This window comes from Biomphalaria glabrata, chromosome 9 (assembly GCF_947242115.1).
Source record: "Biomphalaria glabrata chromosome 9, xgBioGlab47.1, whole genome shotgun sequence".
NCBI lineage: Eukaryota > Metazoa > Mollusca > Gastropoda > Planorbidae > Biomphalaria > Biomphalaria glabrata.
Window position 1 is genome coordinate 43,640,997 of NC_074719.1, and position 1,072,315 is coordinate 44,713,311.

Genomic DNA, 1,072,315 nt, shown 5'->3' on the forward strand with positions numbered 1-1,072,315 from the left:
CACCGTAATACCAGAACGTTTATAGTAACACCAGATCGTACACCATAACACCAGATCGTACACCGTAATACCAGAACGAACACCGTAACACCAGAACGAACACCGTAACACCTGATCGTACACCGTAACACCAGAACGAACACCGTAACACCAGATGGTACACCGTAACACCAGATCGTACACCGTAACACCAGATCGTAAACCGTAACACCAGAACGAACATCGTAACACCAGAACGAACACAGTAACACCAGAACGAACATCGTAACACCAGATCGTAAACCGTAACACCAGAACGAACACCGTAACACCAGATCGTACACCTTAACACCAGAACGAACACCGTAACACCAGATCATACACCGTAACACCAGATCGTACACCGTAACACCAGATCGTACACCGTAACACCAGATCGTACAATGTAACACCAGATCATACACCGTAACACCAGATCATACACCATAACACCAGAACGTTTACAGTATCACCAGATCGTACACCGTAACACCAGATCGTACACCGTAACACCAGATCATACACCGTAACACCAGATCGTACACCGTAACACCAGAACGAACATCGTAACACCAGAACGAACACCGTAACACCAGATCATACACCGTAACACCAGATCGTACACCGTAGCACCAGATCGTACACCGTAACACCAGATCGTGCACCGTAACACCAGAACGAACACCGTAACACCAGAACGAACACCGTAACACCAGAACGAACACCGTAACACCTGAACGAACACCATCACACCAGAAAGTACACCAGTACACAGAACGTACTATTTCATTCTTTCAATTTTTCTCACATTTCAGTATCCGGCCGTCCCACCCTTACCCATCCTATCTTATAGATGACAGACGATTGTTCAAACGATTACGTCATAGGCTTTGAGTGTGTGTCCATCTAGGCATGCATGTTAATTAGTGACTAAAATTCTGCCTAGTTGTTGGTTTTCCTGGCTGATTCATGCAGCTCCTTTCTATTCTCTAATGCAGTGGTTCCCAAACTTTTTTGTCTCGTAGACCCCCTGCCATGTTTTCTGGTTTTCGGTAGACCCCCTACTCAACTTGCACATTTTTGCAAATTCATCAACATTATTTTTAAACAAATTTCTAACTGTAGTGCGTTGAAGAGTGAAATAGTAATTTAAAACTACACAACTACGGATATAATGTTTTATACACAAATCTGTTTTTCTATTAATTAGTCTTTCTAACATTAAATAATTAATTAATTAATGAATATGCTTTAAGTATCATTGTAAAAGGTTTCGCAAAGAGCAGTTTCTCGTGTCTTTCTTGATCTTTCACGTGTGGCTCAAATATTAAATCTGCGGAGGGGCAAAGGCGAGTAACTGGAGCCTAAACCAGGTCTCGTCGGTCAACCTTAAGAAAATATAAGGAGACGGCAACATTACCGCCATGTATCCCTGGGCCGTCCCCTCTTCTTCTTTCCTTGTGGGTTCCAGGCTAGGGCTTGCCATGTTATGCTGGATGCAGGCTGGCAAAGGGTGTGACCTATCCATTTCCAGCGTCTCTGAAGGATATCTACTTCAATGGGCTGCTGCTTTGTTCTTTGCCACTGTTCCTCATTCGAGATCTTGTCTGGCCAGCGGATTATAAGAATCTTCCTCAGGCAGCTATTGATGAATACCTGGATTTTTTTCATGGTGGTGATGGTGGTTCTCCAGGTCTCTTCTCCATAAAGTAGTATCGGCTTAACAATGGTGTTACATAGCCTAATCTTGGTGGTGGTGCTTTTTCCCTAGATCCCCCAGGTGTTCTTCAGCTAATGGAAGGCTGCTTGAGCTTTACAATAGCACCGCGATTTGGAAGCAGATGCCAAGCAGATGGGCAAGACGTGGAGACAGTTGGAGAGTCTCGCCCAGAACCGAGATGCCTGGAGGAAGCTGGTTGATGGCCTATGCCCAGAAAGGACCACAGGCATAGATGAGATGAGATAAGATGGTGACCATTAGACAGTTTGTAGCACACAGCACTACACCTTGTCTGACCAAACTGTATTAATATCTTTTGCAAAGATTTACATAAGAAGGTTTTAATTTTATAACTCTGACCACCGAAGCGACCTTAAACTGTATTGTCGCTTAAAGAAATTCTTTTAATACTAACAGATGTAGGTTTGTGTAAAAAGGTAACAATTATCGACCTTTGTTTTTTTTTTTCGTATTTTGCTATAAGTAAAGAAATCTTGTAAGACGCTCACAAACCATCATCTTCTCTATATGATGTCGAACAGAGATTTTGTGGGTCAATTCTGAACTTTGAGTGTTTGAAAGTTGTTCAAATCTTAATTTTTGTCAGGGTGGCATTGTCTCAGATGATCCTCCAGCGTAACTGGTTTCATATCGTCATAAAAGTCACTTAGGCAACTGTTGTTTGACAAGGAAGGAAGGAATCCCAATTTTAAATAATTAACGCTGTACTGTCTACATTCTTTTTTTTTTTTTAAATATTAGTTACATGTAGACAAAATTAAGCTATTTAAATAAGTATTGAAATTGAATACAAGAATGTTTCGTTTCAATAGCAGGATAAATATTGAAAGGATTAACTCGGGTACAAATCATATATTAGTGTATGAAATAATTACACTAATGGAATGTGAAAATTAAGTTACGACCTGCTTGAATGAAATCTATTACCGTAGACCCCCGTGGACATCTCATAGACCCCCAATTTATTTTTTTACTTTCGTAGACCCCTTGGAGGTATTCGTAGACCCCAGGGGGTCTATATGGACCACTTTGGGAATCACTGCTCTAATGGCACTGGGGATGAAGTAGAACTTGTACGAATTTGTCCTAACATATGAAATAAGACATGTGACTATAATTCCATATCGTTCTTGTTACTTAATGGACGTATACAACAGGACGTTTATTGCCCCAGATACCAGGATGTCAGGGAGAAATTTTGTAGAGCACACAACTTAAAAACACTATTCGACAATGTCGACCCTGGGAAGGTACTGGGCTTTGTCCGGGAGATGGGTTTGTCTACACAGATCTGATTTATGAATTGTGAACATATAATATTTACATAAGATTTTTATCATATTATTAAATTTTTACTACCTTTACTATTTTAACTGTGAATAGACCTTGTTTTTAATGATTTAACTGTATAGAATTTAGCCCTTGTTATATAAAGGGAGAGTGATCCTTAAAGGATTACGGCCACGACATGGCCTAAATTGTGCCGATGTGCCTAAACTCAAAGCTCAAACTCAATATGCAGGAAAGCTGGAACAGCCTTGACTACAACTCGCTAAGGATGTAGCCTTTTTGGTTTAGGGAACGTATGTGGTTCTTCTTCTTCTTTCTTCTTCTTTCTTCTTCTTTCTTCTTCTTCTTTCTTCTTCTTTCTTCTTCTTTCTTCTTCTTCTTTCTTCTTCTTCTAGCCAGCTTTTTGCTGCTGAGCTGTGAGCTCATTTGCAGACTGTGCCAAGTAAAAATAGTGTGTTGTTCTCTTCAGTTGTTCAGCACTGCCGTACAGTGTTGTTTATATTTTTTGCTCTAGGGGCAGTACTTAATGCGCCCTTTCAGCTAGCACTAAAAAAATAGGCATATAAATGCACAAACTGTGGCAAAAGTTGGCGCTTCTGAATGGGCTTGAACAGTCACTCTAGATTCTCCCCCGTCTCAAGACGAAACCAAAGCCAGTGACACATCTGAGGGCACCCATAGCCTTCTGAGACAGATTGAGCCATTTTTAAGAAAAATAGTAGTATATGAATTAGGAAGGGCATTCAAAGTGAATGTGATTTAACAATGTTGTGTATCTATTTGACGTGTAATAGGTGTGTGTGGAATTTATTTTGTTAAAATGGTAACTTAACAGAGGTGTGCGTCCTGTTCTTAGTTGAAAGATTGTAGATTGCTCTTTGCGGGGGAGGAAGTTAACACTATCCAGTTTGTTCGACATGGTCGTTTGTTTGTACGTAGCTCTGCCTATGTTTCCTAATGCCAACTGGTTGAGAGACTCCTCTTTGTAATTGTTGACTTACATTGACCTTAGAGTAAACGTTTCATGAATACTTCAATTGAAGCCAAGTTCACTCAAAGAATTTAAAAGTTCAAAGAACAATGGTCTAATACAAATAATATAAATGCTTGGGGAAAAAATCAACGGGCGTAACCGGTGTGCTACTAGTATGATTATAATTTTATTAAAAAAAGAGATAATGGTCAAAGCAGAGTTTTCACAGTGTGGTCAATCAGTTGTTATATTTTTTTTCCCAAAGATATACATAAACTGTCGAATTTCTAAGAAAATTTTTTGAGCCGTTGTGTAAATTTACCAGTTGTCAACCGATTAGATTCATGTGAGGTAACCCACTCAGTACACAGTGTCACGATGCATCTTTTTTGCCTAATCAGAAAAATCGAAAAAATCTTGTACGACAAAAGCCACCCGCTCCATCAGAACTACGTCAAGTCGTCGCGAAGTGGGTGACTTCTGTCAATCAAGACAAGAACATAGCGGTACAAAAACTTGTTCGTACTCTACTAGGTCAGACTATATCAACGCCACTCGTTGATCAGGAAACATAAAAAGGACCAAAATACCTTTGTGTTGTTATTACATGATTAGGAATTAGTTATTTGTTTCGGGAATAAGGGGAAAGTTTTAATTAGCGACAAGTGACGTGACAGATCTTTAAAAAATAAGAACGCTCTAAGTGACGCTAAAAGGAAGACGCTTCTTGTAGAGTAGTAGACTTGAGTACGACATAATTGACATCGGACCATTCCCTTCTTGAGTATTAAACATATTTGTAGAACAACATATCAGCGTCGACTACATATTTGATTGTTTCGGCCTTTTGCCGGTGTTACTGAAGTAGTTGAGTTCAGCGTTACTTCCAGTCAGATCTACACTAGACAGATTGCCAAGAATCAACACCGCGCGGAGGTCTTTAACAGTGTAGTTGTTAAATGAACACTATGCTGTGTCTGTTCTATTCATGTGAATGTTTATGTTGTGTTTGTGTTGTCTTTATACGATATAGAGTCCTTGTAATCACAACAAATTTCCATAAGGATCAATAAAGCAGTCTTAGTCTTACTCTTAATGCATAATACTTAGGTGTATACAAATGGAGACACAATGCGTGGTACCATTCATCGCAAGTGCCACATTAAATGGCTTTCTGTTTCATGGTGCATACTTTTTTTTTTACAGATGTTGCATCTATCTTTAGATTTGGGTCCTGGGTTTGATTCTCGGTACGTGACGTTTTGGCGACGCCGTTTTGGCGACGCCGTTTTGGCCCGCCGTTTTGGCGACGGGACGTTTTGGCGCCAGCCGTTTTGGCGACGGGACGTTTTGGCGCGAGATATCATTTGACGATAATTTAATAAGCACGTAGCTTTTATAACAATGTTTATTTCACTCTACCATAATATTGTATGTATAGTATGAATTCTAACACCGTTCAGTGAATTGTTGTTGTTTTTTAATTATAAAGGTTTTGCTTATTTCATGAATATAGGTCTATAATAAGTCAGATTCCTGAATGGTAATGACATGCTAATCGCACTGGATGACATTTTTGGATTTCTTTCCAAAAGATTTTTTTTATTTGACATTAGTGTAATATACGAACTAGCTAAGTGTCACACTTTAATATAACAAAAACCATGTTAACATCTAAAGCTCTAGTACGCTGAATGACGACAATAACTCCACACATAGTCAAGATCAAGACACGGAATCTGGTCAGTACAAACTCTAACGTGAATAGATATATTTTGAGAAATTGGGTAGGGGTGATTTGGATGACACATCTCGCATTGACGCAGGTAAAGTTAAACAAATGAAGACAAGACCAGCACCGAGCACTGGTCGTTGGCGTCATGAGTCTGGCGATCACCTCCTTGGGAATGGTCATTACATGTGACACCTATCCCGCCCCCTCTCTTCTGCTCAGATTTCACTCCTTGTATATACTCTTTCCTCCACCCCTCCCCTCTCTCACGCGATTTTTGTTTTTAATTTTAAAGTAATTTCTGAAAAAACTTTTTTGAAAATAAAAGTGTGCCTCTTAATAAACACACATACACAAGCCAAAATGTTTATTAAAGAAAATGATGTGAAAAACAAACACACATTTACATTTAGTACGTGAAAAATATGTGTTAACAGAAATACTCATGCAAAACATAGATATGAATAATTCTTTTAAAAGAAATAATACAATAAACGTACATAATGTATTTCGCGCCAAAACGTCCCGTCGCCAAAACGGCTCGCGCCAAAACGACCTTCGCGCCAAAACGGCGGGGCCAAAACGGCGGCGCCAAAACGGCGGCGCCAAAACGTCCTGCTTCGTTTGATTCTACATCTCCTGTTATTAATATTAATAAGAGTGATACGTATTTATTTTCACTGTTTCTAATTGAGAACTTCCGTCTGTGATTGGTAATCTTCTTTAATGTTATGGATAAGTATGTAAAAAAGATTTTTTAATTTGTATATATCTATAGTGTGATGATTGGTGACGACTGTATCATTTTAAGTTTAGAGTTGACTGAGGTAGATCGGTGTTCAATAAATGTATATTTGATAAATATTAGAATAAATAGCATGAGCAATTTTTAGGGCTTTTGTTGGGTTTTTCATTTTTCATTTTGTGGTATCATGTCACCAGTCGGCCTAACAATATTGTTATGACTTTGCCATGCGCACCGCCATCCAAGATAGTGCAGAAAGAAGGTGCGCACTATCAGTGACCAGACAAGTCGGATGTTGACATAAGGGACTAATGATTTCCGCCCAAGTCTAGAGCCAATATGGAGATGCTGTGCTCAAGGCAGATGCCCTTTGTGTTTGTCATGTCTCAGTGTAAATAAACGTCTATGTCCTCGTTGAGTTGCCTCACTTAAGTTATTACAATATAATAATATCGACAACATTTTCGATACCTACACATGTCGTCTATTTGTATTGTCAGAGGTAAGATTGTGGTCGTCGTTAGTTTGTAGCTCATTGCGTCTGATATTCCTGCTGATAATATTTCAAGCTGAGGGGACCACTTCTGGGGCCGACTCAGAGTTTTTGCTACCACACTGATTACCTTTATAACCTTGTTATTTTTAGTGCAAAGCTTATAGAAACTAACTCTTGTCTGTCTGTGTGCATGGTAAAAGATTGTTCACATTATGTCTCCGACACCCTATATCAGATCAAGCTAAAATTTCGCACAATTATTTTTTTTTACCCGACAACTCAGGATTCAAATAAAAAATTAACCAATTTAGTTAATTAACTATTGGTAACTAATTGATTTGTCTGGCATCTTGAACAATGGAAACAAATCGTATTTGACAGATGTGGCTGTATAAGATGAATTAGCTCCCCTTGAGGACTCATGAAAATGTTTTATGCATTTAAAAAGCGATCATGTAAACATTCACCAAGATACCCCCTTCTTCCCCCCCCCCTTTCCCAACTGGTCCAGACAGCGCATTGAGAAAAGTAAAAAAAAAAGAAATTGCGCTAAACAATAAAAACGGTAAAAATGATTCTAATGCACAGATTTATAATTGTTAGTCTAGATTCTGTTACACATTTAATTACATGACTGATCCAAACTAATACAACTACATTTAATATTAAAAAAAATAGAATAAGTATTTTTTCGTATCTTGCTTATTTAACATTTTCATCAAGTTTTAAAAACGCTCAGAACTTGTTGAACTATTATGACAAATATAAAAACAAAAAATTGACTTTTTTTTCATAGAATTATCATTTTCAGTTGTTTCCCTAGACCATGAACTAGACACCATTACATGTATGGGGTATCTAGGAGGGGTAGCACCTCTAGTAGACAGCTTGGCTCGCACTTGGTCCCCACTCGGTACCCAACTCTCACATGTGGCTCCCAGAAGCTGTAGCATGAGCAGCAGCCACACCCCTGAAACGGCTTTGACTTGGCCGGCTAAACCAGGTAGAGGGTATCTGACGCGTCTGTACACTAATGTTCAGTCAAACCTAGCTTGTGAAGTCTGGACTTGGCGGCCTGTGAGAAGCGTCACAAAACTAGACGAATCGAAGAGAAAGGCAACTACCAGCACAGTAATGTGGAGCACTCAAGAGCAGGACAAGACACACAGAAAGTCTCTGGTCATCCACTGCATCCAAACTCGTCCCCGGACGTCTTGACCAAGTCTTGCACATTTATCTCTGAGGACGCCTTTGTATACATTTACGTTGGCGTTGTAATCTAGTTGGTTCATTAAAAAAATATATATATAAACCTATGCAACAGTCGTTGATAAGACAGATTTAAGAACACAATGACAAAATATCACGGAGATTTGAAATAAGTTTTTTTAATTCAGATTGCAATTATTTCAACCACAGCAAAGACAGTCAAAACTACTCAAGCCTAGTGTGGAGAAGGCTTCTCAAACTTCATATCTTGAGTTCACAAAAAATATACGACAAAAAAGTATATAAACATACATACATAAATGTAAAGAGAGAGAAATATATATTAGACATCTTTTTACAAGGCACCTTTACAACCCATGCATAAAAGCAGGGCCGGCCTTAGCCATAGGCAAACTAGGCAGCCGCCTAGGGTCTCCAATCGGTTAGAGCCTCGCACTGACTTGCGAAACACGGATCTAAACTCAAACATAGAAGAACTATATGGCTCTGTGTCTACTAGCCTCGCTCTTAGTCTTTGCTATTGAAAATCCGAATATAATTATTAAATTAGAAGACCTTTTTTCTTCCTTTTGGTGAAATGTTATTAATCCGATGATCTTGGTTTGAGCTTGAACATCTATACGAATATGTTTAACATGCTTACACAATGATATTTGAACGCTACGAAAACTGCGCTATTTGAATATAACTTACTAGTCGACCGGCGGCGTATCATACGCCGCTATTTTGCAGGACCGACCTTAGGCCACTGCAACATATGCGACCGCAGTGGGCCCCGCACTTTATTAGGACCCGCGCTAATTTTAGATGTATAAATTATTAAATTAAACCATTTTATAACTTATAACAGATTTCCCGCGGCCTCCTGTCGATTTAACAGTAGGTCCTGGAAATCTCCTGAAATTGCCATTTTGGGATACAGAAAGAATTTTCTGTTTCTTACACTTAGCCTAGGGCCTCCAATTACCTAAAGCCGGCCCTGAGAAAATAATTTTCATAGTAAAATAATATTATTTCAAATTTACCATTCACGCAAACACCTATGATAATTATTAAATTCTTACCAATGATTATATATAGATATATATCATTATGATAATAATTTTTCAAAATTCAATTTTTAAGGAAAATCAAAATCTCGATCTCGTGAATAAGATGTAAAAAAATTCTTTTTTCTGACATATGAAGAGGGTAAGAAACTGTGAGCTTAGAGTAGATCGCAATAAAAATATATCTAGGATAGACACACACTAATTGGAACTTATCGCTGACTGGCGTTGCTAATACTTTAAGAGTCAACCTGGTGAACAAATCGGAAGTAGAGCTCATTAAGAACTTTAACTTTACCTAACCCTTAGTCTGTTGGACCGTTGGGGCACCATGCAAGATTCGTCAACCGTCTTTCTCAATTCCTCTCTGTCTTTTGCCTTGGTTAGAACCTCTTTCAATGGCAGTCCCCTTCATTAAGAACTAGCTTCTACAATATTCATTTCTTTAGCTCATGCAAGTGATTTGTTGCGAAAATTATCGCATAGCATTCATTAGGCCACACTAGAAAGAGAAGGGAGGGACCATGGCACATCGGGCATCTGAGGCACAGAAAAATATGGAATATATATATATACCGGTATATGCCCAATCTGCAACCGCAGCTGTGTATCAAGAATTGGCCTCTTTAGCCACATAAGAAGTTGCAAAAGGAAAAGATTGTCTCTCGAGACTTAAAATGCCACAGATATATGGAAATACATGGAATGTATACTGCACCGGTTAAGATGAGCCATAAAAATAATAGATTATACTATTATTTATGTAACAAATGGAATGTATTTATAACGTTGGGTTTATGTAAGGTAGTATAAGTCAATACATGTTCATAAACTCATTTACGTTAATATAAATTAATTAAACTAAATATTGATTGAATTTTGGTCACGCTTCACCATCTGTCTAGAATAATCATTATTATAACATTGTAGAAGAAGAGTAGAAATTAAAGACTGAGTCTCATGTCTTCTCATCTTATAAAATACAGACGTTACTTCAAAAAACGATGATTACGTCCTACGCGTGTGCTTAGGTCGATGTAGTCATGCGTGCTAATCAATGTCTTAAACTCGTCCATGTCACTGGTTTTCCTGGCTGACTCAGGCAACCCATTCCATGCTAAAATAGCACTGTGGAAGAAGGAGTATTTGTATAAATCCGTCTTTCTTTGTATAATCTGGACCAGAATCAGAGGCGCTTACTTTTCCTCTTTCTCAACGATTTTTTTATGACTAGATGCATAGTCGGAGTCTACTTTGATCACATACTTTCTTTAGATTCAATGCCTTGTAATGTGAAACTTTCTGAAAAAAAAGAAAATTTTTTATCATATAATAATTATAATAAAAGTAAATTGCTCTTTTTCTTAAATTAAACAATGAAAGCATTAAAAATGCTTTGTTGTTTTTTTAAAGACAATAAATCCTTTATAAAACTATAAAATAAAAATGTTTCAGAACATTAGTCTATTAAAGTCCTGAATGAATAATGCATTCATGTATGTTCAAGATAAACCTTTTCTCGTTCTGTATTGAAAATATGGGGTATCTAGGAGGGGTAGCACCTCTAGTGGTCAGGCAGTCGTACCGTCTTTTTGAGGGTAGCTTGGCTCACTCTTGGTCCCCACTCGGTACCCAACTCTCCCCTGTGGCTCCCAGAAGCTGTAGCATGCGCAGGGGCCACACCCCGGCTTTGACTGGCCGGCTAAACCAGGTAGAGGGTATCTGACGTGTCCATGGCACTCAGCACACTGAGGTTCTGTCAAACCTAGCATGTGAAGTCTGGACTTGGCGGCCTGTGCGTAACGTCACAAAAACTGACTAATCGGACAGAAAGGCAAATACCAGCACAGTGCTGTGAAGCACTCAAGAGCAGGACAAGACACACAGAAAGTCTCTGGTCATCCACTGCACCCAAACGTGTCCCCGGACGTCTTGACCAAATCTTGCTTCAGGAAAAGGATGGGCTTTAGGGCGAGAGAGTGAGGTCGACGTGTTGAGCGAATCCGCCTCACTTTAATCCAAATTCCAGAGCGTCACTTGTCATCCCCTCCCCCCCCCCCCCCCCAAAGTAAATTTCTTTCTTTCTATCTTTTTTTTACTTTGAACAATTAAAACAGCCAAACTAGAGTTTTACCCATATGGCAATCGAGCTAGAAATTTTTTTCTCAGTGAAACCAATCAACTGTTGAGTTTCTCGATTAGCCATAAAATCTAAATATAATCTAAGGTTTTTGAGAGGTGCGGTGGCTGAATAGTGAAGCGTTTGGCTTCCAAGCTGGGGTCCCAGATATGAATCCTGGTGAAGGCTTGTTTTAATATCAGGATCTAAATGGTGCCACCTAGCTCTAGTGAGTACCTGACATAAGTTTAAAAAAAAAATTAAATACAGTTGGTCGTTATGCTGGTGTTAGGAGAGAGGGTGTGTAAGATGTGAGATTGTGTGTGTGTGTTTTTTTTATTTTATTAGTTGAGTCGTGAATTGTTTTTAGTACGGGGTTTTCAAGGGGGGACAATAAGGTTTCTATCTGTCAGTCTAGCAAGTTGGAGAGCTGACCTGGTCTGAGTAGGGTGTTGGTGATTGTTGTCAATTGTATTGAGAGATATTATTTCTGCATTGTGTGTACTGAATATTTGGGGTAATACAATGTTGTGACATTGATGGCATTTAAGTAATCTATTATTGAATCTAGTCTAAGCGCCCAGAATATTTTAATTGGTCACGTTTAGTACTGTTAGTACTGATGATTGTGTATTATATATTATATGTGTAACCAATGGTAATGCTGTAAATAAATACTAATTCTATACTCCTTTGTTGAGCGTACATTATGCTGCTTATACGCATTAAGGATCTACATTTGAGAATTATACTCTTAGACACATCGAGCCATTTGTCTATAGTAAGAACTAACCAAAAGTTACATGACACCCTCGTTAACCGTGGGGCCACATGAACTGATGACGTTTACATCATCTGCCCTATAGACCGCTTCGTGTTCATCCAATTTACACCCACACATTCAGAGGTTTCCACGAAGTTACGAGTTGAATAGAGGTATTGTGAAAAGTAATTACTGCGGTCTTAGGAACTTGACAGTTTTTGAAAGAATAGGTCCGTATGTTTTAATTCACAGATAAGGAAAATATTATTGTTATATATTTCAATTTCAATGATAACTTATAACTTTCAAACCCTGGGTACTATTCTGTAAACTGGTCAACTGCGAATCTAGAGCAAGTTCCAGATTTGAAACAAGTACACTTCATTAGTTTTTGTTTTTATTTAAAGTTCAGCCACACTCTCCCCTCGCAATGTGTTTTTTAGGTTGTTGTTTTTTTTACCCAATGATGAGTTTGCAAGCTAAAAAGAGGTATTGTCAATCAGTGGCATCACTAGGGTGGATGTCACGCGGTGCGGTCAGCTCAGGTTGTCACCCCCTCACCTTTTAAAAACATCCTGTTTTTTTTTTTCTTTCCGTAATACATATAGAAATCTAATTAATAATTACCTACGTTATTTGATTGTTGAACAACTATAAAATGAGTGTATATTAAATTTTAAAATTTACTTGTTTATTACGGTTTATCTCTAGTTCACTGGGTTTGTGTAGTCATGTCAAACTCTGCACGCATCCTTAATCTTCGCAATCGAAGACATTGCTATTAATTTAGAGTTCAATTTTGCAACAATGCAATCATAAGAAAATTACACTTTTTTTTCTGGATTTAAAACTTCAAAACTTAACATTAACCTGATTAAAGTCAATGTCTTTAACGATTTCATTTTTTAATAAAATTAACCGTTGTGAAACTGTCGTCTGTTCCTTTGTCTCAAAAAAGTTCTTAATTTTAAATATAAAAATCATTTTCCACATGACTCTCTACACATATGCCGATGAGAAGAAACGACTCATTGCTTTGTTCAACGATTCAGGGTGTATTCTTGAAGGTTTGAGTGGCAAAGGAATCATGCACTGGCATTTTTTTTCTTCAAGAATAACTTGCCCTTAGATCTCTGAATCACACTGCATTTTTTTTTAGAAGAGCCTTTTTTTTATAACACTTTACGCTAAAGTGTTATGATTTGTTAAAGAAAAGGTTTAATTAGTCATCACTTTGTCAATAGTTTGAAGATAGGCCTACTCGTATGTATCTGTGGCCTTCTAGCACATCTTCCCACCAAAAAAAAAAATTAAGTAAAGGTAGGTAAAATAAAAGATCTTAAGCTGAGTCTCTAGTGGCTAAAATTTCGTAACGAATAAAGTATTTCAAAGTAAGGTAAAGTTCCTCATTCAGACTTTGCGATCTATGGGGCAAATGATGTAATGGTAATTTGTTTCATTAGCCCACGGTTAACGAGGGTGTCATGTGGCCAGCACAACGACCAACCGCCTTTACTTTACCCCAACTAATGTCAGGTACCTGTTAGAGCTGGGTGGACTCAGAGGCGCCCAATGATCACGAAATTAAAAATTCCAGTCTTCACCAGGATTCGAACCCCGGTTTGGAAGCCAAGTGCTTTACCGCTCAGCCACCGCGCCTTCAAATATTTCAATTTTACACAAAAAATGCTATGCCAGTAGCATTTTTTTGAAAAAGAATGTTGACCACTTATATTAAGTGAATGTAATACACAAACCTCTTTTCTGTTGGTTCTTAATAATTTCCTATACTCCTCCATGGTTCCAGACACTGAAGCTGCATTTTCATATCATTGAGCTTGACATCATAAATTCAAGCATTTTTAGATATTAAGTTGATCTCATCTGCTATTTTTTTCTCCTTTAAATCTTCTGAATCTGATCAGTGTGTGCTATATCAGGTGTGCTGTGTCAGGTGTGCCATGTCACGTGTGCTATGTCAGGTGTGCTATGTCAGGTGTGCTATATTACGTGTGGTATGTCAGGTGTGTTATGTCAGGTGTGCTATGTCACGTGTGCTATGTCAGGTGTGCTATGTCACGTGTGCTATGTCAGGTGTGCTATGTCAGGTGTGATATGTCAGGTGTGCTATGTCATGTGTGCTATGTCAGGTGGGCTATGTTACGTGTGATATGTCAGGTGTGCTATGTCAGGTGTGCTATGTCACGTGTGATATGTCACGTGTGCTATGTCAGGTGTGCTATGTCAGATGTGCTATGTCAGGTGTGATATGTCAGGTGTGCTATGTCATGTGTGCTAAATCAGGTGTGCTATGTTACGTGTGATATGTCAGGTGTGCTATATCACGTGTGCTATGTCAGGTGTGCTATGTCACGTGTGATATGTCACGTGTGCTATGTCAGGTGTGCTATGTCAGATGTGCTATAACAGGTGTACTTTGTCAGGTGTGCTATGTCAGGTGTGCTATGTCATGTGTGCTATGTCACGTGTGGTATGACAGGTGTGCTATGTCAGGTGTGCTATGTCACGTGTGGTATGTCAGGTGTGCTATGTCACGTGTGCCATGTCAGGTGTGCTATGGCACGTGTGCTATGTCACGTGTGGTATGACAGGTGTGCTATGTCAGGTTTTCTATGTCACGTGTGGTATGTCAGGTGTGGTATGTCAGGTGTGCTATGCCATGTGTGCTATGTCAGGTGTGCTATGTCACATGTGCTATGTCAGGTGTGCTATGTCAGGTGTGATATTTCAGGTGTGCTATGTCATGTGTGCTATGTTACGTGTGGTATGACAGGTGTGCTATGTCAGGTGTGCTATGTCACGTGTGGTATGTCAGGTGTGCTATGTCACGTGTGCCATGTTAGGTGTGCTATGTCAGGTGTGCTATGTCACGTGTGGTATGACAGGTGTGCTATGTCAGGTGTGCTATGTCAGGTGTGGTATGTCAGGTGTGCTATGCCATGTGTGCTATGTCAGGTGTGCTATGTCACATGTGCTATGTCAGGTGTGATATGTCAGGTGTGATATGTCAGGTGTGCTATGTCATGTGTGCTATGTCACGTGTGATATGTCACGTGTGCTATGTCAGGTGTGCTATGTCAGGTGTATTTTGTCAGGTGTGCTATGTCAGGTGTGCTATGTCATGTGTGCTATGTCACGTGTGGTATGACAGGTGTGCTATGTCAGGTGTGCTATGTCACGTGTGGTATGTCAGGTGTGCTATTACACGTGTGCCATGTCAGGTGTGCTATGGCACGTGTGCTATGTCACGTGTGGTATGACAGGTGTGCTATGTCACGTGTGGTATGTCAGGTGTGGTATGTCAGGTGTGCTATGCCATGTGTGCTATGTCAGGTGTGCTATGTTACATGTGCTATGTCAGGTGTGCTATGTCAGGTGTGATATGTCAGGTGTGCTATGTCATGTGTGCTATGTCAGGTGTGCTATGTTACATGTGCTATGTCAGGTGTGCTATGTCAGGTGTGATATGTCAGGTGTGCTATGTCATGTGTGCTATGTCAGGTGTGCTATGTTACGTGTGATATGTTAGGTTTGTTTTGTCAGGTGTGCTATGTCACGTGTGCTATGTCAGGTGTGCTATGTCACGTGTGATATGTCACATGTGCTATGTCAGGTGTGCTATGTCAGATGTGCTATGTCAGGTGTACTTTGTCAGGTGTGCTATGTCAGTTGTGCTATTTCATGTGTGCTGTCAAACAAAATACACAGGTATTTACAGTCATTCTGACTCTAATATCTTTTTTGCGTTGTTTGCTAATCATTTATAAACTTTGTAATTTTACAGATTTACTTTCAGCAATGGGTCTTATCTACCTAACATTTCCATCATCTCATGGCAATTTTTTATTCAATAAAGACTCGTTGTTAATATAGGCACGTAATGTCAAATATTCTGCTTTTACAGAAACACTTCGTGCAACATCACCTTCCATTGTTTTTTCTTCTTTACATCAATCCTAGCAACGACTTCCTTGTCAATTGTATTTGTAGCCGGATGCTCTTGTTTTCCGAGTTTCCAATCCAAATGAGTTCTTCATACTTTCTATTAATATTCCAATTTCATACTTTATTTCAACCCACACAGTAAATTAAGTTATACATTTCTTTTTCATTTTTTATAAAATTAGTTGAAAATAGTCGATAACAAGAGAATACAGTTTTTCGGTATTTAGAGACTAGATTGTCCCCATTAGGAAACATAACCATTCTTTTATAACTGGCGGACTTTTACTTTTGCTCTGGATAATTTCATTCGTAAATCATATAAGATTGGCACAAGCCAAGAGGAAAAATAGTCAAGTATTTCATTCGACTGACACATTGCAACATTCCCTTCATCTGGATTAGAGATTCTTTTAAAGAAAAATGAAATCACATCATCATCTTCAGATATTTCAATTGCCACTTATATACTTTCCATTTCTACAAAATTTACATTAATTATATGTAATATTTAAATAATACTCTTTGCGTGAAGAATTTCGACATTTGTTAGACAGTGACTATTAATTGATATCGTGATATTACGGCGCTAGCCACATATTCGATAGATTAGATTACAACATTTTTTTAAAATCAAAGCAGGGTTCATATACATACATGAAGATGGTATACATCTGAAAGTGTGGATCTACGTTTTGTTTGGGATATTAATTATTAACTAAGATATACCATTTTAAACATTTTAATAGAATTATTCCCAAAGTGCAGCTCTTTTTACTTGGGTGTCACCGATATATAGTTCGTCCATCGTGGGTTCGATGATGACCACTTTGTCATCCAGGGGGCTGAGGGCTTTGCACTGGGGTTTGGTGCCTCCTCATGTGGCTGGTGAGACCTATGTGAGCCCGGAATGTTCGGCCGCACACTGGGCAGGTTATTCCAGCTGGAGCTAGTGTCGTTTGTCTTGCTTTTCTTTTCTGGCGTTTTTCTTCTGCCAGCGTTGTTCTTTTTTCCTCAGCAACCTGTGCGCCAGTTTTCACAGCGCGACGCCATGATGCTCTGTCATTTGCCTCTGTCTCCCAGGTGCCTGGGTCTATGCTGAACGCCTTCAGAGAAGCTTTGAGGGTGTCCCTGAAGCGCTTTCTTTGACCACCTTGCGAGCGCTTTCCTTCGCTTAGTTGGCCATACAAGAGTCGTTTAGGGATGCGGTGGTCTTCCATTCTGTAGACGTGATCTGCCCATCGCAGCTGGGACTGCATCAGAATTGTGTGGATGCTTTGCAGACACGCTCTTCGAAGGACTTCTGTATCTGGTATTTTGTCTTGCCATTTGACATTTAGTATTTTTCTCAGACATGTCATGTGGAAGTGGTTTAGTTTCTTTGCATGTTTACTGTACGCTGTCCATGTTTCTGAGGCATAGAGCAATGTAGGGAGGATGACGGGTGTCACCCATTGCGGACCGCCCCCCCCAGGATCCCCACAATGACGCCACTGTTGTAAATATATATCAATAACTCAAATTTGAAAAGTCATAGGAATTTTTTGTTTAACGCGAGTATAAAATGGTCAGAGACGCTTTGGGGAGACATACCTATTATTCGTACTAAAGAGAACTAGAAATACTACACAAAATAATTCGTTAATAAAGAAAAGAATATGATGATAATATTTCTAGTATAAATCAAAAGAGTTGTTATGTTATGTTAATAGTGTGCTTACCCTGGTCTCTCATCTGAGCTGTAACAAATATCGTGGGCAGCCATCGACCGAAAACAAGGAATAACAGTACCATGATGGTCAGCAACACTGCGACTACTGCAAACACACTAGAGGCGATAATTAGACCTGTAATAATACTTAAACAAGCAATAATAACAGCTATTATCAACCACATGTTACTGTTATTAATTTTATAAGAGAATTTCATAAGATCTTTTTCAAAGCTATGCATTTGGAAGCTTAAATCTTCAACCTCATTTAGAAGATCTTCCAAACCTTTCAGATGTCTGCTGTGTTTAGTTAATTCTAGGTTTACCTCGTCGAGACTATCAATAAGTCTTACAAAACTTGACACGGAAGTAATGTGTCGTTTGACACTTTCCCAATCTGTCCTTAACTTATTAATTTTGGCGCGAAATTCTTCACTAATTTTGTTTCTCTTGCTTTCTTTTAGTCTGGATTCGGCTTTATGTAATTTGAATCTCAAGCAGAAGTCCTTATCGCTGGCGAACTTTTCTTTAACAATTTTCAACTTCTCCTCATGGTGATTGATTTCATCTATGCCCCAATTGCTGCCAATTGTGTCTAAGTCTTCCGTTAACTGATCAATAAGATTTTCATGTTTTACAATAGCTTGCTCTGTTTTTACATTTCTTTCTAAAAGTTCTAGTCGTTTTCTAAATCCAGCAAAAAAACGAGACTCTTCCTCGTTGTAGAATATGCGCTCACCACCATCCATTCCGTCCATCTCTTCCAGGTGTTTACTAATTTTTCTAGAAAGTAGGTCGTAACTGTTTGAGTCTTTCGAAGTCAAACTGGTCAAATAAAATTTCTTTGACCATTTTAGTTCTTTTAGTCTATAGAAGGCTTGCTTTTTCGACAATTTGGCTTCTAGCCTAAGTCTGTGATGTTGTTTATGTAACTGAGAAAATTGTTCTCTGGAGTAGCCGTGTTCCAAGCTAGTGACTAAGTCAAATAAGCTCTTCCTTTGAGCTCTCTTCTTACCTGCATCTTTACATTTGTTATTGACTTTGACACATCTGTACTGAACTAGAGACAGCAAATCGCCTACATCGTTGGTTTGGCCTTTAATCCAACTATCAAACATTTGTCCATTTGGATATTTCAGGTCGTACACATCGCCATATGTTACGACCAAAACAAAAGACTGACCGAAATTTCCTTCACCAAACATTTGTTTTAGAATATGAAGCACAGTTCTGTTCTCCTCACTGAAACGGTCACCGTATTTAAGGACAATAATGACCACCGTTTGACCCTTGTCTGGACACTTGCTGACTGCTTCTTGTAAACCATTGCAAGCTTTTAACTTGGTTTCGTCAGAGTCCAGGCCTGTGTACATAAGACCAGGCGTATCAACAACAGTTAAGCTGAATCCATCTTCAATGACAGTTTTGACTTGTACTTGTGATGTTTCTGTGTTTGAATTATCGCTGGTTTCGAACGTATGCTGTCCCAGTATTGTGTTCGCTGTTGAACTTATGCCACTCCCAGTTTTCCCCACCAACAAGAGCGTTAAATAACGGGTGTTCATCGAAATGGCTGAAATAAAAATCAATAACAAATATAAAAAGAAAGTCGATACCGTATAATCGAGAACTAAATAATCATCATAATAATTAATAAGTCTCCGATGCACATATGCCGTTTATAAAGTTTGCCGTTATTATGTTGATTTTTTACAGTCCAAAAGAGGTCATCAATTAATTGTTTATTCTTTAAATGGCATAACTATTACGTCAAGATGCCATTATAAGTCAACAAGTCTACAACACATCTTAAACAACGTAGAACGAGGTGAAAAGATGTAGCTTAGATCCAGTTATACATATGGAAAACAATAATGTATCTACACATTTTGTTATTTAAATCTTTCTATTTGATATATAGTTATATAGGTATGAAATAGTTCTTTTACAATGCAACTATACAAATTCCTAAAAATTATAACAATCAAATAATAAAAGCGATATTTCATAATGCCAGGTCTTCCAAAGATGTATTTCTAAATTATGGCTCTATGTTGTGGATGACTTAAAATTATATGTAAGACTTGCTTTAAATACCTGCTACCGACTTGCTTCGCAAATTTACCTGCCTTTTTTTTCTGCTTTTAATGATAGACATACGAACTGCGATTTCACGTTCTCCCGCATTTTTCTAGTCTACAGAGTAGACTCTACCGGCACCTGCGCTATTTTAAGAAATGATCGAGCTTTTTACTTATTTTGTTTGTTACTACTAAAGACTTAACAAGATGATGCTGAGAAAGATATTTGAGTACAATCATACACTTACAAAAACAAATAAACAATGAGTGAAACTAAAAAAAAAAAAAAAAAAAAGTAAATTTCCCCTTTCAAACCTTGTGGTCTAAGAAGAAGAGGAAAGATGATGTAAAGGTCATCAGTTTCTGTGGCCTACGATTAACAAGGGTGTCATGTGGCTAGCACAACGACCAACCGTCTTTACTTTTCCCTAACTAATGTCAGGTAGTTAGTTGTCAGAGGCGCCCGAAGATCCCGAAATTAAAAATCCCGGTCTTCACTAGGATTCGAACCCCGGTCCCCGGTTCGGAAGCCAAGCGCTTAGCCGCTCAGCCACCGCGCCTTCTATGTAATTACTAAAAATGTTTCTTTTAAACATATCGTTGTGAATGTGATTCATTTGAAGCGTGTGTCTGAGTCCTCTCTTAAGTTATTCCCTTGTGTACACGGACAGTGGCTAGTAATGGGTCGTTGTGTCAGTGTGTTTGGATGACGTGGTATAGACTAAAGGCAGGGTGGGGGGGGGGGGTATGTCGAAAGGAGTTTTTGTTGTTAGGGGGAATTTTGAAGATTTTATCAATACGTTTCTGTTCAAAGATAATCAGCGTGGTCAGTTTCCCTATTGGCGGTGGCTGTAATTCTCTCTTCTTCTTATAGCCAGGTTTTTTTTTTGTTGCTGCTAAGCTGTCAGCTCTTTTGTGCCAAGGAAAAATAGTGTTCTCTTCAGTTGTTCAGCACTGCCGTACAGGGTGTTGGTTATGTTGGGCTGTGGTGGAAGTAGGGTCTGCTTAAGGTGGATTAAGACGGGGCATTTAAAGAGGATATGGTATACAGTTTCGTATGAGCGTACGATGTTGTCTACAAATGGATAGGTGTGTGGGATTTATTCTGATAAGATGGTAATTAAACAGAAGTGATTGTACGCTATTGAATAGAATCGGTCGGAACAAGATTAGTCTATGGAATTTCAATGAATAACAATTTCGTAGTGTAGAATGTTAAAAATTCGTAAACAATGGGGGCTCGTCAGCCTTGGATGGCTACTTGTCCCTATAAAATGAATCATAGTCGCTCAGGATCTACTGTAACGTTTTATTTTAATTAAATGACATCCGGCAGAAAACGGCTTTGTCATTATTATTTTTTTCAAAAGATATAGGTCGTTGTTTGGTCCATTGGATTAAAAGTATGGTACTTTTCCCACTATTCGAAACAACATTTCATCATCTCATCATCACCTGTCCCTTAACTTCCATCATAGGATTGCTGTTACAGCTCGCATAACAAAATCCCTCCACTTTTCTCTGTCAGCGGCTTGATAACAAGAGAGTGGCCTGTCCTCTTACGTTGTCCAGCAAAGTTGTTTTTTTGGACATCCTTATTTTCGTGCTCCCTCAACTGTACCTTGAAATATGGCTTTTGACGGTCAGTCATGTTTTACAATAAGACCGAACCAGCCCAGATAGTGTCTCTTCAATGTATTATAATTTTATAGCATTTTGCCGGCCAGCATGTTGACTTCTATTTTTAAGATATTTCTCAGGCATCTGTTGATGAAGGTCTGTACTTTTTTGTTCTCGCTTCCGTTGTTCTCCGTGTTTCAGAACCATACAGTAGGACGGCCTTGACATTAAGTTAAGCTGGTATGACAAAATAGAAAACACCAAACTGTGGGAGATGAGTAGACAGAAAAATATAGAAGTGCAGAACTTAGAGAGGAAGTAGAGATGGATTGGTCACACCCTTAGAAAAGATACCAGCAACAGAGTTAGGCAGGCCTTAGAGTGGAACCCCCAGGAACAAGACGCAGAGGAAGACCAAAAAGAACATGGAGTAACAGTGTACAAGAAGAAGCCGAGAGGACCGGGAAGAGCTGGGAAACCATAAAAAAACTAGAAAGAGACCTTGGAGAGTGGCGTGTTTTTGTCGAGGCCCTATGTTCCACGAGGAACCCAAAGAAATGATGATGATGATGATGTTGACTTCTAGAAGTATTAACTTATTCGTCTTCTTTTGCTGTTTTCTGATACCCAGCATTTTTCTGTAACATTTACTCTCAAGAGCTAGAATACTTCTTTAAGTTTCAGAGTGAATTTCACAATCATATAAGAGTATAGAAACTGCTATATAACATAATAACAGTTTTAAATTAATAGTCATTAAATACATAGAGAAAATGCATATACCTTGTACAGTATGTGTAAGAGTCATTATTACATTATGTAAAATGTATTTACGATTTACTTAAAATGCTAAGCGCATATATAAAAAATATGCATTATTTTTTTTCAAACCTGTTTAAAAAAGACAATAAATTATAATAGCTTAATTCAACCAATAGTTATCTTTTAAGGCAAAGAAACATACCCGATCTCCTGGATCTTTGATATTGAGCCACTTTTATGTGGATAAGTCTTCCAAACACTGGTATCAAATTCAAAGCCACTGTTATAGGCCAGCCAGCAAAGGGAATGAATGCAGTGCCAACACTTGCTCCTGTCAGGATCACACTAGTGGTCGTCCATCCTATCCAGATGTCATTGTCTATCTTTTTGCTCTCTAAGCGTTCTTTAAAGTCTTCAACGGCTTCCAGTAGATCGACCATACCCCCAAGCGCATTATTTTCAGCCTCTATAGTATCGCCTAACTTCTTTATTTTATCCAATAACTCGCTGAAGGTACTCACTAAAGCTGGAATTCCAATTGCCTTAAACTCAGTCTGTAGCCCTTCTAATTGAGATCCGAGCATATTGTGAGTTCTAATTTGCTTAGCTTCCAATAATTTTGTTTGGGCCATTTCTAGCTTATTATTAAAAGTGACAGTGATTTGTGTAATATTTTCTGAGAGATAGTTAAATTTTTTTTCTAAATTATCCAATTCATCAAATGTATTCAATAGAATGCATTTCTCTAACTTTTCTGTAAGGCTTTTCAAGTCTATTACGTACTCATCTAGCTTTTGTTGTTTTTCAACCATCGTTTCTAGTGTGTACAATTTTCCTCGCAACTCATCAAAGAATAGCGGTTCACCTTCGCGGTAAAAAATAGTTCTTGGGTCGTCTGCCTTGTTCAATTCTTCTAAATAATTCCTCAATGCGCTGTTTAGGTTATCATAGGTGTCCAGGCATTTTGATAGCGTACAAATAGAATGAAAGCACTCATAAAGTTTGTTTATTTTCTGGTAATAGTCCCTTTTCATTCTGCCAACTTTTGTTTCGAATACTAGTCTGTGATGTTGTCTCTTCAGGAGTGAAAATTGTGCCTTGGTGTATCCTTGATCTAAATCGTTCACCAAGTCAATGATTCTCTGTCTTTGTCGTTGAACATCTTGCGAATCTTTACATTTGTTATTGAATAGAACACATCTATAGTGAACTAATTTATCCAACAATTCACTCAGTGCTCCCTTTTGTTCTTCCATCCAAACTTTAAACTGTTTGTTCCCTTTATATTTCTTAACGTATTCATCGCCGTAGGTCATGACGATAACACAAGATCTGCACAAATTTTCCTCACCAAACATTTGTTTCAAAATATCAACGGTTGTTTTATTTTCTTCAGTGAAACGGTCGCCGTACTTTAAAACAATAACGACGGCCATTTTGCCTTCGTCTGGACATTTGCTGACCGCTTCTTTCATTTCGTTGCAAGTTTTTAATTTGATGGCTTCCAGGTCCAAACCAGTGTGCATGACCCCAGGCGTATCGACGACAGTTAGAGTGTAGCCATCTACTGTAGCACTTCGGACTTGAATTTGATTCGTTTCAGATTGGAATAAATCGCTGTCCTTGAAAACTTTGTCACCGAGGATAAAGTTTCCCGTACAGCTTTTCCCACTTCCGGTTTTTCCTACCAGTAAAAATGTCAGGCACAATTCCTGAGAAGTTGACATTTTCGTCTGTCAAAAAAAAAAAAGTCATAAGTGTAATATATATATATGTATATACATACAGAGAGAGAGAGAGAGAGATTACAATACCTAGGCTTCTATACGAGTCCAGGCGAAGTGGGAAACTACTTGAACTTCATATTATACCTAGACATTAAAATTTTAAAAATATTTTTTTTAATCACTCAATCATTACATTAGTTTCCACGTTTTGTATTTAAAAAGCTCTGTCTGTTTGTCTGTCTGGTAAAAAAAATTCCTTATTTCTTTAACACAAAAACTCGGATCAAGCTTAAATTTTGAACTGGTATTCAATTTACATGCCAACACAAGAATCAATTTTCAAAACAATTACTAAATTAGTTAACAAACTATTGGTAATTAACTGTTTTGTTTGTTATCTCAAACAAGGGAAAGAAATAGTACTTGACTAAAGTGGTGGTTCTAGCTGAATTTGTCCCCTTTACACATCACCGCTCTAAAATAAAATATAAAAATATAAGTTTTTTATCTTTTCTAGTCGTAAGTTTTTCACTAGCCCGAACAAGCGCGAACCACGATTTCGAATTCAGGTCATACCAATTTTTTTTTTCTTTTCAAATTCTTTTAAGAAACCAATTACTATAAAATCCACCCAGATATCCCCAGATATGACTTAACAGTATAAAATTTAGCTCTTGTGATATGAAGGGAGAATAACCCTTGAAGAATTACGGGCACGACGTTTCCTAAATTGCGCCAATGTGCCAAATAACCAAAATACAAATACTGTTTGGTAAAAAGTGTGTACACGTTATTTCCTCCACACCCAATCACGCATCAAGCAGAAATTGTGTACGATTATTTCTTGTACCTGAAAAAGCCCAAATTAACCAATTTGTTAAAAGTAACTATTGGTAAGTAATTATTTTGTTTGGCATCTCAAACAAGTGAAAGAAATTGTACTTGAATGAAGTGGTGGTATTAGATGAATTAGTCACATTTAGGTTTATATGTCGCCGCTATAAATTAAAACAAAAAAAAAATGAAACTATACAATCTTCTCTAATCATAAAATATCCCCCAAAAAGCCGCATTTCATACATAAATTATAAATAGTCGTAGCAAAAAATTTAAAAAAAATGACTTCCTGTATTTTATTTCTCTTCCCCCTGACTGATTTTTTAAAACCTGCCTTTCGTCATTTCCGCTTCCCTTTAGACGCTGACTAAATAGAATTTTTACAATTTTATCCTAATAGCTTAAAACAATATCTAGATATAGTGGTCATTTCGCTACATTTAAAACGGCTAAATAAACAATTATTTAAAATTGATATTTTTTTTTTATTTAGAGAAAACAATACCAAAATAAATGTCGAGAGAGGAACGGGAAAGTGGAAATTAATTGAAGCCTTCGGAAAATGGCTACACAGCTGAAACAGTTGGTCTAAATAAATGTTTGCGGTTGTGAAAGTTTTTGTTTGCTTAATTCTGGTGCCAATATATGTGACGATTTCTATTTATTTCATCATTGGTCTCCTTCAGTCGTAGAACGACTATGGTTCATCTCAGAGCACACTTCCTCATGTGGCTGTGGAGCCCTATTTTGGAGAGACACTCCCGTCCACAGATAGCGCAGGTTAAGGTGGCTTTTGCTTCGGTGGTAGAGGAGCTGGCCGTTTCTCGGATTGCACGTTTTTCTTCCTGAGCTGAGACCCATGTACTTTCTTTGTCCAAAGCTTTTTTTGGTCACTGTCTATTTATTTATTTGTTAATTCTTCTTTAAGTGATCGTTAAATAGAAACACCACACGCCGGAGATTGTATTAATAACTTCCACTACTGTAACTTCAATAAATGTAACTTTAACTAATAACACTTCAATTAATATCACTTCAACTAATATCGCTTCAACTGATGGACCCGCAAATATTTAAACTCATACTAACACAAGACTTATTACTTTACAAAACCATTACTATGCAAGGACCTATTACTCTATAAGAACCATTACTATGCGAGAACATATTACTCTACAAGAACCATTTATATGCGAGAACCTATTACTCTACAAGAAACCTTAATATGTGAGGACCCCGAATAACTCACTTTCCCCTAATTTATACTTTCTCAATCGTACGTTCCAGAATCATGGAAACTTCTCAAATAATTATTTTAGTAGCTTTAACCTTCTAGAAGCTGACGTCTGCTATTTTGTTTCCCTCAATCTCTTTCATTGATTGGATGACTAAATTAACTTGTTTACTCTGGTCAGAAGCACTGACTTGACCTCGCTTCCAGAAACTGGTCGAAATTAATCACAGTCTCGACCCGTGACAGCGGTGTCCAATACTGTACATTGCTTGCTTTAAGATTAAAGGACACCGAAAAGAAAAAGTAAAAACTAACCAAACGTGCCGTACACAGATTTCAGAAGCTGAAAAGTGTGTGATGATCAGAGTCGGATCCTTGTTATAAAAATGGGCCGAAAAGTATGAAAGTGGTTGTGTTTTGGGGGGTCATGACGCGTTATGAAGACACAGATACACTCATTCACGGGCTAAAAAGTATAAAAGGGGAATCGTTAAAATGTGGCCCGTTTTTTTAAATAAAAAAAAAAAAGAAGGTGGTGATCCGGCCATAATAAAAGAAAAAGTCAAGTTCCACTTTCAGACCTTGTTGTCTATAGGGCAGATGATGTAAAGTTCATCTGTTTATGTGGCCTACGGTTAACAAGGGTGTCATGTGGCAAGCACAACGACCAACCGCCTGTTCTTTTTCTCTAATTTGTGTCATGTACCCATTAAAGCTGGGTGGACACAGAGGAGCCCCAAAAAATCGCGAAAATTTCAAAATTCTCGGGCTTCACCTGGATTCGAACCCGGTATCTCCGGTTCAGAAGCCCAGCGTATTATCGCTCAGCCGCCGCGCCTAACAAACGAAAGCCTGGTAACAAATAAACGCGCGTAGCCGTATGTGTGAACTGCTAGTAAAAATATGCTAGAACAAGATAAGGATATATATAAACATGGCACAACTATGAAGCCTTCACTGTTAATACGTACCTTTTGGTGCTAAGATGGAAGATACAAATACTAATAAAATATATATCTACTAAAAAATCACAAAAAAAAAATTAGGTGGACATGACTATCAAAAGATATGCACAAATGTATATATTTTTGTCTGATAAACCGTTGCGAACTTCATCTCCTATTATATAGAGGCGACATGCCTCAGAACGAAGAGAGCTTAGCACAGCGCAGGTTCCGCCGACTGCTTTCCACAGAAAATGGGGGAAAAAATACCAATTACATAATTTTGTAAAAAAAAGGTTTTTCCTCTGAAAAGCAATAGGGAAAAAAATGTGTTTTATATTTACTAGAAGAATTTTAATCTCGTTTGTAATTATTTGTTGTTTTAGTATATTTAAACTACACCCATATGGTTTATATAGATTCAGTATATGTTTCATCTTACCATAGTCGTTATCTACACTATCTTTTGCATTTAATTCTTGTTGATCTGATTTTTTATGCATTCGATTCTTGTCAATCTGATTCTTGTGCATTTGATTCTTGTCCATCTGATTCTTGTGCATTTGATTCTTGTCTATCTGATTCTTGACCGTTTGATTCTTATCAATCTGATTCTTGTGCATTCGATTCTTGTCAAACTGATTCTTGTGCGTTTGACATTTGACAATCTGATACTGGTGTACTCGATACTACTGTATTTCATTATTCACTATTCGATACCGGTGTTTCCTAAGATGGTTGTGCAGGCCCGTTGTCTAGGGGTTGGTTCGCAAGCGAGCAATTCCACATCTTTTTCGAGTCTTTATTTTTTGCTGACACAAAGACAGGAAGAAGTAGATGAGTGGAGATACCTAACTCATCAAACATATAGCAGCATACATGGCAACATAAGAATGGCCTACACATCTCGATGGTTATTTCCCCTGGGAGAGTTGGACCACAAAATGATCCATCTTACACCTACTAAAAACCGGTTTTAAAAACAACAAGACCCGAATTACAGTCCATCCAGTCACGGTCTGACGACGCTGTATTAGAACTACAAAGTTGTCTGGAGCTGACAGATTTTGGGACATGTTTGTAAACAACTTCCCAGACAGATGAACTTACCACAACTGTTAATTCGCACATCCGGTTCTGTGAAAACATGATTGTACCCGTGGTCAGCTTCACTGTCTGCTGTCCTACTTTCCCCTGACTAAAAACATAAAGTTGTTTTTGTAGGCCTGGCCTTAAGATCTCTTGTGACTAAACCTAAATGTATATTTTATTCAATAAATTTGTAGTATTTTTCTTTTTCGCTTTTATAAATTCATCTTTACAGGGGGGCACATTCATCGGCAAAAATATCAAATGTAAAAAAAAAAAAAAAAAAAAAAAGGGAAACTTGTTGGGCACTGTTCTCGAAAACGGCTCTAACGATTTTTTTTTTTTTAAATTAATGTATATATTTGGGAAAAGTTATTTAGCCAAACTGGGAAAACTCTATAACTGTTATAATTTTTCAAAGTATTTTTTAAAAAAATTGGCCAGTAATTAGAAAAGTTTCATTCTGAACAGAATACGTCCTTGCGTATTTTCACAAGTAGGCCATATTTATCAAAGATTTTTTAAAAATTTATAGAGATTCGGAAATAGTTTAGGTATCGTCATTTAGTTCTAGACCTATAGGCTTATCATTAAAATATTATAAAGTCTAGCAACTTTATACTTTCTCGTAACCAAGATTTTTTACGCTGGGAAAGGGGAGAGTGGTGTAATCATAGACATAAATTAATATAGACTGGCCGATTAAAGAGTTTTATGAAATGAAAATTTGTGACTTGCAATTTTGTGTACTTTATTATACAGCATTTATGAGCAGTATAAAAGTTAAATGTTCATATCTATTTCAGCCATAACATATATAAGTATTAAAATGTTTTCACTAGTGTTTTGTTTAATCTCTAAGAATGAAGATCATACAATTTTTCATAATTCGGAAATCCGAATACAATAGATATACATGTTTTCAAGTTACATGAAGTTACTTCCTTCGGCCAGTCTATATTTATTGATGTCTATGGGTGTAATTTTTTCCTATTTTATAAAAGAAAATTAACATTCATTTGTAATTAAAAACAAAATAATCGCGGAGGATGAATTAAAAAAAAAACACATATTTTTATATTATATTTATCATATCAAGTGTTACTTTTGTGTGGCCTGTTCCTCTTGTCAGTAGGCGGTTGGTCGTTGTGCTGGACAGATGGCACCCTCGTTAATCGTCGGCTACAGAAACAGATCATCTGCACTATAGGCCGCATGGTCTGAAAGAGAGGGACTAATAAAGAAAAATAATAATAAATTTTCTTCGAAAATAGGAATGAGAAAGCACACTGTATAATATTAAAGTAGCAGGAGGGAACAGATGGTCGGTGAATGAAACGAGCTCACGCGCAGCGCAGGTAAGCGGTGTCAAGGTCACTGACGTCATCTTTTACAATTAGAAAATAGAGTTTCCGAGAAGTCTCCGAAACAGGGAAAGTTTTATATTCTGTTAATATAAGCTGCTGTTTCTCTATTATTCCTCCAAAGGGTAAAGTATTTTCTTATGTGATACCAGTGTTGTAAAAATGTAAGAATGTATATACATATCTAATACATGTTTGGAAAAGTAGTGTTTTTTTTGTTAGTTTAGAAAATACAAACTTTTCAAATTTAATACGGTACCAACAATTTATAAATGTGGCGAGCTTAATTCATAGAAATTATACATTTAAACAAGATAAAAAGCTTGAGATTGTTTTTTTTTTATTATTATTTTCTATTTCGAGCAGTAAAAAAATATATAAAAAGAGAATATTTGAATATTTTATGAACAAAAAAAAAAAAAAAAGAAAAAGAACTATTACTATAGAGAAAAAATACGACTGAAAATAGAATATCTTCTGTAAGATCAAGATTTCCTTCATTTTTACATTCGCATTTTCATGAAGAAGATAAAGATATTCATGTAAGTCTTTTCCATATATATACTACTAGACTGGAAACCGGAAATAAATTCTTATCCGCCACTGATCGATCGTGAACATTTTGTAGAAAGTTGGATCAAGGCGTTGTTTTGTCAAGTAGTTCAAAGAAGTCAAGTTGTTGTTTTTTGTTTTTTTCAACCCTAACCTATGTAACATATAATTTTATTTTTTTAGATCTAGATCTAGTAATTGATTATCAAAAATACACACAAAAAATAACAATTTAGTGTTGCATTCAGTCTTTTGATAAAGAAGAGTATGTATCTAAAAATTGCAAAATAATAATTATGAGACGAGATTACTCTTATTTTTTTATATTCATCATTATTATTATTAGTATTATTATTATTATTATTATTAATTTTATTTACCCTTCACGAAAAGGAACTAATGTAATTTTTTTTCCAGTTATCTGCATCATATAAAAACTAAACATCTGACCTATCATCATCATGAGCCAAAATAAATCCTTACAGTAGGTATCAAGAATCAATGCTTCTTCTTTTTTTTCCTTTTTTTTTTTGGAAACTGTTACTAGAATTGACACTAAATGTAAAGATATATATATATATATATATATATATATATATATATATATACTGCTTCGTGCCAGTGGCGTCACTAGGATGGGTGTCACCCGGTGCGGTAGGATCAGGGTGTCACCACCCCTCTAGCGTTCCACTTATTCTTCCCATTTAAAAATTATCTTTGTTTAGTTCTTTTTTTTTTGCACTTTGATTCAGTTCGTTGATTGCTGTTTTTGCCTCTGACATTTTATCGTTAGTTATTACATAGATTAACATCTAAGATTTTAAAATTAGAAACTGAATGAACATCAACTGTACGAGCTGTTGCTTAGTAAACATTAAACAGCTCTTAATGGAAACCTTTTAACATTATAGTGCTAGTTTCCTGTGGACGACTATTGAAAAAAATGCAATTTTACGAAGAGTAAATTGACCGGTACAAAAACTTGAACGTTTTTATCTTAGCATTTAAAAGTCTATAATAACTTTAGAAAATGCCAACTTAATGTTTCCTTTTCAGGTTTTAATTTTGAACACGTATCAATAACTTTAAACTCAATATATTTTGCGACTTTGTTTTCCCTATCGGGTGTCACCCGGTGCGGCCCGCACCCCACGCACTCCTCTAGTGACGCTACTGCTTCGTGCTTTATCTAATACTAGACATATGTTACCCGCGACCCGCGGGTCTTTATTTGCGCATTACTGTCGATATAGTCACTGAGAGTGTTTTGTAAACAATTAAACGAAATAATAATGTAATAAGTAAAGCGAATGTAAAAATAGTGTGAATGAAGCTATCAAATCAAATAGCTAATAGGCTTAAATCCTTTTTTTTTTTTCAAATTAAAACATTTGCTTGTAGGCCTACATATATTTGATTAAAATTTGAGATGAATAGACTAAATTTGTTATGTTCATGTGTATAAAATATAATGTAGATCTTGAGTTAGACATAGATCTAAATCTACACTAATCTAGAGTTAAAAATTGGCTTTTATAGAGTTCATTCTGTGCTGCGCATGCGTGAACTTTTTTTCATGAATGAATATAGGCCTATCTCAACACGGCTACGCAGCTTTAGCGAACAGCGAACTCAATGTATTAAAAATGCTTTAGAAAAACAAATTTGAATGTTAATTTGATTAAAATATGAAATGAATGGACAATAATTAGTATGTTTATGTGTTAAAGCATAAAACTATCTTTGCGAAAAGAAGTTTTATCATCTTAGAGTTCAATAAGAGTTTTAGACCTAGGCCTAGGAATAGACTCAGTAGAGAGATGCGTTAATGTGTAACCATTTGGTAATGTCTAATGAAAGAATGTTTGCCAGGAAATCTGTAGTCACATATATCAGGAACTAATTTATGTAAAAAATGCTTTTGAATAATCTAGTGGATTGGATTTAGATGTATGTTAAACGTAGCTAATGATCCTTTCACGTTATTTCTCTTTCGCTACGAAAATAAAATAAAATTAGTTTTGCGAAAATTGGTTTGTTTACCCGAAGTCGATACATTCGTATCTATTAAAAACGAAAAGAGCGATAGCTTTGTTAAATGAATGGAATTATAAAGTGAACAATTAAACGAAATAATTTTTAGTACGCGATTCATGAATGAATATAGATCTAGGCCTATCTCAACTCGGCTTCGCAGCTTTCGTAAACGAATGTAGCTTTAGAAAACCAAATTTGAATGTTTATTTGATCAAAATATGAAATGAATGGACTTTAATTAATATGTTTATGTGTTAAAGTATAAAACTATATGTGCGAAGAGAAGTTTTATCATCTTAGAGTTGAATTAGAGTTTTAGATCTAGGGATGGGATTATAAAGTAAACAATTAAACGAAATAATTTTTAGTACGCGATTCATGAATGAATATAGATCTAGGCCCATCTCAACTGGGCTTCGCAGCTTTCGTAAACGAATGTAGCTTTAGAAAACCAAATTTGAATGTTTATTTGATCAAAATATGAAATGAATGGACTTTAATTAATATGTTTATGTGTTAAAGTATAAAACTATCTGTGCGAAGAGAAGTTTTATTATCTTTGCTTTCTATCTTTTCTCATGTCAACATTGTAGACATGGCCTAGATCCATAAAATACTATAGCTGTAAAAGAGTCGGACAACTTTTTTTTTTTTTTTGAGGGTCTTAAGTTTGTTTTAGGACCTCAATACATACACTACGGTCTAAGTTAGTACCCAAGGAACATTCCTGCCTAGTTTTATCAAGATTGGTCAAGCGGTTTTGATTTCTATAAGTAACATACATACATACACCTCACATTCTACTTTATAATATAGATATTACGTTTCCTGAAAGTAATTGTTCATCCTTTTCAGAACGCCTCTTCAGGATGAGAAGTACACCTTCCTTTTCATTGGTAAAACCGGCACTGGAAAAAGCTCATTATGCAATTCAATAAGTGGCACAAATGAATTTGTCGAGTCTGATTCTAGTATATCCGTGACCTCTGAACCGCAATCAGCCACGTCTACACATTTCTGTAAGACAGTGACTGTAGTTGACACCCCCGGCATAATGGACACTTCAGTTAACAGTAACGAAGCTAAAATAAAAAGTTTGGAAGAGATGTATAAAGCGATAAGTCTTTGCCCGCCAAGTGGCAGAAGGGCGATCATCATTGTTTTAAAATATTCAGATCGATTTACGAAGGAAAACGAGACTTGCATATATATAGTTGAAAAAATTTTTGGTGAGGAATGTTTGGAAAAATGCTGCATTATTCTTTTTACGCACGGAGACCAGTTTGATGAAAATAATAAGGAGCAAGTTGTACCACTAACTTTTGAGGAGTGGTGCTTACAGCAAAAAGGGGCGTTGGGAAAACTGTTTGAAAAATGCAAGAAAAGGATTGTATTGTTTCGTAAAAATGACGAGGACAAAAAAATGAATCAAATACAAATAAAGAGTCTGCTTGAACTGGCTGACGCTCTGGATGAAAGTTATACCGACGAAAGATTTGAAGAGGCGAAGAAGAAACATGAAAGACTGAAGCTAGAGTCCATCTTACCAGAGAGGCTGACACACTATGATCAAAGATTGAATGACATACTTGTCAAGATCAATGAAAACCTAATTGAAGATCAAACGATTGAAAATTTTAAATCTTACAAGTCGGAAGTCATTGACGTTTGTGATGATCTAGCTCTAGAGGATAAGGACGTTTACTATGAACAGAATGAATCAAGTATTTTCGAGGAACCAAAATCACGAGCCGAAAAGATGCTGGAGCTGATTCATCTTCAGCTATTAAGAAAGTTAAAACATGTTTTAACATCAACCATCGATAAATGGAATTACATCATTCGAACCTGTAAAGATGAAAAAGAAGTGAACAGAGTAGATGAAGAAAGAAAAATCTTGTATGAAAGCTTTCTTGAGTACGGTTTAATTATAAACCAAGAGGGGATAACTATTAATGTCGACAGAAATGACCTGAATCTGAAAACTGAAGATGAAGAGTATTTCAAAGATGTAATCAACCAAGTCAAAGAGCTAGAGGAGTCAATGATTGAGAAACGGAACTCTTTTATCTCAATCAAAACAAAAGCTGAGTTGGAATTAGAACTCAAGTCACTCCAAAGTCAGCTCGATGACATCCTTGTCTCCGATTATTACCCTCGAGTACCAATTAATATTAAAAGAAAAGCAAGGCAAATTCTTGAAGAGATTCAAGGAAATGAGTCTTTCCTGGAATTAGCTGAACAATTTCAGGAACTTGAAAGAAGTGCCGACAAAAAAGTAATGCATTACAGACAGCGTGCATTTGGTAGTAAATTTTCTTTTGAAGATTTCGGCGATTTTGTTAGGTTAGCTAATGCTATGGTAATACGTCTCACCTGGAACATTGCGCGAAGACTATAAATTTAACAGAAGGAATTAAAGTAAACAGTAATTGACTACATTACAGGCATAGCTAAATAATCATTTATAGACTAATTCTTTGTATTGTCTTTAGTTTTATGCAAACAATATATTACCAACATCGATGATAACAACAGCATTCTTCTTCTGTACAAATCACATGCTTAGCCTCCTTTGAATGTGTCATCATCCGATGGTATTTCAGTTTTTCTAGGAGAACAAAATACAAGTGATGATTGTTGCAAAAATATGTAGGTCGTAGCAGGGGCTGAGTAGTCGCGGGAAATAGTGCATTCCTCATTAATCTTTGGACTCGAAGACTAACCTTATTATTATTTTCAGGAGATTTTTAAAATCGCTTAATATTTTTACTAAATGGATGAAACATTATGAATGAATATTAAACAATCTGGGATCTATGCATAATAAGCAACAGAGATACAACATTGTAAAAAGATATGATAGTAAAGTCAGTAAAGTTATGCGTCTCTAGTGCTGCAACGTATTCTAATAGATAGTTGTTCTATACTAAAATACACATAATTATCAGAAAATATAAGCTCCAGACTTTGTTGTTTTCAAAAAGATGCCGCCCAACACGCAGACTTTATATCGTCTATTGTTGTACAGTGATAACCTCTTGTGTCATCCTGGAGGGTTTTGGACTTCTCCCGTCACTAGTGGACAAGCAGACTATCGCAAGATTGGCTGACCTATTACTCTTTGTGGTTATCTGGCCATGCATTTAACTGTTCAAAACTAGCTTTATGGCCGAAAAAAAGGCCTAGCTTATATATATACCTACTAGCAAACAAAGTTAACAATCGTCTATGTGTACAGTACTCTTGTTAATACATGACAAACATATAAAAAACGCAATGGAAAAGTCCTTATAGATCATGTATTTGTATATTATTTTGTGATATAGATCTATTCACATATATTACGATCGATTTGTTATATTTTCTATTTCATATAGGCCAACACTCATTCTACTTTGTTCAGTATATAATATTAAGTCTCCTAAATATAATTGTTAATTATTTTCAGAAATACTCTTAACGAGAACCACTACACCTTCCTTTTCATTGGTAAAACCGGCACTGGAAAAAGCTCGTTATGCAATTCAATAAGTGGCACAAATGAATTTGTCGAGTCTGATTCTGGTATTTCCGTGACCTCTGAACCGCAATCAGCCACGTCTACACATTTCTGTAAGACAGTGACTGTAGTTGACACCCCTGGCATAATGGACACTTCAGTTAACAGTAACGAAGCTAAAATAAAAAGTTTGGAAGAGATGTATAAAGCGATAAGTCTTTGCCCGCCAAGTGGCAGAAGGGCGATCATCCTTGTTTTAAAATATTCAGATCGATTCACGAAGGAAAACGAGACTTGCATATATATAGTTGAAAAAATTTTTGGAGACGAATGTCTGGAAAAATGTTGCATTATTCTTTTTACTCACGGAGACCAGTTTGATGAAAATAATGAGGAACAAGATGTACCTTTCACTTTTGAGGAGTGGTGCCTACAGCAAAAAGGGGAGTTGGGAAAACTGTTTGAAAAATGCAAGAAAAGGATTGTATTGTTTCGTAAAAATGACGAGGACAAAGAAATGAATCAAATACAAATAGAGAGCCTGCTCAAAACGGCAGACAGTTTAGATGAAAGTTATACGGACCAAAAATTTGAAGATGCAAAAAGGAAGCATGAAAGAGTAAAGTTAGAGTCGATCTTACCGGAGAGGCTGACATATTACGAAAAAATATTAATCGAAATACAGAGCCAACTAAATGAAATTGTGGCCCAAGATCAATCTATGGAAAATCTCATGTCTTACGAATCGAAAACCAACGAAATGTTACAAGAGTTAGCAGTGGAGGACGCTAAAGTCTACTATGAAGAGGGGGAAGTAAGCCTATTGGAGGAACCGAAATCCGAAGCTGAACTGCTGCTGGAGAAAATCCATCTTCAGTTATTGAGAAAGTTAAAACATGATTTGAGAACAGCCATTAAAAACTTAAAATACAAACTTCGAAGCTGTAAAGAGAAAAAAGAGATGGACGATCTCGAGGAAGAGAGAAAACTCTTATTTGATGGTTTTTTAAATTACGGTTTAGTTGTTGAGGAAGAAAAAATAACTATAGACTTAGTTAGAAATATATTAAAACTACAAACAAAAGATTTAGAGTTTTTCAATGACGTAATCAACAAAATGGAAGCGCTAGAGAGGTCAATGGTGCAGCAAAGAAAATCTCTGACTTCAATCGAAACAAGAACAGAGTTGGAATTAGAGCTTAAGTCCCTTACAAAAAAACTTGATTGTATCTCTGATTTAGATACTGACCCTGGAAAACCAAGTCAGATTAAAGAAAAAGCAAAACTTATAATTAAGAAATATCAAAAAGATAATACATTAGAGGGTTTAACGAAACAATTTATGGAACTTGTAGACATCGCCGAGACAAAAAGAAAGCAATGCAAGAGAAATAGACTCAATATGTATTTGGAGACGGGTGCTGCAATAATTACAGCTGCTACTGGTCTCTTTGGTCCTTTAATGAATGTTGGCGGAAAAATTGCTGTTAGAACCATGCCTGTTATTTTGTATGTTCCGAGGCTATTTGTACGTTTGTTGTCAAAGTGATTTAACTGATAAATATTTGCCAATTGAAATGAAAACAAATGTTTCTGTGGACTTGAGTTGTTGTTTTAAGTTTTAAAAAGTTACCAACAACATTATTAATAAACCACCTCAAGTGGCAATCACCCTCTCATTATTGAGTAAAGTTACCCTTTCAGATTTTGCGATCTATAGGGCAGATGATGAAAACGTCATCTGTTTCTGCTGACCACGTGTAACGAATGTGTCATGTGGCCACCACAACAACCAACCGCCTTTAATTTACCTCATCTAATGTCAGGTACCCATTAGAGCTGGTTGGAAAGGCGCTTTAAGATCCCGAAACTAAAAACCCCAGTTTTCACCAGGGTTCGAACCTGGGACACTCGGTTTTCTTCCTAGTCATGGCACCTCCGATGCCTAAGGCGATTCATTAACTCTTTCTCTCCTAACTGACGATACCGGCGTTGATTCCACCAGAATGAGGTAAATAATTACGAAGAAAAAGAGTTAATATAAGGTGGCACAATAAAATAACCAATGAAGAATAGCTAGAAAGAGCTGGGTGCCAGGACATCCGCTGCGTTATGACATGACGCCTTGGCAAGCTTGGTCACGTTCATACAATGTCACAAGGTCGACTTTCATGAGTCATTCTGTATGGTGATCTAACAGTAGGCAGGGGAGCTGCTAATCTTCTACTTTTACTGTATACTGATGTATGCAAACGCGACATGAAGCAGGGAAAAAGTGATTTAATTACTGTACCTTATAACCTTATAAATTAAATTTTTAGGCTTAAAATGTCTAAATTGTGACGTTCATTTAATATATTTAGTGTTTAAATGATTGCAGACATGTTATTCCCACTTGATCTCTGTAGGTTTGCTACACTCGACCTATCCACGGTAGACTTTTAACATGTCTATTTTTAGCGTTTTCTTTACTTTTTTAAAATTACATTTTTCTGTAATACAGACTGTAACTGATTTGTGTAAGCAGACCTGTATTTAGCTTAATGGTCTTTACATATATGTATATGTTGTATTCATATGACTATGTTTTGTAGAATGTTTAAAATGTTTCGGATGTTCCTTCAGAGTTGATAACCTACTTTCTAGTCAAAATCTTCGCAGGGCGATGTGGCGCAGGCAGGGTATGAACCTTAGACCATCAAGACGACCGAACGATAATCTTGGGCGTATATCGCACCACTAAGCAGCCATCATTTAAACGTCGAAACTGTTAGAGTCTGATATTTAAAAATAAATATGAATGTTTTTATTAACAATTAAGATTTCATTCTTAAAATTTTGTTTATTCATGTTCATTTATTTGGTATTAATTATAGCAATTTGATGGAACAATATTGATGAAAATAAATTTTACTTGTTTAAAAATTCTTTAAGCTATTATTTACTAATTTATTTCTTCGTCTTGTCTCTAATTGAAATACATCAACCAACACAGACTCTCTTGGAGAGTAAAAAAAACCTTTCCCATTGTAACAGCTCTCGACTGACTCTCTCAATCTACAATCAAACACTCTCGAAAACTAGTCTCCGACTCTGACCAGAGCCCAGTCACCCACTAAACTTCAAATCTTCCACCCCTCTCCAAAACGCAGTCACACATTCAAGCGGAACTGTTGGCCAGGAACTCATAATCTTGTGCAAGCCATGGTAGAGTGAAACTATACATTAAGCCCTACTATTACAATAACAAACACTGTTTGTAACAGTCACTTGTGTTGTGTTCTCTACAAATCATCTGACATGTGGATTAGGTGGCGCCCTTAATAGAATGCAATCACAACTAAGATGTAATAAATTGACACAGTAGAGATAAATATATTCTTGAGTTTAATTCTGTTAAACTCAAACTGCAAATAATAAATATATAATTAAAAAATACGAATCAGATACACTGGATACTATAATTTTAGTAATAATCAAACAAACTAACCAGCTTTGAACTTTAACTAGCGATAGTTAAATCTTACTCTCTAACTCTCTGACTCTCACGAGAAGTAAAACGTCAACTAACACCTTTAAAATCTCGTTCCCGAAACCTCTAAGACCCTTCTTCCACGCCCACGCCATCATCTTTCTTTTCCCGCCTTTTGGTCACGTTACGTAGCTCGCGCACATGAGCGACGTCACATTCTTGCGGCTAACCTTGACCTTGTGTCCTGCCTACACGCCGAAGCGTGAAATCAACACTATAAATCTATATTCCAAGTGAGTCTACTAAACCTAACACAAAGCATTTGACTATTTTTTCACCAAATGTGTGTATGTATTGTAATACCAAAGTGGTTTTTAAAAAGCTTATATCAACTCACTCTGTCTTGTAAAAAGTTTGTACACGTTATTTCTGAGACACCCAATCTCGGATCAAGCTAAAACTTAGCATAATTACATGACAACACAAGAATCAATATAAAAATTTAAGCAATTAGTTAATTAGCTATTGGTAATTAATTATTTTGTTTTGGTATATCAAAAAAAAAAAAAAGAAATTTTACATGACAGAATCATTCCTCTTTATAGATTACAGCTTTAAAGTAAGTTTGAATCAAACAAAAAATAACAATACAATCTTCTGTTTTGATAAGCATCCCACTAACAAAGTGGTTAGGATGTTGGCTTGAGGAGGCTTGAGCCAAGAGTTCGAATTCATGTCGTTATCCTCACTTGTATAAATTCTTTTAAGCAGCGATTACGGTAAAATTAAATCAGATATCCCTTTCTTTGCTCCTCCCCCCCCCACCACCACCATCCTATTTTCCCCATTGGTCGAGATAAGTGATAGACTCATTCATAGCGTATAGAGAAAGCTAAAAGCACGGGATGGAGCTAGACAAAAAACAGATTGGTAAAACTATTTTTATTCGCAGGGAGTAACTGCTGTTGGTCTGGATCTATTACAAACTCAACTCCATGACTGATCCAAACTAGCTGATACAATTATACTTCGTATAAGCTTTATTTTTAAACTTTAACTTCAACGACCAGCTTAGGCGTCAACTTTCCTTGGCTGACATAGAAGAGAGCACCTGCAGCCACAGAACAAGACAGCTGGAGGTCACTCACGAAGGCTACACATTTGAGACCAAAAGAAAATCGAAATCGACCGCCTGCGGACAATGGTTATGCTTGCCCTGGATGTGGCAAAATATGCAGGTCACAGCTGGGACTGCGCAGCCACGGAAAATACTTCATTCCTCACTAATCTTCTGACTCCAAGACTAGCCTTTTTTTTATTTTTAAACAAAAGTTTGTTGGGTTTATTTTTTTTTCTGGTTCATTACTGAAGTAAATTAAAAACTATTTCAGATCGAAGATGGGACTGGTATAAAGTAAAGTTCCCCTTTCAGACCCTGCGATCTACAGGGCAGATGATGTAAAGGTCATCAGTTTCTGTGTCCCAGGGTTAACGAGGGTGTCATGTGGCCAGAGCAACGACCAACCGTCTTTACTTTTCCCCAACTAATTTCAGGTACCCTTTAGAGCTGGGTGGACTCAGAGCGCCGAAAGATCCCGAAATTACAAATCCCAGTCTTTGCCAGGGTTCGAACATGTGCAATCGTCACGCGCTTTACCGCTCAGCCACTGCGCCTCCGGAAGTGGTATAACTCACCAGCAATTCTATTGAGAATATTTAAAAATAAAATTAAATTTTAAAAATTTGACTTTGATAATGTTATATATGGTATTGCAGGTTTTAAGTAAAGAAAAATACATTTTTAATTGATTAAACCGCTTACTTAGTATTAGTACGCTTTTAATGTTCATGTTTATTATATATTTATTTTCATGTATACTATTATAGCTCTAGACCAGTAATGCCCAAAGTACGACCCGGGGGCCAGATCCGGCCCGCGACGTGAGTCCATCCGGCCCGCCGAAATGTCGGTACAAAGTGTTGAAAATCCCCCTTTTTCCAAAAAAAATGTAAAAATTTATCTTTACTTGCGTTAGGGGCTCAGGACCCTCAACATATTTGTTTTATAAAGAAAGTGTAGCTATATTGAAGGGTATATTTACCAAAAAATGACTCCGTTGTAGAGAAATGAAGCCATCTTCTGACTCGGGGAAAAAAGATAAATTTCAAATATCCCATGAATTAATGACGCACAGGATCTACGGGTTTCAGGTCAATATCGTTTTTGTAGGCCTACTCTTTGTTCATGTGGCCCGCGACACGAGTGTCGGAAATAAAAATGGCCCGCTGGTCGAATTAGGTTGAGCATCACTGCTCTAGACCGCACCAGATGGAGAAAGACAGTGACCAAGAAAGCTATGAATAGCGAAAGAACAAGGGCAGAAAAAGGGACAATGCGGAAAATGGCCAGCTCCTCTACCACCGATGCAAAAGCCACAATAACCTGCGATATTTGTGGACGTGAGTGTCTCTCCAACATCAGGGCTCCACAGCCACAAGAGGAAGTGTGCGAGATGAACCAAAGTCGTTGTACGACTGAAGGAGGCCAAAAAATGAATGAATGAATATTAACATTGCTTTTTTTCTTACCTGTGTTAAAAGGAAAGTGGTATTGTTTCATTGTTAACCTATCAATATGTAATCCGTTTATCTAAAGAGCTCTTTAAAATCTAGTAAAGCAAATCTAATAAAACAAAATTTTTAAGTTCATCTAAAGCCGGATTCTAATTTTAATAATCAACCATTTCAAAAGGAAACTCCGATGGTTATAACAATTTTGGATATATTATGTAATTTGATGTTTACCAATAATGAATATAATACTCATTTTATCTGATTTTCAAAAATAATAAATAATGTGTACTTCACGGACTACATTTTTCTGCGCATCAAAAACGTAGAGATTTTTCGCCGAAGTGACGTCACACTAACCTAATAATTTAATCTATTGAGTTACTGCATAACGAAAAAAAAACAAAAAACAACAATATCCAGTTAGGTTTACAATTTCTGACAAGAAATAGGACTAGGTCTATGCAGCTAGATCTAGATCTTGTAAGCTAAGAAATAAATACGCATGAAGAGTAGATCTACAAGCTTGACGTCAATTACCACTAGTACGCTCTTAATGTTCATGTTTATTAACATTGTTGTTATTTACCTTTAATGTGTTATACGGAAGGTAGTAATGTTTCATTGTTAACCTGATCAATGCTATTTAACCTTGGTTAGGCCAATAATAGAATATGTGTCTTCTATTTGGGACCCCTCAACTCAAGAAAACATTAAGAAACTCGAACAGACACAAAATAGTGCAGTGAGATTCATAACAAACGAGTATTCACATTTGACTAGAGCAGTGATGCCCAAAATACGGCCCACGGGCCAGGTCCGGCCCGCAACATGGTTTCAACCGGCCCGCTGAACCGTCGGCACAAGTGTAGAAAATCTCCCCCCCCCCTTTTCCAAACAAAAAGATTGAAAAACTGTATCTTTGCCTACGTTAGGCCCTCTCTTTTTCCCTGATGGATCGGTACCACGACCTTTAACATGTTTACGTTTATGAAAAGGGAAAGCCGAAGAAAGTACAAGTGAACTTCGAATGTACAACCTAACAGGAAAATTGAAAGTATCTTTACTTTTTTTTGTGTGTGTGAAACACAATAATAATCCAAAATATTTTATTTGTAAAGTAAGTTTCGCTGTTTAAAAAAAAAATTAAACATATAAACGGCATTATTAAACAAATATGACGCTATACTTGGTTTGAGCCGCGAATAAAACGATTGTTAAACTACGCCTAAAAATTGGAGGATCGATGAAAATATTTACCAAAAAGAAACAAGAAAATGAGTCAGTGGTAAAATAGCTACAATGATAATTGATGTGAAGCCATTTTCCAACGCGTAAAACAAAGATCAATTTCAAATATCCAATTTTCAAGTCAATTTCATATCGTTTTTTGTACATTTTCAGTCATGTGGCCCGCGACACGAGTGTCGGAAACGAAAATGGCCCGCCGCTCGAATTAGGTTGGGCATCACTGGACTAGAGTAACACCTTTAGTAAAATCACTAAATTTAGAAAGCCTTCAGGATAGAAGATTTAAAAGTGAAGTAGTAATCATTCCATAAAACAATGAACCAGATCTTCAAATACCAAAAGAAAACCTAATAAAATAATTAGAAAGACACAAAGATAAAGACACATTCCTTGTTTCATACTGTAAGACAAGTTTGTACAAATGTCTCAGCCAGCTAGGAAAACCAAGAATTTAGGTCATTGGTTAACATGCATGACTAGATGCATGACGAGTAGGACGTAATCATCTTTTTTTTTTTGAAGTAACGTCTGTGTTTTATAAGATAAGAAAAGTGTGTATTTTCTCGCCTGACCACTCAACACACAACAAACACTATCGATTGGTAGTCTGGTCATGGTTAGATCTAGATTCGCTTTCAGTATGCTGAGGGAAGTGACGTATGCCGAGGCCCCCACCCCCAAAAAATAAGAACCCCGGTATTTTTTTAGACTCTAGGGTTTTACAGTCTAATTTATTAAATCTAAATGTTTCTAAGCATTTAAATAAAAAAATGATAAAATGTTTATTATCACAACGTTTTTCATGCAGAATGTAAATATGTCCATAGGTCAAATTTGAAAAACCATCGGAGTTTCCCTTTAAAATGAAGAAAAGTAATAAAATGTCATTAAGAACAAATGTTTTACATTTTGTAGCTCTCTAATCTATGAATATTGATTATTTTGTCACAATTTCACTATGTTTATGTAATATGTTTTAAAGGGGGGGGGGTGAAGGTAATGGAAGAGGTGAGACCGTGAGCTAAAGTACTGGGTGACAATTCTGACTGAGAGTACTTCTTGTTTTCTGTAGCTCAACATAGTAAACTATAAGACATTATTACGATCAAAAGTGTGCACATACTACAAAGCTAAATCACAAGAAAAAAAGTTTTAATGACTAACACGAGAATATATATTAACATTAGATTTTGGAGGAAAAGGAAAGAAAAAAAACACACCGAATGTCCCATTGACATGTTTCAGCATCAAGCATGGGATATTTCTTTGTCATTTCTCTCCTCGATGCACAATATGCCACACCTCAATTGTGTTCATCAGGCACGCGTATTTCATTCATTAGTTGTCACAGCTTGCAAAGTAACCAGCTGCTCACAACATTGAACAAAGAAAGTCTGCCGCAAGGGGGGGGGGGGGCGCCTGCACAAACCCTGCTCCTGCTTAACACGTAATGCATTAAATAACAGCCTTTTCCTGGAAAACTTAAAATAAAAAGTATTTTACAAAAAAAAAATATTTAAAAAATATATTTGTGGAAAGAACTGCACATTTACAACCATATTTCTCAATACTGTAAGGTCTATTGCCTCATTTCTATATCAAACAAAATGACAAAATGTTTAGTAATTAATAAATCGATTAGCTTTTTTTAAATTGATTCATGCTTTGTTTGGTTTAATGAATAATTGTTTAAAGATTCGATCCGAGAATGAGAAGTGAAAGAACTAACGTGAACAAGATTGGTACCTGACGGACAGAGTGAGTGGACATATGCTTGGTACAAATCATGATGCTAACATACTTTAAGAGTTAAAAGTTCTTGTCTAGAAATTTCTTGAAAAGAAAAAAAAAGAGAAAAAATATTGTTCTAGATCTAATGAAAAACCCTAATTAACCCTTCTATAACTCCAGGCGGATCGAACCAAACTCTAGTTCTGTTTCTCCATTCTTTTAGGCGGGAAAATTAACTGTCTCTTCTTGTTCATCTAAACAGCCGGTCCATATCAAGTGCTAAACAGTGCGCTGGAGCGCATCATAAGCGTCGGCGCAGGCGCAGAGTTATCACAGTTGTTTTTGGAGACTTTGAGAATAAGTATTAAAATTAAATTGTGAAAAAAAAATGTATAAAAGAATAAAACAAAAAGGGACATCAAATGTTCTATGCTAGTTATATGCATATATTCTGGTGGGATTTTTATCTGTATTAAACAGTATGTTGTATTTTCAAGTTTAATTATCAGTCAAACACGTTTTATTACTGAGCGCCTAAAGGCAGCACGGAAAACCAACTCCTAGATACCCCCTCACCCCCACCGGTCCACAAATGAGATTGGACCAAAAGCGCTCTGAGCATGCTATAAGCATGAAAGTAGCGCTATATAAAAGCTATAATAATAATAATATTATTATTATTTCAATATGAGAGCTTTCATAGCCCACAGCTGTGCCATAAACCATTACTTTTGCACAAGAGATGACTGCCCGCATTCATTTTCTTATAAAATCTAAAAATGAAAATTGTGGTGGTTACAAATTATTTTCAAAGGAAATATCTAAAAAGTGCGAATTACTTCCAGGTCAGTTGGAAATAATCGTGAAAAACAAACCAAGGTCAAGGACGCTAAATTGAACTTCACTGTTGCCAACTAAATTAAAAACTACTAAAGGAGATGACTGCAGCATTCATTTTCTTATAAAATCTAAAAATGAAAATTGTGGTGATTACAAATTATTTTCATAGGAAATATATAAAAAGTGCGAATTACTTCCAGGTCAGTTGGAAATGTTCGTGATAAACAAACCAAGGTCAAGGACGCTAAATTGAAATTCATCGTTGCCAACTAAATTAAAAACTACTAACGGAAGAGCTCAGAAAACAATTGATTCTGCAGAGCTAAAAAATGCTCAGAAATAAATCCAAGAACTACGAAACAAACTTTTTATCAACACATCATTTATTCTGTGTGAGGCGCCGTGGCTGAGTGATAAAGCGCTTCGCTTCCGGGGGTCCCGGGTTCGAATACTGGTGAAGACTGGGATTTTTAATTTCGGGATCTTTGGACGCCTCTGAGTCCAGCTCTAATGGGTACCGGACATTAGTTGGGGATAAGTGAAAGCAGTTGGTCTCTCGTTAACCGTGACCACTGACACAGATAAACGTTACATCATCTGCCCTATACATCGCAAGGTCTGAGAAGGGAACACACATTTCTTTTATTCTGAGCGATAGATACATTCGCAGATGACTGTGCCCTAAATGCCTCAAACAAAGAAGACCTTCAAAAAAGCCTGTCCCTCTTCGCCAACGCCTGCAAAAATTTTGGCCTCACCATAAATGTAAAAAAGACAGAAGTGCTCAAAAAAAATCTGTCACCAGAACCAGACATTCTTATAAATGGCCAGAAACTAACTACCGTTAAAAAGTTTGTCTATCTAGGAAGTACCATATATCAGCCAACGCCAACCTAGCTGATGACGTAGACTTCCGTGTTGCTCGTGCCAGGGCTGCTTTTGGCAGAGTTCAAGGACAAGTGTAGCAACGGAGAGGGCTCAGCGTATCTACTACGCTGAAATTCTACAGTGCTGTAGTTCCCCCGTCACTTCTATATGCATCAGAGTCCTGGACCTTATACTCCCGCTACATAAAAAACCAAACTCCTTCCACTTACGCTGTCTAAGGAGTATTCATAAAGTACGACCAACAACCAGATAAAAAAATCTTAAAGCTGTCCAAAATGAATAGTATCAATGCGTCAGTAAAAAGGTCCAAACTTCGTTTGGTGGGACATGTAGTCCGCATGCCAGACAATCTCCTCACCAAACGACTTCTGTACGGGGAGTTGTGTACAGGAAAGCGCTCCGAGTGGCGTCAATACAAGCGCTAAAAAGACACTCTTCAAGGAGTGTGACATCAACATTCACGGCTGGGCAGCATTAGCTCTCGATCGCTCCTCATGGCGAGAAGCTGTGAGTCTCGGAGTCTCGAGATATGAAACAAGAAGAGTGGCCAGCGTGAAAAAGCGCCGAACCAACAAGAAAGCTGAGAGAAGAAGCAGGCCTATCTGCAACTGAACTAATATACCCATGCCACGTGTGCGGTCGGCATTTTAAAGCGAGGATTGGACTTTACTGTCATCTTCGAGAAATGTGCACATCTTCGATCACGAAGGAAGAGCTTTACACCGGATGCACCAAAAAGGTTTTTATTTTTACAGTTTTTTTCTTCCGCCATGTTTAATAATCTCCAATAGAAAATCAATGGTTTTAATTAGTTCTAGATCTAATTAAAAGCGACAATTAACTTCTTTTATTAGTTCTTTTTCTAGATATAGGTTTTTAAAAAAAACGTATAACTTAATTGTTCTAATAAGTCACAGCGGGTTTGTTCGTATTAATTCTTGCTATAATCAAAAGGAGTCTTTATTTAATTTAGTATTGACAAAGATTTCTCATCCATTTTTTTCCTTATTGTCAGTCTGTTATTCATGAAAATGTTTTTCTTCAATAGCTGGAAAGGGATTAGTGTATAAGTAGCTATCCAGCTCTAGACCGCAACAGATGGAGAGAGACAGTGACCAAAAAAGCTATGCACAGTGAAAGTACATGGGTCTCAGCTCAGGAAGAAAAACGTACAATCCGAAAAACGGCCAGCTCCTCTACCACCGAAGCAAAAGCCACCTTAACCTGCGCTATCTGTGGACGGGAGTGTCTCTCCAAAATAGGGCTCCACAGCCACATGAGGAAGTGTGCTCTGAGATGAACCATACTCGTTCTACTACTAAAGGAGGCCAATAAGCTATCCATCTTTAGAAAGAAAAAAAAATTAGCAATAAGAAAACGTCCTTTTTAGATTCCGAAATGAAGGTGCGCACTGCCAGAAACCAGACTTAGAAGGTTGTTGATATTAGAAGAGAGGGAACGATTACCGCCCAAGTCTAGGGCCGATATGAAGAGACAGTTCAAAAGGCAGTTGTTGTTAAAATGTATTTGTGATGTCCTGTAAATAAACATCGTTGCCTCGTTGAGTCGCCTCCCTTAAGCTATTACATTATATCGAAATATTAAAGTAACTTGCAATTAAAGAGTGTGTAATATTTTTTTTTACTAGAAAACATCAAAAATGACTTTGCCAGTGTTGTTTGTGGCAAAATATGTAGGTCACTGCATGGTCTGTGCACGTTAAGTATGACAGTCTTTCAGTTTCATTGAACCAGCAATTTCAATGCATGAATTACTTAAAAATGTAAAATATTATCTTTAACGTGCATGTACATACAACAAGATCTAGCAGTATATGTCATTTTACTATACCGTAAGTAGAGAATGACTCTACGGTTGTAGAATATTCGTATTACACAAATAACAAACTAGTGTTTAAGAGGGAAGACATATTAGGAACTCCATTTATTACGTAAACACAAGCGGTGTTGCACTGACGCGCTAGTGTGCAAATGTACATATAATACCAATGTTACAGGCAAAGCGACATACCCTATTCCTAGATCTTTGAGATCTAACTAGCCTTTTGTGTATATATCCTCTAGCTATTGAACAACCTATTATTGAAGATGAGTCTTCTAGACCTTTTGACAAGAAAACTAAATGCAGTTATAAGTCAGAAAATCGATTTCAGATAATTAACTAAAGGCGGTAGGTCGTTGTGCTGGCCTCATGACACCCTGCTAGTTAACTGTTGTCCAAAGAAAAAGATTGCCTTAACATCGTCCGCCCTGTGAATTGCAACGTCTTAAAGGGAAACTTTACTTTACTTTACGCCAGAAAGCTAAGCTCCTAACCGCTCAGCCACCGCGCCCCTAGATAAATAACTTCTATAATTATATGTTTTCAAATTTTCTTTTATTTCTACATAATAATCTTAAACTCTTTCTCTCCGTAATTATTTACCACATTCTGGTGGAATCGACGCTGGTATCGTCAGTTCGGAGAGAAAGAGTTAAACCGTCCCGGACACCACTGAGAGGACTACAACGCTCCCACAGATCCACAGCAGGGTGTCATGTGGCCAGTACAACGACCAACCGCCTCTATTTCACCAACTAAAGTCAAGTACCCATTAAAATTGGATCAACTCGGGGGTGGGGGGGGGGGGGGGAATTGTTCTAAAAATCCCGAAATTCTAAATTCTAGTCTTCCCCAAGATTCGAACCCAGGACCCTAGGTTATGAAGTCAAGCGCTTAACCACTCAGACACAAAGTATAGGGTCTAAAAAGACTAAAAAGATATTTGAATTGAAATAAATATACTTAATGTTAAGAGTTAAGAGAGATTTAATAATATTTAGTCTTACAAGTAATCCAATGTGTCAGTACCCTAATATTAATTAAGTGTATTGTCATTAAGAGGGACATGGTCGTCACTTTCTTAAATCCGGCCCTGTTGCCTACTCCTAAAGCTTACTAATATGTTTAACTAATAACAGCACTAGATGTGATAACAATTATTATATGTATTACGTCATGCATAGATAGTGTTTTTACGGGAAAAACAGAAATAAACTTTCTAGAAAGTCTATCAGTCTCTTTTTTTTTTTACTAATTGAGTTTATGGCATAATAGGAATATAATAATAATAATAAAACCCTCCAAATCATGAAATTACATTTATTATAAAATCGGCAATATTGTTTCTTTCTAAATTTATTACCCTTGTTATTACTATTATCAACCTATGCATAATTCTTATCTTTTCTTATATAATACAAGTCAGAAACTATAGAAAAATATTGAGTACTAGCAGTACGATACAAGACAGAACATGGAAATTGATAGATGAGAGGAAAGAGGCCAAACGTAGACGAGATCAGAAAAATGAAACACAGGATCGCAGCCTAGCGGAAGAAACCTATAGGGAAGCAGATCTGAAAGTAAAGAGAAGCTGTCGGCAAGATAAACGGGACTGGATTGAGCAGAAGGGACAAGAGGCACAAGCAGCTGCAAAGCAGAAATGACACAAAAACCCTCCATCGTATTGTCCGAGATCTCACTGGAGCAAAGAGTGGACATGGGGCACCAATAAAAGACAAGCAAGGCAAAACTTTGTTATCGAAAGAAGAACAGGATGCAAGATGGGTAGAGCACTTTAAAGAGACCCTTAACCAACTGTCGCCAGACCTAACTTACATATTCAAGGACCCCTCTCCAGACAATGATCTCAAGGTCAAGACAGACCCAATAACTGCTGAGGAGGTTACCATGGCCATTGCATTGCTAAAGAATAACAAAGCACCAGGACTAGACATGATATCAGCAGAAATGCTAAAATATGGGGGACAGTGCATTATTAACAGAATGACTGATCTCTTAAATCTCTGTTGGCGAACTTCAAAAGTCCCAGAGGACTGGCAAAAGGGAGTGATTGTAAAGCTTCCAAAAAAGGGCAACTTGGCAGACTGCAACAACTGGAGGGGCATTACTCTCCTCTCTGTCCCAGGCAAAGTTTTCAGCACCGTTTTGTTGAGACGGCTTCAACAGTCTGTAGATGAAAGGCTCAGAGAAGAACAAGCAGGTTTCCGAAGAGGCAGATCATGTACAGAGCAGATTTTCGTTTTACGAAATATCATAGAACAAAGTCTTGAGTACCAACAACGGCTAACGATCAGTTTCGAGGACTTCAAAAAAGCGTTTGATAGTGTCCACCGAGAATCACTATGGAAAATAGTTAGAGAATATGGTATACCAGAAAAATTCGTCCAGATCCTACGACACCTTTACAGTCAGTCTAGTTGCTGCATTAAAACAGAAGAGGGAACAACAGAGTTTTTTTACAATCGAGACAGGTGTGAGACAGGGGTGCATCTTATCTCCCTTCCTTTTCCTCCTAGCCATCGACTACATAATGAGGAGAGCAATGAACCAGACTGCCTTTGGTATTCCATGGCATGAACAACTCCGATTGACGGACTTGGACTTTGCTGATGATGTTGCACTACTCGAGGCTACAAATAAATGCATTCAAGAAATGACGGAGAGCCTAGACAGAGAGGCACCCAAAATTGGCCTCCGCATAAACTTAGATAAGACTAAAATTATGCGAGTGGGATATAAGGCAAAGGGTGTCCCCGTCAGACTTGGCGAGTCAAAGCTTGAAGAGCTGGACAAGTTCACGTACCTTGGCAGCATCATAACAAATGATGGAGATGCTTACCATGATGTAGCGTGCCGAATAGGAAAGGCAGGGAGCATTTTCCAAAGGCTGCAGCCTATTTGGACTAGCCAAGCCATTGGACTAGAGACAAAAATACACCTTCTCAACACAATAGTCATTCCAACTGCTACATATGCATGTGAGACGTGGAAGTCATCTGTCAAAATTGAGAAAAGACTAAATGTGGCTCAACAGAGATGGCTGAGACGGATTTTGGGAGTCAGTTACACAGACCGGATCTCAAACAAGGAAATCCTTTGCCGAATTGGGAGTCGAACACTTAGTGAGGTTGTGACTGAGCGTCGCATGAGGTTTGCGGGACATGTTCTACGTCAAAATGAATTACGCACACCAAGAGTTGCGATAACATGGAAGCCAAAACGAGGAAAGCGCAAACAGGGACGTCCTCGTATTACCTGGCGACACACCTTCATGGAGGACCTCAGAACAGTGGACACCAGATGGGAGGAGGCTTCAGACATTGCCAGTGACAGATCATTATGGAGACAGCTTGCCGCCCAATGCGCCGAACGGCGCGGGAGGACCTAAGTCTAAGTCTAAGTAAGACTAGCAGTACGAACCGGCTACGCCCGCTGATTTGTTCCTTGGATTTTTTTATTGTTTATTTTGGCCGTAACACCCCCTTCTTCTTTTTTTTTATTTGAATTTCAATAAACGGGCCACATTTTAACGATCAACCTAATAAACTATTTGAGTTCATGGATTAGTGTCTCTCTAACAATGACATTTCACGTTCCTCTCTTTTTCCTGAACACATCCTTTCTTTTCATTTTTTTTTATTTTAATAAACGGGCCTGATTTGAAAGATTATAATGCGCCCCCGACACACACATGCACTCATATTTTGGGACCTGTTAATTCTAGCAGCACTTTCACTTATCGCCCCCCCCCCCCCCCAAACCCGAAACAAAAATAAAAAGTTAGTCCTTCGTACATTCTAGGACTTTTCTTCGGCTTCTCAATTCAATATATATATATATATATATATATATATATATAAGGACCGTGACCGTCCCCCCCCCCCCGGGCCCATTTTTTTTTCGGTATTAGACACAGAATACATTTCTTCATAACATCAGTTTCATGCCTAGAGAGAAAAATATGCATCTTCCGAAGGCCTCAATGGAAAGCCACATTCCTTCTTCCCTGTCTACATTTAGTTATCTATTTTGTTCTCTAAATAAAAAGAAATATCAATTTGGTTTTATTTATTGTAATAGTTTATCTCACCCCTTTTCAATGTAATAATACTAAGGCTTGTCTTCGAGACCAAAGATAGAGGCACATTTCTTATTCCATACGCTAGAACAAATCCGTGCAAGTGCTTCTTCTTCCCTTGTGCCAATAGAGAATGGAATGGGTTGCTTGAATCAGCCAGGAAAACCAACGACTTAGCAGAGTTTAAGACATTGATTAACATGCATGATTGACATATGAAATGCGTATGACGTAATTGTCTTTTTAAAAAGTAACGTCTGTAATATATAAGATAAAGATTATTATTATTATATAGCGCTACTTTCATGCTTATAGCATGCTCAGAACGCTTTGGTCCAACCTCATTTGTTGACCAGGTGGGTGGGGGGTATCTAGGAGTTGGTTTTCCGTACTGCCTTTAGGCGCTCATTAAACACAACTCTGCCCGAGTCGGGTGTCGAACCTCGAGCCCCCTTCTAGGTAGCCAAGACACGACAAGTTAGCCTCTCGACCACGCTTTCCACAATAAGATAAGATAAGGAATGAAGTAGCTCCACTGACTAAATTATAAAGATAAATTTATACCTTGCACTCTCTCTCTCTCTCTCTCTCTCTCTCTCTCTCTCTCTCACTCTCTCTTTCTCTCTCTCTCTTTTCCTGTCTCTCGAAAAAAAAAAAAGACTCTAGATCTCTTTTATTAATGCTATCAGGATTGGTTTTGTTATTATTATTTAGTGGAAGTGGAAATGATGTAAAGCAAGTTTAAAAAGTTCATTTAAGAGAAAAGAAATAATATACAGGAAGTCCTATGTTCGTGTGTAGAGACGAAATTGAGATGACTGCTAGTGAACGCGCAATTATGACGACATTAATTGAAAGCGAGGCTGTAGATTAGATAAAGACAGACGGACAGTTGAGGCTGGGCTTTCATAGAGGTAACATCGTTTATTATAGTGACTGAGACTAGACGTCTGTATTAAACAGTTATATTTCTACATACACCTGCTGATTTATTTTATTATGGAGTGTTGTTTTGATCTGTGGCCACGAACTCACACGTAATACTTCGCGTACATCAAAACACAATCTATCTACTGATCAGTACAAATTGTACTATATTAAACCTTTCTACGGTGATATTTTTAAAAGACTTGATATGGAGACTGCGGTCTTTTGGGGAAATACCGAAAATATAATATAAAGGTTTGATAGAAAGCTTGCGGTTTTTCACGAATAACGGCCCAAGGTTGCGATTCTGTCAAAAACCGTTCTTAGTGAGCATCTAGGAGGTAAAAGGAATATAGCTTATAGTTGGTTGTTTTTTTTATATAGCGCTACTTTCATGCTTATAGCATGCTCAGAGCGCTTTTGGTCCAATCTCATTTGTGGACCAGTGGGGGGAAGGGGGTATCTAGGAGTTGGTTTTCCGTGCTGCCTTTATTCGCTCAGTAAACACAACTCTGCCCGAGTCTGGTGTCGAACCTAGAGCCTATTCTAGGTAGCCAAGCCAAGCCACGTTCAAGCGCACTTGGCCTCTCGACCACGCAAAATTTCATGCAGACACGTACGGCAGTTGATGAGATCTTGTGATCAATCAGTGGTATTTGATAAATATAGATTTTACGTATCTGTATAAAAGATAAAGGGAGAGAGAAGGCGTAAATAAATTACAGAAAATAAAAGATGCATGTACAAAATTGGTTATAACGTTACCGATATTAATAGCTATATTAATTGTTAGACGAACAATAGATCAAGGAGATCATGTGGGCCTACTGTATATAATCAGCTCGTGGTGTATATATATTCAATTCATGTATTTAATTTATATATATTCTTTTGAAACAATTCGGAAAAAAATGTAAAAGATAATAATAATATAAGAGATTGTTATGGTAACCAGAGGCTGGAGTTTAGAGACAAATCGTAGAAGTACTGTAGAAGGTAGTTTCATAGTTTGTTGTATATTAAATAGTTCATCATTTGATGGCGTTGTTGATTCTGTTTGCTTTCATTGATAAAGGAACTAAAATAAATGTTGTTTCTCTTCAACGGTACCTAAATATTACATTTCCTCAGTTTCAAGAATAATGTATGTCCTAGACAGTATTGCTTTCACTGCACAAGTAACAAGAGTCAGCCTTAATCCCAAACACGGGCTTAGAGGGGTAAGCATTCCAAATTTATCACATCCGATTTCTTAGAGTGAATTTTAAACGAAAATGTAATTTAAAAAATCTAATTTTATTTTGTTATGTCATGTCCATAGACATAAATAAATATAGACTGGCCGATTAAAGAGTTTTATGAAACGATAATTTGTGACTTGCAATTTTGTGTAGGCCTACTTTATTATACAGCATTTATGAGCAGTATAAAAGTTAAGTATTCATCTCATCTATTTCAGCCATAACCTATATAAGTATTACAATAGTTTTGTTTAATCTCTGAGAATGAAGATCAAGCAACTTTTCGTTATTCGGAAATCCGAATACAATAGATTTACATGTTTTCAAGTTACATGAAGCTACTTCCTTTTTCCAGTCTATATTTATTGATGTCTATGGTCATGTCTTAATGCTTATTTTTATTATTTTTTAAAACTGCTTTTGTATAGCGCAATGTTGATCCGCCGTGTACTACAGTTCAATCTCTTTTATTTTGTATAGCGCAATGTTCATCCGCCGTGTACTATAGTTCAATCTCTTTTATTTTGTATAGCGCAATGTTCATTCACCGTGTATTACAGTTCAATCTCTTTTATTTTGTATAGCGCAATGTTCATCCGCCGTGTACTATAGTTCAATCTCTTTTATTGACTAGTTCGGGAAGGGTGTATTTGGGAGAAGGCTTCCATGAAGCCTTTAGGCGCTCAGGAAACACAACTCATCTTGATTTGGTATTCGAACTCAAGCCCCCTTGATAGGTAGCCAAGCTGTCTTTGCCACTTAGCCACACATCCCGTTATAACCTAAAAATTCCAATATATAAAATTAATTATGGTCTACAGCTGTAGCTAGTATTGCTACTAGATGGCTGCTTCTAACTGAATCGATCGTTTTTGGCATACTCAACTCAATTAAAAGTCATTGATATGCAAACAAATTTTAATGCCCTCAGAAACAAAAGAGTTCTCTGCTCGTGTTTGAGATATATCATAAGAGACCAATAATATCATAAGAGACCAATAATATCGTAACTAATTAACATACTGACAGATGGGGAGAGTTGCAGAATTAGTTAACTCCATTCCCCTTTACTCGACCAACGGACACCACTCCCGGAAGTGTATGAAAATAGATTTTGGGAATAGTTCGTACAATTAATTAGTTGAATTATACATTGAATATTTTCTCACGAGCGTCTCTGGACATGCAGTGGAGATCCAAAAAAAGAGCCCTTGCCGAAGACAAGCGCAGACAAAGAAAACTTAAATAGACCCCCGGCGGACAACAACTTTGTTTGCATCGGGGGGGGGGGGGATAAGTTGATCTCAAACGGTTTTTTTGGCCATGTGAAATACTGCACTCAGGAATAAAAAAAAACCCTCATTACTATTATCCTGGACGCTAATTAAAGCAATTGTCCTCCATCCGGCGGAATAAAGCCAGCGCAAACGGCGTTGTCTGAGGAAGACCCGTTCGAGCAAGTATCTCAGTGTTACACACTTTTTTTTTTATCATTTGATTTTCAAGATACTCTGGAGGCAGCGCAAATGAAACAAATGTAGTTTTTTTTTTTTTTCAGGCTTAGCGTAAGTAGTACAATAGCGTGCTCAAAACACATAGGCCTACCTTGTAGACCTCCATTGTTATCATTGTATTGAACTTTCGGTTTTCCCAAAACTCTTGGTCTAAGTCTTGCGAAGGTTGGCCCAGCTTTCCCTTTGCGTTGTTATCTCCTCTTCTTAAGACATGTCATTTTGAAGTGAAACAAATGGAGTTCTCTCTCTTTACTCTTAGTTATGTTGCTTTTGCAAAAAGAAATAGTGCCTGAAACGAGGTACCAGAAGGACCATTATGATAACAGCAAGTCATTCAGTAAACTATGATTCCTTTACAGGATACATAAAGAATTCAAGGTAAACTAACCTAATGTGTATTATAGCTGAAGCGTTAGTATTTATAAATATGAGCATTTTAATTCAAAATGACCGTAAAACGTTCTAAAACGTACATTATAGTCTATGTTTAAAGCATATTGCCATTTTTTTCTGTGTTGAAAATGTAGTCATAGTATAGGAAAGAAACTATATAGACAACTTTTTGCAGTACAGTTATAAAATAGCTATAGTTCTGCATTATGTTATTAACTGTTTAAATTTACTTTAGTAACCAGACCATGAACAAAAGAGGTGAGTTTCTTCTGCGTTTTTTTCAAACAAATCCATAATGATATATAATCTCGCGTGACCTGAATATAAATAAATAAATGTCATTTTTTGGGGACATGTAATCAAAATTTCAGAAATACTTGTTTTTTTAATAATGGATTTAAATGTTTGAAATAAACTTTAAACAAAAGCAAAATAAGCTTATTGGCAAAAGATTTTTTTTTTACTTTTTAATAAATATTTTAACAAATCACTTTTTTTTCCAATTCGTAAATTAAATGTATGAAAAAAAAAAAGAAAAAAAAATAGATTTTTCATATTAATTAGAATTATATCTACCGTTAATTAATTATGATATTTCTAGTGGTGAGTATATTCGAAAATAATTGAACTATATCATCCCAATTTTTAATTCAATGCTTATTTTCATTATAATATTTCTGTGGTGTTTTTTTTTTCTAATAAAAATACAATATGTTTGGTTTTTATTTCATCAAATTTAAATTATGAAGCCTTAAGCGACCTTAAATAAATCGTGGGAATGATTTTTATCAATAAAATTCTGTATATCTTTCTAGGGCGACTCAAATACCTGACAACAAAATGTGAGATTGATTTACAAAAACATGAAAGGCAATGTCCTAAAAACCCTGGCCACACACAGTTTATACCTGCTTATACCTTTTGCTTAGAAAATCTACCAGAAGATTACAGAGATGTTGATTTGTATGAATACATCAAATCTGCAGCTTACCTGACTGTTAGAATAGGAGCCCCTGTGACAACGAATAAACCTATACATTGTCTAAACAGCGAGGTTTCTTATGAGCTCTTCACAGAAGAAAATCTGGATTATTTGACAGGAAGTGGAATGATCGTTGGGATTGAGAAGCAGACTTGTAGATCATGCCCTTGCAAAAAATGTAGTTCTTCAAAGCAACCAAGTCCAAATTGGTGGAGGCTATACGTGCTTACAGCAGCCCATGTTATCTGTGACGAGAACGCAGCAAGCTACACAACCTTAAGGTTGTTTTTCGATCAACCAATTAGTCCAAAAGAAATTCTAAATGATGTGCAAGTTTATAGAAAAGACTTGCATTACGACTTGTGTGAACTGTGCTGTTTGACATGTGACTCTCGGCTAGCCAATAATCTTGAAGGGATGATCACAAAATATAAAAAATATGCAAATGAGATTCTACGATAAAGACTTGAAACACTTTTGTTTCATAGTCTCTCACCCTCACGGATATTCAAAACAAATTAGCATTGGCTCGTGGGAGCAGACACACAGGCTGGGGAAATACGATCACCAGTATATCTACAATACGTGCACCTGCCCTGGAAGTAGTGGCGCCGTTGTCCATTGTGTGGGCCACAACTGGAGGTGGAATGTCCATTGCGGTGTACTCAATTCAGGACGAAACATTAGCAGCATTGGCCCTGTCCTAGAGCCATAAACATGCAGAGTGATGATCTATATTCTTTTTAATTAAAGTTGAATGCTTTTATCTTTCATTACGTGCACTATTATTACTGTCATTAAAATAATGTACACTTCACTACTTCTTTGTTCTTCCTCATAAAAAAGTAAAAAATTAAAAGTTCCCCTTTTCAGACCTTATGGTCTCTAGTTCTTCCTCATGAAAAAGTAAAAGTTCCCCTTTCAGAATTTGTGGTCTCTAGTTCTTCCTCATGAAAAAGTAAAAGTTCCCCTTTCAGACCTTGTGGTCTCTAGTTCTTCCTCATGAAAAAGTAAAAGTTCCCCTTTCAGACTTTGTGGTCTCTAGTTCTTCCTCATGAAAAAGTAAAAAAGTAAAAGTTCCCCTTTCAGACCTTATGGTCTCTAGTTCTTCCTCATGAAAAAGTAAAAAAAGTAAAAGTTCCCCTTTCAGACCTTGTGGTCTCTAGTTCTTCCTCATGAAAAAGTAAAAAGTAAAAGTTCCCCTTTCAGACCTTGTGGTCTCTAGTTCTTCCTCATGAAAAGTAAAAAAGTAAAAGTTCCCCTTTCAGACCTTGTGGTCTCTAGTTCTTCCTCATGAAAAAGTAAAAAAGTAAAAGTTCCCCTTTCAGACCTTATGGTCTCTAGTTCTTCCTCATGAAAAAGTAAAAGTTCCCCTTTCAGACCTTATGGTCTCTAGTTCTTCCTCATAAAAAAGTAAAAGTTCCCCTTTCAGACTTTGTGGTCTCTAGTTCTTCCTCATGAAAAAGTAAAAAGTAAAAGTTCCCCTTTCAGACCTTGTGGTCTCTAGTTCTTCCTCATGAAAAGTAAAAAGTAAAAGTTCCCCTTTCAGACCTTGTGGTCTCTAGTTCTTCCTCATAAAAAAAGTAAAAGTTCCCCTTTCAGACCTTGTGGTCTATAGTTCTTCCTCATAAAAAAAGTAAAAAGTAAAAGTTCCCCTTTCAGACCTTATTAGTTCTTCCTCATAAAAAAGTAAAAAGTAAAAGTTCCCCTTTCAGACCTTATGGTCTCTAGTTCTTCCTCATGCCTTTAAAATAATTTTTGAGGGTGGGGGGGTCAAAAGATCTAGTTTTGACCTGCTAACTGTCAGGTTTAGGAATTATTTGTGTTGTTAACTAGCTGTACACAATTAAGGTCCCGGGGTTCAACCTGACAAGAACATCATTCACACACAGTCGTACATAGAGTAATCAACTATGTGGATAGTTTAAATAACAAAAAAAAATGAATACTGATATATGTATATGTACAATTGGAATGAAAAAAAAAAGATGAATAGATAATAGATATATATAAAATATAGATAGATAGATATTAATCATTCACATAAGCGCCTTGCTACTGCTACCAACTGACGTCACAATACTGCCAACATCGGCTGATCCCAACTGATACCAATGATGCGTAACGGCCTGACACTCTCCGCCGTCGATGATCGCCAATCTGACAATGACACTCAAGACTGTAGTATATATATATTTCTAAGACAAGCAACGCCCACACTGGCATAGGATCAAGCTCAGTATCTACAACTCCAACACTGGCATCCCTAAAACAGGGAGTCCAAAAATCCTACTGAATAATATAAGTCCAAGAAATTAGTACAGACTAATAATCTTTTACGAATTAACACACCATCCGTTTCAACCAAATTCAGAGGGTGAACTGCCTCATGACAACAAATGACCAATAAAAGTCACCGGACTTAGTGACGTAGCAAAAACAATTCAAAACAAAACTACAAGGCACTCTCGCCCCGTACAAGTAATACGAGTAGAGGAAAAAACATACAGAGTTGGGACAAAGCAAAAGACACTTGTCTAAACTACACGACACTAACCATTGTCAAAAAAACAACAACGAAATCTCAGACTCTATGGCCACAACACTAGGGTCTCATGGCTCGCGATGACCTTCCTTCAGGGAACAGTACCAGGAAGAAGAAGACGAAGACAGCATCAAAGAATGGACAGGCCTGTCAGTGAATGAAATTCTATCCAATCAAAGGACAGAGAGGAATGGAGAAACACGGTTGACAGTTCTTTCGTGGTGCCCCAACGGTCCAACAGAATAAGGGATAGGTAAAGTTTTGAGTTGTCGGTGAAATAAATGGAGTTTCCAATAGTATGCGCGATTTATCACTTCGCAGTTATTGTCCTTGTACTGTAAGCATTTATCACATTTCACTTCTCACAAACCAATAAAATTACTATCATTTAATAGGCTAATATTTGGTACAAAGAAAGAAAGTTCTCTTTACAGACCTTGTAACAATCTATAGGGCAGATGATGTTAAGATGATCTGTTTCTTTAGCCATCGGTTAACGAGGGTGGCCAAAACAAAAACCAACCTTTACTTTACCCAACTAAACCTAAAGTCATGTTCCTATTAGACTTGTGTAGACTCAAAGGCACCCTAAAAAATTCAAAATTCCAGTCTTGACCGAGATTCGAGCTCAGGACCCCAGGTTCGGAAGCCAAGTAATTAACCACTAATATTAGCCTACTCCTTCCTCCCTAGTGCTATTAGAGCATGGAATGGGTTGCCTGAGTCAGCCAGGAAAACCAGTGACTTGGAATAATTTAGGTCATTGGTAAATGTGCATGACTGAATGCATGACGCGTAGGACGTAATCATCTTCTTTTTTGAAGTAACTTCTATATTATATAAGATAAGACCACTCAGCCACCGCGACCCTAATTTTCAATGTAAGACTATTATTAGCGGTACAGCAGGAATTAGCCGGTATTGAATTTGTGTGATCTCTCTGTCCGTAAGTCAGTCAGTCCCGTTTAGAACCAAAAAAAACTAGAACATATACAAAAATTCGATATAATCATGGATCTTGAAAAGTTCTGGAGCAACAGCTAGGCCTACTTTTTTTTTCTTTTTCGATGGCAAAACGTAAGATTTATTTTTAAACTATCTAGGCATGCGCAAGCATTTTAACTAGCAACTATTCTTTATTAATGGAAAAAGAGGAGACTATATTAATAAGAGTATAATTTTAAAATATGTGTCAGCCTTTTCTAAAATTATAGTGTTATTTTTTGTATTACTTAATTTATAATTTTCTGTTATACATGCTAATGTTTTAAATAATTGTATTTTTTTAAAGAGAAATAGTGCATTTAGTATGTATACAAGTTGAACATGTTTTAAAAACAATATTTAATAAGCAAATTTTTATATTATACAAGTGGAGTGTTGCCCTGCGCATAATACATTCCGTTAGACTTAAAGGGAAGAGTAAGTTCCTTGAATGAGAGATTAGTTCTTTACAGAACCATCAAGATAATCATAATATAACATCACATAGCAGACTGATCCATTAAGTAATTGATACAATTACACTTCATACAAGCTTTGTGTTGTTTTTTTTTATCCATTTACAACACAATTTTTTTTTCTTTAGACACTGGATAAAAATAACAATGACTGACAATATTAGGAAATTATTGAAAACAAAAAATATTGTATGCCATTAAGTCGATTAGTCACCAGAGATACTAATTGATTTTCTAGGAATTATGTAGCCCTATCTGATTTTTCTTTAAAAACTGTATCAATACATGACATGATATATGTATATTTAACTTTAATCAAATCTGGCGCAGTTATCAGTTAAACATATTAGTAAGCTTTACGAGTAAGCTATGTCTCACTTTTGAAACACTTTAATGAAAATACACAAAGGTTTTCACACTTGCAGATATAATGTGTTTTCATTTACCGATAATAAGTATCGGAAATTACACCCTTACGGTGGTGCAGGAATTTATATACCTGAGAATCTACTATAGCCAACTGCATTAATTTAGACTTTGAAGTGACAAAAAAATGGATAAGCTTCTGAGGCAATGTTTGTCTATCGTAACGTTTAAAGTATTGGTGATTAAAAAATGCGGGAAAAAAAAGTTAAAAAAAAAAAAAGTAAAAAAAAAAAAAGATAAACCGTCTAAATTTTGACGCCTCTTTTGAGGAGGCCCTTTTTTTGTGAAGGCCCTGAGCATCAGTAGGGCTATTCGAGGTGAAAAGCTGACAAGTGTCAGTAGTTTTAAATACCTCGGCGATATCGTTCCATAGGAAACTCAAAAATGTCTGGAAAGACAAAGGCCAACCCCTTGGCATAAACAGCAAGCTGATGCTTCCTAGGCCATATAGGCCTACACATTCTTATATGTTTAGATAGAAGACTCCAAGCAATGTAACTGGGATACTATAGAAGGATACTAGATATTACCTACAAAGACCGCATTGCAAATCAGGAAATTTGAGTGAAGGATCACAATTGCAATTAGGATTCACGATGACCTTCTGACCACCTTCAAAAACGTAAACTAGAACTTTGTGACCATATCACTAGGTCCTTGTAAAGACCTTCCTTCAAGGAACAGTAACAGGGGGGAAAAAACGAAGGAGAGGCAGACAGAGAAAGCGATGGAAAGACAACATTAAAGAATGGACTCGAGTGTCATCAAAAGAGTTTGTAGTCAAGGCTAAAGACAAAGAGGAATGGAGAAAGACGGTCGACAGAACAAGTGTGGTGCCCAATGGTTCAACAGACTTCTGGACAGGTGAAGGTGAAGGTCATTAGCAAAACAGGTGTGTAGATATGTGATTGGGTACATAGCTTTCATAGTAATTCAAACACTATACTAACACAACACTAGAGATAACTTAATATTTCATTGACGACTTTGAAACAGTATAAAGCGCCGAATAAAACTGCTCTATAGTTACAGAGAGTACAAAAATCAATTAAAGTCAGGGGCGGACTGGCTATATGGGCATTCGGGCAAATGCCCGGTGGGCCGGACCCTACTGGGCCGGTAGGGGCCACCGAAAGGGTCGCATGAATGCCAGTAAATTATTTTAAGAGATCTTTTACAATTTAAAGTCTAACAAATTATCTAAAGCAATCAGATGGCTAACTATTTGTGGGCCGGATTGTATAGAAATGCCGGGGAAGATTTTGACAACCAGTCCGCCCCTGATTAAAGTTGTTGGGTTTTATTTTTCCATACACGGAACAACAAGATAAAATTGAAAGACATGAAGATTAAAACACATAATATCTTGATCCGTATTCTTTAACTGTGTCATTTTCAGTGGGGTTTTTTTTTTTCGTATGAAAATACACATGCAGAAAATAGTAATTAAAGCTTAAATAAGACTTTCAGTGAAGTATTTTGTTAAGTTTCACAAAATTGGAAGAAATAAATAGACTATGTTATAGTTAACATATCTAATTAATGCATACCATTTGTCATTTTAACCAAAGCGTCTTTTTAACAATTTCTCTTCTTTAAACTTCCCTAGTGCCATTAAAGCATATGGGACGGGTTGCCCGAATATTAACTTATCTTTTATATTACAGACGTCTTATTTAATCTTTCAAAATACAGACGTTTCTTTATAATAAAAAAGATGATTACGTCCTGCACGTGTTCTTAGGTCAATCTAGTCATGCATATTAACCAATGACCTAAATTCTGCCAAGTCATTGGTTTTCATGGCTAGCTCAGGCAACCCATTCCATGCTCTAATAGCACTAGGGAAGAAAGAGCATTTGTACAAATTTGTCCTGGCATATGGGATGAGGAATGTGCCTTTATCTTTGTGTCTTTCTGAGTATTTTTATTAGGATTACTTTTTGTATTTGAAGATTATGGTTCAATGTTTTATGTATAATTGCTACTTTACTTATAAATCTTCTATCCTGAAGGATTTCTATATTTAGTGATTTTATTAAAGGTGTTTCATTAGTCAAATGTGTTATTCGTTTGTTATTAATCCCACTGCTCTATTTTGTATCTGTTCCAGTTTCTTAATGTTTTTTTTTTTTTTTTAGTTGAGGGGTCACAAACAGAGGATGCATATTCTAATATTGGCCTAACCAAGGTTAAATAACATTTAACATTTAAGTTTTATGTTCGTATTTGATTTACATAATTTTTTAAAAATAAATCATAATGATTTGTTTGATTTTTTAAATAGTTACTTCAAAAAAGAAGATAATAACGTTCATTGTTCAATAATTGTTCGAGGAACATCTGTAATTTATAAGATAAGATAACATTCATAAAATAGGCCTATGGGTTTCGTGTGTGTGTGTGTGTGAAAAAAAACTCCCTCCTCCATAAAATAAAATCCTGACTACTCCCATGTTAATTCCTAGCGCCTTTGTAGACATTTAACATCACAAATATTTATCTTTTTTGTATTAAAATTTCAACTATCGAAAAAAGGCGAAAATAATATTTTATCAACAAAAAAAGCGAAAATTATGATAAAGGAGCCGAAATGAAATCTAAATATAGTACATTAATAGGATTTATTTCTCTACTGGGTAGAACTGTTTATCTGTAAACTACATTTTATTAGAAGAATGAAATAATATGAATATTATTGATGATGTTCAATAGATTTAGTCTGTCAATTGGAAATTGATCGGTTTAAATTAAGACACTTGCTAAAATGTCTTTTGGAATGAAAACTCTATTATGCAAAGACTTGCATTCTTATTTGCGAAGTCTTCCTCCTACAGTTCTTGATCGGCTTTATTGTCACCCTGCAACATGCTTAGCAGTTTTTCGGTAAGCTCTGGACCGGTACTCTGGACCTGGTGCCCTGGGCTGGCTTAGGCTTAGAAATTAAGAAAAGTGTAGTCTGTAGATCTCTAGGGTGAAAGTCTATTTATAGATCTACGCTGTAGTCTAGAGTCTAAATCTAGATCTTAAGTTTTTAGTCTTGTTCCAGGTGGAGTTTAATCATTAATAACAATACAAAGTGTATTACTAAACTAAGTCAATGTAGTACGACAGTACAGTCTGACTGTAAATCTAGTCCTATAGTCCTAGTGTAGAATTCTAGAATCTAGATGTCAACTCTAATGTTGAACCCAATACCAGCAGGGTAACTGAGGGTAGACCCTGTAGGGTAGGTAGTGAAGCCGTGTGGGTTATTCATTGTCACAAATCAGTATCATTGTCACCGTTTCTAGATAGATTATAGATATACTGATATAGATCTATAATCTATAGATTTTGAGATTCAATTTTGTACTGACAGCAAGCATAAAGCCAAAGGAATCTAAATATTATAATAGTAAATTACTTTGATTTATTTCTCTACTGGGTAGTACTGTTTTAAAAAGATTTGTAGTGCCCCAAATTAAATATTATATATATATAAAAGATTATAATATAATTATTCATTCCAGGTTTCCAATTTTTACTAATAATAATATGCATCACCAAGATATTTTAACCAGGTCCATCTTTTAAGAGGTACAGTATAGTCTCCAGATTGACCCCTAAAACTTTCTTTCACCAAAGTTTTACCAACCTTAAAAATTTGATTATAAATTATATAAGAAACAGAAAATTCCTGTACACTAAGTTGACAGGTGGTTTTTTTTTGTATGTTTGTTCTTGGTACACTCCTTGTTACATATATATGGCTCCTTTTGTCTCAAAAGCAATGGATGTGCCCAAATGAGTCACTGGTTTTGGCTTAATCTTGAGATGGGGCAGAATCTGGTGTGGCCAATCAAGCCAATTCTAGAACGGCAGACTTTGCCACAATTCATACATGTGTATGCCTCTGATTTAGGGCTAAAAGACAGGGCAGCTTTCTTTTTTTCTCTCTTGATTAAGGCTGATTCAATTCTTTTGTTCTCAGCAAGGGTTGTCCCAGCGCGCACAGTCTGTCTCCATGCACTCCGGTCTTTGGCTAGATGTTTTCCCACATACTTTCGCTGATGCCTGTGGCTCTCATGTCTCGCTTGCAGACATCTTTATATGTTAGTCTTGGGCGGCCCTTGGGTCTGACTCCTTCCACAAGCTCAGCATATAAGATATCTTTCGGGATTCTACCATCTGGCATGCGGGTGACATGTCCCAGCCAGCGTAATCTTCTTTGTGTCAGGAGAGCATACATGCTGTTCATATTGGCCATTGTTACATATGACTTAAGTATTTAATTTCTATGACTATTTGGGTACACTCTGACTAGTCTCTGCTCTAACATAATGATATTGTGAAATTGCTTATTTCAGAGATATACCAGAACTTGCTCGTCACTATGTTATGAGACTTCTGTTTGTGGATCAGGCAGTAGCGCAGGCAGTGGTTCAGCAGTGGAGCACTGCTCCAGCAGAGTAAGATCAAAAGAAATATAATTTAATTTTTAATATCTATTTATGTAAATTATTAGTTGTAGAATTAAACAAATTGTTAATCTACTATGGATTCGTTATAATTAAAAGTTGTATTGTTGTTTTACACAGAGAACAATTTGAAGCTGCTGCTGCGTTAGTGGAGCTTCGTGTTTGGTATGAGAAGCCACTTCCTGGGGGCATGCCTGGATGGCTTCTGAACCATATCTTTAGAACAAACCTGATGACTGCATTACTTGGAGGGTACTAATTTTTTTAGTTTATTATACCAATTTATTATCAATACCGGTACCTGATAATATCCTTTTATAATGTAGCACCTTGGTCATCAACTCATAGGTTTCAGATGTTGTTATTGGCCCTTTGTATATGTTTTTTTTTTGGAGTTCATAGGTCAGTGAAATTTCATATAATGTAAAATCTTTTTTTTTCATATCCTTTTTCCTTCTCTCTTTCTCCCGATACTTTTAAAATGATTCTAATAAACTTTCATAGATTTTCTTATTAGTTAGAGAACTACTTCTGATTCTTTAACAATCTTTCATTATTTCATTATGATATTGCTTTGAGATACTAAGTAAAGTATAGGCCATTTTAATGCTTGACTCTTTGACTCTATTACTTATTGATCAGTCTGATGTTAAATACAAATTTAATATTTCTCAAATGTTTGTTTTTTGTTAAGTAAGGTTTTATTTGTACTTAAATTTATTTTTTATTTTTCCTAAATCAGTGGAACACCTTGGATTGGTAACAAAGATCTCACACCAGACAAATATACTAAAGACATTCCTTTCCTAGACAAATATGCTTTGGAGAGGTGGGAGGTAGGAAGTCTTATTCTTCAGAAAATATATTTTTGTTTACATTTTAAGCTAGCAATGTTCTCACATATGGCCTTAAAACATGTCATGTGTACATACTTAACAATGTGTGTCTTAAATTTTAAAATAAATGAAACTCTTTCAGTTATATACTAATTTGATTTGTATTATGTTAACAAATATATACATTTGAAGAATCTATGAATCAAGAATATTGTTTTCTTTAAACTTTAAAAATACTCATTTTTCCGTTGTGGTGGCTTATACACAAACTACTGCCCTGTTACTTTGACAAATTCTTTAAAAAACAATTTAAAAAATAGCACACTGTAGTTCCTATACTAAACAAGACATGATGAACTCTTTGCATAGGAAAACTTAAAAAACTGTTACTAGTGTACCAATGCATTATCCTGCTTTAGGACTGTCAGGTAAAAGACACACTCTACAGCAATAGGAGCTATTGGGTTAATAGCTTATTGGATATATTTTTGTAAACCTTGTGAAAAAGTTTGACAAAACTTTCTTATTTTTTCTCCAATCTCAATTTTTTTTTAATGGATAGCAATTTAATTTATATTTCTAAAGTTGATTTGTAACTTAAAAGGAAAATGTTTTTATTCATACAATTATTGTGCTGTCTATTTCAGTGTGTATTACACTTCATGGTAGGATCTAATGAAGGAACAGATGGAGTCAACAAAGATATTACAGATGTTTTGTTGTACAGTGGATTGATGAGAGTGTAAGTAAGCTAGAAAAATCTGTCATCATCAACAAACTTTATCTTTTCACACTTGTTTTTTCAATAAATTCTTTTAAACCAGATTCCAACCCATGTTTGGGTTCCAGAGTCAAATAAAAAATATCCATTTACTTCAATAATCAAGTCGAAAATGAGTTGAAATTAATATTCATGATATTCCAAGAAATGCAACGGCAATGACAGTTGGGGAAAATCACTTGAGCTACTATGTCTTTAAAAGTGAAAGTTAATTTTGAGATTGAAAAGTTTTTAGGTATTTCAAATTGTTAACATTAGATTATCACTGTTAACATTAGATTATAATGATTTCTTAATACTTTTTATCTAGAGATGATGGGGAACCCTCCATTACTGCAGAAGGATTTCAGTTTTTGTTGCTTGATACATCCGCACAGGTTTGGTTCTTCCTTTTGCAGTATTTGGACACAGTTCAGGTAATGGAAACATTTCACTATTAATTTAATCATGTGCATATTTATTTATTTTATATTCATAAATTGATTTATAGTGTGTTTTTTTTTTCATATTTGTTTGTGTGTTTTTATTGGGTTTTATGATTGAATATTAATATCTTTTGGATCATGGGTTTGAATTCTAAAGAATTCTAGGATTTAAAAAAAAGATCTTGGGATGTTCTTGTGTATTTATGAGTACCAGTCATTTTAACCTGTTCATTTATGTGTTTAGTGTAATTTTGTTATATAGTTAATATATTAAAGCTCATAAAACTATCTTATTCTTTAGTAAGTAAAGTTCCCTTTCAGACCTTGTGATCTATGGGGCAGATTATGTATAGGTCATCTGTTTCTATGACCCACAGTTAGACTGACCGCCTTTACTTTTCCCCAACTAATGTCAGGTACCCGTTTAAGCTGGGTGGACTTGAAGGTCTTCAACAGGATTAGAATCTGGGACTCTCAGTTCAGAAGCTAATGCTTTACCGCTCAGCCACTGCTACTCCATACTTGATATATAAAAGCTCATAAAGCTATCTGATTCTTTAGGCCTTGACCTTTTCTTGTAACATCTTCAATGTTTTTGTTTTCAGACACGTGGAATGGATCTGGTTGAATGTTTAACTTTTCTCTTCCAACTGAGTTTCTCCACACTTGGCAAGGTATTGGATTCTAAGATACTCAATCTCTGTATATGCTGTTCTTTAAAGTTTGAGATTTTAATGTAAACTAAACTATTGACCAATACCTTAATGCTGATATTGTCCTCAGGACTATTGCACTGAAGGAATGAGTGAGAATCAACTGAGGTTTCTTCAACATCTTCGAGAGTTTGGTCTTGTTTACCAGAGGAAAGTGAGTAACACATTGGATCATTCTTCTTCAATTAAACTAGATTTTAAAAAATGGCAATGACTTTGATTCTAAAGATTAAGAATGAGTACAGTAATTCACATGACTTGGCAAACCCACTTGTGACCTGTATATTATTCTGCATCTCGTGCAGACAAGGCCGTTGTTTGTAAACAGTCTACTTAAGTTGTTTTTTTTGTCTTCTGTACCTGTATTCAACAATGGCTTTTCTTGGGGTCCCAAATGTTTGTCCCACCACCTTTGTGAGAACTCTCCAACTGTCTCTTTCAGAGGCCTTCTGCTGCCAGCTATTTGATGTCAAAATGGTGTCTGAGCTGACCTTTATATCACTTACAGGGGTCATCTCTGTTACTCCTCCTTTAATCTTGCCAAAGAAGATCTCCTTTGGCATGCAGTCATCTCCCATGTGGAATAAGTGTCCCCACCCAGAGCAGATGTTGAATGATAATTAGTGCTTCTATACTGTCCTCCAGCAGAAATTCATGTTATTTGTAGTGTATGTGTGGCTCTGAAACCTGGTGCTCTGTCGAAAGCATTTAAGGCTCCTCCAATGCTTTCATCAAAGGAGCCCTCTCTCAATAATGGGCATATGCTGGCTACAAAGACTAGAGAGAAGACTGCATATATCAACAAACAAAACCTTGCTGTCATAAACTTTACTTTCTCATGCTATACTATAATGAACAAGCTTATTGAGTTATCCTCATTCATGCAGTTCATACATGCAGTTACATGTAAGCTTGGTGCATGTGTATCTGCTAGGCGATTCCATAAAGTTAAAGATTCACAGTTTATGACCAATCATTATTTCATATTATATTTTCTTCATCTTCCTCTTTCAATAACTTTTGTATTTTAGTGCTTCAGTTATGTTACATATGATGTTTATTCAATATAGAGTAAGAAAAACCTTTAAATTTTAGTTTTTTTGTAAGAGATTTTGCTAACCAACTTCTTGAATAATTTTTATGTTTCTGTTCAGCGCAAGTCACACCGCTACTACCCTACCAGGCTTGCTGTCAACATTGTGTCGGGCCTGTCAAAAACTAAAATCGACACACATAGGCCAGGTTTCATCGTGGTGGAGACCAATTACAGGGTCTATGCCTACACAGACTCTCCCTTACAGGTGGCGCTGTTAGCCTTGTTCTGTGAAATGTTGTACAGGTACGATCACGTTCGTTTGCATTTTGCAGTTTAAGTTTAGAAACATGAGATGCTAGTTTGTCATAGGCTTGGTTTTTAAACTCCAATAGTTGGGTTGAAATTTCACTTAAAATACAGTTTGTTTTGTTTTGTACAATTAGTTTAGTGAATGCTATAAAGAATTACTTTGTAAGTTTATTGTTTCAGTGGCCTCCTTCAGTCGTAGAACGACTATGGTTCATCTCGAACACTTTTTCACAAACAATATAAAGTTATGTTATTTAATTCAGACAATATAACATCATGTTATTTAATTAAGACAATATAAAGTTATGTTATTTAATTCAGACAGTGTCTATCAAATAAAATGAAGACTATTTTAAAAGAGTTTACAAATAACAATTAAGAAAATTCATGTTTAAAAACTGCTTTCTATCAAAAATCTAAATTTGCAAACGCTAATGCCAACAGATTTCCTAACATGGTGGCTGCCAACTTATCTAGAGGAAGTGTAAGGGAAGCCCTGGCTAGAGGAATCACAGCTGATCAGGTATTCAGGGAACTGTTCCCTTTGGCCAAATCTAGTTTACAGGACTGACAACTTTTGTCCAACCATTTCTTTTAACCCAATATTGCAGTGTGTTGTTTATGGTATGGCCCAAAGCTGTAGGATGCGTTACGATGTACAGTATTTTTTTTGTTAAACTTTCCTAGAAGTGGAACTCATCGTGTCAAGTTTACAATGATATCCAGTAAAAACCAGATATGTTTAGCTATTTTGTTAATTTTTCATAATATTTTTAATTAAAGCGAAAGTGCAGATACTGCAGTGTATAAGGCCTACCTGGGAAATTGTGTCATTTAAAGCTTGTTTTTATTTTAAAGGTTTTAATATATTAGACAAGCTCTTTACAATTGGCTCATTCAACTCTTCAGATTATACATAGTTTAAATTAACCTTTTTAAGAAGATTTTTGTAATAAGCTTTCATAAATGGATTTTTTAAAAATTTTATTGTAAACTTATCCATTGTTAACTGTAATATAATTGAAAGGATCATATTTTTTACATGACTATTAATGAAAAAGGTTTTACTGAAATGTGTTTGCCAAAAATGTTAAAAATAAATTCATTTATTCAAATATTGATCAGCTTTAAATGTTACATTTCTTTCAGATCATTCACTTCCTTCACAGCCATGCTCATCCAGAAATGTTGAAAAGGGTAATACACATTTTCAACTCTTTAAATGCTTATTTCTGAATGTGAAAAGTGTCATCTGTCCCTCTGTTTTAGTTTTGGTGTTCAACTGCTGGATTATATTTTCAATGTTTGTCTCTGACACCAGACGTTTTCTGGTAATATCTGTAGTTACTGGCGGGTCACCATTTTAGTAAAGATAGCACCACGAACCAGTTTGGCTTTTTTTTTTAGTTTGGTCTAAAAAAAACAACTGGCTAATGTGTTGTTAACTTACTTTGTCTAATAATGAAGAAAGATATCAATAAAATTTATCTCTATTATTTTTTAATTCTTAAAGTGTTAATTATTGCTAAAATTGATCTATCTTTTAAATTCAATTATTTAATTCATTTATTTATATTTTTTAAGGCATTGATAAATACGTCTATATAATAAATAAAACCACCACATTCTACTATTCCCTGGCCACTAACATCACAAGGTAGGACGCCTGCCTGTTAATGGTTACCCCACCTGTTAACACGGAAATTACAACATGGAAATAACACTTTTGTTTACCCTTCCCTACTCATTTGAACTTGAATCCTTTGCAGTGTTTCATTGCTTCATAAAAGCTGATAAGCATAGATCCCCTTCAAAACTTGTTACTGTCAACCAATGACGGCAAAGCATAATTATATCTTAAGCTGCCAGTGCTACTTTGAACTGATTTTTGTGTATAGTTGAAGCTGACTGTGTTTCTCTTGTATCCAGAACCCAGTGATCCCATCCACTGTGAAGGATCAGATCAAACTCTGGGAACTGGAGCGTCACAGGTTCAAATTCAATGATGGGGTCATGTACAACCAGTTCCTGTCACAGGCAGACTTTGAATTGCTTAGAAATTATGCTAAGGTAAGTCTTTAAGTCTTGTGATTGTTGTTATGTTTTTTAAATCATAAAACAAGATAAAGGTTATACTGGTATTGTATCAATAAATGTTGTGTGTTATGTTTACATAGGCTGGAAGGGAGGGAGTTAGTAAAAACAATTGGTCAATGTAAGTTTGATGTTATTTTCTTTCACATAGACCATCATTCTACAGAAGAGTGTTTCCCTCTCTTGTTCCCTTGACTCTTTTTTTTCTATTGTTATATGTCAGGTGTCTCAGTCAATAATAATAATAATAGCTCCCTGTTGATGGAAGATGAGCACAATCTCATTTTCTATGAACTCTTAACCTTTTGAACCCGCCAGCCCGATTTATCGGTGTGTGCCACGTAGGACTATTCGACTTATAGTAAATGACAATAATAGCGCACCCATGAGACTTGTATTTTTAAATGGTAAATTGATTTACAAAATGAAAAGACACTCTATTGTTTCAGGTACTCATAGTCTAATCCAAATAAATAAACTTTGCATGAAGCAGGGAACTATATCCTCATTGATTCTAAGAAACAAACTAGATCTAGAAAACTGTTACAATGATAGTGAAATGGAGATTGACTCAATGATAACCTAGATCTAGACAAAATTGGTACAGTTACAGTAAATGAAGACACTAGATCTACATCTATACCAGCACCAGGTTCATCGAAGGGATACTAATAAATTTCTCTCAAAATAAAATAGTTCATTTAAAAGTTTTAATACCAGTAGTTTGTTTTTGAGCATGCTTGTGTAAAGTGTCATTTTTCCCCAGGAGCCTTGGACAATAGGAAACTAAGGGCAGGGAACTGCGAGGGTCCAAAGGGTTAAGATTTATGAAGTCCAATCTTTGCCTTGAAAATGTGACCACATAAAAGGCATGTTTCTGTTGCAGTTGGCCTGCTTTTTATTTTCTTTTTCGCTAATGGCTGTCCTCTTTACCTTGCGCCTTGGCTCTGTGCCCGGATGCCTTGATTAAGGTTAGGCATTTCCCAGTCATGAATGTTGATTGGGAGTATCTCTATATCTCTTGTGATGACCCCCTTGACATTGCTTTCCAATGCACAACTTCCCATAATAATAACACTTGCGTGGTGGTAGTCCTACGGATTACATGACATCCTAGTTAGGACTATTTCCTGGTAATGTTGCATGTAGGATTTTGCAGTCTGGTATTGGGTCAGACCAATTCTGTCAGAATTCTATCAAAATAATGATGTGTAATTTAGAGGTATCAATGTTGTTTTTTTTTGGTTTTGGGAGTCTTATGAATTCTTTGGGGGGAGTTCATTTTCATCAAGAAACACCTGATGCATATAGACAAATTTTCATGTTGATATTTATTTTGTGTAACTTTACTTCTTCTTCTGTGATTTCATTATTATGATGGAGTGCTCAGATAACTAATCCAATATTTGACATAAACTGCAGTCAGTTCTCTGTATAGTTTTTCACTAGCCTCAATTTTCGGCTTCGGACTTTCACTTTTAAAAATCATCTGTTTGGCAAAACATGTAGGCTACAGCTGGTTCTCATGGTGACTTAAAATACTGCACCATTTTTTTCTATCTTCAGAATTAAAGTTAATGCCATAATTTTTTACAAGATTTTTTAAATGCAGAGCACATTTATGAAAATAAATAATAATAACCAGTTTATTGCATATTTGTTTTGAATGAAAACATTTTTCTTCAATTTTAAGAAGTTACATATATTTCATCCGCAGGACACTGGCGTGTTAGTCTGGGAGATGCCAGAGAAGAGAGTTTTAATAGTCACAAAGTCTGGACACGATGATGTCAAGAGGTTCTGGAAACGTTTGAAAGCGTCATCATCCTAACCTACAGAACAACTATGTACATAACTTTGTAAATACTTAGGCTCCATTCAATTACATTCTTGCATTCAACTTGTCTTTGTTGCGTTTCTTTTTTTCTACAATGTTATATTAGTTTATGAAAAAAAACAACTCTTTCTTGTCAGCACTGAGGCTGAGAATTAGAAACTGATAAGTTTATTAGTGTGGCTAACAGTTTTAAATCCAGGTAATTGAGATGGCTAGTAATATCAAATAAAAATACTAAATCAAACATACAATTTTCATTATAAAAATGCTCATTTCCTTGGGCAGCTCATCTGTCTCTTGTAGGAAATGATGTGCAATTATTTCCAGAAGCCAAGAGGCCTAACAATGAAGGATGATCTCACCTTACAAACATTGAAAACAATTATTGTGCAGGTCCTGGCCACATGACACCCTCGTTAACTGTTGGCCACAGAAACAGATGACCTTTGCATCATCTGCCCTTTAGACAAGATTTTAAGGGGGAACTGTTATAAAAGCAAAAGGAGGCGCGATGGCTGAGCCGTGTAAAGCACTTGGCTTCCGAACCGGTGTCCTGGTTCGAATCCTTTTGAAAACTGGGATTATTAATTTTGGGATCTTTGGGCGCCTCTGAGTCCACCCAGCTCTAATGGGTACCTGATGTTAGTTGGGGGAAAAGTAAAGGCAGTTGGTCATTGTGCTGGCCACATAACACCCTCGTAAAATGTAGGCCACAGAAACAGATGACTTTACATCATCTGCACTATAGACCACAAGGTCTGAAAGGAAAGGGAAGTTATTTGAAAAAAAAAAACATGCTAACATTAATAGCTATTTAATCCATCCCAGTGGCGCTACAGCCCATGGAGTGCCCAGGCTTGCTTTAGCACATCTCTCCATTCTGATCTATCCCAAGCTTTACGTCTCCATGGCCAGACTATTAGCTGTTATAGATCTGCCTCTATGTCATCAAGCCCCAGTACTCGTGATCTGCCTTTTGGGGCGCCTGCCTTTTGTTTTTTGCCAGTGAACAATCTTTGCTCCTCTGTTCACTGGCTTTCTTTCGAGGTGACCTGCCCGATGTAATCTGTTCCTTTTTATTTCTGCCATTTAATAGCTATTAGTAATTTAATTTGCACAGTAGGCAGAGCCTACTTCAACTTCTAGCTCTGTTGGCAAATAAATTGTTCGTTTGCTGACTTATATTCTCATTCATGTTTCATCAAGTAAATGTATGAACTGGTATTTCTTTTTTATTATAATCTTAGAAATTAAAAAAACAAACAATCAATGACAGAATGTTAACATTTAATTCTCAATAAATTATAAATTGAAAAACAAATTAATATTTGAGCATCCTTTGGCTCAGTTTGTATGATTCACATAACACAACAATGTAAAACATTATCAATAAATTATCATTATAAAAAATCAAAACAAAAAAAAAAAAGCATTTTTTTTTTTGTCAAAGCATCCCTTGGCCTTAGACAGAAATATAATTTAATAAAAAAAAAAGTAACTTCAGTAAAGCATGTAACTGAAATAGTTCAACATATTAACATCATTGGAAGGATTTATTCCGATCACATTCACACCAACTACCACGAGGTTTGCTAAAGAAACAGTCACAGCTATAATTATTTCATTTATAAATAGAAGTTAAATTTTGCTTGAAACTTTAAAAAAAAAAAACAAGCGTACAAAACTGATACTCGGGAAAACAATTAAGAAAACAATTACTATTTGTGTGTGGGGATGGTGACTTAGGGGGATAACTTGTACAATGGATTACCTAGCTCTCGGTTTTCTCAAGCACAGTGTTCCCCAAACTGTGTTCCACAGAACTCCAGTGTTCCGCGAGGCCTGAACAGGCGTTCAAACTACTTGAATAATAAACTAGTAGGCGTGAAAATAAACCTCTCTAAAAAAAAAATAAGCAAAGTGTTCCGCTAAATGCTCAGAATGTGTGAAGTGTTCCGTCAGACAAAAAGTTTGGGAAACACTGCACACCCAAGTGATATCACTGAACAATAATGGAGTCCTTTAAATCATAATAATAATTTCATTTCTATAGAGCTGATAGAAAACTTAATGTAGGCTCAAGGCACTATGAGGACATAAAAAAAAAGGAAATATTTGAAATGGAAAACTAAATAAAATACTGGGTTCGAGTCTCGCAGTTTATCCTAGGTACAAAACAGAAATGTACAAAATACCCTGTTAACAGTTTGACCTTGCATGGTAACATGACAATGTTTTGTTTAAGTAGCTTCATTTTAGTTTAGAAACATATTTATTTCAAGTTCATTCTGCTGACATTGTATGCAATAAAAACAGCAACTTACATTTCAATTAGCTTTCAGTAAGAAATCATCTTTGCCTACATTACATTAATTCTAGCAATGAAACTAAGATGCTATAGATAGATCCTAGGTGTCAATTATAAAGGCTGCATCACAAATGAAAAAATTAGAGACAGGATTAGTACAGCCATTGGACCCCGTGATGACCTGCTAACCACTCTAAAAAACAACGTAAGCTCTATGGTCACATCACAAGGTCATCAGGAATCGCAAAAGATGTCCTTCTGGGAACAGTACCAGGAAGAAGAGGAAGACAGACAAAGCCACAGGCCTGTCATTGAATGAAATTCAAAGCAAAGGAGAAGAATGGAGAAAGACAATTAACAGATCTTGTGTGGTACCCTAACGGTTCAACAGCCTAAGGGATAGGTGAATGTGAAGACAGGGATAGGTGAATGTGAAGACAGGGATAGGTCAATGTGAAGACAGTTAAGACACCTTCCTTACCCATATCACAAAAATTCTTTCCAAGTACAATTAAGACACCTTCCTTACCCATATCACAAAAATTCTTTCCAAGTACAAAATCTTTTGAATACTTTGTCATCCTATCACAACACGTTGACAACACTAACTTTAATTACGCACACACAAAAAAAGCTATCATGTTACTAGGGCCAATTCTGTTATAAAAAAAATAATATGTACAAACAGGAAAAGATTCTGTTATTTATACTTACAAGAAGATATGAAGGTCCTTTTTACAGCTAATGTAAAAAAAAAAAATCCTAACACAAGTTCTTGCATATTAACTGTTCTGTAGTTTCTTCATGCTTATACTATTAGGCAAAATATGTTGGTCGCAGCTGGGGATGTGTACCTACATGACAATCTTCAATTACTCATTAATCTTCGGACAAAGACAAGCCTTATAATTATACTCTTAAGCTACCAGTAATCAACATTTCAAACACAAAACACCCAAACAGGAAACATCATATAACACTAGAAACATTTTGGTGATCAACATTGTACATCCATTTTGCGACAGTATAAATAAAAAGCACAACCAGAATGGAAAGGCACTACTACTTGTTAAAAACCTGGCCAACAGTCTGGTTTTGAGATTCATATATTGAAGCAGCACTTTCAAGATTGTTGAACAATAAAAACGTTTGCTATTAAAGGAATCAATCACTACCAAGACAGACAACTAGTTTACTCCACGCAGAAATTTGGTGAACAGTTTAAACATAGCATTTTGATATGTCTGTATAAGACTTGAGAATCATTCACTTCACAAATGCCAGTGCCATAATTTATTAGGAAGAATAAAAATGCAAATAGATGACTACCATACAATCAAATGACATGGAAATAAAATAGCAATGAATCAGACATAAGGCATTTATAACTGAGGTAAGGAACACAGTTTCTAGCATTATCTTGGAGATGATAAGGGTTATTACGAGGGAGGATTTGGGTCTCAAAAGCTGCCTCTAAAAGAAGTTTCAGGATTTTTTCTAATGCCATGTCCTAAAATTTCTTGACTTTCTTACTATCCTAATCTTATTAGCTTGGTCACAAATTTTAATGTTAAATGACATTTCTAAGGGCCATTTATTCAAATAGTTTTAATCTCTTCAAAATATATTTGAATACCAATTAACCACATTTTTTCTTTGTTTTTTTAATATCCTTTACAAAGACATCAAAATCTTTATTAGTCCACATAAAATGACTACTACTTTCATCCTTTAGTGTGACTTATATTTCTATACTTACTATAACTGAAAGTATGTTGTACGTGACTGTCACAGAGCAATGGCCTGCCATTGTGCAATAGATTCTAATGTCTATGTGATGTCAGCCTCACATCTTCATGAATCTTAACATATACATTGTCACATGTTTGAAGATCTAGTATAAAAAACTGAGATGAAATCTTTTCTAATTATCAAAGCTTTATATTAAAATCTGTGACAAAGAAAACTAACAGAATAAAAATGAGTTTGAAGTGACAGAAAGTCAATAGCATTTATATTGGTAGAAACATTTTAAGGATGAAGCAATTTGGTCAAAACAAGCAAAACATTGCATTAGATTAGCTCATAGGAACAGTACTAGAGAAACGGCTGAATTTAAAAAACACAATTATGGTTCCTTCATAAAATGTACAATGAGAAGATATGCATTTAAAAAAATCTATCTCTTAAATAAAATTTCAAAAAGTAACTAGCACTTAGAATACATTTTTACTTCATTTAATTCTTAGTACAGAAACAGTTTTACCAACTTCAAGAACCATCACACATGTAAAGGTATTATGATAATATATATATATATATACAATGAGAAAAACTGACAAAACTAGTGCCATTTATTTTATCTGATCCAAAAATATTTCCAGAGCCTCAAAAAATTTGACAGATATTCAAATCTTTAGGGATTGGCAACTTTTAACAATTGAAGAGCAAAAAAAAAATAAATGGTAACAGCTAAAAGAAAGAGTCATCAATGCTGCCCCAATAATATTCCAGGAGAGATTACAGGATAGAAGAACAGTAAATAAATGTATCATCTTTAATCAACTATTCAAAACATTAACTCCCCCCCCCCCCCCATTTATGGATATGGACATTTCAATTTTCCTAAATATTTCTTAACTTTTATGAAACTGAGATGTAACATGAAGCCATGATGTGCACCTGAAGCTAGGATGTGCACCAGAAGCTATGATGTGCACATGAAACCAGGACATACCCATGAAGCTGGGATGTGCTACACATGAAGCCAGGTGTGCACCTGAAGCTAGGATGTGCACCTGGAGCTAGGATGTGCACATGAAGTTGGATGTGCACCTCAAGCTATAATGTGTACATGAAGCCAGGATGAGCACATCAATCTGGAATGTAACATGAAGCAAGGATGTGCACATCAATCTGGGATATGCTGTACATGAAACCAGAATGTGCTACACATGAAGCCAGGATGTGCTATACATGAAGCCAGGTTGTGCACATGAAACCAGGATGTACTTATGAAGCTGGGATGTGCTACACATGAAGCCAGGATGTGCGCCTGAAGCCAGGATGTGTGCCTGAAGCCAGGATGTACACATGAAACCAGGATGTACACATGAAGCTGGAATGTGCTGCCCATGAAAGTCAGGTGGGATGTGTATTTGCCCCAATAGTTTTTCTATTTTCTATCTGGTGCTAATTGCTGGGGCATCTATCCCACATAGGAAGTAATTGGAAGCCTAGCCAAAGGCTAGTTAAGGAACGGAAAGTACAACAAAGCCATTATCCAGAAGGGCTTCAGACTCAGCTTTCTACTCTTGACAAAGACAATACTTGACAGCAGCAGGCTTTGGAAAGGGACAGGCCGAGGACTCTATTTAAAAAGACTGTAGTACTACCATAGGGACCAAAAGAGGACTCTTTTTTAGAAGACTATAGTAGAGACCAAAAAAAAAGTAATTGTTGGGAAAAAAAAAAGAATAGCATTCCTTTCAAGTAGTCACACATTACATTTACATTACTGAATGTCTAGGTAAAAGCTGGGTATTTATAACAACATAAAACTGCACATTTTCCTTAATCACAAGATTCAAATACAATATTTTCTTATAATGAAAATTAACAATAACAGTAAATTATAATAATGTAATAATAATTATAAAATTATAACCAATCTACAGAACAATCAAGGCTAAAACTTGTGTTCAAAGGACTTATCACAAAACACTTTGAAGATAAGGATAAAAGCTTCTTGATTGAATTCAAGATATTTCAGGAAAAAAAACTCTTGAGTAAAAACATTCTTACAATTTATATCTTCTGCATTTTGTGTCTAAATCCTTCAAGTGTACAGGTAGTGGAAATTAAACTTTTGGTACTTAGATGAAAACAGCTCCAAGTAGGTCTATTTACCAGAAGAGCCTTTACTATTGGAAACCTCTCTTTAGAGTGGTTCATAACACCAGATTATTAATCAGCCATTTAGTACAGAAACCATTCTGACGTTGTGCCATTTATATAAGAGTGAAAGAGATAAATACAAGGGAAATAATGTGTGTGTGAAACCATGCCCCGATCTGCAAGTCATGCTTACATTTTGCAAAAACAAATATTACACATCAATATAAACACAGCAGTCAGACACAGATTATGTAAATAATGATTAAACACTTTTAAGCTCAGACATCCTTCAAAACCCGTTTCTTAAGGTAGTGTGAATGATGAAGATGATACAATGAAACATGTTACTTAGAGGTAATGATTTGTACTTATGTGTATAGTTATCAATAGACATAGATATATCTCTTTATATAATTATTTGAAGGATTCTTTTAGAGTGAGTGAAAAAATGCATTGTGTGCTGAAAAATCATCAGAAAATAATAATTATTATTTATAAAACAAACAGTTAACTAAACCCAATACAATCTCTGTACCTATGTCTGAACTCAATGTCAGGATATTAACTCTAACCCATGTCTAGAACTAGATCTTCAAATTACACACCTAGGTCTCCAATTACACACTTAGGTCTTCAATTATACACCTAGGTCTATTCAATTCAAAAGTAGAACCCTATTTTCTTAGTTGACTTTAAATACCAGTTTGAGCCTCTTTAAACATCTTAGGAGATGAAAACCCAACTGTTAGGCATTTCTTCCAGACATGGGAGGGGCGCCCTGGCATGGTGTCTCTTGGATAAGTTTGTCAGTGAAAGACCAAGTGTTCAATGAATGAAACCTTCTTTCTTTTCTTCTACATCAACTCCAGCAACTGAAACATAAACACTTCAGAATTATTTTTACTAACTAAATCCAAGAGGAAAATGCAATCATATCACAGACAATCAAACAATCTCTTTAATTAGAAGGTAGCGTTGGCTTTTATAAAAGAAAACATCCTCTCTCAGACCTTGCGATCTATGGGGCAGATGATATAAAGGTCATCTGTTTCTGTGGCCTACGGTTAACAAGGGTGTCATGTGGCTAGCACAATGACCAACCGCCTTTACTTTTCCCCAACTAAAGTCAGGTACCAATTAGAGCTGGGTGGACTCACAGAGGCGTCCAGAAGATCCCAAAATTAAAAATCCCAGTCTTCACCAGGATTCAAATCCCAGACTCCAGCACTGAAGCCAGGCGTTTTACTGCTCAGCCACCGCTTCTTTTGTCTTTTATAGCATGACAAAATTAAAAGGGTGCCTGTCTGTATTAGATCGTTGTAAACCAAGAGAGCAAGTTAAAGAGATGTATGAGCTTAACATTTCCTTTATTCTTCAAAGATTTGCTTGCGTAGAATAATTTTTATACATTTTAATGAAAGACTTGAAGTACAATACAAGTGACACTGGTATCTAAAATTTTGCAGCCTTGACATTGCAGCATTTAAACTTTTGTGTTAACAATCTACAGGGTGCCCATAAAGTCTGGACACATAGGATAATTGGATTTTTGCATCCACAGATCAATTATGGCTTTGACAAAAGAAGAAAAAGAGTTGAGCCGGTACTTCTCGGTGGCAATGATGAACGGTCATATGGAAGGATTTAATGTACTTCATCCAGGGAGAGCATGCAAATATCCTACGTGCCCAGACTTTATGGACACCCTGTATTAAAATAATTTGTACTTTTTGAGGATCCCAAAATAACTTATTACTTAAAAGAGAAAGATTGTGAGACTCCACTTTAATACATCTTAAATAAAGAAGCACAGTAGTATTGAAACTTGGTGAGCGTAACAAAGGTGCACCTTAAAAAAAGGTTTTGGAGATCATCTTAGGTGCCATCTTGTTTTAACTGACATAGAAGAGAGCACAAAGTGGCTTCCGAACGAAACAAGTGGAGATTTATAACAAAGACTGCGAGATACACATTTCAGCCCAAAAGGAAATCTACCACTGAGGACAGGCAAATCCAGAGTAAAGAAAACACTTAAACCAACCACAGGCAAACAATGGTCAGGTGTGCACAGAATGTAGCAAAATATGCAGATCACAGCTAGAAAGGTACAGCCACATAAAATACAGAACTCTTTTTGGACTTCAAGACGAGCCTTAGTATTATTAGTATAACTAAAAATCTATGACATTGTATGGTACAAACCTTGACAACACCTTGACTGTTGGCAGCCACTAGAATATTAGAATCCTAGAAAGTAAAAAAAAATGAAATATGTGAATAAAAAAACAAACTCTAAGCATATTTTTATTAACACTAAGCATATTTTTATTAACACTATGTACCAATTATAACTTAATAAAAAAATGTATTCTTTTTTTACAGTTCATTAGACTAAACTCACAGCTTTCCACGTGACTGCGCTAACAAATTCTGTGGAGTCATCATCCTTGCCTGGTTTCTCCTGTTTCAGATTTTAAAAAAGAAAAAAAAAGGTCAAGACAAAGTGAAAAGTGATATAGTTTTTAAAAGCCTTGAATAATTAAAATTATTTGTTAAAAACTCCAACATGAAAAGTAAATGATAGCTCACGATCAACTTTTTGCCAGGTTCAAACTTGTAGGTCAGAATGTGCTTGGACAATCCTTTATAGTAGAGGTAGAGAGAGTTGTTTTCACTTCCTGTGTTACAAAGTTACAAAATACACACCGTGTTTACATAAAACACAAAAAAAAAATTTAAAAGCAAATAGAAAAAAATAATAATTAATATTTCAAAAAAATACATTACAATTTGCACTTGTAATAAAAAGATGTTGAGTCATGGAAGACAACAAAATCTTTAAAGATACAAATTTTATGTGTTTTTTAATACATTTCAGCGATACAAGACTTTTATTTTTAAATTGTTTCCGTTGCCTTGATTTATAGAGGTAGATGTAAAAAGTAAAGTAAAGTTTCCCTTTTAAACCTTGCGATCTATGGGGCAGATGGTGTCGAGGTCATCTGTTTATGTGGCCAACGGTTAATGAGCAGGGTTTCATGTGGTCAGCACAATGACCAACCGCCTTTACTTTCCCCAACTAAAGTCAGGTACCCATTAGAGTTGGGTGGACTCAGGGGCGCCCTAAAAATCCTGAAAATCAAAATCCCTGTCTTCACTGAGATTCAAACCCAGGACCACAGGTTTGGAAGCCGAGCGCTTAACCACTTAGCTACCGCGCCCCATGGAGGTAGATGTAATGAAGTCAAAAGCCCTTTTGAGCTCAACTCTACGTTTTGGTAGGAGAAAAAAAAAATTTAAAAAAAAAAACATTTTCCATTCCACCAAGAACTATTATGAAGTATATGCAGTAGCCATTGAGATTAAAAGCTTGAGTTAAAAACAACAACCTGAAATGGTCCCACCCTTCATGGGTTTCATGCATTCCTTTGTCAGAATATAACTTTTTTTTTGTAAGGCCTCATTTCCTGCCAAAATGTCTTCTATGCAATGATAGTTATTGTTAAGTGACCAAGGAATCCCAACAAATGCAGAAGAGCTAAATTGAGAATGTGGTGTTAAGTACCAATAAAATGAGACGTCTAAACTTTTCTGAACACTCTCTGGAGTTCGCTAACACCATTTTTAGACCTGCAGTAAATGCTAAGGTGTTAGGAATAAGCATTTGAACATTTCTGCATGCACACCCAGTAAAGATTTCAGTTGGGTAAAATATTCAGCTGATTCACTGTCGCCAGCCAAAGTGCCATTAGTGACAGTTACTTCCAGAATTGATTAGACAAAGCAACTGATATTCTTTATTGCCAATTCTCTTTATGACAATATTGTAGTATAAATTCTAATTGACCTTTCTCTTTTTGCACTGCCTTTGTCAGTTAATGACAAATCCCTGATTGTGTTGGGTCAATGTAAGTCATCTTCATTTGAATTTTGAAGAACATTTAATGTTTTCCTAGTTGACAAGGATAATTTTGCCAGGCGCTTGGCTTCACATTTTGTTGTTTGATGCTTTCTTTTCAAAAAGGAAACTCTTCTGGATGAGAATCTTTTCTTCAGAAATAATGCCACTAATGAGCTGCTGCACTTGGCTTGTTGATTGTAGATAATGAGCTTTTTTTTTTGTGCATAAGACATTTTTATATGACCAAATGAAAAAACAGCAAAAAAATAGAGGCAATAGTTGATCAAATACAAGATTAATGAAATATAAAAAATAAAACAACAACCCAAAAAATAATAAGACAAGTATGAGTATGGCTTTCATCAGTTGTGAAGTGATGATGGACCACCTCAAAGAATGGGTATTAGATATGGTTGGAACAATGTAACCCACAAGCAGCAAATATGCTCAAAAGAATACCAAATGTTGGTACAGTTTGGGATCAGAGGAGTTACAAGCTCTGCCATGGTGTAGCACTATGTGCTGCAAGCTGCCTAAGGGTCGCCGGTCCTGATTTTTCCTCAGGGTAGACTCCAAAAGCTTTTTCCCATGTTTGGGTATTACAGCAAGGCAGCAGTGGTTTAAATTCAGTTTTCCTTCTAGATTGATAGCCAGCCTGAAGCTTACTGATTTAGGCACCTCCCCTTCTGTTAGAGATGAAAGTTCCACCAGACCCAATATCTGAGCGAAACGTGAAGGACAGGAGTTGGACTAGTTGCCATAGGTTATTTGAGATGCATGCCATTGGAAATTAACATGTAGTCAGTAAATCACACTGTAGTGCTTTGTTTTTTCAAGCTTTTGATTTGGTTTATTGAAGTTTATTTTTTTTTTAATATGTTTCTAGAAACAGTTCAATCAGTTCTTATAAAGGTGAAGTAGAACACAATGAAACAAGATCTGCTCTAGCACAATTGAAAGGCATGATCCATCAATTACCTCTGATGCCCTCTATCTTTTAGCTTCTAATTACTTGAATACAGAATTTTAGTTACAAGTAATCTATTCCCTGAGACTCACCGCATGCTATGTAATCCCCATCAGTGGCCAGCCCAACAAAATTTTTCTCATTGATGTGACCTTTGAATGTTGAGATGGCATTAGGCCGCCCAAGGCTCCACAATTTTAACTGACTGTCTGTAGATCTAAATCAACAAATATTAAGATATTATAAACACCACAAGCAAAAGATTTTCATAAAATATGTAGATTTTTTTTCAACTTTAAAAAATATTCCTACATAAATAATATTTCTTCAAATAGGGTCAAACTAGAATCATATATGTATGTGTTGCAGGCAGAAAAGGGCATTTGTATAAAGTCAATACTTACGCTGAGACCATGTCTGTCCCGTTGAGAAACTTGACATAGGAGACAGCCTTACCATGACCACGGAACACATTGACAGCTTTCTTTGGGTAGCGCAAGTCATAGTAATGAACACAATGGTCTGAGAAAACAGTTCAAGTGAAGAAGTCAATATCGTACATTGTTGCAATATAGATGTTATAGATAAGTATACTAGCCCAAAGAAAACTCAGATGCTAGCCCTAGAATAAAGTGACCTACCTCTTTCAAACCTCGTGATCAAGGAAGGCAGATGATGTTAGGACATTAAATCTCAAACAGATTGTCTTATAATATCATTTATAAATCAGGATTATAACCGTGGGTTGTAGTTGGATGTTATACAAGATTATTTTTGTATTCCACTATATTTTTAGCCATATGAAAAAGGTGGTGTTGTGTTTGAATAGAAACAATTTGAATAATTGAATAATTTTATTTTTGCTTCTACTCTCTATTCACATCTATAGCTAAAGACATAACTTGAAACAGCTGCCAGCATCCTAGACTTACAGGGTCATGTGACACAAACTGTCCAACTGCCATGCAATGCCAAAATAAAAGTGGCTTCATGAAACAAAGTGGTTTAGTAAAACAAACTCCAGTCTGGCAGTACAGTAAAGTTATGTTTCCTCATTGCGAAAAAAGAGCACAACCTCAACTGTTATAATTTTTTTGAATGTCTAGTCTTACAACTCTAAGTTGGCATAAACCCAAGTACAACACTAGTTAAATAAATAAAGAGAATTGGTGTACTCTACCAGCAGAGCCGAAGGCCAGGTTGTATCTTGTGGTTGGATTAAACTTGACACAGCAGACATTGGCACCTCCGTCAATAGTCAGAACCGAATGAGAATTGTCCCAGTCCCACAGTTTCACTGTAAAAGATTGAAGTTTTTATTCTTGCAGAATTTCACCAACTGGCCAGCAATATTTATTATAAGTAAATTATTCCATTAGAAATGTTGGTATCAAATCTGATTATGATTGTTTAAAACCAATTTCCTATTCCACCATTGCAAAGCCTTTGAATAAATAACAATATTGTTTACCTTTAGTATCATCAGAACCTGAGGCTAACAGTTTGGGATCCATTCTGTTGAAGTCAACACTCCAGCACCGCTTCTCATGTTCCTGTTAAAATGTATGTACACACAATTATCATAGACTAAATGTCAAACTACAACAGACCAAATTTAGGTAAATATTACAAATAGTCTAAATATAAGTAAATATTACTAACATTGTCTAAATATAGGTAAAAATTACAAATATAGGTAAAAATGACAAAACATTGTCTAAACATTGTTTAGCAATACTAAGAAAATAGTAAACTTGAAAGAATTTTCTTCTCTATAGAAATGTGTAGCTAAGTTATCTTTTTCTCACAGTAATATATCAAATATATATTATTCACAGTTTGATATTCCAATTCAAAACTTCTAAATTTAATTATTAGCATATTAGTTTTTATTTGACAAGGGAGGGAAGAAAGTTTGGAATATTTAGGAATAATGATGAAATTAAGAGAGAATGTGACAATATTAAACCAATAAATTATTATGCAAAATACTAGATCTAGAAAAAAACAAAAAAATTATATTAAAAAGTGTCTAGTTTAAAAAAACACATATACTTCTAATACCTTTAGAACACATCTGGTTTTTATCAAGGTAGAGTTTTGCTTAGTTAATAATTTCATTTTATATGAGACACAAAGAATGTAAAAAATTGCTGGTAACTTCTATTGCATTCTACTCTACAGTAATCACAGCTTTCTTTCACTACAGGAGTTAAATGTTTTAAAGTAAAAGGTACCCTCCATCTGGTATGAAGGGCTCTACTGGAAGAACATTGGTACCAACCTGGAACATCTGGACCTTTTGGTTAGTACTTGTGTCCCACATGTAGACAATACCATCATAGTCTGCACTACTTAACATGTGCTTGTTGTAAGGGTTCCAGGCTATACAGCTACAGATAAGGTAAAACAAAATTAACTACTGACAACATTCATGAAACAAAAGAACTAAATAATCTACATAAGACAGCTGTGAAAAAATTGCCATGTCTTCAATTATGAATCTCTAAACAAAGTCAATCTCAATAATTTGAGTGTTGCCTGGTATGCTAGCTGCGGATTGCTTTGCTTTCATGTAAGATTCAGACATTTATTCAAGTTCTAACCCTAACCTTGTGCAGGACAGCAGGGAGCGGCAGTAACTCAGGAGCTTCATGATGGTAGTTCTGAAGCATACCACCAGTCAGCTATGTGGGTTAACAATTCAAGATAACATTTTCAGGTTATGTATGTTTTCAAAAGATGAAAAAAAAATATATATATAGTTCCTGGTTATAAGTCAAATGTACTTTATTTTCATCCTAAATGATTTCAAAAGATGAACATATATATTTCATGTTTAGAAGTAAAGAGTACTTTATTTCCATTGTAAATTTGTAGTCAACTTTCAAACATTTTCCCATCTTATCAGAACTCGTAATAAAAAGTTATGACAACTTGTCTTATTTCTAAAAAAGGCTGTACTGTATCCTGTAGCATAGCTCTTCAATATTAGACATTACAAAAGAACTTGGTATCACCTTATCTTAGAGGTGCAACTCATCTCTGTCACCGGATAATGCAAGTCTACAACTGCGTCTCTCACAATGCCATATTCAAACACTTTAATTTTCTTGGTGACACCAGCTATTGCAAAGAAATCACAATCTCTGTCAAACTCAATGCTGAAAAAAAAAGGGAAACGCTCAATAAATTAGAGCACTGAAGAAATAAAAACAAAATTATTGCTATTGAAAAAAAAAAAAAAAAAAAGCAATCAGCAGTTTGAAAAGCCTTTCAAAATTAAATAGTTTAAACAAAATTAAGAATGACTTGTTGATCAATTTGTTTTCTTTTTTTTTTCAATTCTTTTAAACACACAAATAAAGAGAGACAATATCTGTATGTCACAAACTGGGAGTTGTCCTGGTTGGCAGTGATGGTTGTTATCTAGGGGGTTGGATCACTGGAAAGCAACTCTAAGCCCCAGTTCAATCTTTTGATGACAGGACATTTTGATCTTACCAATGGAGCACTATCATCTTCTTCAAAGACACTAGACACATAGGTATAGGAATAAATAACTTTATTCAAACTATAATTTATTTACACAAGTAGTACTAGGTGGATCATCAATTCAAAGGAAATACAAAGTCCAACATAGACTATCTAGTATATATCTACCATAGGAAAAAGACTTTTCTACTAAACAACTCTTGACTAACTATACGCTCCCAGTACAATTAGTCCAGTACACATATTACTCTCCCTGAGTCTAGTCCTCTACTAACTGAAAATTCCACATCTCATCTACCCTTACACACATTGACGTGGACCTGTTGACCACAATCTTACCATCTCATGCAAGCCATGGTAGAGTGAAACTATAAATTTAGCCCTACCAATACAAAACCAAACAGTTATAGCTATGGTACAACTAACTGTAACACCTGTTTGCATCGTTGGCTAACTAAGATAAGATAAGATAAGATAATTTTATTGATCCAATCAAACGGAAATTCAGTTTGACTACAATTGACAACCTCAGCGTAACTACTTTACAAAAACAATATGGATGAAAAATTCGAACAACATTCACTCACAAAACACATACACATTCACAACCAGCGCTTTGTGAATTGGACTTCTATGTACTTCTCGATGACGACAGCTGATCTTGTAACACTCTGACCGACAGTGGGATAAATGAGTTTTTAAATCTTTCTGTTTTAGTCCTAATGGAAAGGAGATGACCACTTGGTTCAGATCTTATGTAACAGTGGTTTAATGGGTGCAGGTTGTCTCACATTTAATTTGATAAAATAGTTTCGTGCTTAACTCATGATGCTTAAAACTTCATTTAAGGATGAACAATTCCCTACAGTAATTTGATTAAGAACAAAATATATCTGTATATATAAACTGTCTTAAGAAACAAAATAAACCAATGCAAGCACACACAAAATGTTAAGATTGACAGGTTTTTACCTTGAGACAATAGAAGAGCTGTTAGTGAAAACTTCATGTGTGTAGTTCAGACTGGCTACAGCTTTAATGGAAGTGTACTGTAGGAACTTGGACATGCACGTTGCAAATTGATCTAAACTGCCATCACTTTCCCCGCCTTCAGACAGAAATAAATACAAAATAACAACCCAGAAAACAAGCAAAGGAACAAACAAACAAAAAAGTCACTGTTAATTACAAATATACACAACCCTGACCAAATATTTAGCTGTAATTAACATTCATCAAAAATTATTGCGCAAAAAAAAAAAAAAAAAAAAAAAGCTATGACTAATAACATAATTTAGAAAGGGCAAGTAAATTATAATAGATGGTTGTCTGGGCGTACGGTACGCGAGCTCGATTGTCATTAGGTCATCTTGATGGTCCCAGCTTCATACCCTGCCTTCAACCATTCGTTGCTGGAGGTTTGGACTAGGAAGTAGATTATCTTCAACTCTAAAGAAACACAAATTTATCTCTAAATTAAAACTGAATGCAGTCTAGTTTAAGAATTGTTCCAGCTACGGATTATAAACTTCTTACCTAATCCCAGCCCACCCCTTTCTTCCAAGTAAACTTTTTCCAAATCCTCAAAGTGTTGACTAACTTTCCTTTTTTTTCTGGCCTCTGTCATGTCTATGGTTGGACGGGCCTGTAGGTACAAATAAAATGAAAATGTTCATAGATTTAAAAGAATTTTTTTTATTTCTTGGTAACCTACTCATGTAAAATCTAGTGAAAATAATAATGACTGTCGTAAAATTGAAACCAAAAATTATAATTATCACTTAAGAAGAATATAATGGTAATTTTCAAAATCCAATTGTATCCTTCAAATGTTCTAAAAAGAATTAATTAACAGTTGTTAGGTAACTAGATTGTGGGAGAGAACTAGACAAAAGCCCATAGCCCAGGATATTAAAAAGCGAAAATGGAGCTAGATAGGACACACCCTGTGAAAACCAGCTGCCAATGTTGCAATGCAGGCATTTGATTGGAATACGCAAGGAAAGTGGGTAGACTCAAGCAAACCTGGAAGAGGTCAGTCATCAGTGAAGCTGAGGGTACTGGTATGACATGGGAGTAGATGAAGAAAGCTGCCCAAAACCGAATTGGATGGCGACGTATTGTTGTGGCCCTATGATCCCTTGGGAGTGCCCAGGAGTATGTTAGGTAATTAGATTTAGCAGACACACAAAACAGATGGATATATTAACATGATAGGAAAATAGGATGAGATTACTCTCCTTACCAAGACCCTGACATCCCACCTACCCATCATTTTTACTTGAGATAATACTTTGGTTAACTTACATCTTCTAAATTCAACACCTAAATTTGAAACAAGATCACTAAGGCTGGATGGGCTAAATTTCTTTTATATTACAACATAGATTTACATGTACATTCATAATTTAACATATAATTAGAAAAAAGGACTTACTATTGATCCCCCAGCAAATGACTCAGGTAAACTAGAGTCTCTACTACTGCCGGCTTCCACAGAACTGGATGACCCAGCAATATTTAGATTCGAACTGCTGCATCCGGCTATTGACTGTATGGTGGAAGAGCTAGGCACTAAGTGGTCCTAGGAAATATTTCAGAAACACTTTAAAATCGTATAATCATTACTTTAATTAATTAACGCTTGTTATAATTTAAAAATGCAAAATTTTTATTTTTTTAAAAAGACAAAAGAGAAAAGACACAGAAAAAAACTAAAGGTTCGTCTGCTTACAGGGCATTCCAGCTGTTTCTGTTCAAACTCTCGTAATGTTTCCTGCAAATGATTTAGTAATAACCTAGTCTAAGCAGACATCAAAATATATTCCTAAAGTACTGAACTCAATAATATCTTTATTTCATGCTTTTACAAACTGTATCAATGCAAAAATGTTCCTACCCCAACAGCTTGACAATCTTGATTTAAATACTCTAACTGTCTTTTCAGTTTCTCCAGCTCCTAAAAAAAAAAAAATTCAAATGTTCATATTATTAAAATCAATAATTGTTTCCTGTTAGAAGTTACACAAACTTTTAATCCCAATTTCTCCCCTGCAACCCTCCCCCCTCTCAAAAGACAATACATGTTTTATCTATACGACATAGGCCATAAGTCATTTCTAAACAGAAAAATAAAATGAAACATAAAGATAACAACATATTTATCAATGATTTTAATAAAATCTGATAGTTAGGACTACTTTCAAACTATTTGTTAGCACATTAGTATAACAGTATGAACATAACTATTTCTTTCTTTTTCAAAACCCATCTTGAATTGGACTGGTGAACATTGTGGGCTTTATTGAACCGTATAGTGAAAACAGCCTATCTATAATAGCAACACTTTGCCTTTGATCGAAATGCATCTGTACCAAAACGGGAAACAGTTTTTAAGCCCATTAAAATGAAACTGACCATGTAATTTTCATGGATATATAAGCATTTTTTTTCTAGATAGTTGGGTTGTTTTGGTATATTAATTTAAAATGTAGGAGTTATACCCTGTATAAGCTAAATACTGTTACGAATCTCACTATCCAGGCTCTCTGCAAACTGTACCATACACCACCAACGTAAAGAACTTGACAACTCAGGGCTCCAGTAACACTTTAATAGTTGAATAAATAACAGCCAATACTGTACAATTGGCAGCACGTAGAACAGTACAAATAGCTCTGCGATAACAAATATCTCTCCGATAACACCATTCCGCCGTATCAAGTCTTTTGCACTGGCCTCTCCGTCTCGTTCCGGGCTTGCACTGGGTTCAACAGTTCAGGACTGACTTCACACACTAGGGCTCGTTGTGTCGGACTCGATCACAGACCAAGATCAAGACGCCGTTCGTCTCAACTGTACTTGATAGTACTCCGCACTGAACCGTCGTAATGCTCCGTACAGAACCACACCGCTGAACTGTGCTGTAGCCGACCGGACTGTAGTGAACCGGGCTCTCAACCGTCTTGACTGCGTCACCTCCGCTCTTATATAGGGTCCCTACTGGCCTTCTCGAACCGGACAGAACGCCGCTTGACGTTTCTAGGTGGTCAGATGACTACAACTCTCGTGACGCCCCTGAGCTCTGTTCACGTCGGCGATCCTTCCCGAACTCTCTTGTTGACACTCGTCTCGGCCGATCGTCGTAACTCGTCACGGTTGACCGCTCGTCTAGCGCTGGCCTGGGGCGATTTGCGTCGGCTGACTACACACACCCCACTACCCCCATCTGTGCCACCACCAGGTTTATAACAATACATTTAAATTATTTCATGAATGTGTCATGTGGCCAGTACAACAACCAACTGCTTTTACTTTTCCCCAACTAATGTCACGTACCCATCAAAGCTGGGTGGACTCAGATGAATCCTCAAGATCATGAAATAAAAAAATCCCAGTCTACACTAGGATTCGAATATGGGACCTCCGGTTCAGAAGCCAAGCGCTTTATCATTCAGCCACCACACCTTCTACTATATAGATATGATACCAACAAATATCACCATAAATGAACTTCCTACCCTTTCTTTCCGGTTCTTCACTTCCTCCAGAAAATTCTTCAAGATTTTCGTCTCTGATATCTTTAGGCCCTGTTCCAGCCGTTGCTTCCGTAAATAAAGGACAGACATGAAGTTGTTGATCTCACCGAGGTCCCAGTCCTGTGAGAGGCTCTGCCACTCCTGGAGACTCATCTGTTTTACTAAGACATTTTTCTGTTCATCTTGTTTGTGTTTTTTAATCAGTTCAGTTACTAAACAGGAAAAAATAAAAGGTTTAACTTTAGTATAATTAGAGGAAAGCAAAATACTGAAGCAATACTACAGCAAAGGATAAATTACTAACAAAGCAGCACAATTAAAAAGAAAAAAAAAAGCATTTTAATAAATTTAAGTCTATGAGAACCTTTTTTTTTTCACCAGCAATCATCATCAACAGTTGAACTTGTCGCGAATGTAAGTATCTTTTTAAAGTGTAGAACTCTTTGTTAATTTTTTTCTTTAAAAAAAAAATTCCCTCTATTGCATTCTTACATTCACTTTAAATTAAAATTATTGAATTCAAAACTTTATCTCACATAAGCTTTTTTCTTTTTTAAAACTATATATACCTTAAAAACAACTTCATTTCTGCTTCTTAATAGAAAACATTTTCTAACATAATAGTAATAATTACTAATTATTAACAGAACTATATGTGTGGTAAATAAATATACTAACAAGCAAAGTTAGGAAATATAAATCCACTGTTCTCAATTGGAATGCTGCATTTGGGACATCGGTTGTTTCTTTCCAGGCTTTTCTCAATACACTCACGGCTTTAATAAAAGAACGAGAAATCTAGTGTAAGCTAACATAAAATACATTTATATTTATAATGAAAAGGTTAAGTTGTTTTATTATCTCTGTTATTGTTAACAAAGCCTACCCTTACCAGAAGGAATGCCCACATTTTGTCATGTAAGCTTCGTCAATAACATCAAAACACAATGGGCTGAAGAAAAAAACAACAGATTTTTTACTCTGAAACTGTGACAGTTAAAAAATTAGAAAATGGGATAGAATGCATTAAAAGTAACTATACCACTATAGATAAGGTTAGAAATACATCTCCAGCCATTGGAGACAAGCTTATGTATGAGCCCCTTAGAAATACATCTCCAGCCCAGAATTATGCTAGAGAAATCATTGCAGCAAGATGGTCAAATGTGAAGTTTGGTCATACAACTCATAAGTACCATTTTAACTATTGATATAATATCACCCATGTATTCTTGCCATCTCTAAATAAAAATGAGTTCTGTAATTGGTAAACTTTCTATAAGGATATATTCAAACATCTAGATGCATAAACTACAAGTGTAATTGGTAAACTTTATCTAAGGATATATTCAAACATCTAGATGTATTAACTATAATGTGAACATACAAATGGATCTTTTTCTAAATTATTAGAATTGGTTATTGAAATGAAGCAAATCGAGAATGATAGTTTATACTGTTCATGATTTGAACAACTTTCCTCATCTTAGGAGTTGTGGATCAGGTACTAAGATTCCTGCAGGTAAGTTGTTTTCAAGAAAGGCAAAAATCATCGGTGCATTAACTATAATGAATTTATTTTTATCAAGTATATGCTTTCACTGAGTCTTGCATCTAAAATGAATTTATTTTTATGACTGCAAGGGACTTTCCGACCGTTGCTACAGTTTGATCAGCCATTTTTGAAAGATTACAAATGATAAAAATAATTTAACGTACCATATGAAGTCACTGTTTGCATTTTTATAAGAACCTTCTTGTCCCCCATAAACAGGTGTGGCTGGTCTCTTTCGAGATTTTTTTGGTGCTTGCTGATTTTGAGGTGTTCTGGACATGATTTCAGCAGCATGAGTTGCACCACACTTCAGAAAGTGTAAAAATGTCCATTTAATTACATTGATAGTTTATTTTTAATACAAATTAATAACACAAAAGACATGCTTATTTTTTTACAACTCTTTTCATTCTAATAAAATAGAAAACATCGACCATAATCTGTTAAACTGTTGGGACAGCTTAGTACTTCCATTTATCTTAAAATTATGGGGTTTATCCCCCTTTCTGCTTTGTTAAAATTAATTAATAAAGTACTAAATAATTAACTAATTGGTTCAATTTTGGATTGATTCATGTATTGTTATTGACTATGTCAATTAAAGATGACCTGTCTCTAGAAGAGGAGATAAGCTAACTACGGTGACCAAAATGAAAGTCTACAAGGCATGCGTTATGAGTACACTGCTGTATGACAGTGAATCATGGACCACCTATGCAAAGCAAGAGAGAAAACTGAACTCATTCCATTTGAGATGTCTCCGTAGGATCTTGAAAGTCACATGGAAAGAAAAAGTGTGCAATACTGAGATCCTTGCGCGATTAGGTATTCCCAGCATCTTTACAGCCCTCAGACAACGCCGTTTGCGCTGGCTTGGACATGTTCTCCGGATAGAGGACAAGCGCATCCTGAAAGTCATCCTCTATGGACAACTCATGACTGGCACAAGAAAAACTGGTCGCCCCCATCTTCGTTACATAGATGTAATAAAACAGGACCTCAAATCAGTGAACATCAATACTGACAAATGGGAAGACATAGCTCTAGGCCACACCAGATGAAGAGAGACAGTGACCAAGAAAGTTATGGACAGTGAAAGAACATGGGTCTCAGCTCAGGAAGAAAAGCGTACAATCCGAAAAATGGCCAGCTCCTCTATCACCAAAACAAAAGCCACCTTAACCTGCGCTATTTGTGGACGGGAGTGTCTCTCCAAAATAGGGCTCCACAGCCAATTATAATTGACTATGAACAATTATGCAAAATTCAACTTGATCCAAGAACAGGAAAAGGGGGGAAATATGTGTCAAATGGTAAATCCATATCTGTAAATTTTTCCAAATCTCTCATTAATTGCAATTACTCAATTGTAAGATACGCAGTAGTTGTGGTCAAAAGGCCTTAAAGAGGCTCAATCGCCATTGTGTTTCTGTTTCAAATATCCTCATTAGTGATCTGGTTTTTTGTAGGTGATACCTTGAATCCTCTTTGTAGTGAATATATATGTATTTTGGATGAATGTGTCATGACGTCATTTGAAGAGGTAGTCCTGTGTTGTATCTCCTTCTCACTTCACCAGACATGCGGATTCAGAGATGTCGTTAATATATATACATACAGTGCTTTTTTTTTGTAAAAAAATAGGTGCCGGTACTCAGTAGTTGATTGCCTAACTTTTAACTACTAAAAATTAATAATATACCTTAAAATACAAGAAAAGTAATATTTTTTTCAAAAAGGTGCTGGTATGCAGTATATATATAATATGGTACCAGGTGACCAAGCCTCGTTCGGATGAATAATTTGTTAAGGAAGTCATTTTGGGAATATTTTTGCAATTACGAAAATGAACATTCTGGTAAAGACTATCAATCTGAAGAGTTGCTTTTTCGTTCTGTTAGTTCTCAATGTGATTGTACATGACCATTAGAAAAGAAAGTCTCTTAAGTCCCCCCAACAGTATCTATAGAAAACCACAGCTCACGTCGTAACGTTTTACATTGCATCTTTTGCGAAAAACTATTAGGCTATTATTGGCTTAGAAGAAAGTCTTTGCAATAAAAGTATGATTATTCTATGGGTTTACAAATATATAAATTTATATCTCCTATATAGAGAGAAATTGAATTTACTACGCTACTAAATCTACAGCATCACTAGATTCTATCATTCTAACATAATAACTAATTCTAATTTAACAAAAAGTAACAAGCTTTGAACTAACATGAAAGTTAGACGCACACAATTTTATTATATAGATATATATTTTTTATAGAATATAGATCTAGATATAAGCATGAGTCTGATTATAATTAAAAAAAACAATATAAATAAATTTTAAAAAAAGTAAAGTTCCCCCTTCAGATCTTGTGATCTATGGGGCGAAGGATGTAATGGTCATCTGTTTCTGTGGCCCACGGTTTACTAGGGTGTCAGGTGGCCAGCACAATGACCATGGGTGCACTCAAGAGACCCCAAAAGATCCTGAAATTAAAAATTCTAGTGTTCACCAGGATTTGAACCCAGAACCCGTGGTTCTGAAGCCATGCGCTTTACCATTTGGCCACAGTGCCTCCCTAGTAAGTGACAGTTGATAGACTATATACTGTAGTAGTACTGTGTACAAGAAATTGAATACTACACCAACACTAGATTCTATCATTTTAACACAGTAACAAATTCTAAGATTTAACAAAAAGTAAAAAACTTGAAACTAACATGAAAGACATGCAACATTTTTACAATTTTTACTATCTAAATCATCTTTATAACTTTATACTAATACTAGATCTAGTAATACTAATACTATTATAGTTTAAATACTGATTATCATATAATATATAATTATACTATTATAGATCTACCTACTGAGGCTACTCCACTCGGTATTTAAATCTATTGATTAATTAATATCTTAGTCTTAGTAGATTTTGTCTAAGATCTAGATCTCTATAAAGTATTAGGTTTTTAGTATTCTAATGAGTCTACTGTTACTTTGTTAGTCACTTAAGGTTACTCCACTCACTCAGTCACTGATTAAAATTAAATGAAATAAATGTCACAGTTTTAAAAAAAATCAATTCAATCTCTGTCAGCCAAGTCCAAGTGACAAGTCAGCCTCAGTGTGAGTGACAGTGTGAGTTGAGTGTAAACCTAGAATCATGGCTAGAACTTATAGTACTATTTAACTATTAACTATACAGTTATAGTTATAGACCTGCTCTCGCCTCTAGTCCTAGATTCTAGATCTAGTTAGAGTCTATAATTATATTAATTTATTAAATATAAAAATCTAAATTAATTTTATTAATAGATATTGATAGATAGATCCTGAGCCTGAAGTTAGATTTTAGATCTAATTCAAACTAATAATCATTGTGCATTAACGTTTGACTTAGTTCTTGCTTTACCCTTCAATGCTCCCTCCAGTGATTATTTACAGTGTGAATACAAACAAAAACATCTAGAATCTAGGTCTAGTCAGTCTAGATTATCTTAAGTCAAGATTTAGTGACTATGGCCTATGCCTATGGTGATGGTGTGAAGACTGTTTAAACCATACCGGAAGTTAACTTTTTACTGTATCCAAGACACATTTCCTACTTCCGGTAAAAGAGAAAGTGAAAGTACAGCCTAAATTTTTCGGGATTAACCATATTAATTAGAGATCTATCTAGAGTAAATCTAGACATAGATCTACAACACCAAGTAGTACAAACAAGATCTAGTCCTATAAGTCTACATCTTCATGGATGGATCTAGATTTCGTGAGTCAAAAACCTGTTGAGCAAAATCATTGAAAATGCAACGTAAAGGCAGTAAAGCTGAATCAGGATCTCAAGTACGAGAATTTTTTTTTATTTCTTTTACTTTTATTTATACGGTATACCAGCTACCGTAACCATAATTACCATACTACTATATTATAAATATTTATATAGATCTAGTAAATCTAGATTAAAATTACATATTGTAACATATGTCTTAGAATCTGAGACAGATCTTGTCAAGCGACTTTTGCAGTTCCTCATCATTTGCTCAAACTCAAACATACCCTGCCTGGTCCTGCAGTTTGCACGCTGGACTGTCATTCAAACTTGTTGATGGTCCCGGGTTCAAACCCTGCTTGCTCCCTTCATTGTCCTGCGGGAGGTTTGGACTAGGAAGTAAATTATCTTCAACTCTGAAGGAATATCAAAAACATTATAATTTATACAAACATTTTTTACCCCAATGAGGCCAATGGAACTTTATTATGCAAGATTACAATATGATATTAGATCTATATATATTTATATTAAATATGTTCATACAGAAAGTCAATGCGTATGTGTTGACTTTTTCTTTCTTCTTCATCCACTTCATTGATCAGGGGAAAAAATATGACAAATTGGCAACATAATATGCAAAGAAAAAAAATTACAGCTCTTGAGTATCTCTGAGAAGCAGGGTTTGTTTTGAACTAATTGCGGTCCAGGGCTATGTCTTCCCTTTGGTCAGTATCAATGTTTACTGTTTTAAGGTTCCGTTTGATTACATCCACTTAACAGGGGTAGGGTTGACAAGTTTTACTTCAGCCAGATGCGAGTTGCCCATAAATAATTACTTTTGGGATACGATTGTCCTCCATCCAGCGAACTTGACCAGGCCAGCACAGGCAGTGTTTTATGAGAACTGTAAAGATGCTGGGAAGACCCGTTTGCCCAAAGAATCTCAGTATTGCACACTCTACAAAGAAATTTGCCGATTGTGATATAAAAAGTCATTGGTTAATATGCATGCATGACTGATGTGATATAAAAAGTCATTGATTAATATGCATGACGCGTAGGACATAATCATCTTCTTTTTTGAAGTAACGTCTGTATTATATAAGATAAGATTAAAAAAAAGCTTGGTCTATGTTTTACCATGGTCACTACAACATGACCAAATCATTTAAATAGAACTTTTAAATTAATTTTATTAATCTATGTCAATTAATTTTTATGAAACATTATGTACTGGTAAAGGTAAAAAAAAAAATCCTTAAAAATATATCTATATATGAATTTATTCTTTCTGTGATTGTAAAAAAAAAGCTTTTAACTTATACTCTTTTTTTTTTCACAGCTTCTTGCTAGGCTTATTTCAAGAACTGACTTAACATGTGTTGATCCATATGTTTTCTGCCATGCTGGTCCTCCTTCTGAAGTGCCCTCCAATCAAGGGAAGATCATTGAGCTCTACGGAACTGAAGGTGTTGGGAAAACTGAACTGGCCTTGCTTTACACCGCCAAGATCTGCTTACCTTCTGAGTGGAAGGGGCACCACCTTGACGGAAGAGGTGCAAAGGTTGTGTTTGTCGACACAGAATTTAAATTCTCAGTTCTTCACTTGGCTATAATAATGGAGCAGATCATACTAAAATACATCAATAGAGAATCATCACTAACAATTACTAAAGACAATGAAAAAGTTGGACAAACACGGGAGTCATACAATATTCCAAATCAAGATGACCTATCTTCTAAAGAGCTTTTTAAGCCAAGTCAAAGTTCCCCTTCTTGCATTAACAATGGTACTATGTCTGGTCATACGTCTGAATCAAAGAAAATGAATTCTGAATCAAATAGTAAAATATCAATTCAAAACAATCTTGTTAACCCCACAGATCAGAATTTGTTGGGAAAAAATGACAAACAAGAGATTGAATCATCTTCTAATGCTGACACAAAAAATCCCCTGACAGAAGAGGATGTTGAAACAATTGTTCTTGATTCTTTAGGTCAGTATTGTTTCATCTCTTTTTATGTAGTTCATTTTTTTTTTAATTTATTTCAGCTCACTCTTGTCTGTGTGCTACAAATCTTGTACATGTCAATACTGCCACTTCCCATTCTCAGCACTTTTATTCATTGTTGATTACAGCACATGAATCAATCAAAAAACATTAACTAGTTAGTTAAGTAATTAGTGGTAATTAATTAATTTTGTTTTATATAAAAAAAAAATAGATAAATCTTGCAGTGATTATGTGGTTGTTATTATCTAAGAGTAGGGGAAAAACTGTATGTTTATAGCCATAACTAGCAATTTGAAATATTTTTTCGCTTAATTAATTTCAAACTATATTAATTTAATTAATTACCACTAAAAATTAATTAATTACTTAATTTTTTTATTGATTCACATTTTGTTTGGAACAATGATTTATTGTGCATAATTTCAAGATATTAAAAAAAAATAATTTTTCTTTACTTTATATTTGATCACATCCTACGTGTGTCCCTAGAACAATCTTGTCATTCAAGCTAATTCTACCAAGTTATTGGTTTTCCTGGCTGACTCAGGCAGCCCATTCCATGCTCTAATAGCACTAGCACTAGTTACAAATAAATTGATATATATATATATATATATATATATATATATATATTATTTTTTTCTTCCCCCATTTATAATGCAATGATTCCATATTTATGCTTCTCAGGAAGGTTGCAAGTATTTAGAGTCTCAAGCACCAGGGAGCTAACTGCCACACTCATATCTCTGAATACCATGATGTCTGGTGACCCCTTGTTATCTCTCATTGTTGTAGACACCATCTCTGCCTATTACTGGATTGACAAAACCCTCTCTACTGACAGCAGTCATTGCACAGAAAGCTGCATGTCTCCCATTTCCAACATCATTGCCAAGCAGGTGGCAGAGTTTGGGGTAACATACCTGACCATCAAGTCAGCTCTCATCGGTCAGAAAAGAGCATGGGTAAATGAGGTAGAACATGCTAGAAAAAACTGTGACTCGTCTAAGACTGAATCTGCGATGACTGACCATGTCGAGTTTCTTGGCCGGTCATGGAGTAAACTTCCTCTGCGCAGAATTGTTCTTACTCAAAACATTGCCAATGGGAAAAAGAAAGTGATAGCTAGTTGTTCGGAGTGGCCAAATGAGAGAGTGTTTTCATTTTTGGATGATCTATTACAAATGGAATGAAAACTTCAAACTTTATATTTTACAGAAATCATGTGCTCCAGCTCCTTAAAACTTGTTCACCCACTGTGTAATAAAGCTGTAAAGGATTGCTTCGATTGCTTTTGAATTTTTTTAGACAGTGTTATACCCTGTGACATGTGTCAAAAATTCATAAGGCCCTCAGAGCAAAAGATAGTGAGGTGCATCTGTTTTATAATAATGAAATATTACATTACATTAGAAATATTATTGTTGTTGACTTACCTTTTTATTATTTGGAATGAAATTTTGAAAAGGAAAAGAAATAATATGAAGCTTTGCTATGATGTAACATTTGTTGTTGTTTTTTTTGAAGATTTTTTTGTACTCAGCATAGTTTTATGTATAAAAAAAAAATTGGAGACCTTTTTTAAATCAAACAAAGAAATGTTCATCAAAATCTCACTTTTATTTAGACCTTTCTCAAACAGTTCTTGTAATGTTTTGTTACGTTCTGATATCTCAAAATGTTCTTAAATTACTCTGGTCCTATCTCTTTGCATTGGGGCACAAATACATCATAGATAACTAAGTAAATAGATAAAAGTAAAATAAGTATGCGACAAACTGATTGAGGATATGATACAGCATGAACCTGCCCTAACGAATGTGACTAAATGATCATCTTATTGATTGTTGCCTTGCAAAAGAGCGTACAGCTCTGCAGAAAAAAGCTGGCTAGAGGAAGAAGAAGATTGTTGACATACAGACAAGGGGGTTGGTTAATGGCCAATCATTCATGGCTTATCTTATCTTATATATTACAGATGTTACTTCAAAAAAGTAGATAATTAGGTCCTATAAATGCATTTCATTTGTCAATCTAGTTATGCATATTAATGACTTAAACTCTGCTAATTTGTTGGTTTTCCTGGCTGATTCAGGCAACCCATCCCACTCTCTAATGGCACTACAGAAGAAGGAGCATCTGTACAAATTTGTTACAACGTGTGGGAAGAGTCCTTTGATTATTTTTTTTTTCAAGGGTGCATCTTTTTTTTTTTTTTTTTTTTGCTTTGACATCACTTGTCGAGTTTTTTACATCCTAGGAGTCCTTGAACTTTTGCCTCTTTTTTTTTGGGGGGGGGGGGGGGGGGGGGGGGGCTACTGGCCTCGTTATTGGGTCTTTTTTTCTCTCTTTTTTTATGTAAAAAATAATAACTATATTGTACAATGGAAACAAATGAAAAAAACATGAAGCATGAAAATTGTATACTGACGTGTATAGTTTCAATCATTTTTTTCTCTTACAGATGTCACCATGAGTTGATATTACATATTTTAAGAACATATCATTAAATAAATATACTAAAAACAATTTTGTAGTACACACTTCGAGAATTTAGAACAATATGATTAAGCAATCTTATCGACACTGCGTAACTTTGGATACATCAGCTGCGTGGAGGGGGGGGGGGGCGGAACTGATGTGTGGGCGACATCGTTCGACTAGTTTACTATAATTTCTTTGAAAATCATTAAAGCCATTTTCGAGATCCTTGTCAACTCAGGTTGGTTCGTAAATGAAGAGTCTGCAAGCTTATAGCCCTACCAGCAATTGTAAAAATATTAATAATTAATACTAGTTTGAGAATCGCCCCTTTTCTTACATTGATCCAGTTTCTATAATAAATATGAGTAGCCTATAGTATAAAACACATTTTTAATAGATAAAATAGGAGTAGACGATCTCTTCTTATGTGTTCTACAGATCTATATAGATGTGGATAAACTATTTCAATCTTGGTGAACGACTTCGCTTTCGACTGACTAAAGACTTGATGTCATTGCGAATAGATTTATTGCAGCAATAGATTAAAGGATTGAGAACAGAATTGAAATAAGTGATCCATGATATTGGTACATAAATATTCTCAAATAGTACGCTTTGACTTGTAGCGATAATTACGCTGGTTATCAACATGGGCAACCACCAAGCGAATGAAAGAAATATGATTCCCCCTACATAGCGAAAGGCTTTTAAATGGGCACGTTTGCTGATGATTGGTTCCGTATTGCGTCTATAATATAGTCTTGAACTATGTTGTGCAGTTTCATTTTTGGTTACTTTGACCATTTTTAAACCGAGAGAAGTTGGCATGGTGCTTTCATCTTCGGGTGTTTTATCTACTGTGTCTAGATCTTCTGTTTTATCTATTGTGTCTAGGTCTTCTGTTTTATCTACTGTGTCTAGGTCTTCTGTATTATCTACTATGTCTAGATCTTCTGTTTTATCTACGGTGTCTAGATCTTCTGTTTTATCTACTGTGTCTAGATCTTCTGTTTTATCTACTGTGTCTAGATCTTCTGTTTTATCTACTGTATCTAGATTTTCTGTTTTATCTACTGTGTCTAGATCTTCTGTTTTATCTACTGTGTCTAGATCTTCTGTTTTATCTACCGTATCTATATCTTCTGTTTTATCTACTGTATCTATATTTTCTGTTTTATCTACTGTGTCTATATCTTCTGTTTTATCTACTGTATCTATATCTTCTGTTTTATCTACTGTATCTATATCTTCTGTTTTATCTACGGTGTCTAGATCTTCTCGCATAGATCTCACTGACGATTTCTTTACCTTGTATGTATACAGACTTTTACGTCGGAGGAAACATCTAACTTCTCTTAAGATCAGTGCGTAAAGTATTATAGCCCCAAGTATTGGAGCAAGATAAACGACAAAGTAGAAAAACAAAGTAAAATAAAAGCTAATCTGTTTCAGGAATGTTTTGACGAGTGATACAGTTGCACAAAGGATGAAAAGAATGATCCAAGTTAAGGCTACAGCAATGAAGGCATGAAGCGTCGTGAAAAGTCTGTATACCAAAGGATGACACACTGCCAGATATCTGTCAAGAGCCAATATGGTCATATGAAATAACGTCAAAGCACAGATCCAAAAGCCTAGGAAGCTTTGCGCTATGCACATGTTATATCCTAGTCTGAAGCTGTCGGCCCCAAGTATCGACACAGGCATCAAATAAGCTCCCACAATGAGCTCAACAACCACGAATGACGCCATCTGCACCTTGGTAATGCTGCTGAAACTTCTGTTCTTGACTGCGTTTTGATAAATCGACTTGACCATCGCCACGAAAATGACGAGATTTGAAATGACGGCAAACATTATGATACTAGCGATCAAGACATAGATCACAGCGTACGTTGAAATGTCCAGTCCCGACAGCATCGAAGGGAGGCAATCAGTTTCATTCATTTTCTTAAAAAAATAATCTTCACTTGAACATATGTTAAATCTCTGAACTTAGACTTTGAAACACAAAGTAAGAAATAAACCTTTTATTTCACTGCTATAATAAAAAGTGTTATAACGTTGGTCCACTCAGCAAGTTTTTAGATATGCAAGTGAAGTAGTATTTATAAATATATGTTAGTTCAGACTAGTGTTGTCTGATTAATGTTTCTAGAGTATGTCTATGATGTATAGCCAAAGAGAAGTACTTAGACCCATGCCTTTGAACTCTACTTGCAAGTCTCTTCTACTCTATATAAGATGTAGGCCTACTATAGAATAATGTTAAATCAGCCTCAAAACATTGTTTGTAATTCACATTGGATTATTATTCTTTATAGGCTTACACATGCTTGTGTATGTAGAATATCTCCATTGCGTTTTATCACGGTCCTGTATAAATAGAATACATTATACTTGTCTTTGAATCCGAAGATGAGGAGTTACAGTAATTCACATGGCTACTCAGCCTAATCTGTGACCTACATATTTTGCTACATCCAGCGCAGACATAACCATTGTCTATTTAGATTTTCTTTTCGCTATCTACGTCTGTCCTCGGCTGCGGATTTTCTTTTGGTCTCAAATGTTTATACCGCGGCCTTTGTAAGTGATCCTCAAGCTGTGACAGAATATATTCTTTAAGCCTAGCACTCATGACAATGTTGTCTGTATGCGTGGGCTATGTTAAGTTCCAGAGTTCGATAAAATCATTCATTCGTTACCTGTATTTAGTTCTCCACAGAAGCTATAAGAATCCTGTGTCATGAAAAAACAATTTTTATTTTTATAAAATCCTCTTGTTCATATGATAAAATCTAAAAAACAGTTAATAGAGGTATTTTTCACAGTCTGAAGTTTCAGCCTTCACAGTGTAACATTGTTTCCCTTGACATTTCACACAAATACAGATTTGAAACAAATGTTTACATGGTAACCGGTTATTTGTTTTAGCAAGTGCTTCCCAAATCTTTTCGCCAACGGAACACTTCTCACATCTTGATAATGTAGCGCAATACTTTTCCAATTTTATTTTAGGTTGGATAATGTCCTTTTGTTTTTAAAACAATAATAATGATTATTGCTATTTTATTTTAGGTTGGATAATGTCCTTTTGTTTTTAAAATAATAATAATTAAGCCATATTCTAAATTTAGTATAAAACTATAATAGAATACAGACATAGGCCTAGATATTAAGAGATATTGCATGAAGTAACATCCATAAAGAGCTTAACCTTTTTATATTTGGCATGATATTGGTAAGCAGAATTCTAATATCTGGTATGGCGTTAAGTATATTTCTCTACTTTGACTTTGTCTCAACTGACCTAAAACAACGTGCAACTTGTTTTCAAATATGTGGCACTCTCCAGACAAGCTCGAACAGAAATGGTTTTGATAACAAAAATCGATATCTTCGTTTCAAATTAGAGTCACCGCCTAGAGGCGCTGTGGCTGAGTTATAAAGCGATTGGCTTCCGAATCGTGGGTCCCGGGTTCAAATCCTGGGATTTCTTTTTTATTTCGGAATCTTCAGGGCGCCTCTAAGTCCACCCAGCTCTAATGAATACCTGACATTACTTGGGGAAAAATAAAGGCGGTTGGTCGTTGTGCTGGCCACATGACACCCTCGTTAACCGTGGGCCACAGAAATAGATGGCCTTTACATCATCTGCCCTATAGGCCGCATGGTCCAAATTACTGAAATTACTTTACTTTTAGAGTCACCGCCTAGATCAGCTCAAAGTTAAATATGTTATTGTTGTAGAATTATTTTTTCCAGTCGTAAATAAAATATGATTTTATTCTCTTTGCTGTATTTCCTTTGATATTAATTCACTTTTAGGCCTAATAATTAATATCTAGTTAGAGGAACACCTATACAGGCCTCTTGAAACGCTGTTGTTCCTAGATACAAAGTTTGGGAATCTCTGGTTTAATTCTATCAAACAAAAACATCCGTTTAGAGGATATCTAGAACTAGATGTCCAAGTGTTAATGGATAACATGATTATCTGAAGTTCAATTTAAATATATGCCTGCGTACAACACTGTCACGATGGAACAAAAACAATGGAGTTCAAATTATTTCATGACAAATTTCAAACATTTGGTGAGCTCGAATTAGATATATTTATTTTGTGACCTTGGGTAATATCGGCATTTGCAGGATTCTGTCAGGAGCTTAAATTTCAATCTATGTGGAAAGTGTGTATTTTTAGTTGGAGCTCTTATGCTTGCTTTTTTGTTTTTTCACCTTTTTCCACATATCCCCACTTGTACATATTAACAAAAGAGATTTTATTAAATAACATAACACAGAACAAAATAACAGAGAGCAAACAGAAACATATAGAAACATATGGATGATAAAAATAAATGCTGATATTATTGACAAAACTCTCTACACAAGGTTCATCTCCTCTTAGCTTAACAAATTATCTATATAAAAACATAATGACTAATTTAGTAATTTACGGCAAAATATGTAGGTCACAGCTGGGACCGCGCAACCAAGGGAAATACTGCATTCCTCACTAATATTCGGACTCGAAGACAAGCCTTAGTATTATTATTATTAGTTTAGTTTTATTTTATTGATATTCATATTATGACGAGTATTTCTATCTAGACTTGAGACACTTCACCATAGGAAAAAATTTCTTCCAGGGCTCATGAAAAAAGGATATGTTCTTCTCTAACTGTAGGCCAAACATCAAGTAGGGGCTCATGCGAGCACACCCATTAGGCCGTAGTCACACAACGTATAACAATCTGTTCACTATGGCCTCCTTCAGGGGCGGACTGGCTATATGGGCATTTGGGCCGCTACCCAAATGGGCCGGTAGGGCCACCGAAATGGCCTGATCGAAGTCACTATGGCACATATCAAGTTGTTAAAGGTTTTATAATATCCTTATTATGTTATTATTATTATTTGTATAAAATTCCCTCTGAGCGTCGTGTTTAAACAAAAAGTCTTTCACAGACATTACAGTATAATACTCTTTTAATCAAACACATTTTCCGAAAATAAAATGTAGACAGTGCTACTAGTAGACTTCATCTTTTTAGGGCCTACATAATTACTGATTTAAAAAGACGCTATATTGCATACTAAGATATAGAGTTCACGGTACGCATGCATATCGATACATTATCAAACTTAACAATGATTTTTTTAGGACCGATACACCTAGACATGGATGCCCATCACATGATAGAGAATTTGTGGGCCGAATTTTATAGAAATGCCCGGGCCGATTTTGACACCCAGTCCGCCCCTGGCCTCCTTCAAAGCAAAGCGACATTTAGTCGTCTCATAGAAACGAACGATGTCTCCTATACAACTGTTTTGCATCAGTGCGCTATAGTCCAATCACTTTTGTGAGCCAGTTTGTTTTGCTTAGTTAGTAATAATAATTGATTAATAATTAATATTTTAATTTATAGAGCGCTGTTTACAAATATGATGTAGGCTCAAGGCGCTGTGATAACATTACAAACATAATCACTACAGCTAAAATGACTAACTAACCTAAACAAAAATTTGAACAGATAGGTCTTAATGCTCTTCTTGAATATAGTATAGCATTTTGTCTATCTGAGATCAATTGGTAGTGAGTTCCAAACCTTTGGTCCATGCACTGAAAAAGCCCACAAGACGTAACTTTTGATGGAGAAACATAGCATAGCAAGAAGCGTTGAGGTCATTGTGCGCTGTGTTCTCTGAGGGACATATGGGAGTGATCAGTTCTCTAAGGTACAAGGGCATTTCTTTACTATAGATACACTGATGACAAAGTGTGGCTACCTTGTAGATACTTTTTGCTTTCACAGAAAGCCAATGGAGTGTGCGCAAGAGAGCACTAGCAGAATCTTTTTTTTTTAAGTTTTTGGTAGGTGACGTATCTGTGATAATGTTTTCGATCTGCCATTTCAAAAGCTGCTGTTCTGCACGGATCCGAAGTACCCAAAGGAACGGCAAGAGCTCTGCCAAGGTGTAGCACTGCAAGACTGCAAGCTGCCAAAGAGTCGTCGACTCCTGATTTTTCATCGGGGTTGACTTCAGAAGCCTTTCTCATGTTGGTATAGAGTTTCAAGGCAAGCAGATGTTTCAAATTCAGAGTTTCCCTTCTCCTAAGTGAGAACCGATAGGGCCTACCCTCCTGCCCTAAGCTTACTGGTTTAGGCGCGAGTCATTCGCCGTTAATGCTAACAACTCCACCGCAACGAATATCTGAATGTTTTCTGGGTTAGATATTGAAGAGTTGAAGATAGACTAATCCTAGACGGGATGACAGTAGCCAGTGTAAGAACCCGGAACCACCCAACGGCTAGGCAGCCACGAGTTTGACTGGTTGTCAGAATCTATTTGTGAGTCCATTGGAAGCATTGTATGGGTAGTGGGCCCTGGGTCTCTTATTTCCATTATCAATAACACTAACAATACTAATGCATAACAACTACGTTAAAGTAAAGTTCCCCTTTCAGACCTTGCGATCTTCTGTTTCTGTGGCCCACGGTTAACGAGGGTGTCATGTGGCCAGCACAACGACCACCCGCTTTTCCCCAATTCCCAATTAGAGCTGACACAAAGATGCCAAAAATGAGATATCCTAGTCTTCACCAGGATTCGAGCCCGGGATCCCCGGTTCGGAAGTCGAGCGATTTACCAATCAGCCACTGCGCCTACCATACAACTGTCCACGTGATTACTAAAATTGTGTACTTTATAGCATCTGATATACGTAGTGAAAATATTGCTATACAGATGACATGCACAGGAACAAGCTACAGTAATGTTACGTGTTGTTAGGTGATAAGACTCTGTAGCAATACATCAGCGGTTCTCATACTCTTTAGCTCGGCGACACCCTAATACGATTCACCAGTAGGCTGCGACCCCTAACCGTAAAATATATTTCGTTCATAGGCCTAGTTAGGCTTTAAATGTGATTTTGCTAATGCATTAACACCAAACGTCAAAATCATAGTTATATAAATAATTTAATCTTAATTCAATAATTAACAAATTAACATTTTTTTGTTTATATTCCTTCCACAGACATATATATATATATATATATATATATATATATAGGTCTGTGATTCCTCCATTATGGTTTTCCCACCTCTTTTCAACACGCATTCGCACCATTCCGCACTCACACTACGATGCGCACAGGTAACTTTAATGAACCAACGCCTAGGCGTATTATTTAGTACATAACATCAGTGTTCATTTACAGTGAAATTTAAAAAAATTATTGCTTAAGGACAATAACATCAATAATAATTAATAATAGTTATTAAAAACAAAATTAGTTTGCTAGCCTTCAAGGCTTTTGTTGACGCATCATCCAAAGATTCTGTTTACCGAGGCAACAAATGAAGAGTCTACATCTAGTAAGTAACCCCAACATCAACAGATTCTCGTTCTTCAAAAGTTACTCGATGCTTTTCCACTCAAGTTCTGCACATTATATCTTATATTATCATCTATACTCTACAGGCCAACAAGTACATCCACTTTTCAACTTTTTCAACTATGATCGTCTCGTCAGAGAATTTACTACTATTACTACTACTACTACTAGTATTATTATTGCCAAATGATATGGACTGAACTATTCATCTCTTTGTGTTCTAATTGTACTTTGCACAAGAAGCGTCGTCTCATCCAGTATTGAGAAGCATCGGAAATCAAGTCTTAAGCTCGATATTTACAAACAATAAACAGTACATTGTAATCTGACGTCACAAGGGAAGGAACTGGACAAGTGGAACAGATGAAGATTAGTTTAGTTATATTAGTAGTTTAATTATTTCATATGCATTATTATTGATGAACTTGTTTTTTTGGTAATGGAAAGATAATTCATGTATTTTATTAATGTTGATGCATAGCACTACCGTCTTCATTATTTCATACTTAAACTCATGGATGTAGTTTGTTGAATTGAAACAAATTACTGGTGCAAACATAGTAAGATGTACTGTGTAATTTTAAGTAGTATCTTTTTACTATGTTGTACTTCAACAATCAATGTCATTAATTAATTTTTTTTAGTGTACATAATATAGACTTAGATTTTCAGGGAAAATCTAGGGGAAGTAAGGGGGAGATGTCAAGAGCGTGGGTGTGTAAGATGTGAGATTGTGTGTGTGTTTGTTTATTTTATTAGTTGGTGTGTGAATTGTTTTTATCACGGGATTTTCAAGGGGGGACAATTAGGTTTCTAGCGGTCAGTCAAGCAGTTGGAGAGCTGACCTGGTCTGAGTAGGGTGCTGGTGTTTTGTGTATTTCATAAGAGTGATATAATTGTGTGCTTTATTAAGTATTAAAGTATTATCGATATTCATGAATATAAGGAGTTAGAGTTGATGTATACTAAGTGTTCGTATTTGAGTTAAGCAAGTATTGACAAGTGTAATTGAGAATCATACCCTAGATTATCGAGCCATATGTAAGTGGTAAAGATCTCACCCGAGTTCCCTTGTTGGGCTGCCACTGATATGTAAATTTTTGACCATGGCATTAATGTGACCACTGATGTGCTGTTGGGCTGTCACTGTTAAGTAAATTTTTGACCATGACATTAATGTGACTACTGATGTGCTGTTGGGCTGTCACTGTTAAGTAAATGTTTGACCATGACATTAATGTGACTTCTGATGTGCTGTTGGGCTGTCACTGTTAAGTAAATGTTTGACCATGACATTAATGTGACTTCTGATGTGCTGTTGGGCTGTCACTGTTAAGTAAATTTTTGACCATGACATTAATGTGACTGCTGATGTGCTGTTGGGCTGTCACTGTTAAGTAAATTTTTGACCATGACATTAATGTGACTACTGATGTGCTGTTGGGCTGTCACTGTTAAGTAAATTTTTGACCATGACATTAATTTGACTACTGATGTGCTGTTGGGCTGTCACTGTTAAGTTGGACAGACTACAACATCAAGGAATCTGATTCAAGAAAAGATGAATAATAAAAAAAGACAAATTGCACATGTTTGCAATCGGCGCTTGCCCCTCGTGCGTTTCACTAACAGCTGTGATTTCAAGATCCGCCAAACAGTTAATGATCTTCTGAAAGTTGTGACTTCAAGCTCAAACGAGTTTGTAATTATCAGTCCATTGTGTCTCATACAAAAGAGGTCAAGTTTACAGCTACGCTCTTGCTTCCTTGATCTTCTTGATGACACCAACAGCATTGCGTATATCTGAAAGTCATTCAGGTCATTGATTACAAGGTTCAGTCTGTGAGACGCACAACGGACAAATGCTGTACATGTTCTAACATCAATTCCCAATAAGCCTAGGCTAGTCTACTACAGAATTAACTTATAATAATAATAATAATAATAATAATGATAATAATAATCTTTATTATCCGTAAGGAAATTTGACTTACAATTTATGTATTACAACTGTACTTTAGTGGATACACTAATTGGTTTTAATTGATTTAAAGGTGAAAAAAAATGGCTAGAAATTCGGTTACCCAGAATGCAGGGGGTGGTGTATGTGCACTACCTTGCACCACCCCCCACTCCCCTTGCGGGCGCCCATAGCTGCATAAGGAAGGAATTGCCTATTTTTTAAAATTATTTTTTGGTACTAGCTATGTTATGACATTATATTCTAGTAATGTGAAATCCAGATTTGCAGAGGCAATGGATGACAAAATATATATATATTGTAAGGGATGTACAAGTGAGAAATTCACGGATAGAAATAAATTTTAAAATTTTAAATATTTAAGTAAACATTTTAGAGAATTAGTCCCCCTTTTGTAAATGCATTGTTACAGTATTTATTTTATGTTGTGAATGTTACAACTTTCAATTTTTCAATTACAAATTTATGGTTATTCAAATATTCGTATTTCAGTAGATGTGTACGGCTAGTATTATGATATGTATCATGTTTTTTATGTTAATAATCCCCCTTTTAACACAAACAAATAGGAATTGGGATCTGTGTAATTTTCAATAAGTGACAGTGTCGCAAAAAACTCCGCAAAAACCAAATCTAAATGAAAACAAAAACAAAAACCTAGACTTGAAAGAAAAAAACAACCTAGATTTAAACTACTTCTCCAGGACTTGAAATTCGATAACTTTGTTGGTGCAGTGGATGTCGTAATTTCAGGCTTGAATGTTGTTTCATCATTTAAAGTAGCCAACAGTTCTCAGTGATTTAAAAAGCGCCACAGGTGCAGAATATAGTTCGTCCATCGTGGTTCGATGATGACCACTTTGTCATCCAGGGGGCTGAGGGCTTTGCACTGGGGTTTTATGCCTCCTCATGTGGCTGGTGAGACCTATGTGAGCCCGGAATGTTCGGCCGCACACTGGGCAGGTTATTCCAGCTGGAGCTAGTGTCGTTTGTCTTGCTTTTCTTTTCTGGCGTTTTTCTTCTGCCTGCGTTGTTCTTTTTTCCTCAGCAACCTGTGCGCCAGTTTTCACAGCGCGACGCCATGATGCTCTGTCATGTGCCTCTGTCTCCCAGGTGCCTGGGTCTATGCTGAACGCCTTCAGAGAAGCTTTGAGGGTGTCCCTGAAGCGCTTTCTTTGACCACCTTGCGAGCGCTTCCCTTCGCTTAGTTGGCCATACAAGAGTCGTTTTGGGATGCGGTGGTCTTCCATTCTGTAGACATGACCTGCCCATCGCAGCTGGGACTGCATCAGGATTGTGTGGATGCTTTGCAGACACGCTCTTCGAAGGACTTCTGTATCTGGTATTTTGTCTTGCCATTTGACATTCAGTATTTTTCTCAGACATGTCATGTGGAAGTGGTTTAGTTTCTTTGCATGTTTACTGTACACTGTCCATGTTTCTGAGGCATAGAGCAATGTAGGGAGGATGACGGCTCTATAGACCCCTATACCATTTGTAGACAGTCTGCCATAGGATGCACTGGCCTTGGCGATACGCAGGTCGATTTCACTATCGATTTTTCCATTTCTGGAGAGTGTGCTGCCAAGATATGTGAATTTGTCCACTGCGTTTATATCCTGTCCATTTATAGTAATGCTTGGATCCGAGTAGGCTTTCCCAGGAGCAGGTAGATGTAAGACATCAGTCTTGTTCGTATTGATGGTAAGGCCAAAGTCTGAGCATGCTCTTGAGAAGTCACTGACGATACTCTGCAGATCGTTTTCAGAGCAGGCATTTAGGGCACAGTCATCAGCAAATAGCAAGTCTCTGATTACTGCTGCATTTGTTTTTTATTTTGCTTTAAGCCGCCTCGGGTTGAATAGGCCACCATCAAATCTGTATGATATATTTATCCCTTTATAGTTGTAATGAAGAGTGTGTGTTTGTTTCTATGGTGACGGTGACAAGAAGTTACCGATTGGTTGGTGGCTATACATTGTGAACGATGCAAGATAAAGGGCACTGTCGTAAGCTGTCTTGGGATCGCCAGACCACTGCAGGATGCCAGAGTGAAAAGACGTGTTTTTATATCGATTTAGTTGTCTACCAGCAGTTTGGTGCTACAAATCAACGACCGCCAATAACAAGGATTCAATGAAGTGGAAGCCCTGGAGGATGCAGTGTTTTTAATATCGTGACTCCGCCACTGCCCAGATGGACTTGACATCGTCTTCATTGAATCAACTAATATTTCTTATTCCTTAATATAGAGCAAATTTGTACAATTACTCCATTTTCCCTAGTTTCATTAATGAATGGAATGGGTTGCCTGAATCAGCCAGTAAAACAAACGACTTGGCAGAGTTTAAGTCATTGATTAACATTTATGACTAGATTGATAAATGACATGCGTAGGACGTAATTATCTGCTTTTTAAAAGTAACGTCCGTAATTTATAAGATAGAATTGGGACTTATTACAATTTCTTTTATCAGCTTGCAAACTCTTCATCGGCAAAAACAAGGAACCTGCGAGGACACGGAGCTTGAAACCGGCTCTAATTACTTTCCTAGAACTTTGATATGTATATCTTTGGGAAAAGAATTAATAGCTAATTGGACACCCAGGGAAAACTATAATAAACTTTAGAATTGCAGTCTTTTCTGGAGGTCTATGTTCTTGACTGTCGTTGGCTGCTGATAGACAACTGATGTAAGTGTAACGAGGTGTTTGTTATATAATGTGTACAATGGTCTGGTCACCAAGATGTAACGTTATGTATATAATAAAATACTGGTCACAAAATGTAACATGTCAGTTACTGGTCATCAAGATGTGTCCTGCAGCTACAATTAATTCTTAACAAACATAAATAGTACACACTGACTTGAGTCCATTTCAGCAGACTAAATAACATTTATTAAATAACAAAAATATACTAAAATACTACAACTTCAAGTGTTCAGTTACAAATCACTGGTTAAATGAGAAATGACATGATATCCTTTGTAGTAGTTACATAAACATAATCCAATGTATTGAAATAAAATTACATCCGCATCACAATGAGTCATAATATGATAAGTCCTTTGGAATTGGTGTACATACAAGTTTACTATTAAATCACGTCCGCATCACAGCGGGTAACATTGCTATTCTTCAATATCTGTGAATTTTTTGAATTTTTTTATTTTGTTTACATAATTTTTTTTTTTTTTTTGAGGCTTTGAATAACAGATTGACTCTTTACAAAACAATTAGATCAATTAGATATTCATTATAAGACATCAGTTAGGGCAGGCTCACTTGTAACTTCACATTCACTTTCACCTATCCCTTGGTCTGCTGGACCGCTGGGGGCACCACACAAGATTTGTCAACCTTCTTTCTCCATTCTTCTCTGTCATTTGCCTTTGATAGAATTTCATTCTGACATTCTTTCTGAAAATATTGAATCCTGCCTTTTTACCTGCCTGGGTAGACCACTTTGGGGGCCGATTTTGAGTTCGTGTTTCCACACAAACTGTCTGTGTAACCTTGTTTAATCTATCGTTCACTACTTTTGAAGACCCATGTTACAACGCCAAAGCTCCTACAAAAAAATAATCCGCATCATAAAGAAAGAATATCTTTTTTTTTTTAAACATATTCTACATTGTATATTTTACAATTGATTAATGTAATAAATTGATAACTGTTAAAAAAGTTAAACTAATATAAGATTTGTCTGCTGGTCCTGGTATAAAGGAAAGCTTGCATAACAAAAAAATAAAATTCAACAGTTAAACTTCTCTAGTAGTCCAATTTCTAAAACAAGCAAAATATGTAAAAAAAATAAAAAAAATGAATCACTTTTGAAATAAAATAAGCTCATCTAAGGGGAAGAGCTCCACACTTTCAGCTATATATCTCAATAATGTAGAAGTTATTTCCCTTATTCGACATAAAAAAAAAACCTACTTCAATATCAATAAAACGATTGACTAACTGGTTAATTTTTTAAAAATCGATTCATGTTTTGATAGGTACTTTAAATAATTGATATAAGTTTCAACTTGATCCTTGATTTTTAATAATTAAAATATAATTGCCGCCCGTGGTTGACCCATTTTTGCTTCCCTTAGAGCTAAATAAAGGATTTCGTTTTCGGGCAAATAAAGACTTGATGTCAGTGCGAATAGATTTATTGCTGCAATAGATTAAAGGATTGAGGATAGAGTTCGTATAAGTGATCCATGTCATTGATAAATAAATAGGTTCCGAAAGTATGCTTTGATTTAAGTTCAATACTATTACTGCAGTTGTCATTGGCAACCACCATGCAAACGAAAGGAATATAATGGCCCCGACATAGCGAAAGGCTTTTAGATTTGCTAGCTTGGTTATTCTTGGCGCGACATTTCTTTGCAACCTTACTTGAGAAGCTTCACCTTGAGATAATTTTTTTGTTTTTAAACCAAGCGAAGTTGGTAAGTAGTTTCCTGTTTCTTCCATTTTATTTACGGTGTCCAGGTCTTCTGTTTTATCTACTGTGTCTAGATCTTCTCTTTTATCTACGGTGTCTAGATCTTCTGTTTTATCTACTGTGTCTAGATCTTCTCTTTTATCTACGGTGTCTAGATCTTCTGTTTTATCTACTGTGTCTAGGTCTTCTGTTTTATCTACGGTGTCTAGATCTTCTGTTTTATCTACGGTGTCTAGGTCTTCTGTTTTATCTACTGTGTCTAGATCTTCTGTTTTATCTACTGTGTCTAGATCTTTTGTTTTATCTACGGTGTCTAGATTTTCCGTTTTATCTACGGTTTCCGGATCTTCTGTTTTATCTATTGTGTCTAGATCTTCTGTTTTATCTACTGTGTCTAGATCTTCTGTTTTATCTACGGTGTCCAGATCTTCTGTTGTATCTACTGTGTCTAGATCTCCTATTTTATCTACGGTGTCCAGGTCTTCTGTTTTATCTATTGTGTCTAGATCTACAGACGATTTCTTTACATTGTATGTATGCAAGCGCTTACGTTTGAGAAAAAAACGCACTTCCTTTAAGACCAATGTGTAAAGTACTATGGCACTAAGTATTGGGACCAGATAAAGTACAACATAAAAAAACAAATTTAAGTAAAATCTAAACTGTTTTGAATCAATTTTGCCAAGAAGAGATAAAGTAATACAAAGAATGAAAAGAATGATCCAAGCTAGGGCTACAGCAATGAAGGCATGATACGTCGTGAAAAGTCTGTACACCAAAGGATGACACACTGCCAAATATCTGTCCACAGCCAAAATGGTCATATGAAAAAGCGTCAAGGCACAGATCCAAAAGTTTATAAAACTCTGAGCGTCACACATGCCAGATCCAAGTGTGAAGCTGTCAGCCCAAATTATCGACACAGGCATCAAATAAGCTCCCACTATGAGCTCAACAACCACGAAAGACGCCATCTGCACCTTGGTAATGCTGCTGAAACTTCTGTTCTTGACTGCGTTTTGATAAATCGACCTGACCATCGCCACGAAAATGATGAGATTTGAAATGACGGCAAACATTATGATACTAGATATCAAGACATATATTATAACGTACGTTGAAATGTCCAGTCCAGACGGCAACATAGGCAGACAATGCGTTATATTCATTGTCTGCACTAGCCTATATATTTATACATCCACAGGAAGATAATTGTAATCTCAGAAGTTTGATTTACGAACACAGTGTTTCAAATAAAGCTTTTGTCCCAGCGCATTGTCCAAAACTAATGAAATATCTCTCACAACTCAAGCCTTAGGAACATAAGTGAAATAGTGTCATTGTCCCACATTATGTTATTGATAGGACCTAGAATTTATACCTTGACAGGCCCATTAAATCACTCTTAAACGTTGTGTTTTCAAATCGAAACCAAGTTTTAAAATTACTTTTTAATAATGCTAAAATGTACATACAATTTTTTCTCCCCACAAATTACAGACGTTACTTCAATGAAACTAAAATTAATTGGGGATTACCATATTAAAAAGGTAATGTGCACTTTCATTTCTTGAGCCCCCATTTATGTCAAAATTCAAAATACAGTGATAGAGAGAGAGAAAAAAAAAAAAAAGAAAGCAATATAATAATTAAATATATAGATAAAGTCAATCTTGTCAAGTGTTACATTGAAAGGTCACAGTTTCTAACTATAAAATAAAAATTGCTTTGTGCTACAAGCAAATGATTTAGAAATTCGTCTACAGTGCTCATAAGTACACAGACATTAGTATAAGGTTTATCAAAATGCATCACTAATCAACGCTTCCGTATTCTGTACTTATGGATTGACCTCCATGCATGAAAATCTCCAGAAATTGTAAAACATTCGTAGAAAATTGTTTCAAACGATGATAGGCCTACTGATAGTGCGAAAATACGTTTATATTTAAAGTAAACCTAGAGTCTAAATCTAGATTTTCCTGACACACACAAATATTTTCTTTTGATGTTTACTTTTGTTTTTCGAACAGCCACCTTTAAGCTAGAATAATCAAACCATTTTATGTCTTTTTCACGAGATCAAGAATAGTGTATCTTCTTATCTTATAAAATGCAGACGTTACTTCAAAAAAAAAAAAAAAAAGATGATTACGTATTGGCTGATGCTCCGACGTTTTTCGAGAGTCACTGACAATTGTGGATTTTTACTATTCAATGTTTGTTGATTGACAACGCCAAGGACGATCTATTAAAAGATCTCAGTTGCCAACTAAAAATATAAAACAAAATAACTTGTGCTATAAACGAAAGAACTTTTTAAATGTCATTTTCCAGCACTGAAGAGTGCACGAGATTTATCGTATGCCTTTTTAAAAAACACACAGCTTAACAATAGTCCCTTTATTCTGTACGCCGGATACAGAAAACAGCTAGCTTATATAGAGTTGTCTGCCATAGACGAAAACTTCAAACACATAGTGGCGTTTCCTCTCCTTGCATCATGCCAATAAAGTTCAGAAACCGATTATGATATGGTTACTATCGAATCGATTATTTGTTTAAACGTGGCAAAATAAACTGCGTTTAGTGGCTATCTCAAAACCAACAAGATATCCAAAGTGTTATTGAAGAAACCATGATTTCAAGCCCAAAGTCAATAGATCTCACTCTGTCACTATGGTAGCGGTGATCATTCTTACAGTAAAATTTTTGCGCTTAAGATCGATTTCGATTAATTAAACTCGTGAAGAGCGATTGAGTGTTTTTAAGTGGTGGGTGTGTTTGGGTTTTTAGCTACAGATAACTGTTGATATATGATGTAACGTTGTATGAGAGTTGGTTCCCGTAGCGCAGTGATTCCCAAACTGTGTTCCGCGGGACCCCTGGTGTTTCGCGAGACATGACTTGGTGTTCCACGAACTGCTGGAATAATTAGCAAGTAAACTAATCTCTCTAAAGAACAAGCAATGTGTCATGTTAAATACACAGAATGTACAACGTGTCCTGTTAAATATACAGAATGTGCTACGTGTCATGTTAAATATACAGAATGTGCAACGTGTCCTGTTAAATATACAGAATGTACTACGTGTCCTGTTAAATATACAGAATGTGCAACGTGTCCTGTTAAATACACAGAATGTGCTACGTGTCCTGTTAAATACACAGAATGTGCGATGTGTCCTGTTAAATACACAGAATGTGCGATGTGTCCTGTTAAATACACAGAATGTGCGACATGTTCGTTAAGCCAAAGTTTGGGAAACACAGAAGACTCAAAAGTAAAGTAGCAATCATACATAAAGCACTGAACCATATAATTCAAATACACAAACTCAATTTAATAAAATACCCAGAAAGACACAAAGCTAACAGCACATTCTTCATTCCATATGCTAGGACAAATTTGTACAAATACTCCTTCTTCCCTAGTGCTATTAGAGCATGGAATGGGTTGCCTGAGCTAGCCAGGAAAGCCAGTGACTTGGCATAATTCAAGTCATTGGTTAATATGCATGACTGAATGCATGACGCGTAGGACGTAATCATCTTTTTTTTTTTGAAGTAACGTCTATATTATATAAGATAAGAATAGTGCATTAGAAATTGGGTGTTTCCTATTCTTTATCTAAGATGGTAGAATAAATCCTGTGTGTTTTGTAATTCAGCCTTGTAGTTTGCCTATTTCTTTTCATATTCTAGTGTTGATTAACAATAAATAATTTAATCTTTAGAATAGAAGACATGTCTTTATTCTATGTACAAAGCTATGCATGGCAATTTGTTATTTGTTTATTTTATGATTTTTATGCAAAGCTAGCTTATAAATGCTTGTGTATTCTGTACACCTGATAAAAGCTTGATACTATATGGATTTGACTCACATTGACAATATTTCATTAAAATCTAGTGAAAGAAAAAAATAAAAATACTTAAAAAGTTTAACTTCCTGTAAATATCTTCTTTCCGCTTCTCAATTTCAATGTTATGATTAGATAAAGACTAGATTTGATTAACAACTAACATTTCAATACTTTAAGATCTAGATTTATATTGATGTTGACACCGTTCTGTCTACATATATAAAAAGTAATTATAAAATTACTTGATATTATAAAATTGCTTCTTAAAACACACTTTCTATCTTCTAGAAGCATTTTTAATAAGTAAGACTATACTAGCCTAGGTTTTTTCTTACTTATCTTATCTTATATAATACAGACGTTACTTCAAAAAAGAAGATAATTACGTCCTACGCGTCAAGCATTTAGTCTTGCATATTAACCAATGACTTAAACTCTGCCAAGTCACTGGTTTTCCTGGCTAGCTCAGGCAACCCATTCCATGCTCTAATAGCACTAGGGAAGAAGGAGTATGTGTACATTATTTTCTTATCTTATATAATACAGACGTTACTTCAAAAAAGAAGATGATTACGTCCTACGCGTCATGCATTTAGTCATGCATATTAACCAATGACTTAAATTCTGCCAAGTCACTGGTTTTCCTGGCTAGCTCAGTCAACCCATTCCATGCACTAGGGAAGAAGGAGTATTTGTACAAATTTGTCCTAGCATATGGGACGAGGAATATGCCTTTATCTTTGTGTCTTTCAGAGTATTTTATTAAATTCTGTTTTTGTATTTAAAGATTATGGTTCAGTGTTTTATGTATAATTGCTATTTTACTTTTGGGTCTTCTGTCCTGAAGGCTTTCTAAATTTAGTGATTTTACTAAAGGTGTTACTCTAGTCAAATGTGAATATTCGTTTGTTATGAATCTCACTGCTCTATTTTGTGTCTGTTCCAGTTTCTTATTGTTTTCTTGAGTTGAGGGGTCCCAAACGGAGGATGCATATTTTATTATTGGCATTAATAGAAATGACTAATTAATTCAAGCTCTCTATTGCATTTTACGCCTCAAGAGACTATTTTTTCCCTTTGCAACTTCTCAAGCGATTAAAGAGACAAATCTTTAATACACATCCTCGTTAACTGGTAAGTAATTTGCCTAACGTTGCGGCCTTTTTAATGCTTCTGGTGTGTAATCCATCTCATCTGGACCCTGGATCCTCTCTTGTGCATGCCCTCTAGCCTGCGTGGTCAAAAATCTTTTGGAAGTTGGCCCTGTTTTGGTATTTGATCTCTATGTTCAACCCAGCCAAGGCGTCTACTGCTGGTAAAAGTCTGGATATCTTTGCACTCTGCTCTTCTAATTCAAGTTCTATAATACTGACATTCTTCAGACACTATAGCATTTGATTCTATAAAGATATTTAGACGTAATCAATAAATAGTATTACACTAATGACAGGGGGTGCGGTGGCTATGTGGTTAAGCGCTTGGATTTCCGAAACCTAAGGTCCTGGGTTCAAATCTCGGTGAAGAATGGGATTTTGAATATCGGGACTTTCAGGGCTGAGTCCACCCAACTCTTATGGAAACCTGACTTAAGTTGGGGAAAGTAAAGGCGGCTGGTCGTTGCTCTGGCTACATGGCACCTTGCTGGTTAAGAAACAGATGACCTTAACATCATCTGCCCTATAGATCACAAGGGAAACTTTACTTTACTTTTACCCTAATGTCAGTCTACGTACTACGTATCATGCGATCGGTTTTAAGAAAGTAATCAGTAAATGTTTCTGTGTTTTTTATTGTTTTTTTTTTGTTGTTGTTGACAATATTAAAACCCACAGAATATTATAATACTGATTACAATTACACAAAAATATAATTAACATATATAATGTGGATAAAAGTTTTCCCGCCTAAAACATCTCACGCCAAAACGGCCGCACCAAAACATCCATCGCGCCAAAACGGCCGCGCCAAAACATCCATCGCGCCAAAACGGCCGCGCCAAAACATTCATCGCGCCAAAACGGCCGCGCCAAAACATCCATCGCGCCAAAACGGCCCCACCAAAAACATCCATCGCACCAAAACGGCCGCACCAAAGCGTCCTACTTCGCCCAATCACTGTGGCCTTCATGTGTGGTCAACTAATCACTCACGCTGAAGCTATGTTTTCTTATGTACACGTCTTTTGAACATAGTTTTTTTTTTTTGACAGGTGTATTAACTCTTTCTCTCCTAATTGACGATACCAACGTCGATTTGACCCCATTAAATTAAATTAATTTTTGGTTTATGAACATTAATTTGCATTGTGAAAAAAAAGCATGAAGTCTTCTTTAATTCTATACCAAAATAAAATAAATAAACAACATTTTCTGATAACAAAACAAAAAAAAAGTTGCTGAAACTCAATCATAACAGGGCAGTCAGAAATGAGAAAAATGAATAATTCCATTGGAACATATAAAATAATTACGGAGAGAAAGAGTTAATAAATACATAACTTGATTGTATGTGAAAGTGTGCATTAAAGCATTATTTATTGTCACTTTAGATCACAGAGCACTTGATTGGTTATAAGGTAACGAAAACTACAGGACAGTGAACAAAATGAGAATAAGTTCTAAAAGGTTCCAACATCTCTGAAGAATGGGTCCCCCAAGATGATTCTACAAATTTGTTGTTGGAAATGGGATGCATTTCAGTAAGGCTCAACTTTTTTATGTTTTAACATTTCTAAATCTCCAATTACTGTATTCAAACTTGTTACCGTTATTAATTTAATCTAATCTAATTACTGTGTTTAAACTTTCTAGCGTTAAATTGTATCTGGATTAGTCAGAAAGGTAAATCCGTCATGTTACGATTCCCATCAAGCTAACATCAATAGCTACTTTTTCCGAAACATAATGATCAGATCAGCATGCAACGTATATTTGGATGTTTTTATAAAAAAAAGACCAATCGGATGAAGTGTTTAAAATATGTTTGTAAATATCAAGAACTTTGAATGAAGTTGAGATAAGCTTGCTGCATTGATGTATGGTGTGGCATTGTTTTAAAAATTGTAGACACTCCTTCGAAAGAGGAGATAATTACGTCCTCTTCGTATGCTGTGGCTGAGTGGCAAAGTGCTTGACTTCCGAACCGAGGGGTGCCGGGTTTAAATCCTGGTGAAGACTGGGATTTTTAATTTCACCTCTGAGTCCACCCAGCTCTAATGGGTACCTGACATTAGTTGGGGGAAAAGGTAAAGGCGATTGGTCGTTGTGCTGGCCACAGGACACCCTCGTTAACCGTGTGTCACAGTCCAGTTTTAGAACCTCTGTGACATGAAGTGACACTCAGTCACCTATTGTAACATTCCGTGCGGGCAAGCACGAGGTTATTTGAATAAGTTAAAGGACTCTGAAATAAGGGTCAAAAGTTAGTTAGTGAAGAACTCCAGCAGAGAGTGGATATACGATTTTCTCTGTCTGTAATATGTACCTTAATGAATTTGATTTAATGTTAACTTGAGAGTTTTCTTCGGACTTATATTTTGAACATTTCATTGATGTGATTGCTTATTCCACATGGCATGAACAGCCAGTATTTATTGGTGTATATTTTGTGACGGCTGAAGTCGCCAGTATTTTCTGTAATTTATCCTATATATAATAAACTTTACGTCTGCTACCAGTGTGTTCATCAGTAATTCCAAATGTTGTCATTGGAGACTTTAGTATATTAGTAATGTTGCGCACTCGCAACTCTAGTGCGTCTAATAAAGTACATCGTTAAGAGGAGTATCATAGCCGTACCAGAAGAGGTACCTACAACACACGGACGCACCCACGCCGCTACGCCTACAGCCAAAACCAGGTAGCGACATTTGGTAGCCAGTATGGACCTACAACATAGGTGACATTTGGCCTTTGGTGACCAGTAAAGGAGTCTTAAAAGGATCTCAATCGCCTTTATAGTAAACAGCGCAAGACTACACGTTAGACCGGTACTTTTTTTCTCAAGATGGCGGCTAACTAAACAAGTACGAAATCCAGCCTGCCCACAAGATCCATTCAAGTAACACCTGCATCCTGAGATCCATTCAACACCAACCCTGTTCCTAGATCTACCTCTGACACCTGTCCGGTGTGAAACCGAAAACAGAAGTCGACTCGATTCCTATCTAGAGCTACAGATGTCGTCTGAAAGAAAGAGCCATACCATTCAAGACATCGCTTGATGACACTAATGACAGATACACCGCTTCATCACTAGTGCTCGCCACTATTCATCATTGGCACACTCGCACCTTGATATGGTCGTACCTACTTGTGATCTTCCTAAGCATTGTGGATTATTATTTTGGATTACTTGACAGAGCATTTGAGCATTTGAGCCATCTTATGGCATTGAACTGGATTATTTTTCTTCTACCACTTTAATGCTCATAGTAACGTGTATTCTTAAATTGGATTACTTATAGTATACTATACATGGATTATTATTCTTAAATTGGATTACTTATAGTATACATGGATTATTATTCTTAAATTGGATTACTTATACATGGATTATTAGCGAACCACCCAAACTGTATTTGCATTTGACAAGCTACAAGAGAGAAGAGGATTAAACTACACTAGTCGACAAGAAAAGAGTCTGTAAGTCACTATTAACAAATTAAATAGATGCATATGATTATAAAGTACGTGGATTTTGCTTTGATATAGTAGTAATTAAACTTGATTGTTAGTAGAGTCAGTAATTGATAACTCTTGGCATTTTTGGAGCCATATTTTGATTTCATTTTTCTAATTGTTCTTTTAAGGGTGGCTGGAGAGGGACTATTGTATGAACTATCATAACAATAGGATCTATTAGGGTCTATCCTGTTTGTTCTCTAACCTCTATAAGGCCCAATGCGTTTGAGGCTCTCCTTGTTGGTACGGAGGTCATAGAATATAGTGGGAAATTATTTATTTAGCTGTTGAGTCTTGTTTGTATTTCTGTCAGTGTACTTAATCTGTATCTATATTGTTGTTTGTTTAAAAGTCCTGTATCCATATATCTGTATTCCTCCTGTCACATTTCTACTTTTTATTAATTTCTTTAAAAGCAGACTGTGTTGTTCCCTATATTGTTTCTGTGTTTGTCTTTTTACTTATACTGTACATATATTTTTCTTTCTCTTACTAATTTACATTTTTTATTATTTTACTCTGGCACAACAGCACACATGTATAACATATATTGATATTTGTGAATATTGAATTTGAATAGTTTATAATTGAGTAACTGAGTAAATTTTGACCTAGATCTATACATTGGACAATTATCACTACATTCTTTCATTACATTGTAACCATTGATTGAATTTTTTATATTATTATGTAATATACACATGTTAAATAATTGACACACACTGTATTGACAAGTATAACACAGTACATTTCTTTCTTTTCTCACTTAATTAACTACACAAAGCATTAAACATGTCGTCCTATGACAAAATATTAGAGCTAGTGAAAATCATGGAACTAGAAGGGGATGAGAAAAAGGAATTTATCAAAAAAGAATTAGAAAAGGCTGAAAGGAAAGAAAGGGAAGAAAGGGAAGAAAAGAAACAAATTAGTGATAGGGCTGAAAAGGATAAAGATAGGGAAGAAAGAGCTGCTGAAAGAGCTCATCAGAAAACATTAAAAGAACTAGAAACTAGACAAAAAGAACTAGAACTAGAAGCTGCCAAAACAAATCCCAACATCATAAACCAACAGTCTACAACTAAGCCATTCATATCTAAATTCCATAAATATAATTCTAAAGATGAAACACTTGAAAACTATTTAGTCCAATTTGAGCATATAGCCTCAACCTATAGTCTTAACAATGAGGACATGGCCAAACACCTACTAGCAAATTTGTCGGGAGAACCCCTCAACATCATTTCCACTTTAACTGTAGAACAAAAGAAAGACTATGCAGCAGTAAAGACTAGATTACTAGAACACTTTGGAAAAAATTCAGACTTCTATCGTAAGCTGTTCAGGGACACTAAATTGAAAAAAGATGGGGACTTCAACAGAATAATATTCGACATGAGGACTAACATGATAAAATGGTTAGAGCTAGCAAAATGTGACATCAAAGACCCGACACAAATCCTAGACATGCTACTTATAGACAATGTCCTCAACAACGTGACAGACTTAGTATTTACTTTCCTTAAAGAAAAGAAGATCAAGACAGAGACTGAACTGATAACGAATCTAAATCTATTTAAAGACAGTCACCCTGGACACACGATTGACAAAAGAGACCTACACCAACTAGTAGCCACAGCAACAACATTCAACAACAACAACAACGACAAATTCAAATGGTCCAACACCAAGACTTGTTTCAGTTGTGGGAGAAAAGGTCATGTAAAAAACCAATGCAAAGCTCCTATAAACTACAATAACAATTACAGATACAGAAGTTACACTAGTTTCTACAACCCAAACAGCTACAAACAAAACAACAATAATTACAATAATAGACCATATAGACTACACCAGAGTGCAAGTCCCAATGAAAGAAGAAATTTTGCAGACAGTTACCAACACAATAACTATAATAGAAACAACAGGCAATCTAGAAGGGACACATACAACAATCAGTCTAATAACCATCTACACAGAAATAATAATAGTCATGACAATAGAGAAGAATTAACAGCCTACATGCATTACAATAAGCCAAAATTGAACCTATACCCCGCATACGTAAATGGAATTAAAGTAGAAGCCCTCAGAGATACAGGAAGCAGTGCCATATTAATAAACTCCAAACTAGTAAAACCAGATCAAAAACTGCCAGAAAAGATCAAACTTACATATGCTAATCAAAAGAAATTTGATATTTGTGATACAGCCAGAATACACCTAGATACCCCATGGATAACTGGAGAAGTAGATGTTATTATTTTAGATACACCAGCACAAGATTTAATAATTGGTAATGTTAATGGTGTAAATGATTTAAGTAAAGAAGAAATTATGGAATGGGCAGCAGAAAAGGGTGAAATTTGTGAACTAGATACAAGTCCTACTACAAACCACTTAACCAATGATAACATTATTAGAGTAGAGAATTTATCAGGATACACTAGATGGCAAACTATTATGGGAGAATTCAGCAATGTAGCACATGTTAAATGGGTAGATATAAGAACTCAAGATAGATCACATAAAATTGCATTTGTACACTTAAACACAATAGAAGATTGTTATAGAATTATTAAAGTATTCAATAATAAGTTATTTAGAGGAAGATATATTAATGTGAAATATGAAAATGTTTAACTTCACAATGTAACTAGAAACAACCATTCTCAATTAGGTCAACCTGACATTTTTTCTTGCCATGATTCAAATAAGTCATGACACTTTATTGTTACACTTTTCTTTTGGGTCATGATGACATTTATGCTTATGATCAATAACAGATCATCTATTTTCTACTCATTGTATTTTATTGTCAACTTGTAATATGACAAATACCAGATGTGTTTATTTTGTGTGTATATATTGTATTTCATTACTGATTGTGCACAGCAATGTAAACAATGAGATGTAAACAACAGTGAACTACTTGAACTGTTGACCTATATTTTTTTCATAACAACTCACAGATGTAAATATTGTCTAAAATTTTTTACACACCTGAATACTACAATGAATGTTTATAAACATGGAAATTTGTTAACTATTGTACTTCAATACTACACTCAGACTATTTATAGTAGTCTTATGCAAGGTCAACCTTGAACTGGATTGACATGTATCTGAAAATTTTTTTTTCATTTTTCTTGATGATGGCAAAACTTAGAATAATATTTTGACACAGCACATCACAGTTGTAAATAAATATGAAATTTTTTTCTGTAATCATTTTGAGTAAATGTACTCAGTGTGTCAAATGATACACATTGATAATGTTGTGCATCTACAATTATAGTAAAATATTGGATGTGGAATAACTTGTATATTTTTTCCTTTTTTATATTGATTAGCATGTGATTGCTTGTACAAATCTTTTTCTTCAGTACAAATGTATGCATAAAGTTTGTTAACACTTGATGGAGGTACTTTTCATTACAATTAATGTTACATTTCAGTGATTTTGCTCTCAGTGAATTAAGTATATAAATGATTTTTTTTTGGACTCAGTAATTTATATGATGTTATACATAATTACTAAGATTATATAAGATGATATGAGCAATTGGAGTGAACTTACAGCACTTGATAGAATAATGGACTAAGCTCATATATATTTGTACAATGATATTAATGTAAAATATATTTGTCAAAGATTTTTGGTCAAAAATCTTTTTGGAGTGTGGGGCGTATGTCACAGTCCAGTTTTAGAACCTCTGTGACATGAAGTGACACTCAGTCACCTATTGTAACATTCCGTGCGGGCAAGCACGAGGTTATGTGAATAAGTTAAAGGACTCTGAAATAAGGGTCAAAAGTTAGTTAGTGAAGAACTCCAGCAGAGAGTGGATATACGATTTTCTCTGTCTGTAATATGTACCTTAATGAATTTGATTTAATGTTAACTTGAGAGTTTTCTTCGGACTTATATTTTGAACATTTCATTGATGTGATTGCTTATTCCACATGGCATGAACAGCCAGTATTTATTGGTGTATATTTTGTGACGGCTGAAGTCGCCAGTATTTTCTGTAATTTATCCTATATATAATAAACTTTACGTCTGCTACCAGTGTGTTCATCAGTAATTCCAAATGTTGTCATTGGAGACTTTAGTATATTAGTAATGTTGCGCACTCGCAAATCTAGTGCGTCTAATAAAGTACATCGTTAAGAGGAGTATCATAGCCGTACCAGAAGAGGTACCTACAACACACGGACGCACCCACGCCGCTACGCCTACAGCCAAAACCAGGTAGCGACACCGTGGGACACAGAAACAGATGACCTTTACATCATCCTGAAAAGTGTACTTCACTTTTATGCGTATCCAAATGTTAATCTAGTCCTGCAAGTTAATTGGAGACAAACTCTATTAAGTCTTTGTTTTTTCTGAACAGATTAGGGAAACTTATTCCATGCTCTAACGGCACTAGGGAAAAGGAAGCACTTGTAAAAATTTGTCTTATCAAAAGGAACATGAAATGTGTAAACGATTTATTACATGAGCCAAAATAGAGAAACTGTTAACTTTTACCTTTACCTATCCCTTAGTTTCTTGGACCGTTGGGGCACCATGCAAGATTTGTAGACCGTCTTTCTCCATTCCTCCCTTTCTTTTGCTTTAGTTAGAACCTCTTTCAATGGCAGGCCCGTCCATTAGTTATGTTGTCTTTCCATTGCTTTCTCCGTCTGCCTCTTTTTCTTTTCCCTGATACTGTTCCCTGAAGGAAGGTCTTTGCGAGCACCGAAGGCCTTGTAATATACCCATAGACCTTTAGCTTTCGTTTTTTTACGTCAGTTCATCAAGAGTCCAATCAAAATCGTGCCGCTTAATTAAAGCTATAAGCTCTGCTAAGTCATTGATTTTCAAGGCAGACTCACGCAACCAGTCCCATGCTCTAATGATAATATGGAAGAGGGGGCACCTATTTGAATTTGTCCTAGCATATGAAATAAGAAATGTGCTTTTTATTTGTGTGTCTTTCTGAGTATTTTATTATGTTGTCTTTTTTTTTTATTCGTAAATGCTATTTTAATTCTAAATCATCTGTCCTGAAATTTTTACACAAATTTATTGATTTTTTACTAATTGTGCAACGATTTTTGAACATGAGTATCTATTTGTTTAAACAGGACGCATATTCTAATGTCGATCTAATAAATGTTAATTAGAGTTTCAGCTTGATGTTCTTGTTGAAGTTGAACACTCTTAGGAATAGGTGAAGGAGGAGTTGAAGGTAGAGGTGAAGGTAGAGGTGAAGGTAGAGTTGAAGGTAGAGGTGAAGGTAGAGTTGAAGGTAGAGGTGAAGGTAGAGTTGAAGGTAGAGGTGAAGGTAGAGTTGAAGGTAGAGGTGAAGGTAGAGGTGAAGGTAGAGTTGAAGGTAGATGTGAAGATAGAGTTCAAGGTAGATGTGAAGGTAGAGGTGAAAGTAGAGGTGAAGGTAGAGGTGAAGGTAGAGGTGAAGGTAGATGTGAAGGTAGATGTGAAGGTAGAGTTGAAGGTAGAGGTGAAGGTAGAGGTGAAGGTAGAGGTGAAGGTAGAGGTGAAGGTAGAGGTGAAGGTAGAGGTGAAGGTAGAGGTGAAGGTAGATGTGAAGGTAGAGGTGAAGGTAGAGTTGAAGGTAGAGTTGAAGGTAGAGGTGAAGGTAGATGTGAAGGTAGAGGTGAAGGTAGAGTTGAAGGTAGAGGTGAAGGTAGAGGTGAAAGTAGAGGTGAAGGTAGAGGTGAAGGTAGAGGTGAAGGTAGATGTGAAGGTAGAGGTGAAGGTAGATGTGAAGGTAGATGTGAAGGTAGATGTGAAGGTAGATGTGAAGGTAGATGTGAAGGTAGAGGTGAAGGTAGAGGTGAAGGTAGAGTTGAAGGTAGAGGTGAAGGTAGAGATGAAGGTAGAGGTGAAAGTAGAGGTGAAGGTAGATGTGAAGGTAGAGGTGAAGGTAGAGGTGAAGGTAGAGGTGAAGGTAGAGGTGAAGGTAGATGTGAAGGTAGATGTGAAGGTAGAGGTGAAGGTAGAGTTGAAGGTAGATGTGAAGGTAGAGGTGAAGGTAGATGTGAAGGTAGAGGTGAAGGTAGAGGTGAAGGTAGAGGTGAAGGTAGAGTTGAAGGTAGAGGTGAAGGTAGAGGTGAAGGTAGAGGTGAAAGTAGAGGTGAAGGTAGAGGTGAAAGTAGAGGTGAAAGTAGAGGTGAAAGTAGAGGTGAAAGTAGAGTTGAAGGTAGAGGTGAAGGTAGAGGTGAAGGTAGATGTGAAGGTAGATGTGAAGGTAGATGTGAAGGTAGATGTGAAGGTAGAGTTGAAGGTAGATGTGAAGGTAGAGGTGAAGGTAGAGGTAAAGGTAGATGTGAAGGTAGAGGTAAAGGTAGAGGTAAAGGTAGATGTGAAGGTAGATGTGAAGGTAGATGTGAAGGTAGATGTGAAGGTAGAGGTGAAGGTAGATGTGAAGGTAGAGGTGAAGGTAGAGGTGAAGGTAGAGGTGAAGGTAGATGTGAAGGTAGATGTGAAGGTAGAGGTAAAGGTAGAGGTGAAGGTAGAGGTGAAGGTAGATGTGAAGGTAGAGGTGAAGGCAGAGGTGAAGGTAGAGGTGAAGGTAGAGGTGAAGGTAGAGTTGAAGGTAGAGGTGAAGGTAGAGGTGAAGGTAGAGGTGAAAGTAGAGGTGAAGGTAGAGGTGAAAGTAGAGGTGAAAGTAGAGGTGAAAGTAGAGGTGAAAGTAGAGTTGAAGGTAGAGGTGAAGGTAGAGGTGAAGGTAGATGTGAAGGTAGATGTGAAGGTAGATGTGAAGGTAGATGTGAAGGTAGAGTTGAAGGTAGATGTGAAGGTAGAGTTGAAGGTAGAGGTGAAAGTAGAGGTGAAGGTAGAGGTGAAGGTAGATGTGAAGGTAGATGTGAAGGTAGAGGTGAAGGTAGATGTGAAGGTAGATGTGAAGGTAGAGGTGAAGGTAGAGTTGAAGGTAGAGGTGAAGGTAGAGGTGAAGGTAGAGGTGAAGGTAGAGGTGAAGGTAGAGGTGAAGGTAGAGGTGAAGGTAGAGGTGAAGGTAGAGTTGAAGGTAGAGATGAAGGTAGAGGTGAAGGTAGAGGTGAAGGTAGATGTGAAGGTAGATGTGAAGGTAGATGTGAAGGTAGATGTGAAGGTAGAGTTGAAGGTAGATGTGAAGGTAGAGTTGAAGGTAGAGGTGAAAGTAGAGGTGAAGGTAGAGGTGAAGGTAGATGTGAAGGTAGATGTGAAGGTAGAGGTGAAGGTAGATGTGAAGGTAGATGTGAAGGTAGAGGTGAAGGTAGAGGTGAAGGTAGAGGTGAAGGTAGAGGTAAAGGTAGAGGTGAAGGTAGAGGTGAAGGTAGAGGTGAAGGTAGAGGTGAAGGTAGAGGTGAAGGTAGAGGTGAAGGTAGAGGTGAAGGTAGAGATGAAGGTAGAGGTGAAGGTAGAGGTGAAGGTAGAGGTGAAGGTAGAGGTGAAGGTAGAGGTGAAGGTAGAGGTGAAGGTAGAGGTGAAGGTAGAGGTGAAGGTAGAGGTGAAGGTAGAGGTGAAGGTAGAGGTGAAGGTAGAGGTGAAGGTAGAGGTGAAGGTAGAGATGAAGGTAGAGGTGAAGGTAGATGTGAAGGTAGAGGTGAAGGTAGAGGTGAAGGTAGAGGTGAAGGTAGAGGTGAAGGTAGAGGTGAAGGTAGAGGTGAAGGTAGAGGTGAAGGTAGAGGTGAAGGTAGAGGTGAAGGTAGAGGTGAAGGTAGAGGTGAAGGTAGATGTGAAGGTAGAGGTGAAGGTAGAGGTGAAGGTAGAGGTGAAGGTAGAGGTGAAGGTAGAGGTGAAGGTAGAGGTGAAGGTAGAGATGAAGGTAGAGGTGAAGGTAGATGTGAAGGTAGATGTGAAGGTAGATGTGAAGGTAGAGGTGAAGGTAGAGGTGAAGGTAGAGGTGAAGGTAGAGGTGAAGGTAGAGATGAAGGTAGAGGTGAAGGTAGATGTGAAGGTAGATGTGAAGGTAGAGGTGAAGGTAGAGGTGAAGGTAGATGTGAAGGTAGAGGTGAAGGTAGAGGTGAAGGTAGAGGTGAAGGTAGAGGTGAAGGTAGAGGTGAAGGTAGAGGTGAAGGTAGATGTGAAGGTAGATGTGAAGGTAGAGGTGAAGGTAGAGTTGAAGGTAGATGTGAAGGTAGAGTTGAAGGTAGATGTGAAGGTAGAGGTGAAGGTAGAGTTGAAGGTAGATGTGAAGGTAGATGTGAAGGTAGAGGTGAAGGTAGAGTTGAAGGTAGATGTGAAGGTAGAGGTGAAGGTAGAGGTGAAGGTAGAGTTGAAGGTAGAGGTGAAGGTAGAGGTGAAGGTAGAGGTGAAGGTAGATGTGAAGGTAGAGGTGAAGGTAGAGGTGAAGGTAGAGTTGAAGGTAGATGTGAAGGTAGATGTGAAGGTAGAGGTGAAGGTAGAGTTGAAGGTAGATGTGAAGGTAGAGGTGAAGGTAGATGTGAAGGTAGATGTGAAGGTAGAGGTGAAGGTAGAGGTGAAGGTAGAGTTGAAGGTAGATGTGAAGGTAGAGTTGAAGGTAGAGTTGAAAGTAGAGGTGAAGGTAGAGGTGAAGGTAGAGGTGAAGGTAGAGGTGAAGGTAGAGTTGAAGGTAGAGGTGAAGGTAGAGGTGAAGGTAGAGGTGAAGGTAGAGTTGAAGGTAGAGGTGAAGGTAGAGGTGAAGGTAGAGGTGAAGGTAGAGGTGAAGGTAGAGGTGAAGGTAGAGGTGAAGGTAGAGGTGAAGGTAGAGTTGAAGGTAGAGGTGAAGGTAGAGGTGAAGGTAGATGTGAAGGTAGAGGTGAAGGTAGAGGTGAAGGTAGAGGTGAAGGTAGAGGTGAAGGTAGATGTGAAGGTAGAGTTGAAGGTAGAGGTGAAGGTAGATGTGAAGGTAGAGGTGAAGGTAGAGGTGAAGGTAGATGTGAAGGTAGAGGTGAAGGTAGAGGTGAAGGTAGAGTTGAAGGTAGATGTGAAGGTAGAGGTGAAGGTAGAGGTGAAGGTAGAGGTGAAGGTAGAGGTGAAGGTAGAGGTGAAGGTAGAGTTGAAGGTAGATGTGAAGGTAGAGGTGAAGGTAGAGGTGAAGGTAGAGGTGAAGGTAGAGTTGAAGGTAGAGGTGAAGGTAGAGTTGAAGGTAGAGGTGAAGGTAGAGTTGAAGGTAGATGTGAAGGTAGATGTGAAGGTAGATGTGAAGGTAGATGTGAAGGTAGATGTGAAGGTAGAGGTGAAGGTAGAGGTGAAGGTAGAGTTGAAGGTAGAGGTGAAGGTAGAGGTGAAGGTAGAGGTGAAGGTAGAGGTGAAGGTAGAGGTGAAGGTAGAGGTGAAGGTAGAGGTGAAGGTAGATGTGAAGGTAGAGGTGAAGGTAGATGTGAAGGTAGAGTTGAAGGTAGATGTGAAGGTAGAGGTGAAGGTAGAGGTGAAGGTAGAGTTGAAGGTAGAGGTGAAGGTGTCAAGTGTAAAAAAATTCTCGTAGCTAACCTTAATGCTTAGCAGTGGGGTAGCTAGGGTGGGGAAGAGGAGGATCCAAATTTGAAAATACCACTGGCCCCCATTTGAGGGGGACCCCCAAATAAGTCTCCAAAATTTGTTTTTAAATTAAATATTACGCCATTATCTCATGTCATGATGTCGAATGTAAAAATACAGAGGCCCCTAAAAAGGTCAAGCCCCCGGGCCCCAAAATCCCTGGCTACACTACTGATTTTTTGCTTGGTTTCTTTTCTTAAATAGGGGGTTTCAATTTAACATTTCATTTGTTATACAACCTAGGTGATATTTTGTTTAGTCCGTGCAACCATCTGCCATGGAAAATATAAATATTTTTTATTTGTTTTAGTTGTTTTTTTTTTATCTTACTCTTTTTTCTAGGTGGAAAGACATGCTCCAATTTGATTCCCATCTCTGTTATTCATTGTATTCTCTGTGTTAACTGTCTTTATCTTATTTTCTTTTTGTTCTATAGTTATGCAGTTGATTTCTATATGACTTTAAAGCAGGTTCTCTTGTCGTAACGAAGTGGAAGATGGATGTATTGAATTAATTTGTTGGCTGTTAGTATATCTTTTATGATGAGAAAAAGTCATCTGTCAGGAATACTACTCATGACTTTAAGTGATATTCTATTGTAGGAGTTAGATCAATATCTATCTAAATATATAAAATCTTATAAAATTGAAAAATAATCTAATGTTCTCAATTTTACATTTTTAAATACATTAACACCTCCCTTATCATGAACCAAATTTATAATAATTGAATGTATTTCAGAGTAAAAAGCAGTCAGGAGAGCTATCACCAGTAAGTTACATCAAAATTCATAAATTATTAAGACTTGTTTAATTTATTGAACGAAACATCGATCCACCATTACAACACAACACTAAAAAAACACACACAAAAACCCAATCTATTTCAAGTTGAACAACGTGAAAATATTCACATCTCGCCAAATCATTTATACTCCTTTGTAATTGTCATAAAATTTAAATCGAAGAATCTTGGATCTCCAGGCCCATGAGAGCTCCCTTCCATTGGGCTGTCTGAACCACTGCTCTGTAATTTGTTTCATATTTGTTATTGATGGCTGGTATCACAAGACGCTAGGGTTTGAATCAAACTAAAAAAAAATCACTCCTCGACCCTCCCTCCCCCCCACTCCCAAAATCCCTTCTCCATAACACCTTAGTCATGCGGTTCCCTGCCATAAAACGACCGATTAAGAAACGGTGTGTGGATAGTGACATTGTTGTTAGGGCTCTCTTCCATTCCTGCACCTTCCAGTGTCATCGACTCAGTCCTTAGCTACAGTAACGGTAACTCTGTTTTTGTTCCCTTGTGGTCTTATCTTTTCCTCTAACTACTGTTAGACACTTAGTTTAGTTTAGTTTAGTTTAGGAATGCACTATAGTAGATCGACAGTGAACACACATTTTTTAGTGATGACATCGACTTTGGGAGTTAGAGATTAGTGTAGACTTTTAAGTTCAGTTACTGCTAGGCCCTCAAAGGGATAACATCGTATTAGTGACTGACTCGCCCATTCTACATTAAAAATTATTCTATTTCATCTCGAGTTACTGTGCATTGATCCTGTTCGTTGCTTTTCATTCTTTGTGACGTGATGTTCATGTTCGGACTCGCATCTGTAATACACCCTACAGGTTACTCACACATCTAGTATTACCAAGGTACTTTAGAGATATTTCAAGTGCAACCTCTACACATACACCCGTTACACCAGCTGTTCTGGTACACACGGGAGCTTGGCTCCACTGCTACGCTACCCTGTTCCAAAGCGGCACTCAGGTGGAAACGATAGCTAGAGGGAACGATTACTCTAAATGGGTAGTAGCTAGTGTGGGAGAATCTAAAGGAGTGCTAGAGTTTTTTCTCATTGCCCTGTGCGGAGTTGCAAAAGAGCTTCCAAGACAACAAGGCAAGCCCTAACCTGGAACCCCCAAGGAAAGAGGAAGAGGGGACGGCCCAGGAAAACATGGCGCCGCGACTTGGAAGCAGGTGCCAATCAGATGGCCAAGACGTGGTGACAGTTGGAGAGACTCGCCCAGAACCGAGATTCCTGGAGGAGGCTGGTTGGTGGCCTATGCTCCAGAAGGGACCCCAGGCAGAGATGAGTTGAAATGAGTGCAGAGTTGTAAAAGAGCTCCCAAGACATTATCTCCTTTAGATGCCCTTTAGCTTGGCAAACTATAGGAATATGCTGGGGGTTCCCGGTGTGCTCGACCTTCGGTGTTCGACTCATTGGAAATAGCAGTATTAAATATGGACATTAGCTTGACTTTTTCCAGACAGAGCGCTTTGTACAACCAGGCTTGCATGCCTAGAAATTCAGAGTTTCAGCTCAACTCCTTTTGAGTTTTAAAGGCTGAGAACCGTTGCCCGGGCTTTGCAGCATTGAAACAGAAAAGATATACTCATCAAGGGGTGTAACCTAGTGTTAAAGCATTACCATCTTAAGCATTCGCGTACCAAAGTCATATCTACACTAGCTGGTCAGTTTGTCTTGACTCGTAAGCAACGTTCTATAATTAGTAGTTTTAGGGCTCATTGTTTTCAAGTTAAAATTGTTTTTTTTAATTGATTGAGTATTTTTAGACTAAATATTTAAATCACAGTAATCTGCTCTTTGTTCACATTTTGTTTTTTAAGATCAGGTTTATGTTTTTTTTTAAGTAAAACGAGCCGACCCGCCGCGTAGCATACGCCCCCCCCCTTTTTTTCTGAGCCTTTGTATCCGCGAAAGTTACGTGGGGTAACTCTAGTCTGACTTGCAGAAATAAAAGAGTTATCTTTCCATAACTCTTCATCGTGGTGTCCCGCATGGTTGGGCCACGAAGAGAATTATAGAGAGAGAGATACTGCGAGAGAAAATGAGGACAAAGCGAGACGAAGAAATGCGGTGGCGACGTAATGAAAGCTACCGCGAATTATTAAACTCTTCAAAGAATGCGGGAATACCCGAAGACGTCTAGTCCGTTCAAGATAAACATTTTCTCGTTCTCTAGCCAAATTTAGATTTAATTTTTTTGGGTACTTTAAAAAATTATAACGTTCAAACTAGAGCTCACCCAATGTGGCCAACGAGCTAGTAATTCATTTCTCAACGATATACAGCAGCTGATAATTTCCAGAAAAGCTGTTGGAGCTGTTTTGAAGGATCTCCTCTAATGCTGCACTGTTTCCACTTTGGATTTTGTTTCCAATTGTTACGAATTGAAGAGCCGTCTCGTGGATCTGATTTCTTTGTATATTTTTTTTTTTAATCTATACTTTCCTTTATTATGATTATTTTTAGGGGAAATCAAAGTTGATTTTATTTGCGTACATTAATTATCCTGTTTATATAATCTTTATATAATCTTCATCTTATTTTTCTAGAATCCAACTAAACCGTCAAGAGTAGTTATACATGTAAGTACAAACATGTATGAATTGTTTACCTTGCTTCATACATGTAAGTACAAACATGTATGAATTGTTTACTTTCTTGGCCACATTATTTGGGCCGAACTGCTTTTTCGGTTGTTGATATATGTATGTATATGACCTAATAATTTATTAGAGTCATCTCCCTTGGCGAATTTAATTGATAAGTATGTGATTTTTAGTTTGTTTCCAAGAGAGTTGACAGAAGCCGGTGTGTGTTTGTTTCATTCACATCACATTTGGCTGCCCGGTCTTGCGGTTTGCGCGCTGGACCATCGTTCGGATGTATCGATGGTTCAAACCCTGCCCGCTCCCATCCCCCTTCGTCGTGCGGGAGGTTTGGACTAGGAAGTAAACTAACTTCAAATCTGAAGGAATATCCGAAACATGTAAAACATTTCTGAAACTAACATTAGGGACTATTTAGGGAAAATCCGATAGTTGCAACATAAATCATTGTATCTATTTTTTATTTTGATGCTTAGAAATATTTTGATTTCATAAATAAGACATTAAATTCTTTACTTCTTAAGAAATTTGGGATAACATTATCCCATTAGATCAATATGTGTCATTAATAACGAACATGTTTTTTTATATTTCATTCTAGGAAAAAGTCATTGTTTCTGTAAGTGATCACATACATTTGTTGTTTTTTTTCGATATTTTAGCGTTTTTCGTTCATTTCGGACTTTATTTTAATTCAAGTTTCGCTTCTTCTTATTGAATGGTATCAATTATTTGAAGTACGTTGTAACCAACATTTAAATAAAATCTCAGTAGCCATGACGCATGGAGATTTATTGCGTCTTCTATGATGCTGTGAACGTTAAACTACAACCATTCCTTGCTGGTAGTGATGGCGTCACCCTTCGCAAACTAACGGGGCTCCACTCAACGCATGTCAGGTGCCTATTGGAGGGGGCGAATGATGGATTCAGGGGCGCCCTTATGTTCAAATTACCTCACCGAGATTCAGACTCGAGACCCCTCAATTCGGAAGACAAGCGCTTTACCGCTGAGCATTCCAAATGTGTCTAACCGAGAGGTTCCGGGTTCAAATCCTGGTGAACACTGAGATTTTAAATTTTGGGTAATTTAGGGTGCCTCTGAGCCCACCCAGCTCTGGTGGGTACCTGGCATTAGTTGGGGAACATTAAAGGCCGTTGGTCGTTGTGCTGGCCACACGACACCCTCGTTAACAGATGACCATTACATCATCTGCCTATCATCTATAGATCGATAGATCTGAAAGAGGAACTTTACCTCACAGTAATCACGGAAATTTGCGCACTCGACTCAAATGTTTCTTTATATTCAGAAAAGAGTTGAATCAATACATGAACGTATAAAGACTTTTTTCCACACCATCTAAAAAGTTTACCATTTATTTAATTAATTATTGATAAATAAAAATTTTGTTTGGTATTTAAAGAAGGGAGATAAGTGCCACTTTTGGATCGATGTGGCTGTATATGTGGATTTATTTCCCTTTTCACGTTTATTACACGTTTTATTTTCCCACTTCCCATTCTCGGATCAAGTTGAAAATTTTGCTTAATTTTTCAATAACCCATGCCAACACAGGATCACTAAAAAGAATTAATTAGTTAATCAATTAGTTGTAATTAACACACAATTACATTTATATTGAAAAAAGGAACACATTCCTGCAGTATTGAGATGTGTTATTTTTGCGATTGTTTCATTTTGATAATATTTTTTTTTAGATTTTTTAAAATTGTTTTGTTTCCTTATTCTATTGCTCTTGTTTTTTTTTCTATCTCTACACAGAATGAAATAATAGTCACTCGTGAAGTCCCTGTATGTAATAATGAGATTGTGTTGTCCTTCTTTCTCTTGTGAATAAGTTTATTTTCCTTTTTAAAACTTCTTTGTTTATTTACCTTGGTATTCATCATCATCATCATCATCATCAAACTCCATTTGAGTGAGGGCTTGAGAGGCTCAAATCCTCTCTTGCAAAAGCCCTGGACAGAAACCCTGCTGTCTTGCGTAGTGCATAAATGTCGCCATACAGGTCGAGAATTTTTGGTTTCCCAGACCTGTCGAGACGGAGATCAGCAAGTCTGGGGCAGTCAAACAGAATACGAGCCACGGTTTCCTCTTCTTTCCCGCAGCGGGGGCACCGTGAATCAAAGTTTGGCCATAGCCGCGAGAAATATAAGCCAACAGGACAGTGGCCTGTCCTGCACTGTGCTATAATAGCTTGCTCAGACCTGGACAGCCTCCACCACGGGGAAGTGCGGTCAGGGCGCCTCATGCGCTCCCAGACTCCAAGGACTTGGTATTATTAACGTAAAGTGTTCGTTTACATTGTTATTTTTTAAAATGTGGTTTTGACTGGAAAGTGTTGAAGTAACAAGTATCCTATTACCTATAACGTGCTTCAAATGGCTTGTGTCTCACGTAGCCAACTCCTGGCTTTCACAATAGACTCAGATATTGAGCGTTGCTGAACTGTTAACACTGACAGGAGAAAAAACAAAGGCGAGTAACTGGCACCCAAACCCGTAAGCTTCGGACAGGAGGGGCTCGTTAACCTTGACTGGCTCCCCACCTAGGAGAAAGAATACTCCTAATCCAAACATCTAATGCCTTGCGACTATACCCAAACATGAGAAAAGCTTCGGGAGTTAACACATAGTCAGCTTGCAGCACACACAAAGACACATCCTGGCTGAGGCTGTTATGCTGCTGATCCAAAACTGTATAGGATATTTGCCGTTTCTTTAGATATATCGGTCGCGTGGAGGGAAGGAGGGGTGGAGGAATACTATGTGGGCCACATCCCACTGACCATAGCTACTGCCCAGGCTTTCATCTCACTAAGAGAAGAACTATAGTCGTTTTGCGACTAAACGAGACAGCAATAATTCACCAGGAGGTCATTTTGGTGCGAGGATACTTAATAGTGAAAAGATATAAAGTAAATTGAAACAGAATTGTAAAGATGAAAATCTTGTTTGATTTAATACTTACCATAGAAGTATTATGATACGATTAGAAATTTGGCGCGAAACGTTATGTTTCATAAAAAGGCAAAAGTTTTGCCTGGAGACAGTGACATGATTATTAAAACAAGTCTAGGATATAGGAAGTGCAGTGATAATTAAACAGACTCTACACAGCTCTAGAGTAATGTCAGGAGATCAGTGGCGTAGCTAGGGCGGGGGAAGTAGGGGGAAAATTTGAAAATCCCCCTGGCCCCCACTTGAGGGGGGGGACCCAAATTAATGTTTTTACATTAACTCTTTCTCTCCGTAATTGTTAACCACATTCTGGTGAAATCAACGTTGGTATCGTCAGTTAGGATAGAAAGAGTTAAATATTAAATATTACGCAAATTGTAGGGTCCCCAAAGAGATTAAGCCCCCCCCGGGCCCCAAAATGATGGAAAATTCCTAGCTATGCCCCAGCAGGCGATGTAGTTTCTGAAGTAGATGTCTAGATATTTCGACATTCGACGGTTCCCTTCATCAAGTATTCGACTTTTTGTCCGAAGCTCTTGAGTAAGGTCGGCTTCAGTTTTTGAAGTAGATATAAGGTTAATATTATAAAATAATACAAATTCTATGGTTCCCTTCATTACGTATTAAATTTCTTGCTAGACATCGTTCGTCAGCGTCGGCTACCTTTAAAGTGTCTGCCTTTCGCCTGAGCTATTTCGTTAGTTGAGTGTTACGTCCGTTTAGAAATACAGCGCGGAGGCGCCTAACAGAAGTCCAACTTAAAGGTCTTTAAGCTGAGCCTCATTCTCACAGCAGTCCCATAACAAACTGGTAAAAAGCGTGGTCGAGAGGCTAAGTGCGCTTGAACTTGGCTTGTCTTGGCTACCTAGAAGGGGGGGCTCGAGGTTCAACACCCGACTCGGGCAGAGTTGTGTTTACTGAGCGCCTAAAGGCAGCACGGAAAACCAACTCTTAGATACCCCCTCCCCAGCCACTGGTCCACAAATGAGATTGGACCAAAGCGCTCTGAGCATGCTATAAGCATGAAAGTAGCGCTATATAAAAGCTATAATAATAATAATCTAAAAAAATGGCCATTTGATCTCAGGCCACTGAAACTGGGGAAGTCACAGAGGATAACTCACCAGAGACCAAATCAGCAGATGAATTTCAGTCAAGCTCTAAGTCCAGCGATGGTTCTGTGGACACGGTCCGGCAAAAGTGGGAGAGCAAAATGGTAAACACTTTAAAACACTCTCAAGCTCTTCATCTTCACCCATCCCTTAGTCTGTTGGACCGTTGGGGCACCACGCAAGATCTGTCGACCGTCTTTCTCCATTCCTCTCTGTATTTTGCCTTGGATAGAGCCTCTTTTAATGGCAGGCCCGTCCATTCTTTTATTTTATCTTACCATTGATTTCTCTGTTTGCCTCTTCTTCTTTTCCCCTAACATAAACTAAAGTAGGAGTTGTTTAAACTGAAAATGTTGTCGGAAAGAAACCAAGAAAAACTGAACACAAAGAGGCTCATTTATTAGGACTTTATAAATATAATGTTATTTTTGTTTTAAAATAGCAATATTAATGTTTAGATGTCTCAGTGTTCCGCTTCGAAGTAGTAACTTCTATTATATTAAAAGGGAAAAGATTAAGGCTATACTTCTTATACAAGCACATATAATATTTATGAATGACTAGCTATAGTGCCTTTGTCTTAGAATGATCATATTTTTAAAAATTCAATGCCTTGGAGCTTAAATTACTTCCTTAAAAACAAACTAAAGTTAAAAGGTAATTTAATGAAGAATGTCAGGATAGGCACAATACAGCACTAAATGACTTTGACTATATTTTAGCACAAAAAAAGCGTATTTCCTTTCACTTTTCTCCCCTTCAAAGCAATTACCCCGGTTCCTGTAATACCCCATTTTCAGCAACTGAAAGTACGTTTCTGGACGTTAAAAGTATAATTCTAATAAGTACTTTTTCTTAGTTTTTCAACAATATGTAGATCCATGTATATAGTTTGACCGGGGGGGGGGGGGGTTATGACTAATGACTGAAAATTGTGATTTAAGTGTGGAGTATTCGCGCAGCCCTAAAGCCCATCCTTTTTCCAGAAGCAAGATTTGGTCAAGACGTCTGGGGACGAGTTTAGGTGCTGTGGATGACCAGAGACTCTTTGTGTGTCTTGTCCTGCTCTAGAGTGCTCCACAGCACTGTGCTGGTAGTTACCTCTCTGTCCGATTTATCTAGTTTTGTGACGTTTCGCACAGGCCGCCAAGATCCATATAAATATGTATGTGACAGATAGACAGACAGACAGACAGACAGACAGACAGACAGACAGACAGATAGATAGATAGATAGATAGATAGATAGATAGATAGATAGATAGATAGATAGAAATGGGCTACATCAGAGCCGGATTCGAGAAGTAATGGATGGTTGTTTAGTAAATTAACCAGAGAAATGATGTAAAATACTAACATAGGTTTAACAAAACGTTGGGCCAATCTCAAGTGAGGATCCTTAAATCACTCCTGTCACTTAACACTCAGAGTGTCGAGTGTGATTTGAATTAAAGAACCTGGCATTTAATTCTATTTCCTAATATTTACTAATATTGTCGACCTAGAAAGACGCCCCTGAGAAATCACCACCGCTCAAACCGATCGACAGGATACGCCAGGAAGCGCTAGAAGCACATAACAAATACAGACAGATGCACGGTTCTCCGCCTCTGGAGCTCAGGTTAGACTTTCTACTTTCCAGTATTTGGGCTGTGTTCGAATCCCAGGCTAACAATCCATGCACATCAGAATCATCATCATTCGTCGTAGGGGGGGCTGTGACAGTTCGCGTAGTCAAATCACTCCACTCTTTACGGTCAGCGGCTGTTTTTAGCAGGATATCAAGAAAGAGGCCCTCAAAGTCTCTTGCATTGTCCAGCCAGCTTTTCTTTGGTCAGCCCTATCTTTGCTCCCTCCACTGTACCTTGGGGGGGGGCGCAGTGGCTGAGTGGTAAAGCGCTTGGCTTGCGAGCCAGAGGTTCCAGGCTCGAATCCTGGTGAAGACAGGGATTTTTACTTTCAGGATCTTTAGGGTGCCTCCAAGTCCACCCAGCTCTAATGGGTACCTGACATTTGTTGGGGGAAAAGTAAAAACGGTTGGTCGTTGTGCTGGCCACATGACGCCCTCGTTATCCGTGGGGCCACAGTAACAGATGGCCTTTACATCATCTGCCCCATAGATCACAAGGTCTGAAAGGGGAACTTTACTTTTTTTTTTTTACTGTACCAAGAATGATGACTTTAGACAGTGAGTCATGTATTACAATATGACCGAGCCAGTCTTCGCAGTATTTAGGAGTCTGTCCTTTTATCCAGCCAGAGTGTTGACTTGTCAAAATACAAACTCTTTGTCTTCTTAGCCTGGTATCTAATACCCAGCTTTTTTTGTGTGGCTTACTCTCGAAGTCTTGAATTCTTCAGTGTACAAATTTCACAACCAGAAAAGTCTACAGATACCAATAATGAAAAATACAGTTCTTAGTTTACTTTAAAGCGGGTGTTACTCTTTCGGATGTTTTCACAGTTTGCTGCACATGACGGCACAAATATTATAAATGTTTAAAATGTTTTTTTACCTGGTATATGTCGTTTGTTATAATTGTTAACAGTAAAATTTTTAATAAAAAAAAAAAAAAAGTATGCTAATTTCATTTGAACAAAAAAAAAAGTTTTATTTTTTCTTTATAAGAACAAAAAAAAATAAACGCTGAGCTCGCTCCACCCATTCTACAAAAATATAGTGTAATCGGATTTTCAAATCCTTTTAAGTTCAGACATCTAAACTGGACAGACAACAAATTAATAGCGGCTTTTCTCAAGGCGAGAAAAGGGGAGAGGGCAATGAAATAAAAACATGTAGAATCTAGTGTGTTTTAATATTGAATAAAGTAAATGGAATAAATATTTTTTTAGCTCGGAGCTGAACAGGATGGCTCAACAGTGGGCGGAACACCTAGCAGTGACGACTTCATTTGAACACAGCCCCAAGGAGAAAAGGGAGGGAACTGGAGAGAACCTGGCAGCACATACAGATATTATTACTGGTCAGTTTGGAGTTTCACTTAGCTTACTGTGTTAACTTTTCGCTTTTTAACCTTACAGACGAATAGAGATTTGGCAGTCTATAAGACAGGTTGGAAATGGTGAGAGACAGTGACCAAGAAAGCTATGGACAGTGAAAGAACATGGGTCTCAGCTCAGGCCAAGAGAGTTGACAGTACTAATTGTGATAATCCCTCAGAGGATATCAAAATTAAATATCAATATCACACTACAGTGGATCCCTGGACACATTGGCACCATTGGAAATGAAAATGCAGATAAACAATCAAAGGCAGGATCATCTATGGAACAACCAGATCGACCTTTTAACTACTTTACCCTAAGGTCAATGTTAGTCAACAATCACAAAGAGGAGTGGTTCAACCAATGGACATCAGGAAACACAGGGAGAGCCATGTACAAAGAAATGACCATGCCTAACAAATTGGACAGTATTAACTTCCTCCCCCCGCAAAGAACAATCTACAATTTTCCAACTAAGAACAGAACACACACCTCTATTAAATTACCATCTGAACAAAATACATTCCACACAACTCCCCCTTTGTAGACACTGCACCCATCCTTATGAAACCGTAAACCATATCCTCTTTAATCCACCTTAAGCAGACCGTACTTCCACTACAGCCCAACATAACCAACACCATGTACGGCAGTGCTGAACAACCGAAGAAAACAGCACACTCTTTTTTTCCTTGGCACAATCTGCAAAAGAGCTCACAGCTCAGCAGCAAAAAAGCTGGAAGTGCCTACTGGGACAAATCTAGCCGAGATCAAAAGGATAAAGCGGCGTTTGACAAAAGAAAGAGAAAGAAAGCTGCGCTATCAGACAGCCCTAAAACAGATTCACATGCACGAACTGAGGCAACTTTGACGCTCAAGATTCGGCTTGTTTTGTCACACCAGATTCTGCCAGGACTTAGGAAGAAACCAGCACCATTGAATCAACTGGTCGCATTCATTGTCTCTCGTGACATAAGGAGTTCATAACACTGTCACCTAGTTCAAAGTGTTGTGTTTCACTTTATTGTATTGCACTTCACTCAATGTGCTCAGTTTTCTGTAATTATTTTTTTTTAAACATTATGACTGACAAAGTTAATAAAAAAAAAAAAAGATACTTAAAAAAAAGCTTATATTGAGCACAGTTGTATCGGTTATTTATGAGTCAAGTAACTTTTTAAAAAAGTATTATCATTGTTTCTCTTGTTACTTTACACCAGTTTGCCACAGTGGTGCAGTATGCTTACGTCACATTTGCCTAATTCCGTTGGTTTCTCTGCCATTTATGGAGAAAATTCGCTGCCGAGGACAGACGTAGACGGCGAAAAGAAAATCTTAATCGACCACCGACGGACAATGGTTAAGCTTGCCCTGGATGTGGCAAAATATGTAGATCACAGCTGAGGCTGCGTAGCCTCGGAAAATACTGCATTCCTCATTAATTTTCCGACTCGAAGACAAAGCCTTATTATTATTATCAAGCAACGAATTTAGTCATAACATCGACATCGGGAATTTTTTGCATGTTGGATCCTCTCTGTGATCGATGTTTGAGTTCTGAATTAATTTGAGATTTTAAATGCTGGGGTCCGCTAGCCTCACGTCTAACTCTCCTCTATTCTAATCCAGGCTTGAGCCAGGGACGGACATAGTTAATTGGAGGCTCTAGGCAAAAGGAATTAAGTGGAGTATAAAATGAAACATAAAATCGATGCAACCCGAAAAAAATAAAATTGAGACTGAAAAATACATTACGCAGTTTATTAAAAACCTACCTGTATGGTCTAGAGCACACATCGCACATTATGAGTATTTAGCGGAACATTTCGCACATTATGAGTATTTAGCGGAACACTTCGCACATTATGAGTATTTAGCGGAACACTTCGCACATTATGAGTATTTAGCGGAACACTTCGCACATTATGAGTATTTAGCGGAACACTTCGCACATTATGAGTATTTAGCGGAACACTTCGCACATTATGAGTATTTAGCGGAACACTTCGCACATTATGAGTATTTAGCGGAACACTTTACTTATTTTTAAGGGAGATTAATTCACGTAGAGGCCAATTAGTTAATTATTTCAGTAGTTCGTGGAACACTTGTTCAGGACTCACGGAACACTGTTTGGGAAAAAACTGATCTAGAGCTTTGAGCTAGACTTGTAGACATGGAGCCATAGAGCTCTGTTAAGATTTGATCCAAGTTTCGCAATTTTGTTTTCTCTATGTATTTTTATTTAAGTCCTGTGCCCCCATCGATCGAAGGCCCTAGGCCCTGTATAAATAATTTTTTAGTATTAAATGTAAAAAAAAAAACAAAGAAATAATAATCGATTTTCGTAGTGAAAAGAAGGAAAATGATATTGTTTCTGTAGCTGGAGAGACTATTGAAATTGTGCCAACCTTTAAATACCTTGGTACTATCCTAGACAATAAACTAAATTTTACTGCAAATACTGATTATATCAGCAAAAAAGGGCAGCAAAGATTACGATTACTGAGAAAATTGTCCTCGTTTAATGTTATCGAAAAGGCCTTGGCTATGTATTATCACGCTCACATCTGCAATATTTTAAGTTTCAATATCACTGCCTGGTATGGCAATCTGAGCATTAAAAATAAAAATAAACTTTATAGAATCCTAAATGCTGCTGGTAAAATCATTGGCAAAAAAACAAACCCCATTTGGGCAGCTGTTTGAGACAAACATCTATAAAAAAGCTAACAAGATCCTCGAAATAAAGAATCACCCTTTGTGTCAGGATTTTGTGACAAGACACCGATAGCAAAGACAAACAGACACAAACACTATTTTGTTCCCCTGGCAATCAAATCCTTAAATAGGAGTCTGGTGTGAATGTACACTTTGGTTTCTTATAGTTATAATGTTTTTTGTTTGGTGTAATGCACAAATTGTAAGATAAATTTCCATACGGACAATAAAGATTATTATTATTATTATTATAATTATGATTATGATTATGATTATTATTATGATTATTATTATGATTATTATTATGATTATTATTATTATTATGTTAGAAATGAACAAGTAGTCATTTTCTGGCACTGCCAGGGTCGAGTTTCGCTAAAGAGAAACAAAATTCATCGTAGTCCCTTTAACAGTTTCCACTGAGGAATTTTCTGGTGATGTGGCAGGTCTGCAGCAGTACCGCCCTCTGACAGGCAACGAAGATGTTCCTAGGAATGTTAAGGGCCTTGAAGGTGTCTGTGAGGTCAGTTGTTATTATCGCCTCGGTTGATATAACAATGGGGTATATTGTTATTTTGGACAATTTCCATAGACGCTTAATCTCCAAGCCTAGGTTCCCATATTTTCTTTGTTTTTCTATCTCAGTTTTTCTCAAATTATGAGACAGTGGTACGGCGATATCGATAATGGTAGCGGTTTTTTCTTTTTTATCAATGAACAGCAGATCCGGGCGATTGAAATCTACCGTTTTGTCGGTCAGAATAGGCCTGTCCCAGTACAGCAGATGTTCAGTAGACTCGAGAACCTCTTGCGGAGAGTATTTATAATAAGGGGGAGTGTCCTTACCGATCAATTTGTACGTCAAAGCCAGGTGTTGGTGTATTAACTTTGCAACTTGGTTATGGCGACCTAGGTAGGCTGATTCTGATAGGGCTGGACATCCTGCCATAATGTGTTCAATCGACTCGCCCACATTTCCACATTTTCGGCATTTGTCGACAACATTGAGTTTCAGGATATGCTTCTCGTAATTTTTTGTCCTGATTACTCTGTCCTGTATTGCTGTAACAAAGCCTTCTGTTTCAGGGTAGAGATGACCTGCTTTGAGCCATGTTAAGGAAGCAGCCTTGTCGATGTTGTCCCCATGTAATGAAGCCGGAAATTTTCCGTGGAGTGTTTTTTCTTCCCATTGGCGAATCTCATGCCCTGCGTCGTCCAAACCGATATTGACATCAGCATTGTGTAGGTTCAGAGGGGTTGCATCGGAGTCGTATTTCCGTATGAAGGAAACTAATTTGTTGCTGGAGGCGAGCAGTTTTGATCGTATTTTTATAACTTGCATCTTACACAATTTGAAGATGTTCTGCAATCCACGACCCCCATCCTTCCTGGGCAGGTATAACCTTATGGTGGAGGACTTGGGGTGTAGGCATCGAAACTTGGTTAGTAATTTTCTAGTGAGTCTGTCAATGTCATGTAGGTAGGTGTCAGTCCATTTGATCACACCGAACGTGTAAAGGAGCACAGGGACGGCCCAGCTGTTTATTGCAGTGATGAGATTACTGCCAGACAGTTTGGTGTTGAGGATTTTATTAACTCTTTGCCTATATTTGCCAAGAAAGTCCTCTTTTAATTTCTTATGGTTTATCTTGGCATTCTGGTTTATTCCAAGATATTTATAAATAGAGGCGGAGTTCAATTCCTCGATGCCTTCAAATTCAATGTTTGTGTTCGTTGCCTTGCCCTTTTTAATGCTTATGATGCCACACTTATCCAGGCCAAAAGACATACAGATATCGTCACTAAAGCATTTTACCGTTTTGATTAAGGTGTGTAATTTTTGCTCGGTTTCTGCATATAGTTTTAGATCATCCATGTATAATAAGTGGGACACACATTTTGTACATTTAGTGTCAACCCTAAAACCGTTTGTAGAGTCTTGGAGTAATGTAGATAGAGGATTAATCGCTAGGCAGAACCAGAGTGGAGATAGTGAGTCACCCTGGTATATACCTCTTCTTATGTGCACAGAACCTAGTTTATCACGATTAAGGTGCAGATTTATCTTCCAATTATTCATACAGACTTTCAATAGTTGTTTTATTCTTGGGTTGATTCTATGAATGTCCAGGGTTTTTAAAAGCCAATCATGCGGAACTGAGTCGAAAGCTTTTTTGTAGTCGATGTAACACATGTGTAAATTTCTCTTTCTTCTATTAGCTTGATGCAATATAATACCATCTATAGTTAGCTGTACTTTACAGCCCATCGACTCTTCAATGCAACCTTGTTGTTCATCTGCTAGTAGCTTATGGGCAGAACAAAATTTATACATTTTACTTTTTAAAAGTGAAGTTAATAGTTTATACACCACTGACAGACAAGTGATAGGGCGATAGTTTGATGGTTGGTTCGGATCCCCTTTTTTTTGGGGAGGAGAGATGTTCTCCCTTCAGTGAGTTCCAACAGCATTGAAGACGGTTCTGAAATTAGCTCGTTAAAACTTGATGTTAGTGGTGCATGTACGGCTGTAAGTTTTTTCAGCCAAAAGTTGTGTATATTGTCCGGTCCAGGAGCAGTCCAGTTGTGGGTTTTTGAAATAGCTGCGGAGACTTCCTCAGCTGTGAAATCCTCATCAGGCATTTCTGGTATTAGGTTGTTTTTAGTTTGGATTTCCTCGATCCAGTCAGCCTGCACATTGTAATGTGTAATGTGTAATGTGTAATGTAATTATTATTATTATGATTATGATTATTATGATTATGATTATGATATACATGTTCAGACTTTTCCATACCAGGTGATCAGGTGACGGACATGTGGTACAACGAAATAGAGGATTATGATTTTTCTCAGCCTGGATTCAAACTTGGAACAGGTAATATTGTTAGACACAGGTACTGTACTCTTTAATAGGTAACAGACTAGAAGAATAGAGATTTGGCTGTCTTTAAGACATAGGTTTCTTGAAAATAGCGTTTCTTACATTAAAAGATAATAAAAAAAGTTTTTGATTAATGTGGGAGTGGTGGCTAAGATTAAAGCTGTTGGGCTCCCGAACCGAGCAGTCTTGAGTTTGAATTCCGATAAAGACTGGGTCAGCCCAACTCGAATGAGTTCCTGGCTTACATTGAGGAAGTTAAGTCGATTGGTCGTTGTGCTGGCCAATTGACACCCTCGTTAATCGCTACCAAAGAAACATCATCTACCCCCACATATAATTTAAAAGATCTTATAGGGGTTTAATTTTTAAAAATATATATTTAACGTTTTGATAAATAGTTCCGTTGTCGAAGTCTTAGTTGCTTTCTGTATAGGACCCATTTCTCGGATCCTTTATAGAAGGTTGAAGAGAACCATTGCTTTGAAGACACTGAATTTCGTAGGTAGGCGTAGATATTTATTCCTTTTTACTCTCCAGTTGGGGGGTGGGGGAGCTAAGTGGTTAAACGCTTGGCTTCTAAACCTGAGGTTCCTGGGTTTGAATCTCTGTGAAGACTGGTATTTTGAATTTCTGATTTTTAGGGCGCCCCTGAGTCCACCCAACTCTAGAGGGTACCTGACTTTAGTTGGGGAAAATAAAAATAAAGGCGGATGGTCCTCGTGTTGGCCACATGAAGCCTGTTTGTTAACCGTTGGCCAAAGAAATAGATGACCCTTAACATCATCTGCCCTATAGACCGTAAGATCTGAAACGGGGGGGGGGGGTGTCAATGAACGTTGAATGGTGTAATACTGGGTTCTTGCTTCCTGAAGTACTCTAGACACGTGACAAGACAAACACTATACGACTGACTCAAGTCCGTTCAGCAGACAACATGAAGTTTATTTTACTATAATAATAACAATATACTGCACTCCTTGTTAGTGCTACAAGTCAAGAAATAATAACAATCCTATCCGCATAACAGCGGTATCAAAAGTATCCCCATGTATGTCAGTTACAAATCACGTCCGCATCTCAGCGGGTAACAATGTGTAGAAATATAAATCAACCAATACATGTCTTAAAAGACCACTGGCAACAACTGCCCACAAGTTACTTTCTAACTGAAATCACTACAGACTTTTCTAAGTCGCTACTGTCCATCCCGGACTAAAATATACTTGACCACTCGGTCCAAAGAATAACACTTGACTTCTAACTTGACTTCACTTGTCTGCTTTACTTGACTTGACTGACTGACCTCTAAGTCTAACTTTATTCATTCTACTTCCTGTTTTCTACATCAGGAATTCCACGTGTCTTTTAAACTCTTAACATGACGTGAACTTTAGATCATGCAATGTCAACTGAGACTGTGACAGGGGGATTGAATAGTCACATTGATATTAACATTCTACTTTCTATATTTGAACATCTTAGGTCACTTTACCCAGTTGATTTGGCGGAACACAACGCACATGGGCCTCGGCATGTCCTCCCAGACTGCCAGAGACGGCATGTACCGCTTCGTGGCTAACTATAGGCCCTCGGGTAACTGGAAGGGCGAGTTCCAAGAAAATGTGCTCCCCAGAATCACTAATCACTGATTGCGGTTTATAAACAAGACTACAGACGAAAACGCATTACCTCATTTTAATCAATGACATATTGTTTAAACTAGAGATTTAATTAGCACTTTACGTCTGCTCACACATTTAGTTATTAAAGTGTTGGAATTCACAATATATACTAGGTCTAAAAAGACGTAGGACATGTTCACATCATATAATGTTCATATCATGTTCATATCACGTTCATATCATGTTCATATCATGTTCATATCATGTTCATATGTTATTACCTTGTTCATACCTTGTTCATGTTCATATCATGTTCATATCATGTTCATATCATGTTCATATGTTCTTAACTTGTTCTTACCTTGTTCATACCTTGTTCATATCATGTTAATACCATGTTCATATCATGATCATATCATGCTCATATGTTCTTACCTTGTTCATACCATGTTCATATCAGGTTCATATCATGTTCATATCATGTTCATATTATGTTCATATGTTCTTACCTTGATTATACCATGCTCATATCCTATATTTCTATGCATGCTTTTATGGTGTATGTTACAATCATATTGAAAATGAATTATTAAAATTATGCCCAGTACTAAAATAATAAAATAAATTTCAAACAGTTTTCACACGTTGATTTCTTATTCCATATGCTAGAACAAATTCGCACAAGTGCTCGTTGTTCGATAGTGCTATTAGATAATGAAACGGGTTGCCTGAAACTACTAGAATGACACAAGGATACACTTATGTGTTAATACGTAATTATCTTCTCTTTTGGAGGAGTGTTTGTAATGTATAAGGTAAAATATTGTCAACAACAATAATAATAATAATAATAGGACTTGATGTCTTAAGAAGATGACCTAGCTGTGGTTTGAATATATTGTCAAACCTAACGCAGACAAATCAGATGTCTGCCTAAGCCTATTTTGATAAATTAAGTTCTCCTTACATCGTCTGCGCATGTCTTTTGTAGTAATTTTTAGCGGCCCCGGAAAGGGGAAAAGACGCTATTAGTTTTGTGCGAAATGTCTGTCCGTCTGTCCGTCCGTCCGTCCATCCACACGAACTGTCTTTTGTATCCTTGTTTTTTTTTATCTAATGTGTATTCCACGTCTTATGCTTTCTAGCAGTCTCTTGCAGAAGCCATTTGCTTGCAATTGTTCGCCTCTTTACCAAAGAGGTCATTTTTGTATTGACTAATGTTGCAAAAAAGAAGAACTCCTCAATACTGTGAAGAGACAAAAGCTGAGCTGGTCATATTGTGAGACATGACTCGCTATTAAAAGTCCTCCTTCAAGGCACAGTGGAGGGAGCATGAAGAGAGGCTCGCCCAAAGAAAAGCTGGATGGATATCATAAAAGAACGGACCGGCCTCTCTCTAGATATTCTGCTAAGAGCAGCTGCTGACCGGGAAAAGTGGAGGGATTTGGTTAAGCGAACTGTCACAGCACCCATACGACAAAAGTCAAGGAGAGATGAGAGATGAGAGAATATTGGATTAAGGTATTTTTTCAACGCTGTTTATTTTCCAAAATACTGTGTGTGTGTTTGAGTCTGTGTAAAGTTCTTCTTCCACGTTCTCATTTTTATGTTGGAGTGTTCAGACGACTAGACCAATATATGTTTCACTATTAGTTTCTTCATTTCTTCCGGAAAGAGTGCAATGTTTAATTGTGTGTTTGTTCTCTCACACTTGGCGAGTGTGTCAGCCTTCTCATTTCCTTCGTGCGAAGTAAGATCACTTTTTTTTTGTATGTCCTAATGTCGTTTTGAAGAGATGACGTTGTCGAGTAATCGGATTGAGTTCTGTAAATCATGAAGGGAAAATCCAACCATTATTTGGAGAGTACAAAAAATTTATATAAACAAAAAAACTTTATCCTATTTAGTGTAAAAAGTAGAGAAAAGGTTTCTTAAAAATACATATACGAATCAATGGATATTTTATTTCAAAAAAAATAAAGAAAAAAAAAATTATTGACGTCACAATTTTTTTTTCTATCTATGGTTTTACTTTGTACAATCACAAGAAACACCACATATTGCAAACATCACAAACACATGTCTTTCTTTTCCAGTACAAGCCTAACAAAAGATTCTTTAATACTAAGAAGACATTGATGAAAGTCTATATTTCTTTCTTTGTATAGGCCTTGACAGTATACAGATGTGTGCATTATAACAAGGATACATTATATTTTTGTCTTCCAGTCCGTTGTGGTTAAAGAATTTTGCGGCAGTTTAATTGGCTACCCAGAAACCAGCTGTGACCTACATAATTTGATTTGTACATCAACAGCAGAAATTTGTGTTACTCGTAAGGCCTCAGTACAGGGCCGGCCTTAGATAATAGGCGGCCTAAGGCGAAGTGAGTTTGGTGGCCAAAATGAAATAGAAAAATAAAAACAAAAAACACAGCGAAACAATAAAATGACACTAATTTTTTCAAAACCTAGTGAATCCAACAATAACATTGGGCACAAGCAAAGTTACACTATTTTTTTTGTCTAAAAAAAACATATTGTGAGTTTTCTGCGAGGCCTCCGAGAATCTGAGGCCCTTGATGGCTGCCTAGTTTGCCTAAGGCCGTACCTGTTCAGTAAAAACACGCCACTCTTCAGTCTCTAGCTGGTCTTTTAATGTCTTCCCAGAATTCCTCTCAGCATCATCTACTACACTGGCGCCGCCATGTTCTTTTTGGTCTTTTGCTGCGTCTTGTTCCAATGTAAGGCCTGTCTATCCGAGACCAATCGTTACAAAAGGCCTGAACACCGACCTGCAACGTCACAACCTATGGGCAGTTTAGACCAATAGCTCGTTGCCACGTCACAGGCGTGGCAACGAGCTATTGGTCTAAACTGTCCACAGGTCGTGACGTTGCAGGTCAGTGTTGAGGCCTACTAAAACCAATGGTCTCGGTCTATCTCTGTTGTGGGCAGTTTCGTAATGCAGTTTAAAATATGTATATATAACTAGATCTAGAACGTAAGGAACCTCTGTCTTTGTAGATTTCACGAGAGATGTTTATTTTAGTTGAAAAATTAATGCTTTAATAAATTTAACTTCTTAGCTTGATAAAAGCAGTTTAAATACTTATAGTGAATAAGTAGGCCTTCTTGTATACGACAAATATCAATATGGCTTTGTGAGTGATGATAAACTTTTACACGCAAGAGGTACTAAACCAGGGGTTCTCAACCTGTGGGTCGCGACCCCCTTGGGGGGGGGGTCGATTACCGATTTGCCAGGGGTCGCCTAAGACCATCGATAAATGGATTGTTTTTATCAATTCTTCTATTGCTGTGTAAGTGTGGGTGGGTGGGGGTCGCGTAAGAGTGGGAGGTTGTAAAAAGGGGTCGCCGAACTTAAAAGGTTGAGAACTGCTTTACTAAACTAACAGTAACAAAACGTAGTCAGGACTTATGAGCGTTTATATTTTGTTCACGTAATCGTCTTCAGAGTTTTTTTTAGTTTTTTTTTATTAGGATCTGGAGACTCAGACATTAGTCATAGGGACATTACACAGAAACCTAAACCTTTTGTTTACCCTAAGGGTCGAATCCAATCCTCGTGCCTTGTCGCTCTCCCGTGGTTTTATCTTGCTAATCAAAACCGCTGGCCAAAAGTAGGTCACGATTGAAATTTCCCCCACTTAGCTATTTATATACGGACCATTTCCTAGTTTAATTTGGGGAAATCCCTCGACTATTTAGGCCATTCAATAGGTCTGTTCGTATTTTATGCCCCTCAGTAGGTGCACGAATGTGTTGGTAGGTCTGAAGCAAAGATAACCGGAATCCAGTGTAATGCCCGTATGTCGGAAAAACCCTAACCTTTTTTTTTTTTTATTCACTAGTCCAATCTACTACTTTTGAGTCGTACTATTAGATCTAGATCTATGTCTTTGTGACTGTGTGCTGTGGGTATTGCGGTATAATCGATTTTCTTGTTAAATCAAGACGCAAATGTTCTAAAACGTCAGTGTGAAATAGGGCCAAAGCAATAAAATAAATAAACTTTTAAGAATTTTTTTGTTTGAACAAACTGGCAAGTGTGGCTGATAATGGGACAGTTTTCATGTCAAATATAAATATATTCGATGTGTGGACAAGCCGGCAAGCTCAGATGTCATGTGCGCGCTGAAAGACGAGCTGCGTGTCGGAAGTGAAGGGTGAGTACTAGTGAGTAGGCACCATGTTAATATACTCATGTGCATTCGTTAAGCCGCCTTTTTCTCAGATGATAGCAGCATTGAGGCGGCTTAGAAAAAGAACGCATTCAAGTTTGAACACAGAGACAAAGAGAGCTAGATATCCAGGTGTTACTTTTAATTAGTGTCCTACTCAACATTTCCACTTCTTCTGGGGAGGTGTCGCGGGGCTATGTAACAGACGACTTTTAGCTGGGTGTGAGGCCCGATATATATTCTTTCCCATCTTCTTGTATCTATAGTATATGATGATGGGTGTTCTTACAAGCGATCGTATTCTTTGACCACACTGATGTCATCTTTTCTTATGTTAACTCTTGGATATACGTGCACTTCGTTATAGGAGAGGCGCGGTGACTGATGGGTAAAGCGCTTAGCTTCTCAACCCGGAGTACCGGGTTCGAATCCTGTTGAAGACTGGGATTTTTAATTTCGGGATCTTTGGGCGCCTCTGAGTCCACTCAGCTCTAAGGGGTATATGATATTAGTTGGGGAAAAGTAAGGCGTTTGGTTATTGTGTTGGCCACATGACACCCTTGTTAACCGTGGGCCACAGAAACATCAGATTCACCTGCCCCATTGATCGCAGGGTCTGAAAGGGTGAACTTTAATTATTTCTTTTTAGGCGTATTTTTTTTATAAAAATCTTATTTCACAAAGTATTTGTTTTTAAATTTATTTATTATTTTATTTATTATATGATTTATTATTTTATTTATTATTTTATTTATTTTTATTTATTCCCGTTTTCTGCTTTTACTTTTTTATTGTGAGCTCTGAGCTGACACCGGTAATATTGTTTTGGGTTATGGTTTGAGTTATCAAGCCTGGCATTTGTTAGACTTGTTTCAGATGCATCAGGAGCTGGTCAGCTAACTGCGCGTGCATTCACATTCTGTTCTATCATTCTACCCCATTATTATGTCATGGGGTCTTAAGTAAGATAAAACAATATGTTATGTGTAAATGACTACACACAAGCACTCGGTTTGACGGATAAACAACCTTTCACATGTAGGCCAAGTTACGAAATTGAAAATCATGTAAGATAACTGTTATACGGTGACTTACTTACGAACACTATATCATCTGTCTATTTGGCTATTAGTTCAGACTTATCTTATCTTATATATTACAGACGTTACTTCAAAAAGAAGATAATTACTTCCTCGCATTTCATGTGTCAATTTAGTCATGCATGTGAATCAATGACTTAAATTCTGCTTAGTCCTTGATTTTCCTGGCTGATTCAGGCAACATATTCCATTCTATAATGGCACTAGGGAATAAGGAGCACGTGTACGAATGTGTGCTAGCGTAAGGAATAAGAAATGTGCCTCTATTTTTGTGTCTTTCTGAGTTTTTGTTTTTATATTTGTAAATTATGATTCAGTGTTTTATGCTTTATAGCTTCTATTCCTTGTATTTGGTTGTCTAGAAGTGCCTCAAAGTTTAGAGACTTTTTAAATATAATTTCTGTGTAGACGAATTCTGCTAGTAACCTTTTTAAACGTACATTATTGGTAGTAATAAATAATAATGATGGAATCTTTAATAATAATGTAAAAACGCATGTGACAGTTGCGCTTTCTACACAGCAATATAATACATGAGAAAACAAATAGTTGCAAATTAAATGTTAAATGTTTATAATGTAAATCTTGGAATCGTAATTTGTAATTTTATATTCAACAAATGTTTCAGCTAAAATATAACATTAATTTCTTTGTGGAGCTACGATTGAAGCTTCTAATTATACCGTGCAATTGTATATAGCAATTGTTTATAAATATGTTTTAACATTTGGATTGGAAATCATAGAAATATTTTATGCCCTTGCGTTTAACTACTAGAAATGTTCATCAGTAAAAGACTTTATTGTGATGTATGCTGGGAACCAGGTCAAGGACTCAAGGTGAAGGATAAATATAAATATAAACTCAAACTAACGCTTGCGGTTTATTGCCTTGCGTGATAATTTCCTTTCAACACCTGACCAGTTAGCACCAGCTAGCACCGGTTTGATCTCACCCAACTTGCAGATATATATTTACAATAGCAACTTGGATTTTTTTTTATCGATGTCGTATATAGTCTGTATTCTAAGGAGGCACTTGGCCAGTTATTGCCAGATGAACTTGGGTGCTGAAATTGCTATCTGGGCATATAAGTTTGCGCGAAATAATATTTCTTTTTTTTTTTACAAACTCCGTCTGTCTGTCTGTCTGTCTGTCACACATTTCGTACAGATTATTTCAACCACTTCCATTTCATTGACACATTTTGAAACTTGGCACAATTATTCATAGTCCCTAACAACACATGAGTCAAAAAATAATGAACCAATCGATTAATTAATTAGGGGTAATAATTAATTTAGGTTGAAATAGAAAAAGGGAACAGGATCTTACAGTTTTGATAAATATATATATCGCTGTAAATGTACAGTTCTTTCCTTTATATACGCTTTTTTTTTTTTTTTTTTTTAATTTTTTTTTTTATAGTTGCTTGTTTTTAAATGTTTTGGTTTGCAATTTGGTTTCTGTCAGAGACGGACTTTTTATAAATTCGCCTAGCAGTACTAAGAAATCCGGACCACTAATACTTACTAATAGCGTTTTAAATATATAGTATCATGTGTACCTTCATTGTTAACTATTACACAGTTAGGTCTGTAAAAGATAATCTATAAAAAGGTGAAACAAAGGTCAACCACGTTATCAATACATATAAAATCGTTTCTTACTTTCATTCATAGTGGCCCCATTTGGTTGCAGCCCTACAAGCTCATTGAGTGCCGGTCCACCGTACATTTGCCCAAATAACCATAAGTCCGCCGTTGGTTCGTAGCGTCTCAAAAAGGCCCACTTCACTTGCCATAAGTAATTCTAACAGCAATGAATTTGACATTATGAACTACTTACGTTGCGCAATCTTTTCTGATGTAGTTAGGTTTATGCGTGAGTTATGAGGCTGACTAGTAAAAAAGAATTTCACTCCCGAGTCTTTTCAGAGACATATCCTTCCACCTGAGCAGACCTTTTGAGCTACACAGCAAAAATAAGAAAAATATTTTTAGAATTTTTTTTTATTAAAATGTACTTGACATTCTTCTTCTTCATTCTCGTTTTACATGTCGTAGGGTTCAGATCAGTAATCCTTTATCTGAGATGACCCGCGCAGTGGTTTCCAGATCAGGCTATTCTTCGTATAGTTTTTATTCTAAAGGAGGGTTTTGGGGCCACAGTCTTGTTCGGGCCTCTTGATATAGTAAGCAGCTTTGAAGGACATGGTCAGCATTCTCTGGTGATGCTCCACAAGGGCAGGTTTTGCTCGTCCCGACTTTAAGCTTTCGGAACATATGTTGTCTCATTCTGTTGTTTTCGGTTCTGAGTCGGAAAATTATGCGTTGGTCGTGTCGAGATAGCTTTATAATAGGCGTCCTTTTTCTTGTCATTGGAATGTGAGCTGGTCCAATTCTTATTTATTCTACACTCTATTATTTTCATCATTTTTTTCTGGGTAGAGAGGAATTTTCATGTGTTTGCTCATTCTTCCATCTTGTCCAGTATGTCTTTTTCATAGCCTTCTAATTCAATGTGTACTTAAATCCATTGAAGAACAGTTTCTTTGCTGTGTTTTTGCATAAATTACAGTAGCTGTCCTGAGTTGCTGGAAGTATCACAGTTTTTCAGGCTTTGAAAGACTGTTTTGACAACGGTCAGTAAGACAATTTGGCTGTTTGGTGTAAAAAAGTTAAAGTTCCCCTTTCAGACCTTGCGATCTATAGGGGAGATGATGTAAAGTTCATCTTTTTTTTCAGTGGCCCAAGGTGATCGAGGGTGTCGCCTTTCCCCAGCTAAAGTCAGGTACCCATTAGAACTGGGTGGGCTCAGAGGCGCCCATGATCCCGGAATTAAAAATCCCAGCCTTCACCAGAATTCGAACATGGGACCTCGGTACAGAAGCCAAACGCTTTACCGCTCAGCCACCGTGCCTCCTGTTTGGTGTAGATGGGTAGTTTATTAGTGTGGTAGCTGCTAGTTCCAGCTGCTAGTTCCAGTGCACTTGACAGACGTGATGGTATTAGTTGAATAAGTCTCCTTTATACTTTGTGTAGAGCATTCGATCTTCGCTTAAAAGTTTGAAACTAACAATATATAACTATAAAACCTTCTATTTTTATAAGCACTTGACTGGCACAGTGGTTAGTGCATAGGTTTAGGCCCTTGAGCTCAAATTTAAGTCGTACAACATTTTCTTTTTTATAAAATGCAGTAAAATAAAAAGTCTCACGATTACATCCACCCATAAAGCCCCTTCTCTCTTCCACACCTCCATTTTTTTGCCCAACTGGTCCAGACAAGTGATAGGATCAAAGTGCTTGAGAAAGCTCAAATGGTTGAATTTGCGCTAAAACAAAACAATTGGTAAAACTATTTCTAATAGCGCAGATTCATGATTGTCAGTCCAGATCTATTACAAATTACAATTACATGACTGATCAAGACTAATAGATTCAATTAAACTTAATATAAGAAAAAAAAAAAGTATTTCATGTTTTATTTTTCTTGTTAATTTATTCTACTCACCAACTAGGACGCAACTGATACTTAGCCGAGACGTAAAAGAATAAATGGTGTTATTCCCCTTATGTGTTTCATTACATTACTTTGACTTAAATAATGTAGGCCTTAGTCTTAATGATTTTCATACAATAGTGCCTGCATTGTGACAAGCTAGGAGGGAATGAATGTATCAAGCAATAGGCTATAACAGTGTTTCTCAAACCTTTTCCTTAACGGAACACTTCGCACATTCTGTGTATGTAGCGGAACACTTTGCTTATTTTTTTAGAGAGATTAATTCACGTGTCCGCCTATTAGTTAATTATTCCAGTGGTTCGTGGGACACCTATTCAGGTTCCGGGGAATACGGTTATAGGAAAAACAGGAATAATACATTAGTTGAGAATAGTAGAAGAGTTCGCATCCATTTTTTTCCTTATAATAAATGTCTTAATTACATAATTCGGTCTATTGATTTAATAAGGGCCGGTTTTAAATATGTGGAGGTCCAGTGGCAGACTTTTTTTTGGAGGCCTCTACATTTTTTTCGAAAACTTTAATAAAAATCTAATTAATAAAATGCTAATATCTAAATGCACGCCCCATATTTAAAAAAAAATATTTAATATGCATAGTGTAATAACATGAAATGTAAGTTTTTAGGGTTTACTCAATGCAGAAAATGCGAAGGTACTGTTGTATTAAGGTGACCATCGGTCCCGACTTAGGCGTAACAGTCCCGCTTCGGACCGTCTGTCACGCTTTTCATAAAATGTCAGTGGGTCAGTGCTTCTCCAATATCGAAATGTTTGCTCGCAGCCGCTAAATGTACTTTAAGCCTATCATAAAGTTGTCCATAATAACTGTGATAGTATGTGTATTGAGTGGCTGGTAGCGCAGTGTGTGTGCATGTGTATGAAATGACCAGTGGACCTTGAGTGTACATGGTTGAGTGAACAGCAGTGTGTCAGGACTGTGTGTAAAGGGAGGTCAGTTTTAGAGAACAAGTGGCTGGAGTAGAGAACATAAATAGAGACGAATACAATCATTGTGTTTATTGAAGCTCATTTTGTTTTAGTGGGTCTATTACAATAACAGTTTTGGATCAATGGATCGCATACAAATGCATGACCCCAAATACACATCTGCATGCACTAAAAGTGAAGCAATTGTTACTAAAGGTTTGGCTCTTATAAAATGAACAAACTAAAGAAACAGGTTAGTAATGATGCTCAGTTTTTTTCACAGCGTTCTCTGATGCTTCGAGCTCAAAATAAATTCAAATTGTTTCCCCTGATGATACAATTCTGTGTTCCACCATTCTCTGGAAATCTGTAAAAATTTCGGGCTGTGGGAAGAGGGCATTCGATGGAGAGACTATTTAAATTATATCCTGCATTTAAATCATATTGTTTTTCACAAGAGAAGTGTCCAACCATAACCAAAAACTTCTTTGAAAACCCATGGGATGAATTATGGATGCATATTGTACACAGCATTGCGGCAATATCTTATCTCAGAGAGCTCAGACGTAAATGAGTATTTCAGAGAAATAGAACACATTGAAAAATACTGTAAAGATAATTTTTTATTATTAAATGTTAAAGAAACCAAAGAAATGTTAATCGATTTTCGTAGGGAAAAGAAGGAAAATGAAATTGTTTCTGTCGCTGGAGAGACTATTGAAATTGTGCAAACCTTTAAATACCTTGGTACTATCCTAGACAATAAACTAAATTTCACCGGAAATACTGATTATATCAGCAGAAAAGGGCGGCAGCAAAGATTACGATTACTAAGCAAAACTGTCCTCGTTTAATGTTAGCGAAAAGGCCTTGGCTATGTATTATCACGTACACATCTGCAATATTTTAAGTTTCAATATCACTGCCTGGTATAGCAATTTTAGCATTAAAAATAAAAATAAACTTCAAAGAATCCTAAATGCTGCTGGTAAGGTTCCGGGTTCAAACCCTGACTCTCTCATCCCCCGTCGTCCTGCGGCAGTTTGGACTAGGAAGTAATTATCTTCAACTCTGAAAGAACATAGATCACGCTTAACAGCAAGAATGCCAAATTGTTCGTGAATTGTTCACCTCAAGTAATTGAATGAAACCCCAATATGATTTTTCCCCTATTTTTTAATGCGTTTTCTGGAGAATTTAATAATTTCAGGAGATTTCCATTAGCTCCTGGAAAAATCAGGAGGCCGCGGGAACCCTGTTTTAAGTTATAATGGTTCAATTTAATAATTTACACCTAGAGTTAGCGCGGGGCCAACGAAAGTGCGGGTCCCACTGCGGCCGTATAGGTTGCAGTGGCCAAAGACCGGCGCGTTAGATCGTCTGAGAGCTGAGCCGATGGCTCTTCGAGCTCTAAGTTTGAAAAAAAACCTGTGTGAACTTCTGTCTGGAAGAGACGCAAATCAATGCGTATGTAAAGCATTGCTATTTCCGATGCATCTGGCCCCCGATGCATGGGCTAGACACGGCCGAAGGCCGAGTGCACCGGGAATCTTCGCCATTTTCCTATGTTGTACCAAGCTAACAGTGGAGGACTCGCAATTAGTGTAAACGGTCCCTTGAGGAACGGCGCATGGATTTTTGACAGGGTCGTGAGGGCTGTCTTTCAACTCCTCTCCGTGCGATGGGTAAGCTCTCGCCTACCCTAGGACACCCCCACGGTAGTTTTGTTTCGCCATTCATTTAGCCTAACCACTTCCTCTAATGGTCGTTTCCACCCGGGTGCCACGATGAGGCAGAACAGCGTACCCGGCCCTGCCTGTAGCGTAGTGATGTTTTAAAAGTAGCATTAAGATAGTTGCTTCAATGATCCATACGCCGTATTTGACATGAATTCGTGCACCTCATTGTCATAGCGTAGTGATCTTTTTAAAGCAGCATTCAGATTTCATTATACATGCTTCAAGGATCCATACGTGGTAATTCGCATGCATTCTTGTACATGCCTATAAAATACTTGTCCCTTGCGTGCCATTGTAAACAATTGACAAGTATGACTCAGTAGTGGAAGAAATCAATAGATTCAAGGACCAAATTATTTCCTTACAATAGCCATTAAAGAGCACAGGTAAGCGAGGTGTGGTTCTCTCAACAACCTTCGCACCCCTCCGTCCAAAACACTTTCTTCTTCTTAACCTTTTTCTTTCCATTCCCACATGTTGTACACACCCTGCCCTCCCCATTGCATACCTGCAGCAAATTTTAAAAAATCTCCTAGCAGACGTGGTGTACAAGGGACATAACTGTTGCATGGTGTCTCTATCGGCGTCTGCTGTGTTTGTCTGCTATGAGCGTACAGCACACGCCGTATGCCACATTGAGGAGAGAGAGAGAGAGAGAGAGGAAATGGCCTTCAGATCTCAATGTGATCCTTGATCGTCTGCTGATTTTGTTTGTTGTGTTTTTTTTTTTCAAGGGATTGTAAATGAATTGGTAATAAAATCGCATTTAATGTGTTTGTTTCTTGCGATTCATTGGAGTTACGTTTCTTGATTTGCTGGAGCGCATGAGGGGCCTACGAGGATGTAAGTACATATAACAATGTGGAAATAGATCTATAAGTTGGTACAGTTCTTTTTAACAAGTAACTTTGATGTATCAATTGAATTCATTATGCAAGAATACAATACTAATAAGAAAAACCATACATGACAGACAACCGCTCTCAATTTTAGCATGTTCCCTTATGTTGGTGTAAGTAGTGTCAGTCTAGCAATGAATGTTTGCTACAACTTTCTTCAAAAGTGATCAAAAACGTGTTTGAGAATGAAAACTATTTATAATAAAATTTACTATAAGAAAAAAAGGTTTAAAAAGCTCCTTAAATATTGGTATATATATTTTCGATAAAGCGAAGGGAGTTGCAAATTGTCTGCAATTTTTTTTTTTTTTCCAAAGTTAGGAAAATGGAAAAATGGCAGAAACAATGAGTAACTTTGTGGCATGTTTGTATTGTTACGTACCCGTTTTAAGTTTTGGTCCTGTTGTTGTCTCCCCTTTGTCGTGTCTCTCATGAAGGGGAAGGGCCCGGTTGCATATTTAAAAAGACGTCTTACTCATTACAGAGATATGCTCCTCCTAATTGTATTGCCCTAATCATTCTATCCGCTTCTAAAGCGGTTTTTCCCATAAGTGGGCGTCTCCGTGATATATCCTGGTTCTGGGGAGGTCGTCCTGATCTCATTTAATAGGTCTAATATTAATTTCTCTCTCTCTCTCTTTCTATTTCTCTCTCTCTCACACACACACTCTCTTCTCTCTCTATCACTACAGCTCTCTACATTTTTACCTCACTCTTTTGTCTCTCTCCCTCTCGCTCTTCTCCCCCTCTTTTCCTTCTCTTTCTCTCTTTTCTCTTCTCTCTCCCTCCTGCCTAGCTCATTTGCTCTTTCGCTTCTCTTTTTTTTCTTTCTTTCTCTCTCTCACTTTCTGTTTTCCTTGTTCCTTTTCCCATATTCTATTTTGGACTCTTTCGTTCTTTCTCTCTTTCTCTCTCTTTCTCTCTCTTTCTCTCTTTTTCTCTCTCTCTCTCTTTTTCTCTATTTCTCTCTCTTTCTCTCTACTTCTCTCGCTTTCTCTCGCTTTCTCTCTCTCTTTCTCTCTCTTTCTCTCTCTCTTTCTCTCCTTCTCTCTCTCTCTTTCTCTCTCTATTTCTCTCTCTCTATTTCTCTCTTTCTCTCTCTCTCTCTTTCGCTTTCTCTCTCTCTTTCTCTCTTTCTCTCTCTCTCTCTTTTTCTCTCTCTTTCTCTCTCTCTCTTTCTTTCTCCCTCTCTCTTTCTCTCTCTCATTCGCTCTGTTTTTCTATATCTTTTTTTAGTGTTTCTGTGAAATGTTTCAGTAAATTGTTTCTGCGATATGTTTCTGTGAAGTGTTTATGTAAAGTGTTTATGTGGCATGTTTCTTTGACATTTTTCTGTAAAATGTTTTGTGAAGAGTTTCAATGAAGTGTATCTGTGACATGTTTCAGTGAAGTGTTTCCGTGACATGTTTATATGCAGGGCCGGTCCTAGCAATTGCGGGCCCTATGCGAAACTGATTGCGCGGGGCCTAGTCTGAGTGGGAATAAGGATATTAAGTGAAAATTAAGATTTTGTATAAGAAAAAAAAATCGACTTTACTAAGTTAAAAATTGCGAACTGTACTTTACGAACTTTGTAACCAATGGCCTATAAATAAAGTATTGGAACTGACAATGCCTTTTTTCCTTTTATCACGCGTAGGATTTGCGTTTTCCGCAATTAATGACACCCACAAATGACAATTTTGTCTATTTTTCTGGAGATTTTAAAAAGTTTTCAGGAGATTTTAATAAATTCAGGAGATTTCCAGGAGTTTTTTTGTATATATTTTGCAATTTAATAATTACACCATGAATTGGCGCGGGGCCTATGAAAGCACGGGGCCCACTGCGACCGCATTGGTTGCAGTGGCCTAAGACCGGCCTGTTTATATGAAGTGTTTCTCTGACATGTTTCAGTGAAGTGTTTCTGTGACATGTTTCAGTGAAGTGTTTCTGTGACATGTTTCAGTGAAGCGTTTCCGTGACATAGTTTCATTATCTTTGTGGAACTGTATTCTCCAACAATTTAGTTTCTCGTGCAGGCAGAGGTGTCCCCAACTTGAGGATCAACTGTTCACCATAATGTATCTGTGTACAAAACTCCTATATGGCTACGCCTTAACTGTTATAGTGTTTTTGCGTGTCGCTGTCCCCGGTGATTTGTCTGGATTTAAACTAGACTCTTAGTATTCATATAGTTATAACACGCTACAACATGACCTTCCAGAATTTGCATTTCATTAAAGTAGCAATTAAAAAACTGGCATGCAGCCTACATTTCTGTGTGTGTGTGTGTTTTGCTGCAGACACAATAGCGCCACTAGCCTATATATAAGTATAAAGCATCTACAAAACATATAATTATACTTACTTGGACGAGTAGAGTCAGACTACATGACAGTTTTTACATGACAGTTAAACTACGTGTGTGGCAATCAGTACAAAAGAAACATTGAGGCTAATTACTTAGCTTCGCATGTGACTTACAGAGCAGAAAATAAAACATATGCACCTGGGGAGTGGTATGTTAGGTTCGTTTCAGGGGAGGACTGGCTATATGGGCATTCGGGCAAATGCCCGGTGGGCCGGTACCCAAATAGGCTCACAGTAATCATCTTCTTTTTGAAGTCACGTCTGTATTTTATAAGATAAGGGCGGCACGTGCTAAATTATTAAAGGTTTTATTGCGCCCCCTTATAAAAGATGCCTTCTGAGCGATGTATTTTAAACAAATATTATACAGACTCTACTAGCGCCTACTAGATCTAGTAGGCTTATCCTTTTAGGACCTACACACTTAGAGATTAAAATGCAACATAAGGTCTACCGGTTATATTCCTTATAAGGATCTAGTGTTCACTGTAGACATGTGTACAGCTATCGATACATTATCAAACTTAACATATTGATTGCGAGGGCAGGTATGCCTAGAATTTGATTTTCCTTATATAATATACAATGTATGGGCCGGATGGTATAGAAATGCCCGGGCCGATGATGACACCCAGTCCGACCCTGGTTCTTTTCTTGGCTCATTAGGGGTTACCCCCAACGACTACTGTAGATCTACTGTAAACACTTATTGGTAAGATATATCCTAAAAGAATCCAGAAAACTCCATCTTTCATGAAAATACAAGTTAATTACTTATATAGAAACACTCTGGTATAGCGAAAAAGAATCCGTTCTCTACTGTCTAACGTAAACACCGGTACAGGGAAAAAATAGACCGCTGACTCTCACAAACAAGCAGGAAAAAACATTTAGTTCACACTGTCACACCATGTGCAGACTTTTCACATTCATAAGCTCATTCATAACCTGGGAGTATATAAAGACAGGGGTATAACTCTACCATACCAAAATATCAACACAAAAGTAAAATGTTCACGTCTCACCACATCTGCCCCAGCCACCGGGCTGTCGTTGGGATGGTTTCGATAGTCCCAGGCTCAAAGCCTGCCCCCTGACATCCTCCGTCGTCCTGTGAGAGGTCTTAGAAAGGATTATACTTCATATCTGAAGAAACATACGAAACATTACAATATTGAAAACACAAAATCATTTGACACACACACACAACAAATGGTGACGAGATAACTCGTGTTTGTAATTTTTGGGGTTTTAGCTCAAGTCAGTTAGTTTTACTTCTAAGAACAACGGTTGTGTTTGCGTAATGTGTAGCAATATATGTAGGTCACAGCTCGGGCTACGTAACCACGTGCAACACTGTACTCCTCAATAATCTTCGGACTCGAGAAGAAACGCCTTATGTAGTATTTCTTATGTGTTCTTAGTTCTCTTTCTTAATCAAAGATCTTTTTACAAAGCTTATATCAACTCACTCTGTCAGTCTGTCTGTCTGGTAAAAAGTGTGTACGCATTATTTCTCCCACACCCATTCTCGGATAAACCTGAAACTTCGCACAATTATTCATTGAGATAGAGAATACGTGAATCAATAAAAAAAAGTGACCAATTAGACAATTAATTACTGGTAATTAATTATTTATTTATATAGCAACAAGCGAAACTAATACTTTTGGTAGCGTAAGTACATTTTTTATTCGAGTGTAGCGACGTTGCCAACTTTACTAGATCGTAGTTTGACAAAGAGACATAACTGTAGCCTCGGGTGTTTGATTAATTGATCATTTTTCAGTTCCTACCGGGAACTGTAACAGGAGACAAGAAGAAACAGACAAGCGAAACAATGGAAAGAGATTACACGTGCGTGTAATGAGATCAATCAAGGGAGAAAGAGAAAAGAAAATAGTGAACAGAACTATTGTTTTTATCAATTCTGTCTGTCCGAGTGAAATTTTGTACACATTATTTCCTCCATTTCCCATTCTCGGACCAAGTTGAAACTTTGCAGAATTATTCATTTTTTTATGACAGTGATGCCCAATATTTTTCGACCGGCGGGTCATTTTAATTTCTGACACTCTTGTCGCGGGCCACATCATCGAAAAGATTTATAAAAAATGAAATAGAGAATAAACCATTTTAAATAGTTTTATTAGAAACCCGTAGCACTACTAGACCTACGTACACACGTAGGGCGATTACGTAAGATCGGTCTCATCCGTTTTATTACTGAAAAAGTTTGTCTACTCAATGAAGTGCTTGTAAACATTGTGATCATCCTTAAAACTTGATTTCGAAAATTTGAAAAGTTTCATCTGGCTAAACGGCAAAAAAAAATCATTTGTCCGCATCGCTCTAAATTTGTCAAGCAGGGATGTCTGGTTTTGTAAGTCAATCTATTCCGTTTGCAGATCTGTCGGAGCAGTCCTCAGTGGCAATAGATAACATTCACAAAATATGCTTCTCTGTCATTTAGTTTTGAACATGGTCTAATGACAACACACGAATCATTCACACATTAATAAATAAGTCAATTAACTAGTCGTAAATAATTAATATTGTTTTATATGGAAAATGTACAACGCCTAAGCTAAGCCTTTGTGTAGAGAGGCCGTTTGTTTAAAATTTGAAAAGAAACAATAGATGGCTATATAAATAAAAACACTTTAGCCACATGAATTACTGAACCCCTTGCTAACATTACGACTGGAAGTCAAGACTTATGTATTATTCAATTATTTCCCAAATTGTGTTCCGCGGAACAATTGTGTTCTACGAGGTCTGGCTACATGTTCCACGAACTACTGGCATAATTCACTGGTAGGCCACTACGTGATTTAATCTCTCCAAGAAATACAAAGCAAAGTGCTCTGCTAAATACTCAGAATGTGTGATGTGTTCCTTTAAAGAGCAGGGGTTCTCAACCTGTGGGTCGCGACCCCCTTGGGGGGTCGATTGACGATTTGCCAGGGGTCGCCAAAGACCATCGAAAAAAAATGGATTGTTATTGTCTATTCTTCTATTGCTGTATATGTGAGCGGGGGGGGGGGGGGGTCGCAGAAGAGTGGGGGATGGTAAAAAGGGGTCGTCGAGCATAAAAGGCTGAGAACCGCTGCTTTAGAGAAAAAATCTCGACTTGTGGCGCATATATTATTACTAATAACGTAGCGGAGAACTGATTTTAATTTGTGATGATCACATTTAAATACTTTTTGTACTGAACGATACCCCCCCCCCCCCCCCCCAAGTATCTCAGTATGACATGTTTGATTGACAGGTCACTGACGCTTAGTGACCAAGAGATAAGTTTTCCAAAGTGTGCAACAAGATGGCGGTACTGACGTTTTAGGCCCTAGTGTTGAACTAACGTTTCGTTTATAGGCTAGAGTTCGAGTCAGGGCCGGGCTTTAGGCCTCTGCAACCTTTGCGAAAGAGGTAGGCCTCACACTTTCATAGGCTCCACGCTAGTTCTAGGTGTTCTAGGTGTTCTAGGTGTTCTAGGTGTAAATTATTAGAGGCAATGATAAATGGATGGATGGCTGGTCGTGCGGTTTGTGCGCTGGACTGTTGTTCGGATTTATCAACGGTCGAGGGTTCAAACCCTGCCCGCTCCCATCCCCCGTCGTCCTGCGGGAGGTTTGGACTAGGAAGTAAACTATCTTCAACTCTGAAGGAACATCCGAAACATGTAAAACATTTTACAACAAACATAAATAGACTAATGACTCCTTAAATTGCAAAATATATTTTAAAAGTCATGGACATCTCCTGCAAGTATTAAAATCTCCAGTCCAGTCTAGATAGTGATATGCAATGCATACTGTCAAAATTAAGATTTTGTATTAGAAAGTGAATTCGTCTTAGCAATAAATTAGTTTTAAATGAAAGCTGACAATGCCGGGTTTTTTTTTTTTTTTGGAACGCCTAAATAACAATTGTGTCTATTTTTCAGGAGATTTGAATAATTTCATACGATTTCCAGGACTTTTTCGTATATTATGCAATTCCAGAAGATTTCCAAAAGGCCCTGGAAAATCAGAAGGCTACGAAAACCCTGTTATTATAAATAAGTCATAATGATTTAATTTAATAATTTAGACCTGGAATTAGCGCGGCGCCTATTAAAAATTGCGGTGCCAACTGTGGCCGCATAGATTGCAGTTGCCCTAAGGTCGGCCCTGCATGCAGGTACAAATGTCAATTCAGTAACGACTTCTAACAATCTATGTTGGTTTTGTTTTACATGTCTGGAATGGTCCTTAAGAATTGGGGATTAGTACAGCCTAACCCAAACCTTCCGCTAGATGTTGGTGGATGTCGTTGGGCAGGGTTCGAACCCTGGACTATAGACATGACAGTCTATAGGGCATACCACTAGAGCGGGCAAGATACTGTTTAAAAATTCTTATAGCGAACGTTTGTTTTCCTTTTGGTTTTCTTTCAAAGGGTCATGTGGACCCCTGCCCGGGCACCATGGTAGCTACGCCACGGCTAGGGACTACAGCTCATTTGAATTGACTTTAATTTCGTCTGTGTTGTATAAAGAGTGAACCATTGACTTCCCTTGGCTTTATCTGTCACATTTCTCTAGCACTAAACTGGACTCCTTGTATTATGTAAAAGCTGTATTTATAAAATATTATCAGAAACATCAAAAGGTTTTAATTTCGTTTCACGTAAATAATGTTTATAATCTACTTCACAGCTTTTCGACTGAGTTATTTAATTCCAGCTAGTTGGCATAAAGCTGGTTTGTAAATTATTAACAAGCAAAATATAAAAATTCCTTTTAAAAAAAGCTTATCCAAAGGAAAATAAAACCCAACTCCGTGCTTAAAACTAGATCTCTGTATAATGTCAAACTTATTACCCTTACCAAACAAAATAATTAATTACCAATAATAGATCAGATAACAGGTTAATTTGTTTTTATTGATTCGCGTGATGTATAATATATATTTTTTTCTTAAAGCTTCAACTTGATCCGAGAATAGATGTGGGGAAAATAATGTGTTTAATTATCTAAGGGGACGAAGCCCTACATATTTAGCCGTATCTGTGAATATTAAAGGATTAATTTCATTTGCTGGTATTAAACAAAATAATTAACGAGCTGCAATTATTTTTAATAATTGTTTAAATTTTTTTCATTGATTCATGTCTTGTCTATGCCAGTGAATAATTAAAGTGGCAAGGTTTTGACGTGATCCGAGAATGGGTGAGAGGACAAATAACGTGTACACACTTTTTACCAGACGGACAGACAGACTGACAGACAGACGGACATAGCTGATATAAGCTTTGTAAAAAATATATTACTTGACGTTTCCAACTTTATTCCAATACAAATATACTTTACATGTTCGTGGAGAAGGCTTAAACTGAAACATTCCAGGCGTAAATAATCGCGCTAATGGTTGCGCCACTTCACGTTGCTATGTCACGCTCAAATCTATTTCTTCTTTTCTTCTTTGAATTAACTTCCCTTGTCTCTCTCCCCCCCCCCTTTTTTTTTTTCTCTTTGTCCTCTTTTAGACCGACCTGATCTTGACTCGTGGCGAATGTACAATTAGATGGTAATACTGTTTAATATAGTCTCTCGTCTTCTGTTTGACACTCACTATTGCATCGTTCGTCAGCTAAACGTTAACATTTTTACAAAGCTTATATCATCTCTTGTCTGTCTGTCTGTCTGGTAAAAAAAAGTTTGTACACTTGATTTCTCCCACACCCAATCTCAGATCAAGCTAAAAATTTCGCACACTTATTTCTTTTACCTGACTACACAAGAATCACTAAAAAAAAGTTTAACCAATCAGTTAATTAACTATTGGTAATTAATTATTTTCTTTGGTATCTCGAACAAGGGAAAGAAATTGTAATTGGCAGATGTGGTGGTATAAGTTAATTAAGTCTCTTGTGACTTGAGTTAAAATGTGTGTATGCATTAAAAAAACGATCATGTAAACATTCACAAGTTACACTTTTCTTCCCTCCCCTTTCAAATTTTATATAGTTCGTCCATCGTGGTTCAACGATGACCACTTTTGTCATCCAGGGGGCTGAGGGCTTTGCACTGGGGTTCTATGCCTCCTCATGTGGCTGGTGAGACCTATGTGAGCCCGGAATGTTCGTCTGCACACTGGGCAGGTTATTCCAGCAAGAGCTAGTGTCGTGGGCCTTGCTTTTCTTCTCTGGCGCTATTCTTCTGCCAGCGATGTTCTCTTTTCCTCAGCAATTTCTCAACTGGTCCAGAGAAGTGATAAAATCATAGCGCATCGAGAAAGCTAAAACCATAAACAAAAACAATTGATAAAAATATTATTAATCACACAGGTTTGTCTAGGTCGATCATAAATAAAATCACATGACTAATCCAAACTAATTGATACAATTACATTTAATATAATCTTTTATATATATATATATTTTTTTTCTCTATATGTTGTTCTTATCATAACGCTTTTACAAGGCTATCTGGTACAGATTTTGAGTACGTCATTTCTCCACCATAACACTGCTTCTTCTACCTCACCTCTTTTCGTTCTTGTTAGAGAGAAAGATAAAAAAAAGCCAGAGAAAAAGGGAGAGAAAGAGAGAGAATTTTGGAGGAGAAATCAGACGCCTAATTTTTCGACTCAGAACCGGACACAACAGAATGAGACAAGATTTGTTCCGGAAGCCGGGATTAGCGAAACCTGCGTTTTTGGAGTTTCACTAGAGAATGCTGACTATGTCCTACAAAGCTGCTTACTATATCAAGTGACCCGAACAAGACACTGGCCACAAAATCCTCCTATAGAAGAAAATCTGAAAGAACTGCCTGATCTGGAAACCACTGCGCAGTTCATCTCAGATATAGGATTACTGATCTGAACTGCCTTATCTGGAAACCACTGCTCGGTTCATCTCAGATATAGGATTACTGATCTGAACTGCCTGATCTGGAAACCACTGCGCGGTTCATCTCAGATATAGGATTACTGATCTGAACTGCCTTATCTGGAAACCACTGCGCGGTTCATCTCAGATATAGGATTACTGATCTGAACTGCCTTATCTGGAAACCACTGCGCGGTTCATCTCAGATATAGGATTACTGATCTGAACTACCTGATCTGGCAACCACTGTGCAGTTCATCTCAGATATAGGATTACTGATCTGAACCCACCGACGTGTAAAATGAGAACGAAGAAGAAGAATTGAGGAGAAATTAATCAGCGACTACAATGAACAATAAGAGATCGAGTGTTGTAGCAATAGACAGAATAATATTGGCTTACAGTTAGGTTAAATAACAGAGAGAGAGAGAGAGAGAGGCGAGAATAAAGCACGTGACAGAATCAAAACACTTAAGATGTAAACCAGGTCACAGCGGCCCATGTTGACCTACAACACAGGTAGACTGCAGCCCACAACAATGCTCCCAATTTATTTCACTCGCTCCTGTGCCAGGCCGGCACTGCATTCTGTATCGATAGATGTCATGTATCAATAAGGTCGTTCTCGAATCAAAATCACGGGTCGAACCTCTTGGTGTTTCATGGCTGGGTGGGTCGCAAGGAACAATTGACGTGCTTGAAATATCTTTGAAGACCGACAGTCAGTTTGTGAACTAACGTTTTCACTGACTTGGTTAAACGCAGAACGTGTCTAGAAAGGTCAAGGGCTAGACACTTGATAATAACTGCTGCCAACTTGTATGTTTGGTCTCTTTATTTCTTTGGATTGCCAAACTATCTCTTTAAATTTTTTTTTGTTACAAAGCTTATATCAACTCACTCTATCTGTCTGTCTGGTAAAAAAAGTTGAACACTTTATTTCTCCCACATCCATTTGTCGGATCAAGTTGAAACTTTGATAAATTATTAATTGCTATAGACAAGATATGAATTAGTAAAAAAAAAATCAATTAGTCTTATCTTATCTTATGTAATACAGACGTTACTTTAAAAAAGAATATGATTACATCATACGCGTCATGCATCTAGTCATGCATGTTAACCATTGACTTAAATTCTGCCAAGTTCGGGACCTCTAGTAGTAGTACGCTGCCGGGTTCGCCCCAACTCTAATGGATACCTGACATTAGCTGGGGACAACTAAAGCGGTAATGCTTTGTGCTGATCATACGATACCATCGTTTATTTTCGGTCGTGGAAACAGAAGAGATTTACATAAACTGCCCCCGTGGGTAGCAAGTCTAAAATTGGGGGAACTTTTTGCTTTTATTTCTTTTATATTTCGTTTGGGTCTTTAGTATTAGTGATTGTGTGTGTGTGTGTGTTTGTGTCTATGTGTATGCACCTCTTAGAATTCAGGAATGTGTGTTTCGTTTTAGAGTGATTATGTGTATATTTACATCTATGTGTATGTTTGTGTCTTTCAAGAAACTGTATTTTCCATCTGTTATCGCGTTGTGTTTTAACAGTGACCTGGCCTTGTATTACATTACATCGTCACAACTCCACCACGTGACTTGTTTTTTTTTTTTAATCTTTTACGTCTTCTCAGGTTTTCTAGCAAAGAATAAAGTACACTACTAATAATATAGATTATAGTTTGTTGTATTCAATTCATGTCTGCATAGTGTTGCTTCCGGTCGTTGGCTTGTAGCACCAAACTGCCGGTTGACAACTAAACCGCTGTAGGCGTAATATATATTAACTTTTAAAACTCGAAATAGCTTGTAAAACGTCTTTGTCAACAGAACTGAATAGAATTTTTATTACAATATAGACAAATTCAAACCAACTTGAGGTGAAATGCAATAAGTATAGTAAGCTTAAGTAATAATATAAAATGGTATACTGAAGAAACCCTAACCCACTGGGCCACTAGAATAACGCGTCCTTTCTGTCTGGGCTTCTGGGGTCGTCTGTGTTTTCTAAGACCGCTGACGACATCGCCACCTATGTTGCATCATTCACAACCAATCGTTAACATCTTCCCACCGTCACCATAGAAACACACACACACGCACCATAATATTTAGTCCAGGAAGAAAAATGCTGCTATTTCCTTTACAAACTCTTTTATTTCCTAGTATTAATTCTCAAACCACACATCATCAATTAATTAGTTGTCTTTAAGATTAATCTGTTTGATGTTATTTTTATTTGCCTTAATAAAAGCGTTCATTTTTCAAATACAATTCCTTTCAGTTAGAAATTATTATAAATAGTTAATACTTCATTTAAAACATAAAACTAAACCAATTAGCTGACTAACAAAATTTTTGACCGATGCCACAAATATTAAAATTGCATTCTTTAAAAAAATACATTGCATTAGCGTAGATTTAAATTACAAACTTTTTATAAAGATTTTATTTTAACTTAATGCATTTTTGTTTGACAAGAAAGAATATATGGTGAAAGGTACTTGTATTACATGTTAGCGCGGGTCTAAATTCTAAATGTAGACTGTAAACAGGGCCGGCCTTAGGTAATTGGAGGCCCTTGGTGAAGCGTCTAGGGAGGCTCTAGGTGAAGCGAATATGGAGTCCCTAGGTGAAGTGTCTATGGAGGCCCTAGGTGAAGTGTCTAGGGAGTTCCTAGGTGAAATGTCTATGGAGGCCCTAGGTGAAGTGTCTATGGAGGCCCTAGGTGAAGTGTCTATGGAGGCCCTAGGTGAAGTGTCTATGGAGGCCATAGGTGAAGTGTCTATGGAGGCCCTAGGTGAAGCGAATAAAAGGCCCTAGGTGACGCATATAGGGAGGCCCTAGGTGAAGTGACCAGGGTAGCCCTAGGTGAAGTGTCTATGGAGGCCCTAGGTGAAGTGACCAGGGTAGCCCTAGGTGAAGTGTCTATGGAGGTCCTAGGTGAAGCGGATAAAAGGCCCTAGGTGACGCATATAGGGAGGCCCTAGGTGAAGTGACCAGGGTAGCCCTAGGTGAAGTGACCAGGGTAGCCCTAGGTGAAGTGACCAGGGTAGCCCTAGGTGAAGTGACCAGGGTAGCCCCAAATGAAATAGAAAAACAGAAAATTAAGACCGAAAATGCGCAAAGAATTATAAACCGTCCTTCATCTATAACTTCCATCTATGTTAATTCTGGGATAACTTCCATCTATGTTAATTCTGGGATAACTTCCATCTATGTTAATTCTGGGATAACTTCCATCTATGTTAATTCTGGGATAACTTCCATCTATGTTAATTTGTGATAACTTCTATCTATGTTAATTCGGGATAACTTCCATCTATGTTAATTCCGGGATAACTTCCATCTATGTTAATTCCGGGATAACTTCCATCTATGTTAATTTGTGATAACTTCTATCTATGTTAATTCCGAGATAACTTCCATCTATGTTAATTCCGGGATAACTTCCATCAATGTTAATTCCGGGATAACTTCCATCTATGTTAATTCCGGGATAACTTCCATCTAAGTTTATTCCGGGATAACTTCCATCTATGTTAATTCCGGGATAACTTCCATCTATGTTAATTCCGGGATAACTTCCATCTATGTTAATTCCGGGATAACTTCCATCTATGTTAATTCCGGGATAACTTCCATCTATGTTAATTCCGTGATAACTTCCATCTATGTTAATTCCGTGATAACTTCCATCTATGTTAATTCTGGGATAACTTCCATCTATGCTTATTCCGTGATAACTTCCATCTATGTTAATTCTGGGATAACTTCCATCTATGCTTATTCCGTGATAACTTCCATCTATGTTAATTCTGGGATAACTTCCATCTATGTTAATTCAGGGATAACTTCCATCTATGCTTATTCCGTGATAACTTCCATCTATGTTAATTCTGGGATAACTTCCATCTATGTTAATTCTGGGATAACTTCCATCTATGTTAATTCAGGGATAACTTCCATCTATGTTAATTCAGGGATAACTTCCATCTATGCTTATTCCGTGATAACTTCCATCTATGTTAATTCTGGGATAACTTCCATCTATGTTAATTCTGGGATAACTTCCATCTATGTTAATTCGGGATAACTTCCATCTATGTTAATTCCGGGATAACTTCCATCTATGCTTATTCCGTGATAACTTCCATCTATGTTAATTCTGGGATAACTTCCATCTATGTTAATTCCGGGATAACTTCCATCTATGTTAATTCCGGGATAACTTCCATCTATGCTTATTCCGTGATAACTTCCATCTATGTTAATTCTGGGATAACTTCCATCTATGTTAATTTGTGATAACTTCTATCTATGTTAATTCCGGGATAACTTTCATCTATGTTAATTCCGGGATAACTTCCATCTATGTTAATTCCTTGATAACTTCCATCTATGTTAATTCCGGGATAACTTCCATCTATGTTAATTTGTGATAACTTCCATCTATGTTAATTCCGGGATAACTTCCATCTAAGTTAATTCCGGGATAACTTCCATCTAAGTTAATTCCGGGATAACTTCCATCTATGTTAATTCCTGGATAACTTCCATCTATGTTAATTCCGGGATAACTTCCATCTAAGTTAATTCCGGGATAACTTCCATCTATGTTAATTCCGGGATAACTTCCATCTATGTTAATTCCTGGATAACTTCCATCTTTGTTAATTCCGGGATAACTTCCATCTATGTTAATTCCGGGATAACTTCCATCTATGTTAATTCCGGGATAATTTTCATCTATGTTAATTCCTGGATAACTTCCATCTATGTTAATTTGTGATAACTTCTATCTATGCTAATGCATTGATAACTTCCATCTATGTTAATTCCGGGATAATTCGGGATAACTTCCATCTATGATAATTTGTGATAACTTCCATCTATGCTAATGCATTGATAACTTCCATCTATGTTAATTCCGGGATAATTCGGGATAACTTCCATCTATGTTAATTTGTGATAACTTCCATCTATGTTAATTCCGAGATAACTTCCATCTATGTTAATTCAGGGATAACTTCCATCTATGTTAATTTGTGATAACTTCCATCTATGTTAATTCCGGGATAACTTCCATCTATGTCAATACCGTGACAACTTCCATCTATGTTAATACCGTGATAACTACCATCTATGTTAATACCGTGATAACTACCATCTATGTTAATACCATGATAACTACCATCTATGTTAATACCATGATAACTACCATCTATGTTAATACCGTGATAACTTCCATCTATGTTAATACCGGGATAACTTCCATCTATGTTAATACCGGGATAACTTCCATCTATGTTAGCTGCGTGTTAACTTGTTCTGCATGTCTACATCTGTATCAAACAACCCCTCGCTGTGCACTCGCTGGCTGTCAGTAGCCTAGCATTGAACGAGGACACACTAATTAACCCTTCCGTTGAGTAGTTTCTCTGAAGTGCTATATTTAGGACATGCAATAGCAGGTGCCGATGCCTGTCACGTGATAACCAGACCTACATGGCAGTGTGTGGGAAACTGGATATGATTGTCAATTACATAATTTGCTGTTAGTATAAGACTATAACAGTTAGACTGAAGAAGATCTACTTGTACATGTGGCATCATAGTTTGAAAATGCATGTAATGTTTGTTTTGTTTTCATATATAATTTGGAAGAGATGTCTTTTGTTAAGTTAGCAGGGGCGAATCCTTTAAGGGACCGTAATGAGTAAGTCTTTAATGGCTTAGCCAAAGTGCATCGGTAGTTTTTTAATATTAATATTTGAATCAGATCTACTTTATCCATTTTTAATTATCATTTTTTTTCATTATCAAAGAACTATTATTTAAAGTTATCTTATAATGCGTGGGGGCTGAGCGGTAAATCGTTTAGCTTCCGAGCCAATAGAAGCGTAACTGGGGAAAAAGATGTCATAAGAAAAAAATATACGAAAAAGTGGTGGAAATCTCCTGAAACTATTAAAATCTCTTGAAAAATTATTTAAAAAATCTCATGAAAAATAGGCAAAATTGTTGTTTTGGGGTGCGCGATTAAAGAAAAAAACAACGGCATTGTCAGCTTTTATTTAATAAAAATTTATTGCATAGACGAATGTTTTTTCTAATACAAAATCGTAATTAATTTATTATGCTTTCCTTACCCAGACCGGGCCGCGAGAAATCCGTTTCGCATAGGGCCGCGTAATTGTTAGGGCCGGCCCTGAATTTAATAAACCTAAAATGAGACATTGACCATATTTGTATTAATCAATGATTTTCCTAGTAGCCTAGCGTTATCTACGCCTTTGTTTATTTTTTCCAGGGGTGACGAAGTAAATGAAATGACTGCAATGACGCCATCACCCACAGATGGCGAGGAGGTAACTCTCGAGAACAATAATCTCTTCACCAGCAGTACAGAGAGGGGGAAAGCTTATTTCAGACGAATGAAATCTCCGAAACTGTTATGTAAGCTTTAATACAGAATTTACTGCCCTTTTTTGTTTATTCCCAACAGTATTGGCAGGTTATTTATTAGTTGATTGATGAAGATGTAACGCAATTTACTCCGAGTGTATTAAATTTTAAAAATTTTTTATTATGAAATGGTATAAAGTTAAGGCTTGCAAGACTAAATAGATGTCTAGTATATTAAAGTCATTGGTTAACATGCATGACTGAAGGCATGACGCGTAGGACGTAATCATCTTCTTTTTTTAAGTAACGTCTGTATTATATAAGATAAGATAAGTAGCGTATGACTCCTAGTGTGTGAAAGACAATTCCATGCCTGGGTCGTCAAATAGTCTCAAAACTACAGCCCTTATAAAACCTTTTGGATTCAAAATGTTCTTTTTGCGGTGGTGCGCATAGACAAGACTTCCGCAGCATTTGGTATGCACATCAATGTCGAAATAAACACAAAGTATGACCAATAGCCAACAGAGCTTTAAAATGGACATCGATATTGGAGGGGAAAAGTTTGGCAATTGTCAGAAGTTTTAAATACTCTAAGCAATCGTTTCAAATGAAGGAAACAAATCTGAATTACTGGCCAGAAATGGACAGTCTGTCTAAGCAGCACTTGCAAAGAAAAATAATCTGGAAAGACAAAGACATAGCCCTCGACAATCATATTGATCTTGACCACATTCTTATCTTCTTGTGAATCTTGGACGCTAACTGCAGAACCAGGGAGGGGAATGCTTGCAATTGACTTGAAATGATATAGACTATAGAGTTTAGAAAGATACTAGGTATCAACTGCAAAGACTACATCACAAATAAGGAGATAAGAAATAGGATCACAATAGGGCCCCCATGTTGAACTGCCGCTGTCTTTAAACGTGAACTAAAATGTATGGCCATGTCTCCAATTCCTCAGGGATCGTAAAAACTTTCCTTTCATGCAACTGTACCATTAACTCTTTCTCTCCAAACTGACGATACCAACGTTGATTTGACCTATTAAATTAATTTTTAGTTTCATAAATTTTAATTTGTGTTTTATGAAAAGAGTAGTGCACTTTTCTTTAATTCTATACCTAATATAACATTTCCTGATTTCATACAAAAAAGTTATTGAAGTTTAATCATAACAGAGTTGTGAAACACAAATGAGCCAAAGGAATAATTCCGTCGGAACGTGGAAAATAATTACGGAGAGAAAGAGTTAAATACAAAAAGAGGCAGAAAAAGAGATGGGAAGACAGCATCAAAGAATGGACATTGGACACTGAAACAGATTCTATTTAAGGCAATAGACACAAATGAATGAAAAAAAAAAGACGGTTGACAGATCATACGTGTTGCCCCAACGCTTCAACAGTCTTAGGGACAGTTGAAAGTAATGTGGTCCGTGACACCGGCGACGGAAATTTAAATGTCCCCTAGGCTGAAAAAAGTTTGAGCACCACTGATCTAGTGTGAGTTTCATGCTTTATTCTATAGCAAATCTAGTATTATTAGGCCCTTCGTATTTTCGTATAGAGACAGAGCACAACAATTTAAACATTTTCCAATAGTCTTCAATGGTATTCAACTTAGCCGAATAAAGATATAATACAATTCTGAAGTTTCTTCCATTACTATTGTCAAGCTCTGGGCTACTAGTACCAAACTCACGGTTTAATGACAGGTCACAAAGTCTCTCGTAAATATTTTCAACAGTAGCTTATTGGTCGAATGTTCTCTAATCATATTGCGACATGTGAAGAGTTGGAGACTGTTTCAAGATACGACCTTGGAGTCACTTTTGAGTCACTTTGGAGTCACTTTGGACTCCTGTTGTCAACAAAATTGTTTTGTATATTTATCACCGGAATGGAGGCACGGTGGCTGTGTGGTTAAGCGCTTGGCTTCCGAAACTGGGGTCCTGTGTTCAAATCTCGGTGAAGACTGTGATTTTGAATTTCGCGATTTTTTAGGGAGCCCCCGAGTCCATCCAACTCTAATGGATAGTTAAGGAAAGATAATGCGGCTGGTCGTTGTGTTTGCCACATGACACCATGCCCGTTAACCGTTGGTCAAAGAAACATATGCCATTAACATCATCTGCCCGATAGATCGCAAGGTCTGAAAAGGGAACTTAAGTTTAATTTTTCTTTTTCCTCACCGAAATGAAAGTCATATTATCTCTAATTTCTGCAGTCCCCATTTTGTATTACCAAGTATTTAGAAACGGTGGGAAGCGTGGTCGAGAGGCTAAGTGCGCTTAAACTTGGCTTGACTTGGCTACCTAGAGGGGGCTCGAGGTTCGACACCCGACTCGGGCAGAGTTGTGTTTACTGAGCGCCTAAAGGCAGCACGGGAAACCTAGATACCCCCCCCCCCCCCACAATGGACCAAAAGCGCTCTGAGCATGCTATAAGCATGAAAGAAGCGCTATATAAAAGCTATAATAATAATAACTAATTAAACGTTTGAGTCTGTTTTATGAATGTTTTCACATTTGTAATAGACCTAAATGTCTAGACCTTCATGACCTTTCATGTTAACTTTTTATCTCCACTTTGTAGGTTTGTCTGGCGTTTTATCCTTATTCTTACTGGCCTACACACTGGCTAAAATAATTATGGGTAAGGATTTTAATATTCTTTTGTTATGTCATTTTGACCTAGGATTTTATTTTATAGTTTTTTTCTTAAACTATGAGTGATAGACAGAAAGAGAGAGAGAGAGAGAATAAGAGAGAATGAGAAAGAAATAGAGAAAAGAGAGAGAAATAGAGAGAATAATAAAGAAAGAGAGAAAAAGAGACAAAGAGAGAGAGAGAGAAAAGAGAGCGAGAGAGAGAGAGAATACGTAGAAACCTTTCTTCTAAAGTTACGGAAATATAAGAATATTATGATGTAAAGTTTACCATTGACATTATTATTACATTTTATTCCAATTAAAATTAATAGTAACAATTTTTGTGTATACAAAGTAATCGAAGCGTATTAACACTTTTTTTTCTTAAGTCAAACATCTTCCCTAATAGCCTTTTTCAGTAGCATCAACTGTTTTCTATATATTATCCCCCAAGCTTTACAGAAAATGAAAAGTTTAGTCCTATCTATTACATCGCAATTAACGAGACTATATATAATATAGAATATACAATATGAACTCGAAGAATGTAATTAGCATAGACATATATAAATATAGACTGGAAAAAGGAAATAACTTCATGTAACTTGAAAACATGTATATCTATTGTTGTCGGATTTACGAATTCTGAAAAGTTGCATGATCTTCAGTCTTAGAGATTAAACAAAACTACACTGCTGTATAATAAAGTACACAAAATTGCAAGTCACAAATTTTCGTTTCATAAAACTCTTTTATCGGCCAGTCTATATTTATTTTTGTCTATGGTAATTACACAAATAAGGAAATACAACGATTTAAAAAAAAAGGTATATTTAATTATACGAGGCGAGGTGGCTGAATGGTCAAGCGCTTAACTTCCAAACCAGGGGTCCCGGGTTCGAATCCTGAGGAAGACTGGTATTTTTAATTTTGCGATCATTAGGGCACCCAGCACATGACATTAGTTAGGGAAAAGTAAAGGCGGTTGGTCGTTGTGCTGGCCACCTGACACCCCTATTAACCGTGGGCCACAGAAGCAGAAGAGCTGTATAGGTCGCAAGGTCTGAATGGGGGAACATGTTTAATTATAATTAATGTTATAATGAATGTAATAATTATATTTATGATTTCAATATTTATTCAAAGGTCTCAACACCACATCTGTTGTTGTTGTTTTTTTTGTTTTTTTTATACTTGTTAAAGTATTATTCTCTTAATGTAGAGATACCATACGTTTTTGCTTAATTGTTTGTTTATCGTAGGCCATTAAAAAAAAAACAAAAAAAAAAAACAGAACTATTTATCACTGGTCACTGGTCATCAAAGACACTTAACTGAAGCTAAGCGTTACATTGGGTGATGTCGAACCACAGATTTATCAAATAATTAAACAATTAATTAACAAGTCTTGTTTAGTAAACCTCTATCGTAAGAGGAACTGCTACCAATGTCCTAATCATCACGGTCATAGAAATATATACTATATTTTCTTTAGGTTCCAGCTACTTAGACTACTGCCCGGCTGACCCATTCATACCTATCTACCTAATTATCAGTGGATGTCTGACATTAATCATCATCTTTATCATCTATGTTATCGTCTACGTCAGAACGAAGAAGAAAGACAACGATACCCTCACATCGACTGTCTACCTCGTAGCTTTTGTCTACCTCTTCATCCACATCGTCCTGCATTTAGCTGGTTAGTATTTGTTAACATTTTGTTTTAGTATTTCTATGAACTGGTTAGTATTTGTTAACATTTTGTTTTAGTATTTCTATGAACTGGTTAGTATTTGTTAACATTTTGTTTTAGTATTTCTATGAACTGGTTAGTATTTGTTAACATTTTGTTTTAGTATTTCTATGAACTGGTTAGTATTGTTAATAGTTTGTTTTAGTATTTCTATGAACTGGTAAGTTGTACTTTGAACTGGTTAGCAGAACCATGAACTGGTTAGTATTACTATATACTAGTTAGCAGTTCTGTGAACTGGTTAGTAGTCTTGCGAACTGGTTGACAGTACTATGAACTGGTTAGTAGTCTTGCCAACTGGTTGACAGTACTATGAACTGGTTAGTAGTCTTGCCAACTGGTTGACAGTACTATGAACTGGTTAGTAGTCTTGCGAACTGGTTGACAGTACTATGAACTGGTTAGTAGTCTTGCGAAATGGTTGACAGTACTATGAACTGGTTAGTAGTCTTGCGAACTGGTTGACAGTACTATGAACTGGTTAGTAGTCTTGCGAACTAGTTGACAGTACTATGAACTGGTTAGTAGTCTTGCGAACTAGTTGACAGTACTATGAACTGGTTAGTAGTCTTGCAAACTGGTTGACAGTACTATGAACTAGTTAGTAGTCTTGCGAACTGGTTGACAGTACTATGAACTGGTTTGTAGTCTTTCGAACTGGTTGAAAGCACTATGAACTGGTTAATAGTCTTACGAACTGGTTGACAGTACTATGAACTGGTTAGTAGTCTTGCGAACTGGTTGACAGTACTATGAACTGGTTAGTAGTCTTACGAAATGGTTGACAGTACTATGAACTGGTTTGTAGTCTTGCGAACTGGTTGACAGCACTATGAATTGGTTAGTAGTCTTACGAACTGGTTGACAGTTTTATGAACTGGTTAGTAGTCTTGCGAACTGGTTGACAGTACTATGAACAGGTTAGTAGTCTTATGAACTGTTTGACATTATTATAAACTGGTTAGTAGTCTTACGAACTGGTTGACAGTACTATGAACTGGTTAGTAGTCTTATGAACTGTTTGACATTATTATAAACTGGTTAGTAGTCTTACGAACTGGTTGACAGTACTATGAACTTGTTAGTAGTCATATGAACTGGTTAGTAGTCTTATGAACTGGTTGACATTATTATGAACAGGTTAGTAGTCTTACGAACTGGTTGACAGTACTATGAACTGGTTAGTAGTCTTACGAACTGGTTGACAGTACTATGAACTGGTTAGTAGTCTTACGAACTGGTTGGTAGTATTATGAACAGGTTAGTAGTCTTACGAACTGGTTGACCGTACTATGAACTGGTTAGTAGTCTTATGAACTGGTTGACAGTACTATGAACTGGTTAGTAGTCTTATGAACTGTTTGACATTATTATAAACTGTTTAGTAGTCTTACAAACTGGTTGACAGTACTATGAACTGGTTAGTAGTCTTATGAACTGGTTGACATTATTATGAACAGGTTAGTAGTCTTACGAACTGGTTGACAGTACTATGAACTGGTTAGTAGTCTTACGAACTGGTTGACAGTACTATGAACAGGTTAGTAGTCTTACGAACTGGTTGACAGTACTTTGAACTGGTTAGTAGTCTTGCGAACTGTTGACAGTACTATGAACAGGTTAGTAGTCTTGCGAACTGGTTGACAGTACTATGAACTGGTTATTAGTTTTACGAACTGGTTGACAGTACTATGAACTGGTTAGTAGTCTTATGAACTGGTTGACATTATTATGAACTGGTTAGTAGTCTTATAAACTGGTTGACAGTACTATAAACTGGTTAGTAGTCTTATGAACTGTTTGACATTATTATAAACTGGTTAGTAGTCTTACGAACTGGTTGACAGTACTATGAACTGGTTAGTAGTCTTATGAACTGGTTGACATTATTTTGAACTGGTTAGTAGTCTTATGAACTGGTTGACAGTACTATGAACTGGTTAGTAGTCTTATGAACTGTTTGACATTATTATAAACTGTTTAGTAGTCTTACAAACTGGTTGACAGTACTATGAACTGGTTAGTAGTCTTACGAACTGGTTGACAGTACTATGAACAGGTTAGTAGTCTTACGAACTGGTTGACAGTACTTTGAACTGGTTAGTAGTCTTGCGAACTGTTGACAGTACTATGAACAGGTTAGTAGTCTTGCGAACTGGTTGACAGTACTATGAACTGGTTAGTAGTCTTACGAACTGGTTGGTAGTACTATGAACAGGTTAGTAGTCTTACGAACTGGTTGACAGTACTATGAACTGGTTAGTAGTCTTACGAACTGGTTGGTAGTACTATGAACTGGTTAGTAGTCTTGCGAACTGGTTGACAGTACTATGAACTGGTTAGTAGTCTTACGAACTGGTTGACAGTACTATGAACTGGTTAGTATTACTATGAAATTTTTTTTTTATTTCCTTTCTTATAAATGTGTTTCTGAAAAGGTGTAATGTTGATAATCATAAACGATTAAACAGACATAGAACTAACCTTTTGGGACACAATTTAAACCAATCATAATCACATGCATTACTCAAGTCACCAGGCTCAAAATGAACAGACACAAGAATTCAATAAATTCAAATTTCTGATTTAAACTTCGCATGTAATGTTTGGATAAATGTAGCTTGATCGTAGGCTACTCTACATTTGCATCATTTTCATTGAAATGATTTATTGTTTGTTTTGTACAATGTTTTACATGTTTCGGATGTTCCTTCAGAGTTGAAGATAGTTTACTTCCTAGTCCAAACCTCCCGCAGGATTACGGGGGATGGGAGCGGGCAGGGTTTGAACCCGGGACCATCGATAAATCCAAACGACAGTCCAGCGCGCAAACCGCACTACCAGGCAGCCATCCTTATGTGCACAGCGTTACTGTAAGACTAATTTCCTCTAGGACGCATGTGGTGCGCACCTATGCACTGTTCAGCACTGGATATGGAAGGACTGTTTAGAAGTGACAGTTGATTTCCGCCTAAGTGAAAATGTGAACATTTTGGTCGATCGCTTGAGTCGCTCCAAATAATGGTTTACGAAAGGAATTATCGCCAGTGGACAGAAGCAGGGGAGAAGCAGTGTTGAGGTTCGGTGTGGGTTGCCTGGTCATGAGGGTGTCAGAAAAACAGAAGAGGGTTCGCTCATGTGAGTGGAAGACCTTCCTGGATGGTTTGAGACAACCAGAAGATAGAGAGCGACACGGGTTGTGAAACGGTGGTAGCGGCGATACAGGCGGCGACAGTGAACCTTATTAGAAAGTGATGACAGAGGTGGCGACAGTGAACTTTATTAGAAAGTGATGACAGGGGTGGTGACAGTGAACTTTATTAGAAAGTGATGACAAGGGGTGGTGACAGTGAACTTTATTAGAAAGTGATGACAGAGGTGGTGACAGTGAACTTTATTAGAAAGTGATGACAAGGGGTGGTGACAGTGAACTTTATTAGAAAGTGATGACAGAGGTGGTGATAGTGAACTTTATTAGAAAGTGAAGACAGGGGTGGTGACAGTGAACCTTATTGGACGGTGAAGACAGAGGCTGCGGCAGTGAATCTATTGGAAAGTGAACGCAGAGGCGGCGAAAGTGAGTTTATTAGAAAGTGAATGCATGCTGCGACAATGAACTTTATATGAAAGTGAATACAGAGGCGGCCACAGTGAACCTTATTGGCAAGTTAAGAAAAAGGCTGCGACAGTGAACCTTATTGAAAATTGAAGTCAGGGGCGGCGACGGTGAACTCCGTAGGCATGATCTGAGGTCCAAGACTGCTATCTATGTTTGTGATGCCCTCGTACAACATGTAAATAAACAGCCATCGTGTTTTGCTGTTAATCTTCGTTGACTAGACTTCCTTAGCTTTACATTATTATTATTATTATTATGTTAGAAAAGAACGAGCGTTCATTCTCTGGCGCTGCCAGGGTCGAGTTTCGCTAAAGAAAACAAAATTCATCGTAGTCCCTTAATCAGTTTCCACTGAGGAATTTTCTGGTGATGTGGCAGGTCTGCAGCAGTACCGCCCTCTAACAGGCAAGGAGAACGTTCCTAGGAATGTTAAGGGCCTTGAAGGTGTCTGTGAGGTCAGTTGTTATTATCCCCTCGGTTGATATAACAATGGGGTATATTGTTATTTTGGACAATTTTCATATACGCTTAATCTCCAAGCCTAGGTTCTCATATATTCTTTGTTTTTTCTATCTTAGTTTTTCTTAAATTATGAGACAGTGGTACGGCGATGTCGATAATGGTAGCGGTTTTTCCTTTTTTATCAACGAACAGCAGATCCGGGCGATTGAAATCTACCGTTTTGTTGGTCAGAATAGGCCTATCCCAGTACAGCAGATGTTCAGTAGACTCGAGTTTTATTATTATTATTATTATCATTATTATTATTATTATTATTTTTATTATTATTAAAACACTTCTAAGACCATATCGCTTTAAATCTCTGTACTTCTAGGTAGTGTTTGCGTCATAGTCAAAGAGAAGCACATCAAAGACTTGAGACTCTACAACGTCACGGGCGAGAGCGTCACGTGCAGCGAGACCCTCATCGACTTCTCCCTGGGCCTGGTCATCTTCGAGCTCGTCGTCATCGGCGTCATCTTCATCATCACGGGGCTCTTCATCGCCGAGGCCATCAGGGAGGTGTGCTGCCCCAAGTACAGCGCCGTCCCCAGCCCCCACTCGCCCACCACCGTCATAGTCAACGATAACTACATGCCGCCCACGTAGTGCCTGAGGAGGTGGGGGAGCGATGGTGCCAGCGTAAAAAGGACAAGGGCGTAGAAGCAAAAGGGCGTAATGGTCTAAGCCACAACACTTACAAAAGATTGTTCCATATACACAATGGCAATCAAGTGTGTTAAAATAGACTTGTATATTCGTTTTTCAGAATCTTGTTAAAAAAAAAGACAACAAGGAAAACGTTTATATTGGACTGGATTCTTTTAGAAAAAAAAAGATAACAAGACATTTCAGGCATGTAAGAATGTAGTTATCTAATCCATTCGCTGGCTGTAAAATCGATGTCTTGTTTTCTCGATAAAATGAAATTGGAACTCAAAAAAAATCAACATGTTAGATCGGTCTGGAAGGGCAATAATAAGTCACGAGTGAAGACTTTAGTCACGAAGCCAAAATATGATACCAGTTAATTCCCTTTAAAAAGTTTTTTTTTTCTTTTTAATGTCCCCGGGGGCTCTAATGAAGTACTTATTAAATGTTCCCTTTTTTTATTTCATCTCAATGATTAAAGTATAGGTAACACTATAAGTCAAATTTACTGGGAGCGGACTACGTACATTATGGTTATTACAACATAGATCGAATTTAAAGCTTATTATAATAGCATCATTAGTATCCCACTATGCCTTGCTAGAATGTCATACCGTTAACAGCGTAGCACATGATCTGTAAGAAGAAACTGAGCAAAGTTATAATTCTTGAGACACTAGCAACCAATGGACCTCATTCACCAATCGTAAATAAACACATTTAGCCACGTCATAACATTGATAAAACAATGAAAAAATACGTATCACGTGACAGCCACTATGGATTTCATAATTTGTATAGAATATATATAGAATCACGTGGCTAAATGTTGTTTGTTTAGGATTGGTGAATGAGGTCCATTGATCAGCCTTAGATTTAACGCTACAAAGTTAGGTCCTTATCAAATTAAAAAAAGCCTTATTTATAATTGATATTAGCCTCAAAGGCGATGAATAATGAGAAACTAAATAAAAATGTTTAGGGTATGAATTGATTATAAAACAAAATGAGAAACTAAACAAAAATGTTTAGGGTATGAATTGATTATAAAACAAAACACGCATTGACTGTGTTAATTTTAAAAACATGTTTATTTGTATGAGTCCAATGTCAAACTCTCACACATATGTTTTTTGTGTATGTCAAATGTATATTTGTTCTCATAAGGTGTCACGTGGGGATCTTGTCGGCATCCATATGTATAATGCAGTGTTTTTCTGTTGTTCTAGTATTGTATTAATGCAATGGTGTTATGATATACACATATCACTAATGAAATTACATTTTTATAAATATATATTTATATATGTATAATGCTTCATCTTGGTTATATGTTGTGCACTACTCCACTTGTGAATGTAAATATAAAAAAAAATTATTAAAACACAATAAAAATAAATAAATAAATAAAGTGTTCTCAGCACTTACAAACCAAATTGCTTCCCTTGTCATTAGCCAACATAACGTACTGTCACCAAGGTCTCAAGAGATGTGTAAACAGGAAGGTTACTTGGTTTTGCAACCATTCAAGTTTTTTAACAAAAGATTGAGAATGAAAGAGAGTTAATTTTAACATTGTTCACTGTTCGAGAAGGTTCTATTTAGAAGCCTACAGAAAAGGGAGAGGCAAGCTGATATTAGGGTACTTCAATGAATAAGCTTCCAGCTTCAAGTTAAGTTGTGAAACTATTATTTACTTATATGACAATTACCTGGCTAAAATTTAAAGTTGATTAGAAAGAGAATAACAAAATCATACTAAGTATAGTTGTTTGTTTTTTTTTTTAATACCCTGTGATCTCGCTAATTGGTGTGATAGCACCTCTGAAAACTTTGAATAAAAAGATACTATATAGCTAAATATGAGGATGTGGTAAGTCTCTATATATTTCTGCCAATGTTCGAAATAATGTGTCAAGGTATGTTTGCATGGAAATCTCGGATGACAGGCTACTTAGCAAGGGGGAGGCTCGAGTTCGAAACCCGACTGGAGTTGCTGCTGCTGAGTGCCTTACTCTGGGTATTACTGATCTAATAGATTGGATGTAGATCTAAGTCAAACATGGCGAATGTTTCCGTATCAGTTGTTCTTAATTATTTCGCCACGAAAATGAAATGAATTAAGAAAGGGGGGTGAGACATGCTGGTACTGAAAAGTGAAAAGCATAGAGGCACTAGATCAAGTTGACTATAGAATCTTAAATGTTCGAAAAGCAAATTTATAGATAAACTAATTCAATTACTTTTCAGTTTTACGTTATACCAACGAGAACAGCCTAGAATACTTTACAAACAAAAAATCGTCTACTTTTCATTCAATTATACCACTCCAACCCAATAAAAAAATAGTATAACAAACTATGAAATTAGTGTAGTCACAGATATGACTTCTATTAAGATTATGTGATCTTTAAATCTAAGTTATCTAATTGTAACTAACTTTGGTTAATTCTTGCTATAGACAAATAGCTCGATATACTAAAGGGAATGAGTCTCCAATGCTGGTCCTTAATACGTTCAAGTGTTATACAATACACTCGACGAAGGAGAATAGAATTAGTATTTATTTACAGCCAACACTAGGTTACACATATGATATTGAATACATCATCTTCAATAACTAAAAGTACCAAAGGTGCCCAAATTAAATACTACAAGACGCTTAGACTAGATTCAGTTAACATCGGCCATCAATGCCACAACATAGTATTACCCCAAATAGTCAGTTCACACAATGGCGGAATAATATCTCTCAATACAACAGACCACAATCACCAAAACCATACTCAGACCAGGTCAGCTCTCCAACTAACTAGACTGACCACAGGAAACCTTATTGTCCCCCCTTGAAAATCCCGTGCCAAGGCAGTTCACCCTCACAACTAATAAAATAAACAAACACTCACACAATCTCACATCTTACACACCCCCGCTTATGACACTAATACCTCCCATAGAAGCTTTTATTTCAATGCAAATTGAGAAAAAAGAACTAATCAGAACAATAACTGACTAGTATTTCAACATGTTTATTACGTTAACCATCTCCTGGTCTGAACATAGAGAGACAGCAGTGGCGCCATCTTCATCTCTCAGACTCACGTCTGCTTTGTACGAAAGCAAAATGTTCACAGCTTCACGTGATCCCATTTTGGCGGCAATCATCAAGGCGGTCGTTCCACGCTTGTGAAAAGGTTTGCTGTAGTTAACATGGGCCCCGTGTTGAAGTAAGACCTGCATTGTATCACAGCAGTTGGACTCTGTGGCGAGAATCAACGGACTCTTCCCGTCAAATTCACTGACCTTGTTGACGTCAGCGCCACCTTGTATCAAACACGACACGACCAAATGGTTTTTGAATTGTGCCGCCAACATAAGTGGCGAGTAGTCCCAGTTATCCGCGATGTCTAGTTTGGCGCCATATTTTAGTAACAGTTTTACAATGTGAACATTGCCGGCTATAGCGGCGTGCATTAACGGAGTCATTCCATACCTAGTGTCCACTCTGTTGACGTCAGCTCCTTTCTTGATCAGGTGACTGACCACTGAGTCTCTTTTAGCAGAGGCAGCAAGGGACAGGGGCAGATAACCATCTGTACAAGTTTGGTTGACTAATGCCCCATTGTCAATTAATAGCTTGATTATGTTGGTGTCAGTCATACATTTGACTTCCCATTTGTCTGCCCCGATGACCGGATCTGGGAGAAATCCTCTTTTCAGCGCCAAATGCAGAACACTGTCTTCTCGATGCCTTGTGTGGGTCTTAACAGAAGCGCCACATTTTAGCAATAGTTCAACAACGGGGTAAGAATTGGACAAAATGGCGGCTTTGAGTGGTGTGACGTCATCTTTGGACACCTCGTTGACGTCTGCTCCCTTACAAAGCAGAAGCGACACGATCTGCTCCTTGCCCGCGAGACAAGCTCGCACGAAAGCTTGGTTGACGATCTTCCTCCCGCTGTGTATTGTCACGTGGACCTGTGAACCAATGATGTTGGAGACAGTCACGTGGTCACCCCTATCTATAGTGGACATCAGATTCTTCTTGACATTCTTAACTTGTTCCCGCCAACCTTGATGACTGAAAATAAAAGTTACACCATGATTGAGATATATTTTAACAAATTTAGTATTTATTATATTTAAACATGGAGGCGCGGTGGTTGAGGAAAAATCAGGAGTGAAACCCCTTAGGTGTTGGGTGTATTAACTATGAAATTCCCTCCAGCTGTGTCTGCAACTGAAATGGTGCCAAATGTAACGCTAAGCGTTCCTTAGGATCTCATCAGCAAGGTCTAGAGCAGCGGTTCTCAACCTTTTATGCTCGGCGACCCATTTTTACAATCCACCACTCTGCCGCGATCCCCCTTCCCCCCACACACACACATCAATAGAAAAGTAGACAATTTTCGATGGTCTTAGGCGACCCCTGGCAAATCGTCATTCGACCCCCAAGGGGGTCGCGACCCACAGGTTGAGAACCCCTGGTCTAGAGAGAGACCATGACGCATGGGCCACCCATGTTGTCTTTAGCTAAGACCCAGGAATGCGTCCCTGGAGAGGAAAAACCAAAGCCATTGACTCACCTTTGAGGATCCTTTGTCTTCCAAGACAGAAGGAGCCATATATGTTATATATAGTATACCTAATTGATAGTTACTAACACTTGAGATTATATAAACCAAATATCAGTATTTGGCACTGACAGAAATATTCTATAATATGTTGTTGTTGTTTTTTAATCGAGTCTGACATTCGTTGCTCGTGTCTTACCCTTGTATGTCCCATTCACCAAACAAATACATAGAAATTATTAAAATGGTGTCAGATGTAAAACTCACTTATCCCTTGCTGCATATTCTCTTTTCCTACACCTTGATATAGGCGGTGTAGAGTAGACACTTATCTCTTTCTCCATATCTTGTTCTTTATCTGACAAAATAAGAAAAAAATAAAGAAATAAACAAAATTATACATGTAGACCAATTATTATGTGAGTAGTTGCTGAGTAGGTAAATCACTTTGCTTCCCTTCCGAAAAGTGGGAAGCGTGGTCGAGAGGCCAAGTGCGCTTGAACTACCTAGAAGGGGGCTCGAGGTTCGACACCCGACTCGGGCAGAGTTGTGTTGACTGAGCGCCTAAAAGCAGCACGGAAAACCAACTCCTAGATTGGACTAAAAGCGCTCTGAGCATGCTATAAGCATGAAAGTAGAGCTATATAAAAGCTATAATAGTCCCTTGTTCGAATCTTGGTGATGATTGGACTTTAGATTTTCGGGATTTTAAAGTCCGCTTAACTTTAAAGATACTTTTTTTTTGTTGTTTGATACACACAAGGGAAATTAATCCTTCAGTACTCACAGATACGGCTAAATATGTTGGGTTTTTCATCCGATTAGATAATTTCTCAAACACCCATTCTCTGATCTATTTGAAATTTAAACAAATATTTATTATACCTAACAAAACATGAATCAGTTAAAAAAAATTAACCAATTAATCCATTAATTATTGATAATTAGTCAATATTATTAATTTAGAATATGGAGTTTATTTTCTACATTATTGAGAGATATAGTTTGTAAGTGTGGAGTTCTTCTTCTTGGATAAGCTTGTCTTTTAACCCTTGAAGTGCTGGGCTGTTTTACAATGAGTGCATACAAAATGGAATTACAATTCTGATGTTTAGAGGCTAAACTTCCACACGCGTTTTAAGGGTTAAAAAGGATTCTTTATATTTTGCTAGTTTTAGATACATGTATTCAATGAGAGATGAAGACGTCTTAAAACTCAAATATTTCGGATTTTAAGAAACGGAAATCGAAGTTCTATATTAGAAGAGCAATTATAAATGGCTTGCCAATGACTTGGAGAATAAGACTGCCTAAGCAAGACCAATATATAAATAGTAATAATAAGGCTTGTCTTCGAGTCCGAAGATTAGTGAGGAATGCAGTATTTCCCGTGGCCCAGCTGTGAACTACATATTTTGCAACACACAGGGCAAGCATAACCATTGTCTAATTACTCTCAAATGAACCCAACAAAAATTAGGAACAATTGCTCTTAAAGCTATAAACAAAAATTAAGTCAGTTGAATTGAATTGGAAACAAGCTTTAAAATAAACAAGGTTACAAAAGACAGTTTGTGTGGAAACACAAACTCAAAATCGGCCCCCGAAGTGGTCCACCTAGGCAGGCTTCAATATTTTCAGAAAAAACATCCAAATGAAATTATATCAAAGACAAATGAGAGATAAGAATGGAGAAAGAAGGTTAACAGATCTTGTGTAGTGCCCCAACGGTCCCACAGATCAAAGGATAGGTGAAAGTGAATGTAAAGTTAGATGCGAACCTGCCTTACTAGTTCCTCTTTTAGACCTTGTGGTCTATAGGGCAGATGATGTAAAGTTCATCTGTTTTTGTGGCCTACGGTTAACGAGGGTGTCATGTAGCCAGCACAACGACCAACCGCCTTTACTTTTCCCCAACTAATGTCAGGTACCCATTAGAGCTGAGTGGACTCAGAGGCGCCCAAGGATTCCAAAGTTGAAAATCCCAGACTTCACAAGGATTCGAACCCGGGACCCCCGCGCCTCCCCTGGTCTAACTGATGTCTTATAATTGATCTAGCTGTTTTGAAAAGGCTCAATCTCTTAATCGAATCCTCAAAAAAAAAAGGATTAAAAATAACTTTCCCAATAAATAAAAAGTTCAGGAAAATACAGTTGACAACATTACTATTCGTTTTAAATTTCGTCTAACTTATAATGCATACTAATTAGCTTTTTTCTCTTTAAAAAACTGCTTGCATAACTGATTTTAAAAATTATATTTTTCGCTTTCAGAAAAAAAAAGTAGCCGTTGCATCAGAACTTTGAATGGTCTAAAATATTGTGATGTCGGATTTTCAACATCTTTTCTAGTTTACGAGATCTAAACGGGACGGACGGACAGACGGTCAGACGGACAGACGGACAGACATTTCGCACAAAACTAATAGCGTCTTTTCCCCTTTCGGGGGCCGCTAAAAATACATTTATTTTAAGCATAGATGTGCTAGCTGGTTTGGATCAGTCATGCAATAAGATTTATAATAGATCTAGAATAACATAAAGTGTGTTGGGGGATGAATGACCTGAATTCCAAATCAAACCTCCTCGGGCCAACATTGTAACCACTCAGCTAGTAAAGCTCTTAAGAACAAAGAAGATTTTTTTCTTTAGACTTGTTCTATTTTACATGTTGTGTTCACTAAGACTCACACGACGACCTATAACGGGACAAAATTCAGCTTTACGTCAGTCAAGTACAAATTATTTCCCTTATTTGAGATACCAAATATAAATACTCAATTACCAATAGTCAATTAACTAATTTCTTAATTTTTCTCAATGGATTCCTGTGTTGTCAGAAAAGAAATAATTGTGCAAAATTTCCACTTGATCCGAGATTGGGTGTTAAAGAAATAACGTGTACAAACTTTTTACCAGACAGACAGTGAGTTTTGTAAAGAAAAAAAGGAAATAATCTATACATACGCTTTTATATAATCCTATGAATGAGATTGAAACATTTGATTAGTTCCATATAAATCCTTTTAAAATCTAAACATTTCCTATCTGCTAGACCACGTACCCGACTGTCAGTTTATATTATATGTAAACATTTAGACTCCAGAGTCACATCCTGATCTTTATTATGAAATTTCATTATGTTGACGTGACCTAATTTCGCTGCTAAAGTACTTTATAAATAGTTCTTTGTTCGTTTTTTTGGTATTTATATCCTAGTCACTAGTCTGATATGCAACAGGTGCGTTCAACACAACTCATTATTTGTAGACACCGCGCGCTATCTGATTTGCACTTTAAGACATCGAGAAAGTGCGTTATTAGACCCAGCTCTTCAATGACAGGCGGATGTGTATTACAGCGCGCATGAATACAAATAACATAAACCTAAGTTATAAGCACAGAAAGTAGATCTCAATCAAAGACAATATAGCGGTCATAGCGTAATTGCGTTTTTAACTGGTTTATTTCACTTTCCTATCGCCATAATCTTATAATACTTGATTTCATTTTCTCATTAACTACTCTATGACAAATTAATGCAAGAGCCATTTCTTTCCATTAGAGCATGGAACGGGTTGCCCCAGTCAGCCAGGAAAACCATTGAAATAGTATATTCTGTGACACAAATTAACATGCAGGCCTAAGTTGACACAGGGATATGTGTAGGAAGTAATTATCTTGTTTTAAAGAACGTCTGTACTTTATAAGATAAGGAAGAAAAAAAACAAGGTTCCGTCCCACACAAAAAAAAAAGTATAGCGAATGTAATACTTAATGCTGATTATTGCTGATGGTGTCAATATTATGTTCATATAGTTCTATTGTTATCTAGCATACAATTACGTGGGAAATACAAAGTATTTATACGTAATGGCAGGCGCGTGGTTGAGTGGTAAAGCACTTGGCTTCCGGACAGGGGGTCCCGGGTTCGAATCCCGTTGAAGACTTTGATTTTTTTATTTCGGTATCTTTAAGGCGGCTCTGAGTCCACCTAACTCTAATGATAATGGGTACCTGACATTAGTAAAGGATAAGAAAGGGACGGTCGTTGAGGTGGCTACTTAACACTCACGTTAACCGTGGGGCAAAAAAACAACAACAGATAACCTTTACATCAGGGGTTCTCAACCTATGGGTCGCGACCCCTTTGGGGGTGTCTATTGACGATTGCCAGGGGACGCCTAAGACGGTCCAAAATATGGATTGTTATTGTCTACTCTTCTATTGCTGTATGTGAGTGTGCGGGGAGGGGGTATGCGGCAAAGTGGGGGATTGTAAAAAGGGGTCGCCGAGCATAAAAGTTGAGAACCGCTGCTCTACATCATATGTCTTATCGCAAGGTCTGAAAAGAACAACTGTCCATTTTTTTTTTTAAAACTACACAATTAATGATTGGAAATAAAACATTTTACTTACCAACTTGGATTTTAAAGAAAAAAATAATTTGGAATGTGGATTTTCCGTTCACTTTGTGTAGTCACTAAGAAAACTAATCACAACCTTATCTTATCTTATATGATACAGACGTTACTTCAAAAAAGAAGATGATTACGTCCTACGCGTCATGCAACCACCTCAATGTACCACTAAGCGACTACTGTTAAGAAATAAGTCTATCAGGCTAATATAGTCTCCTGGCTTTGGAGTTCGCCATAAGAGAGGCTGCCCGCAGGGGCGTAACTAGGGATTTGGGGGCCCGGGGGGATTGACCTCTTTGGGGGCCCCTTGCATTTTGTCATTCGACATATGACATGAGATAATGTACGCAAAAATAAATAAGCCCCAAATCAAATTGGTTCAGTATATCAGTAAACTTAACAAAAAGTAATCATCAAGACTCTTTTAATAAATAATACCGTTGTTTATTAGTTAAATAATGCACAAGTGACAACTCTCAATTGATATCGCTTCACGTCGTGCATTATGTGCAGCAAAGACATCTATAACATCAACTACATCGATACTTTCTAGTGTTTGTGACTTCACTGACATTAAAACCATGATAAGCCTTTCTTGCGTCATTGTGCTTCTGAAATAGTTTTTGATGAACTTGAGCTTTGAGAATGATCTCTCACATGACGTAATGGAAGTGGCCTGTGTTAGCGGTATTCGGAGGAGGTTGCAAAGTTTGAGCACACGCAATTCCCATATGAAGCCTGTTTCCTCAATATGTCTATTGGTGATTGTATTACTGGTTTGTTAATGAAAAGTGCTCGTGCATCAATGACATCTTTGAAAAAGCGATTTTCCATTTATTTCATCATACAAACAGGATAAGTAGCACAGTTTGTCACAAGCGTGTTTTCATCTAACAGGTGTCTTGGTTCAAGAAGAAACCCAAAGGTATCCATTTTCTTTCCAGCCTTTGGAATCTGCCCTTCATCTCCATATGAAATCTGTCCAGCACTTCTGTCGCAACACGTTTGAATTGCAGTTCTATTGACAGTCCTACATTAGAACTCAACTTCCCATCAAGTCTTTTCTTTCTTCTGGTTGTTTTGATTACAGGGAATCCATAGTATTCACTACCTTCTTTTGCTTTTTCGATGGATTGGGTTTTTGTCAGTTTCTCATCATTTTGCAGAAAGCATGAAAGGATACTAATTTCTTTAGCAGCTTCCCGTATATGCAGTCCAGACTTTTGTAGTTTCTTCCGAACTATATTAATTGGGCGCAGGAGCTTTGACCAGAATTCAAGATAGGCAAAAAATTCTTAATTTTCCACTGCATGAAGAAGATTCTGTGCTAATATTATAATGGTATTACGTCATTGTTGGTTGTTTATGTTTTGTGCGAAAGCAAAAGGATTCAGAGTATACAAAAGTGGGAAAGATCCATATCTCGTTATGCTCGAGTATAGAAAAACTCCGATAAGTGGACTGCCGTATTCACCATCACAACTGGTGACGAGTAGAAGACTCAGGGAATCATTCCAACTGATCACAAAATATTGAAACAATCGGTAGCTGAAAATGCAGAGATATTACTCAACGAACGACAGATGAAAAGCAAAGTGAAATACGATGCCAAAGCAAGACTACCTAAAGATTATTCTGTAGGAGAGTTCGTCTAGGTCAAACATGGCAAAAAGCAGATCTTACATCATAAAGACAAACGATGATAAAACATACAGAAGAAATCAACGCTTTTTGAATAAGGGTTTCGATGAAGACATCTCTGGGTACTATGATACCGATGAAGACAATGAACTGCAAACTGTTGGAACAAACGAAACAGACAGTTATAGACCAACGTCTAGAGAACTTGTTGTGCCAGTCAAGACAACCAGAAATGGACGAATTGTTAAAGTTCCTAGTAGACAGGGCCGGCCTTAGGCCACTGCAGCCTATGCGGTCGCAGTGGGCGCCGCGCTTTCATAGGCCCCGCGCTTTCATAGGCCCCGCGCTAATTCCAAGTGTACATTATTAAATTAAACCATTATAACGTATATAAAATAACAGGGTTTTCGCGACCTCCTGATTTTCCAGGGCCTCCAGGAAATCTCTTGAAAAGGCAAAATATACGATAAAGTCTTGAACTTTTAAAAAATTTATTCAATTCTCCTGAAGAATAGACGAAATTGACATTTTGGGGTGCCTATAAATAAAAAGTGGCATTGCGAGCTTTCATTTGATAAAAATTTATTGCAAAGACGAAAGTAGGCCTATTTTCTAATTCAAAAAAGATAATTTTGACATTATGCTTATCCCTACCCAGACTAGGCCCCGCGAGATCCGTTTCGCATAGGGGCCCCGCAAATGCTAGGGCCGGCCTTGCTAGTAGATATCACACTTAACTTTAAAAGGAAGGGTATGATAATAACTTCAAAAGGAAGGATGTGTTAATATTATATGATATTACGTCATTATTTTTTGTTTATGTTTTGTGCGAAAGCAAAAGGATTAGATGTAAATAAAAAGAGAGTTTCTATTGAATTGAGGAAAGATGAATAAAGGGGTAACAACTAGAGTGTGAAGTTTAATTCTGAAATTATAGACGCCAAACCCGAATAATGGACAATTTTAGCATTATTAAGAATAACTTTTAGATCTGTTATACTCGATTCTGTAAATTTTGCTTCAAGGTTAATTAGTGTAGCCATATAATACTCGCCATTTAGATCTATTATTAGTAAAAGTAACAAGATACCTGGAATTCGCTGTATATCATGCAGTTTTATTCGTGGCAACAAAGTTTAAAATGTAAGACTAATTTTAAAAAATAATTTGATCTCTCTGGGAAAAAATATTTTTTAAATGTCAACAAAGTCAACGTACCGATAGACCTTGATCTAGGTTTAGTCTTTGTGATAAATTTAATCCATAAATGTTGAAAAAAAAAAAAAGACACCCGTTGACACTATTTGTCAATCAAATATATTAATTTATGTATTTACAAATAAATTTCGGACACCCATTTGGGGGCCCCCCCTAGGTGGGGGCCCGGGGGGATTTTAAAATTCTCCCCCCCCATCCCCCCCCCTTAGTTACGCCACTGGCTGCCCGTCTGGAAAAACAATGAGAAAACAAGAACAAGAGCCACCTGGACAAGGCTGTTGTTGTCCGTCTGGCGGACATAGCCCATTGCACAAAAGGCTTAGTTGGTCACTATAATTTGGTTCAATACTAACCTTGAAGTTGGCCCTAAAGGGTGCGCCTGTCTCGAATCATCTTCTCCTATACACTGTGAAAAACGCAAAAAAAAAAATTCCAGGTGTCCGAGGATCATTGTTGAAAATATGGTGGACGTACTCAGTTTCTTTTCTCAAAATGCCAAGGTGGTCAGTGTTGGTCACTATGATTTAGTCCATTGTCGGTCGTTACAGCGTTTAGTCAGCCACCTGATTAAATGTATTTCTGTTTTCAGCGGTGTCTGTACCCAGATGCTTCTGGTTTCATAATAACAATGGGAGGGCAAGTCAATAGATAACACAAGATGACCGCGTTCGTAGAAGTGAATAAAGACATTATAAGTGAATAGAAGTTGATAGTTGAAAAGAGTCAGAATGTCAAAGCAGGTCCGGCCTTAGGCATAGGCAAACAAGGTAGAGGCTTATGGCTTCCCATTCGTGGGGGCCTCGTAAGGACTCAGAGAATTATTATTTTTTTTTTTAGAACAAACTTTATGTCTTTGAAACATTAATTAAAAAAATAAACAAATATAAAAACAGAGAAACTAGAGCGTTAAGATTGCTATTTTAATATTTAAAAAACATGTAGAATATTTTATACCTCGCTAGGAAGTATAATAATAAAAAAGGTGCCTATTGTGTTGAATAAACAGATGCCCTTTACATCATCTGCGCTATAGACCACTAGGTCTGAAAGGGGAACTTGACTCTTATTTTACATTATTATTGTGTTGTCACAAGAGACATTTTATTTACAATAGTGTAAAATTTTACATTAATGGAAACAAAGTGTTGGTCGATGTTTATAACACAGTTTCACTCAGATATGTTTACTATAAGCAGGGCCGGCCTTAGGCATAGTCAAACAAGGTAGATGCTTATGGCTTCCCATTCGTGGGGGCCTCGTAAGGACTCAAAGAATTTTTTTTTTATAAGAACAAAGTCCAAAACATGGATCATATCTTAAATATAACAGAATTCCATGTCTCTATATTATCTACTAGCCCAGCTCGAAGTCTCTACTAAGATTCAAGGTTTATTCGCGGATGCTTAGATCTACAGACTTGTTAGACTATTTATGTTAGAAGACCATTGTTTTTTCCTTTTGGTGAAATGTCGAAATGCTATTTCTAGTCTGGTGATCATGACTCGTTCATGGAACGTGTGAAACTATCGGCTCTGTATGAATTGAACTTATTTGTTGATTTAGATATAAATACAGGACGGGTTATCATTCATTGCATATTTTTACGGCTTCATTTTCTGTCTTTTATACTTCAATTGGGGACCACACCATTAACTTCGCCTCGGGCCTCCCCATTCGCTTCGCCTAGGGCCTCTAATTACCTAAGGCCGGGCCTGCTATAGACATATTTTGTGTTCATTGATTAACCTTATTTATATCTTTTTGTAGCAGATGTTCGCATACATTCGTATACTTTAAAAGTGGACGACCAGCGGCTCTCCTGCCTTCTATTAGATCGCAATACAGAATGTCTTGTGGAAGTCGACCTGGTCCCATTCTACGGCGTCTGCTGCTGATAACAGCGGATGTCCTGTCACCCTGCTCTTCGTAGCACTTCCTCAGTGGTTATTTTTGTCTTGCCATCTTAGGCATCGGAGGTGGAGGATATTTAGCTTTTTTTTTATTCCTGCCAAGACTAGGTTGACCATGTTTCATTTCCGTATAGCAAAGTGCTCATCCCACAGGTCCGGTAGACTAAGGCTTTAGTATTGTTAGTCAGCAAAGGTATTGTCCCACACTCTTTTTTGCAGCCGTGACATGGTGCCCTTTTCGTTGGCTATCATGTTGTCCAATAGAAAATCGTTGGACATGACGGAGCCAAGATAACAAAAAATGGTAAAAAAAAGAAAAAACTCCAGTAGTTGGTCATTAATGTTTATGTAAGGTGCAGTATTTGTGTTCTTAACTAGTATCTTAGTCTTGCTTTGACTAATATTTTAGTCAAACTTCTGGGAAGCAGCAGTACCTTGTCTTTTACCAATAAAGTCCTTTATATAAAGTAAATCATGTCTTCAAATTCTAACATTTCTTTAGAATCCAAGATTTTTTATGTCATTGAACCGACTTCTTGCAGGTCGGCATGGACAGACTCACTGCTGACCCGAGGGATTCCGGGTTTAAATATTGGTGAAGACTGGGATTTTTTATTTCGGTATTTTTATGGCGCCTCTAAGTCCATCCAGTTATAATGGGTAGCTGAGACTGGTTGGAGAAAAGTAAAGGCGTCTGGTTGTTGCACTGACCACAGGACACCCTCGTAAGCCGTGGGCTACAGAAACAGATGACCTTTACATAATCTGCCCCATAGCCCTCAAGGTCTGAAAGGGGGTAACTAACAACTAGGGGATGAAAGCGGGCAGTATTAGAAACCTACATCATAGAGACGGTAGTCCAGAGCGCGTGCCACACGAACAGGCAGCCATTACTTAAAATATTATCAATGGAGCTATGAGAATCTATTAGCCACCGAAATACCTACTGTACTGGGATAAACCAGTGATGCCCACACCACGGTACGTGGGTTATTTACGGCCAGCGAAGTATATCTTGAGAATTATGTAGCCAGAGCAAAATAGATTGAAAATCAATGGGTTTACAAAAAGTGTAAATCGAATAGAAAGTCCCTAGAACTCTCATCTTTATTTCAAGTGATGCGGAGGAAATAACAACTTATTAAACATTTAAAAACGCATTCAAAAAAAGTAATTAAAAGAGTTTCAGAAATATACATAAAAAGAAGTAATTTTTTCAGTAAATAATAAAGTATGTCTTGTAAAGAAAAAATATTTTGACAAAAACAAATAATAAATTCGAATATATGTGCGATCAAATAATACAAAAAGATATCCACCAAATTTATTTGAATAACGAGTAATTCTTATAAATTTTCTATTACATACTTCGTTTGTCCGATTGATATAAAATCATGAATATTAACAATTGTCGTCTTCTTAAATCGACATTGTGATTTCGTTGGCTAAAATATTTACCAGTAAAATAAAGGGAGCGGCCTTTTTTTTGTTTTCGCACTCAGGTGTACACACCCCTCGCGGCGGCCCTGCTATGACATGTCGGGTACTCATTGGAGTTGAGTGGACCTCAAAATTTGGAAGGTGAAACCACAGTTTTAACTGGGAATTGAGCTCGAGTACCATCGACCATCGGGCACCGCGGTATGGCACCAAGGCATATATAAATATGTACTCTGCATCGATCACCTTGTATCCTGAGAATTGAACAGCAAAGTTTATGGCTGGACTTGTTTATTGTTTACAGTTGTTTTAGTAAATAAAAAATACTCAGAAAGAGTACGTGTACGAGAGTATGTTGGTTGTCATGCTGCTGGTGTGTATTCATTACTACTATTAAAGTTTACTTACAAATTTAGCTCTTGCTTTTGAATTCAGTATTTATTTTTTTTTATCCTTAAAAGTATGTTTATGAAGGTATTTATTAGATACTAATAATTTTTATCAATAAATACACAAAAAGTTGAGTTAATTGGATTTGGAAATAACTTTAAGGACCAAACTAATTAATAAAAATTACGCTGAGGTAGTCTATTTATAGCAATCATTGAGATTGTCGCTAAGTTGAAAGAATGGACATTCTAAATTGGTATCTTGAAAATTTTAATATAATTTCTTTTTGTACTGCTATCAACTTAAAAAATGACAAAATTAAAAGAATTAAAAAAAAAAAAAAGCAATATACCCAAAACAATAACCGACTAGTATTTCAACATGTTTATTGAATTAGCAATCTTCTGATCTGAACATAAAGAGACAGCAGTGGCGCCATCTTCATCTCTCAGGCTCGCGTCTGCTTTGTACGAAAGCAAAATGTTCACAGCTTCACTTGATCCCAATTTGGCGGCAATCATCAAGGCGGTCGTGCCACGCTTGTGAAAAGGTTTGCTGTAGTTGACATGGGCCCCGTGTTGAAGTAAGGTCTGCATTGTATCACAGCAGTTGGACTCTGTGGCGAGAATCAACGGACTCTTCCCGTCAAACTCACTGACCTTGTTGACGTCAGCGCCATTTTGTATCAAACACGACACGACCAAATGACTTTTGAATTGTGCCGCCAACATAAGTGGCGAGTAGTCCCACTTGTCGGTGATGTCTAGTTTGGCGCCATATTTTAGTAACAGTTTCACAATGTGAACATTGCCGGCTATAGCTGCGTGCATTAATGGAGTCATTCCATATCTAGTGTCCACTCTGTTGACTTCAGCTCCTTTCTTGATCAGGTGACTGACCACTGAGTCTCTTTTAGCAGAGGCAGCAAGGGACAGGGGCAGATAACCATCTTTACAAGTTTGGTTGACTAATGCCCCATTGTCAATTAATAGCTTGATTATGTTGGTGTCAGTCATATATTTGACTTCCCATTTGTCTGCCCCGATGACCGGATCTGGGAGAAATCCTCTCTTCAGCGCCAAATGCAGAACACTGTCTTCTCGTTGCCTTGTGTGGGTCTTAACAGAAGCGCCACATTTTAGCAATAGTTCAACAACGGGGTAAGAATTGGACAAAATGGCGGCTTTGAGTGGTGTGACGTCATCTTTGGACACCTCGTTGACGTCTGCTCCCTTACAAAGCAGAAGCGACACGATCTGCTCCTTGCCCGCGAGACAAGCTCGCACGAAAGCTTGGTTGACGATCTTCCTTCCGCTGTGTGTTGTCACATGGATCTGTGAACCAATGATGTTGGAGACTGTCACGTGGTCACCCCTATCTATAGCGGACATCAGATTCTTCTTGACATTCTTAACTTGTTCCCGCCAACCTTGATGACTGCAAGAAAAAAAATCAATTATTTAACTGAATCATTGAATTAACTAGAGATGCATACATGTTTATAGAAAAAAAAATAGAAATAATGTAGAACTGATATCTATATCCATGTACCCATGTAAAATTTAATCAACTGAGTCATGGAAAATTTATAATACTTGTCGGTGCGTAGATTATGGCATTCTAGCACCAAGTGCACAATTTTTGAACGCACTTTCTTTTTGTTGCCTTGCTTGTAAGTTGATGGAGTGTTTTTGTTATGCTGGTGTAACGTTTGTTGAGATTCTTCTGTGTTCCCCTGTTTAGGGTGAGTATCTAAGGCATAACTGCGTTTCGCAGTTGTTTTGATGCCACAGTGATAGTCTACTAGACCTTTTTAGTTTGTCTTTACTTTGTCTTTACAGGGAGTTAGTTTGGGATTGGAAGTCTACGCTGGTGACTAGAGATAGCAGTGAGTTGTGTTGTGGTTTCAAACATTAATGTGTACGTTGTGGGACAGCAAGGTGTAGAATTATTATTTAATTAATAGATCCACAATATTATAATGTTCATCATAACTTAAAGTCCTATCATTAAACATTTACATTGTCAACAGTGAGTCACTTATTTATTGCAAGCACAAAGGTGCCTGGTTGAATGTCAGGGGCCCGGGCAAACGAGCTAAGGCCTTAACATAACCCTGACAATACTCATGTTTTCTTATTCCATATCTTAATGTTATTAAGGTTTTGTAAAAAATAAGAGTATGACTGTATTTTTGGTGTCCGGAAGAGGGCAAGGAAAAATGTTGTTGCCCATGTGTTGATTTATAATGTTGCGGATGAAGGTACATTAATTGAAAACTTAGCATATTGAAATATAACTTTAGTCAATTTAAAGGCTGAAGTTCTCTTAATCAATACAGTCTGTGATGACTTGCGAAGCGTTTATAAGGATCAGTGACACGTCTCTTCAGCTTGTAATACTCACTTTACGATGTTTTAACGAGTCTTCATTGTTTGAAGTGCTGAAACATGTACTTGACTTGGCATGTACGAAATGTAACGAACGACAGACCAGCGCGCAAACTGGGCAGCCAACCTTAGCCCTTCTTAGGTATACTTTTTACCGTATAATGCCCCTAAATGTAATGCACTAATGTCCATAGGGACATAAACATGTAGTGAACAGCCTGACTTACTTGTCTCTAGCACCGTACTCTCGTTTCATGCATCTAGGTTTAGGCGGTGTAGAGTGAATACCTTTGTCCATGATATTTTTATCTGTAAAAAAAAACAAATTTAGTTATGTCATATGGAAATAAAATAAAACTATGTATTCTTAAGCCCAACATCTTTTGACCATCATTAAAAATATTAAGCTTGTTATAGTTTGTGGCGCTCCGTTGATTAATTTTATCCAAAAGCTAAAAAGAATTGAATAACTAAGCAAAACATATAAGATAAAGAAGCTCTAAAATTACATTCATTAAATAGATAATAGCTAATATAGCTCAATAACATTTTAAAATGTTGACTCTTTTAAATTGCCAAACATTATTCGCATATAAAACTAACTTTACCATCTCAAAGTGATCCACCTACAGTGTTTAGTCCCTACCAGGCAGCTAATGTATTTATCACGATACTGACAAACTCTTAACAAAGAGATGCTAATTATGTCGATGTGACCTGGTTTTGCTATAAAAGTACTGCTTGAAAAGGAGGAGAGGGGAGGGGTGAGCCTTGTAGCTTTCGAATCATATTGTCATGTCCCAGGTGTGGGGCACCTGTGATTGCCGCGCCGCCAGTTTTGAAATCTGTGACAGTAGGCCTTACGTTTTGTCGATCCCCTTCCATTAAGTTGTACAACGCTAAACGATTTTTACTAACTTATGAATAATTTCAATTAATAATAGAAACTCATTCCTTGTGTAATGATACGTTGTTGTCAATACTCTCGTGGTTCTTCGCCCTCATGTTTTTTAGAAACTTGTTATCATTCCCCTGTCATTAGTACTATGCACACGTCTGGGTTCACTATACATCCTAAATTCGATAATTTGTGTCACGATATAGTGATCATTGTCTTATTATTTCCACAATTGTATATTACATTTATTATATTTTTAGTGCCCCCATGAATGGTTCAGAGTGGTACATCTATGGGGTAACTGGTTTGTGAACTCCTTAGATAGAGTTGCATGCGGCCCTCAGAACGAGACAACTGGAGGTCACTCAAGAAGGCCGCGGGATACATATGTGAGACCAAAAAGAAATCTGCTGCCGAGGACAAACGCAGACGGCGAAAAGAAAATCTAAATCGACCACCTGCGGACAATGGTTATGCTTGCCCTGGATGTGGCAAAATATGTAGGTCACAGCTTGGACTGCACAGCCATGGGAAATACTGCATTCCTCACTAAACTTCGGACTCGAAGACTAGCCTTATTATTATTATTAGATAGAAATATGTTTTGGAGATTTTTTTGACACTGTTAGTGAACCAGAGCGATATAATTACCATAGTGTCACAGCGGATCTTAACCCATAAAGTGATGAGCCGTTTTACTATGAGTGCATACAAAAGGGAATAAGCTACCTCACGCGTTTTAAGGGTTAAGCATGAACTCGATAGAAGCAGCTCACAACTAGATATACAACTTAGTCTATAATGCAAATTCAATTTGGATTATTTTATACTGGCATATTTGGCACGGAATACATTTTAGCATCCCATGCGATATGCAAGCGTGTTCTTCCCTATTATTATTATTATAGCTTTTACATAGCGCTACTTTCATGCTTATAGCATGCTCAGAGCGCTTTTGGTCCAATCTCATTTGTGGACCAGTTGGGGGGGGGGGGGGAGGGAGTATCTAGGAGTTTGTTTTCCGTGCTGCCTTTAGGCGCTCAGTAAACGCAACTCTGCCCGAGTCGGGTGTCGAACCTCGAGCCCCCTTCTAGGTAGCCAAGCCAAGACAAGTTCAAGCGCACTCTACCTTTCGACCACGCTTCCCAAATAATTTGAACTGATATCGACTAAATAAATCATCTAAAAGTGGTACAGTTTCAGTTAAACACAATTTATAGTCCCTCGGAATAAAACCACAAATATACCATGGAAAAGAACTAACATGGGATCCAAGCCACAGCATCAGTTTATATTACATCCACAATTTTTGTTTATTGTATTTCGTAATTGTATAATTGATAATTGAATAAAGGGTCCGTCCATCGAATAAAACGTATACAAAACTATATAAACCTTAGTTCCAAATGTAACAATAATTTGTCTAGCTAAAATTGTACTTAGCATTACTATCAACAGAGTAGTATTTGTATTTAAGTCTTACCTTATGCAGCCAGAAACTCCCAGAACTAGAATTATCCCTAAATCACTGAGAAATGCAGGAACAAATATCACAAGTCGAAATAACTACAAGAACAGTAAGCGATGTGTGTAAATGGATTTAGACTTATCCACGACCTTATATAATGTGTCGGCTGAACGCGCCAATCAGAATCATGTCAGCGTTCTGATAACCCGAAACAAAAGTAAAGTGATTAAGAGCTATTGTTGCCAGTCTGGACCCACCTCCTCTCAGTCCAAAAACAAGGTGGTCAGCAGTGGGGTCACTAGGCTGTTGTCCAGCGATGACCAACACGGAGTCTGGTCAATGACACGGTCTATTTCGTTTGTTTTGTCGGCGGTTTATTTACCCTGCTGTTATCAGTGTCACTGACGCACCATATTTCTCGACAAGGGCCAATGTGGTTCGACAAGCGGGGAACTTCACAAGACGCTTCAAAACATGGTATATATTGTTTTGTCGGAGGTTTATTTACCCTGATGTTATCAGCGTTACCTCAGGGGCGCACCTCTTTTTAGTCGTTCAAAGAAGGGTCAAGGAGTGGGGACAATGAAAAGGTACGTAGACACATTATATGTTTTGTTTGTTTCGCCCTAAGTTTATTTATCCAATTCATGAGAGTGTGGCCTCGTAGTCGCGTTGTATCATCTAAAAGGCAAGAGCCTAACAATTGACGATATAATTGTAAGTTTAGTCTTCAGCCTACTTCTCGGTGTCAACGCTACGCGCGAATTACTATCAATAGCTTTGTCTGGAAAACAACGAAGAAAGATAACCGCTGAGGTATCAGACACTAAGTCAAGGGCATTAATTCTTCAATAGTACTTTCATCGCTGTGTTGAGGATAACCAATAACATGAGAGAGAAAGAGAGAGGAGCAGACACTTAGACTGCTTTATTGATCCTTACAGAAATTTGTTGTGATTACAAGGACTCTTTTCTCATATTAAGACAACACAACAGAAAAATACACATAAATACAACAGACACAACATAAAGAGTTCATTCAGCGACTACACACAGGTATCTTGGTGCATTTCATGTTCACCCATGCATACATGATGGTGATAATGTTTAAATACTAAAGATACATACAAGTTTTTATACCGCTCCATTCGTGTTTCAATTGGCAGCAGTCGCTCACTTCGCGACGACCTGACGTAGTTCTGATGGAGCGGGTGGCCGTTGTCTTCCAAGATTTTTTCGATTTTCCTTAGACACTTTTGTTCAAAAAGGTCCTTTAAAAGTGGCAATGTTGTGAGTGTAATTTTTGATGCTTTTTTAATGATGTTTTCTAGACGTCGCAACAATTTAGATAATAGGTGAGGCGTTGCCTTGCCAACAAGTTATTCCGTATGTTACCAGATTTTATATAGTCGCGCCGTAAAAAGTCTCAAGGATCTTCTTGTTTAGTTTAAAGCTATTGAGTTTGTATAGAAAAAAAAGAGTCGCTGGGCTGTTTTCTTTGTCAGAGTTCCAAGGTGGTTTTCCCATGAAAGCTTGTTGTTGATGGTAACGCCTAGATATTTATATGCAAGCAAGCATAAAAGAGATTACAAGAAAAAGAAACGACTTCCGGTGTAAAAATTTTCGTTTGCTAAATAATAAAGAAAAATAAATATATAATTAATTAACATATTTCATGTAATTACTACCTCATTGTGTTATGTGACAGACTCTGCGTCCTGTTGCGAACCTCGCCGAGAGCTGACACACTTCACCCAATAGAGCCAAATGAAAGAAAGAAGGCTGCCCTATCAGATAGGTACATTCAGATACATAAACTATAATAAACTCTCCCGTTTCATAATCGGCTTGCTTAGTCACTCTACATTCAGCCTGGACTCAAGAAGAAACCAGAATCATTGATTTATGTGGGCGCATCCGTTGTCTTTCGAGACAGGAGGAGCCATGTAATGTATTATGAAATATTAAGCATTTTATATCGACGTTGAACATAGTATTTGATATATCTTCATGTCACATTACAACTTCTCTCTCTCTCCCACAAACGAACATGTATATGCACACAATATGTATATGTACATTTGCACATCTAATATATAATCATAATGTTAGGAGTATGTATGTATGTATGTCCCGAATAGAAATCAAAGCCGTTTGATCAATCTGGATACAATTTAGCATGAACGTACCTTAGATTACGGCGTAGACCGTAGCTATGTTAATGTCCCTCCCACAACAAGAGACCCCTAAAATAAAAATAAAAACTAAATTTATCTCTATTGATGAACGAAACCTTTTTTTTCAAAAATCGTGTAAACCCATTTTCCCAGCTACGTAAGGGAACATGTCTCTAGATCTGTGATACACAAGCTAAGACCAGCGGGTCATATCCGGCTAGTGTCCATATATTTTTTTAAATGTCACGGAAGATTCGTTGTTGAAATAATAGGTAAAGTAGAGGCGTGCGATATAAAAAAAAATTCTGGACACTCATGTTAGGCCTCCCCCTCCCCTCACGTGGAAGCCTGTGGGGTTTTTTAATTTGGACCCCTCTCCCTCCCGACCCTCTAGCTGCGCCACTGATTTGGTTTAATTGTACTTATTACAACTTACTTCTGTTGCCCGCATTATTTAAATAAACCATCATATGCACCGGTAACTCGCATGTGAATTATGTACATTGGTTATCCATATTAAAATCATATGCTAAATATAAAATATGAACAGATGTACATTTACTTTCTACTGTATTCAGTTTAATTACTTTCGTTATATTGACTTTAAATGCTATGCACTCTGATGCCTAACCCTAACCCTTACCGCTGACTCATTTTCTTGATAAATAATTTCGCCAATCCTTTAACCTGAAGGCCGATGTCGTCATATTTGTTTATGTTTTTGATTTTATAATGCTGTTTAACGTTACCTTCTATAGCAGGGGTTCTCAACTTGTGGTTCGCGACCCAATAGGGGGGTCGATTGACGATTTGCCAGGGTTCGCCTAAGACCATCGAAAATATGGATTGTTATTGTCTATTGCTGTATGTGTGGGTGGGGGGGGGGGGGGTCGCGGCAGAGTGGGGGATTGTAAAAAGGGGTCGCCGAGCATAAAAGGCTGAGAACCGCTGTTCTATGGAAACAGCCACAAATGGCGCTGTACAAATCAATAATGTTGGTTTATTTTCATGCTCCACAAAAAAAACAACAACATGTCAAGATAGTTTATTTTTCTGATAGTTTCTATATTCAAAGTTTACATTTCATTTCTTCGAATATTCAGTTTCATTATCGTATAGATTTTAAATGGTACGGCACCCTTCGTGTTGATACCAAAGGAAGATAACCCAAATCGACGCATTAGATTCATACACAAGATATCAAGGACACGCGACCAGCACTAGAAGACCGAAGAATGTTCCAAGCATATAACTGTCACATCATTTCGCTGAAAACTATTTTTTTCTTACTAAGTATATTTCAAAATCTTGATTCAAAAAAAAAGAATGAAGTTCCCCTTTCAGACCTTGTGGTCTATAGGGCAGATGATGTAAAAACATCTGTTTCTGTGGCCAACGGTTAACGAGGGTGTCATGTGGCAAGCACAACGATCTACCACCTTTACTTTTCCCCAACTAGTGTCAGGTGGTTGGACTCAGAGGCGCCCAAGATATCGAAATTAAATTTCACTAGGATTCGGACCCAGGAATCCTGTTAGGAAGCCAAGCGCATAACTGCTCAGCCATCATGCATTCCACAAAAATCATTACCCGGACCTCCACATAATTATGATAATAATGATTTCTATTCGGGACATACATACATACATACTCCACATAATTAACTCGAACAACAAAAAAGCTTTACACCCAACACAAGAAAACACAAAAAAAAACATGGTTTAAAGTTAATATTCATTGTTTTTTTTTATTCAGTTTTCAAATACACATACTCAATTTGTATACAAAACAAATCAAGACTGTAATACTCAAACTGGGAACCGCGATACCACATTCGGCCCGTAACAAAAGGCTTTTCGGCCTCTCGTAACTGGTGTCCACTGTTCATAATGACTATAACAATTTCGTGAGCATCGACTATATTTTAGATCTAGTTTAGCAGCGAGGCGGTCCTTTACACGAGGCTAGAAAATGTTCAGGCAGAAAACGGCTGGCACCCCAGATTTATCGAGAAGAAAAGTAAAATCTCAGTGCAGCTTGATTCTCATTACGAGTGTGAAAAAAAATTTGTTGTTTGACAAAGTCAAAGTCTCAGAAGTAATCTTGGTCTTTTCAAGTATTTTTCTTTTCCACTTCTTGTGTTTTCATTAGTTTCTTATTTCACCACGACTTCTTCCTGTTGAGGATAAAACATGCCATGTAATCATTCTCACGTGACGAAAAGGAAATTTAAATCTTTATATTAAAAAAAAAATAGTCGCAGTGGCGTTGCTAAGTATGGTGTTACCTGGTGCGGTTACATTATAGTGCCCCCCCCCCCCAACTTCTGTCACGATTTTTACCTGAATTTTTCTTTCCAATAAAGTTATTTTAATTACCTACGTGCAGATATTCTTTCAAGTATCTAGCTAATGTCAATGCTTTTATTTTTTTATATTAGCTCAGGGTATCTAGTGTCGTGCGCCTATGGAGTTGCTTCTTTGCTAGGTATGTTTCTTTTGTGCACCGTAATAGTTTGTGCGCTGTCACTAAGGACGCGCTCTGTTGGCGTCATTGATTCTGTTTGTTTTGTTTGGGTAGCAGATCTTTGGCTGGAGCTCTCTCTGTTTGTTGTGTTCTTCCCCCGGTATTGGCTAAGTTAGTTAACTGTAATTCCTTCTTTATGTCGTAGCTCTAAAATTGTTGGTATTATAATCTTGTGAATGGAGGTTTCAAGGAATGCATATTTTTCTTGTTTAGGGACGCAGGCTTGGGACTCTGCTGGAGTCAAGCCTGATCTGTAGGCTGTGTTATTGTATGGACCTTACTTAGCTATCATCCATGGTAGTGGGTTGTGGGCATCGCGAGCCCAGTTTGGACTGTTGCACAGTGATTAAGGTGTGATTACCTGTTAACTAGATTAATGATGAATAATTTGACCTAACTTAAGCGCTCTGATATGTAAAATGTTTGTTTGTAAAATGTTTTACATGTTTCGGATGTTCCTTCAGAGTTGAAGATAATTACTTCCTAGTCCAAACCTCCCGCAGGACGACGGGGGATGGGAGCGGGCAGGGTTTGAACCCGGGACCATCGATAAATCTGAACGACAGTCCAGCGTGCAAACCGCACGACCAGGCAGCCATATGGTACTTATATGGTACTTATATGGTACTTATATGGTACTTATATGGTACTTATTATTATGTACCTAATCAGCATTCATGTCATATTATTTCAGCGTGTCATTATAACCGTTGTTATTTACACTCTCGTTGTTAACTAATATACGTGAACATATTACCATTATTTGTTCAATGTAATTATCTACTATATTGACTTATAGACTGACAGGGGTTCCGGGGTAGACGAGCCACGGCAAAATTACAACCCTGGAAGAAATTGTATAACTGAGCTGTGAGGTGGGGAACCCGGTGGAATATGTCATCAGAACAGTCATCCCCTAGATCAGGTGTTCTCAACCTGTGGGTCGCGACCCCCTTGGGGGTCGATTGACGATTTGCCAGGGGTCGCCAAAGACCATCGAAAAAGGTCTATTCTTCTATTGCTGTGTGTGTGAGCGGGGGAGGGGGGGAGTCGCGCCAGAGTGGGGTATTGTAAAAAGGGGTCGCCGAGCTTAAAAGGCTGAGAACCGCTGCGGCCTAGAAAAACCCATAAAACCCACTTTGTCATCTAGCTTATGTTTCTATAATGTGGGCACCGCACCCACGGTATCTGCACCTCAATGACACAATTACGCCACTGCCTAATCGTCAGTGTTTGCCTATACAAGGGCCTATCGTCCTACATAGATCTCAGAAAAGTGATATTAATTAGTGGGCCAACTTACTAGGACTAATTAGTGGGCCAACTTACTATGACTAATTAGTGGGCCAACTTACTAGGACTAATTAGTGGGCCAACTTACTAGGACTAATTAGTGGGCCAACTTACTAGGACTAATTAGTGGGCCAACTTACTAGGACTAATTAGTGGGTCCAACTTACTAGGGCTAATTAGTGGGCCAACTTACTAGGACTAATTAGTGGGCCAACTTACTAGGACTAATTAGTGGGCCAACTTACTAGGACTAATTAGTGGGCCAACTTACTAGGACTAATTAGTGGGCCAACTTACTAGGACTGTCTCCATTGTCATGAGCCTCAGAAAGATCTGCTCCAACGAGGTCTGCTGCACGGTGTAGTGCTCAAACCTGTACCTCTCTTTGGCGTTCTGCAAGGTGTCGAAGATGTGAGAAAGCGGGTTCTCCACAGGCACGTGGATGTCGACATAGGCGTCGTGTTCGGAAAATATCTGATGGGGAAATAGCAATACTGTTATCATTAGCTTACTTCTCTTATCTCGTAAATTACAGACGTGACTTCATAAGAGAAGGTGAATACTTCCTAAGCGTGTCCATGAGTCAATGCATTCTAATCACTGATCATGTCTTTCAAAACTGCTCTCTTTACCAAGAGGCCTGTACAAGACACTGGCCCCAAAACACCCCAATAGAAAGAAAACTATATGGAGCGCTCCCTGATTTGGAAACCACTGCACAGTTCATCTCATGTATTGGTCTTGTCATAATATGAAAAATTAAAATGAGAAAGAAGAAGAATCAGTAATTTAAACTCGTTGGTTTTTATACCTGACTCAAGCAACCCATTCCATGCTTTAATAACACTAGGAAAGAAAGAGCAATAGTAAAAATATGTCCTAGAATTTGGGATAAGAAATGTGTCTTGACTTAAGTTTTGACTTGTTTTATATAAGAGCTCTTCTTCATAGTAGTCTCTGTTGACTTGTATAAGAGATGGAAACATCGTTACAAAAGCTAAAACTATATTCACTTCCGCCACAGATAAATGAGCCAATGCTTCAAAACATAAGGAACTTGAAATTAAAATAGATTCAAACAGCTTAAATAAACATAGGAGTGCTATTCTGTGCTATATCGCTTGACTTCCGAACCAGGAGTCCTGGGTTCGAATCCTGGTGAAGACTGGTACTTTTACTTCCGGGACATTTGGGTGCTTCTGAGTTTACACAGATCTAATGGGTACCTGACATTACTTGGTCAAAAAGTAAAGGCGGTTGGTTGTGGTGCTGGCCACTTGACACCCTCGTTAACCATGGGCCACAGAAACAGATAACATTTACGGCAAGGTCTAAAAGGGGAACTTTACTTTGGACTAACTAAACCTACCGTTGAGTTCACGAGTGTATTCAGCACATGATTCTTGGCCTCACGCAGGGACTCGACTCTGTCGCTGGTGTCTCGGGCAGCGTGAAGGATGACAGTGTAGCCCTGGCCGTACTTGCTCTTCAGGTGTTGCAGACTTCCAAGGCACAGTACCACGCCCTGGACCATGATAGCGATACGTGTACACAGAGCTTCACACTCTTCCATGCTGACAGAATACACATACAAAGGGAATGACTGAATGTTTGAGCGTTTCTGTTTATTAGAGAAAGGACAAGCAAAATATGCAAAAAAAAAACTTTCCAGAGAAAAGATCATCTAAGGGGAAAAACTCCGCGCTTAAGTCCATATCTCTAAAAAATGTAGAAGTAATTTTCCTTCTAGTACATCTAACTAAATATTTAAATACCAAAATGATAATTGACTAATTATTAGATTTTTTTTTCATTGAATCACGTTTCACATTGATCCGAGAAAAGGTGTGGAACAAAATTACTAGTACAAAAAATTATCTTAAGGGATCATACCCTACATATTTAGCCAAATCATTGCATTCTGAATTATTGATTTCCCTTCTTGGTATCTAGTGTTATGGTACATTGTTAGTAAAACAATTGAGTAAAAGGTTATTTTTTTTAATTGATTCATGTCTTGTGTGTATGCATATGAATAATTGTTCAAATTGTTACAACTTGATCTGAGAATGGATGTGGGAAATATAACATGTACAAGCCACTTATCAAACAGAGATTTTCTCATAACGCTTTTGTAAGATCAAGCCCTTGTTAAAACGTGCTATTGTAATCACAGTCTAGTAAGATCAGGCTCTTTTGAGATCACGCTCTGGTAACATCATGCACTTCTAAGATAAAAATCGTGTACGATCAAGCTCTTCTAATATCACGCTCTTGTTGCATCAAGCTTCTCTAATACCACGCTAGGGTAAGATCTTGCTCTTCTAATAGCATTCTCTGGTAAGATGAAGCTCTTCTAATCAAAATCCCGTTCTTTTTATGTAACGCTCTGGTAAGATCACGCTCTGGTAAGATAACATTCTGGTAAGGTCACTCTCTATCGAGCTCCTTCTTTTAGGCACTAAGTTAAAGAGTGAGGAGGGTGTACCTGTGGGACGTCAGCACCAGGGTCTTGCCTGATGCTCGAATCATATGCAGGACCTCCCACAGTTTGCGCCTGGCCATGGGGTCCATCCCAGCGGTTGGCTCGTCCAGCATGATCAGTCTGGGGTTGCCAATGATGCAGATCCCTACTGAGAGTTTTCGTTTGTTGCCGCCACTGTAGATAGTGATAAGATATAAAACCACAGAGAATATTACCAGGGGACGTAACTGGTTTCGTGGAGAAGGTGTGTGTGGGGGGGGGGGGGGGAGAAAGCAGGAGAGGTGGAGTTGTAGAAGAAATGAGACAAGGATGCCAAAAACTTGGAGAAGTGACCTTACCAGGGCTGTTTATTGCTGTTTGAAACCTCTCTTAATTATTCAAAGATATAACTTTATAGTATTTTTAACAATCTATCATAGTAAAGATGGCAGGATGTAAAAGACTCGAGGAAAATTACCCTGAACAGAGTCTATGGAAATGTACCGTTACTGCCATATGCTCCACTGGAAGTCTAAAGAACTAAGCGAGGTAAGTTATTGTAAGTTTAGTAAAAAGTCTATTATTTCCCTTAGATACCATACACACTTTGAAACAAAACTTGGTAGTGCTATTTATTTATGTGGTCAAAGACTCGCCAAGGTGTTGTTATCTTGAGGACCAAACGCCAAAACTCACCCCTTCACACAGAGAGGCACACACGCATACCCATAGACAAACATCAGATGGCATTGGTCACCAAAATTACGTAGCCCTATTAAGTTGGAAATTTCTAACAACTTTTTTTTTTATAAACATAAGGAACTGCAGTGAAAAGAAGCGTTATGTTAATAGCAACTTGCGTCACATACAGGAACAGAATTATGAGCCATTCCAATGTAGTTTAGGGTAGTATGTATGTAGGTGTGGTAAGAATTTAACTAACTGTGCACAGAAATCTAGAACAAGGCTTAAAACTAGAACGACACTTTAACTGACGAAAGAGACTTAGTAACAAATTTAAAGTAATGTTGTGATCACATTCTCACTACGTTTCCGTTAGACCGTCTAAGAGCTGAGCCGAAGGCTCTTGGAACTCTAAGTTTGAAAAAAAACAACTTGTTTGAGCGTCAAACAGTAAAAAACTGCGTGAACCGCGGTTCTGTCTGGAAGAGACCCAAGTCAATGCCTATATAAAGCATTGCTATTTCCAACAAAACTGGCCTCCGGACGCATGGGCTAGACATGGCCAAACGACCGAGTTTACCGGGAGCCTCTGCCATCTTCCTATGTTGTACCAAGCTAACCGTGGGGGGAACTCGCCATTGATGTAACGGACCCTTGAGGAACGGCGCATGGGTTATAGACAGGGTCGTGAGAGCTCTCTTTCAACTCCGTCCGTGCAATGGGTCCCCTCTCGCGTACCCATGGACACTCCTACGGGAGTTTTGTTTTGCCATTGATTTAGCCCCCTCAAGTAACCGTTTCCACACGGGCGCCACTTTGAGGCAGAATAGCGTGCCCCAAACATATACAAGTAACTACATATTCACAACAGAAGGCTAGAATTCTCTTGCTTTGTAACGGTACAGCGTTTATATAGACAGAAACTGTCTTTTTTCGATCATTATTTCAGGTCATCTCAATTTTTATACATGTCAGTGCTTATGTTATGTACCATAGGATATTGTTTATCTTACGATTTCTTTGTCTGTATGCAATCTATAGTAAACATAAAATGGAGGTTTCTCTAGTATACCTGTAAGTTTTGGTTTGCTTATTTTCATGAGGAGATAACGTGATAAAGTCAATGACCGCTTGGACTACAGACTTCAGGTCAGACGGCGGCACGCCCCTGATTCTGCCATACAAATGGAGAGTTTCCACGCCGGTGAGTAAATCGTGGAGGGCGTCGTGCTGAGGACAGTATCCCATCATAGACTGGACCTGTTGAAGAAACCTACATCCATTAAATAAGAAACAAGTGTTATGGCACGATGAGGAATTAGTTATTTCTTTCATAGAACGGGACTTAGAGACAACGACGTGACTTGTAAAAACAAGACTTTGATTTGAGGAGGAAAAGCGAAATGTTAACAGAATAAATGCTTTAGACCAGCGGTTCTCAACATTTTATGCTCGGCGACCCCTTTTTACAATCCCCCACTCTTCCGCGACCCCCGCACACACACACACACATACAGCAATAGAAGAATAGACAATAACAATCCTTATTTTCGATGGTCTTTGGCGACCCCTGGCACATCGTCAATCGACCCCCAAAGAGGGGGTCGCGACCCACAGGTTGAGAACCCCTGCTTTAGACAAAGGCAGTTTTATGCAGGTAATGATTTAGCTCGAAGACACCAATAGTTCCATTCGTTATTGTTGTCATTATAGTGTTCGACATTCACCATCAAGTGTCGACTAACTTTTATTGCTGGCCTTTCGACGGTGTTGTTTGATTTCGTTCTTTGAATGTTACCTCCATTGAGCGAAAGCGTCTAACGAAAAAAAAGCAACAAAGCTCAACATTTCTAACAGAATATATTGTTACGTATTTCTGAATCTTCTGGCTAGATGTATTAGTTGGCACACAAATAAAAACACTGCAAAGAACTTGACGACTAAACTTTCAGCTTTATATAACTTTATTGAATTATAGCTATAACAATTCGTCACTGTAACATGTAGCGTATACGTCTTACATCGACTGTATCGACTGTAACGGCTCAAGTCCACTCTCTTCTACTGTCTCGCACAGTAGACAACAGTAACGACGACTGTACTGACTCTTTTCACATCAACTCTCTGGTTTATATAGAGTCCCTAATCGCTTGTCTATTGTTGCAAAAACACTGCTAGTATCCTCTGGAACAACATGGGAGGAAACATCACATCCTGTCTTTGTTTACACACAGATTCCAGAGAACACTCGGTGCTGTGTCATCTCGCCAGGGTCACACATAGTGACCTCTACCTGTCACTGTTCATTCGTAACAATATATATAAAAACTTTCTTTGGTTCTTCAAGGTTGTCATTACTGGAATTGGTAATTGATATAAGAACTCTACTGCTTGTAAAAAAAAAAAAAAAAACTAATAGCATGCGTCTCAAATAGCTTCAGACAATCAGTCCAACTTCTAGCTTTCACGTGTGGCTCACATGTTGTGTCCGGCGGAAATGCTTTTACTAACAGGAGAAGGGGTAGAAGGCGAGCAACAGGCGCCTAAACCAGTAAGCTTCGGGCAGGAGAGGCTCATAAGCCATGGCTGGCTACCCACATAGGAGAAGGGAAACTCTAAATTCAAACCTCTGTTGCCTTGCAGTTAGACCCAATCGTTTGTAATCCTTCGGGAGTCTACCCTTGGGGAAAAATCCCCCTGGCAGAACCTGACTTGAAACTGTATTGGCTCTTGCTGTTCCTCTGGATCAGGGGTTCTCAACCTGTGGGTCGCGAACCCTTTGGGGGTCGATTGACCATTTGCCAGGGGTCGCCTAAGAACATCGAAAATATGGATTGTTATTGTCTACCCTACAATGGGGGGGGGGTGTCGCGGCAGAGTGGGGGATTGTAAAAAGGGGTCGCCGAGCTTAAAAGGTTAAGAACCGCTGCTCAGGATACATCAGCTGCTAGGAGCAGTTGATTTGTAGGCGACATCGTTCCGACCGCCACCCATGCCCAGTCAGTCACACCACTTCCATAAGATTTTATTTGATATATTCTTTGATTTTAAACTCGAAAAGTGTACGCTGTCCAAGATCATAACCCATTACTGTGAGGACCCCCCCCCCCCCAATGTTAGTCTAAGATGACCCGCATTTTATCAAGCACCTAGCGTCGTGGTTATTCAATGACCAACTAACGCGTGATGTTATTTGGAACATGTGTGATATCACGTTACATACCCAAATATTATGGTACATATTCTTGACATCCATGTTACATACCCAAATATTATGGTATTATGGTACATATTCTTGACATCCATGTTACACACTTGATACAACCCCCTGAATGTTTTACTCTATCAGCGAGAAGATTAACAATAACGCTTTCATGAACAACGATGACGTTTATACCGCATTCGAATTAGTGCAGGAAGTGGTGGTTGGGTGATAAATCGCTTAACTTCCTAACCGAGAGGTCCCGTGTTCGGATCTCGGCTAAGACTGGTAATTTTAATTTCGGGATTTTAAGGACGTCCTTGAGTCTACCCAACTCTAATGAGTACCTGACTTTAGTTGGGTACAGTAAAAGCAGTAGGTCGTTGTTTGGCCACATGACAGCCTGTTCGTTAACAGTTGGCCAAAGAAATAGATGACCTTTACATCAGCTGCCTCATAGATTGCAAGGTCTTAAAGGGCTATTTGACTTTACTTTAAAGTACAACACACAAAAGTATGTATTCGCAAGGCTGACCAGATAAAAGATGGACGGTAAAACGAAAGGTGACAAGTTTAATCAAGCAACAGTCTTTATTTCAATTTTTTTAAAACAGTGATTCCCATCCTAATTCGACCTGCAGGCCATTCTAATTTCCAACACTCGTGTCAAGGGCAACATGACCGAAAAAATACCAAAAAACGAAATGAAATCGACCAGAAACTATTTGATTAGAAACTTACATTAATTAATGAGACATTGGAAGTTTATCTTTTTTTTTTTACGCGTTAGAAAGTGGTTTCATTTCTCTACTTAATATGTGAGAAACAGTGTAGCTAGTTTGACCACCGACTCATTTTCTTGTCTCCTTTTTGGTAAATATTCCCATATATACTCTTATCTCTAGGCGTAGTTTTGGAAACTTTCATTAGCGGCTCAAATCAAGAATGTCGTCATATTTGTTTCATAATGTCGTGATGTATGTTGTTTTCTTAAACAGCCACACTTTCTTCACAAATTAAATTTGTTTTGCTTATTCTCAGGTTCCAAAAAAACAAGCAAAGATTTGTTCACTTTTCCATTCAGACACCCATTTCAGAAACGCAGAAATTTTAAAGGTTAATAGTGAGGTCCCTAACGTATGAAAAGGTGAATTTTTAAAATCTTTTTTTTTTATGAAGGTGGAGTTTTCTACACTATGTTCTGAGTTTTTTTTTTCGGGCGGATAGAGCCACGTCGAGGGCCGAATGCGGTCCGCGGGCCGTATTTTGGGCATCACTGCCTTGAAGAAAAATGACAAGTTTTCATTCACTAAAAAAGTCATTCATTCAACTAACAATACATATTAAAAGGTAACTTGCGACACACATACTATACTTAAAGCTAACTTGCAAGACACATTATTATATTACAAGCTAACTTGCGAGACACATTACTATATTACAAGCTAACTTGCGAGACACATTACTATATTACAAGCTAACTTGTGAGACACATTACTATTACATTGAGAGACACATTACTATTACATTGCGAGACACATTACTATATTACAAGCTAACTAGCGAGACACATTACTATATTACAAGCTAACTTGCGAGACACATTACTATATTACAAGCTAACTTGCGAGACACATTACTATATTACAAGCTAACTTGCGAGACACATTACTATATTACAAGCTAACTTGCGAGACACATTACTATTACATTGCGAGACACATTACTATTACATTGCGAGACACATTACTATATTACAAGCTAACTTGCGAGACACATTACTATATTACAAGCTAACTTGTGAGACATATTACTATATTACAAGCTAACTTGCGAGACACATTACTATATTACAAGCTAACTTGCGAGACACATTACTATTACATTGCGAGATACATTACAATATTACAAGCTAACTTGTGAGACACATTACTATTACATTGCGAGACACATTACTATATTACAAGCTAACTTGCGAGACACATTACTATTTCATTGCGAGACACACTATTACAAGAGAAATGAAAACAAACATTTCGAGAAGGCTAGCAAATCACATACGTCTTTTAAACGTGTCTTGACGCTCAGACCTTCCGCAAACACGCAGCCGGAAGTGATCATTTCATCTCCGGTGATCATTTTAAAAGTGGTGGACTTTCCGGCCCCGTTCTGACCCAGCAGGCCCAGGCAGTCCTTGTGCAGGACGCCTATGCTCGTGCTGTCAACTGCAATGAACCTCCTGGTGCAATGGGAGGTGAGGTAACACTTATGGAGGTCCTGGAGCACTAAAGCATCTGAAGACGTACGATTTTTTTGGAAAGAAATATTCATAGAAATAAACGAGAATTGTGTGTGCAAAATCAAATAAGGAGATGATTAAACTGTAGAAATGTTCTGAAAATACAGCCTGTTTTATTGATTTATAAAGACAAAATGAAAATTGTTAAGGGAAAATATTAAGAACTAGTAATTCGCTAAAGTGAAATAGAACTGATTAAAACTGGAAAACGACTGGAGCTTAGCGAGCTTTTTTTTCTTCATAGTGGGGCCTGCTCTTTTGTGGATACCCCCGGGTGTAGCCCCGCCTACTCTACTCATAGTACGCATCTGCGTATTTCCACTTTTGTTCTGTTTAAAAAGGATACTTTTTATTTAGTGTGACATAACGGGGAACTAACTATTTTTGATTACTTGTATAGTTAGGAGTGATTCCCCTTAGGAAGTTAATATAAGGCCTTGCAAACCGTGTTTAGTTGCCACTTGTATTTTACATTTTTGTTATAGATATTATTAAATCTTCTTCTTCGATTCTGACCACTTTTGTGTGGACAAGATGAAATCATAAAATAAAACATTTTTCGTAATGGACTTTCAAGTTTCAGCCCATGGACTCTGTATCATTAGTGGTGCCTTTAGTACTCACAACTTATGTCACCTGACTGTATGAAACATAGAGAAACTGTACAAAGTCTCGAATAGGTTTTCAAGATATAAACACCATTAACAAGAAGAGCTTTTATTTACATTTTCGAAAAATGTGTCCAAATGAAAACTTTGCAGTTTACGAAGCGAGACTTCGATCATTTTCTAGAAAAAAATGTGTCCGTTAGTTTCTTCATACTTATTAAAGAAAACAAAAAGCTTGTCTAAAAAGAACTCTAGATTTAGGGCAATGTATCTCAATAGTGTTGAAGTTATGTCCCTTTTTCGATACCAAACATTAAATAGGCAATCACCAATAATCAATTACCAATTATTAATTTACTGAGTCGTTCATGTTTTAATTGATACATGTTTTAATCAATGCACTTAATAATTGTCTTAACTCTAACTGTATCCGAGAACGGATTTGGGAGAAATAACGCGTATCTAAGAGGATAAAACCCCACATATTTAGTCATATATCTGATTACTGCAGGATTTATTTTATGGAGATGGTTTTATACCAAGAACGTGTTGATAAGCTTTCTTTTTTAACGGTAGAATCGAACTCTTTAGTTCTGCTGTAAAATCATCAATTGTTCTTTTATTTAGTTGTCAAAGGTTCAGTTTAGCGTCCCCCACATTATTTAGTTTCTATTGAGAATCCCCAGAATGGCCATGTCCTGCCGACCGTTAAAGATAGATAATTAATCCGTTACAAAAACATGACCACTGACTGTCCCTGAGAAGATTGGCCTTGGGTGTGGCTTTGATGACCATTCTCTCTTTGATGACATCCTCGTCCTCCTGACGCTTGTTAAACACTATTGTCTTACAGGAACACGGCACCACTGACATTATTGAATACCTGGAGAAGTAACAGCAAGACAATTAGTCACAATAGAATTATGTAGCTAGGTGCATGCTCAATGGCGGATCTTTAAAATAAGACGGCAAGAGAAACTAACCAATCAGGAAGAAAGTTCTTCTTCTTCGTTCTCATTGTTATGTTGGAGCGTTCAGATGACTAGACCAATACATGAGATGAACTGCGCAGTGGTTTCCAAATCAGGGAGCTCTCCATACAGTTTTATTTCTATAGGGGTGCTTTGGGGCCAGTGTCTTGTACGGGCCTCTTGGTAAAGAGAGCAGTTTTGGAGGACATCGTCGGCATTCTCTGGTGACACTCCACATGGGCGGATTTCACTGGTTCCAATTTTGAGGAAGGAAGTGCTACGAAGAGCAGGGTGCCAGGACACTCCTCTGTGTTATCAGAGCAGACGCCGTGGCTGGCTTGGCCACGTTTATAGAATGCCACCAGGTCGACTTAAACTAGACGTTCTGTATGGCGATCTAACAGAAGGCAGGAGAGCCGCTGGTCGTCCACTTTTACGGTATACGGATGTATGCAAACGCGACATGAATCTCTTCAAAATTGACACTAATAGCTGGGAAAAAGTTACAATGGATAGATCCACATGGAGAGAGAGCATAAAGGAAGGGTCCCGGATAGCAGATGTCATACACCACAATAGCAGAAAGAAGGGGAAAAGTGCAACGACTCCTGAAGATTACAGTGACCGCAGCTGTGTATCAAGGATTGGCCTCTAGTCACACAAGAAGTTAAAAAGGAAAAAAGATCCTCTCTCTCGAGCCGTAAAATGCCACAGAATTATGTAGTTACTATGTGTATATTTGTTGTCAGAAGTCTAATCTGATGACCACGTTTTCAGTCAATGTCAGTTTCCAGCCTAGAAATCGTGTTTACGTGAAGAAATCAGGGGGTCCCTCTCAACAAAATAAATTAATGTGATGAGCAGCATATTAAACTCTTATTGTAAACTGAAGTTCGCTGTATTTGGAAAGGAGGCTAGATTGCTCGTTTTTGTTAAGTTTTTTAATGCAATTTTGGAATACTTTTAGAGAAACATGAAGATTTATCGGCTGGCGATGATTTAAAGTAGGCTAAAAAAAAGATTAGCTTTACATGGAAGGCATCTAAGGCGAATGAATGAAACATTATGTATATGCTGGGGCCACTTCCATTGATTAAATCATTTTCTCTTTTATTGAGATATTAAATGTATTTTAAAGGGTTTTACAATCTTACATAAGTTGTTGGTTGACAAATGAATTACTGCCTTAATGCTCTATGGAGAGGAAACGATTCGCTTCTAGGCTGTAATAACTTTAAAAATTTAAATATAAATGATAACCTTTAAATCTCTGTTAGTGATATATAAATTAAATTATAGTAAAAAAAAATAGATTTAGAAAATTGTGTCTTCAGTACAAAGAATCTGAACACAGAAGGCTCCATAGAGATATGGCAACACTTAAATGTTCCTGCAAAAATTCCAAAAACTGTGGTCGAAAATGTAACTACTTTTAGCTTTTCCATCAACATACATGGTTAAACTAGATTCAGTGCGTAACAAACTTAATAAATAAGTAAAGAAATAGACTGGATGTAGCCACGAAAAGACATTCGCCTTACTTTGGCTAATTTAAAGTCAGACATTCCTAATTCTTTCAGACTGCAGGAGGTACAAGGTTCCCATTAACTTAAGTTCATTTTTAATGAATGCAGCAATAATAAAATGTACATAAAAAATAAAACTAAATTTACAACTAAACCTTAAAAAAAAAATAGTAAGCCTACTAGGCCCCAATATTCAATTATTTAAAAAGGGACTATTCAAAGGATTTGAAAGTCATTAGAATGAAATTAATTTATATGTGTAGTCTCTGCAATTTATTAGACATAATTTTCTTATGATAGTTATACAATTATGATCTGTTATTGACAGTGTAAAGGTTAAGTAAAGTTTTATTAAAATTGGTCTTTTCGGACTAGTTCTTTATTTGTATGTTTCTTAGAGGGAGGCGCTGGGGGATTTTTTTTCAAAGAAAAAATACGAAAATGCGGTATAGGTTGCCTGAATCTGACTTGGCAGACCTTAAGTCAATGATTAGATACACACATGAAATTCGAAGGACGTAATTATCTTCTTTTAAAAGTAACGTCTGTAATTTATAAGATAAGAAGGTAAGACAAAAGACATCGTACTTGTTTCCTCGATCACGTCTTCTATTCAAACCAAATCAGCTGAGTAAGTAAGAAACAGAGACACACATCTTATACACATGCGGAAACATACGCACCATACGCATACACACATAGAGCGTACGTATTCACACTAATACGCACACACACTCTGTAACACAACCCACTCACACAATAAGGTCTCTAGCTTACCATAAAAATCTGTCGAAGCGAAACTCAATGATAATCAAAGCCACTACAGAGACCAACGCGACAGCGGCCAGATCCAACAAATTACTGTAGAGCACAAGATTTCCAACTTGCAGTTTTAGATAATCAGTAAAAGTCTGGTTCGCTGAGGAGAAAAAAAAACAACACGTATTCATATTACCGCTACCAAAAAAGACATGTATCTAATAATTATTTTATGCTTAGTAGGTAGCGTGTTTACACTTTCCATACCGCAATCATTTTCATCTGAAAAATATTGCTATTGGTTAAGATAGAAACTTGAGCCAAAATGAAATAATTTTGCTTAGAAGACCTCCAACCCTAGACATTAAAGTATCCTAAATAAAACAAGATTGAACAACAAGAAAAGTATTTAAAGGAATCCTTATAAAAAAAAAACACAACTTATCTGCGTACTTAAAAAATAGTATCTATCAATAACGTAGAAGTTATTTCCCTTATTCGATTTCAGACAAAATTAATTAATTCATTACTAGTAATTAATTGACCAATGGGTTATATTTTTTTTTACAAATTGATTCATGTCTTGTCTACCCCAATGTATCTAATTATATATATACATATATTCATTCATCATTTATTGGCCTCCTTCAGTCGTAGAACGACTATGGTTCATCTCGCACACTTCCTCTTGTGGCTGTGGAGCGCTATTTTGGAGAGACACTACCGTCCACAAATATCGCAGGTTAGGGTGGTTTTCGCTTCGGTGGTAGAAGAGCTAGCCATTTTTCGCATTGTCCGTTTTTCTCCCAGAGCTGAGACCCATGTACTTTCGCTGTCCATGGCTGTCTTGGTCACTGTCTCTCTCCATCTGGTGCGGTCTAGAGCTATGTCTTTCCAATGGTCAGTATTGATGTTCACTGATTTCAGGTCTCATTTTATTACATCTATGTAACGAACATGGGGGCGACCAGTTTTTCTTGAGCCAGTCGCGGGTTGTCCGTAGAGGATGACTTTCGGGATGCGTTTGTCCTCCATCCGGCGAACATGTCCAGGCCGGCGCAAGCGGCGTTGTCTGAGGGCTGTAAAGATGCTGGGAATGCCTGTTCGTGCAAGGATCTCAGTATTGCATACGTTTTCTTTCCATGTTTGGTTGTTTTGTTTTTTTGTTTGCTTACGCCTCTTTTTGGGTTTCAAGCCTCGTTATGATTATTCCGGCCTCAAGGCGTCTTGTTAAGTGGACACCTATCGTTGATATTCATTTTTCGCATAACACCAGGGAGATCGAAGTCAGTGTTAATGAACATTCCATTAATGGATCATATTATTTCATATTCAGTGGCGTGGTTGGAATGGGGGAGGAGGGGGAGAATTTGAAAATCCCCAGGCCTCCAACTTGAGGGGTGGCCTAAATGAGTTGTTTATTCATTGAATATTACGCGAATTGCAGAGGCTCCCAACTGATGGAAAATTCCTACCTACGCCCCTGTTTGCATTATGGCACATTGTGTATCTCTGATATTTTGATTTATGTATCGGATTTCCATCCCTTAAACCAGCGGTTCTCAACATTTTAAGCTTGGAGACCCCTTTTTGCACCCCCCCCCCAGAATACACAGCATTGGAAGAATAGACAAAGTGCAATCCTTGTAATCGATGGTCTTAGGTCTTAAGTGACCCCTTGAAGGGGTTGCGATCCATAGTGTAATGTTTCCACCTTAACAACTGTAAACATCTTAATTAAAGTTATATGTTTAGATTGTGTAACTTACGTGTGGTGGTAAGACTTGCTATGCTTATTAAAATGTACATGAAGAATATTGAATTCAAGGAGTAGCTAGGAGACAGGGCAACGAAGACCAAGTGAATGAAATAAACGAAGTCGGACATAATCATGACTGTCCGTACTATCGACATTATCAGGCTGATAATGACACCTGAAAGAAAAAACAAAAACAAAAAATAAATAAAAAGAAAAGAAAAAAGAGTTTTCGTTACACTAAAACTCGTGGGTGGGCCCAGAGGTTGTATTCATAAATCACGTTGCTTACAAATGCTGCATACCTTGTTTTTAACCATTTTAATTATGATCTCTCGAATGGCCGATTCCGGAAGACTGTATATAGCTTATGCCATTACGTAAACATGTTTATAATTTTTTATTAATTTACTTAGTGTGAGATATATTTATTAAAAAGGACTTATTGTTTACTTAACCGCGGACGTAACTGTACTTCGTTATACATTGGATTGTGTTTATACATCTTGGACGTAATTATTTATCTAACCCAATGTTTCCCAAACTGTGTTCCGGGGAACACTAGGTCAGGCCACTTGGAATAGCTGTTTCACGAGCTACTGTAATAATTAACTAGTAGGTTCCTACGTGAATTAATCTCTAAAAGAAACTAAGTAAAGTGTTCCGATAAATATTTAGAATGTGTGAAGAGTTCCGTTAAAGAAGAAGTTTGGGAACCACTGATCTAACCTATGATTTGTGACTGAACGCACGAAGAAGTTGCAGTATTTTAATATGTATTATGCTCATTAAATAGACGTTATTTGTCTGCTGAAATCGGACTCATGTCTGTGTGTAATATTTATTTGCGAATAAATGTGATGTATTTATTTAGAAGCCTTTTTTTTTTTTTGTTCTGGTTCTCAATTGAAACGCGTATCCCCATCTAAAGGGTGGAATTTGAATGATCAGGTTACAGGTACAACTGTAGACAACATACATATTTATAAAAAAAAACTTCAATCACTGTTGCACCGCATAATCTACATTCTACTCAGTCAGGGGCGTAGCTAGGAAATTTTTCATCGTTTGGGGGCCCGGGGGGAGCTTGACCTTTTTGTGGGCCCCTGCTTTTTTTTTTTTTCGTAATTATTCATTTCTAATGTAAAAAAAACCCAACTCATTAAGACAGGGACATTTTCAAAATTTCGCCCCTCCTACCCCACCTTAGCTACGCCACTGCACCCAGTCCCATCGTCACACTTACCAACAAAAATGGCTAGCAACAAGAGCGTGGTGGAAGCCACGGTCGGGCTTTTGAAAATGAACTGGACCGCGTACAGGTAGGGGAAGATGGCTAACCCGTAGACCACCAGGACGAAGGTGGTCAACATCCAGCGGTTATCGTCGATGTAGACGTGTGGGTTGATCAAGAAGGCCAGTATCATTAAGGATATGGTCAGCAGGTACATGATCATGTCAAAGGCGAACGTCCCCATCCAGTAGGCGAGAGGGCTGATGCCACTCAGGGACTGGAGATGTTTCGCACCAATCTGTATTGTACGAAAATCAAAAAATAAAATGATAATGATGCGATGATGATGACGAACTTGACGATGATGATGACTGTTCGTCTGTCTGTCTGTCTGTCTGTCTATCTATCTATCTATCTATCTATCTATCTATTTAATTATCTATCTATCTATTTATCTATCTATCTATCTATCTACCTACCTACCTACCTACATATCTATCTATCTATCTATCTATCTATCTATCTATCTATCTATCTATCTATCTATCTATCTATCTATCTATCTATCTATCTATCTATCTACCTACCTACCTACCTACCTACCTACCTACCTACATATCTATCTATCTATCTATCTATCTATCTATCTATCTATCTATCTATCTATCTATCTATCTATCTATTTATTTATCTATCTATCTACCTACCTACCTACATACCTACCTACCTACATATCTATCTATCTATCTATCTATCTATCTATCTATCTATCTATCTATCTATCTATCTACCTACCTACCTACATTTCTATCTATCTATCTATCTATCTATCTATCTATCTATCTATCTATCTATCTATCTATCTATCTATCTATCTATCTATCTATCTATCTATCTATTTATTTATCTATCTATCTACCTACCTACCTACATACCTACCTACCTACATATCTATCTATCTATCTATCTATCTATCTATCTATCTATCTATCTATCTATCTATCTATCTATCTATCTATCTATCTATCTATCTATCTATCTATCTACCTACCTACCTACATTTCTATCTATCTATCTATCTATCTATCTATCTATCTATCTATCTATCTATCTATCTATCTATCTATCTATTTATCTATCTACCTACCTACCTACATATCTATCTATCTATCTATCTATCTATCTATCTATCTATCTATCTATCTATCTATCTATCTATCTATCTATCTATTTATCTATCTACCTACCTACCTACATACCTACCTACCTACCTACATACCTACCTACCTACATATCTATCTATCTATCTATCTATCTATCTATCTATCTATCTATCTATCCACCTACCTACCTACATATCTATCTATCTATCTATCTATCTATCTATCTATCTATCTACCTACCTACATACCTACCTACCTACCTACATATCTATCTATCTATCTATCTATCTATCTATCTATCTATCTATCTATCTATCTATCTATCTATCTATCTATCTATCTACCTACCTACCTACCTACCTACCTACCTACCTACATATCTATCTATCTATCTATCTATCTATCTATCTATCTATCTATCTATCTATCTATCTATCTATCTATTTATCTACCTACCTACCTACCTACATATCTATCTATCTATCTAAGTATCTATCTATCTATCTATCTATCTATCTATCTATCTATCTATCTATCTATCTATCTATCTATATGAATACATAAATAAACAAATAAATAAATTGATTGAATACACATACTACTGCCCATGGGATTTGACAAGAAATGGACCACCCACACATACATATGTTGAGGTCTTAGCAACTGTACCTTTTGCTTACGCCAATGCTTTAAATCAGTGGTTCCCAAACTTTTTTGTCTCGTAGACCCCTTGCCATGTTTTCTGGCTTTCGGTAGACCCCCTGCTTAACTTGCAAATTTTTGCAAACTCATCAACATTTTATTTAAACAAATTTCTATCTGTAGTGAGTTGAAAATGGAAAAAGTGATTGAAAGCTACATATTAAAATATAGAGTATATACGTACTTTAAAAATTAAAGTCACGACCTGCTTAGATGAAATCTACTATCGTAGACCCCCGTGGACATCTCATAGACCCCCAATTTGTTTTTTTTTTACTTTCGTAGACCCCTTGGAGGTCTTCATAGACCCCTGGGGGTCTATATAGACCACTTTGGGAATCACTGCTTTAAATGATGTTAGAGTTGGCAACACCGCCTTGGTTTAAAAGTGACCTAATTTACTAGGTTACAGTGAGCTCGTAATATACCACATTAAATCTGGAGTTCCTATTTTTTGCGTTGCCAGAACTAGAACATGCATATTTTATAATAATTATTTTAAACGAAGGAAAACAAAGCAAAACCAATGTAAGAACTCCTTTTCTTTTATAATATGGCCTAATTTTATATGTTAATAATTAATAAGTGGATTTTAAAAAAAAATTTGAAAAAGTGTAGAGGCCTCTAGACAGAAATTTTCTAGAGGCCTCTACACTTTTTCGAAAGCTTTAATAAAAATATACTTATTAATTATTAGGCCATTTTATGAAAGATTCTGCCTAGAGACCTACAAATACTTAAATCCGGCTTGTATCTAACTTTCTGTCAGTCCTATATCTATTTGTCACTCTATAAAAAACGCCACTAATCAAATATATAAGACATACAATGAACTACACATACAATAATGAACGCTAACAAACACACTCTCACCTATAAAGACTTACATCTACTAGAGCAAACATATACACAGTCAAATACACAACACTGTCAAATACACAAACAGTCAAATACACAACACTGTCAAATACACAAACAGTCAAATACACAACACAGTCAAATACAAAACACAATCAAATATACAGCAGAGTAACATATCCACAACACGATCAAATACTCAACACAGTCAAATACACAACACGGTAACACAGACACAACACAGCCAAATACACAACACAATCAATTCACAAAACAGCCAAATACACAACACAATCATGTCACAACACAGTCGTATACAAAAACACAGTCACATACATAACAAAGTCGAACACGGAACACAGTCAGATACACACATGATTGATGGGATACGAACCGCGCGCTCCACAGTTAAAGGGTAGATGAACATGACGGGGATGAGAGCCATTGAGAAACCGAGGCAAAATGTGGTGGCGATTTGAAGCTTTTTGATCAGGTTACTTGCCGTCCAGGAGGGGACGTAGTGGACTCCACTTTGGACACTGTACTCACTGCCCAGCGTCTGCTGGACCCATGCATTGAGAGCAAGTTGAACCTGTTAGAAAAAAACAAAAACATGCGCGATAAAACAATTTATACTATTCCTATATTCAGATTTCGGGATCTTTAAGCGCCTCTGAGCCCACCCAGCTCAAACGGATACCTGACATTAGTTGGTGAAAAGTAAAGGCGGTTGGTCGTTGTGCTGGCCACATGGCACCCTTGTTAATCGTAGGCCATAGAAACAGACGAAATTCACGTCAACTGACCTATAGACCATAAGGTCTGAAAGGGGAACTTTTTAAATATTCAGTTTGCAAAGTCATCGGCCATAACCTGGGTGGAAAAACTTGGACACAGATCTCGAAAAAGGCTCTAACGGTTAAGTTAGAAATTCGACAATTGATATAGATATTTATGAAAAAAAATAGTTTGGTCACTATTTTTTTTTTAAGTGTAAAATTATTATTTTTTTATTTGGCTAAAGGACTAAGCAAACTTTATCTTGAACAGACTACGTCTTCGGGTATTTCCGCATGTAGGTCCTCTTCTTTAAAGAGTTTATGAAATGAATTCACGTTAAGGAACAATTTGCGTGTACCACCCCGTCTGTATCTATAGGCCTATAATTAGAACATGTAGACATTGATACATCGTGATACCAGCAAGAGTAATTAACCCTTCAGTATTCACCTATATGGCTAATATGTGACGGACATTCAAGCGACATAAAACGAAAGTATGTCTGTAAGGGTTTAACCGTCATGAAATCATCTTTATCTTAAGAAGGAAGTTTAACGCTACAAAATGACAGCAACAGAATGGAAGCAACGTCATGGCATCAAATAACGACAGCAACGTCATGGCATCAAATAACGACAGCAACGTCATGGCATCAAATAACGACAGCAACGTCATGGCATCAAATAACGACAGCAACGTCATGGCATCAAATAACGACAGCAACGTCATGGCATCAAATAACGACAGCCACGTCATGGCATCAAATAACGACAGCAACGTCATGGCATCAAATAACGACAGCAACGTCATGGCATCAAATAACGACAGCAACAACATGGCATCAAATAACGACAGCAACGTCATGGCATCAAATAACGACAGCAACGTCATGGCATCAAATAACGACAGCAACAACATGGCATCAAATAACGACAGCAACGTCATGGCATCAAATAACGACAGCAACAACATGGCATCAAATAACGACAGCAACGTCATGGCATCAAATAACGACAGCAACGTCATGGCATCAAATAACGACAGCAACAACATGGCATCAAATAACGACAGCAACAACATGGCATCAAATAACGACAGCAACGTCATGGCATCAAATAACGACAGCAACAACATGACGTCAAAAAACGACAGCAACAAAATGACAGGATGTTTAACGCAACAAAATGACAGCAACAGAATGGAAGCAACATCATGGCATCAAATAACGACAGCAACATCATGGCATCAAATAACGACAGCAACAACATGACGTCAAAAAACGACAGCAACAAAATGACAGGAACTAAATGACAGCAACAAAATGACAGGAACTAAATGACAGCAACAAAATGACAGGAACTAAATGACAGCAACAAAATGGAAGCAACAAAATGTCAGAAACAGAATGGCAGCAAAAAAAAAAAAAGACAGCAATAAAATGGCAGTGAAAAAAAACAGCATTAAAATGACAGCAAAAAAATGACAGTAACAAAATGACAGCAACAAAACGACAGCAACAAAATATCAGCAACAAAATATCATCAACAAAATGACAAGAAAAAACGGCAAAATACTAACAGCAACAAAACGACAGTAACTAACCGACAGCAACAAAATGGCAGAAAATAAGTGGCAGCAACAAAAATGACAGCAAAAAATGACAGAAACAAAGTGACCCGAAAAAAAAAACGACAGCAACAAAATGGCAGCGAAAAATAACAGCAACAAAATGACAACAACAAAACGACAGCAATGAAATGGAAGCAAAAGAGTGGCACCAACAAAATGACAGCGAACAATTACAGCGACAAAATGACAGCAACAAAATGACAGCGAACAATTACAGTGACAAAATGACAGCAACAAAATGACAGCGAACAATTACAGTGACAAAATGACAGCAACAAAATGACAGCGAACAATTACAGCGACAAAAATGACAGCAACAAAATTACAGCGAACAATTACAGCGACAAAATGACAGCAACAAAATGACAGCAACAAAATGACAGCAACAAAATGACAGCCACAAAATGGCAGCAAAAAAAATGACAACATTAAAAAGACAAAATCGTCCTACCGCGATGCTCTTAGCGTGGACTGCTGTTTGTTGGTACAGCACGATTAAACCCGATGTATTCCTAGTCTCTGCAATACCAAACAAATACTTCTGTGTATATTCTTCCGCATCAACATTCGCTAGCGCTTCTCGTACTTGCTTGGAGAATTGAGTCACCTACAAGTAATGACAAAAAAAAAATATGGAAAAGCTTCAGACCTTTGTTAACACACACCTAAGCTGGATATTAGGAATTAGGTGGCCAGAAAAGATGACTACTGTCGATTTGTGGGAGAGAACTAGACAGAAGCCCATAGCCCAAGACATCACAAAACGAAAATGGAGCTGGATAGGACACACCCTGCGAAAACCAGCTACCAATGTTGCAAGGCAGGCACTTGACTGGCACCCACAAGGAAAGAAGAAAGTGGGCAGACCCAAGCAAACCTGGAAGAGGTCAGTCATCAGTGAAGCTGAAGGCACTGGAATGACATGGGAGCGAATGAAGAAAGCTGCTCAGAACCGAGTTCGGTGGAGAGGTGTGGTTGCGGCCTAATGCTCCCCTGGGAGTACACAGGATTAATTCAAGTAAGTCAGTCACAAGTAATGACCACACACACACAAAATCACATTCATTTTTTTTTATTTTAAGAATTACAAACTTTTATTTGCAAGATAATTAATTGCATCAAACGTTTATCAGAGTTATTGGAGTCATGCTTAAGAATTCTGAAATTAAACTCGACCAGGCTAGTAAATTCTGGCATTATTCAATCACTTTGCTGTGATCGCTCTTAATCAGGGGTTCTCAACCTATGATTCGCAACCTCTTTGGGGGGTCGCATGACAAATCGGCTGGGTTCGCCTAAGATCCCTGGAATTTTCAATTTTATCTATTCATCAATGGAAGTTTTTTTTTTTGTGTCCATTCTACCGTGCTGTAACAAGCAGATGTGAATCTTATTTAACTTGATCTTCTAAATACTTCCTATCCCGTTCTGTTTGGCATTATGTTACGCCTTCTTCTTCCATTTCCGAGAACAAATCTTTGCAAACCAAGGTTTTCAAGCTTTTAGTTATGAAGTCCTAATACAAAAGCAGAGATGATGCAGAAGATGGCATTCGTTGTGCTACTATTTGTCGGACTGTCACTTAAGTCTGCAACATGAATATTTGTGAGTACGCAATAGAAAAGTTAATAAATGCAAGTCTGAATAATAACCTTTTTTTTTTAAATTTAATTATGAGCACAAATTTATTTATCTGTAAATGAAAAATAAAGGTGTAAAGTTGGGGGTCGCCACCTATCGGGAAATTATACTAGCGGGTCGTGGAACTAGAAAGGTTGAGAACCACTTCTCTTAATTGAAGATACGTGTATGAATTTGTCCCCGACCCTGTAACAATAGAAATGTAATACTGTTTCTTATAATAGATGTTATCAGTTTTTTTTAAAGTTTAGTCTTTTTGTCTTTTTTAAAGTTTACTCTATTTTATTTTGTGCCAATATAGGTTATTTTTACCTCGTTTGTATAAACTCATTCCGTCTGTCCGTCTTGTCAAAATAGTTTAAATGTTTTTCTCTCCCCCCTTCCCATCCATTTTTCGGATCAAATTGAAACTTTATACAACAATCCATAGTCGACGACAACAGATGAATCGATTTAAAAAGTCGACCCATTACTAAATGAATTTGTCGTAATTAATTTTGTTTCACATGGAAAATGTACTAAGCTAAAGGGAGATAATGAGAGCGATGACAGCGGTTGAGCTCTGCTTACCCCTCAAAATCTCGAATGGGACTCTTGTTAATGTCTCGACTGGTAGTCGCGTAAAAGTCGCAAGACAGGGAGAGTATCTTACGCGTATCTGCACAGCTATTCAAAATAACTGATGCAGTGTCATTTAATATAAAAGAAATTTTTAAAAATATTTTTTAAATTTAATTTATATTAGTTTACTTTATTGAACCTTTTTTCAAAATTCATTTTGTGTCAAACGTATCTTTTTTTCTGTTTTGTATTGCTAATGGTAATTTTTATTTTGTTGATCTTGATTTTTATATATATATATATATATATATATATATATATATATATATATATATATATATATATATATATATTGGCCTATCTATAGTTCCAAAGTCTATATATGCTAACACAAAAATAGTAATAATGGCAATGTCTTCGCCTCTGGAGATTAAGAATAACTCCGATGTTTCACATAACTAACAAAACTCAGTTGTGGCCCTGTATTCACCTTCACATATCCCTTATTCTGTCAACCCGTTGGGGCACTGTACAAGAACTGTCAACCCGTTGGTGCACTGTACAAGAACTGTCAACCCGTTGGTGCACTGTACAAGAACTGTCAACCGTCTTTCACCATTCCTCTCTGTCCTTTGCCCTGGGTAGAATTTGATTCACTGACAGGCCTGTCCATTCTTTGATGTTGTCTTCCCATCACTTCTCTGTCTTCCTCTTCCTCTTCTTCTTCTTCCTGGTACTGTTACCTGAAGGAGGGTCATTTGCGAGCGCTGAGGACCTTGTGATGTGGACATAGAGTTTAAGTTTACATTTGTGATCGGCATCTGTATATACAATTCTCTACGTCAGCCAATCAAGCGCGGTTCAGAAAAAAAAAGAGGAGGGGGGGAGAAGAAGTAATCTTCTCTGTATATATAATTCTCTACGTCGCCCAACCATGCGGGATACCACGCACGCACGCTGACTCTCTAACCCTCCTCCCGCCCCCTCCCGCCCAAAACCGCGCATTCCTCGCTCTCCAGGCATGCGCACACAGTCTTTTGCCCAAACCCACCCCATTTTGACAACTTTGTCCTTTCAGGAAGTGTTCACCCGTCACTAAATAGCGGCGTATGCTAAGCCGCGGGTCGGCTCGTATTAAACTAAAACAGCAGCTACTTACCTTGTTGAGGGGAAACTGTAGAACAGTGCCATACTTCTTGTCATACAAAGCCTTGTACTGTCGCGAAATCGTATCGTCACTGCCATTTTCATAAAAATGTAAGAACTTCAAGTCAGTTGGAAAACGGTCCAGGGTAAAGTTTAAATCCTTAGGGATGATGGTCTTAGTGCTCAGGTCGTATTTGATCCCCAAGGAGGTCAAGGCCACGGGCAGGGTGATGAGGACCAAGGACATCAGCCATGCGTGACGGCAGAGGAGAAACTTCTTGATGAAAATGGCTCTTATCTGTTGCATGAACAAAGTGGACGGGCGAAGCTTCTGGAACGAGCTCATTTTGTCGAACAGCTGATCAGAAGCACCTAGGTCACGTGACCGGAAACAAATACAAAAAAAAAAGATGGAGGTATAGATTAGCTTAGGTGCTTATTAATTGTTATGGCTCGATTTGGAATTAATTATTTGTTTCGGACATAGGGGATGTTTTGACTTAGAGACAATGACGTGACTAGTAAAAACAAGGATAGGATTAGGATAGGGATACGGATCAATATAATACAACACACCAAGCGTTATGCTTTGATACGATACACTAGTAGATATAACCTTGGCCTTGTATTTTTCACACATTTTTTTTCAGTGGCGTACCAAACGGAAGGCGAGAAGGGCGACCACTCCGTGCGTCGCATCATAGGGGTCGCCTAGATGGGGTATCAAAACACTACACGAAATATCGAAATATTCAGTTAACCTATGTAGAGCTTCACTAGGACAGAGGGGCGTTGTCTGATTCGTGTCAAGAGCGGGGGGGGGGGGGTGTAAGATGTGAGATTGTGTGTGTGTGTTTATTTTATTAGTTGTGAGGGTGAACTGCTTTAGCACGGGATTTTCAAGGGGGGGACAATAATATTTCCTGTGGTCAGTCTAGCAGTTGGAGAGCTGGCCTGGTCTGAGTAGGGTGCTTGTGATTATTATCAGTTTTATGCCTAGCGTAAGGAGATGTTATATTATTATTCTTGCTATGTGTGTGAACGGACTATTTGGGGGGTAACACTATGTTGTGGCATTGATGGCCTATGTTAATTGAATCCAGTCTAAGCGCCCTGTAGTATTTAATTTGGGCATCTTTAGTACTTTTAGTTTAGATTATGTATTCAATATCATATGTGTAACCTATTGTTGGCTGTAAATAAATACAAATTCTATTCTCCTTCGTCGAGTGTATTGTATAACACTTGTAAGTTTTAAGGACCGGCATTGGAGAGTCATACCCTTTAGTATATCGAGCCATTTGTCTATAGCTTTTCAAAATTTACTCTTAAACAGAAACATACAGAAATACTGGAATGTTAAAAGTAACCAGAGAATTACCTAATAAAAAAGGCATTATGCCATTTAGTCTAACTATGCCATTTAGTCTAACTATGCCATTTAGTCTAACTATGCCATTTAGTCTAACTATGCCATTTAGTCTAACTATGCCATTTAGTCTAACTATGCCATTTAGTCTAACTATGCCATTTAGTCTAACTATGCCATTTAGTCTAACTATGCCATTTAGTCTAACTATGCCATTTAGTCTAACTATGCCATTTAGTCTAACTATGCCATTTAGTCTAACTATGCCATTTAGTCTAACTATGCCATTTAGTCTAACTATGCCATTTAGTCTAACTATGCCATTTAGTCTAATTATGCTATTTAGTCTAATTATGTCATATACTCTAATTATGCCATATAGTTTAATTATGCTATTTAGTCTAATTATGTTATTTAGTCTAATTATGTCATATAGTCTAATTATGCCATTTGGTCTAATTATGCCATTTGGTCTAATTATGTCATTTAATATAATTATGTCATTTAATATAATTATGCCATTTAATCTAAGTATGCCATTTAGTCTAATTATGCCATTTGGTCTAATTATGCCATTTAATGAAATTATGCCATTTAGTCTAATTATGCCATTTAGTCTAATTATGCCATTTAATCTAATTATGTCATTTAGTCTAATTATGCCATTTAGTCTAATTATGCCATTTAATGTAATTATGCCATTTAGTCTAATTATGCCATTTAATCTAATTATGTCATTTAGTCTAATTATGCCATTTAATCTAATTATGCCATTTAGTCTAATTATGCCATTTAGTCTAATTATGCCATTTAATCTAATTATGCCATTTGGTCTAATTATGCCATTTAGTCTAATTATGCCATTTAATGTAATTATGCCATTTAGTCTAATTATGCCATTTAGTCTAATTATGCCATTTAGTCTAATTATGCCATTTAATCTAATTATGCCATTTGGTCTAATTATGCCATTTAGTCTAATTATGCCATTTAGTCTAATTATGCCATTTAGTCTAATTATGCCATTTAATGTAATTATGCCATTTAGTCTAATTATGCCATTTAATCTAATTATGCCATTTGGTCTAATTATGCCATTTAGTCTAATTATGCCATTTAATGTAATTATGCCATTTAGTCTAATTATGCCATTTAATGTAATTATGCCATTTAGTCTAATTATGCCATTTAATGTAATTATGCCATTTAGTCTAATTATGCCATTTAGTCTAATTATGCCATTTAATCTAATTATGCCATTTAGTCTAATTATGCCATTTAGTCTAATTATGCCATGTAGTGTATTTTTATAGTTTACCTGCAGGGACGGAAGGCCTCCTTGGGAAGAAATAGAAAATAGTTGTTGTTTTAAATATTTAACATGTTTATTGCAATAGAAAAAAAAGGTATAATAAAAATTTGGACCTAGATCTAGTTGTTATAAAACTACTAGACGTATGATAGGACCAGAGCCGGCCTTAGATAATCGGAGGCCCTAAACGAAGTGAATTTGTTGGCCCTAAATGAAATTTAAAAAAAAAATTAAAAGAAACAGCGAGGAAAAAAATAATTTTTCGAAATTGATAACAACCAGCCTGTGTCTATATCTAAATTGACAAAAAACTGAAAATTATATATCGCAATTTCCTTAGTGGAGAGAGAGTAGTTAGAATAGTAAACAAGAGTCGTAGTGATACTACTATGAGACCTGATTCAAGTATCAACTTTTTAAAAGTTTTGTATAGTCCTGTGCTATGCCCCCTCCCCAACAATTGGAGGCACTGGACGGCTGCCTATTTCGCCTAATGTTATAGAGTGCCTGTGTGTGTTTGTGCGTTTCTATGGTGACGGTGGGAAGAGGTCAGCGATTGGTTGTGAAATATGCAGCATAGTTGTCCTTGTCGTCATTTGGCAGTCTGGTGCTGCAAGCCAACGACCCGTAACAACGCCTATGCATAAAGCTGGTTCTGGTGTGATTCACGTCACATTTAAGACCAAAAGATAATCCACTCTCCTAGGACGGATGGATGACGGCAAAAAGAGAATCTAAATCAACCACCAGAGGACGATGGTTATGTCTGCGTTTGGTCTGGCAAAATATGTAGGTAAAAGAAAAAGATCTGTGAAAAATAAGAGTTTTTAAAAAAAAAACAACCTCTAAATAATTGTTAATTTACGTAAAGTGAATAGGATATTTTTACCTTTACCTTTACCTATCCCTTAGTCTGTTGGACCGTTGGGGCACCATGCAAGATCTGTCGACCGTCTTTCTCCATTCCTCTCTGTCTTTTGCCTTAGATAGAACCTCTTTCAATGGCAGGCCCGTCCATTCTTTTACGTTGTCTTCCCATCGCTTTCTCTATCTGTCTCTTCTTTTTCCTGGTACTGTTACTTGAAGGAAGGTCTTTGCGAGTCCCGAAGACCTTGTAATATGGCCATAGATTTTTATTAGCGTTTTTTTGTTTTTTACGATAGCAGGTCCTCGTGGAGTCCAATCGCTGCAGTAACCCTGCCTCTGATCTCTTGATTGGTGATGCGCATTCTTAAATGTGATAACTAGGACCCTTCTGTAGCATCTCCATTCCATTGCTGAGATCCTCCTCTCTAGTTCGGCGGTAAGCAAGACTCGCAAGCATATAAGAATGTAAAGGACTAGCAACCACACAATGAACTAAGAAACGGCGAACCGGAGTGACGTAAGTGGCAGACGATGTAGGAGCAGACCTAAATGTTTTCATTGCTGTTTAATCTTAATTCTGATATTGCAACTGTTGATTTAATTAAACACATTAACAGGCTTAATCAATGGATGCATAAGTCTTACATTTATTTTATGTGGTAACGTCATGATCAAGAAACGGCCACGTGAGCTACTAAAAGTTCAAAGTCTTAAAAAAAAAAATCACAGATCTGGGGTAAAAAACATATCTGAAAAAGTACTGGTAATGTGTTGTAGCCACACTCGTGTTTCAAGACTTCTGCGACTATAGTCTCGTCGTTTTATACAAAATCTATTACTCACAATACTTTTCTTTCTTTTTCTCTCTCTCTCTTTCTCTTTTATTTTTGTCTCTCTCTCTCTTTTTTTTTCTCTCTTTCTCTTTCTTTCTGTCTCTCTTTTTTTTTCTCTCTTTTATTTCTGTCTATCTCTCTTTTTTCTCTTTTTTATTTTTGTCTCTCTCTCTTTTTTTATTTCTGTCTCTCTCTCTTTTTTCTCTTTTTTATTTCTCTCTCTTTTATTTCTGTCTCTCTCTCTTTTTTTCTCTTTTTTATTTCTCTCTCTTTCTCTTTTATTTCCGTCTCTCTCTCTCTCTTTTTTTCTCTCTTTCTGTCTCTCTTTCTTTAGGTCTTTCTCTTTCTTTGTCTCTCTTTTTTTCTCTTTCTCTCTGCCTCTTTCTCTATCTATTCCTCTCACTTTCTCCCTCACTTTCTCTCTTTTCACCCTGTCTCTCTCGTATTTGTTTCCATAGATACTTACGCGCGAGATTTCTCCTGTGCGTCGCCTGTATTTTTAGAATCACTTTCATGCTGACTAATGGATGACTTGGGAGTCTCTTCCACGGAACTTTTTTCGCGCTCAAAATCTTCGGCATTGTTTCTGCTCACATTATCCGGAGCCTTACGGCGATTCGACTTTAGTGAATGAGCCCTCTGTCTCGTTAAATCTTTGGATGAAGTGGGACTTATGCTTGATTCATCCGGTGTTAAGTTGGTGACCCTACACACGCAAACACATAAATTGGACTTAGATTTAATTAGTATTTAATTAAAAAAAAAATGACATTCGGGATCATGAGGGCGCCCCTGAGTTCCCCCCAGCTCTAATGGGTACCTGACATTAGTTGGGGGAAAAGTAAAGGCGGTTGGTCGTTGTGCTGGCCACATGACACCCTCGTTATAGAAACAGATGATCATCTGCCTCATAGATCACTAGGTCTGAAAGGGGAATTTTACTTCATGAATAGTACCATGTGGCCGAGCCTCGCTCGGAGGAATAATCTATTAATCTTTCTAATCTATTCTTACCAATCCGAAGTGGTTTTTTTTTTTTTTAGTTCTAAATGACATCGTACATGCCTTACATGGCGATTCGAATAGATAGTCTCCCTGTAGTCTCGAGAAACAAATCTCACATTGCGTTAAACTATTGGCCTACTACTGGCTTGGTAGAGAGTCTTTGCAGGGTAACTTCTCAAATGATTACGTTCAAAATTTAATTTTGCACTTTATATCAATTATGGGTTTAGTACGAAACATCAAGTGATACAAAATCTCTACGTTATTGGGTAAAACATACACTTGGTGACAAACTAAAATGGCGCATTTTTCCCTTAGAGACTTAAAAACATTTAGTTAGAATTGTAAAGAAGCGTTTTCCTTCGAGCATCTCTGTAATGCCGAACACCTTTAAGCTCACTAAAAGCCTTTGGCTGATGTTTAGAGCCCCATACGGGATACTTGCCATGCCCAGCGTGACTGTCTGGAAGCTCATACCGGCGTCTGCTAGAACATCGCTGTTTGTAGTGCGGTCTTGCCACCGTATGTCCATGATGGTGTGCAAATATCTTTGGTGAAAGCGTTCAAGAAGTCTTAGTTGCTTTCTATATAGGACCCATGTCTCAGATCCACATAGAGGCGTACCCATGTCTAAGATCCACATAGAGAGGTAAAGAGAACCACTGCTTGGTAGACACTAATTTTATAGGCAGACGGAACGATTTATATTGCCACACTCTTGCTTGAAGGCGTCCAAAAGTATTGCTGGCCCTGATCAGACGCTTATCAACCTCCCTTAAAGACTATCAATCTGAAGAGTTGCTTTTTCGTTCTGTTAGTTCTCAATGTAATTGTACATGGCAATAGAATAGAAAGTCTCTTATAACAAATTACCCAGCGTAACGGTCAGACTATAAGACGCTCATACCTTTTCGCAAGAACATCGCTGTTTGTAGTGCGGTCTTGCCAACGTATTTCCATGATGGTGTGCAAATATCTTTGGTAAAGGCGTTCAAGAAGTCTTAGTTGTTTTCTATAAAGTACCCATGTCTCAGATCCACAAAGAAGCGTTGAGAGAACCACTGGTTTGGTAGACATTGATTTTCGTAGGCAAGCGGAGCTATTTATTTCGCCACACTCTCGCTTGGAGGCGTCCAAAAGTAAATCAAACATAATTTTTTTACCCCGTTCAAAATATCCCCATTCAACAACAACAAACAAAAATCTAGTTACGCCTAAATATAAATGTTTTTAGAGCAATGTTTCCCAAAGTTTTACCGTAACGGAACACTTTGCAAATTCTGTGTAATTGTTGGAACACTTTGCTTATTTTGTAGAGAGATTAATTCACCTGGTGGCCTACTATTTAATTATTCCATTAGTTCGTGGAATACCTATTCAGGCCTCGCGAAACACTAGGGTTCCAGGGAACACAGTTTGAGAAACGCTGATTTAAAGTATAGAAAACTCTAGTTTGTTGAGTAAAGTAAAGGCTGTCTTATCTTCTTTATCTTATATAATACAGACGTTACTTCAAAAAATATGATTACGTCCTACGCGTCATGCATTTAGTCATGCATATTAACCAATGACTTAAATTCTGCCAAGTCACTGGTTTTCCTGGCTAGCCCAGGCAACCCATTCCATGCTCTAATAGCACTACGGAAGAAGGAGTATTTGTACAAATTTGTCCTAGCATATGGGACAAGGAATGTACCTTTATATTTGTGTCTTTCTCAGTATTTTATTAAATTTTGTTTTTGTATTTGAAGATTATGGTTCAGTGTTTTATGTATAATTGCTACTTTACTTTTGGGCCTTCTGTCCTGAAGGCTTTCTAAATTTTGTGATTTGACTAAAGGTGTTACTCTAACTAAGTGTGAATATTTGTTTGTTATGAATCTCACTGCTCTATTTTGTGTCTGTTCCAGTTTCTTAATGTTATCTTGAGTTGAGGGGTCTAGACTAGAACACTGGATCTAGTTAAAGATATAGAAATGAAACTCTTGTTTCTTCATAGTCTAAATATATCAATACATTTCTCGTAAATTAATTCTAGCAGTCCAGCTAATCATTTCTACACATGACGTTCTGCCAATTGTCTATTTATTTACTGACATCTTTATTGACATGCGAAATTACAAGATAACGTGGATTCAAAATAACAAGATGTGAGACAATTTTAGTTTTAAGATGATTATAATTAGATAGGCTAAGTTATAACGGTCAAACCAAAGTTTTCGGCTTCCAAACCAGGGTATTTATTATTTTTCATCTAGAGATATACATAAACTCACATTTTTAGTACCCTTTTCAGAATTTGCAATCTATAGGCAGATGATCTTAAAGGTCATCTATTTCTGTGGCCAATGGTTAACGAGCAGGGTGCCATGTGGCCAGCACAACAACCAACCACCTTTGCTTTCCCCAACTAAAGCAAGGTTGGGTGGACTCATTGACGCCTAAAAATACCAGTCTTCACCGAGATTCGAATCCAGGACCCCAGGTTTGGAAGCTGAGCGCTTAACCACTCAGCCACCGCGCCGCCCTCTCATATTTTTTTTTGGAAAAATCGTTATAGCATTTTTTTCGAAATACCCGTCCAGTGTCCTGGTTAAACACATGGAGAGTTGGCCAGCTGACAAGAGGTATCGTAAAACTAGAAATATTATTTAGTATCAACAATAAGACTTAGAACAAAAAATCTACATACGTCGCTCTGTTTGTAAAGCTTTTGGGTTCAAAACCTTGACCAACCCTAAAATACAAAAAAAAATAAAATTATTACAATAAAGTAAATGAGGTAAAACACTACACCTATGTAAACGTTGCTGTCTTCTGTGTATTGGAATGTTATATAACTGTAGATGTTTGTTAGATTTCAATCAATTACTCAGCAAGCGTTTGGGTTTCTTGTTCGGGTGTATTCAGTGTAGTTAAACGACAGCACATACATATAACACACATCTATCTTAACTAGTGAAAAGATGTGGTCAACACTGATGAACAATGAATAATAAGTTTAATCCAATAAAAGGCCACAGTCAGAGTCTCTGTCAAATAAAACACGTCTATACCCAAGAGAATCCTATTGCTAACTGATTTTCCAGTCTCTAACCCAAAATATCCCAAGCGTCACTAGTCCCGTTCAATATACGTCTTCTATGGTGCGTCGCTAACTAACTAATAATAGAAACTAGGTGCCTAACACTGGCAATATGTCGCAATGTGTTAGATACTAGAGAAAATATTCTTGTGTTTTATTACTGATCAGAACATCGAAACTAGCGCAGAGTTCAGACACAGGAGAGATCTAGAAGGATTTGTTGAAGTCACCTCTCCCCATGAACTGCAGTGGCACTAGGATGAATCGATTGATAGAAAGTATTTGGTGGTGAATATTCTTTGGGCTGCTAGTGTGACTGGAGTTCTTACTATAAATTATCTTTAGTCTCTGTGTGCTGTAGGTTAAAATAAGTATATTTTAAGTCATTTTGAGAAGGGGTGGGCAAGTGGTGGATGTCAGGCATGCAACTAGGTGATTTCTGGCAACTCGAAATTTCTACCCACGGCGAAGAAAAGAGCCGCAGAGTTTTCGTTCAGTATTCTTGGGGACCGTGATATGGCCCGTAAGGTGGTGTCAGAAATCGAAATGATCCCTGCCAAGGTAAAAAAAAAGAGTTCACTGTATGGATCAGAGTGATAGCAGAGTCGGATTTACCATTAGACAACACATACTCCTAGATTCTCGCCCCTTGTGTTTATTGTACATCTCATAACTGGATGCAGTCAATATTTGTTCTATTTTTTCTTCGATTGATTTTGATTTAAGACTTTATAAAACTTGATGTCCAGGTGATATCGTGATTAAAAAGTTTTGTATTTTTCTTTTTAATTTCTCCTTTATTCATTGTAGTCTCTTATTCAAATTAAAAAAAAAAGAAGATAATTACGTCCTACGTGTAAACATGTGTCAGTCTAGTCGTTCTTGATAACTATAGACTGTTGACGTTGGTTTATCTGGCTAATTTCTACTAACTAGCTAATTTCTACTAACTGGCTAATTTCTACTATCTGGCTAATTTCTACGATCTGGCTAATTTGTACTAAAACAAAGCGACTATGGATCATCTGATGGAAATGAGATGAATGCCTGGGCATTAGCTGTGGCCGGAACGATGTCGCCCACACATCAGTTTCCCCCTCTCCACGCAGCTAATGTATCCAAAGTGCCGATACAGTTTGGGGTTAGCCACCTCACAGGTTCTACCAGGGTCGCAAGCTTCTGATTTTTCCTCAGGGTTGACTCCCGAAGTCTTTCCCATGACTGGTTATAGCTGCAAGGCAGCAGAGGTTTGAATTCAGAGTTTTCCTTCTCCTAGGGTGGGTAGCCAGCCATGGCTTACGAGCCCTCCTGCCCAAAGCTTACTGGTTTAGGTGCCAGTTTATACCTTTGTTAATTGATTTATTATATGCTTGCAGGGAGAAATGGGGTTCACAAAAAGACATTGGACCAAAGCATGAAAGTTGCGTTATACAAAATACATTTAAAAATACATAAATAAATATAAAATATATATGTCAGTGTACCTTACAAAGACGTCCTCCATGGTGGTGGCGGTTAAACCAAAGTTGGCAATCTTCAAGTCACGTTGACTTCTCTCCAAATCCGACAACATCTGAGAAAATCGGGGAACTTTGTCTTCGGGGAGTATGTAGAAGATCTCTTGGTTGTTCTCTTTCTGTGGTGTAAATTAAGGTACATGCGAAAATCCAGTAAAATTGAAAAAAAAAATCTTTCTTCCTATAAAGTTCAGCATAGCTTCTACATTGCAATTTGTTTTTTTTTTTCAAATATGCTAATTAGGTTTCCAAAATGGCCGCCGTAAAGATAAAATATAGTAACTTTTTAAAAAGTATCTCACAGATTCTCAGTCTTCATTATTCTGAAAGTTACACATCGTAACTAAATCCATGCAGTGTATCAATTTCAGACCTTGCGATCTGTGTGGCAGATGATCTTAAAGGTCATCAGAATCGTAGCTGCGTTCCCTTGTTCTCGGTATTGAATTGCCTTTAAGTGTTCTTGCATGAAATGCCAAGTGTTAGTCACATTTGTCAGGATTTCTTTACATGCTCGTGTAAAAGAATCCACTTCGCGAAAATGCGGAGAAACCCATTGTCGTAGCTAGGGATCTGGAGCCGGGGGGGGGGGGGGGGGCTTGACCTCTTTAAGGGGCCCCTGCATTTCGACATTCCACATCATGACATGAGACAATGGCGTAATTTTTAATCTAAAAACAAATGTCGGACATTCATTTGGGGGACCCCTTCAATTCGGGGCGGGGGGATTTTCAAATTTGAACCCACCATAGCTACACCACTGGTGACAGGCTCTTGTTGGAAATATATAAAGATGGAAATAGATTTTAATATCTAAATGTCTCTAATGCTACGCGAACTGTACCTTCACTTAGGTCATCTTTTTTTATATTGGTTTCCAATCATTCCCATAAGTCCACACTTTTTTAGATGTTACACACTTGAAGCACACTGACATACAAATGTTTACTTGTCGACTTACTGTCAACTCAGCGTCGTCAATATGTACACGGATCTTGCTGGTCACGGCGCTGACGCTACAGCCCGAGCGTTTCTCAATACTTAATTGATACCCAGTGCCTGGAAGAATGAAAACATTTAAGTCAAAGAGGTGTGCTCTACTGCAGACTGTTCCAGAAATCTATCCCCCAACCACCAAACAAACATGGGCGAGTGGTGGCTGAGTGGTAGAGCGCTCGCCTCCCGATTCGAAAATTACCGCGTTCAAATATTATAAAGACTGAGATTTTCAGTTTCGGGATTTTGAGGACGCCACTGATTTCACCCAACTCTCATTGGGTACCTTCCTTTAGTTTTGGAAAGTAAAGGCGACTGGTCGTTGTGCTGGCCACATGACACCTTCGTTAGCGTCGGAAATGTCATTTACATCTTCTGCCCTCATAGATCGCAATGTCTAAATGGGATCACTTTATCCACCTTTTGAAAAGAACGCATAATTAATTCAGTCAGGCTACTTTTTCTAATTCTAATAATGCTATGTTTGTTACGATAAAAACTAATTATTTATGTTGTGCGTAAAAAATCAACAACAAGGTACCCCATTAGACCTAAGATTTATAGGCCAGATGATGAGAAGATCTGTAGCCGTCGTTATCGAGGGTGTCATGTGGCCAGGGCAATGACCAAAAGAGGTTAGGAGTGCAGACAATCAGCTGCGTCACTAGGGGGTGCGGGGGTGCGGTCCGCACCGGGTGACACAAGATTGAAAAAAAAAATGAATATTGGCAAAAAATAGAAAATAAAAGCCCGAATGGAAAAAAATGAATAGCAGCAAAAAACTAGCAGATTAAAAAAAAATAAATCTCAAGATATATACCCAAATATGTTTAGGCATATCTACTGTAATGATCTAGATCTATATATTGGATTATATTCTATTTAAGGCCTTATTGTAAATTTTTTTTTTCTTTTGTAAAAATGTCTGAAAAGTTACGTGACATGTTATGGCACGATTAGGAATGAGTTGTTGTGTTTCGGAAATAGGAAGAAGGTTTTTACTTAGTGACGATGACGTGAGAGATCTTTAAAAAGTAAGAACGAAATAGGAGTCGACATCAACAAGATGCTTCTCTTAACAACGTAGAAATAAGAAGAAATTATGAACGGCTAGAAGTAGGTCACATTCGACGGTTCCCTTCATGGTTAATAAACGTGTTTGGTGTTTAACACCACGACTATCTCTATTAATATTTTGACATAATTAACGTTTAAAAAGTTAAAATGTAAAATGAATACTTCATATCTTCTACTAATAAGGATCTTATAATAAAATCTTTAGCGTTTTTTTGTGTGAGGAGTCTGCAATACAAAACAGTCTAAAGTTATGTACATAGTAATATTTCTGAAAAAAAAAAATGTTTAGTGGGCGTTGGCGCCAACGGAGAAACATTTGAGAAACACTGCCTCGAATGTCTCTCACAATTCAGATACCTCTTCTTAATTGACTTTTATTTGACCTGCAAACTTCTTTCTACTCGAAATTGTACAAGATAGACTTCACTCTTTCTCTCCTAACTGACGATACCAGCGTTGATTCCACCAGAATGTGGTAAGTAATTACGGAGAGAAAGAGTTAAGGAAAATGAGTTTCTAAAGCTAAAAAACGTTGAAAAGTGGTTGTTGCCCGGGGCTTCACCCCAAACTTCAATAGATGAACTGTAAACGCTCCTCAAGATCAATAGATGTCTAAGGTAGCGACAAACTTACATTTTCCCCTTTTAAAAAAAGTAAATTCCCCTTTCAGACCTTGTGGTCATCTGTTTCTGTGACCTACGGTTAACAAGGGTGTCATGTAGCCAGCACAACGACCAACCGCCTTAGCTTTTCCCTAACTAATGTCAGGTACCCATTAGAGCTGGGTGGACTCAGAGGCGCCCGAAGATCCCGAAATTAAAAATCCCAGTCTTTACCAGGATTCGAACCCCGGTCCTCGGTTCGGAAGCCAAGCGCTTTACCGCTCAGCCACCGCGCCTCCCCTTTTTTCCCCTTTAGATTGTAGTAAAAGTTTAAATAACACAGCAAAATGTTATGTCGTTTCCATCTAAAACATCAACACAGGAAACATGTTTAGGTGAGTTTAATAAATATACATTGTAAAATATGAAAAACTATTGAAAAAATGTAAAAAAAAAACAATGGGATTTTCAAATTAAATTTACTAATTTACTAAAAATCAATCAAAATGGGTTACCATCTTACTGTATTGGCACAAGAAAAAGAATTTCTATTGGGGAAAGTGGATAAAGTTGATTACAAAATGTTTTTCTTTGAGTGTGCACTTATCTGTTAAAACAACGGAGTAATTTTAGTATTTACCTACTTCAACATAACTGAGGGAGAGAGAGAGAGAGAGACAGAGAAAGTGAGAGAGAGAAAGAGAAAGAGAGAAAGAGAGAGAGAGAAGAAAGAGAAAGTGAGAGAGAGAAAGAGAAAGAGAGAGGAAGAGAGAAAGAGAGAGAGAGGAGAAAGGGACAGGAAGAAAGAGAGAGAAAGAGAGAGAGAGAGGAGAAAGAGAAAGTGAGAAAGAGAAAGAGAAAGAGAGAGGAAGGGAGAAAGAGAGAGAGAGAAGAAAGAGAAAGTGAGAGAGAGAAAGAGAAAGAGAGAAAGAGAGAGAGGAGAAAGGGACAGGAAGAAAGAGAGAGAAAGAGAGAGAGAGGAGAAAGAGAAAATGAGAAAGAGAAAGAGAAAGAGAGAGGGAGGGAGAAAGAGAGAGAGGAGAGAAAGAGAAAGTGAGAGAGAGAAAGAAAAAGTGAGAGAGAGAGAGAGAGAAAGTGAGAGATAGAGAGAGAAAGAGAGAGGAAGAGAGAACGAGAGAGAAAGAGAAAGAGAGAGGGAAAGAGAAAGAGAGAGAAAGAAAGAGAGAGAAAGAGAAATAGAGAGGGAAAGAGAAAGAAAGAGAAATAAAGAGAGAGAAAGAGAGAGAGAGAAAAAGAGAAAGAGAGAGGGAAAGAGAAACAGAGAGAAAGAAAGAGAGAGAAAAAGAGAGAGAGAAAGAGAGAGAAAGAGAGAGAGAGAGAGAGAGGAGAAAGAGAACTCGTTAAACTGGTGGATTTTACCTCAGGAAGATAAGGAACCACGAAAAAAACTCTTTCCTAGACCCGGGGTCGGCAACCTGCGGCTCGCGAGCCACATGCGGCTCTTTAGACTGGAAGCTGCGGCTCTTTAGTTCCTTACGCAAATTTTATTTTTATGGAAAAAAAAATCGTTCTTTATCTATCAACAATGAATTGGCACCGATTACATTTCTCAGCCACTTGTACTCGCTTTCCACCCCTCCCCTCCCCCGTGACCCGCGTCGTCACTGTCGTCCTTCCGTTGGAAGCTCTCTGTATTACGTTTTATTTGGCTTTCGACACAAGACTATTTCATGTTAAGTAACTGGACTCAATCTACAAGTAATGTTAATCTGGCAAGCTTTTCGGTATCACTTGAAATTGCAAAAAAAGGCAAACCATTCACAGATGGTGAGTATGTCAAAGATTGCTTCATACAAGCATCTGAAGAACTGTTTCGTGATTTCAAAAACAAACCAGAAATATTGAAAAGAATCAAAGATTTGCCACTATCCGCTAAAACAGTACAAGAGAGAATAGCTAAAATGTCTTCAAATGTAACATATATGCAGGTGGAAGATATTCAACTTTCTTCTGCCTTATCACTTGCTATAGATGAGTCTTGCGACATAAAAGACACCGTACAAGTTGCCCTTTTTGTCAGGTATATGTCTTCCCAAGGTCCAAAAGAAGAACTTCTAGGATTATTACCGCTCTCGGGACAAACTAGAGGGGAAGATATAGCAAATGCCGTGCAAACATGCCTTAAAGACAATAATAAGATTGATTTAAATAAAATTGTTTCAATAGCTACTGATGGAGCCAGCAGTATGACAGGAAAAAATAAAGGAGCTACTACGATTCTTCGGAGCAAAATAAACCATGAAATTCTTACGTTTCACTGCATTATACACCAAGAAGCGCTTTGTGCCCAAACATTTCCAGCCGAAGTTGTTGAGGTCATGAATTTGGTAATCAAGATTGTTAACAGCATCTTGTCAAAAGAACTCTATCATCGTCAGTTTAAAGAATTCTTAAACGAAATGGAGACTCAGTATTCCGACCTTCTTCTTCACAATAAAGTGCGATGGCTTTCCAAAGGTAAAGTGTTGAAACATTTTGCTGTGTGCTTGAATGAAATAAATACTTTTCTAAATGATAAAGGCATTAATCACCCTGAATTAGAGAACGACAAATGGTTGCAAACATTTTACTTTATGGTTGATATTACAGAGAAATTAAATGAGCTGAATCTAAAACTGCAAGGAAAGAGAAACCCAGCCTATGTTTTGGTGGAAGAATTAGTTTGTTTTGAAGGAAAATTGACTGTTTTTGTAGAAGACATTCAGAGTAGTAAATTACTCCATTTTCCATTTCTAAAGCAATATCGCGATAAAACCAATGCAACTGTTGACACAAATTATTTCAGCACAGTTATTTAAAAAATTAAAGATGAATTTGCTGACAGATTTCAACAATTCAAAACAAACAAAACCACTCTAGCATTCATAGTTAATCCTCTCAACACAAATTGTAACGAAATCCACATTGAGCCATTTGAAATTGATTGCTGGATCTCTAGAAATGCAATTGATTGATTTGAAAGGTAAAGCTTTGTGGAGTGGAAAATTTACAGAAATGAAAAGCAAGTTGGAAGAGTTGGAGGTCCAGAAATGTATGTATGTAGCACAAAAAAAGTGGACAGCTTTAAAAGAAATGCCGAAAGTTGAGTTACTTATATTCGACACATGGAATAGTCTTCCAGATTGCTACAGTGAAGTGAAGAAGCTGGCATTTGGAGTGCTTACTATCTTTGGATCTACATATTCGTGCGAGCAAGCGTTCTCTTGCATGAATATAATTAAAAGCAAAGTAAGAAGCCAACTAACAAATGAAAATTTAGAGTCTTGTTTGAAACTAAAAACAACAAGTTATGAGCCAAATTTATCCAAACTCTCTAGAACCATGCAAAGCCAATTTTCTCATTGAATTTGTTCGCTAAAATGTATGTAATTGCTTTCCTATTTTAAATAGAAGTTATATTGTTTAGTAAAGTTTAAGTTTTCTTTTTGAATAACCATGCAAAGCCATCGCACCTATTGAATTTTTCTTTCAAATGTATGTAATTGTTTTTTTTTATATTGTATTTGAAGTACAAGTTACATTGTTTAGTAAAGTTTAAGTTTTCTATTTGAATAACCATGCAAAGCCATCGCACCCATTGATTTATTTTGTTCGCTAAATTGTTTGTTATTGATGTACATGTTGGTGTTGTAAGTAAATGTTTGATTGTTAATTTTATATTTAAATAGTAAGTTATTACCCGATAAAGCGATATACATATATATATATATATAATGTGACAAACACAATTTTTATGTGAATAAATAACTACTTTTCTTATGAATGAAAAAAAAAAAAAAAATTTTATTTAAAAAAACTTTATGCGAGTACCATTTATAGTTGGCAAGAAAAAAAATGTGCGGCTCTTTAAAAGCTTCGAAAATTTGTAAATTTTAATTTTTGGCTCTTCAGACTCAAAAGGTTGCCGACCCCTGTCCTAGACCTTGCTGCAAGAGATTATCTCAGTATCAGAGTATCACTAGGTGGGGGGGGGGGGAACTATCGAATTTGATCTTCCCTATCCCTTCCCTACGCCAATGCTCGGTATGAAGCCTTAGAGCTATTCAAGTAAAGTAGGGCAGATGATGTTAAGGTCATCTGTTTCTTTGGACTACGGGTAACAAGCAGGGTGTCATGTGGCAAGTACATCAACAAACCGCCCTTACTTTCCCCTACTAAAATCAGGTACCCATTAGAGTTGGGTGGACTCAGGGGCGCCCTGAAAATCCCAGAATTCGAAATCCCTGATTTCACCGAGATTCGAACTTAGCTGCCCTGGTTCGGAAGCCAAGCGCTTTACCGCTCAGCCACCGTGCCTCAATTTATCATAACAAAAAAGTTTTTGTTAAAAACGCGCACTTCTTATGTTACAACAACGGAGTGATTTTTATTATTAATAAATTACTTTAACTTAACTGAGAGAGAGAGAGAGAGAGAGAGAGGGAGGGTGAGAGAGAAAGAGAGAGAGAGAGAGAGAGGGAGAGAGAGAGAGAGAGAGGAGGGAGGGAGAGAGAGAGAGGGAGAGAGAGGAAGAGAGAGGGAGAGAGAGAGGGAGAGAGAGAGAGGGAGAGAGAGGGAGAGAGAGGGAGAGAGAGAGGGGAGAGAGGGAGAGAGGGGGAGAGAGGGAGAGAGAGGGGGAGAGAGGGAGAGAGAGGGAGAGAGAGGGGGAGAGAGGGAGAGAGAGAGAGGGAGAGAGAGAGGGAGAGAGAGAGTGAGAGAGAGAGAGAGAGAGAGAGAGAGATAGAGAGGGAGAGAGAGAGGGAGAGAGAGAGAGAGAGAGAGAGAGGGGAGAGAGAGAGAGAGAGAGAGAGGGGAGAGAGATAGGACAAGCTAACTGGTGAATTTCACCTCACGGTGATAAGGGAACCATGTAAACCACTGCCAATTTCCTGGACCTTGCTTGCAAAAGACTAATCTCATATGAAGCACTAGAGACTAAGAAACCATTGCATGTAGACAGTCTTACCGTAGATTCTTTTGAGAAAATTGGAACTTCCGCAGCATTTGACCACACCTTCTGCCATGATGACTATCCGATCACCAAGAACGTCTGCTTCGTCCATGTAGTGTGTGGTCAAAAGAATGATCCGCCCCTTTTTAAAGGCCTGCAAGAATTCCCAGAGTTCTCGCCGAGCGCTGGGGTCAAGGCCGGATGACGGTTCATCTAGAAATATTGTCTATGAAACAAATGAAAAGTAACATATAAAAAATACTGTTATAACCCTAGTGGTGGACTGAAAGGGTTAATTAGTATATGGCTTACTGACACACATGATTCAGGCCAATCACACAGGTCAAGGGCTGTAGAACAAGGGACATTACTGCTAATGCACGCAATATGACCAATGTTATGGTCATGTGACCAAAAAAGCCTTTACAGACGAGAGACAGTGTGTTAGAAAAGAGTCCAAGACAGCAATCAGTAAGGACTGTGTGCTACGAAGTGAGTCCTCGAAAATGTAGCTGTAAGAGTTAGAGAGACTTGTAGTGATTAGATAGGCAGTTAGTTCTGTAGTGTAGCAAAGCATTTGAAGTTAGTGTAGCCAATTGTGTTTTATTGGCTGTTTTTGATGCCATTGTAAATAAACCGCCACCTTGTTTATTGAAGCTCTTGTTGTCAAGTTTTTGTATTAGTTGTGTTGTGTTGTGTTTAGCAATGTTTTGCAGAAGGCCTGATAGAGAAGAACCATTCTTTAAAAAAAAAACAAAGCTTATATTAAGCGTAATTATAGCCATTGATCAGCCATGTAATTTGTTGTACATCTAAACTAACAATGGACCTCATTCACCAATCATTTGACTAGAGTAACACCCTTAGTAAAATCACTAAATTTAGAAAGCCTTCAGGACAGAAGACTCAAAAGTAAAGTAGCAATTATACATAAAACACTGAACCATAATCTTCAAATACAAAAACAAAATTTAATAAAATACGTAGAAAGACACAAAGATAAAGGCACATTCCTCATACCATATGCTAGGACAAATTTGTACAAATACTCCTTCTTCCCTAGTGCTATTAGAGCATGGAATGGGTTGCCTGAGCTAGCCAGGAAAACCAGTGACTTGGCTGAATTTAAGTCATTGGTTAATATGCATGACTAAATGCATGACGCGTAGGACGTAATCATATTCTTTTTGAAGTAACGTCTGTATTATATAAGATAAGAAGATAAGATCAACATTTAGCCACCTGGTGCTCTATCTCTTCAATATAATTAACGATCTAATGTTTAATTCATGATGGTTGTCACGTGACAGTTTTTGTCTCGTTCTTTTATCAATAAGATCACATTGACTAAATGTTGTTTGTGTACGATTGGTGAATGAGGTCCATTGTAAAATCTGTGCGATTGGATACTATTTCTATATCTATCAATAGTTTTTTTTTTTTGTTAAGTGAAAACTTACGCTTTTAATATTTCTCAATGCGCTATGATCCTATCACTTGTCTGGACCAGATGGGAAAGAAAAGGAAACAGGGGGGAGGGGTAGAGAAAGAGGAGTCTAACTGGGTAAATGTCACGTGAGAGCTTTTTAAATGCATTTTACTTTTACAAAAAAATGTAGAAATTCAATTCGAACTTACGAGCTCGTATGAAAATATTTTCAAAAAAAAATCTATTATTAGTTTCAAACGACCTGCTTTTCTATAAAAGGGACTAATTCAACCTACACCACCAAGTCAGTCAAGTAGAATTTCTTTCCCTTGTTCGATATTAAACAAAGTAATCAAGTACAATTTATTTCCATTGTTCGATGCCAAACAAAATAGTCAACTGTTATTTCTTGTTCAATACCAAAGAAAGTTGTCAGCTACAATTTCTTTCCCTTGTTTGATACCAAACAAAATAGTCAAATACAATTTCTTTCCCTTGTTCAATACCAAACATACGCTTTGTAAAAATGCAATGGTCGTTTATTAATATATTTTATACCAGACGTAGACGGCGAAAAGAAAATCTCAAGTCGACCAGCGGCGGACAATGGTTATGCCTGCGCTGGATGTGGAAAATATGTAGGTCACAGTTGGGCCTGCGTATCTACGGGTGATACTGCATTCCTCATTAATCATGGGACCCGAAGACTAGCCTTATTATTATATGCCTGTAAAGAAATCTGTGTTAGACTCCGTCAGTAGTAGAACGAATAAAGAATACAGGCACTTTACTATTTGTAGCTGTAAAGTCGTATAAAGCACAGTTCCCCTTTCAGACCTTGCGATCTATAGGGCAGATGATGTAAAGGTCATCTGTTTCTGTGTCTCACGGTTAACGAGAGTGTTATGTGGCCAACACAACAATAAATCGCCTTTACTTTTCCACAACTAATGTCAGTAACCCATAAGAGCTGGGTGTACTGAGAGGCGCCGAACCCGAAGTTCATCATCATCATCATCAAACTCCATTAGAGTGAGGGCTTGAGAGGCTCAAATCCTCACTTGCAAAAGCCATGGACAGAAACCCTGCTGTCTTGCGTAGTGCATACATGTCGCCATACAGGTCGAGAATTTTGGGTTTCCCAGACCTGTCGAGACGGAGATAAGCAAGTCTGGGGCAGGCAAACAGAATATGAGGCACGGTTTCCTCTTCTTCCCCGCAGCGGGGGCACCGCGAATCAAAATTTGGCCATAGCCGCGAGAAATATGAGCCAACAGGACAGTAGCCTGTCCTGCACTGTGCTATAATAGCTTGCTCAGGCCTGGACAGCCTTCACCACGGCGAAGTGCAGTCAGGGCGCCTCATGCGCTCCCAGACTCCACGGGCTTTTTGGGACTTGTCCCAGCACTCAAACCACTTTTCCAAGGCATAAGACAGACAGGAATGGAGAAGTACGGTCAACAGATTTTGTGTGGTGCCGAAGTTAAAAATCCCAGTCTTCACCAGTATTCGAATCCAGGACCTCGTCTCCATAGCCAAGAACTTTACAACTCAGCCACCGCGACTCCAATAGTCTTTTATGCCAGACGTAGACGGCGAAAAGAAAATCTAAATCGACCAGCGGCGGACAATGGTTTTGCCTGCGCTGGATGTGGAAAATATGTAGGTCACAGATGGGCCTGCGTATCTACGGGAGATACTGCATTCCTCATTAATATATAATATAAATATATATAAAACGAAAGGTTTAAATAAAGATAAGTAAATAATGAGAAAGGCAGAGCTAAACAGAGAGAAAAAAGAGCTAGACAGAGAGAAAAAAAAGAGCTAAACAGAGAGAAAAAAGAGCTAGACAGAGAGAAAAAAAAGAGCTAAACAGAGAAAAAAAAGAGCTAAACAGAGAAAAAAAAGAGCTAAACAGAGAGAAAAAAGAGCTAAACAGAGAAAACACCAAAAGCGTAGCTAGGAATTAGCTATCATTTGTGGGGCCGGGGTGCTTGACATCTTTGGGGGTTCCCAACGTTTTGCGAAATATTTTTAAAAAAAAAATTTGAACACTCATTTTGGGACCCCCCCCTTTTCCCCCACTTAGCTACGCCACTGACGCCAGAGCTAAACAGAGAGAAATGGCAGAGCTTAACAGACAGATATCTAAACGAAAGGCAGGACAAAATTCTCCAAGAACGATCCTCAGAGAGAGAGAGAGAGGCGGGCAGAGAAAGTACAAAGGGCAGAGGTGATGAAAGAGAAAACAGCTAAAGAGGGACCTCACCTTAGTGCTGCCTATAAAGGCGCAGGCACACGACAGCTTTCTCTTCTGCCCTCCACTCAAGAACCTAGAATGAGTGAACATCTTATCCTTGATACCCACAGCATTCAACAGATCCACGGCTTCATTTTCTTCACCGATGCCTCTGTATTGATTGCGAAGCTTGATCAAAAAGATAAAAGAACACTATTACACGATACCAGGGGAGACTAGAAAAAAAAAACACTAAATTACAAAATAGTCTGTCGAGTTGATGGGCAAGAAGCTTTTTAACGACCAAGAGGAAAAGCCGCTATTTATTTTGTGTAGTATGTCTGTCTTTCCGTCTGTCACACTCAGATTTCAAAGAAGAGAAATAAAAAAACATATTTCACCATGCGTTGACCAAAAAAAAACCCCACAGTTAACAAATATAATCAGCAAGTGTATCTCAGAATGAAAGGGATCCATCATATATAATTATTATAAGGAGGAATTTGAATTATTGGTCCTAGCCCATGTGTTTTTCTGGGTTTGTTCATTCAGAGTTAAAGATAATTTACTTCCTAGTCCAAACCTCCACAGGACGACGTTGGATGGCACCTGGGACCATCGAGGCGACCAAACCTCAGCTTGCATATGTCATAGGACTAGGCAGATATATTAAAATTCTTTTTTTTTTTCGGTTATAACAATATTCAGTGTACTTACTTTGCTGTAAAAGATTAAATGTTCTTTACAAGTCAAGCGCGGAAACAGTATGTCGTGCTGTGGACACAAGCCGACACTCTCTCTGGCCTGAATTAAGTTCTGCGATACGTCGTAACCGTTCAATATGACAGTCCCCTTCGAAGGCTTTAGAAAACCTGGAAACATATGGTTGAATTGTTGGAAGCAATGTGAGTCTCATAATTAAGCAGAACATAGAATTCGAAAGATGCTACGCGCGTTTATACCAAGTGTAATTGCATGAATTAGTCTGGATCATTCATGTAATTAAAATAGGTCTAGACCAACAATAATAAATCTGTGCAAAAAGAAATATTTTTACCAATTCATTTGGTTTAGCGCTGTTTCATGCTTTACCTTTCTCACTACGCGACGATCCTATCACTCGTTTGGACCGGTGGAAGAGAAAATATTATCTGGCTTATTTGTATCGTAATCGGTTTTAAAAAAGCATTAAAAACAAACAAACCCAGAATCGGCCCCCGAAGATAAGATAAGAGATAAGATAAGAGATAAGATAAGAGATAAGATAAGAGATAAGATAAGAGATAAGATAAGAGATAAGATAAGAGATAAGATAAGAGATAAGATAAGAGATAAGATAAGAGATAATATAAGAGATAAGATAAGAGATAAGATAAGAGATAAGATAAGAGATAAGATAAGAGATAGGATAAGAGATAAGATAAGAGATAAGATAAGAGGTAAGATAAGAGATAGATAAGAGATAAGATAAGAGATAAGATAAGAGATAAGATAAGAGATAAGATAAAAGATAAGATAAGAGATAAGATAAGAGATAAGATAAGAGATAAGATAAGAGATAAGATAAGAGATTAAAAAACAGCACGAAGCATTTATTAGTGCACACATAAAGAAGTCGCCGTGTGGACTTTTTCTGTGATATCTATAACGAGACCCTGAGCTTATAGATGTCCGGATATTTATGACTTATTTTCGTATACAGTAGTCTAAGAATTTTCTGTTTCCGAAATTGACACATGGCGTGTCCAGTCGGTCAATGTCGTCACAAGATCCCAGGATTACTCCGCTGAGAAGTCCTTCACTAATCACAATTATTAATAGTTAACCATGTGACCAAACATGGCCTGAAAAGCAAGTGCGCTAGCATTGTCATGACAAATAGACGCACATCACGTGGCAATCCATTTTGTGGGCCGGATCGTCAGGCGATATTGAATCCCAGTCAGCCCCTGGTTGACTCTATCTAGACTCTAGACTTGAATTAGTTGTCTTGATCTAGAACAGCGGTTCTCAACCTTTTGTTCTCGGCGACCCCTTTTTACAATCCCCCACTCTGCCGCGACTCCCCCCCCCCCCCCCCCATACACACACAGCAATAGAAGAGTAGACAAAAACAATCCATTTTTTCAATGGTCTTTGGCGACCCCTGGCAAATCGTCAATCGACCCCCAAGGGGGTTGCGACGCACAGGTTGAGAGCCCCTGCTCTAGGATCTAGAACATAATACAACCTCCGATTACCATCGCTGATATAAGATATCTACAAAAAAGACTTAGATGTCATTTAGAACCTTCAGATTTAGAAAACTCACTTTATTGACAGCGGAAAGGGAGAGCAGTACCTGTGATCATATTTATCGTGGTTGTCTTCCCTGCTCCGTTGTGACCCAACAGAACAGTCATCTGATCTTCGTAGATATCCAAGTTGACTCCTCCCACTGCCATCTTACCATTGAACACCTATGCCAGTCAGGGGCGGATGAAGGAAATTTCAATAAATTATTATTATACTTTTTAAAAAAGTAAACTGCGTTCTCTTCCATTTTATTTTTAAAAAACGAATATATATTATTTTAAAATGGATGTCTCCTTGGGAGTGGGGTATGCGATTGGGGCTGTCGTTAGTGAACGCTTGGATATAACATAATGACCAAGAAGGAAGTGTATAAAATGTATTACTATTTGTTACAAGAGAGAGAGAGAGAGAGAGAGAGAGAATGAGAGTGAGAGTGAGAGAGAGAGTGTGTATGTGGGTGGGTGTATGTGGGTGGGTATGTGGGTGTGTAGGGGTGTCTAAGGATTATCTACGTAACAGAACAAAAAAATATTCAAATGAAATAAAAGGTACAATAGTCCATTGACTTTTGCCTGTACAATTTTTGCGGAAGGGTTAAAAAAGGTTTAAAACATGAAAAACATTAAAAATACTTAAAAAAGAAAAAAGTTTATATAGACTGTACTTGTATCAATTAGTTTGGACCAGTCTTGTAATTAAATTTGTAACAGATATATGGCAGAGCTAAACAGAGTGAAATTTGTAACAGATATAGACTAACAATAAAAAAAAAACATTTATAAAAATAAATTTAAAAAAAAAGGAGCGACCTGAGTTTGAACTCAAAAACTAAAACCTTCTCAGGCTTCTCAAGCCAACGCGGTGACCACTCTGCTAGCGAAAAGTCTATGAGCATGGAATAAATTTAAAAAAAAAGAGCAACCTCAATTTGAACTTCAAAGCTAAAGCCTTCTCAAGCTTCTCAAGCCAACGCGGTGACCACTCTGCTGGCGAAAAGTCTATGAGCATGGAATACATTTTAAAAAAAGAGCAACCTCAATTTGAACTTCAAAGCTAAAGCCTTCTCAGGCTTCTCAAGCCAACGCGGTGACCACTCTGCTGGCGAAAAGTCTCTGAGCATGGAATAAATTAAAAAAAAAAAAAAAGAGCAACCTCAATTTGAACTTCAAAGCTAAAGCCTTCTCAGGCTTCTCAAGCCAACGCGGTGACCACTCTGCTGGCGAAAAGTCTATGAGCATGGAATACTGTATTTCATGTTTGTATTCACTAAGCCTGAGACGGCAGCCTAATATAAAGGGAAACTGATTCAGCTTATACCACCACTTCATCCAAGTACTATTTCTTTCCCTTTTTTGAAATACCAAACATATTAATTTATTACCAATAGTTAATTAACTAATTGTTTTTTTTTTAAATTAATTCTTGTGTTGTCAGGTAAAAGAAATAATTGTTTCAAAATGTCAGCTTGATCCAAGATTGGGTGTTGAAAAAAATAGCGTGTACAGACTCTTTTCCAGACAGACAGAGTGACATGAAATAAGCTTTGTAAATAAGGAAAAAACAACTATTTCAAACGACGCTGCACTGACAATAACTTAATAATGAGCTGCACGTGTACTTTTGAGTCTCAACTAGACCTCACCTTATAAGATAAGTATTGATTAAATCTAAGAAGAACTCACCTTGACAAGACCCCGGATTTTAATCCCTGCTTTAAGGTTTGGGTTGGTAGGCTCAAACAGCCGCTCATCCGTTTTTGGTAGTTCCGGAATGTTCTCACCCAGAGTAATAGAGGGACACCAGTAGGAATTCTAGTGTTAAGTTTAAAAACAATTGTAAAAACAAAGCTTATCCAAGAAGAGGAGCTCCTCATTTAAAGTCATATCTCTAAATACTGTAGGATTTATTTCTTCTTTTCCAATATAAAATTTAAAAAAATAATTTCTACTAATTAATTAATAAATTGGTTACTTTTTTATTAATTTATATTTCGATAGGTACAGTTATTGATTAAGTAACAATTCAACTTGATCTGAACATGAGAAGTGGGTGAAATAACGTGTACAAATATTGTACTAGACAGAGTGAGTTGATTTAAGCTACGACATTCTTCTACTTTGTAATTGTTCAAAGAATTAAGTCTAAGACTCTTGGAACTCTAGGCCTATGGAAGCTTGACTCCATCTGCGTGTCTGGACAAACTTCTGTCTGGAAAAGATCCAAGCAAATGTAAATGTAAATCTCTATTACCGATGGCTCATTACCCAAAGCGCTCAGATTAGAAGCGAGGCCTATGGCCGAGCACACCAGGGAAGCTTCCCTTTACTCCTTCTCTGTACCACATCAACCGTTCAGGTTTCCGCCATAATAATGGTCCCTTGTGGAGCGGTGTGTGGACAGAAACACGTTTAGTGGGGTATTCTTTCATCCCCGAAATTGCAATAGACTCGGCCCCAAAACACCCCAATAGAAAGAAAACTATATGGAGAGCTCCCTGATTTGGAAACCACTGTGCAGTTCATCTCAAGTATTGGTCTAGTCATCTGAACGCTCCAACATAACAATGAGAACGAAGAAGAAGAAGGTCCTTAAGTACCTCAACGGGACACAATACGAAAACAAGATCAAGCCGATAGCCGGCCTAATGCGAAAAGAAGCCAAAACACATTAAGACACATTAAGCTGTTTTAAAAAATGTCATGATGTAAAATATATAGGGAAGCTAAAATAAGAAATGGAATCACGGCTAATGAATTAGAAAACCAAATATAAATCCTACAAAGAGATGAAAGACTGTCATTTATCCTAAGATGTTATGAATTATCTCCCTTTCTGCTATATAATAAAACAAATAATTAATTACTACAAATTGATTAACTAATTATTTTTTTAATTGATTCGTGTGTTGTCATCGATTATGAATAATTGTGCGAAATTTCAACTTTATCCGATAATTGGACGTAGAAGAAAAAACGTGACAATGGTAATAATGGATATGAATCGATATATTCATTCACATCTCTCATTGAGTAGCATTATTTCCCCTTATGTCAATAGCAAACTAAATAATTAATTATCAACAATTTATGAAATAATTGTTTACTCATTCAAATTTCTACTTAATCTCAGAATGAGAAGCAGGAGAAAAGACATTTTCAAACGTGTTACCAGACAGACAGACAGAAAGACAGACAGCCACAGTGAGCTGATTTAAGTTTTGTAAAATCTTACTAAAACTTCAAACAAACTCCACTTGGACAAATATTCGACACAAACCTTCTTAAGTTAAACGGAATTTCATAGATTAACATAAATTTTAAATTACCGCCCCTCTCTCATGGAAGGGCGAGAACTCACCGTTAGGAAGAAATAATATGGCCGTGGAATGCCGTACTCTCCAGGGAATACATTCTCCATGTACCAGATTAAGAAGAAATGGAAGAGCATGTTCAGCGTCATCATGATCGAAGTGTCAAACAGGCTGACATGGGGGAAATCCTCGTAAGCAAACATCTTACTAAAACTCAAACCGACATCTACAGCAGGAAGAAATGAGAAAAGGGAAATGCGTCATTAGCAACAAATTTAGCTTATCAAATACATTTATTTAAACCTAACCCTAATGTCAAGGCTGTCCTACTGTATGGTTCTGAAACATGGAGAACAACTGAAGCCACAACAAAAAAAAATACAGACCTTCATCAACAGATGCCTGAGAAATATCCTAAAAATACACTGGTACGACAAAGTAGAAAACCCCAAACTGTGGGAGATGAGTGGACAGAAAAATATAGAAGTGCAGATCTTAGAGAGGAAGTGGAGATGGATTGGTCACACCCTTAGAAAAGATACCAGCAACAGAGCTAGGCAGGCCTTAGAGTGGAACCCCCAGGGAACAAGACGTGGGAGAAGACCGAAAAGAACATGTCGACGCAGTATACTAGAGGAAGCCGAGAGGAAAGGAAAGAGCTGGGAAGCCATAAAAAAAACTAGCAAGAGACCGTGGAGAGTGGCGTGTTTTTGTAGAGGCCCTATGTTCCATGAGAAACTCAGAGGAGTGATGATGATGAATACATTAAAAAAAAAGCAACACCTTATTTCCTTGAATACATTGTCTTTAGAAATCACAGTGCGCTTAGGTCTCTATGCTAAGACAGCATTCTCATTACAACCCAGTCAGACTAGACTATTGTACTACTACTAATACAAGCCCAGTGAGCTTTGGTCTCTATACCAGTCTAGATGACTGCCAGGTCGTGCGGTTTGCGCGCTGGACTGTCGTTCGGACTTATCGATGGTCCCGGGTTCAAACCCTGCCCGCTCCCTGCGGGAGGTTTGGACTAGAAAGTAAAGTATCTTCAACTCTGAAGGAACATCCGAAACATGGAAAGTATTTTACAAATATATACAATATTTTAGAAAGCCCAGACCGTTTTGGTCTCTATAATACTATACACTCAAGTCTCCTTGCTTCTTTAGAAAGACCAGTGCGCTTAGATCTCCATGTAAGTAGTAAAAGCTCCCCTTTCAGACCTTGTGATCTATGGGGCAGATGATGTAAAGGTCATCTGTTTCTGTGTCTCACGGTTACCAACCGCCTTTACTTTTCCCAAACTAACGTCAGGTAACCAATAGAGCTGGGTGGACTAAGAGGCACCCAAAGATCCCGAAATTAAAAATCCCAGTCTTCACCAGGGTTCGAACCCAAGACCCCAGTTCGGAAGCCAAGCGATCTACCGCTCAGCCAGCACGCCTCCTTGATATCTATATTACTCTCTACTACTCTACTCTACTCTCTACTACTCTACTCTACTCTCTACTACTCTACTCTACTCTATACTAGTCTATACTACTCTACTCTACTCTATTCTATACTACTCTACTCAACTCTATACTACTCTACTCTATACTACTCTACTCTACTCTATACTACTCTACTATACTCTATAGTACTCTACTCTACTCTATACTACTCTACTCTATTCTATACTATTCTACTCTACTCTATACTTCTCTACTCTACTCTATACTACTCTACTCTACTGTATACTACTCTATACTACTCTATACTACGCTACTCTACTCTATACTACTCTATACTACTCTACTCTATACTACTCTACTCTATACTACTCTACTCTGCTCTATACTACTCTATACTACTCTATACTACTCTATACTACTCTACTCTACTCTATACTACTCTATACTACTCTATACTACTCTATACTACTCTACTCTATACTACTCTACTCTACTCTATACTACTCTATACTACTCTATTCTATTCTACTCTACTCTATACTACTTTATACTACTCTATACTACTCTACTCTATACTATTCTACTCTATTCTATACTACTCTACTGTATTCTATACTACTTTACTCTATACTACTCTACTCTATTCTATACTATTCTACTCTACTCTATACTACTCTATACTACTCTACTCTATACTATTCTACTCTACTCTATACTACTCTACTCTATTCTATACTATTCTACTCTACTCTATACTTCTCTACTCTACTCTATACTTCTCTACTCTACTCTATTCTATACTATTCTACTCTACTCTATACTTCTCTACTCTACTCTATACTACTCTACTCTACTGTATACTACTCTATACTACTCTACTCTATACTACTCTACTCTATACTACTCTACTCTGCTCTATACTATTCTATACTACTCTATACTACTCTACTCTACTCTATACTACTCTATACTACTCTATACTACTCTACTCTATACTACTCTACTCTACTCTATACTACTCTATACTACTCTATACTACTCTACTCTATACTAATCTACTCTACTCTATACTACTCTATACTACTCTATTCTATACTACTCTACTCTATACTACTTTATACTACTCTATACTACTCTACTCTACACTATACTACTCTATACTACTCTACTCTATACTACTCTACTCTATACTATTCTACTCTATTCTATACTACTCTACTGTATTCTATACTACTCTACTCTATACTACTTTATACTACTCTATACTACTCTACTCTACACTATACTACTCTATACTACTCTACTCTATACTATTCTACTCTATTCTATACTACTCTACTGTATTCTATACTACTCTACTCTATACTACTCTATACTACTCTAGAAAGCCCAGTGCGTTGTGGTCTCCTTGCTACTTTAAAAAGCCCAGTGCGCTTTAGTTTATATCTATCTTACTATAACACACTCAGTGCCTTCAGGTTAGATCCCCATTACGTAAATGTAGGGGAGTTAATATATGTAACAAGATTTTGTACAACCTTTCGGTACACAGGGAATACATATCAGATAACCTTAGATCTCAAATTTAAACATTGTAGTCTCACTTGGGACTCGAGCTTGAACTTCTCAGTTACGAAACCAAAAGTAATATGCCATTCAGTCATACGACATATGCAGTATTTGTTTAGCCGATAAGGTTTAATTTGTTTTATTGTCTTTTTGTCCTTTGTATGTAAGTCTTGTCTGCCATTCTGCTTTTGTATGCAATTTTTTTTTTCGAATACTATTAGAAATAAGTAAATATATATAATTGATGACTATTCTACGTCCGAAAGTCCATACCCAGCCAGAGGCAAAGTCTTCTCGAACGCTCGAGACTCTGCATTAAAAAAATTGATTCGGTTCCATTGATTTCGACAATTTTCCATTTTCTTGCGGCCCCTGACTTTTTACTTCGTTCGTAACATTGGGCGCCAATCTGTCTCGCTAGAGATCTGTCCTTGGCTACGTCTGAAGCCTGTTCTCTCCTGGTGTCCGCTGCTCTGAGTCCCCCTCCCCCCCCAAAAAAAAAAACCTTTGACGCTAATGTCCTAAATATATTCCCTCCCCCCGTCTTAAGCCTGTTCTCTCCTGGTGTCCGCTGCTCTGAGTCCCCCCCCCTCAAAACCTTTGACGCTAATGTCCTAAATATATTCCCTCCCCCCGTCTTAAGCCTGTTCTCTCCTGGTGTCCGCAGCTCTGAGTCCCCCCCCCCCTCAAAACCTTTGACGCTAATGTCCTAAATATATTCCCTCCCACCCTTCCCCACCCCCCACAAAAATAGGCTAAACACCATTGGTCTATAATCTTACATCCCTATTATTTCTATTTGTTATGTGTTCACATTTATGTCTGTGTTACTCCTCTATCAAACCATCACGTAGAGAATACATTTTTTTGCTCATGATTCGATATTGTTTCTAGTATTTCTTCTGATTCACATGTTCCGAGAAAATAATGTCATTAGCTACCTAGTGGAGATTAAATATTGATTAAAGAAAAACTCTTATACAGTGGAAGTTAGTGTCCAGTTTCTAGACATCCTCTTTCTTAAAGATCAAACATCTCACCTCTCATTTCGAGCTTGAAAAAAATCTCCCGGAAATAGTTATTGCCGAATTGAAATAAAAGACTCCCAGCCACGAGACTTGAGAACCTGTCAGACAGAAACTGGGAGACTATCGGAGAACCGTAGTTCATTGCGATGAAGACTGTGGCTGAATACATAGTCGAGTCCCTGGCTTTAAAATAAAAAAAAACAGAAAAATAAACATAAAAATAACTTTTTCTTTTATTAATCAATGATATAGAATATTATTATATAATATATTTAATACATATTTATACCGTAGAGTTTCACGGGTTTCAGTATAAATGTATATACATACAGTGCATAAAAAAAAATAGGTGCCAGTACTCAGTGATGAATTGGTTAACTTTAAACTACTAATAAATTAATAATAAACGTTAAAATAAAAAAAAAAGTAATAATTTTTCCCCACACTGAAAAAAGTGCCGGTGCGTACCCTCACAAAAAAAGCACTATATATATAGAATGCTGACTAGTAGATTCACTCATCAATCAAGAGATCTCCGGAACCCTTAAATAATTGTACACATTATTTCTCCCACACCTATTCTCAGGTAATGTTAACTCTTTCTCTCCGTAATTATTTTTTCACGTTTAGAAGGGAATTCTTCATTTTGCTCTTTACTATTTCACTCCCTTGTTATGATTAAGCTTCAATAGCTTTGTTGTTTGTTATCAGAAAATGTTTTAGTTGGTGTAGAGTTAAAGAGGAATGCATGCACTTTTCATTTTCATATAACACAAAGTCAAGTTTATAAAATTAAACATTAATTTATTTTAATGAGGTCAAAATCAACGATGGTATCCTCGATTTTGGAGAGAAAGAGTTAAAACTTTAAAAACCAATTGGTCAATTAATTATTGGTAAATAAATTATTATGTTTCACGTGAAAAGTGAAAATATCTTCTACATTATTGAGAGTTGAAAGTATGGAGTTTTTTCCCCTTAGATAATTTTTTTTTATATTTTATTTTAAAGTATTGTGACCTTTTGTTTGCCCCCGTTACTCAACTGACCTCTGTTGACGAAGCAGGACAGCAGGAACGAGAAGCTGATGACGTTAGCCAGGTACAAGGTCATGAAGCCTGCAGTCATCACCGGGTTGCTGTACAGGATCTTGCCAGCACCGTAGAAGCCGACAGAGCAGAGGACAGTGAAGGCCAGAATTATCACCATGCCCACAAGGAGGTACGTCATGAACCAGCTGAGCCAAAACGTGAAGGTGCTCAGCCCCATCAGCTTCATGGACTCCTTTGTTTAGATAAACTAGAGAGTTACTAAACAGTTATTGGTAACTGGTAAACAGTTACTAGAGACATTAGGTACCTAGCCCCCATCAGCTTCATGGATTCCTTTGTTTAGATAAACTAGAGAGTTACTAAACAGTTACTAGAGACATTAGGTACCTAGCCCCCATCAGCTTCATGGATTCCTTTGTTTAGATAAACTAGAGAGTTACTAAACAGTTACTAGAGACATTAGGTACCTAGCCCCATCAGCTTCATGGATTCCTTTGTTTAGATAAACTAGAGAGTTACTAAACAGTTACTAGTAACATTGGGACTGGGTACCTAGCCCCATCAGCTTCATGGATTCCTTTGTTTAGATGAACTAGAGAGTTACTAAACAGTTACTAGTAACATTGGGTACCTAGCCCCATCAGCTTCATGGATTCCTTTGTTTAGATAAACTAGAGAGTTACTAAACAGTTACTAGTAACATTGGGTACCTAGCCCCATCAGCTTCATGGATTCCTTTGTTTAGATAAACTAGAGAGTTACTAAACAGTTACTAGTAACATTGGGACTGGGTACCTAGCCCCATCAGCTTCAATGATTCCATTGTTTAGCTCAATAAACTAAAGAGTTACTTGTGACATTGGTTACGTAGCCCCATAAACTTCATATATTCCTTTGTTTAGATCAATAAACTAGAGAGTTACTAAACAGTTACTAGAGACATTGGGTACCTAGCCCACTTTTTTTTTCACTTTTTTCTTTTTGCTCTCTTTTTTTCCTCTTAATTTCTATATTGTCAAACTTTTGAACGCGGACCACATGCTACGCTATAATTTACTCCCAAGTCCGGAGTCCCTCTATTTCTTTTTCTCTCACTGTATTTCCTTACCTTGATCTTGGTCTCCTTCTCCTCTACTATGTAGCCCAGGGAGCAGACAAAGATGCTGAAAAAGAGGATGGAGAAATACTTGTTCAGCTGATCCACAGAACCGAGACGCTTGGCAGATGCCGTTATTTTTGAATGCATGTTCATAGTGTGAAAATTCGTATATGAACTCGGCCCAGAGCTTGTTCTGATCTTCCAGTAGCGTATGAAGTTTTTGGTGACCACGTACTGCATGAGGGGCACACGATACAAGTCTGTGTTTCAAACAGGGAAGGTTTAGGTTATGATATATATATATATATATATATATATATATGATAGATAGATAGATAGATAGATAGATAGATAGATAGATAGATAGATAGATAGATAGATAGATAGATAGATAGATAAATAGATAGATAGATAGATAGATAGATAGATAGATAGATAGATAGATAGATAGATAGATAGATAGATAGATAGATAGATAGATAGATAGATAGATAGATAGATAGATAGATAGATAGATGGATGGATGGATGGATGGATGGATGAATGGGTGGATGGATGGATGGATGGATGGATGGATGGATAGACTGACAAACAGACAGACAGATAGATAGATAGATAGATAGATAGATAGATAGATAGATAGATAGATAGATAGATAGATAGATAGATAGATAGATAGATAGATAGATAGATAGATAGATAGATAGATAGATGGGTGGATGGATGGATATAGATAGATAGATAGATAGATAGATAGATAGATAGATAGATAGATAGATAGATAGATAGATAGATAGATAGATTTCTTGACTTTTTATTCAGATGTGCCACTTCAAAATTAAAAGCTTGGGTTCCTTATAGTAATGTATACATATCTGGTTAGTTATTTTTATTAGCGTGTCTTAGATGATTTTAAATGGGTATTCACGATTTAAGTACCAGTATTGATGTGCAATTCATAAATATTAGTCGCTTTTAATTTGTACTTTGGCAATATCTGAAAAAAAATTTTTTTATATTTCCAAAATACCCCCCCCCCCCCGGATACGCCTATGTTAATGAATTTGAAAACGTGTTTTGTTTTTTTTTTCGAAAAATTACTTTTAGCTAGAATGTTTTGTGAAAGAAAATTTTCTTAATGGCGTCACTTAAAAAAAAAACTTGACAACGCTAAATCACTAGGCTTACAGCAGTACACTAAAATATTGTAAATATGAACAAGATTTAATGAATCACTAGACCTAATTAAACCGTGATTAAACATTTGCGCCCCATCTTATTGAATGTTCTCAGCCTTGTCAACAAAGTAAAAAGCGTACTACACCGTACTCCTCAATGTAAGTGTAAACAAAACTCAATAACCAATCATACATCGGCTAATTTACTTTAATGTTTTTTTCCCTCCACAGTTCCATAAATAATCAAACTACAGAAGTGTTTGTAAGAGTCTGTGCATTATTATTGTACAAGGTATTAATGGTGGATATTTTATGAAATGCATTGTAATACTTGTAATACTTTAATAGTGAGTACTGCCTGGATGGCTGCCTGGTCGTGCGGTTTGCTCGCTGGACTGTCGTTCGGATTTATCGACGGTCGAGGGTTCAAACCCTGTCCGCTCCCATCCCCCGTCGTCCTGCGGGAGGTTTGGACTAGAAAGTAACTATCTTCAACTCTGAAGGAACATCCGAAACATGTAAAACATTTTACAATCTGTACTCTTTTTTATAGTGTAACAGTCTTCAACAGGATTCGAACCCCTGACCAGGTTTGGTATAGATGGGACACGGTTACTGTGTGTGGTCAACCGTGACACACGGTCAAGTGTTGGGTATCGGAGAGTTAGGGGACTTGGGGGAAGTGACGAGTGTGTTAGAGATATGCAGAAGGAGTCATCTAGTGGAGTTGGTTATCTGTAGATAATGTTCGCCTTGTTAATATGTTATGTTTGAATGCTTCACAATAAAAGGCAGTTGATACTTAAAAGGATTTGTTTCTTCACAGGTATCCAAGCGGTTTAACACTCAGCCACCGCGCCTCTCTTTGTGTCCCCAGTAAGGCCCAGAAGGTATTCATAGAGCTACATAGCTCTTCGAAGACTAATGTCAGGGATCATGGACTCAATGATAGAGATGAGATAGATAGATTGAAGATAGAGACATAGATAGATAGAAAGATAGATCTATAGAAAGATAGCTCTTCGAAGAATTATGTCAGGGATCATGGACTCAATGTCCCCAAACTGCCCACCCCCCTCCCCCCCCCCTTTTTCAACTCACCTTCGTGTGACCCGTATATTTCTTCCGTTGAGTATTCAGTGCTCGTGGCGACTTGAAAAACCAAGTTCTTGGGTATCTCTCGAGCGGTCTTGTCAATGTGGAATATGACCCTGTCCACAATACACTGGTCCCAGGAGTCTGTTTTGTTTAACGTATAATTGTTGGGTACAATCTCCAGATCTGGTGGTGTTTTTCCAAAAATATACAAAAAAAATCATATAAGCATATTAAAGTATAAATTTAACTCTTTCTCTCCGTAATTATTTTTCCACGTTTTGAAGGCATTCTTCATTTTACTCATTACTATTTAACTACCCTTGTTATGATTGGGCTTCAATAGCTTTGCGGTTTGTTTTCAGAAACTGATGTATTTGGTATAGAATTAAAGGGAAATGCGTGCTCTTTTTATATAATTCAAAGTCAAGTTTAAAAAATTAAACATTAATTTAGTTTAAATGAGGTCAAAATCAACGATGGTATCGTCGATTAGGAGAGAAAGAGTTAATGAATAATAACTTAGACTAAGACGTATGCTATCCCAAGTCGTTCCTCGGATAGGGCCGCAAGGTCTATAGAGAAATAGAAATTGATATTTAATTTTTTTAAAAAATATTTTTAAAGCAGTAATAAAGATTTGGGGGGTTAATGGGTTAAACAGACGTCATAGGCAGCTTGCGTAGTCTACGATGCTAACGTATGTTAGGTCTTCTAAGAAAGTGCGACGCCATGTTATTAGTAGTCTGCCTTGGTTTCACTTTTATCTCTACGGCTTTAATTGTATGGCTGGCTTTGGTAAACGAGTAGTAATAATAGTAATTTAGCTATAATTAATATTTAACTCTTTCTCTCCTAACTGACGATACCAGCGTTGATGCCACCAGATAGTGGTAAATAATTACGGATAGAAAGAGTTAAAGCTTTTTTTTTTAAAAATGTAATTTTTTTTTTATTCTTTACACACTTCACTTGAATTTTTAGAAAAGAAGGAGGAGTCTAGCTGTATCTGGAATGGTCAGAAAACACTGAATTCTGAATAGTTTGACTTGATTAGTTTGTTGTTGTTTTTAAATCTATGGCCTACCATTTAAAATGAGACCTAGCCAAGGTGTTTGACCCGGAGACGCCCGCGTTAAAGTTCTCACACCGCATCGGTCTTGGTATCTTCTCTACTAGGACACTGCATAGATCAGCGGTTTTCAACCTTTTAAGCTCGGCGACCCCTTTTTACAATCCCCCCACTCTGCCGCGACCCCCCCCCTCCCGACACACACATACAGCAAAAGAAGAGTAGACAATAGCAATCCATATTTTCGATGGTCTTAAGCGACCCCTGGCTCATTCGACACCCCCCCCCCAAGAGGGTCGCGACCCACAGGTTGAGAACCCCTGGCATAGATACGAACCTTTTTTTTTGTAGCCAATACCAAACAACTCGGCGAGCGCCGGAGACGAAAACGGCTCGTAGGTAAGTGGGCATGCAGAAATGTCGGTAACATCTACGGGCATGCGCAGTCGTTCCAATGCTGAGGTTAGGTTCTCTTCCTTCTCGTGAAATGCTGTGAAGGTCATGAATATTAGAATCAAGGGCAAACCTGCAGACGATCAGAAAACATTTAAAAAGTTGGCACTATGTATTCTCAGAGAACAATACATCACGTGAAGGTCATGAATATTAGCATCAAGGGCAAACCTGCAGACGATCAGAAAAATTAAAAAGTTGGCACTATGTATTCTCAGAGAACAATACATATGTAACAAGGTTACAAAAGACAGTTTTTGTGGAAACACAAATTCTTAAAATCGGCCCCCCGAAGTGGTCCACCCAGGCAGGCTTCAATATTTTCAGAAAGAACATCCGAATGAAATTATATCAAAGACAAATGAGAGATAAGAATGGAGAAAGAAGGAAACAGATCTTGTGTAGTGCCCCAACGGTCCCGCAGATCAAAGGATAGGTGAAAGTGAATGTAAAGTTAGATGTGAACCTGGCCTAACTAGTTCCCTTTGTGGTCTATAGGGCAGATGATGTAAAGGTCATCTGTTTCTGTGGCCTACGGTTAACGAGGGTGTCACCAACGCCTTTACTTTTCCCCAACTAATGACGGGTACCCCATTAGAGCTAGGTGAACTCAGAGGCGCCCGAAGATCCCGAAATTAAAAATCCCAGTCTTCACCAGGATTCGAACCCCGGTCCCCGGTTCAGCCACCGCGTCTCCAACAATACATATACAATTAATATATATAAATATATGTTTCTTTTTACCGCTTTGGGGTCCACAAAGAAACATTTTTAATTGATTCAAAATCTGAACGCCGAAATGCGCAACTTCCTTTTAAATTTCCGTAATTAATTTCGGTGCATTGCCAATCATAGATATAAAAAAATAAAATACCCTTTTCAGGCTTTGCGATCTATAAGTCACATGATGTAAAGGTCGACTGTTTATATAGTCGACCGTTAAAGTCTTGTGGCTAGGACAATGTTAAAATCGCGTTTACTTTTCCCCAACTTATGTAAGGTACCCATTAGAGAGGGGTGGACTCGGTCACTCAGTAAAGGCCTAAAAATAATGAAATTTAAAATCCCAGTCTTCACCGAAATTCTAGCCCAAGAGACCTCGCTTCGGAAGCTTTATCACTTAGCCACCATGCCCCCCCCCTAGAGCATAAATACACATGTTTAATAATACAAAATAAACTTCCTTCGCTTCATACGTTTTAAAGAATATTTGTTCCCTTTTTATCTCCCTGAAATAGGAAGTAGCCACATGAACGGATGCAAAGTTTATAAAAAAAAAAAGAAATAATTGAATAATTGTTCTTGCACCAGCCAACGTTCTATGAGCGTTGACGTAGTAATTCTAATATTACACATGAGACTGGTTACTGTGTCGCGAATGTCGTAGAATGCTGTGACACATGACAAACATAGATATTACAGAGTGACTTGAATTCACTTTGGCAGACAAAATATAAATTTTATTTGATGACAAATCACTTCTCGGCAGTTACATGATCCAATAAGAAACAAAGTCACATCCGCATAACAGCAGCATCAAATATATCGAACATGTCAAATCCTTCAAAATAGACTTCAAGTAACGTCCGCATAACAGCGGTATCAAATGTATCCAACATCTCGAATTCTCCAAAATAGACTTCAAGTAACGTCCGCATAACAGCGGTATCAAATATATCCAACATCTCGAATTCTCCAAAATAGACTTCAAGTAACGTCCGCATAACAGCGGTATCAAATATATCCAATATATAAAATTCTTCAAAATAGACTTCAAGTAACGTCCGCATAACAGCGGTATCAAATGTATCCAACATCTCGAATTCTCCAAAATAGACTTCAAGTAACGTCCGCATAACAGCGGTATCAAATATATCCAACATCTCGAATTCTCCAAAATAGACTTCAAGTAACGTCCGCATAACAGCGGTATCAAATATATCCAATATATAAAATTCTTCAAAATAGACTTCAAGTAACGTCCGCATAACAGCGGTATCAAATATATCCAATAAATCAAATTCTTCAAAATAGACTTCAAGTAACGTCCGCATAACAGCGGTATCAAATATATCCAATATATCAAATTCTTCAAAATAGACTTCAAGTAACGTCCGCATAACAGCGGTATCAAATATATCGAATATATCAAATTCTTCAAAATAGACTTCAAGTAACGTCCACATCACAGCGGGTAACAGATACTTCAGTAATAACAGTACAGAATAATAACTACTAGAAATACATGTCTCAAGTGACCACTGGCTTCGACTGTCCAAAAGATACTTCTTAACTCAAAATTACTACTTGACTCTCTAAGTCACTACCAAAACATACTACTGTCGAAACAAAACAAAAACTACATCTCTGAGAGCTTATAAAAAGTGTGTGTTTTAGGAAGAGTTTTTTTAAAGCACAATTTGTGAGATGGTGAATAGTTTGAGAAATATAATTGCATTCAAGATTCATATTTTTTTAAAGGGGTTGGGAGAAAATTTGTTGCTACAATTTACCAGACGGAGAGGGGGGTGCGTTATAAAAGAGACCGTCCTAACGCAGTCATAGCTTACCTATAATGCAGTCATAGCTTACCTATAATGCAGGTCATAGCTTACCTATAATGCAGATCATAGCTTACCTATAATGCAGTCATAGCTTACCTATAATGCAGTCATAGCTTACCTATAATGCAGTCATAGCTTACCTATAATGCAGTCATAGCTTACCTATAATGCAGTCATAGCTTACCTATAATGCAGTCATAGTTTACCTATAATGCAGTCATAGCTTACCTAAAATGCAGTCATAGCTTACCTATAATGCAGTCATAGCTTACCTATAATGCAGTCATAGCTTACCTAAAATGCAGTCATAGCATTACTTATAATGCAGTCATAGCTTACCTATAATGCAGTCATAGCTTACTTATAATGCAGTCCTAGCTTACCTATTATGCAGTCATAGCTTACCTATAATGCAGTCATAGCTTACCTATAATGAAGTTATAGCTTATCTATAATGCAGTCATAGCATTACCTATAATGCAGTCATAGCTTACCTATAATGCAGTCATAGCATTACCTATAATGAAGTTATAGCTTACCTATAATGCAGTCATAGCATTACCTATAATGCAGTCAGAGCTTACCTATAATGCAGTTATAGCTTATCTATAATGCAGTCATAGCATTACCTATAATGCAGGTCATAGCTTACCTACAATGCAGACATAGCTTACCTATAGCACAGTCATAGCTTACCTATAATGCAGTCATAGCTTACCTATAATGCAGTCATAGCTTACCTATAATGCAGTCCTAGCTTACCTATAATGCAGTCATAGCTTACCTATAATGCAGTCATAGCTTATCTATAATGCAGTCCTAGCTTACCTATAATGCAGTCCTAGCTTACCTATAATGCAGTCATAGCTTACCTATAATGCAGTCATAGCATTAGCTATAATGCAGCCATAGCATTACCTATAATGCAGCCATAGCTTAACTATAATGCAGTAATAGCTTACCTATAATGCAGTCATAGCATTACCTATAATGCAGTCATAGCTTACATATAATGCAGTCATAGCTTACCTATAATGCAGTCATAGCTTACCTATAATGCAGTCATAGCATTGCCTATAATGCAGTCATAGCTTACCTATAATGCAGTCATAGCTTACCTATAATGCAGTCATAGCTTACTTATAATGCAGTCATAGCTTACCTATAATGCAGTCATAGCATTAGCTATAATGCAGCCATAGCATTACCTATAATGCAGCCATAGCTTAACTATAATGCAGTCATAGCTTACCTATAATGCAGTCATAGCATTACCTATAATGCAGTCATAGCTTACATATAATGCAGTCATAGCTTACCTATAATGCAGTCATAGCTTACCTATAATGCAGTCATAGCATTGCCTATAATGCAGTCATAGCTTACCTATAATGCAGTCATAGTTTACCTATAATGCAGTCATAGCATTACCTATAATGCAGTCATAGCTTACCAATAATGCAGTCATAGCATTACCTATATTGAAGTTATAGCTTACCTATAATGCAGTCATAGCATTACCTATAATGCAGTCATAGCTTACCTATAATGCAGTCATAGTTTACCTATATTGCAGTCATAGCATTACCTATAATGCAGTCATAGCTTACCAATAATGCAGTCATAGCATTACCTATAATGAAGTTATAGCTTACCTATAATGCAGTCATAGCATTACCTATAATGCAGTCATAGCTTACCTATAATGCAGTCATAGCTTACCTATAATGCAGTCATAGCTTACCTATAATGCAGTCATAGCTTACCTATAATGCAGTCATAGCTTACTTATAATGCAGTCATAGCTTACCTATAATGCAGTCATAGCTTACCTATAATGCGGTCATAACTTACCTATAATGCAGTCATAGCTTACCTATAATGTAGTCATAGCTTACTTATAATGCAGTCATAGCTTACCTATAATGCAGTCATAGCTTACCAATAATGCAGTCATAGCATTACCTATATTGAAGTTATAGCTTACCTATAATGCAGTCATAGCATTACCTATAATGCAGTCATAGCTTACCTATAATGCAGTCATAGTTTACCTATATTGCAGTCATAGCATTACCTATAATGCAGTCATAGCTTACCAATAATGCAGTCATAGCATTACCTATAATGAAGTTATAGCTTACCTATAATGCAGTCATAGCATTACCTATAATGCAGTCATAGCTTACCTATAATGCAGTCATAGCTTACCTATAATGCAGTCATAGCTTACCTATAATGCAGTCATAGCTTACCTATAATGCAGTCATAGCTTACTTATAATGCAGTCATAGCTTACCTATAATGCAGTCATAGCTTACCTATAATGCGGTCATAACTTACCTATAATGCAGTCATAGCTTACCTATAATGTAGTCATAGCTTACTTATAATGCAGTCATAGCTTACCTATAATGCAGTCATAGCTTACCTATAATGCGGTCATAACTTACCTATAATGCAGTCATAGCTTACCTATAATGCAGTCATAGCTTACCTATAATGCAGTCATAGCTTACCTATAATGCAGTCATAGCTTACCTATAATGTGGTCATAACTTACCTATAATGCAGTCATAGCTTACCTATAATGCAGTCATAGCTTACCTATAATGCAGTCATAGCTTACCTATAATGCAGTCATAGCTTACCTATAATGCAGTCATAGCTTACCTATCTGCAGGAGAGTGCTTAGAACGTTGCGCCGTAACACTATGGAGTTCTTCCATAGAATGGCTTTTAAATGAACTATAAGCATTGTGGATAGAAAGACCTCTGTCTACTCGACATCAACACTAGTCTGATATAATACAGCTGAGAGAAAAAAAACATCATATAATGATATAAACATACAAGCACAAGGGGCAGAGTGGGTGTCAAAAAAAATCGGCCCTGACATTACCATATATTCCGGCACGCTAGTTGCGTGCCAAAATGATTGGTATGCATTCGTACCAGCCCTCATAAAATCTAAACTTTGACGACCGTATGACTGTTAATTTAACTGAAAAAAAGATTGTAGACTAAAGGTAATTTCAATGCCTTAATTAGTTTGAATTACTTTATTATGACTCTACCATATTGACACGAACGTTTATTGTAGAGGGCGTTTGAAAATTAAGAGTCCTTATTTTGTTAGTTAACGCTTTCTCTCCTAACTGACGATACCAGCATCGATTCCACCAGAATGTGGTAAATAATTACGGAGAGAAAGAGTTAATATATTCTTTGTTCAAGAGATGAAAGCTCACCATAAGTAGCCCCTTACAGTATATGGTTATAGGCTAGTTGATTATTCCGGGAAAGGTGTTAACTCTTTATCCCCGGGATTATTTTTTCACATTCTGCCAGATTTGTTCATTTTTTCATCTCTACATTCTACCCTGTCATGATTAAACTTCAATAACTGTTTAGCTTGTATTCAGAAAACGTTACTTTTAGTATAGAATTATAGGAGAATGCCTGCTCTTTTTTATATAACACAAGTTTATAAAAAAGTTTATAAAGTTTATAAAACCAAAGAATGAATTTAATTTAATGGAATCAAATCAACGATGGAAGAATGTTTCAGACATTGCCATCGACAGATCTTTTTGTCTTTTTTGAGCATTTCATTAGGTTGAGTTTTTTGTATTTTAAGTTATGCAGATCCTAGATCTTTGTCTATCTAGATCTATAGAATTCTATATTTTAAGATTGTATAGATTCCAGGTATGACGGTATGTTTAGCTTTAAACTTATAAATAATTATTTCTAGAATCTAGGCTCTACTAATATAAAATATCTAGATCTACCTGTCTTTGTTTTAATAAGATTAATCAAAATCAAATTATCAGATTGATTTTTAGTCGTATGTTAATGTTCAGTACAAGAAATCCAAAATCAACTTCCAAAAGACATCCATTTGTTTTCTAGTAAAACAACTAGAGTTAGATCTAATCTATTTCTAGAATCTAGAATAGGTCTAAATCTAGAGTTGTAAATAGTTTTAGACCTAGAGTTGTAAATAGTTATCTAAATTATGAACACAATGTTTAAATTGTGTTATCAAAGTTGATAATGTAACCTTCATTCTATCGCTGACCGGGAATTTCCCATTTTCAAAATTTAGAATAGAATATTTAAGTGTGCAAACATGTAGATTTATATTCTCTTGGAGATTTTCAAACTTGACGAAAAAACTATAAATAGCTAGTTTTTGGGTGTATCCGGAGTACAGACTAAAGTGTTGATAAGTGGTTTTTTTATTTCAGTTTTATACTAATTTAGTGCCCTCTTCCAACCTTCACCTATCACTTAGTCTGTTAGGGCACCACACAAGATCTGTTGACCGTACTTCTCCATTCCTGTCTGTCTTATGCCTTGGACATAATCTCCCTCAATGTCAGGCCTCTCCATTCCTGTATGGTGTCTTCCCATCGCTTTCTATGTCTGACTTTTGTTGGCGATTAAGAATCAACTTTTCTAAACTCTTCCCTTTTTTTTTATTTAGCTGTCAAACAGTTCAATTAAGCGGCCTTGACATCGATTGGTTTATCTCGAAAATCCCCAATAATATAGAGATTTTAATCTATGATGGGGAAAATAAATTATGATGAGTTAGCTTTTTGCAGAAGAAATGAATTGTTTGTGATATATGTTTGTAGTAAGACGCAAAGATAAAGTCACATTCCTCGTCCCATATGCTAGGACAAATTTGTACAAACACTCCTTCTTCCCTAGTGCTATTAGAGCATGGAATGGGTTGCCTGAGCTAGCCAGGAAAACCAGTGACTTGGCAGAATTTAAGCCATTGTTTAATATGCATGACTGAATGCATGACGCGTAGGACCTAATCTTCTTTTTTGAAGTAACGTCTGTATTATATAAGATAAGATAATGCTCTAATAGCAATTGTAAAGAAGGATCTCTTTAGAGAATTTGTCCTAACATATGGAATAAGAAACATGCCGTTATCTTTGTGTATTTCTGAGTATGATCCCCCCCCCCCATAAATTAAATAAATACTTGCTGATTTTTTTAATTAATTCATATGTTGTTTCTGACAATAGATCATCGTGCAAAGTTTCAACTTGATCCAAGAATCGGGAAATTTCAGAAAACAAAAAGTGTAAAAGAATCCTCTCAGACAGACAACGGACGGACTGACAGACTGACAGACATACGTAGTGAGCTAATTATAAGGCTTGTTTAACTGAACTTTGTGCTAGACGAATAGGAGCTTAGAAATGAAATCTACAAAGATTAAAAGTATTTTAGTTGTTTTTTGTTGTTTTTTTATAATTCGCTTATCAATATTTCCGTATTCTATACACCGGATATACCATAACGGTTGCTTTTATGGATTTGCGTCCAAAGTTAAAAATCTTCAATTAAAAGAAAAACAAATTCCTATGGCTTCATTTGCGTTCTCACTTACTGAAACTAAAGTCCTCCCGCGCCGTTCGGAGCATTGGGCGGCAAGCTGTCTCCACAAAGATCTGTCACTGGCAAGCCTCCTCCCACCTGGTGTCCACTGTTCTGAGGTCCTGCATGAAGGTGTGTCGCCAATTAATACGAGGACCCCCCTGTTTGCGCTTTCCTCGTATTGTCCTCAATGTCTTCACAACTCTTGGTATGCGTAGTTCATTTTATCGTAGAACATGTCCCGCAAATCTCATGCGACGCTCTGTCACAACCTCACTAAGTGTTCGACTCCCAGTTCGGCATAGGATTTCCCAAGCCCGGGTGAAAAAGGAGGAGGGTTTGGCGTGGGGCTAGCGACCCCACCCTGTAAAACCACTATTGCTACAGAAACGGCAAACTCGACTCATTTGCGTTCAATGTTTATAGATACATTAAACTTATGACTCATGGAGGGTTACTTCACAGCGATTCTTTATTTTCATAAATATTCAGGCAAGAAGTTGTTGCCGTAAGATGTTTACGAGTTGATTTGATACTGTGTTAATTGCTCTTTGGCGGAGGGGTGTTCGAGGGGTTAGGTGCTTGATTTCAGAGCGGAGGTGTCCCGAGGTCAAATCTCGATTTAAAAAAAAAGAGATTTTCACAGGACTTTTAGAGGATTTTTAGTTTATTTAACCAAATGTAACGGTTACATGACAATCACCGGAGAAGTAAAAGCAGCTAGTTGGTTCTTAATTCTGATTGAGTGAAAAAATTAAATGCCCAACCTGGCCAACCAACGCTTTAATATATATTGGAAAAGAGAGTGGAATATTTACAAAGAATGACACACCAAAAGGGAAATTGAAGATTTTAATTATTTTTATCTTAGTCCTACAACAAAAACAACTTTTGCCCAAAGTGCAAACGGAACTTGGGCTGACGAATAGATATTGTCAGTCTTAATGAAATTTAAAGAGTTGCTGTGTCTGATACGTAGGCGTAACATGACGACAATAAAAAAATAGTAAAGGTGATTCTAAAAATAGCACAGGGGAAAATACCCAAACAAACTTATGTTGTTTACTGAAATAATTTACTTCCCTTTTTTGTAGCCTAGAAGAGAAAAAAGAACTAACGAGCGAAAAAAGTGTGAGAAGAGAAGTAGAGAGAATATACAGAGAGAATAGAGAGAAAGAATAAAGATAGAGAAGAGATTCTAGAGATATAGAAGAGAGAGAAGATATATAGAGAGAGAGAAGAGAGAGGAGAGAGAGAGGAGAGAGAAGAGAAAGAGATAAAAAGAAGAAAGAGAAGTGAGAGAGAATGTAATAAGACACAAGAGAAACAAAAACAAAATACTTTTTAAAAAACAAAGCTTATATTAAGTGTAATTGAATCAATTAGTTTGGATCAGTCCTGTACTTTTATGTACAATTGATCTAGACACAATAAAGATGTGCAATTAGAAATTTTTGTACAAATTGTCTTGGCTAGCCGATGACGCCAGTAAGGGGTTCAGTGGTTAGAGTCCTTGTCTGAGTTCTTTTTGACACCATGTTTAGTAATCAATTGTTTCCTTACAATTTCCAGCCAAACATCGATACATTTATTCCTGTTCTGCCCAATCTGGTCAACGTGGCTTCTTTCTCGTTTTTCACGATTTTCCAAAAGTTATTGTAACTAAAATAAACAAGCACAAAAAAGAAAAGCTATCTAGGGGGAAGAATTCCGCACTATATCTCTCAAAAATGTCGAATTCGACATCATAAACTTAACCTGTCATCATAGAAAAAAACACACACACACACTCCATAAAAATACCTACAGCGCTAGTAGTACACAGACCTCAGTAGCAGGCGTAATGCTAGTAGCGCACAGACGTCAATAGCAGGCGTGATGCTAGTAGCGCACAGACGTCAGTAGCAGGCGAGATGCTAGTAGCGCACAGACGTCAGTAGCAGGCGAGATGCTAGTAGCGCCCAGACGTCAGTAGCAGGCGTGATGCTAGTAGCACACAGACGTCAGTGGCAGGCGTGAGACTAGTAGCGCACAGACGTCAGTAGCAGGCGAGATGCTAGTAGCGCCCAGACGTCAGTAGCAGGCGAGATGCTAGTAGCGCCCAGACGTCAGTAGCAGGCGTGATGCTAGTAGCGCACAGACGTCAGTAGCAGGCGTGACGCTAGTAGCGCACAGAGGTCAGTAGCAGGCGTGACGCTTGTAGCGCACAGACGTCAGTAGCAGGCGTGACGCTTGTAGCGCACAGACGTCAGTAGCAGGCGTGACGCTAGTAGCGCCCAGACGTCAGTAGCAGGCGTGATGCTAGTAGCGCACAGACGTCAGTGGCAGGCGTGAGACTAGTAGCGCACAGACGTCAGAAGCAGGCGTGATGCTAGTAGCGCACAGACGTCAGTAGCAGGCGAGATGCTAGTAGCGCCCAGACGTCAGTAGCAGGCGAGATGCTAGTAGCGCCCAAACGTCAGTAGCAGGCGTGATGCTAGTAGCGCACAGACGTCAGTGGCAGGCGTGAGACTAGTAGCGCACAGACGTCAGAAGCAGGCGTGATGCTAGTAGCGCACAGACGTCAGTAGCAGGCGAGATGCTAGTAGCGCCCAGACGTCAGTAGCAGGCGAGATGCTAGTAGCGCCCAAACGTCAGTAGCAGGCGTGATGCTAGTAGCGCACAGACGTCAGTAGCAGGCGTGACGCTAGTAGCGCACAGAGGTCAGTAGCAGGCGTGACGCTTGTAGCGCACAGACGTCAGTAGCAGGCGTGACGCTAGTAGCGCCCAGACGTCAGTAGCAGGCGTGATGCTAGTAGCACACAGACGTCAGTAGCAGGCGTGATGCTAGTAGCGCCCAGACGTCAGTAGCAGGCGTGACGCTAGTAGCGCACAGAGGTCAGTAGCAGGCGTGACGCTTGTAGCGCACAGACGTCAGTAGCAGGCGTGACGCTAGTAGAGCACAGAGGTCAGTAGCAGGCGTGACGCTTGTAGCGCACAGACGTCAGTGGCAGGCGTGACGCTAGTATCGCACAGACTTCAGAAGTAGGCGTGATGCTAGTATCGCACAGACGTCAGTAGCAGGCGAGATGCTAGTATCGCACAGACGTCAGTAGCAGGCGAGATGCTAGTTGCGCACAGACGTCGGTAGCAGGCGTGATGCTAGTAGCGCCCAGACGTCAGTAGCAGGCGTGATGCTAGTATCGCACAGACGTCAGTAGCAGGCGAGATGCTAGTATCGCACAGACGTCAGTAGCAGGCGAGATGCTAGTTGCGCACAGACGTCGGTAGCAGGCGTGATGCTAGTAGCGCCCAGACGTCAGTAGCAGGCGTGATGCTAGTAGCGCACAGACGTCAGAAGCAGGCGTGACGCTAGTATCGCACAGACGTCAGTAGCAGGCGTGACGCTAGTATCCCACAGACGTCAGTAGCAGGCGTGACGCTAGTATCGCACAGACGTCAGTAGCAGGCGTGATTATCGTACGATCGCCTTCTTGTTCGACATTTTTTCCTCCGGATCTTGTTATTTCTTGTTACACAAAAGTTGCCAAAAATAAAAATCACAGTCATCACCAAGATTCGAACCCAGAACTCCCATTACCGCTCAGCCACCGCGCCTCCACATAATAAAGTGGAGAAGAATTCCGTTAGCGGAGACGTTTTAAAAAAATCTTTTAAAAAACGTTTTCAGTCGATAGTGTTGCAGACGTCTCTCGCGAAAACTGTTTATGTTTTAAAAGTCCCTTTTAGATAAACACAAATATAAAATATTTTAATCTGTTAAATGTCGTTAACAGTCTATATATATAATTCTCTTCTTCCCTCAACAGTTTGGACGAGAAGAAGAAGTAAAGGAAAGATCACTCTCTTATTTCTGCAATGTTTTTTTTTTTTTTTTTTTTTTGAGTTTTCAAAAGATTTTAATGATTTCCATGACTTTGTCGTATATTTTGTTATAAGTTATAAAATGGTTTAATTTAATAATTTACACCTAGAATTAGCGCGAGTCCTTTGAAAGTGCGAGGCACACTGAGGTCACATAGGGGCCTAAGGCCGGCCCTGCAAAATAACGGCGTATGCTACGCCGCGGGTCGACTAGTGTTATTATAACAGGTTAATATTCAAAAGTGAAATGAGAATTACAATGATAAGACAACTCTTTTTATTTGTTGCCCCTTGAAAATGAAAAAGACCTGCTAAGACCCCTCCACAAAAATGTACACACCCCTTATTTTTGTTAGGACTTTGAGCACATTCCAACCCATCCCCACTTAATATAGGACCTCGCGCCTCTTCCGGAGAGCGCGGGCTACAGTTTGTGAACCTCTAATGTTTTGCATCAATCAATAACATTTTTTTTTCAAGTCACAATGTGCTTTATTAAAATATATATCAAGTTTGAGATATATTTAGAAACAAATTTCAGTTTTAAAATAGCTTCCTTGTTTCGATCTCTGTACTCTTGATATATATATATATATTGAAAATGTTTATAATGTGTATAACAGTATCATAAAAAAGATTCATATCACTCACTAGCTTCTCTAAAGTTCTGGACCTTTCATATTGTATAATTATAATGGACAACTATGGTAAGTAACTAAGTATGTTATTTTTCAAATTTACTTTTACCTTTACCTATCCCTTTGTCTGTCGGACATTTGGGGTACCACAAAGATTCTAATTTATTTATGCTTAATGAATATATCATAGTCCTAATCAGATATAAATTTTCTTTTTTTTTTTTTTTGTTTTATTTTATTCAGTTGACACTACTACCTTAATAATGGATGGAAGGTGGGTGGTAGTTGTATACAAAACAAGTTTAAAACTCAAGTAAATTCATTTATTTCAAGCTAAACTTTCGCACACAGCGGCGGTGGCTGGATAGTTAATTTTTGATTATAAAGCGAATGCAGTGGGTTCGATTTTAATACTGGATTCTTTTTTTTTCTCCTTATTTTTCAATGACAAACAAAATATGAAATTTTAATTAACTATTATTTCAATCTGAAGTAAAATTATTTTTTTTTATTGATAGTAAACTTTTTTATGGGTTCCCGGTGGCCGAGTAGTATAGGGCTGGTTTTCGAGCCTGGGCCCTGGGGTTTAAATCTCGGTGAAGACTGGGGATTGTGAGTTTCGGGAATTTTCGAGCGCCCTAACGTCCATTCAAAATTCCAATGGGTACCACATGACATCCTGCTCATTAACCGCTGGCCAAAGAAACAGATGACCTTAACATCATCTGTCGAATAGACAGCAAGGTCTGAAAGCGAAACTTCTTTTTAATTATCAAGACAACTTTGAATATTTTTTCAACATAAACTTAATTTATTTTGTTATGCGTGATTTAATGAAAAACAAACAAGAGTAGGCCTAACTAATGGCGTCTAGTCCCAGAATGAGACAAATACCGACCACCTTCTGATACATTGGACACGAGTGGAGACGTCCTAGGCTTTATTGCTCGTAAAATGTTTGACTTGTTTCGGGTGTTCCTTCAGAGTTGGAGATAATCTACTTCCTAGTGCGAACCTCCCGCAGGGTGACAGGGGATGGCAGCGGGCAAGGTTTGAGACCGAGACCATCGAGACGACCGAATGACAGTCCAGCGCGCATACCACACGACAAGGCAGCCATCTTTGAGGGGGAGGGACTATTCAAGTATTCTTTTTGTTGTCTGTTTATTTCTTTAACTCTTTCTCTCCTAACCGACGATATCAGCGTTGATTCCACTAGAATGTGGTAAATTATTACGGAGAGAAAGTGTTAACGAGAACTTTGTAGGTTGTAACAAAATCTAGAAGTAACAATTTTATGTTATCTTTGTCTACACTTCTTACATTACTTTTGAATATTTGTTTTAGGTGCTCATGAAGCCCAGGTCTCAGAAGGCGGAGAAGCAGATCTACATAGACATTTAGCTGATTGCACGAAAAATCCTGGTCACCGAAGCTTCATTCCTGTCGATACATTCACCCTAGACTATCTTCCTGAGAGTCAACGCGACTTGGACTTGTGCGAGCTTATCAAGTGTGTCGCTGATCTGACCGTGAGAGTAAGTGTCAGGATGACCAGCCCAGGTAGACCAAAGTTCTGGCCAGATTCCACCTTACCATACCCTTGCAGCAACAAAAATGGTGGGCACTTGAGAACAGGAAGTGGAAAAATCCGTCAAGTGCTGAAGTACGAACACACCGCCTGTAGATGTGATAAGTGCAAACAATCAGAGAAATTAAGTGATGTCTGGTGGGTCATCGGAATACAGACAGCCACTCATGTTGTCTATGACGATGTAGAGGCTGAAACTTCGAACATAAGATTGTTTTACGATAAAAAGAGTAGCCCCTTGTTTGTTCTGGACAATGTCCGAGTTTGGAGCATCAGCGTTGAAAGCTGTTTTGAAATGCGTCACCTGCAATGAAGCCATTGCCCGGAAACTGGAGACCATGATGACAAGATTCAAGGATCTTCAGAAGAAGGTCTTTGACAAATTTAGCGGAACTAGAGAAGGTCATAGGCTGACCTTTATCGTTTCCCCTCCTCATGGGTGCTCTAAGCAGATCAGTCTCGGTCGATGGATTGACAAACGCCATGTGGATGAGAAAGATTATTTGCACAAGTTGAGCTACACGACAGCTACTTGTCCTGGCAGCAGTGGAGCCGCTGTTTACTGTGTTGGGTATATCAGCTATTGGTGGGTTTACCATCATGTCCACAGTGGGGCCGTACCTTTGGGACCTAACTACAGCGCAGTAGGATTTGTATATTAAAGTCGGAAGCACCTAAATCGCAAAGAAAAATAAAAATTAAAGAACTATTATTGCATTTGGTTCAATATTATAAGCAGAAGCACATGATAGAGCATCATGGCGTCGCGCTTTGAAAACTGGCGCACAAATTCTTGAGGACAGGAGGACAGCGCTGGCAGAAGAAAAGCGCCAGAGGAAAAAGCAAGGCCAATGACACTAGCTCCGGCTGAAAAAGCCCTGCCCAGTTTGAAGTCAATAGTGCAAACGCAACTTTGGTTGACGAATAGATATAGTCAGTCTTAATTAAATTTAAAGAGTTGCTGTGTCTGATACATAGGCTATCATGGTGACAATAGAAAATAGTAAAGGTAATTCTAAAAATAGCACAGGGGAAAATACCCAAACAAACTTATGTTGTTTACTGAAATAATTTACTTCCCTTTTTTGTAGCCTAGAAGAGAAAAAAAGTGTGAGAGGAGAAGTAGAGAGAATAGAGAAAGAATAAAGATAGAGAGATAGTATAGAGAGAAAAAAGAGAGGAGAGAGAGAAGAGAAAGAGATAAAAAGAAGAGAGAGAAGTGAGAGAGAATGCAATAAGAAACAAGAGAAACAATAACAAAATACTTTTTAAAAAACAAAGCTTATATTAAGTGTAATTGTATCAATTAGTTTGGATCAGTCCTGTACTTTTATGTACAAATTGATCTAGACACAATAAAGATGTTCGATTAGAAATATTTTTACAAATTGTCTTGGCTAGCCGATGACGCCAGTAAGGAGTTCAGTGGATATAGTCCTTGTCTGAGTTCTTTTTGATGCCATGTTTAGTAATCAATTGTTTCCTTACAATTTCCAGCCAAACATCGATACATTTATTCCTGTATTTGGGAAAACAGGCTCACATAGGTCTCACCAGCCACATGAGGAGAAACAAAACGACATTGCAATGCCCTTCAACCTCCTGGATGACAACAGAGGTCATCATCGAAATACAATAGACGAACTATATAGGCTTGTTAATTTTGTAATTTATTAAATGATTAAAGGAAAAAGGATATTTTCAAAGTTATACTTACAAAAACTATTTTTCAGTGCTGGTCAAGTGTTAATTACAATGGAAAAAAAAATTTTTTTTTACATATGAATGCTTAATATAGACCTATCATTGCCTCCCACTAGATCTAAGTCAAAATAATAAAATTGTTCTAGATTAATGAGCTAGATTAATGAGCTATTCAGAGCTATAAAAAAATAAAATTTCAAATTCAGTCATTGGACATGTGTTATAGCAACATAAAAATGGCCTACACATCTCGATCGTCATTTCCCCTCGTAGATTCGGACCACACAATGATCCATCTTACATCCACGTACAAACTGGTTTTAAAAACAACAAAACCCGAAGTACAGTCCATCCAGTCACGGTCTGATGATGCTGTCTTACAGCCACAAAGTTGTCTGGAGCAGAATGGGACATGTTTGTAAACAACTTCACAGACAGATGAACTTACCACAACTGTTAATTCGTACACATCCAGTTCTGTGAAAACATGATTGTACCAAAGAAGAAAATTAAAAACATTCAGTAATAATAGACCTTGGATGACCAACATTAAAAAATTAACATTCTGTCATCATCAAGAAGTACATAGAAGTCTATTTATAAGACCTGGTTATGAGTGTATGTGTTTTTTTTTTCGTGTGTGAATGTTGTTCGTATGTGCATGTATATCGTGCATCTATATTGTTATTGTACAGTAGTTACTCTGAGGTTGTCAATTGTAGTCGAAATGAATTTCCATTTGTTTGGATCAATAAAGTTATCTTATCTTATCTTATCTTATTGCTAAGTGAAATTGATGATGTAATTGTGTTTGTTACAAAGCTTATATCAACTCATTTTGTCTGTCTGTTTAGTAAAAAGTTTGTACACGTTATTTCTCCGACTCTTCGACATATATTGTTTCTTTCCATTTATTGCGGCGACCTATAAGGGGGACTAATTCAGCTTATACCACCTCTTCAGTCAAGTACAGTTTCTTTCTCTTGTTCGAGACAGGAAACAAAATAATTACCAATAGTTAATTAACTAATTTTTGTTTTTTTGTTTTTTTTTTAGCCTTTATTAATTATTGTGTTGTCAGGTAAAAGAAATAATTGTAGTGGCGTCACTTGGAAGGTGGTCACCCCCCGCACCCCCTTTTAAAATCCTGTGTTGTTTTCGTTTCGCTTGTTTGTTGAACTGTTATACATATAGTTTATAATTACCTACGTTATTTGATGGTTGAACTGTTATACATATAGTTTATAATTACCTACGTTATTTGATGGTTGAACTGTTATACATATAGTTTATAATTACCTACGTTATTTGATGGTTGAACTGTTATACATATAGTTTATAATTACCTACGTTATTTGATGGTTGAACTGTTATACATATAGTTTATAATTACCTACGTTATTTGATGGTTGAACTGTTATACATATAGTTTATAATTACCTACGTTATTTGATGGTTGAACTGTTATACATATAGTTTATAATTACCTACGTTATTTGATGGTTGAACTGTTATACATATAGTTTATAATTACCTACGTTATTTGATGGTTGAACTGTTATACATATAGTTTATAATTACCTACGTTATTTGATAGTTTGAACTGTTATACATATAGTTTATAATTACCTACGTTATTTGATGGTTGAACAAACTTAAAAATGAGTGTCTATTACATTTTAAAATTCAATGAAAACTCAATTTATCTAAAGTTCATAAGGTTTGTGTAGTCATGTGAAACTCTGCACTCATCCTTAATCTTATCGTAATTATATATAATACAGAAACCAGTGAAAGCAGGATAACTCTAACCTCCACCTTTGGATCTTCTCATTCTTGATCTTGCCTTTATTTTGTCTACAATACATAAAGGACGCGGATCGCTGGTCTGTGACTAGGGTAAAGGGTCTTCCGATAAGAAAGTGTTTCCACGTTCTCAAAGATTGTACTATTGCATACGCTTCTCTTTCCAACGATGAGTGTGTCCTTTCGCTTTGCGATAGTGTCCGGGAAAAGAAGGCCACAGGCCGTCCGTCTTGGTTAAGTGTAGCTGATATAGCTATGTCAGAAGCATCTGTCTCCACTGTTAGCGGGCGATTGTAATCTATGGTGTAATCAGCGGATTTCTCGAGCTCGTCCTTCAGGTCCTGGAATGCTTGTTTGACCTCCTCAGGGACAGGAAATCGTTTATTTCTAGTTAACAAGCTGCTTTCGTCTGAGAAATTAGGAATCCATTGAGAATAATTGGCCAGCAGGCCAACTATTCAATTCTATTCTCACAGGTTCGACGGAGCATTTAATTCCCGCGAGCCTCTGAATCTTTCTGCGTCAGGCTTGAGCTGACCTTTAGATATTTCGTATCCCAGCAGTCTGACAATGTGTTCCGAACTCCCTTTTAGCTTCGTTGAAAGTAATACTACTGCAGGTTTCTATCATGAGACTCGGCATCATGTCCACAGATGGTCACATTGTCCACATAAGTGAATGTATTTTCTAGTTGCTCGTCTTCGATTATTTTATCTATAGTTCGTCGGAAACAAGCCACTCCATTTGTAACTCCAAATGGAATTCTTCGAAACTGGTAACTGAGGTCCAGAGTGCTGAAGACAGAAAATTTTGCTATCTTTTCTAATAATTCATCCATTCTTGGCATGGGATAGGCGTCTAACAGCGTAAGCCAGTTGATCGTCTGACTATAGTCAATAATCATTCGTCTTTTGTGCCTCGCCAGGGGGGTTTTGAAGGTTCTAATACTTCTTCTTTTAATATTCTCTGAATCTCAGCATTAATAAACTTAGTATCATGTAATGAGTGTCTGCGCGACTTAGTTTCCATTGGAGTGCAGTTTGAAGTTACCAAAAAGGCTAGGTGCCTCAACTTAAGCTGGTCTAGGAGTACCTACTGTTGATGTGTGTGTTATATAGGTAAGGCTGCATCACTCGGTGTTTGGGAGTAACATCCCTTGTAACTGTTTGTTGTCAACCAAGATGGCGTAAGATTAAACAGCTGATTTGGTGTCTATATAAACTATATAGTTTATACCTATAGTTTGTTATTATTTGTTCATGATAAACAACATGGTGGCAGGGGTAACAAGATTTATAGTTAGATTTATAGCAGTGGTATAAATCTAGTCAAATCAAGTAAAAAAAAAAGAATAGATCTAAAGTGTAGAATCTACTGTAGATCTAGACTAGAGTAACTTTGAGTAAGACTAGTAAGAGTGGCTCGGGGTTCTTATTTATTCAATAAAATTTATTGTCTTATATTATAAGTTATATATTCAGTTACGGTATTCTAGATTTAGTTAACTTAACTCTACTATAGTTTAGATTGTAGATATCTATTGCATTGAAGATAGCAGAAGGTCAACTTAAACCACCAACAGAGTTAAATGTAATAGATGGTAATCACCAGGTAATGTGAGTGAAAATTTTCGACAGTGGAGAAGACAAGTCGAACTGTTTCTATTGGCAATAGGAGCAGAAGAAAAATCGAAAATCAGACAAAAAGCAATAATACTACATTGTGAGGGACCTCAGGCCCAAGAGAGATGTGAGCAATTACAGTATGATGAGAATGAAGACGTGAATGTCCTGCAAATTTTACTAAAGAAATTACATGACTATTGCAACCCCAGAAAAAATGAAGTTCTGGAAACATTCAGATTTTGTAACGTAGAAAAGGTTGAAAAATGTCATTTTAAAGAAAAGGATAGAATGATTAGAGACAAGATTATATTCTCTGTGGAAAAATGATTGCAAGAGAGATTATTGAATCACGATGATCTTACCTTGAAGAAGTGCATAGAGATATGCCAAACATATGAGCAAACTGCAAAAGGATTGGCAGAGATAAATAAGGAAGCTGTTGTGAAGATAGATAAGATAGAACAAAAGAAAAATGACAACAGAAACAACCTAATAGATTGCTGGTTTTGTGGAGGCAGACATGCAGTGAACAGAACAGCATGCCCAGCTTGGGGAAAAATGTGCAACAAATGCAAAGGCAAAAATCATTTTGCAGTTAAGTGTAAGACTAAGAATAAAATACATATGCATAATACTATGGATGAATTTGACCAAGAGGAACAATTAAACTCAATAAATGTGTTAAACATAAATAGGGACAGAATGACAGCACTATTCATGATAAATGGTCAACAAATAAGATTTCAACTGGACACAGGAGCAGATGTTAACATTATATGTAAGAAATATGTTAAAAAGACACAAATTAAGAAGACTGTTCAAGCATTAACAATGTGGAATAATTCCAAATTAAAAACTGAGGGCACTGCTAACTTAATAATAACGAATCCTAAAAGCAAAACGAATTATTTGGTAACATTCACAGTGGTAGAGAACCACTATCAATGCTTATTAGGCTGTAAAACATGCCAAAGTTTAAATGAAGATAGATTCATATCACAAGTAAACACAATGGATTGTCATCTGGGAGATTTAGGTGAAACATCATTAATTGTCAACGAGAACATAGCTCCGGTGGTATCACCTTGTCGTAATATACCGTTTGCATTTCAACAAAAAGTGGAAGCAGAAATAGAGACATTAGTCAAAAGGAAAATATTAATTCCTGTAAATGAACCAACAGATTGGGTCCACCAGATGGCTGTGTTTCAAAAGCCAAATGGGGATTTAAGAATCTGCATTGACCCAAGACATCTAAACACTGCTTTAAAAAGAGAACATTTTAAGTTACCAACTTTGGAAGCTGTAATGCCACAGTTCCTAAATGCTAAAATATTTTCTAAATTAGACATAAAGGAGGCTTACTGGCATGTACATCTAGATGAAAAGTCTAGTCTACTAACAACCATGATCACACCATATGGGCAGTACAGATGGTCAAGACTTCCATTTGGACTAAGTGTAAGTGGAGAAATATTTCAGAAGAAGTTAATTTTATTGAGTATGATTACCTTTCAACAACAACATCACAAGATGTGATTAGAAAATTGAAAGGACAATTTGTTCGTTTTGGTGCTCCAAAAATGTTAGTAACAGATGGCGGTCCACAGTTTAGTTCAAATGAGTTTTTGAGATTCACAAGGCGATGGAACATCAATCACATCAGATCAGATCCTGGTTATCCGAGAACAAATGGGAAGGCTGAAGCTGCTGTAAAGATAATGAATTTAATGCTGAAAACTAAAGATAATGGTGATGATCCATATGAAGCTTTACTGGAACTCAGAAATACACCAATGTACTGGATTTAGCCCAGCTGAATTGTGCCTAAAAAGAAGTCCTCGGACATAGATTCCCAGCACTTCAAAGTGTTTAAGTGAACATGTTGTAGCTGAGAAGAAAGAGAATTACAAACGACAAGTAAAAAGACAATATAATAAGCAAGCTCGGGATTTACCAAAACTCCATCTAGGGCAAACTATTTATTACCAATACCCATGTCAAACAGGATGGTATCCTGGAATAATCAGGGAACAACCATCTCCAAGATCTTATAAGATCAAGGGAGATAATGGAGGATTCTACATACGCAACAGATTTCATATTAGGCCAAGGAAAACTATTTTGAAAGACACTGATGTCTATGATGGGAATGTCTTGGATGATGATGATGATAATGAAAGGGCAGATTATTCTGATAACTGTTCTCAACATGCAGCAAAGTCTGAAGTAGTTTCTCATGTACCAGACAATAATTGTGATAGAAATATGCCAGCAAGAAATAGCACTCGAGAAACAAATAGACCTGTGTGGCATAGGGATTATGATATGTACTAAGAATTTTTATAACAATATTAATTTGCATGTTGAAATATTTATTCTATATGTGTCACTCTCAATTGAAATTTATTTGTATTTTTAGTTGTTATAATATTTATAAAATAAGATGAGTTATTAATGTTTGTTATTTTAATTGCAAATATTTCTGATATGTGTTTTGTTAGCTATAGAAAGGGAAGGATGTTGATGTGTGTTTTATATAGGTTGCATCAATCGGTGTTTGGGAGTAACATCCCTTGTAACTTTTTGTTGTCAACCAAGATGGCGTAAGATTAAACAGCTGATTTGGGGTCTATATAGCTTATACCTATAGTTTGTTATTATTTGTTCATGATAATCAACACCTACAAACAGAGGTAGTCTCTTTCCACTAAAGGGAATCTGTAGATTCTCGTGTAGGCTTATGAAATCCAAGCCTAGAATTACATCTGAACATAATCCATCTAAAAGTGACAGTTTAATATTTTCATATGTTTCATCTTTGAGTTGAATGGTAACAAAGATATGGCCTTCAGTAACTCGAGACAAGTGAGTAGAAGCCATAAATATTCTGTCCACGGACGTTTTTATCGGCCACTTGTGACTCCTGACAACTCGAGTTGATACGTAACTCTCACAGCTTCCAGTGTCTTTCAGGGCTTTAAGTGGCACCCCATTGAGAAGAATCAAGGAGGTTGATTTGCCTAGTCCTAAAGAGTATAACGTAGCGAGGGCAAATGCTGTAGATTTTCTTGATTTGCAAGATCTCTGAAAATGTCCCTTCTTGCCACACAGACTTACATGTGGCTTCACGTGCGGGGCACTCATTATGAGGATGTCTTCCTCTGCCGCAGTAGTAACACTTGCTAGATATGGCGTTTACCTATTGTTTTGCTTGAGTCGAAGTAAATGGGGCTCGTAGATCATGCAACTGGGGAGACAGAATCAGCAGAGTATTCTCTTATAGTATTTGTAGTAGCCCCACAAGTCCGTTTCTGGCTGTGACTCGTACAACAACGAATGTTGAAAGGCATGTTCAAGTACTCTGGCTTCCTCAAATGCATCCTTCAACTTTAAATCTGTTTTCTCTAGAAGGCGTTTTCTAATACTGTTGGAGGTAATTCCTGTGATAAATGCATCATGTATGGATTCGTCACGATGCTGCTCAGCTGTCACGGCTTTGAAGTTGGAGTCCTTTAATAGACTGCGGAGTTTCTGAAGAAAGGCGTCAAAACTTAAACCCTGTTCCTGTCTACATGTGGCTAACTTGTGCCTTGCGAATACTTCATTCTTAGGCTGAATGTAGATGTTATTTAGTGACTGAATTGTATCTTCATGTGTTTCTTTGTCACTTATCATCTGGTACACCGATGGCGAAATGTAGTTTATTAATAGCTTCTTGTTATCAATGTTTTCTATGGTAACAACAGATAAAAGGTTTTTAAAGGTTTCATACCAGTGTAGCCACTTTTCTGATGCTTGTGGTGCGGTAGGTTCAACATCAAACCTTTCCGGTCGAAGCAATCTATCCATGTTTAGAGTCAATACCACACCTCATAGATTTAGTCTAATAAATTGTCGTACTTTAACATAACAAAAACCATGTTACATCTAAAGCTTTATTACACTGAAGGACGAAAATAACTACACACATAGTAAAGATCACAACACGGAATATCGTCAGTATACAATCTAACATGAATCCACAAATGTAAACAAATGCTAGGGGTGACAGTCGAAATAAACAACTTCACGACACTTACATAATACAGACGTTACTTCAAAAAAGGAGATGATTAGGTCCTACTCGTCATGCATCTAGTCATACATGTTAACCAATGTCTTAAATTCTGCCAAGATAGTGGTTTTCCTGGCTAGCTCAGACAACTCATTTCAGGCTTTCTAAATTTAGATATTTCCTAATGTTTTGTTGTTGTTGTTTTTTTTGAGTTGAGGAGTCCCAAACAGACAGTACCATTAATCTTTAAGTTCAATTTTGCAACAATGCAACCATAAATAAATCACATTGTTTTTTTTTTTCTGGTATTCAAATTTGAAAACTTAACATTAACTACATCAATTTTAATGACTTAACGATTTCATTTTTAATAAAATTGCTCATTGTATTAGTGTCATCTATTTCTTTGTCTCAAAAAGTTCTAAATTTTAATTTAAAACCATTTTCCACATGACGCCAAATGTATGCAGATAAATGCAGATGGTATGAAATGGTTGAAGGCTTAGTTAAATGATTTAGAGAAATTCTTTAAGGTCTTAGTATCATATGAATAATGCACTGTCAATTTTTATTTTCTTCTTTACAGCTTTAGATTTCTTACCAGTCATGGTATTTCTGTTTGAATGTTGCCATTTGAAAAATCATCATATACGCCAGGCATGTCAAACTCATTCAAATGTATGAGCCGCATAAAAAACTTACTATGACCTGAAGGGCCGCAGCCAAAAATCTGTTGGAAAACATAGCCTACTAGTTTTATGTAAATTAGAAACAATACAATAGAATGGATAACCTGTCACTCAGCTAAATTTTTATTGCCAATTTGTTAATTAAAAATTACTATGATTACTCATGTTTTTCGTTGTCCTGATGTTTGATATCTTTTCTAAGATACATGTTTGTTTGCCACTGACACTTTCATCACTGATGACAAATTTGGATCAGATAATCTCAAACTGTGAGGTGTTTTTGTAGCTTCATTATGGAAAAGAACTGCTCACAGAGATATAAATGCTTGCAAACATAGTAAGAATTCTGGCTGCACATTTCTGCAATTCAACCTACTGTTCAGGTAAATAACTTTAAAAATTTTGGTACAGCCACTTTTATATATTTTGCTTTCAACAATAAATCAAACTGTAATTCTATCATCTCTAGCTGCACATGTTCAGCAGCAAATGAAAATAAAACGAAGTCACGAAAACAGTTATTGAAAGCATCTAATAAAGATTCCAGGTGTAGGGCATGTTTACCTAATGTTGCAGCAGTATTCTAAAAAGAATGTTTCTATCTTTAACATTTCGAATGTTTTATCTTCTTTATCAGTATCCTAGTAATAAAACTATTTCAATGCACTAAATATTACTAGTAAAGTAAAGTTCCCCTTTCAGACCTTGCGATCTATAGTTCAGATGATGTAAAGGTCATCTGTTTCTATGGATAATGGTTAACAAGGGTGTCATGTGGCCAGCACAATGACCAACCACCTTTACTTTCCCTAACAAATTAGAGGTACCCATTAGGTGGGTGGACTCAGGAGCATTCTAAGAATCCTGAAATTGTAAAAAAAAATCCCAGTCTTCACCAAGATTAAATCTAAGACCCTCAGTTTGGAAGCCAAGTGTTGTACCTCTCAGCCACAGCACCGCCAAAATAAAACTAAATTATTCATTTTCTCTTACTACAGATTAAATATAATTGTAATAAATTTCTACCATTGTTCTACAGGTCATGGCAACATTTGTGAATATCGTAAACCATGCAGAAATAACGGCACTTGTTCACCACTACCTCCAATCATGTTCGAACATTCAAATGTGAGTGTGCTGCCACGGGTTACTATGATGACAGGTGTGAAAATAGAAAGTCTTAGGCTGTATACATTTATCTAATAAATAGTTTGTAATCAACCTCTAGGCTTATGGGACAAAGTTACCTTAGGTAGGGCTTATGTTTACATCAAGTATTCAAGTATAGTCCTGGGTGTTACTACATTGTTCATTTTATAGTCACTGGGCAGTGTTTTATACCATGTGAACCAATAGATCAGCATTTCGATTAGCTGGTTTAGACAGAATGAATATCTGTTGTAAGTAAGAGATTCAGGATATACATACAACGCTATCAATAATATCTTTTTTTTTTGTCTGTATTGAGAAACTACAGTTTTATGGAGTATTTAATTTTTGAGTATAACTGTATCAATGTCCAATGTTAATGGGAGTGCCCTGTACAGTCACAAAGATCTACGGTCTTCTAGCAGTAAGATTCATAACAAACAGATATTCACATTTGATTATAGTAACACCTTTAGTAAAATTGTTGAATTTAGAAACACTTAAGGATAAAAGAGTTTAAAAAAAACTAAAGGAGCAATAATACATACAACACTGAACCATTATCTTCAAATACAAAACCTAATAAAATACTCAGAAAGACACAAAGATAAACGCACATTCCTTGTTCTATATGGTAAGACAAATTTATACTCCTTCTTCCCTAGTGCTATTAGAGCATGGCATGGGTTGCCTGAGTCAGCCAGTAAAACCAGTGGCAGAATTTAAGTCATTAATTAACATGCATGACTTCATTGACCTAGGGACATGCGTAGGACATATTATCATCTGTATTTTATAAGATAAGAAGATGAGATAATGCAAAAAGATGGCACTAGAGGGGGGGGGGGCTGATGAATGCTCTTAGTTTATTTCATCTGCAGATGAACATGCAGAGAAAAATTAAAAGATTTAAAACAGTCTAAGAAAGAGTGCCCAAAAGAAGGAAGGAGGTTTTAAATAAGTGGCAAGTCAGAATTAAAAACATGGGTTTAGTTGTTTAGTTAGATTGGTTTATATTTGTATCAAACTGCTTGCTATTATTTTGCTTTTGTTCAAATTTCTGTTTTGATTGATGATTTCTCACCTTGATATGGTCTGTAACATTCACCTTCTCCTTTCCCTTAGTTTGTTGGGGCACCTCACAAGATCTGTTGAATGTCTTTCTCCATTCCTCTCTGTCTTTTGTCTTGGATAAAATTTCTTTCAATAAAAGGCCTGTCCATTCTTTTATGTTGTCTTCCCATCCCTTTCTCTGACTGCCTCTTTTTCCTGGAACTGTTCCTTGAAGGAAGGTCTTTGTGTGCCCTGAGGACAATGTGATATTGCCATAGAGTTTAATTTTGAGTTTTTTTTATTCAATTGCTGTATTAATTCTGTTTCTAATCACTTTGCTTGTGATGAGATCATTGTATGTAATTCCTAGGATCTTTCAGTAGCATCTCATTCCATTGCTAGGATCCTCCTCTCTAGTTCTGCAGTCATCATCTCAGATTTGCAATCATATAAAAATGTTGCCATGACCAGTCTGATTTCATGATAATTATGAATATAAATACTAAAGTTGACTATTATGTGTCTTTAATTTCAAAACATGCCAATTTTTCACTTGGGATTTGACTGTTATATAAATACTAATACTATTGTCAAATGCCATTCTGTATCCGTGTAAAATGATTTTCTTGTTCACTTTTGTCATTATCCTGATACACAAATTATGTGATTTGAAGTTAGTGTTCTAAATATCTGTATAATTCTGTCCAGATGGGTTTGTCTCTAGTCACCTGAAATTCTCCACTCATCCTTAAACGTCAGAAGAAAAGACATTTGTCATTATTACAATTTTTGTCTATTTAATAATTTCTTCTTGTGTGATCCAGAATTTTGACCTTGTAAACATTTGAAATACCTTGAAAATCATTATTGACATTAGTTACGCATGCTGAATGTTTTTCTTTATTTAAAAAAAAACTGTGTCAGGAATTGCTGCTTGTGCTATACACTCTGGGCTGTCATCTCAACAGTTCTGGTTTCTAAGCTTGCCTTCCGCCACTCCTTGACACCCTGCGGGGTTAGTCAAGAAAGAGTTTGACTTGCATCTGCTTGGGGGAGCTACCACCTTCTACTAAGCGCGTCCCCAGGTGGCGGATATGGAAAGGACCCTTAGATATAAGGGTTAGCTGTGAATACCAAATAAACAGCTGCGGACCAACTGGTTTGCAGTCATTGAGGATGAGGTGGAATATTCCAGTGGTTAGAATATTTACTAAAAACATCTCAGAAATCTAGGGAAATGATTGCGAAAAGGGAGAATAGGGCGCTTTAACTCTAATCCAGGTAGATGAAGCTTGTTTGATAGGTATAGTAGTTCATCTAGGAGAGAAAACTCCAAAAATAAACACCTGCAGATGAACTTTGACGATCAAAGGCTTTGGGTGCATGCCCAAAAAGAAAAGCAGGCTGAAGTCAGAGTCAATGGGCCTCCTGGCGCATAACACATTGACATGCAACCTCATCTATAAAATGAGAACGAAGAAGAAGAGAAGTTGCATCTGGTCACTGCTATGCGTTGGGGATGGTTCTGAGGTCCGAAGTTCGAGTCCTCCTTGTGGCTTATCTATGTACTACAGTTTCTTCACCTTCTCAAGAAGCTGCTTTTATGTTTGATGTCACGTTTCATTATTAACTTATCTTGCTTGAGATCTATATTGTTTGAGATCTATCTGATCTTTTTTTTTTCTTATTTAAAATCTATCTGATTTAACTTGTGATCTATCTTATATTTTTGAGATCTTTTTTATCTTGTGAAGATCTTTCTGATCTAATTTGTGATTTATTTTATCTTGTTTGAGATCTATCCTATCTTGTTTGAGATCTATCCTATCTTGTTTGAGATCTATCCTATCTTGTTTGAGATCTATCCTATCTTGTTTGAGATCTATTTTATCTTGTTTATGATCTATGTGATATAGTTTGTGATCTATATTATCTTTTTATGAGATCATCTTATCTTATTTGAGATGTATCTTTCTTAGCTTCTGCAAAAAGAATTTCAAGGGATGATGATATTTATATTAAACCCTGATTGCATTTATTTTCTTCTAGAATGTCCAAAAGATTTGTCAGCTAAGGAGCCTAAAATATTGGCCTGTTTACAAATATGAGATCTACCTTAACTACACAAGTACCTTACAGAAGAAGGCTACTCACTTGTGTTTGGATATGCCTGCTATACCAAGGCCCACATAGACTGGATATTTATATACCGTAGCCTAATATTATGTTACTGACAATTATCTAAGTATTGCATGTCCTGTACAAGCCTCTATGACTAAGATAATTAAAGATATTCATGATTATAAGATAAATAGAATGCAATGAAAATCAAAGATGCCAGAATTAAAACAAGAAAAGTAGGCAACTGTATAGTTTACTTTTCTACTGTCTAAAATGTTTGTAGATTCTAAAGTTAGAAAGTGTCTTTTTTTAATGACAAATTGCCTGTCTATACTGTTTAGTTTAATCTTTTTTTTTTTAATATAGTGCCTATCACCCTAAGTGATGGTCAAGCTCAACAGATATTATTATAAGCAGCTTTTTTTTTCTGTGTATTATTCAACCACAGATGCTGTGAGGGATATCTGAAATCCATTGCTGACTTGTCTAGCAGAAAGATTTCCATCCATTTAGTGATAAAAGATTAAGTGTACACAACTTTTAGTAGTCACCACATAACACTTACATTGTGATGCTCAAGACAATACTGTTCATGAATGGTTTAGTTTTCTTTATACTAAGAGTGTCCAAGAAAGATAAGGTCAAAGGTTAATTGGAGTTGTTGTTTTTTTATGCTGTGACAGTGTTACATTTCCCTTGTGTTTTTGTATGAGTTTAAAGACATTAACCATATTTTTTGTTTTACAAATGTAGGACGAACATGTTAATAAATTTTGTCTTTGATTCTGAAATTTTAAACACTTAGAGAAAAAACTTACAATGTTTTGTTTTTTAATTTAAATTTACTATTCATTTACTTTGACTGTTGACTTTAAGTTAGAAAATAAACAAAGATTTCTTTGAGGTATATTTGTTAATGACCATAGGCATTAAAGAGAGTTGACACAGCTAACTGAACTTTTCAACAAGATAATGTCTTAAAGAAATTAAGAGCTTTTGATGGAATTCTGTGGTTGAATAACATAAGTAAAGTTAATCAGTCACAGGAGTCCATCAAAAATATAAAATGCTAAAAAAATATAAAAGATTAAATTAAATTTTTGAGATTACATATTCTTTATGTAGAATCTTTTTTGAACAAAGTTTACCAGTATAGGTATTTAGACCTAGGAACAAATGATAACTGGATATATTTTTTATTTGAAACCACTGGCATGTATTTAACTTGTTACTAATACTTTTTAATATCTGCAGTATCAACTGTAGTTTTCTTTGAAGAGTTCTATATGAATATGTTACTTTTGAACACTGCTGAATTACTAGATTTTATTCAATTATGTTTTGTAAATGAAATATTGTACAATGGCATATTTGTTTGTATTATAGAATTAAGGTTTTTACAGCTACATATTAAAAACATCTTAAATTTAATGTAGTTTCTGCACTGAATAATTTTTAAAACTTTTGGATAATTTATACTAATTTTGTTATGTGTGTATATTTGTAGAATATGAATATCATATTAAGAGGCATTCATTTACTTACATAATAGTTTTTATAGTCATTTACAGACTTCAGTGGAGAAACTTTATACATTGAACCTTGTTAGTAGTGTCAATGTTATTAAGTTTACATCAAGTATTTAAGTATAGTCCTGGGTGTACACTACATTGTTTATTGAACAGTGACTTGGCAGAGTGTTATACCATGTGAACCCATAGATCAGCATGCTGATTAGCTTTTAAAATATGGTTTTGACAGAACAAATATCTGTTGTAAGAGGTTTAGGGTATACAACTCTAGCAAAACTATCTTTTACACTGAAATATTCTGTTCAAGTTTATATTTTTGGAACAGAATATGCAAATGTGTTAAATATACATTGAATATACATTTTTTTTAAATTTTAAGAATAACAACTGATATTTAGTTTTATCCCATTGTATCTTTCTCCAGTAGATTTATTGTCATTATATTTTTTTTTAATTCTATAGTAGTAGTATAACTTCTAATTGAATTGTCTTCCTTTTAAAATCAAATGTCTAAATGAAGTTTTTTTGATTCTACACAATCTTTTACTACTAAAAGTAATATCAGTACCACCAAAAAACATTTATTTAAGCAGCAGTTTCAGTTTCCAAAAAGTTGATTAACTTTAAAATAAGCTGTGCCTCTTATACATTGATTTTATTGACTCATTTTTATATTTATGTATACCTTGTAATAAAGTGGTCTTTATTTTACAATATTAGAATCATTTGGCTTTTTTTTTTAAATTGTAAGTAGTCTGTGCTAAATACTTTTTCGTTCAAATTACTTTTATATGGGGAAATGATATTTCTGACATTTCTTTGCTCAGCAAAAACAAATCAGGATTTGAACTCAAGCCCCCTTGACACTGGTTTATGCCAGATATCCTGCATTTCATGCAGTTTGTAGGCCAAATTTGAAACTTACAGTGTGCCCCAGTGCAGGTAGAAAGAGGAAACCATGTCACATTACTATTTGCTGTTCAACAGAGCTAGGAAGCACTTCAGCTGGGTTTCAGTCCAATTCTTTAGCTAGAGGATTGGAGTCTCTCTGGCTAACACTCAAATGAAGTCTGATATTTTTTTTTTAAAAAAGCTGTATGGATGTCTTTAAGCTATATAACTTACCCAAGTCCAATTGACATATTTACCAGGTACTGGTACTAAACAAAATGGCTGCTTTTACCCCAGCAACCCTTAGATTTAGTTATTCTAAAATTGTACAAATTTCATTCTTTTCCTTCTGTCACTAAAAACTTCTTACAAACAGTTTGTTTAGCTACTTGCTTTGTAACAATATTTGTCTTTGAGCAAGTCTCTGTCTAAACTATCAGCAATGTGACCTAAAAATAGGATAGGTCATAAGACCAGTGACCTGTACTGTACTAGCAAGTTAGTCCAGTGGTACTTTGTGGTCCCAATTATATTATCTAGGCTAATAACTATAGCCTCTAGATGTATAATACTACCGAGACAAACAAATAATAATTCTGAGATTTCAGTTACAACAACAAAAAAGGAGTTTATTTACAAACAAAAAGAAAAGATCATGAAAAATATAAATTGCAATAAAGGCTCACCAAAAGAAAATGACATAATGAAACTAAGCAAAGTAGCAAGACAGTTTCAGGTCAATATAATGAGAGGACCACCATCATAGAGGCACAATAATGTCTTATGCCGAAAAAACAAAAAGATGGTTTATAATAATACCATACATGCATTAACAATGAAATAACGTCATTCATGAGACATTTTATGTCAAAAACCAAAGCGAGGGTTTACATTAGTTTACAATAATATCATACATACATTAACTATGAAATGACGTCATTCTTGAGACACACTACTGTCTCGTATCTAAACAAAATATGTCTTTCAAAAAAAAACATACAGAAGAGGATAAGAGACTAAGTAGACCTATACCATTTACATAAATCAATTTAGTACTAACAAATTGATAAAATCTACTTAGCTCATTATCGAAATACTCTTCCCACAACAGCGGCACACTCCTCTTGAGTAACACAACAATAGTACAACACAAGGATGAGTTAAACAGTATATAGATTTAATTCAAAATACACTGGTCAGTTGAAAGGCTCAAGAGAGAGTGGCGATCGTAAACAATTGACAGGGACTTAAATCAAGTCATAAAGGGGGCTAACTCTAATAAAAAAATAAAGGTAGCCACCCTTATTGTCCCTCTTGTCACACCTCTCCCCTTAAAAATGCTCTTGTGGGGAAATTATATGATGCACAAGGCATTCAAATTGTTTACAAAGAATACAGTTTTTTCAAAACCCAAAAATTACATCAGCTCAATATTATCGTCCTTTGTCTATACAACACTTCTAATCCAAAGGAGAGGAAAAAGTCTGAGTAACATTATCTACAATACAAAAGTATCAGTAGACTGATTGTCTTCTACTGTATAATGTTATCTACACTCTTGACAGAGCGTCAGCAACTACATTCTCTTTCCCTTTTACATGTACAATATTTAGATCAAACGGTTGGAGAGTCAAACTCCATCTCAGGATCCGTTGATTCTTCCCCCTCATTTGGTTAATGAAAGTTAGGGGGTTATGATCTGTGTATACTGTTACAGGATACAGATTACTATTTACATAGTAGCTGAAATGAAGAACTGTTAAAACAAGACCCAGTGCTTCCTTTTCTACCACGCTATAGTGCATCTGATGCGACTTAAATTTTTGGGAAAAGAATGATATTGGGTGTTCATTGCCAGTTTCATCGGTTTGGGTCAAGACCGCACCCACCCCAGAGTCACATGCATCAACATGCAAAATGAGAGGTTTAGAATGGTCAATTGCTTTTAAAACTGGGGCTGTACTGAGAACACATTTCAGCTCTTCAAAAGCTCTTTGAGCAGAAGTGTTCCACTGAAATTTCCTTTTCCCTTTTAGGAGGTCAGTTAATGGGACAGCTATAACTGAATAATTACAACAAAGCTTACGATAGTATCCTGTCATACCTAAAAACCTTCTGACTTCCTTTAAAGATTTAGGTACAGGGTACTCTTGAATGGCTTCCACTTTAGCCTGAATAGGTTTAACTTTCCCGTTACCCACAATGTAGCCTAAATATTGTATTTCTGCTCTACAGAAATCACATTTGTTAAGGTTAATAGTAAGATTAGAGTTCTTCAGCTTTTGAAATAAAGTCCTTAGACAAGCCAGATGAGCTTCAAAGTCATTATGGTATATGACTAAATCATCAAGATAGGCTGAACAGTTTGGGATGTCGGCAATAACTTTGTTCATCAACCTCTGGAAAGTAGCTGGAGCGTTTTTCATACCAAAAGGCATAACTTTGTACTGATATAGGCCATCTGAAGTGCAAAAGGCAGAAACTTGTTTCGCCTCCTCCGATAAAGGAACTTGCCAATACCCAGACAAGAGATCGACTTTTGTTACATAGGTGGCCTGTCCAACTCGATCAATTAAGTCATCAATGCGGGGAATTGGAAATGCATCTGCTTTGGTCACTAGATTCACCTTTCTATAGTCAGTACAGAATCTATATGTACCATCAGGTTTAGGTACCAACACGCATGGTGAGCTCCATGGGCTTTCACTTCTTTCTATAATGTTATTTTCCAGCATATAGTTTATCTCAGAAGCTAGGAATTGAGATTGGGCGAGAGGAAGTCTGTAAGGGTGTTGCTTCACAGGAGTTGCATCCCCTACATTAACTTCATGTATCACTAAGTTTGTCTGCTTTGGCACATCAGAAAACAGCTGCGGGTACGCTTCGATTAAATCACTGATTGCTTCCCTTTCTCGTTGACTAAGATGTTCTAACTTTTCTGACAACTTACACAGGGCTTCAGAATTTTTTATCTTAACTGTAGGGATTTCTTTGTCGAGAACGGTATCCACGTATACCTGGTTCTCTTTTCCCATGGGGACTGAACTCTTTACAATAGCTAGTGCAGTTGCCTGATCTGAGGATCTTTCGTGAAATTTCTTTAACCTGTTTATGTGACAACGAATTTTTCCTTTTCTCTTTCCAGGGACATGTATGGTGTAGTTGACATCACTTTCCTTGCCCACTACCTCGTATGGCCCCTCATACCTTTTCTGAAGGGCATCACCTTCCGTTGCCGTTTCCACTAATACTTTGTCACCTATTTTAAACTGTCTTTGTTTGGACTTCTTGTCATAGATAGATTTGGATTTATTTTGGCTTTCTCTAAGATTGCTATAAGCAAAGTCATTAATTCTAAAAAGTTTGTCCCTTAGATTTCTAACATATACCCTCAAGTCTTTCGTTTCCTCTTGAGTTGGTATCCAGTTTTCTTTAATTATATTCAATGGACTTCGTACTGTGTGCCCAAACACAAGTTCAAATGGACTGAACCCTGTCGATTCTTGCTGGGCATCGCGTAGAGCAAACAGTAAGAAGTTAATGTTTTCATCCCAAGTGTTTGTCTCGGTCTCAGCGTACGTTCTCACCATGTTTTTCAGTGTTTGGTGAAAGCGTTCGATGGCACCCTGGCTTTCGGGATGATATGCCGTTGAAACCGAGTGTTCAATTCCCATCTGACGAAGTGCCTGTTGGAAGATGTCTGACATAAAATTGCTGCCTTGATCGGTCTGTATAACCTTTGGCAACCCGAACGTTGTGATAAATTTTGACAATGCTGTCACAATGGTTGTTGCCTTGATGTTTCTCAAAGGTACTGCCTCTGGATAGCGCGTAGTCTTGCACATTATGGTAAGAAGGTACTGGTTCCCTCGTTTTGACCTTGGCAATGGACCAACACAGTCCATAAGGATGTGTGAAAATGGTTCTTTTGGTGTTATATTCTCTTGAAGAGGCGCTTTTGGAGGCGATTGATTAGGCTTTCCCGTGATTTGGCAGGCATGACATGATCTGCAGTACTCAGCTATTTCTCTGTTAATGCCTGGCCAGTAGAAATGTTTGTATATGCGTCGCCGTGTTTTGTCAATCCCTAAGTGTCCGGACATAGGGATGTCATGACCAAGCCTTAATATTTCAGACCGGAACACATTAGGTATTACAATTTTAAGGGTCTGTTCGTCAGTGCTGCCATTAAGTGATGATTTTTCTGTCCACTTTCTAACAAGAATGTCATTATGCATGGCATATTGTTGGCCTATTTTTGTATCGCCACCTTGTAGCTTGTGGATGATGTTGGCTATTTCCATGTCATTCATCTGGCTATCACGAAGGTCAGCTATTGACGGTATGCCGTTTTGAAATGGATTACAGAAAAAGTCAACTGAAAGTTTAGGTTTCTCATCTATCTGGTCAGTATCTTTCTTATCATTTCTTTGTTCTCGGATTAGTTTTTGTTGCCTGGTTTCTACTTGTTGTATCGTTTCTTGTACTACATTTGTATTTTCATGACATCGGTTTAGTTGTTCCATATCCTCTACTTCTACTTGTCTCGGCCACCAGCTATAAGTTTCTTTCCATTTGTTAATTTGAGACTCTGTTGGAAAACCAATGTTAGGAACATTTCCTATCAGCAGTTCAAATGGTCCTTCATCCACCACTATTACTTCCACCATTTCGTTGAAGTATGGGGAGTTGATATGTACTTTGGCTGTCGGATACTCTTTAATGTGGCCACCAAAACCTTGAACTCTGCAACGTTTCCTACAATATTGATTAGGATTCACCAACTTTGCCAACACCACACATTTTGTGGCCCCTGTATCTCTTAGGGCTGCCTGGATGTAATGGCCATTCACGATTGCAGGGCTGACATATGGTGACAGGTTGTTATCTAGCCCGCCTACATAAGCCACTACTTCCTTTTTCTTATACATTCTTCTGCCTGTGTCTCTACATTGTTTCGCCACGTGTCCAAATCTACCACATGTATAGCATCTTGTACTCTGTCTTGAATCTGTTGTACTAGATTCTGTAAATTTGGATTCCGTTGTGGCAAACAATGCACTTGCTTGATCCACAGGAGCTTTTTGCAAACTTTCGCCAGGATGAGCAGCAACGTATCTTTGGCATAGGTACAGGACTTCGTCCACATGTCTGGGCTTTCTTTCTTGGAGGAATGCAAAGAGATTTTCCCCAGCCGACGAAATTATTTTATCTACTATGATGAACTGTTTCAAGTTCTCGAAAGATTCCTCAATGCCTGAGGACTGAAACCATTTCTCGAAAGTAGCTTTCACCTCGCCGACAAATTGTTTCATGTTGCCGTCGTTCGGTGGTTTCAGAGCGTGGAATTTACTTCTATAGTCGTCCTCACTGCATTGGTAAAACTCTAGTAGAGTCTTTTTCAGCAAGGTGTAATCTCCAACGTCCTTGTCATTCAGCACCTGCAGCGCATCTAGTGCTCTTCCACCCACTAGGCTGAGGAGTTCTCTGGCCCATTCTTTCTGGGATTCGCCTTCCAGCCTCATCAGCATTTCAAACCTATGGATGAATGAATCCATTCTGTCTGTCCCTTCAACAAACTTCTGCATTTTTGTGCGCCTTGTATTTCTGATGTTGGGTTCGTCGTTGGCTTCAGCTGTTTTGGACTCCTTTGCAATTCGTGCCTTAGATTCGTGTTCCTCCATCTTGATTTTTGCTGTCACCTGCAGTTCCTCCATTTTTCTTTTGAACTGTGTTTCTTCTTCCTGCATTCTGAACTTTTCTCTTCTCTCCTCTGCTCTTGCGTCCCTTTCTTCATTTTGCCGGATAGCTCTGGCAACCCATTCTTCAAGTTCTTCTTTCTGGTAACCTAATTTCTTTCCTGTCTCGTACAAGTCCAGAAGTTCACTTTGTTTTACAGACATTTTTAGGATTTAGAAACCTGAATATAATACTAGTACAGAAGAAAACAAAAAATAATGAAATCACAATTCAGAATTTTACAGTATACAATCAAAAATTACTACAATGAAAAAAAAACTATACTGTCCTTGTAATATCTCAGTAGGGTTCAAGGGTAGACGCACTGGTCTTTACGAAAACAAACAAACTATTTCACCCTGTTCACGAGCCCCCATGTGACCTAAAAATAGGATAGGTCATAAGACCAGTGACCTGTACTGTACTAGCAAGTTAGTCCAGTGGTACTTTGTGGTCCCAATTATATTATCTAGGCTAATAACTATAGCCTCTAGATGTATAATACTACCGAGACAAACAAATAATAATTCTGAGATTTCAGTTACAACAACAAAAAAGGAGTTTATTTACAAACAAAAAGAAAAGATCATGAAAAATATAAATTGCAATAAAGGCTCACCAAAAGAAAATGACATAATGAAACTAAGCAAAGTAGCAAGACAGTTTCAGGTCAATATAATGAGAGGACCACCATCATAGAGGCACAATAATGTCTTATGCCGAAAAAACAAAAAGATGGTTTATAATAATACCATACATGCATTAACAATGAAATAACGTCATTCATGAGACATTTTATGTCAAAAACCAAAGCGAGGGTTTACATTAGTTTACAATAATATCATACATACATTAACTATGAAATGACGTCATTCTTGAGACACACTACTGTCTCGTATCTAAACAAAATATGTCTTTCAAAAAAAAACATACAGAAGAGGATAAGAGACTAAGTAGACCTATACCATTTACATAAATCAATTTAGTACTAACAAATTGATAAAATCTACTTAGCTCATTATCGAAATACTCTTCCCACAACAGCGGCACACTCCTCTTGAGTAACACAACAATAGTACAACACAAGGATGAGTTAAACAGTATATAGATTTAATTCAAAATACACTGGTCAGTTGAAAGGCTCAAGAGAGAGTGGCGATCGTAAACAATTGACAGGGACTTAAATCAAGTCATAAAGGGGGCTAACTCTAATAAAAAAATAAAGGTAGCCACCCTTATTGTCCCTCTTGTCACAAGCAAATCTCAAACTTTGATCTGATTCTATGGCGAAGGATCATCTCATTTCCCAGACATCAGCTATGGTTGGAATGGTGCCCCCCACTCAGCAGTTCCCCCCTCTCTATGCAGCTATTTGAAGGAATGGCAAATGCCAATACAGTTGAGATCGCAGGCTCTGTAAGGGAGTAGCACTGTATGCTTCAAACTGTCTCAGAGTTGCTAGCTTCTGATTTCATGTATGTATATACTGGTAATAGAGTGCTTATATCCATATCACTACTAACAATTCCAACCTTATGGAACCAGGTCTAATTAGCTTAACACATGTTTAAATAATTTTTCAAAAGCTTGTTTTAGAATTGATATGATGAATCAACTATATTGTAAGGCTATGTGACTGCAGCTTCACAAAGAAAAACATAAATCTCAACTTTGTTCTAATACAATAATAAGCTGCTTATAAAATAAATATATCAATGAAAAACTGCAACATGAAGAATCTTGATCTTTGTATCCCTTTGGGTATCAGGTCTTTTAAATTTGTAGTAAAGAGAATTTGTAGCACAATATTTGGCTAAACAAATTGGTATCATAACTGTTTCAAAAGGACATAACTCATAACTTAAAAGTAAAACAACCTCATGGATAAATAATATGTATACAAGTCTTTTTATATTTATATATGTATCATCGAGGTTTGGTCTGCATAATTCATGTTACTGAATTCATATTTTCAGATAACTATTAATGTATTTGAAACTTAATAGTAAAGGGAAGTAACTGCAGCAGGTCATTGTGATGGCCTCAATACACCTTGAAATGCACAGCAATTACTTGATGAACATGAAGAATTTTAATCAGAGATGAAATGGAAAATTATTAAAAAGATATGATAGGCAGCGCTATTAAGATTTAGTCAGTGATTATCCTCTATAGTACAAACTCTGAGTCAACTAATCTAATTTGACCTCAATATTCAATCATTTCAAAGATGAAGTGAATGACAAACTAAAAATGGAAGCTTTCTGATGTAGAGCGAATTTTAAAAAAATATATAGAAGTTTAACTTCCCTTTCCAGACTTTGCAATCTGTAGGGCAGTTGATATAAAGCTCATCTGTTGTCTGTGTCCCATGGTCAATGGGTGTGTCAGGTGGCCAGCACAATGACCAACTCCCTTTACAAATGTTAGGAACCCATTAGAGCTGGGTGAACTTAAAGGTGCCTAATAGCCCTAAAATTCAAAATCCTAGTCTTCAAACCCTGGACCCATGTTTGGAATCCAAATTCAAGTACTATACCCCTCAGCCACCACACCTCCAAGTGAATTCTATAGAAGCTTTAAACTGTTTGCTCCACTTTACTTCTACAACTAAAGCAAAAGATAATTCTGTATTGTTAGGGACAGGGGTGGTCTCAATGCTGTCTTGTTAGGGACAGGGGTGGTCTCAATGCTGTCTTGTTAGGGACAGGGGTGGTCTCAATGCTGTCTTGTTAGGGACAGGGGTGGTCTCAATGCTGTCTTCAATGATTTAAGAAAATATTAGTATTATATTAACGTGGTGGGGGCCCAAGGTCATGTCTAGCCTGGGCTAACAAGAAGTTACAGTTGCCAGAAGGTAATGCTACTGGGTGGGTTGTATCTGTGCACCTCAGTCTGTGACCAAGTGGCTTGAGTCATCTAAGCAACCAGACAACTCAACTAAACTAATCTAGCGAATTAAAAGAAATCAAGAAACATAGAGAATAAATTTTAAAAAATGAGACTTTAATTTAAATGACTAAAGCAGCAGTTACAAAACACTGCAGCTAAAAAAAAACACAAGGACAAGATCTAGTACATAAACATTAGAAGTGGCCATTACGACAGCACTGAGCTGAGCGGGGCTTGGCCATATTTTTAAAAACATATTGTCAATTATTTTGACAGTTGTTCCAATTAGAAAAAATAATGTAACATATATTGCTAAAAAATTAAATAATAGATTTACACATAGTAAAATTTAAAAAAAGAAAAATAGTTCTGAAACTTATAGGCAGTCACAGGTACAGAATAATTGAAACTGACATACCGACCACTGGTCAACAGTACAGGAAACAGCATTGCACTAACCCATATAATAATAGGGGTAAGTACAAGTATACAGCTTAGCACTAGCCTACAAATGTAGTAAAATAAAAATACATAAAAATAGCTCTGGGAGAGCCAGATAAGAAAAAATGTTTGCATGACCTGTTAATAAAGTCTAGGTCTATTGTTGGTTTTACATGTGTTCCATCAGAAATAGAGATTACATCCTAGCCCTAACCTCCAACAGGACAGTGAGTGTTAACACCAGAGACTATGGAGATGACAAAGTGGATACCCCATGATCACCATTAGATAAGACAAAGTGAATTAGTATTTTAAAGTTTAAATAGACTAAGGGGATGAGCTCAATGCTTTAGTAAAGTCTGTCAATACCAAATAGTAAATATTAATAGACTCTTTATTTATGGAACATTTTATTTTTTACTGTTAAGGTGAGTGTAACTACATTTCTCATCTATGATGCCCTTAGAAGAAACCTCAAAACTGCATTTAAAGCAAAACAGCAAAGCTTTCATTTTAATAGCAGCATAGTAAATGTTAACAGTTTTATTTTAAATGTAATAATATAACAGTATTTTAGTAGAGCTAAATAATGTCAAGTCACTATTTACACTATAAAGAGCATAGAACAAATTGTGCAAAGGATGTGACACAAATGAACATTAATATGATAGCACACAAAAGCAGGGGAGATAGTAAATTGAATTAACCATAATGTAGCAAGGCTTTGGTGTTGTGACTCTATAGAATATCCAAGGTTAACTCAAGACATGTATAGTGTTTACAACATTTTTGGTAGATGACTCAGAAGTGATGTTCTTCATTAGTATTCATGAATAAACATACATATACAAGTTTGCTTAATACAATAATAATAATGATACTATACCCTAGAACTTCCCTCCTCCAAAAACAAAAAATATAAAAATATTGAACTGAAACAAGAAGATTGAGGGGGAAAAAAAAGGAATATTTTTAAAAAAAAATGAACAAATGACTGGACTGATTGTCAAGATATACCTAAATATAGAACAAGATACAAGTCAATTATGGTAATTCCAACTAATTAGTGCTTACAAAGTACATCACTTGACTAGTTGTACCTGGTATTAGAAATGATTGTTCTATTTATTGTATCTGTTAGTTTTCCTAACTTCAGGACAACTTCTAGTAATGTAACCATCTTGTGAGGTTGGGTTACAGGGTTCAGGATGTTAAAAATGTGTCGCCACTCTAGTAGGTGAGCATGGGTACTCAACTTGAGGTTGAGAGGATTCTTGTTTCCTACTGGGTCCTGTATTGCAGCTTGGTCACTAAGATTGTCTTGAGAAGGTCTGGTTTTGAAGTAGCATTAGGGAAATGTTCATTTCTTTCAGACGCAGTAGGAATGTAAAAACATCTTCAAATCAAAAGATAATGGCAGGTTCCCTTAGAGCACAAGGAAGGCTCTAAATGATGGTAGAAAAGGAAACAAATCTCTAATGTATCTACTGTGTCTGTGTTTTTGCCTCTAGGAATTGTTTTCCTTCTCAAGATGTTCACTGTAAAGAGAACAAAAATTGATCAAAACATTTTCATAGTCAGTGAAACACAAAACTTGGCAAAGCTTTTCTTGGGGGTTTAGTAGAAAGAAAATATAAAGAGATAAACACAGCATTGCTTACCATTTTATTCCCTATTCTTGATTTTGGTTTACATTTCCTCTTCATGTTGGTCTACATCTTCATCATGTTGGTCTACATCTTCATCATGTTGGTCTACATCTTCATGCTGGTCTACATCTTCATGTTGGTCTACCTTTTCATCATGTTGGTCTAAATAAGAATAAGAAAATAAATAAGAAAAACTTTTGCCTTGAAAAGGAAAAAAAAAATAAAAATTCTTATGTTGCTTTTATTTTCATGTTCAGTAAAACTATTATGATGATGCAGCTTTGACTTTATGTTTGAACTTAGTATTTTATGAATTAACTTTAAAGAAAAAAAACAACACCCAAGACATCTATTACAGCAGCAAAGAATAACTACCCAAATGAAGTGAAAAAATATGTAAGGTTTATTAAGCCATTAAAGTCTAAGGAATGTATTGGAGATTTTCAATTATGCCAAAAACCTAGAAATACCTAGCTATTTAGTGTATCTGGTGTACAGAATACAGAAAGCTTTAATATTTAGAGTGAAAATTCTGCTATAGAAGTTTGTGCATTTCTAGATAAATAAAATCACAACTTTCTAAGTTCTTTTGCTTGTAGTCCAAACTAACTTGTTTTGTTTAGTTGGCAATAGCAATCTTTCCAAAGAGCTGCAGAGACTTTTTAGATTGTTTCCAAATAGCCGCAGAGACTGTTTAGATTGTTTTAAAATTTCTAGGTTTGTTCTTTTTATTTTTACTTTTATTTGATCTCACTTTATATTGCCTCAGCCAATCTCTATATTGTTTGCTCTTCTTTTTCTATCCTTATGTATTGTATTTCTTTTAGAATGTACTTAAAAATAATAAAGTAAGCAAAGAACAGATTATCAAGTTTAAAATTCAAACAAATAAAAATTCAATCTGATTACAATTATCCTCAGGATTACCACTATAGCAATGACAATATAGATGCAAACAGGAACAACATTCACACACAAAACATACAAACACACAGTCTTACACAGCCAGTGCTTAATGAACTAAGTTTCTTAGCAATGTGACAAATGACCATAAAACACCTGACAGAAAGAGGAGTTAAAGAGTTATAAACTCTTTCTGTTATAGCCTTAATGAAGAGGAGGCGACCACTTTATCCAGACCTGATGTAACTGGTTTAGTGGCTGCAGATTGTCTTCAAGAATGCATAAATGAGATCAGATAATGTTTCAACATTACTTACATGTACACTGCACTTGCTTGATAACTTGTCAAATGTTTGACATGTTTTGAATGTTCCTTGAGACCAAATGTCCAGCAGAATAAATGGCATCAGGCAAGAAATAAGCATCAAGATGACCACACAAGTCCAGCGCACATATCACATGACCAGGCAGCCATCCATTCTTATGAGAAGACAAAGTCTTAGTGTAGTGACCTCTCTTGCTTGAATTTGTTCTTGTAACTTGTTGCACAAAATAATAGAGAACTGAAATGACTTCAACAAAAAATTACGAAAATCTAGGAGAAAAAAAATGCTAAGTAGAGGAAAAGTGACAATTATAATACACATTTTTTTAAATTTTTATTTCATGTCTGTTCTCAGCAATTCTATAGAATTTGAAGAGTTAGAGAATGAATAAGATGATAATTCCCCTCTCCCTTTTCAAGTTAGTTGTTAGTAACACCAGGTTAGTAGCAACAAAATCATGTAGAAATAGACATGGCTTTATTTAATTTAGTCTGACTGTTGTTGACTTGTAGCACCAAACTGCTGGTAGGCCACTAAACTGTTGAAGGCATAATATATCTTAGCTACTAAGAACTTGAACAACTGAACGAAACTAAATATAACATTTATAATACTTGTGATCACATGAAATAAATGTAGTAGACTTAAGTCATAAAATGTCTTACAATCTAACTCACTACAATAACACAACCTTTCAGTCTTACATTCTGGAGTCGTCTCCCCTAACTAAGACCCAGTGACGACAATGCCACTTTTGCATCATTCACATCCAATCGCTTACTTCTTTCCACAGTCACCATAAACACACACACACACACACTCCATAACACTCCTACTTGTCCAACATTCTTTCACTGAATCAAGCCCCAAGCATCTTACTTGTCCATATGTTAGACTTTGCAATGACCATGTTTTTAATCATACTAGTTACATTTAGCAGACACTCTGGCACATATTGGAAATAATAGTGCAAATATTATGACTAATCAAGCTTTAAAAAAACTCTAAATTAGATTCTTATTTCTGTACCTTGATATCTGGCAACAAAAACAACTGATACATTTGAACCTAAGGAAGAACAAAAAGAATCTGAGATATAAAGTTGTGTAACAACTTGAAAGAGTTCAAGGTAACAAAACTTAATACATAGATATAAATTGCAGGACTACACATTTGTAAAAACACTGCAGATTATATATAATATATAATAACCATAATCATATATATATATTTGTTTATTTATAACGGTTATCAAAACTAACATAATATAATATAATATAAAGAGAGAGAGAGAGTTGAATGACTACTTGATGTGCCCCAACAGTTAATAGGACACTTGAGGTGCCACATAAGTTAAAAGGACAAGCAGTTGTTAGGACACTTGTGGTGCCCCAACAACTGATAGGACACACATGAGGTGAACAACAGTTGGTATGATGGATGAGGTGCCCAACAATTGATAGGACACTTAGAGTGCCCCAACAATAAGACCATTGAGTTGTTAGGATGAATGAGATGCCCCATGATAGGATACTTTAGGTACACCAACAGTTAATAGGAGACTTGTGGTGACCTAACAGTTGGTAGGAAAGAAGAGGTGCCTTACAAACTGATAGGATACTTGAAGTGCCCTACCAAACAATAGGACAAGAGGTGCCCTACAAATTGATAGGACACTAGAGGTGCTCTACCAATTGATAGGATACTTGAGGTGCCCTACCAATTGATAGGATATTGAGGTTGCCCAACAGTTATAAGGACATTTGAGGTGCCTAAGAAGTGTTGAAACACTTGTGGTGCCCCAACAGCTCATTGGACAAACTTGAGGTGGACAACAGTTGGTATGATCGATGAGGTGCCTAACAATTGATAGGACACTTGGAGTGCCCAAACAATTGATAGAACACTTGGAGTGCCCAAAAATAAGATTATTTAAGTGCCCAACAGTTGTTAGGATAAATGAGATGCCCCAACAAATGATACGACATTTGATATGCTTCAACAATAGATACGATACCTAAGGATTGCAATTGTAAATTTTGACACAGGCAGACAGTACATTTGTGTATATTATATAACATTTGTGTATATTATATATCTCATTAGTAAATAGTATGTAAACACTCGTAGACAGTTGAAGGATGAAAAAGGTGCCCCAAAAATCGACCAGACACTTCAGGTGCATCAATAATTAATTAGTAAATAGTATATTGAAGTTGGACAGTGATTGTAAATTTTGACACAGGCAGGCAATATTTTTATGCCAATGTATATTATATACCTCATCAAGTAATAGTCACTAATTTTGTGCAGTACAAGTATATATATTGCATTGAAGTTGAACTGCAATTGTAAATTTTGACACAGGCAGACAGTACATTTGTGTATATTATATAACATTTGTGTATATTATATATCTCATTAGTAAATAGTATGTAAACACTCGTAGACAGTTGAAGGATGAAAAAGGTGCCCCAAAAATCAACCAGACACTTCAGGTGCATCAATAATTAATTAGTAAATAGTATATTGAAGTTGGACAGTGATTGTAAATTTTGACACAGGCAGGCAATATTTTTATGCCAATGTATATTATATACCTCATCAAGTAATAGTCACTAATTTTGTGCAGTACAAGTATATATATTGCATTGAAGTTGAACTGCAATTGTAAATTTTGACACAGGCAGACAGTACATTTGTGTATATTATATATCTCATTAGTAAATAGTATGTAAACACTCGTAGACAGTTGAAGGATGAAAAAGGTGCCCCAAAAATCGACCAGACACTTCAGGTGCATCAATAATTAATTAGTAAATAGTATATTGAAGTTGGACAGTGATTGTAAATTTTGACACAGGCAGGCAATATTTTTATGCCAATGTATATTATATACCTCATCAAGTAATAGTCACTAATTTTGTGCAGTACAAGTATATATATTGCATTGAAGTTGAACTGCAATTGTAAATTTTGACACAGGCAGACAGTACATTTGTGTATATTATATAACATTTGTGTATATTATATATCTCATTAGTAAATAGTATGTAAACACTCGTAGACAGTTGAAGGATGAAAAAGGTGCCCCAAAAATCAACCAGACACTTCAGGTGCATCAATAATTAATTAGTAAATAGTATATTGAAGTTGGACAGTGATTGTAAATTTTGACACAGGCAGGCAATATTTTTATGCCAATGTATATTATATACCTCATCAAGTAATAGTCACTAATTTTGTGCAGTACAAGTATATATATTGCATTGAAGTTGAACTGCAATTGTAAATTTTGACACAGGCAGACAGTACATTTGTGTATATTATATATCTCATTAGTAAATAGTATGTAAACACTCGTAGACAGTTGAAGGATGAAAAAGGTGCCCCAAAAATCGACCAGACACTTCAGGTGCATCAATAATTAATTAGTAAATAGTATATTGAAGTTGGACAGTGATTGTAAATTTTGACACAGGCAGGCAATATTTTTATGCCAATGTATATTATATACCTCATCAAGTAATAGTCACTAATTTTGTGCAGTACAAGTATATATATTGCATTGAAGTTGAACTGCAATTGTAAATTTTGACACAGGCAGACAGTACATTTGTGTATATTATATATCTCATTAGTAAATAGTATGTAAACACTCGTAGACAGTTGAAGGATGAAAAAGGTGCCCCAAAAAATCGACCAGACACTTCAGGTGCACCAACAATTAATTAGTAAATGGTATATTGAAGTTGGACAGTGATTGTAAATTTTGACACAGGCAGGCAATATTTTTATGCCAATGTATATTATATATCTCATCAAGTAATAGTCAGTAATTTTGTGCAGTACAAGTATATATATTGCATTGAATTTGTGTATATTATATATCTCATTAGTAAATAGTATGTAAACACTCGTAGACAGTTGAAGGATGAAAAAGGTGCCCCAAAAATAGTACATTGAAGTTGGACAAGGATTGTAAATTTTGACACAGGCAGACAATATTTTTATGCCAATGTATATTATATATCTCATCAAGTAAAGTAATAGTCACTAATTTTGTGCAGTACAAGTATATATATTGCATTGAAGCTGAACTTTAATTGTAAATTTTGACACAGGCAGACATTAAATTTGTGTATATCATATATCTCATTAGTAAATAGCATGTAAACACTAGTAGACAGTTGAAGGATGAAAAAGGTGCCCCAAAATATTCGACCAGACACTTCAGGTGCACCAATAATTAATTAGTAAATGGTATATTGAAGTTGGACAGTGATTGTAAATTTTGACACAGGCAGGCAATATTTTTATGCCAATGTATATTATATACCTCATCAAGTAATAGTCACTAATTTTGTGCAGTACAAGTATATATATTGCATTGAAGTTGAACTGCAATTGTAAATTTTGACACAGGCAGACAGTACATTTGTGTATATTATATATCTCATTAGTAAATAGTATGTAAACACTCGTAGACAGTTGAAGGATGAAAAAGGTGCCCCAAAAATCGACCAGACACTTCAGGTGCACCAATAATTAATTTTGTGCAGTACAAGTATATATATTGCATTGAAGTTGGACAGTAATTGTAAATTTGGACACAGGCAGTAATTTTGTGCTGTTGTATATTATATATCTCAAGTAACAGTCAGTAATTTTGTGCAATAAAAATATATATATTTATATATACATTCTATTGAAGTTGGACAGTGAAAAGATTAAGAAGCACTCTTCAAAGTGATGAGCTATATCAGTGCTAGTATTCAATGACATTACAGGAAGATCATCAGTATTGAAATATATTACTGATAATTTTGATTTTCATTTTTAATTTATATGTTCTATATTTAGAAATCTGTTGACAGTAGTGTTCTTGTCAAAATTTGGTATCACTGATATTGTGTCCTTGTTAAATTTTGTCTTTTTTCAATGTGTAAAAAAAATATATATATATATGATCAGAAATTAAGGTTTTAGAGGTCGCAGATTTAACACTAGTAGATTTTTGTGTTTAGACTATTGTTTATTTTAATGTTGACATTGTATTAATATTGTGCACAATTTCTTGGGGTCTTTAAGTCATTGTTATTGATATTTGTAAGTATATGTAGTATTTCTTGAAAAGTTTCTCTGTTTGTCTTTTTCCTGCTGTGCTTGTTTGTTTTTATATATAGACCAAATCTTGCTTTTGGAACAGGATGTGCTTTAGGGTAAGAGAGTGAGGTCAATCAATGTGTTGCTCGAATCCTCCTCAATTTAATCAAAGATTTCAGTGCAAGGACACTCATTCATCATCATATCATCATTTATATAATAGTAACATTTTGGTATAAATTTTGTTACATTTTTTTTACATTATAATATTTTATTAATTTTGTTTTCTCTTTGTTAGAACAATTATATGAAAAAATAATATATTGTAAAAACATAATAATTGATTATGACATTGATTATTAGATTGTTGACAATTTAGTGTGTTATGTTAATCACAACAGTATTGGCTTGATAATATTGTCAGTGATTGTAAACTATAAAAGATATTAGATATCATAATTATCTATAAAAGAGTACAGAATGCATTGGTACATTTGATAAGTATTAATTGATACATGGATGGATATATTGAACTAAAGAAAGTTGCTGACTTGTTTGGTCTTAAAGATGAAGAAAAGAAAAATGTTTTAACATAAATGGAAAGGAAAGAAAATGAAGTTGATATTGAAAGAGTTGGCGAGAGCACAAAGAGAAGAGAGAAGTGCAACTAGAAATGCTGAAAGAAATTAAAAGGAAGCAAAACCAGACAAAGAATCAGAAGTTCAAAAAAAAAAAAAAAACTGAAAAATAAAAGCTGCAACAAGGGAGAAACAAGGGAGACAAAACAGAAACTACCAAGCGTGAACATAAAGAGACTATCTATAGGCAAAAAATGAGGGACCTTAAAGAAACTGATGAAATAAATAGTTATTTTCAGACTATCTGTAAAACTTGCAATTACAATGAAGATACTTGTTCTAATATATTCATCTGTAAACTAAGTGGCAAGACTTTGAGTGTTATTAACACATTAATAGAAGAACAAAGAATGAAATGCATCCTGTTAAAAACAATATTATTGGAATCTAGATCACCAAAGAGAAATTTATCATCAACATCAAAGACAAGAATCTAATTCTCCAAAAATATAATGTACCAAGAAATAGATAAGGAATCGGAAATCAGAATAGGTAACAAAGTAATAATGTTAATATAAATAAAGTTCAAGCTACAGTATATAATATTGAAGCAGAGCTAGAATTTTTTCCAGCATATGTTCATGGTGTTTTAGTAAAATATACCAGTCTTTACAAATGATAAACATGTTACACAAGATACTATGACAGGTATAACTAAGAAAATATGACAGGCTTAACTAAGATAATATGACATGTAATACTAAGAAAATATGACAGGTAATACTATGAAAATATGACAGGTAAAACTAAGAAAAAATGACAGGAAAAACTAAGAAAATATGGAAGGCATAAAAAGAAAATATGACAGGTAAAACTAAGAAAAAATGACAGGTAAAAGTAAGAAAAAATGACAGGAAAAACTAAGAAAATAGGACAAGTATAACTAAGAAAATATCAAAGGCATAACAAAGAAAATATGAAAGGAATAACAAAGAAAATATGACATGTTAAACTAAGAAATTATGACAGGTAAAACTAAGAAAATATGACAGGTAAAACTAATTATGTCCCACCTTTTATTCAACTGAACCGAAATAACCGGTTATTTTACAAACTCATTCTTCTATGAGTTTTTTTTTAATGCCTTTTAACATTCCAAGTTATGATGATGCTTTATCCAAGGCATTGTAGCACGTGAAAAAAAGCAAAACAAGAAAAAGGATGTGCACTGCTGTGTTGTCTACAAATGCACACAGACATAACCAACTATTTCGTCTTGGATCAACAATTCAATTGATGACTATATTACTACATCTAGTCCTCAGCTAAAAATCCTCAATTTTTCAAAAATTAATACAATATCCTTTCCTATAATAACGAAGATGGTCATGGAGACCGATCTTCTTTGAAAAAAAAGTCCTCAACTACATCCTTTAAACATGAAGATGGCTGCAGAGCCCAGTCTTCACTTTTAAAATTCCTCCGTTAATCATTACTATGAACACGAAGATGGCTAAGGAGCCCAGTCTTCGCTTTTAAAATTCCTCCATTAATCATTCCTATAAACACGAAGATGGCTAAGGAGTCCAGTCTTCGCTTTTAAAATTCCTCCGTTAATCATTCCTATAAACACGAAGATGGCTAAGGAGTCCAGTCTTCGCTTTTAAAAGTCCTCCTTTAATCATTCCTATAAACACGAAGATGGCTAAAGAGTCCGGTCTTCGCTTTTGGAAAGTCCTAAGCTATACTTAGTAAAGTCATCAATTAAATGTGTTTTCTCCGCAACTATTTGGTTGGTCTGCAAGTGCAAATGTTGAGTAGTGTGAGTTGCATCACGAGCGGCGATATTTCCTTTGATGGACACGTTCATATGTTCATTGAGTGTGACTTAATTATTGTTACAAACGTTCAATCGGAATATAAATAAAGACGTCTAACACAGTTATACATCTGTACGAATTTCTTTTTTAAGCACTCAAAGAATGATTTCACTGGGAATTGCAAATACATTTTGATCACCACATTAAGTGCAGAGATCAAAGACCTGCTGATTATCACACATTTGTACACAAATGTTTGTAGATTACAATTCAATAAAGTTGTTACAAAACCTCACTAGTTACATCACTTCACAGTGTCTCAATGGATAAGAGATAAGCATGATACAAACGACAATCCCAACTGTTCCTGCACAATCATCATATATCTGATAGCTTATATTTTCATCCTTTTTTTTTAACTTTTGTTTTGCAAACGTGCATCAGTTGAATAGCTGGAGCCCAAAAAAAGTTTCATGCTCGCCTTTTTCACTGACAACCATCGCACTTGTTGACCGACCAATCATCAAGCTACACGGAGCATAACGGGACCACACGAAGGCATCAGGTTCAAACTAGTATTTGAAGGTGGTCTAACAAGTAGCCCGTTTGAGGGCTTTATCAGCCTCACAAACTTCGGCTCCAACTAATGTTGGAGGCTGAATCAGCTGCCGACTGACTCCTGTTTGGCCACTTGTTGACCGCTCGTTCATCAAGATTTGAACTGAGCGTAGCGTGCTTTCAACGAATACGTCGCGCTTTACTGTATTTGAAGGTGGTCTACAAGTAGACAGTTTGAGGGCTAACAGCCTCACAAACCTTCGGCCTCAACTAATGTTGAGAGGTTGACAGCATCAAAGCTTGCACTCAACTAATTATGTCCCAACTATTATTCAACTGAACCAAAAGAACCGGTTATTTTACAAACTCTTTCTTCTATGAGTTTTTTTTTTATGCCTTTTAACATTCCAAGTTATGATGATGCTTTGTCCAAGGCATTGTAGCACGTGAAAAAAAGCAAAACAAGAAAAAGGATGTGCACTGCTGGGTTGTCTACAAATGCACAGCCATAACCAACTATTTCGTCTTGGATCAACAATTCAATTGATGACTATATTACTACATCTAGTCCTCAGCTAAAAATCCTCAATTTTTCAAAAATTAATACAATATCCTTTCCTATAATAACGAAGATGGTCATGGAGACCGATCTTCTTTGAAAAAAAAGTCCTCAACTACATCCTTTAAACATGAAGATGGCTGCAGAGCCCAGTCTTCACTTTTAAAATTCCTCCGTTAATCATTCCTATGAACACGAAGATGGCTAAGGAGCCCAGTCTTCGCTTTTAAAATTCCTCCATTAATCATTCCTATAAACACGAAGATGGCTAAGGAGTCCAGTCTTCGCTTTTAAAATTCCTCCTTTAATCATTCCTATAAACACGAAGATGGCTAAGGAGTCCAGTCTTCGCTTTTAAAAGTCCTCCTTTAATCATTCCTATAAACACGAAGATGGCTAAAGAGTCCGGTCTTCGCTTTTGGAAAGTCCTAAGCTATACTTAGTAAAGTCATCAATTAAATGTGTTTTCTCCGCAACTATTTGGTTGGTCTGCAAGTGCAAATGTTGAGTAGTGTGAGTTGCATCACGAGCGGCGATATTTCCTTTGATGGACACGTTCATATGTTCATTGAGTGTGACTTAATTATTGTTACAAACGTTCAATCGGAATATAAATAAAGACGTCTAACACAGTTATACATCTGTACGAATTTCTTTTTTAAGCACTCAAAGAATAATTTCACTGGGAATTGCAAATACATTTTGATCACCACATTAAGTGCAGAGATCAAAGACCTGCTGATTATCACACATTTGTACACAAATGTTTGTAGATTACAATTCAATAAAGTTGTTACAAAACCTCACTAGTTACATCACTTCACAGTGTCTCAATGGATAAGAGATAAGCATGATACAAACGACAATCCCAACTGTTCCTGCACAATCATCATATATCTGATAGCTTATATTTTCATCCTTTTTTTTTAACTTTTGTTTTGCAAACGTGCATCAGTTGAATAGCTGGAGCCCAAAAAAAGTTTCATGCTCGCCTTTTTCACTGACAACCATCGCACTTGTTGACCGACCAATCATCAAGCTACACGGAGCATAACGGGACCACACGAAGGCATCAGGTTCAAACTAGTATTTGAAGGTGGTCTAACAAGTAGCCCGTTTGAGGGCTTTATCAGCCTCACAAACTTCGGCTCCAACTAATGTTGGAGGCTGAATCAGCTGCCGACTGACTCCTGTTTGGCCACTTGTTGACCGCTCGTTCATCAAGATTTGAACTGAGCGTAGCGTGCTTTCAACGAATACGTCGCGCTTTACTGTATTTGAAGGTGGTCTACAAGTAGACAGTTTGAGGGCTAACAGCCTCACAAACCTTCGGCCTCAACTAATGTTGAGAGGTTGACAGCATCAAAGCTTGCACTCAACTAATTATGTCCCAACTATTATTCAACTGAACCAAAAGAACCGGTTATTTTACAAACTCTTTCTTCTATGAGTTTTTTTTTTATGCCTTTTAACATTCCAAGTTATGATGATGCTTTGTCCAAGGCATTGTAGCACGTGAAAAAAAGCAAAACAAGAAAAAGGATGTGCACTGCTGGGTTGTCTACAAATGCACAGCCATAACCAACTATTTCGTCTTGGATCAACAATTCAATTGATGACTATATTACTACATCTAGTCCTCAGCTAAAAATCCTCAATTTTTCAAAAATTAATACAATATCCTTTCCTATAATAACGAAGATGGTCATGGAGACCGATCTTCTTTGAAAAAAAAGTCCTCAACTACATCCTTTAAACATGAAGATGGCTGCAGAGCCCAGTCTTCACTTTTAAAATTCCTCCGTTAATCATTCCTATGAACACGAAGATGGCTAAGGAGCCCAGTCTTCGCTTTTAAAATTCCTCCATTAATCATTCCTATAAACACGAAGATGGCTAAGGAGTCCAGTCTTCGCTTTTAAAAGTCCTCCTTTAATCATTCCTATAAACACGAAGATGGCTAAGGAGTCCAGTCTTCGCTTTTAAAAGTCCTCCTTTAATCATTCCTATAAACACGAAGATGGCTAAAGAGTCCGGTCTTCGCTTTTGGAAAGTCCTAAGCTATACTTAGTAAAGTCATCAATTAAATGTGTTTTCTCCGCAACTATTTGGTTGGTCTGCAAGTGCAAATGTTGAGTAGTGTGAGTTGCATCACGAGCGGCGATATTTCCTTTGATGGACACGTTCATATGTTCATTGAGTGTGACTTAATTATTGTTACAAACGTTCAATCGGAATATAAATAAAGACGTCTAACACAGTTATACATCTGTACGAATTTCTTTTTTAAGCACTCAAAGAATGATTTCACTGGGAATTGCAAATACATTTTGATCACCACATTAAGTGCAGAGATCAAAGACCTGCTGATTATCACACATTTGTACACAAATGTTTGTAGATTACAATTCAATAAAGTTGTTACAAAACCTCACTAGTTACATCACTTCACAGTGTCTCAATGGATAAGAGATAAGCATGATACAAACGACAATCCCAACTGTTCCTGCACAATCATCATATATCTGATAGCTTATATTTTCATCCTTTTTTTTTAACTTTTGTTTTGCAAACGTGCATCAGTTGAATAGCTGGAGCCCAAAAAAAGTTTCATGCTCGCCTTTTTCACTGACAACCATCGCACTTGTTGACCGACCAATCATCAAGCTACACGGAGCATAACGGGACCACACGAAGGCATCAGGTTCAAACTAGTATTTGAAGGTGGTCTAACAAGTAGCCCGTTTGAGGGCTTTATCAGCCTCACAAACTTCGGCTCCAACTAATGTTGGAGGCTGAATCAGCTGCCGACTGACTCCTGTTTGGCCACTTGTTGACCGCTCGTTCATCAAGATTTGAACTGAGCGTAGCGTGCTTTCAACGAATACGTCGCGCTTTACTGTATTTGAAGGTGGTCTACAAGTAGACAGTTTGAGGGCTAACAGCCTCACAAACCTTCGGCCTCAACTAATGTTGAGAGGTTGACAGCATCAAAGCTTGCACTCAACTAATTATGTCCCAACTATTATTCAACTGAACCAAAAGAACCGGTTATTTTACAAACTCTTTCTTCTATGAGTTTTTTTTTTATGCCTTTTAACATTCCAAGTTATGATGATGCTTTGTCCAAGGCATTGTAGCACGTGAAAAAAAGCAAAACAAGAAAAAGGATGTGCACTGCTGGGTTGTCTACAAATGCACAGCCATAACCAACTATTTCGTCTTGGATCAACAATTCAATTGATGACTATATTACTACATCTAGTCCTCAGCTAAAAATCCTCAATTTTTCAAAAATTAATACAATATCCTTTCCTATAATAATGAAGATGGTCATGGAGACCGATCTTCTTTGAAAAAAAAAGTCCTCAACTACATCCTTTAAACATGAAGATGGCTGAAGAGCCCAGTCTTCACTTTTAAAATTCCTCCGTTAATCATTCCTATGAACACGAAGATGGCTAAGGAGCCCAGTCTTCGCTTTTAAAATTCCTCCATTAATCATTCCTATAAACACGAAGATGGCTAAGGAGTCCAGTCTTCGCTTTTAAAAGTCCTCCTTTAATCATTCCTATAAACACGAAGATGGCTAAAGAGTCCGGTCTTCGCTTTTGGAAAGTCCTAAGCTATACTTAGTAAAGTCATCAATTAAATGTGTTTTCTCCGCAACTATTTGGTTGGTCTGCAAGTGCAAATGTTGAGTAGTGTGAGTTGCATCACGAGCGGCGATATTTCCTTTGATGGACACGTTCATATGTTCATTGAGTGTGACTTAATTATTGTTACAAACGTTCAATCGGAATATAAATAAAGACGTCTAACACAGTTATACATCTGTACGAATTTCTTTTTTAAGCACTCAAAGAATGATTTCACTGGGAATTGCAAATACATTTTGATCACCACATTAAGTGCAGAGATCAAAGACCTGCTGATTATCACACATTTGTACACAAATGTTTGTAGATTACAATTCAATAAAGTTGTTACAAAACCTCACTAGTTACATCACTTCACAGTGTCTCAATGGATAAGAGATAAGCGTGATACAAACGACAATCCCAACTGTTCCTGCACAATCATCATATATCTGATAGCTTATATTTTCATCCTTTTTTTTTAACTTTTGTTTTGCAAACGTGCATCAGTTGAATAGCTGGAGCCCAAAAAAAGTTTCATGCTCGCCTTTTTCACTGACAACCATCGCACTTGTTGACCGACCAATCATCAAGCTACACGGAGCATAACGGGACCACACGAAGGCATCAGGTTCAAACTAGTATTTGAAGGTGGTCTAACAAGTAGCCCGTTTGAGGGCTTTATCAGCCTCACAAACTTCGGCTCCAACTAATGTTGGAGGCTGAATCAGCTGCCGACTGACTCCTGTTTGGCCACTTGTTGACCGCTCGTTCATCAAGATTTGAACTGAGCGTAGCGTGCTTTCAACGAATACGTCGCGCTTTACTGTATTTGAAGGTGGTCTACAAGTAGACAGTTTGAGGGCTAACAGCCTCACAAACCTTCGGCCTCAACTAATGTTGAGAGGTTGACAGCATCAAAGCTTGCACTCAACTAATTATGTCCCAACTATTATTCAACTGAACCAAAAGAACCGGTTATTTTACAAACTCATTCTTCTATGAGTTTTTTTTTTATGCCTTTTAACATTCCAAGTTATGATGATGCTTTGTCCAAGGCATTGTAGCACGTGAAAAAAAGCAAAACAAGAAAAAGGATGTGCACTGCTGGGTTGTCTACAAATGCACAGCCATAACCAACTATTTCGTCTTGGATCAACAATTCAATTGATGACTATATTACTACATCTAGTCCCCAGCTAAAAATCCTCAATTTTTCAGAAAAAAAAGTCCTCAACTACATCCTTTAAACATGAAGATGGCTGAAGAGCCCAGTCTTCACTTTTAAAATTCCTCCGTTAATCATTCCTATGAACACGAAGATGGCTAAGGAGCCCAGTCTTCGCTTTTAAAATTCCTCCATTAATCATTCCTATAAACACGAAGATGGCTAAGGAGTCCAGTCTTCGCTTTTAAAATTCCTCCGTTAATCATTCCTATAAACACGAAGATGGCTAAGGAGTCCAGTCTTCGCTTTTAAAAGTCCTCCTTTAATCATTCCTATAAACACGAAGATGGCTAAAGAGTCCGGTCTTCGCTTTTGGAAAGTCCTAAGCTATACTTAGTAAAGTCATCAATTAAATGTGTTTTCTCCGCAACTATTTGGTTGGTCTGCAAGTGCAAATGTTGAGTAGTGTGAGTTGCATCACGAGCGGCGATATTTCCTTTGATGGACACGTTCATATGTTCATTGAGTGTGACTTAATTATTGTTACAAACGTTCAATCGGAATATAAATAAAGACGTCTAACACAGTTATACATCTGTACGAATTTCTTTTTTAAGCACTCAAAGAATGATTTCACTGGGAATTGCAAATACATTTTGATCACCACATTAAGTGCAGAGATCAAAGACCTGCTGATTATCACACATTTGTACACAAATGTTTGTAGATTACAATTCAATAAAGTTGTTACAAAACCTCACTAGTTACATCACTTCACAGTGTCTCAATGGATAAGAGATAAGCGTGATACAAACGACAATCCCAACTGTTCCTGCACAATCATCATATATCTGATAGCTTATATTTTCATCCTTTTTTTTTAACTTTTGTTTTGCAAACGTGCATCAGTTGAATAGCTGGAGCCCAAAAAAAGTTTCATGCTCGCCTTTTTCACTGACAACCATCGCACTTGTTGACCGACCAATCATCAAGCTACACGGAGCATAACGGGACCACACGAAGGCATCAGGTTCAAACTAGTATTTGAAGGTGGTCTAACAAGTAGCCCGTTTGAGGGCTTTATCAGCCTCACAAACTTCGGCTCCAACTAATGTTGGAGGCTGAATCAGCTGCCGACTGACTCCTGTTTGGCCACTTGTTGACCGCTCGTTCATCAAGATTTGAACTGAGCGTAGCGTGCTTTCAACGAATACGTCGCGCTTTACTGTATTTGAAGGTGGTCTACAAGTAGACAGTTTGAGGGCTAACAGCCTCACAAACCTTCGGCCTCAACTAATGTTGAGAGGTTGACAGCATCAAAGCTTGCACTCAACTAATTATGTCCCAACTATTATTCAACTGAACCAAAAGAACCGGTTATTTTACAAACTCATTCTTCTATGAGTTTTTTTTTATGCCTTTTAACATTCCAAGTTATGATGATGCTTTGTCCAAGGCATTGTAGCACGTGAAAAAAAGCAAAACAAGAAAAAGGATGTGCACTGCTGGGTTGTCTACAAATGCACAGCCATAACCAACTATTTCGTCTTGGATCAACAATTCAATTGATGACTATATTACTACATCTAGTCCTCAGCTAAAAATCCTCAATTTTTCAAAAATTAATACAATATCCTTTCCTATAATAATGAAGATGGTCATGGAGACCGATCTTCTTTGAAAAAAAAGTCCTCAACTACATCCTTTAAACATGAAGATGGCTGAAGAGCCCAGTCTTCACTTTTAAAATTCCTCCGTTAATCATTCCTATGAACACGAAGATGGCTAAGGAGCCCAGTCTTCGCTTTTAAAATTCCTCCATTAATCATTCCTATAAACACGAAGATAGCTAAGGAGTCCAGTCTTCGCTTTTAAAATTCCTCCGTTAATCATTCCTCTAAACACGAAGATGGCTAAGGAGTCCAGTCTTCGCTTTTAAAAGTCCTCCTTTAATCATTCCTATAAACACGAAGATGGCTAAAGAGTCCGGTCTTCGCTTTTGGAAAGTCCTAAGCTATACTTAGTAAAGTCATCAATTAAATGTGTTTTCTCCGCAACTATTTGGTTGGTCTGCAAGTGCAAATGTTGAGTAGTGTGAGTTGCATCACGAGCGGCGATATTTCCTTTGATGGACACGTTCATATGTTCATTGAGTGTGACTTAATTATTGTTACAAACGTTCAATCGGAATATAAATAAAGACGTCTAACACAGTTATACATCTGTACGAATTTCTTTTTTAAGCACTCAAAGAATGATTTCACTGGGAATTGCAAATACATTTTGATCACCACATTAAGTGCAGAGATCAAAGACCTGCTGATTATCACACATTTGTACACAAATGTTTGTAGATTACAATTCAATAAAGTTGTTACAAAACCTCACTAGTTACATCACTTCACAGTGTCTCAATGGATAAGAGATAAGCGTGATACAAACGACAATCCCAACTGTTCCTGCACAATCATCATATATCTGATAGCTTATATTTTCATCCTTTTTTTTTAACTTTTGTTTTGCAAACGTGCATCAGTTGAATAGCTGGAGCCCAAAAAAAGTTTCATGCTCGCCTTTTTCACTGACAACCATCGCACTTGTTGACCGACCAATCATCAAGCTACACGGAGCATAACGGGACCACACGAAGGCATCAGGTTCAAACTAGTATTTGAAGGTGGTCTAACAAGTAGCCCGTTTGAGGGCTTTATCAGCCTCACAAACTTCGGCTCCAACTAATGTTGGAGGCTGAATCAGCTGCCGACTGACTCCTGTTTGGCCACTTGTTGACCGCTCGTTCATCAAGATTTGAACTGAGCGTAGCGTGCTTTCAACGAATACGTCGCGCTTTACTGTATTTGAAGGTGGTCTACAAGTAGACAGTTTGAGGGCTAACAGCCTCACAAACCTTCGGCCTCAACTAATGTTGAGAGGTTGACAGCATCAAAGCTTGCACTCAACTAATTATGTCCCAACTATTATTCAACTGAACCAAAAGAACCGGTTATTTTACAAACTCATTCTTCTATGAGTTTTTTTTTATGCCTTTTAACATTCCAAGTTATGATGATGCTTTGTCCAAGGCATTGTAGCACGTGAAAAAAAGCAAAACAAGAAAAAGGATGTGCACTGCTGGGTTGTCTACAAATGCACAGCCATAACCAACTATTTCGTCTTGGATCAACAATTCAATTGATGACTATATTACTACATCTAGTCCTCAGCTAAAAATCCTCAATTTTTCAAAAATTAATACAATATCCTTTCCTATAATAATGAAGATGGTCATGGAGACCGATCTTCTTTGAAAAAAAAGTCCTCAACTACATCCTTTAAACATGAAGATGGCTGAAGAGCCCAGTCTTCACTTTTAAAATTCCTCCGTTAATCATTCCTATGAACACGAAGATGGCTAAGGAGCCCAGTCTTCGCTTTTAAAATTCCTCCATTAATCATTCCTATAAACACGAAGATAGCTAAGGAGTCCAGTCTTCGCTTTTAAAATTCCTCCGTTAATCATTCCTCTAAACACGAAGATGGCTAAGGAGTCCAGTCTTCGCTTTTAAAAGTCCTCCTTTAATCATTCCTATAAACACGAAGATGGCTAAAGAGTCCGGTCTTCGCTTTTGGAAAGTCCTAAGCTATACTTAGTAAAGTCATCAATTAAATGTGTTTTCTCCGCAACTATTTGGTTGGTCTGCAAGTGCAAATGTTGAGTAGTGTGAGTTGCATCACGAGCGGCGATATTTCCTTTGATGGACACGTTCATATGTTCATTGAGTGTGACTTAATTATTGTTACAAACGTTCAATCGGAATATAAATAAAGACGTCTAACACAGTTATACATCTGTACGAATTTCTTTTTTAAGCACTCAAAGAATGATTTCACTGGGAATTGCAAATACATTTTGATCACCACATTAAGTGCAGAGATCAAAGACCTGCTGATTATCACACATTTGTACACAAATGTTTGTAGATTACAATTCAATAAAGTTGTTACAAAACCTCACTAGTTACATCACTTCACAGTGTCTCAATGGATAAGAGATAAGCGTGATACAAACGACAATCCCAACTGTTCCTGCACAATCATCATATATCTGATAGCTTATATTTTCATCCTTTTTTTTTAACTTTTGTTTTGCAAACGTGCATCAGTTGAATAGCTGGAGCCCAAAAAAAGTTTCATGCTCGCCTTTTTCACTGACAACCATCGCACTTGTTGACCGACCAATCATCAAGCTACACGGAGCATAACGGGACCACACGAAGGCATCAGGTTCAAACTAGTATTTGAAGGTGGTCTAACAAGTAGCCCGTTTGAGGGCTTTATCAGCCTCACAAACTTCGGCTCCAACTAATGTTGGAGGCTGAATCAGCTGCCGACTGACTCCTGTTTGGCCACTTGTTGACCGCTCGTTCATCAAGATTTGAACTGAGCGTAGCGTGCTTTCAACGAATACGTCGCGCTTTACTGTATTTGAAGGTGGTCTACAAGTAGACAGTTTGAGGGCTAACAGCCTCACAAACCTTCGGCCTCAACTAATGTTGAGAGGTTGACAGCATCAAAGCTTGCACTCAACTAATTATGTCCCAACTATTATTCAACTGAACCAAAAGAACCGGTTATTTTACAAACTCATTCTTCTATGAGTTTTTTTTTTATGCCTTTTAACATTCCAAGTTATGATGATGCTTTGTCCAAGGCATTGTAGCACGTGAAAAAAAGCAAAACAAGAAAAAGGATGTGCACTGCTGGGTTGTCTACAAATGCACAGCCATAACCAACTATTTCGTCTTGGATCAACAATTCAATTGATGACTATATTACTACATCTAGTCCCCAGCTAAAAATCCTCAATTTTTCAAAAATTAATACAATATCCTTTCCTATAATAATGAAGATGGTCATGGAGACCGATCTTCTTTGAAAAAAAGTCCTCAACTACATCCTTTAAACATGAAGATGGCTGAAGAGCCCAGTCTTCACTTTTAAAATTCCTCCGTTAATCATTCCTATGAACACGAAGATGGCTAAGGAGCCCAGTCTTCGCTTTTAAAATTCCTCCATTAATCATTCCTATAAACACGAAGATGGCTAAGGAGTCCAGTCTTCGCTTTTAAAATTCCTCCGTTAATCATTCCTATAAACACGAAGATGGCTAAGGAGTCCAGTCTTCGCTTTTAAAAGTCCTCCTTTAATCATTCCTATAAACACGAAGATGGCTAAAGAGTCCGGTCTTCGCTTTTGGAAAGTCCTAAGCTATACTTAGTAAAGTCATCAATTAAATGTGTTTTCTCCGCAACTATTTGGTTGGTCTGCAAGTGCAAATGTTGAGTAGTGCGAGTTGCATCACGAGCGGCGATATTTCCTTTGATGGACACGTTCATATGTTCTTTGAGTGTGACTTAATTATTGTTACAAACGTTCAATCGGAATATGTTACAAACGTTCAATCGGAATATGAATAAAGACGTCTAACACAGTTATACATCTGTACGAATTTCTTTTTTAAGTACTAATGAATGATTTCACTGGGAATTGCAAATACATTTTGATCACCACATTAAGTGCAGAGTCTCAATGAATGAGATGAGTGTGATACAAATGACAATCCCAACTGTACCTGCACATGGATTAAATCTTTTTTATTTTTTGGGGGGCAAATGTGCATCAGTTGAATATCTGGAGCCCAATAAATAGAAGAAATAAGGAATGCACTCAAAAAAATGAAGACTGGAATTGACAACTTATCACCCAAAGTTTTTAAATAAGGAGGAAGTGAAATAGTTGACCAAATGCACAAACTATTCAACAAAATTTGGTAAACAGAAACACCTCCAGGTGAGTGGAAAAAGGGCTTGCTAATAAAAATACCAAAGAATGGAGATCTATCACAATGTGAGAAATGGTGAGGCATCACTTTGTTGTCAGTACCAAGCAAGATTTTCAGCAGAATCCTATTGAACAGAATAAAGGGAGCATGCAATGAACACCTTAGGGAAGAACAGGCCGGATTCAGAAAAGGGAGATCTTGTGCTGACCAAATAGCTACACTCAGAATAATTGTAGAACAATGTGTCGAATGGCAATCTCCTCTCTATGCAACTTTTGTTGACTTTGAAAAAGCTTTTGACAGTGTCGACAGAGAATATATCTGGACTGTAATGAGACATTATGGGATCCCCAATAAAATAATATCCATAATCAAGAACCTTTATGATGGTTTCACCTGCCAAGTAATTCACTGTGGCAAGCTGTCAGAGGAATTTCCAGTCACAACAGGAGTCAAACAGGGATGTCTTCTTTCACCACTCCTGTTCCTTTTAGCATTGGATTGGGTCACAAAAGAAGCCTTCTCTAACGCAGAAAAAGGAATCCAATAGACTCTCACACAAAAGCTGGAAGATCTGGAATTCGCTGATGACATAGCCCCATTATCACACAGACTACAGGATATGCAAGAAAAGGTCACAGCTTTAAGCAAAGTAGGAAAAAGAGTAGGCTTCAAAATAAACCACCAAAAAACTAAAGTACTTAAAGTAAACAAACAAATTGGAGACATAGTACTGGATTCTCAGACAATAGACCAAGTAGAAAATTGTATATACCTTGGGAGTGTAGTCAGAATATCAGGTGGAACAGATGAAGACGTATTAATCTGGCGCGTCAGACATTTACACAGCTAAAACCAACCTGGAAATCTCCTCACATCTCAAACAAGACTAAACTAAGAATCTGTAATGTCAAGGCTGTCCTACTGTATGGTTCTGAAACATGGAGAACAACTGAAGCCACAACAAAAAAAAATACAGACCTTCATCAACAGATGCCTGAGAAATATCCTAAAAATACACTGGTACGACAAAGTAGAAAACACCAAACTGTGGGAGATGAGTGGACAGAAAAATATAGAAGTGCAGATCTTAGAGAGGAAGTGGAGATGGATTGGTCACACCCTTAGAAAGATACCAGCAACAGAGCTAGGCAGGCCTTAGACTGGAACCCCCAGGGAACAAGACGCAGAGGAAGACCAAAAAGAACATGGCGACGCAGTGTACTTGCGCAGTGTACTTGAAGAAGCAGATAGACCGGGAAGAGCTGGGAAACCATAAAAAAACTAGCAAGAGACCGTGGAGAGTGGCGTGTTTTTGTAGAGGCCCTATGTTCCATGAGGAACTCAAAGGAGTGATGATGAATAAATAGATGCACCTTTGGTGGAATTGTTTATGATTGTTCATTGAGTGTGTTAGGGTTAGGACCTTTTTGCTTGAGATTGTATATCCAAACACTTGGAATAGTAGATTTTTTTGGCTCACATTAACTCCCAACATGAAAATATAATGCGCATTTTAACACACCTTAGAAATGAAACAGTTTATAGAGTATTCAAGTCAACTTAATATGCAATTATATTGCACATAATCACAAGAAATAATTACTTTTTTGTCACACTATCACACACTGAAGAATTGAAACAGTTTATGTAGTTGAAGATCTTAATATATGAATTCAAGTCAACTTGTTTATGTAATAGTACATCATATCACTGCCAATTGTAGATCCTTTTTTTTTTTGGTCCAATTAAGTACTGGGGTGACAAGACCATACATATTATCACATACTTGCATTTCTAAATAATGTTTAGCTACAATGGTAACTTGAATCATCCCAATCTCCAAGTGGCAAAGAGAAAGTTGATGGTGATGCATAACTTTTTCATTTTTGTGTTTAAATTCCATATTTATAAGACATTACTATTGAATTCCAAATGACAAAGAATTCAATTCTATTATTTGCTGAAATATATTTACAATTGTAAAGTTAGAATATTTCAGAGCTATTTAGTTTTTCTGCAAAAATTAATAGGAACATCCACATTTATTAACTGAAATGAAAATGGTATATCACATATGAAAATTCAGTTTACTTTCATAATTAGAAACTATTAAAACAAATACAATACAAATTTCTTTAACTAGACAGGTGAACTTACAAAGTTGTGTATGAAGTTGTTATGTGTTTGTGAAGTAATTACTGACATCATAATATACAAAACAAATACAGGAACCATGCATATACCACATACAACTAATGCAGGATCATTGCTTTACAAAATATAAATGCTGTGAAGAGTAAGAATATTTCTTACCTTATTCTAACTATGGCTCCATTTGAAGAACCGGCAGATGAACTTTAGATAAAACATGTTGACCAGTTGTAGATCGATAGAATCTTTTCACGGTGAGAGAGACGTTTAATGTTCCTCCTGTAGCCTTGAAATGTTCATCCTTTTTCCATGACCTCAATGTTTAATTGACCATCTAGTCTACAAGTGAAATGAGAAAAACGCACTGTTAAACAAATGTATCACATTTAAATGCATTACCATATAATGCAGTATTGATAAAATTAGTGCATTTTAATATGTGGCAGTTTCTAAACTTTTCATTCAAGAAGAGCTTTTTCTGTCTCAAGACATAATGTTTAATGAGAATGTGTTTTTTGTGGTGGTCATTTAGTTTTCAAATAATAAAGGGTTTCTGCACCAAAGTCAATATGAAATTCCAGGACTTTTCTAGGACTTTTCCAGGAGAAATTTTTTAATTCCAGGACATAAAATTTGCGCCAAAATATTAAGTTGATTAATGTAGGTTTCATAATTAAATTAAATTACCATACTCATGGTATACATCCCTGCCATCACTGACCAGAGTTTAGAAAATTCAGTGTTCACAATCTGGCTAAAGAAAGTATTCAGTCTATCAGAGGTGACACTGAAGGACTGGGAGGCAGCAGAACTTGTGTTTAAAATGGAAATGTGCAATTGCGTAAATTCAGATTTAATACTATCACGGTCATCTGCACTGATACGGCCAAGCAGAACCAAGATGCTCAAAGTGGCATATAAATCATTTAAGGAGCTATCAAAATCTTGCAATGGGTATTTGGGCAAATAGCATTCTTCAATGGAGATTTTTCAACAAGCTTGAGAGCTGTTGTCAGCAGAAACTTTCTGTTTTCCATCTAGAAATTTAAAACATCACGAGCGCTGGCTTTAGTTTTTGTTTTTTTTAATTTAGAAGATTGTTGGTGCATGTCAAATCTACAATAAACAGTGTTGCAAAAGAAGTACATTCTTTGAAAACAGCTGGTGTTTTTAAGTCTTTGCAAAAATGACTGAAGCATGCTCAAGAGGTCTTGGGCCATAAAGCCTTAAAGGGCAACCAACAATAGTGCATCTGATTGATATTTTTTTAGAAAAGGTTGCAAAACATTTGTAATTGAGATGGAGCTTTTAATTTTGGCAAACAGCCTTTGAAGTGCTCAAAAGACTTTGTGTTGATTGCCTTCTTAGCAGTAATATAAAACTATGAATGGATTAGCTGTCGGTGTAGGACAAGGGACAGTCACTGAGACTGACAGTCCTTATGACAAATAAGGCAGCCAACTGAGTTACCAGACTCGCTTGTGTTTATCTGATTTCAGATGCGATTTAAGTGCTGCTTAACCAATGATTGAAATGATAATTTTGTTTGTTTTTATAATGTCAACAAAAAGCTTTAGTGTCAATGACGGACGATTTCTGAAGCTAAGATTTGTAGATGTAGAAATCTAGATAGATCTAGATCTACATCTTTTTCAAGCCACAGTCTCGCACAGTGACCAACTGTGCATTAAACGATGTTTCGCATTTAAGCATTTTAATACAAACTAGGCTATAGAATAGTGATCAATAGTGAATAGATGGCATTTTAATACAAACTAGGCTATAGATAGAATAGTGATCAATAGTGAATAGATGGTATTTTAATACAAACTAGGCTATAGAATAGTGATCAATAGTGAATAGATTGGTAGATCTAATACGTTTTTTCTTCTGCATATTCTTAAAAATATAAGAAATTTGAACTAATACCCTAGATTAGATATACGATTCTTGTATAAGACTAGATACTAGATCTAGATCTAGCTTAAAATTATACTTAGATTGAACACAGTGCCACACACAATAAGAAACTACGATTATATCTAGACTACATTGACTAGATCTAGATCTAAATCTAGGACACAGGTCACACAGATCTAGGTCACTGGTCAAGACCTATTTATTAAATTGCCAGTGCACAGAAGTAATATGATCTAATAATGTAGCCCGATGAAAATATAAGCAGTGATGGGAACAGTCTTTGAAAAAATTTTAGGAAATTGTGTAATCCCGCTTTTTTTAACTGGCCTGTCGCGGCGACTTAAAAAAAGATGTTGCTGAATTTTTTTAATCGTGTAAAATCAATTAATATTTTCTTTAAATAATGTATTACATAATAATTACACTGCATAGGCTTTACTGCACACAAAAATGCATGCAAGGCACTATTGTTTGTTCATATTGATGAGAGGAGAAAGCTATTTGCAGATGCCTTATATCTTGGTCCAGGCAGTCTGAGCATTCTACTATAATAGATAAATGCTTTACTGGTATTGTAACAACTTCTCTCTCAAACAACTATAAAGAATTAACGTGTTTGAAAATCAAAACATGCTTGAGTTTTGGAAATACTAAAAAGTAGGAGCTACACTTCTGATGAATCTCTGCCGAGTTCTTAAGCAAGACAAGCAAGAACAACCAGATGAGGAGCAATACTTAGAGGAAGAGAATGTTTAAAACTTCATATTGAGACTTCCTAATGTGACTCTTTTTCATGCTGATACAAATTGTTTACATAAAGTATGCTTTTAAAGCATTAATAATGATTGGTTATTAGTTTAAAAGAAAAAACTTTAATATACATTTCTCACTATAGATCTAGAAATCTAGATCTATCTATAGTATTATAATCTAGATTTACTTAAATCTAATAACCTGGATCTAGATCTCTAGACACTCTAGATCCAATATATTACTATTATTATCTATTTTTTATCTACATGTATTATATTCTATCAGACTTAGACTCAGTAACTCACTATGTTAACTATGTATACAAAATACATCCATATCACCTTAAGGCAGGGGTTCTCAACCCCCAGGGGTCGCCTAAGACCATCGAAAATATGGATGGTTATTGTCTACTCTACTATTGCTGTATGTGTGTGTGTGTGTGGGGGGGGGGGGTCGCGGCAGAGTGGGGGATTGTAAAAAGGGGTCACTGAACTTAAAAGGTTGAGAACCGCTGCCTTGTGACTTATCATATAAGGCCTTATGACTTATGTCTATAACTATAATACTAGATCTAGATCTTATAATAGATCTAGATGTCTAAATCTAATCCCATTTGAACTCATGGAAGTCGGCAGGCAGGGTTCAAATTTTAAAAAATCTAGGGTCCATCGTAACGACAGCGCAAAAGGCGGCCGGGCATTATGATCAATAATGATGCTCTCAACTCTTGATACTTTCCAAAAGCTGGCAAGCAGCCATTGAGCCCATTGAAATCTAGACGCTCTAGATCTAGATTATCTAGATCAAAAGTATTCAAATTAAAGAAACTAATCTAGAATACATCTATCTAGACTGATTCAAACCACTCTAGACCTAAATAATTGATCTAGATCTAAGTCTAAGACAATACGATAACATGATATTTTTTTTAAATAGAACTTTAACTGTGTCAAAAGACCAGATGTGCGCATGCCCAAAACAAGTCAAATCTTATTTCACATTCTTCCAAAAATGGGAAAATGAAAAATTCAGATTTTTTCTTATTAAAAAAAAACGAGGAAAAAAAAATGTCGGGCAAATTTCAGAATTTTTTGTTAGAAAATCGAATCAGAAGAAATTTTGGGAATTCCCATCACTGTATAAGGACACAAAATGAAACAATAAAAATTAGGTCTAAAAAGATACGTAACGTAGTTCCTATTTGGATGGAAATCAACGTGTTCAGGGAAAAATCGATCCGATAACAATACTAATCTATAAATAGATTAGATCTATCTATTGTCAAGAAGCAGTTAACATATTCTGCGCTAATTTTGAATTTATTTCCGCCCCATGGCCCATCCGCTGGTGCCGAATTATTTTTTTTCGATCGTTGAAATTCCAGGACATATAAGGAGATATTTTAAAATTCCATGAGATTTCCAGGACTTTTTGAGTTTTTATAAAATTCCAGGACATCCTGGAATTTCAGGAGGCCGCCGACACCCTGATAATATCTCACTGTCTGATGGAAAAATAGAAAGATTTATGAGACTCCATGGTATTTTAAAGTCATTTTTTTTTCAATTATCTCTCTTTGCTAGAAGGTATAGTGGCTGAGTGGTAAAGCATTTCGCTTCCGAAGTGGAAGTCCCAGGTTCGAATCATGGTATTTTAAATTTTGGGACCTTTGGGCTCCTCTTAGTCTAACCAGCTCTAATGTGTACCTGACATTAGTTGGGAAAAGTAAAGGCAGTTGGTCATTGTGCTGGCCACAGGACACCCTCGTTAACTGTAGGCCACAAAAACAGATGACCTTTACATGATGGGCATTTTTTTTAATAAGAATCACTTTCAAGTTTTCATTTGGCTATATATAAAAATGTACCATGAAGAATGGAGCAAATTGCTTACATACTTTAATTTTCTAGGAAGTAATGCAGCCTAATGTGAGTTCATTTATTTGTTTTCAACCCAACAGCTCCAGCTTTTAGGTTTTGAAATGCTATCCTATTAAACAAAAGGAGATTACCTAATTTAAAAAAAAAATAATAACCAATTTTAAAAAAAGTAAATTTAACACAAACAAATAGATAAAAAAAAAAGTTAAATAGAAAAACATAGCTAGTTTAAAAATACTTCAAATATCTTTAGTATAAGTACAAGTTTTAAAGATACCTAATTTCCCAAATAGACTTTATAAGCTACCTATCTGGACTTATGTTTACAAATAGTTTTACAGTGAAAAAGAAGAGACTACAGATCTGACTTATGTTTTGTGTTTTCATTCTAAACTAGCTCTTATTGTCTGAAAGTTTAAGAAACTATTACTAGGGTCCTGAAGCATACAACAGAATTAGGCACCTAGTGTAAAAACAATGTATCCTAAAGCAGAAGCTTTTGGGTTATAGAGTAAAAAAAAATATTTATTACCTTGATCTGTAGATCAGTAGATAAACTTTATGGCAATCAAGGCATCAGTGGAGAGCCAAGTCATCAGTGGAGAATCAAGGCATCAGTGGAGTATCAAGCCATCAGTGGAGTATCAAGCCATCAGTGGAGTATCAAGCCATCAGTGGAGTATCAAGACAACAATGATTGAGCCGCTAACCCGCAGATCAGTAACACATAGAGTCTGTCTTTAAAAAAAAACAGAAATGTTGAAACAAATTTACAAATTGAAAGAAAAATGTCAATAATCTAAAAAAAAAAAAAAAAAAAAAAAAAAGGAAACAAAGTAATAACAATAAAATGTGAACCTTACAAGCCAGAGGGAAAGTTATGAAAATGTATGCACTATTCAAACCTTCTTACAGTAAATGTGAAGCAGCTGTTGTGATTAAGTACACCACCTTATAAAAAGTTAACATCTTAGTACTAATTGATTAACCTTAGAAGAAAACATATATCTTATAAACCTAAAACTAGAGCAGTATCTAAAAAAATTGCTGGCCAAACAACCCATGGTTAACCATTGGCCATAGAAACAATTGAGCTTCACACTATCTGACCCGGAAACAGGTACTCTAAAACTAACATTTTTGTTTTTAAAACAGATTTGTTTTGCTTTTAAATAAACAGATTTTTTTTTCACTTTGCTATAAGATATTTAACTGGTACACTAGAATTCAACTCACCTATTGTTCTTAGAGAATTACCAAAGTAACCTTGGACACAAACTTGATCTCCTTGGGCTGACATTTCCAGACTCTTGACATTGAAGAACAGTAAAGCGGGTCACTGTTTGGCAATGAAGACTTGTATATCACTGCTGATAGCTGATACCCTGAAAACAGTTTGGGATTGCATAATCTTTTTTGATTGACCTAAATTTTAAACTAATAAATGCCTTTTAACATTATATTAGTCATGAGGATGTCCAAGGCTTAGTAATGCATCAAATAAACTTGATATGTAGTACAGAATTATGCTAAGCAAATCTGAAGCTAGACCAAAACACAGAAAAATGGTAGAGAATAAAGTATAAAAAGTTATTTATTATTTTTAAAATGCAATGATAAATTGTTTTAAAATTAGCAGATAAAGAAAAAAAATTAAGTCTCACTTTGGCCTTGAAAGCTTTAACTCATAAAAATGCCAAAGAGAAAACTGTCATCATCTGATAGAAGATTCCCAGAGAATATTTGTTGCTTGGATAACAAATTGATACTGTTGGCAGCAGAGAATGTGCACTTGTTAAGCTGGTGCAACATGGAAACTTGAACTAGAATATCTCTTAAATACACAATCTCATGATATTTAAAATAACATTGTTTCTATGACAACAATAGTTAAGCCTATAAGTATTGCATGGTTTGACTATGTTAAATAAGATATGAATGAAAAATACTTGCATTACAATTAGACTTCCCATGATGTTTACCTCTAGTTTCAGTTCTTCATTCATATTTACCTGGCCTGTCTGTTTACCAGGCTTGTAGTTGATTAGCAATTAATACTCTACATCTTGAACTGATAAAAAAACAAAAAACTACAAGCTAAATAAATAATTTTATAATTACACATTAAGAGGCAATTATTATCATTTGAATTCAACCAGATATCAAGTAGATGAGCATTTAAAAAAATAAATTGCATCTAAAAAAAATTGCTTAAAAGTAACCACTATACTTGTAAGGCAATATCTGTTGTTTCATAGTTTTGAAATATTTGTGCTTTAATTAGGATGTTTTATTGAGAATAAACTTTGCCTTGACCTCAGAAAAAAAAAAGCCTTTAACATTTAGATGACCTACTTGCCTTATAAGCTCAATAGATAGATGAATGGAAAAGTAGGTTGAAACAGGTCCAGAATTCTTAATGGCTAGAGAACCACAGGAATGGAATAGGCTTGACTTAAAAACTTTTGGATAAGCTTGCTACACTGCTTTTTCCTGTTCCCCATAACTTGTCGTTCTTTTCATTACCTACATCTGAGGAGAACTAAGCTATACTCAGCATCTTAACCTGAAAGTTGTAACAAAATGTGTACAGGCTGATAAATCAAATACAAGTCTTAGTAAAGATTGTGGGTTTTGACTAACTTCATAATGGGATAATCCCCAATTGGATCTAGCTCTCTAAATTTTAAAGTGAAGAAAATAAGTTTTATTGTTATGTATACATTTGAAACTAATTACCATAAGGCTAAGAGATAACAGAAAACATGTATTCTTAAATTGTTAGGAAAATATTTAAAACATTTTCAATTAGCATGCAATAAAAAAAAAGCAATTAAAATATACAAATACATAGAAAAAAATATACTTGCTTCGATAGATCTGTAGTAAGAAACTGGTTCTTATTTAACATAAATGAAAAGAAACAAATTAAATTTAAAGAAGTTAAATGTAACATTGGAAAGGACCACTTGCCTTAAGAAAAATTTGGTACAAGCTTGCTACAGTTCTGATTATATGTGCTTTTTATTTCTCAGATGTCTCTTAGTCATAGTTCTCATAATCTGTATTCCTGCTCCATTTCTAGATCACTTGGCTGTAAACTGCATTTGGAACTGAAAAGGTTATAAAATATAAGAATATGGATAGAATATTATCGATGCAAAGAGAGTTTATTTTGAAAATATTGACTTTATTACCAAATAAATAAGGCTAAACCTGAGTTTACCTATCTCAATAAATAATATCATAATGAGGCTTTCTAATATGCATATATTTAAAACTAGTTTCCAAAAACTAAGACAACATAAAAGTATATACGAAGTGTTATGTTAATATTAAAAACAGGTTTAATTAGCATGTAGTTACAATACAAAGTAAAAAAAACAACTATACAATTGAAAGCTTACTTACTATGCTGCTCTATATCTATATATATACCAATTGCCTGCCTATTCTTTATTAAGCAAGCATCAAAAGAAACTTAAGTCTATATTATAAAAATCATAGTATTTGAAGAAATACCTGTCTTAGAAAAAAGAAATGATCATTTAATCTTGACTACTTTCCATCACAACACCCTCACCTGTTCCTTAGTCTGTTGGACTGTTGGGGCAACACACGTGATCTGTTGACTATCCTCCTTCACTTCACTCACAAGGCTGTACACAATCTTGTTCTGAACATTTTTGATGTGATATGAAGCTTGTGTTGAAGCTTTGGCTGCTAACAAAAAAAGAAAGTGTTATTTCATTATTTTGAGATGCTGTTAAACTTTAGACAATAATACTCCTAAATCTATCTAGCACATCAAGCATAATGAAGTCAACCATTGTTATGTATATATTTTTAATTACAAAATGTTCTATGAAATCAGAAAATTATTCTTTAATTGTTATATAAACACTGAAAACATATTTTCAAATTGCATGCAAAAACAAAAACCAAAAAAAATAAATAAATAAATAAAACATAAAAAAAAAAAAATACAAGCATTGCTAGATCAGTAGTTCCACAGCTTATTTCCTGTTATTAATTAGCATACATCAAAAGAAACAATGAAATTAAATTTAAAGTGTCTAAATTATATTGAATAGATTACTTGCCTTAAATAAAACTGTCGCATAGCACTTTACACATTTTAACTTCTAACCACTTCCTCACAAGTGATGGTTCTAATCATCTGATAACTAAACATTGATCTGAAAATGTTCCAAAATTTAATTATGATAATGAATGAATACATAAAAAAATGTGTCTATGAAATCAGAGTTGTTGAGTTTAAGTCTTTTTGAAGATACAATTTCAACTTAACTATTAAAACCTTTTTTTTTTTAAATAGATCTATAAAAACTATATGAAGCAAAAGGAGTAATTATCTACCATAATTATTCTTAAAATAATTTTAATTAAAAACATGCAATAACACAAAACGTAAAGCAACAAATAAATAAAAAGAATGAAACTTATAAAGATACTTGCTTGGCTGGATCAGTGGTTTCAATGCTTGCCCTTGCTTATTAAGAACATTTTATGACACAATGACATTAAATTCAAAATAGTTAAATTCTAGCTTTATGAATGACTACTTGCCTTAAAGAATGCTGGCATCCTTGATACACCAATTGTTATTTCTTGTCTGTTTCTCAAAGGTAATAATTTCTAGCAATCTGTATGATGTTCCCTTTTTATATTACACAGAAGAGATCTGTTTTGAACTGAAAAAAAAAAAAAATCTGCAAGGTTAAAAACTATTTATTACAACACTTCTGTTTAAAAGATAATTGGTTGTTATATTTTGTAAGCACTAGATCTAAGTTATATCTCTAGAATAACAAAGCACCATCTTTAATACAAAGGCGATGGATTAGTGACATCATCTTTAATATGAAGCTTATGGATGAGTGACACCATCTTTAATATGAAGGTTATGGATGAGTGACACCATCTTTAATATAAAGGTTATGGATGAGTGACACCATCTTTAATACAAATATTATGGATGAGTGACACCATCTTTAATACGAAGGTTATGGATGAGTGACACCATCTTTAATATGAAGGTTATGGATGAGTGACACCATCTTTAATACAAATATTATGGATGAGTGACACCATCTTTAATATGAAGGTTATGGATGAGTGACACCATCTTTAATATAAAGGTTATGGATGAGTGACACCATCTTTAATATGAAGGTTATGGATGAGTGACACCATCTTTAATATGAAGGTTATGGATGAGTGACACCATCTTTAATACAAATATTATGTATGAGTGACACCATCTTTAATACGAAGGTTATGGATGAGTGACACCATCTTTAATACGAAGGTTACGGATGAGTGACACCATCTTTAATATGAAGGTTATGGATGAGTGACACCATCTTTAATACAAATATTATGGATGAGTGACACCATCTTTAATATGAAGGTTATGGATGAGTGACACCATCTTTAATACGAAGGTTATGGATGAGTGACACCATCTTTAATACAAATATTATGGATGAGTGACATCATCTTTAATATGAATGAAGGTTATGGATGAGTGACACCATCTTTAATACATAGGTTATGGATGAGAGACATCATCTTTAATATGAAGGTTATGGATGTGTAGGCACCATCTTTAATACAAATGGTATGGAAGTGTAGGCCTGCAGTATATTACATGACTATGCAGACCAAGTTGTGCAATGCATATTTCCCCACAAATGAACAACTTAAGATTTAAAATCTAAACTTAGTAACTAATAAGGCTTGTCTTCGGGTCTGAAAATTAATGAGGAATGCAGTATTTCCCATGGCTAAACAGCCCCAGCAGTGACCTACATATTTAGCCACCTCCAGGGCAAGCATAGCCATTGTAAACTAGTAACTAGTTAAGACAGCATTTTATTTTCTTAATAGTAAGGATTTTCATTTTTTTTTTTACACATTTATCATTTAGATCTAGAATGTTGTAAGATCTAATCTAGATCTACAAGTCAATGAGCCTTACAAGGCTTACAAACAAACAAAATAATTTCCAAGTTTTCCATAATCTCTGAGCTGGTTTAAGCACGAAAGCTGATTATTTAAACTGTAAACAAAGCCTTCAAAGGATTACATTTTTGGTAAGTTTTTCATAATTTGTGCCAACAGCTAGATTTATTTCTAGAATCTATCTAGAATAATCTAGATCTAGAAGAGACCATTTATTGGCTTTACTACTAAGACTTAGACGTCTTAGAAACTTAGATCTAGTTCATAATAACAATTAGATGTAGAATGTTTATTATAAACTGAGAAAGTAGCCAGCACATCTGTAGTCAGTGTAGAGGTGAAGTGTAGATCTGGATCTACATAGACATAGATTGATAGAATCTTTATACTTTATTCGATAGAGATGTGATTCTACTTTCTAGATCTAGGACTAGACTGGTCTTATTTCTAGACTAGATCGATCTCGACTCTAATCTATCATGTTATAATTTAGGGATGTGAAATAAAAAAATTATCTTTGAAAAATCAATTTTTCGTTAGTACATCATTAAAATACTTTGAAAGAACTTTCCAATGGTGTATAAATTATGACTTTAAGTTGAACAGTTAGAAAGTTATGATTTTTTTTTCTGGCGTTTTGACCTAGCATTGGTTGACATGGAGCATGTAAGATGAGAGCGTCTAGCGAGAGACACACCCCCCGCTCAAAGAGTTAAAAAATTGGAATTGAATTTCGTAGAGGATAAATCTACTTATTAAATAAGAAATTTAATTGTAGACCTAGTATTCGTAGTAAATTTCTAGCTCACAAATGTGATTTCATTTATATTTATGAACTCCACTTGTTTAGAATGTAAATATTGATGAAATAAACAAATTATCGGGTCTAGAGCTAAAAGAAATGTCAGAGGGGTGTGGACAAAATGGCGGTTTTGTGACGGCAGAAAATAACAAAATATCTAAAAAGTGGGATCAAATCGTCTGAAACAATTATTTTTCAAATTGGCTTTAAAATTTAAAAAAAAAAAATAGAGTGAACCATTTAAACTCTTACAACTATTTAGACACATGCATAATTATTATATCTACTAGCCTATGCATGAGTTTATTCACTGGATAGTTTAGTTTTCAAGAAAAAAAGAAATCCCATAGGGAGCAGTGCAATTTATGTTTCAATTTTGTAATCGATCAAAACAATGTATCGTGATGAAACTTGGCAGAAATATGGCCAGATATATAATCTATTACGGGGAAAAAATCAACTTCTTAGCACTTACTTGAAATGAGTATTAGGAAAAATAAAAATACATATACCTTCAAGTTAAAAAAAAGTAAGAAAATACACTTTTTTTCATAAAGTCCTAATGAAAAAAAAATGTTCCTCAATATAAAATGTATGTATGTATTCACCCATTTTGGCAACGATTTCAATGGATTTAAAATCATAATCAATTTCAATCAAGGGCCTATGTACAAACAGCAAGAAAAACGAATCTCAAATTTTGACGCCATTTTTTTACTTCCGGTTTTACGGATTTTCACATATCTATATAATAATTAGTTCTATAAGATTTAATGAATCTTTGACACAAAAAATAAAGTTAGATTAGATCTAGATATGCCAAAGCAAATAAATATTGACTAGATAAGATATATGCAATATGGTCTAGATATATGCCGATCTTAGAAGACACTACAAACTTACCGAAGATAGCACGGGATGACACTGCAAGGGACAAAGCGAGATAGACAATAGGAGCGTCGCGTTTTGAATTCTGAGTTGTGTTCACATTGACGTCATTGGCCGCCGGTGACCCAATGCCCAATAGGCTGGTGTGTGCCAAAACGTGATCATCTTAAAGATTGGCCAGTTAATCCAAGGAGACATGTGACATGTGAAATTGCATATGCCTATCCTGTAACATTCAGAACTAGAGTAGACCTATACCTAGTAATAAATCAAATTTTAAAATCTTTATCTAAATGTTTATCTAAAGTGTTTAGATTTTTTTTTCACACATAAAATCTAAATTCTACACACAAAAAAAGGGGGGGGGGGTAGATCTAGACACTGACGTTTAGTTGGTATGAAACAATAGATTGTTTAAATTATGTTGACCCGTGACCCCTCAAGACACACACATACACACAATCTACAAAACCAGTGGTCTGCAAACTCGCCATCCAAAAGAGAGAAACATCAACAGTACAAAATTTAAGTTAAATCAAAGTTTTTAGTAGCCCTAGAGCAGGGACGGTCCTACAGATTGCAGGGCCCTATGCAAAACGGATTGCCCGGGGCCTATTTTGGGTTGTGATAAGGATAATAAGTGAAAATTAAGGGGTTTTTTTTAGAAAATACATTCGTCTTTGCATTTTATTCATACTTTACTAACTACAAAATCACTGGCAAATTAACTTTACGAGCCATCAACATGCAGCGACACAGAAGCCGATAAACATTCCGATCTGCCTTTAAGATTTAGATCTACTATCGACAAGCAAAATATAGCTTTTTTTTTAAGAGGTCGAGATAGATTTAGATCTATATTTGTATGCCAGTGACTATTAAAGTAAATTAAGAATTTGAACTTCTTGTTTTGGTTATGTCGCCTTATTATTACATTTTCTTTAAATGAAAGCTGCCAATATGCCTTTTTTAAACTACTAGTTGGATAGGTGTTTTCCATATTATATTGTAAGACACCCTGAAAATTGGCTGTTTTTAAGGAGATTTTCATCAGTTTTCAGATTTACAGTTTTTAATAATTTCAGGAGATTTTCATGACTTTTTCGTATAGCCGATTTTACAATTTCAGGAGAATTCCAGAAACCCTTTATTATTAAGTTAAAATGGTTTATTTTAAAAATGTACACCTAGATTTCGCGCGGGGCATATGAAAGTGCGGGACCCACTCCGGCCGCATAGGTTGCAGTGGCCTTAGACCGGCCCTGCCCTAGAGACATTTTTATTTGAAATAATTAGGATTTAAAAGTACAATCTCGCACCTACCGGTAGCTTTGCTTAGGTTGGGGGCCTACATCAAATTAAACTTAGTATCATATATACCAGGGCATGATCCACCTATTGGCAAAACAAAAAATAACTTAGAGCCCCAAAACATTTTTAGCACTGACATATATTAGGACTTGTAAATGGCCGATATCTGAAATATAGCTTGGCCGGCTAGGGTTTAATTTGTATTGTTTTATTCTCTGCGCACTACGCGGCACATCCGAGCAACAGAAAGTCTTAATGCCTGTGTGCTGTTGTCAAAGACTGTGTTTACGTCATCTCTTAGCGTCCTTGACTACCGATAGACGATTGTTCAGCAGGGCACAGAGACTGGGTGTGGTTTCTTGCTGTTTGTGGTAGTGTACCTTTGTTGCCCCTTTCAACTAAGAACGAGATCCACCTTTAAGGTGTGAGCTAGAGATTCGACCAGGGCTAGGTCCAATATTTTACTGAGTGATTCGCTAGGACAAAGCCGCTAGATCTTGCCAATGAGTGTTGAATCCCCACTTTCCCCCATACATTTATTTCTGCACAAGAAAGTCAACAGTAAGCAATAAGCAATAAAAAAAAAACTTATAATGATAATGTAAATGAAATTAACAATAGGTCCCTGGTCGCGTGGTATGTGTTTTGAACTGTAGTCTCGGTAGTCCCTGGTTCGAACCCTGCATGCTGCCATCCCGCGCTGCCATGGAAGGTTTGGTTTTGCATCTTGTAATGAAATGAAATGTTTCAATACCCAAAAGAAAAGATTTATAGCTCATTGCAAACAGTGGCGTGCTGGGGGGAGGGCTTATGGGGCAGACGACCGTTCGTAGAGGGCTATAAATCTTTTCTATTTACATAATAATTGCTTGTGTACTTGTTACTTGTTTGAGTAATGATTATTGGAATGAACGCATGTCGAAGGCGATCTTAATAGAGGCTGACGTAACAGAGATCGCCCCCCCCCCTCCCCGAGGCGCTATAAAGATCAAATGAAACAAATGAAGGAATAGCCTACATTTGATAAGAGTAGCGCTATGAGCACAATCACTAAATTTAGGGTCCCCCAGGACAGAAGGCTAAAAAAGTAAAGTAGCAATAATAGGCCTACATAACACTAGCTGTACCATAATTTACAAACACGAGAGGTCATCTGACGTCATCGAGAAGTCCATATAGATTATTTATAGAAGTTAAACTCGTAAAGCGCTGATTGTAAGTGTGTATGTGTTTTGTGTGTGAATGTTGTTCGTATTTGCATCTATATTATTATTGTTACAGTCGTTACGCTGAGATGGCTCACGCTAGTGAAACAATTTCCATTTTATTGGACCAATACAAATTATCTTATCTGAAAACAAAACAAAATTAAAGACCCAAGGTTAAAGCACATTCCTCGTTCTATCTAGGACCAACTTGTACAAAGGTGCCTTTTTCCCTAGTGCTATTAGAGCATGGAATGGATTGCCTGAATCAGCCAGGAAAACAAATGACTTGTCAGATACTGAATGACTGATTAACTAGCATAACTAGATTCTCACAGGCCGTAATTATATTTTCTTTTGAAGTAACATCTGTAGTTCTTTAGTGGCCTGCTTGGTCACGGTAAATGCGGCGTTCATCCTCAGTCACATAATCTTCGGAATCAAAGGCAAACGGATGGGTAAGTATGAAGCTACTATGAAGCAAGCAGCTCGTGATCTCGTATGATGTAACCTTTTCTCACTGCTCACTGCCACAACACATCTGACCAGAGATTGATGTGCTGTTAATGAACAGAAGCCCACTGTTGCAATAGGCCTACTTATCCATACTCGCCCCATCTCTTCATTTGTGTGTGGGGAAAAAAAAAAGAGGATGCGGGTCTGCACATACGAAATAGAAACGGAAGTCGGTCTACACGACTGGTTTAAAGTCCCCGAGATTGTGGGCGCCTAGCACAGAGTTCAAGGTCAGGTCAAAACTTCGTTTATCAATAACTATAACATGTTATAATGGGAAAATAATATAATGGAAGATTATGTCAAAGTATGGCTGTCCACGAAAATTCATAACCATGGTGAGACAATTTCATGATGGCATGACGGCTGTGTTCAGGAAAGTGGAGAACCATCAGAGCCCTTCGAAGTATCAAACGGGGTAAAACAAGGTTGTGTCCTAGCACCTACAGACCTACACTGTTCAGTATCATGTTCTCTGCTATGCTGACAGATGCTTTCACGGATAGATAAAACATTGGGATAAATACAACATACAGATTTGATGGTGCCCTATTCAACCCGAGGCGGCTCAAAGCAAAATCAAAAACTAATTCAGCCGTAATCAGGGACTTGCTATTTGCTGATGACTGTGCCCTCAATGCCTGCTCTGAAAATGATCAACCGACCACGTCCTCCAAAACTGCTCTCTTTACCAAGAGGCCCGTATAAGACACTGGCCCCAAAACACCCCAATAGAAAGAAAATTATATGGAGAGATCCCTGATTTGGAAACCACTGTGCAGTTCATCTCATGTATTGGTCTAGTCATCTGAACACTCCAACATAACAATGAGAACGAAGAAGAAGAAAAAACGACCAACCGCCTTTACCTGACCACATTAATGCCACGTACTCATTAGAGTTTGACAGACACAGTGCCCTCATAAAGATCACGAAATTAAAAATACCAGTCCTCAGAAATTCTAACCCGAGAACCCTTGGTAGGCATCGGATATTTAGGCACCGCGTATTTACGCATATTTAGGCACCCGGAAATTTAGGCAATTTTTGACAAGGCGGAAAATTAGGCACCGGAAAATTAGGCACCGGAAAAGTAGGCACTGTTTAATAAGCGATCTTTATTTTGAAAATAATAAAAAAAAATGTTAACATATATTTTATCCTTGGCTATGGGCTATCGGTGACGTTATAAAAAAAATACCAACTATAACGCTGCTAACTAAAGAAAAGCTGACAAAATGAGGGAAAATGACAATCATGAGAATGTGTAGAAAAGATGACTCCCGAGTCATAATATAATATAGACATCACAGTATTCAGGGAAGGGGAGGTAGAGATGATTCTTCGCTCATTGCTTCCGTCCATCACCAACCCCCTAAGGTTGACTGGTGAGTTTTTTAAATTGATGATTATGCAATTTGTGTTAATATTTAGTTTCTAATGTAAATACTCAGGATTAAAAAGTATTATAAAATATTTTTTATTATGTCGGGGAGTGTTGGTGATAAATATAATCGCAATCGCCCTCTGCTTGTGGGAAAGGAAGGGGTCGTACTTTTAAAATGGGATTTGCGAGTGGGGGGGGGGGGGGAGGCGCACACACACTCTCACTTAAATGAGAGGATTTCTCGCAGGTAGATGTAAACTTGGTCGTAAAAGTTACGTAGTGAATCTGAAGGCTACACACGGGGGTCAAGGGTATGGAAATTATATCAGCATAGTACAAAGGTGTTAAAATGGAAGTCTGGGGATTATATTTCAGAGGCCTTCCAAAAACCGATAGACACATTTCTGTTAAAACCATCATAATAATAATAACAGTAATAAAAATAATAATATATATTAGAGAAATGAAGATAGATACATTTCATTGGGCAGTGTTGAAAGTTAGGGAAACGAGTGTTTATGGGTTTTTTTTTAAATCATATGTGTGTGTGTGTGTGTGTGTTTAATAATGTGTGTATGAAACCTTTTTTTGTCGTTTGTTTTCATTCTGAAGAAAAAAAAATTGTATAAGGTACTCAACACAAAAGGAATGGGGGAATCATACCTTCTCCAAAATTGTAGTAAATAGGCCATATATTAAATTTGGTTTATGATAGAGAAGGCTGGGTTAAATTGGAACATCAACAATCTTCTATAAGCAGAATAAGTATCAATAAGAGACCATTATTCCAAAAAAATGATATAAGTATCTATAAGAGACCATTATTCCAAAAAATGATATAAGTATCTATAAGAGACCAATATTCCAAAAAAATGATATAAGTATCTATAAGAGACCAATATTCCAAAAAATGATATTAAATTTGTTAACTCATCTGTCTTTTCCATAAACTTTTTTTAAATTTTCAAAACATTATATTTTATCGTAATTTCTAGCCGTTTTGCGATTTCCAATTGCAATTTATATAAATATTATATTACATAAATATTCAATAAAAGTTAATTACCACATTTGAAGGACGTAACACACCTATACACTCACACAATAGATCTTCCTAAAGGGGTTACCCATCAACAATAGAAAAGAAGGAGTGTTGATAATAGATATTAATGCTATTATACAATATGAATACTACTTTAGTTTATAGACATATTTAATTCCTATAAGTTATATAGGCCTACAATGGTGTACCCTGCCCTGTACTCCAGTGTGTAGCCTTGAGACTCATTACGTCATTTTCACGACCTAGTTCAACATATACCCGCGACGAATCCTCTCCTTTTAGTGGGAGTGCGTAGAAGGGGGAGGGCAAAGGAGGTGAAGCAATGAGAGGAGAATCAACTCTACCTCCCCTTCCCTGAATCCTGTGAGGTCTATATTTTATAATGACTATTAATGCGGAGTCATTTTTTCCACACATTCTCACGATTGTCCTTTTTTTCCTCGTTTTGTCAGCTTTTCTTTTATATCATGAAAATTCGTTATAGTTGCTATTTTTTTATAACGTCACCGATAGCCCATAGCCTAAGGATAAAATATACTTTTAAAATTTTAAAACTACTTTCAAAATTAAGGTCGCTAATAAAAGCATGCCTAATTTTCCGCCTAATTATCCCGTGCCTAAATTTCCGGTGCCAAAATGTCCAGATACCCTTTACCACACAGGTACTAATCCCCTTTGGATTTTTTTAGAGCAAATAAAACAAAATGGAGCTGGGGGGGGGAGCTCATAGCGCACCCACCCACCTTCCCCTGCGTCGAGCAACCTTCAGTGAAGTCCAGTAGGGAATCGGCGCCTACGTGGGCGCCATTATCCCGTTGGTTGTTAGAAAGGCTTTTATCCAACAACCAGGCCTGGACAAAGGATTCCCCATCCCGAGTCCTGTCTGACGACTCCCAGCGGTAGACAGCCATGTTGGTTGAATGGGCTAAAACGTGACCTCCGTGACCTAAAACAGGGCCGTGCCGCGTACACAGCCGTGACCTCCGTGACCCCGTGACAGCGAACCGTCCCCGTGACGAACAACAGACATTGTTACTGTGACGTAGTGTCCAGTTCGGTTCGAACAGTTCCGTCTTTCACCCCGCGCCACAGACGTCTGCCGGTCTACCATTGCGACTGTCTATGACGTAATCTCCTCGTCTGCTTTAGATTTTTTTTTATTGGTAGCGCTGACATCGGGGGGTCACGGAGGTCACGGCATGGGCATGGAGGGGGTGAGGTGGGGGGGGGGGGAGGAAGCGTAAGTCACGGAGAGTTCCTAAAGCTTGTCTTTCCCGAGCGGGTCCTTCGCGATCAGAGCAGTAGTCGGCTCGGTGCAAAACTTCATCGTGATGTAATGAAGACCACGACGACTCGCAATCAGAGGGGTCTCTAAGACTGGTCTTCCATGCAATAAGTTAATGGTCTTAGCCTATCACCCCCTTTCCCAAAATAAACTATTCCAGATCAAATCTTGGCCTTTTTTTTAATCAAACAAAACTAATAGTTTATTGCCTACTATAACTGATTGACAACACTACCTACAATCATGGATCGGTACATTACCTAATGGTCTAATTACTTACAATCATTGATTGGTACACATACATAAATTGTGTGCCGATTATTATTATTATTTTTTAAACCATTTTAAGACATTTATTATAAACTTGGTATCTTCTCCCTGGGTTGGGATGTTCTACATCCTCCACCGTGACCTCCGCTCCCCAGCGACGTCACTAAAACATGATAATCAGACTTGACAAGTAACAAGAGTTGTCTCCTTGGATGTGCAGACGTCTGATGACCTTATTTTTTTTTCCTACTAGCACTAGCACAAGGTCAAGGTTATTAATGACTTGAGATCTCTTTGCATACGTAATGTTGCTTTGCAAGAGACATGAAATCTTTCCAACCCAATAATATTACGTTACCGGTACCAGAACATTGTAAAAATGTAGAAAAAAATTAAATAGATCTAGATCTATATTCCCCGGTGATAAAAAAAAAAAGAAAAGTAAATCTATTTCTCATGTAGCCTATTTTTATAATAATTAGATCTAGATCTGTAATCCCCCCCCCCCCCCCATACAAGTCAAGATTCTAGATCTAAATCTAGGTCCATAGCTTAGCACACTCTTCGCTAGCTATTTGTGTAAGATCTTGGACACCCATATCTTCCTATCTTATACATTACCGACGTTACTTAAAAAAAAAAAAAGGTAATATAAAAGCCCTACGCATTTCATGTGTCCATCTAGTACCGAGCGTCTGCAGTCAGCCCCGCAAACGTGTTATACAGCCCAAAAGTGCTTCTACACAGCCATCGCGTGTGTCCATTAGCGCACGAGTTTCTCGTCAAAATAATGTCAACGTTGGCAGACTACACTGGGTCGGAAATAACGAAAGTAATTCAAGGCTATTATTGTCCTTCTGACCACTGTAAAAAAAAAAAAAAAAAAAAAAAAAATTACAAAAATTAAAAAAAATATGACAATACCAAAATGTCCTCAGTGCTTGCAATGTCCATCCTACAAGGAACAGTACCAGGAAAAAGAGGCAGAGAAAGGGATTAGAAAACAACATTAAAAAAATGGACGGGCCTGTTTTTCATTCAAAACGAAGGACATAGAGGAATGGAGGAAGACGGTTGACCGATCATGAGTGGTGCCCCAACGGGCTAACAGACCAAGGGAGGTCAATAAAGGCGCCACGACAAATGGTGCACAGACAGCTGGTTCAATGACATCGAGTTAACTCCAGATCCCGCCTGGTGGCGCCTCGGTAGAAATGTCAGTGGAAGCAGATAGGCTAATGGCGGGTAGCGAACCTCACTTCTGTCCTTTTATCTTGTTTTCTTGTTTTTAAAATGTTTTTTTTTTTGTTTACTCTCCAGGTTGAGAAAGAGGTACACCTGCAACCCCCCCCCCCCCTCCTCCCTCCCAGTCCCAGTCCAAATAGTCCGACACACCGTTCCACAAAGGGGGCCGTCATCAGAGGGTATCTGGAAATTTAGGCACCGGATATTTAGGCACCCGGAAATTTAGGCACTCTTTAATTCTCACTTTTTTTATTGAGAAGAACAAACAATTGGTACTGAAAACAAAAGGAAAGGGGAATCATGATTGTCATTTTTCCCATTTTGTCAGCTTTTCTTTAGTTAGAATCGTTATAGTGGCTATTTATTATAACGTCACCGATAGCCAATAGCCTAATGATAAAATATACGTTAACATTTTAAAATGATTTTCAAAATTAAGGTCGCTAATTAAAGAGTGCCTAATTTTCCGGTGCCTAATTTTCCGCCTTGTCAAAAAGTGTCTAATTATCCGGTGCCTAATTATCCGTAAATATGCGGTGCCTAAATATCCGGTGCCTAATTATCCGTAAATAAGCGGTGCCTAAATATCCGGTGCCTAAATTTCCTAAATTCTCATCAGAGACCCTTGGCTGGAGTGGTGGTCCTTTATGACTGTGACAGAAATAGAAGAGGAAGATGTTCCCCGTGGTCTGCGCTGCCGCTTGTAGCTAGTGGGGGTCTGTGCAACGTATCTGGAGCTCCAGGGTCACACCTGCCCCGTCAACTAATTGACTGATGTTAACTTTGAAGAAGAGTCAATGACACAGCCATAATTAGTTCACCGGACAAGGAGTTTATCGACAAACGGCTCACGTGGCAAGAAGTCGCGAAAAGTATACCAGGTCATGACAACGACGAGAGAGAGAGAAAGAGAGAGATATGGAGAAAGAGAAACAGTGGGAACGAGAGAGGAAAAGAGAAAGAGAAAGTGGCTCAAATGACAAATGGACCTAAAAAGCTGACCAGGTGATAACAACGACGAGAGAGATAGCAGGGGCCACCGCCGGATTTACCTATATCATCATGGCTCTATGCAATATATAAGCTCTAGCTTAGGGCCTCCAAGAAATATTTAGTAGTTACATGCAATATCTGGACTTTTATGTGGCCCCATAGCTCAAATAGCTTAAGGTCTTTTCAACTCTAAATAGGGCACTGCATAATGCGTAGGGGTTTCATATCGCCTGGTCCCACGACTAATGACCAAGTGTGGCCTACCCTACACTGCAATTTTGTAAAAAAAAAAAAAAATGGTTAAAAAATTTTAAAGTTTTCTTAAAATATCCTAAACGTTAAAGTTGAGATTACCTTCCAAACATGAGCCCGTGGTTTTAGCTTGAGTCATTGTAAGGAACTACTTTCATCAGGTTTATTGTAATGTGGTGACCGTGCGTTGGTGGTGACGTTGGGGTCCCACACTCCCATTCGTTCTTTTGTTGTTGTTGTGTTTTTATGTCATGTAGGTTAACTAAACCGTTGATAGTATTTTTTTTTCTGCTTTTTTAAAATAAGTAATCATCTTTTTGTTTTCATTTTTTTCTATTACCAGAAATCTAGATTTAGACTTAACATTAGATATTAAACAAGCAGAACAAACATCGTGCTCTGTTACTTAGAGAAACGTTAAAGATGTTGACCTTTTTAGCTCGACATTGGTATGGGTTCCTCCAGGGGAGGAGATTGGGGTTGCCCCTTAGAGCGAGCAGTGAAAAACAGTCCAGACATGAACATTGAACTATGAATCGATCGAAAGATCAGTTAATTCAGCCACTCGCTCGCATGGGCAGGGTTTAATCCACGAAAGTGGAGTGAGGCAGGAGAACTGTCCTGTTGGCTCATATTTCTCGCGGCTGTGGCCAAATTTTAATTCACGGTGCCCCCGCTGCGGGGAAGAAGGCTGCCCCAGACTTGCTGATCTCCGTCTCGGCAGGTCTGGGAAACCAAAAATTCTCGACCTGTATGGCGACATTTATGCACTACGCAAGACAGCAGGGTTTCTGTCCAGGGCTTTTGCAAGAGAAGATTTGAGCCTCTCAAGCCCCCACTCATATGGAGTTTGATGATGATGACCTTTTTAGCTACCTGAATTAAGGAGGAGGTTTACAAAAAAAAAAAAAAATTAAGATAGAGTGATAATTACATTTATCATGGAATAGTGTCTTTCACTTGAATGGCTGCTTTATCGTCTGGTATGTGCACTGGAAAGTCTTTCGGATGGTTTCGGGTTTACACCCTGAGACAGTATCAATGTTGTTTGTTTTCTAACTGTATCGTCAAAACAAAAGGATAGGCCTACTAATTGCTTAAATTCACAAACAAGCTTGCCAAGCATACAGACACCATGAACGACTGAGAACAGTGGAGGATGTAAATAAGGAACACATTGAAGAAATTGACAATTACTGACTGAAAGTAATTCATAGCATAGTGAATGTTAGTTTTAACTTTAGCATGCAACAACCTTTCATTTAGTGGTCATCGAAAGATTATCGTTTAGGTGACACAAGTAACAACGACAATGTCTTAGCATTACCGGTACATACATTCTTAAGAGAATAAAAAACCATAAGCCTTTACCTCGACCCACAGATTCAAAACGAGATAACAATAATTTTGGGCAATGCAATTTTAGCAAAAATACTAAAAGAGATCAAATCTGCGACATTGTTCTTTATGATGGTTGACACGTGACCTCCGTGACCGTGCTATTTGTAGGCTATAAACTAGATCTATACTCTAATTATTGACTCACCGTTATTAAATTAATAGATTTACTACATCGTCCTAGCCTAACGAAAAAATCTAGATCTAGCATTTAATTCCTCTAGGTCTAGATCTAGATCTAGCATTTAATTCCTCTAGGTCTAGATCTAGCATTTAATTCCTCTAGGTCTAGATCTAGATCTAGCATTTAATTCCTCTAGGTCTAGATCTAGATCTAGCATTTAATTCCCCTAGGTCTAGATCTAGAATTTAATTCCTCTAGGTCTAGATCTAGAATTTAATTCCTCTAGGTCTAGATCTAGATCTAGCATTTAATTCCTCTAGGTCTAGATCTAGATCTAGCATTTATTAAATTCCTCTAGGTCTAGATCTAGCATTTAATTCCTCTAGGTCTAGATCTAGATCTAGCATTTAATTCCTCTAGGTCTAGATCTAGATCTAGCATTTAATTCCTCTAGGTCTAGATCTAGAATTTAATTCCTCTAGGTCTAGATCTAGAATTTAATTCCTCTAGGTCTAGATCTAGATCTAGCATTTAATTCCTCTAGGTCTAGATCTAGATCTAGCATTTAATTCCTCTAGGTCTAGATCTAGATCTAGCATTTAATTCCTCTAGGTCTAGATCTAGCATTTAATTCCTCTAGGTCTAGATCTAGCATTTAATTCCTCTAGGTCTAGATCTAGCATTTAATTCCTCTAGGTCTAGATCTAGATCTAGCATTTAATTCCTCTGAGTCTAGGTCTAGATCTAGATCTAGCATTTAATTCCTCTAGATCTAGATCTAGATCTAGCATTTAATTCCTCTGAGTCTAGGTCTAGATCTAGATCTAGCATTTAATTCCTCTAGATCTAGATCTAGCATTTAATTCCTCTGAGTCTAGGTCTAGATCTAGATCTAGCATTTAATTCCTCTAGGTCTAGATCTAGATCTACCCACTTTTCATAAAGATAATCATGTTAATCAGCAAAAGCATAAAAGTCTGTATTACTATTAGATCTAGAATCTAGATCTAATTATTTATAATATTAATATAATATAGAATCTAGATGCTAGATCTAGAATTAATTACTTACTTTAGTCGTTAGATTAGAGTGCTCCTTTAATGGTACGTAGATCTAATCATAATGCTTCTATTCAAAGGCTAAGGTAATACCACTGGCCATTTTTTTCTTGCTAAGCCTACTAAGACTAAGCCATCATGATCATCTTTTGCCACTTTTGGTAATCGGAAAGCATCCTGATATAGATCTAGAACCTTTACAAAACGAGACAACATTTGATTTGTTCAACATTGTAGATATAGAGTTTAAATCAGTGATTCCCAAAGTGGTCTATATAGACCCCCAGGGGTCTACGAAGACTTCCAAGGGGTCTACGAAAGTGAAAAAATAAATTGGGGGTCTATGAGATGCCCACGGGGGTCTACGATAATAGATTTTTTAATTATTTTAATTATATTAATTGTTATATTCCATGAATGTAACTCTTTCAAACACTAATATATGTGATATGCATCTCAGTTAATCCTTTAAATGTTTATCCTGCAATTCAAAAAGAAACTTGTATTTCATTTCATTACTTATTTAAAGAGCTTCATTTTGTCTACATGTAACTGATGTTTAACAAAAAGAAATGTAGACTGTACAGCGTAGATTATTTAAAATTGAGATTCGTTCCTTCCTTGTCAAGCAAGCGGTTACCTAACTGCCCTTTAATAATGATATGAAATCAATTACGCTGGAGGATCATTTGAGACAATGCCACCCTGACAAAATAGATACAGATTTGAAAAACTTTCCAACAGTCAAAGATAAAGTTCATAATAGACCAACAAAATCTCTCTTCGACATCATATAGAGAAGAAGGTGGTTTGTGGGCGTCTTACAAAATCTCTTTACTTACAGCAAAATACAGAAAACACTATAGATAAAACATTGAATTTACCACGTCTGATATTATTAAAAGACTTTCTTTAAGCAACAATACATTAGTTGCATGAGTTACAAAATTAAAAGCTTCGTATGTAATTCTTTGCAAACGATAGATGCCCAGTTTACAGTTTTGGATCAAGAGCGTCATAGGTTCTGTTCTGACAGGGTGTAGCGCTGTGTTCTGACAGGGTGTAGCGCTGTGTGCTGACAGGGTGTAGCGCTGTGTTCTGACAGGGTGTAAGCGCTGTGTTCTGACAGGGTGTAAGCGCTGTGTTCTGACAGGGTGTAAGCGCTGTGTGCTGACAGGGTGTAGCGCTGTGTTCTGACAGGGTGTAAGCGCTGTGTTCTGACAGGGTGTAGCGCTGTGTTCTGACAGGGTGTAGCGCTGTGTGCTGACAGGGTGTAGCGCTGTGTGCTGACAGGGTGTAGCGCTGTGTGCTGACAGGGTGTAAGCGCTGTGTTCTGACAGGGTGTAAGCGCTGTGTTCTGACAGGGTGTAAGCGCTGTGTGCTGACAGGGTGTAGCGCTGTGTGCTGACAGGGTGTAGCGCTGTGTTCTGACAGGGTGTAGCGCTGTGTTCTGACAGGGTGTAGCGCTGTGTGCTGACAGGGTGTAGCGCTGTTCTGACAGGGTGTAAGCGCTGTGTTCTGACAGGGTGTAGCGCTGTGTGCTGACAGGGTGTAGCGCTGTGTGATGACAGGGTGTGGCGCTGTGTGCTGACAGGGTGTAGCGCTGTGTGCTGCCTAACTGCCTAAGGGTTGCCGGCTCCTTATTTTTCTTCAGGGTGTAATCACAAAACCTTTCCCATGTTTGAGTTGCAAGGCAGCAAAGTTTTGAATTCAGTTTTCCTTCTGCTAGGTGGGTAGCAAGCCCCAAGGGCTAATGAGCCATTTCTGGTCGAAGCTTACTGGTTTAAGTTTAGCCGCCAGTTACTCGCCTTCGCCCCTTCTGTTAGTGAAAACAGTTCTGCGGACCCAATATTTGAGCCATACGTGAAAGATCAAGAAATACACGAGAAACTGCTCTTTGCGAAAACTTTTACAATGATATTTAAGACAAATTAAATAATTAATTAATATTTAATGTTTGATGGACTACTTCACAGAACAACAAATTCCTATTTTGGGGGGAGGGGGTCTACCGATAACCAGAAAACATGACAAGGGGTCTACGAGTCAAAAAAGTTTGGGAACCACTGGTTTAAATCCATGATGAATGTTTCGAAAATCCTAAAACATATTTAGATGAAGATTCTAGTTGTTTCAAAAGAAACATTTTTATGTACACTACACAGCAACACAGACAGTGGTTTCGCACACACGCATCATCAGTGACACACAACCTTGGCCTCTGACGAGTGATGACGTAGGCCGCGCTGTGGTCAGAGGGATGGCTTCCTATGTCGAAGGTGCCGGTTGACACGGGGTCACGGAGGTCACGGTTGACAACACTCAATGAGATTAGAGAGTTGATTAAATTTGCATTATTTTCTGAAAATGTTTTGCCAACTCCGATGACCAACTACCTAAAGAAATTGCAATCAGAGAGTTATTTGTAGGTATTCATATTTGTGAGAACCATAAGTCTGCACTGAACAAATACTCTTAAGTAATAAAATTAAGTACTTAAATTACACACTACACACAGGCAATGATGGTATTTCAATATGAGCGGAAAGTACAACAGATTACAAGGTATTGTTTCAACAAAAGTAGTCGCTTGAGCATTATGTTCACTGTGCTAAACAGTAGGCCCCCTACTTCAACAAGTTCTGAAATGATTTTGTCAACTGTGATCATGAACTTGCATTGGAATGTCTTTTAGTAAATGTAATTTTTTTTTCTTATTCATCGTTCTCATTGTTACGTTGGAGTGTTCATATGACTAGACCAATACATGAGATGAACTGCGCAGTGGTTTCCAAATCAGGGAGCTCTCCATATAGTTTTCTTTCTATTGGGGTGATTTGGGGCCAATGTCTTATACGGGCCTCTTGGTATAGAGAGAGCAGTTTTGGAGGACGTGGTCGGCATTTTCTGGTGATACTCCACATGGGCAGATTTCACTGGTTCCAATTTTGAGCTTCCGGAACATGTGTTGTCGCATTCTGTTGTGTCCAGTCCTGAGTCGAAAGATTAGACGTTGGTCTTGTCGGGATAGCTTATAGTAAGCGTCATCTTTCTTGTGATTTGGATGAGAGCTCGTCCATTTCTCATTTATTTTATCTACAATTAATTTCTTCATTTCTTCTGGATAGAGTGCAGAGTTTACTTGTGAGTTTGTTCTCCCACTCTTGGCGAGTGTGTCAGCCTTCTCATTTCCTGCTAGTTGTATGTGAGCTGGTATCCATTGAATAACAGTTTTTTTGCTGTTGTTGTTGAGCTTTGTAAGTGCTTTTAATATAAGGGGAACCAGAGTTTTGCAAGCTTTGGAGGGTTGTTTTCGCGTCTGTTAGTAAATGTAATGATACATACAAACTACTGGATTTCTTTATCACACAAAATATTTGTCATACGGGGGGGGGGGGAGGGGGATGGAAGGGCCCATCAACATATTCTTGAACCCGGGCCCACGGGTACCTTGCTACGTTACTGCCCAGGCCCAAACATGAGTGTGGCCCCCCAAATGAGTATTTTTTAAATTAAATATTACGCGAAATAATAATAATAATAATCTTTTTTGTCCGTATGGAAATTTGTCTTACAATTTTTGCACTACACCAAAAAAACAACAACATTGTAAGTAGAAAAAAACAAAATGTACATTCACACCAGACTCACTCATAATGAAGGGTCCCCCAAAAAGGTCATGCACCCCAGGCCACCAAACGATTGGAAATTCCTAGCTATTCCCCTGGTATTACAAATGATTAACTTAGCACTGAAAATTCTAAAAAGCATATAGGCAATATAGTTCATAATAAACGACTTTGTTTTTTTCTTCTCTTTAATGTAGTTATAATTAAGATCTTTCAGTAGTCCGCTATCCACGTCTCTCTTCACCACCCATCTCTGACTCTCTCTCTCTGGCTCTCTCTCTCTCTCTGTCTCTCTCTCTCTGGCTCTCTCTCTCTCTCTCTGGCTCTCTTTCTCTGGCTCTCTCTCTCTCTGGTTCTCTCTCTCTCTGGTTCTCTCTCTCTGGCTCTCTCTTTCTCTCTCTCTGGCTCTCTCTCTCTCTCTCTCTGCGCTCTTTCTCTGGCTCTCTCTTTCTCTTTCTCTCTCTCTGTCTCTCTCTCTCTCTCTCTGTATGAGATGATCCATAGTCGCGAAGCTAGTAAGTGTTTTCTCCCCCCCCCTTTCTCTCTCCTGGTTAGTTAGCCAAGCGTAGATCAACTTCGCCATGCACCAAGGATCATCTCATGGAAATTCAGAAGAATGCCTGGGCATTAGCTGTGGTCGGAACGATGTCGCCCACACATCAGTCCCCCCCCCCCACCTCTCCGCGCAGCTAAAGTATCTAAAGGAAAGGCAAGTGTTTGTACAGTTTGGGGTCAGCGGCGTGGCAGACTGTGCCAGGGTGTATTTAAAAATACCGTATTCTCTAATACAAAATCTTAATTTTGACATTAGGCCTATTCTTATCCCTACCCAGACTGGGCCCCGCGCAACCCGTTTCGCATAGGGCCCGCCATTGTAAGGGACGGCCCTGGGAGGATGCTAGAATCAAAGCAGACGACGAGAGAGATAGCGCGGAAAAAAAAGAGAGAATGTTGACATTTTGTTGCTGTGTATTTGTTTGGTATGTAGAGTTATTCCCCTTGGTTAACTACTATTGTTGTGTGTATAACCTGTGTTATGTGAGAGTGTGTTATTAAAGAGTCTGATGTACCCAGCGTCTAGTGTTAGCGTCGCTTATTGAGTTCAGTGTTCTTTAGTGTATCAAGAGAGAGAGAAGACAGAAGGAAAGAAAGAGCTCCACCACAAAAAGAATCTTTCGTCACCTTCCGCCCATCCTACAAATATTCGTGTCCCTAATGACACTCCCCGCCTCTGATGATGTTGGCAATGTTGCAATGCAATCTTTCAATTATGTTTTTAAATAAACATTTGTAGAAACAAAGGGAGGATACTAGAATCAGAGCCTACCAAACGACGAGAGAGAGATATATATAATGACATTGTATTTATGTGTATGTGTTGGCATTTAGAGTTATTCCCCTTGGTAAGAAAGTTCATACCATAGACATCCTCTGGTTCATACTGTGTTGTGTGTAACCTGTGTTACAGAGAGTGTGTTATGAAAGAGTCTGATGCATGGGTTCTCAACCTGTGGATCGCGACTCCCCTTGGGGGGGTCGATTGACGATTTGCCAGGGGTCGTCTAAGACCATCAAAAATATGGATTGTTATTGTCTATTTTTCTATTGCTGTATGTGTGTGTGAGGTGGGGTCGCGGCAGATTGGGAGATTGTAACAAGGGGTCGCCGTGCTTAAAAGGTTGAGAACCGCTGGATCACTCAGATGTATCCAGCGTATAGTGTTCTTTAGTGTTATATTAAGCTTATAAGTATATAATTATTTTAAGCTAACATGGAAGGGAAAGAGAAAAGTAGAGAAAGAAAAAGCAAGACGGAAAGAGATAGAGAGAGAGAGAGATCGGAGCCCCGCCATAGAGAGACTCTTTTGTCATCTTCAGCCCATCAAACAAATATTCGTGCCCCTAAAGACACTCGATCAGGGCCTCATCCATTGTTAAGGTCGTCTCTGAAGACCGCCCACCCTTTTTAAACAAACTACCATTTAATGATGCTTTATTTATTTAAAAAATTAGAAATAGTAGGCTAACATTCACTTTCCAGTAGCACAAGGCCTTCGTATAGAACGAATTAATGAAGACATGCTTTCATTGTCTGCTGATGTGTGAGAATTTTAAATTACACAGACTAAGATTAGTAAAAAAAATAAATTATTCCAGGCCCAATGTTGAAAAATTAGCAGAACTGTTGAATTCTAAATCTGTAAAAATACTTTTAAAAAAATAATTTATTCTCCGCCTTTTTTTTTTTTCAGAAGCTAAATCCTACTATTATATTGTTATTTTAATATATAACTTCATTAAGTTAAAAAGTAAAGTTCCCCTTTCAGACCTTGTGATCTATGGGGCAGATGATGTAAAGGTCATCTGTTTCTACGGCCCACGATTAACGAGGGTGTCATGTGGCCAGCACTAAGACCAACCGCCTTCACTTTTCCCCTAACTAGAGTTTGATGGACTCAGAGGCACCCTAAAGATCCAGAAAGTAAAATTCCAAGTCATCACCAGGCGCTTCATCACTCAGCCCCCACGTTTCCTTTATTAACTCTTTCCCTCCGAAATTATTTTCCACGTTTCGATGGGATTCTCTTTTTTCTCAGTAGTATTTCACTCCCCGGTTATGTTTAAGCTTCAATATCTTTTTTTGGTTTGTTATCAGAAAATGTTTTATTTTGGTCTAGAATTAAAGGGGATGCAACACTCATTTTATATAAGACAATGTCAAGTTTATAAAGTCAAACATTAATTTAACTTAATGAGTTCAAATCAACGATGGTATCGTCAAATAGGAGAAAAAGAGTTATCTTACTAAAGTCATTATTCTCCTATTGTGTGTTGCTATGTTGATGGCTTGGATTGGACTTTAGTTCTAGATAAACACTGCACTGGTGAATCGCGTGATCTGTTAGTTGTGATATTGTTGTTCATTATTATTGTTTATAATTTAATTTAAATTACCCGATTTCATTATTACTTATTTGTTACTCATTTATTTTAATCTTGATCCTGTGTATGTTGGAGTTTTATTTAAATGGACGGCCTATGTAGCACTTGTGCTTTGTGGCAAAAAAAAAGTACAATTATGAAACTGTTCAATTCAATTGATTTTTTGTTCTTTTAGTAATGCAATCTTTTTTTTTTGTTTTAAATAAAAATTTGTTTGTAGAAACAAAAGGAGGATACTAGCACCAAAGTATAAGAGACGAGGAGGGAGAGAGAGAGAGGGAAAGAGAGAGAAGGGGGGGGGGGGAAGAGAGAATGTTAGCTTAAATAATACACTTACAAGCTTAATATTACACTAAGAAACACTGAACTCAACACTAGACTTTACTTTTTGCTTTATAGTAGTATGGCTGGTTAACTTAGTTATTATAGTGTCATGCTATAGCGCGTGGGTTCGATCCTCGTACTGTTTAATTATTTTTTCTTTATTTTTTCATTCAACGAAAAAAAAAATTAAAAATGCGTGACATCATTTCTTAAAATTTCAGAGAAATTTTATTATTTTTAAAAATTCAAACAATAATTATTAACAGCTACTGTACAGTGTGTCATCTAGACATCAATATCAGCTTCATAAAGTAAGAAGGGATTTGAAACAAAGTCATTCTAAAATTGAGAATTTTTACATTTCCCTTGTCAGATAAAGGGAGTAGACTCCCTTAGCCATGTAGCTCTTCAAACAATGGAGATTAGTGAAACAGGGTAAATAGACAAGGTAAATAATCCACGAATTAACCATTTCTATGGATTGATCCTAGTATCCTCCCTTTGCTTCTACAACATTTGAAGGAAAAAAAAGAAAGATAGCAGTACTACAAGAACACAAAATCATATATATATATATATATATATATATTTCTCCTTTATCTCTCTTAATATTTTCTTTCTCTATTTTCCTCTATCTCTTTATCTCTCTTTTAATTTCTCTCGTTCTCTCTTTCCCTCTTTGTCTCTCTTTGTTGACATTGTGTTTCTGTGTTTGTGTTTGTCGTTAGAATATAGAGTTACTCCATTGGTATGAAAGCTCGTATACTGTTGTGTGTAGCCTGTATAATGTGAGTGTGTGCTAATAAAAACTCTGGCCAGCTCAACGACAACTGCTTTTACTTTCCCTTACTAATGTCAGGTATTAGAGATAGATAGATAGAAATATAGATAGGTAGATAGATAGATAGATAGATAGATAGATAGATAGATAGATAGATAGATAGATAGATAGATAGATAGATAGATAGATAGATAGATAGATAGATAGATAGATAGATAGATAGATAGGTAGGTAGGTAGGTAGGTAGGTAGGTAGGTTGGTAGGTAGGTAGATAGGTAGATAGATAGACAGATAAACAGAAAAAGTAAAGTCCCCTTTTTAGACCTTGCAATCTATAAGCCAGATAATGTAAAGATCATCTGTGTCTCTGGCCGACGGTTAACTAGAATGTCATGGGGTCAGCACAACCACCAACCACTTTTACTTTCGCGAGCTAATGTCAGGTAACCATTAGAGCTGGATGAAAGGAGCATCATAAAATCCCGGAATTCATAACCCACTCTTCACCGAGATTCGAACCCCGAGACCCATCGATTCGGAATCCAAACCACCAAGCTCCCTCTGGCAGCCATCAGGCATTTTATTTTTAAACATATAATTTTCCAGATAGGCCTAAATTGATTGTATGCAATATCTGTGGCATTTTACGTCTCGAGAGACGATCTTTTCCCTTTGCAACTTCTTGTGTGACTAAAGAGGCCAATCCTTGATACACAGCTGCGATCGCAGGTTGGGCATATGTAATCACCTGGCGCCGTTGCATTTTCACCCTTCTTTCTGCTTCTGTTGTGTATGACATCTGCAATCCGAGACCCTTCCTTTATGCTCTCTCTCCACGTGGATCTGTCCAGTGCCACCTCTTCCCAGTTGCCAGTGTCGATTTTGAAGAGCTTCATGTCTCGTTTGCATACATCTGTATAACGTAAAAGTGGGCCACCAGCGGCTCTCCTGCCTTCTATTAGATATACCATAACGAATAGTGTTCTATTACTTTGATATTGCCCTTATAAACTTAAAAGGTAAGAAAGCACAGACCTATATATGTCTGTGGTAAAAAATATAAAATTTAGTAATTGTTTCGTTCCCCTAAACTAAAAAACTCGGCCACATTTAAGTCTACAACATAAAAGCTACTTCGAATTCCTTTCTCTAAAATCATTTATAAAATTCACAAGCTCGGGATTCTTATAAAAATATTTATTCAGGAACTAATTATACATACATTATGTCTCCCTTTATTTAATAAACAAAAAGGACTATGTCAAGGGCGGACTGGGTATCAAAACCGGTCCGGGCATTACCAGATAAACCGGCCCACAAATGGCATGTCATATCATGGGCGTAGCAAGGATTTTGTCAGTGGAGTTTTTTTTACCACCCCCCCCCCAATATATATATTCCTACCGCCCCCCCCCCCCTATGGATCCGCCAGTGAAACAATGATTGGCTTGTTTAAATAGAGAAACACTTAACTGGCCCTTCTGAAGGAGGCCTTCCTGGCATAATTTTGTCGCTAGCAAAGTCATCTAATTTTCCTACAATGACCTGTTATGTGGTGCTCAATCTGGCCACATCACTAGGTTTTGTAAGGGATATGCTAGTTCAATACACAATCAATTGATAGGTACGAGTTCTTCAATTGAAATCGTCATGCAATAGAGTAGGATTAAATGGAAAATTTGCACAATTATTCATTGTCATGAACACCACATGAATCAGTACAATATATATATATATATATACCCAGCTCTAATGGGTACCTGACATTATTCCCAGAAAAGCAAAGGCGGTTGGTTGTTGTGCTGGCCACATGGCACCCTCGTTAACCGTAGGCCACAGAAACAGATGACCTTTACATCATCTGCCCTATAGACCACAAGGTCTGACATTGATAAATACAATGACGTGTGCGAAGATGCCAGTCCGATTTTTCAGTTGCCCTGAGATTGACAGGAAATAAAAACACCTCAGGCGCTCACCTGTGACCTTCACATTATTCTAACTGTCGGAAATAAAAAGGCAACTTTTACGACATTCAATCATTTGTTTTGTTTCCGATACTGACAAGGAATAACGGTTAGAGCAGCGGTTCTCAACCTTTTAGGCTCGGCGACCCCTTTTTACCATCCCCCACTCTGCCGCGACACCCCCCCCCCCCACAGCAATAGAAGAATAGACATAATCGATCCTTATTTTCGATGGTCTTAGGCGACCCCTGGCAAATCGTCAATCGACCCCCAAAGGTGTCGCGACCCACAGGCTGAGAACCCCTGGGTTAGAGGATGAGGCATGGGTCGATGACTTAAGAAGTGGAATTTTCCACCGGAGGCTTTGAAAGTAAATAATCAGTTGAGATCAAATGACAAGAGTTGAATAGTTTCGGTAACCAAAGGCTATTAATTGTTAAGAAACAGAAACTTACATGTGGACAAAAAAGGAGCTGTAGGCTACCACATAACCACACGAAAGTTAAATTAAAAAAAAAAAAAAAATCTTATATCAACTCACTGTCTGTAGGCTATGTCTAGTAAAAAGTTTGTACACGTTATTTCTCCGATACCCAATCTCAGATCAAGCTGAAATTTGAACAATTATTTCTTTTACCTGACAACAAAGAATTTTTAAAAAAATTTGGTAATTATTTTGGTTTAGTATCTCGAACAAGGGAAAGAAATTGTACTTGACTGAGGGGGTGGTATAGAGGCTGAATTAGTCCCCTTTATAGGTCGCCGCTTTTAAATAGGCCCTAAGTTAGAAACAAATAAGTGATCTTCTATTTTCATAAACAGCTCACGAGTGGATAGTATGTCGGCTTGAGAAGGCTCGAGCACCCACTTTTTAAAATATATATAAATGCTCTCAAAAAGCAATTACGTTAAAATTTACCCACATATCCCCCCCCCCCCAAAAAAAAAATAATTTCATAACTGGTCCCGATAAGTGATAGGATCATAGCGTATTGAGAAAGCTAAAAGCATGAAATAGCGCTAAATAAAAACAATGTGTAAAAATATTTCTCATCGTACAGATTTACTGTTATTGGTCTAGATCTATTTCAAATTTAATGACATGACATGAAAAGTTTTTTTTTTAATGTCTTTTTCTTGTTTTTATTTGTTTTTATGTTTGGAATGTCCCTTCAAACCACTCGCAGGACGGCGGGGAAAGGTGTCGAGAAAGATTCGAACCCGGGTATATCGAGAAGACAGTCTAGAGTGCACGTTTCAGGACCAGCTAGTCAATCGTATTAGCAACAGATAGTGTATGTCCATATTGGATAAATTTAAGAAATTTGGAAAGATAGATAGGTAGAGAGACAGATAGAAAGAGAGAGAGAGAGAGAAAGATAGAGACAAAGAGATTAAGATAGAGAGATGTACAGAGATAGAGAGAGAGACAGAGAGAGAGGCAGAGAGACAGAGAGAGAAAGAGAGAGAAAGATAGAGAGATGTACAGAGATAGAGAGAGACAGAGAGAGAGGGATAAAGATAGAGAGAGCCAAAGAGATTAAGAAAGAGACATGTACAGAGATAGAGAGACAGAGAGAGAGGCAGAGAGACAGAGACAGAGAGAGAGACAGAGAGAGCAAAGCTAAGTGGCTCAAATGTAGCGAATGGAAACTGGGTAATGCAGACGATGAGAAAAGCCTCTAACCCAAAATATCCCCTCATCTAATTCTATAAAGTGGCCATGTTAGCCTTGACCTTCCTAATTTTTAAAAACTAGAAGAAAAAAAAAAAGAAGTTTTGAAGTTTTTAGTGCTTGGTAGAACTTATAAGTGCATTTCAGGAAGTAACCCCTTCAACGCCACAGCTTTGAAACGCTTTCTTGTCCATGTTGTGTGCAAAACAACACAGCAAGCGTGCTTCCTCCTCTCTGATTGAATAAGGCATGTCCTTGAGACCGTGTGCAAAACAACACAGCAAGCGTGCTTCCTCCTCTCTGATTGAATAAGGCATGTCCTTGAGACCGTGTGCAAAACAAAACAGCAAGCGTGCTTCCTCCTCTCTTATTGAATAAGCCTTGTCTAATCAGGGGCGGACTGGCTGTATGGGCAAACGGGCAAATGCCAGGTGGGCCGGTACCAAATGGGCCGGTCTGGTCGCGAGCAAAGACCAAAAAAATTCCAAGCAGACAACTTAAAAAACAAGGTTACAAAAGACAGTTTGTGTGGAAACACAAACTCAAAATCGGCCCCCGAAGTGGTCCACCCAGGCAGGCTTCAATATTTTCAGAAAGAGCATCCGAATGAAATTATATCAAAGACAAATGAGAGATAAGAATGGAGAAAGATGGTTAACAGATCTTGTGTAGTGCCCCAACGGTCCAGCAGATCAAAGGATAGGTGAAAGTGAATGTAAAGTTAGATGTGAACCTGGCCTAACTAGTTCCCCTTAAAGACCTTGTGGTCTATAGGGCAGATGATGTAAAGTTCATGTTTTTTGTGACCTACGGTTAACGAGGGTGTCATGTAGCCACCACAACGACCAACCGCCTTTACTTTTTCCCAACTAATGCCATGTACCCATTAGAGCTGAGTGGACTCAGAGGCACCCAAAGATTCTAAAGATGAAAATCCCAGTCTTCACCAGGATTCGAACCCGGGACCCCTGGTTCGAAAGCCAAGTGCTTTACCGCTCAGCCACCGCACCTCCCCTGGCCTAACTGATGTCTTATAATTGATCTAATTGTTTTGAAAGGGCTCAATCTCTTATTCTTTTTTTTTTGTCAAGAAATTACAATTCATTTAATATCTACTAATTTGTAGTCATTTTCAAAAAAATAAAAATAAAACATGAGTGGTCAAGAAATTACAATTCATTTAATATCTACTAATTTGTAGTCATATTCAAAAAAATAAAAATAAAACATGAGTGGTCAAGAAATTACAATTCATTTAATATCTACTAATTTGTAGTCATTTTCAAAAAAATAAAAATAAAACATGAGTGGTCAAGAAATTACAATTCATTTAATATCTACTAATTTGTAGTCATATTCAAAAAAATAAAAATAAAACATGAGTGGTCAAGAAATTACAATTCATTTAATATCTACTAATTTGTAGTCATTTTCAAAAAAATAAAAATAAAACATGAGTGGTCAAGAAATTACAATTCATTTAATATCTACTAATTTGTAGTCATTTTAAAAAAAATAAAAATAAAACATGAGTGGTCAAGAAATTACAATTCATTTAATATCTACTAATTTGTAGTCATTTTAAAAAAAATAAAAATAAAACATGAGTGGTCAAGAAATTACAATTCATTTAAAATCTACTAATTTGTAGTCATTTTAAAAAAAAAACAAAAAACAAAAAACATGAGTGGTCAAGAAATTACAATTCATCTATTATCTACTATTTTGTAGTCATTTTCAAAAAAATAAAAATAAAACATGAGTGGTCAAGAAATTACAATTCATTTAATATCTACTAATTTGTAGTCATTTTCAAAAAAATAAAAATAAAACATGAGTGGTCAAGAAATTACAATTCATTTAATATCTACTAATTTGTAGTCATATTCAAAAAAATAAAAATAAAACATGAGTGGTCAAGAAATTACAATTCATTTAATATCTACTAATTTGTAGTCATTTTCAAAAAAATAAAAATAAAACATAAGTGGTCAAGAAATTACAATTCATTTAAAATCTACTAATTTGTAGTCATTTTCAAAAAAATAAAAATAAAACATGAGTGGTCAAGAAATTACAATTCATTTAATATCTACTAATTTGTAGTCATTTTAAAAAAAATAAAAATAAAACATGAGTGGTCAAGAAATTACAATTCATTTAAAATCTACTAATTTGTAGTCATTTTAAAAAAAAAACAAAAAACAAAAAACATGAGTGGTCAAGAAATTACAATTCATCTATTATCTACTATTTTGTAGTCATTTTCAAAAAAATAAAAATAAAACATGAGTGGTCAAGAAATTACAATTCATTTAATATCTACTAATTTGTAGTCATTTTCAAAAAAATAAAAATAAAACATAAGTGGTCAAGAAATTACAATTCATTTAAAATCTACTAATTTGTAGTCATTTTCAAAAAAATAAAAATAAAACATGAGTGGTCAAGAAATTACAATTCATTTAATATCTACTAATTTGTAGTCATTTTAAAAAAAATAAAAATAAAACATGAGTGGTCAAGAAATTACAATTCATTTAAAATCTACTAATTTGTAGTCATTTTAAAAAAATAAAAATAAAACATGAGTGGTCAAGAAGTTACAATTCATTTAATATCTACTAATTTGTAGTCATTTTCAAAAAAAATAAAAATAAAACATGAGTGGTCAAGAAATTACAATTCATTTAATATCTACTAATTTGTAGTCATTTTCAAAAAAATAAAAATAAAACATGAGTGGTCAAGAAATTACAATTCATTTAATATCTACTAATTTGTAGTCATATTCAAAAAAATAAAAATAAAACATGAGTGGTCAAGAAGTTACAATTCATTTAATATCTACTAACTTTTAGTCATTTTCAAAAAAATAAATAAAAATAAAACATGAGTGGTCAACAAATTATAATTCATTTAATATCTACTAATTTGTAGTCATTTTCAAAAAAATAAAAATAAAACATGAGTGGTCAAGAACTTACAATTCATCTATTATCTACTAATTTGTAGTCATTTTCAAAAAAATAAAAATAAAACATGAGTGGTCAAGAAATTACAATTCATTTAATATCTACTAATTTGTAGTCATTTTCAAAAAAAAAACAAAAAAAAAACCATGAGTGGTCAAGAAATTACAATTCATCTAATATCTTCTAATTTGTAGTCATTTTCAAAAAATTAAAAATAAAACATGAGTGGTCAAGAAATTACAATTCATTTAATATCTACTAATTTGTAGTCATTTTCAAAAAAATAAAAATAAAACATGAGTGGTCAAGAAATTACAATTCATTTAATACCTACTAATTTGTAGTCATTTTCAAAAAATAAAAATAAAACATGAGTAGTCAAGAAATTACACTTCATTTAATATCTACTAATTTGTAGTCATTTTCAAAAAAATAAAAATAAAACATGAGTGGTCAAGAAATTACAATTCATCTATTATCTACTATTTTGTAGTCATTTTCAAAAAAATAAAAATAAAACATGAGTGGTCAAGAAATTACAATTCATTTTATATCTACTAATTTGTAGTCATTTTCAAAAAAATAAAAATAAAACATGAGTGGTCAAGAAATTACAATTCATTTAATATCTACTAACTTTTAGTCATTTTCAAAAAAATAAATAAAAATAAAACATGAGTGGTCAACAAATTATAATTCATTTAATATCTACTAATTTGTAGTCATTTTCAAAAAAATAAAAATAAAACATGAGTGGTCAAGACATTACAATTCATTTAATATCTACTAATTTGTAGTCATTTTCAAAAAAATAAATAAAAATAAAACATGAGTGGTCAAGAAATTACAATTCATTTAATATCTACTAATTTGTAGTCATTTTCAAAAAATTAAAAATAAAACATGAGTGGTAAAGAAATTACAATTCATTTAATATCTACTAATTTGTAGTCATTTTCAAAAAATTAAAAATAAAACATGAGTGGTCAACAAATTATAATTCATTTAATTTCTACTAATTTGTAGTCATTTTCAAAAAAATAAAAATAAAACATGAGTAGTCAAGAAATTACAATTCTTTTAATACCTACTAATTTGTAGTCATTTTCAAAAAATTAAAAATAAAACATGAGTGGTCAACAAATTATAATTCATTTAATTTCTACTAATTTGTAGTCATTTTCAAAAAAATAAAAATAAAACATGAGTGGTCAAGAAATTACAATTCATTTAATATCCACAAGTTTGACATTGCTAAGGTTGTCAATTGTAGTCAAACTGAATGTAAGTTATCTTATCTTGTAGACATTTTAAAAAAAAAATTAAACGAAGCAAAAAGAACTCTGTAGTGTAATTGTATCAAATTAGTTTATGTTTCCTTTTAAGCACTTGGCATTTGTTATTGTCACTTTATGGTTAAAGGGGACATAATGTATTGAACTTGGTGGTAGTGCGAAGAGGAAAAAGTGACTGATTTCATTCTAAGCCTCCATTCTGTCTCGTCAAATAGTATTTTAGACATATAATAATATTTAATTCTACACAACAGAACCTCATCTTTTCTATTAAGTAATACAGAGAAAAAGGACTTCCTTGATAAGTAGACTCAGTATTATTGTTTTAACAGTAACAATCTTCTACATAAATGAGTTCATTAAACAAAGTTGCGCAGCAACTTTAACAATCTTTCAGGAAACTGACTTTGAAGCAATGCTATGTTCCCAGGTAGTAGCTAGTAATTAGGCAAGGCAAGCCAATATAGGGTTTTATACAGCTGCCCTGTATGCCTTATGTATTTAAAAAAGACTGATCAGGGAACAGGTTAATCCCTCTCACGACAATTTTTTAAAGGTCTCCTTGAGATGTAAGAGGACTACTCTAGCATCATCAAAGTGGCCCTCAGGTCTGTTAGAGTCATTCCGGGATAGTTAACCAAGCAAAGGTACTACTGTATCACAATTGTTCAGGGTTCTGTTAGGGTCATGTGTAAATTATTTCAGGATAGGGGTTTCGATTAAAGATTCTTTTTTTCTCTCATTACGAGGGGTTTTAACAAACAAACAAAAAATATAAAATAAATAAATAGATAAATAAATAAAAATAGTTAATTTGTCTTAAATTATTACATTATTCATAAAAGATTCTTGATTTTAAATTGTCTGCCCTTGTCTATATTCTTTAGGATTATTGGTTTTGGTTATTTTTGTTTCTAGTCTCTTCGCAGGCTCCATTCAGTTGCGTCTTGTTTTCTTGTTCCTTTGTTTCCCAGTATGACTAGGATGAGGCTGCCGCTAAGATATAGACATTGTCATAGTGTTCTTGTTACGTTTCCACGGGCTTGCCGTGTTCTGTGAGTGTTGTACAGACACACTTGATGTTGACTTGTGACATGCTCTTCGATCATGTGATCAAAGAGGACGTAACCACGAGGGAGAAGTAGTTCTTCAAAAGTGTTGACTTCCCTTTAAAAGACAGTTCTTGAGTAGTTTGCCATAGATAAATAAAGTTCAATTTGATTCCTATCCCGCATCTCTCAGCCCAAACTCTCTTTAACCCAGGTACATACACACTCTCACACACTCGCATAACCACTTAAACTAATTGACATAATACCAATAGAGTAACTTTACAGATTGATTACAGCATTTAGATTTTTATCTCTGAGGTCTGACAATTTAGTCAAGGACAATAAATTATACAATAATTACAATTTCTATCTAACCAGTATAGTTATCAATTCTATATTCAATTATTTTTCTAAATATCAACTCTAGATTATAAGGATTTAAAGATACATTGTTATTAACAACTTTAATTCTACTGTGCCACACAAGACTTCTGTATTCACTCACTATTATTAGATTAAATTTATGAATCATCTTACTTTTGATTGTAGGCAATTTATTTAAAACAATAGCTAGGTTAAGATTAACATTGGTGTTACAGTTTGCCTCTAGTAGGTCTTTCATAGTGCATCTAACATTATCAAATATTTTACATTTTAAAAACATATGGCTTTCATTGTTACCATTATCTATCTGACATAAAACACATGTGTGTACATTTCTTTTCTCACTTCCTACAGGGGTCATCCCGAAGATTAGTCTGTATGTTATTTCTCTGGCTTTGGGTGTAATGTGTTTGCTGTGTAGATTTATAAAAGTGTCTCTGAAATCTATCACACCTAACTCTCTACTCCATTTGATCCTATTGAATAATCTTTCTTGTAACTGTTTCTTAAGTGTTGTATATGTGTCTTTTAATTTACTGTGTATTAGATGTTCATTGCCGGGGAGTATTCTTGATATGGATCTGTAAAATGGATGTGTGTTTGTACCAAAGTGGTGTGGGGTGTCATTTTTTATTGGAATTATTTTATTTAACCTTAAGCCGTGGTAGTATATTGTTAATGGAAAATTGTTTGGGTTCTTGGCTACTTGTCCTATGTTTTTTAATCTAAGTGCTTGTATTTTGGTTCTGATGTCCTGTAAGTTTATCCCCCATCCTCTTTGTTTTGTATAAGTGTTGTGTGTTTAATGTTTCTGATAGTGCTTTTAAATATAAAATTCCTAATGATTGTGTTTATGCTTGGTATAAAAGTTGGTGGAGGTTCTGTGATGTTTGCTAAATAAACTATCTTCGGGATGACCAGGTTGTTTACTAGTATTGCTCTACCAAATATAGTAGTTGCTGTATAATGAAATCTTTTCAGTGTGTTTTTGGTTTTCTTTAAAATATTTTCCCACTGCTGTGTGTGGTAATATGTTGGGTTGCTTGTCCACGTGATGCCGCATATTTTAATTTCCTTCTCTATTTTAAGGTTAAAGGGGATGTTTGAGGGGATTTCCCACCTGCCCAATCCCGTAATACAAGATTTATTTATGTTGATTTTTTACCCGTTTGCCCTCCCAAATTGAATAAACTTATCTATGATTGCGGTTACGTCTTTTTCTGAGGAGGGAAAAAAGGGTGGTGTCATCAGCGTATGCTTTAACTTTAACTACGGGCGTGGGGCCTGGGATTTCTATCCCCGTGATTCCACTATCTAGCCTGATGGTTTCTAAAAGGGGTTCTAGGCAAAGAGTGTATAAAAATGGAGAAAGGAGACACCCTTTTTTTAACAGATCTTCTAATAGGGATACTGCCACTAAGAGTTTGGTTTATTATGAGTTTGCTTGTGGCATCAGTGTAAACTAGCTTTATGTATTTCTTCATTCTTCCATCTGTCTTCGTCTTGTCTAGTATTTTGAAAAGGTAGTCATGGTCTATTCTGTCAAATGCCTTTTCCTGGTCAATAGAAAGGAGGGCTGCTTTCAAGTCTTTGTCTTTACAGTAATATATAATGTCTCTTAAAAAATGGTTAAGTTCGTCGATGTTTTTGTCTGGGTTGCTACAGTATTGGTCCTGTCCTATTAAGTGTGGTATGAGGGGTTTTAGTCTTAGAAAAATCATTTTCGTCAGGAGTTTGTAGTCGGTGTTTAGAAGTAAGATCGGTCGAAAGTCGCTAGGTGATGTGTTGTTTTCTTGTTTTTTTGGTAGAAGTGTGATGTATGCTAAGTTGAAATCTCTAGGTAACTGTTCTGTCACTAACATGTCGCTGTATAGATTTAATAGTAGGGGTCCTATTTGGGGAAAAAAGGCTTTGTAAAATTCAAACGTCAGACCGTCTGGGCCAGGGGTTTTGTTGTTTTGTGTTATATCTAAAGCAGCCCTCAGTTCGTAAAGGGAGCGTCTGTCTCTATCTGTTCTGTCATTGGTATTTCTTTGCAGTTCTGTAAAAATACTTTTTGTGCGTTGTCGTCCGTCTGTTCCTTGTCGTACAAATTAGTAAAATGTTTCGTAAATATGTCTGTTATTTTGTCTAGGTCGTGTATAGTTTCTCCTTTACTATCAATACTTGTCAATAGTTCTGTCAATTTGAATGTTTTGTTCTGCTGATAAAAAAAGTTTGTTAGGCCCTTCGGTTATTTTTTTACTTTTGCACCTCAATTCCGCTCCTTTGTATTGATAGTTAAATAGTTCTTCTAGTTGTGCTAGTATATGTGTTTGGGCTGCTTCGTCTTCTTCGTGTGTTAGTAAATTTTTAAGTCTTTCCTCTTCTTTTTTCCTTTTTGAGTTGACTAGTGTGGCAAGTGTTTGGCTTTGCTGCTTAATGGAGCTTTTAATTAGCGTCCATATTTGTGTGACTTTGAAATGGGGTGTGTTTGAGTCATGTATTATATTTTTGAGGAGGTTTGCGATTGTTTTTAAATAGAGCGGGTCATTTAGGAGGTCGTTGTTAAGTTTCCAGATCGGTGTTTTTTGTTTTTTTTTTGTTTTGGGTTCAGCAGTTCCACTAAGACTCCTTTGTGGTCTGTATATTGTAACGTCTCTACGAGATGTGTTACACTTTTTGTTTCGCACGCCTTTGGCACATACGCTCTATCTATCCCTGTTTCTATTTGGTGTGCCTTGTCCCTGAACGTGGTGACCCGGCCCGTGACCTCTACTTCTCTATAGGCATCTACTAACCGGAAAGCCTTGATGACTCCCCCCAAATAGTCATGCGTTTTAGTTGTTACATGAGGAGCAGGACCCTCTGTGTTTGTGTTTTGCTTGTCTAATTGGGAATCAATGTAATTTAAATCACCCCCTACTATCAAATTTTCTCCTGCGTACTGAGTGTGTAGAATGTCACTTAGCATTCCAAAAAACTCGTGTTTCTCTTTTTTTTGAGCGGGTGCATAAATGTTGACTAATGTGTATGTGTGTTTTTGTGAGCTTGTCCTAATTATTACTATCCTCCCGCTATTGTCTTGATATGAGTGAGATTGGTTTGCGTGTTTGTTATTCTATTGTGTGTGTATGCGTTTTATCTTTAAGAGCTGCTTTGTTGTTTATGTGTTTGAATGTGTGTTAGGGTCCTCGCCCTCATCTATGACTAGCACTGACGGGGAGTCTGGAAAGTTTAGCTCGAGCTTGACCTGTTCTTCCTCTCTTTTCTCCTCCTCTACCCGGGGATCCTCGTTTAGATCCTCTGATGAGGAAGAGAGAGAGAGGGCCCTCTTTCTTGTTATTTTGGTTGGGGTGGTGGGTGCTGAACTTGCCCCTCCGTATGTTTTAATTTTTTTACTTTGCTTAGATTTGTTTTCAGGGCTGTTAGGTGGGGGGAGACCACTTGGAGTAGCTTCCATAGCTTCTATTTGTTTTTTCCCTCTCCTTTGCTGCTTTCAACCATTGTGAAGCCATCTTTTTTTTAGCTGTTGATCAATCTCGGATTGCTTTTTCTCTCCCTCCCCTTTAAGGGCCATGGCATAGGAGATTTTCCCTCCTACCTCCTTTGCATCTTCTGTGGGGTTTTGGTCCCGTCTGGGGTTCGCCCTATTTGGACACTGATTGGACCAGTGCTGATCCTGTCCGCAATGCCAGCACTGTTGTCTACGTCCCGGGATGGTCACGAGGACCTTGTAGGTCCTCGGATCATCCTCGTATCGTAACTGAATATAATGGGGGAGTTCAGTCTGTTTGCGGAGTTTGATCCAAGGCGCCCACTTATCTGAGTTGCCTAGCTTGATTGGCTCTATCTTGGAGCCTTCTTCTGCAAAGGCTCCAAAGATTTCTCCTATCTTTGATTTGTTTATGGTTGGTGCTACCCAGTGAAGAGTAACCCTGATTTTTTCGTCTTCTAAGGTACAGACATCTACCTTGAAGTCCTTCTCATTCCCAAATGATTTCCCTAGTATACGGGTTCTCACTCGGGTGGATGTTGGGGCCAGGAACCAGACAAAGGGGTTCTCGAAGCGATAGAGAGAACTTACTTCGCCCGGTGTTAGTTTCAGGCAATCTATTAGGCTCGCCATAGTGGCCTTAACAGCCCCCTGGCCTGACAGCTTTAGAAGCAAGGTACCTGGGGCGTGGACAAGTCCACCATCCAGGTCCTTTTTTTTTCAATAAAAAATGTCTTAACTGACATTTTTAAAAGGGGATTATCACAAGTACAGAGACAGAAAAGATAACTACACTGTACTTTACTACACAATTCTCGCGCCGTCCACTCTAAACAGTAACACACAAAAATCCACAGAATCACAAAGAAAAACCACAGAAACACAATATTAATCCACAGAATAAATCCTCAAGTGTTAGCTACTTAATCAATCTCTTATTCGAATCCTCAAAAAAAGAAAAAAAAAGAACATTACCACAATAAATAAAAGTTGAGGAAAATGACGTTTACAAGATTACTATCCGTTTTAATTTAGGTGTAACTTATAATGCATACTAATTAGCCTTTTCTCTTTAAAAAACTGCTTGCATAACTGATTTTAAAAATTAGAGTTTTAGCTTTCAGAAAAAAAAAGTAGCCGTTGCATCAGAACTTTGAATGGTCTAAAACATTGTGATGTCGGATTTTCAATATTTTTTTCTAGTTTACGAGATCTAAACGGGACAGACGGACAGACATTTCACACAAAACTAATAGCGTCTTTTCCCCTTTCAGGGGCCGCTAAAAAAGTGACAGCAACAAGACACAAAGGCTCGAACACGTTTTCTTGTTGTTGTTTTTTTATTTTTATTATAATTAATTTTGTTTGAAATTCAACAAGAATATAAAAAAATACACTATAGGCCTACACTGTACGTATTATCATTTGCAAAACGTTAGACCGCACGAGCGGCATGGACTGCTCTGATGTCTTAAGGTTGTGTTTGGCCTAATCATTTTGCTGGTCGGCATGGGGCTTTGATAGCACTCCCATTGTTTTTCCTCCTTCCCTCTTCCGTCTTTTAATGGTTCCAATGAAATTTAACCAAAAAGAGGGATGAGAGAGGTTAAGTTAGAAAACGCAGAAAATAAAAAGCGCGACAATTAGCTCTTTAACAATACTTAATAGAAATTAACTTTAACACATACACATTACACACAGCCGCGAAATTGCAAACCACCCAACTTATTCACAGCTCAATATGGGTATAAAGCTCTACTTTCTGCGATTTGAAAAGAAAAAGCAAGTTTCTTTTTGTTTATTTTTAATAACATAGATCTAAAAATACTACACTTAAGGCTTACAAAAAAAAATTAATTAAAAAATAAATCTAGATCTAAATCAATTTTTATACTATTATAATTAATGGCAAACTTATGCTTAGTATGAAGTCATTAATGATGAAAATTTTTACAATAATTTATATAGCGCTGTCACATCTGATATTTAATGAAAGGAGATTTATATTTTAAATAATGGGACGTGGTATATTCATATACAAATCGCGTTTTTGAGAATGTACTAGGAGGAAGCAAGAGCTTTTCACATTAAGTAAGTGCCTCTCTAACCGATCTGCTTTCTCTTATCTTTTGATGGAATGGGTTGCCTGAGTCAGCCAGGAAAACCAATGATTTAGCATATTTTAAGTCACAGATCAACATGCATGACTAGATTGACACACGAAATGAGTAAGACTTAATAATCTTATTTTTTTGAAGAAACGTCTGTAATATATAAGTAACTAGACATATGTTACCCGCGACCCGCGGGTCTTTATTTGCGCATTACTTTCGATATAGTCACTGAGAGTGTTTTGTAAACAATTAAACGAAATAATAATGTAATAAGTAAAGCGAATGTGTCGATGTAAAAATAGTGTGAATGAAGCTATCAAATCAAAATAGCTAATAGGCTTAAATCCATTTTTTTTTTCAAATAAAAACATTTGCTTGTAGGCCTACATATATTTGATTAAAATTTGAGATGAATAGACTAAATTGTGTATGTTCATGTGTTAAAGTAAAAACCAAATCTTGAGGTAGACATAGATCTAAATCTACACTAATCTAGTTGCCTTTTATAGAGTTCATTCTGTGTTGCGCATGCGTGACCTTTTTTCATGAATGAATATAGGCCTATCTCAACACGGCTACGCAGCTTTATTTAGCGAACAGCGAACGAATGTATTAAAAATGCTTTAGAAAAACAAATTTGAATGTTAATTTGATTAAAATATGAAATGAGTGGACAATAATTAGTATGTTTATGTGTTAAAGCATAAAACTATCTTTGCGAAAAGAAGTTTTATTATCTTAGAGTTCAATAAGAGTTTTAGACCTAGGCCTAGGAATAGACTCAGTAGAGAGATGTGTTAATCACTGTTAATGTGTAACCATTTGGTAATGTCTAATGAAAGGATGTTCGCCAGACTTTACCCGCGTCCTTCGGGTCTAAGTTTGTGTTTACTAATCTAGTGGATTGGATTTAGATGTATGTTAAACTTAACTAATGATCCTTTCAAGTTTTTTCTCTTTCGCTACGAAAATAAAATTAGGTTTGCGAAAATGGGATTACCCGAAGCCGATAAATTCATATCTATTACAAACGAAAAGAGCGATAGCTTTGTTAAATGAATGGGATTATAAAGTGAACAATTAAACGAAATAATTTTTAGTACGCGATTCATGAATGAATATAGATCTAGGCCTATCTCAACTCGGCTTCGCAGCTTTCGTAGGTGAATGTAGCTTTAGAAAACCAAATTTGAATGTTTATTTGATCAAAATATGAAATGAATGGACTTTAATTAATATGTTTATGTGTTAAAGTATAAAACTATCTGTGCGAAGAGAAGTTTTTTCATCTTAGAGTAGAATTAGAGTTTTAGATCTAGGGATGGGATTATAAAGTAAACAATTAAACGAATTAATATTTAGTACGCGATTCATTACGGAATTGTCTAATGAAAGAATGTTCGTCAGGAAATCTGTAGTCACAGATATCAGGAACTAATTTATGTAAAAAATGCTTTTGAAACACAAAATTGAAGGTTAATTTTATTATATAATGAAATCAATGGATCTTCTTTTGTATTTTCATGTGTCAAAGTAAAAAACTATCTGCGCAAAGTGTATTTCTTAAAATTAGATCTAGGTCTAAATCCTTTCTATCTTTTCTCATGTCAACATTGTAGACATGGCCTAGATCCATAAAATACTATAGCTGTAATAGAGTCGGACAACTTTATTTTTTTTGAGGGTCTTACATTTGTTTTAGGGCTACAATACATTCACTACGGTCTAAGTTGGTACCCAGGGAACATTCCTGCCTAGTTTTATCAAGATTGGTCAAGCGGTTTTGATGTCTATAAGTAACATACATACATACATACCCCTCACATTCTACTTTATAATATAGATACCGAAAAGCTTAAAACTCATTAGGCTGCTTTTGTATTGTTTATAGTTTTCAGACTACTTACATGTATAAATAAAATACATTATGTAATCCTACGAATGCATACATCCAGTTTTCGATGCGTTATCAAACTTTATATATTTTATAGAGAATTAGGCTTACACCTATAATATAACACATGGGCGTAGCCGGCAGGGGAGGGTCTTCAAACCATCACTTGCCTCAGACCTCATTCTATGAAAGGGAAACTTACTGCCCCAGTGCAGCCAAACTTAAGCAAACTACAGTCACCAAATTTCATGAGCGTAGCCAAAAGGGGTTTTCGATCTGCAGACGGGTGTTTTTGTCGTTGCATTGTTGTATGGCAGTGACGAGGAGGTCGGTGGTACCCCTATATATATATTGAGAACTGTCCAAACATAAACGAACTAACAGAAACTGTTAACTCATATCTATCATTCTGCGAGGAGTTCCAACAAAAACAATACAAGTCTATGGAAACAATAAGCCCTGGATGACCAAAAAAATTAAACACCTTATTACTGAAAAGAAAACAAAGTATAAGGCTAGCAACGAAGAGTTTATAAATGCTAAAAATAAACTGAGAAAAGCAATAATTGAAGGGAAAAAAACATACAAAGAAAAAATTGAGAATTTCTTTGCCAATAACAACTCAAAACAATGCTGGGAGGGATTAAAGAAAATAACAGGCTGCGCCTCAAAACGAGAACAAATTTTAGTGGCTGATGATGAGAAATTCGCCAACGAACTAAATTATTTTTATTCTCGTTTTGACAAAGAAGATTTTGTTGATCTACACAAAGAACTTTTCAACACTCTGTCCAAAGGAAAACAAGAGCCCTACGTCAATTTTGTATCTGAGGATGAAGTGACCTTGTTATTTAAAAGAGTAGACGTAACAAAAGCTTCTGGACCAGACAAAATTAGTGGCAAGCTGATCAAGCTATGTGCGGAGCAAATTTCTTCTATCTTCTGTCATATCTTTAACCAGTCATTGCAAACGTGCGTAATTCCAAACATCTGGAAAACTTCAGAAATCATACCAGTGCCTAAGAAACCAAAAATAGATTGCTTAAATGATTTCCGCCCAGTAGCACTAACACCTATTGTTCTGAAATGTTTTGAAAAATATATGCTTAAACAACTTGTAGCAAAAGTCAATAACAGCCTCACCAATTTGCATACAAAGCAGCTAGAGGAACTGAGGATGCCATTCTATTGCTTTTGGACCAGCTTTATAAGCATCTCGATATACCCAAAACATATGCACGAGCCCTCTTCGTAGATTTCTCCTCGGCTTTCAATACCATACAGCCACATCTAATGATAAACAAACTGAGTAACTTAAATGTAAGCCCTTACTTACAAGCATGGGTTCTAAACTTTTTAACCCAACGGCCCCAGTATGTTAAAGTCAACAACACCAAATCGTCAACTCGAGTACTATGTACGGGTGCTCCACAAGGTTGTGTACTTTCTCCTGTACTATACACTCTTTACACTAATGACATAAGAAGCATCTATGACTCAGTTAAACTCATTAAATTCGCTGATGATACTGCCATAGTCGGTCTTATTTCAGGAGACGAAACTCAGTATCGAAGCTCGATAGTAGAGTTTACAAACTGGTGCACCGACAACTTTCTAGAACTGAATGTCACAAAAACTAAAGAACTTATAATAGATTTTAGAAAGAAAAAACAAACTATAAGTGAACTGCAAATAAACACTACATCTATAGAACAATTAAAGCCATATAAATATCTAGGCGTTATCATCAACAACAAGCTTTCATGGGAAGACCACCTTGGAACTCTGACAAAGAAAACAGCCCAGCGACTCTTTTTTCTATACAAACTCAACAGTTTTAAATTAAACAAGAAGATCCTTGAGACATTTTACGGCGCGACTGTACAAAATCTGCTAACATACGGAATAAGTTGTTGGCAAGGCAACGCCTCATCTAAACTGTTTGCAACGTCTAGAAAACATCATTAAAAAAGCATAAAAAATTACACTCACAACATTACCACATTTAAAGGAACTTTTTGAACAAACGTGCCTAAGAAAAATCGAAAAGATTTTGGAAGACAACGGCCACCCGCTCCATCAGAACTACGCCAGGTCGTCGCGAAGTGGGCGACTGCTGTCAATCAAAACAAGAACGGAGCGGTACAAAAACTCGTTCGTACATCAATCGGCCAGACTCTATCACCGCCACTCATTGATCAGGGAACATGAAATGCACCAAGATACCTGTGTGTAGTCGCTGAACGAACTCTTTATGTTGTCTGTTGTATTTATGTGTATTTTTCTGTTGTGTTGTCTTTATATGAGAAACGAGTCCTTGTAATCACAACAAATTTCCGTAAGGGTCAATAAAGCAGTCTTAGTCTTAGTCTTATTGGCCTAACCAAGATTAAATAACATTTTAGTTTTATGTTCTTATTTGATTTGTAGAAATTTCTTTTAATAAACCCTAATGCTTTTTTCATTTTTTATAGTTTCATCAATATGTGGATTCCATGACAGTTTTTCATTTATTATAACACCTAGGTATTTTGCGTCTATTTTTAGTCCTTGTTACTGGTTTGCCATGAATAAGATAAGTGGAATTAATTTGTTTTAGTTTTTTTTTTGTTACTCTTAACAACTGACATTTTTCTGGGTGGAAAGACATGCTCCAATTTGATTCCCATTTCTGTAAGTCATCTAATTATCTTTGTAAAGAGAAAAAGGTAACACGTTTCTACTGAACTACAGTTGTAAAGATACGCTACTAATGTAATAAACTAGAAGAGGCTAGTCTGTAGTGTATGTACGACCATTTGCCCTTTATTTAAGGATTACACTATAGAGCAGCGGTTCTCAACCTTTTAAGCTCGGCGACCCCTTTAGACATACAGCAATAGAAGAATAGACAAAACAATCCCTTTTTTCGATGGTCTTTGGCGACCCCTGGCAAATCGTCAATCGACCCCCTAAGGGGTCGCAACCCACAGATTGAGAACCCCTGCTGTAGAGGGTGTTTATATTCTATTTCACGTATTCGAGAAACCTTTTTTGGTTCATAAACTTTAACCTTTTAACCTTGTAGTTCAGAGAGACGCACTGCCTGTGTCTGACGTCATTGTCAGCGAATACATTATGTGCAGTCTAGATTTGGAAAAAAAAAAACTAGGCCAAAGCTACCATGGCTGTAATGACTAGCATTCAGAACTGTGTTAAGGCAGCCTTTGCGCTTCTCACAGACCTGGCCTGAATGACATTTCAGATATACGTAATGCCGTTGGTGTCATCAAGAAGATTATCTATTTCTTCCGTATCAGTCCTAAGCGAGAGCGTTGACGCTAAAGTTACCTCTTGGGGGAGACACAACGGATTGAGAAATACGAATCCATTCGCACATGAGGAGCAGGCACTGATTACTGATTGTATTTTAATTGTCGTCAATTATCCGTCTGTTCTCGAACCAGGTAAACAAATGTTGAAGTCAGTCCAACTTAACATAGTAGCGGCACAACAGCACATCGGCGGTCACATTAATCATATCATCGAAAACAAACTTGACCATGCCTAGGTATACTTCAGAAATGGCGATCTTGGTTAGTTTCTTAATTACGTATCGTTTTTTTCAAGCAATTATAACGCTCAGTTCAACATGAAACGACGAAAGAGCTGCAGAACTGCACGATAAGCGTTAATCGCCAGCTTGTCCAACGTGACGGGAAGCAATTCATTAGTAAAGTTTTTGATAGTTTCGGCAGCCACAGTCAACATTGCAGTTTTAGTTAGATCAACTTGTTGGAAGGCAAGGACCATAAGGATAAACTTAACATGGTGTACAGTAAATACATTGTACACATTTTTAGTTGTTTTGCAGTGCACTTAAAATCGCATAGGTATGGGGAGCGAGGGGGTTGACCAGTTCTTTTCTTTAATATTCTATGACTTAAAGACAAAGGTGGCAACTTGCACCCCCCTACAAAAAATCCTCCGTCGCCCATGCATGTTGACCATTTCAGTCTTGACCTTCTTACTGAGAATCATCGTGACCTAAACTTGTATGAATCAAGTGTTTTGCTGACCTGACCGTGAGAGTAAGTGTCAGGATGACCAGCCCAGGTAGACCAAAGTTCTGGCCAGAGTCCACCTTACCATATCCTTGAAGCAGTAAAAGTGCGGAGCACTTGAGAACAGGAAGTGGATAAATCCGCCAAATGCTAAAGAATGAGAACACCGCCTGTCGCTGTGAAAAGTGCAAAAAATCAGAGACACCAAGTGATGTCTAGTGGGTCATCGGAAAACCAACAGCCACTCATATTGTCAATGACGATGTAGAGCAGTGTTTCTCAAAATTTTTTGTCTGGCGGCACAGCAAAAAAAAATAAAAAAATACAAAAATTTCGCAGCACACCACGAAGAGCAACAGTTGTTTTATAAAAAAAAAGAAAAAAAGATTTTACCTGTTTTTAAGTATTACATTTAATGTGAAGGGTGTGCCTGTTTTTGAGAGCAAATGCAATCTAATCGAGACTCCAGAATTGGCAAACAAACTCGCATTTCATCGTCTATTGTAAGAAGTCTCTCTCTTTTCTTAGACTTGATTTCAGTCAGTGCTGAAAATCCAAACTCACAAAACCATGAAGATGCAAATGGAAGAATTTTTTTGATTTCTTTTAAACTGATTGCAGGATACAACTTGTTGATTGAAATCCAAAACACATCCAGGCTTTTCTCGGCAAAATTTGACTTGAGAACTGCATCGTTTTTTAAATCAATATGCTGCTCTGCTTCTTCAGTTTTCAGATTTGTAGCTTCATTGTTTCCAAATGGATAGCTGACCCATCCATACTCATTACTTCCAACAGTTGGAAAGTATTGCTGCAATGCTGACTGCAGGTGTGTCAAAGTGTCCAGAATTTCGGGTTGATTTCTTTATTTGAATCACATTCATTGTAAATTGGAAAGCAGGACTCCTTTCAAGATCTTACTTTACCACAAAGACAATTTTTCACCAAATGACTTCAGTTTTGAGGATGCAGTGATGATGGTTTCCGATGGTCCTTGAAGACTTAAATTCAATGAATTTAATTTGTCAAATAAATCTGAGAGAAATGTCGCCTTAATCCACCAGATCTCGTCATGAATAGAAAATCCAGTCTTTTTTTTTTGAGCCTCCAAGAATGAAATCAGCTCAGCCTTGAGTTGGACGACACGCTTTAACACTTTTCCCCTGGTGACCCAACGAACGTTGGTGTGATACAGGAGGCATTTGTAGTCTGAATCAATTTCTTCACAGAGCTGAAAGAAAAGTCGGGATGCAAGCGGTCGAGATTTGATGAAGTTTACAACTTCAATCACTTGATACAGAACAGACTTCAAATCTTTCGGCAAAGATTTGAAGGCTAGAGCTTCTCTGTCGATCATGCAGTGAACAACTAATACATTTAATTTTCTTGTGAAGAGTGACGAATCCCTTTCTATTTCCCTGCAAGGAAGGACAGCCATCGGAGCAAACGCTGACACAGTTTTTCCACTGTAGTTTGAATAGTAAAATGTTTTCGTTCACCACTTTAAAAATATCTTCGCCTTTGGTCCTAGTTGGTAAGTCTTTGCAAAATAAGAATTCGTTGACACATTTTTCATCCTTTATGAACCGAATAAAAGCTAGCAGCTGAGCTTTGCCGCTAACGTCAGTGGATTCATCAACTTGAAGAGACCACAGCAGAGACACTTCATCGTCAGTCACATCGAAGTGTTCGCAGATTTGATCTTGTAAATCTGAAGATAAGTCTTCAATTCTGAGCGAGATTTGACAAAGGAACTTTTAAAAATTTTTTGGCGGCATCGGGTCCAAGGATAGTTTCAACAACTATTGCTAAAGCTGGTGCAATGACTAATTCAGCCTATGTGTGTGCTTTCTTGCGTTTTGCTAATAACTGAGCAGCCTTATGACTTGCAATCAATCCCTTTTCTGGCAGCTTTAGGTAGTTCGTAAGTTTCTTAGCTTGTTTATTTTGTTGAGCCCTGATGTTTTTGAAGTATTCCTTCGGTTGCGCTTTTACAGCTGGAGGTTTTGTTTCCATGTGTCTCTTCAATTTGCTTGGAACAAGCGCCACATTCGATAGAGTTCCATTACAGATCAGACAGAATGACATTGGAGAATCTTTACGTCCCGAAGATATGAAACCATATCCGGTGTTATCTTCTTTGTACCTTCGTTTGGTTCCTTGCTTTTCATTTAACGCTTTCGCAGTTTCATTCTTGCTAACGTATTTCTCCATGGATAACAATGAATAAGGCTTATTGATAATTTGTTATTATTAGCATACACCTTAACAATTTACATAAAACACATCGCTTGTTATTATCGTTACAAGAACTGCTGTGCGTCTGCTAAGGCGGCCTACATATGAGTCATTATAATAATATATGTATAGTGGAAAATTCCGTAACATGAATAGCTAGCACCCCTTTCCATCACTACGGAGCGATCCACCACTATTACTGGTCGTTGCAAATGGGGATGTCATCGCAACGTAAACTAAACATTTAATAGTAGGCAGACCTGTGTAACGCTGCACATGTGGCGATCTGAAAAACTCCCGCGGCACACCTGCAAATCTTCGGCGGCACACAGTTTGAGAAACACTGATGTAGAGGCTAAATATTCGAACATAAGATTGTTTCATAACAAGGTTACAAAGACAGTTTGTGTAGAAACACAAACTCAAAATCAACCCCGGAAAATGTTAGCTCAGGCGGTTAAAAAGGCAGGATTCAATATTTTCAGTAAGAATATCAAAAACTATAACCTAAAAAACTATCAACAACTACAAAGATACACTAAGAAGAGACATGCTCTTACGAAAGCGATACAGTCACATTGTTCGACTAACGAATTGATACCACAGGATATGGAGATTTATTAATGTTATTATAATTACATTGTTAATATTCATATGTATTCAATGAACTAATGGTTTTGAAGATAATGTTAAATCCTAGGTGTCACTTACAAAGACCTCTTCACGAATGAAGAGATTAGAAACAGGATTGATAAAGCAATGGACCTCATTCACCAATCGTAAACAAACAACATTTAGTCACGTGATCTTATTGATAAAACAACGGGGAAAAACTGTCACGTGACAACCAACATGAATTAAACATGAGATCGTAAATTATATAGAAGAGATAGAGCACCATGTGGCTAAATGTTGTTTGTTTACGATTGGTGAATGAGGTCAATTAGACCTCACGATGACCCGCTAACCAATGTCAAAAAAAGCGTAAACTCAAACATCACAAGGTCATCAAGGCTTGCAAAGGCCTTCCTTCAGGGAACAGTACCAGGAAGAAGATAAAAAGGTTACAATATTCATGCAATTTATTTAATAATATGTGTGTGTCATACAAATGGTCTAGAAAGACTATTTTTTCAACCTTGACCTATTCCACTTACATCTGACATATCCGCCATTTTGTTCACTCAGTCATCATTCAACTTTTGTTAAAATTACATTTTTTTTTACTTATCCTACAAGGCACATTTCCAGCTGCTTTGTCAAGCGAGATTTCTGAGACGCGATGGAGTTTGCAAAAATCGCAACACGTATAGTTAAAGATAGATCGTGGGCGTAGTCGAGGGGAAAATGCTTCAAGGTCTGCTTTTCTACCAGTCGCTGGGCCATATAAATAAAGTAGATCTACAAGAATTCAAAGAACTATCCAGAAAATTAAGTTACTGAAATTTGAGTCTGAGGGAAAGGGTTCAGTTACTGCATTCTGTCCCCAAAGAAAACACTAAAGCAAAACTAAAGATACCGAATTTCAAGCCAGTTTGTTGAGACTCAACCTCCCCCGTCCCCCCCTCCCCCTCCCCCCCCCAAAAAAAAAAAAAACAGAATGCATATATGTCACATTCTCAGTTGACATTGCCTGATTTAATGTTCACGTCATGTTAAAAGACACGTGGAATTCCTGCTGTAGAAAACAGGAAGTAGAATGAATAAAGTTGACTTTGAGTTCAGTCAAGTCAGTCAAGTGTTATCCTCTGGACGAGGCAGTCAAATATGATTTTAGTAGTAGCGTTTTAGTCGAGATAAGAAGTATCTTTTGGGCAGTTGATGCCAGAGGTCTTTTTGAGACATGTATTTCTAGTAGTAAGTCTGCATTATTCTGTACAGTGTTACCCGCTGAGATGCGGACGTGATTTATAATATGCTCTAGAGAGTTTAACGTATTGGATATATTTGATACCGCTGTTATGCGGATAGGATTGTTTATAATTTCTTGACTTGTAGCACTAACAAGGAGTGCAGTATTACTATTATTGTTGTCAAATAAATTTTATGTTTGTCTGCTGAAACGGACTTAAGTCAATTTGTGGTGTCTATGTTTGTCACGTGTCAAAGAGTACTCCAGGAAGCACGAACCCAGCATTCCACAACATTTGCATTCTTCAACATTACACCCTTTAACCTTTTACAATATACCAAATTTTATCAGTGTATATAAGATGTTTGTTTGTGTGTGTGTATAAACATAAACATACACACACACAAAAGTGAAAATAATTTACTCCTCCAGGGCTGGGTTTACAATACTACAATAGGAATAGGGCTGGGTTTACAATACTACAATAGGAACAGGGCTGGGTTTACAATACTACAATAGGAACAGGGCTGGGTTTACAATACTACAATAGGAACAGGGCTGGGTTTACAATACTACAATAGGAACAGGGCTGGGTTTACAATACTACAATAGGAATAGGGCTGGGTTTACAATACTACAATAGGAACAGGGCTGGGTTTACAATACTACAATAGGAACAGGGCTGGGTTAACAATACTACAATAGGAACAGGGCTGGGTTAACAATACTACAATAGGAACAGGGCTGGGTTTACAATACTACAATAGGAACAGGGCTGGATTTACAATACTACAATAGGAACAGGGCTGGGTTAACAATACTACAATAGGAACAGGGCTGGGTTTACAATACTACAATAGGAACTGGGCTGGGTTAACAATATTACAATAGGAACAGGGCTGGATTTACAATACTACAATAGGAACAGGGCTGGGTTAACAATATTACAATAGGAACAGGGCTGGATTTACAATACTACAATAGGAACAGGGCTGGATTTACAATACTACAATAGGAACAGGGCTGGATTTACAATACTACAATAGGAACAGGGCTGGGTTAACAATATTACAATAGGAACAGGGCTGGATTTACAATACTACAATAGGAACAGGGCTGGGTTTACAATACTACAATAGGAACAGGGCTGGGTTTAGAATACTACAATAGGAACAGGGCTGGGTTTAGAATACTACAATAGGAACAGGGCTGGGTTTAGAATACTACAATAGGAACAGGGAATATACATTTACAGGTATTAAAATATTTCTCTATACAAATTTTAAAGCAGACTAATTTAACGTATGCCTCCACATTAGACAAGTACAATTTCTTTCTCTTGTTTAAAACAAACAAAATAATTAATTACCAATAATTAATTAACTGATGTTTTTTTTTTTGTTTATTCAGTCTTGTTTTGTCAGGTTAAAGAAATAATTGCGCAAACTTTCAACTTGATCCGAGTTTGGGTGCGGGAGAAATAAACGTGTACAAACATTTTACCAGACAAACAAGAGTTGAGTTGATAGAAGCTTTATGGTTGATTTTCAAATTAATCGTGTACATGATAAATGCAAACCTACATTTTGGTCATCCTGTATAATACACTATTCCAAAGAAGTGGACTCCAGTTACTATAACATCCGGCACTGGATAAGACGCTGGCGTATTTTGAAAGGTAAAGGGGGGGGGGGAGCGGGGAAAATCACGTAAAAAAAAAATGTTCTACGAGTGTCAACAAGGGCAAAGATATTTTACATTTAAAGTGTCAAGTCTGAAATATAGGGCAGTAAGGCAAAAATTGCGCAAAAGAGTCACCAAATGGTGCTACGTCGACCTTGACAATCAAGAGCAAGAGGGTTTACATTTCACGAGTCAAATCTGAAGTGTAGAATGTAGGCCAGTAAGGCAGAATGTCTGTTAACAAATTTATTTTTTAAGAGTGGTCCTGACAGCTGCGCCTAAGTCCAGCGCTCTGTCATTTCATTGTACATTTGGGCATTAGACAGGACTCTCCTTTCGGGTCTATAAATTCAGTGATTTACTTATGATGTTAATCTTGTCAAATTTGAATATATTCCTTTTTTATAAATGACATAATTTAAATTTAATTTTGATCCTACTCGTATCCATTATTATTATCTCTATGTATATAATTCTCTTCATGGCTCAAGAGTTTGGACGAGAAGAAGAAGAAGTACAGGAAAGATCACTCTTCACGCTTCTTTCACCAGATTACACAATTACGGCTAATGCATAATGCCGATTTTATTTATCGCGCGTAGGATTGGCGTTTTCCATATTGAGTGACACCCCGAAATGACAATTTTTTTCTATATATTTCCGTATATTTTAAGGATTTTTTCGTATATTTTGCAATTTCGGGAGATTTTCAGGAGCTCCTGGTAAATCGACAGGAGGGCTCGGGAAATCTGTTTTAAGTTATAATATGGTTTAATGTAATAATGTATACACCTTGAATTAGCGTGGGTCCTATGAGAGTGGGGGTCCTATGAAAGTGCGGGGCCCACTGCGGTCGCATAGGTTGCAGTGGTCTAAGGCATGCCCTGCAAAATAGCGGCGTATGCTACGCCGCCAGTTGACTAATATTATTAAATAACGAACCTTTACTCAATCAAGACTGTACCTGTACTATTTGTTACAAATAATGCGTTGGTGGTGTTAAGGCTGTCTCAATTAGACTGTCGTGTCCCGTCATTTACAGACTTCTTTACAAATGAACGTTCGTCATCGAACTAATAAAGTAAAATCCCACTCTAAAAGCATTGCGTTAAATGCAGTGGCGTAGCTAGGGCAGGGGTAGGCAACTTACGGCTCGCGAGCCACATGTGGCTCTTTGGGTGTTTAGCTGATATAAACTGATAGAAACTTTTCAAATGTAAATTATGAGTCAGTCTGGAGTGAATGTACATTTTGTTTTTTTACAGTCACAATGTTTGGTGTAATGCACTAATTGTAAGACAAATTTCCTTACGGACAATAAATATTATTATAATTATTATTATTATTATTATTATTACTATTGTTTAGTTCCATACTCAAATATTATTTATTTTATCGAAAATTTGAATCGATTAACTAACATTAGGCACCACTTACTTTTCACCGCACCCCTCCCCATGTCTTCAAATGAAACATAATTTCAGGTGGAAGAACTCAACTTTCTTCTGCCTTATCACTTGATATAGATATATCTTGCGACATAAGAGAGACGGCGCTAGTTGGCTTCCCAAGGATTGTTACCGCTCGGGTGACAAACTAGAGGAGAGTATTTAGCGAATACAGTGCAAAAATGCCTTGAAGACAATCGATTTAAATAAGATTCTTTCAATAGCAAGGGATGGAGCCAGAAGTATGACAGGAAAAAATAAAAGAGAATCTGCGAGTCTACACGTATGTCTTACGTTTCACTGCCTACTCCAGCAAGAAGTGCTGGTCAATAAGCACTCTAGCATCGTCAGTGTAAATAATTCTTAAACGAAATGGAGAATCAGTATTCCGACCTTCTTCTTCCCAATAAAGTGCGATGGCTTCGAAAATAAAATCGTTGTGCGTGACTGATATATATAAATTCCTATCAACCTGAAATAGAGAACGACAAATGGTTAAAAAAATGTTACTTTATGATGGATATATCAGCAAAAGTAAATGAGATGAATCTAAAACTTCAAGAAAATGGAAACCCAGCCGATGTTTTAGTAGAAGATAAGAGCGGTGGCTGAGCAGTAAATGGCCTGGCTTCAGAACCGAGGTCCTGAGCTAGAATCTTGGCGAAGACTGGGATTTTTAATCTCTGGATATTTTTTGGCTCTTCTAATTCCACCCAGCTCTAATGGGTACCTGACATTAGTTGGGGAAAGTAAAGGCGGTTGGTCGTTGTGCTGGCCACATGACACCCTTGTTAAACGTGGGCCACAGAAAGAGATGCCCATTTACATCTTCTGCCCTATAGATCGCAAGGTCTGAAATGGGAACTTTAATAATTCAGAGCGATAAATGACTTCATTTTCACTTTCTAAAGCAATATCGCGATAAAACCAGTGCAACTGTTGACATGAACTACTTTAGCATGGTTAGTTTACAAAATTACAGATGGATTTGCTGAGAGATTTGAGCATTTCAAAACCAACAAAACCATTCTAGCATTCATAGTAAATATCCTCAACACAAATCGTAACGAAATCCACATTGAGCCATTTGGAATTGTAAGTTGACTTTAAAAAGTAAAGCTTTGTGGAGTGGAGAATTTCCAGAGTTGAATAGCAAGTTGGAAGAGTTGGCGATCCAGAAATGTATGTAATGCAACAAAAGTGGACACCTTTCAAAGAAATTCTGTGAGATGAGGCACTTATATTCGACGCATGGAATAGTCTTCCAGATTGCTACAGTGAAGTGAAAAGGTTTGCAGTTGGAGTGCTGACTATCTTTGGATCAACATATTCGTGCGAGCAAGTGTTCTCTTGCATGAATATCATTAAAATTAAAGGAAGAAGCCAACTAAAAATTGAAAATTTAAAGTCGTGTTTGAAACCAAAAACAGCAAGCTATGAGCCAAATGTATCCAAACTTTCTAAAACCAAAGCTATCGTTCCCACTGAATTTGTGTGCTTAATTGTTTTGTTACAAGCTAGTGTTGTAAGTAAATAATATCAGGTGGCCGAGCCTCGCTCGGTTAAATAATTTCCTAAAAAAGGTTAAATGCCCGAAGTCATTTTGGGAATATTTTTGTAATTACGAAAATGAACGATCAGATAAAGACTAATAATCTGAAGAGTTGCTTTAGTGTTCTGATAGTTCTAAATGTAATTGTACATGGCGATTAAATATAAAGTCTCTTAAGTCCTCCTACAGTCTAGACAAACCACAGCTCACATCCGTCTTATAGTTTTGCAATCAATTTTTTGCGTAAAACTATTGTAAGCCTACTATTATTGGCTTGGAAGAAAGTCTTTGCAGTGTTACTTCTTAGGTGGTTACGTTCAGACATTTAATTATGAAATTTGTATATTCATTATGGCTTTAGTACGAAACATCAAGTGAGGCAAATCTTTACATTATTGGGTAAAACAGGCACTTTGTGACAAAGTAAATTGGCGCATTTTTTCTTAATAGACTTAAATCGTTGCATTAGTTTTCTAAAGAAACGTTTCCGTGGGCCACCTCTGTTACGCCGAACAATATGTTCGTCTCCCCATACGGGATACGTACCCTGCCCATCCTGACTGTCGGACTATAAGTAGTTCATACCGGCTTTTGCCATCCATTTATCCCAGTGGTGCTACAGCCCGTGGAGGAATATGGCCTGCTTTTACACATCCATCCATTCAGAACTCTCCTGGGCTTTCGTCACCACGCCGTAACCCCATGCTATTTACCGAGGTTTATAGGTAAATCAAAAGAGGCTGCAGCGTACGCAAACTCGTTGACCGCTAGGTAGATTCAGTTTGAGCTAGTAAGGCTTAGAGAAGTAGTGTTATGACCATTTCCTTTGTTTTGGTACGGGACAGTAGACACCGAAACATGAACACATGGTAATAATTCACCAGCAAAATATTAATAATAATAAGGCTTGCCTTCGAGTCAGAAGATTAATGAGGAATGCAGAATTTCCCGTGGCTACGCAGCCCCAGCTGTGACCTACATATTTTGCCACATTCATGGCAAGCATAACTATTGTCCGCCGGTGGTCACTGAAGATTTTCTTTTCGCGTCTGCGTCTGTTCTCGACACCGGATTTTCTTTTGGTCTCAAAAGTGTATCCGCAGCCTTTGTATAGAGGGAATTCTTTGAGTCCGACAGTTACGCTGAACACAGCAGTATCCTGTATGGGAGACGAATCTCAGACGAACGCATGCCAAAGGCAGTCTTTTTTTGGTGAGCTAAAAAAGAGGTCGACGTAACACCGAAACGCATAAAAGACCAGCTTAGGCGCCAACTTGCCTTAGCTGACATAGCAGAGAGCACCTGCTTGCATGCGGCCTCAGAACGAGACAGCATGAGGTCACAAGCAAAATAAACAACAAAGTAAAAGGTATCTACACCGCTCTACGCAATTAAAGTGTAAACAATTTATTAAGCACTTAAAACACAATGACTAATCATACATAGGCATCATGGGCGTAGCCAGGGGGGGGCCTTTTGGGGTCCGAAATGAAATTTCTCCCCCGGAGGGGGGGGGGGTCGGAGTTTAGTGACTGATCTTTTGCTTTAATTTTTGTTTATTTTAGGTGAAATTTTAATACTAAACCATCACTTGCCAAGGGGGTTTTGAGTTAAAAACCCCCTATCAGGGGTTTTGAGTTTGAGAACCCCTACCAGGGGGTTTTAAGTTTAAAATCCCCTACCACGGGTTTTGAGTTTGAAAACCCCTACCAGGAGGTCTTAAATTTAAACCCCCCTACCAGGGGTTTTGAGTTTAAAACCCCCTACCAGGGGTTTTGAGTTTAAAACTCCCCACCAGTGGTTTTGAGTTTGAAAACCCCTACCAGGGGGTTTTAAGTTTAAAAACCCCTACCAGGAGTTTTGAGTTTGAAAACCCCTACCAGGGGGTTTTGAGTTGGAAACCTACTAACAAGGGGTTTTGAGTTTAAAACCCCCTACCAGGGGGGTTTTGCATTTAAATCCCCCTCTTGTATAAAACAAAAAAAAATGCAAACGACAATCCCAAAATTCCAAGAGCACATCTAAGGAAGATTTTGATTTTAAACCCCTCTCAAAAATTTACGATATAAACCCCTCTTCAATATAAAAAAAGCAAATTACACACTCAAAATTTTATGAGCGTAGCCAAAGGGGTTTTGGGTTTAAATCCCTCTTCAGCTGGGTTTGAAGATAAAAATACCTCTTCAATATATAAAAAAAAACAAATTACGCACTAAAATTCTTTGAGCATAGCCAAGGCAATGGGGAGTTTTGAGTTTCAACCCTTCGCCTACAGATGGCTTTTTAAAAGTTTAAAACCCCTCAAGATAGTTTTAGTTTAAAATCCCCTTACAGATTACAGAGCGTTTTAAGGTTGAAAGCCATTTACAGTCACCAAATTATATGACCATAGCTAAATGTGGTTTTGAATTAAGAAAAAACAACTCCAGATATATTTTAGTTTAAAACCCCCCAACAGATAATTTTGACGATAAAACTTCCCTTTTCGATATAAGATCTAAAGCAAAATAGTCACCTAATTCCAAGATCGTAGTCAACAGAAGTTACACATGTCTACAAGTGGCTGGGCTCCATTAATAAAGTGCGATGAAATTGAAAAGAACTAAATGTGGCTCTACAAAGATGGCTAAGACGGATTTTAGGAGTCAGTTATAGAGATCGGGTCTAAATCAAGGAAATCCTATGCTGAAATGGGAGTCGACCCCTTAGTAAGATTGTGAGAGAGCGACGCATGAGGTTTGCGGGACATGTTCTCCGACAAAATGAATTACGCATAATAAGAGTTGCGATGACATCCTAGTACAACTTGGCGCCACACTTTCATGGAGGGCCTCAGAGCAGGTTGGACGAGGCTTCAGACATTGCCAGTGACAGATTTTTATGGAAACAGCTTGCCAGCAAATGCGCCGAACGGCGCGGGAGGGTCTAAGTCAGTAAGAATAGCACATCAGGTTTTTGAAATAAAACTTTCTAATAGCAGGAAAATGCACTGTAGATACCTCAGAATATGCATTTTGTTGGCTTTCAATACAAGAAATAGTGCTTGATGGCGGGGCTTTGCCCCGCGCTGTGGGAGCTCCTAGCGCTCCCCCAAACCCCCTGGCTAGTAGGTAATGGCGGGGAATCTACAATTTTATGGAGACAGCTTGACCGCAAATGCGCCAAACGGCGCGGGAGGGTCTAAGTCAGTAAGAATAGCACATTAGGTTTTTGAAATAGAACTTTTTAATAGCAGGAAAATGCACTGTAGATACCTCAGAATAGCCCCGACGCCAAAAGCGTTTTATTGCTTTTTTCACTGCAGAAACGCATTCTCCTGACATCTACAGCTCATTGTTTATCAGTGGGGTTCGGGACGAAGCCCCTACGCCAAAAGCGTTTCCTTGCATTTTTCATGGCTGAAATGCATTCTCCTGACATCTACAGCTCATTATTAATTAGTGGGGTTCGGGGCGAAGCCCCGACTCCAAAAGCGTTTTCTTGCATTCTTCACTGCAGAAACGCATCCTCCTGACATCTAAAGCTTATTATTCATCAGTGAGGTTCGGGGCGAAACCTCAACGCTAAAAGCGTTTTTTGGCATTCTTCACTGCAGTAACGCATTCTCCTGACCTACAGCTCATTATTCATTCTATTATAAAGGACCTTTTGAATAATGTTGAAAAATATTCTAATATGAATTTATATTAATACATTGCAAATACAACCGATTTGTTTTTTGAAAAGATAAGATACCCCACATATTTAGATTAAGGCTTTGAGGATTGCCGCCGAAAAAAAAAATATTCGATTAATAATATTCAATAAAATGTAAGCATAACTTGTGAGTTATAGTCCTAAATTTATTTAACTAGAAAAGTATGAGATAGAGTAAAGGTTGGAAAAGGTCGACTAGGAAAAGATTATCTGGCTTTTGAACTCATCTCAACCGTGACTGTTTATTGAAAAATTTCGTTTGAATTTTAACTTTTCCAAAGCAAAGTCTTTCTTAAAATAGTTAAGATAAATTCATGTGAAATTACACAAACTCTGTCTGGAAAGGGGAAGGGCGGTAAAATGAAAACGATTAATCCTCGCTCCTTTTTATAATTTCTGCTAATGATTGCATTTTGCATTAAAGAATAAAGGTTGGGCGACTTGCTATAAGAATTTACTTTATAGCATATATAAATTATATTAGTGACAGATTTTTTTTAATTTTGTAATTTCTTATATAATACAAAAAGAAAAAGTATTGGTTTGTCCGATGGGGGGAAGGTGATTGCATGTATCGCACTTCCACCTGTTTATATTATATAGATATTCGACTAATTTTGTTCACATACTATGATTTCTCCATAAAAGTAGACCCCCCCCCACACACTCAAGGGGTTTAGATAGGAAGGGCAGTAGAGGTATTCGCTCCTCCCCTTCCAATCGGCCAATGATGAACGACATAATACAAAGACCTGGTTAAAATACCAATAACAAGTTTTAATCATATAGATATTTAATTGATTCTGTTAGCAAGCTGTGATTTCTACAAATAAATAGGACCGCCCCTTCCACTCGAAGGTTTATGGTGGGGGGGGGAGCGGTTTGATGCCATCGCCCCCTCCCGACCCTACCAAATCGGCCAAAATACTAGAAGGGGGGGGGGCGAAATAATCTAAAAATAGGTTGAAATATAAATAATTAGTATATATGATTAACATAAGTAATAAATTCGTATACAAATTGTGTGAATTCTATACTAAAATTCGTTCGGCCACAGGGGGGTGGGGAGTTGGCCGAGTGGGGGGCCCCTGGATCCGTTAGGGACAAGAACATAATTTGAAAATCCAATATATTGATATTTTTTGTTACAAAGATTTGGTGCAACGGCTACTGTTCTTTTGTTTTCTGAAAGCGAACCGTTTAATTTTTTAAAATTAAATCTGAAAGCTACTTTTTTTTTTATAAGAGTACACTACTTTTAAATAAAAGCATTCAGGGGAGTTACGTCTTTATAATGCACTGCTATCAAGAGGCCAGAGCTCCAATCCTTACGTAAGCAGAAATATCTTTTATATATTGCTTCAGTACGATATGTACCACTGGCCTACCTAGGGGAGTTAGAGGAGAGGTCGAAATTCGAAAGTCCCCCAAGGACCCCTACTAAAAGGGTGCCGCAAATGAGTATTTGAAATTTCTTCTATATTAAATATTAGGCTACTGCCATATAATGACCTTCATATATGTATTGCGCACATTTAACGTATATATTTATTATCGAGCCATGATTCAAATGTCAGAATGAGAAGAACAAGCCCCCCCCCCCCCCCAACCCCCTGGGCCTCCAAATCCCTAGCTACGTGCGAAGTGGTCCGTTAGAGAAATCGTTTCGGAATCACTGGTTTAGACAATCAAAACAAGTCGACTTGTACATTCCTTGTCCATGGAGGGGGGGGGACAGGTAGGGGTCGCCACTGTAAATAAAAAAATAAGCCTGATTTAGATGAAGTCTCTGATCATTTTATGATAATACAAAACTTTAAACAAATATGTTTAGGTCTACTGGCTGGAAATGTGGCCGAAACAGAAGAATACTTGCAGAACTTATATCAAGGGAAAGAACTGGCTCAAGCGTATGCTGCTTACAGACCCAAGTATCCACAGGCGTTGTTCGATGCCATAATGACCTATCATGATGAGGTGACCACTAATGGACGTAGCATGGCCCTGGATGTTTGCTGTGGTCCTGGACAGTCCACTTTACCGCTTGTTCCTTTATTTGAAAAGGTAAATGATAGATTGGGGCGGGGGGGGGGATTTAATTAGCGAGAAATAGACAGAGAGAAAGAAAGATGTAGACATAGAGAAAAAGAAAGATGTAGTGAAAAAGAGAGAGAGAAAAAAAAAGAAGGACAAATAAAGTGTGTGTGTGAAAGCAAAAGAGTTAAAGAATTCGAGAGACAGAAAGAAAGTAACAAAGAGACAAAGATTTAAAAAGAAATAAATAAAAACGAATAGCAAAAGTTTGAAAATCTAATATATAAAATTGAATGTAAGGCGTGTGTATGTCTTATATAGAAATAAGAACGTTTTTAACAATCGTGATAAAAGTTGGCAGTCACGTTCCTTACATCATTGCGAAGACCATTGTGTCACAGTCTTAGTTGACATTGCATGATCTAAAGTCCACGTCATGTTAATAGTTTAAAAGACACGTGGAATTCCTGATGTAGAAAACAGGAAGTAGAATGAATTAAGTTAGACTTAGAGGTCAGTCAGTCAAGTCAAGCAGACAAGTGAAGTCAAGTTAGAAGCCAAGTGTTATTCTTTGGACCGAGTGGTCAAGTAATATTTTAGTCCGGGATGGACAGTAGCGACTTAGAAAAGTCTGTAGTAATTTCAGTTAGAAAGTAACTTGTGGGCAGTTGTTGCCAGTGGTCTTTTGAGACATGTATTAGTTAATCTATATTTCTACACAGTGTTACCCGCTGAGATGCGGACGTGATCTGTGACTAACATATTGGATACTTTTGATACCGCTGTTATGCGGATAGGATTGTTTATTAATTCTTGACTTGTAGCACTAACAAGGAGTGCAGTGTCTTATTATTATTATTATTGTAGTAAAATAAACTTCATGTTTGTCTGCTGAACGGACTTGAGTCAGTCGTATAGTGTTTGTCTTGTCACGTGTCTAGAGTACTCCAGGAAGCAAGAACCCAGTATTACACCATTCAACGTTCATTGACACATTGGTATGTGTTAAATGTCCCTCCCTCAAATTGGACGACCCTAAAATTAAGAAGAATAAAACTTTATAACAAATCGTGTAAACGCATTTCCACAGTATTTTGTTTTTAAATGTAAATATGTCTGGTAAACTACTAAACCCTTGTTCACAGCCAACTTTCCCTTCCGGGGGTACATTAAAAGTGACAAAACCAATGTTTTCTGACGTAAGAAACATTTTGCAAAATTTGACATAAATCAAATAAACTAGATCAGTGATGGCCAAACTAAGGCCCGCGGGTGATATTCGGCTTTTTAAAGCTAAAATATAGATCTGTGTATTATTGCTTTTTTGTTCTTTTTTTAATTTCTGTAATTTACTAGGTAGTCGGTGTAGACATCAGCCAGGACCTACTGGATCACATGCCTAAAGATATACCGAACCTGACCACATACATGTGCGCAGCTGAAGACTTGTCTATGATAGAGTCTCAATCTGTTGACCTGGTTACCACAGGAGCAAGCCTTCACTGGCTCAACACTGATAAGTAGGTTTTAAATTGATTGAGAATACCGGTATTTATTTCACTGCTAAAATCTCAACCAGAACGTTGTTATTTAGAGGACTAGGCCTCCACTGGCTTAACATTGAAAAGAAGGATTACCCTTAGAATTTAACTGCTATTTATTTCATATTAGACGAAACGAATTTGTAGAGAGTAAGATGACCACATGTCTGACACGACTCAATCGTAGTAATGATTGAGGCCATTTTGGAACCTTCAGACAGGACTTGTGGTGAAGAGCTTCAGGTCTACGCCTGCATGTTAGAAAAAATTCTTCTTAATGGTCTACTGGAGAATGGGGGAGACCAAGTGCTCCGATTCCTTACTGTAGGATAGTAGGATAGGTCTAGAATTTAGCGCGTGAATATAGAATAAAATAATAAGAAGATAATAAGTTCCTTTTTTAGCGGGGGTTTTTTCTTTCAAGAAACTTATGGATTCAAATTTTATGACCAGATTTTTTAAAGAAGCCAAGCGTGTTTTAAAACCAGGAGCGTACATGTTTCAAATTGAGGATCTGTGCAATGAAGAGGCGAACAAAGCTTACGAAGAGGTACTTAGGAAGACAATCTGCATTACATTAAAGCTCAGATTTTGTCAGCATCCTAAAACTATAAGCCCTTTCCATTCTTTTTATCTGTACCCGCAAATTATACAATAGTGAGTCCAGCAATTACATAAAGGAAAGGACATTGAAAGGTATTCTTGGAAAAATAAAACCATTCCGACTGCACCTTCACCTTTATATTCGCCTATCCCTAAATCTGATGGCCCTTAGGTCACCATACAAGATCTATTGATCGTTTTTCTCCATACCTCTCTGTCTTTTGCCTTTGATAGAATTTCAATTTCATTGCTTTTTCTGTCTGACTCTTCTTCTTTTTCCTGGTACTGTTCCCTGAAGGAAGGTTTTTGCAAATTCTGAGGACCTTGTGATATGACAATAGAGATTAAATTTGCGTTTTTGCACTAGTTAGCAGATCAACGTGAGGTCCGGTGGTTGAACCGATCTTGTCTCTAATATCTCGTCATCCAATGAATTAATTAGGACAGAAAAGAAAAATTAACTCTTTCTCTCCTAACTGACGATACCAACGTTGATTCCACCAGAATTTGGTTAATAATTACGGAGAGAAAGAGTTAAGAATGTTCTTTCTAAAAGTGCAGCAAAGCTGCAAGACCTAGACCAGTTGTTGTGTAGACAAATACGCTGGTGGAAAGAAGACAAAAATGTTTAGAATAATAGTTCAAGAAAGGGTAAAAAAAAATGATTGGAGTTTCTGAAAAGATCTTTATGAAAGATTATGATGTATAGGAATATTTATTAAAGGTCATTATAGTCAAGTGTTTATTTTGTTGGTTACTGTTCATTTGGTAATGATCACGCCAAAAGTTTTGTAAAATGTTTTACATGTTTCTGATGTTCCTTCAGATTAAAATAATGACATCCTGCCGGGGATTGGCAGCAGGGAGGTTTCAAACCCGGGACCTTCGAAAACGTCGATCGTTAGTCCAGAGCCCATACCACACACACGACTAGATTTATTAACCCAGTTATGCGTCTTGACTCTCTTACTCTAGTAGTCTCGGTATCATCTGATTTTAAAAAAAGGTTTTGTAAATCTAAATATCTTGAGTTGGGATACTTACGATTGATACAAATAAAGTTCTACTTGTTAAAAATCTCTTTCATGGCAGAGCTAGCGAATTTAAAACATATTTTCACAATAATAGTTACTAACAAGTAAAGTGGAAGTATTTACTTGCTTTGAGCATGTACGATCATTTTGTTTTGCAATCAGTAATTTCAAGTTACACTTTTTACGCTAGTTTTATGCAACGATGAAGGATTATCTCACTTCAAAACTTCTGATTATCGCAAACAAGTACGAAACAATTGATTTTCCTTTTCATTGTATTCAAAGGTAAGTCTATTTATATGTCAGTAATATTATTTACACAGAATCACAACAGCACCTTTACCTACAAAACGCATAAATTGCCATTACCATATTATGATATACCAATGTATGGTATTAAATGTCGTGTAATAAATAAATATGTAAATATATATATATATATATATATATATATATATATATATATATATATATATATATATATATATATATATATATATAAGAGAACAGAGAGAGAGAGAGAGGAGGAGAACAGAGAGAGGAGGAGAGAGGGAGAGGGAGGGAGAGATTGTGGGAGAGAGGGGAGAGATTGGGTGAGAGGGAGAGAAGGAGAGATTGAGGGAGAGAGAGGGAGGGAGGGAAAGAGGAAGAGATTGGGGAGTGAGAGGGAGACAAGAGGAGAGAGGGAGAGATTGGGGGAGAGGGAGAGAGAAAGATAGGGGTAGATAGGGAGAGAGAGACGTGTGTGTGTGTTCGTTCATTCTAAATATTGTACACGAAAAGCTCGATTCCTATTTTTTTGAAGGTTGGACATTCAAGTAAAGATGGAAATGACCATTGACCAGTTTAAAGGCTACATGGCCTCTTGTCATTTTTGGCCACCATACTCTCAAGCCAATCCAACAACTAGTATTTTAGAAGACTTTATGATCAGGTCAGTAGAATCATATAATATGCCATGACTGACAACTGTTGAAATGCCTACATCATAGCCTGAAACTCTGGGAGTAACATATAACCATCATGTTTTTTTTGTTACTATATTATATACACTGACCTTGACCTCCTTACGGTGCTCTTTCTAAACGTCCTCTGTAACAAATTAGTCGATCAAAAATGTTTAACTAGGCAGACGACAAGCTCTAACATTTAAAAAATGCTTTAAAAGAAAAAAAATACATATCTAAGGAAAAACTGCACATTTACAGTCATGTCTCTCGATACTGAAAGAATTATTTCCCTTTTCTATATTGAATTAATTCATTACCACTGGTTAATTAATTAATTCATTGTTTTGTTAAGGTCGACGAAAAATTATGCAAGCTGTTAACTTGATCCGAGAATGGGAAGTGGGTGATATAACGTACACATTATTAACCAGACAGACAGACAGACGAAGTGAGTTGTTATAAGCTTTATACAAATGCTCCTTGATCAAACTGACAGGGCAGTTCGTCTATCACTGAATTCTCACAATTCGTAGCTCCTAACAGCTAGTGGAACTACTTGAACCAACTTCTTGCTGAAATAAAACAATGTCACATTCATTGAGAAATATGCACACAGAGTGTTGTGATTGTTGTGATTGTTGTGAACTCCTAGCCTATGACTTTGACATGGATACATTACGTATGCAATACTTCAAGAACACCAGAGATGCGTTAGAAATAAGAATATTTAATAAAGAAATAGGAATAAATTATAACTGCAGATAACGCCTGATTTCCTAAATATACATTAACTATCAGAACTGCCTTATAATGGCTCCTACTATGCTATCACAAAACTCCGGTCCCCTGTCAACAAAAACAAAACTTCAAGCGCTGTCACTCTGTCTCAACCAAAGGACCAATGAAATAATAGTAAAATAATAAATAAACATAGAATTCTTTAAGTCTTACAACCAAGGTTCTATGACGTACCGTTTACAATATTATATACAAACATAATCACCACACAGAGGTAACTTGAAAGTAGATGTATACAGAAACAAACTAAAGGATAATTAAAACAAGATATAAATCACAACAAACCTATAGTCCTACAATTTCTGTCTCAAGTCACTCAAAGTCTTCCAACAACTATCACACACCTGACTTATGACAGACCAGCTCGTGGTTTCATCAGAACAACCTCTCCCCTTTCCGCGTCGTTACCTTGGAAACAGACGCATACACACCGTAACTAAGGACTACGAAGAAAAGACAACGAAATTTGAGTCTGTCCTTACTCACCATGTATTAGGGACATCTAAGCACTTTACGCGTTCTAAAGTTCTAGCAATTTCTTAACTCTTTCTCTCCTGACTGACGATACCAGCGTTGATTCCACCAGAATGTGGTAAATAATTACGGAGAGAAAGAGTTTAACCCCGTGATAAAGATAAGACTTTGTGAAACAAACATTCTGTGATATTTAAAGATATGAAGTCGTAATTTTTGGTTTTGTTTTTCCAGGATACAACGTATCTTTGGCAATGGGACCACGTCCTCAGCAGAAGTAAACATAAAGGTTTACAGAAAAATTTTTCTAGTCCTTGGAAGAAACCACAGATGAGTTTTTTCAATAGTTCTTTACTAAACCTATCGATTTAACTGACACAGTCATTCTCCAAAACATTTCTACTTCAGAGTTTTAAATCTCACAGTATTTGTAAAGTACTAAGGCAGGAAATCCTGTTTTTGATCATTAGATAGATAGATAGATAGATAGATAGATAGATAGATAGATAGATAGATAGATAGAAAGATAGATTGATTGATTGATTGATTGATTGATTGATTGATTGATTGATATAATGTTAGATAAATAGGTAGATAGATTGATTGATTTGATTGATTTCATTTACATAATGATAGAAATATAAATAGATATATTAATAGAAAATGTGCCCCAAAGATTTTAGTATCAGAAGTTTTAGTTTTCAAAGAGTCATTTTAAATTCTGAATTGAGTAAATTATTTTTTTTATTCGGTACCAGTGTCCTTTTTTTTTTTTCATAAAATAATATTTTTACAAATTTATTATTATGCCTCTAAAAGGTGCACTCTGAAATTTGGATGCTAGATTAAAAGAGAGGAAGTTGGAAAGAGCGGAGGAGGAAAAGCTCCCGTCACCTCAGCGTGGCACCTCCGTGGAAACGTCCGCCAGGAGAAGTAGAAAGGCTTAGAGCGAGACCAAACTCCCAGTGGGCTACCAAAGATATGCTCTAGCAAGAGTACTTGTTGATGGTCCAAGAGCTGAACCGAGTCAATGCCTATGTAAAGCATTGCTGTTTCCAATGCCTTTATTGCCGGACGCATGCTTGGCTGAACATGGCCGAAGGCCGAGGTCACTGGGAGCCTCCGCCATTTTCCTTCGTTATACCAAGCTAACCGTGGGGGACTCGCCATTTATGCAACGGTCCCTTGAGGAACGGTGAATGAATTTGTGACAGTTTTGTGGGGACTCATCTACAACTCCGCGCCGTGCAATAGGTGGACTCTCGTCTACCCGTGGGCATCCGCACGGGAGTCTTGTGTTGCTACCCATTTAGCCTAACCACTTCCTCTAATAGTCGTTTCCACGCGAGCGCCACGATGAGGCAGAGTAGCTTTGCTCGCGAGCGAGTGTACTTGCAAGTGGAATGGATCCATGGCACCGTTCCCCAGTGGAGGTCGTACTGGCGGTGATGGCCCTCCCACAGAACGCAATTGTAAATTACATGAATATGAAAAGTCCCCTTGATGGCTCGGACTCCGGCATCGCGTGGGGCGGGGGAACCCATAGCGTTGTCTAAAGGTACCGGAACCATGAACAAACGGATGAGATTAAATGATCATATTGTTGTTGGGGGTCTCCAGAGAGCTAATTCCTTCATCCTGGCCACGGGATAAAATCCTTTCCAGGGTCAAAGGTTCATAATGGGATTTATCTCGAAACTTTTTGGACTTTTTTGGACATCTCAACGAAAAGGGGAGAGACAAAAGGATAGAAAGAGAAAGAACAGTATAAAGGGACAGAAAGAACAATATAACAAGAAAGAGGGGAAAAGAGAGAGAAAGAGACAGAACAATATAAAGAGATAAAAACTAAAAGAGAGAGAGAGAGAGAAAGAGACAGAACAATATAAAGAGATAAAAACTAAAAGAGAGAGAGAGAGAAAGAGACAGAACAATATAAAGAGATAAAAACTAAAAGAGAGAGAAAGAGACAGAACAATATAAAGAGATAAAAAACTAAAAGAGAGAGAAAGAGACAGAACAATATAAAGAGATAAAAAACTAAAAGAGAGAGAAAGAGACAGAACAATATAAAGAGATAAAAAACTAAAAGAGAGAGAAAGAGACAGAACAATATAAAGAGATAAAAACTAAAAGAGAGAGAAAGAGACAGAACAATATAAAGAGATAAAAAACTAAAAGAGAGAGAAAGAGACAGAACAATATAAAGAGATAAAAAACTAAAAGAGAGAGAAAGAGACAGAACAATATAAAGAGATAAAAAACTAAAAGAGAGACAAAGAGACAGAACAATATAAAGAGATAAAAACTAAAAGAGAAAGAAAGAGACAGAACAATATAAAGAGATAAAAAACTAAAAGAGAGAGAAAGAGACAGAACAATATAAAGAGATAAAAAACTAAAAGAGAGAGAAAGAGACAGAACAATATAATGAGATAAAAACTAAAAGAGAGAGAAAGAGACAGAACAATATAAAGAGATAAAAACTAAAAGAGAGAGAAAGAGACAGAACAATATAAAGAGATAAAAACTAAAAGAGAGAGAAAGAGACAGAACAATATAAAGAGATAAAAACTAAAAGAGAGAGAAAGAGACAGAACAATATAAAGAGATAAAAACTAAAAGAGAGAGAAAGAGACAGAACAATATGAAGAGATAAAAAACTAAAAGAGAGAGAAAGAGACAGAACAATATAAAGAGATAAAAAACTAAAAGAGAGAGAAAGAGACAGAACAATATAAAGAGATAAAAAACAAATAGAGAGAGAAAGAGACAGAACAATATAAAGAGATAAAAAACTAAAAGAGAGAGAAAGAGACAGAACAATATAAAGAGATAAAAAACTAAAAGAGAGAGAAAGAGACAGAACAATATAAATTGATAAAAAACTAAAAGAGAGAGAAAGAGACAGAACAATATAAAGAGATAAAAACTAAAAGAGAGAGAAAGAGTCAGAACAATATAAAGAGATAAAAAAACTAAAAGAGAGAGAAAGAGACAGAACAATATAAAGAGATAAAAAACTAAAAGAGAGAGAAAGAGACAGAACAATATAAAGAGATAAAAACTAAAAGAGAGAGAAAGAGACAGAACAATATAAAGAGATAAAAAACTAAAAGAGAGAGAAAGAGACAGAACAATATAAAGAGATAAAAACTAAAAGAGAGAGAGAAAGAGACAGAACAATATAAAGAGATAAAAAACTAAAAGAGAGAGAAAGAGACAGAACAATATAAAGAGATAAAAAACTAAAAGAGAGAGAAAGAGACAGAACAATATAAAGAGATAAAAACTAAAAGAGAGAGAAAGAGACAGAACAATATAAAGAGATAAAAACTAAAAGAGAGAGAAAGAGACAGAACAATATAAAGAGATAAAAAACTAAAAGAGAGAGAAAGAGACAGAACAATATAAAGAGATAAAAACTAAAAGAGAGAGAAAGAAACAGAACAATATAAAGAGATAAAAAACTAAAAGAGAGAGAAAGAGACAGAACAATATAAAGAGATAAAAAACTAAAAGAGAGAGAAAGAGACAGAACAATATAAAGAGATAAAAACTAAAAGAGAGAGAAAGAGACAGAACAATATAAAGAGATAAAAAACTAAAAGAGAGAGAAAGAGACAGAACAATATAAAGAGATAAAAAACTAAAAGAGAGAGAAAGAGACAGAACAATATAAAGAGATAAAAACTAAAAGAGAGAGAAAGAGTCAGAACAATATAAAGAGATAAAAAACTAAAAGAGAGAGAAAGAGACAGAACAATATAAAGAGATAAAAAACTAAAAGAGAGAGAAAGAGACAGAACAATATAAAGAGATAAAAAACTAAAAGAGAGAGAAAGAGACAGAACAATATAAAGAAATAAAAAACTGAAAGAGAGAGAAAGAGACAGAACAATATAAAGAGATAAAAAACTAAAAGAGAGAGAAAGAGACAGAACAATATAAAGAGATAAAAACTAAAAGAGGGAGAAAGAGACAGAACAATATAAAGAGATAAAAAACTAAAAGAGAGAGAAAGAGACAGAACAATATAAAGAGATAAAAAACTAAAAGAGGGAGAAAGAGACAGAACAATATAAAGAGATAAAAACTAAAAGAGAGAGAAAGAGACAGAACAATATAAAAAGCTGATACGGAGGGTAAAAGATTTTTTTTTTAAAGTAGAGTTTTTAAAATGTCCAGAGCGATTCATATTTCACAAAATGAGAAATACACAGGAAAAAAAACTGTGTACGTATATAAATATAAAAAAAAATAAAATAACGCCATAATTCAGACATTTTTGGTGTGAAGAGCTTAGCTTCCTAAACTAAAAGTACGACTAAGATTATTAGCATGCATAAAGTAGTGATCCTAGACCGAAATGTAAATACCAATGGACCTCATTCAACAATCGTAAACAAACAACATTTAGTCACGTGATCTTATTGATAAAACAACGAAAAAAAAAAACTGTCACGTGACAACGATCATGAATTAAACATTAGATCGTAAATTATATAGAAGAGAAAGAGCACCACGTGGCTAAATGTTGTTTGTTTACGATTGGTGAACGAGATCCATTGTACAGGTAACCGGAAAATCAAAGCTTAAAACGCGTCCTTGGCCTGGTATGTGACCTTGCGGCGATAAGGCATACAGAGATCTGTGCAAAAACTATCAATTGCCAAAAGTACACAAAATCTTTTCTTTTTTTTTTTTGGCGCAACTAGAAACGTTTTGCCAGCCAACTCAGACCTGGCACTCACGTGAACTTGTGTTTATGACGTGGATATGTCGTTGCGACCTCGCGCGTCGATCTAGCGACTAACTTCTTTTTTTTTTTGGGGGGGGGGGTTACTAGTGACTAGTTTAAATTCATATTAGATGCAATTGAATCACTTGGGAAAATAAAATGAAAGAAAATGTGTTTACCTTGACCACAACAACAAAACAATGCACAAACTGATTAACTGGTCGCTAAGAAAGAAACTATTTAGCGAGTGGTCCATTCCACGTCAGTTCTTTGGCCTGCAACACAATAACCCACTTGAAACGTATTCATTTTACCAGTTGACTACAAATTTTAAGTTTTATTATAGCACGTCATATGTTACCACGTGACATAAGTAATGAAGCCACCCAGTAGGAGGCAAACTGCTTTTCACTGAGTGCAGTAGCGGACCTCGGGGGTGGAGGGGGGGGGGGCAAGTGGGGCAAAACGCCCCTGGCCCCGCCCCTAAGGGGAGGTCGGAAACCGTAGATTTCCTTGTCATCTTCAGCTTCGCAATCCAGATCAGTTCTCATTAACTAGGACTTCTTACTAAATATTTTGGAAGCCTTCCCGGCATTTATATGATACCAATTAGCACGTAAAATCTTAATAGGAAATTTTTTTGTCAAACACCGTTCAGTTTCGGAAAAAGTCAGCATCTTATGGCCTGTCGATTCATTGTTGAACAGTTCACATTGGCACCAATAAAAAAACAAGTAGCCGGAAGCGACCAATTAGTATCGTTCATTTTGTAAATAAATGACGTCCAATCGGATTTGATTAGGAAAACGCATAGTGATCAAGTTTGAACCGCTTACGCACACTGGCGGATCCAGGGGGAGGGGGAGCGGACGAATTTTAGTATAGAATTCACACAATTTGTATACGAATTTATTACTTATTTATTATGTTAATAATATATACTAATTATTTATATTTCAACATATTTTTAGATTATTTCGCCCCCTCCCATCTAGAATGTTGGCCGATTTGGTGGGTTCGGGAGGAGGCGATGGTATCATTTCCCCCCCCCCATACACTTTCGAGTGGGGGGGGGTCTAATTTATTTGTAGAAATCACAGCTTGCTAACGGAGTCAATTAAATATCTATATGATTAAAACTTGTTATTGATATTTTAACCGATCTTTGTATTATGTCGTTCCCTGTTTGCCGATGGGGGGGGGGGGGGGGCGAATACCTCTTCTACCTTTCCCACCTAAACCTTTTGAATAATGAGCTGTAGATGTCAGGAGAATGGGTTTCTGCAGTGAAGAATGCAAGAACCCCACTAGGGAACCTTATAGCGCTGCCCCAGTTGTTCTGTTTTTCGCCGAACGTTGAGAAATGCTTCTTTTTTAAATTCTCATATATATATATATATATATCTTATCTTATGAGAATTTATTTATATATATATGCTGTAGGCACGTTTATTCATAGAGTTAGGGTTTACTGGGCGATAGGGTTAGGTTTTGAAAAAAAAAATCGCCCCCCCCCCCCACACTCCAAAGTTCTGGATCCTCTAGTGCTTACGGGACTTTAGTTATTTTTGCATGAAAGAGTCATAGGTCATTTATATTGTTGTAACAAAGATGCAATTTTTGAAAAGTTGATTTTTGAATGAAAATCAATAAAGAAATATATTGTTTTCTTGACTTTTGAGGGGAATATCGCACGCAGTATTCAATTTTCATTTACGTACACTATTTTTAGATAGGAACAGTATTACAAGACATTCCCGAACACTTTAATCTCCGAAATAACAGTTTCCCATTCTCTTAAATATCTGTACATGTCAAATAAGCCATTGGTCTACACATGTTGCACAGGTCTGTGGTGAGGTCTGCTATAGCGATTGGTCTCGATTGAACCATAGATGGGATATGCAGTTATTTCGGCCAATCAGCATCCTGAGATTAACTCCTATTGAAAAATCAGAGCAGGAAGGACTAGTCCTCCCGTAGTGCTCTGGCAAGAAACTTAGCCGTCCGGCGTAGTGCCTCATAGCTACCATACAAGTCGAGTGACTGCACAGGCAAGTCCCCCCTTAGCTCGCGGAGCTGGGGACACTCGTACAAGACATGCGACACTGTTTCGACGCTCTCTCCACAGTGACGGCATCGGGAGTCAAAGTTAGTGCGGAACCGGGGCCAATCAGCATCCAGAAATTTTGTCCATGACGTATTCATTTTTTTATCTAGTAGGCAACTGTGCATATGTTCGTCGGGTGGCCATGGGAAAAAAATAACCCGTGTTAAAAAACAAACACAAAACAAACAAAAACACGGGAGTTTTTTTGTGTTTTTTTTTAACTCGTGGTATAACTCTTCCGCGAAAGTTGTATCTGAGAACGTCAATGGACAACTGTTGCACACCTAGTTCTTTAAGAACACCAGTTGGGCTTCGGCATTCGGACCGCGCATCGGGAGAGAAGATACATAATATTACTTTTAGTGCAAAGCGACAAGCCAGGAAAGTTCCGTGACTGAATCCGTCTGTGACCGTCTAAGCAACTATTTGGTTATTGCAAGTGTTCTGGTTCTCCTCGGTAATTAATGCTTTCCCACTCCAGCTTAGCAGAAATTATTACCTAGTTTGCTGATTTTTCATGCAAAGTGTTTCTGAATCAATAGTTACCTTTACTAACCTTAGAAGGCGAAATGTTTCATGCAGAACAATTACAATACAGTATGGAATTAGAGAAATGCCAATAGTAAAGTACTTACGTAAGGTACTTTTTTTAAAAGAACGATGGAAACTTGGATGGATGGATAGATGGATATTTGGATGGATGGATAGATGGATATTTGGATGGATAGATAGGTGGATATTTGGATGTATAGATAGATGGATATTTGGATGGATAGATAGGTGGATATTTGGATGGATGGATAGATGGATATTTGGATGTATAATAAGATGGATATTTGGATGTATAGATAGATGGATATTTGGATGTATAGATAGGTGGATATTTGGATGGATGGATAGATGGATATTTGGATGGATAGATAGGTGGATATTTGGATGTATAGATAGATGGATATTTGGATGGATAGATAGGTGGATATTTGGATGGATGGATAGATGGATATTTGGATGTATAATAAGATGGATATTTGGATGTATAGATAGATGGATATTTGGATGTATAGATAGGTGGATATTTGGATGGATGGATAGATGGATATTTGGATGGATGGATAGATGGATATTTGGATGGATAGATAGGTGGATATTTGGATGGATGGATAGATGGATATTTGGATGGATAGATAGGTGGATATTTGGATGGATGGATAGATGGATATTTGGATGGATAGATAGGTGGATATTTGGATGGATAGATAGGTGGATATTTGGATGGATGGATAGATGGATATTTGGATGGATAGATAGGTGGATATTTGGATGGATGGATAGATGGATATTTGGATGGATAGATAGATGGATATTTGGATATATAGATAGATGGATATTTAAATAGATGGATAGATGGATATTTGGATGTATAATGTAATGTACTAGTTTAGAGGGTAGGTTAGTTTTATTAGTTAAATATATTGTGTATAGTTTTAGCGACAGTAAAAGTAATGACGTAGTAAGACAGACTAATGACGTAGTAGACTTAGGCGAACAGGAGACCAACATGGCCTTATAAATTAGAAGTAGGTTGTGTTTTGAATAGCAGTTGAATAATAATTGGATATAGCGACGTCTTAGGAAGACTGGACGGATTTCCCAGTGGTTAATAAAGTATCATTTTATAGAACTGAATGTTGTTATCAAGTATATTTAATTACTAATGTTCTGCTAATGTTAAGTAATAATTGATACATAGTCGAAGTCAGATTAGATTAGCCCACAACATTATTTTGGCGACCCCGAGGCCAGAACGAACGTCACGCCATTATTTTGACAACCCAGAGAAGGGATCGAAGAACGCCAGAACATTGCCTAAAGTGTTCGTGGAACATTGAGAAGTCGACAGTTTTACTTCGCTGTCAAGTAAGTCATTCGTCGTGAAGTCGGCCTACAATATTTTGAGCGGCGCTCGTTATTAACTTTGCAAGGTCATCGAAGTTGACCGTTAGAATCACTTTGTCAGTTAGACAGTGATGTATAGAGGACGTCATTCTTCTAAAGTACTAGTCTAGATCCACTAGATCTACACACGAGTGATGGTATACCCTACTACCACACTGGGTGCTCGTCTGTTCAACACCGTTGAGGTTGCGTATTTTGTTCATTGGAGAGAGAGTTGGACTTTTTTTTTGGACTTTTTTTTTGTATCTCTCTTGAGTGAGACAGTACCACCAGCTTGTCTCAGTATTGACGTTTGCATACTGTTGTTCCTGACCTGAAGATAGTGGAAGTGAGACATTGAGCTGTTATTTGGAACTTCATCTTTGTCGCCGTCAAGATTGTTTTGAGTCGTCGCAGACTACATTTTCGTCGTATACCTCACCACATCTGTGAGCTTGTTTTCATCAGGGACTGCGCTGCACCAGACACATTATCGTCGAAGTATTTGTGAATTATTATTATCTTCGTCATCATTGAAACAGACGCCGTAGAAGGGATTCGTCGTAGACGACATTGAACTATTACTGCCAGATTGACTGCACTCTTGCCACTTCAGAACTCATTCGTCGAAGAGGAACCTGAGCCGTTACTGCCTGCCTTGAGGAACTGTGGAACCGGAAGTTTGATTGAACCGATATCGTCACCGTCTGTGAACATTACACCTGTGTGTTTGGTGATTGCAACACTTTGCCAGGAGTTCGTCTACACTTGAGCTGCGAACCGAAGCATTCCAGATTGCCAGGACGGAGGAGCATGAACTGACCACTGACCCTTGTGTGATACTTGTTGGCCGAAAGGGATTTCAATATAAAAGATAAGTTTATTTTTCCTTCTATTAGTGTGTTTAAAATAGATTCTATAGGACTCAGTGGCCACTTGCTAGTTTATTGCTACCAGGTTAAATCAGGGTGAACCGCGAGTGTTCTTAAAATTGGGTATTTACTAGCAAGGAGCCCACGTATACGTATAGTTGTAAAATTGTCTTTTATGTAAACGTGAATCTTTTTTTTTTAAGTCTCGTACCGTTCTAAACTATTTTATCACTTTTGTCTCTTGTCTTTCTATCAGACGAAAGTCTCATCTCTCATAGATCTATTTGGTTTATACATTTATTTCTTTATTCAATTAATTATTTTGTGTGATAATCTTACGTATTGATAAAGCAGGCTACATTTATTTAGCTTTATTTAGTAGTAATCTAGATCTAAGGTGAGTCTAGACAATTAGCAGTATACTATTGTCTATGTAAGAAACCAGTGTTGAACTAAGTACCGTTGTCATATATAGAAATATTGTTGTTGTGTAAGATTATAATAGTAACATAATGGCTACAGCTCCAGGAGATTATATGGAGACTTTTCGCAGCAGATTATTGCTGAGGCTAAACAACTAGAACTTAAAGGGAAGGACCTAACTGGCTATGTGCAACAAATGGTGACTATAGAGAGAGATAGAATTGAAAAAGAAAGAAGGGAAGAATCAGAGCGTAGAAAGGAAGAAAAAGATAGGGAAGCACAATTAATAAAAGAAGAAGTAGATAGAAAATGACAGTATGATTTAGAGAAATTGAGATTAGATGCTAAATTGAAGAAACAAAATACAAATACTAATAAGACTAGCAATGATAATAACACAAATGATAGGCCTACTGTTCAGAGTGAAAACATAAACAATAGTAATAGTACAAGTAATGGTAATAACATGAATGAAAATAGGCATAATTAAAGTACTAATCATTGGCTGAGAAAGAAAATGCAGCCCTTTCAGGAAGATAAAAATAGTATTTCAGACTATTTAAAGCGTTTTGAGATCAAAATGAACAGTTGTAACATAAGAGAAAATGAATGGTCTCAAATCTTACTTGATTTTGTTCAAGGTCAAGCATTAACTATTTGTCAGAACCATGATCATACCATTCAGAATAGTTATGATATATTAAAGAAAGAGCTTCTTAATGCCTATGGCCATAATGCCAATACATTTAGGAAAAAATATTTTGAAAATTTTCCTAGTAGTCAGATAGATCCTCAAAGCAAATTAATCAAAGCTATGAAGGACTTAAAAACTTTATTTTGATAGATAACTTTACAAGCAAATGTGAATCTCAGTTACAGTCATTTATAAAAGAGAAAAAACCAAAAACTTTAGAGGACATAGTTATTATTATAAGAACTTACAGCAGTGCTTATCCTAATAATTCATTTTCAAATAAAGACAAGAAACACATTGATTTTGTAGAATATAGTAAAGAAACTAAGAGTAAAGATAGACATGAGATCAGAAATGATAGAAATAGAGATAATACTGACTATAGAGAGATCATCTGTTTTAATAGTCAAGATAGAGGACATATTGCAGCACACTGTAATAAAAGTGAATTACAATAGATCAAAAAATAGGGACAGTTACAGGAAACAGAGTAGGAAAGTTGAGTTGAAAGAGAACAGAAACAGAAATAACAAAAGTAGAGTGTATTTCACCAATGATAAGGACAGTAGAGAAAGTAGTGATAATGAAGAAGTAGAAGAGATGAACTATTGTTGGGGTGTAGAAGAAATAAATTTTGCAGAAGATGAAACCAACAGAGTGAGGGTACACTCTGGTGTTATAAATGGGAAACCTATGAGGTTAGTCAAAGATTCGGGATGCAGTACAGTTGGAATTAGGAGTAACTTAGTTAAACCAAATTGTTTATTAGGCTATGAGAAAAAAGTAAGGTTGATAGATGGCAGCATCAAGCGCTATCAAGCCTGTAAAGTTTTCTTAGAAACACCATTTTATACTGGTTATTGTAAAGGTTTAGCAATACCAGGATTGTCTCATGATTTGCTTTTAGGCAATATACATGGACTAAAGGAACTGACTCATAGAGAGATAGATAGCTGGAATAGAAGACATGAATACAAAATGAGACAAAGAAATTCTTATGGTAAAGTGAGAAGAAACATTATTTGTTTTAAATGTCAAAGAAAGGGACATATTGCCAGGCAATGCAGAAGTTGGGATTATTCAGATAGAAGATCTGACCATTATGAGTATGACAGACATTTTGATAGCAATGTCTATGATAGACAGTATCATAGAGGGAACCCTCAGAGAAGATGTAACTCTGATGAGTACCAGGGTACAAGGGACAATGGTAGGTCATATAGACCTTACCAAAGAAGAAATGGAGAAGCAGAATATAGCTGGAGAAAGTAAATTCTTGATGGTTTACTTTTAAGTATATATAGATATATATACCAGCATTGGTTTGATTGTATAGTACATGAACATATAGTTGGAGAAAGTAAATTCTTGATGGTTTACTTATAAGTATATATAGATATATATACCAGCATTGGTTTAATTGTATAGTGCATGAACATGTTGAGTTCTTTTAGGTTGTAAATAAGTTGTATATGTTATGATATTTATTTGTATGCTATAGTATGGCACTCATTAGACTGTATTGATGAGAAAGGGAAATAATTTAAAGAGTTATAATTTTAAAGGGAGATAATATATATTGAAAGCGTATTGGAAAGTAAGTATGAGCAGAAGTATTTTTTTGTTCTTTGTGTGTATCATCACATTGATCATTTGTAAATTTTATATTCCTGAAGAAATGGTAAGCGAAGGAAGAAATAAGCTTGAATCTATTGATGGGTTAGAAATTTCGGGATGCCTCAAGTATCACTGTTTCAACGTTGTAATAAGTTGTTAATGGATGTTTTATTGTTTGTATCCATAAAAGGAAAATGTCATGAAGCTGTGATGCTTCTTAATGATCTAGAAGATGGACAGTGAGATGGACAGTGAGATGGACAGTTGGACAGTGAGATGGAAAGCGAGATGGACAGTTGGACAGTGAGATGGAAAGTGAGATAGACAGTGAGATGGACAGTTGGACAGTGAGAGGGACAGTGAGATGGACAGTGAGATGGACAGTGAGATGAACAGTGAGATAGTACTTGACTTCGAAAACAACATTATTGTGACGTGATGAACTTTATCTTGTAGAACGTGTAGGCTTGAACCTTGTACAGCGTAACTTGTAGTAACTACAACGTGTAGGCTTGAACCTTGTACAGTGTAACTTGTGGTAACTACAACGTGTAGCTTGAACCTTGTACAGTGTAACTTGTGGTAACTAAAACGTGTAGCTTGAACCTTGTACAGTGTAACTTGTGGTAACTACAACGTGTAGCTTGAACCTTGTACAGCGTAACTTGTGGTAACTACAACGTGTAGGCTTGAACCTTGTACAGCGTAACTTGTGGTAACTACAACGTGTAGCTTGAACCTTGTACAGCGTAACTTGTGTTAACTACAACGTGTAGCTTGAACCTTGTACAGCGTAACTTGTGGTAACTACAACGTGTAGCTTTGAACCTTGTACAGCGTAACTTGTGTTAACTAAAACGTGTAGCTTGAACCTTGTACAGTGTAACTTGTGGTAACTAAAACGTGTAGCTTGAACCTTGTACAGTGTAACTTGTGGTAACTACAACGTGTAGCTTGAACCTTGTACAGCGTAACTTGTGGTAACTACAACGTGTAGGCTTGAACCTTGTACAGCGTAACTTGTGGTAACTACAACGTTTAGCTTGAACCTTGTACAGCGTAACTTGTGGTAACTACAACGTGTAGCTTGAACCTTGTACAGCGTAACTTGTGGTAACTACAACGTGTAGCTTTGAACCTTGTACAGCGTAACTTGTGGTAACTACAACGTGTAGCTTTGAACCTTGTACATCGTAACTTGTGGTAACTACAACGTGTAGCTTGAACCTTGTACAGCGTAACTTGTGGTAACTACAACGTGTAGCTTGAACCTTGTACAGCGTAACTTGTGGTAACTACAACGTTTAGGCTTGAACCTTGTACAGCGTAACTTGTGGTAACTACAACGTGTAGCTTGAACCTTGTACAGCGTAACTTGTGGTAACTACAACGTGTAGCTTGAACCTTGTACAGCGTAACTTGTGGTAACTACAACGTATAGCTTTAAACCTTGTACAGCGTAACTTGTGGTAACTACAACGTGTAGCTTTGAACCTTGTACAGCGTAACTTGTGGTAACTACAACGTGTAGCTTGAACCTTGTACAGCGTAACTTGTGGTAACTACAACGTGTAGCTTGAACCTTGTACAGCGTAACTTGTGGTAACTACAACGTGTAGCTTTGAATCTTGTACAGCGTAACTTGTGGTAACTACAACGTGTAGGCTTAAACCTTGTACAGCGTAACTTGTGGTAACTACACCGTGTAGGCTTGAACCTTGTACAGCGTAACTTGTGGTAACTACACCGTGTAGCTTTGAACCTTGTACAGCGTAACTTGTGGTAACTACAACGTGTAGCTTGAACCTTGTACAGCGTAACTTGTGGTAACTACAAAGTGTAGCTTGAACCTTGTACAGCGTAACTTGTGGTAACTACAAAGTGTAGCTTGAACCTTGTACAGCGTAACTTGTGGTAACTACAACGTGTAGCTTTGAACCTTGTACAGCGTAACTTGTGGTAACTACAACGTGTAGCTTGAACCTTGTACAGCGTAACTTGTGGTAACTACAACGTGTAGCTTTGAACCTTGTACAGCGTAACTTGTGGTAACTACAACGTGTAGCTTTGAACCTTGTACAGCGTAACTTGTGGTAACTACAACGTGTAGCTTGAACCTTGTACAGCGTAACTTGTGGTAACTACAACGTTTAGGCTTGAACCTTGTACAGCGTAACTTGTGGTAACTACAACGTGTAGCTTTGAACCTTGTACAGCGTAACTTGTGGTAACTACAACGTGTAGCTTTGAACCTTGTACAGCGTAACTTGTGGTAACTACAACGTGTAGGCTTGAACCTTGTACAGCGTAACTTGTGGTAACTACAACGTGTTGGCTTGAACCTTGTACAGCGTAACTTGTGGTAACTACAACGTGTAGGCTTGAACCTTGTACAGCGTAACTTGTGGTAACTACAACGTGTAGCTTGAACCTTTGTTGTGTTGTCCATTCCCATATTTATTGTATTTGTTTTTTTTTTAAACGAAATTCTCCTTGATATTGTAAAGACATTTTACTGTAATTTTTGTAAAAAATTCAATTTTTTTTAGAAAGGGGGGAGGAAATGTAATGTACTAGTTTAGAGAGTAGGTTAGTTTTGTTAGATAAATATATTGTGTATAGTTTTAGCGACGGTAAAAGTAATGACGTAGTAAGACAGACTAATGACGTAGTAGACTTAGGCGAACAAGAGACCAACATGGCGTTATGTTAGAAGTAGGTTGTGTTTTGAATAGCAGTTGAATAGCAATTAGATATAGCGACGTTTTAAGAAGACTGGACGGATTTCCCAGTGGTTAATAAAGTATCATTTTATAGAACTGAATGTTGTTATGAAGTATATTTAATTAATAATGTTCTGTGGCTTATGTTAAGTAATAATTGATACATAGTCAAAGTCAGATTAGATTAACCCACAACAATAGATAAATGGATATTTGGATGTATAGCTAGATGGATATTTGGATGGATGGATAGATGGATATTTGGATGGATGGATAGATGGATATTTGGATGGATGGATAGATAGATATTTGGATGGATGGATAGATGGATATTTGGATGGATGGATAGATGGATATTTGGATGTATAGATAGGTGGATATTTGGATGTATAGATAGGTGGATATTTGGATGTATAGATAGGTGGATATTTGGATGTATAGATAGGTGGATATTTGGATGTATAGATAGGTGGATATTTGGATGTATAGATAGGTGGATATTTGGATGGATGGATAGATCGATATTTGGATGGATGGATAGATGGATATTTAAATAAATGGATAGATGGATGAAAAGTAAGATGGAAATTATGAAGAGAAAATGAACAATTAGTTTGATGTTATTTGCTTGTGTTTTTTTTTTCTTTATATGATATATTAAAGACTTTGCTTATTTAAACAAATGACAAATCTTGCAAACCTTTAAGACAAGTCAAGTTCCTTTGTTGTTACTTTAAAATAACGTAGTAAGTTAGGTCTTAATGTTGAAGATGACATTCTTACATTTTACAACTTTCTTTGACCGAGACCATTAGTTATGCAAGCGCTCAACACTGACCTTCAACGTCCCAACTTGTGGGAACTTTAGACCAATAGCTCTTTGCCACGTCGTTCACACTGTTAGACACCTAGTTTATAGTATTAGTTATTTAGCGACGCACCGTAGAAGACGTATATTGAACGGGACTAGTGACGTTTGGGATATTTTGGGGTAGAGACTGGAAAATAAGTTAGCGATAGAATTATCTAGGGTAAAGACGTGTTTTATTTGTCAGAGACTTTTACTGTGGCCTTTTATTGGAATAAATTTATTATGAACTGTTCATCGGTGTTGACCACATCTCTTTACTCGTTAAATCGATCGTCTTGTTTATTCTGTATTGTTGATCAACTACATTGAATACACCCGAACAATAAAACTCAAACGCTTGCAGAGTAATTGATTGAAATTCAAACAGTCATCTATAGTTCACCTCAAAACAGCCTGAACAAGTACACCACAACACCTATGACGTGGCATCTAGCTATTCGTCTAAACTGCCCACATGTTGTGACCCTGCAGGTCAGTAATCAGCCCCTTTTATATCGATTGGTCTCTGTTTAACAGACAAGAAAAGAAAAAGTGAAATTTTGTTTTTCTGGATATTAAAATAATAAGAAAATATTTTGAGACCTATTGTTGGTTGTTATTGGTCGTTGGCTTGTAGTACCAAACTGCTGGTAGACAAATAAACAGGTGTAGGCGTAGTGTATATTAACTAATAAAACTTCAAATAACTGTAATAACTTCCTTTTGTGGGCAAAACAAAGTATAACTTTATTTATAATATAGACAAAATAAACTTGTGATCAAATGAAATAACTGTAGTAGACTTTAGGAATAATATTTTAAACAAAATCTCACAACAAAAAACACAAAACGTTCATCAGTCTCAAGTGCTGGAGTCGTCTCCCCTATCTAAACGAAATGATATCAACCGTGACCTCCGTGACCGTGACTATGTCGAAGGCACCGTATCAACGCCACCTATGTTGCATCATTCACAACCAATCGCTAGCCTCTTCCCACTATCTCCATAGAAACGCACAAGCGCACACACTTCATAACACCATTCCATCTCGTAACCCAGTCAGCGTGACCCACACAAAGAAACCTGCCAAGATACATATTTACTCGAAGATAATTCTCTTATGTTAAAACCAGCAACATAATATAGGAAAACGATTTCTGCGAGTCAGTCGACTGCTGACCTGACATGCACTTTTAAAGAAATGGGAAAGTTATAAACGTCTCGACAAACATTTGCGAATTTCTTTTTTCAAGAATTGGCAGAATATTTATGAAAAGTTATCTCAAACCTTGGGCTAACTCCCCTTTCCTTAGAAGGGTGCGGAGGTGGCCATTTTGTTCCAGGGCACAAAAGTCTCTGCTAATTGCAGCGTAGTTACAAATCTCATTCGAATATAGTTCGAAAATTAAAAAAACGATATTATTGCAAAGCCTAAGAAATTGGAATACATTTTAAAGTAACGTGACGTCATTTCCCTTTCAGACCTTGCGATCTATACGGCAGATGATGTTAAGTTCCTCTGTTTCTGTGGCCCACGGTTAACGAGAGTGTCATAAGGCAGGACAACAACGACCGCTTTTACTTTTACCCAACTAATGTCAGGTACACGTCAGAGCTGGTTGGACTCAGGAGGCGCCCTACAGATCCCGAAATTTAAAAATCACAGTCTAAAATCAGGATTCAAAGCCGGGATCCCCAAGCGCTTTGCCACTCAGCCACCCCCGCCTCGTCTTATACCTTTGTGCGAAAAGCGCCTGTCCCGACTCAAGACGTTCTTTCGAAGGAGTTTCGATACGTCCTCGTCAGCGCGATTCTTCTCGTCTTTCTGTCAGAGTCGTAATAGAATTCTGTTGACGAACTTTTACGTGACAAAAACAGGCCCGCAACATTACGTTAAGTTTAACACGAAAATGTTCTTACGCCCATTACAAACATTCGTGCGTTATATGCAACTCAAATGTCCTTTGCATTTTAGCACTGACCAGTGCCGCTTTCTTAATTATTTGACTAAATTGGTTCCGTTATTTTTTTTTTTTACTAAGAAGAACAGCGTAACAATAACATCTAAAGCCGAATAGAGACGCTGTTTGTAAAACAAAATATCTATGTTGAAGAAATATATATAAAAAACCTAAGGTCTACCTCGCTAACTCTAATTTGAGACATGTAAGAGGTCTGAAAGGCATAACAGTAAAAGTAAAGTTTCCCTTTTAGACCATGAGGTCTATAGGGCAGAAAAAGTAAAGGACATTTAATTCTGTGGCCTACGGTTAACGAGTGTGTCTTGTGGCCAGCACAACGACCAACCGCCTTTACTTTTCCCCAAACTACTGTCAGGTAACCATTAGAGCAGAAGTGGACTCAGAGGCGCCCAAAGATCTCGAAATTAAAAATCCCAGTCTTTACCAGCATTCGTACCCGGGACCTCGGTTCGGAAGTCAAGCGCTTTACCCCTCAGTCACTACGCCTCAACTGAAAGGGATACCTCACTGTAACCTTTGCATCTTTTCCAACATTTGCCCCTGTGACAAGAGGGACAATAAGGGTGGCTACCTTTATTTTTTTTATTAGTGTTAGCCCCCTTTATTACTTGATTTAAGTCCCTGTCAATTGTTTACGATCGCCACTCTCTCTTGAGCCTTTCAACTGACCAGTGTATTTTGAATTAAATCTATATACTGTTTAACTCATCCTTGTGTTGTACTATTGTTGTGTTACTTAAGAGGAGTGTGCCGCTGTTGTGGGAAGAGTATTTCGATAATGAGCTAAGTAGATTTTATCAATTTGTTAGTACTAAATTGATTTGTAAATGGTATAGGTCTGCTTAGTCTCTTATCCTCTTCTGTATGTTTTTTTTTTAAAGACATATTTTGTTTAGATACGAGACAGTAGTGTGTCTCATGAATGACGTCATTTCATAGTTAATGTATGTATGATATTATTGTAAACTAATGTAAACCCTCGCTTTGGTTTTTGACATAAAATGTCTCATGAATGACGTCATTTCATTGTTAATGCATGTATGGTATTATTGTAAACCATCTTTTTGGTTTTTCGGCATAAGACATTATTGTGCCTCTATGATGGTGGTCCTTTCATTATATTGACCGGAAACTGTCTTGCTACTTTGCTTAGTTTCATTATGTCATTTTCTTTTGGTGAGCCTTTATTGCCATTTATATTTTTCATGATCTTTTCCTTTTGTTTGTAAATAAACTCCTTTTTTTTTGTTGTAACTGAAATCTCAGAATTATTATTTGTTTGTCTCGGTAGTATTATACATCTAGAGGCTATAGTTATTAGCCTAGATAATATAATTGGGACCACAAAGTACCACTGGACTAACTTGCTAGTACAGTACAGGTCACTGGTCTTATGACCTATCCTATTTTTAGGTCACAGCCCCACAGAGTGCAAGGTCAGAAACGAGTAGGCCACGTTAATGCTTACTTTTATTTAATTACAAATATAATACAATTAGGTTGAGTAAAGAATATTAGGAAGCCATACGCTCTACGCCTTGAGAACCACTGAAGACAATATGTCTGGAAACATATAAAAATAAGCTTCAACAGCCTTAACCTACTTTGAGTCGAATGTCACGCTCAGACATACTAACAGTCTTGTAAAGGCAAGACGTGGGAGTACAATTGTACATTCCAACAGTTAAATTTACTCGAAGTGCTAACATCTGATGTGATATTTAGAATTCACAATTTTTAGTTTACAATTGTTTTCGGAATGTGTTTTTTTCTATTTCTTATATTAACTCTGACTTTCGACATAGTAAAAAAAAATTGAATCATTAATTTTCACTAAAGAAAAAGTTTGTTAGGCGCCGCCGTTTTGTTGCATCTGTTTCGGAGTGGGATATTAGTGGTATTAATTTTATTTTAGGGAGGCGCCGTGGCTGAGCGGTTAAGCACTTGGTTTCCGAATCGAGGTCCCCGGTTTTGAAACCTGGTGAAGATTTTAAATTTCGGTCTCTTTGGGTACCTGTAATATATTTATTTAGTCGACCGGCGGCATAGCATACGCCGCTATTTTGCAGGGCTGGTCTTAGGCCACTGCAACCTATGTGACCGAAGGATCCGCACTTTCATGGAACTTGCGCTAATTCAAGGTGTATAAATTATCAAATTAAACCATTTTTAACTTGAAACAGATTTCCCGCGCACTCCTGTCAATTTACCAGGAGCTCCTGGAAATCTCCCGAAATTGCAAAATATACGAAAAAGTCCTTAAAATATACAAAAATACAGAAGAAAACAATTGTCATTTCGGGGTGTCATTCAATATGGAAAACGTCAATCCCACGCGCTGTTAATAAAAACGGCATTATGCATTAGCAGTAATTGTGTAATCAGGTGAAAGAAGCTTCTTGCGCCTCAAACTAAGGAAGAATTACTTGAGGTCAACAATTCTCAAACATTTGGTAATTCTTGCAATTGAGCGGGATCTATGTGGGAAACATAATTATTATGATATACTGTATGACTTTGCTACACGCAAGGCTCGTAAAGTAATTCTGTACGTAGTAAAGAATGAATAAAATGCATAGACGAATTTATTTTCTAATACAAACTCTTAAATTTGACTTATTGTCCGCTTCCCTACCCAAACTTGGCCCCGCGAAATCCGTTTCGAATAGGGCTACACAATGCTCAAGTCCGGCCCTGCTATTTAGTGTTTGTAAAATGTTTTACATGTTTCGGATGTTCCTTTAGAGTTGACGATAGTTTACTTCCTAGTCCAAACCTCCCGCATGGGATGGGAGCGGGCAGGGTTTGACAGTCCAGCGCGCAGCCGTCCGTAGCGAGCTGTGAAAACGTGTTCTTCCCCCCCCCCTCTTGTTTTTTGTCGTGGGGTGACTATCCGCAGAAATAAGAGAGTGATCTTCCCATTTACTTCTCGTCTGACCTGATTAGGGAAGAAGAGAATTATATATAAAGATATTTCAGACACACACACACCCCTCTTCCTTCCCCGCCAAAAAAACAAACAAACGCGTATACGGAAAACATGCGCTAAAAGTGACGTAATCACTAGATCAAGGTCACAACTGGATATTCAAGTGTTACAATGAACTTTTCTTTGAATTATCCCTTATCTACAAATATTGTGTTAACATGTTGTATTTTATTTTATTGGCTTGATGTTTTATTGATGTTTTATTGATGTTTTATCCTTTAGATAACTTACAAGAATTGATGATTTAAACGTGCAATGTGCGTAAACTAGTGTGCTTAGAAAATGGGAGCGGCGCCTTCAACTCAAGAATATGTCGCAAGCTGGAAAAGTAAGTTTTATTTTTAAAGTAAGTTTTTAACAAAGCTAATGTCAACTTTGTCTGTCTGTCCGTCCGTCTGGTAGAAAGCTGGAACAGCTTATTTTACCTACACCCATTCTCACATCAAGTTGAAAAATGTGCCCAATTAGGGTTAATTGTCGAAGACAATACATGAATTAATAGAATCCATAAAACAAATTAACCGATTAGTCAATTAATTACTGGTAGTTAATTTTTGGCTGCCTGGTCGTGCGGTTTGTGCGCTGGACTGTCGTTCAGATTTATCGATGGTCACGGGTTCAAACCCTGCCCGCTCCCATCCCCAGTCGACCTGCGGGTAGGACTCTGAAGGAATATCCGAAACATGTAAAACATTTTACAAACATTTTTTTAATTTTGTTTTATACAAACAAGGGAACTTAATCCTTTAGTGTTCAGACATATGGCTAAATATTTAGGGTTTTGTACTCTCATTTCTCTTACACCCATTCTCAGATTAACTGTAAACTTAAAATAATTATTTATTGATGTTATTTAAAAATGAATCAATTAAAAATGAATCAATTAATTTTCGGTTACCAATTACAGTCCAAAGGCTGTGTGAAGCGTCTAGTGTGGTGGCTGAACTTGTTGCCACCGCTGGCTAGCAACTGTGAAAGGGGAACAATTGTGTTAGTCTCTCTTGTCAGTACATAGCCTCTCCACAGCAAGTCCTATGCAGTACCTCCTCGTGGTGATAGATAGAAACTGAGGCTATGAAGCCTCAAGCTAATCTGCAATGGGCTCGGAGGAGGTTTGGTCCCAAAAAGTGATGTAGGCATGGCCCGTTGGCGTGCGGACACGCCCTGCTGCCCACAAACCAAACGAGTCCCTCCAACTTTCCCCAGTCTTGCCCATCTGCTTGGCATCTACTTTATAATAAGCTATTATTAATGGAGCTCAAATATCCTTTTAATGCTAAGATTAAGAATAAGACTGCTTTATTGACCCTTACGAAATTTGTCGTGATTACAAGGACTCTTTTCTCATATAAAGACAACACAACAGAAAAATACACATAAATACAACAGACACGTCATAAAGAGTTCATTCAGCGACTACACACAGCTATCTTGGTGCATTTCATGTTCCCTGATCAATGAGTGGCGGGGATAGAGTCTGATGAAGTAAGGTACGAACGATTTTTAGTACCGCTCTGTTCTTGTTTTGATTGACAGCAGTCGCCCACTTCGCTACGACCTGACGTATTTTTGATGGAGCGTGTGGCCGTTGACTTTTTTCGATTTTTCTTATGCACTTTGGTTCAAAAAGTTCCTTTAAATGTGGTAATGTTGTGAGTGTAATTTTTGATGCTTTTTTTAATGATGTTTTCTAGACGTCGCAACAGTTTAGATGAGGCGTTGCCTTGCCAACAAGTTATTCCGTATGTTAGCAGATTTTGTATAGTCGCGTTGTAAAAAGTCTCAAGGATCTTCTTGTTTAGTTTTAAGCTATTGAGTTTGTATAGAAAAGAGTCGCTGGGCTGTTTTCTTTGTCAGAGTTCCAAGGTGGTCTTCCTATGAAAGCTTGTTGATGATAACGCCTAGATATTTATATGCCTTTACTTGTTCTATGTATGTAGATATGTATATGTATCTAGATGTAGTGTTTATTTGCAGTTCACATATAGTTTGTTTTTTCTTTCTAAAATCTGTTATAAGTTCTTTAGTTTTTGTGACATTCAGTTCTAGAAAGTTGTCGGTGCACCAGTTTATAAACTCTTCTATCGAGCTTCGATACTGAGTTTCGTCTCCTGAAATAAGACCGACTATGGCAGTATCATCAGTGAATTTAATGAGTTTAACTGAGTCATAGATACTTCTTATGTCATTAGTGTAAAGAGTGTACAGTACATAAGAAATTACACTAACCTTGTGGAGGACCCGTACATAGTACTCGAGTTGACGATTTGGTGTTGTTGACTTTAACATACTGGGGGCGTTGGGTTAATTAGTTTAGAACCCATGTTTGTAAGTAAGGGCTTACATTTAAGTTAGTCAGTTTGTTTATCATTAGATGTGGCAGTATGTTATTGAAAGCCGAGGAGAAATCTACGAAGAGGACTCGTGCATATGTTATGGATATATCGAGATGCTTATAAAGCTGGTCCAAAAGCAATAGAATGGCATCCTCAGTTCCTCTAGCTGCTTTGTATGCAAATTGGTGAGGGTCTAGGCTGTTATTGACTTTTGCTACAAGTTGTTTAAGCATATATTTTTCAAAACATTTCATAACAATAGGTGTTAGTGCTACTGGGTGGAAATTATTTAAGCAATCTATTTTTGGTTTCTTTGGCACTGGTATGATCTCTGAAGTTTTCCAGATGTTTGGAATTACGCACGTTTGCAATGACTGGTTGAAGATGTGACAGAAGATAGAAGAGATTTGCTCCGGACATAGCTTGATCAGCTTGTCACTAATTTTGTCTGGTCCAGAAGCTTTTGTTACGTCTACTCTTTTAAATAGGTCACTTCATCCTCAGTCACAAAATTGACGTAGGGCTCTTGTTTTCCTTTGGACAGAGTGTTGAAAAGTTCTTTGTGTAGATCAAGAAAATCTTTTTTGTCAAAACGAGAATAAAATAATTTAGTTCGTTGGCGAATTTCTCTTCATCATCCACTGAAATTCGTTCTTGTTTTGAGGCGCAGCCTGTTATTTTCTTTAATCCTTCCCAGCATTGTTTTGAGTTGTTATTGGCAAAGAAATTCTCAATTTTTTCTTTGTATGTTTTTTTCCCTTCAATTATTGCTTTTCTCAATTCATTTTTGGCATTTATAAACTCTTCATTGCTAGCCTTATACTTTGTTTTCTTTTCAGTAATAAGGTGTTTGTTTTTTTTGGTCATCCAAGGCTTATTGTTTCCATAGACTTGTATTGTTTTTGTTGGAATTAACAGTTTCTGTTAGTTCGTTTATGTCTGGACAGTTCTCAATAAAGATTTCCCAGTTAGTTTTCTCAATGCAATCTTGTAGTTTTTCTACAGCCTCTTCAGACCACACCTTGACCATTTTTATAATTCTCTTTGTAGTTTTTAGAGTAGGTTTATAATTTGTTATAAGATAGACCAGAACATGTACATATTCTCCAAGTAAGAACAAACTTTTACATTTGTAAGCCTGCTTAATGTTTACGTAGCATTTGTCGAGCGTTCTACCCTGCCTTGTGGGCACTAGCGGATCCAGAACTTTGGAGTGGGGAGGACGATTTTTTTCCAAACCCTAGCCCTAACGCCTTGTAAACCCTAACCCTACGCATAAACGTGTGTACAGCACACACACACACACAAACACACATACATATGAGATTTAAAAAAAGCAGCATTTCTCAACCTTCGGCGAAAAACAAAACAACTGGGGCAGCGCTATAAGGTTCCCTTGTGGGGTTCTGGGCTAAGCCTAGATGCCAAAAGCGTTTTCTTGCATTCTTCACTGCAGAAACGCATTCTCCTGACCTAAAGCTCATTATTCATACTATTAAAAAAGGACCTTTCGAATAATGTTGTACTTGAAAAATATTCTAATATGAATTTATAGGCCCATAATACATTGCAAATAAAACCGATTTGTTCCTTGAAAAGATAGGATACCCCACGTATTAAGATTTTTGCTTTGAGGATCGCCGCCGAAAAAAAAAAACTTATTCGATAAATAGTATTCAAGAAAACTCTAGTATAAATTGTGAGTTATAGTCCCAAATTTATTTAACTAGAAAAATTGATTGAGTAAAGGTTGGCAAAAGGCGACTATGAAAATGTTATTCAAGTTTAGAACTCATCTCAATCATGAAACTTATACCGAAAATTTTCGTTTGAATTCTAACTTTTTCAATGCAAAGTCTTTCTTAAAATAATTATGATAAATTCATGAGAAATTACAAAAACTCTGTCTGGAAATGGGAGGGACGGTAGAGTGAAAACGATTAATCCTTGCTCCTTTAATAATTTCTGCTAAAGATTGCATTTGGCATTAAAGAGTAGGGGTGGGGCGACTCGATATAAGAATTTAATTTATAGTATTGTTACGAATCTCACTATCCAGGCTCTCTGCAAACTGCAACTTACACCACCAACTTAAAGAACTTGACAACTCAGGGCTCCAAAGTAACGTAACACTTTAATAGTTGAATAAATAACAGCCAATACTGTACAATTGGCAACACGTACACTGTACAAATATCTCTCCGATAACACCGTTCCGCCGTATCAACTCTTGTACTGGCATCTCCGTCTCGTTCCGGGCTTGCACTGGGTTCAACAGTTCAGGACTGACTTCACACACTAGGCTCGTTGTGTCGGACTCGATCGCAGACCGAGATCAAGACGCCAGTCGTCTCAACTGTACTTGACAGTACTCCGCACTGAACCGTCGTAATGCTCCGTACAGAACCACACCGCTGAACTGTGCTGTAGTCGACCGGACTGTAGTGAACCGGGCTCTGAACCGTCTTGACTGCGTCACCTCCGCTCTTATATAGGGTCCCCACTGGCCTTCTCGAACCGGACAGAACGCCGCTCGACGTTTCTAGGTGAAGAAGCAGAAGGAGACTGATGAAGAAACGAGAAAAGAGACCAATAGTTTGATCAAAGGTCGTGATGCAGCTGTACCTGATATGAGCACCTCAAACAGCAAGACAGATCAAGAGAACGCTGAGTTTGCCTACAAGCCTGTTGCTGAGGGACGTTTACATGATGAAAGCTACAGGCGAGGCTTGTACCCTACAGACGCTCGTCCAGATGCGAAGATCAGCGAGAGAAGCCCTGGTGGTGATCATGAGAATCCAAGGAAGCCTGACGTTGACGTTGATGGACATTTGAAAGACCAATGTCATCGGCAAGGTCTGAAACCAACAAGCGATTGGCCCGATACTGAGACGAGAGAGAGAGGTCCTGATGATGAAGAAGAAAGCCGAATGGAGCCTGAAGCCGAAGACGAGGGACCATTGCACGAGGAGTGTTACCAACCTGCCCCACGAGCATACCCTCCAGACAAGGCTGAAGATGATGACCTGTCCCACAATTTCCTGCCCTGTGGATTTGAAGCCCATCCCAGTCCTTCTTCGCAAAGCCCTATGAAGTCACCTCTTTGGATGGTGATGAAAGCACGAAGGCGAGGCAACCAGGTCAAGGCCAATTGGAAGAGAAGAAGGAAGCTGACTGCAACATGGATGGCTCCGTCAAGCGCAAGAGGCAAGCTAACTGCCACCGATCGACCCCGGCCTGCAGCGATGAAACTTTACAGCCAATGTCATGAGGTTGATTCTGTCCGGGACGGACAGATCTAAGGAGGGGGCAGTGTTATAAACCTGGTGGTGGCACAGATGGGGGTAGTGGTTTGAGTGTAGTCAGCCGACGCAAATCGCCCCAGGCAACAATAGCAATTGAAAAAAAAAATCTCCTAATGCACCCAATTTAACAATTTAGGACTAAATAATCGCAAAATTATTGTACAGAGGTTCCTAAACTGTGGTGCGCGAACCCCAAGGGTCCTCGATCCCTTAGGGGTCCGCAGAAAGAAAAAAAAATATAGAATAACTTCTTCTCACTTGGATATTCCCGCTGGGTATTGAAACCTTTAACTCAGATCCTAATCACAGCTAAATCCAAACTAATACAGCAGCCGCTTATTGTTTTTCTTGATTTTTTTGCTTGTTTTGTTTTCTTACCGAAAGTTCTAGAAGTCTCATTATTGATTATAGGTTGTTCTTTTATTATCAAGTGAAAAACAACGCCAGATGATTCTTATATTCTTATTACTTAGACCAGTGTTTCCCAAACTGTGTTCCGCGGAACCCCAGTTCTCCGCGAGGCCTGAATAGATGTTCCAGGAGCTACTGGAATAATTTACTAGTAGGCCACCACGTGAATTAATGTCTAAAGAAAAGTTTTCCGCTAAATGCTCAGAAAGTGCGAAGGGCTCCGTTAAAGAAAACGTCTGGGAACCACTGCTATAGACAATCAAAACAAGTCCATGTCTTGAACATTCCTTGTCCATGTGGGGGAGGGGGGAATCAAGTAGGGGTCGCCTCTGTAAATAAAAAATCAGCCTGATTTAGACGACGTTTCTGATCATTTTATGTTAATACAAAACTTAAATGTAAATATGTTTAGGTCTACTGGCTGGGAATGTGGAGGAAACTGAAGAATACTTGCAGAGATTATATCAAGGGAAAGAACTGGCTCAAGCGTATGCTGCTTACAGACCCAAGTATCCCCAGGCTGTGTTCGATGCCATAATGACCTATCACGATGAGGTGACCAATAATGGACGTAGCATGGCCCTGGATGTTTGCTGTGGTCCTGGACAGTCCACCTTACCGCTTGTTCCTTTATTTGAAAAGGTATATGAGAGAGGGGAAGAGAGGAGCAAGTGAGAGAGAGACAGACAGACAGACAGACATATAGAGGGAAAAGGAAAGACGGATTGAAAAAGAGAGCGAGAGAGGAAGAGAAAAAGAAAGACGGACAGATAGAGTATGTGTGCAAGAGTATGTGTGAATTCGAAAGAAACAATAGGAAAGTAAAAGAGAAACAAAGAGTTCAAAAGAAGAAAATTTATAGTAAAAGTTTGAAAATCTAATATATAAAGTAGAATGTAAGGCATGTGTATATGTGTCTTTCATAGAAATAAAAACCGTTTTAACAATCTTGATGAAATTTGGCATTAACATTCCTTACATCATTACGGAGATCGTAGTCTATCTTCAATTTCCTTACCCCATCAAAGAACCCTAAGATTAAGAAGAGTAAAATTGTATAACTAATGGTGTAAACGCATTTTCACAGTATTTTATTTTAAAGTATAAGTATGAGTATAAAACTATTAAAACCATTTTTGCAGCCTGCTTTCCTAATCGGGGCTAAATTCAAAAGAGACAAAACCACTGTTTTCTGACATAAGAAACATCTCGCCATGTTTGATATAAATCAAATGAACTAGATCAGTGAAGGCCAAACTAAGGCCCGCGGGTTTATCCGGCTTGTTTAAGATAAGATATACATCCGCATATTATTGCGCATTGTTCTTTTGTTTAATTTCTGTAATTCACAAGGTAGTTGGTGTAGACATCAGTCAGGACCTACTGGATCACATGCCTAAAGATATACCAAACCTGACCACATATAGGAGTGCAGCTGAAGACTTGTTTATGATAGCGTCTGATTCTGTTGACCTCATCACCTCAGGAGCTAGCCTCCATTGGCTTAACACTGAAAAGTAGGCTTTCCCTAGGAAATTAACTACTGTGTTATGAAAATGATATGCTGTATCGCTTGTCGTTCTTAGGTTTACATGTGCTTGTAACTGGTCTGTAAGAATGTGTTCACGAAATGTGTGTTGTGTAGTCATTCAGTGTGTTAAAGCCATTCTAAGCGGACGTGTTTTTCGACTCTGTTATCATTATGTTCATAACATACTGTTTATATCATAGTAGAAGAAATGAAAGAATCTGTAGTTAGTAAGTTGACCGAGCACCACATGCCTGACACGACTCGATCGTAGTAGTAATGGTCAACGCCATTTCGAAACCTTCAGACAGTACTTGTGACGAAGAGCATGTCCCGTTAGAAGAAATTCTTCTTAATGGTCAATAGGAGAATGGGGGAGCCTAAGTGCCCCAATGGTCAATAGGAGAATGGGGGAGCCTAAGTGCCCCGATGGTCAATAGGAGAATGGGGGAGCCTAAGTGCCCCAATGGTCAATAGGAGAATGGGGGAGCCTAACTGCCCCAATGGTCAATAGGAGAATGGGGGAGCCTAAGTGCCTCAATTTCCTTCTGGACTTCTTCGACGATTGATAGCAGGATAGATCTAGGACTTAGTACTTCATTGTAATAGAAAATAGACACAATACATAATATTTATGCAGGCGTAGACAGCTCTATGAGAACTTAAAGAAATCTCTAAAAGACAGGCAGTTATAAACACAGTCTAAGTCAGATAAAAACATGTATTAATTTTTAGCTGCGTCTCTGTTTCCATAAAAACAATAAAACTATTTCACAATTTCTGTATTCGAAGACATAGCTATTAATGAGACCTAAGTTTGGTTTTCTGAGCTCGGATAAACAGTTTGGAAATATTCTACAAAACTTGATTCCAAAATGCTTAGTGGAAAAATAAACATTTGACTATCTAAAGTTATCACGGATTTCTTCTCCCTAATTTCCCTTTTAACCACATGTCTACTAAAGAGATAGGGCCTTAGCGCTCTGGGCTGATAATAAGCATGAAAAATGCCCTATATGAAAACATTTAAGCAAAATGTCAACGAAAGATTAAGAAAGAAAAACCTAAGTGCTTTAAGCATGCTAATATAGCATAAAATAATACAATAAGAAGAGGAAGATATAAAAAATTTTTAGAGCGTTTTTTTTTTCTTTGAAGAAACTTACGGATTCAAATTTCATGGTCAGATTTTTTAAAGAAGCCAAGCGTGTTTTAAAACCAGGAGGGACTTTTGCAACGTACATGTTTCAAATTGAGGATCTGTGCAATGAAGAGGCTAACAAAGCTTACAAAGAGGTAATTAGTAAGACATTTAAAGTCAATCTGCATTACATTAAAATTCATATTCTGTGAGTATCCTAAAATTGTAGCCAGTCAACTATTTTGACCTGTACTCGCAATCAGGGCCGGTCTTAAGACACTGCATCCTATGCGGCCGCAGTGGGCCCGCGCTTTCATAGGCCCCGCGCTATGTATATCTGTAATTGCATAAGGATGCAAAATATACGAAAAAGTCGTGGAAATTATATTTAAAATCTCCTGAAAATTAGACAAAATTTTTATATGGAAAACACAAATCTTACGCGAATAAAAAAAAAAAAGCATTGTCAGCTTTCATATTTAAATAAAAATATAATAATAGTGCGAATTTTAACCGAAACGAAAGTTCCAATAGAATCAGAATACGTTTTTAAAACGATCAAAACCCGAAAATGAGAACATAAAAACTTCTAGTGAGACAGCTGAAACAGATTCTATGAAGAGTGACGAGATTGCAGTGGTGAATGTCGTAAGAGAAGAAGAAAATGATGTAACACTAACAACTGATCAACATGTCGCAAGGAATGAAGGCAATAATGTAAGATGTAGATCAACATGTAGTTATAGATAATGAGCTAAATGTGGTCGATTCATTGAGAAATCTGGATTATCCTGCCATGTGTCTAGAAAAAATGGAAAGATCTTGTATTGACTATTTATTACAAAAAGGTCCACCTGATATTACTTTGGAGAATTTTCCGAAAAATAAAGATGGTAGACATTTCTCTAAAGTGCATTGCAAACCAAACCTGAGTAATGGTGAAAGTGTTTTGCGTCCTTGGCTGATATATTCTGTGTCAGCAGACAAGATCTATTGTTTCTACTGTCGTCTACTGGAAAAACAAAAATGTTCCTTTTTAAATGAAGGATTTGACCAGTGGCAAAGATATACCACAAGGCTAGCAAAGCATGAAAAATCGCAAAGGCATTTAGACGCCATGACCAGCTGCTGTGAAGCTAGAGCAAGACTAAATAATACAAAAAACAGGCATTGACAAAGTTCACCAGGAGATGCTTTAGTCTGAGACTTAAACGTTGAAATCAAGTTTTTCAAAGACTAGTTGTTATTGTACAATTTCTAGCGGAGCGTAATTTAGCTTTCAGAGGGACCCTTGAAAGACATTAGAGCCAAGTAATGGGAATTTCCTGGTCTAGTAGAATTACTCGCAAAGTTTGATCCAGTAATGGGGGAACAACTTCGACGTGTTACCAATGCAGAAATTCATGATCGTTACCTGGGAAAGAAGATTCAAAACGAACTTATTACTGTAGTAGCTGATGCTGTTGTGAATTCTATCCTTCGAGACATCAAGAATGCAGTGATATTGGATTGTACTCCAGACATAAGTCACAACGAGCAGATGTTATCGGTATTTCTCAGATAAGGGTTCATTTGAGCTTGTGGTTGTGTATAAACGTTTTAAGTTTCTTTCTGTTGTTTCTTCTTGTGACAGCGAAAAGAAGTTGGCTGGAAACATGGATGTTGTTGCAATCTTTCCAGCCAAAAGTCAAAGGAAAAGGCAGTATGATAAATCTGTGGAAAACTTCACACATCAAAAAGGTGAAGATGACTACAGGATAAAATGCTTCAACAGAATTGTGAACACTGCAATTTACTCCTTGCAGCGGAGATTTGAACTGTAACTGAGGCATCTTGTGAAAGAAGTTTCTCACGTCTTATACTAATCAAGAATTACTTAAGGTCAACAATTCACGAGGAGAGATTGAACAATGTGGCAATTCTTGCTATTGAGCGTGATCTATGTAGGAAACAAAATTTTGATGATCTACTGTTTGACTTCGCTACACACAAGGCTCGTAAAGTTAAGTTAATTTGTTGGTGTTTTTGTACTTAGTTAAGAATGTATAAAATGTAAAGAGGAATTTCAAGCTGTTTACGATGAGTATATGACAATTTATGCAGATTTATCGTGTTCACACCCTCATGTATTTAATTCCTTGTCTACTTAGGCAAATAAATAAGGTTTAAAAACAAGTTTTCTAAAAGTAATTAATAAAATAAAAACATTACTAACAACGCTCCAATGTTTGAAAAAAAGGGTTACATTTAAATAATAATAATAATAATAATAATAATAATAATAATAATAATATACGAAAAACTAAAATGGAAAAACAACGAAAATATGGGAACCTCGGCTTGCTGATTAAGCGTTTATGGAAGTTGTCTAAAATAACAATATACCCACCCCATTGTTATATCAACCGAGGGGATAATGACAACTGACCTCACAGATACGTTCAAGGCCCTTAACATTCCTAAGAAGATTCTCGTTGCATATCAGAGGGCGGTACTTCTGCAGTCTTGCCACATCACCAGATAATTCCTCAGTCAGTGAAAACTGATGAAGGGACTACGATGAATTTCGACCCTGACACTGCCAGAGAATGAAAACTCGTTCGTTTCAAACATGATAATACTGATAATAGACCTGTATTAACAGATAGATAGTTGACTTAAATAGACCAGATCTAACTTTTATTGCCAAACATAAAAAAATTGTCAGCAATCATAGAAATTGTAAAACCACAATGTTAAAAAAAACAGTTTGGAGATTAGCGAAAAGTTATATAGGCAAGGCCAAGAGTTTGGGAAAATCGGAAGCTAATTACGGTGACCAAAATGGAAGTCTACAAGGCATGCGTTATGAGTACACTGCTGTATGGCAGTGAATCATGGACCACCTACACAAAGCAAGAGAGAAAACTGAACTCATTCCATTTGAGATGTCTCCGTAGGATCTTGAAAGTCACATGGAAAGAAAAAGTGTGCAATACTGAGATCCTTTCGCGATCAGGTATTCCCAGCATCTTTACAGCCCTCAGACAACGCTGTTTGTGCTGGCTTGGACATGTTCGCCGGATAGAGGACAAACGCATCCCGAAAGTCATCCTCTACGGACAACTCACGACTGGCACAAGAAAACCTCTGTTACATAGATGTAATAAAACGTGACCTCAAATCAGTGAACATCAATACTGACTATTGGGAAGACATAACTCTAGACCGCACCAGATGGAGAGAGACAGTGACCAAGAAAGCTATGGACAATGAAAGAACACGGGTCTCAGCTCAGGAAGAAAAACGTACAAACCGAAAAATGGCCAGCTCCTCTACCACCGAAGTAAAAGCAACCTTAACCTGCGCTATTTGTGGACGGGAGTATCTCTCCAAAATAGGGTTCCACAGCCACATGAGGAAGTGTGCTTTAAGATGAACTATAGTCGTTCTACAACTGAAGGAGGCCAATATATAAGCAAAATAAAACAATACTTTTAAAAACAGAGACATATAAGGGAAATCAGCGTACAATCACTGCAATATATATTAAAATCCCAAGGTTTATTTCCCCCTTTCTATGTAAAACGAAATTAATTCACTACCAATAAGTAATTAACTAATTGGTAACTTTGTGTATTGATTTATATAAGTCTCCGACAATGAATAATAATAATTGTGCTCGGAGAATGGGAAGAGGGAGAAATACAAGAACCCGACCAGTCAGAGTTGATGCAAGCTTCGTAATAAACTTACAATATTCCCATATGTGGATATCAGCCGAAGGTACAGGCAGTGGCGTAGCTATGGTGGGGGGAGGAGGGGGGAGAATTTAAAAATCCCCCCGGGCCCCCATTTGAGGGGGGGGGGCCCAAATGAGTGTTTTTTACTATATAAATTTAATATTATGATAATGCAGGGGTCCCCAAAGAGGTCAAGCCCCCCGGGCCCCCAAACGATGGAAAATTCCTAGCTACGCCCCTGGGTACAGGGGCTATTTGACCTTGAAGACATCCTCGCGACTCTCAACAAACATGCCTAGGAAGATAGTTATTACCTGTTAGAGGGCTGTACCGCTGCAGAGTGAAGAGAATTTATCAATCTGTAGAGCAAAAGAGGACTATACATTGAATTGTGTTTCCTTTTTACAAACTTGTATCAACTCTGTCTGTCTGTCTGGTACAATTTGTGTACACTTTATTTCACCTACACCCATTCTTAGATCAAGTTGCAACTTTTACACAATTATTTGTTGTAACTAACAAAACTAATCATTCAAAAACGCTAGACAATCAGTTAATTATTGGTATTCATTTTGCTTGGTCTCGTAAGAGGGAAATAAATGCTACTTATTGAGAGATCTGAATAGATTTATACATGGAGTTATTCCCCTTATTACGATTTGTACACTATATATCTACCACTTCCCATTCTCGGATCAAGATGAAATTTTGGACAATTATTCATAGTCGATGGTAATACACGAATAAAAAAAATTAGGAAATAGTTAATCAACTAAAGGCTAATTAATGTTCTTTCATATAGAGAAAGGGGAGCTAAATCCAGCAATTTTGATATATATATATATATGGCAGTGATGTAGTGGTTCTTCCCCTTAAATAATTTTGTTTAAAATATGTTTTTGTTTTACTTGTTACAAATCTCTTTCCTGGCAGTGCAAGCGAATTAAAAACATTCTTACAATAACAGTTACTAACTCGTTACGTGGGAGGAGCTAATGGCTTTGCGCATGCACGATTACAACCAATCATATTTTTCTTACAATTAATTTTTTCTTTTGTTTCGCTATCAGTAATTGCAAGTTACACTTTTTCTACGCTAGTTTTTGTCAACGATGAAAGATTATCTCACTTCAAAAACTCTAATTGTCGCACACAAGTACGAAACAATTGATTTCCCTTTTGACTGTCTTAAAAGGTAAGTCTATAACTCAGTGAGATTTACTTAATCACCCTAGCCCCTTTTAACTACAAAACGCAAAGAACATGTTTTTAGTGAAATAAAGTACTCCCGAATTACCAAATGTTTGGTATCTTATCTTATATATTACAGACGTTACTTTCCAAAAAGAGGAGATAATTACGCCCTACGCATTTCATATGTCAATTTAGGCATGCATGTTAATCAATGACTTTAGCTCTGCTAAATTAATTATGATTTAACTATATATATAGAGAGAGAGATGGAGAGACATAGAGAGAGAGAGACAGAGAGAAAGAGAGAGAGAGAGAAGTGTGTGTGTATGTGTGTTCTAAATATTGTACTTGAAAAGTTCGATTTTTATTGTTTGAAGGTTGGACATTCAAACAAAGATGGAAATGACCATTGGCCAGTTTAAAGGCTACATGGCCTCCTGTCATTTTTGGCCACTATACTCTCAAGCCAACCCTACGACTCATATTTTAGAAGATTTTATGATCAGGTCAGTAGAATCATATAAGACTCCATGGCCTAACAATATGCCCATATCATACTCTGAAACTCTTAGAAGAGAAATATGAACACTATTGTTACTGCCACAGGATCTTGAGGTGTTAATGTGTCGCAAAATGTTCCTGAGATGCCGGGGATCCTTGTGTAGATATTGATATTAGATCTAAATATCTTTAGAGATTCAAATAATGAAGATCCTTTACTTCAAAATACAAAAAACTTTAATTCGTGAACTAGGAATCATTCATAATATACTAAATGTACACTAAACTGAAAGACACAAAGATAAAGGCACATTCCTCGTCCCATATGCTAGGACAAATTTGTACAAATACTCCTTCTTCCCTAGAGCTATTAGAGCATGGAATGGGTTGCCTGAGCAAGCCAGGAAAACCAGTGACTTGGCAGAATTTAAGTCATTGGTTAATATGCATGACTAAATGCATGACGCGTAGGACGTAATCATCTTCTTTTTTGAAGTAACGTCTGTATTATATAAGATAAGATAAGAAATGTACAACTGAAACTGTGTCAATCGAATATCTTCTTCAGAGCTCATTAACAAATAAATTCAAACAAATATATTAATTCTTCAACTGAAAATATATGCGACTTGTCTCTGACCACTGACGAGTTTAACATGCTAAAATCAATCCCATCATTCTCAGCAAAACCACGCTCAAATCGCATAATCAGATGACATCAGATCTGTTCCTGTCTTTAGAAATTTCTAGGGAAAAAAAGGTTGATTTTATTACTAAGGCAGCTAGACACCAGTTGGCCTACCGCCCCCTTTTCGTATTATTTCTTTTAAAAAATCGCCCCCAAGAAACACGCTTATAAAGAAGCGTGAGAAAGCACATTTGAACAAAATATCATCTTATTTTTTAATTTTTATGCTGTCAATAACACTTACCCCGCATGGGAGACGACAGCATGCCAAATAGCGATCTTTTTTGGCGAGCTTAGAGGAGGACGGCGTTACAGAGGTGCCCCCCCCCCCGTAAGCGCTATTAAGATCCATTCATGCGCCACTTCGCCCTCACTGGCATAGAGGAAAGTACCTGGCAGCATTCTCTGGTAGCGGATGGCCTCTTAGAGACGCAGTTAAAGAGCTCTCACAAAAGTTACAGGGCCCCTGCATTTTGCGTAATATTTAATTTAATTAATTAAAAAAACACTCATTTGCACTATGTGCCTCCTATGTTAACATTTATTTTACTGAAGACATAATTTTGTAAGTCTATTTTTTTCCTGCTATTCAATATGAACATTAGTAACAGATGATTAATAATTGTCATTTACATATTTTTTTTTTCAAAGCAAATCGTGATTTCTTCGTAGAGCATTGTTATGTGAATTGCATAGATATCGGTGTCCTTAAGCAGTAATTCACATTGTTACAAACAAGTTACGTGAGATTGTAAAACTCTTTAAAATACATTTACTATCTCGATAAAAGAAAAAATGATATAATCAATGAAAGTACATTTCTTTCCTAGCAGTCCGAGGTTCGTTTCATTCATTTGCGTTAGATGCCTTCCATGTAAAACAATGTTTTAGCCTGTTTTAAGTCATCGCCAACCGTTGAATCTTCTTGTTTCTCGTAAACAAAAATTTGTATTTTAGAGCTTAACAAAACGAGCAATAACAAACCCCTTTCGAAATCCAGCGAACCTCAGTTTACAACTAGAGTCTAACACCTTTTTCATCATTTGTTTCAAAAAACTGTTGAAAGATGAAATTAATTTCGGCATGGGTTTGTATTTTATTTACAATTTTTATAATTAGATGCAAGTAGAAATAGAATTGCGGGCTAAACTTTTCTTGTGTATCACAAGGTGAATAGTTAATAGAGCTGTTGTCTATTCTATATTACTTACGAAGTCATTGTAGCGTCCAACCACTGATGGTTCCCTATATGGTTTCGTAAGCTACATAACTAGACAATTTTGAAATAATATTTCATCACTAACAGAAAAAAAGTCCTTTTGTGTAACATATGTTTAAATTAAAACATATCCTGCTTTGCGGTTTTTCGTTTTTAATTTTGTTAAAATAGTAGATTTTTTTGTAATTGTTCATGAATATTCTAAATTTTTTTTTTGGATATTGCTATATGTTCGTGAAGCTGACTTGGTTTCATAACCTCATCTGAAGATGCCGCCATACTTTCTATCTAATGGCAATTTACTAAAACTTTTTTCATACAATATGAGAAATACCAGTGAGTTTTTGAAGTAACACTTTATTAATCTTTTTTGTTTTTAAAAAAAAAGGTTAAATTATTCTATTTGAATGTTAGCTATAACTTTTTTTTTTCAATTAACATTTACATATCAATACATTAACATATGTAGATAAAATAAACTATAATCTAAAAGGCGTATTACCTACTTTGTTTATCAAATATTAAACGTTTATTCTTGCAAGATCTAAGGACACTAGATACCCTCCAATTACAGCAAAGGAGTAAGAATTTAAAACTAGAAAATAGGATTCCCGAACTCTATTTCTAACGCTGTTTCTGTTCTTAAATTAGAAGCAAGCTAACTATATTTTGTCTATATTCAGTTTGACAGCTTTAATTTTTAAAATTTTTAAAATTTGTTTTGTTTCAGTGCACCTTTAGTTTCTTCTTACCCCCTTTATACCCAGCACCCCCTTATCGCCCCCTTTTGTGCCCAGCGCCCCCATACCGCCCCTTTGGCTCCCAGCGGCCCCCCCCCCCCAAAAAAAAAAAGTCTCCAAACCCCCCCCCCCAGGGGGCGATAGCGCCCCCGTTGAAGACCACTGAATATACACTGACCTTGACCTTCTTACAGTGCGTACCTAACGATTCAATGTTCCTTATAAACGTCCTCTGTAACAAATGTGTTGATCAAAATAGCTAGGCAGACGACAAGCTCTAGTAAAAAAAATTCTTTAAAAATAAAAACATAGCATATATATATATATATAAAGAAAAACTGCACATTTACAGTCATGTCGCTCAATACTGTTAGAATCATTTCTCTTTTCTGTATTAAACATAATTAATTAATTACCACTAATTAATTAATTAACTTGTTGATTTTGTGATTGATTCATCTTTTGTTGGGGTCAACGGAGAATTGTGCAAAGTTTTGACTTCATCCAAGAATGGGACTCTGGAGATATAACGTACAAACTATGTACAAGACAGACAGACAGACTGTAATTGATGTTAAATGGTGTAATGTTGAAGAATGCGAATGTCGTGGAATGCTGGGTTCTTGCTTCCTGGAGTACTCTTGACACGTGACAATTACATATACTACAAACTGACTTAAGTCCGTTTCAGCAGACAAATATAAAGTTTATTTTACTACAATAATAATGCACTGCACTCCTTGCTAGTGTTACAAGTCAAGAAATAATAAACAATCCTATCCGCATAACAGCGGTATCAAATGTATCCAATAGCCTACGTTAAACTCTCTAGATTACAAATCACGTTCGCATCTCAGCTGGTAACACTGTGCAGAAATATAGATTAACTAATACATGTCTCAAAAAGACCACTGGCAACAACTGCCCACAAGTTACTTTCTAACTGAAATTACTACCGACTTTTCTAAGTCGCTACTGTCCGTCCCGGACCAAAATATACTAGACTGCCTCCTACAGAGGATAACACTTTACTTCACCACCCGGTCCAAAGTATACCACTTGACTGACTTGACTGAACTCAAAGTCAACTTTATTCATTCTACTTCCTGTTTTCTACCTCAGGAATTCCACGTGTCTTTTAAACTCTTAATATGACGTGAATATTAAATCAAGCAATGTCAACTGAGACTGTGACACAGACAGACAGACAGAGTTGATGTAAGCTATGTAAAAAGTTCCTTGCACAAACTGACAGGGACGTTTAATTATCACTAAAATCTTGCTATTTAGGTTGCTTTCGCTCGGTCGTTTGTTTGCAGCTTCAAACAGCTAGTAGAAATAAAGCGATTCTAAGAATATTCTAGTTTGAATGTAGAACTTTCATTCAACTTGAACAAACTTCTTGATAAAATCAAACTTAATGTAAATTTCATTGACAAATCTTCACAGTGTGATGGATGTCTGTCTGTTTGTAGTTAACTGTTGATGCCTGTCAGATTATGACAGATTACTCTGCAAATGTATGCGTTTCTTATTCGGCGTATTCTAGTGCAATTAACTGACAACATCGATTTAACAGTGAAGAGACGAGTCTGAAATCCGTTGAACAGTTTAACAAATGTTTAACCCATGAAAAGGCCACCGTCTATGTCTCTGTGGATAAAATACGTCCTAGCCCTTATAAAATCCTATCAACAACTAAAGCCTCCAACCCAACTAATCCCAAGCGTCACTAGTCACGTTCTAAAGGCGTCTACAATGGTGCGTCTCTATATAGCTACAAATACAAACTAAGTGTCTAACAACATATTAGACTTTAAAGTAATTGTTTTTATTGTATTTTTCTTTGCTTTCCCAGTTTACAGCATATCTTTGGCAATGGAACCACGTCATCAGCAGAAGTAAACATGAAGGTTTACAGAAAAAATTTCTAGTCCTTGGAAGAAACCAGAAATGAGTTTTTCAATGGTTCTGTACCTAACAGATTGATTTCACTGACATGGTCATTTTTAAACACATTTCTGCTTTAGAGTTTTATATCTCACAATATTTGTCAAGTACTGAAGCAGGAGATCCTGTTTTTGATCATTCGATAGATAGATAGATAGATAGATAGATAGATAGATAGATAGATAGATAGATAGATAGATAGATAGATAGATAGATAGATAGATAGATAGATAGATAGATAGATAGATAGATAGATAGATAGACAGACAGACAGACAGACAGAGTGTCACATACCAGTTTTAGAACCCCTGTTACATTTGGTGACTAGTAGTCACTTGACTATTCCGTGCAGTTAGCACGAGATTTTGATTGGTCAAGTAACTGACCACGGGGTGAACACCTCAGTTGAGTTTGGACTCTTGTAGAGAGAGGAGCGTTGTGATCTCCTCAGGTATAATATATAAGCATTAAGTAATTACTATGGTGTATGCTGTTCTTATTTCATTGGATTGTAATTTGTGATGGCTGAAGTCGCCAATATCTTTTGTGAATTATTTTATGTGAATAAAAACCATGTCTGCTATCATTGTGTCTATTAATGATTCTAAATGTTGTGGTCGGAGAGCTCAGTACGTTAGTATTCTTACGCACCAGCAAATCTAGTGCGTGTGTGAAAGTATTTAATTAAGAAGACAAAGAACATTACAGTGGTACCAGAAGAGGTATCTACAAAACACAGAGGCAGACTAATTCAAGACCGTCCAGGCCTATATCAATATCTAGGCCGTGACACAGACCACTGTGGATTCTCAAGGTCCCAAGCTGCATTCGTCCCGAGACATGAAGTTAAACAGCGCTCCTCTTTCCTTAGCACTTTTGGAGCTCAAAAGTGCCCTACTTCTTTTCTATCATTGTGTCTGCCTCCTCTTTTCCTAAGTCTGCCTTCATTGATCATCACACTGTCTCCTTAACTTTAAATTCTCACTACGTCCTAGACCAGTCCGTTTGCCGTGGACTGCGACGGGTAAGGGGGGATAAAGAGATCCTGGTGTTTGAGTGGTGGCTATCTGAGGATAAACCACAACAACACAATACTTTGGCTCCAAGTTCCCCTAGACCTGAGACCCAGATGGCCGCTCTGGGTCAACCGGCTGGTCATGCCGAGCTACCAGCATAGGTCGTCGACCTATGCTGGAGGGCGGTGGCTGGAGGGTCAATCAGGGAGCTGCTGTATCGGACACATGTCCGATGTAGCAGCTGACTGAGTATAGCACCTGTGTAGCCCTGGCGGGCTCATTCTGGACATCCGAATGGCCCGTCCCCTTGTTGGACTCGATGGCGGGTGGGGAGCACAGGTGCCGAATTAACCAAAATATATATGGACAAAAAAACACACACAAAACTACTTGCCCCAGACCTATGTCTGGGCAAGAAACGACGAATTGACGATAAAAAAGAGGAGGTCCCAAAAAGCTGTGCCACCTGGCCATCATTTCTGGTGGTTAGATGCACAGAGGAGGGAAAAAGCCTGACCAAGTTGAGCCCTTTTATTATCTATAAGGGACTCAAGTCAGTAGTGGGAGAGCCCAAGAGTGTGTCTAAGCTACACAAAACAATGGAACTCCCTGTAGAAGTAGACAGCAAGACACACTCTGATGGGCTTTTAAGATGCAGAAGACTCTGTGATCTCCAAGTGGAAGTCATGCCACACAAGAGTCTGAACACCAGCAGAGGTGTAATCAGCTCTAGGGACCTACTGGAATGTTCCGAGAGGGAAATAGTGGAGGGCATTGAAGGAGTCACCCATGCCCGGCGCATTACCAGGCGCAGGGAGGGTGAGGAGGTCAAAACCGCCACTATTATCCTCACATTCGGAACTAGGACACCGCCAGAGTATGTGAAGGCAGGATACCTACGAGTTCCAGTGAGGCCCTACATACCTAACCCCATGAGGTGCTTCAAGTGCCAGGGTTATGGACACGGCGCGGCAGTCTGCAAGAGGAACACTGTGTGTGCCAGATGTGCTGGAGAGGGTCATGAGGACAAGGGCTGCACAGCCCAGTTCAAATACCCAAACTGTCAAGCTGGCCACTCAGCCTACTCCAAGGACTGCCCTGTGTGGAAACAGGAGGTTGCCGTGCAGGAGTACAAGGCAAGAAACGGATGTACCTTTAGCCAGGCGAAATCGGCTGTACTGGCCCTACCCAAGGGCCAATTCGGCTTGACAAAGACCTACGCCCAGGCTGTTGCTAAGAAAGGAAGATCCATAGCCACACAGACGGACACATTGACCCCACCACCCCCTCCTCCTCCTCCCCCAACTCAGAAGAAAACACCGCCAAAGAACACACCTCTGAAGAAACAAGAAAGCCCTGTTGTCATGCTAAAGAACAGGTTCTCTGTGCTCGCTGATGAGAGCATGGAGACTGAGCAGCATGTCAAAACCAATACTCCGGGAGAACCCGGAGACATCATGTCTGACACAGGTTCTCCTCAGAGAACCCAGCCAGACACCCCAACCTCTACCGAGTTAGAGGTTGACCAACTCCCTAAGGGGAGAAATCAAAGCGGAGAGGATGCCCGAGGTGAGAGAGGAGGAAATAACCTCCGCTCTAACCAGAGGGATCTCCCCTCTCCAGAGAGAAAGACTTCCCCCAAAAGGGGGTTGTCCTCCTCTCCATCCAAACCCAAGAATAAAAATACCAAGGTCACTGGAATAAAGGGAAACCCCTCCGGGGGCCTCCCAAGGCCAAATAGCTCCAAGTAGGTCATTTAGAATAAGCCATGGATTCCAGAATTGTACAGTGGAATTGTAGAGGCCTCAAGGCCAATTACGAGGAAATGCAGCTACTGATGGACTCTGAGACTCCTGTAGCTGTCTGCTTACAGGAAACATTTCTGAAAGATTGCATCAGCTTCCGAAGCTACCGTGCTTACACCAAGAATGTTGAGGATGCAGAGAGAGCATCAGGTGGAGTCTGTATCCTTGTGAAGGATAGCATCCCCCATGAGAGGGTAGAACTACAGACCACACTACAGGCCGTAGCAGCTAGGATAACCCTTCACAAGGTTATCACTTGCTGCAGCCTGTATCTACCACCAGGCGCTCCATTAAACCGAACAGACATGGAGGACCTATTGAAACAACTTCCCCGGCCTTATTTAATCCTTGGGGATTTCAATGCCCATAACACCATGTGGGGATCCAACAATACCGACACAAGAGGTCGTATGCTGGAGGATATCTTCCTCCAACATGATTTATGCATACTTAATGATGCATCACCGACCTACTTGCACCCAGCAACTGGATCATTCACATGCATTGACCTCACCGTATGCGTCCCCGGACTTCTGGACGATTTTAAATGGTCAGTTAGCAATGATCTACGGGGAAGTGATCACTTCCCAATCATCATTACTAACAATCTCCCTTCATTTGGGACGACCTCAGCGGTGGAAACTGAATAAGGCCGATTGGGAACAATTCCAAAAAAGATGCTCTGAGGATATCACAGAAAATATCCTCCATGAACAGAACCCAGCTGATACCTTTGCTAGCAAGCTACTAAGTATAGCCAGGAAAGTTGTACCCCTAACCTCTGCAAATCCAAAACGGCCTAGCAAACCATGGTTTGATACAGCTTGCAAAAGTGCTATTGGTGATAGGAAAAAACGACTGGCTGCATTTATAAAGAATCCTTCCCAGGAAAACCTAAAGCTATTCAGGATAGCTAGAGCAAAGGCTAGACAAACCATACGGTCAGCCAAAAGGAATTCCTGGAGAAGTTTTGTCGGCAGTCTGGATGCCAAAACTTCTGCTAGAGCGGTTTGGAAGGCAGTAAGGCGAATCAAAGGGAAAGAATCAAATGCAATAGGGCATTTGAAAAACCAAGGACGAACTGTCACGTCCCCCAGAGAAATAGCTGACTGCCTTGCATCCTCAATAGCAGAAAAATCATCCACTGCACACTACACGCCAGAGTTCCAAAAAGTCAAAACCAGGGAGGAAAGACACCCCATTGATTTCAGGTCAGAGAACAATGAAGACTACAACAAACCGTTCTCGCTTGAGGAACTGAGGGAATCGCTGGACAAGTCACATGACACAGCGCCTGGAGAAGACGAAATCCATTACCAGTTCCTCAAGCACCTTTCCGAACCCTCATTGTCAGTCCTGCTAGGGGTCTATAACTGTGTGTGGCAAACAGGCGCTTTCCCAAACAGCTGGAGGAAAGCCACAGTTATACCGATACCTAAACCGGGAAGAGACGGCTCTGACCCAGCTAACTATCGACCAATAGCACTAACAAGCTGCATCTGCAAAACCATGGAAAGAATGATTAACAGTAGGCTGGTCTGGTACCTGGAAAGGAATAAAGTGATCTCAAACTACCAGTGCAGATTCCGGCAGGGGCGGACAACAACTGACCACCTGGTAAGGCTGGAAGCTTATATTAGAAATGCATTACTCAGAAGAGAACATCTAGTAGCTGTATTCTTCGATATAGAAAAGGCCTATGACACAACCTGGAAACATGGCATTCTACGTGACCTGGCGCTTATGGGGCTTAAGGGACACCTCCCCCGTTTTGTGGAGGAATTCCTGAAAGATCGAAAATTTCAGGTTCGAGTGGGCAACTCCGCTTCTGACACTCATGACCAGGAAATGGGTGTACCCCAGGGCAGCATTCTGTCAGTCACCCTGTTCAACATTAAAATAAATAGCATCATAAATGCGCTGTCCCCTGGCATAGAGTGCTCTTTGTATGTTGATGACTTTGTCATTCTTACTTATGGGAAAAACATGAACACCTTAGAAAGGAAATTACAGTTATGTTTAAACAAAATTCAGGGTTGGGCAAACTATAATGGTTTCAAATTCTCAGACTCCAAAACAGTTAGTATGCATTTTTGTAATCTAAGGGGACTCCACCCAGACCCTGAACTATTTATACACAAAAAGAAGATCCCTGTCGTGAAAACTACAAAATGTTTAGGCCTCACCTTAGATTCCAAATTTAATTTTCTCCCCCACATTAAGGAACTTAAGAAGAAATGCCAAAAGTCATTAAACATACTAAAAGTACTCAGCCATACGGACTGGGGAGCTGACAGAGATACCTTGCTGCTGCTCTACCGGAGTCTAATTCGATCCAAGCTAGACTACGGATCCATAATATATGGAGCAGCAAGGAAGTCGTACCTAAAAATACTGGAACCAATACAAAATGCTGCCCTGCGTCTCTGTCTCGGCGCGTTTCGTACATCACCTATCCCAAGTCTCCATGTGGAGGCTGGAGAACTCCCCATGGATATAAGAATGAAAAAGCTTGCAATGCAGTATATAGTCAAGCTAAAATCCAACCCCACGAACCCTGCTTTTGACTCCATATTTAACCCCACAGAGGTAGAATTATACAATCGAAGGCCTAACGTCATACAGCCGTTGGGCCTTCGAATGAGAGAACCCATCCAAAATTTAACCCCACCCATTGACCAAATCTCTAAAATAGAAACCCCTCAGAATCCTTCTTGGCTAATGAATAAACCCAAATTAAATTTATCCCTCCTTAATTTCAAAAAAGAAAATACAGACCCAAGCATACTACAAGTCCACTTTAGGGAACTGCAGGAGAGCTACGGAGATTGTGGCACCATCTACACAGACGGATCCAAAATGGAGGGAAAGGTCGCGTGTGCCTGCTCCTTTCGGAACAAAACAATCTCCCGTAGACTCCCCGATGGCTGCTCCATCTTTACGGCCGAATTGCACGCAATATTGCTTGCACTTATGGCCGTAAAAGCATCAGAAAGGAGTAAATTTATAATCTGCTCCGACTCCAAATCTGCATTGCAAGCTTTGGGGCGGATGAAGACTGACATCCCATTGGTACACAAGAGCCTGAAGCTGTTGGACCTAATAACAGCCGACCGTAGGGATGTCACCTTCATCTGGGTCCCCTCCCATGTTGGCATTGAGGGAAACGAAGCCGCAGACAGAGAAGCAAAGAGAGCCCTAAATCATGCGGTGTCAGGAACCCAAATTCCCTACTCGGACCTGAGACAAAGTATTGCCTCTGCCACCTATCGAGAGTGGCAGAACCGATGGGAGGCTGAGACTCACAGTAAACTCAGGCAGATTGTGGCGGATGTCAGGTGGCGGCCCACATCTAAGGGTCTGACAAGGCGTGGTAGCACAACCATGTCCAGACTTAGGATTGGCCACACCTACATCACGCACTCTTTTGTACTGAAGAGAGAGGAGCCCCCACTTTGCGAGTACTGTGACTCTCGCCTCACCGTGGAACATATCCTCGTTGATTGCCCCAGATACCAGGATGTCAGGGCGAAATATTTTAGAGCCACTAATCTAAAAACACTATTTAATAATGTCGACCCTGGGAAGGTACTGGGCTTTATTCGGGAAGTGGGGCTATCTACGAAGATCTGATTTCTGAATTTGTGAACATGCACTATTTACATTAGATTTTTACCAAATATTTAAATTTTTACTACCTTTACTATTTTAACTGTGAATAGACCTTGATTTTAATTATATAACTGTATAGAATCTGGCCCTTGTTGTTTAGAGAGAGAGTAGCTCTTAAGGGACTGCAGGCACGACATGGCCTAAATTGTGCCGATGTGCCTCAAATCCAAAAATCCAAATCCAATCCCAAGCTGCAAATGGGGACGAGAATGATTTTTTTTTTAAATAAGGGGACACCTCCAATAAGTGTTTGAGAAACACTGTATTACTTCATAACAAGGACATGAAAATTGTCGTTCTTGAGTTTCACAATCTAAAGCTTAAACATTTGACGACTTAAACATACTCTGGTCCGAATCATTGTACCGGGAAAATGGGAGCAGCATCTTCAACTTCAGAGTATAATTCTAGCTGGCAAAGTAAGTGTTATAATTTTATACAATGTTATATTTAAAATATCAGGTGACCGAGCCTCGCTTGGATGTATAATTTGTTAAGGAAGGATATATACCCGAAGTCATTTTGGGAATATTGTTGTAATTACAAATATGAACGATAGGGTAAAGACTATCAATCTGAAGAGTTGCTTTTTCGTTCTGTCAGTTCTCAATGTAATTGTACATGGCGATTAGAATAGAAAGTCCCCCCAACAGTAGGCCTATAGAAAACCACAGCTCACGTCTTAACGTTTTACATTGCTTCTTTCTCGTAAAACTATTGGGCTATTATAGGCATGGAAGAAAGTCTTTGCAGTGTAACTTCTAAAATGGTCACTTTCTAACATTTAATATTGCAATTAATATATTCATTATGGCTCTGAGAAATGCTCACTTTACAGAAAACAACTAAGACTTCTTGAGTGCTTTCACCAAAGATGTTTGCGCACTATTATGGACATACGGTGACAGGACCGCACTACAAACAGCGATGTCCTTGCGAACTCCGGTATGGACAGTATAGAGGGACTTCTTGTGGTCCGACAGCTACGCTGTGCAGGGCACGTATCCCGTATGGGAGACGAACGTATGCCAAAAGGCAGTCTTTTTTTGGTGAGCTAAAAGGTGGTCGACGTAACAGAGGCGCCTCACGGAAACGCTTCAAAGACCAGCTCAGGCGCCAACTTTCCTTGGCTGACATAGAAAAAAGCACCTGGTTGTATGCGGCCTCCGAACGAGACAGCTGGAGGTCACTCACGAAGGCCGCCGGATACACATTTGAGACCAATTTGAAATCTGCTGCCGAGGACAAACGCGGACGGCAAAAAGAAAATCTAATTTGACCACCTGCGGACAATGGTTATGCTTGCCCTGGATGTGGCAAAATATGTAGGTCACAGCTGGGGCTGCGCAGCCACGGGAAATACTGCATTCCTCGCCAATCTTCGGACTCAAAGACAAGCCTTATTATTATGGCTTTAGTAAGAATCATCAAGTGATGCAAAATCTCTACGTTTTAGTGTAAAACGTGCACCTAGTAACAAAGTAAAATCGCGAATTTTTTCCTAAGAGAATTAAAAACATTGCGTTAGTATTCTAAAGAAGCGTTATTGTGAGACATATCTGTTACTGAAAAAAAAGATTGCCAAAAATATGTTCGTCCCCATACCGAATAAGTGCCATGCAAAGCGTGACTGTCGGAATATAAGAAGTTCATACCATTTTGCAAGAATATCGTAGTTTGTATTGCGGTTTTTATTGAAGTCGTTCAAGAAGTCTTAGTTGCTTTCTATAAAGTACTCATATCTCAGATCCACATAGAGGGGTTGAGAGAATCACTGGTTGACACTGATTTTTGTAAATAGGCGGAGCCACACACTCGCTTGGAGGCGTCCAAAAGCACGACTATCCCTGATCACATATCAACCTCTCTCTAAAGCAATGCGTCATTTGATACTATAATGTGAAGTAATCTACCACTTTAAGGGATGTCTATGCGCGGTGATCTTTGGGCTAGATTAGGTTTTATTAGGTAACTTCTGGAACATGACTTCTGTTTTACCGAGGTTTATAGGTTAACCAAAAGCGTGATGAAAATTCGTTGACCGTGAGATGGATATCATCAGGGCCAGCCTTGGGCCTATGCTGCCCCGCGCTAAGTCTAGGTGTAAATTATTAAATTAAACCATTATAATTTATAATAGGGTTCCAGTGGTCTCCTTCTTTTGAAATCTCCTGAAACTCATAAAAATGTCCTTAAAAAGACAAAATTGTCATTTTGGGGTGTCAATCAATATGGTAAACGCAAGTCCTACACGTGATATAAAAAAAAAACGGCATTGTCAGCTTTCATTAATTTTAATAAACATTTATTTTCTAATACAAAATCTTTATTTTCACTTATTATTCCTTATCCCTACCCTTACTGGTCCGCGCGCAATCCATTTCACATAGGGCCCCGCAAATGTTAGGGCCGGCCCTGGTTGTGCAAGTAAGGCATAGATAAGCTGTGTTATGACTATTTCCTATGTTTTGGTGTGGGACAGTAGACTTCGAAGCTTAAACACATTGCAATAATTCACCAGCAAAATAATAACAAAGTAAAAGCTACCTACGGGTGTACTCAATTAAAGTGTAAACAATTTATAAAGCCTTTAAAACACAATAACTAATCATACATAAAGATATTTAATTTCATTATTTTTCTTCCATAGTTTCATAATGGATCAATGTACAATAAGATGGTGCGCAAATGTTTAATTACGCCAATTGAATCATTAAAACTTTTTCTTGTTGCGAAGAAATGTCTTAGTGTACTGCTGTGAGCCTAGTGACGTAAGCGGTGTCAAGTTTTTTTTTCCCATTGGCGTCATATAGAAAATTTCATTCATAAAACATTCTAGCCAAAATTAATATTTCGATAATGAGCCATTTTCAAACCGATATAACGGTCGACCTCGAATTTTCCCGATGTGGCCAATAAGTTGAGAATATTTTTCTCACTAATATGCACATACCTTGAAATTAAAAAAAAAATCGTTAGACCCACACCTTGGCCTTTGATCATTACATTGTTGTGGGCTAATCTAATCTGACTTCGACTATGTATCAATTATTATTTAACATTAGCCACAGAACATTATAAGTTGAATATAGTCGATAACAACATTCAGTTCTATAAAATGATATTTTATTTACCACTGGGAAATCCGTCCAGTCTTCCTAAAACGTCGCTATATCTAATTACTATTCAACTACTGTTCAAAACACAACCTACTTCTAACATAACGCCATGTTGGTCTCTTGTTCGACTAAGTCTACTACGTCATTAGTCTGTCTTACTACGTCACTACTTTTACCGTCGCTAAAACTATACACAATATATTTATCTAACAAAACTAACCTACTCTCTAAACTAGTACATTACAACATCATGCTATATGCTCAGGAGAATATTGACATCTCATCTAAATACAAACAATAGAACTAAATACAAATCTTGCATTGCAATAGATCTACCTATTTACATCTATTCGTTCATTTCTCAACAAGTCTGAAGAGAGGATGGGGAACACTATATACACTATAATAACATGCCAAACTATTAAAAATTAATCTACATAAACATATTTATATATTAGATGAAATGAAGGCTTAAAAGCAGAGAGACGATGACACAAGTATACAATGACTTAGAAAAAAAACATTTAATTGGGGATTAAATGACCACGGATGAAGTGACCAAAGCTGTAACGACTGGGGATGAAGTGACCGGTCAGTCTTAATTTATATAACCATCGCAAGGCCCAATCAATGTTACATAACTGCTTCTTTAGGTCACAAAGGGCTCGTAATTATTTTTTTATCTGTGTTAAACCCTAGAACCCTACTGATGTTATGATTTGCAGTAAACATATTATACTGTTGATTATTGTTTATTTACTGTAAATTCTCAACTTTTGCCTGTTGTGATGAGATTGATATTTAAGTTGTAATATATAGTTGTGTCTACATTTTGTTGATTTTATTGTAGACAACTAAGCTTTTCAGATAACAAGACAATTCTTGAAGCTACCAGAAGGCACATGACCACGTTTGGCCACTCTGGGGTTACAGGCTTCAGGACGACACAGCCACTTTTAGCCTAAAAACACAAAAGGGTCATGATGTACTATAAGCTTCAGGGAAACCTATGAGTCTACAAGCTTCATAGAATCCCACCTACAGACATCCGTTCGGTAAAGCCCATCTGATGATTCAATACAGGTTGAATCCCTCAGAGACAAGGCTATAAAAATGCCACATTTGGGAGTACCCCAGGATGCAGAACATCAGGGTTAAACATATTGCCTGGAAATCATTTGAGGCTATATCTACTAATTAATACATTATATAAAATACAATAATGACTAAAGATATATTTAGCCCAAAGATCTCCAGAGCAGGAAACACTTCTCCCGACTACCCCAATAACAGAAAAAATACAATTTACAACACAGGTCCAGTGGTCAAGAGGTAACTCAGGAGCAAGTGGCAACTAAACACGGTCTACATGCCTTTATATAAACTACGTAAGGGGAATCACTCCTGTCTTTATAAGTAATCAAAAATAGTTATTTCCCCATTATGTCACAACATTAAATATCATTTCATATGTTAATTAGGTTAACCGCTAACTATTCGTAAAAAAAAAACGCAAGTTAAAAATCTATGGCCATATTACAAGGTCCCCATGCCCCGCAAAGACCTTCCTTCAGGGAATAGTACCAGGAAAAAGACGAAGAGGCAGACAGAGAAAGTGATTGGAAGACACAAGACAACATAATAGAATGAAAGAGGCTCTTTCTAACGCAAAAGAAAGAGAGGAATGGAGAAAGACGGTCGACAAATCTCGCATGGTGCCCCAAGGTCCAACAGATTAATTGATAGAAAAAGGTAAAATATTTTATTACAAAACTTAAATGTAAATATGTTTAGGTCTACTGGCTGGGAATGTGGAGGAAACAGAAGAATACTTGCAGAGCTTATATCAAGGGAAAGAACTGGCTCAAGCGTATGCTACTTACAGACCCAAGTATCCCCAGGCGTTGTTCGATGCCATAATGACCTATCATGATGAGGTGACCACCAATGGACGTCATCTAGCTGTCGATGCTTGCTGCGGTCCTGGACAGTCCACATTACCTCTTCTTCCTTTATTTCAACAGGTACGTAATAGAAGAGCAACAAAAAAAAAACTAAAACAAATTAATTCCACTTATCTTATTCATGGTCAAGCAGTAAAACAGACTAAAAACGCAAAATACCTAAGTGTTATAATAAATGAAAAACTATCATGGAATCCTCTTATTGATTAAACTATTTTAAAAAAATCAATTAAAGTATTAGTGCTTATTAAAAGAAATTTCTATAAATCAATTAAGAACATAAAACTAAAATGTTATTTAACCTTGGTTAGGGCATTAATAGAATATGCATCCTCTGTTTGGGACCCTTCAATTAAAGAAAACATTAAGAAACTGAAACAGACACAAAATAAAGCAGTGAGATTTATAACAAACAAATATTCACGTTTGACTAGAGTAACATAGAAGATATAGTAGTACAAGAAAATGGAATTCAAAAACTATTAGCCAACACCAAACCAAATAAAGCATCTGGACCTGATGGTATTCCAGCTAGATTACTCAAAGAACTAAGCAATGAGCTAGCCCCAGTGTTCAAAATACTCTTTCAGGCTTCACTTAACCAGGGCAGAGTACCAAAGGACTGGAAAGAAGCTAATGACACCCCACTATTTAAAAAAGGAGAAAAATCTGACCCAGGAAACTACAGACCAGTATCACTTACCAGCATCACATGTAAAATCCTAGAACACATAATATGTAGCAACATCATAAACCACTTAGACAAACATTATATTCCTCACACCATACCAACATGGCTATAGGAAATATAGATCACGTGAAACACAACTAATAGGACTAATTGATGATTTTTCAAAGGTTTAGATAATAGTTTGCTTAAAAAATTAAAATATTTCTGCATTAATGGTCCACTGCATCAGTGGATTAAAGATTTTCTGATAGGGTGAGAACAAACTGTAATAATAAATGGCTCTAAATCAACACCGATAACAGTAAACTCAGGTGTACCTCAAGGAACAGTCTTGGGTCCACTACTATTTTTAATTTACATAAATGATTTACCAAATTGCATTACTTCAGGAACAAAAGTCAGATTATTTGCAGACGATTGCATAATATATAGAACAATAAAAACAACACAAGACACAGATATTTTACAAAGAGAATTAGATGAATTACAAAAATGGGAATCAAATTGGAGCATGTCTTTCCACCCAGAAAAATGTCAGTTGTTAAGAGTAACAAAAAAACTAAAACAAATTAATTCCACTTATCTTATTCATGGCAAACCAGAAACACAGACTAAAAACGCAAAATACCTAGGTGTTATAATAAATGAAAAACTGTCATGGAATCCAAATATTGATGAAACTACACAAAAATCAAACAAAGCATTAGGATTTAATAATAATAATAATAATAATAATAATAATCTTTATTATCCGTAAGGAAATTTGTCTTACAATTAGTGCATTACACCAAACAAAAAACATTATAACTATAAGAAACCAAAGTGTACATTCACACCAGACGCACTCATAATTTACATGTGACAAAGTTTATACCAGATTGTTCTTATTTAATGATTTGATTGCCAGGGGAACAAAAGAGTGTTTGTGTCTGTTTGTCTTTGCTATCGGTGTCTTGTATCTCTTTTGTGATGGTAAAATCACAAAATCCTGACACAAAGGGTGATTCTTTATTTCGAGGATCTTGTTAGCTTTTTTATAGATGTTTGTCTCAAACAACTGCCCGAATGGGGTTTGTTTTTTGCCAATGATTTTGCCAGCAGCATTTAGGATTCTATTAAGTTTATTTATTAAAAGAAATTTCTATAAATCAAATAAGAACATAAAACTAAAATGTTATTTAACCTTGGTTAGGCCAATAATAGAATATGCATCCTCCGTTTGGGACCCCTCAACTCAAGAAAACATTAAGAAACTGGAACAGACACAAAATAGAGCAGTGAGATTCATAACAAACGAATATTCACATTTGACTAGAGTAAAACCTTTAGTAAAATCACTAAATTTAGAAAGCCTTCAGGACAGAAGGCTCAAAAGTAAAGTAGCAATAATACATAAAACACTGAACCATAATCTTCAAATACAAAAAACAAAATTTAATAAAATACTCTGAAAGACACAAAAATAAAGGTACATTCCTCATCACATATGCTAGGACAAATTTGTACAAATACTCCTTCTTCAATAGCGCTATTAGAGAATGGAATGGGTTGCCTGAGCTAGCCAGGAAAACCAGTGACTTGGCAGAATCGAAGTCATTGGTTAATATGCATGACTAAATGCATGACGCGTAGGACGTAATCATCTTCCATTTTATGAATTCTATGTACTTCTCGATGACGACCTTGTAACACTCTGACCGAAAGTGGGGCAAATGAGTTTTTAAATCTTTCTGTTTTAGTGCTAATAGAAAGGAGACGACCACTTTGTTCAGATCTGATGTAACAGTGGTTTAATGGGTGCAGGTTCTCTTTAAGAATCGTGAGTGTTGTGAAAAAGTTTTTCAAGGATGGTAGCTGTGTTTGAGTGATATACGATGCTTTTATATATATATAAGAGAGAAAGAGAGAGACATAGAAATAAGGGGAAGAGAGACCAACAGAAAGAAAAAGACAGCGTAAGAGAGAAAATGAGAGTCATAGAGAGCGAAGTCAAGAGAGAAGAGAAAGACCGAAAGAGAAAGAGACAAGTAGACAACGAGAGAGAGACACAAGAAGACTCTGGCCCCGAACTAGAAGAAAAACAACGGAGAACTGCCTGATCTGGAAACCACTGCGTGGTTCATCTCAGGTATAGGATTACGGATCTGAACACTCCGACATGTAAAATGAGAACGAAGAAGATCTCGAGACAAGAAAGTAAACAAAAGTGAAAGAGAAAGTGAAAGACAGACGGGGGATTGAGAGAAAGGATGAAAGGAGCATAACAGGATTTATAAAATATTTGAAAAAAAATGTGTTTCCTTCTAATTATTTATTTTTCAATACTTATTAAAAAAAACAACTCTTCTTTGATTTCTGTAATTTACTAGGTAGTTGGCGTAGACATCAGTCAGGACCTACTGGATCACATGCCTAAAGATATACCAAACCTGAGCACATATAGGAGTGCAGCTGAAGACTTGCCTATGATAGTCTCATTCTGTTGACCTGGTTACCACAGGAGCAAGCCTTCATTGGCTCAACATTGATAAGTAGGTTTTTGATTGATTGAGAATTGAGATTGACTGGTATTTATTTCAATGTTAAAAGAAAACAAATAATACAGGGTGGCTTAATGAGAACATTGTTATATACAGGATGGCCCAAGGAGAAGGTTGTTATATACAGGGTGGCTTAATAAAAACATTGTTATATACAGGATGGCCCAAGGAGAAGGTTGTTATATACAGGGTGGCTTAATGAAAACTTTGTTATATACAGGATGACCCAAGGAGAAGGTTGTTATATACAGGGTGGCTTAATGAAAACATTGTTATATACAGGATGACCCAAGGAGAAGGTTGTTATATACAGGGTGGCTTAATGAAAACATTGTTATATACAGGATGGCCCAAGGAGAAGGTTGTTATATACAGGGTGGCTTAATGAAAACATTGTTATATACAGGATGGCCCAAGGAGAAGGTTGTTATATACAGGGTGGCTTAATGAAAACATTGTTATATACAGAATGGCCCAAGGAGAAGGTTATTATATACAGGATGGCCCAAGGAGAAGGTTGATATATACAGGATGGCCCAAGGAGAAAAGTAATCCCTAATACCCTGCGGCGTCATCCAATTCGGAGGCTCCTGTATTGAAGTAAGAGCAGCTGATATAAATGTTAATTGTTTCTATGGCCGACAGTTAACGAGGGTGTCATGTGGCCAACCCTGAACAACAGCCTTTTAATTTATCAGGTCAGGAACTCGTTAAAGTTGAATGGATTGGAGGAAAGCCCTTGAAATTCCGAAATTCAAAGTCCTTCACTGAGATTCACTCTGATTCGAACCCGAAATTCATAAGTCGCGAGTCAGGCACATTACCACTATGCCACCACGACCATACGTGGATAAATGAGGTGGGCTACTTATTCGTGAGCCACTATGCATAAAGGTTTTGTGATATTCCATTGTTACAAAATTTTTAATAAATACCAACATTTATAACATTTTAAGAGTAGATATTTTGTTATAGTGTGGTAATTTTGTATGACTCTTTGGTAAGTGATTCCATTGAAATGACCAGATTTTTTAAAGAAGTCAAGCGCATTTTAAAACCTGGAGGAACTTTTGCAGCCTACATGGTTCATAGTGAAGATCTGTGCAATGAAGAGGCGAATAATGCTTACAAAGAGGTAATCATAACTCCTTTCTGTGTTCTTATGTTGGCAAGTCTTGTGGTCGATCACAATGTCTATTATTTCACCTGTGGCCTAGTTGAGGGGTGTCCTTTACATTAAAAGAAAAAAATTAAAATAAGCATATTATACGCAATGGAATGTAAGATTAAATGTACAAGGAGGCTACCTTATTATTTTTTTTTTATTTCGCAGATATGACTTACTTTTAGGAGCATTAATATTATTAAATGCATTTAAATGTTGCTCCATACAAATCCAGCCAAGGGCTTTAACTTACTAAAATCATGTACAGATCATTCTCTTTTTTTTTTCTCATAATCTTCTACCATCTATAATACTTTCTTTCTTTCCACACTATTTCTCTCTCTCTCTCACTCTCTCTTTTGTTAGATTATTTTTTTAAGTCAAGGGAGACTATATTTATAATCCTCATATACTAAAAATAAAAGGTTACTCCTAACGAAGTTAATTCCCTTAGAAGGATTTTTTTAAAGTAATGCCCTAAGTTTTGCTAAATCTAAGATAACTTTCATAAAAAAAAAAAAAAAAAAAAAAAATATTGAATAATTACAATTTATTTATTCGATAGTTTCTTGTAACTATGAAGGATTATCTCACTTCAAGAACTCTACTTATCTCAAACAAATATGAAACAATTGATGTTCACTTTGACTGTCTTAAAAGGTATATAGATCAGTTTCATTTTAAAACACACTCACAGTTAAATACACACACTGGATATACATATACGCACAGCGTTAAGACACATAGCCTACACCTAGAGCATACAGACACAGACACTCTCACACAGAATACAGACATCTTATCTTATCTTCTATAATACAGACGTTACTTCAAAAAAAAGAAGATGATTACGTCCTACGCGTCATGCATTTAGTCATGCATATTAACCAATGACTTAAATTCTGCTAATTCACAGCATGAACACGCAGCATACAGACTGTCACATACAGCATATTCCCACACAGCATACATTCAAGGCATACAGACACACATATGAAAAAAAAAAGAAAGAATTCCATTTGAAGATGTTTCTACTCAACATATAGTCTATTATTTTTTTTTTCCTTCATATTACAATTTAAAACAATCTCTTTGTTTGTTATACAATGCAATAGACGATTTTTTTTCTGTGTAGGATGGACATTCCAGTGATGGATGAAATGACCATTGACCACTTTAAATGCTACATGGCCTCTTTTCATTTTTGGTCTGAATATTGTAAAGTGAACCCAACAAGTAATGTTTTACAAGACTTTGTGACAAGGTCAGTGTGACCGTAGATCTATACTTGTTACTGTGATAGTTTATTCTTTTGCAATTAGGTGTAGAAGTGACCTTTGACTTATGATACAATTGTAATCAACTTCAATCACCATTAGACTTTACTTTTTTATCACAGTACATAACAACTGTGGGTGCGGTCGCTAAGTGGGTACGGTCCTGGGTTCAAATCTCGGTAAAGACTGGGATTTTGACTATCAGGATTTTTAGGGCGCCACTGAGTCCACTCAACTCTAATGGGTACTTGACTTAAGTTGGGGAAAGTAAAGGCGGTTGGTCGTGGTGCTGGCCACATGACACCCTCGTTAACCGTTGACCAAAGAAACAAGATGACTTTAGCATCACCTGCCCTGTAGATCGCAAGTTCTGAAAGAAGAACTTTACTTAACATAACAACTAATAACAATAAATACTAATTTTGTGAAAAGTACCCTATAACACTGAATGAGAAGAATTCAATCGGAAGAGACATTGAAAGTTGTTTATCAAAACTGATAAGAACTTTTTTCTTTCAAACAAAACGTTAAAGAGGTTTGAGTGGACCGGGGGTCAGTGTGACAGGGGTCATGTTGACTGGAGTCTAACGTTGACCTGGGTCAGTGTTGAGCGGGTTCACAGTTTATTGGAGTCAATGTTGAGTCGAACTTGACTATCCACAGTTAGAGCCCAACGTAAGTGGCTATGCCACTGACAGAATTAACGACATTTGCAGAAATATTTGACGAATCGAATCCTAAAGAGCAGGAATAAAAATTAGCAAAATAAAGAAAAAAGATAATTTAAGGTGAAGACAACGAATGATGTCAAAGATGATAAAAGAAGTAAATATATAGAATGTAGAAATCTAGAAGTCAATGAATGAAAGAGACGAGGCTAGAGACTTTACTAAAACAAGAAAAACGTTTAAAAAATACTTTTTTCTAAAGACAGAATTTCCATTTATACAATTTACACAGTTTTTGTTGTTCTCTTAATAGCTCAAGAATGTTAGATTAAAAAAGCAATGCCTGACGTGTAGGACGTAATCATCTTTTTTTTCTTTTTTTTTTTTTGATGCAACGTCAGTATTTTATAAGATAAGCTAAGAAGATAATGGTACATTTTGTACCCCGTCCCGTTACCAGACACCCCCCCCACCACCACCACCAATTCCCATTCCCTTAAGTAAGAATCCTGGTAAAATGAAAGCACAGATCGACTACACTTTATAATATTCCAATGATAGGTCTTTAGATCTAGACTCAAAAGACAATGTGCACAATTGTGCTTAAAGTCGTAGGTGGCTGGTAAAGCGCTTGGCATTCAAACCAGGAGCCCCGGGGTCGAATCCTGGTGAAAGCCGGAATTTTTAATTTCGGGATCTTTAGGCGTCTTTATGTCCATCCAGCTCTAATGGATACCTGAGATTAATTAAGAAAAAGTAAAGGAGGTTGGTCGTTGTGTTGGCCACATGACAGCCTCGTTAACCGTGAGATACATAAACAGATGATGTAAAGTACCAACTGCCCTAAAGATCGCAATGTTTGAAAGTGGAACTTAACTTTTACATAAGCCAATAATGCCTTACATTTGGGTATTCCCGAACATACATTTCAAAACCGACGTTTGATCTAGATATAGACCTAGTTCTCTAGCCAAATTTAAACTTAATTATTTTTTTTACTTCGCAAAAATATAAAGTTCAAACTAAAGATTTCCCCGTGTGGCCAACGAGCCAGTAAATCTTTTCTGAGCGATATACATCAACTGTTAAATTTCTAGAAAAATCGTTAGGGCCGTTTTTTTTAGATCCGGGTCAAGGTTCCACTCTCCATGAAGTTGTTACTTGAATAGAGGAAATGTTAAAAAAAAGAAAATTGTGCCGTATAAATATTGAAACATTATATGTTTGTCTTATCAATGGGAAAGATTTAAATTGTAAATAAAAATATTTTTTTTGACATTTTAAAATGTAAACCATTCTTTCCTTTATTTTTCTTTTATTTTTTCAGACTACAAACTATTTTTGGTTCTGGTAATAAGTCATCAAAGGAAGTGAAATTAAAGATAAACAGAAATATCTTTTTAATACTTTGTAGAAATCAGGAATGAAGTCCAATTCGTAAACTTTAGCATAACCACCTAACAATAATGATAAACCTTAAAAATCAGATAATTAATAATAGTATTAGCCACCCTCAACCCTTCGCAAAAGTAGGCCTAAACTTCCTCAGTAAAATATGTCATTGATTTGTTTATGAATTTATTAGATTTTTCTTTGTTTATCTGTATTATTTTTTTTTTGCTTGTTTATACATAATTAAAAAAGAAAAAGTTATCCCAAATTCGTTGATTATTAACCATATAGAAAATGTGGCGGCAATCTTTTTTGGCAGTCCCCGAAAGGAAAATAGATGAAAGTAGTTTTATGTGGTCTGTCTGTCCGTCCGTCCGTCTGTCCTTCCATTTTAGATCTTGTAAACTAGAAAAGATAGTGAAAATCCGACATCATAATATTTTAGACCATTCAAAGTTCTGATGCAACGGTTACTTTTTTTTTTTTTCTGAAAAAGAAAACTTTAATTTTTAAAATCAACTATGCAAGTAGTTTTCTCATAAATATACACCATTTTTTATAACTATTCACTTTTAATGCTAATCAAGACGGGAGCCTATTTAGTATGGGAGACATTATTTTATCATATCTTTAACACATTTATGCAAGCGCTGGAAAATCCGTTATAGAACGAATTGTTCTTGGCAATGTCTCGCTTTTGGAATTTGATGTACACACTGTTCTACAATGTGAACAATTGCACTAACTTCTACATTTACAAATAAATGTTTACTTTTTATTTTTAAGAGAAAAAATCTATTTAGTATGCATATAAGTGGAACATAATTTTAAACAATAATTAATAAGTAGGTTTTCATATTATCGCGTGAACTGCAGCGCCGTGCCATTGATGTGGAACACTTGACTAAAGGAAGAGGGAGATTTTTATGATTTTTTTTACGGAAAAGTTTTTTTTTCCTGATCCTTTGAATAAGAGATTGACCCTTTACAAAACAATTAGATCAATTAGTGCACCACACAGGATCTGTCAACCTTCTTTCTCCATTCTTCTCTGTCATTTCCCCATTGAAAGAATTTCATTCTGATATTTTGATTCAATCAATTACTCTGCAAGCGTTTGAGTTTTATTGTTCGGGTGTATTCAATGTAGTTGATAGACAATACAGAATAAACAAACCATCTATTTACATGGTGAAGAGATATGGTCAACACTGATGAACAATTCATAAGATATTTATTCCAAGAAAAGGCCACAGTCAGAGTCTCTGTCAAATAAAACACGTCTTTACCTAAGAGAATTCTATCGCTAACTGATTTTCCAGTCTCTAACCCAAAATATCCCAAACGTCACTAGTCCCGTTCAATATACGTCTTCTATGGTGCGTCACTAAATAACTAATACTATAAACTAGGTGCCCAACATTCCATACACACTGTCTTTGTAACCTTTTTTTTTTTATTTGTTTCCTTTTTTTTGACATTCTATCCCTTTGGTGTCTTCTATGATGGGTGTAGCACGATGCGGTCTGCCCCTCACGCCACATAGTGACGCCACTGCCAAAATGGTAAAGTCTTGTGAAAATTGTCAATGCGATTGTAAAAAAAAAAGGAAAAAAATATTTCTTTAACGTACTTATTCCTCTGTGAAGATTGGATAAAAATCTACATGCGAATTAATTTTCTTTTGAATTGTTTTAGTTGTATCGAGATCATGTTTCTCTTATTGATTTCACTCTAATAATAACTGTGACTAACCCATATCTTACTTTGTACACTGGCAGTGTACGTTTTTCAAAAACTTATGTAAAAAAAAACTATTAAAGTTTTTTTTCTATTTTTTTCTTTTGTTTTCGTTTAAGAACATGTTTGTCTACGTTTTGCCACGTGCTGTTTCACTTTTACAATTGTGTTTTATTATTTTATTGCAACATTGTCAAAAATTGAAAAAAATGAAACCTGTCCGGAAAATGTAAGTAATAACACATTTATATAAATATTTTCAAATAAAACTACTTGATTTAGAAACATAAAGTATCCTAGTATTATAATTAATTAATAGATTTAACATTTATAGCATGGTCTTTTCAAATTTTAATTTTTTGTAACGTACACTCCCAGTGTACATAGCAGGATATGCCACTGTAGGAATCAATTACTGATATATGAATCGAAATAGATCAAGACTTCATTTAGAACATAGATTTGCTTGTTTCAACCAATATTATTATATATTACTATATAACATACATACCCTTATAATTGCAAATTATAGAACTAATTATGATGATTGTAAGGTTATTACTTGAAAACATATAAACAATAATATAATAATTTCTTTTTATATATTTTCTTTTGTTTTGTTTTATTTTACTTCATGCAGTTCTCCTAGGCTATAGTATTTTAACTGACTACTTAGAAAAATATTTGTCCCATTAGCAAATTATAATCCTATAGAAAAAAAATAAGGTTATCTAAGGGAAAGAACCGCTAATTACTTCCTTGTACTGAAAAATACAGGGTTTAGCTCCCTTTCTGTTAAAATAAAATAAAATTAACTAAGTACTAAAGAATCTACTAATTGTTTGTTTGTTTTTGTTTTTTGTTTTTTTGGTTTATTCCTGTATTGTCATCCAATATGAATAATTATGCAAAAATTTCAACTTGATCCGAGAATGTGTAAAACAGAACATGCAGGTCCAAGCGTTAAAGGGAGGGCAATATAAATACAACCGCATCTCTCCATAAGGTGTGAAGTCACTGCATATTGAAGATGTGTAAAGAAGAGGCTGAGAAGAAGTATGACATAAGGCAGAAAGCTTCCTGGTGATGGCTGTAGATCAGGGGTTCTCAACCTGTGGGTCGCAACCCCTTTGGGGGGGGTCGATTGACGATTTACCAGGGGGACGCCTAAGACCATCAAAATGTTATTGTCTAGTCTTTTATTGATGTATGTGTGATGGTGTGGGGGGGGGGGTCTCGACAGAGTGGGGGATTGTAAAAAGGGGTCGCCGAGTTTAAAAGGTTGAGAACCGCTGCTGTAGATGAAGACGTCCTACGAGTAATCCGTTTGGACACAGTCGAATAGTTCGTTAATGAGGGGATCTTAACCAGCCTTGTAAGCGAATATCAAGTACATGGTAATGTTAATATTGGCTTATGTGGTAGCATGATTTTCACGTTAAAAAATCTTTTTGTTAAGTGTCATTTAATAATACCAAATAGTTTTAAAAAATCATGAAGTGAATTGTGCATATTTAAGTCATTGGTTAATATGCATGACTAAATGCATGACCAGTAGGACGTAATCATCTTCTTTTTTGAAGTAACGTCAGTATTATATAAGATAAGATAAGATAAGATATAACTAACCATGCGGACTACCTACTAGTAGAAATGCGGTATATTTATAAAACCCAGCTTTCATCGCATTATTAAACTTAGCATAATGATTTATAGGTTATGTATAATACGATGCCTCTCATATGGCAAGTAATTAGGAAGCAGGATTGCATAGAAATGCATTTGGTCGATTTTTGATACCCAGTCTGGCACTGCTAAATCCGGACATTTATAGCTACGAATTGACCAAGAATATTACAGTGGCATTCAGAGCTCAGCTGCAGGGAATATAGAACAGTGCCGCTTGGATTGTACTACGCGAATCAAGATGCTATACTGCTCTTCTGAGTAAAACACATTGGCTACATGTGTTTTCATGAATCGATTACATGGTGGCTACAATAAGGATGTATGATCAGTGTTATCAATATTGATGGAATACTGTGGCTATCACTCCATATGTTCCACATTTATTCCATTTGTACCACACTTTTTTCTTCAAAATTTTCGATGGGTGCTATTTTATTACACATATCAGAGGAATGAAACTCGCTTCCTATAGAGCTCGGATTTGAAGCCAGGCTTCTTAACGTTAGTGAAGGACGTCCAGACTTACCTGTTCAAATGTGTGATGGAGTTGATGGTCTTTTTTAGCTGTGTTGTATCAGTGTATGTATTTGTGATGACAGGAAATATAAAATGTGTGCTTTGCCTTTAATCCGGCCAATATTGAAGGTCTTCCCTTTCTATGGATATAAGCTTAAGTGGGCAATCACAATGACACTTGGTGTATTGAGACTTTAAGAGATTTATTGTTAGCGAAAGTCTAAAATATCAACAAAAGCATTTTTTTTTCAAGGGAAGAAAAGCCCATTGAAGCATGTTTCTTTTCCTTTCATTATATTCTTTAAAACTCTCTCTGACCCTTCAGTGGGTATCTACAGCGCTCATTACAGCCCTCAGCTAGATGGCGGGGGGGGGGGGGGGGGAGGAGGGACAACGATTTTTTTTTCGTTTAAGGGACGCCACCTGTTAAACTCTGAGAACACTGGTTTGGAACATAATTTTATAATAATTATCAGTGAATATAGCGAATTTTTTTATAGACATAAATAAGTATCGACTGGCCAATTAAAGAGTTTTATGAAACGAAACTTGCAATTTTGTGTACTTTATTAAACAGCATTTATGAGCAGTATAAAAGTTAAGTATTTATGTCTATGATTTGTATTAGTTTTAATCTAGCGGAGTTAAGTGATGCTCACACACCTTTTTGCTTCATTAGAAAGCAGTGAATAACTTAGCTATGAAAAACTTTGTTATGTGAAGTAACCGTAGCTAAACGCATTAGTTTTCTCTTTTTTCTTTTATTTATCCATACCGGCACTGCAAATATTTCTTTAAAAACGTTAATCAAAGTAGACATTCGTGAAATATTCACATATTGAACAAAAAGAAGAGTACTTTAAACGACTCTTATCGTGAATATAATGGAAATACACATGGTACAAATTATATACATACATAGTATATATTCCATAAACATATATATACTAGCATGTTATGTAAAAAATATTGCTTTAAAAAATCGAAAGAGTTTTAAATCTGCAGTGATATTTACATCCTTGTGGCTAACATACAAGAACATTTTTTTTTATTAATATAGCTTTTATATAGCTTTTATTAAAGCTTTTACATGATTATAGCATGCTCAGAGCGCTTTTGGTCCTAAGAGTTGGTTTTCCGTGCTGCCTTTAGATATTAAAAAATCTAAAGAGTTTTAAATCTGCAGTGCTATTTACAGAGGAACAATAGTGGCTAACTTACAAGAACATTTTTTTTATTATTCTAGCTTTTATATAGTGCTACTTTCATGCTTATAGCATGCTCAGAGCGATTTTGGTATGTAGGAGTTGGTTTTCCGTGCTGCCCGAGACGGGTGTCGAGCCTCGAGCCCCCTTCTAGGTAGCCAAGCCAAGCCAAGTTCAAGCGCACTTGGCCTCTCGACCATGCTTCCCACATTTAAGGAGTATACATGAACTGTTTATAAAATTGTAAAACAATCTGTGCAATTCTGCCCTCACATACAAGCGAGGAAAAAGTTGGAATTCAAAATTTATTATTTGAGCACATTTAAAGATCTACACTGAATTGAGACTCGCAACGTCTGGTACATTTTACCGTTATACTTGCTTGATTTTTTATTCATTTTTCAAATCCATTTGTTTTATTAATGGGACGAGGTGGTTGACTTATCTTATATAATACAGACGTTACTTCAAAAAAGAAGATGATTACGTCCTACGCATCATGCATTTAGTCATGCATATTAACCATGACTTAAATTCTGCCAAGTCACTGGTTTTCCTGGCTGACTCAGGCAACCCATTCCAACCCAAGTAAAAGGAAATCGAGCTCCCATCGCAAATTCAAGAAAGTCTCTACTTAGGAAATTGTAAAGCTCTGGAGAAAAAATCACAGATCAAACCAAGCAGCTAGAACAAAGGACAGAACACTACCTCGATGTCTATGTATAATTCGAAAAAGCAATGATTTTTTGCAAAAAGAATAAAATGCGTGAGAAATAGAACGCCCAATACTTAGAAAAATAGTCATATTTTAGTAGTAAAAATGCACAACAAATATGTAGAAGCATAATACTATTATGTGACGACGTTAATAATTAACTGTCACCACCTCAAAGTTGGTGCCATAGAGTAGAAACCCTAATTCTGTATTGTGTATGTTAATTCCATATTGTGAATCTTATTCACAACCCATGTTGCACTAAGGTGAACACTTTTGACCTTAGGTGAACCAGAGAGTTAAAGGCAGGCAGTCCACATAGAGATCTTGTAGCAAGCACTTGTATTGAGTCACTTAAGATATAAGCAGTAGAGTTAGATGTTTAAAGTAGTTGGTTATAGAATAAGTACTAAGTTGTGATATTCGCATATTACTGTTGGATTAATACTGACCATTCCTGGGTCGAATTGTATGGTGTATTCACTATGTGGTGTTATATTAAACTTATTGTGTCTGCTACACCCAGCGTCATTTCATTATTCAGTGATTTGTAACAAGAACCCAATGTCACCACCACGCCTACATTGATAACCACAGCCACATTCATAACATATAAAACAACCCAGTGACATTTATGGTGTCAGAAGCGGCCGAAAACGACATTTATGACAGCATTGTTCAAAGTCACTTTAACATGATATGCTGAGACAACCTGCGTGGACGAAACTAGACAACCCTGATCTTACAACCTGCGTGGACGAAACTAGACAACCCTGATCTTACAGCCTGTGTGGGTGAAACTAGACAACCGTGATACTACAACCGGTGTGGGTGAAAATCTAGTACTACAAGTCATTCAAGTCATCGTTTGAATACAGCTGATATATGGTCAGTCGAAGTAGCTGACATATTCAAGAATCATCTACATCGAGTGCTCGTCATAATTCTAATGACACACTCCTATTGTCGCTGTCTAACAGCACATTTAATAAGAGAGCGCTCTTACTTTTAGACCTCTCGTGTCGTCACTACCTATGGTCATTTTTAGTTATTTATATTTGTTTCAGCAACTGTATGAAAATGGATTACCTGTCAAACATCTGAAGTATTTATTGGATTACTTATGAACTGTACCATTGTGCTGTGGATTTAGCAAGTGAATTACTTATGAACTGTACCGTTGTACTGTGGATTTAACAAGTGGATTACTTATGAACTGTACTATTCTACTGTGGATTTAACAAGTGGATTACTTATGAACTGTACCGTTGTGCTGCGGATTTAACAAGTGGATTACTTATGAACTGTAACATTGTACTGCGGATTTAACAAGTGGATTACTTATGAACTGTAACATTGTACTGTGGATTTAACAAGTGGATTACTTATGAACTGTGGATTTAACAAGTGGATTACTTATGAACTGTACCGTTGTGCTGCGGATTTAGCAAGTGGATTACTTATGAACTGTACTGTGGACATAATTTATGTGGAGCATCACCGGAACTTTATGTACAAGTCAAGCATCAAGTGAATATTTAAGGGAAGTAACTTTAATTACCCTTAGTATTATCAGTATTGATTAGTTCTCTTGAACTACACCACAATTTTTTTTCATTGTTTACATTTGTATTTATATATACATTTGACTTTAGGGACTACATTTAATTATCTATTGAGTCTGAGCATTTATATTTTTTTTCAAGTAAGCATCCAGGTATTGGTAGGGACTCTTTAGATAAAGTAAATACTTGATCGTATAGCTGTATTAGTCAAGTTTGTATTTCGTCAAGTATCTATCATATTGTTAAACTCTTGTATTGATATTGTCTTGTTTACATTTGTTGAATTTTCTTTTGCGTCGTAGTTATTTCTCATTGTAATTCTTTTGTCTACTATTTCTACTATCTTGTAATGTCTCTTTAAAGCAGACTGTTTAGTATCTATAGTGTATTTATGTTTGTCTAATTACTTATTAATATATATATTTATTTTACTTCTTATTTCAACCTATTTTTATTATTATCAACACTACACTACACACTTGATACACTATGGGATATATTTTGATTTGAGATTGTGACAAGATTGATTGTATATAATATATACTTTGAGCACATTGAACTATTTTGATACTATTGATACATTGATCACTATTTATCAGACTAATAAGGCTCACATAATTGTGAATTACTTGTTGCAATAAACTTTTACATTGCAAGTGGAGATACTAAAAATACATAATCACATGATTGATCAGTAAAGTATTACATTACGAACTAGACAAAGTACCAAGAATAACTTAAGATACCTCATAACCTCAATTGTTTCGCACAAAATATATATCTACTATTACCTGCAATTACTATTTGAGCTATAATAATTATTTATTGTACAATATTTCATTAACAACTACCTAGTGCACACATATCTATTAATAAACTATATTACTAATTTGAATCTTTGAAAATGGCTGAGTATGAAAAACTAATAGAGATAGTGGATAAACTAAAGTTAAAAGAAGATGATATAGCTGCATTCATTAAAATTGAAATAGATAGAATTAGAGTAGAAAAAGACAAGCAACGGGAAGAAAGGCTACATGAAAGAAGACTGAGAGAGAAAGAACAAGAAAACTTAGAGAAAGAAAAAGAACGCCAGCATGAAATAAAATTAAAAGAACATGAAGAAAAAATGGCAAAACTAGCAAAAGAAAATAAAGACAAGCATAGCAAATTTAGGAACTTTGACCCAAAAGAAGACACATTAGAAAATTTCATTATTCAATTTGAATACATCTGTCAAACAGCAAATATGAATAGTGCACAAATGGCTCAACAACTTCTAGCTAACCTAAGAGGTGAACCACTAAACATCATCGACACACTAACTATGGAGCAAAGAAAAGACTACAACACAGTAAAGCAAAGACTTATTGAACATTTTGGCAAAACGGAGGAGCACTATCGAAAACTTTTTAGGGAAATAAAACTAGCCAAGAATGCAGATTTAAAAAGAACAATACATGACATGCGCCAGAACATGACAAAGTGGCTACAACTCGCAAACTGTAACTTAGATGACCCCAAACAGATATTAGATTTCTTTCTCATTGAGAATGTGTTAATAAATGTTACAGATGCAGCATTCTCATTCCTGAAGGAGAGAAAAATAAAAAATGAAGCTGAATTGATATCAAACTTAACAACATACAAAGACTCACACCCAAACATCACCATTGACAAAAGGGAATTGTATAATGTAGCTGCAACAGTGACAGAAAACCATCCAAGAACTACAAATAAATTTAAATATGCCAAGAGCATACAATGTTTTTTCTGTGGCATATTGGGTCACACCAAAGCAGAGTGCAGAAAGAGAATGGCATCAGAAAAACAGCAATATGTAAATAGAAACCATAAATATGGAAGAGATAACAGAACTTTCCAGAGCTTCAGTCCTAACTATAATAGATCCTATCAACAACAATATAACAGAAGAACATGGCAAAGCTACAGTCCAACTAACAGTAGATCACATCAAACAAACAGAAGATGGCAAAACAACAGAATGTCTAGAAGAGATCAATTTCAAGATAGACAACATACTTACCACAATAACAATCATACCAGACAAAACATAGCAGCTGTAGCAAATGAAAGACCAATAGAATATGAAACAGTAGCATATATACAGACAAAGGTAGCCAAATTAAAAGTGTATCCTGCATATGTGGATGGCATTAAGGTATATGCATTACGTGACAGCGGCTGCACCTCAATCATTGTAAAGAAATCACTAGTAAAACCTGAACAAATACTTGAAGATAAGGTCACACTGACTTATGCGAATAAAGACTTATGGGAAGTATGTGAAACAGCATTAGTTTTCATTGAATCGCCATGGTTCACTGGTCAATACAAAGCCATAGTAATGAACAACCCAGCTGAAGAACTAATTATAGGGAACATAGAGAACATAGTTGAACTGTCAGAAGAAGCCTTAGTAAAATGGGCCAATAGTGTAAATCAAGAAAACATTGAGTTAGCATCAACTACTAATTCACATGAGTACAACAATGTCAGTATACATGAAGGAACTAAAGATAATCAGTCAATTACAAATAAAATAGATGTAGAATGTCAAACTCATTTGCTAACAGAAGCATCTAAACTAAATAAAGATTGCCAAACAATTAACACACAAACAAATGATAGTGAAATACAAACAGATGAAATACAAATAGATGATAAAGATAAAGCTGAAAAACAAGAAATACAAAATGACATTAACACTAACTCACCTAAAGTAATAATAACAGAAGAAATATTAGCCTTGACATTTAAAAACAGCAAACAGATAGAAGTATATGATCTAGAAGTCAATTATCAGGATGTTGTATGCATAGTTGATGAAGAATCCACAATTACTTTTGTAGAGCCCAATTTAGTAGAAAAAGAAGATTATTTGAATGATATAGCCATTGTAACCTTACCAAACTCTAGAAAGATAGAATGTAAAACTGCCATTGCTGAAATCAAATCACCATTTATAAAAGGGAAAATAAAAGTTGTAATACTTGAAAATACTATCAGTCCAGTAATTATTGGATCTTATCCAAAAGTTAAAGTGCATCAAAAGCCAGTAATACATAAAACAATATGGTTTTATGACCTGTCTGATTGTGATTTCCAGAAAGAAATTTTTCAAATAGTACAAGATATAACTTGTGATTTTGGATATAAAAAAGTTTGGAAACATCCAGAACTTGGAGAGTCAATGTGGGTACAAATAAAAAACTTTGGCCATTACAAAGAGTTATTACATAAAATATATGGAACACCAATTAAGGGACTCACAATTAATATCAGTGTTGTTGACTTAATACATCGCATCTGGTAAACATTGAGCATTATTTTGTGAACATTGAGCATTATTTTGTAAACATTGAGTACTATTTTTAAACATTGAACTAGAAACCATTTTTTAAACTCTATTTGTAAACAAACTTTGGAATTTGATTACTTCATTGTAACCTACATTTTTTTCACATTCTTTTGTCAACAAGAAAAACATTTTTGTACTCAACAATGTAAACAAACATTGAATTTTTTTCCCAACTTATTCAGTACCTAACTTAATTTTTTCCATGCAATGTAAACATTATTTTTTCTCATTGTATTGAGAACAACTTGGACAAAAATTTTTTTCTACAGCTATTGTAAACAAGATTGGAATTTTTTTTACTATGTCATTTATCACAATTATATAACTTAGTCACATTTTTCAATACTATTGAAAAAAGGAGATTGATTCATAATGTAACTTATTTATTTAATGTCAATTAGTGTAATCAAATATTGACATACACTTGTATTTTTTTGAAAACATTTTTGTCAAACTATTCTTATGGACTATATTTTTGTAACAATCATTGATGTAAACAAGAAAATTGTTGTACAAACTTTTTGATATTTCAAGTACTGAAAGAGACACTTGATATTATTCTTTTAAATTGGACTTACACATTTTTTCACAACAGATTAAAATAAATACAACTAAACCATTATGATGTTATGCTTGTATATATATGCTTGAACAAATTAATGTAAACTCAAAGATAGTATCACAACTGACGCATTTTCTCAGTTGAATTTTTTTGACTAAAGATTTTTTTGAACTTTGTACACAATAATTATTGGATAAACAATGTAACATTAAACTTTTGCCATTACTAGCTACAAATTATTTGAACTGTCATATGGAGAAATACTTAATTGAAACATAAGGTGCATGTAACAAGCACTATGAAAGATATTTATTTTGATTTCATGTTCATACTTTTGAGCAAATATTTTGATACTTGAATTATACATATTTACTTGTGTAATATTAATGCACAACAATTTTTTATTGAAGTAAACAGATACATTGAATTTGTAACAATGATCATTAAACAATTTGATGTTGAATTTTGACACATATCTTGAATTTTTCTATACTTATCACTTACATATTGAGACTTACTTGTAACATTTTCTACATGATTTGTACATATTGTACTATTGGTGTTAAAAAAAAAAAAAAAAAACAGACTTCTAACATTTCTATAGTGTCAAAGATTTTTTTATAAATAGATATTGTGTATAAAAACTTGTATTAATTTTTCACATTGTGACATAGGAGATTGTCATTGAAATTTTCGTCACACTTTGCACATATTATTATGAAAAAGACTTGTAAATATTGAACACATTTGAACATTGATGTATATATTAGAACTACATGTAAAGAATTATTTGGGATGTTAAGTATTTGACTCAGAGAATTATTTGAATTGCCTTACAAGAATATGATGAATTAGAGAATTTTGCCCTTGTATGAATTTTTTTTGATTCAGCAAATATTTTGTGTAACACTGTCATATTATATATTTTATTTGAAGTTTGTAGTTCTATTTGAACTCTGCAATTGTACATTTGATAGACCCCAAGAATTCCAATTGATCCTACTTATGATAATTATGTCGTCAAGCTGAAAAAAATTTCTTCAAAATTTTTTTCAAAAGGGGGGTGATAGGTAATGTCACCACCTCAAAGTTGGTGCCATAGAGTAGAAACCCTAATTCTGTATTGTGTATGTTAATTCCATATTGTGAATCTTATTCACAACCCATGTTGCACTAAGGTGAACACTTTTGACCTTAGGTGAACCAGAGAGTTAAAGGCAGGCAGTCCACATAGAGATCTTGTAGCAAGCACTTGTATTGAGTCACTTAAGATATAAGCAGTAGAGTTAGATGTTTAAAGTAGTTGGTTATAGAATAAGTACTAAGTTGTGATATTCGCATATTACTGTTGGATTAATACTGACCATTCCTGGGTCGAATTGTATGGTGTATTCACTATGTGGTGTTATATTAAACTTATTGTGTCTGCTACACCCAGCGTCATTTCATTATTCAGTGATTTGTAACAAGAACCCAATGTCACCACCACGCCTACATTGATAACCACAGCCACATTCATAACATATAAAACAACCCAGTGACATTAACCTTAAATATGAAAGAATTATAATTACAATATTTTGCAGGGACTACCTTTGAGGTCCCTGAAAACAGCTTGTTCTAGATCAGTAATATGCCTCTTAATAGAAATGAGAGAATTAGTTCCTGCATCTGCTTTACTAACATGATATTTTAGCACAGCCAATTGCTGACCAAATTCCCATTTTTCATCAAATGACATTTTATTAAGATTTTTTCTTTCTAATTCTTCGAATCGAATCCAAAAATGATCTTCCGGAAAGCTATTGCTATTTATAGTCTTTGGGATTTCTTCAATCCTAGGTAACCATCTTTCTTGTTTCATGTAGTCATTCAATGTGTAGTTTCTACGGTGGTTTCTTTTCACATTTATTATTTCCGTTAGAAGAGGGTGAGACGAATCGTACTGGTTTGCTTTTATCTTTATTAACACCAATCTTTTGTTGCATTTATCAATCAGAGCTGCAAACACCCCTGTTTGATTGTCGATCCATTCGATGAAGTCACCTTCGAAGTACTTTCTATCAGTACAAACTATGATGCAACGTTCCCAAAAATTATCATCTCCAAAGATACTTTGAAAAGTGAAGATAAGTTTTTTGTCTTCCTGTTTAAATTTCTCGTTAATGTTCATAACAAACAGGAAAGCGGTGATTCCTTTTTCTTGACTATCATTGACGTGTTGCATTAATCTCAACATATCGTCACTCATCTGCTTGAAACCATCGCTGGTTTCCAACTTGTCGATGTCCCAGATTCCCGGAGCTTTGAAAATATGCAGTCGACATTGATGATCATCTCTGAGCCTTTTCTCAAATATTAATGCTTCCGAAACATCGACAGTGCTATCGAGAGTATCATCGAGGACTCCTGTTACCGAATTTCTCCCACTTCCTTTCTTTCCAAGTAGTAAAACCGTCAACTCTTCTTTATTGGCTGCAATTTAAAGAATATTTAAACAAATTTTATAAATTTTAGGACAAAAACTCTACGCTCTCTCTCTCTTCACCAGCACAAGTTTTTCAAAGAATGACAAATAGATTTACATACCCGTGCTATGCTAAGATTTAAATAGTTGGTATATATCAAAATAAACTCCACACAACTCCCCCTTTGCAGACACTGCTCCCACCCTTATGAAACCGTAATCCATATCCTCTTTGAATGCCTAATCCACCTTAGGAAGACCCTATTTCCACTACAGCCCAACATAAACAACACCCTGTACGGCAGTGCTGAACAACTGAAGAAAACAGCACACTTTTTTTTTTCCTTGGCACAGTCTGCAAAAGAGCTCACAGCTCAGCAGCAATAAAGCTGGCTAGAAGAAGAAGAAGAAGAAGAAGATCTTTATTTTGTCTGGAACACTCTTACACTCATCAATAAAATGGCGCGCATTACAGCGCTCCCCCACCACCAACACAGGTTTCTAGACGTCAAAATGTGTCTCTCATCCTACAAACGAAAGGCTTGCAACCCCCATTTAAACCCCCATTTAAACCCCCATTTATAGATTATGCTCAAGCACTTCATAGGCCCATCATTTTGGTCATTGTACATTCTAATGAAACGGCTGTCATTGAATTCTAAAAGCGCAGACCCTTGCAACAGTGCTGTTTAAATAGTTGGTATATGTGTATATCTCCTTGAACACATTTAAAAACCATCAATATAACGGCCCGCACTACAAACTACCCCACAGCTAACACAATTTTCTAGCCTTCAAATTCAAAAGTCTCCTTTTGAAGGTATGTATAGTTCTTCTTTTGCTAGTATGCGATACCGCAGTTTGCGAGATAATAAGAAAAACTACTTATTATTTGTTGTTTTACAGTATGTTTCACTTATATGCATACTAAATAGATTTTTTCTCTTTAAAAATAAAAGTAAGCATTTTTTGTTGTAAATTTAGTAGTTGGTTTGACAGAACTTACTTAACTTTGTAATACAATTGTAAACAAAATATGAAAAAAAAATCGAATACGGTTTGCATGAATGTGTTAAAATTATGGTAAATATTCATCTTCCTTACTAAATAACCTCCCGTGTTTGTTACTATTAATAGTGATTAGTTGTAAAAGTGGTGTATTTTTATGAAAAAACTGCTTGCATTCTGATTTTTAAAATTAGATTTTTCGCTTTTAGAAAAAAAAAAGTAGCAATTGCATCAGAACTTTGAATGGTTTAAAATATTATGATGTCTGATTTTCACTATCTTTTCTATTTTACGAGATCTAAACAGAACGGACGGACGGACGGACAGACAGGTCACACAAAAACTAATAGCGTCTTTTCCACTTTCGGGGGCCGCTAAAAAAAAAACACCAATTCTACACTTTTCAGAATACAACAAAACTGTTCAGAATACCTACAGGTAGAAGAACTATTTCGTTTTACGAATGTCGGCTAAACTATTTTTACAGTATTGGTATAGATATTCAAATATTAAAAAATATACTTACCAGACATTTTGATCTCACCCTTGGGTAGTTGTATAATCAGGCTTAAAGAAAAGAAAAAAAAGTTCAATTATATTTTATATCGCAATTTATTTACATTTTCTTGTGTTCATGTTATATATATATATACCTGTTAGATTTATGCTAAAACGTGCTAAATAATCTCTGAGTATCTTTACTTTATTATCATTGAGAAAATAAGGTTTGGGTCTATACTTAGTTTGCAGCTCTACAAACAAAAAGGCATTTACACAAATGTACACAAAATTAAGATATACTATATACTAACAGAGTGTTCAATTCGTTATGCAAATACGAAATGATAATACGATGGACAACAACCAAATTTTATATCCCGAGAACAGAGTGACAGAAAGCTCAATTTTCAGGAAAAAGGAAATTCCAAAATTGCCACTTGTGTCTTAAGCGTGCGTTAGAAGTTAATTTAGCTTGATATTTTATGAAAACCGTCACCGATCACTGATAATCGATACGACGTTGAAGCAGTAGACGAAGCAGCGGCCTAAACATACATAGACGACGTATAGTACAACAACACTTTATCTTTAGAGACTGGGATTTTAAAAAATTGGTTATTTAATACTGCAATATAGTTCGAGAAAATGTATAGATTTGGTCACAAATAGGTGAAACCATAAAGAGAAATATTCAACAGACTCGATATACCTGGATTCCAGGAGCGTAAGTCGGGTGTGAAATAGGAGAACAGTATGTAGTTACTCGTACAATAAGTTACTGTTAGTGTATGGAACTCATAAATTGTTAATCGGTGTGTTTTATCTTTAAATTTTATATAAAGTTTTGAACAAAATATTGAATATTAGGCTTATGTGTAAAAAAATTATGGTCAATATCAGGTCAGCCAGGTGACGGTTAAAGTGCTGTAGTTAGTTTAATATAGGAGGCGGTAGACTATAGATTAGTGTAGACGGTAGTTGATGTGAACAGTGGCAGTTGTCAGAGACAAATGACAAGTAATTAAAGAGGTTGATTTCTAGATGTAACAGTCCTACGTGCTACATACTAAAAGATTAGGCGACAGTGTTCTTTGCAGAGAGACCGCAATTTTTATGTGCATTGACGACCTTGTACTTTTATGTTATAAAATAATATAAAAGTCTTCGATTCCGGAGATTAAGACTGAGTGCAGTGTCTCACATGACTACGCAAACCCAGTTGCGACCTGCATATTTTTTAGCATCTCATGCAGACAAGGCCGTTGTCCCCTGGCGGTCTATTCCGTCTTCTGCACCTGTCTTCAATATGGGCTTTCCTTTCGGTCTCAAATGGTATGTCTCGCAGCCTTTAGGAAAGCTTTCCAGCTGTCTCTTTACGAGGCCATTACTGCCAAGCTACTTTCCACTCTGCCAGTGAGAACGAAATGGCGCTTGAGTTTATCTTTATAGCGCTTTATATCTCTGTTACGCCGTCCTCTTTAAGCAGTAAATTCAGTATTAAAATGTCTGAACCACAGTGGACTGAGCGCAACCATTTAAGTAGTTGCTCTACAGAGACTTTCCTCCAAGCCAATAATAGGTCTCAAAAACTGCATATTAAAATGTCTCGACGTTGCTTGTCTAATGATGCATGGATATAATACTCTTATGCATGCTTATATAGATAACTTCATACATAAAGAAATGTTTACATACATACCAAACACATTCAATATTTTCATTCTATTTTACCAGGTAAAGACAATATAGACAAACAATTCATTAGAAGTACAATGGCATCAGGTAATGTATTATTTATTTTTTTCTTAACAAATATTTGCTTGTGGTATGTCTCGATTTGGCAATACTATAAAGCAGATGCATTTAATTGAGGATCTTGCGTAAATATTAATTTTATTTCTCGTTCTGTCGTCTCAATGGTCCCGGGTTCAAACCCTGCTATCCCCGTCGCCCTGCGGGAGGTTTGGCCTATGATGTCAATTGTCCTCAACTTATAGGAACATCCGAAACTTGTAAAACAAACAAAACAAAAAAGATATTAAGCATATTTCAAAGTTATCAATGTCGTTTACACCTCGAGCACTAGATTCTAGTGTTCCCTGAGGCCTGAATAGGTGTTCCGTGAACTTGTTGGGCCAATATACTAGTAGAGCTACACAAAAATTCATTCCTAAGTAAATGCAGAAAAGAAAAACTGATTTTACCTGCTTTTGTCGGTAACGGAGAAAACTCTAAAACATTGATACCCAAAATACGGCCCGCGGACCAGATCCGGCCCGCGACGTAACCCCATCCGACCCGCCGTAAGGTCAGTACAGAGTGTAGAAAATTTCCACTTAAAAAATATTCAAAAATATTTCTTTATCTACGTTACGGATCTTACTTTTTCTCTGATGGATTAGTACCATAATCTTTGTGTGTTTATGAAATGGAACTCAAAATATAGAATATACTAAAAAAGTGAACGGATTTTTTTTTAGAACATGATAATAACTAAATAAGCCAACATATTTGTTTTATTAAAAAAATTTGGCTATTTTGAAAAAAAAAGCATTATCAAACTAATACGGCGGCATTCTTGGTTTGAGACGCGAATAAAAAATTGTTAAACTATGCCTACAGATTTGAGGATTGATGGGAATATTTACAAAAAAGAGACACGAAAATGAGTCATTTTACGACGCGTAAAAAAGATAAACCTCAATTATCCCATTAATTTATGTAAGTTTATAGATCCACAGGTTTCTGATAAAATAGCTTGAGGACAATTTAATTTCGCTTTTGTATCTTTTTGGTGATATGGCCCCCGACAATGGCGCTTGAAATTAAAATGGTCCGCAGACCAAATTAGGTTGGGCTTCACTGCTAATGATGCCCAAAGTACGGCCCTCGGGCCAGATCCGGCCCGCGACGTGAGTCCATCCAGCCCGCCGAAATGTCGGCACAAAGTGTTGAAAATCCCCCCTTTTTCCCCCAAAAAATGTAAAAATTTATCTTTAGCCTACTTACGTTAGGGGCTTAGGGCCCTCAACATATTTGTTTTATAAAGAAAGTGTGACTGTTTAAAAAAAAAATAACAACATATAAACGACATTATGAAACAAATATGACGGCATTCTTGGTTTGAGCTGCGAATAAAAGATTGTTAAAATAAGCATAGAAATAGAAGGATTGATGAGTATATTTACCAAAAAAATTACTCCGTTGTAAAGCTAGCTACAATGTTGCTGATAGTTTAAGTAGAGAAATGAAGCCATCTTCTGACTCGGGGAAAAAAGATAAATTTCAAATATCCCATGAATTAATGACGCACAGGATCTACGGGTTTCAGGTCAATATCGTTTTTGTAGGCCTATGTAAGGGAACTCGGGTGAGTTCCTTACTACACTTACATATGGCTCGATAATCTAGGGTATGATTCTCAATTACACTTGTCAATACTTGCTTAACTCAAATACGAACACTTAGTATACATCAACTCTAACTCCTTATATTCATGAATATCGATAAGACTTTAATACTTAATAAAGCACACAATTATATCACTCTTATGAAATACACAAAACACCAGCACCCTACTCAGTCCAGGTCAGCTCTCCAACTGCTAGACTGACCGCTAGAAACCTAATTGTCCCCCCTTGAAAATCCCGTGATAAAACAATTCACACGCCAACCCATAAAATAAACAAACACACACACAATCTCACATCTTACACACCCACGCTCTTGACAGCCTACTCTTTGTTCATGTGGCCCGCGACACGAGTGTCGGAAATATAAATGGCCCGCTGGTCGAATTAGGTTGGGCATCACTGTCTTATACCATGCATAAATATGTTAATGCTAAACTTAGATATGATTTCATCATAGCTTGTTTTTTTTTAATTTCAAAACATGAGAAATAATCGAACCTAACAAAAGGCAGTGTTCAATGACAAACCGAAATAGAATCAAAGAGTGTACGAAGGACTAACCTTTTTTTTTTTTTTCTGGGGCCGTAATATTACAATTCACGGCTCTAAAGTAAAAGTGCGTGTATGTGTCGGGGGGGCATTACGAAGCGGGTCTTTCGAAGTCAAAAAATCTAAGTGGCAGAAATTAAGATGCGCAGTTCCAGAGAGGGAAAAGAGAGAAGAGTCCTAAGACTTCACTATAGCAGATAGATACAAGAATTAAAGAGAGAAGAAGGTATATGATCGTTAAACTGTGGCCTGGTTATTAAAATTTAAAAAAAAAAAAAAAAACAAGAAAAGAATAGCTGTTCCGGCCATAATAATAATCGTCATAAAGTATAGTATATATATATATATATATGCATTCCCATACCCAGGATTATGTCTCTGGGGGACCGGGGGGGGGGGGGGGACTTGCCCCAAAAAAGGGGGGGGGTAAAAAATGTTCCGTTGTTTTTTTTTATCTAAAATTCATAAGTTATAAAAAGAAAAACAATTGCTCTATGCGTTGCATACAGGAGGTATTGTCTTTTTAAATAGTATTTTTAATGTTTTTTCTTGTTTAGTAGAAATTTATTTATTAGAAATAAAGTGCTTTAAAGTACCATAGGATATATCTCTTCACCCCGTATTTTATAAGTTAAGATTATTCACAGATGTATCTTATACTATAAAGTAGAAATTAAGTCGTATGTTGTAAAAAAATGTTTTACATGTTTCGGATGTTCCTTCAGAGTTGAAGATAATTACTTCCTAGTCCAAACCTCCCGCAGGACGACGGGGGATGGGAGCGAGCAGGGTTTTAACCCGGGACCATCGATAAATCTGAATGACAGTCCAGCGCGCAAACCGCACGACCAGGCAGCCATCCTATGATATGTATGTACATATCGTATGTTTGTATGTGATGAATAGAAATCAAAACCGTTTGACCAATCTTGATAAAACTTGGCAGAAATGTTCCTTGTGTACTAACTTAGACCGTAGTGTATGTATTGTAGCCCTAAAACACTATTTCAGCTCTAAGATGATAGAAATTCTCTTAGCAAAGATTGTTTTATAATTAAACACATGAACATACTAATTATACTCCATTTATTTTATATTTTAATCAAATTAACATTCAAATTTGTTTTTCTAAAGCATTTTTCATTACAAAATTGGATTCAGGTCAATTAGCTATTTTTAGCTCCATTCATAATATTTTTTCATTCATGAATTCATGCATTCGCTTTACTTATAACATTATTATTTTCTTTACTTGTTTCTAATGCACTATATCAGTGACTACATAAGCAATACACAAACTAAGGCCCGCAGGCCGCGGGTAATGTCCGGCTAGTTCTTAATAAAATTAAAAATGTTCCTATAATGTTATTATCTTGTTTTAGCTTTAGTTAAATGTTAAAATAAAAAAAATGTATAGATTTCTAGTTCACAACCTTAAATAAAAATATCTTTGTTAATTAAACATTTATTTCTAATTTCCTTCTATTAACTTTTAGCAAACAAAACACAACCTAAAATTAAAATACTTCTGCTTGGTAAAGTTGGGGCAGGAAAGAGCGCAACTGGAAACAGTCTATCTGGAAGAGTTCACTTCGATTCAAGTAATTGCTTAACGAATGAGACTATAAGTGTGAGCAAACACTCTGAAAAGGACGTCGACGGTTATACGCTCGTTATCTACGATACGCAAGGACTCATGGATTCAGACTTAACCGAATTAACAAGTGCCGAGGAAATGATGGAAAATATGCGAAAATTAATTAGAAGTAGCGAAGAAATATCAGTTTTTCTTCTAGTATATAACATCGCTGCGAAATTCTCCCAAGAAGACCAAAAATGTGTTTCCATTCTTGAAACTACATTTGGAAAGGAGGACTTCTATAAGCGATGTATTATAGTTATTACTAAAGGTGATCATCTTGATGAGGATTTTAAAAAATGGCTTTATAAGCAAGAAAAACATTTCGAGCAATTAATAAATAAATGTAATGGAAGAGCAGTTTTAATGTGCAATAAAATAAGTTGCAAAGAAAAATATGAAGAAACAAGACAAACGTTAATAGCTGAAATTTTAAAGCTGAATAAGTCATCAATGGCATCTTACAATCTGCAAGTTTTTATGAAATACGAAAAGGACAGACTGGGGTTTTTACTTGATCTTGAGATGGAAAAATCCGGCCTTAAAGAACGTTATGAAAAGGAAATAAAGGACATACAGACTCAAGCGAGTTGTACACAAACATACACCACCAGAGAGAAAATTATGCAAGAAATAGCTGTCTTGAGGAACAACATTAAAATCAAAGATAATGGAACAGGTAAACTAAAAGTGTATCTAGATCGGCTAGATGCTCTGGAAAGAAATCTTCCTAGCGTTCGTCCTCCTGATCCTGTTTATGTCACCCAGAATGTTCGTAAGAAAGATGAAGAATCAACATGTAGAGTTTTATGAGTTTCAATAATGCTCTATAAAAATCAATGTGGTTAAGTTTAGTCTTAGAATATACATTTAACCAATTGTTGTTTTTTTTATTTGCATTCAGCAATATTCATATTGGAAAGAAAACGTCGGCAAATCAATATGATTTCAAAGTGTAAGCAATAATTAATTTAAATGCAATCTATGGTAGATTTTCCTAAGCTCTAAGCTACATTTTTTTAAAATGCGAATACTTTTTTTCCCTATTTATTGGCACTACAGAATCATATTACTAAGCACTATAGTTTAAAACGTTGTTTTTTTTTTTTTTTAGTTATCTTTTGACATTGTTTACTTTTTTTTTTAAATCTCTATTAATCTTTTACTATCATTGTCTTTTTTTTTCTTTTTTTAAGATCCCTTATATCGACTTCAAATTAGTTGCATAACAAATAAAGTTTTCATATTTCTGTGGTTAACAAAATCCATATAATCAACGAGGACGTTTCAAATTGTTTTCGGTTTAGTTATCTGCAACAAAATGGATTCAAAATGCCATTCCAGAAGCTATGCGCCTTTCTAACTTCAGAAAGGTCACACATTTCGCTTGAAGGACCAACGATCGTTCTGCTGATGTCGTTTGCACTAAATGGCCCCACCACGTCTTATTGACGGATCATGCGCCTTTAATTTTCTGCCTTAGTATTTCTCAATTTTTGTGTAAGTTATAAAATAGAAGAAAAAAAAATAAAAGGAAGATGAACTTCTTTTTAATGTAAGGATCAAGAATACTGGAATTATTTTTTATTTAGATTCTTAAAATTAAAGATCATATATTTTTTTTTCTTTAGGGTGTAGAGCAAATTCACATAGTCCTTAAAATTCTGTGTTTTCCACTGTTAATTTGATAATTTATCTTTTTGGCCAGTCTGTTTATTTAAGTCTTGATGAAACGAAATCATAGTATTTGACCACCGATTTCTATTTGAATTATAATAAAAATTAATTTATACATCTTTGGGAAAGTAAAAGTGAGATTTTTTAAAGTACTTACTCAAGCTTACATTCTAGTCAAGTTTGAGTGAATTGCATAAATATTATTGCAAATTACCCTGTACTTTTTTTTTTCTTTTTATTTCTACGCCTTTTTTTTTTTTTTTTTTTGTTGTTTAAAGAATAATATTATTTTTGATATGTCCATTATTAAATCTTACAATTATGTTTCTAAAAAATCATTTTGCATATTGTAATTAGGTGAAAGAACCTTCTCGCGCCTCAAACAAATGAAGAACTACTTGAGGTCAACAATTCTCGTAGATAGATTAGAACATTTGGTAATTCTTACTATTAAGCGTGATCTATGAATTATTATGATATACTTTATGAAAGTAATTCTGTAAGAATGAATAAAATGCATAGACGAATTTATTTTCTAATACAATTTCTTTAATTTCACTTATAATCCGCTTCCCTACCCAAACTTGGCCCCGCGAAATACGTTTCGCATAGGGCCCCACAATGGTTAAGTCCGGCCCTGCTATTTAGTGACGGGTGAATATACATAGTAGATTACTTGTTCTCTTTCCATGACTTCTTGGTCACAATGGTTAAGTCCGGCGTTGCTATTTAGTGTTTGTAAAATGTTTGTTTGTAAAATATTTTACATGTTTCGGATGTTCCTTCAGAGTTGAAGATAGTTTACTTCCTAGTCCAAACCTCCCGCAGGGTGGGAGCGGGCAGGGTTTGATAAATCCAAACGACAGTACAGCGCGCAAACCGCACGACCATGCAACCATCCATAGCGACGGCTCAAATAAATATTTGTTCTCCCCCCCCCTCTTTTTTACGTAAGGTAGAAATTTAAAAAAAAGAGTGATCTTTCTTGGTTACAACGGACCGGCCCTGCTATTTTTTGAATACTTGTTATCCCCTCCTCTTGTTTTTTCGTGGGGTGACTTTTCGCAGAAGTAAGAGAGTGATCTTTCCTTTACTTCTTCTTACTTCTTCTTCTTGTCCAAACTCTTGAGCCAAGATAAGAATTATATATATAGATTATCACAGGGGGGGGGGGGGCATCTGTGTAAAGGTTTTTCCATGCTGCTTTCAGGCGCTCGGTAAACATAGCTCTGCTCACGTCGGGTGTTGAACCTCGAGCCCCCCCTTCATGGGTAGCCAAGCCAAATTCAAGCGTACTTAGCCTCTCGACCACGCTTCCCCCCACGCATATTATCATTAATTTGTTTCTTCTGATATCCAGGTTCCATGTTTATGAAACAAAATACCATGCCCACATACAGATGAGGGGTGTTGGTGTGTGTGTGTGTGTACTTAAGTGTGTATGATGCATACGTTCGGGAAAGGAATGCATGACTAATAGGCTAATAGAAGATGGGTACCACAGAGAACTGGTAGAAAGCTAATAGAAGATGGGTACCACAGAGAAAGGGTAGAAAGCTAATAGAAGACGGGTACCACAGAGAACGGGTAGAAAGCTAATAGAAGTTGGGTACCACAGAGAACGGGTAGAAAGCTAATAGAAGATGGGTACCACAGAGAAAGGGTAGAAAGCTAATAGAAGACGTGTACCACAGATAACGGGTAGAAAGCTAATAGAAGATGGGTACCACAGAGAACGGGTAGAAAGCTAATAGAAGATGGGTACCACAGAGAAAGGGGAGAAAGCTAATAGAGATTAATCACTGCACTGTGTTCCTCGTGCAGCATTGGCATCTATGTATTAACAATATATTTTCCTTAACCTTTAAACTTACATTCATTCACCTTACTATTAAATAGATTTCGCTTTTTTTTTCAAATTGAAATAGCCATGCTCCTAAAAACGTTTTTTTTCCCCTGTTATCTAAATATCTTATTAGACCAAAGTCCATTTTTTTTTTATCTGAAACGCACAGCTAGAACTCTTGGGATCTGTGTAAGTAAAAACTGGATTTTATATGTAAGCAGTTTTAAATATACTAAGATAATTACTTTTATTTTAGTTCAGTTTTATTTTGATACTCTGATCATGTTAAGTTCAGTTTTTAATAGGCTGCTAAATGCTAATACTAAATTACAAGAGAATATAAAGAAGCAGCAGGACTTATAACATGAACTAATTCTATACTTTTTAAGCTCTTTTTTTTGCTTAGTATGAAATCAAGATTGGTGAAATATATTTGTAACATTGTACAAGAAATCAAACTAATACAGACGTTTTTTTAGCATTAACACTGTGAGGAAGGTCAGATATATATGTTTTACATGTTTCGGATTTTGCTTTAAATTTGAACATAATTACATCCTAATAAGGTGGGCAAAGGCAGTTGGGCATGGTTCGAACCCGAAACCAACGAGACCACCAAACGTTAGTCCAGAGCGCAAAGCACACATGAGCAGCCAGCCATTTAGGTTCAATCGTTTTCTTTTGTAGTTATGCTTATAATGAGCCGCTCGAAAGTTAACAAACTCTGAAAATTGCATACGTCAGATCAGACCATGTTTTATCCTTTTTAATTGTAGATTGGGTTTTGTGTCGTAATATTATCAGAGTGGTTAACTCTTAAGAGAGATGAAATTAAATCTTATCGGGGTAGTTGATTCTAGAGAGAAGTCAAGTCAAGATAGTATGCAGTATTTACTCAGGAGCAACAACCTACTTAGCCCTTGCTAACCCACTGACTATCACCAGGACTACACACATTTCGATCATTCTGGGCCTGATATTCCATAAACCCATTATGCCATGAGCTATTAATTATGTTTTATTTGCAATAATCTACTCTTTGCAATAATGACAACTTCCAAAAGCAAGAGAAAATGTAACCCTTGTATGACCCATAATCTATTGGGCAGTTAACCTTGGTGTCGTATGACCATCACAATGATCAAACAACTTTATTTTCCCAAAGAATGTCAGTTACCCATTAGAGTTTGGACTCAGGAGGGTCCTAAAAATTCCGAAGTTTAAAATCCCAGACTTAACAGCGTTGGAGCTGAATGTCCTTGATTTGTAAGACAACCAGGCGCTTTGCCACTAAGCCGCCCATTCTACAAATAATACACTGATATATGGCTCCTTTTGTCTCGAAAGGCAATGGATGCGCCCAAATGAGTCACTGGTTTTGGCTTAATCTTGAGACGGGGCAGAATCTGGTGTGGCTAATCAAGCCAATTCTAGAACGGCAGACTTTGCCACAATTCGTACATGTGTATGCCTCTGATTTAGGGCTAGCAGACAGGGCAGCTTTCTTTTTATCCCTCTTGATTAAAGCCGCTTCAATTCTTTTGTTCTCAGCAAGGGTTGTTCCAGCACGCACAGTCTGTCTCCATGCACTCCGGTCTTTGGCTATGTTTTCCCACATACTTTCGCTGATGCCTGAGGCTCTCATGTCTCGCTTGCAGACATCTCTATATGTTAGTCTTGGGCGGCCCTTGGGTCTGACTCCTTCCAAAAGCTCAGCATATAAGATATCTTTCGGGATTCTGCCATCTGGCATGCGGGTGACATGTCCGAGCCAGCGTAATCTTCTTTGTGTCAGGAGAGCATACATGCTGTTCATATTGGCCAATCTTAAAACTTCCTGATTGGAGACATGGTCCCTCCAAGAGATACCCATTATGCGTCTCAGGCAGCGCAAGTGGAAACTATTCAATCTGTGCTCTTGGTACATGTATGTTGACCAGCTCTCACTGCCATAAAGGAGAGTGCTCACAACACAGGCGTTGTAGACTAGGATTTTGGTCGCTGTGGTCAATTTACCATTTTCCCAGACGCGCTTGGAGAGTTTTGCCAATGCTGTGGTAGCTTTTCCTATCCTTTTTGTCAGCTCGATGTCTAAGTCTAGGTTACTGACAATTGTTGAACCCAAGTAGGTAAATTCCTGCACCACTGAAAGGGTGTGGTTCCCAATTTGTATTATAGGTATTTCTGCGACGTCTTGTGCCAGGATTTCGGTCTTGGAGAGACTTATAGTAAGGCTAAACTCTTGACAAGCAGCTGCTAAGGCGTTCACTAGCTTCTGTAGACCTCCTTGTGAGTGAGATACGAGTGCCGCGTCATCGGCAAACAGCAGCTCCCTTATCAAGATACGACGCCTTTTCGTTTTGGCTTTAAGACGTGCCAGGTTAAAGAGCCTTCCATCGGATCTGCTATGGATGTATATTCCGTCTTCCAGGGATTTAAAAGCACTGGATAGTACGACTGAGAAGAAGATGCCAAATAGTGTAGGGGCCAGTACACATCCTTGTTTGACACCGCTCTTAATGGAGAATGATATACAGATTGTGCAAACTAGCAACTCGTATTTTGTATAAAATGGAAATGAATGTTTTCAAATGTTTAAATATTTTCAGCTGGCATTGATAATAATGTCAAACTCAGCAGGAGACTCTCGGGTGAAAGAGATTAGAATATCAGAACAAAAAGACTTTGATGACCTAGTGTTCCCTCTTGTCCTGTCACCAAATCCAGAAGCTGGAGATAAAATCAAGACTGCTGAAGATGCCTGCAAGTGGTTGAAGAGTCAAAGTGGAAGTATTCAAGAAAAGTTACTAAAACATGGAGCTGTTTTCTTTCGTGGCTTCCCATTAAACGATGCCCAAGATTTTGACAAATTTGTTACGTCATACGGAATAAATCCGTTGCCTTATGTAGGCGGGGCGGCAGTCAGAAACCAGATCACTTCCAAAGTTTTTACCGCAAACGAGGTAAGAAAAACACTAGAATAATTTATAAAGACTACACAAAAATTAAGAAAGCATAAAAGAGAAATATATATTAATAAATAAACGATTATCGTTGAATCCATCACTTATATCAACAGGCCCCGCCAGATAAACCGATTCCTTTTCATCATGAAATGGCGCAGGTACCTACATATCCCAGCATACTTTTCTTTTTCTGTGATGTAGCGCCACCTAGTGGCGGGCAGACGCCTATCGTGTTGTCCAACTTAGTTTACAAGGCCATGTTGGAGAAATACCCACAATTCATAGCGCAAGTATACTTTTATAATTAATTACAATTACCAAAGATGTGTTTGGTAGCCACATAATTACGTAAGGTGTGTTTGATACCCACATATTTAGATAAGAGAAGCTTGGTAACATATGTCATTGGCTGTCTTTTGTCGTAAGACAGCTAAGGCTCGTATCGTGAAATATTTTGTTTTGTCATACCTAAAACTCATCTCATCTCTGCCTGTGGTCCCGTCTGGGGCATAAGCTACCAACCAGCTTCAGGTTATGGGAGAGTCTCTCCAACTGTCCCCATCTGCTTGGTATCTGTTTCCAAATATCGGCGCCATGTATTCCTGAGTCGTCCCCTCTTCCTCTTTCTTTGGGGGTTTCAAGGTAAGGAAGAGATGATGGTCTTCGGCCCGTCGGCTTCCATGTGACTTTGGCTTTCACCGGCATGCGTCATAAACCTTCCAGCTGGAGGTCCATCTTCTCCCAGGTGCGTGACTTCTGTTGATTTGCTGTTTTGTGTTTCTGTAGCTAGTGGTTTTTCTACAGGATAGGGTATCTAGCCGCTTCCCAAACTTTCTCCTATCTCAGCCGGAGTTTATAGCTATAATTATAAACTATAAATCCCTTTTTCGGAGATGAATTCTTGCAAGCAACATTTTCCATGTGAAATTAAAGCCTGGCTATGCTTTGAAGGAGCCAGTCGTTTTCTGTTCGTTGTTGATTGCTTCTCTCTCCAAGTAGTGAGGTCTGGAGCTATGTCTTCCCAAGCACGTATATCTCTCTACCGCTTAAATATCTATTTTGATTACATTCACATATTGGAGTTGGGGGCGACCACAAACGTAGGCGAGTACTAATCATTGTTCTGCAAAAATAAGAAAGACTATGGGGGCCTTGAAATTAATAAATGTTGATCCTAGTGAAATGTTTATTGTGTATTCTCTATTTGTAAGTATATTAGAGATAGTGTCATTAATTCACTTCTCAACTAATGCACAACAGAGATCTTGAACAAAAGAAAATACAGTACACCAGAATTCTACCGGAAGCAGACGATCCAAGCTCGGCCATCGGTCGAGGCTGGAAATCGACATTTTTAACCAATGACAAGGCAGAAGCCGAGAAGAAGTGCTTGGAGCAGGGGACTAGTTTTGAATGGTTGCCAAACGGCTGTTTAAAAACTGTCACGGCCGTGTTACCGGCAATAAAAGAAGACATTCGAACAGGCAAGAAGGTAAAGAGGTTCAACTTTAGATCGTAGCAGAACATTCAATCTAGATCTATAAGGATTTTTTTCCTAAATGTTTTCTTTTATAATGACAACTACAACTCTCTAGGAATATACTGTATGTTCCCTCAAATAGTTCTACTTGAGTTATTGTTAGATCTGGTATTTTGAATTTTAAGATTTTTAAGTAACCCCTGAATCCACCCAACCCAAATCCACCCGACTGAAATTAATTGGGGGAAAAGTTAAGGCGGTTGGTCGTTTCCTCTGCTGACAAGGGATATCGTGTAGCGCATGAATATGCTAGTAGTTCTGTGAACAATTCACTTAGATAGAATGTAAGAAAGGTTGATTAAAAGTAGTTCCTAACAGGGCTTACTTCTGATTGGTGATCCTTCCGGGAATTTAGGGGGGGGGGCATATCTTAGGATCACAAGAAGTTGTTTTCTTATGTCACTTTATAGTCCAATCAATAAAAAAATAAAAGAGTCCTTTAAATTAAAAATTAACGTTTGGCCGGGGAAGGAAATGGGAATCTTTTTTTAATTTCTCAAGTAACTATTGATGTTCCTAATATCTTAATGTTAGCCTGCTGTCCTATAGACCACGAAAAGTGTCCCGAACAAAAGTACCTAATCAAAAGTTCAAACATAGTGCGATGAATTGTTAACGCATTATACGCTGCACTCATTGAGAATATCATCTCTTATATAAATATCTAAATATTAATTAAATTGTCCCCCTTCAGTCGTAACGACTATAGTTCCCCTCGTAAAACACTTTTTCATGTGACTGTGGAGCCTTATTTTGGAGAGACACTCCCGTCCACATGTATCGCAGGTTAAGGTGGCTTTTGCTTTGGTGGTAGGAGAAGTAAGGCTCATGTTGGTTTCGCTGCCCATGGCTTACTTGGTCACGATCTCTCTCCGCGTTGTGCGGTCTAGGTCTATGTCTTCTTAATGGTCAGTGTCCATGTCCTAAATGTAGGCATATACATTTGTAGGTCCTATTTAAAAAAAAAAATAAATACTTGAAACATCTTTACAACAGGTCTGGTTCAACTCCATAATTGCAGCCTATCTAGGCTGGAGGGACAGCAGGAACCCACCTGGCAAAGCCGTGACCTTCTCGGACGGCACGCCTATGCCAGATGCCATCATGGAGGACCTGGAGAAGATATTGGACCAGCTGGCTGTGGACGTCACGTGGGAGAAAGGAGACGTCATGTTGGTAGACAACAATCAAGCCCTCCACGCCAGACGTACGTTCACCCTGCCACGTCGTATTCTGGCCTCATTAGGAAAATAAATGCCACATTAGACCTACACCTATGATTCTCACTTATGTGTTTCTTTTACTTCTTGCTTGAGTTTGAACATCATTAACATTAGTCTGTTTATTAGAAAAGGAACAGGGGAGTAATAGCCTTGAAGTAAACTGTGATGACGTAATCAAATAGTTGTGTAATAATCTCTAAGTATCAAAAAGTTGTGTAATAATCTCTAAGTCTATAAAATAAGTCTCTAAGTTATGAGGTCACATTGGCCAATTTTATGACACACACACAATAGATTTAAATCTTCAGCGTGCCTCTATCTAGATTAATAAAGCAAATACCATTGTTTAAAGTGAATCACTTGATTGACATCGCACATTGTGACTCGTAAGCTAATCTCATACCGTGGTCCCACACCAAACCTTTCTCTTTATGTCAATACATATCAGTCGTTCAAAATTAATAGACTTCTAATTGACTTAATACTTCATCTCTTTTGACTTATGGACCTATCCAGCAGTGCATCTTTCGATTAGATCATAACTATTGACATACTGCATTGCCCCCAACACCCTTCCTTCCATTAAATGTCTAGGATTGTTAGGCCTACTGACTTGTTTTTTTTCTCGATTACTTAAAGAATGTGTTTAACCACAAAAAATCATTGTGATCAAATCATCAATTATATATAAAGGTCAAGCCCTTAACATATACATCATGAGGGGAATGCCAGACAATTGTAAAATGTCTAGGTCAATTTAATGAAAATTTACTTTTGTTTATAAGCTTTATCTATGTAACACAAGATATTGTACATGCATGACAAATTGACTGGTAAATATTAAAATGGAAACACTACATAGCTGGACCCCATCCCCTTTTCCAAAAACAAAATGTATTTGTTAATGATTTCCTGGGTTTTATATATCCAAACATGTTAATGAATTTGCACATGTTTACTGTATTTTCATACATGGAGGCCTATCCATTAATAGCTTTTTTTTTCAGTGTAACAGGTGCAATAAGGGAAATATTAATACTTATGTATTTCTATGTATAGTAGTCTATAACACAAAGTAAATTTTATTATTTATCCGGCAACAGAAATCTTTAAAATTGGTGTTTTTGACATTGCTTATTTTGTTTTTTGTTTTTTTTTAAAATCTTTTTTATCTTCATTTCTCACATTCTCTTGTAGGTTCCATTTTAAGGCCATTACATTTCTTCATATTGCTTTATCTTCATTGTTTTTTTTACTCCCTATAGAATGTAAACCATTTCTTAAAACTAAGGGAGTTAACAATGTAACCCTCACTAAAACTAGCCATAGTATGTTATTTTGTTTGTTTTAAAGACCAGTAACTTAATGGCAATGTTGCTGAATGTTCATATAATAAAAAAACAGACAGACAAGACACAAGAAATAAAAAGAAGCAGACATTAACTTCATTCAGTGTATTCATTCAATAGAAACTACATGTCAATAAATGTTGCCAATTAAAAAAAAAATAATACAAATAAAAAGAACAGCTTTACAATAGAATACATGGAGATAAAAATTTGTTTGTACACCAGGCATCATTATATACAGGCTAGGCTTTAAACAGGCCAGACTCTCACTGACATGGAGAGCCAAATTATAGGGATAACATTTTGTTTCAGTGGCACCCAGGGAAATTTTAGTTGTTAGAGCTACTTTTATCTGGCCAGATGAAAAAAAAAACTACCATTTTTGTACAACGAAATATAACAACAGACAAAAATGAATTCATTTACACAAGTGTAATGCATCATTTTATATATATATATATATATATAGTCTTTATATAAATATTTATATCAATAGTTCAATACAGTTCAAATGATTGCAACCAGCAAAGAAATGTCTTGCAGTGCTTACTATACAGTAGCAGGACGTAGTGTAGACAAAATAAAATGGTTTGACTTTTTCTTAAGTAGAATTGATTATGTAAATTCCATAACTACCAGACCAATGTTGTTGTTTTTTCAATATCAAGTCCACTGAGACACTGTCAGACGAAGTCATTTTGAAAGGAGGATACTAACACAGAGAACCTGAGGACCTTCAATATACATTTAGCAAATACCCCTCAATACTATAAAAAGACAACCAAATATGCATAACACTGTTCACCATCTTTAAGTTTCATCTGGCTAGATGTACATCTAATACACAAAGAGACACATAAGCTTAAATATTATCACCCAGTGCTACAGTTACCCCAGAACCAGCAGGGGACAGAAGTCAAACTTGTAAGAGAAGACAAGAATTTATTCAGTACATTAAAGCAGGCAGGGGAGATCTTTTTTATTGAAGCTACAACAAAATAGTCAAGTGAAGAAGCATAAACCTTTCAAGCAGCAAATTAGCAAGGAGTCACTCAGATAAATTATCTAGGACAATGTAGAAGCAAGATAAGAAAAAACTTTGGCATGAAATGTGCAAACAGATTACACACACACACAACACACATTTTAGTCAGTTGTGTAACCCACAAATCTACTAATCAATCTGTTGTCCTAAAATCTAATCTAATATTACAGTAACAAAGCTCATTCTAACAATCAGTGGTACACACAGGAGTCCATACCAATAGAACAATGCCAAGGTTTAGGGCCCTAAATGCTGAGTCAACTCTTACACACTCCAGCACAAGTTAGACCAGGCATTAAATTAAATGGCAGAAAAATTGTTCAGCAGTCATCCAGCCCAATTATCACCCCTAGCCCACTCACCATCCCTGAACTACACACACATCAACTTATGGCCAAGTTTTTTGGGGACAATGAAAAGACCAGACTATGTGGAATTATCTTTTGAGTCTGAATATTAAGATGATTGCACCATTTCAAGTGACTATGCGGACCTAGCTACGACCAGGCAGCAACATTCAACAACACAGACAAGAAAGAAGTTAATATCTTTTCCTCAAGCAGCAACAAATACTGAAACGAGGCAACCAGACTTGAGAAATACTTATCATTCCACACAAAATTGACCAGAGTTACATTTGATACACAAATATCTAAGGTTGCAGGTCAGTTTGTGTGCATGTGTAAAAGTGAGAAAATAAAAAGCAGCTAATTCTTCCAAATGCTCAGAATGTTCCACAGCTTTAAGTCACAAGCTGGGTATTTTATATTTTATTCAAGAAACTAATGTAGGATGTATTAGAGAGTTGCAGATACACCAGTTCATTCAGCAGACTTTATGTACAAGACAAGACAAAAGCAAGACATTCAACAACTTCATTTGGTTCTAACTGAATCAAATTAAAAATAGTTCTGTCACCATCCAATCAAACTGACTCAAACTAGTATAATCTGAGCTACACAGCAATGCCCTGGTTTAGTACAAAGATATAACAAGGTTTATACAAGTGAACATTTTTTTTTTTAATTTAAGTAGCCCCTTTCCCTATCCTCTAAGTTGGTGCTAGTTTTTAACCTACCCCTGAGCCTCCATTTGGATCTAAAGAATATTTATGCCAAGTTTTATCATCAAGGTCTAACGGAGCTGATACTTTCTGAAATCACCTTTAAATTTGCTTTATACTTTATATTGACAAAATACCATGAACTTGTTACATACAATTGAGCAATTAAAGACAAAAAAATGTTTATACCAATACATCACAAATGAGAAATTACTCCACCATTGACTGGGTTTAACTATAAAGAAAAAACAGATACAATTCTAAGCTTCTATGTCACTGGTTAGTTTCCAGAAGTGATAAATCTTTAGAGATCATAGCTTTTAAACACATCCAGACCAACTTTTTCAATGTCCATGAGAAATGGATAGCAGGGTGTAGAGAAAACAAATGTGGTGAGGGTCAAGTATGTACACAGCTACAGCACAGGAAGTCATTCACACATGATGAAGTGTGCCAAGCACACAGCACAGAACACAACAGCCATGACATTGTATGTGCCTGGGAGTGAACAAGTTCAAAAGCATAAAAATTAAAAAATTGTTAAATGCATTGGAACACATGATAAGTAGATGAGCACATTGGAATATGGCAGACGTGAAGTATAAAGGTTATATATATATACACACATACACACATAAAAGACTTAGTCACCTAGACCAGTCCACGCTCATAAAGACTTGAGTCTTCTAATGCTGACTTGACATTTTACAATAAAGAAGAAAAAATAAACTGTTTCACAAGCACATATATATTTCATCATGAACTGCTGGGTATAATGTACTATATTAATCTGGGTTTTGTTGAAGATGGGGTTTAATATCAGTAGAGTCCGATCAAACAACATCACAATGGCTACTAACAAAGGCAAAGTATTTGAGCAAATCAGCTGTCATGAGAATCTTAAGCCTTGATGACTGCTTCATGAATAAGGAAGCCCAAGTGTTTGGATGCTGGACACTAGCAACCTTTGACCTCTAGCCTACTCAAAAGTAAAATCAGCACCTTTGAAAACGTTTGTACTCAGAAACATTCAACACTCTTATCACTTTCACTCCCTGACCTTAAAAAAAAGCTAACTTCTCCATCCATTTAAAAATAACAATTTGATAAAACAAAATATTTGTTCATATATTAAAATAATTTCTAAAAGTCTACTATAGGTCAAATAATAACCATAAGTACCTAGGGAGATTATCAAAACTGCTGGGTTTTAAAAAAAAAATCTCTAAATAGCTAGGAATGATAAGCCTACACAATCACATCTTCTAATTTTAAAAAATATATATAGCATTCGCAGTGACCAGCTGATTAAGGAAGTCCTCTTGTGTTTGAATCGTTTCATGTTTTTTTTTAGTGCTTTGTAAACATATTTTACAGCCCAACTTTTCTGAACTCATCAGCAGCAACAATCAATTTAGTTGGCAACTATGCAATCCATTCCCCCACTAAAGCAACCATAAGTAAACAAATATAACTCAAAACATCTGGTCTGTATGGTCCTAACAACGTAATCTACAATTAAAAATAAAAAGTAGGGAATGAACAGTAAGTGATATTAATGAACATTATGTCCTTCAAGATTTGTTCAGTTTCATTGCAAACATGTTTCAAACAGAAAATTAAAAAACATAGTGCATGAATGTACAAAGTTTTTGTTTTAAAACTCCCATTACTAAACATTTCCAGGGAAGTGGTCTTGTGAGTTGAAAATATTCCTTTCTTGTGATACGATTTTTTTTTTTCAGCACCATTCAGCAACATAGTCGAAATCTCTAAAGAGACGCTGATCATCCGAGTTCAAGGGCCTCCTGTCTTTTGGCGGTGTCAGGACGGCTCTCTCAGACGTGAACTCTTCATCAAAATTACTCACGTCCTCCATGTTTTTCTATCAGACAGAAACAAAAATGGTGTCGGAATAATTTGATCTACAGTCTAACATACCAACATTTCTTTTTTTGGTTTTATATTCCCAGTCTTATACTCGGGCAACAGTAGACAAATCAAATCTTTTTAACTGGGGATTTAAAACGTTTCTGCCCACATGTTAAACCCAATCTCTATCTCTAGCAGTCCAACCCTTTACAATAGTTTAGACATGAAAAGAAAAATATCTGTAATTAATATATTAATTTAAAATATTAATTAATAAAAAATATTTATTTAAAATAATATTAATTAGTATAAACATGTATAAACATATATATATATATGGGTCATGGCAGCTGAGAGGTCAAGTGCTTAGCTTCTAACATCAAGGGGGTTCCTTAGGTTGAATTCCAGTGAGAACTGGGACTAAGCACTAGGATTTTAAGGAAGCACATACAACAACATATATAAGGGAAGTAAGGGGTGGTTGGTTGTTATTCTGGCCACATGACACCCTTGTTAACCCTCAGCCATAGAAATAGATGAGCTTTAATTGCATCATCTGCCCCCATAGATTGCAAGGTCTGAGAGACAAGATCTAGAGACTGGGTCAGGGTGATGTATGCAAGTGCGACAGGAAACCTTTCAGAATTGGGATAAAGAAGCAAAAGATATATCCAAATGAAGGCCAAGTCTAAAGGATGGGTCCTGGATTACATATGGTGTACATACTAAAAGTAGGAAAAAAGGATGAAATCAGAGACTTTTTGGGTGATCAATAACCCGTGATCAAGGATATGTATCAAGGATTGGCTTCTTTAATCAAATTAGAAGTAAAAGTAAAAGATTATCTATGAAGACATCAAATGACATAACTATAAAGTCTGGTAATAATAAGCTTATCATTTAGCTGTATGACTGTTAAGAGCTAGAGGACAGTGTTCACTTCAAAACAATTTATTTTATAGCAAGGCCAAAACAATTTTAATATATGTCTCTTTAAAAGTTCAGCGCCTGTTTATTTTAATAGCAACGTTCTGAGTTTTCTGTGTGTGTACTTACAATGGTAGGTGTAAATGGAGGTTTCACTTTCTTCATTAATAAATCATTCCAGTTCACATTCTGTATCAAATCAACAAGAAAATAAGACTGGATTATGCATGAGTTTACTGTTACTATACAAATAATAGATAGAAAAAGTATATGTGATCCATATATATATTTGTACTAGTGTAATTAAAACTTGATCACCTCCGCACTTTGATATTCCGAATAGATTTTACACAAGTTTAGGCTAACCCCATTTAGTGTGGTCATACAGGTCAGAGCCTCATTGAGTGTGGTTATACAGGGTCAGAGCCCCATTGAGTGTGGTTATACAGGGTCAGAGCTTCATTGATTGTGGTTATACAGGGTCAGGGCCTCATTGAGTGTGGTTATACAGGGTCAGAGCCCCATTGAGTGTGGTTATACAGGTGAGAGCTTCATTCATTCATAACAAAATCTTTTCTTTACTCGCCTATTTAAGCCATATGTCACTCTCTTCTGGTCACACAGTGGGAGAAATAATAGTTCTTACTTTAACAGATTACACAGAGAGGTGCCAGCAGGTAATGGTGGCCACGGTGAGTAGGGTGAAGGTGATGGTGTGGCTAATACAGCGACCAAATATTCCCAATTAACTATACAAACATCATGGTGAGATATTACTACCCCATTAGTGATCTGAGAAAAACTTTTTGAAGATACTCTAAAGGCTAAACATTTGTCTTTTTAATTAAGCAGATGTGTAACGACAAAGAATGTGTATAAAAAGAAACATTAACAACTTTTTTGTTATGGTATTTTTTGGGGGGGTCTTACTTTCACTTGCCTGCACTCCATAAGAAAACAAATCATGCAATTATTACATTATGTTTTCTTTTATATGGCAATATATCATGAATACAAACAACAAATAACTGCAACTTAGCGTTTCATGGGAAGACTGCAATTATAAATACATTGCCATTGTTCACTTCCAAAGCTACTTTTTTGTTTAGATGTACAGGAAGGAAGGTGTTCACAAGGTTGTAAATACAAAAAAACTTTGTCCGTACTCAAGTGTTGACTAAAAGAATGGGAAATCCAAATCTTTCATTGGGAAACAAGAGCTTCAGATTAATCCTCTTTTCTTCAAAGAGAATAGTTGACAGAAAAACAAGAAGACATAAGACTACTGTAAACAAAACTTAACCAGGCCTGGCTTGTTTATAATGTTGGCAGCTTTTCAAGGCCAATATTGGACTCAAGTAAAATGTTTTTCTACAAAGAAAATAAGATAGTGTTCATTTTTAGTTCTTTGAGTTATACATAAATTTTACCACTTGACTAGTTTTGATGGTCCTTCAGAAATGAAGATTTTTACCTACTGAAGAACAGCAGGGGATAGTGGCAGCCAGGGTTTGAGCCCAGGACCATCAAGAGAACTGTACAGAGTGCATACCACACACAATCAGGCAGCCTGCCGCTTTGTAAATATTGCTTAGGGCAGAATGGCGCAGAATAGGAAAAATTCTTTAATGAAACAAATAGTTGAAGTTGAAAGCTAGAGGACCAATGCTGAAAGCTTACAGGGAGAACTAGATTTTCTGAGAGAAATTAAAGTTTGTAGTCTGTCAACTCAATCTGCATGCTCTATGTTTATGATTGTCAATTTCAGAAGACATGAAATCCCAAACTTAAAATTTCTATAAATCATCAAAGAAAGCCTGTAAGCAAAAACTACAAATACTGTTTCTGATATGAAACTAAAATAAATTCTACAATGATCTGCTACTATTAGAGCCAAACCTATTTTCAAAATTTGAGGAAATAAAACATTTTACAGCACTAAGTAAAAAAAAACAATTACAAAAACAATTTAAGACACACAATTTAAAACGCATACAATTTAAGACATAATTTAAGACACAGATAATTTAAGACACACAATTTAGGACACAGACAATTTAAGACACACACTATTGGTAAAAAGCGTTACACTATTCTATTGATCTTGCACTGAAGTCCTTGAAAACTAAAACTAGGCATGCAGATCCATTGATAAAAGAACAACTGGAGTGTTAAAATGCAGACTTAAAAAATCTGTTCTATATGGGTGATAAAAGTGAACTAATGCTTAAGGCCAAACTAAATTAAAAAAAAAACTGCATGGCCCAAACAAAATCAAATAAAACAACAAAAAATGTGAAGTATTTTCCTAAATTAAAGTCAAGTCAACACAAAACAAGCAAGTGTGTTTAAGTCTAGTAATAAATAAAATGAATCATGCACATTTGATGGTGGAATCACATTTCTCAAATGTGTCAGTAGCTCTGAAGTTAGTAAACAAAGTTGGCAACAGCATATTCCTATTCAACTACAGAATAAGTATCACACTCTAATAGATAATATGAGATGCTCAGTCCTTAAATGCACAAGAAAATCAAACAAGGTGGCAACAGGCCATGGGTGCAGTTTAAAATCAACTACACTGTCACCCAGCAAGGCAGTGTTACCCGGAAGAAAGTCTGACGTTTCACGTCCTCAGCATCCCGCTCACTGGCGCCGAGACGTTTATCTGGGTTCCTCCTCATGAGCTAAGAGCAGGACATAGTCAAAGAAAAAAAAACAAATAACAAAACAAAAAACACATGTATCATGTCCAGCACATCATCTTATCAGATTCCTTGGTCAGATTCCTTGGTCAATTTTTTAATGCAAATTTTTCTTTAGAATGTCAGTTTAGAAAATACTATTTTAAAAATATGAAGAGTAAATTGCAAGAATGTTGTACATGACAGTTGACCAGGTCTCTGATCAGATGATGCACTGGAATGTGCATAGAGTGTGCACATCAAAAGTTACCCTAAAAAATGCTTGTTTTTTCACATCTTCAGCATCCCTCTCACTGGAACCAAGCCTCCTGTCAGGGTTCCTCCGCAGCAGCTTAGAACAGAATGAGAGACTTTTGTGTTTAGTTCAATGAACACCAGGTTCATGTTTAATGTAGGGCTTCATTGTTGGACATAGTTCATACATTTGCAACCCAATGGAAATAAATATCTTCAAATGTTTTATGGAGAAATTTTGAGATAACTGTCCTTTTTTTTTAAGTTGAAAGAGTTGTAGTTTTATTAACATCTAGTTTACTAAGATTTGATGCTTTGCATTAGAGAAAATCCCTAATTGTCAGAATAAAATAATATTCTATTACATAGAAACACTATATAAATATTTAAAAATACAGCTGTTCAAGACTTTCTGAATTACATAGGAAACAAGGCTAGTCTTCGAGTACGAAGATTAGTGAGGAATGCAGTATTTCCCGTGGCTGCGCAGTCCCAGCTGTGACCTACATATTTTGCCACATCCAAGGCAAGCATAACCATTGTCCGCAGGTGATCGATTTAGATTTTCTTTTTGCCTTCTGCGTTTGTCCTCGACAGATTTTCTTTTGGTCTCAAATGTGTATCCCACCGCCTTCGTGAGTGACCTCCAGCTGTCTCATTCTGAGGCCACATGCAACCAGGTGCTCTCTTCTATGTCAGCCAAGGATAGTTGACACCTAAGCTGGTCTTTGAAGCGTTTCCATGGGGTGCATCTGTTACGTCGACCACCTTTTAACTCACCAAAAAAAGACTGCCTTTGGTATACGTTCGTCACCCATACGGGATACGTGCCCTACCCAGCGCAACTGTCAGACCTATACTGAATTATAATATTCAACTCCTAAAATGGGATAAGAGCAAACTATCTCCACTTAGACTTAAACAGAAGCTACTTTTAAAAGAGAAGGGATCATAGGAAGTTTTTTTTACCAAAGACTTTAATAATTACTGATTAGTTTTTTCACTATATGTGTTTAAGCCTACACAAAAACCTAATTACTACTTAATCTGACTTCTTTTAAGGCTTAATTCACGCACTAAGAGACATTTTTTGAAGAACTGTAAGAGCTATCTTAAACTAGTTAAACTAAAAATCTGCATTTTTTAAAACACATTTCACTTGCATGAAAACAAATTTTCCTTCTGGTGGAGAAACACATTTAGAATAAGTGCTAAAAAATATCTCTCCACTTCAATGGGAACATTTAAATGTACTATCATTAACTTCAAACCCTAGCATTAACCAAGCCCTTTGGCGTGGACGGAATTACGTTAAATTCTACTGCCATTTACATACAAACACTTACCCTCCTCATAATGGCAATGGCCTCAGTTGAAAGAAATCTAGGGTAGCGCACTTCCTCATTCACTATGCTGTCAAACACTTCTTCCTCATCATCACCAGGGAATGGGGACTGGTCGAAACAAGAGAGACACAAGTCAAAGTCTGGACATATCAACCATCAGAAAATGTAATTGAACATTAATAAATCAGTGAAGATAAAACATTCTCAAAGTGACTTACCTCCCCTACTAACATCTCGTATATAAGCACCCCCAAGCCCCACCAGTCTACAGCCCTGGAGTAAGATGTTTCCGTCAACACCTCCGGGGCTAAGAATTCAGGTGTGCCACAGAACGTACTTGTACGATCCTGATAGCCCATGCCTTCCTTGCATAGGCCAAAGTCAGCCATTTTGAGGTAGCCTTCAGAATCCAGCAATAAGTTATCTAATTTTAAGTCTCTGAAAGGTTATAAAAAAAACAACATATTAGTTAATTTGTTTTTCTAAAAATTAAAATCAAGAAAAGAAGACAGATTGCTAAGTGGATGTGGGTGTGTCTAGTAAGAATTAGCAGTTATAGATTTGATATTGTTAGAGATCTTAAAATGCTCAAATGAATAATTTGACTGTTTCATAAATAATTTACTTGGATGAAATGCATGTTACATTTTTTCTACAATCAGAACAAACACACTGATGTTAACACTATTACTAAAGAACTATAACTTTCATTGAAAACAAATCAATACCAGTATCTAAGATATTGAGACCAATCCACATACTAGGCCTGAACACTGACCTATGAGGTTGCAACCTGTGGTCAGAAGAGACCAATAGCTCAAGGCCACGCCATAGGTCTGTACCAACAAGCATACAAACCTTTCATCACCTCGCTATATTTAGTTAACTTCATATTTTATACCGTAATTCCACAATCAAACGTTTTCAATCCCCTTCTAGAACATGACATCACACTTCTCACCAATCAGTCCGATGTTTGTAAACTCATGTTCTAATTGCTCTCTTTTTGACAACCTAGCATGTAATGTCTACTTAGTACATGCGTTAGTGTCATCTCTCACCTGTAGACTATCTTGTTCTCATGTAAGTACTGCAGGCCCAGAACGACACACCCAGCGTAGAACACAGTTCGTGGCTCAGAGAAGACATCATTGTGTATGTGCATCATCAGGTCACCACCGCAGGCATACTCCATCACAAAACAAACATGTTCCTAGACAAAGGTCAAACGCATATTTCAAGCAGACCTAACAAAGAAATGTCGTAACAATGTCTATGGTTCTTACCTTACACATCTATTAACCATGTCTAGGATAATATTTTTAATGAAATATATACATAATCTAAATCTAAAATATAAAGAATAAGAATTCAGATAAACTTTCAATACTGATTGCTAGAGTTGCAAGAATTTGTGGAGAATGTAATTCTAAAACATCTGTTTGAATATGGTGTACCTGACATAAATGTTTATTTAAACAAGTGGTTATTAAGTAGACATGAATAAAGTTTGATAATCATTCCTAGAATTCAAAGTTACATTAACCTATGGGCACTGCTGTTGACCAAGTTTTAACTGTAATTCTTAGTTTATATTCAGGCCGTATTATCATGAGCTTGCTAATAGGAATTCATGAAATGAATTAAAGCAATAAAATTAATGAAAGAAATTATAAGGATAATTTCGCACTAAAGAATGCTACACAGCAATATAATAGCAAAGCACCACACAGAAATATGCTCTTATTTTCATATGAAAGTCCAAAATGTTCACTCGTCTGTAAATTAACAAGTTTTAGTTGGCGACTTACAGCAGTTTGAAAACATGCGAAAAGGTTGACTAAGAACGGGTGCCTCATGGTGTTGATGACTTCAAAGATGCGTTTCTCTGACATTAAACTTTCCACTTCATCTCTGGCTATAATGTCTCCCTTCTTTAAAGCCTTGATGGCAAAGTACTCCCCAGTCTTCTTGTACTGGCTCAGCAATACCTGCAACCAAGTAAGACATAGGTCTCTAGTTCAACATAAGTAACAATCATGTCATGTGGTACAAGTATTATGAGATTTGCAGTAACATCTAATCATGCTATACAAAGATTATGAGATTCGCAGTATTATCTAATCAGGTAATGTTATGACATTTGCAGTACCGGTAACATCTAATCATGTAATGTCAAATGTCAATCAAGGATTATGAGATTTGAAGTAACATCTAATTGTATAATGTTATAAAAGGATTGTGAGATTAATACATTTTCGCAAACATATTGAAAAATAGTTGTGTTGATAAAATATTTTCCAAATCATTTTTTTTTCTCAGTTATTTAAAAATAATAATTATTTTAACATATAGACATAATTAGATTGGCTTTACAATGGGAAGCTTATGGTCACCTGTCAACAACAAACTCTCTTTACAATTGCAAAATAATGATGTGCAGACTTATTACCTTGCCAAAATGGCCTCTACCCAAGACACTGATTGGCCTGAATTCATCCATTCTCATTTTCTGACCAACAAAACTGAAAGTGAAATAGAAATAAAAAAATTGTCAACCTTCAATCTAGTTACAATAATACACTTTCAAAAAATGTGATTACGTTCGTGTCAAGTTCACAGCAAACACATGTAACCATATTGAAAGTTTTGACAGCTAAATAGGGGCCACACTCACACTACAGAAATCAATGAATACTCACTCTGGCTCTGGCACTACTGGGGGAGGGGGGACTGGTCGCCTCTCTGGTGGAATGATTGCAGGCAGGGCTGGGGGGGGCGCTGTAGGAGGGAGGGGAGGGCTGGGCGTACGCCTGTGCTGACGAAGCTGCACCTCGGGTGACTGTACAGTGGAGAGGTCAAGCTCCGTGGAAGAGGTATTTGGGGTGGACTCGCCGAGGAAATCAAAATTCGATAATGCTTGCTGTGGAAAAAAAAAAGGAGATAAGTCAATATAGAACAAAGCTAAAGGATTTATTTTAAAATTGTAATTTACAATTTATTGAGAAGGTAAAAATTCTGGGAGTGAATAGAATTGTGAGCAAAGACTTTTATTTTCCCAAGCTAATACCAAGTATTTGAAATAATATGAAGTATTCACTCAAATGAAAAAAAAAAAAAAACAAAGTCGCAGTTCATGAGTTCATCATTTATAAATCTACAATATCAAGAGAAAAAAAAAAAGCCAGACAACAATTTTGCATCTAAAAATTTCCATTTGTTGCTAACAATCCCAAATGAAGCCCCATTATCAGCTGTTGACTGTAAATGTGGCATTGCAGAATTCCAAAAATACTCTTCTTTTTAGACTGATCTATAGCCAATCAACCCTTATTCTATGGGGCCACTGCTAAAGACTTGGTATAAAGATTCTCAACTTGATGGAGGCTATTGATCTCCAAAATAATAATAATAACTTTTGAAAAAGAAAAAAAAAAGATATTTTTCCTGATCTTCACAAAACATATCAAAAAAATTAATGGTGACAAGAGGTTACGGTCATCCACTCTTACAAATAATGATGTAATAATGATGCAAGCATCATATAAAGCTCTTCAAAATGACACCAGCAGTTGGGAGAACAAAATCAGAGCAGGGCAAGTATAAAGGAAGGCTGATAAATCACAGATACTAAACACATGTGGATACAGGTTGAAAATGTTGTAGCATTTGGTAATAAGAAATGCCAAACTTTTGACCATGGATGTGTATCAAGTGATCACTTGAGACGCTGCAAAGCCATAAAATGCCTCACAAGACTACAGACAAAGTGTCAAACTATGTGACTAACCTGTACATCTTCTCTCTCACTCAAATGTGTTTGATGTGTATCAAGTAACTAACCTGGACATCTTCACTCTCACTCGAATGTGTTTGATGTGTATCAAGTGACCAACCTGGACATCTTCTCTCTCACTCGAATGTGTTTGATGTGTATCAAGTAACTAGCCTGTACATCTCTCTCACTAGAATGTGTTTGATGTGTATCAAGTAACTAACCTGTACATCTCTCTCACTAGAATGTGTTTGATGTGTATCAAGTAACTAACCTGGACATCATCTCTCACTAGAATGTGTTTGATGTGTATCAAGTGACTAACCTGGACATCTTCTCTCTCACTCAAATGTGTTTGATGTGTATCAAGTAACTAACCTGTACATTTCTCTCACTAGAATGTGTTTGATGTGTATCTAGTGACTAACCTGGACATCTTCTCTCTCACTAGAATGTGTTTGATGTGTATTAAGTGACTAACCTGTACATCTCTCACTCGAATGTTTGATGTGTATCAAGTGACTAACATGGAAATCTCTATCACTAGAATGTGTTTGATGTGTATCAAGTAACTAACCTGTACATCTCTCTCACTAGAATGTGTTTGATGTGTATCAAGTAACTAACCTGGACATCATCTCTCACTCGAATGTGTTTGATGTGTATCAAGTGACTAACCTGGACATCTTCTCTCTCACTCAAATGTGTTTGATGTGTATCAAGTAACTAACCTGGACATCTTCACTCTCACTCGAATGTGTTTGATGTGTATCAAGTGACCAACCTGGTCATCTTCTCTCTCACTCAAATGTGTTTGATGTGTATCAAGTAACTAACCTGTACATTTCTCTCACTAGAATGTGTTTGATGTGTATCTAGTGACTAACCTGGACATCTTCTCTCTCACTCAAATGTGTTTGATGTGTATCAAGTAACTAACCTGGACATCTTCACTCTCACTCGAATGTGTTTGATGTGTATCAAGTGACCAACCTGGTCATCTTCTCTCTCACTCAAATGTGTTTGATGTGTATCAAGTAACTAACCTGTACATTTCTCTCACTAGAATGTGTTTGATGTGTATCTAGTGACTAACCTGGACATCTTCTCTCTCACTAGAATGTGTTTGATGTGTATTAAGTAACTAACCTGGACATCTTCTCTCTCACTCGAATGTGTTTGATGTGTATCAAGTGACTAACCTGGACATCTTCTCTCACTCAAATGTGTTTGATGTGTATCAAGTAACTAACCTGTACATCTCTCTCACTAGAATGTGTTTGATGTGTATCAAGTAACTAACCTGGACATCTCTCTCACTCGAATGTGTTTGATGTGTATCAATTGACTAACCTGGACATCTTCTCTCTCACTCAAATGTGTTTGATGTGTATCAAGTAACTAAACTAACCTGGACATCTTCACTCTCACTCGAATGTGTTTGATGTGTATCAAGTGACCAACCTGGACATCTTCTCTCTCACTCGAATGTGTTTGATGTGTATCAAGTAACTAGCCTGTACATCTCTCTCACTAGAATGTGTTTGATGTGTATCAAGTGACCAACCTGGACATCTTCTCTCTCACTCGAATGTGTTTGATGTGTATCAAGTAACTAGCCTGTACATCTCTCTCACTAGAATGTGTTTGATGTGTATCAAGTGACTAACCTGGACATCTCTCTCACTCGAATGTGTTTGATGTGTATCAAGTGACTAACCTGTACATCTTCTCTCTCACTCGAATGTGTTTGATGTGTATCAAGTGACTAACCTGGACATCTCTCTCACTTAAATGTGTTTGATGTGTATCAAGTGACTAACCTGTACATCTTCTCTCTCACTCGAATGTGTTTGATGTGTATCAAGTGACTAACCTGTACATCTTCTCTCTCACTAGAATGTGTTTGATGTGTATCAAGTGACTAACCTGTACATCTTCTCTCTCACTCGAATGTGTTTGATGTGTATCAAGTGACTAACCTGTACATCTTCTCTCTCACTCGAATGTGTTTGATGTGTATCAAGTGACTAACCTGTACATCTTCTCTCTCACTCGAATGTGTTTGATGTGTATCAAGTGACTAACCTGTACATCTTCTCTCTCACTCGAATGTGTTTGATGTGTTTGTTGCTGTCTGGACGTGTAGGAGTGGGAGTGGTGAAGGGGGGCAGGGAGGGCAGCAGACAAGTTATCCCTCCTGGAATCCTCCGCTTCCTCCTCTTTCCTCTTGCTGGTCTCCCTGGGCCTCTTGACTGGTTCCGTTGGCTCAAAGTTGATCTGTGAAATTGGTGGCCCCCTGTCTTGTGACATGATACCTGGACAACAATACACCAGAACTGTTACAGCTGACACATGAACCATGAACTACATTGATGCAATTGTCATCGCTTAAATCAGAGCTTTTTAAACTGCTTGACTACTACTTCAGTTTCAGTTATTAAAATAAAATTTTAACAAAAATATTTCAATTCTAAAAGCATAAAGTCATTTCAATGTCTTTTTTTCCCTAATTAAATTAGTAAAGAATAAATTGAAATTTATCAAAGAAAAATTGACAACTGATGAAAGAGTAGTCAAAGAAATTACACTTGTTAAAAAAAAATTAAACTTAGCAATAACAATTAAAAACAAACTATAACATGAGAATGTGACTGAGACAGTCGATTTCTAGTAACAATTTTAAAAAAATGTCTATAACAAACTAAATTTTTGTAAAATTGGATAATTCTTGGCCTAATTGTTTTTAACTTACATTTTTTATTTGTTTTGTTTTCATAAAGAAACAGAAAATCACAAATACAATTAACCAAGTGCAAAAGTAAGCTATGATGACAAGGATTACATGAAGTTTGAAAAGCTCTGATATATTGGATTCATTTAATAGGGATTTGTGAGCCTGAAATCTCTCTAAAATAGGATGAAATAAGAGGGATGAAAAAATTAAATTTTTTGGATGCAAAAAAAAAAAAATCAATAAAAATGTGGTTTAAGAAAGGAAAAACAGTTTGCTTATGTAATAGATTTGCCAAACAAAAGAAAGTTGGTTAGATAGGGAATTTCGGAAAGGAAAACATTAATCACTATCATTGTTACTAAAGTTTCCAAGAAATATCCGATCCAAAACATCAGCACATAATTTTGTTATTATTCCAAAGAATGATGCAAGGAGATTTCAAACTACCTGGAGAGGTTGGAACAATCTCTTGATGATTTCTTGCTTCATTCAGATCTGAGAAGTTGGGCGGGAGTGACCTCTTCATCAAGCGACCCCAGGTGGCCACATTAATGTTCATCTCGTTGGGACGCAAAAAGTTTTTACCTAAAATCAAAAGTCACACAATTATTTAACACTTGATCCACCCTGAACCCATTGGCCTTGCTAATTAATTGTTTAGTACATTAATGTGAAAAATTTTTGGTCTTATCTTATATTATACGGACGTTACTTCAAAATAGAAGATGGTCTTGTTCATTTAATTGCTTAGTATATTAATGAATATAAATTTGTAGGTAAAAGTGTTTGCAATATTCATTTTCACCATGTAGCTAAGATAATTAAGAATAAGAAAATATTAATGTGTGTTTTATGGAAACTTGAATTTTGTGAAAGTAAAAATTAAAAAAAAAAGGATGTTATTATTCTAAATTAGACATTGAAACCAGTTACTATTGATAATCAAACTTTTAAACTGGAGTATCTGCGTCTTAATTAAAAAAGAATGAAGAAAGTTTCAAAATGTGCTTTAGGAAAAGAGTTCAATGTTGAAGAAAGTGGGTAGGGTAAGATGTAATCAGGCGGGAAAGAAACACACTGATCAAGTGACTTGACTGGGGAAAAGAGAAGCTGGAAAAGGCACTAAATACACAATACATTTGTTTCTACTTACTAAGATGTTATACACATTTTTAATTTTGTTTTCTTCTATGAAAATGGCTACATTTAAAAAAAAATAAATGTACATTTTTCTTAGCAGTTCATTATACGCCAAGTGTCAGTAACACTTTAAAACATGACTTTGTTAATTTTTAAATGGGGGTTGGAAAGGAGATATTTCAATCAAACAGGCTTAACCTGATTGAAACTTAAAAATCATTTAAAAATTGAAAACTCAAAACTAACCTTTGTGTTTAGGAAATATTTTTCTCTGTCTCTGCAACTTTGGTTTTCTGGACAATGTGGGATTCAGGAAAGTGATCTAATCAAACATAAAAATATCAAACAATTAAAATTAATGGGGAATGGACATATATGTTGTGAAGACACCTTACAATAAAGCCCAGATGGTTTACTATTATACAATAACTATACAGCCACTTGCTTTATTCAATAATGTTTTAATTTTTTTTTTTAATCCATAATTTTAAACTGATAAAAAATGGATAATTTTAGAAGCACTATGTAATGTTTTACCTCACAAAATAAAATACCCTGAGGCTCTAGATGTAACGTAATGCCGTGCCTCTGATTATCTAAGAAGTCTTCCAGCCTCAAAAACTTCACAGCGCACATTTGTCTCCAGTCTCTCCAGTAGATGGCTACTTCCAATTCTCTGGACTGGGAACAGAAACAAGTAACAAAGTAAACTCTTAACACAAGATATATAGACAAAAACCAAGAGTTGATTGGAAAGTCAGAATTTCAATAACGTATCATAAATAGAATATTTTAAAAACTATTAATACTAAAAGCAAAAAAATTAGCTGCGTAGTTTAATAGTAAGTCAAAACTCTCAAATAAGAAGGTAGTAAGTCAATATGACATCCAAAAAGTATATTGCAAAGTGGTCATATATTTATAATTTTCATAAAGTGCTTTTATTTATAGCAAGGGTCTCAAACTAAGTAATCCATGCCGAACAGGGACTCGACCACTTAATGAGGGTGTCACAGAGCGTCGCATAAGGTTTGCGGCACATGTCCTCCGACAGAAAGAATAATGCATACCAAGAGATGCAATGACATGAGGAAATTGCAAACAGGGAGGTCCTGGTATAATTCGGTGCCAGACTTTCATGGAGGACCTCAGAGCAGTGGACACCTGGGAAGAGGCTTCAGACATTGCCAGTGGCAGATCTTTATGAAGACAGCTTGCTGCCCAATGCATTAAACAGAGTGGCAGGATCTAAGTCCAAAGTTTAAGTAAGGGATCTAAAATGGATAAAAACTAGGTTATTTTTGTAAGCAGGACAAACTAAGTAAACCTTCTTACAACTTAAAAGGTGTACCTTGAACTCAGATGAATGTAGATGGGTAAAGACTCATTGTTGAAAGAAACATCCACAACTCACAAAAAGGTCTGCATATAAATGAGCTACTTACTCTGTCTAGGTCTATAGAACTCCTGTGGTCCCAGCACTGCTGATTGCAAGGTTTCCAAGATGTTTGAGCAACTTGTTGATTGTCTAACTTGAGGACACACATGACCTCATCTACACAACAACAAAATGTACATGACAACGTAAGCACTAGTATAGAAGAAAGTGTTACAAAATGTTCATATCAACTTTGGCACATGTAAAGGACACACCGAAATTGAAATGAAAAAAAAACTTTCACTTTATGCTATCCAAGAATATACCATTACCCACATGAACTTTCTGAACAAAACAGAATTGTTGATATTTAGTTATATTAAGCCTGCTGTTTACGCTTACTTGTTATCTCATCTTTAATATTATACATTTTGCTGCTCCCTCTCCGAAGCAGACTCCGACTCTCCCCAGGACTAGACATCAGCAACTGTAGATTGTCTTTACGCCTTCCAGGAATGTCTTCTAGTAAACCTTGAACACCCACCAACCTGAGAAATACGCAGAATGAAATTGTGACTTTAAAATACTTTTTTACAAAACCTAGCTTAAGTCTATGCAAACAACTGACAACCCAAGGTTTTTTAAATATATATTGGGTATCTATGTAAGTCCTTGATTACTTTACAGAGACGTTCCAAGTTAATCCTAATTGTAAAGATAAAACTTTGATGGAGATTTATGTGGTGACCTAGCTGCAGCACTTAATTTCTGAATTTAAGAATTGTAACTTAAAATACTGTTATGGCCAAGATTTTGATTTAAGGATTTTTTAGAATTGCATTAGGTTTATCCATCACCAATATGAACCTTTGCATTGGTTGCAGTGCTTATCACATGACACTCTAGCCAACTATTATTCTGTGAACCACTACATCTTAATAAGCAATTACTTTACTTTGAGAAATGAACTGTGAATCACTACTTTATTTAGATAAATGACATGTGGACCACAACATCTCAAGGGGTTACTTTACTATGAGAAATAACCGTGAATCACTACATCATAAGGGATTTATTTAGTCACTTTAAATAAGAAATAACCTGTGAACCACTACATCATAAGGGATTTATTTAGTCACTTTAAATAAGAAATAACCTGTGAACCACTACATCATAAGGGATTTATTTAGTCACTTTAAATAAGAAATAGCCTGTTGACCACTACATTTCAAGGGGTAATTTTACTTTGATGAGAGAGAATAAACAATGGGGTCTATTTTGCGGCTTCAGAGGGGGCACTTAGATATCAATAGTATAGACTTTTTTTTTATATTGTACATTTTTTTCTTAACTATTAAGACATTAATACTATTGGGATTTTTTTTTTCATTGTACATATTTTATTTATTTAAACATGAATAGTATTTAGATTTTAAAATGTATTTCTGAACTTTGACCATAGAGTCAATTGGTCAAAAATTTGCTTAAGAAATTTATATTAAAATAACTATATTTATGAGAATATTAGACAAAGTCTGTCCAATGAAAGTAGACTGTAACTACCTGACTTCCAATTTGCCAGTGAGTGACGCAGGTTTACTAAAGTAGTTGGAGTTCCTCCTCTGGTTTGAGAACCTGTTGGAAGGGGTGTAGGAGGGATTGATCAGTTCATCCACTTCCTCTTTCAACTGCTTGGCTTTGAGAGAGTTGGGGTCCAGTTCATTGTACCTCTCCTCCAGGGACATCCTCATCAGTTCCAGCTTCATACTGGAGTCACTCAGCCTGGTCTGAGCCTTTCAGAATACAGAAGAACCTCCACATTAGGACATGAAACTATCAAATAACATCTACTTATGCTCAGAATATAGGATGCTAAGAAATTTCAAATAAATAATACATTTAAACATATTCTGCTTAACAGCTTTACAAGTCTATAATAGTTGAATTTGATAGTCATCCAATTTCCCACACACAAAATCTGCAATTTGGTTACTTCAGGTAATTTTAGGTCATTAAAGGGGCTGTCAAACTCAATTTTATGTAAGTAACGAAAAAAAAAAAAACACTAGTCAGTTATGTAACCCTTTTTTAGTCAGCAACACTTTGTTCTCTTTATTTTATGTAAACAGTGTTATTCACACTTGTATAACAAATAGTCTTCTACTGGACATTCACATTTGGGTGTACATTAAGAACAAGTTACAAATAGTAAAAAAAAATAAAAAAAAATAGCAGAGCTTTGAAAGTTTAATTCAGAGTAGACCTAGTAAACTACGCCTATGAGAATGAACATATATTAAAGATCAAACAATGTGTAAAAGGAAGCTGTTAAACATCATAGATACCCCTTCCTCATAATATCCTGCAATCATACTCTTTTTTTTTCTGTCTCAAAACTTTAGATGCAAATGAATTGAAAGTGTAAATGTCAACAAAAAAAATATAGAATAAAATACTTGGATTTCCAATAGGACTATTGATCCCAAACAAAAAAAAATTATAATTTTGTACTCTATAACCACAGAGGCGCAACAGTAATCTTGAGGTACAGACAGCAACACTCAATAAGTCTTCTTTTAACATTTGCAATATTTATATATGCTGCATAGATAAAGCTAACTTATTTTGTAGTAGATACATTCATTTCTTCTTGTATACAATAATAAAAAGTGTTTTTGTCCCTGTTTTACCCCATGATATTTTTATTCCTTTTTTCTCACATCCAGAATCAATTAGAAGTAAGAGCAAGTCCCTAATACACCATCAAACAATCAATTAGAAGTAAGAGCAAGTCCCTAATACACCATCAAACAATCAATTAGAAGTAAGAGCAAGTCCCTAATACACCATCAAACAATCAATTAGAAGTAAGAGCAAGTCCCTAATACACCATCAAACAATCAACTAGAAGTAAGAGCAAGTCCCTAATACGCCATCAGAACAATCAATTAGAAGTAAGAGCAAGTCCCTAATACACCATCAGAACAATCAATTAGAAGTAAGAGCAAGTCCCTAAGACACCATCAGAACAATCAACTAGAAGTAAGAGCAAGTCCCTAAGACACCATCAGAAAAATCAATTAGAAGTAAGAACAAGTCCCTAATACACCATCAAACAATCAACTAGAAGTAAGAGCAAGTCCCTAATATGCCATCAAACAATCAACTAGAAGTAAGAGCAAGTCCCTAATACACCATCAAACAATCAATTCGAAGTAAGAGCAAGTCCCTAATACGCAATTAAACAATCAACTAGAAGTAAGAGCAAGTCCCTAATACACCATCAGAACAGCTTCTTACTTCTCTGAGAGCTTTTTTGTCTTCAGATTTTGAGTTTTGTAACGTCCTGATGACATTCTTGGCCCCATCAGCAACTGCAGACTCTATCTTGATGTGGTGACGCAGCTCTTCTAACCTCAAATCTAGAGGGGACAGAACCTCACTGCTTTTGCCTGGGCAGAAGAAAACAATAATTCACCATCAAATTTCATACCTAGGTATATTGATCTTGAAATAAAAACTAGAATAAATCTTACAGATGTATTCAGACACAAAAGGCCGTCTTCTTATTTGACAATCATTTTCAACTTACAGTTTAAAAATAAAAGCATTAGAGCCCTTGAAGACAAAGAAAACTCTAAAGGGGGTAGGGAGGAGGTGCAAGTACAAAATAACAAGAAAATGTGCTAGTTCAGCTATTCAAATTAGCTGTAGCCAGGTAACTCTTTCTCTCCGTAATTATTTACCACATTCTGGTGGAATCAACGCTGGTATCGTCAGTTAGGAGAGAAAGAGTTAAAGCTTTAAAGATAAATTTAGTTTTAGAATAAGATACCAGTACTTAAATAGCATTTGGACATTATTTCCTTTATTGCGTTTATATAGGTCAACATTCAGCTAGGGAAAAAAAAAGGGGGTTCCAACTCTGCTCAAGTCAAGGTTTGAACTAGAGCCTGCTTGATATGTAGTAAAAGAAATTGTGGCTACAATGAATTTTGAGCCTCATTGATTTGGGAAGGAGAGTCTAACATTATTGTAGTAAATTTTCTAAATTAAAAAAAAATGACAATGTTAGGCCAATAGCTTACCATCTTTACTGTTCATGTCAGCACTATCCTGTGTGACCTTCAACATCTGCATGCGTATGATTTCAATCTTGGTTTTGGCATCACTTAACATCTGCTGAGCCTCGGCTAACATCTTCTTGTCCCTAGACGAGCCAGTGCTATACATGGTAATCATGTTTTCTGCTCCGTTCTTCACCTGTGTTGGGAGGGAACAAGGTACCTTTTAAATTACACAACCTTCATATATTTTTACACAGTATTGTCAATGATTTGTGTTTGTCTCAATGTATGATTTGATTGTATGGAATGCAACAAAGCAAAAACTTAGATATTGATCAGTGGGTCGTGTTAAAGTGTTAAGCAGGCACTGGCTAGCCATACAGCAATCTTAAGGGTTGATGGTGTTGTCAGCTTTCAGTTATAAAAAGAATATGGTTCATCTCAAAGAGCATTTCTTCTTGTGGCTGAAAGTTCTAATTTGTAGAAGGCATTCACACCCACAACATCACATGTGAAAATAGCACCTGACAGAGTGCTGGAGGAGCCAGCCTTTTCAAAAGTTGATTTGATAACATTATAAATTTCTTTTCCCAATTATAAAAAAAATAAGTAACAGAGTACATAATATAATTTAAATATTAATTGCTTTTATATAGTGATAATTTCATGCTTAATAGCATGCTGAAAGCACTATGGTCCAATCTCTTTTGTGGACCAGTGGGGGAAGGGGGTATCTGGGAGATGGTTTCCGTGCTGCCTTTAGGCGCTGAGGCTTTGAACTCAAGCCCCTTGAAAGGTAGCCAAGTAGTTTTTTGCCGCTCACCCACTGTCTGAGATGTGTGGCTGAGAAGCATTAACCACTTCACTATTTGATAGATGAGCTCTCAAGTTTGTATCTTGATGGAATGAGGCTTTTTATTTGAGATTTGACTTGAGCTGAGTTATTTTTGCTTAACACATAAAGGCAACACTGGAAGTCTTATGCCAAATCCACCCCTCATTTGAGGTCAAAAGAGACTGTAGCACAACAAACATAGCAAGCTAAGGGAGCATGGAAGACATGCTTTACAAAAGCAATTAGGCCCATTGGTTCTTATTAATCTTTTGATCAGACTGAGACAGTTTGTAATGAAATATTTCAATTGATTTGGATCAAATCCTTGTTGTTTTTTTTTGTTTGTTTTGTTTCTTTTTCTAAAATCTGCATTGCACAAGCTTATCAACGCAGAATTTTGCCAAAAGAGAAGAGGACAGCTGTGAATTATGAGCCTCGACCATGGGAAATTATCAGCATAATTTCAATCAATACAGTGGCCAGTTAAAGCTGACCTTAAGCTCTATGTCCATCTGTTTCTGTAAAGACTTGAGCCTTGGGTTGACAGGATGTTCCAGCTGATTATCTCCCTTATCCGGAGACTTCACACCATCTGACAACACAAAAAAAACAATGGCCATATATTAACTCAATAGTTTCATATGCTTATAAAAAGAAAACTAAAACAATGTACAGCATTTAATTCCAATGTTATCACTATAACTGTAAACAAATCCATGGAGAGGGACCATCAGAAAAAGGTGTTATCTTTAATCATTTCAATGCTACAGACTGCAACTTATCAACAAATATTCAATAAAATTCAAGGTTGAGAATCTTTTTACAATACAATGGAAAGATCTGGTAGATTTTATTATTGCTTAAAAATGTATAAACTGAAGATAATTTGGTAGATTTTCATTTCTTTAACATGTTGAGAAATAACGCAAGGCAATAAGCAAACTAGTGAAAGGTAAAACTATGAGCTGACCAGCATGCTCCCGCCCAATGTCCAGAGAGCCTGTGTTAGTGACCAGTAGGTAAGCACTCAGCTCCTGCAGCTCCTGGTGTAGCTCCTGAAGTTTGGTGTTGGCTTTCTTCACTATACTACTGACATTCTGAAGAGTCTTCTTGTCTGTGGACGCTTCCCTCAACTTTTCTGCTCCTTCCTGCACAAAGAGAAAGAAATGCATTCAATTATAGATACAACAGAAACCTCACAAGTGCTGTGATAGGTTTTTATCAATGAACAATCCAATTTCATGTATACAAGTTAGTTGAAATGACTGGAAGTGTGTAATAATAGATATGAATTGAAAGGTATTATTGTGTGCGTTATCAATTAGGAAGTAGCTCTTGTACATTAGCCAAGTCTGTATGTAAATCTGCTGAGATCTGAACGTCATTGAATTCCAAATATTTTAACCTGATGTTGCTGATGCCTATAAGATAGGTGAAAATATGTTGTTCATGATACAACTGTCATTGGGTTACCAGCAATTTATAAAAAAGAACTGATGATCCAATCCTCAAGTTTGTCAAATGGTTCATGATTGAAGATGATCTCAATTCCTATGAACTCAAAGATGGCTATAAAGTCCATTCTTGCGTTAAAAAAAGCCAGCCCAACACATGGCATGGGTAAGTTGGGTCTACTTCAGATAAGCCTGCTTCTTCTCTCAGCCTTTTGTTAGCTCTGCGTTCTTTCATGCTGGCCACTTGCCCTGTATCTTGCGACTCTGACATTCATGTCTTCATGCCAAGAGAAGTGATCGAGTGCTAGTGTTTCACAGCATTGAATGTCAATATCACACTCAAAGTACGTAGTAAATCCTTTGTTCCATCAATCTACCACACATTGGTTAACAAAGAAATGTTGAGTTCAAGGACTTACCCATTGTTTCAGTCTGACCACCAACTATCCAACTGGATCTGGATGGTCGGGATGTGCAGTGATGGGAAATGAAGCCTTGTGTTTGCCAAGAGTGGAGTTGTTTATTTTTTTGTTTTTTGTTTTGTTTTGTTTTTCATAATAATTACAGCAGGACGTAGGCCAGAAAAAACATAGGTAGATATTAGGGAATCTGTTGTGTTAATGAGACAATTATTTTCAAGACATGTTGAACTACAAATAGATTCTAGATTCCTATTTTATTTTGTTTATATAAGCAATTAAATAAAAATAAATTATAGTTTTTAAATAGCGCGACTTTTAGGCATATAGCATGCTCTGAGCGCTTTGGTCCAATCTCATATGTTTACCATTGGGTGGGTGGGTGTGTGGGGGGTTAGGGGGGTATCTGGGAGTAGGTTTTCCATGCTGCTTTTAGGCGCTCAGTAAACACAGCTCTGCCCAAGTCGGGCGTCGAACCTCAAGCCCCCGTCATAGGTAGCCAAGCCAATTTCAAGCGTACTTAGCCTCTCAACCACGCTCAGGACTAGTTTGATACAAAACATGAATGACAAAGAAACTGTTGAGTGATTCAAGCAAACAGCTGATTACCTTAATTTTCATCTCTTTTCTGATCTCTTTCTTGAGATATTCTTTGATCTCTTCCAGCCTTTGTTGCATATCAGCCTCAGAGATGTCTCCCTCCAGGCCGAGCCTCTGGCTGAGTTCATGGTAAGAGTTGTTGCCAGCGCCACCCTGTCAAGAGAAAAAAAAACGTTATATGAATGGCTGGTGTGGCATTATGCACATTTAGCGCAGTGTAGGAATATATGTAATCATAGATGCAGTATGTCACTACATACATAAGTAGTAAGATTTTTTCCCTCATGGTATTCTCATATAGCTGAGTATTATTGAAAAAAAGAAATAATTCTTATTTTCAAAATGTTCCTTGTTGACCCAAATAGCACTGTCTGTTCTGCTTTATAATGTAAGCCTAGCCCTAAGTATTAAAACCTCATATACAAGACATAGTAAAATCAAACTATACAAAATTATTAAGTTGGAGAGTGAGAATGTAATAGTTGGTTTGAAATAGTTTTGTTATTAGACAAAATTAAGGACCAATTGTGCACTTCCATGCCAAATGATGTAGATCTACTAAATAGCTACATTACTTTTCTCACATTAAAGACTAGACATTTGTTTTTTTAAAATCCATTAGAGACAACCTCAAAACAAGGATAGGCTGTCAATACTAGCACAACAAACTCGGACTTTGTTGCTGGAAAACATAAACCAAAACTAAAGATCTTTCATGTGACAAGTCTTTAATGTGAGCCATCGTTTATTGACATGGCACTCCTAGGCAGCCAACAAATAAACAGACTCTAATTGGCTGAGCTATCAAGTAAAAAACTTTCACTAGAGGCTGTGATAAACAAGGCTACGTCAGCAGAACCGAACAACTTTCTAAATTATATTCCTGAACAATTTACTCTTACAAATGATTTGAACACGGATAACACTGCATTAGAAGATAAGCTCTGTGTCTGGTCATGAACAGTTTATTATGAAAGTGATGGAACCCCCCCCCCCCCAAAAGATTTAGCTCAATTATTAAACTCTTATTGTTCAGATTTTTTTTTCTTTACTATCAGATTCTACTTTAGCAAGCTCAGTGAGCTGTAATCTAATCTTCTTTGCAGACGTGTGGGGTAGTACATCAGCAAATACAACTCAGCTATAAAACTAAAAAAAACAACAAAAAATTCCTTATCTCCATCAAGATCCAAACCAAGCCCTAACATTTACTTCACTTCAGTTTGTTGCTACTCTACCATATGCCCCTTAAAAAAGTGTTTTGTCTATATTATATATTTCATAACCTCTTATCGTATAAGTTTCCTCAAATCTTTGTAGCTGGGACAACTTGGTGAATTTATAATTTCCTAATAGTTTTTTTTTATTTATTTAAAAATGTTTGCAAATGGTACATATGATAATGGAGACATATAACAAAGCAGTGTAACAAAGACTATAACAAAAAAACATTATTGGTATACATATACGAGTTTTATTATAGTTGAAAAGTTAGTTATAAAGGTCAGATATACTGAAGCAGTTAGTGGTAGCTAGGTTTCAACTTAAAAAAAAGCTCGAATATGACATAGGAATATGACATAGAAAGCTGTACATGAAATATAAAATACATCGGAGCTGAGTGGTCAAACAGCCTACAAATATTACTAGCTACCTACAATGACTGAGTACAACCAACTACAAAAGCCCATCACATAGCTCCTACATTCAACTGGACACCCCTCTTGGCTTAACATTGAATGTACCTAACTCTCAATCACTAGCAGCTGGTCTGAAGTAGAAAGGGAAGTGAACTGGCACAAACAATGGCGTTTATCCAAACCCCCCCCCCCTCTTTTTTTTTTTTTAAATAATAATACAATTCTTAAATATATATACCTGTGGGGTGTGGTAGCTGAGTGGTCAAGCACTTGGCTTCCAAACCTGGGGTCCATGGTTCGAGTATAGGTGAAGACTGGGATTTTGAATTTCAGGATCTTTAGGGTACCCAGAGTCCACCCAACTCTAATGGGTACCTGCGGTTGATCATTGTTCTGGCCACATGACACCCCTCTCCCTTTAACCGCTGGCCAAAGAAACAGATGACCTTATCATCTGCCCCATAGATCGCAAGGTCTGAAAGGGGAAAACTTTGCTACTTGGATATCCCTCTGAAACATGCGCTTGAACTTTTGGATCAATGAATTCTGCTCACACCAAAAAAGTTTCCCGGCATTCCTCCTTTTATACCTTCCCCCCTCCCCCACCCCCGTCCCCTCAACACTTTTATTTTCAAAAGTGTGATACAAGACTAATTTAAAATGACTGACTTGATAACCATCATTAACAGGAACCTGCAAAAAGTTCCATGAACAAGTAGATCTAGGTTTACAGTATTTTTAAAAAATACACATTTAGAGTTCATGAACTGACAAATTCCGTTGGTCAAGCCAAAAGATGACATGAATGCTTCCACTTTTGACAATTTGATTCTTATAATACGATTTGAACTCATGGGTTTGTGGTGTGATATAATCATCAATACATACATTATCAGGGTCCTTTCACGCAATAAAAAAAATATATATATATCTTTAAAGTTTGCAAAAAAAATATACATTGTTTTTAAACAGATGGGGAAAAAATTATGGTGAGGCATAATGAAAAGAAAAATGAAATGATAAATGTAACTTTTGATAAATGTAACTTTTGATAAATGTAACTTTTGATAAATGTAACTTTTGATAAATGTAACTTTTGATAAATGTAACTTTTGATAAATGTAACTTTTGATAAATGTAACTGTAACATTTTAAGTTATTTATAATTATTTGTAGACTTTATTCTTCAAGTAAAGGGTGCTTTTATTTTGCACCATCCCATCACCATTTTAAAAGTAAACAAAAATGAAAAGCAAGTAAGTTTATGAAAATAGCTTCTACTTGATATGTTTGTGTACACATTCAAATATAACAATAAATAGATTAATGGAAAAATCTTTTCTTTTTAATATTCAATTTTATTTTTAAAAAGGATATTTATTTAAATAACGTTAAGACATTGAATTAAATGATAACATCTTCAAGAACAGCTGTTGTAAACAAACAGATACTGAACTGACTAGAAAATATTTTATGGGGTTTGAACTTAAACTGAAAATGGTCAAAATTGGGCCATTGGAATGTTCAAAGCCAAGAAAATAATACACTGAAAGTTGTAAGGTAATCAGTAAACAAATGTTGCTGGCTGGTCATTTCTTTGTTGTTGTTTTTTATTTTATGAGCTAGCACAAAGATATTGGTTAAATTCTTTTGTATGTATTATTAGATTGAAACCAATTTCATACTTGTATCCAATACATGTTGTTATTTTAAGTTTGATATATAATATAATATATATTTTTTTTATTACTTCATTTTTTAATTATGTGTCAATGATAACAATCTTGAGCCATTGTATTTCATAAATGCCACTGAATAATTGAAACTTTATTATGATGTAGCTACTTATAATGTAGCTCAATGTACCAGCAACAGATCTTGTAGACTGATGTCAGAGAGATAGACACAAAAAAAACTACACAACTAATGGCAACACTAAGAAACCATGAAGTTAGTTTACCACACGGAAGAGAACCAGCTTTCTGTACTGAAACATAGTAAAACAACAATGTTAGTAACAAACAAACAAAACAGCTTTGTGGCACAGAGTCCTGAAATCAAATGTAATAACATTATTGTCCTAACCTCAGTCCACCAGCAGGCATAATTTCATGATTTGCTATCACTTGCTATACTACTGAGGATAATCTTTTTTTTTTGTTTGGCCTGCACAGTTAGACTAAGAGTGGTTTGTTGATTAAAACTTAAATACAAGGACACTCTCTTCCAGAACAATACTCCACAAAAAAGAAGAGACACAATACCCAAAGAGGTTCATTAGGTGACTTGGTCTATTTTCACATTCACTACTAAACAAGTTAGTTAGTCAACAGATGAACCAGATTTTAACCCAACTAGGATAAAGAGAACAGTCTAAAAAAAAAAAGCCCCATAGACTTTCCACTATTGGCTAATTAATACTTTAAGATCTCAAGTATGTACTAAAGGACTGCTTCAACTACTTGTTAAGTTAATACCTTCAGCCCAGCTTCAGAATCACAATATTCATCATAGGTGATAAATGTTAAAAAGTTGTAATAATGTCAGCATGGGCATGTGATATGCATGACTAAAAATGCTGCACAGGCAGCAACAACAATGGCATGTTATTATTTTTATTTCATTTTTAAATTAGATCCTTTCAATGCTATCATACAATATGTATTTATATTTCTACATAATCATGCTGCTAGCCAAGAGTTAGCACTACAATTCTACGGAGAGGATGTTACAATAATGACACAACAACAAGAAAGGAAAGTCAAAGTATGATTATAATCACCATCATCGGAAGAAATATTACAGTTCTAAGTCTAAGCACCAGGTGTTAAAATGATATAGTCTCCCTTCCTTTTCAGACCATGTGATCTAGAGATAATATACATGTACATAGATTCTCCTTTTTTACATGATGTCTTTCAGAGCTTAACAAAAAATTTGTCATTATAGAATCACACAGACAGAAAGACAGATGACAAAAATGGCAATTTGTTTTTGTTATAAAAACTGACATGATAGGGACTTATTATTATTTTCCTAAAGCTATTTTTCAATTGCAAACTACAAAATAGATTTTTTAAGCAAGATATTACACATTCAGTATTATATATGCTTAGTCCAACTCCTCTTTGTTTATATTGGATTACACCTAAGTGCTAAACTAGAAAACAAACAAAAACAACCAGTTAGCCTTCACAGTGTATTCATCAGCTAGCTCTCAGTGTGTCCAGCCACTATCAACACATTTCTAAAAGCAAGTGTACTATAGTGTGAGCTGGGTCTATACAGCTGGTTAGCCCCATTCTGTCTACACAAACACTGTATGTGAATAATCTTTTTTTAAATAGACACTACTGCAAGGAGGCTAAAAGGTCATGGTTAAGTCCACAACTGCCATTAGAGGTCAAGGTTAAGTCCACAACTGCCATTAGAGGTCAAGGTTAAGTCCACAACTGCCATTAGAGGTCAAGGTTAAGTCAACAAATGCAATTATATCTATAGCCAGTATAAACAAGTTTTATTTTTGAATTTCAATAGGGGGAGGGGGTGAACATTAAACTGAAATTTAATAAACTTTGAAGAATAATGCACCTGTCTGTTACTATGAATGTCTCCCATCTAAAGCTGGCTAATTAAGAATAGATACCGATGCTTGGGAGTCATATACATCTATCCCTTTCTTTTATGAATTTCATTAACCCTAGAACAGATAATGTTGCATTTGCAGTGCTCAGGTTGGATAGTACTCACTTTTAGTCATGGTAAAGGCTGTTGTTGTTTTTTTAAGGACCATACTAAATGGCCCCAACTCAATGCAAGTTGGAAAATTCTAAGTCAGTGTCTATGCCCACCTTTATCAAACACTGACCACAGAAACAGGCCAAAATTTTCTATTACTTTAATATTTCTCCAAACTTCTTTATTCAAGGAACCTATCAGCAATGAAGAGATCTTTGAGGAAGTTGTAAGTAGAACATGTCTTTGTTATAGGATGAAGTTCGTCCCAGTAGTCTTCTCTTTGTTTCCTTTTCATTTGTAAAGTCCAGTTTACATTCAAAGTTTTAACTAGTAAAATAGTGTAAGAGAAAAAGACAAAGATATGTGGGAATGTGATGGCAAGGTAATGAGCCTGTAGAAAAACAAGAAAATGAATAGAGGAAGACAGCGGGGGATTTTTAATTGGATCCAAATACAAAAATGAGACAATGTCAAAGGCGCTGCATTGAAAGATCACTGTTGCCAGGTAAATTGTAAAAAGTGATTTGTGCTGCTAGCTGATACATTTGATGCTCCGGTGCTAAAAATTAAAACATATAAAAGCTTTTTTTTTAAATACATAGTTTATCAATATGTTCATATAATGTACACTGGATGAACACTAAACAAATTGTACTATTGATAAGCTTTGCCTCTATTTTTGAAACTCACTCCTAGATTTATATCCACTATCATCTTCTCCCTTCCTTTTTGTTTGTTTCAAAGGCAAACAGAAATCATGAAACACATTTGAATAGTTATTGTGATATCTCAGCTACCTGGGTGAAATTGAAATGGAGCAGTGGATTTGAAACGTCTAGCGGTAAAGTCATTCCACACTGAAACATTAGGAGCTGTTTACATCTGGGCCAAGTTACATTAAGAGTTGCTCCCTCTTAGCTCACCAACAATCCCTTTCCTCCTCCCCCTCTGGATAATAAACACTTGGTTGGACAAACATCATATGAAAACAGATCTAGTTTTTACATCCCCCAGTCTAAATAGATCTTCATCTTGAGCATTGTAGTAATAACAACTCATGCTCTTCAGCAAGGACTGAATCAGCCAGGGGATTAACTAGGCTGGGATAAGATATGATAGTATAAAGAAACATTTTTTTCCAAACAAGCTTTTAATGTAAGTTATGATTTTGAGATTTGTGCGAAATCAGTTCGGTACAAAATGACACCACACACCTTTTGTTGTGGCACTTTTTAACCAACCTCAACAAGCTACTAGCTAAAAAATGGAGTTTTGTTAACTATGTCGGGGAGCAAACATTGTTATGTCTCTCTCTTTCTCCCAGGCTATGTGTCGATACGCCCCCAATATAAGCCTTTATTCCACTATGTAATAGCTCATACCTATTTAACACGAGCTGCGACCTCACAAACCAAATACTTCAGATACCATCAAGATTTCAAACTTACAAAATGAGAGTTACACAAAATGAAAGAAAAAAATAAATCGTTAAAATAAGCATCTCCCCACCTCTCTCTCTCTCTTCCTCCTTCTTCACACACACACCTCCCTCACACCTATACCCTGTGCAGTCCAATACTAAACCTTGTGTGCTTACATCGCGTTAAACTACATCTTCCAACTCTGAAACTTGGCGCCTTGCTAAACTAAACTTCTATCTACGTCAATACAATAGAACACGGAAACAGTTCAGTCAAACACATTTCAGTTCGGACAAGTCTCAGTCACAAACTCATCACACACAAAGAAATAGTTCAGTCAACACATTTCAGTTCGGACAAGTCTCAGTCACAGACTCACACACAAAGAAATAGTTCAGTCAAACACATTTCAGTTCGGACAAGTTTCAGTCACAGACTCACACACAAAGAAATAGTTCAGTCAACACATTTCAGTTCGGACAGGTTTCAGTCACAGACTCACACACAAAGAAATAGTTCAGTCAACACATTTCAGTTCGGACAAGCCTCAGTCACAGACTCACACACAAAGAAATGTTTTTCTAATGCAAGACTCTTGAAATCCACCAAGAGAGCCAGCTAATTGAGACACGTAGATTACATTAGGCAACAATGAGACTAATTGACTCCTTCAAATAATATCTTTTATTTAAGCAAATCGATTCTGACATTTACATTTGATTCTATTCGCATGGTGGATTAGAACTTTTAGCTATCCCCTTTGACTATTACACGTGCAGAAAACCAAAGACACATGACAAGAATCTCTTTCAAAGGCTGGACATTAAAAGATGCTCAAGTAACAGAAGTAAAAGCAAAGAAATCATTGCCTGGAGTGGTGGACATCTTATAGAGCAGAGACAAAAAAAAGGTCAACAAAAGGTCAATCTTTGAAACAGAGCATGACCAAGCCAATAAGCCAGCGTTACTTAACTCCCACAAGTCCAGTGAAGGGGGTCAACACTGAAAATTAAGTCACTTGCGTGCTTTAAAGTACCATGAATGTCATCACATCGCCACTAGTGGATCTATTAACTCTTTCTCTCCGTCATTAATTTTCCACGTTTTGGAAGGAATTCTACATTTCGCTCATTACTATTTCACAAACTTGATATGATTGGGCTACAATAGTTTTGTTGTTTGTTAGAAAATGTATTTTGGTATAGAATTAAAGGGAAATGCATGCTCTTTTTATATAGTTCAAAGTCAAGTTTTAAAAAATTAAACATTAATTTAATTTAATGAGGTCAAAATCAACGATGGTATCGTCGATTAGGAGAAAAAGAGTTAAAGATATACAAGTAGATATGTAAACGATTTACTTCTAATTACGAGTTCCCCAAGCCATTCGTATGCCTTGTAACCTAATCCGCCCTGTTACCTAACTCTGTTCAGTGTCCCACCCGAAGACTATCACCCTGTTACCTAACTCTGTTCAGTGTCCCTCCAGAAGACTATCACCTGTCGCAACAACATGCTAAAGATGAATGTCATTGACCGGGTGACAATTAGTATCAACCTATCAGTCTGTTATGTCATCAATTCACTTACCCAGACCAGAAACTCCAACATTGTAATAAGTCACTCAGCAAGGTAATAGAACACAATGTGAGACAATTACGCCGACCTACGGGCAGCTCAACCAAAAGTTACAAACTGTTACATTGAGCATCACAGGTGGTTCACTCAACGGGACTGCCACTGGAGAAGCAGACGAGACGGCCAGAAATATAAACAAGCTTCCCCTTCCCCCGGCATCACAAAAGCGACTCTCGTAACGCGGTTGCCAAAATGAAGAGAGGTGGGGAAAGTGAGAGTATGAAAATAAGATCGTATAGAAAAATGGGGAGGGGGGGGAGTCGAACAGACAAGAGAAGGTAAGAGCAAATCACTTGAATAAATAATTCTTTAAACTCAGGGGGGGGGGATAATCTATCAACAAGAGCATCTGTGCAAGCCCAGTCTTGGCTGTGTGTGTGTCGCCATGCCTTGACTTTAAGCAACAAACAGAATATATCAACAGTGAGTGTGTCCCTTGTCAATGGCACAGAGATCAAACGAGTGTATCACGAAATAATCAGGGAAACTGGGCCCAGATACTTAATGAACCGATCAACTCAAACATGACTTCATAAACAAAATCTTCAATAGAAGTGTGGACTAAATGGGCCAATCAATTTAATCAACATTCAACAGGTAGAGATAGAAGAGACGCTCACTCAATGATATACGATTGATAAAAACATTTCCCTAAAAGTTCAGTTTGAGTTAAGAACCAAACATCTGGATGTTTTTATAGAGACAACTAGACCTACACTTGGACACTTCAATCTGCTATAGACATATCGCGAAATGTATACTTGTGGACACTCCACAGTGCTATAGACTTGTTTATTGACGAGTTGTGGGCACTTGAATGTGTTCACGACTTAACGTCTGAAATGTTGAATAGTCACTTCATCTGCAAATAGGGCATTGTAGGCATTCGAGGTGCGTTAGGCATAAATATACTATTCAATTAGGCAGAAAGCGTAGTTTATAAAGTATGAGGCTCGGGGGAGCGGGGAGTTTGATGACATCACAATCAATAGTAAAGTATTAGTGATAATCCTATCAACTTGAAACAGCAGACGACACCCATTGAAAGAAGAATTCAAACACATTTCTGCTTCTCTTTCAGACCTTGTGGTCTATGGGGCAGATGATGTAAAGGTCATCTGTTTCTGTGGCCTACGGTTAACGAGGGTGTCATGTGGCCAGCACAACGACCAACCGCCTTTACTTTTCCCGAACTAATGTCAGGTATCCATTAGAGCTGGGGGGGGGGGGGGGAGGGGAAATCAGAGGCGCACAAAAGATCCCGAAATTAAAAATCCCAGTCTTCACCAGGATTCGAACCCGGGACCGCTCAGCCACTGCGCCTCCTAGTATGACAAATGTAAATGATAGCAGTTGTGCTACGTTCCATTTTGAGACCTTCATACTTATACAGATATTGAAGCCAAGCTTACCTGCTTTCATTTCATTTGTATCCAACATGCTAAACAAAATTGACTGCCAACATGGTAAGCACAGCAGACCTACTCTACTAGCATTTCTATGAGTTCTACTTTAAGATTAAAAGTTAGACTTGAGAGACAGTGAACGAAGCGACTAAAAAAAGATGAAAGTGTTGATAACATAAAAAACGTATGGACTTGACAGCTGGGAATGTTAATAACGTGGAGCCGGGCTACATTGGAACCTGTGTCTGTACGAGATGCTACCCAAGAAAACAAGGTGACGTAACCAGTTGACGGAGATAACTCCAGTATGTGTGATACAAGCATGCTGGGATGGATGGAATGCCAGGGGAGTGTCGGTGTTGTTATTCAAGCGGTGCTTGACCTCAACTGAAACATTTTTTTTTAAACTTAATTGAAATGACCCAATGACTGACTTTTGAATCCCGAAACAAATGTCCAATATTCAGTTACAAACAACAACAAACAAATGAATAAAGCACTTGGGTACAAGACTTAACACCGGGCTAGATGATAATCAGTTTAATTAAAAATAAATTAAGTGAAAGCCATATTTTACACCTATTGATACACATATACTGTTTATGAATTCAGTGTTCAAAAGCACAATCTAAGGCGCCAGTGTTCTCAATCTAGTACCTCAGTCTATAACTGTAGTGTCCAGGATCTCAATCTAGTACCTCAGTCTATAACTGTGGTGTCCAGGATCTCAATCTAGTACCTCAGTCTATAACTGTAGTGTCCAGGATCTCAATCTAGTACCTCAGTCTATAACTGTGGTGTCCAGGATCTCAATCTAGTACCTCAGTCTATAACTGTAGTGTCCAGGATCTCAATCTAGAACCTCAAGTCTATAACTGTAGTGTCCATGATCTCAATCTAGTACCTCAGTCTATAACTGTAGTGTCCAGGATCTCAATCTAGTACCTCAAGTCTATAACTGTAGTGTCCAGGATCTCAATCTAGTACCTCAAGTCTATAAATGTAGAGTCGAGGATCTCAATCTAGTACCTCAAGTCTATAACTGTAGTGTCCAGGATCTCAATCTAGTACCTCAAGTCTATAACTGTAGTGTCCAGGATCTCAATCTAGTACCTCAAGTCTATAACTGTAGTGTCCAGGATCTCAATCTAGTACCTCAAGTCTATAACTGTAGTGTCCAGGATCTCAATCTAGTACCTCAAGTCTATAACTGTAGTGTCCAGGATCTCAATCTAGTACCTCAAGTCTATAACTGTAGTGTCCAGGATCTCAGTCCAGAACCAAGTGAGAGCTAATATTGCCATTACATTGGTCATGAATATAAGTTATTTTTTCAAAACGTTTTCGTGATGTAGCAAACAATGTCAATAAATAGTAAGAAAAAAATGTTTTCCAATGACAACTTTTGTGATACAGGAAACTTTTGGGGAAACTCTGTAGCCACATAACCAGTGCTTTTTTTTTGTGTGTGACGTAACGCACCGCTACGGCGTACCGGCACCTTTTACAAAGTGGGGAAAAAATTATTACTTTTCTTGTATTTTAAAGTTTATTATTACTTTTATTAGTAGTTTAAAAAAAATAGGCAATCCATCACTGAGTACCGGCACTGCACATAAATATCATCGTGTGCGTTACATTACATAACACGCACATCAGATTGCCTACTCTCAGCACTCGTTAAGAACGCAGGCACACCACAGACACCAGTGATATCGTGACCTGAGAGACCATTTGTCGCGGCGGACGTCTTTAATTAGAGCTGATGGTGACAACCAAGGTTAGCGTGACACCACCAGAGTCCAGCGCGCGCTGCATGTCACAAGGAAACACGCCCAGGTCTGATAGCACTACGTACACACACCACACTAGACTAGAGATAGCGTTCCACTAGACTGCTGAGCTGTGTGCCAATGACATCCAGTCAGAGACTGTCAAATGGTTATGTCGGTAGGAACTACTCTGCGGTCATACGGAAGTGTACTCGGTCATTGTCATTCAAAGGCTATAGATCGGCTAGGACAGGGGTTCTCAACCTGTGGGTCGCGACCCCCTTGGGGGCCGATTGACGATTTGCCAAGGGTCGCCTAAGACCATCAAAAATAAGGATTGTTATTGTCTATTCTTCTATTGCTGTGTGTGTCTAGGGGGAGGGGGGTCGCGGCAGTGGGAGATTGTAAAAAGGGGTCGCCGAGCTTAAAAGGTTGAGAACCGCTGGGCTAGGACATGAGTTACAACATCCGATGGATGCGTGTGGAGCAAAATGTGTACAAACTTGAGTATGAATAAGAAACAAACACATGTCGTTATGAATCAGAAACAAACACATGTCGTATCCACAATACAAATTCACTGGAACCTTCAATTTTTTTTTTTGTCGACGAGAGGGATTCAAGTCAAAAACATTCTAATCTTCTTGGTAGTTTAAAAAAAAAAAAAAAAGAAATACACAAAGTTAAATCTATGTCTGACATGTTTTGGTTAGATGATTAATGAACGCATTCGGAAGTAAGATGTTAGTTTTTGTAGGAGCCATCAGGCGAATCTAAGGGAAAACACTACCCACCACTCAAGTAGACACATGTAGTTAGTTAAATAGCTGATATAGAAAACAATACACGCCCCTCAAGCAGACAGATGTTAGTTAGTTAAATAGCTGATGTAAGAGAACCTAACATTCGACATACAATCAAACAGAAACATTGTGAGTTGAGTTAAAGTGTTAAAAGTCAGTTACAACTCCGGAGGTCACTGTGTTACTGTGTGTAGTTTCCTTGACTCGGACACTTGGAGGATGTATTTTTACCTTCCTCTTTCGCGTCACCAGACCAAAGACCATTCACACCTCGATATATCAAACTTGAAGCGTTACATCTGTCTGATATAGAATGTCACTACTCGCTTGCACAAATAACGGTGAACTAAGCAAGGTCTACAGCTGATGTACCCGGTACAGAGCAAACACAAATTCAAACGTAGTGAATGCTCAGTTAACATGAAAAGACTGAAAGAGTCGGCCTGGGTCTTGATGGTCATGAGATTACACTTATTTGTAGGGGGTGTTGGCGCTGGATATAAGGCGTGTTTAGATAAGGTTCAATACATCACACGTGTCCAATGGCTTCACGTTGAGTTGTTGTTGGACTCTGTAATTTGCGACATTGTTCGCGTTTCTTCGGGGGACACGTGCTAATTCTGTCCCATTGTGCCGACAATTAACCGCGTATTGTAGGCCACGGTGATTGACCCGCATCTAGCCGACTTGAAAGAACCACAGAATAATGCGCTGTCCATCAGAAATAGGGTCGGAAACGAAGTTAAAAACCTACAGCCACCCTGCCCATTATAAACAGCAATGTTATGAAAGCTATCTTTGCAATTTGGAATCGGATTCGCAATACGTAACAAGGCCAGCTGCGTCTGTAACCCAATTACTATTCATAAATGTACATTTGAATAACAATGTTAACCCCCCTCCCGGAACCAATTTAGTCGCCCATGAAGAGAAATCGATTGACCTGGGATATATCTATAGATCTATCAAAGATTACGACAGCCAGAGGCGTGGATAGTCCCCATGCAAGAGTTGGGTGACGACGGCAGAGAAAACGAAACAGAGAAGACACACCGCCATTGATTGTTGTACTGTGGGCTTCCCTCCCTTGCTGGAAGCAGGGGCAAAAGAAATGGAGACCTAGTTCTCTCAACATGTGGTTTGCATGCGGCTAATGGAGTGTTCTCACTGCACGCCGCAAGACACATTTACGACGAGGATAAACAAAAAGAGTCAAGTGACAGTGGTTCTCAAGCAGTGTAATCCATGGGGGTTCATGTTAACTACATCAGACATTCGTCGATCAGGCTTGAAGCCGCACTCGAAAGATCAATCTATCACTGTCAATCAATCAATAGAAAGCACTCCAGATAAAATACATAAGTGTCATTTGTTAATCATAAGGCTGACTAGGCTCAAGGAGGCCGCCTTATCAATTACCCAAGTGGAGTGTGGGGGGGGGGGGTGAATTAGCTCCAGGTATAGCCTCTTGACTCGAGACGTGGTGGAGTTTCTGTCTCGCAAGCAATGGGACAAAGAAACACAACAGCCGATGCCAACTTGAGGTCATCCCTTACTTAGCCCAAAGTGCAATCGGCTTTGAACGTCACATCCGGTCTCTCGTGTGCATGGACAGTGAGATTGTGTGCTCCTCTTCGATTACAAAACATGCAGAGGAATCTAAAGCTACGTATCGCTGTAACCAAGTTTACGGTACATGGGAATTCTCCAATAAATGCAGAACTCATGTTTGGAAATGATATCCTGGTGATGGGCGTCGAATAAACAACAGACGAGAGTATCTGTCTCTCACAACTGCTCAGAAATGCCTGAACATGATTTCAATTTTAATTGTCAACTCCTTCAATGATTCGGAAAACGTCCAAGGAATTCAACTATTTCGCATTGCAATCCAAGGAATGCGCATCTCAAGTTTCAACAATTTCATGAAAAAAAAAAGTAAGAGGTCGATGACAACAGGAGTGGACCGCAGATGGCAAACCTGGACATAAAAACAACACAAAATAACGAAGTGGCCTGATCACCTGGTTAGAATTCCGGCCAGAAAACTTGCACCAAGAAAAGAGAAGGTAATCCAGATTCTGACTACTGAGAAAAATAAGTCAATGATCACTCCCTTCTCTCACCCACTTACACATAAACACACACACACACACGAGCTAGAAATGTAATGACAGAAAAGAGACGTGAACTAATTACTAACCTATTGCGTTTCCTGCCCAGAGGTTACAGATGCAAGAACAAGTTCCCGAAAAAAACACTATTTTAGCCTTGTCTTTTGCGTATTGACAATGTCTTAGATTTAACCTGTAAAGTGTGAGTGACGATGCTTGAAGACATGTCCAGCCTCACAGCGTGGAGTAGATCTCACGTGTCTCTAAGCACACCATTTCTTAAGTTAGTCTAACCTGAGACCAAAGATGAAGGAAGAGTGCAGTGTTTCACGTGGACACGCAGACCGGGACCATTCGATATAGAAGGCCTAAACACAGACCTGTAGCGTGGCAAAAAGCTATTGGTCTAAACTGCCCACAGGTTGTGACGTTGCAAGCCAGTGTTCAGGCCTTCTCGCGAAGACCTAGTCAAATACATTCTACTAATGCCATGGCGTCACATGATCCCGAAACCCACTAAGGCACTTTCTTTCGCATACTAGTTTTTCGTCTAAAAAAAACAAAAAATGACAGACAACAAACGAGAAAACAGAAAACATTATTGTTCACCAAAGAGACGTACCGGCATGTCAACTATTTTTAGAACATGGCCATTGTGGGTTTTTCTAGATCTCAACAAAGAATTAATTATATTCCCAACATTTTCAAAGGTGTTTGTGTAAGAGAGAGAGAGAGAGTTTATGTTGTTTTTCATCATAGAAGTTTAGGATTTTAGATATTGTATATTTCTAAGGGGCAATATGTTTCTGTGATTTAAAAAAAACTTCCCTAATGCTTTAATTAGTGGAAATAATTATTTCCTATATATTTTATTAACGAAATATTCAGTGTGCCTAGCAGTGTGTTATTGTACTGATTGATAGCGACACTAACGAGCGTAGAAAGCTAACTGTAAATGAAACAGTATTTGACCAGGTCTCAACATGCCAAGTTTTACCTCCACAGTCCAGTCGTCGTCCAGGTCATCATCACTGCTGTACAAACACTCGAACATCTTGACCGGCAGATGACCACAGTATTAGTCCGCGGATCAATACTATCCACAATACTCAAACATCCAACACAGCTCGGTGTGGATGCAGAATTAGTCCGCGGGATCAATACTATCCACAATACTCAAACATCCAGCACAGCTCGGTGTGGATACAGAATTAGTCCGCGGGATCAATACTATCCACAATACTCAAACATCCAACACAGCTCGGTGTGGATACAGAATTAGTCCGCGGGATCAATACTATCCACAATACTCAAACATCCAACACAGCTCGGTGTGGATACAGAATTAGTCCGCGGGATCAATACTATCCACAATACTCAAACATCCAACACAGCTCAGTGTGGATGCAGAATTAGTCCGCGGGATCAATACTATCCACAATACTCAAATATCCAACACAGCTCGGTGTGGATACAGAATTAGTCCGCGGGATGAATACTATCCACAATACTCAAACATCCAACACAGCTCGGTGTGGATGCAGAATTAGTCCGCGGGATGAATACTATCCACAATACTCAAACATCCAACACAGCTCGGTGTGGATGCAGAATTAGTCCGCGGGATCAATACTATCCACAATACTCAAACATCCAACACAGCTCGGTGTGGATACAGAATTAGTCCACGGGATAACTCCTATCCACAATACAATGGGCCCTATCTTTGCTTAGAGTAGGTTTACGCTTCACTGTTTCCTATTCGTGCCACTACTTGCACGCTCTCAGAAAGTTCATCCGCTGAGTCTGGCAGGAAGTGAAATTCATCTAGTCACATGTGAACACAAGATGAGCAAACAAGCACGAGTCTTGCACTTCGTGAGTACAGACACGCAAACAATACACACATTTACGAATCAGATTCCCGGGAATGCTCCTTAAAGAAATATTAGAACAATACTACGAGTGATAAAAAAAAATGACTTATCCAATGCATGCTGGACAAAATCGTATACACAACACTGTGGCAAAAGCAACATTCACACATAAATTCTTTTTTTTTCTCTTCTATTTCCCTTTCAGACGTTGTGGTCTATAGGGCTGATGATTAAAGGTCATCTGTTTCTGTGGCCTACGGTTAACAAGGGTGTCATGTGGCCAGCACAACGACCAACCGCCTTTACTTTTCCCTAACTAATGTCAGGTACCCATTAGAGCTGGGTGGACTCAGAGGCGCCCGAAGATCCCGAAATTAAAAATCCCAGTCTTCACCAGGATTCGAACCCCGGTCCCCGGTTCGATAGCCAAGCGCTTTACCGCTCAGCCACCGCGCCTCCACATATAAATTACATGCAAATAAAAAAAAAATGGAACCAATATAAGGTCACATCGGTTGCACTTTAACCGTTAAACTCAAAGAACTTTTCAATTATTGAAACCCAGGTTTAAACGATCTCATTATTCTAGCGCCTGTAATGTGAAGACGTTTACAGAACATGGGCGGTGCCCGTTTCATTGCAGAAAATATAGAATCTTATTACAACTCAACTATCCGAAGACTACATTGAAATCAACAAGTCTATTAGCCAAACACAAACTTGTCAACACAATGACAGCGAAGAACAAGTTATCAAGACCTGAACTGAACACGACAATGTATTTTAACAGCATCTTCAAATAGTCACCGTCTAATTAAAACATTTGAACTACAAAGAATTGATCACCGCCCGGAGGAACATTAAGAGATCTACTGGTCACGTATCGTTCCGATCTTAAGTTAAAAAGACTAAATAAAAAAGAAAGTGGTTACGAGGGGGTAATAAAGACCAGGTATCAAACTGTATCACAGGACGACAGCTATTAAAGGAAAGGGGGAAGGGAGCGCACACTATCTCGCGGAAACCTGGCTTTACCAGCGTTAAATTTCACGCCAGCAATAACATCCAAACCTTTGGTGTTCAATGCACTAGATCTAGGTGTCGCACGGGAAACACAGGACGCTCGGTGACACACAAAGAGATGAAAGTCACACGGTAACCTCCAAACGTTTACAAACACAACCCCAAACAGCCCCTACACTACAGTCAAATCAATTGGGGGGAGGAGGGGGGCGCTACAAACATGTAGATCTCTCACCTGGTCCTATTGGGAAGCATGATATCGGGGACTGTCACTTTGACGGTGCACAATGGTACTTGGAGTATTGGAGACATAGACAATGATCCCTAATGGCTGACGAAGACAACAGTCACATAACAAGACACTATTGAAAACTAGTGTGACTTCCAGTTAACAGAGGATGGGGTGTGGGGAGTGGTTATGAAGTGAAACAGATGTTGAAAAGTTCATTTCAAAGACTTCCGACAGTCAAAGGACTTCTCCATTGTAGGAATTGGTTGGGGGCGCAGACAAGACCTAAGTTTTGATCAATCTGATATCAAATAATGTCTCAGAAGACAATGGATGCGCCCAGGTGATTCAATAGCTTTGGATTCGTCATGAGAAGGGGCAGAATCTGGTGTGACTGAAATACGGGTATTCAAGATAAGTTTTTCCAGTAAAAGTTAATGACATTAGTCGAAAAATGTTAACATTTTATTTTTTTTTCTGCGATGCAGAGACTTAAAATGTAAGCCTTCTAAGTACTGTGCAGCTGTGTAGTGCATCTAAAACACATCATAAGACCGGCAGATCAAAGAGTGTGTTTTCGGTACATAGACTTCCGAAGACATATGTACAGCAAAATGTCAAGATTCTAATATGAATTTAAATACGCCTCTCTCCCCCCATCTATCACTGTGTTTTCAATACGCCTCTCTCCCAAGATGTTTCTTAAGCCTCTCTCTATCTCTGTTTTAACTCGCTTCTCATTCGGTTTTAAATACGCTTCTCTCGCTCTTGTCTGTAAATATTCTTTTCTTTCATTCTGTTTCAAATATTCTCCCCCCCCCCCAACCTTTCACTTCTTTCTCTCTCTCTCTCTCTCTCTCTCATTCTGTGGTACATAAGCCGAACGACCAAAAAAAAAAAAAGAATGATTTGACCAAGTTACCGAAATAAACAAGGAGTGGCTAATTAGTTAAACCCGAGATACTGTTATTCGCCCGTTGCTGTTCTTAATTAGCAATACAATTAAAAAATGTATGTGTATGTGTTTCAAGTCAAGTTTTCTGAAGAGATCTCCAAGTATACGGGGCACTCATTGTGAAGCGCTGTTGTTTACAGAAACAGGTAAATGGATGTCATGTGACCAAACAACGAACCGCTTTTTACCAGTTAGAGTTGGGTGGACTCAGGCGGTGCCCCCCAAAATTTACAACTTATAGGGATTCAAACTCGAGGCTCTTGGGTTCGAAAGGAGTGCGCCCTGACATTCAGCCACATGGCATCTTGTTTTAAAAACGGTAAACACTTTTGTGTTAAACAGACAAAAGATGCACCCAGGCCAAAAGCTGGCCAGATCGACCGGCGCCTTCGACCCCCAGCAACATTCCAGTTTCCTCCACTTTGTCTCCTGAGGCCTTCGACCCCCAGCAACATTCCCAGTTTCCTACACTTTGTCTCGGCTCCTGAGGCCTTAGCACTGGCCACCCCACTCCTTGTCTTATTAGGATGACGAGCTCCCAAAATGATCCACTAGGAAATGTAAAGGAATCCCTCGCAGATACCTTGCGACCTAAAGGGCAGATGATGTATAGCGTATCAGTTTCTATGGCCCACGGACAACCTAACCAAACAAGAACCAATACAAAAAAATTACCCAATTAGTCATTTAATTATTGGTAATTATTTAGTTTGATAACGAACAAGGGATATAACTAGACAGAGTTATAAGGGCGTAGTTCTTGAGATAATTTTTGTTTTGTTTTGTTATTTTGCTTGTACTTATATTATGTTATGACAATAACTTCATCAGGTGACGGCGTAACAAGTTATTTACAATCTTCAAAAGCAAGAAATGTATTTGTGCGTGTGTGAGAGAGAGAGAGAGAGAGAGAGAGAGATGGAGGTATGTATTCAATTTGAAAACAATTTGAAAAGAAAAAAAAAAGGGGGGGGGGGGAAGGGAAAGTAGTTCACCACCAAGAGGTTGAGGGTTCAAGTGTTCAAATCCAGATCCTAATCTAATGGTGTGGATGACAATGATGAAGTGGGGAGCGCTGGACTTGGCGTGTCAATCATATCATTAAGTCGTCACACGCCTCCACCCCCTCCACCACCCTGGCTTAAAGTAAGGTAAGCTAGAAGTGGCTCAATTTAAATGTATGCATCATGGAACTCATTCACTTGAGTGGCATTTATTGTTTGGGGGGGGGGGGGGATCTTATCCTTCCTAGCTTGGACTTGACCCGCTTTTTTTTCTCATACACATCATTCATTTATTTTTAAAGATACACACACACTGTGTCATTCTTTGTACACAGACATACCTCATTTTTTTCCCATTATCTCTTCATATTTTCACACCGCACAACTCCTCTTTTTCACACACAAAAAAACACACCTTCTCTCTCTCTCGCTCTGTCTCTCATTTTCACATTACATAACACGGTAATCTCCATCTCTTTGTGTGTCAGCGAACGTCCGATATATCCCGTGCGACACCTAAATCTAGTGCATTGAACACCAAAGGTTTGGATGTTATTGCTGGCGTGAAATTTAACGCTGGTGAAGCCAAGTTTTCCGTGAGATAGTATGCGCTCATTACATAACTAATTCTCGCTCACATCTCGCACCCACCCGCGGTATTTTCTCTCAACATATAAATTGTGCATCTCAATCTCTCTTTCGTGCAGTCTCTTCATCTATACTGTTCTTCCTATCTCTAGCATCAGCTGCGTATCTTTAACCCATTTCTACATAGTACAGTTTATTAACGGCGTCGGCAACATATCAGTGTTCTAAATCACCCACGGTCGAATACAATCACCATCAACAAACGTGCGATGCTAGCAAGAAGATGTCTAGGAAATAACGCCTGGTGTTCCTTTGTTAATGTCATCAATCGTGGTAATCGCATTCCTTGTGTTTAGAAAGCCAGTAGTTAAAGTAGGTGGGAATCCAGGCGATGGAATGACTCAGTATCGAATTTAAAAGTAACACTATAACAAAAGAATTAAACGAAACGAACACAAGAAGAATACACTTATGAAACGAATCCACACACAAATGTAAAGAATCAAATTCACGCCCAACGGAGAATATATTAGACAAACCATCCCAGAACAAACAATTCAAGATTCTCCTCTAGAATAAAGAATAAAAGACTTGTTTTAAAACACAGGTACGTCATGTCCTCCTAGAGTTCTTGTTCCCGTGCTGTAGAGTGACAGGTCACACCACAGGCAGGTCAACTAAGGAGGCAAGAGGTGTTTTTTTTACCAGCTGTACCAGGAGAGATAACAGCTAATGAAATAACTCGCATATTATGTCAGTCTGAGTGAAATGCAATGGTATGTGTCAATGCTTGAAGACCTTGACACATGGTCAGGGTGAAGGCGGGCGCTAAGTCACAGTCACTGATTGTTTTAGTCATACTTGATCACGACCATTACCCCCCCCCTCCCAAGAAACGTATTATTATGGTTATTAAGTAAACATTAAGTCTATTCCCCAGGCCATAGATCAACTTAGTGAAGAATACAAACATACTAACAACTACAGCAGTGAATCCCAAAGTAGTCTATATAGACCCCCAGGGGGTCTACGAAGACTTCCAATGAGTCTACGAGTCAATAACAATTTGCGAACCACTTAACTATAGCTTCAGAAAATTGTTGCAGACCAACAGAAAGTGTAACTTGCTCTTACGAGTGACTACAAAAGGACGAGGAAGGAAACAGCTCTCGATAATCGCGGGCAGAAATGGCACAAGTGACAGCGTCATCAAAGACCGAGCTCGTCTTCATGAGTCACGTGAAGATGAGTTGCCTTAGCGCCCGCGGATGTCCAAAGAGTCAGCAGCACACACATTTTGGATTGAAAGTGAGACTGTAAATAATGACGTCTGAAGCTGGTTCTCTACATGCCGCACTGTTATGGAGCGTATGCAAGTGCTTATGATGTAACTACGGGGAAAGTATGGGTGGATGTTTTTGGTTGTGTAGGCTAACGATGAAACCTTGAGGATGTCTGGCGCTATTCGATGGAATAAAAGAGGACCGGTGTGAACGTTAACAATGAGAGACTAACGAGAGACGGTAAAGACGTGTACAATTAGAGTTATATCTTGTTAAAATTAACATTTCCCTTGTATTTCTACATACATCTCTTAGAAGTTGACGCAGTGCATTACCTAAGTTTGTTTTAAAACGATTCAAGTTTACTTCATTAAGACTTTAATGCGCCTACAATGGTTCTAGCTGTACTAGCTAGGCGGGGTGAGTGTGGTGAAATAGTTGATATTTATATTCGTGTAACGTCGTGAGAATATGTTCAAAACATTGATTTAGTGTGCTTCTGGCTAAGTCTCTTTCGTCAGTTCATCTGTCGTTCTAGTTTAACAAATTGCAAAAAAAAAAAATTTAAGTAACAATGTAGAGACTAAAGCAAGGCTTTATTATTAAGTGATTAAGTCCAACCAAATCATCAAGGTTTGCGCTAGATCTACAATCGACAAGTCACATTTGAAGTACAGTGTAGAGTGCGCCTCCTTTGATACAACTGTTGGCATCCCAATATTGTAGGATCTAAGTACAGGATGACCCAATGTCGGCGTGAACAAGATGACACGTTCTGCATGACTGATGCCCCGGTCTCTTGCTCCAGTGACTCTATTTCTCACGTGAACTTTTACGTCACGTCGTACGCACAGATGACGTCACGCCTTGCCGATGATAGATGACTTAGTCATAGTAACCCAGTCAGTCTCACGGACAGACCATGATTCACGTGACGGGTCGAACAGCACCAGGTTACATGACATCACTTCGACTGCCGCTCTGATGTTTAAATATGACTCAATACATAGACATAATCTCCTTTGCTCCCCCCCCCCTCCGACTCAGACACAAACAATTCAGTACATACCTAAGCCCCAGGTAGGGGACAAAGTGGGGAGATGATTTAGCAAACAGCTAGGTAAATAGTAAATCATTTAGTATTGTTCTCAAATTTCACACCTTGCATGAACAGCTAGATCTATATGAAAAGAACTAGCTTTTGTTTGTACATTGTGAGAATGTCATTTTTAAACGCCAAAGCCTTGGGTTTGAAATATTTAGGAGCTTAAATACACACATTCACGACCTTACATAGACACATTCACGACCTTACATAGACACATTCGCGATCTTACATACACACATCCGCGATCTTATATACACGCATTCGGAATCTTACATACACGTATTCGGAATCTTACATACACGTATTCGGAATCTTACATACACGCATTTACTATCTTACATACACACATCCGGGATCTTACATACATTCACGAACTTACGTACACACATTTAGCAGTACACATTTAAGTGTACTAAACCTATATACCTTCCTTACAACCACATAGTAGAAGTGTTCTAGGCAAAGAGTTCAAAGTAAGTCCTCAAATCAAGTATGGAAATAGGGTGGGGGGGGGGGGGTGAAGGGTATGTTTATAAACATTAAGTAAAACCGCACAAATTGAGTCGCGGCCCGACTGTTTGGTTACGATGAAGAAAAAGGTATTTAATACCAGATACATATGTATACTGCCCTACGCCAGACAAAGAAAAGTTCCTGACTAAGAGAGCGCCTAACTAGACGGAAAGTGGGCAGGCACAGAAACAGAAACAGGGGCAACTGAAACGTATTGCATCTCACACACACACACACACACACACACACACACACACACAAGCACGTTGTATAGATCACCTTCAGCCTGAAGGCAAGTGAACATGAATCTCACTCACGATTGTGTTGTCCTAACCTTTGTGCTTACACAATGTGGGAAGGTTTAAACCCCCCCCCAATCACAATCTTCTACGCCCACTGCAACCCCAGGCCTTGCAGACTGACAGTCTACTTATAATTTAAAGATACCCACCCACCCCATAACAAAAAAAAAAATAAAAAAATTTCAGAGTAGATTGCACAATTCTATCTTACACAATCGCGAGCTTCATTTCTGTTTCATGTGTCCAACAATTCGAATAAAACCCCCAGCCTCCAGTTTTATTTTCCATAACTCAAAATTGTATGTCGATGTCAGAACACTGACAAAACCAATGGACCAGAGACCTAACTTTCAATTTGCGACAATGAAAACCACCTTGCCTCAGGCCTCTTCGAACAAAAACTAATTTGAACGTGTTCATCTTAACGCTTTCAAGTCTAGATGAGTTTAATCCCAAGATAAATCTAGAACATAAGCTTCATTAAGGACACGTTGCGAAGTTCAAAAGACGGATTTGCCATCAATGCTATGCCGCGAGATCGTTATCACAAAGACAAGCCAACTATCACACAGATTCATGGACTACATAATATGTCTAAGTCTCAAAATATCGTTAAGTCTAAATATACAAACGCTTTGGGAAACCTGGGGAAAAAAAGGGGGGGGGGGTCGGATACCAGCCAACAACAATACAAAAAAAAAGTAAAATTAAAATAGTTATAAGAAAAAATTGAGTTTAGTCTATCATATAGTGTGAAATTACCAGGACGCTAGTTTCCTAGTGAATGCTAAGCCTAGATTAAATCATAACACAATCACATCAAGGGAACAAAAGTTTAAAATTAAACACTATTTAGTCGGGCTTTTTACTGCCTTTTTTAAAATTCAAGTGTACAGACAGTCCTGAAGAATTTAAAAGAGTACATTTAAAAGAGTATATTGTTTCTTTAACCACTGCTGGCAAGCCTAGGGAACGGTGGTGGCAGTACAATGCCTACTGAGTACATTATGCGTGGTAATGAAGAGAAACACCAGCGCTGACTGAACATTAAGGAGTTAAAACAAATGATAGACCATTCCCCAACATAGAATGCAAGGAGACTGGGGAAAAGACCCTGATAGCAAATGTGGCGCTGCACTCAAGTGCCCTATCACTCGTAGCAATGTGCCCACATATTGTAAAGATGTTTTATTATTCACACACTGTTTTGCATGTTAGTTCAAAGAGGATCAAAAATATCAAAGTTCCGAAGGACGGGGATTTTAACATTCCTGAGCTAACCCAAAAAGAAACGGGCATCTGTCCGGAAAGTAAAATTGGTAAGTCTCCACATCGTAATCAAAACTACTGACCACAACAGATTCCTGGTGTGAATTTGACCCGCCATATAAAGTCATTCGGCCTACTTTCAAGAGTGCGACCAACACAAATATATGGCCTTCTAGTAGTCACATGATCGCTGTTACCGCGGAGATAACTGTATCCTTGCTGGGAAATAAATGCCTTTAATGTCGCCTCGAGGCTATGGCCAAGCGTTTTCAAAGCGTAAGGAGACGTTATCTATACAACCAGACCAATTCAAGGTCCATAATAGAGGATAGTTTAGACCAGTGATTCCCAAAGTGGTCTATATAGACCCCCAGGGGTCTACGAGGACTTCCAGGGGGTCTACGGAAGTGAAAAAATAAATTGGGGGTCTATGACCTGTAAATGGGGGTCTACGATAGTGGATCTCATTTAAGCATGTCGAGACTTTAAATTTCATTTCCCATTAATGGTTTGTGCCTTAGTTAATCATTTGAATTGCAGCTATGTTAGTCGAATGATTTTATTTTGAAGTTTTAACATCTTTTTTTAACTAGCTTAATTTTGTCTATATGAAAGTAATATTGTACATGACCGAGTCTAAAAAGAACTGTAGAAAGTGCAGTGTTGGTTATTAGAAATTTGGATTTATTTCGTCCTTGTGAAACAAGCAAATGCATTTGTGCTTTTTATACAATAAAGTTTAAAGTTATGTCGCTATGAAACCATTGAATCTGGAACATCATTTGAGACAACGCCAACATGATAAAATAGATTCAGATTTGAAATACTTTGGATCACTTCAAGTTCAGAATAGACCCAGAGTAGAAAGTTTGATTAAACACCACAAAAGAGAAGAAGTTTGTGGGCATTTTAAAATATTTTACTTTATCAAACTCTAGAAAACTGCACACTGTAGGAAAAAAAAAAAAAAAAGACTTTGCCAGCTATTGGCGAGGTTTTACAACCTGTTTTACACAACCCTATATCTGATATCATGAAAAATATTCCTTTAAGCAACAATACAGTTCAAAGGTGTAATGGTAAGATGAGTTAGGACACTGAAAGGTTCTGATGTAATTACTTGCAAATGACTTACTTCTAAAAAAAAAAAAAAAAAGTTGGACTAGTTAACCTTGCCCGATTTTATATTTTATTTTTATACTATCAAATTTTTCGTTTTTATGAATCAAGAATAAAAAAAAAACTACTTTTTGATCAATGGCTCCTTCACACTGAAGTTTGATATTTGTCGAAAGGCTTAAATAGTGTGACAATATTTTGTCTGAGTCCTTGGGTGCTAAAGATCCAATTTTAAAACCAAAAAAATAAGCGGGAAGCTGACATAGTCTATTTAACAGACTTCATAAATTTAATGTGGATAATTTGCTGCGACAAGGTGATAACCTAAATTTTGTCAAAGCGAAATCATAATCTCAGTGTTTCTTGTGAGGATTAAATGAATGTAGCATGCATTGGAGAGGATGAATAATGTTATTTTCCAAATTGAACTTAGTCAAACATTATCTAGTCGAGAAGATATAATGTTAAACCTTAATTGAAGCTCAATATGGAAATTTTATTATCAAACTTTTCAACCAATAGGGCTTTTTTTTTGTATATATATGGCCTAGAATCTGTGAGAAAAACAAATTTGAAGTTAATGAATTTCCTAAAAAAAATCAGGGGGTCTACCGAAAACTGGAAAACATGGCAAGGGGTCTATGAGACAAAAAAGTTTGGGAACCACTGGTTTAGACCAATTAAACTAACACGTTAAGCCGGTGGTCAAGACACTTGAACTCCACCGGAAGATCATGCTGACCTGCAGGCCACCATTATGAAAGCTACACAGTCCCAATTCCGGACTAGCGTCTGTGTTGACAATGACCAAACTATTCTAACGGGGAGAGAGAACACACACAAAAAAAAAAAAACACCTGAATACCAGGCCTAATCAATAGTGTTGTCTGGACCAGTTACAGGTCACCGGCCCCAAGAACCCAATGAAAACAAAGTACCACGACCGAACTGAAGAGCTCCGAAACTCGTAAATAAAACAAGAAAAGATAACTCGATCATATTATCCAACCTTCAGAGAATTGAATTCATGGTAATAATCTGTGGTTCTTGCGTAAATGCATAAAAAAAAAAAAAAACAAGATACAGGTGATGCTCCATAACTTTGTTATCTTCGTTAGGGTCGTTGGCATTCTTCCTTCAGTTTGACGAGCAAGAAGCAGACAAATCTTAAAGACTCAACATTCCAACGACGTCAAGATACACTGGTATTGCACACAACTGCACTTTTAGTTTATAGCAAAGGAGATAGTGCTGTATATATATATATATATATATATATATTATCAGGGCCGGCCCAAACAATTGCGACCCCCATGCGAAACGGATTGCGCTGGGCTCAGTCCGGGTAGGGATGAGCGTAATGTTAAAATTGTAATTTTTTTTATTAGAAAATACATTCGTCTTTCCAATAAATTAGTAAAATGAAAGATAACAATGCCGGGTATTTTTTTAAATCGCGCGAAGGATTTGCACCCTACAATGATAGTTTTGTCTATTTTTCAGATTTGTATAAATTTTAGGGAGACTTTAATAATTTCAGATTTCCAGGACTTTTTGATATATTTTGCAATTACTTGAGAAAATCAGGAGGCCGCGGAAACCCTGTTATTATATATGTTATAATGGTTTAATTTAATAATTTACACCTACAATTAGCGCGGGTCCCATGAAAGTGCGGGGCCCACTGCGACCGCATAGGTTGCAGTGGCCTAAGTCCGGCCCTGTATATTATGTTATATTGTATAATTTGCTACACGCTATAGACCACAAGGATCGCGAAATAAACAATACACCCAACAGAGAATGAGACTTTGGCAGACAAATATAAGCTTCACATTTTTGAGTGTCCTTCCATATAAAGATTAATACAACAAAAATCCACGCATGCCCACGAGGTGTCCATCTAATCTACTATCACATGTATCAGTTGTAGATAAATAACGCATTCATTTCTTTGTTTATCTTGAGAGTGATTTCCTCCTGTTTCCGATTTATGACAACACACGATTTGGTCAAAGTTTTAACTACAAGGAGACAAGAATAATTAATTAGTGTACTTTTACATTCTGCTTCCAACACTCTTAAAAACACAATAACTTGTATATATCCAAAACGGCCTTCACAAAACAACATAACACCAAACTATTTAAACAATAATCATGAAAAACTATTTTCTTACACAACTATTTTTTTTTTAAATAGTATCCAAGTTCCACAAGAAGCAACACAGCGTAAATATAAAACCAGTTTTTTTTCCCCACTAAGTGTGAGGTTTGAAAGTGAGCCCTAGGTTAAAGTTTACATTCTCCCGTCAGCGCCATCTGTTGAGCGTGTGTGATAGATGTATGAGGGAGTCCCAGAGAATTTATCACCCCCGCCCATTTGACACATGCATTGCAGGAACAATAGTCACACGTGAGATTGGGAGGTGGGCGCCCCACCCCGAGCATCGACAAATCCTAATTCGTATTACTTTTTGTCTATTTCAATTGGACGAGTTTAAAACTCAAAACACTGAAGATCTACCAGCCCACTGATATTCCCATTAAATGCTGTCTCAGGCTTTCTAAAAGTTCAGCCACGATGTCTCAGAGTGCACATTACAGATGTCCCAGTGTGCACATTAAATGGACAAAAAAGTTATCTTGTTATTTAAGAGTAAGCCAGAAGATGTTCTTGTTAGGCCAATGCATACTAACGATGCTAACTGCTTCTAAGCTTGAAAGTGTAAGTAGAGAGTCTTTAGATATCACGTTAGAGGCGAAGTCTTAAATAGTTCCAAAAAAAAACATTAAGGAAAAGGTCGGAATACAAGCTACCGAGATCATTTGGTGCAGCGCTCCTTTGGGGCCAGCTGCCAACATTATGAGACGCTGTTGCTTTTAGCTCTGAATTGAAGGCATCGTTAAACAGACATCTTTAGAGAGCTTTCTTTAGACTGCGTGCTCGACAACGTTAAAAACATATATATGAAATAATGTCTAGTATAAACCTTCACCCCAAAGATACACGTGTCTTTATAACTAAACTCTAACAATGGTCAGTGCTAGACTAGAGTGTATCACAGTGTTTCCCAAAACTGTGTTCCGCGGATCCCTAGTGTTCAACGAGACCTGAATAGGTGTCCCACGAACTACTGGAATAAGTAGGTAACTAGTAGGCCAACACGTGAATTAATCTCTTTAAAAAAAAAATAAGCAAAGTGTTCCGCTAAATACTCTGAATGTGCGAAGTGTTCCGTTAAGGAAATGTTTGAGAAACACTGGCGTATCAAATTAGTTTTTTCCCAAGCTCCGACACTGACTCTAACGCAGGCCCGTGGTGTTTATTTTTAGGAAAGTAACATAGCTCGACTAGCGTCAACTCTACACCAAGTTAAGACAAGGGTACCGTTTACATCGGCCTCCAGCACGCTCGAGTACTTACGACCTAAGTTTCAAAATCAAAGACTTCAACTTCTTGGACATCAGTTTCGAAATTTCATTGCGGTGTAGAAGTAAGCGTGACCTTGGCACCTAACGCGATTTTTTATATTTATGCTTTTTACATTTCAAACAAGTTTCCTTTAGGGTTTAGTCGTAACTTCTCCATTGATTAGATCAGACAGTTTTGTGGACGGAATATAATTCGTGCCAGCTTTAAAAAATGACGTGGCAAGAGTTGAGCGGCAGTACTGCAGAGCTTATTGACACGCTCAACTCTAGACGAACTGAAGATGGCCAAGCTACTTGAGCTGGAAACAAGCACAACGCGAAGCTCATTGCCCAGAGTTCAATAGGAAGGGGGGACACACTGAACATACAGAGCAGTGACGGATTTCCACCCTACAGGGTTTAGTCGTAACTTCTCCATTGATTAGATCAGACAGTTTTGTGGACGGAATATAATTCGTGCCAGCTTTAAAAAATGACGTGGCAAGAGTTGAGCGGCAGTACTGCAGAGCTTATTGACACGCTCAACTCTAGACGAACTGAAGATGGCCAAGCTACTTGAGCTGGAAACAAGCACAACGCGAAGCTCATTGCCCAGAGTTCACTAGGAAGGGGGGGCCACACTGAACATACAGAGCAGTGACGGATTTCCACCCTAGAAGTATTCAACAGTAACGAGCATATGGATCTCTGACTTCTAAGTATAAGAGTTTAACCTGAACACAGCCCCCTCTGGTCAATCATATTCAAGTGTGGTGGCACTTGCTATCCTGGCGGAAGCAATTACAAGATTAGATAAATGCAATTTGTATGTCGACTAACTGTTATTATTTTAGTGCACAGTTGGAAACAAAAAGTTTTAGTTACATCTCTTTCTTCTAAAAGAAAAACATGTTTAATATATTTAATATTATATATATATATATATAAAAGAAAACTCTAACCTATATATTTTCGATAATCTTATTTTGAAACTTAATCTGTTAACAAGCAAAATATAAAAAAAAAACTCTTTAAAAAAAAAAAGGTTATCTAAAGGGAAAGAACTCCGCCTTTGAAACTTTATCAATACTGGTACCAAGTTATTTCCCTCATTCGATATCAAACCAAATAGAGAATGAGGGAAATAACCAATAATTAATTGACTAATAGTTTTTTTTATGGATTCGTGTTTTGTTAGGTACAATAAATACTTGTTTAAAGTATCAAATTGATCGGAGAATTCGCGAGGGAGAAGTAGCGTTAAAATGGGTTGTTTTTTGTTGTTGTTGTTTTTGAGTGGACTAAACCCAACACATTTAGCCATGTGTGTGAAAACTGAAGGATAGGTTTCCTTTGTTTGTATCAAACAAAATAATGTAAACACAAGAAACTAATTAATTAAATAACAGTTTAGTAACGTTTTTTTTTTGTCCTGTCAATATTCTAGCTATTAAGTACTCTTGCAAAGTCAACACTTTTAGAATTTTGTAGATTTCACCTTACCAACCCAGCCCCTCCCCTGTGTGATGTCCCTTCAGACTTGGTCTTACCATCGTTGTTTATTTTTTGTTTGTTTGTCTATGGTCTATTGTTAGTCTTAACTTTTCCATTCATCCAATCCACTTTTCTTCCCTTTTACAATGAGTTGTGTGTGTGTTGGGATAAAAAGTATTATTTTAGGGTTAAGGTTTTGCTTTCAAAAGACAAGACACGATTGACCTCAGCCGAACCCAAACAAACCTACCACGCCTATACCTCAGATATCGAACAGCCCAGTGTAGACAAGAAAGGTGATCAGAGTGACCAACAGATTACTACCACTGTGACACGTCGTATCCAATGTGATAACAGTACTGTGACCGCCCTTATTGACACACCACCCACTGAGACTATATAGGCATAGTTTATCTTTTTTTTTTTAAATTTCGTTTCCAATGACTAACTGTTACTAACTAAATCTCTATTTATAGCGCCCAAACCTCAGCGGAGAAAAAAAAAGGACCAAATAAAAAAAAAGGGGGGGGGGTTCGCGAAGAACAAAAAAAAAGTATTAACCTAAGTAAAATTCCCCTTTCAGACCTTTTGGTCTATAGGCCAAATGATGTAAAGGCCATCTGTTTCTGTGGCCTACGGTTAACAAGGGTGTCATGTGGCCAGCATAACGACCAACCGCCTTTACTTTTCCCCAACTAATGTCAGGTACCCTATTAAAGCTGGGTGGACTCAGAGGCGCCCGAATATCCCGAAATTAAAAATCCCAGTCTTCACCAGGATTTGAACCCAGGATCCCGGTTCGGAAGCCAAGCGCTTTACCCCTCAGCCACCGAGCCTCCTATAACCTAAGTGGTTTAATTCTATTACATTCAAAATTTGAATAATAAATGGAGAAGTATTTTTAGTGTTTTAAAGACAGGATTTAGTCTTCCCACGACGCTCATATAAAGATGTCCTGCATCTGCAGGCAATTAGCCATTACAGACCATAGAGAGCAATCAATCGGCGATTCTCATTAGCTCATGGCAATGGTGTCGAGATGGTGTCGAGATGGTGTTCCCAAGATAACATCCGGCCTAGATAAAAGCTGTGTAAAAAAAAAATAGAAAGCTTGGAAACACAATGATGCACTTATTGTCAAAACAACAGTAAGACTTTGCAGGACTAGCTTGAACCTACCATCGACACCGTAACCTTCGATAGGTCACTGGGGTCAAGGCTACGCGCGGTATTTCGAATCATGGCTATTATTGTATCGGCTGCCCGCTACTCTTTGTTTAGCGGACGTACAAAAAATGTGTGGATACAGTGATACAAGTCTGGAGAGGGTCACGGTCACATTCGTGCCGCACCAGCCCAAAGTGGTTGTCGCCCCCCGTCCCGCTGACCCAAGAGATCGCCCCCAAACTACGCCGAGGCTTTCACCCTCCCCCCCCCTCTAGGACGAGGCGAGACCAACGACATGGCAAACAGTGTAAGTAAACTTGAACTCCAGCGTCCGGGACAGCGTGGGCGGGGGGAGATAACTACGAGAACACAAGACAACTCGTCATTAGTACTTCCTGACCAAACAACCAAGTTACCGCTACTTCGACCAGTTAGTGACTTGACTCAAGTTCTAATGTATCGCTGAGACGTGCCGCTGCTCTCGAATCGCACCTTCTAATGCATGAAACCCCGACTTTATAAGACAGATTTTTTTGTTTCATCTGGATTTAGAAGATTAGGTGACAGCCAAAGCCTAGTTCAAAATACTTACAATTAGTTGACAAAGGTCATGGACATAAATATATTAGCTAGCAGTGCCTAGCCGATTAAAAAACAAAGTGTCTGTGGTTTTGTTTTTCTCAATTTTCATTTGAAAATACGCAAGATAAATTAGCATTTTAAAAAATGCCAAGTTTATGAGGATTTTGATAGTTCTACTACAAGAAGTTACATTTTTTTTTTAAATATCTTCGTCTTTCTTGCAAGGTAAACAGCTGCATAAATCATAATTACGTATCATAGCTGTTTCTATTGTACGCAAACTACGTTTGATGAGGACACAAATAAAACTGCAGCATGATAATGAACCGACGTCTCACGGATAAAGAGTGAACCACATTCACTCGAGACCAATCGTTATAACGGCCTAAACACGTCACAGGTATGTATGGCGTGTCGATGAGCTATTGGTCTAAACTGCCCACACGTCGTGACGTTGCAGTTCAGGGTTGAGGCCTTCTATAACGCATGGTCTCGATTTACTTGGCCATTCGACCAACAACTTGCGTGACACGGTTCAAATCTTTCTCTTTAGAACCCCCGGGTCCGTCCTAATGAAACATGGTTGTGTCAAAGAATACAAATATACAGAAGAAGAAAAAAACGCGTGAATAGTCAATAAGATAGGTCTAACTACTATGTAGGTCTCCGTATTTGGGTTATAGAACAACTAAATCATGCATGAAAAAAAAATTATACTACTGAGTAATTAACTCTTTCTCTCCGTAATTATTTTTACACGTTTCAAAGGAATTCTTCATTTTGCTCATTACTATTTCACTCCCCTGTTATATTTAAGCTTCAATAGCTTTGTTGTTTGTGATCAGAAAATGTTGTATTGGGTATAGAATTAAAGGGAAATGCATGCTCTTTTTTACACAACACAAAGTCAAGTTTATAAAATTAAGCATTAATTTATTTTAATGAGGTCAAAAACCAACGATGGTATCGTCGATCAGGAGAGAAAGAGTTAATGTGTGTGTGAACAGCAAAAGATTGTGCGTATGTGTGTATATATATATATAAGGGGGGGGGGGGAGTGCATTAAACGCCTCCCTACATATCCCAGTGTACGGCTATCTACAGTACGTGACCAGAGAAGCCGTTACGTTGACATCAGGTGATGATTCAAAGTGTCAACATTAAATAATAAATACAAACAACAGACGCGAGCCGAATGTTGCCAAGAGATGAACACCGCACGCTGCCCCCCCCCCCCTCCCTTCCGCCCCATTTGAAAACAAACCAAAGCTAATAATTCAGATCTACAAAAGGGAGACAACGCTCACAGAAAAAAAAGGGCGTGTCCCGAGGCACACAACTCTTGCCAGCGTAGATTGCACAACAAAACATCAATGTGTCCAACACACTCACGTTGTATCAGGGTGGTGCCCCCCTTCCAGACTCTTGTCATTATAAATACACACGGGAGAGGGGGAGAGAGAGAGAAAACAATAGACAGGCTTCTAGAGGGTGTCGCATTACGAGGAACCAGGAATAACGTGGGAGAATGGAGAGCCAGGGGCCACAGGAAGGCCAAACTGAACGCGAAGAAGATACTGACCTCCTTGTCAATGCATGTTAGTCTACACACACAATTCCAGGGTAGGCAGGAGTGTGTGAATAGTAGAGTTAAATAAGGACAAGTGCACAGGAGGGTTTGTAAGGTTAAAAATTGAATAGATATATTTTAACAATAAGAGAAACTAAAGTCTACGAGGGTGTCACGTGGCCAGCACGACAACCAATCAGCTACATATTCGTCTCTCAACTTTTTTTGTTAAATCAAATGAAGAGAAAAAAAAGCTTAACATTTTAGACTTTTGTGGGCTGTGGAGGAGCGGAGGTTTCCATGCTGCCTTTAGGCACTCCGAAAATTAAGCAAACACAACTCAGCTTTAAACTCAAGGATGCTGATACGCAGCCAAACTGCTTATGCCACACACCCCACATGTTATTTCAGCAATATTTGTTAATAACTTTGTCCTCGACAGACTAAAAACAACAAGAATACAAACTCTACTACACTTTCTATCAAAACAGTAGCACAAAACTTGGAATTATCTAAAATATAAAACTCGTCAGTATGTTTCTCTCCATTTCAAGGAAACCCCTCATTGAGTTATCAAGTGCTTATCTTGAACAGGGATGTGCCTACAAGGACAACATGTGTTATGAAAAGGACTAGTTCTACTGACACAATGCACACACACAGAAGTGAAAGTCAAAACTCTAGGGATAAGTAGATCATTACCTACAACATCTAACCTTTGACATTTTAAAGCTTTTAAAATAGTTTTTAACCTTGATCCTAAAAGCAGCACAAACCGGTCAATCTTATATAGGCCAAGAAAACTAACATTGCTAGAATGGGAAATATAGACTGGGAGGGGCATTACCAGATTTGTGCTCTTTTTAATTTGAAATAATAATCTTTCAGCTCTATCTTCACACATCCTTGAACCCTTAAAAAAACTCCTGGAAAAATGAATGTTCCTGAAAATCAAACTGATCGACACACCATGACATAATAAGGGCTTGGGGCTTACACTCAATAAATTGCAACAGGAACTGGATGCTATATATGTATGGTGTTAAGTGTATGTGATGATTAGAGCATTATTAAATCTCTATTTGTAACTTTCAATCATGTATTCATCATGTCAACACATTTGTAATATTAGCGTGATAAATGTAAGATATCAAATGCAATGATGAGTTAAATGTGTTGTTGCATATTGAAGATTGAAATGGAAAACACAGCAGCTATTAATAAAGAAAAATTTAACAATGTGTGGAATGAAATGATGTATAAAATACCATGATGTACCGGTTAACAAATTAATGACCCAATCAAGAAAGCTAACCAATAAAATAACTCATACTACCGCATACTCAAGATTCAAGACAGGACTCAGTGACAGGGGCAAGACAGGTTGATTGAGTGCAAAGTGAAAGCAGCATTAAGATGTTTTGTTGTTTCTCTGAGAGACAGTCTCTTTTCCTCCATCCTTTTTGTGTCCACTCTTAAATCCTTGTTACAGGCTTGTAGTATTTAGATTGACCAGGTCTATTTGTTGGGGACTAATAGATCTAAAGTCAAGTCTTTATATATAACATATATAGTTGTAGTATAAAACTCAAACTGTCGACTTGTAGATAAATTTGATATATAATCTATATTTTTATACATAAAATATCAAGATAACTTATTAGGACTTAGACAAAGATCTAAAATCTAGCCTCTAGATTTACTTAGAGACTTAGTTTAACTTAATTTAACTTAACTTAGATTACTTTCTAGAGATACACTGATATACTCTAATTCTCTATAGTATACTATTTTACTTTGATTCTAAAGATGAGCCAATCGTAGTATTACCATTTATGAGGGAGTAGATCTAGATATCTAGATTCTAAAAGTATTTACTATTATCTTATTATTAGACTAATAGATCTAGTTCTCGTCTAGTTATGCAAGTATTATTAGGGACAGGGATGATGTGCACTCAGTCAGCAGTGTTTCACTTATCAACATTTATATTGATGATATGTGGATCTAGTAATTCTAATAAATCTAGAATCTAGACCACTGAGACAAGTCAGGCTAAGTGTCTCAGTATACTCAGTACTAGAATCTAGATTTAGACTCTCTTCTCTTGTCTAGTAACTATGTTACATGTATGTTTAAAAATTTTAACTAAGTTAAGTATACATTTATAATTCACTCATATCTAAATTTAGATCTAGAATCTATAGTATATAGATCTAGATTAAGTCTAGATCTAGAATCTAGTTAATTTTAAGTAAATTCTTGAGACTAGATCATATCTAGATTCTAGACATAGTCTATCTACTAGAGTAGTTTAGGCTATTCGAACACCTACCTAGGCCAAAATTTCAAAGTTTGACTTTGACAGCGCATTATTTGATTATGGTTTGACATAGAAAAGAAAATGAAGTATCAAAATCTTCATTAGTTTAAGGAGAATAAGGATGACTACTTATATTTGCACCCCTAACCTATATTTGTTATTATATTCAAGGTCAAAGAGGCCATGTGTTTTCATTTAATTCAAACAAATTTGACACACACGTTTGATTCCAAACACCACAATTTATTTCAAACAGTCTCTATATTTTGACATCAACAAACTCAGATTTTAATTCTATATTAATATTAACTAAGATCCCCAGGCATAGCCCCTCACATGAAATCAATAAGATGTTTTCAAATTATGCATAAATATGAACACAAAAAAATAAAAATATGAACACACTTATTCTACCAAAATTAGTTTACTGGGATAGTGACTTCTACACCGACTTTAAGATTTATTATATGTTTGCATAATTAGATGTGTGTTGAATGTTTGTGTTTTTTGTTTATTCATTTAATAAATTTCAAATACAGTTGATCTTTTGTAGAACTGTACAGGCTAGGATGGCCATTCTTGACTAAATAGCTGAATCCTCTAAATTCTCTCTATATAAATCTAGATCTATCTAGTAGGTCTAGATCTAGGCATTTAACCTCATTCAATGTATCAAGCTCACTCCAAACATTTGCCCATTTATTCTCTATAAAAAAAATAACAACAAAAAAAAAACAAATATAATATAAGATCATTAACATTGATGTCCAAAACTGACTGTTTGAAATAAATTTTGGTAAGAAAATCGTAACTTAATACAAACACTGAAACACCCTATTAATTTTTTTTTGTATGGAATCAAACAACTTGGATTATGAATCAAATAAATCAGCTCCAAAAATAGAATAAATATTGCCAGGCTCATTAGCATAGACTTCTAGTAGCCAACCAAAAAATATTGTCTTAAGTTTTAACCCTAGGAGGAGGTAAAGTCATCCTGGTAACATAGGAAAAAACATCCTGACTTAGAAATTTGAAATTCTTTTTTCTTACATAAAAAGACAGCTAAATGGAAGGAAATTGGGTCAGAATCATTGGAAAATGGACAAGCACATTTGGTCATTATACACTTTATACAGCATGCTAGTTTCATATTAAATATCAAAATAAAGATGTAACGGCCACAAAAACAGCGAGTGTTCGAATTCATGTAATGTCCAGAATAAATAAACTACTCTAGAATACTCTAGATTCTAGATCTAGAATAATCTAGATATTAAGATATCTTAGAACAGCTACTCGTTTATCATTATGATTATCATTACTGAGCTAGATTATTCTAGATCTAGCCTAGATATCTAGATCTAACTAATCTAACCAAGCTAACTCTTACTTATAGTCTTACTTAACTAGAGAGCAATTAGACCTAGAATCTAATACTTTTAACTTAGTTACTTAGTTGACAAGACTCTTAGTCGTCTTAGACTTAGTACTTACTACTTAGTGACTCTAGTCACTCTAGACTACTCTAGTCTAGAGTCTAGTGACTCTTTAAGTAATTTATTAATTTAACTAGATTCTAGTTTAACTCTTAGACTGGTCACTCACTCACACTCAGTCACACTGGTCTAGAATTCATATTAGTTATTAGTGTAGAGACTAGATAATTAGATAGATCTAACTATTAACTATATTATATTATTTATAATATAGAGTAATAGAGTCTAGATGTAGATAAGATATACTAGAGGCCTTAATACATATATAATATAGATTGAATTGATACTGAATCAGAATTTATTATCATTATTATATAAAATGTGAATGAGAATGTGTCATTGTGATCAGATTGTGTGTTGAATGTAGATCTAGATTCTGACTATAGTATATGTGTGTTCTTACCTGACTGTATGAGTTGCTTTCAGACGCCATTTTGATTGATATTTCCAACTCTGGCTCTTCCTACGTGAGGCACTAGGCCCGACGACCCTTTTCACAGAATTATTCTTTACTTTCGAAGTACGAATTATCCAAAATAGTTACACTTCAAGTGCCAGAATAACTAACATTATGAATTCGAAAGTTTTATTTATCGAAGGTCCCAGTGAGGGCTGACATTTATCTAGTCACGTGAACTTTTTAACCAATCACATTAATCCTTTTAAAATTGCTTAGGCTAGGCCATGAGAGAAATTCGCAAAATACGATTCTAATCATTGGTCAGCTTTAAGAATTTATAAAAACCATATTTTGTTATAGGGCGGAACAATTTGTTAATGTGGGCGTGGTAATACGTACAATTTGCAGTTTCCATCATAATTTTAAAGTAGGCATATATATATATACATCCTTTATAGCATCACCTATTTACACTTTACTATTACTAAATCATTGATTTCCTGGTTAATTCACTCAAATCAACGAATCTATGTAATTTTTGAAGGCAATTTGAAGAAAAAATTAAGATACAATAAGAAATGTTTTATTGTTGTTGTTTTTTAAGAGTACGACTTTTAGTAGGCTATATATATATATAGATCTATATATGTTTGTAAAATGTTTTACATGTTTCGGATGTTCCTTCAGAGTTGAAGATAATTACTTCCTAGTCCAAACCTCCCGCAGGACGACGGGGGATGGGAGCGGGCAGGGTTTGAACCCGGGAACATCGATAATTCTGAAAGACAGTCCAACGCGCAAACCGCACGACCAGGCAACCATACATATATATTGATCTTCATATATATATATATGGGTACCGGTATATTAGAAGATCTATTATTTTATCTTATAAATAGCATACGTTCCTTCGAAAGAGAAGAAAAATTACGTCCTACGCGTATTAATCTAGTCATTTATTTTAATTAGAGGTATAAACTCTGCTAAATCATTGGTTTTCCTGGCTGATTCAGGCAACCCATATTCCATGCTCTACGAGTAATATTATAATAATGTAGGGAAGAAGGTAATCCTTTTATTTTTATTTTATAAGTAGATTTTGACTTGTAATTTAAAATAAAATGAATTTTAAAAACAAAATCAATTATATTTTTTGAGGAACGTCTGTAGCTTTAAATAGCTCGCCCATGGAATTTGATGTCTGCATATGCAGTTAAATGTAGTTTGCTAAAGTTTTTTTTTTTTTATAAGTGGTATTTAACTTCAAAATCAAATCCCTCTTGACTATACGCTCATGGAATTTGGTGGCTAATATATAAGTTGTGTTTTATGTTATTTCAGAATTTGTATTTATTACTATAAAATTGTTTCATATACCGTAGCTCCTACTCCTATATGATATTTAAAGTATTATATACCTGAATATTTGTAGAAAAACATCAATATTTTTTTTTCAAAATTGCTCACACACAAAACTGTTAAAGAAGACGTGACACATATAGGGGGCATACGCTACTTCACTTAGGCATAATATAGGCCTACATTACATTATGTATACCCTACTTAATACAAATTACTTATACGTTCCTTCACCAGAGAAGATAATTACATCTTAAGCGTATCTATGTCGGCTGTGCGTAGGACGTAATTATTTTCATTTTTGAAGGAAGGTGGGGAAAAAGGTTTTGTTGAGTTATACACAAAACCTTATCTTATCTTATATAATACAGACGTTACTTCAAAAAAGAAGATGATTACGTCCTACGCGTCATGCATTTAGTCATGTATTATATATTATAGATAAGATGCAGGACCAATGTAGTAGGGATTTTTAAATACTACCATTTTATAACAAAGCCTCTAGAATCTAGCTCTGTTACTTGTAAAAATTACATTTCGACTGTAGAATTTAATATTTTATACTTATATATTTAGACTTTAGACCGTATCAGTGTGTGTGTGTGTGTTTGTGTTGTTTTTTTCCGCAATATGTTACTTCTTCTACTAGACTTCTAGTTTTTGGATCAGCGAATTAAAAAGTTTCTTATGAAAATCGAAACTAAGATATTTCTATATCTAGACGTAAACAAAACGTCTATTTCGACTCTGTCTGTCTGTAGATCAACTCTAGATCTATCTAGATTATAATAAACTAAGATTGTTATTCTGTTTATCAACCTAATAATAAATTTAGAATTTACTTTAGACTGAATTGTCACTGTCACTCAGTGTCTCTGCTGTGACTGTGTCAAACTGAAACTCTTGTCTGTCGTCAGTGTCGTGTCTCTCTGAAGTCTCTGCCTCTGCTGAGACACTGAGAGTCTTAGTCTGTGTGTGAGTCTCAGTCTGTCCAGTCCCGTGTCACACACTCAGTGACACTGACAGTCACAAGAAATAGATCTAATCTAGACACAACTTTAACTAGATCTAGAATATCTAGCTAACTTGTAACTATTACTATACATACTATACAGTGAAACTGAATGACTGTCAGTATCACTGACTCAACTAACTGAGTGAGGTAATCATTTAATTTAAATTATATAAATAAATTAATTATATTATATATAATATAAGATTTTTATATGGCTATGGATTATATGGATTAGTTAGTAGGTTCTAACTAACTTCTCTCTAGAGATCTAAATCTAGATCTACCCTTGTCAGGCGCGGCACATGAATTTGCAGGCATAAATATAGACAGGGTCGGCCTTAGGCCGATTTTACAGATTGATCAATTGGGCTACATGTCTGGAAATTATATTTAGCCTATCACTATCAGTTATCAGTCATGGCTCTTGTCACAGGCTTTTAAAGATGTACTGTAGGACTTAATAGGTTTTACATATTTAGTGTATCATACGATTAATTTTAAGTTAACTAACCCACTGGCGCCTTTTGCGTTTGAGTTTATACCTGTGCATGTTATATAGTATTCCTCTCTAATCTTCAGACTCAAAGACAAGCCTTATTATTATTATTAAATAGTATAATAATTGATATAATGATTGATAGGCTTAACTTAAAGAAATGTGGCTGCAGTGTGGCATGATTGTCATACACATTGATGTGGCAGGGATTTAATAAATACTTTTACAAATCTGACAGCATCATTGAGCACAAACAAAAAAATTCATTGGAAAATTATTTTCGACATGATGACGCATTTAATGTTGCCACAGATTTATAACAAAAAAAAAATGTTTTCATTAATGTATATCTCAGATTTCAAAAATAATGAAAAGAACAACACAAATTCATGCATTTGTGTTGAAAATTTTATTTATAAATCTCTAAAAGTAAAAAAGTTACAGCCTTTTAAACAGAAAAAAAGTACTTCTTTTTTGTGTTTTTTATTGATATGTGGTGCCTCGTCGTGAACTGCACAAAATTTTGCGGACTTCTATATATCTATGATTTAAAAATAAAATAAGTATCAACAGACAATCAAGCATCTCTGTTGAAAATTGTATTCAGTTATCTTTTAAGGTTCAAAAGTTAGTCTTTTAAATTGTTAAAAAGTAATTTTCTGTCAATTGTTCCTTTTTGACGTCGATTGTTCCTTTTTGACATGTAACCCCACTTTTGAACTAAAAAAAAAACTTTTGTCACACTGTCACTTGTTTGAAATTACAATATATATCAGTACATAATCATGCATTTCTGGTGAAAATTTCATGCTCATATTTAAAAAGTTATAGCATTTTTATTGCAAATTTTCCTTTTTCAGTCACGAAATTGCCACTAAAATTGCTATAACTTGTGTTAATTGTTTAATGGGTTTTTGTTGTTTTTTTTCACTCTGAAATAGGCTTAACATTCAGCAATGCCAAAAGTTGTCTCCAAGAGTGTGGTGTGCACAGACACAAAAGATCAAGAGGAATATCAGGATGAGAAGCCTCTGAATGTGTACTATTGTCTCTGTGGACAAATGTCTCTTATTTTAGGTAGATATTTGTATCTTATCTAGTAACATTGTAACTGTCACTCGGCTGCAAGTAAGAATTTCCATTTTATGTTTAGTTTCCCAATTTAGTATGTGGTGTCGTTAAGTTTTTATAGCCATTATTAAAGAAGAGATAAATATATTGATGTCCAACTTATGACCCGCCAAGAGCATGTTATCTGAGGGGTAAAGCGCTTGGCTTCTGAACTGAGAGGTCTCAGTTTTGAATCTCGATGTAGATTGGGATTTTGAGCTCAAGAGTAAAGGTGGTTGGTCGTTGAACTCTGGGATTTTTATGAAGCTGAAGTGTAAAGGTGGTTGGTCGTTGAACTTTGGGATTTTTATGAAGCTCAAGAGTAAAGGTGGTTGGTCGTTGAACTCTGGGATTTTTATGAAGCTCAAGCGTAAAGGTGGTTGTATTGATCTCACAAGTCCAACATAAACCCTTGGCCTAGAAACATATGACCTTTACATCATCTTCCCCATAGATCTCAAGATCTGAAAAAGGAACTTTACTTTAATACGATATACCAACCATATCTAGTCAGTGGCACTTGAAAGCTTCATCCCACATAGCAGGTAATGGGTATATCAAAGAAAAAGAAAGAATAAGTATTTGATCTAACTGTGATGGGGGGCTTACTGATTTGTGTGGCCCACTGGCCAAAAAAGATTGGCTGTCACTTGTCTGCAATGTCAGGAAATGTTCTAAATTTTAAAAAAATTATACTATACAAAGTCGAGTTGGGGGAGGAATACTTTTTTTGAGCTTATTTTTAGTATTTGGAAAAAATAACAATTATATCATTTAGCAAAGTGCTCTCTAGGGCATGAGATTTTTATAGGTATAAATTTGGCATGCTAGCCAAATTAAGTTTTCATTTTTACAAAAGAGTATGTGTTAAATGTGTGGCCATTGCATTTTTTTAAAAAGTTAATTAACACATGGGCAGCATAAAATCCTTATTGTTAATAATCTTATCTTACTAACGAAGATGTGTAATTTGTAAGTTTTTCGTCCTTTTAAGTGATCACTTATACACAATTTTTGTTTTATTAGCACCTAATTGGAACTCAAATTATACATATAGGAATATGTATACAAACTCTTTAATCATGCTGTATTTTTTTTTTAAATTTTTTTCTCATTTCACCATACCTATCTCTTGGTTTGTTTTACCATTGGGGCACCACGCAAGATTTGTCAACTGTCTTTCTCCATTCCTCTCTGTCTTTAGCCTTGGATAGAATCTCTTTCAATGGCATGCTCGTCAATTCTGTGATGTTGTCTTCCCATCGCTTTCTCTGTCTGCCTCTTCTTCTTTTTCCTGGTACTATTCCCTGAAGGAAGGTCTTTGCGAGTCTTTACAATTTCTAAATTTGTTAAACTCTTGGTTAAATTACTTCTAAGGTTTTTATACATAATTATTTCCATATTATTTGATAATATTTTTTTTTTATTTTCAACATTTCTCTACAGATTGCCCTCTTGAGAAGCTGCCACTGCGGAAAAGAGATAGAGCAAGAGTAATAGACAGTCAAAAACATGCCCATAAACTAACGTGTGATCCAGATGAAATTGTCTACATAAAAAGGTTGCTATGTGGTTATTAGTTTTTTGTTTGCTTGTTTTTTTTCCTGCATAAAATTTTAAAGCCCAATCTATTTTTAGGTCTAATAAAAGTAGTATCAGCTAAGTATTAATTGAGTTTGGATTTATTAGTAATATCATGAGTGCACCATTTAGCAGAGTTTGTCTCTAATTAACTTGTGTGTAACTAAATTAACAGAAGGATATGTATAGTGTGTTATTATCTTCTCTTTACTGTTACATAGACTAAAAACTCAAAATAAGTAGGTGTTATAATAAATGAAAAATCATAGAATCCCCATATTGATGAAATTATTAAAAAATCAAGCAAAACATTAGGTTTTATTAACCCTTAAAGTGCTGAGCTTTTTTACAATGAGTGCACACAAAATGGAATTACAATCCTAATGTTTAGAGGCTAAACTACCACATGCGTCTAAAGGGTTAAAAGAAATTTGTACAAATCAAACAAGAATATAAAACTAAAATGCTATTTAAGTATAGTTAGGCCAGTATTAGAATATGCATCCTCTTTTGAGATCCCTCAAAATACGGCAGTGAGATTTATAACAAACGGATATGATTCAAATTTGATTACAGTAACACCATTGGTAAAATTTTTAAAAATTAGAGGCACTTCATGATATAAAAATAAAAATTTAAGTAGCTATAATGCATAAAATACTGAACTATAATTTACAAATAGAAAAACAAAAGCCTAATGAAATACTCTGACACAAAGGTAGAGGAACATTTCTTATTCTATACGCTAAAACTAATTCATACAAGTGCTCCTTGTTCCCTATTGCCATTTGAGAATGAAATGGGTTGCCTGAATCAGCCAGGAGAACCAACAACTTAGCAGAGTTTAAGTCATTGATTAAGGTGTACTACTAGGTTGACAGTAAAAAAAAAGAAAAAGAGTTTTTAAAATTTGATTTATAGCCATGTAACGGAAATGTAACAGAAGCATTAATTAGCTGAAAATATTCGTTGAAAATATTTCTTTTTTGTTTATTTTATTGGATTTTATTCTTATGAATTTATTAGGTTTGATTTCTATCATTTCTTAATAATTGAATGTCAAGTAGATTTTAAAAAAATTATTGAGATACTGGTAGTCTTTTAATAATTTTCGGCTTACTTAATTTTTTTTTTTACAGACCTGAAGGTCTGGAGAAACAGTACAGACAAAAATGTAAAAGGTTAGTGGCAGATAATATGTAAATAAGTAATGAATTCTCTATTAAGATCTCATTAAGATCTCAAGGTTTCGCAGGGGTGGCGATGTTAAGAGACTGTCAACATGGGAGAGTTTTATTTGGCTATTTGATTGACTGAAGTGTATACACATTAAAAATGTAACTCTCTGTCACCTCGAAAGTTACCTGGGGTAACTCTAGCCCAACTAAAAGAAATAAAAGAGTTATCTGTCCATGACTTTTTCATTGAGGTGTTCCGCATGGTTGGGCCATGAAGAAAATCATATATATAGATTGTTGAACTACTTTTCCTAATGTGTTCACTTTGAATCTTGCTTCTGGCACTCGAAGTAATTAGCTCAGGCAGGTAAAAAGGCAGCTTTCAATTTTTTATGAAAGAATATCAGAAACTACAAACTATCAACAACTATAACCCATACATTATTTTTTTTTACCTAGCTCTGGTTGTTCCACACTGACATTTTAAAGTTCAAGTTCAGTTTATTCAATCCTTAGCCACAGCAACCAAATAGCAAAAAGAAACTACATCCTAAAAATAGACTCACATCCAATAAATAAAAAAGAAAATCCAACATATCTTGGTGTAAAACTAGACCAAAGTCTGTCTCTAAAACACTTTATGGCAGATTTAAAAGAAAAGGCATCACAAAGATTAAACATGATAAAACACCTAGCAGGAACATCCTTGGGAGCTGAAAAGAAAACCTTAAGACAGTTTACACTGGATACGTCAGATCTGTAATGGATAACTGTCTCTCAAGTAGCCGCCAACAAAACCTATCAATCATCATTAGACACAATCCAAAACCAAGCCTTGCGTCTAATTAGTGGAGGTATGAAAACTACTCACACAGCAGCCTGTGAAATAGACTCCAATATTGAACCTCTTAAGTTAAGGCGCAACAGAGCAGCATTAGAAGCTATTGAGAGATACAGAAGGTTGGAGAACGATCATCCTAATAAACTAATAACACAGAGAAATAGGAAAAACAACCAAAAAAAGCAAAGAACTCTGATTCAACTTACTGACGAACTAGCCCTTAAACACCACCTACCCAATAACAGAGAAAAAAATTACCAGATTTTCAAACATAACGCCCGGACTAAACTACAGACAACCAACCATTAAAACACATTTACTAAATAACACCTTAACAAAAGAATCAAATCCACTGGAGCTCAAAGTAGGCACGCTCGAAACAATTGAAAGCTATCCAAAAACAGCTAGACAACCAGACAGACCTGTAAGCTACCTCACCCTAAGGTCAATGTTAGTCAACAATCAAAAAGAGGAGTGGCTCAACCAATGGGCATCAGGAAACACAAGCAGAGCCATGTACAAAGAAATGGATATGCCTAACAAACTGGACAGTATTAATTTCCTCTCCCGCAAAGAACAATCTACAATTTTCCAACTAAGAACAGGACACACACCTCTATTAAATTACCATCTGAACAAAATGAACTCCACACAACTCCCCCTTTGCAGACACTGCGCCCACCCTTATAAAACCGTAAACCATATCCTCTTGAATGCCCCTTCCTAATCCACTTTAGGCAGACCCTACTTCCACTACAGCCCAACATAACCAACACCCTGTGTGGCAGTGCTGAACAACTGAAGAAAACAGCACACTATTTTTCCTTGGCACAGTCTGCAAAAGAGCTCACAGCTCAGCAGCAATAAAGCTGGCTAGAAGAAGAAGAAAGTTCAAACCATGTAAAATGGTTTCCATTTCTATATATGAGGCAGATAATGCCAAGTGTGCTTGTTTCTGTAGCCAACAAAGTGTATCATGCTGCTAGCACTATGACCAGTTGCCTTAACTGTCACCAACTATAGTCATGAACCCATCTGAAAGGCGCTCTAAAATCTTGAATCAAATATGACAGTCTTCACCAAGCTTTGAACTAAAAACTTTCAATTCATAAGCCAAGCAATCACTTAGTTATAATGCCCCTTGGCATGTTTTTTTTTTTTGCTAGTAGGTTAGGATTATGTCATTGAAATGTAAAGAAACATTTTCTCAAAGAAAGAATGAAACTATATAATTATTATGTACGTGCATGTGTAAATTTTTAAAAAGAAATTTCCAACCTCCACAGAGATTTGAACTTACTAGCCGTTTATATTGCAACCGAGCAAGTTATCACAATACCCCACATCTCAATTGTCATTTTATTTTCATACAATTTGGAACTGTTTTCTAGAATTAATTTCTGTAGTTGTAATTCAGTTTTGTGCAATTTTCATACATTAGTCCTATTCTGTAATTAAAATCTTTGTTATTTAAATGGACTGTTAGTATCAACGTGGCCACATGTTACACATTTCTGTTTCAGATGTGGTCTCTTGTTATATTATCATCACCAAGGTATAAACGTGACCACATGTTACACATTTCTGTTTCAGATGTGGTCTCTTGTTATATTATCATCACCAAGGTATAAACGTGGCCACATGTTACACATTTCTGTTTCAGATGTGGTCTCTTGTTATATTATCATCACCAAGGTAACAGTTCTGTGATGTTTGTTGTGGATGGTGCACTCAAACGAGAAGTGGATGGAATCAAAACAAATGTCTACAGCCAGCTTCGAGAACCAAAGAAGGTTGGTTTCAAGAGTAACACTTAACATTTTAACTTGTACTGTAATGGAGTTAGGAAACGCACCAAACAGAACAAACTTCCACTGCGACTTAAAATGTGTCTTATTTAGAATAGAGCTAAGATAGGAACTTTAAATAAATTAACTGTTGTTGCCACACCCTCACAAGAGTACCATCAAAGCTACGGACATAAGGCATGGACTGGATTTTTTATTGTGCATCAAATGATCGTCAACAGAGATGCTTATCTCTTGTCAGTTTTTTTTTTAGTAACTTTTAATTGTGATGTTTTGCTATCAACAAACTTCAGCTTAACTCATTGAAGGCAGTGACATTACAGCAAACAGCATAGCACATTTTGATCTCTGTATCTTGTCTTTTATTTTCTAGTTTTGTACTTTTTAGAAAGAAAATTGTTTCAACATCTTAGAAAATCATCACCCAATAAATAAACCAAACACTGAAAACACAATGCACAACACTGTCTGATTTGATGCAATTTGAAACTACACCACACCCCTACAGTGTTTGACATGATACAATGTGAGACAATTGTTGTTTTGTTTTTTTTAACAACCTTTGAATGATTCTGCCTCAATATCCAGGTGACTCTGACCAAACACACCAAGAACATGGGCAAATTTAGTTCAGTCACTGTGTCCACTGTGGATGAGGAAGAAGAGGAACTGGAAGCTGTAAGTGAAATATTCATCATTTTATATACCTTTTATATACCAGTATGTTAACTCTAGAAAATATCTCAGCTTAAGGTGGCTCCTGTTTATATTTTGGATTGTGGCCCTTGTTGATTAAAATTTTCTCAAATAACCAAAACCAATTGTGGAGGTTGGGAGGGGGTTACCTGGTGGGGTAGAGCAAAGTGCAATAAGAATTACTACAAGTATCTCATGAATGAAATTGGCATAAATTTATACTCAAATTACTGTTATTTAGTTTGATATTATATCAGAATTTAAAATATTACCAGATGCTAAGATAATTCTTATTATTTGTTTATAAATGGGTTTTTTTTGCGATTCTTGTTATATTAATTTATGAAAAATACGATGTTAATATCCAGTGCTATGGAATTAACTTTATTGTAGTTTTTGAGTAATTTTTTTTTTATGAAAGTAGTACCTGATTATGTGCCTTCTTTTAATTTTAAGTACTTTTTAAAATTAAATTCTGAACATACCTATCCTTTTCTAAATCCAAATCTGCACTGAGATTTGAACCTGAGACTTCTCACTTCAGAAGCTAAGCACTCTACCACTCATCCACCACACCCCCCTCATGGCAATGCCAAAATTTTTAGGTTTCAATTTGAAAGGAAGAACGATTCACTTGGTTTTCCATGTGAATACATAGTTGCACTTCAGTATCTAAAACGTTGTGCACGTGTTTTGTGTATTCTATCAGAAAGGAAGATAATTACAATTAGACCCAAACTTCCTTCAGGAGATAAGGGGATGTAATTGGGGAGGGCTCAAACTTGGGACCATTGAGACAACCCAGTCCACAACCAGACAACTATAGTTGGCATCACCAAAGCATAGAATCAGTTAATAATAATAATAATAATAATTTTATTTATAAAGCGCTGTTAACAAACAAAATGTAGGCTCAAGGCGCTGTAACAACATTACAAACATAAACACAACTGCCGAAATAACAGTTAATCTAAAAAAGTTTTAAACAAGTAGGTCTTAATGTTCTTCTTAAAAGTGGTATAGCATGTTGTCTGTCTGAGATCAATGGGGAGTGAGTTCCAAACCTTTGGTCCGTGAACTGAAAAAGCACGCAGACCGTAGCTTTTGAGGGAGAAACGTGGCACTACTAAAAGCGTTGAGTCCATTGAGCGCAGGGTTCTCTGGGGGACATATGGAGTAATCAGTTCGCTAAGGTACAAGGGCATCTCATTGTTATATATACACTGATGACAAAGTGTGGCGACCTTGTAATCGATTCTCGCTTTCACGGGAAGCCAATGGAGCGTGCGCAAGAGCGTAGTAGCAGAATCTTGTCTAGTTTTTTTAAGGACTATTCGAGCGGCGTTGTTCTGTATACGTTGCAGCTTGGCTATTTTGTCATCAGGTATACCTGCTAGCACGGCGTTGCAGTAGTCAAGGCGGGAGAGTATGAATGCCACAGCTAGCGTTTTTGTTGACTCCGTTGTTAAATATGGTTGGATCTGGCCTAATCTGCGCAGCTGCAGATAAAGATCTTTGCAGAGCTGATTTATGTGTGGGTCGAAAGATAGTGTTGAGTCGAAGAAAACTCCAAGATTCCGCACTACATGGACAAAAGGAACATGGCAGTTGTTAATAGGAATAGAAACTGTAAAAAGAAATGACATTGAAGTGAAAAATAATTAATACCTTAAGTTGTCCAGCTAATTATTTCACATGATGAATCTTTAGAAGTTTACTTCTATTTTTAGATCCTCACAAATAAGATATTTTCCTTTTCATTATATAGTAGTATTATATATTTAATAGTTTTAAATTTCTGGAATCTAATAGCAGTAAACTTATACTATTTTTTCTTAGAAATAACACTTGAAATTATTTCATGTTTGTATTAAACTGATTGAGGGGGTGTGATGGCTGAGTGCTAAACAGGGATCCAGTGTTTGAATTCTGGTGAAGAATGGGATTTGGAGTTTCTGGACTTTTTATGACAACCCTGAGTCCACCCAGCTCTAATTGAAACCTGATATTAGGTAGAGAAATTAAAGGTCCTTGTGCTGGCCACATGACACCCTCATCTACTGTGGGGCTCAGAAACAGATGACCTTTACATCATCTGCCCTATAGTCTGAAAAAAGAACTTTAATTTACGATTACAAGATTATTTTCTCTGCCATCCAGTCCTTTTATAAGTATATTGTTTCAGAGTAGCTATCTGATACAGATCATGGCTATACAAAAGCTCTCAAGTCAGTTTCATTTAGTTATATCAGTGCAGAAACTATTGTCTATATATAAAACTTACAATATCATGATTTCTTTTGTAGTCTCCCATATCAGTTTAAGGCCTGCATTCAAATATGAAATGTGTATTTTTTTGTACACAAGAAAATCAAAACAAATAATACTGCATAAGGGAGATAACAGCAGTACATTTTGCACTTGCCATCTTGTTTTCATCAATGGTTGAAATGAAATTTAAAAATAAAAAGTAATTTGGATCTTGCATATAATAATGAAATTACTGAAACCTAAATAATAAACAATGATATTTGTTGAACTTTATTTTAGGACATGTTCAACATTCCCACTACAAAGGGCTTACATTTAATTATTAGAGCTTGTACTTTGATCACAAAATATAAAAACCGATATGTATTCGTCTCAGATGTTCAATTTTTTAATATATTTTTTTAACTTTCACATTTCCAATTCAATATTGTCATTTCAGAAAGAAATAGCTGACTCCTACGCAGCCAATGCCAAAGTGATAGAAAAACAGTTGCTCAGAAAAGGGATGAGCAAGCGTAAGCTGATGGAACAGGTAAAGTACATTTGAGCTGTAGTTAAATTAGGATGTTATTGATGGACTTCACAACTTAGCTTTGGCTATTCGTTCATCATTGGCCTCCTTCAGTCATAAGACTATGACCCAACTTGGACAAGATGACAGCCTTGGCCATGGTCAGAATGTTGTGTCCACTCTGCAGTTCCCTCCACACAGCTGTTGAGTCCAAAGGAATGGCAATAGTTTTGGGTCAGCAGGATCTTCCAAGCTGCCTTAATGTCACCGGCTCCTGATTTTTCTGCAGGTTTGACTCGAAGGCAGCGGAGGTTTTTGATTCAGAGTTTTCGTTCTCCTGGATGGGTAGTCAACCAAGGTTAATGAGCCCCTCCTGCCCAAAGTTGTCTGGTTTAGACTCATCTCCTGTTAGTGTTAACAGTTTCACCGTACCCAATATCCTAAGAACCTTTACTGGGCTTAATAGGGGTACTTTAAAATACTATGAATTTGAGCATTGCTTATCGATAATATACATACGATTCTACTAAATAGACTCCACATACTCCAACTATTCAGCATTGAAATATTTGAATATATATATAAAAAACTCTGTGACAGCACCTGTCTTATGCCACTCTCAGAAAGCAACTCCAACTCACAAAACTTCTTGTTATACCACAAACTCAAAACATTCAGTTCACATCATGTGCATACTGTTCACATCATGTGCATACTGTTCACATCATGTGCATTCTGTTCACATTCATGCAGTGGAAATATATAAACAAAGAGATATAGCTCTGTCATACCTAAATAACAACAAAGAAATATTGCAGTCAAACTCAACATACATGCTACAGACATATACACCAAGAGTCCATGAGCTAACGCAATATGTTGTCATTAAAAAATGGTATAAAATAAACCTCGACATCCCTTTCAAAATTATAAGTCTACCAAGGAATAGATTTACCATTCTTCTGTTCAAGACATGGAATCATCTCTTGCCACCAGTACACACTACAATACAGATACGTAGCCTGCTTTCTGTTCTAGTCTCAAAAGCTTGGGACTAGATAAACAAAACTATTTTTGAGCAAATAGAAAGCTTTAGGCCAGGGGTTCTCAACCTGTGGATCGCAAACCTTTTCGGGGTCACTACCCAGTGGGGAATGATATTAAGGGTTGCCAAGATAAAAAAAAAAGTTGAGAACCGCTGCTTTAGACTGTTAGACTGATATGTAGTACAGATGACAGAACATGTCAAACCTTGTACTACTTCTATGTGACTGAAGAGTCCTCTTTCATAAATAGTATTATGACAATCTCTAATAACTTTTTTAATGTTCATTGTGTACAATCTATGGCACCAGGAAAGATATTCAACAAACTCCCTCTTTTTTATTTTTTTTTTTGAGAAACTTTCTTAATTGGGGGTGCGGTGGCTGACTGGTTAGGGGCTTGGCTTACAAGCCTGGGATCCTAAGTTCAAATCTCAGTGAAGATTGGGATTTTGAATTTTGGGATTTTTAAGGCACCCTGAGACAACCCAACTTTAATGGGTTCCTGACTTTAGTTGGGGAAAGTAAAGGCGGTTGGCCATTGTGCTGGCCACATAACACACTTCTTGCAAGGTCTTAAAGGGGAACTTTACTCTTTTTGTTTTTTACTTTTTCTTATTCACATATACATTTTAGAATTATAAATGAAATGTGCAATCTCAAGATATTACTTTTCTTTTGAAGACTTAAAAATAATGTTAAAAAATTGTTCCTATGATACTTCTGTGTACAGAACTTATTTGCATTGTAAACTTAAGGTAATATAACACATACTGAAAACTTATAGTTGATTTCTATCATTATATTTTGTTTTATATATTTTTCAGGCCGAGGAAGAAGCCAAGAAATTACGACCCAAAGGAACACTTATTGATAAATAACAACATTCGTTGGTTTGTGCTCATGAAGGAACACTTATTGATAAATAACAACATTCTTTGGTTTGTGCTCATGGCTTTTGTTACATTTGTAAATCTGATGAATCAGTGACTTTGACATTAACGTGGTGAAATGGATGAAATTATAGAATAAAAAGGGATGTAATTTTTCTTGGTATCATAAACTACTCTGAATTTTATAGTAATGAATGTTATCAGACATTAGGTGATGTATTTCATGACATTGAAAGCTTAGTGCTGAAACCATCTTCACAGTGGGATAAACATGAAACTGCATTGCAGCACTAGAGGACCATAAGTTTTGAATGAAATAGTCAAGAAAATAAGGGGAAATTTAAGAAACACTGCTCGTGTGCTTGGGAGGTCTTGTTGAGTGTCATAGTCCAGGGCTTGGGGGAGGAGTTACTAGTACCCTGGCCAGAGTATGCTGAAAGCTTTGCTGAGTGCATTGGTCTGGTCAGAGCATGTCTTTATTTCGATTTTCTTTACCTATGTTCTTATCTCAAAAAACTATTTGTAAGAGCTGCTTCTTTTTTTTTTTTTTTTTTGTTTGCGTTATTTTTTACCAAAGCAGATACTATGTAATTTGTGGTTCTGAATATATTCATTATTATTGTTTGCGGGGGGGGGGGGGGGGGGATTTTTTTTATCCATTGATATTATTATGTTTTTAGAAATCTCAGAGTAGTTAGTTAACAATAAACCTTGAAAGTTTTTTTGTTTTTTTTTCACTTCAAAAAATGTTTTTGTTATATGGTTTGAAAGTTCGTTGTAAATAATAATATAATTAAAAAAGGTTTAAAAATTATTTTTGTGGTGATTTTGTGTGTGCTTTTTTTACTACAGATTCCTATTTACAAACAAAAAAATATTTAAAAATGAAAACTGGTTTTGAAGGAGTTGAATGATAAAGCAGACCAACTTACATGAGTCTGTTGTACCTTAACTCATTGTTACGAGCACTTTACTGTCATAGTTGAAATACAAAGTAAAACATCAAAACAGGTAAACAGTTCTTTCCACTTTTATTAAGACAAGTTCATTTCTGCACTACAGTTCTTCATTTAGTTGCCAACTTTCTCTCCAAATTCCAACCAAAATTCAAGACTTGAACTACATTTTTGGCATACCAGTTCGTTCACTCGTCCCATTAACAAAAGGGCATGTACAACAACAACAAAAAAAGAAGCATCCATCCTTACCTGATTTTTCTCATTTCCATTGGCAGTAACGTTGTTGATGATTCCCTTCACACTCTCCTACACTTATTAGATAACAGCAATAAATATTGTTAAAACTCTGCCATGCTCACCGCCATCCAAGCTAATGCAGAAGGTGCTCACTGTTACTTAGACCATTTAGACTGAGAAGGATTTTGACATTAGAAGGGGTATGATGAAGCTCCGCCCAAGTCTAGAACTTATGAAGAGGCTGTGCTCAAGGCAGACGTTGTTCTGTGTATTTGTGATGTCGCGTGAATGAACATCTATATCATCGAGAATGAGACAACACATGTACCGGAAGCTCAAAATTGGAACCAGTGAAATTTGTCCATGTGGAGTGTCACCAGAGAATGCTGACCATGTCCTCCAAAACTGCTCTCTTTACCAAGAGGCCCGTACAAGGCACTGGCCCCAAAACATCCAAATAGAAAGAAAACTATATGGAGAGCTCCCTGATTTGGAAACCACTGCGCAGTTCATCTCATATTTTGGTCTAGTCAAATGAACACTCCAACATATCAATAAGAACGAGGAAAAAGAAGTTGAGTTGCCTCCCTTAAGTTATTACACTGGTGTCTAGAAGTGGGATTTGGCGACTCAACAGAGGCCTTAAGTAAGATCTTATTTAAAATGGAATCTATGAAACGGCTAGACGAGCTAGAATTGAAGAAACTGAAAGAAGAGCCCAAAATGGCGGCGTCTGAAACGCTTTGAAAAGAATACATTATTAGAGCAAAGTCTACCTAGCTGAACTAAAATTGACTTTTTACAATACTCCACTATTACTTCCATATTCCTCTCTCTGACCTAAATATTGGCGCTTCTCGTGTTCCCAGAGTGCAATATAAGCATAAGGTTTATCCCTACCCCTTCCTTTCCAATGTTTTGAAGAAAAAGCAAAGGAAAAAATTGCCTTGTGTTGATTACAAGGGGCACCTTATTTCAAATAGGTTAGGGTCTTATCAAGTCTTAAATCCGGCCCTGCATGTTGCACAGTCTCTACACTGTTAAATGTCTTTTGCACCTAATACTATTTCGCTAACAAAGACCTTCATGTTTATTTTTGTCTTTTAATAATTGTGTCTCCGGGGAGATAATTCAAAGTCAAAGGATAGATATGGTTTTACGAGGGAGATAATTATAGGTTATACTTTATGTGCTATATGAAAGGTATCAATTTCGGTGACTTCTTGTGTGGGACAAGACTGTATATTTTAGTTTTTACTTGCTGTTCAGAAAAACAAAGGCTTTCAATTATAATTTATGGTGTAAAGGGAAGCCATTCTTTAAATAAGTCTAGGCCAGTGATTCCTAAAGTGGACTGTATAGACTATGGAGTATTATAGACCCCCAGGATTCTACAAAGTCTTCCATGGAGTCTTACGAAATTGAAAAGGTAAATTGGGGATCTATGAGATGGGCAAGGGGGGTCTATGAAAACGATTCTCATTTCAGCAGGTCATGACTTTTAAATTTCACATCCCGTTAATGGAATTATTTTATACACATATTTATGATTTGTACTTTACTAATTGCTCGAATGAAAAATCGTTGTATTTCATTTAAGTTATAACTTAAACGAAAAGTAATGTAAACTGTACAACGTGAAGTATTTGAAATTAAACTTCATTCTTTCCTTGTCAAACAAACGATATTTATGTGACTTTTTTTTATGACGCTATGAAACTTATTAAGCTGGAGGATCATTTGAGAAGATGCCACCCTGATAAAAAAAGAATAGACCCACAAAATCTCCATCAACAGCATATAGTAAAAGCTACTTCTTCTTCTTACTTATTATTATATTGGAGTGTTCGGATGACTTGACCAGTATCTGAGATGAACTGAGCATTGGTTTCCAGATCATGCAGCTCTTTATATAGTAGGGCCCCCTATCTCTTGTATGGTGGTGTTTTGGGGCCAGTGTCTTATTCGGGCCTTTTTGGTGAAGAATTCATTCTCTGGTGACACTCCGCAATGGCGAATTTCGCTGGTCCCAATTTTCAGCTTCAGAAACATGTGTTGTCTCATTCTGTTGTGTCTGGTTCTTATGTGAAAAATTAGTCGTCGGTCTTAACAAGATATTTTATAATAGGCGTGTCGTCCTTCTTGTGATTCGGATGAGAGCTTGTCCATTTCTCGAGTTTTCTATTTACAATTAGTTTCTATATTTGTATTTGCTCTCCCACACTTGGCAACTGTGTCCGCCCTCTCATTTCCATTTCAATATGTGCTGGAATCCATTGGAGTACAGTTTTAACGTTGTTGTTACTGAGCTTGGATCGAATTTCTCACAATGGCAGACCCGTCCATTCGTTTATGTCGTCACCCCATCGTTTTCTCTATGTGCCTCTTCTTTTTTTTTTCCTGGTACTGTTCCCTGAAGGAAGGTCTTTGCGATTCCAGAGGAACTTGTGATATGGACGTAGAGTTTAAGTTTTCGTGACATTAGTTAGCAGGTCATTGTGAGGTCCACTTGCTGTATTAATCCAGTTTCTAATCTTTTCATTTGTGTTGCGGTCATGTAGGCCTACTAAAAACCTGCAGTGACCATCCAAGATTCGCAAGTATAGAAGAATATGATTTTGTTGTCAAGCGAAATGCCTTTGTCTTTCCAGACTGTTTTGAGTTTTACCAATGCTGCTGTGGACTGTGCAATTCTGGCTCAGTAGGTCGTTTGGTTACAATATAAAATAAATCAATAAAAAAAAAATAGAAACTCGAACAAGACATTTCTAGGGTTAGATACCAAGCGCTTTCCCAACCATCTAGTCCCACGGCAAAGAATTACTCACCAATAGAATGTTTAGCATGCATTTAAAGGGAAGAAAGAGAGACTGAGACAAAACAAAAAAAAAGAGAGAATGCGGATATTTTTTTTAAGTTAACTCTTTAGTTAAAAGAAGCAAAAAAAAGCTATGTAGTTCTTATTCGCCAGAGGGGCAAACTAGTTATACTGTACTCTTATCTTATCTTATATAATACAGACGTTACTTCAAAAAAGAAGATGATTACGTCCTACGCGTCATGCATTTAGTCATGCATATTAACCAATGACTTAAATTCTGCCAAGTCACTGGTTTTCCTGGCTAGCTCAGGCAACCCATTCCATGCTCTAACAGCACTAGGGAAGAAGGAGTATTTGTACAAATTTGTCCTAGCATATGGGACGAGGAATGTGCCTTTATCTTTGTGTCTTTCAGAGTAGTTTATTAAATTTTGTTTTTGTATTTGAAGATTATGGTTCAGTGTTTTATGTATAATTGCTACTTTACTTTTGAGCCTTCTGTCCCGAAGGCTTTCTAAATTTAGTGATTTTACTAAAGGTGTTACTCTAGTCAAATGTGAATATTCGTTTGTTATGAATCACACTGTTCTATTTTGTGTCTGTTCCAGTTTCTTAATGTTTTCTTGAGTTGAGGGGTCCCAAACGGATGATGCATATTCTATTATTGGCCTAACCAAGGTTAAATAACATTTTAGTTTTATGTTCTTATTTGATTTATAGAAATTTCTTTTAATAAATCCTAATGCTTTGTTCGATTTTTTTGTAGTTTCATCAATATGTGGATTCCATGACAGTTTTTCATTTATTACAACACCTAGGTATTTCGCCTTTTTAGTCTGTGTTACTGGTTTGCCATGAATAAGATAAGTGGAATTAATTTGTCTTAGTTTTTTTGTTACTCTTAACAACTGACATTTTTCTGGGTGGAAAGACATGCTCCAATTTGATTCCCATTTCTGTAATTCATCCAATTCTCTTTGTAAAATATCTGTGTCTTGTGTTGTTTTTATTGTTCTATATATTATGCAATCGTCTGCAAATAATCTGACTTTTGTTCCTGAAGTAATGCAATTTGGTAAATCATTTATATAAATTAAAAATAGTAGTGGACCCAAGACTGTTCCTTGAGGTACACCTGAGTTTACTGTTATCGGTGTTGATTTAGAGCCATTTATTATTACAGTTTGTTCTCTCCCTATCAGAAAATCTTTAATCCACTGATGCAGTGGACCATTAATGCCGAAATATTTTATTTTTTTAAGCAAACTATGGTGGTGAACTTTGTCAAAAGCCTTAGAAAAATCTAGTAAGATAGCATCTATTTGTTCACTATTATCTAAACCTTTTGAAAAATCATCAATTAGTCCTATTAGTTGTGTTTCACATGATCTATATTTCCTAAAGCCATGTTGGTATTGTGTGAGGACATTATGTTTGTCTAAGTGGTTTATGATGTTGCTACATATTATGTGTTCTAGGATTTTACATGTGATGCTGGTAAGTGATACTGGTCTGTAGTTTCCTGGGTTAGATTTTTCTCCTTTTTTAAATAGGGGGGGGGGGGGACATAAGCTTCTTTCCAGTCCTTTGGTACTCTGCCCTGGTTAAGTGAAGCCTGAAAGAGTATTTTGAACACTGGGGCTAGCTCATTGCTTAGTTCTTTGAGTAATCTAGCTGGAATTCCATTAGGTCCAGACGCTTTATTTGGTTTGGTGTTGGCTAATAGTTTTTGAATTCCATTTTCTTGTACTACTATATCTTCTATGTTGTCTACTTGGTTCAAATTCAGTAATATGTCTTTGTCTCCTGGGGCTGAGAATGCTGATGCAAAGTATTTGTTTAGGATGTTTGCTTTAGTTTCATTATCATTATGTATTATGTTATGTTCATCTTTTAATGGCGCTATGCCTGTTATTTTCATTTTCTTAGACTTAATGTATGACCATAGGTTTTTGTTGTTATCTTTAGATATTACATTGTTTATGTATTCACTCTGCAGCTGTCTGCTTACTTTTTGGGTTAAGTGTTTAATTTTTATATACTTTTTGTAAACTCTTTCTGCATTAGTTTCTTTAAATTTTCTATATAGGTTTTCCTTCTGTTTACAAAGCTTCTTTAGTCTATTATTAAACCAGCATTTATTTATTTTGTTTCATATGTACTTGGTTGGTATATGATTTTCTATAATGCTTTTAAGATGGTTTTTAATGAAATTCCAGAGGTCATCGACTGGTTGGTTAATGTCTTTTTCTAATAAGAATGTTTGTTGAAAGTTTAATGCAGCTTGGTGTAGTTGTGTTAGGTTACATTTATTCCCGAGTAAGATTTTTCTTTTGGGTTTTGTATTGGCTACTGCTTTTATCTGACTGTGTATTTTTATGATCTCATGGTCTGATAGACTCCTGGGTGCATCTAGAGATTATCTTGATTAATATTGAAACTATCGCAAATCTTTTAGTTCATTATTCAAGGATAGACCTACATTTTTTTTGTGTGTGAGCTTGCATACGTCAAGCTGTTGTGTTGTTGTTTTTTTATGCTCGAGTACGCTCCCCTTCCCCAGTCCCTCCTCGATTGGGTTCACTGCATCCAATTCTGACCGTGCTTCTCTCCCCCTCTCTCTGTTTCGTCAACCACATCATTTGGCACACATGGACTGTACTGCTGTCACTGGGTTCTGTTATACTCCAGTAAGTAAAGGAGAACTGTGTTATGAGCCTTGGATTTCTGGAATGTGAACATTGCGTGTATCGACATGATGGACTAGATCTAGATTCTTTTGTGTGGATTAAGATCGGCTGTACAATGTGTTTTCACAGAAGCGTATTGAGGTATGTAAGTAAAATAGACAATAGGCTAACGGGGCATAGACTCTCGCGATCCCTTTCTTTATCCCAAGTCTTCACTAAAGGGAATATTTCTTTTCGTCCGTTGAATCTGTATTTACATTATGATGGTCATTGAAAACTTGTAACTCATCATTATACGATGGGGATCCCTACAGGGACTCCTTTGAATAATGTCTCTACAATATTTCATTGACCATAAAGCTGCGTCTCGAGAGATATTGGGCCTGTCGAGATCCTTCTAATCCAGGCTTCAATCGTAGCTGTTGATATATATATATATATATATATATATATATATATATATATATATATATATATATATATATATATATATATATATATATATAAATGTCATACACACTAACAGTAGTCATTAAATAAGTAGAATTATATCACGCAGAGCCAATAATATCTAGGCTAGGTGTCAAGTTCCGTCACTCCAATGTTTCCCGGGGTGATCCAAAAAATTGCTAGGCATGTTTACATATCCTGCTAGATCTGTTTACTCACTGAACAAATATGGTTGAATCTGAAATGAAATATAGTCTGTAGAAGTAACCATTTGGGGAACGTTGCGTTGTTTTAATCACGAAAACACAATCAGAATAATATGCCTATATCTACTTGGCAGATTTGACCTTTCTCTGTAGATCTATCTCGATGAAAGGCACATTCCTCGTTCCATATGCTAGGACTCATTCTTCCCTAGTGCTATTAGAGCATGGAATGGGTTGCCTGAGCCAGTCAGGAAAACCAGTGACTGGGCAGAATTTAAGTCATTGGTTAATATGCATGACTGAATGCATGACGCGTAGGACGTAATCATCTTCTTTTTTGAAGTAACGTCTGTATTATATAAGATAAGATCTGTTGCCATACGAAGACTGAGCTATGATAGTCTTAATGTTAGTCATAATTTGATCATTGGCCTGAAAATAAAAAGTGTCCAATGACAAATTTTGAAGAGATCGTTAGACAAAGTTGTTTAAGCGATGTGTTGTCTGGACAAAGTGTGTAGGCCATTTGTTTTATGTGATTGTGTTGCGGTAATTTTTTTTATTTGTAAATGTGGTTTGGGCATTTATTTGTCTGTGTATGTGGTTTAGGCAATATCGTTTATGTGTATATGGTGTAGGCAATGTGCTTTATGTGTATGTCGTGTAGGTAATATGTTTTACCTTATGTGTATGTGGTTTAGGCAATTTCTTTTATGTGTATGTGGTTTAGGCAATTTCTTTATGTGTATGTGGTTTAGGCAATTTCTTTTCTGTGTATGTGGTCTAGGCAATTTCTTTTATGTGTATGTGGTTTAGGCTATATTTTTTTTGTGAATGAAACTTCTATGTTGTCTACTTAACTATACAAAAAAAATAATTGTGTGATCACCTCTCAAAAAGTAATTCGCTTTTTCGTTCTCTTTACTTAACCTCTAGATCAAAATAGTGCGAATCTATGCTATAAAAATAGATAGATCTAATCGTCAAGGGTAGTCATTTGTCTTCTCATGTCGAGCGTCGCGTGATCCTCCTGAGTTGTGCTTGTTTGCTAAGTGCCTAAAGGGTATCACGCATACATCGCGTACATTTCCCTCATTCCTCACATTCACACAATGCTGATGTCAATATCGGTTTGGACGACGTAGGGCATGAGATTCGCCAATGGGAAGAAAAAAACACTCCACGGCAAATTTCCGGCTTCATTAGATGGGGACAACATTGACAAGGCTGCTTCCTTAGCATGGCTCAAAGGAGGTCATCTCTAACCTGAAACTGAAGGCTTTGTTACAGCAATACAGGACAGAGTAATTAGGACAAAAAATTTACGAGACGCCTATCCTTAAACTCAATACTGTTGTCAACTGCCGAAAATGTGGAAATGTGGGTGAGTCAATTGAACACGCAATGGCAGGATGTTCAGCCCTATCGGAATCTGCCTACCTAGGTCGCCATGACCAAGTTGCAAAATTAATACACCAGCACTTGGCTTTGTCGCATAATGTGATCAATAAGAATATTCCTTCTTATTACAAATGCTCGCCACAAAAGGTTCTGGAGTCTACTGATCACCTATTATAGCCTACTAGGATAGACCTATTTAGACTGACATAACGGTGTATTTTAATCGCCTTGATCTGCTGTTTATTGACAAGAAAGAAAAAAAAAACGGCTACCACTGTTGACAGTGTCGTACCAGTATCCCATGATATAAGAAACATGGAAATGGAAAAACAAAGAAAATATGAGAACCTAAGCTTGGAGATTAAGCGGTTATGGAAGTTGTCTAAAATAACAATATACCCCATTGTTATATCAACCGAGGGGAGAAATAGCCTTAACAATTATTTAAGGGAGCTAAAGACAACAAATTTAGCCATATCTGTGGAATACTGAAGTGTAACTGAAGTATTAGTTTCTCTTGTTGGTATTAAACAAAATAATGAGTTGCCAGTAATTACTTGTCTAATTGGTGTTTTGTTGGTTTTTTTAAAATTTATTCATGTTTTGTCTATATCAATTATTAATTGTGCGAAGTTTCACCTTGATCCGAGATTAGGTGTGGGAGAAATAACGTATAGGCCTACACACTTTTTACCAGAGTTGATATAAGCTTTGTAAAAGTTCATTATAGAGACTGCAGGCCGGATAGCTTTGGGAGGCAAGTTTTAGGCATATATATCTAGGTCTGTGTTTTAGTCACATAAGAGGACCGGCCTTAGGCATGGGCAAACTAGGAAGCCACCTAGGGCTTCCGATTGGTGGGACCTCACAAAAGACTCAAAACAATTTTTCTTTTAGAGAAGAAATAGCGAAACGGGTCCCTATTGTTAGGCTTTATTTTTATTTTTTTCCGCTTTTTTTTCTCTATTATATTTCATTTGGGGGTACCGAATTCACTTCGTCTAGGGCAAGGGTTCCCAACCTGTGGATCGCGACCCTCTTGGGGGTCGATTGACTATTTGCCAGGGGTCGCTTAAGACCATCGAAAATATGGATTGCTATTGTCTACTCTTCTGTTGTTGTATGTGTGTGTCGGGGGTGGGGGGGGGGTCGCGGCAGAGTGGGGGGGGGGTGGTAAAAAGGGTCGCCGAGCTTAAAAGGTTGAGAACCGCTGGTCTAGGGCCTCCGATTATCTAAGGCCAACCCTAAACACACACACACACACACACATTTATATGTATACATATATCTCTATAAATACATGCATATATTGTTTTTGTCATAGATATTTAAAACTCTGATCTAGTAATAACAAATCTAGATCTTTGTTTACTCCAGGTGACTAGATCTATTTTTGTTAAGCCATACACGGTATGTTAGCGCTTTTCAATTCATGTAAATTTTTGTAGGTTATAGGTCAAGCGGAACACGTGTCTTGCTGTGGGTCGTCTACATCTAGTTTGTAATAGATAGGGGTGAGAGGGTTAAAAAGGATCTAGAATAATCTAGATCTAGAGGTGGGTAGATTTCAACATAGCAAATAACGCGCTATGTACGAAAGAGAGAGAGAGAGAGAGAATCAGAAGGAACAGTGAGTTTTAAAGATAGCCAATTTATGCCGGTGCTCTTTTTTGAATTAACTCTTTCTCTCCGTAATTATTTTCCCCATTTCTATAGAATTATTCATTTTGCTAATTTGTATTCTCACTACCCTGTTATGATTAAACTTCAATAACTTTTTTTTGTTTATCAGAAAATGATATATCGAATTATAGGGGAATGCGTGCTCTTTTTACACAGCACAAATTAAAGTTTATAAATTCAAAATTCAATTTGGCCTTATGTTGGCATCGTCAATTAGGAGAGAAAGAGTTAAGTAATGTATTTCTCCTTTCTGAACCTGGTGGTGGTGTTGTTTTTTTTCTTTCATTCAATTGATATCTCTGAACGCTTCGATATTGTGTGTTATGTGGCCAACACAATGGCCAACCGCTTTTACTTTTCCCCAACTATTGTCAGGTAACCAACAAAGCGGGGTGGACTCAGAGGCGCCCAAAGATCCTACAATTAAAAAAAAACAGTCTTCACCGGATTCGAACCCGGGACTCCGGTTCAGAAGTCAAGCGCTTTACCGCTCAGCCTCCTTACTTGACCAGTAGTAAAGTTTTCCTTTCAGACCTTGTGATCTATAGGGCAGGTGATGTAAAGGTCATCTGTTTCTACTTGACCAGTAGCCAGAAGAAATTCAATGTGAGAAGATTACTCTAGATAACTGAATATCCCAAATATATTTTGAGCGGGGGGGGGGCAATCAAGGGCGTCCTACAAATCACGAACATCAAAATCCCAGCCTTCATAGATATCCGAACTCTAAACCCCTCGGTTCTGAGGCCAAGCGCTTAAAATATTCCCCCACCCGTCCAAATATAAAAAAGCTTAATTCAACATTATCTTACTTCTGCGAGATCTAGAATTCTGGAGACCGTTAAACTTGTAGTCTGCTCTTGTTTAAAAAAAAAATGTTGCCAGGTTTCTGTTCCAGTTTAATGTGACAAAGTTTCTATTTGCTTTGTAATTCATTTATTTTCCGAAGTAGAAATATAACATAGCTGAATCACTACCGACCTAGATCTACAGTTGGACTATGGTCTAAATTGTCAGCTCAGGAGTCGGGCTTAAACAACGAGACAAAAAAAAAGTAGGTGGGGAGAAGGGTATTGTGCTTGTTTGAAACGCCAATCTGGCACATGAACTCTTGAACTTGGGATCCTGAACCGAAAGGAGAAAGGGAGATATTACAGAAAAATGTTGCACATGTTATCGTCTGCTGAAGCACTCAATTCGCTGAAATCAGCTACAACAAATGACGGATATTAAATCCATTTCCTGGTTAGCGTCACAAACATGGCATGTACTTGACAAGAAACTCCATGAGACAATGGCGTCGCTCGGTTTGGGGGGGGGAGGAGGGAGAGAATTTGGAAATCCCCCCGGGCCCCCACCCTTAAATGAGTGGGTTTTTTTACATTAAATATTAATTATTACGCAAAATGCAGGGGGGCCCAAAAAAGGTCAAGCCCCATCGGGCCCCCAAATGATGGAAAATTCCCTGCCGTGAGAACAAAATCACATTACATTAAATTAAGTTTGCGTTATCAAACACTTACCATAAGAGCTCAGACTTGATTGGGGGGGGGGGGAGCAGGCAAGGAATCGTTATCACACTACATTGAAATTGAGGAGAAAGAGGCAACTAATCCATTGTAATCCTGGAACACCTTCCCCCCCCCCTTTTTTTTTCCCCCGGCTACGCCCATGTCTTTTAAGAACAAATTGATCAATTCAGGTATTATCTAAATTGTGCTTTTGAGTTTTCCAATTGACTGTATTGCATAAATGTAGAGCTTCGTCTTTGGGCGCGATAATTTAAGGATGAGTGCTTTACCTGGATATGAAGACCCGATTTCGACCAACATATTTTGTCATTTTACTGGCATTTTAGCATAAAAGAAGACACTGTTTTCTAAAGGGCTATAAATATATAAATAAATATAACAAGTATTTTAAAAAAAAACATGTTTTAACGAGTTTGAAAGTATTTTTTTAAAGGTTTTTTTTTCTTTAAAGAAGTTATATGTATGTAAGATTATTGAAGAATAAAGATTACATAAGGTTTGTTCGTGTATAGCAGTGGTTTCCAAACTTTTTTGTCTCGTAGACCCCCTTGCCATGTTTTTTTAAAACTAATTTCTAACTGTAGTGGGTGTAAGAATGAAAAAGTAATTTAAAGCTACATTTAAAGTTACAGAGATTTGTCTTTTTTAGCGGCCCCCGTAAGGGGAAAAAGCCGCTATTAGGTTTGTGCAAAATGTCCGTCTGTCCGTCTGTCACACTCAGATCTCGAAAACTAGAAGAGATATGAAAAATATTATTTCATCATTAAATCCGGCATGAAAAGTTTAGGTGCAACGGCTACTTTTGGTTTTCTAAAAGCAAACCGTTTAATTTATAAAATTAATTATGCAAGCGATTTTTTCATAAAAATACACCAATTCTAAAATAATTACGTAAATGTAAGGGAGGCAATGTTACAATATGCTAACAAAGATGGACAATTTTTGTGTATTTTTAGTATCACTAAGTCAAATATATTTTAAAAATGTACAGGAAATGTTTACAACAAATATAAATAATAGTTAAAGACGTTTTTTCTGGTCAACTAGTTGCTAAAATTAAAAGAAAACATTTCTGTTTGTTTATAAAGGCTAATAATGCACTTTTTATGTAAATATCACGCACATTTTTTTAAATGGACTTTTTATGCAGCGATTTTCGTGCAGTAGCGTAACGTCGCAACATGATCAGGTGCTAAACCAATTCCTTAAACTTTTTTAAAAAATCAGATTTTATTTATTTTTTGTTTAGTGCCCCCATCCGAATAAAAGAAGCTTATTTTTGTGCGTTTTGTCTGTTGGTCGGTCTGTCCGTCACGATTAGATTTAAAAAACTAGAACTCTAAAAGCTATTGAAAATCTGATTTACCCTTTAATGTTCCTCCCATAACATCTCAATAGTTTTAAGTATCTAAAATTGATTGTTCCGGATTTTTTTGTGCAAAACTAATCAACGCCAACAAATGTTTGTTTGCTCTTCTAACTTATATTACATTCCATTTCCATGCTTAAACGTTGCAAAAATACATTATCAATAATATATTGTTCCGTTTTTTATGTAAATAGCATATTAATGCTAAATCATAATCTCTATACTGACTTATATTTCATTAATTGTAAAAATGTTCCGGATATTGTTTTATAAAACATGAATTATGCCTAATGATTGTTTGAAATCGCATAAGGCTTTTAAAAAAAGTAATTTACTAGAATTGATTACTGAAAATTACTTTTTAGACATTTAATTTTCTTGTAAAACATAACATAGAAGTTTTGTAATCGATAAAGAAAGTTCCGGATTTTGTTTCTTACAAATCGTCGCCAGAAATTTCCGAATTTATTTAAAAATCTACTAACGCCAAATAATTGTTTGAACTCCCTCTTCTAATTAATAAACAAATAATCTTCTCATTTACGAAATAATGTTTTTACGGATTTTTATGAAAAATATTTTAACTCACTACTCTCTTACAGTACATTTAACTTTCTACCTAAAACATTAAAAAATCTAATTATCGTTAATATTATGTTCCGATTTTTAAGGAAAACAGAATCCAAACACCAAAGTAAGGTATGAAAATCTCTCCACGTGGCTGTAGTACATCTAATTTTTATACGAGACCATCCAAAAAATTTAATTAACGGTATTACATTTATCTGAAATTCTCTTTTTCTTTTACTATTTATACAAACATCCGGAACAATCTATTATATAAACTTTTCAATTGTGTTCATACCTAAAAATTATTGCGATGTTTTGAAACGTAAAATAAAGGTTAATCAATTTTTAATAACTTTTAGTTGTTTTTTTTTATATCAAGATAACGGACAGACCGACTGACAGACAAAACGCAAAAACAATGTGGCTTTGATCCTTTTTAAATAATATCTATTAGAACTCAGTGCACCAATGTCTATGAACCCTCGTTAAATATCTCGTGTAAATAAAGACATTTTTTTTTATGGTACCGGTACTAGCCTATTGTGAGGTAATGGATTTTTTTTTCTTTGACGTCATATGAATGGACTCTTTAAATGTAATGTTAAAAGAACGCACTCGGTGCACCAATGTCTATTAACCCTCGAAAAAATTGCTTGTATTAATGAAAACATATTTTAGTCTAACTAAGCCGTGTGACGTAGTGTTTTTTTTTCCTTTGACGTCACATGGAATGAATTCTTTAAATGAAATGCTAAAAGAACGCACTCGGTGCACCAATGTCTATGAACACTCGAGAAATGGCTCGTGTTGATAAAGGTGATTTTTAGTCTAGCTAGGCCTTGTGACGTAGTGTTTTTTTTTTCCTTTGACGTCATATGGAATGAATTCTTTAAATGAAATGCTAAAAGAACGCACTCGGTGCACCAATGTCTATGAACACTCGATAAAAGGCTCGTAATGATGAAGGCGATTTTTATTCTAACTAAGCCGTGTGACGTAGTGTTTTTTTTCCTTTGACGTCATATGGAATGAATTCTTTAAATGAAATGCTTAAAGAACGCACTCGGTGCACCAAAGTCTATGAACACTCGATAAATGGCTCTTATAGATGAAGGCGATTTTTAGTCTAGCTAGGCCGTGTGACGTAGTGTTTTTTTTTTCCTTTGACGTCATATGGAATGAATTCTTTAAATGAAATGCTTAAAGAACGCACTCGGTGCACCAAAGTCTATGAACACTCGATAAATGGCTCTTATAGATGAAGGCGATTTTTAGTCTAGCTAGGCCGTGTGACGTAGTGTTTTTTTTTTCCTTTGACGTCATATGGAATGAATTCTTTAAATGAAATGCTTAAAGAACGCACTCGGTGCACCAAAGTCTATGAACACTCGATAAATGGCTCTTATAGATGAAGGCGATTTTTAGTCTAGCTAGGCCGTGTGACGTAGTGTTTTTTTTCCCTCTGACGTTATATGGAATTAATTCTTCAAATGAAATGAAAAAAGAACTCGGTATAGTAATGTTTATTAAGCCTCGTTATGTGACTCGCGTTTAAAAAAGGAATGATATCTTGATTTAGATCTAATCTAGATTTTTTAAACTAGATCTAGATTTTTATTACAGTATATCTAGATCTGGATTTATATTCTAATTAAAATTATTTTAGAGTCTAGATCTAGAATTACTAGATCTAGTTTAGACTAAAATAGACTAGATTAAGATGTAGAATTTCAATTTCTAAACTTAAAGTGTAAAAAAAAAGTGTAGATTTTCATTTCCAAACGTTTTGATCAATATTGTAATGTTTTAATATACTAAAACTAATCTACTATTTTTTTATTAAATTTAAATTTACGGCAAATGAATCTTTGAAACATTATTACTTTTGACCATCGGATGGCTGCCTGGTCGTGCGGTTTGCGCGCTGGACTGTCGTTCAGATTTATGGATGGCCCAGGGTTCAAACCCTGCCCGCTCCCATCCCCCGTCGTCCTGCGGGAGGTTTGGACTAGGAAGTAATTATCTTCAACTCTGAAGGAACATCCGAAACGTGTAAAACATTTTACATCAAAATTAAATCACCTCTTGAATATTATTTGCGAATATGCAGATCCGACAGGGATCCGACTTCGACGGGGGCCGCCTCTGAGTTTGTGTAACACAAACTCTCTTTGTAATCTTGTTTATTCGTAACATTCTAATGTAAACAAATTAAAATAACAATTAATATTTATCACTGGAATCACCAAACACACAGGGGATGTTTTGTTTTGTTGTTGTTTTTTTGAAAGTCTATTATCCTTTGCTACGGATATTATGTTTCATATAGGCATTTGTTGTTCTATGATGTAGTCATCAAACATTACATATTAATTAATCAATTAATTAATTTGCCTTATGTATCATTTTAAAAGTTTTCGCAAAGTGCAGTTTCATGTGTATTTCTTGATCTTTCACTTGTGGCTCAAATATTGGGTGAGCAGAACTGTTTTAAAAGGAGAAGGGGCGAAGGTGAGTATCTGGCGCCAAAACCAGTAACTTTGAGCAGGAAGGGCTCATTAGCCTTGGCTTGCTGCTCACCTCTGCTGCCTTGCAGTTATACCCAAACACGGGAAACGTTTCGTGGGTCAACCCTGTTAAAAATAAGGAGCCGGCGGCCCTTAGGCAGTTTTCAGCACACATCACTACATTCTGTCAGAGCCTGTGATACCGCTGATCCAAGTCACTGTATGTATGTCGTTTACAAAGAATTACATAAGAAGCCTTTAATTGTGTATGTAACTCTTGCCACCAATGTGCCATTGAACTGTATTGTTGCTTAAAGAAATTGTTTTAATAATATCTAATGTAGGTTTGTGTAAAACAGTTTTTAAAACTACTACGGCTGATTAAAATCAATGTTTTCCCCATTGTGTTTTCTGTATTTTGCTATAAGTAAAGAGATATTGTAAGACGCTCACAAACCACTATCTTCTCTATATGGTGTGCAAGAGAGATTTTGTGGGTCTATTCTGAACTTTATCTTTGAGTGTTCGAAAGTTTTTAAAATCTTTATCTATTTTGTCAGTGTGGCATTGTTTCAAATGATCCTGCAGCGTTATTAGTTTCATATTGTCATAAAAAGGCAAACGCTTCTTTGACAAAGAAAGAATGAATCCCAATTTTAAATAATCAACGCTGTCCAGTCTTTCTTTTTGTTAAATAATAGTTACATGTAGATAAAATTAATTTATTGAAATAAGTATTGAAATTAAATGCAACAATTTTTCGCCTGAATAGCAGTATAAATATTTAAAGGATTAACTCAGGTACAAATAATATATTAGTGTATAAAAGTATTAAAAGAATTACATTAGTGGGATGTTAAAATTAAACAACTTATATGAAATCGTAGACCCCCATGGACATCTCATAGAGCCTCAATTTATTTTTTCGCTTTTGTAGACCCCTTGTAAGTCTTCGTAGACCCCTGGGGGTCTATATAGACCACTTTCGGAATCACTGGTGTATAGAGTTTGCTTGAGAGTTAAGTCTAATAAAGTTCTTTAAGTCTTGGTTGTTGTAAAATGAACAGTTGGAGTCGTCTCCCGTTGTTTTTAGTTCTTAACACTTGAATTATTTGCTCCGAGAGCTGGGTATTTAGTGGACTTGATGTTGAGGTCGGATCCAATGTACTGGCATTCTTTCAAAACGCACCCTCTCATTCTCTATCTCTCTGTCTCCCTCTCTCTCTCACTTTCTGTTTCTATTCGTCACTCTCTCTCTGTCACTCTCTCTTTCTCGCACCCATCGTCTCTCCCACCTTCTCTCTCTCTCTCTCTCTCTCTGGTTCGACCCACCGTTTTCATTATCCAAAATGCGAATTTGGGGGAGGGGGGGAGAGGAGAAGAGAGACCTGTGACTCGGATCTGGCGAGGCTTGTCGACGTTAGTTTAGCAACTCTATAAACTGTACAATGCCCCATTCAGTCTGGATACGCGTCTCGACATAATAAACTGGCCCAGCGAATGTGGGACGTACATTGAATAGACACTTGAAGGTTTGAAAAAGTTTGATAGTCTTTAATACAGTTTCTTTTGCCTGAGTGTAAACGTGGCTGCGTTTCGTTCCCCGTACAGATCCGGATTATCTTTTGTTTTGCCGATTCGGGTAGGAATATTGGTTTGATTTTTTTCAACATGTGGTTATATAGACCCGATAGTTAGGCATATTTCTATTGTTTTACATTATAATTAATATTACATATCCCAAAAAGATCAACGCAATCTTAACATAATAAACTATTTTGTGGAAATGCAGGCCTCTATTGAGAAAAATAATATAAAGTGCAATTAGTGCATGTCCTTGAACCGAAGGTAATGGAATGTATCAAAATATCACGTGGTATTTGTTAGATTCATACCTTATTTTTGGACAAAAAAAAGATTGTATGATTATTGGCAAGTAATGTAAACAAGATCCATGATTATATACTTCTTTACCTATCTACTTTGAATGTCAGAATACGTACATGTAAGAAGCGCATGATTTATGTTGATGTTGCAAACTTGATCTAGGTATTTATTTATTTATTTTTTTGGTTAAAAAAAAATCGTCCGCGTGTTGCGTGTAGTTTGGTTGATTTTAGCCCAAACATGCTTAAGGCCATATTGAATACATTTATTTTAATTTAAAATATACATGATCGGCTTTACCGATACTAAGACGTAAAGGTGAAAATAGAACTTAATCAGCCACCGGCAGACAATGATTCAATCGCTCGCGGAGGTGGCTGGAGTGGCTGATGATGTAGGTGACAGCTAGGACTTCACAGCTAAGTGAAATACTCGAAGACATTGCTTATTATTATGGCTGAGATTTTAATTTTTCATTAAGGATTGATTCTTGAATATTCATTGCCGAACAAGTAAAAAATAAAAACTTAAAAAAAAAAAAAAAAACACGCTTATATTAGTAAAAGAACCACACAATTACTGCCATTCCAAAAATACTACGAGATTTATTCCCCTTTCCTTATAAAATAAAATTCATTATTAGCACTAATTAAGTAACTTTGTTTTTTTTTTTTGTTTTTCTGGATTCGCGTGTTGGCATCGACAATGAATAGTTATGCAAAAGTTTCAACTTGATCCGAAAATGGGAAATGGAGAACAAACGTGTACAAGATTTGTACCAGACAGACAGACAAAAATGAGTTGATATAACTTTGTCTAAAATAAATATGTAATAACGGATATTCGAATCATATAAACGCAAACATAGACAGTTATGTGCGAAGCGTTGAAAAAAAATCCTTTTGTTTTATGAGGTAGATTATTAGTACATACACAATTTGAACCAACTAATGAAATTGCTGCCAAGTTTAAACAAACAAACAAACTTGGACATAGAAGTATATATAGGTCTGTGGTAAAAAACTAGCCTTCATTTTTGTGTGTATCTAGCTCTCATAGGCTAGAGATTTTCATCTCTGGCGTGAAACAAATTATAGCTAGTTTTTTGGTGTATGCGGTGAACAAAATAAATGACGTGTTGTTACAATTTACTTTTTTTTTTTGAAAAGTTTATGATCATTTTTTTCCATTTCTTTTTTAGCCCTGCAAAACATTTTCTAAGCGGCTACATCTGTAGCACAAAAAAAAATGTCAAAGTTGTCTCTAGTCTAGCGTTTGCTACAGTAAAGTTCAATTTAGTATATACCCTTCACATTGCTTAGCTTATCGCGAAAAAACCCAGTGGACGTAGTCGTATATAGGCCTGTGCTCTCTACAAATAGGTCTGTGATCTTTTAATGGTACTCTCTATTGTGAAGGATGCTTAATTTTGTTGTTGTCGTGAAGTACTAGCTGTCTTGTTCAGCGATTACTCCTCCTTAGCTCTGCCTTGATCAAGTGTTACCCAACCTGCGCATTAAGTGTCAATAAAACCTATGCACATGCATGAAATCAATACACCACGAGTCTTACGGCGTAACCCTGCTATAGTGAGTCACTGGGTAACATGGTGGAAGTTCTAAGAAGGAGGGGAGACGACTGTTTCATTTTTGTTTAAAAAGGTATTGATCTATATACTGTAGGATGAAATTAGGACGAGGAATCATTCAACCGTGATGATTTTTAAAAGATCAGTTACCAGATAATTAGTTTATAATTTTAGAGGTGTGTTAAAAAAATCGGAAAAGCCTCTAGGCTTTAAGTCTTTTTTGTATCAAAATGTATATTGCAAATTAATAAGTAAAGTAAAGTTCCCCTTTCAGACCTTGCAATCTATAGGGCAGTTGACGTAAAAGTCGTCTGTTTCTGTTGCCCACGGTTAACGAGTGTGTCATGTGGCCAACACAACGACCAACTGCCTTTACTATTCCCCTACTAATTTTGGGTACCCATTAGAGTTGGGTGGACTCAGGTGCACTAAAGAACAGGAAATTAAAAATCCCAGGATTTGAACCCTGGACCCATCGGTTCGAAAGTCAAGAGGTTTACATCAGACAGCCACCGCACATTTAAACTATTACCAAACAAAATGACACCAACGTGTCAAACTTCCAGAATAATATCTTTTTAAAACAGTCTCCTGCATTGAAAACGTCTAGAATGTAGTGATTATATGTAGCCTAGATGTATATGCTTTCCAAAGATATCTTCAGCTAAATTAGTCATCATTACTCTCCCGGTTGGAAACACACTTGAAGCCTTTTTAAAGAGAATAGAAACATGTCTCAAGGAGTAATCTAAATAAAGTTTTTCTGAAGATGTTTATCTAGAAGATGTCTCGAAGGGAACAAAAAAAAAAGGGGGGGGGGCTACCTTAAAAATAAATATAATTGATTTTTTTAAATGCAGGCCACGCTGACCGAGAAGTGAAGCGCTAAGCTTCAGAGCCGAGGGGTCATGAATACGAAACCCGATTGTGATAGTCGGTTGTTGGGTTTAGCTCCTCTAGTTATTACAACTAAATCGATGCAGGCGTATTATAATTTTAGGAACTAACATTTCAATCAATTTTATTGCCAATATAAGTAGATTCAACTTGAGAGGAGATATAAATCTAATAGTTAAGATTAGTTAAGAATGGAAATGATATTGAAGCGAAATGTAACACATATACAAAACACGTCTTTACTCCTCGCGTCTCTGATTTGTATCCCGTTCCACTCTCACCCACGTGACAGACCATTCTACACCGCTATAAAAAAAAACGAACACTCCCTCTTCTCGTCGTAACCTTGGTAATATTGGGATTTTGAACTTCAGGATGTTAAGAACGTCCCTGATTTCACCAATAAATAGCAACCTGATTTTAATTGGGGGAAGTCAAGGCGACAGGCCTTTATGCTGCCCACATGACACTCACGTTAACCGTTGGCCATCGGATGACATTATAAGCTTTTAAATTTTCTGCCCCATGGAACACAAGGTCTGAATTTTGAATTTGTTTTAACCTATCATAATTTGAATAATATTTGATTGACATGAATCTCTCAAGCGAATGTTCTAAGAAAAAAAAATCTGAAATGAGAATAAAGCTGTTTAACAAATTCCAGTCAAATCGAACAACTTTATAATTACCTAGCATTATTCACCGGCTACTCCAATGGATTTGTTCACAGGCTATATATATATATTAAAAAATTATTATAAGGGCCGCACAAAGCACCCTCCACCACACATAGCACACATTCCTTTTGCCCGCGAATACTTGTTCATTGAGACGAATTCTACAGATCATTTCAGTTTCTTGGCTTGGATGTGGTCATAATTAGGGATTAGATCAATTTTGACACTTTTATCTCCTCTTTATTTGCATTTTGATTAAGATCCAGTTTACTGTTCTCTGAATTTAAGCAATAAAGTACAAACATAGAAAAAGAAGAGTAAGCGGTGAGGAGAACAGTTGGGACGATAAAAGGTAACGTAAAGATAAATCTAAGAGAGTAATAAGAGGGAGATAAGTGAGAGATTCTGAAATAAACAAATGTCAAGGACGACATGTCGCAAACTAAATAATAAAAATGACTTTGCGCTACAAAAAGAAGTGCTTAACAATTTGATTTTACAGCGGCTTAATAGTGCACAGAAATTTTTGTTAACCTTATAAAATACATAGTTTGTCAATATTTCACATATTCTGTACAGCGGCGTAGCTAGGGATTTCGGAGACCTGGGGGGGTGATAACCTTTTTAGGGGCCCCTGCATTTTGACGTTTGATATCATGATGTGAGATAATGTATGTACTAAATATTCGTCTAAATTCCAATTGGTACAGTATATAAGTAAAATTAATACACACAAAAAACCCAGTAAGACTATTTTAATGAGTAATACCGTTGTTTATTGGTGACATAATGCACAAGTGACAAATCTCAATTCATATCGCCTCACGTCGTGCTTTCTGTGCAGCAAAAACATCTATAACATCATCTAGATCAATGCTGTCTAGTATTTTTGACTCCACGTGAATAGCTAGATTACATAGCAGTGGCGTAATATTCAATGTAAAATAAATTTAGAACATTCATTTGGGCCCCCCCCCTCAAGTGGTTGCCCCGGGGGGGGGACTTTCACATTTAGACCCCTCTTTTCCCCACCCTATCTACGCCACTGATTCCGTACACCGTATACATCAAGCGTTACATAGCCATCCGCCATAGAATGGAGTCTATGACTCCATTATTAATAAACCGGCACACCATTGTTTGGTCATTTTAATATTTAATAAGAAAACGAGCTATACACTTATGCCTATACTTAGTCCGCCCGGCTTATGATGCAAAGTTCACTTCTTTAAGTTGGTCTGTTGTTGAGGGCGATAGGAGTGAAGTATGAGTTAAATATCTCTTACAAGATAAGGCACCCCGAATTCCTTAGAACATGTTTAACCCCCGCTGCCCCAATAGAACTTGAACTTGAGACAACTGGCTTGACAGCCAAGTGCTTCACCTCTCAGCCATGATGCCTCTTTACAGCCCGTGTTTCTCTTAGATGAATTCGGCCTGGTTAAATGCTACTGTGATTTCACGAGAATAGTTTTACGATGTGACAATATTGATTATCGTGGTCCGAATAGCATATATTAGTGCGACAAAGACAATCCCCTTCAAGAAGAGCGTATATCAAATATAAACCAATGCAAATCAATGTCTGGCGTGTAACGTGCTTGCCTAAGACGTCTATCCAGGCGTTGTTAGCGGTACGATTGGATTCAAACTTTGCCAGATGTATCTCTGCTCACTATGTATTGTTACGAAGCTTATTTCAACATTTCTGTCTGTCTGTCTGCCAGGTACAATTTTTTTTTAGCACTCATTCTCTTGAAACTTTACACTATTATTTCTTGTACCTAACAAACCATGATTCAATAAACAACAAAAAAAAACAAAAAAAAAACCGATTAGTTAATTTATTATTGGTAATGACTTATTTTGTTTGGTATGAAACAAGGGAAATAAATTCTACTTATTGAGAGATGTGGCGGTATGTTTGAAGTTATTCCCCTTATTACATTTTGTACTCGTTTTTTAAAAATCTGTCACTTCCCACTCTAGCATTAAGATTTATTATTGTTAGTCCAGATGAGGGGTGGGCAACCTTTTTGTATCGAGGGCCGCATGAAGAAAATTTTTGGAACGGGGGGCCGCATATATATATATATATATATATATATATATATATATATATATATATATATATATATATATACAATGGCCGCATGGCCGTGCGGTATGCGCGCTTGACAGTTTTTCGGTCGTCTCGATGGTCCCGGGTTCATACCCTGCTCGCTCCCATCCCTCGTCGTCATGAGGGAGATTTGAACTAGGAAGTATATTCATCTTCAACTCTGAAGGAACATCCGAAACATTTAATACATTTACAAACATTTTAACGTGATTTACAGAAATCTCGTGCGGCTGAATTTTTAGTACCAAATGTCCAGTCGCAGCAATGGACCTCATTCACCAATCGTAAACAAACAACATTTAGTGACGTGATCTTATTGATAAAACAACGAAAAAAAAACTGTCACGTGACTACTATCATGAATTAAACATGAGATCGTAAATTATATATAGAAGAGATAGAGCACCACGTGGCTAAATGTTGTTTGTTTACGGTTGGTGAATGAGGTCCATTGGCTAATTGGCCTCCAGTAGCCAGCGTGCCAGACAACTTTAGTCTTTGGTATAAGAAACAAACTGTACGACGGGAGCTACAGTGGTCCATTGACTTTCGCAGATCCGACTTTCTAATGAAAAAAATAAACGTCTGTGTTTGTTTGTTTGTTTTTCCACCGAAACACGGGGTTTTCACACGGCCGCCCAATATATATGCACAGTAGCCTATTTGGAGGGAAAAAGAAAAGAATACGTTATCGTCAAACTTTCTGGAGGCTGATTGGCCGAAATAACTATTCGAGCTAGGCCGCAGTACCAAACAAGGAATCCTTGCCCACACACCCTCGTCCCTTAAGTAACAGTACATTTACTGTATACGTACCAATTCTTTTTATACTGCAATGCGGCATAACAGTACTGTAAGACTCTTTATTTACGGAATAAACGATTCTGATTATTAGCTCCCCAGCTTGTTTTGTTGTTGTTGTTTTAATGCCATTGTAAACTGTTGAACAGTAATAGCCGATTACTATTAATAGCCCAGTGTGCGGCCGAACATTCCGGGGCTCACATAGGTCACACCAGACACATGAGGAGGCATAAAACCCCAGTGCAAAGCCCTCAGCCCCCTGGATGACAAAGTGGTCATCATCGAACCCACGATGGACGAACTATATAGGCCTATAGCCGATTAGAAAGTACAGGTCATATAATGCTGCCTTTGTCGCAATTGTACGTTATTTCGAAACCAAATACGTCCTGTTAAGAGCTTACATAGTAATTGGTATCATATAGATTCCGGGAAATAATGAGCAACAAGCCCTAGTTTATAAGAACTCGTTTGGTTTTCGAACCTAGCGGTGACAAAGGGAATCTCCTATCGCGGGGCCCCCATCAGAAGCGGGCCTGGGGCTGTTGCCCACCTTGCCACCCCCCAAGGCCGCTACTTGCTATTGAAAACTTGTTCTTGACGTCTTAAAATTTGCTTTTATAAATTCCATAATTAAGGAATCTAAAAATATAACTTGTACTCTTAGCCATTTCACTAGACACATTTGCCTTTCAGAGAACGAAAATGACAAAACCTGTTTACCTGGAGAAATTGGAAAGCCCGATTTGAAAAGATTTAACATGCACTTACATTTCATATGCAAACAACCCATTGCAATAGCTGCCATAAAAAAACATGAAATCTGTCTTTTCACGCCTCATTAGAAATATTAGTAACAAGGTCACAGTGTCCTTTAGGGAACATAAAAATTTCTTCCTTATATGCTGCTCATTACTTTGCCCATGCTAAGCCAGTGGAAACATCGGAATAATTTGTTTCTAAATCTTCGAGTACTTTTCGTGAGTACCTGTGGTTAAGACATCTAGCTCTGACAACTTTAATCATTACGGCTTTGTACTGTGGATTTGATGATAGTTTATGCAGCTTTGTGCGAAATTTCCTGTTTAGAGTTTATGGTTGGGATATTCTTTAAAAAAAAACAACTTTTTTCTCAGTCAAAGAATCGGCTCCATCAGTTGTTACACTTGCTATATTGTCCCAAGCATAGCCAAAACTCAACAGTCTTTCATAGCATTGAATAAATACTGGTCAGAGATTGTGTCTTTGACTGAGTGTATTGAAGTAATGCCAATAAGAATAATCGTCGTTTACTTGAAACTTTTTATAATGAGAAAGTTTGAATAATTTATATATATTTAGAATTATTTTTAATATATTTACATTTTTAAATGTATATACTGTGGGAACACCTGATTTCTCATAAAACACTCCGGCGGGCCGCGTTTTGCCCGCGGGTTGTAATTTGCCCACCCCTCGTCTAGATTTTATTTCAAGGAAAGTACTATGGACTCTGAATGTGATAAATTAGTTGTTTATTGCGATGTTAGTGCAGTGGCGGAGCTAGAAATTTGCCATCATTTGGGGGCCCAGGGGGCTTGACCTCTTTGGGGCCCCCAGCATTTTGGGTAATATTTAATATTTAATGTAAAAAAAACACTCATTTGGGGGGCCACCCTCAAGTGGGGAGCCTAGGGAATTTTCAAATTCTCTCCCTTCTTCCCCCACCCTAGCTACGCCTCTGTTTTAGTAGTCGAATAAAAAATTATATTAATATCAAGCATCACAACATTTTGTTCAGCAGTTCATGTACTATATTATTTCTCTGGTCTACAGTTTTCCTTGTTAAGTCCACATTTTGTTGGCCAGTAGTCTAAGTAGGTCTATAATGAACGGTGGAGTTGACAAATAGTAACTTCACTTTTTTTTTTCGCGGCGCACCTTTTTTATTTTTAAGTATCTGAAAGAATTATATTTCTTCTTTTTTTTTTTTTGTCAGAAAGTGATATTTTTTTGATGCTCAATTCAACGTTCGTTTTCTAATCCCTAGGTCTAGAGAAGATAAAATTCCGAAGGAAATTGTGCAAAACATTTGCGCATGTCCAAATATAGGTTATCATTAAAACTGTGACCTAAATAGAAACTTTAACCCCCATGTCGTTAATGTTTCCAAATAAAGCCTTTTTTTTTACTCCAAATCTTTATCTGTTGTCTGCGTTCTCTTTGATTTCTGTTGTCTGCGTTCTCTTTGATATCTGTTGTCTGCGTTCTCTTTGATTTCTGTTGTCTGCGTTCTCTTTGATGTCTGTTGTCTGCGTTCTCTTTGATATCTGTTGTCTGCGTTCTCTTTGATATATCTGTTGTCTGCGTTCTCTTTGATATATCTGTTGTCTACGTTCTCTTTGATTTCTGTTGTCTGCGTTCTCTTTGATATATCTGTTGTCTGCGTTCTCTTTGATATATCTGTTGTCTGCGTTCTCTTTGATTTCTGTTGTCTGCGTTCTCTTTGATATATCTGTTGTCTGCGTTCTCTTTGATATCTGTTGTCTGCGTTCTCTTTGATATTTCTGTTGTCTGCGTTATCTTTGATATATCTGTTGTCTGCGTTCTCTTTGATATATCTGTTGTCTGCGTTCTCTTTGATATCTGTTGTCTGCGTTCTCTTTGATATTTCTGATGTCTGCGTTCTCTTTGATATATCTGTTGTCTGCGTTCTCTTTGATATATCTGTTGTCTGCGTTCTCTTTGATATATCTGTTGTCTGCGTTCTCTTTGATATATCTGTTGTCTGCGTTCTCTTTGATATCTGTTGTCTGCGTTCTCTTTGATATTTTTGTTGTCTGCGTTCTCTTTGATATTTCTGTTGTCTGCGTTCTCTTTGATTTCTGTTGTCTGCGTTCTCTTTAATATCTGTTGTCTGCGTTCTCTTTGAGGATATGTAGGACTGGGAGGGAAAAAATACAAGTCTTTATTCTAGTTTTATTTAAATTGCAAAATTAATGAATTATGACTAATTAATTAACTTGTTTCCCCATTAATTCGTGTATTGTCGTTGATAATGAATATTTTTGCCAAAGTTTCATCTTGATCCAAGAATGGCATGTGAGAGAAATACCCAGACAGACAGAGTTTATTTAGGCAGTTTGTTAAAAATGGATATGTTTTGGTGTTGCATGACTGGTTATCGTCCGTAAGAATGTGCCAATGTCCAGTTGTTGAAATAATGGTGGAACGGAAAACATTACTGCTTGGTCGTGCGGGGGTACGAGCGCTGGACTGTTGTTAGGTCATCTTGATGGTCCCTGGCTTAACCCTGCCCGCTGCCATCCCCAGTTGCTGTCCAGGGGATGCGCATCTGAAACATGGGAAATATTTCTTACAGTAGGCATGTAACAAACTTGAAGTTTTAAAAACAATCATTTTAGAATAATCAGGAAATATCAACAAAAATATTTTAAAAGTCCTTTTTTAAAATAAAAACTAAGATAAGATTAGATAGGTTTTATTGGTCCAATCAATATGAAAAGTCAGTTTGACTACAATTGAAGCTTATCTTAAGGGGAAGAACTCGCTCTTAAAACTATATCTATCAATAAAGTACAAGCTATTTCCCTTATTTGATATCAAACAAAATAGTTATTTACCAATAGTTAATTGACTAATTGGGTATTTTTTTTAAATAGATGTTTTGTTAGCTACAATAAATAAATTTAGCCATATCTGTGAATACTGAAGTAATAGTTTCCCTTGTTGCTATTTAAAAAAAAAAAGAATTACCAGTAATTAATTGTCTAATTGTTGTTTTTTTTTTTATTGATTCATGTCAATGAATAATTGTGCGAAGTTTCTACTTGATCCGAGAATGGGTAAGGGAGAACTAACGTGTTCACATTTTTTTTTTACCAGACAGCGTGAGTTGATATAAGCTTTGTAAAAAATAAACATTTGAAAGTCTCTTGATATCCAATGATATTTCTAAATTCTGCCAAGGCGATTTAATTACCAGTGTAATATAGAAAACAAGGTGGCATATGCCATTTAACATACATATTTAAAGAGAAATTTGATAGGAACAGAGAGTGGTGTTAATTGATATTGACAAGGGAGCTGGGCAATTATCTGCACGCACTCAAACATACACACTACACACATACATACCCCCGCCCAATATAATGTGTCACTGATACATTGGGCTGTACATACCAGGCCACACCGGCTGTCGTGTATCCCACGTTTTTCAAACACGAAGGAGTATCACAAGTCTAGCCAATGCAAGCTGTTTCCTAGTAAGTGTTCAATATTTCTTATTAGATTCTGGTAGTCATGGGTATTTCTGATGAAATTTGTAATACATAAATGACGAGCTGTTGAGAATCTTTTTTCACTGCCATCTTGGTATTTAACACTAGATCTCATTCCCAGTTGTCAGCTTTCTAGCCATCGTTTTCTTCTTGTGTATAAATGTTTCGATGTATATAAAACGAAAAATGATATTAGCTCTTTCTCTCCGTTATTATTTACCACATTTTGCTGGAATCAACGCTGGTATCGTCAGTTAGGAGAGGAGTTAATGTACTGTTTATATTTGGATCGTTTTCAAGTTTTAAAAGTATGATTTTTAATTTCTCCTTAACGAATGCAGACCCAATAATAAATATGCAAATGTGAGTATGTCGACTTGCATTGGCGTCATGTAGTCTCCGGAAGTTGGGGACGAATATCTGAATGAGAAAAAAAAATTATAAATACTAGTAGGCTAGATATATAACACGAACATCGCTATTTTATTTGAATATCCTCTTTAACCAAATTGCTAATAATAGTAATAACCCTGATTTAATATCAATGTATCATTTGCATTTAGATTTAGGCTAACCTCAACATGATCAGTGATTACTATTGCTTCTAGTTCCTCATTCTGATAGAAGTTACGTAGAAGTAGGAATTACCTTAGAAATCAAGAATATTTAGCACAAGCCAACTGGTGTTGACGGTCTCTGACTTGTAGCACCTAACTGCTGGTAGACAACAAAACCTCGATAGGCGTATTATCAATTTAATGTATAAAACTTGAAATTACTTGAATAACTTCTCAATTAAAAAAAAAAAAAGCAACAACACTACATATAACTTTTAATACAATCTAGACACATTCAACTTGAGATGAAATGAAATAAACTGATGTTTTAACATCTAACTCACTATAAGAACATGTCTTGACACTCTGGCATTCTGAAATCGTCTGGCATACTTAAAACTTTCACAAGCTGTTCTTAATTACAATTACAGCCTACTGTCATGGAGTGATGGTGTGTTTCCTAGGTGATATAGAAAGGGAGTGTTTATTGTTAGTTTTAGAGAGAGAGAGCATTAATTTAATGTTAGTCTTGTAGAATGATGCAAGATAAGCGGCGCTGTCGTAAGCTATGTTAAGTACGAGAGACGACTAACAATCAATATTTCCTTTCTTCAGAATCACCTTGGAAACACACACACACACTCCATGACACTAACTCGACTATTATGTGAAGACCAGAAGATATACTGGTACGAACGCAATACGTATCTGGAATAATCTTTATTTGATTACATTTGTTTGTTGTTGAGTTTAGGTGCGATCATTGAGTCGACGCACGTGCAAGAACTAGATTTTATTATTTTAAAATTAACGTACACAAAACAAAATACAATAAAAATAACAAAATAATAAATATAAGGCTTATATCATCTGTATAGTTGTATCAGTTAGTTTGTATCTGTCATGTAATTAAATTTGTAATAGATCTAGACTAACAGAAATATTGTTACCTATTGTTTTTGTTTAGCGCTATTTCATGCTTTTAACTTTCTCAATACGCTATGATCCTATCACTGGTCTGGACTAGCTAGAAATTGGTAGGGGGAGAAAGAACGAGGTATCTGGGTGATCGCTTTTTAAATATATTTAAAGAAAAAAAATAGAACTCGTGAGCAAAAACCTTCTCAGGTTTCTCAGGCCAACACGGTTAACCACTCTGCTAGTGAAGAGCTTATGAATAGGGAAGATTGTATAGTTATCTATTGGCCTGTTTCCTGTTTGTTTTCACTAAGCTTCAGACTACTATCTAACTTGGAGACTGATTCAGCTTGTACCACCACTTCAGTCAAGTACAATTTCTTTCCCTTGTTCGAGATACCATAAAACAAAATTTATTACCAACAGTTAATTTAATATTTTTTTTGTGTAATTTATTCGTGTGTGATCCGAGATTGGGTGTCGAAGAAATAACGTGTACAAACTTTTTTACCAGACAGACAGACACACAGAGTGAGTTGATTAAGCTTTGCAAAAACACAGGGCTGGATAGGTATGGTAGCCTACTTGGTTGGTCTTAAGAAAAAAAAAACTTTGTAAAGTCGAGCTGTTTTTATTTTATTTTTATTAATTAGATAACATTTGGCTACAACGTATCTCCAAATTATAACCTCTCCCCCACACCCACACATTGTAACAAATAGTAACAAAACTCAATTATCCGCTCTCCTAAAGTAAAATAACAAGAGAATTCGAATTTTAACTCTTTCTCTCCTATTTGACGATACCATCGTTGATTTGACCTCATTAAATTATTTTTTTTATTATAAACATTAATATGAGTCCTCTCAATTCTATACCAAAATAAAACATTTTCTGCTAACAAACTTCTAATGAACAAAATGAATAATTCCATCGGATTATGGGATATATTTACGGAAAGATGGGATAGATTTCGACTTTCTTTTCTTCGCTTCTATCTCATTATCTACATTTTGAAGACGATCATCGCCAATCTTTACTCTCTGCTGTCCTTTCTACATCATCGTTAGCAGAAACGAGGAGTTCATTTCGTGGCATTATAATCAGTCGCCTTGGTCTCAGCTTAGTATTTGCAAGTTTTGTTGGTGTGATTTCAGCAAGGCTCCTGATGCAAAGTATGTGTTACACTCTTTGACATATTCGTGATTCAGTCTTTCCTTCAAACTTTGCCAGAGTTGGTCGTAACATGCAGGGGTTTGCTATTAGGCATCACTGCACCTGTTATTTCATTTAAATGTTTTGTATTGTTTTGCTACGTAACAAATCGACAGCTTTCTTTCTTCCTTGTAACAAATCGTAACTAATTTTTATACCCCCAACTTTTTTTGTCCTTACGTAATAGTTGAACGTTTCCATAGTTCACACATTCGGGTCTTTACATTCCACTTATAAAGAGTATTCCTTATATTGTTATGATACATATTTAAAAGTTATTCGTGTAGTAATCTCGGAACCAAAAGAGTAGATTGTAAAGAAGATTCCTTGTATTGTTATGATACATATTTAAAAGTTATTCGTGTAGTAATCTTGGAACCAAAAGAGTAGATTGTAAAGAAGATTCCTTGTATTGTTATGATACATATTTAAAAGTTATTCGTGTAGTAATCTCGGAACCAAAAGAGTAGATTGTAAAGAAGATTCCTTGTATTGTTATGATACATTTTTAAAAGTTATTCGTGTAGTAATCTCGTAACCAAAAGAGTAGATTGTAAAGAAGATTCCTTGTATTGTTATGATACATATTTAAAAGTTATTCGTGTAGTAATCTCGGAACCAAAAGAGTAGATTGTAAAGAAAATTCCTTGTATTGTTATGATACATATTTAAAAGTTATTCGTGTAGTAATCTTGGAACCAAAAGAGTAGATTGTAAAGAAGATTCCTTATAGTGTTATGGTACACATTTAAAAGTTATTCGTGTAGTAATCTCGTAACCAAAAGAGTAGATTGTAAAGAAGATTCCTTATAGTGTTATGGTACACATTTAAAAGTTATTCGTGCAGTAATCTCGGAACCAAAAGAGTAGATTGTAAAGAAAATTCCTTGTGTTGTTATGATACATATTTAAAAGCTATTCGTGTAGTAATCTCGGAACCAAAAGAGTAGATAGAATTAGGAACTACGCCATGATTAGAGACGCTAGAAGGAGTGACTTAGGGAGAAGACTCGACGACCATTTTTCCCTTGTAAATAAACGTTTTAACTCTTTCTCTCCTAAATGAAGATACCAACGTTGATTTCACCAGAATGTGGTATTAATTACGGAGAGAAAGAGTTAAAGGCTTACTAAGCGTTATCCAGTTTTTTAAAGAACGTCTGAAAAGCCGAGCAGCTGTTCGGACTTGCTTGTGTATGTCTTGATTGGAGCATAACAATATATGTCAAGACTTGTGAAGTTCGTGTTATCAACAGTAGAGTAGGCCATATCCTGTTGTAAATCAACAACCATTTAGATATAGGATATTTGCATTGTTCTCTATTCTATAATAAAAGCAGAAAAAAAGACTGTTGCGTCTATACATGGCAATTCGTATGGCCCTAAACGTGTGAATGTAAAGCTTCCCAGTGTTGTCCTCGTAGACAATTAGTTGAATTAAGCGAAGACCCCAATGTCTCTCTCTCTCTCTATCTCTCTCTCTCTCTCTCTCTCTCTCTCTCTCTCTCAACACGATTTGAGTATCTGCACTGGTTTCAAAACAACATCACAAGATTACGACATCGATTTATCGACGAATATGTACTAATGAGAAAGTAATAGAATTCTCCTATTTTCTTTCTACCATACTCTCTCTCTCTCTCTCTCTCTCTCTCTTGTTTGTTCTCTTCTCTTTCTTTTTTTCTTTCATTTCCTCAGAAGCTTCATTCTCTCTCTCACACACACACTTTCTCTCTCTCTCTCTCCCTCTCTCTCTCTCTCTCTCTTGTTCGTTCTCTTCTCTTCCTCTTTTCTATCTACACTTTCACTGCCTCTCTCTCTCTCTCTCTCTCTGACTTGATACATTGCTTACCTGCAGACTTGTCACTACTGTTCCCCCATCGATCAGAACTTGAAGTGTATTGACTTAGCCTCTTATTACGTCACGTGCTTGTTGTGAAGACCCGAGCATTGCCGTTTTTACGATTGACTTAATATTAGCACTGACACCGAGGCATCAATTTTCGTCATTTAAAAAAAGAAAATTATTATTTTTAGCGGCACCCGATTGGGAAAAAGCCGCTATTGGTTTTGTATAGTCTGTCTGTCCGTCCGTCCGTCTGTCACGTTTTAAATTCAACAGATTTCTTGATATTATAGAATTTGCAAAGATCTGGTGCAACAACTTTCTATTCTATTAATTTTTTATTTAAATACATAATAAGCTTTTTTTTTAAATACACCTTTTTATAATACCTTTTTCAAGTCACAACTTCCTAGAACCTGGATTGTGATCTAGAAAACGGTTCTAACGATTTTCCTAAAAAGTTTATGCATATCGCTGGCAAAAATGTCCCATTGTTGTTGTTTTTTTAATCAATCATTCATTTGTTTTTAAGAGAAAAAAACAACAATCGCTCTATAAGTTGTATAAAGGAGGTATTGTCTTTTTAAACAAGAAAAACATTAAAAATACTTTTTACAGTGTGCTCGGCTCGGAATGTCCGACCTACTGGAAATAGCAGTGTTAAATATAGACATTAGCTTGGACCTTTTCCAGACAGAACGCTTTGTTCGACCAGGCTTACATGCCTAGAGTTTCAAGAGTTTCTGCTCAACTCTTTTAGCAGTGTTAAATATGGACATTAGCTTGGACCTTTTCCATACATAATGCTTTGTTCGACCAGGCTTACATGCCTAGAGTTTCAAGAGTTTCTGCTCAACTCTTTTTGACAGTAAAACGGAAGGACCATGACGTAGGGTCGACTCTTGATTGTTTTGTCTAAAACCTACAAGTGTGAACTTTTTTTATGTTTGCTCTCGACGGAAAGCGCCATAAAACACAATAAATAACATTTAACAATGCTCAGATTACTTGAATCGCTCTATATTCATGTCGCGACGAGCGATTACCGTTTATAACTTTGTTTTTTATGTAAGTGAAATCTCGAGCATGTAAATCTACAATAGGTAAACAATGTTTTTAAGAAGGCTATGTTATAAGGCAGTGATGCCCAACCTAATTCGACCTGCTGGCCATTATAATTTCTGACAGTCGTGTCGCGGGTAGGGGTGCACCGGATAGTACTTTTTGATATCGAGGGCCACATGAACGTAAAGGTACAAAAAAAATAAATGAAATTTACCAGAATTTGTAACTAATTGATTATAAACCCGTCGATCTAGTACTTACATTAAGAAATTGGATATCTGAAGCGATTTTTTTTCACGCGTCAGAAAACGTCTTAATTTCTCTATTTAAAAAAGAGCAACATTGTAGCTAGCTTTACTACCGACTCATTTTCTTGTCGCTTTTTGGCAAATATTCCCATCGATCCTCCAATCTGTAGGCGTAGTTTAACAATCTTTTTAGTCGCGGCTCAAACCAAGAATGACGTCATGTTTGTTACATGATGACGTTTATATGTTGTTCTTTTTTTAAAAATAGACACATTTTCTTTTGAAATCAAATATGTTGGCTTATGATCATGCTCCACAAAAAAAAAAAAGATCCGTCTTCTTTTTTGTGGTAGATTCTCATTTCATAAACACACTAATGTTAAATGTCATGGTACCAATCAATTAAAGAAAAATTGAGGGCCCTAACGTAGGTAAAGATACATAAGTCAACCTTTTTCTTTTTTGAAGGGGGGTATCTACTCTTCGTGCCAAAATTTCGGCGGTCCGGATGAAACCACGTCATCTTGCCCGCAGACCGTATTTTGGGCATCACTGTTATAAGGATACTGTGTTGTAAGCAGTGGCGTCACTAGGGCGTGCGAGAGTGTGGTCCGCACCGTGTGACACCCAGAGGGGGTGGGAATGACAAACCAACGATATGGTTCATTGGGGAACATTTTTTTTTTTGATGAGGTCGTGGTGTTGGCGTGTGTGTATTGGGAGCGTGTAGCTAGATCTACTTGTTAGACTACATATGTTAGAAGGCCATTGTTTCTTACTTTTGGTGACATGTCGAAACGTTATTTCTATAGTCTGCTGTTCATGAATCGCCCATTAGTGCTATCGACGCTATATATGAATTTAACTTATTTGTTGATTTTGATATGGGTACGTGCAGGACGGTCTATAATTCGGTCTTTTTTTTCCATTTCATTTGGGGTCTCTCCATTCGCTTCTCATAGAGACTCAATTTACCATAATCCTGCCATGAATATCACAGTGAAACTAGATCTATGCCTTGAGGCTAGATTTACTAATGTTTCAGAATTATGAATACTGTCTATGTCCCCAATCTTGCACTTGGAAATAGCTTTCGTCAAAATCTTTCTGTGCTTTTATGTGTAGTCATTTGAATAGTTTAATTATCAAATGTTAAAGTTATGAATGAATCAAAAGTATATAAACATACTTAAATTACCATACAGTTTTTGGATGAGTTTTATATAGGCCAAAACAACAACGATCTTACCATCTTAAATGCGAGTCTAGTTGGACCCGATGGTCTTATGTTTTTAACTGCTAGATCTTCATCAGACAAACGTTGATTTGCTTTGGTCCTTCTTTACTGTTCTGAAGTAATTCATTAGCTTATAAATATCTGACGTTACTTCAAAAGAGGAGATAATTAGACTTACGTTCTACGCTTTTCCGTGAGTTCATTTCATCCGTGCCTGTGTAAAACACTGATTCAAACTCTGTCGTTGGTTTTCCTGGATGATTCGTTCCATGCTCTAATGGCGTAAGGGAAGAAGGAGCACTTGTACGAATTTGCCCCAGCATAATGGAATAAGAAATGTGCCTTTCTCTTTGTGTCTTTCTGAGGATTTTATTAGGTTGTGTTTTTTCTATTTGTAAATTATGGTTCAGTGTTTTATGCGTTATTGCTGATGTACTTTAGTCTTCTGTCCTGAAGCGTCTCTTAATTTAATTTAGTTATTTTACTAAAAGTGTTATTTCTATTCAAACAAAAATATTCGTTTATTATAAATCTCATTTTTTTTTTTTTGCGTCTGTTCTAAATCTAGTTTCTTTCTGTTTTCTTGAGTTGAGGACGCATAGCCTACTCTAATATTGGCCTAAAAAAGGTTAAATAGAATTTTAGATTTATCTTATCTTATGAAATACAGACGTTACTTCAAAAAAAGAAGATGATTACGCCCTACGCTCATGCGTTTAGTCGTGCATGTTAACCAATGACTTAAATTCTGCCAAGTCATTGGTTTTCCTGGCTGGCTCACGCAACCCATTCCATGCTCTAATAGCAATAGGGAAGAAGGAGCATTTGTGCAAATTTGCCCTAGCATATGGAACTGGAATGTGCCTTTATCTTTGTGTCTTTCTGAGTATTTTATTAGATTTTGTTTTTGTATTTGAAGATTATGGTTCAGTGTTTTATGTATAATTGCTACTTTACTTTTAAGTTTTCTGTTCTGAAGGTTTTCTAAATTTAGTAATTCTACTAAAGGTGTTACTCTAGTCAAATGTGAATATTCGTTTGTTATGAATCTCACTGCTCTATTTTGTGTCTGTTTCAGTTTTATTTCTTGATTAATTGACAGAAGCTGAGACGATAGGCCGAAGTAAAATGCATTATAAAAAGGATGAAAGGAAATGAAAATTCATGCAGATTGTCAGCACCCGATGGCATCTAGATCTAGATGTCTATGAAGTTCAGAAAATGTTCTCAAACTATCACGTTTGCGTGGATGCTGGCTAGTCACATGGTTCTATCAAAGAAAAGAAATGGAATACTGCTTCTTGCTCTGTGTCTTTGTTCACTGATTTTCTTGAAGAGTGTAGTCCCCGTAAGACAGGTAGGCCTAATCATTTTAGCGCTCTGGGCTGTTGATAGTTTACGTTTCAACATTATATCTACCATCGTACCATGGTATGCCCATTTACCTAGATTTTTTTTTTTTTTTTTTTTTTTTACTGTTTTCTGTTTTGAAATAAAAGTCGTTAATATATAATTTAAATTCAGACGTTGCAAAATTATTTCAATATAAATTTGTATGTACGCAACTGTAAACTAAATGAATACGAATAGGCCCACTGCAAATCTATTCAGTCATTTCTTTTCTTTCTTTTTAGTTTATTTGAATCGTTATTTCGCCACTAAAATGTTCTAATTATAAAGGAAGCACCTCAGAGGGAGTTTAAGGAGCGTTTTGATGTCCCTGGCCTTTGAAGAAAGGTTTACAACTGGTCAAAGTTTCTTAGAGATCTTTGTCTCGACCCTTTACCGATAATGTCGTACCGTACATGTTTCCCAGCTTTAGGCTCAGAGAAACACATGTCGGCGTGTAAGCTTCGTATTGAGAACCTCCATTTAAATTATCTTATCTTATGAAATACAGACGTAATTTAAAAAAAAAAAAAGAAGATTACGTCCTACGCTTGTTTCTAGGTTAATCTATTCATGCATGTTAATCAAATTCTGCCAAATCTTTGGTTTTCCTGGCCCATTCCATGCTCTGATAGCACTAGGGAAGAAGGAGCATTTGTAAAAATGTGTCCTAGCATATGTAACAAGGGATGTGCCTTTAATCTTTGTGTCTTTCTGAGTACGGTATTTTATTAGGTTTTGTTTTTCTATTTGAAGATTATGGCTCAGTGCTACTTTACTTTTAAGTCTTCTATCCTGAAGAGTTTCCAAATTTAGTGATTTTACCATGGATTTTACTAAAGAGACATTTCAATGTTTTACGCATCGCTTTCTAACCTTAAGCTCTAAGTATGTTGTGTTGGCTTCCTCGGCCTCAGAACAACTACGATTCATCAGAGACCTATCGTTTTAGAAGGCCTGAACTCTGACTTGCGACGTTGCAGCCTGTGGGCAGTTTAGACCAATAGCTCGTTGCCACGTCATGACACTGTAGTATAACTGAGTTGATTTTCTGCGTGCGTCCAGCGTGTCTGAAGGTCATGGCCATTGTTGTGTTTCATGTCCAGTGTGTGTGTGTGTATAGACTGCATCAGTGGTATGCTAGACGTGCTGGTTTCATTCACTGTTTACTGTAGTCTAATTTTGTCGAATAAAGCCATGTTATTGGTATTCTAGTCGTTATCATTTCATTACAGACACAAACTGTAATGATTGGTCTCAGTTCATTTCGTATTGCGAAAAAAAAATGTAATCGTCATTACAAAGATGGACTGTCGTCTGCGTTTTTTTTTTAAGGTTCAGGCTTTGAATAAAGAAATGAAAGCCTGGGCTTAGTGTGTACATGTTAATTAAATATCAAATCTATTATAATATAACCTGATGTATGTTAACAGGTCGGCAGGTACTCGAAATGGTTGCCACGCCCTCTACCTCGCACAGAGTCCAGCGCCCAGTACTTTGTTTTGGCACGAGATCTGGAAATCTACATGTACTCAGCTATAGCCAGTTACAACCAGCTGAGGAAAGGGGATATCGGCATCGTTATTACGTCACTTGATGCTACTGTCCAACATCTAGACTGCTGCGTCCTGCTGGACCATGCCCGCCTCTTTGTCACCCCGGTGGAGGAGCACTTTTTCTACCACACCATGGATGTCACCATACTGTCCAGAATCCACGAGTACTTTACGCCAGGATACTACCGCGCTCGGCAGTATCTCTGCCAGGTGCCTGAGATAGGCCGCATCCCAAGTCACGCCACGCTTAAATCATCTTCAGCGCCTTGCTCCACTGACCTGGCAGATTACCTACCCGTGCACACCCCTACACAGTTTCCCGGGGGTCTGGCCGTCTGTGCAAAGATCGCCCACAGCGGAGGCCTTGACCCTGAGAAAGTGATAGAGTGGTTTGAGGTCCAGCGCTTACTAGGCGTGGACAAGGTCCTGCTGTACGACATGGGGAACCCGGTCAACTTGACAAGGGTGTTTAGATATTATCAGAACATGGGGCTACTAGATTTACAGCCCTATGAGCTGCCAGGATATCCAGCCAACAGGACATTGATGGAGAAGGACAAAAGGACCCACCAGGTTAGACTCTGATAATTTGACATATAAACATTTACAACTCCTTAAAATAGATTTTTTTTTAAATGCATGTGTATAAAGGGAGAGCAACATGCTTTTATTTTTAAAAAATGTGTTTATTTTAATTCATGCCAATATTCACCAGCCAAGAGAAACCATTTCTTCTATCAATTTAAAAAGATATTTGACTTGAATTCTTTTCTCAACTCTGCCATGTCGTAGACCAAATAGTAATACCTGAACACTATTAATCTCATCTTCTTTTTTAACTATGTTTAAATTGAAACTTTTAGCCTGATGCAGGCAGTCACGGCCTTGTTTGGCAATACATCTTTGTCTTTGTAATTAATTTCAGTTGCAAATATGGTGAACGTAAATTAGCCATAACAGAAACTGCAGCAGCATAGTGCTGTATTTTTCTAATATTTGTGAAGCACGTTTTTCATTTCGCATTGCACTTCATATTCAAATTATACTTCTAAATATTTGTAAATTTGAGTACAATGAACCTAAACCCTGACCTGATTACATTCGCTTCATTTGCATATTTTAAAATCCTTGTTTTGTTATACTTCGTTTAGTTTCATCATGACGAGTCCATGGCAGTTTTAGAATGTCGTCAAAGGATGTCAGGTTTCAGCTATGTCATGAGCCACGACTTGGATGAGTTCATTATACCGCGTAGGGACATCACCTTAAAACAGTTTTTTAAAGTAAGATTACGAATTTAGTTACCAGCATTGCAATTGATTACATTAAAATGAGATTAGCTTATAAAGTGTTTATTAATGTTTCTGTATTTTATTTGTAGGAAAAAATGGAATATTATCAAGACAGTGCTGGGTTCTATTTCGATACAGAGTTTTTCATCTACAATTGGGGCCCTACCAATCCAGAAGAGGACCTCATGCTGACACGCTACAGGAAGGCCACAAAACCACATTGGGAGTGTACTAAATATGTCTATCTTCCCGCCAGGGTGCTTTCATCAACTACACATTCTATATATCCTCTTCATCCATATACCACGTAGGTTATTACTTGTTAGGTTATTATCTTGATTATCCAATGCACAGTGGCGTAGCTAGGGATTCGGGGGCCTGAGGAGCTTGACCTTTTTGGGGTCCCTGCATTTTGACATTCTACTTCATGATATGAGATAATGAACTTAATAAATATATAAATCTAAATTGTGTTTTTATATGAAAAAAGAGTCCTTGTAATTACAACAAATTTCCATAAGTATCAATAAAGCAGTCTTAGTCTTAGTCTTAAAAACTCCTATTAGTACAATATATAGGCCTAAGTAAAATTAATCACAAAAAATAATCAAGATAATGCATAAGGGACAAATCTCAATTCATTTTGCATAAATCTAAATTGTGTTTTTATATGAAAAAAGAGTCCTTGTAATTACAACAAATTTCCATCTATCAATAAAGAAGTCTTAGTCTTAGTCTTAAAAACTCCTATTAGTACAATATTTAAGTAAAATTAATCACAAAAAATAATCGAGATAATGCATAAGGGACAAATCTCAATTCATAATGCCTAGCGTCATGCTCTCTGTGCAGCAAAGTCATCTATAACATCATCTAGCCACTGTTCCTCCATGAATATTTCACTATCAGAAATTCTAATCTAGAATTATCATAATGATAATTAAGTATTTTTGATATTTTTAACATTTTCCTTAAGTAGCAAACCATTTTCTATACAATCTCTTTCTTTTTTTCCACCACCACTTTAGATACAGAATAGAACCAGAGGAAGCTGTGCTCCACCACTACAGACGATGTCCTGATGATGTTTGGAGCACTTGTTTTCCAGAAACCATCATTGACCACATTATGACTCGGTACACTGATCTCTATTCAAGAGTGCTAACAGTCCGGCAAGCGACTGGAGTGCGTCCTTCATGGAATACTAAGAAATAGTTTGCACATGATACAAAAAACTGCCCTACGTTATTTAATTTCAAATATTTACAGCAACCTCCAGTGGACCATGGCTTTGTCTGCATCAGGTGTGGCAAAATATACAGGTCACAACTGGGTTTGAATGTTTATATGCAATGCTACACTTATTCTTAATGTTTGTTTGTTTATGTTTAACATGTTTCGAATGTTCCTTCAGAGTTGAAGATAGTTTACTTCTTAGTCCAAACCTCCCACAGGACGACGGGATGGGATCGGGCAGGGTTTGAACCCGAGACCATCAATAAATCCAAACGACAGTCTGGCGCGCAAACTGCACGACCAGGCAGCCATCCAATTTCTACTACTTGCAGGTTGCGATATCGCAGGTCAGTATTCAGGCCTTCTATGAGGATTGGTCTCAGTTAAACCCCTTTCCTGTTTCAGACAAGATCTTGGATGGGAAAATTTTCTGTCCAGGAGTTGTCTTTCTTTTAAAGATAAAATAAACAGAACCTTGAACCTAGCTCATTTTTCCACCACAAATTTACCCAAAAATTCAATAAATGAGTCTTTTATTTATTGATTGATTTTAAATACTAAGCGTTAATCTAGGGAATTGAAAACTGTTCTTATTTTCAGCAGCACAAAGTAGTTGATAACTATTTCAATTGAAATTGACTATTGATAAAAGCAGCACAAAGTATTTCAGTTACTCGAATACTAAATGTAATTTGTAAAATCTTGTTTTGTAAAATGTTTTACATGTTTCGGATGTTCCTTCAGAGTTGAAGATAGTTTACTTCCTAGTCCAAACCTCCCGCAGGTCCCAGCTGGGGCTGCTCAGACATGGAAATACTGCATGCCTCAAAAATCTTTGGGCTCAGTGGCCTCAAAGACAAGCCTTAATAAATGTAATTTGATATGCAGTATCTCCATCATTGAAAAAGAAGTAAGGAAGAAAGAAATAGATTGCACATGATTAAAAACTTCCCAATTGGATGGTATTTAATTTACAATATTTATAGCAGCACTATAAGTAGTTGAAAACTATTTCAATTACTAGAATACTAAATATAATTTGATATCATTTTTGATTTTATTAATTCTTGCTTCCTTGCTTTAAAGGACAGCAATGTACAGAGTGTCAGCTACATCAAGTACACTAGGTTTAATAAGCCAAACTATTATTGTCATGAAAAAATTTGCAGTTTTATATTTTTTCTTAATCCTGTAATTTTCTTGAGCCTTTTTTTATATATATATTGGTAGACCTAAAATTCTGCTTAGTATTTTATTATTTTAAAAATATAATGCATCTTTATACTGATAACTTATTGTGATTATTGTTAATGACATTTTAGTGACATTTTATGGATACAGTATTTTACATAATTTTGTAATTCTTTTGAGGAATATTTACTTTTGTTGCTGGGATCTCCATTTTTATACACAACTTTTCATCGTAAACAAATTATTATAAATGACAATATGAACTAGAAACATCTATTATGTAAAATGACTTAAATTTGTATTTGTAAGTTGTTTTTTTTTATTATAATAATAGCTGTTTGGAATAAAGATTACTAATGTGGACTAACATATATTATATATGTTTTTTATATTTATTTATATTTAATTGCTGCTAATATTTTAAAAAAAAAAATATATTTATGGACTATTTAAATACATTTGATAATTTTTAAAATTCATTATAAAAAAAAGAAAGTTATAATATTTTTTTTTAGAAATGCTAAGAATGCTTTTCAACTATATTCATTAGGCATCTTTTATGGATATGCATAGGATTTAATAATATTCTCTTTTGAAGGATGTCTATAATTTATAAGATAAGATGTTTTTTTGTGTTTTTTTTTTATTTACTTATTTTTTCTAAGGCTCTTTATTTTAGTGAGAATGTCCTAAAATTTAGTAAAAAAAATCTTAAAGTAACTATAATTAATCTTCCTAGAATAACCACCCAATTGGTTGGATGAAATGTTTTATGAATTTGATTAATTGACCAACTTTATATTTCTTAATTCATTTACTAGTTCTCATAAGACAATTATAAAAATGTATGTCTGAATGAATTTGGTTTTAGAACATGCGTTAATATTAATCCTAGTAATGTTTTTGATAAATGCTTTTACACCAATTTAATCAACATAAAGTTGACTAGCTGTTCTCCTGGCAAGCACTATCAATGAGTTTAATTTGAGTTCAAACTGGACCATTCGCTACAGAAGGCCTTAACACTGACCTGCGATTTAGCAAGCTGTGGGCAGTGGAGACCAATAGCTCATTGCCATGTTGTACAGTCCTGTGACGCGTCCACGAGCTATTGGTTTCCACTACTTACAGGTTGCGATATCGCAGGTTAGTGTTCAGGCCTTCTATGAGGATTGGTCTTGGTTCGACCCCTTTCCTGTTTCGGACGTGTTGTTGGATATGAAATTTTTCTGTCCAGGAGTTGTTTTTCTTTTAAAGATAAAATGAACAGAACCTTGAACCTAGCAAATTTTTCCCACACCAATTTACCCAAAAATTCAATAGGTGAGTCTTGTATTTATTTATTGTTTTTAAGTCTAAGAAGCACTGCCATTCCACCTCCCTTAGTTTTTATATCCTGCCAGTAACTAATTCTCTCCTAGTCGTTACATTACCTACACAGATGTATTACTAAAGCAGACATTTTGTATTTCTGGTCAATATTTTCCATGATATATTTATTTCTATGTTCTTGATGATCCTCAATGCGTGACGTCATGTTTGCTGGTTAGTTATAACTAGTCTTTCATCAGTATATTGTGAAAGGTATAAGAATGTAACATCGATGATTGAATTAATGAAACAAGGAGATTTTTGAACAATTATATAAGTTTGTTGTATATTGATAAACTACTAGATATATAGATATATATATCTTCAATGTAATACTTTTTGTTTTCCTTGCAATGTGATAATTGCTATCAATAGTTAGAATATTGCTGGCTAGCTTCACTATGATTACAAGTCATATTTATTAACATGAATGTATTATGCAAAAGAGAGCATTGAGATTTATACCTTACGAATCTTTAAATTTGAGATTAGTAAATTTAGAAACACTACAGGACAGAAGACAAAAAATAAGGTAGCACTATTACAGAAAGGACTAAACCATAAGTTATAAATACAAAACCACAACTTTATTAAATACTTAGAAAAAAACACAAAGATAAAGGCCATTTCTTAATCCATAAGCTAGGATAAACTGGTACGATTGCTCCTTTTTCCCTACTGCCATGAAAGAATGGAATGGATTGCCTGAATCAGCCAGGAAAACTAATGAGTTTAGGCCTGTAAATAACATGCATGATTAGATTAACACATGAAGGTTGTACGTAATTAATAAGATATGTGTGTGCGTGAAGAATGCGGTTGACACCTTACATTATGATCTGTCCATAAGTCAGTGCACAATTCGGAGTTGCATGATTAGATTAACACATGGATATGCTTTCTCTTTTGAAGGATGTCTGTAATTTATAAGATGTGTGTGTGTGAAGAACGTGGTTGACACCTTACATTATGATCTGTCCATAAGTCACAGTTTGAGTGACTGTAAGATGTGTGTGTGTGAAGAACGTGGTTGACACCTTACATTATGATCTGTCTATAAGTCACAGTTTGAGTGACAATAAGATGCCATAGTTGATAGTAACTGTTTTATCCAACCAAATTACTGCTAATTGTATATAAATAGTTGTGTAGATTGATACATTAAAGAAATGTTAAAGATGTTGTTAATTGCTTATCGATTTTTTTTTTTATTGCAATAGCTGAGAGATCCATATTTTCTGTTTTTTAACATTCCTGAGAATTGATTTATTTTTTGTATACATTCTTTATTTCACTCTGCTGCACATTGCGTCCAAAAATTATTGACAATGACAAAAGCATTATTATTTCCCCTGAATCTGTATGGATAATGGATGTCACTTCAACAGCCCTGTCTGTTCATTTTTCTTGTTAATAGAAGTTATACACTAGCTTTGCCAAGTTTACATTTTAGTAATAGTAAAAAGCAACAAGTTCAGCTATCCAAAATCAACTTGTGAACAGTGGTCTCCCTTTTCCAAATTCTTTAATTGAACTTACTATACAAGATGCCAAGTTTTATACAAGCTTTTAACTGTGCTCACAATAAATTATTTTTTTTAGAAGCACATGTTTTTGTCAAAACTACCTTCTAACTAATAGTTAATTAAAATGCTTTTTTTTTTTAGTCTAATTTGTATGTTTTTGATGTCAGAAATTAAAGCTTATATTGTTTTTTGCATGTAGTAATGATTCTTTAATTGTACTGTATATAAGGAATGCTTTCAAATGGTATGATGTCGGTAGAATATAAACTCTTTAAATGATCAAATGTTTTTAATAGATTTTTTTTTATTCTGAGCTTCCTTTTTTTTTTTTTTTTTTTTTTTTTTTAAGATTTGAAATAAAATTCTTTTTCAATAAAATGTTATAATGAAAAAATCAATCTATAGCTTTGTTTAAGTAATTATTTTTAAACAATGGAACTAAACCAGTGATCTACAAAACAATGGAAGTGAATCTGAGGTCTTATAAAACACTGGAACTTCTGAAGCCAATTAAATGCCCCTTCCTCACCTAGCGCTTCATGGAGCAGATCAAGTTTTAAGTTATCTGCACCCTGCAACAAACAAAGAGCAAGAGTGTGTTGTAATTCTTAAAGCCTATGTGGAAAGCACAGTGCTCTAACCTCAAATCTTGATTCTTTTCTTAGGTCGCTGATTGGACATGCAGTTTATTAAAACTTAATACCTCAATAGTTATTGCTAGCTCTGTTAGACACTAAGAATTGAACTAAACATGTATTGCTCTGCACCTATCTGACATTCAGTTCACTCTATACCAACTTATAGTTTAAGTACAGACTTTGTAGTCATCCAAATGTAATTACCACTGAGAACTCAAGACTGTACAACATATTTAGGCAGCTGTGATCTCATGGGGGTCACGGTGGCTGAGTGGTTAAGCGCTTGGCTTCTGAACCTGGGGTCCTGGGTTCAAATCTCAGTGAAGACTGGGATTTTGAATTGCAAGTTTCTTAGGGTGCCCCTGAGTTCACCAAACTCTGATGGGTACCTGACTTTAGTAGGGGGAAAGTAAAGGCGGTTGGTCATTGTGCTGGCCACATGACACCCTGCTAGTTAACCGTTGGCCAAATAAAGATGACCCTATAGATCTAAGGTCAGAAAGGGGAACTTGTGATCTCATGTCATTTTTTTCTGTAAAATATTGATTTTTAAATAACTTATCAAAATCAAAATGAAAATAACATTTTACTGTGATTCGTACATGGTAAACTTTATGTAATGTAAAATTGTACACTTAAAAAATAGTCACTATCTGTACAACAGTAATGACAATACCAAATATACAATGTAACATTCAATGAGAGAAAATCATTGGACACAACCTTTTTTCTGGACCCCTCCAAGTGCAATCAGTAAATTAAGTGGCATTTGAAAATGTTATGACACATGACACAGGGAGAAAAAAATTGTAGCAATAACATTAGTCAAAATTTGTTGACTCTTTTTTTTCTTTTAGAAATGTGAAGAACAAAAAATATGGACACAAGATTATTAATAATGCTGATTACTTTGTTGTTTTGCTGCAAATATGATTGTCAAGCAAGAATTTTTTTGTTAATTACACTCAAAGAGCTCTCTTTTATTAGTGATCATATTTGGCGGCTTCTGAACAAGACGGCTGGAGGTCACTCGTAAAGGCCATGGGATACACATTTGAGACCAAGAGAAAATTTGCTGCCGAGACAAACGCAGATGGCGAAATGAAAATCTTAATCTACCACTGGTGGACAATGGTTATGTTTGCCCTGGATGTGGCAAAATATGTAGGTCACAGCTGGGGCTACGTAGCCAGGGGAAATACTGCATTCCTCTTTAACTTTCGGACTCAAAGACAAGCCTTATTATAATTATTTTTTTATATCTTTTTTTTAAATTTACAAACACTCACTATATTTTTGTTTTTTTAACTTGTGAGACTATGGGGAATAAGCAGTGTGGCCTTCAAACCGAGGGCATTGGGTCAAATCCCAGCAGAGGCAGAATATTTGAGCTTCAGATCTAACTCAAGCTGCATTGTGTTTGCTGAGCATCTAAAAATCCCTAGTGGGATTGGTGCATTGAGCATGCCATAATAGCACCGAGAAGAATAAATAGCAAATAAATAGCTTTTTATGTTATACTGTTGTGTTGTTTTTATACAATCAGGGAAACATAATGAATGAAAGACCATTCTCATTTACTGCCACTAACACAATGCCCAACACAATTACTACTCACTGCAGACGTAAAGAATGGAACATAATCTAGAATACTTTAAATAATCAACTGAAATAGTATAAAATATTTCATTTTTACTGAACCCCATAATAGGGATATACTCCACTTTAATAGTTTAAAAATTCTTGACACTACATTCAATTCAAAGTAAACAAATGAGTACAAGTGAGGTTTAATGAACATTTTTATAACAGCTTAGATTAACTGCCCATCAAGTTTAATATTGGGACCAGCTTTAAAAGTTCAGTTTTTTTTTTTTAAGTTGACTGAAACACAAGATCTAATTGATTTAAAAATAAAAATGTTGGGAATTAACTCTTTCTCACCTAAATTATTTTCCTTGTACCAAAAGAATTATCCGTTTTGCTCATAGGTATTTCACTACCCTGTCCTGATTCAACTTTAATCACTTTTTTGTTTGTTATCAGAAAATGTTATAGTTGGTAAAGGGTTAAAAAGAATGTCAGCCCTTTGTAGATAAAACAAATAGATGTTTATCAAACCAAAATAAAAGTTTATTTTGGATAATTAATTTAAAAATTAAAACTGTGGAAAAGTCTTTTAGAACTAGATCTAGGCAATATTTTATGACCCAAATTGAACTTAAAGTATTTTTTTAAATAGTTATTCATATTTTCACAAATCATATATAAAACATTTCAGTTTATTGTCTTGAGGTCAATATGCCATGTGAACACCCTATAGAAATATATATAGAAAAATAGAGCCTTTTTTAAGCCCCCACTCTTCAAAATCATTGTTTTTGGTAAAAACACAGTGAAAATGAAAAAAAATCTGTATTTTTTTTAAAAAAGGGAATCTATTTAAAGATTTAATTATAAGCAATTTAAAACATTTTGTGAGGAAAGAAGACCAAACAACTGACTTTTCAAGCATCGAAGATAATATCGTCAATTAGGCTGCAGAATGGAGTAAAATTAACGATGGTATTGTCAATTAGGAGAGAAAGAGTTAACCAGTTCATTTCACAAGCTTGAACTTTAAAATTAGCAAGAGATGGCTGTGGAAAGTATTAATTAAATAAGTGAAAATCACGTAAAGGAAAGTTCTTACTTAAAAGTTGATCTGACAAAATTGGCAGTTTGTTTTCAAGTCTAATTTCAATAATCAATGGAGGAACTCTAATGGCACAATTTCTCCCTTTCACAATTTCAGGGAGCAGACTGAAAGTCTGGAGCATTTTAAATTCTATTTCTACCTTGTTCTGGCAACATTTTAGTTGAAAACATTATTTCTTGAACAGTCATTTTCTTGGCGTTGACATATCTAGGCGGGGACATATTACAACTGCTCTAATTTTTTTCCGCCTATAATTTTCATTACTTTGTAATTTAGAGTACTAAGGTGAATAGATGTTTATGTTCAATAAGCATTGATTAAGTACTTCCTCTTACATAAGAAGTACAAGCAGCGAATTAGTCCTGTTTTGTTTTTTTTAACAAGCAATATAAAGTATCTGTAATGGAAAAAAAAAATGATTGATGGCTGATATACAAATCTCAAAATTATATCCTGTTCCTGTTGAAGGACAAGAAACTGGTATGAGAGTAAAGGACAACTCTGTGCAATACCACTGTATCAGTCATATTGCCCCTTCTGATTACAACTTCATCCAATTAATTGTGAGGCTCTAATAATGTCTCATCGTTTGCTGATATGTCTGGATACCAAATAAATAGTGAGGCCAATAAGTTAGGTCACAAACCATTGCACAGCTAATATACAAACAAATAAACTACACATGTCAGCATGACACAACCATAGTCACATGCACAAAATTACAATAAAACTAAAAATCATAAATAAGGCTACAAATGTACAAATTACCTGGACAAGGTCAAAGCAAATGAGACAGTGCCGTTAGTACAATTTTGATTATAGATAAATATTGCCAGTTTGTAACACAAATAAATCCACCAAGGAATACTATAAACACATTTAGAATAAAATGATAAATTTATGTTTTCAATATGAACTCTTCAATCTTAAAACAGATCTTTCCTAATATACCTAATGATACAGCTCTAAACCAAAATACAGACAACTACAATCCTGAAATTTAGAGTAAAAAACTAAGGGCTAAACACATGTTACCAAGAGAGAATTGAAACTAAAACCAAGTTGAGTAATCATTGGAACAGCAGTTACGATAATGCACTTATAAGCAAGACTCTGTACCAAATAGTGTTCAATGATTTTCTTTAAGACTGTAAAAATCAAAGACAAAACCCTAAGTATAAAGCTTTGCAATAAGGACCAGCAAATATTCCAGGGAATCTACTCTCAATTGTATTGTTTTAAATAATTAAAATATTTTTAGTTATTTCCCTTGTTGGTTAACAACTATTGGCACCCAACAAAAAAATAGAACTGTTGATACATAAAATTTTTAAATCTGCTGATAAGATATTCTTTCAAGGCATTCAAAGTTAACACTGAGACAGCCTGAGTAGCAATGCACATCTATAACATGGAAGAATCATCTGTGTCTGTTGTCCAAAAATATTACTAAGTGTCCGCAGGGTAAACACCAGATTAACACAATAGTAAATATGTAGAACATAAGACGAACACAACTGTAATAGGCTCTATTTTTCTATATACAACTGTAATATGCTGCAACAACATTCATCCCACCACTTATCATTTTGAAGAGAATGGCTACAGATTTGGCTGATGTTACTTTGCCTGGCATACAAAGAATTCAAGAAGTCAATGAGATTGCTAGAATAATCATGTGATCATGCCTCCTCACACAACCAACAAAAGCCATTACATGAGGTGTTTTTCAAACTATTGCAAGCTTACCATGCAGACGCTGTGCTCTTTTATGTGTGAAGAAAATATTAGAGAGAATATGATTTGTGGCACTCCTTGAGACCAGTGGGCTCATCTAGACTGTGGAGGAGTGGAGCATGATTGGTTTCTATGTGGAATTTGTCAGTCAAAATTAATGACTAGACTTTTCTGTTGTATATTTATGTTCCCATTATTAAACATAAATTTTAATTATCAGTAACTAATCAAAGTCTTTTTTTCAAGTCAATGCCTGCAGCCATATTATAAACAAGGTTTCCCACTTGGAACATTTAAAACTTTCTTAAGCATTTTTATATCATAGCAAGCCAGTATTGTGTAAAACAAAAATTGTACCTCTAGATACACAGAAAAAGAATCAGTTTGCAAGAAATGAAACTTTTTTTCAATGAAGGTTTAAGAAAGTGGTCCATACTGATATCCAAATGGATTAGAGTATGATAACTTTTCAATGTGACTGCAGCCAGCTTTCACCCAAATTTCAAGACAAATGATGCCTAAAACAAGCTGTTCCAACATGACCAACAGAACCAGACACAACAGAATGAGACAACATATTTTCCGGAAGCTAAAAATAAGGACTAGCCAAATTTGCCCTTGTAGAACGTAACAAGATAATGCTCTATTGTAAGTACCCCCCAAAAAATGCCCCCCCCCCCCCCCCCCCCCACCTTCACCCCCAAAACCCTCCTATAAAAGAAAAACTATAAGAAGAACTGCCTGATCTAGAAATTGCACGGTTCATCTCAGATAAAGGATTACTCGTCTGAACAATCCAACATAAAAATGAGAAGAAATGAAAAAAGAACTTAGGGTTATTTAAAAATATGCAACTAGTGTCAGGTATCAACAGTAATGGGAATGACTATAAAAACAACTAAAAGTCAAACAAAAATGACTAGACATGGTGTAAAACTGACAAGAGTACAGACTAGCCTGTAAAATGAATAGAAGAGAGAGAGAGTCAAGTTCTACAAGCCCCAAAAAAATGAATCTCTTAACATCTATTAGTCAAGTTATGTTTTAACATAGAACTATCACAGCATGAATAAATACAGCTGTACAGTAAAACGTTTTACATCTGGTGTCCGAAGCTGGGTCTGAGAGAATGTGTACACGAAAATCTACATATTGGGGGAAGTGTATATTCAGGAAATAAAGTTCAGAAACATTTTTCAAGAAATAAAAACATAATAATAAATATTTCAAGTAAAAGCTTACAAATTCATTTCAAACAAGGATAATCATTTACACAAGTTGAGAATTCATAATAAATTAATGTCCTTGTTAAAAAAATGTAATTTTAAATCACAAATTACACGACACAGACACCTCATTTTACACAGAACATTATTATATCCTATTGCCATAACCTTCCGCAGAGTAGTGGAGGATGACAAATGAACAGAATTTTAGCTTTGCACTAACAATCTGATCTGCCTGTCATTATCAGCTGCTAACAGCAAGTCACAGTGATCTACCTGAACAGCCAGACATCTATCAGCTGCTAACAGCAAGTCACAGTGATCTACCTGAACAGCCAGACATCTATCTGCTGCTAACAGCAAGTCACAGTGATCTACCTGAACAGCCAGACATCTATCTGCTGCTAACAGCAAGTCACAGTGATCTACCTGAACAGCCAGACATCTATCTGCTGCTAACAGCAAGTCACAGTGATCTACCTGAACAGCCAGACATCTATCTGCTGCTAACAGCAAGTCACAGTGATCTACCTGAACAGCCAGACATCTATCAGCTGCTAACAGCAAGTCACAGTGATCTACCTGAACAGCCAGACATCTATCTGCTGCTAACAGCAAGTCACAGTGATCTACCTGAACAGCCAGACATCTATCTGCTGCTAACAGCAAGTCACAGTGATCTACCTGAACAGCCAGACATCTATCAGCTGCTAACAGCAAGTCACAGTGATCTACCTGAACAGCCAGACATCTATCTGCTGCTAACAGCAAGTCACAGTGATCTACCTGAACAGCCAGACATCTATCTGCTGCTAACAGCAAGTCACAGTGATCTACCTGAACAGCCAGACATCTATCTGCTGCTAACAGCAAGCCACGGTGATCAATGAGGATGATGCAAGTGCTGAAGCTGGTATTCCAATTTGTCTTCCAACAGTTTTAAACACCTAGTCCTCTGAGAAACCATCTGGATCTTTTTGATGAGATACACATGTTTCAGTTCTTCCAGAGATAAGGACTGCAGGTAGCTCTCATCGCAGGAAAGCTTTCTCTTTCTAGGAGACCGGCTGCCTGTATACCTTCTGGATGTAGCTGTAACATCTGAAAATAAAATAACACATTAATATACTTTTAAAAAATATATAGCACAATAACATAAACTGCTCTGATTTTCAATTTTGGTTTTAAGTCGGAACTCCTTGGAGAGATTTTTGGGACTGCTAACAAGATAAGATAAATGCGTGTATGTGTAAGCTTTTGGGTTATTACTATCAGACCCATATAACACATTATGGATTACTTTTTCTCTCATTATTTTAAACCTAAAAAAAAAAAGGTGACTAACCAAAGATTCACATAATTATTTATAGAGGCAAGGGTGGTGAGAACGAAAAGTGATACAAACTTTCAACATGGAATGCTCTAAGAAACTTTGTATTACAAATTGAGTGTAGAGTGTTAAACATGCAGAATTAATGTACAAGCAAGCAACAACAATATTTGAATGTCTAACAGTAAAATTGTAGTCTCAATAATATCATCTGTTAAATAGAAGTCACTTGCTCTCAATTATCATTGGGTAATTTTTCTATTCAGATTCAATGGAATAAAAATTCACTTTGACGCAAAAGAGACTTAATATTTTTTATGGATGGGCTGCTGAGTCTAATTCTTTTAAGTTCCATTTGTTATCTAGGGGGTCAATGAGTCATTTGTAATACCTTCACCAGTACACTTAAATGACAGTGTCATGTGGGAAGCATGATGGACAACTGTTTTTTTTCTACCAAAACAAATCATAAGAGCTAAACCTGATGTCAGCCATTATAAATTAATCTTAAATGATTAGTTAAAGAATAAGTAATTAATACAGTCTTAAAAATTACTTGTTTCAAGGTGTTAATTTAAAAATTAAAGCTTATAAATGTTGCAGTTTTTTTAAATTTCTGTAAAAAAAATAATTACCTCCATTTTCAAGAATGGGACATTTCGACTTGTTATATTCAGTTGTCTGAGGCTGAAAGTAAATGTCATCTTCAGTGTCCGAATCTGTTTCTAGTTCATCGATAGCCAACACTTCTTGCGTATACGGGTCAAGCCTCATTGTAGGCAGAGACTGCCTCGTGACTGCATGACCATGTCGAGCTGACGAGCTTCTAGTGGCTGCTTTTTTTTCCAATATTAAACTAGACTTTGAGTGTGCTAGAGACTTCCTTGAAGAGGAAATGGAAGGCTGTGCCCGACGAGAGGTCTTTCTAGACTTGGAAGGAGATACATTTGGACCGGAAGAACAAAAACTACTTGGCTCAGGCAAGCCTATAGCACTGGCGCAATCTGACACCATGCCGTTATTAGCGTCTGCAATAGAAGGATAGCCATTTGCACAAACTTCAGAGGAGTTTGATACCAAAGCATACAAAAGGTTTTTATCAGGTTTGACATCCTGGTCAGAAGATATTGCCAATTCAGGACCACTGTCCTCCAAACCCACAAAAGTGGATTCATTTTTCTCTTCCCCAGCTGTTATTGAATACCCATTGAATTCATTCTTTTCTCCTAGAATCTTCATGACTAGGTAATAATAGGGGGAAATGTTCACTCTTGCTTTCTCGTCTTCGGAGTCTTTGATCTTCTTTTCTAGTAGCCTCATCCTATGTGTCAAGTCCTTCCACCGATGTTTGAGCTCCTAATTTATTGAAAACATTAGAAGATCAAGTTAGAAACATAAAAAAAAAAATCAATAATATGTTCAAAACTAGTTAAAGAGATCTTTGGGCTAAGTATATCTTTAGTCATTATTGTATTTTATATAATGTGACTAATTAGTAGATATAGCCTCAAATGATTTCCAGGCAGTATATTTTTACCCTGATGTTCTGCATCCTGGGGTACTCCCAAACGTGACATTTTTTTTAGCCTTGTCTCTGAGGGATTCAACTTTGTATTGACTCATCAGATAGGCTTTACCAAATGGATGTCTATAGGTCGGATTCTATGAAGCTTATAGGCTCATAGGTTTCCCTGAAGCTTATAGTTCATCATGACCCTTTTTTGGCTAAAAGTGGTTGTGTTGTCCTGAACCCTGTGACCCAAGGGTGGCCACAAGTGGTCGTGCGTTGACCTAAGGCCTGTAACCTTCATTTTTGTTTACACTGATGTGTGATTTCTCAAATCTGACAATAGATTGTATATTTAGTTGTAATATATGACTAGGGCGATTTGCCATACTATTCTTGAATGTGTAACTTTTGTTTATTTTGTGTTGAGAAGGCCTATGAGTTGATGGCCATTTATTTACACATTTACTTTACTCTTCATGTAAATCAACATTGTATATATGTTTACCTGCGACTTTGTTAAGTCTTGTTTTGCATACATTGGTTTAATTGTATACCTAGAGGTTATACTTAATAACCTAGGAAATACAAGTAGGGGCCAATATGCCACTGGACGAACGTGCCAGCACACCTTTAACACTGATCTGTTGATCTGAAGTACCTAATTCTAGCTATAAGTCTTATGGGAGCTCGTTATTAACAATAAAGTCACACGGGGACTGTTATTGACGATACATCTCATAGACTACCTTTTGGTCATGTTAAATGATCATGCATGTTTATGAGTACTCTTTATAAGAATGTTTGTATGTAACAGATATGCTTCACTAATACATTCATTGGTACTAAATAGGGTAGGTTTCACTGATATTTGGCAATAAGTAGGCTATGTTTCATTAATATTTTGTCACTGATATACTTCACCAATACATTCATTGGTACTAAATAGGCTAGGTTTCACTGATATTTGGCACTAAGTAGGCTATGGTACACTAATATGTTGTCACTATGATATGTTTCACTAATACATTGGCACTAAGTAGGCTATGTTTCACTAATAAGTTGTCACTATGATATGCTTCACCAATACATTGGCACTATGTGGGCTATGGTACACTAATATGTTGTCAATATGATATGTTTCACTAATACATTGGCACTATGTGGGCTATGGTACACTAATATGTTGTCACTATGATATACTTCACCAATACATTGGCACTATGTGGGCTATGGTACACTAATATGTTGTCACTATGATATGCTTCACTAATACATTGGCACTATGTGGGCTATGGTAGACTAATATGTTGTCACTATGATATGTTTCACCAATATATTGGTACTAAGTAGGCTATGTTTCACTAATAAGTTGTCACTATGATATACTTCACAAATAAGTTGTCACTATGATATACTTCACAAATACATTGGCACTAAGTAGGCTATGTTTCACTTATAAGTTGTCACTATGATATGCTTCACCAATACATTAATTGGTACTAAATTAGGCTAGGTTTCACTGATATTTGGCACTAAGTAGGCTATGTTTCACTAATAAGTTGTCACTATGATATGCTTCACTAATACATTGGCACTATGTGGGCTACGGTACACTAATATGTTGTCACTATGATATGTTTCACCAATATACTGGCACAAAGTAGGCTATGGTGCACTTAAGCATTGCATATGCTTTAACACAAGCTATTACATTACTAATAAAGCTGCAATGCATCATTTTTTGAGTTGGCTGGAACAGTGATTAAACATTAGGCAGGTGAATACCTAAAAAAAAACAGGGGTACAGCTAAGTTGTACAAAAAAAATATAAGCATTTGAAACTATTAAAAAAGAAGTAGGTTTCACATTTTGGACAGGATAATATTACGGAATTATAAACAATTTCAAAGCTACAAATTACAATACGGACAAACTTCAAATAGATTAAAATAAAAATATTTTTTTTAATAGCAAAAAAAAAATATAAAAATTTTTTGCATTACTATGGTCTAATTTTAACAATTTTTTAGTGTGTACCAAATGAACTACATACATAATAAGTATTATTAAGATACTCTAATAATGAAATGGAATATCTCATAACAATAAACTTGTTATCACTTGAATCGATTTTCTTTTCAATTTTTTATTTTGACTTTACTACATTTCGACACACAAAATTGTTACTTATACCTATATTTTTTAAAAATGTAAACAACAAAAATCCAAAATTATGAAAAACCTTTCGGCAAAAGTCTTTCAAGAAATTAGTTCTTGATTATGACATGCACAATTTATTTCAAATCAAAATAACAAAGACATTCGTATTAGCTAGCCAGGAAAACCAGTGACTTGGCAGAATTTGACATGCATGACTGAATGCATGACACGTAGGACGTAATCATCTTCCTTTTTGAAGTAAGGTCTGTATTATATAAGAAGATACGAATCACTTTAATAAACACCTTCTTGCTTTTTACTTGTAAAAAAAAAATTTAATTTCAAATAAAGAAATACCTTCTTTGTTCTGCCTGCACTGTTTGGTATGGAGTTGACGGCTACGGTGATTGCTGCCCAGACGTCCGCCCGCTCTTGGTTGCTCCCTTTGCCGTAGATCACATGCTTGTGCATGTCAAGGTGCTCCAAAAGAATCATGGTCTCCTCATGAGTGTAGTTTGGTTTTCTTAAGCGCCTCGGCATGTCCTTGAAAAGAGGTTAGTCGGTTCTGGCAATTCTCATTAGTCAAACCTGAAACAGCATTGAAATAATAATCGAAATATCAAATAAGCTTTCAGTCAAATTAAATGCAGTTTTATTTCTTTACAGGACTTTTCTAGGGCACTTAATGGTAGTCCTTAAGGCAAATCTTCCGGAGAGCTTTTTGTAAGGGAAGGAGATGGCGGTTGTTTTAGACAGCAAATAAATTTTCGACAATTATATGTTGATATCAAAGAATGATAAAGCAAATTGTAAAGATTTGTAATCCAGTTTTACTTAAATCTGTAGATCTGAGCTGGATTATCTTAACTTTTATATAATTTAATTTATCAAAGTCTAAATTTTGTGTACTGTTAGCGTCAAATAAATATAAGGAAGCTAAAGAAATCTTCAAGTTCTCAGACAAGCCTTATAGACTAAATATATTTCTATGCAAAAGCATGTCACCATACGCTTGAGGGGCAGAGGAGGGGAGACAATCCAACAGCAAGAAAGTGGCCAGATTTACAAATGGGTTTCATCGTATATAGAATAACTGTGAGGCTGATACTAGCTGAACTCCCTAGTAATGTGTAAAGAAACAAACATCTTTTATAAAAAAGGCAACACATTTTTTTGTTATTAATGTTAGTAAAGTAGACCTGACTAACTCAAGAGGTCTAATCAAAATTCAATATTAAAAATTTGTGTTCAAATTTTGGCAAGCTTATTTATAACAAATGGATCATTCCGACTGAAAACAAAAAAAATTAATAATGCAGTATTTAACAACAGTTGAGCTAGTCATACAATCTCTAGATCAATGTGTATACATTTGGTTAATGCCCCATTATTTAAATTAAACCCATCACAATTAAAATACCTATAAACATGACTACATCTTTTAAGTCAAATTACTTGTTGTTATTCTCGGCTTTCATAACAAGTGATATGCCCAGTTCAAGGAGTAAACTGGTGAATATTTCCAACGATGAAATATGTGAATATTGTTGTTTAAAGAGGGAAAAAAAAGGTTGGGTGGTTGAGTAATGCAAACCTAACTTTAAACTGATCTAACTTTTAAACTATAAACTTTGTAATAGAATCATTGTCACTTAATCCCGAAGTCTTATTATTTGTCGGCCACTTAATCTTCTGGTCATTTGATTAATCCCCATAACTTTTTTTTTAATTTAGCATTGTCTAAGACTTTTTTCAAAGCAACAATTTTAAGTACATCTTCCACGCTAACCTAATATATAAAGCAGTTGTTCTCAAACCATCCTGGACTTACAGGGGTCTGCAAGACAATTGTAGGGGTTCTCAGAAAGATGATAAATGTATAAAATTAAAATACCTTTTTCATTGAAAGCCAGTTTATTTTATCGGATAACTTGAATAATAATTAGCCCGCACCTCACTACTGTTTAATATGTCTCTTAAGAACTATTATATGACGACCTAAACCAAAGATTTTAAAACATTCTTCACTTGGATATTCCCAAATGAGTTATGAACCCTTTTGCATGTGGACAAACTAGATCTTAAACACAGATGAATCTATACTAATACAGAAGCAGTTACCCTAACCCACATAATAAAATAAATTAAACCAATGTGTGAACATAAGTTCGGGTTAGAAAAACATTCCAACTTTACGTCCTGCAATATAGGCTACTGTACAGAAGATGCTGACTGATTTCTCCTAGATTTGGTAGAACGTGGATTCATCTTTGTTATGAACCTTATCACAAGTAAAAGAAGCTGACCAGAAATTAGTGCTCCTGAAGATTTGCTGTTGCTACTTACAAACATTGAGCGGGACATAAATAATCTCATAAAATCTCAACCTCGCTGACGTTATATATTTGTTAAACTTTTTTAAAACAAGTATATTTGTTAAACTTTTTTAAAACAAGGTTATAATTTCATTACACACTCCCTCAACATTTTTTTTTTTGTAATTTATATAGTATTCATTTATGTAGCTTTCTCACTTAGTGGTCTGTGGGCAAGTTTGAGAACCACAGATAAAAAGAATATAATATATATATATGCTTGAATTTGGAGAGCTACCTGATCTGGAAACCACTGCTCAGTCTCAAATATTGGTCTAGGCATCTGAACCCACCAACATAAAATGAGAATGAAGATGAAGATTTTTGACCAATTCTTAATCTATGATGCCCCTAATCCAATCTAAAATTCAGCTGTGGAGCAGGTCTACAACAGGAAGAGCAACCAAGGAAGCAACAGGCCTAGTAAGGGTTTGATCTGTTTTAGGGTTCTTAATACATATTTTTGCATTGACATTAAAGAATAAGTGTAAAAAAAATATATAATCGAGATAATAAATCCTACTTATGGAATTTTTTTACTTTTGTAGCCAATTCCTCAGTGTAATATTAAGCACAGAGCAGGTCTACAATAGCTTGAAATAAAATCTAGGTGACTCAAGTAAATATATATATATATATATAAATTTTCAGTTGTAAATGTTGTAAAATATATATTTTGAGTCTGAGACTTGTTGCCATTTTTATATTCAAAAAAATTAAAATTGAATGAAATTCTTGCTGAATTCTTAATTTTTTAATTGTTCAAAATTTCTGGGTTATAAAATAGGTGATTAAGAGTCAATGGATTGTCAATGGTGTGGATTAAGTGACAGGGATTTAAGTTGTTGGACACCTAGTAATAAGGTAATTAAGGCCTAATTAAATAGTAACATAATACAAAATATTTATACAAGTTATTTATAGAAACAATCCAGGGCTATCAGAAAGCAAGATATAAAGTATTTACCATAGTTTTCACTCCATAAGATGTACCTGACCAGAACACACACCTGGGGGGTTTAAGTAGGAAATAAGAGAAAAAGTATTCTGAACCAAATAGGGGCTTGTAGTAAAATTTAAATAAACATTGAAAATACTTCAACAATGCTTACAGCACTACAGATAATGCTTTTTCTTCTAGTATCAATGACATTTTGAGATCTTAGAAGCCATCCATCAATGCTTCTCCCATTCCTTTGATTATGACCTGTCCAAATTCGGACTTCAAACTGACATCTTTAGATTTTCCCTATGGAACTATTTTTCATTCGGGTTTTAGTCATACACCACACTAACCCTTCTCTGACGTCACATTCTTATAATATCATATAGGACAAACCTATGGCAGTCTTTCTTTTTTTTTATTTTACCCCCAAAAATAATTGAAGATCTGGATATATAAAAACATGAAGCTTTAGTGTGGTTCATATTTCTATGATATGTTCACAAGTTAATTCACACATTTTATCTGAGGACTTTTTCTCTCCCAAGCATTTAGAAGGATCTCTTTGTGGTTTTATTTTGTCATCTGCCAAGCTTTAGTCAAATTAATTACTACTGGCCTTCAAATCCTTTTATAAATGTTTGTTTGTTTTACATGTTTCAAGAGTTCTTCAGGGCTGAAGATTATTATAGCCTTGCCCAAACCTCCAGCATGATGGCTGGGATGGTGGCAGGCAGGGTTTGAACCCAGAACTTGAGGACCATTGAGATGACAGTCCAGAGCGCATACCAGACCTTCTTAAAGTTTATAAGCAGGCATTTTCTGTTAGCCAATACCTAAAGAGGGAGGTGCAGTGGCTGACCGGTAAAGCGCTTGGCTTCCAAACCAAAGGTCCCGGGTTCAAATCTCGGTGAAGACTGATTTTTAATTAGGGATCTTCGGATGCCTCTGAGTTCAACCAGCTCTAGTGGGTACCTGACATTAGTTAGGGAAAAATAAAGGTGATTGGTCGTTGTGCTGGCTACATGACACCATCGTTAACTGTGGGCCAAAGAAATGGATGACCTTTACATCATCTGTCCTATGGACCACAAGGTCTGAAAGGGAAACTTTTTCATGCCTTAAGGACAAACTTTTATTAATTCAGACCTGCCAGACACCTGATTTAAAAAAAAAAGACTCCCATAACAGTGTGAAAAATGCCAGTCTAGTGATTAGCAATGATATAAATTCAGATTTTGCATCTCAATCATTTTATGGATGTAGTACATTAGCTCAATAAGTCACAGGAAATTAAACCACCCACCCTAGAAGTTAACAAAAAAAAGTGCATATATAATATCACATCCCTGGTTTTAAGAAACTGCAATAATCATAGTCTATAATTAGTACATAAGAATTAATAATTGTAATAATCTGATTATGATTTATGTGCCAGTGACTGTGTCATAGAAAGTGGTTATGCATTTTCAACTACCTTACCTAAAAATAAAATCACACAAATGTCTCAAATTAATCTAGATAGATCTACAGCCATCAATCTATGCTCTATATCTAGTTTACTATATATCTACATTTTAAGTAACATTATTATTATTATTAGTGACTTATTAGTCCTAATAGCTGCTAGAAAGAAAGACAAAACAGCAACAGAAAAATGTTGGCAAGTAATTCAAGGGAGATAGTCTAGTATTAAGCCTTAAAACCAAAATGGCGTATTTCCAATGACAATATATGGTAATAAGAAATAAAACTTAAAAATGTATATTTTAAAAACTATTTATCTCCGAGGAAATCAAATTACATATTTGTAATCTGCATTTTTTTCTGCATATTCTTAAAATATAAGAGAAACCTGATTTAACGTTGCTAGTCTCGTAAGCTAATACCGCTACTTCAAATTTTACAAGTTTAAGTCTTTTTAAAGTATGAAAATTTGTATATATTTGGTTTGTTATACACATTTGTGTAAAGTAGAGGAATGATATAGATACTAGATTAAGAATTACACAAAATAAACTTTACTTAGTAAGTCTGTCTTTGTTAACATTTTTTTAGTTTGAATTTATTAAGTTCTAGTTTGAATTTATTATTTCTGTATTACCTAGATATAGACTAATTATAATTTATGTTCACTCACACTGTAAACAATTTTTAAAAATCACATACACAGACAATATAATTAATATATATATATATATATATATATATATATATATATATATATATATATATATAAAATTATCTTCTAGATTAATCTAGATATAGACTAGATTCTAGATCTAGTAGGCTACATATATATCTACTTAATCTACTAATGATCTACTAAAAATACTACTATCTACTATGAGTATGATCTAGAATCTAGATCTAGTGATCTAGAAAAAAGAATCTAGATTGAAAGATTCTGGTCTAGTCTAGACACTAGATCACCGATCGGATAGTGACATAGTCAAAGATCTACACTACAGTTACAGTAATATAAATCTTAGACCTACAGTTTACTCATACTGTTTAGTGAAGTTTAGTGTCTAGAATAGTCTAGATTTTTAAAAACTGCACGCTGAGCCTGAGGCTCTGATCTCGTCATTGTCATTTGTTTGTTTACGTACGGTTTTCGTTTGCCGCTATGTTAGCAATAGTGAATAGCAGCCTAGGCTTTACTCTATCATAATAGTGTCATACCCTGGCTTTTACCCTATCACCCCTATTCCTATGTAGTATCAAGTATGTTGTAAACTAGATGTATATTTAAATTTAAGATCTAGATCTAGTAGTATAGACACTATAGATCTAGTAGTATAGTATAGTATAGTTACATTTATAGTAGATATCTAGATTCTAGATCTATGTTTATCAATAATATCACGTGACACATAACGTACTGGTTGTAGATTGTAGATCTAGATTTCATGCCTATCTAGAAATATATTCTAGATCTAAAGATAGAGCCTAACTATATAGATTCTAGAATCTAGATTAGATAATCTAGACTAGAGCTAACGAGTGTGGAAAATAGAGAAAAAAATAAATGATTGGTCAAGTTCGTTTCTAGCCTAAAGACCTATCGACATTTCTTGGTAGTCGTAAAATATTCAATTTAATTAATTAAGACTTTCAAAGGTTCTAATCTCGTGGCAAAAGACATCTTCTTATCTAATATTCAAACTGTGATCCGCGGAGCCTGAGACAATCGTAGGGGGTACAAAGGAAGAGAAAAATTGCATTTAATTTTCTTTATTTCGTCGCTAGATCTATAAGCTAGTTTAAGCAATCAGATAATTTGAACACAAATCAACTCGCCCTATAGATCTATATTTGTCAATAACACTGTTTAATATATTATGTCTATTAGGTACTATTCTTTGACAACATAAATAAAAGATTTGGAAACATTCTTCACATGGATATTACTGACTTTAACGCATGGACAAACTACCTCAATCACAGATGAATCCATTCTAACACATGAGCAGCTTATTGAAATATTTAAAAATGAGAAATTTAAACCAATGTTTGAACAAGGATACCACAAATTCTGGTTTCAAAAGCAGAATCCCATTTTATGTCCTGTATTATTGGTCACTGTATAGAAGTCATTGACTGTTTTCCCATCTTCTTATATGGTAGAATGCGGATTCATTGTTGAAATGAACCTCGACAAATAAAAGAAACGAACTAGAATTTTGTGCTCGTAGAGATTTGCGTATACTTGTTTGCAGTTAATATTTACAAACATTGAACCGAACATATCTAAATACACTCATAAATTCTCATTACATTTGTCCAAATCATTATATTTTTTAAATGTTATTTTAAAGAAACATTAGAATTTTAATAAACACACTTTCAACAAAAACTTTAACTTTTGTAATTTATATACTATGCATTTATGTAGCTTTTTAACTCAGGGGTCAATGGGCAAGTTTGGACTAAAAAGTTTTCCCAGGGTCAAAAAAGTTTGAGAAACATTGGTTTATAGTATCTAAAATAGTATATAGTCTAAATTTTTGGGTCTGGAACTGAAGCAGTTTATTGGTCTAGAAATCTAGATTCTAGAACTACTTTTAATCTTATCCTATCAAAACAGGACCTTATATATAAGGAACATAAAACTAAAATGTTAGTTAACCTTGATGGTTAGGCCAATAATAGAATATGCATCCTCTGTTTGGGACCCCTCAATTCAAAAAAACATTAATTAAGAAACTGGAACAGACATAAAATAGAGCAGTGAGATTCATAACAAACGAATATTCACATTTGACCAGAGTAATACACCTTTAGTTAAATCACTAAATTTAGAAAGCTCATCACCAATTTTACAAATATAGTTTCAATAAATAGGCACATGAGGTATAGGATGAGTCAATTAGCATCCCAAGACTACACGAATCTATTTTTTAATTATGGGAATTCTTTTGATGATAATTTTGATATTTGATTGCCCATTAGATAGATCTATATAAAGATAAAATTGGTGAAAACAAGGTTCATGCATGAACTTTTTTAAAAAATCGGCACCGAAAAGTTGAGAAACACTGCTTTTACTCGTAATTTTATTTTAAAAAAAAAATGAATAAGATGACTATGTCGCAAACAGTTCAAGAGAACTTTAGTCTGTAAAAAAAAATAATTAGAATCTACATTAAGATAGATCTAGAATCTGCATGCTAGAATCTAGAAGCTAGTCTAATCACCATGGTCTAATGAATTTGTATTAAATTTGTCACAATTTGTGCCATAGGTCTAATTTTACTAACAAGAACCAATGATTTTTGTTTTTAACTTTCCAATGAACTCCTAACCTTTGACATCGGCAATTTGACAATACAGCCTAGATCTGTGATGCTAACGATCCTTCTCTGAGGAATTTCAACACCTTTTGAACTTTGAACCAAACATAGACCTTTTGTCTTCATATATCAACAAAGGGTGCAAATAAACCGGCATGATCCGTTATCTAAAAAGATCCGTGGTAAGGTGCCTAATTCAGTAATTGCATCGACCCTGGTGGCTTTTTCTAATTCTAGTCATTCTGCCAAAATTCCAGATCTAAGCCTCTAACTCTAGTTAGTCTAGTGACTAGTGACACTCTGTAGATCTAAGCGGAGTCTATAAGTATAATCCTATAATATATAATATATATCATTATATCTGATATTTGATATCTATTATTATATAATATTATTATTATAATATTAATTATAGTCTTATAGCTTTATTAATAGATCCATCATATGATTAATATGATCATAAATCATACTCATCATCATAGTAGCTATTATAATTATATTAGCTAAGTATCTCATAGGTTTAGATCTCAAGATCTACTCTAGACTATAGTGTCTAGTCTAGATCTTCAGATTAATATAGCATTATTTAAAACTGTTACTAACTAACAAAGTTTACAAGAAAAGTTAATGGAAGCCTAGCTCCCTACTCACACTTCACACAGACACTGTGACACACATGTATATATAACACACAGTCACTCACAGTGGCACACTTCTGTCTGTGGATATATTTTTATCTAGATTCTAGATTAGATGGCTGCCTAGTCGTGCGGTTTGCACGCTGGACTGTCGTTCAGATTCATCGATGGTCCCGGGTTCAAACCCTGCCCGCTCCCATCCCCCGTCGTCCTGCGGGAGGTTTGGACTAGGAAGTAATTATCTTCAACTCTGAAGGAACATCCAAAACATATAAAACATTTTAAACATTTTTAAACATTTTAGATCTAGATTCTATATAATTATAGATCTATACACTATACAGATTATATAGATCTAATAATTAATCTACCAGTCTATGGACTATATATCCATTCTATACTTATTATCTAGATTCTATACTTAGTAAACTAAGTATAATAATTGTCAGATCCAGCCTTGGGAATCAGCATAGCCATAGCCTTAGATTGTCATATTGTCACTAGGCAGCCACCTAGAGCTTATGATTGGTGGGGGCCTTGCATAGATCAAGAACTAGATCCCAGTCAAAGCTTCCTCTTACGATGACTTGGGCCCAAAGGACAAATGGTAAAGCTGACCAATATAATAACACCGGAGTCTATAGAGTCTATGTATATATTTGTATTACCATTTTAGATAATCTAGTAAACATTACTATGAAAATTATAACTAGAGCTGTTTTATTCCATTCATACTGCCATTATTATTGGCCAAAGTCTGGTTTTGTATATAATATAATACTGAGATATATATAAAACTAATAATTTATAATAAATTTAATCTCCTGTCAAAAGTTGATTTGTCAATTATCTCTTCTTACCTCCCATGTTAGAAAAAAATAAGCTCACCAAAACATATACTAATCAATAATAATATTCATCACTTAGGACCGACCAGGGCCAGCCTTAGACATAGGCAAACTAGGCAGCTGCTTATGGCCTCCGATTGGTGGGGGTCTCACACAGGGTTCAAAGCTATTTTTTTTAAAGAAGAAATGGCTAAGTTTGTCCCCCTTGTTATTGTTGGAGCACACTAGGTTTTAAATAAATTGCATAATTTTTTTTTTTTTTATGTTAATTTTTGTATCTTTCTATTTCATTTGGGGCTACCAAATTCACTTTGCCTAGGGCCTCCAGTCATCTAAGGCCGGCCCTGTTAGGACATTCACTAATTAGTCTAAATTCTAGTTTGCAAGTGGGCAGGTGATGATGGTAAGCATTGTTTAAAGCTGAAACATTTTCCAGTCTCACCAGAGCCTCTATGCACCTTGAACTTTTCCTCTCTAAGTATGTGGTTATGTACAAGCAATATTATGGTACCGCATAATCTACACTTTATTTCAAACTAAAAAAGAACTGACCTAGAAATTAAAAGACGAGGAGAATCTCACCCCATTTATAGACCTATATCTGGCTCCCTTTTCTGAATCCTTCAGGATTAACATCTAGTATAGAAATGAGCAAAACGCTTTTAATTTAAAATATTTCATGGTATAAAACTTGTAAAAACATTGGCCATATAAAGTCAGAATTTATTGGGGATTGAAAATGATTAATGAAAAAGAAACTGTGATTCAATACAGCATTAATAATCTAAACTTTCTTACTTTGAATTATGCATAATTCACGTCCTCCCCAATCCCCTTTCTTGGGAAAAGTCTTGGGAAATAGAAACTGTCAGTCCTTTTGAAGAGGGTCAACTGACAGTTTAGGGCCTGCATGTTTGAGTGTTGCATTCATTCTAACAGTAAATCAGCCAAATTTATTAGGAATTCCGTCCGACATGTTTTTACTAAGAATTAACATCAATTCATTCCAAGCTGTTCAACAATCAAACTTCCTCTCCCTAGAATGTTTTTTGTTTCTTTAAATCTCACACTATCATGATATAATCAGCCACAGAGACTGATGCACAATGCTGCTTTGGGACAGTGGACATCCTGGTCTCGAAAGGGAACATTACTCTTGGTGGCCAGATCTCTGTGTGTACAGGCAAACCAGGTTTGAAGCAGAGTTGTGTGTTTATGAAGGGGAAAAACAAGCAAAATAAAAAATAATACTTAAAAAAAAAACAAAGCTTATATTGGGTAAAGAACCACTCAATTACTGCCATATCTCTTAATAATGCAATATTTATCTCCCCTTATATAAAACAAAATTAATTACCACTAACTTATTAACTAATAGAAAGTTTCAAATTGATCCTAGAATGAGAAGTGGAAAAAGTAACGTGTACAAGATTTGTACCAGACAGAGTGAGTTAATATAAGCTTTGTAGAAAAAAAAACAACTAAGATCTTATTAAGCCATCTTAGTCAAATCTTGTTTAATTAAATGAGTTTTTTAATAATCAACTGTTGTAAGTATGGAGACAATACAAAACCATACACATGTACATAAAATCTTAATATAACATTCATAATTATTGGTTTGCACTGGAGGTGCGCAATAGTACCAAAAAACGTTATCTATTGGTTTAACTCTTTCTCTCCATAATTAATGTCCTCGTTTTGATAGAATTATTCATTTTGGTCATTTCTATTTCCCTATCCTGTTATGATTAAACTTCAATAACTTTTTTGTTTGTTATCAGAAAATGTTATATTTGGTATTGAATTATAGGGGAATGCATGCTCTTTTTACACAACACAAATAAAAGTTTATAAATCCAAAATCAATTTAATGTGGGTTAAATCAACGTTGGCATTGTCAATTAGGAGAGAAAGAGTTAAAAATATCAAACCCTTGGCAATGTGGTTGCATGCAGACGCAAATATTAACATTAGGATTTCACTCACAATATGCCAACACGCTACTAAGTTGTTTTGTTTTGTTTTTTGTTTTGTTTTTTGCGTATGTGTAGTTTAACTTACAAACGAATCAGACAGAATAATAGATAAATGAGAGTTATTTCATTCACGTAACTAGCGCTGTTAGCAAACAGAGTGTAGGCTCTGTGCTCTATTGAGTCTATTAGAACATAACGGACCAGTAGGCAAAGGGCAAACGTAATAAGTCGATCTTGAAACATTTGGTTTGTCTCAGCTCAATGGGGAGGAGGCGCGGTGGCTGAGCGGTAAAGGGGACCGGGGTTCGAATCCTGGTGAAGACTGGGATTTTTAATTTCGGGATCTTCGGGCGCCTCTGAGTTCACCCAGCTCTAATGGCTACCTGACATGTACATATGAGAACAGTAGCCACTTTCTGTGCTCCATTCTGGCAGACTTGTGTGACGCTGCTGACCTTAGATCATGCAGTTGCGTGGAGATGTGGGCGACAACTTTCCGACCCTAGCCGATGCCTCGCCACAACCTCCACCACTGAAAGGGACAATGGAAAGTTAATCGTACGTGAAATTCCGAAGGCTTATATGTTAGCCAGCGATACAGACCTATATGTTTCAATGGTGGTTTTAAGTATCCGTGTTTTAGGCCCTGCACGTGATCGTACCTTCGTTCTTTACGTTCATGTTTCCAGTGCTCTGTAGCAGGTAGCCATGTAGCAGGTAGCCGTGTAGCAGGTAGCCATGTTTGGGCCAGCTCCACATTCTCAATCGATTAACACTCAACGTTTCGTAAGGACATTGTCCCATCTATTTGGAAACAAACATAACTAAAGCACTAAGCTCCACTGAGAGGCACGGTGGCTGAGCGGTAAAGTGCTTGGCATCCGAACCCTGGGTCCCGGTTTCGAATCCTGGTGAAGACTGGGATTTTTACTTTCCTGGCGCCTCTGAGTTCACCCATTTCGAATGGGCACCTGACATTAGTTGGGAAGAAGTAAATTTAAGGCGGTTGGTCGTTGTGCTGGCCACATGACACTCTCGTTAACCGTGGGCCACAGAAACAGAGGATCTTTTCATCATCTGCCCCATAGACCACAAGGTCTGAAAAAGGGATATTTACCTACACACTTGTGAACTGAGGGCGCTTCCCTCGAAGTAACCACTATTCGCCTAAGCATGTATTACATGTCTGTTATGTGGAACGTCAAATATCTATGCTCTCTCTCTCTCTCTCTCTCTCTCTCTCTCTCTCTCTTTTTTTAACTGTACGTAGTATCTAAGTATCCGATATGTGGGATATAATCAAACGGGGCCTGAAAGAAGTGGGCATCGATGCTGACTAAAGGGAAGACCGCACCATGTGGAGAGAGAGATGGTGACCAAGAAAGCAACGGACAGCAAAAAAAAAAAAAAAGCATTCGCCTCAGCTCTGGAAGAAAAGGGTGCCAAACAAACAAAAACAAATGGCTGACTCCTCTACCACCAAAGCGAAAGCCACATTAACCTGCGGACGGGAGTGTCTCTCAGAACTAGGGCTCTACAGTCACACGAAAAAGTGTTTTATGAGATGAACTGTAGTTCTACGACTGAAAGGGGGGACAACATCTTGCTGATGTGCAGCAGACGATCAGCGATTATTTCTCTAAATGATGGTGGCCTACTTAGCCGCTACTACCTAACTAGAACGCTTTGTTCCTCTGCATATTTTACTTTTAATTTTATGTTTACGTACGACGCGATACCCCCCCCCCATATGATTTTTTTTTTATATTGTAGTTGAAATGGGGCTTTTATAATATATTGCGCATTCGTTTGTCCGGTCAGGCCTCGGTCCAAATTAATCTGGATAATCGACGTTCTATTGTATGCAATGTCCAGCTTGGGCGCTGGTATACGACAAACTACGCGTGATATAATTACATTCATAATTGCCTCTCATTCAGTGATATATTTTGTGGATTTAATGTGTAACTTACGTGATACAATCACGCCGCCTGGCATGTATCTATACATGTCTGTATAGTTATCCATATAGTACCAGCCTACACCTAATCCATATAGTTAGTCTCAGAAATCACACCAGTACTGATGAACTGAATGTTCCTCTACACTTTCTAGATACCCGTGAACTGAGGGCAACTTTCCTGGCTTCACCAACGCACAAACTTGATAAGGGCCCATTTATGTAGTTTCGAACGCTCGCAGTGAATGTTATCACCTCGTTTAGACTTGCCATAGGCTACCTGTGAGATACCGTCGCTGGCTTAGATCTATAGCTCTATCAGGGGTACTATCACTTAGCTGATAAAAAAAAAAGTGTAGTGCTTTTAATAGACTTTTTTTTTCTTACATTATTTGACCTACTTGCAAACCCCCCCCCAACACACTTTATATTTTGCGATAACTGGCAGCGTGTGTGTGTGTATGTGTGTGTGTGTGGATGTACGCTTAAGCGTAACCAATGTCTTTATATTGTAACGTAAGAACCACAATCACGACCATCACTAGCCACCAGTTATCCTGTGAGATCTAGTAAGTAAGGTTTTCACTTCACTGTAAGGAAACTCTTCTACATAGACACTTGTTGGTCTAAATCTTTGGGCACTGACGTGTTGTAGGCACTACACTTTGACTGCCAGGTAATAGCAGCATTATACTGTCACTTGTGTCATTCTCTTTTTTAATGTTGTGGTTTAACTTAGAACATTTATCGTGTGATTTGTGCTTGATAGATCCGAGAGGTGACATTGTTTGTAAAACGTTTTACACGTTTCGGTTGTTCCTTCAGAGTTGAAGATAATCACTTCCTAGTCCAAACCTCCCGCAGGACGACGGGGGATGGGAGAGGGCAGGGTTTGAACCCTGGACCATCGATAAATCTGAACGACAGTCCAGCGCGCAAACCGCACGACCAGGCAGCCATCACATTGGTAAGCTGTGTATAGTTTAAGGTGGATAGGTTAAGTCGTCTTCGTATTTGATTGGATTCTTTGATTGAAAATAAAGATCTTGTAACATTTAAATGGAGGATGGCTGCCTGGTCGTGTGGTCTGCGCTTGAATCTGTCGCCAGAGTGGTACCAGATTTAAACCCGGATAGATGCCTGGTCGTATGGTCTGCGCTGGGAATGTCACCACGCTCAGATTTAAACCCAGATGGATGCCAAGACTGCTGTCTTGCAGGAGGCTTGGGTTGGGATGGAATAATCTTCATTTCTGGACGAACGCTCGAAACTTTAAGAACAACTTCTATAGCTGTGCTTTGGTCTAGCTTGTGTTAAGTTCTTCTTACTTTTCCTATGCAGACTATGTTACATTGCCAAAGTCTATAAATTATGGCGTTTGGACTTTGGTTTTGAGCGCTGTCTCTGTTTAGAAGTAGACCATCGTACCGTGGTACTGATTTATAGCCTATAGACTGCATTGCAAGTATGTCCAAGGGCAAACACTCACGTGTTTAAGAGTTTCGCTTTAAAACGTTTTACATTTTGACTGATACACCAACGTTGTCATCTTGTCTTATAAATGACAGACGTTACTTCAAAAGAGATGTAATTACGTCCTGCGCGTCTCCCTGTGTCAATCTCGTCACGCATGTTAATCAATGACTTAAAATCTGCCACGTCGTTGGTTTTCCTGGCTGATTCTGGCAACCCATTCCATGCCCTAATTGACATAATCTCATCTTATCTTATAATCGGATCTTATAGATTCCTTTTGTGCCAAAATATTGTTAGGTCCTACTCAAATCTATGCAAGCATGCGTTAATCTAGTTTCTATGCTAATTAAATGTTTTCCTGGCTGATCTCGGCAACTTGTTCATTGTGTTATTAGGTCAATAAGTACTAACTACCTCGTAATATGGTGCCCACATATAATCTGAATAGTCCTTTCTCTCTCTCTCTCTTTTTGCTACCATCTCACTCTCTCTCTCATACACTCACACAAACAACTCCTAAGTTATGACCCTCACACAAACAACTCCTAACTTATGACCCTCACACACCCCACAACTTCTAAGTTATGACCCTCACACACCCCACAACTCCTAAGTTATAACCCTCACACACCCCACAACTTCTAAGTTATGACCCTCACACCCCCCACAACTCCTAAGTTATGACCCTCCATATTCTGCAACTCCTAAGTTATGACCCTCACACACCCCACAACTCCTAAATTATGACCCTCACAAACCCCACAACTCCTAAGTTATGACCCTCACACACTCAGCAACTCCTAAGTTATGACCCTCACACACCCCACAACTCCTAAGTTAATGACCATTACTTCCTTTTGATATCAAAACTCCGCCAATCTGCCAGTCCATCATAATCCATCACTCATATGCACCCTAGTATGCTAACTTTGAGTCAGTGACTCCCATAATTTCATCCTGTGATCCTACTATTTTGCATTTTACTTCTTATACAGAATGTTGTGACACTGTTTTCCTCTCAGGCTTAATAGTATTTCTTTCTCACATACCCCTCAGTCTCCATTTGTCCTGCAGTTTGACTCCCACTCAAAACCATTAACCTAACACCCAGATCATAAGCTATTTACCAGATGTAGCAGTTAAAAATCCAAACACAACTTTGGGCACAGCAATTCAGCAACCTCCCTGTGTGTCCATTAAAATATCATGTTTCTAACCAATTAAGTCAGTAGTTGTCAATAATTTTGTTTTTATAACTTGAGGCGGTATATTGGTGATAGCCTTATGTCTAAATTGATAGTGGCCTCCTAGTAATAGAAGAAAAAAATAGATGTTTTCACAGATACCAGATATTAGATACAATTAGTGACACTATTTTGTTAACATGTTGGGTTTTCATTTTCCTTCTACTAAAGTTGATTCAAGTACAAATTCAGTAAAGTGTCAAGTTGTTCCTATAATTACCTGAACTTGTATTACATTAGCTGACAAAACCTTGTACATTATTTTCCTACTTTCTAGAACTTCCACCTCTCTATCTCTCTCTCTCTCCCTTTCCTACTCGGATTTATAAATGACCAGAGGATGCTTGAAAGTTATGGTGAGATCACTAGTTGACTAAATATTTTTAAGCCTGTGCAGAAGGAATACACATTATTTTTAGCTTCGTTCTTTGTGGGATTTGAAATCTTTTATGAAAAAAAAATAGTTGTGACACAATTACATAAAATTCAAAATTGAAAAAAAAAAAATAAATAAATAAAAGATAGTTTAACTTTGACACTGAGTTTAAATTTGAATAGCCTGCTGATTCAGTTTGAGAAGATGATGCATGATGCATGTCCTGATGCACTTGATAAAGAATGTGATTTGGTGAAGTATAAGTTAGATTCTACTGTTACATTTTTTGTTTGTTCTCAGTGTGATTTTTTTTAATGCTGTGTATTTATTAGTGAGTAGAAAAAAATTGATAATAGCTCAATTTATTTTTAAATTGTCAGAATCCTTAAGAGGGCCAGAAGCTTACACTTTCTTCTCACCAGTAGTATTGAAAGCTATTGTTTTACATTATCTTGCAAAAAAATATTGTTCATTGCACAGTTCTTCCCCTTTAGGATTAGCCGCACACAAGATTTTATCATTGCAAACTCCTCACCCCCAAAAAATGTTTTTCCTTTCGCAACTTCACATCACTGCTATTTACTTAAAAAGTTAAATCATTAGACTTAGACATCAGTGGCATTGTAATTTTGGTGTGAAAGGGTATACATTGCACCCAGATCTTTGGTCTTAGGGGACCACAGAATCCCTTTAAAGAAAAAAACAAACACTTTTCCACTGTAAAAATGTAAATGTATCAAATTTATCATTTATTGCTTGTAAGAAGTCATTATTGAATCTAGTGTAATGACATTATGATTTGTAAAAGATAGTAGTTCAATAGGTGAATGGCAGACTAGGCATGGACCCAATGAGGCTAATTGCACAGAAAGATATTGATACATAAAGAATGACTAGATTTGGTTTTTATCAAAATATCCCTGCAGAAGGAGAGTTAAATGTCAAACCTTGTGGTCCATAGGATAGATGATGTTAAGGTCATCTGTTTCTATGGCCCACGGCTATGAGGTGACTGTCATTGTTGCCAGCATAATGACCAACTGCCTCTACTTTTCCACAATCAATGTCAGGTACCCAATAGACCTGGGTGACACGGAGAACCCCTATAGGTCCTGAAATTAAAAATCCTAGTCGTGACCAAGATTCAAACCTAGGACCCTCTGGTTTGGAAGCCAAGTGCTTTACCTCTTACAGCTTCTCATACACTACTGGGATGCACCAGAAATTTCTCCTTGATTTATGTCGAGATTGATAAAAATATATTCTTCTTGTAAAAGTTCTCTTAGGTTATCAGCTAGTGATGACTTTGGCATTGTGGCTATTTACAGGTCCAGGCAACTGGTGCTCTAAGCAGGATGGTAGTGAAAGAGCAGTCACACTATATTATCCCCAGGGGAAGGACCTTCTCTGTCCAGTACTCCCTGCCCAAGCTGCCAGTGCCTCAGCTGGAACAGACGCTGAAGAAGTACCTAGAGACATGTAGACCTTTACTTACAGATGACCAATACAAGGCAACTGAACAGGTATGTCAACATTGGGATGCCATATTTATATTAAGTTAACAAGTTTATCTCAAAATTCTTCTTTTACAACTCTTCAAATGTCTAATTCACTCTTAGTTTATAAAGCTTATATCAACTCACTCTGTCTATCTGGGTTGTAGACATAGGTTTGCAGACCTGGGAAGGCTGTATCATCTTGTATCAGTCTGAAATTTCACACAATTATTTCTTTAACCTGACAACACAAGAATCAATTTTTTTTAAATTAACCAATTAGTTTATTAACTATTGGTAATTAATTATTTTGTTTGGTACCTCAAACAAGGGAAAGAAATTGTACTTGATCAAATGGTGGTATAAGCTGAATTAGTCCCCTTTATAGGCCGTCGTCTGAGGCTTAGTGAACACAAAGCATGAAATAGAAACAATACAATACTATAAAACAAATTATACAATCTTCCATGTTCATACACTCTTTGCTAGCAGAGTGGTTACCGTGTTGGCTTGAGAAGCCTGGGAAGGCTTTACAAAGGCTTTACCCCATGAATTTCGAATTCAGGTCATTCACTTTTTAACTACTGTTAAAGAATGATCACCCAGATACCCCGTTCTTTTTCCCCTCACCTGTTTCCAACTTGTCCTGACAAGTGATAGGATCATAGCGTATTGAGATAGCTACAAGCATGAAATTGTGCTAAATAAAAACAATTGGTAAAAATATTTCTAAATGTACAGATTTATTATTGTTAGTCTAGATCTATTAGACATTTAATTACACGACTGATCCAAACTAATTGATAAACTTAAAATAAGCTTTGTTTTTGTTTTTTTTTGTTTTTTTTATATTTTGCTTGTTATCTGTTTTCATATTCCAGCAGAGTAAAAGCTATTTATTGTCACTCTTTCCTGCTCTAAAACGTGTTCTACAATTATTCTCAATTCTTTGCAATACAATTCTTACATTTCCTCCCATTGGCTTGCAAACTGTTTACGGGGTCAGACTGGGTTGAACCTGGACCCTGAATAAATATTTTGAAAACTGTTCTAACAATTTGTGTTCAGTAAAGAGGTGAATAAATAAATGAACATTTTGTGCACCATTTTATGTAGAAATTAGCTGGGCTGTATTAGAAGAACTCCTTACAATAATGAAGAATTCAAGAAATAAATAGAATGAGAAATTCTAGAGCACCATCAGCTTCATAAAGGAGGAATTGATTTAAAAAATATTGTGTGTGTGTTACTTGTTACACTGTTTAGTCTGTCTGCATCATGGGCTTGCAGACCTTACAGTTTTGCAGACATTTATCAATATCTGTGGCATGTCGGGGGAAGACCTTGTTTCATAAGATGTATGTCAATTGTTTTACAAAGCTAATGTTATCCATCTAAATCTTATCTTAGACTGCACTGTGATTCTTCTGTTGGCCAATATGTATTAACATGGAACATCTACAAGATATCTAGTTCCTTTTCCACCATTCTGAGAAAGCTTTTTATGCCATGGCATGCTTTTTTCTAATTTTAACCACAGAATAATTAGCCTTAGAATTTGATTTTGCTAATATTCTATATTCTCTGCCATGATCAAAAATTCTTATAGTCCAAACTAGCATTTATTTATTTATTAAACATGTTTACTTACAAATTTAGAAGATAAAAATTTTTATCTCCTTTTTAACTTTTTTTGTTGTAGATAGTCCATGAGTTCCAGATTACAGAAGGTCCTGTTCTTCAGAAACTCCTTGAAGAGAGAGCTGCTAAACACTTGAACTGGGTAAATTAAACACTTGAACTGAGTAAATTAAACACTTGAACTGGGTAAATTAAACACTTGAACTGGGTAAATTAAACACATGAACTGGGTAAATTTCATTGATTCAGATAAAAATCTGTATCTTTTCTTCTTTAATTGTAATAATAATGTCTGGATGCATTGTTCAATCCAAAGACATAAAAACATTAAAAGTGTTACCTGAGATTGAAGATCTAGATTTGAGTCTTTAGTTTACCAGCTCTTATATAATACAGACGTTACTTCAAAAAAGAAGATGATTACGTCCTACGCGTCATCATGCTCTTGTTGATTGCCCAAGTTTGGGAGAGGAAAAAAAGTGGCTAGCCATTTGTTGACCTATTGTCTAAAATCAGAATTTGATTTTCTTCTACTCAAAATCCTTACTATAGTATTTTTGCTTTAAAGCTGGAATTTGTGCATTTGACTTTAATTAACAGCTCTTGGCCTTTGAAAAGTAAATCCAAATTTTGTATTTAAGTCTTAACTATTGTTTAGATGAAAATCAAGACAGATTGTCCCCCCTTGATGATGGTTTCAATTATTGAAAATTAATTATCTTTTTGCTGTCAACACTACACATTTGCTTGTTATATACATTATGAACTAAAAAAACACATACATTGAATACATTTCTCTGTAAAGCATTTGGCAATATATCTAATTTCAACATTAATAGCTCATCAGTGTCAGTGGACATAAATATAATTGAAAGATATTTGAACAAGCCAAAAAAAAAAGTATCAAATGGTGCTAATGACTTAAGCTCCATTAAAAGTCGAGCCCAAAGAAACAAAGAGCATACACTTGTTGCTTCGAGTTCCTCAATGGGTGTTACAACTCTTGCAGCTCTCCGACTGGTGGAAACATGTGGCCTACCTTGACTGTCGAGACCCAATTGTGGTGAATGTGAACCCTGGCTTGGTGTTGCCGAGGCAAAGTTACAGGGGACAGAAAGAACAGCTAGCGTAAGTCTGAACATACACATACCTTAAAGAAGCTATTTCTAGACTTCACGATTTTTTAATAAATTAATCTTTGAACTGCCGGTTGTCTTATCAGTTTATTACAAATTGTTTTAAAAGTAATAACTTGACTTACTAGACTTTGTCCTTTTGACTCCCAGTGGAACATAGAGCCGCAGCAGCACTTTACTATTGGACTCTGTTCTAGGCAATCCCTTGTAGATTATGTCATCTTTACTTCTTGGTCTTACGGTCTCCTCCATGTTTGCTTTGGTCTCCTCCATGTTTGCTTTGGTCTCCTCCATGTTTGCTTTGGTCTCCTCCATGTTTGCTTTGGTCTCCTCCATGTTTGCTTTGGTCTCCTCCCTGTTTGCTTTGTCTCCTCCATGTTTGCTTTGTCTCCTCCATGTTTGCTTTGGTCTCCTCCATGTTTGCTTTGGTCTCCTCCATGTTTGCTTTGGTCTCCTCCATGTTTGCTTTGGTCTCCTCCCTGTTTGCTTTGTCTCCTCCCTGTTTGCTTTGTCTCCTCCCTGTTTGCTTTGTCTCCTCCATGTTTGATTTGGTCTCCTCCATGTTTGATTTGGTCTCCTCCCTGTTTGATTTGGTCTCCTCCATGTTGGCTTTGGTCTCCTCCGTGTTTGCTTTGGTCTCCTCCATGTTTGCTTTGGTCTCCTCCATGTTTGCTTTGGTCTCCTCCATGTTTGCTTTGGTCTCCTCCATGTTTGCTTTGGTCTCCTCCCTGTTTGCTTTGTCTCCTCCATGTTTGCTTTGTCTCCTCCATGTTTGCTTTGGTCTCCTCCATGTTTGCTTTGGTCTCCTCCATGTCTGCTTTGGTCTCCTCCATGTTTGCTTTGGTCTCCTCCCTGTTTGCTTTGTCTCCTCCCTGTTTGCTTTGTCTCCTCCCTGTTTGCTTTGTCTCCTCCATGTTTGATTTGGTCTCCTCCATGTTTGATTTGGTCTCCTCCCTGTTTGATTTGGTCTTCTCCATGTTGGCTTTGGTCTCCTCCATGTTTGCTTTGGTCTCCTCCATGTTTGCTTTGGTCTCCTCCATGTTTACTTTGGTCTCCTCCATGTTTGCTTTGGTCTCCTCCATGTTTACTTTGGTCTCCTCCATGTTTGCTTTGGTCTCCTCCATGTTTACTTTGGTCTCCTCCATGTTTGCTTTGGTCTCCTCCATGTTTACTTTGGTCTCCTCCATGTTTACTTTGGTCTCCTCCCTGTTTGATTTGGTCTCCTCCATGTTTGCTTTGGTCTTCTCCATGTTTGCTTTGGTCTCCTCCATGTTTACTTTGGTCTCCTCCATGTTTACTTTGGTCTCCTCCATGTTTGCTTTGTCTCCTCCATGTTTGCTTTGTCTCCTCCATGTTTGCTTTGTCTCCTCCATGTTTGATTTGGTCTCCTCCATGTTTGATTTGGTCTCCTCCATGTTTGATTTGGTCTCCTCCATGTTTGATTTGGTCTCCTCCATGTTTGATTTGGTCTCCTCCATGTTTGCTTTGGTCTCCTCCATGTTTGATTTGGTCTCCTCCATGTTTGCTTTGGTCTCCTCCCTGTTTGATTTGGTCTCCTCCATGTTTGCTTTGGTCTCCTCCATGTTTGCTTTGGTCTCCTCCATGTTTGCTTTGGTCTCCTCCATGTTTGCTTTGGTCTCGTCCATGTTTTCTTTGGTCTCCTCCATGTTTGCTTTGTCTCCTCCATGTTTGCTTTGGTCTCCTCCATGTTTGCTTTGTCTCCTCCATGTTTTCTTTGGTCTCCTCCATGTTTTCTTTGGTCTCCTCCATGTTTGCTTTGTCTCCTCCATGTTTGCTTTGGTCTCCTCCATGTTTGCTTTGTCTCCTCCATGTTTGCTTTGGTCTCCTCCATGTTTTCTTTGGTCTCCTCCATGTTTGCTTTGTCTCCTCCATGTTTGCTTTGGTCTCCTCCATGTTTGCTTTGTCTCCTCCATGTTTGCTTTGGTCTCCTCCATGTTTTCTTTGGTCTCCTCCATGTTTGCTTTGTCTCCTCCATGTTTGCTTTGGTCTCCTCCATGTTTGCTTTGTCTCCTCCATGTTTGCTTTGGTCTCCTCCATGTTTGCTTTGGTCTCTTCCATGTTTGCTTTGGTCTCCTCCATGTTTGCTTTGGTCTCTTCCATGTTTGCTTTGGTCTCCTTCATGTTTGCTTTGGTCTCCTCCATGTTTGCTTTGGTCTCCTCCATGTTTGCTTTGGTCTCTTCCATGTTTTCTTTGGTCTCCTCCATGTTTACTTTGGTCTCCTCCATGTTTGATTTGGTCTCCTCCATGTTTGCTTTGGTCTCCTTCATGTTTGCTTTGGTCTCTTCCATGTTTGCTTTGGTCTCCTTCATGTTTGCTTTGGTCTCTTCCATGTTTGCTTTGGTCTCCTTCATGTTTGCTTTGGTCTCTTCTATGTTTGCTTTGGTCTCCTTCATGTTTGCTTTGGTCTCTTCCATGTTTGCTTTGGTCTCCTCCATGTTTGCTTTGGTCTCTTCCATGTTTGCTTTGGTCTCCTTCATGTTTGCTTTGGTCTCTTCCATGTTTGCTTTGGTCTCCTTCATGTTTGCTTTGGTCTCTTCCATGTTTGCTTTGGTCTCCTTCATGTTTGCTTTGGTCTCTTCCATGTTTGCTTTGGTCTCCTTCATGTTTGCTTTGGTCTCTTCCATGTTTGCTTTGGTCTCCTTCATGTTTGCTTTGGTCTCTTCCATGTTTGCTTTGGTCTCCTCCATGTTTGCTTTGGTCTCTTCCATGTTTGCTTTGGTCTCCTCCATGTTTGCTTTGGTCTCTTCCATGTTTGCTTTGGTCTCCTCCATGTTTGCTTTGGTCTCTTCCATGTTTGCTTTGGTCTCCTTCATGTTTGCTTTGGTCTCCTCCATATTTGCTTTGGTCTCCTCCATGTTTGCTTTGGTCTCCTCCATGTTTTCTTTGGTCTCCTCCATGTTTGCTTTGGTCTCTTCCATGTTTGATTTGGTCTCCTCCATGTTTGCTTTGGTCTCTTCCATGTTTGCTTTGGTCTCCTTCATGTTTGCTTTGGTCTCTTCCATGTTTGCTTTGGTCTCTTTCATGTTTGCTTTGGTCTCTTCCATGTTTGCTTTGGTCTCCTCCATGTTTGCTTTGGTCTCTTCCATGTTTGCTTTGGTCTCTTCCATGTTTGCTTTGGTCTCCTCCATGTTTGCTTTGGTCTCCTCCATGTTTGCTTTGGTCTCGTCCATGTTTTCTTTGGTCTCCTCCATGTTTGCTTTGTCTCCTCCATGTTTGCTTTGGTCTCCTCCATGTTTGCTTTGGTCTCGTCCATGTTTTCTTTGGTCTCCTCCATGTTTGCTTTGTCTCCTCCATGTTTGCTTTGGTCTCCTCCATGTTTGCTTTGGTCTCGTCCATGTTTTCTTTGGTCTCCTCCATGTTTGCTTTGTCTCCTCCATGTTTGCTTTGGTCTCCTCCATGTTTGCTTTGGTCTCTTCCATGTTTGCTTTGGTCTCCTTCATGTTTGCTTTGGTCTCTTCCATGTTTGCTTTGGTCTCCTTCATGTTTGCTTTGGTCTCTTCCATGTTTGCTTTGGTCTCCTTCATGTTTGCTTTGGTCTCTTCCATGTTTGCTTTGGTCTCCTTCATGTTTGCTTTGGTCTCTTCCATGTTTGCTTTGGTCTCCTTCATGTTTGCTTTGGTCTCTTCCATGTTTGCTTTGGTCTCCTCCATGTTTGCTTTGGTCTCTTCCATGTTTGCTTTGGTCTCCTCCATGTTTGCTTTGGTCTCTTCCATGTTTGCTTTGGTCTCCTCCATGTTTGCTTTGGTCTCCTTCATGTTTGCTTTGGTCTCTTCCATGTTTGCTTTGGTCTCCTCCATGTTTGCTTTGGTCTCTTCCATGTTTGCTTTGGTCTCCTTCATGTTTGCTTTGGTCTCCTCCATGTTTTCTTTGGTCTCCTCCATGTTTGCTTTGGTCTCCTCCCTGTTTGCTTTGTCTCCTCCATGTTTGCTTTGGTCTCCTCCATGTTTGATTTGGTCTCCTACATGTTTACTTTGGTCTCCTCCATGTTTGATTTGGTCTCCTCCATGTTTACTTTGGTCACCTCCATGTTTGATTTGGTCTCCTCCATGTTTACTTTGGTCTCCTCCATGTTTACTTTGGTCTCCTCCATGTTTGCTTTGGTCTCCCTGTTTGCTTTGTCTCCTCCATGTTTGCTTTGGTCTCCTCCATGTTTGCTTTGGTCTCCTCCATGTTTACTTTGGTCTCCTCCATGTTTGCTTTGGTCTCCTCCATGTTTGCTTTGGTCTCCTCCATGTTTACTTTGGTCTCCTCCATGTTTGCTTTGGTCTCCCTGTTTGCTTTATCTCCTCCATGTTTACTTTGTCTCCTCCATGTTTACTTTGTCTCCTCCATGTTTGCTTTGTCTCCTCCATGTTTGCTTTGGTCTCCTCCATGTTTGATTTGGTCTCCTCCATGTTTGATTTGGTCTCCTCCCTGTTTGCTTTGGTCTCCTCCATGTTTGCTTTGGTCTCCTCCATGTTTGCTTTGGTCTCTTCCATGTTTGCTTTGTCTCCTCCATGTTTGCTTTGTCTCCTCCATGTTTGATTTGGTCTCCTCCATGTTTGATTTGGTCTCCTCCATGTTTGCTTTGGTCTCCTCCATGTTTGCTTTGGTCTCTTCCATGTTTGCTTTGGTCTCCTCCATGTTTACCTTGGTCTCCTCCATGTTTGATTTGGTCTCCTCCATGTTTGCTTTGGTCTCTTCCATGTTTGCTTTGGTCTCCTCCATGTTTACCTTGGTCTCTTCCATGTTTGCTTTGGTCTCCTCCATGTTTGCTTTGGTCTCTTCCATGTTTGCTTTGGTCTCCTCCATGTTTACCTTGGTCTCCTCCATGTTTGATTTGGTCTCCTCCATGTTTACTTTGGTCTCCTCCATGTTTACTTTGGTCTCCTCCATGTTTGCTTTGGTCTCCCTGTTTGCTTTGTCTCCTCCATGTTTGCTTTGGTCTCCTCCATGTTTGCTTTGGTCTCCTCCATGTTTACTTTGGTCTCCTCCATGTTTGCTTTGGTCTCCTCCATGTTTGCTTTGGTCTCCTCCATGTTTACTTTGGTCTCCTCCATGTTTGCTTTGGTCTCCCTGTTTGCTTTATCTCCTCCATGTTTACTTTGTCTCCTCCATGTTTACTTTGTCTTCTCCATGTTTGCTTTGTCTCCTCCATGTTTGCTTTGGTCTCCTCCATGTTTGATTTGGTCTCCTCCATGTTTGATTTGGTCTCCTCCCTGTTTGCTTTGGTCTCCTCCATGTTTGCTTTGGTCTCCTCCATGTTTGCTTTGGTCTCTTCCATGTTTGCTTTGTCTCCTCCATGTTTGCTTTGTCTCCTCCATGTTTGATTTGGTCTCCTCCATGTTTGATTTGGTCTCCTCCATGTTTGCTTTGGTCTCCTCCATGTTTGCTTTGGTCTCTTCCATGTTTGCTTTGGTCTCCTCCATGTTTACCTTGGTCTCCTCCATGTTTGATTTGGTCTCCTCCATGTTTGCTTTGGTCTCTTCCATGTTTGCTTTGGTCTCCTCCATGTTTACCTTGGTCTCCTCCATGTTTGATTTGGTCTCCTCCATGTTTGCTTTGGTCTCCTCCATGTTTACCTTGGTCTCCTCCATGTTTGCTTTGGTCTCTTCCATGTTTGCTTTGGTCTCCTCCATGTTTACCTTGGTCTCCTCCATGTTTGATTTGGTCTCCTCCATGTTTGCTTTGGTCTCCTCCATGTTTGCTTTGGTCTCCTCCATGTTTGCTTTGGTCTCCTCCATGTTTGCTTTGGTCTCCTCCATGTTTGCTTTGTCTCCTCCATGTTTGCTTTGGTCTCCTCCATGTTTTTTTTGGTCTCCTCCATGTTTGCTTTGTCTCCTCCATGTTTGCTTTGGTCTCCTCCATGTTTGCTTTGGTCTCTTCCATGTTTGCTTTGGTCTCCTCCATGTTTGCTTTGGTCTCTTCCATGTTTGCTTTGGTCTCCTTCATGTTTGCTTTGGTCTCCTCCATGTTTGCTTTGGTCTCCTCCATGTTTGCTTTGGTCTCCTCCATGTTTTCTTTGGTCTTCTCCATGTTTACTTTGGTCTCCTCCATGTTTGATTTGGTCTCCTCCATGTTTGCTTTGGTCTCCTTCATGTTTGCTTTGGTCTCTTCCATGTTTGCTTTGGTCTCCTTCATGTTTGCTTTGGTCTCTTCCATGTTTGCTTTGGTCTCCTTCATGTTTGCTTTGGTCTCTTCCATGTTTGCTTTGGTCTCCTTCATGTTTGCTTTGGTCTCTTCCATGTTTGCTTTGGTCTCCTCCATGTTTGCTTTGGTCTCTTCCATGTTTGCTTTGGTCTCCTTCATGTTTGCTTTGGTCTCTTCCATGTTTGCTTTGGTCTCCTTCATGTTTGCTTTGGTCTCTTCCATGTTTGCTTTGGTCTCCTTCATGTTTGCTTTGGTCTCTTCCATGTTTGCTTTGGTCTCCTCCATGTTTGCTTTGGTCTCTTCCATGTTTGCTTTGGTCTCCTCCATGTTTGCTTTGGTCTCTTCCATGTTTGCTTTGGTCTCCTCCATGTTTGCTTTGGTCTCTTCCATGTTTGCTTTGGTCTCCTTCATGTTTGCTTTGGTCTCCTCCATGTTTGCTTTGGTCTCCTCCATGTTTGCTTTGGTCTCCTCCATGTTTTCTTTGGTCTCCTCCATGTTTACTTTGGTCTCCTCCATGTTTGATTTGGTCTCCTCCATGTTTGCTTTGGTCTCTTCCATGTTTGCTTTGGTCTCCTTCATGTTTTCTTTGGTCTCCTCCATGTTTGCTTTGTCTCCTCCATGTTTGCTTTGGTCTCCTCCATGTTTTCTTTGGTCTCCTCCATGTTTGCTTTGTATCCTCCATGTTTGCTTTGGTCTCCTCCATGTTTGCTTTGGTCTCGTCCATGTTTTCTTTGGTCTCCTCCATGTTTGCTTTGTCTCCTCCATGTTTGCTTTGGTCTCCTCCATGTTTGCTTTGGTCTCCTCCATGTTTGCTTTGGTCTCTTCCATGTTTGCTTTGGTCTCCTTCATGTTTGCTTTGGTCTCTTCCATGTTTGCTTTGGTCTCCTTCATGTTTGCTTTGGTCTCTTCCATGTTTGCTTTGGTCTCCTTCATGTTTGCTTTGGTCTCTTCCATGTTTGCTTTGGTCTCCTTCATGTTTGCTTTGGTCTCTTCCATGTTTGCTTTGGTCTCCTTCATGTTTGCTTTGGTCTCTTCCATGTTTGCTTTGGTCTCCTCCATGTTTGCTTTGGTCTCTTCCATGTTTGCTTTGGTCTCCTCCATGTTTGCTTTGGTCTTTTCCATGTTTGCTTTGGTCTCCTTCATGTTTGCTTTGGTCTCTTCCATGTTTGCTTTGGTCTCCTTCATGTTTGCTTTGGTCTCTTCCATGTTTGCTTTGGTCTCCTCCATGTTTGCTTTGGTCTCTTCCATGTTTGCTTTGGTCTCCTTCATGTTTGCTTTGGTCTCCTCCATGTTTTCTTTGGTCTCCTCCATGTTTGCTTTGGTCTCCTCCCTGTTTGCTTTGTCTCCTCCATGTTTGCTTTGGTCTCCTCCATGTTTTCTTTGGTCTCCTCCATGTTTACTTTGGTCTCCTCCATGTTTGATTTGGTCTCCTCCATGTTTACTTTGGTCTCCTCCATGTTTGATTTGGTCTCCTCCATGTTTACTTTGGTCACCTCCATGTTTGATTTGGTCTCCTCCATGTTTACTTTGGTCTCCTCCATGTTTGCTTTGGTCTCCTCCATGTTTTCTTTGGTCTCCTCCATGTTTGCTTTGGTCTCCTCCATGTTTTCTTTGGTCTCCTCCATGTTTACTTTGGTCTCCTCCATGTTTGATTTGGTCTCCTCCATGTTTACTTTGGTCTCCTCCATGTTTGATTTGGTCTCCTCCATGTTTACTTTGGTCACCTCCATGTTTGATTTGGTCTCCTCCATGTTTACTTTGGTCTCCTCCATGTTTACTTTGGTCTCCTCCATGTTTGCTTTGGTCTCCCTGTTTGCTTTGTCTCCTCCATGTTTGCTTTGGTCTCCTCCATGTTTGCTTTGGTCTCCTCCATGTTTACTTTGGTCTCCTCCATGTTTGCTTTGGTCTCCTCCATGTTTGCTTTGGTCTCCTCCATGTTTACTTTGGTCTCCTCCATGTTTGCTTTGGTCTCCTCCATGTTTGCTTTGGTCTCCTCCATGTTTACTTTGGTCTCCTCCATGTTTGCTTTGGTCTCCCTGTTTGCTTTATCTCCTCCATGTTTACTTTGTCTCCTCCATGTTTACTTTGTCTCCTCCATGTTTGCTTTGTCTCCTCCATGTTTGCTTTGGTCTCCTCCATGTTTGATTTGGTCTCCTCCATGTTTGATTTGGTCTCCTCCCTGTTTGCTTTGGTCTCCTCCATGTTTGCTTTGGTCTCCTCCATGTTTGCTTTGGTCTCTTCCATGTTTGCTTTGTCTCCTCCATGTTTGCTTTGTCTCCTCCATGTTTGATTTGGTCTCCTCCATGTTTGATTTGGTCTCCTCCATGTTTGCTTTGGTCTCCTCCATGTTTGCTTTGGTCTCTTCCATGTTTGCTTTGGTCTCCTCCATGTTTACCTTGGTCTCCTCCATGTTTGATTTGGTCTCCTCCATGTTTGCTTTGGTCTCTTCCATGTTTGCTTTGGTCTCCTCCATGTTTACCTTGGTCTCCTCCATTTTTGATTTGGTCTCCTCCATGTTTGCTTTGGTCTCTTCCATGTTTGCTTTGGTCTCCTTCATGTTTGCTTTGGTCTCCTCCATGTTTTCTTTGGTCTCCTCCATGTTTGCTTTGGTCTCCTCCCTGTTTGCTTTGTCTCCTCCATGTTTGCTTTGGTCTCCTCCATGTTTTCTTTGGTCTCCTCCATGTTTACTTTGGTCTCCTCCATGTTTGATTTGGTCTCCTCCATGTTTACTTTGGTCTCCTCCATGTTTGATTTGGTCTCCTCCATGTTTACTTTGGTCACCTCCATGTTTGATTTGGTCTCCTCCATGTTTACTTTGGTCTCCTCCATATTTACTTTGGTCTCCTCCATGTTTGCTTTGGTCTCCCTGTTTGCTTTGTCTCCTCCATGTTTGCTTTGGTCTCCTCCATGTTTGCTTTGGTCTCCTCCATGTTTACTTTGGTCTCCTCCATGTTTGCTTTGGTCTCCTCCATGTTTGCTTTGGTCTCCTCCATGTTTACTTTGGTCTCCTCCATGTTTGCTTTGGTCTCCTCCATGTTTGCTTTGGTCTCCTCCATGTTTACTTTGGTCTCCTCCATGTTTGCTTTGGTCTCCCTGTTTGCTTTATCTCCTCCATGTTTACTTTGTCTCCTCCATGTTTACTTTGTCTCCTCCATGTTTGCTTTGTCTCCTCCATGTTTGCTTTGGTCTCCTCCATGTTTGATTTGGTCTCCTCCATGTTTGATTTGGTCTCCTCCCTGTTTGCTTTGGTCTCCTCCATGTTTGCTTTGGTCTCCTCCATGTTTGCTTTGGTCTCTTCCATGTTTGCTTTGTCTCCTCCATGTTTGCTTTGTCTCCTCCATGTTTGATTTGGTCTCCTCCATGTTTGATTTGGTCTCCTCCATGTTTGCTTTGGTCTCCTCCATGTTTGCTTTGGTCTCTTCCATGTTTGCTTTGGTCTCCTCCATGTTTACCTTGGTCTCCTCCATGTTTGATTTGGTCTCCTCCATGTTTGCTTTGGTCTCTTCCATGTTTGCTTTGGTCTCCTCCATGTTTACCTTGGTCTCCTCCATTTTTGATTTGGTCTCCTCCATGTTTGCTTTGGTCTCTTCCATGTTTGCTTTGGTCTCCTTCATGTTTGCTTTGGTCTCCTCCATGTTTTCTTTGGTCTCCTCCATGTTTGCTTTGGTCTCCTCCCTGTTTGCTTTGTCTCCTCCATGTTTGCTTTGGTCTCCTCCATGTTTTCTTTGGTCTCCTCCATGTTTACTTTGGTCTCCTCCATGTTTGATTTGGTCTCCTCCATGTTTACTTTGGTCTCCTCCATGTTTGATTTGGTCTCCTCCATGTTTACTTTGGTCACCTCCATGTTTGATTTGGTCTCCTCCATGTTTACTTTGGTCTCCTCCATGTTTACTTTGGTCTCCTCCATGTTTGCTTTGGTCTCCCTGTTTGCTTTGTCTCCTCCATGTTTGCTTTGGTCTCCTCCATGTTTGCTTTGGTCTCCTCCATGTTTACTTTGGTCTCCTCCATGTTTGCTTTGGTCTCCTCCATGTTTGCTTTGGTCTCCTCCATGTTTACTTTGGTCTCCTCCATGTTTGCTTTGGTCTCCCTGTTTGCTTTATCTCCTCCATGTTTACTTTGTCTCCTCCATGTTTACTTTGTCTTCTCCATGTTTGCTTTGTCTCCTCCATGTTTGCTTTGGTCTCCTCCATGTTTGATTTGGTCTCCTCCATGTTTGATTTGGTCTCCTCCCTGTTTGCTTTGGTCTCCTCCATGTTTGCTTTGGTCTCTTCCATGTTTGCTTTGGTCTCCTTCATGTTTGCTTTGGTCTCTTCCATGTTTGCTTTGGTCTCCTTCATGTTTGCTTTGGTCTCTTCCATGTTTGCTTTGGTCTCCTCCATGTTTGCTTTGGTCTCTTCCATGTTTGCTTTGGTCTCCTCCATGTTTGCTTTGGTCTCTTCCATGTTTGCTTTGGTCTCCTCCATGTTTGCTTTGGTCTCTTCCATGTTTGCTTTGGTCTCCTTCATGTTTGCTTTGGTCTCCTCCATATTTGCTTTGGTCTCCTCCATGTTTGCTTTGGTCTCCTCCATGTTTTCTTTGGTCTCCTCCATGTTTGCTTTGGTCTCTTCCATGTTTGATTTGGTCTCCTCCATGTTTGCTTTGGTCTCTTCCATGTTTGCTTTGGTCTCCTTCATGTTTGCTTTGGTCTCTTCCATGTTTGCTTTGGTCTCTTTCATGTTTGCTTTGGTCTCTTCCATGTTTGCTTTGGTCTCCTCCATGTTTGCTTTGGTCTCTTCCATGTTTGCTTTGGTCTCTTCCATGTTTGCTTTGGTCTCCTCCATGTTTGCTTTGGTCTCCTCCATGTTTGCTTTGGTCTCGTCCATGTTTTCTTTGGTCTCCTCCATGTTTGCTTTGTCTCCTCCATGTTTGCTTTGGTCTCCTCCATGTTTGCTTTGGTCTCGTCCATGTTTTCTTTGGTCTCCTCCATGTTTGCTTTGTCTCCTCCATGTTTGCTTTGGTCTCCTCCATGTTTGCTTTGGTCTCGTCCATGTTTTCTTTGGTCTCCTCCATGTTTGCTTTGTCTCCTCCATGTTTGCTTTGGTCTCCTCCATGTTTGCTTTGGTCTCTTCCATGTTTGCTTTGGTCTCCTTCATGTTTGTTTTGGTCTCTTCCATGTTTGCTTTGGTCTCCTTCATGTTTGCTTTGGTCTCTTCCATGTTTGCTTTGGTCTCCTTCATGTTTGCTTTGGTCTCTTCCATGTTTGCTTTGGTCTCCTTCATGTTTGCTTTGGTCTCTTCCATGTTTGCTTTGGTCTCCTTCATGTTTGCTTTGGTCTCTTCCATGTTTGCTTTGGTCTCCTCCATGTTTGCTTTGGTCTCTTCCATGTTTGCTTTGGTCTCCTCCATGTTTGCTTTGGTCTCTTCCATGTTTGCTTTGGTCTCCTCCATGTTTGCTTTGGTCTCCTTCATGTTTGCTTTGGTCTCTTCCATGTTTGCTTTGGTCTCCTCCATGTTTGCTTTGGTCTCTTCCATGTTTGCTTTGGTCTCCTTCATGTTTGCTTTGGTCTCCTCCATGTTTTCTTTGGTCTCCTCCATGTTTGCTTTGGTCTCCTCCCTGTTTGCTTTGTCTCCTCCATGTTTGCTTTGGTCTCCTCCATGTTTGATTTGGTCTCCTACATGTTTACTTTGGTCTCCTCCATGTTTGATTTGGTCTCCTCCATGTTTACTTTGGTCACCTCCATGTTTGATTTGGTCTCCTCCATGTTTACTTTGGTCTCCTCCATGTTTACTTTGGTCTCCTCCATGTTTGCTTTGGTCTCCCTGTTTGCTTTGTCTCCTCCATGTTTGCTTTGGTCTCCTCCATGTTTGCTTTGTCTCCTCCATGTTTGCTTTGGTCTCCTCCATGTTTGCTTTGGTCTCTTCCATGTTTGCTTTGGTCTCCTTCATGTTTGCTTTGGTCTCTTCCATGTTTGCTTTGGTCTCCTTCATGTTTGCTTTGGTCTCTTCCATGTTTGCTTTGGTCTCCTTCATGTTTGCTTTGGTCTCTTCCATGTTTGCTTTGGTCTCCTTCATGTTTGCTTTGGTCTCTTCCATGTTTGCTTTGGTCTCCTTCATGTTTGCTTTGGTCTCTTCCATGTTTGCTTTGGTCTCCTCCATGTTTGCTTTGGTCTCTTCCATGTTTGCTTTGGTCTCCTCCATGTTTGCTTTGGTCTCTTCCATGTTTGCTTTGGTCTCCTCCATGTTTGCTTTGGTCTCCTTCATGTTTGCTTTGGTCTCTTCCATGTTTGCTTTGGTCTCCTCCATGTTTGCTTTGGTCTCTTCCATGTTTGCTTTGGTCTCCTTCATGTTTGCTTTGGTCTCCTCCATGTTTTCTTTGGTCTCCTCCATGTTTGCTTTGGTCTCCTCCCTGTTTGCTTTGTCTCCTCCAATTTTGCTTTGGTCTCCTCCATGTTTGATTTGGTCTCCTACATGTTTACTTTGGTCTCCTCCATGTTTGATTTGGTCTCCTCCATGTTTACTTTGGTCACCTCCATGTTTGCTTTGGTCTCCTTCATGTTTGCTTTGGTCTCTTCCATGTTTACTTTGGTCTCCTCCATGTTTGCTTTGGTCTCCCTGTTTGCTTTGTCTCCTCCATGTTTGCTTTGTCTCCTCCATGTTTGCTTTGGTCTCCTCCATGTTTGCTTTGGTCTCTTCCATGTTTGCTTTGGTCTCCTTCATGTTTGCTTTGGTCTCTTCCATGTTTGCTTTGGTCTCCTTCATGTTTGCTTTGGTCTCTTCCATGTTTGCTTTGGTCTCCTTCATGTTTGCTTTGGTCTCTTCCATGTTTGCTTTGGTCTCCTTCATGTTTGCTTTGGTCTCTTCCATGTTTGCTTTGGTCTCCTTCATGTTTGCTTTGGTCTCTTCCATGTTTGCTTTGGTCTCTTCCATGTTTGCTTTGGTCTCCTTCATGTTTGCTTTGGTCTCCTCCATGTTTTCTTTGGTCTCCTCCATGTTTGCTTTGGTCTCCTCCCTGTTTGCTTTGTCTCCTCCATGTTTGCTTTGGTCTCCTCCATGTTTGATTTGGTCTCCTACATGTTTACTTTGGTCTCCTCCATGTTTGATTTGGTCTCCTCCATGTTTACTTTGGTCACCTCCATGTTTGATTTGGTCTCCTCCATGTTTACTTTGGTCTCCTCCATGTTTACTTTGGTCTCCTCCATGTTTGCTTTGGTCTCCCTGTTTGCTTTGTCTCCTCCATGTTTGCTTTGGTCTCCTCCATGTTTGCTTTGGTCTCCTCCATGTTTACTTTGGTCTCCTCCATGTTTGCTTTGGTCTCCTCCATGTTTGCTTTGGTCTCCTCCATGTTTACTTTGGTCTCCTCCATGTTTGCTTTGGTCTCCCTGTTTGCTTTATCTCCTCCATGTTTACTTTGTCTCCTCCATGTTTACTTTGTCTCCTCCATGTTTGCTTTGTCTCCTCCATGTTTGCTTTGGTCTCCTCCATGTTTGATTTGGTCTCCTCCATGTTTGATTTGGTCTCCTCCCTGTTTGCTTTGGTCTCCTCCATGTTTGCTTTGGTCTCCTCCATGTTTGCTTTGGTCTCTTCCATGTTTGCTTTGTCTCCTCCATGTTTGCTTTGTCTCCTCCATGTTTGATTTGGTCTCCTCCATGTTTACTTTGGTCTCCTCCATGTTTGCTTTGGTCTCCTCCATGTTTGCTTTGGTCTCCTCCATGTTTACTTTGGTCTCCTCCATGTTTGCTTTGGTCTCCTCCATGTTTGCTTTGGTCTCCTCCATGTTTACTTTGGTCTCCTCCATGTTTGCTTTGGTCTCCCTGTTTGCTTTATCTCCTCCATGTTTACTTTGTCTCCTCCATGTTTACTTTGTCTCCTCCATGTTTGCTTTGTCTCCTCCATGTTTGCTTTGGTCTCCTCCATGTTTGATTTGGTCTCCTCCATGTTTGATTTGGTCTCCTCCCTGTTTGCTTTGGTCTCCTCCATGTTTGCTTTGGTCTCCTCCATGTTTGCTTTGGTCTCTTCCATGTTTGCTTTGTCTCCTCCATGTTTGCTTTGTCTCCTCCATGTTTGATTTGGTCTCCTCCATGTTTGATTTGGTCTCCTCCATGTTTGCTTTGGTCTCCTCCATGTTTGCTTTGGTCTCTTCCATGTTTGCTTTGGTCTCCTCCATGTTTACCTTGGTCTCCTCCATGTTTGATTTGGTCTCCTCCATGTTTGCTTTGGTCTCTTCCATGTTTGCTTTGGTCTCCTCCATGTTTACCTTGGTCTCCTCCATTTTTGATTTGGTCTCCTCCATGTTTGCTTTGGTCTCTTCCATGTTTGCTTTGGTCTCCTTCATGTTTGCTTTGGTCTCCTCCATGTTTTCTTTGGTCTCCTCCATGTTTGCTTTGGTCTCCTCCCTGTTTGCTTTGTCTCCTCCATGTTTGCTTTGGTCTCCTCCATGTTTTCTTTGGTCTCCTCCATGTTTACTTTGGTCTCCTCCATGTTTGATTTGGTCTCCTCCATGTTTACTTTGGTCTCCTCCATGTTTGATTTGGTCTCCTCCATGTTTACTTTGGTCACCTCCATGTTTGATTTGGTCTCCTCCATGTTTACTTTGGTCTCCTCCATGTTTACTTTGGTCTCCTCCATGTTTGCTTTGGTCTCCCTGTTTGCTTTGTCTCCTCCATGTTTGCTTTGGTCTCCTCCATGTTTGCTTTGGTCTCCTCCATGTTTACTTTGGTCTCCTCCATGTTTGCTTTGGTCTCCTCCATGTTTGCTTTGGTCTCCTCCATGTTTACTTTGGTCTCCTCCATGTTTGCTTTGGTCTCCCTGTTTGCTTTATCTTCTCCATGTTTACTTTGTCTCCTCCATGTTTACTTTGTCTTCTCCATGTTTGCTTTGTCTCCTCCATGTTTGCTTTGGTCTCCTCCATGTTTGATTTGGTCTCCTCCATGTTTGATTTGGTCTCCTCCCTGTTTGCTTTGGTCTCCTCCATGTTTGCTTTGGTCTCTTCCATGTTTGCTTTGGTCTCCTTCATGTTTGCTTTGGTCTCTTCCATGTTTGCTTTGGTCTCCTTCATGTTTGCTTTGGTCTCTTCCATGTTTGCTTTGGTCTCCTCCATGTTTGCTTTGGTCTCTTCCATGTTTGCTTTGGTCTCCTCCATGTTTGCTTTGGTCTCTTCCATGTTTGCTTTGGTCTCCTCCATGTTTGCTTTGGTCTCTTCCATGTTTGCTTTGGTCTCCTTCATGTTTGCTTTGGTCTCCTCCATATTTGCTTTGGTCTCTTCCATGTTTGCTTTGGTCTCCTCCATGTTTACCTTGGTCTCCTCCATTTTTGATTTGGTCTCCTCCATGTTTGCTTTGGTCTCTTCCATGTTTGCTTTGGTCTCCTTCATGTTTGCTTTGGTCTCCTCCATGTTTTCTTTGGTCTCCTCCATGTTTGCTTTGGTCTCCTCCCTGTTTGCTTTGTCTCCTCCATGTTTGCTTTGGTCTCCTCCATGTTTTCTTTGGTCTCCTCCATGTTTACTTTGGTCTCCTCCATGTTTGATTTGGTCTCCTCCATGTTTACTTTGGTCTCCTCCATGTTTGATTTGGTCTCCTCCATGTTTACTTTGGTCACCTCCATGTTTGATTTGGTCTCCTCCATGTTTACTTTGGTCTCCTCCATGTTTACTTTGGTCTCCTCCATGTTTGCTTTGGTCTCCCTGTTTGCTTTGTCTCCTCCATGTTTGCTTTGGTCTCCTCCATGTTTGCTTTGGTCTCCTCCATGTTTACTTTGGTCTCCTCCATGTTTGCTTTGGTCTCCTCCATGTTTGCTTTGGTCTCCTCCATGTTTACTTTGGTCTCCTCCATGTTTGCTTTGGTCTCCTCCATGTTTGCTTTGGTCTCCTCCATGTTTACTTTGGTCTCCTCCATGTTTGCTTTGGTCTCCCTGTTTGCTTTATCTCCTCCATGTTTACTTTGTCTCCTCCATGTTTACTTTGTCTCCTCCATGTTTGCTTTGTCTCCTCCATGTTTGCTTTGGTCTCCTCCATGTTTGATTTGGTCTCCTCCCTGTTTGATTTGGTCTCCTCCCTGTTTGCTTTGGTCTCCTCCATGTTTGCTTTGGTCTCCTCCATGTTTGCTTTGGTCTCTTCCATGTTTGCTTTGTCTCCTCCATGTTTGCTTTGTCTCCTCCATGTTTGATTTGGTCTCCTCCATGTTTGATTTGGTCTCCTCCATGTTTGCTTTGGTCTCCTCCATGTTTGCTTTGGTCTCTTCCATGTTTGCTTTGGTCTCCTCCATGTTTACCTTGGTCTCCTCCATGTTTGATTTGGTCTCCTCCATGTTTGCTTTGGTCTCTTCCATGTTTGCTTTGGTCTCCTCCATGTTTACCTTGGTCTCCTCCATTTTTGATTTGGTCTCCTCCATGTTTGCTTTGGTCTCTTCCATGTTTGCTTTGGTCTCCTTCATGTTTGCTTTGGTCTCCTCCATGTTTTCTTTGGTCTCCTCCATGTTTGCTTTGGTCTCCTCCCTGTTTGCTTTGTCTCCTCCATGTTTGCTTTGGTCTCCTCCATGTTTTCTTTGGTCTCCTCCATGTTTACTTTGGTCTCCTCCATGTTTGATTTGGTCTCCTCCATGTTTACTTTGGTCTCCTCCATGTTTGATTTGGTCTCCTCCATGTTTACTTTGGTCACCTCCATGTTTGATTTGGTCTCCTCCATGTTTACTTTGGTCTCCTCCATGTTTACTTTGGTCTCCTCCATGTTTGCTTTGGTCTCCCTGTTTGCTTTGTCTCCTCCATGTTTGCTTTGGTCTCCTCCATGTTTGCTTTGGTCTCCTCCATGTTTACTTTGGTCTCCTCCATGTTTGCTTTGGTCTCCTCCATGTTTGCTTTGGTCTCCTCCATGTTTACTTTGGTCTCCTCCATGTTTGCTTTGGTCTCCCTGTTTGCTTTATCTCCTCCATGTTTACTTTGTCTCCTCCATGTTTACTTTGTCTTCTCCATGTTTGCTTTGTCTCCTCCATGTTTGCTTTGGTCTCCTCCATGTTTGATTTGGTCTCCTCCATGTTTGATTTGGTCTCCTCCCTGTTTGCTTTGGTCTCCTCCATGTTTGCTTTGGTCTCTTCCATGTTTGCTTTGGTCTCCTTCATGTTTGCTTTGGTCTCTTCCATGTTTGCTTTGGTCTCCTTCATGTTTGCTTTGGTCTCTTCCATGTTTGCTTTGGTCTCCTCCATGTTTGCTTTGGTCTCTTCCATGTTTGCTTTGGTCTCCTCCATGTTTGCTTTGGTCTCTTCCATGTTTGCTTTGGTCTCCTCCATGTTTGCTTTGGTCTCTTCCATGTTTGCTTTGGTCTCCTTCATGTTTGCTTTGGTCTCCTCCATATTTGCTTTGGTCTCCTCCATGTTTGCTTTGGTCTCCTCCATGTTTTCTTTGGTCTCCTCCATGTTTGCTTTGGTCTCTTCCATGTTTGATTTGGTCTCCTCCATGTTTGCTTTGGTCTCTTCCATGTTTGCTTTGGTCTCCTTCATGTTTGCTTTGGTCTCTTCCATGTTTGCTTTGGTCTCTTTCATGTTTGCTTTGGTCTCTTCCATGTTTGCTTTGGTCTCCTCCATGTTTGCTTTGGTCTCTTCCATGTTTGCTTTGGTCTCTTCCATGTTTGCTTTGGTCTCCTCCATGTTTGCTTTGGTCTCCTCCATGTTTGCTTTGGTCTCGTCCATGTTTTCTTTGGTCTCCTCCATGTTTGCTTTGTCTCCTCCATGTTTGCTTTGGTCTCCTCCATGTTTGCTTTGGTCTCGTCCATGTTTTCTTTGGTCTCCTCCATGTTTGCTTTGTCTCCTCCATGTTTGCTTTGGTCTCCTCCATGTTTGCTTTGGTCTCGTCCATGTTTTCTTTGGTCTCCTCCATGTTTGCTTTGTCTCCTCCATGTTTGCTTTGGTCTCCTCCATGTTTGCTTTGGTCTCTTCCATGTTTGCTTTGGTCTCCTTCATGTTTGTTTTGGTCTCTTCCATGTTTGCTTTGGTCTCCTTCATGTTTGCTTTGGTCTCTTCCATGTTTGCTTTGGTCTCCTTCATGTTTGCTTTGGTCTCTTCCATGTTTGCTTTGGTCTCCTTCATGTTTGCTTTGGTCTCTTCCATGTTTGCTTTGGTCTCCTTCATGTTTGCTTTGGTCTCTTCCATGTTTGCTTTGGTCTCCTCCATGTTTGCTTTGGTCTCTTCCATGTTTGCTTTGGTCTCCTCCATGTTTGCTTTGGTCTCTTCCATGTTTGCTTTGGTCTCCTCCATGTTTGCTTTGGTCTCCTTCATGTTTGCTTTGGTCTCTTCCATGTTTGCTTTGGTCTCCTCCATGTTTGCTTTGGTCTCTTCCATGTTTGCTTTGGTCTCCTTCATGTTTGCTTTGGTCTCCTCCATGTTTTCTTTGGTCTCCTCCATGTTTGCTTTGGTCTCCTCCCTGTTTGCTTTGTCTCCTCCATGTTTGCTTTGGTCTCCTCCATGTTTGATTTGGTCTCCTACATGTTTACTTTGGTCTCCTCCATGTTTGATTTGGTCTCCTCCATGTTTACTTTGGTCACCTCCATGTTTGATTTGGTCTCCTCCATGTTTACTTTGGTCTCCTCCATGTTTACTTTGGTCTCCTCCATGTTTGCTTTGGTCTCCCTGTTTGCTTTGTCTCCTCCATGTTTGCTTTGGTCTCCTCCATGTTTGCTTTGTCTCCTCCATGTTTGCTTTGGTCTCCTCCATGTTTGCTTTGGTCTCTTCCATGTTTGCTTTGGTCTCCTTCATGTTTGCTTTGGTCTCTTCCATGTTTGCTTTGGTCTCCTTCATGTTTGCTTTGGTCTCTTCCATGTTTGCTTTGGTCTCCTTCATGTTTGCTTTGGTCTCTTCCATGTTTGCTTTGGTCTCCTTCATGTTTGCTTTGGTCTCTTCCATGTTTGCTTTGGTCTCCTTCATGTTTGCTTTGGTCTCTTCCATGTTTGCTTTGGTCTCCTCCATGTTTGCTTTGGTCTCTTCCATGTTTGCTTTGGTCTCCTCCATGTTTGCTTTGGTCTCTTCCATGTTTGCTTTGGTCTCCTCCATGTTTGCTTTGGTCTCCTTCATGTTTGCTTTGGTCTCTTCCATGTTTGCTTTGGTCTCCTCCATGTTTGCTTTGGTCTCTTCCATGTTTGCTTTGGTCTCCTTCATGTTTGCTTTGGTCTCCTCCATGTTTTCTTTGGTCTCCTCCATGTTTGCTTTGGTCTCCTCCCTGTTTGCTTTGTCTCCTCCAATTTTGCTTTGGTCTCCTCCATGTTTGATTTGGTCTCCTACATGTTTACTTTGGTCTCCTCCATGTTTGATTTGGTCTCCTCCATGTTTACTTTGGTCACCTCCATGTTTGCTTTGGTCTCCTTCATGTTTGCTTTGGTCTCTTCCATGTTTACTTTGGTCTCCTCCATGTTTGCTTTGGTCTCCCTGTTTGCTTTGTCTCCTCCATGTTTGCTTTGTCTCCTCCATGTTTGCTTTGGTCTCCTCCATGTTTGCTTTGGTCTCTTCCATGTTTGCTTTGGTCTCCTTCATGTTTGCTTTGGTCTCTTCCATGTTTGCTTTGGTCTCCTTCATGTTTGCTTTGGTCTCTTCCATGTTTGCTTTGGTCTCCTTCATGTTTGCTTTGGTCTCTTCCATGTTTGCTTTGGTCTCCTTCATGTTTGCTTTGGTCTCTTCCATGTTTGCTTTGGTCTCCTTCATGTTTGCTTTGGTCTCTTCCATGTTTGCTTTGGTCTCTTCCATGTTTGCTTTGGTCTCCTTCATGTTTGCTTTGGTCTCCTCCATGTTTTCTTTGGTCTCCTCCATGTTTGCTTTGGTCTCCTCCCTGTTTGCTTTGTCTCCTCCATGTTTGCTTTGGTCTCCTCCATGTTTGATTTGGTCTCCTACATGTTTACTTTGGTCTCCTCCATGTTTGATTTGGTCTCCTCCATGTTTACTTTGGTCACCTCCATGTTTGATTTGGTCTCCTCCATGTTTACTTTGGTCTCCTCCATGTTTACTTTGGTCTCCTCCATGTTTGCTTTGGTCTCCCTGTTTGCTTTGTCTCCTCCATGTTTGCTTTGGTCTCCTCCATGTTTGCTTTGGTCTCCTCCATGTTTACTTTGGTCTCCTCCATGTTTGCTTTGGTCTCCTCCATGTTTGCTTTGGTCTCCTCCATGTTTACTTTGGTCTCCTCCATGTTTGCTTTGGTCTCCCTGTTTGCTTTATCTCCTCCATGTTTACTTTGTCTCCTCCATGTTTACTTTGTCTCCTCCATGTTTGCTTTGTCTCCTCCATGTTTGCTTTGGTCTCCTCCATGTTTGATTTGGTCTCCTCCATGTTTGATTTGGTCTCCTCCCTGTTTGCTTTGGTCTCCTCCATGTTTGCTTTGGTCTCCTCCATGTTTGCTTTGGTCTCTTCCATGTTTGCTTTGTCTCCTCCATGTTTGCTTTGTCTCCTCCATGTTTGATTTGGTCTCCTCCATGTTTACTTTGGTCTCCTCCATGTTTGCTTTGGTCTCCTCCATGTTTGCTTTGGTCTCCTCCATGTTTACTTTGGTCTCCTCCATGTTTGCTTTGGTCTCCTCCATGTTTGCTTTGGTCTCCTCCATGTTTACTTTGGTCTCCTCCATGTTTGCTTTGGTCTCCCTGTTTGCTTTATCTCCTCCATGTTTACTTTGTCTCCTCCATGTTTACTTTGTCTCCTCCATGTTTGCTTTGTCTCCTCCATGTTTGCTTTGGTCTCCTCCATGTTTGATTTGGTCTCCTCCATGTTTGATTTGGTCTCCTCCCTGTTTGCTTTGGTCTCCTCCATGTTTGCTTTGGTCTCCTCCATGTTTGCTTTGGTCTCTTCCATGTTTGCTTTGTCTCCTCCATGTTTGCTTTGTCTCCTCCATGTTTGATTTGGTCTCCTCCATGTTTGATTTGGTCTCCTCCATGTTTGCTTTGGTCTCCTCCATGTTTGCTTTGGTCTCTTCCATGTTTGCTTTGGTCTCCTCCATGTTTACCTTGGTCTCCTCCATGTTTGATTTGGTCTCCTCCATGTTTGCTTTGGTCTCTTCCATGTTTGCTTTGGTCTCCTCCATGTTTGCTTTGGTCTCTTCCATGTTTGCTTTGGTCTCCTCCATGTTTACCTTGGTCTCCTCCATGTTTGATTTGGTCTCCTCCATGTTTGCTTTGGTCTCTTCCATGTTTGCTTTGGTCTCCTCCATGTTTACCTTGGTCTCCTCCATTTTTGATTTGGTCTCCTCCATGTTTGCTTTGGTCTCTTCCATGTTTGCTTTGGTCTCCTTCATGTTTGCTTTGGTCTCCTCCATGTTTTCTTTGGTCTCCTCCATGTTTGCTTTGGTCTCCTCCCTGTTTGCTTTGTCTCCTCCATGTTTGCTTTGGTCTCCTCCATGTTTTCTTTGGTCTCCTCCATGTTTACTTTGGTCTCCTCCATGTTTGATTTGGTCTCCTCCATGTTTACTTTGGTCTCCTCCATGTTTGATTTGGTCTCCTCCATGTTTACTTTGGTCACCTCCATGTTTGATTTGGTCTCCTCCATGTTTACTTTGGTCTCCTCCATGTTTACTTTGGTCTCCTCCATGTTTGCTTTGGTCTCCCTGTTTGCTTTGTCTCCTCCATGTTTGCTTTGGTCTCCTCCATGTTTGCTTTGGTCTCCTCCATGTTTACTTTGGTCTCCTCCATGTTTGCTTTGGTCTCCTCCATGTTTGCTTTGGTCTCCTCCATGTTTACTTTGGTCTCCTCCATGTTTGCTTTGGTCTCCCTGTTTGCTTTATCTTCTCCATGTTTACTTTGTCTCCTCCATGTTTACTTTGTCTTCTCCATGTTTGCTTTGTCTCCTCCATGTTTGCTTTGGTCTCCTCCATGTTTGATTTGGTCTCCTCCATGTTTGATTTGGTCTCCTCCCTGTTTGCTTTGGTCTCCTCCATGTTTGCTTTGGTCTCTTCCATGTTTGCTTTGGTCTCCTTCATGTTTGCTTTGGTCTCTTCCATGTTTGCTTTGGTCTCCTTCATGTTTGCTTTGGTCTCTTCCATGTTTGCTTTGGTCTCCTCCATGTTTGCTTTGGTCTCTTCCATGTTTGCTTTGGTCTCCTCCATGTTTGCTTTGGTCTCTTCCATGTTTGCTTTGGTCTCCTCCATGTTTGCTTTGGTCTCTTCCATGTTTGCTTTGGTCTCCTTCATGTTTGCTTTGGTCTCCTCCATATTTGCTTTGGTCTCCTCCATGTTTGCTTTGGTCTCCTCCATGTTTTCTTTGGTCTCCTCCATGTTTGCTTTGGTCTCTTCCATGTTTGATTTGGTCTCCTCCATGTTTGCTTTGGTCTCTTCCATGTTTGCTTTGGTCTTTTTCATGTTTGCTTTGGTCTCTTCCATGTTTGCTTTGGTCTCTTTCATGTTTGCTTTGGTCTCCTCCATGTTTGCTTTGGTCTCCTCCATGTTTACTTTGGTCTCCTCCATGTTTGCTTTGGTCTCCTCCATGTTTGCTTTGGTCTCCTCCATGTTTACTTTGGTCTCCTCCATGTTTGCTTTGGTCTCCCTGTTTGCTTTATCTCCTCCATGTTTACTTTGTCTCCTCCATGTTTACTTTGTCTCCTCCATGTTTGCTTTGTCTCCTCCATGTTTGCTTTGGTCTCCTCCATGTTTGATTTGGTCTCCTCCATGTTTGATTTGGTCTCCTCCCTGTTTGCTTTGGTCTCCTCCATGTTTGCTTTGGTCTCCTCCATGTTTGCTTTGGTCTCTTCCATGTTTGCTTTGTCTCCTCCATGTTTGCTTTGTCTCCTCCATGTTTGATTTGGTCTCCTCCATGTTTGATTTGGTCTCCTCCATGTTTGCTTTGGTCTCCTCCATGTTTGCTTTGGTCTCTTCCATGTTTGCTTTGGTCTCCTCCATGTTTACCTTGGTCTCCTCCATGTTTGATTTGGTCTCCTCCATGTTTGCTTTGGTCTCTTCCATGTTTGCTTTGGTCTCCTCCATGTTTACCTTGGTCTCTTCCATGTTTGCTTTGGTCTCCTCCATGTTTGCTTTGGTCTCTTCCATGTTTGCTTTGGTCTCCTCCATGTTTACCTTGGTCTCCTCCATGTTTGATTTGGTCTCCTCCATGTTTACTTTGGTCTCCTCCATGTTTACTTTGGTCTCCTCCATGTTTGCTTTGGTCTCCCTGTTTGCTTTGTCTCCTCCATGTTTGCTTTGGTCTCCTCCATGTTTGCTTTGGTCTCCTCCATGTTTACTTTGGTCTCCTCCATGTTTGCTTTGGTCTCCTCCATGTTTGCTTTGGTCTCCTCCATGTTTACTTTGGTCTCCTCCATGTTTGCTTTGGTCTCCCTGTTTGCTTTATCTCCTCCATGTTTACTTTGTCTCCTCCATGTTTACTTTGTCTTCTCCATGTTTGCTTTGTCTCCTCCATGTTTGCTTTGGTCTCCTCCATGTTTGATTTGGTCTCCTCCATGTTTGATTTGGTCTCCTCCCTGTTTGCTTTGGTCTCCTCCATGTTTGTTTTGGTCTCCTCCATGTTTGCTTTGGTCTCTTCCATGTTTGCTTTGTCTCCTCCATGTTTGCTTTGTCTCCTCCATGTTTGATTTGGTCTCCTCCATGTTTGATTTGGTCTCCTCCATGTTTGCTTTGGTCTCCTCCATGTTTGCTTTGGTCTCTTCCATGTTTGCTTTGGTCTCCTCCATGTTTACCTTGGTCTCCTCCATGTTTGATTTGGTCTCCTCCATGTTTGCTTTGGTCTCTTCCATGTTTGCTTTGGTCTCCTCCATGTTTACCTTGGTCTCCTCCATGTTTGATTTGGTCTCCTCCATGTTTGCTTTGGTCTCCTCCATGTTTACCTTGGTCTCCTCCATGTTTGCTTTGGTCTCTTCCATGTTTGCTTTGGTCTCCTCCATGTTTACCTTGGTCTCCTCCATGTTTGATTTGGTCTCCTCCATGTTTGCTTTGGTCTCCTCCATGTTTGCTTTGGTCTCCTCCATGTTTGCTTTGGTCTCCTCCATGTTTGCTTTGGTCTCCTCCATGTTTGCTTTGTCTCCTCCATGTTTGCTTTGGTCTCCTCCATGTTTTTTTTGGTCTCCTCCATGTTTGCTTTGTCTCCTCCATGTTTGCTTTGGTCTCCTCCATGTTTGCTTTGGTCTCTTCCATGTTTGCTTTGGTCTCCTCCATGTTTGCTTTGGTCTCTTCCATGTTTGCTTTGGTCTCCTTCATGTTTGCTTTGGTCTCCTCCATGTTTGCTTTGGTCTCCTCCATGTTTGCTTTGGTCTCTTCCATGTTTTCTTTGGTCTTCTCCATGTTTACTTTGGTCTCCTCCATGTTTGATTTGGTCTCCTCCATGTTTGCTTTGGTCTCCTTCATGTTTGCTTTGGTCTCTTCCATGTTTGCTTTGGTCTCCTTCATGTTTGCTTTGGTCTCTTCCATGTTTGCTTTGGTCTCCTTCATGTTTGCTTTGGTCTCTTCCATGTTTGCTTTGGTCTCCTTCATGTTTGCTTTGGTCTCTTCCATGTTTGCTTTGGTCTCCTCCATGTTTGCTTTGGTCTCTTCCATGTTTGCTTTGGTCTCCTTCATGTTTGCTTTGGTCTCTTCCATGTTTGCTTTGGTCTCCTTCATGTTTGCTTTGGTCTCTTCCATGTTTGCTTTGGTCTCCTTCATGTTTGCTTTGGTCTCTTCCATGTTTGCTTTGGTCTCCTCCATGTTTGCTTTGGTCTCTTCCATGTTTGCTTTGGTCTCCTCCATGTTTGCTTTGGTCTCTTCCATGTTTGCTTTGGTCTCCTCCATGTTTGCTTTGGTCTCTTCCATGTTTGCTTTGGTCTCCTTCATGTTTGCTTTGGTCTCCTCCATGTTTGCTTTGGTCTCCTCCATGTTTGCTTTGGTCTCCTCCATGTTTTCTTTGGTCTCCTCCATGTTTACTTTGGTCTCCTCCATGTTTGATTTGGTCTCCTCCATGTTTGCTTTGGTCTCTTCCATGTTTGCTTTGGTCTCCTTCATGTTTTCTTTGGTCTCCTCCATGTTTGCTTTGTCTCCTCCATGTTTGCTTTGGTCTCCTCCATGTTTTCTTTGGTCTCCTCCATGTTTGCTTTGTATCCTCCATGTTTGCTTTGGTCTCCTCCATGTTTGCTTTGGTCTCGTCCATGTTTTCTTTGGTCTCCTCCATGTTTGCTTTGTCTCCTCCATGTTTGCTTTGGTCTCCTCCATGTTTGCTTTGGTCTCCTCCATGTTTGCTTTGGTCTCTTCCATGTTTGCTTTGGTCTCCTTCATGTTTGCTTTGGTCTCTTCCATGTTTGCTTTGGTCTCCTTCATGTTTGCTTTGGTCTCTTCCATGTTTGCTTTGGTCTCCTTCATGTTTGCTTTGGTCTCTTCCATGTTTGCTTTGGTCTCCTTCATGTTTGCTTTGGTCTCTTCCATGTTTGCTTTGGTCTCCTTCATGTTTGCTTTGGTCTCTTCCATGTTTGCTTTGGTCTCCTCCATGTTTGCTTTGGTCTCTTCCATGTTTGCTTTGGTCTCCTCCATGTTTGCTTTGGTCTTTTCCATGTTTGCTTTGGTCTCCTTCATGTTTGCTTTGGTCTCTTCCATGTTTGCTTTGGTCTCCTTCATGTTTGCTTTGGTCTCTTCCATGTTTGCTTTGGTCTCCTCCATGTTTGCTTTGGTCTCTTCCATGTTTGCTTTGGTCTCCTTCATGTTTGCTTTGGTCTCCTCCATGTTTTCTTTGGTCTCCTCCATGTTTGCTTTGGTCTCCTCCCTGTTTGCTTTGTCTCCTCCATGTTTGCTTTGGTCTCCTCCATGTTTTCTTTGGTCTCCTCCATGTTTACTTTGGTCTCCTCCATGTTTGATTTGGTCTCCTCCATGTTTACTTTGGTCTCCTCCATGTTTGATTTGGTCTCCTCCATGTTTACTTTGGTCACCTCCATGTTTGATTTGGTCTCCTCCATGTTTACTTTGGTCTCCTCCATGTTTGCTTTGGTCTCCTCCATGTTTTCTTTGGTCTCCTCCATGTTTGCTTTGGTCTCCTCCATGTTTTCTTTGGTCTCCTCCATGTTTACTTTGGTCTCCTCCATGTTTGATTTGGTCTCCTCCATGTTTACTTTGGTCTCCTACATGTTTGATTTGGTCTCCTCCATGTTTACTTTGGTCACCTCCATGTTTGATTTGGTCTCCTCCATGTTTACTTTGGTCTCCTCCATGTTTACTTTGGTCTCCTCCATGTTTGCTTTGGTCTCCCTGTTTGCTTTGTCTCCTCCATGTTTGCTTTGGTCTCCTCCATGTTTGCTTTGGTCTCCTCCATGTTTACTTTGGTCTCCTCCATGTTTGCTTTGGTCTCCTCCATGTTTGCTTTGGTCTCCTCCATGTTTACTTTGGTCTCCTCCATGTTTGCTTTGGTCTCCTCCATGTTTGCTTTGGTCTCCTCCATGTTTACTTTGGTCTCCTCCATGTTTGCTTTGGTCTCCCTGTTTGCTTTATCTCCTCCATGTTTACTTTGTCTCCTCCATGTTTACTTTGTCTCCTCCATGTTTGCTTTGTCTCCTCCATGTTTGCTTTGGTCTCCTCCATGTTTGATTTGGTCTCCTCCATGTTTGATTTGGTCTCCTCCCTGTTTGCTTTGGTCTCCTCCATGTTTGCTTTGGTCTCCTCCATGTTTGCTTTGGTCTCTTCCATGTTTGCTTTGTCTCCTCCATGTTTGCTTTGTCTCCTCCATGTTTGATTTGGTCTCCTCCATGTTTGATTTGGTCTCCTCCATGTTTGCTTTGGTCTCCTCCATGTTTGCTTTGGTCTCTTCCATGTTTGCTTTGGTCTCCTCCATGTTTACCTTGGTCTCCTCCATGTTTGATTTGGTCTCCTCCATGTTTGCTTTGGTCTCTTCCATGTTTGCTTTGGTCTCCTCCATGTTTACCTTGGTCTCCTCCATTTTTGATTTGGTCTCCTCCATGTTTGCTTTGGTCTCTTCCATGTTTGCTTTGGTCTCCTTCATGTTTGCTTTGGTCTCCTCCATGTTTTCTTTGGTCTCCTCCATGTTTGCTTTGGTCTCCTCCCTGTTTGCTTTGTCTCCTCCATGTTTGCTTTGGTCTCCTCCATGTTTTCTTTGGTCTCCTCCATGTTTACTTTGGTCTCCTCCATGTTTGATTTGGTCTCCTCCATGTTTACTTTGGTCTCCTCCATGTTTGATTTGGTCTCCTCCATGTTTACTTTGGTCACCTCCATGTTTGATTTGGTCTCCTCCATGTTTACTTTGGTCTCCTCCATGTTTACTTTGGTCTCCTCCATGTTTGCTTTGGTCTCCCTGTTTGCTTTGTCTCCTCCATGTTTGCTTTGGTCTCCTCCATGTTTGCTTTGGTCTCCTCCATGTTTACTTTGGTCTCCTCCATGTTTGCTTTGGTCTCCTCCATGTTTGCTTTGGTCTCCTCCATGTTTACTTTGGTCTCCTCCATGTTTGCTTTGGTCTCCCTGTTTGCTTTATCTCCTCCATGTTTACTTTGTCTCCTCCATGTTTACTTTGTCTTCTCCATGTTTGCTTTGTCTCCTCCATGTTTGCTTTGGTCTCCTCCATGTTTGATTTGGTCTCCTCCATGTTTGATTTGGTCTCCTCCCTGTTTGCTTTGGTCTCCTCCATGTTTGCTTTGGTCTCCTCCATGTTTGCTTTGGTCTCTTCCATGTTTGCTTTGTCTCCTCCATGTTTGCTTTGTCTCCTCCATGTTTGATTTGGTCTCCTCCATGTTTGATTTGGTCTCCTCCATGTTTGCTTTGGTCTCCTCCATGTTTGCTTTGGTCTCTTCCATGTTTGCTTTGGTCTCCTCCATGTTTACCTTGGTCTCCTCCATGTTTGATTTGGTCTCCTCCATGTTTGCTTTGGTCTCTTCCATGTTTGCTTTGGTCTCCTCCATGTTTACCTTGGTCTCCTCCATGTTTGATTTGGTCTCCTCCATGTTTGCTTTGGTCTCCTCCATGTTTACCTTGGTCTCCTCCATGTTTGCTTTGGTCTCTTCCATGTTTGCTTTGGTCTCCTCCATGTTTACCTTGGTCTCCTCCATGTTTGATTTGGTCTCCTCCATGTTTGCTTTGGTCTCCTCCATGTTTGCTTTGGTCTCCTCCATGTTTGCTTTGGTCTCCTCCATGTTTGCTTTGGTCTCCTCCATGTTTGCTTTGTCTCCTCCATGTTTGCTTTGGTCTCCTCCATGTTTTCTTTGGTCTCCTCCATGTTTGCTTTGTCTCCTCCATGTTTGCTTTGGTCTCCTCCATGTTTGCTTTGGTCTCTTCCATGTTTGCTTTGGTCTCCTCCATGTTTGCTTTGGTCTCTTCCATGTTTGCTTTGGTCTCCTTCATGTTTGCTTTGGTCTCCTCCATGTTTGCTTTGGTCTCCTCCATGTTTGCTTTGGTCTCCTCCATGTTTTCTTTGGTCTTCTCCATGTTTACTTTGGTCTCCTCCATGTTTGATTTGGTCTCCTCCATGTTTGCTTTGGTCTCCTTCATGTTTGCTTTGGTTTCTTCCATGTTTGCTTTGGTCTCCTTCATGTTTGCTTTGGTCTCTTCCATGTTTGCTTTGGTCTCCTTCATGTTTGCTTTGGTCTCTTCCATGTTTGCTTTGGTCTCCTTCATGTTTGCTTTGGTCTCTTCCATGTTTGCTTTGGTCTCCTCCATGTTTGCTTTGGTCTCTTCCATGTTTGCTTTGGTCTCCTTCATGTTTGCTTTGGTCTCTTCCATGTTTGCTTTGGTCTCCTTCATGTTTGCTTTGGTCTCTTCCATGTTTGCTTTGGTCTCCTTCATGTTTGCTTTGGTCTCTTCCATGTTTGCTTTGGTCTCCTCCATGTTTGCTTTGGTCTCTTCCATGTTTGCTTTGGTCTCCTCTATGTTTGTTTTGGTCTCTTCCATGTTTGCTTTGGTCTCCTCCATGTTTGCTTTGGTCTCTTCCATGTTTGCTTTGGTCTCCTTCATGTTTGCTTTGGTCTCCTCCATGTTTGCTTTGGTCTCCTCCATGTTTGCTTTGGTCTCCTCCATGTTTTCTTTGGTCTCCTCCATGTTTACTTTGGTCTCCTCCATGTTTGATTTGGTCTCCTCCATGTTTGCTTTGGTCTCTTCCATGTTTGCTTTGGTCTCCTTCATGTTTTCTTTGGTCTCCTCCATGTTTGCTTTGTCTCCTCCATGTTTGCTTTGGTCTCCTCCATGTTTTCTTTGGTCTCCTCCATGTTTGCTTTGGTCTCCTTCATGTTTGCTTTGGTCTCCTCCATGTTTGCTTTGGTCTCGTCCATGTTTTCTTTGGTCTCCTCCATGTTTGCTTTGTCTCCTCCATGTTTGCTTTGGTCTCCTCCATGTTTGCTTTGGTCTCCTCCATGTTTGCTTTGGTCTCTTCCATGTTTGCTTTGGTCTCCTTCATGTTTGCTTTGGTCTCTTCCATGTTTGCTTTGGTCTCCTTCATGTTTGCTTTGGTCTCTTCCATGTTTGCTTTGGTCTCCTTCATGTTTGCTTTGGTCTCTTCCATGTTTGCTTTGGTCTCCTTCATGTTTGCTTTGGTCTCTTCCATGTTTGCTTTGGTCTCCTTCATGTTTGCTTTGGTCTCTTCCATGTTTGCTTTGGTCTCCTCCATGTTTGCTTTGGTCTCTTCCATGTTTGCTTTGGTCTCCTCCATGTTTGCTTTGGTCTCTTCCATGTTTGCTTTGGTCTCCTTCATGTTTGCTTTGGTCTCTTCCATGTTTGCTTTGGTCTCCTTCATGTTTGCTTTGGTCTCTTCCATGTTTGCTTTGGTCTCCTCCATGTTTGCTTTGGTCTCTTCCATGTTTGCTTTGGTCTCCTTCATGTTTGCTTTGGTCTCCTCCATGTTTTCTTTGGTCTCCTCCATGTTTACTTTGGTCACCTCCATGTTTGATTTGGTCTCCTCCATGTTTACTTTGGTCTCCTCCATGTTTGCTTTCGTCTCCTCCATGTTTTCTTTGGTCTCCTCCATGTTTGCTTTGGTCTCCTCCATGTTTGCTTTGGTCTCCTCCATGTTTGATTTGGTCTCCTCCATGTTTACTTTGGTCTCCTCCATGTTTGATTTGGTCTCCTCCATGTTTACTTTGGTCACCTCCATGTTTGATTTGGTCTCCTCCATGTTTACTTTGGTCTCCTCCATGTTTGCTTTGGTCTCCCTGTTTGCTTTGTCTCCTCCATGTTTGCTTTGGTCTCCTCCATGTTTGCTTTGGTCTCCTCCATGTTTACTTTGGTCTCCTCCATGTTTGCTTTGGTCTCCTCCATGTTTGCTTTGGTCTCCTCCATGTTTACTTTGGTCTCCTCCATGTTTGCTTTGGTCTCCTCCATGTTTGCTTTGGTCTCCTCCATGTTTACTTTGGTCTCCTCCATGTTTGCTTTGGTCTCCCTGTTTGCTTTATCTCCTCCATGTTTACTTTGTCTCCTCCATGTTTACTTTGTCTCCTCCATGTTTGCTTTGTCTCCTCCATGTTTGCTTTGGTCTCCTCCATGTTTGATTTGGTCTCCTCCATGTTTGATTTGGTCTCCTCCCTGTTTGCTTTGGTCTCCTCCATGTTTGCTTTGGTCTCTTCCATGTTTGCTTTGTCTCCTCCATGTTTGCTTTGTCTCCTCCATGTTTGATTTGGTCTCCTCCATGTTTGATTTGGTCTCCTCCATGTTTGCTTTGGTCTCTTCCATGTTTGCTTTGGTCTCCTCCATGTTTACCTTGGTCTCCTCCATGTTTGATTTGGTCTCCTCCATGTTTGCTTTGGTCTCTTCCATGTTTGCTTTGGTCTCCTCCATGTTTACCTTGGTCTCCTCCATGTTTGATTTGGTCTCCTCCATGTTTGCTTTGGTCTCCTCCATGTTTACCTTGGTCTCCTCCATGTTTGCTTTGGTCTCTTCCATGTTTGCTTTGGTCTCCTCCATGTTTACCTTGGTCTCCTCCATGTTTGATTTGGTCTCCTCCATGTTTGCTTTGGTCTCCTCCATGTTTGCTTTGGTCTCCTCCATGTTTGCTTTGGTCTCCTCCATGTTTGCTTTGGTCTCCTCCATGTTTGCTTTGGTCTCCCAACCTTTTTCTTTTCTTGTTGATTCTAATCTAGAGCTTTGCAATGTTTTCCACTATTTTCGCACTGTATGCCCAATCCCAGCCCCATTTTATAAAGTGTAACAGTAAATAAGAAAATAAAGATTTGATGAACACTTAAAATTGCATCTGATTTGATCATATGCAATCAAACAAAATACATACATATATTCTTTTGTGCTTTGAAATTCTAATCTTTAGCACTTATCTTATCTTATAGATGCTCCTTTAAAACAGAAGATAGTTATGTCCCATGCTTATCCATGTATTAATCTATTTTGTGCATGTTAATTCATCAATAAAAATTCACATAAACAAAAGTAACATGCCTTCACTTTGCTTTCTCTGAAGCTCTCTAATTGCATCATTACATCTATGAAAGAATTCAAAACCATACTACATTCTTCAGCTGCTTGAAGTGTACTCTCACAGATGAGACTGAATATATTCCTACCACAAAAAATGATATTACACTACAGACAGATCAAACCTATATCTTATTTACAACAGGAAGTAATGACCTATATCTTATTTACAACAGGAAGTAATGACCTCTTTTTGTTAATCTATTTTCAGTTTTGCAGCCAAATTCATTTGTGGTGTTTTAGACTACAAGGTTATGTTAGATGAGTGAGTTTCTTTTAAACACTTTTTATACATGACTAATTATTACCAAGTGAGAAGTCATTTAAATATCACTATCCTATTGCTCAACTTGATTTTCTTCTTCTTCTTCTTCATCGTTCTCATTGTTATGTTGGAGTGTTCATATGACTAGACCAATACATGAGATGAACTGCGCAGTAGTTTCCAAATCAGGGAGCTCTCCATATAGTTTTCTTTCTATTGGGGTGATTTGGGGCCAATGTCTTATACGGGCCTCTTGGTAGAGAGAGCAGTTTTGGAGGACGTGGTCGGCATAACTTGAGTTTCAATATATCAGAAAATGTCAATAACTGTTTAGTAAAATTATTTTGAAACTAAAATTATCATTGGCATGTGCTTTTTCAAAAGTTACTGCATGAAATTGTCAAAAAGTATATGTTTATCACACAATAGTTTGAATAAATGTCAATAATGTAAAATCTGATTATTCTTCATGAACTTATTCAGGCAAACTGTTCCTGTGGAGACTCTAGGAGGTAAACCATTGTGTATGGTGCAGTATTATCAGCTTCTGACTGCCTGCAGGATACCTGGAATCAAGTCCGACACACATGTATTTGTCAGCCCTTATGACCCAGACAAACCAAGACATATAAATGTCATACATAAAAATCATGTAAGTTTCCAGTTCATGTTTGGATTTATGACCATTTTCACTTAGATATTGTAATATCTTAAGGGAGGCAACTCAATGATTTATATGTTTATTTGTATGGGGGACATCACAAATACATAGAACACAGCCTCTTCATAGGCTCTAGACTTGAGCGGAATTCTGTTATCTTCTTCCTAGTGTAAATATCCTTCCTAGTCTAGTCTCTAACAGCGCGCACTTTTTGCATTATGTTGGCAGTGTGCATGGCAGGGTTATAACAATATTTTGATGATGATTGTCATAAGTTGAAATGGCATAAGATGTGGCTAGTCTATGTCTCTCTCCTTAATATTACATAATAAATTGAAATGGTATATAATGTAGCTAGTCTATGTCTCAGCCCTTGCCATTGCATTATAAATTGAAATGGCATAAGATGTGGCTAGTCTATGGCTGTCTCCTTGCCTTTACATTGTGATACTCTGGAACCAGATTATTTCTTGTAAAAGAAATTAAGGTTTAGGCTGTTGTCCAAGATAGTTTGAGCTAGACCTTCATAAAAAAGAAGCACTGGGTTATCCCTTACAACTTATCTCCATGACCCAGAGTTTTGTCATAAAAAAAAGTGTATATAAGAGTAGTTTTTTTTTATATAGTTTTCACTTGGTTTTTTTTTTTTTCAGTGTTTTAGTTGATATACATTAGTGGCAATTGATTTTTCTATTTAACTCTACTTGAAGCTTGGCATTTTATTACTAATGATTTCAATGATTAAGTATTTAATTGTTGAAATTAGGTTTGGTAAACCTAAAGAAACCTAGTGTAATATTTCCGCAGATATTCTCTGTGGATGTTTACCACTTGGATGGTGCACCCCTGAGTGAAGACGAGATCCACCAGCAGCTGCAGGCCTGCATAGACCAGAGTCAGACACCAGCACCACCTATTGGCATACTTACTTCTTTAAATAGAACAGTTTGGGGAAAAGAGTATGCCAGGTTGACAAAAGGTTGCTGCTTTTAATTTAATAAGCCAAATATAATTCTTTGTTTCTGCTTCTTTTTTAAATGCTGCTTTTCAACAAACAAAAAAGACCAATTTTTTTTTTCCTTTTATATTTCTTAAATAAAGTCAAGGATTTAGAAATGTTCTTTTTCAACAAATATCTTTATCTATATACACATTTCTTTCAATGCATTAGATTATTTTTATTAAATGTCTTTTACTTTAGCTCATGTTGTTTTATTCTCAGACAAGACAAATTTGGCTTCACTAGAAAATATCCAGCGTAGTATATTTGCGGTGTGCCTGGACGGACCCAACCCACCGTCTGACATCAACCCAACAGATTGGGCAGCCTGTATCATGTTGCATGGAGGAGGCTGTAAGGTTCACTCAGGGAACAGATGGTTCGACAAAACATTGCAGGTGTCTTGAACTTCTTTTATTTTGCAGTAAATATCTCCTGTGCCTGTTTTCCTCACAGAAGTCTTATTTCCCAGATAACAATGTGATAAAGAAATGGCAGGAAACTCACTTATATTTTTGAATTAAAAAAATGTAGATAATTTTAAGGAAACAATATAAACAAAAAATGTTCATAACGATGTTCATTGTAAAAGGTTCATTCCAAATATCTCCCTAATTCAGCCTAAAATTGAACATTTGACAATGGTGCCGAGGAGTTCTTTAAAAAAATGTCTAAGCTTTGTTTTTTGATAATTTATTTCTAGTTCAATTATACATTTTTTTAAAAAGTAAAGTACCCCTTTTGGATCTTGTGATTTATAGGGCAGATGATGTAAAGGTTATCTGTGGCCCAAGGTTAATGAAAGTGTCATGTGGCTAGCACAATGACCAACCGCTTTACTTTCTCCAACTAATGTCAGGTACCCATTAGAGTTGGATGGACGCCCTTTAAATCCTGAAAAAAAAAATCCTTAGTCTTCACTGATATTTGGACCCCTCTGTTCAGAAGCCAAGTGTTTACCACTTGGCCACTATGCTCCCAATCTAACATAAGTTAACACAAATATTTAATTACACTTTTTGTTTTGGAACTTAACAAGCAAGTATTTAAAGGGAAACTCCAATGGTTTTGACAATTTTTTATATAATATGTGTTTTGATTTACAGATAATAAATATATTATCCTTTTTTTTTAAATTTGCAATAATAACTTAGTAATTGATGTTTTTCTGACGTAATTTTTCTGTGCATCCAAAACGGTCAGACTTTCACCAGGTTTCTCGATGACGTCACACTAACCTATTAATTTAATCTATTTACTTACTGTATAACCATACAGTAAAGTTTACATTTTCATAAAAGAAATATATCTTCTTCGTCTATGCAGTTAGATCTAGATCTTGTAAGGAAAGAAAAAAATGCATGTTAAAAGTAGATTTACATGCTTGACTAACCACAGCAGTGTGTATTTTCTCGCCTGATCACTCAACACACAACAAACACTATCGCTTGGTTGTCTTGTCATGACTGACTACACATAGTCTAGACTAGCCTTACACTTACCAGTTTGTTTGAATCACTTTTCAGTATTGTCGAGGGAAGTGACGTATGCCTAGCCTAAAAACAAAATCTCAAAGAGACCTGTTTTTTTTTTTGAAGTTGTCAAGAATTTACTTTCTAATTTCTTAAATATAAATGTTTCTAAGCATTTAAATAAAAAATGGTAAAATGTTTACTATTACAACTTTTTACGCAGAATTTAAATATGTCAATAACAATAAGCAATTTGAAAAACCATCGGGGTTTCCCTTTAAATTTAAAAGCAATATTCCAAAGAAATATCATGTTAAGAATTTTTTTAATGCAGTTTATCCTGAACGCTGAAGGCTACATTGGTCTGAACTATGAACATACCACAGCTGAAGGTCCAGCCATCATTGGTGTCTCTGATCATGTCATGAGTTACATGTAAGTTTTTTCTGTAATTTAGTTTCATGCAACATGCCTAGTCCTCCTAGAAAATCTAAATGAATTATGTATACATATATATTCATACTTTTCTCTTTAGTAATCTAAAATCAGAATTTTTACCTCTTTAAAGCACCATGTTCTAAATGTTTTGGTTTCTGTCTGGGGCAGAAATGATCTTTATTTAAAACTTCTTTATGACAGTCTAGCTGTTGATTTTTTTTAAATATTGCAATATGTTCACAGTTTAAATCTAACTTCATACAAAAAAACCTGGCAAGCCAGAAGAACATACATTTTCTTCTTGTTAAAAGTATTATTATTATTTTTTTAAATGTCTTAGTTTTTTGTAATGAGCGACCCGTAATTACTGTATTCATTTCTCTTCCAGACAAAGAAGACATGATTCTTATTCCCCATCGACATCTAGTCTTAAACCACCTGTGAAACTGGACTTCAACATAGATGATGAAACTGAAGAATTGATCAACAAAGCCTGTGCAGAACTAGATGTGTGAGGCCTTTTAACTGTTGTTTTTTTTTTTGTTTCATCTGTTATGTATTATTGAATGCATGAGTGACTTCCCTGCGATTCATAAAGTTTTGATTTTGTTGTAGCTTCTGAGCTATTTTCTTTTATATGCTGGTACCAATAGGTTGGTGCGGCATGGTGACTGAGTGGTAAAGCACCAAGCTTCCAAAGCATTGTGTCTTGGGTTCAAATCCTGATGAAGACTGGGGGATTTTTTTAACTTCAGGATTTTTAGGATGCACCTGAGTCAACCCACCTCTAATAGGTGCCTGACATATGTTTGGGAAATTAAAGTCTGTTAGTTGTTGGGCTGGCCACATGACACCCTTGTGAACAGATGGCAATAGAAACAAATTAGCTTTACATCATTTGCTCCCATAGGTCGCAATATCTGATAGGGGAAACCTTTGCCATTTTTTTTTAACCCTAGGGATAGTTTGATATATTTTTAATGTAAATTTTACCATTGAATGATATTATCTTTTACTCCTAATCAAATCAAGGGATAGTTAATGTCGGGACAGCTGAGTTCATTTTTCCTTCTCTCACCATTTATGATTAACGCTTCTTATTGACACAGTTTCAAGGTCTAAACAAAAAAAATACTGTATGTTTTGATATTGTTTCCTAGTTTTGATTCAAATGCATAACACAAGATGTGTACCATGATCAATGGACTGTTAGGGACGGTTAACAAATTTTTTTTGGCCTCAAACCTTACCTGTTAACCCTCGCTGTCCTGAAGGATGCTTCAATCTAAATATCATCTTTTTTAGAGGAAATATCTGAAATCCACAAGCGCTTCATCACAAAGCTGTAGCCTCTCTGTGTCATCTGCAACTAGTGCAGATCTAACACACTATGAGAGTGTTTTTTAACTAGAGTGCTTGTTTAGTCTGTTTATGACTTTGTAAGCCCAATGTTGTCACTTTCAGAGCTGTAGAGAATTTGATGTTCCAAAGTTTATTTTTCAAACACTATGGCAAAACATTCATCAAGTCACAGAGGCTAAGTCCTGACGCTTTTATCCAAGTGGCCTTCCAGTTGGCTTATTACAGGTGAGTCTTTTTCTGTCCTTTTATTGAAATCTTAAGTGCACAATAATTACACTGTTCATTCTATGGGGGTTGGTTCCAATGATCTCTATCTTATCTTATATAATACAGACGTTACTTCAAAAAAGAAGATTATGTCCTATGCGTCATGCATTCAGTCATGCATATTAACCAATGACTTAAATTCTGCCAAGTCACTGGTTTTCCTGGCTAGCTCAGGCAACCCATTCCATGCTCTAATAGCACTAGGGAAGAAGGAGTATTTGTTAAAATTTGGGTTGAGGAATGTGCCTTTATCTTTGTGTCTTTCTGGGTATTTTACTAAATTTTGTTTTTGTATTTGAAGATAGTATTTTTGTGTTTGAAACATGATGAAGGCTGGGTTTTTAATTTTTGATTTGCTGAGTATTCCCAGCTTTATTGAATACTAGACATTGCCTCCCTGAGATCGTCACTAACAGTTAACCACATAGTTAACTTTTCTTCATTTGCCCTCTCGACTGCTAAATCTTTAAGAAAGCTTTATTTATTTACTTACAGATTCTGATTAATATTTTATGTATTAGTCTTTTCAGGTCCAATAACACATTTACCAACAAGTCTTTTATAATTCATTCTGCTTATAGGAAATTCTTATTGAGTATTTTAGTGTAACAAGTGACTCTTTAGAGCTATGATGGTAAAATTTTGTATGACCAGGCCAAAAAAGTTTAATGAAATATTTTGGCGAGCCATAATAATATTTTTTAATGATAAAAATCAGAAATGATTTCAAAATTAAACTAATGGGACTTGTAGATCAATGAAGGTCTATTGTTTTCATTATAGTTACTGTTAATTATGGATCTAATTGGGAGCTAGATTTTTTAAGAGTGAACTGAGGTGTTCATCCATCATCTGGAAATTTGGAAAACTGGATTCTGACTAGATCCAACATAATCTGAGAATAATTGTTTGAAATGATTATTAGATTCATATTCTATTCATTCAATCTGTTAATCTGGTTTCACTATTTCACAATCCACATCAACCTGTAACAGGCAGGATTAAACCTTTCAGCAGGCTGGAATTGACCAGTGGGCCGTAGTTTGCTCATCACTGCTGTAAAATTGTAAATGTGTTATTCTATTAGAGGAAATTCATTGAGCTATAAAAGTGAATTACATTTACATGTAAAACATTTTCTATATTCTACAGACTTTACAAAGAGCCTTGTGCTACTTATGAGACAGGCTCATTGCGGAAATTTCAATTGGGACGCACAGACACTATTAGATCCTGCTCCTCAGCATCACTGCAGTTCTCTAAGGCAATGGAAGACCCCTCCGTCCCAGACAGTAAGAAGGTTGACCTCTTGAGGCAAGCAGTTGTGTCCCACAGGAAGTACACAGATGAGGTAGGAAGTTAATGAACACGTATGAATGTGAACACTTAGCAGGGTACGGTGCTGAATCAAAGCGCAGTGCTTAGGTAATCTCTTACCTGTTAGAGAATGACTTTCAGGATGCGATTGTCCCCCATCCGGAAAACATGTCCAAGCCAGCACCAAATCAGTGAACATCGATACTGACCATTGGGAAGGCATAGCTATAGACAGCACTAGATGGAGAGAGACAGTGACCAAGAAAGCTATGGACAGCGAAAAAAAAATGGGCCTCAGCTCTGGAAGAAAAGCGTAGCATGCGAAAAATGGTCTGCTTCTCTACCACCAAAGCGAAAGCCACCTTAACCTGCGATATTTGTGGATAGGAGTGTCTCCAAAATATGGCTCGACAGCCACATGAAAAAGTGTTCGATATGAACCATAGTCGCTCTACAACTGAAAGAGGCCAACAGTCTAGATCTAAACAAATTTAATTACATGACTGATACAAACAAATGGATACAATGACTCTTAATATAAGCTTTGTCTTTATGTGTTTCTTGTTAGTGCTAGTTTGAGTTCATATAAGTAGATTGAATGTATTAAATCTAATACAAAAATTATAAACTTTTTGTTCTGTTTAGACAGTAGCTGGTCAAGGTATAGACAGACATTTACTGGGTCTGAAACTGATAGCGCTAGAGAATGGTATGAATGTCCCTCAGTTATTTTTAGATCCCTCATACAAGGAGAGCTCACATTGGAAGTTGTCTACTAGTCAGGTAACTCTTGCAGCTACACAATTAGGTTGCCTTGGGAGATATATAGTTAATCTTGAATAAATTAATCATTGAACTTGAAATAAAATGTTCCTTTTAGTCATTAGTTCTTAGTCATTAGAGTGTTGCTGAAACAGATGTATGTTTCGTTGACCAGTGAAAGAGAAATGTTTCTAAACACCAAGTAACTGGTACCTTCTTGTTCAAAATATTTAATTTAAGAGGGCCATACAGAAAGGCAAAGCTACATCACGCACTCCTTTGTGCTGAAGAGAAAGAAGCCCCCACTTTGTGAGTACTGTGACTCTCGTTTCACCGTGGAACATATCCTCATTGACTGCCCCCAGATACCAGGATATTAGGGGGGGAATTTTTTAGAGCGCACAACTTAAAAACACTGTTCGATAGTGTCAACCCTTGGAAGGTACCGGGCTTTGTCCGGGAGGTGGGGTTGTCTATGAAGATTTGATTTGTGAAATTGTGAACATATAATATTTACAAAAGATTTTTACTAAATTATTAAATTTTTACTAACTTTACTATTTTAACTGTGAATAGACCTTGCTTTTAATAATCTAACTGTACGGAATTTAGCCCTTGTGATATAAAGGGAGAGTAATCCTTGAGGGACTACAGGCACGACATGCTCGAAAACCAGAGATGTTTGGTTCTGCAAACAAGCACTCCAAAACTCTTTTACCATTTTCTTTCATGTTAAATTACGTTATCAAGAATAAAAATTTAAGCCTTAAAGCATTTTTATTGGGTGGATGGAGTGGTCATGATGTCTCATCTTATAAATTACAGACGTTACTTCAAAAAAGAAGATGATTATGTCCTACACATGTTCCTAGGTCAATCTAGTCATGCCTGTTAATCAATGACTTAAATTCTGTTTAGTCCTTGGTTTTCCTGGCTGACTCAGGCAACCAATTCCATGCTATAATAGCACTTGGGAAGAAGGAGCATTTGTACAAATGATGTAAAGTGTTTTGCCTGCCTCTTCATAGGTGTGGGTTCAAATGCTGGAAGAAGCATAATATTTTAGTCCATGTTTGAAGATATTGAAAGATGAAATGAGGTTTTTGAGCTTAGTGTTCGTAAAACGTAGTTTACTGTTTTGACCATTTTAACTTTATATTTTATAAACTTTTTGAATGACACCGATGGATGCTTCTACCTTTAGGCTAATAGTGTTATTTTTATTATTAGGTGGCATCCAATTATAAAGCGTTCTTGTGTTTTGGGCCTGTGGTGCTTGACGGCTACGGCATCTGCTATAATCCTCAAGACGAGCAGTTCATCTTTGCCATCTCCTCCTACAAGAGTGACTCGTCCACCAGCTCTGAGCTTTTCTCTGACAGTTTGACCAAGTCTTTGCTAGACATGCAATTCTTGCTGGCAAGTCATCCATTGTCCAAGTTGTGACAGAAACGTAGAAGTTTAGTTAGACACTTAAGTTCTTTGACGTATCTTGCTTTAGTTTTCCCATAATGAAAGCATTAACTCATATATTTTAAAACTAAAAATAGCTGGTACTTATTTTCAGATGGCTACTTAGTATTTCTTAAGTGTTTTTTCAACACTATAACAAATTGAAATATTACATATTCACTCAGAAATAAAAAAAATGTATCCCCGCCAATGATAGATAAGCATCTAGTTACTTAATTGGGATGATACGCCATTCAAATTTCTTTGTTAAATCAAAGCATTGACTTTTTTTTTTTTTTTGAAAAAGAAAGGAGGGGGGGGGGGGCAATTTGAATTTAAAAAAAAGAAATGTCTTCACTTGTATATTTTTATTTATGACATGATCTCATAAATTATTAATTAAGTAGTTGTTTTTTTTAATTAATATTAGGAAAATAATCAATTAGGTAATATGTTGTTTTTTTTATTTGACTGATTTTTCTCAGATGCATATGTCTGGGGCTTCATTTCAAATAATGGTCCATAGATTATGCATGTAATTGCTCTAATTCAGTAAGCCTCTCTATTTGTTTCTCAATACCATAATGTGGGCTGTCCTCACACTTCATCTGTTCTATTAGCTTCATTTTTTCCTGAACCATATTTTAGTTCATTTTGAATGTTGACACCTGCTGTTACTCTGGTCTTGTTTTACTTACTTCATACATTCAACAGCAGACGTCAAAGTGAATAAGAAGTATTATTAAGGAAATGCTTCTCTAATTGCCTTATACTGAATAACTTATTTTATGTACTTTTATGTTTTACACTGATAAATGATATTAATTCTATAGTATAATATTTATTTATACATAAATCATAGATGTTTGTTGTTTTTTAAAATTGTGTAGCGTATGATTTTCTCTATAATAATAATAAATCTAAGTGTTTTTGTTGTGCCTTTTTTTTTACCATACTTTTATATTAAAACTTTACTTACATCAATACTATTTGAAGGTGCAGTGGCTGAGCAGTTAAGCGCTTTGCTTCTGAACTGGGGGTCACGGGTTCAAATCCTAGTGAAAACTGGGATTTTTTATATTGGGATCTTTTGGGTGCCTCTGAGTCCATCCAGCTCTAATGGGGTTTATGTGAGATTAGTTTGGGAAAGTAAAGGCGATTGGTCATTCTGCTGGCCACAGAAACAGATGACCTCTACATCATCTGCCCTATAGATCGCAAGGTCTGAAAGGGGGAACTTTACTTTTTAACTTAATATAATTTAAAACTAGTGACAAATTTCAGAAGTAATGTAGAAAAAGAAAGACATGAGGATGTAAGTTTTGAAACAGAAGGATTATGAATGACATGATTTGATTCTTTCCCTTCAGCTTACTCATTGCCATTAGGAGAAACAAAAAGGTTTGAATCAGTTTCACTTTGGGTTACATACACTTGCACATTTTACTGACATTATTACACATCATCAAAAGTACAGTTTCAAAATCAACTTGTATGACCTTTTTTTTTCTATTATCTTGATTTATGAGTTGGAAATGTTCTAGCTAATTGTGTGCGTATATCCCGGGGAAATACTGCATTCCTCATTACTCTTCGGACTCGAAGACAAGCCTTAGTATTATCCCCAACCAAAAATAAAAGCTACTTTTAAATTGACTTAGAGATACAGTTGTCTTCTACACAGTGTACAGACTTGTATAATTTAGAGATACAGTTGTCTTCTACACAGTGCACAGACTTGTATAATAATTACATCTACAGTAGTAGTAAATAATCATCTCCCATTTATTCACATTAACATAAATAGCTCAACATTATTTTATTCATAGATAGAGAGTTATTGGTCTGCGAATTTATATTAAAACAATGCCATGTAGTGGGGGGGAAATATGAGCAATTTTTTTAGTAGATTTATTGGAAATTATAAGTATGGTCTGTATACTTTCTGCAAAAAAATAGTGACTTATTCAATTTAGAATATGACTTAAGCTTTAAACCTCTTTGACATTAATCTTTCCATTGGTTTAGCTGTAGAAGTGTCCATGAAACAGTAGGGCCAGTCTAGTCAATTTTTCTCTATAAGCAAAATAATTTAGAGTAGGTATGAAATGGTTATAGTTTTTTTGATTGGTTTAAAATTGCCATGTTAACCTTAATATGTTAAGCTATGCTAGTGATGGTGTAGAGATTTGATCTTAATTTTAGATTCATTTTCATCAATGTAATTAAAATCAATTATATATACTGTAATTATATTAATATAAATTGTTTAGTTTCATGCTGTCAACTGTTATATATATGCATAGAAATAATACTAATACAGTAGGACTTAAGTTCAGCTTTTGTTCATCAAAGATGTGGTTTATTAAACTTGTTTAAAAATTGTGTTTTTCTTATCTTCCAATAGTTCTCATGCTTATACTATTAAACAGTTGGCATTGCTGCTATAACTTGGTTCAGCAATACTGGTTTTACCTGCACCACTTGTTAAGTTCTGTTTTGCATTAATATGCTTTTTTATGTGAACATTTGACATTGTGAGTCACCTTCACCTTAAATTTTACACTTTTCTTTCAAGTACTTTGAGCATTATTCTTGTTTTTGGTGGCTTGATTTTTTTATATTTAATAATTTTGAATTTTTATTTTACACGATCATATGTTTATATATACTGTATCTATGCAGAAAAAGATTTTAATTATTATTTTTCTCTTTAGCTAATGTATTAAAGTGAGAGTTGTGGAGATAAAGTTAAAAATTAGGCCTTTACCTAGAAAGCAGAGTTAAATTATTTTTTTAACTTTCAGTTTTATAGTGACTGACTTCTACACACACACACACACATACATATATACATATAGAAAGCTATATGATAATAAAGTTCTATAGTACAAATGTGTGCATATATTTCAAATGACTGTTAGTAGTCAATGAATTCTCAACTTTTTTTGTGTGCAAAAATGTATGGTGTTTAATTAAAATCTATGCTAATAATTGTGTGATTTAATACAGCATATGTACCTGAAAGTTATTGTTGACTAAGTATAGCATTTGTACAAGAATAAACGGTTGACTTGGTGCAGCATATGTATACGAAAAAACTAGAATTGGTACAGCATATGTACTAGAAAAAACTAGAATTGGTACAGCATATGTACTAGAAAAAACTAGAATTGGTACAGCATATGTACTAGAAAAAAAAACTGTTACTTAGTATCTCAAAGTTAATTTTGACTTACAACAGAATATTTACCAGAATGTTAGTGTTGACTTAATATAGAATATGTACCAGAAAGTTAGTGTTGGCTTAGAACAGCATATGTACCAGAAAATTGCTGTTGACTTAGTTCAGCATATGTACCAGAAAGTCAATGCGCTTCTTTGAAGACACAGAATTTAATAGTTTATGCTGGGTTTTGGTAAGCAAATGTCGCCTTGTCCTACTAGTTTCAGTTGATCATTCTAGAAATTGTATTTATATAACATAATATCTTAATACCTCTGCAGAGTAATGACAATTGATGGCATTGAGAAATCTAACCTTTTGGATCCTGTGTTTAACTCCAAGCATCATTTTGTCTATACAAAGCACTAATTACATGACTATACATAGTCACAGCGCACAGAAGCCTGTGATCTAATTGAACTTATGGAGACTCCATACTATATATATATGTATGATGTCATATAATTTTGAAGGATGAATTAGTATTGAAAAATTAGTTAGAAATGTTTTCTTATTCATTTAAGCTAATTTTCATATATTTGCATAAAAAAAAAAGATTATTCTGTAGGCCATAAACTTTGTCATGTCACTTCCACAATAGGGCAAATCAGCTTTTGGAATACCAATGCATTTTGGTTTGATGTCAAATTGTGATTTGTTTTATTTTAGCTGTTAGTATTTTAAATACAAATAAAAAGAATATTATTTATAACCTCATAAAAAATGTGATGTGCTTATGCAAACGTATTCCCTTATTATGCAATTGATTATTTAATGTGAATGTATGATGCAATACTTGTGATTTTGTGATCATGTATATCTCTTCTACACATTGTATGCACATTTAGTAGTTATAAATCCACACTTTAGATGGTTGGTGTTGTTCCTATTAGTTCTCAGGGCTACATTTTTTTTTCACATCACTTGTCACTAGCCTTAATTTGGAAATGCTGCGTGGAAAACCTCTGCTGCCTTGCTGCTAAACCAAACATGGGAAGGGCTTCGGGAGTCAACCCTTAAGAAGTTTGCAGCATACTGTGCCACACCCTTGTTGACCACAAACTTATCAGCACCTGCTATTCCTTTGGATAGATCAGATATGTGGAGATGGAGGAATGTCATTGTGGGTTACATTGCTATAGCTAATGCCATGTGACTGAAGGAGGCCACATAATGCCTGAACCCAAGACTTTCCTTATGTCCAAATTAGAGTCCCTCCACATTAGTGTAGGACAATAAATACAGTCTCCATTACCTGGCAACTTCCTTGACAGTCTGTGTTCAGATTTCAGAACCCTACAAATACTTTTTCAGTTTTACATTAAAATAAATATTTCTATCTTTTAACATTGTTAATGTGGATGAGTATCACATGTTAATCAATGCCTGTTTACCCCTGGTAGTTAATTAGGCTATTTTTTACTTATCAGAATGGGAATAAAAGTACATTATCCTGCTCTGCTTCAACTTATTCATGCAAATTAGCTCACACCTACTTTATTTCATTAAATTACCGTGAGAGAATGAGGCACTTTACACAATTGTTTATTGTAACCAACCATACATGAATCAATATATATAGTTTGGCAATACTTATTTTAAGGAACATTTTCAAAAATTTTTTGTGAATGTTTTTTTTTTCCCCAATTTCTGGACATTTGCTGTCATCATTTTATGGACCGTTGCTGTCACCTTTTTCTGGACCTTTGCTGTCACCTTTTTCTGGACCTTTGCTGTCATCATTTTATTGGACCTCTGCTGTCATCATTTTCTGGACCCTTTGCTGTCACCATTTTATAGATCTTCGCTGCAGCCTACTCCGCGAGCATACTGAAAATCCTGGAACATGACTTTGATAAAAACGTTTTTTTTTTTATTTTTTTTTTTTTTTTTTTTTTAATGAAATTTTCCTTGTGTTATTATTAATTTAGAATGATGTTTTGTGTGTTTTCTTTGAAAAAAAAAAAAAAAAAAAAAGTAACCAATCAGTCAATCAATTACTGGTATCAGTAATGAAATATTTGTTTGATATTGAAAGTGGAAATAAATCATACAGTATTGAGTTGTAAGAATGTAAATGTGCAGTTATTCCCCTTAGATAAGCTTTTGTTTTTTTTTTAATTGTTTTATTTTGTTTGTTTTCTTGTCTAGTTTACCAAGCTGTGCTTGGGTGTGCTTGTTCTTTCTGAATTTTGTGTATTTATAATTTATATTTTTTTAGAGATTATGTTAAATTTTTTCATCACCATAATATTTCATGTAAAATTCTGTTTTCATTATGTCTAGAATCATAAAACATTGTGATCTTACTGTAGCCTTATGTTTTCTATTTGGATTTCTCTTTCAGTTGTACTGATTTTATTTCTACTCAGATTTTATTATGTCAAATTATCGCTGAAATAAAAAAGTTATTCTGTGCCTGGAGATATATTCTGATAATGTTGAACTAAGCAGCTTGTCACATTAAAAGTAAGATTAATAGGTTGTTGTTGTTGTTTGTTCTTTTTTTTTGTTGTTGTTGTATGATTGGTTGTTGTTTTTTTGTTGTTGTTGTATGATTGGTTGTTGTTTTTTTGTTGTTGTTGTTTGATTGGTTGTTGTTTTTTTGTTGTTGTTGTATGATTGGTTGTTGTTTTTTTGTTGTTGTTGTTTGATTGGTTGTTGTTTTTTTGTTGTTGTTGTATGATTGGTTGTTGTTGTATTTTTTGTTGTTGTTGTTTGATTGGTTGTTGTTTTTTTGTTGTTGTTGTTTGATTGGGTTTTTTTTGTTGTTGTTTGGTTGTTGTTGTTTGATTGGGGTTTTTTTGTTGTTGTTTGGTTGTTGTTGTTTTTTTGTTGTTGTTGTTTGATTGGTTTTCTTGTTGTTGTTGTTTGGTTGTTTGTTTGTTTGTTTTTTTGTTGTTTGTTTGTTTTTTGTTGTTGTATGGTTGTTGGTTTTTTGTTGCTGTTTGGTTGGTTGTTTTTTATGTTGTTGGGTTTTGTTGTTTGGTTTGTTTGTTTTTTTTTGTTGTTGTTTGGTTGGTTGTTGTTGTTTTTTGTTGTTATTTGGTTGCTGTTTGTTTGCTTTTTTTGTTGTTTGGTTGTTGTTGTTTTTTTTTGGTTGTTGTTTGGTTGTTGTTGTTTTTTTTTGGTTGTTGTTTGGTTGTTGTTGTTTTTTTTTGGTTGTTGTTTGGTTGTTGTTGTTTTTTTAACTCTTGTTTTGTGATTTAATTTTTTTTTTATTTGGTGACTGAGTAGAATTTTAGTTTTACACTGACCACAGTTAGAGCATGGGGATAATGATGTGATCATCAGTCCATGGCACACCTAGATGTAATTATACTGAACTAAGTTAGATGGACATAATCTTGGTCATCCAAATACAAAAATTGGCATTCTAGAGGTAATCTCGAAAAAACAAGGTTACAAAGACCACTCTAACTCAATATCTGCCCCCCAAAGTGGTCCACCCAGGCAGATAAAAAGGCAGGTATCAATAATTTTGGAAAGAACATCAGAATTAAAATCGATCAAAGACAAATGACAGAAGAATGAGAAAGAAGGTTGACAGATCTTGAGTGGCGCCTCAGTGGTTCGACAAACCAAAGGATAGTTGAATGTGAAGTAAGATATGAACCTGGCTTACTGATGTCTTATAATGAATATCTAATTGATCTAATTGCTTTGTAAATGGTCAATCTCTAATTCCTCAAAAAAAAAAAATGTTCCTTTAGTTAAGTGTTTTTATAACTATGGATTAGAACTGCAGTTCAGCAATAATATGAAAAATTACTTATTAATTGTTGTTTAAATTATGTCCAACTTATATGCATACTAAATAGATTTTTTCTCTTTAAAAAAAAAGTAAACATTTTTTTTCGTGTAAATGTATTAGTTAGTTTGACAAAACTTACTTAACTTAGCAATACAAATGTAAAAAAAATAATTTTTGTCCAGGCATCCTGCTCTTCGTAGCACTTCCTCATTGGTTATCTTATCTTGCCACCTTATTTTAAAGATCCGCCTTAGACATAGGAGAAGACATTCAGCTTTTTTTTCCTGCCATGAGTAGGTTGACCAAGTTTCACTTCCGTATAGCAAGGTGCTCAACACACAGGTCCGGTAGACTATGGCTTTAGTATTGTTAGTCAGCAATATGTTGTCCCTCACTCTTTTCTGCAACCGTGACATTGCTTTGGCTATCCTGTTGTTAATGTCTTTATCCAGTAGAGTATTGTTGGACATGATGGAGCCGAGATAGCAAAAGTGATCCACAATTTCTAGTGGTTGGCCATTAATGTATACTTGAGGTGCAGTATTTGTGTTCTGGACTAGTATCTTAGTCTTAGGTGTGTTTCTCCATACAAGATCCTCTGGAAAACTATTTAATGTATCATTCATAGAATGCCAGTAGGTCGACTTCCACAAGACATTCTGTATGGCAATCTAATAGAAGGCAGGAGAGCCGCTGGTCGCCCACTTTTACGCTATACGGATGTATGCAAACGCGACATGAAGCTCTTCAAAATCGACACTAGCAGCTGGGAAAAAGTAGCACTGGATAGATCCACATGGGAGAGAGATCATAAAGGAAGGGTCTCGGATTGCAGATGCCATACACTACAGAAGCAGAAAGAAAGGTGATAAATAATGCAACGGCGTCTGGTGATCACATATGGCCAACCTGAGATCGCAGCTGTGTATCAAGAATTGGCCTCTTTAGTCACACAAGAAGTTGCAAAGGGAAAAGACCGTCTCTCAAGACGTAAAATGCCACAGATGAACAATAGAATTTATTAAAAATAAAAAAAAACTAGACCTAGACTGTCCTAGACTATAGAAAAAAAAAATTTTTTGCTTTTTTTTTTTCTAGATAATATTGAAAAACAAAATTGATTACAATTCTCCATCGTGGAGTTAGCTACCACATAGACCAGTATAGATCATAGATCTATAAAGTATTATAAAGTATTATAGATCTAGAATCTAGGTCTGTGAATGCTACCGTAATGCTGTAAACTGGCATAGTAAAAATGCGAATGGATATCCGACTTGCTAAGTCCGAAATAAAACGTACATTGCATGCTAGATTTAACAAGCATAGATTAGTTATAAACAAAATAAAATGCTCAAATTTACGTAAAACCATGTGTATAGCTAAGAAGGTAAATAATACAATTACCAGTAGATCTAGACTATATCTAGATTCTAATCATTTTGAAGCTTTTAAAATAAATAATTATTAAAATTATTGCTAGATCTAGACTAGATTTGGTCTAAGTCTCTAAGATTGTAGATCTAAGATCTTATTCTTAATTATTAACTTATTAACAGTAGTGACTTACTAGATTCTAAGTACTAACTAAGTCTCTAAGTTACTTGAATACTTCTAAAGTCAAAGTCCTAAACTAAAGAGAAGACTAATCAAGAGACAACGAATTTAGAGTCTACACTTACAGTCAAGTACACTTACTAAGTGACTTACACTACTTACAGACTCTAGTTGACTCGGATTCTAGAGTCTAGACTCTCTAAACTCTAGTGACTCTAGGTCTAGACAGTCTAGTAGTAGTACTCACTCTAGATATCTAGACATCTAAATCTAGAGCTAGACTCTATATAGTCAATATACGATATAGAAGACTATTAATTATTAGTATTAGACTATAGTCTAGTGACAGTCTATTCTCCACCTAACTTGGTTCTGAGCGTCTGAGCAGCTTTCTTCATCTGCTCCCATGTCATTCCACTGTCCAGTATCCTCAGCTTCACTGATGACTGACATTTTCCAGGTTTACCTGAGTCTGCCCTCTTTCCTTGCCGATTCCAATCAAGTGCCTTGCAACATTGGTAGTTTCTAGCTGGTTTTCGCAGGGTGCGTCCTATCCAGCTCCACTTTCACTTTTTATATATCTTATGCTATTCCATATCCTGGTATAGGCTTTTGTCTAGTTCTCTCCCACAAAGTGACAGAGTAGTTATTTTTCTGGCCACCTAGATTCTAATTCCTAATATCCAGCGTAGGCATCTGTTAACAAAGGTCTGGAGGTTTTCCATATTTGGTTTAAGTTATAAGTTTAGTGACTCTTCATGTCTCTGAACCTTATTCTTCTTCATCGTTCTCATTGTTATGTTGGAGTGTTCATATGACTAGACCAATACATGAGATGAACTGCGCAGTGGTTTCCAAATCAGTGAGCTCTCCATATAGTTTTCTTTCTATTGGGGTGATTTGGGGCCAATGTCTTATACGGGCCTCTTGGTAGAGAGAGCAGTTTTGGAGGACGTGGTCGGCATTTTCTGGTGATACTCCACATGGGCAGATTTCACTGGTTCCAATTTTGAGCTTCCGGTACATGTGTTGTCGCATTCTGTTGTGTCCGGTCCTGAGTCGAAAGATTAGACGTTGGTCTTGTCGGGATAGCTTATAGTAAGCGTCATCTTTCTTGTGATTTGGATGGGAGCTCATCCATTTCTCATTTATTTTATCTACAATTAATTTCTTCATTTCTTCTGGATAGAGTGCACAGTTTACTTGTGAGTTTGTTCTCCCACTCTTGGCGAGTGTGTCAGCCTTCTCATTTCCTGCTAGTTGTACGTGAGCTGGTATCCATTGAATAACAGTTTTTTTTGCTGTTGTTGTTGAGCTTTGTAAGTGCTGAACCTTATAACTTTTAGAAGGATCGACTTAACATTTGTATTATAGATTTGTATCTTGTTATGTAGAGATATGCCTTACACCTTAGAGCACCAGATTGCTTTGTTAATTAGAAGTCTGAGAGTTTGGCAGGTGTCGTCGTCCAAGTCCTCTAGATGTTGTGTTAGGGTCCATTGTATGCCGCTTTTATTATCTTAGACTGTCTCATGTCAAGCAATAATACACATTATAATAATAATACTTTCTTAAAAATCAACTCATAGTTTAAACTCATTGACCGTTCATTCTGAAGCAAGCTGGTCACCTCTATATAAAGGTATTAAATCTGAAAGCTCTTGAAGGGGGAAAATAACATTAAAACTTTTCATTTCTAATCAACTCCCTTTAAATGTTTACTATTCTATATAGAATCTTGAATTTTCGAGAAGCGATCTTAAGTATCCTTCCTGTTTACACTTCACTTGAGACTTTGACATGTAGAGCATGGTAGCAATAAAACTTCATGCTACAAACTTAAAACATGACTTACTCTTTTGTGTTTGTAAAGAGCTCCATATTAATAGCATTATCATTTACATTGAAGAAAACAAGCACATTACTAAAAATACTTTTTAAAAAAACAAAGCTTATCAATTAGTTTGTATCAGTCATGTAATTTAATTTTTAATAAGCCTGAAACAACAATCTATAAAGGGGACTAATTCAGATTATTCCACCACTTCAGACAAGTACTATTTCTTTCCCTTATTTGAGATACTAAACAAAGTAATTTATTACCAAATGTTAATTAACTAATTGGTTAATTTTTTACATTGATTCTTGGGTTGTCAGGTGAAAGAAATAATTGTGCGAAATTTCAGCTTCCTTCAAGATTGGGTGTTGGAGAAATAAGGTGTACAAACTATTGTCCAGACAGAGTGAATCGATATAAGCTTTGTAAAAAACTTGAGATGAAACTTCTGGAAGCGACTAAATTATATGTCAGTATTTAAATTAAAGTATTAAAGTTTTCTACGCCTTTATCAAGACAGAGAAAAAGTAAATCATGTGAAATTTTAATAGAATAGAGATTATTTTATTCAATGTCTTTATACTGCTACTTATTCCATTTCATTATTCCTTGCAGGCTGATTGTAGAATTTATTGGTCAACTATTGATCTGGGAATACCTTTTGGCGTACATTTTGTCCAGTCCCTCTGATTCTCATACAATCGATGCTATGGAGACATCAGATTGCATTGTGGAAGGGCTTTACCTAGGGGGTGTCATGGCCGCCCTAAATGAGCATGACTTGCAGGTCAAGAATGTGACCCACATTTTGTCTGTGGATGAGAAGCCCTTGCCTGAAATCCTGACCAGCAAGTACTCCTACAAACATGTATTTGCACTGGACTTGTATGACTTTAACTTACTCGACCTGTTCCCAGAGTGTTTTTTGTTTATTGATCAGGCCCGGGAGGGCAGGGGCACAGTGTTAGTGCATTGGTAAGTACTGCAGCTTGTAGCCCTTTTCAAAAAGTCGTATGGTTGACGAAATTAGAATAGTTATAGGGTTTCTATTAAAGTTTCCTTTTGAACTTGCTCAAATACTAAGGAGCATGTATAGTTAAACTTTTTTATTTGGGAGACAAGTAGCCAGCGCAACTTAATGGGCGCACTGTCCGAAATGATAGAGAGCTTTACTACCAAGCTATTGGTCCAAGGTTTGAACCCTGCCCTATAATCCTATTAAAGAATTTCAATATGTTGTGAGCAACTCAGTACCCTTTTTGATTGGTAAAAGTAAGGATTTGTTGGTCCCTGATACGGCAAACTCCTGGTTAGTATAAATCAGCATCATACTAACAACAACATATAACTCTCATTGCAGAAATATTTGTGTATACAACAGGATATATTGTTTGTTGTTCTTTTAAGTGTAAGGCATACAGATTTAGGTTAACTTAAGTTAAAAGGTTATAATCTCATTGTATTTTTTAAAAATCTGTATAAATTATAAATGCATTTTTCTATTTTATTCTAAGCCAAGCTGGCATATCTAGAAGCTCTACTGTGGTGGCAGCGTACCTCATGCAGAAACATTTAGTGACAAAAGATAAAGCTCTGGAAATAATTGCCGCAGTCAGACATTTTATAAGGTAGTGGAATTAATTAAGGCCCTTTTATAGATGTGTTTCTCATCCTTGAGGATGATTGACCAGCAAGGAATATTTGGACTTAATTTTTAAAATTTTCATTTGATTAAAAAAAAAAAAAAACGAAGCTACTAGTTTTGTTATTGACAACTGACTACCAAGTTAGAACATTAATCATTAATTCTGCATTAAAAGTAAAAAGTAAAGTTCCCCTTTCAGACCTTGTGATCTATGTAAAGGTCATCTGTTTCTGTGGTTCACAAAAACCAACCACCTTTACTTTTCCCCAACTAATATCGTGTACCCATTAGAGCTGGGTGGACTCAGAGGCGCCAAAGATCCCGAAATAAAAAATCGCCACTCTTCACCAGGATTCTAACCCTGGACCCCCAGTTCAAAGGCCAAGTCCTTAACCGCTCAGCCACCTTGCCTCCATTAATTCTGCATTACTATATTTTGTAATTTAAAACAAAACACTTTGTAATTGCATTAAATTTATATTTCTTTGGCTCAATAGAACTAATCTTATTTGTATTGTACTCAGACCAAATGATGGCTTCCAAGAGCAGCTTCAACTCTTTGAAAACATGGGCTGTAGGATAGACAAATCACATCCTGAGTACAGAGCATACCAACTCAATAAGTTGGCTGTTAGGTTCAAGTGTGGCCAGTTTTCACAAGGTAATTGTTGAGTGAAATAAAACTTTTTATGTGATTCTGAAAAGAAGATTTATTATTTTTAATCTCGTTGCCCATGAGTTATAAATAGCCTATGATTAATTTCGAAGGTTGAATGATGGCTGCTTGGCCATGCAGTAAGTGCTCAGGACTGTTTTATGATGGTCCCAAGTTCAAACCCTGCCTGGTGTCAACTATGCAATCCTCTAGAAAGTTTGAGCCAGGACATAAGAATATTAAAAAAAAAGTCTGAAACATAACAAGAGAAGTGAAATTTAACATTGGAAAGTTAACTTCCGGACTAAATGTGTCAAGCCATGTAAATATCAAAGTGATATTTTAACATAAATATGTCAAGCTATATAAATATCAATGTTTATACATTTTAAAACCCTTCAAAATGTCTTTGAACAGATTCAACTATTTTGATATTTGAAAAAAAAATATTTAAAAAATTAATTATCTGTTATAAAATATTTGATTAATTCAGGCATACTTAGTAAGAATAATTTCTTATGTCCATGAAGGTGAGCCTGTAATCCCCTCCGAGGTCTATGTACAACCTGACTACTCCGCCAAGGGAAATGATGCTTACTATAAGTGTAGGAAATGTAGGTAAGTATTGTTTGTTTTTTTGTTTACATCAGAAAATTTAAACAACATTGGTCAGGCATGAATGAAACACACCAGATATATTTAAAATATGACTACTTGACATTAGTTTTTTTTTTGGTTTAAAGTAAAAGTACCTTTTTCAAATCTTTTTCAACCTATGTGGGCATATGATGTAAAGATCATCTGTGTAGAATTATTTCCCTTGGCCAGAGAGTTCATCTTGTATTGTTGTGTTATGTTAGAGTGTGTTAAGGAATCTGGTATTAAAGAATCTGGTAAATCTGATGTTATAGCGTTTGTGTTATTTATTGTTATCAAGTGTATCATTTATTGTATTTTTTTTTTTTTTTAAACATTTTAAAATATTTTTTTTTATTTATTCAGGATGTTTCTGTTTCATGACGGTGCCTTGACCTCCCACAATATAGGTCAAGGTGAGTCAGCTTTTGATTGGAGGAGCAAATTACCAGCCAGTAAACAAGAGCAGAATTTTGCTGCCAATGAAGCCGTCTGCCAGAAGTCATTGTTTGTTGACCCCTTGACGTGGATGAAAGGGAAAATCAACCCGGTGCAGGGCAAGGTATTGATACTTGTGGAATAGCTTATAGTTCTGTTTAACCCTTAATCTGCTAAGGTTTTTGTGGAGGCCTTCATACTTTTAATTGATTTTATTCTCTAAATATCCTTCATTATCATATAACTATGTAATATGCCTTAAGGATAATATTCACAAAGTTATTGGATCTCATGGCATGACAATAACATTTACATTTAGGTCTTAGACAATTCAATTTGAGCAAGTCGCTTAATAAGGCAGGCAATCTTTAAGACTTTTTCACAGACTTCATAATTTTGTTTAATACAGATTTAAAATCTTATTTCTAAGGCCTAGATCTTTACCATCTCTTGAAAACTTCTACTAAAGTCCAGGCTTCACATCCATTTAAGAAATCTTTTCACTTTACATTAAATAAATGTTGTACATGTTTTGAATGTTCCTTCAGATTCGGAGATAATAACATCTTAGCCTAAACCTCCCGCAGGACGATTAGGGATAGCAACAAGAAGGGTTTAAACCTAGGACCTTCAAGACCACCAAATGACAGTCCAGAGCGCATACCACATTATCAGGAAGCCATCCATTCACTTTATGGAGGTCTTAATGCTAAAGTTGTCTATCAGCTGTGCTAAATACCGAAAGAAAGTTATTAAAATTTTATTATTCTTGCTGCATGACAAAACAACTGATATGTCTTCTTTGATAATGATTTAAATTTGAAACTTACTAATCAAAAATAAAAAATATTTTTTTTAACCTTTCATTTTTATATTTTTTTTTTAAGTTGAATTGTCCAAAGTGTGATATAAAAATAGGATCCTATGTTTGGTTTGGTAAGCTTCAGTTTTTATTTCTTATTTCTATTTATTCATTAAAATAGAATAGGCTGTAAGAATATCTCAATTTAAAAAAAACAATGTTCCAATATAACCATAGTTAAATGACTTTTGGAAAGTCCTAAAACAAAAAATTCAGACATCTAATAATGTGGGAAGCGTGGCCAAGAGGCTAAGTGTGCTTGAACTTGGTTTGGCTTGGCTACCTAGAAGGGGGCTCGAGGTTCGACACCCGACTCGGGCAGAGTTGTGTTTACTGAGCGCCTAAAGGCAGCACGGAAAACCAACTCCTAGATACCCCCTCTTCACCACTGGTCCATAAATGAGATTGGACCAAAAGTGCTCTGAGCATGCTATAAGCATGAAAGTAGCGCTATATAAAAGCTATAATAATAATGTCTATAGCTGACTTAAAGCTGAGGTTTTCACAGCTACCCTTACATCAATGCATTCAGAATTTTCTGATAGAGAGAACAAACTACAAATCAAATAAGAACATAAAACTAAAATGTTATTTAAGCTTGGTTAGGCTTATAATAGAATAATATATGCATCCTCTGTTTGGGATCCCTCAACTCAAGAAAACATTAAAGACACACAATAGAGCATAAAAAACGAATATTCACATTTGACTAGAGTAACACCTTTAGTAAAATCACTAAACTTTAGAAACCCTTCAGGATAGAAGACTTAAAAGTAAAGTAGCAACTATACATATAACACTGAACCATAATCTTCAAATACAAAACCAAAACCTAATAAAATGCTCAGAAAGACACTAAGGTAAATGCACATTCCTTGTTACATATGCTAGAACACATTTGTACAATTATTTCTTCTTCCCTAGTGCTATTAGAGCATGGAATGGGTTGCCTGAGTCAGCCAGGAAAACCAGTGACTTGGCAGATTTTAAGTCATTGATTAACATGCATGACTAGATTGACCTAGGGATATTCGTAGGACATAAATCATCTTCTTTTTTTAAATTGTATTATAATGTATTTTATACTTTAGTTTATAATAAAACATTAGATTCTAAAAAAATGTTTTAACTTATGTATTTGCAGGAGAAAAGTGTCCTTGTGGAGCCTGGGTGGCTCCTGCCTTTCACATTGACAGCGGTAAAGTTGACAAGATCCCCTCACAGCCTGTCATGCCACGCACCCACACACCAGCCGCTGCTGCTGAAGTGACCACTGCCATCTCCCCGGAACCTGTTCACCTTATTGGTGCAGTGACAGCATTTCCTGTGTCCAGCACTGGCGGAGGTAGACCTCTTGGTCACAACCCTCTGCCAGAAAGGCCTGCTGCTGGCTCCAGGCTGTCCTTGATATATCCCGTTGCAGCTGTTCAGCCGAGGATGGCCACTGCCGCCGGGCCAGGTGATCGCCCTTTGATTGCATCCGTCTCAGCATCACAGGTGCCGTCTTCTCCAGAACATGCACCTCAGCCCGTCCAGTCCATGGACTATGAAACTGGTGAAACGGCACAGACGTCTGCTGATCCTACTACCGTGGTTCCTGATAACAGAGACTTAGAAAGTGGTATTAACAGCATCCATATGGATGTGGATAGCAATTAACCCATGTCTTCCTGTTTTGAGTACCGGTAGTTTGTGAACAGGATTCTATGTCTTAATGTTTAACATGTCATGTTAACAAACTTACTAAAATGTCATTGATATGGAATTGGCAATTAATGATCAACAATGCAATGTCACTATATCGAGCACTTAAAATTTATTTTAGAAAATATATATGTTGATTATAGTGCTGTGTTTAAAATAACTGTAAATGATGTATCATGTACCAGTAAATAATTGATAAGTTCTTCAAAAATTGTCAAATATTAAACTAAATATAAAAGGCTGTTAGGCGAGACCTAGGTTTTCTTGAATAGGTTGTGAACCTAACCCTGTGCCATTATTAAACCGCCTTGAAGGACATTTCATGTGCAAACACTTGCTAGTTTCCTCCCCTTACTTTAATGATTGTTTTTCTAACTTGACTTGCTCTACTTGTGTGTGTGTGTAGTCCAACCTTTGACCTGTAGTCACTTTGTTATTTTTTTCAACAGAACTATAAAAAATGAGCCAACCTGCAGCATAACATACGCCTGCCCCCCCCCTCCCCCCCTTTTTCCTTTTTTTTTTTCTGATCGTCACTCTCACTGCAAAAGTTACGTGGGGTAACTCTAGTCCGACTTGCAGAAATAAAAAGAGTTATCTTTCCATGATTTTTTTCATTTGGTGTCCCGCATGGTTAGGCCATGAAGAGAATTATATATATATAGATAGATAGATAGATTAATTCTGTGTGGGGAGCTGAGGACACTTAAGTTCTATTTTGGCGTAATTGGAATACATAGATAATAAATGAAATTTTTATATGGTGTCAAATCTATTGACCAGTAATTATTAAAGTTGTTGCAAAATGCAGGAAATTTTAACACAGAAATGCTGATTGTCTCAAAATACTTAAAGTTTGTTTTTTTTAGCTGATTCATTAGTATACTGTATTTGTTTTGTTACAGTTTCATTTGATCAATGCAATGTGCAACATTATTAATGTTAACATGTAAAGACACCTTTTCATCATGTTCTATTCAGCTCCTATTTTCTGAGACTGGTGTTTTACACTGTAACTGCTGTTTCTAGATTTATATGCAGGTCTGGGCAGTTGTCTTTGAGATGGTTTGAATGAACACATGGGTTTTTGCTTCTTTTTTTTTTTTTTTTTAATTTGATTGTGTGGTGGCCAGATAACAAATAAATGAGTTTTACTTTGATGTGACAAGTTTTCTTCACCAACAGGGTTTGATATGCCTGTTGTGCATGCATAGCTTAGCCAAGACCGTTCGTTCGTTGTAGGAGGCATGAATGCTGACTTGCAACGTGACCCCACGTCTTACACCGCTGTGGCGTGGCAAGAAGCTAAGGGTTTAAACTGACCGCAGGTCGCAAGCCAGTGTTCAGGCCTTCTATAACGATTGGTCTCAGCTGAACTGACCAGTTGAGTTGGACGATGCACTTTTGAAATAAACAGCTGTTTACAATAATGTGTGATTTTTTATGTAATCAGATTTCAGTCAACATTGACCTCCAAGAATTTTGTGAATTTAAAAAATGAAAAACAAAGTTTGATAGGGAGTTTTATAGGGGGGGATCAAGAGAGAGTGTTGACTGTTTCAGAAAGGCCAGTAACTGTTATCAATTATCTATTCTTGTTAATTTCATTAGTCTGCTTCAGAATATATAGGGCATTAATATTGGAATGTATTTTTTATCAGATGACAATAATGTGTTATTCACTCGTGGTAAGTTCTATAAGGCAGCTGAGCTCATAAAGTTATCTGTGGGCTTTACCTTATTACTAATGCCCTCACTTCTGATAAGATACAAAATATTTTATTGTTCTACATTATTTTATATGTGACAGTGTTATTGATATCATTTGAAGAATTCATCTACTACCTTGTTTTGTTTCTGTTTAATGTTGGCCATAATGAAGTCTCATGTTTATCAGAGTTGATTTTCTTTTATTGCAACTAACTGCTACATTAATTCATGAAACTTGAAGCACTTTAAGAAAGATGTTTGTTAATAAATGGCATTTCAACGTTTGTTTTCGCTGGTAATTGATTCAAAACCTGATTAATACATGGATAAATGTGGTATTTAATTTTCTTCTTTCTTGACAGAATGTCTGTAATTTGTATCATAAATTTGTAGTCTAGTAACATTTTCTGTTGGTCTAATTCTTTTTAAAATATGTATGTATGTGCACTATAAACATACAAATAATGATTTTGAAGTCTTGGCAACACAAGCTTAATTTTTAAACATAATTTGATTTAAATGACACTTAAAAAAATAATTGTGTCAAAAAGTTCTATTTGAATTACTGATAATGCCTGCTGTATGTTGGGCTTTCAGTTACAAGAAGGTTACTGTTTACAAGAAAGTTGCTGGGGAAAAAATGTTACGTATTGTTGAAGATTTTGCTGTACAATTATTATTTTTTATTTTGTTTTTCTTTTAAAATATCAATGGAGCTTTGATATGAAGCAACAAAGTGGTAAATTATACATTATTTTTGAAGATGTCTGAATCTGGGAATTGTAGCAGCAAGACACTCCGTAATCAGTTTGACCACTGAAAAGGACTTCTCTTGACAGACAAGCTTGGACTGGGAACTGTTCACTCCTAGTCTTGTCTGATGTTTCCACTATGGCAATGACCACTTTGAGTGACCATGTGATGATGTCACTCCCAGGACTATTAGTTCATCTGGAACATTAATGGCAGACTACTTTCATTAAACTTGTTTACTTTTCTACCCAGCCCCTGTTTACTTTTTTATTTACTAGCTAGCCCCTGTTTACTTTTTTATTTTCTAGCTAGCCCCTGTTTACTTTTTTATTTTCTACCCAGCCCCTGTTTACTTTTCTACCCAGCCCCATTTTTCGGTGACAAACTTTCAGCAAGACGTAGCTGATGATCTCTATGACACATGAGCCCTTGCTTCATTTTAATGAGGTTTCTACTGGAGCAGTGGCTTTACATACCTATTTTGCCAGAGTGGTAGTGCCTCCTGAAATTGAGGGTCTCAAGTTTTTAATCCTGATGGTTGCTGCATTTATACTTCAGACTTTTAGTGGGATCTGATAAATGGAACCCAACAACAGAGCAATAATCAGAGACAGAATATCTTTGAGATATTCTTATATTTTGTATTTGCTAGCTAAGCTTGTAAACAGTTATCTAGACATCTTAGTTTTTCATCTTTGTTTCAATGCTTCTTAAACTGGTTGAAATTTTCAAAACTGGTGAAAATGTATCAGGATTGCACATTTTTAAGGTGCACAGATAAAAAGTGTAAACTTTTTGTATACAGGATGCAAAGCAGAGTTGATTTGTTTTTTAAACCCCTTGAAACTAAACATAGAAGTGGTGTAAAACACAATGAATTTTATGGTGCCATGTGTGTAACTGTAACCATTAAAAACTGATTTTGTGAAAGGCAAAATTATTTCCCCTATTGAAGTTATTAAATGTTGAATATAAAAGTGATTGCCTTTGTTGTTTTCTTTCTTTCAATAAAACTAGCTCAGAGTGCACAAGATAACTACTAACAAGACATATCCCAGAAAATCATATACCACTTAACTGATGTGTGGAGGCTATATTTTTTTTAAAACTAAAATACATGCTCATGATTGGATTCCCAAGCTCTAATAGCTAACCTTTTATTATGAGAGATTTGTAAAAAAAAAAAAAAAAAATTTTAATGTGCAATTTCTTTTTGAATTTCATCAATGCTCATAAGTTTAAAAATTCACCATTAAATGTGAAAACTCCTTTTAACACATTGTGTGAAATTAATTATTTCAAATTAAGCTTTTACTTTTCCAGCATGACAAAAAGTTCTTCTTTTAGACCATGCAGTCTAAAGGGCAGATGATGTAATGGTAATGTTTCTTTGGCCCACAGTTAACGAGGGTGTCATGTGGCCAGCACAACGACAAACCGCCTATACTTTTCCCCAACTAATGTTGGTAGACTCAGAGGCACCCTTAAGATACAGAAATTAAAAATACCAGGATCTGAACCTGGGACCCTTGGTTCAGAAGTAAAGTGCTTTACCACTCAGCCACAATGCATTCTAATATGTGATCTTGTGAACCAGTAACACAGACTAAAATGAAAAATACCTAGGTGTTTTAATAAATGAAAAAGTGTCATGAAATATCTAAATTGATGAAACTATCAAAAAAATCAAACAAAACATACTGGTTTTGTTAAAAGAAATTTCTATAAATCAAATAAGAACTAAAATGTTATTTAACCTTGGTTAGGCCAATAATAAAATATGCATCCTCTGTTTGGGACCCCTCAACTCAAGATAACATTAAGAAACTAGAACAGACACAAACTAGAGCAGTGAAATTCATAACTAACGAATATTCACATTTGACTACAGTAACACCTTTAGTAAAATCACTAAATTTAGAAAGCCATCAGGAGAGAAGACTCAAAAGTAAAGTAGCAATTATACATAAAATACTGAACCATAATCTTCAAATACAAAAAACAAAAATCTAATAAAATACTCAGAAAGATAAAAGCACATTCCTCATTCCATTTGCTAGGACAAATTTGTACAAATGCTCCTTCTTCCCTAGTGCATGACACGTAGGATGTAATCATTTTCTTTTTTGAAGTAATGTCTTCTGAGCGCAGAACCAACCATTCCCCTGATGTTAGCATATCAACTTAGACTGTTCATCCTAGTTATTATCATTTAACAAGTGAATTTGTTTTAAGGAACTAGGTCTGACATTTGAGTGCTGGATTAAATTTGAGTTTCATTATCCTAACCTTTGTGTTCATTTTCTTTCCTATTCCCCACACCCATGACCTCTGTTTTTTCAAGTTATATACTACCTGTAATGTCACCGTCCCCTGCCTTTGGTCTTTTGGAATGTTGGGACACCACCCGTGATCTGTTTACCCTTCCCATTCATCTGTCTTTAACCCTGACTAGAATCTCTTTCAATAACAGACCTGTCCAGCGCTTCGTTTGCCTGTTTTTTTCTCCTGAAAATGTTCCCAGCAGAAAGGTCTGTGGATCTTGTGACATGGGTGTACAGTCTAGCTACGCAACTTTTTGTACATGTTTTCATGCAATAGCTGTGACTTGTTATGAATTGTACATGTGTAAATAGCCATTTTATTCCTTCATATGCTCATTTTTTGTTTGTAGTTCTGTTGATCTAGTCTAATAATGAACAAAGAAGATAAGGCACAAATTCACTGAACTCCTATTACGCCAGCTAATATGCAAAAACAAAATATTGGCTCTGGGTATCAAGTGCTCTAATGTTGTCCAGAATGGAAACCGGCCTTTTTCTGCACAATATCCATCACACTCTCAGAACTCATAATGTGATGTTTTACTTTGTTGAGTCTGACCTATGGAATAATATTGGTAAAGTGTACCCAAATACATTGGTTTTTGGTATTCTCAGTTATTCACTAAAGCAGTTAATAGATTATTTGGTTCATTTGTACTTTCCAGGTAATATACTCTCTTTCTAGGAAATGGCTGTCATACTGCTCCTGTTTGTCATTAATCAATATAAAAAAAAAATGATAACAAAATGTTTCACTCTCTACTGTATTCTGTATCACAAATATGTTACACTTTTACTTGTATAATAATGTCAAGTAATGCATACAATATTTAGATATAACATATCTACACAGCTTAGCAAACCAGCAATCATCTACATCTACGCACAAAAAAAATGACTGTACAAATGACACAATTAGTTATTAAACTTAGATTTCAAAACAGAATCCTGATTCAAAGTTAGCCAACACCTACAGGCTATTTATACCTCATTTGCAATACCTGTGGTATGAGATGTATTTGAAAAAAAAAAAAAACATTTAACATACATAAAACATTTTGTAATTGTAAGTATTGTCACTGAAACCAAAAATGATCAAAAATAAAAAAAAAAACCTTTTTTTTTTTTTTGTAATTGTCATTTCATCCCATTGACAATTTAATGCAATATCTCAAAAAAAAAGTAGTTCCAATCCCTGAACTCTTTGTCAGACAGGTGAAAGACAATCTCTATACATGTGTGTCTGTGGCATTATACACCAAAATAAATTAGAATTTGGCTTAACAATCTCTTGCCATAATATGTAATAATGACCTGCATCACTGACAGCTCAATAATCTGTTGAAACCAATTAAGAAAACGAGTTGTTGTTTTTTTATCTCTAGAAATCATTTTAAAAATAAATTTAACTGAAAAGAAATCTGGCTACACAAGACAATTAAGTGGCTTCATCTGGAAAATAAATTCTACATAGTCTAACCCCTTGGCTAAAAGTAGGCCATTTATTAAATAAATTGGGAAGCACAAGAGTTCAAAATGGACATTTAGTACTCACTATCAGTAGTTAGGAACTAACAGATGTTCCAATAAAGGAACAACTTTCTAAAACCTTGGGAACTGGTATACGGTTTAAAACAAAATTTTGATCCCTACTTTTAAGTAAATAATGACAAAAATTTGAGTATGTGATATCCAAAGAGCGTGTAAGACCATTGAACAATGTATTGGTTCATTATCAATTAAGATATAAAACAAACCAACATTAAGCACAAAACTATTGCATCAAGCTGCCCCTGTGGCTGATGTGTGCAGAACATCTGGGATCCATTAAGCACAATTCCACTTATTTCAAATGACCAAAAACTGAAAAGTTAAAAGTGCACAGGAGCTTAGACAGTAGATAGTTTTGGATTTATCTTGACCATGAAACATTTATTCATATATTGAAAATGATTAACTTTAACTCGAGTTTGGTCTTTTGTAAGTTTCTAGTCTGGAATATAAAACTGCAAGTTAAAATCATGGACTGGTGATATGAAAAATTCTTGACCTTCTAATTAGCTTATCTATAAAATAGAATTTAAGAAAAGCAACCACTTTTTGATTATTTAAAACCTTCATAACTAAAACAGAATGTATCTATGCATTAGTTTCATTAGTTAGGTGAGTTAAACTTTTTACATGTTAAAACAATGCCAGAGGCACATGACAAAAAGTTTCTTTTTACAACAGAGCTTTAAATAAAGAAAAAAACATTTTTTAACAACCAAATTTTTAACCAAAAACAAAGAATATAATTTTCATGAACTTAATAGTGTCAATTTTGTTGTTGGAAATCTTCGACGAAGGAACCAAACTTTAAAATGGAAGTTCATTTACAGAGCAGCAACAGAACACAAATAATTACAGGCATCACAGACGCAAAGAAGCACTGCTTAGACATACAAGAAAATAACTTTCTACTATGACCTTTTTTTTTTATTTAGTAGTGAGTACCGGTATTTTGTGATTTAAGTAAGCAGATAGAGTACCTGATCCAGGTCACACACAAAAATACCATATTATAAGATATTGTGAGATTGAAACAATTGTGACAAGACATCACTTTACTGATAGAACAATGTTTTCTAAATGTTTCTTTCAAGTAATAGTTTGAAGAAAATTTTAAAAATGTCTACACATTCAGCTAGGAGTTTAATCATTTAATCAAAGCAGCCACTACTTTAAACACTACATGATTTTATTCAAGTGTTTCACATGACGATGCGGACCCAAAAGTTTGTCATTTCACTACCAATATATTTTTAATGCTTCTCCAATGAAAATTAGTTTCCAATCTCTAATCTTTTACTAGGGCTTGACACTAATAATAAATAATATTTTTTTTTATAGTTCAGGTTACCTGTATATATGTTTTCTTTAATTTTTATATGGTTTTATTTTCGCTATAAGATGAAAGTACAAGGGTAAATGTTGTGCTTCTGATACAAGTCTAGTTCCATACACTAGCACAACACAGTTCTGATATCTACACAGGTTCACATAGACCAAATGGGTTAGTTGGGGTAGGGGGGCTGGGGGAGCTATTTATTACTTGACCTGACCTAATAATTCTTAGTTCAACTAACAAGAGGCTTGGCAGGGTTCAGGAAACCTCTCAACTTGTCACTCAGTTTCTCTGTTTCACTTTCATTGTCTGGCATCATCTGTGAAATGAGAAAATGGTAATTCAATTTTTAATGACACATTAAGTCAAGTTACATGTGTGAAATGAGAAAATGGCAATTCAATTTTTAATGACATGTTAAGTCTTATACAAAAAAAAAATTATATAACGTAATGAAAGACCAAGTTAAATTATTGACCTCTATGGTGACATTCATGAACTACGAAAACATCAGGTTTTTTTGCAAGAGAGGATTTGAGCCTCACAAGCCCTCACTCAAATGGCGCTGCACTGTGGCGACATGCAATTTGTGCTTTCATTATTCATTATTATTTCTTTGCTGGATGTATATTAAATGTTCTTTTGTAATTAGTTATGCAGATGAAGACTTCTGTTTTCAAGCTGGGCTCCACAATGAGTATTTATAAACTTTGTCACATGTAAATTATGAGTGCGTCTGGTGTGAATGTACACTTTGGTTTCTTATAGTTATAATGTTTTTTGTTTGGTGTAATGCACAAATTGTAAAACAAATTTCCATATGGACAATAAAGATTATTATTATTATTATTAAATAGACAGAAACCCTGCTGTCTAGCATAATGCATTCATGTCACCATACAGGTCAAGAATTAGTGGTTTCTCAGACCTGTTGAGACGGAGATTAGTAGAAAACTCAAGGGGCTTAATTCACTGATGACGCCTTGCACTGATGACACAATGTATAACACTTAACACACTTTTAAAAAATAAGACATACTTTGAAAGCCCCAGAGCTCTACCTCTCAATGTATGACTTACCCTATCTATCCTATGTTTATGAACTCTACCATCTTTGCCTATGTGGAAGTAAGAGAACGCTTCAAGCCACCTGAGAAAGAAAAGAATCAAATTTCTAACAAAGAAATTAGAGATATTCCTTCTTTCTACACATCATCACGCAATGTATAATGTAGTTAACAAACTTGTTTTTAAAAAATTTTAAGTCTCTTTTAATCTTAAGAAATGAACAAACAAATATAAAAAATTTTTAGTTATTTAAAAAAAAAAAAAAAAGGAGTCCAACATAGATCCAGATTATACACACACAAAAACTGGACAAAGTGAATTCTATTTACAAGGAACAAAAATCTTAAATATCCTTTCAATGTTTTCGTGATAAACCATGTTCCATTAAGATTCAAGAAAAAATATTCAATGCCTTTAATTCTTTAGTGTTGCTAGCACTGCTGATTAATTAATTTTTTTACAGATATTATAATCTTTGTAAAAATTCTTTATAACTGGACTTCAATTTTCTTGCTGCATATATAAAAAATTTTCCTATAAATATACTAGTAACAATTTTTTTTTAAAGTTTTTTTTAATTGTTCTTCCTTTCTGAAGCTGATGGTGGTCCATAATTTCTCATTCTATGTATTTCTAGCAATGCTTCAATAATGCAAGGAGTCTTTCCAGCCAGCTCACACAATCAAGCTATGCAGCTCATTTCTACATAAGACGGTGCGCAAAATGTTCATGAACGTCTATTTTATTTATTCAACTCTTTACCGAATACAAAAAAACACATTTGAGTCGAGTGAGTGGAAATACCTGCTAAAAGCTGGTTCAATTTATTTTTAAGATGATAATATTTTGAAAAATGACAAGGGTCAAACCAGAGCTTGCATTGTGAGGCCAATGGGCTATTAATTTTTTCCTAAAATACCCGTCAAGTGTCCAGGTTTCAGGTTCCACCCATGAAGTGTTAAGAGTTAACTGAATAAGAGGAATTGCAATAAAAACTTGTAGCTAGGCATAAGTATAACAACACTCACTCCCAATCCTCTTTGGACATTGACTTTTTAGTTGGTACAAGCTTCCAAAACTTCAAGACCTGAGTAAGTGGCAAACCTGCAAAGAAAACAACAAGTCAAATCAAACACAAAGATTTTCTGCTGCTGGGATTAACAACTGTAGAGAAATATAAAACAGCAACGCATATGGGAAACCCTGCTGGACCAAAGTAAAAACAAACGATTTTCGATGCTTAGCTTCTGAACCTGGGGTCCTGGGTTTGAATCTTGGTGAAGACTGGGCTTTTGAATCTCTGAGTCCACCCAGCTGTAATGGGTACCTGACATAAGTTAGGGAAAAGTAAAGGCGTTTTGTCGTTGTGCTGGACACATGACACCCTCATTATCTGGCGGTCATAAAAAACAGATGACATTTACATCATCTGCCCAACAGAGAACTAGTTCTGAAAAGAGTTCTTCTTAATCAATATATAGCAGTGCTAACTATTCTATAGTCACATTAAGTCATCTAACAAGATGAGATGAGAGAATAGACATAAATTAGAGTTTAGAGGGCCACTTAGCAGTTTCTCTCCACACAGGGACTGGTTCATAGAAACTGCAGAGACAACATCTTACAGGCTAATTTTGAAGTTCCTATAACTTTGTTTTTTTATTTTAAAAAAAGAAAAAGAAAGAGTACACAGCTATATGACCCAATGTTTTGTAATACCAACCTTTAAGCCTCCAATGTATCCTAATGACACCGGTTTGCTCTAATGTTGTCACATTTAATATCTCCATTGATGTACTCGAAAACTGAGCTTTGATCTGTAGCCGAAGTTTAAAAAGCTCCAACTTGTACGCTGTCATGCCGCTGCATTTATAGAAACAGAACAAATTGTCACATTTCAGACTGAAATCGGTTTTATTAAATAGAATACTTAAGATCTACATCTGCCAGCCTTTTTCATCCCATGACTTCATGAACAAAAACTTGTTCATCTTTAAGTAACTTATTTCTTTTACCTACTACCAATAAACATATATAAGTTGTTTTTTTTTTACAAAGCTTATATCAACTCACTCTGTTGTCTGTCTCGTAAAAAGTGTGTACAGGTTATTTTTCCCACACTCATTCTCAGATCAAGTTGAAACTTCACACTATTATTCAATGGCATAGACAAGATATGAATCAATAAAAAAAAGTAACCAATTAGTCAATTAATTACTGGTAATTAATTATTTTGTTTGGTACCATCAAAGGAACTAATCCTTCAGTTTTCACAGATATGGATAAATTTGTTGGGTTTAATCCCTTCAAATAATTGTTAGTGCTATTTCTTCCTCACGCATTCTCAGCTCAAGTTGTTACTTTAAACAATTATTGATTGTTTTATTATTTATTTTATTTCATTTTCTGCCCAAGAAGTGAAAGAGAAACAGCACTTCTTGGGCTAGCGTTTGGGTAACCTGCAGTAACAAAACTATCATCACCCTGGACAGACCAGCAATGTGAGAAACAGTGGAGGTGCACTGTGGGGTTGTTATGACATAAGGTATCTAAGACAAACAGTCATTCCTGAGGAGTGGAAGACATTCCTGGTATGTTGGGAGAGCAACCACAAAGCAACACAGATTTGTGACCTTGAGACAGAAGCGATAGAGGCAGCACCAGTGAACTGTGAACAGAGACCAAGACTGACATTTATATCTTTATATTTTTTTTTTGTTCAATCATTCATCCTCTTTTTATAAATAAACAAGTCATCTTTTCTGAGTTCCCTCCCTTAAAATGTGCATTATAAAGAAAGAACTGTTTTACATGTTTCGGATCTTCCTTCAGAGTTGAAGATAATCTACTTCCAAATCCAAACCTCCTGCAGGACGACCTGGGATGGCAGCAGGCAGGGTATGAACCCGGGACCATCAAACTGACTGAACGACAGTCCAGTGTGCATTCCACACAACCAGGCATCCATCCTTTTCAATCAATTCTAACTAGATCAACTTACACAGTTGTCCTGTTATCACCAAACAAGTTGTTCTCCATCACCACATTTTCATGTAAAATGTTGTAGTTATGTCGACCTTTAAATAGCTTGTACACCTGGGTAAAGAAAGAAAACAACGATGAACTTTTAACATACATAGAAAGAGAGAGAGAGGGAGGGAATATGATAAGAGAACTTAGCACAATAGTTTTGCTGAGTCTGAAACTCATTTGAGGATTTCACCATCCATGAAATAATGAGATATGACTAGAAAGAGGAGAAACGACCCAATGGTTGCAACAAGATAACTAGTGTTGAGTCATCAGTCTGACAAAAAGGCACAATTCTGACAAATGGATTGACCATAAGATAAAAAAAGTCAGTAATGAGCATGGTAATAATATCTATTCAAAAACTACTCAAAAGTTGTTGTTTTTTTAAATAATGGCCAAGGAATAAAGCTTTCTGCTGCCAAACAAAAATGTGCAAGATTGAATCCCACACACTGATTTTTTTAAATTTTGCAATGATTAAGAAGATTCTACAACTCCAAAGCAGTGTTTCCCAAACTGTGTTCCATGGAACCCTAGTGTTCTGCCAGGCCCGAATAGGTGTTCCACAAACTACAGGAATAATTAAGTAGGCCACCACATGAATTAAACTCTCTAAACAAAAAAAAAAGCATTGTTCAGCTAAATACTCGGAATGTGCGAAGTGTTCCATTAAGGAAAATGTTTGTGAACCACTGGTCTAAAGGATAGCCGACACTTTCTGGGATTTAGGCTAACACCTAGGATAACCACTTTTCACAGAGAGGCTCTCATCCAAATCACAAGAAAGATGACGCTTACTATAAGCTTTCCCAACAAGATCAACGTCTAATCTTTCGACTCAGGACCAGACACAACAGAATGCGACAATACATGTACCGGAAGCTCAAAATTGGAACCAGTGAAATCTGCCCATGTGGAGTATCACCAGAGAATGCCGACCACATCCTCCAAAACTGCTCTCTTTACCAAGAGGCCTGTATAAGACACTAGCCCCAAAACACCCCAATAGAAAGAAAACTATATGGAGAGCTCCCTAATTTGGAAACCACTGCGCAGTTCATCTCATGTATTGGTCTAGTCATCTGAGCGCTCCAACATAACAATGAGAATGAAGAAGAAGAAGAACAGAGAGGAAATCTTTACATCATCTACGTATATAGATGTCTAGGTCTAAAAGGAAATGTCTTTAAGATAATTGTTTTGTTGTTTTTTTTTCTTTGAAATTCAAATAAAATTGTATAAGCATGTTTAAATACTTCTAATACTTGTATTACCAATTCTTCCAAATGCTCCTTGATGTCATGGAGCTGGGATGGTGAGGGACCATTTTTGGATTGGCCTTGACCTTTGGGCGTATCAGTGCCCCCTCCAGATGAGCAGTAGCAGCAGGAAGGCTCAGTTTGTAGGTCATGGCACATGTCAGAATCTGTGTTCACTGGGAAGTTATTGAGCACCACACTTCTCACTCCAAGAGAATCTGTTGGTTTCTTCACTGCCAGGTGGCACTGGTAGTGTGGCTGAGTTAAAATATCTACCGCTATTTTTTCTCTTGAATGGTAAAGGTCAGAGGATCGGCTCCACTGATGGCTCAGAAGAGAAAACAGGATATCATCACTAGTTGGGCCCACTTGTTTCACAGCTCTTGAAAAAAAGTTACTATCGTGAGCCAAAGAATGCTCTGGGTTGTGGAATTGGAACATTTGCACTAGATCTTTATAGAAGACTGGTGAAGATTTCCCAGGAAAGCCTGGAGGTAGTAGGTGGCTTTGAAGATCTGATTCACTCTGTGATCGCAAGAGTGCTAACGAGTCATTTATTGTGATATTACTATTTGCTTCCACTTGGTTTAACAATGGTTTGCTTTGGTAGATGGAGAGAGAGCTTGAAATTGATGATGTATTTTCTAGACTTGACTAGAAAGAAAAAGAACAAAATCAGTACAGTTAAAAGTATTAAAAGCTCTTTTACTTTAAACAAGATTCAAATTAAAATATTATATAAGCATTAGTGTAAAATGTATCAATATTAAAATAATAATAATAATGATGATCTTTATTATCCATAAAGAATTGTGTACATTTATATAAAGTCGAACATCAGTGCTGATTGTTAGGAGGTCAGAGCTTATCTCATTTTTTAAATGTGTAATTCATCGGACTGGTAAGTAGGAATGTCAATCCCTAAGCCCAGAAGGATGTACTTTAAATTCAATATATATATATATATTCATTTTATGTGAAGCAGTTTGAAGTTTCGAATGAAAGTTTTATAATGCAAAATGAAATATGGACTCAGACCTAGATGATGGATAAGAACAAAACAAGTAGCCTTAAAGAAGTTAACTTTATAAAATTAAATATTGTTCTAATTGTGTTGTCTCTGAATCTGTTTCTCACAAAGACAAAAGGAGATGTCTGTAATTTATGCCTACATCTTATGAGTGACTAAAATAAAAGGTTTAACAAACAGTTTAGGTATAGGTTTTGAAAATATTTTAATTTTATTTAGATCTAGAAGAAAATATGAAGAAACATATACAAGATCTGACAAGGACTCGAACCATGGACCACTGGCTTAGCAACAAGAAAAAATTTAAACAGGGTCTTTGTTTCTGATCGAAGCCTCTGGCTTCAATTCGTGTCAACTCTGATGGTGATTGTGGAGAGACATGGGCATGTTACCAATGAGTACTGAATGCTGGTCCAACTAACTACATTAACTTGTAAGGCTCTTTTTTGGGTGCCTAGATGGTCCTGTTCAGTTCTGTGAAACTGACAGGCAATAACACAAAGCTGAAGATCTGTGGTTCAAGAACTTGCTGTGCTTGCCTGTTATCTACTTTTTACCAAATTTTCTAATAAAAATTTTATTCTAGTGGTTATAGATCTCTAAGAGATTATATCAAGTCATGGGTGGCCCAGGAATGTGCCCTGGAGAGGAAACTCTGGTGCTGCTTCTAAATGGCTAAAACACTGTCCTACCAAAGGTTTGGGCAAAGATGTGCAATACCGGCAACATGTAACATGTAACACTGACGACACAAATGTTCTGCTGCGGATATTTGTAATGCCATATCAACTCTGTACCGCTGTATCAACAACACTGCATCTCCGCCTCTTCCTGGACTTGCACTTGATTCTCTGTTCTGGACTAACTTTACACCAGACTGGCTGTACCTGAATGGGTCTTGACTCCTGACTTCCTCTCCTACTTGCAAAGTTGTGAAACAATGTGAAGTCAAGTGACGCTACACCTTTGCTCTATATGTAGGGCTCACTCAAAACCAATGAAACATTGCTCGACCCTTCTGGATGATCACATGACTAAATCTGGCATAGCTAGCCTGAGTACAAGTCACAACAGATCTTTCCTGTAGGTTGCCACTTGTCATTCATCATGGTTGACTGCTTATCTGGCACTGTATCACTGACGTGTAATTGTGTCAGCTGAATACACACACACACAATACCCCTATTTGTATCACCACCAGAGTTATAATAATAATTTATTACTATAGTTTATAGTAAGCTAATAGATCTAGGTGATAGATCTATTTTAGTATTAAACTAATTTAATTTAAGTATTATAATTACTAGATTTAGAACTGAGAAAGTGAAACTAGTACGTACAACTAATCTAGATCCAAGATTATACTAGATCTAATAAAATCTAATTATAATTACAGACTAGAGATCTAGATTTCTAGATCTAGTAGATCATCTAGAGTCTAAATAATATATTATATAATTATATCTAGAACCAGCAACTCACTAAATAGTAAATAGACTAGTAAATCAGCCTACTGACACACAATACACAGTCAATGAACCTACTCCCATTACTGATCAATCTATAGATTAGTATAGAGTAGAGTATAGATTAATAGTGTAGATTATAGATCTCACTGACTAATTAGATCTATAATCTAGTTCTAGTGATTACTATTAATTTAATTAATAACATTTTTTTAAACTATTTATCATTATGAATGATAATGATTCATAAATCATATATAGATCTATATCTTATATCAGTGATATCATCATTATTTTCATCATAAGCTCTATCATGACTCTTTCTCTGTCACTCTCTAGTAAACTCTAGTTCTCTAGACTAGTAGATCTAATACTAATAGTAGTATAACTTTAGTATAAGTGTTATAAGACATAAGATGATAAGTAGTGACACTGTGAATGATTCTAGCAGGAGTAGTCCTCACTCTTCTAGTGACAACATGACAGCTCTAGACTCTATAGACAGACTTAGACTCTAGATCTAGAGTAGATCTATCATGATGATGTGATCTAGATCTAGTATAAACTCTAGTCTCTACTCTATCATCATGATGATGCCCAATGATGATAATCATCTATGCCAGTCTAATGAGTCAATCATAATGAGTCTAGCCAGCCAGCAGACTTTTAGACTTTTATTAACTTTTAACTTTATAAAAATTAGATCTAGATCTAATCTCTTACATTTTTGGTCTGATCCCCTTCAACCCGTGTTGAAAAGCCAATCGATTTAGAAGAAGGAATAAGTCTAAACGTTTGGCTAAGCTTTCTAAATTGATAAGCCATCATGAAGCAAAACAAGTCTTCTTATTTTGTAGTCGCAGGTTACATTGTTATCTCAGAGAGGACAGAAACGAACCAAATATTATCCGTGGAGATGTTTCGCAAAAAATGTATCTCTTAGTTCACTGCGGTTATTCAATTATTTCGGGCACGAAAAAAACCTTTTTTACCTTACCGTCGCTTCTCTATTTAATTTTATTATTATTATTATTTTAATTATTTTTTTTTAAATTCTAGATCTACTGTCTTGCAGCTTTTTAATATCATTATATACTGTTGCTGTTAAAATATTTTATTAAAATATAGATCTAGACTAGTGGAAAGGTCCTCGTGAGATACAAACACCTTTTGGCTTTTCGATCACTCAGTCGTGAACTTATTAGTTGCAATTCTCTAGAGTAGTAGTCTAGATCTATCACGCCAGGTATAAAGCTGTAAATAGGCCTAAAATAATAATAATAATAATAAGGCTTGTCTTCGAGTCCGAAGATGAGTGAGGAATGCAGTATTTCCCGTGGCTGCGCAGCCCCATCGGTGACCTACATATTTTGCCACAACCATGGCAAGCATAACCATTGTCCGCAGGTGGTCGATTTAGATTTTCTTTTCGCCGTCTGCGTCTGTCCTCGGCAGCGGATTTTCTTTTGGTTTCAAATATGTATCCCGCGGCCTTTGAGAGTGACCTCCAGGCAAGCATAACCATTGTCCGCAGGTGGTCGATTTAGATTTTCTTTTCGCCGTCTGCGTCTGTCCTCGGCAGCGGATTTTCTTTTGGTTTCAAATATGTATAGGTGGTCGATTTAGATTTTCTTTTCGCCGTCTGCGTCTGTCCTCGGCAGCGGATTTTCTTTTGGTTTCAAATATGTATAGGTGGTCGATTTAGATTTTCTTTTCGCCGTCTGCGTCTGTCCTCGGCAGCGGATTTTCTTTTGGTTTCAAATATGTATCCCGCGGCCTTTGAGAGTGACCTCCAGGCCTACAATACCGATGGGAATACCGCAATGAATTTAAAACTTAATTGATAGGCCTACACAGATGTCATACTGCAGAAAGAACTAATGGAAATGATCGCAGGGAAGAAATTGTATTGAAATATTGTCTTCATCAAAGAAAAATAAATTTACCTGCTCCGTTTTTCACCTAGTCCAATAAATTTATTATCTTCTTATCGCATCTTATATAGGCCTAGGCCTATTACAGACGTTACTTCAAAAAAAAGAAGATAATTTTATGTTTCAATCTAGTCATGCATGTTAATCAATGGCAAACTCTGCTAAGTCGTTGGTTTTCATGACTGATTCAGACAAACCATGCCATTCTCTAATGGCACCAGGGAAGAAGGAGCACTTGTACGAGTTTTGTTCTAGCGTATGGAATAAAAAATGCGCCTCTATCTTAGTGTCTTTTATAAGTAACTTATACTGTCAATAGCTGACGTGTACAGCACTAATCTTATAATGTACAGACGTTTCTTCAAAAGAGAAGATATAAGCATACGTTCTACGTATATAACCACATGTTAATCAAGACATGCAGTATGGCTGCCAGCACTCTGGACTTTGTTCTGTGGTCTTGATGTCATCCACTTGTTGTCTTATCTTATATAATACAGACGTTACTTCAAAAAAGAAGATGATTACGTCCTACGCGTCATGCGTTTAGTCATGCATATTAACCAATGACTTAAATTCTGCCAAGTCACTGGTTTTCCTGGCTAGCTCAGGCAACCCATTCCATGCTCTAATAGCACTAGGGAAGAAGGAGTATTTGTACAAATTTGTCCTAGCATATGGGACGAGGAATGTGGGAAGTTTGGGCTAGGATGTCATGTAATTATCTTCAGAATCTGAGAGGTTTGGGCTAGGTTGTCATGCAATTATCTTCAGAATCTGAGAGGTTTGGGCTAGGTTGTCATGCAATTATCTTCAGAATCTGAGAGGTTTGGGCTAGGTTGTCATGTAATTATCTTCAGAATCTGAGAAGTTTGGGCTAGGTTGTCATGTAATTATCTTCAGAATCTGAGAAGTTTGGGCTAGGATGTCATGTAATTATCTTCAGAATCTGAGAGGTTTGGGCTAGGATGTCATGTATTTATCTTCAGAATCTGAGAGGTTTGGGCTAGGTTGTCATGCAATTATCTTCAGAATCTGAAGGTAAATCCAAAACATGTAAATCAACCATACAGGTTAATTAGAGACTTAAACTCTGCTACGACATTATTGGTTTTCTTGGCTGATTGAGGCAACCATTGACTATAAGAAAGAAAAGAAATTTGTAAACATTTTTCCTAACATAGAAATAAAAAAATTACATTTTCTTTGTTTTTTGGTTATTTTATTAAGCGTGTTTTTATATTTTGTTAGTTATGGTTCAGTGTTTTATGTGTCTGTTACAAATTGTGTAAACATTATTTTTTCCACTCCCAGTATGAGAATATTTGTATTTTTTTAAGCTTTAAGATCAAAATTTGATGTACTGGTACATAAGACAAAAACTTATTTTCCCTACAGAGTCAGAAAAGAAAGTGTTTTCTAACTGAATCATTAATTTAAAAAAAAATGCAACAAAGAAATTAAAGAGTGGCATTAGATTACATTTTATTTGTTGATACAGGTATGCAAATGTAGGCTACCTAGATTTAATACATAGCTTTCGTAAATAATGTAATTCATACTATCTTTAGTCATGCATGTAGGATAAGTCAATGAATAACATTGTAAAGTGCAAAATAACTATTTAAAAAATGGAAGACTGTGTATTTTTACCAATAGATTCATAAAGTTTGTTTTATTATACAATTTTTTTACATTAGAATATCACAGTAGCTCACAATTAGTAGTGAATCATAATTTGTCTTTAACAAGAATGACATGGTACCAGAAAAGTTAGTTTATTGTGGCTATACCAATCAATAATTATACTTCACAAGCTTGAGGGGAATCATAAGAATGCTTCACAAAATCATTTTTCCCTCTAATTAACTGGGATTGTTTAATGAAATGAAAGAGAAAATGGACATATAAATATTTTTAAAGAAATGAAATTAATTGTACGGTTACAATTATCAATTTCCTAATTAAGACTACATGCAGACAACTTTAATTCTGATAATCCCTCAAATAATGACAAATTTTAACATCGCAGTCATATTGCATCATGAGAAATAAAAAGGCAGTCAGATTATCAAAGCTGGGGTCATCCACGTAGCATCCAAAGAGATCAGTTGATTACAACACTTTCAAAGCAATGTTAGCCAGCAGTCATTATGAAGAATGGCTCAACCAATGGGCATCATGAACAAACTGGACAGTATCTATGTACATCCCAGCAAAGATTACAATCTAGACACACATCTTTAAATTTTTATCTAAACATCATAAGCCCCATGCACCTACCCCACTGCAGACATAATTTTAAAAGTTTTCACTCATACCCTCTGCCTAGTCATGCGGTGTACAGGCTGGACAGTCGTTCAGACTTATCGATGGTCTTGTGTTCAAACCCTGCCCGCTCCTATCCCCATTGTCACATGGGAGGTTTGGACTTGGAAGTAAACTATCTTCAACTCTGTAGGAACATGTAATTCAACTCAGACAGACAATAATACCACATGAACCCAGCATAATCTATGTATGGAAGTTTGGAACATCCCTAAGAAACAAAGCTTACTACTTTTACATGACACAGACGGATAAAGAGCTTACAGCTCACATAAAAAAAAAAAAGTTGGCTAGATGAAGAAGAATACTGAATGAAGGCAGAATGATAGTTAAACTTGGATTATCCACTCATCCATCCATTTAATGGCTCATTTCACACAACAATAAAAGTTTACATTTTTAACATTCACAAAAATGAAAATACTTTACAGAAAATCAGAACAGTTCTATGTTACATCCAAATACTTGCTTGATCCTGATGTCTTGAGGACTGCATACTCCAATCTTCTCTGTGTTACCTTATCTAAAAAAAATATAATATTTTATTGAACAATGAAATAATTTAGTAAATTTTGCAGTAAAGACGTAAAGTAAGTAAGTAAAAGTATCCCTTTCAGACCTTGTGATCTATAGGGCAGATGATGTAAAGGCCATAATTTTTTGTGGCCCATGACTAAACACAATGACTAACTACCTTTACTTTTCCCAAACTAATGTCAAGTGCCCATTAGAGCTGGGTGGACTTAAGAGGCACCCTTAGGATCCAGAATATGGTATCTAAACAAAACAAGACAACTGAAATCTTGGCCAATTTAATTTCAAGGAATTGCATTTCCAAATTGGTTTTAATGATAGCTCAACATACAATATACATTTTCCTGCAGTATATGACAAACTTACAGGTGTGTGCATAATGTTTGACCTTAGTGACCTGCAGGAGGGGCCATTCATGAGAGACCTACTTGCTGTTGTGTTGTAGTTGATAGCATGGTTAGTTAAGAGTAGCTTGTTGTTTACATTTGAAAGATTAATGTGTAGACCTAGAATGCATATAAAGACTAGTTAGTTTATTACTTAAGCTAGTAAGCTGTAAGCTTGCTGTGTAGTGAGTGGGAGAAAGCATGAACAAAATGTACAAGATATCCCATATATACACAATCCCCTTTAATTCACACTAATTTATAGATAGTGTTTTGTCATAAGATCAGCATAGAAGTTTGTGGTCCAACATGGTCAGCTTTTACAGAACTTTCTTATCATCAAGAAACATTTAAGAAGGGAAAAGAGGAGTCATTTCTAAGTTTAAAAAAAAATTCTTAGAAACAATAATCTTTAAGTTAGGATTGACCTGTTTCTACGGCCAACAGCTAAACTCTTTCTCTCCTAATCAACGACACCGATCTTGATTTGACCCAATTTTTTCAACCAAATCCACATGCTTAAAAAGTCAGGGTTTTTTTGTTTCCTCCCTAAATGTCTTTATTGCTTATGTTTTAATTTTGAATAGTTTCCCTTTGGAAAACCTACAAAAATGTACTTTTACCAAATATGATGTTTTTAAAGGGGGGGGGGGCAAAAAAAATGCTCTATTTTTTTTTAATATTAATTTTCCACTTATAAGTGATAGGGAAAAGTGAGCTCAAGACATTTAATTTATAATTTTTGTAAATGTTGTATATAAGTTTTGTGAAAATATGAATAACTATCATAAAAAAATACTTTTAGTTTAATTTGGGTCATAAAATATTGCCTAAATCTAGTCTAGATCTAAAGAGACTTTTATACAGCCAGTAAGTTTTTATTTTTAAATTCCATTATCCAATATAAAATTTCATTTTGGTTTTGTAATAACTAATTTGTTTTATATAAAAATGACCTTTACATCATCTACCCTATAAACCACAAGGTCTGAAAGGGGGAACTTTTCTCCTTTATATAAAAGGCACATTTATTTCTATACCAAATAAAACATTTTCTGATAACCAACAAAAAAGTCATTAATGTTAAATCATAGCAGGGTAGTGAAATAAATATAAGCGAAATGGATAATTCCATTGGAACAAGGGAAATAATTATGGACAGAAAGAGTTAAAAAGAGTGTCATATGACCAGCAACAAGTAAGAATTATTGAAGTTATGTTTTTTAGTGGTTGGCTTAAAATCCTAAATAAACATATTAACATATACATAGAACTTAGTGCTTAACCATTATGCCTCCATGGATGCCTTACAAAAAAAAAGTCTGCAGATTTTTTTAAAATTTAAAGCACAAAAAATATTTTTAACTCACTTTCAGCCACGAGTGAAAATTACGTTTAAAGCAATGGGCAAGATGAAATACAGTAAAGGATGACTGCCTGGTCGTGTGGGTTGCGCTCTGGGCTGTCATCTCGGTGGTCCCTTCGAGATGTTTGGGCTTGGAAGTAATAATTTTTTTTATAATGGAGGAACATCCAAAACATGTAAAACAAGGAACCAACACAGCACAAGTTTGCCTAATTAATTAGGAATGGAAGGGAACAATGCTCAATTTTACACCAGGAAGACGGGTATGCATGGTTGTTTGTAAAATGTTTTACATGTTTCGGACGTTCCTTCAGAGTTGAAGATATATTACTTTCTAGCCCAAACCTCCCACAGGACGATGGGGGATGGGAGCAGGCAGGGTTTGAACCCGGGACCATCGATAAGTCCGAATGACAGTCCAGGTACAACCAGGCAGCCATGCTGTTACTTCACACTGTTCTCTTACCCTCTTTAGTTTATGTTTGCGTACAGTTCCATCACTGCCAATGTAAAAGTCTGAGATGCCGTTGATAACTCTAAAAACAAATTTAACTTATTTAACTTGCAATTTTTTTTCTATGAATTAAAAAATAGACATATACATTTTTAAAAAAGATAGGCTTTTGAGGTACTTGCTAATAATAAGCATAATGATTAATTTTATAATCAAATGTCAACAGAAACATAAGTAAAAAGTACTATAAAAAAAGAAACTTGAATAACAAAAGAATTTAGCTTTTTTGTACTTATACTGTTATAATTCAATTCTTTATTAAAAGCGCAGTACACAAGAATTGAATAAATCTTAGAATACGTTATGAATTTTATCAAATGTTCAGTAGGGTTGAGCGAGAAGTTTTGTGTTGAAGTCCTCAAGAAACAGGACATTTTAAGATGATCCACTGTTATTAGAACAAATGATAACAATGTGCTTATTGCACTATGGATTTTAAACGTTTGCTTATATTCTCAATTAGATGATATGAGATCTGTCTCATTTTATTGGAATAAATATATATAATATGTACTATAATTGCATTATTAAACCTTATTTAAATCTCTAAAGCGCTTAAATTGTTTCTGAAAGTAACACTACAATTTAATGCCTATAACATACTTATTATATTTTTAATGTCATAATTATTGTGAGAATAAGTTATGAATATTTTGTTGGAATAAACAACAAAAATAGTCAAAACTTACTCAAAGTCTTCATCTTCTATGGTAATCCTTTCGCTGAGGTATCTCCAAAACTTGACAACATGTCTTGGTGAAACAGCTGAGAAAAGGCAAGAATACAGTAAGGGGAAACCAAAACTATGCAACAAAAACTACAAGTAAACTAAATAATTCAAAGTAAAAATAAGTTAAGTTTCCCTTTCAGACCTTACAATCTATAGTGCAGATGATGTGAAGGTCATCTGTTTCTACTGCTCTGCTTTAAGATCCTGTTTCATTACATCCATATAAAGGAGGTAGGGGCAACGAGGATGAGTATTCTTTGTGAACATCCCAAGTTCCACATAGAGTAGGGACTTTAGGGATTAGTTAATCCTCCATAATCCAATGCAAGCTGTGTTGTATGAGGATAGTATGACTTTAGGGATTAATTTATCCTCCATATTCCAATGCAAGCTGTGTTGTATGAGGATAGTATAACTTTAGGGATTAGTTTATCTTCCATAATGCAGACATGACCAAGCCAATGCAAGCTGTGTTGCATGAGGATAGTGAATATACACTTCAAGCAAGTTTCTCAATGTTCTTTATTCTGTCTTGCCATGTGGCAATTTGACGGAGAAAGCGCAAATTTACTGAATTCAATCTACATTCTTTTTTTTGTATACAGTCTATGTCTCACTGGAAAAAGTTGGGTACTCAAGACACATGCATTGTTGACCTGACACATGCATTGTTGACCTGACACATGCACTGTTGACATGACACATGCACTGTTGACCTGACACATGCATTGTTGACCTCCACTTAGCATTTTTTTAGAGAGATTCAAGTTTTCCCAAACTTGCAAGCTGAGTCCAGCAAAAAAGTTGAGTCAGCTTTCTCTCTCTGTGTGCATTTTATCTCTTCTTCTATGGGCAGGTCATTGTGGATTACAGAACCCAGGTGAAAGATTTCATGTATAAGAACTTATGACTTGTTAAAAAAAAAAAAAATTTGTATTTTTTAAAGCTTATATATAAATAAAAACCATTGGATTGACAATGAGAAATTTGAAGTTCTAGATTAGAATGTTAATAAAGGAAATACATAAAGGAAATTTTTTTTTGGCAGCTCAAGCTTGGGTGCTGAAATGAAAATAGATTCAATGGCCAAAACTGAGATTTCAATGATATAAAGTAGAGACATACAATTCCCTTTTAAACCATTGACCAAAATAGGATGAATCTACATCAACAGTCCTGGGAATTTGTGGACCTCAAAAATAACAATTTACAATTTCTACTTAATCCACTGGAGGCACGGTGACTGAGTGGTTAAGCATGTGGGATTCTGGGTTCGAATCTTGGTGAAGACTGGGATTTTTTAATTCCGGATTTTTAGGGCAGCCCTGAGTCCGCCCAACTCTAATGAATACCTGACTTATGTGGGGGAAAGTAAAGGTGGTTGGTTGTTGTTCTGGCCACATAACACCCTGCCATTAACAGTTAGCCAAAGAAACAGATGACCTTAACATCATCTGCCCATAGATCGCAAGGTCCGAAAGAGAAACTTTATTTCTATTTGACCACTGCGGTCTTAAATTTTAAAGAAATTAAAAAGAAAACTAGTTTCTGAATAAAGGAAAAAAAGCAAAATAAATATTATAAAGAAAAATAGATCAAAATCTATCTTTACCACTTTTAATGTTAATGAAATTATGTGTTACTTTCAACAAACCTGACAATTTCCAGGAAACTCTAATAATGAAATCATCCGATTCAAGCAAGCTGGTTTCCTTGATGCTCACAGCAACATCAGCGTAACTAAAGTGTAAGTACAAACGCATTTTCAGCAACTCTACGGCATAGAGAAACATACCCCTGGTAACAAATGAGAAAACATTCACCTTATTTTATAAACTTGTAGACATAAGATTTGAAATATAGGATTCATGAGTGTCTTTAACATTTCTTTTTGGACAGATAATACATAATGGATAATTGTAAACGTTTGTAAAATGCTTGACATGTTTTGGATGTTCCTTCAGAGATGAAGATAATTTACTTCCTAGTCCAAACCTCCCACAGGACGACAGTGAATGAAAGCGGACAGGGTTTGAACCCATGACCACCGATAAGTCCGAAAGACAGTCCAGGGCGCAAATTGCATGACCAGGCAGATATCCAAATTGTTGTGGTGAGTTGGCTGTTTGCTGACTAGATTTCACATTTTTTGAATTAGTAGTTGCTTACTCTATATTACACATTTTATAAATCTAGTATAAAATAATTTTATTGGTATCAACAAAAGGAAATTCAGTTTGACTACAATTGTCCAATTCAGCATAACTACTATAAGAATAACAATATAGATGCAAATACAAACATTAACACACAAAAACTCACACACACAGGCAACCAGCGCTTTATGAATCTTGACTAATAAACATGCTTAAATGAGAGGAACTATCAAAACCCTGACCCACTCCATGAACCATTTAAGCAGACGCATAAGTGTTTAAGCTAAATAAATAAACCCAAAAAAAAGTACAGTTCCCCTTTCTGACCTTGTGATCTATAGGGCAGATGATGTAAAGGTCATCTGATTCTGTGGCCTACGGTTTACGAGGGTGTCATGTGGCCAGCACAACGACCAACCGCCTTAACTTTTCCCCAACTAATGTCAGGCAGCCATTAGAGCTGGGTGGACTCAGAAGCGCCCAAAGATCCCAAAATAAAAAATCCCAGTCTTCACCAGGATTCGAACTCAGACCCCCGGTTCAGAAGCCAAGCGCTTTACCGCTCGGCCACCAAGTCATGTACAAAAAAAATTACTTAGTAACCAAGATACTTACTTATAAATGCGATCTGTGGCAAAAAAATTACTCTCCATAGTTATCTCTTTATGAGTTAGATTATAGTCGTAACTTTGAAGAAACATATATTTTACCTGTAAAAAAAATAAAAAATGATGACTTGCACTTAAATATACTATACAACAGCAATAAAACAAACAGAAGCTGTAAACTACATCTGCAACTTTATATAATGATTTATTTTTGTTTTCGTGACTTACAACCCATCCCAAACTTCAAAGCGATGGGAACCAGTCTTACACTGTACCTATCATTTTGTTGTTTATGTTAAATGTCACTTTTTAAAATTGTGACTCTTATTTAATCAATTTTACCACTGACTGAAAAATGGGCAAAGGCGAGCAACTGGCGCCTAAACCAGTAAGCTTCTGGCAGAAGAGGCTCATTAGTCTTGGTCGGCTATCCATCTAGGACAGGGGTTCTCAACCTGTGGGTCGCAACCCCTTTGGGGGTCGATTGACGATTTGCCAGGGGTCGCCTAAGACGATCCAAAATATGGATTGTTATTGACTACTCTTCTATTGCTGTATGTGTTTGTGCTGGGAAGGGGGTCGCGGCAGAGTGGGGGATTGTAAAAAGGGGTCACCGAGCATAAAAGGTTGAGAACCGCTGATCTAGGAGAAGGGAAACTCTAAATCCAAACCTCCGCTGCCTTGCGGCTATACCCAAACACGGGAAAGGCTTTGGGAGACAATCCTGAGGAAAAATCAGGAGCTGGTGACCCTGAGGCAGAGTGTATCACACTAAGCTACAGCCTGGCAGAACCTGCGGAGCTACTGATCCCAAACTATATTGGATAATCTGTTCCAGGTTCGGAAGCTAAGTTTGACCACTCAGCCACGACACCCTTATTTATGGTACTTTGTGATGTGGGAAATAATTGTTGAACTTGAAGCACTCCTATATCTATGTGGCTGAAGCAATGTACATAAAACTAGATACATTTTACTTACAGAATTACTCAAGTTTTTCTTTAGTTCTTCAATTTTTACAGGACTGAAGCCATTCTTAGTATTGCCACATCTGGTGTTCTTGTCTTGTTGGTTTCCATGGATCAAAGTCTGTGAACTATACCACCTACATCTAGAACAGCTTGATATTTTAGCTACATTCTTTTGTGGACTAATATCAGAAGGTTGCAGACACAGTTTCCAACTACTAATACCCAAAGACAGATGGGGGCTGGAAAGACTTAAAATCTGATATCCTCTGATGCCTTTGTGAGACTTGGATAAGATCTGAAGAAAGCTTGATATATTCATATCAATAAAAAATTATGACTGACTGCACTCAAATATCTGTTTGACAAGAGAAGAACCAGGCCAAAACTTGATAACTTCCAATCTATGGAGAGATTAATATTTATGTTTATTTTGTAAATTTTGGACATTCTTTCATAAATGAAGACTAGATTACAACATTCTTAGATTCTAGAATAAAAGAATATTAGAGTCTACTGTCTGTCTTAGGTCTACGACTAGATTAGACTTAGGTCTAGATCTAGTAGATTAAGATTTATATTTAGATACAACTGATGCTGCAGTGATAGTTACTAATAGTTATAGTATAGATCTACATCTAGATCTATTCTATCTACGTCCTTACTCAGTAACTGTCCAAACCCCCTGGCCCTAAGCTAGGCTAGGCTAAGCCGGCTAATAAAATTATAAGGCTACAGCATACGGCTAAGTATCTTATCTTATCTTATATAATACAGACGTTACTTCAAAAAAGAAGATGATTACGTCCTACGCGTCATGCATTTAGTCATGCATATTAACCAATGACTTAAATTCTGCCAAGTCACTGGTTTTCCTGGCTAGCTCAGGCAACCCATTCCATGCTCTAATAGCACTAGGGAAGAAGGAGTATTTGTACAAATTTGTCCTAGCATATGGGACGAGGAATGTGCCTTTATCTTTGTGTCTTTCAGAGTATTTTATTAAATTTTGTTTTTGTATTTGAAGATTATGGTTCAGTGTTTTATGTATTATTGCTACTTTACTTTTGAGCCTTCTGTCCTGAAGGCTTTCTAAATTTAGTGATTTTACTAAAGGTGTTACTCTAGTCAAATGTGAATATTCGTTTGTTATGAATCGCACTGCTCTATTTTGTGTCTGTTCTAGTTTCTTAATGTTTTCTTGAGTTGAGGGGTCCCAAACAGAGGATGCATATTCTATTATTGGCCTAACCAAGGTTAAATAACATTTTAGTTTTATGTTCTTATTTGATTTATAGAAATTTCTTTTAATAAATCCTAATGCTTTGTTTGATTTTTTTGTAGTTTCATCAATATGTGGATTCCATGACAGTTTTTCATTTATTATAACACCTAGGTATTTTGCGTTTTTAGTCTGTGTTACTGGTTTGCCATGAATAAGATAAGTGGAATTAATTTGTTTTAGTTTTTTTGTTACTCTTAACAACTGACATTTTTCTGGGTGGAAAGACATGCTCCAATTTGATTCCCATTTCTGTAATTCATCTAATTCTCTTTGTAAAATATCTGTGTCTTGTGTTGTTTTTATTGTTCTATATATTATGCAATCGTCTGCAAATAATCTGACTTTTGTTCCTGAAGTAATGCAATTTGGTAAATCATTTATGTAAATTAAAAATAGTAGTGGACCCAAGACTGTTCCTTGAGGTACACCTGAGTTTACTGTTATCGGTGTTGATTTAGAACCATTTATTATTACAGTTTGACTGAGTTTGTTCTCTCCCTATCACTTTTATCAGAAAGTCTTTAATCCACTGATGCAGTGGACCATTAATGCCGAAATATTTTAATTTTTTAAGCAAACTATGGTGGTATCAAAACGAATAATAGATCTAGAATCTAGATCTATAGAGATCTAGGGTAAAAAAAAAACAGTGAATGTCTTAGCCAAAAGCAGACCGAAAAGGGTATTTTGTTGTACTGTCAATAAGTCAAAAGGTTTCATTTCAACCGGAAATAAAAATAAACAAAAATGAAAGTGCAATCATAACCTATATAAGTCTCCATACAGTAATACAGAAGGACCTAAGGTGCTGAATACAGACGTTACTTAAAAAAAAAAAAAAAGATGATGGTCCTACGCGTCATGCATCTAGTCATGCATGTTGACCAATGACTTAAATTCTGCCAAGTCATTGTTTATCCTGGCTTGCTCAGGCAACCCATTCCATGCTCTAATATAACTAGGGAAGAAGGAGCATTAGTACAAATTTGTCCTAGCATATACAGCCGGGTATATCTTTGTGTCTTTCTAAGTAGGCTATTTCATTAGATTTTGAATTTGAAGATTATGGTTCAGTGTTATATGTATAATTGCTGTTATGCAGATATTGGGTCCAGCTGAACTTTTTTTTACTAACTGGAGAAGGGGCTAATGCAAAGTAATTTTAACTGGCGCCTAAACCAGTAAGCTTCAGACTGGAGGGGCTCTTTAGCCTAGGACAGGGGTGGGCAACCTTTTTCTATCGAGGACCGTATTACATTTTTTTTTTAGAAGTGGGGGGGGGCGCATATATGTAATATGCATTTACAACTTAGAAGAATACGCGAGCTGTCTTTTAATTTACATGTACCAATTGAGGTAATACAAGATTTAACGATTTTTTAGACTAATTTAACGAATATTTGTTTATCATTTTGTTACTGTATTTTATTTCACATCAATACATCACAACAATTTATTTGTACAGTTGTACTTAATGTGAAGTATTTAACTGTTTACACTCGTGCAAAATGTTCCGAAACTGTGAAACTAGCTTACTAGTTCTTATCCTTGTGACTTCTGTCAAATTACAGTCAGTTAGCATCGACACTTGTTTATTTTCAAACAAAATAAAAATTCTTGTTCACTGATGTAATACAAAAAGTTTAGCATAAAGTTTTTTAAGTATGAAAATACAGCTTCTGGCACCCATAAATATCCCTTGGAAGAACTGACTGGAACTTCTCTTTCAGGTCATAATTTGCTTGGAAGTATTTCCTTTGGAGCTTAATCAGCTTCTGTACAAAATTGTAAAGTAAGGGTACTGAAAGCTGGTTTTAATGTTCTTGAAATCTTAAATTTTGCTTTCAAATTCCACATGTCTTGTACTTTTCAACCATTTTACTATAAATAGTTTCACCTTTCAACAAAGAAATCTGTTTTCACTTGTTTGCCTGGAGAAACGGAAAAGCTTTGTTTGAAAAGATGCACATACATTTTATGTGCAAGCAAAACATTGCAGTACTTCCGATGAATAACATGAAGTCTGTCTTCCACTCTTCATTATGAATTTTAGTAACAAAGAGAAAGTCAATGTCCTTCAAGGAACATAACAATTTCTTCCTTGAGGTCCCATATTCTTTTCAATACCTTGCCCATGCTAAGCGGATACTACTGTGGTAAAGAACATCGGAAAGTTTTGTTTCCACATCTTCAGGTACTTCTCGAAGGTGCCTGTGGTTAAGACCCCTAGCTACGATAAGTTTGATTGCTGAAATAATGCAGTCAATAATAAGTTTGATATTCCATGCAGCTTTGTGCAAACTTTCCACTGTAGAGTTAATGGTTGGGATATTTTCTTTAATTTATAAAAAAAAAAAATCTGTCAATCAAAGCACGGGTTCCATCAGTTGTTACACTTGCGATCTTGCCCCAAGCCATCCTAAGGTTTCAACACAGTTCTTCATAGCATTGAAAAAATACTGGCCTGAGTTTGTGTCTTTGACTGAATTTTTCGAAATATTGCCAATAAGCATAATCTTTTTTTGCTTTGAACTTTTTAGAATGACAAGAAGAGACAAGGTTTCTTTAGCCTCTTCATCATAAGTGATAAGAAGATATTTTAAATTATTTAATTTATATATATATGCATTTGTATATGTTTAATCTGTGGGTACATTTAAATTCTGTAGATTTCCGCGGGCCGCATAGAACACTCTGGCCGGCCGCATGTGGCGCGCGGTCCGTAATTTGCCCACCCCTGGCCTAGATCTATTACAAATTTAATTAAGTGACAGATTAAGTTTTTTTTTAAAAATGTTTTCTTGCTAATATTTTAACTTCCATGCCCAAAGTAAAACCACTAGGCTACTCATGCCTTGACTGGCATTCCACAGCGGCACTGCCCTGCATAAGTCCGAAAAATAGTGGATCTATTCCTTACATTATTTCCGCCTGGTCGCGCGGTTTGGGCGCTGGACTGTCGTTCAGACTTATCGATGGTTCCGGGATCAAACCCTGCCCATCCCCCGTCGTCATGCACAGTGGCGTAGCAAGATACCAGTGGGCCCCGGTTCAAGAATATATTGGTGGGCCCCTCCCCCAATAAGACAAATACAATGTATGACAAAACAATTGAGTAGGCCTAATCTGAATGTATCAGTACAATGACCAAAAGACATTCCAATGCAAGAAGAGTAACTTTTTAATAATCTTATTACGTTTGACTCTGTTAGAAGTCTCCAACACGAATTCAAAGTCAATGTTTGTACAATTTTAAACATAATGAAACCAGTAAACGGAGTTTCAAATATATACAGAAAAGTTTTATGAGTCCAAGTTCCCATTCTACACATTCCTAAAACACTTATATGTGTAAAACTTTGAAGCATTGATACAAACTATTATCTAATTCTACGTCCATTATTTAACAGTAAATAGATCGAATATTTATTTACTAACATTTTTCTGCTCTTTTAAGTGGCAAAGTAAGAAACAAGAGCTTTTTCAAGAAAGATGCATTTCCAAAACACGATTCTTAAAGACAACCTGCACCCATTAAACCACTGTTACATCAGATCTGAACGAAGTGGTCGTCTCCTTTCCATTAGGACTAAAACAGAAAGATTTAAAACTCCTTTATCCCACTATCGGTCAGAGTGTTACACCCATTAAACCACTGTTACATCAGATCTGAACGAAGTGGTCGTCTCCTTTCCACTAGGACTAAAACAGAAAGATTTAAAACTCCTTTATCCCACTATCGGTCAGAGTGTTACAAGATCAGCTGTCGTCATCGAGAAGTACATAGAAGTCAAACTCATAAAGCGCTGGTTGTGAATGTGTATGTGTGTGAGTGAATGCTGTTCGAATTTTTCATCCATATTGCTTTTTATAAAGTAGTTACGCTGAGGTTGTCAATTGTAGTCAAACTGAATTTCCATTTGATTGGATCAATAAAATTATCTTAGGTTTCTTCTGATGAAACAATGCCCAAAGGCCATTGTAGTATCCAGTCATGTTTTAAGCACCATCATAGTTTAAGCCTTGCAGTTTAGTTAAGGATAAATGGGGATTTTTTTTTTATTACTTGGAGCATTTGTTCGGCAAATTCTACTGACGTCTGATTCTTACAAATATGAAAACCTAGAAATGACTATCTAATTTCTTTTTCTTTGGATGTTGCCGCAAATTGTTGCGTCATCGGAGATCATTAGCAGTATCAAAAAAAAAATAATAATAATAATACGAATTTGGTATCAACTTTTTATTTGTCTAGAGTGCTGTCACTAATGAAAGAGACAAATGGTACAGACTGGATGTCCTAAAGTACCAGTATTTTAGCAAGACACCGAGAGGTCATATTTTTTGTTAGAATCACCATAGACTGAAAAGATGTCAGTCTTATTTTATTTATTTATTTATTTTTTTTTGTAATTAAAAAGACAATGTACGTAGTGCGAATACAAAAACATGTGTTTTACATACTTTAAATACAAAAAGAAATAAAAAAACATGTTAAGCTTTGAAAAGAATGAATAATTTGCAGCTGTATCGAAATTTTAATTAGTGACGATCGGGACTATCCTTGCTTCTTAACCAAACACTCTCCATCCCCCACCATTCTTGTACTACCCATAAGTGTATAACTATAAACAGACAAGAAAAAAAACACATATGGAGACGATTGTCACCTCAAACGCACAATTAGGGTTAGCCACCATTACAAGTCACAAAACCTGATGGAAAGCAAATCCTTACATTAAAGCTTAAAACACTGCTTTTTAAGTTCATATAAATTCTGGGACAAAGCTCAGGATATTTTGAGAGAGCTTTTTAAATTCTACTTTTTTTTTTTTCGGTATATACAAAAGTGCATTTTTTTTTCACTTTGGTGTCACCCCAAAGTTCTCAACTAGTCAAGAGTCATGGGCCCAGGCGCAGTGGGCCCCTGATGGTCGTGGGCCCGGGTTCATTGAACCCCTTCGCGCATGGATGCTACGCCACTGGTAATGCAGGTTTGGACTAGGAAGTAAATTATCTTGAACTCTCAAGGATCATCCGAAACATGTCAAACATTTTACAAACATTTTACATTTTTAGAAACATATTGTAAAACTCCAGTTAAACCCAATCGGTTTAAACCTAATAATAAGTTAGCAATAAATGTATTACTACAAAATGCAGGTTTCCTTTTTGTCTTTCGTCAACTGTCCGACCAGTTTATCTTTTTTTATTTTACTTTATAAGAGGCTTTCAGGTTCCAAGCAAGTTACGTCACCTTATAAACGTACTTTTCTGTCTACTATGACAATCTTACGTGACACATAGTTGTTAAAGGGACGCAATCTCGATGGCTTAATCAATAAAAGTCACCTCCCTCTAGCCATGACTACAGAGTACAAGGATTACGACATTCTTGCTCTAAATTACCCCGTGTATGTATATATCCAATGAGAGGCCAGATTCCATGTTATGTTGGGATTAGGAGAGTGGAAATGAAAGTCAAGTAGCCTCCCCTTGTTAAAGACGTTTATCCAATCACTGAGTCTTGATCAATAACAACAAACTTATATGACTCCTGGCATATTTTTTTTTTTCGTTCATCTACTTACTTCGCTGGCAGAGGTAGCATGGAGTTGTCTGTTAAACTTTATCTCGACTGGATACTTCTGCAATACTAGTGTAAGTAGAAGTTATAATGTATATTATTATTTTATAGTAAATCTTCTTTTTTTTGCATGCAATTTGTGATGGAACAGTATGTACAAGCATCGCATTGATAATCGTAAGACAATATTTCATCTCTATGTTACTATGTGACTATCTCTTATATTTTACAAACTTTCCTTTAAAAAAAGTAAGACATTTGTTAGGTTCTAGGCATGTTCATATAAGTAGAAATTAAACTTTTTAAAAAAAAGTTAGTTTTGAAGTCAAACCGATCAGTGTGATCCCTACTTAAATTTCCCTTTTTGAGCAGTTCTTCTCATATGTAGGACTCATATAAATGTTACAAATGAGAACCAAGAAAATGAAATAAAAGATGATGACTGGAGACCCAAAAGAAAAGCCCTTATTGAGGCAGGCGCCGAAGACAAAAACTTAAATAGACCGCCTGACAACGGCTTTGTCTGCATGAGATGCGGAAAAATATGCAGGTCGCAACGTCGCAACTGGGTTTGCGTAGTCAACGGGGTTATATTGTTATTTTAGATACCGTCCATAAACGCTTAATCTCCAAGGTTCCCATATTTTCTTTGCTTTTCCATTTCAGTTTCTCTTAAATTATGAGACAGTGGTACGGCTATGTCAATAATGCTAGCTGTTTCTATTATAAACTCCTTTATGCATTTAGATAAAAAGGATTAGGCTTTTTTTTTTTTTTGGAGGTGTCCAAAAGCAATAAGTGTTTCGTGTTTACTTGTTTTCAGTATCATTACCATTCTCTTTTCTGACATAAGTTTCATAAGCTACTTATCAAGACACAATTTTGTTTGCTTTCATTTTTTTTAACAGAACATGAACCAATCGTCTGAAAGACACTTCGGAACAAAAATGTTCATTTTGGCGATGCTGTTGCATTTGCCAACCTTGAGTGCTATATCAGGTAAGATTTTTCTGCAACACATTTTAAAAAGTTTGGGATTTTAAAAAAAATAGTATTATGTTATTAGTTTTAAGAAATGTCAGAAATAGATTTTATAAGCGTCAACATTGAATTTTGTATTTTCTTTAATTATTTTAACATTTTAGACGTTGTTTGGACTTAATGTTTTCAGAATTTTATATGAATTATATATGAATTATATATGAATTATATATGAAGATCATTCAATTAGTGAATTAGTGAATGGAACACTAATCACAGTCTGCGTTCTTTTTATGTTACTCTCTGATACTGTCGAGACCAACACTTTTAAAACAATTCTCAACTTCTAATGGCGCATTCACACAGAGATTCGAATCGATGGCCATCTCTAAGCATACTACAAAAACAATACTTAGAGTCTGAGATTATCTTCTGAGTTGAAATCACAGGTCAATTGAAGCGTCTATCCTACGACCTCAATGAAAGCAATTTTCCGGTCTGAGAAGGTTCCAATAAAATTCCCTTACACGTTTTTAGTTCTAGGGTTTTAAACCTAAGGGCTAAGACACTGGCGAGTAAAATCGAGACCACTCGTTATAGTAGGTCTCAACTCTGACCTGCGACGTACAGAACTGTGACGTGGCAGCCAGCTATTGGTCTCCACCGCCCACAGGTTGCGACGATGCAAGTCAGTGTTCAGGCCTTCTATGACAATTGGTCTCGGTCGAAACCGGATATCCCGGGGGAGACCATGTCATTTTCTTTCTCTACACCACATCTGCCGGTCCGGTGACATTGTGAGTGTTGAGGTTTTCTTTTATTCCCGCAAGTTCAATGAACTCGGTTCCGACGTGGTCATGCTTTACTTAACTCTGAGCCTATTCATCTCCTTTTAGGTACAATTTCACCTCGAGACCTCGATAAGGCTGAAAAAAGGTCTGAAAAGACGGGGGAAAAAGAGGAATCATTAAGTTAGATTAATATTTTAAGTATGTAGATTTCACTTGTGGCAAAATTTGTTCTAATATCTGTAAAAATATGTAACACGTTATATTGTCAACAATAATGGGTTGTTGTTTTTTTTTCAGAATTCACGATTTCTAGCCCCTTCCAGAGTTCGGGCATCTCAAAAGGCAACTTAGCCAGAGAAGCTGTAAAATTATGCCCCATTGTCTTTACTCTATCAACTGATAGATTAGCAGCATTGGAGCATCACCGCCAGCGCAAAGTTCTCTCAACATGTTTAAGAACTACAACTAATGGCCAGCACGTAGGTCTATATCAAACGATCAACGTGTTTACAAACGAAGCAAATTTGGATGAAGCTGGCACTGATTCAAAACTGTTCTCTACGCTAGATAACGTGGTCCAAAGGCGAACTCTTCCCATCAGCCCTTCAAGTCTGTTCCTGCTTGTTGATGGATACCATTACGTCATCGGCGGCACGGCAACAATAGCTATTCAAGGCCTAACTCTCTTTTTGACTGAACTAGTCTCCACAACCGGCGCTGGCGTTTTCGGTACTAGATCTAGATCAAGTTATGGTTTGGAAAAAAGAGCAGCATTCAACACGTGCAGCCCACGTCGAATGAACAGCAGATGGTTTTTGGAATTTCTTCGTACTGGCAAACTGTGTCAGACGCACGTCGTCAAAGTCAGATTTGGTATTGGACGATGAGAGGCTAGATTCTCTTTTCTTCAATAGATCTAAAACTTGGCATTTTTCGCCCTTAGATATATGTAGCACGAGGGTACCCGGAAGATTAATTGGATCAGGGAATTTCAATGTAGGCCTAGAAAAGGAATTGTTACTTTTAGCTCATATCAACTCTGTCTGGTAACAAGGTGCACTCGTTAATTCTTCCACACCCATTCTCAATTTGAAACTTTGCAAAAATTATTCATTGATGTAGATAAGAAACGAATAAAATAAAACAAAAAACAATTAGTCAATTTAACTACTGGTATTTAATTATTTTGATTGATACCGACAATGGAAATTAATCCTACAGTATTCACGCATATGGCTAAATATGTAGGGTTTGTTTCCTTTATATAATTGTTCCCATTATTTCTCCCACACCCACTCTCGGATCAAGTTGAAATTTGTTAAAAATTTTATTGTTCCTAGCACAAACATGAATCAGAAAATTAAATTACCAATTAGTCAATTAATTATTGGGAATTCATTGTTTTGATTGATATCGAATACGGGAAATAACTTATACATTATTGAGAGATATATGTGTATGTTAAGTGCGGAGTTCTTCCCCTTTTTTTAAAAGGAATTTTTAAATAGGGGAGGACTTTCATATTACTGAAACCAGGCTCAAAGGTAGGTTATCTTTCTACGTCATTGAATAACTTTATAACTAAATTTTGATTTCATATGGATAGAGATAGCTAGCTTAAGTAGGCTTTTTACAACCCCCCCCCCCAAAAAAAAAAAGTATTTCAAAATGTTAACTGCCCATTTTGTGAACAAAAGCATTCTCTTTTTACAAAGCGTTTATCAACTCTGTCTGGTACAAATTTTGAACACGTTATTTCTCCCATTTCTTATTCTCGTATCAAGTTCAAACTTTGCATAAGTATTCATAAATCCTAACAAAACATGAAGCAGTCAAAAATGAACCAAATTATCTAATTATTTAGTGGTTATTAAATAATTTTGTTGAATATCGAAAAGGGGAAATAAATCTTACGGTATTGAGTTTAATTGTTCTTTCACTTACATAAGTCTTTCGTTTATGACGAAATACGTTTTTTTTTATTATATTTTTATTATATTTTGCTTGTTATGCATACAACAAAAATGTAACATTTAAAGAGATTCTATAACATTCTACTAGAAAATAAATTTTAATTGGTTGCAATTCTGGCGGATAGTCTTTCAAAAAAACCTAATAACCACTCAGTTCCATAAATAAGGTTATGATCGCATTGAAATGTCTTAGTAAAAGACACATTTAGTCATGATTATTAATATGAATGACCTTTTACGTTACTATACGTTGTCTGTTGTACAATATACATACGTTGTAATATCTTCTCTTTCGAATCAACATCTGTTATATATATATATATATATATATATATATATATATATATATATATATATATATATATATATATATATTATATATATATATATTATATATATATATATAAATATATAATATAATATATATTACAGATGAAATATACGGCTATAAATAAATGTGACACTGTTAAGATTTGTTTAACCTCACTGTCTGATTTGATGAATCATGTAATCAGATGTGGAGAAGAAAAGCGTACACGGATCCAATAAATGTCATTTAAAGGAATGAGTATCTAAACGCTTGTTTCTGACACCATACATGCAATATGAGGCTTTAAAAGTGCGAATGTCTTCGAGACCGAAGATAAACGGCGAATGCATGACTGAGAAACGTTGGACCACATGGAAACTTTGTAGCAGAGCCCGGAAGAGGTAGTTTCTAAAATATCAAGCTCCGAAGCCCGATCTCCGAAACCGGTGTGCAGCTATGGGTCAAGTTATTCGACACGTCCGGTGAGAATGAGATGAAATCAGTGGCGCAGCGTCTGTAAGCGCGAAAGGGGTTCATTGCACCCGGGCACACGAAAAAAATAGGGACCTAATGGGCTTTGAAGTGGAAAAAAAAAAGTAAAATAAAGTGCTTAGAGGAATTTAAATGTTCAAACGTTTACCCAATTTGTTTAGCATCTAATTTATATGCTCGTTAATATATAACACTATGTAATAGTTAAGTACTTTTACGAAGACGTATATGCATTGAAAAGGAGTCGCTGTGGCTGAGTGGGGGGTGCAGAGTTCGAATTCTGGTGAAGACTGGGAATTTTAATTTCGGGATTTTTAGGGTGCCTCTGAGTCCACCCAGCTCTAACATTAGTTGGTCTTTGTGCTGGCCACATGACGTCATCGTTAAGCGTTGGCCACAGAAACATGGCTATTACTTCATCTGACCTACAGATCACAATATCTGAAAGGGGGACTTATGCTTTGAATGTCTTGAGACTTTTACTTTTGGGAGTTCGTTAATGAATGGGGTGTAAGAAGACTATGATTGTTAAAAGTGATATTGGCGTGTCTTTTTGCAAATGTGCTTATACATATATGATGACTTTGGTTTGTATTTTGTGCCCATAAAACTTCGACCTGCTAAATGGAAATGCCAGAAGAAAGAGCTTGAACCCTAGCACACCGATGCCTTGCTACTGTCAGGTGGGTTTAGTCGCTTAAGTAGGGTATGATATGATGGTCCCGTATCCCCAGCCTGAACAGAATAACACAAGAACCTAAAGTGCACGGCATGTAAAATACGAACATCGAATAACAGTTATTCAACTGAACAGTTAGTGAATAACAACAGTTATCAACATGAACAATATTTAATAATAATTAATTATAAGTTATCAACATATTTACATATACATCACTATCATTGAAGTCATCATTGAATTAATAATTAGTCTAATATCACGCCAATAAGTTTCCATAACACACCTTCACGCTCACACTCCATCTCGGCGCCCAACGTAACCTCAACTCCCTACACCTCAACAACAAGAGTTACTGCAAAACTCCAAGGGCGGGAAGGCGACACACTTTCCCATAGCCCAAAGCCTAACACCCCTTACAAAGGGGAAACACAAAACCAGCTACCCAGCCAACAAACGAAGCTCTCTCTCTCTTGCGGGAATTAAGGATGACGTAAACACACACACACACACGCAATATTCTAGACAACAAAACGCACTAAAAAGAAACTACTTCCTATACGCTAAAACACCAATATTAAATGCACGACATTCACGCGCGCACGACAGCTACGCCTCTGGCAAACCTTCCCCCTCCATCATTCGTTAAGTCGGGGATATTATTTCCATTTCACAAGTCAACTAAATATACCCCTCCCCCCCCCCCATCTTTTTTAACACACGATTTCTTTAAAACGAATTTGTTAACATGTTTTAGAAGATATACATTATGTATTAAGAAAAATGAACTATTCTGCATTATATTTTTTTTTAACTAGATCTAGATCTGGCTATCAAGTCAAACGCCCACTATTCCTCTTGGAGACAGGGGCGTAGCTAGGAATTTTCCATCGTTTGGGGGCCCGGGGGCTTGACCTCTTTGGGGGGCCCCTGGATTTTTTGCGTAATATTTAATTTTTAATGTAAAAAACACTTATTTGGGGGCCCCTTTCATGTGGGGGCCTGGGGGATTTTTAATTTCTCCCCCTCCTCCCCCACACTAGTTACGCCACTGCTTGGAGAGGTTCATATTAAAAGTTGTGCACATCAGTTTGCTCTTTGTTAATAAATTTGATTAAACAGTGGGAAAAAAAGTGAAAAAAAAAATGTTTAAAATATATAGTTTATTAATATTATGTAGCCTACACCGGATGCACCCAAAAAAGTTTTTTTTTATATGGATTTGCTTTCATTTTATGAAAATTTCCCAGCTTAGGCGTCCGCTTGATTTAACCGGCATTGAAGAGAGCACCTGACAGCAGGCGGCTTCCTGACGAGACAGCTGGAGATTTAATACTAAGGCCGCTGAATACACGTTTCAGTCGAAAAAGAAATCTCGCCTGAAAGAGAACCTAAACCGATCATCTGCAGGCAAAGTTTATGTCTGCACTGGATGTGGCAAAATATGTAGGTCACAGCTGGGACTGCGTAACCAGATGAAAAACCGTACCCCTCCTTAATCTTCAGACTCGCCTTATGATTATTATTATGAAAATCTTCAGTTGAGTATGATGAGAAATAATTAAGAACAAAAACTAATAAGAGCGAAAAACGCAACAATTTCAACACTACGGTACACATTTTTTATTTGTTTAGAACATTGACATTGACATTTTTAACAATGCTACTGAGATTTGAAAAAAATAATGTTATATATACTTCGTTAAATGCGTTGATTTAAAAAACGAACCCCAAATTGGAAGGAAACGTCCAGACTTTAAAAAAACGAACCCCAAATTGGGAGGAAACGTCCAAACTTTAAAAATGATACACAAATCCATCCATGCATTTCATCCTTATAACTAAGCAAAGTTCCCCTTTCAGACCTTGCGATCTATATTATATATTATTATAGGCCTATATACTCTTTTCTCTCCTAATTAACGATACTATCGTTGATTTGACTTTAATAAATTAAATTAATTTCTGGTTTTATAAACTTCAATTTGTGTTATATACAAAGAGCATGCATTCTCCAATAATACTATACTAAAAGTAACATTTTCTGATTACAAACAAAAATGTTATTGAAGTTTAATTATAACAGGGTAGAATGTGCATATGTGAAAAATGAACAATTCTGACAGAACGTGGACAAATAATTACGGAGATAAAGAGTTAATGCATTGAATTAAATTGTAAAATTCCCGTGGACATTCCCTACCATTCATGCCATTTTGAGCCTTCGTGAAGTTAAATGTTAAGATCGTATAGTCCTCAACTTGGTCTTACAATAGCATCGAGATATATATATAGTCCTCAACTTGGTCTTACAATAGCATCGAGATATATATATAGTCCTCAACTTGGTCTTACAATAGCATCGAGATATATGAGAAAACTTTCAATATCTTCAGTAAAAGAATTTCGCACCAATGGACCTCATTTACCAATCGTTAACAAACAACATTTAGCCACGTGATAATAATTGATAAAACAATGAAAATTACGTATCCCCTGACAGCCTTTATGGATTGCGTAATTTGTATAGAAGATATAGAGAACCACGTGTCAAAATGTTTGTTTACTATTGGTGAATGAGGTCCATTACGTCATATTGTTTTACTATACACCTATTACCAGTGGAAACAATGAAAAAAAAACGCGTTATTAACATACCATAAGAAAAAAAAAATGTAATGCATGATTACTAAGCAAATATACATAGGACCTAATAATACTGAATGGTTTATAACAATCCCAACAAAAAAGAGACAATTTAAAAATATTCACTCTAGGTCCAAGACATTCTAATATAAGAAAAGTCTAAAATATTCTTCTTTAGACCTTAATCCATTAGCCTTAACAGCACAGCCGTAGGGGAACAGGGCCAGCCTAAGATAATTGGCGGCCCAAATGAAAGAGAAGATTAAAAAAAATATACTGCGAAAAAAAAATTATGCAAATTATTAAAAACCTCTGACAATAACATTGAAGTCAAGTTTCGTTATTTCTTCTCTAATGAAATGAATCCTGTGTGAGCCCCCACCAATCGGAAGTCCTATGTGGCTGCCTAGTTTGCCTATGCCTAACGCCGGCCCTGAATGGACTATAGGCCTACTTTCATGAAAATGTTAAAAATTCAAATTGAAGTCTACAAACCCAAAACAGAATCCGCATAAACACTTCAGCTACGACATTGTTATAATCAAACAGAATACCTAGATCTACAAAATTGCGCTAGATAGGCCTATATGTGACGATTTCACAGCATGGAAATCTAAATTAAAACCAGCCACCCGCCTTTGTGTTAAGTCTACTAAAGTCTACATAGAAGGTTTTTCTATTTTTTGAAGGACGTTCGCACTGCTCCCTCTGGTGTGTAGAGGTGGCGTTGAAAGTCGTCGAATAGTTGCATGTTCCTCCAAGAGTAAGAGTCCTTGTCTACATAGTTGTCGCCCTTGTACCATTTCTTGGTCTTTTGTGAGCTGGCCTCTGTATGGCGTGCAAGATGCACAACTCTTCCTTTAATCTGCAGGGTATAAAAAGAAAACAGTTTGAGCAGCGAATTCTCTCGGAAGGTGTCTCTAATCATTGAAATGTCTCATAAATAATATTTAATTGTGTTCAATTGGGCTTGTATCCATTGTAATTAAATATTTCAAGCAGGATTTAATGTATGATTAAAGACGCAAAAGCTAGTCATATTCGACAAAAAATCGAAAATTCTGATTCTTCAAAGGAGCTATTCAGGATCACCGCTGAAATGTTAGGGGGAGCAAATAACGAACGTTTGCCGTCATCTATCCCACTATCTGAACTTCCTGATTCCTTCAATAGATTCTTCATTGGGAAGATTGAGCAGATTAGAAATGACATGCCATCCCTCTCATCACAGCTTGACCACTCTCCAATTTTTCAAAATACTCCTTTTTGCGAGTTTCAGCGTGTATCTGAAGATTATGTCAAAAGTACTATTTTGAAGATGCCAAATAAGTCATGTGACCTTGATCCCATTCCAACCTCCTTGCTCCTTGAATGTTTAGATGAGCTTGTACCTACAATTACCAACATTGTGAACTCTTCACTGACTTCAGGCATTGTACCACGGCAATTTAAGCATGCACTTGTCAGGCCCTTATTAAAGAAATCCAGTCTTGACCCGGAATGTCTAAAAAACTATCGCCCGGTATCAAATCTTCCCTTCCTGTCAAAGCTTCTGGAGCGCATCGTGTTAGCGCAAATTCTTTCTCATCTTGAACAGTACTGTCTCTTGGAAGAATTTCAATCTGCATATAGGAAGTGCCGTAGCACAGAGACAGCAGTGGTCAGGGTACTAAACGACTTACTTCACAATTCCGACAAAGGCCACATATCAATTCTTTCCATGCTGGACTTGTCCGCAGCCTTTGATACGCTAGACCATGAAATTATGATGGCCAGATTCTCTGCAACTTTTGGTTTAGCAGGAGTCGTCCTAAAGTGGCTTGGATCATACCTGACGGAACGCACCCAAAGTGTCGTTGTTAGCGGGACGGAATCAACAAGCTTACTTTTGAAGTACGGAGTACCCCAAGGATCAGTTCTAGGCCCAGTACTGTTCACTATGTACACATATCCACTCAGCGGTGTCATACGGCCAACCGGCATCTTATACCATTTCTTTGCCGATGACTCACAGTTATACGATTCATCAGTACCCTCAGAGGTGTCGCATCTGGCAGAGAAAATCAGTAGTACCGTTGCAAAGGTGAGCGATTGGATGGTTGAAAATAAACTCAAGATGAACGAAGACAAGACAGAAATAATTAAGATTGGCACTAGGAACAATGTCTCAAAAGTTGAAAGCACAGATTCTCTCTTTATCACTAACTGCCATGTTCCTTTTGTCCATGTAGTGCGGAATCTTGGAGTTTTCTTCGACTCAACACTATCTTTCGACCCACACATAAATCAGCTCTGCAAAGGTCTTTATCTGCAGCTGCGCAGATTAGGCCAGATCCGACCATATTTAACAACGGAGTCAACAAAAACGCTAGTTGTGGCATTCATACTCTCCCGCCTTGACTACTGCAGCGCCGTGCTAGCAGGTATACCTGATGACAAAATAGCCAAACTGCAACGTATACAGAACAACGCCGCTCGAATAGTCCTTAATAAAACTAGACAAGATTCTGCTACTACGCTCTTGCGCACGCTCCATTGGCTTCCCGTGAAAGCGAGAATCGATTACAAGGTCGCCACACTTTGTCATCAGTGTATATATAACAATGAGATGCCCTTGTACCTTAGCGAACTGATTACTCCATATGTCCCCCAGAGAGCCCTGCGCTCAATGGACTCAACGCTTTTAGTAGTGCCACGTTTCTCCCTCAAAAGCTACGGTCTGCGTGCTTTTTCAGTTCACGGACCAAAGGTTTGGAACTCACTCCCCATTGATCTCAGACAGCCTACATTTTGTTTGTTAACAGCGCTTTATAAATAAAATTATTATTATAATTATTGCTTTGAAAATTACAAACATTGTTATTTTAGACAGTTGCCTCCCTTTATGTAGATTTTTTTTTAAAGTAGAGATCAAGTGTTTTTTTTACAAAGCTTATATTTACTCACTCTGTCTGTCTGGTAAAAAGTTTGTACACGTTATTTCTCCGATACACATTCTCGGATCAAGTTGAAACTTTGCACAATTATTCATTGCCATAGACAAGACATGAGTCGATAAAAAATTAACCAATTTGTCTGTTAATTACTGGTAGTTACTTATTTTCTTTGCTAACAATAAGGTAAATCAATCCTTCAGTATTTACATGTATAGCTAAACATGTAGGGTTACGTCCCGTTAGAAAATTGAACACGTTATTTCTCTAAACCCATTCTCAAATCAAGTGTAAACTATAAACTATTATTTATTTTACCTAACAAAACATGAATCAATTTTTTTTTAAAGTTAACTAATAAGTCAATTAATTAGGAAACTTGGGGGAAACAAAAGAACAGTAGGTCTAAAAACTACTACAACAAAGACAAGGGTATGGTACTTTTTTTTTTTTACGCTGATTTGGCAGCGATTCTCTATCTGCACACCCTGATAACTTTTCTATGTCAATAAAAGTTACAGAAATTCCCCTTTCAAAGCTTGCGATCTAAAGGGCAGATGGTGTTAAGGAGTTCTGTTTCTCTGGCCAACGGTTAACGAGCAGAGTGTCATGTGGCCAGCACAACGAACAACCGTTTTAACTTTCCCCAACTAAAGTCAGGTAGCCATTAGAGTTGTGTGGACAATGGCGCCCTAAAAATCCCGAAATTCAAAATTCCTGTCTTCACCGAGATTCGAGCCCCGTACCCGAGGTTTGATAGCCAAGTGCTTGACCACTCAAGCATCGAGCCCCACAGCAGGTACTGGCCAGTGGAAATAAAAGAATTGTGGGATGTGCAAACAAAAATCAAAACCAACTAGAAAAGGTATGAATACCCCAACGCTTTTCAAATGTAATCTCACCTCCGCTGCAGGTAGAGAGAATAAGGCAACATCTAGTTTCACAGCTGAAACATTTTGTCATAAAGCTAAACATTTAAAGCTGTGAAATGACTTTGCATAGCACGGCTGAATGAAAATGTGTGTGCCTACTATTGACATAGATTCTAAACAGTTAAACATCTGACCTCAGCAAGTGGTAACTTATTGCGGGCGCTGCTCTCTATGGCTGCCTTGTTGATTGTCAGAGGCAGAGGCTTCCGACTGAACGTGCCAGTAGCGTAGTGAGCTCCGCGGTTGGTTTCAAACGTTGGAGCAACATCAAAAATCTGAACTTCATTCGGTTCTGCTTTGTTCTCTGTTTCCGGTGCAAACGTTATCTGTGTAAATAGTAGAGATGGCGTTTAGTATTTATTAGAGTGGAACTAGCTCTAATCACAAACCTAGCAGTTGAAAATTATTTGTTGAATAGTAATAATAATAGAAAGAAAAAAAAAAGACTATGATGAAAGTAAAACGCTACAGAAAATAGTCTTGCTTCGCCAATAAAGAGATAACCTTCGACCTAAACCAACGTTATTCGTTTCAAAATAAATGTGTTTAAGCTTCTTAAGATCAGTGAATTTGCAGGATTATTTTTTTTTATCTCAGTAACAGTGACATTGCGATGGTGGGGGAGGGGTGATGAGAATTAGAAAATCCCCGGTCCCGGACTTGAGGGGGGGGGGGCACCAAATGAGTGTTTTCTACATTAAATTTTAAATATTACGCAAAATGCAGAGGCCCCCCATAGAGGTCAAGCTGCCCCCCCGGGCACCCAAATGATGGAACATTTTTAATTACGCCCCTGCTCAGAAAGAGTTTTTATTGAACGCTGTGGCACAGTGGACAAAGGAGAAAAGAAGACTCCCCATTCGTTATACTGTTATTATGTTTAATCCACTAGTGTCAGACGCATTTTCTCAAGGATAATAAAGATATATTTCTATTATTATTATTTTACCATTATTATTATTATTCACACAAAGTAGGCTTCCTCTTCGAAATAGGATAGGCCTACAAAACATTGTAGTTCTACAGCCTATGATTTACTGATAAGCTTCATCTATTCATTTTTTGGACTAATCTGAAAAGTTTATTTTGTCATTTTTGTTCTATACAAATTATGTAATCCATAATGGCTGTCACGTGATACGTATTTTTCATTGTTTTTATATATATTATGATGTGGCTAAATGTGTTTATTTACGATTGGTGAATGAGGTCCATTGAATAATTAAACAGTAAACCTGGTCGTTTGCCTCATTGTCTATAGGCTGAGGTGTTGGAGTTTTATTTTGAAAGTCTTCGTCTGGTAGATCTTCTCTGTCTTCTTGTGGTGGTACGTCACCATCATCAGGCTTATCACGTGGCCAGGGCGTGGAACCCGCAGCGCCATTTTCTTTTTCTCTTCCCGTCTCTAAGTCGTCTTCAGCCAGACGTTCATTAGAATTTTCCCCGGATGAATCCTCGTCAACACCGTGCGTGCTTTCTTGAACTTCCGGTGTGGTCAAGGCCGACCTCGAGTTGTCGTCTGCTAGCAATACCAGTTGTGTGTCTTCGTTCTTCCCAGCGGTATCGTTGTCAGTTGGCGACGGGGTAACTTGACGTTCGAGCTCGTCGCTCTTGGAATCTTCCTGAACATCATCAGAATTCTTTAGTAATTCTTCTCCTTCAGTCTGGGCGACATCTTCCGGTTCTGACATGATCTTTAAAGAACTGTTGAACAAAATAATGTTTGAAGATATTAAAATATTAGACCTAATATGAATGTAAGAAATTTAATTTCACTAGTTGAGTCACAAAAGTAAATAATACAATAAAAATCAACACAAGTATCATTCGGTCATGTTGGTAAAAAAAATCAACTCATCATGTTTAAACCAAAGGTATAATATAAAATATAGGTCTCAGTTCTGGGGTTTAACTCTTTATCTTCGTAATTTTTTTCCACGTTCTGACAGAATAGTTCTTTTTTTTTTTTTTGTCACATTTGTACCTACTACCCTGTTATATTAAAATTTAAAAGCATTTTTGTTTGCAATCAGAAAACGTTACTTTTGGTGTAGAATTTTAGTTGAATGTATGCTCTTTTTATAATAAACAAAATTAAAGTTTATAAAAATAAAAAATTAATTAAATTTAATGGGGTCAAATAAACGATGATTTCGTCAATTAGGAGAGAAAGAGTTAAGCATTTTTATTCCAGGATTTTATTTTATAAATTATTATAACAACTTCTATTTGTTTGTAAAATGCTTTGCATGTTTCGGATGTTCATTCAGAGTTCTAGATAATCTACTTCCTAGTCAAAACCACCCGCAAAACGACGGGAGATGGCGGGTGGGGGGTATGAACCCGGGACCATTGAGATGACATAACGATACTCCAGCGCGCATGCCGCACAACCAGCCATACCATAAGCAAATGTTTTTTAAAACAGGTTTCGGATATTTCAAAGCAATAAAAGGTTCGAACCAGAGACCATTGGAACGACAGTTTTGAAGCACATACCATTCGACCAGGTTACCATTCTGGTATTCTGAGGACGAGAGAGAAGCCCTTACCTCATACTATTAATCTATTCCTTTTACAGCTTTAAGGTGACTGAATCCTGATTACTTTTGTCCACCAGGTGGGTTTAAAAAAAAAAGCTTTGAATGGAACGATTTTCACTCTTTTTTCCAGGTAGACAGTTTAAAGTATCTAGCGAGTAGGCCTGTATATCGCTAACTGTCGCCGTCCCCTCTTTTTCCTTTATTCTGTAGATTATTTAAACACGCATGCTCCGAACTGATCTGAACTAGTAGAACTGTGGTACTGACTGATCTAAACAAGTAGCCTAGGCCTAGGTTCCACCATGTGTTACAGACTGATCACATTTAGTAGTCTCCATCGTGAGTTACAGACTGATCACATTTAGTAGTCTCCATAGTGTGTTACAGACTGATCTCAATAAGTAGATTCCGTCGTGTGTTACAGACTGATCTAAATTAGTAGACTCCATCTTGTTACAGACTGAGCTCAATTAGTAGATTCCATCGTGTTACTGACTGATCTCAATTAGTAGATTCCACTGTGTGTTACAGACTGATCACATTTAGTAGTCTCCATCGTGAGTTACAGACTGATCACATTTAATAGTCTCCATAGTGTGTTACAGACTGATCTCAATTAGTAGACTCCATCGTGTTACTGAATGATCTCAATAAGTAGATTCCACCGTGTGTTACAGACTGATTTCAATTAGTAGACTCCATCGTGTTACTGACTGATCTCAATAAGTAGACTCTACCGTGTGTAATGGTGTGTTACAGACTGATCTCAATTAGTAGACTTCACCGTGTCTACAGATTTCTACGAGTTGGCTACGCCGTGTGTTACAGACTGATATCAAGTAGTAGACTCCACATTGTGCAAAAGATATTTTGCTGACGCTCGACGTTAGCGTTATCTGAACCCTAACCGGCTGACGTGTTAAGTCTCTATAGAAAACAATAGTCAGATCGCCCACTACCGTCCCCACTGCCCTTACATTAGCTTTATGCCAGGTCAACACGGTTACACGCCACTTGAGAGCAGTCGTACGAGAGAGGCAGAGAGACTATTCTATAGGCACCATTCTAACAGTGCTATGTGTTTGCTCTTTAGAGCGTAAAAATATCAGTGTCTGTATTTACATATCGTGACCCCTGACCTTTGCTCGACTTGCCAGGATTCAGCGGCGTGACGATTCAACATTTCAATTCGAATCACCCAAGACATTTTCCTCTTATAGGCCTACATTCGTTTTTAATATGGGATCGTACATATTAACAGTTTATAATCTTTAGATAGGAAATAATAAAACTGATAAAGTGAGTGAAAAGGTAGCCCTACTACTAAACAACAAAAACATTAAAAATACTTTTTTTTCAAAAAGACAATACCGCCTTTACACAACTTATAAAGCGATTGTTTTTTTCTCTAAATAACTAATGAATGATAGATTAAAAAACAACGGAACATTTTACCACGCTCTCAGCCCGAGAAAGAATCCTGATTAAGCGAATGTATAGATCTACCACTTTTTTTATGATATTCCAATAATTTGGCCTTTAGATCTAGATTCTAGACTAAGAAGACGATGCGTGAAATTTTCCTGAACATTAATTTATAAATAATGCCTTACATTCGAAATTCTTGAACGCGTTAGTCCTTTCAAAACCGATGTTGGATCTAGACCTAGAATCCGAGATCAAGATCTCTAGCCAAATTTAAATTTTTATTTTTTTTTTTACTTGAAAAAAATATAAAAGTCAAACTTGAGTTTTCCCCATATGGCCAACGAGCTAGTAATTCTTTTTCTCAGCGATGTACATCAACTGTTAAATTTCTAGGAAAATCGTTATAGCAGTTTTTGAGATCAGAGTCCAAGTTTCTCCACCCACACTCCATTTCCGAGTTCCAGGAAGTTTTGACTTGAATTGAGGTAATATAAAAACAAAAGGAAACGAAACTACATTTTCTATCATGATAACTTCGTTCAAGATGATTGAAGATATTAATCATTAGTTCATCAATCGGTCACATTATACCTTCATTGACTCTGCCTGTCAGGCAATGACCCTTGCAAAGGTAACGGTCAGTGAGCCAGTTGTCTGTGAACCATTTGTCCTTTGAACAAAGACCTTCGGCTTTGGGTGACCTAATTGTCGTGAACGAATTATCATATAACCAGTTGTCTGTGAACCATTTGTCCTTTGAACAAAGACCTTCGGCTTTGGGTGACCTAATTGTCGTGAACGAATTATCATATAACCAGTTGTCTGTGAACCATTTGTCCTTTGAACAAAGACCTTCGGCTTTGGGTGACCTAATTGTCGTGAACGAATTATCATATAACCAGTTGTCTGTGAACCATTTGTCCTTTGAACAAAGACCTTCGGCTTTGGGTGACCTAATTGTCGTGAACGAATTATCATATAACCAGTTGTCTGTGAACCATTTGTCCTTTGAACAAAGACCTTCGGCTTTGGGTGACCTAATTGTCGTGAACGAATTATCATATAACCAGTTGTCTGTGAACCATTTGTCCTTTGAACAAAGACCTTCGGCTTTGGGTGACCTAATTGTCGTGAACGAATTATCATATAACCAGTTGTCTGTGAACCATTTGTCCTTTGAACAAAGACCTTCGGCTTTGGGTGACCTAATTGTCGTGAACGAATTATCATATAACCAGTTGTCTGTGAACCATTTGTCCTTTGAACAAAGACCTTCGGCTTTGGGTGACCTAATTGTCGTGAACGAATTATCATATAACCAGTTGTCTGTGAACCATTTGTCCTTTGAACAAAGACCTTCGGCTTTGGGTGACCTAATTGTCGTGAACGAATTATCATATAACCAGTTGTCTGTGAACCATTTGTCCTTTGAACAAAGACCTTCGGCTTTGGGTGACCTAATTGTCGTGAACGAATTATCATATAACCAGTTGTCTGTGAACCATTTGTCCTTTGAACAAAGACCTTCGGCTTTGGGTGACCTAATTGTCGTGAACGAATTATCATATAACCAGTTGTCTGTGAACCATTTGTCCTTTGAACAAAGACCTTCGGCTTTGGGTGACCTAATTGTCGTGAACGAATTATCATATAAACAGTTGTCTGTGAACCATTTGTCTTTGAACAGTGCCGCACATGTCACTTGTGATACCTATACGACTAAACGTGAAAAAAAAACAACACCTTTCGGCTGCACGTTGCGAAAAAAGTGGGCTGATATACTACAAAATTGTAGACTACATTGAAATCCTAGTAAAAGTTGAATTTAAAACAAGGTTTCAAAGACAGTTTGTGTGGAAACACAAACTCAAAATCGGCCCCCGAAGTGGTCCACCTAGGCAGGTAAAAAGGCAGGTTTCAATAATATTTTCAGAAATAATATCAGAGTGAAAATCTATCAAAGGCAAAAGACAGAGAAAAATGGAGAAAGAAGGTTTACAGATCTTGTGTGGTGCCCCAACGGTCCAGCAGACCAAGGGATAGGTGAAAATGAAATGAATGTTGGTAAAACAACGAAAAGAAGGGCCGCAACCAATTGCTTTTATTTAGCGTGTCATCCATGTTCCAATATGCACTCACTTATTCGAAAAGGTGTTCAACAAACAAAAGTTATTTTAGAGTTAACAAATTTCTAGTTTACATCAGGATTCGAATAGGTCATCCCAGGGCCGGTAATAGGAGGCCTTATGCGAAATGAGTTTGATGGCCCCAAATGAAAAAAAAAACACGGACAAAAAAATAAAATTACGCAATTTATTAAAAACCTAACTGATCTATATGTTTAGAGAATATGCATTAAAAATTATACCATAATATAAAACTGAATTTTACATTTTAGAATGCAATAATAAAAAAAAGTGAAATATAGACCACATATCTTGTTCCATTTCGATCCGGACATATCATACATCAGTATTGGTTTTATATTTATTATCACATTCAATAAAACAAAACTCAAATCTAGATGTTTTGTTTCGCAAATAATTTTTTTAAAAAATCACAATTGTAACCTCTGTAACAAATTAACACATAAAAAAAAAGAAAAAAGTAAATTTCCCCTTTCAGACCTTAGGCCGATTTGACATATTGATCAAATTGGGCCCCGTGTCAGCCAAGGGCCCCGCAATTTAGCCTACGTTTAGCATGCATAAACAAAAGTTATTTTAGAGTTAACAAATTTCTAGTTTAGAGTTAACAACTTTCTAGTTTCCCCTTTCAGACCTTAGGCCGATTTGACATATTGATCAAATTGGGCCCCGTGTCAGCCAAGGACCCCGCAATTTAGCCTACGTTTAGCATGCATAAACAAAAGTTATTTTAGAGTTAACAAATTTCTAGTTTAGAGTTAACAAATTTCTAGTTTCCCCTTTCAGACCTTAGGCCGATTTGACATATTGATCAAATTGGGCCCCGTGTCAGCCAAGGGCCCCGCAATTTAGCCTACGTTTAGCATGCACAAACAAAAGTTATTTTAGAGTTAACAAATTTCTAGTTTACATCAGGATTCGAATAGGTCATCCCAGGGCCGGTCTTAGGTAATAGAAATGAGTTTGATGGCCCATATCATTCATGTCTCTTGTCACAGGATTTTGAAAGATATATGACTTAGAGTGTCTTAAAGGATTAGCATATTTAGTATACCATACGATAGACGTAACTTTAATTAAGCCACTGGCGCCTACCTAAGTTGAGCTGCTTCCTATGCATGTTGCATAATAAAAGTTGATATAGGCCTCATGATGTAATTAATAGTAAAAGTTGTTACTTTAAAAAAAATGTAGATGATGGGCCTCGAAAGCATCCATTAAATTGGGCCTCGCAATTTGTAAGGCCGGCCCTGCTTGAAGCACAAGTATTTTAATATCCAACACCTAAGCATTCTCATTTATTGACAAAATTAAATTGATAAATATTCTAAATATTGGCTAAACATAATTTTTACAGGTCACCCTAGAAGTCAAATTTAAAATTTTGTTAGTTATGTCTTTATTCACTATAAGATAATTAAAATTTGGATTCGGACCATTACTTATAACATTTATTGTCTGTTAGATCTAATTATTTTCCTAGTTTATAAAACATGGTTCGGCACACTTACCGTTAAGAAAATTAGTTAAAGCGACACAGATGTTTCTTTTTTAAAGAAATGTATGGATGATAAAAATTACAATTCATTGTACATAATATATAGCTTAATAGCCCCTGTACATAATTAGCAATATCTGATTGCTGCTTATTAATGTTTACCGATGTTTCAATAACGTAAGTAATAATAAATCAATACACACTTTTTAATGCTGGATGATATCCCGGGGTCCTTCACAATCAACCGTGTTCAGTGTGCTGCCTTAAAAAAGGGGGTAAAAGATTTGTAGAATTACCCGTAAAGCAGGCCATGATTTTTTGAACAGAGCACTTAGCAACCTTTGATTGATTTGTTAGGGAAACATAGTTGGTGGCAATCAGATCAAGACCAACTAGCCTATATAATTTCTGAAAGGCCCCCGTAGGCCCTATTAATCGCTATGTAATGTTATGCCTTAAGAGGAAAAAAAATGTTCACTATTCTAGGTCACCTAGCTTGCTTTTCAGAGTCGTCGCCGATTTTTGTTTTACAAGAGAGGTACTATAATTACAAAGCTTTAATCAACTCACTCTGTCTGTCTGTTTGTTTGTCTGTCTGTCCCTCTGTATGTATGTACGATAAAAAGTTTGTACACGTTATTTCTCCCATACCCAATATCGGATTAAACCGAAATTTTGAACAATTATTTCTTTTACCTGACAAAACAAAAGGATTGATGATGTGGAAGCAGATCTGCAACAGCTTGGGGTTCGGGCGAGGAGACGAAAGGCCCAGGAGAGATCTGAATGGAGGGATGTGTTGAAGCAGGCCAGAGTCCTCCATGGGCTGTGGCGCCACCGGGATGGATGGATGGACAAAACAAAAAAAAATACAGTTAGTTAATTAAGTTTTTATTAACTATTGGTTATTGGTTATTTTGTTTATCTTGAACAAAGGGAAAGAACTCGTGGCATAAGTTAAAATAGTCCCCTTAAGGACTCTTGAGTCCTGAGTGAGCATTTTTTTATGCATTTAAGAAATGATCATGTAAACATTCATCAAGATACCCCCCTATTCTCTCCCCCTGTCACAACTGGTCCAGACAAGTGATAGGATCATAGCGCATTGAGAAAGCTAAAAGCTTAAAAAGTAAATTAGTAAAAATATTTCTAATCGCACAGATTTAACAGATTTATTGTGTCTATATGAATCACATGACTGATCCAAACTAAATGATGCAATTACACTTAATGTAAGCTTGTTTTTTTTTAAAAAGAAAGTTTTTCTTGTAGTCTTAAAGTCTTGTCCCTACAATACTCACTTAAAAATTGGCATTGAGCCACTTTTAAGTCTTACGAGCCTCGATGAAAGACGTGGTCCTTAAATCCTAGATCCCACTACAGTATGCGCCCCTGTAAGAGAAGTCCTAGGCCTATATTTGTTCGATTCATTGCGTGGCCTGTTAGTGACTGTCTTGTAGTCAACTGACCGTTTCAGATTTTCAGCGAGACTCCTAAATTTGGTTGCAAGATCACATTATTTAGTAAGGTCGTGTATGCATTTGGTGACTAATTTGCTTTAGTTTCTCTCAGGCTTTTACTCGTACTCTCTTGGATTGACTTTCTTATGGAAACCCATCAAATGGTGGGGAAAAAAGATTTCCTAGAGAGTAGAGCGTGTTTTATTTCGTCGGGGAGGGGGTTAATCCGCTAAAACTTCCCCCATGCCATTTTGATCTTCGCTTCTCTTGAATAATGTGTCCTTAAAAAAAAAAATAGATCTATTAGTCACAGTTAAGTGCACAAGATACAATCTGCTGGGCTGCCAAAAGAGAAGCTTTAAAAAATCACACATATTCATATTACCGACACGAACTTTCACAGGTAGACCGGTAGACCTACGAAAAATGCCACGTTTATGATTGCCAATTATTCTATTATTATTTTTTAATTACAGCATACAAAGTCTCACAGCCTTCACTTGAATACTTAATTAAAAATGTGATATCATTTAAATAGTTTGAAAAAAAAAAACATTCTTAACTAGACCTATTCAAAGATGTATGACAATTATCGTTTAATCTTTGATTTGGCTCCACGAGAATGCACGGTTACATAGCGTAAGAAAGTACTCCTTCACTATTCCAATCCGTCATCATAAGAGTCAGACCAGCCATTGCTTTCCTGTTGTCCAAATAAATCTTCCCTTGTCGATCCCCATTACGAGTCCCTGGCACGGATGAATGTTCATCTAATCATGTTCATCGAATCATGTTCTTCGAATCATGTTCATCGAATCATGTTCATCGGGGATCAGACTCAAAATTTTTTTTTTTTTAAGTTTAACATCAACCTAACAAATGTAGTCGATGATTCCATTTAAAAAAAATATGCCTTAAAAGATTTTTTTTTTTAAATTGCTAATGCGTTTGCATTTTGTTTGCAGAGTTTCTCTGTATCAGTATCACGAACAAGTCTGGTCATGAAGAGGGCTCAGCAATCAATATAGTGAAAATCCAAAAGGCTGCGGTTCCTCCTTCTCCGTTGTATGCCTCAGATTTGGATTTTATATTCCCGCCATAATTAAACTGCTAATTTATTTCCTCTTATGACTAAAGGGCTCGCAAAGACCTTCCTTCAGGGAGCAGTACCAGGAAAAAGAAGAAGAGGCAGACAGAGAAAGCGATGGGAAGACAACATAAAAGAATGGACGGGCCTGCCGTTGAAAGAGGTTCTAAGGCAAAAGACGGAGAGGAATGGAGATAGACGGTCGACAAATCTTTCATGGTGCCCCAACTGTCCAACAGACTAAGGGATAGGTAAAGGTACATGAAGAGGACTCAGCAATCAACATAGGGAAGATCTCAAAGATAAGATAAGATAAGATAATTTAATTGATCCAATCAAATGGAAATTCAGTTTGACTACAATTGACAACCTCAAGGTAACTACTTTACAAAAACAATATGGATGATGATTCATAGGCAGTGGTTCTTCCTTCTCGGTTTTATGCCTCAGACTTGGGTTTTATACCCCCGCCATAATTAAACTGCTAACCCTTTTCCTCCTATGACTAGTAAACTCGCAAAAACCATCCTTCGGGGAACAGCACCAGGAAAAAGAAGAAGAGGCAGACAAAGAAAACGATGGGAAGACAACATAAAAGAATGGACGGGCCTGCCGTTGAAAGAGGTTCTATCTAAGGCAAAATACAGAGAGGAATGGAGAAAGACGGTCGACAAATCTTGTATGGTTCCCCAACGGTCCAACAGACTGAAGGATAGGTAAAAGTACAAAGGTAAATGACTAGTGAACTTTGCCCTTGTGGAGTGTCACCAGTGCATGCCGATCGTGTCCTACAAAGTTGCATTTTCCATCGAGAAGCGCGAACAAGAGTCTAGCCCCAAAACACTCTTATAGGAAAAAAAACAACTTTTTGGAGAGCTGCCTGGTCTGGTAACTACAGCGCCGGAGGATATTACAGCTACCCGTCGCCTCAGCGTGGCTCTCTGGTGGAAACATCCAGAGGTGGATCTGGACAGGCTAAGAACGAGTAGCGAACCAGGCCTTCTAGCAGGTCTCCCTGTGTGAGCTTTTTTTTTTTTTATCTCACTCGGGGTGGGGATGGAACAAGTAACCTGCAACCCAGTCCAAAAAGTCCGCCACGCCGTTCCACAAAGGGGGTCGTCATCAGTTCCGGATTGCTGGATTGGCGGCCCTTGCACGGAATAGTGGCGGTTACATTATAGGAATATGAGACAAGCTCCCCGCAGTTAGCGCTGTCCTTGACACTTATAGCGGGTGACTTAAGATTCGGGGACGGGGCGCTGTGTACACGGCACGGCGCGGTCTGGCCCAGTCAACCGATATGACCGCCTACCGTTGGGTGCCCTCAGACAGGACAGGGGTGAAGAGCCCCATGTCCAGGCCTGGTGGTTGGATAAAAGCCTTTCTAACCATCAACGGGATAATGGCGCCTCCGGCGCCGATTCCCTACTGGACTTCATCGAAGGTAACTACAGCGCAGTTCACCTCGTATACCGAACTAATCATCTGAACCATCCAACATACTGAGGTTGTGTGGATAAGTTTGTATTCTGTCATTTTCTATCGCACGTAGGTCTATAATGAAAATAAAGCCCGTAGGTCTAGAATTCAGGTCTCTAATTAACATGCACGATTAGATCACAACATGGATTATCGTAGAACATAATTACCTTCTGTTTTGAAGGGACTTCTGTAGTTTATAATAATATCAGAAGATGTAATGGAATATTATGAAATTTTGGCGGGGGGAGGGGGGCAAATAGAAAGAATTATGTTATGTATGTAAAAGTTGTGTTGTTTTAAAATCTCGACGCATTTAAATATAATGTTCTCAACTTTTAGGCCTAATATTCACTTGTATAATCGGCTTCCTCTTCTTTGACGCCCCCCCCCCTTTTTCCTTTTTTTTTTTACACACACGGAACATCCAATCAACCCTTCTACGTTACGCCAGTCAACACACACACACACACACATTGATTCAACAGATTTTCCGCCGTAGTCTGTTGCAATTACAATTCTTGCTTGAAAAAGTTGCTGGACAGCCATGCACCTCTAGTCACTCGTACAGTCTCAGTTAGGCCATCCGCACCCTGGATGACGGAAGACATAAAGACTACCAAACTTATTCGCCGACGTGCCGAACGTACATTTCAAAAGACAGGTCTGACGATACATCGACAAATATACATACTAGAAAAAAACAAGGTTAACCGTATGATTAGAGACGCAAAAGCTAGTCATATTCGACAAAAAAACGAAACTTCTAATTCTTCAAAGGAGCTATTTAGAATCACTGATGAAATGTTAGGGGAAGCAAATAACGAACGTTTGCCGTCATCTATCCCAGTATCTGAACTCCCTGATTCCTTCAATAGATTCTTCATTGGCTAGATTGAGCAAATCAGAAATGACATGCCATCCCTCTCATCACAGCTTGACCACTCTCCAATCTTTCAAAATTCTCCGTTTTGCGAGTTTCAGCGTGTATCTGAAGATTATGTCAAAAGTACTATTTTAAAGATGCCAAATAAGTCATGTGACCTTGATACCCATTCCAACCTCCTTGCTCCTTAAATGTTTCGACTAAAACTTTTTTAGATTGTCATTTTAGCTGTCATGTTTGTGTTTGTAATGTTACACGCCCACACTCTTCACAACACTAAACATGGAAGTTGGACACTGCGTTCTCTAAACGGTTAACACAAGAGATGAAAGACACCCTTAAGGCTCAAGCGGAATCTATATCTATGACAAGAGAAACAATAATCAGTAAAAGCTCTTTATGGTGTGCAGCCTTCATTGGCCGTCAGTGATGGTGATTCAGGCTACGGTACTAAGCAAAGAGGATAGTCGACGACTAGACGGCAATTGTAAAAAGCTTTACATGTTTCGGATGTTCCTTCAGAGTTGAAGATAATCTACTCCCTTGTCCAAACCTCCCGCACGACGACGGGGGATGGCAGCGGGCAGTTTATGAACCCGGGACCATCGAGACGACCGAACGACAGCCCAACGCGCATACCGCACCACCAGGCAGCCACCCAACAATTGCATGAAACTCAGAAATAAAGACAACGAAAGGTCCAAGCTACTCATGTACAAATGTGGCTTTATAGAAAATTTACAATAATTAAAGAAAAAAATTTTTTTGATTAAAAACATTTTTTTTTTCACTTTTTTTTAAATTATTTTTTTGCTTTTTTAATTAAATTTTTTTGTTTACTTTTTTTAAAAATACCTTTCAGTGGCCCCCGAAAGGGGAAAAGACGCTATTAGTTTTGTGTAGTCTGTCTGTCCGTCCGTCCGTCCGTCCCGTTTTTATCTCGTAAACCAGAAAAGATTTTGAAAATCCGACATCATGGTATTTTAGACCATTCAAAGTTGTGATGCAATGGCTACTTTTTCTTTTCTGAAAGCGAAAAATTGAATTTTTAAAATCAACTATGCAAGCAGTTTTTTTTTTCATAAAAATACACCATTTTTATAACTATTAATAGTAACAAACATAAGAGGCTTGTAAGTAAGGGAAATAGCTATTTACCATATTTTAAACACATTCATGCAAGCGGTTTTAGATTTTTTGTCAAGAAATATTATTTTTTATAAATGTATGGCTAAATTAAATAAGCGCAGTCATATTAATTATTACATTAACAAAAAATGTTTATTTTTTTTTTGAAGAGACAAAATCTTTTTAATAAGCATAATAATGGAACATAATTTTAAACAACAATTAATAAGCATATTTTCAAATTAACGCGTGAACTGCAACATATACAATGCATACTAAACGAAAGGAATTTTTTTTTTACGGAAATGTGTTGTTGTTTTTTTGAGACTTTGAATAAGAGATTAACCCTTTACAAAACAATTAGATCAATTAGATAATCATTTTATGACATCAGTTAGGCCAGGTTCTCATCTAGCTTCACCTTCACTTTCAGCTATCTCTTGGTCTGCTGGACCGTTGGGGCACCACACAGGATCTGTCAACTTTCTTTCTCCATTCTGCTCTGTCTTTTGCCTTTGATAGAATTTCATAACGATATTCTTTCTGAAAATATTAAAACCTGCCTTTTTACCTACCTGGGTGGACCACTTCGGGGGCCGATTTTGAGTTTGTTTCCACACAAACTGTCTTTGTAACCTTGTTTATTTTTTTTAATTTTTTTACAATCCATTTCAATATGTGCTCGGATCCATTGGAGAACCGTTGCTGTTGTTGTTGAGCTTTATCTGATCTGATCTTATATAATGCAGACGTTACTTCAAAGGGCTTTCCTGAGTTGTTTCACATAGGAGTCATCAGGTTTTCAAGCTTTGGAGGACTGTTTTTGCGTCGGTCAGAAAGACAATCTGACTGATCGGCGTACTTGAGTGGTTTACTAGCAGCTAGTACTAGTGTCTCCTTTCTGCTCTGTGACTGTCACAAAGCTCACTTGTTGCAACCGGCCTGGGGCGGGTACCACACACGTCAGCCCCAAAGGCCGCTCTGATTATTACATCATAAGCCAGAGGTTCTCAACCTTTTTAGCTTGGCTACCCCTTTTTCCTATTCACAACAATTAATGCGGCAAACGCCCAACAGTAAAATTATTTTCGTTCATAAACATAAAAAACTGTGCTTTTGCTAATTGTATAAAATGTAATCCATATGTGAATAATTGTTATGTCTGGAAAAGCCATGTATCCCCAAAAAATATAGGCTATTATTAAAAATTTGAAAATGAAAGTAGGCCTAAACAACCAGATTTCAGTTACTGATAATAAAGAGAAATTATTTTTGCTTAATCGCTATTTATAGAGCTCAATAAGCTCTTTCTTTCTCCGGAACACCTTCATCTTTGACTGTGAATAGACTTCTGGCAAGCGCTAAAGGTACGACAAATTATTTTAAAAAAAAATGTTTTCGATGGTCTTAGGCGACCCCCGGCAAATCGTCATTCGAACCCCCGAGGGGCGATCCACAGGTTGAGAACCCCTGTCTAAAGCCCGACATTCAGTACGACAAGGAATGGTTATGGAATCAGGGACAACCGAGACGACAGCCCAGAGCACATACCATACGCCATCTTATCTTATCTTATATAATACAGACGTTACTTCCAAAAAAAAAGATGATTACGTCCTACTCGTCATGCATTTAGTCATGTATATTAACCAATGACTTAAATTCTGCCAAGTCACTGGTTTTCCTGGCTGGCTCAGGCAACCCGTTCCATGCTCTTAATAGCGATAATTTGGCTGAATAAGTGGCGACAAAAAGTCGTGTCTACTAGCAGGGGCGGACTGGTATATGGGCATTAGGGCAAATGCCCCGTAGGCCTGTGCCCTAATGGGCGGTAGGGCCACGTAATGGACCTCATATATAACATAATAAATTGTTAAAGGTTTTATAATATTCTCTTGTAAAAGAGGCCCTCCAAGCGTCGTTTTTTTTTTAATATTGTACAGACTTTGCAGTGTAATGTTAATTTAATCTAACACATTTTCCGAAATAATGTAATAACCTACATCCGCAGACAGTGGATCCATCCTTTTAGGGCCTAGGCACTTAGTGATTAAAAAACAACGTTGCATAAGGCTTAGGCCTATATTTCTTATCAGAATATAGTGTTCACTTTATGATTGTGTTCAGTTATCGATACATTGTTAAACTTAAACGAATGATTTTCAGGACAGGTAGGCCTAAAATTGGATGTCCATAATATGATACACAATTTGTGAGCTGGATATTTATAGTATATACAGAATTGCCAGGGCCGGTATTAGCGTCCAGTCCGCCCCTGAAGAGTAGTGTCTTGAGACAATTAAGGAATTTGACTTTGATTTATTCGAGTAGGCATTAACAAGTTACGTAATGAAATGAAGACTAGAGATAGGGCATTAGGAATAGAAGTGTGGGAAACGAAGACTATGAAAAGGACGATGACTCTTGTGAGAGATGGAGGTGAGAGTGAATTCCCTTGTGATAACTCTTCAAATGGTTGTTACATGAATTTTAAAGTAGTAAAAAATAATTGATTAAAATTAGGCCTATTTGAATCCACACATGCTTGCGTTCATTGTGAGATGCATTATCAAAACTTTCATTATTTTTAATTTTTAACAAATGAAGCTCTTCAAAATCGACACTAGCAGCTGGGAAAAAGTGGCACTGGATAGATCTACATGGAGAGCGAACAATCAGAAAGGGTCCCGGATTGCAGATGCAATACACAACAGTAGTAGAAAGAAGGGTGAAAATGCAACGGCGCCTGGTGATTACCTGTGACCGCTGCTGTGCATCAAGGATTGGCCTCTTTAGTCACACAAGAAGTTGCAAAGGGAAAAGATCGTCCCTCGAGACGTAAAATGCAACAGAATTAGACTAGCAATAGATGTAGGCCAAAAGAGAACAAATTAGAGGAAGCTTTTAAAAACTTCTCTGTGACTGAGGTAGAAAAAAGCTGGACGTTTATGCGTGATACAATCTACCAAACATCATCACTGGTCTTTGGAAACAAAACCAAGAAAAGCGAAGACTGGTTTGAAGCTAGTCTACCAGAAATGGAAACTGCCACTACGAACAAGAGAGCAGCCATGCTAATCTACAAGAAGGATCCCACCCCAAGCAACTTAAAAAGGCTCAGAGCTGCACGTAACAATGCCCAAAGAGTAGCGAGACAATGTGCTAACAAATACTGGCAGGAGCTATGCGAAGAAATTCAATCTTGTGCCGACTGTGGTAACATAAGAGGACTATATGAGGGCATGAGAAAAGCCTTTGGACCTCACACCAGCAAGTGTGCTCCGCTCAAGTCAAAAGATGGCTCAATCATCAGTGATCGTGCGCTGCAAATGGAACGATGGGTTGAACACTATGCAGAACTCTACCAGATTGAAAATGCCATCTCACCAAATGCTGTTTCCAACTTCCCATCACTTCCAGTTTTGACGGAATTAGACGAAACGCCCTCAGTAAAGGAGCTGAGCATTGCCATTGACATGCTTGCACATGGGAAAACACCCGGAGGAGATGGCATTCCTGCTGAAGTAATTCAGGCTGGAAAACATGCCCTAATCAAACCACTCCATGAACTGCTAAGCTTGTGCTGGGAACAAGGAATGGTCCCCCAGGAATTGAAGGACTCCAACATTGTTACAATTTATAAAAATAAAGGCGACCGCTCTGATTGTAACAATTACAGAGGCATCTCACTGCTTAGCATAGTCGGAAAGGCTTTTGCTAGAGTATTACTAAAGCGATTACAGATCCTGGCAGATCGTGTTTATCCAGAGTCGCAGTGTGGCTTTAGGGCAGGTAGATCTACAACAGATATGATTTTCTATCTTTGGCAGCTACAGGAGAAGAGCAGAGAACAAAAGCAGCCCCTCTTCATAGCATTTATTGATTTGACCAAGGCCTTTGACCTTGTTAGCAGAAGCGGTCTGTTTGCTGTACTAGAGAGAATCGGCTGCCCAAATAAGTTAAGAAAACTAGTGTCAGCTTTTCACGAAAATATGCAGGGCACCGTTCAGTTTGAAAGTTCTTCCTCCAGGCCATTCTCCATTAAGAGCGGTGTCAAACAAGGATGTGTACTGGCCCCTACACTATTTGGCATCTTCTTCTCAGTCGTACTATCCAGTGCTTTTAAATCCCTGGAAGAGGGAATATACATCTATAGCAGATCCGATGGAAGGCTCTTTAACCTGGCACGTCTTAAAGCCAAAACGAAAAGGCGTCGTATCTTGATAAGGGAGCTGCTGTTTGCCGATGACGCGGCACTCGTATCTCACTCACAAGGAGGTCTACAGAAGCTAGTAAACGCCTTAGCAGCTGCTTGTCAAGAGTTTAGCCTTACTATAAGTCTCTCCAAGACCGAAATCCTGGCACAAGACGTCGCAGAAATACCTATAATACAAATTGGGAACCACACCCTTTCAGTGGTGCAGGAATTTACCTACTTGGGTTCAACAATTGTCAGTAACCTAGACTTAGACATCGAGCTGACAAAAAGGATAGGAAAAGCTACCACAGCATTGGCAAAACTCTCCAAGCGCGTCTGGGAAAATGGTAAATTGACCACAGCGACCAAAATCCTAGTCTACAACGCCTGTGTTGTGAGCACTCTCCTTTATGGCAGTGAGAGCTGGTCAACATACATGTACCAAGAGCACAGATTGAATAGTTTCCACTTGCGCTGCCTGAGACGCATAATGGGCATCTCTTGGAGGGACCATGTCTCCAATCAGGAAGTTTTGAGATTGGCCAATATGAACAGCATGTATGCTCTCCTGACACAAAGAAGATTACGCTGGCTCGGACATGTCACCCGAATGCCAGATGGTAGAATCCCGAAAGATATCTTATATGCTGAGCTTGTGGAAGGAGTCAGACCCAAGGGCCGCCCAAGACTAACATATAGAGATGTCTGCAAGCAAGACATGAGAGCCTCAGGCATCAGTGAAAGTATGTGGGAAAACATAGCCAAAGACCGGAGTGCATGGAGACAGACTGTGCGTGCTGGGACAACCCTTGCTGAGAACAAAAGAATTGAAGCGGCTTTAATCAAGAGGGAAAAAAAGAAAGCTGCCCTGTCTGCTAGCCCTAAATCAGAGGCATACACATGTACGAATTGTGGCAAAGTCTGCCGTTCTAGAATTGGCTTGATTAGCCACACCAGATTCTGCCCCGTCTCAAGATTAAGCCAAAACCAGTGACTCACTTGGGCGCATCCATTGCCTTTCGAGACAAAAGGAGCCATATATAGATGTAGGCCTACGCAGGGGCGAGCGTCATGTGCGGGGCCCTTAGCCGCAAGGGTAAACTATAGGCCTATATACCGTACCAGATCACGCTAACGGGCTAATCCGTCTCTAACGCTGTAACAATAACAATACAGCCTCTAAGCTGTGGGCCTTATTTTTGCTACATTACTTAGGTACTGTTGGCCTACTATTGGCCGCTTAAGTACATTATATACTGTATTCAGTGTATTGAAATTATTCTCCATAAATTAACAAAAGCAAATAAAAGGAAAACACATGCGCACTAATAATATTATGTCTCCTCTCTCACTCTGCAAATTGAAGCCAATTGGACGTTCTATAAGAACAATGTGTACTATAATAGCTATAGTGGTCCCTTCACTTTCGCATATCCGACTTTTGCGGAATGGCTATACTACAGGTTTTCAAAAAATTAATTTAAAAAATATACTACATTTAAAAAAAATGGTAACACGGGTTTCCCCACATCCGCACGATGTCTATTCACAGTAGCCTGTTTAAGTCATCGCCAATTTTCAATGTTTCTGGATGACATTGGACACGAATTTGATTGTTTTTCCACTATGAAAGCTGCAAAACACCTCACCTTTCAAGATTATCTGATCGAAATTTGTTATTAGTGATGAAAGTGTCAGTGACAAACAAACTTCAACCTGACATTAATAAATTTGTATTCCAGAAAAGATGTCAAGCATCAGGACAACGAAAATAATGCGTAACCTTAGTATTTTTTTTATTAATACAGTAGTACTACAAACTTAGCTAACTAATGGACGGGTATTCCACTAATTGCTGTGTATTCTATTATATTGTTTCTAATTTACATAAAATTAGTATGCTATGTTTTCCAACTGATTTTTGGCTGCGGCCCCTCAGGTCATAGTTTTTTTTTTTTTTTGTGCGGCCCATACTCCGTAATGAGTTTGACATGCCTGATATAGCCAATATTATTCGTCTGTATTCCATTACTCTTTTTTTCAGGGGGATGTTTTAAAAATGTGTTGCCTACAAAATATTTTTGGCCTAGATGCTTATTAAAAGAATTATAATAGCTAGTAAAAATGATCTGATTTATTGTATTTTTAAAATGATAATAAACTTCAATATATTTCTTACAGATATAGAAATTAGATCTTTAATAATATAAATATAGATGAGATATATATAAATTCTAAATCAAGACTAAATTAGACAGAACAAAAAAAAATAATGAAAAAGCCAATGTGGCAAATCTTTTTACCACCAACAGATGGCGCTATAAAAGCGACACATTTTTAGCCAATAATTTTCAAGAAAACGTACAGTCAGTCAAGCTTCCTTCTTTCTAACGCCATTTTTTTCTGAACAGAACATGGCTGATAACCCCGGCACTACTCAATTTGACGGAACAAGTGCCTTTGCTTCGGCTGTAGCTCGTGCAAGACAGGTAATTTAATTGACAAATATGATTAACTGCTTTTTGAAGTATTTAATGGCAAAAGTATATATTCTTATTGTATGTTTGTTGCTAAAAATGTTTGCGGAACACGTGGTAAATTGCGATCCTAAGGCGGCCAAGGCAATCAATGCGTTTGCCTTTTGTAGTCATCATTGTTCTCCATTTCCCTCGTTAAATTCATTTGATATTTTTAACTTTCAGTCGTCTATTATTTAATGCATGATCTATGCATTAGATATGTTTTTTTTTCGTTGCATGTTGGAAATTTTCTATAGATTGAGAATCTATTCCTAGCACTGGTGATTGAATTGGCAAGGACAAATAAGAAGGAAAAAAAAAGCTGAAAATGGTCATCTAGCAAGAAACAAGAAATTCCATTGAGTTTTCAAGGTTTTACTTTGATGGATGTCTTCATTTATTTCAGATTTTTAGAATTTGGCTAGTATTTCTAGCTAGTAGAAATCTTAGTTTTTTGATCGCTTGACAATATTTGGATTGAAGACTAATTATTCTTTCATGACTTTTTTTATGACCTTGAAATTTAAAATATATCTTACTCATGTTAAAAATTTATCCTTTGCAATAAAAATAATCTTCATATTTTCTGATTCATTTATTGCAATTTTGGAATTCGTTTCATATCAGTTTAGAATTGCTGAAATTTTGTATGGATACTACTTATTGTCTTTGAAATGAAACAAGTTTTGCAATTTCACATTCTTAATATTCTGATTTGTAAATTATCCTTGTCATAATTGAATTCTGTAATCTGTGTTGTGTATATTCATTATTTATCAGTATTTCTTTAAAATATTATTCATATTAATTCTTATTTAAGGTCTTTTTTTCAGGTGTTTCAAAATTCAGTGAACAATTTTCATTGTGATTTTTATCTTTTCTTGAATTTGGTTAAACGAGGGAAATGTTGCATGTGATAAAATTATCAATTTATTTAGGCCATCGTCTATACTAATAGAAAATTTGTTAAATGAATCACCAAGTTGACGTTTTATTTTTGGCAATACTGTCCATTGCTGTTGAAAAGTAATGACTTTCTTTTTATGAATTGCTTGTGTATGGAAGTCTTCATTTATATTATAAAGAGAAAAAACCTGTGTTGATACACATCTTGTTCAATGTATGTGATTTTTACAATTTACAGGCTAAGTCAGTGAACTCACTAAACATGATTTTCCTCGTTATTGTAGTTAAAATATTAACTTTATTAAATTATTAATTAAATCCTGTAAAATGTTTTAAACTGCAACAGGTGATTCAGCGGCATCAAAAAAGGCCTCTGCTAAATGCTAACCATGTGTTTTTCTTTTTTCCTTCCTTCCTTTCCCCACATCCCATTTTTCTTCTGTTTCGTGCATTTGCCTGTGTTCGCCCATGTGTAGATAGCAGCCAAGATCACTCCAGGAGCAGGGGACGCACAACAGCAAGGTACCAAGAGACCTTTGGATGATGGCGCCTCCTTTGGTAAATTAGATCATTTTTCTCAAATTAATGCAGTCCTGAAAGGCAATAAGTCTGTAAAGAAACAAAAATAAACAGGATGTGCAAAAAAAATTACTTGTAGTTTAGGTCCAATCACAATACTTTTACTTGATCTAAAGCAGGTTAAAAAAAACTAAAGGGTAGTTGATTATAAAGATGGAAGACAAGTGTGTATATAAAGCATTACAATTACTCAATAGTATTATGTGTTATTAAAGCTTAAAACATAAAATTAAATAGATTGCTAGATGCAAATTGACTAACATTTAAAACAAAAATGTTTGCAATTGAACAGTACAATTTTTTTTTTTGATTATATAAGATCATCTCAGAAAATCATTTTGTAAGGTATACAGCAATTAAACCTAAACTTGGTTTCATGTATGCGCATCATGAACATGTAGCCTTTAGTCACAATTCAAAAATAGTATGGTACATTTCCTGAATTAGTTAATTCTGAGCACACTTATACTGTAGTTTGACAATGCCTTAAAACTGGAGTGCTGTTTTCAAAATTCTCAAAAAAAAACAACTTAACTTCTGGGGTGGGCATTATTTTAACTTGAAAAAAAAAAAAAATCAGCTTTTTGTAATATTTGATGGTGTAAAGCTGTCTGCTTTTTATAATCCCTAACTAGTCTGGGAGGAGCTGCTAACCAACAAACCAGCTTTAGATCAAGTATTTGTAGACCTTTTTCCCCCTTTTATAAATATAGGTTTCAATCATGGTACTTAAAAAAGCTTTTTTATTTTTTGGCTTTCCATACTTTTTTTTTTGTGCATTTTCAATTGAGTAGTGTTAAAAATCATAACTAACATTTTAAATTTCATATACATGACATAAGGTCACTTACCCCATTCTCTTAAAGAGTCGGCTAGTTTTTTTTTTTTATATATTTATATTTTACTTTTTAAAAAATTTATTATGCAATATATTTAACTTGATCACACTGCACATTCTCTAAAAACCATTAATTGTTGACATCTGTAAAGATAGGCAATCGGGTAGAACAAGCTTTTTTTTAAATAAATACTTGAGATAAAATGTTTTCTAAGATAAAAAAGGGGGCATCATCTGTCTAGTTGGTCAGTTTTTATTATGTATTGTGTTTGTAATTCAATGATTTTCTGGAAATAAGTTAAAATTTGAAATTTCGATGCATGCTGATTTGATTGTATTTCAAACATTTTTATCTGTATTGATAACTATAAATGTTTTACATATATTTTATATATATCTATACATTTATAAAGTTGAATTTTATTGTATGGAAGCAACTAAAGATGCCTTTTTTTTTAAGCTATTAACTATTCAAATTCTTGTATTTGATTCACAAAACTTATTACAAGACAGACTTTTTGTCATTATTTTTTTTTTTTTTGGTAATCTTCCATTATTCCATACCTGCATGTTATTTTCTTGAAAGTTTACAAAGCTTTGTGTTGTCCTGTATGTCATGTTGCATTGAATAATAATTCGAAGTAATTAGACATGTTTTTAATTGAATTTGTTTGACCATGACATGTTTTTCCCTTGATAGTTTACCTTTTGGGGTATGGAGAACAATGGTTTGATAGGCCAAAGCGCGCAATTTGTGCTGATTGTTTTGTATTTTTTAAATTCTAGGGTAGTGACACTTGTGACTATACTACTATAATACTTCAGTTAATACTTTATTGAAAAAAATGTTTCATTGCAGGGTTTTAAGGAAGGTGGGGGAATGACAGTGCTTAGATTGTCACACATTTTATAGTTCTTTAATGCTCTTATTTTATTTGCTTATTAGTGAAATTTTTACAAATCTATTTCATGCCTGCCCCTATTTTATGAACCTCTAGGTTATATTATTTGCATGTTTTTTTTTTTTTTTAAATTCAAAAGCTGCTCTTTTCTCAATTTTATATTTTATAACATGATGAAATTTAGACGGGCGGACTGATAATAATGAAAGACTCGTCTGTTCTGAACAGTTATGAAATATTAACATTATTTTAACACTTTGGTTTTAATTTTTGAATTGGCCTAACCTAAGTTAAAGAATAATTGTGAAATACCATTTCTTTTTAATCCTTGATTTTCTTGTAGTTACAATATTTTTAAAAATAAATTTCATTGCAGGTGAGCCAGAAACAAAGAAAATAGCTGGTGATTGTAAGTTGTTTAGTTTAGTGTACAAGCTGCTGTATCTTATATACAGGGTTACATAGTTAAACCCCCCAAAAAATTCTTTAACCATTAGTTTTGCTTAAATACTAATTGCTCTATTACAGCTTCAATAGGTGCACAGTTAAGAGCTATAGCTGATAATCAAGGGTGAGAATAATTTTCTTAGATCCAAATCTACTTTGTTTAAAAATGACCTTTTAAATACAAACTCTAATGTTTCTGATTTATTAATTTCATTAGCTATACACCTGGATCAGAAGCTGCTAGAGACGCTGCTCGGGCTGCTCAGGAAGCTGCTGCTAGAATAAATCGACAGTTAGGTATTCAGCAAGACCCAAATATGCAACCTCAGAAACCAGGACCCCATGCTGGTCTGGGAATGGTGACTACAGAAGAGCATAGGGTACCAGACAAGATGGTTGGCTTAAGTATGTATGGTTTTGGTCCATTTTTCTTTCTTTCCTTGCATTACTCTTTAACCCTTATCGTTTATAAAAAAAAATAAAAAATTTTTAAACATGTATTCAGACCTGCCTGCAAAATGCGTATTCATTACGCAAAATCTCCCAAAAATGACTGACAGTGCGCTAATACAAATTTAACCCATCGCGTTATGCATTTCATATCTTTTTTTTCTCCTCTCTAAACTAGTTTACGAGCGGTCAGGGAGGCCACGCTGAGCCGTCTTACGGGGGAAAAAAAAGGTGGGGTGGACACATTGTGCCCAGATCTTAACGTTGATTGGTTCTTAATAGATCTAGTCTACAAATGAACACAAGAGTGATTGGAGTGGTGGGTTGGTACCATTCAGTTAGCTACTACACCGTGACTTTTATTTTCATTACAATTTTTTTATTTTGGAGCTTACCCCTTTGACAACAAATGCCGCTACTGGTTGACAACTAGAGTTGCTGGCAATCGCCGATTTTGGGTTGTTTCGTTTAGTTTTTTGCTAGTTTTTGAATGAATAACTATTTATACCTTTACTAACTCTGACCTAGAAGAGCGATAGTTTGTTTTGTATCTGCAGCATGTTAGAATGGATTTTTATGATTTTTTTGAAAATGACATGTTTTTTGTTTTTTTTTGCTAGCCTAGGAAATGGAACATATTTAGGCTTTAATAGAATAAGATTTTAATGGGAATATTAATGTTTAAGCTGTAGAATAAGGATATAATGATTGGGGTAAGTGATTTAAGACCAATAGTAGTGAAAATAAATAAATAATTGATGCTAGATCCAGTATTGAATGTTAGATCTAGTCAAACGGGAGATTGGAAGGCAACTAAATATGACGTGGTATTTTAATGTTTTTTGAGCTCTGTAGGCCTATTTATGACTTCAGATGTGATGCTTAACACTAGGTCTATTTTTTCTATTATAAAAAGTTTTTTTTTGTTGGGTTTTATTAGTTTTTTTTCTTTGAATTTAGTCAAAAATTTAAAAAATAGCTGTTATGTCCCTTCTCTTAGGGATGGGGTAGATAGTTTCTTGCAACTGCTTAGTGGTGACATGGTTAAAAAAAAAAAGTTGAATGCTAAAAAAAAAGAATTCCTGATTCCAGTATTCATTATAATCAAAAATATCGAAGCTCTATTGAATCAAAACATATAGCTAGACGTGTAGATCCATGTCTAGACCTCTAGATCTAGAAATATAGATGGACCTAGATTTAGATCTATATGGATCTAGATCTACATAACTTATAGTCTTTAGATCTAGCTAGGCTACTAAGCTAGGTTCTCTAGATCTACAATACATTCTATACTATTAGATTTAATTAGATCTTGGTCTATGTTAGTAGCGGATCCATGGGACCGGTAATAGTAGTAACACTCGCTTCACAACTAAATTCTAGATCACTATAGAGTCTAGATCGATCTTATTGACCTTATTTTAGATTTAGGTTCAAGATCTATCTAGACTAGATCTATTATCTAATCAATGTAGAAAGAAGTGCCATTACTTGGTCTAAATCTAGAACTAGAATCTACTTGTCTTTTCTGGTCTGGCATCTCTGATCTCCAGATTCGAGTCCTGTTCTCTATTACTATTTCTAGATTCTATACTATTAGAAATTAATATAAATTAATGTGAGATATAGTATTAGTTAGACTAGTAGTTGGGTAGGTCTAGTCTCTAGAGCGATAGATGAATAGGATATAAAGTACAATTAAAACGGGTTTACCTGATTTGTTAAAGATGAATGGTATTATAAGTAAGTCAGGACGTTCTGAATTCGCAGATATATGGAAGGAATTTATGTAAAAATCCTTTTGAAACACAAATTTGAAGGTTAATTTGATTAAATAATGAAATCAATAGACTATTTTAAATTTTCATGTGTCAAAGTAAAAAACTATATGTGCAAAGTGTATTTCTTAAAATTAGATCTAGATCTATATCCTTTCGATATTTTCTCATGTCACCATTGTAAACAAAGCCTAGATCCATATAATACTATAGCTTTAATAGTTGGTCTTTTTTTTTTTTGGAGGGTCTTAATTTTGTTTTAGGGCTACAATACATACACTACGGTTAGTACCCAAGGGTTATTTCTACCAAGTTTTATCAAGATTGGTCAAGCGGTTTTGATTTCTATTCATAACATACATACATACGCCTCACATTCTACTTTTATATACACACCCAGTATTGCATTTGACATAATAGTCGATAGTGCAAGTGTTACACATTCTGGTGCCAAAATACACATTTTGACCATCAGTGTTACACATTTTGACTTTTTTAGGTAGGCAGGTCTGCATGTATTGCTTAATATTACCTGTACTTATTTATTACAACTTTCTATTAATTTCAGTTATTGGTAAGGGTGGTGAACAGATTACACGTTTGCAAGCTGACACAGGTTGTAAAGTGCAGATAGCTGCTGGTAAGTTAATAATGTTCATCTGAAGTAATGTGCATCATAATGTAACCCTACCAGCCCTGATGGCTATGACCCTCTTTACTATCGTTGCAGCTATAGGTCTAATGAAATTTTTAAAAATTTATCGTTCAGTGGAAGTAAAAATATTTTTTATATAACTTTGACAAGCCTAGACCTACCTTATATGTGTCTAGTTCATGTTTATTGCAAATTTTCATGTAAAACTACACAAATTCATTGTTAACGCATGGTTGCAGCTATTTGCATGTAGTTAAATTATTTTTAGATTCTGACTCATTTTTTAAATTACAAAAAAAGCTGTCCAATGGTCTGGTTAATATTTACAAATTGTTTGATTTATAAGAACATTATGATGAAATTATTGACGGGCGGACTGAAACATATTGTTGACTTGTCATTTTCTGATTCATCAAAAGTTAAAATGTTTTGTTTTTTAAAACTTATATATATTTTAGTCCTAATATTCATTTCTTTTTAATAACTAGATAGCGGAGGATTGCCGGATAGGCCATGCACATTGACAGGTTCACCTACTGCTATTATGTAAGTTATCTTTGGAAAATGTGTAAATACAATATTACGAAGTGGAAAATAAATTATCATTATAAAGATGTAAAGCCAAAATATTTCAGATCACACCTTAAATCATAATAAACTATTATACACTTTTGTAACTATCAACCACACAATTAAGCATAAAGATATTTAATTTGTATCAGTAATGAGATATAAATTATTTTTAAATACTTAATAATTGATGTACCTGTATTTAAAGTACTTGCAGAATATTAGAGCTCAAATCTTGCATTTAAAAGCTTTGGGTGTCAAATGTCTGCTACAGCATACAGCAAGGATTCGCTAACACAAACATGGTCTTAAAAGCCATATTGTTTGGGTTTGATAGTAGGCCTTGCAACACTTAATTCCATGTGGATACAAAATTTACTCCATTCATTAATCTGCAGGGTACTTATTTTTTACATAGCTAGCTAGCTAGAAGGCTTCTTGAGAGCTTTCACTGAGAATTTAGGAACTGCTCTTTATGTATTATATCACATTTTTGTATTTTTTAGGATGTGTAAACAAGCAATGCAACAGATCATAGAGAGAGGATTGGGAGGTGGAGGTGGTGGTGGTGGTCCTCATATGGGTGGAATGGATGGCATGGGAGAAGGTGGCACTGTAGTAGAGATGAATATCCCAGGCTCAAAAGTTGGTCTCATTATTGGAAAAGGTGGTGAAACCATTAGACAGCTTCAGGTAAAGACTTCTTTCCAGAGCTTTTGTAACGAAAATTCAGTTGAACTCAATGGCTAAAATCTGAATTTATTTCAAGTGATGTTGCACAGAAGGTTGACAAATTTTAATGCTTTAAAATAATAAAATTTTAAATTAGTTAATTGATAGAAATTTTATGGTAGTAGGTATTCACAAGTCCTACATTTATATTTAGAAATGCAGTAATACTGGCCGAAGGTTGTTTTTTTGTTGACCTTTGGATTTCCATTTCTGCTACAATATTTTGCATGAATACCTGCAATGATAGTCTATATCAAAGATTGCTAGTTATCATGCTACATTTGATTCAGTTTGTTATTTATTATGTACACATATCTTAACAAAAAGCATGTTTTTTATGAGGTATTGGCATCAAATTTCAGGAACGTGCAGGTGTTAAAATGGTTATGATCCAAGATAGCAACGCTCCATCTGCTCAGGATAAACCTTTACGCATTAGCGGTGAGCCGAGCAAGTGTCAAAGAGCCAAAGAAATGGTGCTCGATCTTCTGGCTGAAAAGGATGGCATTCCTCGTCCTGGTGGTGGTAATTACAATGAGTTTGGTTCACCCATGGGACATATGGGTCATGGTGGTGGCGGCGGAGGTGGTCCCAATGGAATGGACATAGGTGTGCCTCGACAAGGTGTTGGGCTAGTGATTGGTAAAGGTGGAGATATGATTAAGAAGATTCAAGCAGAAACTGGAGCCAAAGTTCAATTTAAACAAGGTAATTTAGAGAGGACTAGTGTTCTCTTCAGTATGCTAAATGCTGCTTTGTTGACATAGATTTTGCATGGTGTTAGTATAAATCCATTTTCAAGATGCATAAATCCATTTCTCTAGATGATGGCCAGAGCCAAGATAGGATTTGTTCAGTGACAGGTCCACCAGATAAAGTAAATCAGGCAGTAAGGATGATTCAAGATTTATTAGCCAAAGCTAATATAATGGGGGTGAGTCAATCAAGTTATTCACATGCTTGTTAGTTGTGAACATATACTCCCATGCAACAATTTCATTTATTGTTAATTTAAATTGTAAAAAAAATAATAAACTAGGACAGTTTACAAATCTTTTTTTTTTTTTTATATAAAGTTTTGTTTTCTTTCTAACTTAGGGACAACCTATTCATAATAATTTTGGTCCAATGGGACCAGGTCCAGGCAATGACATGGGTAGAGGTGGCCCTGGCAATGGGCCTTTTTCACCACCAGGCCCTAGAGGAGGAATGGGGGGAAGGTTTGATCCAAATTTCCAAGACCATACCTCATTTAGTGTTCCAGCTGATAAATGTGGACTTGTTATAGGCAAAGGTAAACTACAATTTTAAACATTTTAGATAGTAGGATGGTATGTAGTATGTTTTCTGCATATTTTGTCCTAGTGACACTAGTTTCTATTTCTTGCATATTTTTGGGTTAAATAAAAAAAATACTATTTTCTAGGTGGTGAAACTATTAGGGAAATAAACAGGCAATCTGGTGCACATGTGGAGTTAGATCGGAATCCGCCACCTAACATGAATGAGAAGCTGTTCAATATTCGTGGAAATCCTAATCAAATTCAGCATGCCATTCAGCTTATTCAGGAGAAAACTGGGCAGCAGGGTGGGCCCAATGATCAGGTGGGTTGGGCTGAGGTGCGTCTTCTTTTTGTTAGTTAATTTGGGCTGTTTTTTTTTATATTTTTTTTAGTTTGAAGATAATTATCTGTAGCACAAACATTTATTCTTTGTTGCATGGGGTATAAAATTGTATTTATATTTAACATCTTTTTTTTTATATATATATATATTTTTTATAGTTACCAAATAAATTTAACAAATACTAGTAATACATTTTTTATCACTTTAGGTTCTAAAAAAGACAAAGTATTCTTCACTTGTAACATTTCAACACATTGGTATCTTATTGTATATATTTGTTAATTTTGACATTCTTTTTCTTTTGTAGTCCTTTTATCCTAAAGGTCATGGACCTGGAGGTGGACCAGGAGGCATGATGGGAGGTCCAGGAGGACCTAGTGGTCCCCCAGGAGGACCAGGACCACAGGGGGGACCAGGTGGACCAGGCCCACAGGGTCCAGGTGGATATGATCAGTTTGGCGGACAGTTTGGCCAACCAAGGTGATTTGTCATTTTAATTTCTTATAAATGCACCAGTTAATTTTTGTACCTAAGTAGCAGTATTTGGACTCAGATAAACAGTAGTATTAATGAATTTCTTCTTGAACCCCATCAGGTTGTTAGAGCCTTTTGCTTAACAAAAAGCTTGTAAAAAAAAATATGCTTATTCTGATATATATTTATGCTTTCAGTCAACCACCTCAGCAACAATATGGAGGTGCCCCACAAGGATGGAATGCCTATGGAAATCAATATCCTCAACAGCAGAATATGCCAAGTAAATAATTTTCGTATTATTATTTAAATAAGTAACTTTGTCTTAGTGTGCATTAGAAAGACATAATTCAGATTTAGTTAGGGCTCAACTATTTATACTTTTTTTCATTTCAATATAACTGTACAGTGACTCAAAAGGTATGTGTATAAAACAATTTTTTTTTTGACAGATAAACAGCCTAATGATGCAAATGCTGCTGCCTGGGCAGCTTACTATTACGCAACATATGGACAGCAAGCGGCACAACAGCCAGCAGCTCCACAGCAGTCTGCAGCACCTCAACAACAACCAATGCAGCAGCAGCAACCAGCACAGACATCGTATGCTCAACCCAGTGAGTTGAGAGTCAATCACAGTAGGTTTAGATAGGACACCCTTCATACAGTCACATGCTTGGATGGTGTCTTAATTTTAAAGATAGGACACCATCCATACAGTCACATGCTTGGATGGTGTCTGAATAATTATAAGGCATTTGCGTTAACAAATGTGATTAACCCTTCCTATTTTTATGTAAGTAAAATTTATATTTGAATAGGTACAGATCATTTTTGTTTCTTTGTTTAGCTATCAACCCTCAGACTGGTCAACCAGATTATAGCCAGGCATGGATAGAATACTACAGGTCTCAAGGCATGATTCACGAAGCCCAGATGGTGCTACAGCAGGTCGCTGCAAACCAAGCAGCAACACAAGGTGGACAGCCTGGTCAATAGAAAATATTATTTTAAACAGATAGGTAAATAACTTGGCAAGCGCTAGCTAATTAAAATGTAATCTTATATATCTTTTTTATATATATATTTTTTTTAATATAATTTAGTTGACTCCTCCTTTTAGATCAGCCTATCCACTATTATGTAGGAGTCGCCTTCCAAAAAAAAAAAGAAAAAGCACTAAGCTTAGACCATTGTATTCCTTCTTGTTAAAAAAAAAAATCAAAACCAAATTTGCTAAAGGACAATGAAACCATTTTTTGGGAAATTTATTTTAAAAAATATCGCATGTAAAATGTTGACTTGGTATTAGCATATTGTACTTAATTTAATTTTATATCTTCGTAATTATTTCCCATGTTCCGACAGAATTATAAATTTTTCACATGTATATTTCACTACCCTGTTTTGATTAAACTTTAATAATTTATCAGAAAATCTTGTATTTGGTATACAATTAAAGAATACACACCCTTTTTTAGATAATTTAAATTGTTTATGAAGTTAAAAATTAAATCTTCATGACTGTGGTCTAGTTTCCCTTAAAACAAAATATAGCCAATATTTTATTAACCGAATTGAATAAAAAGTCATTTTTATGATATTTATATTTTCACAAAATTTAATTATGTTGCTTTTATAAAATATTAATGATGATTGTCATTAGGTCACTATCCTATGTCAAACCCCTTATAAAAATAATAAATAAAAAAAAAAAAAGAGCCTTTTAAGCAATTAAAAGTATTTTGTAAGGAATGATAACAAAACAACTGACTTTTTAAGCATCTGTGATAAAATTGTTGATTAGGAGAGAAAGAGTATCAAAATTGACAATAATTTTAATAAAATAGAACTCAAGAAAGTTTCAAGGCCTACTTATTGTATTAGGCTAAGCAGTTTACTTAGTGTGTCTTTACAGCCTGCAAATATCCTAGGTCTCAGGAAATCACCCATAGATATTTATTTATGCCAGAAAAGAAAAGCAGTTTGTAGGTAGAAATCTATGTGCTTTTGTTTCAAAACCAATTTGTATTTGTCCTCAGTTTTAGTTCACCTAGAATCAGCCTGTTTAGCAAGTAGGACACATTGAGAACATCATTTCTAGCTTTGTGGCTTGTAAAGTGGACTTCCTGCACTTTGACTGATGGGCTTGTAGGATAGTTTTAGTTTTATAATTTTTTTTTTGGATGTTGACCTTGGAGAAAAATTGTCCTCAATTTTTTATTTTATTTTAATGGGAACATCCTTTTTTTTTTCTTTTCCTATACTTTAAGACTTGTGCATTTTGTGTTGTATTTGCTGGTGTTTGCAATATTTAATCGTTAATATACATTATATATTACATTCATTTTGGTGATGATTAAATATCTGTAATATTTTTTGTTTAATTGTATAGTAATGCCATTATTAAATCACTCTGGAGTAAATGTCACATAGTATTTTTATTTTGGAATGTGCTCCTCTTATATTTTATCTGCATTGACATTGAAATGTTTGAACAAGTTAAACTATAATTGCTCTAAAATTTCAGAATGATAATGAAATAAATGCCAGTATTTTTGTTTTGACTACTAATGTTCTATTTTAATGTTCTTACGGGTGACACATAATTTATGACTTTCATGCAGATTTAATTTTTATCTAATGCCCTTTTCATTAAGACAAGTTTGATTTGAAATTTAAAACAAAAAGTAGAAATCATGCATTATTTTGCTGTTTTGAATAGAACAATTATTGTGCTTCAATATTGGTATTTTTTTTTATTTTGAACTTTGTACCAACTAGTAAGATCAGAGTTGATTTAAGAATGGCAGCTGTATAGTTTTTACATTTGATTTTATCTAATCAAGCTTTGCCCCATATCTAACTGGTGTCATTTCATTGATGTTGCATTGTGCTTGGGTAGAACCTTCAGATATCCAGTAATAGTTTTCAAGTTATGAAGCGATTCCCCCAAAAAATGCATTATTTATTTGATCTTTCCAAAAAGAACTCCAAAGATCACAATTAGATTGGATCTCTCAAGGTGCTCTCTAGGCACAGTGTATATCTTTGAACTTAATTGAAATGTCCCCGTGAACTAAGGGACAAAGAATTGTGCTTCAGCACCCAGACGTAAATGCACCACATTCCGAAATTCACTTGTGGGATGTGCACTTTTCAACAATTAGACTAGAATTTTTAACTAACTAGCAGAGAAGTGTTTTACTCTTTGGTGTGGTATTGGTTTTACTGATGTATCAAGAAACAGATTGTGGTAATGGCTTAGAACAGATTTGTAATTAGCTTTGTAATGTCTTGTATACACTTTTATAATCACTTGGCATGGATTTTGTCTTTTCTTGTTATCTTGTTGGTATTGTCTTGATGATCTATTCACCCTTCTCCCTCAAAGGTTGCTGAATCAACTGTGAGTGTGTCATGAAAATCAGTTTGTTTGAATGAATGAAGTGTGTATGTGGTTAGAAATTTATCCTATTAAGAAAAATATTAGTTTTATTTCTGCTTTCATTTTTATACTTTTTTTAAACAAATATTTGGTCATTTATTAATAAATAAAAATGATTATTGCTATTGATATTACCAATGAATTTTCCAATAACTTTTTATTTACTGTTTTTGTTTAAAATGCAAAATTAAAAATGTTAGAGATAAATATTCTACTAGCTAATGTTTCGATGCTTGTATTTTGTACATAAGGAAAAGTCTTTCCCTCCAATTATAATAGATAATGTATGCTAATGTTCATACCATTTCACAAGTACAATCTTGTTTCCATAGAATTATTATTTTTAGTGATGGCAAAATGAAACACTACAGTATTACATACATGATCATGATTTCAAATGCCTTTTAACTTGTTGACGATGATGATGATCTGAATTTTTATGACGCTCATTTTGTTTTCAATTTTTTAACTTAAAATTTAAAATGAAAACTAGTAGAACATATCGTTTTAATTTTTTTTGTTTTGTCTATCTGCAAATAGGATGTCTATAATTGATGTAATTGCATAAAATTAATTGCATGATACAAATTAGATGCCAAAGTTATATATTTTGTTTAAAACAATGATGCTCCATTTTTTTTTTGCTTAATTTTAAAATTAAATAAGATATGCCATGCATATTTTGCTGCCTGAATTTTCATGTCAAAATAATTGAAATTGGGTAGACTTTTATATAGTATGTTTATCTGATGAAGTGGAAACTCATGTCCTTACTAATGTTATTTTGAATCATTGCTTTCTGTTGTATATTAACTTGTGTTATGTTTCTTTCAATGATTTGATAACATCACTAGTTACCATTTTTTTGTTTTTCATGTCTTTGTCTTTTAAACAAGTTATTGGTGAGATTCTAAATGCATGTTCTCTGTAAACTATGACCTCTCTTTTGTTTTAAGAGGACTATCATTTGATATACTTAGTATAATAAGCAGTTATTTGTAAGATTATATTGAGTGAATACAAATTTCAAGACCTTTGATAAATGCAAAAGGTTTTAAACATTGTTATGGCTGAAGCTAGTCAAGTATATAGTTACCATCCATTCCTTAAAAAGAACAATTTTACTATTATCAACTGTTGTTTTGTGATTTTTCTGTTCTAAAAATAGTTATGTCATTGATAAACAGGCTTCCTTCTGAGATGCTTAGGTACAACATTATGTTCAATTGATGCATTTGGCATGGTATAATGATATTTGCACTATTCTTTGTGCCATTTTGCAAAATTCAAATTGGAAGCATTCCTTGTTAATTTTTCATACTGTAGTTATTTTTATTTATTGACATGCTTACTATGAATATTGTGTTGTATTCTCCAACAAATGTCTCAAGTTCTTTTAACTATTGAACATGAAAGTAATTGCTTCTATTATGGTTTCTAGTAATGTTACATTTTTTTTAACATGCAAGATGTTAAAGAGCTGTGATCATATTGTTAACTGCGAACATGTAGTTTGTTTATTTTCTTGATTGGTTTTCCCAACATTTTAATGGTTAGTGTACTTGGTACTATGTCCTAACTGCACAAAGCCTTGTTTTTTCTCCCCCCTCCCCATATTCTAATGATGCTTTATTATACTTGTGTAACGGTCTGTCATCATGGACTTCATCAATGTAGCTACCCTTGTGTGAACTAATATATATAGAATTCAGTTAAAAATAACATGGCATAAATCTTATGTAATACTCATAACTGCATATTGGATATCTTGACGTTTTCTGAATTAAAAAAAAGTTAATTTACTTGTTTATGGATTCAACATGACATTAGTAATAAAACAAACTATTGTATTATGTGCTTCCTAAGTTGTGCTATTAAGCTGTTTCAAATGTTAGTTTTAGAAGTTGACCATGCAGTCTTTTAATGTTATTCCAGTTGGTCATGTTTCTCTCTAACTTGCTCATGAAAAATGTTATTTGCACTTGACTCACTAGTATATTGCCATTTCCTTTGCTTAATCTTTTCTTACATTAGGGTCAAGAAACTTGCAAGCCCAGACCCTACATGGCCATCACTGTAATACACACACACACAAATGCTATCAATACAAATATGAACTTTGTACACTTGTTACTGTATAGTTCAACATGTTTGTCATTTTTTTTTTTATTTAATATTGAGATGTTTTTATTCTTTTTAATTTTTCAATCAAAATTTTTGTAAGGAGCATCATTTGTACTAAAGTATCATAACTTCTGAGACTTGATCATTTGACTAGAGAATGTTGTGCTGGGATTAGGCAGATATTTATTTTTATATTTTGCATTTTTTTAATTCAATAAAGCAGTAGAGTGAATGTTTTCATACATGTGTTTGGCTGAAACTTTTTGTTTACATTTTTTTTTTGCTAGTGCTAGTTTCAAATGAAAGATTGAGCAACTAAAATGTTTGTATGTTTTGTTGAAGATACATCTTGTTGAATTTAGCAACCATATTCTATAGACCAGTTAGTAGGAAAGTCCTACTCTTTGTGTGGTCATTTATTTCATGGAGTGAAGTTTCCTTAATTGTTGTGTATATAGCTTTTACTACTAGCCTCACTTTGTCCTGTGCTGTTACTTGTGTAGATTTCATCAAAAAACAAAAAAACTTGCACATTACCCAAGTTGTTGGTTCTATTTTAATTAGCACAGAATTTTGTTTTATAACACTTCATTACATCATACTTGGCTTGGATGAGCAATTGCCTTTAGTATTTGAACTCTGCTGCAATGATTCAAGTTATTTCAGAAGCCAATACAAATAGAGGTATTGTTATGTCATTGTCTCATTTCACACTGTTCATATGCTTTTGATATGGTATAGAATTTTACTGAAACTGTAAATTAGTTTTTTTCTTTTTTTTTTTTTTAAACATAACTTTCCCTTTGCTTGATTAATTATTAATGGTATGTATTTTCTTGTGTTCACTAGGACAAACTGTTTTATTTCCATTATAATTTGTGTATTTAACTTGCCTTGGTAATCACGTGTGTATTGGTTCTTTTCATTCAATCCATTTTTCATTGGATTTCTATTAAGCATTGTTATGATTATTTGGTTTTTAAATGTATATTACAAAGTAAAATTTATATGTAAAACTATCCATTGGACTTCACTAATTGCTCCACATAGAACTAAACATATTTAACCAATTAATTTCATGTGTTTAATGCCAAAATTTGATACCAGGTACAAAAAAATACAACACAAAAACTTGACATACTTCACTGTAGCATTTCCAGCCAATGGAAGAGCAAAAATAAGGGTGTTCCATAACAAAACAAAAATCTATATAAAAATCTATATTTTAATGAACAAATACAAATGTACCTCTAAATACATTATTTCAATTCCATGATATCTAGGAACATGTTAACAATACACTCAACACACTAGGTGCATGCCTAGATCTAGCTGTCCTTTCAGTGGGCCTAATTGGAAAGTGTTTGCTCATGCACTGCTCTTGTTCTCAACATTGAGTATGATATGCATAGCCATGTAAACTATTTTAATACAAGAAAATAATAGTAGTATACTATCTAGATCTGGAAGAACAAATATACAATTAAATATATTGTATATATATATTCTGTAACAGAACATTAACACATTCATGGTTACTACTTTTAAAGTAGATGTTTTGTTTGCCAGTAGTAATGCAAACTTGTGGAGGTTGGAGTGAATTTTTCTTATCCCACTTAATAAGTTTTTAAAGATATTCTCAATTCCCAGCACATGGTGCTCTCAAAGCCCATTTAGTACTTTTCTTGTATTTTAACATGTATGATTAAATTTTAGTAGTTAAAAATGCAATCAACTACTGAGTACCTGCACTTTTTAAAAAAAAACAACTCTATATTTATAGTAGAAATAAAGTACCATAGCTTCCCGCGTGTTAACATTTGAATGTAACAAATGGTAGGGTTTCCCCGTTTGTGTTTCTAGAAATTGTTTCTACAAAAAACAAAGTTTTTTTTCTTCCTAGAGGACTGAATAATAAGGCTAAAACTTTTTTTTTTATTTTCACAAATTTAACCAAACAATTCTCAATTTACAACTCCATCCTGTATCTATATTTTGCTGTATTTTTTAATTTATACTGACATTCTTTTAACTATAATGACCAACAATTTGTCTATTAGTGCTGTGTAAGTAAACAATGTTCAGGTTATCATACAACTGAAAGGCCTAATAAAGGACTTTATTACAGAAAACTTGACTGAATCCTTCCACAAGGTAACAATCTAGTATCCTCCATATTTCTTAATTTGCATTAAAGTGATATATAAACATTTAGTATTAACAAAGCTGATCTTAAACATTAGATGGTCTGGTCTGACACATATATATATATGCCACAGCATTCACTTGTAGGAAAAGTCCATACCATAATAAGAGTGCAGTCTTTTGCAGTAAAGACAACTAAGTGCAGCTACCCAAAACCAATTTATTGGAGATTCTCAAAAACTAAGGCAGAGAGATGATGTAACGCCAAGTGAATTGTGCTTAAAGACAACTAGAATTGTAATTTGAGAAAGTTGAGTTTGTAGGATCTGGAAGAAGCTATTATTCATATACAAGAAGAAAGTATTGGTTTTAAATGAGTAATTAATACCAAATGGAGAAAGTGGTCAGTGATTTGATATGCAAGTATAGTAAGCATAGGTTGCGATGCCATGGTTTAATATCTTCATGCTTAAGGCATGATTCTCTTTATTTCACTCGTTAACCGCCGGCCGGAGAAACAGATGGCCTTTACATTATCTGCCCTATAGATCGCAAGGTCTGAAAAGGGAACTTTACTACTGCCACTTTTTAGATTATTTGGCAGTAGGCATGATGAAGCCATGTTGAAGATTTTCCTGTCTCTGATGGGTGCTTGTTATGAGCACAGGAAATGATGCTTTCAACAGCCTATTATCATTTTTAACTTTCACATAGTGATAAACATTTGTAAGTTAAACTATATAAATATTATTAAATTAGAGTTTATGTGAAATTTGGCCTGATTCCCATCAGATCTGACACCAAAAAGTTATTTATCTGATGAGCTGCTCTCAGAGCTGTGTTTTCCTTCCCCCCCAAATAAATCTTTGGCTGACAAACTCCTATCTGGCTGGTTTAATTGGGAGCTGAGACAGGGTTGAGCTGGTAAAACTGTGATAAAATTATCCCCAGAACACTGGCCAGTTATGATAGTATCACACCATGATTCTTCATCAAAGTCTCGGGCATCTAACGAAATGTTTTCACTATCTTCCAAAGGTTCTCTGTGAAGCCTGCTAGATATAGTGTCAGAAGACCATTGCCTTTTTGGTGGCGAAATCAAAGGGCAGTCTTGTTTTTTTGGACCTGCATACAGTTTTGAGTTTGTTTTAGGTTTTGCACCTTGAGATGAATATCCACTTTCATGGGTGATAGGACTTGTGCTACATGAGTTGTGGCTATTTCCACATAAGGCATTCTGATGCAGGTCATCATCGCTCATGCCAAATGCTGAACCAGAAAACCCACTTTCAGTCATTGACCTTTGGCCATCTTGTGAATCAAATGTGCTAGTTTTGCCATATTCATAAAGCAGCGTACTTACATCTGTGCCAGATTTCACTGCATTTGGAAGGGAACATTTATTGCTGTTTGTAATACTGAAGTGATCATTCGAGTGTGAAAAGGGTGTTGGCGGGCCCATTTCTGATTGATGGCTGAAACTTGGATCCAGCATATCTTTAATGTACTGGTCGAGGAATGTTGTCTTTGAAAGAGAATTTCCTTTGGATAAGTTCTCTGAGCCAGTTTCACACTTGTTACTCTTAGTATCCGAGGGCCAAGCTGTTTTCAAATATTGGGATAAACTAGTGGGATGAGGTTCAGCTGGTGGAGAAGGCATAATATTTTGGGGTTTACTCCTGGAATATGTCATTTGCAGTGAGGATGATTGATGACTCATTGGAGAAGAAATCTTGTTGAAAGATTCAGAATAAACAGAATTTTTCAGCATTGAATGCCTACTTTGATCAACGAAATGTCTTTGCTGATTATCTGAATGTCCTTGTAGACCAACTGACTGTCCAGTGTGATCTAGATGTTGTCTATGTTGGTCTAGATATTGTCTATGTTGGTCTAACAAGTGTTTATTTTGATTCTCAAAATGATCATTCTTGAAAATGACGCTCTCATTCTCACTTTGTTCAACAGGTTCTCTATAATTAGAAATGAACTTAGTCCTCAGAGGCTCTTTCTTCTGTCTTGAATCATTTGTCTCAAGATTCAAGTCAATGTTGGAGTGTGGTATATTTAATCCACCAATGGCGCCCATTAGAGAATCTTGACTCTTTTGACCTGGCCGTGCGAATTTCTCCAATAGATTCTTTTGTTCTTGAATAATTTTTGGGGATTCAACTGGCTGTGATAGGTTGTTCTCAGCTGACTGATAAGTCTCATAATTATCAATATCACTGCGGACAGATTCTGGGTACATCAGGTCAAGTAGGGTATGTGAGCTGAGCTGGATTTCAGGGAAATTTGGTTCAATCACAGCATTGCATGGAGACCCATCGGCTACCTTGTTGTTCCTGTTGGTGGCAGTGTGTGACAGAAAGCTAACATCTGCAGCACCAGTAAAGTTGGAGTTTACTTCATGGTATGAGGTGTCACTGAAAAATGGGCCGAGTCGCATCTGATCCATTTCTTGCAGAAATCTTTCACGTTCACGCCTGGCAAACACCAGGTGCCGAGCTTCTCGCATCCACATCTCCTCTGTAAAGATATTTTTCACATAGGCACAGACATAACAAGATTTCACCATCATGTTTAAAAACAAGGACAGGTTCAAACCCTCGATTGGCGTATCCCTAATGTAGTAATATAGAGGTGCCTGGTTCCTGAGAAATTCATACCTCGAGTGTAAAGCAACCGGGCTATTAAACACAGCAGTCTCAATAGTAGGATTGTCTTTCACATACTGAACTATGGCAGTTTTATGCTCTGTCAGCTTCTCAGTGTCTCCCCAGCTAAGCAGCATGGCATGAGTGTGAGAAGCAAGGAAGTTCTTGTGGCCGTCATCACTCAGTGTACCACCGTCATGGCTGAGAGTAATGCCATAGTCCAAAAAGTCAACAGCTGTCATGTTAAGATCCCTAGGCTCAATCTCTACAGTGCTCATGGACAGCGTTGGGAAAATTGGGGTGCCTTCCCTCCTGATATTGTGCTGTGTTGGACAAGCTTGTGGACATCCTTGCTGGTGATAGCCTGGAGCATTGCCACTGACAGGCCTGACAGCAGGTGCCGGCCTGTTGTAATCCATGCAATCTGTCATCAGGGCGCCAAAATCTGGGACATTTTCTGACTGTTCTTGAAAGCCCATGTTTGGAAAATTGAGATTTTCATGGCAAAGGCAGAGATGAGATTCAGTCAAGGCATCTTCCCTGGCAGACTCGGGTTCCATTCTTTGCCTAAGCACTACTCGAATGTGTGCAAGTGTGAAATTAACACGCAGTCTCATGTCATGCTCTTTCGCAGTCACTTTGAGAATTTTATCAGCTTCCAGAGCTTTCTTGTAAGCTGCGGGAAAGTTATCACTGAAAAAAAAAAAAAAGCAAGTAAGTTTTTGTAAAAAAAATATAAAACCTGGTTATATTTATAAAAAAAATCAAATAGAATTCCAAGCTTGGAAGCTTAATATGGGCACATTAATACTATCATTGTAACTCCAGTGGTGGAACGATAGGGTTGATGAGTGTGCGACCTACTGACACACATGACTCAGGAAGAAAATCACACAGGTCAACGGATGTCAAGGGACAGCACTACAAGTACACGTAAATATGATCCATATTATGGTCATGTGATCAAAAGCTTTCATGGATGAGAGACAGTGTTTAAGAAAGGACAGTTCAGTCCAGGACAGCAAGGCAGTAAGGACAGTGTGGTACAATGTGAGTCCTTGAAAATGTAGCTGTATGAGTCCAGGAGTAGACAGAGAGACTTGAATGCTTAGACAGCAGTTCGGCTAAGTACAACAAAGCATCTGAAGTTAGTGTAGCCAATTGTGCAGTATTCGCTGTTGATGTATTTGTTAAGTTTAAGAAGTTTTATAGTTTTTTTTTAGTCAACCATTATCCCTAGGCCAGATATCATAATTGGGATGTTATTTTAACGTATTCATTGTATTATTATTTCTTTATTTTTTTTTCTTTCACACGTCTTGAATGTTCCTTCAGAATTGAAGATTATTAAATTCTAGCCCAAACCTCTCAGAGGACTTTGAAGGATGCCAACAGGCAGAGTTCAAACCCAGGACTATCAAGATGACTCCAAGAGTGGATGGCAAGAATGGTAGCGGACAGGGTTCAATCCAAGATCATCAAGATGAAAGTCCACAGCGAATACCACCATAACTTTTATACTGCCATTTACTGCCAATATATCACTGTATTTATGTTCTGTATTGACTAAATTTGTGAACTACATGGACTGGAAGCCCCAAATTTTTCAGAGAAATCCAGCAAAGTTTATAGGCTAGTGGTGATCCACAATTGTGCTGCTTCTCTTACCACTAGTCAAACATTTACCAGACTCCTAGCAATGAAATGTTGATTGTTGAGGTTATAATGCTCTCCACAAACATAAAGCATAAGTAAGTGAAGTAACCTTTTTAGACCTTGCCAGAGAGTGTCACCAGAGAATGCTGACCATGTCCTTCAAAACTGCATTCTTTAACAAGAGGCCTAAACAAGACACTGGCCCCAAAACACCCCAACAGAAAGAAAACTATATGGAAACCATTGCACAGTTCATCTAATATATTGGTCATGTCATCTGAACACTCCAACATAATAATGAGAACGAGTAAGAAGATCTTGCCATCTTTAGGGCAAATGATGTAAAAGTCATCTGTTTCTATGGCAGAAGGTCTCTCTCAAACAAATGCCAAGTATCCATTAAAAGTTGGATGGACTCATGGATTTATAATTTCAGGATGTTTAGGGTGCTCCTGTCTTCTCTAAAATTCCTTACTTTGCCCGGTTCTGGCCAAATTTTGATGCCCGTTGCCGACACTTTGGAGAGTCGGTGGAAACAGTGGCGCATCTCTTGCAAGAGTGTCCGCAGCTCCGAGAGCTGCGTGATAGCTTGTCTGCAGAGTCACTTGACCTGTATGGGAGCTTAAAGCACTACGCCTAACAGCAGAGTTTCTCGCCAAGGCTCTATGGGAGGACTAATCCTTTCAGCCTTGTTACCCAATGGAGTTCATCTCTAAGATTCAAATCAGGGAACCCTCAGTTAAAGAAGCCAAGCACTTTACTACTCAGCCACCACACAACATAAAGCCTACCGGTATCAATAATAAAAAGTAGAGATCCCTGACTTGCCAAAACCGATGTTTTCAAAACTTTAATTACTATGGTCCAAGTAAGAATGACAAAATAATTTCTTAATTATTTCATTTCTGATGATCTCTTACATTTTTGTTCAGTTTTTTAAATTCAGTTTAGGACATACCATTTCATGTACACTTCACTCAAATGTGTCAAGGTCAAGGCAGTGTGGTAATGTCTCCAACCACACTCACGTCTGATGTCAAGGGCTTGAGTTAAATACTTGATGCACTGCTCTATAAAAGAGAAATACACAATAAGAAGATATAAATATATATATATTTTTTTTGACAGAAGAAAACTAAAAGGAATACAAGCTATCATTTATGAGGATAAACTCTAAATGTTTTTCTTCTATCTCCTGAAATTATGGTAATGATACATACCTGCACCTAAGAATAATTTCTTTTAATGAACAGATATTGCTTTATAATGTTAAATACACTTTCTATGCAAGATTCCAAAAGTGCTTTTATGCTTTATAATTAGCAAATTGATCTTTGTTACCTCCCTTTGCTTGTTTTACACTTTTCTGATGTTCTAAAACCTCCCGCAGGACGTTGGAGGATGATGACAAACCAAGGACTATCAAGAGGACAGCCCATAGCGCATACCACATAACCTGGCAGCCATGCCTTAAGTACGTTCTATGTAATATCTACAGAACATGTGCAAACATAACATTTGGAGGGTACAACCAGGACAAGAAAGAATATTTGATCATGGCAAGTACATCAAAGTATCCTATGAAAAAAACAATCTTGGGCTGCATTTGTGGATGGCTGCCAGGTCATGTGGTATGTGCTCTGACATTCAGTGATGAACCCTGCCATCTACCATCCCATGCCATCATGTGGGATGTTTGAGCTACAATGTAATTGTCTTCAAATCTGAAGGAACATCCGAAACATGTAAAACATTTTAAAAACTGATTTTCCCTACCTGTTACCCCCCCATATACTGGTATAAATATTGTTATAACTCTGCCATGCGCACTGCCATCCAGGCTAGTGCTAGAAGGTGCGCACTGTGACAGACTAGACCTAAAAGGATGTCAACATTAGAAAGGAGAACGATTTCCGCCCAAGTTGAGAGCCGAAGTGAAAAGACTGTGCCTAAGATAGATGTTGTAGTGTACCTGTGATGTCGTGTAAATAAACATATATGTGCCTCGTTGAGTTGCCTCACTTAAGTTATAACAATATATATATATATATATATATATATATATATATATATATATATATACACAGTGCTTTGTTGTAAAAAAAAAAATAGGTGTCGGTACTCAGTGATGGATTGCCTACCTTTTAACTACTAATAAATTAATAATAAACATTAAAATACAAGAAAAGTAATAATTTTTTCCCCACATCGAAAAAGGTGCCGGTACATTATACAATATATAAATAAATATATAAACATAGTTATCTAGTTAAGTGATGCATTTTATCAGTATGGTTTCCACAAAAAATGACTTTGTTAAACCCTCTTTAAGGAAGAACAGATAGTATATGCAATGAGCATGATTATAATCTCCAGTTATAGCTACAACAAAATGTAACAACTGATAAGCAGTCATCATTGAATTGCTGTCTATTTGACTTTGGTACCAGTAACTCATCTTTAAAAGACAAGAGAAAGACAAATTTAAAAAATTCATTATTAATTTACTATAGTCCTTTCATGATGACTTTCTTTGAGCTGGTTACATTGAACACTATATTGTTCGTCCATCGTGGGTTCGATGATGACCACTTTGTCATCCAGGGGGCTGAGGGCTTTGCACTGGGGTTTTATGCCTCCTCATGTGGCTGGTGAGACCTATGTGAGCCCGGAATGTTCGGCCGCACACTGGGCAGGTTATTCCAGCTGGAGCTAGTGACGTTTGTCTTGCTTTTCTTTTCTGGCGTTTTTCTTCTGCCAGCGTTGTTCTTTTTTCCTCAGCAACCTGTGCGCCAGTTTTCACAGCGCGACGCCATGATGCTCTGTCATGTGCCTCTGTCTCCCAGGTGGCTGGGTCTATGCTGAACGCCTTCAGAGAAGCTTTGAGGGTGTCCCTGAAGCGCTTTCTTTGACCACCTTGCGAGCGCTTTCCTTCGCTTAGTTGGCCATACAAGAGTCGTTTAGGGATGCGGTGGTCTTCCATTCTGCAGACGTGACCTGCCCATCGCAGCTGGGACTGCATCAGGATTGTGTGGATGCTTTGCAGACATGCTCTTCGAAGGACTTCTGTATCTGGTATTTTGTCTTGCCATATATTGAACAATATGTTAAATCTGGATAGATTGGTCACAATGTTCAAGCTGGGTGCGATGAATAATATGCATAAGCTAGAAATGATATATATATAATGATTAAATTGGGTATTTTATATGCTATGTTTAAGCTGGATAGGCTAATACTGTTCTAAATCAACCTGGAAAAATCATATCATTGTTAATACTAGGTTTAAAACAAACAAAATATATAAAATCCTTTTTTACAAAAAACAAAGCTTTTCTAAGGGAAACAACTCCATGCACTACATCAATACAGATATACACTATAAGAAGACAAGAGAAGTCAATAGCAACTGGTCTATACTGCCCTCAGTTTGCAACGGTCACAGGTCAGCGTGTTTAGGCCCTCTATAATGATTGGCTTTGCACTAAGCAGATTTTTACTGAATCCCAATCATGGCAAAGTCTTTGCCAAATCAGGTTTGTTTAAAAAAAAATAATGTTTTACCTAATTCACCCTTTTCTAGAAGAATCATGGCGATATTATTAAGAACAACCAAGAGATTCTCTGGGTTAACCTTAGACAGATACATCCTCTCATTATAAGACAGCCTGTACCACTTAATAGCACTGTCAAGATCATTATTGCCTGAAATGAAAAAAATATTCATATAACAGAATTTTTATAAAAACTATTTGATTTGATTTTACATATATCTTGTATGAGAAATCTGTCTGTAGGAAAACTCCAATGCGTCTATCAAGAATCATGGCAAGACATATTCATGTTTTTACACAAGATTGATGGCATTAAGTGGGAAGCAAGGTCAAGAGGCTAAGTGCGCTTGAACTTGGCTTGGCTTGGCTACCTATGAAGGGGGCTCGAGATTTGACACCCGACTCGGGCAGAGTTGTGTTTTCTGAGCGCCTGAAGGCAGCATGGAAAAACCTTCTCCCAGATACCCCCTCCACCCACTGGTCCACAACTGAGATTGGACTAAAGCGCTCTGAGCATGCTATAAGCATGAAATTAGCGCTAGATAAAAGCCTTAATTTATTTAAGTCCACCCATCTCTTACCTTTGAAATGAGTACCGGTAGTTAATTTATGGATAATGTAGAACATAAGTTATCAATAAATTTTATTCAAAAATTATAAAAATGGCTTTTGTCAAAGCTATCCATTCATTTGGAGACTGACTGGATAAACATACGCATTCATTGTTTTGTATTTTGATGGTTCAGTTTGTACTTTTGCTTTTGTACTTTTGGGGTGATTGAAGAAAGGGTAAAAAAAGTATTATAAGCTAATGTCTTGTTGAGCTCATATAGGTACCTACCATGCTATTGGGCCAAAAAATCTATTGGAGGATAAATTCTTTTTACTCCATTTAAAAGATGATATTTTGCTGACATTGATGGTGATTGGGGCAAGTCCTAATCTATACATCCAGAATGTGTACTCAAATTCTTCAGAACTTTTAATAGTAACAAATATTTTTACCTCGCTGTTCAGTCAGTCCAATAAGATTCAACAATGTGGACAGCTCAGGATGGTTCTCACATCTGTTGTTGATGTGCTCCAGGAGTTTATTCAGCCTTTCTCTGGCCAGTTGGTTGTTTCCTGCAATGTAAGAATGATGTTGATATGGTAATGTTTCAGGTCATTTGTAATTTTCAAATTTTTATAAACTTCTATCATATATTAGTAAAGTAAAGTTCCCCTTTCAGACCTTGTGGTCTATAGGGCAGATGATGTAAAGGTCATCTGTTTCTGTGGCCTACGGTTAACAAGGGTATCATGTGGCCAGCACTATGACCAACCGCCTTTACTTTTTCCCCAACTAATGTCAGGTACCCATAAAGAGATGGGTGGACTCAGAGGTGCCCAAAGATCCTGAAATTAAAAATCCCAGTCTTCACCAGGATTCGAACCCAGGACCCCCTGTTTGGAAGCCAAGCGCTTTATTGCTCAGCCACCACGACTCCCATCATGTATTAACCCAACTCAAATTTTCATAGCTGCATTCCTTATTATCACCCTGATCTCAGTCAGACTTCAACATAAAGCTTTCTGTTAGAACAAAATTACTTAAACACTTAAATATCTATATTTGTGGATAACAGGAGCACTAGATAGCTAGACAATTAGGTGAATAGTGTCATGCCCATATGGAGTTGCTTCTTTGCCAGGTGTAGTTTTTTGTGTGTGCACCATTATGGTTTGTGTGCTATCTCTGGGACCTGCTATATTGGCATCATTGTTCCATTGTTTCAGTTGTGTTTTGCTGATGGCAGATCTTTGCCTGGAGCTCTCTGTTGTTGTTTGATTGCCCAGTATTGGGAAAGTTAGTTTATTTTAATTCCTTCTTTAGTTTGTTCGTGGCTCTAAAGTCGTTGATATTATAATATTCTGAATGGCGGTCACAAGGAAGGCATATTTTTTCTTGTTTAGGGACGCAGGCTTGGGACTCTGCTGGAGTCAAACCTGATCTGTAGGCTGTTTTATTGTATGGACCCTGATGGGCCATTATCCATGGAATTGAGTCGTGGGCGTCATGAGCCCGGAGTGGACTGTTCACTCTGTGACCAAGGTGTGATTACCTTTTTACGATGTTATATATAAACTCATATCTTAGGCACACTGATTTAATATTGATTACAATTTATAACCATCATTTTTATGTCATATCATATCATTGCTTCATTAAACCTTTTGCTTTGTTATATACACTCTCGTTGTTGACTAGTATAAGTTATCAGATTGCCACTATTCGTTCTCTTGGTAATTACTTCAAAAAGTAATTGATAGGCAGACGAGCCACGGCCAAATTACAACCCCGACAGGAATTTCCTACTCAGCGTTGAGGTGGTAAGCCTAGTGGAGTATTTCATACCCTAGACATACCTGCAAACCCACCTTGACAAATAGCATGGATCATTAATCACTAGATAGCTAGACAATTAGATGAATAGCATGGATCTTTAATAAAAATAGTGACTATCTTCAGCTTTTAGAGAGTTTCTAATGGTGGAACACAAAAATAAAATGTTCATAGAGAAATCATTGAGCATATTGTAATAACTCACCCCTGCACTGGCGCTTATGGTGCGCATCAGGACAATATGGGACAAAGAAATCTTATCTTATATAATACAGACGTTACTTCAAAAAAGAAGATGATTACGTCCTACATGTCATGCATTTAGTTATGCATATTAACCAATGACTTAAATTCTGCCAAGTCACTGGTTTTCCTGGCTAGCTCAGGCAACCCATTCCATGCTCTAATAGCACTAGAGAAGAAGGAGTATTTGTACAAACTTGTCCTAGCATATGGGACGAGGAATGTGCCTTTCTCTTTGTGTCTTTCAGAGTATTTTATTACATTTTGTATTTGAAGATTATGGTTCAGTGTTTTATGTATAATTGCTACTTTACTTTTGAGTCTTCTGCCCTGAAGGCATTCTAAATGTAGTGATTTTACTAAATGATAGGAATAAGATTGCAGGAATTTTTATTTATTTATCAAATTTCCATTTAGTTCAAGTATGTAGAAGCTAGCTAACATTAACTTTGTTTTGCTATAGACAGACAAGTAAAACATAACATTATGTCTAAAAGATAAGGTTAGAAATAAGAATTATAACTGATGTGAAGCTATTTAGTAAATTATTAATTTTTTTTTACAAATTGCTTTTGTATAGCATAGCTATTATGCCACAGCATGCTAAGAGCGGTCTGGTTTAATCTCTTTTTACAGCAAGCGTGGGAAAGAGGTATCTGGGGAAAAATGCCCATGATGCCTTTAGGAAGCACAACTTAGCTTGAGTCATGGTTTGAACTCTAGCCCCCTCGATAAATAGTCAAGTGTGTTTTGCCACTTAGCCGTTCTGATTTCTATAACAAGCAAAATATAAAAAATCCTTTTAATGAAAAAAAAAACAAACAAACCGTAACTAAAGGGGAAGAACTCCATCCTTAAAACTATATCTATCAATAATATTCAAGTTATTTCCTCTTATTCAATATTAAAATAATTAATTACCAATAATTATTTAACTAATTGACTATTTTTGGTTATTGATTCATGTTTTGTTAGGTACAATAAATAATTGTTAAAATAATCAACTTGATCAGTAAATATGTGAGGGAGAAATAGCGCAAACAATTATTTAAGGGGACGAAACCCAACAGATTTAGCCATATCTGTGAATACTGAAGTATTAGTCTCCCTTGTTGGTATCAAACAAAAAAATGAATTACCAAGTAATAAATTGTCTAACTGGTAATTTTTTTTTAAAATTTATTCATGTCTTGTCTGTGTCAATAAATAATTGTGTGAAGTTTCAGCTTGATCCAAGAATGGGTGTGGGTGAAATAACCTGCACACACTTTTTACCAGACAGACTGAGCTGATATAAGCTTTGTAATAAAAAAAAAATACTGACCTGTAAAAATTATGGGTATTGTTTGATGAATCTCCTGAGTTATTCTTTCCTCTTCAACTTGCAGGTCAGAGACGTGAAACATTTCCCCCAGAGCATGCTTGTTGAGTCGACTTAAGAGAGTCCTGGCCTGTCCAAAACACCTGTTGAAGAATAGAGGCAATACAGGATGCCTTATGAAATTAATATAAACATGGACTTTAAGAAGATTGCAATCACTCAAATAAACCTCTGAATTATATATTATTCTATTTATATTATGCCCTTATCATTAGATTAACCTCAATAATGACTTAACAATACATTTTTCTTAGGAGTGGGGTATTCTAGAAAAATTGAAGGTAAAAATCAGGAGTGGAGCCCCTTAGGCATTAAGACAATTATGGTATTTATTCCCATGGTTCCTGCAACTGAGTTGGTGTCGAACGCATTGCAAAGCATTCCTTTGAATCAAACCACCATGGTTGAAAGAGGGACCATTTCACATATTACATGTCTTGATTGTTCCTTCAAAATTGAAGATTATTACATTCTAGCCCAAACCCCCTGCAGGATTTGAACCCGGGGCCATCGAGACAGCAGTCCAGAGCGCATACCACAAGCAGCCATCCTAGTCTCTCTTTATTTAGGCCAAGGAATGTTTCTATAAGTACAGGAATGTTTCTATAAGTTAAGATTATTAAGAAAAAGTGGATTCTTTGCTTTATTTGTGTAATGAAATATTTAAAACAAATTAAAGACATAAATCTATTTTCTAGATGGTTCCTAATTTAACTAATTAGCTACATTATAAATCAATAAGTATTGTAAGGACCTATAAGCCACCTATGATGATTCTCAATAAATTAAAATTCAGGTGGTAAGGTAGTGTTACAAAGTCTTTTTGAACTGTACAGTACCAGCGAAACACTGAGATGACATGCCATGTGATATCAGAAAAACCAAGAGAAATGGCTGGAACTGATCAGCCCTAGGTGAAGAAGACTTTGTGATCATATACTTTTACAAATAATGCTGTATCATTTTTTTTTGCAACATTTTCTTTCGAGGTGGTTGGAAGTGGGTGGGTACAAATGTCAAGGAGTTGAATAAAAGGAAGAAGTTGAGATAAGTCACGTGTAGTATTTTACATGCGTGATGTTAAATATGCCCAGCCTTTCCTCATAACCAGGCTTAATTATTCTATCAAGATGTTGACTATATAATGAACAGTAATTGTCTAACACGAGTTTTTATGATGTTTTTATTGAGGAAGTTAAATTAATCAACACATTTTACTTCCTTAATGATGCTTAGGCTCAATTAGTCACAAGTAACAGTTGCTAAAAAATTTCATTTGCTCCTTTAAATTCAATGAAAAAGAGACCAATCACAATGTTAAAAAAAAAATTAAATTTAAGAAACTTGCAAGTTGAACAAACACAGGAAACATAGAATTTAAAAAAAATAAATCAATTCCTATTATACCGGTATTTTCAAATAAAGTCAGATAGAATTGGATCAGATAGAACTGGATCAGATAGAATTGGGTCAGATAGAATTGGGTCAGATAGAATTGGATCAGATAGAATTGGATCAGATAGAATTGGATCAGATCAGATCAGATAGAATTGGATCAGATCAGATCAGATAGAATTGGATCAGATAGAATTGGATCAGATAGAATTGGATCAGATCAGATCAGATAGAATAGGATCAGATAGAATTGGATCAGATAGAATTGGATCAGATAGAATTGGATCAGATAGAATTGGATCAGATAGAATTGGATCAGATAGAATTGAATCAGATAGAATTGGATCCAATCGAATCAGATCAACTTAAATCATGTTGGCACTCTATCAACTAAGTTGCGAGTTTCAGGAATTTCCTGCCTTCCACATACCCAACCAGCTTCTAACCTTTTCCCATGACAACAGCGTAAGCTGACAGTAGGATTTGAAAAGAAGAAGTGTACATATATATTCAACCAAACTTTAAAGGGGAGGAATGACTTAGAAAAGTGTCAATACAAATATTTTTAACAAAATTCAATAAAAAAAAATTCTCTTAAATGGAAGTTTAGAATAGTACAGCCCTTGTTTTGTCTTTTTGTAAAATGTTTTACATGTTTTGGATGTTTCTTCAGAGTTGAAGATAGTTTACTCCCTAGCCCAAACCTCTCCCAGGATGACAGCAGCGGGCAGGGTCCGTCAAGAAGTCCAAACGACAGTCCAGCGCGCATACTGCTTGACCAGACAGACATCTTTCTAACACTAATTATCTTAAGTGAAAATTGATTGGCTATTTTTAAGGTCCTTCTCTCCCCCCCCCCCCCCCACCCCAGCTCCCTCACTTTTTTTGCATATTTTCATAAAGACTTAAAAACACAGGATTTCTTTATAGAAATACGAAACAAAATTTACTTAATAGATTCTTGATATTTTCCTAGTCTGTGAAGGACAATGCCTTTTCTGTCCAAAGCCCAGACTAAAAAATAAGAAGGTCCTTCCCTGTAGAGTTTACTGATAGCAGACGTCAAATGCTGGTCAGCTTGATTATACTCCATACCTGTTTAGTTCAAATAAAACTATTAAACAAACTTTTATTGCCAAAAAAAAAACCCCCAAAAAAACAAAGTTTAACACAAAAAAATTGCCATGCAATAAAAATCTGGGATATATGAAAGAGTAAATATTGTAAGTGACATGCAGCAGAGAAAGTAATTACTGTCAGTTACGAGTAACAGAGGATCAAAGCATGTTTAAAAAATGTTAAAGTTAATATGCAAGATGCAAAATGGATGTAATAGCTTTGAGTACCAAATTATTTTTAAAAAAATTTATTACTTGTTGATATAAATTAACTTATGGGTATTCAATTTAAAAAAAAAATTAAGTACCGGTAGAAATAACATAAGCATATATAAAAAATTATTAAAAAAAAGTTTGGACATAATGCATTTTTATTACTTGTTTCTACAAAAAGTTTTTGCCACATAGAAAGTTGTAGGTTTTAACTCGTTCTCTTCTAATTGATGATACCAGCGTTGATTTGACCCCATTAAACTAAATGGATTTTTTTGGATTTATAAACTTTAATTTGTGTTGTGTAAAAAAGAGCATGCTTTCTTCTACAAATTGATACCAAATATAACATTTTGTCATAAAAAGTTATTGAAGTTTATCATAACAGGATAGTGAAATACAAATGAGCAAAAGGAATAATACTATCGAAACGAGGAAAATAATAACGGAGAGAAAGAGTTAAACTTAGTTTTTCCACTTCTTTCTCTCCTAGAGTTTCTGTGTTTAAGTTTTTGAAGTCAATATACATTTTAGAAGCATAAAGCATCCCTGATCCGTTGAGAGCAAAATTTTTAAGTGACAAAATTTAAGAAAAAAAAAATTTAAGCAAATTTTATAATCTTTAACAATGTCTTAAATATTTGGCTGTCACCACATCTTTATAAATTATAAAAAAGTTGTTCTGTTTAATCCCTCTCAATGCAAACATGACTTTATAAGGTTGACAAAGGAAATGATACCGGTACCAGACGTCTTCAATGCAGCATTGAAAGCTTTCAAGATAGACTCTGCCACTTGGGAGAATAGAGCAAATGACTGAAAGTCATGTTGGTGCAATGAAAACATTGTCATGAAAATTTCTTAAGTCCCCAAAACAGAAGAAAAGTGTCGTGACAGAAACTTACGGCAATGCACACACTCTCCAGCTATAAGTACCGTATGCAGCAGAACATTCCGGGCTAAGATAGCCCTCACCAGCCACATGGGGAGGTACAAAATGCAGAGCCAAGCCCATTTGATTGACAAACAGAGCCAAGCCCATTTGATTGACAAACAGAGCCAAGCCCATCTGATTGACAAACAGAGCCAAGCCCATTTGATTGACAAACAGAGCCAAGCCCATATGATTGACAAACAGAGCCAAGCCCATTTGATTGACAAACAGAGCCAAGCCCATTTGATTAACAAACAGAGCCAAGCCATGTGATTGACAAACAGAGCCAAGCCCATATGATTGACAAACAGAGCCAAGCCCATTTGATTGACAAACAGAGCCAAGCCCATGTGATTGGCAAACAGAGCCAAGCCCATTTGATTGGCAAACAGAGCCAAGCCCATTTGACTGACAAACAGAGCCAAGCCCATTTGATTGACAAACAGAGCCAAGCCCATTTGATTGACTAACTATATAACATATGGTCCTGAATACAATCCTGAATTCCCTGTTCATTGGCAGAGTAGGAAATTTAAACTAAGAAATTTTTTCTATCTTCATTTCTGAAATTTGTAAAAGAAAAAAAGTAAGACAAGTTTAATTTTTAAAATATTAGTTTTATACAGCACATCTGTCATGCTTATAACAAGCTCAGTGCACTTTGTCCATTCCCTTTTGTGGACCAGCTGGGGGTCGGGTTGGTATCTGGGAGAAGGTTTCTGTGCTGCCTTTAGGCAGCTCAGCAAACACAGCTCTGCTTGAGTCAGGATTCAAACCTGTAAGGTAGTCAGGTGGGTTTTGCTTCTCAGCCACATCATTACACAGTCAGCTACAAAACCAGCTGGCCAGATAAGTGTGACAGTAGAAACCAAAAATACTTCTAGAAAAACATAGTACTTAAAGCCAATGAAACTGTTACTCACAATGCCTTTGCTCTCAAGGGAAGGAAGCCGTGACCTAATTACTTAAAGTACTAACAAGATTAACAGGATTTAATACTTTGAACATACAATAATCACATGTTACTGCACCATACTAAGGTAAGCACAATGTAATTTGAAAATAAATATAGATTTATGTTTTCAAAACAAAATATTAATGACACAAAGGATGCTACAAGTTATTTGAAAAAGTTTAAGCAGTTAAATAGTGGTTCAATTTCCATGGCACGTAAATCAAAATTTAAATTGATCAAAATGTAAAATGATCAAACGTTAAATTGATCAAACGTTATATTGCTGTTTTTTTTCCTTACTGACTAAACCAATAAAGTTTATGAAAATTATTTTTCGCTCTTGAAAATAAACTCGCAACTTACAACAAAGAGTTTCGTCATCCGGATTGGCTGGTACTGTGGAAATGGATGTAGTAAAGTTGCAGACAAAGAAAAAAAAAACAACAACAACAAAATCAATCAACAGAAATGAAATGAGTTTAGTTATTTTCTATTTTTTTGTTATTTGGTTAGTTAATGTTAAAACCACTACTAATAGTATAATAACATCTCCACTGGCCTATTAATTTTACGTTATGGTGCGACACAATATTCACCACAATAGTGAATATTGTATGGGTGAAGATTTCACCAACATTTTCCCAGATGGACGTTACAAATGATCAGATATTGAAACAGATTTTTTTATCTCGAAAATGATAATTGAAAGAGATTTACATTTTTCTTATTTATACTGGCAAATAATTTTAAAAAATGTATATTTAATGAATCCAGCTTAAGTGGTTAATATAAAATTACATGATAAAATAAATTGAATTAAAATAAGGTAATTAGAATTGCATGATCAATTGAGATATCGCAATATTTATTTTTAAATGTAAAAATACCTTGCACTTACAAACCCAAGATCCAAATAAAGAAATAAAATTGGGGGGTTAAATTGTAAAAATGTGTCTCACATTTCAAACATTGAAATTTCTCTAGTTTTAAATAATATTTGTTAAGCAGAAACAAAGCTTTTTCCTTTTTTTTTTCTACACCAAGATTAAGTTGAAAAAAAAAACCTGTTCATATCTTACCCTGACAAATTAAGACCTTAAAAAATCTTTATGTATATATTACATGCTCGCAGATATAACGTATATTTATAAATGAATGTAGAATATTGCCTTACATTTTTTATTTGACTAAATAATTCCTGTAATGAACCTAGGCAATTGTAATTTTGTTTAAAGCAAGGGCTAACTTAATTTTACAAAGCTTTTGTTACAGAAGCAAAATTATTTAGTTATTAAGTGTAAAATAACATAAAGCAAATCAAATATACAGGTTAATGATAAAGCACATTTATCTGCAGTTATCAGAGTCAAGCTACAATGTATGCAAGCTGCATTGACAGAGTTAGAAAGAATTAAAGAATAAACATTAAGTAGTTGGAAGCTTACAAAATGTAGCGATTTATAAACTATATCAGAGAACGTTTTCATTTATCTTAAGTGTAATATTGGCTTTCTGAGAAAAAATGAATGAAAGAATGTTATATTTCCTGGTTAGGATTATAAAATAATACTAGTAAAAAGGCTTTTGTTTTCAAGTTGGATGATTCAGGACAAGTTCTGGCACCAAAGTAAAACATAAGTAGGGGAGGAAAGGTAACATAACAGCAGACACACCAAGAGACAGGTAACATAACAGCAGACACACCAAGAGACAAGTAACATAACAGCAGACACACCAAGAGACAGGTAACATAACAGCAGACACACCAAGAGACAGGTAACATAACAGCAGACACACCAAGAGACAGGTAACATAACAGCAGACACACCAAGAGACAAGCAAGAAACATAACAAGAGACAACATGACTCAACACAAGAAACATAACAAAAAAGACATTAAAACAGATAGATTATCTAAGAGACTCAACACAAGAAACATAACAAAAGACAACATAACAGATAGATTATCTTAGAGACTTAACATAAGAAACATAACAAAAGAATCTGTAAGAGATTATCTTAGAGACTTAATACAAGAAACAAAACAAAAGACACTGTAACAGACAGATTATCTAAGAGACTCAACACAGGAAACATAACAAAAGAGACTGCAACAGACAGATTACCTTAGAGACTCAACACAGGAAACATATGCAGGGGAAGGCAAAGGTTATATAAAGAAAGCACTAGCTCTAGGTATCAAAATTGCACATGCAACTTTGACAGTAGGCAGTATAGTGTTATAGTAAAATGTTCACTAGATAACTAAAAGATTGAAAGTCAGTCTTATTTAAAGTTTTCATGCTTGTGAATAACAAAAAACTATTTTAAAAAAACTACACTATGACCAAAATATTTCAGTACAATGAGAATTAAAACTTTTACAACCAATATTATAATTATAAGGGAATTTCTTAACAGCACAGATAAAGATGTTGATATAACGGAACAATAGCTTGCCCCATTGAGGTTTCTTTTAGCTTAATGAAAGGCAATTATAAGGCTAAGTTAATGAAATAACAATCAAGACCCACATCTTTCTTAATGATGGCTTTCAAATTGAATAAACACGACACATAACATGTAATAATAACAGTACTAATATACCAAAACAAGGTGCGGAGTGGTAAGGCAAATCCTAAAGACTGGGATTTTTAATTTCAGGATCTTTATAGTTTCTCTGAGTTAATCCAGCTCTAATGGGTACCTGACATTAGTAGAGGAAAAGGTGGTTGGTCATTGCGCAGTACTCGTTAACTGTGGGCCACAGAAACATATGACTTTTACATCATTTACTCTAAATATAGACTCTAAATATAGAAAGGGGAACTAAGGCATCAAGGTTATTGAGAGTAGAAGGTGAAGAAAATATGGCAAAACATAGATAAGCCCAGAGACGGACTCAAACCATGGACCCTGACCCACGCCATCCCGTAGCAGTGACCAGAGTAACATCTACTTTAACTATCCAGCTCCAAAAGCTTTCAAGTCAGTATTGTTATCTGGCCTCTGCATTGTTACCCAGGGTCACCTGATTACGCTCACCTCCCAGAGGCCACCCAAATACCTGTCTATAATTATCTTCACAAACAATTCTATATTTAGGGTCAACACAAGGCTTCTTTCAAAGACAAAGACCCTAATTTAAATTTGCATCGATCTCTCTCTAACAATATCACAAGATCACATTAACACAAGACATATAGATAGCTGCAGAAGTGGAAGGTTGGCTTAAACAAAAAATGTGTATTGCATGCTTACATTAGCAGAAGGCTAGACCTACAGAGGCAATAAAAGGGAGGAAGTTATGAGCTGAAGTGCCAATGAGATTTTTGAAAAACATATTAGCACAAAATATTTATAAGCAACTAAAAATAAAGTAAAAAAAAAAAAGTTTTTTTGGTTGTCAATCTACATTGGAACCTAAAAGAATTTGTAATTAGTTTTACTTTTCTACAACAGTCCAGGCAGTCTAAAAATAGCAAGTTCTCCTATAACACAATTGATATATCTGGCACAGGCCAGGCTACAGATCAGCAACAAGTCCCCTAAAAATAACAATACGTCCCAAATTGTACACATCTATAAGAAAGTGATTCAGATTATCAACAAATGCAGTGATCCGTTCCGATGAACTGAGTTTGAACTCTAGTTTTGAATCATTGGCGGACAGTAAGTACAAAGTAAAGTTCCCTTTCAGACTTTGCGATCTCTATGAGAAACGAGTCCTTGTAATCACAACAAATTTCCGTAAGGATCAATAAAGCAGTCTTAGTCTTAGTCTTAGATGATGTTAAGGTCATCTGTTTCTGTGACCAGCACAACGACCAACCGCCTCCCCAAATTAAGTCAGGGACCCATTAGAGTAGGGTGGACTCAGGGGTGCTCTAAAAAATCCCAAAATTCGAAATGCAGGTCTTCACCGAGATTGGAACCCAGAACCCCAGGTTCGGAAGCCAAGTGCTTAACCACTCAACCTCCGTGAACCCATGCTTTAAATATATTCTAACTTGAATAGATTAGTTCTAGCTTCAAAATTCTATACAAGTTTACATTTTTTCAAAATAAAAATGTCAGAAATATGTTGTGACAAAATTGGGCTTATTGATCAACTGGTAGCTATTTATAATTTTGAGTAACATCTTGAATATAAATAACATGTCAATATAAATTCAAGTGCTTCATGCGTACAGTGAGACCAATCATCATAGAAGGCCTGGACATTGACCTGCCACATCGCAACTTGTGGAGCTTGTTGCCACATCACAGGTCTGTAGGACGAGGCAAAGAGCTTTCGGTCTCCACTGCCCACAGTTTGTGACGTTGCAGGTCAGTGTTGAGGCCTACGACAATTGGTCTCACTTACAGCCAATAGGAGGGGTGTGGATTGCAGATAAGAAAAAAATAATTGAAAGTGCTTTGTCTAACAGCATGCTGTTTATTGCTTTGTTAATTATAATTACAAACAACTAGTTAATGAAAAAAAAAAAAAAACTTTTAACATTGTATGGACTAAAGTTATTAGTGAATCCAAATGTTACAATCAACTACAGATAGACCAAATACTGGTACTATAACGAGTTATTTGTTTGTTAATATATTCTGACTATACTATAACGAGTTATTTGTTTGTTAATATATTCTGACTCTATGTTTAGGCCTATGGACATTCTGACAATAGAATAGTTTTCTGTGCTGCCTTTAGGTGTTAAGCAAACACAATTCAAATCAGGATTCAAACTCAAGGCCCCTTGTTGGGTGGCCAAGTTGTTTATGCCACACATTCCATGACAAATTAAAATAAATGGTGGAATATTATTAAACTGTATTCTTTAAAATCAATGAAATGTACACATTTGTCTCATTTTTTAAAATCTATGTTAAAAATTATGTCTTTGTGCTTTATATTCATTATTTTGGGGATAGGAGTATTTTTATTTTATTGTTTTTATTGTTTCTACATATTAGTTCTATTTTTTCTAAATGTGAAAGTGTCAGTTTCTTTTTTTTTTTTTTGTGATAGCTATAATTAAATAAACAATGCTAGTTACTACTAACAACAAAATTAAAATAAATATCTCCATTCCGATGTTGATGTACACTCTTTGAAAACCTCAATTTTACTTTAAACGCGTAAATGTTGTTTTGTAATTATGCAAGCTTAAATTAGTATTTCTCTACAACTGCATAAACTCAATCTACTGTTTTGAAAGGAAGGAATTTAGATATTTTCAATATCTATCTCTCACAACATAAAAGACATTGACTGCTAGCTTCTAGTTGTTTTTTTTTCTTTGCAGACCATAAGGAAATGAGAGGCATTTGTTTTAAATCTGTCTTTACAGTGTAAGCCAAATGCCGTCTGCTTTATGCACATCAAAATATCACTCCTTTTCTTTTAAAATAAAATTACCTAATTTAATTTTCGGTATAGGTGTCTGTACTAGCTTCTTAGCAATACAGTTAGATAAAACAAGAAGTTTCAAACAAATTTGAACTTTCTGATTATGTACAGTTGACTCTAGAAAGTTTGACACTTATGGACTGGGTGACTGTCTGATTACTGAAAATGACAGATTACCAAATCTTAGCTGTACTTCAAATAATTTAACCGTATATGCCATGAACATTCTAATTATGATGTAATAAGACATTTTCTTGGAAGGTGGGGTGGCTGAGTGGTAAAGCGCTTGGCTTCCAAACCTGGGTGTCCCAGGTTTGAATCCTGGAATTTTTTACTTCAAGATTCTTAAGGCGTCTTTGAGTCCAACCAGCTCTAACAGGTACTTGACAATAGTTGGAGAAAAGTAAAGGTGGTTTGGTTGTTGTGCTGGCCACATGGCACCCTCATTAACCACAGCCACAGAAATGGATGACTTAAATTTATCATCTGCCCTATAGATCGCAAAGGTCTGAAAGGTTAACTTGGCTTCTCTTTTAAAGACATTCACTTAGACTTTGATAAAAAATAAACAATAAATGATAAAGAAAGAGCTTTATCGAATTGAGGATTTAGATTTAAGGGTCTTTCTTTTGATGTCATCTTTAATCTATTTACACAAAATGTTCTACTTTCTCCCTATCTTTCATAATGTCATTAACTTGACGAAATGTCAGAGGGAGTTTCACCACAGTCATACCTCTTAATAATCTACCTTTATTCAGAAAGAGAGAATGGCTTATGCTTATGTTTTTGCCAATTTCACTCACCATCATAAAAGAGTTACCAAAAACCTCTACACCAAAAATATACAGCAGGTAAACTGTCTAATAGGAATTACAGAAAGACCATCAAGAACAAATTAAAAACAAATACTACAAGAAGCACATGAGAAGAGGCGGGACGTGCAAGGCAAAACACACGCATGTATCAGATTTCTGAGTGTGTCAGATTAAAAAGTGTCAGACTATATAAGTGTCAGACAATCAAGAGTCAACTGTATTTCGAATCTAGGAAACTTTATGCAAACTTTAGAAACCAAAATTTACACAAATAAAAACTATAACAGATATAACATAATTATAGCTTACACCTAAATCGAAGCAGTTTCTTTAAACAAAAATCAACAGTAGATTGAGTGAATACTGTAGAGTAACAATTTTTGTGTATGTTCCAGATATCAGTCATAAGGCTGGTATGTCTGTGCTCTATGTTCCTATAAAGGGGTAGAAGAATTGACAAATCTAGCGATTGACTAGCAGGTCAAGCTGGATTATACGTGCCAGGGAAGATGAACCATACTTTCCTTTTGATATACCTGATGCCATACTCAGCGCATTCCCAAACAGAGCCTCCAAGACGGCCCGCTCCACTGGTGTGCCATAACTGGAGGCACTGGTGAACAGGGAGCGGTAGAATTCCTTGGCTTCTTTGGCAAAACACCTCATGATAAGACCATTGGCAGATATTGATACCTATATTAGATGGGATCGAAAAAATGTGAACAATTCATTGAACAGAAAGCATGTTGAAATTAGCTTAAATATTTTTATTACATTCAATTTTGTTAAAGTCCCCAACGTGTGCTCAAGCATATCTCTTACATGTGATCAAGCATATTTCTTACAAGTGATCAAGCATGTCTCTTACATGTGATCAAGCATATCTCTTACATGTGATCAAGGATGTCTCTTACATGTGATCAAGGATATCTCTTACATGTGATCAAGCATGTCTCTTACATGTGATCAAGCATATTTCTTACAAGTGATCAAGCATGTCTCTTACATGTGATAGAGCATGTCTCTTACATGTGATCAAGCATATCTCTTACATGTGATCAAGGATGTCTCTTACATGTGATCAAGGATATCTCTTACATGTGATCAAGCATGTCTCTTACATGTGATCAAGATGAGGAAGTATCCACAAATGACCCAGAACTATATTCCATTGCGTCATCATTTCTTAGTAATCCCTAGGTTAAAATGAATAGTCAGGCACAAGTGCCCATGTTTTCAAAGTGGCTGGTTAAGTATCTGAAGGACTTCCTATAGTTAATTCCAACACTGACATACATATGAATTATTTAGCCACACTTGAAATATTCCTTAATTGATGCATAAACTAGGCACGATACATTTGTTAGAAAACAAATAATGTAGATAACCTGTAATTTAGTGCAAGAGGAAGGGTTGATGTGACATCTGTCCTTGACTCTCCCACTAAGCAGGGGCAACTAATCTGATTATTTTAGGCAAGGATTCAACCTCTTGCTAATTTCTTTTTTCCACATGCTAGGACAAATATGTATAAGTGCTCCTTTTCCCCTAATGATAATAAAGCATGGAACAGGTTGCCTGAATCAGTCAGAAAAAACAATGACTTAGCAGAGTTTTAGTCTCCAATAAACATGCATGACTAGATAAGCACATTGATAAGACCTAATTATCTTACTTTTTAAGGAACATCTCTCTGTAACTTATACGATAAAGACAATGTATGAGCAGTGCTAAAGTAAGCACTGGCCCCATCTTTGAACATTGTTAAGACTTTGACGTCTGCTCAATGTATCTGTGGGTTATCTTTATTTTATATTTCTACAATGCACCAGACACCACAAGTAATCAAAATAAATAGGATTAGGGGAATCTAATTTAAAATAAATGGAAAGGAAAAAGAGAGTAGTGAGGACACCTTTTTTATAACGCAAATAATTATTTCATAAATGGGTAGGAATCAATCATTCTTTGCTTGAAATTCTAAATATTGTAGACTAGAAGGCATCCACAATGCAACCTTTTTTTAAAGGAAGTCAAAAGAGTAGGTTAGTCACAGGGGAGGTAGCTTGCCTTTATAAGCTAGCCCATATACTTAGTCATAGTAGTTATTTTGGTATATCTTGTCCTGACCACTTGGTGAATATAATAACTGAGAGAGTAAGCTTATCCATTCATTCTATGCAGATAAATTGGCGGGTGAATCAGAGGCCTTGTTTTCAATCAACACAAAGGAAGCATTCCTAGACCTAATAGACCCTTAGCTGCCAACTACCACAGTTGACATATAGCTCTGCTACTTTGGCCCAGTTTTTGACATGTACAAGCCAAACCTTAGCAACTGTTGATTTTTAAAAAATGCAGCTAATCATGTATTACATGTAGTCAACTTTGGCCCAGTTTTACTATTCATGGAAGTAACGCTGGAAAAACATTATTATCATATCTAGTAACACGGAATAACCAGGAAATTAAAAGATAACGAACACACCAGCCCTAAGTGAATACAATGGTATACCTTTAAAAATGCTTCATAAGTGTTCTCGTTGCAGTGAAGGGCTCTGTGAATAAGATAGCGCACATTTGGCCACTCTTGTATTAAACCACCATAAACCAATCCCTTTCTCCCTTGCATCCTCATGTTGGCCTCAGTATTGACAAGAATTCGGCAGAGGAAATTGGTGTACCTTGTAGGAAGAGACATGAAAAGTTAATAAGTATTTTAAAAGTACAAGATTATATGTAGCATAATATATACTGACCTCTTGCTGGTTAATAAGAAGCCTCAATTGATCAAATGATTTCAAGGAAAAAGTTAAAGCAATATTTTCTTGGCTACCCACATGAAACCCATGTCAATGATGGACCCAAAATGGCAAGTAAACTTTTAACTGCCCCAAGGTCTGTCTCCAATGGAAACATTTTTAGCATGCTGATTTAAATATAGGAAAGTAATGAAAAAAACAACAACAGACAGTTATAAAGATAAGAGGAAGTGGCTTATAAAATGGTCTGGGAGGTTGGCAAAACAGATTTGTTAACTGGTAGCTAAATGATGAGAAATTCAAGTTACAAGATAAAGCATTTTAAAAAATCCAATCTAATCATTAATCTTTTTAAGACTTAAAACTACCAATTTTTTGAGTCCACCGAACTCTAATGGGTACCTGACTTAAATTGGGGAAAGTAAAGGCAATTGGTCGTTGTGATGGCCACATGACACCCTGCTCGTTAACCATTGGCCAAAGAAACAGAAGACCTTACCATTACCTACCCTATAGATCGCAAGGTCTGAAAGAAAACTCAAAGAGGCACGGTGGGTGAGCGGTAAAGCGCTTGGCTTCCGAACTGAGGTTCCAGGTTCAAATCCTGGTGAAGACTGGGATTTTTAATTTCGGGATCTTGGGCTCCTCTACGTCCACCCAGCTGTATTGGGTACCCGACATTAGTTTGGTTAAAGTAAAGGCGTTTCTTTGTGCTGGCTACATGACACCATCCTTAACTGTGGACCACAGAAACATCATCTGCCCTGCAGATAGCAAGGTCTGAAAGGTGACCTTTACTTTTTTTTTTTTTACCAATTTAAACTGTCTATAAGGGATCAATTAATTTTTTTAAAGATGTTACTAATAATAATTTTTCCAGGAAAACATTCTAAAAACATAACTTATGAAATGTAACATTTTTAACATTGTGTTCCAGTTCTACAGTATTTTCAAGTTTATACATGAGTGCTTCAATAAACTATCTAAAACAAATTTATTTCATCATACCAACTATGAATTTATAGGGCTGACAATGATGCAAAGTTTTCTTTTGTTTTTAAATGTACCTAACTGTAATGCAACTAACCTGTTGCAAGAGTTGTCAAACCAATGACCACTAAGCACCATCCTGCCATCACTCACTGAATTCTTACAATAGTTGACAACCAATGGATGCACGGCCATTCGATTCACGCCGGGTAAGCACCTGATGATGTAGTTGTTCTTGAGATACTGGATAATTTTCTGCCATTCGTAAGGGTTTTTGTCAGCACTGACTTTCTGGAGGTGTTCTAAGAAAACAGAGATATTTTTTACTCATGGACAGGGTGAGAACACATTGAGTAGTAATATATATATATATATATATATATATATATATAAAGGCTTTACTTTGAGTCTTAAGATTAAGGAGGAATGCAGTATTTCACATTTCAAAACACAGCATTTTCTCCAGCCTGCCCTCAGTATTTTTCAAGTGATTGGCTTGCAATACCACTCTTTACACTAAACATCATTCACAGTGGCAAAGAACAGTCGTAGCTTTTATTTCGGATTTTCAATCCCCTAAAATGACTTCCAAGTACCCAAAAAGGCTATAGAGCCCAGTCTGCCCCCCCCCCCCCCCCCCCCCAAAGTTGCATCACGCAATCACCATAGAAATAATATCTAGGATTCTGCAATTATATGACATTAACATTCTATTTCAGAATATTAGGGCACTGGTTACAGTCATTTATTTAAACCAAAATATTTGGGTGGCTGCTTGGTCATGTAGTATACGCACTGGACAGCCATCTCGATGGTCCCAGGTTTGAACCCTGCCTATGCCATTCTTTGCCATCCTGCAGGATTAATAATCTTTTAATCTGATTGAACATCCAAAACATATCAAACATTTTTTAGAAAATGTAAAGAATAAACCCAAGCACTTCCATTTAACATGTTTTAGATTTACTTTTTTGGGTCAAACTTTTTTTTTGTGATTACAAACTTTGCAAAAAGTGGATTAGCCATTTGATTGCTGGTCAATGTCACTATCTAAATACAATATAAACCACTGCATTCTCACAGATTTTGCTTTCAGAGGTTTTGTTTTTTAATAATTTTATCATTCTCTTCAATTTAATAGGCCAATTTTTTTAGTTGAAAACATTCCCATTTACCCTTTTTTTTAATGGTAAATAACTTTGAAATAGAAATTTAGAAAAAAAAAAGATAATAAATTATATCTGGTACATGTAAATAATTCAAGTATACAAAACTATTTCACCATTATGAAATAAAAATGAAGCCTGCTGCCAATAACCATGTTCCCTATTTAGAGTCAAGAAAAGTAATCAAGCCACTTAAAAAAATATACACATCTGCTCCTGATTAATTTATAATTAAATGTTCCACATATGACTTTAAATTTATCATTACAGCATATTACTATATTATTACTGTATTATAATAGATTGTCTTTAGAATTTAGCCTGTATTACATTCATAGGCATTTTTAAACTGCATCATTCCTGGATTTTCAGGATTTGTGGGAGTAGAAGGAAGCTACCCCCCCCCCCAAACAGCAGGCAGGATACTGCATATTATCTTTAAAGTATAAAATTTGAAAGAGCCAAATCTCACCTAGTGTAAAAGAGCTGTCTAAAGAATGACTAAAATGTATAATAGACATAAGTATGTTCTGTGGTATCCACTCTGGAACCTCATTGAGTCTGCAATCAAAAACAGAAGACAAGAAATCCTCATCATTAAAAATTTTCTTTTCCAGTTCTTCTGCAGGAACTCTAAAATCCTCACTGGCAATGAATGTCTCTGCTACCAGCCTAATGGCCTCTGGAAGACACAGATGTTTCACGCAGATGTGGGCATAGTTTAGCACCTCCATGTGTGGGGCGTAGAAATTTAATATTGATATGACATCCCAGAAATCGGAGAGTGTATCTATTTCCAACGTTTCCATTCCAAATCCTTTAGGGGAAAACTTCTTATAGGTAGTGAATATAACAGTCGCATTCAAAGAAAGTCGTTTAAATTCTATGACCATCCGAGACAGGAAGTCCGAGAACTGGTGCCCGTTGTGCTGGAGCATAAAGCTTTCACACTTGTGGAACACAAGAACATGCTGATAGTTGTTGTGCTTGCACAGCTGAGAGTGCATACGAGAGATGGTCATTTCTTCATCCAGTTGACACGATGGCACGGATTGTTGGCACAGCTTTTCTACTATGGTGGACATAAGGTTTTCTAATGAATACAGCTTTTTACAATTTAAATGATGCTGCATAATGGCTCCTTGTAACTCCATTTTCTTTTCATTCACTGCCTGTTGAATAGATTTGAAGACAAATTATAAAATGTATTTTAAAAATTAAACACTATGTTGACAATAATTATTCATATCTTTCTAGAACAAAAGAAATAAGCACAATCTACTCAAATAATTGAGAAAACCAGTGATTAGAAATATGATGTGGAAGCAGATCTGAAGCAACTTGGGGTCAGGGCGTGGAGACGAAAGGCCCAGGAGGGATCTGAATGGAAGGATGTGTTGAAGCAGGCCAGAGCCCTCCATGGGCTGTAGCGCCACTGGGATGGATGGATGGAATGATTGGAAATCATGTCAATGAGTTTCAAGTTTTTTTTTCAACATTCAAGTACCTTGAAAGCATAGACACAGCTTACAAGATAACTGATGGCATAGTACAATTTAAATTTCAAATAGATTTACAGATTTGTAGGTCATAAATTATTTTTTTTTTAAAAGAACAGCTAAAATAATGAGAAAAGATGAATTAAGACAGAATGAGATGTCATAAAAAGATTGACATCCTCAGAATATTAAGTGAGTAATTAAATCAACATACCTAGACATGAGATAGTGAATAGAATGAAGTTCGAAAAAACAGTTCAAGATATACCTTAACAGATCTATATGGAAATTTGTTAGGGAACTTTACTACTATAAGGGGAGATAATAGCTAATGTGTTACTATCTCAAATGAATTTTCATAAGACTGAAAATGTAAATTTGGTTTATCTATATATGTTAACTCACAGCAGAGTCAGATGCAAGTCTGATGAGGATATTGTCAAATTCAAACACCAGAGAAAATTTAAACCCCCAGTATCCAGTGATTGGTCTACAATATATGCTCAGATACAATTCTTCTGAAAGTGTACTTAAACAATTTTTAACAATAATCTTTATAAGCCCAATGTACATAAAGAGCGTTTACACTAGACAAATGTGAAGATAAACAGCAAACTTTATTTCTCATGTTAGCCATGTGATTAGAGTTTTATGAATTTCTAAGCTCAAGCATTAACCTACAATAGTTATGAGATTATTTGATAAATTTGGAGCTAAATTCTTAAATCTTATACAGCCTATAATCAGTGTCTAATTATTATTGTAAATAATAAATCTTTATTTATTGATTAACGGTTTCCTCTGATTATTAATATACTGCTGCCATCATGAAAAATAAGATCTAAATTCAAAGTCAACAATAGTTGAACAACCACTATCATCGACAATACAGAAATCCTTCCTTTATTATGTTGAATGATTGCACCTTTGTGCACCATATCAACACTACAGTAGTAGACAGATGATTTTATAAATGTGGATCTAAATTCTTAAATCTTATACAGCCTTCTCTCCCCCTTCACTTACAGTTAATTCAAATAATTATATTTATACAAATTCCACTGCCAAGAGCAAACATAGACGGCGAAAAGAAAATCTTAATCGACCCCCATTAGACAATGGTTCTGTTTGCCCTGAATGTGACAAATATGTAGGTCACAGCTGGAGCTGCATAGCACTGGGAAATACTGCAATCTTCTTTTATCTTCGGACTCGAAAACAAGCCTTATTATTATTATTTATACAAATAAACTCTATTTCTTTTATATCATAAAATGAAAAAGTTTTAATTAGACAAATTATCTAGACACCTACCTGACGAACCAATGTTGATTTTCCTGCCATCGGTGGACCAGACACTTGAACAAGATTTCCAGAAAGAAGGAGAGATTTAAGTTTACTTTTCTCCACCTGCCTGATATTTGCTTCAGGGTGCTGATAACTTTGTGTGTTCATCTGATGGCTAGGTGATGTTTGAGTGTTTCCTGATTGACCTGGGAAATTCTGTTGTCTATTGCTTGTTGAAACATTTGGGTTTACAACACTGTGCTGGGTTGGGGATTCAATATTTGTAGAAGGGTTTGATCTGGGTTGAATTTCTGGTGTCTTTAGCATCATAATAGGGCAGTGGAGAGGTGGAGGTAGAATAGAATCCATGGCAGTATATCCAAATGTCCCATTTGTTAATAAACTATTGTGACCTGTTCCTGCAGAGTCTAAGTAAAACAATGGTGCAGTGCCATGATGATAAACACTGTCAGCAGAGACACCATTTCCAGTTGATGTTAAGAAAGTATAGCTTGGAGTTGTAAATCTAGCATCAGATGAAAGCCCCACAAAATCAGAGCCAGAACTGGATGGACTGACTGGGTTACTACTGTCTGTATTAGACATGAAAACATTATCAGAAGCAACAGAGGGATCTGTTTGGTGAAATCTGGGAGCTGTGGTGTTTTCAGCAGTTGAAGGTCTGAGGCCAGGATGATAGAAGTGTTGTGGACCAGGATTGTACATGTCGTATAAGAAACCTGTGGTAGAAGGTCTGTGACTAACAATTCTGTTGCCTGGTATATTACTACCAAGATTTGGTGTGCTAACGCTAGTTTGAATTTGGGCATAATCATCACTTAGTGGGGGCATGGCATTTTCATAGTCTGTGGTAGAAGCTCTGTGATTGACTATTCTGTGGGCTGTCACATTGCTACCCAGATTGGGCGTGCTGTTGCTAGTTTGAAATTGTCCATAATCATCACTTAGAGGGGGCATGGTAGTCTCATAGATTTCATTTGGTGGTTGATTCTGTTGGTTACCAGTCGGGTGTCTTCCACCATTGTAATATATATTGTGATCCATTTTTCATTGTGGCATTCATATTATCTCCATTTACACTATAACAAGGATTAACTTCTAATTGGTCAAATAACATCTAAAATACCGGTATGCCATTTTATTTAGAACTATCTTCATGTGGTCAAATAGTCTCAAAAACTGCAACAAAAAAAAAAAAAAGAAAAATTAAAAAAAAATTATTTACATTATCATTGATTAAAATGTAGAATATTTCCTAATTTTGTAGGATTTTTAAAAACTTTTAAAACATGTATAAATCTAATAGTTTTATCAATTTTAAATACATTGATGAAAAGTTTTCAAGTGTCAGTAGTTTTAAATGCTTCAGAGTGCTATCGTTTCAGGTGAAGGGACAAAACCTGAAATACTGACCAGAATCGCACAGTGCACAGAAGCACAAGCAGAACTTGAAACAATGTGGAGTGTTAAAGTTAAAGACCTCAACACTAAAATTAGAATGATGTGCTCCCTGGTCATGACTACATTCTTGTATGCTTGCTAATCTTAGATGCTAAATGCATAACTACACAGGAAGATCTTAGCAATGGAATTGAAATGCTATAAAAAGATCCTAGGTATCACCTACAAAGACTGCACCATAAAGGAACAGGGCTATAGGCTCCCACAATGACCTGCTTACCATTGTCAAAATTGTAAACTGAAACTTTATGGACAAATCACAAGATCCTCAGAGCTTGCAAGGACCTTCCTATCTAAGGGAAGTGCCAAGTAAAAAAAGAAGTGGTAGACAGAGAAAGCGAAAGGAAGACACTATTTAAAAAATGGATCTGGATTCTAGATTTTATTCTAGTTATTTTTAAACTTAAAGATTAATAAGCCACTTTTTACTTGTAAACTCGAATCAATCCATTGGATTGGCATTTGTCCGATTTGTCGTCAAACACAATCACATCTTTCTGATTAATGTCTGTTGCCACTATTATGTCAATTATGTGACTATAACTAATGGATTCACTCTAATACTAATATATCACTTGATTTCTAGATCTATTCTTATTCTACCTCAGATCTAGTGAATTTCGATTACAATAGTAGATCTATCTATAATCTACACAGACTAAAATCTAAGTCTTAATTGACTTAATAGTTAGATGCAGGGAAAAGTTTTTTTTTTTTTTTTTTTTTTTGCTTTGGGGTATTCCCGTTTCCAAACAAGAATAAACACCAATCATTGACAACATAAGAAACCTCATACTAAATATAGATAGATAGATAGATAAATAGATATTTACCTCGCAGGATATTAGTTTATATAGGCTAGTTGTGATCTGGACTGTAGTTTACATACAACTAATCTAGATCTATACTATATTCTATAGGCATAGTAGTAGATATATACCAGAATTTTTTAAAATTAGGCCTAAAGTTTTTCTCCTTATGAATGTTTAGTATCATAATAAATTTAGATTAGAATCTACATTATAGTTAGTACACTGGAATGTAGGTTATGGATCGTCACTATCAAGATTTAGATTTCTCTGTCTGCCTCTTGTCTTGTCTACTGTCTTTTTTTTTTTTCAATCTTTCCTAAACTGTGTTCCAAAGAACCCTAGCCCTTGTGTTCCGCAAGGCCTGAATAGGTGTTCCACGAACTAGGCCTAGTGTAATAATTAATTAGTGGGCTACCAAGTGAATTAATCTCTCTAAAAAAATATAAGTAAAATGTTCCGCCAAATACACAGAATGTGCGAAGTGTTCCGTTAAGAAAAAAGTTTGGGAATCACTGGTCTATTTTTTAAATTCATTTTGTGAATGACGCAATTATCTTGGTGGAAATCCCCCAAATTATTTGTGTTGTTTCCAGGGAAAAGCCGATACTCATCATTGCTTTTTTCAATGCTCAATAACTCCAGCGGTGAAAGTCAGGAAACTATTTTTACTAATATATAAACTCTTCTTTTCCACACAGGCATTGTCCGGCACTATTTTGTACACGTTATTTCTCCCACAACCATTCTTGAATTAAGTTGAAACTGAATCAATAAAGAAAAATAACGATTCAGTTAATTAGTTATTGGTAATTAATTTAATAATTATTTTGTCTGGTATCGAAAAAAGGAAATAAATGTTACTTAATGAGAGAATGTGGCTGTGATTTGTTAATTTTGTTTTATATAGAAAAAAAGAGATTATTCTAGCAGTATGGATGGCTGCCTGGTCGTGCGGTTTGCACGCTGGACTGTCGTTCGGATTTATCGATGGTCGATATCCTGCCCGCTCCCATCCCCCGTCGTCCTGCGGGAGGTTTGGACTAGGAAGTAAACAATCTTCAACCCTAAAGGAACATCCGAAAAATGTACACCATTTTACAGTATGGATTCGACATATTATGCAGTTCTTTCCCTTAGAAAACATATATAAAAAAAAAGTTTTTTTTTTGTGGTTTTTTTTTTTACCCCATACAAATAGATCTACATGTGTTGAGTTTTGGCACCACTATAGTCTAGAGAATCTATTCTATATCTACGCTATGAGATAACACATTTGACTCGTGATAAATCTTTATGCGTCGGCTGCCGGCCTATAATCGTATGCACTTCGAACCCTGCTCGCTGTCATCTCCTGCTGTCTTGTACGTGTTAAACAAAATATTCAATAACCCAGTAACTATATAGAATTAACAGATTGAGGCATATATAGAACACCATTATCCTGAGAATCATACTATTGTACGTACATCATTCCATTATTAAGAAAATATCACAACACTGTAAACAAAATGTAGGCCTACAGTCATGCAACAGTCTCAAATATTTCATATGGAGTTGATATGAGAAAGTTGACATGTATTCAACGACACTATCCTATCTTATCTTATATAATACAGACGTTACTTCAAAAAAGAAGATGATTACGTCATACGCGTCATGCATTTAGTCATGCATATTAACCAATGACTTAAATTCTGCCAAGTCACTGGTTTTCCTGGCTAGCTCAGGCAACCCGTTCCATGCTCTAATAGCACTAGGGAAGAAGGAGTGTTTGTACAAATTTGTCCTAGCATATGGGACGAGGAATGTGCCTTTATCTTTGTGTCTTTTAGAGTATTTTATTAAATTTTGTTTTTGTATTTGAAGATTATGGTTCAGTGTTTTATGTATGATTGCTACTTTACTTTTGAGCCTTCTGTCCTGAAAGCTTTCTAAATTTAGTGATTTTACTAAAGGTGTTACTCTAGTCAAATGTGAATATTAGTTTGTTATGAATCTCACTGCTCTATTTTGTGTCTGTTCCAGTTTCTTAATGTTTTCTTGAGTTGAGGGGTCCCAAACGGAGGATGCATATTCTATTATTGGCCTAACCCAGGTTAAATAAGATATTAGTTTTATGTTCTTATTTGATTTATAGAAATTTCTTTTAATAAATCCTAATGCTTTGTTTGATTTTTTTTGTAGTTTCATCAATATGTGGATTCAATGACAGTTTTTCATTTATTATATTATACTACAAATTGTCATGAAACATTTTCATTTCTAAACACTGTCAAGGTTTCTCTTTATTTAAGATCATTGTTGCAAACCATCTTATATATATAGAGAGAGCAGAAAGCAAGGCGTAGGCCCTAGCCCCACATGTTTGTATGTATGTCCAGCATAGAAATTAAAAACGTTAATAGACCAATCTTGATTAAAACTTGGCAGTCTCCATATTTAATCATAGATCTAAATTCAAACCAGTAAATCAGTAATACCAAAACTAAGACCCGCAGGTAGCGGGTCATATCCGGCTAATAAATAATAAAAATTAGTTTGTACTACAAACGAAACAGTTTACAAAGATCGTATACATTCAAAATACATAACTAATCAGCACTTTTGAAACTCTGCACACGGGTTACATTAAATAAATATCTCCGTATCCGCCATAGATACAAAGCTCCAATAAAAACGTCATATATGTCTGGTTTTTTTTTTTGGTTGTTGATTATTTAGTGGTCGGTGATCTGTATATTTTCTTTGATGGTAAATTTATGTAATAATGTTGAAGGTTCATTTTTGTTGGTTTGTTTTAGCCACAGATCTTTATGTGCATGTATTTCATTTTTCAAATCAAATTTGGCAAGTGGCCTTAAGTTCACAGTCCTATGGTGTCGGAGTGGTAAAGCGCTTGGTTTCCGACCCGGAGGGTCCTGTGTTCGAATCCTAGTGAAGACTGGGATCTTTAATTTCGGGATGTTTAGGGCGCCTCTGAGCCCACCCAGTTCTAATGGGTACCGTTTGATTCTCTAAGAGCTGAGCCGAAGGCTCTTCGAGCTCTAAGTTTGAAAAAAACCCTGATTGAACAGGAAAAAAACAAAACCTGATTGAACAACCGTTCTGTCTGGAAGAGATCCGAGTCAATGCCTATGTAAAGCATTGCTATTTCCGATATATCTGGCACTCCGGGCGCATGGGCTAGAATGCATGGCCGAAGGCCGAGTATACCAGGAACCTCCGCCATTTTACTATGTTGTACCCAGCTAACGGTGTAGGACTCGCCATTAATGTAACGGTCCCTTGAGGAACGGCGCATGGATTATCGACAGGACCGTGGAAGCTCTCTTTCAACTCCGCTCCGTGCAATGGGTCCACTCTCGCGTTTTGTTTTGCTATTCATTTAGCCTAATCACTTCCTCTAATGGTCGTTTCCACACGAGCGCCACTTTGAGGCAGAATAGCGTGCTCGCGCTAATGGGTACCTGACATTAGTTAGAGAAAAGTAAAGCAGTTGTTGGTTGTGCTGGCCGCATGACACCCTCGTTAACCGTGGGTCAAAGAAACAGATGACCTTAACATCATCTGCCCCATAGACCACATGATTTTTTTTTCTTCTTCTTCTTCTTCTTCGTTCTCATTGTTATGATGGAGTGTTCAGATGACTAGACCAATACATGAGATGAACTGCGCAGTGGTTTCCAAATCAGGGAGCTCTCCATATAGTTTTTATTCTCTTGGGGTGTTTTGGGGGCCAGTGTCTTATACGGGCCTCTTGGTAAAGAGAGCAGTTTTGGAGGACGTGGTCGGCATTCTCTGGTGATACTCCTCATGGGCAGATTTAACTGGTTCCAATTTTGAGCTTCCGGTCAAAGAAACAGATGACTTTAACATCATCTGCCCCATAGACCACATGATTTGAAAAGGGAACTATGTCCCCACTAGGAGCATGTGGGATTTGAAAGACACACCTAGTGAGTAACATTTTTTTGTGTGGTTGAAAGAATGTAAAAACCATATATGGAATATAATGATGTGTATTTAAAACATCAACGCTTTCGTTTTGTAATCACGTGGTTTCAAAAAGGAGATGTTCAAAAGAAATCATTTTAACTTCTCAGTGTGGAGAGTTCTGTCGATTTTGATGTTAGACTTTGATGTCAGATGAGTAAGTAGATCTAAGCCAAATTTAGTTTCCGCCCACTTAAAAAATTCTTCGGGCTTATAAGCAAGTCTCTACTACATCAACACTGGAATAACACAATGATACCAATGCGTTTTGTTTTCAAGTTTAATTGCCATTATACGGTCTGTTGAGGCGCGCGGTGACTGAGCGATAGAGCGGGGGTCCCGGGTTCGAATCTTGGTAAAGACTGCGAGTTTTAATTTCGGGATCTTTTGGGCGCCTCTGAGCCCACCCAGCTCTAATGGGTACCTGACATTAGTTGGGGAAAAGTAAAGACGGTTGGTCGTTGTGCTGGCCACATGACACCCTCGTTGACCGTAGGCCACATAAACAAATGAGCTTTACATCATCTGTCCTATAGACCACAAGGTCTGTAAGGGGAACTGTACTTTTACTTTATACTGTCTGCTACAATTCTTCATTTTTAAAATCTTATATCAACTCACCCTGTCTGTCTGGTTGGAATCTTGTACACGTTATTTCTCCCACTTCCCATTCTCGGACCAAGTTGAAACTTCGCACAATTATTCATTGTCGATGACAACACATGAAAAAAAAAAGTTAATCAATTTGTTGTAATTAATTAATATAGTTTTATATAGAGACAGTATGGCATAGTAGGCATACCGAGACCAATTATCAATCTATGACGTTAGGTCTCCGGCATACTATATACCAGGGGTTCTCAACCTGTGGTTCGCGACCCCCTTGGGGGGTCGATTTACGATTTGCCAGGGGTCGCCTACGACCATCGAAAATATGGATTGTTTTGTCTATTCTTCTATTGCTGTATGTGTGTGTGTGTGTGTGGGGGGGGGTCGCGGCTGAGTGGGGAATAGTAAAAAGGGGTCGCCGAGCATAAAAGGTTGAGAACCGCTGCTATAAACTAAGGGGAGATGAGTCATGTATATATAATTAGGTCGTTCGCTGAAATTTAAAAAATTAAAAGTAGACTATAAAACCTTTTACTTATATAAGCATTTGGATGGTTTAGTGGCTAACAACTCCAAAAAGCTTTTTTTTTTTTTTTCCAAAAGGTAGTAACTCCCTTCTCAAACCCACTGGTCCACAAAGTGATTGGACCATAGCGCGCTGATCATGTTATAAGCATGAAAATTGCGTTAAACAAAAACAATTCACAACAAAGTTACAAAGACAGGTTGTGTGCAGGTAAAAAGGCAGGTTTTCCAATATTTTCAGAAAGAACATCAGAATGAAATTCTATCAAAGACAAATGACAGAGAAGAATGGAGAAAGAAGGCTGACAGATCTTGTGTGGTGCCCCAGCGGTCCAGCAGACCAAAGGATAGGTGAAAGTGAATGTGAAGTTAGATGTGAACCTGGCCTAACTGATGTCTTTTAATATCTAATTGTTTTGTAAAGGGTCAATCTCTTATTCAAATCATCAACAAACAAGGTTACAAAGGCAGTTTGTATGGAAACACAAACTCAAAATCGGCCCCCGAAGTGGTCCACCCAGGCACGTAAAAAGACAGGTATCAGTATTTTCAGAAAGAACACCAGAATGAAATTGTATCAAAGACAAATGACAGAGAAGAATGGAGAAAGAAGGTTGACAGATCTTGTGCGGTGCCCCAGCGGTCCAGCAGACCAAAGGATAGGTGAAAGTGAATGTGAAGTTAGATGTGAACCTGGCCTAACTGATGTCTTTTAATATCTAATTGATCTAATTGTTTTGTAAAGGGTCAATCTCTTATTCAAATCACCAAGAAAAAAAAACAACATTTCAGTAAAAAAAATATTTTTTTTATTAAAAAAAAAAATAATTTATTAAATAAACTTTTCTGAACACATAATGTCACATTCTCAAAAGTGGAAATAATTTGAAGAGTGAATTGTTTTGTATTTCATGCTTCATATAGTGATGTGAGAAACTTTAGTAATGATTGTAGAGTTCAATTTTAGAATTAGAACATCAAATATATAAACGAAAGACTTGAAATTCCAATGATCATTCACAGATGTTAAGGGAAATGCCCAGTCTGTATGTTAAGACTAAATATACTCACAGACAGTGCCCAGGCTTTCTATTTATCCAAACATAAACATGTGTTTAACTTCCCACAATGTCAAATAAATAATTTAATAATTAATTTAGTTACGAATTTTTCCCGTAGTACACTACATTACAGTTCACGGGATAATAAAAAATACTACTCATTAATTGTTGTTTAAAATTAAGTCCAACTTATTTGCATACTAAATAGATTTTTTCTCTTATAAAAAGTAATACTTTTTGAGTGTGTAATTGTAGTAGTTAATATGATAGAACGTACTTAACTTAACAAAACAAATGTAAAAAAAACAACATTATTTTGACAAAAAAATCTAAAACCATTTGCATAAATGTGTTAGAAATGCGGTAAATTGACATCTCCCCTACTAAAGAGTCTCCCGTGTCTGTTACTATTAATAGTGAATAGTTGTAAGTAAAAGTGGTATATTTTTATGAAAAAAACTGCTTGCATAAATGAGTTAAAAAATTAGATTTTACGCTTTCAGAAAAGAAAAAAGTAGCCGTTGCATCAGAACTTGGGGTTAGGGTTAGAATGGTCAAAAACATTATGATGACGGATTTTCACTGTCTTTTCTAGTTTACGAGACCTAAACGGGACGGACGGACGGACTGACATTCCACACAAAACTAATAGCGTCTTTTCCCCTTTCGTGGGGCCGCTAAAAATATTTCCAAATAGCATATTTTTTTTATTGTTCGTCGAGATCTACTAAAACTTAATTACATGATTGATTCACAATAGAGTTATTAAGCAGACTGTGCCAATAAGACTTAACAGATTCTGTAATTCAAGTCTATTTTTGAAAGGGTGGGACAGTGGAAAGGAAGGGGGGGGGAGAGAAAAGTGATATAGAATTCACAAACCAGAAGTGAATTTTGTTCCAATCAAACGTAAGACATACTAAAATACACTGGCCAAAATTGGATGGTTCAAGTGCTGTCAGTTTTATTGATATTGAGGAGGAGGGGGGGGGGCGTGCGGGGTTATGGCCTAACCATAATATGACATTACGAGTGGCAGGATGTAATAAGGACAAAATAAAATAATCAAAGAGTCTATAAAATATGTTTAAATATTTGAAAAGTAGAAAAAATAAACAGAGATTGTCAATAAGACTATTTGTTAGAGCGGAGAGCTGGGGGGGGGGGGGCGGGGGGAGGAAGAAATGATTTTCGAATTTACGGGGCCAATCCAATACTACAATTCCTTTAGCCAAAGGAATGGCAGAATGAACACTGTATAGCAGTGTTTCTCAAACTGTGTGCCGCGGCACACTAGTGTGCCGCCGAAGATTTGCAGGTGTGCCGCGGGAGTTTTCAGAACGCCACACGTGCAGCGTTAAGCAGGTCTGCCTACTTCTAAATTTTTATTTTACGTTGCGATGACATCCCAACTTGCAACGACCAGTTATAGTAGTGGATCGCTCCATTACGACGGAAAGGGGTGTTAGGTATTCAGGTTATGGAATTGTCCACTATACATATATTATTATAATGACTCAAATGTAGGCCGCCTTAGCAGACGCACAGTTCTTGAATTGGCAACGATAATAATAAGCGATGTGTTTCATGTAAATTGGTTAGGTATATGCTAATAATAACAAATTATCAATAAGCCTTATTCATTGTTATCCATGAAGAAATACATTAGCAAGAATGAAACTGCGAAAGCGTTAAATGAAAAGCAGAGAACCAAACGAAGGTACAAAGAAGATTACATCGAATATAGTTTCATATCTTCTGGACCTGAAGATTCTACATTGAAATTCTCTCTGATCTGAAATGCAACTTAAAAGCAAATTAAAGAGACACTTGGAAACAAAATATCCAGCTGTAAAAGCGCAACCGAAGAAATTCTTTGAAAACATTAACGCTCAACAAAATAAACAATCTAAGAAACTTACGAAGTACCTAAAGCTGCCAGAAAAGGGATTGACTGCAAATTATAAGGTTGCTCAGTTATTAGCAGAACGCAAGAAAGCACATACAGAGGCTGAATCAGTCATTGCACCAGCTTTAGCAATAGTAATTGAAAGTATCCTTGGACCCGATGCCGCCGAAAAAGTTAAAAAATTTCCTTGTCAAATGATACTATCTCGCGCAGAATTGAAGATTTATCGTCAGATTTACAAGATCAAATCTGCGAACACTTTGACGTGACTGACGATGAAGTGTCTGTGATGTGGTCTCTTCAAGTTAATGAATCCACTGACGTTAGCGGCAAAGCCCAGTTGCTAGCTTTTATTCGGTTCATAAAGGATGAAAAATGTGTCAACGAATTCTTATTTTGAAAAGACTTACCAACTACGACCAAAGGCGAAGATATTTTCAAAGTGGTGAACGAAAACATTTTGCTATTCAAACTACAGTGGAAAAACTGTGTCAGCGTTTCCATCGATGGCTGTCCTTCCATGCAGGGAAATAGAAAGGGATGTATCACTCTTGTGCGTGAAGAAAATCCAAATTTATTAGTTGTTCACTGCATGATCCACAGAGAAACTCTTGCCTTCAAATCTTTGCCGAAAGATTTGATGTCTGTTCTGAATCAATTGATCGAAGTTGTAAACTTCATCAAATCTCGACCGCTTGCATCCCGACTTTTGTCTCAGCTCTGTGAAGCAATGGATTCAGACTACAAATGTCTCCTGTATCACACCAACGTTCGTTGGCTCTCCAGGGGGAAAGTATTAAAGGATGTCGTCCAACTCATGGCTGACCTGATTTCATTCTTGGAGGCTGAAAAAAATGGATCTTCTATTCATGACGAGATCTGGCGGGTTAAGGTGACATTTCTCTCTGATTTATTTGACGAATTAAATTAATTGAATTTAAGTCTTCAAGGACCATCGGAAACCATCATCTCAGCATCCTCAAAACTGAAGTCATTTGGTGAAAAATTACCTTTGTGGCAAAGTAAGACCTCGAAAGGAGTCTTCGACTGCTTTCCTATTTACAATGAATGTACTTCAAACTAAGAAATCACCCCCGAAATTCTGGACACTTTGACACATCTGCAGTCGGCATTGCAGCATTACTTACCAACAGTTGGAAGTAATGAGTATGGATGGGTCAGCTATCCATTTGGAAACAATGAAGCTACAAATCTGACAACTGAAGAAGCAGAGCAGCTCATTGATTTAAAAAACGATGCAGTTCTTAAGTCAAGTTTTGCCGATGAAAAGCCTGGATGTGTTTTGGATTTCAATCAACAAATTATATCCTGCAATCAGTTTAAAAGCAATCAAAATAATTCTTCCATTTGCATCTTCATGGATTTGTGAGTTTGGATTTTCAGCACTAACTGAAATTAAATCTAAGAAAAGAGAGACTTCTTACAATAGACGATGAATTGCGAGTTTGTTTGTTGACTTTGGAGTCTTGATTAGATTGCATTTGTTCTCAAAACAGGCACACCCTTCACATTAAATGTAGTACTTAAAAATAGGTAAAATCTTTTTTTTTTCTTTTTATTGTAAAACAACTGTTGATTTGACTGGTGTGCCGCGAAATTTTTGTAGTTTTTTTACTGTGCCGCCAGACAAAAAAGTTTGAGAAACACTGCTGTATAGCCTGGGAACAAATCAACGGGCGTAGCCGGTGATTAATTCCTGTACTAATATATCCTAAATACTAGTAATTTATACAAGTGGGTCTATTATTTCCTATTTCAAAACTTGAATTGAAAAGAAAAAGAAAAAGTAAGCATCCGATTCAGCTCATAGTAATACCACAAACAACTCCATTGAAGCTCTATAGTAATATAATAATGAAGAATATTATGAAGGAGTCAAAATACAATTTTATTGGAAGCCCAGCAGTGGCGTAGCTATGAATTTGCCATCATTTGGGGGCCCGGCGGGCTTGACCTCTTTGGGGGCCCCTGCATATTGCGTAAAATTTAATATTTAATGTGAAAAAATTGAACACTCATTTGGGGCCTTCCTTAAGTGGAGGCCCAGGTGAATTTTGAAATCCCCCCCCCCAACACCCTGGATACGCCACTGAAGCCCAGATTCAGAGATACAGGTTTATATCCAATACACCGCACAAGAAGGTATTTCTGACTACTTCCCCTGTTATGAATTATCTAATTATTTTTTTTTCCCAATTTCGAAACGTACAGAAACAATTAGTGTCTTGTATTCACAGGTCCTGGAAAATAATAGTATACAACCACTTATAATATATGCGCACTAAGCACACTGAAGTCTAGATGTCACGAACACAAGAGGGACGAGTGCTTTACCATGACCGAATGATCATTATCTAGGTCTGCATCCATAGGCCTATCACCAAACTAGAATCTTCTATACCATAAATTCTAGATCCTGTATTCTAGCCTAGACCACTGTCTTCTGATGTTGCTATGTCTGGATCTGTATCAATAACCTATAAATCTTGGATTTTTTGTTTCGTTTTTTTTTTTGGCGGTGTAAAAAATTTCCAATTTTATACAATTCAGTTGTTATTAAGAGTAAGGTACACGTAATCCAGCGGTTCTCAACCTTTTAAGCTCGGCGACCCCTTTTTACAATCCCCCACTCTGCCGCGACCCCCCCCCCCCACCCACACAGCAATAGACAATAACAATCCATATTTTCGATGGTCTGAGGCGACCCCTGGCAAATCGTCAATCGACCCCCAAGGGGGTTGTTACCCACAGGTTGAGAACCCCTGACGTAATCGCTCTTACAAAAAGTCCTCAACTTCATAAAGGAGACATTGTTTTTTTTTGTTCTTTTTTTTTTGTTGTTGTTGCTGTTTTGTTGTTGTTGTTTTTTATTCTGAAGTCGAATAAATCAACTCTGATTCAAAGTTCACAATTTCGTTTTGAAAATTACACTATAAGATAGTTTAGAATCTTTTTGAATTGAGAGGCGGGCTGTGAGAGGTTTGTACTTGTATGTAAAATAATCTTCAAGTCTGAAGAAATGTCCGAGGCATGTGTAAAATAAACAACAAATCATCAAACATTTTAAGACTCCACGTCCATAACTTGGACATTCTCACAAGAAGAGATTAACAAGGTCGCTTGATCCCTAGAATTTTACATATACTGGTGGATTTCTATCTTATAAATTATAGACGTTACTTCTTAAGAGAAGACAAGCAAGATCACCTCCATAGAATTTTAAGGGTGTATAGGTGAATTTCTATCTTATAAATTATAGACGTTACTTCTTAAGAGAAGACAAGCAAGATCACCTCCATAGAATTTTAAGGGTGTATAGGTGAATTTCTATCTTATAAATTATAGACGTTACTTCTTAAGAGAAGACAAGCAAGATCACCTCCATAGAATTTTACATATACTAGTGGATTTCTATCTTATAAATTATAGACGTTACTTCTTAAGAGAAGACAAGCAAGATCACCTCCATAGAATTTTACATATACTAGTGGATTTCTATCTTATAAATTATAGACGTTACTTCTTAAGAGAAGACAAGCAAGATCACCTCCATAGAATTTTACATATACTAGTGGATTTCTATCTTATAAATTATAGACGTTACTTCTTAAGAGAAGACAAGCAAGATCACCTCCATAGAATTTTACATGTATAGGTGAATTTCTATCTTATAAATTATAGACGTTACTTCTTAAGAGAAGACAAGCAAGATCACCTCCATAGAATTTTACATATACTGGTGGATTTCTATCTTATAAATCATAGACGTTACTTCTTAAGAGAAGACAAGCAAGATCACCTCCATAGAATTTTACATGTATAGGTGAATTTCTATCTTATAAATTATAGACGTTACTTCTTAAGAGCAGACAAGCAAGATCACCTCCATAGAATTTTACATGTATAGGTGAATTTCTATCTTATAAATTATAGACGTTACTTTTTAAGAGAAGACAAGCAAGATCACCTCCATAGAATTTTAAGGGTGTATAGGTGAATTTCTATCTTATAAATTATAGACGATACTTCTTAAGAGAAGACAGTTAATTCCTAGGAGAATCCATGTGTCTAGCTAGCCATGCTTGTTAATCGGTGACTTAAAATCTGTCTGGCTGATTCCAATAATTTTACTCCATCCTGACACCCCTCCCTTGAATTCCACATGGACCTCTTTTTTTTGTCATTTATTTTGTCTCACTACGCACACACACATATTTAGACGAGCTTGTCACTGTGTGTGTTAGACCCCAATCCACATCTCCCTGCACTATGTTTATATAACCTAACTATTCAGTGTGCATAAAGAAAAGTGTGTTTTAGTCTATTACATGAACGTAAGATCTAGATCAGTGCGGCTTTTGGACGTCTCTTGACAGACGACAAATCCAATGGCGTAGCGAAAGCATTCATCGGACTATACAATAATGATAAGATCTGGCGCTGTATTGTCTGGCTTTTGACAGCATGATTGTGATGTAACAAAAGTTCGTTTTGAGAATCAAGTTCGATATTAAATTATGATTCAAGAACTTGGCGAGGTTCTGTCTAGGTATAATGTTCCCAAAAGTAAATTCACACTTTAAAAAAAAACAGTGAAACTACTCCTAGATCTATTTTTATTTACCTTTCTGTATACTCTTCGGAATGTCGTCAGGATGGGCCTAATTTCGGAGTTCGGCCACTGTCACCCTGCTTCCCAGACAGTTTCACGCTCAAGGAGGGTAGACAACTTCAAAATAAAAACCAACATTACGTAAACCTTGAAAACCTAGGCTTACATCTTAAGTGATGGCAATGGTCAGTAAATCTGAGGATGTAGTGCCTATTATATTTCTCAAACATATTGACTTTTTGCAATAGTTCGATCAAACATGCGCGTGAAATATTTTTTCTTTGTGAGAGAAATGCCTTTCACCGAGTCAATGGAGAAAAAAAAAAAGTCATCTTTCTATTCTACAAATTATTTCAAGCTGCAGTTAAGTCAAAAAACTAAGCGTAGTTCATATTAATACCCATTCTTTGTGGCACTGTACGCATAACAATACATCATTTATAAGTGAGTCTGTGTGTAAGATTGAAATGATTGGCGACATCTCAGTAAAAAATAAATAAAAATAAAACGTGCCCAAAAAGGAGAACTCTTGCCGAATATATGGTAACCCTATCCAGCAGGAGGCTTCCGTTAGGCCGGGTAGGCCACAGCCCCGGATAATCCATAAGAAAGGGTCCTCTACAAAAGAGGTTAAAAGATATCCGAATTTCGACGGGTCAGAGACTTTAATTCTTTTTCGTAACATTTTTTTTTCGCATTTTTATGACTGACAAAAATTTCCTGATTACGAAGTGTACGCGCGTAGCATGCTAGGAGTAAGTAAATACAGGTCCGGATTTATGGCAGTGCAAGAGCCTTACTCTAAAAAAAAGTAATTAAAAAAAAATTCACTTTTTAAAACTAATGCACATCAAATATTTTAAAAAGGAAATTAAATGTACAAGAACTCTCTTTCTTTCTTCTAAAACAGCGGTTCTCAACCTTTTATGCTCGGCGACCCCTTTTACAATCCCCCACTTAGCCGCGACCCCCCCCCCCCACACACACACAGCAATTTAAGAATAGACAATAACAATCCATTTTTTCAATGGTCTTTGGCGACCCCTGGAAAATTGTCAATCGACCCCCCAAGGGGGGTCGCGACCCACAGGTTGAGAACCCCTGTTCTAAAATATAGCGCGCGCTTTTGGAAACAAATATTTTCAATCCAGAGTTGAAGCTTTTCGAAAAATTGTAGGGGCCTCCATCAAAATCCGGCCCCTGTCTCCACATACTTAAATCCGGCCCTTTTCTTCTAAAAGAACGTGTACAGTTTAAAAATGAGCAGCCTATTGCTACCAACAAAAAAAAAGCACATTTCATTGAAAGTAGCTTTTTTTTTCCCACGACGATTATTTAGTAGACCTTATTTTCCAATGATAAGTCAATCCACGGACCTCATTCACCAATCGTAAACAAACAACATTTTGCCACGCGGTTCTATATATCTTCTTTACAAATTACGCAATCCATAAAGGCTGTCACGTGATACGTAGTTTTCATTGTTTTATCAATATGATCACGTGGCTAAATGTTGTTTGTTTACGATTGGTGAATGAGGTCCACTCAAATGACAATAAAATAAATTGCAGAAATAGACTTGTAAGGTCCTCAAGGGGGAAATTTACTAGATTAACTCTTTCTCTCCGTAATTATTACCACATTCTGATGGAATCAACGTTTGTATCGTCGGTTAGGAGAGAAAGAGTTAAGTCAAAGGCATTGTGGGATTGGATGAAGGGGGGACTTTTAGGAGGGAAAACAAAATTGCTTGTCCGGTGGCGTAGATAGGAATTTGCCATCATTGGGGGGCCCTGGGGGCTTGACCTCTTTACGGACCCCTGCATTTTGACATTCAACTTCAAGACATAATCGGGTAATATTTATTATTTATTGTAAACAAAATAATCGAGCACTCCTTTGGGGGCCTCTCGGGGGGGGGGGTCGAAATTCTCCCCCATCACAGCTACGCCACTGTGCTTGTCCTTGGTACTACAAGATTTGAGCATTGACCCCCCCGTGAGATTGAAACGTTGCTGTGACAGACTGACTTCAAGCCCCAGCTGAGCTTCAAGTTCAACCGTGAAAGTAATTTACAACATGCAACTCTAGATATAAATGTGTGATGTCAGAGCGGTTCGTGAACCCGGATGTTTGAAAAAAAATTGCGGGGGGGGGGGGGGGGGGGGGGGAGACGCACTAGTGACTGGCGGCGGCTCGTTGGATATCTTTCTGTTTGTTTCACTTAGTGCGTTGAAACACGCGTGTTGTGACCTTTTGAACTATGTGTTGGCCCCGCCTGTCAAAGGACAATAACTCTAGTAAGAGGAAAGCAATACTAACCAAAGTATTAGATCACAATGAGTGATATTGTCTAACACTTCATGTATTGTGTAAGAGTCTCTCTCCCACCCCCACAAACACACACACACATTCAGTAATCCCTAAAAACAACTTTTCACATTATATAATACCGGCTTAAGTCATGTGTACTGAGAGAAGAGACTACAGACGAGAGATTTATTAGGCATATAAAAGAATATTCGTATTTGATTAGAGTAGCGGTTCTCAACCTTTTATGCTCGGCGACCCCTTTTTACGATCCCCCACTCTGCCGCGACCCTCCCCCCCCCCCACACACACAGCAATAGAAGAATAGACAAAAACAACCCATTTTTTTCGATGGTCTTAGGTGACCCCTGGCAAATCGTCAATCGACCCCAAAGGGGGTCGCGACCCATAGGTTGAGAACCCCTGGATTAGAGAAACACCATTAGTAAAATCACTCAACTCAAGAAAATCTTCAGGACAGAAGACTAAAAAGTCAAGTAGCAATAAAACATAAAACACTGAACCATAATCTTCAAATACATAAAAACTCAACGTAATAAAATCTCTTATTCGATATGCTGGGGCTAATTCTCATAAGTGCTCTTTTTCCCCTTAGAGTAATAGAAGCATGAAACAGGCCGCCTGAATATTGAAAAACCTCTTCAGTTGGTCTTTAAAAGTCTGTAATTGACGATTGGCTGACACACGAATACGCGTAGGACCTAATTATCTTTTGGAAGGAACTTATGTAGTTAATAACAAGATAAAACTAGATATATAAGCCTAGCGTTAAAAAAATATATAATAAAATTAAAAGACACCTTTTTCTCATAACCAGTACAAGGTCATTGCACATAATTGTTATTGTTTTATACTGATTCATGTGTTGTCATCGACAATGGATAATTGTGCAAAGTTTCAGCCTGGTCCGAGAATGGGAAATGGGAGAAATAACGTGTACAAGATTTGTACCAGAGAGACAGGGAGTCGATATAAGTTTTGTAAAATAAAATTTTTAGTAACAAAAATGTAAAATGACTATTGATGAAATATAATGTAATAGTCTTCGAGTCCGAAGATCGGTGAGGAATGCAGTATTTCCTGTGGCTGCGCAGTCCCAGCTGTGACCTACATATTTTGCCACACCCAGGGCAAGCATAACCATTGTTTCGCCGTCTGCGTTTGTCCTCGGCAGCAGATTTTCATTTGGTCTCAAATGTGTATCCCGCGGCCTTCGTGAGTGACCTCCAGCTGTCTCGTTCTGAGGCCGCATGCAACCAGGTGCTCTCTTCTATGTCAGCCAAGGAAAGTTGACGCCTAAGCTGGTCTTTGAAGCGTTTCCGTGGGGCGCCTCTGTTACGTCGACCATCTTCGTGAGTGACCTCCAATTGTCTGGTTCTGAGGCCGCATACAGCCAGGTGCTCTCTTTTTTACGAAATAATGTATATGATAAATATAAAAATGCACTTATACATGTTACCGACCAAAGTGAGAAATGTAGGCATCCTACTGGACTTTCAAAGTGAGGAATAACCTTCAACCGTTTAAAAACAACTAGCGGTTATTTGGGAGATTTGATACGAAGAAGAGTGTCACGCATTTTATTACAATTAGAGCCAAATTCGTTTCGAATTAGTTGGCAACAGTGAAGTTCGATTACCGTCCTTGACATTGACTAGTTTCCCGTGGAAATCTCAAATATATTCTGTTATGCAAGAGTCTACCTACCGCACGTGCTTATTCAAACAAATAGAGTTTCCTCCCCTTGAGAGCACAATTTTTGTTGCCATATATAGAAACACGACAGAACCTTGCAATGATTAAGGGCTATTCCTTAATTCATTTGCTTAGAGTTTCTTGACCATGACTCGTTCTTACGCAGGTAACTATGAACTCAATCTCTGTGTGCATGCAGGGGCGGCGTCAAGGGTTGACAAACAGGAGGTGCAGCCCCATAAGTAAAGCGAGTGTAGTTGTAGGCTTAAACAAGAACCGTTTAATCTTTGTGTGTGTGTGTGTGTGTGTCAGGCAGTAGCGTGGCTAGGGGCGGTGTCATCCGTTGTTACCAGCACCACATTGAAATAAAACTCCTTAGTCTGACTAAAAAATCGTATCACAGAAAGCTCTGTCACTCTCTGATATTGATTTATGTCAAAAACTCATTGCTAGGCGTAGCGAGTATGTTACATACATTCTCTTTACTTTTCAGACGCTTGTTCAAAAATGAAGATGATAATGCCCTAGTAATATGTCCTATGTCCTTGACGTATGTCCTAATCCTATGTTTTATGCCCTAGTCTTATGCCTTATGTCCTATCTCTTATGTCATAGTCCTATGTCCTATTCAAAAGTAAAGTAGCAATCATACATAAAACACTGAACCATAATCTTCAAATACAAAAACAGAATTTAATAAAATACTCTGAAAGACACAAAGATAAAGGCACATTCCTCGTCCCGTATGCTAGGACAAATTTGTACAAATACTCCTTCTTCCCTAGTACTATTAGAGCATGGAATGGGTTGCCTGAGCTAGCCAGGAAAACCAGTGACTTAGCAGAATTTAAGTCATTGGTTAATATGCATGACTAAATGCATGACGCGTAGGACGTAATCATCTTCTTTTTTGAAGTAACGTCTGTATTATATAAGATAGGGTTATATAAGATAAGATTCCTATGCACTAGTCCTTTCTTACATTATAAAATACAGACGTTACTTCAAAAAAGATGATGATTACGTCCTAAACGTCATGTTCTAGTCCTATGTCCTAATCCTTTGCCCGGTCCTATGCCCTAGTCCTATGCCGTAGTTATATGTCCTAATCTGAACCTATAGGACCACAGGGGATGATTCTGGTAGAGGTTCGAGCCCATAGTTCCAAGAAACTGTTATCCAAAGAAATGAGCTAATTCTATTTGAACAGCTATGTAAATGAGATCAGGTCTCCACAGCGTTAGTACAAACGTTGTTGGCTGTGTCGTCTGCTACCCAATGATTTAGTGACTCCCGACTTATTACTCTAACTTGGTTAGAATTGACGGCGTCGTATTTATATAGTTGAGTTTCTAATTTTTTCCAGGGGCATATCCATGAATAAGTGTGTGTGTATGTGTGTGTTAGTATGTCTGTGAAAAAGAGAGAGAGAGAGAGAGAGCGAGAGAGAGAGAGAGAGAGCGAAAACGAGAGAGAGCGAAAGACGAGAGAGAGAGAGAGAGAGAGAGAGGAGACAGATTGATAGATAGATAGAAATGTAGACAAATAGACAAGGCAGACAGAAGATTAGATTAGATTAGATTAGATTAGATGACAGACAGACAGACAGACAGACCGACAGACAGACAGACAGACAGACTGATAGATAGATAGATAGATAGATAGATAGATAGATAGATAGAAATGTAGACAAATAGACAGACAAGGCAGACAGAAGATTAGATTAGATTAGATGATAGACAGACAGACAGACAGGCAGACAGACAGATAGATAGATAGACAGACAGATAGATAGATAGATAGATAGATAGATAGATAGATAGATAGATAGATAGACAGATAGATGGACAGACAGATAGACAGAGAGATAGAGAGAGGAGAGAGATTGATAGATAGAAATGTAGACAGATATACAAGCCAGACAGAAGAGAGAGAGAGAGAAAGTTATATTGCACCAAAAAGGCTTCTAAATCTATCTTCTAAATGCCTATTTATAATAATTTATTGAGAAAAATATGCTGTCTTAAATGCTGAGAGAATTGAAAAATGTCGTGTTGATTTGCTTTGTCAGTGTTGACATTAATAGGAAACGATTACTGTACCTTTTGATATTAAACTCAATCTAGATTTATATGTGCTTGAATAAATTTCCGTTAAGCAAACAGGTGTGTGTTATCCAACCACCAAAGCAATGAATGACTACCCAGCACACAGCCTTGAATGCCAATACGTCACTTCAGAGGGTATTTATAACTGTTGACATCAACAGAAACCTCGCGTCTTACACGCAGATCCTGGTTTGTGATGCCTAAGTGGAAAACCGGAAATATTGTTTGTAAATCAAGGTCTCTATATATTTACTCTATAGACTTTGGGCCAATGACATTTTCAGCCTTCGACAGAAAAGAATGAGCTGTGACGTGTTCGGCTTGTATAGCTTTCCCTGTTTACTAAATATAGCCTAAATATAGCCTCCATCCGATAGGCTTCGTTAATAATGTGTGTCGCATGTTGCGTGTTACATGTGTGTGTGTGTGTGTAACCTGGGAGTGTGATTGGGTAAGAGTAAGCCCTTACTTATTCACCTTGGAATTCCAGTAGGGTTACGAAGAAATTTGCAGGAAACACTGGCATACATAGCTTGGGTGGGGGGTGGAGGAGGGGGGACAATTTGAAACCCCCCCCCCTTTGAGAGGGACCCAAATGAGCGTTTTTACATTAAAAATTAAATAGTACGCTAAATGCAAGAGCCCCCAAAGAGGTCAAGCCCCTGGACCCCTAATGATGGAAAATTCCTAGCTACGCCCCTGCATTCATAAGAGAATGTTTTTTTTGTTTTTTTTTAAATTCTAAGTTCAATTCAATGGTCTCAATCGTAACGGGTTCTACCTTGCCCACATCCACCCGAGACCAATGGTCATAGTAGGCCTGACCACAGGTTGCCACGTCACAGTTCATTTGTCAGTTCGTGTAAGACTCACGGCAGGGTTACATATATGCATGTTTTTAGTATTTTTCTTTACAGTCGGTTACCCCTGTTTTGAGTCTTTGAATTCTCCAACTGTGCAGTGTTCTGAACATGGCAATCGTTACCTGTTCTTTCCTGTCTGTCAGAGCATTGTTTGATAGCTACTGTGACATAAGTAAAGTAAGACCTTGTGGTATATAGGGCAGATGATGTAAAGGTCATCTGTTTCTGTGGCCCACGGTTAACGAGGGTGTCATGTGGCCAGCACAACGACCAACCGCCTTTACTTTTCCCTAACTAATGTCAGGTACCCATTAGAGCTGGGTGGACTCATAGGCGCCCGAAGATCCCGAAATTTAAAATCCCAGTCTTCACCAGGATTCGAACCCCGGTGCCCGGTTCGGAAGCCAAGTGCTTTACCGCTCAGCCACCCCCTACAGTGACATGTCGAGATTCACTTGGAATTCTTGGTTCTCGCGTTTCACGTGGAAAGCGAAAATCTCGCTCAAGCCTCGTTTTGAGATCTGACCACATGGTCAGACATCAGTTTTTAATTTAGTTCTAGGAGTGTAAGGACAGGACGCTCCATATTGTTTAGTGAATTTGTTGGATGTAGATCTAATATCTTACAAGTGATTCTGATTGATCCTCATCATTTATGCCTATGAGGGTGAATTGTGTATTTTGTTTTATATCAATAAATTTATTGTCTGCTGATAAGTGGGTTACTTAACTCTTTCTCTCCGTAATTATTTTCCACGTTCCGATAGAATTCTTCATTTTCCCATTAGTATTTTGTTTTTACCTTGATATGATTAAGCTTGAATAACTTTCTAATTCATTATCAGAAAATGTTTTATTTGGTATAGAATTAAAGGGGAATGCATGCTCTTTTTATCTAACACAAAGTAAAGTTTATACAATCAAACATTAATTCAATTTAATGAGGTCAAATCAACGATGGTATCGTCAATTAGGAGAGAAAGAGTTAATATTTCTAATATCTGTTGTGCTGCTCTAGTTATAGTAGACTTCCGCGACAGTAGAAGTGAAACCATTCAAATTGAAGTGAGACATGTTTAGTTAGTACACAGCAGACACGTTAATTAACACCAGAAGAGGTGTTACACCAACTGCCACCATTCATCCGATTTATTCAGGTTCTAAACTTGACCAACCAGAGGAGCCACAGTGGTCAGTCCGACTATGATGATTGGTCTCTTTCCATACCCCGCCGTCCTTTGGCAGGTTTGGCCGAGACCTTTCATTACAGAAGGTCTCAACACTGACCTGCAACGTCACAACCTGTGGGCAAGCGTGGTCGAGAGGCTAAGTGCGCTTGAACTTGGCTTGTCTTGGCTACCTATGAAGGGGGCTCGAGGTTCGACACGCGACTCGGGCAGAGTTGTGCTTACTGAGCGCCTAAAGGCAGCACGGAAAACCGACTCCTAGATACCCCCTCCCCCCCCCCGCCACTGGTCAACAAATGAGATTGGACCAAAGCGCTCTGAGCATGCTATAAGCATGAAAGTAGCGCTCTATAAAAGCTATGATAATAATAATAATAATTTAGAGAAGTAGCTCTTTGCCGCGTAAATGGTCTGTACGCCGTGGCAACGAGCTTTTGGTCTAAACTGCCCACAGGTTGTGACGTTGCAGGTCAATGTTTAGGCCTTCTGTAACGATTGGTCTCGGCTAGGCCGCTAGGATTTACTTAGCTCTAAATCTGAAGGAACATGTAAAACACACAAGATAATTCTAAGATGTGTATTTGCTAAAAGAATGCAGCACAAGCACAAGTATCATGTCTGTGCCTTCTGTTCGCTAGTATGCACTGCAAGACAATTTCAAAGTAAAAAACTCTTTTAGATGTAAGTTACATTTCTCAACATCGCAGGGCACACGGAATGAAGGCAAGCCGCCCCACAAAACTAGAAGAACAGGGTGCGAACGATGCTATGTGGCGTCTATTCAAATATCAAATCATAAGGGCCGCGTCCGATTGGAGCGAGCAAACAAATTTTGCCCCATGTCAACCGTAAAAAGTCAATGACTGAAAATCCAGGAGCCGATCTCAATGTTGTTAAGTCAATATGCTTTCTTCGAACTGGGACGATCGTGAAAAGGAGGGGGGTGGGGGAGAGATAGGAGAAAGGGCAACCAATTCGACAATTTTTCTTCATGTAACTTTAGACAATAATCATATTCAAAGGGAAGTAACCCAACCTAAAGATGTCACAAATTATGTTTCAGTTAGCGGCCTTAACAAAGAAAAGGACAATAAAACTCAATGAAGAAATGAGCTATTTTGAGACCGTGGAATATCCACGTGGAAAGTGCAAGGTAAGGCTCGCTACTTAGCGGGCCCTCAGAATTAGTATTATTGTGCTGTTTGTTCGTCAATTTTAAATTTCGCCCCATAAAAATAAAAAGAATGTTATTTTATTTTTTATATCGCCCCTGTATTGTGATAGGCCTTGCCCTTGTTGTTGTTAAAGGCTGTCTGACTTCGACAGATTACTCTTGATACAGTGGCGTAGCTAGGGTGGGGGGAGGAGGGGGGGAAATTCGTAAATTCCCCCGGGCTCCCACATGAGGGGACACCCAAATGAGTGTTTTTTACATTAAATATTACGCAAAATGCTGGGGGCCCAATGAGGTCAAGCCCCCCCCCGGGGTCCCAAATGATGGAAAATTCCTAACTGCGCCCCTGTCTGGATATGTCTAGGTTTCTAGTACGTGTGTATTCGATGTAGGCCTACTTAACTAACAAGTAACAAGACCTACACATGTAACAAGTAACAAGACCTACACATGTAACAAGTAACAAGACCTACACATGTAACAAGTAACAAGACCTACACATGTAACAAGTAACAAGACCTACACATGTAACAAGTAATAAGACCTACACATGTAACAAGTAACAAGACCTACACATGTAACAAGTAACAAGACCTACACATGTAACAAGTAACAAGACCTACACATGTAACAAGTATAACAAGTAACAAGACCTACACATGTAACAAGTATAACAAGTAACAAGACCTACACATGTAACAAGTAACAAGACCTACACATGTAACAAGTATAACAAGTAACAAGACCTACACATGTAACAAGTAACAAGACCTACACATGTAACAAGTATAACAAGTAACAAGACCTACACATGTAACAAGTATAACAAGTAACAAGACCTACACATGTAACAAGTAACAAGACCTACACATGTAACAAGTATAACAAGTAACAAGACCTACACATGAAACAAGTAACAAGACCTACACATGTAACAAGTAACAAGACCTACACATGTAACAAGTAACAAGACCTACACATGTAACAAGTATAACAAGTAACAAGACCTACACATGTAACAAGTAACAAGACCTACACATGTAACAAATAACAAGACCTACACATGTGTGGTGGGTTCGACACAGAATTATAACAACCAAAATGACGAAGCAAGTCAGGAGGCTTATTTCAAGTTTAATGTACACAAAAAACCTGCCAAAGGCAAACATACAACATGATTACTAAAGAGCATAAAATAAACATAATTATATGGTCTAAATGAACAGACCAATTTGTAAAAAAAAATGCAAACACAACATCAGGTATAAATACTAGATCAAGCAAAAACAAAAAAGAAAATCTTATAGTGTGAACCAATCATCTCTTTTATGAACATAAGAGAGATATGGAACACCACCAAACATTAATAAAATAAATGACAAAGTAATTAATAAAAAATAAATCAAATAGTTCTATAGAAAACTAACATACATTGAAGAGCTTCGCTCTTACCTTTTCTTACAAAAACTATGACAATTAAATAGAACAAAGGTAGTCCGACAATGAGGACAAAACCTGGGTAGTAATATGATATATATAAAAAATAAACAAGAATATGTGATGTACAAGAAACAGTAAAAATGTGTTTACCTGCAGCCTTGGTCAAAACAATGAACTTAGGACAAACACAGCAGGATCAGACAAGGTGGTATTGGAGTAGGTGTGTAGCAGCAAGTTTCAATCGAGGATGCCAGCAGGAAAAGGAATTCAAATCTCAGCTACCGGGGCAGAGGTCAACTTGACCCTTTGCTGACCGGTGCTTGGTCAAGTTGAGCCGACCCGTATATTATGTCCTCCCCACTACACATGTAACAAGTATAACAAGTAACAAGACCTACACATGTAACAAGTATGACAAGTAACAAGACTTACACATGTAACAAGTAACAAGACCTACACATGTAACAAGTAACAAGACCTACACATGTAACAAGTAACAAGACCTACACATGTAACAAGTAACAAGACCTACACATGTAACAAGTAACAAGACCTACACATGTAACAAGTAACAAGACCTACACATGTAACAAGTAACAAGACCTACACATGTAACAAGTAACAAGACCTACACATGTAACAAGTAACAAGACCTACACATGTAACAAGTAACAAGACCTACACATGTAACAAGTAACAAGACCTACACATGTAACAAGTAACAAGACCTACACATGTAACAAGTAACAAGACCTACACATGTAACAAGTAACAAGACCTACACATGTAACAAGTAACAAGACCTACACATGTAACAAGTAACAAGACCTACACATGTAACAAGTAACAAGACCTACACATGTAACAAGTAACAAGACCTACACATGTAACAAGTAAAAATAGATTAAGTCCAAACCGTTATTCAAATTACAGATGATGTTCAATATTGAAATGGCCACAGTTGAGTTTCTGTCTATCACATCACATTATCCCCTGAAGTCCTAGCACCAACTGACTTTATTTATATAAGTAATCTAGAACCCAACTAAGTCATGACGTCACTATAGTCGCGTTCAAAGTCCGTCACCTATGGTGCGTCTCTACTCAGACTAATAATAGGCCTACTAAGTGTCCTCACAATATGACTTGCTTTAGATGTTCAACAAATACTTACGGTCTTCTGGAAAAGTAACATTTTAATATTAATTAGGTAAGAAAGCTTAATATTATATTAACTCACTCCGTCGGTCTGTCTGGTACAAATTTTGTACACGCTATTTTTTCCGCTAACCATTCTCAGATCAAGTTGAAACTTCGCACACAATTAATTATTCCTAACAAAACACGAATCAATTTAAAAAAAAACTATTAACCAATTATTTAATTAATTAGTGCTAGTTAATCAATTTTGTTTGATACATATAAAAGGAAATACATATTACAGCATTGAGATATTTGACTGTAAATGTACAGTTCTTTCGCTTATATAATCTTTTTAAAAAAATGTATTTTATTTATTTTTTAAGTATTTAGTTAATGTTTAAACAAGTACTATGTCTGTTTGTTTTAAATGTTTCGGATGTTCCTTCAGAGTTGGAAGATAATTTACTTCCTAGTCCAAACCTCCCGCAGGACGACGGGGGATGGGAGCGGGCAGGGTTTGAACCCGAGACCATCGATAAATCCGAACGACAGTCCAGCGCGCAAACCGCACGACCAGGCAGCCATCCAAGTAATACTTATGTATTGATAGGAATTTGTTCCCTTTAAAACAAAGTCACCCGTGGAATAATAATAATAAGGATTGTCTTCGAGTCCGAAGATGAATGAGGAATGCAGTATTTCCCCGTGGCTACGGACATTCGTGGAATACTTAGTGAGCCATTCCGTTCCTTTCTCCATCTACGAGTATTACGTATGTTCTATGTTCAGCTTTAGTTTTACGTGTCAATTTTCTCCTTGCTGTAACAGATGCGTTATTGCTTCTAAAACAGTGGTTCCCAAACCTTTTTTTCTTAACGGAACTATTCGCACATTTCGAGTATTTAGTGGAACATTTTGCTTATTTTTTTTTTACAGAGATCAATTCACGTGTTGGCCGACTAGTTAATTATTCCAGTAGTTCGTGGAGCATCTATTCAGGCGTAGCGGAACACAGTTTGGGGGGGGGGAACACTGCTCTAACCCATTGATGTCCAAGCTTTGTTGGCCTGTGGGGCAGATTTGTATTTCTGACGTTTGTCAATGGCCGTATCTTCGCGAAAAATCGTCAGTTACCATGGAACCTGTTTTCTGCGCCTTCATTATGCACTATTCACAGACTGCCCCTAGCCTGAGTTGCTGGAGACGCTGTTGCATTAAATTCACGTAGTGGCCTACTAGTTAATTATTCCAGCAGTTCGTAGGGGCACCTATTCAGGTTTCGCGGAACAATAGGGTTCTACGGAACACAGTTTGAGAAACACTGTTTCAAAAAAAACAAACAATCGAAATCAAACACTCCCAGGCGCATGCGTGAAACAGGCTATGATCAAATGATTCATACGCGATCATCAATTGAGGTCAAATAAACCAAAACAAGTTTATGAATAAATCGAAGACACACATTGTTACAATAATTCATCGTATCATTACAATACCCCTAATCAAGTCAGAACTTCACGGAGGAAGCTGGGCGGATGAAACAAGGGTGGAACCTGGACACGGATCTCAAAAACAGCTCTAACAATTTTCATAGAAATTAAATTATTGTTACATTACTTAGAAAAAAAAATACTAGCTTGACCGTTCTAATGTCTCAAGGTAAAAAACAACAACAACAGTTTAAGTTTGTTTAGACTACTTATCTTATCTTATCTTATCTTATATAATACAGACGCTACTTCAAAAAAAGAAGATGATTACGTCCTACCCGTCATGCATCTAGTCATGCATGTTAACCAGTGACTTAAATTCTTCCAAGTCACTGGTTTTCCTAGGCCTAGGTTTAGATCCAACATCGGTTTTACTTCCAAATTTTCACTTATAGGCCTATCACTGGAATATTATAAAGTGTAATGGATCTATTGGCCTATATTCGATTAACCAGGATTTTTTTTCTCAATGTAAAAAATGTTCCATTTTTCGCGCGTCATGTTCACATTGTCTATCTTTTTAAAGCTTCTCTAAAGGGGAATAACTCCGTCATTTCAACTATATCTACCAATAATGTACAAGTTATTTCCCTTATTTAATATCAAGCAAAATAATTAATTGAGCATTTTTGTTTATTGATTCATGTTTTGTTAGGTATAATAACGTATACACACTTATTACTAGACAGACAACACAATTTGTTCATTAATAAGAGGAAATTTGAAAAAAAAAAATACATGCCTATATAAAAGAGTTATATACGTGTGTTACATTCATTGTCGGGTCTTTGACTTGGACGCTCAGGTTCTAGGCAAGGTTTCCAACCTGTTGGTCGCGGCCCGTTTGGTGGTCGAATGACTATTTATCAGGGTTCGCCTAAGACCATCAGAAATTTTCGGTCAATTTTTCATCGGAGTTTTTCGTTTGTTTGTTTCTTACGTATTTTTTTTTTTTTTTTTTTTTGCTGAACGCATAAAGCCGGAGGGAACTGGGATGTCCACACTTTGGCCAGACTTAAATCTTAATCAAAACTTAGCGGCCGTTGAAGCTTCTTATTATGTGGCTCTGAGAATCGACAAAGCTAGGAAATCTCGTATCATTGCCGAGGAGTTATTTTTTTGCCATTTGTCGAAGATTTGTCTAGGTTTTGATTGGAGCCAAACTCGTGACTTAATTGAGTGAAATGTCCTTATCTAATGACACTGTTTACACGAGAATAGTTGAGTTGTATTGATCAGGTGGCTTAGATATTAAGCCCGGCGAAACTGCTCTTACTAACAGGTGAAGGGGTGAAGGCGGATACCTGGCGCCACAAAACCGGGAGCTTCGGGCAGATGGAGCTCGTCAGTCTAGTAAGGCAGTTCATCTAGGAGAGGGGTACTCTGACTTCAAACACCCGCTGCCTTGCGGTACTGAGGCTTCAGGAGACAACCTCGAGGAGAAATCAGGAGTGAAGCCCCATTAGGCGTTGGGAGTATCAGCTATGAAATTCCCTCCGGCAGCTTTTGCAACTGAGTTGGTGCCAAATGTAACGCGATGCGTTCCTTTGGATCACATCAGCAAGGTCGAGAGAGGGAACATGACGCATGGGCCACCCATGACCTCTTTATCCAAGGCCCAGGAATGCGCCCCGGAGAGGAAACTCTGGTGCTGCTGCAAAGCGGCTAAAACAACACGGGAGATATATTGATCAGGTAATAAAAAAAAACAAAAAACACAAAAGATTTCTTCACCACACTGTTTAACATCCAGCTTGATGAATTCTCAGAGGCTGCAAATTGTTCACAATTACTGGTTTACGTGATTTTCTATTCTTCAAACCTCTTGTACCAATCTGTACAACAGATTACGTATTTGACAAAAATGGTTCATTTTTGGAATAGTATAAGATCTCTTGGAAAAAATATTTGTGCTGTCTGCACTGATGGTGCTCCAGGTATGCTTGCATTTCAATGTTTGGTACAGAATGAGTCACCAAAAGACATCGAAACTTCATGTGTGACTCATCACATATATTATCAACGAAGACACTGACATAATCGTTACATCTTCAGCAATGCAGTTAAACGTTATTTCTTTGACTCGATTCTGATTCTGTTTGCGCCTTCTTCTTCGATTTTCAACTGCATATCTTGGCAAAACAGGTTTCTCCAGTTAGTTAGATATCCAGTTTAAATTCAGAAGTAGACTTAATGCAGAAGATGAGATTTTTTGTGTTCTTACAAAGTCTGTTCCGAGAATTCCTGATCCGATGAAACAGAAACAAGCTCAAACTTTGAATTGACGTTGGAGTGTGTTGATATGGTGCGCAAAGGTGCACGCGTTCAATATAATAAAGTATCATTCTCCGCCATGACACTAATGGTTGTTGTTTGTTTATTGCTGACTGTGAACCTAGATCTTAATTAACATGGTGGCAGCGGTGTATTGATGATCAGAGGTAGCTAGTGTCATTGGCCTTGCTTTTCTTCTATGGCGCTTTTCTTCTGCCAGTGTTGTTATCTTTTCCTCAGCAACCTGTGCGCCAGTTTTCACAACGCGACGCCATGATGCTCTGTCATGTGCTTCTGTCTCCCAGGTGCCTGGGTCTTACTACTTTTGAACGCCTTCAGAGAAGCTTTGAGGGTATCCCTGTAGCGCTTTCTTTGACCACCTTGCGAGCGCTTTCCTTCGCTTAGTTGGCCATACAAGAGTCGTATAGGGATGCAGCGGTCTTCCATTCTGCAGACGTGTCCTGCCCATCGCACCTGAAACTGCATCAGGATTGTGTGGATGCTTTGCAGAGACGCTCATCGAAGGGCTTCTGTAACTGGTCTTTATGTAGTTTATTGTAGGCACATTGACTGTACATTTTCTATGCCTAGCCCTACTTTTCAAATTGTCACTTAACTATGCAACATGAATATACTCAACATGCAATAGAAAAGTAATAGAAGTAAATGAATGACATATTAGTAATCAAGATAAACTTTTTTTTTTTCAATCGAAGCAAACATTTATTTTACACAAACGCAATGTTACTGAGCTCTTGCTATGTTCAGTTTCAAGGGAAATACATCATGAATATCAGAGATTTCGCTTCCCGTTTTATAGCATTAGCAAAATCACATTTACCTAGGCCTATAAACGAGCAAAATGTTACGGTTGGGGGGGGGGGGTTACCGCCTAGTGGGGAATCGTATCAGGGGTTCTCCGAGTTAAAAAGGTTGAGAACCGCTGTAGGACGATGTCCTTTTGTTCACCTGAGTATCAAGCTGGTCTACCTCCACGTTGACAAAACTATCATTTCTAGCTTCACAGCATTGAACATTTCCGACTGTTTACCGGACAAAGACTGGACGCGGAGAAGGAAATTGTTTTCTCCTTTGTCTGATATCGCTAATTGTTTATCTTATCTTATCTTATAAATCACAGCTGACTTTTCTTTAACAAAAATTTCCCTACGCGTGTTCACGTGTTAACAAATTGCTTCGAAGAAGAAATTAATCCATGAATGTATTCATTTATAAAAAAAAAAGCTCCCACAACCTTGTCACAATCCAGGCGCCGTTACTCAAGGGGCCGTTACATAAATGGCCTGCCCTGCACGGTTAGCCTAGTATAGAAAAGGAAAATGGCAGGGGTCCCGGTGCACGCGGTCTCTGGCCGCGAGTCTAACACCACGCCAGACAGAACAGTGTACACTGTTCTCATTCAGGCCGTGAAAGGGAGCTCTTGTTCACTTTTGCTGGCTTAGAGTTCCAAGAGCCGAAGGCTCAACTATACCTGACAGTTTCAAGAGGAAGAAGAATATTCGCCTTATGTTTGTCACTATTTAGTAGGCCTACTGGTACTTAAGCAATGTGCCTACTTTAATATAGCTAAAACATATCACAAAGTAGGACTACATTGTGTTTTGTGTGTATGGGGCGGGGGAGTTAAATTGAACTAAATAAAACAAATATTTCGTGTAAATACGAAGTAAGGAAGAAAAAAGAGCAATTTATTACCAATGTGATATCTATACTACAAACAAGGGCGGTTAATGGCGAAAGCATTCAAGGTATAAAGCAGTGATGCCCTAACTAAGGCCCGCAGGTCAAATCCGGTCTTCTTGACTTCTGCACACAGTGCTTAATGAAGCAGGAGAGATTACATTTTTACACATCTTAAATCAACTCAGTCTGTATGTTTATTAAAAAGTTTCTAGACGCTATTTCTCCCACATCCAATCTCGGATCAAGCTGAAATTTTGCTCAATTATTTCTTTTAACTGAAACACAAGAATCAATTATTTTTTTTAATCAACTAGTTAATTAAATATTGGTAATAATTTATTTTGTTTGGTGTCTCAAACAAGGGAAAGAAATTGTACTTGACTGAAGTGGTGGTATACTCTAAATTAGTACCCTTTATAGATTGCCGTCTGAGGCTTAGTGAACACAAACGTGGAATAGAAAAAATAGCTAACTCTACAATCTTCCTTGTTCACAGACTCTTCGCTAGCAGAGTGGTTACCGTGTTGGCTTGAGAAGCCTGAGAAGGCTTTAGCTCTCAAGTTCGAAAAAAAAAACATAAAAAAAGCGATCACCCAGATACCCCATCCTTTCTCCTCCTACCCCTTTCCACCAGGTCCAGACAAGTGATAGTATTATAGTGTATTGAGAAACCTAAAAGCATGAAATTGCGCTAAACAAAAAAACAATTCGTACACAAATATTTCTAAGCGCACAGTTGTTATTGTTAGTCTAGAATCATAAACTTTGCTAAGTCTTTTGTTTTCCTGGCTGATTCAGGCAACCCATTCCATTCTCTAATGACACTAGGGAAGAACGAGCACTTGTACGAATGTGTTCTAGCGTAACGAATAAAAAATATGCCTCTGAGTACATTAGGTTTTGTTTTGCTATTTATAAATTATGGTTTACTATTTTATCAATAAAAATTAAATGAAATATATGATAGAAAACATATAAATTCATGTCTGAGGCAGCCCCAAGAAAATCTTGTACTCGAACAAATGTACAGAAAACTAGAAGCAATGATGCTGTAGATCGAAAGACTAGTTTAGGTCAAGAACGAGTTCCTATAAAACTCTTTCTCAAAAAAACATTCGAATTTTGTGACCAAAAAAAAAAAAAGTTAAAATACCAAAAGAGGCAAAAACTTTTCTTAATGATTTTGTTAAAACAGTAATGATCTCTAAAAATTAAAAATCTCTATATATAATTCTCTTCTTCGCTCAAGAGTTTGGACGAGAAGAAGAAGTAAAGGAAATTTCACTTTTATTTCTGCGGATAGAGTTATCCCATGAACTTTACGATTCCAAAATTACAAGGAAAATGCCGTTTTTTTTTTTTTATCGCGCGTAGGATTGGCATTTCCCTTATTGAATGACACCCCAAAATGACAATTTTTGTCTATATATTTCAGGAGATTCGTATGAGTTTTCTAAAGATTTTAATAATTTCCGGATATTTCCAAGACTTTTCGTATATTTTGCAATTTCAGGAGATTTTCAGGAGCTCCTGGTAAATTGACAGGAGGCCGCGGGAAATCTGTTATAACTTATACAATAGTTTAATTTAATAATTTATACACCTAGAATTAGCGCGGTTACTATGAAAGTGCGGGGCCCAATGCGGTCATCCAAGGCCGGCCTTGTAAAATAGCGGCGTATGCTACGCCGCCGGTCGACCAGGTTTAAATATAATAGGAAACGGTTGTTGGGGAAGTTATTTTGACGAAAGAAGTTTCTCATGCAATCACTTCTAAAGCACAACGAACAGAAGATGAGTTTCAGTTTCCTTTACCATTTTAAAATTGTTAACATTTAAAACTACAAATCACATACTTAACTCTTTCTCTCCGTAATTATTTACCACATTCTGGTGAAATCAACGATGGTATCGTCAGTTAGGAGAGAAGGAGTTAACAAAGATCTTTAGATTTACATAATCACTCAAATAGGAGTAAAGTAGCCACAAGAGCTGAAATTTAATGGTCCATCTTTTCCAGTATGTACATTGGCATCCCAGGCTTTATTAAAGCCAATAAGGTTGACAAGAGCGCCACTGCTGCCAGGGCATGTATCTGTGGTGTATGTAAATTTTTTGAAATATCCTTCCGCTTGAAACTTGTCTACCCACTTTCCCAAACTGATATGTTTAGCACAGCCGTGTGGGTGAGATACTATGATGGCTAACTGACAAGCATTTCTAATTCTCTTGTATTTTGAATAGACGGCGTCCCAAAGTTTCAGATATCTCTTAAACATTCCTTGCAATTTTGCTCCGAGATCTTTGTCACAGGTCACACAGCAAAGTCTGCAAATGTCTTTTTCGATGTCAACGCTGGCTTCGAGACGGACATCGCTCAGAGTGACCTTAGCGCTTGACCTGGTGTCGAAGAACAGTGTAAGTTTAGTGTGGCTGGCTTCGAGCTCATCAAAAACCACATGCGATGCCGTGTCTACCTCGAGTTCCCACCTGGATTGGCTGGGTAGGTCGGAGCTTTGACAGTTAGAGCACCAGCAAGGTTCGTGGTAATGGTGGACTGCGACCACAGTCCCAGAGGCTTTCCGGTAACGTTTCACTTTCCTGTCATCGTGCATGCTGTAGTGCAGCTTTGAGTCTGCCCTCAACGTTGGCCTGTTCGGACTCGTAAAAGCAACAGCGACGAGCACTGTCAGGCTGGAAACAGTTTTGACGTATTCATAAACATCCTGGTTTTGGTGACTCTGGGGTAACATTTTTATGGTAAATTGGTCAACGGGTATAAAGTTAAAATGTTGAGGATTCTTTTTACAGTTATTCCAGCCGTCGATTAGGTTCGCTTCTTCATCATCTACACCTTCCAATGTCTCAATTTCTTGTTCACCTGTTCAGTAGAGTAATTTTAAATCTAATTAAATCAGTTATCAATTAAACATATAGCATAACCTGGCGCACATCTCTCTCTCTCTCTCTTGGTCTTCTGATTTCTCTTTCTTTTCCCCCTTTTTTTTTTCTATTACAATCTCTACTCTTTCTATCTCTACTCTTTTTATATCTACTTTTTCTATTTCTACTCTTTCTATTTCTACTCTTTCTATCTCTACATTTTCTATCTCTACTCTTTCTATCTCTACTCTTTCTATCTCTACTCTTTTTATTTCTACTCTTTCTATCTCTACTCTTTCTATCTCTACTCTTTCTATCTCTACTCTTTTTATTTCTACTCTTTCTATTTCTACTCTTTCTATTTCTACTTTTTCTATCTCTACTCTTTCTATCTCTACTCTTTTTATTTCTACTCTTTCTATCTCTACTCTTTTTATTTCTACTCTTTTTATTTCTACTCTTTTTATTTCTACTCTTTTTATTTCTACTCTTTCTATTTCTACTCTTTTTATATCTACTCTTTTTATATCTACTCTTTTTATATCTACTCTTTTTATTTCTACTCTTTCTAGTTCTACTCTTTTTATTTCTACTCTTTTTATTTCTACTCTTTTCTTTTTATTTCTACTCTTTTTATTTCTACTCTTTTTATATCTGCTCTTTTTATTTCTACTCTTTTTATTTCTACTCTTTTTATTTCTACTCTTTCTAGTTCTACTCTTTTTATTTCTACTCTTTTTATTTCTACTCTTTTTATATCTACTCTTTCTATTTCTACTCTTTTTATTTCTACTCTTTCTATTTCTACTCTTTTTATTTCTACTCTTTCTAGTTCTACTCTTTTTATATCTACTTTTTTTATATCTACTCTTTTTATATCTACTCTTTTTATATCTACTCTTTTTATATCTACTCTTTTTATTTCTACTCTTTCTAGTTCTACTCTTTCTATTTCTACTCTTTTTATATCTACTCTTTTTATATCTACTCTTTTTATTTCTACTCTTTTTATATCTACTCTTTCTATTTCTACTCTTTTTATTTCTACTCTTTTTATTTCTACTCTTTTTATTTCTACTCTTTTTATTTCTACTCTTTTTATTTCTACTCTTTCTAGTTCTACTCTTTTTATTTCTACTCTTTTTATTTCTACTCTTTCTAGTTCTACTCTTTTTATTTCTACTCTTTTTATATCTACTCTTTCTAATTCTACTCTTTCTATTTCTACTCTTTCTATTTCTACTCTTTTTATATCTACTCTTTTTATTTCTACTCTTTTTATTTCTACTCTTTTTATTTCTACTCTTTCTAGTTCTACTCTTACTATTTCTACTCTTTTTATTTCTACTCTTTTTATATCTACTCTTTTTATATCTACTCTTTTTATATCTACTCTTTTATATCTACTCTTTCTATTTCTACTCTTTTTATTTCTACTCTTTTTATTTCTACTCTTTTTATTTCTACTCTTTTTATATCTACTCTTTTTATTTCTACTCTTTTTATTTCTACTCTTTTTATTTCTACTCTTTTTATTTCTACTCTTTTTATTTCTACTCTTTCTATCTCTACTCTTTTTATATCTACTCTTTTTATTTCTACTCTTTTTATTTCTACTCTTTTTATTTCTACTCTTTTTATTTCTACTCTTTCTAGTTCTACTCTTTTTATTTCTACTCTTTTTATTTCTACTCTTTTTATATCTACTCTTTCTATTTCTACTCTTTTTATTTCTACTCTTTCTATTTCTACTCTTTTTATTTCTACTCTTTCTAGTTCTACTCTTTTTATTTCTACTCTTTTTATATCTACTCTTTTTATATCTACTCTTTTTATATCTACTCTTTTTATTTCTACTCTTTCTAGTTCTACTCTTACTATTTCTACTCTTTCTATTTCTACTCTTTTTATATCTTCTCTTTTTATTTCTACTCTTTTTATATCTACTCTTTCTATTTCTACTCTTTTTATTTCTACTCTTTTTATTTCTACTCTTTTTATATCTACTCTTTTTATTTCTACTCTTTTTATTTCTACTCTTTTTATTTCTACTCTTTTTATTTCTACTCTTTTTATATCTACTCTTTTTATTTCTACTCTTTCTAGTTCTACTCTTTTTATTTCTACTCTTTCTAGTTCTACTCTTACTATTTCTACTCTTTCTATCTCGATCCCATTTTCTCTCGCCAGTTCTCTCTTTTTTTTTTTTTTGGCAAGGGATGTCACTGCATGTTAGTGTGTGGAGTTCAAACCCGGGACCATCGTGACTACTCACCGTGTGGCATTTAAAGAAAAAAAAAAAGTAAAAACTCAAATATGAAAGACAAAGTATTGAATAAATAAACAGTCTACCAAATACGGACCTTCAGTCTTATCAATCGTTGTTGTAGGTTGGCTCAAGCTATTTTCAGCGCTAACGAAGTCTGCTGCTTTCTCTAAAGAATGCTGCATTCTTTTGCAGACGACAATTATTCTCCAGTTTCCCTGAATTTACAAAAGCAGAAATGGAAAGGAAAAAAAACACGAAAATAGTTAAAAACATCAACTTAATTAATGTTAACGAAACGACCAAAAACATCTAAGTTTTTATTTAAATGAAATCAAGAACTAATTGTATTCCACGTCTGGGAAATAGATCCGTTGCCCCGAGGATCTCTAATGCTAATACAGCAGTGAATTTTGAGAGACTGTTTGTGAAAGGTTGTACATGTTTTGGGTGTTCCTAAATTTTGTGACAATAATTACAGCTTTGAACAAACTTCTCGTAGATGGCAGCGGGCAGAGTTCGAAACCGGAACCGCAGAGACCATTGAACGACAGTCCAAAGCGCATACCACACGACCAGGCAGCCATCCAGTAGGTATATATGTAAAATATATCTTCAATGTAAATTTTTATTGATATATGTAAAATAGAGTATTGCTGTTGTTGTTTTTTTTTATCAAGGCTTAAATTATATCTATATTTTTAATACAAATCTTATATCAACCTACGACACCTTTACAGTCAGTCTAGTTGCTGCATTAAAACAGAAGAGGGAACAACAGAGTTTTTTACAATCGAGACAGGTGTGAGACAGGGGTGCATCTTATCTCCCTTCCTTTTCCTCCTAGCCATCGACTACATAATGAGGAGAGCAATGAACCAGACTGCCTTTGGTATTCCATGGCATGAACAACTCCGATTGACGGACTTGGACTTTGCTGATGATGTTGCACTACTCGGGGCTACAAATAAATGCATTCAAGAAATGACGGAGAGCCTAGACAGAGAGGCACCCAAAATTGGCCTCCGCATAAACTTGGATAAGACTAAAATTATGCGAGTGGGATATAAGGCAAAGGGTGTCCCCGTCAGACTTGGCGAGTCAAAGCTTGAAGAGCTGGACAAGTTCACGTACCTTGGCAGCATCATAACAAATGATGGAGATGCTTACCATGATGTAGCGTACGAATAGGAAAGGCAGGGAGCATCTTCCAAAGGCTGCAGCCTATTTGGACTAGCCAAGCCATTGGACTCGAGACAAAAATACACCTTCTCAACACAATCGTCATTCCAACTGCTACATATGCACGTGGAAGTCATCTGTCAAAATTGAGAAAAGACTAAATGTGGCTCAACAGAGATGGCTGAGACGGATTTTGGGAGTCAGTTACACAGACCGGATCTCAAACAAGGAAATCCTATGCCGAACTGGAAGTCGAACACTTAGTGAGGTTGTGAGTGAGCGTCGCATGAGGTTTGCGGGACATGTTCTACGTCAAAATGAATTACGCACACCAAGAGTTGCGATAACATGGAAGCCAAAACGAGGAAATCGCAAACAGGGACGTCCTCGTATTACCTGGCGACACACCTTCATGGAGGACCTCAGAACAGTGGACACCAGGTGGGAGGAGGCTTCAGATATTGCCAGTGACAGATCATTATGGAGACAGCTTGCCGCCCAATGCGCCGAACGGCGCGGGAGGACCTAAGTCTAAATCTAAGTAATATCAACCATGGAACTATACACTGTCTGTCTGGTAAAAAGTTTCTTTGAGAAATTGGGATCAATATATAAACTTTGTACGTTTTGCTCAGAGAAATAACATACATGAAGCAACCCAGTTCTCACCATATGAACTAATTCATGGCAGAAAACCAAAAGAGATGAGATACAAATATTTAAATAAATGTTGATGTCTGAAAAGTTAAAAAATGATGAGGAGGAAGTAGTACTTGATTTGAAACAAATATGGAAAGAGGCATATGATAATAATAAGAAATATAAACAAATAGCATATGAGAGTATTAATGAGAACAGAAAGTTGAGAACATTACAGGTAGAGGATAAAGTATTATTATTGGTGGTTGATTTGAAACATAAATTAGGAAAACAATGGAAATGTCCTTTTGTAGTTACAGAATAAAACAAATGATGTAAATTATAGGATAAACATGAATGGTAAGAGAAGAAATTCAAAACCAGAACTTAGACATAGAAGATGAAAATGAAAATCAAATAGATGAGTGTTTATTTGTAGCAATACAATCTTGTTTTATGAGTCTTCTTTTTGAAACCTGCATCGCATTCAAGCCCCTCTAGACCGAATTTGATATACATTTAAATAAATATTTAACATTGCCACCTAATGTTCATTTTTGCACACCTACTAAAAAAAAAACAACATAATTAACCTACCTGAATCTAAGAATGTAGATTGAACAACATAAAAACAAAAAAAAATAAATTAAAAAAAAAGAAATGTGCAAGAAACATCTACCTACTCTAGACTAGAATACTTTTGATCTGTGCATCAACTTATGGAATGATGAATGCAGAGCCTTTCCTGCGTTTTCCGAATCGGAAAAATCCTAATGCATCTGAGCTGAGTCCAGGGTCACGGTCTAGGTGACGCACGTTCTTCCATCTGTCGACTGACTGCTAAGTAGGATTGATTTTTTAATCGCTTAAACGCAAGGCCAACTAGGCCCTCTCCTAGGAAACCTTCACATTTTGATTTTGTTTAAAAAAAAATATCCTATCAAATAATAATAATAGAACCTCCCTACAACATTACATACAGAGGCTAAATAAAGTATCTTCTAAAGCTGCTCTACTATGGTATAGGTAGTTAAGTATCCATCTCTACATTTTAAAAGGCAGTAAAGTAAACTCCAGGACCGGACTTAAGAATTGAGAGACCTAATTTGATTGATGCTTTGCGAGGCCCCTCTTTAAATTTTTTTTTGAGAAGCAATAGGAAGCAACTCAACACGTAACTTCACAAGCCAATTGTTGTACATCTTATCTTATATAATACAGACGTTATTCCAAAAAGAAGATGATTACGTCCTACGCGTCATGCATCTAGTCATGGTTATTTTTCCAAAAGATCAGTTACCATTAATAAAATAATGACACAGAATAATTTAAACCTGTGCCTTCCGCGGTTTCTTCTTAGCAAAGTCTGTTAGAAAATTGATGTCTCTGCTTATAGGAGATTCAATACATACAAGTGATAAATTGTTCCATTGTTCTTGGTGAACAACTGACCTAAGGTTTTGATCAATTTAAGTTTGGATAAACTTCTTTCACCAGAAGAGACAGTCACTGGAATTGTCATCAATATTCTTTAAGAGATGAACAAATTAGGGAATGTGGTAGACCTGTCATTACTAGCAAGATATAGAAACAGTTCCTTGGGCTTTTGTTGCTGAGCAAGAGTATTGGCTTTATTGTCTCCATTTCTTCAGAAAGCGTATATCCACAATCCATCGATGTCTTTTGAGATGTCTGTCAGAGCGATCTCCAAGTCGGCTGAACATGTTCTGATATTTTCCTTTGTCATATTCTGAAAATTATTCAGAAATAAAAAGAGTTTGTGTTTTCCTTCAGCTGTATAAACCCTGATCGAAGAGATTACAATGTCTTGTCAACAACTTGGTTGAAAAAGTTCTCTATAAATTCTGTCTTGGGGTCTGAAATAAGTTCATGAGAAGATTCACAAATTTTCTTATTCTTGCGTACGCGCTTCTGTTGATACAAGGGGTCAACTTTTAACTCATTTGCAAGCTTATTGGCATCAGTCAAAGCAGACTCAAAGCCTCTCGGTATGTCTTTAAACTCTCACACATTTTTTTTTCCAATGACGTCACCCCTGCGCCAATTATCCATGATGCTACTTTGAAGTTCCTTGTTAGTAAAATTTACTTGAAACATCAAAGAGTACCAGAAGGATAGTGCAAGTAAAAACCTATAGTTTCTCGATTGGCTTACTAAGAATTCAGACATTTTCCTAAAAGCATCATCTGTGCTTCCTGCTAGTTCTTCTAAAGCATCACACATTTCTGCAGCTTGGAATCTTACAGCTTAAACACTTTCCTTTCTACATTCCCATCATGTTTCTTATCGTAGTTTTAAAAAAAGCTTTCACATGCTTTAAATAACAGTACATTGTTACGTAGATCATGCGTAGATGAAGCAAAATGTTTGTACATACGCTGTAGGGTTCCTAAAAAAAAAGCGCATGGTATCTGAACATGTTTTAGATCTATTTCCAAAAACAAGATCAAAATTAAGGAGTTCGTGAATTTCTTTCTAAACGTTAGAAATATATTTATGGCGTTAGTTAATTAAACTTACCTATATCGTACGAATCGCTAAATATGTTAACCCTTTTAGTACTACATCTGTTAAAAGCCTGTGATAAGAGCCATGATTTATGATGATATGCTATATGTCAATTGCAGGGGCCCTGCCAGGTCCAATTTGGAGCAATGAAAGTCAGGTACCACTTAAAGCTTTGTCGACTCAGGGTCGCACTAATATCCTGAAATTCAAAATCCCAAATCTTCAAGAATCGAACCCAGGCTCTCAGTAGGGAAGTTAAGCACTTTATCCCTCACTCACCGCACGCCCGGTTAACACACAAGCACTAATTCAACCATACTTCTTATATCAATACATACTGTTATTAGGTTGTAAACTGTATATCTTATCTTATCTTATATAATACAGACGTTACTTCAAAAAAGAAGATGATTACGTCCTACGAGTCATGCATTCAGTCATGCATGTTAACCAATGACTTAAATTCTGCCAAGTCACTGGTTTTCCTGGCTAGCTCAGGCAACCCATTCCATGCTCTAACAGCACTAGGGAAGAAGAAGCATTTGTACAAATTTGTCCTAGCATATGGGACGAGGGATGTGTATTTATCTTTGTGTCTTTCTGAGAATTTTATTAAATTTTGTTTTTGTATTTGAAGATTATGGTTCAGTTTTTTATGTATAATTGCTATAGATCTTGTATAGATCTAAAATAGATAAATAAAGAAAATTCCTTTTTTTTTCCTGTGCATTTCGTTTGATGATCATTTTGGTGTCAAATAGGTTTTTGATCTTTCGGCAAACTAGGGATAAGCTTTAAGCCTATTCCAATGGCTGCCTGGTCGTGCGGTTTGCGCGCTGGACTGTCGTTCAGATTTATCGATGGTCCAGGGCTCAAACCCTGCTCGCTCCCATCCCCCGTCGTCCTGCGGGAGGTTTGGACTAGGAAGTAATTATCTTCAACTCTGAAGGACCATCCGAATTGTGTAAAACACAACAAAACTGAGCGGTGAGTAAGTTTAACTTATTTAAAATCGGGAAAATACTAATTGACAAACTTAAGTGAGCTGTAGAGCCATTATTTAAGGTGCATTGATTTTTACGTGTCAGCTGCAGGGTCCAAATATAGCCGTTTATACAATGGCTTATTAAAGGGTTTATTATAGAAATTTCTATAAATCAAATAAGAACAAAAAACTAAAATGTTATTTAACCTTGGTTAGGCCAATAATAGAATATGCATCCTCCGTTTGGGACCCCTCAACTCAAGAAAACATTAAGAAAGTGGAACAGACACACAATAGAGCAGTGAGATTGATAACAAACGAATAATCACGTTTGACTAGAGTAACCCCCTTTGTAAAATCACTAAATTTAGAAAGCCTTCAGGACAGAAGGCTCAAAAGTAAAGTAGCAATCATACATAAAACACTGAACCATAATCTTCAAATACAAAAACAAAATTTAATAAAATACTCAGAAAGACCCAAAGATAAAGGCACATTCCTCTTCCCATATGCTAGGACAAATTTGTACAAATACTCCTTCTTCCCTAGTGCTATTAGAGCATGGAATGGGTTGCCTGAGCTAGCCAGGAAAACCAGTGACTTGGCAGAATTTAAGTCATTGGTTAACATGCATGACTGAATGCATGACGCGTAGGACGTAATCATCTTCTTTTTTGAAGTAACGTCTGTATTATATAAGATAAGATAAGATGGCTGTTCACTAGCATGCAGAACTTTAGAGTGGGGGGGGGGGCGATTTTTTTCCCAAACCCTAACCCCCAGTAAACCCTAATTCTATGCATAAACGCGCGTACAACATATATATATTTGTGCACAAATTGTGTGATTTCTTTATTAAAATTCGTCCGTCCCCCCCCCCCCCCCGGATCTGCCAGTGTGGCTGTTGCTCAAAACGAGGGCGGAAAGCGGTTGAGAAAATTTGGGAATTCTGATGTACACGTCCCTGGAGCTAACACTAGCAGACGATAAGGCATAAAGAACAGTAACTCTCTAAGGGTGCCGCATTGTGATGAAGTGTGTGTGTATTTCTATGGTGACGGTGGGAAGAGGTTAGCGATTGGTGATGCAACATAGGTGGCGTTGTCGTCACTTTGGGTCTTAGTTAAGGCAGACGACTCCAGAACGTGAGACTGAAAGGTTGTGTTATTGTTCAGAAATATTACCGTATGACTCAAGTCTAGTACATTTATTTTGTATCAACTTCATTTTTGTGTCTATATTATAAATACAGTTCTTTTTAGTTTATTCACAAGGAAGTTATTCCAGTTATTTGATGTTTTATTAGTTAACATATATTACACCTACAGCGGTTTAGTTGTCTACCAGCAGTTTGGTGCTACAAGTCAACGACCGGTAACAAAACGTATGGTTCTATAGAAACAAAATAGTTAAGTCCCCTTTCAGACCTTGCGATTGATAGGGTAGATGATGTTAACTCAACTCAAGTCAAGTCAAAAGCCCAGTCTTCACCGAGAATCAAATCCAGGTCCCTAGGTTCGGAGCCAAGCACCTAACCACTCAGACACAGCATGAATCTATTGGGGAGAAGGGGGGGGGGTATGTGTGAAAAAGTCTTACCGATCAGGTTTGTACCCAGCACTCCCCTTCCCCTGTATTGGTTTATGCGGTAATCCAAGTTAATATCTTAAAGAAACACGAAGAACTTTCTAGAGTGGAGGCGGATATCATTTGTATACTTGGCATCGGTGTGTGGCAGAGTGACACTAACCAATGATCAATGAGGCTCAAATTCGAATACCAAACCATCAGTTATGGTAAAGGTAGCATGGAGGCCCCCCCCCCCCTCAAGTCCACAAAAGAGATTGGACCAGACTGCACTGACCATGCACTACATAAAAGAAGTAAAAAAAAATAAATAAAAGTAAGCATTTGATTTTGTAATCTTAAGTTTAGATATCGGTAAATGTCAAGGTATTTATGAATTTTAAAATGCTTAACAAACATCTGCCATAAAAAAACAACAACAAATTTTATTCATAAATATTTCTTTAATTATCAGTATTTGTATCAACTGCATATTGCATTTGGAGGTGCATGGTCAAAATACATGCAGAAGTCATTAGTTATCATTCAAATGTAGGAATAAACAAATACGAAACAAAACACAGAATTATAGTCAATGAACATAAATGTTTCATATTGTATGGTGTGGACTGAGTTCAGTTCTGATGCCTAGCACTATAACGTACTGTAATAAAGATGGATGACCAATCAAGTGGCTTGTTTTAACATCATTAGAAGTTGGGTTTATGTGGGTCGGTGATCGGGGACTTAGAACCATCCACTTGCATTATAAAAACGTACATGTGGGTTTATAAATTAGGGATTCATTTCCCCTTTTTTCAACTAAATAATTTGAAAAAAGTTTTTGTCAAAAATGTGATATGCCCAGAACAGGGAATCCATTCTACTTGCCCTGGCGGTTGTGGCTATTAGACTTCGCTGTAATCAGGAATGACCTGAAATCCCTATTTTAAAAAATAATAATAATAATTCTTCAACACCATGTGAAAATCTGAGTCACTTCCCTTTCAATGAAGTTTTTATGGAGTTACTTCCCTATCAACGCAGTGCTAGACATCAGACTTGCCAGGTAATCGTAACATTCCAAAGAAAAATGAAATGATTATAAGAACAAAATGTCTTTCAAAATGAATGCGAATCATGTTTCAGTAGCTAGTAGTTTGTTGTTTTTAATCCAATCAAAACAAAAGTCACAGAATGGAATGCACTGGACTCTTATGAGTTAAAAGATACAATGATTTTGTCCCAAATTGTATCTCATTATGTTGACACCTATTAACTTTACACGGGCAACATTGACTAAGCTGACAAATAGACTAAGGCCTGGGCTACAATACTTCAAGCAGCCAGGCCACACATTTATATTCTCTTGAAAATAAAAAAAGAATAAAACAGTGCCGGCTTTACACAAGGAGGAGCCACAACACCAAAGTAATGCAGTGAAAATATATACAACTTCAACAAACTAAGCAGCAGTTTAAAACAATGCCAAATACATAAACCTTGACCTTGCTGTGTCATAATACAAGCTGTGTATAGCAATGAGTAATGTATCAACATAGGTCCACATCACAAGATAGAACCTGGAACAAAGTCATTCATTGGGGTTTCGAACAAAAAAAAAAAAGTTTCATTTGAAGACTTTCAATAATGATTGAATCACAGCATTGTTGTCCTTAAATGTCCTAGTTTAGGACCTAGGGCACACACAGTGCTAGTTACTGGTAGGACTAGATCTGTACAACTTGGTTGTATGTCAAATTGCAGTGCAGGATACTGTCAATGTCTTAGCCTTACGGTTCTGTGGTGAAATACAATGCTCAAATACCTAGCCCATTAAATACTAGCTAAAAGCTTTGACGCGGTTCATTAATACTTTAAACTGTCAAAGTTCGGCTTGCAAGAGTTACAAAACTTACACAACCTTTGTTTTTATTTAATCTTATGATACTATTGAGTGGAGGAATTTTTAAAACAAGTCGAATTCTATTTGAATTATTCCTGACATTTTTAGTGTGAAAGTTTTCAAGCTTGTTTTTGTTTCCTCTGAAATTCTCTGAAGAGTTTATTTTATGTACAAAGAAAAACAAAATGGTTCAAAAAGTTGTTTTTACACCTATAACAATGAAAGTGCTGGGTTGAAAATAATCATTAAAACTATTACAAGTGCTGAGTAATTGATTCAGTGATTTTACATACAAGTGACTATTAGTACATCTTTAGCATAAAGACTTTAGTCTTACGTTTATGAAGAGAATAATATATAATCCTTTTAGTGTACAATAGTTATTCTAATCTTCTTCACCTATTAAACAAATATAATTTCAAATGTTTTAATTCTTATGAATAAAATTGGCTGATGTGACATTAGCCGTGAACTAGATCAAGAAATCTAGTTCAGAAATACATCACTATAATTGATGCATAAATACATTACAAGTAAAATAAATGTCATTTCATTGACATAGTGCCAATGTCCTTATAGTTTCAGTTCCAATTTGCAGCTACTCTGCCTTTTCCATATCTTCTCTAATGTTTATTGCACATATAAAAAAAAAACAACTAAAGTAAGTTCAAATAATTATATACAATCAAAACTAAGATACTCAACATTCTGACTACTGTGTAGACGGTATACAGTATATACAAGTCTAATATAGAGGAGTTAGAATATAGTGACTTACACCATAGGATATACTTTTTTTTGGTTTCGTTTTCAATAGTATACACAAAATAAAACTGCATTAGTGTTTCATATATATTGTTTTTTTAACAATCTCAAACATGCTTTGTAAATAAATCATTTAGTTTTGAGTGGGGAGAAACTGTTAGAAACTATACAAATCTAGACAGGATGTTATGTTTCTGTGTTGGCTGCTAGTTGGAAAGATGAATTAAAATGTAGCTTATTTCACAGTTATCTTTCTTGCTGTTATGAAAATACACTTTCTTATTGATGGGTTTATATTGTTTGTCTATCTTATCTTATATTTGTCTATAAATAGGTTTGTCTTGCCTGGTCAGGATGTCTTAAAAAAGGGCATTCATATTTACAGATTTTTTTCTCAGTGAGCGTCTGCCCTTTTGACGAAGCTGGACACAGGCAAGTCGTTTGTCACACCAGACGGGATGACGAAGACACAACCTCAAGCTGAATTGAAATTCTATTCATGTCACAACGCAACTGTCAACATTTTATTTGGACTACATGATGAGATATACCGCTGTCCCACGTGGCTGCAGTATCATACAGAGAGTTTTACTGCATCACCATTCACATGGCACACAGTACTTGACAATTCAGTTGGGAACTTTCTTGTCAATGGTAAAAGTCTTGCTGCTTACTTCTTCAGCTGACTGACACAGAGTTGTCCATGATTTCTAAAAACAGGAAGAACCCTTTATGCTGTGCATGTTATTTTCTGTCTCTCCTGTTATATAGCACACTCGTAGGTCAAGGTTATCAGGGGAGACAACATATTGCATAGGCCCAGAGTTTGGAGCTACAAACTCCAAATATAGATTTAGTAAATACAGCATACAAAACACCAGACACTGACGTCTCATTACACCATATCACATCTTAGTTCACATAAACTACATTTAGTGATGTTAAAAAATCCTTTTTTTTTAATCTCCTTCTAAAAAAATATATATTTTTCTAATGAAAACAACACTTCGGTTATTTTACAAGGTAAAACTCTATACTGAATAAAATCATTCACAAGTATTGTGTATCCAGCTACAGTTGAATAGCCTGACAATGTTCAGTGGAATCATCACGTTACTAATAAATCAAATCCATATGGTGGACATTCCACTGTAATAATCCACACCTTAGCTCTGAATCTTCAGCAAAGCTATGGAGCACAAATCAGATTGAGTCAAGGAAGAATTGAGGCTTGAGTTATAACAACATTAAAAACACAAGTTTTTTTGGAAGACGCAAATAGTTTAAAAAAAAAAAAAGACAACAAATAATGAAACTCAGAATTGAAACAAATCCTACTGATCTTCTGGAAGTTAAGAAATAAAAGTTGTGCCATGAAGTTTGAGATACAGAGGCTCAGAGAGAAGACGTTTCCTTTTTTAGCCCTAGAGATATAAAAAAGTTTTTGGAAAAAAATTGTGTCGAGTTAAGTCAGCTTTTCTTTTTTCTTCTCCACAAAAACAGTTCCAAGTGCTGCTTTTGAGTTTAAAAACTTAACTCCAAATCGTATTTATAGTTTTTGAAAAAAAGATGTCGATGTATCTACACATTTCAATTTATAAATTTGGCACAAAAGTGAGAAATTTTTTTTTATTATCAACAAATTTGTACATAATGCAATAGACAAGAGGATTACAAATTTGAGTAGGGTAGAGACTAGTTGAAATAACACTGGCCTAGTTGATGTACTGGAGCAGTCTCAAGATAATGGAAATGATGCTCTCAGGTATCAGCATTTCTCCGTTACAACGAGTCAAGTCATTAAATTGTTTATTTAGATCAGAATGTAGGATGCACTGCAGTTACCAGAATGTCCCAACTGACAATACAAATTGACATAAGTGGGTGGGCAGTGTGGAGTATTACATGGTACTGACCGGGGGGGAAATACAAGAATTTTCAGGTCATGGGGAAAAACAACAACTCTGAAATCTGCCAATGAAAAGTGTAGCAGACGACATCCCATCATTCCACAGTTCTCCATTTGTTGAAACAACTCAAGTCTTCGCATTGACATAATGTCTAGTTTAAAATTTGGTTTAAAAATGTGTTTTCAGAAGACTGTCCTTGTAAAAACAGACAAAAAACAAAGTCCTAAAGTTAAAACAAATGTCCACTCCAGCTGTGATGCTCCTTCTTCTATAAAACTAGTTTCACAATCTTTTTGTGTGTGTGTGGAATCAATGGCCTTCAATGCAAACAATGGCTTTCATATTCTCAGTGCAAGCAACATTCATTACAGGCCATGCAAGGCTGGCCATCTCAGTGTGTGTCTGATTCCAGATAATTTATCCCGCGGACTAGAGTTATGTGCCCTTGTCAAGAGGTTGAAGCTAAATTGTTTCCCTTTGCCCCCAAGAAGGATGAATGGATTCTGATGTGTTCAGGCCCGCTGAACAAGACAGAGACAAAAATAAAATGATGTCTGGGGCAAGTCAGGAGGTGACGGTGGTGCAGGTGATGAGTAGACTTGCACATGTCACACGCTCAAGTTGGTGCAGGTTTCTCAATGGTTCATTTCTCAGAGATCTTCAATCAAACGACATCAAATTTACAGGCTGAAACAGATATATATTAAAAAAAAAAGGTCAACCATCAAATAAAGAACAAAGGTAATTATATTCAAGTTTATTTCATGACATATACTTTGATCTTTAAACAGTGTATATAAAAATGCCTGAGGAAGCACCCAGCCTAGCTCACAGCTCAGCAGCAGAAAGCTGGCTAGAAGATATTTGATATTTTGGTTTTTAGGCACATTGGCAGAATTCAGGCCATGTCGTGCCCTAGCTAGAAGAAGAAGACAGCCTGAGGGGTAGGAGAAACAAAAATATAGGGCACTATATCATGATCTTATTTACTGCCCAAACTCAATAAGAGACAGTAGCTTAGCAACCATGGCCTGAAGGGTTTCACTGCATTTCTTCCCATGACCATTCTGGAACCAAATCCAACCCAAGTTTTTAAGGTGTGGGAGGGCGAGTTTATATTCTTAACCCAGGCCAATGGGGTACCTCGCCATGCTACTTGTAGCATTGCTCCAATAAACAATATTAATTCTTTCTACTTACAATAATAAGCTTGTAGTTTTATTTTTATTGTAAAAACAAAGTCATTAAAAGCATTATCTGGACTCTTTCAAGAATATATTTAAATCCATGTTAACATTTCTAGAATTTGAATAAAATAAGTTTTTTTTTTTACCCTTAAATACATTAGAAAACTTACTAAAGGAATGGTGTCAGCAGCTTTGCTAATCTGAGATGTGATGTTTAGATGTGATGTTTAGATGTGATGTTTAGATGTGTAGAATTGAGTCACAGGGAATGTTTGAAACTTACCTTTTGTGTGCCTCTCTTAGTGGCTTCATTGAGATACCTGCACCACTGGAGCGCATTACACTGGGTACCTGCACGGAACTTGTACACATTACCTGAGGAGGAGGCGTTTCATTCTATCAATATTGGCAAAAGTAGAAACATCCAATGTGTCACATCAAAACAATAGCAACATCATAACATAGCACAACATCATAACATAGCAAAGTCACGGAATACAAATGTTACAGATAATTTCTAGGTAACAAAAAGGAAATCTGAATGACAACAGCTATTGGGCCTTATAATGACCTTCTGACCCCCTGCCAAAAGATGCCAAGTTAAGACTGAATGGGCATATAATGAGATCCTTAGAGCTTTCAAAGACTTTTCAGCAGGGACCAGTAGAGTGAAAAGAAAAGGCAGACAAAGGAAACAACTTGGAGGACAACATGAAGGAATGAAAGTCCCTAATCCTGAAAAAAGAGGAATGGGGAGATATGGTTGATGGATCATGTGTGGTGCCCCCACATTGCTGCATTAACTGCTTCTCTTTCATTAAAATTTCATCCCAATTTATCACATACAAAATTAAAAAAAAAATAATTGTGTAAGGTAATGATGTTATTATATATTCTGCTGGAGAGCTTGCAAGTTAACTTTTTTTTTGGGGTATTTTCTTTGAGTTTTTCTTTAGTCTTCCTAAAGTAAGTCTAAGTAAGTTATATATAAGTAAGTTAGTCTTCCTATCCATGGCCAATAATGCCTACTGTCTATTAAGTTCAAACAATGAAGAGTTTAAATTTAAAAACCAAATAAGGTGTAGGGAGAATCGCATAAGATTTTACAAACATATACAAGGGAGCGTACCTTTGACAGGGTCTGTGAGCTGGAATGCATCAGGCTGAAGTGGATTATCTCCCATGATCACCATCCACCCCAATATGGAGGTCATTTTATGTGGATTAGATTTAAACTGAAATACAAAGACAACAAGGTAAATTACGCAGAAAAACTAAAACACATGCAAAACACCAAGTCTACTTAATGCTATTAAATGATTAACCAAACACCTAAAATCAAGAATTTCGTTCTAGCTTTTGATTGGTTCATTTGATTCAATCATATAAATACGAAAAAATAGAAGAAAAAAAAAAAGAAATCTTACATTAGAACGATCTGAGCCTCGTAATGTTTTAGCTGGGTAAAATAAAAGGTTTGATCCCCATAAGGCCACCCAGTACCTGGACCATGAGGACACCTGCAGACAGAAAAGAAAATAACATTACAGTACAGTTAAGTGTGCCAGCATTGATTGTTACCATAAAAAGAACAAATCAATCTAGCAGAGACTGGCCATAATGCCCATGCATACATCCTAACCGCAACCCTAACCCTAACTCACTGTTGGTTTCTTCCCCTCCTTGATTAAAGTTTTTCTCTTCAGACATCCCTGACATGTAAAACTCTGATCTTTACTGGCCGGCAACTGGTCATCTTCGGACTCTCGACGAGAAAAACTGCTGAAGACACAAATAGATGCATAAATCAAAATTATTTTTGACTCATCAACCATGTTAACTTAATCATTACATGATAACTTAATCACTACATGATCACTTTACAAGAAACTTGGTATTAAAAAAAAGAAGAAGATATAATGTTATTAGCAGAGATCTCAACTTTTATTGCAGCAACAAACAAAAAACTAAATGATGCTAAATAACAAAAAAATATGACTTCACTAGGATATGATCACAACTAAAAACTGTCTAGCTGTTAACTTACTTGGACAGAGCAGGCCAGAAGGATTCCTGGTCACTAGAGGTTGATTCCATCATTTCTCTGTTTTCTAAACACAAAACAAAACAAAAATACTTAAAAAAAACAACAACTTATATGATGTGTAGTTGTATCAATTAGTTCAGATTAGTCATGTCATTTAATTTGTAATAGAGCTAGACCAACAACAAATCTGTGTGATTAGAAATATTTTTACCAGTTGTTTTTGCTTAGCACTATTTCATGCTTTTAGCTTTCTCACTATGCTATGATCCTGGACTAGTTGGTAAAATGGAGGGTGGGGGAGAAAGAATGGGAGATCTGGGTGAATTTTACCGTATTCGCTTTTTAGAAAAGGAGAAAAAGACCTGAATTCAAACTCAAGCCAACATTCTAACCACTCTGCTAGTGAGGTGTGTATGAAAATAGAAGATTGTATAGTATTTTTGTTTCAAACTTACTTTAAAACGACAACCTTTAAAGGGTTCAGCTTATACCATCACCTCAGTCAAGTAAAAATTTTTTTTCTTTGTTCAAGATACCAAACAAAATCATTACCAATAGTTAATTAACTAACTGGTTAATTTTTTTTTTTTAGTAAAAAAAACAACAATTCACAGGATAAATGACACTTACCTGTCTGAAGCTTGCTGCAAACTGACCCTTCACTGGACGCACAGGGAGATTCCTCCAGGACACTGTCGTCCAGTAAATGTCGAATGCCCTGGATATATGGGGCAGTGGCTCTACTGGGCAGACTGTTGGACTTTTCTGCTTGTGGGTGTGTACAGGACATAAAACTGCAGACAAAACAGAGTAGGCAATGAATTAATGATTAAGCAAAGTGATAGAATGTATTAGCACATTCTAGTGAGCCTTTCAACAAACATAAAAATAGATCCAAGCTTAAATACAGAAACAAACAGGATCTTACTTTGCACTAAGACTTCTAGACTTCCGGTGTGTGGCTGCTGACACTCTGGCAACACTCAGCTGATTCCTGGGCTCTGAGTGTGGGGACGGAGGGGGGTAGGTGTTGACATCCTCCCTGGAAGAGGAGGACGATGCTGTGCCAGGAGGTTCCAGCTTGAGAGACAATCTACAAAGACAAATATAACAAAATATGTGATACACTCTATTGAAGAGAATTTTAAAGTTTAAATAATATGGAAGCAATGATTTAGAATAATGTCTGGAGATAGAAACAAAAGATTTATAACTGTGTTAAACTGTGAAGTAGACATTGTAAGACTGCTCAGAAAGTTGACAAGTGTCCAGAGACAGTTTGATGAAATAGACATTGTAAGACTGCTCAGAAATCCGACAAGTGTCCAGAGACAGTTTGATGAAATAGACATTGTAAGACTGGTCAGAAATCCGACAAGTGTCCAGAGACAGTTTGATGAAATAGACATTGTAAGACTGCTCAGAAATCCGACAAGTGTCCAGAGACAGTTTGATGAAATAGACATTGTAAGACTGGTCAGAAATCCGACAAGTGTCCAGAGACAGTTTGATGAAATAGACATTGTAAGACTGCTCAGAAATCCGACAAGTGTCCAGAGACAGTTTGATGAAATAGACATTGTAAGACTGCTCAGAAATCCGACAAGTGTCCAGAGACAGTTTGATGAAATAGACATTGTAAGACTGCTCAGAAATCCGACAAGTGTCCAGAGACAGTTTGATGAAATAGACATTGTAAGACTGCTCAGAAATCCAACAAGTGTCCAGAGACAGTTTGATGAAATAGACATTGTAAGACTGCTCAGAAATCCGACAAGTGTCCAGAGACAGTTTGATGAAATAGACATTGTAAGATTGCTCAGAAAGTTCACAAATCTCCTGGGACATCCATCCATCCCAGAGGTGCTACAACCCATGGAGGGCTGTGGCATGCTTTAACACATCCCTCCATTCTGATCTCCCTTTGGGTCAGCTGCCTTTTGGCTGACAAGTGTCCAGAGACATATGGATGATAAAGAGGTGCCAACAACAGAGACAAGAAGACAGGTATGTCAAGGTAAACAAAGATGAAGATGTACCAACAACAAAATTTCAACTTAACATCAAGCTCTTAAAAGAATTGATAAAAACCAAACAACAGAATCACTCACTTGTAGTTGTCATCCTCTACAAATTTCTGCAGTTCTTCAATGTATCTGACAGACTTCAAGTAGTTTTGGATATGCTCTAATACTGTGTAGTTCTCTAAACAGTTGGAAGAATAAAAATATGACAGCATGACTACGAGAGAAATCTATCTGTTAATAATGCTAACAATTTTTATCTTCTGTTTTAAAGAAATGCCTGTAATTTATATGATAAGATAATGACCAAAATTAAGATAATTTGAATGTACAGATGAGATGTAAGTTGAAACGATTCGGTTTACAAAATGTACCTCCGTATTCAGACTGTTGAAAATCAGCAATGACTCTCAGAATGTTATTCATCTGTACCCTCCTTGGCTGACTTTCCAATCCTCCAGAGTGAGGGTGAGCAACATCAATGTAGATGAGATCAGTCAAGTACAGACCTGTAAACACACAACATCACACGCAATGTTAAAATCAGCTGAGCCTAGACACCCAATATTTATGTCTATTATAAAAGTACAATTTTAGAAGTCTACAGGGCAGATAAAAATGAGGTCACAAGTAAAGTGTCTAGTTAAACAAGATTCATTCTCCCCATTCTAAAGACTGGTTCAAGTCATAGCTGGGTCACTTCAGAGATCTCATAGTCTCAACAAATACCATCAATTACTTCTACTAGGGTTTAATCTACAAAAGGAGATTGAGGTCACCACCAGTTTAAGAGCCTGTAGATTTTTTTATTTCTATAGGGCGATGGCTGATAAGTTTTAGCATTATCTGTGGACCCTGACAGATGTCTCTAGGACCAGACGAACGTCAGGCTCTTAGTTCAACCACTAATTACTTTACCACTAGGCTATATACTTTACATAAAATATCAACTGAAAACTGGGTGAACTGGAAGATTGGTGACCAAGCACTGACCTAAATATGGAATACAAGGCAGGCGGACATTCTCCATGTAGTCTCGTAACTTTTGTCTGTTGCTGTTTTCAGAAAACAAGTCAGCCATTCTTTCGTAGGTACTCTTGTCTTTCTTGGACAACATCTGATATAAAAAGAGTCAAATAAATATAACTTACATTAACAAGTTAGTCAACAGTACACATAAAATATTTTGAAAAATTCTTACAACAAAGGATTCCACCCAAACCAAAAGATGTCATTGAGAGAGAGAGAGAGAGAGATAAAGAACAAACAGTGTTCAATGAAGCGTGACAAGTTCAATCAACAAATAAATCAGGTCATCATGCTGCACGAAATGTTGATAATGAGATAAACCAGACTATTTAGGATACAATTAACAGAAAACCCTCACAGCTAGAGAATGTAAAACTTTATAAAACAATGTAGACCAGTGAGGCTCAAACCTTTAGAGACTGGGGACTATTTAAAGGCCCCCCCCCCCCAATAAATCATCTGACAAAACCGAGCCTCATATGGAAACAGTGAAAGAAATGAAGAAAGAAGATATTTTCACTTTACTTCTGTAAGGTCTGCACTGCATTCCCAACTCTTTTTTTTCTCAATTTTTGTCTCTTTAAACTTACTGTTAATAAGATCAAATTTAAACTAAATCCATTCTCAACTACTCATTGGAACACTTACTGGTTCATAACCATGTATTCAAACATTCAACTTATTCCCTTTCAAACCAATCTGGCATGTGAAGAAATACAAATAACCTGTTCAATTTGACATTTACCTGGTCAAGGAATGGCAAGAGAGCCCAGTGGAATAAAGGAGACGATAGAAAGGAACACTGTGAAAGAACTCCTTAAGAAAGTAAAGTGAAAGGGAGGAATGCTAACTACTGGAAGAGCACATTTTGTGTGTGTGTGTGTTACACAATCAGTCTAGTTAACAAGGATGGCTCATTCTCTTTAAAGGAGAAATAAAATGAGAATAACCTTCAAGTCCACACCATTGAAAATAATAATCTCTAATCTGAACTTCCATTTGTCTAACAGCAGAGTACAGTCATAAACTTGAAGAGTAGGGAGCGTAAAATCTAGTTTGACCTGGCACAATTTTCTAACCAACGAAAAGTAAAATATTAAAAAAAAAAAGAAATCTATTGAAAAGACTTAAAAAAGGGAATAAATTAGTTTGTGTATGTGTGTGTGTAACATAAAAACAAAAAACTCCTAAACAAAATGAAAACAAAACAAGCAATAACATTGTTTAAGTTTGTTTTAAAAAAGAAAAAGGAAAGATCACTGATGCAGTCTGACAAGCAAACAAACAAAAAAAAATCTGTTTTATGAAACAGGTGAACAGAAACATACAGAGGTATAACACCATGTCATGCTGATCTTCAGTAAAGTACGTTCAGTTCACAGAGGTGACACCCACCTGGTTCCCTATCCTCAACAGCTGAGACTACCCACATTAAAACATAATGTTCTTTAAGTGTTTCATTTTTTGTTCATCAATTTCAATATTTCTATTAAGAAAAATGTTTTAAACAAACACTTGCTCTTACTGTACTTATCAAAACCACATACAGATATCCAAAGCCAAAACACATTTTTTTTTCCAGGCATGGATTAAAGTGAACACTTGATTTGAAATGTTTCAAACTCTTGACCAGACAGTGAAACAAAACAAAAAGCAGTACTCACCATCCATGTGTGTGATAGTCTAAAAATAGCCGCACTTTGTAATGCTGATATTACTGCCATCTCTGCATGAAGGTTGTTCAGATCATGGAGTTTCTGGAAAATACAATGAACATTTAGATAGACACAATGCTTTGAAATAGTTCACCAGATATTATAGCTTTCATATATAGTTCACCAGATGTTATAGCTTTTATATAGCTCTACTTTCATGCTTATAGCATGCTTAAAGTGCTATGGTCCATTCTCATTTGGGAAGGGGGGGGGGTATCTAGGAGAAGGTTTTCCTTGCTGCCTTTAAGCGCTCAGTAAACACAACTCTGCCCAAGTCGGGTGTCGAACCTCGAGCCCCCTTCATAGGCAGCCAAGCCAAGTTCAAGTGTACTTAGCTTTTCGACCACGCTTCCAGTATAAGGTTATTCAGAAAATGAAATGTCAATTTCAATATTCTGTGGGTATTTTATAGTAAAAGAAACATCTCTCAGGATAGATCACTTGATTAAGAACATTACTTGAAAAATTAGTTAGTTTTTCACCCCTTTTTGTGTTTATGGGTCAGAGCGTTGCAAAGAATAGAAAGAAACAATCTAGTATTGGCTTGTGTAAGCTAAGATTTGAAAGCAATGCCAGGTGATGATCATGTGGTCAAGCTTCTGGTCATTACAAGTCATGAAATGAGTCACTTTGGTTGGTCGGCACTTTGCTGGCAGGGAGAGACATTGGGGAAAGTGCTACGACCAACCTTACCTTCCAAAATGTTAATAGAATATGTTTTCTTGTAGTTTTAAATCTTTCTTATTGCCCTAGTGATATGCCCAAACCTGTGACCGCAGCTGTGCATCAAGGATTGGCCTCTTTAGTCACACAAGAAGTTGAAAAGGGGAAAATATCATCTCTTGAGATGCCACATGCTAGTGATCCAGAAGAATCTTCTGTCGTGTGAGAATGCCCAGCCATAGTGGACAGAGCCTTGCTAACACAAGCAAAAAAAAAAACAAAACATACCTTTGCTATCTTGATGAAGTGTGCCAGAACTTCTGCTCTTGTCTTCAATGTCTGACAATTTAAAATCTCTTTCTGGACCCAGAAGTTCACCTGGTGAATAAAAACAAAAAAAAAAGGTTTCAGTTCAGCATTTGTGCCTTTACATTGGTGTCAGAAGTGAAGTTCACCAAAAGACAAAGAACAGCTAAGCTGCAAACACAAACAGACTTACATGGTTAAATCTCCTGGTGAAGGCCACAACATTGGGTGCTTTGATCAGCTTTTCTTTTGTGGTCCAGGCACAGGATGTTAGCTCCTGTAGGATAAGACAATGTACAGTGTCATTTAGAGTAGTCATATTGCCAAAACTATGTTTCTTCATAATAAAATACAACAGACATACAAGAAGGTCAGAGGTTTTCAAATTGTGGCCATGCACCCCAGGCGTCTGCCTGATGACCATAGGAAATCCATAGAAAGATGAACATTTAAATAACTTCTACACTTAAAGCCAGTTTATCAGATCAGATAATTTTAATAATAATCAACTCGACCATCATTACTGTTTAGTAAGTCTATTATGTACTAATCTTTGTAAATCTTAACAAACATTTGAAGACATTATTCGCTTTTATATATCCGACTGTGGTGTTGAACCCTTTTGTGCGTGGACATATTCAGATCCCAATCACATATGAATCCATACTAATACAGGAGCAGCTTATTGAAATACTGAGCATGAGGAACTTAAACCAATGTCTGAACAAGGAGATGCGGTGGCTACGTAACAACCACTACGTAACAAGCATTGAGTCGGACAAAAAATACCTTCATAAAATCTTAACTTCATTGCAATTCATTATTTCTTTTTTCCATTTTTTAAAAAATAATTTAAATAAACACTCCTTCAAAAAAATGTCTTTTTTTTTAAAAAAAAACCTTTGCAACTTATGTACTTTGCAACTTATGTACTTTGCATTTATGTAGCTTTTTCACTACCATGGGCAGGTTCTGAGTGTTTAAAGGTGTTAAAAAAGAAAAAAGTTTGAGAACCTATGATAACATGAGTCCTTTGTTTTTTACTTTAGTCCAGCAAGGTGTCCTATAATTTCTATTGTATTGGTCCAGCAATGTTTATTGTATTATTCAATACAACTCACAACTACAGCAGTTTAATCTTTCTTCTTTTTTCTTCTTCATAAGTTTAAATCTCTAATAAAAAATAATAAAAAAACAATGTGTCTACAGAATATAAGCTAAATACCTAATGAATACATCGACCAACATTTTCTTTCTTTTCTTTTATTTCAAACACGCCAAGAACAAAAAGAAATTTGCTTCAAGTTTGTATAAAAAAAAAAGGTCAAAGAATTTCTGCTAAGTTCTAAAAGAAGTCATTTTGTTTTACACGTGACATGAAAAGTTAGAGGAGGAGGAAGTATTTAATGTGGGTTCTCCCCCCCCCCCCAAAAAAACAACAACAACAACAACTAAAAACCCAACAACAACAAAAAAACCCAACAAAAAACAATGACACTATCTTAGAGAGATATGAATGTACTCACATCTGGCTGTATAGACTTGAACACTGGCAGGTCCAGTAAAGTGATCTGACTCTGTGGACAAACCCAAACACACTGGTAAATACACACACTATCAGGGTGATCCTCATCCTCCAGCACTCCCCCCAAACACACACACACAATTTTAAACCCAAATCTGAATTATCAATATTTCTTTTAACAAGGGCAGTAAGCACAGCAGACTTCCTGTATACAGGTTCCACCTAGAATTAGTGTAAACACTCCGCTGACCTAATTTTGGTCAGACCAACATTTCAGACAAGTGACTGAAGCCTGGCAGAGCTCAGATTTTGTCTTGTGTTTGTTTACTTACATATGCCAAGAAAACTAAAATAAATTCATTAATTCACAAAATAAATAAATCAAACTGGCCAGTTATTTTAAACCCCTTGCAGCTAAAAATATCATGATAAAAATAAAACCCTGTCCCAACAACATCTCAACCCAGCAATCATGCACTATGTCAGGACCCAGCAATCATGCACTATGTCAGGACCTGGCAATTATGAACTATGTCAGGACAGGTAGCATGAGATGTACCTAGTAGAAAACAGGTCAGAAAACTCTATGGGGTGAGTACTCTCTACCAGTGGTGTGAATATGTCCTACTCAGCAATGTCCAAAGCTATTTAACCATTCCTACCTACAATCTCAACATACTTATATTACAGATCCCCTTTCGATACACTGTAATGTCAAATCAAAAGTGAAGTAGATCTAGCCTACTTTTCCAGTAGACCAAATAATTGTCTAAAGTGACAAATATTTGAATTGATAACTTAAAATGACCTAGCCCTAAAGACCAATGTTCACTGTTTGAGGTAGCCTCAATTTCAGCCCTTTTGAACGCATCTGGTTTAATGTCTCATCGACCCCTCTTACATTTAAATTACAAAAAAAAACAACACACCTTTACTTGTAACAGTAAGTAAAGGCTAAAGGTTGGGGCGAATCTGATCATAACAACTTGTTAAGCCAAACCGTTAAACTTTGTCTACTTTGAACTATTGCAACTACACCCCTGTAGGCAACTGCCAACACTCCGAAAATCTAAATCTACATTCAGATTGTAATTCGCGGAATGTGAGATTGCACATACAGCAATTTATTCCTACAGATCAAACCTAACCATATTACAATAGCCCGCGAGCTATCAATCAACATTTCCATTATTCTCTCCCCCTGCCCATTCTCCCATTGCAAGAGACAACAAAGAGCTCATTATGGCCAGATTTCCCCGGGAGCCACGTCCAATACATTTCTCAGCGCTCCAAATCAAGGGGGCCCGTTTGCCCTGGGTAATTGTTTCCTGTCTCCGCCGTGAGCAGTGACAAATAGGCAACTTGCGTTTAGGCAGTGAACATTGTATCTGACTCAGCCTTCTTCTTCTACATGGCTCCTCACTAGTCCCCTTGGCCACGTTCTAATAATAATAATAATAGTAATAATAATAAGACTACATTGAATTTTGTTTCTCTTTAACGAAACTCGAACCTGGCAGTGCCAGAGAATGACTACTCGTTCGTTTCTAACATAATAATAATAATAATAAAAATAATAATGGCAATGTCTTCGATTCCGAAGAATATGGATGAGTGCAGTGGTTCACATGGCCCTAAAACCAAGCTCCAACACGCTGTTAAATTTCCACGACTCGATTGCAGTGGACTCTACATTAAGTTATAGCTGCATCTTGGTTGTCATCTAGTTTTATTTGAATCCGACTCACAGATACATCGCTCGCGTTAAAGCCAAGAGTTTGAAAGGGGGGTACAGCATGACACAAAAACAAGGAAGACGCATTGATTACAGGTCCTAACAATCCGCTACTAGATCTAGTCTAGAATCCAACAAAGTATTCATTCCAGAACGACAGTAAAGCGAGATAGTCTAAAGCAGTGTTTCCCAAAGTGGAGTGCGTGTACCCCCAGGGGTACGGGAAGACTTTGGAGGGGGTACGCGTTGCACCTCATTAACTATGCACATTTTTTAAAAATACCCATTTATTATGTTCTATTAAATATTAATGAATTAAAATGAGGGGGGGGGCGAGGGGTACACAGCACTAACAAAAAAATTATACAAGGGTCAAAAGTTTGGGAAACACTTTGGTCTAAAGAATCGTAACCCGAGTTTTGAAAGACTTACAGCGAAGTCCTCCGGGGCCACTCTGAGCACATCAAAGACAACAGCGTCGTAGCTCTTCATACGGGGTAGACTCGATCTCTTGTCCAGTGAGTCCTCGCTGCCATGGCTGATCACCTGTCAGTCGAAAGAAAATAAAAAAGCTTTGAAATCACGTGGTCATGTGACGTGTATACAACCACTATACGCTTAGATTTGGAAAGGGGGGGGGGAGAGAAGAGACGAAGGTGAAAGGTCATGATGGCGCGGGAATAAATACATTCAAATGCTTGTTTTTATTAAGGGAAAAAAATTCTCTTATTCTAATTGTTTCATTAATATCAGATGTCTTTACAGTACAATAGTTAAACGGTACATTTCATTCTTAAACAGAAAAATACAACAACAATTGAATATAAAATGACATGACCAACGTCTAATCTTTCGCCTCAGAACATAACACAGTAGAATAAGGCATATACGGTCCGGAAGCTAAAAGTTGGAACCAGTGAAATCTGCCCATGTGGACAGTGTCACCAGAGAATGCTGACCATGTCCTTCAGAACTGCATTCTTCATCATCCCGAACAATACACTGGCCCCAAAACACCCCAATAAAAAGAAAACTACATGGATGTGAAACCCACTGCACAGTTCATCTCATATACTGGTCTAGTCATCTGAACGCTCCACTACAACAATGAGAACAAACAAGAAAAAGAACAACCGAAAGTCCTCTATGAATTATTCAAAGAGATTGGAGAAAGATGACAGCTAAAACTGAAGCCCTTACGAACCCCTCACATTGATCTACGTGGCATCTTATCACTGAACCAGAAATATCTTCATCTAGGTACAACATACCTAGAATTCTCTATCGGCCTTTGGTTTCCATATATTACTATGTCTCACTCATCATTGAACAAGTGGGAACTTATTGTAATTAGTTGCTTCAAATGTCTCTCTACCCGTTATATCCTCATCGTTTGTCAACATTAAGTAACAGTTATAATAATAATAATACTAATACTAAAGATCTATCAACACAGTACAAGTAAACAGAGAGACCAATCGCGTCTATTTAGTCAAGGATCCAAGCTGACCCCAGCCTGTGTTGTCAATACATAGGTAGTAGATCTATCCAAGATTTAGTGCCAACTTTTTTTCTTCCATACCTCCCCCCTTTTTTTTTGTTCTTGCAGGTGTACAGGTAAGACAAAGAGTGAACAACTCATTAGTACCCCAGAGACCACTCCCTCAACTCTCATTTTAGCATTCTACCAATACTCCCTTTCACTCAAACCTATCTAATACTCCCTCACTTAGCACGGCTCCGTGTTTTTTTTTTTTTTTTTTACTTTTCCCTGCTAAATATTTGACATTTTTGGAATATTGGCTTTCCAATCCAATCCAACATTTTGGAATGCACAAGTTCGACAGAGAAATGAGAGGAACGCGAGAGAAAAGTAAAAAAATAAACTAGGTGTCAAGGATCAAAATTTTTTGTTTTTTTTTCTTGTTAGATTCTTTCAAGTCTTTCTTTAGAAAACAAAACAAAATCAATATTTACATTTGTACACATGCAAACAAGTTTCTTGTTTAGAATTTGAAAGACAAGAATAAGATACGAGACATTTTTTTAAATCTTGTTTTTTTTTCACACTAAATCTAAGTTCTTTAATTTGACCTGGCTATGGGGGTTTCTTAACGCGCTGCAACAAACAGGGGAGCACTGCCGGAGAATAAGGCTCAAACAATTAACATTGATGTAAGAAGGAGAATAAAGGATTTTACCATCATAAAAGAGATACAAGACACCGATGGCAAAGACAAACAGACACAAACACTCTTTTGTTCCCCTGGCAATCAAATCATTAAAAAAGAACAATCTGGTATAAACTTTGTCACATGTAAACTATGAGTGAGTCTGGTATGAATGTACACTTTGGTTTCTTATAGTTATAATGTTTTTTGTTTGGTGTAATGCACAAATTGTAAGACAAATTTCCATACGGACAATAAAGATTATTATTATTATTATTATGTGGTGGTGACGCACATAACAAGCGGATGATCTGGAGTTCAAATCTTTAGAATCGACATACCGGTCAGTTCATTTGCATGAAATACATAAATTGATAACTAATCCGTCACGTGAGATTGAAGAGGTAAAGATCACCCGCAGTAAACGAATATTCCCACTAAATAAGATAGGATATATTTCCTTTCATTCTAGAGGTGTGACACAACAATTTAAAGATACAATTCAGATTTTCTCGTTACAAAATTATGTCTGAGTGCGTAATTCCCGTTAGTCAAGTCTAACAAACAAATAAGGACATGTTCAGCCAAAAGATACTAGTATAATCCTTGTCAGCCCAAAGTTACAACACTCAGACTTCGACACCCACAAGGCCACACGGTTTATCACTGTAAACTTGCACTGAGCTATCGTGTACACTGATACAGGCGTACGCTGGGCGTCGATTGCACTTTAGATCGTAGCATAATAATAGTTTCACATACATTTTGTTTACTTCTACTGTTTCCCCGTCTGTCTAGAAATCAACACTACACACAGTCTTTCTGTATACTAAGAAGTATGAACATAAATATGACTTGCTGCTGCTGTGATGAAAGATTGTACAGAGACATATAATACACGAATATACAAGAAACTCAGCTAAAACAGAAACGGACTTGGTTAGAAGGGGTGGTCAACCAAAAACAAAACAGATGACTTTGTCACACTGGCTTCATAAAGGACGCATGCGCATGCTTTTGTCAAATAAACATCATTAGATCTATATGAGATTTTCATACATGGAAACAAATTCCTTAAATAGCTAGCCAATTGGTGTATCCGGTGTAAAAAACATTCGGAAGTAGTGATAAGCGAAGTACATGTACTTTAGTAAACCCTAAAGAGATCTAGGTGTAATTATTCGCTGTAAGTGATTTATGTAGAACCAGATTTCTTAGTTCTTTCCCTTGTAGCACAAACTAATTGTTTTTATTTAGGTGGCAAACCGTGATCATTCAATATGTCTTCCATGGCAGCTTTTATTTTTGTCTATCTCGCCTAGCATTTCTCTTAAGATTCCATTACATCACCACCACATTTTTTTAATATCGCTTTGCATTCTTTATTCATCCTAACTATTTCTTAAAGAAGGTACACAAGGTTCTTAAAAATCAAAGTGTAAACAAGGAGAAAATTAAAGTTATATTGTGAGCATCCACAAAATATTTCACAAAAAGACAATATATATATATATATATATATATATATATATATATATATATATATATATATATATATATATATATATATATATATATATATATAACCGTTAATTACGGCCATTTATCCGATAATTACAGGGTTAAGCTCCCTTTCTGCTATTTAAAACAAACTTAATTAATTAGTACTCAATGACTCATTGGTTATTTTTTGGATTGATTTTTATATTGCCGTCGACTAGGAATAATTTTGCAAAATTTTTACTTGATCCGAGAATGGGAAGTGGGAGAGAAAAAACGTCGAAACATATTAAGGGGAATAAATTCATATATACATCCACATCTTTCATTACGTAGCATTTAATATTTAACATTTATTTAACATTCAACCCCTTATTTCGACATCACCAATAATTAATTAACTAATTAGTTAACTTTTAAAAAATTGATTCATACATTGTCAGGTTCAATGAAGAATTGTGTAAAGTTTTAACTTGATCCGTGAATGGAAGAAAAAAAATGTGTTCAAACTTTTTACCAGAGTGAGTTGATATAAGCTTTGTACAAATGATTAGCCCGAGTAAAAATCGACTATAATAATAATAAACAGGGAAAGAAAATTAAACCAACAAACAATGAAATACAAACTAACTATGCCGACTGACCTTGACTGAGGGAGCCACTATCGCGGCATTAAGAAAGATCATCCTGAATTGAAACAAACTAACTCGCTTGTTGTGAAAGTTTTAAACCTCGCTGCACGCACACAAAGTCCAAATGTAGTCCAGGAAGACTTTCTTGTTGTTAAATTAAAAAAAAACAAAACGCTGGGTCAAGCTAGATCAACAACTGTGATGACCAAGCGGACATTTGCACAACACTGGCAGAGGCCCACACCACTGAGCGGAGCGGCGGGGGGCGAAGTCCACTCACGACTGGGGGGATCGCATCCAATGCGGGGCGATAGCTGCCTACGCCGACGGATGTTCGGTAACTGGCAGGCAGACTTGGATGATCGGCTTATATGTGTGCACACGAGATGCAGTGAAGAGCAAAGGGAGAGATTACAAGGCCTGCACACAGCGCTAAGGGGAGATCATCAGTACAGTCGTACTTTCTTCTAAATCGGCTTCCCTCCCCTTTCAAAAAGAAAAAAAAAACATACCAAAAAAAAAAAAAAAGTGTCCGCTAAGCCAAGATTTATTCCATTTTTTTTCTCCCAAACAATAAAGAAAGGAAAGCTTAGTGCTTTATACAATTCTTTCATTTAGAAAAAAAAATATTTTTTTTGTTCTTTTTACAATTCTGGGTTTCTCTTCCATGTATCTCTCTTCAAGTGCACTGGTTCGATCTGTGTTTGTATTTAGAGATGAACTTTTGGAAGGCACTAACAATGAATTCGTTGCATTTCAGCAGACACCGGACAACTTGATATTTTAATCATCTCAAGCTTCAATAACTCTACATTAGTACACTCTCTGTGTCCCACTGAAAAGAATGGACAATACTTTGATATTGTATCCAAAATTTCGTGTTTTGTTTCTTTAATTGGTTCAGGTATTTTAAAGTTTTACTTTGTTCTATAAATAGAGCCACATACGTCACTAAAACAGTGCAGATATATACAAACTTTACCTTAGAAGATTACCATCAAAACACACACACACACACACACGCGCGCTCATGCACTATCACGTGCGGAACGAAACTTACACACACACACATACACAATAACGCAGAAACCCAGGATTTAATGAACTCTAGCGGGAAAACCCTAAAAAAAAACCTACGATAAGGGCACGCGAACCTGAAGTTATATATAAGCCAGCTCACAGGGTAGAACAGTCGGGCTGGAGATATTCCAAAACATTGGCAAGTTCCAACAATGAACAGCCCCCACCGCAACAAATAGTCCTGCCCTAACATTAGGCCAGAGACTGATCAGCCGTAACCCTTTATGACCACTGGACTGCATGCACTGAACTGTTGGCCAACCCAGATAAAAAAAAAACGATGTCAGAACATTGGTGTGGGTAAAAAAGGAAAATGGGTTAGAGTGGGGGGGGGGGGGAAGAAAAAAACCCAAAGAAGTGTAAGAAAAAAAAACCCAAAGAAGTGTAAGAAAAAAATCCCAAAGAAGTGTAAGAAAAAAATCCCAAAGAAGTGTAAGAAAAAAAACCCAAAGAAGTGTAAGAAAAAAATCCCAAAGAAGTGTAAGAAAAAAAAAAACTTGCCAGAAATAATAATAAAAAAAGCTACATTTATTAATTTAAACAGTACAGAGAGGTGAGGAGCAAAAATGTAAAAATAAATGCATCTAAACTATTTTGTCTTTGGAACCATGAATGTCATACAAGTGTGTGTGTGTGTGTGTAATACAAGTATGTATCCAGTTTGCGGTGTATATGTGTGTGTTTCCTCCTCACATTTGATTTACACATTTTTGTTTTAAAACAGGTGAACATATTTTCGCCTTTATCCCATGCTCATCTACGCCATGCGTTATTTCCCACCTAGTCCATAAACATTTGATCCATTCAAAGCAGCGTCTTGACAACCTCCTTGCAATGTTCCTGTTGACTTCGTCCAGGCAAGCCACCGAGTTACAGCTTCCAATGATCAGGACTTGAAGCCTCCACCCCTAGAGGGTCAACGCCTGACCAAATGATATCCGTCTCAGACAAAAACAACAAGTGGTGTTTCCGTCTTGCTCCCCCCCCCCCCCCAGCAGACGAACTGACCTCGGATGTAAGTAAATACAAGAAGAATGAGAGCACGCGCCCATTTGCTGGCCCTCTCTACATGCAGACCTGGCCAGAGCACTCAGGGGCAACAACCCATGCGATTAATGTCTGCAGTGAATGCACGGCGTGAGCCTGTCAAGTTCAAGGTCGGACCCTGGGCGAGCAATAGTTGTAAAAAAAAAAAATCACAGATAAAAAAAAACAACTTTAGGATCTCTATCCAAATCTTTAAAATAAAACGAAACCAGAAGACCAGGAGAGTTATAGTAACAGTAACTAAAATAGGCCTAGCGGAAGTAAAGTCTACTAACTGGGTCAGCCTGACATAAGTAGGTTAGTGTCAGATATGAGAGATACCAAAGCAAGAATCACCTGGCCGACTCTTGGTGCTCAGCATTTGTGAGCTACACCTGTACAAGAGCTTACTGCTTACTCTAGACCTATGGTGTGACTCTAAACATTTTACGCAAACATTTTATCATTACTTTCAGAATTATGTTCCAGTTTTTCTTTTTGAAATCTGAATACAAGTGACAAAAAAAAAAAAAGGGGAGGGGGGAGAAAGAAAGAAGAAATAGCACAAGGAAAAAAAAAATAAAAGTAGATTTCTTTAATGGTCTCAATCTTTTGATGATAATGGTTGTTTGAAACGAGACTCGTAGATTACTAAAAGAAACAACTAGAAACAATGTTATAGGTCAGTTAATCCTTCAACCGGGCTATCCAAACACTTTGTCACGACATCTGCCACTCACATCAGCTTTAGACAGTCGGGGGCTGAGCCTGCCATTGGTCAACCGAGAAAGTCACGTGGGTCTTCAACTTCCTCATCTACTGACACACACACGATGTGATCTCTTGGACACAGGGGCCTCTTGAGAGTTGTGTACCCTCACATCCATGTCACTTGGTACAATCTCTACACTATGGACATAGCGACTGGTGACATAGAAGACACCAACAACAACATTTCATGCATTGAACGGATTCATCTCAAACAACGTGAATTGAAAAGATGTGCGGGGGGAAAAAAACAACAAGAGAAAATAATTAGAAAGATAACAGCATTACGTTTTTTTTTAAATTTCACCTTAAATTAAATATATTCAAGATCTAGTATACCATGGACAGGTTACAATAAATTTACTGTACTTAGCAAAGGCGTTTATAAACTAGGTCATTCTGTAAGAGTTACAAAAAGTACAACATTTTATTCACATCAGAAATGCGTTTGGCCCTTAAAGCCTTTCCTATTATTATATTTCCGTATCTTTAAAAATTATGACATAGTGATTGACTTTATAATCATGCACTCTAGAGAGTGTCCCTAAGTAATTGTACTAATGGCGCTCAGCTTGTTGCTTTAATTTGTAGCTTATGAACTCTCCTAAATCTCTCATTTCTAGTAAGACCAGAGCTCGTTTCATTCTATCAACGTTACAATAAATTCATTAACCAAAATAGAAACGCTTTTATTATTCGTGTCTAAATCGGGCTTCAAGGTCGAACCGAAAATCGAGGGGAAAAAAAAAACAAACCTAACCCCAAAAAAACTTTCGTTTCTGGCGAAACCAATCACATTCTTTATCGGAAAGTCATTCCCGGCAATCAAAATTCTGTGTGCGTGTAAGCTGGGAGTCAGTTGTCTTGACAGTTGTAAACACTTCTGTCACAGTCCTGGACCGGTGCCCAGCGCACGTGCGCATTGCTCTGAACGTGTTTGAATCTAGGCACTGAACCAGAGCGTGTGTGTGTGTGTGTGTGTGCTCTATTGTTTTCTAAGGGTCAAGGGAGTCAGGTTAGTAGAAGCAGGAGTGGAGACAAAACTTCTCTCAATGGTCCCACAAACTAGACATATTACATTCAGACGTCCCTTCTGCAGGGCAGAGGAAGGATGGCTGTGGGCAAGATCCGAACCCAGCGCCATCGTGACGACAGCCAGGAGCGAAGATCAAACGCATATTTCCTCCTCTTGGAAGAGAACTATCTATTTCAGTCACCAACAGTTTATGAGGACATTATGCAGCCAGTAAAAAAATAAAACGCATTTACCTTACCACCAACTGTTGTGAGGCAAAATGTTGTGAGGCAAAATGTTGTGAGGCAAAATGTACTTTTATCGACTAGTTAAGATTCAAATCAAACCCTGAATACAGAAGCCAAAGCATTCAGCAATACCCTTAAAAAAAAACAAAAAACACCCCCCCCCCACACACACACACTTTTCATACATTGTTTTGGTTAAGGAGCATAAATCCCAAAAGCTTATTGAAATGATTGAAAACTGACTTATATTTACTAAAGTTGTGTACTAACAAATTCCCTTTTTAGTTGTGTAATGAGTTGGGCGATTAGTCTTCCATCGCAAGTTTAAAACTGTCATAAAGCGACGTAATATCAGTTTACGGCGTCTAAATCGGTCTCTTCAATATCAAGCTTCTTTGTCCCTCTCTTGTAGATTTCCTCTTATTTTGATACCAACATGCTATATAAGAGACCTGACAGACATCCCAAATCCTTACTGATCCATCTCTTGCAATTAAGTATCGCGAGGGATTACTGTCTGTGTGTAGCCTTAAAACTGATCAGTAATTACATAATATATCTATCATAGACCAAGTTTAAATCATTAATTGTTAACCTTTTAGCTCGTTTTAATATCCAACACTCAGACGAATGTTACATGGAGTTTAACCAATTATAGGTTTGAACAGCACAAAGAAAGGCACAAAATGGCAGTGATTAGACTGTGTGGACTCAACCAATAGAAAGCTGCCATTATTGCCTGTGATTAATTGTCGGCTGCTCATTACAATCTCCAGGTAAACCCAGGCTAAACGTTAACACTGAGCGCCAATAAAGACCAGTGCAGGTTATATTCCACTAGGGGAGAGACAGGGAGTGTTCATGTCATAATTGAGATTTAAGGCAGAACATCCTTCCTGGAGATCGAGCAATAGAATTAATTCTATAACTAAAGCACAGAAAGGCCAGGCTTCAGGTAGACAAAGTTTCCCATGTTGTAAACACGGTCATAAATTAATAGAAGGCAATAGTACGAACGTGGCGATTTAAGATTTAAACTAGACTGAAACAAACAGAGGGGGTTGGTATATGACAGGAGAATAAAAGGCCAACTGTCCAACACTTGCACGCTAACAAGCTATGAGAGCGTAAAAACAACAGCTTATTATTGACATCACAGTATCGCGAAGACGTCACACGCACACAAACAAAGTTTATACAACCATAACAAACTATAACGCAAACATATTTGTGTTTAGGTGTGGCACTGACCAGGTGTGCCCATAGGAAATACTGGCACTGACCAGGGTGTGCAAATAAAAAGTACTGACACTGACCAGGGTGTGCACATAGGAAGTACCTGCAAAAATGTCCTGACAATGTCCTGATCCTACTTCATGGGTTCACTAGCTTTTCTCTTTCACTATAAATGTCTGCACTAGTACCAAATGACTTTACGATCATGCCCTCATTAATGATGAGCTCTCTTGGAAGCAGATGGGCACGACGTGGAGACAGTCGGAGAGACTCGCCCAGAACCGAGACGCCTGGAGGAAGCTGGTTGGCGGCCTATGCCCTAGAAGGGACCACAAGTAGAGACGAGATCTCTTGCAAGTACTTCCTAATACTTTCCAAAAAGCCCCACATCCCCATGGCTTAAACTTCACACCCCATCTGTTAGTCCAAGACATCAAATGTCTAGAACCAGGTAGCCATTAGCATCTTGTCTTGGGGTCTAGATGTACTGATGTTCGCAGTTCCTTCCAAACATTGTCTTGAACTTGTTTGCTCCTACCTCAGTCTGCACTTGTGGATATTTTTACAAATTTCCACTGAACATAGTGCTTAAAAAAAAATCTTGCCTTTACATTTACTGAAAATATAAATAGATGCTAGATTTTACTTCCGTACTGGACTGCGCTTACAGGACTACGGGAAGAACTGGCGACTCACAGCTACTTTAGATATGTTTTTGTCTGACCGAATTTGACCTCGTTGCTATGAATTATCTCTTGGTCTGTACAACTGTCATAAAAGTTGCACGAGAAAAAGATATCAATTATCTCAAACGAAGCAATTTTTGTAAATAAAACTCAAAAGTCTAGATTTTGAAAGAAAAGAAAAAATAATAATCTTAGACTGCACTAGAAATGCTTCAAGTCAAGAGGTTCGGAAATCGAATTACGTTTCTCTTGAATTTCCCAACATGTCAAACAGAACTTGAGTTCTAAGCTAGCGCAACGTTTTACTAGTGAACGGAAGCACACTGAAGCACGACTTCATGAGTCTCAACGTATTCGTTCATTGGAGAAACAAATGTCACTGTCCAGTACAAGACTGTAAGTCCAACACATTAGGAAACAATGTAACTGTCCAGTACAAGACTGTAAGTCCAACACATTAGGAAACAATGTAACTGTCCAGTACAAGACTGTAAGCCCAGCACATTAGGAAACAATGTAACTGTCCAGTACAAGACTGTAAGCCCAGCACATTAGGAAACAATGTAACTGTCCAGTACAAGACTGTAAGTCCAACACATTAGGAAACAATGTAACTGTCCAGTACAAGACTGTAAGTCCAACACATTAGGAAACAATGTAACTGTCCAGTACAAGACTGTAAGCCCAGCACATTAGGAAACAATGTAACTGTCCAGTACAAGACTGTAAGCCCAGCACATTAGGAAACAATGTAACTGTCCAGTACAAGACTGTAAGTCCAACACATTAGGAAACAATGTAACTGTCCAGTACAAGACTGTAAGCCCAGCACATTAGGAAACAATGTAACTGTCCAGTACAAGACTGTAAGCCCAGCACATTAGGAAACAATGTAACTGTCCAGTACAAGACTGTAAGTCCAACACATTAGGAAACAATGTAACTGTCCAGTACAAGACTGTAAGTCCAACACATTAGGAAACAATGTAACTGTCCAGTACAAGACTGTAAGCCCAGCACATTAGGAAACAATGTAACTGTCCAGTACAAGACTGTAAGCCCAACACATTAGGAAACAATGTAACTGTCCAGTACAAGACTGTAAGCCCAGCACATTAGGAAACAATGTAACTGTCCAGTACAAGACTGTAAGCCCAGCACATTAGGAAACAATGTAACTGTCCAGTACAAGACTGTAAGCCCAACACATTAGGAAACAATGTAACTGTCCAGTACAAGACTGTAAGCCCAGCACATTAGGAAACAATGTAACTGTCCAGTACAAGACTGTAAGTCCAACACATTAGGAAACAATGTAACTGTCCAGTACAAGACTGTAAGTCCAACACATTAGGAAACAATGTAACTGTCCAGTACAAGACTGTAAGTCCAACACATTAGGAAACAATGTAACTGTCCAGTACAAGACTGTAAGCCCAACACATTAGGAAACAATGTAACTGTCCAGTACAAGACTGTAAGCCCAGCACATTAGGAAACAATGTAACTGTCCAGTACAAGACTGTAAGTCCAACACATTAGGAAACAATGTAACTGTCCAGTACAAGACTGTAAGTCCAACACATTAGGAAACAATGTAACTGTCCAGTACAAGACTGTAAGTCCAACACATTAGGAAACAATGTAACTGTCCAGTACAAGACTGTAAGCCCAACACATTAGGAAACAATGTAACTGTCCAGTACAAGACTGTAAGCCCAGCACATTAGGAAACAATGTAACTGTCCAGTACAAGACTGTAAGTCCAACACATTAGGAAACAATGTAACTGTCCAGTACAAGACTGTAAGCCCAGCACATTAGGAAACAATGTAACTGTCCAGTACAAGACTGTAAGCCCAGCACATTAGGAAACAATGTAACTGTCCAGTACAAGACTGTAAGTCCAACACATTAGGAAACAATGTAACTGTCCAGTACAAGACTATTAACCCAGCAGTAACTTCACTAGATGATGCAAGACCAAAAGAAATTCTCAATGCGCGCATCTACAATACCAGCAACACCAAGGTAAAACAATCAGAAAACATTCTCAGCCAGCCCCACATCTTCCCCCATTCAGCAGATACACGTGTGAGAATCAACAACAACCAGCGTACTGATGATTCAACCCTTTAGGTTTATTAGGATTCGGTCAGTTCTCAGAAAAGTGGCGAAGTTCATGACTTGTTTGAAACATTTGGTCACTCTAGTCCAGTCTTGTTTGAAACATTTGGTCACTCTTGTTTGAAACCTTTGGTCACTCTTGTCCAGTCTTGTTTGAAACATTTGGTCACTTTAGTCCAGTCTTGTTTGAAACATGTGGTCACTCTAGTCCAGTCTTGTTTGAAACATGTGGTCACTCTTGTTTGAAACCTTTGGTCACTCTTGTCCAGTCTTGTTTGAAACATTTGGTCACTCTTGTTTGAAACCTTTGGTCACTCTTGTCCAGTCTTGTTTGAAACATTTGGTCACTTTAGTCCAGTCTTGTTTGAAACATGTGGTCACTCTTGTCCAGTCTTGTTTGAAACATTTTGGTCACTCTTATCCAGTCTAAATAATTTACTAGCAAGTTGAAAATAATGAAAGAGGGGTTAAATTATGGTATAAGAATAGCTAGGAACTTTGATAAGCTACACTTTAGCACAGATCTGAGTAAGGCTACGAACCTGGTACCACAAAATTTTACTAACAAAATGATTTGTCAGTTGTCAAGATAAAGATTTATATATAATGTTGCTGTAAAATATTTTGTAAAACAACAACAGCAGAACTAGATTCATCACAAAGAAAATATAGAGGGGCACGGCGGATAGGTGATAGAGCTTGGCATCCGAACAGAGGAGCTTCCTCTGGTTCAAATCCTGGCAATGACAGGGATTTTTAGTTTGGGGATCTGAGTCCACCCAGCTCTAATGGTTACCTGAGGTAACATGTCCATATGGTCACAACCGTTGGTCGGAGAAACAGGTGACCTTTACATCATCTGCCCTATAGATCGCAAGGTCTGAAAAGGGTACTTTTACTAAAGTGACATAGTAATCAATAATAAAGTTTTTCATTTTAAGGTGTATGACTTTAAAATATAGAGTGTAACTCTGGACGTAAATATCTTATTCTTGGATTTGGATTGGGGTACTTGGATTTAGATTGGGGTACTTGGATTTAGATTGGGGTACTTGGATTTAGATTGGGGTACTTGGATTTAGATTGGGGTACTTGGATTTAGATTGGGGTACTTGGATTTAGATTGGGGTACTTGGATTTAGATTGGGGTACTTGGATTTGGGTACTTGGATTTGGATTGGGGTACCTGGATTTGGATTGGGGTACTTGGATTTAGATTGGGGTACTTGGATTTGGATTGGGGTACTTGGATTTGGGTACTTTGATTTAGATTGGGGTACTTGGATTTAGATTGGGGTACTTGGATTTGGATTGGGGTACTTGGATTTGGATTGGGGTACTTGGATTTGGATTGGGGTACTTGGATTTGGATTGGGGTACTTGGATTTGGATTGGGGTACTTGGATTTAGATTGGGGTACTTGGATTTGGATTGGGGTACTTGGATTTAGATTGGGGTACTTGGATTTGGATACTTGGATTTAGATTGGGGTACTTGGATTTGGATTGGGGTACTTGGATTTGGATTGGGGTACTTGGATTTAGATTGGGGTACTTGGATTTGGATTGGGGTACTTGGATTTGGATTGGGGTACTTGGATTTAGATTGGGGTACTTGGATTGGGGTACTTGGATTTGGATTGGGGTACTTGGATTTAGATTGGGGTACTTGGATTTGGATTGGGGTACTTGGATACTTGGATTTGGATTGGGGTACTTGGATTTGGATACTTGGATTTGGATTGGGGTACTTGGATTTGGATACTTGGATTTGGATACTTGGATTTAGATTGAGGTACTTGGATTTGGATTGGGGTACTTGGATTTGGATACTTGGATTTGGATTGGGGTACTTGGATTTAGATTGGGGTACTTGGATTTGGATTGGGGTACTTGGATACTTGGATTTGGATTGGGGTACTTGGATACTTGGATTGGGGTACTTGGATTGGGGTACTTGGATTTAGATTGGGGTACTTGGATTTGGATTGGGGTACTTGGATTTGGATTGGGGTGCTTGGATTTGGATTGGGGTACTTGGATTTGGATACTTGGATTTGGATTGGGGTACTTGGATTTAGAAATCCATTCGAAAGTATTATGGAGAAACCATGGTGTATAGTGCGACATAATTAGACTTTCAAAACGAAATGTTTTGTTATACATAAAGTTACACGTGCTACAGCAATGTCAAGATATTGGCTACCACAATGAGCTCTAGCTCTACCTCTGACACGTGACTAATTACCTAAAAGTCGAACAAGCTGGAGGACCTACCTGAACCATTCTCATGATGTACAGCACCACGTAGTCAAAGATGACGGAGAGACCAGGTCCGAACAGAGGCATTGTGAAGGGAATCCAACATGGAATACACCCGAGCACTAGCCAAGGAATGAAAACCAAAGTCTTGCACACTGCGACTTGTCATGTCGTGACAAAGTTCCAACAACACGTGGTCAATGTTTATCCGGTAATACTGTCTAACTGGACTACAGCGAGATTAGGATTTTATTATACAATATTTACTGTTTTATTTTTTCCAGAAAAGTTTTCTTGTCCTATGGTGATAGAATATCGTAAATTCCCGATAATAAGTGGGTAGGCATGAAGGGGATGGGGCAAAAAGCACGTAATAGAACGCCCATTTTCTTTCTGCTTTACAAATACTATGAACTGAATTGATGCAAAGTATACAAACTACTGTGTCACTATTTAGAAGATGTAATAGATCGTAAAAGTTTCAGAGAATAGAATGACATGAAGTCTAATGGCAGACAGTCAACCCCAGAGAACAGCACGAATACAGTGTACACAAGATTCGGATCACTTTATACAGAATGTTCTGAACAGAACTTGGTATTCTCGAAATGATAGGCTACTACTTATGCCTGTAATGATAGGCTACTACTTATGCCTGTAATGATAGGCTACTACTTATGCCTGTAATGATAGGCTACTACTTATGCCTGTAATGATAGGCTACTACTTATGCCTGTAATGATAGGCTACTACTTATGCCTGTAATGATAGGCTACTACTTATGCCTGTAATGATAGGCTACTACTTATGCCTGTAATGATAGGCTACTACTTATGCCTGTAATGATAGGCTACTACTTATGCCTGTAATGATAGGCTACTACTTATGCCTGTAATGATAGGCTACTACTTATGCCTGTGTAAAAGTATTCATCAAAGAACTACGTATAAAGCTCCGACAACTATAGGACTCAGTGCAGGTCAGTGTTCACACATTGCTGTGGTCAACAGTTGAAGATGACCAGCACAACGATCAAACAACACATTTTGACTGGAAGGACTGACAGGAGAGATTCCAACCAGATCTATCGGGATTTGAATACGGGTACCGTCGCTTTGGGGGGCAGACCCTCTGACCACTCGGCCAACATGTGACACAGCCAAGAACCATGCAACATACAGTTATCGTCAAACCGTACACGTGAGAAATGTAGCCAGTGTTTTTTAAAGGAAAGAGGATGAAAGCAATATATACGTATGATGATGTGTGTGTGTGAGAGAGAGAGAGAGAGAGAGAGAGAGAGAGAGAGAGAGAGAGAGAGTAAATACTAGTAGACAAAGAAAGAGTATAGGAGCATATAGTCTCAAGTACAAAGTCCTCGTTGATCAAGCGAGACCGCGGACTAGAGACATTCATTGATCAAGCTTGTTATTTATTCACACACCGCTGGCACAGCGCCACCGCCAGGAATAATGTATCCGTGTCAACACAGTGTACTTTCTAACACCGAGAGGGAAAAGCAAATACACAAATAAAACAACAACACCAACTATTCTGAACAGCAAACCAGGCGATGATATACTCCTGTCAGTGTGCGAATGTTTGATGGTCACTAGAGGGACACAGATCTAGAACTGCTTAGAATGAGACAGGAAACACCCATACTAGAGCACTGAGACAAGATGCTGGATTGCTTCGTAGTTGATTGTACATAAGACTTTAAACACTTAAGCTCAAATACATAAGACTTTAAACACTTAAGCTCAAATACATAAGACTTTAAACACTTAAGCTCAAATACATAAGACTCTAAGACACTTGGGCCAATACATAAGACTTTAAGACACTTAAGTTAAATACATAAGACTTTAGACACTTAAGCTCAATACATAAGACTTTAAGACACTTAAGTTCAATACATAAGATTTAAACACTTAAGCTCAATACACAAGACTTTAGACACTTAAGTTCAATACAGAGATTTTTAGTGCCAACAGAGAAATTGACAAAATGAGATGCACAATCGGATTTAACGTCAGATTGAGAGGGTTAATGTGTTGGCCAGCCGCTCCAGCCACACGATGTCAGTTCAGGAAATGTGTTCGATTCTATTCCGGCTTCAATCCCATAAACCCACAAAAGTGATTGAAAAACAACACAAGTCTTCTATTCCTGACACTCAAATAATGAACGTACAATGTAAGCAAACCACTCTGAAGAATGTACAGCCTGGGGTTGTTTTTAGCCATTTAAATGTTTCTATGTTAACAAAGGGGCAGTATAGCCTTCAACATAGCTTAAGTTTGGTATCGAAGGTGTCGGCTGAGGCCACAGTCAAAGTCACGCACAGTTCGCCCCTTGATTAAGTAGCTAGAGGGAAGGGGAGTGCATGGTGTGGCCCTACGCAGTAACGGTCAGATACATTGTCAAACTTCTAGAGCTGAAGAGCTTCCGGTCCAGGCATGCCTGTTAAGAGAAATCCTTCTCAGCGGTCAAACGGAACATGGTGACGCACTGCGATCCCTTTCTCGAAGGGTCTTTTTCGAAGGAGGCAGTGATGGCTGCTCATTGGGGCTATAAAAGCAATCATTGTTATTGACGGTCATTGACTTGTAGCACCGGGCTGCTGATAGACAACTAAACCGCTGTCGGCGTAATATATCTCAATTAATAATACTTGAAATAACTTGAATACTTTTTTATGAACAATACTAAATATAATTTTTATTCAAATATAGACAACTCAATTTAAGATGAAACGCAATAAGTCTAGTAGACTTTAGGAATAATATAAAATGAAATTTAATAAGAAATAACTCATTACAATAACACTTCTTTTTCCGTCTCACGTTCTGGAGTTGTCTCCCATAACAAAAACCGCTGACGACAATGCCACTTATCTTGCATCATTCAGAACCAATCGCTAGCTGCTTCTCACCGTCACCATAGAAACACACACACACACCATAACTCTCATCAAAATGAACACTTGCAAGGTGATGTCATGATGCTAAGTACATACCCTATTCTTACACACTACTTTCCAATGACTACAAATGAATACATCTAAAAATATTGTTGGTTTCTAAACCACAGAACCTCAACTAGCTCAGCCCATGTACACTACTTTCCCCATCAATCGGTAAAATGACAATTCGGAAAGAGAGTCGTGTGGACGCTTACACGAGTCTCATTTTTGTGAGACATTATTTCCTAACAGTAATTTAGCGACTAAAAATAGACAAACACGCAAACACCTTGCCTAAAACATGTAAACACACATACACACAACCTACACACACAACAGTAGACGTCAAAGAATTCGAGCTCTAGGTATCGACAAGGTGGTTACAATACGCGTAAAACCTCCCCCCCCCTCCCAACAACATGGGCGGATGGGACATGGGGGATACAGAAAGGGGGCACCAGCAGAAAACGAAGATGGCAGTAAGAACCCGCTGCCAAGTTTTGGTACAGACTATATTTATCCCGATCGACTTTTCTTTTTTTTCTTTTCCTTAGTGACTTTTGGGAATTTCCCAAACCAACAAAGCACAACCAAAAAACCTGACGAACATTTCAAAGACCGTCTTCCATTTTGGTTCCCTCTAAGAACGCGTTCTATTTAGAGGATATAGGTTACAAATTAAAGGAGATTTTCAACAATTAACCACAGTAATATGCTCTTACTTAACATTTTGTTTCTAAGCTCCGGTTTCTTAAGTTCGTTATGCAATATAATATATAACGCATGTTTTCGAGTCGGAAGATTAACGAGGAAAGCAGAAGCAATCACATTTAGTAAACAAGGGGGGGGGGGTAAAGACAAAACGATATGGAAACAAAATACATTTAATTAAAAAATCCTTCTTTGAAAAAACAAAGCTTATCAAAGGGGAGGAACTCAACACTTACAACTATATCTCTAAAAAATGGAGAAGCTATTTTCCCTATTCAAGATCAAACAAAATAATTATTGGTAATTAATTGACTAATTGGTATTTTTTAAAAATTGATTTATATATTGTCTACGCTAACTTCATCTTCATCCGAGATTGGGTGTGGGAGAAATAACGTGTACAAACTTTTGACCAGACAGACACAGTTGTAAAAAAAAAAAACTAAAAGGAAAATGAAAATAAGAAGACTGGTGGGGGAGATCGAATAGAAAATTAGAACCATTGACAAGGACGCTAGAATGAAAGACTCAACATTACTGGATACAAATGACGGAAGATTAAACTATGACTTCAGAAAAAAAAATGGCCTGCACAACGACCGACCTCCTTTAATGTCAGGCACCCATTAGACTCAGAGGAGCCTTAAAAATCCCGAAATTAAAAAATTCCCGGCCATGACCAGGATTCGTACCCGGGTTCCGTCGGTTCGGAAGTCAAGCGCTTTGCTACTTGGCCACCAATCAATTCAGTGAGTCAACGTTATTGCCTTTCTGAAAACGAACGACTTGGGTTTCCAAAATTTGAGAAGAATGTTTTATAACAGGCGGTTAAGTTTAGCAATCCAAGACCTGAGGCTTTTATGTAGCCTGTTCAATACTAATAGTAATCTCAAAAGATAAGGCAACGGTAAATATGTCTATGTTGAACGTCACAGGTAGAAAGGTTAAAATTCACAGCACACAACATACAGGGAAGAATTGCACGCAAGCAAAAAAAAGAGAGAGAGATATGTTTTAGGCTAATAACTAACAAAGGTAAGATATATAGAGTTTTGGTGTCAGAAGTGAGTTTGGATTTTACGTCTGTCACACGTTAGAAACACTGGACCGATAGAGAGGGAGGGAGAGAAAGAGAGAGAGGGAGAGAGAGAGAGGGGGGGGAGAGAGAGAAAGAGGGAGAGAGAGAAAAAGACAGGGAAAGAGAGAGAGAAAGGAAGAGTGAGAGAGAGGGGGGGAGAGAGAGAGAGGAAGAGTGAGAAAGAGAGAGGGAGAGTGAGAGGGAGAGAGAGAGAGAGAGAGAAAAAAAGTGAGAGAGAGAAAAAGGGAAAAAGAGAGAGAGAGAGGAAGAGTGAGAGAGAGAGGGGAGAGAGAGAGAGAGGAAGAGTGAGAAAGAGAGAGGGAGAGAGAGGGAGAGAGAGTGAGAGAGAGAGAGGGAGAGAGAGAAAAAGACAGGGAAAGAGAGAGAGAGAGAGGAAGAGTGAGAAAGAGAGGGGGGAGAGAGGAAGAGTGAGAAAGAGAGGGGGGAGAGAGGAAGAGTGAGAAAGAGAGGGGGGAGAGAGGAAGAGTGAGAAAGAGAGAGGGAGAGAGAGGGAGAGAGAGTGAGAGAGAGAGGGAGAGAGAGGGAGAGAGAGAGAGCGGTAGAGAGAGGGAAAGAGAAAGATAGATTAAGAGAGAGATACCGCCTTCTACTTTGCCACTTGCGTTGATGTCTATCCTATCTACAGCACTCGGGGATGGAGTGGTCAGTCCGGCCCAGTTAGATGCTAGTTCCGATGACCTTTCTCCAGGTCGCGATATACTAATGGGGCAATCAAACACACAGTGACATGTACCCCCCTTCCCTAAACCTTAGCACAAAAAATCGAGCATTTCCTAGACATCACAGCTAAAAGCACACAGTCTCAACGTTGCTAAGTAGCAGTATCATCATGAGTGTTTGAACCTAACATGTAATATCATCTATGGTACTCTACGCCCAGGGCCGGCCCTTACTTTTGCGGGGCCCTAAGCGAAACGGATTGCGAGGGGACCAGTTTGGGTATGGATAAGGATAATTCAAAAATTTAGATTTTGAATTAGAAAATACATTTGTCTTTGCAATAAATTTTTATTAAATGAAAGCTGACAATGCCGTTTTTTTTTTTTAAATTGCGCGTACGATTAGCAACCCAAAATGACAATTTTGTCTATTTTTCAGGAGATTAGTATGAGTTTTCTGGAAATTTCAATAATTTCAGGAGATTTCCAGGAGGCCCTGGAAAATCAGGAGGCTGCAGTACGAAACCCTGTTATTATATATAAGTTATAATGGTTTAATTGTGTAATTTACACCTAGAATTAGCGCGGGGGCCTATGAAAGTGAAGGGCCCACTGCGTTCGCATAGGTTTCAGTGGCATAAGGCCGGCCATGTCTACGCATGACAGTACATATACAGATCTATCAGGACCTGGTCGATCTACCAACATTGTTCACATACTTGCACCATCCAAACGAAAAGTTCTAAAACTGTGGCCAACTTTCTTGGGGGTAGAACTTTGACTTTCCCACCACAGCAACCAATATGTTGGCACAGTCCCAACAACGACATCCGAGTGGTACTATGGAATGCATTGAGCGATCTCTTGGTACTCTGTGAGGGCGATGAATGGAGCGTGAGAGAGGAGGAACAATGAAAACAGACCAACCTCCGAGATTAACTATTTTTCTCCTAACTGACGATACCAGCGTTGATTCCACCAGAAACTGGTAAATAATTACGGAGAGAAAGAGTTAAACTAGTGAGAGAGAAGGGAACAAAGTAGGATGCAAGACTTGGGCTGGAAGATTTCATGGCGAGGCTGATGATTCCGGGACAACGTATGGTCAAGCATTTCTGATCGGTCGCTGTGATGTAAGCTATTGCTAGATGTGAGGGCAAAGGAACCCTTAAGAAAATAAAAGGGCGCTTGACCATTGGTATAGTAATAAGCTTTATATCCACATGCTTTAGAGAACTCAGCAAAGTTAACTGTAACTGAAATAGCCCCAAATAGCCCCAATAGTCATATAAAATACAGAATAGAGCTGACAGGCTGAGAAATAGATAGAACCGGGGGTGGGTGGGTGTGTACATTTAAAATAAAAGTTCCCAAGCTTCTTTTTGGGCCTCACACCTTGCAACAGACTCCCTGCTTCATCTCCCTGCGACAACTCCCGGGATTAAAGAAAAGACTAAGCAAGTGTGCTGTGTCAACACAAAGGATACGTTTGACTAATGGCGAAGCAGGAAAAGAGAAAGGGAAAAAAAGTGTGTGTAGGGGAGGTCGCGGCCTTGGCCAGGTATCAAAAGGTTGTTTTGATTCAGATCATAGATCTCAAGGAATCCACCGCTCTGTTCAGTGCGGCCTAATGTAAGGTGTAGCACTGGGTTGGAATGCGTTCAACGCTAGATCCATTTCTCGCCACTCCCTTTGATCCCCCAGGGCTGCATGTGATGGACTGTTAAGTAATTCCAGACACCCAGAGAGGAGCAGAGTCTTAGAATGTTACCTTGTAACATTGAACATCTGTATCACCAAGCCCAAGTCTAGCACACTAACAAACAGTACAAGCCAAGTCTAGCACACTAACAAACAGTACAAGCCAAGTCTAGCACACTAACAAACAGTACAAGCCAAGTCTAGCACACTAACAAACAGTACAAGCCAAGTCTAGCACACTAACAAACAGTACAAGCCAAGTCTAGCACACTAACAAACAGTACAAGCCAAGTCTAGCACACTAACAAACAGTACAAGCCAAGTCTAGCACACTAACAAACAGTACAAGCCAAGTCTAGCACACTAACAAACAGTACAAGCCAAGTCTAGCACACTAACAAACAGTACAAGCCAAGTCTAGCACACTAACAATGTGTACAACGAGTTCATGCAACGAACACAAACTTCGTCCACTATCTACTAGTTAAATACATTTGAACAAGATCAATATACTGTCTATAGTCCGTATAGAAAATGTAATATTCTGTGTAAAAAGAAAGTAATTCACACTGCCCCAGGGGGCTTGACCACTTGCGAAACATTTAATTAAAAAAACAACAACACCCATTTGGGAGCCCCACGTCAAGGGACTTTCTAATTCTCCCCCTCCCTCCCCCACCATCGCTACGCCTCTGCACTGCCCAGATCTAAATGTGATTCCTTTATGTTTCTTTTCGACACCTGTTTATGTTATTGAGTTCCCTGTATGGGTATCTGTTCTATTTGAACTATTCTAGCACCCCTCCCCCTCTTACACGGACACTTAAGATTTAAAAGTACCCGTAGCTACCGTCAAATAGATGACCCTTATCAGATAACAAATACGCAAGCACATGAACACAGATAAACCAGAGCACACGGGGCTTGGTGACCTCCATCAAAACCACGACCGGGTCAACAATAATATCAAACAGATTGGTCATTTGGGAATTTCCGTTAAATGAGCGTTGAAATGGGATTTTCAGCGGCTGACATTACCTATGAAACAACAGCCGAGAGGCGTCATTTGATCTAACAATAGCGCGTGACGAGAAAGAAGAGTTATCTAGTAGTACTGATCTTTCTCGAAGGGTTACCCTAATGTCTATAAAGGTTTACAGGAAAACATTTTAAACGTTATTTCCCTTCGCTATTCAGTGATTAACAATCACTGACAAAGAGACCTGGTGATTATACATTTTGCGGTGTTTTTTTTTTTAATCCATAATCAGCCACTTATTGTCAGCCCGTCAGTAAATGGAACCTGCCTTGAAAAAAAAAAACGCGATTCCTAACAGGCTTTTGGATCATCTCGATAAACTGGACAGGGGCGTAGCTAGGAATTTTCCCTCGTTCGGGGGCCCGGGGCGCTTGGCCTCTTTGGGGCCCTGCATTTTGCGTAATATTTAATTTTTAATGTAAAAAAAAACTCACTCATTTGGGGGCTCCCTTAAGTGGGAGCCCGGGGGGATTTTCAAATTCTCCCCCCTCCACCCCCACCCTATCTACGCCACTGGAACTTCTGTTTTAAATGCTAAGGTGCAGTGCTCCTGGAATGTGATCCAAGAACAAGCTCGATCATTAGCGGGCACTTTGTTCAATTAAAAAGATCTGCGTTATTTAAAAGTATCTTAAACATGTCCTCCCAGTGCTAGATTTCTACCCTGCATGTGTTGAAGAAACTCAAGTCGTTAGGGCGTTGTGCTGCTCAAAACAAAGAAACTCTGGTTCCTTTCAAACATAACAAAGAAGAGTGGGAAGGTGTCCAAAAAAAAAAGGAACTTTGTGTCTGGGGGCGTCATAAATGGGTAAGCCCTAAAATTAAAAAAAAAGCCTCCTACCCCAGGTAAAAATTCGACCAACACTAAACTAGATAAGCTAAATAATAATAATAATAATAAAACGAAGCGTTTATAAGGGAAATAACTTCACATTTACTGTCATATATCTCAATATGTTGCCCTTTCAGGTATAAAACAAAATTAATTAATTGATTCGTATGTTGTTATCGACAATGAATACTTGTGCAAAGTTTCAACTTGATCCGAGAATGAGAAAAGAAAAACAAAAAGAATCCTGTCAGATGATATGACATTGTGAGTTAATATAAAACAGAAAAAAAAACAACCCAACAGGTCCGTCTGACCTTGTGACATCGAGCCAAAACAACATTCAAATGTTAGCCCAGTCCTGTGAGAACGGTTCCAGCACTACTGTCCGAAAAATCGACTCCATTAGCCCCCTCGTGTGTGCGTGTGACCTAGTTCCCAAGCTTCTACAACAACTGACCCCCCCCCCATCACCCTCCCAGCTCCCAGTGACGTCGCCAGAGAAACACGAGAGATAACCTTATAAAGACAGTCGGTCTCTACAGGATAATTTATGATGCACGGTCCACTATTATCATGCAATTCTTACACACACACACACAATAACAAACCAAACAACCCATAGAGTATCTACGCACTAACTAGTATAGATGACGTAATGCAGGCATCACAAAAAAAAAAATATAACCCCGAGAACAAAGTCTAGATTATCGTAGAGGTGATAGGTCATGGAAGAATTACTGATCTACTACAGTACAGACATAATTAGCCTGAACACATCCTAAGTGTGTGTATGTGTGCCAAACTGACTGAGAGACAAAGCAGCCAGCACATTATTCAGCCACCTGTTCAGCCTTCTTTCCAACACTGTACCTTGCTGGGGCCCGACATCTACGCTGAATACATCAAACACAAAATGTGCAAAGAGGCGTGTCTACGAGTTTTTGATTCGTCTAGTCCAACAGACATTCCAGTGAACACGTAACTTCACGTCCCGAGCCGACCATGACATGCAATGAACTGGTTTCGGCACCCAGTCAGAGGCGTCTCTCCCCCGTCCTGACAGCATACAAAATAAAGTCTTGGCATTCGGTGTCAGAGGCGTCTCTCCCCCGTCCTGACAGCATACAAAATAAAGTCTTGGCATTCGGTGTCAGAGGCGTCTCTCCCCCGTCCTGACAGCATACAAAATAAAGTCTTTGCATTCGGTGTCAGGGGACGACCACGGAAAAGGAGATCAACGTGGTGGGAAAATAAAAAATTACTGGAAAGTTATCAGATGCTCAGCTTCACACCTTGCACCAGATTATATGCTTCTATCACCGCGACATCTCTTCGGTGCCGGAGGGAAGAGAATAGTTCACTCTAGAAACACGAACTGGGTGCATCGACTTATCTGTGACAACGAAGAAATGAAGTGAAATGTGAGGAGAATCGTGTGTGTGTGTGTGGCTGGTGTGAGTGTGTGTGAGTATCCTGCATCATGCACAGTCACATGTCTTAAAGACACGTTCAAACTGTTGAACGTGTTAGGAATAACCTTGAACTTCACCACCCCAGCTCCATTTTCTAATGTACTTTGCACGTTCCTCTCTCTATGTCTAATGCACCTTATACGTGAACTAACTTGAAAGAAAACAGCTGTATGTTAAAATACGCGGGGGAAGATGTGGCGCGGGGGAAGGGGGCGTCAAGTTTGAGAGGGCGTCACCACAGCTGAGCGAGACGGCACAAAGACGACACACGGGAAAGAAAGAACTGAAGAAGATGAAGTGGGCGCCAAAAGGGCCCTATGTTGTTTGGACAGCTGATATTTCGAGTAAGCAGGCACTCTAATGCAGTACGATGGCTAGTGATGTAAACTTATACTCTAAGAGGAGTGGGAGAATAAGCCTCGACCTGCCCACGCAAAGCATACCAATGAAGTCTCAGCAGGGTGTTTTTACTTGAAGAGATTCAGATAGCAAGATAGCAAGAACATTTTTACTTTAATTAGACGGAATAAATTATCAAGAGGATGGACTACTGGGGTATTGAGAGTCAAGCACAATAGCATGACGTATCAAGTTGCAAATTAACTTTCTGAAACTCAATGACCCATTGATAGACACTAGAAATATGTTGACCGTTTGAACTTTAGACCAATCCATTCGAAGAAGATCGGGCCCGAGAGAAGCTTGCAGGATATTGGAGAAGCTTGCTAGACGTGAGAGAAGCTTGTTATAAACAGATCTGTTGCTACAATTCAATCATACAGTCGGTCCACATGCTTCAAACCGTAAGGTAACACTATAACAAATACATAGAACAGAGAGAACTATGGCAAAGAGACACAACGATCCCTCTAAGAGAAAAGCACTGGGTTAACGAAACCTACCCCCAAGCCGTTTTTTTTTTCTTGTCGACAAAATATGCATAATGGTTCAACTTCGACCTAGTAGCTTTATAAATGTTCAGTTCAATGATTGGGAGAGAGAGAGAGAGAGAGAGAGAGATGGATAAAAAAAATTAATTAAATGGATGCGGGTATAGATTACGTTTGGGTCTCGTGTAACCCCACCTCATCTGTCATTATCTAACACAATAAGCAGATAGCCCCCCAAGGGAGGTTTGTTTTGGTCCTGTGTAAAGTGAGAAGTGATGTAGGTCTGGTTCAACGAGATATAGGTCAGATCACGAGGGAAAATAAATACACACCACTGTGATTGGATTTGAACAGACTGTGTATGCCCCTGAATATGTAGAGGGCATATATTTAGACGAATGAGACCTAATCAAACGAGTGACTAGCTTTGAGTGAATGAATTTGAAAAGTTACCAGTTCGGATTTGTTTTTCAAACCGAGTTACATGGGCTAAAAATGTAACTCTCCACCTAGCTCATTTCATTTGATCTTAAGTTTTTTTTCTTATTTCTGAAATCCAGTGTTTTAAGAGAGAAAAAAAAAGTCCTTAGGTATAGAAGATCTCATACAATTTCGGCAAAGTTTTAAGATTATACCCTGGCACTACGTTTGACACACGAAAGTGTCATGACAATGTTCGACACACGAAGTCTTGGCACGCAAGGACTCTATTTTTACAAGTGTCTGAGATACAAATCAAAGGCCTAGCTGACATGCCTCAACACTCTTGGGAAAACCCGAACTAAAGAACAATACCCAACAATATGCCTGATTATAATACAGTGTATATGAATCATACATGGTTCAAAGCCCTAACTAAAACGCAATAATTATTATAGTAAAAGAAACACTGATATCTAGATTCTATAGACTAGTCTATATAGTAGTATATATAGTAGTCTACAACCAAGAGAATATTTACACTGGACTAATAGATTTAGAATATCCAGAGTCACAGATAAATCCAAACACACAAGTAAGAATCTAGATCAAGATCTGGTTTATAAAAACCAAGCACACACTTTGTTGAATAAATCCGCTGGACCTTGACACATGTGCTGTACAAAAAAAACAACACATCCAAGAGTGACACGCCGAACAACACGGGCCACACACTGACAGCCCGCTACTTGAAAGTCTGATAGCCGTCTCCGTGGGTCCACGATCAAGTCAGAATACACCACACGGCCTAGCAAGTGGGTTTAAAATAAAGGACCCTTCGAAGCGTTTGAAAAAAAAAAAATAGTAGGGGGGGGGGGGGCGGCGAACAGACAAGAAGTAGGCGTAGGGAAACTATGACAGTCTTGTTGGGGTCTGTTTGTATACCGTGAATGTCAACGACTGTCTCTTTGGTTCCTGTGTGTGTGTGTGCGCGCGATTGTGCAGTTATAGTACGGAGTTACATAATTATGCAGTGTGTGTGTGTGTTTTAAACACGCCGACAGATACAGAGACACACAAGGCCGACAAAAAAAAAAAGTACATCTGTCTGTTATGACGCGGTCCTCATACCGTAATCCATTGTAAATTTCTCTCCGCCAGAAAAAAAAACAATATAGAGAAACTATATTCCAAAATAATAATACAATCTTTACGTTGTATATTTGAAAATGTCTCCAATTAAAAGAGTATCAACCATTGAAAGTTCTACTTTCCACATCAGACGTGTTTACCAATTAGCATTACATATTTAAATAGAAACAGGTGACGTCATCTGCCCCATAGATCACAAGGTCTGAAAGGAAAACTTGACTGTTTTATTTATATACATATAGTGAGTATGGACAACTGTGAAAACCGGCACATCCTTAAATCACATTTTTTTTTCACCTAGACTCGATCTCAGGTCAACTGCTTTCGACCGTGACCAATCGTTAAAGAAAGCCTGAACACTGACCTGCAACGTCACAACCCGTGGGCGGAACGGCGTGGCAACGAGCTACTGGTCTAAACTTCCCACATGTTGTGACGTTGCAGGTCAGTGTTCAGGCCTTCTGTGACAAATGGTCACGGCTCGACAAAGATCCACTGCACCTCCGAGTACCTCCTTCACCGAGTCAGCATCTTATCTTGGTGGACATCAGGCTCATACAAAAACAACGAAGTCATTCAAGTCCAACGACCGAGCACTAGACCTACCTACCATTGTGCCGACTTCCTAAAGACACTACTTCTAATGAACTGAAGATTGACATCTTGTTGGACAACACAACCTAGGGGGGGCTAATGGCGATGGTCATGAGGTAAAAGAAGTATTATAATTTCAATACGGCTGGTTCAGTCTCTTCACAGGAGTTGAGCTCGAAGCGCTCAGTTGTTAAAGGCTGCCTGTCATGTCTTTTTACAAAGCTTATATCAACTCTGTCTGTCTGTCTGGTCAAAAGTTAGTGCACGTGTTATTTCTCTCCCACACTCAAGCTGAAATTTGTCACAATCATTTCTTTTAGATGACATTACAAGAATCAATTTAAAAACAAAAACCATTAGTTAATTAACTATTGGTAATTAATTATTTTGTTTGGTATCTCAAACAAGGGAAAGAAATTGTACTTGACTGGAGTGGTGGTATAAAGCTGAATTAGTCCCCTTCATCTTCCCTGTTCATAAGCTTTTAACTAGCAGAGCGGTTAACGCGTTGGCTTGAGAAGCCTGGGAAGGCTTTAGTCTACATAGAGTTCGAATTCATGTCGCTCAATTAAAAAAAAAATACATTCGAAAAGCGATCATCCATACAGTCCGTTCTTTTCCCCTCCCCCATTACCAACTGGTCCAGATAAGTGATAGACAAAAACAAATAGGAAAAAATATTTCCAATCGCACAGATTTATTTTTCTTAGTCTAGCTCTAATACAAATTTAATGACATGACTGATCCAAAGTAATTGATACAACTACACTTACTATAAGCTTTGTTTTTTTTTTTTGTTTTGTTTTTTAAAGTATTTTTTTTTTTATTTTACTTGTTTTTTAAAATGGACTTGAGTTTCGTAAGAGGATTGGTCCTTGTGACTGCCTCGCAAGGTTTGGCCTTAGCCCACGTAGACTTTGACTATATACTTGCCAAACTGGTGTCTCTCCTGTCAGAAATACTAATGCGCTCTCTTCAGGCCCAGTTTTACAGTACAGAATAAATCCTTCAGAGGATGTTGAACGACCAGACCAGCCGTAATGTAACACCAAACTATTTGCTCTGACATCAGGGAGTGACGACACAAGAGACACTGCTGAATGTGACGTCAAAGGCCCTCTCTAACCGCCCCCCCACCCCCCCCCCCCCCCTTGCACACATGCAAAACAACAGCAACAGGTTCGGCTGGGTCGGTGAGATGGAACATTTTCTGTGTTGATACAAAATATCACACCCGCCTCCAGACATAAGATCTAGATCTACTGGACTCTCTCTATCTGTGTGTGTGTGTGACATTATTTTGAGTGTGTTGTTGGCTATGTATTTGTGTTGTGTGAAATGCATATGTAAGATCTCTGATATACAAGTCGCTTACTGTCCGCTCCATTAAGTGTCAAGTCCTTTGCCGCACTGATATGTGAATTCAATAGGGAGGCTCACATACTGACCGGGTTGTAATTGTCATTAAAGTCTAAGGCTCTTGGAACTCTATGCCTATGGATGTTTCCCCCTTTCCGACCTTGCGATCTACGGGGCAGATGATGTAATATTGTAAAAGATCATCTGTTTATGTGGCCCACGGTTCTGGATGGCACAACGACCAACCGCCTTTACTTTTCCCAACTAATGTCAGGTACCCATTGGACTAGGAGGCGCCAAAAAAAAAAAAAATCCCGGGATTAAAAACCCGGGACCCCTGTTTCGGAAGCAAAGCGCTTTAACGCTCAGCCACCGCCCTTTGAGACTATCAGTATTAAGTAGTAAACTCGTTTCTGAAGGCAAGGGTTGCCATGTTGAAGCAGTGTCGTAGCTAGGGTGGGAAGAGAAGGGGGAAAATTTAAAAATCCCCCCCCCCCGGGCCACCACTTGAGAGAGGTCACCAAAAGAGTGTTTTTTACATAAAAAATTAAATATTATACAAAATGCAGGGGCCCCAATAAGGTCAAGCCCCCGGGCCCCCAAAAGATGGAAAATTCCTAGCTACGCCCCTGGCTAGAAGGGAAAATATGGGAAGGAAAAGGGGCGGTAGAAATGAAGGTGAATTTTGCCGCACATTAAATAAACAAAGTTCAAGATTCGTACACGACCACACAATAGGGTCTTAATTGTCTCATATAGTTCACTACGAGAGTCTAGAGGAAATAGCACTCAAACTCACGACTTTTTCCTACCACGTCGCCTCAATAGTTCAACCTTTAAGTTTTTACCCATAGCTCTGAAATAAAAAAAAATAAAACGCTAAGTACTATTATTATTAACGTTAATTGAGACTTGGAAATGGGACAAGGTTTTCCCACATTCCGCCCACTTATGATTGCACAGTTTCCAGAGCTACTAGCTAAACTACCCGATCTTGGTTGGTTTGGCACACCACTAACACAGTGATTTTAGTGACCTGTACTTATTAAAGTTGCCAGCATCTTTTCTAATGTCTTTATGTTGTTTTAAGGAAGCTGTGGTGTCGAAGTGATGGAGGTACCCAGTTCCTTAAGCTTTGACTCCGAAATAGTTCTCTTGTGATCATTCCATTGAACTTTTCTCTACAGTGCGCGTAGGTTTGTACTGTGCGTTCTTCAACAGCGGCTCACACTTTATTAAAATCCAGACGCCAGCAAACAACGAGCTAAGGCAACTGATTGACCTGACCTGGTTTGATTTTGAGTTTTTCCCACTTTTTTTTTCCATAGTGACCATGACCATCTCCAAACAGATGTAAGCAAAACAAAAAAACAAAAAAAAAAAAATAAAAACTTCAATGAATAATTTGGAACACCAATGAAATCAGGCGGTAATGTGCTAAAGTGTGCACAAATTGGTGTTAGGATTAGTGCACTTAGTTCAAAAGTAAGTAGAGTACAGTTTCCCTTTCAGACCTTGTGGTGAGTCAGGTACCATTAGAGCTGGGTGGACTCAAATGCGCCCAAGGCTCCCGAAATTAAAAATCCCAGTCTTCGCCAGGATTCGAACCCGGGACTCCCGGTTCAGAAGCCAAGCGCTCTACCGCCCAGCCACCGCGCCTCCCACTTGGTTCCAAACAAAGCACAAATTGGTGTTAGGATTAGTGTACTTGGTTCAAAACAAAGCACAAATTGATGTTAGGATTAGTGTGTACTTAGTTCCAAACAAAGCACCAAATGAGTGTTACAATTGGTGCACTAGGAAGTAGACCGAGAGAAAAAAATAAGCTAGACAAGAGAAGACAAGAGAAGAGTGCTGACTGCCGAGACGTGCAGATCATGAAAGAGTTCTTTGAGACTTGACGTCCATGCACGTACCGGAGCTAAAGAACTCACTACTCGTCGGTTAAGTCGACCTTCCAGCTCACTAATCACTTCAATGGATCACCTCAAACCAATTAGGGGCACGAGAGTCAGGCGAGGGTCGGGGCGCCGAGTCTTGAGAGACCGAGCTTAATGGGTTGGACGTCTTTCCGGATGAAAAGGAAACAAGATTTGGGCGGAAGATTGTGCGTGTGTGTGTGGGGGGGTGGGTGGGGTGGGGAGGGGAAGGAGAGATCAAACTCTTGTACTGTCAAAGTCGCTGTAGAACTGAACCTTCTGACAGGAAGTCGTTTCTTTTTTTTTTTAAAAGGTAAATTAAAACCTTTCGTAATCAGCGACCAGAAAGTAAGTACAAGGTTCCTCTGTTATCTTCAGGTGCAGTTTCTACCTGGACAGTTATTCCACTTCCTCCCAGTGATGCACTTTATAATACACATGAACAGTTTTTCTATTTACGACTGTATATATATGCATGCTGACTCTGTATTGATTACAGTACATTACAACACAACTTGACAAATATGAACGCTATTTCTCGTGTTCCCTACTACACACAAAGAAGACAGATATATATTGTTATGACATGATTAGGATTTAGTTATTTGTTTCGGGAATAAGGGGAAAGTTTTACTTAGCGACAAGTGACGTGACAGATCTTTAAAAAACAAGAACGCTCTATTCGACACTAGAAACACCACGTCTTTTGAAGATACAGACGGATAATAAGGAAGGACATTGGACGGATCCTTTTTTTCAGTATTAAAAGTGTTTATTTTGTTAAAACTCGTGTCGACTACCAAATTTGATTGTTTCGGCCTTTCGCCGGTGTTTACTGAGTTGGTAAAGGTTACCTCCTTCTTACTTCATTATTTGGATTTGACACGGCGGAAGAGCCATAACAATATGTAACTTCCGTGTTTAAGTATCTATATTAAAACATTAGGTTCAATTTATTCTTCAGAGGTAAAGAAAATGTTCAGAATTCCAAACAGACAGACAGACCTTTACAACGAAATGCGAATAACAACTTCAATTCAACGCACCAAGTAAGAGCTTTCTGGAACCTCTTCTAAGATGCAGAATCGTATGTGAGACAAAGATTGCTGACACTTTGTATGAGGTTCAGGTGTGGCCAGCACAACGACAACATCGTTGTATAAAGAAAAATAAAACCCTAACAGCCAGAAACTTTCATAGGACTTCAAGTTTTTCTCGGATTTCAATCCTTCACGAATATACAAAAATCCCAACCAGGATCCGAACCTGAGAACTTTAAGAATGATAGTGCTTCATCCCTAGCCAAGTTTTTCTTTTTAGGAGAAATCTGTGATTTCTTAAATTTTAATTCTTTCGTTTTTTTTTTTTTGAAATCACAAGGTGTTGTGCTTAAAATTTAATTCAAAACTCAGTTCACACAATCAGACCAGCGGTGAAATCAAACATCACTGAAGTGAAATGTGTGTCAGATCATAACTTACATTAACCAAGTGTCACATTGTCACCATGACCAGGTTATCAGTTTAACAAATGTACTAAAGGTTGTATTCAACAGTTCCTAGTCTGAAAGACTCTGTTCCAAGTTTGTTTCTAGATCTAGGCCTCAGTGTACTTTTATGTTGACCACATGCAAACCTGTGTTTACCATATTCCTTAGCACAACTTCCATTGTAAGTTTTTACAAGTATTTTTTAAAATTATTTCTATGTCTAGTCCCACTTCATCCAACTTCATCCCTCCCGCCGTACGTTAGATAGGTAAACGATAAGTCCCAAGTGTTGAGCTGTGCCGGAAGGGGTGGAGTCATTCCGGAAGCAGGAAGCCATGACACGATTTATTCACGGGAACTGTAAAAAGAACGGCATCCCGGGGCGCCGCTAGACAATACAGGTACAACTGAGCCCCCCCAAGGTCACCTGGGCGCACATTTTAATGACATGTCCTCCCCGCCCCCACCCCCACCCCCAGCTCACGCTACAGGTAAACATCTAAACTTACTACGACTCACGTGGTCACTGGTGTGTGTGTGTGTGTGAATGTAACTCAGAAGAGACTTTTGTTTTTGTTCGAACGTCAAAGGAACAGGAAGCAATAACTGCTCATGGACACAGCTTCCCAGCACGGAATACTGAAGAAGGGAGGGTTGCTCGAAACGATATCAACACCACAATCCAGATTCACTAAAGAAACCAAGAGTGAGAGTCAATTAAGACTTGATCTGGAAGTTTCGTCTCATCACAACATGTTCTGGAGGCGCTGTGGCTGAGCGGTAAAGCGCTTCCGAGCAGGGGGTGGGGTGTTTCCGGGTTCGAATCCTGGGAATTTTAATTTCAGGATCTTCGGCCGCCTCTGAGTCCACCCCAGCTCTAAAGGGTACCTGACATTAGTTGGGGAGAAGTAAACGCGGTTGGTCGCTGTGCTGGCCGTATCACACCCTGGTTAACCCAGGCCACAGAAACAGATGACCTTCACATCATCTGCCGTATAAGGTCTGAAAGGGGAACTTTAATTGACAACATGTTCTGGCTAAAGCATCCTGGAAGACTCTCACACAGATAAATTAGTGCTATCGTGACAAGGACACGCAACAACGGTGTTTGTGCGAGAGTGGCTGAATCAAGCTTCATGGCGATGAAAACAAGAAAAAGGAATCAAATAGAACGGAAGGAAAAAAAAAATACCCTTTCATCAAGACTGACCAATATGTGCTCAAGACATGAAGACCTCGAATAATGACCACATCCTAGACTGGGCGACACCTAGAGCATCGTTGCTACCGACAGGATAAAACAACAAAATTATTTTAAAAAATCATCTAAGGGGAATAACGTCATATTTACAGTCATATAACACTGTAAGAATTATTTCCTCTTTTCGAAATCAAACAAAATTAATTAATTATGTTTCATTAACTATTTGGTAATTTTTTTTTTATTGATTCATTTCAACCAATGTGATTAACGACCATCTCATATCTAGAATGTACCATGCTTACAATCAATATTTATTATATCCAACTCGCTGATATCGAATAATCTCTTCCCATCAACCGTCGCCACCCCTTCCACGCCCCGTTCGGGCTTATAAGACGGTAAAGCTCAAGCAGTCGTCAAAAAACAAAAATCGTTTGTACTTGGCAATTGTCAGAATAGATTTGGCTGCAGCCTTAGTGTTTTTTAAATGTTCTTTTTCGTGACACGCGTACAAGTCTCCATAAGCCAAGCTACAAAGACAAATCTTTTAATTATTGACTAGAAGGCCACATTTGACCCGCAGACCGTGACAAACAGATCTGCGCTTCAAGTCTGTTACCTCCACAAAAAGAAAAATAATAAGTCCCCACCCACAGCTGGACAGACTCCAAGTAAATCTACGCCGATATTTACAACGGGGGCGGGCGACGCTCTATACCTTTTGTGTACAGGCGCACTCTTGAGACTTAGTTCACTGTACACATGTACGTGATAGGTTACCACACACACACACAAATTCACTCAAAGACACACACTCCTAAAGTCTTTATTGCCCAAGCAAACAACGCACCAGAAGGTACCCCCCTTCCTTTTGCCATTCTTTTCATTCACCAAAACCAAAAAGAAAGGAAACCAAAAAGCGACTAGACCAGAGATTTAGAGTTTGATCCCTTACAAAAACGTTTCACAAAGACAGGAAAGCCTAATCAAATATGCAACGAGGGGGGAGACCAAATGCATTGTGATCTGACAAACGAGTAAGGCAAAACGTACTACAGAGACTGTACCGGGTGTTGCACCGTGTACTAGGAATAACACCCGTACAAATGAGACAAAGAAAAGTTTATTGAAACTACTTCGTAGAGGAATACTAGAAACGACTAATAACATAATATATATAACAAAAGTCATGGTTAATAATATTAACATTTATGTGTAAGAGAGGTCGCCATCCGACAAAATCTAAATATTGTTATCTCCCTTGGCGTAAAAGTTTGAACATTAATTTTGGTCAACATGTATTTTACTAAATATCCATATTAACTATATAAAAAAAAAAAAGAATTCAAACTGTTGTAAAATGGTTTTGTAAAGAGAGATATTACTTAGAATATTGAAAATCGATCATTTCCTTAGTTGGTTATAGACATGACCATACGAAACAAGCATCTAAAATCTAAAATAATAATTCGAATACTGAACATTCGCGACAGGACAAGCTCAACACTGATGGCTTCCTATGACCTACGTGTGAATGCTTGTAGGTCTACTGCTACATTAACACATGTGCTACTAGTGTATAGTGAATAATGCTTGTAGCTCTACTGCTACATTAACACAGATGTGTGCCAAACAGAACGCTCCAATGAAAGAACGCGATCGAACTCCCGCACTACTCACTGGTTCAGAACTAGCGTGTACACATCTTGTCAAGCACTGAGCGACATTTGCTGGCAGACTCTGCACCAAGGTACACCACACCAACCAAGGTTGGCTAGAAGTTCAGGTGATAAACGTGGACCGGCAGCGGAAGGTGAAAGGACCAAAGTGCATGCAGTCTTACAGCAGATATAGCAGCACAATGGGCGAGGTAGATACATGCATAAAGTGTACACGAAACGTGGGAGCACGAAGGTCTCCTGGTACATGGCTGGTAGATAAGAGAGCGCAATGGGTCTCTGAGCTAAAACTAAACTCTATGTACGTTTAGTACAAGACCATAGCGGGGCAGATCTCTGGGTTTATTGCGCGTTACATGAGAGAAATGAGCACAAATGGTTAGGACTTCGTGTGGGCGGCGTGTACACGTGGATAATGGTCAACAGAAGACCCAAGAGATATAAACAAAATAGAGAAAAGGAGAGACACACAATAGTAAGCTTTAAGTCATTAGAAAGAGACACATTGCAGTACGCACTCAGTCATTAGAAAGAGACACATTGCAGTACGCACTTAGTCATTAGAAAGAGACACATTGCAGTAAGCACCAAGTCTTGTTAGATGCGTCCTAACCACAAGGCAGGTTCGATAGTGTCCCAACTGCCCAATTAGCAAAACGTCAATACCAAAGGCCGAAGTGCCACGTGACGTGACGTCACAACAGGAAAGTGCGCAGAAAGCGTTTCCATGCTCGCCAATCTCCGGCCTTGGACTGGGCTGTCTCCATGACAAGGGAAGGACACAAATGGGAGAAATAGTGGATGACTCGATTCTTTCAACACAAGGTGTCTGGGGAACGTCAGCCTCGAATCAAAAGGTCACAGCATACAGACACTCCCGATTTACATCTCTTCATCAATTTCTAGAACCAGGAAGTAAGGCTCGTACAAATAGTGGCCATGTTTTGTGTTTGAGTTTTGTCGAATAGGATCAGAATCATTTCCCATTTCAAAACTAGGACAGTCAGGCCGGCCCTGCTATTAGTTATGCAATAAATTGCAAATTTCAATACCTCCTTACTAATCACCACCCCAAAACAAAATAAAGTCAACAAGGTTTAAGATCGTGGAAATTCAAACCCAGGGACATCGATTTTACCACCAAGGTAACAACGAAAAACGACGAAAAAAACAAAAACCCAGAAATGGATTGGTCTAATATTATCAGTGAATTAGGCTGAGCATCACTGGTCTAATATTATCACTATCGCCTATAATCAACACATAATAAGGCTTTTGACTTTGGAGTCCGTTGATTAAGGAATAGTGCAGTATGTCACGTTGTAAAACATTCCCTCCAGCCTGCGCTCAGTATTTGCATAGTGATGATTGACCTACCCAGGCCCAGACCACTTACTCTTTACACTAAATGTTATTCACAGTGCTACATAAGTCTGAGACAGCTCTGAACAACAGATAGTTACAGCTTTTTATTTCGGAGTTTCCATCTCCTAGACTGGCTGCCGAGTACCCAACAAGGTTACAGAGCCCAGTCTGTCCACCACAATACTGAATTTAACCTGCATATTTACCACTCCAGGTGGCTGAGATAAAAAAAAAAAAAGTTTGGGTACCATTACTTTTAGGGTCTATACTTAAAATCGGGCCCGGAAAACGATTTTCAGCCTCAAAGTGGTGCTGAGGTGGAAACGGTCGTTGGAGGAGACGATTAGGCTAACAAGGAAGCAGTACAAAAAGTTTATGAACACAGTTCAGGTGCCCTAAGAAGTTTGTAAATTGCAAGGTCTTGTCAAGATTCACACGCCGTTCCGTTAAGAGGCCGCTGTTGTACAGAGAAGGAAAATGGCGAGGTTTTCCGGGGAGATCTGCCTTCGGCCTCCCCTTTAGTCTTTGGATTTGAGTCCCTGGAAACAGGGATGCCTCAGATTTGCACATGCATGGATCCCTAGGAAGGGGAGCCTCTTCTGGCTTAGAGTTTCAAGAATCTTTTCCTCTATTCTTTTGGCAATTACGAATTAGACTCTGGACACTGCTGTAGTACGAATGACAACACAAGCACATCCTATCTATAAATGTCAGCGTCCCAATGTTCTCGATACGATGGCATCCAGAAGACTACTATTCAACTGGAGAAGTGGCTGTGAGCGTATGAGTGTTTGCGTCAATGTTTACGTGTACGTGTATGTGTGCGTGTGTCGGAGCGTGACAGAACCAATATTGCAAGGAGATAAAACGGACAGGACCGAAAAAAATGGAGGGGGGGGGCAATTATACTGAAAACCATTTTCCCCCGTTTTTCTTGAAAAGTACAAGCTTCACAAGGTCAAACTTATTGCTAATTCAAATGAAGAGAATTTCACAGAATGAAATGCCAGGAGTTAAAAGAGCTCACCTCACCAAGGTCAAACTGAAAGTGAAATGTACTTCGCATGGCCTAGACCTCTTACGAATTTGTTCTTACCAGAAAACAGAGCGCCCCTCCCCCTCTTGGTTATAGAAAATACCTTACAGCCGTGTCCAAGAACTTGGTATATATTTAATATAAAGCACTTATCACAAGACAAAATAAACTTATACTCCTTCCCTTCAGAAGAATACACACATTCGCAAAGTTTTACACTTTTGTAATGTTATTGTATATGTTTATTTTATTTTGGAGAATTCGGAAAAGATCAATTGGGGGGGGGGGGGGGGGGCGGGGGGCGTAGATATTTACTTTGAGGTGCAGCTTCAGCCTGGTCCCTGGGCCTCGGGTACACTGGAATCTATTTGTAAACTTTAAAACACCTTATTTATTTCAAGTGGTCGACACATGCGTTCATTTACATAACGAAGAAGCCTACAGGGAGGGGGGGGGGAGGGGACACATCGCCTCCCTCCCAATCTCCTCTCTAATCATCACGCAGCTTGTTTCTCAATGTTGAGATCAGCGCTTCTCAGTCTGAAGTACGCACCCTCTTTAGTTTTAGATCGCGTAGGGTGGATTGCATATACTGCAATACATTCGTGCGGTTCTCTGAAGTTTTAGATGGCGGGGGATGGATTGCATATACTGCAATACATTCGTGCGGTTCTCTGAAGTTTTAGATGGCGGGGGATGGATTGCATATACTGCAATACATTCGTGCGGTTCTCTGAAGTTTTAGATGGCGGGGGATGGATTGCATATACTGCAATACATTCGTGCGGTTCTCTGAAGTTTTAGATGGCGGGGGATGGATTGCATATACTGCAATACATTCGTGCGGTTCTCTGAAGATTTAGATGGCGGTGGTGGATGGATATACTGCAATACATTCGTGCGGTTCTCTGAAGTTTTAGATGGCGGGGGATGGATTGGATATACTGCAATACATTCGTGCGGTTCTCTGAAGTTTTAGATGGCGGGGGATGGATTGGATATACTGCAATACATTCGTGCGGTTCTCTGAAGTTTTAGATGGCGGGGGATGGATTGGATATACTGCAATACATTCGTGCGGTTCTCTGAAGTTTTAGATGGCGGGGGATGGATTGCATATACTGCAATACATTCCTGCGGTTCTCTGAAGTTTTAGATGGCGGGGGATGGATTGCATATACTGCAATACATTCGTGCGGTTCTCTGAAGATTTAGATGGCGGTGGTGGATGGATATACTGCAATACATTCGTGCGGTTCTCTGAAGTTTTAGATGGCGGTGGTGGATGGATTGGATTTACTGCAATGCAGTCTTGCGGTTCTCTGAAGTTTTAGATGGCGGTGGATGGATTGGATATACTGTAATACATTCGTGCGGTTCTCTGAAGATTTAGATGGCGGTGAGTGAATTGGATATACATGTACCTCCAATATACTCATTGCGGTTGATCGGACCACAATGAGGACGCGGACATTTCGACGTCTTTATAACAGGCTTATCCAAATACAAGAACATGTTTTGTGTAACTAGACTAGCAGTGTTAAGAATTCAACCCAGATGAACTGATTAAATGGTTGGACTATAATTTTACGAAAGAAAGCAGGTACTTGAGTGTAACAAGTCTACTCAAGCAGCACTGTGAGGATGTGTGTGTGTGTGTGGGGGGGACAAAATGATCACTGGGGGAAAACATGTGACTGCATTAAGAGTACTCACGTCAGACAAGGTCGAATGTGGCGATGCCAGGCAATCCACGTTATACTCCCCAGAGTCCAGTGTCCTTGACATTGACTTGAGGCCGTCCTCCGGCGTGAGCACCCTATGGGGCACATTCATCTTGCAAACCTCACACCTAGAGATCATGGAAAGGGGAAAAAAACGTGGTTAGACTAGTTTGGGGCAAAGGTCACGTGATCAAAACACCAAATAGAAGACAATGCAATTTTATTATTATTATTATTTTTTTTTTACTGTCAAGTCAAAGTAATGTAATTTCTGAAGACAAAAATAACATAATAAAAAAGGGGGGGGGGAATAGGGAGGTGTAGGTAGGGTCCAGGTTAAGGACGATACAACAACATGGACAAAAAGCTGGTTCAAGGACACGTGCAACAGATCCCGGACACCAGGCAATGTGCAGACAGAAAGGAAAACAAGACAAAAACTGTAACTGACGTGGCTGGGAGACTTTTGTTTTCAGTCATTAGCCAGCCAAGAAACAACTGCAACATAGGTCACGAGCTTTCAATTTCAGACACCAAAAAAAAAAAAAAAAAACAGACCAAAAAAAAAACATTATTCCAGGCACCGAAAAAAAAAACGCTAAACAAAAAAAAATCAAGAATCAATGCTAGAATAAATACATTTACTAGGGGGCGGCCGGGAGAGGGGGGATTGTTCGCCACCGTTTTGTAAACTCCATCCCGCCCCCCCAAACATATAAAACACTTCATGAATGCCAAGCAATAATTCTGCCTACTAAGGAATATTATGCTGTTGTTTTAATCCACTGACTCTGATGATGTCTTTCATTTGAAGTGGGCCCGCTCGCTGACTCTCTTTACTTCAAGCTCATTTACTGATGCACTTACAGGAAAAGAAAAAAAAACAAACAAACTCTCAGATTTATTTCGACTAATTAAATTGCACAAGCGCCGATCAAAAGACAGACTACAAACTCAAGACAAAAAAACTATTGCGAGAAAGTACAACCATAAATGTGACAGAAAAACGTATAAATGTCTTATCCTTAGCTCATTATCTTGAATTAGTACGCCCCCCACCCCCAAACTCCATTACTTTCCCCACCCCCACCCCCCGCACTCTACAATCATTACAACCCGTAAAACTAAATTGTCTTCAAAGGTACTCTTCAATTCCCAAGCAGAAGTGAGAGCCGCCAATGTCAAGATGAACAAATCGATCGTTGAAACGTTTTTTTTTTTAGTCCAAGCTGCAATGACAAACACACACACACAATAAAGTTTCATGTGAAGGGGATGGGGAAGGGGGTGTTGGGAGGGATAACTCTATTTACACTTTTACGAAACGGCAACTACCACCTCTGCGCAGGCGCGCCAAGTTCAAAAATGTAGTCTAAAAATAGCCCCGAGGGCGTAAACAATGTTATAAAAAGAATTCCGGTGTTGAGCTAATAAGTACCCCGAGATCTAAAAATAGAAGGCGTGTAACAACAGTGAAAAGTAGCAGACATAAAAAAAAAAAAAAAGAACAAATTGACTTCACTACCGCGCCTTTTCAGTGATTCAATTATTACATTACAGCAACCCCCCCCCCCCCCCCCCCCCCCAAGCCTAGCATGCGTGAGTACGTGAGCACTGCTGGGATTGAATTTGGCAGACGATCACTTTAAACATGGCGGTAATTTGAACTATTAAAATCTTGAAAATACATTTTGGTTGTAAGGTATAAGAACAATTAGAATAATACAAATAATTAAACTAATCATCGTCGCCATGCCAATAATTCGAGTTTTTATTAAAAGCATTTTTACTGATTAAGAATTAATAAGTCCATGAATTGATCAGACATATACTTGGATTTAAAACAAATTTATTAACCTTATCTTCTTATATAATACAGACGTTACTTCAAAAAAAGAAGATGATTACGTCCTACGCGTCATGCATTTAGTCATGCATATTAACCAATGACTTAAATTCTGCCAAGTCACTGGTTTTCCTGGCTAGCTCAGGCAACCCATTCCATGTTCTAATAGCACTAGGGAAGAAGGAGTATTTGTACAAATTTGTCCTAGCATATGGGACGAGGAATGTGCCTTTATCTTTGTGTCTTTCGGAGTATTTTATTAAATTTTGTTTTTGTATTTAAAGATTATGGTTCAGTGTTTTATGTATAATTGCTACTTTACTTTTGAGTCTTCTGTAATGTCACCTCTCTATTTATACACTTAAAGAGCCCTGGACCTTACATTTCCGCCGTAACTCTTTGCCGTCTGCGCAAAGAAAAATCTATAAGGTGAAGTGGCCAGGTCACAAAACAGATCATCAGGTTCAGCGATGTAGCGAAGTCTTGACGCCAAGGTAAACACCAAAAAAATAAGAGGTCTGCAAAGAATGATCGTTCGCCGAAAGATTGACTCGGGGAGTTGAGTAACAAAAGGTGCTCACTTAAGTTAGGCCAAGTCACTCCATCATTTCCCATCACGTGCAACCAACACTTTGACCAGGGCAGAAAAAGCTCGATGTCAATCTAGATGTGAGGCCATGTCTAGCACAAGTTATGTTTTTAGAGAAAAGAAAGGTTCAACCGGGCTTGCTCTATAATACACAAACTTAGATTCTTGTAGATGTCTGTTTTAACAGTAGCTAATGTACCTAGTGATTGACTTGGATTCTTGTAGATGTCTACTCAATGTTAACTAATGTCACCAATTGATTATAATGTCACCAATGGATTATAATGCCACCAATGGATTATAATGTCACCAATGGATTATAATGTCACAGATTGATTATAATGTCACAAATGGATTATAATGCCACCAATGGATTATAATGTCACCAAAGGATTATAATGTCACCAGTTGATTATAATGTCACCAATAGATTATAATGTCACCAATGGATACCCTCAAGAAACGTTTTTAGTCTCTGATTTCAAGAATAAGATTAACGTTACAAAACTTAGAATTGGGCGTGTCCTAATTGAAGACTAGCATTGGACACCACATCGTTGACTTGATAATAAAGTGGGGCCATACGTTGAGAACCACTGTAACAGGAGGGAAAGCGCAATGGGAATGAAGTCAGACGAGAAATGAATTAGGTTTTAAAAGACAAGGCTCCACTGGTGTAACAAACTCAAGTGATGTATTGGTGACCCCATTTCAACTTCAATCCCACGAGTCTCTGAAAAGAGGCATTACTTCCGGAGATCAGAGCCGGGTGGAGATATCTCTCCACCAGATCCACAGACTTTGGTCTAATCTAAAGTTGATAACTTTCAAACAGACATCGCATGACATTCAAACCTAAAGAACTTGGCAAGTTGGCGTGTGTGTGTGTGTGTGTGTGCAGTAGGACGAGGTTCAGAGAATGTGCAGATACTTGAGAGAAGGGTGAGGGTGGTGGAGTACTGAAGTAGAGATCAATCGATAGGATTCAAGAGGGTCACGTCCAGAACTATATCTCTAACTGCTCTAATATCTTTCTGTAGCTTCTGTCTGCGTACAAACGTGGCAATGATGTTAATTAGTTTCCTTACAGCACATTTCAATTTTAAATGATTTCATGTAGTCCTAGACTTTTCCAACTTATGTTCACTGTATACACTTCGTCAGCTGCAAGAGAGCACCAGGCCAACAGACACACGCTTCATTTCAGCATCGAATGATTTACCAGTACGCTTCAGACGAGTGTCCTCAAAGGGTGCGCACCAACAGAACAGAACACCACAGTGTCTTTTCATTGAACAAAGCAATATTCGTTTTAATAATAATAATATAATACTTATAAGACTTGTCTTACAGTCTGAAGATTAATGTGAAATGAAGTATTTCCCCGTGGCAACGCATCCAAGCGCAGGCATAACCATTGTCCGCCGGTGGTCGATTTAGAGTTTCAATGATACTAAACATTTAAATCCACCTTAGGCAGACCCTACTTCCACTACAGCCCAACATAGCCAACACCCTGTACAGCAGTGCTGAACAACTGAAGAAAACAGCACACTTTTTTTTTCCTTGGCACAGTCTGCAAAAGAGCTCACAGCTCAGCAGCAATAAAGCTGGCTAGAAGAAGAAGAAGAAATCTACCGCAAAGATAAGGTTTGTAAAAAAAATGCCTTAGGAACCACTGCGACAGACAACATAGCCGCTGCTCATAAGCGAACACAGTGTCTGTCGCCGATGTTGGGCACGGGCAAAGTTGTCTTAATTGAAATGGCTGAGAGGCGGTCCAGCAGACGACCTCCCTTTCATCCCCCTTTGAAAGGAGAGCTCCGTGCAAATAGACCTCCAGTAGATTAGCGTTGACGAGTGTGTCAATCAGAGACACTGAGCTTCTGTTGTTTGGATTGACACTCTGGTCCACTTCCAGACAGACGAGGCATTAAGGACAGCTGTTTGCTGAAGATTATAGGGTATGAGAACTCCGGGGGGGGGGGGGTACCTTAACACAAAAACTTTGCTATCTCCTGAGATGTGTAAGTCCTTGTGTGTGTGTGTGTGTGTCAGCTAGGAGAGACATCTCTAGCCATCTTTCTCTTTCTTTTTTACAAATATTTATGTCTGTCTACATAACTAGAACGCTCTTAGCGTAATTTAGCGTATTGGCTAAAAAATAGGAATGGAAACTTCTATCACTTTCAACGCTCAAGAATTCAGCAAGCATTATCCACGGCACTAAACGATTTGAAAAGATGGTAAATGTCAAGGCGAACATTTAAACTGAATGGCCACATCACAAGGTCCTCAGGGCTCGAAAAGGCCTTCCTACAGAGAACCGTACCAGTGAGAAAAGGAGAAGAGGCAGAGAGATGGGAAAACAACATTGAAGAATGGACAGGCCTAACACTGAAAGAGATTCTAGTCAAGGCAAAAGACAGGAATGGAGAACGTTCGCGTGCAGTGTCCTATGGTCCAACAGACTTAGGGATAGGTAAAGGTGTTTTAAATTCTGTATCAAGGTTATAGTGTAGCAGATGTTCTGGGAAGAGTACAACCCCCAGAAACATGATGACGCCATGAGAGAAATGCAATCACCCTTAGAGCAACACAAACGAATCGATCAGTTTCTCAATCCAAAAAATGTATTCTGCCGGGAAACTGAAAAGTTGTTCCAATGTGACGACTTTCTGAAAACTAAGTTTACATTTGTTGAATGGTCGGTAATGGCAGAGTTTTCACTTTCTCCTCAACCAGTGTGCCACCCTAGCGGCGCCCTTTGTTTGACATGTTTCGGATGTTCCTTCAGAGTTGAAGATAATTACTTCCAAGTCCAAACCTCCCGCAGGACGACGGGGGATGGGAGCGGGCAGGGTTTGAGCCCTGGACCATCGATAAATCTGAACGACAGTCCAGCGCGCAAACCGCACGACCAGGCAGCCATTCACACGGTGCATTTAGAGATGTAAACATCGGAAATGTCCATACCCTTCCCCCCCCCTCTATAATTACATTTCCTTGACAACAACCACATTAGAAAAACATAAGACAAAACAACAACACACAAAAACAACTATATCTCGTTTCAACATCTTACAGAGCGATCATTGTCATCTTAATAATTAAATAATAATAATTCATAATTCATGAATACTGATTTAAAAAATGGAACATTACCGTGGCCTATTCTCTCCCCCCCCCCCCCCACACCCAAAGAAAGAATCATAGCCATAAGGTCTAGATTTCGAAGACTGGTGCTCAAAATTTTCCATCACATTAATTAATGTAACTCTTAATTGAATGGAAAATACCCGAAGACCTATCAACTCGTTCAAGGTAAATATTGTCTCGTTCTTCAGCCAAATTGAAATTTGTTTCTTCTTTTACTTTAAAAAAAATAATTATAACGGTCAAACTTAGAGTGTTCCCCAGTATGACCATCGAGCTAGTCATTCTTTTCCCAACGACAGGCCTATACGTCAACTGTCAAATTTCTTGGAAAATCCTTAGAGCTGTTTTCGAGATCAGTGTACACGTTTTTGAGTTTTGAGCAGAAACATTCACTACATTTTTAAAGTCCAATGAGAAAGAAGAGACATACAAATAAACCAGACAAACAGAGCCCGAGCTAAATGTCTAGGATGGTGCTTTATATTGTCTCAGAATAAACTAGATGCCTAGGATGGTGCTTTATATTATCTCAGAATAAACTAGATGCCTAGGATGGTACTTTATATTGTCTCAGAATAAACTAGATGCCTAGGATGGTACTTTATATTATCTCAGAATAAACTAGATGCCTAGGATGGTACTTTATATTATCTCAGAATAAACTAGATGCCTAGGATGGTACTTTATATTGTCTCAGACTAAACTAGATGCCTAGGATGGTACTTATATACGCTGTATACAGAAAGGAGAGACGCACGTCGAGTGTAAGACAATGATGTGCGGGGAACTCTGTACTTTTACTGTGAAGGCCAATGCTGTGAAGAGCGCACACTTTCCTCCAATGCGCACCCTCCGCTCACGGTAGAGCAAGCCAAAAGAAATACCCCCCCCTCCCCCGGGTCATTACTTTGTCGCACTCAATTCATGTATCAGTGGAACACATTCTGAGCTGGTGATAGTCTGGGTGTAAATAGAAAGGTAAATAACCTTTCAGTCACAGCGCATGCAACTTGTGTGGACAATACGAGAGGCTGCATAAAGATAGAGCGCTACTCAAACGTAATGTTGTTTTTTCCCCCAGAGTTTGCCTAGATCTAGCTGCTAGACGGAATCTGCCTAGATCTAGTAGATGATATAGCTGGCTAAGATCTAACTGCTAGACTGTATTGGAACAGATTTAGCTGCTAGACCATAGACTTATATATACTATATCTAGACTGGACATGGAGACTTTTTAACACTACAAAAAAATGTGAATTTTTTTTTTAGAAAGTTGGATCAAGGCGTTGTTTTGTACAGTAGTAAAAAGAAGTGAAGTTTTTTTTCAACCCTAACCTATGAAACATATACGTTAATTTTTAGATCTAGATCTAGTAATTGAACATCAAAAATAAAAGTACACTCTCGTCTCATAATTAATATTTTTGCAATTTTTTGATACATAATCTAGAAAGATCTAGGTAATCAATCTATTTAAATGTACATAAGATGATTTAAATCAACATACATTATTTCCATCTAGGACTTTTGAAACATTATCTCAATGGAAACAAGCAGGAAATTGCTCTGTTTCATATATTTGCGTGAATATCTAAGAAATGATTTTGCATTATTTCTAAACTTTGAAAACTAAAGATCATTACTTTTCTAAGACAGAAAAGATTGATTGGGGCGACTTCCCATAGAGCCTGAAAAATACGTACATAAAAATCTATCTATCTATCTATCTATATATATATCTATCTATCTATATCTCTCTATATATATATATCTATATCTATCTATCTATCTATCTATCTATCTATATCTATCTATCTATCTATATATATATATATATATATATATATATATATATATATATATATATATATATATATATATATATATATATATATATATAGGTCTGTGAATCGATCAATGGCGGATAAGGATTTATTTCCGGTTTCCAGTCTAAATATAATATATATATACGTCTATGAGTGAACTTTAAAAAGTATGGTCAAAGTAAATCGTGTATAGAGGTCCATTTATAAATCAGATTCAATGGCAACCAAATGCAGCATGAAAACAATAAAAGGCTCAGCACCCACAAACGAAAGTGGCAGGCTGACAATGATGTGTAGAATAAACTGCATCAGCGTGTCTCCGTCACTAAGTATTGCAGTCACGGACAGAGCTGTGCGCTGCTTTGACGTCACCTTCGGTCCATACAAACGGCCCATATTTAAACAGCTGCTTTTTTTTTTTTTTTTAATTTGCGAAAAAAAAGGGGGGGGGGGCGGCGGAGGGGAAGGCCAACTCTGTCAGTAGCTTAAGGTTAGTGTGACCCAATAGCAGCGTCATGCAAACATAACTCCTGCCTTACTATTTTGACTTTGACTGCTAATTTGCTTTGGCTAACCAGAGGATCGGGTCGTTGGAACACACACCCGTTTGTGGGCGAAAGGACCAAGAACACATTGTACATCGTGAACAGAACGAAAGCGTGCGAGTCTAAGGGTAACTTTGAGTCCGCCTCTTACACAGTGGCGTAGCTGGGGTGGGGGGGGGGAGAATTAGAAAATCCCCCCCCCCCCGGGTCCCCACTTGAGGGGAGTGTTTTTTTTATATTAAAAATTAAATATTACGCAAAATGCAGGGGCCCCCCAAAGAGGTCAAGCCTCTCTGGCCACCAAACGATGGAAAATTTCTAGCTACGCCCCTGCTCTTAAAAGCTAACGTATCCCATTTGTTCAGCTAATGAGTGCGTTTATATATTTCAACATTCATGTTACTCTTAGAAGTCAAGTATCGATTTCTACCCCACACTGTAAACAAGAGAAACGTGTGGTTCAAAAGACGGCACAATGGAGAAGTCAGAGATAAAAACAAAGCATTAGGGTTTATTAACTCTTTCTCTCCGTAATTATTTATCACATTCTGGAGGAATCAACGCTGGTATCGTCAGTTAGGAGAGAAAGAGTTAAAATATTTTTTTTTTACTAATACATCAGTAATATCAAACAAAAATGCTATTAAACCCTTGGTTAAACGAATATTGAAATATATGCAGTATCAGTTTGGGGACCCCCCTCAAGGAAATCTAAAGAAACTAGAACAGCTGCAAAATAAAGTCGTGAGATTTATAGAATTTATATTTGTAAAATCACTCAATTTTGAGACACTTCAGTACAGAAGAGAATGAAGCAAAGCAGCGACCACAACTTGTAAAAAACAACAACAACACCCAACTGAACTTAACACCTAGACACAAAGATAAAGGCACATTTCTTGTACCAAATACCAGGACAAATTCGTACAAGAGCTCCTTCTACCCAAGTGTAATTAAAGCATGAAACGGGTAGACTGAATGATTCATTGACTTAGCAGAGCTTAAGTCAAATAATAACTAGACTAGACAAGTGAACTATGTCATTGAGACAAACACAAGTGTCACAGATTACATTATAGAATTGTTTGTACATTTCACTTTTGAAAGTAATATAAGCCCTCGACATGAGTCTCGGGATTTAATCCTCAAATTTAGACACTTGTCATTCAAGTCAGGATTTACCCAAGGGACTTAATTAGTATGTTTGAAATCTATTGGTTGATTTGAATTTAAACAAAGACATTTTTGAAAAGAGTTAGCGCCAGAGAATTGGCGGTAGTAAGAAAGAAAAGTCAGTCGAATAAATAATGTCCTTGTAGTCAGTCACGTTTCTAAGAGCTCTGTTTGAAAAGCCTTTGTAATATGCTCATTGATTTGTAATTTGTACATAAACTGTACTTACGTTGTATTTAATAAAGTTCCAGAGTTTTGTTTTATCAAAGAATTGTCAATTGTGATTCTAGATCTTCATTTTTTGTTAACTATTGAATTCAAATAAAATCCCCGGCATCACAACACATCGTGACGTCATACCATCCGAATGTTGTTGTGACATATTTGGCACTCTCCGACTAACAAAAGTTCATGGACAACTTTTAACGAAATTTATTCAAGATCTAGATCTGGGACCAATTTCTAAACTCTTCAAAGGAACTTCATTCTTATTTAACGGAGGACAGAATTTCTGTGTTTAACAGGTCAGTTGGTTATCGATAATTCTTTTATAAAGATTTTCGTTAGAGTTACGTCTAACTCACGAAAACTATTATTATATGTAATTGGCAAAAGGAATAAGACCAATATACATAATAACTGGCAATATAAAAGACCAGTAAAGCAAATAACTGGCAATATAAAAGACCAGTAAAGCAAATAACTGGCAGTATAAAAAAAGACCAGTAAATCAAATAACTGGCGTTATAAAGAAGACCAGATTTAACCAACTGTTAAACCAGTAAAAAAGTACATCGGCTCAATAGATCTATATTATTATTATATCTGAGATAAAGCCAAAATCCAGATATTGAACATTTTGCTCCAATACAAGAAACTAACAAAGAAATTAAATATGGCTTCCAGTTCTAGAACACAACGATTCTTCGAATTAATAGAATTTGCCAAAGAAAAGCAAATTTCAAAGCCAGACCAGTGGGCAGAGAAACAAGAAGAGAAAGAATATCAAGAGCAAGAATCTGAAAAACAAAGGCAAGAAGCTGAAAAACAAAGGCAAGATTCTGAAAAACGCATGCAATTAGAAGAAAAAAAATTGCAAGACGCCGAGAAACAAAGGCAAGAAGCCGAGAAACAAAGGCAACACGAAAAAGAAAAAATGGAATTCGAAAGGCAAAATAAAGAAAGCATTCCAATTCAAGGTCACTCAAGTATGTTTGACAAATACAGATTAATGAACAAAATATCGGCTTTCAACGAAAACATTGACAATATGGACTCGTATCTCATAAGATTTGAAGAAATAGCTACAACATCCGGTCTACCTGAAGCACATTGGTCGAGCTCACTCCTCACCCTTTTGACTGGCAAAGCTGTCAACATTTGCTCACAACTGTCCATCAATGAACGCAGCACTTACTCTGATATCAAGGAAGCTCTACTGCGCCAATACGGAGCAACTTCAGCCAACTATAGAAAGAAATTCTATAATGAAAGGCCACAGCAAAATGATGATCCTCAAATTTTTGTAGCTAATATGTCAATGTGGTTTGATAGATGGGTATCCATGGCAAAAATAGAAGAAAGTTACCAAGCTCTTCGTCAACATATTATTATCGACAACATAACCCATGCTCACTCAGAAGATATTCAATCCTACATTATAGAGAGAAATCCTACTGATATACAGACATTAACCAAGATCATCAGACAATATAGAGCAGCCTATCCAAACAAGTCAGTCAAACCATCTGTTGAAGAAAATTTTGTCTGCTTTGCTCAAGACAAAAATGCAAGATATAAGTCAGATGACAAAGTCAAATGCAACAAATGTCATAAACTAGGGCATTTCACGTCTCAATGCCGCAGCAGAACCACAGAATGTTCATTTTGCCATAAAAAGGGTCACCAAACTCATGAATGTTGGAAAAAACAGGCAGTCTCCAAAAATCAAAATTTTGATAGACCCACATCACCAACTCAAAGATACAGCAATAGAGAGCAATACAATCTCAACATAGCACCTGGAAACAATAAACCAGATAACAACAAACCTCGCTACAGAAGTCATTCACAGGACTCCAGACCACAATATATGCCAAACAGAAGCTCATATAACAGAAGCTATTACAATGAGCACTCAACTATGACAGTCATTGCAAAGTCCAATGGTCTCAAATTTTATCCAGGCTTTGTAGGAGACAAGAAGGTGGAAGTTCTTCGCGACACCGGAAGCACGTCCACATTAGTACATGAACGCTTCGTACACGCAAACCGTTTCACAGGCAACCACGTCCAAGTCACTGCATTCAACGGAACTGTCAGCAAGTTACCTGAAGCCATCATTTATGTTACTACACCATTCTTCAGTGGTCAAACAAAAGCATTAGTAACACCCAATCTACCAGTGGACCTAATCATTGGAAACATAGAAGGAGTTAAAGAATGCACTCCTCAAGAACTTGCTGAATGTACAAATGCCATAGAGCAAGGTCAAAAATGTTTAGCAGTAATGACAAGATCCATGTCCAGACAACAAGAACATTTGGCACCTGAACAGGTTAGCCAAAATAATCACATAGCTACCTCAGTTACTCAAGTTATGCAGAATGCAACAGAACCATTTACTAGTCCAGTAGCCAGCAACAATCAAGAACACTCAACATGGACACCCCCAGTTACATCAAGCCCATCCCTACCGGTCATAAGTCCACCTCCAATTCCCGAATGTCCATTGTTGAACTTTGAAGAACAAGACGACATGCCCAGAGTCTCTAGCAATGATACAAGAACTCTAACTGGTCAAACTGAAGTCAATCAAGACAAGTCTCATGAACCAGAAGCAGATAACAAAGAAATTTTTATTCAATCAACTTTGGCTATACCAGACAAAAGAAAAACTATGCAATCTGACTCTATCACTCATACAAGTATTCCTCATTTGAAAGAATATGAGTCAACTAAAGAAGCCATTACAACCAAGAACATTGGAAGTCAAAGAATATTACATGAACACATGAAATCAAGATATTTTGCTCAAGGAGATCAAGTCAATTTACTGTTACCAGATTTCAGTAACAAACTGTTTTACAAATGGCAAGGTCCATTTACCATCACCAGAAAGATTTCCAACCTGCTTTATGAAATCAATGTCAACAAGTCAACCAAAGTATTTCATGTTCATATGTTTGAACATTACCATGAAACAGATAATGAAGACATCAAAGCAGAAGTTGAACATTTTACAAGCTTAGCAACTATTCCTGAGGAAGAAGAAGAAACATCATCAACACCCATTCCTGAGATAGATGTTTCATTACCAGCATCAAATCAAATTGACATTCCCAAGGTCATCACTCTGAATGACATAGCACTACAAACAGTGAAGAACATTAAAGTGTTTCCAGACCATGCAGATTTCTTTACCAGTGTTTCTGAGACATTTCCAGTACTGCAATTTGAAAGAAACTCAGAAAGCAATAACATTGACAACACCAAGTTTCATCCTCCGTCCACTCAAGGGGCAACTTTTCTTCAGAAAGGAACAAATGAACTTCTTCAACATTGCTGTATTGACCGATTGAACTCAGACATGTTCAGTCATTGCTCTATTGAACATTCTAATGCAAAACATTCTGCTACCATTGTTCTACAGCGTCAAAGTTCATCAACCAGAAAATTGAGTTTTGGTTTCGGACAGTTCTTATTTTCACCAAACTCAAACGCGGTTCAATCAGACATTATCTGTGCGATCATTATGACATGGAGACAACAGCTTCATGAACTGAAAGACCTTTTCTTCAAGTTTAGAAAACGCGTACACACATCCATGACGGACACTCAGAAGTATTCCGAACTTCACACTTACATTTTATATATGTACTACAGCATATTTAGTGCCACTTGATCCATTATCATTCATACTCGTCAAGGAAGAACAGTATTCAGTTGTACTTAATCAATTAATTTGTCTACTCATTTTTTTCACAGGAGTTCTATATCAGATTATGTTATATTTATTTCAGCACCAAGCAACCCACTGAGGAAGGTCATTCATTCAAGATACTTTGTTTATTATGTTTCAGCATCTTTGCATATGACATGCATCAGACATTTTAATTTTTAAATCATGAGCATTTTATTTCAGGTATATTATTATTGCATATATCCTATTATAATAGTACAGATACATGACATATAATTGGAATTTTTCATTGCTTCACACATATTGAGATTTATTTCACATTGAGTATTATTTTTTCAGAAGATTGTCATGTATACATCATTTTTTTTTTCTATGTCAATTTTTCATATGCATTATATTTTTCCATGTACACATTTTCACATTAGTACTAACCAAATGAGTTATAATGTCATATTTAATATTATCATGAAGCACCATGAAGAGAAGTAACTCATTCAATTCAAGATTTATGCTTTGTACAACTTTTGATATTGTTCATGACAAGCATTGTCTCATTTTCATAACCACTTGTATAGTGAAACAAGTGTTCAAAGTCATCAATAATTTTATTCACTGCATTTACATATTTTTTATCTCCAAGTTGACTTTATTTTGTCATATGTTACCTCAACCATTTTTCTATAATTTCATGTATGGTATTTTGTGTATATTTAAATAATTTTAATACATATGAGCATTTCTATTACCATACAAATGCTAAATGGAGAGGGGGGTAATATGTCACAGATTACATTATAGAATTGTTTGTACATTTCACTTTTGAAAGTAATATAAGCCCTCGACATGAGTCTCGGGATTTAATCCTCAAATTTAGACACTTGTCATTCAAGTCAGGATTTACCCAAGGGACTTAATTAGTATGTTTGAAATCTATTGGTTGATTTGAATTTAAACAAAGACATTTTTGAAAAGAGTTAGCGCCAGAGAATTGGCGGTAGTAAGAAAGAAAAGTCAGTCGAATAAATAATGTCCTTGTAGTCAGTCACGTTTCTAAGAGCTCTGTTTGAAAAGCCTTTGTAATATGCTCATTGATTTGTAATTTGTACATAAACTGTACTTACGTTGTATTTAATAAAGTTCCAGAGTTTTGTTTTATCAAAGAATTGTCAATTGTGATTCTAGATCTTCATTTTTTGTTAACTATTGAATTCAAATAAAATCCCCGGCATCACAACACATCGTGACGTCATACCATCCGAATGTTGTTGTGACAACAAGTCTCCACTGTTTCTAAAAGTACCAATTGTTGACACTTAAAGTTATGCGGTGACTAAGCACGTGATCTCCTCTAACCTTGACATGGTGCGTGGGAGGACCTTTGTTATCAGGTACATTCAGACTTTCTATTAGACTACCACTAGAGGTGTGCCATTTTTTTTTGTGACCGATAATTGAAAAATAAAATGGATTAAAGATAATAATAGATGCCTCTTCTCTTTCGGAGTAACGTTTGTCATGTATAAGATAAGATAATAAATGTTTGGAAATTAACGCTTGTCATGTATAAAAGTAAAAGTAAAGTTCCCCTTTCAGACCTTGTGGTCTATAGGGCAGATGATGTAAAGGTCATCTGTTTCTGTGGCCTACGGTTAACAAGGATGTCATGTGGCCAGCACAACGACCAACCGCCTTTACTTTTCCCTAACTAATGTCAGGTACCTATTACAGCTGGGTGGACTCAGGGGCGCCCGTAGATCCCGAAATTAAAAATCCCAGTCTTCACCAAGAATTCGAACCCCGGTCCCCGTTCAGCTATCTCATTCTTCTCAGCTTGTTTCCCCTGGCACCACAGGTCACCTAGACCTAGATCCAAACCAGCTCCAAGTCTGTGTACAATGAGGCCAAATCAAAACAAAGTGGCCACTTCGTTGACCTATAGCAAGTTATTTTCTTGTCCATACCAGCAGACATTTGTGGGCGCGACTGACCACAAGACGGCATCAAGCAACGCGCCCTTTCAAAACGAACAGCTTCACAATTGAGAAAAGTTTTTCACTCGGCCACGAACGAATGTTTTTTTTTTAAAAGTATTACACGTCAGTTTTGAACCTGGAAAGCTACGCAATAGTTAGTAGGGTAATGGACTTTCTTCTGAGCCTTGCAGGGTAGACACTTTTAGTAAACTTACATTTTCCTAATAATCTAAACAATTTTCTATATGCCTCTCTATATATATATATGGGAGGCGCGGTGGCTGAGTGGTAAAGCGCGTGGATTCTGAACAGAGGGTTCCGGGGTCGAATCCTGGGGTTTTGAATTTCTGGATATTGGGACGCCTCTGAGTCCACCCAGCTCTAATGGGTGCCTGAAATTAGTTGGGGAAAAGTTAAGGCGGTTGGTCGTTGTGCTGGCCACATGACACCCTCGATAACCGTGGGCCACAGAAACAGGTGGCCTTTACATCTTCTGCTCCATAAATTGCAATGTCTGATAGGAGTACTTTATTTATTCTCTCTATATATGACGTTAGTCTCCATATATTCCACATCAAACTGAAACCGACCTCTGTTATCGAAAGTATAAAATGAATGTAAACATAAAGTCAGATAAAAATACCACGTGACTTTGTAACCCTTTCTCTAGTTAACAAATGAAAGAAACAATAAGCTGTTTATTTACCTTGCCATCTGTTTTGTTCCGTAACCTCAATACATCTAAGTTTTACAAGACTAAAAAAACGATAATTCGGTCAAGCTAACGACAGCAAGGGGGATTATAAATAAAGTTGACCGCGTTATAAATACACACGCGCAAGTGGAGCAAGGGACGCAACCAAAACAAACCTCGCTTCCAAACGTAAGAAGAACAAGGGACGAAACCAAAACAATTTTAAATGACGATAAGCAGAAAAAGTATTTTTTTTTTTACCGCACAAGAGATCCAAGATGTTACTAAAGAATCAAGCAAGAAACAAATACTACCAGACTTTCAATTTACTAATTAACACATGAACTTATATCAATTAATTTCGTTACAATCCAATCACAAAGAATGGAAATCGACGCATACCAACTTGCATAGTATGGGATGAAGTGGACCTCTTACAAGACACTGTCCACTTCATCATCTGGGGAAAGTCCCCCTGTCAGACCTTGTGGTCTATAGGGCAGATGATGTAAAGGTCATCTGTTTCTGTGGCCTACGGTTAACGGGGGTGTCATGTGGCCAGCACAACGACCAACCGCCTTTACTTTTCCTAACTAATGTCAGGTACCCATCAGAACTGGGTGGAGTCAGAGGCGCCCGAAGATCCCGAAATTAAAAATCCCAGTCTTCACCAGGATTCGAGCCCCGGACCTCGGTTCGTAATCTAAGCGTTTTACCGCACAGCCACCGCCCCCCTCCACTTCATTAGAGTGGAAGAAATATACATGCCAATGAAGATCCCAAAGACAAAGATCACCAGAAAAGACACACATTAAATCAAACACTTCTTAGTCTCCCCTAACAGATTTCCTAGAGATTCACACCCACCTTCTAATGTTATAACCTGGGTGTTATGGAGTCAGTGTGTCTGTGTTTCTATGGTGACGGTGGGAAGAAGCTAGCGATTGGTTTTGAATGATGCAAGATAAATGGGATTGTCGTCAGCGGTATGAGGTAGGGCAGACAACTCCAGAACGTGAGACTTGAAAAGACGTGTTATTGTAGTGAGTTAGATTTTGTTTAAAAAACCATTTTTGTATTATTACAAAAGTCTACTACATGTATTGCATTTCATCACAAGTTGATTTTATTTAAAGACATAATAAAAGTTATATTTAGTTCACAAAAGACGTTATTCAAGTTAAAATATAATACGCATACAGCGGTTTAAATGTCTACCAGCATTTTCGTACTACAAGTCAACGACCGTCCACAACACTGGGTATGATCAGTTTATCGACTACTTCATCATTTCAACTAAATATCAGAAGTCATACACATTTGTACACACAAAGTACTTAAAAACCAACAACATACTCACGTCTAGAAATACCAATCAGTCGTTCAGGTCAGGACGCCAATCAGTCACAGGTAGTCAACACAATAATCACTTGTAGATAAGTAGCTAATTAATTAATCCATAGAATCGTGCGGTGTCATCACCGTGAGAATGAACCAATACACCAGCACACATAAAAAAACAAGTCCGGGAAAATCCTACAGTTATGTTGGGAATTACACAAGCAATTCAGCACAAGGAAGGAATTAACAAACTCAGATTCACTCCAAACTCTGTGTTTATATGTATATTACTATATATAGGCTCCAAACTCTGTGTTTATATGTATATATAGTCTCCAAACTCTGTATATATATGTATATATAGGCTCCAAACTCTGTGTTTATATGTATATATAGGCTCCAAATTGTATTTATATGTATAAAAAGGCTCCAAACTCTGTGTTTATATGAATATATAGGCTCCAAACTCTGTATTTATATGTATATAATTATAGGCTCCAAACTCTGTGATTATATGTATAAATAAGCTCCAAACTGTGTTTATATGTATAAATAGGCTCCAAACTCTGTGTCTATATGGTCCCAATGAAGGCTGAAGTAAGATCTAGAGGCACAGCTGATGGAGGTAGCCTGAATAAAAATCTGGTTTAATGTGGCCTCAATGAGGCAGTAGCGTCAGAGTTATCTATAGACAACACGGCGGAGATGTGGGCCAGTGGCCACCAGATGATGTGTGCAGCTCAGCAATAGGGGTCAATGAAACACGTGACGGTGTGCTCGTGCGTGCAAGTGTGTGTGTGTGTTGCGCGTGCACAGTACCTGTCAAGTGTTAAAGTGTAAGTGTACTTGGTGTTAATGAGGAAATAAAATAAAGATAGATCTAGGTCGTATATAAAAAAAAAGGAATATACGAAGTTAGAGAATAAGCGTGTGATTTCTAGAACAATAGCAATACTATTAAAGTACGTGTAAAAAACAACAACATTTGAATGCAGTTAAACTGAATAAAGTTTTAAAAAAAAACAACAACAGTAAAGGTACCCCTTATAGACTTCCATGGCAATGCAAACCTTATCTGTCTCTAAGGCCGACTGTTGACGAATAAGTCATGTGGCCAGCACAACGACCAACCGCCTTCTATTCCCCCCAACGTAAGTCAAGCACCCATTAGAGCTGGGTGGACTCAGGGGCGTCCTAAAAATTCCGAAAATCAAAATCTCAGTTTTCACCGAGCTTCAGACTCGAGACTTCTCGCTTTGGGACCATAGCGCTTGACCACTCAGCCAACACGACCACAATGACTACATATTCCATTGAATCCAACGTCTATCGAACACTTCAACTATCAGCTTCATTTTTATTAAAAAGCCTGCAGACTTTTTACTTACGATTGGGTTTCACCATAGAGCCCCCAGACTTATCCAGTGGCAGGCATGAGCCGTCAATTCGAGCGTGGTATACTGTGGCCAGGACACATTTGTGTCTGGAGCTTGTAGCGCTGAGTACACTGTGTTCTAAACGTGTTCCTAACTAGTATCTCTGCGTGCAAGTCGAAGCTAATGTTTCAACACGTCGCTCAATGTTTGACGGCTACGCCCTGCACAGAACGCAACTCTCGTCACGTGACATGTAACACATGCATAATCCCACTGCACATGATCATGTCCGGTTGGTCCTCACATTAAATCGCCGTGTGTGTGTGTGTGTGTGTGCGTTTATTGGAATAATTTTAATAGACTGCTATCCATTGGGTCAGGCTGGGGGTGTATACGCACTTAAAAAGCGCCCCTACATTATTAGTGTGGCATTTGGCCGTCTGACCTCTGCCTTAAAACCTCATGAGGTTGGTGTTAAATTTCGGTGTTAAAATCCTCAATCGATGGGACTCAGACCGAGACCAGTAGTAATAGTAGGCCTCAACACTGACCTGCAACGTCACAACCTGTGGGCAGTTTAGAGGAGACCATTCGTTATATCAGGCCTCAACACTGACCTGCAACGTCACAACCTGTGGGCAGTTTAGAGGAGACCATTCGTTATATTAGGCCTCAACACTGACCTGCAACGTCACAACCTGTGGGCAGTTTAGAGGAGACCATTCGTTATATTAGGCCTCAACACTGACCTGCAACGTCACAACCTGTGGGCAGTTTAGAGGAGACCATTCGTTATATTAGGCCTCAACACTGACCTGCAACGTCACAACCTGTGGGCAGTTTAGACGAGACCATTCGTTATATCAGGCCTCAACACTGATCTGCAACGTCACAACCTGTTGGCAGTTAAAACCAATAGCTCTTTGCCACGTCGCACAGAACATATCATAATCCCTATGCCACACAGGTCTAAACTACCCACAGGTTCTGACGTTGCAAGTTAGTGTTCAGGCCTTCTATCACAATTAGTCTCGCTCAGACCCCATGAACACAATTTTACTTTAAGTTTGAGTCCTTTTTTGACCAATGTGACGTATTGATGAAAGTTGAAATTGAGTTATCAAAAGAGTAGTTCTAAAACTTTGTATCCTCAAAAAAAATAAATAATCATTCATTTAAACAATACAATCTACAGTTGAACACGTGACATCCATTGCTGAACAACACCAAGGGGCGTAGCCGGTCATGGAAGGGAACCAAGGCGTGCAGACTCGTATGTGGAACCAAATCCTTCCCTGAAGAAATGTGCTTCAGAGCAAGACACCAGCGATGTTCTCTGGGAAACAAAGTGGCCAGAAAACAGTCCACGCTGAAAGGTCAGCAGGTGCTGTGTTTATAAGGCCTTGGCACCAGAGAGCTGGAAGGAAATGGGTTAAAGGCGAAAAGGGAAAGGGAGGGGGGGGGGGAGAACGACGAGGAGAGAGAGGGGGGGGGGCGGAGAACGCGGCATTCATATTGAGTGAAAGTCGATGTGTGTATATAAACACTACTAGGCTGTGCTAGGCTGGAGATTAGCGTAGGTGGTATCAGGAAAAGGTCGGGCCAGTACTGTGCCACATGTTTAAATATACTCAAAAGTTGAGCAGTCTGTTGTGGGGGTTAGGGGTGAGCTGCGGAGAAAAAGGGGCAAACGCGTTGATGCTTTATATCTGCCCTCGGTCATAACACAGTAAACTAAACTAGCTGATCCGCAAAGATATTATTTAAGTTATTAAAGGGGAACACAATGTCTCCAAGCTATTGCGGATAACCAACATTAGTAGGTAGACCAATACTGTGAACTGAACTGATTCATTTATACCAAGTCTGAGTACATATAGAATATATAACCAACATTAGTAGGTAGACCGATACCTTGGACTGAACTGATTCATTTATACCAAGTCTGAGTACATATAGAATATATAACCAACATTAGTAGGTAGACCGATACCTTGGACTGAACTGATTCATTTATACCAAGTCTCAGTACATATAGAATATATAACCAACATTAGTAGACCGATACTCTGGACTGAACTGATTCATTTATACCAAGTCTCAGTACATATAGAATATATAACCAACATTAGTAGACCGATACTCTGGACTGAACTGATTCATTTATACCAAGTCTCAGTACATATAGAATAAATAGCCAACATTAGTAGACCGATACTGTGGACTGAACTGATTCATTTATACCAAGTCTCAGTACATATAGAATATATAACCAACATTAGTAGGTAGACCGATACCCTGGACTGAACTGATTCATTTATACCAAGTCTCAGTACATATAGAATATATAACCAACATTAGTAGACCGATACTCTGACTGAACTGATTCATTTATACCAAGTCTCAGTACATATAGAATATATAACCAACATTAGTAGACCGATACTGTGGACTGAACTGATTCATTTATACCAAGTCTCAGTACATATAGAATATATAACCAACATTAGTAGACCGATACTCTGACTGAACTGATTCATTTATACCAAGTCTCATTACATATAGAATATATAACCAACATTAGTAGACCGATACTCTGACTGAACTGATTCATTTATACCAAGTCTCAGTACATATAGAATATATAACCAACATTAGTAGACCGATACCCTGACTGAACTGATTCATTTATACCAAGTCTCAGTACATATAGAATATATAACCAACATTAGTAGACCGATACCCTGACTGAACTGATTCATTTATACCAAGTCTCAGTACATATAGAATATATAACCAACATTAGTAGACCGATACCCTGACTGAACTGATTCATTTATACCAAGTCTCAGTACATATAGAATATATAACCAACATTAGTAGACCGATACCCTGACTGAACTGATTCATTTATACCAAGTCTCAGTACATATAGAATGTCCATGTCTCTAGGTGACGCTGAAGAATTGCGATGCATGAACACGTGACTCCCAAGATTTACTACAAGCGTAAAACTCAAGCAAAACATTGGATCTTATTTAGGAAGTTCAGCGTATTCAGAGTCTTACGGTGACCAGATACCACATGGAAAAATTTATTAGTTTTTAGGCTTCTATCAGACAGTCGGTTCTTAATCGTAGAGATTATAGATTAATCATAGAGATTATTACGACAAAGAAAAAAAATTCAATCAGGAAAGAGGGCGGGGTTCGAACTCGGAACAATCGAGACGACAGCCCGGAATGCATATCACCCGAGCAGGAAGCCATACTTTGAAATCAAAAGAGTTTTATTTTAGTAAGGCTGAAAAGAAATCGTCTTCAACTTGCGGAAAAAGAACTCATGAATCAGTGACAAACCGAACCAGATAATACAAGACTGAAGAGATGATGACTGACCCAGCTTGGTCTGGAAAGATAAATATAGAAGTGCACCAGACGACATTCTGATGACGTAATCGACTAGACAAATTCCCGAGACCTTTGTAGTCCACTACATCTCTAACATTAGAGAGGTGACGAGACTTTTGGGGAATTCCCCGTCACACATAAGCAAACATTTTTTATACTGTGGAAATCTGTGGATGCGCTTAAAGTGCGGCTTTGACAGATGTTTGTATCACACTGCATTAAAAACACGTACGCCATTCCTTAGTGTTAGCTGGGTTTCTAAGCAATAGGATTCTAAGTTTTTCTGATATGAATCAATAAAGCGCCGAGACAAATATATAATAGTGCAGCATATACAGTTCGATAAGAACATTTCAATACGGTTGATTGTGATGGTCACATGACTTGCCTGGTGACCAATGATATTCGAGTTTATGGACCGTTCAAACTAAAACGAACAAAAAAATGTTATGTGTAAGTAAAATTAAAACCAATGCCCTCTAATAGCTAACAGGAGAGACATGGGGATATCTAACAGAGAGACATGGGGATATCTAACAGAGAGACATGGGGATATCTAACAGAGAGACATGGGGATATCTAACAGAGAGACATGATTATATCTAACAGTGAGACATGGGGATATCTAACGGAGAGACATGATGATATCTAATAGAGAGACATGGGGATATCTAACGGAGAGACACGGTGATATCTAGCAGAGGGACATGAGGATATCTAACGGAGAGACATGGGGATATCTAATAGAGAGACATGGGGGTATCTAACGGAGAGACATGGGGATATCTAACAGAGAGACATGGGGATATCTAACAGAGAGACATGGGGATATCTAACAGAGAGACATGGGGATATCTAACAGAGAGACATGGGGATATTTAACAGAGAGACATGGGGATATCTAACAGAGAGACCTGGGGATATCTAACGGAGAGACATGGGGATATCTAACAGAGAGACATGGGGATATCCAACAGAGAGAGACATGGGGATATCTAACGGAGAGACATGGGGATATCTAACGGAGAGACATGGGGATATCTAACGGAGAGACATGGGGATATCTAACGGAGAGACATGGGGATATCTAACGGAGAGACATGGGGATATCTAACGGAGAGACATGAAGATATCTAACAGAGAGACACGGGATATCTAACGGAGAGACATGGGGATATCTAACGGAGAGACATGGGGATATCTAACGGAGAGACATGGGGATATCTAACGGAGAGACATGGGGATATCTAACGGAGAGACATGGGGATATCTAACGGAGAGACATGGGGATATCTAACGGAGAGACATGGGGATATCTAACGGAGAGACATGGGGATATCTAACGGAGAGACATGAAGATATCTAACAGAGAGAGACATTGGGATATCTAACGGAGAGACATGGGGATATCTAACAGAGAGACACGGGATATCTAACGGAGAGACATGAGGATATCTAACGGAGAGACATGGGGATATTTAACAGAGAGACATGGGGATATCGAATACAACGACTAAAGACAAGAAACCATTAGAGCTTTTAGAGAGACAGAGAGATAAAGAGAGAGAGAGAGAGAGACAGAGAGAGAGAGAGAGAGAGAGAGAGAGAGTAACACAAGAACAATTGAAGGCTTGTGTTTAGAAAAGTGATTTTTTTAAAAAATGTTATCATTTAGACAACAACAACAAAAAAAGAGTCATGTCTGTGTGTGTGTGTGTGTGTGGGCTGAGTACATAAAAGAAATGAGAGGCACTACAAAATGTAATCTAAATTCTTTCCTGCTAATTGAAACTCTTTTTTTTCCCTTCTACGTGGCAAAAATTCGGTTAATTGTATTTTTACATCTTTATTAGAACATTCTGATTTTCTATTCATCATGTGTGTTATTAGACAGGGGGCAAGAATGAGGAAGAGAGAGAGAGCATCAGAAATGGGAGAGTGAGATAAGAGAGACACAAAAAGAGATAGAGAAAGAAGAGAGAGAAATGGGGAGGGCATAAAAGAAAGAAAGAAATGTATAAGGGAGAAGGAGGAGTCAAAGAGAGAGAATTGTCTAAATTTGGACGAAAAAAAAAAGGCAAACGTGTGCCTCATTAACTGACTGAAAACGTCATAAAACAGGTTCATCTTTTATGAATAAACATTTTGTTCTAGAATCATTTTCAGAAATGAACAGTTTTACTTAGCCGACACACACAAAGAGAACTTCCCGCCTAATGTTGACAGAGGCGACTTGTTGGGGGAAAGAAACCAGTTCATCACAACACTGCGACCCGCGCTCAATGTTTCTAGCCCTTCATTATCTCTAGGTAATAAAAGGAATAATAATGACATCTCTATAGCCTCCTCAACAAACAGAATAGGGTTGGCTCGTAGAAAAAAAAGTAAAGTTCCCCTTCGGGATCTATGGGGCAGATGATGTTAAGGTCATCTGTTTCTTTGGACAACGGTTAACGAGAAGGGTATCCCGTGGCTAGCACAACGACCAACCACCTTTACTTTTCCCTAACTAATGTCAGGTACCCATTAGAGTTGGGTTGGCTCGAAATTCAAAATCCAAGTCTTCACCGAGATTCGAACCCAGGTCCGGAAGCCAAGCGCTTAACCACTCAGCCCCCTCACAGCCCAGGGTTGGCTCATGGCGCTTTCAACATAGAGCAGAAACAACAACAAAAAGTTTGTAAATTAAGTAGAAAGAAAGGATGAAAGTTGTGAACTGGGGGTTCTTTTCATTCTTTCTCATACGCAGTTCGTTACTGACCATTAGGAGGACATAGACCTAGACCGCTCTACGCGGAGGAGAGATGGTGGCCAAAAACACTATGGGCAGAGAAAAAACATGGACCTCAACTCTGGCAGAAAAGCGTACCAAACGAAAAAATGCCCGGCTTCTCTACCACTAAAGCGGAAGCCAACTTAACCTGCGATATTTGTGGACGGGATGGCCTCTCCAAAATGGGGCTCCACAGTCACATGAAAAAAGTGTTCGGGATGAGCCAAAGTCGTTCTACGACTGAAGGAGGCCAACGCAGTTTTTTGGAACCCTTTGGTAAGCGAGTTCAAAACTGAAGGTCAAAAACAAAAATGCTGTAGGGTTTAAAGAGCAAAAAAAAAAAAAAACAAAAAACAAAAAAAAACAACAACATAAGCAGATGTGTGTTTGGAGATCGGGAATCTCAGAGAGACCAATGGACTAATCACTGATAAGCAAGGGCATCTCATCACCGTAAAATGTAATGTTGACACATTTGTTAACCTTCTCTTGCTCCTTCAATTATTATGATGAATGCAGTATTTCCCGTGGCTTCGCAGCTCAAGCAGCGCTTAAAAATTTTGCCACATAACCATTGAAGCCACTTTTTATTTTTTGGTCCTATTTGTAGTAACCAAACACAACACTCAAGATTTAAAAAAAGAAAAAAAATATTTTCTTACTACTGTCAAAATAATAATAGAGCTGGTATTCGAGTCTGAAAATTTATGATGAATGCAGTATTTCCCGTGGCTTCGCAGCCCAAGCAGCGACTTAAAAATTTTGCCACATAACCATTGTTGACAAATAGGACGTAATCATCTTCTTTTTTGAAGTAACGTCTGTATTATATAAAATAAGATAAGGAATAACAACAAAATAAATATGTGACTTAAACCGCAGAATGAATTTGACTCGAGTCTATGTCAGTATAAGCATAATACAGTAACCTGCATGAAGAAACGCATGTGTCATTTTATTATGATGTGTGTGATGATTGGGTACACCACACCAATCTGTAATAACTTGCTTTCTCTTCAGTTTTAAAATAGGTGTATGAGCTTGTGCATGGAAAGTTTAGAAAGGTAAATGTGTGCGTATGTGTGCGTGTGTGAGAGAAAGAAAAAGAGAGAAATAGAGAGGGGGGAAATAGAAATAAAAGGGGGGGGGGAGATAAGTGATAGCTAAGATGGAGTCAAAGACTTCAACCTGTGTAACAAAAAACCGGAGCACACAGTAACATTCCAACAAAAGGTCTATTCATATGCAGAAATAACGAATGACGGTACAACATTATTCCTAGAACATAACAGCCTAAGCACCAAGGCGTAATTTATAGTCATCATAAAGTTGAACATTTATAACCGGTAATACCATCATTGTGTTTACTCGGCTTAAAGTTCAATTATTCAACATTGTAGCTTGAACTCAACAAGAACCAATCACCGTAAGGGCTAAAGCGAAGATGAGGGAACCGCCTGCCCAGCTATAAACAGAACAGTGGGTTTGTCTATGTGACCTTCTGACCAGGGGAGAAGAGGGCAAACGCCCCTGTAAACCAAGGAGGTAAAGGTAACATCTCGCAGAGGCGTAGTGAGCAAAACTTGCGCCCGGGGCGAGGCACTTTATTGGCGCCCTCCCCATTCCCCATGAATATCGCAAAGAAATCTAGGCGTATATAGAAAACGTAGTAAATAATAGAATACAAATAACCTTAGAATGTATTACCTAACTAAAATGTCTACAATAGTTGTATTTTTTAGGTGCCTCTCTGCATCATGACCCCCCTTTCCCCCCTCACAACGCCTCTGAACCTCTGTGACAGCAAAGTATAAGAGGCTCATGTTGACAGCACATCGTGATAAATATTACGTTCCTGGCTGTAACTGAAATCATTCAGCTGGGTGATGCGATCAAGTTGATAAGTACATAAATTCTAGAAACACCCAGGCCGAGGTGGGGGGAAAAAATCTGGCTTAGAAGCATCGAACATCTCAGTTCAATGAATCTATACATTCAGTATTCTCTTTCCTATTCTGTTTTAAAAATATCCAGATACTGTTACTATACACATGTAGTGATATTAAATCATATTAAATAAAGTATAACAAATAATTATGTTTGATTTTGTTCAACAGCATAAAATAAATACGATTTTTTTTCAAAAAGCCAGATCTAGGACAAAAGACCCAGAAGTCGAAGCACTGATTATACCCTAGTATCAGTAATAAATAAAAAACACATGACGGTCAACGCACTTGTCACGTGATTTCAGGTCTGCTGACCGAGTCTATAAATAGTAACGTCAACATATCAACAGCAGTACACAGTTAATATAAGAATACGGGCAATAGTTCAATAAGAACTTGGCAGCACACTGTAGCTAATAATAAAATTCTTGAATTCATGAATTACCTTTAAAGTCCGTGGGGTGGTCAGCACTACGTTGAGCACATACCAGATCTACAACATCAGCATGGCTACGCTACACAAGGCGTGAGTTTGAATCCTATCCCCCTATAAACAATGGAAGTTTCTATTCCCGTACAGGTCGAATGATAAGCTAAACACAGCGACAGCATGTAATTATTCTCCCTGCCTTGACTGCAGCTGCTTTTAATAGGCCAATGATAAACTCCTCTGGTATGTTCCGATGTTACGTAAAACCCAAGTCAACATGTCCAATGCGTTGATTGGTAATCCCGTAGCTCAATAAATCGCTGTTCAGGCTAAAACTCCCACGCGATCACAAATCAAAACCAGTCACTTCTTGGGGGCCCTGGCGAATTTGGTTGAATGATGCACACCCAGTTGTCCCCGGCGAGGCTAGGGGAGGGGGTGTCACGCTAATGTGCCGAAATGTGCCCCACTCCTGGTGCCAGGGAACGAAGCCGTTGGCTGCACGGGAATAATGGTCCCAGGACTGACCTTACGCCAGGAACACAGTTCAACCCGATGACAAGAAATTATGACATGTCACTGGCATAAGAACGGCACAATGCGGACACACGTCACCAAGTTTAGAGAGAAAGAGAGAGAGAATCTATTATTCACTATTATTCTTACACGTCTAGGGCCTGATGCTAATTTTTAAAGCATACGTTAATGACAGTCTCCCTACAGATGGGCCTAGATCTATTCTACCTCTATACTAGATTGTTATCGACGCGTCTTGTTCACACACAGCGCCAACATGAATCCGATGACAATACACTGGACGCGGCTCACAAATGTATAACACATATGTTATTCATGATACACAGTGTTAAGTATGTCAGGAATGCGAAGAGCTTTGACACATACCACTCACACACACGCACGCACGCACGCGCGAACACAAGTATTGTAATATCACCTGTTTCAACACAGACACACGTTTTTCTAATATCGACAGTTCCAAAACACAGACACACACACACACTTTGATACACACGCGCGCGCTAACTCATCCACCTCCTGTTAAAAGGAAACCAAGACAAGTGCGAGCTGGGCTATTAATAGACCAGGTCACGTGCCAGTCGCCAGATGTCCATACAAACACGCAGACGTAGTTATTGATCAGCCGTTAGAAATATGTTCCCCTTCCCCCCCCGCCCCGCCAATACTGCAACGTCATGTCAACTGAGAGCACACACAGGGGTTGTACTTCCCAATGCCGACCCCACATGCAAAGGACACTGAAAACAAAATTCTGTAAGCTCTTTAGTCTGAAGGACAATTGACAAGATTTCGCCAATCAATGCATCTCAAAATCATACCAGCTTGCAAGCTTTCCCACCCAATCACTGATGTAAGTTAACTCTTTCTCTCCTAACTAACGATACCAGCGCTGATTCCACCAGAATGTGGTAAATAATTACGGAGAGAAAGAGTTAAGGAAACAGTACATAGTGCCAGCCAAGGATCCGCCTTCGACCTACTCACCTCACACAAAGTCTCTCGATTCATGGCACTAGCAGGGTGGGAAGTCTTTCCCAGGTTCAACTCAACCCCCCCCCCCCAGTTCAGAGGTTATATTCACATTAAACACAATCACATTAAAAAACTGATGAACAATACATTTTGGTCGTTTTGATCCGGGTCACAGTCTTTAGATTGCACTCACTCACTCACTCACACACACACACATATATACATACATATATATATATATATATATATATATATATATATATATATATATATATATATATATATATATATATATATATATATATATATATAATTAAATAAAAGCTTATATTAAGTGTATTAATTAATCTGAATCAGACATGTAATTAATATTGTAATAGAGCTAGACGAACAATAGTAAACCTGTGCGATTAGAAGTATTTTTACTAATTGTTTTTGTTTAGCGCAATTTCATGCTTTTAGCTTTCTCTATATACGCTATAATTCTAATGCTTGTCAGGACCAGTTGAAATGGGGTATCTGGGTGATCATTTTTGAAAAATGTACTTTAAAAAAAAAAGGAACGACCTGACATTGAACTTGTGGGCTAAAGCCTTCTCAGGCTTCTCAAGCCAGCGCGGAAAACACTCTGATAGCGAAGAGTCTATGGACATGGAAGATTGTCTAGTTTATCTATTGTTTCTATTTCATGTATGTGTTCACTAAGCCTCAGACGACAACCTAATGTAAAGGGGGCTAATTCAGCTTATCACTTCAGTCAAGTACTAGTTCTATCCCTTGAAAAGGGGACTTATTCAGCTTATATCACCACTTCGGTGAAGTACTAGCTATTTCCCTTGTTTGAGATACCAACCAAAAAATATTTTTTTACCAATAGTTATACTTAACTAATTGGTTAATTTTTTAAATTGATTCTTGTGTTGTCAGGTAAAAGAAATAATTGTGCAAAATTTCAGCTTGATCGGAGATTGGGTGTCGGAGAAATAACGTGTACACACTTTTGGCAAGTCAGACAGAGTAAGTTGATATAAGCTTTGTAAAAAAAAAAAGAAGAGAAAGCGATATTGAGTGGTGATATTATGGAACCTAAAGTAAAAATAAGACACTGAAGACTGGGGGGAGGCCACATAAACAATGTCAAGGACGCCTTATTGAAAAATCACATTTGCTAACTTAACAATACAAATGAAAACATGTAAATACTTGAAGATGCCTGGGTCTATTGTGTGTATCATCAATGAATATTTCGTATTCTACATTGGGGCATGTGACGGGTAGGGCGCCTTTAGCCAGAGGCATCGATGGCGGTGGTTTCTTCATAGAATTAGATTAACACATGCGTCTTCGTAAGGCATAGCCATATTACGAAAACCTTGGGGCTCACCATTATGTCGCAAGGAGGCTGTTATAAACTAAGTATTCTATTTATCCGTATAAAACACATCATTGATCAGCGTCGGGCCATCCAGTTGTTTCCCTGGAGAGGTGGGTTTCAAGGGAAGCAATCAGATTGACGCTCATTCCCAGCTTTCTCTCTCTCTCTCTCTCTCCCCTCGGGTGTCTAAAAATAACTACACGCGACATGTGACCTGACACAAAAAGGGCAGTAGGACAAGGAGACTCGAGCTAAAGAAGTAAGTTGCATCACTTTCTTGTGGACACTGTAGTGGAGACTGGCGGACGAACCAAAATACAACGTGGAGTAGACGGCGAGGGGTGGGGGGTGGAGAGTGTCGATTTATCAGACCAGACAACGAACTAAATAGAATTTCTGTCTCGTCAATCAATATGTCTACCCCCCCCCTTTTTGTTCCCCTCAACTCATTGGCTTTACAATGTAAATGGTCGATGTAAGTATCAGATAGTAGTTCGAAATGTACACATGTACATACAGCTTGCTACTGAGACGTCTCCGGATGTTTCCTCTGTGGATGTAAATTTCACCAAGTCTTTGGCCTTAGTTACAGTCTCCTCTTTGGTCCCTTTTCAATGTATCCAGTCACTGATACGTCACTAGCCAAAGTACCCATCAATCTAATAATGGAGATCGTTATGCACGTGGGGAAACCTCTTGGCTGATAGGGCAAAGGTCAAGCATTGCAGTCATCGCCAGAAATAGACAATGTATAATAATAATAGTCTGACAAGAGTTACACCCCTTCCTCAGCCCACCACCCTTTCTTTTTTTTTTTTTTTTAAACAATCAGCATAAAACGTTTCTATTTTTGTTTGTTGTTGCCTCTTATTGCTCGTTCTTTCTTTCTCTTTTCTTCACTAACATTTCCTCTTTCTGTTTATTTCATTCTTCCTTTCATTCTTCCTGTCGTTTCATTGTATTCTTTCTTTCTACTTGAAACCAACTTTCTCTTTCATTCTTCCTGTCGTTTCATTGTATTCTTTCTTTCTACTTGAAACCAACTTTCTCTTTCATTCTTCCTTTCATTCTGCTTGTCGTTTCATTGTATTCTTTCTACTTGAAACCAACTTTCTCTTTCATTCTTCCTGTCGTTTCATTGTATTCTTTCTACTTGAAACCAACTTTCTCTTTCATTCTTCCTGTCGTTTCATTGTATTCTTTCTACTTGAAACCAACTTTCTCTTTCATTCTTCCTGTCGTTTCATTGTATTCTTTCTACTTGAAACCAACTTTCTCTTTCATTCTTCCTGTCGTTTCATTGTATTCTTTCTACTTGAAACCAACTTTCTCTTTCATTCTTCCTTTCATTCTGCTTGTCGTTTCATTGTATTCTTTCTACTTGAAACCAACTTTCTCTTTCATTCTTCCTGTCGTTTCATTGTATTCATTCTACTTGAAACCAACTTTCTCTTTCATTCTTCCTGTCGTTTCATTGTATTCTTTCTACTTGTAACCAACTTTCTCTTTCATTCTTCCTTTCTCTTTCCAACTTTTTTTTTGGTTCTAAATAAGTTATTTTTATAATTACATTATTCTTTTCATCTTTTTTTTTTTATAAATTCCTTTACCGTCCCTTCCTTCCTACTCTATTGTCTACCCTATTTATAGACCAGGACTACGGCATGTAGAGATAAAGAATACTAAACAATGACTGTATCTCCAGCATCCACTGTTACTATCAGCTATCAAACTCGAGTCATGTTGAGATCATTATAGTATTAATACCCCTACCCCATGTTTTGTTTATAACTACAAGACATAAAGTTTAACGCTTGTATTACAAAGCAACAATGGTCTTGTCAGAAGACATGCTGTGTCCCCGGTGAGAATGGTCAAACAAATTGTGGAATGTGAAACAAAGAATTGCACGGGGTCCGACAACCAGCAATGTGGTGACCGAGAACAAGAAACAGGGAAAGCATGTATGTGTCTATAACTCAGACCAATGACGACAATGCCACGTATCTAGAATCATACACAAACAAGCGCAAACTTCTTCCCACGCAGACACATTGACACAGACAATCCAGCCAGATAAAGGAATTCCGTGCCAAGGGCGATCACTCACACAAATACAAAAATTTGCTAATGACGTCCACTGACAAACCAACAACTCAAACACATAAAAAAACAGGAAAGATAGTTGGGGGGGGGGGGGGTGGAGTAAAGTATCGCTTCAAATTCCAACGCCCCTCCCCCCTTCAATTCCACGAGAAAGACGTCATCGCAATATCTGTTTACATCACATAGAGGCTCAGCCCCCTCCCCCGCCCCCCCCCATTTTGAACATTAAACCACTGTCTCTGGAGGAGAGTTACAACACAAAGCTGCTACTCAAGAGAAATGTCAAGTCTAAAAACCAACAGATAACGAAAACTAAACAAAACAAAACCATTGGCTTTGGGCTAGTCTAAAACCCAAATGTGAGCACACAAACACAAACTCAGTGGCAATACTGACGCTCAACTGTACAATGCGATAGTTCATCCCTGATGCAGCATTTAGATTGACCATTAAAAAAAAAAAGGGAGATCTTTGATGCTTCGAGCGTACATTCACAAGTTAAAGCCCATGACTAATAAGGTCCCCCACAAAGGCCATTGAAAGGCAGTCAATTATTAACCTACAATTAAGAAGAAGTACAAGAATCGACTTCGATGACACTTGTTACTTGTAAAAAATAAAAACTGGTACATACATGTAACACTGAAATGTCTTCTAACAGTCGATCTATTTTCTCCTTCATGGGAGGAGGTGAAGAGGCATTCTAGAGCCAGGGCTCAGGGCCTACCCTAGCTACGCTTCTGGCTTTAACCCCACTAGTAACGATGACCACAAAATTACACTTGTAAGTTAAGTCCTTGCATTTTTTTTGTATAGAATTTAAAAAGTTCAATGGAAGAGTTACTTGATATCTGCTTTGATTCTTAAACTAGACCCCCCCCCCCACAAGTGTTGTAGTCGGTGGTTGACTTGTAGCACCAGATTGCTAGTAGACAACTAAACCGATGAAGGCGTTTATGTTTACTTGTAATACTTAAAATAAATGGAATAAACTTCTTTTGTGGACAATACTAAATAGAACTTTTATTGCACTATAGAAAAACGCAACTTGAGTTGAAATGAAATTAACAGATATTTAAACACATCTGACAACAACAAAAAAAAAAACGTCCTTACACTCTGGCATCCTGGAGTCGTCTCTCGTTCTTAACATTGCTTTGGACAGAGACGCTTATCTTGCATCAGTTTACAAGACTGAAAATTAATGCTCCCTTACTTCATCATCTAACAATTAATGCTCCCTTTATCATCACTGACATAGAGGGGAAAAAAAAACAACTGGCAACAGATGGCCCTCTGAAAGTGACGGAGAGATCTCACGAAGGCCCAAAGAAAAGCCCGTGTGGAAGCGGCGCCTTCGACATAGAGGAGGTCACGGTGGAAGCCAGGCGAAGCGTGACCTCCATGACCCCTACGTCGAAGGCGCCGGGCGAAGAGACGTGAAGAAACCTTATTAAATAGACACCCCCCACCCCCACCCCGCGGACAACGGCTTTGTCTGCATCAGATGTGGAAAAAAAATATGCGGGTCGCAACTGGGCTTGCGTGGTTTATGTGAAACACTGCACTCAGCCTTAATCTTCGGAATCGAAGGTGAGATTTTCAACAACAAATCCACGAGAGCTCCAAACAGATTCAGACACATTGATATGCTTGGTAGCAACGTCGGTTGGACTAGTAGGTTGGGATTCACCCAGGATTAGACTTGATGTGGAATGACGCGATATCCTGGCACGAAAACAGATTCGATGCACAGATTTTAACTTGATATCTAGCTCAGCATTAAAAGTCGACACTATTTACTTCCACATGTGACAAGCTTAGGTCTTCGTGAGGAATTTAGACCTGTGATATTTTTGTTAATAACAGAATGGGTTGAACGTAGATAAAGACAATCACCGTTTCATTAAATACTTAGGTTTTCCATTTAATAGCTATTAAGAGATTATCATCTATAACGAAAAAACCTTTAAATAGCTAGGTTTTTTTTTTGCGCATCCTTTCCAGATGTGATGGTCAGAGCCGACTCTTGCGTTGAAGTCACCGAGAATGAGTAGCTTTTCTGTTTTTGGAATATCAAGTAAGGTGGAGTTTAGTTCTTCGTAGAACTTTGCTATGACATTATCCTGATGCAGTCCCAGCTGCGATGGGCAGGTCACGTCTACAGAAGACCACCGCATCCCTAAACGACTCTTGTATGGCCAACTAAGCGAAGGAAAGCGCTCGCAAGGTGGTTCAAAGAAAGCGCTTCAGGGACACCATCAAAGCTTCTCTGAAGGCGTTCAGCATAGACCCAGGCACCTGGGAGACAGAGGCACGTGACAGAGCATCATGGCGTCGCGCTGTGAAAACTGGCGCACAGGTTGCTGAGGAAAAAAGAACAACGCTGGCAGAAGAAAAACGCCAGAGAAGAAAAGCAAGGCCAATGACACTAGCTCCAGCTGGAATAACCTGCCCAGTGTGCGGCCGAACATTCCGGGCTCACATAGGTCTCACCAGCCACATGAGGAGGCACAAAACCCCAGTGCAAAGCCCTCAGCCCCCTGGATGACAAAAGTAGTCATCATCGAACTACGAAGGACGAACTATATATATATATATATATATATATATATATATATATATATATATATATATATATATATATATATATATATATATATATATATATTAGCTTTTATATATTATAGCTTTTATATAGCGCTACTTTCATCCTTTTAGCATGCTCAGAGCGCTTTTGGTCCAATCTCATTTGTGGACCGGTGGGGGGGGGGGGGGGGGGGAGGAAGTATCTAGGAGTTTGTTTTCCGTGCTGCCTTTGGGCGCTCAGTAAACACAACTCTGCCCGAGTCGGGTGTCGAACCTCGAGCCCCCTTCTAGGTAGCCAAGCCAAGTTCAAGCGCACTTGGCCTCTCGACCATGCAGAATATATATATTCTAGAATGTATAGATGTAAATCACTTTTTAGCACAATCCAATTGTCCAAGCTCGTCCGTGTGTAGCTCATTTTATTAAATCTCTAGTTGGCAACATTTCAAGTTCAGTTTCTTGTCTTTACGAGCCAATCCCCAATATCATGAGTTACTAGTAGCCTCATGTACACACCAGACTATAAACTGCCAACTATAATTTAAAACAAGCCAAAAATTTAAAAAAAAATCCTTTTAAAAAAATACAAAGCTTATCTAAGGGAAAGAACTCCGCACTTACGATATCTCACAATAATGTAGGCATCATTTCCCTTATTCAATATCAATAATTTACTACTTGGTTAATTTTTTTAAAAAATTGATTCATGTTTTGTTAGTTGTTTAAAGCTTCAACTTGATCCAAAAATGGGTGTGAGAGAAATACCGTGTTCAATTATCTAAAGTACTAAAGACATCAGTGAATACTGAAGTATCCATTTCCTTTGTTGGTATCTACCAAATAATTAATCACCAGCAATTAATTGACTTGTTGGTTAATGTCTTGCCTATGCCAATACATAATTGTGGCAAATTTTCAACTTGATCCGAGAATTGATGTGGGAGCAATAACGTGTATATACTTTTTACCAGACAGAGTGGGCTGGTATAAGCTTTGTACAACAGGATTTTAAAAAAAAATTGCAAGAAGCGAAAAAGTAATACACAGTAGGAAAACAGAGCTTTGAGCTCACGTCAACTTAGAGACGGCCGTGCCAGCGACAGTGTCATATTTCAGTACACAATCTCATTCGATCGTCTAGATCAGGGGTTCTCAACCTGTGGGTCGCGACCCCCTTGGGGGTCGATTGACGATTTGCCAGGGGTCGCCTAAGACCATCGAAAATATGGATTTTTTTTGTGTCTTTTCTTCTATTGCTGTGTGGATGGGGGTCGCCGCAGAGTGGGGATTGTAAAAAGGGGTCGCCGAGCTTAAGAGGGTTGAGAACCACTGATGGTGTCACTGACTGATACTTTGTATCTTTGTGTTCGATTTCTAGTGGAGAGTTTCAAACATGGCGGAAAATTTAAAAACAGCGAGTATGTCGATAAGCTATGTTGTTTTTTTGTTGTTTGAAATAGTACATGCTAAATTTTGTGCACTTTTTAAGAACTGCAGAATCCATTATCCTAAGCCCGTTGTGTTTGCATCAGAAAATAATTTCAAGGAAGTATTAAGACTTTCATTTCATTACTGAAAACTTGTTTGAAAACAAATGAGCGATTAGGTAGCGAAAGTACAGGAGATCTGATACGAGGATCAACTATATCCCAGTAAGATACTGTTCAAATTATAACACAACTCTTTGTTTAAGTAGTTGGCAAGTGTGAAATACACTTCGGCGTCCCAGGCATCGTTGAGTGTATCGAAACAAGCAAAAGAAAAAAAAAATTACTTTTTAAAAGAAAGATTATCCAAAATAAAGAAATGCTTATTACTGTCATATAACTGAAAATGGCAGAGTTTAGCTCCCCTTCTGACATACAAAACAAAACTTAATTAATTAGTACTAACTGATTAACTTATTGGTTAATTTTTTGATTGATTCGTGTATTGTCGACGACTATAAATAATTATGCAAAATTTCAACTTGATCCGAGAGTAAGAAATGGGAAAACAAACCCTTAGAGGGTAAAATCCACATATACATCCACATCTTTCATTAAGTAGCGGTTATTCCCTTATCAAACAAAATAATTTATCACCAATAATTATTTAACTAATTGGTTGTTGTTGTTTTTTTAAACTGATTCTTGTCTTGTCAGGTACAATGAATAATTTTGCAAAGTTTGAGCTTGATCCGAGAATGGGAAATGGGAGAAAAAAATATGTTCCACCGTTTTACCAGACAGACAGACAATCAGACAGAGTGAGTAGATATATGCTTTGTAGATATCTCCAATATTGCAGAGAATTAACGAGAAACCTTTCTAAAGAGTATTTGGTCTACTCCGAAACAGCAGGAAACATTTTACACGAATGAGTTTTGAGATTACGGAATACAAGTCAAACTAGTAACAACGTTAACACAACTGAAAATGAAATCACGCGAGGAAAAAGGGGGCCGCGCGGGAGAGTGAAATTGTCTATTCACTCTGAGAATAAATGTGATTCATCAAGTTCTCCCCCAGCCAGACAACTATCAGCATACATAATCCATCAGGGCGAAACGAATCATTCAGTTGATCCTTACCAATCAATTAACGTGATGTATCGGACTCAGACATGCTGGAACACAGGGGAAACCGCACCGCGAAACAATGGCTTAGATTGGGCTCATGGGTTAAGAGCGTGTAGGCGCCAGCGTGAGTGTGTACGTGCGCGCGTGAGGTGGAGCTGGCTTTAGCCTGCAGTGAACAAGAGTAAAACGCAATTTATGTAATATACCTTCATCAACATGGGTGTGTGTGTGTGTGTGAACTTTGAGGTCAAACAGCGCGTTCAGGGTGCTGCGTTGATAAAGTAGTAGTAGAGTATTAAGAGATGAGACTTGAATACAATGCACAAAGAACAGTAGCGCTTATGATATACCACGAGAAGCTTCTCCTCCGACTGAAAACAGGCACCATCTTATTTCTCTGTACACAAAGATGGTATAGCATTGTGTACACAAAACAGCTGGTTCAATTCTCCACCATTTTGTTTTGCTTCACATTCATCCTCACTAGTACGTCACTTCATCACTCCAACTCCGGGACTCAATCAACTGGTCAACGCCGTCATCACGATGCGAAATAATGTAAAGTTCCCCATTCAGGCCATGCGGTCTGTCTATAGGGTAAAGATGATGTAAAGGCATTCTGTTTCTGTGGCCCTCGGTTAACGAGGGTGCCATGTGGCCAGCACATCGACCAACCGCCTTTACTTTTCCCCCAACTAATGTTAGGTACCCTGGGTGGACTCAGGGGCGCCCTAGAGATCCCGAAATTAAAAATCCCAATCTTCACCAGGATTCGAGCCCTGGACCTCAAGTTCGGAAGCAAAGCTCTTGGCTAGTCAGCCACCGCGCCTCCACGATGAGAAATAATAAACGATGAATGCTATTGTTATAATTATAAGCCTTCAAAAAGACCAGCAGTTGTATTGGTCCGCTTTTCTGGCAATTTAGGCTACAACAGAGAAAAACTAAACAGGCACAATTCCTAATTTCCCATCTTGTTAAGCCACTAACAAATGCTATGCTGTAAGAGAAACAATAGTTATAATGGTGTCGAAAATACCTTGCAGGTTTTGTGTGTGTGTGTTTTAAGTTAATACATTTAAGTTATGTAAGCAATGGCGTGGTATGAAATAAAGAATTTTTGTCTAACGTAAAAAGGTTCGAACCTAAACAGACTGCCAGTTGCTAAGAAATAGGTAGGCAGCGACGATCGAACAAAAATATCGCTACTGATTGACCAGAACATTAGTCCACGGCCATCAAATAGGAAACGGTCTAAAAAAATGCGGTGTGTCTGTAAGATACAGAGAGAGGAGCGCGAAAGACAGAGTGTGAGTGATGGAAAAAAGAGAGAGAGAGAGATGGAGAAAGAGATGGAATAAATTTTGTATATATATTCACACAAACACACAGACAAATCTTTATTCACCTTTAAGATAAAGTTACGAGTTACAAGTTAAGCTTGACTTCTCTAAATGTACAGATGTAAAACAAAACTCAGAACATCTAGTTCACTAGAATGTACTTCCCCAATAGCTAACATTGACCAAATTACCTTTCTTCCAAAGTCAGAGGTATCCACAATCTCCCAGGAGACGCCTCGTCCATTCCACAGTCCATCCACAGATAAATCCTACTCCAGAAATAACACACAAAAAAAACCCGTCTCCGACCAGAGAAGACAAATTAAAGGTATTTTATCCCGCCACAGAAACTACATAAAAACACTGGTGTAAGGGCTTGTCCACAGGCGTGAAGCCGCAAAGGGAGATAGAAAAGTAGCACCACTTGAAGTAAAGAAAGTGAGTTATTTTCCCCTGGACAAGTGGGCTACGAGCGTGAAGTCAGCCTTTATCGTCCATCGTGAAATCCTTAGTGGCAACGAAAACAAAAACACCAAACAGCTAAAAAAAAAAAAAAGTCACGGATAATCTTGAGAGGCCGACACACGCACACACATAGGCACGAGGGGGGCACACATTCAAAGAAAACACGCGCTCTGGGATCTCTACTTTCACTTGGAATCCGATCAAGGAGCGTTAGGACATGTCCACGAGAACAACAAGGATTCACTGTTAAGATTTATTTCTGCCCAATCTAGATAGCATTCTTTGCGTTGGCCAACCAGCTGAATCACTCATTAAATCCAATAACTCAATGTTATACAGGGAAGCGAATCACTCATAACAAAAGTATTAAATGAATTACAGGGAAGCGAATCACTCATTAAATCCAATAACCGAAGACGACATCTGGGAAGTAGCAAAATAAGGCGGACTGGTTATTAACATTCCTTTTCAGTAGAAGAACTTCTATCCCAGAGATTATGATTTTAACAACCATGTTTTGCATTTGTATCGTCAATGTGGTCCATGCCATAGTTATGATCACTGTAGTACAATGGGCGTCTATAAGAAACAAAGATACAAGGCTGCAGATACACAAGTGATCGATGAAATACTAACTGATTAGTCAAGTGTCCAGGAATCAATAAAATGCTACACTGTAGAGTGATCGCTACGGTAAACAGTTCAACGACCGGCCAGAGGTATTCAAACAATGATGGACAAACTAGCAGATTGACCTAAAGGCACCCAGTGTTAATGACAGATACTTGATACGTTTCGACCATACAGCCAAGATGTCCAAATCTTGAACTATCTAAACATATTAACGGTCAGCCTACGAAACTCCCGGACATCGACCGACTGTAAGGTGGTCATTTCGCGAATCAGTCAATGACCGTTAACAGTTCCACTCAGCTGACGAACACCATTTAAGCCGAGTAGTTAAGGCTAAGCAGTAGCTTTCACAGATGAAGACCACGTCAAAGCTAGCCGATTCGCGATGTGGCCCAGACTTAATGTGTACTGGCACTGACTCACATTCGTAAGCCAAGTGTCACTTTGGCTGCATTTCTAATCACAATCATTCTAACCAATGGATCTCATTCACCAATCGTAAACAAACAACATTTAGTCACGTGATCTTATTGATAAAACGACGGAAAAAAAACTGTCACGTGACAACCATCATGAATTAAACATGAGATCGTAAATTATATAGAAGAGATAGAGCACCACGTGGCTAAATGTTGTTTGTTTACGATTGGTGAATGAGGTCCATTGAATTGGAGCTGGGTGGACTCAGAGGTGCCCAGAGATCCCGAAGCCAAGCGCTTTATGCTAATGAATGAAATATAATATATGGCAGCCTATACTTGTTTATTATCTTTTCAGTCAAAAAACTAAATTGCTTATATGAGAAAAGAGTCCTTGTAATCACAACAAATTTCCGTATGGATCAATAAAGCAGTCTTAGTCTTTATGATTTATGTTGTTGGGTCAGCTTTCACATCCTTCAAACAAATACAACAATTCTCAAAGCTAAGCGCATCCTATTCCAAGGTGCATTGCATAGTATATGTTGTAAGTGTGATCGCGAAGTAGATGTGCCCAGTCTCATGGAGGCGAATGCACGATTACTTCAAATGGACTGTAACACAAGGTCACAGACTGGTGGAAGTTGTTGGACACAGGAGACAAACCAATGTTTGGGTCACGTTATGAATGTCACGACTTTGAATCTCGTAGTGACACTGTCGACCTCAACATTCCAATGACATCTAAGCGTGATCAACTTTTAGCTCTGCGAGACCAATGGCAGGCGAGGCTGTGAATAACTTCCCGGTGATTGCGTCACCGTGCCTGAATCGCAAATTGAAAGCCGTGACTGAAACAGTGCTGGACAGTAATAGCTGACTTGGCATCCCGGATCGAAACCGTTTATCAGCCTCCCCCCCCCCCCAAACCAATTCCCCTCCCAATCTCTCCCCTCCTCTTCTCTAGTCAACAACGAGTAGTGAATGCTCCTCATAAGACAAAGGACGTGGCGCTTATCGATTGGAGAGGCTCCGGTCAGTTTTTTTTCCCCACACCCAATCAAACTAACAAGAGAGAACTAGTCTTGCTCGAGTAGTTCAAAGTTCAAATCTCCCCCCCCCCCCTTTTTTTTTCTTCTCTTTTTTTTTTGTTTGGAAACACGAATGGTTCTAACGTTTTAGTAATGTGGACATTCGAATGTACAATTAAACTTCTTAATTAGTTCTAAATCTCCTCTTGTAGTAGGCCCAAATGTCACGGCAGTTGTTAAAGCTAGGGGAAGTAATTCAAGTGGCTCAAGGTCTATGTTCTCACTTTGCCTAAGAGTATGGCCAAGTGTCTAGTACTGTGAATGCTCCATATCTTAAGAACTTGGGGCCCAAGACCTACTCAACTGCCATTACGTTGGTTGCGCTGGAACACTTCATACTGAAGAGGCCATGTTTCTCTCCATGACCCACAGGCCCATGAATTCTACGCACAACGTTCAACGAGGACGTCATGTGACCAGCACAGCGGCTTTCACGTCGCCACTGTGTTGACTAAGGGACGCCCGACTGAACGCCAAGGAGGCGAAGATTTGAACCCAAATGTTAAGCAGCACTGGGTTCTATAGTGTCAACGTGACTTCAGTTCGCCAGTACCGGGACGTGGCCTCGATCTTGGTGCTAACCAATTACTCTTCTGACCAAGGCCCTCGGCTAGTATCACCCACAACTTCTTCTACTCAGTCAATGTCTAGTTTCATCAGTTACTTATACTACAGATCTTCTTTACCACAAACTTGTCCACTCTCACTCTGTGTTTTATCAGATGCTGGCTGTCTCAGATTCTCTCTTTTTTTTTAAAAACAATCTCCATTTTTCCAGTCGATGGCAATTTCTTCAGTGAGCTTATACCAATCGTCCTCCTAAAAAATGGGAGATCTGTAAATATCAGAGCCAATGTCCAAATCGATAAAAATCCTTCTAAACGGATTCCTTTTAGGATACGGCCAATCAAAAGACGAGGAATTAGACAAAAAGACTTTACAGGCACGTACAAATAAATAAGCAGGGATACTTAATATCGTCTAACACAATGGGTCATGTAAGAATAATTTTGTTCGAAGAACCTGGCGTTGGCCGTCGGTATTTATAAGTAAAACAGTGATTTAAAAATATTGTTAGAAAGCTTCTATAACATTTGTTTCAGCCAGAGCAAAGAATACCGAAAATTCTTGCCAAATTTAAGCATTAGTAAAAAACAATTTTTATCTCTATCAAATAACAGACAGACCTTAAACTTGTATCAGAGAATATTACGACAGTAGACCTATATTACTTGACAGATTTCATTTAATACACGCAATAAAATAAGTACATCTATCAGCATTTACAATCGTAATGTGTGTACAAACTCATGTTTTTGAAAACATCAGACTCTATTGTGTATTCTGTGACGCAGTTTATAAAATCCAGACATTTTGTGTGTGTGTGTTTATCTTAAGTTTTCACATGCTAAGCGATAAGTCACTACATTCTATTTACGTAAAGGTATTATCACTACATTCTAGCTAAGACGAGGTTAGTTCAGACAAAGAGAAACTCGAAAAGTGTGTATCTATGTTCTTCAACACATCAGTAGTTATCAAAACAGGAAAAAGGCTTATTGCATACGAGTCGATCCACGAGAGTACAAAGAACAAATGATTGAAATGAATGGAAACTCCTTTTTGAGCAGAATCAAGAAGTAATCCACACACAAAACGTATCACTTCAATGGAACAGACACGTGGCCATATTCCTCTCTAATGACATCTCCCGATTCCCCATGCAGGCTAAAACAGACGTCTGCTACAGCGAGAGCGTCACAACACCAGAGCAGACGTCAGCTCTACTAGCAACACAGACCCAAGCTAAATGTCTCACTAGAAAAACCCAACTGTTTTTTCTTTTTACCTCTGGCACGATAAAAAGCGTGAGTAAAACATTGGCAACACAAAAAGATCAATCATGCTCTCTCTCTCTCTCTCTCTCTCTCTCACACACACACACAACTAGACACGCACTGATACGGGCAGACAAGGCCCAGACGATTCCCATAATAATCAAACATCGATCTGACTGTTGATCCCCCACACCGCACCCTTCACTAGCTACAGCAAGACTTAGATCGCTTGTGTCTACGGGAAATTCCCAAACATCGCAGACCGTGAGACCGTCCATCGCACTGGCAGACTCATTGCCTAGTCCAGACTAAATGAAGAAACTTCCCAGGCGAAAACTTTGAAACAACTTTGACAAGAATTATTGATTCTGGATCTAATTGTGAAAATAAGCCACTTCATCTTGTACTTCACCAGACCGAGGTAATGTAGACACAAAAGTCTTTGATTACACGGAGCTAAGAACTAGGTTTTTAGGTCAGTCTGTTTGGTGTAAAGTCCCCCTTTCAGACCATACGGTCTATAGGGCAGATGATGTAAACGTCATCTGTTTCTTTGGCCAACGGTTAACGTTCGGGGTGTCATGTGGCCAGCACAATGACCAACCGCCTTTACTTTCCCCAACTTAAGTCAGGTACCCATTAAAGTTGGGTGTACTCAGGGGCGCCGTGAAAATCACGAAATTCAAAATCCCAGTCATCACAGAGATTCGCACCCAGGACCCCAGGTTCGGAAGCCAGGCTGTTAACCACTCAGCCACCACTCCCCATAGTCTGTTAGTATCTATATTACTTATGACACCTTCTATCAACCCTGTTTATATATTGGTTATCCATTTTATGTGGTTGGACATTCATCGGTCTACTCGTCAAGAAAGAAGTCCAAAAGGAAATGAGCTAACATTGTAAATCAAAGCATACTCACGATGAACATTTTTTTTTTAATTCATAAAGAGCTAAACCTATTTTAAAACAGCGTTTTCTTTGTATCTTACTATACAAAGCCTCCATTTTATTTTTCAAATAAGAGGTGATGTATATTTGTAAAGGGAAAATTCTGACAGTATGTAATAGTCTAGATGGCGCCTGGGATGCGTGGTCGAGAGGCTAGGTACGCTTGAACTTGCCTTGGCTTGGCTACCCATGAAGGGGGCTAGAATAGGCAGCACGGAAAACATTCTCCCCACTGGTCCACAAATGAGATTGGACCATAGCGCTCTGGGCATGCTATAAGGATGAAAGTAGCGCTATAGAAAAGCTAAAACTTATTTATTTAGTCAATAAAGTATCGATTTATAATTTCTTCAATGTTTCCAAAGCCGTTGTTAACGACCTTCTCTCCTGGGCGCTCATATACCACGTGACATGTGTCGTCAAGCTTGATGACGTAACACCCAATAACATTTTATATCTGTACGACCTTTCACTGCCAGTAACACTCAGTCATGCGATATCTGCTCCCCCCCCCCCCCCTTCTCTTTGACGACCACTTGACCAGCACTTGGACATCAAGTGGCCAAACACTTCTAAGGGCGCTGACTATATAAGCGAGGGGAGATCATCGCCCTGGCGTTTATCTTCCTGTTACGATTCCAGGAATAAGCCGCAAAAAAAAAATAAATAAAAAAATACTAGAGTCGTGTGGTGACAAGGCGCGCCAGTAGAAACAGCGATCACTGAACAGTACAACGATGCTGATGTATGATCTACAAGTGTCAAACTTGTTCTCAGTTGAACCCGGAACATCGCATTAAGTGCTATGACACTGCAGGCTCACTTTGACAATGGCCCGTCACCAAAAAAAAAAAAAAAAAAAAAAAATGACGGCTTTAATAGCAGTAGACTAGTTTACACGTTCGTTCAATATATCCGTCGAAAGAAACGCAAAACAAGAGAAACATTTAAAAAAATACATTTTGATAAAAAGACAAGACCTCCTCCACTCTCTCTTTATACAACTTCAAATAAAAAATGTAAACAAACATGAATATTTTTCTTGCCCAAGCCGTATATTGAGCTCGTACTTTGGAGGCATCAGCTCGAAGTACTAACATCAGCCACACGTTGGGCTGCTGGGCATTGCAAATTGTGTAATTATTCATTGGCACTTTCATTATATAATCAAGAACTAGTCTTCTACTTTAGAACTCTGAAGACCTAGTATAAATTTAGATCTAGATCTATTCCTTTTTTTTTTTACTCCATCTCTCAATGCTATACATCGACTGTTCAATTTTTAGGAAAACAGTTAGAGCCGTTTTTTTATATCCGCGTTCAGGTTCCATGAAGTTCTGTCTTGAATAGAGGTATTGTAATAATAAAACGAAACGATTAGAAGAGCATTTCGCATCAGTTCATTTTATTTTGTTTCCACGCACCTAATAAATATATGTGTTAAATATTTCATCAATCAGAACTTTATGCAAACAGTGTCTCCAGCAACCCAGGCCAGGGCAGTCTGTGAATAGTGCATAATGAAGGCGCAGAAAACGGGTCCCATGGTAACTGACGATTTTTCGCGAAGATACGGTCATTGACACGTGTCAGACATACAAATCTGCCCCACAGGCCAACAAAGCTTGGACATCAATGGGTTAGAGCAGTGTTCCCCACAAACTGTGTTCCGCTACGCCTGAATAGATGTTCCACGAACTACTGGAATAATTAACTAGTAGGCCAACATGTGAATTGATCTCTCTAAAAAACAAAAAAAGCAAAGTGTTCCACTAAATACTTGGAATGTGCGATTTTTTTGTTCCGTTAAGGAAAAAGTTTGGGAAACACTGGGTTAGGGTATAAGGCATAAGGTCATCGTCAGGCAAACCACAAAGCATAGAAGTACGGTTCAAGATAAATGTTAAAGAAAGAAACAAAACCAGATATCACTTCCTGGAGTATGAAAATAACTCTTCCAGACAGAGGCCAGACATTCTCGCCATGAAAAGACAAAGAATTTCAAAGATGAAACCTCACAAGAGATGCTCTGAAGTCTTCCTCTTTGTCTTTTAACCCCTACCTCCCCACCCCCGACAAAATACACAAACACATGCACGCAGATCGTAGTGACATAGAGAGGTGTAGACCTGCAATCTGATTCACTGAATTCACTCGTGGTAAGTTAAAGAAACGCGCTAATTCCGCCGCTGATGTAGTCCCACAGTATCAAGATATAACACTCGTGAACAACTGAGTTGAGACATGGCCAGATTTAGCAAACCCTTTTGGAAAACATGTTTTCGAGTAAATTTAAAGTACAATGCAATTAGGTTATTTAGGAAGTTACTCCCGTATTGCTTTCTCGATATATTTTATGCATTTAAACAGTTTACCCTTCATGCTAAGTTTACCTAAGGTGTGTTTGCAGTGGCCAGTTGGTGTTTAAACTGGCCACATTATGGTGACATAACATCATCTTTAGCAATGGGCATATAAAAAGGGATGAGCTTTACTCTGCCTTTCACACTTTAAAATCTCTAAAAGTAACTATTGTTACTGTGTTAGTTTTACCGGTCCACATATTGCCTTGTTTACCAAACAAAGGAACCACATGGGCCTCTTACGAGTTCGTGTACAAAATACAGGAAAAAACTCCGCTCGTTATCTCTTTTGTTTCCTGTTACCTTCTCTCCAAATATAACCAATGAATATTTAGAAAAGATGGCAACATTCAAATAGGAAACATCAATTCTGAAACAAACAATCTATTCATCATAAACTACAATAAAAAAAAATCCTCTTTTATTTAATCATTCTCAAACCAACTGGTACCAGTAGTCTTCATTATGCGTGTCAGCTGCCAGAAATGTGATGACATACTGCACTGTGTAGACCAGTACATGAAGCTCCCCAGGTATCCGATGGTCGTCTCGTGTAGACAATTTAAAAAAAAAAAAAGCTTGGGCGGATGGGAGGTCATTATTAAAAGGCGGACGGAGTCAGGGCGAGCCTACAGTATTTGTATACAACGGACCAGTCTAGCTAGACATTAGCAACTTGTCTGTCAAGACATTAGGAAGTCTGTATTTGAGTGGGAGGAGAACACGTTTCTTTTTTTTTAAAAGACAAACTTTAAGTTTTAATGGACGCTAAAAGGCAAGGGGAAAAAGTTGCTGCTGGGACTCAATGAAGATGTTGACAGACACGTTCTGATATTTAGGGAATCTGGGATTTGGGAGCGGTGGTGCATTGGATGAATGAGAGCAAGGAAGGCGATTAAAAAAAAAGAAGATATGCACATGTGGGTCAAGGTTCAAGAGAAACCGATGAAGGCGGCATTAATTCCAAGAAGTATACAGCTAAACTCTATGAGAATCCAGTGGCGTAGCTAGGAATTAGCCATCATTTGGGGCCCGGGGGGGGGGCTTGACCTGTTTGGGGGCCCCTGCAATTTTTAATATATAAAAAAAAACAATTTCGAAGATTTTTGGGGGGTCCCCTCCAGGGGGGGATTTTAAAATTCATCCCCCTCCTTTCACACCCTAGCTACGCCACTGTGAGAATTTGTTTGTGGAAGGGAAAACAGAAGAGAAGCGATAACAGAACACAATAATTAAGATGGAAAGCAATGAGTACAACACATTGTATAACGTAACGCGTTTGGTGGAGAGTCAGCCAACTCGCTATCAAGCTTCTCCTATTTACACATCGTCCTATTTTTACAGGTCAGCACTCTGTTTTTTGTTTAAACGGCTCAACATGTCATTCATTCTTGTACATTACATAACAGCAAACTAACGCATTTTATTTTTTTGGAAACGCAAAGAATAAATATTCAAAGTTGTTTATACTACATTTCCATCAGTCAAGCAGTAGAACAAAGCTATCGCGAAGGGAACAGAGTCAACTCCAGAACTGCGTTCCTATTTATAAAAGATCACACAGGACTGCAAGCCAAAGTTTAAACATCGCCCTGCTATGTCTTCCGCTCTAAAAACCAAGTACCATTGATAGACTACGTGATGTGAAGGTCTCACAGGCGTTATTCTGTTAAACCAGTGCTTCCCAAACTGTGTTCCGCGGAACCCCAGTGCTCCGCGAGGCCTGAATAGGTGTTCCACGAACTACTGGAATAGTTAACTAGTAGGCCATAAGGTGAAATAATCTCTCATAAAAAATACGCTAAATACTAAAAATGTGCGAAGTGTTCCTTTAAGGGAAAAAAAGTTTGGGAGACACTGTGTTCAACCTTCACACTCTACGTTATCCATAACAGTAGCACTTATTAACTCTTTCTCTCCGTAATTATTTACCACATTCTGGTGGAATCGACGCTGGTATCGTCAGTTGGGAGAGAAGGAGTTAAGGATATTCTCTTTATTGTTAGTTACTGTGAGACCAATTCACTAGTTGCTTAAATTGTACGTAAATGTTACCTGCAAAAGGTGAGCAGAGAGACCACGTTACGTCGCAGGATCGTGTGGTTCGGAATCATCTTGCTCATGAGATTGTAGTATTCAGTCCCTGTTGTGTCCTGTATCCAATCAATTATCCAAAGGAATCAGTTCACAGCTAAACTATATCCAACGACCGCCCATAAATACATGTTGCCGAAGGAAGTCCAATGTAATCCCTGAATTGATGCACCGAGCGTCAACGAGTCACATGAACTTCAATACTTGAACAGTATTGCTAGATCGAGTAGTCAAGTCACATCAAAATGTTGCTTTGGCGGCCTATACCTTCATAGATATAGCAATATATCTGAGCCTCAGTATAGTTAACGCCCCTAAATACGGATACGCACTTCTAAAATTGCACCAAATATTCAGTAACTGAACCAGCCTGTAAGAAATCCCTGACATCCAAGTAGGCCTAGATCTATTCCATCTAGATCTATTCCATGATCCACCGGTTCAGTATAAACACAGTACTGAAGCTGTAATCGAACAACAAAGTGGCTTGATGTGGGAGAAAAGAACATAGATCTACATCATGAACTGAAGGCTGTGAATGAATGAACATCCCGAGCTGGCCAGGGAGCAGCCCCACACCATCTCTCAGCCCTACACACACATCAATGTCTCAACACCTCGTCAAAATATTCAGCCCTCCTAAAACTAGCAAGGCTACCTGGACATCAGAGGTAAGGTAACGTTAAGTTTCAGTGACTTCATTTAGCAGAGGAGGGAGAGAAAGACAAACTGTCAGGGGGGGTACCCTCCTTAAAGGTCATTGACAGCCCCCACTCCTATCTCTTTCTCTCTCTCTCTCAGATCGCGCGACGATGTGACGGTATTTTTTTAACAAAAAGGAGATAACAATCGTGACACAAATATTAGGCAAAGGTAATTTTTAAGTTTTGAGCGGAAGACTTAAGCAGTGTAAGTCTACGGACCATCAGTGATCCTGAACGTCTGACCTGTGATGCACATTATTTCAGTGGGATACGACCCGATGTTATTCTAAGTCTTTCCATTCAGTACTTTCTTTACAGAGGCAGAACGACTCAAACATCCTTCAAACAGAATTCTATCCATTCAGTTTTCATCCCAGGGATTGCACCAAAACGGCGTGACATAGAATGGTCAATTACTTATGTCAATCTAGGACAGAATAAGTAGCCGGCGAAGTAACACATACTTTTGAATGAAACAAAATTATTGAAATGACACGAAGACAATTAGTAAGCTGCTAAGCTTATCTACTATTGAGAAATTTAGCTTAATATTGTAGAAAACTTTAACATACTACTGTAGAAAACTTGAACATAATACTGTAGAAACTTTAACATAATATTGTAGAAAACTTTAAGATAATAATGGTAAAAAATTTAACATAATACTGTTAAAGAATTTAACATAATACAGTTGAAAACTTTAGCATAATACTGTAGAAAACTTTAACATGATATTGTAGAGTACTTTTAACATACTACTGTAGAAAACTCCATACTACTGTAGAAAACTCTAGCATAATACTGTTGAAAACTTTAACATAATACTGTGGACAACTTTATCATAATACTGTTAAAAGGTTTTGCACAATGCTATTGAAACTTTTAGCACGACACTAGATCTAGATTCTCAAGGAAATGTGAAAAGTTGTTTAAAGTTTTGAGTTAGACAATTGGGCATAACTAGAATAGAAAAAAGTGAATGTCAACTTGTCTGTAAACTTTAAACCAAGAAAGTTCTGTAAGCTAAGACAACTCGTGTGTTCCTCCCACAGTCCAAGACTCATTCAATGTTCTATCCTGGTACGTGTTAATGGGCGTATTAAGCTGCCGTCTAGTTAAACGACCAAATGATGATAGATAGAGTCTGTACGTGACTTTCGATCTTCATTCGATGTTGTCCCAGGGGAAGCGGGACGGTGAACGGTATGTCATTCACAACGGCGTTATGGTAACAATGTATGACACGGCCGGCACACACGATGCTCGGGTTATTAACTAGGTCAGCATAAAGGAGAAATTATTTGAACTATCGCATTACACAGAATATGTTTGCAATCATTACAGTGGGTCGGAATTCATAACGCAGGAGCGTCTTCAGTGGAACAGCACCGCAGGACTGAGTTATTGCAGAAAGAGCTTCATCCAATCAATACGTGTTGAGACAGAGGCCGAGTGAATCATTCCAGTCAAAGTCTCCACAAGGATCAGAAGTGAGACCCACTGAAATTCTTTCCCCTCCCCTAAAAGGTAAGGATTACGGCAATGCTCTTAATCACAGAAAATCAATGCAGTAAAAAATTTAACTTGTTCAAAACGCCTCTCAAAACACAAACTCAGACAAAAGAATTTCATCGAAAAAAAACAAAACAAAAAAAAAAACTAGAACTAACTATTGAAATAATGAGAGGCTGCCCAAAGGTTTGTCAAATGTAAGACTATATGGACATGGACAGGTCACAACAACGCACACAATGTCCTTGGCCCTAGGATGTAACACGCGGTAAGGAAGGTCTTCGCGTTTGGTCACCGTCACAGCACGATCACGACGCAAAAAAGATGACGTGGACTTTTTAAAAAGACAAATGTATGAAAAGAACTTTTGAAGAGTCATGCGGAGGTACTCTGACCAAGAATGGTATAGCCTTATGGTCGACATCTATGACCACAATACATTTCGCCATTCGGAAATGACCAAGGCTATTAATAGATCTCGACGTTACATGAACGAAAAACGAAAGGAATATCAGTAATCTAAATGTAATGGTAAGTAGTAATGTCCTCAGTAGTAATGTCCTCAGTAGTAATGTCCTCAGTAGTAATGTCCTCAGTAGTAATGTCCACAGTAGTAATGTACTAAGTAGAATGCCTGTAATGCACACGCTACACCACACAAGACTGAACAACACTCCCGTCCTGGCTTTTGGTATGGAGACATGACAGAGAGCACACTGACCGCCAAAGATGCCCCCCCCCCTCTTTAATCACTCCAACCCCCCCCCCCCCCCCCCAATATTTAAGGCGCGATTTCTCTCTCTTAAAACACACACGCGCGTGCACGCTCGCGTGCTTGGAGCACGCACAAAGTTCTTGTTTTCCCAAAATGTTGAGCTCACCAGGCTCTCAAGTTTAGTATGGAGGCAGCTGGCGCCCACCGGCACCCCCTTTGTCCCAAGCCCTTGAATCAAATTGAAAAGATGCAAACCCCTCCTCCCCCACTTCCGAATGTCCCCCCCCCCCTTTTCCCATCAGTCGTAGTACATTGATTTTCTCTGTTCTTCCGTTCACCAGAGCTTATCGCTAGTTCCATTTCTATTTGGGTCTACGTATTATTGACATTGGACTTAATTAGCAATGCCAGGATACGCTCTGATACTCTGTCGTTGGTCTGTCGCTCCAAACAGCTAGTACAACTCAACCAGTGTAGGCGCATTTTAATCGTAATGCATAACTTGACCTAAATTTGAACAGATTTCTTTTTTAAACATATCTGAATAGAACCACTGTTTATAAACATACACAGCTTTGTACTTCAATATATTCAGTATATAAATACCAATAACAATAATAAGGCTTGTCGTCGAGTCCGATGATTAGTGAGGAGTGCGGTATTTCCCGTGGCTGCGCAGCCCCAGCTGTGACCTACATATTTTGCCACATCCAGGGCAAGCATAACAATATAAATATAGATGTATGTAGAAACCTAAATTGCAAATGAAGCTTGAAACAAGTCCACACAAAATACACGTCCTTCTATCACAGCGGTTCTCAACCTTTTAGGCTCGGCGACCCCTTTTTACAATCTCCCACTCTGCCGCGACCCCCCCCCCGGTACACATACATACAGCTATAGAAGAATGGACAAAAACAATTCATTTTTTCGATGGTCTTAGGCGACCCCTGGCAAAGCTTCAAACGACCCCCAAAGGGGTCGCGAGCCACAGGTTGAGAACCCCTGTTCTATCAAGACTTCAACGTTCACACCAGTCTCTATGAACTGGGACTACGACAGACCACCGCGTGATTTCATCAGAATCTATTCAGGCTACACAACCAAAACCATCCGCTCACCCTCACTCGTGGTTACATCGGAAACATGCACATACACTCCATAATACGCTCTTTCTAACGAAACATTAAATCACTGCGCCATATATGGGTGCCTGATCTATGCAGTTTGCTCAGTGTGCTACTAACTTCAGTTTTAACTAGCCCCCTTTAGTCAGTTTCAAACGTATCCATTTTATTTTCAATTAAGTTTCAATTTCAGGAGGTTTACAAAGCCACTCCGTAAATAAATAGTTTTGTAAAAGTGGAAGTATTCAACCCATCTTTCAGTCGAACTTTGTAATAGAAAATCCGAATAACCACTTATGCTGAATAGAAGCGGTAATTTCGTGGAACCGGTTCCAAAGGAATGTCCACCATCCGTCCGAAATTTCCACCAAGCAGACAATTACATTGGATTCGAAACCAGAGAAAAAGAAATAGCACAATTGAACGGAAATAGTTTCAGACAAAGCAGTTTCCAAACAACTAACTATTCCTAACAGTTACCAGAATCTTCAAGTTCCTATAGATCTACAACAGGGGTTCTCAACCTGTGAGCCGCGACCCCCTTGGGGGTCGATTGACGATTTGCCAGGGGTCGCCAAAGACCATCGAAAAAATGGATTGTGTTTGTCCATTCTTCTAATGCTGTATGTGTGTGAGTGGGGGGGGGGTCGCGGTAGAGTGGGGGATTGTAAAATGGGGTCGCCGAGCTTAAAAGGTTGAGAACCACTGATCTACTAGCTCTTAACTACTAGAATCTAATGTTCTAAATACCAGCTCTTAACTACTAGACTACTGACTGCCCATTCGTAACTATCAATTCATAACTACTTAAATGTAGGCACTAACTACAAGATCCTAACTAATAGGATATAGGCCATTTTCACTAATTCCCAACTACTAGATTCTGAATCCTCATTACCAGTTCCTAAGTAAAAGCGTATAAATACTAGAACCGAAGTCCTAACTACCTACCCCCAACTACAAGATTCTAATTAATAGAATGCAGGAGCTAACTACCGGTACTAGAGTCAAGGCCTTAACTACCTGTTCCCAAATAAGGTCAAACAAAATTGTTACCGATATATTTTGTACTGAGCATCAATACACTGTTATTTTCCCATAATTCAGCCGCATTGTTTATCGTTTAGACATCGGCACATCGTCATAGAATGAATCAGGGCGACACTAACACATGTAACAGATGACACCACACAAGATCCAATTAAAATCAAGTTGATTTGAGCAGGACTAGATAAGAGACATCGTGCGGTTCTCAATAAATACCTAACAGTGAAAGTTCTTATCGCTTCTCTTTGTATGTTAGAGTGTTCTCTTTATCACTACATGTTTTTTAAGTAGACTTTTTTTTTCTACAAACACTTTTTTCTACAAACACTTTTTTCTACAAACAGATTACGTAACGGCTTAATGAACGAGTGGTAGGTAGATCGCCTGACTGTCAAGCCAGGGTCTCGAGTTCAAATCCCGTGCGCCAACGTTAATTCGGAAAACGTGTGCTTGAGTTCACCAATCTCTAAGCGTTACCTTACAAGTTTTGGGTGAAAGGGTAAAGGCCTTTAGTCGTTGGGTTGGTCAAGCGATACTCCAGTCAACCGCTGGTCACAGTTAAAAAGAACTTAACACCGTAGATCTTGGCTATTAGAAACTTTCCTCTTTAGTTAATTGCAGCTGTTTATCAATTCCACTTCTATAATTTACCCGGTACAACTTAAAATGCTTCTTTTCGCTCTGTTTACTGTAAACGTTTATTAAAGTTCAATCCTCAACCAATCGAATGAAAAACAAGCAATAGACACACGTTATTCCTTGTAATAAGAAATAAAGGAACACTGAAGAGTAACCTAAAACAAGGCTTTATTAAACTAGAACGACACATGAACTGACGAAAGAGACTTGGACAGTAGCACACTAGATCAATGTTGTGAACACATTCTCACGACGTTACACAAACATAAACAAATAGTAACTATTTCACCACATTCACCCCGCCTAGAATTAAAATAGCAAGTATAATAATATAGTAGGCCAATAGCATAAATGAAGAGAGAATGCCAGTGCCTGTAATACCATAGATTATCAATAGATCAATAAATAGTGTCGAAATATTAATTTCTCTAGTAAACAATAGTGAATGGTGATACAAAGAAACCTAAAAACCAGTATCTGTTGTATGACTTATAAACAATTAATAGTTTCTGTTTTAAGTATTAACAAATAGTGTAGTAAGTAAACATGTACGTAAGTAAGTGAAAAGTAAACTCTAGTATCAGTAGCAAGAGATAAACAATGCCAGTTTATGTAGAACATAAGTAGTGCAATAGAGGAACAACTCTAGACTCTATAGTTCGGTCTGGTTCTTCTCTCTCTTAAGTTGTAACGGGGTTGACTATCCTGTTCTACAGTTTGGGAGTCACTAGCGAGTTCCTGAGCGTCAATTGGGGTATTTTCAAGAGGAAGCGCTCGGAGGTCCTCAGAGCCTACCAGGGGTTCTTTCCTTTCTTGTATCACCGTAGGGGTGTTTACTGATACTTCCGTGTTTTGAGTTTCTGGAGGATATTCATTATCCTCACCCTGAGGGAAGAACGAAGGTTCACTTGTTGTTGTGGATGGGGAGGGGGTGGGAGCCAAGCGTCTTAGAGAGACCGTCTCCTCTTTACCGCTGGGCAACCGTACGACGGCATATTGGGGGTTACACATCAGCAGGTCGACTTCCTCCGTTAGAGGATCATACTTTGAAGATCGGTTCTCTCTTCTCAGCAACACTCGACCTGGGCAAGTGGGGATAGATATCCCGAAGGAGGATTTCCGGTTGAACCGGAAAACTCTCTCGTGTGGAGTTTCGTTTGTTGCCGTAGATAGTAATGATCTAATCGAGTATAGGGCCTGGTTCAAGACAAGCTCCCATCTCGAGTTCGGGAGATCGAGGTCTTTCAGTGCTAAAGTAACAGCGTTCCATAGAGTTTTGTTTAGTCGTTCAATTTGTCCGTTGCATGAGGGATTAAAAGCGGTTGTTCTACTTGTAGCTATTCCCCTCTCGTGCAGAAAGGATTGCACCTCCCTCGACATAAAGGCCGTACCTCTGTCAGAATGGACGTACTCTGGCATCCCAACTAAGGAAAACAGCTGATTTAAACACTTTATGACAGTAGATGAGGACATATCGGGACATGGGTAGGCAAATGGGAAGCGTGAGTACTCATCCACCATTGTTAATAAGTATTTGTTGTGAGTAGCAGATGGGAGTGGCCCCTTAAAATCGATGCTTACTCTCTGAAATGGTTGGGTAGCCTTGATGAGGGTGCCTGAAAACTGTTTGAAGAATCTAGGCTTCAGTTCAGCGCAAGTTTTACATTGGTTTACCACTTTGCGGACGTCCTCGCAGGAAAAAGGTAAGTTCTTAGTCCGAACGAAATGGAGGAGTCTCGTGACCCCTGGGTGACAGAGGTTGTTGTGTAACAGTTTGAGGTCTTCTCCAGTCATTGCTGACGCAAAGTGGTTTCTTGAAAAGGTATCCGCCGCAGCGTTTTGTTTCCCGGGTCGATATACGACGTCATATTGGAAACAACTAAGCTCCAGTCGCCATCTTTGTATCTTTTCGTTTTTGATCTTGCCCTTGTTCTGCTGGTCAAACATAAAAGACACTGAGCGTTGATCTGTAACCAATGTGAAGGGTCTACTGATAAGGTAATGTTGCCATTTTCTCAGGGCTTCTACGATAGCGTATGCTTCCTTTTCTACTGCTGAGTGTCTGCGTTCACTATTCGTGAGTGTTCTTGAAAAGAAGGCGACAGGACGGCCTTCTTGATTAAGAGTGGCGGCAATCGCGATGTCAGAGGCATCTGTTTCGACTGTTAGAGGTCGATTGTAATCTATCGTCGACACAGCAGCGTTTTCAAGTTCGTGTTTTAGCTGTTTAAAAGCTTCTTGAACTTGTTCAGGGGGAGGAAAGGCTTTGTTGTTTACCAATAAATGGATCTTGTTGGAGAAATTTGGGATCCATTGAGAATAATAGGACAGTAGTCCAATCACCCGCTTTTGTGATTTCATGTCTTGTGGTGGAGGTAGGTTTCTCAATGCTTGAAATCTTTCGGGGTCTGGTCTTAATTGCCCTTGTGAGATTTCGTAGCCTAGGAGGCATACTTTATTAGTCGCAATAGCACTTTTATCATTGTTGAAGGTGATACCGTACTTTTTAGCGGCATTGAGAAATCTCTGTAGATTCTGGTCGTGGCTACTGGGGTCAAGTCCGCAGATGGTAACGTTATCCACGTAAGCAAACGTGTCCTGTAGCCCTGCCTCCTCAATTATTGTGTTGATCGTCCTTTGAAATGCAGCGACTCCGTTTGTCACTCCAAAAGGAATGCGGCAAAACTGATAAAGCTTTCCGCCAGCCTCGAACGCCGTGTACTGCTTTTCATCATCCCTGATAGGTATCTGGTGGTAAGCGCTTTTGAGGTCAAATGTACTGTACATTGAGTATTTAGATATTTCCTGCACCAGTTCATCAACTTTTGGCACGGGGTACGCGTCGAGGTAAGTGAATCGATTGATGGTTTGGCTATAGTCGATAACCATTCTCTTTTTGTGCCTTTCATTAGTTGTTACAATTATCTGGGCTCGCCACGGGGACGTGGAAGGCTCAATAATTTTGTCAGATAGGAGTCTCTTGATTTCATTTTGAATGAATTTGGAGTCAGGCATAGAATATTTTCTAGATTTAGTGGCTATGGGGTGGCAGTTAGGAGCAAGATTAGCGAAGAGGCGAGGGGCTTCAACTCGTGCAGCTTTCAGCGTACAGACCTGGAGAGTGCTCCGTTTTCCCTCAAATGGGATCATCAGTTTTTCATGCTGGCTGATGAAATCTAGCCCTAAGATTACATCAGATACTAGTCCATCTAGTAGTGAGAGCTTAACACTTTCGTATTGTTCATCTTTGTACTTTATTTTTGCGAAAATATGGCCGTGAGTAGTGCGAGAAAGATGTGTAGAGGCCATGTAGATTCTGTTTCTGGACGTTTCTAATTTCCATCTGTACCTTTTAGCAATTGAAGAAGATATATAGCTTTCACTGCTCCCCGTATCTACGAGAGCCTTCAATGGTACTCCATTGACGAGTATTGAAATAGTAGATTTAGTAAGACCGGACGCTGGTGTCGATGCCCAGGAAGATCCAACGGTTGTAGTCCGAGACGTGTCATCATCTGCTTTCACTATGGCTGAGGTTATAGGTTTGAGTGTCTGTCTGGTCGATCTACAGACTTTCTGGAAATGGCCCCTCTTACCGCACAAGTTGCATGTAGCGTCGCGGGCCGGACATCTAAAGCGTTGATGTGGGCTGTTTCCACAAAAGAAACATCTTTTACTAGTCGCCGCACTCACCTCGTGTTCTACTTTTGTCGTTGGAGAAAGGCTCTCCTCGTCGGCGCTAGCTCCACAGGGAGTTTCAGAGCAGATGTTATACGCCATGGCATGGTTATGGGCATATTCAAGTTGTCTTGCCTCTTCATAGGCGCACTGTAGAGTTAAAGTAGATTTCTCTAAGAGTCGCAGCCTTATGCTGTTTGAAGCCAGTCCAGTAATGAAGGCGTCTCTTACGAAGATATCTCTGTGTTCTTCAGCGGTGACAGCTTTGAAGTCACAGTCTTTGGCCATACTTTTAAGCTTAAGTAGGAAGGAGTCAACGGTTTGTCCGTTCTCTTGTCGACAAAGAGTTATCACGTGCCGTGCAAAAATTTCGCTTTTAGGCTTCACGTAGACATTTTGTAGAACTTTGATTGATTCTTCGAACGTGGTACACTCACTTATGTACTGAAATACGCTCGAAGAAACGTAGTTTTCCAGTAATTTCTTTTTGTCAATCTCACAGTGAGAGACTGAGGAGATGAAATTCTCAAATGTTCTGAGCCAGTGCAGCCACTTCTCGGCAGCCGATGGCGAGCTAGGCTCTATGTCTAGCTCTTTTGGCCTAAATAGCCGTTCCATTTGTATAATTACTTTTACTTACAGACTGAGAATAGTGTTGAACGAAAATCCAAAAAAGATACGTGAGGCACATAGATCCATAGAATTGAAAATTTCTAGTTTAATAAATTGTAATAAGAAATAAAGGAACACTGAAGAGTAACCTAAAACAAGGCTTTATTAAACTAGAACGACACATGAACTGACGAAAGAGACTTGGACAGTAGCACACTAGATCAATGTTGTGAACACATTCTCACGACGTTACACAAACATAAACAAATAGTAACTATTTCACCACATTCCTACTTTAGATTCAAATAATATAATTTGTGAACATGTACTATTTACATTAGATTTTTACCAAATAATTAAATTTTTACTACCTTTACTATTTTAAGTGAATAGACCTTGATTTTAATGATATGACTGTTGTTTAGAGAGAGAGTAGTCCTTAAGGGACTGCAGGCACGACATGGCCTAAATTGTGCCGATGTGCCTAAAACCAAAACCAAACCAAACCAACCAAATAATATAGTCAACTGAACATTCAGATTTTATCATTGAAAAAAAAAGGTCAGTATGGGGAATCGAGCCCAGGGCATTTCGGGTTATAAGCCACCCCAGCCATACTATTAAAGAGATATTTTCGCTTGAGATAAATGACTAAAAAAACAACACGCACACTCCATAATATCTCCAATCAACTCCAAACTTTCATATAGCAATCCACGAAGAAGAAGAAGAAAATATAGCGGGAATTGGGTGAAACAAAATAAGATTTTGAAACAAATCTTTACCATTAGAAGGAAAAATTAAGACAACGGACAAGAAGATAGTGATCAATGGAAACAGAACAGGAAGGAGCCCCCCTCCCGTAATACCCAGGCTAGAAACAGCTGTACAACCTAGTTTCTTCCTGACTTCCGCATCAACATAATGTCCTATCAGTGTACTGCTGCCAAGCAATCTCGGGGAGCAAGTTACAAGTACACTGTCCACACACCATTCGCTGCTTCGGGCAGGGAGGAGATAATTGGATTCCTGATTCTTCCCCGACTTTCACCAGGACAATCTAACAATTTCACGAACCTTCCCCCCCCCCCCATCTCTCCCTTTCCCAACTCCCAGAAAAAAAAGAACAAAAAAAAAAATCCAGATGACAACTTTTTAAGCACTTAGTCCGGTGTTCAGATGGTAACATGCAAGGCTTGCATTTAGGAAACGACTGCCAGGACACCCACAGACATGAAGGGATGAGTTCAAGACTTACAAGCAATGTTTGAGTTTAAGGGATGAGTTCAGGGCTTACAAGCAATGTTTGACTTTAAGGGATGAGTTCAAGACTTACAAGCAATGTTTGACTTTAAGGGATGAGTTCAAGACTTACAAGCAATGTTTGACTTTAAAGGATGAGTTCAAGACTTACAAGCAATGTTTGACTTTAAGGGATGAATTCAAGACTTACAAGCAATGTTTGACTTTAAGGGATGAGTTCAAGGCTTACAAGCAATGTTTGACTTTAAGGGATGAGTTCAAGACTTACAAGCAATGTTTGACTTTAAGGGATGAGTTCAAGACTTACAAGCAATGTTTGACTTTAAGGGATGAGTTCAAGACTTACAAGCAATGTTTGACTTTAAGGGATGAACTCAAGACGACAGTAGACCTATATTACTTGACAGATTTCATTTAATACACGCAATAAAATAAGTACATCTATCAGCATTTACAATCGTAATGTGTGTACAAACTCATGTTTTTGAAAACATCAGACTCTATTGTGTATTCTGTGACGCAGTTTATAAAATCCAGACATTTTGTGTGTGTGTGTTTATCTTAAGTTTTCACATGCTAAGCGATAAGTCACTACATTCTATTTACGTAAAGGTATTATCACTACATTCTAGCTAAGACGAGGTTAGTTCAGACAAAGAGAAACTCGAAAAGTGTGTATCTATGTTCTTCAACACATCAGTAGTTATCAAAACAGGAAAAAGGCTTATTGCATACGAGTCGATCCACGAGAGTACAAAGAACAAATGATTGAAATGAATGGAAACTCCTTTTTGAGCAGAATCAAGAAGTAATCCACACACAAAACGTATCACTTCAATGGAACAGACACGTGGCCATATTCCTCTCTAATGACATCTCCCGATTCCCCATGCAGGCTAAAACAGACGTCTGCTACAGCGAGAGCGTCACAACACCAGAGCAGACGTCAGCTCTACTAGCAACACAGACCCAAGCTAAATGTCTCACTAGAAAAACCCAACTGTTTTTTCTTTTTACCTCTGGCACGATAAAAAGCGTGAGTAAAACATTGGCAACACAAAAAGATCAATCATGCTCTCTCTCTCTCTCTCTCTCTCTCTCACACACACACACAACTAGACACGCACTGATACGGGCAGACAAGGCCCAGACGATTCCCATAATAATCAAACATCGATCTGACTGTTGATCCCCCACACCGCACCCTTCACTAGCTACAGCAAGACTTAGATCGCTTGTGTCTACGGGAAATTCCCAAACATCGCAGACCGTGAGACCGTCCATCGCACTGGCAGACTCATTGCCTAGTCCAGACTAAATGAAGAAACTTCCCAGGCGAAAACTTTGAAACAACTTTGACAAGAATTATTGATTCTGGATCTAATTGTGAAAATAAGCCACTTCATCTTGTACTTCACCAGACCGAGGTAATGTAGACACAAAAGTCTTTGATTACACGGAGCTAAGAACTAGGTTTTTAGGTCAGTCTGTTTGGTGTAAAGTCCCCCTTTCAGACCATACGGTCTATAGGGCAGATGATGTAAACGTCATCTGTTTCTTTGGCCAACGGTTAACGTTCGGGGTGTCATGTGGCCAGCACAATGACCAACCGCCTTTACTTTCCCCAACTTAAGTCAGGTACCCATTAAAGTTGGGTGTACTCAGGGGCGCCGTGAAAATCACGAAATTCAAAATCCCAGTCATCACAGAGATTCGCACCCAGGACCCCAGGTTCGGAAGCCAGGCTGTTAACCACTCAGCCACCACTCCCCATAGTCTGTTAGTATCTATATTACTTATGACACCTTCTATCAACCCTGTTTATATATTGGTTATCCATTTTATGTGGTTGGACATTCATCGGTCTACTCGTCAAGAAAGAAGTCCAAAAGGAAATGAGCTAACATTGTAAATCAAAGCATACTCACGATGAACATTTTTTTTTTAATTCATAAAGAGCTAAACCTATTTTAAAACAGCGTTTTCTTTGTATCTTACTATACAAAGCCTCCATTTTATTTTTCAAATAAGAGGTGATGTATATTTGTAAAGGGAAAATTCTGACAGTATGTAATAGTCTAGATGGCGCCTGGGATGCGTGGTCGAGAGGCTAGGTACGCTTGAACTTGCCTTGGCTTGGCTACCCATGAAGGGGGCTAGAATAGGCAGCACGGAAAACATTCTCCCCACTGGTCCACAAATGAGATTGGACCATAGCGCTCTGGGCATGCTATAAGGATGAAAGTAGCGCTATAGAAAAGCTAAAACTTATTTATTTAGTCAATAAAGTATCGATTTATAATTTCTTCAATGTTTCCAAAGCCGTTGTTAACGACCTTCTCTCCTGGGCGCTCATATACCACGTGACATGTGTCGTCAAGCTTGATGACGTAACACCCAATAACATTTTATATCTGTACGACCTTTCACTGCCAGTAACACTCAGTCATGCGATATCTGCTCCCCCCCCCCCCCCTTCTCTTTGACGACCACTTGACCAGCACTTGGACATCAAGTGGCCAAACACTTCTAAGGGCGCTGACTATATAAGCGAGGGGAGATCATCGCCCTGGCGTTTATCTTCCTGTTACGATTCCAGGAATAAGCCGCAAAAAAAAAATAAATAAAAAAATACTAGAGTCGTGTGGTGACAAGGCGCGCCAGTAGAAACAGCGATCACTGAACAGTACAACGATGCTGATGTATGATCTACAAGTGTCAAACTTGTTCTCAGTTGAACCCGGAACATCGCATTAAGTGCTATGACACTGCAGGCTCACTTTGACAATGGCCCGTCACCAAAAAAAAAAAAAAAAAAAAAAAATGACGGCTTTAATAGCAGTAGACTAGTTTACACGTTCGTTCAATATATCCGTCGAAAGAAACGCAAAACAAGAGAAACATTTAAAAAAATACATTTTGATAAAAAGACAAGACCTCCTCCACTCTCTCTTTATACAACTTCAAATAAAAAATGTAAACAAACATGAATATTTTTCTTGCCCAAGCCGTATATTGAGCTCGTACTTTGGAGGCATCAGCTCGAAGTACTAACATCAGCCACACGTTGGGCTGCTGGGCATTGCAAATTGTGTAATTATTCATTGGCACTTTCATTATATAATCAAGAACTAGTCTTCTACTTTAGAACTCTGAAGACCTAGTATAAATTTAGATCTAGATCTATTCCTTTTTTTTTTTACTCCATCTCTCAATGCTATACATCGACTGTTCAATTTTTAGGAAAACAGTTAGAGCCGTTTTTTTATATCCGCGTTCAGGTTCCATGAAGTTCTGTCTTGAATAGAGGTATTGTAATAATAAAACGAAACGATTAGAAGAGCATTTCGCATCAGTTCATTTTATTTTGTTTCCACGCACCTAATAAATATATGTGTTAAATATTTCATCAATCAGAACTTTATGCAAACAGTGTCTCCAGCAACCCAGGCCAGGGCAGTCTGTGAATAGTGCATAATGAAGGCGCAGAAAACGGGTCCCATGGTAACTGACGATTTTTCGCGAAGATACGGTCATTGACACGTGTCAGACATACAAATCTGCCCCACAGGCCAACAAAGCTTGGACATCAATGGGTTAGAGCAGTGTTCCCCACAAACTGTGTTCCGCTACGCCTGAATAGATGTTCCACGAACTACTGGAATAATTAACTAGTAGGCCAACATGTGAATTGATCTCTCTAAAAAACAAAAAAAGCAAAGTGTTCCACTAAATACTTGGAATGTGCGATTTTTTTGTTCCGTTAAGGAAAAAGTTTGGGAAACACTGGGTTAGGGTATAAGGCATAAGGTCATCGTCAGGCAAACCACAAAGCATAGAAGTACGGTTCAAGATAAATGTTAAAGAAAGAAACAAAACCAGATATCACTTCCTGGAGTATGAAAATAACTCTTCCAGACAGAGGCCAGACATTCTCGCCATGAAAAGACAAAGAATTTCAAAGATGAAACCTCACAAGAGATGCTCTGAAGTCTTCCTCTTTGTCTTTTAACCCCTACCTCCCCACCCCCGACAAAATACACAAACACATGCACGCAGATCGTAGTGACATAGAGAGGTGTAGACCTGCAATCTGATTCACTGAATTCACTCGTGGTAAGTTAAAGAAACGCGCTAATTCCGCCGCTGATGTAGTCCCACAGTATCAAGATATAACACTCGTGAACAACTGAGTTGAGACATGGCCAGATTTAGCAAACCCTTTTGGAAAACATGTTTTCGAGTAAATTTAAAGTACAATGCAATTAGGTTATTTAGGAAGTTACTCCCGTATTGCTTTCTCGATATATTTTATGCATTTAAACAGTTTACCCTTCATGCTAAGTTTACCTAAGGTGTGTTTGCAGTGGCCAGTTGGTGTTTAAACTGGCCACATTATGGTGACATAACATCATCTTTAGCAATGGGCATATAAAAAGGGATGAGCTTTACTCTGCCTTTCACACTTTAAAATCTCTAAAAGTAACTATTGTTACTGTGTTAGTTTTACCGGTCCACATATTGCCTTGTTTACCAAACAAAGGAACCACATGGGCCTCTTACGAGTTCGTGTACAAAATACAGGAAAAAACTCCGCTCGTTATCTCTTTTGTTTCCTGTTACCTTCTCTCCAAATATAACCAATGAATATTTAGAAAAGATGGCAACATTCAAATAGGAAACATCAATTCTGAAACAAACAATCTATTCATCATAAACTACAATAAAAAAAAATCCTCTTTTATTTAATCATTCTCAAACCAACTGGTACCAGTAGTCTTCATTATGCGTGTCAGCTGCCAGAAATGTGATGACATACTGCACTGTGTAGACCAGTACATGAAGCTCCCCAGGTATCCGATGGTCGTCTCGTGTAGACAATTTAAAAAAAAAAAAAGCTTGGGCGGATGGGAGGTCATTATTAAAAGGCGGACGGAGTCAGGGCGAGCCTACAGTATTTGTATACAACGGACCAGTCTAGCTAGACATTAGCAACTTGTCTGTCAAGACATTAGGAAGTCTGTATTTGAGTGGGAGGAGAACACGTTTCTTTTTTTTTAAAAGACAAACTTTAAGTTTTAATGGACGCTAAAAGGCAAGGGGAAAAAGTTGCTGCTGGGACTCAATGAAGATGTTGACAGACACGTTCTGATATTTAGGGAATCTGGGATTTGGGAGCGGTGGTGCATTGGATGAATGAGAGCAAGGAAGGCGATTAAAAAAAAAGAAGATATGCACATGTGGGTCAAGGTTCAAGAGAAACCGATGAAGGCGGCATTAATTCCAAGAAGTATACAGCTAAACTCTATGAGAATCCAGTGGCGTAGCTAGGAATTAGCCATCATTTGGGGCCCGGGGGGGGGGCTTGACCTGTTTGGGGGCCCCTGCAATTTTTAATATATAAAAAAAAACAATTTCGAAGATTTTTGGGGGGTCCCCTCCAGGGGGGGATTTTAAAATTCATCCCCCTCCTTTCACACCCTAGCTACGCCACTGTGAGAATTTGTTTGTGGAAGGGAAAACAGAAGAGAAGCGATAACAGAACACAATAATTAAGATGGAAAGCAATGAGTACAACACATTGTATAACGTAACGCGTTTGGTGGAGAGTCAGCCAACTCGCTATCAAGCTTCTCCTATTTACACATCGTCCTATTTTTACAGGTCAGCACTCTGTTTTTTGTTTAAACGGCTCAACATGTCATTCATTCTTGTACATTACATAACAGCAAACTAACGCATTTTATTTTTTTGGAAACGCAAAGAATAAATATTCAAAGTTGTTTATACTACATTTCCATCAGTCAAGCAGTAGAACAAAGCTATCGCGAAGGGAACAGAGTCAACTCCAGAACTGCGTTCCTATTTATAAAAGATCACACAGGACTGCAAGCCAAAGTTTAAACATCGCCCTGCTATGTCTTCCGCTCTAAAAACCAAGTACCATTGATAGACTACGTGATGTGAAGGTCTCACAGGCGTTATTCTGTTAAACCAGTGCTTCCCAAACTGTGTTCCGCGGAACCCCAGTGCTCCGCGAGGCCTGAATAGGTGTTCCACGAACTACTGGAATAGTTAACTAGTAGGCCATAAGGTGAAATAATCTCTCATAAAAAATACGCTAAATACTAAAAATGTGCGAAGTGTTCCTTTAAGGGAAAAAAAGTTTGGGAGACACTGTGTTCAACCTTCACACTCTACGTTATCCATAACAGTAGCACTTATTAACTCTTTCTCTCCGTAATTATTTACCACATTCTGGTGGAATCGACGCTGGTATCGTCAGTTGGGAGAGAAGGAGTTAAGGATATTCTCTTTATTGTTAGTTACTGTGAGACCAATTCACTAGTTGCTTAAATTGTACGTAAATGTTACCTGCAAAAGGTGAGCAGAGAGACCACGTTACGTCGCAGGATCGTGTGGTTCGGAATCATCTTGCTCATGAGATTGTAGTATTCAGTCCCTGTTGTGTCCTGTATCCAATCAATTATCCAAAGGAATCAGTTCACAGCTAAACTATATCCAACGACCGCCCATAAATACATGTTGCCGAAGGAAGTCCAATGTAATCCCTGAATTGATGCACCGAGCGTCAACGAGTCACATGAACTTCAATACTTGAACAGTATTGCTAGATCGAGTAGTCAAGTCACATCAAAATGTTGCTTTGGCGGCCTATACCTTCATAGATATAGCAATATATCTGAGCCTCAGTATAGTTAACGCCCCTAAATACGGATACGCACTTCTAAAATTGCACCAAATATTCAGTAACTGAACCAGCCTGTAAGAAATCCCTGACATCCAAGTAGGCCTAGATCTATTCCATCTAGATCTATTCCATGATCCACCGGTTCAGTATAAACACAGTACTGAAGCTGTAATCGAACAACAAAGTGGCTTGATGTGGGAGAAAAGAACATAGATCTACATCATGAACTGAAGGCTGTGAATGAATGAACATCCCGAGCTGGCCAGGGAGCAGCCCCACACCATCTCTCAGCCCTACACACACATCAATGTCTCAACACCTCGTCAAAATATTCAGCCCTCCTAAAACTAGCAAGGCTACCTGGACATCAGAGGTAAGGTAACGTTAAGTTTCAGTGACTTCATTTAGCAGAGGAGGGAGAGAAAGACAAACTGTCAGGGGGGGTACCCTCCTTAAAGGTCATTGACAGCCCCCACTCCTATCTCTTTCTCTCTCTCTCTCAGATCGCGCGACGATGTGACGGTATTTTTTTAACAAAAAGGAGATAACAATCGTGACACAAATATTAGGCAAAGGTAATTTTTAAGTTTTGAGCGGAAGACTTAAGCAGTGTAAGTCTACGGACCATCAGTGATCCTGAACGTCTGACCTGTGATGCACATTATTTCAGTGGGATACGACCCGATGTTATTCTAAGTCTTTCCATTCAGTACTTTCTTTACAGAGGCAGAACGACTCAAACATCCTTCAAACAGAATTCTATCCATTCAGTTTTCATCCCAGGGATTGCACCAAAACGGCGTGACATAGAATGGTCAATTACTTATGTCAATCTAGGACAGAATAAGTAGCCGGCGAAGTAACACATACTTTTGAATGAAACAAAATTATTGAAATGACACGAAGACAATTAGTAAGCTGCTAAGCTTATCTACTATTGAGAAATTTAGCTTAATATTGTAGAAAACTTTAACATACTACTGTAGAAAACTTGAACATAATACTGTAGAAACTTTAACATAATATTGTAGAAAACTTTAAGATAATAATGGTAAAAAATTTAACATAATACTGTTAAAGAATTTAACATAATACAGTTGAAAACTTTAGCATAATACTGTAGAAAACTTTAACATGATATTGTAGAGTACTTTTAACATACTACTGTAGAAAACTCCATACTACTGTAGAAAACTCTAGCATAATACTGTTGAAAACTTTAACATAATACTGTGGACAACTTTATCATAATACTGTTAAAAGGTTTTGCACAATGCTATTGAAACTTTTAGCACGACACTAGATCTAGATTCTCAAGGAAATGTGAAAAGTTGTTTAAAGTTTTGAGTTAGACAATTGGGCATAACTAGAATAGAAAAAAGTGAATGTCAACTTGTCTGTAAACTTTAAACCAAGAAAGTTCTGTAAGCTAAGACAACTCGTGTGTTCCTCCCACAGTCCAAGACTCATTCAATGTTCTATCCTGGTACGTGTTAATGGGCGTATTAAGCTGCCGTCTAGTTAAACGACCAAATGATGATAGATAGAGTCTGTACGTGACTTTCGATCTTCATTCGATGTTGTCCCAGGGGAAGCGGGACGGTGAACGGTATGTCATTCACAACGGCGTTATGGTAACAATGTATGACACGGCCGGCACACACGATGCTCGGGTTATTAACTAGGTCAGCATAAAGGAGAAATTATTTGAACTATCGCATTACACAGAATATGTTTGCAATCATTACAGTGGGTCGGAATTCATAACGCAGGAGCGTCTTCAGTGGAACAGCACCGCAGGACTGAGTTATTGCAGAAAGAGCTTCATCCAATCAATACGTGTTGAGACAGAGGCCGAGTGAATCATTCCAGTCAAAGTCTCCACAAGGATCAGAAGTGAGACCCACTGAAATTCTTTCCCCTCCCCTAAAAGGTAAGGATTACGGCAATGCTCTTAATCACAGAAAATCAATGCAGTAAAAAATTTAACTTGTTCAAAACGCCTCTCAAAACACAAACTCAGACAAAAGAATTTCATCGAAAAAAAACAAAACAAAAAAAAAAACTAGAACTAACTATTGAAATAATGAGAGGCTGCCCAAAGGTTTGTCAAATGTAAGACTATATGGACATGGACAGGTCACAACAACGCACACAATGTCCTTGGCCCTAGGATGTAACACGCGGTAAGGAAGGTCTTCGCGTTTGGTCACCGTCACAGCACGATCACGACGCAAAAAAGATGACGTGGACTTTTTAAAAAGACAAATGTATGAAAAGAACTTTTGAAGAGTCATGCGGAGGTACTCTGACCAAGAATGGTATAGCCTTATGGTCGACATCTATGACCACAATACATTTCGCCATTCGGAAATGACCAAGGCTATTAATAGATCTCGACGTTACATGAACGAAAAACGAAAGGAATATCAGTAATCTAAATGTAATGGTAAGTAGTAATGTCCTCAGTAGTAATGTCCTCAGTAGTAATGTCCTCAGTAGTAATGTCCTCAGTAGTAATGTCCACAGTAGTAATGTACTAAGTAGAATGCCTGTAATGCACACGCTACACCACACAAGACTGAACAACACTCCCGTCCTGGCTTTTGGTATGGAGACATGACAGAGAGCACACTGACCGCCAAAGATGCCCCCCCCCCTCTTTAATCACTCCAACCCCCCCCCCCCCCCCCCAATATTTAAGGCGCGATTTCTCTCTCTTAAAACACACACGCGCGTGCACGCTCGCGTGCTTGGAGCACGCACAAAGTTCTTGTTTTCCCAAAATGTTGAGCTCACCAGGCTCTCAAGTTTAGTATGGAGGCAGCTGGCGCCCACCGGCACCCCCTTTGTCCCAAGCCCTTGAATCAAATTGAAAAGATGCAAACCCCTCCTCCCCCACTTCCGAATGTCCCCCCCCCCCTTTTCCCATCAGTCGTAGTACATTGATTTTCTCTGTTCTTCCGTTCACCAGAGCTTATCGCTAGTTCCATTTCTATTTGGGTCTACGTATTATTGACATTGGACTTAATTAGCAATGCCAGGATACGCTCTGATACTCTGTCGTTGGTCTGTCGCTCCAAACAGCTAGTACAACTCAACCAGTGTAGGCGCATTTTAATCGTAATGCATAACTTGACCTAAATTTGAACAGATTTCTTTTTTAAACATATCTGAATAGAACCACTGTTTATAAACATACACAGCTTTGTACTTCAATATATTCAGTATATAAATACCAATAACAATAATAAGGCTTGTCGTCGAGTCCGATGATTAGTGAGGAGTGCGGTATTTCCCGTGGCTGCGCAGCCCCAGCTGTGACCTACATATTTTGCCACATCCAGGGCAAGCATAACAATATAAATATAGATGTATGTAGAAACCTAAATTGCAAATGAAGCTTGAAACAAGTCCACACAAAATACACGTCCTTCTATCACAGCGGTTCTCAACCTTTTAGGCTCGGCGACCCCTTTTTACAATCTCCCACTCTGCCGCGACCCCCCCCCCGGTACACATACATACAGCTATAGAAGAATGGACAAAAACAATTCATTTTTTCGATGGTCTTAGGCGACCCCTGGCAAAGCTTCAAACGACCCCCAAAGGGGTCGCGAGCCACAGGTTGAGAACCCCTGTTCTATCAAGACTTCAACGTTCACACCAGTCTCTATGAACTGGGACTACGACAGACCACCGCGTGATTTCATCAGAATCTATTCAGGCTACACAACCAAAACCATCCGCTCACCCTCACTCGTGGTTACATCGGAAACATGCACATACACTCCATAATACGCTCTTTCTAACGAAACATTAAATCACTGCGCCATATATGGGTGCCTGATCTATGCAGTTTGCTCAGTGTGCTACTAACTTCAGTTTTAACTAGCCCCCTTTAGTCAGTTTCAAACGTATCCATTTTATTTTCAATTAAGTTTCAATTTCAGGAGGTTTACAAAGCCACTCCGTAAATAAATAGTTTTGTAAAAGTGGAAGTATTCAACCCATCTTTCAGTCGAACTTTGTAATAGAAAATCCGAATAACCACTTATGCTGAATAGAAGCGGTAATTTCGTGGAACCGGTTCCAAAGGAATGTCCACCATCCGTCCGAAATTTCCACCAAGCAGACAATTACATTGGATTCGAAACCAGAGAAAAAGAAATAGCACAATTGAACGGAAATAGTTTCAGACAAAGCAGTTTCCAAACAACTAACTATTCCTAACAGTTACCAGAATCTTCAAGTTCCTATAGATCTACAACAGGGGTTCTCAACCTGTGAGCCGCGACCCCCTTGGGGGTCGATTGACGATTTGCCAGGGGTCGCCAAAGACCATCGAAAAAATGGATTGTGTTTGTCCATTCTTCTAATGCTGTATGTGTGTGAGTGGGGGGGGGGTCGCGGTAGAGTGGGGGATTGTAAAATGGGGTCGCCGAGCTTAAAAGGTTGAGAACCACTGATCTACTAGCTCTTAACTACTAGAATCTAATGTTCTAAATACCAGCTCTTAACTACTAGACTACTGACTGCCCATTCGTAACTATCAATTCATAACTACTTAAATGTAGGCACTAACTACAAGATCCTAACTAATAGGATATAGGCCATTTTCACTAATTCCCAACTACTAGATTCTGAATCCTCATTACCAGTTCCTAAGTAAAAGCGTATAAATACTAGAACCGAAGTCCTAACTACCTACCCCCAACTACAAGATTCTAATTAATAGAATGCAGGAGCTAACTACCGGTACTAGAGTCAAGGCCTTAACTACCTGTTCCCAAATAAGGTCAAACAAAATTGTTACCGATATATTTTGTACTGAGCATCAATACACTGTTATTTTCCCATAATTCAGCCGCATTGTTTATCGTTTAGACATCGGCACATCGTCATAGAATGAATCAGGGCGACACTAACACATGTAACAGATGACACCACACAAGATCCAATTAAAATCAAGTTGATTTGAGCAGGACTAGATAAGAGACATCGTGCGGTTCTCAATAAATACCTAACAGTGAAAGTTCTTATCGCTTCTCTTTGTATGTTAGAGTGTTCTCTTTATCACTACATGTTTTTTAAGTAGACTTTTTTTTTCTACAAACACTTTTTTCTACAAACACTTTTTTCTACAAACAGATTACGTAACGGCTTAATGAACGAGTGGTAGGTAGATCGCCTGACTGTCAAGCCAGGGTCTCGAGTTCAAATCCCGTGCGCCAACGTTAATTCGGAAAACGTGTGCTTGAGTTCACCAATCTCTAAGCGTTACCTTACAAGTTTTGGGTGAAAGGGTAAAGGCCTTTAGTCGTTGGGTTGGTCAAGCGATACTCCAGTCAACCGCTGGTCACAGTTAAAAAGAACTTAACACCGTAGATCTTGGCTATTAGAAACTTTCCTCTTTAGTTAATTGCAGCTGTTTATCAATTCCACTTCTATAATTTACCCGGTACAACTTAAAATGCTTCTTTTCGCTCTGTTTACTGTAAACGTTTATTAAAGTTCAATCCTCAACCAATCGAATGAAAAACAAGCAATAGACACACGTTATTCCTTGTAATAAGAAATAAAGGAACACTGAAGAGTAACCTAAAACAAGGCTTTATTAAACTAGAACGACACATGAACTGACGAAAGAGACTTGGACAGTAGCACACTAGATCAATGTTGTGAACACATTCTCACGACGTTACACAAACATAAACAAATAGTAACTATTTCACCACATTCACCCCGCCTAGAATTAAAATAGCAAGTATAATAATATAGTAGGCCAATAGCATAAATGAAGAGAGAATGCCAGTGCCTGTAATACCATAGATTATCAATAGATCAATAAATAGTGTCGAAATATTAATTTCTCTAGTAAACAATAGTGAATGGTGATACAAAGAAACCTAAAAACCAGTATCTGTTGTATGACTTATAAACAATTAATAGTTTCTGTTTTAAGTATTAACAAATAGTGTAGTAAGTAAACATGTACGTAAGTAAGTGAAAAGTAAACTCTAGTATCAGTAGCAAGAGATAAACAATGCCAGTTTATGTAGAACATAAGTAGTGCAATAGAGGAACAACTCTAGACTCTATAGTTCGGTCTGGTTCTTCTCTCTCTTAAGTTGTAACGGGGTTGACTATCCTGTTCTACAGTTTGGGAGTCACTAGCGAGTTCCTGAGCGTCAATTGGGGTATTTTCAAGAGGAAGCGCTCGGAGGTCCTCAGAGCCTACCAGGGGTTCTTTCCTTTCTTGTATCACCGTAGGGGTGTTTACTGATACTTCCGTGTTTTGAGTTTCTGGAGGATATTCATTATCCTCACCCTGAGGGAAGAACGAAGGTTCACTTGTTGTTGTGGATGGGGAGGGGGTGGGAGCCAAGCGTCTTAGAGAGACCGTCTCCTCTTTACCGCTGGGCAACCGTACGACGGCATATTGGGGGTTACACATCAGCAGGTCGACTTCCTCCGTTAGAGGATCATACTTTGAAGATCGGTTCTCTCTTCTCAGCAACACTCGACCTGGGCAAGTGGGGATAGATATCCCGAAGGAGGATTTCCGGTTGAACCGGAAAACTCTCTCGTGTGGAGTTTCGTTTGTTGCCGTAGATAGTAATGATCTAATCGAGTATAGGGCCTGGTTCAAGACAAGCTCCCATCTCGAGTTCGGGAGATCGAGGTCTTTCAGTGCTAAAGTAACAGCGTTCCATAGAGTTTTGTTTAGTCGTTCAATTTGTCCGTTGCATGAGGGATTAAAAGCGGTTGTTCTACTTGTAGCTATTCCCCTCTCGTGCAGAAAGGATTGCACCTCCCTCGACATAAAGGCCGTACCTCTGTCAGAATGGACGTACTCTGGCATCCCAACTAAGGAAAACAGCTGATTTAAACACTTTATGACAGTAGATGAGGACATATCGGGACATGGGTAGGCAAATGGGAAGCGTGAGTACTCATCCACCATTGTTAATAAGTATTTGTTGTGAGTAGCAGATGGGAGTGGCCCCTTAAAATCGATGCTTACTCTCTGAAATGGTTGGGTAGCCTTGATGAGGGTGCCTGAAAACTGTTTGAAGAATCTAGGCTTCAGTTCAGCGCAAGTTTTACATTGGTTTACCACTTTGCGGACGTCCTCGCAGGAAAAAGGTAAGTTCTTAGTCCGAACGAAATGGAGGAGTCTCGTGACCCCTGGGTGACAGAGGTTGTTGTGTAACAGTTTGAGGTCTTCTCCAGTCATTGCTGACGCAAAGTGGTTTCTTGAAAAGGTATCCGCCGCAGCGTTTTGTTTCCCGGGTCGATATACGACGTCATATTGGAAACAACTAAGCTCCAGTCGCCATCTTTGTATCTTTTCGTTTTTGATCTTGCCCTTGTTCTGCTGGTCAAACATAAAAGACACTGAGCGTTGATCTGTAACCAATGTGAAGGGTCTACTGATAAGGTAATGTTGCCATTTTCTCAGGGCTTCTACGATAGCGTATGCTTCCTTTTCTACTGCTGAGTGTCTGCGTTCACTATTCGTGAGTGTTCTTGAAAAGAAGGCGACAGGACGGCCTTCTTGATTAAGAGTGGCGGCAATCGCGATGTCAGAGGCATCTGTTTCGACTGTTAGAGGTCGATTGTAATCTATCGTCGACACAGCAGCGTTTTCAAGTTCGTGTTTTAGCTGTTTAAAAGCTTCTTGAACTTGTTCAGGGGGAGGAAAGGCTTTGTTGTTTACCAATAAATGGATCTTGTTGGAGAAATTTGGGATCCATTGAGAATAATAGGACAGTAGTCCAATCACCCGCTTTTGTGATTTCATGTCTTGTGGTGGAGGTAGGTTTCTCAATGCTTGAAATCTTTCGGGGTCTGGTCTTAATTGCCCTTGTGAGATTTCGTAGCCTAGGAGGCATACTTTATTAGTCGCAATAGCACTTTTATCATTGTTGAAGGTGATACCGTACTTTTTAGCGGCATTGAGAAATCTCTGTAGATTCTGGTCGTGGCTACTGGGGTCAAGTCCGCAGATGGTAACGTTATCCACGTAAGCAAACGTGTCCTGTAGCCCTGCCTCCTCAATTATTGTGTTGATCGTCCTTTGAAATGCAGCGACTCCGTTTGTCACTCCAAAAGGAATGCGGCAAAACTGATAAAGCTTTCCGCCAGCCTCGAACGCCGTGTACTGCTTTTCATCATCCCTGATAGGTATCTGGTGGTAAGCGCTTTTGAGGTCAAATGTACTGTACATTGAGTATTTAGATATTTCCTGCACCAGTTCATCAACTTTTGGCACGGGGTACGCGTCGAGGTAAGTGAATCGATTGATGGTTTGGCTATAGTCGATAACCATTCTCTTTTTGTGCCTTTCATTAGTTGTTACAATTATCTGGGCTCGCCACGGGGACGTGGAAGGCTCAATAATTTTGTCAGATAGGAGTCTCTTGATTTCATTTTGAATGAATTTGGAGTCAGGCATAGAATATTTTCTAGATTTAGTGGCTATGGGGTGGCAGTTAGGAGCAAGATTAGCGAAGAGGCGAGGGGCTTCAACTCGTGCAGCTTTCAGCGTACAGACCTGGAGAGTGCTCCGTTTTCCCTCAAATGGGATCATCAGTTTTTCATGCTGGCTGATGAAATCTAGCCCTAAGATTACATCAGATACTAGTCCATCTAGTAGTGAGAGCTTAACACTTTCGTATTGTTCATCTTTGTACTTTATTTTTGCGAAAATATGGCCGTGAGTAGTGCGAGAAAGATGTGTAGAGGCCATGTAGATTCTGTTTCTGGACGTTTCTAATTTCCATCTGTACCTTTTAGCAATTGAAGAAGATATATAGCTTTCACTGCTCCCCGTATCTACGAGAGCCTTCAATGGTACTCCATTGACGAGTATTGAAATAGTAGATTTAGTAAGACCGGACGCTGGTGTCGATGCCCAGGAAGATCCAACGGTTGTAGTCCGAGACGTGTCATCATCTGCTTTCACTATGGCTGAGGTTATAGGTTTGAGTGTCTGTCTGGTCGATCTACAGACTTTCTGGAAATGGCCCCTCTTACCGCACAAGTTGCATGTAGCGTCGCGGGCCGGACATCTAAAGCGTTGATGTGGGCTGTTTCCACAAAAGAAACATCTTTTACTAGTCGCCGCACTCACCTCGTGTTCTACTTTTGTCGTTGGAGAAAGGCTCTCCTCGTCGGCGCTAGCTCCACAGGGAGTTTCAGAGCAGATGTTATACGCCATGGCATGGTTATGGGCATATTCAAGTTGTCTTGCCTCTTCATAGGCGCACTGTAGAGTTAAAGTAGATTTCTCTAAGAGTCGCAGCCTTATGCTGTTTGAAGCCAGTCCAGTAATGAAGGCGTCTCTTACGAAGATATCTCTGTGTTCTTCAGCGGTGACAGCTTTGAAGTCACAGTCTTTGGCCATACTTTTAAGCTTAAGTAGGAAGGAGTCAACGGTTTGTCCGTTCTCTTGTCGACAAAGAGTTATCACGTGCCGTGCAAAAATTTCGCTTTTAGGCTTCACGTAGACATTTTGTAGAACTTTGATTGATTCTTCGAACGTGGTACACTCACTTATGTACTGAAATACGCTCGAAGAAACGTAGTTTTCCAGTAATTTCTTTTTGTCAATCTCACAGTGAGAGACTGAGGAGATGAAATTCTCAAATGTTCTGAGCCAGTGCAGCCACTTCTCGGCAGCCGATGGCGAGCTAGGCTCTATGTCTAGCTCTTTTGGCCTAAATAGCCGTTCCATTTGTATAATTACTTTTACTTACAGACTGAGAATAGTGTTGAACGAAAATCCAAAAAAGATACGTGAGGCACATAGATCCATAGAATTGAAAATTTCTAGTTTAATAAATTGTAATAAGAAATAAAGGAACACTGAAGAGTAACCTAAAACAAGGCTTTATTAAACTAGAACGACACATGAACTGACGAAAGAGACTTGGACAGTAGCACACTAGATCAATGTTGTGAACACATTCTCACGACGTTACACAAACATAAACAAATAGTAACTATTTCACCACATTCCTACTTTAGATTCAAATAATATAATTTGTGAACATGTACTATTTACATTAGATTTTTACCAAATAATTAAATTTTTACTACCTTTACTATTTTAAGTGAATAGACCTTGATTTTAATGATATGACTGTTGTTTAGAGAGAGAGTAGTCCTTAAGGGACTGCAGGCACGACATGGCCTAAATTGTGCCGATGTGCCTAAAACCAAAACCAAACCAAACCAACCAAATAATATAGTCAACTGAACATTCAGATTTTATCATTGAAAAAAAAAGGTCAGTATGGGGAATCGAGCCCAGGGCATTTCGGGTTATAAGCCACCCCAGCCATACTATTAAAGAGATATTTTCGCTTGAGATAAATGACTAAAAAAACAACACGCACACTCCATAATATCTCCAATCAACTCCAAACTTTCATATAGCAATCCACGAAGAAGAAGAAGAAAATATAGCGGGAATTGGGTGAAACAAAATAAGATTTTGAAACAAATCTTTACCATTAGAAGGAAAAATTAAGACAACGGACAAGAAGATAGTGATCAATGGAAACAGAACAGGAAGGAGCCCCCCTCCCGTAATACCCAGGCTAGAAACAGCTGTACAACCTAGTTTCTTCCTGACTTCCGCATCAACATAATGTCCTATCAGTGTACTGCTGCCAAGCAATCTCGGGGAGCAAGTTACAAGTACACTGTCCACACACCATTCGCTGCTTCGGGCAGGGAGGAGATAATTGGATTCCTGATTCTTCCCCGACTTTCACCAGGACAATCTAACAATTTCACGAACCTTCCCCCCCCCCCCATCTCTCCCTTTCCCAACTCCCAGAAAAAAAAGAACAAAAAAAAAAATCCAGATGACAACTTTTTAAGCACTTAGTCCGGTGTTCAGATGGTAACATGCAAGGCTTGCATTTAGGAAACGACTGCCAGGACACCCACAGACATGAAGGGATGAGTTCAAGACTTACAAGCAATGTTTGAGTTTAAGGGATGAGTTCAGGGCTTACAAGCAATGTTTGACTTTAAGGGATGAGTTCAAGACTTACAAGCAATGTTTGACTTTAAGGGATGAGTTCAAGACTTACAAGCAATGTTTGACTTTAAAGGATGAGTTCAAGACTTACAAGCAATGTTTGACTTTAAGGGATGAATTCAAGACTTACAAGCAATGTTTGACTTTAAGGGATGAGTTCAAGGCTTACAAGCAATGTTTGACTTTAAGGGATGAGTTCAAGACTTACAAGCAATGTTTGACTTTAAGGGATGAGTTCAAGACTTACAAGCAATGTTTGACTTTAAGGGATGAGTTCAAGACTTACAAGCAATGTTTGACTTTAAGGGATGAACTCAAGACTTACAAGCAATGTTTGACTAACAAAATGTACACTCCCGCACAAAACAAAACACAAAAACGTGTCCACTTGAAATGAATGAATGCTGACATAACGTTGGCAGTACGTACATCTATAATAAACATGAGCATTCTTAAATGACAACTTTACTCTTACATGACAAGACGTTTAAAATCTTTGATGGCGCCTGGATTTGAAGTGAAGAATATTAGTAAGAAATTCAGATGCAGTATATCAGCCCGTATAAAACATGTATTAAACTCTCTTCCCTCTCTTCTCACAATTATAATACCGGAAAAAAAAAAACAACAACACAAGAACTGGCAGGAGCGGAATTACTTTTCCCATTTGTGTGCTGACTTTTCAAATAAAAAAAATTAAAAAACAACATTGAAGTTACCTCATTACATCACTTCAAGCACACACACACATGCCATCATAAAAATGTCTAAGTACCCCTACGCAAACATCAGCCAGCTAGATACCCAAGGGGTAAATGATCCCTGGGGTTGAGTAGCGTGATCCCAGTCAACTCCAAACGTCTCGGACCAGCAGATGAGCGCGAGAGCTGATTGAGGAACTCACCCAAATTCAAACACGAACAAGGAAAAAACATTTTAAAAAAATACTTTTTAGCTTTTAATAAGTCAAATGGTATCAATTAGTTAGGATCAGTCAGGAATTTAGATGTACTGTTGACAAAGACATAATAAATCTGTGCGATTAGAAATATTTTTACCAATTGTTTTAGAGCTTAGCTTTTAGCAATCTCAATGCGCTACGATCCTATCAGGTGTCTGGACCAGTTGTGACATGGGGAGGGAAGAAAAGGGGGGGAGGAGGGTATCTTAGTGAAAGTTTACATGATCGTTTTTTAAATGCATAAAACAAATGTTCACTCAGGGCTCAAGACTCCTCGGGGACTAATTCAACTAATACCACCACATCTGTCAAGTACAATTTCTTTCACTTATTCAAGATACCAAAGAAAATAATTAATTATCAATAGTTAATTAGCTAATTTCTTTTTTTTTATTCTGATTCTTGTGTTATCAGATCAAAGAGATAATTGTGCAAAATTTCCGCTTAATCCGAGATTGGGTGTGGGAGAAATAACGTGTACAAACATTTTACATACAGACAGACAGACAGAGTGAGTTGATAGAAGCTTGGTAAAAAAAAAAACAACTTCCTTTTAGTAGCACTGCGAGTTGATTTCCTCTCCCCCCCCCCCAGCACACACAGACCACTAATAAGCAGTATGGCACAGGGTGGAGAGGTCAGGTCGGGGTGGTGGTTGGGGACGTCCTCCTCCAGTTTGTAGGACATCTGGCAAGTCCAGGCGTGGATGTTGACCCGGTCCTATTTAATAAATGGTCAGACGTTCGTCCTCTATTGTTAGCCCAGAGAGAGAGAGAGGAGGGGGGGGGTAGAAACTGGGAGGCTAGCCATGACAATGACAAATCTGTATAGACTCAACAGTCTACGCTACACCCATTTGTCCAGTCACATTTGGTGGCGACATTATAGAAAAACTAAACAGCCTTTGTTCCGGGTTGGAGGAGACTCGTTCCGAAGTGTTGCTGGCCCACATCTTAGTGCTGGAGTCTTGTTGGCCCACATTTTGGTGCTGGAGTCTTGTTGGCCCACATCTTGGTGCTGGAGTCTTGTTGGTCTACTATATGACAAGTACTAAGCACTTCATATAAAAGAGTCTACGTTTGTAGTGTAGTGATATAAAATAAAAAGCAAAGTTCCCCTTTCAGATCTTGCGATCTATAGGGCAGTTGATGTTTCTGTGGCCCACGGCTAACGAGGGTGTCGTGTGGCCAGCACAACGATATACCGCCTTTACTTTTCCCCAACTCATGTCTGGAACCCATTAGAGGTGGGTGAACTAAGAGGCGCCTTAAAGGTCTCAAAATTAAAAACCCCCTTGTCTTCACCAGTACCGGGACCCCGGTTCAGAAGTCAAGCGCTCTACCACTCAGCCACCGCGCCTACTTGTTATTGCTATGACTGAAGACATTTTTTGCCTTCAAGAAAAGAAGCTGCGATACACGATGACAGAATGTTCAAAACCCGAATGACCCGAGGACTAATTTGTGGAACAGTGCTTTATTTTTTTTTGTACTGCAAACTGTTGTGCCCTTTCCGCGGTGATGAGTACTTGATATAGGAACAAATCCAACTGAGGTAACACCGAACTCTATGCTGAACATGAATACCGACGAAAGGTCAACAAGCGATAAATGGAGTCGACGCTAGTGTTCAACAATAAACACTTTTCATACATAAGAAGGGATCCGTCGAATGTCTCTTAGTAAAGCCGTATATCTACTACTGGTTATTCCCACTGTTCTACACAAAGCGTCTTGTTTATAGCGTCACTAAGAGCGTTCTTGTTTTGTGTAACTATCTGTCACGTGACTTGTCACTAAGTAAAACTTTCCCCTTATTTCCCGAAACAAATACTAAATCCTAATCATGTCATAACAAACAAAAAAAAAGAAAATGAGATCGTCCATGGTTTGAAGTAAATACTCATCAAAGACTAGACGAGTGCAAATGTAACAAGTGACTTAACTCCTTCTCTCCTAACTGACGATACCAGCGTTGATTCCACCAGAATGTGGTAAATAATTACGGAGAGAAAGCGTTAAGACAACAAAGCTATCGGAATGAGGATTACTTGTGGGATTGTAATGCGGGTCTTCTCCGTTTCTCAACACTTGCCCACTTCACATATGAAGGCGTAAAGAAATAGAGTTTCAACATTGTTCACATTGAGAGCAGAAAATAGATTCGTTTCTCAATAGGACGGCGGCGTCTCGTATTTCTCAAGACTTCACATTTAGGGTTTCAACTGTAATTATGTTCTAGAAAACATCTCGCTTCAAGTCGCCCTGACCTCCTTGGGTCACGTGCAAAATCTTTTCAATTACTGTCCAATGGACTGATGTTAGAGAGATAATGAAAGTAGCGTATAAAAAGTGAGACTGCAGTTTCCAGGCCACCCCGGCACACTCAAGTCTACTTTCAGACAGGGGAAACCCTAGAACGAAATGACGTCAGAGAAGGAAAATAAAATCTCCATCCCCAAAAAACGATTGCCCTAGTTTTAAATGAGAGAGTATGGAGACTGTGATGTCATTAGTTTTAGTCAAGATGATGCTTCACCTGACGGGGGGGTTCTAATTTTTTCGCCACATGTAGTGCTCAAAGAAAAGAAACGAATAGCTTACTGCATGGTACAAAGACAAACTATTAGGCACAGAGTTTGAGTTTTTTGGCACATCGGCACACTTTAGGCCATGTCGTGCCCGATATAAGATACAGAACTAGAAGGTCTCCATTTGGATTATTTTTGTAAGCAAACAATCTGTCCACTGCTGTAGGCTTTGATTGACATCATATCATGAGAATGAAATTTAAACAATTCAATTAGAAAACAAGCTTTACAAAATATGAATAAAAAGTAAAATATACACACTAATCTTTTTTTTTTAAGGCGCCGACCAATTCATCCAAATCATTAAGTGAAGCGGTGGAAATAAGACACACACAAAAAATGGATTACAAAGTAAAATACACACACTCATCTTTGGGTCACACTTCTTGTCTAATGTATCCGAACATGATTAAGCGAAGTGGTGGAAATAGATTAATGGTTTATGCCGTTAAGATTATTTGCCAAGTCCTGTTTGTGGTAGAACTGTTAACCGATTGATTTTGGCTAGTAAAATACGGACCTTTTCAGAATACCGTTTCACTGGCAAACATTTGACTATATTACTCAGAAGGACTAACAGTAACGTAGCAATGCACTGTGACAACGGAATCAATGTCTGCTCAATACTGACAGCCGATTAATAATTCACTAAATGCAATTTAAGGGCCTGCAATGAAGAGTTTTGATTCCTGTGATAAAATGAATAGTATTAAATCCATGTCCATATGTAGGGCAGTGACTACCTTTGGGTGTGACTTCTTGAAATGTTGTTCAAGCTTGTCTGAGCATAAAAGACCTCTCTAGCATTCTTATTTCCTATCTTTTATATGCTACAGATCAGCGGTTCTCAACCTTTTAAGCTCGGCGACCCCTTTTTACAACCCGCCACTCTGCCGCGACACCCCCCCCCTCCCCCGCTCACACATACAGCAATAGAAGAATAGACAAAAACAATCATTTTTTTTCAATGGTCTTAGGCGACCCCTGGCAAATGGTCAATCGACCCCCAAGGTGGGTCGCGACCCACAGGTTGAGAACCTCTGCTATAGATAAAGACACGACACACCACATGTGAAACCACACGTTATTTTTCATGAATCATGTGGCTGTAAGCCCGTCGATCCTTTTGTAATGTTTTGATTCGGTTAGAATGTTAAGCGCTTTGCCACACACCCACCAGGCCTAATATGTCGAGAGATTAAAAAAAAAATGAAATCCAAAAGTTTTGTTTTATTATTTCCGCTATTTCCACCCAATCAAACTCCCGACATTAACATTATTTCTATTTCTTGGTCTCCAGAGAGAACTTGTTATAGTGGTGTTGACCGTCCTTGCCTTGTAGCACCAAACTGCTGGTACACAACTAAACCGCTTGTAGGCGTAGGCCTATTTTCACTTATACAACTTGAAATAACTCGTATAACTTCTTTGTGTACAAAACTAAATACAACTTTAACTACAATACAGACAAAGTCGACTCGAGATGTAATGAATGAAACGTAGTAGACTTTGGTAAGAATAATAATAACCTCACTACAAAAACACGTCATTTCACTCTGGCATTCTGGAGTCGTCTAGCGTACTTAACACGGCTTACGACACCGCCGCTTATCTTGCACCGTTCCACAAGACTTATATTACATTAATGCTCTATCTCTCTCTCGCTCTCTCCTACTACCATTTCATATAACCTAGAAAACACACACACACACTCCATAACACACAGCTTGTATGAAAACCTTCAGTGTGCGTTTCTAATATATAAAGTAGAAAGTAAGGCGTATGTATGTATGTATGTATGTATGTCCCGCATAGAAATCAAAACCGTTTGACCAATCTGGATAAAACTTGGCATAAATGTTCATTAGATCATTGCGGAGACCGTAGTGTATGTTTAATGCCCCACCCACAACCGGAAGGTCCTAAAAAACAAAAAAAAAAACCCTAAATATTTAAATATTTCTCTATTAAATAACGATGCCTTTAACGAATCCGAATCCCAAACCAAGGCTCGCAGGCAGCGGGTCATATCCGGCCAGTATCTTATACAAGACAAGAGAATCCTTTGTGGTAAGAGCAGAGATAAGAAAAAAAGCAAGCCTCGCAGGCTAGACAGAGATAAGACCTGCAAGTCTGGAAACACGATAAAAGATGGTCGAGTTTTTTTGTTTTTTTTTTCTAGGGCTGGGCTGGTACATCCTACAGGGTCAAGGCAACACAGAAAGGCGGGTCGGAATATTTACCGAGTACTACAAAGCCCTCACGTTAAGCTAATTCAGCCAACCCGTGAGAGCGTGGAACGCACAGACGAAATCCTGGTATCTTATAACGAATATATAACACGCGTAGATAACAAGTTAACAATGCGTTTCTTTCAAAGGGAAATGTACAAGGAAGCAGGCAAATTGAAACGCATTGCTGAATCCAGATGAGGGTCGTCAAAAAAGTGTTTTTAGTTATGGGCAATGATAAATGACACCATGATTTAACATAAACTTATTCACATCTACACTCGCATACGAGCGGATTTCTTTTATCAATGCAATGATAAATGACACCATGATTTAACATAAACTTATTCACATCTACACTCGCATACGAGCGGATTTCTTTTATCAATGCAATGATAAATGACACCATGATTTAACATAAACTTATTCACATCTACACTCGCATACGAGCGGATTTCTTTTATCAATGCAATGATAAATGACACCATGATTTAACATAAACTTATTCACATCTACACTCGCATACGAGCGGATTTCTTTTATCAATGCAATGATAAATGACACCATGATTTAACATAGACTTGTTCACATCTACACTCGCATACGAGCGGATTTCTTTTATCAATGCAATGATAAATGACACCATGATTTAACATAGACTTGTTCACATCTACACTCGCATACGAGCGGATTTCTTTTATCAATGCAATGATAAATGACAACATGATTTAACATAGACTTGTTCACATCTACACTCGCATACGAGCGGATTTCTTTTTTCAATGCAATGATAAATGACACCATGATTTAACATAAACTTATTCACATCTACACTCGCATACGAGCGGATTTCTTTTATCAATGCAATGATAAATGACACCATGATTTAACATAAACTTATTCATATCTACACTCGCATACGAGCGGATTTCTTTTATCAATGCAATGATAAATGACACCATGACTTAACATAAACTTATTCACATCTACACTCGCATACGAGCGGATTTCTTTTATCAATGCAATGATAAATGACACCATGATTTAACATAAACTTATTCACATCTACACTCGCATACGAGCGGATTTCTTTTATCAATGCAAATCTACATTAAAAAAAAACAACATAGAAGTTAAAAAATATTTAAAAGAAAAAAACGAATGAAAAAAAAAAAGAAAAGGGAAATTTAGACTGTGTGAAACATTGGTAAAAGATTGACAGGTGAATGAGATTTGACCCAGGGAAATGCCACTTAGGAGAGACGGCTGGGCACTAGCACGGGCGGAGACATTTGACTCACCTGACGTAGGTAAAAGATCCAGATGGCCGCCTCACGGCTTTGTTGTGACGAAATTTATTGGCCAGGCTGTTGGGTCCATGGTAGGAGCTGTGACGTTTAATACCACTCTGCAACAGGGGAGAGAAGACAGGAGTTAATGACGTCATCACGGTGACAAGAAACGCATGCTGATATTTTGATTGCTAGTCGGAGAAAAAGCACACACACACACACTCACACAAGTATTTTTTAAAAATAATTATAAAAATAAAAAAAAAAAAGCAAATAAAATGGCCCGCTGAAAGCATACAATCATAAGAAGAATGGACTTTTTAACACCTGAAAATCACCAAATTATGTTACAGAAGAGCATGATTCAGACGCTTGATACCCGGAGCTAGTATTTATATTCAAAGTTGTTTCAATTAAACAGACTTTGTAAGAAATAGCCCTAAGATGAACCTCTCAACAAAGCTTACTGATTATAGGGAATGCTGGATAGTTCTAATGATTAAACTGGTTCTAGACTACTCAATAAGCTAGACAAAAAAAACAAAACAAAAAAAAACAACATGATGTTCTTGTTTTTGTCATCCAAGTTGCCAAAGGAATGAAAAAGAAAAACATTTTAAAAAATACTTAAAAAAAAAACAACAACAAAGCTTATTCGAAGTGTAAGTGTATCCATTAGTTTGGATCAGTCGTGTCATTAAATGTGGAATAGAGCTAGACCAACAACAATAAAAACAACAATAAATCTGTGAGATTAGAAATATTTTTTTAAACTATTGGTTTTGGTTTTTGTTTAGCGCAATTTCAAGCTTTTAGCTTTCTCACTACGCTATGATCCTCTCACTAGTCTGGACCAGTTGGGGAAATCTGGGGGAGGAGGAGGGGGGGGGGGCAGGAGAAAGAAAGGGATATCTGGGGGGAGTGTGTTGTAATTGTTTTTTTTTTTAAAGCATTTACACTAAAAAAAAAAGGGGGGGGGGGTTTTGTTGAGAACCTGAATTCGAACTCATGGCTAGAGTCTCCTTAAGACGACACACTAACCACTCTACTAGTGGGGTACTTCTGAGTAGAGAAGATTGTCTAGTTATGTATTGTTTGTTTCAATTTCAAGCGGTGACCTACAAAGAGGACTAAGTCAGCTTATACCAACACTTCAGACAAGTAAAATAGTTTTCCCTTGTTGAAATACCAAAAAAATAATTAATAACCAATAGTTCATTAGCCTAATGATTTTTTTTTTTGTAAGTATTGATTCTAGTGTTGTCTGGTAAAAGAAATAATTGTGAAAAAATTTCAGCTTGATCCGAAATTGGGTGCCGGAGAAATTACATGCAAAAACCTTTTTAACAGACAGACAGTAAACAGTGAGTTTGATATAAGTTCCCCTTTCAGACCTTGAGGTCTATAGGGCAGACGATGTAAAGGTCATCTGTCATGTGGCCAGCACAACGACCAACCGCCTTTTCTTTTTCCTAACTAATGTCAGGTACCCATTAGAGCTGGGTGGGACTCAGAGGCGCCCAAAGATCCCGAAATTATAAATTCAGTCATCACCAGGATTCAAACCCGGGAGCCCCGATTCGGAAGCCAAGCGCTTTACCGCTCAGCCACCGCGCCTCCGAGTTTGATATAAGCTTTGTAAAAATAAAATGAAAAAAAAAAATTGTGAGATACGAATCAAAGCAAAAAGAAAAAAAAAATGTTCACCTCCCTTTCGGCTCTCTCCATACCGACAAACAACTGGGTCTACCAGAGATTTAAGTTTGACTAGATCTAGTCCTTTCTGAGAAATGTATATTTTGTAAACACTTGCTACAACACATCCTAAATAGGAATGACTTTAATTAGCACACACCAAGTTATCGTCCTTGAGTGTTGTGTCCGTGTGTGTCAGACCGCAATCATCTAATTGTCGAACATACTCAACGTATCCAGGCCGTAGATAAACTACGCTATCTGTGATGTCAACTAGAGATGCATGTGATCAAATGAATTCCTACGAAATAACAAGCGGACCCAGTTGACCCACGTTCAATGTTTGCTCTGTCTGCATTTGCGAAAAAAGTATTTTTTGTTACGGACGTTCGTATTGGCTGAGGGTTTCTGATGTAATTGTAAGTTAGAGTTAATGCAGACAAGTGGATAAAAGGGAATGATGAAAAGCGCAATTGGGTCATGCAGTTGAAGTCGGAGACGAGAGACGGAACAGTTCTGAAGTGAGTTAAATATATATTAAATCGTTTGAGATCATGTTGCTTCATTGATTTCTAAATATATTTGCAACAAAAATGAATAACAACAACAACAACAACAACAACAAAAAGAAAGAAAATCGGAGCCAAATCAAACAATAGTTTTAAAATCCAAGCAAATATCTCTGGCCACACCATATCAAATATCTCGGCCACACCATATCAAAGATCTCTGGCCACACCATATCAAAGATCTCTGGCCACACCCAAGCAAAGATCTCTGGCCACACCATATCAAAGATCTCTGGCCACACCCAAGCAAAGATCTCTGGTCACACCATATCAAAGATCTCTGGCCACACCATATCAAAGATCTCTGGCCACACCCAAGCAAAGATCTCTGGCCACACCCAAGCAAAGATCTCTGGCCACATCAAAGAAAAGATCAATGACCACACCCCATCAAAAATCGCTGACCACACCCCATCAAAGATCTCTGGCCCCACCCCAGCAAAGATCAATGACCACACCCCATCAAAGATCTCTGGTCACACCCCATCAAAGATCCCTAACCACACCTCATCAAAGATTAATGACCACACCCCATCAAAGATCTCTGACCACACCCCATCAAAGATCTCTAACCACACCCCAGCAAAAGATCTCTGATCACTTCATGGAATCTATGCATGTTTCTTTCATAGCACTCGCTTCACGCGGTCTAAACGAGACGTTCATCTTGACTGGAAAGTTTGCTGATTGGATCGTCTGAAATTACAAATAGTTGCTGGTGAACAACAAGCAAATTACCGTATCCCAAAAAAATAAAAAAGTATGTAAGGGAAAGAACCACACAATTACTGCCATATCGCTCGATACTGCAAGTTTTATCTCTCATTTTCTATCTAAAGCAAACTTAATTAACTACCACTCATTAAAAACTAATCACAGATTCAACTTGAGTTATAGATCTAGTGCTAACAAATTGAAATGATTTTAAAATGAATACAGCTCAAATACATGTCTTTACTCATTCACGTCTCTGATTCGTCTTCCGTTTAGCTATCGCCCCTCGCGACTTGACATAAATTATGACAGACCAGGTTATCGTTTCATCATTCCACACCACCAAGCGTGCACCAGTTTGGACTGTGGACATCCCTAGTTTAAAAACAATACAATGTTTGTTCTGTAAAATGTTTTACATGTTTCGGATGTTCCTTCAGAGTTGAAGATAATTACTTCCTAGTCCAAACCTCCCGCAGGACGACGGGGGGATGGGAGCGGGCAGGGTTTGAACCCTGAACCATCAATAAATCTGAACGACAGTCCAGCGCGCAAACCACACGACCAGGCAGCCATATAGCAATATAGTCTAGCGTATAAATAGTAGTGTATAGCCAATATCAATTCATAACAATGGTGGGCCGATTTCATGGTGAAAAGCTAGATAGATAGTTGAAAATGTGAACGTTTTTCAATTATTCAAATGAGAAGGGGCAGTAATCAGAGATAACCTAAAGTCACTAATGGCTCACGAGAATCGGACTGGCCGCTGGCTATATCTTCCCCAGGTCAGTCCACTTGAGGGAGAGGGGGGAATGGATAAGGTCGAGTGATCAGCGACCAGTTAACAGACAAGGTGATCAGGTGGCCTGGATGTTGGAGGTGAAAAACAGAGGGCAAGCTAGGACTCAAAAAAAAAGGTCTGTGTCTATATTTATCACAACGGGAATACCCTCAGGGAAAACAAAACAACCCCATCATGTGTCTTAAATTAAACATGAAAGCTATAATATACTTTTATATGTGTACAGCGAGTGGTGAAATGCCTCTGTACTGAAGACTACGAGGTCACGCTAAACCCAGGGTTAGGGTGACTTGACCCGAACGAGAAAAAAAAAGCGCATGCGCTTTTAATTACCCTAGCTACTTTATATACATAAACTTTAAAAAAAAAAAAAAAAAAAAAAAGCCGCTTTTCATTTCAATGTGTGTACAATATATCAATGTCTTAAACAACTTAAGTAGTCGCAGTAGCTAATATATAAACCTTTTTCTCTTGTCATGCAGCGTAAGTATATACGACTTTTAAATCTTCTTTTAAAAATTGTGTGTGTGAAAATAAACTGATCAATTTTAATAATAAAATAGTCCGCTGTCAACAGACCAGAAGTAGACGTTGCACCTAGTTTGAGCATGATACAATCTAGAAGAAAATCGGATATTATATATATATTAGTTTGCTAGATCTAGGTGTGACAGACAGACAGACAGACAGACAGACAACACAAAACCAATAGAAACTGTTATTGTTTAAAGGCTTAAAAGAAAATGGTTAAATGTGTTTGTAGGTGCAATAGATACATATGGTCTTCAGAAAACATGCACTAGTGTGATTGTCTGTCCCTCAGTCACATACATAAAACGATTTTAAAAAAAAAGATTTAAAAGGCTGCATTTCTAATTTTGACGAATTGTCTCGGTCTCGTTGTGAGCGCGAGTAAAGTAATGTAAAAATACGACTAACCCGTAGGGGTCATCTATGAGTTTGTGTGCAACAAAAACTCCCTTCAATTTTTTTTTTTTAGTAACGTTGATAAAGGTTTAAAAATGGGTCCCCAGTGACTAGCTCCCTTTACACAGTTTAAAATAAAAGGCTATTATTAAATAAGGATTTGAAATAATAATGACAAACTTGGGACCTGACAGACATCTTGGGTAGCACAAATCAAAGAAAAAAAAATGTCCCTCTCCAGTGAGAGGTATTGCTACATATCAGCAACATCACAAAGTAACTCTTCAGCTGACACAGCCAAGTTGAAATCTTTGATTAATGATAAATTAAAAAAAAAAGAAAAGACTTATTCTTGACATCAAAGAAGAAGATTTTTTTTTTTAAAGATGTAAAATATATTTTGGCCTTAAGACGATAAAAAGACATATCCTTAATGGATAACGATAAGTTGGAATGCATAGCTAAGAAACCTTTGCTGGATTTTAAATGTGATATATGTTTAACTTAGGTTTCGCAAGGATGTCATTGCCGGAAGTGGTAATGGATATAAGCACTACCTATAAAATGCTTCCTAATGGCACGCGTCTCAAAAAAACTCTGACAACTCCTGGCTTTCACGTAGGGCTCAGATATTGAGTCCGGCGGAACTGTTTTCACTAACAGAAGAAGCTGCGAAGGTGAGCAACTTGGGCCTAAAGCAGTAAGCTTTGGGCAAGAGGGGATCGTCAGCCATGTCTAGCTACCCACCTAGGCGAAGGAAAACTGAATTGAAACCTTAACTGCTTTGCAGCTATACTCAATCATTGGAAAGGCTTTAGAAGTCAACCCTGAAGAAAAATAGGGAGCAGGCGACCCTTTGCAAGACCCTGGTAGAGCCTGCGAAGCCGCTTTGATGAAGAGACTTTTGCCTGATGTTAGATGTCATATAGGATTAACTTTCATGAAGACACCTTCGCCTGATGTTAGATGTGATATAGGATTAACTTTCACGAAGAGACCTTCGCCTGATGTTAGATGTGATATAGGATTAACATTGATGAAGAGACCTTTGCCTGATGTTAGATGTGATATAGGATTAACTTTCACGAAGAGAACTTTGTCTGATGTTAGATGTGATATAGGATTAACTTTCACGAAGACACCTTCGCCTGATGTTAGATGTGATATAGGATTAACTTTCACGAAGAGACCTTTGCCTGATGTTAGATGTGATATAGGATTAACATTGATGAAGTGACCTTTGCCTGATGTTAGATGTGATATAGGATTAACTTTGATGAAGAGAACTTCGCCTGATGTTAGATGTGATATAGGATTAACTTTTATGAAGACACCTTCGCCTGATGTAAGTTGAGATATAGACTCCAGGATTAACTTTCACGAAGAGACCTTAATTTGGTCGCAAAACTAAATGTTAGTCCTGGACGGCTGTAAAACTGGCAAGTCAGTAAACATCAATACCCAGTTACAGCTCAAAGCCTCAAGCCAGTTCTCTTCTTGATGTAACCACTCACTATCTCTTATATCAGTCACAACTTCGACAGCTCTCTACCTCTAAATCTCCTCCCTCACTTGTCTCACCCCCCCCGCCTTTCCACTTGCCAACATCCAGTGTAAGCCAATGTACTTTTAAAAAAAAGAAAAACGGTATCGCCTGAACTTTGTGCGGAGATTACATCTGGTCTGGATATTAAACTTTATAATGGGGGCATCCGTCTTGGCACCAGCGCCAATACAACACACACACTTAGACAACACACACACACACATAGACAACAACAAACCTACAAGAACACAAACGTTTTTATATCAATAAGATAAGAAAAAGGAGGGTGTGTGTGTGCGTGGGAGGGGGGGGGGAAGCTGACTGAGCATTTTAAACCCCACGAAATCTTTCATCTTCAAGTTGGCTGCTACACATTCTGGTGGAATCAACGCTGGTATCGTCAGTTCGGAGAGAAAGAGTTAAGTGAAGTCACAACAAAGCCCTTGTGTTCCTTTGAGCCTGACCAAATACTACACTGTGACTTCTCTGTGCCACTTTGAGCCAACAACGTTACATTTCTATACGAACATCGCCCACTTCAGCTTCAAACTGATTCATTTCCCATTGCACTGCAGCCATTCACCTGCTTGTCAATGAACTTAAGATCACGCGTTAAGTCTTCCAGATGGACGAGACGCGTTAATTTTATAATAGTAACAAGTTAATATCGTCAGAAAATCACTAAACTTAACCACAAGGACACATGCTGAGAAATCTATATTTGGCGGTCCAGCTATCTAAAAGTCACTACTTGGTATAGTTTTTTATGCTGTCTGACTGTTCCATTGCCAAGGGCAAGCTGACGCCATCGACAAATATGGGTACTTTGTTGTCTAGTTTTTCAACAAATACTACTTAATGTACAGCAGCGAAACAAACCTATGAAGTGAGAGCAAGCTTTGGCAGGAGGAACATAAAAAAGTTTGAGAATTGTACAGTAAATTAGAATTCACTAGCATGCAAACCCCGCCCATATGTGCGAATGAAAACTGAACGTTACACGACAATATAATACACCAATTATTAGATGTACAAAAGGTGAAAGGATGTAAGAATTTTTGAATAACATCAAAGACTAACTAGTTGATGTGTTAGATAATAACATTTCACAGAGAGAGTATGTTATGTGACGTAAACCGAGACAATTCTTTATAGTTGGACTTAACACTAACCTGCAACGTCACAACCTGTGGGCATTTTGGAATAATAGCTCGTTGCCACTACACACGGACCTGTTAAGTGGCATCGAGCTATTGGTCTAAACTTGCATGCCAGTGTTCGGGCCTTCTAAAACGATAGGCCTCGCGTAAGCTCTTAATGAAACGTGAAGCCTAAGAGTTGATGCTTCTCCTTACAGCACTACGCGTAACAACTGAAACAAGCTCAATAGAATGAATTGATATTATCTCAAGTGGCATACAGCATACATTTAAATAGCTATCAGTGTCTAACGAGATGTGTAAACAGTGTGTAACGATATGTGTAAACAGTGTGTAACGATATGTGTACACAATCAGTATGTAACGATATGTGTACACAATCAGTGTGTAACGAGATGTGTTAAAAATAATTGTATAGCGAGATGTGTTAAAAATAATTGTATAGCGAGATGTGTTAAAAAATCAGTGTGAGACGATATTCGTACACAATCAGTGTGAAACGATATTTGTACACTATCAGCGTGTAGCGAGATGTGTTCAAAATCAGTGTGCAAAGAGATGTGTACACAGAGTGTAACAATATTTGTACAGTGTATAGCGAGATGAGTACACATTCACACAGTAAGTAACAAGATGTGTACAGTGTGTAAAAACATGTGTAGTTCACTTAAATGTTAATACAAAACAAGACGTGTACAGTGGATTGCTGGGAAAATGCTTTGTGTACAGAATCTTCTATCTAAGCAGTTTGGTGGTCAGAGCTTATATATTTAGTAGTAATGTAATCTTTGACGAAGTAAGGGCAATAACCGAAGAATATATGGTAGTGTCTATACGTATGAGAGTTCAACAACCTATTTCTAGAACATTATTCGATGACAAATGAGCTATTCAAAAGATCCATATTTTCTGTCAAACATAGCGCTTTCTTCGTTATATTACAGATGAGAGTTTGAGCCCTCTAACTCAGCCAACTAGAGCGCAATACAGGTGCACAGATGGTAACACGAGATGGAAACTCGGCAGACACGAGTAAGGGAGTACGGGGTGTGTGTGTGTATGGGGGGGTGCACCTCCCTGTTGATTACTAAGTAGGTCAACGTGTGTTAAGCGCAGGGCTGTTGGTGAATGCAGCATAGAGTGAGAAACCAACAAAATGTGTCTATAGGAGTACTTCACCTAGTGCTCAGCTCGAGCTGAACGCGGTCTGGCACACGACCAGTTTATGTCTCCTCGAGAACCATTTGGTCAAAATGTAAACACACTCTTCAACAGAAACAAGAGCGCTTACAACAGCGCGTCACATTTTTACTCTTCCGAGAATCAAGCAGCAACACCCAAAGCAACTACGTTAAAACACGAAACATTGCGTTTACGCTTCGTTGCAATGATTATTATCGCAGGGCCGACACATACTGAATCATGCAAACACTTTGGGGGGTTATGTTAAGTAAATTAACCCATTTCAGACCTTGCGGTTTATGGGGCCAGGTGATGTAAAGGTCATCTGTTTGTTTGGACCACAGTTAACGAGGAGGGTGTCACGTGGACAGCACAACACGACCAACCGCCTTGACTTTCCCCAACTAATGTCACGTACCCATTAGAGTTGGGTGGACTCGGGGGCGTCCCTTAAAACCCCGAAATTAAAACTCCCAGTCTTTACCGAGATTCGAATCCGGAACACTATCAGATCAATGAATGAATCCCCTTAGGACAACAATAACATGGAGAAGTACATCAAATAATCATCTCGCCAAGTTGCCCTTAACATTATCAGATCAATGAATGAATCCCCTTAGGACAACAATAACATGGAGAAGTACATCAAATAATCATCTCGCCAAGTTGCCCTTAACATTATCAGATCAATGAATGAATCCCCTTAGGACAACAATAACATGGAGAAGTACATCAAATAATCATCTCGCCAAGTTGCCCTTAACATTATCAGATCTATGAATGAATCCCCTTAGGACAACAATAACATGGAGAAGTACATCAAATAATCATCTCGCCAAGTTGCCCTTAACATTATCAGATCTATGAATGAATCCCCTTAGGACAACAATAACATGGAGAAGTACATCAAATAATCATCTCGCCAAGTTGCCCTTAACATTATCAGATCAATGAATGAATCCCCTTAGGACAACAATAACATGGAGAAGTACATCAAATAATCATCTCGCCAAGTTGCCCTTAACATTATCAGATCTATGAATGAATCCCCTTAGGACAACAATAACATGGAGAAGTACATCAAATAATCATCTCGCCAAGTTGCCCTTAACATTATCAGATCAATGAATGAATCCCCTTAGGACAACAATAACATGGAGAAGTACATCAAATAATCATCTCGCCAAGTTGCCCTTAACATTATCAGATCTATGAATGAATCCCCTTAGGACAACAATAACATGGAGAAGTACATCAAATAATCATCTCGCCAAGTTGCCCTTAACATTATCAGATCTATGAATGAATCCCCTTAGGGCAACAATGACACGGAGTAGACTTGTGGATCATTCACAAAATTGACATTTCAAAAAACCTGTACACGCGGAGTTAAGAAATATTTTCAATACAACATTTAAATAGACCAGACTAACATTCGGAACACACCAAATGTATAGGCCCTACATTGAGCCTGTTAGTAATGTGTATGCATGCACTTTTTTAAGCCAGTGAAACGTACGTAACAGATATATTAAACACTACTGAAGGGCGAGCTGATTACTATTAGACTTATCTGATAGGATAAACTGGCTTTTATTGAAGGAAGAAGTTATATTAACTGTATACAATTTACATCTTTCTGCGGACCCCAAGTGTCGTCTCCCGGGGGGGGGGGGGTTGTCAGCGGACCACAGTTTGAGAACCCCTGTTGTAGACGACTACTGTGTACAACACAAGATCAACTCCTAGTCTATGGCGCTACACTGTGAACCGTCAAAACTTTCCTGAACTCTCGATCTCTTCACTTTTCCCCATTCCACACTTGACTACCCAACACATTTTCAACATTAAAGTATTTCAACACTTCCCAGGCTAAAGAGTTCACCATCATTATCCCTCGTTACGTCAGTAGATCAAAAAAAAATGGTGTCACGGGCGAATTCCGAGAATGCCTTTGTCCATTCCGCTGGCATTGTTGACTCCTGACCACACCATTTCCAATCCCTTTTTTTTTTTTCAAGGCTCGAGAGCCTCACCAACCAGTGACGCCTACCCATTAACAGAATAATGATGATAGAGAAGGGGGTGGGGAGAGAAAGAGAGTCCTGGAATCTATCGAAACGTCAATAGGTAAGCGTGGGCAATTCTTGTATTTACACTTATCTGTGTGTGTGTGCTTGTGTGTGCGTGCGTGAGAGAAGAGACTCACGTGGAAGACATTAAAACTTTTGTTTAACTGCCAAAAACTTTGATTGACTCAGATGTAAACATTTTATAAGGGCCAGTGCTGTTTGCTTTCTAAACAGTCATAACCGCTTTTACCGTTGTACTTTTCTAGCCGACTTAGATCCAAACAGAGCCTGTACAGAGTCTAGGTCTAGTGATCAACGCAGGTCAGCCAGGGAACAGCATGGGTAGCTATCAATACAGCGTTCTTATATATTAGATATCGCCCAGATGTATTCAACAAGTCTCTGACCAAATATTTAGCACATGTTTTTGGTAACTGCTAGGCAGTAACTGCTAAAAGCTCTTACCAGCGGCAATTATGACGCAAACAAAATAGTTTCAACTGGACAATTTGTGTGCAAATGTGTGTGTAAATGCCTGCACAAACGTGTGCCAGTCGTCTGCCGGACCATTACATTTTCAAACTGACCCCCCCATGTCAATAGTTAGTCTCCTGGGGCGACCAGAACAACGTATGCCCCTGTTGTCTAGAGTCTTTAGGATAGTATTATTTTCGATGACAAAGTTTACTACGCATTTAGTCTACATACCCAAGGAACATATTTAGCTATTTATCGGAACTATAGGCCCTCGTCTCCATCTGCTTGCCTGTCTCAACAAACTTCTTCTAGGTAAAATCCAAGAAGTTGTACATTTATTTTTTTTTACATCTCTTTTACTCGTATCCAAAAAGGCTCAGGTTGGAAGCGAGGCCGAAAGCCGAGCACTCGAGGAAAGTCCCCCATTTTCATTCCATGTACCATATCAGCCCTCGAGGGTCAATGTGTTGTTTAGTGACATGTTCGCTGGGGCTTTCTTTCATTCCCGTCAATGCAATGGATTTGGTCCTTAGGCACCCCAACGGGAATTCTGTTTTACCATCTGTCGTCAGTGCCATTCGCCTGCAATAAAAGGATTTACTTCCCAAAGTAAAGTCAGGTACCCACTACAGTTGGATGGGACTTGGTTCAATTACTTGTCTTTACCGGGATTCGAACCCCTCGGTTAGGAAGCCAGGCGCTTTGCCATTCAGCCAAATTGACACCTTAAATGGTAAGAAATAACTGGGTACTATGTCATATTTTGTTATCGTCACCAAATGGTAGAAATTGTGTTGAGTGAATCAGCCAGGACTTTGGCTATTATTACCATCGATTCGTATTTCTCCCTCAATATCTTTAGCTTTCTTTACCTCATAAACATAAACACACACACGCACACACACAAGCACACTCCTCGCACTAAGATCATCTATAACTGTACAGAGAAAAAAAACAAAAAAGTAAGCCACTTAATTCCAGACGATATTTAATTCAGTCTGAGCGCAGGACGTTCTCCGTTTGAAATTAAAAAAAAAAAGCCAAACGCTCAGAGACGTCTTCACCCGCTGACGTCAGTCTGCAACGTGTCTGGAGACGTGAGACCAGAAGATGCAGCCCAACCTTCTCCCTTCCCCCTCTTTCAAACACACACACACAGACACACACACACACACACTTGAGATATAAGGTAAAGGTTCAAGTCTTCATCAAACAGCAGATCTATGGGTAGAGATCAGAGGAAAAACATGAAAACAAAAAAAAAAAAGACAGATCCAGAAATATCATTCTGTCGGCATTTAAGTAAAAGATTGCTTTAAATACGACTTTTATTACTATAAATTATAGAATAAAATAAATGAATAAATTATAATTCCTTACGGGAAAAAACAATTCCATTTGAAGATAAAGACAACACAGTACGGTGGTTGTGGGTACCGCGACAAAAAAGCGCGGACTAAATAGCGCCGACAGAATAACGCGAACAAAATAGCGCAGAAAAAAATACATTTCAGTCATTTTGAAAGAAATACTTTAGATATCGTAAAATATGAAAAGAGCCAATTTTCTTAAATGTTTGAAGGGGGTCAACACATTTCAAAATCCTATTTTTAGCAAGTTATGCATTTTAAACATTGGTGTAAAAGGGGAATGATATAAAATTTAAAGTATTCTCGTTCTCTGCAAATATGGCATACTTTCAGATCTATTAATATTGAAAAAGACAGAGACATCGTCAAAAATGCTGCCCAGGACATTAAATTACTAATAATCTTGTACTTGTATACACATCATATATAAGTCCGCGCTTTTTTGTCGGGAAATTTCGCGCTATTTTGTCGGGTCACCCAGTGGTTGACAAGTAGCTGCAGTTCATTTACAGGCTGTGTTAGCCGATACGTCTCTAAAGGTGTGTTAAGAAAAACATTATAGTTATGGATAAAAAGATTACCACAATTGTAGGTGACAAGATTATTATAGGTATAGGTAATACTATCATCAATGTTTATCTTCAGTTTATGTGCGAATGTGTGGGCCGTAATGGCGTCATTGAATCTCGTACTGCTTGCGACCAGCCACCGAATTGATATTAGACATGCACCGAACCCCATCGCAGGATCACAAATATCATAGCCCATCATACAGATAATTATGCAGCGAGCCACAAACTCTCATCAAACGGTTCGTTTTGCAGCGATCCCCATTATATCTCACACAAAGAATTGTCATATAGATAATTATGCAGCGAGCCCCCAATATATCACACAGACTCTTAAGCATCTTATGTCACAGACACATTCAAATCATGTACCCACCTTTATGGAACTTAAACTACTATCAAAACTTTCCCTAAAAATAAATGCATAAATGAATAAAAAATAAAAATAAAATAAATCTTTTTAATTAATGTGTCTCAGAAACTTTAGGTAATCGACTTTCAGACAGCCCCCCCCCCCCAAAAAAAAAAAAAAAACACCGTTAATTTCCCAAACATAAACTTATTAATTTCATCTCCAGTTCAAAGGTGTCTACTGCCTCTCAGAAGGGTTCACCTGAAGTAAAAGGCTCTTTACTCTGACACACCATCTTACGGTAGGCGCTACACTCACCCACACACTTGAATGGCATCTCCCAGATTTAATTAACCCAATTCTTGAACGTGACACGTGGGGGCATTACAAAAAAAAAAAAAAAATCTTCCAACAAAATCAGGGGAGTTGGGTCGATGAAGGCCAATCTAAACAAACCACATCAAAAGGTGAACAACTATAAAAGCGAGTCAAGTTTAAGGCAACAGGTGAAACAGTTACTGCTAAGCATTTCTACACGGGGCACGGTGTCCCCTCAAAAGTTCTTACACAAATCTCCCTTTAGAGGAGCGTAACGTCCAAACTCTTGAAGCCTTTCCCATGATTGGGTCTAGCTGCAAGGCAGCAGAGGTATGAGTTTTCCTTCTCCTAGGTGGGTAGCCAGCCATGGCTGACTAGCCCCTCCTGCCCAAAACTTACTGGTTTAGGCGCCAGTCACTCGATTTTACCCCTTTTCGTGTTAGTGAAAAAAGTTCTTTCGGACCCAGTATTTGAGCCACACGTGAAAGATCAAGGAATCCGAGAAAATAATATTCCATGCAAAAAGTTATACATTGAAACTTAAGACAAATTAGTATTTCATGTTCTTTTATCATAGAAAAATAAGTTCCTATATGAAGCATAATATCCGTAGCAAACCTTTTAAAAAAAATTCATTGTAGGCTATTTGGTGATTTCCGTATTACATATTATCTGTTATTTTAATTGGTTAGACGTAGATCTGTTCGCTTTGTCTTACGTATGGTCCTTCAGGTCGGAACATTATTGCGTCCTAGGTAATACCTACTTAAGTCCGCACAACAAATGAGGAAACAAGATTACAATGGCGACTGAGCCAACGATGACCTGCTGACCACTGTCATAAAAACGCAATTTTATCCACGAGGTCTTCGGGGCTCCTAAAGACATTCCTGCAGGGAACAGCACCAGAGAAAAGAAGAGACAGGCAAGAGAAAGCGATAAACGGGCCTGTCAACGAACAAGACTCTAGTCAAGGCAAAGGACAGAGTGCAATGGAGAAAGGCTGTCAACAGATCATCTGTAGTGTACCAATAGTTCAACAAACTAAGGCATAGGGAGTGCCTAAACCTCCTACAGGCGGGAAGGCGGCGGACAAGGTTTGAACCGGAGACCATCAAGACGACAGTCCAGAGCGCATATCACACACCGCAAATTTTTATCGACGGATAGTTCGCCAATTAGTTTATACAATAATAAAGTGTATGATTTTTAACACATTATATCAAGATATAACGGGTCGGTCTCTTAAACAGCGCGAACATTTAGTAATTACGTGTTGCTGTGTGCGAGGATGCATGCTTGTTGTAATGTGATGTCAACTGATTCTATTCTAGCGCCAAATATATAGGGTGCCAACAGAGTATGCCACCCGGGATACATAAACAAGAAGTGTTTGTTTTGTGTAAAATATTAGAGAAGTTGGACGTCCGGACGACGCGTACAAGAACTGGACTGCACCAAACTCACTGGAAGGAAGCATCCAACAATGACGTTCTTCAAGAAAAAGAAAGATCGTCTATTTCAGGGGTTCTCAACCTGTGGGTCGAGACCCCTTTGGGGGTCGATTGACGATTTGCCAGGGGTCGCGGAAGACCGTCGAAAAAATGGATTGTTATTGTCTATTCTACTGTTGCTGTATGTATGTGCGGGGGAGGGGGGGTCGTGGCAGAGTGGGGGGTTTTAAAAAGGGGTCACCGAGCCTAAAATGTTGAGAACCGCTGGTCTATTTCATAATTCGCTGACATTCTCAAGATTTGACACGGACTCTGACGATATTACCCGCGGCACTTAGTTTGGGTCTAACTTATCTAGTGGATCGGATTTAAATAAATAAAATAAATTTTAGCGTTTATATAGCGCTACTTTCATGCTTAAAGCATGCTCAGAGCGCTATAGTCCAATCTCATTTGTGGACCAGTGGTGTCTAGAGAAGGTTTTCCGTGCTGCCTTTAGTTGCTCAGTAAACACAACTCTGCTCGAGTCGGGTGTCGAACCTCGAGCCCCTTCATAGGTAGCCAAACCAAGCCAATTTCAAGCGTACTTAACCTTTCGACTACGCTTTAGATTTAGAGCTATATCAAACTTGACGAATGTTCCTTTCCCATTTTAAAAAATTTCTCCACGAAAATAAAAGTAGATTGTGAAAACGGGTTTACCCATTCTGCCGACAAATTCATATCAAACATAAAATACTGTGAAAACGGGTTTACCCCTTTAAAAAAAAAAAACAAAACAAAACAAAAAAGTTTCGTTCTTTAATAGAGATAAATTTAGAATTTAATTTTTTTGCCAAATTTTTATCAAGATTGATCAAACGATTTTGATTTGTATGCGGAACATACATATATACATTCATACATACTCCTTACATTCTACTTTATATATTAGATATAAATTAAAAAGATACTTTTATTTGAGTACAAAAACGTGACGGAAATTTGAAGCATTTCGTTCGAAATAGCAATGAACTTCTTCACATTCTTATCAGTTACTTCATACTATTTTTTTTTTTTTAATTTCTTTTCCTTTTTGTAGTGCACTAAAAATGAGTTTTCAAGCATATACATTTTTAAACGAAGATAGCTGAAATACATGTATAAAAGCCAATAAAAAAAATAGAAGTGGCGTTGCACACGAAAGGAGCTTGTTATATGCATATTTAATTTAACGTTTTTAAACCACCTGAGTGTGTATGAATGCTTAAGACAAACTAAAATAAGTTAAAGAAAAAACAATTATTGTTTTTTGTTATGGAAACGAAACAAATCAAAAAGAAGGTTAAGGAGTTTGATATTTCTGTTTTCAATTCCGCCCACTAGTCAGTTTAACTGCCACTGGGTTCTACCTGAAGCTTAATTCAATTGATCCATCATTGGCTTTGACCTGTGGGGCTACAAACACGGTCAGGGTTGGGATGACCTGGTCATAGCGACAGGTCAGAGGAATGTTCTAACCGAGCGGGTCGGCGACCCATGGAACGAGTGCCAAACTTTTTTTTTTTTTTCATGGCACACCGTGGACCTACAGAAAATAATTAATTATGCTAATCAATCGATCAATAAATGGGTTACACGGTTTAATCAGTTTGGCCGACAAAGAAAAACTAACATTCTTTTGTACTCTTGTCCAATATTTATTCAAAAACAACAAACAGAAACCGATCAAGGGAGTTTGTGTACTCACGGGCAGTTAATGAGTGATGCACACACAAAAACAAAAAATAAATAAAAGTTATGCACGAATATCAACAGCTTATAAGTGTTTGTTTAAACTTTTTAAAATATATCAGCCAACAATATGCTACTTGATATCGAAGAACAATCATGTACAGATTCAGAACACTACAGAGCGCTTTTAGTTTTTTTTTGTTTTTTTTTAAGATCTGCATGTGACAGAATGAAATTAATTGAGATTTTTTTTTGTCTTTGGGGACCACAGAACGGAACATAACTCCGACTCAAACGCTAGAAAGAAAAAAAAATGCCGAATCAATTAAAAAAAAAAAAAAAACAACGAAAGAGAAAAGACTAAATAGTAAATACCAATCCATTGTATGTTTCTTTGACACATTGACACACTTCAGGCCATGTCGTGCCCTTCAACCTTTCAATGGTTATCTCACTTACAAAAATGGAAACGGAAATCTCCGAAACTAAAAATAGCAATCTAGAAAAATGCGATTTTTTTTTTCTTGTAGCTTCCGTAAGCACAGGGCTGCTGGGTAAGCTATATAATTAGTTGATTACGTAATTCACTAAATGCACGTGTAATTTGTTCCAGCTATTGTGCTTTTACTTGTTCAAACGCATTGAAGGTCACGTTCATTGGATCGCTGTCTCCGTTTTTCTTCTGGGGCCTTACATCGCGTTCAAGTGATCAAACACTGAAGTCCATCTTTGAGATTAGAGTCGTGCGTACACATCACACCACACACAAAAATCATTAAGTTCTTCGGAAGAGGGGGGAAAAAAAGGGAAACAATTTCGAAGTCGAGTTCATTTTTCCTTGACACAGTTGTAAAAAAAAAAATTAATTATCAACGCAATGCAGTTTGATTATTTGTCAATGGGAAGCCGAATGATTCGGATAAGCGAAATAGCAAAAAAAAAAAAAGTTGTCGACCAGCGTCTGTTTTATTTTACCTGACAATGTTTACCCATTCTGATACTATATACAGAGCTGATATCAACTTACTCCGTCTGTCCTTCGTTATGTCAAATGACAATCTTCTACACGTTAGTTCTCCCATGTCTTGTTCTCCGGTCAAGTTGAAATTTTACACAAGTATTCAATCTCGAAGACAGTACAGGAATCAATTTAAAAAGATAAAACAATTTACTAGTTAATTACTGGTAATTAATTGAGTTTGTTTTAAACAGAAAAAGGAGATAAACCTTGCAATATTGAGATATATTGCAGTACTTGTGCGGTTGTTGTTTTTTTCACTTATAAAAGCTTTGTTTTGTTAACCGTGGGCCACAGAAGCAGACGACCTTAACATCATCTGCCCTACAGATCGCAAGACCTGAAAAGGGGGGGAACTACTTTTTTTAAGCGTTGTTTTTTTTTTTTTTTTTTTTTTTTTAAAGTTTTTTTTCTGTAAATATTGTACTTGTTTTTACCCCCAGGACTCAACACAAGCTCATATCTTTGTTTAGCACTTCTTTCTTAAATACGGTTGTCATCCGTTTAAAAAAAAAACAACAACAACAAAAAAACCCCACCTCGAACATCTTTAGCAAACAATAAGTTTTACAACTCTGGGCGCCACCTAATGAGCTGGCGAGGCCAATATGTTATCAGTTTCCAGTCGCCCGTGCACAAGCTTGCATTTACGACCACTGCCAAAAATAGTACCATCTCCCCGGAATGCTCACTATCATCAAGGTTTTTTCAGGCAGGTGCATGTGAGTAGGTGCATCTAGGTGTACGTGTTTGTGCGTGCGAACGAGCGCGGGAAAGATAGAGAGCGAGCAGAGAGAGAGAGAGAGAAAGAGAGGGAGAGAGGAAAAAAAAAAAAAAAGACTATTTCGTGACTCCGAGAAAAACAGACATATTTTACATGCAACTCACACGTGTTATAGACTTAACTTTGGTGTCAGCGGGCATTTGTAGTCTGATTTTTTTAAACACGGCTGTTTACTAAAGGTGAGAATATGTAATGGTGATACAATGCGATACAATCACTCTTAATCTCAAAACCCTGTCCACAAAGGCGCAAGGCCTGTGGTTGTCAACAGCTTCCAGTCCATTAAACAAACAAAAAAAGACTTTTGGTAGAGAAGAATATGATCTTACAAATATGGTATTAAAGGCAGTAGATGAAAGAGATGAACGAATCAATGAGATGAAAGCGTTCCGAATGAGCTGTGAGACTGACATCAGACAACAGTGCTATCGTTCTATTGTATTTGAACAGAAGAGGAGGTGGGAAGTCTACAACAAACTCAGTGTAGATCTTCGTCTTACTCTCTGACAGTTGACCTGACTATTATTGTAAATTTTTGTATTACTCTCTGACAGTTGACCTGACTATTATTGAAGATCTCTGTGTTACTCTCTGACAGTTGACCTGACTATTATTGTAGATCTTGGTGTTACTCTCTGACAGTTGACCTGACTATTATTGTAGATCTTGGTGTTACTCTCTGACAGTTGACCTGACTATTATTGTAGATCTCTGTGTTACTCTCTGACAGTTGACCTGACTATTATTGTAAATTTTTGTATTACTCTCTGACAGTTGACCTGACTATTATTGAAGATCTCTGTGTTACTCTCTGACAGTTGACCTGACTATTATTGTAGATCTTGGTGTTACTCTCTGACAGTTGACCTGACTATTATTGTAGATCTTGGTGTTACTCTCTGACAGTTGACCTGACTATTATTGTAGATCTCTGTGTTACTCTCTGACAGTTGACCTGACTATTATTGTAGATCTTTGTGTTACTCTCTGACAGTTGACCTGACTATTATTGTAGATCTTGGTGTTACTCTCTGACAGTTGACCTGACTATTATTGTAGATCTTGGTGTTACTCTCTGACAGTTGACCTGACTATTATTGTAGATCTTGGTGTTACTCTCTGACAGTTGACCTGACTATTATTGAAGATCTTGGTGTTACTCTCTGACAGTTGACCTGACTATTATTGAAGATCTCTGTGTTACTCTCTGACAGTTGACCTGACTATTATTGAAGATCTTGGTGTTACTCTCTGACAGTTGACCTGACTATTATTGTAGATCTTGGTGTTACTCTCTGACAGTTGGCCTGACTATTATTGAAGATCTCTGTGTTACTCTCTGACAGTTGACCTGACTATTATTGTAGATCTTGGTGTTACTCTCTGACAGTTGACCTGACTATTATTGTAGATCTTGGTGTTACTCTCTGACAGTTGACCTGACTATTATTGTAGATCTCTGTGTTACTCTCTGACAGTTGACCTGACTATTATTGTAGATCTTTGTGTTACTCTCTGACAGTTGACCTGACTATTATTGTAGATCTTGGTGTTACTCTCTGACAGTTGACCTGACTATTATTGTAGATCTTGGTGTTACTCTCTGACAGTTGACCTGACTATTATTGTAGATCTTGGTGTTACTCTCTGACAGTTGACCTGACTATTATTGAAGATCTTGGTGTTACTCTCTGACAGTTGACCTGACTATTATTGAAGATCTCTGTGTTACTCTCTGACAGTTGACCTGACTATTATTGAAGATCTTGGTGTTACTCTCTGACAGTTGACCTGACTATTATTGTAGATCTTGGTGTTACTCTCTGACAGTTGGCCTGACTATTATTGTAGATCTCTGTGTTACTCTCTGACAGTTGGCCTGACTATTATTGTAGATCTTGGTGTTACTCTCTGACAGTTGACCTGACTATTATTGTAGATCTTGGTGTTACTCTCTGACAGTTGACCTGACTATTATTGTAGATCTTGGTGTTACTCTCTGACAGTTGACCTGACTATTATTGTAGATCTCTGTGTTACTCTCTGACAGTTGACCTGACTATTATTGTAGATCTTGGTGTTACTCTCTGACAGTTGACCTGACTATTATTGTAGATCTCTGTGTTACTCTCTGACAGTTGACCTGACTATTATTGTAGATCTTGGTGTTACTCTCTGACAGTTGGCCTGACTATTATTGAAGATCTTTGTGTTACTCTCTGACAGTTGACCTGACTATTATTGAAGATCTCTGTGTTACTCTCTGACAGTTGACCTGACTATTATTGAAGATCTTGGTGTTACTCTCTGACAGTTGACCTGACTATTATTGTAGATCTTGGTGTTACTCTCTGACAGTTGGCCTGACTATTATTGAAGATCTCTGTGTTACTCTCTGACAGTTGACCTGACTATTATTGTAGATCTTGGTGTTACTCTCTGACAGTTGACCTGACTATTATTGTAGATCTTGGTGTTACTCTCTGACAGTTGACCTGACTATTATTGTAGATCTCTGTGTTACTCTCTGACAGTTGACCTGACTATTATTGTAGATCTTTGTGTTACTCTCTGACAGTTGACCTGACTATTATTGTAGATCTTGGTGTTACTCTCTGACAGTTGACCTGACTATTATTGTAGATCTTGGTGTTACTCTCTGACAGTTGACCTGACTATTATTGTAGATCTTGGTGTTACTCTCTGACAGTTGACCTGACTATTATTGAAGATCTTGGTGTTACTCTCTGACAGTTGACCTGACTATTATTGAAGATCTCTGTGTTACTCTCTGACAGTTGACCTGACTATTATTGAAGATCTTGGTGTTACTCTCTGACAGTTGACCTGACTATTATTGTAGATCTTGGTGTTACTCTCTGACAGTTGGCCTGACTATTATTGTAGATCTCTGTGTTACTCTCTGACAGTTGGCCTGACTATTATTGTAGATCTTGGTGTTACTCTCTGACAGTTGACCTGACTATTATTGTAGATCTTGGTGTTACTCTCTGACAGTTGACCTGACTATTATTGTAGATCTTGGTGTTACTCTCTGACAGTTGACCTGACTATTATTGTAGATCTCTGTGTTACTCTCTGACAGTTGACCTGACTATTATTGTAGATCTTGGTGTTACTCTCTGACAGTTGACCTGACTATTATTGTAGATCTCTGTGTTACTCTCTGACAGTTGACCTGACTATTATTGTAGATCTTGGTGTTACTCTCTGACAGTTGGCCTGACTATTATTGAAGATCTTTGTGTTACTCTCTGACAGTTGACCTGACTATTATTGTAGATCTTGGTGTTACTCTCTGACAGTTGGCCTGACTATTATTGTAGATCTTGGTGTTACTCTCTGACAGTTGACCTGACTATTATTGTAGATCTTGGTGTTACTCTCTGACAGTTGACCTGACTATTATTGAAGATCTTGGTGTTACTCTCTGACAGTTGGCCTGACCATTATTGAAGATCTTGGTGTTACTCTCTGACAGTTGGCCTGACCATTATTGAAGATCTTGGTGTTACTCTCTGACAGTTGACCTGACTATTATTAAAGGTCTTTGTGTTACTCTCTGACAGTTGGCCTGACTATTATTGAAGATCTTGGTGTTACTCTCTGACAGTTGGCCTGACCATTATTGAAGATCTTGGTGTTACTCTCTGACAGTTGGCCTGACTATTATTGTAGATCTTGGTGTTACTCTCTGACAGTTGGCCTGACTATTATTGTAGATCTTGGTGTTACTCTCTGACAGTTGACCTGACTATTATTGTAGATCTTGGTGTTACTCTCTGACAGTTGGCCTGACCATTATTGAAGATCTTTGTGTTACTCTCTGACAGTTGACCTGACTATTATTGTAGATCTTTGTGTTACTCTCTGACAGTTGACCTGACTATTATTGAAGATCTTCGTGTTACTCTGACTGTTGACTATTTCTTATTTCTACAACAAACCCAGTGCTATCCCCAGGACAAAATGTTCGCCAGACTTCTGGATTCGTTGGTTACGTTCATTGTCATTTCAGCAAGTACAAACACAAAACATTTTCTTAGCCAGACATTTTTATTTGTACTGAGCACCACGCACAAAATGTGCAGCCGTTACCAGAAGAAAAACGTTATTATTTTATTAGAAAATTAATATCAACTATTGTCTGTCTGATACTAAGTTTGTATCAGGTTATTCCTTCCATTTCCCATTCCCGGGTCGAGTTGAAGCGTTGCATAATTATTCCTTGTACCTAACAAACCACGAATCAAAAAGTTAACCAAATAGTCCATTAATTGTTGGTTATTAATTATTTTCTTTGATACCGAAAAAGAGAAATATTTTCTACAATTATTGAGAGATATAGTTGTAACTGTGGAGATTAGATTTTTAGTTAAAATAAAATATTTTTACATTTTGCTTGTTTAATTCTTTAAAAAACACAAGTCATCCCAAATATTATCCAGCGACTACAATAGATGCCAAAAAACCTCAACGAGGCTCAAGCATATGTCTAGGTAACGCCTGGGTCGAAGTTTGTGTGACATGCCAAGTTCTTGATTGGTCTTCAATGTGTGTTTATAAATAGAAAGAACAGTGCCTTGAATATCATTCAGAAACACATCACTGTATGCATCTCCATTCCAGAAGAGCTTACTTTTGACCTATCAAAAAAATACTCTCTAATCATGTAAACCTGCATGTTTTTTTGTTTTTTTCAAGGCTACTTAATTGACTTTTCAGTGCTTGATGACACGGGCGGTCTCCTTATACATATACGAGTTGACAAGACAAAATGGGTCACCGTGGAATCTCAAGGAGAATGGAAAGATGGAAATGCCCCTGAACGCAAGTAATTCAACGTGGACAAATACAAGAATAAATGAAACATTTGCATTCCAGACAAAAACATCAATCATGGGTGAAATCGTTTAGTTCTTGTAAAGACCTAGATATTCGTAGAACAACAGCAATATGTTTTTCTATTGGTATTAAACTATTAAAGGCACCGTACAGAAAATCCTTTGCTTGGGGTCCCATACATTCAGTCCACATCCCAGCCAACCCAGCAGACATGACAGCATACGATGGTACTATGCAGGAGAATGGCCAAGAACAATATGGATAATGGACTAAAAGTCAAAGCAGGACGTTTTGGCGCACCCTTCAATTTAGCACAGCCATTTGGAAGCCACATTATTTATGTTCATATTATGATATATCTAAAAAGAATGATATATAATATCTACGTTTTGTACGTGTGTGTGTGTACTAACACATTTTTATTTTGTAATGAACAATAACTATTTTTTCTAAGATTGAAAACACACACGCACAACGTTTGGAAAAGAAAAGACTTTGTAAAACTTGTAGCGAAAAAAGAAAATGATTTTAAAAAAAAGCTCAAAGCTTGCATCTATGAAAGAGTTGGGTTTTCTTGAGGGAATGACACGATGTGTTCTTAATAATACTGATTACTATTTCTCAGCACGCTGCAAGGAATCAACTGTAAGCTCAAGGCACCTTTGAAAGCCTATCAAACATAAAACAGGTCTAGCATTATTTGCATGCATGGCCCAGTGTGAAGAGAGTGTCTGTCAAAATGTATTGCAAGAATCACAATTAGGAAAGATTAGGAAGACACTATCAGTTCTGAAAATAACTCGTCACAAGATGTCTGCATACTTTAAAAAAAAAGAGAAGAAAAAAAACCAACTGGCTTCAGTATCAGTCTGTACATTTCACGTAAAGGGAGAGGGAGAAAGAAGAGGAGAGGTAGTAATAGAGTGGGGGAGAGGGAGATAGAGTGGGAGGGGAGAGGGAAGAAGAGAGTGGGGGATAGAGTGGGAGAGAGGTGGAAGAGAACGGTGTGGGGGGAGGGGGAGACAGAAAGTGAGTGGGAGGGAAGAGGAAGAGGGGGTGGGGTTGAAATAGAAGTAGAAAAGGTAGACGGGGAGGAGAGGCCAAAAAGAAGGAGGGAAGAGGAAGAGGGATGAAAAGGGAGACAAATGAAAGGAAATAGAGAGAGAGTAATGATTTGGAGTTCAATGTAAATCAAAAATGTAATTTAAAAAAAAAAAACAGTAAAAGCATAACAGAAACAGGGGTATGGGGTAAGCTATGTGGCAAAAGAAAGTCCTGAAAAGCAGCTGCGATCTTAATTAAAAGAACAAAAGAGAGATGTGTTTATTGCCCTCTCCTTTAGAACACAACACACAGAATAATGGGGATGCTACAAAATTGTCATTCACATTTCACAATTTAATGTAAGCTACGACCAAAAAAACAAACAATTGTGTTCATTATTTCCCATGATTGTTCATCCATTGGAGCTCGTTGCTCTCTTCAATAAAAACATGCCCATTTGGCGGCACTAAATTCAAGGGAGGTAAGTCTACTAGAATAACAGACGTTTAGCGCCAAGAGTTGTCAGGAGAAATGCACAAAGAAGAACGACCTTCCTTAATGGTGATGCAATCAACCCCCACTAGTGGTCCATTAGCCAAAGTTTAATCTTTGGAGTTTTGGCTTACATAAAACAAAGTAGGGAGACAGTTCGGATTTGATTGTATATTACACGACAACATCTAACAACAGTGCTAAGAGTTTGACAAGGATTTTAAAAGCAATATATATATATATATTCTGGCAAATGCATGTATAGAACAGAGAAACCTAGACTGGGGCTTATACATGCATAGAACATACAAACATCGACTGATGCTAGTAAATGTATAGTTCGTAGAAAAATAGATTGATGCAAATACGTGTATAGAAAATTAAACACAAGTGCTAATACATGTATATTTCATGGGAAAAAGACAGGTGCTAATATATGTATAGAACATTATAACACAGGTGCTAATAGATGGTTTATGGAACAACAGGCAGGTGCTAATAGATGGTTTATGGAACAACAGGCAGGTGCTAATAGATGGTTTATGGAACAACAGGCAGGTGCTAATAGATGGTTTATGGAACAACAGGCAGGTGCTAATAGATGGTTTATGGAACAACAGGCAGGTGCTAATAGATGGTTTATGGAAAAACAGGCAGGTGCTAATAGATGGTTTATGAAATAACAGGCAGGTGCTAATAGATGGTCTATGGAAAAACAGGCATGTGCTAATAGATGATTTATGGAAAAACAGGCAGGTGCTAATAGATGGTTTACGGAACAACAGGCAGGTGCTAATAGATGGTTTATGAAACAACAGGCAGGTGCTAATAGATGGTTTATGCTACAACAGGCAGGTGCTACTATTTGTAAAGTTCATGGAAAAGTAGACAAGGGCTAGAGTCCCCGATATACTATGACTATACCTAGCAAAGCAATTAGTTAACTTAATTATAAAGGTACTTAGTGTGTAAAGAAAAAAAGATATATAGATATTGTGTTCAACGGGCTGTAGACAGTGGTGAAACAAAACTCTAGAAACAATACATTTCAAAACGTTGGTTTAAACATGACACAACAGAAGCCTTCCCCTTTTAAAAAAACAAACTTTTTTCAACTCTATGGGAACATTTGTAACATCCCACCAGTCCCCCTGTAATACATAAAATTGGATACAAGTCTTTTCAATTATAAATGAAAGAAATAGTTTTAAAAGTCAGCTCGAATGAAGATAATGTAGTTGGGGATTAAGGGAATGACTTTCTAGATATTCGACATAGTGTTCTACTTATAGATTTCTTATGACTGGCTTGTTGGAGCTGGACACGATGACACTGGGTGGAATACCATTTGCATGAAGGCACATCTAGAGCAATGGCAGAAATAAATAGGAACAAATTTTCAGGCAGAAAAAGATAACTTGATGGTGCAGAGGCAGATTGTTATGGAGTGTGTGTTTCCTAGGTGATATGGAAAGGGAGTACTTATTGTTAGAGAGAGAGAGAGAGAGAAAGAGAGAGCATTAATTTAATGTTAGTCTTGTAAAATGATGCAAGATAAGCGGCGGTGTCGTAAGCTATGTTAAGTACGAGAGACGACTCCATGTTGCCAGAGTGTAAAAAATGTTTGTAAAATGTTTGACATGTTTCGGATGTTCCTTCAGAGTTGAAGATAATTACTTCCTAGTCCAAACCTCCCGCAGGACGACGGGGGATGGGAGCGGGCAGGGTTAGGGACGTGTTCTTATTGTGAGATTTGTTGAAATATCTGTTTGTATCATTTCATCTCATGTTAAGTTTGTCTATATTGTAATAAAAGTTATATTTGGTTTTGTTTCTAAAGAAGTTATTTAAGTTGTACAAGTTAAAATAGGCCTACGCCTGCAGCGGCTTAGTTGTCTACCAGCAGTTTGGTGCTACAAGTCAACGACCGTCTTCACCACAGATCTACAACAACAGTTCTGACATAAAGACGAAAAGCTCATGAAGATAACTGTGTTAACGGAAGGCCCAGGACCCTCCGTGTGCTGTAGCACCACTGGGCTGGAGGGATTCAATTCTTACTTCTGCAGGCTATCATAAGGTAATCATTCCTAGCTCGACGTAGTCTGTAGGGGTAAAGCTGATGATGAAGTGTGTACATCTCTTGATAAGATGTTCACTGTAAAAACAGATCAGCCTCGTGAAAACTACGTGCCAGTGAATCAATACGTCTATACCGACAGGTTGATGTGATCTGATAAGCGGCGTGGAGAGAGACACAGAGCGGAGCTGTCTGAAGGGAACGCAACAGACGCGCTGAGGTCTGGAAGCCGTGAGAAGAGGAGATGTCTACTGGGAATAGAAGTGCCTCCAAGAAAACATAACACGCAAATGATAGCACGCCACAACAGTTGCAGGGAGAGGCCATGAAAACTATTTCAATAGACTATGCATATGCACATTTCTTTACTACAAAGCCATGTTCCCCTTTCAGACCATGCGTTCTATAGGGCAGATGATGTAAAGGTCATCTGTTTCTGTGGCCCACGGTTAACGAGTGTGTCATTTGGCCAGCACAGCGACCAACCGCTGAAACTTTCCCCAACTAATGTCAGATACACATTGGATCTGGGGTGGACTCAGGGGCGACTAAAGATTAAAAAACTAATTAAAAAGGATAAAAAAGAAATAAAAAATCCTAGTCTTCACCAGGATTCGAACCCGGGACCCCGGTTCGGAAGCCAAGCTTTACCGCTAAGCCACCACGCATCCTATTTTCATTCTAATGGGTAAGAAATTAATTATTATTATTATAGCTTTTATATAGCGCTACTTTCATGCTTATAGCACGCTCAGAGCGCTTTTGGTCCAATGTCATTTGTGGACCAGTGAGGGGAGGGGGTATCTAGGAGTTGGTTTTCCGTGCTGCCTTTAGGCAGTAAACACAACTCTGCCCGAGTCGGGTGTCGAACCTCGAGCCCCCTTCTAGGTAGCCAAGCCAAGTTCAAGCGCACTTGGCCTCTCGACCACGCTTCCCACCGAATTGAAGAAGGAGGGAGAGAGAGAGAGAAGAAGAAGAAGTAGAAGAAGAAGCAGAATCTAAGAAAGAACAAAAACTAGTTCATCTTACAAGATGGCATGATCGAAGAGTTTCTTAGTGGGACTGTAATCCAAGACTCTACCAGGATCAAAGTGATTATCTGAACAAGTCAATAAAACAAAGCATCCTTTTGAACGACAAAATCTCAATATCAGCCCGTGCTTATTACACGACAAATGTCCAGTACAACAGATACCATTGTAAGGTCTACAGACGAATGTGTTGACCTAGCGTAGAAATATTGAAATTGTCATTGTCTGCGAACTGGTTTGAAACACAGGAATATTAATTATCTTGGTTCATTGGCCTTCTACCTTGACCTTGGGGGAAGATTCTACCCAATTAAAAACGAGCAACGGAAGCACTTTTTTTTTTTTTGTGGGTACTCTCTAGTTAATTTCTCGTGACATTTCCCATAACTCTTGTTTTTCAGGAATCACCTGATACTGTTCTCTTGTTTCTGTTTTTTTCATCTCCAGTTCCAAAACCTTGTCTTGAAATCGGTTAGTCACTAATGAGGAGACTTTCCAAATTTTAGCCCAAACGTCTTTGTTGATAAAGCCTGGTCTAGTCTTTTCCTGGACTGTCCATTGTAAGGCTCGAGGGCCGCGAGCGATCTTTCTTGTATGCATGCGTCCCGTATCTGGAGGTGAGAGCTGTTTGTTTTTTTGAAACAAAGATCGTTGTTGAGAGCTGTTTTTTTTTTTTTTTTTTTGAAACAAAGATCGTTGTGACAGTAAAGCGACATAAGAAGCGAAGAGCGCTTGGGGCTTTTCATGTTAGAGTGCTTTTGTTTCCATTCAGAAGAGTTGAGGTGCAAACCTTTGTACAGACATCCCTAAAGTTGTGCTTTTCAAAAATCTCTTTTACAATGCACTCGTATATTTCGAATTTTTGTATATGGAACTCTGTGATCGCTACGATTTGTCTTCCGTAAAGTTACACCCAGGGATGTGGATGTCATCTTCCTCATTGCAAGCATCTTGTTTTTGTTTTGTTTTTATTATATCCAGCCATAAGCGATTCCCAATTAAAAAAAAAGAAACAAAAGATTGCGTTGGAGAGGTTCATCTCGAAAGAATATTACCGACAAAAACAAAAAGGCAGGCGGCCCAAAGGTAGTCCACGAATACGATGGCTTGATGATGTAGAGCAGGAGTTCTCAGCCTGTGGATGGCGACCCCTTTGGGGGGTCGAATGACCATTTGCCAGGGGTCGCCTAAGACCATAGGAAATGTCGGTTTTTCGTCTATGTTTCACTGGATGTTGTTTTGTTGTTGTTGTTTTTTTGTCATACGAGTTCTTAAGTGTTGTAACAAGCACATTTGTACCATAGATAGTATACATTGAAGAGAAACTTTTTTGTTTGGTAATTTAAGCAAACATTTCATTTTGCACTAAATAAAATTACTTAAAGCTTTTGCTAAGTAAATACATCATGGATGTCAGATATATACAATTAAAATTTGATTGATTTTATAGCGTTATCAAAATCACATTTAAAGCCTCCCTAGGCCTATGAACGAAATAAATTGTACGGTTGGGGCCGCCTAGTGGAGAATCGTACTAGAAGGTCGCCGAGCTAAAAAAAAAAAAAAGGTTGAGAACCGCTGATGTAGAGGCAGATGTACAACAGCATTGAGCCCGGACATAGAGACGAAAAGCTCAGGATGGTTTTGAGTAAAAAGATGTGTTGAAGCAGGACAGTGCCTTTCATGGGCTATAGTGCCACTGGGATGGATACATTCATTACAATGAGCGTCGGAGAATTGTTAGCGAGCAACTTTTTTTTATGTTTTGGTATAAGCCAGGGGTTCTCAACCTGTTGTCGCGACCCCCTCGGGGGTCGATTGACCATTTGCTAGGGGTCGCCTAAGACCATCTATAATATGGATGGTTATTGTCTACTCTTCTATTGCTGTGTGTGTGCGTGTGGGGGGGGGTCGCGGCAGAGTGCGGGATTGTAAAAATGGGTCGCCGAACTTAAAAGGTTGAGAACCGCTGGTATAAGCAAATAATTTGCAAGTGTAAAAAATTAACTGTATGATTAATGGCCAAATATATATGTAATGACTGAACTCAACGATACCCTTCTGTAGCCTCTCCATTCTAAACAAAGATAGTAGTTTGTAGCCTTCGTGACAAAACAGTGCGTTTCTCGTGTTTCACCGCTGGCCATCTATCAAATATTCCTTTAGAGTCTGAACAATATTTTATGCTTGACAGCTTAAAGGGTTCATTTTATTACAAAACTTATATCAACTCACACTGTCTGTCTGGTACACATTTTGAACAGGTTATGTCTCCCACTTCCCATTCTCGGATCAAGCTGAAACTTTGCCACAATCATTCATTGTTCCTAACAAAACACGAGTCAGTCAAAAATCAACTACAATTGATTAATTTAGTTTGATATCGAGCCGGGGAAAAAATCTTACAATATTGAGATACATATGGATATACATTTGGAGTTCTTCCCCTTAGATAATTCCTTTTTAAAAAGTATTTTTTAATTTTGCTTGTTTAATATTGCTATTGTTGTTAAGGAAATACAAAGTTCGGCGTAAAGCCACGGTTACTGATGGTCATACTTGCAACATTATATCTGTGATGGACTTTCAAGTAAAGGACATCGTTGAAGAAGTCACCAAGACAACAGTGCCTCAAAATTGAATATCTGTGTCTTCTCTAACTGGTCAGACTAAAAGTTGTGTCACCCTCTGCTCCTGGCCCACATTCTTTACGTTATTTCTCCCACTTCCCGTCCCTGGATCAAAGTGAAATTTTGCACAATTATTTATTGTCGAAGACAACACGTGAAAGAATAAAAAGAAAAAATATTAACCACATAACTAATTAAATAGTGGTAATTAATAAATTTGGTTTGAAAAGAGAAATAATTCTTACAATATTGAGATGTGAGGCTGTAAATGTGGAGTTGTTCCCTTTATTAAATACCTTTTGTACAAAAAAAGTTGTTGTTTTTATAGTCTGCTTGTTTTTATTGCTTTTGTATAGCACAGCTTTTATGCTATGACATGCTCATTACGCTGTGGTCCAATCTCGTTGAGGGGGGTGGGAGTATCTGGGAGAAGGTTGTCAGTGCTGCCTTATGGCGATCAGCAAACACAACTTAGTTCGAGTCGGGATTTAAACTCGAGCCTATCTTGATAGGTAGCCAAGCGGTTGAGGCCACTCAGCCACACATTAAAAAAAAGTGAAACAAAACGGGCTCCGAATGCCGGAAGAAAGAGAGAAACACAAATGTTGATCAAGAAGATGAAAAATGTAAAATGTATGTCTACAACAAAATGTAATCAATCATTGCAAACAGAGAATAGTTTCAACGAAAGCAGGGGGGGGGGGAGGGGGAAAGGGGGGAGGGATGGTAATGAGGTTGGGGGGGGGGGGGGCGTGACATTGAACTGTTTACCTGGGGGACTGAACATTCTTGGTACGTGTTTTTTTTTAAAGGCATGATGTAAGTGAGGAGGGGGGGGGGGCGGAGGTTGAGTTTGAGCTGGTCTCGGCACATTAAGGTGTGAGTATCGACAGATAGTTTACATCACAACACGGGTGAGTCAGAGCGCAAGTACTCACCCTTCACTGAACTCGCCGCTAAGGTTGAATGCTTCTTCTTGGCGTAGTTTTGGACTTTGAACTGGTTTAACAGGTAAGACTATTTGACACCAGCAAGCAATAGGGGTTTAAAACAACAAATCATTGACTCCTATGTTTTCATTGCAAGGGAAGTTTACGGCAGACAGATTTCAAAAAGAATAATGAGGACAAAATAGTGGAATGTACGGTCGTCTAGGAAATAACTACGTGGGTATTGTCCAAGTTATTGAAGACTTAGATTTTGAATTTCTGCATCTTTAGGGCGCCTCTGAGTCTACCCATCTCTAATGGGTACCTGACATTAGTTGGGGAAAAAGTAAAGGCGGTTTGTCGTGCTGACCACACGACACCCTCGTCAACCGTGCGCCACTGAAACAGATGACCTTTACATCATCTGCCCTACAGACGGCAAGGTCTGAAAGGGGAACTTTACTTTTAATAGCAATGCCATTGTGTGGATTTATTAATACGTAATGCAAAGACTAAAATAAATGGTGAGTGTGGCAGAAGAACAGCTTGAAATTAAAACGGGTATGACAATCATTACGTTCGTTTGCAAGGTACACAGTATCAAACTATCTATTTATTGACTATGTGACTCGGACAGAAGGGCAGCTATAGCGTGGCACTGGGGGCAAAAAAAAAAAACAACAACAAACTAATTGTCAAACTTCAGCTCATATGAAAATGCATCACGATACGAAGAGGATGGGCATCTGAAAAACCCCTTTCCATGACCCCAACAAGGGATCCATTCTATGCAGTAATGGCCCAGCATCTCGGTCGTCAAAACCAAGTAAAACCCGTATCTGGACAATCTTGGCACTTTGAAAGCAAGCCTTATTAGCTAGTCGGTTAATCATACGCACCAATCATAAAATAAAAGCATCACAAGGTGTTCGTTGTTTCAGCTTTTCATTTCCATGCCCATTCAACCAGACGCTTGATTCCCCCCGACTACCCGAATACAGTTGTGTGATAGAAATCTGTGTGACCCCGGCGTAGAATAAAGAAAGATATTCTGTTCCTAAGACTCGGCTCTATAGACTGGGTCAATGTCTACGTTCTACAAGAGAGCGGGTTCCAGTGCACCTAGCTGATAAGACGTTTGGGGTCTAGATCTCGTCATCGCGTCGTGTTTCCAACAACGGTTCTAGCGTCGTCCAGGCGGGCAACCAGAAATAGCAAGCTAATAAAAACCTGAATAGCGCTGAGTCTCTGAAGGAAAATTATATTTGACAGAGGCTCTTATACACTACCTACAACGATTACGTTACCAAAGATTGTAGAATAAATCTCAAAGTTATGATATTTGTTATTAAAACGGTACTATGGTTTAATGTGGGAACAAAGCAAAGGGCAAGTCATGAAAATTACAAAACAAAACAAAACAACAACAAACAAACAAAAAAACACGGAAAATCAATTTGTTCTTACTAACTGTTAGCACAGAACACCAAACTGTTGGTTAAATGATACAAAAACAACAGAGAAACAAATTTGTCACGAAGAAATGTAATAATAACGGAGTCTGAGAGCCATCGTTCCCTTCATATACCATGCAAGTAAGAAAACCTTTACAGCACTACATGCATAGAACTCCTTGTGGCCTGCAAGAACACAACATAGAGACTTTGGAGAGAACTTTCTCAACATGTACATGTTGAAGCCTACCTAAACTAAGTGTCACCCAACAGGCATGTAACATAAGAACAAAGAGTCTTACCCCTAAATGTGGTTGCATGTGGTAAAGCAGAGGTGCAGCATACTGTGTGGGGAGCTGCGGTAGTTGCAGGAGCGGTTGGTGAGGTAGGTGAAGAGGATGGAGGTGTTGGTGGTTGCGGTGGATAGAGCCAGGATGGAGCGTAACTCCACTGTTCCTGCCACCGTGCTGCTGGGAGGATGCATGGCAGAGGTGCCTGTGAGGGGAAAAGGTCAATGTCGGGGTCGCCGACGTCGGGGAATGCGCGGGGCTTCTGACCTGACCCCCGCGAGGTGGCTGCGGTGGCAAGTGGGCGATGGGCAGGTGCTTGGGGCGCTGGTTGGCGTTGGCCACGGTGAAGGTGCGATTGTCCACCTCCTCGTCAGAGTCGTTGTTATTGTTGCCGTTGCCATGGTGAACGTTGCAGTGACCATTGTCCCTGGTGCTGCTGCCATGAAGGACGCCGAAGTGACCATTGTCCCGGGTGCTGCTGGCGCTCACCACAATGGTGCTCGGGGTCGGGTTACCGGCGTGGATGTTGACAGCATTAATGTGAGTTAACAGCAGATCCACATCCATCTTTATCCACGTGAACTAATCCATGAAAACCTGATTTAACACCTTCGCGTTCAGTAATCCAAAGATCCACTTCTGGCGCTTTCAACAGCGCAGCACTCTATACTCTCCCAGCGGCGATTTGTCTTGATCGAAAACGGGTTCCAGTATACAATCGCTTCTGAATGAATAATACAAGTGTCCTCTGTAGGCGGGAGCGGCAGTGGTCAAACGAAAATGGTTGTGGTATTCGCAATACAGCCAGGTCAACCAGACACTGTTCCTCTCACCAACAACGCGAGAGTTCTCCAGCTGGCCAGTCTTCTCTATCCCTGGAGGCGACATGACTGTCGCATGATGCTGGACACGCCGGACAGAAAATTTCGCTCGCTCCTTTCAGAACAGATAGCTGAATAGAATAGATAAACAATCACAGCTACACCAATACAAACAGTTCACATCATTATATATCACAGAAACCACCTCATTCGGTCCACAGTAGAAGAAATATAACGCTCTATTAAATAATGTCCTAAAACAGAGACACCTGAGTTTCGACCCAGTTTCCCGTCAAATCCGAGCTCCGCGTGCCGTGGTGAAGGAACTACACGTCAAGGGTGAGAAGCCTATACAGGTAAAAAGAGACTGAAGAACCAAGCTACTCTATTTCACCAATCTGAAACTCACGCGTGACCTTAAGAACTTGACCTCTTGCCGCTTTCCAATGTGCACTATATATACAACACTAACCTATCGGAGCTATCTTAAGGCAGGAAAAAAAAAAACCACGGGTGGTAGGTGAGTTATAGCTTAGCGCAACGGTTCCAAAACTTAGATAAAAGCAAAACGATTCTGTCATAATAGAGATTACGCGTTGGAAAGAGACGGGGTTCATCCGCGTACAGTTCTCACCTAAATAAAACGGCGACACTTTAAACAACCATTTTGTCAAAAAAAAAAAAAAAACACAAAAAAAACTACAAGACACATAAGAAACTTGATAAACATTATGGGGAAAAAAATATTAACCTGTGTCTAAGGATACAGTTACACTTTTTTAGCGGCCCCCCTAAATGGGAAAAGAAGCTATTAGTTTTGTGTGGAATGTCTGTCCCGTTTAGATCTCGTAAACTAGAAAAGATAGTGAAAATCTGACACCACAATATTTTAGACCATTCAAAGTTCTGATGCAACGGCTACTTTTTTTCGTTTCTGAAAGCGAAAAATCTAATTTTTAAATCACTTATGTAAGCAGTTTTTTTTTCATAAAAATACACCACTTTTACAACTATTCACTATTAATAGTAACAAACACGGGAGGCTCTTTAGGAGGGGAGATATACACGCACCATATTTATAACATATTTATGCCAAAGGTTTTAGATTTTTGATCAAAACATTTTTTTTTATTACATTTGTAATGCTAAGTTATGTAAGTTCTGTCATACTAACTACAACATTTACACACAAAAAAAAGTTTTCTTTTTTTTTTTTTTAAAGAAAAAATCTATTTAGTATGCATGTAAGTTGGACATAATTTAAAACAACAATTAATAAGTAGGTTTTCATATTATCGCATGGACTGCAGCACTGGCGATGGACAGACTATCACTGAACTAAAGAATTATTTTTTTTACGGAAATGTTTTTTTTCTTAGGAATAAGAGATTGTCCCTTTACAAAACAATTAGATCAATTAATTATTCATTATAAGACATCAGCTAGGCCAAGTTCACATCTAACTTTCACCTTTCCTTTGGTTTATACACTATTTATCTAATATTATTTGATGAATATTAATTTTACCAAAATACGACTCATAAATGAACAAGACAATATCAGCAAGTCCTTGTACGTAACTTTTATAGAAAAAGCTTTCTAATCCAACTATTTTCAGAAATAAACTTATCGCCTTTCTATTACATTGCTATTAGCTTATTTCAACCAGATCGTAAAACCATACGCTATTGATAATAATAATAATAATCTTTATTATCCGTAAGGAAATTTGTCTTACAATTTGTGCATTACACAAAACAAAAAAACATTATAACTATAAGAAACCAAAGTGTACATTCACACCAGACTCACTCATAATTTACATGTGACAAAGTTTATGTCAGATTGTTTCTATTTAATGATTTGATTGCCAGGGGAACAAAAGAGTGTTTGTGTCAGTTTGTCTTTGCTATCGGTGTCTTGTATCTCTTTTGTGATGGTATTTCCAAGCAATACTATATGATCACTAACATGCCCACTATATAGTGTAAAGCTATGGGTAGAAATTGTTGAACAAATCATTCTTACTGGTATCAACGTTCTAACCGTGAGACACACCCACGATACTGGACACAGTGCTGGAAGCAGAGAAAGGGGCAAAGACAGATACCTAGAAGGAGACACTGCGAGATAAGAATGAGAGACACAGATAAAGAAAGAAAGACGAACACCCCATAAAGAGACAGAGAGAAAGAGAATCAGAGAAATGAAGGGAAGAAGGAACGCGAGGAGAATATAAATATCCAGAAAGAGACCGAGAAAGAAATATAGAAACTAGCATGAAAAGAAATACCGAGACAGAAAGAGAGGGGGAGAAAGAGAGAGAGAGAGAGACAGAGAGAGACAGAGAGAGAGAGGGGTACAAGTAAATGTAACGCCCTAAACAAAACGTTTCCACAGTTCCAACATCAGAGAAAAGCCACCTCACACTGAAATCTCAGCTCAAAGACTTTTTGCTATGTCTCGGTCTTGACACCCGGCAGTTTGACATTTAGTTCTGGTAGCAATAACCGAATCAAATGAGAACATGGCAAGTCAATGTTTCCATGCAGCCAAAAGCTGTACAGCTCAGCCTAATAGCAAAGTAACCAGGTCAGGAAAGCTGGACAGCTCAGCCTAATAGCAAAGTAACCAGGTCAGGAAAGCTGGACAGCTCAGCCTAATAGCAAAGTAACCAGGTCAGGAAAGCTGGACAGCTCAGCCTAATAGCAAAGTAACCAGGTCAAGAAAGCTGGACAGCTCAGCCTAATAGCAAAGTAACCAGGTCAGGAAAGCTGGACAGCTCAGCCTAATAGCAAAGTAACCAGGTCAGGAAAGCTGGACAGCTCAGCCTAATAGCAAAGTAACCAGGTCAGGAAAGCTTGACAGCTCAGCCTAATAGCAAAGTAACCAGGTCAGGAAAGCTGGACAGCTCAGCCTAATAGCAAAGTAACCAGATCAGGAAAGCTGGACAGCTCAGCCTAATAGCAAAGTAACCAGGTCAGGAAAGCTGGACAGCTCAGCCTTAATAGCAAAGTAACCAGGTCAGGAAAGCTGGACAGCTCAGCCTAATAGCAAAGTAACCAGGTCAGGAAAGCTGGACAGCTCAGCCTAATAGCAAAGTAACCAGGTCAGGAAAGCTGGACAGCTCAGCCTAATAGCAAAGTAACCAGGTCAGGAAAGCTGGACAGCTCAGCCTAATAGCAAAGTAACCAGGTCAGGAAAGCTGGACAGCTCAGCCTAATAGCAAAGTAACCAGGTCAGGAAAGCTGGACAGCTCAGCCTTAATAGCAAAGTAACCAGGTCAGGAAAGCTGGACAGCTCAGCCTTAATAGCATAGTAACCATGTCAGGAAAGTTTGACAACTCAGCCTAATAGCAAAGTAACCAGGTCAGGAAAGCTGGACAGCTCAGCCTAATAGCAAAGTAACCAGGTCAGGAAAGCTGGACAGCTCAGCCTAATAGCAAAGTAACCAGGTCAGGAAAGCATATATATATATATTGATATAACATCTGCTAATGATGTGTTTTTTAATGGGTTTTTTTCCCCCAAAAGATTTTTAAGACAAAGACTTTCCATCAAAAATTCACTGACCACTGATTGATTGAAGTGCCGGGCGTAACCAGTTAGTAAAAGCAAGTTCAGAATACAAAGAAAATGTCACGGTAGAAAGCTAGACAGCGGGTTTCATCCCATGGCGGCATGAGTAGCAGCGAGACCATTCGTTATAGAAGGCCTCAACGGTGACCTGCAACGTCACAGCCTGTGGGCAGTTTAGACCAATAGCTCGTTGCCACACCGTACAGACCTGTGACATGGCAACGAGTTTTTGGTCCAAGCTGCCCACAGGTTCTGACGATGCAGGTCAGTATTCAGGTGACGTAGCAACGAGTTTTTGGTCCAAGCTGCCCACAGGTTCTGACGATGCAGGTCAGTATTCAGGTGACGTAGAAACGAGTTATTGGTCTAAACTGCCTACAGGTTCTGATTGCAGGTCAGTGTTCAGGGCTCTTCTAAGGATTGGTCTCGGAAGCAGTCCGAAAATGGGTTCTCTTAAAAGTCTATCTAAAAGTGAACGTTAGAGCTCTATCGCCAAAATAACAACAATAATAAGATCATAATTCAAATTCTAGTTCCAATAACACGACTAAATCTACAACTTCTATCCGTAAAAACAAAACTCTAAAAAAAAACCTGGGGTACTTTGCAGTCAATCAATGGAGCTCAAAACACGAATGTGCAGGGTTAGTCTTCTAGTCTAGCATGTTTTTGGTTGTCTGACTTTCACCAGCCTTAAGTTTTAAAGTGTTCTCATTTTATCTTCCAGGTCTGTGCATGCACACTTACAAAGTGATTAGACCAACAGTTCCAAAATGTGTTTGGACTTATCAGCACCAAGCAGCGAAACGAAAGATTAGACTTTTTAAATGGGAACACGAATTAAAGACAGCTGAAAAACTGACATTGCATATTCAAAAATTGTAGACTTTTTTTTTTGTTTTCTGAACTGTCGGGTACATTATTGCCATCCTAATTTTACACAATTAAATACAACGCATCTAGTAACTAGAAATCGTGATAAATGTGTGTATTTATCTGAGCTTCGAATCAGATAACAATCATTAGTGATTCTAGTTTGAGGATTTTGGATAGTTTCACATAGTTGAACACACATAAAGAGTCTAGATAAGAACTTAATATTACAAATAATAAAACGGGATGGTAAAAACACATATTGATAAAATCCAAATTTCGACACAGAAATCATTGGCTACAAATATCTAACCAAACACACACACACAAACATATACTCTGCCACGTAGCGATGAGCTAACAACAACCACTATAATCCAAACCGCCAAGTGAAAACGTTAAGCTCTTAAGGCTGAACCCTTAAGTTCACACACAAACAATACGCCAGTGCCACAATGCTGAAAGCACGAGAGAGCCCAGATTCTATCCACACAACAGGACCTGAAGAAACAACAGCACAGAGGGTCTCAGAAGTCACACGCAAAAGTACCCCAACACTTAGTCCACAGCGTGTTCCTAAACATCGCACAATCCCTGAAATGTCCACGCGTCCACCCCCCCCCCCCCCCCCACAAATCACAACAACAGAAACATTCTCAAAGCTAACCCTACAGATCCAAGAGAAATTCGGGAACACCTCCTCCTCCTTCTAACTCAAGCTCTCACTGAGTCAAAAATCAATCAAATCGGGGGCCCCGCAAATCTGGGAAGAAGAAGAAGAAAAAAAAAAGGGGGGGGGGAACCACGAAAAGAAAGAGAAAAGAGGAGAGGGCGGGGGGGGGGTATGAAATAACGAGAGAGATAGGAGGGAGAAAGAATCACGAGAAGGGAATGCCGAAGGTGAGTGTAGATTCAGGTAAAAAAAAAAAAAAAGTTCTCCTGCCAGCAAAACTCCATGGTTCCTCTTGCTCCTGTCAGGCGTGAGTGAGTGTGTGTGTGTGAGTGAGTGAGAGAGAGGGAGAGAAGGAAGGGAGGATAAACTGGCTAACAATCTAGGTTAAAAACAAAAGTATAGGTCCGTGTGCAAGTGATATAGGAAGACATCATGAGCACCTGACTATCATCACACTCAACTAAAGTAACCAACAGACTAAGTAACTAAATGTGTGATATATAAACACATCATAAGCACATATCATCCCATTCGACCAAAGTAACCAACAGACTAACATCTGAAGATAACTAAATGTGTGATATATAAACACATCATAAGCACCTGACTATCATTACATTCAACTAAAGTAACCAACAGACTAAGTGAAGATAACTAAATGTGTGATATATAAACACATCATAGGCACCTGACTATCATTACATTCAACCGAGTAACCAACAGACTAAGTGAAGATAACTTAATGTGTGATATATGAACACATCATAAGCACATATCATCCCATTCAACCTAAGTAACCAACAGACTAACATCTGAAGATAACTAAATGTGTGATATATGGACACATTCTAAGCACCTATCATCACATTCAACCAAAGTAACCAACAGATTAACATCTGAAGATAACTAAATGTGTGATATATGGACACATCCTAAGCACCTATCATCACATTCAACCTAAGTAACCAACAGACTAACATCTGAAGATAACTAAATGTGTGATATATGGACAATTCATAAGCACCTGACTATCATTACATTCACCCAAAGTAACCAACAGACTAACATCTGAAGATAACTAAATGTGTGATATATATGGACACATCCTAAGCACCTATCATTACATTCACCCAAAGTAACCAACAGACTAACATCTGAAGATAACTAAATGTGATATATATATATATGAACACATCCTAAGCACCCATCATTACATTCACCCCAGGTAACCAACAGACTAACATCTGAAGATAACTAAATGTGTGATATTTAACATAGTATACCCTCCCCCTCCTCTTGTTTTTAAAACTTGTACGAAGAGATCGAGATCTAAAATTTTTTTTTTGCATTTTATCAAATTAAAGAATTTAGACGTAGCCTCCTTCCATTTCTAAGTTCTTTACAACTAAACATCTTGATAACAACTGGTTACGTTTACATTTTTCTTTCTAAAAATATTTCTGAAGAACCTTTCATCTAGAAATCCACTTCCCCCTTTTTTTTTTCATTTCCCCATCAATTTACATTACGTAACATTTTCTTTAACTTTATACGATTGTGACGCCCAAACTAAGACCCGCGGGCCAGATCCAGCAATATGCGTGCTGCTATTCGAAGTTACAATGGAATGGAGTATGTGGGGGAGGGGGGGGGGTAAATACGCCTTGAAATTCTCAAAAGTGAAATCTGATGAGCCAAAGAATGTCTTAATTCTAATGAGCCAAAGAATGCCTTAATTCTGATGAGCCAAAGAATGCCTTAATTCTGATGAGCCAGAGAATGCCTTAATTCTGATGAGCCAGAGAATGCCTTAATTCTGATGAGTCAAAGAATGCCTTAATTCTGATGAGCCAAAGAATGCCTTAATTCTGATGAGCCAAAGAAGGCCTTAATTCTGATGAGCCAGAGAATGCCTTAATTCTGATGAGCCAAAGAATGTCTTAATTCTGATGAGCCAAAGAATGCCTTAATTCTGATGAGCCAAAGAATGTCTTAATTCTGATGAGCCAAATAATGCCTTAATTCTGATGAGCCAAAGAATGCCTTAATTCTGATGAGCCAAAGAATGCCTTAATTCTGATGAGCCAAAGAATGCCTTAATTTTGATGAGCCAAAGAATGCCTTAATTCTGATGAGCCAAAGAATGCCTTAATTCTGATGAGCCAAAGAATGCCTTAATGCTGATGAGCCAAAGAATGCCTTAATTCTGATGAGCCAAAGAATGCCTTAATTCTGATGAGCCAGAGAATGCCTTAATTCTGATGAGCCAAAGAATACCTTAATGCTGATGAGCCAGAGAATGCCTTATTAATTCTGATGAGCCAAAGAATGCCTTAATTCTGATGAGCCAGAGAATGCCTTAATGCTGATGAGCCAAAGAATGCCTTAATGCTGATGAGTCAAAGAATGCCTTAATTCTGATGAGCCAGAGAATGCCTTAATTCTGATGAGCCAAAGAATGCTTAATTCTGATGAGCCAGAGAATGCCTTAATGCTGATGAGCCAAATAATGTCTTATTAATTCTGATTAGCCAAAGAATGCCTTCATTCTGATGAGCCAAAGAATGCCTTATTAATTCTGATGAGCCAAATAATGTCTTTTTAATTCTGATGAGTCAAAGAATGCCTTAATTCTGATGAGCCAAAGAATGCCTTAATTCTGATGAGCCAAAGAATGCCTTAATTCTGATGAGCCAAAGAATGCCTTAATTCTGATGAGCCACAGAATGCCTTAATTCTAATGAGCCAAAGAATGCCTTAATTCTGATGAGCCAAAGAATGTCTTATTAATTCTGATGAGCCAAATAATGTCTTATTAATTCTGATTAGCCAAAGAATGCCTTAATTCTGATGAGCCAGAGAATGCCTTAATGCTGATGAGCCAAATAATGTCTTATTAATTCTGATTAGCCAAAGAATGCCTTCATTCTGATGAGCCAAAGAATGCCTTATTAATTCTGATGAGCCAAATAATGTCTTTTTAATTCTGATGAGTCAAAGAATGCCTTAATTCTGATGAGCCAAAGAATGCCTTAATTCTGATGAGCCAAAGAATGCCTTAATTCTGATGAGCCAAAGAATGTCTTATTAATTCTGATGAGCCAAATAATGTCTTATTAATTCTGATTAGCCAAAGAATGCCTTAATTCTGATGAGCCAGAGAATGCCTTAATGCTGATGAGCCAAATAATGTCTTATTAATTCTGATTAGCCAAAGAATGCCTTCATTCTGATGAGCCAAAGAATGCCTTATTAATTCTGATGAGCCAAATAATGTCTTATTAATTCTGATGAGTCAAAGAATGCCTTAATTCTGATGAGCCAAAGAATGCCTTAATTCTGATGAGCCAAAGAATGCCTTAATTCTGATGAGCCAAAGAATGCCTTAATTCTGATGAGCCAAAGAATGCCTTAATTCTGATGAGCCAAAGAATGTCTTATTAATTCTGATGAGCCAAAGAATGTCTTATTAATTCTGATTAGCCAAAGAATGCCTTAATTCTGATGAGCCAAAGAATGTCTTAATTCTGATGAGCCAAAGAATGCATGAAATCTGATGAGCCAGGGAATGCCCTAATTCTGATGAGCCAAAGAATGCCTTAATTCTGATGAGCCAGGGAATGTCTTAATTCTGATGAGCCAAAGAATGCATGAGATCTTATGAGCCAAAGAATGCCTTGATTCTGATGAGCCAGAGAATGCCTTAGATCGGATGAACCAAAGAATGCCGGGAATCCTTGTATACGTGACGAAATAACAGCGTTCGTACTAAATAAAATATTTTCATTCTCCAAGTAGACATCACGAACAGAAGGAACTGTGAACACAATAGGATTTCATTTCAAAAACTATTTCACAAAAGTAGACTAAACATGAAGCTTAAAACTTATGAACTGATCCCGCTTATTGTCTTCCCCTGAATAAATACCTTCTCCGCGACACATGGAAGAACCAGAGTCTTCTAGTGGCTAAACCCCAGCTTATTTTGAACTCTGTCTAGAAAATACAATAAACATGAATGTGTGTAACGTTATTTGTAGCTCCCATGGCTATATTTATATCTATTAGAAAAATTACTGTTGTTTCTCGAAATGCAAACATGTATACACAATACAAACAACATTGACTTTGACACTTATAATTAGGCAACATTTGGCACCTCAAAATGGCCACCCACAGTGCATTACGAAACCGCAAGTGCGGTGATGGCGCCGTGATACGCGTGTCAGAAATTTATATGCCCTCCACCCCCCCCCCCCAACCCCAAGTTTAAAAAAAAAGGAAGGACAGCACTTATCCCGCCCACCTAAGCAGACGACCGATCGCCCCCCCCCCCCTCCCAAGGGTAGACGTATCCCTTATTAAGAAACGCCACAACGCATTACAGGAAGAGTGCACTAATTCTAGAAAACAGCCAAAGACAGCGGCAGGGGCAAGGGAATTAATCTACTCTTGAACTTGTGACATCTCTGGAAAAAAAAGAGTTACGAGGCCCTGCATACATGGGCTCCAAAAAATGACTTCGTCAAGATGGTTTCAGGACCGAGAGGCCGTATTCAAGATTTAGCTCGTATGCCGGAAGTATTTTTAAACTAGCAAAGTAGTAGGCGAAATAAGGCAGCCGTAGGTTTGTTTCATTAAATATTACAAGCTTGGCTCAATCAATGTTACGATTATATTTGAAAGACGTATTAATAATGTGTTCGGAATGTCTATGTTCGGAATTATGTTTTTGTTCATTTGGAGTCGAGTTGTTACTAACTTCAAGTTAGAAGTTTGAGAAACAATGACCTAATAAGGGGCTCTTAGTTTGAAGACTTTCTTCAATCCAATCTGTATTTACAAAGCTTATATCAAGTCGCTCTGTCTGGTAAAATGTTTGCACACCTTATGTCTGCCGCACCCAATCTCGGATAAAGCTGAAATTTTGCACAATTATTTCTTTGACCTGACCTCACAAGAATCAATAAAAAATATTTACCAATTTTTTAATTGCCTAATGGTAATTAATTATTTTGTTTGGCATCTTGAACAAGGGAAAGAAGTTGTACTTGACAGAATGTAGTGATAAAAGTTGAATTAGTCGCCTTGAGGACTCGAGTAAACATTTGTTAATGCATTTAAAAATAAAGATCATCTAAACATTCACAAAGTTACCCCCTTCTTCCCTCCCCCTTTCCCAACTGGTCCAGGCAAGTGATAGCATCATAGCGCATTGAGAAAGCAAACAAAAAAAAAAAAGGTAAAACTATTTCTAATCGCACAGATTTATTATGTCTAGGTCCATCATAATTATAAATACACGAGTGGTCACAACTAATTGAAATAATTACACTTAATATAAGATTTGTTGCTGGTTTGTTTTGTTTTAAAGTGTCATTTCATGTTTTTCTTGTTTAGTTAGTTTGGAAAAAAATCAAACATGATTGAACCTCGCAAATGGTAAAACACCAGTTCTAAATGACCACTGGTAAAAAAGTGCATGCACATAATGTACATGGTTGTAGATCGGGAAATTCAATTGCAGACACACAAAAAAGCGCCGCTCCTCAGTGTAACCCCAAGAACTGGAGAAGATGACGAGGCGCCCATCAATCTTACACATCAGCTCAAGCAATATTATTATAGCTGTTATATTATTATAGCTTTTATATAGCGCTACTTTCGTGCTTATAGCATGCTCAGAGCGCTTTTGGTCCAACCTCATTTTGTGGACCAGTGGTGGGGAGGGGGTATCTAGGAGTTGGTTTTCCGTGCTGCCTTTAGGCGCTCAGTAAACACAACTCTGCCCGAGTCGGGTGTCGAACCTCGAGCCCCCTTCTAGGTAGCCGAGCCAAGCCAAGTTCAAGCGCACTTGGCCTCTCGACCACGCTTCCCAAATACTAATATCAAAAAGCCCAATGAATGAAGTGGTATATGTGACGCATATTGCATTCAAGGTCATCCACGCTTTTCAATTTCGAAACGCCCAAGACGTTTCCATTAACTACACGTGCACACCGTATCACGTGACTGTAGAGCAGTGTTCCCCAAACTGTGTTCCGCGAGGCCTGAATAGGTGGTTCCGCGATCTACTGGAATGGCTAACTAGTAGGCCACGACATGAATTACTCTCTCTAATGTCTAAAGAATCAGCAAGGTGTTCCGCTGAATACTCAGAATGAGCAAGGTGTTCCACTGAATACTCAGAATGAGCGAGGTGTTCCGCTGAATACTCAGAATGAGCGAGGTGTTCCGCTGAATACTCAGGATGAGCGAGGTGTTCCGCTAAATACTCAGGATGAGCGAGGTGTTCCGCTAAATACTCAGAATGAGCGAGGTGTTCCGCTGAATACTCAGAATGAGCGAGGTGTTCCGCTAAATACTCAGAATGAGCGAGGTGTTCCGCTGAATACTCAGAATGAGCGAGGTGTTCCGCTGAATACTCAGAATGAGCGAGGTGTTCCGTTGAATACTCAGAATGAGCAAGGTGTTCCACTGAATACTCAGAATGAGCAAGGTGTTCCACTGAATACTCAGAATGAGCGAGGTGTTCCGTTGAATACTCAGAATGAGCAAGGTGTTCCACTGAATACTCAGAATGATCGAGGTGTTCCACTGAATACTCAGAATGAGCGAGGTGTTCCGCTGAATACTCAGAATGAGCGAGGTGTTCCGTTAAATACTCAGAATGAGCAAGGTGTTCCGCTGAATACTCAGAATGAGCGAGGTGTTCCGCTAAATACTCAGGATGAGCGAGGAGTTCCGCTAAATTCTCAGAATGAGCGAGGTGTTCCGCTGAATACTCAGAATGAGCAAGGTGTTCCACTGAATACTCAGAATGAGCGAGGTGTTCCGCTGAATACTCAGAATGAGCGAGGTGTTCCGTTGAATACTCAGAATGAGCGAGGTGTTCCGTTGAATACTCAGAATGAGCGAGGTGTTCCGTTGAATACTCAGAATGAGCGAGGTGTTCTGCTGAATACTCAGAATGAGCAAGGTGTTCCGCTGAATACTCAGAATGAACGAGGTGTTCCGTTGAATACTCAGAATGAGCGAGGTGTTCCGCTGAATACTCAGAATGAGCGAGGTGTTCCGCTGAATACTCAGAATGAGCGAGGTGTTCCGTTGAATACTCAGAATGAGCAAGGTGTTCCACTGAATACTCAGAATGAGCGAGGTGTTCCGCTGAATACTCAGAATGAGCGAGGTGTTCCGTTGAATACTCAGAATGAGCGAAGTGTTCCGTTGAATACTCAGAATGAGCGAGGTGTTCCGCTGAATACTCAGAATGAGCAAGGTGTTCCGCTGAATACTCAGAATGAGCGAGGTGTTCCGCTGAATACTCAGAATGAGCGAGGTGTTCCGCTGAATACTCAGAATGAGCGAGGTGTTCCGCTGAATACTCAGAATGAGCGAGGTGTTCCGCTGGATACTCAGAATGAGCGAGGTGTTCCGCTGGATACTCAGAATGAGCGAGGTGTTCCGCTAAATACTCAGAATGAGCGAGGTGTTCCGCTGAATACTCAGAATGAGCGAGGTGTTCCGCTGAATACTCAGAATGAGCGAGGTGTTCCGTTAAGGAAAAAGTTTGGGAAACACTGCAGTCTAGAGAGTTGAAAAAAAAAAAGCCTGTCTTTGGTGGTTCTCGTTTTATTGGGAAGTGAATAGACAAAGCGTCGTCTCTATAAAAATAAAAAAAAATTGGCGAATGGCCAAATGTACTACTTTATTAAAACCTGGGTATTAAGAGAACACCTCACTAAGAAACCCAGATGTTGGGTTTTTTTTTTTAAATATATTCCAAACTAAACAAAGACATGTTTAAAATCTCGACCTCAATATCATAGCCCGGAGGACCATCTGCAAACAATAGCTATATACGTTTGAATGAATTTCAAATATTGCTTTGCATCTCGCTGTTGACCTCTTCCAGTCGAAAGTTTACATTCAACTGATTTGGTGCCTGCAGACAGGGGGGGGGGAGCTTTTATTGGAGTTTATTTCATTACAAGAGAGGGCACTACGAACTCACTTCCGTTACGGTATAACGGAAAAAGTGGGGGTAAGGTTGGGTTTTTTAACAAAATAGAAACGATGCAAATCTGGGGTTTTCTTTTATTAAACAATCAACTTATTCTTTCCTATCGTCTGCGCGAAATCTCAATTCGGCTCTTTCTTTCTTCTCTCCCCTTCCATCCTATCGCCGCAAGTCGTTAGACGTCAAAACAGGCACAGATAACCGGGAAATGCAGGGAAGAAACGGAAGAGGGTTGCGCGCCCCTCAACTAGGTCTGGGTAAAAGAGGAAGAGAAGGAGGAGGATGTGGACGAAAATAGCGCCACCAAATTTAAAAGTGTGCCCGAAATAATTTTCAGCGGCCTGCATCTTTCAATAAAATTTATGTGAATATATATATATTTTTTTTAGCTCCCTCTTAGTTCTCGACTCCAAACAAGAGCTTCTTGGAGGACTCCAGATATAAACAAATGAGAGGCAGAAACAGGGTGGTGGTGGGGGGGGGGGCAACTTATTTAGTCAGGTAAACAAGTTTATGCACATGGAGACGGAGGGGGGATAACTCTGCAAAGTGAGGATGAAAGGGAGAGAAGAAAGACGTTCTCTACAAGTATATCAAACAATAAGACGTGCTCTTATTAGATTCAAGCTATGATTAGAGGGGGGGGGGAAGAGGAGGGGAATGTACCGTTTAATTTACTTGATGCGGACAGAACTTGTGAGAGCCAATTAAAAATCCAGCGCAGGCGAAAGAAAAAAAAAGATGAAAAATGCAGGAGATTGTGAAAAACAAATAATGGTTTTGAAATGGTGAATATATATGAGAGGTGCTTTTTTTTTTTCTTTCTGTATTTTTGTATTTTCAAAACAAGATATTGAAGACTTGGAGACAGAAAGTCACGAGTTCTAGAGCAAGTAAATTCGGCTAATAAATTGAAATACAATCGATCCAAGTGAATCGGATCACACTGGGACAAGAACTATTGCTAAGAACAGGCAGGTTTGATTACAAGAACTTATTCCCTACTTCACAATGTTTTCAGTAGGGCAGGGTTCAGCCTCAATAGGATTACCTACACTCGATTATAATAAATTGCCAAATGCAACCGGAAATTCAGAGGATAAATCTCCCTATGCCATGCTGGGATGCGCAGATTAAAAATGTAGGCTCTTGATGACCAGCAAATCTTCAAATTGAAAACTAGATCAGTTGTTTTATAAATACATACAGGTGGTCATCATGACAGACTATTAGAAGAAAGGGACAGAGTTATTCTGGACATGTCTATTGAAAATTTTATAAAAGAAAGACAAAAGAACATATCAGGGTTGCTGGTCAGTTCATACAACCAATATAACTCCATTATTGTCAGTTAACAGCAGAAATATTATCTCTGTGATTTGAAATTCAATCCAAGGTTCCGATTTATGTTCTTTTTTTTTTTTCTCTGTGAATTGATTTTGAAAGAATTAAACTTAAATCAAGTAAAAAAGCTGTTACTTTGGTGTCTAATAATCAGTTGCCTGGTCGGGATGGTTGCCTGGTAGTGCGGTTTGCGCGCTGGACTGTCATTTGGATTTATCGATGGTCCAGGGTTCAAACCCTGCCCGCTCCTGCGGGAGGTTTGGACTAGGAATTAAACTATCTTCAACTCTGAAGGAACATCCGAAACATGTAAAACATTTTACGAACATTTTACAGCAAGTGTTCTTTTTGTATTGTGAGATGAGACAAATACAACTATACAACAGAAACCAACACTTAGTTACACTAGAGATAAAAAATGCCACACTCTGAGAAGAGCTGTAATGTTGGGTATAGTTCACAGATGACTCTTCAGAACCTAGAACTGTCTGTTAAGGCATAGAATATCTTATCTATTTTAAAATACAGACCTTACCTTAAAAAAGAAGATGATTACATCTTACGCATCTCCCTAGGTCAATCTAGTCATGCATATAAATCAATCAACTTAAACTCTGTTAAGTCATTGGTTTTCCTGGCTGATTCAGGGAGCCCATTCCAAGCCCTAATAGCGTAGGGGAGAAGGAGCATTTATGCAACTTTGTCAGAGCATACGAAACAAGACATGTGAAAATTGTGATGTGTATGCTAATTAAGCTTGAACTTAAAGTCTACTAGTAATGTTGTAGTTACATTATCAATGGGGGAGCTCTAGTTTAGAATAAGTAAAAAATGCAAACAATGCAAAGCTCATTGATGTATGATAAAGAATAGGTTCAAAGGTTAAGATTTGAGGATCTGTGTAGCAGCGTTGCATTTAATGTCATTAAACCATCACAACAATGTGTCCTCCTGATACTGTCACACAGGAAACTTCAATTTCTTTGCCTGGTAGGGAAATTTTATTTCTTAGCCTCTGTCACATACTTTAGGGAACTTCTATTTCTTAGCCTCTGTCACATACTTTAGGGAACTTCTATTTCTTAGCCTCTGTCACATACTTTAGGGAACTTCTATTTCTTAGCCTCTGTCACATACTTTAGGGAACTTCTATTTCTTAGCCTCTGTCACATACTTTAGGGAACTTCTATTTCTTAGCCTCTGTCACATACTTTAGGGAACTTCTATTTCTTAGCCTCTGTCACATACTTTAGGGAACTTCTATTTCTTAGCCTCTGTCACATACTTTAAGGAACTTCTATTTCCTTAGCATTTATCACACACTTTAAGAACCAGTGAAATCTGCCCATGTGGAGTATCACCAAAGAATGCTGACCACGTCCTCCAAAACTGCTCTCTTTACCAAGAGGCCAGTAAAAGACACTGGCCCCCAAAACACCCCAATAGAAAGAAAACTATATGGAGAGCTCCCTGATTTGGAAACCTCTGCACAGTTCATCTCATGTATTGGTCTAGTCATCTGAACACTCCAACATAACAATGAGAACGAAGAAGAAGAACACACTTTAGGGAACTTCTATTTCTTAGCCTCTGTCACATACTTTGGGGAACTTCTATTTCTTAGCCTCTGTCACATACTTTGGGGAACTTCTATTTCTTAGCCTCTGTCACATACTTTAGGGAACTTCTATTTCTTAGCCTCTGTCACATACTTTAGGGAACTTCTATTTCTTAGCCTCTGTCACATACTTTGGGGAACTTCTATTTCTTAGCCTCTGACACATACTTTAGGGAACTTCTATTTCTTAGCCTCTGTCACATACTTTAGGGAACTTCTATTTCTTAGCCTCTGTCACATACTTTGGGGAACTTCTATTTCTTAGCCTCTGACACATACTTTAGGGAACTTCTATTTCTTAGCCTCTGTCACATACTTAAGGGAACTTCTATTTCTTAGCCACTGTCACATACTGTAGAGAACTTCTATTTCTTAGCCTCTGTCACATACTTTAGGGAACTTCTTTTTCTTAGCCACTGTCACATACTTTGGGGAACTTCTATTTCTTAACCTGTCACATACTTTGGGGAACTTAGCCAAGTTTAAAAGATTATGAAAGAGAATGCTATAATGTTCCAAATGTTCAAAACGAAATGGACAAAAAGATTTGGACTTATAAAAATTATAATTACTATTAAGTCAAAGACGATTAATAATGTTTGTAAGCATTAGAGTTTGAATGTTCTTGTCCAATGGCAAACATGCCTACATAGTGACTTTAACTGATATGTAATAACTATTTAGAAATGTGGGGCCCAGTGGCTGAGTGGTTAAGCGCTTGGCTTCCAAACCTGGGGTTTTGAGTTTGACTGGGATTTTGAATTTCAGGATTTTTAGGGTGCCCCTGAATCCAACCAACTCTAATGGGTACCTTAATTTAGTTGGGAAAGTAAAAGCAGGTGATAATTTTGCTGGCCACATGGCACCCCGCTCGTTAACTATTGGCCAAAGAAACAGATGACCTTAACATTATCTGCCCTATAGAGTGCAAAGTCTTAAAGGGGAACTTTATTATTTAGAAATGTAAATATTTTTTTGTATAAAAAATGTGAATATCCATTTTATATTATATTAATATATAGAATTTATAGAACAGATCTATTTACTGGCATTAGTTATTTATGCATTATATCTGCTGTATATATTGAATCTATATAAAAATCTAGATACATTTGATATTTAGACTAGAGATCTTATCTAGATCCATCTAATCTATACATTTATAGACTAAAATAGATCTAGTCTTAAATCTATTATGACTCATCTTTTTCCCATTGCTACTTTTACTTTACTTTAGGACTAAACATATAATATAGATCCAAAGAAACTAAGAGGCAAAATAGAGCAGTGAGATTTAGAAAACATGAATATAATAATATAAGAATATATTACATTCACATTTGATTAGAATAGAAACAGTATTAACATCATTGGACAGATAAATAACATCACGAAATAGAATAGTAAATTTAGAGACACTTCAGGACAGAAGACTAAAAAGTAAAGTAGAAATAATATTTATATAAACAAAACATGAACCATAATACAAATTTTATCTTAATAAATGTATTAATATAAAATACTCAGAAAGACACACAGTCAGAAAGATAAAGGCACATTTCTTTTTATTTTTTATTTTCTTCCATCTAGATCTAGATTATTATATAAATTTGTAGATATATCTAGATCTATGTTCTCGCTCTACATTTAATAGTAGGACAAATCATACACATGCTAGATTTACATATCTAGTAACTTTACATTACTGTGTGTCATTACTGATTAGTTAGACTCAATAACATCATTAAAAACAACATTTATGACTTAAACTATAAATTGACACATGAAAGGTCAACAGTAACGCCCATGATTTAGAATCTAGATCTAGAGTTTATAAGATAAGACATAAATAATATAAATGAGATTTATAAGACTTACTTAAAGACTTTTAAAGACATTGTCATATTTCACTGTCTTTTGTGTTTACAGTTTAGTCATCGATTTAGATCTATATTTTTAGTATACTTATACTACATAGATATCTAGATTACTAGATCTATTAAAGAATCTAGATCTAGATTTCTAGACTCTACCTGCTGTTCACACTGTTTATATACTATTAAGTATTATATACTACAGTATTTATAAGTACAATAAGTATTTAATTAATAATTATAAATTATATACTAGTATTAGATCTAGATCTTTAGAAGTAATCTAACTATATTCTAGATGATAGATCTATTAAATCTATACTCATTACTACTTTATTATATTAGATATACTATAGTTATAGTTACACTATAGTACTATCAATTACTATCATACTATACTGAGTTGTATATTATACTATAGTATAAGTATAGGGTATAGGCTAGGACTATAGGATAAAAACTAGATTAGAATCTAGACTATATAGATTATACTGATTATACTGATTATAGTAATTATAGAAATATCTAGATCTAGAATATCTGTACTAGATAGTACATTACTATTACTATTCATATTTATATATAAATATACTATAGATCAATAATAGACAATATCATAGATCTAGAGTCTATGTCTATAGTGACTATAGTAGTATAGAGACTAGATTAGATAGAGGCATATCCACATTATTATCAGTATACTCCATTTTATTATTCACTATGGCTCAGTATGACTTTAGAATCACTTACACTAGGTCTAGGCTGACAAGGTCTAGATCTACTATACATCTCTCTATACTCTATTCTATATTTATTAGATCTAGATAATCTAGAGTAGAGAGAATCTATGTCTACTAATGACTAATTTGTCTAATTCTAATACTACTAATTATAGTCTAGATCTAGGTCTAGGTGTAGACTAGTAACTCTAGTACTAGACTCTAGGGGGGGAGTAGTAGGTGTCTTCTCACTTCTCTTCTCAGTTCTGTCCTGACAACTCACACTCAGACGACTCAGTCTCAGAGCTTTAATTATTTTAAACTAAACTAAAGCCTAAGTCTAAGACACTAGGCTAGCCCTCTAGCTAGACTTGACAGTGACTAGACTAGAGTAGACAGTCACAGTGAGTAAATTTGAGTAAAGACTGTGACTTATTTTCTGTGAATAGTGAGTGTGACTCTGACTAGTGTGAGTGTCGGACTGTCACTGTGATGTGTGGGAGTAGTTTAAGTGTGAGTAATCAAGCAAGTTAGCAAGTATGAAAAAAGTGTGAGTGTGAGTCGGTGATTGAGACTGAGTGTGCTGTGACGTGTTTCTTGGAAGTTTCTATTTAAGTTAATTAACTTAACTTCTTAAGTCTTAACTCTTAAGTGAAATTGAAATTAAGTAATAAGTCTAAGTTAGACTTATGACTTAGATCTAGATCTAATCTAAGTCATCTAAGTCTTAATTAACTATTCTATTTCTACTCTAGATAGTCTAGATCTAGATTTTCTAAATTATTTAGGTATTTTAGATCTAAAACCTACCAAGAATTCAGTCTCAGTGTTAAAATCAATTTATAAACAAGATCCTCTGGTGCATATCGATAATTTGTATTCTTTGTTTTCGCAGACACACATTTATTAGTGACGTCATTGTTTTCTGTGTATACATTGATGAAAAAAAAAGAGACTGACCTATATTGACCTGAAATTTTCAAGGCAAGTCTTCGTTGATCTTGAGAATAATAGATCTAATCTAAACCTAGATCTAGTTCAACATGGTTCAACTGAGGTTAACGATTGCAAATGTAGACCCTCCTGAAGTTAAGGGTTAGCAGACGTCCAGCTAAAATCTTAAATCTTATATAATACAGACGTTACTTAAAAAAAGAAGATGGTTAAACAGCATTTTAGTTTTATGTTCCTGTTTGATTAGTATAAATCTTTTAATAAACCTTAATTCTTTCTAGTTATATTTTGGTGTTGAATTCAATTCATTCATAAGAGATGTTTAATAAAATCGCTAAATCCCAAAACTGTTAGCGTTCTTACGTATTCTGTCCATCGTCATAAAAATTTTCATTTAATGTCTCAAAATAAAAATTTAAAAAAAAAACTAGCATTTTAGTTCATTATAATTCATTATGAAAGAAACAAATTCATTTTATATCCGAAAATCTTTGAAAGGTCTTTAGTTCAACGATGAGCTGCTAACCACTGTAAAAAAAAACGTAAACTCATTAGCCAGATAACAAGGTCCCCATGGGCTTGCATAAGACTTTCCGTAATGGAACAGTACCAGAAAAAGTAGAAGAGATAGATAAAGAAAGCCATGGGAAGACTACATTAAAGAATGTACAGGCCATTAATTGGATGAATTTCTTTCCAAGGCTTCCGAACCAGGTGTTCCGG

General features: G+C 37.2%; 34 protein-coding genes, 1 long non-coding RNA gene, 1 other non-coding gene and 1 pseudogene across 116 annotated transcripts; 20 read left to right on the top strand and 17 right to left on the bottom strand.

Moving 5' to 3' along the window:
• Window positions 1–8,365: 8,365 nt before the first annotated feature.
• On the bottom strand, window positions 8,366–28,199 carry LOC106072015 (uncharacterized). Of its 2 annotated transcripts, none has more exons than XM_056042337.1 (4): window positions 28,146–28,199; window positions 22,496–24,026; window positions 17,841–19,403; window positions 8,366–10,576 (listed from the first exon to the last, which is right to left on the bottom strand). In XM_056042337.1, exons 1-4 carry the CDS (start codon window positions 28,182–28,184, stop codon window positions 10,533–10,535), a joined length of 3,177 nt encoding a protein of 1,058 aa, XP_055898312.1. In that variant the 5' UTR covers window positions 28,185–28,199; the 3' UTR covers window positions 8,366–10,532. The 2 variants fall into 2 exon arrangements, with proteins under 2 accessions (XP_055898312.1, XP_013087709.2); XM_013232255.2 differs by lacking the exon at window positions 28,146–28,199 and adding an exon at window positions 27,063–27,259.
• Window positions 28,200–29,520: 1,321 nt separating this feature from the next.
• On the top strand, window positions 29,521–38,506 carry LOC106072023 (uncharacterized). Of its 6 annotated transcripts, none has more exons than XM_056042342.1 (3): window positions 29,521–29,613; window positions 30,458–30,524; window positions 32,933–38,506. In XM_056042342.1, the coding sequence occupies exons 2-3, from the start codon at window positions 30,502–30,504 to the stop codon at window positions 34,476–34,478; spliced, it is 1,569 nt and encodes a 522-aa protein (XP_055898317.1). In that variant the 5' UTR covers window positions 29,521–29,613; window positions 30,458–30,501; the 3' UTR covers window positions 34,479–38,506. The 6 variants fall into 6 exon arrangements, with proteins under 6 accessions (XP_055898317.1, XP_055898315.1, XP_013087721.2 ...); XM_056042340.1 differs by having other exon boundaries at window positions 29,573–29,652; XM_013232267.2 differs by having other exon boundaries at window positions 29,576–29,652; window positions 35,529–38,506.
• A 14,565-nt stretch (window positions 38,507–53,071) lies between these two features.
• Window positions 53,072–58,150, top strand: LOC106072024 (uncharacterized). Of its 4 annotated transcripts, none has more exons than XM_013232268.2 (5): window positions 53,072–53,190; window positions 54,335–54,423; window positions 56,218–56,336; window positions 56,587–56,609; window positions 57,167–58,150. In XM_013232268.2, the coding sequence occupies exons 3-5, from the start codon at window positions 56,275–56,277 to the stop codon at window positions 57,793–57,795; spliced, it is 714 nt and encodes a 237-aa protein (XP_013087722.2). In that variant the 5' UTR covers window positions 53,072–53,190; window positions 54,335–54,423; window positions 56,218–56,274; the 3' UTR covers window positions 57,796–58,150. The 4 variants fall into 4 exon arrangements, 3 of the variants coding, with proteins under 3 accessions (XP_013087722.2, XP_013087725.2, XP_055898303.1); XM_013232271.2 differs by lacking the exon at window positions 53,072–53,190 and adding an exon at window positions 53,215–53,544; XM_056042328.1 differs by lacking the exon at window positions 53,072–53,190 and adding an exon at window positions 53,947–54,199.
• A 2,623-nt stretch (window positions 58,151–60,773) lies between these two features.
• Window positions 60,774–74,321, top strand: LOC106072025 (general transcription factor IIH subunit 4-like). Of its 2 annotated transcripts, none has more exons than XM_013232275.2 (13): window positions 60,774–60,824; window positions 66,114–66,215; window positions 66,345–66,476; window positions 66,967–67,060; window positions 67,708–67,802; window positions 68,152–68,257; window positions 68,872–68,940; window positions 69,050–69,133; window positions 70,134–70,318; window positions 70,769–70,847; window positions 71,474–71,521; window positions 72,254–72,394; window positions 74,136–74,321. In XM_013232275.2, the coding sequence occupies exons 2-13, from the start codon at window positions 66,145–66,147 to the stop codon at window positions 74,247–74,249; spliced, it is 1,218 nt and encodes a 405-aa protein (XP_013087729.1). In that variant the 5' UTR covers window positions 60,774–60,824; window positions 66,114–66,144; the 3' UTR covers window positions 74,250–74,321. The 2 variants fall into 2 exon arrangements, with proteins under 2 accessions (XP_013087729.1, XP_013087728.1); XM_013232274.2 differs by lacking the exon at window positions 60,774–60,824 and adding an exon at window positions 64,396–64,650.
• A 1,204-nt stretch (window positions 74,322–75,525) lies between these two features.
• On the bottom strand, window positions 75,526–98,462 carry LOC106072026 (E3 ubiquitin-protein ligase COP1-like). The gene is made up of 20 exons (XM_056041648.1): window positions 98,327–98,462; window positions 95,081–95,223; window positions 94,254–94,313; window positions 94,040–94,137; window positions 93,344–93,573; window positions 91,723–91,782; window positions 91,558–91,599; window positions 91,261–91,407; window positions 90,360–90,468; window positions 89,796–89,931; window positions 88,349–88,492; window positions 87,613–87,721; window positions 86,800–86,881; window positions 86,509–86,625; window positions 85,733–85,850; window positions 85,421–85,545; window positions 83,050–83,138; window positions 82,862–82,921; window positions 82,663–82,707; window positions 75,526–81,332 (listed from the first exon to the last, which is right to left on the bottom strand). The coding sequence occupies exons 2-20, from the start codon at window positions 95,194–95,196 to the stop codon at window positions 81,315–81,317; spliced, it is 1,905 nt and encodes a 634-aa protein (XP_055897623.1). The 5' UTR covers window positions 95,197–95,223; window positions 98,327–98,462; the 3' UTR covers window positions 75,526–81,314.
• A 68-nt stretch (window positions 98,463–98,530) lies between these two features.
• On the top strand, window positions 98,531–102,907 carry LOC106061688 (DNA repair protein XRCC2-like). Its single transcript, XM_013219888.2, has 3 exons — window positions 98,531–98,757; window positions 100,029–100,683; window positions 101,389–102,907. Exons 1-3 carry the CDS (start codon window positions 98,719–98,721, stop codon window positions 101,892–101,894), a joined length of 1,200 nt encoding a protein of 399 aa, XP_013075342.2. The 5' UTR covers window positions 98,531–98,718; the 3' UTR covers window positions 101,895–102,907.
• An 18,071-nt stretch (window positions 102,908–120,978) lies between these two features.
• On the top strand, window positions 120,979–153,446 carry LOC106072005 (Golgi-associated plant pathogenesis-related protein 1-like). 5 transcript variants are annotated; one of them, XR_008779762.1, is made up of 12 exons: window positions 120,979–121,119; window positions 123,442–123,591; window positions 135,813–135,842; window positions 138,441–138,473; window positions 139,099–139,116; window positions 140,283–140,312; window positions 142,569–142,697; window positions 144,098–144,213; window positions 145,446–145,576; window positions 151,120–151,197; window positions 152,686–153,090; window positions 153,286–153,446. XR_008779762.1 is itself a non-coding variant. In XM_056040991.1 (11 exons), exons 2-11 carry the CDS (start codon window positions 123,577–123,579, stop codon window positions 152,850–152,852), a joined length of 747 nt encoding a protein of 248 aa, XP_055896966.1. In that variant the 5' UTR covers window positions 120,979–121,119; window positions 123,442–123,576; the 3' UTR covers window positions 152,853–153,446. The 5 variants fall into 5 exon arrangements, 4 of the variants coding, with proteins under 4 accessions (XP_055896966.1, XP_055896967.1, XP_055896968.1 ...); XM_056040991.1 differs by having other exon boundaries at window positions 152,686–153,446; XM_056040992.1 differs by lacking the exon at window positions 140,283–140,312 and having other exon boundaries at window positions 152,686–153,446.
• Window positions 153,447–156,668: 3,222 nt separating this feature from the next.
• LOC106072028 (uncharacterized) lies at window positions 156,669–191,480 on the top strand. 3 transcript variants are annotated; one of them, XM_056040995.1, is made up of 5 exons: window positions 156,669–157,014; window positions 180,768–180,913; window positions 183,463–183,522; window positions 185,013–185,219; window positions 189,728–191,480. In XM_056040995.1, the coding sequence occupies exons 1-5, from the start codon at window positions 156,974–156,976 to the stop codon at window positions 190,000–190,002; spliced, it is 729 nt and encodes a 242-aa protein (XP_055896970.1). In that variant the 5' UTR covers window positions 156,669–156,973; the 3' UTR covers window positions 190,003–191,480. The 3 variants fall into 3 exon arrangements, with proteins under 3 accessions (XP_055896970.1, XP_055896971.1, XP_055896972.1); XM_056040996.1 differs by lacking the exon at window positions 156,669–157,014 and adding an exon at window positions 164,901–165,168; XM_056040997.1 differs by lacking the exon at window positions 156,669–157,014 and adding an exon at window positions 180,002–180,085.
• Window positions 191,481–193,037: 1,557 nt separating this feature from the next.
• LOC106071998 (ankyrin-3-like) lies at window positions 193,038–210,924 on the bottom strand. Its single transcript, XM_056042649.1, has 6 exons — window positions 210,410–210,924; window positions 208,256–208,337; window positions 206,008–207,075; window positions 196,103–196,116; window positions 194,886–194,976; window positions 193,038–194,125 (listed from the first exon to the last, which is right to left on the bottom strand). The coding sequence occupies exons 2-6, from the start codon at window positions 208,324–208,326 to the stop codon at window positions 193,057–193,059; spliced, it is 2,313 nt and encodes a 770-aa protein (XP_055898624.1). The 5' UTR covers window positions 208,327–208,337; window positions 210,410–210,924; the 3' UTR covers window positions 193,038–193,056.
• Window positions 210,925–214,316: 3,392 nt separating this feature from the next.
• LOC106072029 (phospholipid-transporting ATPase ABCA3-like) lies at window positions 214,317–283,898 on the bottom strand. Of its 2 annotated transcripts, XM_056042251.1 has the most exons (31): window positions 283,622–283,898; window positions 282,501–282,641; window positions 277,148–277,336; window positions 275,745–275,924; window positions 273,475–273,725; window positions 272,364–272,598; window positions 271,327–271,497; window positions 267,311–267,489; window positions 265,636–265,764; window positions 264,000–264,117; window positions 262,376–262,530; window positions 261,689–261,847; window positions 258,003–258,213; window positions 251,323–251,420; window positions 250,329–250,480; window positions 248,452–248,496; window positions 245,221–245,460; window positions 243,061–243,080; window positions 240,387–240,745; window positions 237,477–237,632; window positions 235,011–235,208; window positions 231,906–232,191; window positions 230,673–230,837; window positions 228,922–229,063; window positions 226,400–226,530; window positions 224,802–225,034; window positions 220,611–220,798; window positions 218,879–219,049; window positions 217,760–217,964; window positions 216,688–216,864; window positions 214,317–214,747 (listed from the first exon to the last, which is right to left on the bottom strand). In XM_056042251.1, the coding sequence occupies exons 2-31, from the start codon at window positions 282,583–282,585 to the stop codon at window positions 214,727–214,729; spliced, it is 5,049 nt and encodes a 1,682-aa protein (XP_055898226.1). In that variant the 5' UTR covers window positions 282,586–282,641; window positions 283,622–283,898; the 3' UTR covers window positions 214,317–214,726. The 2 variants fall into 2 exon arrangements, with proteins under 2 accessions (XP_055898226.1, XP_055898227.1); XM_056042252.1 differs by lacking the exon at window positions 218,879–219,049.
• Window positions 283,899–289,715: 5,817 nt separating this feature from the next.
• LOC129928328 (uncharacterized) lies at window positions 289,716–295,966 on the top strand. The gene is made up of 2 exons (XM_056042284.1): window positions 289,716–289,804; window positions 291,083–295,966. The coding sequence occupies exons 1-2, from the start codon at window positions 289,792–289,794 to the stop codon at window positions 291,637–291,639; spliced, it is 570 nt and encodes a 189-aa protein (XP_055898259.1). The 5' UTR covers window positions 289,716–289,791; the 3' UTR covers window positions 291,640–295,966.
• A 20-nt stretch (window positions 295,967–295,986) lies between these two features.
• Window positions 295,987–306,525, top strand: LOC106072030 (neurogenic locus protein delta-like; annotated as a pseudogene).
• Window positions 299,726–300,313, bottom strand: LOC129928406 (uncharacterized). Its single transcript, XM_056042651.1, has one exon. It carries the CDS (start codon window positions 300,311–300,313, stop codon window positions 299,726–299,728), a length of 588 nt encoding a protein of 195 aa, XP_055898626.1.
• A 40,043-nt stretch (window positions 306,526–346,568) lies between the features above and the next one.
• Window positions 346,569–347,950, bottom strand: LOC129928020 (uncharacterized). Its single transcript, XR_008779609.1, has 3 exons — window positions 347,544–347,950; window positions 347,116–347,264; window positions 346,569–346,617 (listed from the first exon to the last, which is right to left on the bottom strand). It is a non-coding gene; the product is annotated as an uncharacterized LOC129928020 (long non-coding RNA).
• A 45,784-nt stretch (window positions 347,951–393,734) lies between these two features.
• Window positions 393,735–475,676, top strand: LOC106080056 (putative methyltransferase DDB_G0268948). Its single transcript, XM_056042652.1, has 8 exons — window positions 393,735–393,746; window positions 395,013–395,043; window positions 408,518–408,747; window positions 410,074–410,237; window positions 469,623–469,731; window positions 470,327–470,421; window positions 470,897–471,025; window positions 473,034–475,676. Exons 1-8 carry the CDS (start codon window positions 393,735–393,737, stop codon window positions 473,131–473,133), a joined length of 870 nt encoding a protein of 289 aa, XP_055898627.1. The 3' UTR covers window positions 473,134–475,676.
• LOC129928019 (uncharacterized) lies at window positions 410,754–414,863 on the top strand. Its single transcript, XM_056039853.1, has 4 exons — window positions 410,754–410,808; window positions 412,086–412,180; window positions 412,701–412,829; window positions 414,352–414,863. The coding sequence occupies exons 1-4, from the start codon at window positions 410,755–410,757 to the stop codon at window positions 414,449–414,451; spliced, it is 378 nt and encodes a 125-aa protein (XP_055895828.1). The 5' UTR covers window position 410,754; the 3' UTR covers window positions 414,452–414,863.
• LOC106080057 (uncharacterized) lies at window positions 433,691–454,372 on the top strand. 5 transcript variants are annotated; one of them, XM_056039848.1, is made up of 8 exons: window positions 433,691–433,779; window positions 435,277–435,382; window positions 441,519–441,748; window positions 442,460–442,623; window positions 443,822–443,930; window positions 448,598–448,692; window positions 449,069–449,197; window positions 453,698–454,372. In XM_056039848.1, the coding sequence occupies exons 2-8, from the start codon at window positions 435,337–435,339 to the stop codon at window positions 453,771–453,773; spliced, it is 849 nt and encodes a 282-aa protein (XP_055895823.1). In that variant the 5' UTR covers window positions 433,691–433,779; window positions 435,277–435,336; the 3' UTR covers window positions 453,774–454,372. The 5 variants fall into 5 exon arrangements, with proteins under 5 accessions (XP_055895823.1, XP_055895824.1, XP_055895825.1 ...); XM_056039849.1 differs by having other exon boundaries at window positions 433,701–433,764; XM_056039850.1 differs by lacking the exon at window positions 433,691–433,779 and adding an exon at window positions 433,849–433,869.
• Window positions 475,677–478,966: 3,290 nt separating the features above from the next.
• LOC129928052 (uncharacterized) lies at window positions 478,967–714,791 on the bottom strand. 5 transcript variants are annotated; one of them, XM_056040121.1, is made up of 4 exons: window positions 714,788–714,791; window positions 488,474–488,514; window positions 486,015–486,947; window positions 478,967–479,119 (listed from the first exon to the last, which is right to left on the bottom strand). In XM_056040121.1, exons 2-3 carry the CDS (start codon window positions 488,478–488,480, stop codon window positions 486,043–486,045), a joined length of 912 nt encoding a protein of 303 aa, XP_055896096.1. In that variant the 5' UTR covers window positions 488,481–488,514; window positions 714,788–714,791; the 3' UTR covers window positions 478,967–479,119; window positions 486,015–486,042. The 5 variants fall into 5 exon arrangements, with proteins under 5 accessions (XP_055896096.1, XP_055896093.1, XP_055896095.1 ...); XM_056040118.1 differs by lacking the exon at window positions 714,788–714,791 and adding an exon at window positions 488,760–488,877; XM_056040120.1 differs by lacking the exon at window positions 714,788–714,791 and adding an exon at window positions 488,732–488,762.
• LOC106071755 (uncharacterized) lies at window positions 488,905–503,351 on the top strand. 8 transcript variants are annotated; one of them, XM_056040110.1, is made up of 6 exons: window positions 488,905–489,172; window positions 490,183–490,230; window positions 500,182–500,535; window positions 500,652–500,824; window positions 501,799–502,030; window positions 503,075–503,351. In XM_056040110.1, exons 3-6 carry the CDS (start codon window positions 500,197–500,199, stop codon window positions 503,330–503,332), a joined length of 1,002 nt encoding a protein of 333 aa, XP_055896085.1. In that variant the 5' UTR covers window positions 488,905–489,172; window positions 490,183–490,230; window positions 500,182–500,196; the 3' UTR covers window positions 503,333–503,351. The 8 variants fall into 8 exon arrangements, with proteins under 8 accessions (XP_055896085.1, XP_055896088.1, XP_055896089.1 ...); XM_056040109.1 differs by lacking the exons at window positions 488,905–489,172; window positions 490,183–490,230 and adding an exon at window positions 496,098–496,163; XM_056040108.1 differs by lacking the exons at window positions 488,905–489,172; window positions 490,183–490,230 and adding an exon at window positions 497,617–497,761.
• On the bottom strand, window positions 504,743–568,746 carry LOC106071500 (serine/threonine-protein kinase N2-like). Of its 10 annotated transcripts, XM_056040087.1 has the most exons (24): window positions 545,777–546,758; window positions 533,848–533,874; window positions 530,257–530,400; window positions 528,745–528,922; window positions 528,269–528,366; window positions 526,961–527,135; window positions 526,173–526,324; window positions 524,436–524,665; window positions 523,275–523,420; window positions 522,940–523,049; window positions 522,032–522,175; window positions 521,741–521,816; window positions 520,802–520,939; window positions 519,739–519,935; window positions 519,494–519,517; window positions 516,545–516,765; window positions 516,295–516,367; window positions 515,654–515,833; window positions 514,904–515,055; window positions 514,061–514,280; window positions 513,843–513,950; window positions 512,513–512,593; window positions 509,687–509,746; window positions 504,743–508,643 (listed from the first exon to the last, which is right to left on the bottom strand). In XM_056040087.1, the coding sequence occupies exons 1-24, from the start codon at window positions 545,831–545,833 to the stop codon at window positions 508,500–508,502; spliced, it is 3,135 nt and encodes a 1,044-aa protein (XP_055896062.1). In that variant the 5' UTR covers window positions 545,834–546,758; the 3' UTR covers window positions 504,743–508,499. The 10 variants fall into 10 exon arrangements, with proteins under 10 accessions (XP_055896062.1, XP_055896063.1, XP_055896069.1 ...); XM_056040088.1 differs by lacking the exons at window positions 519,494–519,517; window positions 545,777–546,758 and adding an exon at window positions 568,501–568,746 and having other exon boundaries at window positions 519,706–519,935; XM_056040094.1 differs by lacking the exons at window positions 519,494–519,517; window positions 545,777–546,758 and adding an exon at window positions 568,501–568,629 and having other exon boundaries at window positions 519,706–519,935; window positions 533,848–533,869.
• On the top strand, window positions 568,905–584,113 carry LOC106071693 (STING ER exit protein-like). Of its 4 annotated transcripts, none has more exons than XM_056040126.1 (9): window positions 570,528–571,018; window positions 572,309–572,444; window positions 573,924–574,038; window positions 575,198–575,239; window positions 577,741–577,870; window positions 578,474–578,563; window positions 581,292–581,384; window positions 583,234–583,264; window positions 583,313–584,113. In XM_056040126.1, the coding sequence occupies exons 2-9, from the start codon at window positions 572,324–572,326 to the stop codon at window positions 583,333–583,335; spliced, it is 645 nt and encodes a 214-aa protein (XP_055896101.1). In that variant the 5' UTR covers window positions 570,528–571,018; window positions 572,309–572,323; the 3' UTR covers window positions 583,336–584,113. The 4 variants fall into 4 exon arrangements, with proteins under 4 accessions (XP_055896099.1, XP_055896101.1, XP_055896100.1 ...); XM_056040125.1 differs by having other exon boundaries at window positions 570,529–571,018; window positions 583,234–583,296; window positions 583,345–584,113; XM_056040124.1 differs by lacking the exon at window positions 570,528–571,018 and adding an exon at window positions 568,905–568,924 and having other exon boundaries at window positions 583,234–584,113.
• LOC106071649 (uncharacterized) lies at window positions 589,941–626,602 on the top strand. 9 transcript variants are annotated; one of them, XM_013231809.2, is made up of 6 exons: window positions 589,941–590,147; window positions 620,144–620,422; window positions 621,888–622,583; window positions 623,162–623,293; window positions 623,392–623,609; window positions 624,331–626,602. In XM_013231809.2, the coding sequence occupies exons 2-6, from the start codon at window positions 620,267–620,269 to the stop codon at window positions 624,515–624,517; spliced, it is 1,389 nt and encodes a 462-aa protein (XP_013087263.2). In that variant the 5' UTR covers window positions 589,941–590,147; window positions 620,144–620,266; the 3' UTR covers window positions 624,518–626,602. The 9 variants fall into 9 exon arrangements, with proteins under 9 accessions (XP_013087263.2, XP_013087283.2, XP_055896076.1 ...); XM_013231829.2 differs by having other exon boundaries at window positions 620,168–620,422; XM_056040101.1 differs by lacking the exon at window positions 589,941–590,147 and adding an exon at window positions 601,132–601,256.
• LOC129928407 (uncharacterized) lies at window positions 609,867–612,069 on the bottom strand. Its single transcript, XM_056042653.1, has 2 exons — window positions 612,031–612,069; window positions 609,867–610,622 (listed from the first exon to the last, which is right to left on the bottom strand). The coding sequence occupies exons 1-2, from the start codon at window positions 612,067–612,069 to the stop codon at window positions 609,867–609,869; spliced, it is 795 nt and encodes a 264-aa protein (XP_055898628.1).
• On the bottom strand, window positions 635,128–653,711 carry LOC106071614 (uncharacterized). Of its 4 annotated transcripts, none has more exons than XM_013231759.2 (5): window positions 653,478–653,711; window positions 643,268–643,310; window positions 640,283–640,513; window positions 636,891–637,611; window positions 635,128–636,026 (listed from the first exon to the last, which is right to left on the bottom strand). In XM_013231759.2, exons 3-5 carry the CDS (start codon window positions 640,463–640,465, stop codon window positions 635,809–635,811), a joined length of 1,122 nt encoding a protein of 373 aa, XP_013087213.1. In that variant the 5' UTR covers window positions 640,466–640,513; window positions 643,268–643,310; window positions 653,478–653,711; the 3' UTR covers window positions 635,128–635,808. The 4 variants fall into 4 exon arrangements, with proteins under 4 accessions (XP_013087213.1, XP_013087229.1, XP_013087222.1 ...); XM_013231775.2 differs by lacking the exon at window positions 653,478–653,711 and adding an exon at window positions 646,129–646,935; XM_013231768.2 differs by lacking the exon at window positions 643,268–643,310.
• On the top strand, window positions 647,908–706,997 carry LOC106071585 (carnitine O-acetyltransferase-like). 4 transcript variants are annotated; one of them, XM_056040095.1, is made up of 15 exons: window positions 647,908–648,221; window positions 650,613–650,717; window positions 657,889–658,083; window positions 659,759–659,839; window positions 660,707–660,825; window positions 692,503–692,556; window positions 693,040–693,208; window positions 694,025–694,196; window positions 694,440–694,615; window positions 696,024–696,124; window positions 696,516–696,638; window positions 697,592–697,714; window positions 698,909–699,107; window positions 699,719–699,856; window positions 701,066–706,997. In XM_056040095.1, the coding sequence occupies exons 1-15, from the start codon at window positions 648,195–648,197 to the stop codon at window positions 701,279–701,281; spliced, it is 1,998 nt and encodes a 665-aa protein (XP_055896070.1). In that variant the 5' UTR covers window positions 647,908–648,194; the 3' UTR covers window positions 701,282–706,997. The 4 variants fall into 4 exon arrangements, with proteins under 4 accessions (XP_055896070.1, XP_055896071.1, XP_055896073.1 ...); XM_056040096.1 differs by lacking the exon at window positions 650,613–650,717 and having other exon boundaries at window positions 647,909–648,221; XM_056040098.1 differs by lacking the exons at window positions 647,908–648,221; window positions 650,613–650,717 and adding an exon at window positions 653,920–654,033.
• LOC106071574 (dual specificity protein phosphatase 12-like) lies at window positions 709,530–721,045 on the top strand. The gene is made up of 8 exons (XM_056040106.1): window positions 709,530–709,657; window positions 712,277–712,636; window positions 713,176–713,289; window positions 713,831–713,967; window positions 714,492–714,579; window positions 714,964–715,159; window positions 715,923–715,971; window positions 717,042–721,045. The coding sequence occupies exons 2-8, from the start codon at window positions 712,371–712,373 to the stop codon at window positions 717,554–717,556; spliced, it is 1,365 nt and encodes a 454-aa protein (XP_055896081.1). The 5' UTR covers window positions 709,530–709,657; window positions 712,277–712,370; the 3' UTR covers window positions 717,557–721,045.
• Window positions 721,046–723,136: 2,091 nt separating this feature from the next.
• LOC106071563 (uncharacterized) lies at window positions 723,137–734,036 on the bottom strand. Its single transcript, XM_013231706.2, has 7 exons — window positions 733,855–734,036; window positions 730,651–731,289; window positions 729,345–729,439; window positions 728,067–728,206; window positions 727,372–727,447; window positions 726,356–726,425; window positions 723,137–725,594 (listed from the first exon to the last, which is right to left on the bottom strand). The coding sequence occupies exons 1-7, from the start codon at window positions 733,957–733,959 to the stop codon at window positions 725,508–725,510; spliced, it is 1,212 nt and encodes a 403-aa protein (XP_013087160.2). The 5' UTR covers window positions 733,960–734,036; the 3' UTR covers window positions 723,137–725,507.
• A 2,489-nt stretch (window positions 734,037–736,525) lies between these two features.
• Window positions 736,526–746,676, bottom strand: LOC106071733 (uncharacterized). The gene is made up of 7 exons (XM_056042296.1): window positions 746,615–746,676; window positions 744,669–745,059; window positions 743,695–743,789; window positions 742,578–742,720; window positions 740,883–740,958; window positions 740,146–740,215; window positions 736,526–737,916 (listed from the first exon to the last, which is right to left on the bottom strand). The coding sequence occupies exons 2-7, from the start codon at window positions 744,975–744,977 to the stop codon at window positions 737,908–737,910; spliced, it is 702 nt and encodes a 233-aa protein (XP_055898271.1). The 5' UTR covers window positions 744,978–745,059; window positions 746,615–746,676; the 3' UTR covers window positions 736,526–737,907.
• Window positions 746,677–751,174: 4,498 nt separating this feature from the next.
• Window positions 751,175–754,616, top strand: LOC106071721 (uncharacterized). Its single transcript, XM_056041963.1, has 3 exons — window positions 751,175–751,601; window positions 752,436–752,526; window positions 753,597–754,616. Exons 1-3 carry the CDS (start codon window positions 751,491–751,493, stop codon window positions 754,184–754,186), a joined length of 792 nt encoding a protein of 263 aa, XP_055897938.1. The 5' UTR covers window positions 751,175–751,490; the 3' UTR covers window positions 754,187–754,616.
• Window positions 754,617–758,357: 3,741 nt separating this feature from the next.
• Window positions 758,358–771,252, bottom strand: LOC106071705 (uncharacterized). 2 transcript variants are annotated; one of them, XM_013231877.2, is made up of 4 exons: window positions 770,894–771,064; window positions 764,500–764,968; window positions 763,399–763,590; window positions 758,358–760,264 (listed from the first exon to the last, which is right to left on the bottom strand). In XM_013231877.2, exons 2-4 carry the CDS (start codon window positions 764,953–764,955, stop codon window positions 760,076–760,078), a joined length of 837 nt encoding a protein of 278 aa, XP_013087331.2. In that variant the 5' UTR covers window positions 764,956–764,968; window positions 770,894–771,064; the 3' UTR covers window positions 758,358–760,075. The 2 variants fall into 2 exon arrangements, with proteins under 2 accessions (XP_013087331.2, XP_013087324.2); XM_013231870.2 differs by lacking the exon at window positions 770,894–771,064 and adding an exon at window positions 771,084–771,252 and having other exon boundaries at window positions 758,359–760,264.
• Window positions 767,816–769,356, bottom strand: LOC129928408 (uncharacterized). The gene is made up of 2 exons (XM_056042654.1): window positions 769,328–769,356; window positions 767,816–768,860 (listed from the first exon to the last, which is right to left on the bottom strand). Exons 1-2 carry the CDS (start codon window positions 769,354–769,356, stop codon window positions 767,816–767,818), a joined length of 1,074 nt encoding a protein of 357 aa, XP_055898629.1.
• A 12,200-nt stretch (window positions 771,253–783,452) lies between the features above and the next one.
• Window positions 783,453–800,188, top strand: LOC106071520 (far upstream element-binding protein 2-like). 6 transcript variants are annotated; one of them, XM_013231648.2, is made up of 17 exons: window positions 783,453–783,607; window positions 785,020–785,101; window positions 787,239–787,271; window positions 787,391–787,433; window positions 787,527–787,714; window positions 790,109–790,180; window positions 790,684–790,741; window positions 791,272–791,458; window positions 791,860–792,205; window positions 792,322–792,431; window positions 792,596–792,791; window positions 792,924–793,117; window positions 793,431–793,603; window positions 793,795–793,880; window positions 794,050–794,235; window positions 794,448–794,619; window positions 795,640–800,188. In XM_013231648.2, exons 1-16 carry the CDS (start codon window positions 783,533–783,535, stop codon window positions 794,594–794,596), a joined length of 2,178 nt encoding a protein of 725 aa, XP_013087102.1. In that variant the 5' UTR covers window positions 783,453–783,532; the 3' UTR covers window positions 794,597–794,619; window positions 795,640–800,188. The 6 variants fall into 6 exon arrangements, with proteins under 6 accessions (XP_013087102.1, XP_013087117.1, XP_013087110.1 ...); XM_013231663.2 differs by having other exon boundaries at window positions 794,050–794,214; XM_013231656.2 differs by having other exon boundaries at window positions 792,924–793,102.
• Window positions 790,540–790,607, top strand: LOC129928458 (small nucleolar RNA SNORD43). Its single transcript, XR_008780000.1, has one exon. It is a non-coding gene; the product is annotated as a small nucleolar RNA SNORD43 (small nucleolar RNA).
• On the bottom strand, window positions 795,758–853,086 carry LOC106052525 (uncharacterized). Of its 4 annotated transcripts, none has more exons than XM_056041487.1 (13): window positions 852,885–853,086; window positions 831,760–832,932; window positions 829,419–830,118; window positions 827,878–828,082; window positions 826,544–826,712; window positions 824,565–824,721; window positions 818,170–818,202; window positions 815,537–815,681; window positions 813,135–813,274; window positions 810,187–810,306; window positions 809,192–809,332; window positions 806,586–806,697; window positions 795,758–804,664 (listed from the first exon to the last, which is right to left on the bottom strand). In XM_056041487.1, the coding sequence occupies exons 2-13, from the start codon at window positions 832,795–832,797 to the stop codon at window positions 802,123–802,125; spliced, it is 5,502 nt and encodes a 1,833-aa protein (XP_055897462.1). In that variant the 5' UTR covers window positions 832,798–832,932; window positions 852,885–853,086; the 3' UTR covers window positions 795,758–802,122. The 4 variants fall into 4 exon arrangements, with proteins under 4 accessions (XP_055897462.1, XP_055897463.1, XP_055897465.1 ...); XM_056041488.1 differs by lacking the exon at window positions 852,885–853,086 and adding an exon at window positions 833,644–833,878; XM_056041490.1 differs by lacking the exon at window positions 818,170–818,202.
• An 8,756-nt stretch (window positions 853,087–861,842) lies between these two features.
• Window positions 861,843–871,891, bottom strand: LOC129928431 (uncharacterized). Its single transcript, XM_056042800.1, has 3 exons — window positions 871,819–871,891; window positions 869,412–869,532; window positions 861,843–867,046 (listed from the first exon to the last, which is right to left on the bottom strand). Exons 2-3 carry the CDS (start codon window positions 869,497–869,499, stop codon window positions 866,130–866,132), a joined length of 1,005 nt encoding a protein of 334 aa, XP_055898775.1. The 5' UTR covers window positions 869,500–869,532; window positions 871,819–871,891; the 3' UTR covers window positions 861,843–866,129.
• Window positions 871,892–876,659: 4,768 nt separating this feature from the next.
• LOC106058359 (ras-specific guanine nucleotide-releasing factor RalGPS2-like) lies at window positions 876,660–1,071,556 on the bottom strand. 14 transcript variants are annotated; one of them, XM_056042388.1, is made up of 20 exons: window positions 1,057,058–1,057,140; window positions 1,051,130–1,052,069; window positions 1,017,586–1,017,692; window positions 933,082–933,217; window positions 893,460–893,573; window positions 891,294–891,344; window positions 889,961–890,044; window positions 889,750–889,839; window positions 888,748–888,840; window positions 887,048–887,171; window positions 886,429–886,563; window positions 886,142–886,235; window positions 884,959–885,123; window positions 884,661–884,824; window positions 884,031–884,094; window positions 883,648–883,765; window positions 883,411–883,503; window positions 883,113–883,218; window positions 882,267–882,358; window positions 876,660–881,483 (listed from the first exon to the last, which is right to left on the bottom strand). In XM_056042388.1, exons 2-20 carry the CDS (start codon window positions 1,051,682–1,051,684, stop codon window positions 881,457–881,459), a joined length of 2,412 nt encoding a protein of 803 aa, XP_055898363.1. In that variant the 5' UTR covers window positions 1,051,685–1,052,069; window positions 1,057,058–1,057,140; the 3' UTR covers window positions 876,660–881,456. The 14 variants fall into 14 exon arrangements, with proteins under 14 accessions (XP_055898363.1, XP_055898368.1, XP_055898364.1 ...); XM_056042393.1 differs by lacking the exons at window positions 1,051,130–1,052,069; window positions 1,057,058–1,057,140 and adding an exon at window positions 1,071,449–1,071,556; XM_056042389.1 differs by lacking the exon at window positions 1,057,058–1,057,140 and having other exon boundaries at window positions 883,648–883,762.
• Window positions 1,061,594–1,065,527, top strand: LOC129928409 (involucrin-like). Its single transcript, XM_056042655.1, has 3 exons — window positions 1,061,594–1,061,644; window positions 1,063,193–1,064,631; window positions 1,065,473–1,065,527. Exons 1-3 carry the CDS (start codon window positions 1,061,594–1,061,596, stop codon window positions 1,065,525–1,065,527), a joined length of 1,545 nt encoding a protein of 514 aa, XP_055898630.1.
• Window positions 1,071,557–1,072,315: the final 759 nt, after the last annotated feature.

Excerpts from the sequence above, each read along its gene's own strand:
- LOC106071998 (XM_056042649.1), bottom strand. The coding sequence starts at position 208,326 with ATGGACAAAGGTATTCACTCTACACCGCCTAAACCTAGATGCATGAAA. Across the intron at positions 207,076-208,255 it reads GAGTACGGTGCTAGAGACAA|TCATCAAGGTTGGCGGGAAC; the intron begins GTAAGTCAGGCT and ends TTTTTCTTGCAG. Across the intron at positions 194,126-194,885 it reads GAATATGCAGCAAGGGATAA|TCATCAAGGTTGGCGGGAAC; the intron begins GTGAGTTTTACA and ends TTTTATTTTCAG.
- LOC106071705 (XM_013231877.2), bottom strand. The coding sequence starts at position 764,955 with ATGTCAGAACCGGAAGATGTCGCCCAGACTGAAGGAGAAGAATTACTA. Across the intron at positions 763,591-764,499 it reads ACAATGAGGCAAACGACCAG|ATAACGTTTGCACCGGAAAC; the intron begins GTTTACTGTTTA and ends CTATTTACACAG. Across the intron at positions 760,265-763,398 it reads ATAAGTTACCACTTGCTGAG|ATTAAAGGAAGAGTTGTGCA; the intron begins GTCAGATGTTTA and ends TATACCCTGCAG.
- LOC106058359 (XM_056042388.1), bottom strand. The coding sequence starts at position 1,051,684 with ATGGATGTGGATCTGCTGTTAACTCACATTAATGCTGTCAACATCCAC. Across the intron at positions 887,172-888,747 it reads GACTATCACACACATGGATG|ATGTTGTCCAAGAAAGACAA; the intron begins GTGAGTACTGCT and ends TTTTTATATCAG. Across the intron at positions 886,564-887,047 it reads GCCTTGTATTCCATATTTAG|GTCTGTACTTGACTGATCTC; the intron begins GTCAGTGCTTGG and ends GTGTGTTTACAG.
- LOC106071574 (XM_056040106.1), top strand. The coding sequence starts at position 712,371 with ATGGAGACATCAGATTGCATTGTGGAAGGGCTTTACCTAGGGGGTGTC. Across the intron at positions 712,637-713,175 it reads GGCACAGTGTTAGTGCATTG|CCAAGCTGGCATATCTAGAA; the intron begins GTAAGTACTGCA and ends TTTTATTCTAAG. Across the intron at positions 714,580-714,963 it reads TATAAGTGTAGGAAATGTAG|GATGTTTCTGTTTCATGACG; the intron begins GTAAGTATTGTT and ends TTATTTATTCAG.
- LOC129928019 (XM_056039853.1), top strand. The coding sequence starts at position 410,755 with ATGTTTCAAATTGAGGATCTGTGCAATGAAGAGGCGAACAAAGCTTAC. Across the intron at positions 412,181-412,700 it reads CCTTTTCATTGTATTCAAAG|GTTGGACATTCAAGTAAAGA; the intron begins GTAAGTCTATTT and ends ATTTTTTTGAAG. Across the intron at positions 412,830-414,351 it reads TTAGAAGACTTTATGATCAG|GATACAACGTATCTTTGGCA; the intron begins GTCAGTAGAATC and ends TTGTTTTTCCAG.
- LOC106080056 (XM_056042652.1), top strand. Across the intron at positions 395,044-408,517 it reads TGCTGCAATGCTGACTGCAG|GTCTACTGGCTGGAAATGTG; the intron begins GTGTGTCAAAGT and ends AAATATGTTTAG. Across the intron at positions 469,732-470,326 it reads CGAATAATGCTTACAAAGAG|TTTCTTGTAACTATGAAGGA; the intron begins GTAATCATAACT and ends TTTATTCGATAG.
- LOC106071614 (XM_013231768.2), bottom strand. The coding sequence starts at position 640,465 with ATGCCGAGGCGCTTAAGAAAACCAAACTACACTCATGAGGAGACCATG. Across the intron at positions 637,612-640,282 it reads GTGCAGGCAGAACAAAGAAG|GAGCTCAAACATCGGTGGAA; the intron begins GTATTTCTTTAT and ends TCAATAAATTAG. Across the intron at positions 636,027-636,890 it reads TCCCATTCTTGAAAATGGAG|ATGTTACAGCTACATCCAGA; the intron begins GTAATTATTTTT and ends TTTTATTTTCAG.
- LOC106071755 (XM_056040108.1), top strand. The coding sequence starts at position 497,657 with ATGCTCCTAAAAACGTTTTTTTTCCCCTGTTATCTAAATATCTTATTA. Across the intron at positions 497,762-500,181 it reads CTAGAACTCTTGGGATCTGT|CTGGCATTGATAATAATGTC; the intron begins GTAAGTAAAAAC and ends AAATATTTTCAG. Across the intron at positions 500,825-501,798 it reads AAATACCCACAATTCATAGC|AGATCTTGAACAAAAGAAAA; the intron begins GCAAGTATACTT and ends AATGCACAACAG.
- LOC129928431 (XM_056042800.1), bottom strand. The coding sequence starts at position 869,499 with ATGCAGCATTCTTTAGAGAAAGCAGCAGACTTCGTTAGCGCTGAAAAT. Across the intron at positions 867,047-869,411 it reads AACGATTGATAAGACTGAAG|GTGAACAAGAAATTGAGACA; the intron begins GTCCGTATTTGG and ends TCTACTGAACAG.
- LOC106052525 (XM_056041487.1), bottom strand. The coding sequence starts at position 832,797 with ATGGATCACAATATATATTACAATGGTGGAAGACACCCGACTGGTAAC. Across the intron at positions 815,682-818,169 it reads GGATGACGAAACTCTTTGTT|GTATGGAGTATAATCAAGCT; the intron begins GTAAGTTGCGAG and ends TGAACTAAACAG. Across the intron at positions 810,307-813,134 it reads AATACCCATAATTTTTACAG|GAAACAACCAACTGGCCAGA; the intron begins GTCAGTATTTTT and ends CTTACATTGCAG.
- LOC129928409 (XM_056042655.1), top strand. The coding sequence starts at position 1,061,594 with ATGGTTTCAGGACCGAGAGGCCGTATTCAAGATTTAGCTCGTATGCCG. Across the intron at positions 1,061,645-1,063,192 it reads ATTTAGCTCGTATGCCGGAA|AATCAGCAAGGTGTTCCGCT; the intron begins GTATTTTTAAAC and ends TAATGTCTAAAG. Across the intron at positions 1,064,632-1,065,472 it reads GGTGTTCCGTTAAGGAAAAA|CTCCCTCTTAGTTCTCGACT; the intron begins GTTTGGGAAACA and ends TATTTTTTTTAG.
- LOC106061688 (XM_013219888.2), top strand. The coding sequence starts at position 98,719 with ATGCAACGTAAAGGCAGTAAAGCTGAATCAGGATCTCAA. Across the intron at positions 98,758-100,028 it reads AAGCTGAATCAGGATCTCAA|CTTCTTGCTAGGCTTATTTC; the intron begins GTACGAGAATTT and ends TTTTTTTCACAG. Across the intron at positions 100,684-101,388 it reads AATTGTTCTTGATTCTTTAG|GAAGGTTGCAAGTATTTAGA; the intron begins GTCAGTATTGTT and ends TATGCTTCTCAG.
- LOC106071721 (XM_056041963.1), top strand. The coding sequence starts at position 751,491 with ATGACTCCTGGCATATTTTTTTTTTTCGTTCATCTACTTACTTCGCTG. Across the intron at positions 751,602-752,435 it reads GATACTTCTGCAATACTAGT|AACATGAACCAATCGTCTGA; the intron begins GTAAGTAGAAGT and ends TTTTTTTAACAG. Across the intron at positions 752,527-753,596 it reads AACCTTGAGTGCTATATCAG|AATTCACGATTTCTAGCCCC; the intron begins GTAAGATTTTTC and ends TTTTTTTTTCAG.
- LOC106071563 (XM_013231706.2), bottom strand. The coding sequence starts at position 733,959 with ATGATGGCTTATCAATTTAGAAAGCTTAGCCAAACGTTTAGACTTATT. Across the intron at positions 731,290-733,854 it reads AAGGGGATCAGACCAAAAAT|TCAAGTCTAGAAAATACATC; the intron begins GTAAGAGATTAG and ends TTTTCTTTCTAG. Across the intron at positions 728,207-729,344 it reads GGTGATAACAGGACAACTGT|CGGCATGACAGCGTACAAGT; the intron begins GTAAGTTGATCT and ends CTATAAATGCAG.
- LOC106071500 (XM_056040086.1), bottom strand. The coding sequence starts at position 545,833 with ATGTTCGAGTGTTTGTACAGCAGTGATGATGACCTGGACGACGACTGG. Across the intron at positions 521,817-522,031 it reads AGGGTATTTTATTTTGTGAG|ATCACTTTCCTGAATCCCAC; the intron begins GTAAAACATTAC and ends ATGTTTGATTAG. Across the intron at positions 508,644-509,686 it reads CTCCATTTACACCTACCATT|AAAAACATGGAGGACGTGAG; the intron begins GTAAGTACACAC and ends TCTGTCTGATAG.
- LOC106072029 (XM_056042251.1), bottom strand. The coding sequence starts at position 282,585 with ATGCTTATAGTTCATTTAAAAGCCATTCTATGGAAGAACTCCATAGTG. Across the intron at positions 277,337-282,500 it reads AAGCACTCTCCTGCAGATAG|GTTTGCCCTTGATTCTAATA; the intron begins GTAAGCTATGAC and ends GATCGTCTGCAG. Across the intron at positions 258,214-261,688 it reads CCTTTATAGGCAGCACTAAG|ACAATATTTCTAGATGAACC; the intron begins GTGAGGTCCCTC and ends TTTGTTTCATAG.
- LOC129928406 (XM_056042651.1), bottom strand. The coding sequence starts at position 300,313 with ATGGATAGATTGCTTCGACCGGAAAGGTTTGATGTTGAACCTACCGCA.
- LOC106080057 (XM_056039848.1), top strand. The coding sequence starts at position 435,337 with ATGGGAGCGGCGCCTTCAACTCAAGAATATGTCGCAAGCTGGAAAA. Across the intron at positions 441,749-442,459 it reads TTGTTCCTTTATTTGAAAAG|GTAGTTGGTGTAGACATCAG; the intron begins GTATATGAGAGA and ends GTAATTCACAAG. Across the intron at positions 443,931-448,597 it reads CTAACAAAGCTTACAAAGAG|TTTTTGTCAACGATGAAAGA; the intron begins GTAATTAGTAAG and ends TTTCTACGCTAG.
- LOC106072025 (XM_013232274.2), top strand. The coding sequence starts at position 64,532 with ATGTCTTTTGGAATGAAAACTCTATTATGCAAAGACTTGCATTCTTAT. Across the intron at positions 70,319-70,768 it reads TTCTGTGAAATGTTGTACAG|ATTTCCTAACATGGTGGCTG; the intron begins GTACGATCACGT and ends TAATGCCAACAG. Across the intron at positions 70,848-71,473 it reads GAGGAATCACAGCTGATCAG|ATCATTCACTTCCTTCACAG; the intron begins GTATTCAGGGAA and ends CATTTCTTTCAG.
- LOC106071733 (XM_056042296.1), bottom strand. The coding sequence starts at position 744,977 with ATGAATATATCAAGCTTTCTTCAGATCTTATCCAAGTCTCACAAAGGC. Across the intron at positions 743,790-744,668 it reads AGAAAAACTTGAGTAATTCT|GTAAAATATATGTTTCTTCA; the intron begins GTAAGTAAAATG and ends TTTTTTTTACAG. Across the intron at positions 742,721-743,694 it reads GCCACAGATCGCATTTATAA|GGGTATGTTTCTCTATGCCG; the intron begins GTAAGTATCTTG and ends ATTTGTTACCAG.
- LOC106072015 (XM_056042337.1), bottom strand. The coding sequence starts at position 28,184 with ATGTTTTCACAGAACCGGATGTGCGAATTAACAGTTGTG. Across the intron at positions 19,404-22,495 it reads TCAAAGATCCAGGAGATCGG|CCATTTCGATGAACACCCGT; the intron begins GTATGTTTCTTT and ends TTTTTATTTCAG. Across the intron at positions 10,577-17,840 it reads AGCTCAGATGAGAGACCAGG|AAAGTTTCACATTACAAGGC; the intron begins GTAAGCACACTA and ends CTTTTTTTTCAG.
- LOC106072024 (XM_013232268.2), top strand. The coding sequence starts at position 56,275 with ATGATAACAGCAAGTCATTCAGTAAACTATGATTCCTTTACAGGATAC. Across the intron at positions 56,337-56,586 it reads GGATACATAAAGAATTCAAG|TAACCAGACCATGAACAAAA; the intron begins GTAAACTAACCT and ends AATTTACTTTAG. Across the intron at positions 56,610-57,166 it reads CCAGACCATGAACAAAAGAG|GGCGACTCAAATACCTGACA; the intron begins GTGAGTTTCTTC and ends ATATCTTTCTAG.
- LOC106071649 (XM_013231809.2), top strand. The coding sequence starts at position 620,267 with ATGTCTATGAAGTTCAGAAAATGTTCTCAAACTATCACGTTTGCGTGG. Across the intron at positions 622,584-623,161 it reads AGGACAAAAGGACCCACCAG|TTTCATCATGACGAGTCCAT; the intron begins GTTAGACTCTGA and ends TACTTCGTTTAG. Across the intron at positions 623,610-624,330 it reads CCTCTTCATCCATATACCAC|ATACAGAATAGAACCAGAGG; the intron begins GTAGGTTATTAC and ends CCACCACTTTAG.
- LOC106072026 (XM_056041648.1), bottom strand. The coding sequence starts at position 95,196 with ATGTCCAGAACACCTCAAAATCAGCAAGCACCAAAAAAATCTCGAAAG. Across the intron at positions 94,314-95,080 it reads GCAAACAGTGACTTCATATG|CCCATTGTGTTTTGATGTTA; the intron begins GTACGTTAAATT and ends TTTTTTCTTCAG. Across the intron at positions 89,932-90,359 it reads AAGGGGTGGGCTGGGATTAG|GCGGGGAAAGTGATGGCAGT; the intron begins GTAAGAAGTTTA and ends TTCTGTCTGAAG.
- LOC106072023 (XM_013232267.2), top strand. The coding sequence starts at position 30,502 with ATGAGCCAAAATAAATCCTTACA. Across the intron at positions 30,525-35,528 it reads AGCCAAAATAAATCCTTACA|AAATACTCTTAACGAGAACC; the intron begins GTAGGTATCAAG and ends AATTATTTTCAG.
- LOC106071693 (XM_056040124.1), top strand. The coding sequence starts at position 572,324 with ATGCCAAAAGTTGTCTCCAAGAGTGTGGTGTGCACAGACACAAAAGAT. Across the intron at positions 575,240-577,740 it reads TACAGACAAAAATGTAAAAG|ATGTGGTCTCTTGTTATATT; the intron begins GTTAGTGGCAGA and ends TTTCTGTTTCAG. Across the intron at positions 581,385-583,233 it reads AGCGTAAGCTGATGGAACAG|GCCGAGGAAGAAGCCAAGAA; the intron begins GTAAAGTACATT and ends TATATTTTTCAG.
- LOC106071520 (XM_013231648.2), top strand. The coding sequence starts at position 783,533 with ATGGCTGATAACCCCGGCACTACTCAATTTGACGGAACAAGTGCCTTT. Across the intron at positions 785,102-787,238 it reads GGATGATGGCGCCTCCTTTG|GTGAGCCAGAAACAAAGAAA; the intron begins GTAAATTAGATC and ends ATTTCATTGCAG. Across the intron at positions 793,604-793,794 it reads GGACAGTTTGGCCAACCAAG|TCAACCACCTCAGCAACAAT; the intron begins GTGATTTGTCAT and ends TTATGCTTTCAG.
- LOC106072005 (XM_056040991.1), top strand. Across the intron at positions 145,577-151,119 it reads ACATACAGATATTATTACTG|GTGATCAGGTGACGGACATG; the intron begins GTCAGTTTGGAG and ends TTTCCATACCAG. Across the intron at positions 151,198-152,685 it reads TGGATTCAAACTTGGAACAG|GTCACTTTACCCAGTTGATT; the intron begins GTAATATTGTTA and ends TGAACATCTTAG.
- LOC106071585 (XM_056040095.1), top strand. The coding sequence starts at position 648,195 with ATGATCCGTTATCTAAAAAGATCCGTG. Across the intron at positions 659,840-660,706 it reads CTGCTAAACACTTGAACTGG|CTCTCCGACTGGTGGAAACA; the intron begins GTAAATTAAACA and ends CAACTCTTGCAG. Across the intron at positions 693,209-694,024 it reads ATGTCATACATAAAAATCAT|ATATTCTCTGTGGATGTTTA; the intron begins GTAAGTTTCCAG and ends ATATTTCCGCAG.
- LOC106072028 (XM_056040995.1), top strand. The coding sequence starts at position 156,974 with ATGTGCGCGCTGAAAGACGAGCTGCGTGTCGGAAGTGAAGG. Across the intron at positions 183,523-185,012 it reads ACTGGCTAAAATAATTATGG|GTTCCAGCTACTTAGACTAC; the intron begins GTAAGGATTTTA and ends TATTTTCTTTAG. Across the intron at positions 185,220-189,727 it reads CATCGTCCTGCATTTAGCTG|GTAGTGTTTGCGTCATAGTC; the intron begins GTTAGTATTTGT and ends CTGTACTTCTAG.
- LOC129928052 (XM_056040117.1), bottom strand. Across the intron at positions 486,948-488,473 it reads GGGTGAGATCAAAATGTCTG|CCAATAAAGAAGAGTTGACG; the intron begins GTAAGTATATTT and ends TTTAAATTGCAG.
- LOC129928408 (XM_056042654.1), bottom strand. The coding sequence starts at position 769,356 with ATGGATGACACGCTAAATAAAAGCAATTG. Across the intron at positions 768,861-769,327 it reads ACGCTAAATAAAAGCAATTG|GTCACCCAAAGCCGAAGGTC; the intron begins GTTGCGGCCCTT and ends CACGACAATTAG.
- LOC129928407 (XM_056042653.1), bottom strand. The coding sequence starts at position 612,069 with ATGGCAGTGAAAAAAGATTCTCAACAGCTCGTCATTTAT. Across the intron at positions 610,623-612,030 it reads CTCAACAGCTCGTCATTTAT|TCCTACATATCCTCAAAGAG; the intron begins GTATTACAAATT and ends TTTCCCTCCCAG.